Source organism: Mustela lutreola, chromosome 13 (genome assembly GCF_030435805.1).
Source record: "Mustela lutreola isolate mMusLut2 chromosome 13, mMusLut2.pri, whole genome shotgun sequence".
In the NCBI taxonomy this organism is placed as follows: domain Eukaryota; kingdom Metazoa; phylum Chordata; class Mammalia; order Carnivora; family Mustelidae; genus Mustela; species Mustela lutreola.
In genome coordinates this window covers 39,513,209-40,666,641 of record NC_081302.1, presented here as the reverse complement: position 1 = coordinate 40,666,641, position 1,153,433 = coordinate 39,513,209, and the positions used below count along the sequence as shown (strand labels likewise).

At 35.5% G+C, this 1,153,433-nt stretch overlaps 1 protein-coding gene and 1 pseudogene across 7 annotated transcripts; both read right to left on the bottom strand.

Moving 5' to 3' along the window:
• Nucleotides 1-93,927: 93,927 nt before the first annotated feature.
• LOC131813902 (elongation factor 1-gamma-like) lies at nucleotides 93,928-101,296 on the bottom strand (annotated as a pseudogene).
• Nucleotides 101,297-227,542: 126,246 nt separating this feature from the next.
• PCDH9 (protocadherin 9) lies at nucleotides 227,543-1,129,702 on the bottom strand. 7 transcript variants are annotated; one of them, XM_059144723.1, is made up of 5 exons: nucleotides 1,129,093-1,129,702; nucleotides 1,124,707-1,127,877; nucleotides 798,248-798,349; nucleotides 536,999-537,200; nucleotides 227,543-229,802 (listed from the first exon to the last, which is right to left on the bottom strand). In XM_059144723.1, exons 2-5 carry the CDS (start codon nucleotides 1,127,740-1,127,742, stop codon nucleotides 229,429-229,431), a joined length of 3,714 nt encoding a protein of 1,237 aa, XP_059000706.1. In that variant the 5' UTR covers nucleotides 1,127,743-1,127,877; nucleotides 1,129,093-1,129,702; the 3' UTR covers nucleotides 227,543-229,428. The 7 variants fall into 7 exon arrangements, with proteins under 7 accessions (XP_059000706.1, XP_059000709.1, XP_059000707.1 ...); XM_059144726.1 differs by having other exon boundaries at nucleotides 536,999-537,074; XM_059144724.1 differs by having other exon boundaries at nucleotides 798,248-798,304.
• Nucleotides 1,129,703-1,153,433: the final 23,731 nt, after the last annotated feature.

Here is a 1,153,433-nt window from a genome sequence, read left to right as displayed (position 1 = left end):
AAAGGCCCATGTCCTTCTCTGAAACCTTCTCTAGCCCACGGGGGCCTGCCTCTGTGTTACATTTTAGCAAGCCAGGTATTATGGCTGATTTCATGCTCTACCCCAACAAATGACCTCATGATATTTCACAAAGGGATGTAATTTTTCCTCATGTCCCACTTATAACACTCTCCATGGTCACCAGGCTTATAACCCCACCTGGTGGCACATGAAAATTATCTGTAGCAATTTAAAATATCCTGCTGTGTTGACCAGTTATACCAGACTCTCTGAGGAGAAGTTTAGAGGTATCTGTTCCCCAGGAGATTCTTGCTTATTCTTTCCCCCCAAATTTTATATTTAAGATATATATATAATATGTTTGCATTACATACATTATACATGCATATATATTATATATACAATGCATATTTATGTATCTGTATATGTTATATAATGTATATAATATACACTCACACTTTTCTTATTTATTAATATTAAAATATGAGGAAATGTATAGGCATGTATTCTAAAGATGCTGATATAAATTAGGGAAAAAAGAACATATACTTAGATCTGGATGAATTTCTTGATATGAGTACATTTAGGGGTTCTGGAGTTCACATAGTTCACTGAGAACAGTTTTAACTGTTTGCTTAAGTGGCTATTCTGTGTAAGGATGAGGATAAGAAATGCTTCCACTGAGAGCCTCAGTTTCGATGTTGTCGGTAGTATTTACAGTGACTGAAAAAGCAGTACTTAGTCACCAGAAATAAAATTAGTAACAGAACTGGAGTGTTATATGGGACAGTTGGTTACATAAAGATCTTTGGTGATAGCAAACTCAAAAGCATGTTTTTAGATTAAAAATACATAGGCATCCTACTTTTGAAGGGGCGGGAGGTGGGAGGTTGGGGGAACCAGGTGGTGGGTATTAGGGAGGGCACGGATTGCATGGAGCACTGGGTATGGTACAAAAACAATGAATACTGTCACGCTGAAGAGAACTAATAAAAAAAATACATAGGCATCCTATTATAATTTAATTTTAATTTTAAAATAACTGTATGAATAGAAAAAATGACAGCTTTATTTGGCCTTTAAAATGCAGAATGATGGACCGCCACCAAGTTACAATATTTGAGCTCTAATACACAGAGTATATTAAATGAAGTGATGCTGTCTTGAGGAAGGTCCTAGTGATAACATTCAAGGATATCTTATAAATTTTACCTCTAGTACTCTCCCAAAGAATATTTAGCTATAGGTGGTATCTATGCACTGGAAAGAGAAATATCCAGAACTCTACCAGATTATTGCATACTTGCTCTGAGTTTATCCTAATCAATCCGCATCAAAATGTTTATGTTGGAACAGGGACTTCTGGGTGTCAGATTACTAATTCAGTCTCACAGGGTCTATAGAACCACCTTGTGCTTTTGTTCTCCAAATTCCAAGTGAATTACAAATAATAAATTAATTAATTAATTGATTGATTACACATGCACACACTCACCACTGAAAGAATCCTCATTTTTTACCTCCCTGATCTGTTGGGGGGTAAGTACATGGGAAGGTTAGCATGGTAAAAAGAGTAGATTTGACTGTTCATGTCAAACAGTAAGCTAAAAACAATGCAGTAACCTTGGTAAAGCGATTAAAGTTTATGTCACCCTTTAAGGCTTGAAATAAATGGTAGAACTGATTCCTATCACATTTTATTTAAAACTTTGGCTGAAAAAAACAAAACCAACAAAATTCAGCTTGACTTATACCAAAGACAAATGAGTTTAGAAAATGACAGTGAATCACCATAAACTTAATCAGGTGGCGACTTCTGCTGAAGCTACCATTAGCAATGTGATTTTTTTTTTTTTCCTTTTTTGAAGTAGAATTTTCTTCACCTAAGAGATCTTATTTTCTTTATTCCAAAAGGAGATACATCAAAAAGCATGTGCTTTCTCCTGGAGGAATTAGCAGTGTATCTGTATCATATCTTCTGGACCATGTTAGATTTCTGATGCTGAGACAAAATTCATTCTGCCAAGATACTGAGCACCTACCATTCCCTGGCATATCACTGTGAACCAGTATAGCTGATCGCCTGATTATTAGATCATATAAGCATGAAGCTTGTGGTACCCCACATGCCTTGTACAAAAGATAAACCTTAAAAAATCTTTAGACTCTGCCATTTTAGTAAAATTTCTGAGTCAAAAGGATTGTGGCATGTTGGAATGAATACTTTATAAAGATTGAAATAAGACATGTTTTGGCATCATGTAACCCATTTTCAGTGAGGCTTCCTGGAGCATAGAGGAGCAACTATGGGGTTTCTGCCCACCTAATGCTCAATGTGCCTTTGGAATTTCTGGGTCACATTTTGATTTAAAACTCATGTAAACTGAATTGGGTTCTCATTTCATGTAAGAGCGGGAATAAATATCCTTCCCTACCTCCACTCACCACTATCCTTTAAGAGTTATCTTCTGTTAATACAGTTTAGAAAAAGAGGTTGTTTTCCTTTTCTGTGTCTTTACAGGTCTCAGAGTTTTGGTTGTCCTGTGTGTGTGTGTGTGTGTGTGTGTGTGTGTGCGCGCGCGCGCGCATTTGGTATGTTTGTTTCTTGCTAACTGGTTCTTCTTTATCACTCTGTGTACCAACTTAGACTTTTGCTTTCTTTCCTGATGGTAACAGCATAGAATTCCCAGGCTACCAACTTCTTTGCTACTCCCCAAAGTACCGCTGAAATAAGGATTTTGGATAAAACATACTTTACCTAAGACTTGGAATAACGGCAAATGTGTTAAAACTTAGAGTTACGATGTTAAGTCTAGCTGTTGTGACAACCTCCAAACCTCAGTGATTTTACCCAGTCAGTTCTCTTCACAGTTACAAGTTGGGTGACTCTTCTGAGTGGCTCTCCACCAAGAAGTAGCTCGAGAACCAGGTTCCATTTACCTCACTGTCCCATTGCCCTCTGGAGCATCATCCACATCAGCCACCACCTCATTCAGAGAAGCCTTTGCTGTTCCAAAAAGCAAAGTATGGAGGGAGACAGGAAACACTTTATAGCCAGGATAACAAAAGGTATATTTGACTTGCAGTCACACTATACAACCAGTGACATGCCTCATCTTAAGTCCAAGGAAGGTTGGAAAATGTAGTTATCATGTGTTCCCAGGAAGAAAGAAAAAGATTGATAAGCATCCAGCAAGAATGTGCCCTGGAGAGTAATTATAGAAAATACATGAAACGAGAGAATTTAATATTAGATAACATTATTCTATAAAATAAGGCTCCCAATTCAATATAGAGTTTCACAAGCCCTGGTTCCCCCCCTCATATTTCTGAGCGCTTTATCTTTTTCCCTTCTTCATATTCCTTACAACACCACTTCCAGAATGCATGAACCATATTTTGCAAATTATTTTCACTCTTATTTTTGCTTAAATGTTTCCTATCCACACGTTGTTCTCACTGCTGTGCCTTTGTTAAATATATAGACCCATTAATATTTTTCTGAGTCAGAAGAGACATTCTCCCACAGAAGAAATTTTTCCCCCTAAGCCAGCCAGCTCAAAATGTAGATCGCTTTTACAATAAACAAATTTTCTTGCTGTCGTAGAATATTTCAAAATTTCGATACCTTCTCTTCATATAGCAAAAGCTGTCATCAACATTAAAAGGTGGTCTGCCAAACGGGAGCTACTGCTAGAAAGACAGACTCATCACAGTTGTATCTGCTATTCAGAGCTGCTGTGTGAATTATACGAGAAACTGTATGTAAGTGCCATGTCACAAAATATGCTTGAGATTTTTTTTTTTCCTCTTCTTCTTTTTCTCTTCCTCCCTAAGAGCATTTCCTCTTGATTCTGACCTCTGTAACTAGCACCTCTATGGTTGATGTCTTCAAACTAATATTTATGACCTTCTCTGGGATATGAGGTCTGGATATAAATGGTCTGGAGTTCTAAGAACACTGCAAATAAGTGGGTCAACCTTAGAGGTATACTTTCCCCAAGCCTGCTTTGTTTTAGGGAAAGGTGAGTGCTTTTTAGTAAATCTATTCCCCACGACTGCTTCTTTTTTTTTTTTTTTTTAAAGATTTTATTTATTTATTTGACAAAGAGAGAGATCACAAGTAGGCAGGTAGGCAGGCAGAGAGAGAAGAGGAAGCAGGCTCTCTGCAGAGCAGAGAGCCCGATGTGGGGCTCGATCCCAAGACCCTGGGATCATGACCTGAGCCGAAGGCAGAGGCTTTAACCCACTGAGCCACCCAGGCGCCCCCCCACGACTGCTTCTTAAAAATATTTGCTTCTCTGACTAACTTGGTTATTGTTGTGATTGTTCCTAGAGTGGTTGTGGGCACTAGAAACATACTCCCAATGTGGCTTTTTTAGTGCAAAACAGTCATTTCCTCAGATTAATATGATACCCAATGATTCAGACAGGTGAGCAACCTAATGACTTTTCATCACCTCTCCATACTGGTCAAGAAACAGAGGATCGAATCTATAATTTAGTATTTTCTTTACTATTACTTATGTTTTAAAAATAAATACTTAAAATAAAGGCAGCAATTTTCTTTTATCCAATGTGGCCTCAGAAACTTAAATAATAGTGACTGGCAGCGATCAGGAATGCCTTCTCTCTTATATATCCCACACTTGCTTAATACATGTTTATGAAAAAGTAAAACACTGATAAATTATACTACAAAGAACGTTGGTAGAAGCTGTTAGTGGCTGATGTCTACAAAATTCTGCTTAAAACTGGTTGTGATAGCTACCCCCCCTCCCAGATCTGTATGAAGAGCAACTCAAATTGTGCACATTACTTACGGGATTTTTCACGCTATACAAAACCTTTCCCTTTTCTTAGCTTCACGAATGTGCTTACCTTTTTCTTGAAAGACAATCTCCAGTTGTATTCAAATATTAAACCAGCACATGTTAAGCCCGCCTACACAACCCCAAATTCCTAAAAATAATAAAAAAGAATTCAAAAACACCAAGTTGCATTGGAAAACAAGGAAGGGAGAAGTTGGTGTCTCATAAACTCTGCATAATCTTTCATACCTAGAAAACAGATAAAATGAATATGCAGGAGAAACCCAAAGATTAAAATAGGTGCCGAACTATTACGTCCATAAGTAAAGGCTGGAGGACAGAAACTGCAGCAAAGATGGGAGGTGATGCAGCGCCTGCCAGAGCTGTCATTAGTTTGATTCCCCCTACTGAGACAGCCAGGGAAAATTTCCCCTGTGCATTGCTAACTTGTGTCAGGCACCAGCCATGGAGACAGACAGGTCCAGGCAAAAGCACAGGGTTTAGGAATTTGAATTGAAGTGGTGGGGCAGTGCCCAAGGCAGTTGGCTCCGCCCTGGTAGAAAGAGGGTACCCACACCCCGAAGATGCAGTTCTGACCTACTGTGCCCACAGTCTCTCCCACCCCTCTGCCACTCTCCTAAAACGAATCATAGAAAAGCTGCAGCACCTGCTGTCTGGTCTTCACCCGTGAGCCTAGACTTATTTTCCTAGGTGAGATTTGATTGCCCCTAGGAAAATAAGTCTGCTGCTCCAAGGCCAGCACCGAGGAACAACTCCGCCAACATGGGAACTAACACTTGAGGATTCAAAATTAATAGAGCAAGCAGAAAAGAAGATGATTTATTCTAATTACAGTCCTGAGAGAAATTAATGACACTGGATAAAGTTCTAGTTATAAAAGAAACACCCAAGATCAAGATTCTGAAACATCAGTATATACAATCAATTGTATGGCAAATTTAAATTTACCATAGTAAATATAACATATAAATATGTCATTTAAAATATATAATTTATAAAAATATATAAATTTACTATTCCATATATGTAAAATATGTAAATACATCATTTAAAAACAATGTGTTAGCAAGAATAAAATTTAGTACCCTCTTGTCAAAACATACTAAAGCCTGTGCCATTTTCTCAAGGCAAAACAAAGTTTCTGTAATTTCATCTGATCCAGTTTTCCCAAACTACAGATGGATGGCCGAGGCCAAGAGAGAATCAGTGTTTAGAGTAAGAGCCTTCTCTGCAGGCCATTGTCCACAAGCATCAAAAGGGACCCCTTGTAGTAGATGAGGCCACCCCTTGCAGAATACAATATTTCCCTTGCACATCTGTCTACACCACAGGTAGCAGAAGTAAAGCGGAAGCCTAGATCTCTTCTTTGTTCCGGCAATACCCATCCGCAGCTCAACGTTCCCTATTCCCTTCATTGCTGTCTGAGAAGTGCCTTTGGTCTGAAGTCTTCATGTTGTCTTTGTGACCATCACACAAGTAGCTCAAGACCCTCAGATTAGCCTTCATCCCCCAAACCCTAATTCTCCTATATCTGTACAACCATCCCTTCCATCTCTTAAAACTCTCACCATAATCTCTGAAACTTGAGGTAAATTGCCATCAAACTCCTCTTTTTTCCCCTCTTTCTCGTTTTATTCTTAAAGTAACTGAAGTCTGGCTCCCTTAGATGGTACTGCTTCTCCTCAAGCTTTCCCAGAGAGGACTAATTACTCTCCCACAGCCCTCACACAGCAGAGTTTGGAGGTGAAGTAAATGCTGTTCTTGTTCACCTTTTCTGTTTTGACTTCCTCTCTTTCCCTGGCCGACTCTCAGGTCTCTCTTAATGGTCTCTCCTGCGAGTCCTTCCTTAATATACTGCTTTCAAAAAATCTTCAGCTCAGGTCTTCTTCTGGAAAATAACAAACATACAAACAAATAAAACCAAGACAATAGCTTTGAAGAACTCCGAAAATTTCTACAAGCTGTCACCCCATCTACTTTTCTCTCCACCATATGTCTTGGGATTTTTCCTGTTACAGTGTGAGGACTATCATATACTCATCTCACAAACTAATTTGCAATTCCTCTTACTTTCTTAAGAATATCAATTTAGCAAATCTCTTCTGTCTCCACAGTTTTTTCTCCTCTCTTGATGTATCATTTCCATCAGTATCTGTAGTGGGTTAAATGATGTGCCCAGAAAGATAGGCATATCTTAGAACTCAGACCCTGTGGATGTTACTTTTTTTAGAAAAAAAAGAGTCTGTGCTGACATAATTAATTTGGGGACCTTGAGTTGAGATCATCATGCATTATCCAGATATGCCCTAAATCCAATGGTAAGTTTCCGAAGAGAAGATACAGTTACAGGAATAGGAACAGGCAATATGAACAGGGAGACAGAGATTGGAGCTACAGAGCCAAGGAAGCCAAGGGACACCTGGAGCCACCAAAAGCTGGAAAAGGCAAGGAAGGGTTTTCCCCAAAACCTCCCAAGGCAGTACAGTCTGTCTTACACCTTGATTTCAGACTTCTGGCCTCCACAACACGAAAAGGTAAATTTCTATTTTATGTAGCCCACCTTATTTGTGGCAATTTGTCACAGTGGCTATAGGAAATAAATGAAGTATCCAAAGATGATATTATCTCTCCCATCTTAAAAATAATATGAAATGACAAACTTTATCTTAGTCCATTTCCCCTTACCCTTACCTTACTGTGACTTTTCCTTTCCTTTTACTGTGAATGTCCTTAAAAGAATTCTCTGCTTGCTGTTTCTAATTTCTTTTTTCTCCATTTCTCATGAACCCATTCCAATCAGGTCGTTCCCCCCCCCCACCCACCTTGCTACAAAGAAACTGTTCTTACTGAAGTTATCAAAGACCTCATTAATAGACTCTAAATCCAATTTTCATTTCTCAGCTCTTATCTTTCTTGACCTATAAGCAGCCTTTGACACAGGGGATCCCACTCTCTTCCCTTAAATAATTTCTCCACTTAGCTTCCAGAGCTATTTTCCATCAACCTTATTCTTGCTGCTGACTTTCCATCACCCCCTACTTCTACATTTTAGATTTCTCTAACACTTCTCCTTTGAATTTCATCTTAAATATTAATATAACTCCTTGGGTAATTTTATCCAATCTTGTGGTTTTAAAAAATACCTACATGCTGATTTCTAATTTATATTTCTCTTCTAGTCCTCCATTCTGCACTTCATATCCATATATTAAACTTTTTACTTACTACCTGTACTTAGATGTGTGGTAATTATGCTAACCATAACATACCCCAAACTAAGTTCTAATATTCCTTCTTAATTTGTTATTACCTCATGATATTCTACATCTTAGCTAATGGCAACCTTATTTTTCCAGTTATGTAGGCCAAAATATTTAAGTTATTTTTAACTTAAATTACCTACCTTTTACCTACTCCTTAAACCCAGGCACTGAGAGCTCTTAATAATTCTCCTTAAAGGGGCGCCTGGGTGGCTCAGTGGGTTAAGCCTCTGCCTTCAGCTCAGGTCATGATCTCAGAGTCCTGGGATGGAGCCCCGCATCCTCTGCTTGGCAGGGAGCCTGCTTCCTCCTCTCTCTCTGCCTGCCTCTCTGCTACTTGTGATCTCTCTCTCTCTGCATCAAATAAATAAATAAAAATCTTTTTAAAAAAATTCTCCTTCAAAGTGAACTCAAAGTAAGCTCACTTTTTACATCACAATTACCAAAATACTGATCCGTGTTAACATCTTCTCTTAGGTGAATTACTGAGCTAGCCTTCTAAATTGTCTTTCATCTCCTGCCTTTTTCAGTGTCCTCTCAAAATGACAGTCACTGGGATCCCATTTAAATGTAAGACAGCTGATTGTGATGTCTCTATTCAAAACCATCCAATGTCTTCCCATATCACTCAAAGGAAAAATACCAGAGTTCTTTAATCACTTCAAAGTACCTGCATGATTTGCCTGCCTCTTACTTTCAGGATCCGGTCTCCTACTGCTGTCTCCCTTGCTTACTCCCCGTAACTGTAACTATGTTACAGTTTTTCAAACAAGCCATGGACACTCCAGTCACTGGTACTTTCTTTCTTTCTTTCTTTCTTTTTTTTTTTTTTTTTTAAAGATTTTATTTATTTGACAGAGAGGGAGAGATCACAAGTAGGCAGAGGTGGTGGGGGGGGGGGGAGGCAGGCTTCCCGCTGAGCAGAGAGCCCGATGTGGGGCTCCATCCCAGGACCCTGAGATCATGACCTGAGCCTAACGCAGCGGCTTAACCCACTGAGCCACCCAGGTACCCCTGGCACTTTCTTTCTTACCTCTTTTCCTTTCCTTTTTCTTTCCCTCCTCTCCCATCCCCTCCCTTTCTCTCCCCTCCCCTTTCTCTTCCCTCCCTCCCCCTCCCTCCCCTCTCCTTTCTTCTCTTCTCTTCTCCTCAGGTGTTCACCTCTATATTAGTTCTTTATAAAAGGTACTTTCTCATACAGAGCTACTACGGTGCCTTGGTCTAGAATTTCAATTCTCCTTCCAGCAGTATTTTTCCTCCCTAGTAAATAGTAGCATCTCACAGTCTATATATTTTAAATTTTTAAATTGTTTATCATTTTCCCCCCTCATAGATTTTAAGATTCATGAGGTCGGGGATATCCGCCAGTTATTTTTACTTTTGTATCCCCAGTACCTGGCATTGTGGAAACCTAATTAATAGTTATTAAATGACTAAACAAAATGATAGAAAATGTTAACCTTGAGAGGTGAAACCTCACAGACTGAAACATCAAAAGAAAGAATCCTGATTTATACCCAATTTATAATTTTTAATAATAATAGGAGATTCTCAGGTCACACAAATAATCAGATATAATGTTTGGGTAATTCAACTGATATTTTGGATGAAGCATTTAATGCCATACCATTTAGATCCCAGGATTCATTTATAACAATGTATTTCATTTTGACCTGTGATTTTATATTTTTCCAAAATCAGTATTAACTCCATGTCAGAACACATCATACTGTATGGTAGAGAATTGAAAGAATTCTAATGACATTTTTAAAACAGATTATCACTTTTTTGAACTGCTAAAATTATTATGATCAATGCTTCTATTATTTTTAACAGAAAATATATTATTTATTCTCTTTAATTAGAAAAAGTACAATGTACCTGTCCGTATTCATGATTTTACTTAAACCATGCCTCAAAATTACACTCAAGGATATCTTTCTTTTAAAGATTTTAGTGAAAAAAATATTTCTATAGTACTCCTGATGATCATTGTGTTTTAATTCTAGCATGGTTTCCTGTATCTTTAACAACTTCCTTTGGTGTTGGTTGAGGTCTATTTCCAATCTGAATTATTTTATCTAATAATAATTTATATCAAAATATTTTCTTAGATAGCACTACCTTTTTTTTTTCTTTTCCCTTTGTGTGCGTGTGTGTATTTAAAGAAAGGACATGAGAGAGCACATGTAGGAGCAGGGTAGGGTAGGGAGCGGGAAAGGAGCAGAAGAAGAGGAGAGAGAATCTTAAGTGACCTCCATGCCCCGTATGGAGCCCGACGGCAGGGTTGGATCTCAGGACCCTGAGGTCCCAGGACCTGAGCTGAAATCAAGAGTCTGACATTTAGCTGACTGAGCACTCAGGCCCCTCTAACCACTTTCTTATTATACAATGTAACTAATTCTAAAGAAGAAACACTGTTCCATAACTGGGGAAATTGCTGAATGTCAATATACCTTGATTCTAGTTTGGGTTCTTTCACTAAATAGGAAACTATTAACTTCTTTTGGCTTTTTTGCACTCATTTGATTAAAACAATAATTTTTAAACATATTCTTTGATTACTTTTTTTTTTTTTTTTTTTTTTTTTTTTTTTTTTTTTTTAAAGAAAGGGTAGGACTGTTGGGAAAGAACAGGGGAAAAAAATTTAAAAACAAATACAGGGGTGCTTGGGTGGTTCAGTCGGTTAAGCATCTGCCTCTGGCTAGGTCATGATCCCAGTGCCCTGGGATCCAGCCCCACCTCAAGCTCCTTGCTCAGCGAAGGCCTGCTTCTCCCTCTCCTACTCCTCCTGCTTGTGTTCTTCTCTCACTGTCTCTCTCTCTCTCTCTGTCAAATAAATAAACTAAAATAAAAAAACTAAAATTATCTGGAGAAAGTATTCATTTCTATAGATTGAATAACATATCGTAGAGATAGCCACCCTCAGTTTTCTATTTTTATTAATTTTACTAATAATTACTTAGTTTTTCATGGAACAAATATTTGAGGAAAGTTTGGATACTTATCATGCAGAAAGCATTGTTCTAGGCCTCAAAGGTACAACAGTGAAATGGATAGATATAGTCACTGCTTGAAATCTTCCAGTCTCTCTACAAAATACAATTTATTTTTCTAAAAAAAAAAATTAAAAAGAGAGAGCAAGCAAGAAAGAACATATTCCTCACTAGATCTATTTTACTATTGGAGTTTTCTGAGTCAAAGGAGAAAATAAACCATCTGCTATTAAAGAGTTCAGGGCTTGAGGATCACCAGGCTGGCTCAGTGGGTTAAGCGTCTGACTCATGATTTTGACTCAGGTCATGATCTCATGGGTCCTGAGATTGAGCCCTGCATGGGCCTCAGCATTCCAGTTTGAGTCTGCTTGAGATTCTCTACTTCCCCCTCTGTCCCTCCCCCAGTTGTGTTCTCTCTCTTTCTCACTCTAAAATAAATAAATAAATATTTAAAAAATTATATAAAGTGTTAAGGGCTTGAGTCTGTATAGAAATCAAGCAGTTTCTTCAGGAAAACAATACTATGAGTCTCTGGGCCACCTAGATCTGACTTCTGTTCCTAATGTTTCTTTAGTGATTTAAAAAAAAAATTATTTTAGAATAGTTGTTGACTTATGGCAAAATTGCAAAGATGGTACAAAGAGATCCCAAGTACTCCACACTCAGTTTCCCTATTATTAACATATATATTAGTATGGTACCTTTCTCACAATTGATGAACCAGTGTTAATTCTACACATTAACTAAAGTCAGTACTTAATTCAGATATTTTTGGTTTTACCCTAACCTCATTTTCTTCCCCACCCCCCCGGGATCAAGGGCATAGCATTACATTTAATTTTCATGTCTATTGAGGCAAAGTTCTTTCCTTTGCAGAGGAGTCCTTTGTTAAAGGAGAGGAGGGCACAGGGTATGTTTCACCATGATTACTCTTACCTCCTATTGGAAGAATACTCTCATGAGAACTAGGTAGGTTTCCTAGAGGTAAAGCTCAGAAAAATGTGCCACCCTGCAGAGAGCAGCCCCAGGATTTTCCCACCCTCAGACTAGTCTCAAACACTCAGCCTCTTGCATTTGTGAAAATTAAGATTAAGTATGCTAACTGGTTTGTGACTTCAGCTGCTTCTACTCCTGGTAGGCAGATCTTGACAGTGACTCCAAAGATTTGCCTGTCTCTCCAAATTTCAGGGTGTCAGTTGGCTCTGCAACCTCAATTTTCTTATGGGTCAAGGAGAAAGGATTGATTTTTCAGTTTGTAAGAATGGGAGTGACAACCTCCCAACTGTTTTCATGCTGTAGCTGAAATCAGAAGTCCTTGATTTTATGCAGTATCAAGGCTGAACATCTATTGCTTATATTTATGATTCTTAAAAATGCATCCTAGAGATGATGGTTATGAGAGACACTTACATGTCAGCTTGCTTCTTGTAGGAATGCTTACATTTTCAGAAATCATTTCTGCTATTTAAAGTGGAGTTAGTTTCTTAAGACTTCTGCTAAGGACGGTCATTCCATTAGTAACTTTTAATGAAAAGTTGTGTCTAGATTTGTGATATACATATATAATAAGCAGAGAGAAGAATGCTCCAATTTCTTAAAAAAGAACAAGCGAGGAATATTTTATTCCTTTGTAGGGGAAAATGGGTTACAGTCTCCTATTACAACCATTTTTCATTGAGAAGGTCTTTATGAATCTGAAAAGACCAGAGGAAGAACTCTTTATTTTTTGCCCAAGGTGTGACTTAGGAATCCTGTGGCCCACACTTACAATTTCATGTGTGAGACAGATGTTTAAGCTCTTTCTTATCTAAACTGAGAGTGATAGTTGTACCCCACAGCCTTCTTGGGTTTAGATTAGGAAATGTATGTGCAGCTGCAAAATTAGTTGATATCAATAACCATTAGTTTCTCCTCTTAGGGTATTTTTTTTCCCTCCAGTTTCAGTGGGTTACCTTTTCCATCCTAGTTCACATTTTTCAGAAGGGACATGAGCCCTCACATTATTGCTTTTGTGAAGCAATCCATCCAGTATGCCTTTGTGAAGAAGACAGAGTCTGCCAATAAGGAAATAATATTATTTTGAATTATTTAAATAGTCAGTGAACTATGCTGCTTAGCATGCATTATCTCATTTAATCTCACCATATTCCATGTTTATTTTTACAGCTATAGGTCCAAAGACCAAAAACTTTTTTGAAAGATTTATTTATTATAGAGAAAAAGAAAGAGAGCACATAAATGGGGAGAGATGAAGGGAAGAGCAGAGGGAGAGAGAATCTCAGTTATATTTCCACTGAGCATGGAGCCCCAGGTGAGGCTCATTTTCAGGACCCTGAGATCATGACCTGAGCCAAAATCAAGAGGTGGGTGCTTAACCAACTGAGCCACATAGACACCCCAAAGACTAAGAAATGTTAACTGTCTAAGATCACACATCTAAAAGGTGACTAAACTAGAATTTCAATCAAGTCCTATCAGAAGCAATAACTCTGGTTTTATCAAAAATCCAGAATTTCATAAAATATATCTTTCATAGAGTAATGGTGTCCATTTTCAGGAAATGGACAAAGACAGAGCTGCCTGAAACATGAAAGTATGGAACTGTATTTTCTGAGTCCAGATAACAGGTAGATGCAAATTCAAGAGCAAATTTGAACAAAATATCTTTTGCCTAAAGAAATTGTTGTGAACAAGTGAAAAGGAACAATCTGAAAGTGAAAACAAAGGAACCGATTGGATTTTCTTGTCAATATCATTTTCATAAGCAACTGAACAGAATTATTTTCTTATTTATTTATTTATTTGTTTATGTTCAGTTAGCCAGCATATAATATTTTTTCAGTGGTACCTAGGAAACAGGTGTATAAAACAAAATTTTGGAGTCTCCATAAAATGTGATTTTCCGAAATGTCCAGCCTTCCTTCACCTAACAATGGGACAGCCTTAGTCAGCCTTAGGGTACCAACTGGGTAAAAATTTTTAAAACTAACAGGATAACTAAGAGGATAGCTTAAAACATGGCTTAAAAAGCCATTGCTTGTGTGGATTTTTTAGAAAAGTGGAATTGAGACTGCTTAATATATGAAATAATTTTATCAGAGATTACATCTGGATGAAAAATAAGAGAATTTGCTCATTCACTTAGTAGAACTTTGAACCACATGTGAATGAAAAAAAATCTACATTATATATGCAATGACTCTGAGATAAGCATTTTTCTTCTAATAGGTTATTTTTAGTTGGATTTGACATATTTATCTAATACCTCTTCTTTCATCCAATTGTAATTAATACTTAATCTGTAATCAATACATGTACCACAGATGACATAAGGCTAGAGTGAAACATTTTAGATTGATGGATGACCTGCCAATGGAAGGTCTTCTTTTAATGACAATAGGTCTAAGTAAGCATTCTTTTCTTTTTTTTTTTTAATTTTTAAGATTTTATTTATTTAACAGAAAGAGAGAGATCACAAGTAGGCAGAGAGGAAGGCAGAGAGAGAGAGGAGGAAGGAGGGTCCCCTGCAAAGCAGCGAGTCCAATACAGGGCTTGATCCCAGGACCCTTGTATCATGACCTGAGCCAAAAAAAAGCAGAAGCTTAACCCACTGAGCCACCCAGGCACCCCTAAGTAAGCATTCTTTTATCCTGGTTAGGGGTCCTATTGGAGTGTGTATTTTGCAAGTTGGATAACTGAAGTCCAAAATCTCCTACCTAGGGGTACTATACTTTTTCAGCAGTTATTTATTCTCTTCAAGTCTATGGATTTGTGAAGATTTAGTAAGTTAACATTTTTTTCATGCCAGTTAGATAAAAAAAATATATATACTTAATTTTCTCTTTAAGATTTATAAGAGAAGTTGAAAAAAAAATTCCTAGAACTTATACTTTCATTAGACTGCAGAAATTTTCTTGTGAAAAACCTAAACTGTGACGGAGATGAGATTACTGCCATAAGCACTAGTACCACAGAGACTACAAAATGCTTAAATCCAGGTCTGTCCCTTATAAACTGTATGCCAACGGAAAGATGTTCTAACCCCAATGAACTTCAATTTCCTCATCTGTAAAATGGAGATAAAAAACATCTTTCTTATATGGTTATTGTGAGGAATATCTATTTTGGGCTTTTTTTTTTTTTTTAACATCTATAAGTCACATGTACTTATTAAATTGTGACCAGTATTATTATTGAATTAAAACAAGGCAGCTTTCTTCTATTCTACTATTGCTAGTAAATAAGCAAGTTAGGAAGAATGTCGTCTTAAAGCAGTCTTTCTGATTTCAAAGGCCTACAGAGGCAAGCAGTATAAATAGAGTGAATCTGAAGTGCAAAATGATATAAAAAGGGATGAAGAATGCGTAAACTGAAAGTGTAGGCCCACTGAGAATCTTTTCAAATTGAAAAACTTTTAAATGCTAGTTTGACCAAACAAATCAAATCTGTAGCATTAATCTGGCCCATTGTTCTCATTATTAAGTGGCTTAACATGTTGCATAAGGGAGTTAGAGTGTAAAACAAATAACTTTGTTATCTATAGCATTTTTTTTTCTTTTTTGGCCCAGGGAAAATGCTACCATGTATTAGCACTTACATTGTATATTCTTCAAAGATGTGTGGCCCTGGAGGTTGAAAAATCATTTCAGAAATCGCACATCTAGTGATTCTAAACCCACATAATAAGTTTTGGAAGAACTGTTGTTGGTAGGTGACTTACATCATTTTTTTATTTTTTGTAGTGGGAATTAAAATCAAGAAAAACATACAAGTGGGGTGCCTGGGTGGCTCAGTGGGTTGGGCCTCTGCCTTCGGCTCGGGTCATGATCTCGGGATCCTCAGATCGAGCCCCGCATCGGGCTCTCTGCTCGGCGGGGAGCCTGCTTCTCCCTCTCTCTCTGCCTGCCTCTGTCTACTTGTGATCTCTTTCTCTCTGTCAAATAAATAAATAAAATATTTAAAAAAAAAAAAAGAAAGGAAAAAAAAAGAAAAACATACAAGAAATCTATATACTTGTCACTTCTTTTTTTTTTTTTTTTTAATTTACTTTTTTTTCAGTGTTCCAAGATTCATTGTTTATGCACCACACCCAATGTTCCATGCAATATGTGCCCTCCATAATACCCACCACCAGGCTCACCCAACCCCTTGCCCAAAACCCTCCCCTCCAAAATCCTCCAAATACTCCCCTCCAAAACCCTCAGTTTTTTTTTTTTTTCTCAGAGACCACAGTCTCTCATGTTTGTTTCCCCCTCTGATTCCACTTCTTCTCTCAAACTCCCAATGTCCTCCATGTTATTCCTTATGCTCCACAAGTAAGTGAAACCATATGATAATTGACACTCTCTGCTTGACTTATTTGTATGCTCCTTTGAGGTCAGTCCTAACTCAAGACCAAGGAAAAAGCATGGAAAGCAAAAGAAAGGTTTGCATGCCCTAATGTGATGAGGACACATCACACTCCACACATTATTCAAATATCAAAAGTACCTATATATTAAAATACAATTTTTGACATTACCTTTATTTCAGGAAGGTGAATTTGCTCTTAGTTTTCTCCAACTGATCTATTTCTAATTTAATCAACTCCCAGGCAACTTTTCCTTCTATTAGATAAACCTGGAAATTTTTAAATCTTCAATTAATCTTCTGTTCTGTTCATCAGGTATGCTGAGAGCTATAGGGGAAATCTTGCAACTCAAAATCTAGCCCGTCCGCATGGCCCAGGAGCTCTCTGTACTTCCATAGTCTGTTTCTTCCCCGTAATCTGCAACAGATTTTTCTTACCTTTTTTTTTTAAGATTTTATTTATTTATTTGACAGAGAGAGATCACAAGTAGGTGGAGAGGCAGGCAGAGAGAGAGGGGGAAACCAGGCTTCTGGGGAGCAGAGAGCCCAATGCGGGGCTTGATCCCAGGACCCTGAGATCATGACCAGAGTCAAAGGCAGAGGCTTAAGCCACTGAGGTACCCAGGCATCCCTGCAACAGATTTTTCAAAACCTCTCACTCTCATGAAATCTCCAAACCCATTGCAGTACTCTGACTTAAGAATTTCACCTACTTCACAATAAAGGAAAGGAGAGGTTCTCAGAGAACAGTCAACTTCATACTCCTTAATTAGGGGAATTCATCCAACTCCCTCTTCCCACCCAACATACCCTCTTACTCACCTCCTGACAAACAACCAAACAAAAACAATTAGAGATAAAGAAAGGCTATGGCTTCTAAATAAACTGGTAGTAACAAAGCTTGTCTTTTGTTTGCAAAGTGAATGAGATGATGCTTGTTAAAAGTTACTATTGTTCTATCTAATCCTTGAGATTGATAGGGATGTTGTTTACTTTTCTAGTATCTTCTGGACTTATCACAATCATGGCACCTCATGAATCCTTGACTGAATAGATTACTGTCCAAGTATAAACACAGAAATACCTAGGTGTATCTTGAAAGACAAAAATATACAAGACTTTTTAGTTGATATATAATTCCCTGAATAAGATCTGAAAAAGAATATTCTTAAGTTTAAATCTAAATTGGGTAGCTCAGAAGCAAAACATAGAATGTCTCCTTAGAAATAAAGTAGATGCAATCATTAACTTGATTGCAGAAAAGATTCTATTAAAAGATGAAAAATACTGAATTAGGTTGTCTAGCTAATTTCTTTTTGTCCAGCTGAGTTATTATTTTAATATTATTACTTTTACTTTTACTTCTTTCTTTCCAAATCAGATGGACATTTCCATGAAGTAATAGGAAGCTCTGTTTCCCCAAGTTCCTTTTTAATTTCATCATTTTTGCCACATGTCACAAACAGGAGAAATATCAGGCAATTTTCCCATTGGAAGCTTCTAATTCAATAATTATTCATTTAAAGGGTAGCAGGGGGATGAGAGAGGAAGGGAAAAAAGAAATAAAATAAGGAAAAATGGAAAAGGAAATGAAAAAGAAGTAGAGAAAATAAGGAGACATGGAAATGCTAGAAAGATATAAGTAGACTCAGCCTGTAAGTTGGGGAATGGAGAAATTTATGTCCAGATTTGTTTTCAGACAGATCATGTGTCCTTGAGGAGAAGCAGAATGCTATTTCCCTTTTTCATTCTACATAGCCTCCACTCTGTTCTGTTTCATGTGGTCACTGAAAAATTATATTTACTTACCAACCAAGTAATCCAGCAGCATAAGTAGAGGTCTTCTCTCGCTGAATTGCCTTAAGGTATGAATTAAAATATAAACCTGTAAAATATCAATAAAGCTGACATAAAACTTTTTGTTCCCAAAGATAGAAAGCAAAAAGAGCATGGCCTTAGGGTAATATACTATGCCTAAAGGCTAACTGAGTCTCCTGCCACACATTATATTGGAGTGTTATTACATTTTGTCTATTAAAGGCATAGTGCCCTTGGGATTTTACAGGGTTTTGAACATAAATCCTTATGCAGTTCAAATTTAGTTGATGCAGAAGTATATACCATGACTCTAATGTTCATGAGTGGGACAAAATACCAAATCATTTCTTGAGATGCCTAATGTGAGTGTCAAATTACCAGTCTTCACCAAGCAAAAGGGAATGCTAATTAAAAGGGTAGGACATGTTCCAGTTGTTCTAATCAAAGAGAGCTTAATCCTTCCATAAGCTGGCTGGCTTTGTTGGAGGAAATTCTGAACAACCTTGTTACTTTTGATAACTGTAAGCCACTGACTCATGGCCCCTTGACAGCTAGCTGAGCATGTAATAACATTTCTCTGTATTTGGGGACTGGCTTAGCTGGCTTTATAATAGATTATTGTGGATGTTAAAGTGAAATGTTAGTCTTTCTTTAAAGCTCTGTATTCCCCAGTAATTAAGGTTATAAAAAGGGCACTGAGCACAATATAGTTTCAAGGTCGCCAAACACAGATATAACAGCCTTCGGTTTGTGTAAATAAGGTATTAACCATAGGTTTATTCTGTGACTGTGTCATGAAAAATGGGTTTTTCAAGAGCAGTTTGATGAAAAAGTATTTTGAGGTGAATTTAAAAAATGTCTTTTTTTTCCCTTTTAGTTCCAAAGAAATTAACGAATAGAAGGAAAAACAAGTCGCATTACAGAAAGGCAGAAAAAAGGAAAAAAATATATACATATATATGTTTAAAAGTTGAATGCTATCAGTTAAAGAGGAAAACCAGATATCAGAGCAGAGTTCCATCCCAATACATTTGAGGTTATTGGGCATCACAAGAACCTTGGAGCAATCACAACCTTTGGTATGAAAATGTCTACAGAGACCACACAAACAAGGATTTCACTTTAACTGTCAAGGCAGTGACAGTTATTGGCTATTTGTGTTTCCAATCCATTGTAAATGGAAAAAGTTAAAGAAAAAGGTCACCCAAGAGAGACATTTAACTCTTATTTCAAAGGAAGAAATTGATACAGTTTCACTGGACTTTTGAGTTTTGATATTCACTCACCATTTGAATCCGATCTTTAGGCTCATCCTTACAATAGGGAGAAGTATTACATCATGTGTTCTGTAAGAAATACTTCTTTGGGTGTTCAACTGCCATATGATTTAGATGAAGAAAGGAGGAAATATTTTCTATTTAAGTATTACAAAAGTAAAACAACTTCTTCTAGAGCAAGAAAGTCACACTAATGGTATAGATTTCTATGCAGAAGGGTCCTAGAGTTGGGAAAGCATAATTTATAGTGTCAGTAAGGCAATCATATTTTCATTCTACCAGATAAGATCAGGGCAGGTACTCCCCAAGGAGAGAGCCTCTTCGCTTCAATTTTCAACTGATGAAAGGGAGGATGTGCAATGCTTTATACTGCAGACAAAAATGTCACATCAGTAATTGCTATGCAGGTGCGTAAGTACATGCCAAATAAAACTATAAATTATATTTCTCATGCATTAGGCGTTAATTGTGTCAGTAGTTAAAAGAACAATTACCACATAATATGTACCTTTTTAAAAGATAGAAATAATCAGGAAAATCATTCCAATAACCTTTTGTGAAGAATTAAGGCTTCCTTTCAAGGTATTTTACATCTTTGTGCTTATGTTCTAAGCAGAAATCTTTTAGTCAAATTCCTGCCATCGAATGCCATATATAATATACTGAAGACTTCAAAAATGTATCCAACAAAACAATAATTAGTGATATAATGAATTCATTTGAAGTTATGTGATAGAATAAAATGACACTCGCATAATTTTCAGGAAATTAAAGCCATTGAAGACGTCACCAACCCGTTTCTCTCCCCACGCAAATATATTCACTTCCTCCTTTGTAAGAGACAAAAACTAAATAGCTTTGTAGCTCACACCCATAAACCCAGTATCCCTGTTCAGTTTGCTCCTCCCCTCTGCTCTGTCCTAGGTATAATGTCATCGCACATTTACCCAGCCTCTGCCAGAGCCCTTTCCTGGCATGATTCAAGCAGTTCTTTGGGGAAAGGAATCTCTTTTGCCTCTCTGGCCAGAAGGCAATGAGGACACATGCACTGGGTTGACACTTGCTGGGTTTCCAGTATCACTGAGAAATGAATGCGTAGAGGAAAGCAGTGACAGGTGCAGTGATTACTAACTCCTTCTGGTCTACGTAGTACTCTAAGGTTTTTATACCCATAAACACAGGAAATACGGGAAATATATTTGTGTTCCTGTCAGATTTTGTTGTTGTAGATGTTGTTATTAAGCTGCTATATAGTAATTACCTAAGATGTCTAGAACTTGCATCTGAATATGACTCAACCATTTCCCAGATAAGAGGTCTTGATAAAGTGTCTAAACCTCTCTGTGAGTCAGTCCCCTTATATTAAATTAGGAAATAATTGTACCTGACTCATGGGAATGTTATGAAGATTAAATGAGTTAATATACGTAAAGAACTTTGAACAGTACCTGGCACAAAATAATTACAACAACAGTAGTAAAATAATATTAGGTTTTATTGAGGCCACTTAAATTGATTATGACTTTTAATCATAACAAAAATCCATATCAGGTTGCTTTTATTCCTCTCATTTTCCAGAGAAGAAAACTGAATTAAAGTCATAGTCCTGGCATCGCATTCCAGGTTTGTTTGAATCTGATTATTATATTCTTTCCCTCTTATTACATTACCCCTCATAATGTTAATATGAAATTCATCCCATTATATTATTATTTATTATATATGGGTCTGTTTTTTCTACTAGATCATAAAACTTGTGAGGGTGGCAACTATATTAAATTCATTTTGCTAAACTGAGTGCTTAGCAATGTTCTTGTGCTTCCTCCCTCTCCCCCAACGCTTTCTCTTGCTTCTCTTCTGTCCTTCCTTTCCCAGGTCAAAGACCTGTGCAAAAGGGTCAGTCAATCTACTGGAAATGATTTGGTCTGGGTCTCTTGGCTGCCCAAAGTTTCCCTACTGCCACAGAACATTGTTACCCAAGCAAATGCCATGTTTGCTTCTTTTCCCTTGGTCTGAGAACTTCCCCTACTTAATTCCTGCAGGTGCTATTTCATGCTAGTGATCTCCTCAGTGGTCTGGATTTTGTAGGGAGTTTCTGTTATAACTCAGCTTTGTATCTATAGCCCACCTCTCTCCAATCTTCATTACCTTTGAGATGTGTCCCCAAGATCACCTTGCCTTTGATTCTAAATTCCCAGCATAGATCCCTACTATGGACCTGTTAAACTTGATTATTAATGACTGATCACTTCCATTGTGGATTTGTATTCCTTCTTGCTAGCTACAAGATAAGTCTCCCAGCACTACACATACCTCAGAAGACCACCCTGTTCTTACAAAGTCACGTATGCACAGTACATGTAAAGCCAGAAGTGTTGAGGGCAAATGCGGATAGGTTTTATAAAGCCTCCACGTGTCTCAAGGGCTTAGGAAAAGCCTAGAAAGCTTCCAGGGATAAGTTGTGTCAGCCAAGATCACTTACAATTGTACTCCATAAAGATGGTTCATACTGTATTCTCCTTTACTTTTAGCCATGTACTTTTAGAAATATCTTAATCACCAAACCAATTTTCCTAGTATTTGCAACATATTTCCAGGTAGCATGTATGATGTGTCGAAACATCCATTATCTACTATTCTGAAATAATACCGAATTTCTTTTAGTAATTTTATATATCTATTTGTTCAAAAAAGTAAATATACTTATAATAAAAAACTAAAATATCTACACAGTCAATAACAGATTATACTAGTCTCAGAATGTCAGGAAAGTTACTAATTCATTTTAACCTATGGAAGTTAGAAAATCTTTGTTTAAGAGTAATACATTTTTTCACTGTAACATTGTGACTATCATCACAGATGAATATCCCAAAAGTGGTAGGTTGGAAACATGTAGATAGAAACAATGTATCCTTTCTTAATAAATTTTAAATAATAGGGAGTAAACATAAATAATATCTTAGTTAGTTAGCTCTCTACAGCAGTTCATGATAAACAGATAACAAATTATTACTTAGAGATTGATGGTAGCATGTAAATCGGCATAACAAATTTGTCACACTAGTTGACATTACTACTGAAGCTAGACATTTCTGTATTCTATGAACTAGCAATTCCATTTCCAGTTATACAACAAAAAAGAAATGAATAATTATGCCAAAGATTGAAAAGAATGTAAGTAGCAGTGCTATAATAGCTTCAAACTGGAACCAACCATAATGGATCATCAGAGTAAAATTTTAAAAGTAAACAAATTGGGACATAATATACTAGAAAATAATATAAAGCAATGACAATGAAAAAATAAATAACAACACACAAAAACATAAATAAGCTTCACTTCTGTAATATTGAGGGGGAAATCTCAGGTCTAAAAAAGAAATATATGTACAGTATAGATATATTTATATGAAGTTCATACGAAACCAATCTATTTTGTTAAAAACTAGGATAATGGTTATCCTTTGGGGGCATGTAGAAATTGGAATTGATTACAAAAAATTATTCTAGATAATTATTCTTGATAATGGTTACATGAGTGTATTTGCGTCCTGAAAGTTCATGGAGCTACACACTGATGATCTGTTCACCTTCCATGTTGTATGTTATCCTTCAGTAAATAGTTCACCTAAACCAAAAAAAAAAAAAAGAATCATAAAACAAAGTATTAAAAATGGCAACATGAGCTTACAGAAGGTTTCATTTAATCCCAGTGCAACTGACCAAGAGCTTGTGAAAATATGATTAATTGGAGTCTTGAAAAAAGTATGGGAGTGATTCCCCATAACTCATCTTGATAGAAGTATCTGTTAGAATAAAGTCTATTTTTTTTTTTTTAGAATGAAGCTTAACTAAAAATAACAAAGAAAAAAAAGAAAGAATGAAGCTTAACTAAAAATAACAAAGAAAGAAAAAAAGAAAGAAAGAAAATCAAATGAGTCAGTGTAGCTTAAGAAAGACAAAAATGTATTTCTCATTAAAAAAGAAATTTAGAGGGCACCTGGGTGGCTCAGTGGGTTAAGCCGCTGCCTTCAGCTCAGGTCATGATCTCAGGGTCCTGGGATCGAGTCCCGCATTGGGCTCTCTGCTCAGCAGGGATCCTGCTTCCTCCTCTCTCTCTCTCTGCCTGCCTCTCTGCCTACTTGTGATCTTTCTTTGTCAAATAAATAAATAAAATCTTTAAAAAAAAAAATAAATTTAGAGATATGCCCAAGTGAGGTATGGCAGGATCCAAAGTATTCACCAGACACCAGCCTCCCATGTTTTGGCTGCATCATGGTGTAGATGTTGGTGTATGGCTAGATGGTCAGTCCCAACATGACTGCTGGAAATGCAGCTGTAGCTTCCCAGCCAAATTGCTGAGTAGAAAGAGGAAGTGAAACAGAAAGAAAAGAATGGATTTTTAAGTTGAATCATTTTTCTTTAAACCATTGTCTAATGGGAGCTACATTCCCCTTCATATCTCATTAGTCCCACAGCCACAATTATCCTAGGAAGAAGTTGCAAAATGCAGTGTTTCATTCTGAGAGGTAAAACACTGAATTGAAAATGAGGCTGTCCTTAACTGAAACAGGATAGAAGAATTCGTGATAGGTGGATAAAATTCTCTGCCATGGTAGAAAACAGTAAACTGGTTATCACTAAAGACATACATTTTAAAACACCAGCTTAGAAAAGTAGAACTGATTTTGAAGTAAATAAATTGTTATCTCTGTAACCATAGAGGACAACAAAATGTAGCACCCATCTTTGTAGAACAGTAGTATAAGTGGCCATATTTCCTAGTCTTATTTCATTTATTTGCATTTTCACAGATATACCTACATCCAAAGAAAAAGAGAAGTAACTAGAACAAGACACATTTTCTTTGTTAATTTCATATTTAAAAACAGGTTTTGTAAATGTTTTGAAGTACCTCAGAGCCCAAAGTCCCCCCTATGTAAGGAGGGGTTCACCATTAATGATAAGTCTCTTTGTTTTATAAACTCTTGCCCCATCTTTCCATGAGAAACTGGTTAGGCACAATTTGCCTTAGAGGCTTTCCCTGAAGTTAAATGCACTTAGCAATCATTATAAATGGTATCTGTTATAGTCAGATTGAGCTGCTATAACAAAAATACCATAAACTGGATGGCTTCCAAACAACAGAAATTGATTTCTCACAGTTCTGGAGGCTTGAGTCCAAGTTCAGTGCGCTAACATAGGCTCTGTGAGAAACCTCATCCAAGTTGTAGATTGCTTTCTTGTATCTTCATATGGCAAAGAGCAGAGTGAAGTAAGCTCTCTGGTGTGTGACTCTTAGGAGGATAATAATCCCACTCACGAGAGCTCTTGGTATGACTTCATCAGATCCTAACTATATCCCAAAGACCCCACCTCCTAGTATCTAAGGGTAGGGTTTCAACATAAAAATTTTGGAGGGGACACAAACAATCAGTGTATAGAAAGCATTGAGAAAACTTTTACACTAACAAAGCTATAGACAGGTTTCAGTGTACTCTGCCAAATTTCTTCAGGTACAAGGTTTTGGTTTATAGGAATTACTTTTGAAATTGTTAAAGACCCCCCTACTAGGTTGTACATCCCTTGAAGTCAAGAACAATTTATTCCTGTGTGTCTCTTGAATCTAGTAGAGTGCCCAGTATTTAATAAGCTTTTAAAATTTGATTATGGAATAAATGAATTGGATCCTGGCAACAAAAAGATCCCTGCTGTACACACGCATGAAATGTATTCTCTCCCTGTATAAAGTGAAACTAATGATGTATGAGGTGAAACATGGCAGCTCGGCACTTGAATCCCAGTGTGGGTACATGACCACTTCTCACCAATGGAATGTGAGCAGATATGATGAGGAAGTCCTAGGGCCATGGCTACTGAAAAGCAATTGCATTGTGCTCTCTCCTTTTGCAAGTTTGAAGTAGATATTTTAAGATACCAGAGATGGTGCAGCCATAACATGGAGCAGAGCTAGGTCATTGTATCAACACTTGGAGTAAAGCTACTCCAAAATAAGAACAGTCACATACATACATTGGATTCTTGACTGAGCAAGAAATGACTTATTGCAGTAAGCCATTGAGATATGGGGATTTATTTGTTCAAACAATAAACATAACCACGACAAAGGCAAAAATCACTCCCTAGAGATAGAATTTATGTTAATGTTCTAAGATAATGTGATCTCTGAATAAGGGAAAGTCAAATGAGTGCTTATTGAATATAGACTGAAAAAGTTTCATGTACCAACATCTGAATTTATAATCTATATGAGTCACTCTGGATTTTTTTTTTTAGCATAAATATACCTATATGAAAATACTGTTATTTAGTCCCTGCCATTAGTACCTAGGAAAAAGAACTACTAAGACACTATTAAATACAAATTTTTATGTTCCCTTATTTGAAGTCCCAAATCATGTGAATTCTTCTACTTCAGGGTTTTCCAACCTCAGTATTATTGACATTGGGGGCCAGATAACTCTTGTTGTAAGGGATTGTCTTGCATATTGTAAGATACTTAACAGCATTCCTGACCTCTGTTCAGTAGGTGCCCATAACATCTTGCCAACTGGGACAACCAAAAATGTCTTCAGACAGGAGATAATGCAACATGACCCCTATAGGAAGGCAAAATGCCTCCTGGTTGAGAATTCTGTGATTTGAACCTTCTCATGTCATTTAATTACTTTTGCTTACTTCTGAACCATAACTATGTATTATCAGAAAAGGATACCTGCTAGATTATTATGCAGAATGTTCCATTTATTTAAATTGACTAAACGCATACTAAAATATCTTCATTGCTTTTTAATTAAAAAAACTACAAAGTATAGGGGTGCCTTAGTGGAAGTGTCAGTTAAGCACCCAACTCTTGGTTTCAGCTCAGGTTGTGATCTCAGGGTCCTGAAATCAAGCCATGCTTGGAGTCGGCTTAAATTTCTCTCCCTCCCTTTCCTTATGATCCCCTGTGCTCCCCTGCCCACCATGCTCTCTTTCTCTCTTTTTCTCTAATAAATAAATGAGTAAATCTTTAAAAAAAATCTATAAAATACAAAAATCAATAGTAGCAAATCAGATTAATCTGTTTTGGGATTTGATGCGAACACCTTTAAATTATATCAATATGGGGCACATAGTATGCATTCAAAAAACCTACTGATGATATTTTAACCCCCTCCTGAGCTAACAATTCCACCAAAATATGTGTTTTATATGGACAGATACAGTTCACTCATTTATTCAAGAAACACTGTTACTAAAGATAAGTTTTATGTTAAGTACTAGAGTCACAAAGAAGAAGAAATTTCATAATTATGGTAGTTTCTTGAAACATTTTCCAGAAAGACTTTATTACTCCATAAAAGCTCTACAAGGCATACAGTGCCTATTATACCCACAGATTTAGATATATAAAAATAAAGGTTTACAGTTGCGTTTCCTTAAAAATCTATATAAACATTATTCAACAAGAAAACCTTGATTTTTGCATTTTATAGTTTTGATATTTAATTAAGAATGTAAGCAGGAGTATTAAATCAAATTTTTAAAATATACACATTTGCATATATAATGGTATAGCTATCACAATGTATATAGTGGAGATATAAAACTTTTTAAAGAATTTCATATCTTATGTCTGTTGCTTTCATTAGGATATTTTGAGAATAATTTTATCAATCAATTTGTGAATGCTCTGCATCCTCTTTTTATTCTTTAAGCCAAAATGATTACTCATAAAATGCATGCTCCAATATTTCAAAATAGGAAAAGTGAAAGAAGGCTTAGATCAATACAGCTCTGTTTAAAGTCTTTGATAGGTCCCTTTCTTAAGATCTTCAGGAAGTCTTTAAAAGCTTGATTTTGATCATTTGTTTCACTTGTTTTTAAACTCAACTGAAAACAATTTTCAAGTCAAGGCTTAATCATCACAATTCATAGCCTCTTTAGAATAGAACGTGCATTCTTTTGTACCAATGCATTTCTAAGATTTGTCACTTCTTCCAATGTGTTTAAAGCTAACCTATCAAGAGTTTCTTTCCTATTTGTGAATGTAATGTTCAGAGGTTCCAATTGATCTGTTAATATCTAGACAATCTCTAGAGACGTTGAACTGTGCAGGAGTTTGCTCCAACTGCTCCTGTCCGCTCCCAGTGTCCTTCTTAGGACACAAGTGCCAAGACAATCAGCCAGAGTGGAGGAGGAAGAGTAAAATCCACGTAATAACAGCCTGCTTAGCTGGTAGCTTTGTAGGCATGCATGTCAGTGACAACCGTGTCCAGAATTCAGTAGGTTCTCAACTAATATTTGCCATTTGAAGGAGGAATGCTTGAACATCAGAATGAACCATGTCTAAAGTGGACTGTATGAGTACCTGGCCCAGCTAGACACATTTTGAAATAGGTAGACACATTTGGTAGCTTCAGAGCTTGCTACGGTTATGACGGACGTCTGCAGAATGTAGGATTGCCTTTAAAAATCATACTGTGAATGGAAAAATATTAAAGTACAAGTTAGAAACCAGTTCTTAATTGTTACTAGAAATAGAGCTTTCCCTTTAGAACAACATGCTCCAAAACAGCTTTTGAAACATTTACCTAAAACATGAGCAAATAAATAGATTTTACAACCTCTGGGGCATTTTCAGTCTGCTTATATTTTTAGCCATTCCTCTCCCATTTAGAATAAGAATACTGGCTCCCACCATTCCATAACTGCAATATTTACTCTGGGACTCAGAGTTCCAAACAGTCCCTTTAGCTGCTGGCAGTTTGGGTGATAGATAACCTCTGGTGTTTCAGGACTTGGATTTTCGGTATCCCCGCACTTGAGAGCCTGGTAAGACTCTGCCTCCTTCCACTACACACGAAATTGTTAATTAGCTGATTATCCTAACACCTTAGCTAACACTCTTATCTGAGAATACCTTCTGCTTACACTGGCATGATACAAGGGACAGTACCTTGCATGTGGCTTCTCTCTGCCAAGCCTTGATCCTTCAATCCTTCTCCTTCCAGACAAAGCAAAGATGATGGGGTGCAGGGTAGAAAAGATGAACGATCTCCTTACTCTGTAGTCTACTCTGTAGTCTATGTCAACCTGAACCAGCTCTGTGGTTTTTCCCTACTAATCATGATCAGATTATAACCTGAAAAGTATGGGAAATAAATTATGTGAAAGCCTTCAAAAAACCTGTTTTTTCCCTCTCTTTTTGGGGGTAGGGGAAAATGGTCCGCAAGTACATCACTTCCTAAGAGGGGGTCATCTCAGTCAGTGTTATTTGGATTACTTTCCTCTTCTAATGTGATTCTTTTCCATTAATCTTTTCAAACCTCCTTCTACACATACGTATCTTTGTATACGTATGCAAATATATGCACATACAGACAAATCTTGAACAGTAAACACTGAAGTTTTCTCAGTTTTCTCTTCAAGCACTTCCAACCCACAACTTCTCTTTCTTAGAAATGCCTAAGGCATTAAAATGACATCATAGAGGCAATAATATGCCTTTACCACATAAATACTAATCTGGGGGAAACAAAGAACTATTAAGGGTCTATATTTGGAAGCTTTCACTTTAACAAGTTAATATGTAAAGACTTTAAAAGATTTTAAGATTTTTATTTATTTATTTGACAGACAGAGATTACAAATAGGCAGAGAGGCAGGCAGAAAGAGAGGAGGAAGCAGGCTCCCCGAGCAGAGAGCCTGATGAGGGGCTCAATCCCAGGACCCTGGGACCACGACCCGAGCCGAAGGCAGAGGCTTTAACCCACTGAGCCACCCAGGCGCCCCAAGAATAATGTATGTTTTTACTGGGCAATTTATCATTCATTTTGAAAAAAAAAATTATTATCCTTAACAAATCTGTAATAGCTAAAGTTTAGGTCAACTTTATCTATCTTGTCAAGGTCAGTTATTTGGTAAGTAGTGATCACTTCATCCTTGAAAATCTTGCTTGTGATAAATAATTTCCAGGTAATAATTATTACTTCCGCTACGTTATAAAGACACTTTGAGTATGGGGTCAAACTAACTTTTCACTAAATCAAAGCAGGGAAGCAGATGCTTAGAATATGGATGATAATTAAGTCATGGCCTTGTGAGAACAAAGACTCATTTGAAGAAGGCATTTACATGCTGGACTCATTTCTTTTGTTCTTGTTTTGTTTAGCATCTCATGGTAATTTAATTCATGAGAGATTTGAGAAACATATTGATTATATTTATTATGTGACAGCATATCAGCACTTCAGAAAATCTTACTGTACCTTGGGGATCAATGTACCTCTGTTTCTAGTTTTGTGGTAAAGTTAAACGTACTTGAATTTTGAATCTTATCAAAAGATGGACAATGAATTCTACATCGGTTTCTTGGATTTACAGATGATTGTTTATAGATGTCTCCTTACAAAGATTCGGAAAAAAAAAACAAACAAACCCAGAGTCATGTGTGTTTGGAAAAATATGATTAGGCCAAAATATAAAATCCCACAGGCTCACTATTTATGTTAATAAAGCCAAGTTCTAATCATCATTAAATATTTTTTATGATTTTTTTGTGCACAAAATAGAAAATAAATTTTTTTGGATACTTTCTCCTTTTTATACAGATACTTAAAGCCCAGCTTATATTCTTTTATTCCTACTGGACAAAGAAAGAAAATAAAGCATAGCATATCAAAATGGTCTGAAAAATGTAGTTCCTCATATACTTCAAAGAAAAAACCTCATCTCTAAAATATAACCTTAAGCATTAGAAATTTTCTCAACCAGACTGGAATTGCACAGCAAATCCTAACAGATGAAAATAATCTTTATTTAGTTATTCAACAAATAATTACCATGCATTTCCCATCTGCCATGCATGGTGCTTTTTAATGTAAAGGTAGCAGTAGATATTCTCTGTTGAAAATGAAAACATCAATGAAAATTCCAAACAAAAGGCTCTTAGAGCCATTTATAGAATGCACAGAATGAATAGCTCGCCAAGCAAATTGGGAAATAATCAGAAAGAAAAGTAGAAGGAAGGCAAATAATTTATTATATGAAAAGTGTCTAAAAAAATGTGTCTAGCAACTTCAGATATTGCCAGGAGGTCAAGTGGAAAGAATATTAATTTTTCTCTACTGGGACTAAGACAGGGTAGGGGAACTTGGTAGAAAGTGATTTTACTGCAATAGTGAGCCAATTGTCAAGTTGTTGTGATTTGAAGGAGGTATATAAGTAGGTAGAGAAAGCCACCATGTTGAAAACTCATGAGATGCTTTGAAGAGAAGAAAACTATGGTGGAGGCTAGAGAGCAGAGAGATTGAGGGGTTTTAATGGGATAACTCTGTAACTTGATGTTTACACACTAATGCAAAGAAGTAGGCAGGGAGAGCAAGAATGAAAATACCACGAATGGAGAAGAAATGGCGTAAAACTGAGGAGTAGCATTACATCCTTTGGCAAAAGAGAGTTAAGGAACAGCCTAGATGCAGATTAGTATACTCATGTGGTGGCAGAACTAGAGACTGATATATTAAATGATTTCTATGTTAATCTGAGGACAATTCAATAATTACATCATCTATGCTGTTGTAAATATTACTGAATGTAGGAGAAAAGGAAAGGAGGGGTTTAAGGAGAGTTCAGGGAGATTTATGGAGACTTATGCAAAATATTTAAATCACCATTTTAAAGAATGGGATCAAGAAGTGAAGAAAGAATTGTGGAAAGATTACAAGTCTTGATTAAGGTTCCACATGAGGTCTGGTGCCGTGAATCCACAGTGTCACAAATCTACCTCATTTTGCAGGCATCTCCAGTAGTGCTTACTAGCCAGGTGTGTGTGTAGAGAAGGTGGGCACTTCCCCCACCCCCCACAAATGGTGTGATTATAAAAACAATAGAGAAAAGGAACTAGTAAAAAAAAAAGAATCAGAGAACCTTTGAAATGATGAGTAAGGATCTTAAATGAGGAAGAAAAAGATCATGATAAGAGAAAGAAAGGAGACGAAATAGAGCATTTGAGCGATTAGGAGGACCACAGGAAGTTGAAGGAAATGTATCTTGATATTAACTGAGATAAATGAGCTGATTTGTGAACTAGGAAAGGAATGTTTCAACTCAAGCTTTAGTTGGTTAGGAGTTTCCAGGTGATGATAAGAACAAGTGTAGGAGAATTTTGAGTAAGTAAAGACACAGTCATCAAAGCTGAAAAGAAAAAAAAAAATCACAAAACTAGAAAGTTAGGGCACGGAGTCTTGAAGTCATTCCCCCAAAATTTAGATTTTTTTCTCAGTGTGCGAACCACTTCCAATAAAGTGGATAATCAGAAGTGGCATTATAACCCATGTGACATAAGTGACAGTCAAGGAAACACCCAACTAGATAATTGAACAACACTTCAAAGTGGATAGAGAGAAAAGAGAAAGGAAGTATTTCATAATGGAAGGTGTGTGGGATCAGGAATTTGATAGTCCGGCATTCTTACCCAGCTCTACCATTTGCTACTTCTGTGGCATCATCTAGATGAGCGAGGGCTTTATCAGTAGTAAAGTGGGGATTCACTTCACATATATTTGTTGGGCTATTTCTCTATGCCAGACAATGGGTTAAATGGTAAAATAACTATATTTTACCATTTACCATTAGATTGTTTCCAGGGTGAAATAAGTGAATGTGTAGAATCAGATGTATAAATAAATAAAGATACCTATTTTCTCACTATTGCTCTCATTTCTAACATCCCTTAAAAATTACATTTCAATAATAATAAGAAGGAAAAAAATAATAGTTCAGTAAGCTTTCTACTGCTACCTTATGAAGACACTTAGAGGTTATTAGGCTAATCCAAATATTTTTATCTTTGAATAAATTGTGTATTTCTAACTCTGCTGAGCTGTTTTGACAATTGGATTGTTACTTACTCTTTGGAGGGTAATATGTCTTAGGATTTTGCTTAATTAAGTGATTTATTTGCAAGTAATTAATTTGCAATTATGACATTATATGGTTGTAACATGTCAGTCTCTTTGTTACTGAAGCATATTATAATGAGTTCTATCTCATGACTTTTAAAAAATGAATAATTAAATATCGTTATATATTTTGTTAATATAAAGTTCATCTCTCTATAATGGTTATATGTTCATAGAAGTATAAAAGTTTGAAAATCATATACGAAATTTTTTGCAAAGATTGCTATTTTAGAACACTGAGCAGGTCTGACATATTTACAAAAATGTTTTCTAATTACTTTGAAATTTAAAGTAATCCATTTTTTATGTGGCAAACATGAAGATTCTTAATATTTTTGATATTAATTCAAATGGTTTCATCATCTATTTTGGAAACAATTATCACTGGGACAGTGGTGACTGTAATATTGCTAACTCCTGCCTCACCCCAGTGGTACCTTGTAATGAAAACCAACCAAAATGCTTAGATTTCTTTTGGCCAGATGAGTTGCCTTCTGAAAAAAGGAAAAACATAAAATACTAAAATACTTCTGAGAATAACCTTCTTACCAAGGCAATTTTTAATTATTGTTAAATTCAAGCAATCTATCCATATTTTCTGGTTTAACTGGAGTTATGAAGATTTCCTTTCCGTGGTGTGAAAAATCTTTTGCATCATAATTGGTCCTGTGACCTCTGGTGGAGACCACCGCTCTGTGGGAGCTGACACTTCCTTCTCTGACTAAGCATCAGCAGGCCTTTTGATTGCTTGGTGAGGAAGAATGAGGATCACAGCCAGTGATGAAGGTAATGGAGGGAGGTTGGAGAATGTATAATCACCTCTCCTTTTCTTTTTTTAACAAGAACACCTTTCCACGCCTGTTCAGAAACTATTTCCTCAACTGTGGACACTATGCAGCTACTGTTGAGAATAGAGGATCATACTGTGGATACGCTCTCCTTAATTATTCCCGAATTTCTTTTCTAAATCACCCACTTAAGGTTTACTAAGAGTGACAAAATTCAGAGTGTGGATTAGCATTTTAATTTTACTAAAGAACACTGGCAGCTTAACACTTGGATTCATAGCGTTCCTCCTTCTTGCAAAGAATCTGTTTTTAAACCCAGCATCAATCTACAAAACATAACAAGCAGGATTATACAAAAACACACACGCAGAACATTTTCCTCATAACAGATGAGTGGCTCTCAGAGCAGACGAGAACCCATAGGGTATTCGCTGCTATGACTCACTTGTCTCTTCAAAATCCCGTCTCTGTTCTACATGTACAATTTTAGATCTCACTGCTTCCCAGCATGAGCTGAGCTAGAGCCACTCACTCCTTTTAAATATACTGTGCTCACTCTCCACTCGAAGGTCTTTTTTATACTCTTGCCCCAAATTTATGGGACTACATTTTCTTTCCCACTCTCTTTCATAGCTTATCTATTTTTAATTTCCATTTTACTGAGGTATAACTGACAAAAAAACTTCAGATGTTTAAAGTGTACATCACGGTCATTTGATATCGTGAAAGGACACCCCCATCACGTTATAAACACATCCATCATCTCACAAATTTCTGTTCTTTCTTTTTTTGTCCCAGTGAAAATACTTAAGTTCTACTGTCTTGGCAACTTCAGTTACACAAAACAACTAGTTGCCATGTTTTACATTATATCCTCAGACCTTACTTGTCCTAGAGCTGAAAGTTTGTGCCTTTTTACCAACCTCTCCCTATCTTCTACCTTCCAGTCTCTGGCAACTGCTTTTCTGAGAGAGAGAAAGAGAGAGAGAATGAGAGAGGAAAAGGTCAGAGGGAGGGGGAGAAACAGGCTCCCCCATTAGCAGGGAGCCCAACTTGATCCCAGAACCCTGGGATCATGACTCAAGCAGAAGGCAGATGTTTACCCGACTGAGCTACCCAGGCACCCCAGGATTTCTCTCTTTCTAATGGTTCATTTCTCATAATATTCCACTGTGTATGTATAACACATCTTCTTTAATCCATTCATCCATTGAGGAATATTCAGGTCATTTGCATATTTTGGCTATTTTTAAAGAACTGGTTGAAGGTACCACTTCCTCCAATGCTTTGAGGATCTTTCCTACTGGGATCTCCCATTGTTTCTTAAGTACTTGTTTCACCAACTAGACATTATTATTATTTTTTTGAAGTAGTAGTATGAGCTGTTATCTGCCAGCACAAAGGGGATCCTCAGCGAACTCAGAGTTCAGGCACAAATTATGCTCTCAGTTTTAAAAGGAGATGGATAGTTCTACCTTTGAAATCTTATTTCCAGCACAAGTTGCAGAGATGAGATTCATCCTTTCAACCTTTTACTTCTCTTTTCCTCCATTGTCATGCCATCCCAGAGAAGTGTAGTTCTAAAGTCTCAGCATGCCTAATGTTATGCCCTACTTTTATAAGAAGACATTCTGCATTTAAGGATGATACTGTTTTGTAAGCAGGCTCACTTCCATTGTCTGTGGCAAAGAATGTGATATATTTTGCTTTCACTGGACAAATGTAAGTCATACATAACCATTTTGTTTCCCGATCATAGAAGCAGAGGCTTTTATACCTTCCATGATGCAAGCAGTCCTGGGCTGCTCCCGGTCCCGTTGGACTGATCTGTCAGTTCCTGTTCCTCACCTGTGTTCCTTCTTGCTTAGGTGAGCTGAAGTCTGCTTCTGATGGAGCAGGGTAGAATGTGAAAGGGAAGATTAAACAGCTCACCTGGGTTTCCAAGCCTCAGCTCGTATTCAATATCAAAAGCCAGAGAACCTCAAAGGTCAGTGAATGTCACAGGGTCTTGGTATAGTTAATAACAAAGGAATACTTTCTTTCCATATTCTTTTCGCCACAGACACCTCTTCAGAGAACTCTGAAAAGGAAGATGAGGAAATTGTAGAGTACAAGCAACAGTCATATGCCAAAGGGAGTAACACCCTCACGTCTTAAAATTCCAAGTTTAAATATTAAAATGAAAAGGGTTTAAAATACTTTCTACAAGTTATTTTGAATTAAAACATAACTCAAGCCATAGAGACAGCCATTATGGTAAAGATAAAGATGATAAAATGCTTCAGTATCTACATTCAATCAAGGAAAAGAGCTCAATTAGAAATGTTTAGGGGTGCCTAGGTGGCTCAGTCAGTTAAGCTTCTAACTCTTGATTTCAGCTCAGGTCATGATCTCAGGGCTGTGAGATCAGGCCCACATCAGGCTCTGCACCGGCTGTGGAACTTACCTAAGATTCTCTCCTCTTCCTTCCCCTGCCCTTCCATGCTTCTTCTCTCTCAGGAGAAAAAAAAAGTAAAAAAAAAATAATAATTTTTATGATTTTCTGCTTGCATAGGCCCCTATTACCTTGATTTCTTTTTTTTCTTATTTTATATCAAAATATTAGATACACATGGTGGAAAAAAATAATGTTTGTAATGAGAAAGTTTCTCCATTCAAATATTGTCCTACACCCAGTCTAGTACCCTGTGTAAATGGTATTTACATGTTATTATTATTTTTTTTAATTTAGAGGTGGATAAGATCATAGCTCTAAAAACATAATTATAGCAATAATTGTAGATTTAACTACCGGTACTTCATAAGGAAAAAATAATTAACTTCTAGTTAACCCAAATAGTAGTCTTCATTGATTTCACATTTTTGACAAGTATACTATCATTACACTATGGTTTGATTTTTCAATGTTTTATTGATTACTTTCCTACCAATACATAATAACCTTAAAATTCAGTTTCTTTTTCCATGAAGTTTAATGCAACTCTTTTGAGTTGAAAATCCCTGAAGAATGCTAAGATTATCTGTCATTTTTTAGTCAATAAATATTTATTGAACATCTAACATATTCCAGAAATAGTTTTAGTCAGAGAGCTCAGCAGAGAACAAAATAGGTAAACAAAGAAACAAACAAAAAAAAAACCCTGTCCTCAAGGGCTTACATTCTAATACAATAGCTCCAAATTTCAATGCCATGAACACCATATGCCTAACAAATATTTCCAGCATCAAGTCAAATACAATATTTTTTGCCATTTTCCATTAATTGCTCAAAAATTTGCTATACTCCAATTTATTAAATACTAATTTTTTCTTCAATTGTTTGTTTTTTGTGGAAGTGTCTGTTTTTTATTGATGATAAAAGAGGAATGCGGCTTCAACATATGCTAAATTTAGCTGCCTCACAATCACATTTTATGTAAAATGAAAGTCCTCTTCTCTCTCAGCTACTTTTAGAACATCTTTCTAAGGATGAACTCATTATTGTGCAAGATTGTTGCTCAGATATCATATTTTTAGAGTCAGTGTTTTCTGAATTCTCATATATTTAGAGTAGTTTTTCCTGATTCCCCCATATGTGTCCCTTTGAAAACTAGATAAGCCTTTTGTCAGCTTTTTAAAAATATGTATATATATATGTATATATATATACTTACCAATATTTATGTTATATATATTATAGATACATGTCATAGTACTTAATTAAAAGATGAATGTAATGCTATTTAGCAATTATATATGTATATATGCATATATAATTTGCCCACAACATACCAATTTATTAGTTACATATGTTTAATTAGAACATATAAGTGGGTTTACATTGATTTCATTATTCAAACTTTAACTGAAGTAATTTCACATGCTTTTCATTAATGAGTTGTTGTTGTGGTTGTTGTTAACATCCTGTACGTCCTTTTCAATCAGCATACACTAATTGTTCATGAAAATTTGGACTTGGCCCTAGTGGTAGTGTCATTGTAGCAGGAAACAAAGGAAGCAATAAAGAAACGGTACATGTCTTTCCGACAGGAGGTACTTTACCCACCTGCAGCAAGCTACTCAGGAAGTGAGGCTCCTAATCTCCCACAGACACTGGGAGGTAGGGGTGTCATCTTCCTTGACGTTTACATTTCAAAGATATGGTTCTCACGTCCTAGGGGAAAACATTTCTTTGCCAAAAACCCTGCAAAAGGTCAATCTAGTTTTTAATGGTACATGTAGTAATTCACAGAATAAAGTACTTATTGGTTTTCTATAGTACCTTGTCCAAGAAAAAGGAGAGGGTCGTCTCTTTCCATATTTTCAACTGAGAGAAGTGATCCTCTTACTTTAAATTCTTACTTGTCCTTATAACATTTATATGAGTTGTCTGATTGAATATTATCTCCAAGAGTCCTCTCAAAATTATATAAACTTGAGGCAACTTGCAACCCGGATGTATCTTCAAGATTGTCCCATAGCTTCATTTTCTTAAGTGGATACAGGAACAGTCCAAATGATCACAGAGAATATTTTTAATAAGTGATGAAAGAGGAAACATAGTTTCCTTATGTTTTTTATCTCTTTACGAAAATAAGGCCTCCAGCGAAAGACAATGTTGATTTTATAAAACAGTGACTAAAACATTAGCTGTATGTGTTTTCTTCAGGAAAAGAGAAAAACCTTAGCGATGAGGTTGATTTCAGGATGTGTGAAAGTCAGAAGAAAGAAAATAAATGGTTTCAATACTATGGGAAGTAAAGCGCTGATTAGAAATGAGAAGCCCTGTAAATGAAAATCGGAGGTTTAATGATTTTTGCCTTAGTTGCTAAACCCCTTATAATGCATGTCATTAGAAAACGATTTAAATATCTGGTGAAGACACACAAGGGGGCAAATTCCAAAGGTGGTTTTGGACCCTTATTAAAAATGCAGGGAAATCGTAGCTCCACATTACAATAGTAATTAACTGTGGTTAAAGGCACCCTGAAGAGATGCAATTACCTTTAAAATAATTCTGCAATTTAAGATGTATATTTAATGCATTTATTTTTCAGTTAATTGATAATTTGCCAGTTTAATTAATGTGAAATCTCTCACTACAAGACATAGTGAACATTCTTCATTCATTTGGGAATATTTATATTGCTATTTCTTGCAAGTAATACTTAAGATGACCATCTTACTTGGTATAGCTAAATATAATATTCTTAGAAAGTAGATGAGAATAAAGCAGATACTACAGGGCATGTTCATTTATTGAGTCATTTAAATTTATAGTCATTCATAAGAACAATAATAATTCTCCTTGAAACAAAATAATTATTTCCACATTTTTAAAATAAATTGACTGTAGTTATTTTATAATGGGTTGGAAAGTCAGGAAATAGAAATTTATAACAAATACTAAACATAGTTATATTTCTAAGTGGCTTACCCCAGGCCCTATTAACAGATTAGAAACATTTCATGATTGTTTAATGGAGGGTGGATTTCTATTAATCAAATCCTGCTTTATACCAATTCCCATCATTAAAAGAGAGACTCGTTTTGTCAAAAGTAAAAATTGCTGCTGGAAAATTTAAATGATAAAAATTAATGGTAAAATTTAAATATGCATTAGAGAGGAAATGATAATTATAAATTTAAAAATCTTAATAGCAAAGCCATTTACAAAATAAATCTCAGGGTAAGCACATACTTCAATATTTGAATTATTTACAACAGGATTACTTGTTTTCACTGATTTAAAAATCGTAGAGCATGTAATCCCTAACATTTCATTGACTTCGTTAAGTTTTCCTCTAGCCTCAAATGGTTTCATTACTTCTACCTTTGTGCCTTGAGTGAAAATATTGCTCTTCTTCTCTTCTCCTCTGTCACTTGAACTTACTGACCTCTATTGAGACATTCCCACCTCATAATATCCATAAACTCTGTCACAGGTATTAATGACGAGAAACTCCTAAAATAGGGTATAAGCCATTTCTATTATTTGACAGCGGAGGGGAAGTTGAAGGCTCATGTTTACTGAATCACATAGGAGAGCAGTGTGGTCTGAAGCCAAAGACAATAATAAAGAAACTATCAAAGACTATTAAAAGAACTATAATTTCGGGGTGCCTGGGTGGCTCAGTCTTTAAGGGTCTGCCTTTGGCTCAGGTCATGATCCAAGGGTCCCTGCTTGTTGGGAAGCCTGCTTCTCCATCTCCCTCCTCCCCACCTCTCCCGCTTTTGTTCTCTCTCTCCCGCTGTCTTTCTTTCTGTGTCAAATAAATGAATAAAATCTTAAAAAAAAAAAAAAAAGATCTATAATCTCTTAGTTTAAAGGGATAATTTATACTTAACATAAACATCGGATTTAATTGTCTAACTACTATATAGCTGTTTCCTTGTTTGTTTGTTTGCTTGTTTTTAATCTAGCATCTCAGTTCCATAGGCAGATGGAATCTGAGAGGTTCTGGGTTGCAAACCTTATTCTCTACTCTTTCCAAAGACTCTGAGAGTGGCAAGACGTTCTTTCAAAAATTATTTTTTGTAGCTATCATCAAGGCAAGCACAACAGAGGAAGGTTTAGGGAATAAAAATATTATGATTATTTAGTAAAAGTCTACTTAGTCACCAGTGACACCCATTCGCTTATTCAATGTCAATTCTCAAATGAAAAGATAAATGGAAGGATGTTCCAAACAAAAACAGGAGCAAATTATTTGCAAAATTAAACAGATTGTAGGATGTATATGGAAGTTCAGATAGTCAAAAAGAGTCAAGACTTATTACAGAAGAAGAAAGAAGTGAAAACACCTTTTACTATCAAATATTACAACATACTAGAAAACTATTTAGTCAAGCCTGTGACAGCGGCACAGAAATAAAAGGCTAAATCAACAAAATAGCATAAAGAAAAGGTGGAAACAGGTTTATAGATACATGGACCCTAGACTTAAAATAAACTTCTTTACAGTGCAAAGAAGAATGAATAAATAAAAAAGGAGAATAATTCATGATATCTGTGTAGTGAAAAATGTTTTATACTGACAGAAAAAGCAGAAACTATAAAGAAAATAATTGATAAATTTGAATGCATTAAAACTAAGAATTTCTGCTCATACAGAAGAGCTATTAAGAGAATGTAAACTTAGCCATTGGGAGACTGGGCTGACATTTCCAACAACTGACAAGGGGCTCATATCCAAACTACATACGGAATCCCCAAAATCAATAAATGGAAGACATTCAAACCAATAGGTAATAAACAACTCGAGTATATATATTAAAGAAATGAAAATTCAAAAGACCTGTAAACATATAGAAATGGGTCACCCCTCAGTAATAAAAAAAAATAAATAAAATCACAGTTATATATAATTATAACCCCAGAAGCATGACTACTACTGAAAAATCTAACTGTTGACAAGTTTGTCAAGCAAAATAAATTCCCATACACTATCACAGAGGACTGTTAATTAGTGACATTCACTCTGGAAAAGAATTTGGCATTGTCTGGTGACAAAAACTCTTTCTTTGACCAAATTTTAGGCTCTTTTGAGCTCAGTTTAGGACCAGTCCTGGAACTGGACTTGCAGGTATTCTGCTAAGTAATTTTTTTTTTTTTTTTTTTTTTTTTTTGGTGAGAATCTCCAAACCCATCATATATGACCACCCTTGATATCTGATAGAGTTCTTCATTCTCTTCTCTTCATGTTTAAGTCCCTGGTCTGCCTTTACCAAGAATCCTGGTAGGTCAGTTTAACAAAAATCCCCTTGATGCTTGATGTTTTCTGTTAGCAATTTTTCATCCACTGACCCCTTTACTCTGCCTCTTGATTATAAATGCCCACATGTCACTGATGTATTTAGAATTAAGCTCAATCTCTATTCCCTACTGCAATAAAGTTAGACTCCTATTACAGAAGTCTTGGGTAAACCCTTCCTGTTTTAACAAGTATCATAGGGATTTTTCTTTAACATTGGTCAGGTAAATAATTTGCATACCCTGTGACCTGGCTATTCCTTTTTAGCTATATACCTTGCAAAAATGTGTTCTTACATGTGACAAGATACTAATACCCAGGAACACTCATAGAAACATCATTGTGTGTATTCCAAATAGAAAACTACTCAAATATTCATTAAACATAGAATAAAGAAATGCAATTTTTTCAAATAATAAAAAGTAAAAATAAAGGCCAACTGCAAGCAACAACATGTGTGAATCTTGAAAAATAATACTGAAAATGAGAGGGTAAATAGAAAAGAATGTTTTCTGCAAAAATAAATTCAAATGCAGTCTAAAAACAAACCATGCATTATATAAGCCCTCATACTGTGATGGTCCTTTGGTATGTCAAATTGCTTAGACAACAGTTTCCAGTTATTCATTCTAACACTAAGTATTTTGTAAATGCCATTAAATCCATAATCAATGGATTTTCAGTAAGAGATATTATCCTGAACAATCTGAGTGTCCTGACTCAATCAGTTGCACAGTTTTAAGGACAGAACTGAGGTGACAAATTGGTCACTATACTTTAGAACATTGAAACAGAATATTCACTAACCAAATTTCATACACATCACTTAGTCTCACAGCATGTATTTATTACATAGTGATTAGTTTGCATGATGGAGTTAAAAAAAAAAAAGGCACTGTAATGTACCCTATAGAAAACACTGCAAATCTGGGAAAAAAATAGTAAAATATTATCCCACAGAACATTGGCCAATAGTAGATTAAATGAAAAATATATATGTATATATATTTCCATATAATATCAACATAAATAAATACACAAAAGTTAGAGTTTTGAAACTTTTTAAAACTGGAAACTTAGAAAAATAGATAAAACTGTATGTCCACATTAATAAATGATTATAATGAAAACTTGTTATCACAACTCAAGTAAAAAAATCATTAATAATAAATAATACAATATAGAGTATAGATTTGTATGTTGCTTTTAACATAAAGGAATACTCTCACAAATATTCAAAATAGTCTATAATAGAATGTCATTTTGAAGTTTTCAAAATCCACTCACTCTACACCAAAAATAATGTTTATATTAATTTACTATTAGAACTAACATGTTTAGTAACATTTATATTCAGATTCCAAACATTCAGGAAATCATTCAAATTCCAGGTGTATATCTCACATCTATCACTAGATTTTTTGTGTCATACTGTCAAATTCAGAAAGGCAGTCCTTGAATTAAATACTCCAGTTCAAGCTTTAACATAGGGATGAAAGTTGATCTAACTTGACAGTTCTCTAGAAATAATCATTCTGACATATCAAAGATGGTACATGTCCAGATCTCTACATTATTCAAAAATGATGAGATCTAAGGAAAGGAAAAGAAATGACACAAAGACCTACATCCAAGAATTAAATACTTAAAATGCAAAAACACGGTATAATTCATACAGGGTTGTATGGCCTTGGAAGATGGGAATATAGCAGTATACCTCATTACACCTATTCACTGTTTTTCTCAACGTTTTCCCACATCCAATGAACTTTACAAATTTGAGAAATTATGGGAGAAGGTGGATAAGACAAACTTTTGACACTTAACTTCTATGATCAGTCATCTTTTGATGTGATTTGTTGGTAATTTGCAGGTAACCAATGGTACAAAGAGATTAGAACGCTAACCATCTGGTATCTAAAGTTTTGACGGAATTGTTCTTTTGAAAGAATTTAGGAATTTTGTGCTTGTAATTCGGTCCAAGACATTTTCCGGAACTACTGATTATGTTCTATTGTCTGTCTGCCTTGTTTCATTGGTTATTTATGTCACAGATTGTTTGAAACTATTGGCTATTTCCCCCATTTCTCCCCATTTATAACATTTAGTCATTTAGTAATGACTAAATCCTTTTGGGAACTTAATGCTATAAAATATCAGGTCTAAGGTTTTTATTTCTATTCACAAATGGAATTAATGATTTCCCCCAACTACACCATTTGAATTAAGACCTTATCGGCAAGAATCACCTCTAGAGTTGACGTGGTAGTTCAGTTACATTTGCCCAACTGAGCCTTAGATCTCTGTGAGGAGTCCACCATAACGACACTGCAGTCAGCCTATGAATAACAAACTAGCTGAGCTGAGTCAGCTGGGTCATCTATTGCTCTCTGCTCACAGAGGAGAGCTGGAAGTGATAGATAGCTCCATTAACTCTGCCTGACTAATGCACACTTGGGGAACACCAAATTGGGAACATTTTTTTTATCTTTCTGAGACAAACTGCAGGGATACAGTTGGTTCATTCTCTACTTGTAATAAGGACGGTATTTGGAAAAATGAATAATAGCAACAGAAAGCAGTAAAAATAATATTTTGTATCATAGAATAGTATTTTATTTTTATTTTTTATTTATATTTTTTGTCACCATACAGTACATCATTAGTTTTTGATGCAGTGATTTTTAATGAACACAATTCAGGTCGGACTATCAAAATATTTTCTCAGCATTATTTACAAATATCTGAGAAAACTTTGACATTCAATGTCTGAATTCAAACATCAAATAGTGTTAGCTTAGGTAGAATGGCAATTCTCAAAGTATTAATATGTATATATCTGATACATTATAGGTCCTATTTATAATGGTGCGATATGTATATGAGATTGTTATTTATGGTCAGTGAATACGTAAAAGTTTAGGACAGAATCACAATTGTTTCCTAATTTCCATCATTAAACATACAAAGGTATCATCACTTCTCTTTTAGGTTTAAAGAGAAAAATTAAAATTTGAAGTTTTGATATGCTAATCCCTCAAATTCTTATAATTGTTTTATTTGAGATTGTGTTAATAAATAGGCTAATGAGAGCATAGGCAATGCCCTTCCCTATCATTTGCCAGTTTGAAATGAGTTATGCACAAGAGTCAGATACCAGAAATCGACAAGATTTCTGCATGGCAATTCCTTCTTTTATTCACATCACCAGCTCTATGTAAGTTATTTAAATTACTTTACTAATTAAAAATGGTAATGGAAAATAAATCAAGTACAAGGCACTTGTAAAAGCAAAGGGAAAAAAGGAGTCATTTCAAACTCAGTGTTGTTCTATTAGATGTCATTGTAATTATAATAAACAATTATCATTCTCTGAAGGATTTATAATAACTACATTTCATCTTCCCCATTATATCATTTCCCTTACATTCCCATCCTCCTCTTTTTTATGAAAAAAAAATCATTATTTTCTTAAAGGATTTGAGGAACTGTTTAAGGCACTGAGAATTCTAAGATGAGTATTTTCATCATCTCTGACCTTAGGGAGGAAAAAAGAAGAAAATATAAATTAAAAATTTCAAAATAATATTCATTCAACAGATGGAATTGATTACCTAACATATTTCATGCACTATTCTTGGCCTTTGTACTTGATAGAGAATTTTTTTTCGAGATTTTATTTATTTATTTGAGAGAGAGAGAAAGAGCAAGCCCAGAAGGGGTGGGGCATTGGGAAGGACAGAGGGAGAGGGAGAAGCAGACTCTCCACTGAGCAGGAAGCCTGATGCCAGGCTTGATCCCAGGACTCTGGGATCACGACCTGAGCCAAAGGCAGACATTTAACTGACCAACCAAGTCATCCAGGTACCCAAAAATTAAATATAGTCTATGGCTTCATGGAGTTTAGGGTATGTAGAAACAGACATAAATTAAGTGATCACACAGAAAAATATAAAATTTCAATGGTGGAAGAGCTTTGAAAAAAAGAGATATATAGTAGCCCCACTTATCTGCTGGGGATACATTCCAAGACCCCCAGGGGTTGCCTGAAAGCGCAAATAGTACTGAACCTTATATATACGGTGCTTTTCCCCCCATACTTACAAACCTATAATAAAATTTAATTTATAAATTAGCCCCGCATTGGACTCTGTGCCAAAATAATAACTAATAATAGAACAATTACAATAATACTGTAATAACAGTTATGTGAATGTGCTCTCTTTTTTAAAATATCTTCCGGCATTCACCTTTCTTGTGATATGGGATAATAAAACACCTACATTGTGAGATGAAATGAGGTGAACGTCATTGTCATTGTTACATAGTGTTAGGCTACTACTAACCTTCTAGCAATAAGTTAGAAGGAGGAGTATCTTCTTCCAGACCATGATTGTCCACAGATTACTGAAACTAAGGAAAACAAAACCTAAGTGGGGGGACAACTACTGCCAAGGAGACTTACTAATCTGGGTAAGGATGAGCTTTCATGAAGACAAAGCTATTGGATTGCTATGTATGGGATGGATGGGGATTTACTGAATGCCGTGTGGAAGGGGGATGCACCAGACAAAAGAAACAGCATGTGATAAAAGGAGACATGGCACAGACAATGAACAGAAAGATTCCAGTGTGACCAGACCTCTTACAGATTGGAGGAGAGTGGTCCAAAACAAGGATGGAGAAACTGGAATAAGACAGCTCAAATAGTAGTGTTGTGCACTTAAAAATTGTTAAGAGGGTAGGTCTCACATTAAATGTTCTTACTATACATACACACATATAAGATACACAAATAATCTTTTGAAGACGATGAATGTGTTTATTACTTTGGTTCCAGAGATGGTATTATGAGTGTATACATATGTCCAATTTCAACAAGATGTATATATCAAATATGTATAGTTTTAAGATATTAAATATGCCTCCATAAAGCTAGGAGAAAGAAAAGACACAATAACTAAAAAAAAAAAAAAAAGAAAAAAAAAAAAAGAAAGGAAAATAAACTCAGTTCAGACAAGGCAGAATATGCAGGTTTACAGATATTGGGTTTTTCCCTGACTCCTAAAAAGCAGAAAGATTTTAAGTACAGACTAACATGATTAGATTAGCAGGTTTTACAAAATATCATTGTGTCTGAAGTGTGGAGACAAGATAAAAGAGAATGCAAGAGCAATGAACAGGGTATGGTAGTCCAGGGCTACCAGGGTGGCTCAACTGGTTGAGACCCCCACATTTGGGTTCAACTCAGGTCATAACCTCATGGGTTGTGGAACATTGGACTCTGTGCTCAGTAGAAGTCTATTTGAGGATGCTCTCTCTCTCCCTCCCTCCCCATAAATAAATATTTATTATTTATTTAATAAATAAATAAATATTTTATTTTTTTTTAGATTTTATTTATTTATTTTTCAGAGAGAGAACACAAACAGGGAGAGAAGCAAGCAGAGCAAGCAGAGGGAGAAGCAGACTCCCTGCTAAATAAGGAACTCAATACAAGATTCAGTCCCAGGACCTTGGGATCATGACCTGATCCGAAGACAGACACATAACCAACTGAGCAACCCAGGAGTCTCGTAAATAAATAATTCTTAAAAAAGAAGCATAAGGAGAAGAAGAAGGAGGAGGAGGGTGAAGAGGAAGTGGTGATGGTGGAGGTAGAGGTGGAGGTGGAGAGGAAGAAGAAGAAGCAGCAGCAGGAGAGGAAGGGGAAGTCAAGATGGAAGACAATGGTAGATCAAACTACTGGGTGGGCAAGAGATGGAGGGACGTGAATGAAGTAAGAGATATTTATGATGCAAATATCATTAAGATTGATGGTAGATTAAAATAGGGAGGGACCAAGAGAGGGAGAAATTAAAGTTAACTTTCAAAAACAAATCCTTAAACAATGAAATTTGAAGACCTTTTAGTTTAGTGAACATATCCAATTGCTGGGAAGGTGGTGCAGGCCAGTTCCAAAGAAACAAAGGCTCTTCCACTCATGACCATTCACAACCCTTCTGGAACTCACCCTTTGTTCCTCTTCACCTGGATGTCCATCAGTATTTCAAAATAAAGTTGGTAAACATGCAAAGGAAAGTTATCATTCAGACGTTTGAAATGAAATGAACAGTGGCTCTCTTCATTACCATAAAAATAATTAGAGGGAAGCCATGTTTGGGAAGCTGACAGGGGAAAAAAGGGAGATTATTAGTTACTTTGTGGACTTGTTTAGTTTTTGGCACTTTTGAAATATGCAAGTGGAAATGTCAAGAAGGTGGCTGGTCACCTCATAGATTAGACCAGGAGCAAAGTGTTAAAAAACATACAGGGCACAGAAGAAATTCCTATAGGGTTTAGAAGAGAGTCCAGCACAGAATTTTGGGTATTTCCAATATCAAATGGCTGCATACAAATTATAAACCTGTAAAGGACATCAGGAATTTGTTGCCAAAAAAGACATTAGAATAAGGTTATGCTATCTTAGTCACAGAAGCCTATGAGAAGCGGATCTTTCAAGGTAAAGGAATGTTGGAAAATATTGAATAGTTTTCAGAGGTCAAATTATACAATGACAAAAATATATATGTCAACATAGTGACTGGCACAAATCATTATGTATATATCTATGGAACAGAATATTTAACTGATAATATGAATGGTCAAGGTTAGAGGAAAAGCTGAATTAAAAGAAAAAAGAATTAAGCCAATAGCATAGGGTTCCTGAGACCAGAGAGATCTGAGGTGGGTACAGGTACAGATTGACTGTACAGAAGTCAAAGGACAGTTGGGTGTGTTTGTAGATAGGTTGTTTTATCTGGTAGCAGGAAATTTAGAGCACTGAAATCGGATAACGTCTAATTTCTCTATGAAATATGTGTCAAGTTATCTTTGGGGAGGAAGCAGAATTGAAGAATATTTATTTGTTTGAAGGAGAGCAGGGAGATTCATAAGTTTGAAGTGAAACTGCATCTACTACATCACAGAGCATGGAAAAGGAATGAATGAAAGAATGAATGAATGAATGAAAGAAATCAAGGTTGGCCCAAGGATTATGAAAGTGTAGCTAAGGGACACAGTTAACTCAGCTGAAAATTAGTGAAAGTCTCATAAAAATGATTTATGAGCTGAGTCTAGAAAGACAAATAGGAGAATATTAGGGAAGGGAGAAACATTATTATTAGTAAAGGGCGTCTCATTTAGAGAAGCAGACAGAAGAGTACCTTCAAGAATTTCAGTGTGGCCCAAGTCAGCTGTGTGTCAGGATGGTTCTGCCCTTGCTTCCACCTAAGGTGAGTCGCTGAGGTCTTGAGGCTCTGTTCCAAGTGCTCTGATAGTGGTTGCTCTTTTCTCCCCAGCAAATTTGTCCCGGCAAAGACCCAAATTTAGCTGAGAGAATCAGTGAGGAAAATGTAATTACCACACTTTTTCTTGCAGGTTGAGTAACTTACCTTCATTCCAAAAGAAATGAAGTCAGTCAGTTACTCTTTCGGAACAGTTAATAAACGAATGGGGCTTTCGGGGTTGTTGGTGAAAATCAGTTCAATATGAAAATAAAATATGTGTATTCTTTCTATTATCATTTTTTATTATCATTTTTAGTACCTTGAGTATTGTGAGTGATGACTTCTGAGGAGGTAAAAAACATACAATCTATTTCAGCACTGTTATTAATGACATTAGAAAATGGGCATTAATTACTAAAGTGAATTATACTAATAATAAACTAATATTTTCACATTTAATAGCCAATGAAAGGATTAATGGTTATTGTTTAATTCATTTTTTTGCTACTAAGCTTAATGTTTTTGTGTCAATTTTTATTACTGTGTTTATTATTCTTAGGAGTTCTAATACATCAGGAATGCATTTATGGGTATGTTCTAGAGCATATATTTTCTGATGATTTGAAATAAATGGTTTTGAAAACATAATTCAGTGCTATCATTATTCACAGCATAAGTGCTTTGTTGTATTCCATATTTACAGATAAGTATCATGTTGACATTGTGTGTGTTCAAACACTGAATTACATGATACAAAATTTGAAATGGCATTAATACTCTATCAAACTTTTGATGCAAGACTAATAATGAAATAGGTTTTGCTATATTAGCAGCCATAACATTTAAAATTACTAAACCAGTATAATTCCTGGCTATTTAGGAGATCATTTTTGTCTTCTTTTAATTTACTAAGTTACTTGATTTTGCTGCTGAGTTTTGTTCTTTCAATATGTTATCATATATCTTATTTAAGTGTATCTTCTATGGAATGCATATTACTATATAAATACATATATGGTTTTAACTTTTTTTTTTTTTTTTTTTTGCCTCTTTCCTTGTTTGCTACTCTGTGTCAACTAGACAAAAGAGTCTGGCTCAAAGTGGTTACTGCATGAATACATCTGGTTAAATGTGTAATTCGTCAATGGCTTTTAATTATCTTAAGAGAGATTTCAAATTTTTCAATTTAAATTATTTTATGTTGTCTTCTTCATGGCACTGAATTTTATTTTATTTTATTTTTTTTTATTTTTTTTTTTTAAAGATTTTATTTATTTTATTTGACAGACAGAGATTACAAGTAGGCAGAGAGGCAGGCAGAGAGAGAGGAAGGGAAGCAGGCTCCCTGCTGAGCAGAGAGCCCGATGCGGGACTCGATCCCAGGACCCTGAGATCATGACCTGAGCCGAAGGCAGCGGCTTAACCCACTGTGCCACCCAGGCGCCCAATGGCACTGAATTTTAGGCGGGTTCTTTTTCAAAGTATTTTTCCATTAAGCCAAAAGCAACACATAATTTTTATATAATAAGCAAATGTAATTGTTACATACATCAGTTGGGAACATTTGGCTAGACATAAAGACATAAAATTGGCTTAAACCATAATGACACTTGCTGTTACTTAAATTCCAAAGTCATGTCCAGTTGTTGAATAGATGACTGAGAGAAACCACCAGTTTCTCAGAATACCTCATCACTCACTAAATATCATGAGTATGTAGGTGATGCCTTACTCACAGTTGCAAGATAGTTGCTGCAGCTGGCAGCATCTTTCCCACTCTCATCTCTCCCAACACGGGGGGCAGCAGCAAATAGGAAGGAAGGAAGGAAAGAAGGAAGGAAGGAAGGAAGGAAGGAAGGAAGGAAAGGGGAAAAAATGGAAAGGAAAAGAAAAGGAGGGGAAGGGAAGGAAGAAAGGGAGGTAGGAAGGAAGGGAGGAAGGAAGGAAGGAAAAGAAAGAGAATGAAAGAAAAAGGGAAAAGATTTTTCTTTCTGTAGGTTTTGGAATGGGTTAGTATAATAAAAATAAATTTAATTTTTTATTATATTTATTCATGGAGTACCCATGATGTACTTCAAAATGTTGTTTTCTGGTTTCTTACTAATTGACTTGTTTCATTCCATTTCATTTACTTCAGGAGCTCATTCTTCTTTCCTTTCTCCCCCCCCCCCCCTCTCTGCCCTCCCTCAGAATTATTTCATGCTTTTTTAAAAATTCCATGTTTCAAAAGTCAAAATCTAATTCAATCATTTTCCATATATCAAGAAGTCAGCAGTTATTTTCTGTATCCACAGACACAAAAATAAAAACTTTGTTTGTGCTGTGGTGAAATATGAATTTTAGAAGCTATTTGAACTCAAATAAATCTTTACTTTTTAATCCCCTCCTTCAGGAATGTCAACTTCTTCACAGGAAACTTTTTCTTGGTGTTTTAAAAATGCCAAACATTTTCTAATATTACAAAAAAATAACCAAAGTATAATTGCTTTATAACACTATCTTCTTCTGGTAACAACTTCTTTTTTTCCCCCCCTAATTGCCCAGTGATCTCTTTTTCATTAATACTTCTTCCATTATCTATTTCTACTGCCTCCAAAAAATGTCTAACTTTATCCTGTAGATCTCTCCATGGTCAACTCTGATTGCTCCCAGACATGAATGCCTCAATTATTATTTTTTTGTGTGATCTACTTTAATATTTCTTTTTTAAAATTTAATTGTATTTTATTTTTTTTCAGTGTTCCAAAATTCATTGTTTATGCATCACACCCAGTGCTCCATGCAATATGTGCCCTCCATAATACCCACCACCAGGCTCAACCAACTCCCCCCCCCCTCCAAAACCCTCAGTTTGTTTCTCAGAGTCTGCAGTCTCTCATGGCTTGTCTCCCCCTCCGATTTTCCCCCACTTACTTCTCCTCTCCATCTCCCAATGTCTTCCATGTTACTCCTTATGCTCCACAAGTAAGTAAAACCATATGATAATTTACTCTTTCTGCTTGACTTATTTCACTCAGCATAATCTCGTCCAGTCCCTTCCATGTTGATACAAAAGTTAGGTATCCGTCCTTTCTGATGGAGGCATAATACTCCATTGTATATATGGACCATATCTTCTTTATCCGTTCATCCATTGAAGGACATCTTGGTTCTTTCCATAGTTTGGTGACTGTGGCCATTGCTGCTATGAACATTGGCCCTTCTTGAACAGATTGGCCCTGCTATGAACAGAAGGCCCTTTTTTTCACTACATCTGTATCTTTGGGTTAAATACCCAGTAGTGCAATGGCAGGCTCATGGGGAAGCTTTATTTTTAATTTCTTAAGGAATCTCCACACTGTTTTCCAAAATGGCTGCACCAACTTGCATTCCCACCAACAGTGTAAGAGGTTCCCCTTTCTCTACATCCTCTCCAACACTTGTTGTTTAGTGTCTTGTTGATTTTGGCCATTCTAACTGGTGTAAGGTGGTATCTCAATGTTGTTTTTATTTGAATCTCCCTGATGACTAATGATGATGAACATTTTCTCATGTGTCTATTAGCCATTTGTATGTCTTCTTTGGAGAAGTGTCTCTTCATGTCTTCTGCCCATTTTTGACGTGATTATCTGTTTTGTGCAGTTGAATTTGAGGAGTTCTTTATAGATCTTGGATATCAGCCCTTTGTCCATAGTGTCATTTGCAAATATCTTCTCCCATCCCATGAGTTGCCCCTTAGTTTTGTTGATTGTTTCCTTTGCTGTATGGAAGCTTTGGATCTTGATGACGTCCCAAAAGTTCATTTTTGCTTTTGTTTCCTTTGCCTTTGGAGATAATCTTGAAAGAATTTGCTGAGGCTGATGTTGAAGAGGTTACTGCTTATGTATTTAATAGCTTTTTCACTCATTCATCTAGCCACATGCCAATTGCTAAGCTATGGTATGTGATATTCTGTGTATTATTTTTTACCAATGACTATATTTTTAAAATATATAGGATGACAGCCTACACGTTTTAGGTATCTATAATCTTACAGTGTCTTTAGTGCCGCATTCTTTCATTTGAGATTTGTTTGTATTTTTCAATTTCCACTTGACAGAAGTAATCTTTAATTTATCTATAAATTGTATTTTTATATCATCTATGTATAATTTCAACAAGCTAATTACAGCTCATTTTGTCCCCACTAATACATACAGTACTATTATTTAAGTATATTTTATTTTCCATTTTAGATGTAGAAAAACTAATTTTCATAACACTGTCAAGCATCAAGCTTCAGATAACAATGTGAGTTTAGGTCAAAGTTGGGTCATATTTTAGTTCTTGGGAAATAGATTTTGTTCACAAAAATCTAAATTTGTGCTCACATATGTTGTATTTTAGTCTTTAATTGGAATATTTCCAAAATGGACTATTTTATATTGTAACATTAAACATATATTTCCATCTTACAAGCTGTTACAAGTGATTTAATAAAATACATGAGGTCCAACAGACTTCTTTGAGTTTAAAGCTTAACAGGGTTAAACTGATAGTTTTACATTTTATAATTGTTATTTAACACACGAAGTCAATAAGGTTCAGTAAATACATTCATACAAACATAAATGAACACACACATATGTAATGTTAATATAACATTTTCTTGAAACATATCCAGTGCTTCAGTCAGTTAGACTTAAATTTAGAATCTCATGATAAATTAAATGAATAATTTGGTCTTTTACTTGAATATCACACTCTACTAATTAGTACCCCCAAATCAAGAAGAGTACCAATCATATTTTAGCATTTCCCTTTAACTTACTTTGTAATGGAGATTGTTGGGGAAAATCTTGACAATCAGAATTCACTAAATCTTTCACTGGTTGATTGATTTTTGTAGGATAGAGACATGAGGGAGGGGGTGGAAGGGATGGCAGTAAATGAAATCACAAAAAGGGATCAAGCCAAGTTCCTCCTCTGTATCAGAGTAACATCTGATTATGAGATTCTCTTATAAAACACAGAAATATCATTTTTCTAGTTTTCTGTTATTTTATAATCATACAGAATACACTAATGGTACAGGATAGATATAATTACTGGTGATCCTGAAGAAGAGTAGGATAAATAAAACAGCACAATAATTTATACAGATAATGATAGATGTTCTATATATCTCATGACTTGCTTCATTAATCTGGGGTAAAATGTAGTCACATTTCTTTTTTTTTTTCCCCAAATAATCACTTGTGCCATTACCTGCTTTATTAGTGAGAAGTATGTTATGTCCTTCATCAGGGCTGTCCTTACACAATTGTTAAAAAAAAATCTCAATTAAGTTATTAATTCTTAAATGAGGGTTTATTCTGTCTTAATCCAGAAAAAAGAGAAGCAGTTGTTTTCTGATGAAACCTCTTCTGCTGTTTCATTTCCCAGTCCCACAGTATTGTTATGGAGCGGCATACTCTCACAGATGATTTGTCTACTACAGGGATGGCACTGGTAGTCCATTTTCTTGAGCAGAATAATTGGAAACCATTCCAAGTTTGCAAAATTGAAATTTTTTTATATCTTACAGACACAATCACTTTTCCTGAAAGCTCAAACATCAAGATGGCAGGTGATTCCAGCATCCCTCAAGATGTATTATTAAACATTTTTCTTTAAATAATACACTACCAAAATGACTTAAAATATTTTTTAAATTTACTTATTTGAGAGAGAGAGAGAGAGAATGAGAAAGAGAGCATGAGAGGGGAGAGGTCAGAGAGAGAAGCAGCGTCCCTGCTGAGCAGGGAGCCCAAGGTGGGACTTGATCCTGGGGCTCCAGGATCATGACCTGAGCTGAAGGCAGTGACTTAACCAACTCAGCCACCCAGGCAACCCTACTTAAAATACTTTTAAAACTAGTTCTTCAACCTAGATCTGTCTTTTCCTCGATAGAAGTTTATTTCTTTGTCTTCTAAGACTTCCTGGCACTGATTTTCAATCGGTTGCCAAAATCCCATTCCTTTCTCTAATTTTAAATATGAGAAAATGTTTGGTGATTCCAGCCTACATTTCCCATAAGATCCTGGGATCTTTATGAGGGAGGGAAATATATATATATATATATATATATATATATATATATATATATATACATATATATGTATATATATATATGAGAGAGAGAGAAATGGTGGAGATATGTAGATGTATATCTACATATCTCCACCATTTCTCAAAAGTGGCTTTGCATTTCAAGGGGGTGTCAGCTTTTGTGAAAGTAATCAACGTTCCAAGAGTTCTTATTATACATTCACCTGCTAGGATTTCACCAGCATAAATAAAAAATGTCATTCTAATCCTATCATACAGCTTAAGAAGACAGTCTTTGTTTTCCAGCTACAATATTTTCATTATTTATGTGACAAATGGAAAGGATTAATAATATAAATTTTTTATTAAAATTATGCCTTAATGGTGTCCATAATCCAAATTGATCTAATAGACAAAACACCTCTCATCTGATACATCTGGGAGAGTGGAGGAATCTGAAGGAAGATGCATGATAGGTGCATCATAACTCTTAGTCTGGCATTCTTGAATTTTCTTGACTTAGTCTTGAGTTGTCAATGGTTTTGCCATTCACAGGCCACTGGAACCCATATTTTGGATCTTAAGGTGAACAGAATGTGAAAATGGGAAATTTTCATGAGAGTATTTTATCAGGAGATTCTGAAAAATCTCTGAATAAATGTTTTAGTCTATTTGCAGGGCTATAGAATCTGTGTATGCCCTTGGTGTCCTATTCAAATATACATGGTAGGACTCAAGTAGAAACTTCAAGCCAGCCCATGTTCAGTTGCTCAAGGTCCTACATAGGTTTGCATTTAGCATGGAAGAACAGGTGCCCTTTCATAATTTGTTTTCCCATAAAGGAAACTTTTTTTTTTTTTCAATTAGTCTACCAGGGAGAGGACCATATTTTTAATAATTTGTATAAGCCCCCTTATGTGTGAACAGAAACTTGACTGGTGTCTTTTGTGATGATAGTAACAATTTTATAATAACTTTTGGCTGAATTATTCATCTTTGACTTGGAAATGTGCCTCCCTAACCAGTTTTATTTGAAATCTGAAAAATATCCATGAGAAGACAGTCTTCAAGTATTATTTAAAGTCTTAACCATACTTTGACAAGGTCAAAATAAAACGTGTAACAAAGGTACTCACCCAGCCAACTTAGGTTTTTTGTTTTGTTTTGTTTTGTTTGTATTATATTGCTCATTGAGGAAGGAAAAAGCAAAGCATTCCTGAGAGTTTATTCATTCCTCCGTCTTCCATCTTCAATTTGCCTTTGAGACAATACTTACACTTCTCCTAGTTGGGTAACACATCCACTCTTGCTGCCAGAAAGACAGAACATCTGAAATCTGTTTTTAAGCAGTGTCAGTTTTTCAAAGTAATAGGCACAACAAGAAGAAAAGAAACATCTGCTATCTGCAGATTTTTTTTTTTCCTCCCAACATCAATCTAGCAAGTCTTTGGCAAGCAGCTCCTTGCACTCTAAGTCACAGAAATGTCAAAGGAGAGTGGAAATGAGAGTGGATACCTCTGTTGAAATGTCACTTTGAAAGTAAATAAAATCAATTGGAAAAAAGGCCATCTGAAAACAAGAAAGTTACGGTCAGGAGATGAGTCGCACTGTATTCGCAGACAGTTGAAGAAGCCGCATAAGAAATGACACTTTTTTCCCCTAAAGCTTGTTGTCTAGTTATTGATTTTTTGAAATGGTAAGAAACAATAAATGTAAATATAAATTTAAAACTTAGTGACACATATTGTCTTGAAGTTAATTGCTTAATTAAAACTACTCTCTGTTGAGACTAAGTTAGTATTTTAAGTGAATACATTCATTATATGTGAAAATCTTAAGGTTTTTCTATTTATGAAATTGCCCTTAGAAATAATAGTGATAAGTGTCAGAGGATTTCACTATGCAATAAGGTGTAAAGACTGAAGATGGAAAATCTCCGGGTATAATTTTTCACTATCAGTTGGCTCTGGGACTGTGAGCATGTTCCTCAAACTCCTAGTGACCAAATTCCTAATCTGTAAATTTTATTAACTATAGTACCTAACTGGATTTTTTTTGAGTATTAAAAGCAAAGTACTTAGAATTGTGCCCAGCATGCATGAGTACTAAGGTGTGCTTATTATCATTATTATAGAATCCCTAATGCTTATTATCATTATTATAGAATCACTATCATTAACCTACACATAAAGAAACAATTTCTTATAATTTTCATTTACTGCATTGTTGTTATCATCAAAGGGGGTTACTTCTAAGCAACCAATGCTGTTGTGTAGACATGTTTCCTATAGAACTATCAGTAAACCTGTTAGAATGGAAAGGATGTAAGGGTGCAGCCCTAAAACTGGTGAGTCAAGCTGTTGTGTAGTCTCCAATGAATGAGTAGTAGCAAAATTATGGTCCTAGTGATTGAAAGAAGAAATGATCAATCCTTATTGGATGTCATTTTTTGACTGAATTGATGCAGTATGTGTAGTAATCTAGAGCTAGTATAGAGATACTCTTCCAGAAACCTAAAGGACTCCATACATCTGCTTATTTCTTCTCCAGATTCATCCACAACATCCTTATCTATAACCCTTCCAATCTCTCACTGACATTGTGCAGATCTATTCACACTGGGGTAAGAAGTCAGGAAACAGAACCACTTCAGGGGATTTGTTTGGGAGTCTAGAAGCAAATTTGCATGGAACTTTAATTAAAAACCACTATAGGTTTATTATTATTATTATTACTTTTTAATTTTTTGTTTTCTACATCTTCTTCCTTCCCCTAGGTACTTTTTGTCAGTTGTGAAAGATGGTCATTTGGTACAGGCTATACAAAGATGAAGAATGTCTATGAAGTTTCTCTCCTCCTTCTCCCCTCCTGGTTTCCTCCACTCTCAGTATTCAAGTACATGGACATGGACTTTGAAACTTGGAAATCAATATCTGTACTTTAGTAGAATCACATTCAAGCTTTCCTTTGCCAGTATTTTGTCAAATGAGATTCCAAAGGATATTGAATACTTGAGAGTGGCATTCTAGAAGCTGCTGTATACTATATACAAGCTTTCAGTACTATACATGATACATGCTTTTGATAGATAAAGAGCTTCCAGAATTAATCCTCTGCTAGCCAAATTTGGTTGAGGTCTCTGAGATGGGTCATCTTACAGTCAGACAAATAAGTCAAATGGAGGTATTTGTGAAGTTTTACCAGTTGTGACCTTACCCCTGTGTTTTTCTGGCACCTGGAGAAGAGTGACATGGTAACTAACTTCTGCCAGGCCTTGTGGAGCCTGGGCTATAAAGTCATGTCACTTGATCTGGGCATCATATACATCTATGGCATTCCTCCAAGGAGCGTGGAAAGGAAGACACACAGAGACATGTCTTCAATGATAAATATGGTTGGGCCCTTACATAATATCAATATTTTTTCAAACATTTCTCTATGATATATTTCTGAGCACCATGTTTGGAAACCAATCTGAAACAACTGATTGCTTTTGCAATGTAATATCTTAGGGAGAGAAATTGCCATTGGATGGACTATAGTTTTCAATTTTTAACAGTCTTTTTAATCAAAAGTTTTCAGTCTATATTTCTCTTTACCTTTTACTCTTATCTACATACATAATATTCCATTTGCATAGAGGACAGACTAGTAATAATAGAGTGCCCTCAACAAGGTGATTTTGTTGGTTTGATAAAATGCTGCAGATAAGTTCTATTTATCGAGTTTAATATCAGATTTAGGAGTTCATGGGCAGGAAGAGTACTGTCTCTACTGGAGAGAACTAAAGTCTCCTTTTCAGGAATTTTTTAGCTTCAATATATTTTATACTGAAAGAAAGACTGTTCTATATGATAAATCTAGACAATTTTGTGTGTTAGCATGCTGGGTTTTTTTTTTTTTGTTTGTTTGTTGTTGTTGTTTTGTTTTGTTTTTTCAGGAAGCCTGGTAATTAAGAAGAGAAGGGAAAAGAGAAAATGAAACTCAAGATGCATTATTGACCAATATCTTTAGATAAGCAACTCTTTGGTTAGATCATTTTCTATTAATTTTCTGTGTTTTCAGTAACACAACTGAAAACGTTCAATTCATTGATTCTATAGTCTTTTCTTGTCATTTTATATTAAAACACTACTATCTTCTAGGCACATCAGATTATTTACCACTCTATAAACATGCCTTGAATTTTTCTGCCTATTTGCACAGGTTCCTTGACCTAAATCGCTCTTTATCATTTTTCCACTTTTGAAATCTTATTCATTCCTCAAAGCTTCATTCAAACATAATTGTTTATATAAAGAGCTTTTCTTGATGACCTTAATCAAATATATTTCCCTCCTCTGAGTTTCCATAATATTTATTGTACATTAAGTGTAGTATTTTGATCCAGTTTGCCTTGTTTTTTAAATATCCAAGGAATATACTAATGCAATTCTTAATATATTTCAGTAAATTTTTATGATAAAACTAAAACAGTGAGTAAGATTTAAAGGAATATTCTAAATCACCTGGAGGAAATAAGATGGCTCCATAATTACCTGTTGGAAAAAAAAATTAGGATATCCAAGCAAAATATATGTCAATCAAAACCCATAGCTGAGTTTGAGATGGCCTAGCATTGATCACCATTGGTTTGATTTTTTTTTTTTTTTAAATAACAGTCTATGGGAGTAAAATGAGCACTGACACCATTTCTGAAGCACTTGTGGGAGAAGCTTTTGCCAATGTCTTATAAATATCCCAGTCCCATTGGTGAGGAAACTTCTGTGGTAAAAATGAATGTATTTGACTATTATAGATGTTAAATTTTCAATTTGTTCCATGCAGTTTTGAGATTTCATGTTCATCAAGCAACCTTTTTTTGTGACTTGCCTTCCTGCAAAGGTTTCCTGAAGAGAAAATAAATTCATCATGTCACTATTGAGTCTTGTGGTCTGTGTGGCAAGAATGTTTTATTGCAAAGAAATACATTAACATTCTGCTTGTACATCAGACTCATGAATGTGGTTAATAATATATGTATAGATCTACACAAGGCTGAAAAGAAGTGTATGCATCACAGCAAACTTATCTGTGATTTTTCTCAGAAGTAAGCTGATAGGATTTAAACCCTGTAGAAGCGTTGTAATACTGATGGGTGAGATTTCAATAATATTAAAAACTTATATATATGTATATACATATACACATATATATAATTATATATATTTATATTTATATAAATATATATAATTGTATAATTAATTTTAAATTTATTCCTTATAATTTTTTAGCACATTAGAGCAGGAACTATGTCTTATATGCTTGTTAACCCAGTGCCTAATACAAATCTTGGTCTACAATCCTCCAGTAAGTATTTACTAAATTGATGCTGTAAGTTTGGCATGCTCTGTTACTATAATTTTTAACCCGGTCTTTGATGACTTAGCCATTCATTCGTTCATTCATTCATTCACTCATTCATTCAATATGTGTTTGTATGTCTTTCATGTACCAGGTAAGAACTTATGGGCAGTTTATTTCTAAATATCCTTATAACTCCTTCGAAGTAGAGCAATTTACCTAATGATATATCTTCAATATATTTAGTTTTATTTGATGAATCAGGAACTGGCTTTCCCACAATATCCTTCTTTATTTTTTAGTAATAAAGACACTAAATTTTATCAGCATACATGGCTACACAGCTAAAGCTTACATTTCTTAAGCTCAATTTCAGCAATACTGAGCCATGTGACAACACTTAAGCTAAAGGGATTGAACAGAAAGCGATGAGTTCAATTTCTATGCCACAAAATTAGAGGCCAGGAGTATGCCATCCAACGTCTCTTCTATCCTTTCCTGTGGCTGAAGTAGAGATTTAAGAAATGGAACTTTGGTTCTTTTTTGACATAAAGTGAAAACAATGTATTGAGGGCCTCTGATGAATAAGGTCAAAGGATTTGGGGTAGCTAATATCAAGGAACCACTGTCATTTCAGAACTCAGTTATTAATTGGAAGAGACAGTAAACTTTAACATTTATTAGCTATTGCTCTTTGGCCTTTGTAATATCAGCTTATCCAGGATGCTAATAACTACAACTGGATTTCATTTGGACTTTATAATAGCATTTTGAAAAATGTTCAACTTTCTCTGTGCTCTGGTACTGCAGATATAGACTGAGGAACCCAAATAAAACACAACACAATTGTGTACTGGTGGACAGAAAGATGGAAGAGCTGACCAGCTCTATCAGCTACATCAGCCTCTTTCAGCCTTCTTTCCTTGTGTCCCACTCCTATGTTACCACCTCTCAGTGCTCCAGTCTTTTTGCCCTCATGTCCCCAGTGCCGAGCAGGAATCTTAGGCAGAGAAAAAAAATGAACTTTCTGATAATTGTGTTGCAAAGATGTAATCAGCATTATAAAATAAATAAAATAAAATAATATTTGAATAAATAGGTGGATTTCATGAATTGGTATATAGGTTACTCATTTTCTAAGAAATTGGGTTTAAATTTTTTTTCTGTTTATTTTTTCAACCTAGAAATAAAACCATTTTCTTTTCCCTATCCATTCCTTTGTAGTCCTTCCAACCAAACTGATTTTAGTTGTGGGATCTTGACTTAGGCACCTTGATTTGTCTAGTGCTTTAATAAATATTCCATTGTTTTTGCCTATCAAGTAACCCGCATCCATTCCTATTCTGGAAAAAGCATTCTTTTTCTGTGTGTGTCAAACATCTTCCTTATCCCCCAGATCCCCACTCCACCATCATAGCCACGTTTACTAGTCTCAAGTTAACTAGAATCACACTTAGTCACAGTGATCTGATCGATGTTAGAAGTGTGGTGCAAGAAAGGAAAATCAGAGGATCAGGTTATTATTACCATACAAAGTTGGCCCTAATATAAAAAGTTAAAGATATTTGTGGCCCTGATAATGATAGTTTTCTATCTCTAAAGAAATAGTCACAAATCTTTATGCACCAAATAATATATATAATTCATAAAGAAAAAAAAAAACTACTAAAGTATAGAAAAATACAAATGTATACAACTGTAGTTAACCCCTCTCAGGAAATGAATATCAAGTAGGTAAAAAAATCAGTGAGGCAGCTTATCAGTTGTAACCAATGTAGCACCTTGGTGGGGGATGTTGAAAGAATGCGAGGCTTATGCATGTGTGGAGACAGAGTGTATATGGAAAATCTCTGTACTTTCTCCTCAGTTTTTCTGTGAACTAAAATTTGCTCATTAAAAAATAAAGTATTAATTTAAAAAATGCATGCACACATATTCACTCACTTCTCTCTGCCCATCTCTTTATGTAATGATGAGTTCTGGAAAAATACAAAGAATTCTCAGACAAAAATTACATGAAGACAAGAACACAGAGTAGTAAGTAGAACACTAAAGTCACTTTTTCCTTGAGGGAATTTCCCAAACTTAGTGAACATAACCATTAGTTATTTAGTTTTGTAAGCTTATGAAACAAATATGGCTCAAGATAGATGAGGAGATAGCATTTCAAATATCCTCACCCTTAATTTAAGAGCAAAGTAATAACAAAAGTAGCATATTAACTCCAACCAGTACCTACAAATAAAATGCAATATGATAATTTGCATTAAGGGGCTAGACTTTCCAGGGGTATTTCCCAAACTTACTGTCACTGAATGACCAGAGAAGTCTCAACTTCAGAGAATTGTCCAGTCTCAAAATTTTATTTCTTTTCTGTGCCTTATAGAAGTAAAAGTAAATTTCTCCTCGACCAATCCAACGTCATCCCACATCTTGTATATTTCCACAGTTAAAATTTTCTAGAAAATAAACTACATATGGCAAATAAATAAATATCACTACGTATGCATGCATGAATAAGGTAACATGAACTGGAATAAACAGAAAACAACAGACAGCAAAAGTAGAGGCACAAACATTCCAGATATTTGAAAAAATCAGTAGATTATATGCTCAGTATAATAGATGGTTCAATAAATAAAAGACATGCAAAATATCAGTAGATAGCAAGCAAACTTAAAAAAAGTGACCCTAGAAATGAAAAGTATAAGTACTAAAATTAAGAACTCAAATTAATACATTGAGATAAAGATACAAAAAAAGAAGAGTACATTTTTCATGACTCATTTAAATAAATTTAAAACCAGACAAAACAATTATATTGTATTAAGAGTCAGAATATTTGTTACCCTTAGAAAGGTTCAATCTAATATATGTAAGGGGCAGCTGCAGGGGAATGCCTAGGGTGCTTATTTCAATTTAGGTTACATAGGTGTGCTGTTTGTAAAACTCATTGAGCTCTATACTTTAGACTTTTGTACTTTTATGTTAACAATATGCATAAATAAGTCATTTTTTATACATATAAAATAACATGTCAGTCAAAATAGGCAAATTCCTCAAGCCACTGCTGTTAAATAGTGGGGGGGAAATACTTTAAAACTCATCTATGAATAGACATAAAAATTGATTTTTTGATAGCTTGTTATATATTTACTCTATTTAAACCTATTAATTATGAAATTAAAAAATAGATACAAGGAATGCCTAGGTGGATCAGCTGGTTAAGCATCAGCCTTTTGCTCAGGTCATGATCTCCGGGTCCTGGGATAGAGCCTCATGATAGGCTTTCTTCTCAGTGTGGAGTCTGCTTCTCTCTCCTCCTCTCCCCCCCCTCCTGCTTGTGCTCTCTCTCTTTCACTCACTACAAAATAGAATAGTATAATAAATCATCACTTGCCTATTAGCAGTTTAACAATTAACTCATATTCAATTTGGTTTCATTTATACTCTTACTCATTAACCTCCAAATAGTTAACTTTGAATAGTTACTGACTGAAAATTTCCAAAACTGATAAAAGGCAGCAAACTACATATTGAAGAAATATAACTAATCCCCAAAAGAATAAAGTAGAATAAATCTACACCCAGAAACAACTAAAGAAAAAGTACAAAAATGAAAAGTACAAAATATGATGGTATAAATAATACATATCAATAATTAAACATAGTGCGCCTGGGTGGCTCAGCTGGTTAAGCAACTGCCTTCAGCTCAGGTCATGATCCTGGAGTCCTAGGGTTGAATTCCACATCAGGCTCCCAGCTCCATGGGGAGTCTGCTTCTCCCTCTGACCTCCCCTCTCATGCTCTCTCTCACTCTGTCTCTTGCTATCTCAAATAAATAAATAAAATCTTTAAAAAATTTATTTAAAATTAAAAAAAATAAAACAAATTAATACATGCTGAAATACTTTGATATTGGATAAAAGAACAATGTCCAAGTATGTGCTATTGTCTGAAGAAAAATATCAAACACAAGAATGCAGTGCAGTTAAACAGTAAAAGGAATAAAGTAATGCTAAAAACAAAGACAAAAGCTATTGCAGTAGTAATACCAGGCAAAAAAAGGTTCTAAAGCAAAACAAAACAAAACAAAAAACATAACAGAAAAGATTACTTTATAATAATATAAGTTTCAATTCATCATGAAACAAAACAAATTTTTAATTTGCTTTCAATTTGTTTCAAAAAGAAACAAATGATATTACAGTGGGAGATTTTCAAAACACCTACTTAAGGAATTGATAGAACAAATAGTCAAAGATTTAGTAAAATATATAGAAAATTTGATCAAGAAAATGTTAAAGGTGATCTAAATGTTCCATAGAACATCTGAATCCAAAAACTGAAGAATACACTTTCTTTTCAAACATACATTGACTATTCATTTGCTGTAAACATGCCTTGATGAGTTTTGAAAGTTTGGACGGTCATTATATAGAATGTGAATAAGTAAAGTGAAAATTCTTTTTTAAAGTATTTTTAATACTTTAAACAATAAAGTAAAAATATGTGAATGTAAAGTAAAAATAATATAATGTCTAGGAAAAAAATGTTAAAATATTAAGGAAAAAATTCTAAATCCTCTTGAATCAAAGTCTTAATGCCACTGGAAATTGGCAAATGTTTACAAATTGAAATTAATAAGCTCAAAAGTTTTTAGCTGACTCTATAAATTAATTAATATAATATTAAACAGGACAATTCTGACAAACCAGGTATTGATAAGCTATGGCTTATGGGCCAAATCCAGCCTGATGTTCATTTGTACAACTATTGAGATAAAAAAAATTGTACTCTTTTAAAGGGCTGTGAAAAAACACATACATATTGAACAGAGTCCATATGTGGCCATATAATTAAAATATTCACTATATCATCATTTACAAGAAAATTTTTGTTGATGCCAGGGTTAAATGCTTATATTGAAAAAAAGGAGCTTAGTAGATACACTTCCAAAGAAATTTATAAAAGACCCGTAAGACAAACCTAAAGAAATTAGAGAAAAACAGTCAAGGTAAGAGTATAAAGTAATAAAACAGAAATCAAAGACATGGTTGCTATCAACAAAGCCAAAGTTTTTTCCTTGAAAAGTCTAATAAAACCAAAGAGCTTCTGGTGAGACAGATCAAGGAAAAAAAAAAATAGGCACACAGAAACAATGTTAGGAATGAAATAGGAGATAAAACTCAGATTCTTCAGACCTTAAAAAGTTATTAAGAGAATACAATGAGCAAAAAAGATATAACTAGATGCCTCAGAATGTTAGAAGTTAATAAGAAAATACCATGAAAAAATTATTCTATTAACTTAAGATAATCATGATACTATATATAAAAATTCTAAATAAAATATAAGCAAATAAAATCCAGCCATGCATGCAAAAATAATACATCATAACCTAGTTGAGTTTATTCCAGAAATGCAGGTTGATTGGATAAACACTGGAAAATCACTGAATGGAATTCAGCATGGCAAATAAAAGAAGAAACACATGATTGTATCAATACACACTGAAGAACACATTCAATAATTCAGTAGAATTACATATATTCATTATTTTTTTTAAATATTTTTACCATAGTAGAATTAAAAAGGAATTTTCTTATTCAGATAAAAAAAAAACTTAGTAAAGTTATGTACAAAAAGAAATATATCATATACCATATGTTAGTTCATGATGTTAGTTCTGTTTTGACATAAGAAGTAAGTCAAAGTAGACTTTTATTACTATCATTACTATTATCAGAACTTCTGTTCAGCATTGTTCTAGTGTGCCTACACAGCAAAATAAGGCAAGAAATAGAAATTAAAGAGAGAAGTATTGAAAAGAAATAAGCAAAACTGGGATGCCTGGGTGGGTCAGTCAGCTAAGCATCTGCCTTTGGCTCAGGTCATGATCTTTGGGTCCTGGGATTGAGTCCTGTATGGGGCACCTTGCTCAATGTGGAGCCTGCTTCTCTCTCTGCCTCTGCCTGTCACTCCCCATTCTTGTGCTCAGTCTCTCTCTCTCTCTCTTTCTGACAAATAAATACATATCTTTATTTAAAAGAAAAAGAAATAACCAAAACTGTCACTGTTTTCAAGTGATTGTTTATAATCACATTTCAAATTGTGTGATATGATTGTTTACATAGAAGTGCTATGTAAATTATCACATAAAATTTTTAGAATTACAGTAAAAATCAAAAATATTTCTATACAGGAAAAGCACAAATTAGACACTGAAATAGAATACAGCATACTACTTAGGGTGAGTAATTAACATTATAATAATCAACCTCCCAAAACTCACTGTTTAACACAATACTGATTTATTTTTCACTCATGACAATAATTTAATCAAGTATTTCATGAACAGTTTTGCAAGATGCATTCATGGATCCTGCCTCTTTTTAAATTACGTACCATCATCTTCTAGGACTTCTTCAGAATTCTCTGCTAAGTCTGTACAGGCAATAAGCAAAGAGGAATAACAAGGATTGTTGTGAATATTTAAGAACAAGTCTACAAGTAACATCTATCATGTCAATGGAGTCTTGGAACTGCAAGCTTCTTATAGGCTCAGAAAGATTAAAGAAGCCATCTAATAGATTCTCCTATAATAATTTGGTGGTGGTATATGTGTGTGTGGGGGGGTGGGTAATCAATGTTTATTTATTTATTTTATTCCATGTGTAGAACTTCACAAACTTCTTAAGGAAAAAACTTCAAATCCTACTGAAGCCAATGCACTATTTCACTGTTCAGAATCTATATGCGATGTGGCTTCTCTTTCAAGTTCAGACTGTGGCCCAGGAATCTAACAAATAAAACATGTTATTTGTCCCTATGCTCATAACTGCCCAGCCCCACTCCCAATATAATAATAAAACAGGGACAGGAAAATGTCAATAAATCCTCCCTTTTTTTTGTAGCATGGTGTCACCACAATGTTGCTTATGTCCAAATTTCTGAAACCTGTGAATATGTTTTGGCCCATGGTTAAAGAGCTTATGTTGATGTAATTAAGTTAATAATTTTGAGAAGATGAGCTCAAAATAATCACAAGACTACTTATAAGAGTGAAACGGTGGGGGCGGGGAATGAAACCGGAGGCAGAAAAGAGGGAAGGTGTTGTGGATGATGGAAGCCAAGAGGAAAAAGATGATACTACGCAGCTGGCTTTGAATGAAAGATAAGAACCAACATATTATTACAATAAAAAATGTAGGAAGGTGGGGCGCCTGGGTGGCTCAGTGGGTTAAGCCGCTGCCTTCGGCTCAGGTCGTGATCCCGGGGTCCTGGGATCGAGCCCCGCATCGGGCTCTCTGCTCAGCGGGGAGCCTGCTTCCTCCTCTCTCTCTGCCTGCCTCTCTGCCTGCTTGTGATCTCTCTCTGTCAAATAAATAAATAAAATCTTTAAAAAAAAAAAAAAAAAAAAAAAAAATGTAGGAAGGTGCTTAACAGGAAGTTGTAGTAATAGCAAATCTTAGAAATTCCAACTCCAGAAAAAGAACCTCCAGATGTACCACCCAAAAATGCAAAGACACATTTCGAAGGAATATCCTGGCAACATTTTTTTGTAAGAGCAAACAATAGGAAAGAACACCAATTTTCATTGATAAAGGACTGAGAAAATATATTACAGTCCCAGGCATATGAGAGAATACTCCTCAGAAGATTAAAAAAAGAAAAAAAAGAAAAAACTTTATCAAGAGAAGGAAGCAAACCAAGAAACAGACTTTTTTTTTTTTTTTTTTTTTTAAGGTTTTGTTTGTTTATTTGAGAGAGAGTGAGCAGGAGCAGGGGAAAAGAAGAGAAGGAGTGGAAGAAGCAGATTCCCCACTGAGCAGAGAGCCAGACAAGGAGTTCCATCCCAGGGATCTGGGATCATGACCTGAGCTGAAGGCAGGCACTGAACTAAGAGTCACCCAGTGCCCCAGGAAACAGACTCTTATCTGTAGAGAACAAACTGATGGTTCCCAGGAGGGAGGTGGGTGGGGGGATGTGTGAAACAGGTGATGGGGATTAAGGAGTGCTGCTGTGATGAGCTCTGGGTGATATATTGAAGTGTGGAATCACTTGTACATTGCATACCTCAAACTAATATTATACTCTGTGAACTAACTGAAATTTAAATAAAGTCTTTTAAAAAAGCTTTATCAAAATAGGTTGGTGTAGAATCATCTCCAAACACATTCATAAACTTAAAAGAACACGCAATACATATACTATTCATTCATTTAGGGAGAAAGCAGTTTCATTTTTATGAGTCTAGAAAATTTCTTGCACTATTCATACATATAAAAACTGCTGTGTTGTTGGGAATGAGGATTAAGGTGGTGTGGCAATGGAATAAGACATAAGGTTATATTTTATATCACTTAGAATTTTTGCAATGTTCACCATATTTGTTTCCGACTTTTCAATTTGAAAATCACAATCCGATAGATACAGATAAATAGACGGTGGGTGAATGGATGGATGCTTGGATGACTAGATAGACAGAACAAAGTAACATTAAACCTTTTGGAAGATGAGTCTATGAAAATGATCTCATTCAACAACCACCTCATTTTTCTTCTGTTCTATTTATTTTCCAGAAGAAATTAGGGTTTTTTTCTTGTTCATCCAGGTTTTCTTGATCACTACCTTTACATATACACACTACTTCTAGCAAACTCAAAAATACCTTGTGTACTCAGCCTTCTATTTCTTGGATAGTCACTCAATTTGTCACAAAATATATATCTGGCTTTATGTTAAAAGAAATTTCACTTCAATTTACACAATTACTCTGATTGTACAGTAGTCCTACGTCCAGCTTCTATTTGACCTATGCATTACAACCTCTTGGTCATTCCATATAAAACCACTGCTTATACAAAATTTTAATTATTAGCAAAACACATTATGAATTATTATTATTATTATGATTATTATGAATCTGGATGGCAGATTAACTTGATCATTCATCAGATATTAACGAGAGCTTACTATACATGCATGGCGTTCTGCTGAAGAAATAAACTGAAGGACTCTTTTTTCTAAAGTCCCTACCCTCAAAGAGTTCAAGTATTTAAGTAGAGAGAGAAACATATACGCAAAGATTATAGTGCAGTGAGTGCAATAAAGACTAGCACAGAATATCAATAGTCACAAAAGAAGGGCCTAACTCTGTCTATAAAGGTCATGGAAGGTTCCTAGAGCATTGAGCTTTTTAGGAATGCAGTGAAGAATTCTTTGGAATTTACCCAATGTACACACACATACACACACCAAAAAAAAAAAAAAAAAAAAAAAAAAATCTAGCAAAGGCACTGAGGTTTAGAGAGCAGTACAAATTGGGCAAATAGTACATAGGGCAGCTTGGCCAGAATAAAGGCCTGTGGCATGGTGGACAATGTTAAATCCTTAAGGTGAATCCTTGATGGAGAATATTTGTCGGGCATGCCTCAAAGTGTGCATTTGTGCTTTAACCAGAGAAAGAGTAGAACATGAACATTTGGAGGATGGGGAAAGGTCATGACATAATCAAATTAATGTTTTGTAAAGATCCTTCTGGCAGCAGCATGGAGAGAAACATGAAAAATGCACTGAAGCAAGGACAAGACTAGAGTTGAGATCTATGTTTTCCTGCTTTTGAGGTAATTCATTACAAAGGCTGGAGGGTAGCATTACATGCCGTCAGGTGCAGGGTTCCAAATAAGAAGGTCGAAGCTTTTAAGATCATCTGGTTCTGCCACTTAATGAAACTGAAATTCCCCATATGTTATCCTCCATAAGTGTTTATCTGCTCTGTGTTTAAAGCCCAGAAACCAGAGGATTAACTCAATATCTTCCCTGACCGTCTATTCATTTTTTTTGATTTTTGGAACAAGTCTGACTTTTACCAAAATGTCATTGTTGCCAAAATCAGAATATCCATGCCGTCACTTCTTTCTTTGGTCATTAGCATCCCAATTCTCCCTTCCTGCCTCAGCCCCACAAACCACTCAAACAGTATGTGTTTTTCCTTCTTGACTATGAGTTTCTTCTTATATAGCATATGTAAATAAAATACACAGTACACAGTACGGTATGCAGCACCACTTGGGGTTGATTCGTGATGTTGTAATGAGGAATACTCCTTCATTAGAGTAAATACAATTTTGTACCATCTTAAGAAGTAAGTAAAACTTAAGTAGATAAATCTTTTATAAATAATGCAAGACTTGAACAATATATATACTTTTTAAAAAAAAAGATTTTATTTATTTATTTGGCAGAGAGATCACAAGTAGGCAGAGAGGCAGGCAAAGAGAGAGGGAAGCAGGCTCCCCACTGAGTGAAGAGCCCGATGCAGGGCTCGATTCCAGGACGCTGAGATCATGACCTGAGCAGAAGGCAGCGGCTTAACCCACTGAGCCACCCAGGCACCCCAATATATATACTTTTAAAGCAAGAGAATAATATCATATAGTTAAGGAAATATAAATAATGAAAACCAAAATTAACCAAGATCAGCCATTAACAATATAATTTTAAATTGTTAAAAAATGTCCTTATATCAATTGTGGATTTTTTAATTTTAAAAATTTCAATATTTTTATTTTGTATTAATAAAATAAAATTTTATTTTATTATAGTCACATGCATAACATTGCAAAAAGTACTATCTGAGATGTTAAAACACATTTATGGAAGTAACTTTTAACTGACAAGAGGCTACTAGTAACCATTAAGGAAAAAAAAAAAGCACTTAGCTCTGGAACCAAACATGTAAAATGACAGATAAGTCGGTAATTTCTTTTCATACACGAAGGTATGACCTGTGAACTATTTTATATATATATAGTCATAGATACACATTAATTGGAATTTTAAAGATATAGAAATTGAAGTTTCCAGAAGTTTAAAGTATTGAAGGTAAAATATAAATGGCACAAGACAAACTCAAATCCATTTCTTTCCATTTCAAACCCCATGCTTTTAACCACTATGATGTATTTCCCAAGTTAATAGAAAGTAAAGAATCAGTAGTAGCATTTTACAGTTTCTTTATTGGTTATAGATTTGCTTTCCAAGCATAAAATCATTCTTATTGCACAAGGGGAACTAGAACTCGCAGCCTTCAGTTTTGATGCTGTTTTCCCTGCATCTGGAAAATGTTTCCAAATAACAATGATATCAGATTTCATCGGTAAAGATCACAACATGAAATCTGTTTCTGAATTTACTGTTAATATTAAAATGTTGGACACCTGGTGGCTCAGTGGGTTAAGCCGCTGCCTTTGGCTCAGGTCATGATCCCAGGGTCCTGAGATCAAGCCCAGCATCGGACTCTCTGCTCAGCAGGGCGCCTGCTTCCTCCTCTCTCTCTGCCTGCCTCTCTGCCTACTTGTGATCTCTGTCTGTCAAATAAATAAATAAAATCTTAAAAAATAAATAAATAAAATAAATAAATAAAATGCTACTGAACATATTATTTAGTATCCTAAGTACATACAAGTTTCCACTATTAAAATTTGTTTTATGAAAAATATCTTTTTAGATAGACTTTGATTCTGGGAAAAGTAATTATGTAATTACATTGTTCATTTGGTTATCAATAATCTTAATACCAAATCCTGTTTTATTTGAGAAAAAAACATTGAGAAAAAAAGTAAAGATATGCACATCTGTGTTCTTCTTCTAACCTCATTATCTAATTTCTATTTTTTATAATTTTTCTTATCAAGGGGATTTTAAGTCATGTGAAATAGTTATGTGGGTAAATGTGTGTAGAATAGGTTATCATCTGTGTAAATACACATCTGAATGAATATATAAAAAGGAAGAAATCTGGACCAAAGAAATTGTAATGTATAAATTTGAAAATAATGTTCAATTATAAGTTCACATTTCCATACATTTTTAAAATTTTGGTGTATTTGGTTAATAAATAGCATCTTATGACCTTGAAAATACACCTTGCAATACCTCTTGTAGTTGTATCCATAATAATCATAAACCTGTAGTATTCAGAGAAATGGAAATTATTTTAGTGTGTTATTTAAGGTCAAAACAATATAAATTAAATTCATTCATACGAGCATAATTAAAGGCCTATCCATACAAAGCAAAAAAAAAAAAAAGTAGCTGAGAAATAAAGAGTGGTTAAAGCCATGTAAACTGCAAATTTCTATATAAATTACTTGGCATCCAATTTTTGTTAAATATTTAATGTTTCTAAAGTGGGTTTCTGCTTATACATCTGTCTTTTTGCTTTTCTCTATAGAAAACGTGGAGCAGATGGGGACAGTGAGACAATATAAAGATAATTCTTCTTCCTGAATGTGAATTCACTAAATATTTAGGATCTTGGCAGTAGCAGTAGTGTGCCTTTCACAGAATGACAGTCCTATAATCTCTCCATCTATAGACAACAGCTGTTTTATATATTGACATACTTTTTCCTATTTTTTTCCATCCACACATTGCCAACTTGAGGCATACGTGTGTGTGTGTGTGAATAGATTTATATGTATTTGTGCATACAGGTATGTATCCAGATTTTCTCGATTAACATTCAGTCACAAATATCTTCCATATATAATAATTTATTATGTTCATATCCATAATTTATTTAATTATAAATTGTTAAAAATTCGACATTCTTTTTTATGTAACTCTGGGACGTATATTAATCTTTTTGTCATGTCTAATGGCATTCTTAATATGAAGAGTTAATAGTAAATGAACTGAGGCAATAAAATAATAAAAATTTTATGGGTTTCAACTCTTACTGAGATTTGGTATGTTTATGTATGCATACACAAAGAAAAGTAGCAAAATCAATGTATCCCAAAACAAGCATACTTTAGCAGCCTTTCTTTTAGATGGTAAGACAAAAATAGGTTGGGTATAGCATTCATAAATACATAGCATTCATAAATACACTTCAATAAATTTATTAGTATGTCAGTAAATGAAGACACTTTAAAAGCTTAAGATAAAATGGATCCCAAGACTAAACACAAGCAATAATTGAGGCAAATGGCACACACTTCAGAGGGATTTCTATTTTTACAGTGGAATCCAATATCCTTGGATATAACTTGTTGCTGATTTTAGAGACTCCTCAAGTGACGTTACAAGCTACATTAAAAATTTAAACCTTGGGTGCCTGGGTGGCTCAGTGGGTTAAGCCTCTGCCTTTGGCTCAGGTCATGATCTCAGGGTCCTGGGATCGAGTCCCGCATTGGGATCTCTGCTCAGCAGGGAGTCTGCTTACTTCTCTCTCTGCCTGCCTCTCTGCCTACTTGTGATCTCTCTCTCTCTCTCTGTCAAAATAAATGAATAAAATCTTTTTAAGAAATTAAACTTTTGAAAATGAAATATTAAGTTGAATATTCAAAAAGTATTATAAAATGAAATAACAATAATGAATGGTGATGTATCACCACAATTGCACTAATACAATAACAAATAATTAGGGCAAACCCAGAAGAAATTGGAAGAATCCTTGTCCTTGTTGGTTCCACATTATCTAAGTAAAGAGACTTGTCTGCCAGTTCTCAATATCTATTTATATTATTTCACTTAAAATTGTCAATTGGCATATAGATACTTTCCATTTTAGAACACCCTCATACTTTATGAAACCCTAATTTCAAGTGCATCAAAAAGAATTCATATTATTATTTTATAGGTTCTCAAAAGGTAAAATTGCTCTAAAAATGAAGGATTTTCTTTTAAGAGTGGGGGGAATTACGTGGTGTCTACATTGAAGCATGCTTCCTAACACCAAGTAAACAATGACTTTCTTTAAAGATTTCATTTTTATTTATTCGAGAGAGAGACAGTGAGAGAGAGCATGAGCGAGGAGAAGGTCACCAACTGAGCCACCCAGGCGTCCCAAACAATGACTTTCTATAAACAGAAATGCTCAGACTAATATAGTATATTCCACCATCACAAATCATCTAATAGTACTCAATCCTTTGGGGGCTCTTGGGTGGCTCAGTGGGTTAAGGGTCTGCCTTTGGCTTGAGTTATGGTCTCGGGGTCCTGGGATCAAGCCCCCTGCCCCATGTGGTCAGGCTCCCTGCCCAGCAGTGAGTCTGTTTCTTCCTCTGCCTCTCAGCCCATTTGTGCATGTGCACTTGGGCCATCTCTCTCTTTCAAATAAATAAAATCTTTAAAAAAAAATAAAAGAACTAAATCCTTGGTACATGTGAGCTGTTTGAAATATGAATTCTAAAACTTAAACTTTCCTAGGGAAATGGCATCACAAATTTCTGGACCTTCAAAATTCAGATAGTAGACTTCTCACTTAAGGGCAAACCTAAAACATTACACAAACACCCCTTTCCCTTAAAAGAAAAAGATTTAAGAAACACTAGGTGAAAACTAGAAACACTAAACAATAGATAATACAGTTCACAATAGCATCGGTTTGTATCTTGATTTAATTGGGCAAATAATATTGGCCCTCAATACCTAATATTAAGTATACAAACATGAGCATTTAATAGTTATTGTTATTTCAAAAATTATCATCAGAATTCCTTTCTATTTCTTACCAAGAACTAAGTTGACAGCTACCTACAGTTATTATGGCTTTCTAATAAAAAAAAAAAAAAAACTGTATAGTGTTCACCTGCATCTAATTGCAGTCATGTACAAGGCCCATCCCCATAACCAAATAATGGGAATAAGAAATGAATATTAGTACCTGTGGCTTCTTGACTCAGGGATCAGCTGAGAACATGCTTTGTCTTTGTCAGGAAGAGATGCAACTCATTCTTCTAACCCTTATATTAAACAGTACAAAACCCTCTTAGTGGGGACATAAATTAGTGTTTTAGAGACCATTAGCTAGGGGCCATTAATGTTGTCTAGTGACTAGTTAAGAAATCAATGTGATTCTAATTATCCAATCTTAAATCCATTTTTTTTAACCAAAGGTGAATCCTTTTTAGAATTGTCAAATTGTATTAAGATATATATTCAATAATAATTATTAACTACCTACTATGTAGAGGTACCTTATGTGAACACAAAGATTATTAGACTATTGTCCCTTCCCTTGTGAGACTGGTGTAGAGCAGGTTAAGATAATACATAACTATCAAAAGAGAAATGTTTTCTGTATCTTAGCTAACTTAACAGATAAGAGATAGATCTGGACAGCCCCAAGCAAATACTCCTTTAATGGCATCTACCACCAATGAAGCATTTTTTTTTTTTTACCCAGAATTATATGATCTATTTTTGATTAAATTTCACTGAAAACAGGACCATTTTGATGTTTATTACCCCACTGAATTCCCTGACTTTAGAAACATCTCTATGTAAATGGTGTGCTGGGAAATGTACTTTAGTCTCTATTCACTCTCTGAAGTAGTCATTCATGGTTCATTTGACCACTCGAGGGTTCAAGTTCTCTTATCTGAAAATGAGAATGCAAATTACTTCACAGATATAAAGCCTGGCATCAACGCTATTTTTAAAAACCTCATGATTCATTAAAACTCTTCATAGTCTCTGTACCCCAAACCTCTATTAGGTGCTTAAGTGCCACCAAAGCTTTATCAATAAGTACTCACATACCACTCACAGGAAACACTCACACTGTGAAGGGCACATGTTTACGTAGTCAATGCCAAAGGTACAGAGCGTTAAATAATTATGACATGAACACTTAAAAGAGATCCCCATTGTTGGATTTAGTTAAGTACCACCAATTTGAATGTGCACTTAACATCTATGCACATATTTTACCTACAAAACTGACAGAATTTCTAAATAGTATTAAAAAAAATACTTTTTCCAACCAAGATAAACTTTCACTGAGTGGTAACTAAATAAGAAATACACACACACACACACACACACACACACATATATATATACACACACACGTGTGTGTATATATATCATATAATATATAATATGATATATCTTATATTATATCATATATAATATTATATAATAAAATTATAATAAAACATAATATATAATATATATCATATCATATATATCATATATGCGGATATATAAATATATATATAAGCATAGATATGTGGTTATATGCAGATATGTGATATATACCACATAGATATGTGGTTGTTTTAACTAACATGTTGAGTATTTAAACTAAGGAAGGATCTTAGTGAAAATAGCTACAGTGGTATGAAACCATTGCTAGATGTCAAAACAAAACTTAAAATGAAACTAATTGGAATATAAGGAGTATGTAAGAAAAGATTGATCAAACTTTGTCAAAACTTTAAATATCATCTCAAGACCAGCTTGAACTTTTCATGAATTTAATGTACATGTATAACTAATTCACCTATGAAGCTTTCCCAACTCTGAAATCAGAGGATTTTACTTTTAAGTTTATAATGGACTAAAACAGGAGAACTACTTAAATGGTAAGTCAATATGTTTCTATCATTATAAAAAAGTAGTCTGCTGCTCTTTCCAAATATCAGCATCTACTAAGGAAGTACAGGATATTGGAAGTTTTTTTTTCTTCCTTTGGGTATGAAGAGATTCAGCGAGCCTCATCCTTCTGCCATTAGAGGAAGAGGGTGCACATATTATTCACGTACACATAATGAGCTGTTTACATCTCAAGGCTGTTGTTCATATGGTGGGGTGGAGATTGAAATAGGTTTACGGATAACTGAGAAACCAATATATAAAGTTTTTTTTTTTTAATCTACATTTTATGAATATATATGGAACTGAATTTTCCAAAGTATGAAGATGATATCTTTAAGGTCTGAGCTGTATAATACATTTACCAATCATTCTGGTCCAACACAAAACACCTTACTACTAACAAATCCAGGACATCTATTTGGGTCTGAATTATGATAGGTTTCACACAACACTAATCACTGTATCACTTATCTACTTTTTATGAATTTCTCACCATCATCTTATTACATGAAAAATAAATATGTAATTTGGTAACATTTGAAATTGAATTGGTAAATTAACTTGTAAATCTATAATTTCAAAAAAAAATCTGTACAATTGTTACATGTTACTTAAATATCTGTTCTCCTTTTTAACTTGTAATCTCTTTCCAGAAACAGTGCTATACAAAGACAGCAACTTTGGTCTTCAAATGTATTAATTTTTTAGAGATTTTGGTAGTTAATTAAATTACCATTACAGAAGAGAAGCTGATGGAAAACTGAAGGAAAAGGCTCTGCAAAATGTTCGATATTCATAGATAAACAAAACTTTATTTTATTTTATTTGTTAAAGATTTATTTATTTATTTGACAGAGAGGGAGAGAGAAACACAGTGAGAGAGGAACCACAAGCAGGAGGAGTGGGAGAGGAAGAAGCAGGCTTCACCACTTAGCAGGAAGCCTGATATGGGGCTCAATCCCAGGATCCTGTGGATCATGACCTGAACCGAAGGCAGATGCTTAACAGCTGAGATACCCAGGAGCTCCCCAAAACTTTATTTTTTTAAAATATTGTGTCCCATATGTTTCTTCTAATGTATGTAATTATGAAATTTTTTGTTTCTCATTTTTTGTTTGTTTGTTTGTTTTGTTTTGTTTTGGAGGAAGGGAAGGTGATCGATGCCTTATCCTTCTAGTGCACTGTGAAACCAACAGAAGAACATAGATTTCTATTCTATGCTTCGGGCTCTCACACTTTTTCACCCTGCACACTGCTTACAAGGGTTACCTTTACACACTCCTATCTGTGACTTTGTTCATTTATTTAAGTTATTCTCCTTAGGGGTAGACATGGACTGCTGTATAATTTATAGCTTCCACATTTCTCATCCCATGCCATGTTCTAAAATAAACCTTAGGTAGAGCTGGCTGAACCCTTTAAATCTTTACTTCATAAAAAATGGTTCTGGGACCATTACACCAGAACTTGTTAAAATAAAGAATCTAGGCCAAGTCTGTTTAATCACTCGGGTTAAATGTCAATATTCTCTGGTCAAATCAACTATGAGTAGTATTCCAGGATCAAATGAGACAAAGTATGCCAAAGTGTTCCCAAGGAAATATCTCTGTCTGCTTAGTTCCTAAGGGAGTTTTGTGACTATAATGACAGATTCATGGAGTTTGATGGCCCCCTCTCAAATACAACAAATGACTACAATATTTGGCAGCGTATATTAAATTCCGTAAAAGAATGGCTTACATTTGTCTTGATGCTGCAAGAGAAAGAGATTTCTATTTGAAACAGTAGACTCTCTTGGGAACTTTTTTTAAAGCATTTAAAAACTACATTGAAGAAATCACTTTTGCCATAGATGAATGTGTTTCATAATGCAGTAACTGCTTAATTATGCAGGTAAAAATAAATTTTAAAAAAGATGGGTGAAAGTCTCGGCTGCTTGCAATATGTCATTTGTTGTCCTTAATTGGTTATTAAACTTTTCAAATGTAAGTGTGCCAAAATTAATGTTTGAGAAACCAATTGAAGGCTGTCAAATATTAGATTAATTTCTCATACCTTTATACTCAGTATTCATTCTTCTGCTTGAGTAAAAGAGGTTCTAGATGCTTCTAAATTTATCAAGTGTTCATTAATTATACAAGATTGTTCTCTGAAGTATATATATAAGGAGAGATAACTGTCTTTATTGTGTTGACAACAATAAAGGAGACAATGGGTTAAATTTCAATCTCAAGACCTTCTAGGATAGGATCTAAAATTACTTCTCCACCGCTCTTTATTTTCTACCTACTTCCCCATATGTCACTAGCCATTGCTCAGATAGACCAGATCCTGTCATATCTTCTTATCCAAGTCTATACTGAATCCTGTGCCAAAGAATACCCTCCTCCTGCCTTGTTCCTTCTTATCCCCAAGTTTGGGACTCTTGATTATCTTTTAAGACATAAATAAACTTTCTCTATATATCTGTTCTCACAAGTCCAGGCCACCATCTACTGTGCTGTGATATACAGAATTTGGTATTTGTTGTTATTATTATAGAATTTGTCTTATTATATTGTAATAACACCTGACATGCCTGTTTCCCCCAATAGACCAGGCGCTCCTCCAGAACAGACAATAGAGCATCCATTCTGGCACTCCATTAGCACAGTGCTTCATACAACAGTGTGCTCTCAACAATGCTTTTTGAATGAAGGGATGAATTTTTCATTGATTAGGCATTAAGATAAATTCATCTATGTAAAGTCTCCCTTTTACTTTTTTTATTGCATGCCTTGTAGCAATGACAACAGCAACCAAACAACAGACATTTATTGAGGACTTGTCTAGTGTTAGGAACTGTGCTAATAGCTTTACATCCATTATTTATCTCATTTAATGTTCGAAACAACCCTCTGAAGTGAGTACAATTGTTATCCCCATTTTACGAGAAAGAAACCGAACAAAGAGAGATTACACATTTGGCAAATGGTAGTGTCAAAATAAAAACCGAGGTCTTCTGACTCCAGCACTTGCCATTTTGAACAAATACAAAAAGAAACCTCCTACATGATTGATATAAAAGCTAATGAAATGGTTTAGCCAATGGCATAGCTTACCAAACATCTGAAAACAAACCTCTATTAACTGAACAAAATAAATGACTCTTCATAAGAAACTTTCCACTGCCTTCATCTTTCCCATGCTGCACTGTATTTATTAACACTTTGCAGATGTGATAGAAAGAGATTTCATTATTTACTCTGATATGGTTCTGTTTATATATACCTATTTGACTGCTATATAGTCTTAATTTATCAATCATCCTAACATTAAATATTTCTTTCAATTAATAATTCCCAGTGTGCTTCTAAAAAACACTCTGTATTTACTGTGTAAGACCATGGAATATATAAACCATGGAAAAAATCAATCTAATCCTTGAATAAAATGATGTTTAGATAGTACTTTGATTAATTGTCCTAATTTTTTATTTAAAATTTACATAGTGTAGGGTGCCTGGTCAGTTAAGCATCTGCCTTCTGCTCAGGTCATGAACCCAATGTCCTAGGACCTGGTCCCACATCTGGCTCCCTGCTTAGCAGGGACCCTGCATCTCCCTCTGTCAGAGTCCAGTCCCATGCCCTCAAGTGCTCTCTTTCTCTCTCTCTCTCTCTCTGTCAAATAAATAAAATATTTAAAAATAAAATAAAATTTATGTAGTGTTGACTTTTTTTCACACACACATACCCATATGCAGAAAAAAAAATCTACCATATACCCGCAAGTTTCCTTTTGTTTACACTAATGTATATGAAATTTAGTTATACCAACATTATGGTTTCAGTGTTTCTAAGTCAATAGAGGAGATGTAAATTGAGTTAAAATTCAATCATTATAGAAATCACAATACTGCACACCTATGAAACATAGATTGACTTGAATGAAGAATGAGAAATATTTGAGGTGAAGAGCAGGTTCTATATCTTGACTGGTTTCTTGGTCATCTAAAAATATATCTTTTCAACCTAATTTTCCCTTCTGTTATTACTTGTGCTTTATTTTCCATTCTCCTTAAACCAGACTCTCCTTATAAATTATGGTGTTTATAATTGCTTTTTGTCTCTATATAACCTAGTCTGAAATGGTTTATACTATTAAAAATTGAATTTACCTTAATTATCTTAAAAAAATGCTAAAGACAAATTTTATGCCCTTATTAGTGTGACTGTAATCTATGGCCTCACCCTGGGCAAGAATAAGTTATTTTCTTAGGATTTTAAAATTATTTCCAGACTTCAAGCTACATAAATAGAAAAAATATATATTTTTAGTCTTTCAGGTAAGATTCAAAGAACTTCACATGACTATCCCTAACACTGGCATTGTCTTGTTCTTGGGAGGGTTAGGTATATGTCCTTGTGAGACCATATACTCTGAGGCATTCTTAGTTGGAAAGGAGCTAAAAAACATTAGGTCCTCCTCTTTCCTAATATGGGAAATCTTGCCTCTCTTTCCAGGTATTACTGAATGTTATTATTAATCCATTACTAGAGTCATGGGTGTTGAATGAGCACCCACAATGTGTGGGGTCCTGTACTAGATGTGGCAGTTACCTAGACAAATCCCACTTTGCCCCTGTACCCAATGAGTTCAAGATCTAGTGGGAGAAAAAATAATCCTACAATAACTTCTATGAGAATAAAGTTACAAAAAAGGTAAGATTGTTTTACTTACCAGAAATTATTTGAACATCAGTCCTTTGAATAATAATGCCAAACAATCTCTAGAAGGTAATTTTTGTCCCACATCTATAAAGACATTATTTCTGCCCTCAATGAATGTATGGTTTTATGAGGTGGTTATCTACAAGAAATAATTTTGCTATGACTTAGTAAACTCTATAATAGGGCTACCTGGCTTTGATACAAAGACTAATTTTAATGCAATATTTATTATAAAAAGATACCACCACAATGGTATTTCTGTTAGGTTTAATCTTTATTGACTCTCTTTTGCAGACTGTTTCCCAAATATTTTAAAAATATTTTACAGAAAGATTTCAGTTTTAACTCTTTTTTCAGCAATCAATTCTCTCTTGTCTCATATGAATGGAACATCTTTATTTAAAATTATATTGAGATAAAATGGAATGTTAACTTGTAATTCAGAATCTGATATGCCTGGTCTCTTTTTAATACTATGTCTAATTATTTTCAAGTGTTTTTAGACTGTTAAAATGGAATCTGTCCATTCTGGCATGAATCCTGGTTCATCTAAGGTGTGCCAAGCAGGAGTGTGCTGGTCAAAATGCACTCTGGCATGTGGCCCTGTCAAATCAGATTTTCCTACGATTTTTAGTGAAAAGCAATAAAGAGGGAAAAAATTCTCCTTGAAATCAGTTATCTTGAATATCACATAATATTCTCATGATTTATTCAAATATTCTAATCGATTTGATTGAATTGGATTATATTCGATTGGATTGGATTTGGACTCCTTTTTGTTCTTCTAGTTTCTTTATTGTCATTGAAATTTATTCATTCTCTTAATCTATATTTTTATGGATTAAACATTGTTCACCAATTTGGAAAACAGAACCTAAAATTCAGTAGTCTTGATCAATTAGCTCAGTTTGTTCAGATTCCAAATAAAGAGCATGAAAATAGATATTCTGCAGGAGTTGGGGGAATATGTGAGGCACAGGTGACGACATTCTGCAGTAGATTTTCTAACTCCCTACTTCCTGACGATAGCACATAGTCCTTTAGCTGGTGGGAATGTTGGTGGCAGACATATCTCCATTGACCATTCTCTTCGAATAGTCTAGCTTGAAAGGCATCAACCTCCTCAAAGGGATGGGTGTCTTCACAGGACAGCCTGAAGCCAATGACTGGTCCATTGGGCAGAGGTAGCTCCTATTCAGAACAACTGTAAAGGTCCACCCATGCTTCAGAGCTCCGCATGGATGAACTGAGGGCATTCAGACTGCATCACAATTCAAGTCCATCCTCTGTCCGATCCTGCTTCCCTCCCTTCCATTCTCCCAGTGTTAATCTCTGGACTGCAACATAAAATTCCTTCAGCTTGCTATCCTCCTTCTCAGTCTGTTTATGGGGAAAAGCTGAGATGAGCCCTGCTCAGCAAACTGTAAGAGAGGATCAACAGGCTTCAATCTTACCTGTAAAAAATGAATTTATGGGACACCTGTGTGGCTCAGTGGGTTAAGCCTCTGCCTTTGGCTCAGGTCATGATCTCAGGGTCCTGGGATCGAGTCCCACATCGGGCTCTCTGCTCAGCGGGGAGCTTGCTTCCCTCTCTCTTTCTCCCTGCCTGCCTCTCTGCCTGCTTGTGATCTTTGTCTGTCAAATAAATAAATAAAATCTTTAAAAAAGAAAAAAAAAAAAAGAGCAGTCAGTTCGAGTGTTTTTTTTTTTTTTAAAGATTTTATTTATTTATTTGACAGAGAGAGATCACAAGTAGGCAGAGAGGCAGGCAGAGAGAGAGAGAGAGGGAAGCAGGCTCCCTGCTGAGCAGAGAGCCCGATGCGGGGCTCGATCCCTGGATCCTGAGATCATGACCTGAGCCGAAGGCAGAGGCTTAACCCACTGAGCCACCCAGGCGCCCCTCGAGTGTGGTTTTTATAGTCATAACCAAAATCTAGAAAAAATAATATATGCACTTGTATGTGTGTGTGTATGTCTCTGTGTGTTTATTTTCAGCTTTAAATCCTAACACTTTCATGATTTTACGTTTGGGTTTTTGCCTTGACTCATGGAATATGTACCACCAATTAAAATTCTTTTTTTTTTTTTTTAAGATTTTCTTTCTTTCTTTCTTTCTTTTTTTTTTTTTTTTTTTGAGACAGAGAGAAAGAAATTGAGAAAGAACAAGAAGAGGGAGCACCAGAGGGAGAGAGAGAAGCAGAAGCAGGGTCTCCTCTGAGCAGGGAGCCTAATGTGGGGCTCAGTCGAAGGATCCCAAGATCATGACCTGAGCTGAAGGCAGACACTTAACCAACTGAGCCATGCAGAGTCCTTATCAATTAAAATTCTTGAACTGTGTAACTGACAATAGCACTCTCTACCATAGACAAATGTATGCAAATATCAAATAAAATATTTAACTGCACATTTTAAGGTGTTAGTATGGTTTTACCAATGAGAATCTAAACATTATTATTAATACTTCTTAAATATTAATAATAGCAAATCATGTTATAATTGCAACAAGGCATGGCAAGCCATGAAGTGAAGCTGATTAATGGCCTTCCAATGCAGACTAGAAGCACCAAAGAAGTAAATTAATCAGAACTATTCCATTGTCGTGTTCTATTGCTTAAGTATTTTATATATTACTCTAGCCACTAAATTTTAAGTGGATCTAAATAACATATTGTATTAAATTAATTTATTCCCCAAGGAAGCAATTCTATATACTAAATATCTGAGTATATAAACTAAATTTATATTTAGTATGTAAATTTAGTAAATAAACTTAGTAAATAAAGTATATGTATATTAAATATACATTTACTAAATACTTTAGTAAATATACTAAATACTAGGGGCGCCTGGGTGGCTCAGTGGGTTAAGCCTCTGTCTTCAGCTCAGGTCATGATCTCAGGGTCCTGGGATCAAGCCCTGCATCAGGCTCTCTGCTCAGCAGGGAGCCTGCTTCCCCCTCTCTCTGCCTGCATCTCTGCCTACTTGTGATTTCTCTCTCTCTGTCAAATAAATAAATAAAATCTTTAAAAATATATATATTAAATACTAAATATTCCCAAGGAAGGAATTCTGTATACTAAATATCTGAGAATTGAAAATATATTTGCCTTAGAGTTATATAACCACTCACAACTCCAGTCATATTTACATTGCCTTGATGTTGGCCTATTACAAATCATGCAACCCAGTCCCACTCAGAATCTACCCCTACTTTATGTGAAGATGGTATCCATCATTTAAGCCTCAGAGGGAGAGACATAGTTCAACTTCCAAATGACTAGTGAAGTGGCTTTGTAATGTGTCAACCTGCTCCATAGACTTCAAACTCCAATATCCGATGTGAAGAGAATTTTTCAGAGATGGCTTAGCCAAATGGCACAACTGCCTGAGGTCAAATCTCTTAATATGTCCTGTTTTTGTTTGTGGGTCTGTGCTTATACACACACATGTATGTTTTCTGCTTCTCTGAGGGAACTCTCACTGATGTAACTCTCCTAAACAAGTCAAGCAAAAGGGGCTTTGGCACTCGGAAAAGGAAAAAAAAAAATTATAAAAACAACAACAGCAAAACCCTTTTACTCTTCCTTCATCCTGACCCTAACCATAGAATTGTCCTGATAAACCATCACTAAGCTGTATTGATAGTCCTGAGGGTGTGCCCATTATCAGGTATAAGTTAACAGATAATTGCTTTTCTAAAGTAAGGATGCTCAACCATTGTTTCATTGCATTGTTTTATCTTATTACAAATCACTATCAGTAAATTTGAGGATCTATGGAAACATATGCATATTTGCTTACTTTATGAATCATTCACATGTAATTATATTAGTTTGTATGTCAATATGGTAAAACTTCTTTTTTCACTTTTAAATATAAAATGAATAGAAATTAGAATTCCAGAATTTATCTGTGTATCAACTTTCATCTTGAGCAGCCATCAGTCCTGGGGCAAATTTAGAATGGGGCAAATTATCATCGCACAGTCTGTCCTGTATGTTAGTGCCCCTGTTCTCCACTAAATCCCAGTAGTTCTCCCACTGAATCACTAAGACAACCCCAAATACCGCCAATGCCTATGTGCTCCCTGGGTTAGCAGAATTTGACGAGGTTGAGATGTCAACACTGATCTAGATGGTCCAGAGAACAGACTGGGGCCTGGCATTCTGACCACACTTGGCTTGTTATTATTTTCCCAGCTGTACGAATAGTCAGTTGATGGGATTGTTCCAGTTAATAAGATTTACATTTTACTTCATTTACAGAATACCAAAAACAAAAACAAAACAAAACAAAACAAAACCAGGCATTTTGCTGTATTTACTAATACAATCTACAAATTCAAAAAAGACTTGAAGAAGGCTTTGTAAGCAAGGGATGCAAAATGCCGATGTTTAAAATTGCAAAATATAGACAAAATTTCTTATAAAACAAGGATAACCTTTATTTTCAATCCATTGTTACAAGATTATGTAGAAACACCAACTTCATTTCCATTATTATAGGTAAATTAATTATTTTCATAAGTTAGCCTTTGCCTAACTGTGCTTTGGTAAATTTCCAATGCAAATGTCTTTTGTAAAAACCCACATTTAGATCCAAAAGCCTCATATGGTCCAAATTCTGGGTTAAGAACGTATAAAAATTACAACTATGCTTATAAAACCATGTTTGCAAAATTAACTAGCATTTTTTGTTTAAGATAAACAAAATCCAAATAACAATTGCTTGTTAGTGTAGACAGGAACAATGTATATAATTATCCTGCATAAATAATCAATTTTAAAAACCACTGTATTTGCAGGCTTAAAAGGCGATTATATTTTATACTTTCCTATGATGTAATTCATTTCAGCTACTCTTATATATATTGCTTGTTACAAATGAGATTTTACTAGCTTATTGAGAAGAAGAGAGGATACAAGATTTCTAAACTTGTGGCTAAGAGTCATTTCCAAGATATATTTCTACTGTCAGGGTTTATCACCAATTTCCATAATTGATGTTTCATCTATAATACCACAACTTTTTTTAGACAATATAGATAATTAACTAGTCCTCACTTCCAGCTGATTATTTCTATCCTCCAAGGAGCCTGGTGGTATAATGGACAAAATGTCAAGAATAATTAGAAATAATGATAGCGGCAACGATGCCATCAAAAAATGTGCACCTTCAACTGATTCTTTTACACCTTGCCTTTGAAGAAATTTACATGATTTAAAACCCTCTCCCAAGCTTTAATTTTTCTTGATACAAAAGTAATAAGTACGTGAAAAATAAAAACAGAGTTTCTTTACGTTCATATATACATGCACAAGTCAAGGCTGATGATATGTTTATTTTCTTATTTAAGATAGGAAAATCAGCTGAGTCCCAAGCACCCCATGGCTTCTAAAGATACTCTATTTCTGCCTATATAGTCATTTGATATTTCCACATGATCTTTGGAAAAGCCAGCAGAGCTATTTATCATGCTGAATGAAGTCAGCAGAAGGAATGTTTTCTTTTGCTTTGTGTGAGACTCGATACATTTATCGTTAATGATACCGATACACATGTTTTTACTTCTTAGGTGACCTAATATGTGCTTGTTCAATCCCTCCTCCAGTAGCAGTTCCTCAAGGTAATTTAGCTGAGGGAAGGCAGGCAGTAGGCCCTCTTGTGTTTATCATATTCAGTCCAATTCACAAAGTGTCACTTTTGTCAAATCACATAGAAATTATTTATGCAAATCCTGTCATACACTGCTGACCATGAAGAAACTGGTAACTTCATTTCGAACTGTAAAATAATTCTAAAAATATAAATGCATTTCATACTATAACATGTATCAGAGGGCACCTGGGTGGCTCAGTGGGTTAAAGCCTCTGCCTTCAGCTTGGGTCATGATCCCAGGGTCCTGGGATCGAGCCCCATATTGGGCTCTCTGCTCAGCGGGGAGTCTGCTTCCCTTCCTCTCTCTGCCTGCCTCTCTATCTACTTGTAATCTCTGTCTGTCAAATAAATAAATAAAATCTTAAAAAAAATGTATCAGAGCTCATATCATCTAGCATATGAACACTTTTATCCACACTTCTGTACAGTTTTGAAAGTGTTTATTTTGTTGTATTACTAATACAGCATCCTCTTTTTTTCTCCATTCATTTGCTCTGGGGGATGAAACAAAGATTTATGTCTAATATTATAGATGAAAGCTGTGAGTCTCTGGGGACAAGTGATTTATCTGAGGTTGCACAATTGGTAAGTAAATGCCATTAGAAGTAGAAGCAGTCTTTCTTGAATTTTGATTATATTAACCAAACTCTTCTTCAACTCCTCTAACGTCATATTATTTGTACAAGAAAGATTGATAAAATTTTCAAATTTTCCTACTTGAAATTGTAAAAAGTATCTCTTGAAATATAAATATTTAATTTCATGAAATAAATAGCTAAATTTTACTTAGTGCATAGTAACATGACGTTGACCATCCCAGTCCTAGAAGGATCCAGTTATACAGTACAAAGAATGCTGAAACTCAGAGAAAGCATGTTTAATTTTGGGGTATAACCTTTTACTCCCAAAGTCCTGTGTGTTTCACCTCACCTGTCAACCAAAGTCGAGTAATGTTGAACTTTTGAAGTCAATATTCACTTTCACATCCAGAAAAGAGCAAGATACGCAACAGGAAAATACATAATAACCCTTTATTGGTCTCTTGGATTCTTCAGAGATTTGTCATGAAAGTCTTATACAAGGGGGTGCTGTTCAGCAATGTTCACTCGGGGACCACGCTCTTGAAGATGGCACAAAAGTGTAATACCACTCAAGATTAAGTAATTCTCTGACACCACCTAAATCCATGCTAATCGAGTAAAGAGGAGAATGAGTCTGGGAGGGAGAGAATCGAATGTTGCATTTAATGAGGAACTCTTTATTCTTCCCAGTCGGGCCATTTCATGCCATATAAAAGGAAGGCTGGTATTGGATTAAGTCTAATGCTACAAAACAGGTTGAAGAGATAAATAAAATCCATAGGGACTCAGAGGCATTCATAGGAGTAGGAGACTAATAAAGATTCCTTCCCCTCTGGATGTCTGGGGAAAAAAAAAATTCTATCACCACACGTAGGCATGTCACTGCCTCAGCTACGTATCCTTATGATTCGGTAGTTGGAAATCTTTGAGGATGGAATTTTTACCTCTCCTGAGTACGCATGCTTTCTTGATTTTGCCGGTTTAAAGAAAGCTGAAAATCATCCCAGCAGTGTGATGGATGCCCCCAGTTACCTGTAACGAATGTTTCTAATGGTGAATGGTTCTAAATTAGAAAAGCTCAAGATGTTTTGCAGCCCCTTGAAATAATATCTTCAAAAATTTTTAGATATTTTAAATAACTCCTTGAGTGATTAATATTTATGATTTTATATAGAAGCTAACTTGATGCTGCAGTTGGAAAGTTAATAATTTACACAGGCTGCCTTGTAGTCTAATGGCAGCACTTGACTTTTGCTACGGCTGGAGGGCCTGCAACTTTGATGTTCTTGTCTTAAATTAAGAGAAAAGATAGTCAGGTATCAGCTCCTGTTCAGTTACTTTTTCTGAGGGGTTCTTTTAAGTGAGTTCCATGAAGCCATAAATGTCTTTTAACAACAATATTGATTGCAAAATAAAGCCTCTTTCCATTATCTTCTTAGAGGAATCACAGATAGAGGTGTTTTAAAAGTCGGAGTAACATTACTTCTTTCCAGAATGTAAGTGTACTGTTAACTCTCTGGAGCACATAAAAGGAAAGTTTCCAGAGGGGTTTGCTTTGTAAGCAAATCTTTTCTTCTTTCCCAATTCAAAATAAATCAAGCAAAGCCAGGGCATTCATTTCCTCTGACTGTGAGTGTATGTGTGTTTTAATTTAGAGAAACTCTCTAGACTGCTGGATTTTACTTAAAAGTTTGGTAACAACCTCGTACAATGAACACGACTGCCTGTGACCTTGAGACCTTGGAATTGACAGATAATGGTTCTGAAGGTAACCAGCAGTGCCAATTATCCTGCCCCAGAGTCCACTGAAGCTGGTAGACGAAAGCTCAACAAGTCGAACCTTCGCATACCGAGGGCACTTAGCAAAAACTCGAAGGATTTCCTTATCCAGTGGACATGATCTGTAGTTATTCATCCTCACTGTGGCTGGTTATTCCCAAATTCCATCATATTATTAGAATTCAGCAACCCTGCCATTTTATATTCTACTAAAGCATTAAGCAAAAGCCTAACATAAACCTGGACATGTATTTATTTTAATGGTCTGTCAAATCATAAGTAAAAAATTTGTTCAATCCAAATAATGAAAAGTGTTTGTTTTTTTTTTTTTTAATTGGATTATGGAACACTGGTACTTGGGAAACACGATTTCTGATTCCCAAGCAAATGTAAACTAGAGCTAGTTTAAATGCTTTGAACTCATTAGCTGGGCATTTCTATTTTGCAGACTACTTCAGGGCTCAAGCACATTAAAAAAAAGAGAGAGAGAGAGAGAGAGAGAGAGAGAGAGAGAGAAAACATGGCAATGGAATAATTTCTGAAAGCAGGAGGGACAGAAATCTGAATCTCCACTACTTATTCACGGTTAGTAACAAAATAGTAATTAAGTTTATGAGGCTGGTAAAAGCTTGAAAGACCCACCACAGAACTTTTAATTAGTCAAAGAACTCATTTTCAGTATCTTTACTGATACATGGTGAGAATTCCAGAAATAAAAAAGATGGCATCTTTCCCCTGACTCAATGACTTGCCCATCAATAATCTACATGAAATAAGTAATAAAAACTCATTGAGACAATGCTTTTTTAAATTTCCATACTAAAACACAACTACATCACAATAGGTATAAAAAGCGTTCAAAGCAGCTTAAGTGACTGTTTTTATGTTACTAAGTGACCACTTTGTTGAGAAATATATGAAGTACTTTAATATCTGATAAGGTTCCAAGTGTTTGATTGATTCGATATTTCTGAACATCCCAATTATGTGTTTTTCTAATTGGTCCCTTCCTTTTTTTATTTTAAGATTTTGTTGATTCATGGGAGAGAGAGAGAAAGCATGAGTGATGGCACAAATGGAGAGGGACAAGCAGACTCCCTATTGAGCAGAAAGCCCAACTTCAGCTCCATGCCAGGACCTGAGACCATGATGAGGGCAGATGCTTAACTGACTGAGCCACCCAGGTGGCCCTAATTGGTCCCTTTCAAACAGAATTTAACATTAGTTCCTTATTTCCCATTTTTAAACATTTTTTCACTGGCTGAAATTGGCCTTATCTTGAGATAATCTCTGTATATTATGTGCTTCCAGAAAAGGCACTGTGTGATACCTTGGGCCTTCCATGAGTTCTCCTTAGCTGCTGTTTTTTTCTTTTGGAAGTCAGATTCATCTACTTTGAAAAAGCATTCCACACAGATCTGTCTGCACCCTGTCTATAGTCTATATGTTACTAATATCCTATCAAATTACATTTTCTTTCTTCTACAATTTCTGAGTTACATGATTTTAAATATCGATCATCTATCTGTCTATCTATTGATCTATCATCCTCTATCCACAGTAGTCCTCCCTTATGGAACAGAGGGAGAGCTGTTCCCAAACCCCCAGGGGATGCCTTAAACTACTGATTGTACTGTTTTTTCTATACGTGCATACATATGATAAAGTTTTTTTTTTTTTTTTTTTTTTTTACAGATTTTATTTATTTATTTGACAGAGAGAAATCACAAGTAGGCAGAGAGGCAGGCAGAGAGAAGGGGGGGGTGGATCAGGCTTCCTGCTGAGCAGAGAGTCCAATGCAGGGCTCCATCTCAGGACCCTGAGACCATGACCTGAGCCAAAGGCAGAGGCTTAACCAACTGAGCCACCCAGGCGCCCAAGGTTTTGTTGTTTTTTGTTTGTTTTTGTTTTTGTTTTTTAAGATTTATTTATTTGAGTGATAGACAAAGAGAAGGAGAGAGACAGCACAGGAGCGAGAGGGGCAGAGGGAGAGGGAATCTCAAGCAGGCCTCTCCCAGACGCAGGGCTCCATCTCACAACACTGAGATCAGAACCTGAGCCGAAACCAAGAGTCGGATGCTTAACCGACTGCACCACCCAGGTGCTCCTGATAAATTGTAATTCATGAATTAAGCACAGTAATAGATTAACAATAATAACTAGTAGTAAAATATAACGGTTACAACAATACACTGTAATGAAAGTTATGTGACTGCATTCTCCATCTCTTCTCCCAAAATATCTTACTCTATTCTCTTCACCCTTCGTCTTGGGACAATGAGATGATAAAATTCCTAGGAGATGAGAGCAAGTGAAGGGAATGACAGGCACTGCTGGCTACTACTGACCTTCTGATGATCTGTATCTCTACCCCCTTCAACTAGGGGCAACTGAAACCACTGAAAGTTAGACTACAGATAAGGAGGGGGCTTCTGTATATGCTTTTAGGTTTTGTCCACTTGTATCAATTTCACCTTACTAAAACTCTACAAAAATATGAAAGCTTCTGAAGACCTTGTTTCATTTCTCGACACTTGCTTATTGACTTATGCTATAGGTAATCAGTAATAGGCTAGTGAGGCATCTCAGGATCTTTAATACATGATGGAAATATATTATACTAATCCATTAGTTAGCATTAGTTAGTTAGTTAGTTGCAAGAAGAACACCCTTGAAAAACCTACCAGCTATATGAGTAAGTCAGAATTTAGAGGGAAAAGATACTGGGGAAAATAATCCTCTTATTAATTAGGTTTTCTTAGAATCCTTCTCAGTCTCATGATTTTCCAGGAAATTAAATTGATCAAAGTTTTATAAATCACTTGGGGCACCTGGATGGCTCAGTCATTGTGTCTGCCTTAGGTTCAGGTCATGATACCAGGGCCCTAGGATTGAGCCCCTTATCAGGCTCCCCACTCAGCAGGAAGCCTGCTTCTCCCTCTCCCACTCCCCCTGTTTGTGTTCCCTCTCTCGCTGTGTCTTTCTCTGTCAAATAAATAAAATATTTTTCAAAAAAGATTTGTAAATCACAAATAGGTTGTTATTCTTACCATTGACCTAATGAGAAAATACCTTTCAAATAATACATGTTGGCAGATATTTCCAAAATTATTTTGTTCTATTTTCCTATTTCCATGCAAATAAAAATAAAATTACTAAATAATTGAAGTTTTGGGATGCTTTGGTAGTGCAGTCAGTTAAGTTTCTGACTCTTGGTTTCGGCTCAGGTCATGACCTCAGGTCATGATCTCATAGTCCTAGGATCAAGCCCTGCTTCAGACTCCTCGCTCAGTGCAGAGTCTGCTTATCCCTCTCCCTCTGCTCCCCCCACCTTCTCTCTCTCTCTTTCTCTCTCTCTCACTCAAATAAATAAATAAAATATTTAAAAAAAAATTGAAGTTGGTACAAACTGTACAGAATTCTTTCTCATGGCTACCGGGAATCCTGTGCTTTCATTGTGTCTGGTTTCACATTTAAGAAGCATGGATTATTCATCTAGAAAAGGGCAGAACAATTTACCCTAAGGTTGTATTTTCATAAGCAATTTTAGATAATTACACAATTCAAGCAGAGTTGGTTTGAAGTTACATTACACAGATTATATAACAGTGTAATGCTTCAGTAGAGTACTACTGAGGAGTCTGGAATTTTATTTCTAGCATTAGCTTCGATTCTAAATACACATGTGAGCTTGAACTAGTCACTTGATCTCAGTTTTCTCATCTATACATTGAGACACTTGGCCTGAATTATATCAATTTTTCTTTCATTTAATACCTTATGTTTATGTCAGTTTTCACTTCACTTTAGCTCCCAGATCATTGCCTTGAAATATCTGAACTTTTTATTCTATTTGAAAATGTTTACAGATTTACAAAATGCCATAAAACTTAACAAGTCTTTTTATTTTTATTTATTTATTTTGGAAGGGAGGGGCAAAGGGAGCAGAGGGAGAGAATCTTAAGCAGGCTCCATGTCCAGCATGGACCCTGATGCGGGGCTGGAGATCATGACCCGATCTGAAATCAAGAGTGGGACGCTTAACAGACTGAGCCCCCCAGGATCCCCCAAGAAATCTACTTTTTAAAACATTTATAGTTTAAAGACATTATCTTTGGACAGAATTTCCAATTAAAGGTATTTATAAAAAGTTAGAAAATTATTTAAATACCATTTAAATAGAAAATTATTTAAATACCAATATTTAAATGTTCATTTAAAGGACAGAATGAAGGCTATATTCCTCTGATAAAAAATGGCTTTGAAGACTGAAACCAAACCAAATTTCCAGTGGGTGAACTGAGGAAGCAATTTCTAAACAGAGGTAATCCATACACTTGGTGTTTCTGTTGTGAGAAGTAAATGTTTATTCCAATGCATTTAAGCAAGGAGTATTAATGATTAATGACATTTTTGATTCTGTAACTAGACCTACAAATTCTTGAATAATTAATGAGGTACTCAACACTGCAGGGATCTCCATCTACTAAGAATTTGTGCGTGTGTGTGTGTGTGTGTGTGTTCAAGGTATTAATATTGAAAATGGTACAAAAATCATGAGGGAGAGATTTAGGATTGAAGTAATAATGTCTCTCAAAATATACAGTTTTTTTTCTTTCTTGTTTTTCATGTAAAATGTTTGCAAACTGTAAGTGAAATAACTATGATCTAATAGTATAAATAATGATATTTTTTTCTTAATTATGTCATCTTCTATAATAATAATGAACAGCCATTGAGATATTGCTAAATTGTAGATAGTGCTGGATTTTAAGAATAATATGAATTAGAAGGTATATAAGATTGAAAAGCTGTCATAATTCTTCATACTGTTTAGTCTGTTAGGGTGAGAGAAAATTATTTTAATGGGCCATCTTTTAAGGAATTACCTTTACATTCATTGGAGATACAGTTTTTGAGACATAAAATGAGAAAATAAGTGTTAGTCTATAAGTCATTACCATGTCATCCTAAATTCTAAAAGATAATCTCATTCTTCATATTTCGTATCTTATTATTATTTTCAGGTTGAGTTCTTAAAAAAAAAAAAGACATAATCCTATGATGATCACAGAATTAAAGACATAGATTTGAATGAGATCTTTAAGAATGTTTAACTCAATTTCTTTATTTTAAAAATCAGGAAACTGAAGCTTGGGCAGGTTAAAATTCTCCAGAATTCCCTCTAAGTCTGTGACATTCATTCCGTGTCTCTTAAATGAAGCCTTCATTTTGAAGTAATTCTTGTGATGGAGCAGCTCTGTGGTTTAAGGTCTTCAGATACTTGGAGAGTCTAGAAATGTAGCATTTCCTGTCACTTTGGAAATGTGTCATAGTTCCCTACATGATAACAAAGTGGAGGGCATCAGAGTATGTAAATTACCATTGAGTTCAGCTGTAAGTTATTCTCATTTCATTATCAAATAAAAACCGAGAGAAAAGTTACATAATACACAAAGTCGTGACAAAAATATTTTTAAAAACTAGCAATAAAATTATTTAGAATTTTGACAGTGTTGTTAATATAGTCCAGGTAGTTTTAATGTATATAAAATTAGTGTCATGAAGCCTACCTTTTTTATTCAGCTAATAATATGATATACACTAATATTCATATTTATGCATAGTAGGTATACCTATAACAGTGTAGTCACAAAACTGCAAATATTTCACTCCTCTGGAAATCAGAGAGCTTCAAAGTTAAATTGTAGGACAATTGGATTTCTAGTAGGATTTCTGTAGGACAACTAATTTCTAAATACACTTTTGGAAGCTTAAGTATTTTAAGTTTATCAATGAAAATAGAATTCTGATGATCTTATCATCTATTTACATTCTAAAAATATTTTTGAATGTGAATTATGGGTCACAGACTAGGAATATGATGGTAAACGAGATAAACACGGCCTCTGGCCTCTAACCATGAAGAGAATAAAATAATAACGGTATTTGAAAATACATTTTGACATGGAAAAAGTGTGTCACAGTAGAATATAATTAAAGTACAAATTAGGGCACCTAGGTCACCTAGGACCCTGGGATCATGACCTGAGCTGAAAGCAGAGGCCTTAACCCACTGAGCCACCCAGGTGCCCCTTTATGCACCCATTTTTAATGCACAACTTGATGAATTTGGACAAATATATAGCTCCATGTACTGACCATCCCAAGCACTGTATTTCTATCACCTGGAAAGTTTCTTCATGCCCTTTTACAATCTTCCCCCAAACCTCTCCCTAGGCAACCATGGTTCTGATTTAAATCACTATTGATTCATTTTGCCTGCTGTAAAACTTCATATAATAGAATCATACTCACATCCTTTGGTTGTCAACCCAAATCTCAGAGTTTAAATTCTAAGACTAAAATCTATAAGAAGAATAAAACAGGTAAAATATCAAGCCAGGCCCTGTATTGAAAGATGATCTAATAAAGCAATATCATTAAATTCAGCAGTGGGCCTTGGGATATTAGTCAATACAATACCCCACATTTTATTATTTTTTATACAGCATTCTATATTTTATTATGCATTTGTGAATTATATGAACAGAATACACTTTAAAGAACTTTTACTTTATTGTATCACTTTCTATGATTTCTTCAATTAATCAGAAACATCTATGTGTTTCCTAAACAACTGTTATTATTTACCTTAAGAATTCTGTAGTTTGTATAAAAAAACTTGATTTCTCTTTTCATGTTCACTGATTAAGGACAAAACCCTAACCCACTCCTAGGAAAGGTATAGGATTTATGGTTCCTATTTTTGTGATAAACTCATTTCTATTTCCATTTTATGTCTTTATGTCTTTGTTGGATTTCTGTAGTCTATTTTCTTCGAGTAACCTGGTTCTTCAAAGTGTACATTACTGTGCACTGACTTTGGTCAATTAATTAAATCAGTTAAGCTAAAGACATAAATTTTATTTTCAAACTCACATAAAACTTCTAATCATTTAAGAATTAGTTCAGAGGACTACCACAAATTATTGTCTTAACCTCAAAATTCCTCTTTGAAAAAATGAAATATCATTTTTTTTTTCAGTGTCTTATCATTTTATTTCGGAAATATTTCTCATGTCAGTTCACTTCTCTCTATCCAACCATCTTCATCCTAATTCAAACTACTGTTATTTCTTGTCTGAATTATTGCAATATTTGGTTAATTGCAAGAGTCCACCTTCTACTTCTCTAGCTCCTTCTACTTTACTTTGAAACCTAACAGAAAAATATGTCTATCTGTAGCCTGTTGGAACCAGTTTTCAAAACATAAAACTGATCACTCTGACTTCCTTACATAACTCCAACCAGTGACTTCCAAATACTTCTAGGATAGTGATAAATTCCTCAGTCTGGCCCATAAAGCTATCTATCCCTTTTTTTTTTTTTTATACTTTTTTTATTTTTTATAAACATATATTTTTATCCCCAGGGGTACAGGTCTGTGAATCACCAGGTTTACACACTTCACAGCACTCACCAAATCACATGCCCTCCCCAATGTCCATAATCCCAACCCCTTCTCCCAAACCCCCTCCCCTCGGCAACCCTCAGTTTGTTTTGTGAGATTAAGAGTCACTTATGGTTTGTCTCCCTCCCAATCCCATCTTGTTTCATTTATTCTTCTTCTACCCACTTAAGCCTCCATGTTGCATCACCACTTCCTCATATCAGGGAGATCATATGATAGTTGTCTTTCTCTGCTTGACTTATTTCGCTAAGCATGATACGCTCTAGTGGAAAAAAGACAGCCTTTTCAATAAATGGTGCTGGGAAAATTGGACAGCCACATGCAGAAAAATGAAATTGGACCATTTCCTTACACCACACACAAAAATAGACTCAAAATGGATGAAGGACCTCAATGTACGAAAGGAATCCATCAAAATCCTTGAGGAGAACACGGGCAGCAACCTCTTCGACCTCTGCCGCAGCAACATCTTCCTAGGAACAACGCAAAAGGCAAGGGAAGCAAGGGAAAAAATGAACTACTGGGATTTCATCAAGATCAAAAGCTTTTGCACAGCAAAGGAAACAGTTAACAAAATCAAAAGACAACTGACAGAATGGGAGAAGATATTTGCAAACGACATATCAGATAAAGGACTAGTGTCCAGAATCTATAAAGAACTTAGCAAACTCAACACCCAAAGAACAAATAATCCAATCAAGAAATGGGCAGAGGACATGAACAGACATTTCTGCAAAGAAGACATCCAGATGGCGAACAGACACATGAAAAAGTGCTCCATATCACTCGGCATCAGGGAAATACAAATCAAAACCACAATGAGATATCACCTCACACCAGTCAGAATGGCTAAAATCAACAAGTCAGGAAATGACAGATGCTGGCGAGGATGCGGAGAAAGGGGAACCCTCCTACACTGTTGGTGGGAATGCAAGCTGGTGCAGCCACTCTGGAAAACAGCATGGAGGTTCCTCAAAATGTTGAAAATAGAACTGCCCTATGACCCAGCAATTGCACTATTGGGTATTTACCCTAAAGATACAAATGTAGTGATCCAAAGGAGCACATGCACCCGAATGTTTATAGCAGCAATGTCCACAATAGCCAAACTATGGAAAGAACCTAGATGTCCATCAACAGATGAATGGATCAAGAAGATGTGGTATATATACACAATGGAATACTATGCAGCCATCAAAAGAAATGAAATCTTGCCATTTGCAACAACATGGAAATATCATTTGATACATAATTTTGGCATGGAGCAATTTCCTTTAGAAACTCACTGGCAATCTAGGAAGTACTGAAATCCGGTAAATTTGATAATTGTTGGATATGACCCTTTGCTGTTAGTGTTTATGTGCACTGCATTTCCCAGAAGCAAAGTCCAAATCCTACCAGATGTTATAGCAACTCTGTCTTAGCCCATTACTCTAATTAATCTAGGCTTATTATCAGGGCTTCCAACTTGCAAATAGAAAGTCAAAGAAGATATAGAATTAGTGAACTTTCTGAGATTAATTAGGAGGAAAAGAAACCTCCAAACATTTCTGATATAGTAAATTCTTTGATCTATAACAATACCATGTACATTCCCAACACACATCTGAAATAAAAGCTTGAAGGCATAAAAAATGTGCTCATAATAGAAATTATTGCTGAAGCTAGCCAGATGCCTTTTCATTTGTAATAAATTGCTAAGTTATACTACACACATATGGCTTTTAGTTATCCAAATATTATTAAAACATAAAAATTACAACTCTTTTCTCTATTGAGACTAAAAACACTAACAAGTTTCTTGCCATAAGGAAGAAACAAGTAAGTTCCTAGTATCAAAAATATAAATATTTTACACATGTAGCTTAATCACCTCAAAGACAGGAGGAATGTGGTTGAAGAGTTACATTAGGTAGTACTTCAGAGTAAACACTTGCTTCATAACATGAAAGCAAATTCATACATTTAAAGGAAACAAAAGAAGATGACAAAAAAAGTTGACATTGTGCATTCTTGAATTTACAGTAATTATGCTCTTGGCCTTAAATTGCAAAATTGTAAGCACATAAATTAAAAACTTCAGAGATTCAAGTAAACTTATATTTAAAGGTTAAAAACAAGGTGGGGCGCCGGAGTGGCTCTGTTGGTTAAGCAGCTGACTCATGATTTCAGCTCGAGTCATGATCTCGGCTCAGGTCATGATTTCACATCATGAGATTCAGCCCCAGGTAGGGCTCTGCACTCATCATTGAGTCTGTGTAAGAGTCTCTCTCTCCTTCTCCCGTTGCCCCTTTCCCTCACTCGTTCTCTCTCTCTCTCTCTCAAATAAATAAATAAATAAATAATAAATCTTTAAAGATAAAAACAAGGGTATTATATATTTTGGATTGTTTCTGACCCTCTGAGTGGAAAACAGTCTTCTATGCCAAAATTAAATAAATCAAAGAAATTCTCTCTAATGTAGGCTGGTTACCACAAGAGTTATGATTCCTAAGTAGCCCACTAAAAGTAACTTCTAGGGAGTTAAATTAAGGATAAGCTCCAGCATGGCAAATGTTTGACAAGGATGTTTTGCCATATTCTGTCACTTCTAAGAAATATTGGAAGTCTGGCTTTCAGGGCATTTTATTCTACCAGGCAGCTAAACTCAAAGTTTGCACTTGATATCTGTTCTGCAAGCACATTTCAGGCCAATCACCTGACTTCATACTAATATATTGTTTTAGAAATAAGAAATAAGATTAACTTTACTGGCACTTATAAAATTGTATACTACAGACCTCTCGAATAAGAATTATATTGGAATCTTGTTAAAAATGCATATTCCTGAATGCCACCATATCTCTATCACATCAGAATATAAATTGTAGAGGTCAAAGAGAGTGCATTTTTAATCAACTTTGTATTCAATACATATGCAACAAACCAAATTACCAGGCTAATAATATAAGATGTAAGAACAGAAGGGATACGATCTGATGAGAATTTCAGATCCTTTTGCCTTCCAGGTATGAAGAAGTAACTCCCTTCTTTCTGGACCTTCACACTGGTGTGGGAAGAAGGCAAGGGCATCTGAGAGACTCCAGTACCCTGGGTGGGACTTCTGTTTTATTTTAACTCATTGTAGTTATCCGTATCTGAAAATATATATTTTATTTCTTATTGCTCTAACATTTATGAGCAGAGGTGGAGTGAACAGTTGTCAATAAGTATTTTATAAATGAGCAAATGAATTAAATGTCTGCATGTAACATTACCCTATATATATGTCCATGAAGTTACCAGGAATTTATGATGAATTTGATAGCCCCCTAACTGTGAAGATGACTTCAGTTCCTCAATAACTGAGAGGGTAGATTCCAGCTTTATAGAAGCAGAAGAATTTTTTTTTTTCAGTCTTTGATATTAGAATGCCCTTCCCCACTACCTCTTACCCTAGTTTAATAAATGATAACCGTATAAATAACCTCTCAGCCTTCAATCATCTTCTCTTCTGTGAAAAGTTCCTGGTGCTTTTAGACATCATTAATAAAATTTCAGCAGTCATTCTTAATAAAAATCCCATAACCAAAATAAAAATGTAATAATGACTTAAAAATGATAATCTAACAAGAATATTCACATTGTTAATGTTTGATCATTAGTTTTAAAATCAAGAACCTATCACTGACACCCATTGATTTTCTTTTTCTTTTTTTTTTTTTTTTTCTTCTTTCAATGTTCAGTTTCTTTACTACCTCTCATCTCTCTAAAGGGCAGGTGCAGACATCTGGGTCAATGGCAAGAGATGGTCACTTAAAGATACTGCTCTGATTGGAGACTTTGCGCACATGCTGGAAGGTCCCCTCCCAGGGAAAGTACTCTCAAACCATTCTCTGGGTCTCCTTGCTTCCAGGATCTAGTTCACAGCCTTGGAAGACATAGACTCCCAAAATGGAGTGACTACTCTTAGTTCCAAAGAGGAAGACACTCATAAAGGCATTCTTCCTTAGCTTGTCCAGTCACTGGAACATTCCATTGATGAGGTCACAAACATGAAGTTCTAAGTGAGCTCTTCAAAGAAGGAGTACTTGGAGTATCATAGGGATCAGCCATCCTTATCAAACTACAGCAGTACCACAGAAAGGGTGTCCTTGTTGGAGCATTTGCACATAAAGCCATTCAAAATAAAGGTCATCTTGATCAGGTGAGTAAAGGAGTTCTTGGCCTTTGACTTAGCAGGCAGTACCTGCTTTATCTTCATCCATCTCCTCAGCAACAGGGAAAGTCCTCTTTACACTCTGGCTGGGGATTCTGCTTTTCTCTGGTGAGCCTTTCAGTTTCTGTGATGTATCCATTTTAGGCTACATGTCTGCACACATTTTAACATCAAACTGGGCTCTCTTCTCACCTTCTGGGAAAGAGTTTCACCTTTCCCCGAACAGTCTGGAAGTGGGACTAGTCAATGCATATAAGGAACCAGTGGCTAATATTGGCGGAGGTCTGGTTGAGAGAAAGCCCCAGGACTTGTTGATGGAGCCACTGCGGGGTTCAGACAACTGTGATGTTAGCCAACATCTTGTGTTCTCCATCAAAAAAGTCCTTGTTTTCAAGTGAGCACCCAACAGCCCCCAAAGTTATCCCACCTCCTCATTTCCATGCTCTGTATCCTGCTTGTTGTGGCACATGAAGCCCAACGTGGAAGGTATTGACTGGCTGGTGGCACTATGCTGCTATCAACAAAGTTCACCTAATGTGTCACCTGTTGTTTTTAGAGTACATCCTGGCAGCTCCTCGTTGCTCACAGGGTAGGCTGTGACATTGCTCTCAAATACACAGGATCCATGGTTACCTTAAAGTGCTGGAAACTTGCTGGAAATTTATGGAGAAATTTAGGGGTGTAGTTGGTTTGGTCAAAGTCAAAGTGGGGAGCTACAGACAACATGCCAACCCGAACCCCACCATACTGAGCTGCATTGAGGGCCTTGAAGTTCTTCTAATTTTCAGGATATGCGTATAGGATTCCAGCCACCATGGTGATTGCACAGAGAAAGGGCCACTGATTCTTCACTAGCAGCTTTTGATTTATCCTTACATCTTCATTCCAACCATCTCTGCCATCCCATTCTCTTGTTCTTTTGACGGCACCATTGCGAATGATACCTACTTCATCACCCATCTAGCTCATCTTCAGTCTTGTGTATTCCCAGAATACTTTTTTGAAAATCCATATCTAAGTGTGACACATATCCACTTAAAACATTTCTATGTTTCCATATCACTCATTGGATAAAATTCATAATCTTTTGATTGATGTAGAGGATCTCCATTATCTGGTCCTTAACTTTTACTGCAAATGATTCCTGACAATTCCTGAACTTTACCTCCTCTGCCAGACAAAACTATTTATGGTTTCTCAAAGGTATAAAAATGTTTTCTGTTTCTGTACCTTGGCATATGTTCTCTCATTTTGAAAAGCTCTTCTGCCTACTTAAGGACCTGGAAAATGGCTACTCAACTCTAACTCAAGTAGATTGTCTGTATGAAAATGTCTCTGACTTCCCCTTTGTCATTTATTACCTCCTTGTATTTCCCTTCTATGTTTTACAAGCTTTTATCATAGGCACTCTTTACATTGTTCTGAAGCCATTTTTTTATGCGAAATAAGTTGATCATTTTGAGCTTCTTTACTATTAACTTCTAAAGAAAAATCTAAACAGACATATTTTTAATCACTTGACACCCCAACCCTACTCTCAAAGCCATAGAAAACCAAACAATGAGATGATTTCCAGATCCATGGTGTCCTGGTCAATCCACTGAAGAGAAAACACAGATCAACTAGGTGATCATATTTTATCTTTCAGGAACTCGAAATGGAAAATGTAGGAGCAATAAAGTGGCTTTTAGCAGAAGATAAATCTAGAAAGGCCCGCTCAAGGAATACCCTGAAATACTTTATGTCAGGTAAGGTGAAGAGCAAGATTCATGCTGGAGTTATGAGGAAAGAAGAGTTAGGAGTAAATAGGAACTATATGGCAAATCAAGTATCTGTGCACAATGGAAAACAAGACAAAGTAAACTAGTAGCAAAAGGGTGGAGTTATAAAAATTTGGAGGATCATGAATTGTTTTAGAACAGAAACCATAATCATTAATAATTCTGTCTGATCTACAGCTTATGTACTGCCTGAGATCCCACCCCCTGCAAGGAAAAAAAAAAAAGTAGGTTTCTAAATTCTCTTATTGCTCTGCAATATTATAATTTCTATCTACTCATGGCCTAATTATGCATTTTTTCTTGTCTAAATAGTTATTCTTAAAACAGCTTCTTCATTACTCAAAGTAACTTGAGTGACTCCCTTCTTTTAAGCCATGAATATCTTTTCCCACCACAGCAGGAATTTTACACAGGCTGGGATCCTCTCATCTCTCATTATATCTCTGAAACATCATAAGTACCTTCCTTTTTCCCCAGTACTAGATACTATTAACATGCCCCAGTCTGTCCCCAAAGTCTTTTTGCTTACCCTACAAGTTGCTGATTTATTGCAAGCAGGCGAGTTACAGTTTATAATCTCTTATAGTAACTACCATGAAGGAGCAGAGACAGGACAGCTGGTCAAGCTAAACTATCTGAAAACAAACAAAAAAAAGAGTTAATCAAACGTCTTAACTCACATATGAACAAGTATTTCAAGGTGCGACATATCCCACAGAGATTACAATAGAGAACAGTGAAGATAGTAAAAGTAGCTGGTCACTTAAACAAAAAATGATAGAAGTCTACAACATCTGATACAGCTACTAAGATGAGCACTTTTAAAAGGTCTATTTGCAAAACATTCTCATTTTCCCAGAACTTCCCCATTGAGGCTCTCAGCCGGCCCTTAAATTCTGCATAGTGATTTGTTCAGATGACACCATTTCTTGTACCCAAGTTTCAATTAACTCCACACACCCTCACGTTCCTCAGTTTCTTCCCAGGTCTGGAAACCTCTCATTTTAGACGTTCTGAGAGTATACAAATGTCATAATACTAAATAACATGGCAGAAATGGCATAGCTATAACAAACATACTTTTTGAATTATCTATATTTGCATATATCAATGCAAGAAGCTCAATAATTCCACAGATTACTAACCATAATTTACAATATATTCATTTATGAGTAGTAATTCCTTCAGGTCAGCAACCTAAATTATCTGTAACTTAATTTTCTATATCACTATATTATCTCAAAGGAGTGTTATGAAGTATGGCTAATTAATGATTATAGCATCTTGAAAATTCAATGTGCCATATTAATGCTAAATAATATGGTAGCAATGATGTTAGGTGTGTAGTACATCAATGGACATTTACAAGTGATAAACAAATTAAATAAACATATCATTGTCTGAACTATTACTCATCCAAAAGTGGATTAGTTCATATTTATATTTGCCTAATCTAAAGACAGAAGTATTAACTTAATTATTATTCCATTCCTATTCTAAGAAATACACTAGGAAATATTTTACAAGTTGGAAAATGAGAAAACCAAACACAAAAATGTGATTTTTGCATCCAAAGCTTAAACTCTTTCAAAGAAAAAAAAAAGTTACACACCTGACTTCACAATCCACTCATGCAACCAGGTGTTTGCTTTATTCAAACAGTAAGTATATATATATATATATATATATATATATATATATATATAATTGGTAATATCAGAATCATTACTATGTTCTCAGTGTACTGACATCCTGTTAAAATTTTCTAAAATAATGATATATCCAGTATATGACAAGATCTGATTTTGAAAACATGTGATCTATAGATCAATAAATTAGAGTTAACTACCTAGGTCATATTCTCTGGGTAATAAGGAGAAAATATAAGGTAGTTCTTTCACAGCTAAAAAGATATTAGTATAGGCAGAAAAATGCTCCCGGATACATCAAGGCATAGAAAGTTCTCTATATTTGATCACTGTATTTTCTCCTCCCTAACACTCTCTATAATTTTGTTAGGATATGGGTAAGTCTAGAATTGAGCCCTTGTGTTTCATGAAGAAATCCACCAGCAGTTGGAGTTTGGGAGGTGACTGTTAAGAAGAAGAGTGGTTTGGTAAAAGGTCTGTCAAACCAGCCAACAGATTCCATTCCCCTAGCCAAAATGATCAGCTCAACTGTGGAAGAATTACAAGACTATTCTTTGAATAGCTAGGTAAGAAGTGTTTCTTCTCTACCTATGGGAAAATGAAGATGCTGTTATTTCTAATTACTTTTAACCGTGAGGAGATCAGCCTAAGGACAAAGGAAGAGAACAAAATAAAGAAATGTTAAAGAAACAGAGATGAATCCCTCATCAGATTAGGGCTCAAGCCTTTCTTACTTCTACATTATTCACGTACATGAGCCAGTACACAGGTTTACAATGGTATGGATTGTAAAACAATATGAACAATACAAACCCACCTCTTCTATAATGGTATAAACTCTTTACACCAATGTCTTTAGCATATAAATGTGTGCATGTGTGTATACACACATCTATCTATCTATCTATCTATATCCCAAGTACCATGTATGTTTGATTGTAAAAAAATTTATTACATATTTTTATTTTAAAATGTTTTTGATCCTAGTTGATTCTAAATAACCCACAAATTTTGTTTGGTTGCTGTTATTAACTATAGGGCTCCTAAGATAGTGTCCTTTATAGCTCTTTCTTTATAGACTTCGCCAGTCCAGAGAGTCTTTCTTGCTTCTGATTTCCTTCATGAATGTTCTTCCTTTTCCTTTTCATGGTGTTATTTCTTTTCAGTTTATCCTACTGCTTCTGCAATATTATTGACTTAACAAAGTTTCATAAGATGGTTTTAAAATGTACAGCCTAGTAAAAGCTTTCTATACCTCTCTGGGTCTCTGGAGTTCAACCTTACTATTCAAGTGCATATAGCTTAGAAAATAATAGTTTTTAGAGGGATGCCTGGCTGGTTCAGTTGGTTAAGTGGCTTAACTGGCTTCAGCTCTGGTCATGATCCCAGGGTCCTGGGATGGAGCCCCGCATAGGGCTCCCTGCTCAATGAGGAGCCTGCTTTTCCCTTCCCCTCCTCTCTTCCCCCTGTCTGTGCTCTTTCTCTCTGTCAATGAATAAATAAATAAAATCTTTAAAACATAATAGTTATTAGATAGACATATAGATAAAATATATAGATACTTTATGGCTGAACTTACATATTATATGTCTATGGAGATATGTCTACATTATCTCATTCTATTGTATCTCAAATAAAGATTTTACCTGATGCTTATCAGTGTGAACAGTGTATATAGAACTCCCCACTCCTTATGTATGGAATGCGTGGTGGTTTGTTTCAAAAGAATACACTTTGAAAAGAGAAAAAGAAAAAGAAAAATTTCACAGTGGAGGAATCTATCAAATACCACTTCAGCCAGGTAACCATGATTAACACCAATAAGTCATGTCGATTCATGTACTCTTCGTATGATGTGATCAGAACAGAAGTTATTTCTGCAGTCTTCCAACCAAAAACCCATAACCCCAGTCTAATTATAGGAAACAAATCAGACAAATCCCAGTTGAGGGATCTTCCACAAATATGTGAGCAGTTCTCCTCACAACTGTCAAGGTATGAAAAACAAGGAAAGGGAACAAGGGAAATATGAGAGAATCTATGGCCAAAAGGAGCCTAAGGAGATGTGATGACTAATTGCAATGTGATATCCTGTATGGGATTTTAGAGTAGAAAAAACTAAAGAAATATGAAAAAAAAAATGAGCCCTAGTTAATAATAATGCATCAATACCAGTTCATTAATTATGATAATATACAAATATATATTTATTTACATATTTTCTAATATGTAAATAAAATGGGAAGTTAAGTGGGTGTATATGGAACTCTATCCTACACTCACACTTTAGAATACTCAAAAAGTATTCTGAAATAAAAAAGATTAATTAAAAAAAAACTATATTTGGGGTGCTTGAATGGGCTTAGGTGATGTTTTCTCTCTTTGAGTTACTCATCTAGAGCCTAAGCCAGAAGCAGTCTAAATGAGCACCTTAGGCCATTTTCCCCATGTCCATACCACTGAGCTCTTACATTGCTGAGCTCTGACACTTAGGTAGAGAAAAAAGTCACACACACACACACACGGAAAGAGAAATAAGAAAAAAGCAGTCCTTCTCCCAGACTATGGATCTAACTCTCAACCTGGTGGGCTTATCAAGAACAGCAGAGCTGTGGGGCGCTTGGGTGGCTTAGTGTGTTAACCCTCTGCCTTCGGCTCAGGTCATGATCTCGGGGTCCTGGGATCGAGTCCCGCATTGGGCTCTCTGCTCAGCAGGGAGCCTGCTTCCCTTTCTCTCTCTCTGCCTGACTCTCTGTCTACTTGTGATCTCTCTCTGTCAAATAAATAAATAAAATCTTAAAAAACAAAACAAAACAAAACAAAAAAAAGAAACAGCAGAGCTGTGCCAGTGTAAGGGGCCCAGGAAAATGTGAGAACAGACATCAACGCCAAGAGAATACTTGCTTGTCTGTTTCTATTTACAGCCCCTCCATTCCTTTCCCTATGGTCCCCCCCTTCCACCAGTGAATCATCAGTGTCCTTCATCCACATCATAATTTCTATCCCTGTGTGTAGATGAGGGAAATGCTAAAATATTAACACAGCATTTATTGTGTACCACTAAAACAACAAATAAATCTTAAATAACATAGGTATTAAAAATGATAAATTTTAAAGACCCAATAGAGCCAATAGTTATAATTTAGGACATATTAGTTATATACAGCATAATCTTTAGCAATAGTTCTTATTTTTAACTTTAAGGAAAATAAGAATGAAAGCCACACAAGATATATTTGCTCTCTTTTATAACTCTATTACCCTTATATGTTGACATTTTATGCAAGGATGACTGCATTATACTAGTATGTATTTAGTAGAAATATTTTGTGACAATACAACATATGTTTTGTTATATTGCTTACTCCAATACTGATGTCTCCTCTTATTTATTTTTTCTCTCATGTTAATTCACATTCATCTCATTTTGTCCTTTTGTCTAATTTCACTATTGTTTTTACATTGCCAAGTCTTTAAATATGAACTTATTGATGTATGGTTAACTGCTCCTGTGTTAACAAATTCACCACAGACTTAGATGTTTAAAACAACACTTACTGACTCTGTCACAGGTTGGATGTATCAGAAATCCAGATGTTTAGCAGGCTATGTTTTCATTGGCGAACTGCTTCGGGAAGACATTACTTCCAGATTGTCTATTCTTTCCTTCAGATGGTTGGTAGAATTTGTTTTCTTGAGGCTGTATAGTTGAGGGCTTGGTGTCTTGATGGCTGTTGGCTGGAGAGAGTCCTCAACTCTGAAAAGGTGCTAGAGTTCCTAGAGCCTACCCACCAACTTTATCCATGTGATCTTTCCTAATATAGCCACTTTTTTCATCACACTGGCAAAGAGAGTTTCCAGACTAAGTCAGCTAACAAGATGGAACTTCCATAGATGATATAACATGCCATTACCTCCTCCACATGCTAGTGGTTAGAAGCAAGTCACAGTTGCCTCTCACACTCAAAGAAAGAAGATTACACATTGGTATGAATAATTTGAGCATACATAGGTATGAATAGGTATGAACATGCGAAACATGAGGTTGCCTTAAAGTCTACCCATTATAAACCACATAGTTCAAAGTTATAAATTTGTAGCACCTTCCAAAATATGTCAGAATAGATGTATTTTTATATGAATTATAAATATATTAACAGCTACCATATGAATATAATAAAGTCAAACTTCAGAACAAGTCTGAATATATTTAAAAGTCTTTTTTAATGTGAAAACCATTGACTTTATTTATCTATTAATTAATTAATTTATTTTACATGCCTATTAAGTCACAAAGCATTTTTATTTAGAAGGCCACCCATACAAAATACAATACTAGAAGTTTTTTCTGTTTTTTTGTTTGTTTGTTCATTTGTTTGTTTGTTTGTTCATTTGTTTGTTTGTTTGTTCATTTGTTTGTTTGTTTGTTTTTAATTTTTTATTTTTTATAAACATATAATATAACCCCGGGGTACAGGTATGTGAATCACCAGGTTTGCACACTTCACAGCACTCATCATAGCACATACCCTCCACAATGTCCATAACCCCACCCCTCTTCTCCCAACCCCCCTCCCCCCAGCAACCCTCAGTTTGTTTTGTGAGATTGAGAGTCACTTATGGTTTGTCTCCCTCCCAATCCCATCTTGTCGTTTGTTTGTTTTTAATGAGGAAAGCAACTGAGTAAATTTTTAACTTATTTTATTTATATATTGGAGCCCTATTAATGATTACCTATCTAATAATAGAGTTAATTTTTTATTTTTATTTTTTTTATTTTTATTTTTTTTTAAAGATTTTATTTATTTATTTGACAGAGAGAGATCACAAGTAGGCAGAGAGGCAGGCAGAGAGAGAGGAGGAAGCAGGCTCCCTGCTGAGCAGAGAGCTGGATGCGGGACTCAATCCCAGCACCCTGAGATCATGACCTGAGCCGAAGGCAGCGGCTTAACCCACTGAGCCACCCAAGTGCCCTAGAGTTAATTTTTTAAAAACCCAGATGCAACAGTACAAACAGCCACAAAATCTAAGCAATATCACAAAATATTAAAGCTGAGAACCATTCTTATTCTTTCTGAAATTATTTGTAATGATATATCGAATAGAAACTTCTAGCTGAGTGGCTAGAAAAAACAGACATCAAAAAGATATTATGTAATAAACATTTGGGCAGTTAAAAATATTTGAAACTTCCACATTCTTTTGTGTTAGTCCACCAGAAAGCTTGGGGGAAAAAAAAAAAAAAGGGAAAGTTCAAAACAATATGTAGAATCTGAGGGCTATCAGCAATTAGGGAAATTTATTGGCAGACAGACCTCATTGACAAACATAGTGATCTCCATAGCATCAACACCAGATTTTGACATCTTTTTAGATATGTTAAATCTTAGTATATACATATCAGTATATAGTATTACATATTAATATATAGTAAATATATAGTAGTATTTAATGATTTGGCTCCTGGACACAAAGTAAAATTTAAGGTCTTTGCTCACAGAGACCAATCTTGTTCACTGTGATTTTTCACTGTTGAAACTAACAAAGCAGAACCACAAAAGAAAGAAATAGAACAGTGTTTATGAGCTTACAATTTTTGAGGCGAGTGACTTTTAAGAGTCTTCAGAATGAAGTGACTGAGCAATATTACAACCATATTTTGAAAACCTTTTAAATGAGCTGTTTGCAATGGTCTCATAAATGCTTTCTTCCAAACTCAACCATTTCTATTTTGTTTCTGCCCATGCATTTGAATGTTGCCCTAGAGGCTAGGGGATATCAGTCATGACCACGAGAGTCAGACTGCGGCCAGAGTAGATACAGATGTACAAATCCATCTTTCTCCATTTGAACAGTCTGCTAAATTCTGCATGCAGCTGCTGGATCTCAATGGTTTTTAAGTCTTCCATAAAATATATTCTGAGAATATTAAGTATATATTATCCTTTTCTCCATCTACTCTCTTTTTTTCTCTATTCCATCATTTAGATGCACAATTTAGATATAATGAATCTGATGATTGCCTCAAATTCCTGTAAAGTGAGTGTCCCCATCAATATCGGGGTCCCAGATATTGTCTATTCTTTGATTATATAAGTAACATGTCATGAAGCAAAGCAGGAAAGAAAATATAACTTTAATTTTACAATAAAGTTATTGGCCAAGTTTCTTCCCCAGTGTTGAATCAATAGCTTTAAAATTAAAAGAGGGTAATGAGGACAATAAAGACACATGTAGAAGAGACCTAGGGTAGAAATATAATCCTCTCAATGTTTCAACTTAAAAAAAAAGAAAAAAAGATAAAATTATGGAATGATACGGGTGAAAATTTCCCTACTTTTCCTCACTGTTTGGAATGTTCAGTTGCTTTCCACTAATGTCGCTCCACCCTTCTGTTCACTCTTAACCATTTCAGAGGATTGAATCTAGCCATTGTAAATGAGCATATCCAGCAGACTCAGTTTTTAACAGAAAACTAAAATTGGGCAATTTTCCCACTCACATCCACCCACCAGTGTTAGGTGAATATATCAGCAAAGCAAATCACGCGTAAACTTCCCCCTTGCCGTAAATGAACATCTTCTAGAAATATGTTGTCAAAGGCAGTTCAGTTCTATTCTTTAAAAGAGAAGCCTGTCCTGCTCGTGAATGCCATGTCTATTCCTGCTCCTATCAGAATGCAGACCATTACCACTGAATAAGCTTGGAGCCACAGCCATGCTCAGAAAATGAAAACAGTGATAGTTTTTCTAGCAAGAAACCAATTACACAATACAAACTCATTCCCATTATATGGTTCTGGCATGTCCCGTCTGTAGCACACAAGCAAATTCCCCTAATTACTGATACCTCTCTGTGAAGGCCCGTGTACTCTGTGTGTGTTTTGCACTTTACTTTTCATCAGCTCCCTTATGGACTAAAAGCAACAATTCTGTCAAGTGAGTTTAATAGATGCCATTTTCTGACCCAGCCTGTAAAAGATTCGTTGTTTTGTTTTTTTCTGGAAACTTTTGTTGAATTGTACAAGGTTTGTGCTTTTCAAACTGGCCCAAGTTTCAGCTTACAATTCTTATCAAAACTTAATAAAAAATATTCTCAGTACACTTATGGCATACCAGTTGAAGCATAAAATACATGCCAAAACTCGAATCCATAAAGTCAGTGATGAGTAAGGAACATGATAGGGTTGGGTACAGAAAAACCAGAGCAAGCAGCACTCAGTCCAAGTAAGCATGCGGGATCCAAGGTCTACACACAAATCCAAGGTCAAGGCCAGCCAGGATGCTGAAGAAAGCAAAGTATGTAAGCTTAGAAGATATTAAAACATTTCTCTACAGTATGGTCATTTCTGGAATGTTTCTGTGAAGATTTTAGATTCTGCCCCAGTGTTTATGTCTCTTTTTTGAAGGTTGTCACATCTGGGATCACTGTTTTTGTCATCTAGACTCTTTTTTCCACCATCTACTTTCCCAAACTGCCCTAACTCTGACATCTAGCTTTCTCCTTACTGGCACTTGAGTATTCATTGATTTCCTTCATTTCTACATTACCATTGTGCTTATGATCTTTATCTTATGAAGTTAAACTTTACTCAGTCATTCCACAAATATTTATAAATTTCCCATCATGTCCCAGTTTCCTTTGACTTACATTTGCTCTTTTCTTTTTACCTAGGTATAAGAACCTCAATGATAGGTATTTGGTGATATAAGCTTGTTTTTATATCCCTTATATCTTTTAACATAGTACAGGATACAAAGTGAGAATTTCACAAGAAATTTTCAATTAAAAAAGGGAAAGATGAAATTATAAACAGATAAAATCCAGATATATATTAAAATTAAAATCAAATATGTAATAAGCATATTTGTTTTGCATATTGGAAAGGTATATGTAAAATGAGCAACAAATGTCTCTACAAAATCACAAGTTAGATACAGAACTAGAGTTCTAGCATTTGATAGGCTGAGGAAGGGGGCAGAATTAGAGTCAGAGTACAATTGTCAAAATCATAACTGATTGAACATGAGATATATTAAGAGATGGTTTTATAGAATGACTTCTGAGTTTAGAGATAAATGATACAAAAGTATCACCATGAATCACAATTTGTGTGTGTGTGTGTTATGCTCTTTCTTCCAGACTAAGCTTTCTTTCAGCATTGGTAACTGCATCATATTCCTTGTCAATTTCACTATCCAAGATGCACAAACGTTTCATTTTACATTTATTTAGCAACTATTTATTGGATGAATAATAAGAGAAGACTGGCATAAAGATGCATAAGACTTAGCTAACAATTTAGTCAAGACAGATGGTATTTAAACCAGGGAAATTGACACACTCTACACATTCCCAAAGTGCTATGGAAACACATATAATCTGGCCTTGCAATGCAGAGAAAGGTTTTACAAAAGAAGAAGTGACATTTGAATTGAGTATAGAAAAGAGTAGTATTGAATCGAGTAGAAGACGTTCTAGCCAAAGGAAACTGCCTACACAAGTCCACAGAGACCAGAAAGAACATGTTTTAGGATAATTCCACATCCCAGCCTTCTTAACTCTTCCATTTTTCTGTAAGCAAATAGGCAATGCTCAGTTAGGTCTTAAGACACAGTATACTTTGTATAAGAAACAAATCTAAGGAATACTGAAGTTTTATTCCTAGAGTAAAATATAATTTTATTGTTTATTTTTTAGCCTAATTTATGGCTAGAGTAAATCAGTGGATATTGTTGTTAAATAAAATATATTTTCTGGGGCACCTGGATGGCTCAGTCGATTACGTGTCTGCCTTGGGTTAAGGTCACGGGATCTAGCCCCACAAACAGCTCCCTGCTCAGCAGGAAGTCAGCTTCTCCCTCTCTTTCTCTGTCAAATAAATAAATAAAATTGTTTTCAAAAAAGATATTTTATGAACTCAGCACAACAGTGAGCACATGATAACAATGGAGGTGGTTCCAAACAAAAACAAAAAGAATTCATAGTAGCTTTCTGGTTGTTCCTTTGTTTTAAATCATCTCAAGACATCTAAATTCCAAAGCTCAGAAAGATAAGCCATGATCTGAGCTTAAGTTTTGACTCCATTTCTCCATTTTACATTGTGTGTATACATAAAATTACAATAATGACAGAAAATTCACTGTCTCAAAGTCCTTTGAGAAACTCAGCTATCAAACCAGGTCAAAGCAGTTTGACAAAATTATTTAGAGTTTTAAAAAATATAGTTCACTACTCTCTAAGTACAGTATTTTGATATACTTTTTTTTTTCATATCTGATAGTTCTGGGTCATCATGGTGACATTTTAATAGTGAAACATCCATTTTACACATTTCCCTCAAAACTATGAATTTACACGGACAATGATGGAATTGATATATAAGACAAAATAAGATCTTTATCTTACTTATATGCTGCATTATATTTTTACAGATTTTGTTTAAAGTAAAAAATATTTTCTAAGGCTAAATTTTAACTTCTTGCTGGGTTTCAATTTAACATTCTTCCCATGTGAAATGAAGGCAGGGATGGGACTATGTTAAACTTGAACTGTAGTACCTTGAATTCTTCAAATTGCAAGAGGAATCTTACGATAAAAGAGAAGGGTAATCACATTGCCTTTCCTGTTTCCATAGAGTACAGAACTCCTTCTATTCATAAGGAAGTTGTAACAGCACAATCTTTGTGCCTGAGTACTGAATTGCATGATAGCCTATTGAGAGAGAATTGGGAAAACTGAAATTAAACAGTCAAAGATGTCACTTTCTTTCTTCTTTCCAAAGGGTAGAATGTATAGAAATTTTTCTTAACTTTTGTGATTTCCTTTCCTTTTACCTTTTCTCCATGACAACTCCCTATTCTTCTTGCAATAGGACTATTGAGGGAGTTAGAGTGAACAAATAAAATCTGATGTATGCAGAAAAAAAAAAAAAAAAGCAGAATACCAGCATGCTACTACACATGTCCTATCCAATTTGTCGCTTGTTATCCACCTTTGTTTCAATGTCTTACCAGATGAGCAGGTAGGGAAAAGGTTATACCCCAAGGGTCATCGATCCCACTTAGAACAATGTGGAAAAGTCTCTCTAACCTGCTACTGCAAGAATGGGTTATCTGGCAGAAATCCCCTGCTTGGGCACCACTTGTGCAACTCTTATCAATACAGCTATCAGACACAGTTGAGAAAAGTTGTTATGCACACTTCCTGTGTTTACGTGGTTGGTTGTGTCTCCTTAAGCCCCTCTATCATTTTTAACAACACTTAGAGAAGAGTCCTTTCAAAAATTAGTTATGTGATAGTCATCCAAACAGTTACTAGAAAATTAAACTGTATGTTCTATATATTGACTATATCAATAAGCACAGCAATTGTGAATTTTCTTCAAGAATCATTGTCAAATCGATGAGGTTCTAAATCTTTTGGAGCTGGAGGATAGACTTCAGCACTGACACGGTTGTCTGTGTGGCATCATGCTCTCCTCTTATGATCTCTGGTTATTTTCTGGTGAAACAGAAAAAGTTCTAAAATAGGTCACCTTCAGAGCTTTATTTGACATCATCTCTATTCACTTACATCCACACGTCCTTTCTCACAAACCCACATTTTTCTCGCCGACGGGGGTAACTAATGATGATAATGTTTTCTGTGATTTATTTTTCCTGTATTGGTTGGAAACTGCCCCTCTCACACGCTTCATGTTGGTATGATTGCATCATGCTTGTGCTGGTCATGGAGCCTCAGTCTCCTGCATCTCTACTATCGCCTTGCCCGGCCATGCTGGCAGAACGACCACCCTGCTCTTTGGTCTGGCATCCTGAATAGTCTCCTCTCTGTGGATCCCAAGTCTCAAGGATCACTCTGCTTTCTGCCCTGAGCACATCATGAGTAGACACTTGTCCCGTTGTCATCATTTTGAGTGTGAATTAGAATAATGGCTGTAATTTTTTTTAGTGTCTCCTATATGCCAGATAGCTTGATGAATACTTGACACATATTATCTAATGTAATCCTCAAAAATAAAAATGTATGAACGAGGAACTCATTTTAGCCTCTTTTAGAGGTGAGAAAACAATATGAGAGAAAATTTTTATATTAAATGCAGTCACAGAGCTAATAAATGACCCAAGCCTGTCTGATGTTGGAGTCTATTCTCTCATCCATTAATCTCCACAGTATTGAGAAATTGTTCCCAGGCAACGTGAGGCTAGAAAAATGTATCCTTTCTCTGACCATGTTCTGGTCAAAACTTGTCACCCTAATCCTAGTGAAGGTGCCACCATCATTTTAGTCCAACTCTTAATAGTATTTCTTTTGCCAAATACTTTGAAAAGGTTTTACCTTATGTTAATTCTAAATTCACATTTCCTTAATTGAAATAAATGTTAATGACAGAAGTTATTTGAAAAGGAAGGAAGGAAGGAAGGAAGGAAGGAAGGAAGGAAGTCTGCTTAATAAACAAAGATATGGCTCTCAAATTATTAACATTGGCAGTAAAGATTCTATTCTAGCATTTTAAAATATTTTACCTCCAGTCAATTGACTTAAAGTCCATCCATAGCTATTTTTCTTAAACAAACAAATAAAAACTGTGTTTTCCTTAACTGAAGTTGTAAAAGGCCCATAACAAGCACCCCTTCTAGAGTTTGGACTGTTTGAGAGACCAAGGAGTAATATAAAAAGAAATTAAAGTATCAACTTTGTTGCTGGTAGAGTTACTGTAAAATTTGGCTCAGGTTAAATAGAATTAAGTGAGTGGTACCTGACTATTTCAGTCTATGGAGCATGAGATTCTTGATCTTGGGCTTGTGGGTTCCTGCCCCATGTTGGGTGTGGATATTGCTTAGGTATTAGGCTGAGTCACCTATTCAATCAGGCAGTGCTCCCTTAAAAGGCAAGCCTCAAAGCAGTAGTTCCCCACTGGAATCCACCCCGCTCCCTGTCCATCCCTCAGGGGACATTTGGAGATAATCTGAGAAAGGTTTGGTTGTCACAAATGGAGGCATGCTACAGGCATCGAGTAGCTATGAGACATAGATGCTGATAAACAGCCTACAATACCCAACAGCATCCACAAAACAAAGAATTGCCTGGTCTAAAATGTCATTGGGTGTCATGGTTGATAAACCCTGAGGTAAGCTTAGAAAAGGGACTAGCATAGAGTAAGATGTGCTGTCTCTGGAAGTAAACAGATTCCCTCTAAGAAGGAAGAGTGCAGATGCTAACTACATTTACTCAGTTCCTGCATCAACACTTATCAATCAGATAATTCGCTCATCTTGTCCATGTTAGGAATACTGGAAGAAGCTAAGAAGACCAAGGTTGTGTTGCAGTATTTACCTTCCCTCAGCAGAGAAACACAAGGTGAAGAAAAAGGTGATTCTCCACTCTAACACTTATTTACATAATGTGATTTGTTTACATTGTCTAAATAGATTCTCATGGCATAGGACCAAGATTACTTGAAGGTAGTTTGACTTTGTATCATTCGTACATATTTGTTTAATTCATGCTCAGAAGATAATGAACCTTTTATTTGCACTTGGGTGTATCACACAAGAAAGGAGTGACCAGTTGCAATGGGTATTTTTATCTGTACTATCTTTTAAGCTCTACTTGAGTACATACATCGACTTTTCCTAGATGGAGGTAAAAAGCAAAACTAATATAGTTTGCAGAAGGCATATTTGCTTTATTGATTAAACAATTCAAATTGGGTTTGACTAGTTACTACATTGTCCCAGAAGCACTTAATTAGTCCTGCTGTTAAACTTAGAAGGAGAAAGAGTCAGAGAAGGAAGGTGGGTAGGCAGAGCAATGTGGATCACCACAAAAAGTAAGGTTCAGGTCACTGGAGCAAAGCTAAAGATGGATCCTAGAAGATTTACCTCAATTTACTTCTTTCTTCCATTTTCTGATTCTTCTTGATATTTTTATATTCTGAAGCATGACAGCTTTCCCCTTTCCTATGTTTTTTATTTGAGCCTGAAGAGAGGGTAATGCCCTGCAGATAAGCAACAGATTTCAAGCTGATGCCATTCTCCATTGTTTTGATGTCTGCATAAAATGATCTAAAGGATTAGCTATAACTGTTAGCACGGTAGTGGGAACCTAGCCTCCTTGACACCACGAGGCCATTCACACAGAAACGTGTGCTGTTCTTAAACAACATAACAGCATACTCCTCACCTTAAGACTATAACAGAGAGAAAAGACCAAATCCCAAAGAAGAGACAATTTCTAATAATAACATGATGACCTTTGATATTTCATGGTTTTACCATGAACCAAACCTTATATACAACAAATTCTGTGCTTCATGTCAGTTTGTCCTCACACGGTATCTCTGAATAAGATTCAGTAATTGTTTCCATTCTACAGACAAAGAAACTTGCCAGATGTTGAACAGAATGTGATTTAGTAGACTTAAGATCCAGAGTCAAGTTTGTTGATGCCATACACTATTTAATCTTTTTTTTTTTTCTTTTTAGGATTTTATTCATTTGGCAGAGAGAGAGAGTAAGAGATCATAAGCAGGGGGAGCAGCAGAGGAAAGGGGAGAAGCAGGCTTCCCACTGAGTAGGGAGCCCTACACAGGGCTTAATCCTGGGAGTCCAGGACCATGATGTGAACTGAAGGCAGATGCTTAACCAACTGAGCCCCGCAGGTGCCCAAATACTCTATTATCTTAACCACTGTGTGAAAATAACTTGCTAAAAGAGCAGTCACAGTACTAAATATTTCTGGGATTCATTGTTCCCTAAATGCAAGAAAACCATTAATATCATGACAGTGGTTACAAACTTCAAAAACCTTCCTTGTCTATGTTATAAGCCTTAACTACATCTAAATACTTTTCTTCCAGTGCTTTTCTAACTAAACGTAAATTACTTTTCTTGTGTCAAAAGCATTATGAATGACTCCCAGATGGTCTGCTTGGGTAATAGGAAAAAAAAAATTAAAGTGTCACTTAAAATGTATTTTAAAAATAATCAAATTAAATAAATTAAAAAATAAATTTAAAAAATTAATAAGGTGATTAAGAAATCATGTAGATAAGGAAATATTTTTAAGTAAAGATGAGTTCAGTTTAGAAATGTTAACTCTTTATATTTTATATGTTTTATATAATGTTTATTATATATGAATGATTTATACATTTCAGATAAATGTTTTTGAGAGTTGGGACTACTCTTCCTTCTCTGAAAATGTCATGCAAAAAGACCAGTAGAAGTTTTTCCCATAATTTTTTCTGGTACTGAGACAGGTGAAAAAAAGGAGAACTAAGTACCATGTAGATCCTCAATCTGCTAAAATTATCCTTGCCGCCATGTTAGAGAGCCCTCATGCCATTGACACTTATAGCAAAGGAGAGGGAGAGAAACTGGCTCATCACCTGAACACCTGTACTATGATATTCCCAAAGGCAGACTTTCAATTATAAGAAACACAAAATTCTGCTTTAAAAACTTTAAAAAAAGGTTAAATTTGAAATGTATACTGTAACTTGCAATTAAGAGTGCTAAAGTATATGATGTTGATATGGCACAAAAGTGATTATATTGCCATCTTCTACTCTGCACAACTCAACTGAAGGTGGGGTTGTATCCACTCAGCCAATATACTGTGGTACAAATTCCAGACTATTGATTTGCTGCCACTTCATACTGAAACGTTTAGCTCTCCCTCTTCCAACTTAGTTCTCACTGTTTATTTGAAGTCATGCCATTTCGCTTTGCATCTTTCCCAAATGATCAATGCAATTCTTCCATCTTCCTTGATGATTTCAACACCGGGCTCACTTGCTTCCTCTCTTCATGCTTAATCATTTATAGTTCCTTTAATAACAATGTCAATGATTTATTGAACTTCTCAACACAGTCGCCATTATCACTCAATTCTGTTCTTCCAATTCAGCTGCCTTGTAACTTTACATCACTCCACTTTCCTTTTGGGATTTTCATTCATCTTGGTCATTCCATAATGTAGGTTAAACTTCAAAAACCTAAACAGGACTTTACCTTTTATAATGACCTCTGAAAATTATTATACTTCATGTGCTTCTTCTACCCTTACTATAAACTGTCTTTCATCAACCTCTTCAGATTATACTTGATTTCATTTTTCAACTTCAAATTTCTAATCACATCTGTCCTATTGACTTGACACAACTTTCTTCCTCACTTGCAGTGCCCCATCTCTCATTAAATTTTACTGATTTCACTTTTACTTCCTACTCTCCATTTCATTGTCTCCACATACAGTATTCTATCCTCATCTGGCTACTTAATTTCTTTTTTTTTTATGTTTTATCTTATTTTATTTTATTTTTTATTTTTTTTCAGTGCTCCAAAATTCATTGTTTATGCACCACACCCATTGCTCCATGCAATATGTGCCCTCCATAACACCCACTACCAGGTTGACTCAACCCCCCACCACCCTCCCCTTCAAAAATCTCAGTTTGTTTCTCAGAGTCTACAGTATCTCATGGTTTGTATCCTCCTCTGATTTCTCCCATTTCACTTCTCTCCAACTCCAATATTCTCTGTGTGCTATTCCTTATGCTCCACAAGTGAAGCCATATGATATTTGACTCTCTCTGCTTGACTTCTTTCACTCAGCATAATTTCTTCCAGTCCCATCCATGTTGATACAAAAGTTGGGTATTCATACTTTCTGATGGAGGAATAATAATCCATTGTATATATGGATTACATGTTATTTATCCATTCGTCCATTGAAGGGCATCTTTGTTCTTTCCACAGTTTGGTAACTGTGGCCATTGCTCCTATAAACATTGGGGTACAGGTGGCCCTTCTTTTCACTACATCTGTATCTTCAGGGTAAATACCCAGGAGTGCAATTGCAGGGTCATATGGTAGCTCTATTTTTAATTTCTTAAGAAATATCCAAACTGTTTTCCAAAGTGGCTGCACCAACTTGCATTCCACACCAACTTGCACCAACAGTGTAAGAGGGTTCCCCTTTCTCCACATCCTCTCCAAGACTTATTATTTGCTGTCTTATTAATTTCAGCCATTCTAAATGGTGTAAGGCAATATCTTAATGTGGTTTTGATTTGAATCTCCCCAATTGCTAATGATAATGAATATTTTTTCATATCTATTAGCCATTTGTGTATATTCTTTGGAGAAGTGCTGTTCATGTCTTCTGTCTTTTTCTTGACGTAATTATTTGTTTTGTGTGTGTCGAATTTGAGTTCTTTGTAGATCTTGGATATCAGCCCTTTGTCTGTAGTGTCATTTGCATTTGCAAATATCTTCTTCCATCCCATGAGTTGTCTCTTACTTTTGTTGACTGTTTCCTTTGCTGTGCAGAAGCTTTGGATCTTGATGAAGTCCCAAAAGTTCATTTTTGCTTTTGTTTCCTTTGCCTTTGGAGACATATCTTTAAAGAAGTTGCTGTGGCCAATGTTACTGCCTATGTTCTCCTCTAGGATTTTGATAGAAACCTGCCTCACATTGAGGTCCTTTATCCATTTCAAGTTTATCTTCGTGTATGGGAAAAGAAAATGGTTGAGTTTCATTTTTCTACAAATAGATGTCCAATTTTCCCAGCATCATTTATTGAAGAGACAGTCTTTTTTCCAATGTATATTTTTTCCTGCTTTGTCAAAGATTGTTTGACCACAGAGTTGAGGGTTCATATCTGGGCTCTCTACTCTGTTCCACAGTTGACATATTCAACTATACATCCCCTCGACCACCTCTCACCAAAATGACTAGGAGGAGGAATTCTCAACAGAGGAAAAATTCAGACTTCCCTCTCCATCAGAGCTATTTGATATGGACATAAACAGTATATTGGAAAGGGAATTTAGGGTAACAATTATCCAGGCAATGGCTAGGTTGGAGAAAACCATTAATGACAACATGGAAGTGATTAGGGCAGAAGTGAAAGCTACCCAGGAAGAAGTTAAAAATGATATCAGTGAGATCCAATCTGACCTAAATTCTCTAGCAGCTAGGGTAACTGAGGCAAAAGATAGAATTAGTGATCTAGAGAACAAAATGATAGAGAGAAAGGATCAGAAGGAGGCCTGGAACAAACAGTTTAGAAGCCATGAAAACAGAATTAGGGAAGGGGTGCCTGGGTGGCTCAGTGGGTTAAGACCTCTGCCTTCAGCTCGGATCATGATCCCAGGGTCCTGGGATTGAGCCCCTCATCGGGCTCTCTGCTTGGCGGGGAGCCTGCTTCCTCCTCTCTCTCTGCCTGCCTCTCTGCTACTTGTGATCTCTTTCTGTCAAATAAATAAATAAAACTCTTTAAAAAAAATCCTTAAAAAAAAAACCAGAATTAGGGAAATAAATGTTGCCATAAAACATTCCAACATTAGAATTATTGGGATCCCTGAGTGGGAGGAGAAAGAAAGAAGACTAGAAGATATAGTTGAACAAATTCTCCATGAAAATTTTCCCAATCTGGGGAATGGAACCAGTGTTCATGTCCTAGAGACAGAAAGATTATCCCCCCAAGATCATAGAATCTAGAAAGACCTAAAGACACCTGATGGTGAAACTGATGGATCATAATTTTAGACAGGAACTCTTGAGAGCAGCTAGGGGGAAGAGATTCCTTATGTACAGAGGAAGGTCCATCAGAATAACAGCAGACCTGTCCACAGAAACCTGGCAAGCCAGAAAGGGTTGGCAAGACATATTCAGAGCATTAAATGAGAAGAACATGCAGCCAAGAATACTTTATCCAGCAAGGCTGACATTCAAAACGGATGGAGAGACAAAAAGCTTCCAAGACTGGCAAGGTTTAAAAGAGTATAAAACCACCAAGCCAGCACTACAAGAAATATTAAGGAAGGTTCTACAAAAGAAGTAAGAACCCAAGAGTGTCATAGAACAGAAATTTACAGAGACAATCTATAGAAACAAGGAGTTCACGGGCAACATGATGTCAATAAAAATGTATCTTTCAATAATCACTCTCAATGTGAATGGCCTAGACACTCCTATAAAATGGCACAGGGTTGCAGACTGGATAAAATGACAGGACCCATCCATATATTGTCTACAAGAGACCCATTTTGAACTAAGAATACATCCAGACTGAAAGTGAATGGATGGAGAACCATCTTTCATGCCAGTAGGTCTCAAAAGAAAGCTGAGGTAGCAATTCTCATATCAGATAAATTAGATTTTAAACTAAAGACTATAGCCAGAGATAAAGAAGGAAACTACATCATTGTTAAAGGGTCTATCCACCAGGAACATCTAACAATTGTAAATATTTATACCCCCAATATGGGAGCAGACAACTACATAAGACAATTGTTAATTGAGATGGAGAGTTGATATGAATACATTAATAGTAGGGGATCTTAACATGCCACTCTCAGTAATAGGCAGATCATCCAAGCAAAAAATCAATAAAAAAACAAGAGCATTGAATGACACATTGGACCAGATGGACCTCATAGGTATATACAGAACATTCTACCCTCAAACAACAGAATACTCATTCTTCTCAAGTACACCTGGAACTTTCTTCAGAATAGACCACATACTGGGTCACAAACTAGGTCTCATCCGATACCAAAAGATTGAGATTATTCCCTGCATATTCTCAGACCACAATGCTTTGAAACGAACTCAACCACAAGAAAAAGTTTGGAAGGAATTCAAACACTTGGAAGGTAAAGACCACCTTTCTTAAGAATTTTTGGATCAACCAAGAAATCAAAGAACTTAAACACTTCATGAAAACCAATGAGAATGAAGACACTTTGATCCAAAATCTATGGGATAAAGTAAAGGCAGTCATAAGGGGGACATACATAGCTATCCAAGCCTCCCTCAAAAAATTGAAAAATCCAGAATACACTAGCTGTCTTTACACCTTAAAGGACTGAAGAATCACAACAAATTAAGCCAACCTCACCCACAAGAAGGAAAATAATCAAGATGAGGGGAGAGATCAATGAGATAGAAACTAGAGATACAGTAGAATACATCAATAAAAGTAGAAGCTCTTTTTTTTTTTAAAGAAACAATAAGATCGATAAACCATTGGCCAAACTAACCCAAAAGAGAGAGGACTCAAATTAATAAAATTATGGATGAAAAGGGAGAGATCATGACTAACACCAAGGAAATAGAAACAATCACCAGAAATTATTATCAATAATTATATGTTAATAAGTTAAGCAACCTAGATGAAATGGATGCATTCCTGGGAACCTATAAACCTCCAAGACTGAATCAGGAAGAAATTGAGAACCTGAATAGACCAATATCTAGTAACGAGATTGAGGCAGTGATCAAAAACTTCCCAAAAAACAAGAGCCCAGGACCTGATGGATTCCTTGGAGAATTCTACCAAACATTCAAAGAATAAATAATACCTATTCTCCTGAATCTGTTTCAAAAAAAGAAAAGAAAAGAAAAGAAAGGAAACAGAAGTAAAACTTCCAGACTCATTTTATGAAGCCAGCATTACCCTGATCCCCAAATCAGGTAAAGATCCCACAAAAAAGGAAAATTTCAGACCAATATCCCTGATGAATATGGATGTTAAGATTAGCAACAAGATCCTAGCTAATAGGACCCAATAGCACATTAAAAGATTATCCACCATGACCAGGTGGGATTTATCCATGGGATGCAAGGGTGGTTCAACATTCACAAATCAATCAATGTGATAGAACAAATCAGTAAGAGAAGAGAAAGGAATCACATGGTCCTCTCAATTGATGCAGAAAAAGCATTTGACAGGACACAGAATCCATTCCTGATTAAAATGATTCAAAGTATAGGGGCAGAGGGAACGTTCATCTACTTCATAAAATCTATCTATGAAAAACCCACAGTGAATATCATCCTCAATGGGGAAAATCTGACATTTTTCCCTTTGAGATCAGGAGCACGGCAAGGATGCCCACTCTCACCACTGTTGTTCAACATAGTACTAGAAGTCAGCAATAGCAATCAGACAACAGAGAGAAATAAAAGATATTCAGATTGGCAAAGAAGAAGTGAAACTCTCTCTCTTCACAGATGACATGATACTTTATTTGGAAAACCCGAAAGACTCCACCCCCAAACTATTATAACTCATACAGCAATTCAGTAATGTGGCAGAATACAAAATCAATGTACAGAACCCAGTTGCTTTCTTATACACTAACAATGAAAATATGGAAAGGGAAATTAGAGAATCGAGTCCATTTACTATAGCACCAAGAACCATAAGATACCTGGGAATAAACCCAACCAAAGAGGTAAAGGATCTGTACTCAAGGAACTACAGAAAACTCATGAAAGAAACTGAAGAAGACACAAAACGGTGGAAGACCATTCCATGCTCATGGACTGGAAGAACAAACATTGTTAAAATGTCTATATTGCCACCTGGTTCCCCCAACCTCCCACCCCCGCCCCTTCAAAACTCTCAGATTGTTTTTCAGAGTCCATCGTCTCTCATGGTTCACCTCCTCTTCCAATTTCCCTCAACTCCCTTCTCCTCTCCATCTCCCCTTGTCCTCCATGCTATTTGTTATGCTCCACAAATAAGTGAAACCATATGATATTTGATTCTCTGCTTGACTTATTTCATTCAGCATAATCTCTTCCAGTCCTGTCCATGTTGCTACAAAAGTTGGGTATTCATCCTTTTTAATGGAGGCATAATACTCCATAGTGTATATGGACCACATCTTCCTTATCCATTTGTCCACTGAAGAGCATCTTGGTTCTTTCCACAGTTTGGCAACCATGGCCATTGCTGCTATAAACATTGGGGTACAGATGGCCCTTCTTTTCACTACATCTGTATCTATGGGGTAAATACCCAGTAGTGCAATTGCAGGGTCATAGGGAAGCGCTATTTATAATTTCTTGAGGAATCTCCACATTGTTCTCCAAAGTGGCTGCACCAACTTGCATTCCCACCAACAGTGTAAGAGGGTTCCCTTTTCTCCACATCCTCTCCAACACATGTTGTTTCCTGTCTTGCTAATTTTGGCCATTCTAATTGGTGTAAGGTGGAGCACTGGGTGTGGTGCAAAAACAATGAAAACTGTTATGCTGAAAATAGATTAAACAATTTTTTTAAATGTCTATATTGCCTAGAGCAATCTATACTTTCAAGCTATCCTGATCAAAATTCCACCAACATTTTTCAAAGAGCTGGAAAAAACAATCCTAAAATTTGTATGGAACCAGAAGAGACCCCGAATTGCTAAGGAAATGTTGAAAAAGAAAAAAAAAAAAAACTGGGGGCATCATGTTGCCTTATATCAAGCTTTACTACAAAGCTGTGATCACCAAGATAGCATGGTACTGGCACAAAAACGGACATAGACCAGTGGCTATTTTATTTCTTATTTGGACTTATAGTTTCTTCATATTTTTTCTGGCTTCATTATATTCCATTCCTCACGCTTCAGTTCTTTTTTTAAATGAAATATGATATCATCTCCTATGTAAAACCTATTAATTGCTTCTCATTGCTTCTAGGAAAACAAAATTAAGCTAAACTAAACTAAAATCTTTATTGTGGTCAATAAGCCTGAATGGTTTCATTCCGACCTCCTACTTCTTTGCTTTAATGTCAGACCACATAATCACTTGTTCTTTAAGATTATTTATTTTATTCCTTGATTAAGTCATTCTTCTCCCTACTGGTTCTTTGAATAATCCTGTTTATCTCTTTGGAATGCCCTCCTCTCTGTCCAATTTCACCTTGTTAATACTAAGTCAACAAGTATGTTTTCCTCTCACTCAAATCCTCAGGAAAAACCTCCCTGGTGCTCCAGCTTTTAGATCTGGGAAAGTTTTCCTCATTTGGTGAAGCCTGACATGAGTCTAAAAATTTAAGATTAAGCAAGTTGGATAAAAGTATTCCAAGCAGAAGAATGATCAAAGGATGAATTTGCGGAAATATAACTCACGTTTGGCTTTATGGTGCAGGATATTTTAAGGACTATTTAGAGATGAGTTTGTGGATATGGGCAGGAGGAAATCATGAAGAATCTTATGGGCCATGAAAGAAGTTTGCCAGGAAAGCAGTAGGAAGAATTTCAATTTGAAAAGTAACATGAGATTCATTTTTAGGAAAAACAATTTTAGAAAACCCAAAAATATATTGGAAGACTGAGAGAATCATGGAGGGGGGAGGGTGTAATCTTTCCAATCATACGTTATTCCACTCATTTGTTTCCCAAGTAGAGCTCTCTTATTTGCTCCCATAGTACCATACATTGATCACCATCATGGAGCTTACAATAAAGTACCGAGCTCCTTTGTTTGTAAGTAGGTAGCATCTGGCATAATTCTGTGTATATAGTAGAACCAGTGAATGTTCTGGACTAGGTGAGTGAATAAGATAATACGTCAATCAGTCTTTGAGAGAGCCGTGAAGATTCCTAACCGTGATTAATACGGTTTACATATTTACCTTCATATGATGCTGAATCACAGTGAAATTGATTTCTTTGATCTATAAACATATTTAATATTCCTCTGGAAAAATTTTATATCATCTTATCGATTCTCTGTGGAATAGAGCTAGCTATTTAAAGAAGATAGGAACTCTAACAAATTAATTGTGTATATATCAGATATACAGATATACAATCTAACAGATTAATTGTGTATATATCAGGTATCAGAGTGACTATTGTTCCAATGAAGTGAGCAAATATGAGGTGAATGCAGGTTTTTTGTAAGAAGGGACTAAATTATTAAGTTAAACAATTTATAGAGGTCAAAGGATTTCTCAGTGGTTTGGGTTTGTGAAAAAGTAATAAATATACCTTTCTTTATGTAATGTCATTTTCCAAGGTATAATAGAAAATGTTGAGATGTTGTTTGTTTTTAAACATCCTTATTTTTGTTATTCTGGCTTAATAAAAAATTTTCCTACTAATTTATTTAATCTATCATAGTTAATTTAAATAGCACATGAAATTTTAAACAGATGTTATATCATAAATATCCAGAGTATAAATATCAAAATTCTGCTTACAAGTATAGAAAGATGTATTTTTATTTTAAGTAATTAGCACATTTTGGGAATGTTTTTACAAATAATTCTCAATTACCAGAAAGAAGCAGCATGGATTATCCAAAACTATGAATAATCCAGAAGGCCTTTGTATCCAATTTGGGGATTTTTTTTTTTTTTTTTTTTTTTTTTTTTTTTTGGTAACAGAACATCATTGTGTGTTACTGAGAAAAAACTCAAATTAGCTTACATTTCCTGTGTATATAAGAAATAATTTAGCAGCTGAGCTGTAAGGTTAGTTGACAAGAAATATGTTGGGCTTTGCGGAAAGAAAAAGCTGATCCACAGATAACAGATATGTCACAGTACTTTTATTATCTTACTTTATTAGATGCATTCCTATTTCCTTGACTTTTTAAAGATTTAATTATTTATTTTAGAGAGAGACAACACAATCCAGAAGGAGAGAAAGAGAGGGAGAAAGATTGTCAAGCAGACTCCACGCTGAGCACGAAGCCCAACATGGGGCTCTATCCCATGACCCTGAGTTCATGACCTGAGCTGAAACCAAGAGAGTTCTCTTGGATTCTCAACTGAATGCACCACTCAAGTACTCCCCTATTTCTCTGAGTTTGAGCAGATTATTTTCAGAGACATTTAGGTAATTCACTCTCTTCTGTATTATTTTTGTCTGGGCTAAGAATATTGAAAGTAGTCAATGGTAGTAATTAGTTTCATAGACAATGTATTTTTCAGCATTAAATAAAAACTACATTTACTATGGGAAAATGAATGTGTGTCTATAACCTGTAACATTCAGGGATACATAGTAAATTATACTCAACATAAACTAACTATAGTTAATAATAACTATCTTTGAGTGACAACAAACTCATAAATTCCTTTTTGTTTTTTCATATAAAAATTATTAAAGGTATGCTACCTTAAAGGTATGTATGAAGGATTATATTGTGATCTGGGAACATAGTGATTGCTAAAATAGAATTTCTATCCCTATGGAGGTTACCTTTCTAGAGGTAAGCTTCTTTGCCTAAATGAAATAAAATGACTTTTTGGAAAGAATTTTGGATATTAGGAATATTTCATAGCTTGGTTATTTACATTTCATATCAATTATTCTTTATTTTGTTTTAGAACAAAAATATATCAACCTATAAGAAGGTGGAGTCATTTGTGAGGATGTAGGGGGACATGTGGCACAAATGTAAACAATGGCTGTTTGAGAAAAGAAGCTGAAGATTTAATAGTAGGTACAGGGGAAGAAGTATAGCACTGTCACTCTTTTTTTTTTCTGTTTTAAAGATTTTATTCATTTATTTGACAGAGAGAGATCACAAATAGGCAGAGAGGCAGGCAGAGAGAGAGGAGGAAGCAGGCTCCCTGCTGAGCAGAGAGCCTGATGCAGGGCTTGATCCCAGGACCCTGAAATCATGACCCGAGCCTAGGGCAGAGACTTAACCCACTGAGCCACCCAGACGCCCCATAGCACTGTCATTCTTAATTAGCTCTGTACATAGTGGTTTCCAGTGGAAGATAGGTAATATTAGGGGACAGGGATGGGTTTCGGGATATCTATTCAGAGTGTAACACTGGGGAATCCATGAAAAGAATGAATATGGGACGAGGTAATAAGCATTCTGATTAGCTTATAAAAATATTCAAGAATCCAGTTAATAGACTAAGTAATATAAGTGAAGAGACACCCCAAAAGAAGTGGAACTGGCCGAGATTGGGAAGGCAAATAGATGATTAGGTACATGGGTTAGGACTCTGCTCTATGAATAGAAACTAGAAACAGGGAGAGGAGGAAGAATCAAAAAGGGATGAACTGGGCATTTTGGTTTGTTCTTGTTATTTTTTAAACTGGCTTAGTAGGCAGAGTGGTTTAACCTCTGGAAGAATGGATTTCAAGCATGGCTGACTTTGAGATAAAGACTGGGCCCCTCTGGACTGGAGTAAGATGGAGGGTGAGTGAAGTTTCATGCATAGTGTTAGATTATTAATAAGCGTATCAGTCTTCCCCTAGGCCATTAGCTAGAGAAAAGTCCAAACTTTTGATGTATTTTTGATATGTTATCCTTTATGAAAATATGAAAGTAGTCATTATTGGAAAGTCAGAATATTGGGGGATTATTAACAGATTTTTAAAACTATCCATGGAGAGCAGACTCATTGTTTTACAAGACTTGTGCTCTTTTAATGTCATTATACTAGCTCTGGCCCTGTCTGAGTGCGTGTTTTGAGAAAGAATGCTTGTTGTACCAAATATGCTTCCGTTTTTATTCTGAGCTGAAGCTATAAATAGAATAAGTGGAATAGGGGTAGATTTATTATTTTTGTTTTTTCTAAGTTCACATCTGTCCTCCAACAAATTCAAATAAGTGAACGTGACAAGGGCAGTCCAGTTCTTACAAGTGATCAATAATCAGTAAGAAACGTCATTTTCTCTTCCTTTATCTTTTCAACCTTCTTCTTTTCTTACCCATTTGTCCTCCTTCATTCCTTATCGTTCATTCTTTATCCTCAATAACTCTGTAGTCAAATATTGTGTCTATCTGTCACTCAAAGTTCAGTATAGAAAATGGAAACCCTCCTACTTATTTCAGTCAGAAATGAATTTAATACAGGGAAAGAAGAGTTAACCCCCCCAAAAAAAAAATAAGTAAATAAAGCTAGCCACAGCTTTGGGAGGCAGGGAGATACTACAGTGAAGAGGTTATATCATTTCACTACTGATTTGAAATATCACCATCTAGCTCCAATCAGGAATACGAGAAGATGCTGTGGACACTGCAGCCACCAAGACTGCTCAGCAGTGCTTTTTGGTGCCCAGAAAGCTGGAAACTAGATGTTGAGTTTGGACACCACACTTCCCCACATCTCCTGATCTTGCTTGCAAGAGAAAACAGCAGCAGGAAACAGCTTTTGCCTCATGTCTGCTTTCCAAGCCTTATAGGTGTACGAACTATGAGTATACCCTACTGTAAGAGAGTCCTATCTGTAAGAGTGTGGGAAGGTTGTTTTCAGCCATTTTATTATCTCCAAATTGAATGAAGTTGGACTGGAGTTTGGGAGAACCAAATCAAATGTCTCAGACAAGCTACTATAGTGATTTATGTTGACCTCCCAACTGTTTTCTATATTTGTCATTATTCATGGATTTTATTAAATCTATCTCTTATATTCTGCTTACCTTTCCCCTGACCCTGCTAAATCCCATTTCTACCCTCTTGTGTAAGCACATTAGCCAGTACTGTACTTTTACAACATTGCTATTACCTGGCCCATTTGCTATAACATTAACTCAATTTCTGGAACACTTTCCTATAATTTAGGGAAGAAATATACTATAAGGTTAAAACCAGAACTTAAGTACATAAATAATTACTTATTTTCTATGGGTCTAGAGATAATTATTTTATTTCATCAGAATATGCCTTAAACAAGTGATATTTCTATCACTCATACATCTAATCAAAATGCACAATTATTGGATGATAAATACAATCTAAGGTGGGTATAAAGAAAATATCTTGAATTTTAACTGCTCCTAAATTGACTTTTTAAATTAGGAGATAATACATTTAATAATCAGGCAAATGTTCTCTCATATATTTAGTACCATGGACCTTGAGTCTATATTGCTTTAATTTTAAGCTAACACAAATGGTAACACAAAATATCCACAGGCAAGAATAATTTACATTGTAAAACCAATATCATTCATTCATCTAGTCATTTTAGTAGAATTTTATTTCCTCTGTATATGCTTTAACTGTACATAGATATTGTCCTATGTTAGTGTTAAGAGTTAAACATGATTTCAAAATAAGAAATAAGATTATGTCCATCCCAATTATAATTCTAAAACAATTTTCCATTTATCTTTTAAGCTTAAGATGAGATTAGTCTTCCATAGTATTATTTTGCTAAGTTTGACGCGTCTATCAACTATCACAATACCTTTTCCATCTGCTATCCTTGCCTCTAAAATAAAATGGGCTTGTAAAACTAGTTTTTAATCAGACAATCTATTAAAATGTCTGCTTTTCCTTTTGGATGAATGTTTTTGCTCTGCTCAAAACATGTCCTGTTTTCTGAGACTGTGAAGCTATGTCGTCCCATGGTTCAGAATGCTGGACCCAAGAGTCTGATGTTGTGTTTACTGCATGAACAACAACTTAATTAAGTGTTGCTTTAGAAACATCACCAGACCTTTGTTTCTGGTATTACACTCAGGCATGTATCACATTGTTTTGACACATGCATTGGGAGATTTGCTTTGTAGTTAGTCATGTTTTTGGAACACTACTAGTAAAAACAGAAGAAAAGAATAATTTTATTGGTAGAGCAAAGAAAAAGCTCTCAAGATGCAAAATATGACTATAAAAGACAAGATCAAGACCAGATTTTCTTCTGAGAACTTTTACGGCAAAACCAAATTTCCTCTTTTGACATTTAAATATTTAAAAGCAAATGTTTTTATGGCTTTTTGGTAAAGATAAATAAAATCAAATGTACAAAGATTTCTTTCTTTTCTATATTCATATTTATCTCCCTAAGACACGTATTTTATACACCTAAGTAAATTCAACATTTTAATTTTAGGTTGTTACTTATCATGATAAAACATCTTTAAAGTAGTATTTTTCTGTGACAAACCAGGAAGGGTTAAGGAAAAAATAATAATGCATGAATACATTTTCATACTCTCTTCCACAAAGAAGCAAACAATTTTTTTCTTCCTGATATGTTCTGAAAGCTCACCTGAAAGTAAAAGGAATCTAATGTGTTACCCTCAAAGCACTAGAATATTTAACTCCACTATCATTGACCTCATAATGGGGAATGTAAAAATGAATACAATTTTTCAACAAAGACCCAAAAACTTGTCAAAGGAAGCTACCAGCTAAATATAAAGGAGTGATTTCTTCAAAGGTGGCATGGCCTAGAATCTCTAGACAAGATGGTCCAAATGAAGAGTGGGGTAAAGTGTCCCAGAAAGAAAACAGAGCTTTAAAGATCTGTAAGATAAAGAAAGGAAACTAGTTATTTTCAAAAGTTTTCTCAAGTTCTTTTTATATCAATAATTTTCCCTATTCTAGTCCAGTGATAAATGGCAACGGTTAAACCTTGTTTACCTAAATGATATGTTAATATCAGTCCTTGAATCTTAAGATGCCCAACTGAAGCCATTTTGATATGCACCTGCAAGAGAAACACCTACATGAACAAACTGTATTTAAACTGTTACTTTTGACTTAATGTTCAACAGTTCTGTTTGAAAATTCAATATATATTTGAGAAAGGCATTATTTTATTATTCAAAATACAATTGTTTGTGTAAATTTATAAAAATGTTGGCATGTGTGTCTGTTTATATTTATATTTGCTATTGCATTATGAAATATCCCTGTGTTTTAAATGATCACTTTGTCTCATAATTTCAAAGACTGATATCACACTATATATTACTTGAAAATATTTTGCCAAAGTAGGATAAACACAAATAAGGGTAGCAATAGAACATTTTTCCAGAACATTATCAGAAAGTGCCCAAGAATTAAGCAAAGTTAAAAAACATATACCTACCAGTATCTACAGCTGAAACTAAATAAGTTGTCCAAAATTCTATCCCAAATTCCTATGATCCCAGAAATTTGATCCAAATTGCATTTACATTTTTAATGGACAGAAAATTTTCATGTTATGTAAACTATTTCAGAGCAAAAAGGAAGAAAAAAAGGTCTACTTTTTATCTTACAAACTTAGTATACCTTTAAGGTAATAATACTTAAAATAGAAATTAGAAGCCATTTCCATTGAATCGCTTATTAAGCTATTGTCCCTCAATTCCAAAGCCATCTTGCTATACATGTTTGTATTGTTGGAGCTTGTTGGCCTCTAAAAATGACATTTCTTCTTTGTCAGCTGGCTACCTATCTGTTTTCAGCAATCAGTGGTATCAGTAGAGAAACTGGCAGACAGGAGAAAGATGATCTTGCTTCACACTGGTTTGCTCACTGTCCATTCAGCATCATCTCACCAAGAGTTTTTCACTCTAGCAAAAATAGATACTCCGAATTCCATATTTTTATTTTCTCCATTCTTTCAGAACCAGTTCCAACCATACCCCAAAACAATATGGCCAGTGCCCCCTCCTCAGAGCTCTTTAGGTGGTCTCATCCAAGCTCCTGAGATACAAGCAATCCCTCAGAGGTCTAGGTCCCAGCTCTGTGGGGCCCTCATACTATATTCTAGGTTCTGATAACACCCATATCTTCCATTTCTTCCTTTTGCCCTAAGAGTGAACTACTTCCTTAATTGCTATCTCTTTTAATTCCCTCTTCCACTCTCTCTTTCCCCCACTTACCTCTCTCAGTTTTTCTAGTGCCTGCATTATCAATTTCTTATATACAAGTATCTTTTAAAAATATCTGGTATGCTTTCTATTTTCCAGTCCAGACCATAATACATTCACTTACACAAACACCAATAAAAAAATTGTAAGTTGTTGTAAATTAAACTTATAGAATGAGATATTTTTAAAAAGTAAAAAAAAAAAGTTAAAAAAATAAGTAAAAATATAAAAAAAAATAAGTAAAAAAGGTAAAGGAGGAAGAGATGCTAATAAGAAGGAGAGAAAGAAGAAGTCGTTATTAAATACAGAGTGTGTTTAAGAAGGGCTAGAGTGATAGTTTGATTTGTAATAAGAAATATGTATTTGGTCTTGGTCCCTCTTTCTGGCACAGAGTTCCTAAGAGCCTCCAGGATTTCCTAAGTGAGGAAAGCCACAGAGATATCTTTCATTATGTTCATACAGCACCTAAGGATGGGCCCAACCCTGTGATTAGAAGACTGGAGTTTTCCTAGTCCCCTGACCTTTGCATCTCTTCAATCTGGCAGCTCCTGAGTTATATCCTATTATAATAAACCAGGAATCTAGTAAATAGAATGCTTCTCTGTGTTCTGTGAGTTGCTCTAGCAAATTACACCTAAGGAAGATGGGAGTCATTGGAACCTCCAATTTGTTGTCAGTTTGTCAAAAGCATAGGTACAATCTAGGTTTGTGACTGGCTTCTGAAGCAGGATGTAGGTTAGAGCCTTATAGGACTGAACCCTTAAACTGTGGAATCTGATGCTATCTTTGTGTAGATAGTGTCAGATTTGAACTGAATTCTTGGACATGAGCAGGACATTAGCAGGGGTCTGAGAATTGCCTAGTGTTATGTGGGAAGGCTCCTCCACAGATATTGGGTCCAGGAACCTCAGAGAGGTAAGATGATGGGTAAACAAAAACACATTAATTATTAATCATCAATTAAATGGGAAAAAAAAGAACCCATCTGATTCTCTTAATAGACCCCAAAAATGTTTTGGTAAAATCAACAACCATGTCCAAAAAAAATTCCTGTTGTGAGAAAAAAAAAACATCATGATTAAACTGATATTTTTGCATGCTAATAGCCAATATCATACAAAACAGAGAAACCTATGTACCATTCTGATAAACTCAAGAATGAGGCAATGATACACACTTTTATCACTATTGTTTGTCATTATTCTAGAATATAATCAGTGCAAGTAGCCATTTGACCTGCTTAGGCCAATGAAACAAGGTTAAGTAACATAGCTACTTATACACTGACCTGTTTTTCTGAAAGTCAGTTCTTAGTAATGGAAGCGGTATTTAGACGTTGCTTTACATTTTCTTTTTAATCAGATTTGATCAGAATCAAGTCAATTTCAGAAAGAAGTAAAGCAAGTGTATTTTTCCTTTTATTTTGGTCAACTTAATGACTGAACTAAATACAAGAGGACAGAAAAAGAAGATATCTTTTTTTTTTTTTTGAAAAAGAAGATATCTTAACACCATCCAAAGTATATAAAGATAATATAATTGACATTAATGATAAATTAAGTTAACAATAACTTAAGCAAACTTAGTTATCGAAAATTTACAGCCAGGACTGTTAGAAATTCATATGAAATAAAGGTAACATGACAAAGTAAAGCATAGAAATTTTGCATATCTGATTCTGTTAAACTTGAATTTACAAATTAATGTTTTAATGTTCCTTAAGAAGTAGTACACAATCTATTTATAAAATCATAAATATTAGGTAAAAAGGGTTTTGCTTGATTACAAATGAGATTATTTTTAACATATTGCTGTGGAGGGTTAGTTCACAAGTGATTATCAATACTTGTAAAAAGTGTCATTCAAGATTTTTACCTGATTAAGAAAATATGAGTCTGTACCTTTTGAATTCTTTCCCTAAAGTGTGGAAACATCTGGGGACTAACCATTACCTGATGAAAGTCTTCATTTGCAATACTTATGAAATTTTGTATTGGTTCTCCTCTTTTATGATGATGTCAAAATAGACTACATCATGCTATAATAGCAAACATCCTAAAAATCTCAGGGTCTGAAAACAAAGTTTTCATTCTTTTCTTTCCTTTTTTTTTTTTTTTTCTTGTGCACACTGCTGCTGTTCTTTGCCAGTGTCAAGTGCCGCTGATTCCTCATATGCTGGATAATATATATATATATGTATATATATATATATATATGTATATCCATACACCAGAAGAAAAGACAAATTGAAGAGTTGATCTTTGATGAGTATTTCCACCTAGAACTGATTCTTATGATTACAGCTCAACTGTCATTGGCTGTAGGATGTCCTATAGTGTCATCTCTCCAAGGAGATGAGTGAGATCAGTAAGAAGAAAATCAGATTATCACCAAATAGTAGGAGTGTCTACCACAGGAATGTTTTGAATATATTTTTATTATAAGTAAATAAAATTAGGAAATCATTAATATTGCTTCTCATGGCACTCAACATATCGTATCATAACATGCGGTCATGGTCATATACCCACACACACATACTCACTGTATACCCAAATCGTGTAATTTACCCAGGAAGAAGGCAATGCAGGGCCTCAGTTAACTGAACTTCAGTATAAATTCAAAAGCAACAGAATGTGCAAGTCTTTTGATGAGATTACCTAATAATGTACCTAAAAAAAATATTTAATTCTAAGAAGAATCATCTAAAGAGGGGGGATCCAGAATAAATGGAAAGTAGATTATCCACTCTGAACAATGGCTCTTTCTGTAGTATCTGAAAGCACAGGCTTCTCGTTTTCATTTCCAAAAACATCAATGCATCAAACCAAGAAGAAAAATTTCCGTGTAGGGCACCGACATGTAAAGTAGTTTCATCAGTCGCTGCCAGTCATGGAATTCTACAATACACTACATCTTACACTCACCTGAACCCAAACCCAGAACTATCTCAGATCTAATCTTATCAGCAGCAGGTGTTTGGAGACCTTTATTTGGGACACTTCTCACTTTCTGTGTTTTGACAGTCCCTGTTGCTATGAACAAACTCAAATAAGATCCAGTTGCTTGTTGTGAACAAGCCACCTCAACTTTGGATGTGTCTTGTGGTTTCTGACTCCTCATAACTTCTGATTTCAGGTTAATTATGAATTCTGGTGACTCATAGCTTTAGTTTACTTATAGCTTTTGTGAACTCGCTTCCTCTGCCATCTCAAGATCTCTTTGTGTCTCCTCAGGTGTTATTTCCATAATAAAATCCTGATGCTTTTCTGTGTTGAATAATTATGTTTATCAGAAGAGATCTGCCTTAACTAGTTAGCTACATCATGCCCATTTGGGTAGAATCTTAATTTTAAGCCTCTTCAGGCAAAACTTATTAACCCAAATACCGGTTTCCTTTGAATCTGTGAGCCTGATGCGGGACTTGATCCCAGGACCCTGAGATCATGACCTGAACCAAAGACAGAGGCTTAACCCACTGAGCCACCCAGCTGCCCCAAGATATACAATATTGTTAGGAAAAAGAACCATGAATAATTAATTATAAAAATTTTGCATGTTTTTTATATCAACATTTCTTTCTAATCTCTCCTAAATTTATCATTTATTGCTCTAATGCTCCACCTTACTATGAATATGGTCTCATACTTTTCGATTGACAACCACTTTTCTCTTAGTTTTATAACCTGAAGAGATCCTTGGAGGGCATAGATTATGTTGGATCCAGGAATAAAATCCCACTGGGTAACGCATGTTTATAAGTTCCAAAGTACACTTTATTAGCATATAAATTGAAAATAGCAACTTTGATCACATTGTTTAATGAAAAACACCTCTTAGTACAAGTGAAAAACTATTTCCTTAATCCAGGTTGCTTAGAAAACAACAACAAAAACTACTTATGTGATTACTGCAAAAAGTGACAGGAGACAGAAAATCAAAGTGATGGCTGAACCAATCAACCTTTAGAAAAAATCTTATGTTAACTCTGGGCAAGTAAATAGCTGGATACATGTGTAGACAGAAACCCTTCCAATAATGTTCCTAATGTCAAGGTCTCTTGGGCAATAAAGACTTGCCTGTGATGAAGTCTATTAGGCAGCAACCTTATTAAACATGGCACACACAATTAGCTCTGGGTGACTACCTCCAGGATTCTCTCCTGTGACAATGCAACGAATCTTCATTTTTCCAGTAAAAACCGATACAGCTTTGATCAAACCTTCTAAACTTCAATTTCTCTGGATTAAAAATATTCCTAGAAATATTTTTTGAGACCCAACATCATATAGACATCCTTTTATTTTTCTTCTCATATGTTGCATTTTTAGTCTGTGTGCAAATGTCATAATTAAAGAATGAACTATTTCATGATGGTTTATCACTGAGTTCTACTGTTTTTATAATTATACCATGCAAATATTATGTCAAGTTGCAGAAAAAGTATTCAACAAACTCATATTGCTATATACATTCTTATTCACGTGTTTTGAGAGTACACATCAACTTAATAAAACAGTTTTAATTGGGAAGGACATCTCACTATTCTTGACCACTGCAATGATTATGAAGAGAGAGAATAAACATGCTACTGATTTTGAAAAGGTGAACAACTAAAGCGGTACTGGTTTATAGATGAAAGTTCTCTACAACAGCAACATAAAAAAATTGACAAAAGTAAGTAATAATATGTAATAATCTAAAGAATTTTTGTGACTGAAAAACAAAATGCATAGTTTGAGGATAATATGTACTGTTATTTAAACACTGAAAGCTAAAAAGTATGCCAAGTAGTAATAAATGGGAGACATCAGTTTTCCATAAAGAGTTGTAATCCTTCCTGGGGATAAGAAAGAGCCATATAATAGAGGTATAAAAAAACATGATTGCTTATTTTAACAAATTTAGTTTAGACATCTAAGTGAAAGAATTATACTGGAGGATCTCAAAAATACTGTTTTACTTTCCCATTGTGGCTTTAACAAATTAGAGCAAATTTTGTGGCTTAAATAACATAGATACATTATCTCACAGTTCTGGTATTCCAAAGTTCTCCAGAAAAGGGTCTCACTGGCTAAAATGAAGATGTCAGTAGAACTGTATTCTTTTTTTTTTTTTTTTTTTGACTACTCCATCAAATGAAACTTTTTTTTTAAATTTTTAAAATTTTATTTCTTTTCAGTGTTCCAAAATTCATTGTTTATACACCATACCCAGTGCTCCATGCAATACATGCCCTCCATAATACCCACCAACAGGCTCACCCATCCCCCACCGCCCTCCCCTCCAAAACCCTCAGTTTGTTTCTTAGAGTCCACAGTCTCTTATAGGGTAACCTAATTTTTTAACCTTATAGCTCTCAGGTGCAATCTCTGGTTTGGATTAGTTCCCAAACTACAATCTGGTAATTCTCAAGATAGTGCTCATAAAAGAAATAATTTCATGTAAAAAGGAAAAGAGCTTAAACTTTTTTAATTTTTGTATTTCTATGAACTTGACTGTTACCATTTATATCTAATGGGCTTAAATCTGTAAACCAGATTTTATTTTACCTGACTTCAAATACAGTGACCGGATCTTCCCACAGCACCTTCTAGCACATTACCAATTACTGATGTGAAGATGATTTTTTTAAAATCATAAATAATAACCAGGAATATGAGCTAAGCTTGTTTTTTGCCATAATATTAAAATTACTGCAGTACATTTTAATATATTAATCATGAGGCAGTATCTGAAATTTAGTATTTGCCAGAAGCACCCAAAATATTTATGATTCTATTTTTCAAAACTCTTTTCATTCTGTTGAGGTTTTTTAAAAAAAGATTTTGAATGCACTCAGAATTATATATATAAATGTTTTTTAAATAATGTGTAATTTTGATTAAGACATGATTTCCACATATTCTTAATCCTATATTTTATTTTGCTGGAGGAAAATATACTGAATTTCCATTTACTTCTTTATATTATACAGAGGTTAGTCTAGATGATTACTAATGTTGCCTCGTCCTTTAAAAGTATATGACTTTACGTGATATTTTTAAAAATTCTTAGATATGTGTAATTCCTCCCTCAAGGAAATACGAAACAGCATGGAGGTTCCTCAAAATGTTGAAAATAGAACTGCCCTATGACCCAGCAATTGCACTACTGGGTATTTACCCTAAAGATACAAACGTAGTGATCCGCAGGGCTATGTGCACCCGAATGTTTATAGCAGCAACGTCCACAATAGCCAAACTATGGAAAGAACCTAGATGTCCATCAACAGATGAATGGATAAAGAGGATGTGGTATATATACACAATGGAATACTATGCAGCCATCAAAAGAAATGAAATCTTGCCATTTGCGACAACGTGGATGGAACTAGAGGGTATCATGCTTAGCGAAATAAGTCAAGCAGAGAAAGACAACTATCATATGATCTCCCTGATATAAGGAAGTGGTGATGCAGCATGGGGGCTTAAGTGGGTAGGAGAAGAATAAATGAAACAAGATGGGATTGGGAGGAAGACAAACCATAAGTGACTCTTAATCTCACAAAACAAACTGAGGGTTGCTGGGGGGAGGGGGTTTGGGAGAAGAGGGGTGGGGTTATGGACATTGGGGAGGGTATGTGCTTTGGTGAGTGCTGTGAAGTGTGTAAACCTGGCAATTCACAGACCTGTACCCCTGGGGATAAAAATATATGTTTATAAAAAATAAAAAATTGAGCTACCCTGTGACCCTGAAATTTCACTATTGGGTATTTACTCCAAAGAACTATATTCTTTTGTGGGGGCTCTAAGAGAAACTCCATTTCCCTGTCTTTCCAACTTCTAAGGGCTGCCTGTATTCTCTGGTTCATGATCCCCTGTCAATATACCAGGAACATTTGCCCTGAGGACTGTTCAGAATCTTTGTCATAGCCTTTAACATAGAATTATGTTTAGATCAATCCAGTTCTTATCCAATTCATAGATCATATAAAAATACTTTTTCTTAAGGATGTTCTTGGACTTCTCTGATCCATCTTCATACAGAGAACATATGAACTTACATATTCAGTTAAAATTTTAATTAAGGTCTTCAATGTTGATAATAAAAATTGTCTCCTAACTCTTATCTGACTTATTTCCTTACAAATATCATCTTATATAATTGTACAAGTTACCTTCACTTTAGATTTATAATTCATAATTAACCATAGCTTTTAACTATATTTGAGGTCCTATCAAAACCTCAATGGAAAAAATCATTTACACTATATTTTAAAATCATATTTATAAAGGTGTATTTCAATATTGTTTTCTGAACTTTGAAGTTCACTAAATTAAAAAGTCTATAATTTCTTCTTTATTTGTTCTAAATCATTGTTCAGGGTACTATGTATTTTAAGGAATAGCAAATTCTAAACCTTAAACCTGAAGACACTGTGTTTAGTATAAACAATATTTTTATATTTCTAAAATATACATAAATGCAAATTATATATATGTATCTCAACATTTGAGAGGCTCTATACATATAGTAATATTTTATATATATATAAAAGATATATATACATTTTTATATTAACCTATAAAACTAAATATAGAAACATTCAGATGCTTTTAGGCAAGACTCTGTCCATATCTGCACACGGCACAACACCTATCTCAAAACAAGCTGCATTAAGCATTTGTGTTATCTAATTGACTCAAAACAAGCTGCATTAAGCATTTGTGTTATCTAATTGACTCTTGAAAGCATTTGTGTTTTCCTTCCCTTAAATATATCTAAATGTTATTTCTCACATTGAATTTTTCTCAGTACCTGGAACTATTAAAATTTTGTCTTTTCTAAGGAGCTTCTATTTTTTTCTCTATATCAATGTCTTCCAAATGTTTACTACATCATTAAAATTCTTTTCTGAACCATGTCTAGACATGTATATCTTTTATTAAGACTGCTCTAATATATTACATATAACATAAAGCACACAAAAAATGAACATAGAAATGTGGATGAGTTACAAATGTAATTAGAAATGCTATTATTTTATAGCATCACACTATGAAGACCATTAATCTGGAAACTATCGTTTTATTTCTTATACATGACTTGTGAGAAACCTAGAGGCAGTGGTGATGCCAAATGAAAGAAACTTTACTGACTTGATGCTGGCAACATCAGGTTTTTGCCTTAATCCTCATTTTCTCAATTTCTACTTTTTATTTGATAAAACGTTCCTTTTTATGTGTTTTCATATCCTTTTTGGGAAAAAGTACTACAAAATAATTGTGCAATCTCTTGGATAGAGTATCAACATATCACAGAATATTGAGCTCAAAGAGCAATTAGGTACACACTGTAATTGTACAAATAAGTAAAATAAGGCTTGCAAATTTTAAATATGTTCTCAAGGTCAGGATCCCTTCTATGTGTCACATCAGACATATAGTATAATGTTTTAATTTCTTTAGCATTTCCAATGGGATCTTTACAAAGTGACTGATACTTTAGGAGTACTGTTCTGAATGGACTCAAATTTTAAAAGACTGCACAACTTCCAAAACTTAATAGAATTTTTTTTTTTTTTAAGTATTCCATTGAGGAAATACATGGTTTCCCTGGCCAGAACTTCCCAAGCCACAACGCTCCATATTTATAATAGTGTACTTTAACGGTTCTTCCACAGGGTCACATATCACAACCATCATCTCAGGAGGACTCTTCAAACTTAAAATTCCAGGGTTAATCTCATCAGAAGAAACCCTTGTTTGGGGCACCTGGTGGCTAAGTTGGTTAAGTGTCTGACTCTTGATTTCGGCTCAGGTCATGATGCACAGGGTCCTGAGCCTGGGCCCTGTGTTGGTCTCTGCACTCAACATGAAGTCTGCTTGAGATTCTCTCTCTCCCTCTCCTCCTGCTCCCACTTTCACTGGGGCTCTCTCACTCTCAAATAGATAAATGCAATCTTAAAAAAGGAAAAAAAAAGAAAAGAAAAAAAGGAATTCCTTGTTGCAGGCTTTTGACATGTGAAAATAAATGGCAAAAAAAGGAAAGCGTCTCAGAGCAATGTGAGGACATTTCTACTTAAGAATCAACCGTAGGGGCGCCTGGGTGGTTCATTAAGCCCCTGCCTTAGGCTCAGGTCATGATCCCAGGGTCCAGGAACCAAGCCCCACATTGGGCTCCCTCCTCTGTGGGGAGCCTGTTTCTTCCTCTCCTACTCTCCCTAATATGTTCCCTCTCTTGCTGTGTCTCTCTCTGCCAAATAAATAAATAAAATCTTAAAAAAAAAAAAAAAAGAATCAATTGCATACAAAGACGAGAGGTAAGGACTAAGAAGATAAAATTCAAATTGGTGAAATTTAAAGCCTCATCCTTAATTAAAGCAACTGTAAACATCGGCAGGCTTAGGTGTCTGGTTGTACCTAAAGAAGGCTCCATCTTCCTTCATTTCTGAACACTTCGGTGGCTTTGCTTTGATTGTACCATATCAAATCTTCAGTTGAATAATAATTCAGAAAGCAACTATGTCTATCATAATCACTTTAAATGAGCCAAGAGTTTATGAAATCTAAAATGTCATAGCAATATTGGCTTAAGGCCTAATAAAACCCTAATATATGTGCAGTCACAACTGGTCTTCTTTGTGTTTCTGAACCTGGGTGATATGTCTGTCTGTTTTTCTAGAGGCTGGGAACTTGAATAGGGAGCTGAAGGAATAAACCCTGTGTAATCCTAATACCTAAACAACTTAATTGGTGTGATTCACAAAATGAGATATAGAAATGGAAATGAATAACAATACAATTTTGTACAGTTCTTTTCATTTTCTAATCACTGCCAAAACAATGAAGCATAACTGCACTTACGTAGACAAATAAATAAGAGATAAATTGATAAATTTGGATTATATGCCATTGCAAAAATTACTAAAATGATGAAAATTCATTTTCTTGGTTTGGACAAATCTGGTAGTTATATTAAAATATGCACTAGGGAACATTTTCAAAGCCTTTATGGTATCTTTTATGCTTCTACACGTTCTGGTTTTGAGAGGGAGAATTGCCCTGGAGAAGAAATCCTTCAGAAAGAAGAAGAGAGGGAACACAAGGACTCAGTAAAAAAAAAAAAAAAAAAAAAAGAAAAAAAAGTTTGCAACTGCAGAGAATGATTAGTACAAGGAAAAGGAGGAGGAGACATCTGTTGGTGAAATGATTTTTAGAGATAATTAAGTGCATTCATCCAGAAATAACACATATTATACATCGTTTGCAGGCACACATGGCTTTACTAAAAACAAGAGAGACTTTGAAAGGCCCACAAAAAGAATCAGCAGATTTGAACCGATGTCACCAGAATGTCAGCCCTCCCTGTGTGCCCCACCTCAGCCTTCCTAAATGCCTTTCAGTCTCCAGAATAGATTTTATTGCAGGGTATATATATATACTATTTACAGAAGTAAGGTTTTCAGGGAGTATTGTCAGAAAAGTATCACTTGGTTCTCGTGTTTCTTAAGTAGCTTAGATTAATATCCTATTTCAGTCTCCTGGAGTTTAATTGAATTTCTGGACATCTCAAAAGTCCATGTGTAAAGACTATTAGTGTTCCAATCCAATAAATGGATGCAGTCCTCTTTTTTTTCTTACTCACAGAACAAAGTAATTGACCTGACAGTAATGACTATTTCAAGCACTTAATAAAAATTAATCTCAAAAATAAAGTTTAGATTTTGCTTGTTATTTGCTTATTTAATTTTCTTCCATGATAGAATTTAGGCTTCATATCTTTGTATGTGATGCCTTTTTGTGAGCTTTAAGTACATTCTTTAAAGCACTAAATGATGGGTCTTGAAATGTAGTTAAAAAAATAAGAACAAGGTAAAAGATCTTTAGGAACATGCTTGGTTTTTAAACAGAAATGCATTTGAAATTTTTAGATCAAAATATATATATTAATTAGAGTAATTTCCTTCCATCAATTGAGATTAACCATAACAATAAAATAGTTGGTAATTTTACATAAATTATTTGACATTTAAACCTTGGACCTCTCTCAACTCCTCTACCATGTTTATCACCAAGCACTTCAGCGTATTATAAAACTGTAGTAATTCTTTAAGAACTAACCCCAATGCATTCTAATTCTCTTTTAATGAGGACACTTTCAGCTCCTTGTCACTCCTCCTCCACCAAACAAAATAAGTTTTTAAATAATAGAAATATAATATTGCACATAATGAAAAAATCACAAGGTAAGATGCTTCCATGCTTGATAAATTCCTTAGTTCAGATCATCAAGGATCCCATTTCTCTGGATTCGCCTTTCTAGCAGGCCATCTCCTTATAGTGTTAGCAAACCTCAAGACTCAGAGACGGTTGCCATTGTTCCAAGTGTGGAAGGGAGATGACACTTTTTAAAAAGCAGATGAGAAAAGGCATCCCTCTCCTTAAGTTGTTTTTGGGTTTTTTTTGTTGTTGTTGTTTTGTTTTTTAATGAGTGAGAACAATTTTCTCAGATGTGTCTAGCATGGTCCTATCTGAATGGCTAGAATCATGTCACATGGCTATTCACATGCCTATGTCTGGAGAGCTAGAATTATCATGATTTCTTAGGCTTAGACTCACCAAGACCAGCTACCATATGGCTCTCTGCTACCTGGACAATATAAGAATTCTAACAACAAAGACAAAGGGGATGTTGGTGCTACTGGATTAGCACCATGTGTCTCACACACCCTTTAATTACTTATCCCACATCTGTTGCAACAATCACTCTTCCCCTTGAACTACATGTATTTTTATAAGAGTCTTAGATTCATTTATAGAAGTCAAGTACCTTAAAGAAGAGACCACATCGGAAAGCTTTTTTGCTCTACATTTTGCTTGATGGAGTGGTTTAATTATAATAGATAATCAATAAAACTCTTTTGAATGAATGAATAAATTTATAAGGCTTTGTCTGGCATGTGGTTTTTATTTGCACAAGTTTATTCTTAGCTGTGACTAAATAGATTTTTTTTCTTGACTTGATAAAATGTTTCCTGAAATATACTTTTGGAATGGTTGTTCCTGAGAAGAAACCTTTTAGGTGTAGGAAAGGAAGTATAAATACAATTTGTTTCTTATAAAAATCAAAGAGATATTTTTAAACTATACCTTTTACAAAATTAAGCACAAGAATTTAAACAAAGATGGAAATGGTAATCCATTTTAATAATGCATTCTCTAAATAAAGTAAATCTGCAATAATTTTAAATTAACTGCTTTGATGCAATTTGGTGCAAAATTTTCCAGCGATAATGTAAACACCAAATGTTGAGGAATGACTTTTGAGTTCTGTTGTCATTAAAAAAACCAGGATAATGTGCTTGAAACCTTGAAACAAAAGTGAATCTCATATTTTGTGTGCACCCTATTACAAAGAATTCAAACATGGATCAAAAAAATAATCCAGGATGTCGTCCTCATTTTTACCATTCTGGTTCAGGGGCTCATTTCTCTAACTCGGACTTTTACCTCAGTTGTCTACTATATTGATCTTTAACACGCAGATACCGTCCTGTCAGCTTTTGACATGGCATGTGCTGACAACGTTGTCCAGAGAATTAAGTATAAATGCAATGATCTGGTAATGGAGCCACTTCCTAAAAGAAACTCAACTTAGTTTTTCCTATTTTCTTTTTGTGATATTTACACACAATTTATTCTCCAGTTTAAGTGTATGTTTACAGTTTCCTAAACACAGTCTCCACCTTTTCCAACTATCACTATTCCCACATTTTTCAAGATCTATCGAAGTTCTTCTATTCATTTGGGAGGCATTTCATTTTATCTCTATTGTCATGTAATGTTTCCATTGGATTAATACACTCTTGTTAATATTTCTCACAATCCACAGTTATTATGGAATGGTGTCCTCCCCAAAAAAAGGTATGTTGAAGTTGTATCTCAAATGTGACTTTATTGAGAAATAAGACCTTCACAGATGTAACTTAATTAGGATGAGATCATACTGGAGTAGAGTAGATGACGAATCCAATATGACTCGTGCCCGTATAATGGAAGATACAGAGAAACATGCAGAGAACTCCAAGTGAGGACAAAGGCTGAGCTTGGATTTACGCAAATGCAAGCAAAAAACACAGAAGTTTGCAGCAACCATAAGAAAAGTCAAGGAAGGGTTCTTCTACAGGCTTCAAAGGGAGCATGGCCCTGCAAACACCTTGACTTCAGGCTTCTAGACTTCACAGACTTGTGAGACAACAAAATTCTGTTGCTTTAATCCAGTTAAGTGTGTGTTGCTTCCTTAAGGAAAGCTTAGGAAACTAACGCAGCCACTCAGTCAAATGTTGTTATAAGCGTTATCCCATAATAGCTAGATGAATATGCCTTCCCTTTTTCTCCCTTCTCTATCGATCCTATTAGTTCAACAGACTAATATAAACTTGGCCCTCCTCCCATCATAAGCCACATTAAGCAAGAATTTTATTTTACCTTTAAATGTCCTACTCATTCTGTAAACCCCTTCAGTGACTTAACAATAATTGTTGCCTAATTAAAAATAAATTGCAACATTCCAAAACAGTATTATGATTTAACTCTCTTCTTAAGTGAGTGGAAATGCTTCAGGCAAATACCTAAAATTATTGATGAAGTAATCCTGATTTCTTACATTTTTCTACAAGCCATCTGGCACACAAAAGCATGTGCCTCCTGACAAATAGTTTCAAGGACCTCCTAACTTAAAACATACAGATGCAAAGACAAATTTTCAGTCAATTTTATAGATATAAGTTAACATTTACTGACCTTAAAGCACTTTCTATTTTAACATTGAGAACGTATGCGTGACTGGAGCAAATGGGGAATTGAGAAACAAATACACACACACACACACACACAGATAGAGATAGAATTTAAACCTTCATAAATCACTCAACATGAGGAATTATCATCTCATGACTAATCTTTTCTTTGACTCACAATTTCCCTAACAATCTAGGAGATTATAAAAACATAAACTTTTTATTTTCTCTCATCAATCCCTCATCCTGTATACAGTACTTTCTTGCCCCCCCCCCAGATACCTAAATATCATTTCTAGTAGGTTATCTTAGAACATCCATATAAGAATATTTCTGATTTATCTATTTTAGGAGATCTATATGAGAATAGTCAGAGATAAGACTTGAAAGGCAGGAATTAGGGAAAAATTTGAATATCAGCTGAATTTAATATGTTCTATGTTGAGAGACAGTATGGAAAACGGTGCTGGGTTTTTACTTAGTTACTAATATACAAACACGACTCTGTTAATATGTGTAAAATGAAAAACTGAAAATCAGGAGTGTCTGGTTGGCTCAGTTGGTTAAGCAGCTGCCTTTGGCTCAGGTCATGATCTCAGAGTCTGGGGATCAAGTCCCACACTGGGCTCCTTGCTCAGGGGAAGTTTGCTTGTCCCTTTGACCCTCTCCCTTCTCATGTTTTTTCTCTCTCTCACTCTCTTTCTAAAAAAATAAATAAATAAAACCTTTAAAAAAAAAAGAAAAACTAAAAAACATTAAAAAATGTATCTGTCATCAGTTTCAGTGAAAAAGACTAGGAATTCAGGTTTGACATAGGTGTGAAGAGGTGAGCAGTAGCAGTGGTGGGATTTGACAGGAGAGAACGAATGTTGCAGGACAACACTTTGAACATCTAGCTCCTCCTTGTCAACAAGCTGCTCTTGAATATGGAAAATTAGTGCCATACAGGCAAAGTGTCTCACAGGTTTGAACTATGGCAGGCACTGTGAAAGACATGACTGATATTTGGGAAAAGAAGGCATTAAATAAAATTCTTCATTTCCAATTCATTCACTTAAAATACATTTACTATTTGCTTAATATACAGTTACTGTTCTAAATTCTGAACTCAACAATAATTTAAAAATTAAATCTTAATTAAAACAATAAAATTAATTTGGTTTTTTAAAAGACTGATTCATGGCTCACACTCTCATGAGGAAAACAGATTTTAAACAAATAATTAAAGATGTGTAATGGGACATCGAGGTGGCTCAGGTGGTTAAACAATCAATTCTTGATTTCAGCTCAGGACATGATCTGAGGGTTGTAGGATCAAGCTCCCTGCCTGGCTCCATGCTGGGCCTGGAGACTGCTTAAAATTCTTTCTCCGTCTCCCTCTACCCCTTTTCCCTCTCTCACTGTCTTAAAAAAAAAAAAAAAAAAAAAAAAAGTAATAATAAAAAATAAAGATGTGTGATGAAAGTGAATTTGGAGAAAACTATATTACTTAGGGTGATGAGTAGCCTCTCTGAAGAGATACACTTGGACAGAGATAGAAATGATCAGAAGAGTGAGTCATACTTTCTGAAGGACAAACTTTCCATATAGCAGGAATAGTGAGTACAGGCCATGAAGTAAAACACTAACTGTAAAAAGAACAACAGAAACGAAGAAGGAACTGCAGAGTGATGAGGTTGGAGGCCTTCTTAAGGTAGATTAGAAAAGGTTATGTAGACCCTGATAAGGAGTTTGGTTTCATTCTAAAAGTTCTGGAGGCCATTTGTGGGGTTTAGGACAGTTGAGTGACATGAACTAATCTTGCGTTTTATAAGATCACACAGACAACCTCCTAAAGGGTTGACTTCAAGGGAAATGTGAGGATACAAGCAAGAAGACAAGTTAGGGGCTCTGACAGCAATTCAGAGAGGTAGAAAGGGTGTTTTAAATGGATGATTAGTTATTGGCTAGACTCCAGCTGTATTTTTGAAGGAAAGTAATAAAAAGATCCTAATGGATAAGGGTTGGAGGCAAAGAGAGACCTCAAGTTTGATCATTAAGATGGGGAAGATCAAGACTGGAAGAGTTTTTTAAGAAACATAATCTTTTGGTCATATTAAAATTGAGAACCCTATCCAGATAGAATTGTCACTTAAACTATAGGGACATATAGAATTAGAACTCCGGGGAGGAACTGAGGTTGAAGACAAAAGCTTGGATTCCTGAGCATACTGAGTGCCTTTATAAATATATAAGCCATAGTGCTATAGACTTGGATTATATTTCTTGTTATCACGGTATTGATTTAATAATGGCAATAAAATAATTAATTTTGGGTGCCTGGGTGGCTCAGTTGGTTAAGCAACTGCCATTGGCTCAGGTCATGTTCCTGGAGTCCTGGGATCAAGTCCTGAATCAGGCTCCCAGCTTCATGGGGAGTCTACTTCTCTGTCTGAACTTTTCCCCCTCTCATGCTCTCTCACAGTCTCTCTCTCTCTCAAGTAAATAAATAAAATCTTCCAAAAAAAAAGATAATTAATTTTCTTCTTCTACATAAAAAGTATACTGATAATTTTGTTGTTGTTGTTGTTAAATACTTATTGAGGGTGCCTGAGGGACTTAGTTTGTGGAGTGACAAACTCCTGGTTTTAGCTCAGATGGTGATCTCATGGGTCGTGAGATCAAGCACCAGGTGAGGCTCCATGCTCAGTGGGGAGTCTGCTTGAAAATCCTTCTTCTCTGCTTCTCCCGCCACTAACAAACACTCTCCCTTTCTGTCTCTCTCTAAAATAAATAAATAAATCTTAAAAATAAAATAAATACACTTATCTATAAAATAAATCTAGACAATTCTGTCCTTGTACAAAGATGTGTGAAGTTCTTGAACCCTTTTTGTATTTTTCCTCTTTGAAAAACATAAACAGATTCATGATGAAATATTGAAAGAAATATTAAAATGTGTTTTACAAATAAGTTATCATTTTCACATAACACATACTTAGTAAATACTCTTGTATTAGATTAAATTTATAAACAAAGATTAAACATTATTATTTAAAAGATTATTAAACAATTTTAGTCAATTTATTAAATTCCTATCTACAATATACTCAGACCCAATTCCTAAATATTCAAATATTTTAAGTCAATAATTTTTCAAGTAGTGAGCATCAGAATTACTTGAGAAGTGATTTTACAAGCCCATACACAAATCTCACTTCCTCAAACTGAATTTAAACTCAGGGTATAAGTATATGTCTAGGATATATATGCTAAGGAAAAGATAGATGCACTGTAGTTCAAAATCCCTGACATAGCAAAAGGGGTTGCATGCGCTCTGCTGACCTTAATCCCTCTGACTCACTTTTCTCTTTTTCTTCTCTTTTTTTTTTTTTTTTTTTTTAAAGATTTATTTATTTACTCAGGGGAGAAGGGCAGATGGAGAGAATTTCCAAGCAGGACCCCACTGGGCACAGAGCCCAAAGCAGGGCTCCATCCAACAACCCTGAGATTAGGACCTGAGCCAAAACCAAGAGTTGGACATTCAACCCTCTATGCCACCAAGGCATTTTCTTCTAAGCAAACTCTGACTTCAGGTATAAAACTTCTATAGATAAACTAATTCATCTGTTAAGTCAATGTAAAGCTTTGTCTTATACTGTGTCAGACTCTTTGAAATAATTTTGGATTATGTATGCTTTTATTGGGTAATTTATAGGTGACAATGTTTTCCTTTTACTTTAAGTAACTGAACAATCTCTTAGCATTGCTCCTTGTTCACTATTGTTAACAATTTCTATTTTTTTTTTCTAAATGATATAATTTTTTTCATTGGTCTCTAGTCCATCATCCAGACAGTTAGACATTTAAGTTAGCTTCCACTTATTTTTAAAATTTGCATTAAGAATCCCCATCTAGGGGCACCTGGGTGGCTCAGTGGGTTAAAGCCTCTGCCTTCAGCTCAGGTCATGATCCCAGAGTCCTGGATGGAGCCCCGCATCAGGGTCTCTGCTCGGCAGGGAGCCTTCTTCCCCTCTCTCTCTGCCTGCCTCTCTGCCTACTTGTGAGCTGTGCCTGTCAAATAAATAAATAAACTATAAAAGGAAAAAAAATCCCCATCTATATGCATGATATATACCAGTTTCTTATTTCCTAAAATTCTGCCCTTCTGCTATGTGTAACTGGCCATTAACTTAATTTAAAAACTTCAGAGTAACTGGAAAGGGATAGTTTTATTTCAGAATACATAATACTTGCTCAGATATGGTCAAAATATATTTTTTATACTTTCTGAATTTAAAGTCTAAACTTTTATAAACAATAGTAAAATCCTTTTGTGTTTTTACACTTAAGATTTTGTTTTTGTTCTGGGAATCTATTCCATATTATACAAAAAGTTTTTATATGCTGCACTGTTCCCTTGACAAATTCCCACTGAATTCCCTGCACTGATAATCGAAGAGTTGTTTGTTTATGAAACAAAGTTATACTATGCAATGGAGCATATAGTGGAGAAAGTGAGGTTAATTTTACTCTGGATTTTTAACATCATTTTTTTGACAATTGCAAAATTTCTCAATACCAAATCTATAAAAATGTTAACTTATCCAAATTTAGAAACATAAATACTTAGTTCATGAATGTTGAGATTTACTTACATTCTTTTCCATACCTAAATGTTTATTTCCATTATTCTGGAAATGATGCAAAAACTTTTGAGAAGCACACTGAAGAAACCATTTAGAAAGCAAATGATCACCTATTAAATATATTAATGTGAAGAATCAAAATGGCCCGTTTAGAGAAAATGGAGACAGAGGAGAGCCAATTGGAGTTCTAGGATTCAGCCAATTGGAGTTCTAGCCAACTGGAGTTCTAGATAATTTTAATAATTATATGTATCAGAGTAGCTGGTATATTACATTAAGATTTTTTTTAATTGTTTAAAATTTTATTTTAAATAAAATATATTTTGTTATTAAAATTATATTTAAAAATAAAATTTAAAAAAATTTTTTAAAATTTAAAATAAAAAAGATTTATTTATTTATCTTTATTTTAGAGACATAGAGAGAAAGAGAGCATGCAAGTGGGGAGAGGGGTAAAGGGAGAAGGAAAGAATCCCCAGCAGATTCCCCCTGAGTTGGGTGTACAGCATGGGGCTTGATCAGTGTATCTATCTCTCTTTATGGCTCTTACACCTTAGAAGATATTTTAGATGGCCAAAACTTCAGAACAAAATTCTCTGTACATTAAGAAAACCTCAGGGGCACCTGGGTGTCTCAGTTGGTTAAGCTTCTAACTCTTCGTTTTGGCTCAGGTCACGATCTCATGGGTCCTGGGACTGAGCTCTGTATGGGGCTCTGCACTCAGCCAGGAGTCTGCCTGAAGATTCTCTCCCTCTGCCTGTGTCCCTACACCTAGGCATGGCCTCTCTCTAATGAGTAAATAAATCTTTGGTTGTGGGGAACCAACAACTCTAGTAGCCAAATGTTAGGTTGATTTTTTTTTTTTTAATCCAGCTAACTAATTTAATAGCAACAATGAACTGTTATATGAATCAAGATTTTAACTCTATACCAAATCAGTGATGGATTTAAATCATTGGTCTAGTAGAAGTTTCTCAACTTACTACAACGGAACTTCTCGGGTAATTTTTCTTGATATTTGGTGCTTTGCTTGTCAGGGTTTTTGGTTGCAAAAATTAAAGACAACTTTAGTTAATGTACAAGAAAAGATAATTAATTAAATTGATGTCAAGAAAGTCATAGATGCAGTTAGATGACCATGCTGGGTCATAAACTTACCACAGGAATGGTCTCTGAGGTGTACAGACACTTACGCCGTGGCCCATAGGCTTGACCCAACAGTAATGTTGTTGTGAATATATAGCTTTTCTACTGTGATAGTTACAGAGCCTTAAACACTGGAGTCTCCACATATACTATCCAACTGAAAGTACGTATAGTAAATCTGTGGTGGAATACAGAACTATCAGTTTGCTTCCAAGATATCAAAGGTGTTTAAATATGGGTTGAATATAATTATAAATGTGTTAGGGTCAATACAAAGAAAATGCAAAGAACACCTACCAATTATCTGAAAAAGAAGAATTTAATGTAAAAAACTAAAAGTAGTAGAAGAGAACTCTAAAAGATATAGATATAAATAGCAATATATTTATACAGCAAATGTATAGACTTCCAGTTTCCAGTTCTGTATTAAGGAGCTGGGAATTCTCCATTCTGTCCTAACAACAAGTAAAAAACTAAACAGACTGAAAAATCAACTCTTCATGAATATATAAAATACCCTATGTGGAGGACATAGGGAAAATTGCTATTCCAAGACAGGAGAGATAAGCAAATATAAAGAAGTCATGGCCACCAGTGCCAATACTCCCAATGGAAACCTCCCCTGGAACAAGTACTGGCAGGAAAACCTGGTTTGTAATCAATGAATTTCTAGATGCTCTCTTTGACACGTTTCAGAGTTAGGGGACCCAATCATAGGGATTCCCCAAAATATTGTTGAGATTTATCTCCAGAAATTCTAACAAGATTCTCACGGGAAGTACCAGAGACAACTTCCTTCCTGTTTCTGTCAGTTGGAGGGGGAAAGGAAGCATTTTAATTCTCCAGAGCACTGTGTTCTTAACAATGCCTTTCCTCTGGAGAAACTAGTTAACCAGAGCGTAACCCGCTGGGAGAGTATCAGAGCACTAACTCACCTGGGGGACAGGAAATACCCAATTCCATCTGGCTCTAGCCTTCTACATGGGAGAACAGAAATATCACTTCTGCCCACTCTAGCCATTCTGTCCCACATAAATAGGAGAAACAAACAAGCAAACAACAGCAGAGAAAACCTGAGAAACTCTTGTGTAGATCCCAGTCTGGAGGAAGAAGCTGGCTTAAAGATTAAGACTTACTCATGGAACAACAGAACACTGCCCTTCCCCCTACACCTCACCATCACATTACCAAAAGACCATGTACAACAGTTTCTCTTAGCTGAGAATCAGAAAATGTCTTCAGGCTGTTAATAACTCTCACTGAAAGATGTGCAGTCCTGGCTGTCCGGAACACCAGGAGTGAGGAAATCATGTCTAGGGTGCTGACAAAACTCCCTGGAGGGTATGGATCACAGGAATCCCCAAGCACTCATCTCCCACGGAAGACACCTGTGAGGGTGTCACCAAAACACAAGAACAAGCTTCTCCATAAAATGACAGTGAAACTTGTTAAAGGGTAATTACCAGTGTGTCTGCCATGTCGTGCTAACAAGGATACTGCTTGTTCAGATGCTGAAAGTGCACTGGATGGCGAGAACCACTGGGTCTTCTTCAGACCACTGGAAGCATTCTGATGTTTGACTCTAGTTATGGGTCTAGTGGTCTCAAGGGATAACTATAATGGGTCTTAAGAAGAAAAAGCATCCTCTTTCAAAGCATCTGCACAAGGTGAGGTTATCACAGCATTTCCAAATAAAGGGCAGCTAGTATCTTCTCACACAAAAGAAAAGCTGCTTCTACTTGCCAGGGAAGCTCAGATAGACTCGTGAGTTTGACACGTCCATTTCATCTGAGTCCAAGCTAATGTTGTCAATTCCAAGCTTGGTTCCATTCTTTCCAGATCAATACAATGTTCACATGAGAAACGGTGTCACATGGAGTTGTGAATTCAACTGATGTTATTTAGCAGCCCGCACCATTATTGTGTTTGATTTTTGAGCAGAATCAGCTCCAAGGCTAAAAATATAAGAGATTCTAGGAGGGCTGTCATGAGAGCTCTGATTTCAGGTCATGATTTGAACTGAGGGTTAAAGGACTTGATCTTGTCATTTATTTTTTGTAAGTGCTCCAGTGCACTCAGCAGATTCCTATCACACCACAACGCTCACACGTATCTTGATTGCTTAACGGTCAAGTGCTGCAGCCACTTAGGCTCCCAAGGCACGTGCTTCAATTGGCACTTCATCAGAATCAGCCACAGGTGGTAGTTTGATTAACCGTGATACCACTACATGCTTTGAATTATTAGCATCCTGTGTCCCAACGGTCAGGATTTCACCACTGTACATAAGCCCATGAGCATGACCAAACCAATCCCTAAAGTCTCATCTTGAATGGTTTATCTAATAGAACCACTTCCAGTTCTAATTCCACACCAGTCAGGATCCAGTTAGGAAACAGAATCCATTATGGTAATTGCCACAGAGAAAATTTAATATAAAGAATTATTAATTAATTAAGATGATTAGTAAACAGAAGACAACTCTTAAAGAATACGGGAATAGCAAAGGTAGGGAACAGCTGCTCATCCAAGGCCAGGGAGAGGATGCAAGGAGGAAAGAAAAGAGAACTACCCCGCCCCTCAAACCAGTGACCCTGACCCAGGTCAAAAACTCAAACCTTGTTGGAGAAGGTGTGGTTGTGGGCACTGGGAAACAAAATTCAAAGAGGTACTGGGCAGAAAGCTGCCAACCAGGATGCTAACTGTCCGTGGCTGGCAAACAGAAAACTCCCACTGGATGTAGGGTTGCCATATAAAATAGAGGAAGTAGGCCAAAATTTGAATGTCAGATAAATAATGAATAAGAGGTTTGTATATCTCAAATGCTGCAAAAAATATCAATCTGAAATTCAAATTTAACTGTCTTGTATCTTTATTTGCTGAATATGACGATCTTACTTTGCAGGGATGTGAAACTCACCGGAAGGCGTGCACCACCAGGTCTCCCACACACCACAAGCAAGGAAGCTGCCCACTGCAATACCAGTGAATCTTGCTGAGAGCCTAGTCCCAACAGGTGGCCCTTAAACCACTGACCATCAGAGGCATGAAGACTAAAACACACAACAAAAAAGCGTCTTCTGTTTTTCCTTCCAGATTCCTTTTAATGCCATCTAATGATAAACATTGTACTAAGTATCCAAGAAAAAAGGCTTGAGAGATCGAGCTGTTCCAATTACACAAGACAAGGCAAGGAAGAGTGGATTTGGAGCTGAAAGACAAGGAATCAGTAACTGTCATGATAAGTGTTCGCTGTAGATATCTTTTAAAAATATGATCTGATACCTCATTTGAACAAAATTATGCAAGCAACTATTTTTAAAGCTGATTAAATCACCAATTCTATATTTGTGTATTTAATTTTGAATCAAGTGGGTATTTGTTTTCTATTCAAGGATTTGTACACATTATAATATTACACATTTATATTTGTCTAAAAATTTATTTCAAAGTGACAATTTGATACGGGGGCTACAATCATAGGTGGCAGTGAATGAATCAAAGGCCTGTGTAATGAATCATTTCTTCATAACTTCATAATTCATGACTGTAGTTATGCTTAAAAACTATTAAATTTAGAGGTTGAGAGGCTGGAGAAATGAGCTAAACATAGTATTTCTCTGATTATATGAGTGGGTTTTTTCCCCTATACTAGTGACATTTTGCAATGATGGAGTTTCAGTAAACTGCTATTAGATGCATTTTTCTGGGGTAGAAAAATAGCAACTGCTAATTTCGGTTGGATAGAAAGGCCTACAATTATATTCCCTTCCACCAGCAAAGCTATTAAAGATTTCCATGTTGTACAACTATTTGTAGTAGGTTATTTTTTATACATCTCTGTGTCCAGCCCATTGTGTAGTTCTGCTATGCAGACAGATGTGATTAAGATATTTTACCCTCACATCAGGTGGAAAGTGAGGCAATTGAGGATTTTATTTTATTGCACTTTAAATGAACTTAAGAAATGAATGAATTTGGATTTTATTTTACAGCATTAGGCAGACTAAATGTCCTGAATACTTTTCCATGCACATTTCACATGACATTACTTAAAAACTATAGTGAGTATGTAAGTATAGAAATCTTTGATGAGTCATAAAGAAGGAATTGAAACAAGAGACTATAGCTATTGGAAGGGATGATGAATTGGGATGGAGTGTTGCAATTTCAATGACTAAAATTTTTAGTTTTAATAGCCATACAGTAGTTAAGTGTTGGGCCCTCACATGGTGGGTAGCTGAAATTCAGAACACCTAAAACGTTACATCATCATTTATTTGAACATTCAAAGGACTTCACTATCATTGAACAGACAGGTTAGAAAAAAAAATTAATCTTTAACAGAAAACAAATTTCTTTAACTAGATTTAACTAGAAAACAAATTCATCTGTATTTGTTTGAGATTAATGCTGAAATAAAATAGTTTTAGTGAGAATTAAAAATGTGATTATGACTTCATATGAGATTAAACATTTTCCCTCATGCATTATCCAGGAACACTCAATCCAACAAATTAATATAAAAAAACAATCTCAAGTGGGACAAAAGTGATAGAAACATGGCAAAAGTATTCTAGAAAAACATTTAATTAACACTAGAGAGGATTCCTACAGATAAGTTTTCATGAATGTGAATTCACAGCCCTGAATGACACAATACTTGGCAGTATTCCAAGATCAAGAATGTAAATACAAGTAATATTTTTATGTAATAGAATAATTAGACTTTTAAATTATGAAAAGTATGTAAAGATACAAAAGCATTCATAAACAGGGCTGAAAATGATCAAAATTAAACTTTTGCAAATAGAATATATATTAAGAAAGATTTCTCATGAGCAAATTTTGAATCAGTCAAATGGTAAATTGAGTAGAGAATTAGTGAGGTAAAAGATATACCTGGGAAATTACAGAAAACAAAAACATAGAAACCTACAGAGAGAGGAAATATGAAAGAGCAATTAAAAGACATAAGAGGTAAAATAATAAGGTCCAACAGACATCTAGTAGAAGTTAAAAAAAAGTGAGATCTTTAAAAAATAGGAAGGTGAAATCCTGAGTCCACAAATTGGAGAGTTAACATATCTTTAGGCCTATGAGGAGCATTTATAATTTTTTTTAATATTAATATACTAAATGTAACAAAAATGACTCTCAACAAATATTTTAAAAAAGGGTACTATTCAGAACATGATTCCTAATCACAATACAAATAGGTTATAATTCCATGTTTGAAACTAACTTTTAAAAGCCTCATACTTTAAAGTTTGAAAGGTTTTAAATAAGTATATAAATAATTCATAAGTCAAAAATTAATTCTTAATGGATAAAAATTTAGAACCAATTTGTAATCAAAATCACATACCAGAATTTGTTGGATCCAGCTAAAGTAGCATTTAGAGGAGGAACTTTAGTCCTGTAAGCTTACATTAGGGACAAAATGCCTGAGAATTAGTGAGGTTAGAGCACAACATGAGAAGCTAGAAAAGCGAAGAATTACCTTAAGAAAGTGTAAGTAAAAATTTTTTTAAAAAATTAAAAAAATTTCATACCCTAGAGTGTATCCCTTCTTACAAGAATCCCATGATTCCCAAGTCATCACCACAAATCATCTACTTTAATGCCTTTCCTGACTCATCCTTTCCTACTCTCTCCACGTCCTGCATCATTTTGAACCCTCTAGAATTTAATATTGGTTATTACAAAATTCTCCATATTCTCAAACTCTCCTCTAGTCCTTATCTTCAACTTCTCCTTCTAAAAAAATTTCTAGACCCTCTCTATTCCCCAGAGCCCTCCCTCTTCAACTTCTCCTTCTAAAAAAAAATTCTAGACCCTCTCTATTCCCCAGAGCCCTCCCTTGTACCTTTTTCAAATGGAAAGTTGAAAACATCTCAACCACTGCACTATTTATTCCTTTGCAAGTATTACTGAAGTGATTTCTAGAGGTTTAACTGTAGATGTGCCTTTTCCTTCATGGATCAGTGTTTTCTCATTTGTCAGGTAGCCAGGACAGAGCTACTTTAAACACAATTTACTACGAAATAGCTCCTTAAGCCACTTTAGTGATGAGAATCTGGGCTGTACATTGTTGATAGGGCTGACTAAGATTTTCCTTGTTTCTTCTTCGCCCTTCTCCTTCTCCTTCCCTCTCTCTCTCATCACTGCTAAGTCAACTGTCCTGTGCAATCTCCTAGGTAGAATAAAGGGGGCTGGCCTATATCTGGTTCACTCTTACTCCGATCTCATTTTATTGAGCAGAGAAGGCTTACCAGATATTTTGTTTTGACTGTTACTTTGCAAGACTTCAAAACTAAGGTTTCCAAGTTGGTTGGGTCTTGATTGCCAGGGACACTCGTGTTTTCATATTTTCTGGCTGCATTTTCAGTCGTCATGTTTTACCTAATGATACTTTACTATTTTCACCCATTTTATGCTTTTTTTTAAATATTTTATTTATTTATTTGACAGAAATCACAAGTAGATAGAGAGGCAGGCAGAGAGAGAGAGGGAAGCAGGCTCCCTGCTGAGCAGAGAGACTGATGCGGGACTCGATCCGAGGACCCTGAGATCATGACCTGAGCCGAAGGCAGCGGCTCAACCCACTGAGCCACCCAGGCACCCCCCATTTTATGCTTTTAAGGCAGAACTTTTTTTTTTTTAATTTTATTTATTTATTTGACAGACAGAGATCACAAGTAGGCAGAGAGGCAGGCAGAGAGAGAGAGAAAGAAAGAGAGAAGCAGGCTTCCTGTGGAGCAGAGAGCCCGATGCAGGGCTCGATCCCAGGACCCTGAGATCATGACCTGAGCTGAAGGCAGCAGCCCAAACCACCCAGGCGCCCCTTAATGCAGAACTTTTAATTGAAAGTTTTTTCCCTAACACCATCAATGTAGGACCCACAAATCCATAGTTAAACAATATAATAATGATACAGAAATATTTTGCCTTTTAATATTAGAAGAATTTAAAAATTATAATCTGAAATATTGGAATACTACCAAAGAAAATAAAAGTTGAGTGTTTTTCTATGTTTATTACTAATTCTCTCACAGCTTTGACCCAGCCATCTCTTTCTCAGAGAATAAAATGAATAAAATGAATAAAATGAAGGCTTAAAATTATGACCTGATTCTTCACTGATGGTCCTCAGAGAGATTCAAACTTCTATTTCTATTCTCTTTGCTGTCATTGCCACCACCACTGAGTGGCAACTATTACTTAAAGGTAATTTATGAGCTAAGACAACATATGGAGGGAGATCTACCACAGCAAATCTCTAACCTAAAGCTAGGATTAGAACTTTCTGTTGTCACTGGGGATGTTAAGGAGAGATGAAAAAATGATATTCCAAACTGACTCTTCTGCACACATGCATGCTTTCTGGCCTCTATTTATATAAATATATTCATATGTATGCATATAATTGGCACATGTCTATTGAACAATCTAAAGGTTACAAGTATATTTCATGTATAATGTGTGAGTATGCATATATTACATAACAGATTGCTATGAGTATATATATGAACCAATTATCTATTGCATATAATGAACTACACCAAAATCCAGGGTCTTAAAATCACAAGTATTGTTGTTCCTAAGATTATGGATCAGCCACACAATTTTGCTAATCTTATCCAGACTTGGCTGATTTTGTCTAGTTTTGCTTATGTTTCTGGTAGTTCGCTCAGAGGTTCACTGACCTGGTGATTAACTGACTGTTGTCAGTTTTGCCTACCATGTTCCATGTGTCTTTAATTACCCAGCACATTAGATTGTATCTGTTCACATGATTGTATTCCAGGGTTTCAAAAGAGAAAACCTTCACAGCCATTCAAGGCCTAAGCTCAGAACTAGTGCAAGGCCATTCTCCACAGATTGTTTTGGCAAAAGCAAGTAACAAGGGTGTCCCAAATGGGAAAACAGATTCCCTTTTTGTTGAGAGAAGCAGCAAAGTCATATTGCAAAGCATATGGACACGGGAAGGGTTGATGAATTGGTACTATTTTGTCGTCAATCTATCTCAACAAGATTACCCACTCAATTTTCATAATTATGTATATTTATGATGTTTCAAAGAGATTGTTAAGCTGAATTCTACATAACTCTTTGCATGTAGCTCCATAATATCTACCTAGGCCATGAATATTGATGATGTTAACATAAGTGTGAGAAGTATCATGAACAAAATGTAGTTTTCCAGATATCCAGACTACAGAATTTGTGAATCTATAACTTTTCTGTATTTCTATGATGGTGATGACCATTTTCTCATATTTTAGTTATTTGTTCATTCATCTACTTATTCATTAAACAAGGGATTCCTTGGTGCTTACTATATTCCAGGGACATTATATGTAAGCAACCATCAAGAAAAATAAGAGTAAAGGTAAAAAAAAAAAAATTAAATAAAGCATGGTAATTACTAGAATATGAAAAGTGCAGATTTCAATGGAACATATAGAAGCTAGTGACTAAATGTCTCCAGGACGGTCTAAAATGAAGATATGAACTTTTATTCTTAAGTTAGACTTCAAAGAAAAAGAGCAAAAACAATTAATAAAAAATGAATTTATGTTTTTACATTCATTAGCAACATGTCTGCTTTTAAAAATAATTTTCCTTATAATTCCAACATTTTATCACATTATCTATAAATAGTTGCAACCTGAATATATTCATGGTTACACATATAGATATATGTATAGATGGAATAAATTAAAAAGCAATCTTACTACCACAGTTACCAAAACATATTTCACATTAGTGAAAATAGCTAATACCTATGGACAAAATAATGTGCTAAGTGCTTTATATGAATCATCTTACTTGATACTTAACCATATGGAGTAGATACTACTTTATTATCCATTTTCACAGATGAAGACAGTGGAGATTAACAAAGTTTAGTGACTTGTCAAGAATCACCAGCCTGTTAAGTGACAGAGCTAGAATTCAAACTTGGTCTTTCCAACCTTCATTGATTCACTGGTCACTGTAAATTCCCAGGACCTGCTGCTTCCCATCTTTGCCCAAATGCGCAGAGAAGCAGTTATAATTACAAAGAAAGCATCTTCCCCATTGATCTTTATCCAAACCTCCGCATCTTCTCCCTTCAGGGAAATAAATTATATGCATTCATAAGATTAAGCATCTCAGGAATAGGATTAGAGTTGTAAATCATGCTTAGTCAAAATCTTGGAAAAATCCAAGCAGTGGAATTTGGAGTGCTTTCTTACTTTATATTTTAACGCCCATTTTTTTCACAACTCTTATTTTTAATTAAGTATATTTATTTGTTTTTAAGTCAGTTTCCCCCACTAAATTTTGAACATAGGACCTTCTCGGCCTGCTTTCCTCTTGTCACTGACTCACGTTAGACACTTCATAGAAATTTCTTGCTCTAGAATCTGACTCCTGGCAACTCTTGGCAGTGGCTCAGGGATCTAGAATCAAAGTCTAAAAAGTGAATACAGAATTAAAGAAAAGCTGCTTCTAAAAGACCAAAGAACAGGCTGAGGAAGAGTGAGCTGCTCCAATAGTTTCCACAGGCCTGCCACTGCCTTTCATGCTAACACAGTCCAAGCACACCTGCCAGGTCTGGTCAGATATTCTCTTCTTAAAGAGGCCCTTCTTGATGCAGATATGACACTTTCGTTGTCTATGTCCTCGGGAAAAAGAGGAGATCTGAAAGGCAGTGTGCTGTGTGAGGCTGGCAAGCATCAGCGATGGTTGATAGGATGACCTTAGGAATGTCAATTAAGCTCAGTGATGAGGGGCAGAGCCCTTGTGAATGCGCTTTCTCTCTCTCTCTATCTGGAATGTACTCAGGAAATCCACTCCCAAATGCTTCCAGGTTGGAGTATACAACAATTACAATTTTACAACAATTTTACCATAAAAAGGGTTCTGCACAAATTGTTTTAGTACTCATTTCTTTTTGGACAAAACATATTTGAAAAGCATTCACATACTTGAAAAGCTTTTTTAACATTTTTCTTCCCCAACTAGATTTTTTTTTTTTTTAAGATTTTATTTGTTTATTTGACAGACAGAGATTACAAGTAGGCAGAGAGGCAGGCGGTGGGGTTGGGGAGGGAAGCAGACTCCCTGCTGAACAGGGAGCTCCATGTGGGGCTTGATCCCAGGACTCTGGGATCATGACCTGAGCCGAAGGCAGAGGCTTTAACCCACTGAGCCACCCAGATGCCCCATGATTTTAATACCTGTTAGGATTTCACTAAGACATGGAACAGAGAGGTAAAGCAGGCACTCTAAAAACAAATACCTCTAAGGAAATTTCAAAGACATTTAACATTTTTAATGTAAATTATACACTTTGTTTCTATAGAATTTACAAAGTTAAACATCCCAAACATCTGGCACCACTTATGCAAACCTGTTTCTTCGTAGAGAAATGCCTATTCACCAAAAAAAATTAAAAAATAAAAAAATTAAATTGAATTTTTAAAAAATGACTGCATGCTTATAAATTTTTATTTTGCTGCTGTTTGGAGTAATAAAGGGAAAGAGAACAAACCATTTATCAAGAACCTATTATATGCCACATGTTTTCTTTGCCACCTTCGAAGTGCTATGTTGGTTAATATTAACTTTAATCCTATTACATTAAATCCAGAAATTGCCCCTAATACAGAGTATGAAACATGTTTCCAGTTACAAAGTTAATAAGAAGCTAAGTCAAGGTTTAAACCCAGGCGTTTTCTTCTTCTTCTTCTTCTTCTTCTTCTTCTTCTTCTTCTTCTTCTTCTTCTTCTTCTTTTTTCCTTTTTTTTTAATGATATGTTAGTCACTGTACATCATTAGTTTTTGAGGTATGTTCCAAGATTCATTGTTTGTATATAATACCCAGTGCTCCATGCAATACATGCCCTCCTTAATACCCATCACTGGACTCGCCCATCCCCCCACCCCCCTCCCCTCTAAAATCTTCAGTTTGTTTCTCAGACTCCACAGTCTCTCATGGTTCATCTCCCCCTTCAATTCCCTCCCTTCATTTTCCCCTTCCTTCTCCTAACGTCCCCCATGCTATTCCTTCTGACTCCCACATCCAAATACTTTTTATTTCAATGTTATTTTCCTCAGTTTTGAGTTTCTGGGACTTCCTGGAGTTTTGTGCTGGAGGGTGAGACCCCAGTAGAGCTAGTCCACAGCATACCTTTCTATGCTCTCGGCTCCAGCTGGAGCATTAGAGGAAGCTTCATACCCATGCATTTGTTTATTGTAGTCCACATTCACAAGTATTTTATTTGTCTCCAAGTGGCAAAAAATTACCTGTTGGGCCTATGGTTGAGTTCTACTGCATTATGGTCCTTCCTTTAGAGGATCAACTTGGAGGAGAGAACTTTGCAAGACTTCTAAGTGGACTTGCAGGCATTTTGGAAGGGAATTTAGGCTCCAGGACACAACTAGAAATTGGGGCATGGAACCTGACCCAGGAAGACTTCCTTGCCTGTTGGAGAGGGCTGCAGGTGGAAAGCACAGGGCCAGGACTGAAAACCTCTTGTTCCAGTGTGATGATGGTCATTTCAGGCCAAAAAATAGGAATAACTTAAAATTCTCCTTTGAAAATGGCAAAAACTGAAAACTTGGCAACTTTGGCCAGGGCTCACTGATGAATTTCTCTGTGAAGAGCCGTTTCAGGGACCGTGACGTCATGGAGAGAGCAAAGTCCACTGCCTCCTTTCCTTTACACTTTTTCAACCACTGAAATCTTGCTTTTGTAGCAGCCCACCTACCAAAATAGTTCTGACATCAATGACATTTTGATTGTCAAAACCAGTAGAAATTTCACAGAACTTACTTCATTGCTAATAACATGGTTTCTGGTGAGCTGTCACTCAATTAGTCCTTCCTTCTTTTTTCAAGAGTGGCCACATGGTGCAGGCTGGCCAGCGGATTTTTTTTTTTAATATTTTATTTATTTGACAGAGAAAAATCACAACTGGGCAGAGAGGCAGGCAGAGAGAGAGGAGGAAGCAGGCTCCCTGCACAGCAGAGAGCCCCATGCGGGGCTTGATTCCAGGATCCTGGGATCATGAGCTGAGCGGAAGGCAGAGGCCCTAACCCACTGAGCCACCCAGGTGCCCCCCAGCGGATATATTTTATCCTCTTTTTTTTTTTTTTTGATATAAAAGTTGTTCTTTTATTTTTTATGTTTTGAAATTTCTTGAGGTAGTCATGGGATCGAAGCAGAACCAATCAGAGTCCCTTGACTGAGAGAGAGAGAGAGAGAGAGAGAGAAAGAAACACAGAGAGACAGAACAAAAGGCACAGGGATGCAGAGACAGAGAGAGATTGAAATTGAGGTATGTATTTCATGGAGCACTGGATGTGGTGAATAAACACTGTATGTTGGAACACCGAAAAAAATTAAATTAAAAAAAAGAAAAAAAAAAAGGAATTCCTGATAACTTGTTGTAATACCCTGGATCCAGTCATGACTGATCCTGTCAGGCATCACCCTGGATTTCCCATATATGTGAAAAAAATAAATGTATTCAAATATCCGTTGCTTTAAAAGGTTTGTATTAGGTTTGTGTCATTCATAACTGGAAGAATTTGAACTGCCCTGTGAAGCAAGGCATTCTGGAATACTGCCTCTGTTTGTTAACTCTCCCTATTCTAAACTTTTAAGACATATTTCTCTAGCTTTCCTGCCTCCATTTTTTAATACTATATTTATTGATTTCTTTTGCTATCTGTTCCCTGAATGTGGATATATCTCAGCCCTTTGTCGTTTCATTCAATAAACTCTCTTTGGATAAAAACACCAGCATCCATTGTCCACTCCCCTTCTGTATCACTATTGTTCAATCCAGGTCCCTAAATACAGAAAACAGATAAAAATTCACTGTATCCTCCTGTGCTCTGGATCAGGAACTGCTTTCACCACCCACTTCCTCAAATTCCCATCTTTTCATCCTCTTTTGCTGTGCATGATTTAACAGTCTAAACCTAGCTTCATACCCTGACTCTTGGTTTTTAGTTTCTCTTCTTTGCTCTCTTCCACCACTATAATTCCTGTTAATCCTAGGGGACATAACCTGATTTTGAAAACATTCTCCAGCTCATTTCTTAGTATCATCAGGGGATATATCAAACCTTACTCCTAGGTGAAGATCTAGCACCTAAATAAGTGGTTCTCAAATTTTTTAGGAGCATCAGAATCACCTGGAGAAATTGGTAACACACCGAATACTGGATCCCACTCCTGGCATTTCTGATTCAAGAATTCTGGGGTAGGACCTGAGTATGTGAATTTCTGACAAGCTCATAGGAAATGCTGATGCTACTTGTGTGGACCTTAAGAATGATTCTGATCTAGTCCATAGTCTGTTGGTTAACTTTCATATGGCAAACCCTGGTATTATGTTCCCGTCTTGAGAGTGGGAGGAACCTATAACATTTTTCTAACCAACAGAATATGGCAAAAGTGACTATATTGTGATACAGAGGACTCTATTAGAGGAGACAGGAGACAGAGAAGTCCTCTTGCTGATCTTGAAGAAACAAGCAGCCATGTTGTGATTGGGACACCTGGCAGAGATATAAGGTTGGCCTCTAAGACAGCCAGTAAGAAGCCAGCATCCTCAGTCACACAACCACAAGGAAATGAATTCTGTCAACAACCGAAATGAGCTTGAATGTGGAATTTTCCCCAGTTGAGCATCTTGATGAAAACACAGTCTAACTGGCACCTTCCTTGAAGATTTGTGAGATCCTGAGCAAAGGACCTAAATAAACCTTGTCTGGACTCCTGACCCATTGAAACTGAGATACTAAATGTGCATTATTTGGAGCTTCTAAGTTTGTGATAATTTGTACTGAATATGATATCTTCAAAAATATTATTCCCAGCAACAATCTCTGTAAAGCTTCCATTGCCTACAAGATAAAATTTACGCACCTTAGTAGGGCACATAAGGCTTTTTGCGAAAGGTGTCTTACCTCCTTCTTTAATTTCTATACTCAAATTGTTGTCTGTCCTGGTTAGTACCAAGTTATTTCAACTCTCTTCTTCAAACTTGGAACATGCTTTAATATACCTCTGAACAGTTTCTTGCTGAGAATTCCTCATTTTGCACCCATTCCTATCCCTTTCAAAGGTCACTTTTTTGGGGGGAGGGGTTTAAAGGAAGAGGGAGAGAGAGAATCTTAAACAGACTTCCCACACAGTGTGGAGCCTCATGTGGGGTTTGATGTCATGATCTTGAGATCATGACCTGAGCCAAAAGAGTCAGATACTTAACCACTTGAGCCACACAGGTGCCCATCAAAATTCATTTCTGATTCTGTCATCTGTGAACCTTCATGACACCACTCTTTAACCCAATTCCTGTGACAATTCTTTAACCCATTCCCTGAGTTTACAGTCTTTCCCTCTAAGCACCATGTGTTTACCTGTAATTTTGCGGTTATCACATTGTCTTGCCAAGAGAGTATGCTTTTTTTTTGTCTGCACAAGCAGATCTCAGCAAGTTGAGAGCAAGAGTTTCCCTTCAGTTTGTTCATATCACTGCCTATTAGATGGTACCATTCAGCGATTTAATCAAAATCAATGTTTTGTAAGAGAATTACATGTATTTTTAAATTTTTATTTATGAAGATATCATTCATGCCAAAAAACACCTAGAATTCTTCAGGGAGAAGAAAATATAAGACAGACTAAATAATAGCTGAAATTATGATGTGGAAATCCCTTAATAAAGATGAGAAATAAAGAACAATAGGAGGTCTTTGATTAGTTATAACTGGTAGGTCAAACACTAAGTTATATTTATATTTTTTTCAGGCATTCCATGATGCTACTTCGTAATATACTATTGAACACTAAAATAATGCCACAAATTTAAGTTTTATATAGTTCTACATGGATATACTCTTTATGTAAATCAACTATTGTCATTACTGTTGATGGAAGATATTTAATTCAATTACTAAGTAAATAGATAATCGTATAGTTTACAATAACCCAATTTAAATGTATTACATAGCATTTTTTTAAAAACAGTGGTATATTATATTTTCTGTTTCATTAAAAAGAAATTTCATTCTTTTATAATTTTTTCTCACTTTTCTGGGAAATTTGTTTTAAAAGATTTTTTAAAAGATTTTATAAGTTCCAGATTTATATGTAGAGACCTTGCATGAGAAAAGTTTTTCCTTTATGATTCAACTACTCTGCTCCCTCAGATGTACATTCTCCTTAAAAGTATCATTCAATGGGGGCACCTGGGTGGCTCAGTGGGTTAAGCCGCTGCCTTCGGCTCAGGTCATGATCTCAGGGTCCTGGGGTCGAGTCCCGCGTCGGGCTCTCTGCTCAGCGGGGAGCCTGCTTCCCCTCTCTCTCTCTGTCTGCCTCTCCATCTACTTGTGATTTCTCTCTATTAAATAAATAAAATCTTTAAAAAAAAAAAGTATCATTCAATGTAATAAGCACATTGAATTCTTTCTTCTTTCCCCTTCTCATATGTTAAACAAGAGTAAAGTTTAAAGTCATATAACCATCTTACTAACTACAATTTGTAATACATAAACATTTACACAGGAATTACAATAAATAAGTACAATTCCATAAAGTTAGGTAATATGACAAAGAAGTATTATTCAAATGAGATTTATTATGCTTAGTAAGTCAAACCTGTGTGCCCTCAGGTTAAGAAAAACTGCAATAATTACTTCAACAGAGATATTTATAAACCTCCCAAACCTTCTTTCTTATAAAAATTATTTAAATTGCTAACATAAAAGGGAAAGCGATCTCATGGCTTGTTTTAATCTACTAACATTACTTGCTGTGGACTAAAATGTGTCCACTCAAATTTCAGGTATTGAGTCCCAAACACCCAGTACCTCAGAAAGAAGTTACATTTGGAGATTGGGCTTTGGTAGATGTAATTACATTAAAATGAGGTCGTTAGGATGAGACTTAATCTAATATGACTGGTGTCCTTAGAAGAGGAGATTAGGGCATACAGACATATACAGGGATGCATCTATTCAGAGGATAGGCCATGTCAGGACTCAGAAAGAAAGGCCACAGTCCACAAACCACAGAGAAAGGCTTTAGGACAAACCAAACCTGTCGACACCTTGATCTTGGATTTGCAGCCTCCAAAACTATGAAAAAAATAAAAATCTGTTGTTTAAGTCACTCAGTCTGTGGTACTTTATTATGGCAGCCCTGGAGCCCTGACACAGGGCCCAGTGATCCCTCAGGACTGCCAAGGGCACGATGACAACAGTGCACCCTTTTTAAAAAATTTTTTTTTTTTAAGTACACCCTACACCCAACATGGGGCTTGAACTCAAAACCCTGAGATCAAGAGTCACACATTCTACTGACTGAGCCAGCCAGGCAACCCCCACCCCACACACAACAGTGTTAAAATAGAAAAGAACTCAACACATGTATCACCTTTTGAAAAATGAAAGATGAAAATAACTGCTGATGCTATAAATATTTCTCAGTAGCAGTTTTCTAAAAGCTGCATGAACTTAGATGTATCCTTATTAGTACTGATACGGCTTCCCTCCTCTCCAACCCCGTCTCTTTTCTGTGACACAAACATGTTCTGTCCTGTGCCTCACAGAAACACTAATCTGAGTGTACAACACTAAAACTGGAGGGAGGAAATGGTAGCTGGATTTTACATATCCCTAAAGTGTTGACTTTAGCAATAAAACATAATGAGAGAAGGAGAGACTTTCATCTTGAAACCTATGCCAGAATATTGAAACACAAATAGACTATGTAAGATGCAAGAATTTTAAAAATTGCTTTGTTATACATCATTGCAAAGACAACTTGACATTTGGTCTTTACAATTAAAATGATAAGCGCTGGGTTAAGAAACTTTGAAGTACCTTCTGCTTTATAAACAACTGTGAAATTTAACAGATGAAAAATTTCTTTATCTTGGCAACCTGTATTATGGCTGGCATTATTTAATTAATGTAAAATGAAAAATACATGATCCCAGGTATTGCTACTGAGTGAGTTTTCCTAGGTTGGTGATTATACTCATAAAATATGTAATTATTATTCAGATAAACAAAATGAACATATTGTTATCTGTTAATATACCACAAACCAAAGACTTTTTTCAAATTCTTTATTGCTTTATGAATGAAAAATGTGATTTTTTTCTTGTCATATTCTTGATATAAAGGGACAGTATTTTACAACCATTATTATATAAGAAGACACCTATCCTATATAAAATTTAATTCCACTAGTCACAGATCATTTTTAAGGTATTTAGGCTACTGTAGTAGCAAATATTATACCTTGGAGTCATTAAACAATACACCAGCTGACAAGCCAACAGAAAATTGAAAGACAATTTTCAATACTATGCTCCAACTAAATGCCAATTTAGAAACTAAATATAACTCCTGGATTCTGTTTGCACTTTAAAAATTACATTCCCAAAGTTTAATAGGAGAATGAAATTTTCTGTAAGTTCTATATTTTCAAGTCTTTAGGCTTGGGTAAATTTTGTTCCAAAAGAATGGGTACTATTACTTAAAATGAAAAAACAAATCCCAAATTTATACACAAAACTACACCTTTCAAGTAAGAAAGAATGCTGGAGCTCTGAACTTTCCAGTCACCAGGGAACATATTGGATGACAAAACTATAATTCAAGGACTAGGGAGAAGTAGGCCACACTTATACATACAACCTTAGGTGATTCATTCAACAAACATTTATTGAAATTTAACCAAGTGTCAGGTACCATGCTGTGTGTTAGATTAATGCCAAGATCCAGTCACTGAAACTGAACAGTTCTTAAATACCTGGGAAGCAGAGAGAAAACAATGACAATGCAGGGTGGTAAGAGATAGGACAGGGGTGCTATATGGAAGGTCTATGAAAAGAATTACCCCCTCCCACCCACCACCCCTCCCATGGCGCTCCTGGGTGGCTCAGTTGGTTAAGCGTCTGCGTTGGCTCAGGTCATGATCCCAGGGTCCTAGGATCGAGATCTGCATCGGGGTCCCTGCTCAGCAGGGAGATTGCTTCTCTCTATTTCTCTGCCGCTCCCCCCCTCTTGTGTTTTTCTCTTCTCACACACACACTCTTTCTCTCTCAAATAAATAAATAAAATTTAAAAAAAAGAAGAAGAAGAAGAAGAAGAATTACCCCAAATGGCATACACAGATAAGAGAAGGCAAGTGTTGGTTACTTGCAGGAGATGACATATATAAGCTTTAGGAAATGAGTAGAAAGTTGGCTAGGCAGAGAATCATGGACAAAGACACAGAGGCTTACATATTTGTGGCCTATAAGTTGGTGATTAGAATGGCAAAAGGGAAAAGGCAAGAGTCAATGGGAGAAATTATAAAGGAACTTATTTGTAAATCTTTAGATACCCAGTAAAAGTTAGTGGGCTTAATGGTTGGTTATTATTACTGTTTGCCATCATGAACCCTATAATCAGGAAATTCCTCATTCTAATACTAATTGAGAGAGTTGATTCTTTTTGTCTCAGTATGCTTTTCTATAAAGCGGTAATAGTAACATCTACCTCATTGCTTTAGCTGAGATGAAAAACTGAATTAATGAAAATAGATGTGATAAATGGAATGTTTGTATTGAAGAGACCCCGAAGAGCTCTCTCTTCCTCTCTATTTCCACACACACGCACCAAAGAAAGGCCCTGTGAGGACACAGAGAGAGGGATAGCCGTCTGTGAGCCCCAAAGAAAGCCCTCACCTGAAATTGAGTAGGTTGAAACCTTGGCATTGGACTTCAAGACCTCAGAAAGGTGAGAAAATTCATTTTTGTGTTTAAGACCCTCAACCTATGGTATTTTGTAAATGCAGTCTAATCAGACTAACACAAAGGTAAAAGACACATCACTGGGGCTGGCACATAGCAAGAACTCGGCAAGTTGAATCAAAACCTAAGAGCGTGATTCAGATTGCTCTATAGAAAAATAACCCTAAAAGGAGAATAGAGGATGATTCAGAAAGGAACAAAACAAGAGGTGGCGGGGGCGCCGGGGTGACTCAGTTGGTTAAGCTTCTGCCTTTGGCTCAGGTCATGATTCCAGGGTCCTGGGATAGAGCTCTGACTCTCCCTCTGCCCCTTCTCCTGCATGTGCTCTCTCTCTCTGCCTCAAATGAATAAATAAAAACTTAAAAAAAAAAAAAAACCTGAAAGGTGGCAAAAACACCTAAGGGGTACATGTAACCCAGGTGAAAATTGAAGATATGGACAGAATGGTGGGGACGGATGATAAGTTGTAGAGAGAGAGATGCAAGCTATTAACAAGTAGATCTTTTAAAATCTAATGGCCAGTAGAAAACCAGAAGTTTAGGTGAGAGATGACTTCCAGATGTATACAGGTGTTATTAATACAGGGAACATTGGAGGAAGTGAGTCAAACTCAGTTTTGAACTTAATTGTTTTAAGTTACTATTTAAGCTTCAGGGCAACATCTAGACTAGAATACAAATTTAAACTAACAACCAAATTCTTCCAGACTTCTTAAGTTAACATTTCCTTTAATATACAGAGAAAATGGCTAGAGGCCCCATCTCATGTAATTACAGAAGTCAAGACCCTTCCCAGCATTTGCTGAGGATTCCAAAAGGGGTTAGCTTTCATATTTGTTTTCATCCAAATTTTAGCTCCAAAAGTATTCTGTGCGGGTATGCCTGCATGCACATTAGGAACATTTAACATAAAATCTACCTTCTGAACAAATTTTAAGTGCACAGTACAATATTGTGAACTATCCACACAATGTGTAAATCGGATCTCTAGAACTTACACAGGTCATCTCTCTAACAGCAACTTCAATGTAACCAGACCTTTTATCTTTGTATTTTTATATAAAAAAACAGCTTAGGGTCCCAAAACATATATCCCAAGGAAGATGAAAGGGAGAAAACCAGCTAGAAGCTCTAAAGCTGTATTGACTCATATGACCTATCCTGGAAAAGTGTGCACTGTTGCTTTCCATGGCATTCTATTCTAAAAACAAGTTACCAAGACCAGGGAAGTCCATATTAGACTCATCCTCTCAAAGATTGTGGTAGGCTAAATATTGCCTAATTGCTAAATATTGCCCCAAAAATGTCCATTTCCTAATCCCGGAAGCCTGTATATTTGTTACCTTATGTGCTAAAGGAAACTTTGTGGATGTGATTCAGTTCAGCATTCTAAGAAGGGAAGATTAACCTGCATCATCCAGTAAGGTCCAATGTAATCACAAAGGTTTTTCTCAGAGGGAACAAGACAATCAGAATCACAGAAGGAGATGTGATGGCACCAGCAGAGGTCAGAGCGAGGCAGCGCCACAATCCAACACAGGGCAGCCTCTAGAAGACAAAAAAGGCAAGGAAAGAGAGTCTTACCTAGAACTTTCAGAGAACTGGAGCGCTGTGTTAATGTTGGACCCATTTTGGATTCCAAGTGTCCAGAACTACAACATAATAGATTTGTGTTGTTTTAGACCATTAACTTTGTGATTAAATTGTTATATGGCAACAATAGGAAACTAACATAAGGTGTGTCAAATAATTCGTGCACATGTTTTAAAATTGCCACCTTTATCATCTTCTTTGGCTTGTTGAGAGACTCAAATGAGTTCATTAAAAGCTCTGTATTATGTAGCTTCCATGTGCTAGCATTGGGTTAGATGCTAAGGATATAAAGATGAATTAAACATGATTCTTTTCCCCAATATGCTCACAGATAGCATTCATGGAAGGACTTTGTAGAACTCTAAAGGGCAATATAAATGTAATATATTGCGAATCACTTGTGAAGCTTAATATGCAAGCCAACCATTCCTTAATTTACTAAATCATAAATCAGAATCAATATTTCAACAGATGGGAACTATGCATAGTTCCTGAGTAAATTACAAACAAATACAGAAGATAATTTTAAAATTAAATGTCAATAGGATCTGGTATAGACATTTATCATGTATAGACATTTATCAAGTATGAAAACCTGTTAGTTCAAGTATACTATGGTCAATCTCAGTGCCAAAGCTCTGTTAATGAGCCTTCGATATGCTAAGGGACGTCCCCTAGGGATGAAAGGCTAGATTGTTTCATTCTCTTACCGAACTTTTAACTGAGGCAGCTAACAAGATAGCCAACTGTGATTTAGACACAATATCCAGTAAAAAGTAGATAGAGATTGCTAATTTAGTTTGCACAGGTCATTGAACTGATTGCGTTAGGTGACAACTTATGGTCACTACATATAGGATCAGGACTACAAACCTGAGGCAAAAAAAAAAAAAAAGAAAAAGAAAACTTTCTGAACTTATCTCACTTGCTAAGAAAATCAACAAGAAAAAAGAGTCATTGAAATATCAATTCTGTTGTGAAATTTAGGTCTTGGAACACCTTTGTACACTTGAAAATCACAAACAAAAATCTTAAGTGGGACTAGAATCTATAAATGAGCCTGTGAAAATAAAGTTGAGGTGAACTACTTGAACAAAATTAGCTGTTCAAAGGATAACTAGCTTAATGATTAGGTGTTAAAAAATACAAGTTCTCAAGAAAGCTTAAAGGAATGATATACAGCAGTCTGCCCTGAGTATCTGGGGGAGCCCTCTTTCCACAGGCACAGATGCTGGCAGCTGGCCAGCATCTCAGGCAGGCAGCTGGCCGGGGAGGAGTGGGCTCTGCCAGCTGGCGCTGAAAAATTAAAATTAAAATTAAGGGAAAAAAAATAAAACAACGTGAGGTGCACATGCATAACAATCAAGCCTTGATTCTGGTGTTCTTCCTCCTTCTTCAGTCCTGAGGGAAGCCCCACAGTGAGGCAGCTCCACCCTCCCCATCCCACTGTCCCCTTGCTGCTCCTCTCTGGTTTGGGTCCCCCTTTGGGCAGGTTTGCTGTGTCCATCCATCCAAGCACAGTGTGTGCCAAGGAATGTGCTAAGGGCTGTGGATGAAGATATAAATATTAATTACATTCCCGAGGTCTAGAAATATGCAAATTCGAAAGCGTTGTGGGCTGTTTTTTAAAATGCCTAGACATCATAAATCACTGCAGAAAATGGGGTGGCCGCAGTGCTTAAGGCAAATAGAGGCTGGACAAGAAGGGGTAACCTCTTCAGGAGATAAGGACATGAGGGAAGAAATAAAGATCTAAAATAGAAGTTGAATTTTAGAATTTTCATATACTATTAAGGTATAGTCTGAGCTGTTACAACAACGAGACCAAAAATTATAGAAGGTTTAAACTACCATCTCCTCTCTCTCTTACAGTATGTTTCAGAAGGATACGGCTAGTGAGACAGCACAGCCATCATCAACCCGCAGCTGCTAACTTCGAGATCTGAGGAAGCTGTTCCAGCCCTTGATATTGTGTCTATTTCTCAGGGAGAGGGAAGAAAGGGCAGAATCCCCTTTAAAGAGACAGCACAGAAGTGGTTCACATCACCTCCGCTCACAGCGAGCTTCAAATGAGGCTGGGAAATGTAATTTGCTGCGTAGCCTTGTGCCTACCTAAAACTCAGGAGTTCTATTAAAAATAGAAAGCAGGATTCGACATCAGGAGAAAACAAGTCCCAGTCAGGAATAAAAAATAAATCTATAGAAGCACAGTTCTAATTGTTGGCACATAATTAGCTGTGTGACTTTGTCTTTAAATTACTTCATCTGAGACTTCCATTCTCGGAGCTTTACTAGAACTAAAATATAGATTATTTAACGAGCAAAAATATATTAGAGGTAAGTCAGGATCAAGACATTGTAGCAAGCATCATTGTTGTAAAATATGCTTAGGTCCCCTATAATAAAGGAATTTTGAATGACAAAATATCATCATGAGAAATGGAAAGAGATGAACACACAGTATTAGGGCCAACAATGGAATAGTTTGGTCATCAGCCTTCTTGATGAATGCATGATACTCACGATAAAATAGCCCAAATAAAACCTTTCTTCTGTCAAGTCAAGAAACCTCAACTGAAAATGTTTGCTCAACCTGCATTTCATCCTATCTCTCAATCTAGCCATCAGATTTTGATCTATGTGAGCCTCAAGGTAATACATTATTGCTCCTGGAGTCCCAGTATATTCCACAAAGTCACATTTCATGCATAATGAAGATGGCAGTGAACTACAAAGGTTTTTATCAACTCAAACAGGAAGACAAATGCTGTCTAAGGGCAATTTATGGGACGTATTTTAAAAAGAGTAGGAAAAGGAAAAGTTTTTAGGTCAATTCATATGTCCTTAGGGAAAATTATGTCACTTAAAGACATTTTGAAAAGAGAAAATTTTCATTTTTATAGTTTTTAAGATTCTTCCTTATTTGAAATAAATAAATAAATAAATAGATAAATAAATTAATATATGTATATATATATATAGAGAGAGAGAAATATAAAATGTATATATAAAATGATAGTACTGACAATTCAAACAAAAACTCATAGAAGTTTTTTTAGGTATAAATATTTTTATTTTTAGATATGTATTGATTGCCTATTGTGGGCAAGGCACTTTGCTGGACCCTGGGATGCAAAATCGGTCACTTACTTTAATTAGGATAAACTTGCTATAATGATAAAAGAGTCATCAAAATAGATCAAATTAAGAAAGTCTGTTGTGAGAGGTAGTAAGGAGCAGTGAACACAATGTAAGGACTAAATGTTGAAAAGGCTGGGGTTTATTTACTCAAGACCAAGTTGAGGAAGTTTTCTAGACTCGAGGAAGCCCTGGGGACCTTAGTAATATATGTGGACTTTCACTCTAGTGAAATCTGGGTTGATTTTTGTTTTCCTCCTTATTTTCTCTACCAATTGTTAAAGTACTTCTTATATTCTTAGTTCAAATTGCCAAGAACAGGAATCTGATTTACATAAATCATTTCCCAGGGCATGCTACAAATCTCTGCCCACACCCCCCCCCCCCCCGCCTTGCTTATATAACTACATATTCTATAATCAACTAGCATCCAGGTAGATAGGGTAAAAAAAAAAAAATAGAATATCTGGGGCGCCTGGGTGGCTCAGTGGGTTAAAGCCTTAAAGCCTCTCTGTCTTGGCTCAGGTCATGATCCCAGGGTCCTGGGATGGAGCCCCACATGGGGTTCTCTGCTCAGCAGGGAGCCTGCTTCCTCCTCTTTCTCTCTGCCTGCCTCTCTGCCTACTTGCAATCTCTGTCAAATAAAATAAATAAAATCTTAAAAAATATATATATAGACTATCTCCATTTAGGGCAGATGGGCATTGGGTAATCAAGGATGAGTAAGATAGGGTTTTCAGTGTCATGAAATACACTTTTGAACTGTTTTAAATTGTAAATTGACAAAATATTTCCTGAGCAAAGATACCTATTATTATTGATAAAATATTTTATAAAATACTTTAACATAAACCAGTTGTATGTTCACAAAACTCCTATGGTGTAAGCAGAGGTGATATTCAGAATAGCTAACAAACAGTACGTATGGGCCCTGGCCAATCAGAAAGAATGTCCAAAATATCAGCACAAATGCTGTCACAGGGGACCAGGGTAATGAACCAGCATGTGCTGGCTGAAAGCAGCACTGGGTCCAAATCCAGTCTTTATTTTATACCCATTTACAGATTTTTTTTTTTTTTTTAAATTTATTTGACAGACAGAGATCACAAGCAGGCAGAGAGGCAGGCAGAGAGAGAGGAAGGAAAGCAGGCTCCCTGCTGAGCAGAGCCCGATGCTGGCCTCCAGGACCCTGGTATCATGACCTGAGCCGAAAGCAGAGGCTTTAACCCACTGAGCCACCCAGGCGCCCCCCATTTACAGATTTTTTAAAAAGTTCAAGTTAAGTGATTTCTTTCTTTGTACCAGAAGTTGGGAATCTGAAGTTTTGGAATCCTTCAGATTCCAAAACTAGGGCAGTTGACCAACTTTGTTCCATCAGAAAGTACCTTGTCATGCAATGTAACACTTGGCATGCTCAAAGGCCACATCTGTGACCTCCTGAACTAGCAGCCAGTTTTCTCTCCTATGGTTTCTAAAGTACCATATAAGATTTTATCTTGATTGCATTTTTTTGAGACATTGACTTTCTACTGTCTTTTCTTCTTTTTGTGGAGAATATACTCTCCCAAGGCAGAACTGTGAATGTTTATTGCTTGTATTTTGTACACCCCCCCCAACAGGCATTCAGTAAATATGTTTTGAAATGTTTCGAATGAAGGAGAAATTATCCAGTGTATGTAAACTAGTACTTAGATCAAAGAGTGTTAGAATTTAAATGAATTCCTGAATGAAAAGGCTGAGCACAGCGGGGAGCACAAAGTAAGAGTTCAATAGCTCTTGGCTGATAGAGAGTCTGTGATGCAGACTCTCTGTCCTTTATGGAGGATTCATGCATTACCTGGAGGGGTTAGAGCCTAAAGTCAGAGCAAGGAGCAAAACTTGCAAAATTTTCATGAGCAGTTTTTAAAATTACTCATGAAAATCTCTTAATGGATCCATAAAGTATATTAAACTTGGTTTTGTCCATACAGTTCTCAATGGATTTATGTCCAGATGCATGATGTATTTACTAATATATTTTATGCAAGGTTCTCTGGAAGTGGCATATGTAGAAATTAATTTATTCAAGTCTTTTGGTCCTTAGAATTCTTCAGCGGAAATTACTAAGCTTTCACCCTTCTCTTGTTTGTTGTTTTGCCTTTGTCTCCCAGCTACATCTAACTTTTTGTTTAGGCAATGTTTTCTTTGGCCCTTAATTAGTTCTTCAATAGCTTTCTACAGGAGGTCTGGGAAGCCTATAACCACCTGCTTCCTCCAGTCACTCCGAGTGTGCTCAGCCTCTTTCTCTCTCTCAAATGCCTTTGAATTGAGATAACTTAAAAACAAGTGTGCTGTGATAATTCCCTGTAATTTGCGTATAAAGCGGTGCTAGTTTAGGTTTAGGTTTGGATTAGTCATATATAAGGTGGGCATCATTACTATGTATTTACAAAGAGCAGAAAAGTAAATTTTAGAGAATTTAAGTAACCTGGAAGCAGGTTATAAACTCTGGTGCTCAGGTGTCAGATCCTTTAAATCAATGGATCTCCTGAAAGTCATAGGAATTTTGAAAATTGCAGAAGGAATTTTGAAAAATGGCGTGGGAGGTTTTTGTTTACACTGCGACTGGGAGAAGCCGCTGACATTTAGTGGGGAGGGGGGTGCGGGGTGTGGGTCAATTGCAGGTTCAGTAGATTCCAAATGCACCAGATCGGTTGGACACGCAAGGAAGACTTCACCCCAAATTTTTTGCAACGGGGTAGAGAGATTGAGCTGAATGCCTCTGAAACAAAAGGTAGGAGTGTTTTTTAAGCATTGGGATGAACTAATGGAAAAATACTAGACGACTATGGGCCGTCTGTTCAATGTGATTAGGCCTTCTGTGTTCACTAATTGTTGCTTATCGATGTTCCTCCGTCCCTGCCCTCCTACCGAGAATGAAAGATAGTGGCCCTGTCTTCCCTGATGATTACATTCCAGAGACAGCTCCCAGGTCTTCGAGAAACTGGATTTTAAAACTGATTTTAAAAACTGGAGAGGTGTCGGAAGAAGATCTGCCTCTTTAACAGGAAGAGGAATAATTTACAACTGCTGGTTTGCTAAAGTAAATACTCTCGGGTAAAGCAGGTTAGGGGCCTAGAGTCAGGAAGAAGCTTGTTCGAAGCTGACTCAAGCTGAGGGAAAATTTAAGGCCATCTTGTTCAGGTCCCACATGAGAAAAAAATTATCTTCATCTCATGCTTGCATATAAGTGAGACAATTGCTTATAATTACGTGAGCCTGGTGACCTACTCCATTATATATATGGACACAAATATTTTCACACGGTTTTAATAGAAATGCATCATCCAGGAATGCAGCCAACTTTTAAATTCAGGGAAGACTGTTATATGTTTGTTTTGAAACATTACCAAGATTCGATCATCATTACAGAAAATCATGTCTCTAATGGCCATGCTGATCATAGATTTTAAATCACCAAAGAAACACCTGGTTAAATCTGGTTTTCTTTTTCCTTTCTTTCTTTCTTTTTTTTTTTCTTTTTCCTTTCCTTTCTTTTCTCTTTTGTTTTCCTCTTTTTTCCTTTCTTTCTTGTAGCTTTTCCCACTTCGGGTGACTCTGTGTACAGACACAATAATTTCATGTACAGGAGCCCCTGGATGGTTCAGTGGGTTAAAGCCTCTGCCTTTGGCTCAGGTCATGATCCCTGGGTCCTGGGATCGAGCCCCACATCAGGCTCTCTGTTCTGCAGAGAGCCTGCTTCCTCCAATCTCTCTCTGCCTGTCTCTCTGCCTACTTGTGATCTCTGTCTGTCAAGCAAATAAATAAAATCTTAAAAAAAAAAAAAAAGAAAGAAAGAAAAGAAATGCCAGGGAATCCAAAGTCAGAGTTTCTAGAATAATTTCTAGATTTCTAGAATAGATTCAAAAGTTTGCTGGAATCCTCTTCGGAAACTCATTATAGTAAATCCTTTAGCATTCTTAGACTGCTGCGTCAACTAATTTCATTGTTCCTTTCTTTCCCTTCTTTTTCTTAAACTGATCACTCTTCAGTGTGTGGTGATGCTGGTTAATCCCTCAACAGACAGGAGCTCTCCCCAGCTGCACCTCAAAACAGGCCTCCTCTGCTTCCATGTGGTCAGACCAGATCCTCGCAGAGGTGGGGGAAAGTATGAATGTCAATGGTAGTGACTGTTAAACAGACTGTGGAAAATGGGGGAAAGATCAAGCCAACTTTAGATGACCTTCGTGTGCCTTTAAGTCATAATGGCCCTCGACCGTTCATCGCCACGTTCTTCTTCACAGAGCGCTTAGCCAGGCGGCAATTTAACAGCACAGCTGAGTTTCCATTCTGTGGAAGGCATTGGGTTAGGGCTGGATATGGCAAATGGATCAACAGTCAATTAAGAGTTACAACCTACACATTTTTTAATTGGCTTGAAAACTTACTCTGGCTACTGGACAACAAAAGAGAAAAGCAAAACACTAACCCCTGTGAATTGAAAGTGGAAGTTTTATTTCGTCTTTTTAATAAACCCAAATCTGATGATTTGTTGTTAATAACTAAAAGAAAATATAGTCTTCACTGGGATAAATCAACTTCACATCGAATCCTTTTGTCTGTCAAGATTCAGAATTGACACTACTTTGCATCAGTTGGTTTCCTTCTTTAAATAGGTGAGCCGCGGGTGTTGTCCACCAACTGCAGAGACGCCTGCTGTGGGACGGTGGCTGTTGTGCTGGGAGGCACAGAGAGTTTCACACAGCCCTGCTGTGGTAGCTGGCAGAGGTCAACAACCATGATCTCAGTCCAGACAGAAAAATACAGGAAAGACAAACTTCATTTTTTAATTAATGAAATGTCAATGCATTTGAAGGTAGAAGATGATGTGTTCTAAATTTAATTTTCCCAAAACTAAACATTAATGTTTTATGTTAGCAAAATCATTAATTGAATCTTCTGGCCTTAATGTGAGAAATACATGCATCTTCATGATAGCAAAACCACACATACTAAAAATTGATTCTTATTCACCTCAAATACTTTGATGATGTCCTTGGTTATAACTATAAAGTGTTCATTCCAGAAAACACAATAAAATTGCCTAACTTGTGAGTGATCTAATCATAAAATTATTATTTAAGTTATGGTTTAAAAATAAAGACAAAATCTAGTGAGATACTTTGAATATAATCTGATTCCTTATATAAAAACTGTTTCACTTAAATATTACATATATGCCTTATCCCAGTTTTGCAAAATAATAAAAAATATATAAAAGACATGCACTTTTTTTTATATTTTCTAATGTGCATATTTCATCATTCAAGCACACTTCTCATGTTAGGATCTCTTTTCCGTGTCTCTCCTTTTCATCAAGTCATAAGAATGCTCCCCTAACTATGTAATCAATATTCTGTTTCCTTTTTCAACCTATAACAGGAAAGCAACTACTTTTATACAAATTCCTTTGTTTCTGAATGAGAAAAAGAGAAAAGAGAAATAAAAGAGAAAGAGAGAAAGACAATGAACTATGTGTGTGAATGGTTTAAAACTAGATTAGGGAGGGAACAGATTCCCCCCACCTTCCCTGCCCCCTCTCTTTTTCCTCTGAACGTGGGTCTCTCACTCAGTGAGGGCTTAAAGCAGGTGGAAAAAATAACCATAATGATCTTGATTTTCTCCTGATGTAGAAGGTGGATAAGGTTGGGGACACAGGCCTATGTCAGGCAGGCGTGTCATTAGCCAATGAGCAATGGGGATTTGAGTGTGTTTATAGTATCTATGCCCCAGGTAATTCCAGAGAGATTAAATAACATGCCTTTTAAAACACAGTAGCATCAAGCTTCTCATTAGTAGCAGAGGCCAGTGTATCTCTTGGAGATGTCACTCATCTCAGAGACTGTCTGAGAAATACATTTTAAGACAACTTAGTGGATAATCATCTTACTTTTTTGTTTTTAAAATTTCTTCCATTATAAACATGACGATAGCTTCCAAATCTTCAACTGTCACTTATTCAATTTGTTTGAGACTACCAAAAATATCAGCTACTCCATTACCCCTTTGATTTCTTTTTTTTAAAAGATTTTATTTATTTATTTGACAGAGAGAGATCACAAGGAGGCAGAGAGACACGGGCAGAGAGAGATAGAGGAGGAATCAGGCTCCCTGCTGAGCAGAGAGCTGATGTGGGGCTCGGTCCTAGGACCCTGGGATCATGACCTGAGCCGAAGGCAGAGGTTTTAACCCACTGAGCCACCCAGGTGCCCACCCCTTTGATTTGTATCTCATTTCACACTTTTCTCTCTTCTATCTTTTCCAACGGCGTGTATGTGTTTTTCCTTACCGGTGCTATTAGCACTCAGGGATGCATGGCCCCTGATCTCTCAGTGTGTCATCCTCAATCTCAGAGCTATGCTAACGTAATAGCATGAATGTCCCAAGACATCACTACTATATGAAATGTCACTTTAAAAATTTGGTTCAAATCCTCCACTCACCAATATTGGCATGAGGTTCAAGATGAATCATTTTTCATGGTTTGTTCTCCTTCCCTTGAGTTTTACCAAAAACCTGAAGCTGTCACAGTCCAGGAAAATATAATAAAAAACTTCTTTTTTTCTTCAAAATTTCTCTGTAATCTTTCCAAAATACCCCATTCATCCTTTTTACCCCTTCCAGCTAAGTGGACTTGTCCATGTCCTGAAAAACAAATGTTGTATATGACAGCCTAGGATCCTGAATGTGGAGCCAACATGAAACTCCCACCCTGGACTGGTGCATGAGAAAACAAAACAAAACAAAACACCAACAAACTTTTTTGCTTTCTAAACCACTGAGTTTTAGGGAACAATTTAGCCATCCATCACTGAATTACCGATATATCTGCATACTTCAAAGTTGGCTGGTGGCCATGTTATGATTCACAAAGGTCAAAATTCATAGTACCCTAGTGATTTTGATAAGTATCTACAAGTATTTTAAAACAGATCTTATATTTAAAGTCTCTACCGAAAAGAAAATAGTCCCCTATAGCCAGCATTTAACAGTCTAAACATATAAAAATGGAATTCCAGACAGAAGATAAAATATACGGTAAATTAATTTTTATTTTAATTTTATTTCAATCCATTACAAAGTCCTTAATCTCAAATGACAGTGAGAATGTTAATATGTGAAATTAGTTGCTTTCATGGATTAAGAAGAAATTCACAACTAACAAATTGTAAAGGAAATTTAGAGGACAATGAGGTCACATAGAAAAGCAAAATCATCCTTCTTCCAATAATTCACTTTTCACTATTGTGGCATTTGACCAGTATTCATAAAATCCACCCCAGGACTAAAATTATTAGTGAATGGCTGGAAACTGAAGTGAGCAGGCATTTAGCAATTGTTCAGTGGTCTGTAAAATGAATTTCTGATCTCAGTCCAGTCATAAAACCTTTCAATTGATGCAAGTCAATGCCTTTTCTATCAGTCTCATCAGGGAAGCCTGGGACTGCCTGAACAGAGACACAGAAATGTCTCCTACAGAGCCAAAATCTGTAAGTCAAAATTAAGGATCACTGGTAAGGGAGTTACTGTCTCTGCTTGAATCACTCGGCAGCTAAGTGCAAGGCTTTAAACGATGATTCTAGTTCCTTTAGGAAGATTTACATTCTCTCTAAAGATAGAGTGGAATAGGTACCATGAAAATTCTGCATCCAGTGAGGAGAAATTGAAGATAAGAAACTGCTTCATTCCAAAGGGAGGAAGGTAGCAGATTACCTACAGTCCTAGTCGATACAACAGACATGCTGACTTAGAAGAGTGAGGTTCAAAGAGTATCCTTTATGTCCGAATGGATCATTGGAATTCAAAGTGCTTCAGAGGGGTCAAAATTTCACATATATCTTCGTTAAATGTCCTTATGCTTGTCTGAAATGACTTGACCATATTTTCTTTGCAAAATGCCAGGTATCCCCTAGGTCTTTTTCAAAGGACTTAAAGTAACTTTCATTTATTAATCAGTGCTGTGTTATTATTAATATTATTTTAATTTTAATTTTTATAGTTCTTTTAGCCTCTTTAATAAAATTATACTTTTTTTTTTTTTTTAAGTTTGGCTTCAGCAAGGATCTGAGGGACCAATCAAAATGATTTAAAATGAGCTCTACTATATACCCAGTGGCAAATTACACACAAGAGAGAACTGGCACTTACTCCCCTTCTCCTCAATCCCCTGAGAAACTTGTGGTCCTCCTACATCTTTAATGCTTATACTAATATGTATAATGCTTATATTATACTTACACTATAATATATTATACATATAGTAATATGTTACATATGTTACAAATTACTATATGTAATATGTATAACATCCATATTATCTATAAGATCTATATATATATATATTATGTAGATATTTATTATATAGATATAATCTTCTTAATGTTCTGATCCTAGATAATCAGAAGATAATATTTTGGAATCAAGATTAATTTGTCTAATTTTCCAGTCTAGAACCAAATGCTATATGTAGCACAATCCCAAGGACTTAAAAGGTTTAGATTCGTTCACCAAATGAGAGCAAATATTAGATTACACTAAGTATAGACACCTCCAAGTTAAAGGTTAAGTTCTCAAGTTTGAAACATTTTATCCTCTTTTTTCATAAAACCCCTCTGAATAAATAGACTACCGTCTTAAGGCAAGGAGAATGCTAATATGGGGAAATTTTATAGCTCTTAAGAAGTTATTGTCTAAACAAACATTAATGATGATTTATGCCTTTGGTAGACTATACTGATTGTTCACTATGCCAATAGATATCATAAACATGTAAATGTGTCCTTTAGCTGTAACATGTAGATTTTACTGTTCTCTTCCTTTAATTTTTATTTGTGACAATCTGTATAGAATGGGGGTGGGGAAAAGCCTCCAAAGTATTAACTGTTTCGGTTATTTTCAAGCTCCCAAAACTGTATATGGCACATGGTCATGGGTTGGGAAATGTTAACTGGGCTTAGTCTGGGAATTTTTTCCAAAAATTCTATACCCTATAAGATTCTAAATTGCCAGAATGGGGGGGGGGGATAGAGAGAGAGAGCGAGAGAGAGAAAAGACACTTTGAGAGATTTTGGAGGTGAAAAGGAAACAAACCAATCTCTCAGAAGGTCCTTATAATCAGACATCATGACAGACCAACAGAAAGCTGCCAGAGGGTCCCACCTGGTCCTTACTCTTTTTGGTATCTCTTCTAAAGTGCCAATCCCATTGATCAAAGTAGCCCCAATTTTACCACCAGAAGCTTGGCTGTGGACCCACTTGGGACAGCTTCACAAAAGAAACAGCTTTTCTAGAGCCTATATAACTCCCATAGATTTTTTTAGGAATGCTTCCTCCATGGTCTAACTTCAGTTGTCAGATAGATATATTTGGTTTTTTCAGAGTCCCTTCCAAGTACCCCTCATCCACGCACATCAGAATGTATTGATCCATACTTATATTACTATTTCTGTCTCTGAGCATATATCACACACACACAAAAAAAAAGTAAATAGGAGAATTAGTCTCTTAATGGCTAAATTCATTCCACAGAAAATATTCTGTTAACTAGTTTTAATATTCCATAACTACTTTTACTAGTTAGATGCAAGTAATTTTCATATAGCCCCTGAGTGAGGCCTGGACATATCCTTCAATTCAGGCCATCACTATCAGAGTAGAGTTTATTTTTCAAGGTTAGAGAAACAAAAACATTCAGCAAGTCGGGAAGGGACAGAGGAACAAATTGTGTTTATTATATTGTTTCAGCATATAGTAAACCTAGTATGAGAAATGTTATGATCCCTAACCAACCTCCTAAGAGAAGTCCCTAATTATGAGGGTTTCTTTTGGCTCTGTCAGCACCTTCATTTAATGCCTGTTGGGTTTCCTACCTGCTTCATTTCAGGAGACTCTTAATTGGACCGAAGCATGTACAAACATTGAGAATCTGACATTTCAGGGCAAACTTTTTTTCTCTTTCTGATGTGTAGAAGATTCAATTACTCACTTTGTTTATACTTGTTTTATTCCTTCTGCAATTGTTTTGGGCAGGAAAGCAAACCTAACAGTCTAAACTCATGAGTGAAACTGGAATCTATTCTAGTTATCCACTACATTACAAACCACAGCAACTTGTAGCTTAAAACAACAGTTATTGTACTGTGCCCGTGGTTATTAGGCCAGGAATTAAGGGCCCATTTAGCTGAATGATTTTTCTGTTCTAAATGGCACCAAATGTTGTTACTGTATATATTCAGCTGTCAGCTGAGCTGGTCTAGAAGATCCACAGTGTCTTCACTAGCATATCAGGTGCCTTGGCAAGAATGGACACAGGGTCATTCTCCCTCATTAGGGGTTCTTAGGACCTCTTCATGTAGTCTCTCCAGCAGGATGATCACAGTTCTAACATGGCAGCTTTGAGTTTCCAGTATGAGTACTCCAAGAGGTAGAATGTGGCACAAAGTCTCTTCTGCCATATTCCACCAATCAGAGTAGCCACAGAGCCCTCAACAGATTTAAGCAAGGACATAGACCCAACTTTTCAATGAATCCAGCATCAAAGATTTTTCTGGATATCTTTAATTCCCACAAAATCCAAAATGGATTGGTGCCTGTGGTCATTAATACTTCTGATGTGTAAGAACTTGGAGTATCCTCAGTGCTCAAACCTCTTCATTTTGAAAACAGTACGTGAATGTCTTCGTGGTAATAAGGGAATTGCTCAAGATGGAAGACTTAGTAAGATTCAGTGCAGAGACTAGAACTATGAGCTCCTGACAAAGTTCAGTAGACTTTGAACAGAAAAAGACATTGATAGTAATCATAATTTTCTGGTAATTCTCTTCTGGTGTAATTATTCATCCACAACACCACAAAACAGTCTGGCACATACCACTTGTTGGGCAGATTATGGCAATGAAACAAGCCTGTGCAGAGCAGTTTATGGTTTGAAAGCAGACTGAAGTCTCAGCTCTAGAGTCAAACCTGGTTTGACTCCAGGCTCCAGTATGAATGCGGTTAGTTATTTCACCTCCCACTTCCTTGGTTTTCTCATCACCAATAAGACAACTACCTTGTAGGTTTGTTGTAAGGATGAAATGGGGAGATATGTGAAGTGTCACGCACAAATCAATGGTCAGTAACACTCACGTATTGTTTTTTTTTTTTTTAATTAAATTTATTTATTTTCAGCATAACAGTATTCATTATTTTTTTCACCACACCCAGTGCTCCATGCAATCCGTGCCCTCCTTAATACTCACCACCTGGTACCCCAACCTCCCACCCCCCCGCTACTTCAAACCCCTCAGATTGTTTTTCAGAGTCCAGAGTCTCTCATGATCACCTCCCCTTCCAATTTCCCCCAACTCCCTTCTCCTCTCTAACACCCCATGTCCTCCATGCTATTTGTTATGCTCCACAAATAAGTGAAACCATATGATAATTGACTCTTTGCTTGACTTATTTCACTCAGCATAATCTCTTCCAGTCCCGTCCACGTTGCTACAAAAGTTGGGTATTCATCCTTTCTGATGTTTTTAACAGTTCTGGACAGGACAATAACAGTTCTTCCCTGAAAACATTTATTGTCTCCTTCTTATCTAGGTAAGGCTTTCAGCTGAGAATGAGGTGGAGGGATAATGTAGGACTATGGAGCAAAAAGAGAAGCTACAAACTGTTTTCTCAGAGAGGGGAAAAAAAAAAAAAACATTTCAGAGCTATTGAATAACCTCTGAAGTCTATGGGAATGAATTTAAAGTGAGACTAGGCAATCTAGTTTTCTCCAATAATAATCACTTCTTTAGTTGAAGTTGCTCAGAAGACACAGAGTTGGGTCAAGTAGAATTAGGATCTGCCAGGCGTGTGTGACAGGGGGAGAGGATAAAAATAGTTCAAAGTTTTTCCAAGAAAATTATAATAATAATGGACTTTGAGCAAAACTAGGAAGGAGGTCTGTATGATTTTTCTAATGCTATAGAGTCATTTCTTTAAACATCATACTGATTGCAGAGGTATGACAATTTCAGATAATGCCAAAGTCCAGTTGCTTCCTTGAAAGAGAGATAAAAAGCATGGAGATAAAAGTCATTAAAATTGAGATCACACAATGCTGCTATTGAATCATGTGGATGACAGAGTTCTGCCAGGAAAGGCAGAAGGTTCAGGTTGAAAGACTTTGAAGAGTAAGAAAGAGTGGCAAAGAAGGCAGAAGGTAAGAGAAGCGATGAGAAGGGCTGACTGACTGGCTTGAAATCACAAGCCTCAGAAGACCAAGCCATTTCTATGAGAATGGAAGGAAGAGTTTTCAAAAGAAATGTATCTCAGAGCAAAAAAGTAGTTGAGCATGTTCTCAAGATTCTGAGGTACCATAGGTACCATAGAATCAGGCTCCTCAGAAAGCTGTAGGGAATTTGTATCTTTTTTTTTTTTTTTTTTTCCTGAATTAGAGGGTGTTACTTAAATCACAGGCGCTGGAAGAAGCATTCTATCATCATCAGTGCCATCATTGCTATTGTTCCCTGCTGTTAGTACTAAAACGGTTATTAAGATGACCAGGGTCCTGTAGAACAGATTGAGAGTGACATGGGTCTCTGTGATTCAGAGAAAGGCAAAACAGCGGCCTGGTAAGGATAAATGGAAGATATTTCCCAGAGGTGCTTGCCTACAGTGTGATGACTGAGAATAACAAGACTGAGAAGTATGATGGTCTCAGCATTGCCAGAAAATTAGTCCCATTACCCTGATCCAAATGGATTGTATTCCAGAGCAGTGTTTCTCAAAATCTGACCCGTGTGTATCACCTGAAGATCTTCAAATACAGAGTCTGATTCACTAGGTTCAGGTAATGCCAGAGCTTCTGCTTCTCTAATAAGCTCTCAGGGGGCTGCCCTTTTTTTATTCACATTCACCCAACAAACTGTCCCACACTATAGGCCACAGAAAACAGTAAGAAGCCTCAATGAAGAACACGGACTCTTCACCCACTAGGACACAAGGAAAAACAGAAGAATGAGAGTTAAATGGTTTGGAAAAACTTATTCACAATTCATTCACTTAATATTTGTGATATCTCTTTTTTGTTAATAATCAAAATACTTTGTAGAAAGCGTGTTAACAAGAATGTGGTTAAATGATACCAAACATCTCAGGTATTTCAAGAAGTGCTGAACTTGGGGGCAGGGAGTAAGTGATGTATGGAACACTGAAGATTACCAGGAAATAATATACCCCATAAAGCTAATAAATTGGTAATTTCAGAAATTTTGTACTGACATATACATTATACCCTGATAAAAATTATTTCCTTGCAAATTGTGGTGATGTGACTGATCTTGGAAGAGAACATTAATCCCCGCTATTAAAAAGAATCTGTGGGCACCTGGGTGGCAAGTCATTAAGCATCTGCTTTTGGCTTAGGTCTTGATCCCAGGGAGCCCCTCATCAGGCTCCCTGCTCAAAGGGGAGCCTGCTCCCCCCTCACCCTTCTTGCTTGGGTTCTCTCTCTCACTGTCTCTCTCTCTCTCTCTCTCAAATAAATAAATAAATTTTTTAAAGAATATCTGAACATCTCAGTACATTTCCAGCTACTTTTTAAAATCAACTAATGAAGAAATTAAATTTAGAAATCTGATTCAAGATTTTCTTCTGTTACTGGGTAAAATGTCTGTGAAACTGGGGAAATTTTTACCTTGAGAAGTCAATTTCTAGTAAAAATTATTAATGATAATTTTTTCAGGCAAGAAAAAAATCTGAATGTTCTAATTCAAGAGAGCTGAAGCAAGGATTTTGCAAGAATTCATAAAGAGGGGCAGTTACTATGTATCTTGACTTGGAATGTCTTAAAAATATCCAAGAGCATGGGCGCCTGGGTGGCTCAGTGGGTTAAGCCGCTGCCTTTGGCTCAGGTCATGATCTCAGGGTCCTGGGATCGAGTCCCGCATCGGGCTCTCTGCTCAGCAGGGAGCCTGCTTCCTCCTCTCTCTCTCTCCCTGCCTCTCTGCCTACTTGTGATCTCTCTCTGTCAAATATATAAATAAAAAATCTTAAAAAAAAATATCCAAGAGCAAATCAAAAAAGAAATGTAATTTATTTAATTGCTTGACCTTTCTTGGTATTTTTTCATGGAATCATTTATGATGTCCCCTCTCCTTGTCCCAATATCAGAGTGTTCTAAAATTCTTCCCCATTGTCTTCAAATATAAGTAGATATGCTAAATTTTTATGATTGTACAGTCAATTAGGATTTGTAAGTGTCTATGGGTATCATAGTGACTCAACTCAATGCAGTGGATAAGTAGATTTGTGTGGAGATTCAAAGCCCCTGTAGCATTGTACCAGGTATGTTATCTCAGATGTGACAAGCGGGGTCTTGTGGATCCAATGCTAGAATGGTCAGAGGTTAGGTCCTGAGGTTCTGGCAGCATTGGTCTTTCACTGACAACATGAAAGCCACTACTGAGGTCAAGACTCTGTTCAAGAGCATCCCCTCCCTGTCCTCTTGTGTGACTTCTCCATCTCTAAATTAATTGTCAGTGACATTCTTCTGGTAATAGGCTATCAGTGGAAACTTGCTCAGGGATGGGGTACAGACATCTAAACCACATCTGCACTGATCCAGTTTGTGCAGGGCCATATTCTAGGACCTAGGGACAAAACTGTGAGTAGAGCAGTCACTGTCCTCAAGGAGCTTAAATTTGTTGTGCTTATGGAAACCATGGGGACAGCTCCTTGACATCGGGCTTTGGAATGATTTTTTAGATATGACACCAAATGCACATGCAAAAAAGCAAAAACAGACAAGTGGGACTATATCAAATTAAAAAGCTTCTGTACAGAGAAAGAAACAATCAACAAAATTAAAAAGCAACCTATGTAATGGGAAAAAATTCTGCAAACTATACAGCTAATAAGGAGTTAATACCTAAAATCTATAAAGAGTACATACAACTCAGAGCACCTGGATGGCTCAGTCAGTTGGGTGTTTGCCTTTGGCTCAGGTCATGATCCCAGGACGCCGGGATCCAGATGTGTATTAGGCTACCTACTCAGTGGCAAGCCTTCTCCCTCTCCCTCTGCCCCCAGCTCCCCCTATTTATGCTCTCTCTCTTTTACCGTCAAATAAATAAATAAACAAATTTTAAAAATCTTAAAAAAAAGAAAACTCCTACAAATCAAGCACAACAAAAACCTGATTTAAAAGTGGACAAAGGACTGCAATAGACAATTTTTCTAAAGAAAACATACAAATGGCTAACAGGTATATATGAAAAAGTAGTAAAAATTAGTAACCTCCGGGCAAAGTAAATCAAAATTACAATGAGATACCACTTCACACCTATTAGCAAAAAAATTACTTCCCTAGTAACTGTATATAGGTGCATGGGAACGATCTGGCATCTCTTTAGGGGTCTGTTTTGTATGATCCCCAACTCTGCAACTATCCTTTTTTTTTTAAAAAAAACTAAGGTTGTAGAATTACAAAATTCCTTCAACCTTTGAATCTTAAGTAGGATACCCTCAACTGGATTGATTTCAGTCCTTCAGGAGTTAGTATGTGTGACTGTCTATTTAAATACAGTTCCATTGGAGCCCCAAGAGTGCCAAATGTCTCCTATGCTTTCCAGATCCTTCCTGAGCCACCCAGGGAGGTACAGCCCTGAGCAAGGACCCTCTGGGGGTCCTTAATTTAGTTCACCAGTGTCTACTCAACTGAAAAACTGGGTTGTCATTCTTGAAGAAACTCATGGAAGGGCATGTTTCTTGTAGGTTCACACACTAATTTGTACAAAAATGTCCTTGGTGCAGCTTGTACCAGGTAGTGCTGAGGACTGGTTTTGAGTATTGCATGAAGGCTACGAGGTTGGAACAGACAAGTCATAGGTGTGAAAGCTTTAATTTGTCTACTTCCTTTATCTTCTTATTGTTGTGGTCATCATCTCTGCTTTCTTATTTTATGACCATTGGAGTGTTCTGATGGCTTGTCTTAAAACCTGAGTTGACGTATGGTGGGAGCAGCAGAACATTCAAGATATTTTTGTGATTCTTTTTTTACCCCCCCCTTTGTATATGTGGTATTAAGCAAATGGAGAAACATCACTCTAATGGTTTAATAAGGAAGGAGAGGGAAAGACCTTAATTTCTGAGTGGAGAAGTCTCTGTGTGGAAAAGTAGATCAAGACAGTTATCAACAGTTTGGCTGTGTTACTGTACCTGACTTTAGGATCCAAAAAAACTTTTTTGCCAAGTTGTGCCTTTCCTCCTGGAATTGTAATTTGAACACAATACTGGTAGCTATTTGCACTATGAAGTGAATATTGTGACAGAGAACACACCAGAGGCTTTCTCACTGTTAAGCAAATAATGCCTTGTGAATGCATGCTCTGTGGAGAAACCCCTGTAGTTTTAACTGCTGATGCTGTCTGTCTTGTTGGAAAATAAATTCTGGGTGTTTTTTTTCACTCCCCCTTTCTCCCATCATCCCCCCACCACACACACAAAAACCCACAAAAGGTAATAACTGATGTAGAGAAAATAAAACCTTTATACATTGGCATTGAGGATCTAAAGTGATACAGCCACCATGGAAAGCAACATGGATAGTACTCAAAATATTAAAAATTGATCTAGTACATGATGCAGTAATCCCACTTCTGGGTATATATCCAAGGGAAATAAAATCACTATCTGGAAGAGATATCTGCTTCCATGTGTATTTCAGTATTACTCACGAAAGGCTAGATAGAGAAAAAAACCTAGACATCCATCAACAGATAAATGGATAAAAAGGTGACATAGACACATACATACATGCACACACGTGCACACACGTGCACAAACGCACACACACAGAGGAATATTTTTCAGCCTTAAAAAAGAAGGAAATCCTGCCATTTGTGACAACATGGATGAACGTGGAGGACATTACGTTAAGCATAATAAACCAGACAGAGAAAGACAAATATTGTAGGATCTCATGATAAGAGGAATCTTTTAAAAAGTTGAATTCATAGAAACAGTATAGAATGGTGGTTACCAAGGGTTGAGAGTCGAGGGAAATGGTGGAGTTGTTGGTCTAGGGGTACAAACTAAGTCAAAATTAAAATTCTTTCTTCTCATAATCTGAACAGTGATAGAGAAAAGGCAGAATTATAATTCTGTCATTTCCTTCATTGTATTAAATTTCTGTTATTCTATAAATGTTACCTAAATTTAGTGGTTTAAAACAGCACAAATGTTTTATTTTACAGTTCTGTGGAAGTCCAACATGGATATCTGGGCTAAAATCCCAGTATTGGCAGGGCTGTGTTCCTTTTTGGAGGCTCTAGAGAGAATCTGTTTCCTGGCTTTTCCAGTTTCTCGAGAACATGCACATTTTTTTTGGCTTGTGGCCCCCTTCTCGTTTCCTTAAAGCCAACAATGTTGCTTCTTTCTAATCATTCTTCCCCAGTCACATCTTCCTCTGACTGACTACAGATGGGAAATTTTCTCCACTTTCTAAGGGCTCCTGTGATTTGATGGGGCCCATGTGGAAAATTTGGCCTAATCTCCCCTTCTTAAGGTCCTTAGCTTAATCACATCTACAAAATATTTGCAGGTTCCAGGGATTAGAATATGGACATCTTTGAAGGGCCATTACTTTGCCTATTAGACCCATTTTATGCTTTTTTTCTCCTTTTTATAAAACTTGGTAAGAATCACTCAGAGATTTTCATGAAATCTCTTCTTAATCAACTTACAGTCCCTCTCTCTAATGAATAGTTGCAAGCCTCAGCTAAACCGCCTGTTCAATTATTATGGCAGGACTTCATTACAGCCATGTTATAAACATCTCAGGCAGTACTTATCTATCCATCCATAAAATCCAGTATTACATAGCAGGCTTATTTTATCATCTCTCTTTAGTGTGCATCTTAGTTTTACTATACCCCTAACAGATTATCTGAAACATTTTTTGGATGTCCATCCATTATAAGACTTAAAAAGAAGAACAATAAATTGCCTATATCTAAAGGAAAACCTGTGACCATAAAAACAAATCCCATCCGTGTAGATTCTTTTCCTTGATTCTTGCATGTCAAAAAAGAAGAGCTGGTTCCCTGGGAGGTGAGTAAGATGTTTATGAAGGATGGTAGAAGTGGAGCCCATAATGGCCCAAAAGCTTAAGCCAATTCCACTAATTGTGTTAAAAAAGAAAAAAAAAAAATGGTATAAACAAGGAAAAATACACAAATAGATGGATAATCAAAATATATACATATTTATGATTGTGGCCAAGTGTTATTTAAAAAATAAACAAAAGGAAGACACAGATTAGTTAGGTAGTGAAGAATGATCTTTCTGTAGGTAGTGTTTGATCTAAGACCTGAAGGAGGAAATAGAATCACCCACTGCAAGCTGCTGGGGCAAGGCACTGCACACAGACTAAAGCAAATAAAAGATCGTGAGGCAGGAAGTACTTTGGGGTACAATGACAGTTTGTGTAGCTAGAAAAAATTGAACATAGTCTGGGGGTGGAAGGGTCAGTATATAAGAGATGAGGGCAGAAATGTAGACAAGGTCCGAGACTATTTAGAGCTTTATAGTTAGAGATGCTATATAATTTGTTGCTTTAACTGTGTCAATTTTTAGGGTGGAAATGATACAATCAGAAGAAGGAGGAGGAAGAAGAGGAAGGGGAAAAGGAGAGGTAGAAGAAGAAGGAGAAGAAGGTGGAGAAGAAGAAGAGGAAGATGAAGAAGAAAGAGGAGGAGGAGAAGGGAAAAGAAAAAAAGAGAGCATTGAAAGTAGGATGCTAGAGCAATTTAGGACAACCTGTATAAATAACGACTGTCCCAGGCAATCTGAGACACAGGTATGGACCAGGTAGTGAGTTTTTATTTTCTTCTAACACAATGTGATCTGATAACTGCCCTAAGAAGATGAGCTGGTTGGAATGTGAAGAATAGATTCTGAATAACCAAAAAGACGATGCAGGGACCCAATGGGGAGACCACTGCAGCCAGCAGTGCAACGTTATTTGCATAGCAGTGAAGATGCTAAAATACGGTTAGATGTAAATTAAAATTTGCAGATAATGGTGACCAGCTTTGGGAGTGGGTGTGAGAAAAATAAAATTCAGCACGACTCCTAACATTTTTGCCCTCAACAAGTAGGAAGACAGCATTGCCATTATTATATGAAACATGGATGACTAGGAACAAAAGTGTGGTGGACTTCAGACCATGTAAGAACACCAAGATGAAGATTTATATTTTAGAATTATTTTTATAGAGGACATATGTAAGGTGTTCTGGTTTATGGCCTTGCTTGAACATGGTGTAGAGGATGGGCATGAATCACAAAGCCCATATTCCAGCTGGTCTAAGGAATAGAGAATTTAAGATAACTAAGTGGAGATCATGACGATGGTTAATACCAAAACAAAACAGAGCTTTCTTTTGAAATAGAACAGAAAATGACGCTTATAAGACCCCAGTTCTCCTTCTCATTCTCACTCATTTCCTTAGAATTCTACTGCACTCTCCTTTTACTAATCCCCATTTTCACACTAAGATCTGATAACTGTCTTACAGTGTGACCTCAAACAGGTTACTTAACCTCTCTGTTCTTAAAATCCTCATCTCTAAAATGAAGACAATAAAAATTGCTAATATAAGGTTGTTGAGAAAATTAAGGTAGATAATACCTCTAAACTGTTTAAGTTAGCATCTATATGTTGCTAGTTCTTATTTATTTTATGATTATCATTACTATTGTTATTTTACTAGAATATCACAAATACTTGTTTAGACAGTCTTCAGGCTAAGAGAGGTCCTATCCTAGGAACACAATAACAATTTCCCCTTAACCTTCCTTAAAGAGAATTAAAAAGTCCTCTTCTGAAACCTCAACTAATACCCTGGAGGTTTTGTGTTTTGGTATATAAAATTTCATACATTTTTAATTTTTTAAAGCTGAAACTAAATGCTTTACATATTTCTTTAAATTCATTTTAAAACCATGCAAGAGCAGGCTCTCAGGAGAGTTTCTATCAGGTCATTGAACAAGAAGTACGGCTACCATCTATGGAGAGCCTGCTCTATGTTGAGAGCTGTGTCAGGCGGTTTACACACATCATCTTGTTTAATACTCACAACACTTTTTCTATGTAAGTAGGACGATCTCTACTTTTACAGGTGAGGGACCTGAAGTTTAGAGTAGTTTATTAATTTTCCTGAGACCACAGGTTTAATGGACTCTAAGTTCCTCCTGTTTTCAGCATACGGAAATGCCTCAGCTGTATAACATAAATCTTTAAATATCTATTGAGCTTCTATTCTATACGATGACCTTCAATTACAGCAGGCTTGTGGGACATGGATTATAATTCCCATTACACAAACAGGGACACAGTGGCTCTGAGAGATCATGGTGATTTGTCCAAGGCCACATTATTTAAAAGGACTGACCTCAGGTTTTCTGGCTGGAAGACAGTCTTCCTGTATTAGAGCAAGATTTCCAGGAGAGGGTTTAGCTGTAGTAATGCTGCGCATGGAGGGCTGAATAGAAGATCCAGGGAAAGTTTGGGTTTTAAGTACACTCCACACCCAGTGTGAAGCCCAGTATAGGGCTTGAACTCACAACCCTGAGATCCAGATCTAAACTGAGATCAAGAGCCAGGCACTTAACCAACTGAGCCACTCAGGCATCCCTGTTATTACCTCCTTCGCAGGGCTGTTGCTACAGACCGAATGTTTGTGTCTCTACCCCAAATTCTACGTTGAAAGCTAATCCCCAGTGTGACGGCATTTGGAGGTAGGGCCTTTTGGAGGTGACCAGTGTCCTTGTAAAAGAGACCCCAGAGAGATCTTTTGCCTCTTCCACCAAAGAGGACACAGTGACAAGATAGTCATTAGTGAGCAAGAAGGCAGGTTCTCACCAGATAATAAATCAGCTGGCATCTGAACCAGGGGCATCTCAGCCTCCAGAACTGTGGCAAGTAAATGTTAGTCGTTTAAGCCACCTAATCTATGGTATTTTTGTTATAGCAGCCCAAACAGACGAAGAAAGGTGTTTTGAGGTCAAATAACATGATTTGTTTGAAAGCATATTTTAAATAGCACAGCGCATACTTTATTGTAATTAGTAGAATTTTAAATAATAGATCTTCATTACAGTCATCCTTTATTTTATAAAATTTTATTTTCAAGTTCAGTGTTTCTACTCTACTCCTTTTTAATGCAAGCTGATTTTGAACATTTCCAATAACAAATTGCTTGAAGGTATGTACTGTGCTTTCAAAACAGAATTAGTTATTTCCTTTTATTTTGCTGTGAATATCTGTCTATTTTTAAAAGTGTTGAGGATCAAAATAAACCATTATTAAAATAGAAAGAGAAAAATCAAAGAAATGAGAAAAAGAAATTAAAAAGGTGTCTGTAAAAGGAATATACTTAACCCATTATTATGCATTAACTTGGGTCCTAAATTCTGAGATTTTTGACATCTCAGAGTTACATAATTCATTTTATATAATGGAGAAAAATATGCCAATTTTTAAAGGGATCGAAACAGTTTCAAGGCACTAAATTCCAAAATAAATTTGTCAAGTGACACCTATTTCATGAATACTACATTTCAAAACAAATATATTCCATTTTCCCTTTAAAGATACCGTGTATAGACAATGGGTGTTCGTCATCCATCTGTTAACCATGTGGACTATCATGAAGAACATACTCAATGCACAGTCAAAAGCAAACTTTCTTGTGATCTGATATCAAAAGGCCAAAGTTACATTATGGAGTGTCATTGGAAAGGACATAGCCATCATCTGTATAACTTTACTTTTACTCCTCTAGCACAACATACTTGAAAAAGCATGATTATGTTCATTTTCTAAGACTTACAGATGTTAAGAAGCAAGCTCAGTAAAAAATTGTATCTAGGTAAGTCTATCTACAAAGCCACATTTTTTTCTAATAAAATCCTCCTTCCTTCTGAAGAGTCAAAACAGTTGGCGATATTTGAACCAAGTTTGCAGGGGATCCAGGGGTGGCTAAGTTGGTTAAGCATCAACTCTTGGTTTTGGTTCAGATCATGATCTCGTAGTCGTGGGATAAAGACAGGTATCAGGCTCCACGCTCAGTGCAGTCTGCTTCAGATTCTTTCTCTTTCTTCCTTCCTCTTTGCTCCTACCTTCTCTCACTCTTTCTCTCTCTCTCTAAAATAAATAAATAAATAAATTTTTGAACCAAGTTTGCAAGCATTAGCAAAACTTCACTGAATAGAAAGATTAGAAAAGTGCAGTCCAGAGAGAGAGGAACATTTACAAAGCCTGGGGACAGGAGAGACTATCCCTCACTCCAGGTCCTGCAAGTTGTTTGGTATGGGTGACCAGATTTTCATTCTGGAGTAAGCTCGCACAGAACGTTAACCGTTCTGAGAAGTGTAGATTTCAGTGTGAGTTTTGTGGGAAAACCCTGATGGATTCTGTGCATTATGTGGGGAGTAGGAGACAAAAGAAATTAAACCTAAGACAAAAATTGCTGGTAGGATTAGTCACCCAGCTAAAGTCATGATAGTACTGAAATACTTGAAGATGTCAATACCCTCTTCCCTCTTTCTACTAGCAGAGTTCAAAAGTTCAAGTGCAGGAGTAGAGACATTCACTTGTGGATTGGATAGGATGTTCGTACGGTTGAACAGGTATTAAAGGAATTTTAAGATAATAGCAGTGGAATTCGTGGAGATGTGAGTCAAGTGTATGAAAAGAAGGGAAGAGAAGGCAGGGGTGAATGACACACTGAAAGCTAATTTAGTAAGGATGGAGGTCAGAGCAAGGTAAAAAAAAAAAAAAGAAAAAAGAAAGAAACACTGCTAAGAGTGATGCTGAGAACACCCATCTTGGGAAACACCAAATCTGAAAGGGAGCTTCTAGCAACACATCTGGACCTTTGCCCCAGAGGAATCATTGCCTTATAACCCTGCAATGTCAGCAAATATCCTCTGGGCAGAGGAAGAAAACTTTACTACAATGGAATGTTAAAGGAACAAAATCTTCTCTATGTATGCTAGATTAGTTCTGAAACAAACGCAGAGGACTAGACTATCTCTGGCTGCCAAGGCTATTTGCTATTCAAAAATTTTTGGCAAGATAAGCCAAGATGATATGTGGAAATGCCTTGGAGAATTGCCCGCCAATAATCTCACAGATTGATTGTTTCCAGGTGATAACAAGTTCTGAGTTGCAGCCAGGAAAATGGGTTGCTAATTGATATTAGAGTTACCCATAAGAGCGGCAGAAGTTGACACAAAGAAATAGACTATAAATAAGGTTACCAAATCGTTTAATGAGTTGCAAGGAGAAATCTGGTTTTGAAGATAATGATAAAAGCCTAAAACAGAAAATAATAACAAAATCTTCCTGGTGCAGAGAAAGTAATAACCACACCACAAAATGTTTATTGCATAAAAAGTAAAAGAGAAGAATTACTATTTTAACACTTATCATCTCCAGAAACATTTGCATACTGTAGTATTTAGGAGAAAGTATATTTTGGAATGCATCAAGAAACAAGATGAGGGGTGCCTGGGTGACTCAGTGAGTTAAGTGTCTGCCTTTGGCTCACATCATGATCCCAGTGAATCTTTTTTTTATTTTTTCTTCCAGTGAGTGAAATACTTTAATACTATATTTGTAAAACAAGGTCCTGTTTTTAAGAACTTTTAAAATTTTAATTTTAAGAATTACTGATTTTATTATTTTTTTGTTTATATATATAAATATTTTATATATATTAATATTTTTGAGCAAGTGAAATACTTTAATACCATATTTGTAAAACAAGGCCCTAACTTTTTAAAGAATTTTTTAAATTTTAATTTTAAGAATTATTAATTTTATCAATTTGTTATATATTTCTATTTATATATAATATATATTTATATTTATCATTTATTAATTATTAATTTTAAGAATTAAGCCCCGTGTCAGGGTCCCCCCTCAGTGGGAAGTCTGTTTCTCCTCCAGCTCTTCCCTCTGCTCATGCTCTCTCTCTCACGCTGTCTCAAATATATAAAATCTTTAAAAAAAAAGTAACAAAGCGATAATGGATATATGGATAGAGATGTGGTTAAGCAAATGTGGTAAAACAGTTGTAGTGTCAAGGTAATCATTAAATAGGCGTTCACTGAAAATTATTTCACTTTTTCTGTATGCTTAAAACCTTTCTTTAAAAATGTTGGGGGAAAACAGATATAGTGATTGTGGGGACATTTGTTTTCTTGTCTGCTCTCCTGCGGAGCTGAGGCATTGCCTGTTCAGGATATGAGGACATGAGGTTCTAAAGCTCTACGGTACTGGAAGAAGCTCTGATTGTTTTGTTAGAATTATGGACATTTTTATTGGTTCAAAATTTAACCTCTTTGACCTTGAGCATTATAGCCTCAACGTAGACTTTATCAGGCATCGCAGTAATGGAGCACCTTGGGGAGAAACAGTGGCCTTTGACAATGTCAATGATAGATCTAGTCTAGCCTAACAGGGTCTGAGAGAGGTTATCACAGGAGCCAAGGAGTTAGGCTGGAGAACACTTTTGTTACATGGCCTTAAATATGCTCAGATCTCTTTGGGAATAACAATCCGACAGTGTCCAGAGTTCCAGAAAAATTGAGGGAAGAGTCATGAAAATACTGACTTACCATGATAAAAATATGTGTCCTTACTCGGTGTGACTTAGGAATCACTGCTTATAAATAAATAATCAAAATAGCTGTGGAGTTGGAAGAAGGTTCATCACTGTTCCTCAAGAGCTTACAACAGGCAGTAGAATTATGTGTTACCCACAAGCAAAGAGACCATACTGGATCCTGGATGAAGCTAGGTTTTAACCAAGGCTAACGTGGGAGTGCATAGAGTGTGCTGTGATGGGAAAAGTAGGGACATTTGAATACAATGTCTGTGTCTGAAGCCATGGTACATAGAACTAGATGGGAGATCAGGTGGGAGAGGCTGAATAAGTAGCCAGATTGGGGAGAGCTGGATAAGAACAGAAACACTGACTGGATATGAGGTTTATTTAAAGTCACTATTTCTGACTCAACTCTAAATTTCAAGAGTGTGGTCCTAATATATCTTCTTCATCTGTATTGCCGGCCCAAGCTACAGTGTTTAAAACTAAAGACAGATTTCCCTTAGGCTTCAGGGCCCATTCTCTCCATACTTTCCAAGGCCCTGGGAGGCCCCCAAGTGTGTGTTCACAAGTTCATATGTTTTTGTTCAACATTTGCCATTTTGTAAATGGTTCATTCTATAGCTTTTATTAAAGACAGACTCCAAAATTATATAAGCTTAGGCTCCTCCAAATCTGAATCTATCACTGCCTACAGTGTACTAAATATTTCATTAATATTTATGAGGTTAATGAATGCATACAAAAAGATTTAATGGTAAGATTTCTAAGGAAACTTAGAACTACCTCTAAAACTTGGGGAAAGTATCTCAAAAGTGTTCAGCACCATATATGGCAAAGATGTTTATATTCTTTCCTAAATAGTAATTTTTTAAAAGATTTTATTTATTTATTTGACAGAGATCACAAGTAGGCTGTAGGCTGAGAGGCAGGAAGAGAGAGAGAGAGGAGGAAGCAGGCTCCCTGCTGAGCAGAGAGCCCAATGAGGGCCTGGATCCCAGGATGACCTGAGCTGAAGGCAGAGGCTTTAACCCATTGAGCCACCCAGGTGTCCCTCCTAAATAGTAATTTTTAAAAAGGGTTTGTTTATTTATTTGAGAAAGAGGGCGCATGAAAGTGAGCATGAGGGTGGGAGCGGGTTTTGGGGAGGTTGTAGAGGGAGAAGGAGAAGCAGTGGACTCTGAGCTCAGCAGGGAGATGACTGTGGACTTGATCCCAGGACCTTGGGATCATGACCTGAGCCAAAGGCAGACACTTAATCAGACACTTAACCAGACATTTAACTGACTGAGCCACACAGGTGCCTCTCCTAAATAGTAATTTTTTTTTAATCCGAAAATATATATTAATGTTTGGGTAAAGTTTGTGAGAGGAGAGAAGAACAAACAAGAGAGAAAAATGGGTGGTTTAAACACCTCACTCCAAAAGGAGTACGCATAAAAGCCTGTGTATTTAAATAAATCAAACAAATGAGACCAAAAATATTGAGCCTTTTTCAGCGAAAGACATAATGGGGCATACATATTTTATTTCTCTAATTGCTATCAAGAACAGCCTTAAGCAACTCGTTTTAATTCCAAAACAGATTACAGAGGAAAGTAGGTGGCCACTGGAGAAATAAAATACTAATATAAGGAATTTCAAAATATTTCTATAAAACAAAAGAGGTCCCGAAATAAATTGAGTAAACTAATAAAATAATTAGGATACCTTCGGAGAACTTTTTGAACAAACTAGTAGGTATTCTCAAAAATGTTTGTGAGAAGCCAAATAAAGAAATTGAGAGATGCCATCTTTGGAAATCACTGAAAGATCATTTTCATTTTTTAAATAAAGAGAAAAGAAAATGAAAATAAAGTTGTATTCTTAATCCTATTTGTAATTTCCATGTTCAGAGAGGCAGCATTAGGCATATTAATGTGTTTGCTTCTCCTCTAATTTACGATTCCCTTCCTTCTTTAATGAGATCTGCTCTGCAGCCCATAAAATGATTGTTATGGTAAACTGACTTTTTAAAATTAGCTACACACCAGTTGGTCCAGAAACCTATTCCTCTAGACCATTCATGCACAAAATACCTTTGTGTGAAACCCTTTCCAAATGTGTAATGACTGGAGTTCGTCCAGAAGTTTGCCTGCAGAGTCTCTCAGTGGAAGCAGCCTTACAATTTCCTTTCCTCACAATCGTTTCCATGAGATTCTCCGTCATGCAGGCATGCTCAGGCCACTTGCAGGCCGACATGGAAGAAAACACACTCCTCCAGAGTGCTGTTTCCAAAGAATGTGGCTTCTACAACCCGCAGAGACGCTCCCCGACCCAGCGTCTGACTGGATGGCACCAAGGATGAAGGAGAGACTGACAGAAGATTCTCAGGGGAGCCAGCGGACTACTCACCTAGAAGGGTCTAACCTGTCCTTGGATCCATGAGCTCATTGTTTCACAGACTTGCAGGCTGTTTTCCCTCAATTAATTCTTAACTCCACCAGAGCGACCCCTGATGGAGGAAGGCAGACAAAGAAAGGGATGGTTGGCCCAAGGACGGTTGGCCCAATTCCTCAAAGGTGAGGAAGAGAGCTACTCCACAGATGGAGATGCAATGGAGTAGGCATAGCATTTCAAAGTCCGGAGAGGGAGGGTTGGGATGCACGCAGGGTCATTTCCCACTTAGCAGCGGACTCCTAAATCAAAGAGGCTAATAGGGCCGAATGTGCACTAAAGCAGTTACTGATTAACATAAATATTTTTCAAGTGTTCTAATTTGCCTTCATGGAAGCATCCTCCATATCTGGAAGAAAAATGAAGCTTTGCTTTAGAATAATTAATATCAGTATCTTTTGTAACACTTAAAAACTCTAAGGAAAAATAAACCGAATCAAGGGAAGCTTTAGCATTACTTAGCACATATTACATTATTCTGCTGAATTCTTTTTTCTTTCTTTTTTTTTTCTTTTGCTTGAGAGCATGATAGTTTAATGTGAAAAAGAAGATTATGAATTCCCTTACCTACGCTGACAAATAAAATTCTCTTTAAGTCTATTTTACTTTTGGCATTTGAATCGAGGATATGAACATTCATTCTTTTTTACATTTTACAGATATATTAAGAAACTTCTAAGTGCAGGCTTTATGCTTGATACTAGAAAACGAGTAGTGAACAAAATTGACATACATTAGAAGTTCTCAGCATGCATATTACTTATTTTAAATAAATTCTATATATTGATAGAATTGTAGAACTGGAAAACTGCTTTCTTCTGCATTTTTAATTGAATATTTGCAATTGTGAGACCTGTCCAGTATCAATAAAAGCTTGTGTTATAATGTATCACCTCAAGGCAAGATTTGCTATTATCATCTAAAACATTGAAAATGTCAACCAAGAGGATAGATTCTGACATGTCTGAGATACTGGAGTATAGATTTAGAAAAATATCTCATTGACAAAAATCACTGTAAACAATATTTTCCAGTATGTAATGGAGAAGATGACAAATAAAATTTTGTAGTTTAAATTTTTCTCCAAAGGAATATATCTGTTCATCCTAAATACAACTCAAAGGAAAATCGTGACTCATTTTCTGGAAACTTACTTAATGTCAGTTGCCAAAGAGTAGTGGACAGTTCATAAAGAGGAAGTTCAAGTGGAAAAAGACATAAGGGAGAAAGTGAGATGGATGGAACAAAAGCCAAGCCATACTTGTCCTCTAGGGGTGTCTGGGTGGCTCAGTGGCTTAAGTGTCTGCCTCGGGCTCCAGACATGATCCCAGGGTCCTGGGACGCAGCTCTGTGTCAGGCTCCCTGCTCCCTAGGGAGTCTGCTTCTCTCTCTCCCTCTGCTGCTACCCTGCTTGTGCTCTCTCTCTCTCTCTGTCAAATAAATTAATAAGTAAATACTCATCCTGTGCATTTTTAACATATCAGGAAGCATACATACAGGCAAAGAAGAAATGACTGCATTAAGCAGCAAACCTTGTAACTCAACCAGGCTCTGTCCAGTGGCAGAAGCCAACAGATAAAAACTTGGATTTAGAGCCATCTTTGAAATGGGTGGCTCAGTGGGTTGAGCCTCTGCCTTCGGCTCAGGTCATGATCCCAGGGTCCTGGGATCATGCCCCACATTGGGCTCTCTGATCAGTGGGGAGCCTGCTTCCCTTCTTCTTTCTCTGCCTGCCTCTCTGCCTACTTGGGATCTCTGTCTGTCAAATAAATAAATAAGTAAATAAATAATCTTTAAAAATGAAAGAAAATATAATCATTATTGGAAGAATAAAGTTGGATGCAAATGGTGAATTCTAAGAATAAAATGCAGTGCCATGGCATAGAGAGAGACCTAGGTGATAGAAATAGAAATGAGAGAGAGAGCCGAAGAGAGGCAAGGAAGAGAGAGAGAGAGATCGAGAGTGGTTGATCTAAGCAAAGTATAGGTCACAAGAGCCTCTGGAAAGGAAGTGAGTGAGAGAGAGAGAGAGGGTGTGTGTGTGTGTATGTTGTGGGAAGGGGTCCAAGGCAGGATTAAGATACCAGGCAGAGGGTAGATCAGCACTGGGCTCATTTAATTGCACATAACAGATCTGCCCATCTGCAGCTCTTCTGCAAACCTTTCCGTATCTAGACTTCACTTGGCTTTCGCTAATGTAACATTCCGGCTGATGTTTAGGGGTGGAGTGATTGCTTAAGACACGAGAAGACAATGATGAGCGATAACAGTGAGGTCCCATTCCTTATTAAATTTAACAAGTGGTATGTTCGTAGGCAAATCTGTGGTATGTATATTTTCAAAAAAATTAAAATCTTCTTTCTCTCTAAAAAGAATTTTTGCCCTCAACAAACAGCTTAGGATACTTTATAACTGCCTATAAAGGAAAGAATACATGAATCAGTTCATTGTTTTAAATTTTCAAAATGTATTCGATTTAAACACATATAAGAAGTGTTTGCAAAGGGCACAGTAAATGGATATCCATCAAAATCAAGTTGTGGGGCAATTTCTGTTTTTAACTGCACGGAAACGTTAAGTGTTTCATAAAATAGATCATCTGAGAATACAAGTGTTGAGTCACCAGAGATTATGGTTGCGGGTTTCTCACGGCTGGAAAGATGGTTGGCGATGACGTACTGTGGGCATAAAGGGAAACAGGAAGGTTCGCTTTCCCTTCAAAACTTCAAAAATTTCAGTACTGGATCACAAAGTTCATTGAATGGTAATGGCCGGTATTTTGTTTTCAATAAAATGAAATGTGGTAGAATATAATGGGGGAAAAAAAAAGCAGGTAGAGTACACCATATGTAGGACATCATGAAACTTATTTCAGTTGTGCGTTTGGAAATGTGTGCCAAATCACAATGTACTCTGTATTTCTTATTGTGGGTTGGAGTCAAAACAAGTTCACTATTACCTGGTCTAGATATGGAAGTAGGGAAGAAACGTCCCTATCCTTTTCTTTATATGCTCCTTCAGGCTATATCTTATGATATTTTTCTTTTATTCAAGTGTTTATCTGATTTCACCTGCATAAAATGTTGGGAGAGAAATATGAGAAACAAGATTTTTTTTTTTTTAATATGTGCACCTCCCTAGGGATGATTCTGCCAAATAAAATATCCTTCCAAGGACACCTTCTAAAATTCCAACTTTTTGTGTATTCCAGAAGTTAAAACCTGATGAAAATGTTGATATTACTAACCAGCATTAATGTGTTTGGTTTTCAGTTAATCATGCCGCTAAGTCTTAAAACTCCTGACACATACAAACACCTCATCATTATAATTTTAAAACAGCTTTAAAAGAAGAAAGCAAATGAGTCAGACTTTTTTTTTTCTTTATCTGCTTCAGGCCATGAAAGAATTTGCTGTGTCTCAATGTGACATTTGAAATTTCCCTCATTTAAACTGTCCCAACTTCAAAGCATTTAAAATACAAATCCATCTTCTTTTGGCAGTCTCAATGTCAAAAAGTTATCAAGGGAACAAAGCCCACCTTCAGCTTAATAAAATGATACTTTTTATGAAGGACATTTCCATTATCTACAGCTAAACTAAATTCTATAAACAATCACCACAATACTGAATTCAAATTACCCTATTTAGAAAAAAAAATTGTCAGAAAATAAGAAATATTAAAAACTCCAAAGAGACAGAAAATCAGAGTCAACTCAGATTCAAAAATGTAGCCCACAGAACTGCCACACCAAACTATAAAAGCTGTTGGAATAATGGAAGAGAGATTGACAAATATGGCTTCTGTTCTCTTTTCCATGGAATAAAGGCATCATTGCACTTATGGTACTCATTCTGGATCTTGGTTTCCTTCTCAGAAAAAGTAACTTTGAAAATTTACATCATGTCGACTTGCAATCTGTATAAAGAGACTTACTGAGTAAAAACTAATATATTTATTTCTAGATTAAATATTATCCTTGACTTTCATTTAGTAAATATTTTTATTTTCCTGAACTAGGCTGTTGAATTCACAACCTGATGGTTGTGTGCCATTGGGCAAACAACTTAAATTCTCCCAGCTTCTGTTTTCTTATCTATAAAGTGGGATAATAGTTCTGCTTCACAATGTTGCTATGACAATTCAATAAATTAGTAAGTAAACTATTCAATAAATTAGTAAATAAACCATATAATATAGTGTCTGACACACAGGAAATGCTCAGTAAGGATTTGATATTATTATTATTTGCTTACATTTTCCATCTTCACATCCTGACTCCTCAGTGAAATAGTGAGGATTAAGGAGGTAACGCATTTGAACATTAGGTAAAATGTGTTATGTAAACGCTGTGGGAACATGGATCACATTTTGCTACACCCATAAACACTCTTATAGACAGACTATAGAATAATATTAATGATAATAACATTTAATAATCATAATCAAAATAAGTAACATTTAATGGCATTAAATAACTCATACTCCTAAACCCCAAAACAGTTTCCCCCTTACTGCTTTCTATTTTGAATTTTACTTTAGAAACCAGAAACACAATGGCACGAAGGCTTTCCTTAGAACAAACCCTTGTTTCTCTGACACACTGGACACAAGTGTAACACACAATAGCTGACTGCTTGCTATATTGAGAAGAGGGAGCTCTCCAACTCTCACCATGCCAACCAAACCCTGAACCAGACACGTGTCTCTTTTGCCAGCCGTGTCTTACTCTGTTCTTCCTACTGACAGGCCGGCTTAATCTGTAGGGCCCCTGTGGGAAACAGGCAACATGGAATGTTCAGACACTGTAATCAGGGAAAAGAACCCCAAGAAGAGTGTGGTAGAGTGAAAAGAGCATCGTGTAAACGACAGGAATCTTACCATCTTACTAGTGTTGAGCCTGGATAAGGACCTTGTCTGGAAGATTTAAAGAATTTCCTCCAAATCTGAAATTTTTATCCAGGTGTATAAAGTGTGCATTACCTTTAAATGCCAAAGTTCCCATTTAATACAATGGCAACCCCATAAGATGGACCTTCTTCACTGTAGAGGCTAATAAATACAAATGGAGTCTCAGCACGGCTGAGTATCTTGTGAACGGGGGAGAGCAAATTGGAGCTTGGTTGCATTTCTCCCAAAATCAGAGCCTGTGCTTTCCTCCTGTATTATACTACTTCATATATATGAGCATTCATTGAATGTAAAATGTATTCTATTTCTCCACTGATAGCCAGTACACTTTTGAATATGAAATCTTTCTTAAGTAATTAGGAGAACTAAGTAAACTTTATGCACTGAATAAATATTAACCAAGGGACAATAATATGGCAGGAACTTCATAATGTGTCAGGGTACAAAAGTAAATATAATGTATATGGTATCCAACCTTTTAGAATTTATGCTCAAGGAGGCAACACAAAATTTATAAGAAATATAAATAGATGTTCAATTATTGCTTCTTTGTCTTTTTTTTTTTTTTTTTTTTTTTGGTAAGCTACCAGTGTCACTATATACCAACAATTGATACTGGATGCTTCTTTTTATTATTTCATTTAATCCCCATCTGTAAATTAAGTATTCATTTCCTTATATTATATATCCAGTATATGCTAGTGACAATTTATTCCCCTTCCAACAATGGATAATAATGGCCAATTTCATTATATCTCTCCAATACTGAGCAGTATCCTTTAAAAAAAATGCTGATTTGATAGATTAAAGAACTACATCTCATTTTTATTTTGTATTTTTATTTCTAATGAGGTTGGGGATTTGTTAGTGTATCAGGGAAAATTTGTTTAGCATCCAAAAGTCAAGTACTACATGTGGCATGGTGGATAGAGAAAATATTGCTTTAAAAAGATTAGAGAGATAAAAAGAAAAAAAGTTTGTGAGTATTACAAGTAAAAAGAAACAGACACAACTTCTTCAAGGTCTAGTATCACCCACTTGGTCATAGGGTTATGGCTGATGAATCTCAACAAGGAGGGTAAAAGACATCCTGAAACATGGCTTATTTGTTGTTATTTTTACAACGATTCTGGCTTAATAAAGTTAACTATGATTTTACTATTTGTATATGGGTTTTCTGGTCAGCTTTTACTCTTTATATATGGGCTTCAGCTCTGCCATACACCAATGACCTAAAATTTAATTAGGCCCCAACTGAAAAGCAAAGAATGGCTTTCACAATCGATCCTGACTATATGTAGATTTCATAGCTAAAATTCATCTGAAAAAAGAATTGCTAATTTGAATATAATATTTATTTGTTTGTATGTTTGTTTATTCAAAGTAGGTTCCACAGGTAGTGTGGAGTCCGATGTAGGGTTTGAACTCTGAGATCAAGCCCTAAGATCAAGACCTGAGCTGAGGGCGCCTGGGTGGCTCAGTGGGTTAAGCCGCTGCCTTCGGCTCAGGTCATGATCTCAGGGTCCTGGGATCGAGTCGCGCATCGGGCTCTCTGCTCAGCAGGGAGCCTGCTTCCTCCCCTCTCTCTCTCTGCCTACTTGTGATCTCTCTCTGTCAAATAAATAAATAAAATCTTTAAAAAAAAAAAAAGACCTGAGCTGAAATCAGGCGTAGGACACTTAACCAACTTGAGCCACCCAAGTACCCGAATATAAAGTTTATTGTAATGTACTTTCAGTGTACGTCTTGTGTGTTTGCTAATAGAGATTAACTGTCTTCTATTTGTAAAGCTGCTTAAAGGCCATTAGCTACTCTTAAAAAAATCAGATTTGAACCAGTACCATATTTCTGGTGTCTTAACTTTCATTCTGTCTTCTTTCAGCCAAATCATACTGACTTCCCAAATGCTCACTGAAGAGCCAATGAAGCTGTCCTAGGCTAGGATTATCCCAGTATGAAAATCAGATATAATGATAAAAAGCACCTACCATCCACTATACCCTTATGGCATATTCATTTTCCACAGAGCTCCCTCTTTGGTTTGATCCCTATTTTATTCTCTCCCATTGGTTTTGTTTACTTCTTTTCAAATTGTACAGACTGTCAGAGGTGAAGCTACAACCATTTGTAGATGAGATCAAGCTATATCCAAGTTATATCTATGAAGGGATTTGTCTACCTGAGCTGCGTTTTTCAAAGGATTTATTTATTTGAGAAAGAGAGAACATGCATACCTAGACACAAGCTGGGGGTGGGGGAACAGACAGATTAGGAGAGAGAATCCCAAACACGATCCCGCTGAACACAGAGCCTGAGGTGGGGCTTGATCCCAGGATCCTGAGATCATGACTTGAGCCAAAATCAAGTGTTAGCTGCATAACCAACTGAGCCACCCAGGTGTCCAGAGACTTAGTTGCTTTTTGTAATTAATCACAGGCTTATGTGACAGTGACTTAAACCATAGGGTGTTGATTGTTCACTTATTAGGAAGTCTCAATGTTGGGGATTGCTGGGTTAGTGCATGCTCACTCCTGGCTTTCTCCTTATCAGAACAAGACAGCTTCATTCAATCAAGACATGTTTTTAATTAAAAAAAAAAAAAACTGTCTCAGGGGTTTCCTAGGAGACTTTCTTTTCTGTATCATTGGCTAGAAATTTGTTATATATTTATTCCTATACCAGAGACGAATCTTGACCTCCATGAGATTTAAAAAATATATATTTTCTATTGCTAAACAAAATCAGGTTTATAGCAATAGAGAAGATAGGAAATAACATTTGTATAAAAATCCTAAAGCATTTGAGAAAAAAAATTAATTAAAAGCACAGTGATTAATCAAATCTAATCAGTTCTTATATCAATTTTAAAACAGAAGAAGAAAACATAAATTCAGTATGATTGAATTTGGTCCAGGGCCAAAAATTACAAAATTTGAATATGTAAGGCTATTGCAAATAACACAATTAGATACATATTCTACATCCAAAGAAAGCTTTCTTATTGAACCATATTTTATGTGTACTCCAATTTAATTTAATTACTATATTGTAGAATTATGACTTGATCCCATTGTGCAGCAAAAATTTCAAAATGTATTAACCTTGCTCAGCCTCAGTAATAAAAAAAATCTGTGCAGTCAATTTAACACAAATATTATGAGAACATATTTCTCCAATAAAAGACAAGTTTTTACACTCAGAATTGTCAAGAAGATATTTTGAACCTAGAACAGTAAGACTTTTAAGTTTGGAGAGAGGTTAAAAAGTCAACCTTTAGAAAATTATATATAAGCATATAATGTACAGAAAAAAATAAAGGCAGGGTTGGCATATTTTGAAAATTCATAATTACCGGCATGTTTAGCAAAATCTTCTGGATAGAAATAGCACAATAATTTAGAACAAAAAAAGAAAAATGGACTGAAAATTTTTTGTCTGATTTTGTTGGTTTCTTTTTTAAGGAGACATTAAAAAATTGTCAATATTTAAAAGCAATAAGTTAAAGCACATTTTATTCATGTACGATAACTTTCTTAAATTTAATTCAAGTGAATATAACATGAAATCTGAGAGAAGTGCTGTAATGCAGAACTATACTCAGATGCTTATATAGTTAATATGACTAAGTAAGCAACTGTACTCTTTGTATTACTGAACATTTTGTTTAAATAAAATAGCCTCACTGCCTCCTATTCTTTTATATTTTGGATATTTGAATTCACAAGGTGGTCAGTAATGATAGACGATCTTTCCAATATTTTATACACAGTTGCACATAAAAGATAAGATTAAATTTAAAAGGAATAGGTGTGGCATAGGTTTCTAGAAACATTAATGTCAATGAACTTTAAAATAATCAATATCACTGAGATAAGATACAGTATTAATTTTCTCAAGAAAATAAATTGCACAAGCCAAAGTCAATGACTGTATATTTGGTTGGTGTACCAAAAGAAAAATAAGTTTTCTAATAAAAAAGTGGAAATTACAGTTAAAGAAAAGTGTGATTAATCAATTTAAATTGTTGGGAAAAGATTTTTCACCTCAGCAAGTGTAAAGCAAGCATTAAGAACAGTGTTCTGATAAATATTTCGTACTGAAATTGAAAAGCTAAGTCTGTTGTGTAAGTGGGAACTATATCAAGTCATGCTCCCAAGAATAGTTTCTTAGAATTTTCTGGTATCTGAGCTAATGTTTTCTTTAGTGCTTTTCCATTCATTCCCTTCCAATGGCCACCACCTAACATTGCCCCTCTGTGGACCCCAACTCTATCTTTCACTGTGACCCAGGACAGGTCCCAAGATTTGCTTTACTGCCTGGCCTCATTAGGGCTCCTGGTTTAACTGATCAGCCCCAGCCTGACATCCCTAATTCTCTGGTCTTTTGGATTGTCAAGAAAACTGGGGTCAGCTGCAGATTCTGCTCTCAGTATATAAAGTTCCACCAGTGGCAACTCACCGTAATTTTATATTTTTCTACAACCATGAGGTTTAAAAAAAAAAAAAGGAGGAGAGAGGGAAGACCTATGTCATGACAGAAGTGATTAGTGAAGTGTGTAAACCTGGTGATTCACAGACCTGTACCCCTGGGGATAAAAATATATGTTTATAAAAAATAAAAAAAAAAAAAAAGAAAGAACAATACTTTGGAAAAAAAAAAAAAAAAGAAAGAGCTTCTTATTCTGTCAATAGCATTGTTTAAATCAAAAGAGCAGTTGGTTTACAATTAAGACTGTGTTTAGATCCACATTGGGTCAATAGGCTTTGTGTGGAAGCAGAAGACTATGCCTCTAGAAAATATAATAATGTGTAAAGTCTCTTTACTTTATCGAGGCATCTAGCTATCCTATACACCTATCACTCCCTCCTTGAGAAAAATGATGCAGATTTCTAATAATCAATAATAGCCAAGCAAACGTTTGGAGTATAACCTACTTAGGAGTACCAGAATGCTTATTTATATGAGTTATTAATTTAAGCAGTTTCAATGAATTAAGCAGATTTTCTTCCTGTAATACCAAATAAAAAACCCTCAGGCCCCCACTCCTATTTGATTACAGAAAATATGTGTCTTTCATAGCTTTACCATTCTTATTATTTCCAAGGAATTCCAAGAAATGCTTTTCTAGTACCACAAACTTATACTGGTTTTATCTTGCCACGTCTTCACACAGTATCCTTCCAGGATTCATTCTGTTCCTTCTAGTCTTCCAATTGCTTCTCCAAATGCTGCCACGCTAAGATGAGGGAGTGGTTCTACACCATTCCCGTACAGCGCAGTTCACACCAGTTTCTAGGATGCAATACAACTTTGCTTAAGTTTGATTATAACAATAAGAACTATGATGCAGGAAGGGGCAGCCCAACAATGGTTATCAGATAAGGTAGTCTTAGCATCAAGCAGTCTTTTCATGTCGAGGACCTTCGGTTCAGCTGAATCATTTTGCTGAAGGTCAGCTTGAATCCTCAAGCTTGAAGTCAAATTCCCACCACCTCTCTTTTTCAGGTGTATGTGCTGGGGGTGTGGACAGGGAGAAGATGAATATGCATTCATCTCCTTCAGCTCTTAAGTGAGTCCTTAATGACATCACGACAACCCCGTCTGATTGTGTTCATTTGGACTTCATCATTGTTAATGAGATTGCAGCTCACATCTCCATGAGTCACTGTTTCTCTCAAGCTGACCTGACCAGAATACAGGAGAGTATTTCACAAGTACAATTCCAATGCCCAATCTAAAATTCAGAATCTACTTATAAATACCGTATTTGCCATTTTGTCAGCTTCAATAATTTAAAAATCCAGATTCCACTTGGAGCAATAGAAGGAACTCTTGGTAAATTTAAAACAGCAGTTTATCTCCACTGCATAAGTGTTACCATTTCTATATACTGGAGCATTGAGTAAGTGCAAATTACTGTCTCTTATGGGATATCTTCTAGTATTTCAAATAAAATGCACCTTTTAAGAATGACTGATAACTCATAATTCAGTATTTAATGCATAAAACTTTGAACAACTGTATTTGAGTGTAGCTTTTTCCATATCCACAGCCCAACCATTTTATTTTATAGTGCCATTTAACAATTGCAGCATAATTCTTGAGTAGTTCATATTTGAATTTGAAAATTTGAAATGTTTTTGAATTATTTATACTATAATACAAAGTTGAAGAATGAGGAATCAAAAAAGAACTTTGAGCAGAAAGTTTTTTAACTTCAGAACTAGTCTATTGTCTACTTGATTAGCATGTTTAAAAAAATTCCAGTAAAATAATTACACTTATAAGAAACAGACTTAACTTTGGGTCTCCATTTTCTGCTTTGGTTTATAGATCTTTATTTCCCAACTTTATCTTATCCTAATACCTCTCCATACATACACCCTACTTATCATGTTACAAAGTGTTATAGAACCTTAAGTTGGAAGAAATGATACTGAAAAGCCATTTAATCAAACCCATGTCTGAGGTCTATCTTTTAAGAAATTCTGACAGATTGTTGTCAAATTTATAGCAAGTTTAGTTTGCTACTTCTAGAGGCACAAGAGTTTTATTACATATTTCATACTATGCATTCATTAAATGCCTACTGTATTATAAATCCTGGATGAGACATTTTATTCCATAAGAGTAACCAGTCAGTCTTTGAACTGTTCCCAGCTAGGAGGAACAAGCAACAAATAAATTGACAATTACAACTTAATGATAAGTAAGACACTAAAAAAGTGCTCAGGAAGGGCACCTGGACAAGAGGAAAACCCATCTGTTTCTCTATAGCCCTTGTCTACTAAAGAGGTAATCACCACCATTTTGGCATTTTCCTGTCACCTACACCTTGGCAAAGGGGGTGAAGTCTTAGCACCTATGAAAAAAAGTCGTTCTACTTTTTCCTCACACAGAAAAAAAACAAAAAGGATATAAATTGAAAAACCTCAAACACATAGTATATCAGAGGAGAAGAAAGCAGTGTAATGCCCAAGTTTTCGTGTCCGAGAGACCACCAAAGAGCCAACACCGATGCAATCACACAAAGGTTTATTTGACAAGCTTAAGCTTGGACCCAAGTATACCTGACACAGCGGAATAGGGACTTGGACCCCGAGTCTAGTTAAGGCAGAGGTATGTATGTGTCATTACAAGAGGCTTGGGTTGGGGGAAGAGGGGAAATTTCAGACTTTCCTGCAGTAAGCTGATTAGCTATTGCCGGGGTGTTGCAGACTTGGGTATAGTGGTTTTTCCTGTTACTAAATCTTAACGGTTTTTCCTGGAACTAAAGCAGGGTAGGGTATAGCAGTTTTTCCTGTAGCTAAAGAAGGGTTAAGTTCAGCCCCTGGTCACAGGTCCTGAGATGGCTGCCGAAGGTGAGATGGCTGCCGAAGCTAAGATGGCTGCATTTGTGCTAACGCTAAACTTGAGCTGGGATGGCCTTAATTTTCTCGGCCACCACAGCAGAACAGTCCTAAGTTGGTTTAGTAATATGCTTACTACCTTTATAATACCTGTCATACCTCTATCACAATCCCTCAGATCCTCTTCCAAGTTCTCTGAGAAAAACCAATGCACACGTGCAAGAATTCAAAACATTTTACCATGGGTAGAACACTCCAATTATATTACAGTCATGAATTGATTCCACAAACATTTATTGGCTCCACAAACACTTATTGAACACCACCTGTGTCTAAGACTCAGTGAACACGATGGTGAATAACACAAAGAATTTGTTCTCAAGGGGTGAGGAGCCAAATGAAGGATACTGGTGAGTAAATGAATGATTAAAATACAGGGCAATGCTGTGAGTGAGCACTAAATAGCACCTGGTTACTTGGGGGTAGGCTTATCAGCCTTTCTAAAGAAAGTCCTCTTTTAAGCTCTGACCTAAAGAGTAAGAAAGAGAACTCCAGGGAAGAGAACAAAAGGAAAGAATGAACCAGCAGAGTGAAGAACACTCACAAAGGCCCAGAAGCAAAAAAGAAAAAAAAAAAAGAGCATGGTGTTTTCAAGGGACTTAAAAGAGTTCAGTTTAAGCTGGTTCACTGAGTGATCCCTGTTTTGGGGTAGACTGTGAAGAGGCTGGTCAAGTCATCAGAGGGCAAAGCATGCTGGAGTCTGTAGAGGCTATTTTAAGACATACAGACTTTTGGACCCAGAGTAATAGAGAAACACCAAACAGATTTAACCCAGGGTGATATGATCAGATTTCATCTTAGACAAAATACACTGACTACTTGTGGAGAATAGATTTTCAGGACATCAAGTCAAGAAGCAGATAAGTTTATGTTAGAGCATACTACCCCCACCACAGTGCCTGTAATCAGATCCAATTTAAACAATGCCCCCAACTTGCTCAGTACCAATTAACTCTGAGGCCCTTGGTGGCTTTAGGAGTTTAGGGGCTTAATGGCTTTCAGTGATTTAATGAAGAGGGCTATCACACTACCCCTCCCATCTTAATGTCATTTGTGATCTTGGCCTTCCCCTGAGAGGGTTGTTCTACACACTACCATCCTCCCTTCCAGCTGTAGGAGGGCTCACAGCAGCTCTGGTGCCCAGACACACAGAGGCTCTGGTTCTTTCTTTACTTCTCCATTCAGATATAATCTGGACACATTTGAGATCTGACTTCTCTAGAAGCTACATGGAGACACTGGATGGAACTGAGTTGGAGGCATTTCTGGAATATTTTATTGGTCAGTTGTTTTCATGAATCTGGTGTAAAGGAGAAAAAGTTGGACTACATACATGTACATTTGGGGCACTTGCAATTGAACCATTGGCATGAGTGAAATGCTCTATTTAGTGGGGAGGAGGCAGAACCTTGGGGAAAACTAACAGTCAAAACTTGGAAGAAGAAGGAGTTTTGCATAGGGTATTAAGAAGACATGCTCTGACGATATAGAAAGAAATCCACCAGAATCCCTTGTTTCAAAACTTAAAGGAGTAGAATGTCCTAAGAAGATGTGAGATGCTGCTAAAAGATTGAATGAAATAAAGCCTGAGAAGTGGCTTTTGAGTTAGGAATAAATTTGGGCAAGATAATTTGGAGAATTTAGCAAGGGTCATCTTGTTGGGAATAGTTAGAGGTAGAAAAAGATGGTGGTGTTTTGGGTTTTTTTTTTAAGTTTTTTTTTTTTTTTTTTAAAGATTTTATTTATTTATTTGTCAGACAGAGATCACAAGTAGGCAGAGAGGCAGGCAGAGAGAGACTGAGAGAGTGAAGCAGGCTCCCTGCTGAGTGGAGAGCCCGATGTGGGACTCGATCCCAGGACCCTGAGATCATGACCTGAGCCGAAGGCAGCGGCTTAACCCACTGAGCCATCCAGGCGCCCAAAAGATGGTAGTGTTTTGATAGACCTTTTTTCAAGAAGATCATGAGATGGGTAAAAACGGGTCTGACAATAAATAAAGTGAGTGAAGGAAGGCTTTCTATTTATGTCTTTGTTATTCCTTGTTTGTTTTAAATTAGGGAGACTTGAGCATTTGAAAATGCTTATGAAAAGGCATAAGCTTAGGAACAAGTAAAATAAAAATGGTTGAATTTACAGAAAATGGAAGAGAGGACTTCCAACCTGGGCTAGATTTGTTTGTTTGTTTTAAGCCTATAATGTATTCTAGGGAGACATTTCCCATGACATTATGGATTTAAGTTTCCCTTGAAAGTTTGGAAGATTTGGCAAGTAGGCCCACTATTCTGTATGCAAGTGGCTGTGGTGGACAAACAGACTCCACTATCATTTTCAAAGGCCTCTGGAAATGCTTGATTATGTGAAGGCTGACCTACAGAATAACAATAGGATAATTATAGAATAAGCCTGAAAGAGCCAAAAGATGCGGATTCAGGAAAATTGAAGAATTTTAACAAAAGTGAGGAGAGAAAAAGAGAAAGGAGACAGAGCTAGGTTTCTACCTATTTTGGTAGAAAGTGGGGAGAATTCTTGACTAACAGCCTCTCAGCTCTCTAGAGTGAGTGGCAAGCAAAACTCTTCTCTGATAATAGAGGGAACTTCATTAGTGAGAATCTCGGTTTAACTCTTCATATGTAGGAGCAGCACTAAAGGAAAAAGTGTTTATGTTCTGAAGAATTAATAAATTTTAAATGTCTTGTGATTAGAAAAGGTTTTGAACAAACTATTGCCATTATTAACAAAAATAATTAAATACAGATACATTCATGAAGCACTTATGATATTCTGGGCACCATTCTAAGCTTTATAGATGAATCAACCCACTCAATCCTCACAATAAGCCTATGAAGTGAGTATTACTCTCCCAATTTTCCTTCATTAAAAAATAATTGTGTCAATTATATAAAATGCCAGATTTTATACTGCAAAATGGAAATTTCTCAAGTTGATGAGATTCAGGATCATTATCTCCTTTAAATTTTTCTACCTAAGTAGGATTTATAAGCTAAATCTCTTTATCCTCACTCCATTATTAATTTTAATAAATATTGAAATATTATAAGGAACTCACTACCACTAAATATTGCTAAAGGCATCAACCATGAACTAAATAGTTAAGTATTTCATTTTGTACCATGTAAGTTTAAATTAATTCATGAGCCCCCTAGAATGCATAACCGAAGCAAGCTCTTCTCTATGATTTTTCATCTGCACTAAGTAGTTTAAATGCCAGCCCACTGGGAAATTGGTATTTGTACTAGATGAACTTCTTTGCCTAGAATTCTGGAATTCTATAAGCATCACCAAATTAACACAAAAATATAACCATATAAATGCTAAAAAAGCATACAATAGTCTACATATCTATATAACTATGCATTTTATACCTCTATCTGTAAATGATAAAATATGCCAAAAATCCCAGGATAACATTTTTAAAAGAAATACTCATATGTTTTCTTTCTCCAGAAGTTTCAGATTATTGGTTTTCTCATACTGATTACTGTGTATGCATAAAGAGACAGATATTTCTTATGATGTTCAATTATTTACATCAGCAAGTATGTCCCAGCAATAATTAGAGATCAAAGTAGAAAGGAGGAAAGAAGTTATCCTATATAAATGGCTTAATGGACTAATGGTTGATGGAGTGATGCTGTGATATTATTAAACTCCTATTAATTGAATATTTATATTTAATATTATTTAATACTTTGTTTGTCATCATATGCTGTTACAAAGGAGTGCCCTGTAAGATTGGGAACTACAGAGAACTTACATTTAAAATCTAGGGGAGCCTGGGTGCTACAGTCCGTTGAGCTTCCAACTCTTAGTTTTGGCTCGGTCATGACTTTGGGGTCATGGAATTGAACTCTGTGTTGGTCTCTGCTCTCGGTGTGGATTCTGCTTGAGATCCTCTCTCCTTCTCCCTCTGTCCCTCCTGCTCATGCTCTCTCTCAAATAAGGAAGTCTTTAAAAGAAAGAAAAGACTGGCAAAGTATTGCTAGATGGTATGACCTTGGCATTGTAATTTATTTATTTTATATCTGTAATCTGGGATTCTTGTTTGTCAAATTAAGAGGTGCATCTCCATTTGGAAAATAACTGTAGAGGTAAGAACAGTTGATTAAAGTTGGTGATGCAGTAAGAGAGGGCACTTATGTTTTGAAGCTCAATGTATGTATAGCTTTCTCTATGATGCTCGGAGAGTCCATTCTCTCCTCCATGTAAGCATACAGCTCCCCTTGATGCCTGTGGGAGCTGCACTTCCATGATGAGAAGAAAATGGGCTTGCTGAAGTTAATTATCAGACTGATTTGGGTCTCATTTTAACGCCCTGCTTATTGGCAATCAGAGCCTGGTATGTGACTCACTTTGTTCCTCACCTGATTTTGCAAGGAACAGAAGGCAAGTGCTACGTTTAAAAAGGTATAGTGAATAGATATACATAGGGCATGTGAAAGGAATTGGGCATTTTTATCCAGGAGCAGGGACTTTAGCTAGATTTCCCAAGAACAGTTTAGGCTGCGTTCACTTTAAGCTGTGTGCCATTTTAGACTCTGATTTTGTCCCAAGGCTAAATAGCACAATTGTTACACATTTAATAAATGAGATATTTAAGCCAACATATGACTATGCCATTCATGGGGTAAACCCACCTCTAAGTTGAAGGGAGATATTTATTTTAGAACAAATTAATATATCATTTTATGGCTGTTATTTTTAAAAAAAGAAAGAAAAGAAAAGGTAGGGGCGCCTAGGTGGCTCAGGTCATGATCTCAGGGTCCTGGGATTGAGCCCCGCATTGGGCTCTCTGCTCAGCAGGGAGCCTGCTTCTCCCTCCCCTCCTCACTTGTGCTCTCTGTTGCTATTTCTGTGTCTCTCTCTCAAATAAATAAAATCTTAAAAGAAAAGGTTATTTATCATTCAAAGAGTGCTTGAATCTTTCATAAGGAGGGAGCATTGTACAGGGGTCAAGTGCCAGGACTCTGCGGTCAGACCCGCAGTCTGACACCCCTGCTTGCTTGCTTGCTTAGTCAAGGATCTGCAGGCGATTCATTTAAACTCCCTGTATCTCGGTTGCCTTGTCTATAGACTGTGAGACAAACTGCACACATCTTTCAAAAAAAAAAAAAGTACATGAGAAAATGAAATGTTAACACATGTAAATCCTTAGAACTGTGCTGAGCACAGAGTAAGGCTGTATAAACACCTTTGTAATCACTGATGGATGAATAAGACAAAACCTCATGGAAGGATGTTTACATGCTTCAGAAAAACAAAGGACAGCAAATAAGTTTCCCACATATTTGAGTTTTAGACCAACAATTGTGCAGATAGATTTCCCAGGAAATTATACTCTGTCTCGTGATGTGTGTCAGGCCTCTCTTGTCAGTTACTCTGAAGATCTCTGAGCCCTGATTAAAGCCCCCACTGCTCTTTGGGACAATTCCAACCAGAGATAAATAAAATCCTGATTTATAAAAAGACTCTACATCAGTTGTCATATTATGAAACAACTAAAGGCCTTCTAACCCATCAGCACTGGGCAGTAAGGATTTTTAAGTCTCTTGTAACCTCTGCCATATTCAAGGACAGAGGTCCTTCAGTTAGATGCTGGACACAATGTTATTAGGGATGTTTTAACCAAAGGCCAGGGAATGAGAACATGTTACTAAAGTCAAATATATATATATATATATATATATATATATATATATATATATATATATTTTTTTTTTTTTTTTTTTTTTTTTTTAAACAAGGATCAAGGTCCTCCTGGCTATGGCTGGAAAGGAAACTATTTCCTTCTTTTGAAACTTTAGGCTTTCCTGAGGGAAGCAATCCTTCCCATAATGCAAGGAAGAGAATTAGATAGTGACAGGAAATGAGTGGTCTGGGACCAGCAGAGTTGCCATTATTATGATGTCTTCCAAAGGGTGGAACCACAAGCAAGATTACTTAGGTGATGTGCAACTGAACATTTAAAAATATTATTACAAGTGAAGTAAAATATATATTTAAATAAAATTTTGTATAGTTTAGATAGCAATGTTCATAATTTACACAAACTATTAATTAAGATATGCTCCACTTTGAAAATAGGTGTCTATGTAAAAATATATTTGCTAAGGCCCATTTGTTTTCAGTGAAGAAGACTGCAAAGATAGAATATGATCCTCTGAAATTTAAAAACCTATTTTACTGATAAGTGGGGTGTGCTTCTGTTCATTTGTTTTGCCTTGGCTCCCAATAACATCAGAGACAAATATATGGCCCAGTTCTAGAACGTATACAGAATTGGTGACATAAAATTATGAATATATATACACACACACATAGACAGACACACATTCTCTTCAACTCAATTTTTTTGTTTGTTTGTTTGTTTCTTTTGTTTTGTTTTGTTTTTTGTTTTGGTAATTCTTTTGTTATTTTTATTTTCCTCTGATGTATGGGTTTTGGGGGGAGAAAAGCAATCCAAAACTTGTTGCTGGTAGAAATAAGATACGGTTTAAAAATGAAAACTGCTACCATCTTAGCCTTTTCCATAAGGCTGATGGCCACAGATAGCATCTCCTTGGTGGGGGTGGAAAGCACTGGGGGAGTATGTACAGTGAATGCCCCAGAGAGTGAGGGAGGCTTATATTAGAACCTTGAGTCATGAAGCATCAGGGAAGAAACAAAAACCTATAAAAATAGTGATCACGTTCACCAGGCATTGGAGTGTACAGACTTCAAGAAGTGTAGAAGGGGAAATAGATTCCATGAAGAAAAATTGCTGGGTAGAATGGAAATTATTTGCTTTACACGTAGTTTCTTCCAAACCAGCAAATTCTTAGAAATAAAATTTTTTACTTGAAACTTACTGAAACAAAGCTTAGCATTTCCTTAAGGAAAAATAGACAAATTCAATGAGTAGACTGAAAGGAATAGAAGAGGAAAAATGTGGAAAATGGAGTGCTCCAGTCTTTTGTAAATAATGCACTTTCTTGTAATTTCCTAATTACATAACCCCAAAGGCTCCTAGTTAAAATTTAAATTTAAGGACCTTGTTATTATCCACATGAAAACTGAGATGTTGATCAAGTAAGATCAATTTCTCCCTCTTGCATGTATAAAACCTACAGAAATGTAAAGGCGGAGAGATGGGTGATAGTTTATTCACTCATTCACTCATCAAATATATGTTGAGCATCTACTTGGTCCCTGGCACTGCTCCACAAGAATTCAAAATATTTGCCCAAAATATTTGTGGAATTTATCTTCTAGTGAGGGAGACAGACAATGATCAATAAGCTCTGGAAAGAAGTAAATTATAGCTTATAGTTAGAAAGGGCTCAGTGCCATGGGTGTGGGGAGGTAGCGCAGGTTGAAAATAGGATTGCGAATGCCCAGGGAGGCATTTCAATTTTAAAATGGGATCAGCAGATATGTTAATCCACAAAATGAGTCTCAATAGATTTTAGAAGTTTGAAATTATAAAAGGATCTGTTCTGACTACACTAGGATGAAGCTGGAAATCAATAATAGAAGGACAACTGGGAAACTCACGAATATATGGACATCAAACAATACACTCTTAAACAACCAATATGTCAAAGGAGAAATCACCAGGAAAACTAGAAAATACTTAATGTTGAATAAAAATGAAAATACAGGGGCACCTTTGGTTAAGTGGCTGCCTTCAGCTTAATGTCATGATCTCAGGGTCCTGGGATTGACTCTGCATCATGCTCCTTGCTCAGCTGGGAGCCTGCTTCTTCCTCTGCCTGCTGCTCCGCCTACTTGTGCTCGCTCTCACTCTCGCTCTCTCTCCCTCTCTAATAAATAAAATATTTTAAAAAATTAAAATACAACATACCAGACTGATGGGGTGAAGCGAAGGCAGTGGGAAACTTACAGATGTAAACAAATATGTTGGGAAAAAAAAAGAGAGAGAGAGGGATCTGAGAAGACAGGGCTATGATGTAAGAGGAAGTGAAGAGGTTGTAGTATCCAAGAAACTAGGACAAGGAAATGTCTCATGGAGGAGGAGTGCCTCATGTGTCTATCAGTAAGAGTTTTGAGGACCTGCCACTGAGGCCAAGTTGTTATATTGACATCAAAATACATTTAGGATGTATGGATTTAATGGTGAATGCATATATGTTACCTTAAATCTTTTCATGATTTTTGTCTTCGATAAAGTGAAAACACTTTATCTACAAAATAATATGGACCACAACTGCTTATGTGAACAGTTCGTTACAAGAAAATAGGTGTGATGTCATGAAATATAAAAACAGTGTAATTTCATGTAGAATCATCTAATACTGTACCACAATACATCTTAATTGTGTTAGAGTTCCAAGGTGAAGATTTTTCTTATTATAATTGAGGATCATTATTCAGGATGATGTCATAACTAATGACGAATTTGGAAGTAAAATAATAAACTCCCATTAGAAGAACCACAAAGATAATGTTCAGCAGGGTGACTATAGTTAATAACAATGTACTATATAATTGAGAGTTGCTAAGAGAGAAAATCTTAAAAGTTCTTGTCACAAGAAAAAAAAAATAATAATAATAGACGGTGATGAATGTTAACCAGATATGTTATGGTGATCATTTTGCAATATATACAAATAGCAAATCATGTTGTATACCTGAAACTAATGTAATATTATATGTCAGTTATAGCTCAATAAAAAATTTTTTAAAAGAACAACAAAAATCTAGAAAAGACACAGTGGAACTGTGATATTCTTTGAAAAATCACTGCAGTTGAACATCTTTGCAAATATATGAATTCTAGATTAGCTGGTATTGAATAAGTCCAATAATAATTGTGTTGTATATATGCTAATAAGACTACAACAATAGGACTTTATTTTTTATTTTTTAAAAAGATTTTATTTATTTAATTGACAGAGAGATACAGCAAGAGAGGAAACACTAGCACAAGCAGGGGGAGTGGGAAAGGGAGAAGCAGGCTCCCCGCTGAACAGGGAGCCCAATGCAAGGCTTATCCCAGGACTATGTATGGGATCATGACCAGAGCCGAAGGCAGACGCTGAATGACTAAACCACCCAGGTGGACTTTGAAGAGAAAATATGAGGATAAAAAATGAAAGACTATTTCAAAAGAGATTTTTACTATAAAGCTTCAAGAAAAATGTAATACATTAGTAAAATAAAAATGCACAGAACTCATTTCCATGTGCAGGACACTAAGAATTTTAAGACATAAGAGGATAAGATGCATTTATAGAAGTGGAAAATAAAGTCCTTATTTAATGTTTTAAAACTATTGATGGTATCATCAAGATAACAGAAAATTGATATTTTGAGGATACCCATTACTTTTTACTTTGAGTGAACTAAATGTGAATGCAAAATTATTATGATGGTCATGTTTTAATGGTATTTATCTTACAAAGATATTCCAATCCTAAGAGGACAATTTTGCATTTTCTCAACGGTGAAAAACTTGGTTGATATCCACTAAAATTCAGATCAGTAGTTGTGAACAGGAAGGAACAGTATATAGAGTACTCATGTGATCTCTGTGCCTTTAAGAACGCTGGGAGAATCTAAAAGCAATCTCTCCCAAAAGAACCAATGAAGGAGCTTCCTTGAGGGAGAGAAGATCAGCTCTGTTTAAAACAAAGCAGAACAATGAAGCATTTTTAAACTGGCAACAGCACTCCTCCTTCTCATAGTTTGGTTTGCCCTCTTACAAAGCAACACCCTGGCATCCACATTAGAATTGAAACCGACAAGGCATCCCTTTCATCCCTGGCTGCCAAAACTCCTCACTAATAATAATTAGCCATTCCTGGCTTCTAGTCAAGAGAGTTTAATAAATACTAGAAGGGCTTTGGGGCCTCAGCTGTATTTCTAGCATTAGTTAAGGAATGATGGGGGCAGGGAGCATCAGTTTATGCCAAAGGGGATCTGCTAAATAGTGCAGCAAAAGGACTACTCACGAATGACCTAGTAATGAATGACCATTATTTAAAACTATATTTTATGTTATGGTATGTGTATAAATACTCATTCAAGTAGGTCATATTCAGCTTTATAAAGTTTATTTCTATACCTGCCTTAAAAACATTAATATGTAGCATCATAACGTCTGCTAGTTACTCTAAAAGTTATTACCTTTGCACCTTTCATACAGATGTGCTTTTCTAGGAAATGCAAATGGCTTTAGTTTCCAGGTAAATAATGATTCATGATATTCAATGTCTAACATAATCAAACAATGTGTATAATACTGAAGGAATAGTCATTATGAATATACCAGTTTATTTACTTGATACATTCCTCATCTTGGTTTGTGATATTATCAATGATAAAATTTCATGGGGCAAAAAATAAATAAATAAAATTTCAGAGCATATAACTGAATGCCTTGAAAAGCATAGATATTATAAAAAAAATGAGTAGATATTGTTATATTGTATTTATTCAAAGAAATATGGTATGGTAGGGATGGGGAGCTTCTTTCCCAAACTTGTGGTTTGTTCTCTCTCTTGTTTTCCCATTTTTATTATTTATTTATTCTTTTTTTAAGATTTTATTTATATATTTGACTAGTGAGAGAGATCGCAAGCAGGCGGAGAGGCAGGTAGAGAGAAAGGAAGGGAAGCAGGCTCCCCACCAAGCAGAGCGCCCCATGCGGGGCTTGATCCCAGGACCCTGGGATCATGACCTGAGCCGAAGGCAGAGGCTTAACGCACTGAGCCACCCAGACGCCCCTTTATTTATTTATTTTAATTTAAGTATATTTCCTCTCTTTAGGGGAAAGAAAAATATAAGAGAAATTGTTTTACTTTCTCTCACCCTTCACTCTAAAAGGCCGAGGGGAATGACTTATCTGATTGGTAAAACCTAAAGGAAGACTGTGCAGGCATGAATTTTATATTCTTTTACCTTTTCCATAGTAGCCTGTCTTCAGGATTCCTTCACTCTCTGTGCCCTGGGGCAGGTTGCACCCCTCTAGGTGTGCCCGAGTAACTGATAAGTCGGGCTTACTCAGAGGTGATAGGATATGGTTTCAAACCCAGTCACGGTGCAAGCGAGTATCTTTATCTCCATGTCTCTAACTCCTGAGTCCTACTTCTTAGGGTTTCAGAAAGCTCTAGAGGAAGAGTCAGACCAGATTACCTACCCTTAAACCCCACCATGAGTGAAAAGGGACTCAGCTGCCCTCTGGAGAATAGAAGCACCTGGCATATATGTGAGCATGTCTTATGATCCTCGACAGCTTTCTCTACCTATTTTCCTAAACTGAAATAAATACGAATGAAGTTTTCGCCCTTGTTTCAAGGCCTTAGTCCTAGAATAATCTTCTTCTGCTTAGCCAACAATAAAATATATGAGATTTTGTTTCATGCAATCTTGCTGAAGAGACTGAGAGTCAAGAAGGTAACTGCGCTAACTAGTGCCCCCTGCCATCTTCCCAACACTGGATTCCACTTGGATAAAACTTGCATGCATCGTGACTAGAAAGTGCACCAACTTTCTCCATGAATTTCCCTAGAAAACGATTGCATAGACCATTAAGGGAGTGTAACTAAAACTTGAAACCTATTTTCAGAACACAGGTAGTAAGCCCCTAATGAGTCTGCCTTGATTTCTAATTAAGAGCTGTTTTATCAACATATATTTATAGGACAATTAGAGTAGAAATCATCACTTTGGATGTTGACCAAGAATTAACACACTACGAGCAGGAATTCAGAACATTTATTGCAAGAGCTGAATAGTTGTAAATAACGTAGAACTGGCAAAGCAGTAACAAGGATAATTGTTTAGATATTTATTCTGTCAAAGTCATCAAACACCCCTCACAAACCGACAAAAATGTACTGCAATAAGCAATGCACCCCTACCCATTATTTTCCATTATACTGTGGAAAAACGTGAATTGCTATTTACAAAGTAATTTTATTTTTGGTAAGAACAAATTAACTATCAGATTAGCAAACCTTTTTTTTTTTATTTTTTATTTATTTATTTTTTTTACTTTTAAACTGATGTTGAACCGTGGCATTAAGATAACTTTCACTTCTTTCAATAAAGACATTTTGTTGCATGCTATTTATTTGTTTAAATCATCTGTCATGCCTTAACAAAAACCTCCTAAGAATGTTCGAATTTGGATTTGTTTGCACGTGCAACTGAGATCTTATTAACATTAGTTGTCACTCTGCTTGTTTGACCTAAGTGACAAGATGCTGGTACCCGCCAGGCATTGACCGACTATGATAACAAACAGTTAAACAGCAATAATTAGAGATTTATCCCTTTATTTCCCCCAACTAGCCTACCTGGAGAATGTTCTGTTACATCATGAAGGCACAACACATTAAATATTTTGTGGCTATGGTCTAACACTTGTGTTACAACAACATTATCGTATATGAGGATCAACACAAACTCTGCCATTTCAACAAAGTTGTAGACACACATTTGCCCAGTTGAAACTATTTTTGAATAGTAATTTTTCTTCGATATATGCTAATTTTGATACATTATTTTTGTATGAGTGACAAGTACAGGATATTATATTACTTTCTGAAGGCTAACACTTTCCCCTTACTCTCTCACTTAATGCTACTAATTAAGTGATTTTGCTTCGCCTACTCTGAAAACAAGGATGTCAAGAAAATAGGTTCTGAAATTCCAAGCTTTTGCAGAAGTCCTGTTTTTATATAAACTTTTCGTCTTATCTTTATTTTTTACAGAATCCTAGCATCATAAGCGGTCACAGAAGAAGCAAGATTCCAGAACCTTTTTTTAAACACAAGTATTTGAGATCCTTTGAACAATGTGTGTCAAGACAGACTACTAACGCAGAAACACCTCACTAAAAGAAACAACAAAAATAACGACAAAGAGGCAAATTAAGAAGAAGGAAGAAGCAACCATAAAACACAGAGTTATGCTACAACAGTTTTTAGGTGAACATCGTAAGTACACAAAAGTTGTTAATAATAACTTGCTTCTATTTACAAATACTTTAACACTGATTGACTTACAAGTATCCACTAACGTTGTTAACAGCACGATAGGTTTAATGCTTATCTTTTAAATTTCGCTTGAAGTATAATGTCAAGTATAGCAGTCCCAGCACAAATCAATGACAAAAAGAGCACAAATTTCTAACTGGATATGTTTGTCAGTCACTCTAATCCACAGAACTTTCTTACTCTCCAAATGCATATTCTATTGTTCATAGCAGCAGTCCAGGGTCAAAAGTAAAATTCAATTAAAAAACAACAACAACAACAACAAAACAAAAAACAAAACAAAAACAAAAAAATGGATATTTGCACAATGGAGTGATCTCTGGAGAGTTTAATCAATTCTAGTAAACAAGATCACATGGCTAGTAGAACTATCTTCTCTTTTATGTTGTAAAATTTTGTATCCTCCATGGTGCTAACACAAAGTTATGGATATCCCTGTTATAAAGGGGCATAGTTATAGAGATCTATTGAATACATAAAGCTCTGACACACAGGGTATTAGCATGTCTATTTAGATTAAAGTTATTAGGTCCCATATAGCTTTTTTTTTTTTTTTTTTTTTTTTTTTTTTTTTTTTTTTTTTTTTAGAGTTGGTGCTCCTTCGGACTCTCAATAGTACCTCCCGCTTGCTTATAAGACTTCAGATTTGCCAGAGGAATGTCTGTCATGTGGCTGCCATTGTTGAAATGGCCTTCATTGGAGCCATACTGCTTACGGTCATTGAACTGGTTCCTGTTGCTATCTTCTTTCCAGGATCTGGTAAGGGTGTGCCCATTCACAAGCTTGTCCTTCTTGACCCATTCTTTCTGGGGTGCAAAGGTTGAGAGAGGAGATTTAGGGTGTTGATATGGACCCAAGCCAGGAGGCATCCAGCAATTATCAGAGTGACCCAAAACCAAGCACTCTTGAGTGCACATCTCTGTAGCTTCAGCTAATCCTCGGGGACCCAAAGGCCCATCTACAGAGGGCAAGAGACAGAGAGAATAAGAAAAGAAAGTGGTTAGAATTTTAATGTAAAATTGTCTCCTTAGACAAAAAGTGCATCAGTGATCTCATTTTCTCATGAAAAGCGTAACTTAAACAATTCAAATAATTCAAATGCTTTCAAGAAGGAATCAAATTCCTTGCTGTGAAAATAAGAATCATCTCTTTCCTTAGGCCTTCACTTACAGCCAGAAACAGACAAGAGTAAACAGATACATCATTTCGGATCAACCCTTTCTATGGCATATGTATTATTACTGATTTATCTTCTAATCCTCAACTTAAAAAAGCTCTTATTTATGAGAAATCATGAAAAATAGAAAAATTTTACATGTGATGTTGAAAAATGTATGAATGTACAACTCCATAAAAATAAAAAGCAAAAGTACTGCTTGAAATATTATATTAAAAGTAAGTACTCTAGGGCACCTGGGTGGCTCAGTGGGTTAAGACTCTGCCTTCAACTCAGGTCATGATCCCAGGGTCCTGGGATCAAGATGTACACCTGGCTCTCTGCTCAGCAGGGAGCCTGCTCCCCACCCCCCCCACGCCTGCATCTCTGCCTACTTGTGATCTCTCTCTCTCTCTCTGCCAAATAAATAAATAAATAAGTAAAATCTTTTAAAAAATAAATGAATATAAAAATAAAATTAAATACTCTAAATGGTTACATAAAATACCATTTTTCCATATAAACACATTTTAATTTACATGAAATCACGTGAAAGTAACTGCATATTTTAAAAAATCAAAAATAACTAAAAGAATATTTTAATTAATGTGTATGTTATTAAAGGAACACCTAGTCTGCTGCAAACATTCTGAAATCCAAGTAAATAAAAAGTCATTTTCATCTGAAGACAGCATTTGTCTTCTTCCAAGCTTAAACTATTTTCTATATTTCTAAGTGTATTAAATAAACCGGATTTCACTAGAAGGAAAGTTTAGCTAAAGTTGCAAATTGGATCACATGAAGTCCAATATTCAGGGGAAAAATTCATCATAGATATTTATCTATTAGTTTGTGGGGTTTTTTGTTTGCTTTTACTAGCAGGCAGTCTAGAACATACATTTTAACCAGATTTCAAAAGTAAACTCTTTTCTGATTCTATAAAGAGGAAATTAACCTTTTACTGAAAAACAACAGCCAAAATGATTTAGGAAAATTTGTTTTGCTTTATTCTTTTCCCCTTGATTAAATAGTCAAGTGATAAGTGATAGGCTGGAAATTAGGAATTGATTTTATGAATGAAGTTACCTGGATAGGCAAGACTAGAGAGTTATCAGAGTAAAAACGTAGAAGAAAGTGACGAAAACATCTGCATGATTGCCTCAACAATGATTAAAACACTTAGCTAGAATGTGTGTCTTTGCTAAAACCCAAATTAGCACTACTGGCACTTAAGTGCACAATAATTGTGTTGTTGTTTTTTTTTTTTTTAAATATTAACATCTGTTTGGCTTACTAATACTTCAGTTATTCCTTCCATATGGAAAAATACCTTCCAAAATAGGTAAAAGTTGATGGCCAATACTCGAGACCCCAAAACACGAGCAACATCACAACAGACACCAGATGTGAAAACAACATGGCTGAAATTTACCATTTCCTACAAGCTCAAATTTTAGTCATTTTTAAAATCTAAACTCTTCTCTTTAAAATAACTTTAAAATTCCTTCTCATTTGACCTGTATTCTCATCCCCTCAAAAGAGAAAAGTTTTATTTTGTTTAAACACATGTTTGTTACTCAAAACTATTTCTCACCAATCTCCAATGATTACTACTTCCTAGTATATTTAACTTAAACTTCTCTATGGGCCTTTCTTTGCCCTCTGAATTCTGTCCACACTTCAAAAGTTCAAACTAATTTCTTCCTTTTAGGTTCACAGAGGTGTGTTCAAGGACTCTACATCCACAAAGCTAACACATTTTGCTTAAACCAAACCATGTTCCATATATTGAGATCACAAATTTAGAAGATGCTTTTTGCCTCTTCCATTTTCTTTTATTTAATTACTTACTCTTTCAAGGTCAGCTTGCTTCCTAAGTACCACTGCTAAATTCCATAACTACAACAATTCATACCTCATATGCACCTTGAAGATTTTCACAGATCTCCTCTGATGAATGATAAATGTCCTAACTGAGCTCCCTCAATTCTTGCCTTAATGATACTTTCATCTTTTGGAGGAGGTTCTGTACATTCATGAAGATCACTTTATTTTTGTTTTATCCCAAATAGATTTAAAATCCATTAATGAGGAAAAAAAATGACTTCTCAAGTCTTCTGATTCCTCATAGTGCTAAGCAATAGTGATGATCTATGAACAATATTAATTGTTAATTAAAATTTTATGGGGTTGAAAATGTTCTGAGAAATAATTAAAAATATCCTCTGCTTAAAGGCAGACCTTAAGTAATTATAATAGAAGATGCTGATTTAACAAACATCACACCAAAAGCTTCCTCAACAACACATCTCTTTGCCTAACAATACTTTGTGACAGCTAATAAATGAATTATTTAACTTTTCTGTTAAATATATTCACTCCTTTCAAGACATCAATGGAGGTAAAGTAATCACCAGTTTGATGTATAATCTAGCTTGAGGACTAGATACTAGCCTTTCGTTTTTCCTTTTCTAGAACCATTAAGTTTTTCTTGTTGTTAATACCTCAAAGGAAAACAAATAATCGGCTACCTCAGAAATAGCAATAGAATCAGGTTTTTATTGAGTACATAAAAAAGGGAGAATATGCAAGATTATTTTTAAAATAGCTCTATCCAACATTCATTACCGTCTCATTAAATTAAGGATATTATCCAGAGATTGAGAAAGTGTGTATGTGTGTGAGTATATGTGAATCCTTAGTCCTCAGCAGTGAGGGACACATTTTAACAAAGAGCATTTTTTTTCAGAACTAGTAACATTTATTTATTCCATAAATATTTACTGAGCATGTACTATATGCTGACACTGTGACAGGCACCAAGAATACATCAGTGAACAAAATCAATGTCAACTCTGTCCTCATAGAGTTTTCAGGTTATCTTGGGAAACAATGATTTTAAAAGCAGTGAACAAAGAGGAGAGCAAAAGGTGTCCTTAGTAATGAAAGGTGTCATTACCAGTTACCTGATTTAAGAAGGTTTGTCTCTTTACAAGGTGAAAGATGGACTTTGTTCCCTGTTATGTCATTTCTATCTTTTTCTGAAAGTTCCTCTTACAGATAATTGACAATTGAAGGCATCACAGTCAAAATTTATGTGTACTATACAAAAATCTTTGACTTGAAATAAAATTAGTTTCTTTCCATTAAACAATATTAATCACTCTCTGAGAATTGTACTTAATGATTTATATTTATGAATAAATTTGAAAGCCTTTGATAAAATATATAAGTAAATTTACAGACATTTTGTATGTTTTTAGGTAAGTCTTTCAGGCTGTATAAGATTTAAAGATCCACCACAATGTGGTAGACAACACAACACTGGGATGAAAGCCCAAAGTTTTTGTTACAGCTCTGAAGGAGAAAATGCCTCTGGGCAGGGGCCACACAGAGAACTGCAACAAAGAATAGGTTAAAAAGAAACCAATTTCAGGGGGCAGTTTATGCATGGCAAATAGGGTGGGATGTTTCCTGGGCTCTCCATGGATTGACTAATAGTTGAATAATTCCTGAAAATCTAGGGCATATGGGGCTGTCCCCAGTTATTTGGTACCTAAGAGCTGTGGCACTTAGGGAGATTGCATAATGATCTAGGACCCTAAGAGCTCTAGAAGGGGAGTAGTGTGTGGTCTGGGTTTATTCAAGAAGGGGAATTCTAGCCAGGGCCTCAGAACTGAATCAAGACTGCATTAAAGAAAAAAAAAAAAAAAACCCTATATTAAAAACCTATATTAAAGTATATTATACCAGTGTCCTTATATGCTTGAGCTGCACTATGGGAAAATAGACTTTGCTTTATGCTTTGCTAAGTTTTTATTTTGGGATATGACATTAAATAGGGAAATGTTTTCTTTTTTTTTTTTTTATTTGGGCCTTTATATAATCACCGGCAGTTGCCCTGATATTAAAAAACAAACAAACAAACAAAAAAACCCAACAACAACAAAAAAAACCCCATGGGTTTTATTTTGGGAATTAACAATGCTTCCAAGTTGTCATGAATGGGTAAAAAGGAAAAAAACAACAACAAAAAAAACCAAAAAAACAAAACCCACTTTTTAATTAAAAAGTCCCGACAGTCCCCGCTCTTTAGAAGTTTATAATCGGAAGCATGTTGAACATGGAAGAGTTTCCAATTCATTTCTTTTATTTTTAGAAACAGTGACTGAGTTGTTTTATACTTTTTGAAAGGAGAAAAACATTCTTTCTAAAGCACTGATATGGATAACTGTCACTTTCTAAAATATAATTAAAAATAACCATTCATGGGGCCCCTGCGTGGCTCAGTGGGTTAAAACCTCTGCCTTCCGCTCAGGTCCTGGGGATGGAGCCCCGCATCAGGCTCTCTGCTCTGCAGGGAGCCTGCTTCCTCCTTTCTCAGCCTGCCTTTCTGCCTACTTGTGATCTCTGTCTGTCAAATAAATAAATAAAATCTTAAAAAAAAAAAAAAACATTCATTCTCCATCAAATACAGGGCACTTGAAATACCAGGAAAGTTTTGATAATATTGCAGAAAGTATATACATTAAAATATTGCTCTTTATCTTTGACCATGATTATTTTTAATGCTATCACTATAAGTAATTATTTTAATTGATGATTAATTATAGTTATTTTCCATTCATAAGCTCCCTCAGAAAGAGTTTACTGAATATCTGTCATATGCCACATATATCAGATACTGTGCTGGATTCTTAATAAATGTCTGAAAATTTTTACATGTGTGCATCCACAAGCGTTTTCCCTGTTTCTCCAATTATTTATTTACTTTCTTGTCCTGCTTGTGCAACATCACACAGTATCTACTTAGAACCCAGGTCAGGAATCCAAACTTCTTACCAATACTTTTAACAGTTTCAGCATTATGCAATTGGTTTCCCTTCTCTTCAAAAATAATTAAAATCTACCATCATGATTTTTCTAACACTGAAGCTTTTATTGATTTTTCTTAAAAGCCTAAATTATTTGTTCCCTTTCAAAATTTGCAATCTATGAGCTTGGTTATCATTCCAGGTTTCTGAATGTATAAAGACACAAGGGTTGGTAAAACTATACAAGCCATCTGTCTCTGCATTTAAATGTTGAAAGCAAATACAGAAGCACATAATTGAAAGCTTGAAAGTTGTTTCAGTTAATATTTATATCAGGTGTCAGTGTATTTCCCTCTCCACATTTGTACAGCTCACCTTCTCACTCAAAACCCAACAAAACACTTTTTCTGTGGTTAGGCATCAACAGCTGTCAGAGAGCTGCTTGAATTGCTGACTTTTAAAAATGTGAGTTTACAATGTGAAACTATCCAAATTAATGGATCTCCAGCAATCCCTGAATGGTAGGATAGTTGAATGGGTTTTGATCTCATTTTGTTATACCCAGAAGCAGAACTGTTTCTTCATTGATTAACTTACTGCTATAATTAACAAGTACCTTATGGCTTGTCCTCCACATAATTTTCAACCTGGTGACTTTAAAACCTCTTAATTCCAAAGCTTGAAACTAATATTAAAAAAAAAAAATCATGAGATCTTCCTATTTCCGGTTAGGTTTCATACTGTATGAAGATTTGGCCTTTTATGTGAATGAATTTTCTTTACAATTTTTACTGTTGGGTAAAATAAGATTAAACAGACTGCCAGAGTTGAATTGCAAAAGAGATAAGTCATTTTTATATCATTTGGGATCAAACTCATCCCTTCTCACTCAATTTTTCATTTTGTTCAATTTTTATTATAGGAAAATAGCTCTTCCTTGCAGAACACACCTGATTCTCATGTTATAATGGCATTTTTGTGATAAGAACATATCACCATTTTTATGCAAAACATTTGTTCTTAAGTTCTAATTTTGCTGATTTCCCAAGTTTTACAGTAGCAGGAATGGAATATGCAGAGTCATGCATCCCTAAACACCTTGAAGTGAAGGATACAGCCACAGATATGGATTTGCTGAAGCAGTTTCCCAGATCTCTAGGTACAACAATGAAACTTCTTCACTTTTTCTAAAGAAATTTCCATTTCATGTAGGCTTTTATCCTATAATGTTACTTCACACTTGCTGTTATTGATATACTGAGAAAAACCTTACTTTTCATACTTATTTCTTGCCTAAATCAATTTCTCTATAATAAAATTTCAGGGAAACAAATATTTTCACTCACTACATTTGAAGTTAATTTTATCATCTCTAAGAAACCAATCCAAAAATATTAGTATTTTTACTAGCTCATTTTCACCATCATTTTTAGCTTATTTCTGTTTTCTTTAACTATTTTTTCGTTTTTCCCCTTATCTTTCTTTTTTCTTTTTTGTTTTTCCTTTTTTTTTTTTTTTTTTTTTTTTTTGAGGTAAGCTATAACAGTGGAACAATTTCCTATCATTGTTGTGGATCACCTCGAATGGAAAGCCAAAGCTAAATGCTTATGTAAATACAGAGGGCCCTGAAAAAATTCCAATAAAGTCATTTGCCAGGTACCCCTCCTAACTACTATTCCATCATCACTGTCTTTATTGAACAGTTGCTGTTAAAAATCAAATCAGTTAATTTCCTTCCAATCTAAATATGGGAAAAATTAATTTCAAATATGAGAAGTTGGCATGAAAAACAGAAGAAGTTGTTGAGCATTACCCACAATCCCTTTTGATACATTATTCTACTTCAGTTCCCATTACAGGATGCCAAATCAAACCTTTTAAATCAATGTCACATGGGAATAAACATCAGCTATTACTCTGCTCTTGCACAGAAAAATAATCAAAATCTATAATAAATTCCATGGCCATGAACTGAGATTGGTATATGATATAATACGGCACAGTTATGTTGACGGTCTAAATCCAAAAATAGATCTGGCATATTTGAGTATACTTAAGGGAAAAATATTTTTCGTTCATTTACTCAACAGGTTTTGTTGGATCTCAAACAAAACAAAACAAAACAAAACAAAAAACCTGTTTTAGTGTCAAGAGATTGCTGCATAGAACATCAAAAATCAGAACCAGTCTAGAAATGTCAGATCACATGGTCATCATCGATAGCCAGGGCAAACAGAAACATATTTGAAACACAATAAAACAATGAATTAATATGGACTTTGTGAAAGTAATTTTAGATTCCTAAGAGATTTCAGCTCCCAGTTTCTCATCTATAAATTGAGAGTAAGAGACTAGATTTTGATGAATGACCTCTACCGTTTTCTTATTCTTATCAAATTCCATTGTGGTTTGCCATAGATAATCAAACTTTTCAGTGTTATATTCGTTTTAGTAATGGGAAGCCCCAGACAGAACAAAGGAATTATAAATCAATTTTTCCTATCGACTACTGTATTATTTAGGTCACATTTAGGTCTTTGAATGTAAAACTATATTTAGAACAAGTATTTAGATTTCTAAATCTAAGTAAAAACCTAATGATTTTGGCAGAGTTTTTAGCTTATAGCTCAGATTTAAACCCTACATTGTGACTCCCCCTACAAGTCACCTTGAGAAGCAAATGCAAAACCCCACACTAGCAGGATTTGACAAAACCTTTGGTTAACAAGTAAACAAGGATTAAATGTTTTACACATTCCTCATACAGATTTTTTTCCTTGGTCACAGATGAAAAGTCAACATTTGCAGATGGAGACAGTCCAAATACAATAACACATGGCCAGCCCAAGCAGCAGATTCTCTGCGGGAGAGGATATTGCTATTTGGACAAACGTTATAGCTCACAAAGAATGGAGAGCACTTCCTTAAAAATCTTTAGCTTTCTTCTGCATGGCATAAATATCCGCTGCTTTTTTCTCACCTGCAAAAGCTAACTGTTGCAAAGAAAATTATCGTTGATAATTTTTTCTTAGCCATTATCAGTCTTTGATGTTGCGATCAGTTGAACGGGAAAGGTCTATGGTTATAGATTCTTTAAATTAATGACCAAATTTTGACCAAATTGTTTGATGTGAAGCACCTTATTTACATCATTGCAGATCACATTTACTTTCTTTTATAGTTTACCATTTCTTTTGATTATATTTAATAACTTTCATTTCAAGTCTCATTCACATATTGATATTTAGCTGAATTATTCTCCATTACTTGCAAATTGCATTGTTTCTCAAAAAAAATGTAGTAAATCTTATTTGATGGGCAACACATTTTAAGGAGCCAATCTAAGGTGTTAAGAAATAAAGTAAGTTTTTACAGATTAATTTTAGGCTGAGCTCCAAATTAAAAACAAACAAGCTATGTAATCTTCTGCCCCCTTAAAAAAAATCCTCAGTTGCTTATCTAAAACTAGGTCAGTAGTACACAATATTGTGAAGTAATCTGCCTTTACACAATCTCCACTGGTTCCCATATTGCAGAATGGGGAAGAGAAACAAATTGGTGAGCTTAATTTTCATTTGCATAGTGGACTCTGATGATCTTCACCTGGGACGCTTGTAACTGCAGCCTTGTTCCTCCCTAGTCTGAGCTACAGATTCTTCTCCCAGTCTTCAGAGGGCATAGAGACTTGTCCCAATTTATTTTAAGCATTCTGGGTCCTCAGTTCCCTCACTGCTAACAATCTCACAAACCCCGCTGCTGCTGCTCACGTTCAAGGACTTGACTTTGAGATTCAAGGACATTGAGGACTTATCCTCTTCCGGTATGTGCTGTCCCTGTGGTCCAAACAACTAAAGCTCTCAAACTTTCACATGTATCAGAGTTAGCTGGAGGGCTTTTTAGTGCATATAAATGCTTGACCCCAACCAGGAATGTTGATTCTGTAGGCTTGAGGTGAAACCCCCAAATTTTCAAATTTAACAAGTTCCTTGGTGCTGTCACTTTTTTCCTGATTTCTCCAGTCCATCACTAGCCTCACTGTTTCTGTTTCCTTTTCCAGACTTCTAACAGTTGGACTGCTCAGTGCTCCTTTTCTCGATTCATTCCAGGTGAGCTCACATGATGGTGGGGACTCGCATGTCGTATATTTATATATATTTATATTTCCAGTCCCAGTTTGTTCTCCTGGGGCCACATCAGCATATCTGATCATCAGCTCCTCGACATCATTTCAATTTCTAACTGGCCGTTCCAAGTAACATAATTCCGGCTACTTTTCCTTTCTCCAAACCTGCTACTCTGTCTACATTTGCCATTCTTATATAACGCACACTGCTTGCTCAATTCTGACAAAAAGAAAAAGAAAGGAATAAGCCTTGACACCTGTTAGGCAGAAACCTAAAATGCCTCTCCTTTCAATATTCTCTCAACTATCCCTGGGACCATGCATATGAAGAGATATCATACAAGTGATTGTGTTACATTATATAGTTACTATGGACTGAAGGTTTCTGTCCCCCCAAATTCATATGCTGAAACCCTATCACCCAGTGTGGTGGTATTTGGGTATTTGGGATTAGATGACATTTAAATGAGTCATGAAAACCTCAATAATGGGATAAAGAAGAATCCAAAAAGCTAGCTCCTTCAGTCCCACTTCCCCTTTCCCTCTCCTTTGCCGCCAACCCCCCCTTCCCTTCCTCCTCCCCACTTCTCAGTCCAGTGAGGATATAGCAAGAAGATGGCTGTCTATAAACCAGGAAGAGGGATCTCACCACACACAAATTTTGCCTGCATCTTGATCTTGGACCTCCCAGCCTCCAGAACTATGAAAAATAAATGTTTATTGTTTAAGACACTCAGACTATGGGATTCTGGTACAGCAGCCCAAAGGGATGAAGACAATGGCAAAAGGGACACTGCAGACACAATAAAGTCCTTTATTTACAAATGAGGTTGATGCTTAGTTAAATAAAAGAGAGATTATCCAGTAGGCCTAATATCATGATGTGAGCCCTTGAAAAGCAGGGAGTTTTCTCCAGTAGGAGGCAGAAGGAAGCTCATATTCAAAACACGGTATGATTCCATGTGCCATGGGTGGCTTTCAAAATAGAAAAGAACACACAGAAAAGATCTGAGAGCAGCCTCAAGTGGCAGAGAACAGCTCCAACTGGCCAGTCCACTGGGTAGCCATTAGGACAACAAGGATCTCAGTCCCACAACCATAAGGAACAGGAGTCTGCTAATATTCAAAATTAACTAAAAAATGGATTCTTCCTTAAAACCTCCAGAGAATAATTCAGTCTAGCTGTTACCTTGAGTTCACCTTTGTGAGAGCCTAGGCATGTTGAGTCCACTTGGACTCTTGGGATAATAAATAGATGGAAGCTGAGAGAATATATTTGTAATGCTGTACCCAGCTAAACTGTGTAATTGGTGACTCAGCAACAGAAAACTAATATAACATCTGTCATTTACTCAAGACACACAGCCAAAGTTCTTTAGTCTGCCTACTTCCCTGAAAACCCACCAGCTCAAGCCACTGCTACTTCCTAACTTTTTTAAAGCTGGAGCCCCAATGTGGGGTTTGACACCATAACCCCAAGATCAAGAGTTTCATGCTCTACTGACTGAGTCTTCCTCCACTCTTCTGACATTCCGATGTCTAACTAGAGGCATCTATCTATCCATTTCAATCAATTGATAAATAAGGATATAAATGACCCTTGGACAATGAGGAGGTTCGGAGCACTGACCCCCATGCTGTTGAAAATCTGCACACTTTTGATTCCCCGCAAATTTAACTACTAATAGCCTACTGTCAACCATAAGTCTTACTAATAACATAAACAGTCAATGAACACACATTTTGTATGTTGTAGGTATTATATATTATGTTCTTATAATAAAGTAAGCTAGAGAAAAGAAAATATTAAGAAAGGCATAAAGAAGATACATTTGTAGTACTGTACTGTATTCATAAAAAAATAAAATAAAATTCATGTCTAAGGGGCCCATGCAGTTGAAACCCATGTTGTTCAAGACTCAACTGATGTTACAAGTATGTAACTAATGCACTTATATTTGTTTCCTATTACTGCTGTAACAAATTATCACAAACTTAGTGGCTTAAAACAACATAAATTTATTCTCTTACAGTTCTGGAGGTCAAAAGTCTGAATTCAATTTCATGAAACTAAAGTCAGCATGTCAATGGTACTACTTCCTTCTGGAAACTGTGGTGGGAGATTCCATTCCCTTTCCTTCTTTTAGCTTTTGGTGGCCATCAACATTCCTTGACTTCCAAGTACTTCTTCCATTTACAAAGCACATCTATCTCCCCTGCTTTTATCATAGCCTTCCTCAAACTTCTGAATCCTTCTTATAAAGACCATTATGATTACATAATGCCTAGGTGGCTAATCCAGGATAATCTTCTCATCTCAAAATCTGAAATTTAATCACAACTGCAAAGTCCCTTTTGCCATGGAAGATAACATTATCACATGGTCTAGGGACTAGGATGTGAATCTATTTGGGGGCTACTCAGTCTAACATAATATTTAGGGCAGAATGCATCACTCCTTTGCCTCCCATCACATCAGAGTAATAGACATGCTCCTTTCTATGGTCCAAAAAGTTTCACATGATCTGGCTTCTGTCTAACTCTCTGAACTCATATCTCCCACCTGCTCTCTGCAACCCCACCTTACTCTGCTCCACTGACTTTCTTGCTGTGCCTCAAATACACCAAGATTAATGAGGTCCTCAGATTTGCTATTATTTCTGTCTGGGCTGTCTTTTCATTGGCCTTAAAGAAACTCACTCACTGCATTTAGAGGTTTCCTCAAATTCAATCATAGAGGCATTTACTGAGCACTTTATAAAAACAAAATATCTGCTACCCAGTCACTCTATTTCCTTACCCAGCTGATTTTTTCTTGATATCTCTCATTGTTACCTGCCACAATGTATTTATCTGTTAATGATCTAGCTCTCACAGTAGAATGTAAGCACCACAAAGCCAGGTAGTTTGTTTTTGATAACTGCATGTGTTACCAGGGACTGGGACATTGTAGATAATTACTGGAGATGTTTCAAAACAAATGAATAAATGAAGTTTGTTCTGAGCCCTCAGATCAGTGAGCTTACATAAAAACTGTACACAAAACATTATGTCACAAGTAATTTACATTGAGAAAATTGTAATCAAATAGTTTTTACGTGTACATAAGAAACTTTGCTAAGAGTTCCCAGCATAAAACTTCACTAGGATAGTACTTGGAATATCTAGATGGAATTAATTAATGCAAAACAGCTGCATTTAAAAGCACTTACACACTACCCTACTTCGGAGATGAAGCAAGTGGAATGTCCCAAAATGAAACATAATTAGGTCGCTTCCTGTGTCTTCTCAAACTACTTGATCATGCCAGAAAGTTTATAACTCCTTTAACCATCTGAGATCTTTAGATGTCCTCCAAAGTCCAGATTCACAGGATCCATGACAAAATAATTCTTTAAAGCCTGAAGACACCAAAGTAATTGTTAGCCATTATTGTAAAGCAGAACCTAATGAGATGCAGATTATTGTATAAGATTTAGCTCTTCAGTACAGGAATGTTCAGGTAAGTGGGAAGACATTTAAAAAACTGAAGTTGATTAGGGAATGTATTGAAAACTTAAATGTAGTTTAGATTCTATAAATACACTGGCTTAAAACTCTAAGGGATGAAATTATTTTTCATGAATTTTAGGGGAAAAGGTGATTTTAAAAGAAGATAATATGTCACATTAGAGTACACATAAAATATCATGGTAAACTTCACTGCTTAAATTCAGTTGAACATAAAGAAAACTACTCAAAAAAAAATGAGAAGTTTAACGTTATATTTTGAAAGAATCTCCTAAGGGAACTGTTGAAAATGGCATTACTTCATTATTGAAAATGGCCTGTATAATAGACTATTGTGGAGAGAAATCTTGCCCTCTCAGGGTGATGCATAGAATTACCCATTCCAATCTAAAATGTATCTTTATCTCTGAATGCACCTTGCAAATCCAGAGAAATTACTTCATTAATATCGGTCTTTGAAAGATAAATTTCTCTCTTAAAATAATAAGTGTTACATGGGAATTTTATAACATCTATGCAAATTCAGCTGAGATTTCCTGCATTATTTTCTGCTCTGCCTATTGCCAATTGGAGACCATAGTTTTCCGATACTAGAAAACATCTCTTTAATAATTCGATGTTATTGGTAGTTGACCCGAACTCCCAACTATTCGACAGATACAATGTGGCTATACTTACCACCAAAAACTTTTTGTCATTACGATTTTATGAGATGTAAATCATCACCCTTTTTCTGATAAAGAAATAAACTTCATTGCAACATCAATGTACTTTACCATCTAAACAAAAATATTTACAAATTTCTCAAGATTAAGCTTATATTTACATGCAAAATTTTAGGCAAACTAGCATTATTCTCAGGATAGAGTTTCAGAGTGAAGTAGGAAAACAAAAGAGGGGATAGGGCTGCCATTAATTCTGTATCCAGGAGAAAAAAAATCTTGGTAAGCAAAATTTGACCTTCTATTCTGAGGGATCTTCTTTTTTCTTCCTCTGGGTTATTTCAATAATTTCTTTGGAGGTGTTACGGCTAATCACATCTGTTTCCTATCCTGGTCTTCTGTCCCTCTGCAATGAAATTATGCAATGAAATGTTTTATTATCTTCCAATATGTCTCTCCAAAATGATCCATCTCTTGGGCATAATTTGTGGTTGGTTACTCTGACCAACTCATTAGTCTGATAATGTTATTGACTAAAATGCTAAGTGTTATCCTTTGGAAGAATATCTACACCTCAGTAAGATCCATTGAAAGCCATTTTAATTCATACACGTGAAGGCTTGAGGCATGGTGGCAGATGAATTGGGATTTTGAGATAGAGAAGGCTTTGAGGCATCCATCAAATCTCAAGGTGAAAATATGCCTCTCCACAAGCTCGTGTAGCTAGCATATCTTTCAATGTTCTGGCATGGAAGAGAGGGCACTCAAAAGGATTAATGAGGAGTTTAATGAAGGAACTCTTCGTGGAGTGTGGGCTGGAGAAAGTGCACTAATAAAAACGAGGGAGGGAGGCAAGGACCTGGAAGAGTATTAATTTTTTTTTAAAGATTTTATTTATTTATTTGACAGACAGAGATCACAAGTAGGCAGAGAGGCAGGCAGAGAGAGAGAGAGAGGAGGAAGCAGGCTCCCCACTGAACAGAGCGCAATGCGGGGCTCAATCCCATGACACTGAGACCATGACCCGAGCCAAAGGCAGAACCTTTAACCCATGAGGCCACCCAGGCGCCCCGAAAAGTATGAAATTATTACCACTCCCATACCTAAAGGGGTAAGGAACAGGGAGGGTGGGACAGGCTTGAAATCTAGAAAGAACTACGGAAGATGAGTGAACCAAAGAGTGAATAGACAAGACAAATTATGATATAAAAGATAAGAGCAAGTGTGGGAACGTCTTTGTTTCTGTTTTGTTGTTGTTGCTGTTTGTTTGTTTGTTTATTTTTGCTTTTGTAAGTCACTAGACACAAAGCCAATAAATATCCAGTCACAAAGGCCTGACTGGTCTAAAGCCAGTTTCAAAATCCTTTATGGTCATTTACCACAAATCCAAGAGTGACCAGTTTACAACAATGCTTCCTATTAAATATACATGTTATATAAGCCAATTATAAGGATAACAACTCAGAATAAATATTAAAAAAATTTAGAGTAGCCATATAATTATTAAAAATAATGCAAATGAAGCTAAAATGTACACTAAATACTAATTATGAAATCATTGGCTTGGGGCGCCTGGGTGGCTCAGTGGGTTAAAGCCTCTGCCTTCGTCCTGGGATCGAGCCCGGCATCCGGCTCTCTGCTCAGCAGGGAGCCTGCTTCCTCCTCTCTCTCTGCTTGCCTCTCTGCCTACCTGTGATCTCTGTCTGTCAAATAAATAAATAAAATCTTTAAAAAATAATCTATTCCTAAAAAAAAAAAATCATTGGCTCTACTTCAGAAGATTTGATCTTATAGGTTCCTAGGGTATATAATTTCCAACATCCATATAGCACTCTCCCCTATCTGAAAATTCAAGTTCTTTAATTAATAAGGATGGTATGCATGCAGTCACTAACAAGTATGCTGTTAAATAAACAGGAAATGTGGCCTATGCCTTGTTCTCTAATGATATGAATAACTTTTTAATTATTATTAAAAAGAGAGCCAGTAAGGATGAACGAAATACACCATTTCTTCTTAATATTTTAGTAAAAACTCTTGAAATGTTGCATTTCATATACTCACCAAAAATCACACTCTTTGTATACGTAGATACAAAAATAACTAACCTAGTATAGTCATTGAGAATAAAAATTATTGTAAATTCATAAGTCATAATTTCTGTGCCTTTCTGACTATATGCAGGAAAATAAAGTTAAAGCACTTGATTCTTGTTTCGAGTTCTTGAGTTGGCCTCTGTGCCTCAGTCTACCACATCAATAAAATCACGAGACAGCTGGCCCTTGCCAAACATTATCAATACTGCTTAGGATGTCAGTTAGTTTCTCTCTAATAGAAGTGACCTGCACAGTGGACCTTTACTTTTTAATCTAGATGACAGTCAAAGGTCCTGAGATCTGTGAACCTTGGGCAAGATTTATAAAGTTAAGTTGTCATCTAGAACAATTGGTATGGCTTTGGTTCAAAATCAATCACTATGAGTATTCTGGGTCTGGCTGAAATCCCCCAAAATGTTCTCTCTGTCAACATGGAATGTAAATAGAACAATGAAAGCATATTTTGCCACCATGCTAAAACTAATAAATTGCTGGGAGATGCTACTCGGGGAATATATCTATCCATCTATTCATCCATCAGGTTGAGATCTTCAAGTTACCAAACTGACAGTAGCATTAATTTCGCTAATATAACTAGACTACGTGGGTCTTAATTATATTCGCCAAGCTTCATTTTGCTAAGGGATGACACAGATGAGAGAAGATAAAATGGTGTTACTGGATTAAATAGACTATTGAAGATTACATATTGCTTCAGCTTCCTCCCTTTAAGCAACACAACTGGCACAAATTTCTTTCTCTTTCAGAGTGTTTCTCACTGACTCCAAATCATTGCTTCTTGATAATTACTCTTACAGCCACCAAAATGTATTTCCTCTCAGGGAATATGCTACAAAAACCTTATGCAGAGCTAAAGAAGTATCCTTTATGTTTCTAAATGCCTAATTGGGCTCCAGAAACAAACTATCCTTCAAATTCTTTGACATAAAGTTGGAGAAAGCCAAAGTCATGAACCAGGATACATACCAAAGATCTTCCTCAAATGCGGGATGTTAATCTGTCATGAGAATTTCTTTTTTTTTTTCTGTGCAATAAAATAAAGATTCAAAGACTTTTTAAAAATAGGCTTGTTTGCAGGGGATGAGGAGTTGATACTAATTAATTCTACAAAGAGAACTAGAAATGGCAACTATAAACCATATTTTCCTTACATAAAAATTCACCCCGAAAGTTGGTATCCAGGTGAATGAGTAGGGATGAAGATCAAGGTGACACTGAAGACTTAATTTGTATTTATATTAATAATTTTTTGGTTAATGACCATCACTATTATTTTAGGAGCTAATGCTGCTTGAAAGTGTGTTACTTGGTTGTCTGCCTACCCCAAAGCCCTTTGGATCCCTAAGATGGTCAGGTCAATACATGAAATTCAAAGCTGTTTTCGTTTGTTTAATTAAAATGATCATTAAAAGTGAACAGATTGTGTTTGTAAACATATACAGCTTTAAAAAAAACTTACTCTTTCCAATTACTACATGACAAGATAAGCAATCTCTATGAGTTTTTTCTGAATTCCTGTAAGACTTGAAATTACTATTTATTGTTTTCTCCTTCTGAGCTACTCTTCACCGTATCTCACTGTAGTCCACCTTTATTCTTTCCTGTGATTCTTTGTTTTTTTCACTGTCTCAACACCTGTGTCTTTAGTACCTAGCTACAGTGCCAGTGGACTAGAGCTATCTAGGCCAGTGATGTTACACCAGCTATTATTAAGTCCAAATTACTAGTGATACTGACAAAATGCCCAAATTATATTAACAGGCCAATTGTGTGACTGTTATTGTTATTTGGAATTGCTGCTAAATTGGTGTCACATTAGTTTTGCTGTGTTTTTTTTTTTTTCCTGAAGGATATGCTGATTTGTTGTTGTTGTTGTTGTTGTTGTTGTTTGTTTCTTTCTTTCTGTAAGAATACAATCCTGGATCACAGTATTTGAGTACCTAACAAAATGTACCAAATGAATGGAGAGAAGCTAAGCCATTTCATTCTCTCTAGTTATCTCAGTAACAGATGTATATTAACCTATGATCATTTTGGCTGAGACAATCAGAATCGATTGTGAAATGGCCACAACTCAGTTTGTGACATTAGATACTGCTTAAGTGTTTAAAGGCATGAATCAAAAATCTGACACAGTTAAGTTTAACTTGAGTGGCAGCACTTAGTGAGCTGTAGGGACTGGGAAAAAGGGCTAGATTTGAGGTGAGCTGGCAATCTATCCCTGTTTACGATTTACCACCATTTACTGACACATCTTTTTTCGAACCATCTGCTGCCTTCATATCATTAGAGAACAAGGCATAGGCCACATTTCCTGTTTATTTAACAGCATACTTGTTAGTGACTGCATGCATACCATCCTTATTAATTAAAGAACTTGAATTTTCAGATAGGGGAGAGTGCTATATGGATGTTGGAAATTATATACTCTAGGAACCTATAAGATCAAATCTTCTGAAGTAGAGCCAATGATTTCATAATTAGTATTTAGTGTACATTTTAGCTTCATTTGCATATGCACATATGTTCATCCTTACGCTTGGCTAACAAAACCTGATGTATGAGAAATCCTTATACATTTCATGTGCAAATGGATTACAATAATGATAGGCTAGTAAAGTTCTTCGGCTATTTTTCTTTCTCCTTTTTTTGAAATCATCCAATCATACTTAACAGGAAAATTCCTCCACTGTGAATTACGGTATTTTATGTGTTTCCACCTTTTAAAAGCAAAATATAGTTTTAAGAGAACAATTATGTGAGGTGAGGAGTAAAAGACTTGCTGCATTCCCAAATATTAACATATTCAGTATTTCCCTTTCTTGACAGAATAGCAGGGCAGATGTTGATTATGCTACACAGGAATGACACATCAAGACACCTAAAATCCTTGGTCTTTGTGCCCTCTGGTCCTCTGTTGGGTTTGATGACTGGTTTATGTAGGGAAATAAGGAAGTGGACTCCTAATGATCATTATTACCTGAGACTTTCATCTCCCTCAAATACCTTTCCAGAACACTTGGCTTAACCTCAAAAACTGGAATGATTATAAAATTTTCTTTGAGACAGTGCACAGTTGCACCTCACCCAGCTGCCTACCCTTCCACTTGGTGGATTGAATTATCCAGAAACAATTCCAGTGCAGTAAGCAGTTCAAAGGCAATAGCTGTTAAGTGTGTGTGTGTTTGTGCGCCTGTGTACATGAGTGTGTGCATGCGATGAGATATCCCAAATACTAAAAATATAATAATAACGATAAGTATAATAAAATAAAAAGAAATCACTGAGTCACTGAAGAAACAAAAGACATGCTTGGTTTCATTTTAAGGAGGTCAAGAGTTTGTTTCTTTGGTTTTGCAATTTGAATCATCACTTCTAAACAACAGATTTTATGGGCCATGTGGAGATTCTTTTGTGATAAGCTGGTCTGTATTTTAAGTCTTTTTATTGACTTTGTTTTGCTTTGGGACTTACATATATGGAACCTACGGTGGCATCACATCATCAGCAGGTTTTAAAGTGAGTGCTTAAGGCAAATTCAGAGGTAGGCAAAATGACCCTTGAAGCCCAATCAACAGGTCAAGTTGCTTGAATTAAAAGGAACATGAGGGGCCCAAAGGAATGAACATTCATGTCACCCACAGTAGTCCTGAGGGGAAGAACTAGCAGAAATACCTGAGCTATTTTAACTATGTCTCTCTCCTTGCCGTTCCTCGATGTTGGTCCAGCAAGTGTAGCTGAAGTTGTAGCGCTGAAATGCACATGAATACAGAGGACAGGACTTCGCTCTCTAAAATAGTGCTGACTTGGATTGCAATTCTTTCCTAGCTCCTCCCTCCTTTCTTTTAGTTTTTCCCACAGAAGGACTGTAAAGGAGCAAAAAAGAAAGAGAGACTTGAGCAGAGTGCTCTCCAGAAGAAGAGTAAAGGACCATAGGAAGCAGTGAGGCTAGGTGTTCCTTGTTGGGTCTCAGAGAATACCTCAGCGGTGATGACATGCACCACCTCGCTCCGCTATCCCGCCATGTTCTTCCCTTCACAAGATGGAAAAAGGCAGATACATTGGTGAATACTGTAGGTAAGACTAGATGTTTTGGAAATGTTGGGCAGAGACAGTAGAGAGCATTTCCCTCAGCCCCGTCATTTTCATTAGGTAAGATGGGTTCTGAGAGGTCAAGTGACTTCCCAAAAGTCACACAGTTCTTTAGAATGAGGCCGTCATTTAGAGCTTCTAATTCCAAAAGACAGTACTTCATGCTGCTGCTTCTCTGTTGTTGGCAAAGGACATCAACTTTAGATTAATAATGGTATTTAAAATGAACATGATGAAATAAAATAAAACTGTATATGTCAATTAAAATGGTCTAAAGTGCAGATGCAACCATAAGGCCCTTCTATGGGATGAAAACACTTCAGCAAAGAGAATAATAGCCAGTGCAAGATGGCACCGAAAAATTGATTCCAAGGCAAAGTCTTCTAAGAGTCACGTTTCCTAAGCAAACAGAACAAGGTAACTTCATAAGCACAGAAATATGCAGCCTGTACACTGGAATTATTCAGAACACTCAGATTAATATAACTCACCAAGCAACGGGAAGTGACGGCCTTGCTACCTGTCACCAGTGTTTCTGGTTTCATAACCTGGAAGATCTCCTTGTGTGGCAAATAAGCAAATCTGAACACATACAAAATCTGAGAGCATCGACTATCTTTCACTCCCATTTCAGGAAACTAGACGTCAATACCTCTACATACACTAATAAGTCACAAGTATTGTGACTTATTAAAAAAAAAATTCAATGACACATTAGAAGCAATACCTTTCACTAGATATCCACATTACTGAAATTCTGGAGAGAAAACAGATAGGAAATCTGTAGTGCAAACTTTGCAGACATTTTCATAATACATCCCCTAGCTACTTTTAGGTCTGTATAGGAAACATTTGCCATTCCATTCTGGAGTTGGATTTTGTGGCCTTTGCTAAGAGAGAATCATTACTCAGAAAGCTAATCTATGAAGACTAGAAGGGTGAGCGCTGATCTTCAGGTTTGTGACAGAGTGCTTCCCTCTTTTCAAGGGTTAAGCTTTAAATGCACTTATGATGTCTCTGGGGCTTGTGATGAGTTGTTTTTACCAAGGAAATTGAACAAAAGAAGTTTCCAGAAGGCCAGAAAAATGTTAAGGACAGAGATAACATTTGTGTCAAGTTAAACTATGTCAGCTTATTGTACAATCAGAGCTGACAAGTTTAAATTTCTGATTTTCTTTTACTGAATAGGCCAGCATTCAGAGAAATATAAGAATGACTCTCTTTTTCTTATACCAGAATTTACTTAGAAAAGTGGTACTTAAGAATCATCATCATGCACCTGCATTTACATACTGTATGCATTTTCTGTAGCGGCACTGTTCTTGTTACACGTATTTTATCCAAGCATACATCTGTGGGAAGTCACCCTCGTTTGATTCACAATCGTTAAAGCTAATGCTTTTGGTTGCTGCTAATGAATACATGTATTGGGGGAAGATACTGAGGGAAGAAGTCACGGAATTAGATTAAGAATGTGATCTTGTGTCCATGGAGTTGGACTGAATTAGAATGAAACAGCTTTGAAGCAGAAGTTCATTACTAACATCATGAAGCAAAATTGGCAGATCATTCCCACCTCTTATTCAGAAATCTGACAGGAACTGTGGCTTACATTTCCCTTGTAATACGTCTCAGCTGCATTACTCCTCTCATTACTCTATCAAACCTCTGTCCAGTGGCTGCTTGTCTCACATTCTTAATACCCTAATAGCCTTGTTTGCACTGGTCTCCTGCTTCTCGCATTGTTGGCAAGTCTGCTCTAAATACCATGACAACAAAATGATATTCCTCTTGTGTGACCTTGATTACATCTTCGTATCATTTTAATCAGGGCATAGATGGATTAGGAATTGAAACACATAATTACTGACCCTTTGCTACTTAAGTGTATGTTACTCTTGGCTAGGCAGTCCCCGTCTTTCGCATTTCCCAATTCTAAGTCCTTTAAGCTGACCATTATTTTACAAACATTATTTTACAAACACCCATAGATACCAGAGCAATGCCATAGCTACATAATGCACTTTAACTCATAACTATATTCCTGCGGGTGAACTTAATGACAATGACATCATGAAATTTTATCCAATTTTAAACTTTATAGATAAAAACACATGTATTGGGGGGTTTGTGGGGGGCTCAGTGGGTTAAGCCTCTGATCCCAGAGTCCAGCACTGAGTCTGGTTCCCTGCTCAGCAGGGAATCTGCTTGTCCCCCTCTCTCTCTGCCCCTCCCACCACTCCTACACATGCGTGTGCTCCCTGTCTCTCAAATAAATGAATAAAATCTTAAAAATATAAATTGAATTTAAGTAAAAATAAGCTACTAAAATTACAAAACCAATGCCTCCTCTTCCCATCCAACATAAGCACACTGTCTTGGGTTAAAAATTGCCATTTCTCACTTGGACACATGCAGTGCCTTAGTCTGGACTCCTTATTGCCATAAAGATACTTTCCTCTTTTTAGATTTTTTTTTTTATTCAAGGAAGTTGCAATCATCATTCTTAATGTATTTATCTTACAAGTGATTCAGACACTCTTGTATACAAAATCTTGAGAATATCCTTAAGAATTGCTTAACCAAATTCTGAAATATTTTGCTTTAAAATAGTTTTAAAAATTAAAGATAATTTGCTTAAAAACCTGCCCAACAGACCAATATGCCTTAAACTTATTTTTCAGAAGTTTTGGAAAACCGAAATCCCTCACCTTTTATGGCCCCAGGTGACCATAAAGCGATAGTGTGTTATTTTATACTTGGTGAAAGGGAGAGTCACAGACAACCAGCCCCTTCATGTTTGCTTTTCTTTACTTTGGTTTGGAGGAGCTCACCTCTAGGAGAAGGTGAGACCACTTGGTACAGAGCTTTGAGAATTAAAAGAAATTATTTGCCCTGAAATATATTCTTCACAAGTCTTCCCTTCTTCCTAAAGGTACTATGTTATTTACTTTAAAAATATTAACCTAGGAGTAACCAAAACAAACAAACAAACAAACAAAAAAACCATGTAAATATGTAAAACATAGTCTCATGAGAGATAGCACAGTATAAGCAAAAGAGCTCTGGGCTCCCTTTCGGACACCAAGGTTCAAATACCTGTGTCATCATAGGTAGTTGGGGCCTTATCTAACGTCTCTATACCTTATTTCTTCTCTAAAATTATAGCCTACAATACCTGATCCATTAGGAGGTTATTGTAGCATCAAAATCAACTCGAAAAATATATCAGGTGACAGTGGATCACAATCAAAATAAAAGTAAAATGAAAGACATGCAGGCAATGAATCTAAAATCTTGTACTCTACATCCTTCAGCTATTAAACCTAGAATTAACTTAATTTTGTTTATTCCTTCAGGTGTCTTTAATCTCTGTGAAATGGTTTGGTTTTTTTTTCCAGAATCCTTGGAGCTGATTTGGCATCCTGTAGCATCTAATTAATAAGCCTTCAGTTACTCATTAAAGATCAATGTTGAAAACATAAATAAAATATCACTGACCCTTCAAAGATCCCATTAGGAATCAAAAATGAACACAGGATACTTGGCAATTACTTGTTACACTAAATTCATCAGCTGGTTTTTAATCTCCTTAGGTTTACTTTTATCAAGGTGAGAAATATTTTCTCCCCCTAAATAGTTTTGAGGCATCGAACAAAATGCTTTACCAAATTACTATCATTTATTACTTTTATCCTCTGGTTTTATAATTACAGAAACTAAACTAAGGATATTTTTCATACATAAATAATACTGGCCCAGGTCACTCTGGCAGCATCCGAAGAAAAACACAATGAAAGTAAGAAGTACCTCAGAAGTAGGCTGTTGTCATTTACAGTAATGAGGCAATAGATAAGGTAGACCATTAATATGTGATTTTTCAAGTACTTATTCATTTTTCATACAACATATGGAAAACTGACAACATGGTATTACAGTCAAACCTCTCTATGTATCAGGAACCCTCCTAGGCCGCTCGCCATTCCTACTGAGCCTCAAATAACCTGTGTGAGAGTTGATGTCTATATGTCTTAAGGGCAGTGGAGTGGTTTATATTCTTTCCAATTGATCCATGTTAACTGAGAATGGGTTTTCTGCCTGGATTGAGGACAGTCACCGAGTGTGACGAGTATGACTGACAGCAGCAGCACCAGTAAGCACTTCAGTGTTTCAATATGATTTCTACAGTCAAGATGTGATTTTTTTTTTACCCTTAGACAAAGATATTGAATTGAACTTCAAAGAAATATCAAAGCACATTTTCTTGGACACTGGCCCTAAAAGTCGAATGTTCTTTTTGAAACCAGAACATAACTTAAGGAGTTCTTAAACCTCGCTTTAAAAGATTAGTTACTATTTCAATATTTGAGCTTTCAGTTAATCATTCAAAGATGTCATTTGCTAGCCATGCTTCCTCTTACTATTTTCCTTTTTTCATTTTTGAGAAAGTAAGCTTACCAAGAATTCCCCTTTGGAGATACTTCTGCATTTTTTCTTTATGTTAACTCTAGGGGTTTAAGAAATCTATAAAATGTTAGCAGAAGAAGATAGAGAATACGAAGTCAAGTCGGAAAGCATGTATCATTTAATCAAGATAGGTTTTCTAGAAACTAAATCTCTGTAATTTCAGTACTTTTGTACCTGTAACTTGGAGTCAAAGCCCTCAGGCATAGTTGCCTGTGTGACTGGGTGATTGGTAGATTCTGAATGCTTCACAATTATTCCGATTTGTACTACAGTGTAGAAAAGCTGTATTAAACAGAGAAAAAAAATTACATCTACGGATTCTGGGAGTTGCTCAGTCATTGAATGTGAAGATTCAATTCTAGTATATAATTTCAACTTATTATTTTACTTCCCCTCACCGCCTCCCACCTCCTAGCACTGTTGCCCAAAGGAATCTATGTTCAGTGTTTTCCAGCAACTTTTTGCTTGAGAGGGAGTCACACTCTGAGGAGAATGTCTCCAGCTGATGAAGGACGCTGTGATTCATCATGCTCTCTAACGTCTCTCCCTGGGGCTAATACATGGTATGGGTTTTTAATAAAATGTCCAGGGATTCCTTTTTAACCCTTGTCAACCAAAGGAAGCCCTGCCCTTGCTCAGCTCCTGACAGACTGGTGCAGGCGTGTGTGCACATCGTGCAGAATGTGTGTGAACAGAAGTTTATACTCGTAGACCAAATGGAGAGTATAAAAACAAAGATCTTTCTGAAATGACAAAGGCAACACCATGAACGTGAACTTTCTTTTCTCGGCCACCATCTATGGAAGCAAAACAGGTATTTGTCATTTTATGAAAGTGCTGGATTTCTAGAAGAAAACCGTGCATAACTTCACATCTACAATGAAAAACATCTGGTAGCTGTTCTGAATGTAAAACGTTTTATTAAACACTTAAACTGCATCTTTTCAGTGCTAATTAAATGAAGTTAACCCAATTAGAGGATTAAAAACACTTTGTAAGTGCTTGATAGCAGGACTGCCTGAGAAACCTGACACTCCCTCACTTCTTCCCTTACATGCCACTTGCACATGGTATGAATCATATGGAAGTCTGCTCAATGCTTATTTTGATGGTTTCTTCCTGTTTTTCTTTGCTTTTTAAAAATCCTCTTGTCCGACGCTTTGGCACCGGTTGCTTATTCAGGATGCTTGCTAATTCACCACGTAATTACTCAGAGGGACCCATTTTCAGAATTGAAAAATAGAAGTGGGGAGATCTTCTGTTTCCTGCTGATAGAGTGGCATATTTAGAAGCAGTTGTCTATACAAGTGTCTGCCTCAGCATGTCCTGCGGCAAAATTCAGCACCAGAAGCACTTGCCCAGGCTGCATATTTACCATGTTTCAGACTCTCTTCCTTTCTGCCAACACCTACTGTGCTCAACTGTAGTCCACTGGACAGATCTGTTGCCAGTGCTCGCTCTGTTTTCCACCCTATTCCCTTGCAAGGCAAGAAGAGGGAAATGTGATAAACAAAACTATTACTTAAAAGAAGAGATCGGGGACAAAATAACTTCCAGGAAAAAAAAAAAATTCTTTAGGGTTCTTCTGGTAGACTATAGGTATAGATCTCAAAGGCTTTAAGCCTTATTTTTCATCTGGCAGTGCAGGTAGGGGAGGGGGGGGTGGGAAACCCCTGCACAGAAGCATACAATTCTGTATGAAACAAATGCTTTTGTTTCAACTTCAAATGGCCAACGTTCATCACATCCAGTCTTAGCATTAAGATAGTTCCTGAACTGACTCCTACATTTTAAGCAAAGAGGATACTGCTTAGATAAAAATAGGCTCGGTAGTTCTTCGGGAATAAATGTGTTGTGGGATATCTTATTTATGTCTGAGATAATGTCTCCCAAAAGTACATCTACATTTTTAAAAAAAATGTATAATTAGAAGGATCCTGATTAGAAATTGGTTGAGTCAGTCCCAGAAAATTATGGACACAGACTTTACACCCCGTTCAGAAGAGTGAGTTGTTTCTGTGTTTGTGCACACCTGCATGGATATATGTATTTCTTGGAACATACTAACTATAAATGCTTACAATAAGCATTTATAGGGCTGCCTGGCTTGCTCAGTAGGTTAAGCATCTGCCTTCAGCTAAGGTCATGATCCCAGGGTCCTGAGATCGAGTTCCCCATCAGGCTCCTTGCTCAATGAGGAGTCTACTTCTCCCTGCCTGCCACTCCCTGCCTATTCTCTCTCTCTCTCACTCTTCCTCTCTTTCAAATAAATAAATCTAAGGTTGAGGGGAGCATTTATACTAAATGCTAAATCTAAGGTAAACAAGTCCTCATGATTTCCAGACAACTCGGGAGATCTTCTGAATTAAAGTAGAATCATATCTGATTGTCACTGGGAAGAGTTGAATCTTGGCAAATGCATTCATGAAACAGATGAAGTTTGAGCAACACATATTAAAATACTATTATGGAAGCACTCTGACCCTAAACTCCATGAGAGCTAGAGGAAAAGTGATGGTTATGATAAATCTCTTTATTTGGTTTAGTGTTTGGTGCAATTTATCATTAGGTATCTCTATGTGAATTAAGAGACAATCATGTAAGTGACCACAATTCCCTGAGAATTTGATGAAGTTTAAAAGTAGCATAAAATGGTATAAAATAAGTTGTGACCAACTTATTTAAACTGGTGATCAAACCCAACGAGGTGGCAGAAGGATTGCTACTCAGCAAGACTTCAGTCCTCCCCTCGTTGTTGCTGACACTGCTAGGAACAGGGGCCACAACTGACTAGAACAAGAAGGCTTCTCCCCATTAGGACAGCACTTTAGTTGCACTACACCAGTAAACAAGCCAGACTTTGTCTAAATGAGAACTCAGCAGCAGGAAGATCCTTGGCAAGCAAGCAAGGTACTTCTCATCTGAGAAACAAGATATTTATTTAATTTCTATGTTTTCCTTGGAGCAGGGGAAGCTTTAGTATGGGGACATGAAAATGGAGAGGAGATGCAGAAGGTGGATTCCATATTGCTTTTTTGGCCCTGCAGTGCAATAACCAAACACTTAAAAATAATTACAGGTGGTGATAAATGCTGTAAAGCAAAGGAAGGGTGGGCAGTGGAAGAGAATAACAGAGAATCAAAGTTGCCAGCAGGTATTTTCTGAAAAGCAAAGAGAAGACTGCTCTCTGTGGTCCCACTAGGAAGAGGATTCAAAGAACTCTCCATGCCTCCTGGGCTCACCTAGGAGAGGAGTGCCTTGCAAATTGCTGAGGCATTCAGCAATGCTAAGTAACTCTCCATTATGAAGTGATACTGCTGTGCCCATTCAGGGGAGATGGAGGGGATATGAAGCAAAGAGAACAAAGTTGTGTGAGAGGCAGAGTACACCAGGTTAGAAAGAGGCCCTTTAATCAACTCTTGAAACGCCATGGCTTGTCCATGATTATCTCTGTTTTGTCGGGAAAAAAAAAAAAAAAAATGTTGCCAAGCCCTTTCATAACACAATCTTCAGACCTCTATCATAATTCCAGAATCAATAAAACTCACCAGTTGTGTACCGATGTATTACTTTATGTTAATTCATTCACCCGACAAATCGTCATTGTGCAGTCCCCCGCCCTGGGTGCTAGGGAGACAAAGAAGTTCAAGGGACACACAATCTTATGGGTAAAACACACAAGTCAACAGGGAAAGTGGCAAATACAACGACAAATGTGTGCTTCAGAGCACTGAGGTCTGGCCTCTCGGGGGAGGGGGGGAGGGAAGGTCAGCGAAAGCCTCCAGGAAGAGCTGGTTGCTACAACCAGTTCCACGGAAAAGGCATTTTGGGGAAGGGGAGCCAGAGTAGAAGGAGACAGGGCGGCATGACCCAGAAAAACCACATATGCTTTTTGACACAACTCTAAGGAAAGGTTTATATCATATATGTCACTATCTGTGAAAATATATGTACTTATTAATTCCGCTTTTTTACTGAACTAAACAGGGATTTGTTTGTCACCGCTCATTGAGATGGATGACAAGTTCATTTCCATGCAGTTAGAGTTTTACTCTCCTCGCATTTATGGCATTATTTGCTTTCTTACATTGATGCTGACAGATGCTTGGTTTATATTTAACCTAAAGGTGGCATTTACGACTGCAAAGACTCTTAATTATGATAGAATTGAAAACAGACAGGACTCCCATTACAGGGAAGACTCTCTTACCAGCACACATTTCCATTTAAAACACCCACTGCAAGGTAAACTGAAAAAGAAAAGAATCGGGAACTATTTTCGCAGGTAAGAGGAATAAGTATACAGCGTGTATAGATTTTCGGGAAACAGAATAGTGTAATGGTCTCAGAATGTTTGTCAAAGGATAAGATGGAGATTTTATTTTTAACCTGGTCCCAGACGTTAACTGCAGGAGACATCAGAAACCTGCAATGCTCTTTGTACACAAATATAGCACTGAGGTAAAAATGATGGGCTCGGCACCCCCCATGAAGGTATGACCAGCAGGGGAGCTGTGTTCTTCATAACACAGCCATGAGCAACTTGTCCCCTTGCAATGCTCTTTCTCCTCTGGCTTGAAGTAAACAGTGGGGTCCCTGAGGACCAGCTACTTCTCTGAAGGAGAAAAATTACTCTGGGTGGAAATTTTAAAATGGGATGACCTAAGAACAAAGATCTTTATTTTTGATTTTCTGTTGTTGTTGTTGTTATACAAATTGCAGATTTTAAAATCAGAAGAAGTTACCTAAATAAAAAATACTGCATTCAGAAATAGATTTTGAAGGATTATTTTGTTGTATGATGACTGCTCCTGGTGCTGGGAGTACTTATTAGTAACATAAAATCAGTCAATAACAAAATAATTTAAAGTTGATTCTGAGGGGAGCCTGGGTGATTCAGTTGGTTAAGTCTCTGCCTTGGGTTCAAGTCATGATCTCAGGGTCCTGGGATCGAGCATCACTTTGGGCTTCCTGCTCCACAAGGAGTCTGCTTCTCCCTCTCCCTCTGCCCCACCCTTGCCTGTACTAATAAATAAATTTTTAAAATCTTTAAAAAATTCAATTCTGAAAAAAAGTGATACAACCCTGAGATAGTTAATTTTATGTGTCAACTTAGTTGGGTCACAATACCCAGATATTTGTACAAACACCAGTCTGGATGTCACTGTGAAGATATTTTTAACATGACATTAACACTTAAATCAGCCGACTTAGAGTAAAGGAAATTATCTCTATAATGTGGGTGGGTGGGCCTCATCCAATCAGCTGTGTTAAGAGAAAAAAGACAGACTTTCCCCAAGAAGAAGGGATTCTGCCTCCAGACTGAAACATCTGGGTCTCTAGTTTGTCATCCTACCCTGAGAATTTCAGACTTATCAGCCTCCACAATCATGTGAAAAAAGCCTCTCTGTCTCTTTCTTTCTCTCTTTCTCCCTGTCAGTCTCTCTCTCTCTCTCTCTAACACACACACACACACACACACACACACACACACACACAGACCGCACGCTATTATTCTATTTCTCTGGAGAACCCTGACAAATACAAACCCTCATGGCAAGTAATTCTTCTCTATTAACAAAAAATGTTTCCTTGCCTAATTATACATCTCATTTTTCTTTATGATTTGCTTTCAATGTTCACTTAATGGAATGATGGTGATAGAGGCACAAACTCCTTACAACAAAAACGTCTCTGTTGATTCATACTTTGTAAACATAATGGTATGGCCCTTCATACTTGAATATGTAAATATGTACTCTAAGGATGTGCCTGGAATCCTAGCAACTCCCCCAAATATACTGTTTAATTTTTGCAGCACACTTCTATTCCTTGATTTCATAATATTGAGTTTATCTCCCTCCCTCTCCCTCTCTCTCACACACATACCCTAAGATGTAGGTATTTTTACATTTATCCAATAAATGATAAATGAGGATGAGTCTTGTCCAAACCTTCACCAATGAACTAAGAAAACGGGAGGGGGGGGAGTAGATTTTCTGAGTACAAGTCCTGTGTCAGACCCCAAAATCAGAGGCAAGAGTCATACCCAGGGAGCATATCGAGGTGTCCTCAAGACTCTTGAGTACCTCAAGACTAAAATAATGTGCGACAGAATTAGGACTGTCAAAGGAAAGCTTTTGTTTTCCATCACATCACCATTGCCCAAGTCAAAAACAGACACTATGGTGATCCTAACCATCTGCTTCATGCTGCTATTATATGTTAGTCCAATAGGAACATGTAGAAGAAAGCACGAGATGGACACCTCACTTCCCCACTTCAAAGCATTAAGTTTCTTGATCTCGATTGCTTCCTCCTCATTTGATATATGAGAATTTTTGCATCTCTTACTTAACTCTATTAACAGAGTCCGCTCTGACCGTTATGTATGTGCTTGATCCAATTAATATTTATGTATTTCCTAGCTTGTTAGCTTGTTAGATAATAACATTAACAACAATAATAACCAACACCAACATAAGCCAAATTAAATAAAGAAGAAAAAGTTAACATTTTGCATACTTATGTACCAGGCACCAGGCCAAGTATCTGATATGCATTATTTTGTAAAATTCTTAATAACCTTGTGAAGAGGGTCTTTTCCTTTTCATGTTGTCATAGAAGAAACACAAAGTCAGAGACATTAACTTGCACAAAATAGCTGAGCTCAAAAGTGGCCAAATCAGGATTTAAACCAAGGGCTGTCTGACTACAAAACATACTTTTGGCCCCAGTGGTAAATAGGATGAAATATTCCCTTATTGTGAAATGTGGTTTAACCCTGCAACCTCTCTTCTTGACAGTTTTTAATGATTTTTTAACAAGAAACAAGAAAAAATGACTCCTCTTTTTGTAACCCAGTAAAATATTAGTAAGAAGTATAAGGGGCTTCTACTGAAATTGAAAACACAGCTTCTTGATGCCTATTTTGCCACTTTTAGGCAAGGTTTGCTGCATGAGAGCCACGCAGCAATGACCGACCTTTGGCAGGTCACACACTGGGAAACCCTACGAGAACAATTGTCCGACTATATCCCCCAATGTTCTCTGCCCTGCAGCCCCTTCTAAAGATAAGCAATCACGTATGGTAATGGGCATGGGCATAAGCAGAATATACTACCACAGAATGTGCCTCTTTGGCCTATGGATTAAGATAATCAGGGACCTGCAGACTTAGGAAAAACTTCTTACCTCCCCCTGAACTGCCTAAAAGAATTTAGACAGGGGCCTGTACCAGAAAGAAAGCTATTCCCAGAAACAACTTTTTTTTTTCTCTATTTTTTTCATTTCATTTTATTTTATTTCTTTTCAGTATTCCAGCATTCACTGTTTATGCACCACACCCAGTGCTCCATGCAATACGTGCCCTCCATAGTACCCACCACCAGCTCACCCAACCCCCCACCCACCTCCCCTCCAAAACCCTCAGTTTGTTTCTCAGAGTTGGCACTTTGATTTCCCCCAACTCAGTTCTCCTCATCATCTCCCAATGTCCCCCGTGTTACTTGAGAGCATAAGAAATAGCACAGAAACAACTTTTTTTTTTTTAATCAGAAAGACTTATCTGCACATTATGACAAACATTTGTCTACTAACTTTTGTTCTCATCTTCCTGTGAATTGTCTTCTTCCCCTTCGCCGCCCCACACCCCTTCCCCTTAGCTCAAGACAGTACATAAGCTTCAATTATCTGACACCCAGGGAGTCTCCTATTTTTATGAAGCTCTGTACACATAAAATGTGTTCTTCTCCTGTGAATCTGTCATATGCCAATTTAACAATTAGACTAGTCAAAGAACTGAGAAGGGAAGAAGGGAAAAGTTGTCTACTTCTACAGGCGCATGAGAGGGAAAGAGAATTCTCCCAAACACAAACAGAAACGAAAGGCCCTAGAGAAAGGATTCCTATAGGAATCCACTCCCTACTCAGAGGAGAAGAACACTACTTGAGATCCTATTAACGTTATCAAATTAAAGTGTCATTTAGGGGCGCCTGGGTGGCTCAGTCGGTTAAGCATCTGCCTTTGGCTCAGGTCATGATCTCAGGGTGCTGGGATCAAGCCCTGCATCAAGTTCCCTGCTCAGTGAAGAGTCTGTTTCTCCCTCTCCCTTTGCTTGTCCTCTCTCTTTCTCTCTCTCAAATAAATAAATAAAATCTTTAAATTTTTTTTTTTTTTTTAAATAAAGTGTCATTTAAATATATCTATACAGGTATCAAGTAACTGATCCTATATTCTAGTAACTTCAAGTTGCAGGGTGTTTGATTACAAAGTTCACAGTACTTACCAACTGGGAACACATGTTTGGACTGTCAGCAGTGGGGTAAGATTTGGTGTGCAAGTGCAAAATCACAGTCTAGCTCTGATATGGCCTATGTTACTCACTTCAAACCAGGTCAGGTAAGTTGGAGAGATGATGTAATACTCTGGGAAATGCAAAGCTATCTTGATTATTTTAATAATAGACATCACTGAAAAAAATGGTTTAATATAAATTAATAAAATGATAAATATGCTAACATACAATAGCCCGTAGATGCTTTTAAAAATGCTGAATAACCTTTGATGGGAACTGAATGGAGAAAAATAGTTTAATGTACTTGTAGTCTTTTACAAAAGGAAAATAAACGAGCTTTGTTACTTGCACACAAGTTGGGTGAAGTTAAATTTTAAAATGCATATATTTCCTAAGTTGCAAATGATAAAATGCATCCTGGTGATTTATGGCTCTTGAACATCATTCTTTTTTTTTTTCTTTTTTTTTTTTTAATAGAGTAAGAAAAAAATTCTACTTTTAAAAATCGTTCTGTCAACCTCAGCCCAGGTTAATGTTGCTTGTGTCTCATAGAAATCAGTTTCTTCCTAATCCCAAATGCTCCAAATCTCATGTCAACTAAATATAGGCAGTTTTGATTAAGTAAATTATACTATATGCAAACTATAAAAATTAAAATTAAAAAATTAAATTAAGAGAGATTATATGTAATAAAATTTTCCTTTGCAACTATAGAACATACTGTGCAATAACTCAAAAATTTTCTTCTTATTAGGTTTATTTCTTAGGCAATAAGAAAAAAATTTAAACTTGAAGATCATATGAATATAAATCAACACCAAATATTAAACAGGGGGTTTAATGACTACATACACAAAATCATAGAATGTAATAACAATAAAGTAACATTTGGTGTCTTCCAATATCCAATGTAAAAAGCACTTTATAAAATAATGCTGAAAATATGAAGTAAAAATTAGGCTCAAGAATTACACTTTTCTTTCAATTTTCATAGATTTTGAAACTTCAGATTGTTCTGAAAATTTATCTTCTGAAATTTGATTTGGTCTCTGGAGAGAAATGCAATACAAAAAAGATTACCTAATCCTGGAAAAACAAGGGGATTTCATTAAAGGGACCAGTACTCACTTGTCTTAAGTTAGGAATTTTCCATCCCAAAAGGCCCTTGGTGACTGACTTATGAGGCTGCATATCTGGCTTTGGAATGGTTGCACCCCTCTTAAAATCTGGTGTATCTTAAGACTAAGATTGCAGTTCAGTATTTCCAACTGTCCCTATTGGATGTAAACTCATCTGGGGGGTACGTGTGAAAAAAACGAAAACAAAAATATACCACTAGTCTAGTGGTACTATAATGCCTGTTAACGCCTTGAATTTCTGAATCTAAGCCAAGGACTGTTCAAGTCCCTTCAGGACATTTTAAGTTTTGAGGTGACCAACCTCAAAATCTTTCTTAACCTTCCATAAGGTTAAAAAAAAAAAACCTTAAATATAAACCAACATGTTAAAACCATATAACATAACATAACATAGAATAGCAGGCATTTCATTACATACAATCATCCAAAGTAAAAAATGGGTACTGGATCTCTATTTAAGGAACATTTATTTAAAATGAAAAGTAACTTAATAACATAAATCTACAGAATAACCTTGGGGCGTTAATCTGTGCTCCTGATGTTAGAAAGTGAACATGCCATTACAAATAGAGCATAAGAATTAGCATGTACTGGTGCCTGGGTGGCTCAGTTGGTTAAGCGTCTGGTCTGACTCTTGATTTCAGCTCAGGTCATGATCTCAGAGTTCTGAGACTGAGTCCTTCCTCAGGGGTCTGGGCTGGGGCTGGGCCTGGAGACTCCTCCTCCCCCACCCCAGCTCACAAGCATGTGTTCTCCTTCTCTCTCGAAGAAAAGAGTTATATATATATATATATATTTCTCATTTTATATAAAAATATATATAAAATACAAAAAATAAAAATAAATATATATACACACGCATATATATGCATGTATGTATGTATAAACATATATGAACATACACATATAATGTGTATGTATAATTTTTATATGTATAAATATAATTTGTGTGTGTGTGTGTGTGTGTGTGTATAAATCACACGATAAAGGTGGCTAGAGGGAATGCCCATAAATGGTGAGCAATTTTTCTTCTCTGCATTGGATTCAGACCTGTCTTCAGACAAACTACATATTCAGTGTGAATATTGTGACTTTGGGTAAAGTAATTAGGTAGGCAGAACTTTAGTTTTCAACTTTGTGAAGTCTAGGATGGTAATGACTACCTCTGAAAATCATCGTGAAGTTTGTTAAAAGACATAAATAAAATCAAGTGGTATAAACACAGGACATAGTAGGTAGTCAATTAATATGCATCTACTCTTTCTCCTTTTCTGCCTCCGTGACATTTATCTTTTTGTGTTACTCAGTTTGAGGGACAAAATTGTAATGGTCCTTCCTGAATCATAAAATATACACCTGACATACTAAAAATGCTATGTAGTGTAAATATTACCTAGTATCACTAGTGAATGTTAATTTGATAATTTTAAAAGACTAATATTCAGAATAAAGGGTTTTACTAACTTGAACATGATAAGAAATGGACATGTGAGCATATACACCTGACATATTAAAAATGCTATGTAGTGTAAATATTACCTAGTATCACTAGTGAATATTAATTTGATAATTTTAGAAGACTAATATTCAGAATAAAGGGTTTTACTAACTTGAACATGATAAGAAATGGACATGTGAGCCTATCAATGTTGTATTCTGTGCATGACGGTAAATCTATCTGGAATTTCTTTCGAATATTTGGTTTCATCCTATACTTATTTAGAATATTTTGTAAACTTAATTCACAGTTGTTCTGAAATAGGAAAATGCCTTTTTTAATACACTATACTCACTGGTAGGTGAGTGCATTCTCTTCTCAGCATAATTTGCTGTGAAAGATGTGGGGGGGTGGTTTCTTTGTGTAGAAATTCTATCTGCCCGCTAGCTAAGTTTGCTTCAGTGGAAATGAGATCCTGACCACTGGGCTGATGGATGTACACATAACTGACTTGTTCAATTCTAATTTAATTCTGGAAATCTATCTCCTTTATGACTTTAATTTTTCTGACGTGAAAACATTCTGTCTTTTTAGGCTTCCATTGTTTCTGCAGAACACAAGTATTCTCTTGGTGGAAGGAGAAAAAAAAAAAAAAAGCAGTAAAGAAGCAGCAATAAACAATCCCGCAAAACCAATTTTCACATTGGCAGAAAAACACGAGAACTCCAAATAGCCATAACTTGAAACAGTGGCAGATCCCTGGCAGCGTATGATTTGAAATTATTAATGAAAACTTTCACCACAAACATGCACATCTCTTAGTTTCAGGGGACTTGAGCTTTTCACATAAGCAAGAGTCTAAAAGTGAATTAGACCAGAAAAGAGAAAACACAACTTCAACTCAGCATGGCTGCAGTTCTAGCCTTTATGACCACAGCTAAAGCAGACCCAGGAAGGTGCTGATTTCAATTTTCTATACCATACAGTAATGAGAACAGTAAGGAAAAGCACAAGGATGATTCTGAGAGAACTCTCACCACATCTCTTTGCTTTTTCTAAGTCTCTGAGATGACCTCAGTCTCTAGCTTTCCGACTGCATTAATGATTAGATTTTTCTGATGAGATATTTTATTAAAAATTATTGAGATAATATACCTAAGGTACAAGGAGATATTCAGAATAAGGATGTTAAGTAAAGGCACTGTATCACAATTGTATTTTTTTACCGTTAAGTGTATGCATTGCTTTATTTTCAAAAATTAGGGAGTAAACAAAACACATGCATTAATTTTCCTCTATTTTTAATTGTTTGAACGTGCAGTTGTGGCTGACTTAAATAGCAGCGTGAGGAAAGAGAGCTCTAGCCACACTTTGGAGGTATTTTTTAAAAAGGGGCCTCTTATAGCAACCTGTAGCTTCTTCTGGTTCACTTGTCGGCTTTTTCTCAGCCCTTCCATCATATCAAAAATGCTCTTTATTCAGTTTTTTGTTTCTCCTGGCACATAATTTTCATTCTCTTTGAAGCAGACACTCTCACTACCTCTTAAAAATCTATTGTTCCTTAGGCTCAGTAACCTTTGACATAAGCTTCCTCCTTCACAATCCCTGTGAAACTCTCCTTGAGGGAAAAGATGAAGAGAGAGAAACTTACTTAGACCAAAGCTTACTAGACATGATTTCCTCAATTAGAAACTCAGAGTAATATAAACATCCAGTCACCGAGTCAATGAATAATATGATAAAGTCATATTATTTCCAAGTATTTCAAATTAAACTCCTTATGCATGAAACAAAAATTCATTTGGTAAGTATCACCTAATGGTTTCAAAGTCCTGGGGATCTTTTCATTTTGTCCCCAACTAGTTTGATCCTAGCACATTTGCTCAGCTAAGAGAAATTCAGAATTAGGAGATGTGAAAGATTCTGTATTTTTTTTCTTGAGGGAATGGTTTTATGGTGATACTTTTCTACTCTGTGGCTTGTTTTTGTTTTTGTTTTAGCCTCAAGACAATGAGCTTAGAATAAATGTAAATGATACGGAACACTGGCAAGGCTAGAGCTGAAGTTTTAATGACCCATCAAACAGTTCTTGCACATTTTAGCGATGCTCATAGACTGGTAATTCCACAGTGAGAGCTAAACTTTCTCTTAAAGGATGGAAGTTTCTCAGTAAGGATCTGCATATATGTACCTTTTCATACCTGCTGAATATCTTGGAGAGGGTTATTCCTTCAACTTGGGCATTTTTCCCAAGCTATTGACATAGTTAGTTCGTTTTATTCTTGCCTAAAAACTCTAGCCACAGGGCCAACTATATCCCCCCATTACACAAAGAGGTTGGCTGACCTGCTCAAGACCACTTGCTGTAAGCAGCTCATAGGTAAGCCGACATTTATTCTTTTCCAAAATGTGAATTACTAAAGATTGTTTATGCTTGGTTTTCTGCATGTATTAGTGCTGAAGTCCAAATATCAAATCAGTGGGGTTTATACTTTCGCTTCAAGGGAAATTATTTAAGTTTAACACAGAGGCCTTTCTCGTGATTACAGCAGTCCTTACGTAAGAGCCAATACCAAATTCATATCCTCATAGCAAAATGGAATACTTGGCAATGATTAAGAATTAGAGTGCCTATTCAAAGATATTGGCACTTTCTCAGAAGGTGACAATGATCTGTTTCAAAAGAACGTAATTACGAAGTTTACAAGGTGTTCGGATTTCTTGCTCTGTGAAGGGAGCCACCGGGAGCAGGGCATCCCCTGGAGGCTGTAAGGAAGGTTGACTCAGCCCCATCTCAGATCATCTGAATCTGCATCTGCTTTCCAACAAACCCACCGGTGATTCCGGGGCACTCTGGAGCTTGAGACACGCTGATCTAATTAATGACTCTGTTGATTTTGGGTTGTACAAGTGACCCAAAGAGAAAACAAACATCTTCTATCTGCGCGCGTCCCAGGGTACAAGGTGGACGCTTGCACTGAGCTGGTTTGCTAGAATGAGTCCTGCACTAACAGGCCCAGGACTTTTGTGTAGTGATGCTCGTAAATCTCCAGAATGAGGGCACGGTCAAGGCAGAACAGAGGCAGAATGGAAGAGAGCTTGTGGCCCCACCGCCCTCATTGGAGACATAAATCAGCACACTGGAAGTGTGTGTTTACATACGTTTTGCTAGCAGCTGCGTGGGCTGCAAGCGCCCACCTCTGGGTCTCAGGAAAACTGAGAAAATAAAAAAGAGGACTCTTGCTCCTTCTGGGCTAGGCTGGGTAGGGACAGCGGGCCCCTTCCTAATGTCTTCATAACTTCAAAGGAAGACACTTGACATCATTACTTCTGCCAAGGAAAGAACTCTTATTAAAACTGTTAACCGGGCGCCTGGGTGGCTCAGTGGGTTAAGCCGCTGCCTTCGGCTCAGGTCATGATCTCAGGGTCCTAAGATCGAGTCCTGCATCGGGCTCTCTGCTCAGCAGGGAGCCTGCTTCCTCCTCTCTCTCTCTGCCTACCTCTTGCCTACTTGCGATCTCTCTCTGTCAAAAAAAAAAAAAAAAAAAAATTGTTAACCCATAACTCACCGGGATTAATATGACTTTGAACATACATATTTTTAAATACCCATTTTATGGATTAAGTCTCGCATCAAGGCTGACTCAATACCATTTAAGAACACGTTTCAATGTCAAAAAAAATATATCAATTCTATTTCAAAACATTATGCTCAAGGACTGCTACTACTATATTTGAAACGTACTAGAAAATTAATAAAATATTCCTATTTTAAATAAAGAGCTCCTATTGAAATAGCTAAATGCACTTTTTACAACTATAAAGATGGATGGACAATTGTAATAAGCATCAAATCATCTCTGCATAACAGGACTGGTGTTATTATTATTCTCTTTTATAGATAAAAAAACAAAGCCAAAAGCAAACAAACAAACAAAAACACCTGAGAGAGGTTGAGTAACTTCCTTGAGGTCACAAAGACAGCAAGTGATTGAGTCAGGATTCAAACCCTTTCAGCCTACCTCCAGAGTCCGTGTAACCAAATATTACTCTCTCCTACCTTCTGACTTGTTATGGTTTTGGTGATCAGAAGGCACTCTTCATTCTCCCCAAAGAAACAAGAAAGCAAGCAATAAACAACTCATGACAATGTGTCTAGCATCTGTCATTGGTACAGCTGGTAACTAGTACTAAGGTCCACAAGGAAAAATAATCATTAAACTGAATATATTCCTGGGAAGAATAAACTTCTGAAAGAATACCAGCCACCCACCTGGGTGGCTGCACCCTTTAAGCGCCTGCTTTCAACTCCAGTCATGATCTCAGGGTTCTAGGATTGAACCCCACACGAGGCTCCCTGCTCAACAGGGGGCCTCCTTCTCCCTCTCCCTCTGTCCCTCCTCCCCCTCTCATGCTCCCCTCTCTCAAATAAATAAATAATCTTTAAGAAAAGAACACCAGAGGACAGGTGTACTAATTTTATATTGCTCATATAACAAATACCCCGAATTAACAGCTTAACAAAATCCATTTATAATCCTGAAGTTCTACAGGTCAGAAGTCTGGGTACAGATGATGGAGCTAGGCCCTCTGCAACACAGAGGTATGGGTAGCACTGCTGTCCCCTCTGGAGGTTCTGGGGATGAATTATCTGCTTCCCAGCTCCCTCAGGGCTGCTGGCCAGCTTCAGTTTCCTGTGGCTGTTGGGTGGAGGACACATTACCTTGATAGCCATCGGCTGGGAGCCATCTTAAGGTCTCCTGCATCCCTTACTCCATTGCCCCCTCCCATCTTTAAGCCAGCAACAGCCTTTGAGACCTTCTTTGACTTTAAATCCCTCCGTGTCCTCCTTTGACCTTCTGCCTTTGGGCTCTGGCCAGAGAAAGTGGCATGCTTTTAAGGCTTTATGTGATTAGATTGGGTCCACCTAGGTAACCAAGGAAAATCTCCATATATTAAGGTCCATAGTTGAAGTTACAATGCACAAAATCCCTTTCGCCATATGAAGTGCCATATTCACAGGTCCCAGGGGTTAGGGCAGGGACACTTTGGGGGAGGAGACATTCTGCCTATGACAGTGGGTCTGGAAGAAGGGAAGGATGGTAAGGGAGCCCAGAGAGCCTAACTGGGGGACTAAAAATAAACTTTGCAACCGCCTACTTTTGCCTAATATAATGCCCACTTCTCAAGCAAAATCTCTCATTATTTGCTTTCTGCAAGACAATATCTTCATACCAAATATTCATCGAAGAGGGAATCGTAAAAACTTAATTTGCCCATGTAATTTAAATTTTTTTAAAAAATGGTATGAAGCATCAGTCTCCTCATCAACTTTTTTTTTTAATTAATTAATTTAATTTTTTTTAATAAACATGTATTTTTATCCCCAGGGGTACAGGTCTGTGAATCACCAGGTTTACACACTTCACAGCACTCACCAAAGCACATACCCTCCCCAATGTCCATAATCCCACCCCCTTCTCCCCAACCCCCTCCCCCCGGCAACCCTCAGTTTGTTTTGTGAGATTAAGAGTCACTTCTGGTTTGTCTCCCTCCCAATCCCATCTTGTTTCATTGATTCTTGTCCAAAAAAGTATAAACTAGATGAGAAAGTAAAATCTTTCAAGTTTTAACCTCATGGCAGTTCAAGAGTATATCTACATATTATTAGCACAACCAAAGTGGATGCAAATATAAATATTACTAGCAAACTCTGGTGAACAAATATGAATCTTCTTACATCAAAATAAGACATGAGTGCTTTTCAAAAGTCTCAAGCTAACTAGTGTGCGAAGTTTCACATCTGCGCAAATGTAAAATCCATTACAGGGGGCAAAATGAATTTTGGAGTCCTGCCCTTAAGCCCTATATGATGGCTTTATTTTTATGATGTCTTTATTCTCTGAGATACTAAATACTGTCATTCCTAATTTTCCAAATACGGCAGGCTTGCTGCTGTGGTTATTAATGTTTCTAACGGTCCCATCTGTAAATAGCGTGCAGCCTGAACCAAAACACACATGCACGTCTCCGCTGCAGAAGACTGACACAGGACTGCTGACACATGAATGGGATGCTTTGTCTAACCAACACAAAAATGCAAATGAATTGCTGAGAAAGAAAACTAAGGAATTCAAAGGCTTTCTTGATTGCCTTCTTTAAAATGCCAAGAACTTAAGCTGGCCTTTCTTATCTTCCACTACATGCATGTGACACTTTAGGAGGTCTTTCTTATTGTACTATAATTCAGGGATTGTTCCAGCTCCGTGCTCCATGCCTTTTTTCCAAAGGGCAGCCTGAGATGTATAATTCTGGTAATGAACAGCTGCATAATTTAAGGGTCGAGCTAGTAGGGCACTGTTCTTATTTGTGTTGCTTTAGCAGTTGCCAAGATGTTCTGGGCCTATTTAGGAATACAATTTTTTGATTGCTTTATTTCTCTCCGATGATATATGCTGGGATTTGGTTGTGTTCCAGAAAGTGAATTTTATCAGCAGAAGTACCAGAGCAAGCTTTTCTCTCATTTTACTCCAAAGGGCAACAGCACTGAGCTATAATGAGGTAATTTTTTTTCCAGCCATGCACACTCTGTGTTCTATCAGGCAGGGTTGTTTAAACCTAGTCCTGTCCCTTTCCAAAGCATGATGGACTCAATCACTGAGCTATCAAAGGCATTTCCACACTACATCCCTCTCACACAGGGCCAATCTCCTGAATGTTGAAAAGGGCCTGGCAGTGAGGCCCTTCAAGATGAAGGCTGCATGCTGATTAATCAGTGGCTTTTTTATTCCATCTTGGCAAGGACTCCCTGTTTGTAAATAAAAGGTTTACCCCGAATTTCCTGTAAACTCAGAAACATAAGGCTGATTTGGACCTCAGTCGCAGAGCAAGAATGGTGCCTGCTGTCCAATCCACAGAGATGTGCTATGTCCACTGTCATAAATACTCCTTAAGGTCTTAAAGCATATCCCAAGTATGAGCCAATCTAAAAACAACTGTCAGTTCAGATGATCAAGCACAGCAGGCAGACTGAATTTTTTATATATACATATATATATATATATGTATATATACATATATATATATTTTAAACTTTAACATCCCCCCCCTTGTTGGGGAGAGATCCCAGTGAGCACTTGCAAAAGTACTAGAGTTTATACCACACAATAAGCTTGTAGGGGCCAAAACAAACAAACAAACAAAAACAAACAAACAAAAAAAACCAATCAATCAATAAAACGGGGTATCTCTTTTTCAAGAAATAAATTAGTGTATTCTTTCACTCATCAGATGGTAAATAGCTAATGGAAAAGGAATGTGATGGACCACAAGGACTAGGAATTGTCTGCAGACTGGCAGGCGCAGCGATTTGCAGATGACCCAAATTATTTTCAGGCAGTTTGGCACATCTCTATTTGTCACACTTACACTACTGAGCCAATTGCATTCAATTAATATGGAGTATTTTCCTGTTCTTGAAGTAAGAACGAAGCAGTGAGCCGTTCTTGATTGCTCTCAAACACCCCCAACCCAAACAGCAAGAATTAGAAGCCTCTGGTCATTAGGTTATCTTCCAGGTTGAGCACAGCACCACTGGAAGACTGATTCTGGACCAGGGATTTTTGTACATAGAGACACATGTCTACTATATGCACTGAGTGTGGGAGCTCCAAGAGCTTAGACTATGTGGTTCTTGAAATACCCTTTTGTAATAAAATTTTGCCATTCCCCTCCCTAGGTTTGAAGGCAAGGTGAAGAAGTTTATTTTGTGAGAGGTGAAACCTTCTGAATCGATACCGGGGGGTTGACACTAGTATATAAACCCATCCATCATGAGGCAGCCATTACAGCAATACCTCCCAACATGGTCCATGCTGTCGCTGGGGGCAGCCCGGGTACTTAGGGAAATGCAGGAATGAGAGTTTTACTTCTAAACTCTGTTCCTCAATGACAGAGAATGCATGATCTGTAGAATCAGAAAATACCGACCAGGTGCCCTCGCTCCTAGTCCCAGCTCTTTCCCCCCGGGCTATATAGGTCATGTCACTTAACCCAGTAGTCTGCATTGGGATAACTTAACACATCCTTAAAATGAAGAACAGACAAATGCACAGGGCATCTCTCAGCTCTAGGAATCTCTGAATTACAAACACCCAAAGAAGTGTTTTTATTCATTCGAAATGAATGTATAGAAGTCAGGAAAGCTCATAACAAAAGCAAGCAATAATAGGCAAAAGAAAAATGCTAATTTCCCCCAAACTGAGTCATTTCATTATATTAAATTTAGGATTATGGGAGCACATTAACTCTTTCAGGCCTTGAGGGGGTTTGTGTCAAAACAACACAATTTTACAACTAAAAATGCACTATGTATTATAATTATAAGTTACAGCTAGCTATATAAATTTTATACACTGATATAAAATGTACCTGGCACAGGAAATTTAAGAATGTCTCTAAAGAAAAATATATTAAAGCTCCTGTTCAACTGCATACCAAGTGTATTTTAATGTATTCATGTTTCTGAACATATGTAATACACAAATAGAATGCAATTCTATTTTTGCATTTACATCTTGAATTTTAATAGTTTCAGTGAGTCGCTCTGTTTAGATGAAAAAAAAAAAAAGGTTTTTAACAGTGACAATCCCCTTATCATCCAGTGTACTTAAAATGTATAAGTGTGTCAGACCTTGGGCTATGGTTGAGATGGCAAATTAGAAACCAAAACAAATGTCAAAAGAGGCAAAAATGATGGCACCACTCAGTAGTGTAGCTCATTCCCAAAAAACATGACTTCTGAAATGATCCGCACACAAAGTCCATCTCATCTTCTTTCTTGTGCCTACTGAATGCATTCTTCATCCTAACTGAGACCTAGGGTACTCTGTGCACTTTCTGCTACCACATTTATTAACTCCTTCCTGGCCTCACCTGCCCTCTGCCCAGCCTTTCCCCGCCAAGGGCAGCCATTTTAGATGCTCCCACAGGGGCTTTAGAAAGCCTCGCTCTTCTGACCTGCAGTTCTGCCCTCCTTGCTAATTCTTCACCCTGCCAGAGCCTCATTTCTCTGCTTTCTTTGCTTCTCTCCTGAGCTGCCAGCTATTTCTGGAGCCACTCCAAAACCGGTGTTGACAGGCTTTTCTACAAATCTGTGCTGTTCACCTCAATTCGACCCTCCCTGGTGTTCAGCAGTTCCTGTAATGATCGCTTATTGACTTGAGGGAGAATTCAACATGGTAGCTTTTCCTCAGGCCTCAGTTCAGGCCTAAACACTTCATTCTCGGCAAATGACCCCATCTGTTATCTAAGTGAGACTACTGAAGCCCTAATTTTCTTTATCTCTCTGCCGTTACACTCATTCCTTTCCTTCATTAGTCTCTCAGAGAAAGAACCTCTCTCCTGCTTCACCCCGATCTTTCACCTCTTTTCTTTGATCTCTTTCACTGTCACATTCCAGGGTGCTTGCTGGTTGACCAGCACACCACTGGGTCTTGATCTGTAAATATTCATCCCCGTGCCGACCACACAAGACACAGTTCTATTCAGTTTCCCCCATCTGCAGACTCCTTCCATTGTAGAAATAACTGCCCCGTCTGCCCCACTGCCAAACAACAAGCAACAAAATTCAAGAACAAAAATCGCTTTCTCTTGATCTTGCTCCTCTATCTCAGGTGCTTTCAGGGTTATAATTCACTTTTCTTCTTTGCTACTAAGTTTCTCTAATGATTAATAGCCTAAGGCCTAATAGATTCCACTTCCACATCACCTTTCAAGTCCTTGGAAACAGCACCCTCCCCCTGACTAAAATTATTTTTTCAAGGTCACATTTGACTTCCATGTCAGCCGATTACATTTCATTTCCCAACAGCCATCTCAGCACCCACACAGCTCATCCCACCTTTAAACCTCCTCCTTCCCTGTGTATTAGGAACATCAGCCTAGGATTTAAAGCTTGTGCACATGTATGATTCACATATAAATGGGATGCCGAAACAATGATGGCCAGACATACGTATGCATCAGACCAAGGTGGAAAACGGATCCCCGGACTCACACCACACCTCATGAATCAGAAACTATAGTGGTGCGACTGTGATGAGAGTTTGTCAACATGGATCCAGAGGGCTCCCGGGATGAGAAAAACACCTCCTCATATGATAACCAGCATGTGGTGTTTGCTGGAATGGTGTTTGCTGGATGCCAGTGCATACTGGGCTCTCAGAAAAGGTTTACTGAAGAAATAAATTTATGAATGACTGCCTTGGCTGTGACAGAGAAGCGATGATCTGAAGCACAATCCTCTGCTTTCACTCTTTTTCTTTTCTACTTAGTTCCCATTGTCTCATGGGTAACAAATTATTGCTATTTGATACTTAGGACCCAAAGAAAAAATTATTGTGATCAACACGGAGAACATGAGAAAGGATTTCCTCCTTCTTTGCATCAGAGTGTGGCACTGTGGTTTGGAGGAGACAGAAAATGTGCCGTCGCTTTGGCACATCCAGGACTCTTTGCACGGCAGCAGTGCCCGCAGCCCTGGCAGGTCTCCTAGCATCCGACGTGCCAGGGGCACCAAGTGCCAACAACTTCAGCAGCAGCTGATGAGGGTATCAGGGGCTTTGGAGCAATAGGAGATAGCATGAACAGTAGTTAGCCCACCAGCGATGGTGCTACCTTTACCTAATCTGCTGGGGGCTGGAAGCTCTGCCAACTGGATAAACAGAAGAGGGCTGAAGAAGAAAAATGCTGGACGCCAGTTCCAAGCTGAGGGAATGGATCCTGTGGAAACTGAGTGTCTTATAAGGTTGGAAGGATTAATGCTAAGGAAGCACTGATACTTACTCCCAACTCAATTATATTTTTAGCTATAGATGTGTGCAGTCAAAAGAAATCCTTGACTTAAAAATATTACACAGTCTGAGTCCTGTACATTTTGCTCTCACTGACCCTCTCCTCTTCTTTTATTTTATTTTTTTTTAAATCTTAAATCAGACCCTTCAACGTTAGGCATTCCCAAGATACTGCCTTTGGTCACTTCACACTCTATACACTCACTGGTATCGAATCCCACAGCTTCCACATAATCTGTACTCATATGATACTCGACGTGTAAATTCCAGATCTGACCCAGCTCTGACCTGACTTCCACATTCATATTTTAGTCAAATACATCTGACTGGATTTCTCACCCATACTATGAATCAACTCATTCTAAAGTAAATTCATTGCTTTTTGCCCCAAGTTTCTTCTTTCTAACCCCCGAAGGCATAATTAAAAGCAACATAATATTCCCAATGAGAGGGGCGTAAAATCTTCAAGCAATTCCACCCCTCTTTACGATGGCATTGCACACAGTTAATCACCTCTTCTTTCTCGAAATATTGTCCTTGCTTTATCTGTCTTCCAGCAAACACTCTCTTGGGAGTCACTGCCCACTCCTTCTCCAGTGCTGTGTGAGGACTCCTAAATGCTGCAGTATTGTACAGAGTGTAGTCTTAGTCCTCAGACTTCTTCACTTCCCTACCATCATTCATGGCGGATGGAATCTCATATAGTCTATTTTTTCTTGTCATCTTTCAGGCGATGGAAACTCAATTCTCCTGGTGTCTCAAGATGAAAATATTATACTTATTCCCTATAACTATCTTCTACTTTGCCCCGTGTTCAATGCAGTCATGTTCTGTGGATCTTCATAAGTAATCCAGAATCTCACTTCTGGCCATGCCTAGCACCTTTGACTAAATCACCACCATTTTCTGTCTCAGTATTTTAGTAACTTCCTAACTAGTCTTCCTATTTTTTATTTCTACATCTATTTTTCTAACCAATTAGCACAAATCTCTTGACATTGATGTCAGAGTGTGGCATTTTTCTCTTCATGAGTCTCCTGTAGGTTCCACCTCACTTTAATCACTGGATCATTGGCCAATGTGTTTGTTACTTAATAACCTCTGAAATAATACTGTAGACCAAAATGCTACTTTCCTTCTCACCAAACTTGGCTAAACTTTTCTCATTTACATTGTTCCAAGGAATACATGACCAACTATACATAACCAAGAAGATGGCCTGTATGACTCATGGGAAAACACTGTAATATTAATAATCATAGAAACTAAAAAAAAATGGGGTGCTTGAATGGCTCAGTAAGTTAAGCCTTTGATTCTTTATTTTGGCTCAGGTCATGATCTCACAGTCCTGGACTGAACACTGCATTGGGCTCCCCACTTAGTGGGGATTCTTTTTGAAGATTCTCTCTCTCTCTCTCTCTCCCTTCCCTCCCCCACTTGGGTGTGCATCTGCACATGTGCTCTCTCTCTTCCTCTAAAATAAATGAATAAATCTTATAAAAAAGGAATTATATCAGCAATAATCATTTATGAAGAACTTACTCCAGGCCAGACACAATACTAAACACTTCACATGTATTCTCTCATTTAATCCCCTCTACAATTCTATTACTTCGTTATTAAAATTATCCTCTTTTGGCAGAGTAGCCAAGTATTGACAGATGAGCTCAGTCTGGCCAGCCAAATCTTGGGCAAGTTCATTTAAAGAGTACTACAAGAAAATGGGATTATGCCAGTGACTAATAATGAATGAGTAATTTGAACCACATTATGTCTTCATGAAAGGAGTCTCCTACTGCTAACAATACCAAAAGCTACCAGTAAGGATGCTACTTCTGTTCTTTCTAAGAAACTGATTGTATATTGTATATTTAAAGTAGGCAGGTGGTGGGGCACCTGGTTGGCTCAGTCAATTGAGCAGTCGACTCTTGATTTTGGCTCAGGTCATAATCACAGGGTCCTGTGACCAAGCCCTGAATTGAACTCCACACTCAGCAGGGAATCTGCTTCAAGATTCTTTCTCTTCCTCTGTCCCTCCCCCATTCACTCATTTTCTCTCTCTTTCTCTAAAATAAATAAATAAATATTGAAAAAAAGAAAAAGTAGGGAAGTGGTTAAAGAAAAAAGATGAATATTTGATGTATAGTTATCTTAAAGGAAAAACACAATCTCAATTGACCTCTGAGCAATGCAGGTGGTGGCAAACTGACTCCCGTGCAGTTGAAAAGCTGTGTATAATTTCTGCTTCCCTAAAACTTAACTGCTAAGAGCCTACTGTTGACCAGGAAGCCTTATTGATAACACAAACAGTTGATTAACACATATTCTGTATGTTTTATGTATTAGATAAACTGTATTCTTATAATAAAATAAGCTAGAGAAAAGAAATTGTTAAGAAAATCATAAGAAAGACAAAATACATTTATAGTCCTGTACTGTATCCACTGGAAAAAAAAATCCATGTGTAAGTATAACTGCCCATGTAGTTCAAACCCATGTAGTTCAAGGTTTAACTGTATTTTCTTTAATCAAGGTCAATGTTAATGAAATAATGGAAAATGGGAACAGCATTCCAAATCCTCAAATATATTTGAGTGCTATTAGGTATCACATAGTGAGCTAAGTTATTTCATATTACCTCATTTAATCTTCACATTAACCACACAGGGCATTATCTAGATTTTACACATGAAGAAACTGCATCTGAAAGAGATTAGCTGACATGCTCAGGACCATAAAGCACAAGGTTGACTGAACAATATATTCCAACCTCTATCTTCTTGATTTTGGCCCGTTTAATTCCTCACTGAAATGAAATAAAAAACAATGGCTTTATCCTCTATATTCCATGCTTATGGTGCATTCTTTCCCCTCAATGTTATAGTTGATGCTATACATGGAAATGTTCTCAAAAGACCTTCTTAACTTTAATCACAAATAAATAGAGAGCAATCAAAGATAACTTACTCTGGGCCTCTATTTGTAAGTCCTCTAATTCAGGGGTTTCTTGGAAATCATCCATGCTCATAAATGTTCCTATTCTTTTCTATGCCCTATGTAACAGCATTAGTCTTCTTGGGCTGTTATAACAAAATACCACAGGCTGGGGTGCTGAAACAACAGAAATTTATTTCTCAGTTTTGAAGAGGGGAAAGTCCAAAGTCAAGGCACCAATAAGGTAGGTTTCATTCTGAGGACTCCTCTCATGGCAGATGGGTGCCAACCATCTCTCTGTGCACTCAGAATACCTCTTCTCTGTGCTCTCATGGAAAGACAGCAAAAGTATGAGCTCGCTGGTGTCTCATCTTCTAAGGACACCAACCCTATCAATTAGTGCCTCATGCTTATATCCTCAGTTAACTTGAATTACTTCTTTAGAAACCCCATTTCCAAATACAGCTACACAGGGGTCAGGGCTTCGCATATGAATTTTGGCGACACACAAATATTCAGTGTATAACAACAATCCATCTTGTCGCTGGTCCTGTACACGTGTTTTATAAACAAGAGCTGAAAGTGCTTCCAGAAGGTCACGATACCAAAATAAACCTGCTCGTTGACACCAAGTGTCACAAACATCAGGCCATTTGCAGATGGATTGGAATGCTGTGGAGCACTTAAATGGATTCTCCCATTCTGATCTATCCATTAAATGATAACCATGACCTAACGCACAGGCATGATCAATGCATATATACACCGTGGCGGTAAAACAGCCTCTCTAACCAGGGAGGGTAATCCTCCATTTTACAGATTTGAAGAGCCAATCAATTCAACACTGGATAAGGTCAAATACTATTGATTCAAGCTTCAACGAAATCCCTTCCTTTACCTTCCCCTCTTTTGATTTTTCTTGTGATCTAAGTATGGTTTCTTTAAAATACATTTTTATAACAGCTACACTTCCATACTGGTAGAAAGTGAGTGGTCCTCAAAAAACATAATGATTCACTGGCAACTAAATCAATAGTGTTATAAAACCTTGAAGGCATGAAAAGGTTGAAAAATAAAAATATTATTGCCTAAACTTCAAGAGCATACTTAAGAAGTGGAATTTAAGAGATGCCCATTGCTAGCGGGAGGTAGGTAGTTCATAAATCAATTTAGAGGAAGAACTCCGTTCAGTGTATCAGTGAGTATTGAAAATAAAACAACATAAGGATACTATTAATAATGTGTTTAAGTATCACCCTTCATTCAACTCTGATTTTTGGCACAATTTCAGATCATTTCTTGAAGCTGCTCTTGGTACTTATACGGCAAATTCCGTATAATTTTACTTTTTCCTTGGTATACATTTTTACTCTTTATTTTATTTTTTATTACTATTTATTCTGTAATTTACTATTTTTTACAGAACAAAGTAAATAGAGTAAAACTAGAATAAAATAAAACCAGAATAAAGTAAAAACCACTTTTGGTTTTTACTGACACCTCTTCACACTGCTAATAACCTTTTTGGATATTATAATCTACATTCATGTCTTCTGTGCTTACTTAATAAAATGATGTTTTCATCTTCATAAAAATGTAATAAAATGGTGTTCTGTAAGTGGAGCAAATGCATTTCAGAGCTCTGTCTGCATTCGAGTCCCAGATACTTAATATACGTATATTCCTCTATCTGGAGATAGAACTATTTGCTGCTGTATTTTTATCTAACTGTCTCCAGAACTAGTAAACAGAGAATTGTAAATATTGCATGCTTGGAAAAATTCCACCTGGCACAAATCAGTCACTAGATGGCTAAATATTGTGAACGGAAACAACTGGCAAGAAGGAAAATCCCCTTGTTAGAAGACAGCAGTGCACAGTGTTCCATGTGTTGGAAACAAAAATTTGCGCTAAGGAGCTCTGATAATGTTTTAATGGAAGCAACACTCTTTTTCATGTTTACTCCTCTCTTTAGCTTTCTTTGCAACCACATGAATTTTGAACTTGGTTTGAGTGGGTTTTCTTTTCTTTCTTTCTTTTTTCTTTTCTTAACATTACCCAAAGAGAAGCTGAAAGATAAAAGATTAAATATCAGGTTCCCTCTCATTTTCCAGATTTATTCTGTAGCTGGAAATCTCTTTGACATATTATTTTTAAAAGAAAGGTATTTTCTTAATCATTAACCCAAAGAAGCAGAAATAAAATATGACAGTATTTAACAGTACAGCAACTCATTAAACTCTCACATGCCTACCTCTTGCTTTTAAGATGTGAGTTGTTTTTGTTTGTTTTCATTTGTTTTTAATGAGAAAAATTATATGGGCAAAAATCTCGAGAATGGCATTTTAAAAGTCTAATTTCCTGCCTGTTGCAAAGCCTCTACTTAGAAAAAACTAACACTTCTTTTTTTTTTTTTTTTTTTGAGATGCAATTAAAGTAAGAGTAGAAAGTGACAAACACTTTAGAACACAAATAAAAGTAAGAAGAAAATGGAAAGAGCTGTACCTGCTTAAAAAAAAAAAAAAATGGAGAACATCATACTTCTAAAACAAGATCAAATGTGGAAACGCTTTCATTTTGACCAAGGTAGTTTAGCTATGTTAAAAAAAAAAAAAAAAAAAAGCCCCTCCCTCTTTCTACCACCATTAGGGGCCCTGCTCCCACTTCTAATTTCTATAGCATGTAGGAGCTACCTAGAATTTTCATATAAACTGGCCTCATTCCATCCCATGACTCATCCTGTACCAACGTTAATATGCATAAAAATTGCTATTGATACATATTCTTATTCAGAAAGTCTGAGGTGGGGCCTGAAAGTCTGCATTTCAAAAAGTTCTCAGGTGATGCCTTGCTCTGGGGTCATGGCCACACTGGAGTAACGTGACCAGAGTACAAGCTGAAGGTGAGTTTCCCCACGCCATCTAATGGCACATCTACAGAGGACCCATTGCTTGATTGTGCATAGTTTCTTACCTTCCCAACAACTTAAACTGAGTGAAGATTTTTTATTTTTTCCCTCCAGCTTGATCAAGAAACAAGAACAGTCAATATCCCTTATTCACACATTCTATATTTACAAATTTGCCTACTTGCCAAAACGTATCTGTAATCACAGAAATCAATGACCATGATTTTGCCGTCAGTGATGCACATGCACAGAACTGTGGAAAATGTGAGTTGTCTGATGTCCCCGTTCACTGCTGAAGGTCAGCAAGGTGACTTTCTGCCTTCTTGGTTCAATTCTTACATTGTAATCTAATGTCCTTTTTGAGGTCTATTTACTGCCACATTTTGTTGCATTTTTGTGCTTTTTTTTTTTTGGTGATTTCACTGTCTAAAATGACCCCAAGCACAAGGCAAGAAGTGCTGCCTAGAGTTTTTAAGCTCAAAAAAGCTGCAATGTACCTTTCAGAAAAAGTGCCTATGTTAGATAAGCTTTGTTCAGGCATGACTTATGGTGCTGTTGGCCATGAGTTCAATGTTAATGAAGCAATGATATATATTAAATAAAGTGTCTTTAAATAGCAACAAGCATAAAACAAGTTTATATATTGATTCTTTGATGAAAATATTGTGATCAGATGCTCATAGGAACCTAACCCTGTACTTCCTCAAAGAGCTATGATTCGGTGTTGGCTAATTTAGTGTTCATGGTGACTTTATCGAACAAAACTACTGCAAATAACAAGAATTGGCTATGCTTTCTGTACTAATCTCAGAAGAAAACTTTAATGGGAACAAAGACTCCAAATTGATGTCTCTTTTGATTATAATATTCCTTTTTGGGTGTCCACTCTGACTCTCAAACCAGACATTTCTAAACTAAGCAGTAAAAAATAGTTTATTAACTGAAAGATTAAGCTTTTACAGAATTGCTGAAGCTTTACAGAAGCTTTGCATTTTAAAGGTTAGCCCAAAACCACTCTTTTGAAAGAATCTTCCGGTTTAGGCATTTGACAAGGTCATCTCTTTTTACAATATACTTCTTCTTTCAATTCCTGTCTGTGATAAACCGAAATCTGTTTTCTTCAAATTTCCTCTGCAAACCCCTTTACAGGTTCATAGCTCTTGTTCTTCAAATATAATACTCTGTATTTATCTTTCTCACCAATAGTCTCTCTTTTGGTCGGTCCATTGTGCTTAAGAAAAAAAAAAAAAAGGTTTAAAATTCATCACTGTATGAAAGACAGTAATGTAACTTCTTTACAAAAGGCAATTGAAACAAAGTACAAAAACGAAGATGATGCATCAGAACTGTTACAGTGACTGTATTCAGTCTAGATAGAGTAAACTAAGGACTATTAAGAGCAAAAGAAAATCCTATTATGAGAGCCAAAATCAATTAACCACTGAACAAATATGTTCAGCACCTACTAAGTGAGATGAAGCTTCATGCCTAAATTAAATAACTTATTTAATTCTTACAACACTTCTTTGTTAATAGGTCTGTCATATGAGATGATACATAATGCTTAGGTAATTTGTTCAAGGTCAGAATTAGTACACAGCAGAAGTAGAAAGCAAGTCTGTCAATGAGCTCCAAGGTCCCACCTTTCCATTTTGCTGTCATGAGCAGGAAAAGAAAGAAAGAAAGAAAGAAAGAAAGAAAGAAAGAAAGAAAGAAAGAAAGAAAGAAAGAAAGAAAAGAGAGAGTGAGAGAGAAAGAAAGAAAGAAAGAAAGGAGAGAGAGAGAGAAAGAAAGAAAGAAAGAGAGAGAGAGAGAAAGAGAGAGAGGAAGGAAGGAAGGAAGGAAGGAAGGAAGGAAGGAAGGAAGGAGAAAAACGAAAGTTAAGAGAGTTATATCCATTCGCTATGGAATTTGCAGCTTCTCTCACAGGAGAAAAGGAGTACAGAGTGTCACAAGTCAAAAGATGATCAAGATTTGAGATGAATTAAGCCAGACAAATAAATTCAGAGAACCCACCCAAACTGTCATAAACAAGGTTGCATCAAGATGAGCTTTAGTAAGTAGGCAAGATTTGCATGGGTAAAGAGAAATGTGGACAGTAAAGTATTTCTATCAAGAGAAGTGGCCAGAATTGCAATATACAAATGGAGAAGTACAAGGTTTGAATGAGGACATTGGTGAAATCAGTTTTTCTGAATCAGAGGATTTCTTCAGGGCAATGTTAGGGAGATAAACCTTGAAGGGCAAGTTATTAGGAAAACTGGATGTTTTCCAGGTGAAGGTAGGGGGTATATTGTTTACTCTAACAAAGATTAGCTACAGATGCCAAAATGAATGAAACCATTTATCAATTAATCCTTTAGGTAATTTAAACCAGCAGGTTCTCAAATCCTTTACAGCCAACTTTAGACTCTTCAGGGAATACGACAGATCATCAACATAGGTGTACATTTAACAACAGGTGTTTAAACTCCCAGTTGCTAAACTGCATGCAAAGATTCAGCTTCACCTGATTACTTCCTCTCAGATGTCCATTCCTTACATTGTAAGACCTCACAGGATAAGAATTATCTCATGATCACTGTTAACTAGATCACTGAGGTATACTTTGATTAAAAATCATTTGTGTGTCCTCACAACAATTTCCTTACAAATGAGAAAACGAAACTTAGTTAACTATAAACTGTATCTGCATTTGACACACACCTTTGTCTATTAACACAAATGCCCCTCAAATATAATCTAAATCATACACTTTAAGATTATTTCCGATATTATTCAGTAATTTTATCAATGCAGAAAGCTCACAAGATTTTTTATTGTCATAGTAACTGGATTAATGTATTGCTTCTATAACTAGCATAGAAATATAGAAATACTCACCAGTGATATACTCTGAGCAATGCAATATGGCTTGTCATTCCAACTAAAATTAAATTTGATACAATATAAGCAGTATAATTAAGTTGCTTATAAAAATTAAGTTTAAGTTGATGATTATGTAATGATAATAATTTGACAGAATTTTACAATCTCCCTAATACAACACACAGTAAATTATTAATCATTTCATCTTAAGCAAAACTATTAATTAAAGGAAAATACTGATTTTATCAAATGTTAATGACACAGTCATTTCTGTTATCCATAGGACACCGTTGGCAGGAGTTTAATTATTTTCAGCATTTTTATTAGCCTTTGTCTAGAAATAAAGTATTTAAAATGTTAGAATGAATTTACCAGATTTCATACAGCTATTGTTACATAAAAATAAGACAAAATTCTTATTGTATTAATATATATTGTTTATAAAAGTTCCTTCATAAATTCAAAGATGACTTTCAAGGTAGCTAAATTCACCTTTCTAGATAAAACAATTATAAACTCCCATTTTAATAAAGTAACTAATACATATGGACAACTTTTTTTTTCTTTTTAAGGATGCCCGTTGATTTTTTTTATTTTGAATGTTAACTTGGATTGGATTTACTTTGTTTTATAAACAATTACAAAATAGTTGGCAACTGGATTTCACTATTAGTATGAAGCATAAGAGAACAAATCTTTCTCTTCTATAACAAAATAAGTATATGGTACATTATAGACTATATCTTTTTAGTTTCAGCATGTTTCTTTGTTTGCCTGTGTTGTTTTTCATGGGGATAACTAACCTCTTGCAAAGTCATTTATAAATAGGGTGGGCAAAATGTTACCGTACAAAATGTCACATTTATTTTTAGTTTCATTTTAAATTGTTACGAACTTTGTTTTTGTTTTCACAAAGCTTCTCTCCCCACTGCTGTTTGGTAAATAATTTTTTCTCTGAAGTCATGTAAATTTGTTCTAATTTCAGGCAAAAGACAACTGCTAATGGTCATCTCATACTACACTGGCTTCTTGGGCCTCTTTTTGGCTACTCTCAAGTATAATCAAACCTGATGGATATCACAGAAATAAAGTAAAACATTTAAGGTAAAACAGTTGACACTGAATGATATCATTTCACAGTTTCATCATAAAATTGACTACATTTCAGATGCCTAAAGTTCTAATTCAGTACCTAAAAGCACAAGAAAAGCATTACACCCCTTATTGTATCATTTTTCGTCTGAAAGTCATTTCAGCCATCCTGAAGGTTTTTTAGTTCGAAGGAATGTCAGCATTCCACAAAGGCTGTTGATATTCTTCATTAGCTATAACATAGTTAAAATCTAGCACCTGCAATAAATCAAAGTATTGGAAGATTGCATTAAAACTTATGACAGTTACAGAGTTTGGTGGGTGTTGGTTGTTTTTTCCTTCCTAGTATACCAGGGTCATCACTCATAATAGTGAAAAGTATAGCATAAAGGGGAAAGAAAATTCGGAATGTTCCTAAAAATAAAATAGAAAGCCCTCAGGAGTCCTTTCAGAACAACAATAAAAAGTATTGCTAGCTGTAAAATTTGTAAGCAGGTTCCATCCTGTCGGCACAGAAACAATGAAGATGAATTACATTCTAGGAGAAACATTGAGACTGTCTGGTAACATAGTGGCAAATCTACAGTGAGGACAAAGCACAAACTACTTCTTCTATGTCTTAAGCTGAAGGTTGTTGGAACAAGGAGGTATGAATTAAATGGTGACACAGGACCATCCCTAGAAATTCTCTCTTTAACCATTCAATTCGTTCATCTGGCCATTATTTGGGCTATTCGGTTTTCAGAACCTCTTTGTTAGCTCTGAGCTCATGAACACCAGGGTATAATTACATGTGTTAAGTGGCATAAGCACATGTACTTTTAAAATATAAGAGCTGAATATGAGTTGAGGGGATGATAGTTATTTATATCTCTTTCAACTATCTTTAGGTGTGATGAGAAAACAAGTCTGAGGTTTATTTGGCTAGCTCTAAAAAAAGGTGCTTTTGTCTACGGTAAGAGGACATTTAGGCTATGTGGGAGATGTTGGCAGCTGGTAGGGAATGTTGGGGAGCATCCCACAGAGCTCTGCAGAGCAAACCCACCACATAGAGACTCATCTGCAGGGAAACCAAGAATCTTGTTTTGCATATGTCCTTGTTTGATGCCCTGGATATTCCTGCGGTAACTGAAAAGACATGTTGTTAAAAAGGGAAATATATGGATAGGGTTTGTTTTGCAAAAGCTGATGCCCACGTTGATGGCAGGTTGTAAGTTTAATAACAAACTTCCCATATCCTGAGCCAAGGTCAGCATATGCAAAATGAAACTCACACCACACAGCAGAAAGGGGGAGCATGTTTATTAAACCTTAACTGTAATTCTCAAAGGATGTTTTGGTGTGCAATATGCCTACCCTCCCTTAAAACAGCTTGACTTTTAATTTAAATTTAAAACTCAGAGGTTTACTTTCTTATGTGTTTATGAATGTTAATTAAAAGAGACATTGGCTATTTTGAGCAACTATTTAAAGTCTTTATTTGACAATATTTGAAAGTTGCTTACCTTTTATGCTGTTTTTCAAATTTTCTACCTGTAAGTAATGAATGTGGCTTGAGTCAATTGTACATTGAAAATTGAAAGGAATATTAGGTTCGTTGAAAAATCACTGAAAATTGCCATAATTCATGTTCCAGAGTCTTGATGATTGATTGCATTAAAGCAGTAGTGAATTCAAGGTGAACTGAAATAAATGTTAAATGAAGGATCTTTTTAACCTCATCAATACCCTTCTAATACATTGAGATTTCTGAGTTTGAGGTATAACTAACAGTAACCAAATTTGAAGCAATTACCTAGCACTAGATACGGTATTTGTGTGAGTACCTAATAATCTCCTAAACCTATCCTTTTCTCGGCTGAGCTAATTTTTGATGGAACACCATTGAGAACAATAGGTCACTCACAGCAAATGAAGTGGGGCTGCCACTGTGTGCCCTCAAGAGCTCTTACATAGCCCTGGGTTGGATGGCTGATGAGGTAATCTGCATAATAACATGGCCCTAGTGCGTTTCCATTAAGCCAATGAAGCATTGAATATATACCAAAGTGCCACTATGAAGTGGACTGGATCTATAGACCCACAATATCTTTACTCATTTGACAGGAAGAACTGTGTGCTAAGCTCATAATTACACCTCTTTACTCCTCCACTCAGTTCACATTTTGTCTGTTGGCAGTAAAGTAAGTATCATTCCAAGTATAATTCTAACTAAGTTAAATTGAGTTAAAATGCATAGCTCTAATTATTTGTGTGTATGCTCTGTGGACTAAATGTGTGTAAATAATTACTAATTCAAATTGATAAATTTTAATGCAAATATATATAAATAATACACAGTAGTGTTTATATGGAGTGAAAAATAGGTGAAAATATAATTTATTTAGAAAGCAATAAATACATTAGACTTTCATGTCATTAGACTTTCATGTCATTAGTTTTTCTTGTCGAAATAGCATTTTCCTTTTTAAGATTCATTTATTTGGTATCTCCAGTGTCAGCAAAAATCATAGTTAAAATGAGATTTCAAAATTGAATTCAGTGACTAGTTTAAGGCATGTGTTTAAAACATATCTATAAAGATGTTTTCTGTGCACAAAAAAAGGAGTAAACAACACATACATACCACATAAATTCGATTTGTTTTACTTACTGATGCCCAGAATATACATTTTAAGGTAAAATAAAGTTTGATCTTAAAATGACTCAAAGTACTGGATTCTTTTTTTTTTTTTTTTTTAAATTTGAGAGACAGAGCACTAGCAGAGAGTGGAGGCGGGGAATGGGCAGAGGGAGAGGGATAAGCAGTCTCCCTGCTTGATGATGTGGGGCTTTATCCCAGGACCCCAAGATGATGACCTGAAACAATGTCAGAGGCTTAAATGACTGAGCCACTCAGGCCCCCCCAAGTACCGGCTTCTTTTTTTTTTTTTTTTTTTAAGGCATAAGCCATAGGACAAGCTCATTAAGAAATGTGTAAGCTTATGTGCAGTGTTAACCACTGGCTCCATTAGTGTTTGAGCAGCTATTCAAGGTCTTTTCTTTAGCTGTGTAATGTGATACCACTCATTGGCTTATGTTAAAGTTAACGCTTTTAAATTTATAAGAAAAAAAAAAAACTCTTAATTTTGTAATGTCAGATTTTTAAATTGAAAATATTTTGATTAAATTAGGCAGAGTTCTATTTTAAGTCACTGGTCAAGATACTGGAACCACCTTCTTTGTCTGACCTCATTTTGGAAATTTGATCCAATCTCCATTAGACTTGTTATGGAGTACTGTCCTTAGAATGCACTTTAAATATGATCTGCATTTCCTCTGTTATTTTTCAATAAAATCCATCAATAACATTTTAAAATGGATAGAGTACCAACTTGTTTAAACAGTCATTTAAAATCTTTCATGAGAAGTTAAAACTCGGTCTATCAACTTGAAGTAATTTCCTGATGATATGTAAACATAATGGATATCTATCTTTTAGTCAAAATTGCTGTTTCATACAGTACTATTGCATGAGAGCTACATTTCAGGAATATTGAATTTAGGCATTAGCGAAAGTTTGGTCCCTTCCTTCAGGGAGCTATTTTCAAAGTCATTATCACAGGATGATCCCAACATTGTATGGATCCAACTAAGATTCTGAGGGTGAAACCCTCTATCCATTGTGAGAAGACTCTATCCATGAACACATATCCTTCCTATATTTTCTTTGTCTGAAATAAAATGATTACAATCCTACAAGTTCCTAGAGATGACCAATATCTGTATGCATGTTTCTCTGCCTCTCTCTCTTCTCTGTCTCTCTGTCCCTCTTTCTCTATCTCTATTTGTATCGATTTGGACATGAATGTGGCTGAGGGATGTGTATATGTGTGTGTGCACACATATATAATCTTGTAATATAACAAGACCGGCCAAATGAGGCACAAAGTGTAAGAAAAGGACAACCATATCACATTCTAACTGTAGCTCTTGTGCTCAGTATAGTTCTAACTGCTAACTATGAGCAATATCTTAAACAACTTACATGTTTTATCTAGCTTCTTTCTCCCTTCACCTATAAAAAGAGATGATTATGTAAAGATCCTTATTTTTTTTGCGATTCTTAGTATGACTAAACAATCCAAATGCCCTTTAGATTTATTTCACTTATCACCATCTTATCAGATCTTTTGATTTTTCTGCATTGGTAAAACTAAAAATACAGTATATTTTTATTTAAAAAATGGTCAAGATTAAGGTTGTCTACTGGAATATCCAGCTGAAGCATTAGCCAGAAATCAGTTGAGAAGTATACATATCAGGTTTGATGGAAATAAAAAGATAAATCATGAAATTAAAATAAAGAAAATCATAAAATAGAAGTCTGGTATTGAAATACTACCTTTGGGAGTTCACTCCAAAAGATATACCCTCAAAATGTGAGAGAAAATTATGAAGATCATTCCAGGTCCTCCTTGCTTAATTTATAGATTCAAGACAGACTCCATAGTAAATTCTATAACCAAAATATGTAAAAGCCAGATGGCAGAGTTCAATTTTTATTGACTTTCATGAGAAAATGTACTTAAATATGAGCAACTATATTGGTACATGTGAGCATATTTTCTTCATGCATTATGCATTCTTTCCGCATGTCAGTGTGTACATATTTCCATGAACACACATTGAGGCTTGGAATAATGATGTTGGGCCTACTACTTTTGCAGTTTCTAAAGAAACAAAGTTTATTTTTTGATTTCATTTTTATTTCATTTTATTTAAACACATATTCATCCACTGGAACAGGTTTGGTAAATTCTTCTTGACTTGACTCTCTACAAATACATAGATTCCTTTAGCCATGGAGCAAGAGGTCCTAAATCTTCCATCATGGGTGATGATTTGATCAGTCTAAATCTTCAGCAGGTCCTTTATCACTGGGAGTGTAATACTTATTTTAATTGGTAAACATTTAAGATGTTTATACGGAAAAGATGATGATTTCATTCCAACAGCTGTCTGAAGCATGATCTTACCCAGCAGTAAGTTTATTTTTTTTTAAAGTCTTCTTTGCAGAACTAATATACTTAGGATATACGGGGAAATGATTAGGAATATCTTCTTTCTACCCACTGCATTAAATTGCCTAATTTTCTGACAGCTAGAAATACATTACCAGAGTATACAGAAAATGGAATGAAATAGAGAGTGAAACCCCATGCAGATTAAGGAAAGGAAAAAATGATTTCTATATGAGAAAGAAAACCTTGGAGAGAAGAAATAGCTAGATACTGCTACTCAACTATGTGAGTCAGAGAGTGATTTTCTCGCATTCTGCAAAGTAGATGCAAAGATTATGCCGAAAACAGGAGAGAACATAATTGTACAACTGCCAATGTGAATTGAGGACTCAAGTTGAATAGAGGCTCTGATGCTAACAAATTCAAAACTAGGAAAGGCTCAGGAGGTATTTCTCACAAAGTCTTCCAACCCTTTAACTCCCTAGCTCTGCATTTCAGAAAGGAAGGATGCATCTCCAGACATGTTTTGTTTGGTTTTGTTTTGTTTGTTTGTTTTTATCATGACTGCCCTTTTTGAAGGAATGGCCCTTCTCTTGTCTTATAAGGGAGTAACACAGATGAACTTGCCTTAATACACAGAATTGAAGTGAAAGTACACCTCCCTCCCACAGCTGCCCCGGACATTCCTTTACTCAATTTTCTGGCTCATCACATTGCAAGAGTGAAGCCCCAACAGCAGGCAGGGAGCAGAACGACAAGGTTCTCTCTTGGAGAAATGTCATCTAATGGCTCTTGTAGTCCAAGTGATGTGCCACTTCTGGAGAACACAGCTGTCTGACAGTTATTTCTGAGTCATCTTGGTGTATTTCAAACACTTGATTCTCTTCCTTAGACACTTGTCAACATGTGCAGATGATGTTTTAACTGGAACATTGTCACCAGCTACATGAAATCGGGAAAAATCAGAGTAGCTGTGGAAACTGTGACTTCCAACTCAAGGAAGAATTATAGTGCTAGAAACAGAAACAGAGGCATTATTTTTATTCCTTTGAAGGTATGACTATTGTGTTAACTGATAATCGGTTAGGTTTTTGCTTTTATTTTCTTTGTCTTTCTTGCACCCTGGCAGAGATGAAGGAGAAAATGGGCCTTATTAAATTACAAGATAGAGAAAAATGATAAAGTAGTCCTTTTTGGTTGTTGTTTGGTATATGTATGACATGTACAAATCACTCAGATTCCATCTCAAGTGGCCTGTGATTTATCTCTTCACAGTAACAAATTTTGTTGATCTTTGAGTAGCCATCGCCTAGTACAACTCTTAATATATTACAATGGTCCAATACATGTTTATTGAGTAATGATACATAAAATATAATTCATACATAGAATTCCTATAGGTGTAATCAGATGTTAGTATAAAGCTATTTTTGCAAATTTTAAAAAAGTATCACTTTTTAAATTTATCTTTAAAAAATATTTTAATTTATTACAAAACTTTGTGTATTACAAAATTTATTTATCACAAATTTACTACAATACTTTCAAAATAACTCAACGAGTACATTTAGTAAAATTTTCTATCAAGGTATATTCATATTAGGATTCACCATATCAAAATGAAGAGGTAAAAGAAAAGAAAAGAGAACCTATCATTTCCTCCTTGGATTCTAGATTCAACATGGGTGATTTACAAGGTCCTTTCAAAATCCACAAGTTCATGTTAAAAATGTATTTCTCCTAAACTAATCTTTTCTCAACAACCATTGATATTTTCTTTCCTGAAAAAAGATTATTTTAGTCAATAATTTTAGATAACATGCTGATTTCATGGATATACTCTGTTGGCATTAGGTGATACATAAATAGAACCAAAAAATGATTATAATCAGGAAATAAACTTTCTCAATCTGTAAAGGTCCATTTTGTGATAACAAAAATAGTGATTTGGGTAGTTCTTAAAACTCAAATGTCACTTTCCAAGGAAGCCATTTATTTATTTATCTATCTATTTATTTATGTATTTTTAAGATTTATTTATTTATTTGAGAGAGACAGAAAGAGAGTCGGGGGGAAGGGTGGAGGGAGAGAAAGAATCCTGGAGCAGACTCTCTGCTGAAAAGGGGGCCCAAAATGGCTCCACACAAGGCTTGATCCCAGGACTCCAGGATCATGATCTGAGTAGAAATCAGAAGTTGGCAGCTTAACCAGTGGAGCCACCCAGGCGCCCCTCAAGGAAGCCCTTTTACAAAGTATTCTTAACAGGTTAATTGCAATTTAATATCAAAATTAGAAAATGAGGGGTTCAAAGGTGACAAGTGAATGGAAGAAGCTTCATGTACCCCTCTAGAAAGAAAATGATGAGTCTGGGGTACTGCGCAGCAGAGTCCCCGAAGCTGAAGGGTAGCAGAGAGGATGTAGAGAACTGAAATAAAAATAAAAGGGCTACCCATGAAGGGGTTTTATACCTTGCTCAGGAGTTTGAACGTTTTTATGATGCTGAGGAGAAACCATTAAAATATTTTTGACGACGAGTAATAAAATTTGTTTTAGAAAGTTAACTCCAGGAACACTATAATGCTTAGAAAAGATGGAAAAAATGTCTCCAGGATATAACCCAAGAAACGAAATCTATTTTTGTACAACTTCAATGCAGTCCTTACAGGTTATATTAAATCTCTACATCTCTTAAAGTATAATCAAGATGTCAAGATATAAATATGTTTTTGAAACACAGAATATTGAAATGAAGAAATTTAAGTGACAAATATTTGAAGTAAAAATGGATTAAGTATACAAAATTTAGTTTTAAAAAAGGAAAAAAAAAAAACAAAAAACAACAAAAAAATGGACTCCATTGTAAGGAGAACAATTAAATTTGACATTACCAGAACAGACAGTGAACTCCTCTTTGATGCTTTTGTTAACACTACTAGAAGCGTTACAATGTTACTGCAAAAATGATTTTGAAAGCATGTAAGTTTGTTCTCCATTCACCGAAGGATGAATGTATCCAGTATTACTTTCTAGTAGCTTCAAGATTAAATAAAATGTGCCCAAAATATTGAATATATTATGAAAACAAAATTTTAAGATAATCTATTTTCTTCAATAGGCATTTGTTAGTTCCTTATAGTGTTTAAATACTGATTTATATTGGGTTTACCAAAATCGTGATACCTCTAATTTTATATTACCCATGACATATGACATAAATCTTCCTGGTAAGTTTTGGAAACAGTGTCTGAGATAAAAACATTAAATATTATTAATTTAAGTTCAACACATCCTGTAAAATATATGTGGCTAGAAAGCAAATGTTACATTAATTAAGCTGCCACATTTGTATGAATAGGATTCTTGTTTTGATTTTCTTGTTAAAATAAAACTAAGAAAGTTCAAAATGATTTTTCTTTGGTTTGGGTGTGTTTACAAGAGTGCTTGGTAGTCTTTAGAAATGGCTGCATCTGCAGAGCATAAATGTGTCTTAATTACAGGTTTTTTTAGGGTGAACATCTGTGCCCTTTTCTGCAACTATGTAGATACTTTGATGGTTATCTGAGAAGAATATGTGGTTAAATTTGTACACTGTACTTACTTGCTAATTCACTTTATTTAGTATAAATCAGGAATATTTAAAGGTTTATGTGCACAACTTTGACATACCACTTTATACTGAACACTTTTCTGTTTTCTATAATTAGTATAGAAGGTAAAATTAGAATCAAATAATTTTTTTTAATTGGGATTCTGAGTTGATGAGAAGAAAACTTAAGATCTCTTCCACTTCCCTTTTCTTTAGTAAAGTAGTAGTTTCTTGAGGTATAGAACAGAGTTCCCTTTTTTCTCCCACTCTTTGATAATCACTTTGGCTTTAAAATAACATGCTATGAAGGAAAGTACAATGTCCCTTGTTTTTGAAAAAGAAAGTTACTTAATTTCACTTTTTAAAATTATATATAAAATTCTCACATGGATGAAAGTATATAGGAAAACTCTTTAGTCACAGAATATGAACTTAGGCACTTAGAAATAACAGTAGTTGTCAGTTCGTCCTGAATTAGCAAGTAAGGAAGCAAGGCATATGGCGGGGCTGGACTGAGGATGATCCAGAAGGAAACACTTTTGATAGAAAGACTGGTATTTGGATATTATTGACAGAAAAGCCTAAAAACTGTCTATTTCTACTCCTCTGGGTATGACATTTTATTTGTGAAAAATATTGAAAATCAACTCCCCCAGAGAGCAGTGAAGAACTTCCTTTGGGAAGAATTCCTGTCATGTACTGGGTCAGAAGAGCTCCAGTGAGAAGTTTAACAAAGAAAAAATTCAAAAATTTTGCTAAGTACCTAACACTCCTGTAAAGCAAATACCTGCTGTGACCAAGAAGGCCAGAATATTTCCTTAGTTTGACTCAGCTTTAGAAATGTTTCTTCCTGATTCCAGTTCCCTGACTTCTTTTTTTAAAAGCATCTATTCTAGAAAACTTGTGATGATAAATTTTCTTTACCCCTTTGAGATAGAAATCTTCTATTATCTAGGAATTTCTTTCTCCAACACCTAGAAGCCATCCCTTTGAAATGTAATCATGAAGAAAAAAATCAGACCCCTACTTCCCAGTCCCTGTGGGAGGGTAGGAGATGAACCTGGATAAGGGGACAATTAAGAAACACAAATAACTTAATCATTTAGACCAACCTCTTCCTTAAAGTACTTTACCATTAGCTTACCTCTCTTTTTTTTTTAATATATTTTTTTATTTTTTATAAACATATATTTTTATCCCCAGGGGTACAGTTCTGTGAATCACCAGGTTTACACACTTCACAGCACTCACCAAAGCACATACCCTCCCCAATGTCCATAATACCACCCCCTCTTACCTCTCTTTTGTTTTAGTTTGTGAGTTCAATTTTCTCCCCCATTGCAATGGTCTTGAATAAAATCTCCCTTGCTATTTTTAACAAGTATCTGGTACAATTTTTCTTTGACCGCTGTCACTATTTCTTTGTATTGTGAATTAGAACCATATTAGCCAGTTACATCTTTGAAACTTCTAGGCATTGGTAAATTCATAAAATTATATTTTGCTGAATTTATAAGAAATATATAGAAGTGATAATGACACAGACTTAGTTGATTTAGCTTAATGATGTTTGGAGAAAATTATAAATGTTCTCTTTTAATTATAAGACCATCATTCTTGATGATATAAGATAAATTTTAAAGTAATACTATGAATTCAAAAATGTTACAAGGGTGATACAATTGTTCTCTATATTTGGTAATGTCTCCCATGAATCATATTTTTCTAATTTTTTTCTGAATTATTAATTATAAAGAAGCTTTCCCACAAATGAAGTCAATCAACAGGAGGAACATGAGGAAATTAGTTCACTAACTTTTCTGTTAACTTGTCATAATAACATGATCACCCATTCTTATGACTCAAACATCCATACAATCTATCAGAATAGTACTTGACTTTCTATATATTCTGCCCATGTGGAAAAATTTTGTTTATATTTCAAAAGAAATATTTTTTGTTTCTTAATTAAAGTGTTGCCCTTTATAGAAGTGATGGGTACTAAGATGTATTTTGTAATGTTCTAAGGCAAAATTTACGTATGTTCAAAATGATGTATCCTTTTGTACCTATTTAGCTACAATAAAACTCTTTAAAATATTTTTTCTTCAACATTTTAATACACTTGAAATAAAATGGAGGTAGAACTTGAAGTACCTAACACATTAAAGTGACTCTTAAATTAATTTTAAATCGAGCTAGTTCTTAGCATTCAGGCTAGAACATGGAAAAATAACAAAATATTTTTTTTTAAAAACAGGATGTTAACTACCAAATAAAATACTCCTTCTCATTGACTAGGAAAATCCTACTGACACTACTTACAATTTTTCCTCAACACATATTTTGGTTTATTTTGTTTTATTAGTTTTCTTTAAAAGATCTGTGGTTGTGGGTTCACATGCTAGTCCTATTTCAATACAGTTCTCTTACTTCATCTCAGCAAATATAAAGTTTTCTCCAACTTCAAGAATCTAAATAAGCTATATCTGTCCCATTTCACAATACTTAATTTATGTGTTGATTCTTTCCCTCAAAACATACATACTGATTGTTAATTATGTGAAAACAAACACACACACACACACACACACACACACACACACACACACATATATCTGTCCTCAAGATGCAGTTTGGAAGCTAAATCTTGTATGAAATTTAAGGTACATAAATAACTACTGTATAAGAAAGAAAGTGATAAATGCCACAGAATAACAATCAATAAAGTGTTATCGGGGCCTGGGTTTGGAGAGGTTATATAAAATTGTGAAACCTGGGACGGTTTCAGAATTTTAGCTGGTTTTAAAGGACATGAAGGATTTGGATTAGAAGCAGAATATGTTTAAAACATTCCAGATGGTGAACAACATATAAACAGGCAAGATAAAAAAAATAACAAGTATAGAAAACATGTCTGTACATAATTCAATCTGGCTAGAACCCAGGCTTGGGAAAGGGAAACAGTGGAAGCTAGATTGGAAAAGATGAAACTATAGCAAATCATGATCACAAAACTAAGCAGTTTTGATTTGATATAGTAGCCAATAAATGGGGAGGCATTTAAGTATCAAGCAAAGGAAGGGCAGTATCAGAGCTCTAATATGAAAAACGTATTTGGCAGGGCACCTGGGTGGCTCAGTCAGTTAAGAGTCTGCTTCTGCTCAGGTCATGATCCCAGGATCCTGGGCTTGAGCCCCTCATCAGGTTCCCTGCTCGGAGGGGGCATTCTCCCTCCCGCTCTATGTGATACTCTGCCTACCTGCACATGGTCTCTCTCTCTCTCTCTGTCAAATAAATTAATTTTTAAAAATCTTTTAAAAAATTGTATTTGGCAGGAGTTTAAAAACATATTGGAGGGAGAAAATGACCATTGGAAAGACGGGTCCCTAAGGACATAATTATAATTATCTGGGTATGAGGTAATTTGGTCTATAAACACGGAAGCATCAGGATACATTGAAGAAGTAGAATCTGTAAAACATGACCGTGATTGGATGTGAAGAAAAGGCAGAGAGCAGATAGAAAGTCCCTGATAATTCTAACTTAGCCTGGTTCCTAGAAGGTCTTTTACTATTGATGTCCGGCACAACTGCTATGGAAAACAGTATGGTAGCTCTTCAAAAATTAAAAATTAGAATTTTCATATAGTCTAACAATATTACATCCAAAGAAGTAAAAGAATGGTCCTACAGATAGTTGTACACTCACAATCACAGCAATATTATTAGTTCAATAGCCAAGAACTGAAAATGACCCAAATACCCATTGATGGGTGAATGGAAACAAAATGTGGCATATATGTACAACAGACAATTATCCAGTCAAAAAAAAAAAAAGAAGGAAATTATGACATATGAGAGAATGTGGATAAACCTTAAGGCTGCTATGCTAAGAGAAATAGGCTAATTACAAAAAGACACCTACCATTTCATTTCATTTATATGAGGTATTGAGAGTGGTCAGACTGGATAATTTTGAAAGTTGAATGGTAGCTGCCACATGCTTGGGGGAAAGAGAAATGTGGAGTTGTTATTAATGGCTATAGAGTTTTTGCAAGATGAGAAAGTTCTGAATATAGTCTGTACAACAGTGATTATACTTAACACTGCAGAACTGTACAAGTAAAAATCTTTCTCATGATGGTAAATTGTGTGTCACATGCATTTTGTCTTAATCAAAATTATGTTTTTTTTAATTTTACTAGAGAAATAAAAAGAAGAAAAAAAGAAAAAAAAGAAGGAAAAGGACCAAACAGAGATGGCCTTTAAAATTTACCAGTTATCTATTTAAGAGCAACGTGAACAAGGCAGATATACTTGGTTTATGTAAGGGTAGGTGGTTCTATTGTAACAGGTGGATTAAATTAATTATTGGAACCTGTCAAAGAAAGGTTTTCAAAGAGTCCCCACTGTGAAAGTATGAGGATGATATAACAAGAGGCCTAAATTCCAGTCCTGGCTTCTGACACTGTCTATTTATAAGACCTTGGAAAAGTTACTTAATGATTCAATTAAAACAAACAATTCATAAACAATAATACCTGCTTCTCTCAAGGGATTATTATGAGATTCAAATAATGCACTTATTAGTGCTCAGTATACAAGAAAGGCAAATGTTATTATTATCTGCTGACCTCCTTGATGGGTTTTGTATAAACAATGATAGCAATTTCTAGGTTAATTGCTGCAGAGAGTATTGCCAGACTGTCAAGGGCGGGCCGAGACCATTATTAGCTATGAACATCACACAGGGCATGGAGGTCAGCGCTGAGAACAAACTAGATCATTTAGACTCAAAAGTTGGGACTCATTTACCAGGTCTTTATATTTGCATTCATATAATTTACTTTAGCACCCAGCACTCCTTTCCTCCTTGCTATAGTTTGTTAATTGCTATATTTTGTTAATAATTGTAGCTCTTTCAGGTAAATACTTTGCAGTAATAGAGGGAGGGATCAGAGGGGAACAGGCAGCCTCTGTGAATTTGACAGTATATGAAAAGGCAAGAGGAAAAATGAGCATCAGGGAGGAACTAAAAGTGATAGGATAATGCTACTTTTAGAAATTTGATTAGGGAATTCTCATTCATTTTGATGGCAACAGACAGGAAGCTGCGGAGAGAGGGAACAGCAGTTTCCACCACGGAGCTCAGGACTTTATGCATTTTATTATATTCAATTTTCAACAAAAATTCTACCAGATAGACTTTTATCCTCATTTTTCAGATGGGGGCACTGTAAGTACTTTGCCCCAAAGCACACCAGTAGTAAATGGTGGGTGACTTTCTAGCCAGTTCTTTCTAGCACGTGCACAGGCATTTCTACACTACCATTTGACCAAACTTCGACTTCTCAAAATGCACTCGGATGGTTTGCCAGAAAGATCACAACCTCCATGGCATTTCATCTTCTAAATCTGAACCGTCTCTAACTGGAGGGCATATGTCTATAAAACAGAGGATATTCCTTTGGTGAACAAAAAATGTATTTCTTCCATGAGAACAGACAGGTCAGTGTAGTTTAGAGCTGAAAGAATGCTCAGAGATCACCCCAGCTAATGTTCTCATTGAGGACAATTAGACCCAGAGAAAGAAAAGAATTTGTTCAAAGGCACTTGACCAGCTGATGATACTCTTCCCGTATATTATGCTGCTGTTTCACAAGACACAGCCAGTTTCAGGCACAGATTTAAGTTGCTACGTATTACTTATCGATATTCTAAAGCCATTCAGGGATTAATAGAGTACTGTCTGATATGTGATTAACTCCATTAAAAACACTGAACTTGTTACTAAAAGATAACAGAAATTTCATTGCCAGTAGCAAAGTTACTTTATCAAAAGTTCTCAGTATTTGCCAGATGGAGTTAGGCTACTTTTTTTGTAATTGCATATTATGACTCAGGTGCCTACTAGTAAGTGATATTCTTTCTTAACTCGATTACCAAAATTCTTGGAATTAACTCCATACTATTACCTGTAATCAGTAAAAAAATCAGCAAAAATCAGTAGTTCCACTCTTGGTGGAACAGGTGTTTTCCTGTGATCATTGCTCCCTATTAATTTCATCCTCTTTTTCTTAGTCCCTAATACTAGGCTGTGACTTTGTTTTGATCTACAGGGCAGGGGAAAAAAAAAAAGAGGAAGTGTGTTTGCCCTTTCATTCTTTTTCATTATAGTTAATAACCTGTATACTTTAATATGATTTTAATAAGAAACATCAGGACAAGTAAGAGAACTATGCTTCCTCAATACTTAGTGTGACTTATAGGACTTTAAAGTTCATCTTGCTTTATTTCTTATAGACTTGTAAGTGAATATAGCCATGCTAGAAAACATTCATTAAGCTACAATGTAATATTTAGAAAATGCAGGTAACAAAAATTAAGAATAATAGTTAATAATAGTGGAGCTATTATTTAAGATGAAACATGATTGAATAAATGTAAATGTAGTACATTGGGTTTTAAATCATTATTTCCAGACCCAAGAATGAACCCCACCGCCATTACAACTAACCACTACTTGTATAGCCCACAGAATAAACTGAGCCTCCTTTAGGGTCAAAGTCCTGCATGAGATACTTAAACAAAACAAAACAAAAAATACAAAAAGCCATGCTTCAGTTCTCCTTTGTGACTGCTGTGCATCTGAGGAGAAACAGATGTTCAATTTACACACTATCAAAAACCAAAGTCAGAACATCCTCAAAACTGACTTCCCATGGAGTCAGACCACTCAAAATTTCCTTAAAGATTAGAACACACATGCACAAAAGAAGGGGGAAAAAAAAGGTCAATGCCCTTAAATTTACCAATACCTAAAACAGAAAAAACAAGGTTGAGTCAAGAGAACCTAGCACAATAGCCCTTATTCTAATACAGCAGAGGATCACTTAACATTAGGCCTTTAGCCGACTCAGTTGTTAAAAGGACCTCTGTTGTCCAAAACCTAAAGATGGGAGCTCCCTAATGCAATGAATACAGAGCTGGCTGCTCTGGTTCACTGGCTCCTATATTTCACCTTTTACCTACTGCACTGCCTGCTTTCCAAAAGTCACTGTGGATCATTCTCAAGCTTGATCTTAATATTTTCATTGATTTTTTTTTTTTTTATTTTTTATTTTTTATAAACATATATTTTTTATATACATATATTTTTATCCCCAGGTCTGTGAATCACCAGGTTTACACACTTCACAGCACTCATTGATTTTTTAATAATAGAATTTAATTAACATGATCTTGTTGTTGCACTTGTTCTTATGAATATATAGCTTAATTAAATATTTTATGTATCATAATTTAAGTGTCAAATCGTATTTTTTGTCATGAAATCTACCGTGATCTCTCTTGAAAGACAAAATGAAAGCGTTATCAAAAAAAAAAAAAAAGAAAGAAAGAAAGAAAGAAAGAAAGAAAGAAAGAAAAAGAAAAAAAATTAAAACAAAAAGTTCTGAATTGTGGGTAAAATGTATGAAAGTTGGGAGGGAAATGTCATAAAAATCTGGAAAAGCTCTGTATCAAAAATCCTTCTTGTATTTTTTTTTTAAGATGGGTTTATTTATTTCAGGAGAGAGAGCATGTGCAAGTGGGGGAAAAGGAAGAGTAACGGGTAGGGGAGAGACTCCATGCCAAGTGCTGATCCCAACTTGAGGCTCAATCTCAGGACTCTGAGATCATGACCTGAGCTTAGCCCAGAAGTTAGTCACTTCACTGACTGAGCCACCCAGGTGCCCCTTGTTACTTGCATTTTAAATTCTAGACAATTTTGTACTTAAATATCACAAAAATGGATGAATTGCGGTATGCGCTAATCAAAGGAAAATTACAAGTTCCTTAAGGAGACTAACCAAAAAATAGCCCTGGCATTACATAAAAAGAATGAGCAAATGGTTACACATTTACAGGTTTTAAATTAAAATGTTTTTGGTATTCCTACTTTCATCAACGCATTTAAATAATCCATAATCTACCTAGGCCAACAGCATCAGTAGCATACATACACGTAATTATTAATAGTAGAAAAAAATTTTAAAAAAAATAGTTGTACTGAAAACAACACTAGCAACCAGTTTAATCAAGGTTCCTTCCCAGAATGCAATAGGTTTAAAGGATGTTGTGTTTTGCTGTGGTTATTCTGTCATCTGTAAACAACCATGCCTGCCTATGAACAAAATATAATTGAGCCTGAATTGTTAGTCTTCTGTTCACATGGACTAAAGTGGGACCAACAGTCACGTTATTTTTAGTGGACTCTTGGTGTTCAGCTCACTGGGTGACACATGCTTTAGGGCACTGGTTCTCAAATTAGAAAACTAAAATCACCTCGAGGCCTTGTCCAACCTCCCCGTCCCCCACTCCTCCCGCTACTCCTACCCCCCCCCCCCACCAACAGACTGCTGAGCTCCACCCCTTGAGATTCTGATTTAAGAGCCTGGGGTGGGGATCCAGGATTACATTTCAAGTGAGTTCCCAGGTGATACTGCTCCCATTGGCCCAGAGACCACATTTTAGGAACCAAAAAAGGAACTATTTTAGGAACTCTTTCAGGATGTTAAAAAACAACAACAACAAAAATACTTTTATCCTAGAAAATGTTGTAGCACTTGTCCTGATGAGAACAGGGTGATGTACTGTACACCTAAAAACCTATGTAATGCTGTTAATTAACTGGAATTAGAAACTTAAAACAAAAGAAAATTTCACAATCTAAAAAAACTGACATCAGCTAAGAAGACATGCAAAAGGCAAGGCATATACACAGTTTAATATATGTTAACCAATTGGTTGTCCACTGATGCATCCCAGAGTTGTCTAGAGCTCATGACATAAAGGATTTTAAGGGAATTAGCCAGAAAATCTCTTTCCTAAGAAAGGGTAATTGCATATTTGTACGAACAAACAAATGTGCCTTAGCATGTGCTAAGAAATAGCTGATAGAATCATACGCCCCTTTTTAAAAATTTGACTAAGCAATTTGAGAGAACTGAGAAGATGCTTACTATCACTCTTCTCATATCTATGCCTATCTTTCCTTCATCTTCCCTTTTCTGCCCGATATTCTTGTTTCTCTTCCTAATGTTTCTTTATTACTAGGTGTGCACTTAGGTGTAGTCACTATCACAAATGAGGTTTAAAGTCAATTATCTCAGCAATAGCTCTGACTGTGTCACAAGCTGATCCTAAAGATACAATTCTGGTCATCAGTATAATAGATTAGAATCTATTTGGAAAAAGTTTATCGAAGAAATTCAAATTGCAGAGAGAAAGGAAAATCCTCAAAGAGATACTCAAGGTTACATTTTCTTTTCCTCTTTAAAGGATTGATTATACAAATAATTTTGCTAAAAAGCCCTGAGGAGGAAGAGAAGTACAAATTGTGTGGTTAAATGAAAACAGATTTAATCGCATGGACTGTGCTGGAATCACTTTCGTTCAACGTTTCAAAGATGTAATAATTTTTTTTACACCACCTTGCCTGAGCCCTGGTTTTTGTGAGAAGTAATCCATCCCGAGTTCATTTTACAGTTGTTAGCTCTTAAACTGTGGATGGGTAAGTGCTTGCTTTGTATTTGAAGTTATGCTCTCTGTAAAATAGCACTTTGAGAGTGGGACAATAAGTTAACCATTGTGTGTGTCTGTGTGTGGGGCGGGGGGAGTGGGTTTAAAACTATCCATTTTCACACTGACTCCATCAGAAAGTGTCATTAATTCATGAGATTGGGGTGCATAGTTTTTCAAAGCTAAAGGAGAAACCTGAAAATAATATGAAGCTCTGTTTTTAGGGGCTGCACTAAAGATCTAGAATGTAACTATCTTCCGCTATAATAAGGGATGTGCCCATTTTATACAGAACTGCTTTTATATGCTCCAAGAATGAAGTGGCCACGTGAACATTACTTCTATCCATATACAGAAAGTAAATGAGAATGAGCACAGCTTTAGGCTTCTAAACAGACACAGTAAAAAAACTAAATTTTGATATTACATTTATTAAATAAAAAATAGTACAAATTAAAACTGATTTTCAATAGAATATTGAGTAAATGCCATGTATTTCTAATGCGACCACTGAACGCAACTACAGTATGACATTAAAACCTAATTCACTTTGAATGTCATATTATCCGAAATACAAAAATATCAAAATGCACAGAATTACGCTCAAGCACCATATCCTACAAGTGTAATATAACAGTTTTGTCTATCACAGATAAGTCAAAGATAAATTACAGATAAGTCAAAACATAGCCACGCCCACCTATCCCTCCCCCTCAAGCACAGTAGGTACTTCAAAGAAACTATGAGTTTTCATGTCTTCAACTGGACTTGAGACCTTTTGAGGTTAAGAGATGTGTTTTATATCCATTTTTTATTCACTGTTCCAAACAATGTATTTATTAACTATTAAAGTGGAAAAATGTAAGAAGACTACTATTTTGGTGGCTTTTAGAACTTGCTACAACTTTCTGTTCATTAATCAGTCAAATGTTTCTATGTAAGAGGACTAGTCTTAAGTCTTACACTCTCATTTATAGTCAAGACTAATACGTATGGTTAGGCATTTTAGAGGCCGTAAGGTAAAGAAAAGATTTTGAGGCCACCCCGTTGTGTGAACGTGCAGTTTGCTGCTGAATTAGGAAGATGACAAAAGTTCACCAGGCAAGTCACCTTCAAGCCGCCAATAGATGGCTCTTGCCTCTCAAGGGAAACCAGGCAGAAACAGACACTTAGAATTTTCCACTGTATAGGCAATCCCTACCTAATTGTTTCACAGCAAGGACCCCAACAATCTGTACAGCAGATGTGACTACCTCACTTAACACTATCATATGAAGAAAACAAGGGCAGAATAATCAGATGCTGACGGTAAAGATGCGCAGAGAAACTGCTGCACGAGCACAGATACACCCCTCTCTCTGGCCATCTGTGCCACCGTGTGGGCTCCATATCACAATAGGATGTGGGGAGAGTGGACAGCTGAGCACAGCTTACAGAGGACTTTTCCAGAACGACTAATGATGGCTTCCAATAGCAGGGGGACACTGGCACATAAGAGTTTTTAGTAACACGGCAAGGAATGTGCTGCTAACGTTACTTCAAGGACCCAAGGCTTTAACTATTATATATATATATTTTTTTTTAAATAAATGAGTGTCACAGTATCCTTTCCTCTCCTTTGCTGCATTCTAATGTTCATTCTTGAGCAGCAGGGAAAGACACATGGCTAGAGCTGCCATGCAGGAATTGTACGTGGCACTTTCTCGTGTCTGACACCCACACGGATGAAACACAGGTTGAGAGGGGCTGCTACAGGCTATCACGGATCAAGTCCATGCTGATGAAGTCCCGAGCCAAAGAAGCATGGTAGCTATACAGTTGGATCACCCTGATATTAGTGCTGAGAGCAGGTCAGAACTCAGTGCAATACTTTTTTTTAAAAATTTTATTTAATTATTTGAGAGACAGCAAGAGAAGGAAGGAGGGCAGAGAGAGAGGGAAGAGGGAAAGGCAGACTCCCCACTGAGTGGAGAGCCTGGTGTGGGGCTCTATCCCAGAACCCCAAGATCATGGCCTGAGCCAAAGGCAGATGTTTAACTGACTAAGCCAGCCACGCACCCCTCAGTGTAACATTTTAACACAGCTCAGGTGTTACATTAACTAATCATGACTTTCAAAACCTAAATGTAGGATAAGGGCAATTCTGCTCCTGGCACACTGAACTGGATGAATCAATCTTTGTTGAATGATTACAAGGACAGAACCATTTCACTGGCGTGCAGGAAGTGGCATGCAGAGGCAAGCTTAGGGTGACAGGTGTGACTAGGGTGTGCTGACATGGGTCTTGGTGCAACAGAGATTCATGCCTGGGGATGAAGGGGCTGTATGGAAGTGCGGCGCACAGCCTGACCTTGCTGTGGGTAACCTCTTGGGAGAAGAGGAGGAAGAGGAGGAGGGGGATGGGGAGGGGAAAAGGAGGCACAGAAAAACTACTTGGAGAAATGGAGCACACAAAGTTTAAAATCTCTGTGCATTATATTTGTGCATGTACATATAAAGCTGATGAAGGCAATTAACTTTCCGGAGTTATTTCTTAAAAAGGAAAAACTGGGAAGACGGTAATTTAGTCCTCTCAGGTCGTGATCCTGAAGTCCTGGGATTGAGCCTGCATCTGGCTCTTTGCTCAGTGGGAGCCTGCTTCTCACTCTGCCTGCTGTTCCCCCTGCTCATGCACTTCCTCTCTCTCTCAAATAAATAAATAAAATCTTAAGAAACAAGAAAAAGGAAAAACTACTCTTGGCTGTTTGATAGAGGTTCAGAATAACTGGACAAACAATGAACAAAACACAGAGATTAAGTTATTGTTTACCAGGTAGAGAAAAAAGGATCCATCAAGAAGGATTACACCTAGAATATATATGGATCTAGTGAAGTTCAAAGTCATCCAAATACGCAGTTGAGATCAGGGATTTATTTATACATAGCATAGAGAATAAAAAGCTCTAACTTCTTTCTAAATTGGCTCTTTAGTCATAAACAGTTTAGACTAAGCCATAAAGAGTTTAATCCTGAGGAATATATCGGGTTTCATGAATTAATGGACCTATATGAAGTAGCTTTCTAATATTGAGATCATAAGAGTCACACTAGATAAAACAATAGTTCTATCTTTAGAAGTTCAAGACAAAATCTTCAAAACTCTTACCCATTCCAATATCCTCTGAAGGTATTTCATATTACTTTCCTATTTCAGGGATTTCATTAAACCATATACTGAAACAACTGTAAGCAAGTGGAGAAGCTTGGGAAGTGATAAGACACAAGCAATACAAACCTCCATAAGGAACTGGCATTGTAATTGTACCGTGGATGCCACATACTGGGAGAAAAGATGGTGAAGGGATTGTGGTTATTTTAAGGGAGAAAATCCCATTTTCTTCCATGGTCTATAAAATATACTATCTGTTTTCCTTTTTGGGGGACCCAGAAGTGTAACCTTCATTCAAGTAGAGGAAAAAAACAGTCGTGTCAATCGTGAGTTGACAACATACTGTTTCTATCAGTGTACACAATACTTGCAACACTGTATACATATAAAAAGAAATCTTATTTCTTTGAAGAATGGAATTTGAAACTATACTTTTAAAATAGCAGTTAAAATATTTCTCCTTCTGAAGACCATTGCCTTGGCAATAGCCTCTCTCTTAAGGATAGTGTTTTCATTCCTTAACTCCTTTCACTTTCTATTCTTTAGGAGACAAACCTACATCTCATAATTTATAAAGGATTAGAATTCATTATGGGACTTTATAAAGGATTAGAATTCATTTGGGAAATTCATTATGGGAAGAGCTTTAGCATTCGACAGTAAAGAAAACATACAGGGTAAGTATTTGGAGCACGTATTTCTTTGTTTTACAGTGACATAAAATATTTGATTAAAGTATGATAAGAGAAATAATAAGAGAAAACTTGTTCACATAAAATTATCACATATATCTGAAATAACTTCTATGTGAGTTAAAAATAACCCAGGGTGATTGTCCTCTTGTTAGACCTTGTGAGTCTTAGCACCAAACTAAACAAAATCAAGTTTTTATGATTTAAAGTTTTCTCGGAAAAAAACAAAACACATCAAAGATGTCCTAAAATCAGAAGTACAGCAAAAGGTTCTTAGAAGGTCATCTTAGGCAATATAACACAAAGCTAGTCACTGAAGCCATTACATTCTAAGGCACAAGTAAAGGAGTTAAAATTTTAAGCTAGATCTTGTCATGTGACTTTATTATGAAAAAGTCTCTTGATTCTTTCATTTCTCCTTGAAAAAATTTTAAACTGTACAAACCACCCTGTAAGCATATTATCTACTAGTAGTTTTAAAACTTTCATACCCTTATCCAGAGTCTACTTTAGAACTGCAGTAAATTAGACAGGAGGAGTTTTTAAGTTGTCTCTAAATGGCTATAATTAAACCCTCACTTAGAGCTTTGCCATCCATACCAAGGGCAAATTCAATGTGATAAGGGGTGCATAAGAGTTGAATTATTAAAAGGAAAAACGGAAAAAAAAGAAAGAAAACCTGTGACTTGGCATCGATGCCTGTGTAAAGAGCGTAGGTTAGACGCTCCAATAATTTCTTCTAAAAAGAAGTTATTATATGAGGATCAGAAAGGGTAGGTGAATAGAAGAAAAATATTACAACCTTTCCTTTAAAGCTATGCTTAAAAGTGAACTTTCACCCAGGAAATCAATTAATTGTTAAACTTTTCATCTTATAAATACACTGTGAAAACAAATGTACTTCTTGAAAATGACCCCATTTCAAATGCAAAGGATACGGATAGGTCAAATTCTTTGAAATGAATCTAATTAGCAAGAATAGGCCACCTAGCCCATGGCCAAGGAAAGCTATCTGAAAAGACCCAGAAAAGGGGTTGATATTAATGTCAAGACTGGCAGAACTGGCAGATACAGAAGCAATATAGTTGCTAAGTTGAGTGAAAAAAGCAAAACAAACAAGCAAAAAACCCCAAAACCAGAAAACTGTACACTTTGAGACAGCTCTCTTCCCTAGCTCCTAAAACATTTTAAATACAAGCAAATACATATGACATTTCTGTTGTTTCAATTATAAAAGTGTTATAATAATTTCTTGTGAATTTACTCACTTGGTCATTTAATCAACTCTTTGTTTGTTTGTTTTAGGAACAAAACTGTCAGGAGAAGAACTGAACCCTCGTGAGAAACTGCTGTCCAGGGGCTGGGATTTGTGATTTTTCTATCACTAAGAGACAGTCTTCAATTACAATATAAGGATAATAAAATATCTTTAATTATTTGCTATATGAGGGAAGATGTACCTTATCTTTACAAAGCATAATATAGTTCACATTAAATATTATTAGGCATTAATTTCTGCTGATCAATGAGGCTGTCACAAAAGAAAGAAGATTACAATATGAGCCTTTATCTGATGAGGCAAACCAGACTCAAAGAACACAAAAAAGGAGCCTGCTTCTGTATCAGTACTTCATCACAAAAAGAGAAGGATCTTTTGACTCTTAGTTCATTGCATTTCCTACACTCGTAAGGTTGGTTTAAAATCACTGTGTCCCACTGCCTTTCTTCTAAAGAAATGTGAGTTCTTGGTGTTCATGTTTCATCTGCAATGCTCAGAAATACTGTTTCTCCTCAGGGGAAATGCGATGCCATTTTCAAGGATGGTACACGTCAAAGTCAATTTGCTAATTGGTTTTTAGTCAATTTGCTAAAACTGCAATTTGCTAGTTGTTCTTCAAGAACTATGAATGCTACCTAGTTAGTCCGTCAGCAAGTCCAAGGGAAGGGAGACTGATCATTTCATATCCAGATTTCAGCAAAAATAACAAAAATACAGTGTTTTCATGATTTTTTATATAAAGAGGCTAATACATAAGTCTTGCTTGTGCCAATGTTCCATTTATGACCTAATATCAGTCTTTTTACTTTCTGGGAATTTTCAACAACCACTCTGATTTTCCAAATTCTCATTTTCACCGTATGCAACACTATATGAAGATCAATACAAATGCTCTAAAAGGTTTCTAACTAAAAATAATTGAAACAAAATTTCCTTAGGAAGACTAACTTCTAACAAAGGAGCAATTAACAGTTCACAGACATAATATTTATTGAAATGTGCTGTTTATTTATATTAATTATTTACAGGAGATTAGTAACCATTCTTAAATATACCTGTCTTCCCCCCCCCCCCCTCCTTTAACTATCCTTATGTTTTTCAGGACTTAGCTTTCAGGGAATTTAAACTAAATCATTGGGACGCCTGGATGATTCAGTTGGTTAAGTGGCTGCCTTCTGCTCAGGTCATGATCCCAGCATCCTGGGATGGAGTCCCACATTGGGGTCCTTGCTCGGTGGGGAGCCTGCTTCTCCCTCTCCCTCTGCTGTCACTCTGCCTGCCTGTGTGCACTCTCTCTCTCTCTCTCTCTGGCAAATAAATAAATAAAAATCTTTAATAAATAAATAACCTAAATCATTATTTTTCCAGGAAAAAAAAAACCTTGATCAGGTTTTTTTGACATTTTGACAACATGAAATCTGTCATTTTGACAACATGAAACTTATAAGAACAATTAACATATAAATGAACACTTTTCTATGTGGGCACTCCAGCTAGAGGTATTATCAATAGACAATCTTTGGTTTTAACATATTTATATCCTTATTTTGATTACTAGTTAAGCATCCTGTCTTAAAGTTTGTAAGATCTAATGTTATCTGTGTATGTCTATTGATAGTGCAAAGAAAGAGAGTTGAGTCATTTTTAGGTAAGAAAACATGAAGGATATTTACATCAATTTTCAGGAAAGGTAAAAAGTAAATAAAATAGGGGCACCTGGGTGGCTCAGTTTGTTAAGCATCTGCCTTCGGCTCAGGTCATGATCCCAGAGTCCTGGAATGGAGCCCCACATCTGGCCCCCTGCTTAGCAGGGAGTCTGCTTCTCCCTCTGCTTCTCTCTCTGCCCCTCCCTCTGCTCCTTCTCTCTCTCTCTCTCTCTCACTCTCTCACTCTCTATCTCTCTCACATAAATAAGATATTTTTTAAAGGAAATAAAATATAAATGGAATCCAGTGTGTAATTTTTCTCATACCTATCTCCACCTTGACCCCTCACCTCCTTCCATGCACCCCCCACAACAGTGCTTCAAAACCACTAATCCAACTATTATTGACTTGGCATAGGAATGCTCCTTTTTTCCCATTCTAGTCCCACAAGGTATCCAGAAGGGTCTCAAGTTATCTAAATAAGGTGTTGATGAAGTCATGGAAGTGATTAACCAGACTTAACATGATATGATCAACAGTTTTTCAAGCTTCTGTCTTATTCATTATCTTTACTTATAATTTAAATGTAAAGCTTATAGTAAAATTGTTACAGATTTTTGGAGGATTCTAACAGTAAGATTATAAGAGGGCAGTCAGATATCATTGTAATAAGAGTTAAGTGGGTTCAGTTACATTTTAATTCGAAAAATGGTTTCAGATACTACCTGAAAAAATTCCAGTTAAGAACTTTTGGGAATAATATGTCAATCTTGAGAGAAAGCATGAGATGTGAGTCTATGGTGGACAGGCATTTAAATGTGTTTAATATAGCAAATGAAAGACTGTTAGAACTGTATTTTCTATTTTGTTTTAAGAAACATTCTGACAAAGAAAGGGAAGAAAAGGTATCTTTAACTAGAGTCAAAACCGTTGGTAATAAATCAGTTTAATGGCACATAAGATTCTTCTCTAATACATATACAAATTATATATAAATATATATATATATATACATAGCAACAATGTTGCACATTATCCATTACTCCAAAACAGCACTGTCTGCACTGTTAAAGGAATAATACTATGCCATTATACATTTTTCTCTTAACATTATAACTTACTACAATTTTATGAAACTGACATTAAATCTTCCTTATCAACAGAAAATCTAGTAAAATGTATTCCCCTCTCCATTATGAAAGGTTGGTTTTTGTTTTTGTTTTGGTTTTTTGTCTTATTTTTTTGGAAGTCAAATATTGCATCTTTAACTTCTTCATATTCCCACTCCACTCCACCCCATGAAGTCCCCAAAGGACATATAATGAATATGCCTTAGTGTTTTGGGGTGAAGTGACGTATTTTTAGTTGGATAAATGTTTTATACCATCAAAGAATAAAGGAAGGGTTTACCAAATGCAACTTAAAAACATGGTGATTTATTTCATTGTACTCACCCAGCAAGCTCTATTAATGGTAGTAAAATTATTTGTGACTATTTATCAGTCAGATTAGTCTGTGAATTAGACTACAGCCTCTACTATGCAAATGAGTTCCAGAAATTATGGTGTCATAGAAATATGCTAGTGGTGACTGGCAGAAGTGGAGAGCCACTTAATTCTGAATTAATGACAAAATTGAGTAGTCTCCAACACTAGCAGGCACATCTTACATGGCAACATTATCTATTCATATTAACATTAGTTTATTGGGAACAAAACACCAGACAGAGATATGTCAAGTAGGCCAAGTCATTAAGCTCTATCACTGAACATCAGCTTTGCTACATGATGTCACAGTTTCTCTGTTCTTTAATTCACACAGTAATGGCATAATAGTTATATTTACAGTTTTAATAATTCTTGAATGCTTTACATTCTCCAAGAAAATCATAACTTGTCAATTTAATAGTCCCCTGAGAAACAAAAATCAACTCTGTAATTAATACTCAGTATTGAAATTACTATTTATCATTCTGCACTTTGAAGATAACACACTATCTTGGAAAAATAGTCCTCATGAATATATTCTTACACACACACACACACACACACACACACACACACACAAATAAACAAGCAAAAACCCCTCAGATACAAAGCATTATTTTACCTTTTTTTTTTTTTTCCCTCCTGTCTGTACACTATTACCAATTACAAGACTCTCTTCTCCAGCCAATCAATTAAGCAATGAAAGTCCCCACCTTTCAATTGATTTCTACTCATCCTTCAAATGTATCTCAAAAGTTATTTCTAGTGTGAAATTTCCTATAACATTACAAAGAACTTGCTGCCTCCTCCCCTGAGCTCTCTGGGTAGGTTTGATGACAAAACCTTCTTTTCTGCAATTATTACTTTGTAATTTTCACTGGAAATTTCTCAAAGGTAGCCTTCTGCTTCATTCATGTCTGACTCCAGATCCTACTATGTGCACGGTAACAATTATTTCACAAATAAAAAAATAATTGAATGAATTAAATAGATATAAATAGGGCTCTTTCCCTCAGGCTGATATTGGGCAGTTTTTTTAAATTGGTCTGCTATTATCTGGATACCAGTCAAATTCCCTGGAATACATGTCTAAGGACAGGGTGGTGATTGTAAACATATTTTCAAAGAGCCTTCTATCAGGGAATATCATTAATTTATAGTTGTCTCAATTTTTATCCATGACCACTCAAAGTAAATATTTATTTCCTTTAAATAATTGTGCTTGCCAACAGAATGAACTCTTCTAGACTAAAAGGAATGGTAGATATATCATTTATATTTATGAAACTATGAGATGATATGACTGTATTTACACTCATAAGAATTATACTCCCTACTCACTGGAAATGGAATTAGTCTATATTGGATAATGATTTCACCTTCAGTGAACCAATTTTAGCTTTCTCATTAATGGATTAAAATAGATTTCACAGTGACTGTTACCAAGGTTCAGACAGTCAATGTAGTATTTATGATTTTATCAAGTGTTTTTTTCCTTCTACTCTCCACTATGACCACTTTATACGATTTTTCAGTAATGTTTAATTGGTTATATGTGGTGCTTTGGAAGATTTGAAGGTTTTTATTTTTGACTGTGAGAAGTTCCCATCACTTACTGCTGGCAACTTTTTTTAAAAATTAAAAGAAAAATGTTCATGCCTTTTATCCAAGACTTGTGATTGAATATTTACAAAAATAAATTAAAAATAGTTTTAAATGTTCATTGTAAACTGTGAGCAGACAATTCTATTTTATATGATACTGCTATTTATACTGGTGAATATCACGAACACTTGTTTCAAAATCCTGCTAACCAAGATATGTTTTCACAAACAAGTATGTATCTTGGAAAAAATGCCAATCTTCATAAATAAGTAATGATGTAGCTTCTCAGAGAGTAAAGCCTACATGTACATGTGGATCACATTTCTAAGAAATGAAATTAGTAACAACTAATGTAATTATTCTGAATTAGACATGTTTTATATTTTTCTACAATAGATGACAATGCTCCATTTTCCTTTACATCACGTGTGCAATCTCATTTTGTCTTTCCTATGTTCTTATCCTGTTTCTTCACACTCTTACAACATGCATTTGTAAAATCACTGTAGTAAGAGAAAATCATGCAAGAAAGAAACTTTCCTTATTTTATCAATAAAATCACAGGATTAAGAAGTTAGTCACTTCAAATTTCAGCACCTAATATTTAACTATGTAATATATTTTAAAGTACCATCCCAGGGCCCATTTATCATCTTCTATCTCTCAACATTCACCTTCTTCCCATTTCTCAAACTCTGTTTCAAAAATGGTTGAATCCAATGTGAAAGATCATTAAAGAAATGTGACCTTTTCTCTCTGTGGGATGCACACAGGAATTGATTCATGACAAGTGATTTCTAAAAACACATAAACCAATATGTTCTGCCATTACACATAAATCAAGTTCTGAGTTAAAGATTAAGGATGACCATTTGAAATTACAACAGTTCTCAAAAGGTTGTTTAATTTTCTAGGGCCTCCAAAGACAGTATTTGTACCAAATAGCTTTGAGATTTAAACATAAATTCTAATGGTATATAAATTCATTTCAACAGCTTCTCCCTCTGTCAATGAAAACAGGTGCCAAAGAGGCTTAAAAGCTTGATGTCTGTATGGGCTCTCAGGTGGCTCAAAGTTAGCTGGTAAAGAGACTTCAATTCCAGACCTGTACCCCTGGGGATAAAAATATATGTTTATAAAAAATAAAAAATTAAAAAAAAAAAAAAAAAAAAAAGAGACTTCAATTCCCTTGACTAGTTAGAGGGGATTAAATGTAATATCAGATAAGCAGAGCCATATTGATTTTTTTTTTTTTTTGCCTGTTAGAAGTTAATCTTCCAGATTCATGCAGACTCAAAAATGTAGTCAATGACTTTAGTCATGAAAGTTCTTTCCAGATACTGATCTTTCCTTAACTAAAATGTTTTTTTTAATAATGTTTGCATAGCATTTTATACAGTATACATGTCTATTTTAATGAAAATGCTATCACCTTGTTGTCTTTGCTGGAATAAAGTGCTCCTCCCCTCCACCAAATACACACACATGCTGCCACACACACACATTTTTCTTTACGTAGTCACATATTTTTCATAATCAGAGAGAGAGAGACAGAGTGACATAAACAGGGACAAACAGATAAAGATATAACATCTGGGCTCTGAACCACATCTAAATAACAATATTTACATAATTTTCCATTGGAAAGAAAACCTGGTTGATAATCTCTAAAATGCACTTAACCTATGTTTTGAAATGCTGATTCAAAGGAGAATATATTTACCCAAATGATAGGAGTTAATCCCCTCTGTTCTTAAACTGTGGACAAATGCAAACATGATAGACTACATCTGTGTTATCTCTGATATGAGAAATCAATTGGGGCCATTGATTTCTCTTTGACCCTGTATCTTTTTTTTTTTTCATTATGACCCAAAAATAGAAGTCACCCTGTGACCTTATGATTAGATTGCTTCCTCTAGCAGATCTCCTTAGTGAATAATAATTCCTGGGGAGACAACAACCAGAAACAAAATGGGAGATCTGTTTGTTTTCTAAAAATCTGGGCAAGACCATCCCATGCACAACATTGCTTTCTTTTCTATGATTTTTATTTTCTAGCATCCCACTGTCACATGCTAGGAAATGGACGGCTCTATATGATGAGCACAGAAACTACTACTATGGAGAAGTGGGACTAGCTTCCAAAGTCATCAACCTTTCACACTTCCATTTACCTTATACCTAGAGCTGCTTTTCTTCGGATTTTATTTCAAAGCTTCTCATACTGTTGCTTAAACTTAAACTAGTGTTCATCTCAATTAAGTGGAGAGTAAAGAACACCAGGGTGTTTCTCCTATCTCTGCCCTCTATCTCAATCCAGCATGCTATTTATTATGAGGAACCCCAGTTTTTAATTTACAGCTCTTTGAGAAAATAACTCAAATGACATCTTTGTGTTTTACTAACACAGTCACTGGAAAGCAGTGTATAATCTATAAAATTACCAGTATCATCCCTTATTTTAACACTGATCCATAAATCATTCATTACTTTTTATCTTATATCAGTAGAATGTTGTAATACAAAATAAACTGTCATCAGTAAAATTTCAAAAAAATAATCCAAAACAATCAACAATTTTACGAGCGAGAGTTGCTCTACAGTCAGTGATCAGAATCTATTTAAGATTTTAGGTCCTGCATATGTACTGTCTGTTGACAAGCTATGCAATTATAAAGATATTCTTCATGTCAATGTCTTGAAAGTTCCTAATGAAAGTTGTACAATGTAACTAGGAGGCTCCAAACACTGTTAAACTCTACAAATGCTCTGTCTGTTTTATCATTTTCTTCAGTGAACAGGTACATTTTTAAGGCACCGAAGTGTCAACAAGTGTATCTAATAGAGCCTTGAGCTTCAGTGATTTCATAAAAGAGGAACTTGCCAACGAATTTAGGAAACTCACATTATATATTCAGGTTAGATTCACAAATTCAATGTTGCATGGCAAGAAGTCTATGCTCATTTCTTGGTATCATGAATTGCAATTTTCCCCCCAATTCAGAGAACCAAACCTAAACTTTCATAAATGAATGAACAACTCAAAGGTAGCTCATATTGTAGGAGTCTTAGAGAAGGAATTTATCATGTATTCAGTTTAGAGGGTTCAGTTTATGGCAGCCATGAAAACGATCTATGTCCAATCTACCCTCAGATGTAATCAAGTTGCTCAAAATAAATCTGATGTACAATTTATAGTAAAAATATACCTCAAACTCTTTATATATACTTACATACACACACGTACATACAGTCACACATATATACATATACGTAAGGTTTTTTGTTTTTTGTTTTTTTTCCTTTTTAGTTTACATGGTAATTTCTGTAAGGGGGAAACTATATATCAAGTGACACACTTGGAACCTTTCCAAAACCTACTGCTCTATAAAACTAGGAATTAGAGACAAATTTTGAATCATTGAGAACAGGGAATTTTGGCTTGCTAGTTTGCATAACTTCAGTATTACATGACATACTGTAGGTATCAAATATAAATTCGTCAAATGAAAAAATAAATAAATAAATCTGCCACATGGAAATGAAAGTAAATAAATAAATTTGTCAAATGAAACTTAATTGTAAATATTAAGATTTGGAAGTCACTGGAGAAAATATATTTTTCCAAGTTTAGCACAATTATTTCAGCTAATAATTTGAGGAAATAATTTACTAAGTCAATTAAGACATATACCTAAGATAAGAGTATTAAATATGTATATTTTGGTGATGGATGAAAAAGTTACAACACAACAGGATTATAATTCATGGTATTTTCAGAAATTACTCAGGTATCTCATCATTTTAAAAATATTTATTAAATTAATTTCAGAAATTTTTATATAGTTGGTTGGTTATATAATTCAGGTTGGATATTTTACAATAAATTCCAAAAGCATTTTAGCACTCACTAAATTAAAAGTATTAATAATACCATGTATTGTTTTCTCTCACAACAAATTCTTTATTCCTTAAGCTGTTACTCTCAGTCTGTTTGCAGTGCAATTTTCTGTTATTCTTTACATTTAAAACAGAGTTGTTTGCCTTTGGGAATGAAAACTTTAAAGTCTGCATAGCACAAAGTGAAGCAGAGATGGGTCAGTGGGTTAAACATATTGTCCTTGACAGTCTACACTTCTGGGTTTGAATTGCATACTTTCATATATTATGGTGATAAAATTAGCCCACACTTACTTCAGGTTAAGTTACATAAAAAATGCGCTGAAGGTCGCATCTCTGTGTCTGAATTGCCCCTCCAACGAGGGAGCTAGGAGAAGCCTTCCTATCTCCACAGGCAACATACTATTCTTCTTTTCAAAGGAGTAGAGTAGGGGAAATATATGGGCATTGCTTCTTTCCTAAAGCCAGACTTCAAAAATTCACGGGATGAGGAGTAATTGATTCATTTCTTATGTAAGCAACATTTATAATACTGATAACTTATTTAAATCTTGGATGTTCTTTCGATGCAAACTGAAACATTGCTCTATACTTTCCCTTTTATTGTTTTCTGTATGCCTCATTTGACTTGTTGCAGGACCTTGAGTTGAGCTCTTGGACAGTTTGGGCTTGATTGTTCCAAGTGCAAATTTCCTTCCAGTATTAAAATGATGAAATTCTCATTTGTTGGTGTTTAAAATACTAAATCTAAAATTTTCTTCTTCTAAAAAAGTATCTGCACACCAACAATAGAAAATTTAAAATGTAGATGGCACTTCATGTTTGCAAGTCCACTCAGACAAGTAATGATTTATGTTGTAAGAATGGGAGAAAAAGACGACTTGTGAATACAACCATGGACACAGCACCATCACTAACTCCTTTTATGCAAAAAGCTGAGTTGGCACAGTGTCTTTGAAACTCTGCAGGGAGAGGAGCTGTCAAAGAGGAAGATGGAGCTAATGTGTGCTGGGGAACAGAAACCCAGCAACATTGAAAATAGTGTAAAGTATAGGCACATTGACAAGCATGAGAGATTCATGCCACTCGAGAAGGACGGCAGGAATCCAAAGTGGCTTTTGGCAATGACCAGTCATTTATACATAATTTATGCTAAATAAATATTTATTAAATGAGTGAATAGCTTTAAAGGTATATCATGCATAAGTCACATGAATAAATATGCAAAACAAATATGCATAAATTATTCTAGAATTACAAAACTGTGGGTAGGTATTGTGGAGAAGGATCCACGTTAACTGAAGACGGTAAGATGTGTTTCCAGAGGTGACTCTTGAGGTAACTTTTAAATGATGAGTACACTGTAAGTTATTGAAGGCAGGACTGAGGACCATTTATCCCTGGGTCTACAGGATAGTTAGGAAATATTAGCTGAATAAGAGAAAAGGGAGCAGGTGAGGCAAGAGACAAATCTAGAGTTTTTTAGGGGATAACCAGTTCAATGCTAAGACATTTGATACTATCCTGTGGGTGATAGGAGAAATACAAGGATATAAAGCTGAAAAGTAAAACACTTTCACTTTTCTTCTGGTAGAAAGGTGGAAGGTGACTCGGTGGGATGGGACTAGTGGGAGAGAGTCTAGTAAGGAAACTCTTGGGATAATCCAGACAGGACGATGAAGATCTGATACTGACGGCAGCGGCAAACTCTCCTAGGTGTTCACGAGTCATTGGCCTAAATGATAAACTGGGAAGTCTACCTTCTATAGCACTGTGGTAAAACAAATCCTTTTTGGTGATGTATATGGGAAGTTACTTTACTTTAAGAACCATCAGCACCCAGATTTCCTTCCATTAGAATTTACAACTCCTATTGCTTCCAGAAAGCAGTTAGTGTTTATTTATATGGTGCTTACTTATAGGTCTACCTATTTGCTTGGGATGGGGAGGAGAAGAAAGCCTCACTTAAAGATTGGGACTAATAAATAGTTCCATGTTTTGTGGTCTTTTCCGTAATGGTCCGCCATAATCAATTACATAAAAAACTACAACAACATAACCATTTGGCCATAGCAGAATTAAGTATGCTTATTTATTGGTGGCTTGGGCATATTTGCATTCACATCTTCTTTGCAGACTATGGAAAAAGACTGAGAATTTTTTAAACCTCTATCTCATTTAAAATACATTAAGGGGCCATCATCTTTACAATGTCAACTGCCCTTTTTCTAACTTGATGTTTGATTTAAATACAAAATGTTCTAATTAATATACAAGTTTGAGAAATGGAGCAGAAAAAGGAGTGGAACAGATGATGATGTTTCCTTAATGAATACATAGTACTTTTTAAGTGAATAAAAAGGACAATTATATATAGCAGAGGACACAGAACAGTTACTTTTAAATAAATGTAGGTGTCTGACAGCAAGCAGATAAAAGGAGACTATTCTATACTGAATAAAATATACGGAATAAAGTTGAATTATTGTATGTCAATGATCAAAGCATGGGCATATATATTTAAGTAACTCTGCTGGTCTCTTAATAAGAGGGGAATTCCAAAAGTGGCAGCGTTCAGGGGAATATTCTTTCAAAACAATGTTGGTCATACACAATGTCCTTTCTGTGCATTTGCTTATTTGTACAGTTTTACATCTTAAAAAATCTAAACATGATATCAATGCTCATATATGAGAAAAACTTCAAATTAAATGAAACATTGAATGAATAAAACTCTAAATCTCAGTGTTAGGGCTTAATGGATGGGGAAAGGCTAAGGATATTTTATTAGTCTTTCCATTCAGAACACCTTGATGGATATTCTTGTGGGTTGTTGGTGGGTGTTTTCAAGAATCTGATATTCCCCTATAGAGTGACTCTATTAAAAAGTAAATCGATAGAAAGTTTGAAATAAATAGGACTGAACTTATATAGTACCCAGAGAAGATACTCACATAATGAGAAAACTATTCTATATTAGCAAAATAACTCTCCTCCTTAAACCAAAAAGTCATTAGGCACTTGATCATTATGGAAGAAAATAGGAGGTAAAAATTTATACACTAAAAGAAATACTTTTGTATTTTCCTTGATGTATTTATGTTAACTCTAGAATCTCATTACACTATGAGCTTTTTATCTGCCAAATATTTTAAAAATTTTCTACCAAGTGAAAAACATTCTTCTAGTATAGTCTGACTCAAGTACACATTGTGAAATGAGGACAAAAATAAATATAATTTCTTTTCTCAAAGAAGATTTAAATCTATTGAGGAAGCCATATATAAACAGAAATATTTGAAGAAAGTATGGGTAGGGGTTAAGTTTGTGTTATAGTATGCACCTAACATGTTTAAGGGTATAAAACTAGTATAAGAGAGAGGAGCAGTTAAGAAAAGGAATGTTAAGTATCAGAATCACCCTGAGAACTTGAGCAAAGTCACATGCCAAGCACTTCCTGTCTCTCATGGAATATCACAATATTAGAGGGGCCATCCAGGGAGAACTCCCCCTTCACAGGTAATCATTTTACTAAAAAGTAAGTTCTTCAAAGACAAGAATTTTGTCTTATTCACATGTTTATTCCCAAGAGCCTAATACTTCTTTAGGACATGTGATGAACTGGCGTGACAGAACATGTAATGAACCCGTGCTGTAGATCTGAGTTATGGCTTACTTTACACAAAATTTAACTACCATTCACTGTGACCCTAACAATGATCCCAAATGTCATAAATACTTAGCACCAGTCATTACAATCTGTAATGTCTGTTTCCTATCCATGATCCTAAATGAATGAATGAATGAACAAAGAAACAAACAAATAAATATCTGTGGGTCTGGAGGCAGCTCTGCTATCATGAAAGGACACTAGATTGGAACTGGAAGAATCTCAGTTTAACTTCTTGCCTTGCCACATACTAAATCCATAGACATGGATGGGGACCTTTTTATTCATAATAACTGTTATAAGTCATAAATAAAATCATGTGTATGAAAATGTCCATCATGGGGGCACCTGGGTGGCTCAGTTAAGCATCTGCCTTCAGCTCACGTTATGATCTCCAGATCCTGGGAATGGGCCTGCAATGGACTCCCTACTTGGTGGAGGGGCTGCTTCTCCCTTTCCCTCTGCCCACCCCTCCTCCTCCACTTGTGCTCACTCTCTCTCTCTCTAATAAATAAATAAATAAAATCTTAAAATTTGGTAGAAAGAAAGGAAGGAAAGAAGGAAGGAAGGAAGGAAAGAAGGAAGGAAGGAAGAAAATGTTCATCATGGGCACCATGGGGCTTGGCACATAATAGCTTTCAGTTGAGTAGATGACTACAGACTCTGAATTTGGAAGTCAACTAAGGAACATAAGTGATATAGGCCCAAGCCTGAGAAAAATAAATGAGGAAGAAATATTAATACACTGAGATGGGAAAAAGAAGAGATGGGTAGGTCATGAAGAATACATTTTAGTAAAATCTAGAATAAGAATTACCGTTTCCGTTTAAAAAGGTAAATGTTACTGATAGCAGGGAACACTGTACAGCAGGCTCTTCTGTTTGCCTGATAAGAAAACCAAAATCATTTGGCGGATCAATGATTTAAGCATATATATGAGCAAAATGTATGCTCACACCTCTTGAATCATAAACACACTTTCAATTTAGGAAATGTCTCAACTCCGAGAAGGTAACAGGGGTTGATACCATGTAATCATTGACTGAAGTATATTAAAGGAGTATCTATATGTGGAAAACCCAAAAGACTCCACTCCAAAACTACTAGAACTTATACAGGAATTCAGTAAAGTGTCAGGATATAAAATCAATGCACAGAAATCAGTTGCATTTCTCTACACCAACAGCAAGACAGAAGAAAGAGATATTAAGGAGTCAATCCCATTTACAATTGCATCCAAAACCATAAGATACCTAGGAATAAACCTAACCAAAGAGACACAGAATCTATACTCAGAAAACTATAAAGTACTCATGAAAGAAATTGAGGAAGACACAAAGAAATGGAAAAATGTTCCATGCTCCTGGATTGGAAGAATAAATATTGTGAAAATGTCTATGCTACCTAAAGCAATCTACACATTTAATGCAATTCCTATCAAAGTACCATCCATCTTTTTCAAAGAAATGGAACAAATAATTCTAAAATTTATATGGAACCAGAAAAGACCTCGAATAGCCAAAGGGATATTGAAAAAGAAAGCCAACGTTGGTGGCATCACAATTCCGGACTTCAAGCTCTATTACAAAGCTGTCATCATCAAGACAGCATGGTACTGGCACAAAAACAGACATATAGATCAATGGAACAGAATAGAGAGCCCAGAAATAGACCCTCAAATCTATGGTCATCTAATCTTCGACAAAGCAGGAAAGAATGTCCAATGGAAAAAAGACAGCCTTTTCAATAAATGGTGCTGGGAAAATTGGACAGCCACATGCAGAAAAATGAAATTGGACCATTTCCTTACACCACACACAAAAATAGACTCAAAATGGATGAAGGACCTCAATGTGCGAAAGGAATCCATCAAAATCCTTGAGGAGAACACGGGCAGCAACCTCTTCGACCTCTGCCGCAGCAACATCTTCCTAGGAACAACGCAAAAGGCAAGGGAAGCAAGGGAAAAAATGAACTACTGGGATTTCATCAAGATCAAAAGCTTTTGCACAGCAAAGGAAACAGTTAACAAAATCAAAAGACAACTGACAGAATGGGAGAAGATATTTGCAAACGACATATCAGATAAAGGACTAGTGTCCAGAATCTATAAAGAACTTAGCAAACTCAACACCCAAAGAACAAATAATCCAATCAAGAAATGGGCAGAAGACATGAACAGACATTTCTGCAAAGAAGACATCCAGATGGCCAACAGACACATGAAAAAGTGCTCCATATCACTCGGCATCAGGGAAATACAAATCAAAACCACAATGAGATATCACCTCACACCAGTCAGAATGGCTAAAATCAACAAGTCAGGAAATGACAGATGCTGGCGAGGATGCGGAGAAAGGGGAACCCTCCTACACTGTTGGTGGGAATGCAAGCTGGTGCAGCCACTCTGGAAAACAGCATGGAGGTTCCTCAAAATGTTGAAAATAGAACTGCCCTATGACCCAGCAATTGCACTATTGGGTATTTACCCTAAAGATACAAATGTAGTGATCCAAAGGGACACATGCACCCGAATGTTTATAGCAGCAATGTCCACAATAGCCAAACTATGGAAAGAACCTAGATGTCCATCAACAGATGAATGGATCAAGAAGATGTGGTATATATACACAATGGAATACTATGCAGCCATCAAAAGAAATGAAATCTTGCCATTTGCAACAACATGGATGGAACTAGAGCGTATCATGCTTAGCGAAATAAGTCAAGCAGAGAAAGACAACTATCATATGATCTCCCTGATATGAGGAAGTGGTGATGCAACATGGAGGCTTAAGTGGGTAGAAGAATAAATGAAACAAGATGGGATTGGGAGGGAGACAAACCATAAGTGACTCTTAATCTCACAAAACAAACTGAGGGTTGCCGGGGGGAGGGGGTTTGGGAGAAGGGGGTGGGATTATGGACATTGGGGAGGGTATGTGATTTGGTGTGTGCTGTGAAGTGTGTAAACCTGGTGATTCACAGACCTGTACCCCTGGGGATAAAAATATATGTTTATAAAAAATAAAAAATTAAAAAAAAAATCTAGAGTGAGGAGTATAAGCAGTAAGAAAGTAACTCTGTAAGATTAGATGAAATATATAAATTAAGGATAAATTTTCAGCAGAAAGTACAGAATGGTTTTGGTCGATATTTCTTAAATTATTTTAAGTGCACTCAATAAATGCACTTGCAAATTCTACTGCTGGAATGATTATGACTTCATTTTATAAGTAAAAGATCCTTGGGCTTAGGTTTATACAAGTGAAGAGCACAAAAGAACACTCAAAGGTATTTTTGATTTACTTAGGACTTGGTCTTTCTATTTAAAACCATCTAAATCTGCATTAGATTTTCCTTTCCCTTTTGTTGATTTTCACAAATATGTAAAACCGAGGTATCCTCATTGAATGTGAAAGAACATAGGAAAGTTTATGGATCACATTTAAGTGAATTTTAAATTGAATTCTGGTTACATAAAATGTTAAATATATAAGGAAATAACATTTTAGTACCTACTAAGAAAGTTTTAAAACTAAGACCAAAGCATATGTTAATCACCAAACCATAGCTAATATTTATTGAAATCTTTGAAAATAATTTTTATAGCAAATGAGAATGTGATTTCCATCCACTAAACACAAAAGAACTTACAAAAACAAAGCAAAACAAATAATGAAAGTGACATGTAGTTTGCAGACACCGCACCATCCACCTGGACAAAATAATTTTTAATTGCATGCTGTGAGATTTATTGATTATGCTGCCAAGGGATAAGGCAATATTCATCTCACCACTCATTAAGACAGTAGCTTTTTACTGAGCTATGCGGTGGGAAAAACATGGAATTAGGCACACCTGTAATTGAATCCTGGTACAACCACATGCAAACAAGGGACTCTGGACAAGTTATTACTCTATTCAGAGCTTCACTGTTGTTGTTGTTGTTGTTGTTGTTTTTTTTTAAATTTATGATTAGTAAGAATTATAATCCCTGTCCTATAGAGCTATAGTGAAGTATAAATGAACATGCACTTGAAGGCTCTGAGAATACAGCCTGACACCATCATGTTCAACTATTTCTCTCTCCTGAATAATCAGCCTAGGTTTCTACCTATGGTCTTCCACTGATCTGAGCTGGGCATAACCAGGAGCTCACTCAAGGAGAGACGATGCCATTTTCTGTGCTGGAAACAAACTTCTGAAAGGTGTGTATTTCCAGGGTAGGCCTGCATCTTTCTCTCTCTTGTCAGAAGCTTATTTTTGATGTTCAAGTGGTTTAGACAAGAGTAAAGATTTCTCTCCTTTTCTTTTGGTAATGCTTAAAAGTGGAAGCTGGGAAACGAGATTTGGTGATATTACTGATATTTCTTTGGACTCGGGATGGGAGGGTCAGTGTAAGTAAATAGGAAAATACATTTGATATTATCATATGCACAAATTAATTTGTTTTAAATGAAAAAAAGTGAACATTAGGCCCTTGGTTATAATTTGTCTTTTTTTTTTTTTTTTTTTTAAAGTTTTCTGACTTCCCAGTTCAATGTTAGAGAAAAAAGCTGGGGTTCATTAAGCAAAGTTATCCCTAGGGCAGTCCAACATCATGGCTAATCCTCTCAGAGCTCAAGGGCTTCTGTACTCACTCACACCCTGAAATCATTTCGGATCAATGCAGCCTGTTCCTATCCTATCACTGGAGGAAGTACCTGTAAGGGCCTACTTAGCCAGAGTGAGCCATTTTGTTGTTTATGCAGTAAACTTAGATTGAACCTGCCCCTTTCCCCAAGAGAAAAGCGCTTAGAAACAGAACTGGTAAAATATGACTGACCAGCCCCTGATAACGGAGCCCACATACAAGGACGTGTCCGGCCAGGTGGAAACGTCCAATCAGTAAAAGCGCATGTATTACCTCCCTACCCGCCAAGGATGAGCCAGGCCAGGTGGAAACGTCCAATCAAGGGAAAGCACACTTATTACCTGCCAAGGAGTGTGAGCCCTGCTTATCAGGCGCCAGACAAAGGCGCGGATTCCAGCCAAGGTCATAGGCTGAATTAAATAACTATCAAAGGGTGAATTGTAATTCAATTGGCCACCTGTGTGTGGCCAGGCTCAACCACATGGCCTTTACTCTATAAAAGTTAGTCTGTGAGACTGGGAGGGGTCGCCTCTTTGCAAGAGACCCAGGCCAGTCAGTTTGATTCTCGATGCTTGGCACAAAATAAAGCTTTGCTTGACCTTCGCTTTGTATCAGTCTCGTCCTTTTGTCTACGGACCCTTTCAGTACCCACTGTCATAGGTCATCGCTAATAATACATGTCTCTTATGGTATAGCTTTGCTTACCAATGCCAGGATGGAACCTCCTGATATATATGACGAGCATCAGTCCTACGCAAGGAGGCACTATTTATTAGTCAAGCAGTAAAGAAAAAAAAAAAAAAGATACTTTTTACATCTTTACAAGTAAATTGGGATGTCTGGGTGACTCAGTTGGTTAAGCCTCTGCCTTTGGCTCAAGTCATGTTCCCAGGGTCCTGGAATCGAGTTCCACATCAAACCCTTGCTCAGTGGGGAGCCTGCTTCTCCCTCTTCCTGCCACTCTCTCTGCTTGTGCTCTCTCTTTCTTTCTGACAAATAAATAAATAAAATCTTTTAAAAAAAATCTTTACAAGTAAATCTTAATCCAAGGTAATGTGAAAATAACAGGTCACTTCTATACAATAAATTCCTAAAGGCAAAAATGTATGACCATCAATTACTTGTTTATAGTAGTTGCTCTCTAGTTATGCTGTCCTTATTGAAAAGAGTCATTCTATATCCAGACAAGTTATAAATTTGTATTTGCCATAATGACTAGCAAGGGTGACAGAAACAGCCCAGTCACAATTATTGGGCTTCCACCTGCCCTGGAAGCAAATTCATGGAATATCTATTCTCCAGGTAAACCCATAATCAAATGGGACTATAAGAGTGCTGAAGGACTTGGCAGGTAATTGACTGAATCTCAAGTAAATTTGTGTGGAAAAAGCACAGTCTTAACAATCATTATAAAGCAAATACCATGAAAAGTAGGTGTCTGATTTCAGCTGCTCAGCTTGAGTCTAGTATTAGAGGAAAAACAAAAAAAGCCAAGCCAATGGGTCCCAGGCCTCTTTGCTCAGTGATTTCAATTCTTTTGTGCTTTAGCAGGTAAGAAGACTTCACAAGGGACTGTTAATGTAATCTAACAGACTGTAATAAGGAATTCCAGTGGAGGACTGAATGCAACAGGGAATTCTTTGAAGGACTAACAGAAAAAAAAAAAAAAAAGACATGGCTTCCTCACACACCTCTAAATATGTAGGGAAATCATGGGTGTTGAAAGTATCTCACTGATCTAGTGCAATGCTATGACTATGTGGACATGCATCCTACTGGTTTAACCCTAGCACTGCTTGTGTCTTGAAACATACCCATGAAAGGGTGAAGAGACATGGATAGCAATGCCTTCTAACAAATATAATTTGTAGAATGAAAAACTCCTCTTCCTTATCGAGATCACTTCATATTTTTCATAACACTTAAAGCCTTGGATAATATCATTCCATCTGCATTTCCACATGACTTTATCTGGCCAGCTCTTACTGTGCCTTCTAGATTTGGATCACTTAATCCACACTCCCAGTGTGCCTCCCCCAGCTACCAACACAGGGCTTCCTAACCCTCTGGGTTTCTGAGCATCCTGTGCAAATCCCGGTTTTTTATCACCTATCAGTTGTGGCAAAAGCTGTTAGTTTCCTATTCAAAGGGAATAGCCCCCTCCATTCCTAAGAGAACTAGTATATTTCTCAGAATGTCAGTACACCCAGCCTAGAAAGTGACTGAGAGACAGAGACCAATTATTCAAATGTTAGTTTCCACCTGATACTCACTTTCCAACCTTTGCTTTCCCTAGGGGATGGCCATATGACACTGTCCTGGGCAGGAACACATTAAGAAAAGTCTCCTGGAGGGTTTCTGAGAAAACCTATCCTTTTTGTTTTAAAAATTAATTAATAAATAAGTCAAATCTTTAGCACAGACTGCTTTCTGCCTTAGAAGACAGAGTTAATATGTGAAATTTGAATCTAGTACAACCATATTGAAACCAATGAAAGGAAAACAAAAAGGTGACATAGTAGAGGAATAGAAAACATTCAGGCCTTGGTGACATCATTAAACTGTCATTAAGCCAACTTAGAAACTAAGTATAACTGAAGTCTTATTAAGTAAACAAGAAACATCTTTATGGTTCAGAAAAATCTGATTTATTTTATTTGCATATATTTCTTGACCAAGAGAAACACTTGATTTAAAAACTTATATAAAAACTAGTTCAGTAACATACCCAATATCTATGTTATTATCATTATATTATTACTGTTTACATAAAGTAAATGCCAATATAGTTTAGATTAAAGATTTACATCCATCTTCCTACTTAAGACTTTGAAGCCATAATGATCACAATCTGATTGTTGATTGACCTGGATCTTTGATTTATTAAATCAACTTAATGGATGCAGCAGAGATGTCACTATTAATTTTGCTATAAATTCAGATTCTTATTAATGCTGACATGCCACTTAAATGTGTAATACGTTAAATTTACCTCTGCTGAAAACCTCTGTTTCTCAGTATTTTAAACTGAAATAATACTGACCCTTAACTTAGTCATGCAAAATGTATTCAGCATAATGGTAAACAATGAAAAATAAAAGTTATTTGTCACATGGGTACGATAAGGTCAGAGATAATAAGGAAAAGTTAACCTACATTATGCCCTTATGTGTCTTAAATCATCTTTCCAAATGCCAGTTATTTATTCTTATCAAAAGGTAATGGCAGCTGACTGAAATCATACTACTTACTACTAATACCGCTTCATGAAATAAATATGAATGTCTCTTTCTCTAAATATCGTTTAACAAATAAAGCACACTGTCCTCGGGCTAAAAGACTTTCAGAGATATAGCAAGTAGTATTAGAAAACAGAACAACAGAAAAATGCTGGAGAAACACTGGTAACTCTTAACAGAAACTATCACAGAAAAGGCTGGTAAAACCACTTCACCTTAAGGGGTACAATCACAACTTCACCAAGTATGAGAAGTAAGCAAAACATACTCCCAGCATTACACAAATTATTTGTATCTTTACAGTTATCATTGTGACTGGGTAAATCACTACCCCTGATTAGACTGATTGGTTCCTTCTCAAATCATTGGGTCTCAGGAGATCCGTACGCTCTTAAATGGCACTGAGGACCCTAATGAGCTTCTGTTGCTGTGAGGTATAATTATCAATATTTACCATATTAGAAATTAGAAACATTCAAAACATAGGAATACCAAGCACGTACTCCATTAGTGATCAGAGCAATAAAGCCATCACACATGAAATAAAATCTTTGGCAACCTCCTCACCATGTGAGAGAATGATGGTGGAAAATGCAGACTGTCTTAGTATTACTAACAAAACAGTCCTGATCTTTCAGAAACCTGGGAGTTCCCAGGTTTGGGGATAACTCTGATAACCACTGGCCTGTGGCAATGGGAGGAAAAGTTGGAGCAAAATGAATAGACGAAAGCTGCCGGGAGGTACAACTCTGTTCTTCAGGCAAGGATTTGAAAAGAACAATTGATTGAAGCAAGAAAAATAAATGCAGATAGTTTACGGAAAAGCCTGCAACATGGAAAATGCTTTTTCTAATTCAGTGTGTAGCTGGCAGTGTTTATGGGTACATTAACTATCATGAAAACTGCTAGACGGCTCCACTATCTAAAAGTAGAATATCTGATAAAATTTAAGACTTGCCTCGAAGTCAATTTTATCTCACAGAAAGTAGAAATAAATAGAGGCACCGCTTCCTCCTGGCTTAATTCGGATAAATAAGGAAAAACTGGTGCTTGTTTATGTGTAAGTGATAGGAATCCTCAGAAGACATGAACTGCTCATATTTTAAATAATAAAGAAAAGGAGCTGTAGTCGGGCAGGAATTTTAGATGAGCAGAGTCCAATACTTCTATGAAAAGACGCTTAGGATTTTATTGCCAGAACTTCTGAAAAGTAGAACTAATAAGAAGCGAGGGAGGAGCCTAAAAATGGAAATGCAGTTGTGTCACTATATAGAAAGCTAATAAAGAAAAAGTGGGAGTTAAGAGTCTTCTAAGGAAATCAGGTTCAGAAATAAATTGGTTATCTCAGAACTGTGAATAAATAAAATGAAATAATGAATGAAGCAAGCAAAAAAAAAAAAAAGGGGGGGGGAGTAGAGGGAAGGAAAAGAGAGTAACTGGAATTATGGGTGAGGGCAAGACTCATTCAACTTAAATACATCCTTGAAATTCACTATGTAATTGTAAGCTTTATAATTGGCCTATGCTGTTTTAATAAGGATTTTTGGGGGGGAGGGAATTAAAGAATTTTTAGATATCCCTACTTTCATGTAAATAACCTTTCCCTGCCTTTCTACTTTGACTTAAGTTGCTATCAGATTACGACATATGTTCTATCAATTATGACTTTTATGTGAATTTTAAGGCCTATGATTTAAACATTCCTGCTTGTAACTACAATACTACAAAACCAGATTTATAGTCCACTCTCTTTCCCTTTATTTATAGCTTGCTTGTTATGTAAACGCTGTATCTGTAACAAAAACATTATTTTAAAAGACATCACCTATCACCGGTATCAGAAATACCTGGTAAAGATGGACAACCAATTTCAGCAAATTCTCTGATTCCAAACTGACTCTAAAACTCAGTAAAATCTGAGGGAAATCGTAATAACCATACCATGTTACCTTTCTACTTGCTCTACTTTCTTTCTTTCTCCCCCACCCCTGGGTTCAGTCACCTACTGAACACTCCGTTTATCTCTATACTTCTCTTCATTATTCCTCTATAAAAGATTTAACCTAGCAGTCAATTTCTAAGATGTCAGTTGCAGTAAGAAACTGCTTCAAATAACTGGTGGTTGCTGTGATAGCAAAATTTGCATTACAGTTTACAAATACCTCTTCCTTAGCAGGGATACTTAGCTATGATTCAACAAACCATTTACACAGCACATTTCCTCCCAAATGCATAGGGTGCATATTTGGGCACTGACCAAAGGACTTGTGGGAGGGAAAAAAAAAATGTTTTTATCCAAAGGTCCCCTGAACAGAAAATAGATAATTTAAATGTTATAAGAAGGTGCCAGTTACTCCTCTCCCTCTGGTCTGAAAGAGCAAGAAAGGTGGAAATCTCTATCACACAGCATAGCAGGGAGCTGAGTACCAGCTGAGCTGCAGTGATGGAGGAGGGACGTTACTCTGGCCTTACAGGGGAAATGTTTATGTGTCTGCTTATCGGGGCAAAGAATATTTCTGCCTTTTATGCTCAGCATTTTCCTAATCTAACAGAAAATCTGAACCTTGGACTCTTGTAAATAGAATGACCATACATCTTAGCATCTCCAGGATGGGGCTGGTGTCTAACTGTTAGCCCAGAGTAATTACCACTCGTGTGCCTGCATAGTCTCCAAAATGTCCCGTTTGGGGAGATAAACTATGCAGAGGCCTCATGTATTAGGGCACAGATCTGGAATGGAATAAATTAGAAAAGAGGTGATTCTAGAAAGAGATTATTTTAATGGTAGATGGCCAAAATCTGCTCCACGATTCTACAGCCAGAGTACTGTTTTTATGAGGCGGTTTGCTGACTGCTTTGCTGCTTTCAGAATACAGCCTTGGAGATAGATAAAGGTATGATTCATTTTTCTTCCAAATAGGAAAAAAGGGAAGGATGGCTGTAACCAGTGCAAACCTCAGATTAAGGATTGGATGAATGCAGTAGAAAACACATGGGTTTTGGCATCCCATGAACGTGGTTCAAGGTTTTGTTCAAAGCGGTAGCTATGAGGCTTGGGCGATTTTCTCTCAGATTCTTGCCTTAAGCCCCAAGTTCTTCAGCTATAAAACAGAATAACTATATACCCCTTGTGGGTTGGCTGCAAAGTTTGCCGACAATATTTGTGACCGACACAGTCAGTGTACAAACTGCTATTATTATTAGAATCTTAGCACACGGGGCACCTGGGTGGCTCTGCCTTCAGCTCAGGTCATGATCCCAGGGTCCTGAGATCGAGCCCCAAATCAGGCTCTCTGCTCAGGAGGGAGCCTGCTTCCCCCTCTCTCTGCCTGCCTCTCCATCTACTTGTGATCTCTGTCAAATAAATAAATAAAATCTTTAAAAAAAAAAAAAGAAGAAGAATCTTAGCACACATCAAACACTACTGGTAACTAATATTTATTTTACACTTCCTGAAAGTTAAGGCGTGTCTTAGGCTCTTCGTTTTTATTATGTTACATAAACACCAAAAAGTAATTATTATTTACCCAGGAGCACATCGAGACTCAGAGAATTTCCAACACATTTCCATCTTCACAGGACTAATAATTGGCAAAGTTAAGATCACAGTTTAAGTCTCTTAAAATTCAAAGTTATATCCTTAATCTTTGAATTACTTAGAATTTACAACCTTTCAGGAGGACCCTATGGTTTTATTCACCACTGTGTAGCATCGGTGTCTGGCACAGTGCAAAAACCAAACCAAAACAGAACCAACAAATAAAAACCAACCACATCAGCACTAACGACAGTCAAATACATGGATATAATATCTACAAATGCCACAGAGTTGTAGATTCTTACATTTTTCATCTAATATTACCAATTTTCAGTTTAAAATATATACAAGATGTTTAGCTACAGAGGAATGTCTGTTTTCCATGATTCAGCAAAACCATGTACAGTGGTTTAGAAAGAAGCACCCAAGAGACAACTAAAGAAAAAGCCATGCCTTACCAAAGCAGAGTTTAATGCTCCTCTCAAAAACAAGGTACAGATCTCACTTAGAGCCCAAAAGACCCACTTAAAAAGCATTAGAGGGTAAACCTTTCCACTGGAGCACTGTCCTCCCATTAAACGACTGCCATCATTTCTCCGCAGAGATGAGGACCTTCTCAAAGTTTAAAGTGCTAGTAATACTAACAAAGAAAGGGGGAAAAGCAGTCATAAATATGCTTGAGTGTAAATATATCTGAGAGAGAAAAACAACGCAAGAAGCAGCTTAGGAATTCTGCCCGACAGAATCTCTTCCTTCTAATCCATGTTCTCTCTTGCATGCTGAACACTGTGTCCAATATAGGACGTGGGTTTGGACTCACTAATAGAGAGATATGCTTTATTACCCCAAACATATTTATTCTAGGACACTATACAGAGTGGGGAGCTTGATCATGTGGCCTGCCCTTGGGCAGCATTTATCTAACTTGGAACCATGGAGGGATTTTTTTTTTTTTCTTTTTTTTTTTTAAATGCTGCTGCTTTAAGTGGGCTTTCTGTGCAGTAAAAAATAATTTAGAACATTTCAACAAATCATATCTTAAATATTTCATTGTAGCACCTACAACATTCATGGGAAATGGTTTTCATTTGATCTCACTCCAAAGGATTAGAAATACAACCTGTGGTCAACACCAATTTTTAACATGAAAGCTTACTATGCCGTAAGCATTTAACATGAAAAGCTGCAATCCGTCAGTTTTGGTATTCTGGAGATTCTTGACAGTTTAAAATAAAACACCATCCATTTATAGCCACTGAAACAAAAGTCCCTTAGATGGCCCCTTAAATGTTCTTAAATTCGATATACCTACTTAGTGAAATTTTATCTCAGTCGTCTATCCTATTTCAGTATTTTAAATATTGTTAACTAAAATAAGGTTAAGTTCACTATACCACAGTGGATTATATAACTGAGAAAGACAATTCAGACTTTGAACAAAGTTCGAGTGAAAATATCCAGAACTAAAATGGATCCTTTATTGGCAAGAGTCACTTTTGAAGGTCAAAGAATCAGCAAGAACCAGGATATGAATAATTATGAATTGTCTGCATTTGCTATTTTCTTGACAGAGACTACAGAATTTAAAATGTTGGCGTATAGAAGAAAAACAACTATTTTTTTTTTCTGGATATACATTAGCAAACATGGGAGAAGTAAGAGAATAACAGGAAAACACATGGATACAGTTTTGACTTATGTTCTTTAAAACTCTGGAAAGGGAAAAGCATTAATTGTGACTCTTGGTTTTAATTCTTGTACTTTAACTACATAGTAGAACCTACTTGAAACATCTGGATATGTCCTTGTGAATGTCTTCTTGCTCTGAGTCTTGAATGGCCACATACAAATGCATTCATTCTTCTTCTTCTTTCCCTCCTCGCTCCCAACTTCATTATTTTTTCCTCTTTCTTTTCCTCTTCCTTTTCTCTGTTTTTCAAATAGCAATTATGGAGGTCATTCATACTAAATCATCATATAGGTTCAGGTTAAATGGCATTAAGTAGCAAACTTTTTCCTGCTTCAACATGACTATTTCTGTTTCAGTTGATAAATTCTAGCCTTTGAGGTTTTCTGCGGGATAAAATATATGTACTGACATGTAAGGAAGAAAATCTTCCTACTTTGAAATTTATAGAAACATATTTAAGAGATTCTGTGAAGTAAAGCAGACAGTATAGAAATTCTTTATATGTAAGGATTAGGTAATATAATGGAAGAAAGACAGGCAGGAATAAAATGGGAGGTGAGGGAGAGAGGGGAAGAGATTAAAATGAGGATGAGCATATGAAGGACCAGAGAGACTTAATGCTTGAATACTACACAGACTTTGATAAATGAAGAAAAGAAGCCAGGAAGCCAATAAAATACCATAAATACGAGAACATAAATACAGGGTTTATAATAATTTTTTATATATTTCAACAGAAAACATCTTTAACATTATGTTGCCTTTCAATGAATTCCATGCTCTTTAAAAATATGATTCCGTATTTGCTGCATTTCAAAATCTAGCTTCATATATCAGATTTAAGTACTTACTTAGGTACATTGCTTTAATTATTTTCACCCCCCCCCCTTTTTTTTTTATCAAGGCATATTCTGCAATGGCAAACACTGTAATGCCAGGAATTCTATTCCACAGTTGGGCGTACTCTGAACAATAAAGTTTCCAGCATGTTCTACATTTGAATATTATGACAAATTCTTTGGCTCCAGAATTTCTGTTTCTTCATAGACATTCCTTTAATTTTTAGCCAGTCCCAAAGTTGGTTTTCTTTGATATATGCATCTTGAAAATTGCCAACCACTAGATTAAGCAATCCAGGTATTGCAATAACACTGAAGTCTAGACCGAGGTTCCCAAGTGATCCATATATTCAAGATCATCCCATTTTTACTGCTGAATCATGAATGTGAGATGGGAAGCAGGACATGGTTGGGCCATCTGTGCTCCCATCTATGCATGGCATTCAGCAACATCAGTATCTAGTAAGTGAGTTAGTCCCATTGGTCTAAGTACAACCTACCCTGCCCCAAATCCCTGGTAGACACATATGCCTACTCCATATTCTGAAAAGTTAAACCTGGCAGTCCTATTTTAGGGTTCCCAGTAGTCATCTAACAGCAGTGAGAAGCAGCAGCAGGAAAGAATGAGCTTTGTTTGCCTTTCCCCTCTCCTAAGCAGATGGTTGGCTAAAACGCACTTCACATGGGAAATCAATTTTAGATTTTTTAACTTGGATATCAAGTAATAAACTGCAACTGCCAAATATGAGAAAAAGTAGCCTCTGCATTTACTTTTATCTGTAATGATAATAATGGAAATACAAAAAATAAAATCATATTTCTGAAATCATTTCATTCTTTAAAAAAAAAAAAAGGAAAAGTTCAATGGCATTAAAAGAGTGACATTTTTAGGAAGGCTACAACATAGAAATGTGTTCTTCACAGGAGGTTTAATGTAGTTTTACAATGTTCAAACCATAGGGTGTTCATACCTTTGAGAACAGTGTAGAATAGGAAATTAGATATAATCCCATAAGTAATGCTGAATATTCCTTAGTGGTCACTGGAAACTCTAACTTGTGTTAATGTCACTTTCTGATTATTCTCCTTAGTTATTATGGCCACTTTCAAGGCCAGATGTTACTGTTCACAATGAATGACTTCTGGCGTTCCAGAAAAGTGGATGAACCAGAAATTTGGAAACTTGCCAGCCACTGCAGTCATACCTTCACCTCTTGGTAAGAAGTGTAGTTCCTTAGGACAGAAATGTTGCTGAGCATGGGGAGGTAAGCAGGGAAGGGAAAAGCTGAGTATCACTCCTTGCATGGTGCCTTCTGAATAGATTATGACATACAATTCTTTATGACCCATAGGCTCAGTATCGATGGCTTTAATGGAAGACAAAATGCTAATTTTTTTTCCTAAACATGATAAAATATTTTAGTAATTTTTTTTTTCCTGCTTCTATTGCTAAACATCTGTAAAAATTGTTGACCAAGTGATGGGCTATATGAGTACTCAGATGGTCTAAAACCCACAAGTTTTCCCCAAAACAATGAAATACCTAACTTGTGACAGAGTTCTCCAAGCAAATTTAATACTAGCTCTGTTAGTCCTTTAAGAAAAACTTAAAAGAAATAATATTCATAAGTAGTTTATTTTTGATTTTGCTTTTTAAATGTCCCAAACTTGTATTATTATGTGATTGGTATTCTTTAGTCATGTCACTGGGAAGAAATACTTTGACTTTCTTAATGACAAGAAAGTTCTTCTACACAGAGGATGACATCTAATCTTTCCATAAACTGGAAGAACTGGATAATCACTTCTTGGTGCAGTGATTTAAAGAAATATCACTTATCTTTGCCTAAAATGTTACAGAAAAATTCCTGAAATGCTATTACAGTTTTGAAAATCTGGCTAACTACATGCTTGGCTCTGATCAGTGAAGAAAGATAGGTAGACAGGTAGTTATATAGACGATGGAAAGGCTGATACACAGATAGAGAGATATCCTAAACGAAATACCCTGAAGGCAGGGAGGAAGAGAAATTTACATTGTGCACATACGAGAAATGGATTCTCTTCTGAAACGTGTACAATTTTTACTCATGTAAGGTCAACCTTTTCCAAATTGTTTTATTTCACTATCAATCTAGACAGATACTTAGGATGTGGCAATGGACACCAAAATCCAGTATCATTCATCAGAATGGAGGGCTGCTCCCAGAGGAACAGAAGTATCACCCTGCAGATTTTTCAAATAGTACTCCTCATTTAAAAATAATAAATTCCATAATCTACCTAGGGACCACAAGAATGTATATCAAATAATTCTCTGCTGTTGAACTTTTCCTGGGGGAACTTACAATACTTGAGAACCCTCAAGACCAGTTTGGTAGCAGGTGTCAATGGCTGGGACCCTGCTCAAGTTATATCCAAAACTCAGAGTTACAGTCTAATCAGAGGGATATCACTAACAGGTCATTTGCTTATTAGCATCAATGCAGGCCAGGCAGAGCAGATGGATTTTTCTATAATGCACCATTCTTTGGAAAGAAAAATAGCTAAAGAAAGCTAATTTTCTTATTAGCATCAATGTAGGTCAGGCAAAGCAGACGGATTTTTCTATAATGCACCATTCTTTGGAAAGAATTTATTTTGTTACCACATTCATTATATAACTAGTATAGCTATTTTTTTATTTATGTATAAATTAAGTCTTCTGCAATTTTAAGCATTATTTTTTTTTCCATTCAGTAGAGATAGATAATTTGGTATCCTCAACATATGATACAGTCAGTCAGATAACTGAACGATGCTATTCAGTTACCCTTTTTCCCAGTTAGGCTAAAAAACTTTCCATAACAGTCCTGGTGTCCAAATTTGTACTTGGTTTTTGTATTTCAGTTGCTTCCCTTTGGCCCCTGCCCCATTTTTGTCCTTCTGTTAACGGAGTAAAAATAATCCAGCAAGATGCTGAGTGAACTGGAGGCCGGATGTGGTAAAGTGCCCTAGATGTCTGAAGTGTTTTATAGGGAAAGCTGAAGGCACTAGTTGAGCTAAACACACAGGGAATATGTTCATTATTTGCTACACCTATGCACAAAAGGATATTTTCAGTGGAGTCTGCAGAGATTTAGATTAACAAGCCTTGTTACTGTTAACAAGCATCATGTGCCTAATTCCAAGTACATGGTTCTGCAAGCTGACACCTACATGTTTGAGTAGAACTGTCACAAGACAAGAAATCTTACAAGGGAAAAAATGCAAGTGCTTATAATTCATTCCCCATCTCTTCATATCTTACCATCTTTCTGTATGCCCATTTGCTTATGGGCTCAAGGATATAGCTCTTGACGTTTAAATATTTAAATTGAACTTAACCCTCTGAAATCATTGCGACTTCAATAGGCTCATAATCACTTAGCAATATATTCTAGGAACACCCCGTATCTATATGCCACAAATTTAATATAGAAGAAACTGAAAGGATACAGACATTCCTTTGAAATTGTCTTTTCCAAGAATTCTTAGACTTTTGACTACTTTTTATTTAAAAGAATCTTTGTTCAAATTGAGCTATAAAAAGTCGAGGAGGAAAAAGCTCTGTAATTTGTATACCCAAACTGTTTACTGACAGGATATCGGGCAAACTAGCAAAAGGCAAATGTCCCTCAAAACATCACCAACATATCTCCTAATGCAGTTTCATATTCTGAAGTTCATGTTTTGAACTTGCCCCATAGTTATCTAACGTGGTTTTTTTGTGTGTTTCTTTTGCATATAAAATGCTCATTTAGATTAACAGAGAAGGGTCCTTTATTCAAGCACTTAAAAATTGAAAGAAAAAAATTACATTTTTTTATCTTAAAAGATTAAAAAGATTACATTTTAAAAAAATCAAAGACTAAACATGTATTTTATGCAGTTCATTTATTTTCATCTCTTTCCTAACACTTTAAATTTCACTCGGCAATTTGGAACAGATTTGATCAACTTGCTTTCATGTGTCAATGTTTTTCAACTGCAATGAAAATAAACAAATGGGCTTGGTTTTCTACAAACTTGCGGAGATGCTGACTTAGCAACAACAGTTATGACTTTGGCATATGTTACATCGCATGGCTCTTACAAAATAAAGGAGGGCCGTGGTTATACAAACCTTACATGAAACTCTGAAGCTGGCCTCAGGTTCCTTACATTAATAAAGCCCTTTCTGGATAGTAAGGAGAGTAGTTCTCCACAACTGTTTCCTTCCTGGATAAAGAACATTTGGCATGATAAAAACTTGCAGGGGGTATGGATTCTATCATGATCCTGAGGTAGATCTTTTTGTTTTAACTTTATGGAAGCATAAATACATTTGCTTGATGTACTTGACCTCTGAATGGTCCATGATAGGTGTTAATAAAGGCCAGGAGTTAAAGAAGTTTTAAGGCTTGGAGTTTTTGCAGGATGCCACTAAAAATTGCTGAAAATGCAGAACATACATTATTTCTGAGAGATCAGACTTGTCCATGTGATCAAATTACTAGTACAATCCTTCTCACTATAATTTGTTGTCAGCTTTGGAAGTGCACTATTTCAACATGAAAACCATTATAACATGCTTTTTTAGTTTGACCCCCGGAGAATAAATGGATTTAAATTTCAAAATGGTAAAAATGTTATGGATGCACAAACAAAAGCAAATGCGTATCATATCCATTTTTCTTTGTGAAAGGATAGATTTGTGAAAATGGGCCAAATGTGACTTCTGAAGGCATAAAAATACTACACTGCTAAAAGAACTAGCATCGCTCAGAGGAAGATGCTCAGAACTTCTCAGCCATCCCTATGGTATTAATAGATGAAAATTTTGATGCTAAAAATGTGAATGAGAGAAATCGATGAGATTGGATAGTGCCAAATGTAGTATCTGGGATTAAGTTTTTAAAATAAATAGGCTGAATAAATTCTATAAGTTACTTTGACATATGTTACATTGCATGGCTCTTACAAAATAAAGGAGGGCCGTGGTTATACAAACCTTACATGAAACTCTGAAGCTGGCCTCAGGTTCCTTACATTAAAAAAGCCCTTTCTGGATAGTAAGGAGAGTAGTTCTCCACAACTGTTTCCTTCCTGGATAAAGAACATTTGGATAAATAACTTTTTTAAAAAAGAATGTGATTAAAGACATCCTTAATATCAACCAAAACTTAACTCTGCCTCCAACATTATTTTTACCTTCCACCTCTCACCTCTTATCCCATTATTATGCCTTTCTTATTTAAATGAAAAAAAGCTATGCTATGAAGTAAAAGTTCAGGAGAGCGTTTATAATGGAAACAGTATCTGCCTCCATGTCTCCCCCAAATCCATCTGTTACAGGAAACAGTTCAGAGTCCTTGACCACCTACTCTACATTGCCACACTTCCAATTCTGTCCACATTATGGTAAATGTCATCTCTTCCAGGGTAGAATCCACTGCACATAATTTTCCGCCACCCACAAATAAGTTCTACTGTAACTGGCTAGGAAGTGGTCAATGTGTAACAACTGTCAGATTGTTTTGCTACAGAATGCTCTACCATTTGCTGAATGCTGCTATCTTGCATTCCCTTATCCTGCTCTGTCTCCAGAAGCCACTTCCCAGTTCCCTTCTACCCTCATTCAATGTCAAAGAATGAAAGACATTATCATCTCAAAAAGAGATAAGAATGCTAAGAAAAAAAAAATAGACACTGGAAAAATCAAAGAGATACACGATAATGTTGGAAAAACTAAGGGAAGTGACAAAAGCATCAGTCTTATACCTTACCTTTTGATTTCAAAAAACAAATAATGTAAATGTAGTATAAATACGATTGTTGTCTGAATATACAAGGAGGCTATAAGTTAATTCATAGGAGATCAGATAGTACTTCACTTTAAAAAAAATGAATGTTAGGAGAATGGACTTCTAATGTGTAATTGTTTCAGAATATTTCCTGATCACTGTCAGGAATTTTTATTAGTTTCCTTCCCTTCAAAATTTAGTCTACAGCAAAAATTTTAACAGATGTGAAGCCAGAGGAATGCCTCATTACTAAATTCTAAGTGTTGTTGCTTCAGTGAATTCCCAGCTGTTTTAATAGATATTGCTATTTTGTTGGGGTGGAGGGAAGGAACTTTTTTTTTAATGAATGACAATGGCATATGGAATACAACCTTTCGTATATTTTTGTTTATCTGTTTTTCTGGGCACTCTGATAGCAAAAGGACCTGAGAATTCTGAAATCATCTTCTTTTTCAACAGTGTGAGTCAAAGCTGAAAGGAGATAACATCTTGGTACTGTTGGCATATATGTGTTCTTGGCCCACAGTGCATATTACCAGCCCAAAAAGATTTTTAAAAGGGGTGGGGATACCCCAAGAATTGTGAAATTGTGAACTGTGAAAAAAATCACAAGAATTTCTAAAAACTCTCTTTCAGATCATATCAAAGACTCCAACCGTCTACCAGTTGGGCAATCGATTCTCATGTTGTGATTTTATCCCTACCTTCTTCCAAATATCTAATTTAATATTTTCCTAAAATTAGAGTAACCAAAGCCCTAAGATGGGATGCTATTTTCAGAAGTTGCAGTTGCAATGCCCATTGCTCTAAATGTGTATTAGTTTACCAAATTTGGCAAGCTGAACTTTGCCGCAGGGAGTTATCATGAGTGTAGACTTAGTTATAGTTCAGGCACACAGAAAGGCCAAAGGGAATGTGGCCTGGATGGCAGACATAACATGCGTTAACAAAGCTGTAAGGCTTCACCCTTAGAATTTTATCTACAGCAATGAAGTTGATAGTGTGGCTTCTCCTCTGTGTTGGCCAGGGACACTAGGATTATTGTGTTCTTCTCTGAATGAGAAGGGAAAAACAGAGGTGTTGGGAGATAAAATTTTGGGAATTAAATAAATTATATATAATATATATATATATATTATATATAAATATAATTCGGGGAAAGAAATTTGAATGATGTAGGAACTTAGATGTCAACTTAGGTGTCAGGAGATACAATTTAGGGAATTGTATAAATTATATATAATATATACATATATTACATATAAATATAATTCTGGGGAAACAATTTGAATGGTGTAGGAACTTAGACCAACATCAAAGATGGGCATCATAAGAAAGGAAATGTCATCAAATATCTCAAGTATTATAATGTGAATAAAATATTAGCCTCTTTCTGTACAATCGTGAGTAGGATAAGTATGTGATGATAAGATGAATTTTTGTTCCATTCTTGAAAAAAACAAAACTTTTAATCTCAGCAAGGCTAGGAAAATTGAATTTCTACAGAGGAAGGATGAGTTCCTTTCCCTGGAGTCAGATAAACATTGTGTGGAAGACCACTTGGAAGTAGTACAGAAGGAATCTAAGTTTCAGGTGACCTGTACAGATGGTTTCTTCCAATCCTGAGACTGTCATTTACAAAGCCCAGAGACTAGAAAACATACACCTAACATGAATTAAGTACCACTGGATGGCAATGCTGGTTATTCACCAATTTGCGTGCAAGTGTTCACTATCATTCTGAAGGAGTCCTATTACACATACTCTGTACACTACCCCTAAATTTATACTAGCAAAACAAATACATATCTATATTTTTAAAAGTAAGAAGGAAAAAAAAGAGAAAGAAAAAGGTCATCAGATTATTAGATTCATCAATTTATTAATTTTTCTTTGAGTAAAGTTGTTTGGAGTTTGCAGGTTAAGAGGCACTGGGCTAAAACCATGTGTAATCTTCCCCAAGATTTTAGCAATACCTGGAATTATAATATTACTCTTTAATTACTCTTAATTACTATATTGAAAAGTAAAGAAATAGCTACCTGGAAACTTCATCAATGATACCTGCAATTATACCTGAATGGACTGAACACAATCACAGTCCATTTGCTAAAGAAATAATGTTTTCAAACCAGGATGCTCAAACTCTAACAAATGGAATGCTAATATTTTAGTGTACAACAACTGTTTTTGCATAATTTGAATGAAAAATCCAAAATCTGAAGTTCTATTACAGTCATTATTTTATGGTATTTTCTGTTAGACACAAAAGAATCATGACTATCGCACTATGTATCTTGTTTGAATATATTCCACCATCAAACCAATAATACTTTATCTCTCTTTCTGCCTAAAGAGCTTTGGGAAAGACATTACAAATAAAGACCATTGAAGTTTGACAATTTTGGTCACAGTGAACTTTTTATTTCCAGTGCTTTCTGAAGTTATAATATTTAACGGTGCCATAGACGTGCAATTTAGACAATCTCAGTGACTTCCTATCACACTAAGTGTATAAGTCAGTTTCCCATGATTTATCAATAATAAAAGCAAGAATCCAAGGAAAACACAACTAATAAATTACAGGTTGACTTTTTAATTTTCCTGTCTCATTAAAGACCTTTTTGTCCATTTGGTTGGGAAGACAATCCATCCCTATGGCTACAGAGTTCATCCTGTTTTCAGAAAGCAGGAAAAAAGAAGAAGAAGAAGGAAAAAAAAATTGTCTGTGAATGTGCCTTTGTTTACACAAGAGTGCTCTTAAAAAAATTCCCCAAAGGCATAAACTATGTCTTAAGAATGGAGGAGGGAACTGGATATGCATGTTCAGGTCACCAGGATTATCTAGCATTGCATTTCTCTTGTGTGTACAGGCCAAACTTGCGGGATAACAGTTTTATACAAAATCCTTCTGGTTAGAATAACTAGTGTTTATCATAAATTAGATGAATTTGGGCATCCATGCATGGTATACCAAAGGAAAAAAGGTATCCTAATAAAAGTTTGGTAAACATGCTTTTGGTTGAACAGACAAGGGTGACTTCTGAAGTTCATTAAGAATTCTAATCCCCATTAAATCTCATCAGCAGCAAGAAATGAAGACATCCATCCAAAATGTAATTAACTAAAGCTAAGTTATAGCCTAATTAATTATAAACATGTCCATCATAATGTAATGTTGTAATGACAGAAGCTGATTGGGACTGATAGCCATGACAGGAAATGGAAAGGTAGGAATAAAACAGTTTTCTGGTTTGTACTAAATACTGACTATAGAAGAAAGTGATAAAACTAGCCACATGGAAACTTTAGTCTATCTGGTAAGTAGCAGGACAATGATTCTTTCTACTCAACTCATCTTATTAATGAAAATGGAAAAATAATGCCCTGCCAGAACCAGAAATTGGGATTCTGCATGTTAATGAAGTCTAATGAGAATAGTAGACACCATAGTTCTATTTATCTTTCCTCAACCATAGAGTATTCAGAAGAATATATGAACCATTAGTGTATTCTCTGAATTTAAAGCACATCTAGAGAGAAAACCTCCATTGAATTGTTTAGTATTTTAAATAGTCCTTCAGTCTACTGGAGCATCTATTTTACTATATTATATTTTCCAGACTACTCCCTGATCTTTGAACAGTACACATTTAGGTTTCCTCTGATACTACTTGTAAACATGGGGAGAAGTATACCACGTGATGTTAAAAACTCTTTCACAGAAATCACTAGTTATTATTATTGTGATGATGATGATGAATAAATATGTGGAAACTAAACATAACTGAGTCTCTAGTTGCCTGGAAATTCATGACACAGACTGAAAAAAAAAAAAAGACCTTTAATTTGTTGAACTGAAATCATCTGGTAGTTATTATTAAAGGCCAACATTGTACTGAGTAACTTTCTACCTTTTTTTTTTTTTAAACTATCATCTTAACAAAAGTTTAGCACATTTAGGGTGCCTGCGTGGCTCAGTCAGTTAAGCATCTGCCTTCAGTTCAGGTCATAATCCTACATCCTGGGATTGAGTTCTATATCATCAGGCTCCTTGCTCAGCAGGGAGTCTACTTCTCCCTCTCCCCTTGCTTCTCTCCCCTGCTTATAATAAATAAATAAAATATTTTTTTTAAAAACTTACCACATTTAAAGAAACCATGTATATTTTACTATCAATCACCCCTTTAAAATTACTAGAATGGATATCCTTCTTTTGTGTAATAAACTTGCTAGTGGAATTTCACATTAAAAACAATTCTTGAACATAACTTACAATTAGAGAACTTTGTCATAGAATCTTACAGAGAATAATTACTGTCTAATTTATCTGTTTTATAAATTGTGATTTTATATATTGAATTTTAAATCAGTGAGCTATGTGCTGTCATTTTCATGGCATACAAACATAGGGAAAAACAAAAAAGGAAATAGGTTTTAGTGACAGTGCCACCAGGAAATTTAACACTGCTGCTTTGAAAAGATTAAGAAAATGCTTTTATGTGAATAAAATAAAACTCAAAATCTTTAACGGTACCAATTTTCTAAATTACTAATGTATGTCATGAACCTGTGGAAAACAATTGTTTAATATATATGGTAAATACTTCTGATTACAAAGCTATATTACTACCATAACAGTTAAGTCCTAATTATATGAGCCTTGATGAGCTATAGTACAACTTGTCTGCACATTCATTGGCAATATGAAACCTGTTTGGTTACTTGACTTATTTGATATGGTATCTCTCCATTTTTTTCCATTGTTTGCACTTATTCTTCTATTAATGAATGTCTTTTCAAATCCATGTAATCTCACGTGTGGGAAATAAGCGGCTCACTGGTTTACTTAGATTCATACATTGCATTAATTCCAGATATGAAAGTTTGCTTTTGTCATAGTTGTAAATTGGCAGGCAGGAGCCCAGGAATAAAATCTGGACAACTGCCCCATTTCCACTGGAACTGCAACCTCACAGAATGGCTTCCCTTACCTACTAAAAATTTTCAGGACATAGAATATAACTTTTCTAGCCACTTATGAAGAAGCCCATCAACCAATTTGGGAGTCTTTAGCATTAAGTATTCTACCTCACATACGTTTATCATAGTAAGCTCAGTCACTACCAAGGGTGGTCACTTTCAGTAAATATTTCATGTTGATACTGATGAAAGAAAATTAACCAAGCTCAATAAAAATGCCAATAGATATAAAAAATACAACTGGAGAACTAACACTATATATTTTGAGGTAATTAAATATTATTAAGTAAGCCTGAAAGCTAAAGCTTTGATATTTTTCTCTCTTCTTTATTATAAAAAAAATTATTTTAAAAAATTTGGCTGTTAAGTAGTAGCATTTTGCCTATCCTGTTTTTGCTGATAACTTGAAATTTCTCTACAATCTTTTTTAAATATCTGATTTCCTTCTATATAACCCAATGCATAAAGGATAGGGGAAAATCATGATCAATGAATCTGTAAATGTCAGAAAAATTTACTTTTGATTAATGAAGTTTATACTGGCTATATTAACAAAGGCCTAAAGAAACAATATGTGTTCTTGCATAACCTTTATGCAAAGGATGCTGAACTTTTTACTGTAAGCTTGACTTATAGCCCCATGAAACTAGATTAAGGTTCTGGCAAGGGATAGTACAGAATTCATGTAAGACTGTAGTACTCTGAACTCTCTCAGGACAGTCTTTGCAACTGTGTCATCTTTTTATTGACAAATATTAATCTGCAAATAGTGAAATGTAAAAGACAGTAGAGTGCTAATACATACTTCAGGCGAGTTAACCTTTTCATCCAGAGCTGACTTATCAGAAAAGCAGAGAAAAACATATCTATTATTATAGAGTTATTGTAAAGTTTCAGTTTTATATTTATATATCTCAACTGGGTAGATGCTGAGTGACTGAATGAGTATATGAGATATCTAGGGTTAATGGACTTGTATCTTTCCCAGATAGTCTTCTTTCCTTTTCAAAAACTGGATTATTAAACTCAGTTCCTGGTTTGCCAATCATTTCAATCAATAAAAATGGAGTATTGGTTCAGATCTTGCAGTAATTAACATACCAATCTTTTTAAGATATGCCTCAACATTTAAAAAAGATAAATTTGCTAAAAATAATATAAATCTATATATAATCAAATAACTAAACATTTGGTGGATTAACAGTCATATTTTCAGCGTGTACAATAGGATCTTAGTCTAAAATAAAGAGTTGAGGGTAAAGAACTTTTATTGTAGCATGCATATGATTAAATCGGTTCTACCACAAGCAGCTTTACAATAGTGACCTGAAATAAGAAAAAATGCACACTGTGTCCTATTTGCTTTGTGGCAAAATGTTTATACAGTAAAATTTACTCTGATATGACTGCAATTGAGCAAAATATAAGATTACTCTCAGACTATAGATAAATAAAGCATTTAAAGGATGACATATCTGAGAAAGCAAAAGGCATTAATAAGAATGTAGAGAGAAGAATCTGGTGCATAGGAGGAAAAAGCCAATGCCATTTCCTGAAGAAGAAGCAATACAAAAAGGAGGGGAATGGGAAAAATTATGTAATATGCATTGAGGACTATGTGAACCACACAAATCTGGTGTGACTTGATTTTTTTTTCTTTCTTCATTTCTTTTTTACATTTTTTGTTTTTTTATTTTGCACCCACAGTGGGTAAGAAAAATATACCAAAGAAAAGTTTCCTAATACGGAACATTTGTGCCAGAATACACATTTTACAAAGGAGGTTTGGAGGATACAAAACACTGAGGCTGAAGAGTGCAAACTGAAGAGCTCCCTCAGACGGAGCTGAACTTGGTCTATAAATATCTTCAAGGCAACCGTGTGACTAAGGGAAAGACATCATTTATATGTCAAAAGATAGAAGGACACAGAACAATGGCCTATAGCGAAAGAGAAGGGAAAAAAAATTGCTGGTTATTTTAAAAGTTCTTAAGACTTAGGTCAACTGTTTTGAATCACTAGCAGACAAGCGCACAGCAATGACCACTGTTGATAGTCAAGGGTGCTTTGTCAAAGGTATCAGCACCCTTGGTGAAGTTAGCATGTTAGAATCCATATCATCCTTAGCATTCCAAGGCTTATTAAAGGGAATGCAAATGCTAGAGAGACAAAGTTAATATACCTTCACAAACTCATTCTCTTCTCCCTAAGGTAAATGTCTAAGGGGGTAAATCAAGTTCCTAGAAACCATACTTGAAGTAGCCAAAGGGCCCTCTTGTATGTAGATGAGCACAAATCCAGACCCTTTGACCATTATACATTCTGTTTCTAATCCAAGTTATTTCTGTTTTTAAAATAGCTTATTTTTTCCTATTTATAGAAGTATACATGCTTATTTACAAACATTTAGAGAACTAAAGATTACTCTTAATTCAACCACACAATGACAGCCACTATAAATATTCACTTATACTAATGAGAGACAAACTCATAAGGTTTTTAAAAAATGGGATCACGCTACACATCTCATTTAACCTCATTCTTTTGCTTAATATATCAAGGGCATATTTCTACATCAATAAATAAGACAAATGTAGGTCACAATAAGAATAGGCTAAGCTGAAAGTAGAGAAAAATGAGAGAATCTAGTCCTCTGTTTTCCTCACAGCTGCAAATCTTGGCTCCACACAGTCTTCTCTTCAAGGGAGAGTGGAGGATGCATTTTTTAAAGATGTGGCTGAATCCTTCCAGTGAGGGAATAACATAGTACATTCATTTATTCACTCAGCAAACATGTACTGAGTAGCAACCAGAAACTGGCCATCTGTTAGTAGCTAGGAAACACCAACATGGTGCCATCAAGGGTTGCTTCCTGATTCCTCCCCCTGCTGTTGCCTCTGGGAGAGCAGCAAACATCTTGGATTCATGTTATCACTAACATATAGCAGAGTCTTGGAATGTTGCTAAATGAACAGAAGGGAGCTATACATGTAAATTGTCATTTATTTATTTGTTTTTAAGATTTTATTGATTTTTTTTTTTGAGAGAGAGACAGAACCCAGAGGGAGAGTGGGAGGGAAAAGCAGACTCCCCGCTGAGCAGAGAGTCTAATGAGGGACTCAATCCCAGGACCCCATGACCATGACCTGACCCACAGGTGGATGCCCAGTCAATTGAGCCACATGGGAGCCCTGTGAACAGTCATTTAAAATGTGCGGTAGTAAGTACTGCAATGGGGGCCAACCCAAAGTACAGCATAGGCACAGAAGTTCTGGGGATGGGGGGGATAGGCATATTTGGTGATTGTGTGTGTGTGTGTGTGTGTGTGTGTGTGTGTAGGTCTGAGGAAAAGGGAAGAATAATTTTCCATTTAGCTCAAATCTGTGTCTACAATAGTTCAAGTCCTACCATTACCCATTCTTGTTCAAAGGAGCAAAATTTGAGATTATTTTTTTATTCAAATTAACAAGAAGAGTTGAAATGTATTTAGTACCTTCTACATGTAAGGAACTATATAAAACATTCTCTCCATATTAATTTGTACATGAGTGCTATGAGGTGAGTATTAACATCTAAATTTTATAAAATAGGAAACTAATACACAAACAGGCAGATTGATCAAGCCACAAAGCTGGCAAATGGTTGAGGTGAGACCCAAACCCAAAGCATCTGTGTTTACTCCACTATGCTGCATGGTCTTATTCAGACTGTCCAAAGTTTATGCTGATTTGCCAACAATATAGTTTGTTAGAACTGTTAAGTCCATAAAGGATGTGCATTCCATTGAATATTAACAGATCTTCTTAAGAATCTAACTATGTTGATAGTTACAGAGTAGTTTTCTCTTGTATAACATACACACACGACAGTTTAACCATACGTGCCGACTCAGTCTTTATCAAAATCAAAGTAGAACTAAAAGTATTTCATTTCAATGTCTTATATTTTGAAACCAAGATACCTACAAGCTCACTGATTATTTAAAAAGCACTGGTGATATGGAAAGAGGTATTAAAAAGAAAAGCCTTGCAAAAACATTGGTGATCGCATTTTAATGACCTCTGAGATCTATTAGGGTTTGGGTCTCATCATTCTCTCCGGTATGGTTTCATAGACTATGGAAGCAAGACAAGTGAATAATAAGCCAATTCAGTCAATGGGCAGATTTCTAACATTGTCAGTTTCGATTATTAATAATACTACTTGTTTTATTCCATCGGTATTTCCAAATAATTTCTGGGAATATGCTTTAAATGGCAAGATTTCTTTTTTCTGTTGGTTGTTTTTAATGATATTGATGGTATAAATTTTCTTCTGTGTAAAATTTCTTTTATATGTAAGTAAAAATGATTTATTTAAGTGAGTTCTTTTTACTTCCTTGTTATAGTGTAAGAAGACATTAGGAAATAAAGTAGATAATATTTATTATCTAGGTAAGCCCTAGCTATAGAGAGGTCTCCAATTAAATGGAATATTATGGCTTTGCCAGGTCTAAAAATGCCTGATGTGTATAACAAGCTAACAGGCCCAATAGAATACGGGATGAGAAGGCTGCTTCAGGCTGCCTCTGAGAATTTATGACAACATCATACCTAAGACTGGAGATAACTGACATGAGGCAGGTAGAGCACGGGAACTTTCAAAGCAATAGTCGTCAATTCTCCACAATTTTTTTACTATAAGTATAACAACTGTCTTGATACGCTTAAATGACATTTCCTTTTCATGAAAGCTATTATTTAGAAATTTTTTTAAGATTTTTTTTTGGGGGGGGGTCAGAGAGGGAGAGAGAGCATGAGCAGGAGGAGAGGAAGGTAAAGAGAGAAGGAGAAACAGGCTTTCCGCTGAGCAGGGAGCCTGATTGTGGGGTTCGATCCCAGGATCCTGGGATCATGACATAAGCCAAAGGCAGAAGCTTAACTGACTGAGCCACCCAGGTGTCCCTATTGTTTAGAATTTTAATATATGTAATATTTAGTGAAATTAGAGGACTTAATATCTTGTCATGAAAAGTAAGTTGGACAGAGACCTCTTTAAGGACCCAGGTGCAGCAGGAAGAAAAATGCAGACCACAGAAAGGAAAATGAACAAACACAACAACAACAACAACAACAACAAAAAATTAATGAATTGGTAGGAAAACTAATTTTTTATCATCCCTCATAGAAAACCAGAGAGGAGGGAAAGATCCTGTACAGAGGAAGGTCAATTTGAAGGCGATTAAATGATAGTGTAGAAATTTCTAGACTGGATCCTGCCCTACTCAGCCGGTTGGACTAGCACGTTCTGGACCACCACGTGTTCCTACCACAGGTGACCATGAGACTGAAGACCTGAGAGAAAGCAAGGAGGCAAAATTGCAGACAGCAATTAGAAAATAAAATGATTGGTTTAGAATGAGAAAGAAATGGTGAATACCATCTAGTCTAAGCAGTTATTTACTAAATAGCACCCCACTGGCCTGCACGAGTTCACACAGCTCCCAGTGCTCTTCAATTACTCCCAGGGCATAGATTGTGCACATCAGGAAAATATGGCTCAATGCCCTTAGGAAGATGCCTAATTTACTACAAGGTAGTAAATTCTGTCCTGGGAAAATCCTATGTAGTATAAATCTTATAAATAACAGTCTGGGGGCCAGAGGAATATTAAAATTCTATTGTTCTTATTAATCTGTGAAATGAAAGGGATGCTTAAGCAGGTAATTGTCATTTGGAATGAAAGACAAAACAACATATATTTTAATCAACACACTTATTAAATGTCAATTATAATTTTCATCAACTAAATTATATCACACTAACTTGCAATAGCAAGTTTGCCAAATGTTAATTAAAAGAATAAACGTTAACTATTAGTTTAATTTTAGTGCCTTTGGAGTTTTCAAATTTTTATATTTATGATTTACTAAGCAATTAATCTTCTCTCACTTTTGTCACTTTTTTTAAACCTAACTTAAACATACAAAAATGCTCTCATAAAAATTATCTTAATTAACATGTAATTGAAAAATAATGAAAACCTTATTTTTCAAGCTATTTATCTATTTCATAAAAAATCTAGATATCAGAGAATGATGCATGCATGTTCATATGAACAATTCATATGCTACATAAATGACTTCTTTTTTTTTGACGTTCATTTAAATGCATGTATGCATTCATATTAAAGTATATCTCTTAATTGGCTTATAAGAGTTGAGAACCTGAGCTACAACATATTCTAATGTTTTATCATAATACTTATTACCTCTACAAAGTATCATACTTTATATATTAATAGGCCAGGTGTTAAAATGCCATTTAAACACTGGTTCCACTCAAGTTTGTGCATGTTTAAGCTAGGTAAATGTTATTTTGTTGTTTCCACATACTCTGAAATTAGAGCTATGTGTTTTTTGTTTTTTGTTTTTGTAAATGTAATATTAAACTACAGAGCTAATCAAATAAGGATTTTTTTCCCCAGGTAAAAATTGAAGAAAGAGGGTTATTTCGACTTGCATGATTGGATATTTTTTTCAATGATGTTAACTGACTTTTTGTTTGGATAATCTTGGTTGAAACCAACATCATGATCAGGTAGATATTATCAATGATCAAGAGGCAGTAATTAATTTTTTAGATCCAAGTGTTAAATATAGCATTGTTTTTTATAGAGTTGGACCTAGTTTCATTTTCAGTATGTATGAGAAATAAAAATATATAAAATACAAAATTATCAAGATAGTCTGTGAAAATGGCTGGAGATTTCAAGAATTCTATCAAAATCTGCAATGAAGCCATTTTGATCCTGCATGATACCAATTCATTTTTATGACATGGTCTTCACACGGATCCGTCCAATTCTCTTTAAACTGACAAATACCTGAGGCATTTTAACATCTATAAGCATTCCTGATGTTACATAGAAAACACAACATATAAGATCATTCTTGTTCTTATTCTCAGTTGAATTTCAGTATTTAGAAGGTAAGTTCAAATGAATTGTCTTTTAAAGTTAACCAAAGGAGCTGTGCATTTCTTGGGTAGGTATTTATATGTCACATATTCATTTGTTTGTGTTCTGCTTTCCCTGACTCTAAAGTAAGGTACATTAAAGTGGAAAATTTCTCTGTTTTGTTCACTGCTGCATCATTAGTAGAATTCAGTGTGGAGCACATAATGGGTGATCAATGCTTGTCAACAAGATAAAAGGATGAATAGGGCCAAGAAAATTGAAATACAGTAGTAAAAAGAAAAAAAAGTCTCATCACTTTTCTTAAAAAGTTCCATAAATTTAGAATATATGTAGGTTTTAAAACAGCATGGATATAAACTGAAAATAATATTCAAAATTTTAACTTTATGTAAGTTATCTTCTAAAGCTAACCTATAATTCATTCACTCATTCATTCATTCGTCTATCCATTCACAAAATCATTTGTGAATGCTTCTATGATATGCTAGCCATAATACTAGGAGTCTATGAATCATATTCTGGATCTATTAAAAGGAGAATGATATATAAAAATAATTCAATATCAATGTAAAACAGGTTATAACAGAATATTAAAAAAAAAAACTGTTAGGAGAATCTAAAAAAGGAAATGTCTGACTGTCTAGAAATCAGTATAGGCTGCATTGAAAGTGAGGTTTGACTTAAGACTGAAAAGGGAAATCGGAGTGTGGACATCACAAGTCAAGATCACTAGGGGCACCTGGGTGGCTCAATGCATTAAGCCTCTGCCTTGGGCTCAGGTCATGATCTTAGGGTCCTGGGATCGAGTCCGACATCAGGGTTTCTACTCAGCAGGGAGCCTGCTTCCCTCTGTCTCTCTCTGCCTACCTCTCTGCCTACTTGTGATCTCTCTCTCTGTGTCAAATAAACAAGTAAGATCAAAATTAAAAAAAAAAACAAGATCATTCTGGGATTATGACAAAGGTGTAAAGAAATTCATTATATGGGCTGGTAAAACTACTCATTTTATTTTTTTTTTCCAGTAAGTTGTATTGCAGGATATGTTGGGAGAGGAATGACAGCAAATAAGTCTGGAAATATAGCTGGTAAAATTAATCATTATTTGTGATTGAAGAATTAAGTAAAACGGTAAATCACTGTGCCTTTAATAAGTAACTCATTCTATATCCAGTTCCTTTTAAGTGGAAATACATTTGGAAAAAAGAAAAACAGGATATATGATTCCCTAAATTTTATGTCCGTAGTGGGTATTAGTACATTATCTGAACATATAAATCAGTTATTAAATGGAACTACCAGAGTTTTATCAAAGCTGGTAATTCAATAGAAAACTCTTATCGTAATATTTGTTTTGGTAGTATGCTAATTGCTTTCTTATCACATGAGCCAATTTGGGGTATGGAAGTCACTAATATGTTAAAGCAGTGATAATACTTTAAGATGTATTAATAACTTTACTAAGATTAACCCATTTCATGTTCATTCACACGTTAAAGCTTTAATATTATATATAGCAAAGTACTTTCACATAATATTCATTAAAATGGAATTCATTAAGACAAAACAGAGACTAGAGATGTTATATATTGCCTGAGAATAATGGATGAACTACAAGATGTTTCTGTTTTAATCATCCACAGAAACTCACAAAAAGCTGGAGGGCTAAGAAAAGAAATCCTGTATTACAAGTCTATGGTTGAAGGCACAGGCTGGCTGGAAGGTTCTAATGGAACTCAGCTCCCAGGAGAAGAAATGACTTTCTTTAGTGCTCTTTTTAGAATTATTGTAGGACACTAAGTATCAGTCAGTCACTCCTCATTTTAACGGTTCACATACATGGCAATATTAGGATTGTCAGAAAACCAAGGGCATTGTTTTTCAAAATCATTTGGTACACCAAAAAATCACTACCTAGTAACCACAATAATAAGCCTCATTATGCTAAATTTTCTTATATTTGTTTTATGGCTTAGTGTTATTTTAATTAAAATTAAACATGGGGAGAGTCACCACAATCTCTGTATTGTTGGAAACTGCAACCATCTTTGGTTCCAAAAATAATTTTAGACCTCCCAGAATTGTTTCTGTATTCTTCAATTCTACTTCTACATCCTGAACTGTCTTTTTAAGCACACCATGGCATACTAACTTTACCTCTGAGGTCACTCCTTCAAATGCAATTGAATATGGAAACCTAAACTGTGCCTTAATTTCAATTAAATTGTCATAATTCTTTTTATATATATATTTATTTATTTATTTTTGAGAGTGCATGAGCAGGTTGGGGTGGGAGGGCAGAGAGAGAGAAAGTGGGGAAGTAGACTCCGCTGAGCACAGAGCCCAGTGCAGGGCTCTGTCTCAGGACCCTGACATCATGACCTGAGCTGAAACCAAGAGTCTGGCGCTTAACGAAGTGAGCCACCCAGAACCCCTAAATTGCTAAAATTCTTGACATAAAGATAATACAGGCCTAAGTTCCATACTTTTAAATTGCTTAAATTCATATATAACATATGATTGTAATATTTTTTGAAGTCCAAGAAAAATTATAAGAGAGAAAGCTTATAAGCAATTTTCATTCAAGAGTGTGCTAGATTTTTCTTAACTGATTCCTTCAAAATGAACTTTGTTTTCAGAAACTAAAAATTGTATGAATGGCAAAATAGTCATAACAAAGCATTTTCCTGCCAAGTTCAGGTGAGAATAGACAATAGGTGACTCTCTTTGGTGTACAGTAAAGGAATTATGCTCAAATGTACTCCGTCCCTGTTCTCAGTTTACTCTGTCATAAGAAAACTACAATCTAAGGTGCAGATCTCACCCTACAGATAACTCCTGCATGCTTATCTTGTTGAAAACAAAGGGAAAAACAAACAAACAAAAAATTCTAAATTTTCAAGGCACAATTTGAAATGAAACAGAAAAAATAATAACAAATAGAGGGATTCTCATCACATAAATCAGAAAATCGGAGAATGAAAAGAGGCTTAATAACATTAGCAATCGAGGACATAAGAATAAAATGGCAATAAAATAGTCTGTATGCCAACAGAATGGATAAAATGAAAGAGACATAAAATACCAACTAGGAGAGAATGCAGTACACCCAGAAGTCTCATGCACTGTGGGTGGGAATGTAAATCGGCATGACAACTTTGGAATACTGCTTGGCTTGGCAGTATGTGCTAACGCTGAAAAAAATACATGTCTTATGCCCCATAATTCCATTCCTATGTCTATACCTAAAATAATTCCACACATATGTTTGCCACAAGACATGTACTAAAAGGAATTGGAAGGGACCCCTAAAAGGAATTCTGGATTTAGGTTATGTTCTGTTTCTTGATTGGGGTACTACTTATATGGTTGTTTTTAGTTTGTGCAAATACACTTATGATATACATACATATATATATATATATATATATTTAATTTAACTATATTATACTTTAACAAAAAAGTTTATTTAAAAAAAGCATCTTGGCCACTCTTTGACATCAGAAGCTAATTTTTTTTTATTTGAACAAACAGAGCATCCCCACCATGCATCCTATACATTTAGGTACTACTAATGGAAGGCATGTTAAATAATTGTTGATAGCTTATTTCAATCAGTAAACAGCTTTAGGGCAGAGTGGCAGGCTGGTTAATTATTTACAAAACTATTCATCTTTTTCTCCTGGGCACTCATCAAGGAAATATCTTCTATTCTTTCCTGTTGGTGGATAGCAGGTATGTGACTGATAAGACCAACACAATGTGTGCATGAGTGTTATTTATCACCTGCAGGCCCATCCCATAAAACGCCACACAATTCCCCTCCATATCTCTCTACTTGTCTAAAAGAGTCAAAGGATTGATAGAGGAGTCTAAGACCTACCCAATCATATAGCAAAAATCTCATCTCAGACCTCATCCAGATAGTGATATAAAGAATAAACAAATGGAAGAGATTATGCTGAGTAAAATAAGTCAAGCAGAGAAAATCAATTATCATATGGTTTCACTTACTTGTGGAGCATTAGGAATAACACAGAGGACACTGGAAGATGGAGAGGAGAAGTGAGTTGGGGGAAATCGGAGGGGAGACAAACCACGAGATACTGTGGACTCTGAGAAACAAACTGAGGGGTTTGGAAGGGAAAAGGGTGGAGGGTTGGGTGAGCCTGGTGGTGGGGATTAAGGAGGGCACGTATTGCATGGAGCACTGGGTGTGGTGCATAAACAATGAATGCTGGAACACTGAAAAGAAATAAAATGAAAAAAAAATTAAAAAAGAATAAACAAATGGCATTGTGTTTAGTCATTAAGATTTGAGGTTATTAAGACAGCAATCATACCCTATTACTCGCACTGAAAGCACCTCAGTAAGCAAAGGTAGCTAGAAATAGTCAAGGAGGCTGAGAAAGGATAGTTCTCCTCAATACTGAAACATGTGGTCCAATATACCCCATCATGCTTGTAATCTGGACAGTCTGATCCTAAACAAAAGCAAGTGGCTCTGGATGAAGCCCAAGGAGAACCACTTATACAGAAAATTCTGAACAAACACTGTAACTCAGCCTAGGCTGAAACACCCAGTCCTTCTTAGATTTTGAGTATGTAGTTGCCATTTTCCTTAGGAACATCACTATTCACTTCAAGTGCAACCTTGTATCTTCAAAACAGGACTTGTTTTAAATCATTTCCAAAAGTTCACCTGAGTTTTATATAAAATAATCACTTCTTACCTGCACAGATTTGGATGAAATTGAACTGAATCTGAATTGAAATTGAAATTGAATTGACTAATACAGATATAACTTATCTCATCTTGAAATGTGATTAATAAGATGATAGTCTTCGTTTAGTTCATTAGATAATAAATATATGAAATATATGCCACTTCTCATGCAGGGGACAGTAATGAATGGTGGCTGCCACAGCCATTACTGTTCCTTATTTGTTTTTAACTGAGAAATCCTAGTTAGGGTTTATCCTTCAAAATAGAGCTTGCTGGAGTACCTGAGTGGATCAGTTGGTTAAGCGTCCAACTCTTTGTTTTGGCACAGGTCATGATCTCATGGCTTGTGAGATCAGGTCTGCCACTGAGCCCTGCAGCTGGCTATGTGCTCAGTGGGGAGTCGACTTGAAGATTCTCTTCCTCTGCCCCTCCCCCTACTCACATGCTCTCTTTCTCTTTCTCTAAAATATACAAATTTAAAAAAAAAAAAATAGAGTTTGTTGTTCATGCTTTTGATTCACACAATTTATTCATAGAGATAGGTTTCAGGGCATTTTATAAGTCATACAAAATTTTGTATATACATCCCTTTTTAGTTTCTCACTACATTCTCTGAAGCTGTTCATGGTTTTCAGGAGGTTTAAGTGGGTTCTGTGCCCCAAAATAGATACTACAACTAACTAATAAAGTGTTAGAAGAATTTATTTTTGAATTCAACTCTACAACCCATTTTAGTTTGTAAGTAAGTTTGTACTTTATCCTTAATTTCTCAAGTATACATTTGTTGAGTAAATGAAAGTTTACCTCGAGCTAAACAAGCATCACACAAGGTAATATACCTCATCATATTGAGGGGAAAAAAAATCAGTAAGATTCTTAAACACATGGCACAAGTGATGAGTAGTTCTTTATATTGAACATATTTCTCTCCACATAATGTGAATTATTCCATCAAACAGTTGAGATATATATATATATATATGACTATATGAGCTGTAAGCGGGCCAACTTAAGCCAATGCAGTGATGACTACTGGCAAAATTTTTAGGTTGACCATTAAAAAAAAAAAGTCTCAGAATTTCCCCCATGTCCCCATGTGTTTATTTGTTTTTTGATCCAGGAGGCATGTATGCCAATGTTGATGTCAATTGCCACATTGATTTATAGGAGAAACCACCTAAATCATTGCTGAAAGAAATTAGGCCATTGCTTAATTTATTATCAACTTGTGTTTGATGTCTAGAAACAGCTGTTAGATTTTGGTGGAGATTCAAGAGTTAAATCAGTTTCTGTAATGACTATTACATTTGTAAATGCTATAGTAATAAGGATATTTTAAGATATGTTAATTTTGCAATGTATTTTGTATTCTTAGCAGTATGAAATATAGAACTGATAGCATTATCTCCAATTTGTTGATGAAAAAATAGATTTAGAAAGGTTGAAGTCAAGTCTAAAGTCACTTAGGTAACAGATGGAAGGAGTAGGGAGGGGCCCAAGAAAAGGTCTTCTACACCCTGGGTAATAAGCTCTGTTGAACTTTTTTTTTTTTTTTTTGAAGATTTTATTTATTTATTTGACCAACAGAGATCACAAGTAGGCAGAGAAGCAGGCAGAGAGAGAGGAGGAAGCAGGCTCCCTGCTGAGCAGAGAGCCCAACTCGGAACTCGATCCCAGCACCCTGGGATCATGACCCGAGCAGAAGGCAGAGGCTTTAACCCACTGAGCCACCCAGGCTCCCCAGCTCTGTTGAACTTCTTTCACTACCGCAAACATGTGACAAATATACCTCACACAACTTATTCTCAAACCTTGTTTTTTGTAAAGAAACTTTCATATTCTTCTTCTTCTTTCCTGTGCCTCTTTTTATTTTTCCTCCTTGCCAGCATGTTCCTCCATGCATCCAACATGGAGATACAATATGATTTCATAGAAACATACAGATTTTACATCACATATATCAGCCACAAGATCAACTGCAAGCATAATTAACTTTAAAATGACTCAACTTTCTTCAGCCATGATCTTTCTGTCTTTATTGAATTTTAATGTCTTTTATTTTAATCAAACAATATCCCTTCACAGGATATACACTAAGAAATGAGTTTTCCTAAATGAAATTGCTTTTTTATTGCCATTCTACCATACACTCCATTTACATCTCTAGAACATTAAAACCACTCTTTGGATGTGACTTCACCAGCAAGCGAAGTGTGTTATTTGTAAGAGCTCTGACGGATGGGGAGCTTCCTGTAAGGGTGTGGGCAGACAAGCTACATTAACAAGTCTGAATATCACCAGTGTTTTCACAAGTATCTACCAAAGCTAGAGACAAATTTTGCATTCTGAAAGCAATGAAAATGTAAGAGACTGGAGCAGGTATTTTGTTTTAAATTTTTTTGTGTCCTAATGAAGGGAGGTTAATTATTAGGACAACCACCTAAAAATACATTGAAGCAAAAGTTGCTTTCTAATTTTAGGATGTATTTTGCAAACCAAGATAAGTATTAAGTAAATTCTTCCACTCTAACAGAATTGGTTTCTCTTAAATAATTGTTAAATGATATTCCAAAATATTTATAAGTGTGTGTGTGTGTGTGTTTGTGTTTTAACCTCAGGGGCTTGTTTTGAAATAACTAAATGCAAGGACAGGTTCCAAAGCTAATACACTATCTTTACAATAATGATTTTAGAACAAAAACCATCATTAGGCTAGCCCTTTTCTATTTTATTACTTTATATTTTTATTAAATTCATTAGGGCTTTTATTTTAATGAGTTAGAAGAGTATTCATTGGTGAATAATGAAAAACACTAAAACTATCTAAAAAACAGGATAGAAGCAGTGTATGTTTTATGACTTTTCAGTACTACATTTCTTTTATACTGTAGAGTTTCTAGGTTGTTACATTATAAATCTTAAAATCATTTCTTTATATACCCTCAGATTACACATAGCTGCTATGTTATGTATGCAAATACCAAATTTGAAAATGTTATTTCAGAAGTATAATCTAGTTCCGTTCTTAATCCAAATTGAAAGTTAGACAAACGTATCTGATTGTGCCTACAGCATAAATTTACTGTTATGTTTTCCAACAACACAAAGTTATGGGGAAGGATTCTGCTTTCTACTTCTACAAGCTTTCTTATCTATTGACAAAGCATGACTCTGTCAGCACTGACTATTACATACAGCAACTGACGTGTGAGTACTTTGCAATGGCTGCCTGAAAAAGTATGTACACAAAAGGTGAGAGATCACCACAAAGGTCCCTGGGGAACATCCAGAGTATTTAAATGCACTCTTAAGAAAATGAGAGAAAAGTAGGGATAAAAGAGCATACTCTAGTCTTTCAAAGAGAAGACATAAATTCTTCCTCACATAAAACCACAAAGGTTTTGAGACAAAGATTACTGTTAAGTTAGGTCTTTAATTAATTAGTTGGAGAGAAGTCTGAAAAGATTTTTTTCTCCTTGTTCATTAGGTTATGGACCAGCATTCTCTTCATTGAAAAAGCATATAAGGAAGTAAATCTATGGTAACAAAGGGATGATCTCCTCTGAAGGATGGATAAATTACTGAATATATAAAATATTTAAATTATTCAAATAAGTAAATTCTAGATTTCAGACTAATTGCCTAAAAGAATAAATTCACCTTTAGTTTTTTGTTTATTAATCTTATCTAACCTAAATCATTTTTCATGAACATTAGAAGTATTATTAGTGTAAAATATTAGTTTAGTAATAAATGAGTAACTCAGTTTTGAAATTGTTTGGATTCCCATATCATACAATGGCATCTTTGCTCTACCATAATATCATTTCTTTTCAGGTTTTCAAGACTAAGCCACTAACCTAAAAAAAATACATATTAAATATACACAATTTACTGTCATGATTAACTTTATTAAGTCAGCAAAATGTGTAAATGGTAGCTCCTCATTCCAGGCATATCTACATGGTATTTTCTTTTTCAGCTTACACAGCTGCAGAAATTAACACATTTCATCAGGGCACGCCAAAAATACATGACACAAATACCAATTCAACCTCCTTCTGAATGCCAAAACAAGGGTAAAGCAAGGCCCTAACTACACACACCAGAAAACTAAATCAGACGTGAAATATATTAAGTAGCATGCAAGGTCAGAGTAGCCAAGAAATAATTCAGAAAACACTGGCTTGCTTTTATCTTTCCTTACACAAAACAAACAGATTTAAGACAAAGCCACATACTTAATGAGCACTTCAAAACAAACTCATTCATCCCTTGGCCAACAGGCTGAAACACTTTTTTAGTTGGCATTGATAATGGACTTTAATTGGTTGAAGAATGTATAGCTTTCTAATTCTGACATTATCTTGAAAACTACGAGATTTTTCAAGGCTATAAGTTTCCATTGGCCTGAATGAATTAGTTTCCATGTTGTTATCAATCTTGAGCTTCTATACACTCATTAAAATACCAACAAACTACCAAGACAAAAGAGTTCTTAAATGTTTACGATTAACAGTGACAAAATACTAATATAACTAATAGTCCTGATTTTCATGTTTCTTCCTTTTGTTAGTTTTGGAATATAAACTGAAAGTTTGGGAAACACTTATCATTTTTTCACAACTACATGACATGAGTTTGCACAATGATTCTGTTAAGAGCTTGTTTTCAGTTCTTGGCAGTATTTGTTATGTCAAGTTTGATTTCATAATTTTCAAATTCTATTTCACTTTGGGTTTGCATTTTTAATGAGTTGAGTACTTCCTTAACATGAGATCTACTCTTTTATTCATTTTTTTATGTGCACAATATAGTATGGTAAATATCTAGATAAAGATATGTAAAGACGGTCCCTAAGCAACACTGTGCCTCTCATCGCAGACATTTAGCAATCATCCTCCACATAATCTCATACCTATACTTATGCAAAGAAGGAGAATAATTGTTCAGTGTTATCAACCAATTTCTTGGGAATTATCCAAAATATAATTTAACAAATTTCTAATTTCTTGCTCATTCTGCTTTTCTTGTTTAAGTCCAACATGACAAGGCAATGACTTGGTTAAGTCAGCTTTGGAAATTATTTTCCTCCTCTACAAATTCACCTGTTTATCTCTAATCCCTGCATAGCACAAGGCTGATCCCATAATCTGTTAATATCTGATTTACCAAAAGCCAGTTGTGCCCCATAGAGACTAAGCCATTCTTGCTCTCCAGCACATTAAGAATTAATATTTACCCTTACTGGACCTTTCAGCCTCCACAAGAAACTTTAACAAAAGCTGTGCAAATCCCTATCCAACATATACTAGGAGGATTAATAATAATTCCTTTTGATCAGAATTACTTGGTTGGCCAGCAATGGTTTCCATGGTAATCAGGTAGTAGACAGCGCTGAAACTGATTTCATCAGTTGTAAGACATCATTAGAATTATCCTACATGTCTAATTATAACTTACCAGGAGTGACTTCTACATAGTGTAGCTTAGAGGCAGAGGAAATGAAGTTATGAGTTTTAACTGTTAGAAAGCTTCCACAAGGAAAGATATTATTTTGCTTCTTCCTAATAAGACTTTTTTTTTCTCCAGCCAGGAATATTATGCATTAGAAAGATGATATTTTGAAAAGAATTTTTATAAGAAATGGAGCCAAGAGTGGAATACCTATAATGAGAATTTCACTGAAAGTTTGTTGTGCTAATAGAAAAAATAATTTATAATCTTAGAGAGTTTATATTTTGGAAAATGTTAGCACATTAGAAATAATTGTGATATCCCAAACTAACAGATATTTTAAAAGCTCAGAGTGTGTGTGTATGTGTGTGTGTGTGTGTGTGTGTGTGTATGTGTGTGTGTGCATTATGTAAGTATGTTTCTCTGTGTTTGTTGCAGGTTAAAAGTTTAAAACAAGAAGTCTACTAGGGTTTTATTCCAGTGTCCAGCTGGTAACCCTAAGAAAAGAGTAGCAAACATTTGATAAGCTAGCTCAGTGCTTAATTCTTATATCTAAGGCAAAATCAAGAGGACAGTTTAAAAGGGCAATACAGGAAGACTCTAAACTCACCTCTTCTATAGGTACACCAAATCTAAAACTACATATAAAACAATTCTTTCTGAAAAAAGACCTGAAAAGTAGCAGAACAGCTCCTCCACCACAAAGGATAAAAAAGACACATCAAGACGTGCAGGAGAGACAAAGATGAAGTCTAGTCAAAACCCACTTCCCCCACCATGCAATGATCACCTCCAGGAAGGATCTCACAACTAGGGAGCATATACTTGTGGAGCAAGGGGTATGAACCCATATAAGGCACCTGAGCTCTTGTGATCTGCACTGGAGAGATTAGCACCCAAGCCATCTGGTTTTGAAAATCAAAGGGGATTGTGTCCAGGAGAACAAAAGGGCAGTAGGAAACTGAGACTCTGTTCTTAAAAAGCTCACACACATACTCACTCTCTTAGGGATGTAGCACGAAAGAAACAGGTTGAAGAGTGCCTATATCATATGTGAAGGAGATTCACTGGTTAACTTTAGAGCCTCTGCTTGAAGGGCAAGTGTCTGTTGAAATTCTCTCTGGGGACAGAGGTGCTGGTAGACACCATTTTTGCATTCCCTTTATGCCTTAAGAGTACTGCTTGCCCTGCCTCTATATTCTGCAGCCTTGCTTCACTAATCCTAGCAGGTGGACTTGCCTGGACTGGCACTCCCTCCCGGCCTCACTATGCTAAAATCAGCATTTCCCCTGTGGCCCTTCCCCACTAAACCTAGCAGGTGGAATTATCCCAGCCTGTTCCTCCCACACTGTCCCACCAAAGAAAGTGAGTGCACACACTCCTCACAGGAGACACTCCTTGAATGCCTGGCTCTAGTGGCCATGGGGCCTTGTGTTTCTGGGTCCTAAAGAATTGAAACAATTGAAGAGACAATTCTTGGCAGGCTACCACCTCCAGGGCACTTCATAGACAGTAAACTAAAACACATCCCCCAGTCTTCCTGTGAAGATTGAGAGATAGCTACAGTCACCTAATTCAGAGAAACAAACAGAGAATCAAGCAAAATGAGGAAACAGAGGAATATGCATCAAATGAAATAATAACATAAAGCACCAGAAAAAAAAAAAGTGATGAAACAGAGATAAATGATTTAAGTGAGGAAGGGTTCAAAGTAATGGTCATAAAGATATTCACCAACTTCAGGGGAAGAATGGATAAATATAGAAAGAACTTCAACAGAGAGACAGAAAATATAAACAAGTACCAAACAGAAGTCACAGAGCTGAAGAATACAATAACTGAACTGAAAAATACACTAGAGGTATTCAATGGTAAATAAGAGGAAGCAGAAGAAAGGGTCAATGGTCTGGAAGACAGGGCAATGGAACTCATCCAAACAGAGCAGCAAAAAGAAATAGTAATAATAATAATAATAACTTTTTAAAAATGAAGACAGCTTAAGGGACTTATGAGAAAAGCATCAGGCATAACAACATTCATATAATAGGAGTCCCAGAAGGAGAAGAGAGAGAGAAAAAGGAAAAGAAAGCTTATTTGAAGAAGTAATGGCTAAAAATGTCCCTAACCTAGAAAAGGAAAGAGACATCCAGATCCAGGAGGCCGAAAAATTTCCAAAAAAGATAAACCCAAGGAAATCCACACCAAGACACATTATAATTATAATTAAATGTCAAAAGTTAAAGACAGATTCTTAAAAGCAGTAAGAGAAAAACAAGTCGTTACATACAAGGGAACTCCCATAAGACTATGAGCAGACTTTTCATCAGAAACTTTGGAGGCCAGAAAAAAGTGGCATGACATACTCAAAGTCCTGACAGCAAAAACTTCCAACTAAAAATGCTCTATCTACCAAGGTCATCATTCAGAATTGAAGGACAGATAGAATTTTCCAAACAAACAAAGACTAAAAAAGTTCACCATTATTAAGTTGGCCTTATCGAAAATGCTAAAGGGACTTCTTCAAGTTCTTTAAGAGCTGAGTTTAACAAACCAATTTTTGAAAAGGAAGGAAGAATATCTGGGAAAGATACAAGCCATTAACCCTATATATCTCATTAATTCAATCACTCAGCATCTACCCAGTTGAGATATATAAATATAAAACTCAACCTTTATAATAACTCTATAATAATAGATAAGATTTTCTCTGCTTTGCTGATAAGGCAACTGTGGATGAAAGATTAACTTGCCTGAAGTGTATATTAGCACTCTACTGTCTTTTACATTTCAGTATTTTAAGGTCACTATTAAACTGACCTTATAGAAAATGCTAAAGGGACTTCTTTTTTCTATTCCTCAACACAATAAAAGACATATATGATAAGCCTACAGCTAATATCATACTGAACAGTGAAAAGCTGAAAGTTTTTCCTCTAAGATCAAGTATAATAAAAGGGTGCCCACTGTTACCACTTTTATTCAACATAGTATTGGAAATCCTAGCCAAAACAACTAGGTAAGACAAAGAAATATATTCGTCTTTAACCCATATGACATAGGATAGTATTCATACACACACACACATATACATATACATATACACATACATATACGTGTGTGTGTGTGTGTGTGTGTGTGTGTGTATCCCACATGTATATCCCACATCTTCTTTATCTATTCACTCTTTCATAGGCACTTTGGTTGTTTCCATACCTTGGCTTAGAGAATAATGCTGCAGTGAATATAGAGGTGTATATAACTTTTTAAATTCATGCTGTTATTTTCTTTATATACTACTTAAAAGTGGAATTTCTGGATCACATAGTATGCTTATTTTTAGATTTTTGAAGAATATCCACTCTGTTTTCCATAATGGCTGCACCCATTTACATTCCTACCAACAGTGCAGGAGGGTTCCCTTTCCTCCACATCATTGCCAAAACTTATTTCTTATTTTTCTCTATAATAACCATTCTGATAAGTATGAGATGATATCTCATTGTGGTTTTGATTTGCATTTCCTTCATGATTAGTGATGAGCATCGTTTCTTGCACGTATTGACCATCTGTATGTCTTTGGAAAAATGTCTATTCAAGTCCTCTGCTCATTTTAAATTGGATTTTCGTTGTATTGAGTTGTATTGGAAGGGTTCTTTACGTATTCTGTGTATTAATCTCTTGTTGAATATGTGATTTGCTGGGCATAGAGAATATTGTGTAAGGTGAGATAATTCAGACAAAGAAAGAACCACATGATTTCACTTATATCCGCAATCTAAAATACAAAACAAACAAAATAAAATTCATAGATGGAGAGAACAAATTGGTGGTTGTCAGAAGAGGTAGGGGATTGGGGATAATGTGAGAAGGGTGTTGAGAGGCACAAACTTCTAGTCATAAAATAAAGAAGTCAATGGGATTTAATGTACATCTTGGTGACTCTGGTCAATAATATTATATTACATATTATATAATTTCATATGGTGATGACAGAAACTAGACTTCTTGTAATGATCAAGTCATAGTGTATACAAATAACAAATCACTATGATGCATACCTGAAACTGACATGTTATATAGCAGTTATATTTCAATTAAAAATGCTAAAGATATACCAATGACTAGTTATACTGTTACAGGGAATGTTTCAAACTTCTCATATTGTTAACCCATATTGTTGCTAAGAGTTAATCTTATAAACACAGACTTTTAGATAATAGACATTAATAAAAATGCTAAGAAAAGTCAAAATCAACACTTGGAAGTAAAAAAAAAAAAAGTAAAAGACAACTGGAGATTGCAACATTAAAGAAACACACTATAGATTTGTAACTTTATTCCAATGTATAGAGACTCAGTTAAAATAGTGTTATTGGAATTTCTGAAGGGTGGGTAGGAAAAAGAGAACCCAGAGTGAGGTTTACCTGGGAAAAACAAGAATTGTCAAAAGTCCTTATAAAGACATATAAAATATCAAAATATCCATGCTACATATGAAAACAATGTTGCTAGTTTTCTGTTCTGTAGGATAAAGCACACTTTATATTTAAGATGAAGCAAGTGAATGAAATTTCATTTTGATTCCCGTGGGCAAAGAATCAAGATCAAGAAATAATATGTTCATATTAAATGGATGGATGTTTATGTTGCCTATTATATTCAGATATCTTAAAATTGTAGGTTCTGTTAAATGTAGGACCCATTTATCTAGTGAAAAGTAAAATTGTGGACTCTGAAAAATGGAAACCCTTAATTTTTACTATGTCTTTCGGACATATAATCATTTTTTAAATAAATCAACACAAAATGCATTTATAAACAACATATTCTATACATAAATCAGTAGAGATAAACAAAACAAAAGATTCCCTAAAATTTGGGCTGTAAAATTAGAAAGTTAACATTTTCCTTCCAAATATTTTGTTTGTTTATAAATTTACAGACATAGAAACGATTGTGCAATTTTTAAAGCATTTTTTTCTTCACTTCAATGGCAAAATTTTTCTACAAATAAAGGAATACAAACTTTATATTCATCATCTATTTACAATCATAAATATTTAATGAGATCTATGAGGTGTTACTTCTCTGGGCTCTATAAAAATAGTTGAAAAGTCTAAAATACAGTTTTTAGGTTGCAAACAGATTTCTTTTATCAATTAAGCCCTCACATTGTGATATTTGCAACACATTTCTCTTTGAACATGTGTATTCAGAGTTAACATAAGTAACAGCCTGGGATACTTGAGTCTAATATTAGGCTTATAAATTTCACTGTGTTCATAATAAACTGCTAATGCTTAAGAAATATAACTGGGAATAATTACCACATATTATGAGTCTATGTCAGAGGAATCTGCCCATACTAATGCAACTTTTCCCAGGAAATTTACTTGTGACTTTTTTCTTCCTGCAAAAAAAAAAAAATTATTTCACATTCCTTTCTACTTAATGTTTTGATATTCTGTCCCCAATTAAATCTCTATGAGGTAATCAGAACTTGGTTCCTTTTTATCAGTTTGGTACTTATTGTTCTTAAAAAATGCCAGGTACAAAAAAAAAAAAATGCCAGGTACATAAAGGTCACAAAACAATAAAATAAAAATAAAATGTATGGCTACCTGGAATAAAGCTAATCTGTTATTAGAATTACTTGAAATAATAATAATTGAAATAAAGTGAGTAAAGGTTGTCTTATAATTTTTAAAGACTGAGTATTTAACAAATTCTGTTTGATGTTCAAGGACAACATAAAACATGATTAGATCCTGATCTTGCATCTTTACCAAATCACTAATTCAGTTCAACATTCAAGTATGGAAAAGATACCATGCAGTGACATTGTATCTATTTTCCATTAAGTTAGAGAACTACAAAAATTCTACCTCTTCCTCATTATTTGAACTTCACCATAGTCATTAATGCCTTAATCATTTCATTATCATACTGTAATTAGGTCCTATTTGGCTGAATTGGCTCCTTTCTTTTCTCTTGTTAGCCAGTAAAAAAGATCAAAAGCTAGTGGGAAATTTAGTTATTGGCTCTTTAGAAAGGAATTTCTCAGACCAAAATAGACACAAATTCAAGTCCAAGAAAATGGTGGGTTTCAGATGGGAAAATCTATGTCATGTAGTATTTATGGATGACCTAAAGTCAGAAATTCACATAGTTCTGTGAGAATCGGCTCTAGAAGTATATTTTTGATGGCTCAGACCCACAGAACTCCAATTACATCCCCAGAGACACAGGCGTACATTGTGAGCAATGAATGTGTATGCACAGTCCACGTGTAAGTGTGAGATACACTGAGCGAAAGCTGCATTTCACATTGTAAGGGTCAGGCCCTAATTGGAGTCCTGCGTTAGTTCTTTTCACTATATAGCAAAGAGACACTGTAACACTTTAAAGAAAAGATTCCTAGAATTGTAGCTAGGTTAATCCTAGGATTAAAGAGACTGAGTTATGAGGACAGGTTAAAAATCTTAGTGTGAAAAGAGAATCTTTGAAATTCCATGTACTGACCTACCTCGGTGGTGGTGGTGTGCATAAGACTACATGCGGTTTTGATAATACCACATCAAAGAAACTGGGACAGAGATTTAATTGTGGGCTAGCAAAGGTAAATTAGGCCATATGTTAAAAGTACCATATATTATTGAAAAGAAAACACTTGGAAATACAGCTGAGAGGACCATCTATTGGTTTATAACGGAAAGAAAGAAGACATTTGCTCCCCACTACTGTTGACTTTTAAATAATTTTTTCAGCCATATAATCAAGTGAATAGATTTGTTTCAAGGAAATTAAGTTATGCTGCAAGATCTTCTTTGAAACATGAAATTCTAGCTGAGAATATATCTGTCATGGAAGCTTATCAGCCACATTTTGGTGCTTTTGGCCCTTTTAGCTGTCCAATTCTTTCTTAGTTTCAATCAACCTTTCAGTCCCCAGCAGAGGTGAGAAGCCTTTGATATAAAGAAATTTAATAGTGCAGACAGTCCTCTTAATGCGGCTCAGCAAGAGACAAAGGGATAAAATCATCTGCTCCTCTTACTGAGCTTATACAACCTTTTATGAAACACTGAGTGGAGTGAAAAAAAGAAAAAAAAAAAAAAAACCTCTGTTATCTTAAGGTACTTCAATATTAAATACCCAATTAGCCACTTGTATTTAAACATATAACCAGAAAAAGGCCTTCAGAATGTTTCAGACAACCAGGAAAATTAACAAGAGTAAAATTTAACATCACTCCATGCTTAAATATGTCATGCAATGACAAGATATAACTTCAAAGTGATTATTCCATCTTTTTATTTCTCATTATTATTATGCCTTCTTATCTGCCTTCTTCCCTCCTGTTTCTTCTGTATTTGGTTTAGAATACAGGTTTTTTGTTGCTGTTGCTTTTTGTTTTGTTTTGTTTTGTTTCGTTTTGTTTTGAGAGAAGGCAGTGATCTGGACTTGATATTTTGTTCTGCCACTCTTAGCTTTGGGACTACAGTCTTGTCACCTAATCTTTATCATCTTCCACTATAAAGGAGACATGAATAACGTCACGAACACCTCACATGATTGTGAAGAAAATCGTATCTTACAATTAAAGTGTAAAGTTAAATAGAATTTTTATTAATAAACAAATACCAAGACCTGTTTGGCAGGGTTTTTGAAATGAAATCTCAAAACATATATTTAAATTTATGCATATTGTCTTTCTAGAATTTTATCAAACTTCTATACTCCAATTTTACTTTAGTGTAGGCATATTACTTACAACATTGCTTTAACAAAACGATTACCAGGCAACCATACATGAGACTTTGTAGGGGTTAGAAAAAGTTTTCCTACACATACTAATTATATTAGTTGTACATGAGCAATATTTGCAACTTCTAAAACATAAAACAGTTGAATATTCTACCACCTTTATGAGACTTACCTTCTCTACATAGTAGGCAGGAATATTGGTTTGAAAACCGCCACATAAAATATAAAGAAGGCAGTAGAAGGTTAGACTTCAATACTTCCTCCAAACATTCACTTTGAAGGATATTGTTTTTTCAGAGAATGAAAAATATAGACAACCAAATTTGATCCAAGAAAATTCCAGTTGCCAGCAGTTGATTCTATTCATTCTATTTCAAAATTATGCAAAATCTAGATTTTGTGAAACTGATAGCACCCTAAACAAATTGTCATTTTGGTACAATTTAACAAAACAGTCAATGAACCCCTATTATATATATGTTATTATACAATATGTAATAAGATTCAGATGAGTAACAAAGAGTCCCTGCCTCCAAGAAGCTTTCATTCCTACAAATATGGGAAAACAAGAGATTAAATGATGATAATGAATGATAGGATAGGAGATTTTTCAGAGAATTCGGACTAAAGTGCAAGGATGAGTCAAAGAAGAGAAAACACTTTCCTGTTGGCTGGAAGACTGCCGAGACTTTTAAAGAAGACTAAGCATTTAGAAGGATGTAGAAAGATCTGTCATATTTCAACTGGAAGATATTGGTAAGTAGCAGAGAGGAAGAATAAGCAAGCTTTTGGACATACAAGAGCATGTTTGAATAATATTGGTGACCGATAGCATTTTCAAGCAGAATTGTGACATTGCTAATGTTATCAAATTGTAATCTATATTTTATGTAATTTTTACGCCAAAATTGTTGATAGCTTAGCAAAGTAATGGGTATTAAAATTCACTCAAAAACCTATACTTCTACAGCCAGACCTATTCTGCACAAAATGAATGAAGGAAAATACTTTTCTAGAATAAAATTTGGAAAATGTATAAATCTAATTCATTACTACTGTCTATTCTTTATATTTCACAGAGTTCCCTCTATTTTGCAGAATGTGCTTTGATGTAATTTACCTAACCTGGCTTTGCAAAATAGTTTAAGTAGGCTCCATTCTTTCAAATTATAACGTCCCAAGCATGTGCGATGGTGACATTTTTATATAAATCTGAGCATTAGAACAACTTAGATGAATTTCAATATACCTTTATCTACTAAACTATTATTTTGTAAATATTTGAAAAGCTATTTTAATTAGTTTATCAAAATAAACTTTTAAATAATATTTATAGAAAATGATAGCAATTGTTCATACTCTGTGCATTTTACATTCAGTATTTCCACACATTCACAAAACTGTTTACAAATGAAGAATCTAAGATTTAGAAAGACCTCATCAAGGTCACAAAGCTAGCAAGTGAGACATGAGTGACTAAAAACCAAGTGTCTTGGTAATTTAGCTATCTAGTAAATGATTTATTAAAAATGAATACAATTGGTTAAGCCACTGCCTTCGGCTCAGGTCATGATCCCAGAGAGCCAGGACTGAGTACCGCACGGGGCTCCCAGCTCCTCAGGGAGTCTGCTTCTCCCTCTGACCTTCTCCCCTCTCCGGCGCTCTCTCTTTCTCTCTCTCAAGTAAATAAAATCTTTAAAAATAAATAAATAAAAATAAATAAATAAAAATGAATACATAAAATTCCAAAGTATATTATTAATATGTGACAAAGCTCATCTAGAGCTATAAATTGGAGATCCTGTGATACTCTCTTTTCATTAGACTATTTCGGAACTTAGAATAAATTTACATACTATTAGAGTTCAAAGATAATAATGACAATTACTATCTTTTACAGTAATTTTGATAATGCTGACAAGATTTTCTTCAGTATTTCTGTTTGGTTGTTTGTTTTTAAGCTTGAGCAAAGATCTTGCCTGCCGTGGGCCCCCTAAATTCTCAAACAGTCTTTTGAAGCTTGATGATTCTTAGGTCTTCAATAATCCTCTGAAGGATGTGAACATATCACTATAATGGATGACAACTCTATCAGCTAATATCCAAGAGAAAAATATTTTGATATTGTAGCTGACAGGAAGAGTGCAAAACTGCTACATATAGGTTGCACTGGGAGAAAATGATGCTTTCGGGGGAAGGAAAAATGGCATCTTAATTATTCTACTAGTGTGGCTATAATCTGTTTTTGTAACTGTTATTAAATTATATTATTTAAAATGAATTGTATATTATGTTTGATAGGTCCAAAGCATAGCATATTAGCCACCTACCTCAAACAAACTATCCTTTGCCAAGTTATCAGTTTTGTCAGTGTTTTGCCATTTTCCCAATAGCCAAATTCAAAATTTTGAATGGATTTCTTACTGTTCCCTCTTCATCATCATCACTTGTAATATATGTACATTTCTTGGAAATCCAATCTTTGGAGTGTTCTAGGATTTGTCTGAACTGCTACATTCTCAGGGCTACTCTTCTAGTCCAAGACCCCATTTCTCTATGCCGAGATTACTGCAATAGGCTCCTGGTGTCTAGCCTTTCAGTCTCCTCAAATTGCTACTTTCATGATGCTACTCTTGCAAGAATTCTCAGCAAACTTCTCAAAGTGTGATCAGGTGCAGACTTACCTTGATGGCCTCTGAGAAGCACCATACATAGATTTTACCTTGTCTATACAACCAAATATATTACTTTACCTAAACATACACTGTTTCAGACAGGATATTTCCTTCACTATTCTCATCACTCCCTAGGGGTCCCTTCTTACATGACTTTGACCTAGCCAGTCTTTTCAGTTAAAATATATCCCCCTATCCCATCCATCTGTCGGTCTGCCCATCTAGCCAGCCAGGCAGTCAGAATGCATACCAAGGTGCCCACACTGTGCTAGATGTTGGAAATACAGACTAAAACATTGGTCTGTTCCCAGTCAAGTTGGGAGATCAAAATTCTCTAATTACATGGCAGGGCATACTACAAATAAGACATGTATTACGAGAGAATTTGAAAGGGCTTTTAACTCAGCTTTCAAGAATCAGGAAAAGAAAGTGAAACCTAAACGAAATCTTAGAATTTTCTTTCTTACCTCTATCTGTATAAAATCCCTGCCTAAAAACCCAACCAAACAAACAAACAAAGAAAAAAACAATGGACTCCATTTCTTTCAATGAAAATCTCAAGTCTGGACACCTGGGTGATTCAGTAGGTTAAAGCCTCTGTCTTCAGCTCAGGTCATGATCCCTGGGACCTGGGATGGAGCCCCTCATCGGGCTCTCTGCTCAGTGGGAAGCCTGCTTCCTCCTTTCTCTCTGCCTGTTTCTCTGCCTACTTGTGATCTCTGTCTGTCAAATAAATAAATAAAATCTTAAAAAAAAAAGAGAGAGAGAAAGAGAAAATCTCAAGTCTAACTTTGTACATAAAGCTATCCTCAAAAATGTGAGCTGACCTAGAAAGCTACTCCACTAGCTGTCAAACAGACTCAATATAGTAAGATTCTGTCATATTGTTCCCTAATATTTCCTTTTTGCAAGTCCCAGAACTATAAGCTATCCCCAGAAAATCACTAGCTTCCTCAAAGGCAGACTGGCTCCCTTTCTTTGTTGCCCCAGTGCCTATTATAATGATGAATTACTTTTAACTGTGCTAACACAAACACTCTTGAAGTTAATTAAATCCGTTCTTCTTCCCAGTAACCCTCCAGCCACTGTGGACACCCGTGGGGACATCTGTGGAAATGTCATTTTGGAGGCAACCAGTAGCCATGTTTTCACTGTGGTACAGGGCCCAAGCTAGGTTAAATCAGATTTCTTTTGAGAATCTGAAATTAGGACATCAATGGATTCTACATTGGTCAAAGATGTTTTGTTTTTTAATTTCTGAATTATTAAAAATATCCTGAATTATTAATTTTTGAATTATTACTAATTTATTCCCATACCACATTAGTAATAATTCAGGAATAAAAATAAACAAAATCAATTTTTCTATCCCACTCACTTTAATGTCAATAATCAATACAAAAAGTATTCATAACATTTTTTAATTAGAGGAAAATATGATATTTGTCTTTGAATAATAACTATGATTTTTTATAGCACAATCACTTTTTTATAGATAAATGTATAGTCCTGAAACTAAAAAACTTTACAAGACCCTCTTTTTTGTTTGTCTTTTCTAATGAGCATATATCATAATTTCAGTCCAAACTAAAATATATCCACAAGTCTGGGGAAAAAGTCTCCAAAGACTTGTTTCTTTAAAGGAATGCATTTTCTTTATAAAAATAATATGTAGTTTATGAGGTAGTTTAAAAAAAAACATTCTTACAGCCACATAAAAGTTTATATCTGAGCAAATAAAATATAATGAGCTACAATATAGGAGGAAAAAATAGAAAACTTGAATTTCCTCACTATCACATTTTTAATTAGCACCTAAAATATTTAAGAGCATTCATAGATGTACTAAATATATGAATCATAGAACAGTAATGAAAAAGTCATGGGGATCTCTTTCATCTCTGTCTATCCTAAACATAAATAAAATTTGACCTCCCCAATGATGTATGATGGGCCAAAGGAAGCAGTGTTGAGGTAGGAACCATTCGCTCTCTTCCACTTAATGGGAATGTGTGTTATTCCCACTATTCCCATTATTCCCATTATATGGGAGGCTGGGCTTTATTCCTTAATGATGCATTACCTAAAGTCACAGAGGACTTGAAGAAAAGAGACCCAGACTATGTCTTCTCTTATAGAAGTAGCGAAAAAAAAAAAATGTAAGAGGATTACTGGTAACGTTTTCTTTCTTCCAGGAAAACATGATCTTTGCATATCATTTTTTGGAAAACATAGGGAAAGTGAATTCTGAGACATAAATTTGTCCTAAAAACTGATTAGTTGATCCTCTTGAATTTATGATTGGAAAAATCACCAAGTTTGTACCTTAATATGAGGAAATTCATTTAAGGAACATGAGAAAATTTTTTTCGAATTAGATAAGTATTTTAGTATAGCAATTTTTGTGTTAATTTTCTCTTCTATGTTTATGTCTTTTAGAAATGTTTGCCAATTTTCTTTTCACATATTTCTTCAGTTATACAAAAAGATCAAGATAAGGTCATCACCTACCTAATTCAATTTTGGATTTAATGATTTAATTGTAAAATATTATAATTTTTTCTGTTTATATTTATTCATTTCAATTCTGTTATTAACCCCAGCCTAAGGTATTATTCTTGTGTCGAAACTGATCAACACTGACCATATATCCCTTGCCTACTCATTCATATGTTCCATACTTTATAAACTTAAACGTTACACAACATAGAATTGTTTTTTGCACAAATTCTTCTCCCTGCACATAGAAGTGGTCATTTTTTCCCACTCATAACATTTTCACGATAGTTTTTTAATATTTTTGGAATAAAAATATAAAATTATATTAAAAATATTCTTTGCTGTTGTTCCCATAGTATGCCAGAATCCAAGGGCAAACTATTATGCTTTTTGGCCCAAGATGAGGCACTTAATAGATCCCCAATGAATGTTTTAAGAAAGAGAGTACTAAAAAAATAAACGAATGAATTCTGGTTAATTTTAATTGGACAATTCTTCCCATTTGGACTTCTATTTTAAGTTGTTCACTGTGACCACTCATATTTACATTTAAATATTTTTTAAGATTTTATTTATTCATTTGAGAGAGAAAGAGACAGAAAGAGCACAAGCCCTGGGAGAGGCTGAAGGGGAGGGGTCAGGCTCTCTGCTTAGCAATCCCAGGACCTGGAAATCATGACCTGAGCTGCAGGCAGAGGCTTAACCATCTGAGCCACTCAGGTCCCCTCCACATTTGCATTTTTAGAGCAAAAAAGAAAGCACGGGATGCTAAAGGATAGTTTCTCTTCACTTATATTTAATTTCTAATATTGTTTCACTATAAAAATAGAATATCCTAAACTAGCAAAGTAGTATTTTACCTTTTTACTTATTATTCATCTTAAGTGAAAATTCCAGTCAGTATAATGCCCTATGTTAAATTTTCATATGCTTAAAAAAAAAAAAGGAAAGAAAACAAAGACTACTTTCACTGTTATTTTAGTCTAAAGATAAGACAGTCAGCTCGGAGTCCATGTAGAAACATCAGAGAGGTCTACAGAGGCTATAAAATTGTATGAAGGACATTGATACTATATATCTATATCCATTTTTCTGTATTGAGGGTTCACTGATCTTCAAATATCTCATAGAAATCTTGTAACAAAGAGTTTAAAACTCTTTTAGAAAATATGATTGAAAGTTTATAAAGAACACATTCTAATATATTTGAATAATCTGAAAACAAAAATAAAATGCTTTCTTTCTGACAGTTAAATATTTTTAAAAAGAAAAATTTAATAAAATTATCCAGAAAAATCAAACCAAAAATTTAAAAACCCACATTTTGATAATAAAGAACTATAGGAATCTAGAGCTCAATGACCTCTATCGAATTTCCTCTTGGTTTAGTTTTATGTTACTAAAACCCAACTCTGAGTCTCAGATCCTCTATAATAAGATGGCAGCATCCCAATTCTTGCATTTTCTCAGCTTGCTAAACTGTTAAAAATATGTTATAACCTATTCAGTTTGGAATTTCTTTCCTTTTTTTCTTCCAACTATCACAACCTAATTTCATCTTGTATAGTTTGAATAATAAAAAAATTGGAAGAAATCCTTCACTTTAGCTATGGAATATGTTCTTTTAAATTTGCTTATGTTTGACCAACAAAAAGTACATATATTTAAGTTATACACTTTGATATTTTGATTTATGTATACATTGTGAAATAATCACACAAACGAATTAATTAACATATCTATCACTTCCCATATTGATCCTTTGTGCATGTGTGGTGAGAACAGTTCAGATCTTACCAAATTTCAACTATACAATACATTTTATTAATTATAGTCTCCATGGTTTACATTTGATGTCTACAGCTTGTTTTAAAACTGAAGGTCTGTAACCTTTAATCATATCTCCCCCTTTCCTCCGTTCCCAAACTCTGGTAACCATCATTCTACTCTCTGTTACTAGGAATTTGAACTATTTGTTTAATTACACACATAAGTAAAACCATGGGATATTTGTCTTTGTGTAACTAACTTGTTTTACTTAGCATACTGTACTCCAAGTTCATCCATGTTGTCATTAATGGCAGTATTTCCCTCTTTTTGAAGGCTCAGCAATATTCTCTTATGTGTGTAGAAATGGATAAATAAAATATGACCTACATCATTCATCTGTAGATAGATACCTGGGCAATTTCCACTTCTTGATCATTGTGAAACATGTTGCAAATGAACTAGGGGGTTCAGACATCTCTTTGAGATAGTGCGTATCTACCCAGAAATGGGATTACTGGATGGTATGGTAGTTCTATTTTTAATTTCTTGAGGAACCTCCATGTTGTTTTACATAGTAGCTGTACTAATTTACATTCTCGCCAGCAGTGCACAAGTGTTCCCTTTCCTTTATAATTCATATAATTTTTTTTTTATAATACCCATCCCTACAGGTGCGAGGTGATATATCACTGTGGTTTTGAGTTGCATTTCCTTGATGATGAGCAATGTTGAGTACATTTTCATATCCCTACTGGCCATTTGTATATCTTCTATGGAAAAATGTCTGTTTAGGCCCTTTACCCATTTTTTAAATGAATTATTTGGGGGGTTTTGCTGTTGATGTTTAGGAGCTCCTTATACATTTTAGATATGAACCCTTTATCAGATAGATGGTTTGTAAGTATTATTTAACATTCCATGGATTGCTCTTCCTTTTGTCAATTGTTTCCACTGCTGTGCAGAAGCTTCTTAGATTAATGTAACCCTGCTTATTTACCTCTGCTTTCGTAGCCTATACCTTCAATGTCATTCTGAAAATTCCTTGCCAAAGCCAATGTCAAGGCAACTTTTCCCCTATGTTTTTTCTACGAGTTTCATTGGGTTCAGGTCTAATATTTAAGTCTTTAATCCTTAAAAAAAAAAAAAAAAAAAGAGAGAGAGAGAGTTTATTTCTTTATTAGAGAGGGAGAGCTGAAGTAAGGGGAGCAGCAGGCAGAGGGAGAGAAAGAAGCAGGCTCCCCAGTGAGCCTGATTGGGGCTTGATCCCAGGACCCTGGGATCATGACCTCAGCCTAAGGTAGATGCTTAACTGACTGAGCCACCCTGGTGCCTTCTTTAATCTTTTATGAGTTTATTTGTGTATACAGTGAAAGATAAGATTCAATTTCATTCTTTTGTATGTGTCTGGCCCGTTTCCCAACATCATTTGTTAAACTTCTGGAATATGTTAAGTACAGAGAAAACTGAAAAAAAATTTTTTTTTAACAGACACTTGTGTATTACCATCAACTTTGACAAATCTTATCATTTTGCTGATTTGATTGGGATATTACTTAAAGAAATTAAAGATAATAACTGTTTACCCCTTCGTCATTCTAATTCTTCTCACTTTTCCCGGAAGTAATCACTATCCTAAATTTAGTGATTGTTAGCTTATGTTTATTTTTTATGTGTTTTATGTTTATGTGTTTTATGTTTTATGTTTATTACATACTCATAAACAAAAGCAATTATTTTACATCTTTTTATACTTTATATGACTGATATCATACTGTGTGAATGCTTCTTGAGTTTCCCCTCTCCAAAAAGGTTTGTTATTTTGATATTTATCCTCATTAATATGTAAGGCATCAATATGTCCATTTTTAGCACTATATGGTATTGCATTAAATGTGTCTGCCTTCTGTTGACAACCCAAAAATCCAGCATTGCTTTTTGAAACCAAGTTGTTAGAGAACCTACCTAATTTTAAAATAAAAGTTACATTTGCATTTAAATATAATTAAGAAAATCTTAAATACAGAAAGTTACTGCTCATTAGAAAAAGAAGAAATGTTTTCCTGTTATATTTTATTTTTTAAAGGGTATCACATTCATGCCAGTGATCTCCAAACTTTACTATACATTAAAGTAAGCTAGGGAGCTTTTGAAAATCCCAATGCCTAGCTCAAACCCCATAGTAATCAAATCGGAATCTCTGGAAGTGAAAGCCAAGCATTAGTGTTTTTAAAAGATCCCCAGGTAATTGCAAAATATGGCAAAGTTGGCAACCAGTGAGTTATGCTGAGCCACTTTTTATTTAAAGTATTGAAATTTCAGTACTTCCCTTATAGCTCCAAGCACACTGACTAACTTCTATCACCTTCCTCTACCCTAGGAAGTTTTCCCTGAGAAAGTGTCATATTTATTTTGTTCTGTTTTGTTTTGTTTTGTTTTTTGTTTTTTGGCTCAATTTCTTTACACGTTACCCCTAAAACCACCTGTAGTCTCTGAATGAAATACCTTAAATTGGCTTAGTTCATCCTGCTTTCACTTTTGCTCTCTGTTGTTTTTAAGTCCTTTATATATATTTATATAGTTATCAGTTGTATATTTTAAGGTCCTAAAGATTTGGAAATAAGTTAGTTAATTAACTTGATACAGTACATAACAAACTGGTACATGCAGAAAAACAAATGGTGTTTTTTCTGATAATGATTACCTTGCACAGAATAAAAATTATAACTCTGAAATCTTGTACAGAGTATCTTAAGTCATACATTACATCGGGTCTTTTTATTGTAGACTTTTTTTTTAGCTTTACCCATTTAATGCAGTCATAAATAGTTTAAATCATTTCAATAGTTTTTTACTTAGCTTCTTTCAGATCATAATTGTATTCGTACTTATTTAAATATAATCACATCTGAATTAAACAGAAACTATATAGTATTTGCATTTAGAACCAACAATGTATGCTCCAAAAATATTTTATTATTTTAACAGAGAATTATTTTCAGTACAAAGAAATTAATGTATTGAATTCAACCTAAATGTAGGAAGCCACACACCTCTGCTGAAGCTAAGGGAGAAAGGGAACACAACTTTTTCTGTTGTCCTACAGTTTGCTGATTTATCTTGCTCTCCTTACTTTCTCAATTTCTCTCTGGTTTTCTCCATCACTTCCAAAGGTAATATAAACTTGTTAACTTATCTACACTCAACATAATTGAAGTGTGGTGGAATGTAATCGGGTCCTGTGCATCACCAGTAAAGTCGGAAAAGTGCCTTGATCGTATACAAAATCTTAAAACAGTTTGGATTATCCACTGAGAGGACACATGGTCACATTCGAACACTACAAACTTACTGTGCATTACAGTTGCTACATACCCAAATCTTCCCATGAGAAAAGATTATTATAATACATCAGGTCTAGACATTTAGTTTAAATAGTAACTAAATTATGTCAGTTGCATGTTGCTCTCCACTAAGATGACATTCTGTAGGAGGCAGTAATGTTTATGTGGTAGGAAAATCCAAAGCTAGTGACAAATATACTATGGCCACTAACTGAAATCAAAGCAATGTGGTTTTTGGAGGGTAGGGATAGGGGGACTTGAACTCCAAAAGGACCCAAGTATGCTGCTTCTGGCTCTTGAAAATAATAACCTGTGATTCAATCGTTTCTGTTTTCACTTGAAACTCTAGGGAATACTACTTTCAGGGCCTGATGTTCCAGGTGAAGATACTAAGCCTGCGGTAAGTCGTGGCCTGCGGGGAGGCTGACCACAGGACAAGAATCCAATCAGCTGGGTCACAGAAGCTATGTGTCTATATGGGGCTCTGCTTCAGGCTTGTTTACAGCATTAAGGGGTCCAGTTCCTAACCTCAACTGTCACCCAGTACAACAGAGCAGAGGAACAGAGAATTGATAGCATTTAGGACACTGGTATCATGTCGGAATGAAAATCAGGAAGATGTTTATTTCTGCCTTTCACGTGGTTGCAATTGATTGAAATGACATGAGGTTTTACTTCTAAACTAAAACACACACACACACACACACACACACACACAACTCATTTGGACTTTTATAGCTTTTGAGTTTGAGTTACTACATTGAAGGTATATTCATTGATATAAATTTCTGGAGGGCTTAAAAATATAAAACCGTAGATGACAATGACCAAAAAAACAGTAATAGAAAAAGATAGCCTGTTCTTACAGGAGTAGGAGAGAGGTGGTTAGAAGACTGCCGCTTCAATACCCAACTGCTCTGGCAGTTTGGGCAGTTTACCCCATATTCCTAATGAACTTGAAGACAAAATACATCATTGTGCTTAAAGCTATGCGTTAATGTTTAATGTTATAGCATCTAATAAATATCTGCATATCAAATTGGATTCCAGATTCAGAGTTAGCTCTGGGCTTTCTTTTGAATACTTTAACATTTATACAAATTATGTAAATCATACACAGCCCTGGAAAATATGGTGAGGAGGTGTGCAACTGTTTTGCTCATGCAGAATAACATTATCGAAAGCCCACCTCCAGTTTGCAGCCATAGTTTGTTTAGTTAAAGAGCATCTGTATTCTAGATAAAAGAAATGAGGAACAACACCAACAAGAGGACTCACATAACATTCATACTGGTTCATTTGTCAAATCAATAGCGCTATTTTAGTATTTTTATTGTATATATATATTTTTTTCATATTTTGTTATAAAGAGTTATAAAATATAAATATTGTGTATATTGTTTAAAACATATAATTCAAATGAGCATGACAGAAAATCAATGACACTATCAAGTAACATATACTGAATTATAGACTCAGATAATAGGAGAGATAAGAGAAACAGGAAAGCAGTTTATAATTTAGAAATGTAATGTAAATAGCTGTCTGTAGGACTGCTGCCGCTCCTAATCTGAAGAGTTTATCAGCCTGAAGCTACTTTAACAAGAAATGGGAAACCGTGGGGGAATGAACTCTGTGCCGGCCCAATATGGCTTACTTAACAGCAATGTTCTGTATCTAAGGTGACAGTAGGATGTCAATAATTGTGGAGAGAAATGGTGGATATTCAGGAACTCTTCCAGGTGAGGGGAAATACAAATTTCAAAAGTAAGGACATAAATAACAGATAACAAAAAAATGTATCAAAAGCCTTGGCCTTATCTCACGGGGACTGCAAAGCACTGAATGGGTGTTGTACCAATGCTACCATGAGATGGTTAAATTTAAACCAACTTCCTATTTTAAAGATATCGGAAGAAAGATACCAGGGGTTTTAAGTGACTCTTTCCAAGGTCACACAGATGAGTCAGTGGGAGAGACAGGGAGAGCTGCTGAGTGACAGAGACAGCAGGCACTGTAGACGCTTCTCTCATTCAACACCTGCAAAATTGTCTCAGCGACTCCAGCACGCAAGCCTTTAACTGGTGACACCATCCTAATCATTACAGAATCTCAGCAGATATGACAATACTGGAAGCTTCTACCTACACTCAGGTCGTTTCTTCATTTTTAAAAATAATACTGTTTAGATGACTAATGCTCATGGGGCGAATATCACAAGAGAAATTGCCCAAAGGTTCTTCCTATCTGCTTAAATTATTAGATGCTAAAACAAGGAAAGCTAATGCTGGTCAACAATTTAGACTGTGTATCTGCTGCCTGTCTACCACTGAGGAATGCCTCAAGAGACTGTCTTCAAAATGCTAAAATATATTAATTGGGAGTCAGTTCCTAAGATATCACTACTATATTAAGCCTTCTTAAAAGATTATGCCTGACTCACAACCTCCTTTGATTATTCACTCATGTGGAATTTAAGACTACAAATCACATTCGTTACATTTTAGAAAATTCCTCTTGCGTCATTTCAATATTTATCAAAACTAAATAAATCATCTTTACCCAAAAATACCTTTTAATCTTCAAGTTCCTCTGGGATACTATACATTTCTATTCTCAGACTTCATTGAATTAAAATTAGTGTTTTGTGTTGAATGGAAAAGAAAATGTTCAGAAGTAATACTGATATTGAAAAAAAATGGATCAGCCAAGCAAAGGTTTTAGTTTAAATGACTTAAATTTCAAATGCATACACCTTCTAATCCATTAAAAAAGAAAAACGAAGTGTCCATAAAATTAGCTATGCAAAAAATATAATATCATGCTTAACATGGATTCTGATTTTAGTCTTCCTTGCAAAAGACATCATGACATTAAAGCAATATGCACAAAATGTGAGGCCTACAATTTTAGTTTATTGTTTTATGGGCATGTATGGTTCTTTTTGTTTCAAAGAAATACCATACAGTGCCTTAAGAATTAATAAATAGTTACTTTAGATATACCAATTGCATTAAACAATGTTCAATTTTGAGGTAAGTTCTGAAGAAAAATATGAGAGTACCAAATGCTAATTTGTCTTTATTAAATACATGAGTATATGAGAACATAAAGTCAAACAATTTAGCACACAAGTGAACAGATGTTAATGTCAAAACTCATGTGTGATCAGAGCCCTTACTCTAGTATTCCTATTCCTTACTCAGTGATCCTGCTCAACACCTGTATTTTTTTAAGTACCTGATGCAGTGGTATTCGGGAGTCAGCTCATGCCGGCTTGCAAGAGCTGATTGTTAAATATTAGGACTCTTGCAAGCCATCACTGCCAGGATGTGAGAATTTGCACTACAGGAAGTGGCAATTAGTACAAATTATGCCTCTCACTAGCCTCTTTACTATTACACCACTAACTATTTAGGGGAGGGAAAAAATCTCTGCGAGAGTGCTACAGGGGCAAAAAATAATCCCTAAACCCCAGCTCCAGTTCTTAACATACTTATTTGAAGAGATCAACTTGGAGAGATGAAGCTTAAAACTGAAAAGAGAAAAAAGCTAATTATAACAGCTTACACCTTTATGGTTTTGGAGAATGAGAGTGCCATTATCAGAAATACAGAATTCAGGAAGGACATTCATTTGGGAAGTTTGCTTGGGACTTGAGTTGTCTGCCTAAAGAGGAAATTCAGCGGAAACATGAGGGGAGCTAAATATGAGAGTTCAAATCATCCATGATCCCATTTTTGGGTATGCCACCAGTTCCCAAAATTGTCTGAACATTAAAATCAGCTGAGAATCTCAAAAATACTGATGTCTGTATATACGACTCCCAGGGACTATGGCTTAATTCGTCTGGAATATGGTCTGAGTTTTGGAAAGCTTTAAAGATGCCAAGTGATTCTAATGTGCAGACATGTTTGGGAAACACTCATCTATGATTCCAACATGTAAAAGTCTTTTAATGCCTTCAGTTCCTGAAACACAGAGAGAAATGGAGACATCACAAGCTTTAGGGACTTTCAGGTCCATCCATCAAAGCATGCTAGTTACTGCCATTACTCAGAGCTAAGGTAAAAGCACTCCTATTTTCAACCACATAAGAGGAGTTCAGTTAAATGAATTCAGTGGCTTTTCACTACCCCCACACTTTAACAGTTGGTAGTCAGGGAATCGTGAGAAAAAAGTTAGTTGCTCTTGGTATAAACTGAAATGTGATGTCACCAGTTGCACAAGCTATCCAAAATAAAATGTCTTCTACCTTGCATAACACGTGTCTAACCCACCAAGTATAATACCTTAAATATTTTTTGTAATTGTGGTGGAAGAAGTAGCTCAGCCACTTCCTAAAGGATATTTTGTAAGGCAGAGAACTGCCTCCATAGGCATATGTTATCCTTCATTAATATCATAATGTTAATATTATAATAGAGACTTTGTTAATATCACAAACAATCAGCTTGATTCTACTGGTTGAATTCAAGAAGTGCAACAAATAACAAGCCAGGGAGAGGGCAGAGACAGGTCTGCAAAGCAAGGATTTCTGGAACTCAGTGTGCATGATACACAGACTCCAACTCAGAATCCAGGTTTTAGACCCAAGAGTTTCCACTGTCACCAAGTTCCCAGGGAAAACTGATGTTGTTCAAGTCTACTGGTACATGCCCCTCACTTGGAATAGCAAGATGGTAGATGACCAGAATGAAAAGTTTATTGGATCCATTAGATTCATTCCCTTTACACCCTCCAGGGTTCATGGAAATACTGCACTCAGATGCAGAATATCATAAAACACAGGAGGACAGACTATCTTCCTCCATCCCCCTGCCCAAATCACCATGCATTCCTCAAAGGTACAATTAGTCATTATTAGCAAAGAATGTTTTATCCAGTATTGGCTTAAACTAGCAGCTAGCCATGAATCTACATATGATTTTGTATTATTTATTCATATATAAGTAGATGTCTGGTGGGGGGGGAGGCAAAACAATCTATCAGCATTAAGAATGTAAATTTAATGCATGCCAGAATTACAGAGCATGTCTGTTTTATATACTACATGCACCAACGTGATATATGGCATCCTTTCTGTTCAATCATTTATTTTGCAAATAGGAAACCAAATATTTGAGGTCTCCTTGCCTTATAAGTGTTTGCACAGACCAGCAAGCAGATTCAAGCATTTAAGCCAGGGAGGACCCCAGTATACAATGAAAATCAGCCCATTAAGACAAGTGCAGTCACTGGCTTATGAAGCAAAGCAAATGATTAAAAAAAAAAAAAAAAAAAAAAAAGGTGCTCCTGTGGCAGCTTCATAGTGTGATCAATGGCATTCACCTTCCTCTCTCAGTGTAACCAGAATATCTATCAAAACCAGAAAACGGAAGGCTTCAGAAGCATTATGTAGCTAAAAAGGGAGACTATTTTACCCATTAGTAATAAATGTACCCGCTGAGCAGAACACAGTTACACCTGAAAAGGTTCCACAATTCTCTTTTGCTTGGCTCTGCCTGCTATGACTTAGCCAGTGTGCTGAAGAGCATTTTGTAAAAGCAAAAGATTTTATATAATTGACTTTACTGGAATTAGAAGACAGAGTACAGTATGCTCAAACTGAAGCGGCCCGAGTGTATGATGATGGAAAATTGCACCATTTAATAGCCAGATACAGGGACTGTGCAGTAGTAGAAGTAATCAAAGGTTGGGCATGCTTAACGGAATAAATCTGTTACTCTTCCATTTAGTCCAGACAGGGGACCGATAGTGGTTGATTGGTAGGAAAGTGCTAGGGCACAGCTTCTTAGACGGGGGTGGCACTCTTAGGAAAAAGAGGATCTGGAAAGGGACAAGTGTAAGTATCTTCACCTTGGTGTGTCTCCTGGAAATCTGATTCTCATGTTCAAAGGTTCCAATTTCTATTTCATACAAAACAGCTACAAAGGCTCCATTTAATTTACTGCCACTACTTTCCCATCCTCTTTACTTGGCCACATCAAATTTCACCTTCATTAAGGATCCCATCATACTCTTTCTCACACATACTTTTCTAGAGAAAGGAAACAACTGAGCCGTATTTAGGGTGAAAGCATTTTAGCCTTTCTTGAACATCTGGTGGAAAGTGAAGTTTCAGCAGTAGCAATTTATACATCTGTACCATCTTGGGGGAAATGTGACTTGAGTGATTTAATAGCAAGAAGGAGCCCTTATTTACACCACAGTACCAACACAACAACAGCTTGTGGAAATCGACAGTATCAAGATCGTAACCTTGCACCATCTTTTCTTTTTTTTTTTTTTTTCGTTTAAAACCTTGCATGATTTTAACATAATCTTGATGTTGCCAGGATTCAAATGATAAAAAACATTTTATAGGGGACCAAAATATGTCTGAACAAATCCTGAAATATAAATACAGAAATTCTGATGATCCCCCAAATGCATTCAAAATCATTTAAATCTTGTCAGAACCTGGAAGTAATGATATTTATGACTCAGACTGAGTAGTTTAGCTTTGGATTATAACTAAATTGCCAGTTAAACACATATAAAATTAATTTTAGTAAAATGTAAGTATATGTGACAGCTCAATTAGTATGATTTATATACTTCAAAATAATTATACTATTAAGGTAGGCAGTACACCGTCTAGTTTTGTTCACATCAAAAATCTTTCTCATGCTTTGGTGAGCTTAAACCAACCAAAGCATTATAGAAGAATGAGCAATGAAGGGGCTCTTCCAACCCACGCTAATCTTTGAAATGCTGTTTTGTATCATTGTGCCTCAGCTGGCTCATTTGTTAAATTGTTATAAGGATAGCATTTGCTTTTATTTCTAAATAATCCCACAGAAATTACATGTTGACAGTTATTTTAATAAATTAAATGTATATGTTTTCAAGGGTAAGCTCCTCCGTGTTAGCCAATACAATGTTTTATTAAAATGTATTAATACGATAAATTCAACCTAAGCTAAAGAAGAAAAGAAATAGTGCTAGCCTCTTATGCAAAGTCCTTATAATTTGGTAAGTAAAGAAAGGCCACCTTAATATAATGTTAATGCACTAAATATATTCTCTAGAAAGTACCAAGTATACCAAGAGAAATAAAGAACTCTCACCATCAAAGATACATAAACTGGATTCTGAAATTACTTTTTTTCGAATATTGGTAAATTATTTTACACAAAGAAAGGAAACTAAATCTCTTCACAGAATCTTTAATTCAGTACAAACGTACATGATTCACTTTTCTCCACTCTTCTTCCTCCTTTCTACCACCTCCCTAACCATGGACAGGAGAGGAAGAAGAAATCTTCACATTAGAAATATTTATCTTGTTCTAGCCACTGATACACTATTTCTAGTGTAACAAATCCATTCCTGAGTTTTAATGCCCTCTACACCTCTCACTTCCACCATCTCACCAAAACTCTGCTTTTTATCATGAACACTGATCTTCATTTATGCGATCAGCATTCCTTCAAATGCAATAACTGAAATTCTTCTAAGCCTTCCAGCCCATCACCCACCAAACTTCCATTGATCCTTATGTTCTACAGAGTCTAAGACCTCTTAAGTATGTTTCAGATCTGATTTGTGATTTCTATTCCCACTGCCTTGGTTCAAGACCCCACACTAAGATGGGCAGTGCAGCTTCTGAAGACCCGCTGTCATGGAGTGAGTTTATTCTCCATGTTACTTCAAGGGAAATCTTCCTAAAATGATATCTGGTCGCCATTACTTTTCCTTTAATGACTTCCTAGGAAGTAGAAATGTGATTTTCAAACTTTTATGTTGAAGGAGATGATGAGTTAGCTCACTTGGAGTGACAGCAAACTGTGTTTTAACGTGTATCTCAGAGGATTCTAATATAGGTGTTTGGGAAACACAGTCTGCTTCAGATGGAGAGGTACAACATGTGAATAAGAGCACTTGAAATTATTCACAATTTTATTTACCTTGACGTACTTGAGATGACCTGAAGACACACCTAGTTCCACAAATGTTCCCCCTCACTCACTCCATCACTATGTGTTACTAACCCTGTTTCCCCTCAACCCCAACCTTCAGTTTCATCAGACCTCTACCACAAAGACAACCACTGTTTCTGTTCTTATGGATTTTTGTAGAGTTCCTCCATGGACTACCCAAGTCTACTCACTAGGAGTTGTTTATCCTCTTTCTTCTTAAACTTCCAATGCCTTCTTCCTCAACCTCATTCTTAGATGATGACTTTGCTATCTATTTCACTGAAAAAGCAGAAGCACCCCATATCTACCAGTCAACTTACATCTGAGTCCATATCCTCAGTTTTTCTTCATGATTCTGATTGACTTGCCCATTACCCTGGCATCCCTGTGCTTGGGATACCATCATCTGTGTTCTAGATAACTATCCCTTGTTGCTGATTCAAGGATATTATTCCAACAGTTATCTCTCTAGCATTATTTATGTTTTCGTATGAATGGATCATATCAATTAGAAAAAGAAAAACAAACCAAAGCTAAAACAAACCAAAAATCTATCTGATCCCTCATCCCATTCCATTCCATTTTTCTTTTCTTATTTATAGCAAAATTCCCAAGTTGATTACACTTTTTTCTCCGGTTTAACTTTATCTCATGAACCCCTTCCAGTAAGTCTCATGCTCATTTCTCATCACTGAAATTTCTCTTATGTATGTCAACAGTGATCTTTCTGTTACTAAACCCCATAGAAATTTCAAGTCCTTATCACACTTTCTCCTCTGCCTCTCCTCTCTGAAATGCATATCTGTACTGCTCTCTGTCCTCTCTCGGTTTGTTTGTATGTCCAACTGTTTCTACCATACCTGCAAGTGAATGCTAATAGTTTGTTGTTATTGTTGTTAATTTACCATATCCAAAACCAGTCTATTATCTCCTTCCACAAGCATCAACTTGTCTATGCTGCACTCTTTTTCATCCTAGGAAACGGTATCACCATGTTTTTTCCAGGTACAAATTCCAGAAACCTTTAGATTACCCTTAACTCTTCTCACACATTACCTCTCTCAACAAATGCTATACTTCAAAAATAATTTGAGAATCAGTTATTTCTTTGTACCTCCATTGCCACCATGCTGATCCAAACTACCATCATCACATACACTTCATTCTCTAATGTAATATTATTAATACGGAATCCAGAATGAGCCTTTTTAAAATGTAAGGTAGGTAACTGTCATTTCTCTTAATTATCTCATATTGAATTTCTTAGTGCCGTACACTTTTAATTAACCACTTTCACACCCTAATTTCTTGAAAAGAAGATTCATCGTCCCTTACACTTCATGACAATACACACACACTGCTTGCAATACAGGGATAATGGTAATACTCTCTATTAAACGTCTCTCAAATATAAGGCATATTACCAGTTATATATATTTTTGACTAGTGTCCCAGTTTATTCATGGATAAGTCTGGATGACAAAATGATCCTTTGCTCAATGTTTTGTGCACCCAAATTTGTTTCGTATTAACAATTAGGTTACTTACCTTCTTTCCATATCTACAAGTACCTTACATTGGTAATGAGTTGAATAAAGCTATAAGTATACCCCTTCCAGAGAAAAAGTTTCTGAGCCTTCTTCTGTGTGCTTCCCAAAAAGGTTTAAATACCTAAAGTTACAAGCATGCCCACCCCAATATGGTGATTCTGCATCCAAGGAGACACGGTTAAGGAATAAAATTGGGAAAAGTATATGCATAAGCATTATTCCAAAAACATAATGCAAGTAAGGATCCTTTCTATTTTTTTTTTTAAGATTTTATTTATTTATTTGAGAGAGAGAAGAGTGAGAGGGAGAACCAGACTCCCCGTGGAGCATGATGTAGGGCTTAATCCCAGGACTCTTGGGTTATGACCTGAGCTGAAGGAAGACACTTAATGGACTGAGCCATCCAGGCACCCCAGTAACGATGCTTTATAAAGAACTCATTTATGCATGTTTGTTAATGTGCTGTGCATGTATGTGTGGTGTCTGTGCTGTGCAGTATATGTGTTTGTGTATGTTTACAAAACCTAAAAAGAAACTGGGTCAAAAATATCCCTATTGCCTAATTAATGACCAGTCAATGTCTTCCTTATGCCCCTTATCAATTTGAGACTGAACCGTTTTTTTTAAATTTCTAGCTATTATTTCTTTTCATATTGTTCCAAAGCTGCTTATAAAATTTAATAATTAGATAGGCAGTTACAGTGGACAGTTTAATTTGTTTCAATGAGGACAGTAACATTCCTGTTTACACAAAAAGAAACACTTTGCTGTGACAAAACCACATTATGCTGTCTTCTCAGATACCTACTTAAATATATGTAGTATATTTAGTATAAATGGTATATTTAATATTTAATATTGATTCACAAAAATAAAATCACTGATATAAAGCTAGGAATAGCAGAAGGAAGGAAGAGAGGGAAGGGGAGAGTGAAGCAAGACGGAGGAACGGAAGAAAGGAAGGAAGGAAAGAAAGAACAACAGAACTGCTCAACGTGCAACCAAACACTTCAAACAGGATCCATTTTCTCTCTTTTTTTAACAAGCTCTTTATAACTAAGCAGATATTGATACAATTCCTTCTGTGCCACTGGACATCTTTATTACACTTTACATTTAATATGATTAAATATCCCTTCAAGGTGTGGTGGTACTACAATGGAAATATGAAAAATGTCTTATCTCAGAAGGCTTCCTGTTTGTACACAGAGCTACGTTTCTCATCACAACATTCTGCAGGCTTCTCATTCCCTACTGGTTCGCTTTCTCTCTCCCCCTTTATCTGGACCCCTTCTTTCTTTGTTCCTTCTAGCATGGACATTTTTTTTTTTTTAAGATTTTATTTATTTATTTGACAGATAGAAAGAGCACAAGTAGCAGAGAGGCAGGCAGAGAGGAAGGAAGCAGGCTCCCTGCTGAGCAGAGAGCCCGATGTGGGGCTCAATCACAGGACCCTGGGACCATGACCGGAGCCAAAGGCAGATGTTTAACCGACTGAGCCACCCAGGTGCCCCTAGCATGGACATTTTATCTGTCATGTCTGTAATGGATAAAGTCAGAGGATGTTATTGACAGGGGCACTATAATCGTCCTTCAAAGCGAATGGCAAAGGGGTGATCCTGTGAATTCTACTGTATGCCTGTCTTTCTGGAAGTTGTTTACTTTCTGCAGCGGTCTCTGGTGAAACCCTGGGATACACAAGTTCTACCTTCTCTTCCCTCTTCTCTCCATTTTTGTGTTTCATAGGAAATGTTTCTATTCTCTCTAAGTGATCAGGCAAATCCTGATTAATGCCACTTCTATATTAGTATAACTGCTTCCATGACAGGCCCTTCCTTGCTAGTTTGTTGTGACATCTGTAGGTATGTATATATACTTATAGATGAGAATTGAGGAGATAACAAAAAAATAAAATCCAAAAAGAAACAGTGTGACTTAAGGCACTTTTATACTTAGAAATTATATATATATATCCTTCTGTTGAATTTTAGTACATGTGCACGCCCAACACATGGCTTGCCATATTTATCCAGTGCCTACTCCCTAAAATTCAGGCATTTATATAAGATGCATTAACTCAATTCCCTAAGTATATTACCGCTAGTCACTAAAATATCTGCAAATCTGAAAGTGTTAATGCATCTTTGAAAAGTGCAATATTCCTGAAGAGTATTTGGTGACTTACTGGAATCTGGGTCAGTTTAACTGTGAAGAAAAGCTCACCTCAGCAGGGCCACATTCAATAACATATACAAACACATCCCTAGCTTCTATTGTGAGATACAAAATACTAAAAATGTGAAATCTTATAAATATCTAGAGGAAAAAGCCAAGGGGGGAGGTGGATCATGTGGTTTTGTACAGACACGAGCCTTGAAATCCAAAAATACTTTTGGAAGCTCATGGAGAAATTAACATTAAAGACTATGTAGAAGCATGACTGGGTTCAATTTCCACCAGTTCTACTTCTCTCTGTACAAACTTCGACAGGGTTTTGTCTCTCTAAATCTAAACTTTCATGGCTATAACATGAGACATAATATTTGACCCTTAGATGATTTAGAAAGATTAATTTTTTAAATGAATACAGATGAAGTACACAAAACACACTGTATGGAAAATATTAAGTATTTGATAAAAGACAGCCTTTATTAATGCTGTTCAACTACTAATAACTGGTATGAAGAAACTACTTCATACTAAAAATATAAAGAACCTAGGGAAAATGATTCCTTATCCAGTCAACCAGACCACCATAGAACTCTTGCCTAGCACTTAAAAGAAACTGTTACTTGCTCATAAAATCTGTGTTTTCTACTTCATATTTTAGCTACAGTTTCAAAAGGACTGATCAGTTAGTACATGCTTTTTTTTTTTTTTTCAGGAAAGAGGCAGTAAGAAAAGGTGATTTTTAAATTGTTACCTTAATAAAAAGAGGCAATTGTGAAATAAGCACAATGACATTCTTAGCAGTTACTCAGCTCATACTAGTTTAGCTAAAAACAGTCAATTCTATGTAATTGATCTCATGGAGATACTGGTAAAAAAGGTAACTGTTGTAGATTCACTAAAGGTATCTGCAGAAATCAAAGTTGGCAATAATTTTAATTCCATCAAAATGCATCTCAACTCGATCCCCTTGTGGATGTGTAATTGCTTGATGTGGCTGAAACACATACACAGTTTTAGTTGAACATTGTAGCAGCTAACACATATGCCATATTCTCAGACACAATGTAAAACAATTTCCTTATGATGAACACATTTAATCTTTATAAAAGCCCTATGAAGAAAATCTTATTTTTGGCCCCTTTCACGGGTGAGAAAACTGGGGCAACAGAGTTTAAGTAGTTTGCCCAAATTTACATGGCAACTAAAGGAGAGTTGGAATTTGAACCCTAGTATCTAGCTCCACCTGGTATCTAGCACCTTGCTGCTATTATCAGGAGACTATGCAAAACAATAAAAAGAGAATGTGTGTTGGGGCAAGATCTGGGTTATTTTGTCGTTCCCCAAGATTGTATTTCTTAATATAACATTTTTACTGATTTAAAATAGAAATACAGCAATACAGTTCTTTGTCAGAAAGAAAAATGAATCTGTCCTACAATTTGGCTTCGTTGATTTTCCTACTTGGACATCTGTGGCCATGTCTCAATATTGAAAATGATTCCAGAACCCTCATCTTTAAAAATCTTTTTTTTTTATTTAAGAACCTTCTCAGTTTTTGAGTTTAAGCATCCAAGCCTATCTTATTATTAGAATCATCTCAAACTCAGAAAGCACTAGATGGGAGGAAAGAATTTGAGAGCCAAGTATTCAATGCACTCTGTATTTTAAAAATATATATCGTGACGGTTGGTAACACTGAATAGTTTCTGAAAGGACAAGAGAATGAGGCCAGGGAACCTTCCTTTCCATGGTGGTGTTAACCATTTCCCTCATAACTTTGTCTCGTGCCTCTATGAGGCTGAGCCACTCTGAGCCGGTGAAGAAGTTCTGGTTGCACTTTCTCATTGATTTTAAAACACTGTGTAAGTGTAACTACTCCTTCTCACAGCATCAGCATGTTATTGTTAATTATAATATTTGAAACTTTATGATTTCTAGTTGTATTTATTCCATGTAAATACTAATATATGATCATGAATTTACAAAATTTTCTTAGTGTATTTTATACAGTTGAGGAACTTCGAACAGAAAATTGTAGTTTTATATCTAGTATAAGATCTTAAACCATAGCTTCTTACTTAAGTTTCCTCTGGATTTTACAGAGATGCTAATTCTTACAGAAGATATTATATATTTTATGGCTATTATCTATATGACAATTTTGGAAGGCTATGTTGGTAGAGATTTTAACAAAAAGATAATAAAGGAGAAGCATAGCATAAATTTAAAAAAATTAGCAGGCAAAAAGAACTACAGTATTAATATTTGCCAGTCTTACTTTTAATAACCTAATATAAATATGAATGATAAATTAATAATAATGAAGGTATTACATGTTCTTTTAAAATTTCTGGCATATATAGACAGAAGCCACTTTGAAACCTGTTAAAAATTATTATAATGCGTACAACTAATAAATTCAGACTGAAACTAAACTTGTGTATCTCTATTAAAATTCTATCAATAAGTCTTGAATAATACATTTATTAGAATTCATGTTATAATGTAACTAGTAATTTACTGCATACAATGTCATAAATGACAAAAGATGAGCCCTTCGAAATCATTCTGTATATGTCATTAGCAATTCACGTCACATTCTTACCTATACAAAATATCTCAAACCACTTAGCTTTCTAAAGAGAACCTAGTTCAAGTTATTAATATCTTTATTTAAATGCAGATTTTGACTTTTCCCTGGGGACTACTAAAGCTTCTTCTATAATGCTGCAAAGAGAAAGGTGAATTTTCATTCATATAGTGTCCATAAAAGAAACAGATCTGGCTCTTTATCTCTTATGGATACATAGACTCTCTATGTTTCCTAAGTTTTCCATTAACAGGCATTTTCATATACAGTTGTCTTAATAAAAGTTATAAAAATCCTTAACTCTTTAATCTCGACGAGCATATACCAATCACAACTTTTAACATCCATCAAATCTCAAAAAAGCAAAATTAAATTACCATGTATTTAGCTTTACTTAACATCACCCTTTAAGAAAATTGACTATGACAATCAATCTATTCAATATATTAATATAAACCAAGGCTCAGGTAACCTATGGATATTTTTATGATCATGACCAAATTCAGTAAAACCTCAAGTTTGCATCCATCTCTCATTTCGGCTTATCCACCTGCATGGGCAAACCATAGTATGACTCAGGGAACACAGCTCCAAGGCACACAGAACATAAAGATAGTCACCAGTGAAAAGATGGCTCTTATTTCTCTGAGTTCATACAGATGTCAGCTGTTTTGAAGGCACGATTTCAATAGATAAAATGAGAAAACGCAGAAAAACTGAGTCACTTCTACCAAGTGATGTACTATTTACGAAACTATATACAATAGGCTGAACCATAGCTAAGAGTATCATTTATATTAAGCACCCAATAAATATTTGCTGAATTGAAATTTTGAAACACATATATAGTCAATATTTGGTTATAAAGGCCTTTACTAGTCATAGAAGAAAATATTAAGTAAAAATCATAAAAATTATAGTATAAAATATACCAAAACATGCACATATGAATAATGGTTACTGAGTAGGATTAAAATGTATCCTAAACTTTAGGCTTAGCTTACAGAAAATTTACTTTAATAAAATTATTTAGATGACTGGAGTTGAAACGGAAATGGGATGGAAATTTCTTGACTCATTACTGTGCAACTCTGAATCAACATGTGATTCTTAGACGGGTAGTTACCAGAGTGAACGAATCCTCTTTTTTTTTTTTTAAATATTTTATTTATTTATTTGACAGACAGAGAACACAAGTAGACAGAGGCAGGCAGATAGAGAGGAAGGGAAGCAGGCCCCCTGTTGAGCAGAGAGCCCGATGTGGGACTCGATCCCAGGACCCTGAGATCATGATCCGAGCCGAAGGCAGTGGCTTAACCCACTGAACCACCCAGGTGCCCCACGAATCCTCTATCTTTTTTATCCAGAGTTGAAATTCTAGAGTTCTTAATAGTTTGTCCCTATAGTTCCTATTCTCAGTACTAATGAATTCTGAGGCAGAACAGAGGACATCTACCTAGAGTCTCCTGGAATGAATTTCACTGCCATCCCAGAGAATAATTGAAACTGTGTCTACATCTACAATTTTTTCCTCTGGATAAATATCATCCTGAAACAACACTATGTCACAACAGATAGGTGGAAAATATAGCCTATCAAGTTAGGTGATGTGTGAAGACTCTGAGACTGGAAGAAAAGATGAATTCCATAAAATTTCTAAGGAAAAGAGACTGCTGAGTGTAACAGGATGCTTTTTCATTATACAAGTGTTATATGCTTATAGCGTAAAAAAAAAAAAAAAAAACGCATTTGTTGTTGGTTGTGGAGACTATCTAGATACAAGATTAGCAAATATCTGCCAGTTTTGCTAAAAGAGACCATATGTATAAAGCACACTTGTTGGCACATAGTAGATGCGCAGAATATGTTAATCACCTTCTTACACCCCTGCTGTCACTGTGACTTGAAAATAGGTTTGCAGAAAATATGTTTCCTTATAAGGGCTTTTTATCATGATATTTTACTACATTCTATTCAATTCCTAAACAATAAGTTTTAAAACTTCTATATTCTCATAGATGCCTAAATTCATCCATCCTGAGATGAACCATTTGGATGGAGCCAGCAGACTATTTTTTGCAGGTTTCCAATTTTTCCTGCATGATTATATTCCTTTTCTCCCCTTGTCTTCTCCCCTCCTCCCTTTCACTTGTATATTCTTACCTGTGTCTTCCTATATCCACACAAGATAGATGAAAGAGAACACAAGAAGCGCATATTTGATATGAGCTTTACTTAGTAATGTGCCCTCAAACTGGTCTTCTGTCAGGAAGAGAAAAATCCTCAGGTCACCACTGAAGTCCTAACAGCCGCATGCCCAGAGAGGGAGCTTTAAGGCTCAGTTAGTCACAATGAACTGTAAACATTTGTTCAACGTGAATATTACGAGAAAGCATTAGCACCAGATGGTCTTCCCCTCTTTTCTCTGTTTCTCTCAATGCAAGTGCCTCAGTTCCTCTCCAATTCTCTTCCCCGTCTGACGGAGCCTTGTCTCCTGACTCCTCCCTTGTCCTTTATCTTTTACTCTCTTCGAGTTAACTCTTCAAGTAGTCTGCCCTTTTAGGTTTAATGTTGTTTTTGTTTGTTTGTTTTGTTGTTTTGCTTTTGTTTTTCCATCTCAGTTCTACAGCCTTCTTCACTGTGCCCCTCATTTGCTGAGAACTGGGTTGTCTTTCTTTCTTTAGAAATATTCTCAAAAAAATTTTTAGGACAAATGCCCTAGCATTTTACTGTGGCCTCACTTTCAACACTCACATACCATCATGAAGCCAGTAAACTGGTCTTTGCTCAAGTATTCTTGATGCCCCAGGGAATTTGTTTGTGTCTGTCCACTGCCAGGCATACATACAAAATATTATCACTATATGACCTGAAATCTCCTTCCTCAACAGGAGAGTTGAATTTTTTTTTAAATCAGTAAAACACCATGGCATTAATATTACACAAATTCTTAGGCTTTGTTATATATAGCTAAAACACTACTTTATTATAAAGAGAATTGTCAATAGAATTATTGTTACATGCATTCAGTGAGATGCTCCAACCTTGTTATATTTGATGATCTGCAATCCTAATTAGTTATAACTATGTTAAACTATTACCAGATCAAGTAAAAACATTATCATAAATATTTTTTAACTGAAATAAGTATACCTTTTTAATAGAGGAGACGGGTTACATTTCTAATATTTTTAAAAGACTGCAATAACAACATCTCTGTTGCATTCAACATATTAGATTAGATTAGAGTCAATCCAATCCAATGGAATATGGATTCAATGTACAGTATTTCTGATATGTCAATGCCTTTGAAGCCCAGCAAATAGGCTGGGTGACATTCAATATGTCACCTACTTATAAGCTATATGGCTTGGACAACTTACTCTCTGAACCTGTTTTCTCAACTATAAAACTAAACAATAACAATACCTAATTAAGAGGATTAGTGTGAGAAGTAAATGAGATCATAACACTCAAGCACTTCACAGTATGTATTTCATAATTGTCCATGACGTGACTAGTTTGGATTATGATCTGATTTATGGGAATTTATGCTTACCTAAATTAAATATGGTTTGATGCTGACCTAAATTATCTGAAACTTGAGATGGATTGTGGGCAAGTTACAGACATCAAAAAAGAGCTTTCTAGCAGACATCCTGAGTTTGGATCATCTCTACTGGTACTGGCTATAAGGCGTTTGGCAAACTGCTTTATCTCTCTATGCCTTGGTTCCCTCATTTGAAAAGCAGGGATAATAACAATATGCATCTGAGGCTATTTGTGAAGACTAAAAGAATTACCGTGTAAAACATTTATTACCGCACCTGGCATATAAGTTTTTTATAAAAGTTGATTATTAATATAAATCTAATGCAAACTATTCATGAATCACTTTCCTCCAGACAAATATATGTATATATGTGTATGTGTGTGTGTATACATACATATATATTTATACATATATATTTATATAATTAGCATAAAAAGATAAAATGACCAAAAATATCATACTCTATCCATCATCTTACATTATAAAAATATAACTTATTTTACATAAACACATAATTCTTCTTAGCATGGCCTATCATGACTATGAAACTATAAAGGGGTTATTATGAGAAACTATTTATTGTCAGTTAAAACATCTGGTTTGTGAAAACAATTTAAAGAGCACAACACAACGCTGAATTATTCAAAGTTAAATGTGGATCCAATTACAAATGTCTGTCTTTGAAAATGTAATCAATAACTATAATCTATCTCCTCCTACTCTCTGCCTTAAATTAAGCAAAATCCAAAATCTCTACTCCTTTCAAGATCCGAAAGCTATCCAGAGCAAAAGTTATTGACAAGGACACTTCAGGAAATATTGAAAAATTCAGAGACACACACACACACACGCACACACACATGCATGCAAAATGAAACACAAATAAAAAGTTCATAAATGAAGCAACTCCCTGTATAAACCAAGATCTATAAATTCTGTTGATGTGAACTTTTCATCTACTAGCAGAGAGTAGGGGGAGATTATTAGACTGGAAAGCTCTCAGCTTCAAGCAACAGTAACAAAGCCTCGAACTGTGGCCTCCGCAAAAAAACGCATCACTATCTCCCAGAACAGGATGGCTGGGTAAGACGAATGACAGAGCGTCAGCTCAACAATGTCTGCAAGAGCCAATCCCTTTCTCCTTTTCTCTCGGCCATTTTTGGCAGTTGGTCTTTTGACCCAATGTTTGTCATTTCAGTCTCCCAATATAGCTACTTGCAGCTTCACGAATAACATCTGAAAACGGCCCCAGCCACTGCTACCCATTCCTACTAGCCTTCTCCTCTTTCCTTACTGATCAGAAGTGGGTCACCTTACCATGCCTAAATACAGCAAGACTAAGAAGTTACGTGTCTGACAAAATGAAATCAAATTTTCACGATAGGCTTATACAAATCATGATTTAGGACATAATTCTGGGTATGTTGCTACCCCAAACAGAGTCACGCTCTGAAAGCAAGGAAGAAAGTTACCAGTGAGATGGAGATTGGTTGGCAACTCCAAGCATCTACAATAAGCAGCTATTTCAACAATAGCAGCAGTAGCATTTGCATTAATGTGACATGATTTATTTCCCTTTTATTTTTCTTCCACGTTGATCTCTTCAAATACTCGGTTAATTCTGAGAATTTTCCAACACTCTTAGGCAAAAAATTAATCTTATGACAAAGTCAACCTCAATATCCAACCTGCATTGCAGAGGTGAACAATATGAAATAATCTTGAAGTATAATTTTATGATGTTAACAGGATAAATGGTTCTGTTATTTATTTATCTTCTGGCTCCCTCACTTCCCCTAGCTATTGGTACCTTTCCACACCTACTAAGCTCCATTGTGTTTCACTCTAAAACACATGGACACAGCAGAGAGTTTCTGCTATAAAGAAGAATGTCAACCAGATGACTGAAGATAGAAAAACTGTTCTTTATGACTCGTGTTCTAAAGAGTCTATTTGGAAAACGTTAATCCATCTGAAATGTTCCAACGAGAGATGTGTAGTTACATCTGAATGCTTGCCCTCAAACATTTTTAATGTTTGCTTGAAAGTAATTATGAGCCTCTGATTAAAGAACACACTCAAAACTATGCTATACTGTCACTTTCTGACTTATTTATGTCTTTCAGAAAACAGGTATATACCCCATAGGAATTATAGACTCAACATATTATGGCCGGAAAAGGAGACAGCTGTGTCAGTATCTTTATTTAAAAGGACAACTAAGGTAGGCAGACCAAAAGTCCAATTTACCATTACCATAACTTTGTCACTATAACAATTTCGTGAAAAGTGAAGAGAACCCGTTATGCCACCTCCAACATAAGAACACCATCATCACTGGCACTTCTGGAATGTTCATGTATACATACCAAAGGAAGGAAAAACTCATTTTATTAAAAAAATTATTCAAAAATTGAACAAACATATGATCCAGCAATTCCACTTCTGGGTATATATCTGAAGGAAATGACTCTCTGGGAGAGAGATCTGCACTCTCAGGTTCATTCCAGCATTATTCACAATAGCCAAGACATGGAAACAGCCTAAGTGTCTACTGACCGATGATGAATGGATAAGGAAAATGTGATAAATATTCACCTGTGAATAGATAGTTTGTTTCCATGCCTTGAAAATAAATATATATAGAATGGAATATTATTCAGCTATATAAAGTAAGGAAATCCTGCTATTTGTGACAAAATATATGGATGTTGAGGGCATTGTATGCTAAGTAAAAACTGTCAGAGAAAGACAACTAATCCATGGTCTCACTCATACGTGGAATCCAAAAAAGTCAAACTCAAGAAACAGAATGTAGATTAGAGGTTGTCGGGGGCTAGGGGGTGGGGGAAATGAGCAGATGTTGATCGAAGTTTACAAACTTCCAGTTGTAAGATGAGTAAGTTCTGAGGATCTGATGTATAGTATGGTAATTATAATAAACAACACTATATGATGAACTTGAATGTAACTAAGAGGGTAGATCTTAAATGTTCTCACTAGACACATACACACACACAAAATGGAAACCTTATTGGGGTAATCATTATATTTAAATTTATATTTATATATAAAATCACTAGATTATACACCTTAAACTTACACAAGGTCATCTCTCCATTATATCTCAATAAAGATGGAAAATTACTTTTATAAAAGTACTTTGGTATCTACATTTCTAACAGGAAAAGGCATTACAGTAAGTTATTCTTAACCAGTATTCTCCTTATAAAGTACCCTAAATTACAATGAAACAGAAAATTCTAGAAGAGTCTTTTTCTGGGCAGTATTTGGTGACATATAATTTAAATAGGTTTATGATTAAAATACAATTATTCCCCAGTTTTCTTGCGAATGATACTGAGAAACTCCCATGTAGACACCTCTATAGCATAGTTACTCATTGCCAGGAAACATTATAGGACACTAATATGCATGTACGGTGACAGAACACTAGCACCGCTTTATAGGAAAAGTGTGATCTGAATTCAGACATGGATTTGGATTCAAATTCTACCCATGGGAATGTCACTTAACTCCTCTGAGACTTTTTTCCCTTAACTGTAAAACAACAATAATTATGTGAATACTTCATTCACTTGTAAAAATCAAGTAGAATAAAACATGTACTAGTGCTTTGTAAGATGAGAGGAGCTCTAACTATATTTGTTATGCATTGAATAAAGGAGGTACAGACATACACATGTACCCTTTAAAGTTCTGTTCTGGCATTAAAAAATAAAATGTACCTGCAATTTGGATTATTTATGTGTTCGCAAAATCAATTTTAAAACACTGATATCTGTCACTTTTTTATCCCATTCTGCAAGAAAGTGAAGTAGAAAGGTGGATGATAAATTCTAAGATGTTCAGCTCTGACAGTTAAATAGTATTCTTGGAAATATGAAGTATAGCTTGGGGAAAATTCGAAACTACTTTTGTTTTCTGTTTCTTTAAAAAAATAAAATATTGTACCATGGAAACAAGTCTAACATTTATGGAATAACCTTGTCAAGGCTAATTCTCCACATAATTTCTTTATGTACAAGTCACTCTAAAATTCACTTTTAAAGGCTTATTCTTGATGTTTATAATTATTCTTATGCAATAATGATGTATTTTGAGAATATGAACTATTAGATTTACAAAATAATATGCTAGATGATTTAAAGTAAATTTCTTCATTTGGGAAACATTTCCTGTGGATCTACCATGTACACATATTAGCCAATGAGTTCTGAATTCATATTTAACAATAGTAAGACATGGTCTTTGCACTCAGGAGTTCCCATATTCAAGGGACAAATGGGGAAAGGAGCAGTGTGTGAATGAATATGTGTGTATATATTACATGTATATGCATATGAATATAAGTATATATTTGTTATATGTGTGTGCACATAAGATAAATAGCTATCAACCTAACAACCTTGCTGGCTCTAGCCAAAGTTTACATCAATCAAATAAGGCGAGCACTGGCATCATCTGTGTGTGGCTCCTAATAAACCACTGGTTTATTATTATTATTATTAGCTAGTAGTGAAATTTCAGAAGTGGTCTAGAAAGTGCATAATGCCACTAACTGTACATTATTAAAAAAAACTCTGGGGGCGCCTGTGTGGCTCAGTGGGTTGGTGCCTCTGCCTTCGGCTCAGGTCATGATCCCAGGGTCCTGGGATCAAGCACTGTGTCGGGCTCTCTGCTCAGCGGGGAGCCTGCTTCCCTTCCTCTCTCTCTCTCTGCCTGCCTCTCTGCCTACTTGTGATCTCTGTCTGTCAAATAAATAAATAAAATCTTCAAAAAAAAAATTCTGTGGAAGCATTAATGGTATACATATACATAAAAAATTTTTCATAAGACTTATGAGTTTAAAAATTGATTAAACTTAATTTTCCTGATTTATGTATTTTTTAAAAGATTTTATTTTTTTAAGTAATCTCTATACTCAGCATGGGGCTCAAACTTACAATGCTAAGATCAAAGGTCTCATGCTCTACTGACAGAGCCAGCCAGGTGCCTGTGATATATATATTTTTAAAAGGAACACTGAACATATTATCATATTTTTAATTGTACTATATCCTGTTAACACTAAATATTCACATTTTCAAGGCTTTTGACAGTTTTTCCTTTGTCTTGCCAAGATGCAGTGCCAGAGATTTCCTTTGTAAATCAAACTGGACTGTCGATGTTCAGAAAATAATTTTAGGCTTTCAATATATGAGCTAAGTATATGATCAACATAACTTTATAAACTACAGTTTACCAAGGTATACTTGTGACATGCAATAATTGCTGAAAGCATTGTTTAATTATGCACACATTTGGTTTTATATTATCCAGGAAAAAAAGGAATAATTTCCATTTATGTAGAAAGGTACAGTTTATAGTTTTTGAGTTACTAAAAATACATATGCGTCTCTCTCTAAATTTCCTTCTTATGGATGTTTTCATTTTTAAAGAAATTGTACCTGTAAAGTTAATACAGCCTGCATATTTATAGTATCAATAAGGTAACATGTTTTTCCATCCTTTATCAAACTTACTTGGTCAGTACTCATAACATAAACTGTTTAGGAACATATATAAAGGGTGCCTGGGTGGCTCAATGGGTTAAGCCTCTGCCTTCTGCTCAGATCATGATCTCAGCGTCCTGGGATCGAGCCCCACATTGGGCTCTCTGCTCAGCAGGGAACCTGCTACCCCACTCTCTCTGCCTGCCTCTCTGCCCACTTGTGATCTCTCTCTGTTAAATAAATAAAATCTTAAAAAAAAAAAAAAGGAATGTATATAAAGAGGGAAAAGGCTTGTTGTTGTATGAATAATCAAAAATATTCTCTCTCTATGAGAAATGAGCGATTTCAAATGTATATTAAGGACAGTAACTGGGTGAATTCTAAGAACATACCTGTAAAAGTCTCATTTCCCCTCTACTACCAACTCCAATTTTGCCTCTCCTGAGTCAAACTGATAGACAGGCTGGCCAGATGCAATGAGGACTAAGGTTCTATGGAGGGAAGTTGACTAGACAAGCTGCTTGGCCGGGATCAGGAGAACCACTGGTGATTACCCAACAGTGTCACTTCCTGAGAAGATCATGGCGGGCAAGAAACCTGTGTGGCGGGACATTCAGTGTCAGCTGTGTGCTCAAGTGGAGAAGGCATGTGAAGGAGAGAGCCTCAGCTGCCCTGCCCGGAAGCACAACCACAGGCTCCAACAGGATTCACGACTGAGAGCTGACATTTGTTTTAAAACCACTGAAGATGCTCTCTACAGCAACTGACTGACACTAGGGAACTCCAGCCACCACTTCTGAGCTAGAAGAAGCCAACACTGCGCAGTCAAAATCAGGCTTATGTTGTAATTATCAGGAGGGAGATCGGCCCAGAGAAACACCAGCAGACACAGTGGAAAAGAAATACACAGAGTGGGGAGGGAACCTCTAGAGATTCAAATACAATACCAATTTCTGGAGCGAATTCTGGCACTCACTAACCTGATTCCCCGTGTAACAACAGAGTGTGTGAACTGATAAAGGGATGGTCACTGGCGAGGACCAAATGAGGGCCTGAGAGAACAAATGCAGGAGATATCATAAAGCAGAGATTAAAAAATTACTTCTAAAAATAAATAATCACGGTGAAATCGTGATTAATCATGGTGAAAGGATAAGAGACTTTCAGGAGTAACTGTGTAGCACAAATATAAAAACTCAGCCTTTTATATAGAAAACTAAACATCAAAAATAGTTAAGAGTAGGAAGAGAAATGAATGGAGTTGCTTTAACAGATACCATAAAATTCTGTAGACTCACGGTAATAAAATTAATGTTGTATTGGTTGATGAATAATTTATAGCAATAAAACAGAACATATACATATACATACATTCATGTGAGAGTTTAGTGTATGATACCAGTGATAATTCAGTTCTGTGTGAGTGGGATCAATTATTTAATAAAAGTTGCTGAAATAAAAAGTCCTGCTAATCTATCTTGAGCAAAATAAAATTGAATCTCTATATGGCATTACATAAAAATGTATTTCAGATGAATTAGTCACTTACTTAAATAAAACTAAACAATAAAAACAAGTTTATTAATTGGCTTAGTAATTAGTTTCCACAGGTGAGTGTACCAGAATATACAAAATGTAAAATAAATAAATATAAAGTGTGTGTATGTATTTATATACATAGACACAGGTGCATTTCTGTTGCATTGTAAATTCTTTGTTAGAGATTTTATAATCTTACAATTTGTAAAGTTTTTAATCTACAGAGTCATCCTATAGGTAGATTCCTTTTAGACTAAATATAAATGGTTTTGATTTTATATTTTGTTCTTTTGAATGAGTCATGATTCTTCTTCCTAAGTATGGCATGATTGACAGCTGATGCTGTATATTACACATTACTCTGTGATTGCTTTGAAAAAAATTTTAATGTCTACTTCCAAAGGAGCCCATCCCACACTGAGAGTTCTGCTCCTTTTTCTTATTCCAAAATTCCCTCAGTATATTTTATTAGTACACAATTATATATATACTGTGTATATATCCATTTAGTCCACTGAAAATCCCTTCAGGAAAATTCCATCTTTGTATGCCCACTGCTTTGTGTAATTTTGTTGATCCCCCTGAACACATACATACAGAGAAAACCAGTGAAGGATACTCATCAATTACACACATTATTACTAGCTTCAAGTAAAACCAGTTTTTGTTATGATCAGAACTCAGAGAGAGGTACAGTCAAAAAAATTTTAGTTTTTTACTGTCCTCAAACAGGAAAGCATTTCAATTATGAACTCTAGCAACAGAGTGAGCTAGTGATTCCCTGATCCCCATCCAAACACAAAAACTCAAGCACCTGGCTGATATAGTTCTTAAAGCTTGCATCCTGACTTCTTAAGGAGACTGTGTTGAAAATAATGCTTACCCCAGTGTTAGCATTAGCAATAGAAACGCCTGTCCTCTGTTGAAGGACACCAAGGCCATGGAGGCCTCATGAGTTTTGCACGGTTTTTGCCTTTTTGCCAAAAGTCCTAAATGGTATTTTTTAAGCTTGTGTGAGTGTTTTCTCTGGAGAGGAGCTGGGTCCTGCAACACCGTCATGGGGGTGGAGGTGGGGGATGGCGGGGGCGGGGGGGGGGGGGGCGTTTCCTGGTGCTGCTCTGAGTCTCTCTGCTTCTGCATTCACTGTGCACTTTAAAAACAGGTAACCGAGCTGGTGAGCATATGGACAGAACTTCTGTGGGTGTCATTCCTGAGCTGTAGCACAGGTTTTAGGTGTGCATATTTGTTTTACAGCTATTACATCTATTTTTGTGGTTTATGTTTTTGTTTTTGTTGGGGGGAGGGATTTTTTTGGTCAGGTTGTGACGGTAAAGTATTTTAATGGATGGGCTGCTGACCTAAGAGTGTTTCACGCAAGGAAATTATCAACTGTATAAATCTATAACTTGCTTAACTATTTTGTAATAGACAAATGAGAGCACATAAAACACAAAACAGTTTCCTGACAAAGAACTCTGAGCAAAGCCAGGGCAATTATCTTCCTGGCACCTGATCCAAATCAGCTTTTCTCTTCTAGATAAAAGTTAAATATGTATAAAATGTATTTCTTTGGTCCGAACTTTCTGTGGCTTTTCTCTGCCCAGCATGTCTGTCCCTGCTTCAGGCTACCCTATAGAGAATCACAGCTGGTCTGGAAGTGAACTACCTTTTCTTTCAGCTAATTAAGACTTCAGTTTACAGAAATAAGATATCCTCTCACTTTGGGGTATTAGTTTTACAGCCTTCTTCTCAGCTTCTCCTCAACATCGATTTTAAACTGAAACTAAACCTCACTAAACACTTCCGCTCCTCCTAACAAAACGGATGCTTCCTTTGCCTTTTTGTTTCTTTGTTTAATAAAAACACATTTGGATAGGACCCAGCTATCTGGATTGCATTTAATGAGTCCATAGTTCTTCTTTTTAGACAATGGTGAAGGATCTTTTGGCTTAAAACACAAATAGGGAAATTTTATGAGAAGCTAGCTTTCATTGAAATTTTTAGATAAATTTTGCTGCCTAGAACTAAACAGACTTTGGACAAATGTGTGTGTGTGTGTGTGTGTGTGTGTGTGTGTGTGTGTGTGTGTATTCAGTCAGAAAACATTTAGTGAGGACCTACTATGATTCAATAGAGAATACAAACATTTTTTGATCTAGAAACGACTAAGGGCTCCCAAACCCACGATATTAGTGAGTGAAATAACATGTCGGTTTCCACGTTCAATTCTTGGAAAGTTGTTTGTTTCTTTCATTGCTACCCTTTCAATAAAATAAGATACCAAAAAGAATCTGGTTCCTCTTGAGGAACTGGCATTGTTTTTAAATCATTCCATCTACCGTGTAGATATTTGAGGACTTAACTCATATATCATATAATTACTTTTGTCAAAATATCATCTGCTCAGATAATTGTAACATGATGTATCTGTTTTTTTATAATGATATTTTTTCCTCATAAGGCAAGGTAAATTTTTATTACAGCAATTATTTGACAGTTGTTGATTAGATTCCCTCTCCCCCTTTTTGAAGACACGTTGTATTACCCATGAGTCAGGCTCTCTTCTCAGTGGGGAGCCACTTCTCCCCCTCCCTTTGTCTGCAGCTCTACCATCTTGTTGTCTCTCTTTCTCTGTCAAACAAATAAATAAAATCTTTGGAGAAAAAAAAAAAAAAAAAGGAAGACGCTCCCTTAAAAGAAATATCCTGGAGGGATACATAGAAAGGACACTTTCCATGTTTCTATGGTATTATCACTTTCTGGTGGCATTTGTTCTTAGCTTCCCTAATTTGTAGTTATTTGCTCTAATGGTTACACTTACTTATAAGACAGTAGGGTCCTTGAGTCTAGGAGCCTGGTCTTGAATATGCGTATATCTGTATAACACCCAATTTTCTCTAATCAGTAAAGAGAAAAGTAAAGCTTCCTGAAGGTAGGGAGGTATCTTGTTGACCATTCTATCCTTGGCATTAAATCTTCAATATGTATTTGTTTAAAACCAGGTTGAGCAATTGAATGATGAAGAGATGGGTGGCTGTTTTGCAAGTAGCACTAGAGGAAAACTTGATGCTGGGTGAGTAACACTACAAGCTGTCAGAAAAGATAGATGGCTTTGCTGGTCATGCTATAAATAACCACCAGGTGCCACTCGGAGCTGACGGAAGCCTCATTCTGCATGACAGTCATTGATCGGCTGCACGACTAAGATGCAACCTTTTGTGACACCACTTGAGGAGAAAAGGCTATGCTTCACATTTAAGCTTTGAATAATAAGGTCATGATCAAATTAAATGAATTTCTCTGGTGAATACATGAAATATATACAAATTAATACAACAAATTAGAGACATTATTGCAAAGAAAAGGTGAACAGGCTAGAGCTAAGTGTGATCCAGGAACTTAGTCCTACTGGATGTTTTATTAATGAAGTGAAACTCCTGCCTCATTAAAAATATCCTAAGAGTGATTTCTCACCACCTATGGAATACCCCTAAATTCCAATCTGGACTAGCATACTATACAATAAATAAATTAAATAACAGGCTTCCAAAGTGTAAACTTGTTAGAGCATATTCCAATTGCAAGCAAAATATTCAGAAGAAAATCATGTATAGAAATTCTTACACTTATATCTTTTTGCAGATTTTTAGTAAATCTCATATTTGGTATTTAGAGGAAAAGTTCAATTGTACTTTCTATCAGTTTGGCAAATTTGTGAAATTTGAACAGTAGCTAGCAAGTCTTCCTTTGCAAGACAAACCACAAATTACATCCCTAACTTCAACTTTTTTTTTTTTTTTTTTGACAGAGAGAAATCACAAGTAGATGGAGAGGCAGGCAGAGAGAGAGAGAGAGAGAGAGAAGCAGGCTCCCTGCCGAGCAGAGAGCCCGATGCGGGACTCGATCCCCGGACCTGAGCCAAAGGCAGCGGCTTAACCCACTAAGCCACCCAGGCGCCCCCTAACTTCAACTTTTAAAGCTACTGCAGATTGTTCTCTCCGGCCCTCTTCTAATAATTAAGTCTTCTGTTACAATAGTTTTATTAGTAAATTTAGCACACATGTATATATTATTCAGCAAACTTAATCAAATAACAATAATCCAAACAGTTTCATTTTTAAACAAGCAACATTGTCTGCTCATGTTTCATACAATCCTGGTAATTTGACTGATTAGCATAAAAAGTATTTTAAACCCTTAAGTGTGAGTGGTCAAAAAAAGCAATTTAATTCCAGATTTCTCAAATGCAAATAACTTTAACGCCTAAGTATCCACAGTCACCAAGGAATTGCCACACCAAAGACAATGCCATAATTTATATTTAAAACACCGTTGCATTATCAAAACAATGCATTCACTCCGTCAGCAAATATTTATTAATTTCCTACTCTCTACCAGCCACTGATGAAGGAATTTGACAGATTGGCTGATTTATAAAAACAGCTCATTTTGTCAATACACTTGCCTTTCATAAAAATTCACATTATGGTATACCTCATGATGAAGTTTGTAATTATTAATGGTAATTGCAATGATTAAAAAGGCTTAATAACATTTTTCAATATAACAGGAAATATTTATGATGATATAATGTGTCACTAATAAATAACAATGGGAATGATAGCCATGATCACTGAGTAATTGGTTGAATCTCATTCGTAAGACCTGAATTAAAAGAATTTTGTAAAATGTAAAAAGAATGTAAAAAGAATTTGTTAATTTATAGATAAAAAGAATTTTGTTAATTTATAGATAAGGAAAGAAATTGTAACAAGTGAAAGGGAATGGAATGTAAACTTTCTGTTGATGAGAATCCAGAGATGTGAAAGATTACTAGAAAATGAATCTGGGTGGCTAAAGAACAAGGTCAACAGAGCTACTTTTCCAGTGAATTTTCTATTCAGAGACTTACATGCTTTTAGGAGGGCAGACATTCAGTAAACACCAAGCTCTCAACTTTCAAGGCATGAAATTGTACTAACTGATAATAGTCAAGATGCTGAGATATTGCATCATAGCATGAAATATTAGGACTAGATGATGCTGACATGGACATGGAGAACAACCCACCCAGCCTGACAAACAATGAAATGCAGATCTAGCGGAGGTGGTTTTTGATTTTGTAAATAAACTATTAGATGATTGAAACAGCTGCCTCGAATTTGCCATGGGTTTGAGGATATATATATATATATATATATATATATATGTATATATATACACACACACATACACACACACACACATATATATATATATATATATATATATATATATCCTGACTATACCTAAGAATTACCTAAATATATTGAATATGTGTATTTATTATGTGTATGGGTATCTGCCTGTCTATCCATCTACCCACCTCTCTATCTATAGACCATTCTTCTCCATCATTCTCTACTTCTGCCAACAATTAAACCAGAAAACCTGGGGTTGGCAGGTTTTAAGGGATATATACATTCAAAATATACATTCATATATATATATATATATATATATATATATATATATATATAGTATATATATATATATTCAAAATACTTGAGTAATTTTTCAGAATTAAGAGCATGGAACCATATCCAGAGTGTGGGAGATTTCAAAGGAGAGTTGACTTGGTTTCTTCAACATATTCATTACATGAAAAAATGATGTAAAATGGGTGGGGGGATTCCTTTAAATTTGAAGAGACTTATTATACGTTATACTTATTAGGCATAACAACCAAAGGCAATGTCTGAATTTGGTTTGGTTGGTCCTTGGTTAGAAAAAACAAGTGCACAAATACTCCTCTTCAGACAGTTGTGAACATTTCAATATGAATGAAAGTAAAGAGGTATTGCACATTTCATTTGATATGATAATGTCACTGGTTATATACGAAAACATCTAGGGGCACCTGGGTGGCTCAGTCGGTTAAGTGGCTGCCTTCAGCTTTGGTCATGATCCTGGGGTCCTGGGATCCAGCTCTGCATTGGGCTCCCTGCTCGGTGGGGAGTCTGCTTCTCCCTCTCCCTCTGCTTGCCTCTCTGCCTAGTTGTGCTCTCTATCTCTCTGTCAAATAAATTAATAAAATCTTTAAAAAAAAAGAAAACATCTACATTTTTCACTATGCACATCAGACTATGTAAGATGAATGACATGATGTCAAGGATTTGCTTTAAAGTACTTCGGTGAAAGACAACAAAGAAGGAAAAAAGGGAGGAAGAGAGGAGTGCAAAAGTATGGCAAAATTTCAATTTTTATAATTGTTGTGCTTAGTAGATCGGTAGACAGAGGTTCTTTAAACCTATGGCTAAATTTTTTCAAAATCAAAAGAAGCAAAGAAAAAGTTTCTGGCAAACAACTGGAGATTCTTATGTATTCCCTGTCAGGATCTGATTTCTAATGTGTGTTTGGGCCCAGAAACCTGTATTTTAAAGACATACCAGATACTTCTAATACAGGTGCTCAGCAGATGACACTTGGCGAAACACTAAAGAAAATCAGATTGGGTCTCTCTGGAATAAATCCTTTGAAATAAAACATAAAGAACTGCTAAGCACTTTCAGCTGTTACTTTATTTGAAGGCACCCCCTTCATGGCCAGGTGGGGACTGGCGGGAGTTATCCCTGGTCAGTCAGGACCCAGTTCTTCCCTGTTAAGCACTAAGGTGATGTTTCTGATTTAACATTGTACTTTGGAAACAGCTGGCATTCAATTAATGATTCCTTGCTGAGAAAAACTCCGGGTCCATAGGTGATCATCCTAAAACCTTCCTTCTTGAAATGGAACATCATAAAATGACAGAGTGGTTGAATTTAGCTCTAGCTAGCGATCATAATGATGACTCTTTTTCCTCCTCTACTGGCTGCATTTCTACCTCCTAAACCCAGAATAGGTATGCCACTCGAGGTTCAGTCCTTGATCTCTGCAGGATTCCTTAGGAACTACTCATTGCTAATAACTAAAAGCATACACTCTGCAATCAGACTGCCTGGGTTCAAATCCTGACTACACTTACTTAGTGTCCTTGAAGTCATCTCTTTCCTGGGACTCAGTTTCCTCTCTGTAAAATAGATGTACTAGTGATACCCACACACATGGCTTTGCTAAGGGAATTATATGGCATATATGTTTAAAGTGCTTAAGATTGCCCCTGACCCACAATAAGAGAAGTTTGATATTTACTATTGCTATTATTCTTCATGCTATTAACACTCAAATATCCATCTTCAGTACCGTCTTCATTCATTCTTCCCTGACTAGGAAAACTGTTAACTTGGTTGGTCCCTGTGAGCTGGCCCATATTCAAAACAGTACTTTTTCTCTGCTACTCAAACTAGATCACATTTTTGAAAACTCAGTATTTCTCCAGTAAACTAAGTGAATCCATTAACCCTAACCAATTTTAATCCTTGTCCACTATGGCTAAACTATCTTCATGTCTTCTATATTATGTATCCCTGGTCCTTTTTTTCATTTTCTGTTCCCCGAATCCCAAAGTTCACTCTCTTATAGATAACAATTATCCTACTATTCCATTCTTCCACTCTTCCATTCTTTAAGGATTTCTTGCACTGCTACATTCATTTCCTCCCCTCATTGCTAACACTGAGCCCCCAGTTTTACACACACACACACACACACACACACACACACAGAATAAATGTTATCTATGCCAATTACATACTTTGCATATCTGTCTTAAGATGGCCTATACAGGTTTACACAAGTTGGCAATTTGGAACATAGAACATAATGTCAATAATTCCTCAGTGAGATAAAATCACATACTTATATCAACAATTAACTACTTGTCCCTTATTTAATAGTGAACATGGCCTCATATCACAAGCAATTAAGTTTTTAATAGTGCGATTAGTGGCAAGACCAAATGCAAGCAAAAAAAAAAAAAAAAATTTTCTTTTTGTTCTTATTAAAATCCCAAGGCAGTGTGGGAATATTTACCTATATTCTGTTAAGGCTCTTATATCCATTGCTGGCTGTGATTAGTTATCACTTTCATAAGGACACATAATTCATGTACAATCTTTGATTTTCCTTCTCTTGACACCTTGCAACCACAAGCCTTTTTTTTTTCCCATCAACACTGTGACATTCGCAAAGAATGTTTTGAAGTTCCTACTTATTTTCAATAATATTAGAAGCATATCAAGAATAGTACTCAGAAATGTAGCTCAGTGGGGGGCATGTGCTTTGCATGGATGAGGCCCCAGGTTCGATCCCTGGCATCTCTCCTGGGTCACCTGGGTGGCTCAGTTGGTTAAGTGTCAGACTGTTGGTTTTGGCTCGGGTCACGATCTCGGGGTCCTGAGATGAAGCCCCACATCAGGCTGCATGGTGGGTGTCGAGCATGTTTGAGATTCTCTCTCTCTCCCCCTCTGTCCCTCTCCCCACCACTTGCATGTGCATGTTCTCTCTCTAAAATATATAAAATACAATACAATAAAAAAGAAGAGTGTTACTCATAAACCATCTATATTTAGCAAGCTAGGCTTTGTTTTACTTACTTACCATACCTAGTTTGTTTTAACTCTAAATGAATTCCTCACTTGTCCAGAAGTGCAATAGTCAATATAAATCCGAGTTTATCCTCAAAAGCCAGCCATCTCCCTTTCTCTCTTTCTCAGTTTGTAACTGAGAGGGATGTTAGAGATCACATTTCAAATGTCACACATTAACAGGAATTTGAGACCAAAAGAAGTTAGGAGACATTTTTAGCATTGCTAGCTGATAGTAAGAGCAGCTGATCCTCCAGGTTCCCTGACTTATAAGCGGGTTTTCCTTACACAGCACCAATTCCCCCCCGATCCCATGAGGGACCAAAAGCTAAGAAAGTGACTAAGAAAAACTGCTACAGACACTCTCTCTGTTTTTGTTTTGTTTTATTTTGTTTTTTAAGATTTATTTATTACCGAGAGAGGTCCTGTGTGGGCAAGGGGGAAGGGCATAGGGAGAGAGAGAAAATCCTCAGGCAAACTCCCTGCTGAGCATGGAGCTGACAGGGGACTTGATCCCAGGGCCCTGAGATCACGACCTGAGTTGAAACCAAGAGTCAGATGCTCAGCTGACTGAGCCAACCAGGAACCTCTGCACTCTCTTTGTTTTTGACACTCTCCTCTCCCCCAAATTGCAACCTAGCATTCCTAGTCTAATGTCCCCTCTCTCAAGCTGGAAGAACACAGGCAAGAACACAGGGCCCTTAGGCAACAGTCGTTGCATTAAATACAAATCTACACACTTCTTATGGTCTGAAAAGAAACATAACTTTTGTTGGAACTTGTTCCCTATATATAATTATATATTGTCATATCTCATTCCCAACACCCACAAATTTTCTTATTTTCACATAGAACATGCTATGGGTTAAATCAAAGAAATAGGACTGCAATATTAAATGTATATTCTAAAACTAAGATCCTGAATCTTGAAAACACTAAAAAAAAAAAAAAAAGCAAAATGCAGATATTGTATCCACATGATGTGAGAAAGAGAAGAGCAAAAAGAACAGAGAAGTAGTTTTCATCCTGCCTTCGGATAAATTCATTCTTACAGTTGAGCCTTGAGTTTGGCTCTTAGGTCCATCAGCAGCTATACCAAAAGTTGATTTCCATCAACAGAATCAAAATACAGGACCAGAGTAATTTTTAGATCTAAAAATAAACAATGTCCTTCTCAAATATCACATGCTCATAGTTTACTTAAAGAACAGCAAATAGAATGAAGTATTAAAGAAATATTTTAGTTTGCATTCTTGTTTACTTATATTCCGATGGATGTGTTAGACCTAAACACCAAAAGGCAAATGTGGAAGAGAGAGACAAAATAAAAGTTTACTGAGATAAGCTAGAAGAATATTTATACCATATACATTTTATCCTAGTATTATGTTAAAACATAAAAATTCTACAACTTGAAATGAACAGAAAGGTAATATGTGAGTGAAAAAGGGAAAGAGTAATGTGTAAGTGATTTATCTGATTTACCCTTTCCTTCACACTAAATCTTTGAAACAGATATATTTTTTTTAATTTCAAAAATGCTCATATAGGGCGCCTGGGTGGCTCAGTGGGTTAAGCCACTGCCTTCGGCTCAGGTCATGATCTCAGGGTCCTGGGATCGAGTCCCGCATCGGGCTCTCTGCTCAGCAGGGAGTCTGCCTCCTCCTCTCTCTCTCTCTCTGCCTGCCTCTCTGCCTACTTGTGATCTCTCTCTGTCAAATAAATAAATAAAATCTTTAAAAAAAATGCTCATATATGAAAAAATCAATTTCTGTGATATATATATTTGAATAATGATGAAAGAATATTATAATACACAGTAATTCGTTTAAAAAAAAAAAAAATGTGTCCAAAACAGTAAGGCAGGGTGTAATGAACGCTGTAGTTCCAGTTAACTAGCTATATGATCTGAACATCTCTGTGATTCAGCGAGAAGTCATAATTCTCGAGTTGGTACTGATGGAGGCAGTGTTGTTAGTATATACCAGTTCAAACCACATAGCCCATGGGTGGTGAATCAGAACAGTTATTAATCATTTCCTCTGAAAGTCATTGAGTGCAATAGCACTGGGAGAAATATGCTAACTATGTGAATACCATCCTGACACATAAACAATAGGCAACCTACTAACAATCTCTCCTGATTCTGTTGTGTAGAATTAATAAATTATTAAGTATATGACATAAAAGAGAGTAACTTCATTGATACAGTAATTGTAATCCAGTTTGTAAGTCCAGGGCATGTCTCAGGGTTTCTTTTTATTTCCTTTTTTTTTTTTTTTTCATTTAAGATAGGAAGAATAAAATTTCCAACCAAGGTAAATTTGTAATAAGACAGTACATATAAAATATTTATCAGGGTAACTGGCTCTTAGGAAGAGCTGGTGATTGTTATTTTTATTAATACTAATCAAGTCTGAAATACCAAGATTTTTACATCACAAAAATTACAACTTGAGCATATTTTATTGTTGATAAAACTAGGACGTTTCCAAAGAAAAAAAGTTAAGCCATTTGAAAGACTACATTACACTCTTGGTGTCCGGGTTTTCCTATATGTTTCCTACTCTTATTTTCTATTTTTTCTCTGTAGAATGCATTTCAATAATTCCTAAACTAACGTTCTAATATCACCATTTTCATTTTAATGAGATATATTCCTTGTATGACATGAAAATTACTTGTTCTTTTTTTCTTCTTTCTACATAGCACTTTCCATTTGGTTGAGATTAACAATAACAAAATCACTTGAAAAAGCTAATACCTAAAATACAATAATTCACATTTCCATAACATTGTTAGGGTTAATTATATTTCTAATAGCTGAGTTAACCTATTAGTTGTTATTTCCACAGGAAGTATTTCTATGGGAAAGGAATCATCAGAAACTTGCAAATTTAATGCAAAACATAAGAAATATCTTATATATAGCTGGTAAGAATTTAAATTGGTATAGCTACTATGGAAAACAGTATGAAGATTCCCTTAAAAAAGGATAAACAGAATTACCATATGATCCAGCAATCCTAGTACTGGGTATATATCTGAAGAGTATTTTATACACATACACAACACACCTCGGATCTCACAGAAACTCTTACCTATCCACCCCTAGGTCACCAGGGAATCTAATGATGAGAGACACCTAGGAACCTGACTCACACACAGGCCCTGTGTTTCTTCTCAGCACATGGCCAGAAGGGGACTGGACCCTGACATTCTGAATCAGGAATGTAGTACAACTGGCAGTGGGATCCCAGGGCTCTCCAGCCTGTGGGAATATGGTCATCTAAACACCCAGGACTGGGTGCCTGGGTGGCTCAGTGTGTTAAGCCTCTGCCTTCAGCTCAGGTCATGATCTCAGAGTCCTGGGATCGAGCCCCATATCGGGCTTTCTGATCAACAGAGAGCCTGCTTCCCCCTCTCTCTCTGCCTGCCTCTCTCCCTACTTGTGATCTCTATGTCAAATAAATAAATAAAATCTTAAAAAAAAAAAAAAAAGTAAAAATAAACACCCAAAACACTGTCCTGGGTAAAGGGGTACTCCCCAAAATACAATCTGAAACTAGGGTTACAGAGGTGGCCATAATCATTCTCCATTTAGTCCTGCCATTGATGGGGGCCCCAGACTCTTGGGTATCTCCCATTCCGCATCACCTCAGTCTTTCCAATCAAGGCTATAAGTTCTGGAGATATTCGGCTTCTTGGTAAACAGGACCAAATTCAAAGAACTGTGAAAATAAAATCCCCTTTAATTTAAAACGTAAAATGCACATTGTAAACAGTATTCCAAACTAAGAAGTCTGAAATTAATACACGTGTTACTTGTAAGGTTTGTACCCAGCTTCCTTATGAGAGCGATCTCCTTCTTGATGGGGAGACTCAAGAACCTGAGAGTTTTTTGGTGTTTTTGTTTTTTTGTTTGTTTTAGGATTTTAGTTATTTATTTGAGACAGAGAGAGAGATTGAAGGGAGGGGCAGAGAAGGAGGGAGAAAGAATCTGAAGCAGACTGTACTGAGCGTGGAGCCCAACACGGACTTGCTCCCACCACAGGGAGATCATGACCTGAGCTGAAACCAAGAGTCAGACACTTAACTGACTGTACCACCCTGGCACCCCAAGAACTTGAGTGTTTTACATACCACTTCTCCATCGGAGATAAAGCAGCCTTAGACCCCAAAGTATTTTGATATGTGGTATATCATTATTAAACATTGGCTGACACTCAAATGGCAAATATAGTTTCCTGTGTCATAAAGAATTTCATTAAACAACACAGAAAAAAATGAAGGGGGTGATTTTAAGAAATTGTCCTCCTCTGCATTCATTATGAGGGTTATCGTTTCTCCTCCATCCCATCCTATTTTCTCCCACCAACTAAAAATCATGTCTTCCTCATCCAAATGCTTCTATCCCAATAGTCCACTTATATATTTAAGAAAGATATACCTAGAATTAAAAAGTCTCTTTCTCAATAGTCAACAAAATAACCATACTAGTAAACTCTAACAGGTTCAAATATGCAGGCATATTAAACAATTATGATAAATGAATGAGAATCCCAAGAAGCATTCATATTGTAGTAAATAGCATCCTGAAGAACTGAAAAATCAAACTGACCCCAAAAATCTCCCCTCCATCAGTCACACTCACCTTCAAGGACCTTTAAATAAGGTAGTGCATTTTACTTAAAGGCTTTAAGCTCTCCATCAAGCACAAAGAAAGTGGAGTCAAAGTAACTTCTGACAGAGCAATGTCACCTAACGGAAGGTAAAGTTATAAAACAATCCATAAAGTCTGAGGACCTTTCAGTGCTTTCTGGTCTGAGGTTGTGCGTTAGGCATCCGGAAAGTGATATAAAAACTTAATTAATATATAGGTGAGAACAGCAGTTTTTTTTTTTTACAATTCTGCCGATGGCTAGCTTTGATAATCTTTCTGTGCGCCATCCAATAAGATGGCTACTATTCGCATGCAGCTACTGAGCACTGGAAATACGCCTAGGGGCTAAATTTAATTAATTATATTTTAACTCTACAAACTGAAGTAAAATATTTTTCTGTTAAACAGACTACTGTTCTAGTAAAACTTCATTTAACATTACTGTCACATCATATAAGGTATTACTGTAGTACACGGATGCTTCTTACCTTTATTTTTAACACAGCTACTAGAAAGTTTAGAATTTCCTATTTGGCTCACATACTTGTATTCTACAGGGCTGCTCTATGAAAAAATATGATTTTTTATATGCTGAAAGTATTTTTCTTAAAGTTTATTAGGTTTTTAAATACAGAAGTGATTTATTCTTTTATAAAAATTAAAATTATATAAAAACACATTAAGAAAAATAATGCTCTCCCGAGGTTAGCAATTTTATCCACCAAAACTTTTAAGCAATTTTCCCCTTGTATTGCAAAAGGATGAGAAGAATACAAAAGTACATGCATATGAGGCATGTCTAGATATCTAAACAGAAGTTAACTTAATGAAGAATAAAACTTTTAATAAAATGGAAGTAAACACTCAAGGCAGTTTGTTGAAATATTTGTAAAGTAAAAATCCCACTATAAAATGTTCCCTTAAGAGCCAGTCAATTCCTTCAACAAAAATGCTCATTATCTGCAATTTGGAATTGCACTATATCTTACTATTAATTTATCTACATAAATGTATGCTTAATCTCCAACATCACACAATTCTTTTTTTTTTTAATCACTTTTTTTTTTTTTTTTTTTTAAGATTTCACTTACTTGAGAGAGCAGGAGAACACAAGCAAGGGGAGGGGCAGATGATAGGGAAAAGCAGATTCCCCCTGAACAGGGAGCCCAAGGTGAGGCTCAATGTAGGCCTCAATGTGGGGCTTGATCCCAGGACCCTGGGATTATGACCTGAGCTGAAGGCAAACACTTAACCAACTGAGCCACCCAGGCACCCCTTTATCACATAATTCTTAAGCAACAGAATAACTCATTTGTCAAAAGTTTTCAGAACAAATGTCTTCAACCTGTGAAGAAACATGAAGGCCCTGTTTTCCAAAATATAGTGTAGATGTATCAGCGTTTCAGGGAAGAGATAAAAGATATGTATTTCCGGAGTCTACATGGGGACTGTTTGATTTAGTTAGAATCTACATTTAACCAAACACAAAGGATGATTCTCTTTCATGGTAAACCTAAATGATACTTTAGAATTATTGTAAGAAAATGCTAGTGTGTAATTTTTTTCCTTTACTGATATATCCTTTTTTTATTCTTTTGTGAAAGCGAAAGCATGAACGGAGATATAGTGTACTGGTTAAGGGTAATTAGATCCACTGATAATTTCTGAGGGAATATGAGCAAGCAATCTGATTTATTCAAGCTTCATTTTTCTTATCTTTATAAGAGGGATAATAATCATATTGATCCCACCTTATTTTAAGATCCAAAAGATCATAAAACAATGTCCCTCTTTAAAGTATGTATATCTTTCAACGACAGATTTAAATCTTAACATTTCCAAATTATATTTGTTATCTAATCTCCTACCTCTTTCACTCAGATCACATTTACTGACTACCCTTTATATGTAAAAATTAGGTAGAACCTTGTTAAATGAAGGGTTATATAAGATATCATCACATCCCTATAAATCTGTAAAGTCAACAAAAGAAACAGATAATGTGTGAGGTGTGCCAAAACAGAGCTTTTTAAATTTTATTTTATTTTTTATTTTTTTTCAAGATTTTATTTATTTATTGACAGAGAGATCACAAATAGGTAGAGAGGCAGGCAGAGAGAGAGGGGGAAGCAGGCTTCCTGCTGAGCAGAGAGCCTGAAGCGGGGCTCCATTCCAGGACCCTGGGAGCATGACCTGAGCTGAAGGCGGAGGCTTTAACCCACTGAGTCACCCAGGTGCCCCCCAAAACAGAAGTTTAAAAATTCTTACCATTGTCCACAAAATTCACTAAGCAGAATGATCTTAACTACAAATCCAACTTCATTTCAAGCCACTTGGCCCTTAGAGTTCACTATTCCTCAGACACGCTGATCTCTTCTCTGCTCCTCAAATACCCCTTCCTGCCTCTGCAAGATAAGCCATGGTACTTATTGACTTATTTTGTTCTTCATGTTGCAGATTAATACAACTTTCTTAGAATGGCCTTGGCTGATCCTTTCTTCTAAAATGATCTGCTGGATTCATGCCTATCTCATGACTAGGTCTATTTCCTCCAAAGCATGTCTTCATATTTGTCATTTTTTTATTTATGTATTTAATTATAACTCCTGCTATAGTCACATAAAGTTTGCTCATAGAAGCCCAAACTTCCCTTCAGCTTCTCCCTTCAAAGCATGGAGTCTATTTATTTATCCTTTGATCTGGACTGGTCACGTGAGTAAGACGATTATGGACCACTACGTTCCGTCCAGCTAACTTCTGCTGCGTGCAGCCCCAAGAGTAAGCCTGGATTAGACGAAGAGAATATTGCCAGGTTAACCCACAGAATTTGGAGAAAGAAAACGGTCATGGTTTGGGTGGTTTGTTTATAGATAATGAATTCATACACCCTCAAGAAATGGAATTTCTTTGAGCGTGGAGAAAGTCAGCATTGGTTATCCCTGTGTCCACAGGGCCAAGAACTATGGCTGGAATAATGGGTGTTTAGAAAATGCCCGTGGAAGGAGGTGGCTGGATAAAAGAGTGGATTGATACATTTTTGCCTGCTAGGAAAGGTATCAGGGACACTCCACACAGGATCTGAGACAGGATAAGTAATGCTTACGAGGTAAAACACTCTCCAAGTAAACATTTATTCCCTTGGTTATCTTTCCTTAAATGGTCTTAACAAATCACTCCCCTTCAATGGCTGTTAATTTTATCAGGATAAATGCAAACTTCATAGCAGAGCAAACATGATCCTTCAAAAGCTGGCACTTGTATTCTCTTCCACACTTACCTTCAGAAATTCCATCCTTACACATCCTACACTCTCTCCATATCAGACTATGTACCACTTCCAGACATACTTTGAATTTTGAGGTTGATGATCCCCTCTTAATGCTTTCTCATCTCTCGAGAGTGCCCTCTCTACCTCTCTGAGCCTAGGCTGCCTCTACTCATCATTCAAAGCCGATTTCTAGTTTCATGTCTCATGAGATGCACTAAGGCGGAAGAGTAGTCTGTACCTGCTGAAAACTTCTTGCACATACATAGAGCACATTTCCTTCAGTAAATTTTAAAGCCTTCTGACTTTTGTCTCTTTCAAGATTACATGTTCCTTGAGGGTAGACCTCATACCTCACTGTCTTCCTTATCTTTGGCAGATAGATATTCACCATAAACAGTTGTGAAGTGAACAAATAAGGCCTAGAAGTATTTGGTAGGGGAGAGTGATCCAATACCACCCTGTCTTCTGTAGGTCTACAAGCTTACACATAGTTTGTTTATGGATAGAGTCGAATAACCCCACAAAACAAGGCTGGGAAATTTCTATGATCATGTTTCCCTAACTCAAAACTTAAAAAGCTATTAAACTCTTGGTATGTTTCATTCTTTGCTCCCACCCTGGAAGATAATGGTCTATTTCAAGGTTCCCTGGAAACAGAAAAACATGTTAAAAATGAGAAAATGCTTGTGGATCATAATAAGAAAGAAGATCAATTTATAAGCATCATTACTAGAGAAGACCACGCTGTTGCGGTCATCATTCTTTAACTCAGTAAGTAAAGACAGTGAGTGGACTGAAGTCCATTCTGTGGTTATAGTAGGTTATAGGCCGCTCTGTTCTAATGGACAGAGACCGTGTCTGTTTTAAATCCTGATTATGGCGCCACGCAACAAGGAAGCTTAATAAATGCTTAATGAGGATAAGATACTATCTATTGCATCCAAAACCATTTGAATGTAAAATAAAAATGCAAATGAGCTTTAGAAGCTAACTTTAAAAAAGTGTTCTGTGAAACTACCTATGCTTTAGTAAATAATAGCCAAAAGGAAGAAATACTTTTTCAATATCTTTAAATGTCTATGCCTTGCTTTATAACACCAGATTAAATACAAGGAAAATTCTTTGTTGTGTAGGAAAAGCTGGAGGGCTTTAACAAATGATGGACAAGTTCTCATTCTCAGGCATTGCCCATAGCTAGAGACTTGCATATTTTTATTGTTATGATGGTATTGATTGTTAAGTCAACAGAAAGCTATCACAAGGGATTGCAAATTTCTATACCAATACTCTGTTCTGTAACATTAAAATGTCATTACTGAATCACCAACTTTTTACCCTGCTGTAATATTATTCTCTGTTGATTGCCTGCCTGAGCTGAAATTTGAAACTGTCACCCTCAGACTTGCAAAAGTGATTCAACTTCACTTATAAGGAAAGTGAAATTAAATATTCATTCACAGGCTGCATTTCAAGTTCAAACTGTCTGAAGATCCTTAAGGCAAAATGTATTTAAGTTGAAACACATTTTTTCTTCATTTTTATGCAGAAAATATTCAGAATGGGTATCATGGGTGGACAAATTGCAAAATAATAATTTATATTGAACTTTACGTGGCAAGAGGGTTGGGCTTTTCTTCTTCCTTATGCAACCTCTTTGCTGTTTCTGGCCTAACCCATTCATCTCCTTTATCAGAAAAACAGCATGTATGTATTCGTGGGTGTTGTTTATTGTCTGCTTTTTTTATTTTTTTATTTTTTGGTATTTGTCATGTTCTAGCATTCATCAAGTTAAAGCATCCATGTATTCAATGAAAGCATAGTTATGTCTACATCTGCCATAGGTGTACAGACTAAATGCATACAAGCCTGGCTCTATTTCATGGTACCCAGGATTGCTGTTTAACCACTTCACCTTGATTCGTCTACAAGGTTGCCGACAGATCAAATGAATTACTTGACATATAGCATTTAAAATAGTGCCTGGGACATGGTACCTTCAAAGTAAATGTTGCTCTAACGGAGTGTTACCTATTATGTGGACCCTTCATGAAAACACAATTTGCATTTGAAAAAGACCTGACATTTTAGAGACTTCTCACACATAATTGCATTTCAGGATCAGAACAAACACAAAGTAATAGTCAGAAACAGTAAAACTTGCATATAAATTTGGGGCAAAAATATTGTACGTTGACTGTTCAAGATCATTCTACCTCCTCCTTCTGTACCTCCCTGCACAGCAGAAGGTCAAAGGGTAAAACGGCATTTCCCAAATGCCTTTGCAACCTGGGCTTGATTAAATTTAGATTTTCACCAATCAGATGAACTTACATTACGTTTATATTCAGAACTGAGTTAAGTGAAGGACAGGCAAAGTGCCATGAATCAATTTTGCTGGTGTGGATTCCAACAGCGTCTTTCTTTCTTAACAGCTTCATAATTCAATGGCTCCTTACAAAGTCAGCAAGAGTTTTCCCAATCCAGGACCAGGTGGGGGGGGGGGCGCTGGTAATCACTATTGGAAGCTGAGCCTAGAGCCTGCCCCTCTAGTTCATTCACTGAATTTGTAAGCTGCCTTTCTGTTTAGGTAAGTTAAAGGAGTTTTGTTTGCAAATGAACCTTAACCTATTCAACATTAAAGCCAAAGGGACATGGATGGAATTCTTATCTCTGATTCTTAAAGACAGGAACCTGGGTACATTGTCAAGATGATTTTTTATTGTAATTTAGTCATTTACAAAATGTGGTTAACAATATTTAATTTGAAGTGTTGTAAGATAGAGATTAGATGTATAAAACATTAATAAAAGAGCTAAAAGGGAAGATCATATTTAGGGGGAAAACTGAGGCTTAGTGTATTAAATGGCTGATACATGTCCTCAAGGACATTTTGTGATAGATTTGGAATAAGAACACTTCTCTTTAAACACCTGGTCAAATGATCTTTCCCTTATACCACACAGCTTTCCAGAAGGAGTAAATATTGCCCAAATTATTCTCTGTTTCTAAGACAGATGGTAATATTCAAGATGATGAGGGAGCAGGAGGCTGACTGAGGACAAAGCAAAAGCTGGCACCTTGCATCCCCTCTCCACCCTCTCCCCTTGGTAATGTGTAACATTCCTCAGGCACCTCTGACCACCATAAAGGAGAAACAGTTAACTTGTAGAGATCACAATCCTACAAGACAGGAATCTCCCAACTATCTTGATGTTAATGGCTTGCCAAAAGGCAACATTGATCAAGCCACAAGGCATCCAGTATCCTGGCACCTTGTAGGCTCTCTTTAGCATATGAAAGCTCCGTTGAAACCTCCCTTTCCCTCACCTTCCCCAACCACAGGGAACGTATCCTGCCATCCCTCACAACCACAGGGCAGCAGCTCTTCCTGCCCACGGGTCCTGTCCCCTTGCTTTAATAAACCACCATTTTGCACCAAAGATGTCTCAAGAATTCTTTCTTGGTCACCGGCTCCGGACCTCAGCCCACCAAACCTCACCTAGGTTCTAGAACTTCATCAAAGAGATGGCTTGCTTTTGATAAAACCTGGACTGCCTGTAAGCCTATGAGTTTCACACAGAAATGACAAATTATTAGCTACATCTTTACATCCCTGACCTGAGATAGATGTGTGAATGTGTGTGGGTGTGTTTGTTGGTTTTATCATGAACTATGGAAATACAGAGCAAAGGATATCAATTCTGGCTAATATTAGAGTCACCTGGGAGGATTTCCAGGATTATGGAAGCCCAAACACCACCCAGCCCAAATGAATAAGAATTTCTAGAGAGGCACCTACATAGCTCTATCTTTAAAAGGTCCTCGGATAATTTAGAACAGAGTTACGACTCTTTGGTACAGAGTGAGAATCTACCGTAATCTGAGTTATGAATATATGGAAGTACCTTCTTTACCCTTTTTTTCTGAAAACAGATGCTATTATCCTCAAAAAGAAAGGTTTTAAATCATAAAGCAGTAAAGACCTTTTTAGAGGACCAGATTTTACCTCTGACTCTCAGGAACGAAATGAGTTACCCCACACCATCCTGGTCTCAGCCACATGCTGAGAGGAGAAATATATTGATCTGTATACCACCTACAGGTTATGGGCCTGGAGGCCACATTTCCAAAGTATTGATCTGCATGTCTCTCAAGAGCATATTCCTGTTTTCTCTTTTCCATGTGCTTTTTCTCTACACAACAGTTCATTGAAAAGTGTGCTAATCAGGTAACATTGAATTCTTCACTTTTGTGTTGCTCACTAGTAATCATAATATGGAAGAATGAATGCATACTTTGAAATACAGATATCAAGCAAGTACAAATAACAGCAAGAACTTATACTTAATTAAACATTTTTAACAAGCATGCCCTTCAAGAGACAAGGAATCTTGGGATCCCAGAGCTATTCACGAAGAGCCCACACCAAATATCATTACTGGGTACCATCTATCCTGTTAGCCAATCAACCTCTTCATTCCCACTATGGTGCCCCATATTGATAAGGGAGCAGGAGGTTGGCTGAGGACAAAGCAAAAGCTGGCACCTTGCACCCCCTCTCCACCCACTTCCCTCAGTAATATGTGTGACATTCCTCAGGCACCTCTGGCTGCCTTAAAAGAAAAACAAATAGTTAACCTGCAGAGATCACAGTCCTGCCAGACAGGAGTCTCCCTTGGCTTACCAATGTCCTAGAGATTTACAACAAAGAAGCTATCTAACAATAGCACAATTTCCAGAGGCAAATAACTCAGTTCCTCAAGCCCTAAATAAAGTTAAACTTCTTCTAAACCCAAATCTCACTAACAAGGACACTTGATAGGAGAAATGTGAAACTTTATCTCTAGATCTCCAAGATAGTGTCGATAATCATTCCCAAGCATATGGCCCACTGATACACATCTAAAGGGTCTCACAAGAAGATTTTTACTACTAGTAATGAATAACCTTTCTCCCAACAATAGCTAGCCCCTCAAGATCCTGGAGACCTTGCTTCCAAAATTCCTTAGAGGCTAACATCACCCCCTTTGTTCTCACCTACCCAATTCCTATGTATATAATCAGCCACTCCTCAGGATAACAGGGCAGCAGCTCTTCCTGGCAGCAGCCTATAGGTCCTGGCCCCATGCTTTAATAAACCACCATTTTGCACCAAAGATGTCTCAAGAATTCTTTCTTGGTCATCGGCTCCAGACCTCAGCCCACCGAACCTCACCTAGGTTCTAGAACTTCATCAATATGGCAAGAGTGAGTAACAGACATTGTGACGTCCAATCTATTTTATGAAAGCATGTTTATGTTTGTAATGAGGAAATGGGAGCTACTTTCTTTTGAAAAACTCCTGGGGAGGTATACCCTATAACTACTACTGGGAGTCAGACAGATCTTGATTCAAACTCCCCCAACCTCTTCATTTATTGGCCTTCTAAAGCTTCTCTTCCCTCCTAGGTAAATTTTGGCAATGAAACAAACAAACAAACAAAAAACAACTTCTTGTTGTGACGACTGAAGGAGATCATGAACATAATGTTGTTGAGTTCTGCATGACATATAATGAATATTTATAAATGTGCCTGCCTATAATTTTAGCTGTAAAGGAGGTGGAGGCATGTTGTGGTAGAGAAAAAGAAACCAGTAGACTCTCAAGTCAGATTATGTATAGACACTGAGACTAAGCTCTGATCAAGTTCCCCCGACTCCCCTTGCACTTGATTAAACTTTAGACATGTTTCTTCCTGAAGCTAGGCCCATGAACTCCCCATTTGTAGAGCACTTGCTTTTTAAAAACTGGAAATTGTGAATTCTTTTTCTGCCTCTATAACATGTTTACAAATCTTCTTCCAGGCTCTTGTCAGTTTTACAAGCCAGGAAATGTCTTTCTCAAAGACCTAGAAAACATCTCTTTAAAATGTAACTTTGAAAAAGGAGCCAGCACCCCTATCTCCCAGTCTCTGTGGGAGCTTTGGACAGTAACCCCTAACTTCTTAGATGGGTGGCAATTAGCAAACAAAAATGGCTTAGTCAAAGAAAAAAAAACATCTACATGCTCACGAATAACTAAATTAGCTTGACACGGCCCACCAATCAACCTCTGCCTACAATGTCCTCCAGAAATTTTCCGTGGCTCACCTCAGTGCTTAAAAATCTTCTCACCTTTCGTTTTGGAGCTCTAGTCTCTCCCTTCTGTTGCAATAGTTTTGAATAAAGTCTTCCTTGCCTGTTTAATTTTAGCTAGTGCAATATTTGCATTGGCAGTTCACACAGAGTCCACTGATCTCTACCTGGAACTCACATTTTACATGAAGATTTGAAAGAAAAATGTAACTTACCTGGACATTTAAAACATTTTTCTATGAAAACCAACATGTGTGTGTTATGGAGAATTCACTGTTCGTATGTACTCATGAGGTGTATTTCCAAATAAAGATGGATAAATTTGGTCTGAACCTACAGGTTCCCCTGTTTACTGATGTTCACCCTTCCCCTGAGAAAATTACAGCAGAAAATTGTGAAAAGCTCTGTCTCAAGGTATCTCTCAGGTTTTAACTGGTAGAGCCAGGACCCAATTGCTACACTGAACTATGAGTTATTAATCTGTCATTATTTCTATATCTTATATAAAGGCACTTTTGCTTAATCAAATGATTGAATGTCTTGCATTTTAACGCACCTCAGTATAAAACTATATGCATTGCCTTGCTGCTCAGGGATTTAATCATTCTTATTTTGGTTTTCCACTTTTAAAGCAGTCTAAGTCTTGAATCTTGTATATTGATTTGAAAAACATATTTTTAACATCTTTACATGAATTCTCTACTTACAGAGTAGGTACCTGTGTTTGAATTTTTACAAGGATAAAATGTATGCAAAAATAGACCTTTCAGATGACCCCTGAAATTTCTCATCAAAGTGCTGTTAAATTTTGGTTAGCTATAAACAACTAGGTGAAATTCGGAAACCAAGGATTTGTTGGGATGATGCTTCCTTTGCTTACTAAAGAAAACCACTCTTTCCAATAAACATGCAGAATAAATGGTGTCAATGAGGCCTGAAATTGTGATGAGCTTTGAACGTTCCAGTTTTCCTCCCAAGATTAATGTCCAGAAAGTTTCTGATATTAAATCTGTTGCATTAAAAATTCCTAAAGTATTTATGAAACATACAATCACTGTCAATTTGAGTCCTGTTCAGACAAAAATGTCCACATCAGTTTTGCATTACAATTGTTCTCATTGTATCTATACAATTGAGCATCATATTTAATTTCATTGACTTGAAATCCCTATAAAGTTGAATTGGAATTTTTATTCCTCCACGGACTAGCTACATGCCCTGGGGAATATTATTTGACCTCCTTGAGGATTAACCATCTCATCTCTAAAATGCAGAGAAGATCACATATGCCTCATAGTCTTCTTATGGGACTTAAATGAGATATTTAATGCAGAGTCCTTGCATAGTGCCTGCCATGTTGTTAACCATTCAATTACCAGTGACAGTGGTGGTGACCATAGTGGGTATAGATTGGGCAAGTCATCATAACTGGTGGGTTTTACCTATGTTGGATGACTCTTTAAATCCAATCCATTTTGAAAAGAGATGCACAGACAAGTTTATCATGAAGTTAATGAAGCTTAACTTTCAGGCATTCTCATTTGTATAGATCTCTTCCTATTCATATATTTACTTCCTTATGCAAGGTCCACATTTATAATTTTATACTCTTTCCTTAAAGAGGGTCCCAGAACTTTTATAATATTTGGGCCTGGATCCATGCCTGCCTACTTTTTTTACTGAACTTTTAGGGAAACACAGAAAACAAGTTCACTTATCCAGCAAAAAAATGTATATATGGATACATTAAGAATTCGATGCATATAATGAGAATGCTTAATAGAAAAGAGGCCATATTCATTAATAAATGGATTACATCAATCATCTATAAAGACCTGCCTTGATAACATATATGTGGCATTTAAGTAACATCTCTTAAAGTTCCTTTGAGAAATCAAAATGCACAAAATATTAGGGGAGAAGAGGCTCTGAGAATAACTAGGCAGTATTTCAATGGAGGGGAATGAAGACGTTTCTCAACAGTCTGTGGTCCTAGCTGGCCCTCCCTCCACAATACCCACAGATGCTGTGTGCCAACGCTTTGCTGTGAAAGTCTGTCCTCATTAATTTACAGGCTTGCCTGTTTTATTTTGAGAAGTTTTAAAGAACACATACACATAGATGCACATACCACACACATACAGTCTTTACAATTACAAAAAAAATAAGAAAAATATTATTTCGCATTGGATATTGTTTATGTGATGAGAAGTCCAGCAAAACAAAAACAAAAACAAAAATCCCCACACGTTCCTATATATACTATAAACACAGACACATCTATTTTGTTTGTCTATAAAACAGCAGCTGTTCCTCTCTGTCAGAACATTTTATATGCCAGGGTGAAGGAAATGTCCCTTTTCTTGCATTTTAGTATTATTTTCATCAACAGCAAATGAAGACTTTTACAAATTGTCTGTCATGGCTTGTATATATTCTTTAAAAAACAATAATCTGTTTTAAAATTAAAATACAGTCTCATGTTTCATTATGTGCCTGAAGTATTAAAATGCTTTCCTCTACATTTTCTTAAAATGACCCATCCCTAAATAGTGCTACCTCTTCCATAATTTCATCCATTCGCCAGCAATGTTCTTATGTCCTTGTTCTCTACTGAAGACAAAAGAAGAAGAAAACTCCTGGCCCATCAATCAAAAACAACACAGTCAGCACCAAGTCCAATAATGAAAACCATGATTTCATAAATCATCTTCCACAGGTTGGGGTCATCTTTAAAGAAAAAAAAAATCTTATCAGGTACAGCTGAATATTCTCATGGTCTTTCATGCTTCAGTCTTTAATGAAAACAATAGAACGGCTGACAGAATACAAATGTGTCACCTTTCTTAACTTAAAAAAAAGAAAAAAAAAAAAAGAAAAGAAAAAACCCACCCTGACTATGCCCTTGAAATAACTTGAAGTCAAGATATCTTTCTCTCAAAAGGTCTAGCCATTCTTTTCTTTAACAGTTTGGCAATGAGATAACTTTTTTTCTTTTTCTTTCCTTTTTTTTTTTTTCCTTCTCTTACTGTCTTTTCAGATATGTGTGTTTAATTCAATCAAGTGGAGATTAAATTTAAGAACTCCTTTTCAGAAAGCTATTTCCTGGCAGTAACTAGCACTAACTGCAGAGGGAGGTTTGACATGGCATTTTTGTTTTAGCTGAATCAACACCTCTTGGGTAAATTCCGTTCTGTGACCCCAAGCCCACATCCACATATTAGGAAGTAAAATAAGCAGCTCGTCATCACTAGATAGATTCAGACTGAGTGGAGATTTATCTCTTTAAAAATATGGACTCTATATTTGCAAACCTGGTTAAATAGGTCTGAGTAAAATAAAGTTTGATTAGGCATACACAGTACTGTATACTTAATCAAAGTTCTCAAATTGATTTTGCTAGGACATTGCTGCCTGGCATACCCCAAAGTCCTTAAATGTGATTCAATAAAATTTATTTTTTGGACTTGAATTAGCCACCCTTATTGGGACATTCACCTTGTTCAAAGGTCTAGACCCAGTTTATATAGTATAAAATTCATTCAGTAGTGGGACAGAGACATGGTGTGGGGGGCATTTCTTTATATGTAGACAGAGAATGACAGTGTGCTAAAAAAATTAATTGTTTGAGTATAAAAATTAATGAATGGGAAAATGAAGTAGAAACACAACGAAGAGACACATGCAAAATGGGTTGCTGAATGTAGGAAGGAGATGCCTTAGGCAACAGTTTATATTAAGGTTTTCTTAGGTATATTATATAGAATTCAGAAACTCAATGTAGAAAATTTATTCTTCAGGTGCGCTTTTGCAGCTGACATAAGAAAACCAGTTGATTTAGCAAGCTTCCATTGTCTTATTTAGTAAGCACTCTGAAAATCTCTATTCAGAAGAGGTTGCTATTTACAGGCATTTTGAATTCTTACCAATTTTCTGCCAGCTACATAATGTAAAAGCAATGAATGGCTACACGGCATTGTTCACACTTTCAACTATATGTGATTATCTGGTCCACTGGTCTACTGTAGTGTATTTCTGAAATGAATTGAAGATAAACTTGTAATAGTCCATTTCATACAGAGACATTTGTCTCAGTTTAAATTCAGGGCCCAAATATCTACTTATTTCCATTCTATTTTATAAGTACAGTGTTTTCATCATCATAAAACTATATTAGCTTCCTGATTATACCTGGAATTCTCCAAGTTCTAGGAGAAAGCTACCAATCTCATTCCTGGTTCTTTAGCATCCCTGCTCTACAATGAATAACACAGTCACCGAAAAAAGGGCAGAAGAGTCAGAAAGAATTTATGGAGAGTTTCCCTCTGGATAATGCATGGTGTCCAGTTTTATATAAATAAATATATTTATTTGTATTACCAGGGTACTCATATTAACCTTGCTTTGTCCACAGGAACACAATATGTTTGAATAAAAAATCAAAATATGACTGATGGTTGAACAAATTTAACTTTATCATTCTCAACCAATTAGAAAGAGTTACGAATACGTTTAGTAACTATATTTTATGAACTTCAGCTAATCAAATTTCTTGTCATTAAAATGTTAAGATAATCTGATTTTTAAAATAAAAGCTGTGAAGGGATAAATACACGATATCATCTAGGTAAAATTTAAAATAAGAAAATAATTATCATATATGACTTGGGGAATACACACCTATTTAGAAAAACCATACATACATGGAAAGACATGCAGGAGTGGAAAGAGAGAGAATGTTGTTTCTGTATGTTTTATGTCTTTCATAAAAAATTAAGCAAGCAGAAGCAAAGAAAGTACATAAGCATTTCATTTTTTCTTTACATTGGAAATCTTTCATAATCAAAAAAGGAAGAATTAAAAATATTATTTAGCAAAAACGAATGAGTAGTAAAATTAGTAGAAGATTATGGATCATGTAGAGGCGTTCTACATAAGTTTTGCACAAAAGCAAATTTGTTGCTTGTTATTTTCTCTAATTCTTCATAAAACAAATTTAGAATCCCCCTATAATGAATTTCAGATTTATAAACAATAAAAGTTTCTTTGAGAATATAAAATTAGAATACAAAAAGAGGTTCCTTTTCTGTGTGTATAGGAATGAATTCATATAAATTAAACATACAGAGTGTGTCTCACTATTATGGATTTAGCCTTAAAAATCAGTTACACTTTTGAGGAATCCACATTGTTCATTTTTGTGTTTTCCTACAAAGGAGGATGACTATTACATTTCCAAGTTTACAATGTAATATTTTCCTCCCATAAACACTAGTTTTTGGTTTGACTCCTTTTGAAAACAAAAGGAATAAATCTGAATATCATTTGAAATAACTTCCGTTTCAGAAAAAAATATTGGCCCATATAACATTACTCTCTTTTTTAACTCTAATCAACATGAAAATAGTATAATAGTCCAATACGATTTAATTTTCCTAAGTACAATTCAGTAGATGAAACATGCATTAACTTTATAAAGCAAAAGTCTACAAAATACATACAGTATTCAATAAACACAATTTCCAAAAATATTCAGACAAAGATATATGTATACAGTAGTTCAAGATGGTTTCAGGGTTTCAAGTCCTTTAAGTCCTTCAAGTAAAAGCAAGAGAACTACCAAATGAATACCTCCAATATTATTAATCATGATCCCAGAAGGTATACTTCTCCTCTGTTGTTCTATAATGCTCTGTAAAGGCAAAAAAGCTAACATGATATTTTAAGCCTTTGATATTTCCTAATAATAATATTATTTCCTATTTCCTTAATAATAATATTAATTAAAGTTTATACTTTAAATATAATTCCAAATTAGAAAAGTTCTGGGAAGAAAATATTTATAAAGCTTGAGTAGAAAGATGTTAAAAGATGGCTTGTTATTTTTCCATATATATTTTGTGAGCAATTCAGTATTTTTTAAAGATTTTATTTACTCGTTTTAGAGATAGAGCATGAGTTGGGGGAGGAATAGAGGGACAGGGACAAGTAGACTCCATGCTGAGTGGGGAGCCTGATCTGGGACTTGATCCCAGGACTTTGAGATCATGACTTGAAGTTGAAACCAAAAGTCGTTGCTCAACCAACTGAGCCACCCAGGACCCCTGAGTGATTCAATATTTTGATTAATGGTTTTAGTTATTGTTAGAGACTATCTCATTCCTTGTCTTTAGCCATTTGGCTGTGTACCTAAAGGTGACAAGCTGCCACCCTCCTAAAACTACCAATTATCAACAAACATATATATATACTCTGTGCACCTACTGGTCATTTTATCAGGACATATTCTAATTCATCGTCATCAGTAGCAACTGTCTCCTTATTTAAGGTCTCTTTTCCCTTAAATTCATAATGCATCTGTAGTCAGTGTCCCGTGGTTTAGAATTAAGTTAAATGCTATTTTCTCTAATAGAGATTTGCAAACCACTGCCAGCAGACCAGATCCAGCCCTGCCATTTGGTTGGTAGAGTCTATGGCGGCTTTCCCACTACAATGGCAGGACTGAGTAGCTGCCAATGAAGCCTTCTATGACCAGGAAAGCCTAAAACATTTCCCGTCTAGACCTTAACAGAAAGCTTGCTAACCCCTGGTGGATGGTTTGATACAGAATAGAACACTAAAAAATATGATTTAACTGCATATTTCCAGTATCTTTTGAGTAAGTTTATTTTTCTAAGTAAAGTATAATATACTTGAGATTAAGAATCATTTTTTAAAGCTTATATTTTAAGTATGACCTCAAAGTGCCTCATACAGTTCAAAGGACATATTGAACACTTGATACCTAATTGATTTATTAAATCATTGTGGAGCAAGAAATCCAATTATGGTATAAACCACATTTCCTCTAAACTTGATCCCTTTATCTAGTGAGATCACCAGAGTACTACATAACTGGACTGCATAACTGTAGGATTAAAGATAGCTTTGAGGACCTTTGACAATAATTATGCTTTTAGCTTTTCCAATGAAACAGGCATTCTTAGAATTCTCTGTAATTTAAAACAATAGTAATAATAATAAAAATAATAAATTGCCATCAAGGACAACATCCATTGTGTTCTTCAAAGTTTCTCTTAAAAGCTCATGTTGAAAATCTTCCCAGCATTCAACATTAAAGTAAATTGTGTGTCTCCCTTTATTATACAGTGACAGCTACCCAATCCACTGTCCTTCCTTTTAAAATTGGCCTTCTGGAAACCCAGAGCTAATATTAAAGCTCATTTTTAGTAACTAATCTTATATCTCCCTTCCTATCATGCTCTCCACACTTCTGCACTCCACTCATTTAATACATAATTTTTGTTTTTCTTCTTTTTAATTATTTTATATTTAAAAAATATGTACAATATAATCATTCTGGAAGTATGCATAACAAAAAATGATGAATGAATGCATGCATAAATAAATGAAGGAAGGAACTAATATATAATAAATACATTGCAGAGTATGGCATTCATTATTCCCAACAAAAAACCTGGCATGTTCTATCCAATCCTATTTTCCTATTTCATCAAAAATGTCACAATAGAACAATACCGGAAAAGTTTTGACTAGTGAAATTCAGAAATAATAGCTGATTCCTGACCCAAAGTTAGGAAAATGCAGCTCCCAAATGAAAACTAGATTTAAATATTAATCTAATCTAATATTACCTAATCTATCTAAAATGTTACCTAATCTAATATTAAATAGTAATTAAATATTATGGAAAGAGACCTCTGTGCAACATTGGGACCGTTAAGCAGGGATTAAAGGGGTTCAGGTTAGGGGATTTAAAGCTTATGTTAGTCTATTTACATCAGGGGTGACAAGTTAGTCATGTCAAAGCAGACATTTGCTTTATGAAGAAATACATAAAGGCTATAAATGTAGGAGGGATATGCACTTACTTTAAAGTGTGTGGGTTGGGACGCCTGGGTGGCTCAGTTGGTTAAGCAGCTGCCTTCGGCTCAGGTCATGATCGCAGCGTCCTGGGATCAAGTCCCCCACATCGGGCTCCTTGCTCCGCAGGGAGCCTGCTTCTCCCTCTGACTCTGCCTTCCACTCTGTCTGCCTGTGCTCGCTCTCACTCTCTCTCTCTCTCTTACAAATAAATAAATAAAATATTAAAAAAAAAAAATGTTTAAAGTGTGTGGGTTGGCTGGGAGGGGGACAAAACTTTTGACTTGCCATATTCCCAAACCCTTGCTCTATAATGTTGTTTGGTTGGTGGAATGGGGGAAAGAGGATTCAAAGGAAGGTCAATCTGTTTTTACAATGGATTGTAAACCTTTTAGAGTGGGAAGAACCAGAACCCTAACCCATTGTTTGAAATCAGAGTCGGTTTTGTTTGTTTTTGTTTTTTTTTTTGTTTTTAATTAGAACCCAGTGGTCCAACAGATTCCTAAAGGCAAACAGGGCAACAAAATCTCTGAAGTAAAACTGCTTTAAATTTAAGAAATTTTGTTTGGTGACCCAGACATAACGACAAACACCTTTCTCAGAGTTTGTGGAGAAATGTCTGTGTTTGAGGCTGGGAAAACCTCTGTGGAGCCAGCCACTTGCCACTAACATTGTGTCTAGGGAAAGCAGAGTGAGCACCTGAGCTCTGTGACCTTGGATGAGTTATTTCTGCTGTCGGCAATATCATATCCTATTCTGAAAGAAGATGGCGGTAACAGTGTCTTCCTTTCAGGGTTCTGTAAAAATTAAATAAGTTCATATATGTAAAATGTCTAAAAATTCAGATACCTAATAAGTCCTACATGAGGGATTGCTTATTATTATAGCCAATCAGTCCAACTGGCCATATATGTCAAGATGGGTTCACCATTAATTGGGTTATATATGTAACTGGTGACAGAAAAATGGGCAAAAGCTTTGTGATGATCAAACCGACCATCAAGGAAGGAGTCAGGGATACTTTTTATAATCTCAGGCTTGTTTCTAATTAGCAGTATGTCCTTGAGTAAACCACTTACGGCTCTGAGTCTCAATTTCCATAGCTGAAAGATAAAAAATGAGTTAGTCTAGAGCATCCCTAAGGTCCTTTTGGCCCAAAGATTTTATTAGTCTATGAATCCTCTTAATGAGTATCACATTTTCAGACCTTTGCTACACATTATGAAAGAAACAGACAAAACACCAGCCAGTTCCCTTCCCTACCAGAGGTTCTGACGCTGCTATGACTAAAGAGCTTTTTAATCCACCCTTGCACAACACAATAACGTTCTCAATTATATAAACTTTGTTACGTATTCCTCAGATTCTGCAGACCAAAGCAGCTTGAGGCCACTGGCAAAGTTTATGCAGAGCCAAGATGACCAGCATTCACAGCTTTCAAGCTCCTGCTTGGGAGAGAACCGTGGCACTCCTCTTAAGGCAGAGTCTACACTTTCACATTTTACTGACAAGGGATTACACTCAACAAAACTTTTTTGACTGACACATAGTTCCTATTACTCAGCTGGTCCTCTGCTGCCAAAGCAGCAACCCAAATGGGTTCACGACCACAGAAGTGAGGAGGCCTTGTCCTCTCCTATCATCAGTGATGAGAGGGAGCAGTGTGCCACCCAGCAGGTGGGGCTCTGGGGTATTTGTGGCTTCAGTCCTCTGTATGTCCTTTCCTTGCCCTCAAGACTATTATTTATGTTGGCAACTTGTCCCTTTAACGTCTTAAACTGATAAATACTATGTAACAAAATGTCAGTGACAGTGGACTTCCCTGAATTTGTATTAAATGTGTATATAATGACCTTTTCTCTCTCTCTCTCTCTCTCTCTCTCTCTCTCTCTCCCATTTAATTTGGAATTTATAATTGTCCTGAAACTCCTTAGGCCTTCTCTTCTGCGAATAAAAAATATCAGTAATCTGAACCTGAAAGAAATATATCTGTATTTTGTTTTATTTTATTTTTTGGTCATTACTCTGTGTGGGAGATAATATCAGGTCAGAAAAGGCTGGGTATCATGGACCACTGCACTGTTTCTGCGGTTGTCCCGCAGGTCACCTTGCAGGTCTGAAGCCACACAAAATCTATGAGGCAAAGCAGTCTCCCTGGGACCAGACAAGCTTATTTCAACGCTCATTGCCTTAAGAGTTGATCCATCAGGTATCTGATTATTTAGGCGATCTTTTCTGATGGCATAATCTTCAAGTTCTGTGCATTGGCAGGATGGATGCTTAACTATGGACTTTTTACTCTTTAGAGCTAATAAAATCCACAACAGAAGCACCTATGAACCCTACATGGGGTATTTGCCTCACAGTAATTGAACCATGTGATGTCTTGTATTAGGTAGCCTATATCTTAATTCAAAACCAGTTTTAAAAGGGCTTGTTTCCATGACATCAGGAAACCCTTGTCTTCCAGGATAGAGGAGAATGAAACGCTTCATGATTAATGACACTATCTAAATACTGGCACAAGCTGCCGAGCTCTTGCAAAGGAGGCGTGTTTCACTGCATTCTGCCCAACACAACAGCTCATTAAGCAATATTTTCCCCATTAATGTTTAGTATTAAACACTGAATGAAAGACTAAATATCATATGGAAAAACAAATTGAAAACAGCACAGTAGGGTTTAGGGTACTCAGCCAACAGCCTCCCCTTCATTTGGAAGACAGCTTGCATACCTATTCCAAAGATTAATGAGCAATCAGTTCTAAATTAAACCAAGACCTGCATTTAAATCTTTTTTTTCCTCTGTTGAAAGCACGACTATGAGTTACACTAACTGAGATAAAATACAGTATTAGCCTTTCCATGTGTTGTGTAATGTGGTTAGAAACATGAAAGATTGTTTCTGAAACATTTCCTTCACATTTTTTCATCATTTATTTTCCTGCACAATTTGAAAGGAAATGGGCCATGATGAGGTCAGTAGTTTCTGCCACATGATGTAGAATCTTGCTCTCTGTCAGTCACTCAAAACACAGTCACCTCTTTGAAGATAGAATAAGAAAACTGCTTTTATGAACATCACAGATCCTATCATAGGTGGCTAACATAGAATTTCAATTATATAAAAACTGTCAAAAGAAACTACCTTTTCCGCAGGAGCACTGATATTGTTATCATGAGTAAAAATAGGGAAGAGCCCACTATATCGCTCAGGCCTCCGGACGCTCATGGGATGCTATTATGAGACACTTTTATAAACAGAGAGGCTCGGTTTAAGCCATAATCTGGCTGAATCTTCAAGATTCAAAAGTGGTTCAAATTGAATTAACTTGATTGGTGGGGTCTGCTTTAGAAAAATCTGAAACAATTCACAAACCTCACCCATTATTTAGGGATTTTTATGAATCAAAATATCAAGGGACAGGATCAAGGTATGGAATTTTTTCTAAATGCCTCAAATCTTACAATAATACATAAGCAGGAACTAAAACAAGCAACACAGACAATATGTGCTATTGACATATGGAGAATGGGAGTCTGATATGAATGTGAGTGGCCGGAGAAGATCTTGTGGAAAAGGTTTGTCTAGGACATCAAAGGATGGGGGTAGTTTTTTAGAACTAAGGAAAAAGATTAACTAACTTTAATTTTGATTAAGAAGGATAATTTCACAGTTATTTAGAAACTTAGCTTCATATAACTTAAGTATATCTGTAGGAGGTTGAATTGTGGCTTTAAAAAGGTAAGTTCATATCCAAATCTCTGGAATTGTGAATGCGATCTCATTTGGAAAAAAGGTCTCTGTAAACGGAATTAAGGATCTAGACATGAGATCATCCCGGATTTTTCTGATGGAACCAACAGCCAATGATAAGTGTCCTTAGAATGGACACACAGACAAAAGAAACATAGAAACAAGAAGAGGAAGCAACGTGACCATGGAGGTAGAGACTAACATAATGCAGTCACAAGACAAGGAATATGTGACTTCTAGTAGTAACTGAACATTTAAGGAGTAAGAGCGCCTCCAAAACTTGCAGAGGGAGTGCAGTCTTGCTGGCACCTTGATTTCTGACCTCTGGCCTCCAGAAATAGGAGAGAAGAAATTTCTGGTTTTTACGTGACCAAGTCTATGGTAATTTGCTATAGCAGCTACAAGAAACGATTAAAACCTCTTATTCCTATTTGAACTCTCAGTAGATAGCATAATTGTAGATAGAAGAATAACCTTAATTTCCTTTACTGGATTGAAATTATAAGCTCAGGAAAGAATACACTGCGTGTTCCTCTTACTTGCAGGATGTTTCCACACAATGACCTCAAAGCAAGGATGATATGAGGTGAACTCATAGCAATGCATTCAGGGAAGAATCGTTAGCATTCTTAAAAGTGAACTCACTCTCTCATTTGTCTTTCCTACACCATTGCCTTTCTGTGAAATGCTCCCATCCTCCTCCTCCCCATTGCCATCATGGTCATCATGTACAATTATGTAGCACTTGCTTTATGCAGGATTGACAGATGAGGAACTGAAAAACATCTTGAGTCATTGCCAAGTGAAGTAAAGAAAAAGAGTTGACATGAGGAAAAGCAACTGCCACGTGGTAACACTCTTATAGGTAATGACAAGAATGCATTTGTTCAAGTAACAGACGACGTGTATCTTCTAAGCATGGGGATCATTCCCCAAACTACGGTTCAGATGAAATGAACTTATATGTAAGGATAAGAGGAGATGCACCAGGACTCAAGAGAAGGATGTGCATACAGGGTGCTCCACAGGAGTGTGGGGGAGTTAGAGTCAGCAAAGGGGTAAAGTGAGCGAGCGGCGAGAAAAGTTTAAGTTAAAGATGCTTTTTATCATCATCATCATCATCACTAAGAAAATCCTGGATCAGGTGACAGCATCCATAGACTCACTCTCATAACCTGAATTTCTTTGCTGGCACAGAAGAAAAAAATCGGTATCCGGGGAGGGGCAGGGGGACTTCGACTTCCTATGGTTGTTAGAAATTTCAACTTTGAAAGACATTTAAATAGAAAATGAGTTACCTAAAAACACAATCAGAAAGTTTTGAGTTGGGTTATATACTATAGATTTAGTGTACACCAATGAAACCTCCATTGATACACAGAAAGGTCAGTGTAGCCCATTATGAAGTGATGTTAAATAATGATTAATGTGCTTAATCACCTGGAATTCAGGTGGAGATATGAGAGAGAGAAAAATGAAGTGGGAAGGCACTTTAATGAGTTCATGGTTTTGCCAAGATAAGCTATCAAAATCTTTATCACAACTTAATTATAAGAATACTTCTGTTGAAATCAAACAAATTGAAAGTAATAAAAATATTTTGAAAGTATCTTATGTATGATAAATCTTCATTGCTTTATAATCATATAAATGGTTATCAATTTCCTTTGGAGTATGAATTCCATTTATATCAGAAGTATCAGGTTTTTTTTTCTTTAATTGTGTCTATTCTGTCACAGAAGACTGACATTTTAGTTTTGTCAATCTTGTATGTCTTGAACTTTTATATATCACTCCAGAACAAATAATCAGCATCCTTTTCTGTTCAAGAATTTCTAAAGAGGGGGGTGCCTGGGTGGCTCAGTGGGTTAAAGCCTCTGCCTTCGGCTCAGGTCATGGGTCCCAGGGTCCTGGGATCCAGCCCCACATCCGTCTTTCTGCTCAGTGGGGAGCCTGCTTCCTCCTCTCTCTCTGCCTGCTTCTCTGCCTACTTGTGATCTCTGTCCATCAAATAAATATATAAAATCTTAAAAAAAAAAAAAAAGAAAGAATTTCTAAAGAGGGTACAGGCAAATTTAAGACCTGTTAAAGTACTCTCTTCTGTTCAACAAAAGGGGACTGTCGACGGTAACATAATTTGGATTTGCAAAATGACGTGGAGAAATCTAGAAATTCAGAGCTATCAAAAGGGCAAACCAAAGGGAGAGGGACGGAAGTGCGAATGTTTAGTTATCCCACCTCATCCCTCCAAATGTTAACTCAGCCTCTGCTGAGAAATGCAAAAGGGCTAAAGTGGGTATATGAGCTTCCTAGTAAGGCAACAGAAGCCAATGTGAGGCAGTTTACAATGACATAAATTGGGAAATAAAAATGTAGAGAATATTCATTCTTAAAATAGAGAATAGTATTCTTAAACCAAAATATATAGATAACCTAGGTATCTTGAAAAAATTGCCAACTTTTGCTCTTGTTTTAACATAGCTGGCAACTGTCTGGGGAAAGTTGCTATTAAAAATCTGATATGTGTGTGTGTGTTTTGTGCATACACACACACACACAGGTATGTCTCAGGAGGAAAATCTCAGACTTTCACAAGAGCTTGTCACTATGCATTTGCAGGTCTAACTTCAGCCATGTATTCCTTAATATTGCCAGGCACTTCTTCTAGTTCTCTCTTTCCCTTTCATTCCCTTCCTTTGCAACAGCATCTTCCACCTCCCTCGCTCTCTAGAACCCCTCGTCTCCACCAATTTCCCTTCGCCTCAAAAAAGGCCAGATCAATTCTTGGAAACGGACGTCATCAGCAGGAAAAATCCCCCAGTCTGCTACCTCTTTACAATCCTTCCTTATTTCTCACTTCTCTTTTCTGCTTTCCTGTGTTTAAAATTAACACTGGCCCGTACACTCTCACATCGCAGCCCCTCTATGTGCATTCTGCATCCAATTTCCTCCCTGTCCATGGAACTAAATGTTATCAATTTTGACTCTTCTAGCTAGCCTTCAATGTTTCCTTCTTTTCTGGCCCTCAGCACCTCATCATTTACATACGTCCAAATCTTTTCCTTCTTAAAACAAAGCAAAAAAAAAAAAAAAAAAAAAAAATTCTCTTTAATCCATTGACTCATTCTTGCTGCGTTAAGCCAAATCTCTTTAAACACATTTCTCTACATTGAATGTCTCTGACTCTTTACTACCCATTTGTGCTTCAGGGTTCTCCCATTTGGCCTCTGCCCACAACATACACTCAATCGCATCTCGGACATTTCTGTTCATCTTCTCCAAAGGTACTTCAAAATCAGCATGTCCAATATGAGGCCTCTCATCTCTTCAAATCCTCCCTTTCAAACTCTGCAGCTTTCACTTTATTGCCAAGACAAAGGCTATGAACAGTTCTTTCTGGACTTAGCCCTGTCCTGAATCAACCCAACTTAACCCTTCGATGTTAGCTCCCACAAAGCATTTAAATCCTTCCATTTATTTACGTCTTCATTGCACAGCTCTTCCCTTTCAAAGCACTTAGGTGCACTACTTAATTGGATGTTGGTCTGATTCCCCCAGTAGAAGGGGATATAACAGTGTTATTCCTTATACATTCCTAGGACTGGGCACCAGGCTGGGACATAATTGGTGCTCAATAAAAATAAGTAATAGCTATAAGTGTAAAGCCACTATCAAGAAGGGCAGAAAGCTTCCACTAACTGGAGTTTCTCTATTGTAAGCGCTTTAGAGAAGGAATAAGGCTATTTATTTTAATTATGAACTGAACAAGCATAAGGAGGGAACACCTGAGGTTTGAGTTACAAATGTTATATAAAGTGACTATGATCCTGTGGTGCTAATAAAAGATAAAAATAAAAGTACTGTGTCTTGTACAAATATTTTGATTAATAATTTTGTCAGAATGAAGATTCCCCAGAAGAGGAAAGTCTGTATGGCTCAAAGCTCAGAAATTCTGCCAAGCTAAAATGCCTAACAATCATGATAGTCTTAAATTCTGTGTATTTTTTAGCTTATGCAATGCTTTGAAATCTCTCCCCACTGCCCCAAAGCCACTAGTATTTGTTAATTTGGCATAATTTGTCCTTTTATTTTGACTACTTAGAGAGAGATCAATTCTCATTGCATTGGAAGTTAATATCCAAGATGTGTTTGATACAGTTTTTCTCTGAATATCTAAAACCTAATATCTGGAACAAATATCTGAAATGAATATCTGAAACATAATAACATCAAATTTCATGTGAATGGAAGTTTGAAACAGACTTAACACATCCCCAGCAAAAGTACCTCAAAGTCATACACTTTTGAAATGTTAGGATTACTTTTATTTTTAACAAAATCTCTGTGAATAAGAGAATCTGTCTGTCTTTTGGATTACTTATAAATGTTATCATTTACATGATTACTTTTTGTGCAAGCAAAAGTACTCCAAAGTACTATTAGCCTAGCCCCAAATGCCCTCAGCTGCCAAAGTGGCAGGAAAAAGCCAATCCGTGCTTGCTTGAGATACATTTGAGTGTGCAGTGGCTGTGGGATTTGAATATGAATATTTCTGGGATTTCCTCATTCTTTAGCCAGCTTTGTTTGGGGACACTAAAAATGAAGTAGCACTAATCCTCTACACAAGCTTTTCAGAAAACATCATCCCTCTTGCAGGATGCTCCTTGCAGAAAATATCCGACTATGTAAAACTTACATCGTTAGTTTTGTCCATTTTTGCATGTTGTGATCATTCCTAAATTACTGTAAGTGTCAGGGTGAAATATAGCTGGCAACCTTGTTTTATTCAAGCTGCTAAAAAAGAATTCCAAACCAGCAAATATTGTCATGTCATTTCTTTTAATTAAAAGATAGAATTCTCTCTCTGAATTCATCACTTAGTATGTTAGATTAAATCTTTCCTACTGCTTTGACCTACAGATGATTGGTTTCTTTTTTCTGCATTTATCTCTGCCCTTGTCTTTTAATTTCTGTAACATAGATAACAGTATTAAGGAGCTTACACGGACACGGTGCTGATACATCACAGTAGAAAGTTTAGTGTTCTGGACTTCTTATTTCACAGACTCAGTACTGTTAATGCTGATGAGGTTCCATAAGATTAAACCTGCGTAAGGAAACCTGCTTCCCATTGATGTTTTTACACATGCCTCGATGTAATGGCCCAAAATGTGTAAGAAAGTTGAAGATAAAAGAAAATAGAAAAGAATGGATCACTTATTAGAGATAAATTATCGAACACACCCATTACGCATACACTGGTCAAATGTCCAAAGATACCCATCTTGGTCCCTAAAAAGAATCAAATCACAGTAGCTCCTTTGGTGAGTTATTATGCCGCAGTCTCCAAAGTAAGAGGGGTAAAGGACACTAACAATAACTAATATATTGTTGAAGTAAATGGTGATAACCCTGAAGGAATAGCTTTTTCCCTTTTTTCCCTTCCTGCAATTTCACCGTCTCTCAAAGACTAGAATTAGACATATAAACACAGAAATGGCAGAGGAAGAGACAGTCTAGTGCCTTTGGAGCTAGCTTTATAATTTTTAAAAGATCCACCCCTGCTTTGTTATTTTGTGCAATGAAAACTCTCAGCAGTTCCCTTCACAGGGGAGTCTTCCATTTCCGACTTGGCATTCCTCCTCCGTGATACAAGGTCACTCAATTATCCTCTCTTCAGATGCCAGTCCCACCGAAGGAAACTACTCTACTGAGGAAGCTCCTAGTGATGGTCCAATTGTACAAACAGAAACAAAGAACTGGCATCTTGCTAAAATGTGTTTTCCCAAGCAAGTGAAGTGTAATTTTCAGCTTTACAGTATCAATTACAAAACTGCACATAAAATGTGAGTACCTAGTCAAAAGGAAACAATCGCTCTTCATTCTAAGCCAGTCCTACCTTTTGTATTATTCTGCAAAGTATCATTTATTTAAGTCAGAGTAACCTATCCATAGACAGGGGAAATCCATTTAGAATAGTACTACATTAGCACAGCAATTGCTAGCAAAATTCTCCTCAAAGGATGGCAGGAAGAGGCTAGCAATGGCCTCCTTTTTTTTTTCTTTTAAACAGCACAACTGCACTGATTTACACAGTTTATAAGACCTGTAAAACTCTTGCTGAGAATTAAAAACATTTTTTCTTGAATTTGTCGTAAGTGATAGGTCATTCCACTACTCACTTAGATAAGTCCTTGAGGTAGGATTTTTCAAAATGCCCTCCCATTACTCAGTGAAATTTCAAAGCAGTGGCAAATTCATCTAGAAAACTACTGTTAAACTTTGAGTGGCACCCTTCTTAACTCTTCGCTCACAGACTTATGGGGATTGATTGCTTCCACAGTTAAACAGAATATCTACTTTAATCTCCTCTAACTGCTGTTGACCTATCTCTGCCATTGCTTCCCAAGTATATAATAAATCAAGAGCATTTTACATGAAAAATGAAGTAATTACTCAGTGAATCCAATGGCTAATTGCACACAGAGGCCTCTGGGAAATATGGGACAAATCAGTGTCAGATTTCAAAAGGCAGAAAGGAAGTTGAAGTTAATAACTCTCAAATACTGACAGGTTGAAAAGGACTTGAAATGCACCATTTCTTCAGACACAGAATCCCCACTTAAGGGAATTGGAAAATTCTAGCTATACACCCAGTCTTTACGCCAATAATAGTATTGACAGCTGAGAAAATAGAACCTATTGCACTAAAGTGAACTATTTCAGAGAAAAAGTAACTACCTTTTATTATCATTTGTATGAAGTTTTCTGAGCAACAAAAAGGTCTGTGTCTTTTTCTTTTTGTTTGCACATCAGTAGAGTCAAATTTGCTCCAAAAACTAATAACTACACTGTTTGTTGAGATGTAATGAAATCTGATTGTCTCTCAAATACTCAATAAAACTGCATGGGAACTGAATATTATGCAATCTCTTTTTATTAGAAGAAGTCTATTTTAAAGTTGTTGTTTTTTTTTTTTTTTCCCTGTTTGCAAAAGTATCTGATAGAGCAAACTGATTTGTTTTGTTTTTTTCTTCTTGTATCTGTCTTACATGGTAGGTAGTATATATCTGTGACATAAAAACATGATATACACCACTGTTACAGAACAAAGATATGAAGCAAAAGCCTCTTCATACAGATCAATACTATATAAATACAAGATAGTGCTGCATACTACAAAGAAATTATATTACCATACTGTGGGGGTGAATAAAAGGAAAAGGACTTTACTTGTTTCAGAAAAAAAAATCTTCTTTTGCAGGAATTTAATGATCCACAACTTTTATAAGAGTCATAAATACACACAGAGTGCATTCACACAATATACCATGAGCATGCGTACACAAACACACACACACACACACACAGACATACACCTATATCTCCTTGCCATGTAATTAAGTTATGCTGATATTTTTATTGTTAATCATTACTGGTAGAATAAGCAATAACTTCACTGCTTACAATATCAAATTTAAGTACAGGTTTTAATTTTAACTCCCTTTTAAGCTTCTCCTACTTCCTTCTGATATGGCCTCTGGTTTTGAAGGTTTTTTGTCTATGAAAAGAAATTATTAATACTGTCAGGGCATGGGAAGATATGTGTTTGTGACAAGGATTCCCAGTGGCCAACCTTTCAGACTTCATTATTTTTAGACAGCATGTGGCTTATCTCCTGAAACCATCTCAAATGAGATGAAAACTTAATGCTGACTTAGTAACATTTTACTTCTCTCTTACTGCAGGGCTTTGAGTATTAGGTATCTATTAATTGAGGCAAGTTGTTTCCATAGTCATATTTCTATTCAGGGGATTCTTATCCCTTTGTTAAGTGTCTTTGTGATTTTTTTTTTTAAGTAACCTATGATGTTATTAAGAAAAAGGGGAAAAAAGTCTCCATTGTTTAATAATCTAGTATCACATTTATGCTAAAAGAAATGCTATTTAGAAATTAGCAGAATCCTCCATATACAATTAGTAATGCCTATGTCCATGTGCCTTCTGATCCAATGAAAACATAAAAAGATGGTTAAGATCACCCACACAGTCTTCCCTTCCCCCTCTTTTTACCAGCAAATAAGTTAAAGGTGAGGGAATAAGAGATTTTAGCCAATTAGAGAACAAGTAAATCCTTTGCTGGTATTTGTTGCATTATCATTCTGAGGACTTACTCTGCGGAGAACACTGACTTCTGAAACACTTTACTCATGGAAGTGTTTATCTCCCTTTACCAGCAACTCCCTGACTTCTCCCACTATTTTCTCAGGCCAGGTCAGGATGCTTGGTGCTTGATGTTAAAAAGTCTGTGGGTGGTTTTTGTTTGTTTGTTTGTTTTAACCTTCCATTGTTTTCCCCAGGCTTATTATCATGAAGTACTGGAGTGCCTTAAGAAATAGGACTTTAAAAATAACTTTAAATGACTAAAAAGGGTTAGAGGTAAAATTAAAAAATCCCTGTTTTGTTTTTGAAACCTTTTGTGTGTGTGTGTGTTTGTTTCTTTTGTCCCCTGTCTTTGATCCCTGTCATCCCCTGCTTTCTTGGTAATATTAGTTCTATCAGACTCTGATGGTGATAAGAACTCTGGTCTAAGGAACAAAAGACAAATGAGAACTTGCTGATAATAGATAGCTCCACTTTTGCATTATTTTCAGACTGGGAGGATGCTGCACTTTATACCTATCAAGTTCAGGAAAACAGCAGTCTTTATCCCCATTTAATCTCAATGGATTGCTGCGATGTACTCATTAAAAGTTATATATGGAGAGCGGATTAAAAATCATTGTTTTCAACTTGGCAGTGGAAAGCACCGTGACCAACAAGACATAAAGTTAAAATAAAAGGATAGTATGTCATGAACATCTCAAGAAGCAATCTTCTTATTATGGTATGAATCTTTTATCATTCACTTGAGATTCTTTATAATCAAGAATCTGTACTAAAGAAAGAAAGTCTCATCCAAATTTTAGCAGCTCTTCTAAGAAATATGAATCATGTTTTCAGATTCATTCAGGGTGGTGGTCTACTCCCTACACCTGTAAAATATACGAAGCCTCCTGGACAAACAAGGAGAACAGATTTTTATTTGAGGCTTTCAACATTTGAGTATTCATTGGAGTATTTCAATATTTCAGTATTTCAGTATTTCAATATGAGTATTCAATATTCATTTCAATATTTGAGTATTCATTTAAAAATACTGTTTATGCATTCTAATTAATGCAACATTAAAACAAAGATGTTTATGGAATTTTAAGTTAGACTCCCATCATGCGATTATTAATCAATAACAAAATGGAATTTAGAGACTTAGAGTATAGACTCCCTGTAACTTAAATTCTCTGAGTTATAAAATTTCTTTCTCTGTAAGATGAGGAAAATGTCTACACATCTCTAATTGCTCTATTTCTTCTATCCGCAGATATTTTATTTGTGTCTACTTAATAAGTAGAGATCTCTATGCTTAAACATGTCCTATAACTCAGCATACCAGGTGTCCCAATTTTACGATTAGACTGGTGAGTTGTAATATTTACGACACTGAAAATGAGTTCTAAATGGAGAAACAGATTTAAATGTTTTGTTTTACATTCTTAGCAATTAATTGTAGTGCTATTTTCTGTTCCAAATATATAAATATTTGATTGATTTTATCTTTTATTGCTCACTCCCATATCATAATAGCCATTCTCCTTGGCTTTCACTTCTCTTTCTACCTGTTACTAGCATTTGGCTATTACAATAATTTTGCAGAGTGCAATACACTATTTCAAACTAAGTGACAATACGAGAACCAACGATAGTTTTTAGAAAACGGTTTAACTACAGATAAGATGTAGCAGCTTAAAGATATGCATAACTCAAAGTTTCTATGAAAAATTAAAAGGTTAAAGGTTATCCCATGGTCTTAGCAACCCAGCTTCATGCACGCTGAGGAAGACACTTGTGCACTCATAGACTCTCCAGTTCTGGCAATTTCCAGCTGCTGGGATTCAAGGCTTCTGGACTGATGTTATTTCTGGCAGAGAGGCATAAAACCAGAGCCTCTACTTGAAGCAATGGTGAAAGGGCACCAGCTGTTTCCAGATAATTGTGGATATGTTCCAGACTATTAATCTATTCCTTTTTAAAATTTTAACTCACTTTCTATTTTCTCATAATGACCACTGAACCCCTTTCTACATCTCATGGCTGATACTTTTCTTAAGGTCAAATATTGAGAATATGTAAAAATAAACAGAAAGTACAAAACTATTTAGCTCTTCATAAATTAATCATCAAATTCCCTTTGCCTTTGAGTATAATAATTATTTTGAGAAAAGATTCATTTTGTTTTATTTTTTAACAAATCATTGTTCTCTGGATCCTAAGATCCTTTTTTAGCTAGATCCTGAAATGTTAGTCAGTTAATTTGGGTGTAGATAATCAACTTAGTGATAGAAGTCAGCAGAAGAGACAGGATGTAAAACTTTTCTGAAATATATTGTTCAAAAAAAGAAAGAAAGACTTACCAACAACACGATGAGTTTGATTCCTTTTATATTTATACTTACATCTATTTATAGATCTTGAAAACATACACAAGACTAAAGTGGGAGACAGGAGCTTATGGAAATTTTTACTATCTATATTTTTACATACCTATAGTATTTAACTTTTTTCTTTTTTCAAAAAGATTTTTATAAAAATAATTTTTATAGTAAAACTACTTTTTTAAAAAAATGACTTTATTTATTTATTTGACAGAGAGATCACAAGTAGGCAGAGAGGCAGGCAGAGAGAGAAGGGGAAGCAGGCTCCCTGATGAGCAGAGACCCTGATGTGGGGCTTGATCCCAAGACCCTGAGATCATGACTTGAACCAAAGGCAGAGGCTTAACCAACTGAGCCACCCAGGCACTCCTATAGTAAAACTACTTTTAAAGAACGTAGGAAGACAATGAGAATAAAAGAAATATCTGCAGTGGTTTTATTTAGTTGAACACGAAATATAAGATAATCATTGATTTGAATTAAGTTACAAACTATTTTCTAAGCCATGATAAAGTATATTATGCTTCTAAAATTGTTATATAGAGACGTCTATACATTCCATATAGACCTCTAAGTCTTAAGTTTTACATAAAGGTTCTAGTAGTTAAATAACTAAAAAAGAAATGAAAAGCACAGATATAAAAAAGGAAGTAGTAAAAGTACGTGCATTTACATACTGGGAGACATAGTACAATAACAGTGAAAGTACTGAGTATATAGATTAAGTTTACAAAATACATGAAGAGGGTCTAGGTATGCATCTCTCATTTTTGATGAGTAAACACTATTTTTTTTTTTTTTATCAATATCCTGTACGGTGGTTAAGAAATTGACATGAGGGGCAGCTGGGTGGCTCAGGGGGTTAAGCCTCTGCCTTTGGCTCAGGTCATGATCTCGGGGTACTGGGATGGAGCCCCGCATTGGGCTCTCTGCTCAGCAGGAAGCCTGCTTCTCTTCTTTCTCTGCCTGCCTCTCTGCCTACTTGTGTGATCTCTGTCAAATAAATAAATAAAATCTTAAAAAAAAAAAAAAAGAAATTGACATGAACACATTCTACTGAAAGGATCCATGTGCTTTTAAAAAATTGGTTTTAATGTCCCTATTGATCCTAACAGTTTGTTTAGCAGTATTTTACTTTGAAGACACAGGTCCCATATGCTTCCATTAGAAAGAAAACTAAAGCAAGAAAGTCTTATTTTAAAAACATGAAATTTTAAGAAAACAAAAATCATCATCATAAAGTGAAGTAAAATATTACTACATTGAAGTTAAAATACACCAAAAGAGAAGATTTTTCCTGAAAATTCCTTTAAACCTTATTCATGTAGTTTCCCATGTATAGCAAGTATCAATGTACGATAATTCAGCAAAGAGCAGTGAATTATTCAAAGTTTAAGCATCCATATTTCAGTCTTCAGCAATTTAACAATCAAAATACTTCTAAAATCTACTTCACTTTAAAAGTATCATATCCCAATTTTACACACTCACTGATGAAAACATCTGCTTTTAGGCATTTTTCCTCATGTCACTGAATTTAAATAGACAAAATACCATTACTTATTCATTGCAAAAAACCCTTATTTAACCATAATATTATCATAATTTGTTTATGCTGTTAGTTTTAAGAGACATAAACTTAGAGAGAGGTCAACAAGTATTTTCCATAGCTATCCAACTATTTATTAATTGACTATACAATCTAAGAACATGTTTTGATTGAAATGCAACTAAATATGAGGGTGCAGAAAGAAAAACCAGAATCACAAAAACAGAAACAAAATGAACAAAAAAAAACTCCACCAGAACAAATTTTATTTAATTAAATCTGATTTGGGAGCACTGGCTGACTTCTGGAGCTCTGTAGGAGCCCCACATTTATTAAGGATGAAAATCCATCCAATAAGACAATTTGAAAGTATGACTGAAAAGAACATTATGAAATGGTTATCATGGCAGCACAGACACGTTATTTTGACTCAATTGTCTCCCTTACTCTTGCTTTTAGGAATGCTATTTTCATTAATGCTGATTAATGTTGATATTTCAACTCAAAGAATGAACCAGATGAATTCAAGATTTAAAATTCAACTGGCCCCAACTCTATGATATCATTTTGACAAAGCTATATATAAATTCAGAAGAGTCAGGGCAATTTTTTGAGCAAAGTCAGGAGAATCTGAAAACTCTAGTTTTATAAAGATATACAGATATTTTTAAAGGATGCCTTAATTAAAACGTTATTGCATGTTTGCTTCCCATTCTTTCTCATATACACTTTCTCTTTACATTGGCCTTAGTTGCAGGCATTCCTACAAGAGTTACACTAAATCATGACTCTTCACTCAGAGTAACTGTCTAGTGAATGCAGCATACATCAAGGCTGACAGTCTTTTTAGTACCCTTATGAATACTGGCAGCATAATCTGTTGTTAGAGATTCTGAAATTCCTAACAAATTCAAAAATAGCTCTTGTCAAGTGTGACAAAAGCTACAGTCATTAATACCTGGCAGGCATATTTTATTATAAAACAGTGGCTCACCTTTTGGTTTCCCTCAATTTACTATATAAAAATACACTTGGCCCCAAAGTGTATGATGACTCTGTAATAGAGGAGTGTTATTGAGTCCTGTGATCCAAAGCTCTTTCTTAATGTTTACATGGCATAAATGGACCCCGAACCAGTGACCCACTAAATTTTTCTGGCATTCTGATTACTGAAAGATGATAACAGAATAATATTTAAATGATATTTTTTAGAACATGTAACACCGGAAAATCAGAATAGAACCACTTCAATATTTAGTAACAGTAGAAATGATAAACTAGGTGGAGGGCACATTAAAAATTGTTAGCAAAATGGAAAACATTTTCTTGATGTGCCTGGTTTCTTCTGCAGCAATTTACCACAAGGCCCTGAGTTACAGAGTAAGATGCTCCCTTTAGACACACACACACACACACACGGAGATCATTTTTGTAACTCCTTTAAGTTCAAAACACTATACTATTATCACACATATTCTTGCTGAAACTCTTAGAACAACAGGATTTATGTTTGCTTTACATACTAGCATTTTTTCCTCCCCAGCTCTAGACTAAATACCCTAGATGTGAGAACAATAGCTGGAATAATCTCAAATACAAAAATTTATGCCACTTTGTTTATGAAGTTTCATTTTAACTTAAGTTATTATGCACCAGAATTTCATACCAAACCTGATTAATTCAGAAATGTAAGCGGTGAAAAGCTATCCCTGGCTATCTAGAAAACAGATACTATAATTGCCAGTGGATTCTAGAAAATTCGATGTATTCTAATTAAAATCATGCTCAGGAAGGGCTCTGATGGAGACTACTCGGGTACCTTCTCTCCAGTTTTCTAAGAGCCAATGACACCATCACTGGCAGCCCCCCCATAATTCACAGTGCTGGAACAGTAGCATGAGCGAACAGTCCCTCTCAGGATTATGTTAGTTACCAGAAGAAAGTTTCAAAGTTTAACTCCAAAACGTCCACCCTGAAGTGTTTTTGTAGAGAATCCTAGCCTTTTTATAATAATATCAATGAGATGAATTAATCAGTTATCATGTAATTTTTTTCTATTTTATTTATTTGAGAGAGAGAGAGAATGTGCATGAGTGGAGGGAGAGGCAGAGGGGGAAGCAGGCTCCCTACTGAGCAGGGAGCCGATGTGGGGCTCGATCCCAGGACTCTGAGATCATGACCTGAGCTGAAGGCAGACACTTAACCGACTGAGTCACCCAGGTGCCCCTCCAATGGTATCTTAAAAACCTCACTTGTATATGCACACAGGAATACATGTACATATCTTTTTGACCCATTAAGTTTAGAAAGCAATTTTTCAAGTATTATTTCACTCGATTATCCTCACTGTCCATATAGTTTTAGGAAAAGCGTTACTGGCATTTTATAGATAATAAGCAATTTGATTTTATTACGTGACTTATTCAATGTCATACACCTTAGGGACTAAGGTAGCTGGAGCCCCAACACAGGTCTTCTGAGTCCTCACCTAGCGTCCCTTCCTTTGGGCCTTACCTTCCCCTTCCCAGTGCCTCCCTTCCTTTTGTACAAGGAAAGATGCAACTGAACCAAAATATTAATTAGTAACAGGAATAAGTTTAATCACTTAGCACAATCTCTTTCACTATAAGAATACACTTATTTCTGGGGCGCCTGGGTGGCTCAGTGGTTTGGGCTGCTGCCTTCGGCTCGGGTCATGATCTCAGGGTCCTGGGATCAAGCCCCGCATCGGGCTCTCTGCTCCGCAGGAAGCCTGCTTCCCTCTTTCTCTCTCTCTCTCTCTCTCTGCCTGCCTCTCTGCCTACTTGTGATCTCTGTCTGTCAAATAAATAAATAAAATCTTAAAAAAACAAACAAAAAAAAAACAAAAAAAGAATACACTTATTTCTTTGGTTTTTACAAAAATTTTGTTGTGTTCTCCTTTTATGGTCTTCTAAATTCTTCCCATATATTGTCACATTTCATTCTCACCTGTCTGTGATGGGAAAGCAAGACTCAAAAGGAAGCCTCGTCTTCCTATAATTAATGTGGTTTCTGCCGCTGAATTTTAGTAGCTAAAAACTCTCCCACATCTCTTGGAAGGATTTTGGGGGTACAACATACAATTTTTTACATCACAGCTCTAAATGAATCGACTTCTTTGGCTCTCAACACTATTGTTCTGAAGAATACACCTCAACTTGAGAGGTGGGGGGCAGGATGGAGATAATGTATAGCTGGCCTGTGTTTCGTGGGAGAGCTGGGAGTGTGCTCAGGTATTTCTAATTATCTGCCCAGATGAGAACCACTAGTTGCACTGCACACAGCGATCACAAGCACCCTGGTTATGAGTACCCTTGAGTTTTCATGGCTCATTAGTCAGCTAATGATGCATTATGTTCAGCGAGTGCTGAGCATTGGCGTGACTCTTGGTCGAGACAGAGTCTGGATTGGAGTGAACCCGAAACCTACCCATGCGTCGAATCAACTATTTAATTAACTAATTCTATAATTAACAGACAGTGTCTTGATCCACGTAACAAACAGGTAAGAAGACAGGATCGGCTGACATTTTTACAGAGCATAGAAGGCCTACTAAGAATGTGACATTTAAACAGAAAATTTCAAAGAAGTGAAGGAGTTGGAAGATAACTGGGTGGAGAACATTCCAGGAAGAATTAGCTTTGCATGTCTGCAGAATAAATGCAGGCCTGTAGTGCTGACACTGGGAGAAATAGGGGAGATGTGTGGAGGGAGGAGGTCAAGGAGACAGCCAGCGGCCAGATTCTGTAGAGCCTTGCAGACTATTGAAAAGTCTTTAGTGTTTACTCTGTAAAGATTAACACAGAAGTCATTCAAACAGTTATTCTAATTAAAATAAATCTTTTATCCAGGGCACATTTGGTCACTGAATAACTTAGTCACTGAACAGGAAGTCCTCTAGGCTTTGGTGATTCAGTGACCGAAGTGAGGTAAACGTTTTTTTCACAAGTTCCTGTTAAAAGCTACCGGGTAAAATTGTCATTAAACACTGAAAGGACCCTCCAAGTTAATCATTGTGAATTCTTCCTGTGCAAAAACGAATGTGCTTTTCTCTTTGACAAGGCCACTAGAAAACCAAAAATGCAATATAGGAATACAAGAAGGTAAGATCTTTTATTCTGTACTTCTCATTAGAGTTACCTTGGTTGTCTAATTCAGTGACAAGAATACTCTTAGAAAGTCCTTCATGCTAATGGTGTTCAGACAATATAAATGTTTCACTTATATTTTCATTAATTAGTGCTTTGTGCTCTTCGTTTCTGCATATTATTCACAAAGACAGAATGAAAGGTAATGGGATAACAATTAAAATATGAATATGGAAAGCAATTAGGAGTGGGGGAAACATCTCCAAAGAGCATATATCACTAGAAGGTAATGATTTAATACTTTCATATATACAAATGTTCAGCAAACACCATCTACAATTTAAAAGTTCAGAGAAATTATTTTTGCCAGAATGGCAAAGTGTGTGTGTGTGTGTGTGTGTGTGTGTGTGTGTGTAGAAAGAGAGAGAGAGAGAGAATGAGATTTAGTTTAAGGAACTGTCTTACACAACTGTGGAATCTCTCAAGTATAAAACCTACAGAGTATGCTGTTGGTGGGCTGGAGAACCAGAGAAGAGTTGCAGTTTGAGTCCAAAGGATGTCTGCTGGCAAATACCCTCTTCTCTGGGAAAGCGACTTATTTATTTATGGTTTTTTCTATTAAAGCCTTCAAATGATTGGACAAGGCCCACCACAATTACAGAGGATAATCTGCTTTACTCAGTCTGCTTTGTAAATGTTAATTTCATGTAAAAATAACTTCACAATGACATACAGAACAATGTTTGATCAAGTATCTGAGTATTGTGACGTAAATAACTTGACACATAAAATTAACCATCATGCATGGGATGAAGTACACTACAGGTCTGGAGTGAAAAGATTCTCTCTGGGGAGTGTGAAAGGTTTGTTTCAACAGAACCTTTGGCAAAAGCTTATTCTCCAGTAAGAAGTGTAATTATCAATATAGTATCTCAAGAATCTAAGCCATTAAGTAAAATGGAAGTAAAACTTTAAGCTATATATGTATTGTTTTTTATCTATAAAGACATTTAAATATTTTGTGTCTGCTCATAGGGAGATTTTTTTAGTCTTTCTTTCTTTACTTCAAATTGTTCAGAAGGATGGTCTACATCCACCACCTTCCTGTCTTTAACATCACTCAAGACCTTCCTACAGTCTACTGAAGCCACTTTCACTGAAGCCGCCACCATTGACTTCTTCATGGCTAATGGGCATTTTCCAGTCTTATTAATTGTAGAGCCTTTTTTGTTCTTCATACTCAACATTACCTTCTGAAAGTCTATGATCTTCTTTGTTTCCTTTATGACTATTTTCTAATCATCCCAAGATTTTGTAGTCTCTTCTCCCTCTACACAAATTCCAGAGTCAGTCTCATTCACTTAGAGTGATCTGAAATGTCTGTAATTTGGGGAAAATTATTTTTTATCTCCTGAAACTCTCAGAACTTTTGGGTTATATTCAAGTTCTTTACATGATGTCCCAGGCCCTGTGGACCAGAGTCAGCCTTCCTCTCTTCTGCTTTTGTACTACACAATGAAAACCACATGACATCTTTGTGCAAACTGGGACATTTCCTTCTTTTCTGCCTTACTACTTCCTTCACCCTCCCTAACCATAGATCTGACTGACATCTCATCCTCATCAGTAAGATTTAGTTCAAATAGGACTTCCCTGGAAATTCTTCCTAAGAGCCACACACTCAGGTATTTTATGTTTCTTCCTCTTGTTGAATGAAATAAAGAAATACAAATTCTGACATATCTCAACCATGAACTTATACTCTTTTTTGTATTGTATGACACTCCATATAAAGCATATAGACACTGAAATAAGCACTATTTCAAAACACAGAAGCATAAAGAAAGATGTTCCCTGAATTTAAAAAGTTTATAATCCAGACAACCTAAGAGCCCTATAGTAAAAAGAACTGTTGTTTTGAAAATTGATAGATAAGAATATCAGTTTATTTAATTGATCCATCAATTTATAAATGTAAAATAGTGGACTGGACAGAATAAGATATTTAAAAATAATTAGTATAAATTATGTAAATAGGAATATTGTTTTAAACATCTGTGGGTAATACAATATTTAATAATGTTATACTGAATGTGAAATGCTTTCCTAGATAACTGACGTTAGATAGCAAGACTTGTAGACTTGAGTGGGCACATAGAATTATCAACTCTAACTTGTTATTTCATTGATGGAGAAGTTAACACTTAACAAAATTATAACCGACCCCAACTTTATGAGAACCATAGGTACTTTGAGTGTCACTATGGGCTATTTCTACTCTAAATGCTATTGAAGTAGTTTCTAGACCAACTAAATTAGAATCTTTGTATGGAACCATTCATGCTTGACAAGCATCTTGTGATAGGCTGCAAAAGGAATCACAAATCCCCATTCTACCCTACAATCACATTATTTTTTGCACTATGATTTGGCAGCTTCTCGCATTGATTATGTCAAGTCTATTTATGTATGCCTTGTATCTTGATGGGCTGGAATCAATGGAACTGTGCCAGTTCTAAGCTTAGGACTCAGGAGATCTTTCCCAGTGCCACGCCATCACCAAGACACTGTAAAACTGTCCTTGAGAACAAGCTTATACTAGCCTGCAGGATGACAGAAACATGTGGCCTAATTGCCCTTCACCTAGGCCAACAGGGTATTAGTGACCAGAGATATGAGTGAGACCATCTTAGACCACACATCCCCTACCCAATCCACCATATGACCAGCAACTGAATACGGTCAAAGGACCCAGCCAACAATTAGAGAAAACACCCAGCTGAGCTCAGCCCCAGTTGCAGACCCACAGAATTTAAGCTAAACAAATGGCCACTACATTAAATCATGCAATTTTAGGGGTTTTTGTTTGTTTGTTTGCTTTAGTTTGGTTTTACACAGTAATCGATAATATACACCCGTAGGTTATTTCTTACAATCCCTAAAAGTTTAACATTTCCTACTTTTTTTTTTTTACCTTACTATCTCTCCAAAATTCACTTCTAAGAGATTCCCAAAATCTCCTAGGTTGTGACTTGTAATTTAGAATATGAACAACTGACTGCTGAATAGCCTTCTAAATAAAAGTAAGCAATAATACATTGAATTTTGGGGGAGAGCTATTTATACACACATATTTAAAAAGAAACTACTGAAAAACAAATTGTAGGTTCATATAAAAACAGTACATTGTAGGCTGGTTTTACAAATTTAGTAATTTTACTAGGAAATTAAATTTGATCTGAACCACATATCAAACTGTCAGTTCTATTCATGTAAACTAAATGTAACTTATGTTGCCTGAACATAAACAGAAAATTAGATATTAAGCTTTCTTTACATGGCAACTAAAGTTTAAAGTTTTCCTAAAAGCTCTCAAGGATAATTTTATATTAGAAGCCACCCAGGATACAATTAAAATTTTATGACAGTTGTCAGAAAATGTCTTGAGAATGTAATGCACATTTATTTCTGTGCATGAGTAATTAATAACCATTCCCAAATGGGTACCTCTTGTGCAAAAGGAATGGAGGACTCCCTTTGGGTAGATTATAACTGCTGTGTCATACCTTACATATACATAGACCATTAATGGTAATTAAAATTCATTTTGTAACAGTGATAAGCTAAGGGATCATTAAAGGTCATGACTTTGTCCTTAATTATTTGGGTTATTGTTTTTATTTAATTAGATGAGCTTAATGAGTCTTTGGTTGCAGCATGGCTCTAAACTGAGCAACACACCTCAAAAGATTCTGTCCTTGATAGCCTTGGCTGCTCCTTCTTTAGATCACAGAAGTAACTTACTGTACTCTACACATCACAGATTCAGTCAGGTAAATCTCTGGGTAAGAATAAATTGGATGAGGAAAATAATTTTGACAATTCAACTCAATTCAACTAATGTGGCATTTTAAACATATTCACTGAAGAAGAAACCCTTCTTCCTTGTCAGTGTAAATGGCAGCCTAATTCATTCCACTACTTTTTCTACCATGAAAGACTCTAAGGAGTAGTGCCAAAATGGGGCATTCCCTCCATATACAAAGTCCCAAGAATCTCTTAGATTTAATGCAAGTCATGTAAGAGTTAAGACTCTTTATTCCTTTCAAAAGCAATGTAAGGAAAGCAGAAAAGATCCAAGGATTAATTGCAATGAGAGTGTATTCATGTCTTAGGGCTGTCATACTAAATTACCACAAATTGGGTGGCTTCTAACAACAGAATTTTTTTCTCTTAGAGTTGAAGCTGGAGTCCAGAATCAAGGTATGGGTATGCTCCCTCTTAAGGCACTGGGGAAACTTTTTCTTGCCCTTTCCAATTTCTGGTGGTTTCTGGTGTCCCCTGGCTTCTGGCAATCTAACTCCAATCTGCCCCCGTCTTTATAGGACCATCTTCTCTTATTATTTCTGTATCTTTGCATGATTTTCCTCTTTCTTTCTTTCTTCCTTCCTTCCTTCCTTCCTTCCTTCCTTCCTTTCTTCCTTCCTTCTTTCTTTCTTTCCTTCCTTCTTTCTTCCTTTCTTTTCATAAATACGTCAATCATTGGATTTAGGACCTTAATCCAGTATGACTTCTTAACCAATTATATCAGCAAAGAAACTATTTCCCAAAAAAAGTCACATTATATACTCGAACATTGGCAAAATACAGAAAGAACTAGAAAAATATATATATCTCCGTGACCTAGAGAATCAAAGATGGTCACTGAAGTTTTATGTATCTGCAAAATAAAGGACTTGAATTACATATGCCCTTCTAGTTTTTTACTTCCTGCAATGGTTTGTTTTTTTTTTTTTTTTTTTTTTTTTTGTATTTTAAAGACTTGAAAATATTGAACATATAGGTAAAGTGAGTTAAGAAGACTTACTGAGAAAGCTCCTGTAGGAAGCAGTAGATGAGAAGCCACTGAATGAAGTGATATGAAAGTTTTTGGTGGGCTTAGACTAGTAATCATCTTCACCATACATTATTTCATTTATACTTGCTTTATTAAGGTCTGTGTGAAGTATCAAACTATTTCCACTAATGACACCAGGCTATAAAACTAAATTAAATGTGACCAGCAGATTTTACTAATAATGAGTGGAAGGTTAGTTCTATATATCAGCTAGACTAAGCTATAGCTTAGTCTGTTATGCAATCAAATTTTAATCTTGGTGTGGTTGTGAAAGTACTTTATATTGTGGTTAACAACTATAGTCATTTGAATATAAGAACATTACCCTACATGATATGAATGAGCTTCATTCAACTAGTTGAGGGACTTAAGAGAAAAAAATTGAGGTTTCCTGGGCAAGGAGAAATTCTGTTTCAAGACAGCAACACTGACCCCTGCCTGTTTCCAGTCTGTCATCCCACCCTATGAAGTTTGGACTTTCCTGTACAAACATGGGAGCCAATTTCTTAAAAATAAATCCCTTTATGTTTGCATGTATTTTACATTTACATTTAAAATTTTATATATTCATCTTACTGGTTCTGTTTCTCAGAAGAACTCATACAAATAAAAAGAGTGAGTTACACAGTCATCAGGATAGAGAAATTTACAATATTTATAATTTTCTAATTAATATATATGTATTGAAAGTTATATAGTCATAAAATATACCTCTTAGGACAAACATATATAAAGATTATTACAACTGAGCATTGATCCAAATATCTTTACTTTCTTTTTTTTTTTTAAGATTTTATTAATTTGAGCATGAGAGAGATCATGAGAGATAGAGCATGAGCAGGAGAGAGAAGAGGAAGCAGGTTCCCCACTGAACAAGGAGCCAAATGCAGGGCTTGATCCCAGGACCCTGGGATCCGGACCTGAGCCAAAGACAGACGCTTAACCAACTGAGCCACCCAGGCATCTCTGGAATATCTTTTCTTTACAATAATTTTATTTTTTTTTCCTTTTTTATTCTTTCTACATACTCATTAACATAATGGTGTTCTTGAGGAAGAGAATAAAATAATTTTAAGTCAACTGCACATTAGACTGAAAATCACAGGCACATTATTCTTTCCTATCACTAGAAAATAGAATAAAATAATAAGCAGCATATGTAATTTGCACCTCAAACATGAATATGTAATCTGACCAGGTGGTATAATTCTTCTCAATCTGAGAAATGAACATTTGTCCCATAAACTCATTAAGTGCACTGTAAAGTGGTTAAAGAAGGAAAAGAGAAAAAAGTCAGTTGAATTAAACATTTTCAAAAACACATTTTTAATTTTTTTTCTTTCAAACAACATGTATTATAAACAAATAATCCAAATAACATATAGAAATGAAATATAGTGGTGTCCTGCTATAAGAATTTTTTCTCTAATCAAAAATCATCTAGACCCAAACTACCTTCTATGTCCTACACAGGGAGTGAGACAGAATTGGGACATATCATTTGTTATCCTAAGATTATATGAATACACTGAATAAGAAAAACATAAAGTACATTTAATTTCCTTTCCTTGATTTGTATGCTCAGTCTAATTATGTTTTCTTTATTGTCACTTAGAATCACGACAAAGAGAACAGTAGTTATTTTCACTGAGAAATCTTCAAATTTGTTTTTCCCTTGGCGAGCCAGAACAGAACATTCTGATATTGATTTACCCATCCCTAGGTTTTCATTCTCTAGGTTAAAAAGATGTAAGATAAAAACATATCAAATTAGTAAATAAAAGATTTCAAGAAATGTAATAAAAAATCAAGCTTGTTTTAATTTGATGATGGTATACTTCTGTATTTGATAAAATTAGGTTTTAACATCTTGACAAATTACATAGGTTCATTACCCTATAATTACTTCAGCCTCCATCCCAGTTACTCATAGCATCAACTTTATAGAAATGAAATTCCATTGATAATATTTAAATTAATCAGTTATTATTTTCCATGTAAGCAGCAATTGTTAAAAGCATTTTATTTTAACCACTATTTAAATCAAGCTATGATTTGTATACTCTTTGTGGGACTTTGCAGAGTCAGGGGTGCCTTAGGGGCATTTATTTTTTTTTTTTAATTTTTTATTTTTTATAAAGGGGCATTTATTCTTAATTTGGGGGCATTATATGCCATAGTTGAAAAAGAAAAAGAAAAAAAAAGCAAAACCAGTGTTTTTACATTCTCCATTTGATAACCGAATATTCAAATAAACAGAGTATACAAGGCTGTTGTTGGGAGAGTAGGTTAATTAAATTGACTTTCTACTAACCATTGCCATTCTCATCCACTGAACCATACAGTACATTTTCTCATGAGCATAAAGGTGACTGACTGCATTCTGCATTACTTCCAGTATTGGCAAAAACCTTCGCACATCCCTCCGATATTTGCTTGGGTTGTCATCTTTTTCCTTAATCCTGATAAACATAAAGTGTCCTTACACATCTCTCCCCTAATTTTACAGAAGGATAACAAAGAACTACTGCCATACTGCTGCTTATCTTTAGTAACCTGTGGAAAGAAATTTTCTTAGAGGTATCATTTAAAAAAGTGGTATTCCTATTTTCCCCTCCAAATAAAGCAAAACTCTTAAGCCTGTAATATAGAATGCACAGTTTTAAATAATCTGAAGAGTCAGAGATATGCCAATATATAAATGACTTGTGTAACTACTTAAATTTAAATAATATTTCATTATAAAATAATGACCTTAAAGACACTATAACTTGTAGGAAGCTTTATGGCGTGTGTGTGTGTGTCTGTGTGTGTGTGTGTTTTAGTGCCTGTTTTTTCACTGTCTGCATGTTGAGAAGAACAATTATACCTTCTTTATTGTGTAATGAGATGAGGTATACTAAAACATAACAGTAATGCCTTTTAAATACACATTTTTAGCTTGGCAATATTAGAGCTTTATAATTCAAAACATTACTCAATTTTTAAAAGATCTATTCATATGAAAGTTATAAATGCTAGTTTTATTCTTTTTTAAATTTTATTTTAGTAATTTTCTATAATTTATGAAACTCTTGCCTTGGATTTATTTTGTTGTGATTGCAATAACTATAATGATATCCAATTTATTTTTTATAATTTTTTTGTTTGAGTGTAGTTGACACAATATTACATTAGTTTCAGGTGTAAAACACGGTGATTCAATTACTCTATACATTATGCTACACTCACCACAACTGTGTCTATCACCATAACATCCCTATACAATAACATTAACTATTCCCTATGCTGTGTCCTTTATTCCCATGCCTTATTCATTCCATAACTGGAAAACTTTATCCTCCATTCCCACTCCTTTATGATTGTTCCCTTTCTTACTAATTAAACTTTCCAGCTCTTATATACATTTATCTATCTTATCATTTTTCTATCTCCCATGTCAGAGCCCCTTTAATTATTAATTTATTTTCTATTATTTGGATTTGATTACTCTTCCCTGTTGAATAAAAAGTTATTTTCTTTTTTACTTATTAGTTCAATAATTTAAGGATCGAGGCCTGTGAATTGACTTTTAAATGTTTATAGCATACACACTGTGTTTTGTTACATTAGTTTAAATTTTTCTATTTTTTTCTAATTTTTCTAATTTTTCTAATTTTCAAAACAGCTTACCATTTAAGTGTTAAATGCATCTTCCATGTAGGGGTCATTTAATCTTGCTACAAACATCCAATTATCATGCCCTATAGTCAGAAAACTAGACTCACAATTCCTGCTTTCAGAATTTATATATATTTACTGTCACTCAAGATTAATTAATTTAAAATTACTTGGTTTATATGCAAATACCTTTTTGGTCTTTGTAACAACTAACAAACATGTTGGTTTTCTTGAAGTTGATTAGAAGTTTGATGATATGGATATTTTTCTTTGTCCTAGACAATCGTTCTAGACAATTCTAAAGCATTTTATAGGATTTTAATTAATGTTCTGGATAGGCATCAATTTTTGTCTCTCTTCCATATTTAAAATTATAGTCCACGATTACCTTAATTTTATATTTCCAGTGCTAAGTATCATCACTGCTACATGGTAGTTTTCAGTAATAAATGTTTTCCTTTCATTTTTGTTTTACTCTATTACTAGTGAGATGGAATAAAGGCAGCAAATAAATGATGTCTATGAAGGACAGCAGTGAACAAAGTCATTCAAAAGAATTTCTTGTTACAGATCCAGCCTAGATAAATGAAACAAAACAATGAATACATTATTATATGCTACAGGATTAGTATTCAAAATACAATTGGATTTAAAAAAATACTAACTCAGCAAAATTAGAGACTTTTTATAAAATTGAAGTTTCTAGTTAAGATATGCCCAATGCTCCTGAGATGACCACCATGGATACCTACCCTCTTTATTTTATTATTTATTTTTAAAGATTTTATTTATTTATTTGACAGAGATCACAAGTAGGCAGAGATGCAGGTAGAGAGAGAGAGAGGGAAGCAGGCTCCCTGCTGAGCAGAAAGTCCGATGCGGGACTCGATCCCAGGACCCTGAGATCATGACCTGAGCTGAAGGCAGCGGCTTAATCCACTGAGCCACCTAGGTGCCCCACCTACCCTCTTTCTATGAAGACTCTTTCTCCAGGGTTATGGTAATGCAGGTTGTATGCTGAATTTATAACTAGATTTTATTAAATATACACACCAATCATTTGTACATCAGTCAATGATTTTTATCATTTCTTTTTTTTTAACATTTTATTTATTTACTTGAGAGAGAAAGAGAGAGAGAGAGCATGAGAGGGGAGAGGGTCAGAGGGAGAAGCAGACTCCCTGCTGAGCAGGGAGCCCGATGCGGGACTCAATCCCGGGACCCCAGGATCATTAACCACTTAACCACTTAACCAACTGAGCCACCCAGGCGCCTGATTTTCATCATTTCTTAAAATGTTTCCCAGAGAATACTAGTTCTATGAGGATAATTGATTGATTTTAGACTAGAGGATATGTGGTGAAATATGTTTACATATCACATACCTCTCTAGAAGAGGTTCAGTGAAGAATAACATATTAGAAGATCTTCAAAATGTTCCATTATAGAATTTTGCTGAATTTTGTTAAACCTAGTATCTCCCAACTTGCTCAAATATATGATTATGGAATTAAATGCACTGTTATAAACCAGTGAAATCAATCAACATATACATAAAGACAGCTCTGTCTGGCTGAGTGTACAAATGCATATACTAAACTAGTTTTATAGGGGGAACCTAATACCTCGGAAATATTGGTCCAAAAGCTACTTTATCATGAAAGTTTTCAAAGGTTGTTGACAAGTCAAATGAATTTTGTAGAGGTTTGACAATCAAAGATATGTTCTAAAATCTTGGGGTAACTGTAAAGCTATTTTTCTTGGTTATATGGTGCTAATTAAATGAAATAATAGAGGAGTCTATGAGAAATGCCAATTCAGAGGCATGGATATAATAACACTATTTTTTTTTCTTGAAATTCTTGAGTAGAAAACAAATTATAATAACATTAATTGAAAGAAAAAAAACCTGTCATTTAAAAATTTGCCTTCTATATTTAGCAAAAAGTAGCCATAACTGAAAAAAATAAAGAAAATCTATATATATTTTTTTAAAGATTTTATTTATTTATTTGACAGAGAGAAATCACAAGTAGATGGAGAGGCAGGCAGAGAGAGAGAGGGAAGCAGGCTCCCCGCCAAGCAGAGAGCCCGATGCGGGACTCGATCCCAGGACCCTGAGATCATGACCTGAGCCGAAGGCAGCGGCTTAACCCACTGAGCCACCCAGGCGCCCAGAAAATTTATATTTTTAAAACATTTTTAAGTATGATGCAAAGAGATAATTTTGAGTTATTGATACATACAATCCCGTAGTCTCATCTGGTGCTGCTGTTTTGCATTCATTATTTTATAATTGTTGAATGAAGTTTAATGGATACCTTCAAGTAAGATAATTTTATGCAAGGTTTACAAAATTCTTTGTAAGTCAGAGGATCTAAAATCCAATTGGTGTTTCTTCAAAAAAATTATAGTACAAGTATATTAATATTTTATAAGACTTCTCTGAAACAAATGAGGTGTGGAGATGTCTGGCTTTCCTTCAAATTCTTTTCCTCCCTTGTTCCACAGAAATGTACCTTTTGGATGAACCCACGGCCACCACAATATATTTTCCAGCCTGCCTTGATGCTAAGTACTGGGCAATGATTATAAACAGGGATCTAGAGGATATTTTTTAAGCCTCTTCTTCATCACCTCCACCATTTCCATCCTCATGCCTAGGTTTTAGAGCTGCTGTCTTCAGTTAGAGGCAATACATGGCAAACCAAACAGTATAAAGAAGCTGTACCCCTGAGAGCTCAAAGCCCCACCCCAGCCTTAAACTTGTATATAAGCAAAAAGTAGATTACTATTTTGTTAATGTCACATGCTAGTTTGGGTTTTGTGTCACTTGCAGCTAAACTTCATCTTAACTAACACAGAATTGTTGGAAGGAAGAGAGATGACGCCGACTAAACAGCTTGGCATTTTTTATCAAAGAACAGTCATTCTGTACCTTTTAAGTGATTCACAAACACACAAGAGAGACATTACATACTGCATGTTTACGACATTACAAATGATACTCTAGACTAATATCCCTGATTTCTCTACTACAAGTTGTTTGATTAGCCCCTTGACACTCTTCTCAACTGAGGGAAAGCAAAAGTAATTCATGACATTTTCAGAAATTTGGCTAATCTACTTTCACAAGCCTGTCAGCTGGGGTTTCAAGCTCAGGGTGACTCGGCAATTAATTTTTTTTTTTAATTTTTCATTTTCTAAGAGAAGCAGAGCTTTTCTAGCAACAAATCCTTCCCTGTAGGTTGGCCAACAGTGTCATTTCCTTGATTTGATGTGAAACCTCCCTAAAATGACCTTGGAACTCTGATCCTGAAGGACCTTAAAATATTCAATTTAAGCCCTCTCGGCCAAAAGGAGACTGACTGGTTATTTTTTTACAGCGACAGACAGACTTGAAGCGCGATGTATCTCACTGCAGAAAAGATAGAGAATATGATTCATAGCATCACAGCGGCCATAGGATTCATAGCATTGACAGCTCACTTTGGGAAAAGCACCTGGAATCACATGTCCTTCTGCTGTTCCTTGGCTTTTTCTCTATTGGAAAGAATTAAATTAGAAAGAATTACAAAGAAGGTGACAACATGTGAGAAAACTGGGAGGGAGGAGGTAACAGGAAAGGAAAGAGGTCTAGAAGTCATGTCGAATTTAAGGCAAACTCACCACGACAGCTAACTAATTTTTTAAAAATTCCTGCTTTGTCGAAGATTAGTTGACCATAGAGTTGAGGGTCTATTTCTGGGCTCTCTATTCTGTTCCATTGATCTATGTGTCTGTTTTTGTGCCAGTACCATGCTGTCTTGATGATGACAGCTTTGTAATAGAGCTTGAATGTCCAATGGAAAAAAGACAGCCTTTTCAATAAATGGTGCTGGGAAAATTGGACAGCCACATGCAGAAAAATGAAATTTGACCATTTCCTTACACCACACACAAAAATAGACTCAAAATGGATGAAGGACCTCAATGTACGAAAGGAATCCATCAAAATCCTTGAGGAGAACACGGGCAGCAACCTCTTCGACCTCTGCCGCAGCAACATCTTCCTAGGAACAACGCAAAAGGCAAGGGAAGCAAGGGCAAAAATGAACTACTGGGATTTCATCAAGATCAAAAGCTTTTGCACAGCAAAGGAAACAGTTAACAAAATCAAAAGACAACTGACAGAATGGGAGAAGATATTTGCAAACGACATATCAGATAAAGGACTAGTGTCCAGAATCTATAAAGAACTTAGCAAACTCAACACCCAAAGAACAAATAATCCAATCAAGAAATGGGCAGAAGACATGAACAGACATTTCTGCAAAGAAGACATCCAGATGGCCAACAGACACATGAAAAAGTGCTCCATATCACTCGGCATCAGGGAAATACAAATCAAAACCACAATGAGATATCACCTCACACCAGTCAGAATGGCTAAAATCAACAAGTCAGGAAATGACAGATGCTGGCGAGGATGCGGAGAAAGGGGAACCCTCCTACACTGTTGGTGGGAATGCAAGCTGGTGCAGCCACTCTGGAAAACAGCATGGAGGTTCCTCAAAATGTTGAAAATAGAACTGCCCTATGACCCAGCAATTGCACTATTGGGTATTTACCCTAAAGATACAAATGTAGTGATCCAAAGGGACACATGCACCCGAATGTTTATAGCAGCAATGTCCACAATAGCCAAACTATGGAAAGAACCTAGATGTCCATCAACAGATGAATGGATCAAGAAGATGTGGTATATATACACAATGGAATACTATGCAGCCATCAAAAGAAATGAAATCTTGCCATTTGCAACAACGTGGATGTAACTAGAGCGTATCATGCTTAGCGAAATAAGTCAAGCAGAGAAAGACAACTATCATATGATCTCCCTGATATGAGGAAGTGGTGATGCAACATGGAGGCTTAAGTGGGTAGAAGAATAAATGAAACAAGATGGGATTGGGAGGGAGACAAACCATAAGTGACTCTTAATCTCACAAAACAAACTGAGGGTTGCCGGGGGGAGGGGGTTGGGGAGAAGGGGGTGGGATTATGGACATTGGGGAGGGTATGTGATTTGGTGAGTGCTGTGAAGTGTGTAAACCTGGTGATTCACAGACCTGGGGATAAAAATATATGTTTATAAAAAATATATGTTTATAAAAAATAAAAAATTAAAAAAAAAAAATTCTCCATGCGCTCTGATACCTACCTGAGAGTATAACATAAACAATGATGCCCTAATGATACAGAAGAATGACGTTCTAGTAAAGCTTGGTGTTGAGCAAAAACAAAGTTTGGTTAATATAAACCCCAAGGCTGTGACTAACTATTGATGTACATTTTTCACTTTTTGCACTGAAAATAGTGTGGAACCATTCTCTACTTCAAAAATAGAGCAGAAACATGTATCATATAATATAGGATGCAATTTCAGCCAAATAACCTACTCTTGCTTTATTCAGTTTTTATGGAAAAAATACATTTTGTGTGGGGATTTTATCCTAATGAGGGAAGTATCTGATTTTCTTATTACCCATTGCCAAATTTTAAATGTAAAATGAACCCATTTATAAACAAGCCAAACACAAAGAATACTGAGGCAGACTGTCTTATAATGGTCAGTCCCTGATAAAGTTCTTTCTCCAGTCCACCAAAGATGAGAACACAGGTGCCTCTGTTTACTATGCAAGTTATCCCTGTCCACTTTTCACCCTAATCTGGTTCAAGGCAGATTATTATCCATACATTCCTAAACATCTGATCTTCCTTGAAATTTCCTGATGCTGATTTCTAGATTCTAGATTATTTTCCCCATCACAGCCTATACTACCACAGCCAAGAGTTTCATGGCCAGAGATTCTTTGAGCTACTTTCCTATGTCCCCTAGGTTCAATATTTGCCTGTCTGAATGTTTACTTCCTTCTTCACTTCCTTAATGCTAGGGTATCTTTCTTTGGGCATCATTAAATTCCACCTTGGATTTTCAGTACAAATGTGTTTAAGACCAAAATGTGGACGGCGTCATTACCTCTCAGCTATCAGCTGGGCCTAATCCCAATAACTTCTGCCATATTTACTGAGCCTAGAGCTTGAGGCATATCCCAACTCCCTTTGTGTTACTGAGATAGTCAGTCTTATGGTTAATTCAGTTCCACAATGTTCAGAACCTGCAGAGTTCCAGGCACTGGATTAAAATTAATAAGATATTGATTGTATCTTCGGGAAAATCATACATATAAAAATCAACGTAATGTGTTCATTATGTTGATGACTGGCCCAGAGATTTAACAATATGAAATAGCTTAAAAAAAGAAAAATGGGCACCTGTACTGGTCAAAAGGACGTCTAGTTCTAAAACAAAATCATCCCGGGGCACCTGTGTGGCTCAGTGGGTTAAAGCCTCTGCCTTCAGCTCAGGTCATGGTTCCAGGGTCCTGGGAACCATGGTCCATCGGGCTCTCTGCTCAGCGGGGAGCCTGCTTCCTCCTCTCTCTGCCTGCCTCTCGGCCTACTTGTGATCTCTGTCTGTCAAATAAATAAATAAAAGCTTTAAAATAAAAATAAAACAAAATCATCCCACCAATTTGGAAGAAGACTGAAGAAAGGACCAACATAATAGCAGAATGTTCCTGTGTATCCTTCTATTCCCAATGCCTAACATATAGGCTAGTATTTTATAAAAACACACTAAACAGTTGTTGAGTGGATTGCTGATGGGATGAATAAATGATTATTCTTACTGCAAATTAAACTTGTATAAGTAAAATAGATTAATGTGAAATTCTCACTGATGTCAGCTGTAACTCAAATATACATGCCATTTGTACCATACTGTAACACGTAAAGCTGATTTGTACTGTGGCTTTATACATTACTTCAGTCAGGACAAAAACTGCCCAAAAAGAGAGAGAAGACTTCTGTGGAAGATTGAGGAGCTAAGTTGGTTACTTGTGTTGAGGAGGTATCTAAGGGGAGAAAAAGACCCGACTCACAATAAAAATGTCATTTGGGCAAATGCCAGGCACGTACAAAAACAATTCTGTATTCAACCATTTGAAAATTAACTTAGATTTCAAGAGGTATCTCTTAATAATATAAAGTTTCTCCTGTATATAAAAAATACATACATAATAGAGACGTTTTATTTCCTCTGTCATTTGATAATATCCCCATTTTTACACATTTTGGAGTCATTTCTATTTTCATTATAATCCTATAAATAGAGAGGAATTAGTTTCACATAACAATTTCATATACAGTGAGTGATTATTGATAGGTGCTAGAATTATTCCATTCCATTCACTCAGAGTTTATACTGCTTCTATGGGGGTTTCTGAGCAATCTCCCTTTTAAGTGCTGAAATAGTATTTAGTTCTAAAGTGCTCCTTATATCAAAGCTCCTGAGATGCATAAGCTATGTCAAAAGGACATTTCAGACAAAGAAATGGTTAGTCCAAGACAGACTGGGGAGATCACAATATTGTTTATAACACTCTGTTCTGTATTTTAAGACCTTAATAACCCTTCTACAGAATCTGAGCCAATTGCTAATCAATAGTAATTACTTTTTTTCTAACCACCTAAAAAGTACTCTTTAACCCCTAGAAGTGAGTTTTTAGAATGCCACACATTTATTTTCTAGACATTAAATATGTAGCTATAACTTGAGTTTTGATATTTATAATGTTTTCTGTTGCAACTTTATAGTAGGTCCATTTTCAGAAATAACACATTTTCCAAGAAGGTAGTTGTCAAAGTTGTAACTTTTTGAAACAGTAAGGCAGTAACTCAACCTCAAAATTTTACTGAATAAGGGCATACAGATGTTAAATGGACAGCTAGATATATAAACATACTCTGAAGTATTTCTTCTGAACTCAGATAAATAGCTAAAATCCATGTAGTTTATATCCAAACGGTGAAGAGTGACAAATAAATATGCAGTTTGACATTTTTTGTTGTTGTTGGTATGCAGAAAAACTGCTTAGGTGTCAGATTTTATTGAATAGGCACAGGACATCATCATTAGCAAGGTTAATATAAAACTAGGAAAACCAAGAGCAGTTAGTAAAAATTAATAAGAAATTTGGAGGAAAAACAAACAACACACTAGCAAATTAATGGTTAAAATTAATGATAGTCGATTCTCTAATATAATCAATGGAATTATTGGGTTATTTATACTAGAAACCTTGGTAGCAATTTTATGAGACTGATGGACGTGCTACCTACTGCGCTAACGAGGCACCTCTTGGTAGCAATTTTAAACCTCTTTGTTCCTTTTATCATCCAAATGATGGCCAAATTCAGGGAAAAAAAAATTATATGCAAAACATACTTTTCATTTTTTTGTTTTTACCGTTGTTACTGTCCATTTCACATTTGCATTATTTCTTTTAATCTTCTCTCCTGAAACTATCTGAGGTTCTTTTTGCATATTAAAGTACTCAATTAGTCATACTATTGTAACAGTTATAATAATCAACTTGTATTTGAAGTTTTCCATTTACACATTGATGTTCTCCATTACACTGGGAAATCTAGAGGGTAAAGGTCCCTGACATACTCATTTTTTTAGCCTCTAACATCTAAAACAGTATACAAGTGGAATAAAATTAGTTTCAGACTCTTATTCTGAGCATAGACTACCAAAGGTAAGCTCTAAATGCAGTATGAAACCAATTCTAAATTGTACAGAGTCCCATAGTAGCAATTTAATTAACAAGAGATATAGTCTTAAAATACATTGTTAAATTTTTAAAAGTTTTGTAGGTAATGGAGATTTGAACTTTGTATATGTATATAATATAATCTTATGTATATTATGTATATAATTTATATTATATATTATATACACCATACACACACACACACACGTGTGTGTGTGTGTGTGTGTAGTTGTGTTTCTGCTAGAGCCTGAATACAAGATGTGAGTACTGGGAAAACTGGCTACTATACTATAAATAGTTTGCCACTCAAGCATTAAGGTGTAAACTCTATTTCCCTGTATGTAGAAAGGTGATTTACTTTTGAGTGGATTTTCTTCAAAGAAACAAACAGGTAATTTCTGTTTCCATACATGGGCTATGTCATAGCATTCAAAAAACAGAAGAAACTCAATATTTTTCTTCACTGGTAGTTAAACATTTCAGAACTTTAAAAGCAGAATTAGATTCTTAGGTAAATCAATGTGATAAGATCAAAAGCTTTATCACATTGTATATGAATTTCTATGAAAATAAAACATCAACAGTTAGTAGATTCCAAGGTGCTTTTTAATGTAAAATTTGAGCTTGAGAAAGTTAGATGCAAATTACATATAGTTCACTGGAAACAAATCACATTCTGGTATCTGACAACTGAACCTGAGAAAGTAACATAAAAATAATCTCTAGTAGGACTTTTAAGTAAATTAAAAACTGTCTTCTTCGAGGAACTGGCCTATAATGTCTCCAAAAACTCTAGAGACACTCTGCCCTTGAATCTTCTCTTGTAAGATGAATTATAGCAAGCACAATTCTTTCTGTTAAAGAACAATTTCACTCTTTTCTGGTTTTTCACTCACTCATATCCTTGATATGTAAGAGGCTGAATGGAATAATAAGAAACTCCCCAGTTTAACATAGAGAATATTATTATAATAAGATTTTTCTGAAAGTTTTGCAGTGGATTTTCATGGGACATATGATAGTAGGTGATGACATGATAATTTCTGCTCATGATAATTCTATTATCCAGGATAAGTTACATTGTGATGTAATAACAAAGGAACTGTGAATATCTGCTATCATAAAACAAAAGTTTATTTCTTGTTATGTTACATCATCTTTGCTGGAATCTCTCTACAGAGCCACTCAAAGACCAGACTGACACTCCATTCTCATCAGGAACATGCAGCCTTCTAGATCAACTCAGCTGAAAAAGAGGGACTCGAGAGCTGGGCTCTTCATTAGTCGGGAAATGATAGACTTCATCCCATTGGCAGACACACGGGAGATGAATCTACTTAGCTGCAAAGGAGTTGGGAAGTACAGGGAAGCAGATAGCATATTTTTGGAGAGGGTGACTCTTTCCTCTACAAAAAAACCAACAGTCTATATGTTGTGAATGGTACTGTCATACGCTGATCAAACTGTGCTAATAAATTATTTTTATAATGTTTGTCTGACGCACACAATTTAATCATGAATATTTTGTAGGAAAACATCCTCAATTACAATTTTACATCACTTTACTTAGGTCTCTATTGTGGCAAAAACTCAAACTACAGTTGTCTGTCAGGAAAGAAACAAGTCTACAATACTCCTTCGAAATAGAAGAGGATATTATTTTATAACAAAAAGAGCAACCATTAAGTAAGAAAGAACAAAACCCATGAACCTGCATGTGTGACAGGGAAAACTAGATCAGCAGCTATGTTTTGTTATTTAAAATCAATACTTAAGAGCCTTTCCTTCTTCACAAAGATAAAGGAGTTATCAGAGCTAATGGTTGATGTGAATGCTTAGCACTGTTTTAACAGATTACAGGTCGATTTTAATTTTGCTTTACAAATTACAAAGGAGCCCATCAATAAGATTATGGACGAGAGACACCCAAATACTGCTGAGGAAGTAGTCCATCCTTTCAAGTTCAAATGGATTAGAGAAAAACATAAAGGGAAAAAATTGCCAGCAGTAATGGAAAAAGAATGTATTTTTTGTTTGTGCGTAAACCATGCAAAAATCTTATGGACATAATTACATTGTAAAAGAAGCTGATAATTATTTATCAAAAAGACTTGGTTAGAAGCTTAGAAGAATCCCCTTGGTTAATCCAAAAATGTGACTGCAAATTCTTTAAATATACAAAATTATCAGTGAAAAACAATATATTCATTGAGACTTTGAATATGTAATACTGAGTACAGTCTGTTTTACAAACGTAGATTTTAGAACTATTTTATTATTAAGGAGATTTCCTTTCACAGAAAATTAGACAACTTCAGAGAAACATGCTTCTCATCTGCTAATAAATACAGATACCACCATGTACACGATTACATAATGATTCATATTGCTTTCCCTTTACTGTATAGGAACCATGATTTCACTCTGCACTAATTATAATAGAATTCCCTGATAAATTTGATAAGCATTTTTAAAAACAGAGGGAAAAGTTAAAGCAAAAAATTCTAGTCTGTTAAAATATGATAAATGTTCAGAAGTTTATAAAGTTCTATTACATTCTAAGCAAAGAGTATTATCAGTGTGTGATAGAGAAGATATTCAAAGAAAAGCATCGTGTGTGTGTGTGTGTGTGTGTGTGTGTGTAGCTATATGACAAGGTGACGAGTACACATCTGGACTAAGATATATAGAATTTTATACCAAGGTCAGTATCAGAAGTATGACCGAATTATTGACAAAGAACAGAAGTGAATGATAATAAGCCAGCCATACCACTCTTTCTTTTATTACTAAATAGCGCCGTTAACACATGCAAGTCTGTTTTAAGTAAAGGGACTCTGCTTTTGGAAATCGTTTTACATAGCACACAAATTCGGACTTGAAAAAAAGCTTCTTATGCCATGACGATTTTAGCATAGTCAAAAGACAGGTGGAAAGTCCTGTCCTGCAGCTGCCCTGAGAGGCGGTCTGGGGGAGACAACGGGAGTCTATGATTGCGCTAGACTCCTGTCTATGCTTTGCTGCAGTCATTTCAGAGGGCCTCTGGTGAGATTCCATTCTCTGCAAAGTACACAGAAAGATGTTTCACAAGGGGAGAGTTAAAGAGTTGCTGAGGAAGAAAATACCCCAAAGCCCTCTTTGGCACTGACAGGAAAAAAAAAAAAAAAAAAAAAAAAAAAAAGCCTTTCTTCCCTCCCTGAAACTTTAAGAAAGTGCCCTAGTACACTGTGAGTTCCTCTGGAGCAATTGCCGGAGTCAGCACCTCAAGCAGTGAGGGCAGGCGCTAACAGTAAAAGAAGTCAGTGATGCAAAGTATGGGCTTAGTCTGGAAAATGCTGGATTCCCTTCAGACCACTCTGGACGCACTCAGCCAGAAGCTGAAATTCGGTTCTCAAGACTCCTTAGGGCAAAGGTTCAAATGGCTTATTCTATAAGTTGTTCCTAGGATTGTTTTTGGTTGTAATTAAGGGAACTGAAATTCGGTAAGCCAAATGGAAGACTGTGTCAATGAAGTGAGACATGATTACCTGGTGCTAGTGGAAAGTTCTGAATTTGTGCTTTAATGATAAAGCTGACAAACACAGAGTTTTGAAGACTTGAGAAGTGGGGTTAGAAGGAATCATGAAAAGGCCAGGAGTGGAAACTTTGCACTTAGTTTCTTCTGTGCAGTGAATCTGAAACCTGTTGCTTCTGTCAGGTTTACCTCTGATCACAACCGGACGAGAATTGTCAGGAGAGTAAAGGAAGACATCTAACCGTCTGACTACTTTACATCCTGCTCAAACTATTGATTGTTCCTTTCCTAGTACCCAGTAATCTCGGTGATCTTGAAGAGATTTGTGTAAACACATCAGCTACTAAAAACACATATTTCTTAAACCCCTTCTTTTCTATTCCCACAAACAGGAAAGTTTGTCTTCTGACATTTTTTTTTTTTTAAGAAGACACTGTGTGTTTGCTATCTGAGCACTATTTTATTATATGTTGTTTCATTTAACCTGACAAATCTCTCGAGGCAGACAGTATCTCAACTTTAATATTATGAAAGTGGACTTCCTAGAAGTTAAGTAACTAACTGAAAGGGTGGCTAGGGATTCAAATGGAGGTCAACCTGTGGCCAAGCCCACTCTTTCTTACATCACCAAGATGCAACTTCAGGTGCTTTAATTTGCAGGGCAAGGAGCATCATATTTTTACACATAGGAGAGCAACAGAAATTCAAAAATAGAAACATGGAGTTTATTGAGTCTCAAAATAATTGTTTCTCGGTGCCGGGAAAGGAAGCCTCGTGCATAATCTTTCAACCCTTACTGGACCACACAAGAACAAGCCTGGAGTCTAAAGAGCCCTCCGTCTGTGCTGGCCTCACTTGGAAATAGCCTTCTCTGATCTAGGCTTTATTCTGTTTAACCCCATGAGTCCAGGGTCCTCAGGCCCATTTTTTGTATTCGGACCCCACGGCGAAGGGGGTGGGGTCCCTCCACCGCAGCTCCATTGTGGGCCCAGGCTGCAGGAAGGAGCTGCTGGCCAGCAGGGACCCATGGCATCGCGAGGGCCTGGGTCTTGTACATTATCTCCTTTCTCGCTCTAAGTAAAGGTCTCACCGCTTGAGCCTGGTGGGTATGTTTTCCGTTCTTAGCAACAGTGACTCATAATCTGGCCTCTTCCCTGAGTGGCACTTATCTGCCTTTTCATCTTGACGGCACAGCCTGGCCTCCCAGTGAATGGTGAAAACACTTAGCTCTGGAAGTCATAGTAGGTAATTATGAGAATTCAAATAAATGGTCAATTAACAAAATTGGCTGCAAGCTACTCTTGAATTGCAGAGTTGAAAGGGAAGATTTAACTCGAGACATCTTTGTCTCTGGGCCATAACTTAAAATATCTTTTTGGTTTAAAGCCACCTTAGCTAACTTGAACTCGGGCTGCATCCTCCCGTGCCCGCTGCCGCACCTGCCACTGCCCCGTCTCCTCTACATTTACCTACGGAAATGTGATCCGGTACGAGCCCGGAAGCTGGGGATGGTGCAGATGTAGAATTTCTTGAACTATATGGAGCACAACTTCCACATAAAAATGTATTTAAAAGGGGAAAAAATGGAAATATTCAAGCACAGCAAAGTGTAAGTCTATTATTGCCGATGACATCATCACCCTGATATATTTTGTTCTGTGCCCAGCATGTGGCTACTGTGCTTTACACATCATGAAACCTTTAAAAAGCTCCTAGTTTGGCATACAAATAGATCTCAGTAAAGCAGATATACTAAGTGCATGAGTGATCAGAGCAAAGCCGTCTACCCTGAGTAAGGCCATGGAGAGCTGTGAAACCCAGTCACAAGAATGCCCAGAGCCACCCAGACGGGGCAGAATAAAACACCAGTAGCAGATCACAGTCACGCTCTTCGTTCATATTAAAACTACGGGTTTATGGGTCTGTGGATCCGTGTATCTGAAGTACACACATGCTGCCTCCATGTGTGCTTGTGTATACACTGTGTATAGTAATACTCTAAAGGGCATTCAGCTTAACGTGTCCTCTAACATCATTCTTCCCTGGTTGAATTCACTGAATTGTGTGGGGCTTATTTAATATCCATGGATTTGGCTGGACATCACTCAGGCTTGGGGAATTAGATATCAGAGACGGATGTGCCCACTTCACTGTCTTCTACGTTCCCCTATCTTTACGAATCTAAGTAGAATCCTGGCGATTCTTCCCTTTCCTCTTCCCTCCACTGTATAAACCTGCTCCTGCCCCATTCCCACATGCCAATTCTCATAACAGCATCACTGTCCACCCAGCCATGATGTTGAAAACCTGGGAGCCATCCTTCCTTCTCCCTTCCACAGATAAATCCAATCTATTAGCAAGTCCTATGGGTTGTGCTTTCGGAATCGATCCTATGCACATGCTTGCAGTCTATCTCTTGACCCCCTACTGCTTTAGCCAAAACCACCACCTCTTTCCTGGGCATCTGCTGCACACTCCAGATGTTCTCCATGTCTCTCTAGGGTGCTCCTGAAAATCCACATGGACACTCAAGACAGAGCAATTCAGCAAAACTATAAACGAGAGCTCCTTATTCCCTTGCTTTAAACATCACATTGTCCTCTCCTTGGGTTTAAAATAAAACCTGAACTCATTTTCAGAATTAGGTGTTGTGTGATCTGACTATTGCCTGCTGCTGTCATCACCCACCACACTCAACCTTACTTACGAGGCTCCACCTTCAGTGGTCTTTCTTCTGTTTTTTAAGAGAAAAGCCCATTCAATCCTCAAGACCTTTACATGGCCCTCTTTGCCAAAACCACTGTCCCATCCTTGACATCTTTCTGTTTTCAAGTCTGGCTTCAAATGTTACCACTTAGATGGTGAGCCCTTATCTAGCCCTGCCAGATTAGCAGCCTAACTGCCCACCCACCCACCTTTTTGAAACACTTTATCCACTTGTATTTTCATCAAAACACTTTTTGCAACCTAAACATTATACCTTTTTTTTTTTTTTTTTAAATTTATTAGTTCTCCCTCACCATAGCCCTTTATAAAAGCCATTGACTGTCACTGCCCATTATATTCCCAGGAGCTAAAATGTATCTGCCATGCAGTCCATGCTTAAGAAAACAAGTGTTAGATAGGAATGAAAGGGCTTCGCTGCTGACAACAGACCAGAAGGATGCAATCTTAAAAGCTGGCAAAGCCCAAAGGAACACTGACATTGACATCCTGTTTTTTATGAGAAATTTTATGAGAATATTTTTTATGAGAAATTTTGATAATCTCCTATCAATGGCTTGGCAAAGATTTTAAAAATGATTTTTAAATATGGCAAAAAAGATTGATGGAGAAGAAGTGGATCACTACATGTGATGTCACTAAAATGACAACATCTGAAAATGCAAGACCATGTTAAAACAGGGAGAACGATGTGTTTTTGCTTCCCCCTCTCCCTCCTCCACCTTCTTTTTCTTCTTCTTTGAATTCTCCTCTCAGAAAGTAGTCTATTAGTCATAAAAATATTCCATTTAGTTGCTGAAATACCAACACATTTTACTTTTTTCCTGATGCACAGTCAATAGGGAGTTTTCTCTCAGAATTTTTTTCTACATCTTCACCCATCTCAGAAATGCAAATAAAAATGAAACTCACTCAGATACATCATGCACATAATGTAGGTTTTTTTTTTTAATTTTGATACCCTGAGGATTTTTTCTTGTTGTTCATAAATCAATGGAAGGGTTATACGCATCCACACAGATGTAACCTCTTTTCTCTCTGATAGACATCATGTGGAGAATATTTTTCCCTTAGGAAGCTATACAAGTATAATACAATATCATAAAATGTGTATGTATTCTTATAACTATTTCAGATCAATAAATATACATTTTGAATACCATATACTCACTCATGTTTGATCGGTGCTAAAATGCTATGTAAATCACTTTTGTTGGTAAATTGCTTTGTCTTGAAATTGTAACCTCAAATTGATCCTAATGCTGATATACAAAGTTTTCACTCTTGCATCGAGAACATAACAGCATGCAAATAAATAAACAGTGATAACAACTTAAGTGCCAAAGAATAATTATCTAGTTTTGTGATAAAGATTGTTTTTTTGTTTTCATGAATGGATATGCCCTCAAGATTCACAGGATATAATGAAGAAAAGCTACATGGGAAGCCTAGAAAGTGTAGTGAAACAAATTCCTGAAATGAACTTTCTCGGTCCTGGGTTCACAGCAACTGGGGAGAGTGGCAGGTTTTGAAAGAACAGCTGCTAACGCTAGTCCAGAGAAAGCTTCAAATTTATCTCTATCTTAGATTTCATGCTCTGCTTTACACCTCTCATGTGGTTAGTGATATCATCCTTGGGCTTTTTTATCATTGAACATTTTCATACTCAATTATAAGATTTCTTTTTGTGCTAAAAATGTTATTTTATGAAAGCAAGAAAATATAGAGGCATTCACATACAGTCTGTATATTTAAATGCATTCCTTCTAGAACACTGGTCTATCAGAAAATACATATGAAGTGGTAATCTGTTCATTGTTTTAACATCTGGCGCTCATATTTCCTCTGCTTGGGAGAAACTCTAAGACTTCAAAATATGGTAGCAAGGGTCTAATCAAACATGGAGAATCCCTCTTCTGCCTGCTTGGAAAAAGAAATTCTTGGTTTTTATGTTAGTTGTTTTGTTGTTCCAGGAGGGAGGAGGGAGTGAGAACAGAAGAGAAGGAGGGGATTTGGACAAGAGACCAGGAAAGAGTATGAGAATCTGGCTTCAGAGTATAGCTGGGCTTTGGAGACATCCAAGGTGGCAGAGTCCCTCAAAGGATTTAAAAAAAAAAACGAAAGCTTAATCTTAAATTTGAAGTTATTTGATCTTTGATGTAACTCATCAGATGTCTCCGAATTTTAGAATATTAAGAAAAAAAGGTCCACTACTTCATATTTGGGGTGGCAGAATGCAAATAAAGAAGAAAACTTCTGGAGGTAAACCAGCCATAGGAGAGTAAGCCCAGTGTAGATATCCATAAAATATAAAGAGAGATTAGGATTTCCACAAGGTAAGTGGGTTAACAATGATCCATTTTTACCTCCATATCAAGAAGCAGGGTGTCTTTAAATGATTTCTCTTTTCTACATGTATGTGCCTTATTTAATAAAAAAGTAGCAACAAGGTCTGAATAGATTGCCTATTCCTTTCTTCACACCAAACAACTAGTCAGTAAAAAGGTAAGAGAGTATATGATGTAAAACTCAAAGAAAGTACAATGACTCTACCAAAAGTACTTTATATTACATGCATTTATTTTATTACCAGTATGATTGCTTGTCAGGGTTATAATAATTGATATATCAAAGTGATTTGGTCTGTTATTAGTTGTTCTGAAGTAGAGTTGTCTTTCATGCCTTAGAAACCAAATTAATGGCTAGCCAGGTCATAATTTTAACATGTAGTTATAATTTTGTCAGACAGCATCTTATAAAAATCATGCTCAAATTTTTGATGCATTCATTTAATTATATACCAAGAGTAAAACATAGTGTCTTAAATGTTAATGGAGTCTATTTTGACATCTCAGCGTTACACAAACTGCAATTAGTAAACTGTGGAAGGGGACGATGGGATCACAGGAAATCCACGGGGATTATGTCAGAAATGTTTGTAAAATAAAAATGGTACGTAAGTGGCAAAAAATAAGGCAGCGAAAATCCCCACCCTTATGTTTAAAATAAACAAACAAGCAAACAAGCAAACAAACAAACAAAAAACCTTTAGGATTCGATTGCTTCCTGGACCTTCAGCCAGTCCTAAGGGAAATGTCTGATCAATTCAGTGTTGTTCAGTTTAACTCAATTCCATTCAGAAAGTGCATTAAGTGTTTCTCTGGGAAGAGCACTTTGCTGGTGATACCCAGGATATGGTGGAATCTACAGCTCTGCTTCTTTCTCAAGGAGTTCCCTTCCTAGTTAAGGAGGAAACATTTACATAGACGACACTACCAGACTAGATCTGAATAAAAATTCATAGTATGGGTTATGTAGTTTTAAGGGTTATTACGCTGGTTTTTTGATCTGCTCCCCTTTCCTCTGACAGATGTCTTTTCTCCCTTTCCCACCCGTTACACCAAAATGTCAATCATTGACTGACCTTCAATTACTATTTTGATTTCTTTCATTTTTACAACACTGAATAAATCCATCCTCCAGCTAATAAATCCATAGTCTTGACCTCAACAAATGATATTGCAATGCAAATACATGATCCCAACAAAATAAATGCGTAAACCTCTTAAGCCCTTATGCTTCTTTCTTTTGCAGAATAGGTCAAGAGGATATGTTTGGAGCAATATTTAGTGAAACACAACTTACCACCAATATCAACAACTCAACAGAAAGTTTTCTTTAAAACTGTCAGAAGTACCATTTTAAAATACAAAAGCAAATATAACTGACATTACATTCAGTGACTTTTCACTATCAAATTATTTTAGCAGTAAGAAATTATCCTTATAAACTCAGAAAAATTGTACTGTTTTTAGAATTTCTCATGTGAAATTTTAATTCTTATTATATTAAGCACACATGATTACATCCATGCTAACCTAATTTAGAACTACATTTTAGTTGAAAAATATGTTTTTCTGTTGGTTCACAGCCAAAGCCTAAGGGATCACTTAATAAGCAAGCCTACTGTGTGTTATTCTGTGTGCTATGGATTGAATGTGTTTCCTTCCTCCCCAAAAATTCATATAAGGAATCTCTAACCCCCAATGTGACTGTATTTAGAGATAGGGCCTAGGAGGAAGTGATAAAGTTTAGATGTGCTCATAAGGGCAGGGCTCTAAAATGAAAGGGCTGGTGCCCTCATAAGAAGAAGCAAAGACACAGGAGCTTTGTGTCTTTTCCACCATGGGGGAACACACTGAGAAATTGGCCATCCACAAGACAGGAAGGGACTTCTCACCAGGAACTGAACTGGGTGGCAGCCTGATCTTGGATTTCTCAGTCTCCAGAGCTATGAGAAAGTAAATTCCTGTTACTTCAGCTACCCAGTCTGTGTTAATTTGTGATGGCAGCCCAAACAGACTAAGACACTGCCTGATTAAGGCTTGGGATATTTATACACATGCGTGCGTGCATGCGCAAGCACACACACACACACACACACATACACACACATAATTTATAAGGTTTATAAGGAACATGTAAAGTATATTAGGGAGAAATGACAAGAGAAATCCAAATGTCCCTTTACCATTTAATGGCAGTCAGAGGACAACTGCAAAATATATTCATGAAAACACCCAGGGATATCCATAGCAACATTCCAAAGGTAAAGAAGGAAATAAGTTTGCAAATGGAAGGTGAAAATTAATGGAAGTTCTGAAAAGGAGAGGGTTTCTTTACAGCACTTGGGTATGAGAGATGGGTCTTAATGTGCAAATACTAAGTAATATGTATCATGAAGTTTTGATATGTTTGGAGTTTTTATTAACTATTTCTTTTCTCTATAAATTATAATTAAAAAATAGAAGTTGCAGATAAATTAAAATAAATTATAGTGTCACCTATAATGCTAATACTCAAAGTTAAACATAATAAAACATTTTGATTTTCTCCATATATAATGTACAATACATACAATAATGTAAGCTTTTTCCGTTTAATATTATGTTTGCTTTTTTTTTTTTAAAGATTTTATTTATTAATTTGACAGAGAGAAATCACAAGTAGACAGAGAGGCAGCCAGAGAGAGAGAGAGAGGGAAGCAGGCTCCCTGCTGAGCAGAGAGCCCGATGCGGGACTCGATCCCAGGACCCTGAGATCATGACCTGAGCCGAAGGCAGCGGCTTAACCCACTGAGCCACCCAGGCGACCTATGTTTGCTTTTCAATAGCATTATATACCATTGTCACTCTGTGGATATATTATCTTTTTTTTAAAAGATTTTATTTATTTATTTGACATACAGAGAGATCACAAGTAGGCAGAGAGGCAGGCAGAGAGAGGTGGGGAAGCAGGCTCCCTGCCGAGCAGAGAGCCCGATGCGGGGCTCGATTCCAGGACCCCAGGATCATGACCTGAGCCTAAGGCAGAGGCTTAACCCACTAAGATAACCAGGTACCCCTAGATATATTATCTTTTTAAAAGATTTTATTTTTAAGTAATCTCTACACTCAACATGGGGCTGGAACTCACAACTTACAGATCAAGAGTTGCACACTCCACTGACTGAGCCATCCAGGAGCCCCTATCCATACATTATTTTTAAGGTTACCACAAAGTCCACTCCATACTAAAAAATTTGTGCAGTCAAATCACCATTTATAAGCTTTTTGTTTGTTTACTGGTTGGGGGATGCTTGTATTTATGAAGAACATCCAGAGGATTTTAAAGGTTATTTGACAAAAGATAGAGTGATCAAAACTTAATTGAAGACAGCACCAAATGTCAGTGAGGGTGTGGAGACAGTGGATCACACTGGATTCACAACCAGATGCATTTTTGTAAGAATGTAAGATGGTATAGGCTTTCTGGGAACTAAGACTTAGAAAGCCTTAGAAATCAAATCTGCAATGACTATACAACAGACTTTTTGATCACTTATCACATAGAAATAGAAATTTATGTTTACACAAAAACCTATACATCATACCTTCAGTTGCAGCTATATCCCAGATATCCTTGAATTAATGAATGATTCACCACACTGATTTTATCATGGAGTAATTCTCAGGGAAAAAAAAAAAAAGATCTAAGTAATAATATATGCAACTACTTGGACAGATCTCCAGGAAATTATGTTGAAAAAAACCTGCTGATACCAAAAGGTGGCATACTGTATGATCTCATTGATATAACATTTGTGAATTGGCAAAACTTAAGAAATGGAGGACAGGTGGCTGAGTTGGTTAAGTGTTGGTCTTCTGTTCTGGTCATGGTCTCTGCATTCTGGAATGGAGCCCCAAGTCCAGCTCCCTGCTTAGAGGAAGTCTGTTTCTCCCTCTCCCTCTGCTTCTCCCACCCCTGGCTTGTCCTCTTTCTCCTTCTCAAATAAATAAATGAAATCTTAGGAAGGAAGGAAGGAAGGAAGGAAGGAAGGAAGGAAGGAAGGAAGGGGGGGAGGGTAAGAGAAGGGAGGAAGGATGAAATAGGGAAAGAAGGAGGGAGGGAGAACAGATTAGTGGTTCCCAGTGGTTAGGAATGGGTTAGGGGAGGATAGAATGGCGGGCAGGAGTTATGTATGGTTATGAAAGAGCAATAGGAGAGATATTTGTAGTGTGGGAACTATTCAGTATCTTGACTGTCATGGTGGATATATGAACCTACCTCAGAGTTAAAATTGTGTATAAGTAATTACAACACACACACACACACACACACACACACACACACAAATGAGTATCAGTAAAACTGGTGAAATTTGGGTAAGATGGGTAGACTATACAAATGTCAATGCCCTGATTGTGGTACTACAGTTTTGCAAAGTGTTACCATTTGATAAACTGGGCAAAGCAGGCTCCAGATCTCTCTGTATTATTTCTTAAAGCAGCAAGTGAATCAGTTATCTCAATCAACATTTTCATAAAAAAAATTAATTGGAGAAGAAGATTCATAGTGGAAAAGAGTAAGAACAAATGAGATTTTATAAATGGAAATAGTTAGTTTTACAACATGGTTAAATTTAGGCAATGTATTTTAAATAAATAATTGTAAAGGTTGAAGGCTACAGAATTCAAATATGACACAAATATGTGTCCAAATGCAGAAAACAAAGTACTAGGATTTAGATTCAGAACGGTTGGATTCTACTTCTGACTTTTTGATCATATAAATTTAGGTAAATCTCTTAAACCCTCTGAATCTGCCTATTCTCAATTAGGATCCAATTCAACTATCATTGTCTTTCTGTAATTTTGTATGACTCTCCTAAATAGAATTCCCCACTGCCTTATATGAGTTTCTCGAAGGCAAGGATCATATCTTATTCACCTTGTATCACTGGATTCTAGCACAGTGGCTAAGCAGATATTACCTTGAGGTAGCAGGTTGAGATAACATGTGTTCAGTGCTTTATGAACTGAAAAGTGATTTATGGACTTGCATCTTGATAATTAGTGCTATCATATGGTAGTCTAACAATTCAAGGCATTTAGTTGAGCAGTGATTTTTTTGTGGGGTGGTACAAAACCAGTGAAATACAATGCAACTAATCATTCAACATGACTTGTGTAAGGACAGACATCCTGGACAATTCCACTACAGTTCCTTTTTCCTTATAGTTACTGTCCGGTTAATCTCCTCTGCTTTCCTTCTCTCAATTGGTTTATTCCAGATTTAATTTTTTCCCCTGCTTTTCATTTCAAAATTCTATAGTCTGTTCATGAAATCCTTCTACTCAATAGCCTACCTGCCCTGTGGCTCCAGGCAAAACCACTGAGGAAAACACTACTTCTCTGTAAATTTATTTCTGCTTTCTGTTGGGGTTAATGTAGAGCATGAAATCAGCCATAATACCTGGCTTGCTAAAATGTAACACAGAGGCTGCTCGGGGCAAAGGAAGTTTTGGAGAAGGGCATAGGCCTGTGCGACCCTTCTGCCGTAAGAATGTCCTGGGGAGTTGCCTTCCAGAAGCTTTCTTAGCCCAAACAGCCACCCTGTGATCTAAGAGATGTATGCATATGTTTAGCAGAACTCATGGAACACACAGATTGGCATATCCTATCTTTCCTGTAAACAGATCCTCCTAGTTCCAGTAAAGACTCCTTGTCACACATCAGTGTTTGAGAAATAGTGATAAAGATTTGTGATTATCCTGAAGGATCAAGAAAAGTGGGATCGGGGCACCTGGGTGGCTCAGCGGGTTAAGCCTCTGCCTTCAGCTCAGGTCATGAACTCAGGGTCCTGGGATCGAGCCCTGCATCGGGCTCTCTGCTCAGCAGGGAGCCTGCTTCCTCCCTTTCTCTTTCTGCCTGCCTCTCTGCTATTTGTGATCTATCAAATAAATAAATAAAATCTTAAAAAAAAAAAAAAGAAAAAGAAAAATGGCATCAGAGAAGAGCAAAGGGTCTTTGTCTCTGAGCATTGACCCCCTTGCCTTCTCCTCTCTTACACAGCAAAGTTTGGAGTCATTTTCCATCAACTGATACAGGATTGCTGGCCATTCCCAGCAGGTTTTGTCCACCTCTATACCCAAGTTGTTAATCACTGCAGGAGAAAAAACCAGGATGATTCAGCAACGTATTTGTGATCACCAGCCTTTGGGGAAAGCTGAACATGGCGTAGCAACAATAGGGTCTGTTCTCTGGGCAATCCGTAGTACTCTCCATGATCACTTTTTCCAGTGAGTTTTGATCTCCTCAAACATATGTTCTGCCTTGCTCTTTCCACAGTCTCCTCTCTCTCTCTCCTTTTCTTTCCTGAACCAGCTTTAACTCCCAAACAAATGATCTACTTACTGATAAAGAGAAAAAATAGAAGTCTTCATATGAGAATAAATAGGTGATGCACAAGCTACCAACAGATCCTCTTTTCACATGCTTCTTTTAAAATGCAGTGTCTGTTAATTAATTTTTACTTCTGAGTTCTATATCCCAATCTCTCTATCTTCTCCATACTTCACTGCTGTTAAATCCATTTCTTTTGTACCTTCAAGGTCCTACTATTTTATGGGTCTCTCAAATAGATTAAATCATATTTATCTTCAGAAATAATTTCCTCGGGCACCTGGGTGGCTCAGTGGGTTAAGCCTCTGCCTTCAGCTCAGGTCATGATCCCAGGGTCCTGGGATCGAGTCCCGCATCAGGCTCTCTGCTCAGCAGGGAGCCTGCTTCCTCCTCTCTCTCTGCCTGCCTCTCTGCCTGCTTGTGATCTCTGTCTGTCAAATAAATAAATAAAATCTTAAAAAAATAAAAATAAAAAAAAATAATTTCCTCAAGCCAGTGTGTATGGCTACCACTTTAGATTTCTTCCTTTCCACCAAAGATTCCTGAAAAAATCACATCCTTAACCATTTCCAAGCTATGAGTCTTCACTCTTCAACAAACTTCAGTGACAGCTTCTGCCCATGACTGTTTCATAAAGGCTGGCCTGGCTCCAATCTACTGATGATTCCAGTATGACTAAATGCCTTAGGAGGAGAAATAAGGAGTGGTATAGCAACAAGGCAGATATTTATGTGTGAAAACACCTAGGTTTACATAGTCAGCCTTAGCTCTTTCCTGGTTCCTCACAAAAATATCCAGTTTTGTTTCTCACAAGCACTTATCATTTCTCCCGTGGTTCGTTCATACTTCAGGACATAGCACTATATTCCAGCTGGTTGCTGGAGCCAGATATTTGAGTGTCTTTACTGATACCTCCTTTGACTCCTCTTCACATCCAGTCCCAGCAGAATTTATTTAGAATCTGGCATTGGCTCTCCATTGCTTTAGGGATAATGTTGAAAAGCTTTACATGGTTTACAAGCCATTGCATGATCTCCCTTTGTCTACCACTCTCTTTTTCAATGATGGGTATGCTCCAAAACTGTAGACATAGCTTCTATGGACAATTAAAATAAGAAAAAGTATATAACTCATCAGTGAATTTATTCAGAGGCATACATTTCTATCAGTACAATGGATTTCTTCCATGTAAATTTACATTAAAGAGAAATAATGTGTATTAATTATTCCATTCCTTAAAGGTATATGACTTGTTCTTAATTCCCTCCAGGTCTTAAGCATTCCTTATTCTCACTACATGGTTATCCCCCACATCCAACCACACCTTTCCATTCTGTAGGTCTTAGCTGAGATGTCATTTCTTCAGAGCCATTTCTTGACCATTTCCACACATTTATACTGTTTCTCTTTAATTAACTGGCAAAACATTCTGCAATTTTCCTGAATTTATTGTAGTTTCCACAAATTATTTTTTGTTTGTTTCTTCTTTTGGGAGTTTTTAAAAGATTTATTCATTTGTTTATCTATCTATCTATTTATTTATTTATTTAAGGGGGGGCAGAGGGATAGGGACAGAGAGAATCCTCAAGCTGACTCCCCACTGAGGGCGAAGCCTGACACAGGGCTAGATCCCAGAACCCTGAGATCATGACCTGAGCCAAAATGAAGAGTCGGCAACTTAGACTGAGTCACTCAGGTGCCCCCAATTAATTATTTGTTGTTTCCTCACTAGACAAGTTTAATGAGAGACGAAATCATATACATAGATATGGATATAGTTCATAGCTGATAATATAGCTAGATATATATAATATATAGTAGTATAATATAGGTATAATATATTAATATATGATATAACATTATAACATAGGTATTATATATAGTAATATATATTTATATATACATATATAAATATAAATAAATAAATATATATTATACCCAATACTTAGCATGGCCTTGTAAATGGTGGCTGCTGAGTAAATACATTAATTACACTTTTTTTGTACTTAAAATTAACACACAGGTATAGCACAAAATATAATCAGATTGGAATATGTAAGCTAAACACCTTGGATTATTTTTAACCTAAATAAAAATAGCAATTAGCATAAAACATCACAACAGAGGGGGGAAAAAAAAACAAAACAAAAACCAAAGAAAATTCTTTAACAGTCCTAAGCAAGTAAGCTTTGCTTTTATAATCAACAAGAGGTTAGAACTAACCAACTATTTAAATATAAATATTTTATTGCTTTGATAGTTCATTCCTTTAGAGCTTCCAAGTTAATATGTAATCCAAAAATGTCCATTGTAAATAAAGTGTGTAATTCTATATGATTAGGTGTTTTATGTTAATATGTAAGTTTCTTTACACACACAGATACATGCACATTGCTACGTGTACATATATTTCTTTTTATAATGGCCATAATCGTAGCAGTCAAATTTAAAGTTGTAAACTCAAACCTTTACAGCTATTACAGAGCCTCTGGAGGAATCCTGCTTAAGATTGTTAAAGATAGCATTCACAGTTAGAGTCCTAACCTTGGTAGATCATTAAATAAGAAACTACTAATGAGACATTCCCTTCTTCTAGCCAATGCTTCTTTTTTATTCAGCATGACAGCATCCACACCATAACTGCAAAGTAATCTGTTTTGGTTTGGAATCATAATTACATATTGACAAGTTAAACTGTGAGACCTAAATCAGGGGAATTTAAGCTATTATGGGAGCAGTCTCATGGGGAAAACCTAAAGGGACATCAATTATTTTGCCACAATCTCACTCCTTTTCAATTTTCCATTCTTGCGTGGAATGAAATCCTATGAGAAAAGAAGCTATAGAAAAACTGGATGTAGTACTATGCCATGGGATTGAGAAATAGCTTCTGTGGGTAATTAAAATAAGAATAAGTATATAATTCATCAGTGAATTTATTCAGAGGCATGCATTTCTATCAGCATGGTATATTTTTTTCCATGTTAGCTGACATTAAAGAAAATAATATGTATAATATAATTATATTATATATAATATTACATGTCCGACTTTAGAGCTGCCTGAATAATAATAAAAAAAAAAAAGCAGCACATAATTTCATGGAACAAGTAACTGACAAGCTATTTCACTGAGAAGCAACCTTATATAATTTAAATTAATTTCAAAAGTCCTTGCAACTGTTATAGAAGATCAGAATTATTGGTATTGATTTCTTCTATGAACCAGTCTACTAACAAATAAATAAATATATATATATATACATATATTTATAGTCAATTAAAGTTAGAAATATCATGTATAGTCTTTGCCAATAGTATACAAATTAAGATGGATCTTTACATTAAAAAAATTCTTTTCAGAATTGATTCATCCTAGGGGTAGAATTATTATTTGCAGTAACCAAACTATCCTGGATTTTAGGAACAGGAATTATCAGGTAAATAATAGAACCAAAAATGGATAATGGAAGCATTTTTTAAATTTAAATCTGTTTCACTAATGACATTTTGAAATAATATGTATATTATCAATATTATACAAATTCTAAATTTGGAGTGCAAAATATTTATACTGCCAGAAAACTTTGTTTGCTCGGACACCTATGTCAGAATTTAGTCCTTTTCCCTGGTTGGCAGCCCTGAAATAGACTGCAAGGGATGTATCATTCCTATCTATATTTTTACTACTTTTGTATCCTCAAAGAAATTGAAATAGAAGCAGCCTGGTTCACTGATAGGGGATTGCTTTCAGATTTTCTTAAGTTTTTCAGTTCCACTTGAGTTGAAGAGTATTCCTTATTGGTTAAAGAGGGTTTTCAGAGCTATGGATTTTAGCACTTTGTTGGCTGAGGATTCTGATGCTCAGCAAACCTGGCTAAAACCTAGAATATGACAGATGCATGAAAAGTTGAAAAATAGGACACACAACTGTAAGCTCAGCTGATAAACTTCTGCCACTGACTTATTTTTTCTTAAAGTGCTCATACCAAGGTAAAGGTGGGGAAGCTGTGGTCACAAACTCATTTCTGGCACTTTTCCCTTACCACAACCAGCAATTAGGTTAAGATCAAAGTTAATATTTGTCTGTGTGTAAAAGGTATACTGTATATCTATCTAGAAGACTATATAAATTATCTAAAAGTTTGATATTTTAAATTTTCCCTAATGTATTAATATGTCCCATGAAAACACTGGAAGCAAGTTCAGAAACAATTACTAAAATCCACATAAACATGTACTCTTTGAGATAATTTGTTAAAATATTTTTTACCTTCAAAGAAAACACCATACTACCCACAGTCATATTTTATCTGAATGTGGGGTTTCTCTACTCAGAGAGGTGTATCTGTAGTGAGGCTCCTCAGCCTGACTTTGAATTGAATGGTTTTAGTTGTCTGACTTTGAACAAATTACATAAGCGTAAGTTTTATGAGCTACAGATTCTTTATCTTTAAAGTGAGGATAAGAACTACTCACTCTGCACGGTGATGAGGGAAAAAAAATGCCTGTCATTAGTCTGCTATAGGGCCTGGATAAGTGCTCAGTCTGTCTACTGGATGGTTACAGGTTTGCCTCATGGGGACAGAACAACTAAGAAAGCTTGCTCACAATATCCAACTTTTTTTTTTTTTTTTTAAGATTTTACTTATTTATTTGAGATAAAGTGAGAGGACGTAAGAGAGCATGGGAGTTGGGGAGGGGCAGGGGAGAGGGAGAAGCAGTCTCCCCGGCTGAGCAGGGAGCCCGATATGGTGCTGGATCCCAGGACCCCTGGATCATGACCTGAGTTGAAGGCAGACACTCAACCCATGGGGCCACCCAGGTGCCCCACACTATCCAATTTCTAAAAACGGATCTCAAATGTTTCAGTATTAGACAAACACATTTCGCAAGAAAGAAACAAATGACCAGAACTAGAAACCACATTTGAATTTCCAAGAGTCCATCAATTAAGTAGAAGAAAGGGAAGTGTTTGAATGATCCATTGCAAACCCATTTCCTGCTTTTAATCTCTAAAAATAATACTAAAACCATGGCAATGATAATATCATAATGACACATAATATGAGGCAATACAATAAATTCAGTAAACATTGAGAATATCAGTGTAGTTCATACTGTTCTCTGCCAACTAGCCACAGACTCCCCCCCCCCCCTTGAATTTCCAGTCAGTCTTTAAGCTCCTCTAATCTTTGCAGACCTGAGTACTACTTAACTATCTCTGCAACGCAAGACAACTTGCTTCTATCATTGATCCTCACGGGAGACACTTAATATGGGCCTTTGTCTTCCGGCCTGTGTAGGTTGAGACTCAGTGATCAACCAGCAGGGGCTGGGGTCCCTAGAATAAACTTCCTCCCATTTTTTATAACCACGGAAACTGCATATTTAATAGAAGCCCCTCCATTCTACAGGTACATGGTCTCTTAATTGCTTTGTCTGTAGTTTTGGCATGCATAATAAATAGGGAACTCTTTCTTCTGAAATTGATGCTCCTATTAGTTTCATTCTGCAGTAGCCATTAACCACAACTAAAATATAAATATATAAATCATAATAAGTGTTCCATAATGGAGATCATAAAATCTACTACATAAAATGGCTTCATATAAATATACTGAAGTATATCAGCAGCCAAAATGCTAGACTTCGAAAGGGAAAAATATTGCAACAGGGACAAGCAGTGTTAAATCACCACCAAACAAAATATTGCCACATTCATTTACTGAAGGTCAAAAACATGAATGAGAAAATGGCTGTTATGAGATATGTAGACCACGGATGGAAAAACAGATTCTCTTTTTCAGAAAATTTTGCCATGAACCTGGACATCTGATGTCTTAATGTGTTGGGGAGATAGGAGGTAAGAGAAAGTTATCAGGCAACAATGTTTTTACAGTAACATTATGATGAGGGGTGCTTGGGTGGCTCAGTCGGTGAAGCAGCTGACTCTTGTTTCTGGCTCAGGTCATAATCTCCTGGTCCTGGGATTGAGCCTTGCAATCAGTTAGATCGGACTTGTTTTTACCCACTTGATTTAAAAAACGGTTTGAAGTAGCTGACTGCCAAACACTAAAGCAAAATAGTACCTGGCACATAAATACTAAAATATCTAAAATATCTGAAGTGAAAAAGAAGGTAGAAAGAAGAAAAATAAACAGTGCTAAAGGTAGAATTTATTTTAGATCTGACAACACTGGTGTTCTCAACTATAAACTTAGAAAAAAAAAATCTTCAAAGAGCCCTCATCGGAGCACATTAAGTGAGTTGATAGTGGACATAATTAAACACCCAGGTACTATCTCCAGAGTCAAAATTAGATCTAAACCATTTTATTAAAAAAAAAAAAAAAAAAAAAAAAAGAAAGAAAGAAAAAGAAGGAAAAAAAAAGGAATTTTCAAGTATCTTTCTTTGAACTTCCAATTTTCCAGTATCAACAGAACCTACATATCTCAAAAGATAATGGATTCAGTCTTGTCATAAAGGATGTCAGTCAGTATCATATGAAATGAATGTTTTAATTAAAAAGCGATAATTTCCTCTTGTGTATGTGTATAAACTTTGTATTTTCTCCATCTCTAATAAACTATAACCAAATATTCCTCTGAGATTACATATCAACTTAAAACATCTTTGTTGAAATATTTCTCTCCTTTTTCTAGGAATATGGGCATACATGATTTTATTTCTTACTAGATTACTCGCTTACCAGGCTGCTTGAGGCCCGGATCTGCTGTTACAGTCATCCTTCCATACTACTTACCGTGCTGTCTGACACCTGGGAGATACTCAATGAAATTCTTGTTAAACAAGTATATCTCTGATTTCACCATAATGCACGTGTGGAAGAGGTCATTAAGCCTCTCATGAAGTGCTAAATATTGTCAAATACTGATAAGGCATGCAGGGTGGTGGTGGTAAGAAGTGACTGCTAATGGATACCGGCTTCTTTTTGGGGTGATGAAAATAACCTATACCTGAGAGTGGTGATGATAAACACGACTCTGTGACTATACTAGAAACCACAGAAATGTACATTTTACATGAGGGCATTTTGTAGTATGCAAATGGTAGCTCGATATAGCTGTTAAAATACAATGAGCTCAATAATTGTCATGTCAATTTTGACAATTTTTCTTCCATATCCTCAAGCTGATGCTGAAAATAATTGAGAGGAATGAGAACAGGATGGAAGGACATAAGCGGAAATGGGAGAGGATTACAGAAAGTGAGAGTTTGCTCCATTAGTACTGACCACGGACAGAGCTCTGACCACGCAGGGGTGGTCAGTGAGGGTGATCTCTTGGCTGCAACCTTGCCATTTTTCAGTTCCACAGATATTCCTACATTTATGAAACCCTAATTCTTAGATTAAATCCCTTTATTGCCATTTTTAAAAATGCTATGAGGGCTACTAAACTTTACCATAAAATATGTAATGCCTCATATTTGCTGCGAATAGAAACCATGAAGTCGTAATTTTTGAATTCCAGACAGAGAAAGTTTGTAAATAGATTATGCCTGGAAAATGCTTTTGCTTTCTAGAACAAATTTCAAAACGCAAATCAAAGTCTTAAGACTTTATTGCCACTGGCAAGTCAGTATCATTTGGTGGATGGGATAAAAAAAGCATCAAGATGGCATGATTATTAAGCCAGGCTATATTTTGCTATGTGAAGGTTTCCTGCAATACTGGGTGGTGAATAATAAGGAGATTAACATTAAATACACCATCTGTTGTGGGTTTTCTGTCTCAAAGAAGACACAGAGCAAAAGTGAATTCCCTGAAGTACAATGTTATCAGAGATGCTTTTAATTGTAGCATTTATTCCTACTCCTCATGACAACAAACTTACATCGGAAGGAAACATGCAAATAAGACCACTAAAAGGAAGTACACTACTACGAACTTGAAAACAAAATGTTCCCTTCGTGAAGCAGAATCATTTAATTACTCTAACATTTCCTCAAAAGATTTAGATTTCATCCACAGAAATTCAATTATAGCCCATGTACGCCCAAAAAAGTGAAGAGTGCCAGGTGCTGCTATGAAAACTAGCCACTCCATGGCCTTCCCACATTTCTGCTTCAGTCTCTTTCTCATTTCAAAGGCCTACTGCCTGAAGCTCTGCCTTCAAGATCTACATAATAATACAAAATTTACACTATCCACCACTCATCCTGTTTGGATCTTGAAAAAATGTACCTCATCTAGTCAGCATAATAACTGTTCATATGGATATGCAACACATCATAGACTAATCCATTTCTCTTCACGCCCTTTATCAGACTGTCTCAGACTTAAATCTTCCTCTTGAAAGCCAGTGAGAATCTTATGCTCACCGAGTCATTCTGGGTAACATGTTGAGACCAAAGAATATATCACTACATACCTAATCTATTGAGAGATAGAAACTACTCTTATTTTTTAATAGAAGTACAGAGCATTGGGTTCTGTTCTCTTTGAAAAAATTGGCCTACCTTTTCAATTTCACAGTTACAGACTTCTTCATCTAGATGAAGAATTTAGATTGTTCTAAAAACAATCTGTATAAATTAAAATGCTGTTAAGCCATTTCAGTAATCATCCTGAGAGTTCACTCATCATAGGAAAACTATTTATCTCATATTAAGGATACAATATTAAATTGATTGATAATTGTTACTTCTGGAAAGGCTTGTTCTTTTTACATTTCTTAATGCCCTAAGACACGTGACTTGTATAATTTTTCACATTCAGTACAATCACCTAAAAGTGTACTTCATAAAAATTTCTAATGCTGATAATACTATTAAGTCCAATAAACTGCAAAACTACTACTTCATGATCAAAACTACCTACCTACAGAGGCATAAATAGACAACTGGATTTGGAATCATAATCTTGTCTTCTCTAAGCCCTTGTTTGCCACGAGTGGGAACGATTATAAAATCTATTTCTCAGTAAGCACAAGAAATATACAAAGGCTGAAGCAAAAGTTCGGTTCCATCTTAATACTCTTCTGAGGACAGGGATCTACCATCAATTCTTCTTAATATTTCTTTAGATCTCTCAAGCTCTCTTTGTGCTCCAAACACAAATTCTCCATATACTTTCTACCGAAACACCTCATCTAGTTTTCATCCCTCTGGGCACCAAGTTTAGTATTTTATAAGCCCTTATTTTCATTATATTAGACTGCTTTTTTAAATTTGTCTTTGCCTCCTTCAGTCTCACTTTTATACTCTGCTAAACAAGATCCACACATGAGTTTAAGACTATGCTTGAAATTATATGCAAAATTGAGTATTGTGCATATGTAGTTTTCTTTTAGTGGTTCATTTTGGTGTCATGAATCACTTTAACAGTCTGATTAAAGAAATGGATATCCTCTCCAGGAAAAACAAATGCATATATGTACAAGCCTATGATATCTGGATTATTTTTATTTACTTGAGAGTATTTTCTTACCACATGATTACCTACTCAATATTTAGAGTTAAAACTTTTCAAACGAGTTTATCATCCCGTGCTCTATTTAATCACTTTATATGTCAAGAAAGAAACTATGTTATTTCATGGAAAAGCCTAAGAAAGCTGCTTCTCAAAGAAATCCCAGTAAAATATACGCTTGATCCTTGAACAATACCAATTTTAATTGTGTGGGTTTACTTATAGGTAGACTTTTTTATACTATAGTACTATAATTTTTTTTGTTCCTTATGATTTTCTTAATAACATCTTTTTTCTAACTAACTTTACAGTAAGAATACAGTATATAATACAAATAGCACATAAAATATGTGTCCATCGATTGTTTATGCTATTGGTAAGGCTTCAGGTCAACAGTAGGCTGTTAGCAGTTACACTTTTGAGGAGTAAAAGGTTAACACAGACATTTTTGTTGTGTGGGGATTGGTGCTCTTAACCTCCACATTGTTCAAGGATCAACTTTAGAATCAACAAGATTATTTTGAGTAGAAAGTAGAAAATTAATGATGATTTCTACATTCAAGTGAAATACTAGACTGCAACCAAATATTATTGCTCCAAACAACGTGCATTTCCATTTGGTCACTGCAAGATTCAAGTTACCAATCATTGACCAAAGTGGAGAACCATTGGCAACTATGATTATGCAATTCTTAAATAAGTGATAAAAGTTTCATTTACTTTGGACTCACAGGATTCAAATGATGCAAATATAATATTCATTTTAACCCCTATACTTTCTTTAACTCTATACCATCTCTAACTCCACAAAAACAATCCTGAATATTTTTCCTAATTATATTCATTATTTCAAGTGCTGCCAAGAAAGTATCATTAAATTCAGCTCAAACAGCATTCACTTAACTCCAAATATGTACAACACATGACAGTTGATAAAGGGAGGAATGAAATAATTGTCCTTGACTTCTAGAGGCTCATAACTGAAGTATTAGACAGTTTTATAAATGCTAAAACACTTAAGAAAATGTGGAAACTGTTTAATTCCAACTAGAAATGAGCTAAAAGCATTTCAGAGTGAAAGTAGTATTTAAATCATTTTTTAAAAAGATTTTATTTATTTATTTGACAGAGGGAACACACAAGCGGGGGGTGGGGGGTGGAAGAGGGAGGAGCAGGCTTCCTGCTGAGCAGAGAGCCCATTGCAGGGCAGGATCCAAGACCCTGGGATCATGACCTCAGCCAAAGGCAGACACTTAATGACTGAGCCATCCAGCTGCCCGGAGAAGGTAGTATGTATGTATGTATATCTATGTATCTATGTATGTATTTATTTATTTGTAAGAGACAGAGAGTGAGTGCACAAGCAGGCAGAGCAGCAGAAGGAGAAGGAGAAGCAGGGTGGGACTCAATCCCAGGACCCTGAGACCATGACCCTAGCTGAAGGCAGATGCTTAACAGACTGAGCCACCCAGGTGTCCCGAGTATTTAAACTAAAGATAAGGAAAACTCTGTTATGTAATAAAAAGTAGTAAGGTCATTTCAGTTAGGGGAAGTAGTTTACCTGAAGGCATATAATTAGGAAAGCACATGAATTAGTAGCTTGGGGAGACTGGAATACGGGAGTGCATGTTGCGAGAATGTATAATATAAATACACACAAATAAATTGCCTTTGTACTGTGTAAAATTGTGATTTTCAGTGTGAGGTTGAAACCACTTAGGAAGTTTTCTAGTATAACCAGTACTTTTACTAACCATTACATAAATACCAAGTGCAATCAATTAAGATTAATTTAAATGTGTATCTCCTTTCTATATATTTAACAGATTCTTATCTCTGCATTTCTGACAAACCTTCCTAACTGAGATTGTAAAAGGCTGCTTTTTCTCTTATTAATTTTTAAAAATAAAATAAGTCATCTAGAGTATTTTATCCATTCTTTTAAGAACTTAAAAGATAATTTCAGAAATCCAATCCTTTAAAATACTCCCTGTTATTCATTATTTTCTCTTAAAAATTAATTGCATGTGTCATGAAAACGAAGCACTACTGACTGGCACTAGGCAGCAGACATGAAGACCTCAAACATTCTGTCAGAGGACCTCCAAAGTGGCCTGTCATGCCCCCAGCACCCCCCCCTTTTTTCTTTTTTACTTTCGAGGGACTGACGATTACTTTGAACTGTATTGCAGTGTGTAGAGGTGAACCAATGATTCTATAACATGAATATATGACCAACAAATTCAGTTCCAATTTTGACATAAGACAAAGAAACTAAAAGAGATGTTCTGTTTCTTTCTGGGCAACACTCTAGTGTTTCAAGCTGAGACTGTGAAATGAGTGATGTGTACCAGGTCAGCTCTGCTGGGTCAGCACACTCTACCTGTGTGATACAAGCTTGCTCTGTTCCAAACCACATCAAACATAGACCTCTCATTATCAAAGTACGTCTATGGGACAGGAAGGATCCAGAGAGAGCATCTGCATTTGAGCTGTGGCTCATAGACTAGTTAAATGTACTGGAGATCATGCAATGATTATTTAGATTCTCTAGTAGATTCCAGGAGAGAGAAACATAAGTGAACTAAAAGTAGTTAAAGTAGTAGCAGAACGACAGCTTAGACTTTAGGCAGAGCCATGCCAGTACATTTAAAAAAAAAATGAAAACCATCAGAGGGCCAAAATAATAGTATGTCACAGACACAAAAAATAAACACATTAGGTAAAATTCAGAGATTAAATTTCAGATTTTTTTTTTAACTGATTCTAATTTTCAATTCAAGCAATGTCTTTTTAAAGAAAATAATCACCAGGTGCTTGGGTGGCTCAGTCGCTTGGGTGTCTGCCTTCAGCTCAGGTTATGATTCCCGAGTCCTGGGATCAAGTCCCGCATTGGGCTCCCTGCTCTTCAGAGAGCCTTCTTCCCCACCCCATAGATTTTAGTTATTTATTTGACAGAGAGATACACAGCAAGGGAGGGAACACAAACAGGGAAAGTGGGAGAAGGAGAAGCAGGCTCCCTGTTGAGCAAGGAGCTCGATTTTGGGGATGATCCCAGGGGATCATGACCGAAAGTCTAAGGCAGACCCTTAACCAACTGAGCCACCCAGGAGCCCCTCTCCCTCTACTTCTGCTGCTCCCCCTGCTTGTGCTCTCTCTCTTTCTTAAGATTTTATTTTAAAAATAAAAGAAAGTAATCACCGTGATACGGTAAACATTTCTGAGGAAAGCAGACCTAAATGTGTAGCTGTTAGTCTTTGCAGCAAGTCCTCCAGCAGACCAGCTGGGGTCAGGACTCAGCTGGGAGGCTGGCCCAAGCATTTCTGTCTGCAAGTCTCAGGGTTCCTAGTGACAAAACACGGCAAACTCCAAGCCTACACTTTCCCACCTCTTTATGGGAAGAGTTGCAAAATAACAAGGCGTTTTAAAGAAAATCTACCATAAAATTAATATACAATATGCTCAGGGCTAGAACTTTTAAGTGCCAAATCTCAAAATAAATTCAAAGTTTTGGGCTAGCATAATTTGTTATTTACAAAAAGTATTTAAAAAAAAACCTCATCTCACGGCATTAACATTTTTTCCCATTTTTAAAATGAACTGACCATATTGATTGAGGTATATTATTATTAATTCTCTGATGGCATCAACATAACTTATTTAAAGAAAAACTGAAAATAGAATTAAAGTACTAGTGCTTAGAATACAGTATGAATCAAGATGAGTTACAAACATATGAACAAAAAAATACAAACATGCAGACAAAATGAGCACCGTATTAGATCTAAAAAATAATTACAGATACCATCTCTACTGGCTCCCAATCTTGGGGCTATTTAAGGAAAATCTAAGTGTCATGTTGAGTTAGCACTCTAAAAGTAAACCCACCACCTCAGTACTGGTGAAATTTATGGAACCGCTGTCATCACTACACACTTCCAGCTGAGAGTATACCAAGTCTTCTCCTAGAGCTCTGAATCTGAGGATATTTCTCAGAGTTGGCAAGTGGATGGCCTGGTGCTGTGTGAAAACAGCTGTGTCAAAATCCAGTCCTCTGTGTGTGTATATAGTGCTTAGGTTTCTAAAAAGTTTAGAGATAGAATTTCTGAATTAGTTCTTAATGCCTTCTCAAGTGAAAGCGATACAGCAGAGGAAAGAAACAGTCTTGTTTCTTTTTTTAACCATCCAAAAAACTAACTTTCAAACCAAGTAAAACACTGCCAAAACAATCAAGGATGCTAAACAGTAAGAGTATAATAATTCCTCAATTTTACACCTTTACTTGCCTTCATGTTCTTAGTCGAATGCCACTGAGTGATCCACTCACCTCCAAAATCTTTCTTTCTCTCCCCTCTCTCTTACAACTATCTTGTTCTCCCATACTCTGGGAGAATGGGCAGAAAATGAGAAGAAATGGTCACAACCTCTTCACTTTTTCTCTACAATAACTTTGTAAAAAAAATCATTTCTTGCTTGACGGAATTTCCCTATGGCATTGGGCCACCTTCACATAGCCATCTATAATTTTTCTCCTGCTTGAAACAATTTCCCACATGCCACTCTTGTTAATGACTGAGATACCCCCTGATGGTGCTTAACATTTAATAGTGCTAGGGCTCCACATTTGCCCAAACAACCTTTTCCATTTACCTTACCTCAAAGGCCTTCTAATTTTTCTTCAGAGACAGAAATCCTTTAAGCCCATTGTATCCTTAGGCTACAAATTTACTGAGATTTAGGTTTCCAATAAGAGCGTTGAGATGAATGCCACCATCTCATTTATGAATCAATTTTTGCCCATCGGCTTTTTACTGTTATTACTTTTTATTTTATTTTTCACTCAAAGGAGAGAACCTTTATTACATGTGTGTGTTTTTATGTGTGTGTCTGTGTGTGTCTGTATACATGCACACACACACACACATATATTCATGTGTTTCATGTTTATTAAACTGTTGAAATTTTAAAGAAAATTAAAACTCTGCACATGAAAATTTCTAAATAAATTTCTTGACCTAAAATCTGTCATACTTTGTCCTTCATTTCCATGTCCACAGGAGAGAGAAATACAGGATAAAGTTCCTGAGGATTATACTTAAACCTGATGAAACTAGTTATTTTCTTGAATATAATTCATGGAAACTCAGTAAGCTGACAGAAGAATACATTTTATTTAATTACATGGTTTGGGGTTCTAATGCAGACAGTACCCTGAAATGGAGAAATAACAAAAAACCCCACTATTTTTCCAGGGAAATTATAAATCTTTTATTATAAAAACATTTTTTAAAACTTTCCACTGTTTCACAAATAGAGAACAGAAACAAAGTTTGATTTTTAAATTACTTAATAATCAATACTTCTGAAAGGTCTCCCATACTTCTTTTTTTGCTTTTGTTCTCTTTTAATATGGATGTTACATTAAATGTTTGCTTTTGTCTAAACCAAACAAACAAACAAACAAACAACCAAAAATCAATTGTGTTAGCGATTAGCTATTGCCTACCTGGTTCCAAAAAAGGTTTAAGTATGTTTTATTCTTTAAATCTAATTGAATACTGCATGATTTTGTAAATAAAGTTAGTCTGTGCCTCGCTGTCTTTAATCTTATCGATGTGTACAGATTATGTGGGGCTAGTGTACTTGAAATAAACTCTGATAAATTCTGTCAGTTATAATAAAACGGTAGAGTGGAATCATGAACATACTGAAAGGTTAATTTTAAAGTAACTGTATGGGATAGTCACGTAGGATGGCCTGATTTGAGAGTGGTGCTCAGTAGATCCCTATAAGCTCAAAGGCACCCAAGGGTCCATTGGGGAGGTGGTCATCATTGTGGAAGCTGGGGTGGTTCCCGGGAAGGTAACAGGCTGTGCTCTATGCTATGTTTATTTTCAGCTACAGCAGCCATTTGATATTATAAATAATATTGCATGTGATTTAAAAGTTTTATAATTGAATGAAAAACAGTTTGGGAATACCTATTAGAGTTAAATTTAATAATCTTACATCTGGGGAGATTATGTGACTGCAGTAATTTCACAGAGCTATTTAAGAAATCAGAAGTAGATATATTATGTCATGTCAAGAAATGATTGGCACACTCTCTGGGTCAGATAAAAGCAGAGTTTCATTGATTTTTTTTAATATATAGATACGTCTAATCAAATGGGAAATAATTCAAATGGGAAAAAAATCAAATGGAAAATAGAAAGAACTTTACAAAAAAAATAAATGATCATTTTTGATAGATGTCTTGTAAGTTTGTTTAGTGTTGCTTAAGGTTTCCTATTTTTTACACATTTATACAAGCTTATAGTCTCAAGACAACCAACAAAATTGACTACATCTGTATTTCACAGTGATTATTTAATGAATGTGGTAATTTTCAAATCTGAGGCTTGATAATTCTTGCATTTTAAAAAAGTTATTAATATGATTATTATCTCTGACTAATGTTCTAAAGATGTAGTTAAGAAAACATTAATGAAAAGGTGTTTGGAACTCCAAAAGACCTCCTGACCCCAAAACGCCTAAGAACAAATTTTTTTAAAACCTAAAACTTCCTTTTGTTTCCAAAATTTTCAAATGTATTTATTTAATTTATTTATTTATTTTTTTTTTTAAAGATTTTATTTATTTATTTGTAAGAGAGAGAGAGAGAGTGAGAGCAAGCACAGGCAGACAGAGTGGAAGGCAGAGTCAGAGGGAGAAGCAGGCTCCCTGCGGAGCAAGGAGCCCGATGTGGAACTCGATCCCAGGACGCAGGGATCATGACCTGAGCCGAAGGCAGCTGCTTAACCAACTGAGCCACCCAGGCGTCCCTGTATTTATTTAATTTAAATTCAGGTTAGAATTCAGTGATTCATCACTTACATATAATATCCAGTGCTCATCACAAGTGCCCTCCTGAAAACCCGTCACTTATTTAGCCTATCGCCCTATTCACCACCCCTTCATCAGCCCTCAGTTGGTTCTCTATATTTTGGAGACTCTTTTGGTATGGTTCCCTCTCTGTTTTTATCTTATTTTATCTTTCCTATATTCATTTTGTTTCTTAAATTCCACATATGACTGAAATCAGATGATATGTACATCTTTCTCTGACTGACTTATTTTGTTAGCAAAATACAATCTAGTTCTAGCCAGGCTGTTGCAAATGCCCAGATTTCATTCTTTTTGATCACTGAGTAATATTCCATTGTACACACACACACACACACACACACACACGTATGTATACACCACAACTCCTTTATCCATTCACCAGTTAATGGACATTTGGGCTCTTTCCACAATTTGGCTATTGTTGATAATGCTGCTTAAACATCAGGGTACATGTGAATGCCTTTGAGTCAGCATTTTTGTATCATTTGGATAAATACCTTGTAGTGAAATTTCTGATCATAAGGTAGCTCTATTTTTAACTTTCTGAAGAACCTCCACACTGTTTTCTAGAGTGGCTGCACCAGTCTGCGTCCCCACCAACAGTGCAATAGGGTTCCCCTTTCTCTGCATCCGCACCAACATCTGTTGTTTCCTGTGCTGTTAGCAATTCTGACAGGTGTGAGGTGGTATCTCATTGCTTAAACCCTAAAACTTCTAAATATACAAAAATTAACAATAGTTCCACAGATATTTTAAGTCTTTTATCCTTGTTCTGACCATCAGAGAGTCCATAAACACTAGTAATCAAGCCCTCAAAATAGTTGAAAAATCTATGTAGCAGGGCAAGAGAAAACAAACAAAAAATTTCCTTCAATTTAGTTTTTCAAAAGTTAATATAATAAATATGAGACAAAGCCTTTCAAAATTATCTACATGTATGTTAAATTATGAATTGGTTGACTATTTGACTAAGTGAGACATAGCTTTAGAGTGTGAGATAATAAAGCTCTGGAGACAGGAAATGAACACACTATTTAGCAGGGAATGAGAATCTCTTAAGGAGATCTACATCTGATCTCCATCTACCATCTTCAGAAAATGACTAGAAGTTGTCATTTGAAACATACAGGTATTCAGTGAAAGCTATTCTCAGTGTTTGCTTTTGTTTTTTGTTGCAAAGCTGCAGTTTAGGTTGAAAACACTCTTTCTTAAAATTTACTATTCCCACTCATACTTAGAAATCCCAAAGCCTGGGGTTCCTGGGTAGCTTGGATGGTTAAGCATTCAATTCTTGATTTCAGCTCAAATCCTGATCTCAGAGTTGTGAGTTCAAGCTCCACAATGGTTCCACACTGGGGATAGAGCCTACTCTAAAAAATAAATAATAAATAAATAATCCCAGAACTAAATCTAAAAGTTGATGTATACTTTAACTCTCTACATTAAAATATTTCCTTTACATATAGTTCTTTCTATATCTTTTTTAAAGATTGTATGTATTTATTTGAGAGAGAGAGAGAGTGAAAGCACAAACACAAGCAGGGGTGAGAGGAAGAGGGAAAAGCAGACTCCCCATTGAGCAGAGAGCCAGATATGGGGCTCTCCATTCTAGAACACTGACATCATGACCTGAGCTGAAGGCAGCCACTTAACCAACTAGGCCACCCAGATGTCCCTTTATTTTTATATTTTTAGTTCTTTCCTTATATTGCTGTATCATCTCTTTTCACTTAATATACAACCTAAATATAGTAACATATACAATTTAACATAAGGACATTTTTTTTAAATGTAGGTATCCAAGTTAACCATCAAATCTGTATCAGGCTCTGTCAAACCATGATTTTTTAAAATACAAAATTACATTAATTACTACAGGTAATCTTTATTTGATGTTAAAAAGTAGTAAGTACCTCAGTTGCTCTTTATTATTTAATATTACAGGTTAATATTAATCTATGATAAACAAAAATTCATTTTCTATATTTATTTTATATAAAAAAATTCCATAGGAATTCTATGTTCATGTCCCACAGAAGGCATTGACATCAATTCATCATTCATTTTTCTGTTTCCTATTTATTTTGATATTAGATTTAGTTTGTTGTTTTTCATCTAAAATTAAGCAAATGTGATATGTTGGTTTTTCCAACATATCATATGCTTTATGCAGCTCTTTTATGTAAATATTTTGTAAATAATATATTTGGCCTAAAACATATTTCTCATTTAAATCTAGATTTTGCTAATATTGCATTTACCTTAAGATGAATCACATTAAGAAAAATGGTAGTATGAAAACTAAGCCAAAATGAGCCAAACTTTTACCCACAGATGGTAACTATCTTAAAAGAAAAACTAAAAGCAAAATCCTACTTTTGGAATCTTGTCAAGTAGTTTGATCTACTGCAATAAAGAAAGAAGCCAAATTAAACAGAAATCAATTAGCATGTAACAAGTAATGATCAGCTATGATTTAAGCTTCAAGGGAAGAAGAGTTGACTCAGACAGAATTACAAGAGGCTTAGAACATATTTTAATTTGTAATTATCTAACAACAATGAATTCTGAGTAAGCCAGAAAAAAAGATCTGCAATGGTTATAGCCTTGATAATATTGAAATAGAATAAAATTTTGATGATTTGATTTTCTTAATGAAAAGTAATGGGGGAAAGACACACTGGAAGGAAAAAAAATGATAAAATAATTTTAAATACTGAAGAAAATATCTGTACTATTTTAAACATTAAATAGTAACATTACAAATAAACAAAATGTGTTTTGATGACAATCCTGATTAAAAAGTGCCTGGGGCTCCTGGGTGGCTCAGTGGGTTAAGCCTCTGCCTTCGGCTCAGGTCATGATCTCAGGGTCCTGGGATCGAGCCCCGCATCGGGCTCTCTGCTCAGCAGGGAGCTTGCTTCCTCCTCTCTCCCTCTCTGCCTGCCTCTCTGCCTACTTGTGATCTCTGTCTGTCAGATGAATAGATCAATAAAATCTTCAAAAAAAAAAAAAAAGTGCCCACTGAAAATACTACAATAAAAAGAGAACACTGAAAATGACTGACAGCTGTGAAAAGTCAACTATTTAGTGAATTGTACATTATCCAGAGAGACTTTCAGAGAGTTTCAATTTGGTGTGAGCCTCTTGGTATCAGTGACTCTCAATACATGTGGTACAAATAAGCACAATAAGGGAGAAGCTTTATTTATATCCTGAGTGTGACTGGACCAAACTCACCTCTAAAAAAGCCAACAGTTAATCAACCAAACAGTGCTGTACGTTCCACAACACAGAAAAGTAGAACATGGCCCCAGTTAACTAGAACAATGGGCATAAATCATGATGCTTCTAATGTACTTGTTAATTCAGAGATCAGTATTAGCTTTTAATAAGAAAGAAGAGGGGGAGAGAGGAAAGGAAGAATTTAAAATAGTCTATGTAATGCTTTCCTGCCTCAATATTTAATAGTTAATTGATAGTTCAGACCTTTTCAGAATGCAATGCTATTGAAATATGATGTACCAGTGGCTCAAGATATTAAAAGTAAAAGTAACTAACTAAATCTGCACTGATACCAGGAACATATGGTGCTTTTCAAAAATGCTGCAATTTCCCTTTGTTTTCTGTGATCTTCCTCTCCCTCCTAAAGTCAAATGTAGAAAAAAATGTTTCAGTGAATTGAAGATTGTATATTGCTTTATTCCAGTTATATATATTTTTACTGTAACTGGTTTGTTTACATTTTTCTCATTTTTGTTTTGTCTGTTGTGAGGCAAAAATAGCTTAACTTTCTATAATGTTATTTTAGGAAAATGACTAAGAAAACGAGGAGATAATGACCAGAATAAAATGTTACAATAATAGTTGATTATTAAAGGGTTAAGTCTACTTTATACAAACACATGGATAGTTATAATAATATAAGAAAGAGGAAAAATAAAAATAAGGATAGAAAAAACCAATATTTCCACGTAGTCAGCTTCCTATTATTTTACTTAAACAAACAAACAAACATTACTTGGACATGTATTTCCCACTGTACCTTAAGGTTAAAGGCTATGGCAACATTAACAAAGGCCCAAGGAAAGATATTATTTCAAGATTACAACAGATTGTGAATCTTTAAAACTCGTTCTGAGATCTTTTCTATATTTGGAAGTATTTATCAAGAACTATTAAAATTATATGGGTCATTTTTGGTGTCTTAATTAGATTGAGTGCTTACATTCACTCAATGTGTACTTGTAGAGTTGACATTAAAGATCATTGTCTTAGGGCATTTCTTCTTGTCATTGTAAAAGATACTTTTAAGGATATTGTATTAACTAGAGCTAGATTTTCATGTGATGTAGCAGAAAGATTCTAATGATACCCCGGGAAGATATGGAATGCAGTAAATTAATTTATGAAGCTGTAAAAAACAAATTCAGGAAAAGAGGATACCATATAGTATTCTTAAGAAATGCATTCCTCCCCTAGAAAGTGGTTCTACAACAATGAACAAGGATGGTCTGATATCTGTAAGGAATATTGCTTTATGACCAAATTTGTTTTATTCTGTGCATACAAAAAATCATTTATAACACAGAAAACATTAAAAATACATTGTGGTTTCCTTACTTGACAATGGTTATAGAGCCAGAAAAATGATTTTTCTAATACCCTAAAAGCATTAGTCAATAGTCTAATTATTAATAACCATGGCTGGAATTCTCTTTTTTTAACTCCAAGTTTTGATTTGAAAACAAAGCAAAAAGAATACTCTTTCCAAGGATGAAATAGATTGTAATTTGTTCTACTCTCAAGGATAGCACCTTGGGAAGCTAGTCATTTTTCCCTGGGTATCTCACATGGGCATGTGAGATACAAAATGCTAATAAACCTCTGTTGGGTTCTTTTTTTTTTTTTTTCTCTCTCTCTCATAATAATCTGTCTTTTATTAATGAGTCTCAGCCAGAAATTCAGAAGGGTACAGAGAAAATTATTTTTCTTCCCCTACACTCTTTAAAATTAATTTTATTTTAAATGACATCAGATTCTTCTATCAGGGTTTGGAACATGGTGGAATTAATATTATTATATATAAAATATTTTTATAGAGATTTTAAGCATGAATTTTTTTCAAGGATATCAGTGTTTGGGGCAACAGATGGTATGACATAACTGAAGCAATTATGTTTTATTAATGTAACATACTGTAGAACTACACAAAACATCCACTTGGAAACAGGGCTTTGCTAAATTTAAGTTAATTTAGAAGTAATGAATCAAGGCAAAATATTTTCTGAAGTCAGAATAATACGACTAAGAGATGTGTGATATGAGGGAAGAGAGAAACAATATGCCCATTACATTTTCATGAACAGTATTCTACTTAGCATGTCACAACATCTGAGTATAATTTTCTGAATCAAAGACTAGGAACAAAAAACCTCCAACCCTGGTTCTCTGAGAAAAACATCCACATGATAATTTATGTGAAAGCAATGTGCAGCTACCATATCAATTTCTTATTTTAAAGAAAACAAATAAAATTCTTGAAAGGAACAATATTGTTGAACATAGACCACATAACTAGTCAAGATAGCCAAGATTAAGGTAACATCAGATTAGTTTAAACAATTACAGTTTTAATGGTATAAGCACCAAGGAAAGATAAAAATAAAAGGTTTTATTCTCTTGGTTGATAATAAAGGAAGGGATTACCACTCCTTCTTTTTTTCTTAAAGCATTTACTTTGTAAAACTTAAAAATTGTTCTCATCTGTCTGAAATACATATAAATCTTTCTGAAAACCAGAGAGGCCTCTTATCATTGTAGAATCCAGGAATATTTCTCAAGAACCTGGGAGCCATCTCTCAGAATCTTACATGTCAAGGTAGACAGCACCTCTATCTCCCCACTTCTGTGGAAGTATAGGAGCCTTTTGCTACAGGCTGCAAAATTACCTGTAGTCAATAAAGATTTGAGACACCGATGAACAAATACAGACGGTCACCCCTATAACCAGGTAAAGCTGATTGCACTGTATGTGACAATTAGCGCTATGAAGTCCTGTTACTTGAGGACTGATTACTGTTTATCTTGAATGTATGTCTGTAATGGATTGTATCCGCTTCTCCATACAAGGAGATGAGATTCCTTGCTGTCTTTGCAATCCCTCCGCGCTGTCTGTGACACTCAGCACTTTCTGGTTCATCACTTATTCAATAATGAAACTGATTTCTCACTCTCCTACATTTGTAGAAAGGATTTCTGGGTTTATAGAAATTTTTGTTTTTAATTATAATTGCCCAACGATGGCAAAAATTAGTCAGAAACAAAGAATTCAGGATATATGCACCACAGAGAAAATATGTCAATGTTTTAGTATTAGAGACATAAATTAGAACAAGTTTATGCACAGTTATAGATAAGCATATTTTCTAAATATAATGTACTAGCATCTAGGAATTATTTCCTTTTTCAGTAACGATGAAGAAACTCTTTAAAGAGTGTGAGACTCTTCTCTTAGCACATGAACACCACTGTTAATTAAGCAAACAAGAAAAACTGACCTTACAAGGTAAAAGTAAAATCTGGCATAATCCTCTAGCAGAATAGGTTTTTAAAAATGCATTGGCTTGGATAGCATATTAAATGCACAAGGTCATAGGCTGTGCTGACAAACATTAAAAAATAATTATTTTTAATCAATAAGATCATGTAACAACAATATGCAATAATTTATTACAAACAAAACAAATATATTGTATTCCTATGATTCAAATGAAGGTCATATTGTTTTGACCCAATATTGAAGGTATCTGGGAAATATAAATTTTAACTCCACATGGTGCAGATTCCTTTTATTTCACACACAAGAAAAAAAAAAAAATGACTAGTAAACATAGCCCCTATCCAGACTGGGGAAAAACTGTTATACCAAGCCTTGATTAAACTTACCAACTCTCTGTCCCCTTTCCCAACAAATGATTTTTTAATGCATAACATTAACAAATGAACACTGTCCATTTTTTTCTAGAAAAATTCTGTAACTGAAAAATAAAATGCAAAGATTAAGATGGTTTTAGGCATATTACCTATGTATATACCTAGATTTATAAATGCCTGTTCACATATATGTATAGGCTTATAGAGAAGTACAGTTGTATACATCCACATATATGTAAATGCAAGACAGATACATTGCATTTTCATTTCTTCTATATGTAATACCTGTAGATATTTGCTATTTGCAATCATTCTTTTAGGAATTTGACACATGACATGTTAAATAAGCAGATGAGTCAAAGACTTCAGGAGAACATGGAAGTAATGTTCTCTCTCACTGGTTCATTGGGTGGCCTTTACTATAGTCTATCAAATGATTAAAAACTCAACAGAAATACTTGGAATCTGTTTGACAGAACTCCAATATATGGTTCATTACTCTATGAGAAAAATATATTTTGCTATGATTCTTTTTTTTTTTTTTTTTGCCAAGTAACCACTTCTATAAAACTCAAAAAAAAGGGAAGGTGGGAACAATTCAAAATATAAGGCTGAAGATTGTACTGGAGCAAAACACCACTATCCAAAATAAACTAACTTTTTGTTGTTTTTTTTTTCCTTTAGTTATCTTTACATTAAATTAAAAATTAACTATAGAGGTTATATAGAAACAATATACAAGTTGAGAGAAAAATTTTCAAATACTCTAATGATTTGTATTCAAAATTATGCTCAAGAAATTAATACATATTTGTCTTTTTTAAACTAATGAAGTATTTGAGCCAGAAAGGTTAAAAATTGCTCAGGGAACAGCCATGCTAAGTAAATGTTTTAGGGCCTTGATTTATGCAAAAAGTTCAGTTTAATAATGAGCAAAACTGCTAATCAGTGCCCACAGATATTAGATAATAAATTCAACAGGGCCAAATGGATATTTGCAGCATAGCAACTACTGGCTTAACGATTTAATTAATCTAAACATGCAAAATTTTGTGCTTGCTTAAATTTGTTTAGCACATGACACATTAATGGAGATTAAAAACTAAGGGTGTATTCATAAATTTTAAAAGTGTTTTAGGGGAAAAGAGACAATTACCAGATCTTACATAAACGCCTCATAAGAACTATATCAGGAACTTGCGGGAATGAGTTCATATATTTGGCCTTGTAATTATTTACCTTATATTGCTAAACTGAAACAGCTTTGATTAGTACAGTGTATCTATAAAACTGCTCTAAAGGAAAGACAGTGATAATCAAAGTAGAATATAATTAGAATACTAGCTTTCTTTAGAGCTTCTCTGTTGTAACAATTATTTCAAGTGAACAATTTAAAATCATGTAATTTATTTTTCTTGTTACATCTGGAACCTTAAAATGGTTTCTTTTGCCAAAACCATCTTTTTGATCATTTGAAAACATTTTAATTTCAAGCTGTTTTGACATGTAGTGATATATATTGTTGTTGTTGTTTTGCTATAAGTTGTAGAAAAAATTTTCTCAGACGTAATGATAAGTATAAAAGAGAAAATGAAATGATCATTAGGGTAGTCAAAATATCTTTTTGCCTTGTTAATTTTTTTTTCATGTTTTTTTTTTTAACTTCTTATTTAATTCCAGTTTGTTAACACACAATGTAATATTAATTTCAGGTGTACAATAGAGTGATTCAGCACTTTCATACAATACCCTATGCTCAGCACAAGTGCACCCCTTAATCTCCATCCCCTATTTCACCCATTCTCCAACCCACCTCCCCTCTGATAACCATCAGTTTTCCCCTATAGTTAAGAATCTGCTTTCTTGTGCTATGGTGAGCACTGTGAAATGTGTAAGACTGGTGAATCCCAGACCTGTACTCCTGAAACAAAAAATACATTATAGGTTAATAAAAAATAATACTAATATAAAATGAAAGAAAGAAAGAAAGAAAGAAAGAAAGAAAGAAAGAAAGAAAGAAAGAAAGAAAGAAAGAAAGAAAGAATCTGCTTCTTGGTTTGCTTCTCTCTTTTTTACCCCTTGCCTGTTTGTTTTGTTTCTTAAGTTCCACATGATTTCACAAGAGTGAAATCATATGATATTTGTCTTTCTCCAACTGACTGACTGACTGACTTCATCTAGCATAATATTCTCTGTTCTATCCATGTCATTGCAAATGGCAAAATCTTACACATTTTTATGGTTGAGTAATATCTGTATCTATATAATTCATTAGTCGATGGACACTTAGGCTGTTTCTATAATTTCGCTATTGCAGATAATGATGCTATGAACATCAGGGTGCATATATCCCCTTGAATTAGTATTTTTGTATTTTTTGGATAAATACCTACTAGTGCAATTGCTGGATTAGAGGGTACCTTATATTGCTATATTTTTTAACTTTTTCATTTAGCAATATTTCCGTTAACTTTCCATAACATAAATTGGGCTCTATATTTTACTACTTGATAGATTCATGAAATCCTTAAAAAAAAAAAAAAGACAAAAAAAACTTTTCTTTTTCTTCTGGAAATTCAATATGTACTTGTTTTGATTGAGGGTTTTTAAAATTTTAAAAAACCATAAATATTTAAAATCCCTATTTAGAAGTATTTAAAACACCTAAGGTCTTAGTATATTACTCAGTGGGTTACTTTTCTAGTGTTTTCTAAGTAAGTTATTAAATTAAATGTTAAAATTTTGTTTATGTATGCAACTGCTTTTACTTCTTGAAAAACAATTGTACTACATATTATTAACAATTTCCATCACACGCACAATCATTTTAATTATTTTAATGATATCAATTTGATTATGAAGATATTCTGCACATATAAAAGAAAAACAATACCAAAATTAAACTTCAGTACTTCAATTTTTTCTGTGATCAATTTTTTTCCTAATATAATTTTCTCAAAATTTTATTAAAGACATTTCAGATTTGGGTTTCAATTTCAATATTTAACAATGATAAGCTTTCTGACTGATATGATGTGATACTTACAAATGCCCCATTACCTCAATTATAGCAGCTTTCAAACTGAGACCATATCTCATTTATACTTCCTCTGCCAGTTACATATAAACCCCCAGTAAATTTTAAATTAGTGAAAGCACAAATAAATGACTGGAATATGCATTCCAGAAATGGAATGAAACTAGATCCCCTCCATCTAAGTACTTTCAATAAGTATATTAGACCAATAGTCCAAGAAAGAACTATTAAATATACTGTTCATGTTTCCAAAGTGATTTGAATTCCAGAATGCACATATCAACTGTAAAAATTCATGATTAGAACCAACCAATCCTTTAGAATTCATTTGAGTCAATTCAAAGATGAAATATTTTAGCACCACAGAGTTTAGTAAGGAATTGTCTAGCAGCTGATATTATTGATTGTCAATTATGCTTTTTGTAAAAAACAAAAAATCATATTTTGTTCTGCTGATATTATTTTTTATGACTGGTTTCCTTGTGTTTCTAATAAGTTGACAATAGATAAATACAAACTAAAAGCACTTCAAGCAATTCTGTAATTACACATTTTTCTTCTAACATTTTGTGTAAGTGCATGATAAAATACTTAATTGGCCTATACTAGCAATTAGCAGTTGGTCCTGTTACATATTCTGAAGTAGAATATTATATTGTCATATGTGTTTTGTGCTTTGCATTTTATGAATACTAATTATGGATATTGGTATAGACATTAACACTGGGTTTTATGTCTGAACTCCTTATCTTTTCAAGAAGATGCAAGTATAATATTTTAGACAAAGTAAAAGTGTGTGTGTGTGTGTTTAAAAGAGCTAACTTTATACCACGTTATAATTTTTTTCTCTCTCTAGATTTATGCAATAAGACTGAAATTACACACAAGTCACAGGGAGCACTGTAATTTACTTGAAAACAACCTTAAGATTTTTTTTCATATTTCTTTTTTTAATTACTATAAAATTCCAAGGAGAGAGAAAGAGAGAGAATGCATGTAATTCCATTCCAGTGGTTTTCATAAATAAATTAAACAAATCCTTCCCAGGGATATAACCGGGATTCATTTGTACACTTCTATGTACTTATATTGCAAGAAAATACTACTTTATATTTGAAGTGTCTTTTTAACTTAGGTTACACTAATTTTGTTCATAAAACATGTATGTCACTTAGAGAATCATACTCTTTAGTTGGTAACTGGGCTGGGTCTTACAAATTCTGGATTTTATTTACAACTGATAAGAGTTTTGAGAGGTATTCCTTGCAAAAGGTATGGATGTCTTCTGTCTTTAAAAAATAGTTCATTTTTCTCAATGTCATATGTCTTAAAGTGTATTTTGGTCTATTATTTAAAACATGGATACCCCACACACATGCACATAAACACACACACACACCACTCAGGACAATTTTTGCTAGAGAATGATATTGATCACTTACATATAGTACAGGAACAATTAATTTTTTAGTTATTTTGATTAAGGTGCATATTAAAAACAGATATTAGATTCACTAGGTAACTGTGAAATTGGCTTTATTTTATTTGGTGAGAGTGAAGAAAGAGTTAAATAATCAGGTCACCAACTTATTAAAACTGTAATTGACTTAATTGTGATAGTACATCCTCTCTCATAATTGTCATCATCAGTACCACAAGTAAATCAAGTCAAATAGCTCAATATATAAAACATGTTATTTGTATTGACATTTTATCAAAAGGCTGTATTTACAGAAATATTCTAAGAGCATATTCAGAAAATGAATTATATGAGTTCAGAAAAGTAAGTAGAGTTAAAAAGTTTCCTTAAGATCAATACTTACATGCTATCAATGACCATGCAGAGATTAACTATTAAATATGTAGAAATCCAATACAGCATAGATCATTTAGAGAGAGATTAATTGCCTTTTAACCTGGAAAATGTGGCTGTGATAAATACAATGAGTTTTTCTACTGAAAATTAATTTGAATTTGAGAAAGTATAATTTCTTGCAAGTATTCAGCATAATTTTTCCAAAATTCTAAATATTCTTGCATATACTAACAAAGAGATGTCCTCCATGTACAAAGTAGTGATACAGTAGTCATTGAGAAATTGTTCAATGTATTTAATTTACATCCCAGAAGTTTCATAGAAATATGTGATTGAATGTGCATTTCTAAGTTATACACTGAAATTCAAACATAGAGCATTAGAAATAGTTGAGTTATAATCAAAGTGTTTTCTTTAATTTTCTTTATTATAAAAGGCTCTTTTTTATCACTTTCATATTCTATGTTTAGGTGTGACACCCACTCATATAAGTGTAAGGTTTAAAAAAAGTATGACATATTTCTGGTGTCCCAACTATCTTCTGAAAAATTTTAGATTTTAGTTGCAGAATTCCTCCCAATATTTAAAACTTTGTTATCTAATTTAAGTAGTTAAAAATCAATGAGGGGTACTTGGGTAGCTCGACCAGTTAAGCATCTGCCTTAGGCTCAGGTCATGATCCTAGAATCCTGGGATGGAGCTCCACGTCAGCCTCCCTGCTTAGCAGGGGGAGTCTTCTTCTCCCTCTCCCTCTGCCCCTTTCCCCCCTGCCCCCAGGGCTTGTGCTCTCTCTCTCTCCCTCTCAAATAAATAAATAAATAAATAAATCTTTAAAAAAAATCAATGAAAATATGATATTACCAAACAAATCACAAGTACAAGAACATAAAATTGTAGTACACACCTGTTCAATTGAACTTTGGTGTAGTTTTTCATTTACTGATTTTCTCTAGTAAAACTCTCTTTAAACATGGCTGTAATAATGCATTTCCTTTTCATTTATGATAGATATTTTGACTCCTTTTTGTAAATATATATACTATTTTTTATAAGATATATTTTTAAGTTGTGAGATCTATATTTCAAAATATAGTTCCTCAAAGTGAGCACTCAACATTGGCCCCAGTTTTCCCTTTCTGACTTCCCCGTCTCTGGTACTTTGTTATTTTATGCTTTCTTTGACTGTGTCAGCAACTCTCTCAGCAGCTCTCAGTTCTTCTGCTTGCTTCAAAGAGATTCCTTTTCAGGTTGAAATCAATGTTTCTCCAATGCACCTGACTCAACAGATGATTTTTCATACTGTAATCTTTCTTTGCAGAATAGGATATTGTAAAAAGAATTTAAATGTTTATATAGACAGATAAAAGTTATGTATGCACACATTTATTTTCATCAATTCATTGTAATAATGGGACAAGTAATAGTATTTATTCAACCTAAATATTATTTTTCTGCTGAACTAAATGTAAAAAATGAACCTCTATTATTTCATGTAAATTATTATGTATTACTAATATACATTAATTCTATCCAAAATAAACATATCTCTCTTAATTTATATGAACCTAACAAATGCTAATGACCAGGTTTGTAATTGATTTATCCTAACATGGTTACCAAAACTAATTTTTAAAAAATTATTAACAAAAGGTATTTTCCTTGATGAGAAATAAACATAGGCTTGAAATACAAAATTAATATACTCAGAAAAATAGAACAAATGAAAAATTACTTCTCAATCTCATCATTCAATGGACACAATCAAGTATTTTCTATGCAGTTTTCCCCAAAGGTATCTCTGCCAGGAGAACAACTGCATCACTTTCTATAGTATCTCCTTCTCACTTTAAGTAAGGCTAAAAAGTTCCAACTAGATGACATAATCACATACTGATCAAACTATAATATTTACTAGATATCTGGTATTGGATGATAAGGAGGCATAAGGACCCTTGAGAGTTGCATTTTAGCATACTATTACATCTGAAATTTCCTATATGAGTGTGGTATTAATTTCTAGAATATTTATGGCATATCAAATATATCTTCTATCCAAATTTACCACAAATGGCATACACACATATCTATAAGCTGGAGTTGTAGATTCATCTATATTTTCTACGTATTAGACCAAATACTTGAGCAAAATAATATTTGTATTAGAGCTGACCCAAATTATGCTATCTGAGGGAAAGAATCACTGGATTTATGCAGAAACTGCATTTTAGTAGGAGCAAAAAGCAGCAAGGAACACATGTGTAACTTTGTGGGATCTGGAACTCCTTGTATGTACTTCCTATATTTTCATTGTTGAATCCAAACGTTAAAAATTTAAGTTCTAAAAGAAAAGACACAAAAGAACAAAGGAGAAAATACCAGAGGACAATACGTGACTCTTACAAGCAGCTCTTACAAATATTGAACTGTAGGCTTAATAATAAAGCCTCATCTATATTTAAAAGTTATTGTCTACTTGGCTCCTGGTCTGTCCTGTTCAGCCTTCAGCTAAACAGTAAATGAAGTGTCCACATGACAGACTATTCAGCAGAACTGGCACTCTGATTACTTATTTAACAGTTCTTATTTATTTATCAGTTCAGATGAATAAACATGTTTTCCATACATTATCTTAATAGACTTGATGCAAAAACAATATTACACAATGACATGTGTGTCTCAAATGAATGCATTTTTTTCTTCTAGAATTCTCAGTATGGGGTAGAAATGTTCATTTATAATGTGCTAGAGCCATTTTCTTTTTCCAATAGCAACATTGGCTGAGTTCACTTTTTCAAGTACAATTTATTATTCTGGATAACAGGGGCATCCACCTCCTTGAGGGTCTGCCAAGATTTGCAGGATCTAAAATGCAGTTTGGTGGAGTGAAATGGAAATCAAAAGGCTGCCTTCAGCATTCATGCAGCTCTTTAAGCTGCAGGCAGCCCTTTCATCTATCAATGGTCCTTGGGATTAGAGTTTACAGAGGAACAAGGCTCACCCACTCACTTATTTTTCCCACACATAATCAGAATTAGGAGGACAGGCAGTGAGAACAAATGGCTGGTTCACTGCCTCTGGCACAGAGAGTCACTGCAACATTTTTTTGTGTGTCTATCAATGGTAAGAAAAACGTACACATTTCCCTCGTCACTATATGTCGAATACCCAATACAACTACGGTGAGCGCTTTTTGTATTCACTGATTGCATTTTTAACAGATTAAGTACCCCCTGTGTGGTAGGCATCTTTCTAGGCTCTGGGGGTACAGCACTAAACAAAACTTCTCATGGAACTTCCATTCTAATACAAGCTGATAAATAAGTTAGATGGCAACAAGTGCTCAGCAAAATATGCTGAGGGGAAGAACACTGGAATTCTGGAGTAAAATCTGCTTGCCCCTATAGGAAAGGGGCGGAAACAATAGGTCTTCCTTCTGCTTTCATTGTAATGGTGACCCAGATATTGGATAGTAAAATTTCTTGATATTCACCTACATCATAATTAAAATGACTGGGGAAATCTTCCAGTTTAAGAGTGTTTCATTATTTAATTATTATGTGACTACATATTTTATACATAATTTTTTTCATAGAAAGTGTGAATAAAATGAGCATCACTCAAGTCAACAAAAGCAAATAAACTATAGTACATGTTTAAAATGGGCTTCTTCAAACATCCTGCAACAGAAATAGGTATTGAGTAAAAATCTACCAAGCATGAGAATAAATAAAAAATGAAATTTTTATAATAAATAATTTTTGAAATAAATGAAAAATGTTTGAATAAAAGAATGAACCAATGAATAAGGTGTATAGGGAAGAAATTTGCTTCTTTGGGAGCAATCTGGATCAGAGGGTATTGCATGTTTTGTGGTACTTTGTGGTATATGTGTCCTTCAAAACATAAACAGATAGATAAGAGCTATTAAAATATTTCAGCAAAACTACAAGTTAGATGTCCATGATAATTAATTATAGAGTTTACAAAGTATCATTAAGTTTAAGATTAAACTTTTAATTTATTGTGTAATTTCTATAAGCTGCTCTTATTGCCTGGGGAAACAAAGCTAAAGTCTAAAAGTTCAAGGACACCATACTGACTTTTTAATAATTACAAAATCTCACATATTTACGATCTTACACATTTCTTCTGAATAAACACTGGAGGGGGGGGAAATAATTTTAACAATTTTAATATTTAAAAAGGCCCTTCATTTTGCTTTACTAGCACAAAGAGGCAGCATTATAGTTAACGTTTTGTTCCAGCTGCTTGCAATAAGAGGACAAGTCACATTGTTCACTCAAACCTCAAATTCCCCAAACTAATAGTGCTAGGAAAGAGGCGAAGGGAATAGACAGAGTTTGAACCTCACCCTAAAGGCTAATAAGGAAAGTTCTGTCAAACTCCTCCATGCAGGAGATACCCTAAGCTACACTCAGGCCCAGAATCAAACCGAGGGACTCTTTAGGCATGCTACTCCGTTTGACCTTCACGTCACCGTAGGACAAGAAAGCAAGTAATAGTTCCTAAAATAGTGGGAAATAGGTTAAAATGTTGTAGGGCAAAATTAGCATCTTGAATTGCAAGAGGAGGAAAAATGTAACTGCCAGTAAGGAAAACAGAGAGAAGATCATCTCTATAGACTATATCCTTGAATAGTAGCAAAGGGATTTACTAATAGCCCTCTCAAGGTCTCGCTTTATATTTCCCTCCATAGAGACCTCCAACTTGGTGTTGTGTGTACTAAGTGGGATATCTGGGTGTGTGTCAGAAATGTTGCAAGTGTGTGATCACATTGTAGCTAATATCAAAGAGGAAGGGAATACTTCACTTGGGAGAAAGGAAACACACTTCCAGGTGTTCATACAATTCAGGGAAATAAGAAAATCCATGCCATGTATCGGGCTTTCTAACAATGAATCAGAATGTCTCCCTCCAATTCATTAGGGGTCCAGATAAATAAGCAATTCGAAGATAGAAGGAAAATAGAAACACACTCCAAATGAAATAGAAAATTTGATTTCTGTATCTATAGCATTTTAGTATAATACATAAATGATTACCAATATATCATTTTCGTTAACATAAAAATATATATCATAAAAGCACATTTTATTTTGTCCTTATCTCTTCCACAGCAATTTTATTTCACTATCAGTTACTATTACTTACTCAAATATCTACTAGTGAGACCTAAATCAGTAACTTGTGTGTTTTTATTGTGTGAAGATAAAAATGAAAGAAGACAGAGTGAGTTTTCAGTTTTAAAAACTCTTCATGAAAATTTATACTTTCCATATACATTTGGAAGACTATTTTTGAATAGTTGACTGTTTGAGAATTTTAAAACTATGCAGTAACCACCTAAGCTATCAAAATTTTGCATACTTCCTTTCCTCTGATTTTATATTTGAAAAAATAAAAAAATTCTTGAAAACTATGAAGTAGATAAAAATGTTGTCTGAACAGTCAAAATACAGTTCTCTGTGTTCATAAAAATGCTGGCACACAACACATGATTCATGGAAATATCCCACAGGTTTTTCCTCATTTATTCACTCAAATTATCTCTTCAGTTTATTAATTCAAATTTGATTAGAAACATCATATTGTTATGACTAGGTGTGAAGACAGAGAGCATTTTTCACTTATTAACAATATTACTGACATTTTTGAGCTCTTATTATATATGCCAGACCTTATTCAGGACACTTTGCTTAAATTATTTCTAATACTTTAATAGTTATATTGGTATCTTAAGAGACAGAGAGCAAGAGAGCAAGATTGAAAGAACAAGAGAAGGTAAAAGGTGAGAGAATGAGACAGAAAAAGAGAAAGGGGGACAGAGAGAGACACTGAGACTTCACAGCATCACTAGAAAGAAAGGGTGAGTGTCAACCTCAATTTTCCTTATTCCAAAGCACATGTTCCTAGAGCCCTGAAGATCATAAAATACCTTTCCACTTGATACCTTTTTTGAACAACAAACAAACGAAAGCACTAAAAAGCCTTCCAACTGTGCTAGCATCATGTAAAATTGATAGACTATAGACCAATTTCTCTTCTCTCTTATGCTGCTTGTCGCTTATGTCAAGACTTTAGTGCATGTGGAGTATTGGTATTTCTGGCTCAAAATACCTGCACTTCTTATTTTAAAACATAATCTACCGCACAATAGTTCTGACATAGGAGAGATTACTAAGGAGTTACTGTTAGATATTCTATAGCTATTTCTCAAGGAGCTTAAATCAGAACTCAACATCCTCTTCTGAATGAAGAACCTCTTTTTCATCTTCTAAAAAATACATTTCCCAAATAAACAGAGGCCTTGAGAAAATATTCCAATGAAGCACCACTCTTCCTATAATAGGATGGGACCTTCCCTAAGACTCAACGTGTTGTTTTATGGGGCCCCTCCTTCTACTCTTGGCCCCGAGATACAGATTCACAATTCTCATAGAGTGCTTACCATTTTAAAAAAATACAATATAATGTACACTCTTCTTTAACTAAAGGAATTTCTTTTTCCTTTCATGGAATATTTAAAAAACCAGTTCAAGTTTTCTTATTTTATGCCAGTGTGAAGGGTTTTTCATCTGAATACTGAGAAATGATAAAATAGCTGTTCATATCAAAACACAAAAACATGGGAAAAAAATATCAGTGAAACCAGTGCCTGCACTTTAGGAAGTTTATGGTTTAATTCCTTCCTTCCAATGAGCATTTAAACTGAAATTGTTATTATGTTATTTTTAACTGCACTGTTGATTTGCAGAGATTAAATGGCAAACTTGTCCAAAGTACAGTATACTGCCTATTTGCATATCTGACTATGAGTTAGGTTATTACTAATTGCAAAGAAATAAAGAGTTTTCTGGCCAATTAAGAATAAATCTTTAAAGGTCCAAAATTCAAGTAAAGATAAGGATTCTGGAATATCATAAGATTTTCATTAATATTCCTCATATATAACTAAGTGTTTACCAGTTAAATCTATTTGTAGATGCTTGGGTTGATGTTCAGAAATACCAAATTCCCTCCACATTATTATTCAAAGCTCTTTCTCTCAGTCTCTCTCTCTCTCTTTTTTCTTAAATCTATTTAACATTTCAAACTGATGTTAAATCACAATTTTTAAATGCAAAATTTTCTATATATGTGAAAATGCAGAGCTAAGACATTATATGCATAATTCGAGATACACTAAAGAACCAATACCTATCTTTCCTCAACTGGTCAGCATGAATTTGGAATTTAGGAAGGATGGGTCTCATGTTTCTTTCCTTGAGTATTAGTTGTGAGGACAAAGTTGAAGCCAAAGAGTTTGCTTACATAAATGTTTAAGCTTGACTCTAATTCTTATACTGACAGCTAACATATTTGAAAACTTACCCTGAAGCTATTTTTTAAGTGAGTAACATGTGTTAACCCTTTGCAGTCTTTACAGTAAGTCTATCGGGAAATAGTCTGGCGCTCCTCCCAGGTGACAGATGTCACGGGGGCAGAGTAACCTGCCAAGGTCTTCTGGCTGGCAAATGGAAGAGGCCTACTTGTGCTCAGTCTGTCTAGCTCCACAGCAATTACCCAGTACACAATGTTCTCTCAGTTTCTTTCTTTTGAGGTCTTTTCTAGATGGATATATTTTCTAGGATATATAAACAAAGCCTTAAAATTCCAGAAACAAATTTAAACACTGTCCCTCTCCTTCTCCCTCTCTTTCTACCTCCTCCTCCTTTGTTGAAAAAGGTTCTCTCTTGGAAGTGGTGAGATCCTAGAATCTATAGATCAGAAACTGAGAGAGCAAAAAAAAAAAAAAAAAAAAAGCATGTGAAAGTCAATGAAAACATAAAGAATCCTAAAATCTGATGTATCAAAAGTAAAATCAAACAAACAAACAAAAAAAAGAATTAAAAAGTTTAACCAGAATTTCTGTTTGCAGCAACAGTAAAACAATAATAGAGAAACCATCATTCAATGATTGAACAATACATTTATAGTACTGAATAGAAGTACAAGCTGAACTTCTAATGTTGAGATATGATTTTCTGGACACAAAAATAACTATACCAGAAACTGATGTGTCTTTTTTTCTTTTTTCTTTTTTTTTTTTAAGTAAAGAAACGTTTTGGGCACCTGGGTGGCTCAGTGAGTTAAGCCTCTGCCTTCGATTTAGGTCATGATCTCAGAGTCCTGGGATCGAGCCCCGCATCAGCAGGGATCCTGCTTCCCTTCCTCTCTTTGCCTGCCTCTCTGCCTACTTGTGATCTCTGTCAAATAAATAAATAAAATCTTAGTAAAAAAAAAAAAAAAAAGAAATGTTTTTGCATGGGGCAGTGTTACATGTCTAATTCTAATGTGAAGTCAACTAATCACTACACTAAATTTTACTTACAATTAAATATATAGCAGGGATAGATTTCCTCATAATATTTGAATTGTATGATTTAATTCATTCAATGCCATTTTATTAAAACACTGTATCATTAGGGTAAAGTCACCAGATTGAGAAAAAAATTTAAAAATTAAATTTGAATATTAGATAAATTAAATATTCTTTTAGTCTATGTAAGTCCTCAATATTACAAGGCACATTACAATATTGCTATATTTTAGACATACATAGACCTCCCCCAATATCATTGTTTATATGAAATTCAAATTTAACTGGTCACTCTATATTTTATTTGGCAAACTTACTTTAGGGTTAGGTTTATTAAAATTGGGGCATTTATGTATTTGTTAGTCACACTAATCAGAATAAGTCCATTGGCAAAAATGTGTGTCAAGATAGTGTTAAGGTAAATTGGGGACATTTCAGACAAACATAAGTTCGTCAAAAATTTCAAATTGCTTTGAAACTTCATGGACAATTTATTTTATTTATTTATTTTTATGCATGAAGATAAAATTAGGTATTAGTCTGATTTTATGAGTATATGTCCTTTATAGGTTGTAATTACTTCCATGTTTTCCTGTGAAATAGTTTTATTTTGGGCTTTAAAAAAACTTAATTTTATGCTTCTAAGAGTTAATGAAATCAGTAAGCTTCGTATTTTTAGATATAACTGTTGATTTGCTTATCTATTTATCTATCACTTCTACCACTCTCAAATTATTATAAACACGGACATACAATTAATAGTCATTTCACCTATAAGGCATACCACATGTCCAGTATTAAGTACACTATTTTTTCTTATGGATCCTTAAAGAATGAAGCACATGACTGCATAGAGCTATGCAAATGGATTCCATCCCCACACCAATGAAAGTTGACATTACCTTTACTTTACACTAGGAGGCATATTGTTACTACAGATTTTTTCTATTATCATACTAAACACTTTGTGACCTGGTTTAATGAGCTCAAATGCAAGAGAGTATTACTAAAACCTTTTAAGTATTTATAATAAATGAGTCCTCAAAGCTAATTATTTTGGGGATTTAAAGTCATACTTTAAATTGATGAGATCTAAAACTTTCCAGCAGAGAAAGCTTGTGTCCCTGCCTATTTTACAGCCATCTTTTAACTACATGTTAGATAATATTTTAAAAAGTCATTTCATTGTACCTTTCTATTTAAAAAAAGGTAATAAAACAGAAAATATGTTGTGAGTAATTAACAGTAAATGGTTTAAAATAATTAAGTGAACTTAAGTAGTTTAAAGTAAAACAATGCAGATATCAGAACATAAATATGCTTTACTTTATAATTTTATCAGTCTTTAGCAAATAGCGATGTTTTGAGATCACTCATCAGATATTATCATATGAAAAAGTCAAATGACAAGAATTTAAAGTATAAAATTTTACAATTTGAAACTAATGTGGGTTTTTTTAGAATTTTATTTCTGTCTTCAAATGTGTAATAATTTTTCATTTTAAATTTCACTATAGTAATTTTAAAAACTTGACAGGAAACTTTGCTAAATAATCCGATACATGTTTCATTCATTCTACACTTTTTTTCCCACTACCTCCTGATAATAACAACAACCAAAAAAATATAATGATACCTATAAACTGAGCCTGTGTTAAGTGCCAATAGCCCTGTGGCTGCAAAGTCAGTGAGTTAGATCATAGATTATTTTGATTCCATAGTGTTTGTTTGTTTGTTTGTTTTTAAAGATTTTATTTACTTATTTGACAGATAGAGATCATAAGTAGGCAGAAAGGCAGGCAGAGAGAGAGGAGGAAGCAGGCTCCCCATTGAGCAGAGAGCCTGATGTTGGGGCTCGATCCCAGGACCCTGGGATCATGATCTGAGCCGAAGGCAAAGGCTTAACCCACTGAGCCACCCAGGAGCCCCCACAGTCTTTGTTCTTAATAATAATTCTGCATTACTTCCCCCAAAAAGTCATTAACTATGTATGGACTCAAATCTCCCCAGGCTTTAAAATATCTTTACTCCACTCCATCTTCACTTTTGCCTGCCTCGAATGTTAAGGTTTGTCATGATTTCTTTTTGGGTTTCTTCTCTTTCTTCATAATTATTGCACTTGCTCAAAGAATTTCATTCACCTTCTATTTTATTAGTTTATAATTTCCAGTGCAGAATTGTATTCCTACCTCCTAGATTATCTTGCCCAGCACCTCAAAATTTAAAATTAAAGAAAAAATTATTAATTCCTAATCTAAGTTTCTCTTCTGTTTCCTAATTTATTTAATTACATAATTCTCCAATGTCTCACAAACCAAAATCTTGAAAAGACCCTCAAAAGTCTATCTTTTTCTTTATCCGCTCTATCGTATCCTTCAAAATCTGGTCCCAATTTATTTTTCAATCCAATTTCATTTATTGTCACATACTTGAATAATTTAATATCAATGATTTATTGAGTATCTACTATGTTTCAGGTTCTGTGCTAGGGTGAATAGCTTCATCAAATAACTGTAATTTTTATGACCATATTTTTAAAGATTATTAATAGTCCCATTTTTGAGATTAGGAATCTAAGCCCAAGTAGTAGAGCTAATCATATTTGCATGTGCTCCAAAGATAATGAAGTAGTCACTGCTTTCCCAAGCATGAACCTTTCATAGCACCATTACCTTTCATAGCACCAAGAAACCCCCACTCGTGTGACTGTTAGCACACACGCACACACACCCATGCACAAACATTTTATTTACTTAGACAATTTCTTTTCATCCAATGTCACTTCTTGAAAGTATCACTTTGTCTGGGCTCCTGGGTAGTAGAGCTGGTTGAGTGTCCAACTCCTGGTTTTGGCTCAGCTCCTGATCTTAGGGTCCTGTGATTGAACCCCTCATAGGGCTTCACACTCAGCATGGAGTCTGCTTAAAATTCTCTCTCCCTCTCCTTCTGTTCCTCCTCCCTGTTCTGTACATGTGCATACTTTCTCTCTTGTTCTCTCCCTCTCTCTAAGATAAAAAAAAAAAAAAAGGTACACAGTACCTAAAATGAAATTTTAAAAAATAATAAAGTATCATTTTTACCAAAAGAATCTTTATTGCTTATTTAAGACTTATTCAATCCTAAAACCCACTTTTTTATACACTTAACATTAGCATTTATTATAGTTCACTAATGTTACTGCTATCCAGTATCTTCTAAAAAATCAGTGTTTCTTTTCCTTTTCTTCTTCTTCTTCTTCTTCTTCTTTAATCATCCTCTTACAGTCTATAAAATGCTCAGAGCACACCCCTCGTAGAAAAGAAAATTTCAAAACAATTTCTGGAACTTCATAGATTCCCCAAAATCTATTCATCAACTTCTTCTCCTTCTCTGACTGAGGAACTCTAGATTAAGAACTCTTGCTTTCCCAGTTTGGTAGCAGAGTTTTTAAAAGTTTAGGAAGTCTTGGTTTTAATGTCTATTCCTAGAACCTAGGATAGTACTTGGCATCACAGTAGCCTCTATGTGAGTACTTATGGAATGAATAGATAAATGAATAAACAAGTAAATCATGGAAAAGTCAAGTGAATAAAGAGTCTTAAGCAAAAACTTTTGAATATGAAGTTATATCAAGATGGCTAAGACTTATACAGATTGTGGCAGAGATACTTTAGGGTGACCCCTCATGGTTCCCACCTCCTGGTATTCACAACTATGTGTATCCGCTTCCCTTGAGTGTGGACAGGACCTGAGGCTTGCTTCTAACCAACAGAATATGGCAATGGTGAGAGATGTCACTTTTATGATTAGGTTCTATAAAACGTTATGCTGCTACAAACTCACTAGAGTTTAGAGAGAGACTCTGTCTCTCTAAATGGCTTTAAATAAGTGGATACGTTGGGAGGCATTGTAACTAAAAGCTGAGTGTGGCCTTTAGATGCTGGGAGCAGTCTCCAGCTGATGACCAGAAAGATGCTGCGGTGCTCAATCCTACCAATTCAAGGAAATAAATTCTGCTAACAGGGGGTGCCTAGGGGGCTCAGTCTGTTGAGCAGCTGCCTTTGGCTCAGCTCATGATCGCAGGGTTCCTGGATCAAGCCCCAAATCAGGCTCCCTGCTCAGTGGGGAGTCTGCTTCTCCTTCTGTCCCTACCCACCTTCTCATGCTCTCTCTCTCATTCACTCTCTCTCTCTCTCTCTCTCAAATAAATAATAAATTTAAATTTTTTTAAAAAATTCTGTTAATAGTATGAAAAATCTTCGTAAATTCTTCCACAGTTTGCCTGCAGATGAGAATGCAATCTGGCTGACACCTTGATTGCTGGCTTTGAGAACCTGCACAGAGACCACAGACAAACCATGCTCAGACTCCTGACTTAAAGGTAGTGTGAGATTATGAATGTGTGCTCTTAAAAGGCACTAAGTGTTATAGTTAGCAACAGAACATAGACGGCAGGTAGATAGAGGGGAGATGGGGAGATACATACTTGCTTTATAATCTAGATGATTCCATTCCAGAAAACTTTCTGCCTTCTCTGATTTTCAGGTGAAAATAGATAACAATAGATAAGTTTTGAAGTTAGATTTAGAAAAATGTTTAATAAAGAAGAAAATTAAAGTCTCCTAGGATAAAAAGGGTAATCAAATTATTATTAATATTTTTTTTTAGTCGCTGGGTTTTGGCACCTTCTTCCCCATTTAAACTGAAATCACAGTAGGATTGATTTCTCTTTCTCTATACTATTCTTTAAAGAACTCTGCATTCATCAACTCAGGGTCCACTACTGTAGGATCACCATGAACTGATTATGAAAATCCCATGGGGAAATGAACACAGCAGGTGACAATATAAAACTTCTGAACACTTTTCTTTGAGTCTCTATTATTTAATACTATGTGGTGCCAAAAAATCAAATTCATGTTTAATTTTCAAAGCATTCTATGGTTAATGATTGTTTTTTGGCTGTAGGTTAGTATTAGCACAAATTCTTAGGATTGAAATTTGGATTTACATATTTTTTCTGAATTTTTTGAAGTCTTTTTTATTTAATTAAGTTGGTTTTTTTTCTTCCCAAAATGACAGTCTGTCTCTCATGCCCAAGTATTTTAAATTCTCAGTATTTCTTAGCATGCACAACTGACAGAAAGAATATTTTTAATGCAAATTTTGTAATATTAAGAATGAATTTTTCCCCCAGCTCTGTATCAGGTGCTTTCCATTTATATCACTTCATCACCAAATGAAAATATAATTTTGAATATGTTATTAAAATTGTGGAAAATATAGACAATTAAAAAGGTGAAATTAATGTTTCAAACTGAAGATAGCTATAGTTAAAGTGGCGTACTTCTCAGTAGCGTTTGTTTGTTTGTTCGTCCATTGCTATCTTGATAGAACACTTTTAATTTGTCTGATTGTGTTTCAGGAGTTTTTGAAATATTGATTTATTCATTCAGTCACAAATACACGTTGCTGGCCTACTCTATGCCAGGTGCTGTCATGCACAGATAATAGAAAGGTGAGCAAACAGTTCTTACTGATAATGGGAGAGACAATTGGTAATCAAAAATATCATACAGGTTTTCTTTGAGGAAAAACTGTTAAAAAAAAATAAGAAAAGGTACAATGGTAATAAAAAGGAAAATTTATTCCAGTGAAAAGAGCACTAAGCAAGAGGTGGTGTATATGAGTTTTATTCTTGACTCACAAACTATGTAACTATAGGCAAAGCCTTCCCTTTTAATGCCTCTGTATAAAAATACTTTATACTCTATGGTCTGCAGGGTTCTGCTAAGGACTCAACTGTCAGTAACCTAAGGCCAAAAACCAAACCAAAACAAACAAACAAACAAACAAAAATTTCAGGAGCAGATCTTTCCCAAATTTTTCACCTTACTAGCAGACCGTGCAACCAACTCATCTTCTTAAAATTCAATTTCTCAAATTTTCTTTAAAAAAAAAAAATAAGATTAGTGTTGACAAGAACTCCACTATGAGAGCTGAAAGGTGAGCCCACTTCCACGTGAACCAGATCCTAAAGTCCACCCAGAAGCATACAGAGTTTTCTCCAAGAGCCTGAGAAGGAGCATTTAGTATGTGGAGGAGGAGGGGAGGGTCAGAGGGAGAGAGAGAATCTTAAGCAGCCTCCATACCCAGGGCAGAGCCTGATGTGGGCTCAATTTCACAGTCCATGAGATCAAAACCTGAGACGAAATCGAGTCAGACACTTAACCTACTGAGCCACCCAGGCACACCAGAAGAAGCTGCTGGGGCAGCTGGAAATAATATCTATCTGTATACACATACATATGTATACACACACACACACACACACAACATATAATATTAGTGTCTTGGAATTCACACCTCAGTGCCAGTGATGACACTGCCATAAAATATATGGACAGTGAAGGTGCTTCTCTAAATAGTAAGAGCATTGCTGTGGAGTCAGGTACTCTTAAGTTCCTATTCTGCCTCAGCTATCTGTTAAGTAGTTTCAGACAGATAACTGTCATTTTATGGAATTCAGCTGACTTAGAATACTGTCTAACTTATATTATTGTGTGGAATCATAAACAATATATTACAACATTTACTAGCATTCCTGACTCATCTGTACACCTGAATAAATACTACCCATTCATATCCTCAGGTATCAAAATAATCCTTAGCGAGAAGTTCGCCAACTGATTCACATACAGTCCAGGTAGAGGCAGAAGCATAGGAACAGATAGGGCTTTAATAAAGTAAATACAATCTGCAATTTTGCACATGATTAAACAGCAGAAAATCCTTTAAAGTGACATTTAAAAGAAATGCCAGATATAAAAATAACTCTATTCATGATTCTCAATGGGACAAGATTAAGCCTTAATTCTGAATTAGTGTTAATAAGCTGTTCCTGATCTGATCACATAATTGTTTTTGTTTGCTTTTAAGTTAGGGAAATTCTTTCATCAGTCTAGTTACAGTTATTAAAAATAGAAAACTCCTACTGAAAATCCCCTTAGTATGTCCTTAGATGTAATGATTTTATTGAATTATACGTGGAGTGTATGATCACATTAACGAGCTAACTTCTTAAAGAAATATGCTTTATCTTCTATTCAAGAATAGTCTGTCTCTATATGCAGAAAAGGTGATAAAACTCAGTGCAAGACATTCTGCATGTGAGTGTGTTATTTGCAGTGTAGTTGACTAAGGATGCTCTAAGACTCAGATGTGCCTAGAACACAGAGACACTATCTATTGGTTGCCAAAGGATACTCCTCATGCCCTGTCCTTAACTTCCCCCTGGTGTCATACAGAGAAGGGCTGAAGTTTCTGCTTAATGATTTTATTGCTAAATTCCAAAAATGACTTTTCAAAGACTCTATTTTACTTGAAAGATCTTTAATGGAGGAAAATACCAATTTATATTCTAGTCTTCCAAATACAAATATAATTACTGAAAAATCTCTGTTTAATTGCAGTTTCACCATTTGAAATACACTTCAATGTATACACAACCATCTGGCTGTACTTATGTACAATAAACCATATCTTTGGTTCAAAACAATTAATAGAAAAAGGAAGAAACTGGATATTTCATATATTGATTCTGAGTTTTGTATCAGTCTCCCACCATATACTTAAAATAAACTTTGCATTTTGAGAATTTTAAAACAGTATAGAATTAGGAAACAACAGTATAATAAGACTCTATACATCCATTATCCAACCTCAACAACCACTAACATTTCACTGTTTAATTTCTTCCCATCATTACTATCACTATCATCATCATTAGTAGTATTTTGTTCGGGTATCATTAAAACAAATTCCAGACATTATTTTGTTTCTTCTATAAATTCTTCACAATCCATCACTACCAATAAAGGATTTTCTCTTAATGAAGCTATAATACCATTATCACATCTAACAAAATAAGTAATTATTAATATCATTTAAAATGAAACACATACTCATATATCCACAATTTTCTTAAAAAATTTTTTATGATACTGAAAAAAGAAACAAACTCACTGGTCACCACTGGAAGTATCTAGGGCACCAGTTCATTTTATAAATTAATATACCAAGCAAGTGTGTGTCTTGGATTTCCTGTGTGAACTCGATTTCATGTAGTAATCAATGACTAATGGGTTGAAGTTCTTCATCATAAGATTTTTAAAACTACTTCATTAAAAAGGAATAATTTCTTTTGTTTATCACTTTTATATCCACTCACTGTATAATTTAATAGCATGCTCTGTAATTATTTTAGCAATAAACACAAATATAACTTTATATAATTATTTATGAAAATAATCTTGAAATATATATATATATATTTCTTCTTGTATATATCCCTTTACCTACCCCAGCCTTTTCAAACAGGTACTGGCTTTATAATCATTGCATATATGAGGATGAGACAGGATAGAGAATGGTTAAAAAGCATTCTGTCATTTTTCAGAGTTCTGAACCTACTACACAGATTATTTTTTTCAATTGCTACTAGAGAAAAAAAAAAGTTGGAGGGATTATGTCTTTGTGGAAAACTATCAAGAGATGCAGTGGGGAACTCCAACTCCAGATATTAAAAGCATTTACACAGCCCTGCTGGAAAGGAAAGGGTTGAAAGAAAGAAATAGACGTAGAGACTACATCGTGCTTGTTGGACAGAACTCAGAGAAACCAAGCGGCTTGGAATTACAGAGTCCTGAGGCTAGATTCCATGGCAGAGTCCAGGGAAGCAGGAAGATCCTGGAGTGATAAACTCACCAAGCATCTAGGCACCATAGCCATGCACAAACTCCTTTGCTAACCAGTGGTCTGAGGCATTAGGAGTAGTTATGAAGGGGCCAGGAGGGTTGGGATGAAGGCAATATCATCTGAGACACGTAAGGACCCAATGAAACAAGGGGCATCTCCATGGACATGTAAGTGCGCAGATAACCAAGGGACCAGAATGTTTCAATTCTTTTCGGCATGACGTAGACCATGTGAAATTGGGGGGGTGGGGTGGGGAGTGAAGTTTCCATCACACTAGTAAAATGGGGATTCAAGTCTTTTTCTAAATGAAAGAAAAAAAAATCGTTGTATGTCTAGTGCATCTAAATTATTGGCGTGAGTCACATCTGACACAATAAAGACTACTGTAGATTTTACATGGTATTATTTACAAAAACCATCAATTATAACACAACTTCCAAACTTTATTTTTGTGATTGCATGTAAAAACCTTAATACTTTCCTCATTTTTTTTCAAAATTCATGTGTTTGATAGAATATAAAACTTATGATGTCAACAACCTAGAAGTATAAACTTAGAAGTAAAGAATATTGTAGCTAAATGCCACTGTGTATGTGTGTGTGTGTGTGTGTGTGTGTGTGTACAGAATCCAGACCCTATATTAAAGCCTAATATCTCCAAAAACTCCTCCAGAAGATATTTCTTTTATTAGTTTTTCTTTTAAAAGTATAATGAAAAGGGGCGCCTAGGTGGTTCAGTGGGTTAAAGCCTCTGGCTTTGGCTCAGGTCATGATCCCAGGGTCCTGGGATCGAGCCCTACATCGGGCTCTCTGCTCAGCGGGAAGCCTGCTTCCTCCTCTCTCTCTGCCTGCCTCTCTGCCTACTTGTGATCTCTGTCTGTCAAATAAATAAATAAATAATCTTTTAAAAAAATATATAATGGAAAGAATTATTATGGAATTACTACTAATCTACAAAGGTTTTTTTTTTTAATTGAGAAGCATAATATTTTAAAAATATTCCTATAAAAATAGGAACCCATGCAAATTGAATACTTAATAACTGTACAGATAATACTGACATTCATGATTTCTATGGAGATAGCATGGTTACTTTAAAATCTTGGCTTCTCAAGAATTACCACACCACAGACAGAAAACCCCAATGAAGACAAAGGATACAATCTAAATCTGAATAGCAAGATTATTACTATTGAAGATTACTGCTTCCATTATGCTATATCTCACTTCACAAATTCCTCAAAGTTAATTACAAAAATGTGACTGTGGAATTTTAAGATAATATATCATAATACTATCCTAATATGAATTACCATTTGGTTATGAATCTCTTCATATTTCTAGGCTATTCTAATTAATTCTGTTCTAGACATTTACAGAGGAGGTTAAAATTTTAAGTCCCATTAAATGTGGAAAGTATAGTTGGCCTCCAGGCCCCTCACAGTGCCTCTTTTCCTTATCTCCCGATTCTTCTTCTTTCTTAATGATGAATAAGGATGTTGTCTCCACGAAGGAGCAGTTTAACACATTTTATTGACCATGATTCTCCTGGGTGAAGTCACTGTGTGGGTTTAATGTTGGAGTGTGCAAGGGTGTATCATCCTTTGGGTCTCTTTTTCCTTGTGACTAGGTTGGTAACACCCCCAGGGACCTCTCGAAACTATTCTGAAAAGGCCCTTTGTTTGTTTGTTTGTTTGTTTTAGAATCTCTTCTAACTTCTCCCATTAGGCAGCTCACTCAGCTACTTCCCTAGTCTAAGAAGGCATCAGGGGAATAGCTATATATTTCAGGTGAAGTTCTGGCTTAAGGTAACTTACGCTAACCATACTTATGTATACTTTTTCCCCCTTCTTTCCTTTTGCTTCTGTAAAAAACAAACAAACAAACAAACAAACAACACCTTTGGAGAACTGTATAGACATGAACTAAAACTCTTCTCTTAAAATGGGAGTCTTTCTGTCTTGGTTTTAGCAGAAGCCCAAAGACAAGAAAAACCAACCATTCCCATATGCAGAAGAGGAAGCCAAGAACCAGTTTGGTACCCTCAGCTTAATGACGAAAGAGATGTTTTAAAATTGGAGAGAGGGAAGCTGAAAACCAGGAAATCAGTTTAGAAAAAGCTACATATGTTCAAAGATATGTTACATATCTGACCTCTTCACACAAGTCCAGGAAAGGATGATTCAGTAGAACCACTTAGATTCAATGATGTTTTTTTTTTTTTTTTAATTTTTTATTTTTTATAAACATATATTTTTTATATACATATATTTTTATCCCCAGGTCTGTGATGTTTAATCAACACCAAGAAATCTAAGGAGGACAGTTGGCCAGCTCCCCCAAATGTTGTCTAATGAGAACTCCCCTCTTTGCATATGGCCTGCCCTTCTGGATATGTGAAGTAAAAAGATGCACTTATAGTTCCCTTATGACCCGAAGATACAGAACATGACAGAAAGATCAAGAATCAGAGCTGGTGTGCAATTTACTTAGCTCTTCCTAAAAGACTGGCTGGAGTAGGGAGAAACCTCAGCAGAAAGAAGATGCCAATGTAACTATACATGCCAATGAGAAGAACGACATTTATCAGAGAAACAGGCAGAAATGGATGCCAGCTTCAGGGAGAGGAAGTGGTAATATGTAATATGTCATATCCCGGACGACAGACCTGGATACAAAGAGAGGCAAATTCTAAAATTCAAATTCTAAAATCCTAGAAATCAGAGAACACCAATTCTGAATTCTCACAACAGGACAAGCTTTTTACCTCCTCTTAGAATTCTACTTCAACCACAGAATTGCCAGAAGCACAGGTATGTCTACAGCAGTAGAAGAGAAGTAGTTTAGAAAATTGGGGAAAACTCATCCTGTCCACATTTCTCCCTGCAGGCGACCAGTGTGATGCAGGTTCAAAATGAGTTAGAAACCAGTTTTAATTCAAGTCAAGTAGAAATCATGATCATTACTGTGGACTGGACATTATTATCGAATTAGACTTTGAACATTTTAATAAAAGTGAAATATATATATATAACAGAATCACCAGAAAAGGTAGAGTACTTGCCCAAAATTTCCTCCAAAGGCAAAGAAAAAAGCACCCTCACAGGGCTTACTCTGAATGGGCAATGATTTCTAAGGTGTGCAGAATTAAGATCTTGGCTAATTCCATCTCACTCATTTCATTCATTCAATGCATTGGTTAAAACATATCCAAAATTTAAACAGACAAAATTTAAAAAGACAAAAAAAGTGAAACCCCCAAATCACTATCATCCCTCTTCGCACTTGTTTTAATCAACTATTTTACTTATTTATTTTTTTAAGTCTTCACTGGAAAACATCATTCCACCGAACAACACACACGGTAGACTTGATATATTTTGAATATGGCAACAAGAAAGCCAGCAAAACCAACCGAATGTCCATTTATTTGCTTCCCCAAATCACTGTTAGAACTCAAGCGCACACCACAAAAAGCCAGAACTCCAAGCGATCACAGTTTTTAAAGGGACTCACCAGAGTTGGGGTCAGAGTTGCCATCTGCTTCGGTCCTCTTGTCCGGAGAGGCCTGGTCGTAGAATTCGTCCTGTGGCTGAACCAGAGGAAGAGGGTGTGAGATCAGGGTGCCACTACCCACCGGCTCGTGGTCTCCTAGACCACTGTCACTGCAGCTTTCCTGGGAGCCATCGGGGAGGTGAAACGTAACCCGGCGCTGCGACTACAAAGAAGACCACAGGACACGTGGATTAACACTCCTCCCGGAGAAAAGGGGCGCGGCGGAACACAAAATCAAAACAACTTTCAACACATGATACAATGTAAACGCAAAACAGATAAAATTTGGAACAAAGCTAGGAACAAAATTTAGCACTTGCTATTTACTGTATCATGTCTAACTTGCAAAATACAAGAAGGAATTACGGTCTTGTTTAATTGAAGGACAAAAAAGGCACTAATGGTAAACCGCTAAAAATTACAGCAAGAAAAGCAAAAAAGGAATATACCAGTTGTCAACATTAAACAAAACAAAACAAAACAAAAACAAAAACAACTTGAAATAAGCAGAAATATGCAAATATTTGTTCCAAAGATCTGAATAAATACATAGACAATGTGACATTCAGTTTCTTTTGAATGAAACAGGCATTTTCTTTATTTAATGATTTTAAGGTAGTTTTTGCAAAGAAGTCATTATCGCCCATTGGCTCAGATATTACTACCACTCACTGGTTATAGAACATCCCAGTAGAAAGATGCTTAGAGTATTATTTTGACATCTATTTCTACAATGTCACTATCGGAAGTGACCTAAAATATGTGCCTGGGTACTTCAATAAATTTTAGTGTTTTAATAAAATAAAAGTGTGCATTTCAGCACAGATTGCTGCTTAGTACTCTTGGTAAATGTTCTTTTAGCTGATGTAATCCATGAGATAGGAAAATATTTACAGCTGTGTGGGGTGGAGATTTATGACTTATGGAATTATAGGAGAGTAGTAAATTTGCGCTGTATGTCTGGCTGCACCTAATCTTCATTCTGCTATAACAGTCAGAAGACCTTTCAATATCATGTCACATGTGATCACTTTTACTCATGTTTAACAAAATTATGAATGCATAAATAATAAATTATATAAAATACAAAAGTGTAATGTATAATCACTTCATAATACCTAAAATTTGTGTGTTTTGCAGACAGGCAATTTATAGACTGTATCCATTCCAAAGAAAAAAGAATGCAATTAGACACAAAATGCTATAGATAGATATACTGCCACTCTATAAATGCGTTTTTATAGACAACAATAGGACACAGCCTATTTCCTATGAGTCACTGATTCAAATCCAGCTCAGAGTCATAATGGAGAAGAGCTGATACCACTTTATTGCTGCTGTTCAATGACCTGTATGAAATGATTTGATAGTTCAGTACATTTTTAATGAACTGATGCCGACATCACATAAACTATAATCATAAACGGTGCTAATTGAGTCTATTGTAGCACATTTCACCTTCATGCACAACTATCGCATTCACCCCTCAATGTATTTTAAAACGTGCCTAGGTGAGTGCTCCACAATATGCAAGCCAAACTTGAATATTAATATCTTGGATAGGAAGGAAAATGCTACCATTTACTATAGTGTTTCCTCTCTTGTGTGAATTTAACCCTTTAGAGAAAACCAGTAATGTAAGTATTTTTTTGTTTATGTTTCAATATGCCCTTGTTTCATCAGTATCCTTCGGTGATAAACACAGCATTAAGGTCTATGACCAGGCTGCCCATTATACAGGACAATCAAACATAGCTTTTAAAGTGAGTAGCCTATTAAAAAGTCTGTAGTTTCAGTGATTATAGCATCTTTGGTATTACCTCTGGAGAATTACCTCAGGTGAGTAAAAATGTAGTCAAATATAAGTGAAAGACAATGGGACAGATTATTCTTCAGTCTTTCTAAAGCATCTCAAGAGGTCCATAAGCCATTATAAAGTATACGTTCCACAGACAGAAGAAAAAAAGGAAAATCTCCATGTATGATATTCTTCTAAGCATAATTAATATTGTTCTAATTACTTTATATTTTTCCCCCTGAGAAATGTGAATCTGCAGCCCCAGTAACATTTGAACGCAGCAGTTCTCACACAACAGCCATTAGAACGAGCATTTATTAAGCACCCACTTTTACACAGCCTGGCACTATGATTTCACTGAGAAGAAAAATATTCTTTTCAAAACTGTTCAAATACAACCAACTAAATTCCATCCCACATATATTATACTATGATCTTCCTTTGCCACTTTGTGAGAACAAGCAAAGATAGAAACCTATTTGCAGTGATATAGTAGATAGTAATTTATTTACAATAGGACAGTGTAAACCAGAGTGGTACAATGCTTAAACCATGGTGGCATATGGAACTATTTCCTAATTAATTTGACTCAAAGATGTTAAGTTTTAAGTGGCCAACCTGTGCAGTTTATCAGTCTAATGGGAGTTTCGAGTGGGAGGTGGCATATGGACTAAGAATTAGAACATGGGTATTATAGTATGAAGCAAACTGATCAAGCAAATCAAACTATAGTTCATCATCGTAATGACTGATGCAAGTACAACAATGTCTGAAATATAAAGGTAGATGTAAGGAAATAATCTGAAGAAATTGAAATGCAGGAAAACAAGGATCCATGAAGTGTTACGAAATAAGAGGTGCAGGTGACAGCAAGGACTTGAAAGACTGGCTGAGATGTTGCTGAAGAACACCAGCCGAGAAAGCCAGAACCAGACCTATTGGCTGGGAGCCCTTACTCTTCAGAGACTGGCCCAGGGCAAGTGAGTATCTCTGAATGAGTTCCTGGCTTTGTAAAATGGAGAAGTTAGTGTCTTCATTGGAGAAGTGTTGTGAGGCTCGAGCAGATAAAATAAGAAGCATCGGTTGGTGCAAAATATATGACACATAGTAGATACTCAGTAAAAGTACATATCAATCTTCAAATTTACTGCTGCATATTCTTTTAACCTGCAGAGCTATCAATGTTTAGCTAGTTTTAAGGTTGTGATTCCTGGGGTGCCTGGGTGGCTCAGTGCTTTAAGCATCTGCTTTCAGCTCAGGTCATGATCTCAGGGTCCTGCTCAGCAGGGAGCCTGCTTTTCCTTCTCCCTCTGTGATCTTTCTTGCTCTCACACTCTCTCAAATAAATAAATAAAAATTAAAAAAAAAAAGATGTGATTCCTTCACAACAGAAAAAATATATATATTGTTGGGGCGCCTGGGTGGCTCAGTAGGTTAAGCCTCTACCTTTGGCTCAGGTCATGATCCCAGAGGCCTGGGATCGAGTCCCGCATTGGGCTCTCTGCTCAGCAGGGAGCCAGATTCTCCTCATCTCTCTCTGTCTGTCTCTCTGCCTATTTGTAATCCTCTCTGTCAAATAAATAAATAAAATCTTTAAAAAAAAAAAAAAAAAAAAAATATATATATATATATATATATATTGTTATTTTGTAAGGCAACTGCCTAGACCCCATAATCTTGGCATGTCTCCCAAAGTAGATGCAGATCATGTCAGCTCAGTGTCTTTGTGAGGGGAAGCTGTTTTTGGTGGGAGCAGCAGATGAAGATGGACAGTTTAGAATACATGATTTCTCCTCTGAGAAAGTGAAGGTTTTTCCATTATCCTTTCAAGAAACCTATAATTGTTTGCATATCTGAAGAGAGAAAGAGGGGTAAGCTTTCTTACCGCCTCTGGGAATGTTGCTCCTGGGTTATCCCCATGGAAATATACCCAATTTGTGTTATAAATACAGTCAAGCCCTGCCTGACTGAACTGGGACAACATATGTTATCATGAGACTACTTCAGACTTTCCAAAGCCTTTGCACTTTTGTTTTCCAAAAACCTCTCTCTTACCCATTCCATTTTCTCCCATGGTAAACATTATTATTATTATCGGCTATGTCTTGTTAACGGTTTGAATGTCACATTTATTTATCTGATTTATCACGAACAAGTTAGCTCTAGGTCCCTGGCCGCCCTGAGAAGGAATAAGATGGCAACCAGTAACTACTAAGGCTGCTTCATGTTATTTTATCTCAGGGCTGCTGATATGAATTCTAACCATGCAAAAGTTTCATCAGAAATTCTGTACTCTACACAAGCATAAAAGGCCATGCATACAAATATAGGTTCAGGATGCTGCAAGTCGGGAGATGCCACACTGGTTTAATTTAAGAAATATCACCAAACACTTTTACAGTATTATTTCTTGCGGGTTAGTAGAAAGGAAAGAGAGGGGAAATTCAAGAAGCTCAGGGAAGGTACACATGTTCCTGTATTGGGCTCTGTTCTTCAAGAGTCACTAAAAGAACTCTGAGTCACCTAGGAAATCTCAATCATTGCCTGAATGCTTCCTTTGTGTGTTTCTTACTGGTACAGAATATTATTCACCAATGAATGACTCACATTCAAGTCTATAATCCCAGTCCCACTAACCTCCTGGGATTTCTACGTGCAAAGATTTGATGGTCAAGTTCATTGTGTCTTTGCATAAAATATCAAAAACACAGAAATGAGTGACATGCCTAAATCAAATAGATATTTAATAAATAAATTATATATCATACAATTGAACAAATCACAATACTTAATATTTTATTAATGTTTATTGATGTAGAAAATATAATCTATTCTTAAGTGTAAAAATCAGGTTAGTAAGGATTTTGCTTATTTTTAAGAGATATATTTTAACTGAGATTTAAGAAATAACAGTTAAGGGGATAGTCTTAGGTTGCAAACTCTGAGAATGAGGTCAGTCGGGCAAGGGTCACCAACCTAGAGCTTCTCCTTAGTAACAAAGAATGTCCGGATGGTAGGCCTCAATATCCTTGTAATGTTCTGGCCATGCAAGGAAGGAATGGCTACAGATGCCTGCTAGGCTAGTTGCTACATTATAAAAGATTGTTGCATATAGATTTTAATAGGGTATGTTTTGTCCTGTCTGCTGCTCCTGGACTCCCTGCCTGTAAGTTCCCCCAATAAACCTATGTCTTAATTGCTACCTCTGGGTCTTTTTCTTCAGCCTTGCCAGGCCATCAACCACCCTTCACTTTGAGTCCCCTGGCATGCGGCTACACAATGACAAAAGAACACATTTTCAACTAAAACTACTAATTTAATTCAATAGGAAGTTCCTCAACAGCTTCTTGCCATCTAAAATCAATGCATCTTTATCTTCAATAAAATCCAGAAATGAGTGAGAGTCCTGGTAAATTAGAAAATAAGGTAAAAAGGGCCCCCAAAGCAATCTGTCATTATAAGTTTAATTTGCTATAGCTCAATACTTGTAGGCTCAACTAAGGGACACTAACTTTAACACACACATGTTCTTTTTCATTCATATTTGAGAGATGGGATCCAAAGTGGTAAATCAATAAAAGATTTCTGGATTTACAACTTAGGAAAATTACTAGCAATTATGAGTAAAATGAGCCCATTATCAAAAACAAAGAACAGTTTTGAAGGACAAAACCGTAAGGAACTTTTTTTTTTTTTTTTAAAGATTTTATTTATTTATTTGACAGACAGAGATCACAAGTACAGAGAGGCAAGCAGAGAGAGAGAGAGGAAGCAGGCTCCCTGCTGAGCAGAGAGCCCGATGTGGGCTCTGGGATCATGACCTGAGCCAAAGGCAGAGGCTTTAACCCACTGAGCCACCCAGGCGCCCCATAAGGAACTTTATTGATTGGTGATAAATGAAATGTTTTGAGTACAGAATTATTTTATAATGAGTCATTTTATGATTTGTACCTGACAAATTGAGTCATTCTCCTGTCCTGTTTATTAGAAGTACATATGATAAAACAGTTCTACTAATGTAGACTTTATTTATCTTAGCTGAAAATTACTTAGAGATTTTCCATCTATTTTAATGTTACTTTTTTTTTCAGATGAGGAAATAAGGTAAAGTGACTTGTCTATGTAGGTTGCAGTGGAAACTAGAACTCTATTTTCTGATTTTCAACAGGAAGCACTGCTCATTCCTTCATTCTTCTATTTAATAATTGTTGAGCACCTACTCTATGCTAAACACCACTCTAGCTGCTGAGACTAAAATGGTGAACAAGACAAAAACTATAGTCCACAAATTCCTAAAAAGTCAAATTTTATTAAGCTAGTTTCTGATGTTTTTGGCCAGAAGCTTTTAAAATGTGATCTCCTAATTCTTGCAAACTCTGCAAACTTAGGCAAGGTCAGTGCATGAGTGGGAGACCTTCATTCATTAAAAATAGCCAAGGGAGAAAGAAAAGAAGGAAGGGGAGTGCTTTCTGAGTTTTTGCCACAACAATCCCTAGATCTGTTGCCATCCTTGGATTGGATTTATTGTCAGTTTGTGAAAATAAAAAATAAAAAGGCTAAAAGAGTAACTGAGATTGTTAGAAAAGGCTATTCCTGACTCAAATACAGAATCATTGTTAACTTTGCATATCCTTAAACAATTCCTTTTCATCTCCAAGTAGATAAAGAAATGTTAACAATCTCAAATAAGAATTGATGAAATCAAACCCATTGAGTTTTTCTGAGGAACATATACACTTGACATTTCATGAGCTTATAATGAATATTTACTGGATGAAGATGATTTACGCAGAATTGAACAAGGAAATCTAAAGGGGATGGAGTAGAAATGAAATATCATGGTTCATCCTCCAAAGGTGATTTCCCATGGGAAAAGTTCTCTGTCTCCCCAGCAAGAATTTTACTGTCTTATTTTAAAAGTAGCAAAATGAAACATGATAACAATCTATTAACGGGCAGTCTTTTCCTTCTTTCTACATTCAGTGTCTACATCTTAGAGTAGTTGGAGACAAATGGGAAGGTTCCACTCATGTTTGAGAAAGATGTATAACAACTTCCCTGACCATATGTGATGAATGTAAAGGTGTCAACAACTTTTAAATGATTTTACATTCTAAGCGATATCTATGTTATCTATAGATAGGACCAGGGTGTGGATGATTACTGACCATATAAACTTGAGTAGCATTTTCAGGGGAAATGGTGAGTGGTCGTCTATACTCTACCTACTGCTCATTAACTAGTTGGCTACTGGCAGCCAAGTCACTGTTTCAATTCAGGGCAGATCTGTCAACTTCTGTTTAACCTTCACTACTCAACTGGAAATTTAAAGGAGGAAACTTGTTTCAGCTTGCATGGGAAACCCATATTAACTTAATCTTAGCCCATCTAGTTTGTAATCTTATTATGAAATGACCCTCAAAGTAATGACCTTTTGTGCTTTATAAATAAAGTGGATTGAATACCTCTTAGAAGTGCCTACAGGCTGGAAGACTCATATTAATATAACATATGGTGAAATTTTTAATATGGTCTTATTTTCATTTCCTTTTTATCTCAGTATGATTTGTGAGAAAGGTAGGTCGCATTTCTCTTCCTGCACAAAAACAATTGGTAGCTTCAAGAATAAAAGTAAATTCTTTGTACTCTTTTTTGGGTGTAAACTTGGTGTTTGAACTTTAATACTGGGAAAAACCATAAAACAGGAATCTCCTCCCTACATCAAAAGGGTTTGAATCAACTTTCTTCTTTGTTTTGGTGATGTGACCCCACCCTTAAATTTCTTCTGGGGTCCCCGGAAAGTAGAGAGGATTAAGAATTGTCAGTGTTGTTGGCTATTTTGCTTCTTATATTCTTATTTAGTTCCTGCTATCAGAAACAACCTCAACCTATTTCTCACAGTTAAATGTTGCCCAGTAGGAAGGCAGCACTTTATCTGAGCATACAAAATATAAAATGACTATATTAAACAGGAGCAGCTGCTCCTGAATCTGCAAGCAGAATTTTTGCATCTATAAATTATATGTACAGAAATAGGGAAAAAACGACTCAGCAAGAGTCCTTTCCAATTTAGTTTTCTAGTATAAACAAACCCATGTGACAAAGTAAGTTACCCTTATCATATTTACAAAATCAGCATACATAATCGTTACAGCATTTTAATTAGAAATTACACGAAGCTATTGCTGTTATTAAGTAAAAATATAGAACCCATTGACGCAGCATTGGTCTTTTACAAAAAGTGAGTCTCTCTGGGAATAATAAAAAAAAATCACTGAAAAATAATGTGTCAAATCTGTATGTTTTGATAATAGAAATAGAGTCTGATTTCGTGTCTAGAATTCAAGAATTTATTTCCGGAAATTTTAGCAGTATGAGCAGAGTGATAATGGGCATCTGCCTAGCATTTCTGTTAATAATTCTCAATGCAAAATAAGACTTGGAAAACCAAAGTAGGCTATATTTACTTTAAGTAAGTAATATCTTTTTAGGAGGTAGTTCTAATTTTATAATTCACCTCAGAGCACAGGCATTTGACTCAGAAGAGTTTAAGTTTAAGAGTTTATGCTACCATACCCATACCCATGCCCCCCAGACACGTAAACACAGACACGTATGCTTCAAACTTCCTCTTGCATACTGTTGAACAGGTACAAGATCATAATTACCTAGTAAGAATAAAAACTAGTGATTCAAGGCTTTAGAGGACGTTCATGTTATTCTATGTTAGACAAAATAGAGGGGCCGAGAAAGCCATTTGTATAAATCCTCAAGAAATACTATCATGATACAATAAGGTCGTTCAAAAGTCCTCATGAAGGATTGTTAATGTACGCCTAAAATGTGGTCTAACTTGTTTCAATGGATCCTGTGTTGCACATGGCACATGATTATATATATTCAATTTTTTGGTCTTATTTTTGTAGTATAATAAGGAAGAATGTTAAATCTTTTTAGAAGGAGTGAAGGAGTAAAAGTTTCTTTGAGGCGGTTACCTGGGTGGGCTCAGTCAGTTAAGCAGCCAAATCTGGATTTCAGCTTGGGTAATGGTCTCAGGTTGCGAGATTAAGGCCCCCTCTGACTCCTAGCTGAGCATGGAACCTGCCTTAGAGTCTTCTCTCTCTCTCTCTCTCTCGCTCTCACTCTGCCCCCTCCCTCTCACACATGCTCACTCTCTCTCTCTTTCTCAAAAAAAAAAAAAAAAAAAAAAAAGGTTCTTTGAAGTAGTCCTAACACATGTCACAGATACCTATCACTGGCAGCAATATATTCTGGATTATAATTTTGAGCCATCAATCATATCTTCTTCACCAAAAAAAAGGAAAATGGCAATAGGAATGAGGGAATGATACCCCAGGAAGAGGAGCCTCTTTTTAGTCTATGATTATATGATTCAAAAATGGAGATGGTCATATAATTATTAATCAGCACAGGAGCCACCAAAACAGTCAGTCATGACAAAGAACATGATCCCCATAGACAAGTTAATGGAGGAGGGCTGAGCTATATGGAGAAAGTGGATAGTGGAACACAGTTCACAAAACTTAGGTAAATATCCATGTGACACTTCAAAAAGACATAAAATTGTGGGTACAGGCATAGAACACGATGATGGTGCTACAGACCAACTATTGAAGTCTCTCTTCTAGGCTTTTCCATAAACATGACACATATTTGAGAAGCATTTTCCCAAACCGGGGAAGGTAAAAACAGTACAAATAGGGCGCCTGGGTGGCTCAGTGGGTTAAAGCCTCTGCTTTCTGCTCAGGTCATGATCCCAGGGTCCTAGGATAGGATCGAGCCCCACATGGGGCTCTCTGCTCAGCAGGGAGCCTGCTCCACCCCTCCTCTCTTGCCTGCCTCTCTGCCTACTTGTGATCACTCTCTCTCTCTGTCAAATAAATAAATAAAATCTTAAAAAAAATAGTACAAATAAGGAAAGAGCTGTCTTTGGCCATATAGAGTGCACAAAAAATAAACAAGCATCCCTGGAATTTCAACTGAAATCCTGGACTCATTAGCAAATCATCCAACAGGTGATACATTGGTAGATGTATTAATCTAGGATGACTATCTTCTAAACACTGTGTGTATTGACTATCAAATTTTTTAAAAAAATTGTTAACTTCATATATCCTTTGTAATTGTAACATGAAAAACACTTGCTTTGTGAAAGACAAGCATTTCCTAACTTTGCCTTCTTTTGGTTGTCTCAAAGGGTTCAATGAAAATACTGTTTGCATTGAAAGAAAAATTTTTATTATGAATGTGTGATATCCAATGTTTTTTAGAGTAAGTTACAAAGAAAATAAGGGTAATGTTTAAGAACATAATACAATATAGATATAAACTTGTGTCTGTGTATTTATATATGCATATGTGACACAAAATTTATGCACAAACTCCACTGCAGACTGATGTCTTAGATCATGAAATTTCCCTATTCTTAGACAAAGAAATTGTCAATTATACATGGGGTCTTTACTTTATTTGTTAATTTTGAAAATGAAATTCAAACTTTATTAATTGAATCTAAGAAAACCTGAATTAACCTAGATATTTTCTGATACCATAAAGTACATACTAGAAAAAGTTTCTGTGGTTATATTTAGTGCCATATAATACATGGCCTTGCTTGGTGACAAAAACTTACTTTTTCAGCAAGCATATTTCATTTAGGATAGAATTCATCATATAAGATTATGATTATAAGATGAGGAAAAACATTTATTAAATAAATAAAAAATATATAAAACAACCTTTTTTAATCTTTCAGAGAGGAGCTACTTAATAATCTAATTACTGGAGTGATAGGAAAATATTTTTACATATTTTGCAGTGCACAGTTTTGAACTGTTATGAGAGCACAACATTACATTGTACAGTCTCAAGGTGTCAGCTCGGCCTTTTATGATCTGATTTTACTTTTTGAAACAACTAAAAGCCATCTGTTATGGTGAACAAGAGCATTTCAAGAAGGAGAGACTAAAATGATAGGCACATTTTCTTCAATGGCTTCAAAACTCTTTGAGGACTGTTAGGAAAGAGGAATTCCAAAATATTTTGAGAAATGGTAATATTAAGTGCAGTAGGTAAAAAAGTAGGCAAGTTTGAAGGACAACACTCATCTAAATGCATAATTTCTGTTCCTTGGGATAAAGATCAGTCTTGACTTTATTCTCAGCTTAATGTAGAGGAATGTTCTTTTTGTATCATAAATTTAGAAAATATAGTGAAGGTGGCACAGTATGAGAGAATGAGATGAATGTGATGGACTTCATAGGGGCTTTGAATTACAGGAATCTGAGAATATGTTTTCAAAACAATTTTGCTGCATAGGTACAAAGCTGTCCCATTTGGATATGGAAATCATACCAAAATATTTTTAAAAGAATAAATAAGCCTTATTCTGTAGAGGGAAAAACACTGATGTCCTGATAAGCTGGAGGAAAATGTTTTAAGCCTCTATTGCTTTGAAAAATGTAACACGTAACTACCTCCTCTACTCTGCAAGAATCCGAGCCTTACAATGATCTTAAGAAAACAGAGAAACTAACCCAGTAGGAATAAACATGAGCAAGATTTTGTATCACTTTTCTCCTGGGTAGAAGAAGCCTTTGTTCTGAATTCAAATTGGCTGGACTGTATTTAAAAAATATATCCACCTATTATTGCCGACAGTCACTGTGACTTTGAGCCTGATATTTGAAACAAAAATCACTCCTCTATCTCATTGATAATCGCACTTGCCCTGTGGCTCTTAGTCTTTCTTTTGAAACATTACTGAGTCATCAGTCTCAGTTATGTGTGTATTGGGGATCATTTGTTTTCCCTGAATACAAATATATAATTCAAACACATGTCAGGAACTTCTTAATGTCAAAAGCTTCTGTAGTTTTAGGTAGCATCTATAAAGTATTGTGTACTCAGAAAAGGATGGCTACTTTTGAAGAGACAAAACTCTCAAATATGTTCCAAATGTGAATGCAGCAATCCAGAAGGTAAAGGTCTGAAAATCTGAGCAATATTTTTTGAAGAGAAGAAAGTAAACATTTTAAGTCCACTTGACTCACAGGTGCAAAGAAATGCCTTCTAACTTTTATCTGGGGCAGAGAGGGAAAGACAGTCTCAGAATGAAACTTTACAGTAACTTGCTATATAGTACAATTTAGCCTGTGCACTAAAAATTCGAGAACAGTAAGACAGCTTGAAATTTGAAAAAAATTGTATTATATCTCCTGAAGTTTATATTTAGGACCTTGAAATTCAGAAATATATTATCCTGGTTACAAAATGTTAAAAATGATGAACAGATTGCTAGTCTAGACCACATTTTCTTAAAAAGATTTTATTTATTTATTTGATTATTTGACAGAGAAAGACAGCGAGAGGGAACACAAGCAGGGAGAGTGGGAAAGAGAGAAGGAGGTTTTCTGCTGAGCAGGGAGCCCGTTGCGGGGCTCCATCCCAGGACCCTGGGATCATGACCTGAGTCAAAGGCAGATGCTTAATGACTGAGCCACCTAGGTGCCCCTAGAATACATTTTTTCCAAAGAACTACTGTTGTCAACAATTATTTATATATAAGTTAAATTGGGGGAAAAGGACAATTAAATATTTGAAAGAAAACTTCATCTAGGCTACATTTAAAAAGATTTGAACACAAAGAGCTAACACATAAACAATGGACTTTAGTTAATAACTTATTAATATTGTTCATCCATTATAACAGGTGTAGAAGACTAATGCAGGACATTAATAGGAGATACTGTTCAGGAATTGATGATATATGGAAAGTCTGTGTTCTTTGTGCACAGTATTTTGAAAAACCCAAATCCCCTCTAAAGATGCTCTATTTAAAAAAAAAAAAATTAGGGAGAGGATGTAAGTAAGGATTTGTGTAGTGATGGTGAAGGGGCATCAGGCCAGCTTCGAGGAATTTAAATGATACCACTATTCTATATTATGTTGAATTTAAATTCTATTGAGTGTGTGTTGGAGATACAAATACTCAAGTATTTGTATTATAATACAAATTTTAAGTCATAAGTAAAGATTCAAGTTTATAATTGCCTACATTTAAAGAAGAATATTTCTATATGCACACAATTTTGATTATCTAAAACTGTACTTTCTTCCCTTAAAAATATTTGAAATACTATATACTTTTAAAGGTATTCCATTAAATAGACATTTTAATTCATATTTTATAATGATATAAACCAATCTTGACACCTCTAGGAACATATTTCAGTGTTAACTTCATGAGGATGAAATGAAATGTTCCTCATATCGGAAGATAATTCTGACCTAGTCCATGTCCTAGCCTGACAGATGAAAGAAGATAGATGATGGTATTTGGGGAATTAAGGAATTACCTATCCTGGAACAGATCATAGCGTTTAGTGTCCATAGAAGGAATTTTATCTTAGATTTCACAGACTGACAAACTGCATACAGAATGCAGCCCAGATATCTTTTTTGATCTCTAACTTTTCCTAGATATGAAAATCTAGCAGATTTTCATCAGACATAGAGTTTGGGTGATAACTGATCAAACATGGCAGCTAGCCAATTTCAGTTTCCAGAAAACTCTGTTGGAAAAAGGTTCTTTCACTGCAAGAGCATGATCATCGACTCCCATATATGTGTAATCTCTCCTAAGGTCTGTAGGGTAATATCATTAGACTAAAAAGTGCAATCATCATGTTTCTGGTGAAAGAGGGAATTAAAAAACAATTTGAGTTTTAATTTATTTTAGCAGTATATGTTAAATAGATGCTAAATATATCTATAAGAAGTAAATATATTTATATATAAATATATGTTAAAAATTTTCCAACTTAACCTATTCACTAATTTCGTTACTATGCTTCAAACTTCATGCAGGAGATATGCATATTAGAAAAACAGAGTAAAAGGAAAACTATCCAAATTGTGGGTCCTCATAAACCGGACACCTCTGAAACTATACCATTTGAAGAATTCAGAAACCTGGAGAATACATGCTAAGACAGAATGGTTTAGGATTTAAGAAATTCCCAAGAGAGTTGTACTTAGCTATTCAAAAAACACTGTGAATCACCTATTTTGTATCAAGTTTTCTTAGATACTGAGGAGAATTTGGTAATCAAGAATGGCACAGTCTTTTCATTCCCAAGTCTTACTTGCAGTCTAGTAAGTAAAATAGACTGGAATAAGTAACTAAAAATGTGTTAGATATTATAAAGGAGAAATTTGGGGTCCGAGAGATGTAGGTAAGAGAAAGGTCCAAGCATGCAGGGAAGTCTTCCCATACAAGATATTCCAGAGTATGCATGACCATTTGTCAGACACTGGGAGGCTACAATTCATACAAAAACTTTCCAGGATTAACCATCTCTTGTTTTGTTTTGTTTTTTTTTGCTTTTCTTGGTAGAATACACACTCTAACTCCTAAATATAAAGAACATTACAAATTCTAGTTGCTACTGAAGCACATTACCCAATGTGTATGAAGATCTCTTTTTTTACTGATTCCACCTAAATACTTCAATAAATACAGAATGTAGTAACATTTATTTTTTGAGTTTAAATTATTAGGTCCCAGTAATGCTGCATACTTAATAATGGTGTTCTGAAACAACCTCCATTGTTTCTTTCAGGATTTCTTTAGACAACTGAAATAAATCATCAGCCTATTATTGGAAATTACGATCAAAATCATACATGAAGAAATTATGACCAATCAGAACCAGAAGTAGGAATTCCTGAAAGGGAGGAACCATATATTCTTTGACTTGAAATACCTAGCACCTAGTATATATAGCCCTTAATGTCTGGTAGGCACTCTAAATATGTATTGAATGAAAATATATGAAAATCTAAATAACCACAAAGATTTATTTTCCTTAAGAGTGTCAAAATAAAAGAACCAGCTTGACTTTTTCCTCTAAACACAAAAAGAAAGTAATTATCTGTTCAAAAAATAATACTAAAAATTACCTGATTGGACAGATGGAGAAAAGAAGAGATAAGCTCTGCATTTCTTTTAATAATTAAAAAAGTAAATACAAATGCAAGTGAATAGACTCTATAGGAGTGCCAAATGTCTCAATGGATTTTTCCACCATTTTAATTCTGAAAGCCATTCAACAAGTTGTATCCCTGCCAACAATGTCTTCTTCTCTGGGAACTAAGGGATTCTGCCATGGATGGCTCCTTGGATCATAAAAGAAAACGGAATCATAATCTGGATCTCAACAATCAAAACCATCACTTAAACCCATTAAGTAGGGTCACCCGGGTGGCTCGGTGGGTTAAGGCTCTGCCTTTGGCTCTGGTCATTATCTGAGGGTCCTGGGATTGAGTCCTGCATTGGGCTCTCTGCTCAGTAGGGAGCCTGCTTCCCCCCTCTCTCCCTGCCTGCCTCTCTGCCTGCTTATGATCTCTCTGTCAAATAAATAAATAAAATCTTAAAACAACAACAACAAAACATTATATACCCCCTTGACAAATGATGTCCCGTTTCTTGATACGAGGTTAAAAAAAAAAAATTTTTTTTGAAGAGATACATAGAGTAAGAAATAGAAAAGAGGCCGTCAAGTGTTTCCTTATTCTCACATGCAGAAGACATTTAAAATGTTAGGTGTGTTCAACAATAAAATTTTAAATTTTAAAGAGTATTTTCAATGCTATGAAATGATGAAATAGAAAATGTTGGCTAGAATTTTTTTCAAGCAACCTTCTTACTGCATCTTCTCTTTATGTAAAGTCAATCCTTTAAAAATATTTAGTTTCAATGTTTTAAAAATTACAGTGCAAGGATTTTGATGGATTCCTTTCGCACATTGAGGTCCTTCATCCATTTTGAGTCTATTTTTGTATGTGGTGTAAGGAAATGGTCCAATTTCATTTTTCTGCATGTGGCTGTGCAGATGAATGGATCAAGAAGATGTGGTAGATATACACAATGTAATACTATGCAGCCATCAAAAGAAATGAAATCTTGCCATTTGCAACAACATGGATGGAACTAGAGCGTATCATGCTTAGTGAAATAAGTCAAGCAGAGAAAGACAACTATCATATGATCTCCCTGATATGAGGAAGTGGTGATGCAACATGGGGGCTTAAGTGGGTAGGAGAAGAATAAATGAAACAAGATGGGATTGGGAGGGAGACAAACCATAAGTGACTCTTAATCTCACAAAACAAACTGAGGGTTGCTGGGGGGAGGGGGTTTGGGAGAAGGGGGTGGAATTATGGACATTGGGGAGGGTATGTGCTTTCGTGAGTGCTGTGAAGTGTGTAAACCTGGTGATTCACAGACCTGTACCCCTGGGGATAAAAATATATGTTTATAAAAAATAAAAAATTTTAAAAAATTACAGTGCAAGAAAATATAATTAGCCACAATGTCCATAAAATGATTTATCAAGGAAATATGTATTTATGATAAACATACTTAAAGCAAATAATGCTCAGATACAATATAAAATCCTCAATTCCATTAAAATGTATTTATTACATAGATATTTTACTTAGGTGAATAATTTGTTTCAGTGGCAATTGGCAGATATGTTTTGATACAGAAAGAATAATGACCTTTGCCAGAGTCAAAAAATATCTTAGAATGTATTTACTCCCAATAGAGTTTAATTTCATATTGTGATGATTAATCAGAGTGAATGGCTTTATTTTCTGCTGTTTTAACTACAAGAAATGATCTCTTCTGTTTTTATCCTATTATAAGGATCGTTACAAAAATGGGAAACAATTAACACCGGGTTTAATGCCTGAGTGCTATAGAGCTGAAGTAATTGCACTCAAGGTCTGCTAACTTTTTAATCAGGCATTTGGTTGCAAGCTGCTCGCAATTGATTCGGAGAGAACTAACACTATCTAAGGAGGAAAGCAGGTGTGCCAGAAAAGCAAGCATGTTGGCAAAACAAATGGAAGATTTTTAAAGGAAAAGGAAAAAAGAAAGAAAGAAAAAAGCAAAACCAAAGCAAAATGCTTGTCAGCAGGCCATTTACTTGGCTCAGACTGTTACTGAACAAAGCCAGTTGTGCACGCAAGCATGGTGGTAGAAGTCCCACTGACCTACTGCTTTCAGAGGGTAATACTAAAGCTTAGCAGCCAGGAGCCCTGTCCATCTCAATATTAGTGAATTGAGTTAATTAACAGAGAAGGCTTGAAATTTCCATATTCAGTAGAGTTAAGACACCATCAGAGGTTTCTGGAATTACATTCTAATTAGAAAAGTTCCCTCTTCTTTGCATCCAGGCTACTCTTTGAAAAACAAATTTGGTTAAGTACTTTGTTCTCTCTTAAAAGACAAAAAAAAAAAAAAAAAAAAAAACAACACTACAGTTTTCCTCCAAAGCTAATGACATTTTTCTTTTTCTTTCTTTAATAAGTGTCATTCTCCTACTGTGAAAGTGACTCCTTTTAGGCATGTCGCACACATTTAAAGGTGCATGCCTTGCCTGAGAATACTGCAGGGTGGGGGACGTTTAAAAAAAAAAATCCCCTCCTCCGTAATCCCTTGAAAGGGGAGCCCCTAAGAGCTAATGCTTCTGTCCTTTCCACTCATAGAATAATCTGACAAGAAGCAGACAAATATTTATAAAATTCGAAGTCTGAAATCTCTTATAATGGTTAGGTACACTGCAGATCTCCCTTTACACAGAGAGAGGAAAACAAATGGCAGACTTGGCCATTTACTTGGTGAATTCCCAGACATTTGCTATTGCTTTCTTGTATCCCCAAAAGAACATTTAAAGAAGAGTATAAAGCAGAACTACCTCCTGCCCCAGAAGAGCAAGTCAGAGCTTGTTTTGTTTTGGTGGGGGGTGGAGGATTGGAGGATAAGAAAAAGAAAACAGCAGAAAGGAGCTTCTTAAAACAAAGTTCTTTGTGCGTTTTAATTACATGTGTGTGCCTGACTACATTAGAAATCTGTTAGGATGTCTCAGCATGTAGACATCAGTGGATCTAAAAATCGACAGGCATTTACATGAGTTTCCACACCAGCTTCAATACAAGTTATGGAATACAAGTTATGGAAATCTCAGCTCATTTGTGTGGATCACTTAACTTCCCATGAGCAAGCACTTGCTTATCCTCTTCTGTAAACAGCTCTCACTGAGTCACGGTAGCATCTGCTATTTCTAGGTGAGCAGCTAATACAAATGAAAGAAAGGCACCTGCCATCAGTCCACCTGCCCATAAAGTTCCTTAACCATATGGACTTCCACACGGGTATGAATCTGAGCAGTTCAGGAATTAGGAGGAGAACAAAGAGACTAGCAGGCAAGGAGCCCCTTCAAGGTTCAGGTTACCTCACGAAAATGGCTTTTGCCAGATTAACAACTATGCACTTTCCAACTCCAAATATGACTTTAAACAAAATTTTCATTATCTATGCAGCATTTCATAACAATCTGATATCCAGTATTGAAGTGATCCTTTGAAATCCAGTAGATCTGAATGGGGTGTGTGTGTGTGTGTGTGTGTGTGCATGTGTGTCTACGTATTTCGTTACAAGAATTCAAAGAAGGACATTCCATAATATCTCCTCCTGCCAGTGGAGCATGGCAAAGCATCCCAAAACCCCGGGCTTATCTATGAGTGCAAAGTGCCATCACTTACATGGATTAGCTGTCTGTCATGATGTCTATTATAAGCCTAATGTTAGTCTTCCAGTGTTTTCACGCCAAAGAAATCTATCAGGAAAACCTTGTCTTTGTTAGACTTTGATATTTTCCATTGAGTGGTTTGAGTTTTCTCAAGTTATTTGTAACAATCAAATTTGTTTGGGGGAAAAAACATTACTGGGTAAGTTGGTTGAATAATGCCAGTGTCATTCATTATACTCAGAAATAAAACTTTTTCCACTTAAAATATAATGAATAAAGAGTGCCTGGGTGGCTCAGCTGGTTAAGCAACTGCCTTCCACTCAGGCCATGATCCCGGAGTCCTGGTATGGAGTCCCCACATTGGGGTCCCTGTTCAGCAGGGAATCTGCTTCTCCCTCTGACCTTCTCCCCTCTCATGCTTTCTCTCACTTACTCTTTCTCTCTCTTTTTCTCTAATAAATAAATAAAATCTTAAAAAAATAATGAATATAGTAAGAAATACTATCACCGTAAATTGTATTTGGTTTTTGAGTGTTCTTGCATCTATTCTAATTTCCCAAGGAGAAATAAAACAAATCTATTTTAGCTTAAGAGGTACCTCTAGTTTTTAAAGATTATCTATTCATTTGTTCCAGTCCATTGCTTAAACTACAGAATAAACAATTCTTAAGGGTAATGTTTACCCATGATCCTTTACTGATTAATGTACTTTTTATTTCCATGTCCTTCCTCAATTCACACGTGAATGTATATACATAGAGTTACAATTTTATCTTTTCTCTCTAAGCATTAACATGAGTTATCTTAAAAGTTAAAACACCACCACCATTATGGCTTGGGAGGACAATTTAAACACCCATTTCTTACAACGCATACATGCATTCTAGACTCAGGATGTGTCATATAATCAATGTGCTAAGGAGGTATCATATTGTAATTTGTCAGCATTATCTTCTTAACGGTACATAAAATAATGATACTCTGTACTTTGTAATCTCTGGCTTCTCAGAACTGATGAAATACTATGTTAATAGCTAGAAGAAGGAAAAAAAGTGGAACTAACATTTTTTTTTTTTAGCATCTATTATTTTCTGGTCATTAAACTAGGTCCTTTAGACTAATGATAATATTCAACAAACTCTGACTTATGAACTAGTATCCTCTTTTTGCAAAGGAGGAAATAGACTTAAAGAGGTTCAGTAACTAACTTGCTCCAGGTCATCTTTTTAAGTGCAATTGTCAGGGTCAAGTCCCTTGCATGTTATTTGCATGAACTCTCGCCATTTGTACAAACAAAATAAACACAAGAAAAGCAAAGGAAAATCTAAATTATATCCTATGATGGGAAAAGTAACTACAATATTTAAAATGATAACAATATAGAAAATAACAGGGGTGCCAGGGTGGCTCAGTCAGTTAATTGTCTGCCTTCAGCTCAGGTCATGGTACTAGGAAACTGGGATTGAGCCCTGTGTTGGACTCCCTGCTCAGGGAGGAGCCTGCTTCTCCCTCTCCCTCTGCCTGCAGCTCCCCCTCCTTGTGTTCGCTTGCTCTCTCTCTCTCTCTTTCTCTGTCAAATAAATGAATAAACGCTTTAAAAAGTATATATAGAGAAAATAACCAGTGCAATGACAAACTAGCTTACTTTTCCACTAGTGTATAAGGGCCATGAAGAGAAGGTCATGTTTGTTTTACTGTCAAATATATCCCTAACCTTACAGCAGTGTTCTGTAAGTATTGACAAGAGTCCTAGAATTTCAGTCATGAATGAAGGCTGATTTCATGCATTCCCTATTTATCCAAAAAGAGGTCTAACACCATCAGAATCATAGACTTAATTATAAGTGTTTCTAAGTTTTACATCCTTGGGGAAAACCAGTGTGGAGAGTAATTCCAAAATGACTTATGGAAAAATAACTATGCTAAATCAGACCTTGGAACATCTGAAACCAGATGCAGTTTAATGTGGTTTATCCCTCCACTTAGGATATATGTTTTGTGGGTTTGACAGGAGAAGCAGAATAAAGAGTGCTTGCTTTTTCATCAGCAGCTTTTAATTTTCTTCTCCAATTTTAAAGTACATGCATCCTCTGCATTTTTCCTGAGAGACTTTTAAACATTTCTTTCCCATTGTTGCTTCTTTCCCCCTCCTCTGTCCACTTCCCCCCTTCACTGTCTTGGTCCCTTCTTTCTCTAGTTCTTCCCTTGTTCTCATCTTAACTCCACCCATGGAACTATTAAAAATGTGATCTCACTACCTAAGAAAGGATTAAGTATTTAAATCTTTTCAACATTCAGAGCCATACAAATGCCTAAAATCTCATTCTTTCCCTCTCTCTTGCTCTCTTGCTCCATTTTCTTTCTTGTGAGTTGAAAATGTTAACATAACACCACCCAGCTAAGCAAATCCTTATTGGGGCGTGGGACATGGAAGAATACTGGAAGAGAAACTTTCCAGGCTGGTAAGCGCTCCTTGGGAAAGTTGGATTAGCCCATTAGCACCACTTCAGACACCTGGAGAAGCAAGAGCTATCCTGGCTACCTGCACTACAGACTTGAGGTCTTCATTTCTTCACCCTTTTCTACATTGAGTTTCCTTTTTTGTTTTCATTGGTCTTATTAATTAGTCATTCAATTGTCTGAGCAATAGGTTGTGTTTAGACAAGGTGGTCTGAGATTATGAAAGATGTGTTCCAATATTGATTTTTGACTTTTCCAACTTAAAATAATGACCTATGTACTCATTTATCTGACTCCAAATGCCTAATACATTTACATGTAAAAGCTTTTTAGAGTAAAATCAAACTTTTTTTTTAAATTTTCTCTGTAATACTCAATTTAAATTGTAGCGATAGTTCTAAGGTTATACAGTGCAAATATTTTAGTGATGCTTTCTAGAAATACATCTAGCAATTTATTAATCACAATATATTATTAGCCTTTTAGTACAAATAACTGAAATCTAAAACAATTCATATGGAATATTAAAAGAAAATAATTCTTGAAAATACAAGTGAAGATATTAGTTTTTAAAAAAAGCAAAATTAAACAATTTGGCATTTATAAACAAAATAGTGTAAAACCAAGCCCACGTATGAATCTTTAACCACCACCCCCCTTTTTGAGATAAGGATTTTGATTTGGTGACATGTTGGTTTAGCTATAGCCATAATTATGTCACCATTTCTTATTTCCTTTAATAAGGGAATAAAAATTAAGAACTTAGAATTTCAAGATGAAGAACCTTATTTCTTACAGAAAGTTAACTGAGCATTTCCCTTTCTTGGCTGTAACTGCAGAATTGAGATAACTCTGAAGCCTGACACTTTGATATGAATTCTAGTGCCAGGAGGATGAGTGTCCTTCACTTTGATCTTTACTTCCAGGAAGTAACTTTAAATGACACTTCTCATTACCCCTCACCAGCTCTTCCCCAAAGCTCCCTGCCTTTCACAAGTGGTGAATGAGAACTCTGACTGATGGCACCAAGATTGTCTACTGAACAAGACTGGCTGTTTGAATGTGCAGTTTCAGGATCTTCTATTAATTAAAATCACTTTACCACTGAGAGGTCCCCTGAGGTTTACCCTTATTTATCTGGGTTAAACCATGAAATCATGGTTGAATCAACCCTGGGAGCATAATTTGTGGCATAATTCAAATGAAAAAGTTGAAAATAAATTGGTAAACTGGCTTACAATTTTATCTATATACAAATACAACTAGGTTCATCATAAACCAAATAAATGTATCCACTGGTATACAAACCGATGCCAGAAGCCAAACCCTATCTGTGGACCAGCGGCGCTATTTGACTAACTTCCAAACATGCAAGGGAAAGCCTGGACTTTAACAAACTTCATTTTCTGGTTGATTTATACTTCTTTTTTTTTTTTTTTTAAAGACTTAATTTATTTGTGGGAGAGAGAGAGTTCAGCAGGGGAGTGGCAGGCAGACACAGAGGAAGAAGCAGGCTCCTGCTGAGCAAGGAACCCTATGTGGGAGATCCCAGGACCCTGGGATCATGACCTGAGCTGAAGGCAGCCACTTAGTGGACTGAGATGTTCAGGCATCCCTGATTTATACTTCTAACCATATAGTTCTGGAGTTCTAACAGCACAGTCCTCTGACCTTAATTAACACATATACACTTTAGGATATAATAACTCAAAGCCAACCAATAAAATAGCTCAGGCTTACTTTCCCCAGCCGGTTAATGCCACGACATACTGGAAAATTATGATGAGCATGTGTGTACTTTTGAAGTGCACATGCAAGCACATGTGCACGTGTGTGGGGTGTGTGTGTGTGTGTGTGTGTGTGTGTGTCCTGGGAGTAGGGACAGGAAGGCTTCCAAATACTTTAATCCCTTCAGTGCAGCTAACAACTTGGGGAAAAAAATTCTCAAGTACATTAAAGATGAGACCCAAAAGAACTAGTAAAATAAATGATTCAAAGACAATGTGGGAGTGCCTGGGTGGCTCAGTCAGTTAAGTGTCTGACTCCAGGTCAGGTCATGATCTCAGGGTCCTGGGATGGAGCCCTCATCAGGCTTCAAGCTCAATGGGGAATCTGCTTTTTTTTTCCCTCCCCCCTGCTCATGTTCTCTCTCTTGATTTCTCTCTCTCAAACAGAATCTCTAAAAAAAGAGCAAGATGATGTGGAAAACGAACTTAGATGTCAAAAAACCACACCATTCTTCCAAGTTAGATGGATTGTGTAACTTATTATACTGAATCTTGTATATTCAGTACCCAGCAAGGGACTGGCGTGCAGCCAATCCTCAGGTATGTGCAGAGAGGTAAGTGGGAAAAGATGCATGGGAGAGGAAGGATCAGTGGATAAAGGAAGGAGGTAGGAGAGGCTCCGGCCTGTTCTTTTCCAGCTCAATACCAGTCAGATGCAAATAGGAGAAGACAGAGAAAGTAAGACCTCAATAATTCTGTTTCACAACATGAGGTAGTACGTTAAAACTGGTAAGGCAAACTAGGAGAGACAGAATTAGTGGCTAAGACTTATAACTAATTTTGAATTGAAACCCTTCTAGCTGAGATTTCAGAGGTCATTATCTTCTAAGACCATGGGACATCATGGTCTTATGATGAAAAACATCTCTTGTGGTTTTCGAAATAAGTAGCAATGTTATATATGTAATGTCAAGTGACACCATTCAGTATCTTCTTTTTTTCTGCATCTTTTTGACACCCTGGTCTCAGTGGGAGAATCTTAACAACCACAGCTGATACGATGTGAAGAGAGGTAACCAGACCTACATACAGACACGATAAACGTGTCCTATTCTTAGCAAGGTTGTAGCACCTATTGATCTTTTTGGCTTAGGATATTTCATAAATATTTTGGCAGATTTCTTATTTATATTACCTAGGAGATTATTTTCCTGGGATATTTAAGGTGTATATTCATCCAAAGAAAACAAAACTGGAATACTCTGTAACCATTACTATTACTTCACAGCACTGAGGGCAGCAGGATCCTTCCAAATGTTAGGTAAAAAAAAAAAAAAAAAAAAAAAAAAAAAAAAAATCTGTGGGGCACCTGGGTAGCTCAGTGGGTTAAAGCCTCTGCCTTCAGCTCAGGTCATGATCCCAGGGTCCTGGGATCAAGCCCCGCATCGGGCTCTTTGCTCAGCAGGGAGCCTGCTTCCTCCTCTCTCTCTGCCTGTCTCTCTGCCTACTTGTGATCTCTCTCTGTTAAATAAATAAAATTAAAAAAAAAAATCTGTGCAGAACCTGACAGCAGAACCTGATAGAAAAATCCTACTGAATTAGCACTGTCTGAGAATACCTGGGGGAACAGAGCATATATTATCATCTTTGGTAGTTAGTGATGAAAAGAGATTTGAGAAATAAAAGTGAAAGTTTTCTTAACTATGCAAGTATCTTCACGAACATAAAAAAGTAGCCTATATTCCAAAATATAAAATTTCTTCACAGAAGTAAAAGACATACACATACATCTACCTACATAAACCTTATCTGTACCACTGACCTATAAATTATTACTATCTCTCCTGATGCATGAACTAGATGCATGGAAAGAATCCAGACATGAAAATTCACTAATTCGTACATTTTTTATCCTAACATCCTAAATCTCTCTCAAATATACAGGTTAATCCGGTTTATTCTGCAATTCATAATTTCCTGTTGTGAAATGCAGATGCGTACATGCCTTGTGGTTTCCATAAAGTCCTCGTTAGGTACAGTCTGATCTAAAACGAGGCATATGTTAAAGCTTCTTACAGAAGGCCAGACTCTCCTCTTGCTCTGCACCCCACAGTGCTCATTCGAGTGAAGAACCATCTTTGAAGGCAATAGGAGCTCCTTGCTTGGCTGAGCACCATGGAGCTTGGAGCAAGATAAAAAAAAAAAAAAAAAAAAAAAAAAATACAGACTTTCAACTCTAATTCTGCTAGCAGGGCACACTGAATCCATCCAACCAGACCAGTGAGGGAGAAGTTCACTAGCCCCTTAGCTACAAAAAAAATACAATCCTGTCTAATTGGTCAATAGTCATTCCCATTAAAAAATGAGAAAAGTGTTTCTAAACAGTTTCAAGATTTATTTTTATTGAAATTTTCTGAATAATTTCTCTACATGAATACATAATTATGCCATTTACAGTCTGTATACTTTTATCTATTTGGGACAAGGGCACATAAGAAATTCATTTTATTGAGTTGCCATTAAAATAACTTGTAACGATGCCATCAGGTCAAGAGAGCATTAGTGGTAGGTTGTAATGACTTTGGGGAAAGCTGGAGGTTGAACATAGATACTCGTGTCTTGCCAACAGCAATTTTCAGATCCCTTCCCAAACAGCTACCTGCTTTTTTCAAAATAAAGTTTCAAACACCTTACCTAATACCTACTAAATTTTAAGAAGTTAACCAGTTATTCAAGTGATTCTGATACACTGCCAAGTTTAGGGACCACTGTCCTAGATGCTATTGTGGTTTCTGAAACCTTCCATGAGGTTAAGAAATAATTCATTTTCAAAATTTTCTTTCTAAAAAAAGAAATATGACTCATTTCTTGTTTAAACTATGATCTATAATCCCCATGGAAATTAATTTGCTTAGAAGTGCAGATATGGTGATATCTTCTCATGTCTACTCTATGTCATGTGTAGCCTTCTCATGTCTACTCTATGCCATGTATCTCCTATCCATTGTTACTTCTATATTCTCTTTTACTGTCTTTGTTTCAGCACTTCTACAATTTTGCCTGGAATATTTCTGAGGATTCTCCCAATCCCTGCAACTCCACCCCCAGTCTTTCTCCCATACAATTTAAAAAATAATCTTACTAACATATAAGTAAGATATATGATGTCTTACCAGTACCTATATAAGAAAATGTATGCTCCTCACACAAGCTTTGAAACTCTCTATGGAAAATTCTAGCCAACTGGTCAAATTTGTTCTTGGATTATTTTCTTGTACCCACATTACCCTCTTACCAAAACAGACAGGTAACTACTTTTCTGATGATGTTCCATATTTTATCAATTCCATATTTTCTCCCTCACTGTTTTTTCAACCTGCTAGGTCTGCATATATTGTGCAACTTCTGCCCAAATCCTGCTCATTCCTTAAGATCCATATCGAATTTTACCTCCACAACGAAGACTTCCATGATGTCTCCATTACACATCATTTCTGCCTATGAATGCACTCCCTTTGCTCTGTTTTTCTCATCGTTGTTATTATTTTTTAATGTACCTGTGAGGTACTTGGCATAGCCTGATTATTATTTATATGGCGATTCCCTGCCCAGTATTGTCCTCTACACATGCTTTCCCCTTGTCTGTGCTCACTATAATTTTAAATTGAATTATTGATATAAATTCATGCAAGTTAACACTTGCACCATTCATCGAAGAGTAAATGCATGCTGGCAGGATTGATTTACTTATGGCTTCAAGAGAGATTAGATTAGGGTAGGGAAGCATTCCCCACTAGGAGTGAGTAATGAAGTGCTGTTTCAAAGCCATCCACTAAAGAGCGACATGGCCAGCACCCAAATAACATCAAATAATCAAACTGAAGTTTTCTCCTTCGGGCCCATTTTTGGAACCTTGGGTCTGGACCTCAATTCAGTGAGTGAAACCAAAGAGGTTACTGTTGAATTAGAGGCCCGAAGCAAGTGTACAAATAAGGTTGCAAATTAAACCAAAGCTAGGAACTGAGCGGCCGGTTGTGCATGAGTGCAGAAGCTGTGACCAGAAGCCAGGCTGAGTCAAAACCAAGACTGGTCGTCATGGCAACATGGGCACATCCAGAAGTCAGTGCTGAAAAACAGAGCAGGTCAAATGTGGAACAGGCTGCTGGTCGGAGCAGAGAGGTGACGGCCGGAGAACCAGACGAGGTCAAAGCCAGGCAATATTCCACGCCGCTCGGGCTCCAAGGGTAGTTTCTGTGTGGGTCCAGATGGAATTCTGCTGGATGTCTGCTCTCGGCTCCAGCTGGCTCCGGGTCCCATTTGCTCCTCAGGCACAGATTCTTCCAACTGGCTTCTGACATTCTATGGTTTTCTATCTTTTGGTTGCTCTCGAAGAAACCTCCTAAAGCTGTTTTGCCAGAAGCTCCATAAGGTGACCCCATTTGTAGAAAATGCCAGAAGTAAATTAAAGGATAGCTTTTTCTTTTTAACTACCTAGAAAGATAGATACAGTGTACCTTTCTGTACTCTAATAAAAGAGTTCAGGAATTTTCACCATGCTAGCCAGGCAGAGTCCAGAATGAGCTTCCAGAAGAATTGCTCTATAATGTGCCAGATTCTCCACAGGAAAACCACCTATTTTTATTGTTATTAATAATCATGATTAGAGTTTCCTATTTACAACAGACTGTGAGAATCAAGAGGTTTTCACAATGCAATAGTTACTTCCTAGTAATGGCTGGCAATTATTGATATTTGTTTTGACTTGCTATATTCCAGCTATTAGCAAAAATATTTGAACATATGAAATTTATACTGTTTTATTTTTCATACAAACCTATGAGATGGTAAACCTATTATTACTCTCTTCCTCTTTTATAGCTCCTCTTTAATAGTTAAGGAAAGTGAAACTTCAATATACTTGTGAACCAAATAAAAAGAGCAACTATGATATATAGAAGGAAGCTATAATGCCAGCCTTTGGTTCAAAATATAAATCATCTATTTAAGACATCAGGCTTTAGAACTAGTAGGGTGGCTGTCAGCACATTTTATCTAAAGAAGTGAGCAGACTAAGCTGAGAAAAGAAATGGAGAGAAAAAACCTGACAGAATGGATCTAACATGGGATCAAGGTGCCCATGCCTAACACAGTGCCTAGCTTGATGACTATGTAAGAAAGAAGGAGGGACAGGGAGAGATGGAGGAACTTGGGAGCATGTCACCCAAGTGAAAGGTCTTTGCAAACTCTAAAGCCCTCACAAATGTCATGGTTTATTATTTATAAGCCTTGTTATTCCCAAACATTTGGATGTCTTATGAAACACAGCAATGGAAACATAAATATACTGGAATAGAATTTTACAAAATGATTGTTTACTCTGATTTTAAATTTTGTTTGTTTCTTTGGTTTTTCTCAGTGCCTTTTGAAAATCGAATGAAATCTCTCCAGCAAGTACCGTACATAATAGGGTTTGCAGGAACCCTGAACTATTGAACCCATGTCCATGGAGCTAGCAGAGTTCATGAATCACAGGTTAAGAACTCCAAATTTACAACATTTTATTGCTTAATGGCTTTAATAAATCCTCTTGAATTACTAAAATCTGGGGTCTGTTTATACCTACAAATGGGCATGTATGAATACATTCTTGTTGCTATACAGTTGCCATCATATTTCCCTAGCTACATAATGTATTCTGAAAATAGTGTACTTATCTAGTACTATGCACAGTGTTGTATTATATATCATTATATCTCACCAATATAATTTGAAAGCAAGCTGTATTTAGTTTCACAACTAAATGAATCTTAATAAGTATCTGTCTATGTAGTATTAACTAAATATTGGAAAAAACCTGCAAATGTGGTCATGATACATAGTTTTGAATAACTGTAGCCTAAGCTTGTTCTAAAGATTTATAACCAATAGCAAATAAAAGAATTATGTATTTCTTTGTACATCTAATTTTACAGTGGAATAAGCACAATGAATAAAATCCACTGAATAATTTGAAAAGATATGAGATTCATGAGGTTGGGAATTAACTTACTTACTAGTTTCCCTGTGTCTGTAGATTCTATAGTTATAATTCCTAGCAGCCTATATTCAGTAAAGCAGATTACGGTGATTATTTTTCTCTGCCTCTTCTTTTAGAACAGTTTGAAAAGGTGAGTGATAAAAATATAAACAAGGGACACCTGGATGGCTCAGTCAGTTAAACATCTGCCTTAGGCTCAGGTCGTGATCCCGGGGTCCTGGGATTGAGTCCCACATCGGGCTCCTTGCTCTATCCCTCTCCCTGTTACTCCTCCTTCTTGTGCGTGCTCTCTCTCTCTCTCTGACAAGTAAATAAATAAAATCTTTAAGAAAATATATAAATAAAACACTGGCAACCATATTTTATAACTAAAGATACAACATTTTTTGGGTGGCATACATGGCTATAGTTGGCCTTCAACACAACTGGTCCATAGTGATTTGTTTTTCTAAGAGTTTGTCTAACCTCCCTCTCTGCTCATCTCTCTTTTCCTTCAGGATCTGAAATCCTAAATGTTTTCTTTTTGCAGATCAATCTCACATATGTGGTGGCATCCTACGCCATGACTACTCCGTACTGAAGGGACCCGAACTCAGAAATACTAGCATTTCTTTGATTACTGTCATTCAAGGTTTATTCATTCTCTTATAAATATACAATCTAAGTGGCCCACTTGTTCTTCTTAAGCAATTCATAGTAAGATACAGATTTCTTGGGGAAATGTATAATGTAATATGGAACCCTCTAAGCATTTCCAGAACAACCGGCTTTCACAGACCAGAATTTTGAAAGCAACTTGCTATTGTAAATCAGTCATTTTCTGAAGACCTTCTTGCTCCCTTCCTTCCCAAACATTGTTGAGTACCCACTACATCTAAGGTAGTTCACTCTTAACGAAGAGACAATAGTAATATTTGCTCAGATTTTTTAATCTAGTGTATTTAACAGATTTTACTGTTTCACTGTAGCATCATTATTTCATACTCGTTTTCAATAACTTCTGTTCCCCTCCTTTCAGATCACTGATTTGCTAGACAGAACATTTTCAGATTCTTTTAGGGAAATATTTCACCTACATTTTTTGGTAATAATTGATTAAGGTAATCTCATTTTGCATCTGATTTTGAATTTGATTTCACCTCATTGAATCTACTGCATTTGTTTTTCATCCTATAAGCTAATGAAATATCTACATGCGTGCTTACGGATCCGAGCCTACATCATGGAATGGTTTCTAGTAGTTCACTAGAGGGATGAAAATCTGGCTAGTAGTTAGTCTGAAACATAAAGAATAAAATGTAAAGACAGCATTGTCTATCTCTCCACATCTATTCTTTAAGAAAATATGTCCTGTGGTAAATTTGCTACCTCTGCAAACAAGAATGGAAACTCAGGTTGTTTTCACTCTGAAAACAAAACAGTTTCTCAGCCATTGTGTTTTATGTCTGAATTGTCTAACTTAAATTGCATGTCCTTGGGGCAGAAAGCAGCCTTCTGTCTTTTTTTTTTTTTTTTCCCCAGCCAAGTATCCTGTCACTGTTCTAAAAAACAATAAATAATGAAGCGAATTGAAGATGTGTGAATTGTGCCAGGTTGACAGAAATGGAGCCAACGGAGCCAATGTTCTCAGAGGTGTTGCAGCCGTATTTCCTAACAACCAGCCAGAGCCTCCCTCTAACACCTCAGGAAACCAAAAAGAAATGGAGGATAAGAAAGTGAAAGTTAGGAGAAAAGCAAGACGACTACAAAAGTATAAGAAGACACACATTTGGAGTTAACTAGTAGCTATCTGAGATGACACACTTACATGAAAAGAACAAAGATAGTGAAGGGCCTTTGAACCATCAAGAATGTGTTACAAGATTCACTCTTTTTAACTACACACTGGAAAAAAAAAAAAAAAAAAACCTCTCACAAAACTTTTACTTTATACAAGTAATGTGTAAATGAGACACTAAACATAAGTAATCATATCTGTTCAAATGTTTTTACTTGGTTTCTCTTATAAACAACCAAAGTGGACCTCCTCCAAGAAGACTTCTTTGATTGTATGTAAAGTAGCCCCATGCATGAATGTCTCCATAACGGGACTCTCCCATTGTCCTATTATTTTCCTTTTATTAACACTCCTATTTGAAATTTTTCATTTGGGTTTTTTAAATTATCTGCTATATTATTTGAATTCAAGTTCCAGGGCACCTGGATAGCTCAGTTAGCTAAGTGTCTGCCTTCGGCTTAAGTCATGATCCCAGGGTCCTGGGATTGAGTCCCACATTGGGCTCTCTGCTTGGTGGGAAGGCTGCTTCTTCCTCTCCCATTCCCCCTACTTGTGTTTCCTCTTTCATAGTCTCTCTCTCTGTTGAATAAATTAATAAAATATTACAGAGAAGTTTTCTTTTTTTTTGTACAGCTTTTTTTTTTAAGATTTTATTTATTTATTTGAGAGAGAGAGAGAGATCACAAGTAGGCAGAGAGGCAGGCAAGAGAGCGGGGAGTGGGGGAGGGAGTAGGCTCCCCACTGAGCAGAGAGCCCAATGTCGGGCTCGATCCCAGGACCCTGGGACCATGACCTGAGCTGAAGGCAGAGGTTTTAACCCACTGAGCCACCCAGGGGCCCCAATAAAATCTTAACCCCTTCCAAAAAAAAAAGAAAAAAGAATTTAAGTTCCATTATGAGACTTTAAGTTCCTTAAAGGGAGTACCTTTATTTGTCTTGTTTCACCAGCACCTAGCAGAATAGTAGGAGATGGTAGGTATTAATAAATATTTGTGAAAAGATAAAAGAAATAGAAGTGTGAAATTAAAAAAGAGCAATTTAAGTAATCTGTTCATTTGACAGAAATAATTCATAATGAGATATCTCTAATAAAAAGTATGGCACATAGTAGGTATTCAATACATGTATGTGGAACGAAGAAAAGAATGGAGATTTGAGATAAAGGCTACAGAAACAATATCGTTTTAGTTCTCGCTCAGGGTCCAAACATTTAGGGCAGCATATTTAAAAAAACGGAACCTTAACCAACCTGATGGCATGAATATATTTTGACATATCTCCCAAAAGACAGTAGGCGCTCAGTTAAGTGAGAAAAGTGAGCAATATTCAAGGACAGAGAGAAACTGTGATACTAAATGAAACAAATATATTTCCTGACATTCATATGCAACAATCACTATTTCTGGAAAACCTTGGTCATATAGTGAATTTATACAAGGTTCATATGTTCTGAATTGTGTTACATCCCTCAAAAGTCGAAATCCTAATCTGTAATAACTACGATTGAGACCTTATTTGGAAATAAAGTCCCTGCAGATGATCAAATTAAAATAAGGTCATTAGGGTGGGCCCTCATGGAATAGGACTGCATCCTTATCAAAAGGAGGAATCTGAACAGTGACAGACACAGAGAGACACACACACAGGGAGGATGATGAAGACACAGGGACACCACCATCAAGCCAAGGAAATCCTGAGGTTACCAGAACCTAGGGGAGAAGCCTGGAACAGATCCTCACTCCAAGCCCCTGGAAGAAACCAAACGTGCAACCATTTTGATTTCAGACTTCTACCTGTCAGGGCTCTGAGAAAATAAATTTCTTTTGTTCAAGACACCCAGCTTGGGTACTTTGTTAAAGCAGCCCTAGTAAACTAACACACCATCCACTCTCAATTTCAGTGGTGATGTCACTACCTAAGCCCAATATCTAGATATCTAAATACAGACTCGATTAACATATTATTTTCCATGGCATTCATTTAAATAATTTACATTATTTAATAACATTTAATTTAATAATTTATTTAAATAATTACATTGTCTCAATTAATTTGTCTTCTTTGTGTTATTCTTTGGCTCTGAAATTAGATTATGGTATCATTCTGTTGCCATCAACACATTTAGGGAATTATCATAAGGCCTAAAATTAGGAGATATTATTTTGAATTTTATTTATAGAGTATATAAAATTAAATATTAGAACAATTTTCACATAAACATATGGGGAGTTAGTTTATAATTTTTGTGTCTTCTTCAAATATCAGACAAGAGATTTTTCCCACCATCAAACAAATTGTTTAATAATAAGAATACAATTAATATAACAATTTAAAAATCTGTGGTGTTAATTTTATGAGCGTGACTTACAAATCTTTATTTATATCCACAGTAAATGAATATTCTAAAATAAACCTTGTCTGATAAAATTGCCAAAGGAATGATCACATTTTGTTTTAACCCTGAAAAGTCACATTTGCTTGACTCTAGTATAACCCAAAAAAAAACTATCAATAATGTATTGACAACCCTTACATATGTAGAAAGGATTTCTATTTTATATCTTATTGATTAAAAAATGATTGAATACAGATGAATAACCAGTAATATAGTTTAATATTAATATAAATGGGCTCTGTGGGCAAACCATTATGTTAACTTGTGTTATACTTTGGAATTGTATAACCTACAAAGAAACGGCCATTTTTAGCTTTCTTTCTACATACTGTAAAATTGAATATAAAAGTTTTTCATTAAATATTAGGGTTATCTCAAAGGAATATAATTAACAGTAAGGGTTAAAATAAGAAATAACTATATTTCTTTTGTGCTTATTAAAAAAACTGTACCACAACTGTGGGTATGTGAGTTTGAATCACATATAAAATAAATGTTTGCCTTTAATGGAATTCACTTTAATTTAATTAATATTTATTTCAATTCTCTAAAATGTTCTAAACATTACATAAAAAAAAAAAAACTCAACAAAAATTTTCCTACAGACATGAAAACCTACATTGAGTTCAGTAAGAGTGTAGTTAACTGATGTCTCCAATGGAGTAAGGGGAACTACCATTAGATTATAATTCTAAAAACATCTCACAGTGTATTTAATTCTTTTTTTTAAAGACTTATTTATTGAGAGAGAAAGAAAGAGTGAATGGGGGGAGGGGAGAGAGAGAGAAAATCCTGAAGCAGACTCCCTCCTTGTGTGTGGAGCTACATGTAGGGCTCAATCCCAGGACTCCAGGATCATGGCCTGAACCAAAGTCAGTCGGTTAACTGACTGAGCCACCCAGGCATTCCATAGTGTATTTAATTCTAAATCTGCTCTGATAATTTTTGCATTTAACTCTTGTCATGATTCATATTTTCACTTACTACTCCAATCTTAAATTTTTGTGAAGTTTGTTTAATGTCACTAGAAAACTAAACGGGAGTTTTGTGGAAACAAGAAATTTAAATCCCTGATGCCTTATATTCCTTATGTATAAAAATAGACTGAAGATTTTCAGATAAAATCCTACATTTGCATTTCGTAGATTTTTTGTAGAGTTTCAGTTTTGAAGCTAAAGAATAAAATTCAATAAACAGAATTATAAACACTGGTGTTTTTCAGAAGCCTGTTGCCTATTTCTTTATCTATGGTTTGATTTGTCTCCAAGTGCTTTTTTGAAATCATAAATATCACTTTCTTGCAATTTTGAATAATGTTTTAAATGGCCAAAAGAAATATAAATATATCTGGTTTTCAAAGTTACAAAGTCTTGGTAGATTTCCAGAGAATGGTGCTGGTAATTGTTCTGTGAATCTTTCTGCTTATAAATGCTGCTATCTCCTACGAAGTAGTAAAAAATGTTCACTTTCGAACAGGGTCTACAGTCAGTACCCAAGCTGACAGAGGATTAAACCTTTCATCCATTATTTGGAGTTACTTGCTTGTGAAAGGAACAAGGAACTTAATGAAATTGAGTTTCAGGTGTCCTCCCTAAAGTGATCAAAATGATGTCTACACTTGGGATGACTAAGTACATCGTGTTAAAGTGCATAGTACAGAATCTCTAATTGGCACCTAGTAAATACTGCCTCCTTGCCTGACCCTTCATCTTTCCACAGAATGCTAAGAGCAGGTACCAGCATCGCTGTCTTTCATAGTCCTCTCACCAAGAAGTTCTGTTCACATGTAGGCAGTTAAGCACACTGTGTCAGTTTTCTTGTTTGCAGAAAGAGGGGTCTAATATCTGAAATCTTTTCCCTTTCCTTTTTAGATGTTTTCATCCCTACTTTTTTTTTTTTTTTTTAAGATTTTATTTATTTATTTTACAGAGAGAGATCACAAGTAGGTAGAGAGGCAGGCAGAGAGAGAGAGAGGGAAGCAGGCTCCCTGCTAGCAGAAAGCCCGATGTGGGACTTGATCCCAGGACCCTGAGATCATGACCCGAGCTGAAGACGGTGGCTTAACCCACTGAGCCACCCAGGCACCCTACCTTTTTTTTTTTTTTTTTAAGATTTTATTTATTTGACAGAGATCACAAGTAGGCAGAGAGGCAGGCAGAGAGAGAGAGAGGAAGGGAAGCAGGCTCCTCACTCAGCAGAGAGCCAACGTGGGGCTCGATCCCAGGACCCTAACTAAGATCATGACCTGAGCCGAAGGCAGAGGCTTTAATCCACTGAGCCACCCAGGTGCCCCTTCATCCCTACTTTTATTGTTCTGTTCTATATTCAAGCATTACATGAATATGAAACAAGCAGATTGCTCAATTTTCCTCCCCTCTTCCCCCAACCTTGTATAACAACTTAATATTATATCTAGACAATTTTAACATTCACAAATAGGTGCTTTAAAGAAAATTTTTTTTAAGTCCAGAGTTTGCTAAGGGCATCCATCACTTGTCAGTTTCTGTGTTTTTGTTTTTGTTTTTTTTTAACATGTATTCTATCTCAATCCTCACAGCATGAAGAACCACAATTTCAGGAACTTTATTTCATGGCAGTTAGCTTTGGCATCCCAAGTAAACTCTTACCTCAGCACTGTTACTTTTAAAAAATAGCGAGAAAGTATTTGCTTCGTATTTTAATATCATGCACTGAATTACTCATCCTCTACAAAAGAGATCATTAGAAACATTGCAGTCCAATGGAGACATATCACATAGTATCAGTAATCAAGTCCTATTCCTCTCAGACCAAGCTTAAACAATTATTCTTAATTGGTACAAAAAATTGGCTGAAACACTGCAAGGGTATAAAGGGAAAAATTAAATACACCTGCCCATATCCTCGGGTGACTTAACATATATGCTTAAAACTTGTAAAGTTGTGGATAGGTTATAAACTTCCTAAAGTTCTCATGACAAGTTATTGGTGAAGCTAAGATTTTTATCTAGGTCTGTTACTCCAGACACCAAGGCTGTTTTAATTTATTAGGTCATTCTCTTAAAAACTAACATATTGCTATTGAAATTGAGGATTCATGGTGCATAACTATCATCTATCTCTTGGTGAATCCAAAATCTAACAACAACAACAACAAAAAGCAATTCTGTGCACAGGCGGTCTCATTCTATAACTGACCGACATTTATGTTTTGGAGACCAGATCATGCAAATCCTAACCGTTAAAATTATGAAACTGTAGACCCTTGGGTGTACAGAAACATCTTTTTCTGTAAAATGTTAATTGCACTTAGCAATCCTAATTTGTAATATTTGTTTTCCCTTTTACTATTAAAACAAGGAATCTATTTACATGTCAATATTGATTCATTTCCAACTACTCAAAGTAGGTATGTGGATTAAAACTTCTTTCAGCCTCAAACTCAAGAAGATAAAGATAGTGATACATGAATGTCTTAAAGGTTAATGGATTGACCATAGTTAGAAAATCATTAAAGGGTGTACAACCATCACGGTACTTGTCCTCTTAACTTCTTTATAAAGCAATTTAAGAAACCATAAACACAATGCCCAAACAGCAGTTTTAAGATAATAGAATTTTTTTTTAAAATGCTATATAATCAATGTGAAATTTCATTTTAAGTGCCTTGAACTTATAAAAAGCCACTTGTCAACAATGTTTTTATTACTTCTTGAAGTTGTATAAATATGAATTTCATTCATTTTAGCTCTACAATAGTAAATAAGCTGGCTTGAGATACATAGGAACATTTTTGAGGTGTTTTAAAGCACATGTGGTATTGAAGAAATTTCTTAAAAATATTTATTAGTCAATATCCTGCTTCAGTGACAGTTTGGTTTCCTTTTAAAATACTTGCTTTGTATTTGAATATTTGTTTAAAAAAGAATTTCACTTTTACTTAAAAATCAGAAACAATAATTTCTTTTTAAACTATAATTTAAAAATCATGAACAGAATATTCTAGAGACATTTATCATATTATTGTAAGTTATTCTATAAATTATGAAAATTTATGATTATTTTATAAAGTACATACACTTGTGGTTCTCATTTTCCCTCCCACCTACTCCTAATGCTCCTCTGACCAACTCCTGATTGGCTTTAGCTTGTTGTCTTGGTTCCCTTTATCCTTACTTTTATTTTTCACTAGAGATTTATTTCTGAAGTTCATTAATAACTGTAACAAATATTACAGTCAATTGTTGTCATGGTAAGTCATGTGCTTTTGAATGTATATATAAATTAGCATAAATAAGGTAATGAATACATAGGCATATAGCATTTAGATCTTACATCTAAGTCTGGAAAACCCCTCAAAATTTTGTAGCTAATTTAAAATGAATGAACCACAGCTAAACACAAACCCTTGTATGTTATGTAGTACAGAAAGGAGTCACTTAGGTTCTTAATATACATTATTTTATGAAATACCCATTTAAATGGCTTAGAAACTAAGTCTCTGAGTGATTGAGTAACTTAGTAACAGTTAATATACATAACACTTACTGTGGGCCAGGCACTATTCTAAGCTTATCACATATACCTAATAATTTATTCATGTACAAATCCAAATAGTTATTACAAAGCCAAGATTGGAAACGGGGTTTGTCAATACAAAGCATATGCTCTGCATATGATCAACCGTAGTGATTTCTCCTTTATACTGGAAGGAACATTTAACCAGAGAAAGAATTTTCTTAGAAAAAAGTAGGAATAATGATTGGATCAGGAAATGGAAAATGTGAGCTCTTTAACTATATTTGCACTCCAGTGCAGAGATATTTGGGCTGGTCACAAATATGATATTTCAACATATAAACAGTAAACATGGAACGCCAGGGTGGTTAAGTGTCTGCCTCGGCTCAGCTCCTGATGCCAGGATCCTGGACTGGAGCCCTCCCTCATCAGGCTCCTTGCTCAGCGGGGAGCCTGCTTCTCCCATTGTCTGCCACTCCCCCTGCTTGTGCTCGCTCTCTCTCTCTCTCTGACAGATAAATAAGTAAAACCTTAAAAAAATAATAAACATAATCATAAATATAAATATATACCTATATGGCAGGAAGAGGGGGAGAAGAGAGAGAAAAAGAGAGAGAGAAAGAAGAAGAGGGAGAGAGAAATTTCTCCAGGAGCTGCATATTATGTGAACCTTTGTGGGTTTTGCAAAGAAGTCAGCTTATTAATCAAAAAATTTCCAGGTCGCAATTTGAGTATGGTAAAATAATCTCTCCAAACTGCCTTGCAATTAATGGATTACTGTTTACTGTTCCTTGAATAGTTGATAAGCCATACTGCATTGCACCTGATAACCACAGATGCCCAGTGTGGAGACTCAGAGCTCACAGGACACTCTGCAGCTGGCTTGGTGTGTGCAGGTGGGATGAGGCATTGACTACATCAAGTTGTTTTTGCTCCCAATCTGTTGACTTCACTAATAATTTTATGGGTACTATATAAACTAATTACGTTATGAAATAATATGAACTTGCAGAAAAGAAATATTGTTTCTATGGAAATGGAGTTGAGTATTTAGGTAAACTTTGATGAAGTTGTTAAAAAGTTCTGTTTAGGGGCACCAGGGTGGCTCAGTGGGTTAAAGCCTCTGCCTTCAGCTCCGGTCATGATCCCACAGTCCTGGGGTCGAACCCTGCATCGGGCTCTCTGCTCAATGGGGAGCCTGTTTCCCCCTCTCTCTCTGCCTGCCTCTCTGCCTACTTGTGATCTCTGTCTGTCAAATGAATAAATAAAATCTTAAAAAAAAAAAAAAGTTCTGTTTAGATGGGTGAGAGCAATTGCAGAAAAAGTAGAGAGTCAAAAAATCTCTAATGGCTCACACTGGCTCTTGAAAATAAACCTAGGATTCATGGTTAATGCACATTATTTTTGGTTTGCTTTTCCAAGAAAGAAGGGGCAGAGTCCCAGTCAACATTCAAAGAAGAGCCTTGGCCTCTACATGTTCTGAGGCAAAATACATCTTTCTAGGTACAAATTTATTATATTTAATCTATTCACCATGATCACTTTAGATGCACGAATACATTATATAAATACAAAATATGCGTTCAAATGAAACTTTAATTAAGCCAATTGTCCTTTTCCAGCATTTTTCCCCTCAAATTATTTAATTGCAGTGACTTTCAAGTTCTTGAACATTTTGTACACACAACTAGCATTCTGAAAAAGCAATTTCATCTTTAAAAATTTTGAGGTATAGTTCCTTAATAATTTCTTATTAATTGTAAAACTTCAACAAATAATTCTCATTGTGCCGTAATACAAATATCAACATAATTATAATGACAGCTTGATGGAATTGAAACCTTGAAAAGATTGAACTCAATTGTATTTTACACATTGTAATAACACATGCATTCACCAGCGCGTAACCATACAGGCAAAAGCACTAGACCCAATAATGGGCCTTTTGAAGCTTTTAGACTAAAGATCCCAACTCAACATAACCTTCTCATGTGTGTTTAATATTTTTTTGTTCCAAATTATTATTGCAATGCTCTGAAAGATGAAAAGAAGAAAAGGTTTAAATTGGAATTAATGTATCTGAAACCTTCATTTTTGTAAGAATATAGCAGTGTTAATGTTACAGTAATTTAATTTGAAAAGCAAATCCCCAATAGATTATTTAAATATGTTATCTAAGAATATAGAGACATAATTGCTTTCCATGATATAACATGCATAGATTTCCAATGCTGAAAAGAACAATTTATATCATTTTTATATGCAAATGCTTTTGAAAATTAGCTCACCTGATACATGGCAAGGTCCTGAATGCATCTTTAATTAGATGATCTTTTGTAAATTCTATTTAAAAAGAGGCAGATGATTCATAGGATAAACCATCCAATTAAATTGCTTTTTTAAAATTCTTTAATGTGACTAAAGAATTCTGATAACCTAGCTAGGGTTTTCACATCTTCTTCGTTCTTGTTACTTCTAGTGAGAGTCAGAACGTGTTTAAGAGTTTAGAGTCACAATTTCAGCTCCCCAATTTCTTTGGCAAATACATATGGAAGATCAACTGTGTCTGAGGCATTTTAGAAACTGACAGCAGCATGGATGATGTATGCATGCTGTCACCAAATAGCATTTCAGTTTTATACTGCATCATCTTGGACGTTTGTAAAACGGATCTGCATCAAATGGCAACAGAAATAATGCACAAAAATATAGACATTGATTCGGTGCTTCCTCACCTTCTAACAATGACCATCTTAGTTACAGGTAATTTGCAAAGTTTCTTTTCATTGATAAAAGTACAGAGTAGTGGGATCTTGCCAGTTTAGAATGCAGCCCATTGGTCAACTTTGCAGTCCATTATGCTTAATACACAGTTTATTCTCTAGATAACCTGGGTAGTTTTAGTTGGATTAGTCTTTTCTTTCCTTTTTTTTTTTTTAACTCTTTCTTTCTTTCTTTTTTTTTTTTTAGAATTTTGAATTTAAAGGCAATAGTCACATCATTTCCTCTATAATACTCTGCTTTCTAGGAGTCATTATTTCACAAAGTGTTTTTAGACAAGCTTATGGTCTTTTTCAGATCTTACTTTCATCCACAGGCTATTGCCATAAAATAAAATTGCATTGTCATTTATAATTTCCCATTTTGATTAATGGCATTTCAAAAGCCCTGTAGCTTTCTAAGTGAACTCAGGAGCTACTACCAATGAGAACTTGTACACAATACGCAGTACCAAAATAAACTCCTCTAAACTGAAATTCAAAAAAGAACTACAAAAGCAATCCACTTCAAGGAAATATGAATTTAAATGTAATGTCTTATACTCTTGCAGCCAAATATAATTCAAAAAAAAGGAGAAAACAACAAAACAACAAAAAAGAACTTACCAAAAATAAATATTATATGTATTTCATAATAACTGATACAAAACAAAATAGACAAGAGGTTTTTTTATTTTTATGCTTTTGCTGCAGTGTATTTTTATGTTTATATGTAAACTATTTACATCCTACAAAAGCTTTGATTATTAAATTCTTACAGTTTGTCACCTGTATTTATAGAAAATATTTTGAGGTAAACTTTTGTTTTATATTCACAATTTATATTGTGAACAAATGAAAAGCAGTGACAGGTTGGTGGAATAATTTAATGGATTGGGTAGCCTTATTTTTTTTTTTAAAGATTTCTTTATTTGTCAGAGAGAGAGAGTGGGCACAAGCAACAGGAGCAGAGGCAGAGGGAGAAGCAGTCTCCCCCCTGAACAAGGAGCCTGATGTAGGACTCGATCCCAAGACCCCGGGATCCTGACCTGAGCGAGGGCAGCCGCTTAATCCGCTGAGCCACCCACAGCCCGACAGTGTATCCTTATTTAAAAAATGGCTTAAAATCTTCTACTCCTTTTAAACTCTAGGAAAAAAATAATCATTGTTCCAAAAGACTTCTTGCCTACAGCCCACAGAGGGTCTTTGGCTTCCCATTACCAGGGCTAGACTGGCCCCAGCCAATCCATATGCATCATACATGATTCCTATGTTGCAAGTCAGGAAAACCAGCTCAATTACACCCCTAACTTTATTTAAATTCCGTCTTGAGTCATTTCATCAACATGGACTGCCCCATTAACTGCACAAATGCATGAAAAATGTCACAAGCCTCTTATTTCAAAGTGTCCCACATGCCCTGTAAAAATTTGTCACAATAGCTTTACCCCTACAAGTGCACTCTATATACAGTCCCCTTATCCACAGGGGACACATTCCAAGACCCCAGTATGAAACGCAGATAGTACCAAACTGTACATATGCTATGTTTTGTCCTATAAATACATACTTATGATAAAAGTTAATTTATACATCAGACACACTAAAAGAGAATGGTACCTCATAATAAAATAGAACAATTAAAAACAATACACAGAAATAAGCAATGTGAACGTGCTCTCTCTCTCTCAAACTATCTTAATTGTGCTGCACTCACCCTTCTTCTTGTGTTGGTGTGAGATAATAAAAGTCCTACATGAGAAGATGTGTGAAGGGAATGACATAGGCATTGTGTACTAGCATTTGGCTATTTACCTTCTGACATAGGTCAGGAAGATCATCTTTTTCCAGACCAGGGTTGACCGCAGGAAATTGAAACTGCACAAAGCAAAACTATGCATACTGTGTTTAGCTAAACAAGGCCCTGCATTTTTTTTCTGCAATTTCCAGACAGTATATTGCCAAGCAAGATTTCCAATATTCAAAGTTTTTGATGTGCTTATAAGAGTATTTACTAGTACTTGGAAGGAAATCTGTTGTTAAATATTCATATACATTGGAAATCTAACTTGACCTAATTCAGTATTTTAGTCACACAATTTTGATGACTCACTCTCCTTCTTAAAATCATACGACAGTGTCCCTTTCCTTTTGGGATATATTCCAAAATGCTTAACATCACCTATGGGAACCCCATCCGCCTCTGAGCTCCATCTTCAGCCTCGTGGTCTTCCACCGGCCTCTTCCTTGCCCGCAAATCTCAGGATCCCACTTGTTTACCTGAATGCGTCACACTGCCTCTGACCTCTGGCCTTTGATCATGCTGGTAGCTTTGCTTGGAACATCTTTCTTCTGTGAACTTCGTCCGGCAGCCTTCTATTCGTCACCCAAGTCTCATTAAAAATCCCCTTCCAAGGGTTCCTCTGGATGTGCTCTCAGAGTGGAGAGTTTTGAGGAGGAACTTCCTTCTTCCTCCCAACCCTCTCTGCTAATGATGGCTCGATGTCTGCTTTCATCCAGCTCCTACGTGCCATACGAGCACAGTCACTGCTCTATTCCACCAGAAGTACAATGCATAGCATACAGTAGGTGTTCATAAATATTCACAAAGCTCAGCAGAAGTGAAGTATATGTTTATCTGATATTGTACCTATCAGCATGAATATATGCACATAAGAGTTGAAAGGTTTTGTTTTACTTGTTTTGGTTTTAATTTCCATGATGCTGCTGTCCTGTGAGCCTTCTCCATATAATCAGAGGGCCTGATGGAAGGTATCCACCACCCGAAGTCCATATAACTACAGCAGTGTTTCCCAGTATTTTTACATTATCTCACTGCTATTACTGGACACTTTTGTCCTTAATCACCCATGCCCTGTGAAGCTTCAATATCACACACATGCGCGCATGCACACACCCACACACACACACATACATAACACTATACCTCTTTAGGTACTGTGGCCCTTTCTTTGGAGGGTCTATAATCATTACAACATCTAAGATCTTTTTTGCTCCCCGAAATGAATTTTCACCCCCTAGGGCAATATTGCCCCTGTTGAAAATGTATTGTCTATCTTTATGTCTGTCTGTCTGTCTGTCTCTGTTTATATTTACTATGTTTTTGTTCTGTTCTGTTTTGTTTTGTTTTTCTTTTTAGCTAGAAAAGAAAAGGTGGGAGAGAGAGGGAGAGAGAAAGAGAAGGAGAGAAAATGTCCAATTGAGCACTCTTTGATGTATTGCTTCAGCTGCGCTTTGCAGAATCTTTTCCTACTTCCAGCTCAGTCTCAGAGTTTGGGTCTGCCCAGAGGCTCTGCACAAAAAGAGCGTCCTCTCTGATTGTTGTGTTGGTCTCCTGGCTACTATGTACTTTATTGAGTGTTAACAAAACAGCAATTTGTGTGGAAATATTAAAGTCAGAACGTATTGTAATTTTAGATTTTCATATTTTATATTTACCATAGTTATAATTTTATTCATGTCAGTTTCCAAATGAAATGTTTTATGTGTTCCCAACTGGAATTAATTTTCTTTATCTAATTACTTTCAAAGCTGTATCAGAGTTGAAGCTTTAAAAGCTATTGGTGGCATTAGGATCTGTTCAGTTTCCACAGGCAGCTTGAAAAACAACTCTCTACAGGCAAACATCTCAGGTGCGGGGGAAAACCGTGGTCTTACATGGGCAGCTGCAGAGAGAATGGGATTGCAGCCCTATTTCTTGCTTTTTCTGGCTTTTATTAGTCCACGGAATGGTTAGAAACAAATGGCAGGGGTTTGCTGGGAACATTTTACGATGCCTCTAGGGACCACCACCTTGTTAAATCTACTTACAGCAGTGGTTGTCATTTAAATACAATGTTACAACTTGTTATGACACAGAAGGTGGGTGGCAGGTAAAAGCCCACAATCAAGGAAGCTTCAGTGAGGATGCCAAATCTAAAAGACACTTTCTATTTGTCGCTTCCTGTCCCCCACACCCCCCCCCGCCCCTTTTGCCCAGCAGGCACTCACAAACTATCTGCCTAACACCAGGTTAGTCCAGACACACTGTCAATTTACATGGTTTAACTGACAAGTCATGCTTGTCACAAGTCATTAGTTGCTGCCCTCAATGGAGTCATCCAATACCACACTGACTTCAAAAACAAGCAGGCATTAGTTACAGCAAAATGCAGAGGAGTCTCCAAATGTTCCCAATCCCCCTTCCCTACACTAACCACGGGCATTGTAATATCTCATTTTGCTTCTGTCTCGAACCCTCTACTGCGGTCCCGTGGATGCGTTCCGGGTCCCTACCTTGATAACACCAGCTGGCTCTCGCTCTGTCAGCAGGCAGTGCATTTAAGTGTTCCGCTTCAATTATCCTCACGCCAGCCACAGGAGAGAGCGGTTATTATCATTCTGTTTTTACAGATGAGGAAACAGCCAGGAAAGCATAGGTCGTAGATTTAAAATCTGAGGGTATGCACACAGAACCCACAGCCTTCCTCTTTATGCTGACTGCATCTCCTCGTTCAGTCTCACGGAACAAAGTCAATTGTATTTCCTCCTCATCACAAGCACCCCAATTTTTGCCATCTTTCAAATCCAAATCCAAGCCCTTTTCCTACTCTATATCTCACTAAAGGAATGGAGTTCATAGTGAGATTTTAAGTGTAGGAACTCATATAATCCATTTATAAAATAATTCCTTATGAATATCATTTTATGTATTACTATTTAACTTTTCAAGATTATGCCTTAAATAGAGCCTTCTGAATAGGTCAGAAGGTTTCAGGGGAAGGAACTATTTCTGATACTTTCAGTATGTTTTTTATAATGAGTAGCACAATGCCTTGTACATAGTATGAAGTTGCAAAAAAAAAAAAAAATCCTTTTATTTAGCAATAGCTGGGAAATGTCTGGAGTTACCATATAGTCCAAGAAAACAAATGGCAGCTTCTCAAGTCTTTTACTTGACTCCTACAGAATAGTCAATTAAAGAGTCGTGCATTTTAATTACAATTGTGCCCCTTGGTTATTCTGTATAATTGGTCATTTCTCTGATTTAGTCTACCTATTGCTATACTCTAATGTACCAATACATAAATAAATACTTGAAATTCTTTGCACAAATTATAGAATCTCTTGGAAAGCTCCTAATTATTGTAAGTCAAATCTGAAGGGCAGACATATGAGAATGAAAAGCAGCAGAAGAGTCTCCAGCAGCAACCAATTAGCTATTGACCTAGTAAATTAAGTGGTCTTTAGCTCCTGGGCACACAAAATTATTACTGCATTTGTCCCTCAGAAGTTTGCTTATTGGTTTCTTTCTTGTTTTCCAAATGGGAAAAAAAGATATATGTACCCACATACATAATGATTATATATGTAATATATATGTACATACATGATTATGTGTATATTATATATAGAGAGAGACAGAGAAAGAGACAGAGATCAGATCATGCTGCCAGTGACATTGATCAAAAACAGTGGCATGAAAAAGATGACTCCTTAGAAAATAATAATAATGGTTATCTAATAGTAATGATAGGAAACCATACTTTAAAAACTTTTATGGTGGGGGCACCTATGTGGCTCAGTTAAGCTTGGGGTCCTGCGTCCTGATTTCAGCTCAGGTCATGGTCTTAGGGTCCTGAGATCTGCTTGGGGCTCAGCATGGAGTCAGCTTGAGATTCTCTCTCTCCCTCTCCCTCTGCCCCTCTCTTACTCTCCCTCTGCCCTCCCCCAACTCTCTCTCCCTCTCTCTCTCAAATAAGGAAATGAATTATTTTTAAAAATTAAAAAAAATAATAAAAGCTTTTATAGCAACCTAGGATCCAAAATAAGAAACAACAGAACTTGAAGCTAGAAGATACACTTATATTAAGTGGTTGTATCCCTTGACAAATAATCTAGTTTTCCCAACTCTTAATTTCTCATTTGTAAATCAGCTAAAATATATCCTACATATACAGCACTTAACTGTTTACGGGAACACTCTGTCCTAATCCTAATCATCGTTACAGGAAATACTACCATTAATTATCATCATCATCACTACACATCACCACTTTTTTCAAGGTAGTTTTGATAAATTATGGCAAGAAAATAAAATGTAACACTACGAAGTATTCACCTAAAATGTTCACAGTCATTAATAATGATAGCCTGACAATATACATTTTTTCATTATCTATTCTTGTCAATGATTGGTATTTTGAGGAAACAATTATAATTAAATTATTACAAATGGAAATTCTTGAACTTGGAAGTTTACAACATCTCTATACAAATTTGTTTGTTTATTTCTGGAGAGAGTGCACATGCATGTAAATGTGCAACTGCACAAGCTGGGGGGGGGGTGCATAGAAGGGGGAGGGAGAGAGAGCATCTCTAGCAGGTTCCACACTCAGCACAGAGCTCTGTGAGGGGCTTGATCTCAGGACCCTGAGATCATGACCTGAGATGAAATCAATAGTCACATGTCTAGCTGACTGAACCACCCAGGTATCCCTGCAAACAAATTTAAAAGGAGTTGATTTTTAAGCCTTGTCTATAAATTCCTACTTTGTTTATGAAATGGGTATTATAGTTTGTGATTGAGTATAAAATCTTGGCTTAAGTAAGCATGATCCTTACTAAAAAGCAATATAAAAGGGAGAGAAAAGGATTTTTCTCATGCTCTGTTACATATAGTTTATACTCTACGTGAGTATACTCCCTTTAAAATCATATCATTGATCATGCATATATGAAGAAAGTAATTGTTCTGCATTTCATGTCTAAGAAATAAAGTATTAGTTGTGATGGCACTCATTTTTAGAGCTTGAAGTATACCTTATTTATTAGTAGAAGTTTATTTAATTTCTTTCAATTTACTTCTGGGAAATTTATTAGAATCTTCTAAATCAATAGCCAAAATTATTCGATCCTTTAAGGGCACACCATCAATGTAGGACTATTTTATATCTCTTGGAGAAGTCAACCTACATAGTTCAGCCCATAGTCTCAATTAAATGTTTGCAATTAAAAGAACAAATTAGAGGCACCTGGGTGACTCAGTCAGTTAAGGCTCCAATTCCTGGTTTCACTCAGGTTGTGATCTCATGGGTTGAGTGAGTTAGTCCCACATCGAGCTCTGCACTCAGTGGGGAGTCTGCTTGATATTTTCTCCTCTCCCTCTGCTCCTCCCCAACCTAAATAAATAAATAATTAAAAAAAAATGAAAGAACACATTAATCCCAATTTTTCCATATGGCACCAAAAAAAAAAAAAAAAACCCACAGAAGAAAGTAAAAATTAGTTATTCTCTGGAAAATACACATTGATCTTATCTAATATGTCTGTGACTACAGTTACAGGTGGTAGTGTAACCATTTCTTACTTGCTACCATTTTATAACAATTGCTAATAAGTGAGCAACTCACTAGTAAGATTTTGAATAAAGGCCTCACCCTTTCCTTCAGAGTTGGCGTTCCCAGGCAGAATACAGGACTAGCAAGCAAAACGACCATTACTAGGTTCAGAATATAGAAGTACAGATTGCCCAAATTTTAATTATAAGTCCTAAACTGAAATCTGAGGAGGTTGAATATAGACAAGTGAAACTTTTAGAAAAGACTATTCAGAACAAAAGCTCTGGGTCCTAATTATGCCCAAAGACATAAAGTAGAACCAGATACAGTTGGGGTAGCTGCAAAGTAAACTGCAGGTGACCTATGAGACAAAGGTGATTATGGGAGACATAGAAGTTATTCTTCCTGAGTTGATTACAAATTCGAAAAGCTGAGAAGTTTTTCTAGGACCAAACCGATTCCAGGACCAATTTGTTTTATTCAAACATAGAAATTCTAGGAAATGAACAGAGAGTAAATCCATGAGTTGCTCTCTCTCTCTTCTTAAAGTATTTTATTTATTTATTTGAGACAGAAAGAGAGTGAGCTGGAAGAAAAGGGAGAGGGAGAGAGAATCTGAAGCAGACTCCACGCTGAGCGCACAGCCCAGTGTGAGACTCAATCTCATGATCAGGGAGAATGACCCACCTGTTCTGAAACCAAGAGTCAGCTGCTTAACTGACTGAGCCACCCAGATGCCCGAGTTACTCTCTTTTTTTTAAGATAAGGATTTCCATTCTCCAGAACTTCAAACTGTTAAGTAGCCATTCTTTAAAATTCTGCATTACTGATGTCTATTTCTTCATACTTTTTTCTGCATTTTTCACTTATTCCTTTACTTGATGTCGTACTGATTTCCTTCCAGATCCTCAACAATGCATTTCCTGGGGCTTTCTTCCATCATTTTGTCTTTACTGATCTTAGGCTTCACATCTACTCTAGCTTGATCATTATTCTATGTAGATTTCTCCCAATTCCACGCACTCAGACTTCTTTTTCCATGTTCTGTACTTGAATTTGTTACTTACTGGATACTACAACTATATATTCTATTGGTTTTTAGAACTCGAGTATCTGGCACTGATTTTGGATGAATTCATAGATACACAAAGCCATGCACATTTTTGCCTCTATTCCTTAATTTTCCCGACTTCATTCCCACCCATATCTACTGACCTCATCTATTTCAAACCTAAATGTGAAATAACCTCAGAACGACCCTGCTTTTATGAATATGACACACATAGTAACAAATTCATTGTAACTATGTGTGTTTCGCATCCTACATTAATGCGCTCCATTACAAATATATTAATTATGAAAGAAAAAATATTGCCTCTGATGCCTCTATGGGAAAAAAAAAATCTATGGCCATTTAAAATTAAGGTACGGTTGCGTTGAAGACCCATACATTCAATAAGCAGGTGTTCTCAATTCTAGTAATTAATGCTTCAAAAGACACTATATAAAGGGAGGTGCCATGTATGTATCTAGCCACGAGTATACACTGTCCTTTTGAATTCTGCTGATATTTTTTTTTTGCATTTTCAAAGACAGATTTGATTTTAACAGATAATGTGAACCCCATCTTCTCAGATATTCCAAGACCATTACAGGTTACTAAAGAAAAGACTTATACAGCCCTCTAGTGTTCCAAAGCTAGAGACCCCCAGCAGAAAATACATTCAAACATGGCAAAACTCATCCCCTCACCCACCTCCTTTAATGCAGAATCACTGCTGACAATACCACTGCTAGGAGCACATATTATTTAAACTACTGAAATTATAGCGTTGGCAGTGGGAACTGAACTATTCTCACATCGCTAGGCAAAGAGCGCTGGGTACGTGACAGCTAAGAAACTGCCTTCATGGGGGAAAATGTTCAGATAAATCAATTTTCTGCAGGAAAAAAAAGGAAAAAAATTAATTTGCTGTGTACTTATTTAAACAGCTGACTGAAGAGTTTATTATGCTTGATTGCAGGCCTTCAGCAATGGGCATTGCTTCCTTTTCCTTCTCTCCCCCTCTCCCAGTGAATTGCCATCGACAGAGCCTACAGCTATCCTCTCAGAAATCATATAAAACCTGACACTGCTAAAAAATTAACCTCAAAAAGGTGTCTTCGGGTGTTGTCTTTCAAATCAAATTTTAATAGACAACTGTGAGCTGAGAGCTCATTCTTTATAAACTGATCACTAAGCAAGATTCACAAGCTGTCCCTGGTCTGCAGATGGAGCTATTGACAAAACATACTATCCACTTGAGAAAAAGCAGGGTGCAGGCAAGTTTTACTGAATGTTTCTTTCCTTTTTTTTTTTTTAATTTTGTTTTAAGGATTATGCCTCAAGACATATCCTAAGTATTATATTTTCAATTAAAATAAACCTATCCTTTGAAAATTAAAAACAGCTTCAAAATTTGATGAGCATTATCTTAGTTACAGAGTTGGAACACATAAAACCTCCATAAATAAAAATAGAGATGCATGCCAGTGAAAACCAATTCAAGTACATGGAGAGAGAATGTAATAGAAGAAATGATAGTGTAGAAATAGGCTCTGTGTATCATTCCCTTCTTAACGGGAATTAAGAACATAACACACTAAGTTATTTAACATTTAGTTTTAAACTATACTTTCTGTGAGGAAATACATTTTTTTTTTTAGTCAAATACTCCAACATCACATTATTGAAAGTAGATGACATAGTTTCTTAAGAAAATCTAAGTATGGAATAGATGAATATAGAACTATCTAATTTTAAAGTTGGAAAGAACTTTGGTGATAATCCAGACAAAATCTGATAGATTTTTATTTTTTTAAAAGATTTTATTTATTTATTTGAGATAGAGAAAGCATGAGAGTAGAGAGGTCAGCAGAGAAGCAGACTCCCTGCCGAGCAGAGAGCCCGATGTGGGACTCGATTCCAGGACTCCACGATCATGACCTGAGCCGAAGGCGGTTGCTCAACCAACTGAGCCACCCAGGTACCCCTGATAGATTTTTAGAGTTAGAAGAGAAATTAGGAATCATTCATTTATTCTTTCAACAAACACAAATGTAACTCATGTGAATGGTTACATTTGGCTGGTGTTAAGAATTAAAGAATCACCTAAACCATCTCCTTTCAAGAATTTTACAGTTACAGCATATAACTGACACATCAAAAGCTTTAGGACAGTGTAGAGGGCTGTGGAAATGCAGAGGAAAACTCTAACCATAAGTACTGTGGTATATCAGAAAGGCAATTTAAAAAGTCAGTTAAGCTGAAGTTTTAAGGTCACCTAGGAAAATTTCATTATTTTCCAGAAGTGGAAACTGACTTGGCAAAACATCACGGCTGATAGGTGTCAAAATCAGGGTCAGAAACGAGCTTTCCCTGTTTTCTTTCCTGAATTCTTTCAACAACAAAACACGTTTTCTAGGTGAAGTATATATTAGAATCTCTCGGAATGAATTACAGAGTCCCAGTGAATAACAGTCTAATAACAGGTGCCGGCACACAAGCAAAGCATCTGCTCTCAACCATGAACCTCATGAACTGTATCGGGAATCTCAGGGATTTAGTCCTGAGACACATTGTACCAAGGTTTTTTAAAATTATTAATACTCTTCTAAAGTTTTAGACAACTGATTTTATGCAAATTTTAATACTTTTCAACTGCTGTGTAATTACTGATTTAACCAGAATAACTGAACACTGAATTCCTGTCATTATGGGATGCTTAAAGCATGCTAAGAATTAACACCTGGTCCAGTGTATTGTCAAAACACCTGTCCTCTTGTGTTTTGTTGCTGTAGGATTAAAAAACAAAACAAAACTATATGTGATGTTTCCTGATTATTTTAACTTTTTATGTGATAAACAATATAAATTTACTTAAACATAGATGCTTTTGCATCTGAAAATTACTATAATATCTGTCTTGATATCTCAGAGGAAAAATAAACTTAATCACTATAATCACCAGTGGGAAAATAAACCCACATATGCTATACTCATTGAAATTAGAGTTCTATAGAAAAGAATAAGAATATGAAAAAGATAACACATATTATATTAGTAAAAAATGTGTTCTGTGCCATAGAATGCTAAAAATATGATGATATGTTTTCAAATTTGTTATTAAAGTCATGATGTTTGAAATAATGGCCAGTATCTTTATTTCTTATCTTCAAATGTTTGTTATCTTTTGTTTCATTGGCATATTTTAGAATAAGAGTAAGCATTTTCACCTGTGAAGTCGGGGAAGGAAGGATGGTGTGCCACCTGCTTAAAACCAGGCAAAGTTTGATACACATAGAAAATTAATTTTTAAAAATCTAGATTATATCATTCATCCAAAGCTCTAGCTAGGCCATCTTGAGTCTTGGAGAATTGGACTTTTGAATTTCTATTTAAATTTCTACTTACTGTTTAAATTTCCAACTATTTAAATTTATTTAAATTAAATTACTATTTAAATTTCTATTTACTAACAGTTTCTATTTACTAACTGAACATAATAATAATAATAATTTTAAAATAGAATACCGTTTTGAAAAAAATAAAATAAAATAGAACTTCACTCTTAATGCATAAACCAATGACAAAGCAAAGCAAAGTTTCTTTGATAGACGCCTCCTTATGGCATAGAGTAATTTTATCAATCTTCAATTCACCTCCTAAATTATAATTCTGAATAAAAAAATCAGTTTGACAGAAGCTTAAAACTATGGCTTTCTCATCAATGTTTAACATGTTAGAATCTCAGAGAGAAAACATTTCCTTGATCATAATATATAAATTGTTAAAAGTAAAGGAAAACTTCATAATTTTGACTGAAATTTAAAAATTGAAATTAAAAAATTGACTGAAAGAATCACATTCAGCTTTGAAGACCTTTACATAATTCAGTGTCCTTCACCTCCAGTAAGATATTCAAAAAGAAGTGTTGAGATAGAATAATATAATTACGTTCACTCCACAAGTATTGATTAAAGTCCATATGTTAGGCATTAAGAAAAATAATATTCTTAGATCTTATTTCTATTTTTAAGATTTTATTTACTTATTTGTTAGAGAGAGAGAGAAAGAGAGAAACAGTGAGCACACAGGCAGGGGGAGAAGCAGGCTTCCTACTGAGCAGGGAGCCTGATAGTGGGGCTCTATCCCAGGACCACGGGATCATGACCTGAGCCAAAGACAGATGCTTAACCAACTGTGCTACCCAGGCATTCCTTATTTCTGTTTTCTAAGATATTTAATTCTAATCCCAAGGTAGCCAAGGTATTTGAGAGCATCCACAGAAACCCATACTAATCCATAATCATCTATTTATATATTATGTTTTGATTCAGTGTAAGATATCATACAGTATTTTATACAAGTACTCTTGGTTATGGCACAACAATATAATTTAGGTATTAGTCATTTCAATTACATTTAGAACTATCTTTAATTTTTCCTGTGGATTATCCAAACATTGCATTGTGTAGAGATACATTGGTGGAATAATTATACATAATTTCTAATCAAAAAGAATAACATTTTGTATAATAACCTATCACTAGAGAGTCATCAACTTGGTACTATGCTCTGCAAAGTAGGTGATATGAATAAGTAATCATTTATACTTTGGTGAGAACCATAAAATATGCCTATAGTACGAGGAACTAACTATAAAAACTGAGCTTAGTATGAGTGTACACTAACAATACATATTATGAGACTTCAAAAAAAGCAAGCTTTCTGTGGTGGAATTACTTAAGGTTTAGAGAATATTTAGAATAGTGTGTTATCCTGTGCATTCATCTAGATAGCAGGAAGCATAAATTCTAATTCAGGCTCTACCATTAACTATGCCATCTTGTCAAAATGTTTTACTCTTTGTAAACATTAATTTCCTCATATGTAATTGGAATAACATTTTTTGCTTGTATCACAGAGTTGTGGCATTATACTTATTTTCATAAACTTTGAATAGTTTGAAATTGTCAAACCTCAAATACAAATTGATTATAAATCATTTCTTAGATTCTGCTATTTTTTTCAGTAAGCTTTAAAATTATTATACTAAGAAAAAAGAGTTTGGTCTAAGATTCTTACAGAACCCCCAGACAAGAACAGAAAGTACAAGGGATTTATAAGGAGCCATATATCATTGGGTGTCGAGCATAGTAACCACCAATAAATACTTGGTGACAAAATTATCTATTATTTATTTACAACTCATGATTTTATTAAATCTATATTTTTTAAAGCTAGAAACATCAGTACGTTTCCCGAGATTACTTTTTTATGGACAATTTGCCAATTGTTTCCATATCCAAATGCTCTAGAATTTGTCCGCTGTTTTCCCAGTAACAAATTTGTTTTGGCAGGCTTTATATTTTTCCAAATTGTATATAGATTGGTCAAACTGTGTTCTCTTAAACAGAAATATGCTATAGAGCCACATGAAAAATGACAAATATGTCATTCGGTGGATCTAGTTCATTAGTCTGAATATCAGTAGCATGAAGCAGAGTGGTAGGTAAGATATTCAGCTTTCGTCTGTGAGATGTTTTTCCATGGCAAACGGCAGTATTCCAGTTAACAGTTTTGTTAGAGAGAGTAAAATACAATGACATGTCCCCAGCCACACATTACCTCACAATTATTGTGAAATACACAAGAAATAAAAAGGAAATGAAGGTGAAATTTGCAGGTGGCTTTTGGCAGCCTTGCTGGTTTAGAGTATAGGACACTGCCATAGGGACATCCCAACTGAGAAATCCAGTTAATGTCCTGTTGTTTTAAAAATGTTTTTAAACCACCAATTGAAAATATTCTATAAATGCAAAAAGTCATCTATGGGTGACATTGGAAGCCAAAGCTGGAAGGATCTTATCTGAATTCCTATAACGGATGTCTGTAATAAAAACTTGTATATAATGTGATTTCAAGAAACACATTACCAAAGCATAAACACCTTGCTAATAGTGGCTGTGTACAGCATTGGCCTAAGGGGCTGTCAGATGATCAACATAAACCAAAATATCAGAAAACAACTGTGTGGGTTTCAGGCAAGTTAATTTATAAGGTCAGTTAAGGGAAAGACATTATCACACAACTAAAGTTGCATTTACTTCTCAGGAGAGTATTTTGGTTTATATTGATTGCATCAGGGACCCCCTAAGGTGATATCAGGCATTAATTTGTGGTTATTCTCACACAAATGCACCAGGAGGTTAAAAAATACGGCCCATAGAGGGAAAAACATCATTGTAAAAATTTGTGGTTGTTGTATGTTAACTGGTTATTTTAAACACATTTTATAGACAACATCAGACTGAAATAGCCAAATGTAATATATATTATATCATAGATTTTAGAAACTTCTCTATTTTAAAGGTTTTATTTTTTTCATTCATCTTTGCATATCTAGCAATTTAGACAATATCAGGCACACTGCAGGTGGTCAATAAATATTTGCTGAATTAAATATATGAACATTTCTTAAAAATACACATTCATCATTTAGGAAAATATTTTAATCACTAATTGTGTTATATTAACACCAGTTCAGAACCGAGGATCAAAATATGTGGGTTCTGGTTTCTGTCACTAAATCTGAGACTTAAGTCCCATAATATAACCTATTTTTAATCTAGATTCTTCTAGCAACTGACTCAATGAAATTTGAGTCCAATGTCGCCAAATCAGGAGGATATTTAAAAATAAATCTCAATAACCATGATTCACATGATATGACTTGAGCACATATACCACAATCATGCTTTCTCCTTCAGTAATTATTTTATGTACACCAGTAAGTACTAGTAGGTTGATGGTAATCTGCAATGCTAGAAATAAATGTCACATATATATAAGACAGATTTTTTAAAAGATCTGATTTATTTATCTAACCGAGAGAGAGCATAAGCAAGAGGAGCAGCAGGAGAGAAAGAGGGACAAGCAGGCTCCCCGCTGAGCAGGGACCTCAGGACCCTTGGATCACATCCTCAGGACCCTTGGATCACATCATGAGGCAAAGGCAGACATTCAATGGACTGAGCCACTGAGGCGCCCCTATATGACAGGTTTTGAAACCAGGTTTTGGGCACTGTGCTGGTTATTATACAATTATCTTTCCAACCAAATCTACTCCTCTAGTCTCTATGAGACAGAAGCTGAACTCTGCAAACTGCATTACTTTTCTGCCACCTGGTTCCCCGGTAGGTTCTGCCAGGATGGGGCACTAGCTGAGTGGAAAGAGGAACCGGGCCAGGCTGGTGTATGCTGTAGGGCCCCCATCGAATATACAACCCATTCATTTTAGAAGAGACAGTTCCTGTCAGTTCCTGATAGCACTACCAAAGCAATGGTACATTATCCAGGTTGTGGCACTAGCTCCAAATTGCAATTCATTTCAGATTCTAGCTCCTTTCCACATTGCCAGGCCTGTCATGATATAGAAGATACACCACTAGTGCCACCTTTTTAAAATCCAAATTCCATAGGTGCATCAGCTGAGCTACTGGGGTCTGGATTTTATCTCTATGGAGCTTGATCTTGATCGTAAGCTCTTGAGAAATCAGCACAAGCCAGATCGGTCCCTCTGCTCAATGATCTGGTCCCAGTAAGATAGGGTACCTGCTCCAAGTTCCTAGTTTCCACACTCCCTTCCCTTTGCTCCTCTGTCCTAAGGATGTTAACTATTTCCAACAGTTACTATTTCAGTTTCCCTACAGTGTGCCCACTTTGTCATTTTAGTCTTCCAATATCTCTTTAACCTTTTGCCTAAATTAAAAACTATTGAAATAAACAACAGAATTTCTGTTTTCCTAACTTTATCCCGCCGACACAAGCGCTTTATTTATTTATTTAAAATAAATTTTCTTTTTTTTTTCCCAAGATTTTATTTATTTATTTATTTGAGAGAGAGTGCAAGTGAGAGAGCACAGTGGGTTGGGGGGGGTGGGAAGCAGAGGGAGAGGGATAGAACTAAGCTACCCATTAAGCAGGGAGCAACTCCATCCCAGGACCCTGAGTTCCTGGTCTGAGCTGAAGGCGGCTTAACCAACTGAGCCACTCAGTTGGGGCCCAACACAAGGAAAAAAAAAAAAATATATATATATATATAATATAATTTTATATTATAATATTTATAATTACATAAATAAATTATATATATAATTTATTTATTTGAGAGAAAGAGAGAGAGCAGGGGTTGGGGCAAAAGGAGAGGGCAAGAGAATCCCAAGTAGACTCTCTCAGCATGAAGCTGATGGATGCGGGGCTCCATCCTACGACCCGTGAGGTCATGACCTAAGCAGAGACCAAGAGTCAGACACTTAACTGACTCAGCCACCCATGTGCCACACAAGTGCATTTTTTTTTTTTAAGTCTTGGTCCCATAAAAATCTTTTATTAATGAACTGATCGCATTGTAAACACAAAACTATGTGTGCCAGTTTTAATGTCTCTGAGCTTCAATGTGAAATTAAATGCAGTTTACATATTAGTTTAATTATGAGGAGATTATATTTGTTATTATATTGTATATCCATCTCAAAATTTTCAGTAAGTGATTAAATAATTTTTAAATTTACATTTGTGAATATATATTAAAAAGCAATTAGAACACAATTTTCTTTGCATTATCATGCATTATCTTTGCATTTATCATGACTCAGAAAATATGGACATATGAGTAAACAATAAATTTAACTAGTTAATATCTTGATGGATATCTTTTTCACATTGAAAATATAACAAATATTTATTATATTGAAAATTATACAAACTCATGAATTATGTTTGTATGGTTATTAGAAAGCAGAAAATTATGCATGGATTAAAACTCACTGGTAATGAGAATTATGTTACAGGTGATGTGTGAATCTGGTGGCTTTTAAAAATCATTTTTGGTGACAATATCACACTAAAAAAAGGAGAAATAATTTTCACTTGTACTAAATTAATGATTGCTGAAAAGTTGCTTATGTTACAATACAATATTTCAGCAAACATTATGTACTTTTCTGATAATTTTTTATCTTTTTATAGAAAAGATAACAAATATTAATCTGTCCTTTTGCTTTGTGCCATCACCTATTTTAGAAAAAAGATCTTACAATAATTTCCATATTCATAGCCATGGCAGGCAAAATAACTATTCTCTTACTTTTCTGTAAAGAAGTATTCTTCATGCTATTCATTGGTTGTTCTACAATATATATCTTAGTTTATGCCTACACAAACCATGACTCTTGTTGAGTGATGTAATTGACTTAGGAACAGTACAACTGGATCATTTGGGAAGAAGTTTCGATTAATGGTATGCTATGTAACTTCACTTTTGTGGAGTCAAATGTTTGTAGTTGTATATATATATATATATATATATATATATATATTTATTTATTTATTTATTATTTTTACCTCTAATATGTGGACCAATGATCTACTGGAATCCTCAATTTCTGACTTTGAAGGAGACACTTTGCTTGTTGTCCATGCAGGTAGGACCTGTTGGGCTAAGATCTGCTAGTTAGCTAGGATCTAGCCATGGGTGGAAGAGGCTGAAGAGTCATGGACTGAATAAAAGCTATAATAAAACAATGCAGGAGTCTGAAAACTAGGTTTGGTCTTTGTTTGTTTGGTGACTCTGGCCAAGTCAAAACTCTTCCTGTATCAGGTTCTTCATTTGTGAAAGAAAGATTGACTCAAGGGATCGGGAGTGGCATCATTAGAGCCAACAGAGAAGATATTGACTCTTGGATCTACTACTCATTAGCTGGGTAGTTTTGAAGAACTTATTTAACCTCCTTGAGTGTCATTTTCTTTATCAATGAAATAGGTATTGTGGATTCATTGTAGTAATAGCTATACAGTTCCCTTTACATATAGGCCCTTAAAACCTGAAATTTCTTCCAGCTCTAAATCTATAACCAGTAGAGGTGTTAAATTATTTCTTTTCTATAGCTTCTCTTCTAATCATTGGTTGTTAAATTTGTCATGCAAGGTTTTAAAGGGCTCTAGTGTATTTTTCTTTTAAAAATATGTTCATTAAACAAGGGTAAATTATAAGATTTTAAGCTATTTTCTTGGAAATCACAGATTATGTAATAAAATTTGAAGACACTAATATTAGTAGTCCTCATGCATGATTTCATGAATTATTTTCTAAAAGTTACCCCCCAAAGACTCCCAAACCGAGGGAAAGAATACAGTTAAACAGTAATCCTCTTCACTGCCCACCATGGAAACCAATATTAGAGAGCAGAGCCACAGCAGAAAAGAGAGGGAATGAGCTCTCACATAGGGAAAGAGAAATTGTACTATACAAAGCTTCAAGGTTGGAGCATTATTTATAGAACTGTATACCACAATATTTCATATCTCTCTGATGATATGTGGAAGAATTAAGGTAGGAGAATGAGGATCATTCTTAATTTAAGATTTTTTTAAGGGTGCTGTCTTGTATATGGTGGGCTGTTTATCAGTATCCCTGGCTTCTAATCACTAGATGCCAGTAGCACTGTCACCTCTGGTCTAGAAAATAGGAAACATTTCTGTAGTATGATGGCTTCTCAACAAAAACTGAACACAGGATAATCATATTATCCAACAATTCCATTTCTGGGTATGTACCCCAAGTAACTGAAAGCAGAGACTCAAGTAGAATTTTATATACCAATGTACATAGCAACATTATTCATAACAGCCAAAAGGTGGAAGAAGCAAAAATGTCCAGATGTGGTATAAACCTGCAACAGAGTATCATTCAATCTCAAAAAGGAATGAAATTCTAATGCATACTACAGCATGGATGAGCACTGAAAACATTATGCTAAGTGAAAGAGGATAGTTGCTGAAGGACGAATTTTGTGATTTCACTGATATGAAGTACCTAGAGTAGCCAAATTTGTAGAAACAGAAGATAGAATGGTGGTTGCCAGGGTCTGTGGGAGGGAGGAATGGAACGTTATTGTTAAATGGGTACACAGCTTCCACTCAGGAAGATGAGAAAACGCTGGGGATAAATGGTGGTGATGGTTGTGAATCGCAGATACTTGGTGTCACTGGACTGTATGCTTACAATGGTAAACTTGAAGTTATGTATGTTTTGGCACACTGAAAAGAAATGTGTTGAAACATCGTCAAACGTTCCTTAGGGGATGGGCGGCAGGGACAAAATCACCAATGTTCGGGTGCCACCTTGCTAAAAAACAATTTGTATTTACATTCCTTTAATCTTTAAGCAATCATTTTATTTCACTTAATGCTAGTGTTCTTTCACACTTCAAATTCCTGTCTTAAAAGGAAAACATTTTCTCCTATTTTAACTGATTAATATTACTTTTCCTACAAGCCCATTTTTTTTATTAGAAACAGTCTCTATTTTTAAATGAGTCTTTCATTTAAACAGAAAATAATTGTCTAAAGACTAGCAAATATACGACATATCACTGAACACCCTGGCCAAATGGCATGTCTGATATGTAGTGGGTTGAATGATGGTCCCCAAAATTCTGTGTCAATGTCCTAATCCCTGGAACCAGTGAATGTGAATTTAGGGGAAAAAAGGGTACATAAAACTAAGGTAAAGATCTTTAGATAAGATTGTCTTGTAATATCCAGGGGGGCCCTAAATGCAGTGACAAGTGTCCTTAGAGGAGACACACAGAGGGAGGAGGTCAGTGTGATGACAGAGGCTGAGATTGGAATGGATGCCACCACAATCCAAAGGATGCCAAGTGTGGCTGTAGCCACCAGAAACCAGGAGAAAGGCATGGAAGGGATGACTACCTAGAGCCTCCGGAGAGCGTGTGGTCTTGCCAACACCTTGAATTTAAACTTCTGACCTCGGAATTGTGAGAGAATAAATTTCTGCTATTGAAGGCACCCAACTTTTGGCAGTTTGTGAGAGCAGTCACAGAAAGCTAATATAAAAGGCAGTTACGATTTGCAATCAGAAACACTATTCTCACTCTTTTCTAAAGCAAGGGATAGAGTGGCTGGGTGATGGACATTGGGGAGGGTATGTGCTCTGGTGAGAAAAAATAAAATAAAATAAAATAAAATAAAGAATTAAAAAAAAAATAAAACAAGATTTCAAATATGTAACCACATCTCAAGCCTAATGTTGATAGGAGAAACTGTGCTAGGCTATTCTTTTAAGGGATGCTGCTATATTGTGTGTCTATTTTGACCCAACAATAAAAGCATCATAGTGCATTGTCTACGACGGTCCTAAACACGTTCATCTAGAGCCGTCAGAAAAATGTGAGAGAAGGTGCTTGCCCCCGTTCTGGGCTGTTAGGGCTGTTTGACTGTGATACAGGAAACTAGTTAACATGCACGTACTGCAGCAGACCCCAGCACCTGTATCGCAAGCACTAATCAAAGTGCTTCTTCATGGGGTGAAAGAATCGCTATTTGTAATGCAATAATTAGGCTGGGTGGAAAGGACTGTAAAGTAAATCAATCTAGTCTGCTCTTGAGATCTGACTCCATTCTCTTGGCAGATTGTTAACATAATGAGACAGAAGCCTACAAGAGGTCCTGCAGGAAAACAAAACAAAACAAAACAAAACAAAAAAACCACACAAACCCGGTGTCATTCCTTTCCCGTCTTCCTTTAATTTTACAAAGGTTTCTCAGGACATAGCTGAGATTAAAACTAATATAAGCCGCTGATAAAACAAGGGATTCTAAGCTTTCCAAAAGGTTATCAAAGGATGAGCTGGAATGCAATAGCAGTCTGAACCCATGATTCACAACTTGAGTTGTCTCACTGCTAGCTTCAAAAGAACACAAGAATTCCCAGTAAGTAATTACCGTGGAGGGGAAAACAGGGAACAACACCCAAAGGCCAGCTGGAAAATAGTGGGTGGATTCATCTCAAGTTCAGCAAAAGGAAACAAATTAAGTGCTCTTTATAAATGAGGACGAGACTTTCAAAAGCAAAGTTATTTCTTCTGTCAAACATGTGCTGAATGGGCAAAATGTGCTGACCTACTCCAACAGTAAGTTGTTTTCTTACATACAGGAAGATTCACATATAATCATTTAAAAATACGTGTCAATGGAAATAATTCTCACACTTAGACAAATTATTTTTATCCTCTCCATGCTTTGAAATCTTCTTTCTATAAATTCCACTACGTACATATTTTTTTTCCTTTTCTTAGGCATAAGGAATTAAATTAGACCCCCCGTTTCCTCTACCCATTATATCTTAAACTTTTCATAGAATTCTAATTCTTGTTAGTTTTGGTCTGGAATAAACAAACATACACCCTAATGAAAAGTAAAATGTAGAGATACGTTCATTCCCTAACTTGCATCAGACCGATATGTTTATGTGAAGGCTTCGGATATCTTGAAATGAGGAACAACATCAGACTCAGGCAGTGAGACTTTTTCAGATAGAATTGTGCCTCGTGCCTTCTCTCTGATCATACTTCTACGACATGGCTGCTGTGAATAAAAGTACTGTATGTTCATCTCTCTTTCTCTCTCTATATATATATGCCAATATTTCTGTGTATGCACACATACATATACATATATACATACATATGTTTGTGTGTGTGTGTGTGTGTTTCTACATTTTTTTGAGGCTCAGACTACCCAAAGCCTGAGATTAATTCAACAGAAATTTAAGAAACCATAAAATTCCTAATTATCATGATTGTCTTTTTGCTTGACCTGATATTTATTTATATGTGGAATAAAACCACATTTTTTTTAAAGGGCAGGTTCAGAAGCCTTCATTAATAACTGAGTTTATTCTTCTTGTTGGTTTCGTTTATTTACTTTACCACTAACAAGATAATATTTTAGACTTTTGTAAGCTGAATTTCATTCATCTCATATTCTACATTGAGGCATAATAAGAATTAACAGTATAGTAAAGAAAATAGCAAAGTTTTCATTTAGCACTGGTTAGCTATATGTTAACCATATGTAACTAAATGGTCATTTGAGGTCTTTAACAGAAAGCTTGATCTACCTTGGCATAAAACTATTGTTCATTAGGCCAATTATTCAAATCTTATGCAGGTTTTCTAATTCAATCTTGATAATGTCCATTCCTGTGATACAGACGTTGTTATTTTCCTTTTTTCGAGTGAGGAAATTGAAGTCTAACTAAATGAGTAACTTTCCCAAAGTCAGGAGTCTAGGGAAAGCATACGTACGGAGATCTAATTCTGAAGCACATGGCCTTAACTAGAAACACTTGCTGTCCAGAAAACCTACTCATTTCTACTCTTTTTTCACTTATATTATGTTTCATTTCAAACAGCAACATAAGGGACACTGACTCATGCAGAGTGTGATGATATGAAGTTTAATTTTCCTGATTTGCTTGAATATGTACTTCAAGAAATGAACTCATATTTAAAAAAAAAAAAACTTTGCAAGAGAGAACATTTGAAAATTATGATGCACTGAAGATACTGAAATTATATTTTAGCACTAACATATCCAAAGGTATTTAAAAGGAAACTAAAAAATAATCCTTTCAGAGCATAGATTTTAAGTTTTAGAAAACAGGTATACTAATGTATTGTTAATAAAGGACATATGAATCAGAACATTTAAACTGATAATGCTAAGGCTTGGAGTGTTCCAAAGAAAAACATAAATTTGAAATATATGTCATGTGAGTTTTATTAGAATATTTCAACCTCCAATATCAGCACTATCATAATTGAATGAGACTCCCAGTGATAGAAAATGAATCAATTTTGAAAAAAATAATGCCAAACTATAACATATATGTGTAGGTATATATGTATACATATATGCATGTATGCATAAATATATGGTCATATGTGAGTGTGGTTTTTTCATGATAAATTGGGAATAAACAATGAAATTATACATTGAATAAATATTAACACAATTAAGTTATTATTGCTAGAAAAATGTCCTAAAATAAATACCAGTAGACATTGCCCAGAATTTTAATATTTCAGTTTATTACTGTCATGCAATACATTATTATTATACTTTTGTTAAGTGTAGATAATTCTATTCAACGCTTACACTTGACCCAATTACTTCCTTCTAGGAATTGCCCTACCCTCTCTTGCTCATACAAGCAATACCACAAATAACTCTCTGACTTTGACTCTGCATTAATATAATGGATTATATTGCTTTGTTTATATAATTAATTGAGCAGAGAGCTAGGATTTGAATAATTGGCCTAATGAACAACAGTTATATGCCAAGATAGATCAAGCTTTGTGTTAAGGACCTCAAACAATCATATTCAACTTGTTTAGTGTTGCTCACCTTTGGATCCAGAGGTAAAATTAAGAAATCATTTGCTTTTTCAAGATATTCTATATGCATGTGATAGACAAATCCACTAATTAAAATTAAAGATTTTTCCATTTAGTAAAATATTTATAGCCATAAAGCCTTATTCATTGATGTTGATTCAGTCCACAAAGAATAGAAACTGATGAAATATATCTGCCCTAATTATTTTTTCTTTTAACAACACCCAAAATGCTTCATTACAGTTCATTACACTCATGGTGCACAGTTTAAAAATCATTTCTTCAGAATATTTTTGTATACTCAGGTATGTAAGACATCCAAAAACACAGCTTTGAGTAGATGCTTAGTTCTGATTAAAACACCATGCTTGTTCATGAAATGAAATTTGATATATTCATTTATGAATAAAATAAAACTACTATACATTTAGGAAAAAAATGATAGCTTCAATTTTGTAACATGCCTTCACTATAGTTAAAGCATAAACCGATGTCTTATATGTGACAGGCAGTTTAGTTGCCTGAGGCTAAGCTGATATAAGCCACAAGACTAGACATTTCTTAGGGCTGTTTTCTTTCTGTAGCATTTCTGCCTTACACAGATAATTCATGTTTTATTAAGAGTCTAAATAAAAGCAAGTTTAGTTTTATTTACCCTTTCCTAAATGCAAAATGTAAAAATGACAATAAAGTAAGCTTCTGGAATTTGAAAAACCTAAAGAAAATGAAAAAGGTAGCTGGGACAGGGGAAGAAGATTTCCAATTCATTTTTAAATTATAATAAGTTATTATTATAAACCAAGAGAGAATGATGACAATGGGAATGATGTTATGAAAGACAGAGACTAAGTATAACTTTCAGCAAAGGACAATAAAATCACATTTCCATTATAACAAATTCTGTATGAAAACACATTATAGAGAAACAATTCTCTACATGCTAATTCAGAAAATGCAAGTGACTCCATGTTGTACAGTAGATTTCTAGGACCTATTCATATTTTATGATTGAAACTTTATACACTGTGACTAGTATCTCCTCATTCCTCCTTTTCCCCAGTCCCTGGAAACCACCATGTTACTCTCTGCTTCTAGAAGTTTGACTATTTTAGGTTCCTCCTATAAGTGGCATCATGCTGCATTGGTTGGTGACAGGTTTATGGTATAGATTATGGTGATGGTTTCACAGGCCCATACTTGATCCTAAAGTTCATCAAGTTTTGTACATAAAGTATGTGCAGCTTTTTGCATGTCAATCAGGCCTCAATGATGTGGTTAAGAAAGAAAGAAAGGAAGAAAGAAAGAAAGAAAGAAAGAAAATAAATGCAAGTGATATAAAGCACCTAATCTAGGGTGCTTGGCTGGCTCAGTTGGTTGGGCATCTGACTCTTGGTTTTGGCTCAGGTCATGATCTTACAACCCTGAGATCCAGCCACAGGTGAGGTTCTGTGCTCAGTGGGGAGTCTGCTTGAGAGTCTCTCTCTCCTTCTCCCCCTGCGCTTCCCTCCACCTGTGCTGTCTTTTTCTCTCTTTCTCAAATAAATAAATATATATATATATTTAAGATTTTATTTAATTAATTATTTATTTCAGGAGTGGGGGAGCAGCGGAGGGAGAGGGACAAGCTGACTCCACACTGAGGACAGAGCCCCATGAAGGGGTGAATCCCACAACCCTGAAATCCTGACCTGAGTGGAAATCAAGAGTCAAATGCTTAATCAACTGAGCCATCGAGGTACCCCAACAAAGAAGTATTAAAAAAAAAAATAAAAAAGATAAAGCACTTAATCTGTTCATTTGTGTTCTATTCTAAGTTTCCTAAAATGTACTTTTCTTCATTTGGGCAAATAATATGTTGGTTTTGAAATATTAATTCACTGAAACCTATTGCCAATGCTAAACATTTAACTAATATTTTATAGTTTATAGCAATTTGAGTTCATGAATGCTAAATTACAAAAATTTAGTTAAATTTGCAAATTTCATTTTATAACTTTTAATAGCTCATTAAACCTGTAACTGTAAAATATATACCTTTTCTCTAATCAAAAGTCAGATTTCCTGGAAATGCTTACAAAGGGTTAAATTTATAGTGATGGTTTATACAATAAAGATTTTATGCAATAGGTAACTCAGTTCCTTCTGTTCATGAAAATATATAAGGTTTTTTTGGATAATTTTACGTTATAGGAATATTACACATAACACATGTACATACCAGGACATCATTTTCTAAAGTGAAGAACAAAGGCAAATATGTAGCTTATAAACTGCTGCTGTTGTAATAATGTTTATAGGAGACAAGGGAAAGATTATTCTCCATACTGGCATTAATCAAATTTGGATGCTAGTACATTTCTCCAAGCTTAACTGTATTTTGATTCAACATGTTTCTTGCTTATGTTGACTTCCTTTTAAATTATACAGCTAGCTAGAGGAAAACAACAGATCACCCAATCCCCCATCACACCTAAATAAAGTTCACCTCATCTATCTTAGAAGGAGAAGCCTGAAAGTGCCTGTGAACTGATGTAATGTATAGCATTTTTCATCAATAAATTCATATCCCATATATATTAAAACTTTGCAAACAAACCCCTTTTGTGTGTGAAAATATGTTATACAAAGGAATAAAAACTAATATGCAGTTTTCACTCTTTTCTACACACATATAGAAATATAGAATCACATGAGACGTACATATGCTAATGACAGAAAATAATACATCATAAGACAGTATGGTTAGTTAAAACTTAACTGAGGATTTAATTCAAGAAAGCACATAAATAATCATAAACATAAGAGGACTATAAAAAACTCGATTCTACAAGTAATAAATGTATTCGATTGTTCATTATTTAAAAGTCCTTCACCTCATGGCTACTTTCCCTTGGCCCCATAGGCATCTGATTTTAGACAATTCCTTTGAAGTTATTCATCAGCTATTGATCACAACCCAAGTGTCTGTAATGAAATACTTTGGTTAAGGAAGAATAAAAAGCACACTTGGCGCCAAAAGACAGCTAACATTATGTAAATGAAGAGTTATTAATTATAGCTGAGCCAAAATGTGAGGACTAGAGTATGTATTTGAACAGGAGAAATACTCGTTAGAAGAACTAATTTAACTTGGAAATGCTTAGAAATCTGAGAGGGAAATCAAGATCATGAATCTTTGGCACCATCATCATCAACTTTAAGAGCACCCTCAGGCATACTGGGCTGTGCCGGGTGACAGAGATACAGAGACTGGGTTAGATTCAGAAAACCTTTCTTCAAAATTCTTTCAGCAGCCTAACATTGGTTCAAATTCATACTCTATCACTTACCAGATGCACAAATTTGGACAAGTTCCTTAACCCCTTTGAAACTATTTTTTTAATAATACAGAGTAAAGAAACACTTAGATCCCAGTTTTCTGGATTTTTTTTTTTTTTTTTTTTTTTTTTTTTTGGTTAGGATTGAATCAACTGAGATACATAAAGTGATTAGTGAAATATGTGGCAATTATAACATGCTCAACCAACTTTAAAACACTAATAACTGCCATAGTGGTAATGTCAGTAATATTTACTAGTTATTAACCAAAAAAATCTATATACCCCAAACATAAAGCAAATGCCAATGCCAAGTGCCAAACTACGTTTTAGACAGTAAAAATATGAGAAATTGTGACTGACAAGTTAAGACTGGAAGACTATGAAAGGTAAGAAGCTAGTCATTACTTTTATTCTTTACCATATGAAAACTATGGAAACCAGAACTGAGACAGAAAGACTTAAGAAGCAAGGAACTTAGCTGTCAGGGCCAGGACTAAAAATATTCACTTATCCAGTGGCTCATAGGTACTGCCCATCAAGTCAAGACAAGGGGTTTTCAAGGGAGATCTAGCTCAGTCATAGAGCATCCTTTATGTTGGCATTAGGAAGGCATTAGTCCCATGTTGGGCTCAGCATTCTAAGACTGTAAAAAGACAGTTGCAAGATCACAGAGCTATGGTCAAAGTTTTGAGCCAAAGGTAAGCACAAATCTGAATAAGTAATCTTTCAAACTAGTATGTGCTGAGGTTCCATTCAAGTTTTCCCCCCACAAGTATTTTAATTTTAGCCACTCTCCTCACTACCCAAGATATGGAATATAGCACTGGTGCAAAAGACCTAAACTTAGCCTGATAATACTTGGTCCTCAACCAAAACACATAGCTGGAATGTGGTCCCAGAAGCTAAGAAGTTGCCATTTAAGACAGAATCAGGTTGATATTTTTGCACTGCAAGTATCAAGCACTGCAGAGTATCTTTTGACTGGGTCTCTTGCTCTAAATATTTGTGCTGTTGACTTATTTCACAGCCCTGAATTCGGAGATACAACGATGAAGAGATATTTAGAAAAGATAAGTGATAGATTCCAAAAGCAGCTTGTAAACTCATTTAGTAAGCTACAGTAACCCTCACGTACTGGCAATTTAAAATGAACTTACCTTAGCTTAGGCAGCACTTAATTCACTCTACACTTGGAGGGAAATGCTCATCACATTTTGTTAGTACCGATCAGCATAAAGATAAATGAGATTACAGAGGCTCTCTTACTAAACTCAGATAATAAACATTAATTAATTAGCTCATCAATGAAAATAACCCATAAAGATTATCAAGATTTCAAGGATGACAAATTAGTAGTAATGGAAAAGCAACATGCTCCTCTCTTTGCTCAGGTCACTCATTTGATTGTATGCAAGGGATTGTTTGGCAGGATTTTATCTAATCACCATCAATTAACATTTATTGAATACTTCATGAATATCTCACTCTGTATTGAATTGTCAAGCAATGTAATAATTTACTAGTTAAAATATTTGTAATATTTAAAATGCTTTTCTTGATATGCCATGATAAGCACCTCTTCTTCTTCCTGGGAGATTATTCTGCCTATTTACTAATTTCTTGTGTTTACACCAATTTCCTGACACCAATCTTCACACCAATTCACAGTAGAATTTTCTTTTTTCATCTGTGTTTCTTTATTTTCAAGGAAATATTCAAATTAAACACAGGGAAACCCCTTTATTTTTAATTCTTATTCCTTTTTTTTTTTTTAAGTCGGTTCCACAACCAGCATGGAGCCCAACGTGGGGCGTGAACTCACAACCCTGAGATCCAGACCAGAACTGAGATCAAGAGTCAGATGCTTAACAAGCTGAGCCACCCAGGTGTCCCCATTCTTCTTTTAAACTTAGAAGTGTACATGGTGATTTAGTTCAAGATCTTTTTCTTTGTGTCGGGTCTAGTTTGAAACAGCTGGGCAACAACTGCCGTTCCGGGAGGTACTCCATAAAACACTATTTCCTCAGGCATAATATCATTTTTAGAAAAATTAATAGCTGTTGAAAACTACAGCCTGCTACATAAATGTCTCTTAGTGACAATAAGTGGAATCCATATTTCAGTTTGCAGTGTAAGAAAGGACTGTGAATGTACCCTATCACAGAATCATTTTCCACATCAAAAACATATAGATAAATTGAAAATACATGTCTTCCTCAGTCTAAGTGTGTGACCCATATAACAGACACTGTGTTCAGTGAGAGGAGAATCAAATTTGCAATTAAACCCAAGACCCTGTAGCTCAAAAGAAGAATGTTGCTAAAACAATTCCCAGCTTCAAAAATAACACCCAAGAGCAAAATCTATGACATTCAGCTGCCGTTCTGATAGAGATCTCTCATTCTGCCCCCAACCAAATTTTCAGAGGTTTGGTTTTAGGGAGATGATTATACCACCCAAAAGTGTCACAGTGGTTATGGTGTGCTCTGATATATCTTTGGGAAACATACCATTTCTAAGTAAGCCCTTGGTTCAGGGACAAGATCAGAATTGAGATTGAAAGCTTTAGCCATAAGATAGTCTTCAGGCTTTTTCATTTGTAGGATACAGCAAGATGTGCTGGTAGAAAACACGACTTGACAATTGATTTACTGCACAACTTCCTGGAAGGAGGTTTTTCCAATCCACTGGAAAATAACACAATATTTTCTATACTGCTGTTATTAACATTTACAGACTTAGGGAATCATGGCACTGTGAAGGACAGCAAGAGACTACATATTAAAACTGATTATTTTACTCCAAAAATAAACTATATTCATGAATATGATTTACACTCTTTTAAAATGTTTCCTAGTCCCAACAATAACTAAATACAACTGTACCAAAGAAGATACACTTATTTACTTTTGTTTCCAGTTTCAGTTTACCCAGAGCATGTTACATGGTACACTCCATGACCCTACGTAATCATCTTGAGATTTTTTTTTTTCTAAAGCCAAATTTCAAGTCCCCTTCTCTAAGTAAGCATGTGAGTTAATGCATATCAGAGAAGAGAAGCTTGATTACTGAGCTACCAACAGGTTGCTTTACTAACAAAACAAAATAAAGAAGCAAACAAACATCAGTTTCCTCTCAGGTGCCTGAATATTTCACTGTCAAATACATTGTTTCGAGTCAAGACACTGGCCTTTGAATATTGATGTTAAAATGAGTATGTTTGCAACACATGAATAATATGTTAAAAATAACTGCCAATGGCTAATTCAATTTGTATTCTAGCAAAGAGCCCCAGTGCTGTGATACAGAACATGCATGTTTTGATGGGATGATAGAAGTTGTGGAAGAGGAAGTATATTATTGACAGAGTCAGGGCAAATGCAAATTTGAGATGTCCCTTCATCTAATGAGACAAATGCATTTTAGAAGAACGCTGTAGCAGACAAGTTAACAGGACATCAAAGAAAAATATTAGTGTCTTTGTTATATTTTCTAAGGCCAATCCTGACCGAAGATTTGGGTTGAGACAATCAATCACTCAATACATGTGTTCATAACTGAATATATAAATAAGTAAAATATTTAAATACTGTCAGAAAATGAAATATCAAATCATTTAAATGCCATCAGGAAAAAAAATCTTCTCACTTAAAACCAAGTTTATAACAATGATTTTAAAAATCTGCAGGTTTGGGGCAGCGGGTGGCTCAGTTGGTTCAGAGTCCAACTCTTGATTTCAGCTCAGGTCATGATCTCAGGGTGGTGAGATCGAGCCCTGCTGCTTAAGATTCTTTCTCTCTCCCTCTGCCTGTCCTCTTACTTCTATTTTCTCTCTATCTCTCCCTAAAGTAAATAAATAAAATCTTAAATTTTGGGTTAAAAATTACTCAATGGTCAACCATTAAGACATGTTTAACAAATGCAACTGCCAACTGATTTGGCATTATATACATTACTACACATAGTCCAGGATGGTACCTGTGGAATGAAATCTGTCCTGTTCAACACATAGCAGTAACTAGAATACTTATTTTCTTACTGAAAATTAATATGTAACATTCTTTGCACATTTTACTAGAATGTTTTAGGTCTTCTATTATTTATTGCTATGGTGTAGCAATATTAATGCAAATTAAAGTATGCCTTAATTTGATTTCACTTTGAGCTCCAGAACACAAAATGTATTGCATTATTCTGGTACCATAAACAGTAATACCTAACCATTCACCTCTTAAAAGAGAAAAGCATATACGATGACAAGAGAGTGATGCCCTTTGTCAGGTATAAGATTTGCTTTTACTGTAAAATATATATGTTTTTTGAGTTGGCAGTCTTTATACCTCTCTTGAAACACTTAAAGCGTGTGGTTTTCTGTATTATAGTAACTCTGTCTCAAGAAATGGCTATTTACAGAAATGTTAATACAAGTATAATGTATTCGTTTTCTCTTGCTGCTGTAACAAATTACTACAAATATAGTGGCTTAAACAATCCAGATTTATCTTTCTTTTCTGTAGGTTGAAAGTCTGATTCAGTTCTCATGAGGCTAGTATCAAGGCCATGGTGGGGCTACATTCCTCTTCGAGCTACATTTCCTTGCCTTTTCCGTTTTCCAAAGTCCACTTGCATTTCTGGGCTCACAACTCTTTCTCCATCTTCAAAGCCAGCAATGTTGCATCTCTCTGATCAGTCTTCCATGGTCACATCTCCCTCTAACTCTCTTATTCTCCTTCTCTCTTCCACTTTTAAAGACATTGTGATTACACTGGGATGGCCCTGTTAAGCTACAATCATCTCCCTGTCTATCTACAATAATCTCCCTGTCTCAGGGATGTCTGGGTGTCTCAGTAGGACATGCCTGCCTTCAGCTCAGGTCATGATCCCAGGGTCCTGGGATGAATCCCACACTGGGCTCAGGGAGCCTGCTGCTCCCCCTGCTTGGGTGCTCGTTCTCTCTCTCTTCCTGGCTAATAAATAAATATTTTTAAACAAACAAACAAACAAACAAACAAACAAAATTTCCTTGTCTCAAATTCTTTAGTTTATTTACACGTTGAAGTTCACTTTGCCATGCAAGATGACATAGTCAGATTCTGGGGGTGAGGATATGGCATTTGGGAAAAGGAGGTATTGTATCTATTTTCTAAAATTCACATTAAATTGGAAACTACTCATTAACAGAGAATTGACTAAGAAAAAATTGAGACATATATGCAATGCAACATTATATACCTATTACAAAGAACATGGCAGCCACATATAAAGTGGCACAGAAATATGATAACAATATATATTAAATACAAAAAGCAAGGTGGTCTCAAGTATGTTTGTTGAGACAGTTGGATCCACGGATTCAGACCCACCATGTTCAGATCCAAATCTATATATTGACTTTTTATAGGAAGGAATCTTTATGTATTGAAGAAGAAGAAAATTGTAAAGCAAGTTAACCTGAGTTAGAGCAATATGTGTATTATAGATGGTTTTATTAAAGGTCACATAGAGACTGTGATGTTTGGAGTATATATATATATATATTTTTTTTAGCCTTATTCTTGAGCATTATTAGTGCCAAAAATAAAGAAGAAATACAACAGTATTTTACTTAAAAAGAAGTGCTATTTAATTTTCATGTTTTACACATGAGATTATAAAATCCAAGACTGGTAGACACTGCGATAAGTCAGCAATTTTGGAAATAATGAAAATTGGAGTTAAAATTACATTTGAAATGTGTTTATTCTTTACCATAGATTACTCATCCCTCTTATCATCCATGGTCACATTATCTGAATCCTTTCTACTCTTAGCCTTGAGCTTTTTGGAGCCTGCTGTTTGCTCAGTGTTTCAAGGAACATCTGCTGCAATAGTTTCCGTTGATTTTTTAGCCCTTGTTGGCTTCTGCTCTGGACAGCAACATACTGCTGAGATTTTATTCAAACTCGCAAAACAGCAACTTCACTTTTATTTTATGTCTCTGTTTCCCAAATCCCAGGTTCACGACATTGCATGATCACTTTCCAGCTCATGAAGTTTGTTTTTATTTCCCCCTCTCTCCTTCATTATGTTCCTCCTTCATGGGTTATAGAGCAAGAGTGTACGTACTTGTGAATCGGAATTTTTTAAAAAATTACATAGATAGGTATTTGGAAAACTAAAAGAGGGAGTATTTCATGGACATTTGTTGAGATTCAGAACTAATTTTGAAATAAATCAAGGTATTCTTTTTCATATTTTAGTATTTCTAGGAATATTTTTCTTTTGACTTTTCAGAGACATTGTGCATGTAGTTAAAATTATATGATATGGCACGTTTGTTAGATTACAGTGAACCAAAAGAGTTATTATTCCACCAAATTGATAGTCAAAAGAAGGAGAATGAATCAAAACGTAACAAAACAACAACAACAAAAGCACTTATGTATTTGCTACTCAGCTTCAATATGATAGGGTCATGTTAATAATGCTTGTGAAAACTCAAGTCTGAATTTAGAATTCTGATTTTCCACAAGATAGCCTTCACACAAATATGATGATTTTCATTCATTTAAATATGAGAATAAATACTGTAACAGGCACAAGGAAATGAAAAGCTAATTCATTTGAATGTAGAAGAATTTCCTATTAAAATTTTAAAATAAGATTTCCTTTTAAGAGGGAAATGGACACTGCCAAGCTTTGAAGGCAGAAGTCATTTGGATAACATTGTCTGTTGTTCCCTATTAGCAGTCTTACCTTCAAATGACTATTTAATTATTTTTCTATTGTTATTAATTTTGAAGGTAGAATTGTGGAGCTATTGATGTTGCAGAGACGTCACATATTTTCTAGTACATTCTAACAAAACTGAAGCCTTTGGATTGGCTTTTTCTACATAAGCTAGAAAGCATATATTATATATATACATAGAGCAAATGGTCAAATTCAGCCCTCAATGGCAAATGCACTTGCAAAAGTAAGAGGACAATTAAAATATCATCTTAGATGATATTAGCCTTGAGTTCTGATTTTATTTGCCAATAAATCTTCTAACATTTATTTTATTTCAGTGACTGCGTTAGCAATTCAACATCAATATGTTTCCAAATGGCACAGCAATTTTTTAGACAGTATGAGCCAGTTTTGTTGTTGTTGTTGTTCTTGGTGTTTTTGTTTTTGTTTATTCATTTATTTATTTTGTTTATTTTGAGTTGGGTGGGGGCTGAACTGGTCATTCTTCCAAACCTGGGGGTTCAGAAAGGAAGTTATGGAATAGTCTTAAAATATCATAACCTTACAAATGTTCTCAAAAAAAATAGAAATAAGAAAACAACAATAAAAACAAAAGTATAAGGGGTGCCTGGGTGGCTCAGTTGGTTGGACAACTGCCTTCGGCTCACGTCATGAATCTGGAGTCCCGGGATCGAGTCCCACATCGGGCTCCCAGCTCCATGGGGAGTCAGCTTCGCTCTCTGACCTTCTCCTCGCTCATGCTCTCTCTCACTGTCTCTCTCTCGAATAAATAAATAAAATCTTAAAAAAAAAAAAACAACCCACAAACATATGTTGCTTATTTTTCAATTACATGTCCTATAATAAAGCTTGTGTTGTGTGCCTCATGTCATTGTCATACTGTTCTGATTAAAAATAGTGGCTCTCTTAGGGAAAAAAAGAAATAAGAGCTAAACTGTAAGTCATTATACTTTGTCCAAATATCTTTGGAAATTTTCTGGTTATTTTAATAATAATAAACTATATTTATTATAAGCTAATATTTTAATAATAATAAACTATAAATGTCTCTGCTTTTTCTTTCTTTCTGTTTTTTTTTTTTTATTCCTGATGGTATTTACTAAATCTGATTATCATTTTACCCAAGATTTGGTTTTCAGTAAAGTCATTCTTTAAAATAAAGGAACTGGACTTAAATAACTCAAAAACACAGAAAGTGATACACACCAAAAACTTGAGTCATATTTACTTTTGATGTAGAAAAATTCTTCTGAGAAAGTTATTCAAGTCAAAACTAACTGAAAGGTCTAAAACATGAAGTTTATCCAGGTACCTGTCTCTATGTGTGTGTATATGCATGTTTGTGTATCGACCTAAACCAGATACTGCTTCTTGGTTTATATTGTTTTGAGCTCACTCATAATCATGCACATAATAATAGGATCCAGCTTTTATTTATTTTTTTAAGGATTTTATTTATTTATTTGAGAGAAAAAGAGAGAGAGAGCATGAGCAGAGGCATGGGAAGAGGGAGGGCCCGAGGGAGAAGCAGACTCCCCACTGAGCTCAGAGCCCAACGTGGGGCTCCGTTCCAGGACCCCAAGATCATGACGTGAGCTAAAGTCATATGTTTTAACTGACTGAACCACCCAGGTGCCCCCAGTCCAGCTTTTAAAGGAAAACATATAAATATTCACAAATACTGGGTATCAATCCAGCTGTTTAGCAAAGTATTTTACATAATCTCAGGAGGGATATCTAAATACATTTTTTTTTTTTTTCAAATGAGCAGGGAGTTCTTGGGAATTGAAATTTCCATTTGATTCTTTTACCTCTTCTCTAATATAGGAAGGCAGGTGACATTGAATGAGAAGGACAACTCACATGCCACTTCTCCAATAAGTTATTTTGACAATAACATTCATCCAAAATATATTTTCTGAAGGTATTTCCCTTGAGAAATTATTCCCAATGCAAATACTAAGGTGTTTTGCTAACCCATGTAAAGTAGAAGATACATCATTCAGCAAACAATTAAATCATATTAAATATTATGGAAAAGTATGAGTTCCCATCTGGGTTTTTGAAGGCTGCATCACAATCTCCTCTGTCTAATCAGATAGAACAAAAACTATGTGTTGCATGAAAATTTAATTAAATAGGCATAAATTAAATAATATATTAAAATAACATATCTTAGCCTCTTTTTGGAATAATGTTTCTAGTGGGTGAGAAAAAAGCGAGGCAAGATGGTAGTTAATAAAATTATTACCATGAAGAGCTTCAAATATAAATCCCTACTTATGCATGATTAGGTAAATTACAACTTAAGACTACCATTTTGTGGGGGCACCTGGGTGGCTCAGTGGGTTAAAGCCTCTGCCTTCGGCTCAGGTCATGATCCCAGAGTCCTGGGATTGAGCTCCACATTGGGCTCTCTGCTCAGTGGGGAGCCTGTTTCCCTTCCTCTCTCTCTGCCTACTTGTGATTTCTGTCAGATAAATAAATAAAATCTTAAAAAAAAAGACTACTATTTTGTGTTATGAGAAATGTTTTATATTCAGGGACAGTAAAAATTAACCTTTAAAAAACTGGATTTAATTTCAGTGGGTTAATACTAGAAGAAAAATGCTCAGATAATTTATTTTTATGCGGCCTTAAACATCATATGTTTCTTTAGCATGAATAATCTAAACAAACCTGGGTCATTCAAACTTCAAAGGGACATGATAAAGGTCAAGAATAAATGAATGAGTGGCATTTGTGCTTCCACCAGGATACTATTCGCACCTTATGGTTATGTTTTTTCATCATATGATACTAACACTGCAATAAGTCATGGATTTTCATATAATAAAAGCCTTCAATATCCAAAATAGAAATATATATTAATAACAGGACCAATCATAGTATTTCTTATATTTCTATTGGAGGTCAGGTAAAGGAGAGTCTATTGCTTCTTGATGCAGGGTTATACTGGTAAGATTTAAAAAAAAAAATCTGAATGCTGCATTTCATAAAATAAAAAAGAAACATAAAATCAATGGAATCAGACTTCACTGTAATAAATCTACAAGCAGGAATGACTGACAGATCAAGAAGATCACAAACTTTAACTGCCAGTCGTAAACTGGTTTCAAATAAGCTTGATTGCTCTACTCTCCTAACTTCAGAAATATATATATATATATATATATATATATATATATATATATATATGTATATATATATAAATGTATATATATGTAAAATATATACTCATTATATATAGATACAGAGACACAGGGACAGACAGAGAGAGAGAAAGAAAAACAGAGATAGGGACAAAGATAGAACTCTACCAGCTATCCCTCTTGGGATTTTGTTCTCTTTGTCCTTTCCATTCCCTGCTCCCTTAAAGCTTCTCTCTCTCCCAATAATCTAGATTACTTTGCCATACTAAAGCATTAGCACCACCAGAGAAGAGTAACAGCAGGAATAAAGAATTAGAAGAAGGGTTTCTGTTTTACTTGTTTTAGTTGGTGAGTAAGAATGTGAAATCTGGAGGGGAACAAAAGAAAGGTAACCCAATAGTCCCTCTTTCTGTAGCTGTGTGAATATAAGTTCTTTACCTAAAATCTCTGAGTCTGGAGTGTCTGGGTGGCTCAGATGGTTAAGCGTTTGCCTTTGGCTCAGGTCATGATATCCAAGTCCTGGGATTGAGCCCAATGTCATTGGGGATCCAGGCTCTGCAGCGAGTTGACTTCTCCCTCTCCCTCTGCCTTTCCCCCTGCTCATGCTCTCTGCTGTGTCTCTCTGTCTCAAATGAATAAATAAAATCTTAAAAAATAAAATGAAATAAAATAAAAATGTCTGAGCGTCAGTTTCCTTCTCATTAGGCAGAGCTATTATGAAGGGTGAGAGAGAGTACCTATTAGTTATCTCAACGTGCCCATTTTAATGATGGCCGTTAAATGATGCTCTAACCAATGGGTTCTGCCTCAGTATAAAAGATAAAATGCCGGACGCCTGGGTGGCTCAGTTGGTTAAGCAGCTGCCTTCGGCTCAGGGGCTCAGGTCATGATCCCGGCGTCCTGGGATCGAGTCCCACATCGGGCTCCTTGCTCAGCAGGGAGCCTGCTTCTCCCTCTGCCTCTGCCTGCCATTCTGTCTGCCTGTGCTCGCTTTCTCCCTCTCTCTGATAAATAAATAAAAATCTAAAAAAAAAAAAAAGAGAGATAAAATGCTCAGAACTGTGATTAAGTCTGGCGATTCTACTGTATAGTTGTACTTCATTTCTTTTCTTTAAGAACACAAAGAATCACCACTATCATTTATTTTTTGAGCATCAACTTTGTGCCTTTTCCTAGTCCTAGAAAAGGAGTAGTTAAAAAAAAAAAAGCTGGCAAAAGTGAATCTTATCTTTTATTGGGGAAGAGAGACAACAGATTCAATAAATATGTAAAAATAGGTAGCCACTATACAGTGATAAACAGAAGGGAAAATAAGGCAAAGAAAAAAAAATGAAATATGAAATATTTGGTGCAGAGTTTGACATTTTAAATTGGGTGCCAAGGGAAGGTCTTACTGAGGTAACATGTAATAAAAACTCAATAAATAAAAGAGTAAATGAGTAACTGAGTTTCACAATCCAGCCCGGGATACTATCGACCATTCATTACATCTACTCTACAAGAACATTTTTGGGGGGTTCTAAATAACTGACTTACAAAGGAGCACAAATGGAAATACACAAGAGTCAAACTGTGCATTCTAATTAAACTGTAAATTTCACCAACATCATTTGCTGGCTGTTCCAAGTCCCAGTTGACCTTAAAATAGTCAAAAACCATAGCCAAATAAGATCAACTTGTAAGTGCTAAATACAATTCAAGGTATCACCCTATGGAAGCCATAACAAGAGTATAATGAATGATACCTGAAAATGTTGAAAATTTTTGATGTTTAGATAAGCCATGCATCTTCTATTAATTATTTTGTTTATCTTTTATACCTACTGCAAATCTAAGGAAATATACGGTGCCAAAAATAAAATACTCCAAAAGAAATGGAACTGATGTTTTCTATAAAAATAAGGGTTGGCAATGATCTGTTGCCTTTTACCTCCTTATTGGTTATGCAACCAAAGATACTAGGATAATATTCAAATTTTGTAGAATTGATGCTCAGTAACTTGAGAATAGATAGTATTATTTTTCTGTTATTACCAGGAAAAGGTTCATATTGAATTTAGTGTTTTTTTTAAATTTTTTATTTTTTATAAACATATATTTTTATCCCCAGGGGTACAGGTCTGTGAATCACCAGGTTTACACACTTCACAGCACTCACCAAAGCACACACCCTCCCCAATGTCCATAATCCCACCCCCTTATGCCAACCCCCCTCCCCCCAGCAACCCTCAGTTTGTTTTGTGAGATTAAGAGTCACTTATGGTTTGTCTCCCTCCCAATCCCATCTTGTTTCAATGAATTTAGTTTTTTGTTATGTTTACTACTCTTGAATGTATCTCCTTTTCCTCAGTGTTTTTTTTTATAAAACTCCCTTCTGATGTCACCACGGTTTAATACCTTTGGAAGAAATTAAAAATCATTGTCCAAGTTAGTTTAAAAAAGTAATGCTGAGGGTCCACCACTATAAGCCACTTGTAAATTCCAATATTTGAATATCTGGATTAATTATTCTTCTTTCAGATTATCTTTGTAATGGTTCACTTCTTTTAAATATTTCTGACATATAATATATATATATATATATATATATATATGTTTCATATATCTGACCTATATCTATCCTAGTATAGCTAAATCATACCTATTAAATAAGTAGATCCATCTATCCCCATTTTTTAGACTACAGGCCTGCTCCTCTTCAATAATAAGGAACACATGGAGAAGAATATATACCTCTCTCTCTTACCCAGTTTACAACTATTCAGTTGTCCTTTTCTTTTTTTTTTTTTTTAAGATTTTATTTATTTATTTGACAGATAGAGATCACAAGTAGTCAGAGAGGCAGGCAGAGAGAGAGGAGGAAGCAGGCTCCCTGCCGAGCAGAGAGCCCGATGTGGGGCTTGATCCCAAGACCCTGGGATCATGACCTGAGCTGAAGGTAGAGGCTTTAACCCACTGAGCCACCCAGGCACCCCTTCAGTTGTCCTTTTCTAACAGGAATTCTCTCCCTCCCCTGATGTTTTGTTCGGTTCCTATATTACCTTATTCTCAAAAATTATTTTATCCTACTCCAAGTTATTGCCTAGGAAAAAAGACCAAAATTAAAAATGTTGTCGACAACATGGATGGAACTAGAGTGTATCATGCTTAGCGAAATAAGTCAAGCAGAGAAAGACAACTATCATATGATCTCCCTGATATGAGGAAGTGGTGATGCAACATGGGGGCTTAAGTGGGTAGAAGAAGAATCAATGAAACAAGATGGGATTGGGAGGGAGACAAACCATAAGAGACTCTTAATCTTACAAAACAAACTGAGCGTTGCTGGGGGGACGGGGGTTGGGAGAAGGGGGGGTGGGGTTATGGACATTGGGGAGGGTATGTGCTTTGGTGAGTGCTGATTCACAGACCTGTACCCCTGGGGATAAAAATACATGTTTATAAAAAATAAAAAATAAAAAATAAATGTTGTCAAATAGGTATGCACATGTAAATTCTTATAAATGGGAAGAATAAAGGAAACCGTGCATACTCTCTTGGTATCCCTACTACCTGATACATTTTTGAGATCTGGTGAACAAATGGATGGTACCATTGTGAGTTTTTAAGAATGGGTGGATTTAAAGTTACCTAAATGATCCTGTGTGAATTCAAAACAAAACTGAATTTTACTTTTTTTTTTTTTTTAATCTTTAACTCTTTTCCTTTCACTTATGTGCACAGTTGTGTTTTGATACCCATAACCAATTACTAACGTCAATCAAGCTGCAGTGGAATAAATTAAATCTCTGAGAAGCAAGAGGTTCATGGAACTTGTTGAAGTCCTTATAGCCCTCGACTTCTCCTGCAATGCAAGGTCACAGAGAATGAAGCTTGCTAAGCGTTATTTTCGCTCCTAATCATTTGATCTCTACTTATTATTTGTGAATGATTGATCCTTTAGTTTGATTACTGTTTCCTCATTGTATAATTTATTCTAAGAGTGTTAAAATTCATATGTTTTTAAGGTTACTTCAGATTTCTAGGCAAGTGGATAACTATGCATATGTTAATGCTATATAATATAAATAAATATATAACTTTATATTAGAGCATAGGGTATATATAGTGTATTGCTTATCAATGGTGTTTTAAAGAAAACATTACATGTTATTTTATAAGTGTGGAGAGCAATTTCAAAGTCCAACAATGTAATAAGTAATGGAAATGAAAATACTAATAAGATCAGTAAATAAAGGGCACACGACGACATTTCTATCTGTCTAATCTGGTTTACTTAGGTGTTCATGCAAATTGTTTCCATTTCTATCACACCACCACCTCAATTGAGGTAATATTAATGACTATATATTGAATGCTATAATAGAAGTATGATTTTGCCTTATTTTGTGCCTTGAATTAGTTAATTCAAGATTTTAGTTAAAAACCTCCCATTTTCCTTGTAAGTAAGTTTTCCTTGAAACTTAAAATAGTATTACCTTTTCTTGAGGACCAATGATCACCAGAAAATCAAATATTTTAAATTATTTAAATTCCATTACCTCATTGTTTCTCCCTCTTCCCAACCTCAGCACAATAATTTATGGCCTAGCATGACTAAGTCAGGTATCAGCAACTGATTGTGAATTTGTCTAAAAGAAGTGGTCATATTGCCCCTACTGGAGAAAGCAAGAATAATAAGATATTTGTGGTCTTACAGAATTACCTACATAGAAGAACAAAAAACTTAGTATCTTTGGAGAAGAAAATGACAATTACACAGCTATCACAGCAAGCCACTTCGAATTTCAGCCCTAAATCATCAGTCCTTTGGCATGTTTTTGTTGCTCTAAGCCTATAGAGATCCCTACTGCTCCAACTTTTATAGTATGTATATGGTCAAAATTCCAAATTACTTCCTATCAAATTGCATCTGCTATTTACATTTTCTGCTATCTTGAACCTATATTTCTTTCAGATCTGAGTTGTTCAACTACCTTACCAAAGTGATCGATAGTTCCCTTCTCAAAGTCACAGGCTTTGTTGGTGTTTCACTAATGCTAATCATGGGTTTACCAGGCTTCCAGAGATTTGACTTAAAAATGAGGTGATTAATAAAAAGAACATATAATAATGAGACATTTGTTTACCTGAAAATAAGAGGATCCATAATACAGCAGTCGACATGTTGTATTTATAGTGTGCTTGAGCCATATATAACTTATAATTGGGTTTCAACTCAATAAATTAACTCAATTATTTACATGGCACTGAAAGATGTTAGAGTACAGATGATATACATATCTAATTCATCATTGTGCATGTCCTTATGCGTAATGTGCTATGTTTCTACAACATTCTACTTCCCCATAATAAAAAGTCTAGTCTTTATCTAATTCCTCTGAGTATAAGTTTGTCAATAAATAATGCAGAGACAAATAAATGCAACAATAAACAGATACTATGAACCAATAGATCAATATGAATGTGCATTAGTGTCTGCATTTCGAAGGTGGTTTAACTTAAAGAAAAGCTCCATTTCACATGCATGCCTTGTCTTCTTCCTTCTTTCAACATCTGCTTTCCTAGATATACTAGTATAAAGGAGCACTTGGAACCTTCAAAACATTTCATAAAGAAAAACAGAAATAATAGATTATTCCTATCTGCAATAGTTACAGAAACAGCTCTAAGAATAGAGCCACTGTTTTTGTATAAAATAGAACTAATGCATTTCATGGTTGATCTTATCAGAAAGAACTAAGAGCGTGGCTGCAAAGCATTGAGAATAGGTTTATAGCTCTGATTTCTAATTGCTATTTTTCAAATTCCAAATGATGAGCTCTTAATTTACTTGAGAATTTGTTTTCTTTCTAGATTAGTAAAATCTTCACTAATATAAAGAGTGCTACAGAAAAATAGTTCTGTTTGCCTCATAAAAGCAGAATCTGAGTTACTGAGTCAACATGTGGGCTCTCTACCAACTACCTTTAGAGAGATAATTAAGTATTGTTTAGGCTTGGATAAATTTATATGTATCATCAGTATTGATTCATAAGAAGAAGTGCGGAAAAGATCAGAGAGGTGGAATCATCTTGCCTTTTCATTCTCTTCCTTTATAGGGATATTAGCATGGAGGGAGAGTGGAGGGGAAGGAGAAGAGCTTTGGTAAGTTTTAGGTCGGGACTGACCCAACCCTGGCTTTAAAAATAAGGAATCAGATGCTGGTAGGACTCTAAAAGGGCCAGACGGACCCACCTCATAATACAAGCAATTTTGTTGACAAAACTCAAATTATCAAATCTTTGATTCTTCTCCTTGGCATTGCTTGGATGGACAATGTCAGTAGTTATCTCGGGGATTCTCCTGCTTGTACCATTTCCTGGCTGACATGCTTCTTTCTTATTGACATATTCTTCCTTCACATATACTCACCCATTAAATAGCTTTACTCGCTGGTAGACTAACCCCGAAGCTAAAGAAGCTTAAGCTCTTCGGTTGAACAAGTCTCTTCCAAAGCCAGAGCAAACTTCACATGGTAATATATTTTTATGATGTCTGCACAAGGAAGGCATTTGTGTCTGAAATTTCTTCCAAGACAAACTTCGGTCCACACAAAACCTGAATTCTTTCCTCGTTATGGTTAAACACTACAATCCTAGTCTGGGAGCCACTGTGTCATATCATCGTGATTCTTCATGTGCATATTCTGATCTTAAAGTGTAAGTTTCATAAAATTATCTTATCTTTGTTTTTAACATCTTAGGGAATCTTCAAGGTGTTTTCCACCTACTCACACCACATGGCAACTTTAAAATAAAATGAAGCCAAAATTTAAGCAGTAAAGGATATGTCTGACAGATGAGTGCAACTTAGCTTAAGAGTTTTATCAGTCTCAATTTATTTACTGTCTGCTGCTTAAATAGCTCTAATATTTGCAGGCCATTTTAAACATGTCCTGCAAAGTTGCCCTGGATCTTTGTGTCATTCTTTTACTTCCGACCTCTTAAATATTCTTTAGTGTGGTATTTTCTAAGCAGGTACTAATGTTAATGTCTATTTTCGGCACAAAACTTCCTAAACGTCTCATCTGTTCCTTATTGAGATGTCCTATGTAATTAATAAGTCGGTAATCTATTTATTTATATAGTCCCATGTTTCCCAAAAAGACCAAGATAGAGATCATTTTGGTATTCTCGATCATGGTCAAAATAATCAAGATCATTATAACACAAACCATTGTCTTTTTGTCCTTTAAAAATTTCAGGGACTATGTTTTCTTTCGCACTGAAAAAGAAAACCACCAAGCGAAGAAGGGCACATCAAATAGATTTGGGCGATAGTTCGGTGATGAGATGAGAGGAAAGTAATCGTCCTTTAACCGTGGTGCCTATTTAAGATATGTTCATGACCCAAGTACCCTAGAAACAATTATTTTTAATTACATTTTGTAGATGAGCAAATTGAGGCTCATATTCTTAGCTAACTTAAAAGGTAAGTAGGAGGACGAGAATTCCTATTTAGCTTACTCACCTTAAGATCCATTCAAACTAAGAGGGAAGGTATTATAAGTGTTAACACTTTGTATTTTCATTTATGTGATGTTATTTATCCTTCACAACAATTCTGTTTGTCACATTTTTTTACAGGTGTAAAAACTGAGGTTCAGAGGGGTTAAATGCATTTAAAAATACTCCTATTATAGTTTATTCAGCAGGGGCTCCAACTGAGGACTCCAGGTGTATTTGAATCTGATTCAAGAATCCACTGTACTATGCTGCTAGAAAAATGACTCCTGTTTATGTGTATACCTTCAAAGTATGAATAATAGAATTAAAAAGTTATAAAATATTCTGTCATTCATCTTAAAATTGGTAAGTACTAAGAGGCAAAAAAGGCATAAAAGTTATCGTCAGATAGTAATTTCTAGAAAGCTTATAATTAAGTTGTCATGAGAATTATAATCAATTGGGGATGGAACAACAACAAATGGTTTTGATGATACAAACTTTACAATGAGACAAAAGCACCTAAAAAAAAAAAAAAAAAAAAAGTGTTGGCTCCCCAAATAAACACCAGATTCAAGTCTGTCACATGGTAGTTCTGAGTTTAAGCATGGCCTGTAAGAGAAGAATTCTAAGATTTCCTTGAACAGATTTATTATCATTTCCCCAAAGGCTTGGTCGTACCTGGCTGGAAGCCTGGGGCAGCTAGTTGCCTTAGAATGATGCAGGACCGTTCCGGGGGTCAGCCTAGATATGAGCTAAGACAAACTTGAAGCCTATGAGTTGGTGAAAAAGATGCTTGTTGAAATATTTCTTGCCTACAGATCTAGTTTTTAATCTAAATTTACAAAACCTAGTTAATATGGCTTAACTTTTTAAAAAGATTTTATGTATTTATTTGGGAGAGAAATAATGAGAAAGCATGTAAGCCAAGGGGAGGGGCAGAGGGAGAGGGCGAAGCAGATTCCCTGCTGAGAAGGGAGCCAGCTATGGGACTCCATCCCAGGAGCCTGGGATCATGACCTGAGCTAAAGGCAGACACTTAAAAGACTGAGCCACGCTGGTCCTCCAATATGGCTTAACTTTTTATTTCTTGTCTCAAACGGGAACCCATTTTTATCTAAGAAAAATCTCAAGAAAGCATTTTTCAGATGTTACAGATGTGTAAGTGTGTTTCAATGGACTGAATTTGGTCTTGGAGGTAGCTATACTTGGGCTTCCATCCCAGCTCTGGTACTCTGTAGCTAAGTGGTCTTAGAGAAGTCTTTAATATCTCATTTCCTTAAAAATAATCCCTCTCATTTCCATGAATATGCTAACATTATAGATTAAATATGAACAAGGAACATGATTAATACTCAGTATAAACTGTGATAGTAATGATGAAGGTAGCTAAACTCCATATTACTTTTGTTTAGATGAATAATGTGATGAAGAGTCTAGACCTTTTACTAAACAACCACAGTGAAGTCCTCTGGCATCAGAGCACAAACAACATAATAACTTGAAAATGATTTCACATCTTTTACTAAGCAACTATGATGAAGCTATTCAGCCAGGACATAATTAATAACAAATAAAGGGACAGACTGCTGAAAACACCAATGGCTTAAGTAAAAATAAGATGGCAGTTCAAAACAAGAAAGAAGCATCTGTGGACCTAAAACTATAACTGAATTCTCCCCCTCCTTGGTTGGACCCAAGTATCAAGTTAATTCTTGATCGCCCAGCCACCTGTCTGAGCTCTTACGTAGCCTAAGACAGGAATGCGCGGAATCAGTGTTAAATGTTATCAATTCCCACATTGCACGAAAAAGTATTTCCATTAGGTGCATCTGGGTGGTTCAATAGTTAAGCAGCTAAGCATTTGCCTTCAACTCAGGACATGATTTCGGGGTCCTGGGACTAAGCCCCGCCTAGGGCTTTCTGCTTAGCCGGGAACCTGCTTCTCTCTCTCTCTCTCTCTCTCCCTCCCCACCCTTTGTGTTCTCTCTCACTCTGTCTTGGCCTCTCAAACAAATAAATAAAATCTTTTTTAAAAAGGTATTTACATTAGATGATAAAAACATAAGGAAAAAAATTTATATGGCGATATAGCACCAGTAGTTTTAAAAAACTGAGAATAACCAAAGAATTTTTTTTTCCCCAGAACCACTCTAATTCTAACCAAGTGCCATACATGCCACACACAATTCTGCTACAAAATACAAAATTAAGAACGTTTAGGAGCCATATCTGGCAGGAGACCAAAATATTAAATACAACCTATGGAATAATTTTTAATATTTAGATGCCAGTCACACAAGTCAACAGCAACAAGAAAACCCTCAACACATTAAACAAAATTAGGATAGCACTCCTGACACATAACAAAGTACAAAAGAGAAAGTTGTGATAATGAGAATAATCAGAGACTATAATAGTAACTTGATGGCTCTACATTCTAGGCCCCAAAATCCAGACGGAATAGTCGGTGTTCATAGTAAAAAAATTTTGGATGGTCAAATGAAGATAAATAGCATTAACTGAGTCCATAATATCTGTGCATTTACTGAATACAACTATGTCACAGTGTAAGAGTCACTGTCATACACATAAAAATTTCTATTTATGCAATAGTTTCTAAATGTTATGGGATCATAACCACTATTATTAATTTAAAACAATGTATTTGTTCATAGGAAATGCAAGTGCCTTTAATGCAGTATGTATAAAACCATCCTGCTATTATATAGGCTGTGCTCATTATATTTTACTAATTTGGGAATAATACAATGCAATATGGAGAGACAATGTAACAAAGTTATGTTTCCTCAAGCCAGGTCCTCAGAATACCAAAAATGCACTGAGATCAAATATTATCTTGGAAATTTGGCGTATTACATGTCCTTTCTTGGACTAAAATGCGCGTTTGATGTACTAAAGTCTCTGTGAAGTCCTGAGGTAAAGATAACTATTTATCTTTGTTTAATATAGCGTGTTTTGTTATCACCTATTAACATTTAAGGAATGTACCATATGCTTTAGGAAGTGCTGATCTAAATTATAAAAGTTCTCTCAATATATTAGGTCTTGGATATTTTGGTGCTCTTTCTTATAAAGACAGAGACAGAACTGGACAGAACTCATATTCTTCTATAGCCATATGCTGATTCAGATAAACAAAACACCTGGAATTTATAGAAGGGATTTATATTTTTAAAATACTCTCTGTCATTTCATCAACAATATTCTCCTAAAGCATTTGCAGCTATCCCAGAAGTGAGATGAGGAACCCTCACACCACAGCTAGATCTCTGATAACCAGTATCACTCACGCCTAGTCAGTCTGTAAATCCTCCATTATTTTTTTAAAAAACATTGAAGCCCATATCTTTCCTTTTGGCCTGCCACAGTCTTCTATACTGCTGCTCTTATTCTACCTCAAGTACTAGAAATTCCTCTTATCTCCCCAAACTTCCATCAATATGAAACTCCAGCTTATAACCTTACCTATGGTTTCTAATCATTTTCTGAGAGGATAAATTTATGAACACAGACCTGCAAGAGATTTCCTACTCTGTTTCCTTCTATTGGGTGTCATTTATCTTCAGCCATTGTCTAAATATACTTGCTCAAAGGGAAGACTAAATACTCTCGTTACTTTCTGCAACACTTAGGGTGACCTAGATATAATGGACATTTGCCAGAACTGCCATCCATGTGCAAATGGCCTCATAATATTAAGAGGTAAGTGCTGCTTGCATTTTCTTAAAACTAAGGCTATATATCAGGTGCATGAATATACCAAATTAGAACGTGCTCCACAATAATTATATAGTTAGAATATGATACCCTTAATGTTCTGTTTTTGGCAATAGCAACAGCTAGCAAGTATTGTTGTTCTTAATGCGGTAGGTACTATGATCCCCATTTCACAAATGAGTACACTAAATCTCTAAGAGACTGAGCACATTTTTCTGAGTTAAACAATTAGGAAGTGTGGAAGACAGACTTCCCTAGAAGCCATGATTAATGGCACCGTGTCATCCTTCCTCTACTCCAACAATTATTAATTGGCCTAAGCTGCTGTAGACAGGCCAAGCAGAGTGCCTTCCCTCTCAGATTCTCCTGTGGGAGACATTCCTGTCTCAGGGTCAGCTATTTTTTTAAATGTATAATTTGTGGGGCAGCCATTTTCTTCCTCATGGAGAAAGACAAGTGAAAGGGAGACTAAAACGAATGTGATGAGACACACTGAAGGAGTCCTGGGTATAAGAAATTGCCACACAATTCCATTTCTGACTTACACAATTTCGCACTGCTTTCTATTGTATGCAACCAAATAGTTCTATTTCTAATATTCTGTGTCTGCCCGATTCTTTGCCGTATTATGCTGCCTTTCCTTTAGGTCTCCTTCTCCTTATGGGAGAGAAGAAAGGAGGGAGGGAGGGAGAGAGAGAGAGAGAGGGAGAGAGAGAGAGAGAGGGAGAGAGAGAAAGGAAGGAAGGAAGGAAGGTAGAAAGAAAGAAAGAAAGAAAAAATGGAGAGGGAGGGAGAGAAAGAGGAAGGGAGAGATGGAGAGAAAGAAAAAGAAAGAAAGAACAAAAGAAAGAAAGAAAGAAAGAAAGAAAAGAAAAGGGAAAGAGAAAAAAAGTTATTTATGTAGGCCCCTCCTTTCTGGACCTACATAACAGAGAAGGATCTACATATAGTATCTTGCAGGAAAGGAACCATCCCTGATAAAATCACAATCATGTATAATTGAAATTTCTGGAATAAAGCGTTGAAAAAGGGAGTAGCATGAGATTTGACAAACTCAGGGAAATGGTGTAAGAAAATTATACTAAAGGATTTGTGTGTTTTTAACATAACTAAAAATGAAAGTTATCTCAGTGCTCTATTTAAAAAATCAGTTGCACATAGTCAAGTAGATCCACAAAGTACTGATTGTGGGTTAAGGTAGGGAGTTTGCTTGGAAGCAGATGGCCTGAAGAAGGAAGGAGCAGGGCATGATCATAAATCATAACAGAAGAAGACAAAGGACAAGGAAGCAAGGCAAGGAGGGTAAAAGAAGCTGGATAACAAAAGATCCAGGCAGAAGCAAAAGAGAAGGGGGTAAAAGGAAGGGCATAGTAATAAAGGGAAGGATGGGGATGCCAACATGATGGAACATGCCCAGAATTCTAATGAAAAGCTGCAGGACCGGAGAGCATAGAGCTAAGGAGCAACAGTGAAAGGCCACACAACAGTTGGACAGTTTTTAAATGTAGCATTGTGCCAGAGGGCTTGTAGTGGGTCTCGCCCCACAGAGAGTCCTTTAAAATTTAAAGTACATGGCTTTCCTTAATTGGAAGTCATTCTTTGAACGAAGACCACAGGTTTAGGGAAGAAAAACTTGACATCAGAATGCAATGAAAGAAGAAAAGAGGTGAAAGACAAAAGTGGGCAAAATTACAATAACAGCAGTGTTAATCAATTACGATGTTGCCAGTGCCCAGAATTTTTTTCTCCCTTTAGAAAACCTCCTGGTTCTTTCCAAATGACCTTGACTCATAGCGAAGGTATCTCCACATATCAATTTAATACTTAGAATTTCCACACAATTCATTTGATTATTTTTTACTACCGGTGTAATTTAAACAAGGCAACAACAATATTTCAGTTCCTGTGTCCTTGCAGAGATAAGCTGAACTTGGATCAGAAGCACTTTTGGAAATACACAAAAGCAGAGGGCTTAAAATTGCCACTAGGAGTCATGCCTCGTCCAATGTAGCAATGAAATTCTAGACACATTGGTATGGATGTAAATCTTCCTCTTTCCACTCTTTTCTCCTAATTTACCTCTAGTGTGAGAGACTGACTCTGTAGACAATGACCAGACAACTATGACCACAGCACTCTGACCTAGGTAAGGTGTCCATTAAGCCAAACCACAATCTCTGCAGCCACTATTCCAGGACAGTTAGTACTCTGTCATCAAATGGTATTTTGCTACCACCCTTTCCCTTTACAACTCAAGTGAGACTGAAAAGAAAGCCAAATCACCATCTTGAACCACTCAGTCAAAAGCCCCACTTTTCCCCATGCCAATAACCTCCAATCAGAGCATTTCTGAAATCTTCCTTTCTTTTTCCCCTACTGTAAAGCTTTCCTACTCTCCCGCCCGCCATGAAAGATGCCAAACACAAGTGAGGGCTGACTCCCTTGACATAATAAGCTCTTAGTGAATAGCCTTTCTCTGCTCTTGTTTAGGTGGTCTTTGTATATTTCCACAAATGCTTGGGATTAAAGTAGCATATGAATGCTAATGATTCCCAATATTATATTTCCAGCCCAGACTTCTCCTGAATGTCTGGCTCCCTCCACAACATCTCTATATGGAAATTTAATGAGTTTGTTAAACTCATTAGTTTAGCAAAAGTTTAACAAAACTTAACATGCCCAAAAATACCCACATGGTGCACATTCCCTAAACATTCCACCATTCCAATTTCCGAAGTCTAATGTCTTGACCATAGCTCATGATTTCTCTCATTCTCATTTGCCTTGTACCTAATTCAGTAACAAATTCTGTTCACTCAAAAGATATTCACAATATGATTAAATTGTAACATTTTGCCATGGCCAACTTAGTTGTTTGTCCAAGCTATCATCACCCTTCATCCAGATAACTATAACAACCTTTTAATTGATTTCCTTGGTTATACCCTTGACCTCCTGTTTCCTGTCAAAACCACATCCACAGTAGTCCTTTTAAAGTGTCAATCAATTTGGCACTTCTCTGCTCCCTTTCTCACTCAGAATAATTGTCAAAGTTGTAAAATTTTCTACAAGGTCTTACATAATCTCCTTACCAACATTCTTTTTTTTCCCCCATTTCCCTCTTAGGTACAGCTGTTTGGACTGTGATAGTTACCTCTTCAAAAGCTGTGCAATGACCTTTGATAGAGTCTGCTATAAACAAACAAACAAACAAACAGTGTTAAAGGATACATTTTAAAGTCAGAATGCAGGGGCTCCCGAGTGGCTCAGTCAGGTCATGACCTCAGAGTTGTGAGACGGTACCCTGCTTCAGGCTCAATGCTGAGTGGGGAGTCTGCTGGAGATTCTCTCTCCCTTTCCCTCTATCACCCACAATCCTCCCCCAACCATGCTCACCTGCTCTTGCATTCTCTCTCTCAAATAAATAAGTCTTTAAAAAAATAAAAATAAAAAGAGGGGGTGCCTAGGTGGCTCGGTGGTTTAAGTGTCTGCCTTCGGCTCAGGTCATGATCTTGGGGTCCTGGGATAGAGCCCCGCATTGGGCTCCCCACTCAGTGGGGAACCTGCTTCTCCCTCTCCTCCTCCCCCTGCTTGTGTTCTCACTCTCTCTGTGTCAAATAAATAAATAAAATCTTTAAAGACAATAAAAAAAGAGAATGTAATCATAAATCTCACACAAATATAACATGAACATCTGCCAAATAATTTATTTACCTTCTTAATTAATGAGGGAACCAGTAAGATGTTGCAACTTGTTTAAAGGAGAATCAAAAAAGCAGAGACACATACAGAGAACAGCAATTCTGAAATGAATTTACAAATAGAAAGAGACCAGAATTATCCAAAGAACAATCCGTTTTCTATGTATAAGGATCACTTCCATTATCATGACTTCTCTACAACTTCTAGAGTTTTAAAATAGTCCAACAAGAAATTCGCATGAGTGAGCTGGACAGAACTTAGTCTTTTAGTCTCTTAGTCTCTTCTTTTTTCTTTCTGTTTTTAAATTTTAAAATGTTTTAAAGCTTTTCTTGGCCAAAGAAAGAAATTGAGAAGGCGGGGGAAGGGAAGAAGGGGGTGTAGAGGGGAAGGAGCGTAGAGAGAAGGGAGACGGGAGAGGGAAGGGGAGGGAGGAGGATCTGGAGAAAGAATGTGCATCAGGGGAGGGGGTTGAAGTTTTTTTTCTTTAACACTTGAAAAACCCAATGTGGAAAGCAGACTGAAGATGGTAAGATGTACTGTGAGAACTCGGGAAATAGATTCTGAGATAAAACAGGGAAGAAGTAGAGGTGGACCGAAGGAGGCTTCATAAAAATTTTCAGGTAGTGAAAATGTGCATGACAGAAAGTAAAAGAGAAAGCAATAGATGATAAAAGAAGCATACATACAGAGAGAGTAAGAAAAATGGAGAAGGAAATGAATCTCTTTACAGCACTTTGGGATGGAGAAGCAAGAATGCTTGCCACTCTAGTTCCTACAAGTCCACTGGAGTACTGTGTCTCTCCTGCTTGTGAGAACACACTCCTACCTCTGTGAAGTCCAGCTGTTCCAAGGCTTTGGTGGGATTCCTGCTCTACTTACTCCCAAAATTACCTCAAAATAATCCTGCAACACTTGAGGTAGCTTGAATTAACCTTTTCCCCCCTCCCACATACCAAAGACCCCAAATATAGCAATATTCAAGTTGGTATTTGATTTCTACCACACTTCTTGGGGTGTAGTATGTGTTATATAAATACTTAGAGAAGTCAAGAGACTTAAACAAATGTAATCAGATTTCTCTAAGTTAGCCAAGCTGGTTTTTAGAGACTGTGAATCTCAAGTGCATTCACTAAGAGCAAAAAGTAGCTATGCACATCTTAGCCCCTTGCTCACCTCATTCCCTACCTATCTTTATATATATTGACTATTTTAATCCAAAATGTTCAATAACTTGATTATTGACACATTAAATCCACGATCTCTTTCAAATAGAGATGGTTCAGTGTTTTTCTTTAGTCACCTGCCTAATAATGAAATTTAAGCAACTTTTGTTCATTATCTGTCTTTCCTCTATGCTCTATTTCCCAAAAAAATAAAACTGTGAAGAGATGTGCTGAAATTGTTATACTGACAGAGGAAAAGATTCCCAGGAGAATGTATTACAAAATTTTGAGTTTTAACCAAGAGTAAAGGAAAGTCAAATAAAATTAAATTATACTTTTGCAGGTAATATTCCACTTTGTGTGCATGTTAAGGACATAGATATAGAAATGAATACGTAAAACCATGATAGATAGAGCCAAATTATTCCCTTCCTCTTTCTCCTTTCCTTCATCTTTTTTTTCCCTTCTTCTTCCAAAAATGTGATTGATGTAGAAAATTAATGTAAACTGAGTATGAAAGAAAAAACATTCCTACAGTTCATTTCTCCAATGGGGTATCAATACCAGGAACATCACTTTATAATTAAGTTTAAAGAATTTTAAGGCCTATGTAATCCAAAAGACTATAAAACCACTACTGGTTGTTTTTTAAAACACTTCTGGAATTATCAAAGTGTCAAAAGTCAAAGAACTCATTATTTTGATAGGCAGACATTTCATGTACTAACAACTATGAGTAAATTTATTTTTGCACACTAATTCAAAATATAGTGTCCTATAATTCCTACTTGGTCATTAAGAATACTAAAATATAAGCAATTTTCTTTCACATGATAAATCTTTAAATTTAGAAGAATTGTTATACCCTTCCTAAAGCATCTCAGTTCAGTTAACTATCCTTCAGACTGTATGATGTACATATAATTCCCTATTTTAATTGTACTGTTCGATAACCCTACTTTTTTCAGCATTACATTTAACTTAAGGCAACAATACTATTCTGCTCAATTCTTTTGTACACTAGAGTTTACAAATGACTGTTCTTAAACCATATTCTCATCTCTGTGGGGCCTGTAAAATTTGAAGATATGCCAATAAAACCTAGAAGCTTCACTAGAGAATTTTTGTTTGTTTTTAATTTCGGTATTTTCTCCTTCTGTTTCTGTCTGTCTCATCATCATATTATATTGCCATCCCTTAGGAGATAATAGTTCATTTAATTCTTCAGGCGTAATATTCTTCAAACTAGATCTTGCCAACTCTTAATTTGTGCAATTGATTCTTTGATTTAAATTTGGTACTTTTACATTTATCTTACTAAGATTTAAGTTTGATTCTTTAAATATATAAATTATCAATCTTTGGACTAAGTATCATTTGAGAGGACCTGCTTCCACTTGCAAAGACTATCTACAAAACACCTACAGCTAACATCATACTTAATGGTGAGAAACTCAAAACCATTCTCACTATGATCAGGTACAAGATAAGACTGTCCCCTCTCACCACTCCGTTGTAATGTCATACTGGAAGGCCTTCCTAACCCAACAAGACAAGATGAGATAATAAAAGTATACACATTAGAAACAAATAAAGCTATCTTTGTTTACAGATGACACCATCATCAATTACCACTTATTTGTTGATGATTTGTGTTGTATCATCAGTCTAGATATTTCTTCTGAGCTTTCAACCTATAAACTTGACTTTTCATAGCATTAAGTGTCTATGTAATATTTACTTGAACATCCTAGAAATCTCTAATAACCAACAACTCTAAAAGTAGACTCAACATCTTATTCCGAAAACTGTTGTTCTTGTGTGTTCCTTTGATGAGTGAAATAAGATAGTACCACATCCTTCCCAGTAATGCGATTCCCAAATGGAATCCCTGCTGGATATCTTTAGTCCTCCATTTCTCTATGCCTCAAAATTCATCACAAATTTCCTTTGGATCAGGCACTTATCATTTCACTCCAGTGTTAGTACAATAGACAATCAAGTGCACTCCTTGCTTTTATTCATGTGTTTGTGTATGCTATCGAGCATGCATTTTAAAAAATTCACTATTCTTCTGCTTCCAGAAACATTTCCATAAAATGCAAATCACTTTGTGGTACTCCCCTGTTTAACAATCTTCAAACCTTCCCCTTAGCTTCATTAGAAAGTCCAAAGTTTTTAGAATATTATGCCATGCTTCTGATGATAGTTTCTGTCTTTATTTTTGGCTGCTGTTACTTCTAAAGTCTGAACACTTTTCTTCCTGCCACTGAACAAATTGCTATTTATTCTAGTTACCAACTTACATTGCTATTGTCAGTTTTTCTGCTTGAGAAAACTGCTTTCAACCATCTACTAGGCCAATTTTGCCTGCCTACCTCCTATTCTTTCTTCAATGTTGAACTCCACTATGAATACCTCCTTGAGAGTTCCTGACTTTTTATGCACTGATTGTCCTTTGTGCTAAGATTTTAGAACTGACCACAATGTGCTAAAAAGTAAGCCAGAATTTCCACTTGTCTAATTTACCAAGTAGACTATGGATTATTTAAGAACTCAAAACACATCATCTTATTCATTTTAGTCCCTATAAGCTCAAAGTCTATAGAATACACATGTTTAGGGGAAAGTTTTCTGAATGGTGGTCAAGCCATTGCTTTGTGTTTCTTTCATTTTTAAACACATTTCACCAATTACAGTGAACCTGTTGCTCCATTGTGCATTCTCTATAGTATATTCTAAAAATTCAGTATATTCTATAAATTCAAACATTTAACATTTAATTCTACTGACAATATTTTATATATTCACACACACACACACACACACACACACACACACACACACACAGAGAATGAATAAATATAACTCCAAAGAGGGTAGTCAAATGTGATTCAATAAAAGCCTTAGGCTTAGAAAAGAAGCTTTCCAAGAGAATAGCCAGCAGTGCCTGGGTGGCTCAGTTGTTTAAGCATCGGCCTTGGGCTCAGGTAATGATCCCAGATGGAGTCCAGCATTGGGCTCCCTACTCAGCAGGGAGTCTACTTTTCCCTCTGCCTCTCCCTACCCAGCTCATGCTCTCTCTCTCTCTTAAAAATAAATAAATAAAATCTTTTAAAAAGAGAGAGAGAAAATAGACAGTTATTTCTCAAATCTAAGCAGGAGGAAATGGTAGTAATCAAAGGAATAAACCTTCATTAGAGGTTTTAATTTATTTCCAAAGAAAAGCTATTAGATACTGAAATAACCTGCTAGGGAAGTTTATGGAATTTCTTCTGTACAAGCATCATAGTTATATATAGGATTGCTGTTGAAGTCAGACAGTTTGTATCCAATTTGTGTCTGAATATGGTTCTAGTGAAAACAGAGAAGATAGCTTTTCAGGGTTATTTTTAGCCTTTAGATTTTGAATCCACTTTATTTTACTTATGATTATGAAATTCTTGAATTGTATACTCAGATAATACTCTGTATTATTTCATTAGCCTAATAAAATAAAACTTTGTGTTTCTTATGCAATAGAAATGTAAATTATCTGTACAATATTAAGTTTATAAATGTGTTTTCCAAGACACAACATGATGGATTATAGTCCCACTGAACATTCAATATGAGTTCTTGCATGGAAAGGAAAAGGAAATTCACTTTGAACTGAATTGAGATAAACATATCTCATAAGTGAATCAAGTTTCAATAATTCACAAGCAGTAAAACCCAAAGTAAGTCAAAGGAGATATATTATAAATGCCATAGCCCAAATCCAAACTAGTATGATCATGATATTAAATTATATGCCCTACTTATCAATAGATTTCTCTTCCACACCTTTTTTGAAAACACAATTTAAAATGTTTTATATCAATATTCAAGAAAAGTGTATATTTTAATCATTAAAAATAGACTGCATAAAAAAATAGACTGCATATTTCTTAAACCATTTGATGTTGTTTTATTATCTTTTGTGAACAATAAGAATGTCACCATATATGGAAGGCTATATGCACTAGTACATTTCCCTTGAAAAGTCAAAAAATATTTGGAAAAAAATTTTTTTCCATTTTATTTCTTACATTTAAGATATTCTTTCGATTTGAAAAAAAATGCAATCTTCAACTTCTTTAGGCAATAATATTTTAAGAAGTCAATCTGCTACTATCATTTGTGATGTAATATAAAATTTACTATTTACCTTGATTTGGTTTAAATAATATCTGGATGTTTCATCTAGGCCAACTTTGGAAAATAATTTAAAATTATTCAATGATTAGCTTCTATTAGAGGTAAGAGACAAAATTTTACCACCCCAAAGGTAAAACTAATTTAACCTTTAAAAAACTATTCAGGGCACCTGTCTGGCTCAGTCAGAGGAGAATGTGACTCTTGATCTTGGGATCATGAGTTCGAGCCCCATGTTGGTGTAGAGATTAATTAAACAAATAAAAACTTAAAAAAAATTATTTTCCGATCATTACAGCCAAATTTCTAAATCCAAAAAATACCTGCCAAATACCTTCATTATTTTGTTTCCGTTTAGACCTAAGTAGGAATGATATTTTATTTCTGCTAAATTGCTTATATTTCCAAATTGTGTTAATATAAGACTAACTGAGTTCTTGAATTTAGACAGGTTCACTTGAAAACTGGCATTTTTATTTGTATAAGGATAAATATATGAAAATTAGCCTAAGATTAAGATTAATCTTAATTAATTTTAATTAAGATTAACCCACAATTTCAAAATCTTCCAAGAAATGTAATTTATGAGAGAAACTTTGTGATAAGTATTAATTGTTGATATTTTACCTACTTAGTTCTTGTAGCTCATATCACCTCACTTCAGCTCACTTCACTTCACATCAACACAGACATGTGTAATATTTACTATCTCTGATACTAAAATGGAAGCATATATTCATTTACTTTACTAAATTAAATATTCTAATAGAAACAGAAGTTGGTTACATCATCAATAACACAAATAAAGCCTTATAGGTCATGATGTTGACCATGATCTCTAGAGAGATTTGAGACCAGGCTCTATGGCTTTGAATCTAACCTTGAAAATCCTCTGCATATAATTTTATAAACTTAGTCATCAGGGAGTGTTTTCATTTACATAATTATCCTATTGAGGATATTTACACCTCTCACAAGGTCCCTTTAACTATCACATCAACAGGATAGAAACTTAGAACTCCTCCTTACAGTTCTATTGAGTGTACCACAAATTATTCTTTTCACATTTTTAAATTTAGAAAGTGCTACTCAATCACCTTTATTTGTTTAGATCACCATCCTCCACACTAATCAATTTTGATGGATATATTTATTAATCTTGTAACTGAAAACATACAAACTACAAAACTGGTGCCAAGAATTCATTCTCCAAATAGTAGGTATAAGTTATTGAATATGTGCTCATATACTACAAATTAACAATCAAGGCAGATAGTTCAATTCTCTATTCAGATCTCAAAAAATTTCTGTGGAAAATATTTATAGGTACATAGTGTTCTAATATTTTAGATACATATTAAGATTAGTGACATTTTTACATGCAGAAAAAGGTATCAAAGTGGACTTTTTATTATAGCATTAACACTCTGTAGGCCATAGAGCTGTCAGTCCATCTTGTAGGTATGTTATAACATTAAAAATATCATTATAATATTGACTGTTGGAGATTATCCTTTGAAAATGTTCATAACAATTGCAACATTGTGTATTTATGTTCATATTCTATATTATTTCACTAATCACCTTACTGGGTTCTTATAAAATAACAATTCAACAAACATATAACAAATCAACTTACCTGTATAATTCGGGCAATGTAACTGTGTAGTCCACAATTTAGCCTTGCCCAATGAGAGGCCTGGGCTTTTCTCTCAGCTTCTGGAAGGTAATCCATGTCACACTTGACAAGAGTGACTTTATTCAGGGAAGAGACTGGCCACATCAAATATTATAGTGATGCTAGCCACACCCCAACTATCTCACAGAGTGGGTTGACCATGCTAGAAAAGACCAACAGACCAACCATGTGATTTAGGATGCCACATTGTATCAGTTAACGTGGTGACTGAGTTCAACCATGTGGCCAGTCAGTCAATCAGTCAATCAGGCCAGGCCTATGTTATGATCCATCAATAAAAACTCGACATCAGAGCTTTCAGGTGAGTTTCCCAGGTCAGCAGTACTCCCTGAATTCTGTCATACATTAATGACAAGATGATAACACATTCTGAGGACACTGGAAGCTTTGCATTTGGAACCTTCCCAGACTTGACCCAATGAGTCTCCTTCTTTCTTTGATTTAATATTCATCCTTTTCTTATAATAAACTGTAACCATGAGTATAATAGTTTTCATTGAGTTCTGTAAGTTCTCCAATAAATTATTATATCTGAGAGTGGTTTTATGAACCCCCAAATTTGCAAGTGCTGTCAGAAGTGAAGGTGGTCTTGCGGACTGTGCCTTCAGCCTCTGAAGTCTACTTTTTCAACCTTCTAGCATACTACTAGTCTATACTAGACACCAATATTAATTAAATTCTACCTCTGCTTAATTACAATCATTTTGCAAAATAATTAAAATACGTATCTGGTAAAATAAATAGCAGCTTTATGTATTGAGTGCTAACTATATGGTAGGTTCTGTACATGTATTAAATGCTTGGTTTATCTTATCAGTCTGTGAAATAGATATTGTTACATCTGTCTTCCAGAGAGGAAGAGAAATAAATAACTTGTCTGAGATTCAATACCTAATGTGTGGGAAAGTCAGAATTCAAAACCAGCTCCATTTCAAATCCCACACTCAGAATGACTATCAAATGCAGCTTCTCCTTGTTAACACAGCTCCCAAACCTATTTTAAGGCTGAGTTGATTAAGTCTGAAATATCTTAAGGCTAAAAGCATATGCAATTTTGATTAACATGATTAGCAAATATACAAGGAATAGCTAGTTTAGACACATAAATATAGTGCTGGACACTTTTGGTGAACCCAAAATATATAGTTGTTCATTGCAAAATTATATCTACAACAGATTGTGCTACTGACTTCTCAAAGTTTCAAGAGTTATCAGCTAATTAGGGCAGCTGTGAAATCTCAGACTGATTTCACTACTTTCATTTGACACAACATGCTGCCAAGATGCTCCCAAATATAATGTAAAGTTTAACTATCAAACACTTGCAAAATCTTATGTAACTAAAGCTCATTCTATGAAGGCTAGAGAAGCTTCTGACTATTAAAATAGGGAGAGATTTAGGAGATATCAGAAAGTGGTTCATAAACTAAAGATTGGGTATACTTTGTGCACAAACACAAGGCTATCTGGTACCACATATATTTACAAACATTTAGATATGTATGGAACTGTATATGCATAGAAACTTCTAGAACTTATGCAAACTAAATCAAAGAGAATCACAAATCTTCTAGTCCAGGCACATATAGGAACTATATAGGCATGACAGAAACTCATAGAAAAAGCAATAAATTCGGAGTCAGAATTTCATGAATTTTAATCTGAGGTTTGTCACTGTATGATTTTACTCATCTTCTCATGCAGTAATTATAAGAATTTAATGAAACATAACATATTCAAAAATATTCCTTATATATGTTGAAACATTATAGTTATTCAATAAAATTTAGTAGAGGATATTAAAATTTTGATTCACTCTTATATTATTAAACTATTGTAGTGTAATATATTTATAATATTTATTTTTTACAGCCAGAACTTTGGGATTTGTTATGGAATGAATTGTATTCTCCCCAAAATCATACATTGGGGCCCTAATACACAGTACATCAGAATGTCACTGTATTTGAAAGCAGGATCTTTAAGAGATAATTATGATAAAATGATGCTGACAGGATAGGCTCTAATCCAGTTTAACTGAGGTCCTTATAAGAAAAGGAAATTTGGACACAGAGAGAGAGCGAGATGTGCACCCACAAAGAAGAGACCATTTAAAGACACCATAAGTCGTCAATGATCTGCAAACCAAGGAGAGAAGCTTCAGAAGACACCAAACCAGGGGACGCCTTGATCTTGCACTCCTAACCTCCAGAACAGTGAGAAAATAAGTTTATTTTATTTAAGCCATCCAATCTTGTTTAGGATTTTGTTATGGTGGGATTTTGTTATGGCAGCCCTAGTAAACTAATACACCCTTCTAATATAAAACAGTTTTTAGGGTAACATTTAATTGGAAGTACAAATGCTCATTCTGATATCAAAAACTGGTCACTACTACAATAGTTCTGAATGCACCCAGGCATGAATCACATAATACACGTAGGTGACTCTACTCTTTTTCCCTTGAAGATACTTACGAGAGTCTCGCTTTTATGTGTACTCACGATGGAGTTCCCATTTCTGAAACGTACACGTCCTTTCCATCTCTCTGAATCTAATCTGTCATGCAGAAACTAGCTCTCTCCCTAAAGACGTAACTAATGATTCAGTCCCCCAGAGATCTTTCCCCTGAATTCACCCTTAACTAGTATCTTTTTTATCTGGTAACCTTTCAAGATCATTTGCTTTACTTATAAAGCAATTTAAAATGTAATTTCCTGAGAGGAAAAAGGCACAGGAGCATATATTTTTGATATTTTACACAAGAGCCAGGATAGTGCATTCCATAAACTAATAAGCATGAAAAAGATGCTAAATTAATGGATAATTTTAATAAAATACTCATTTATCAGATAATAGCATTTTATACAGGTTGCACTAACAAATTTAAAAAATATTCTTGCTCATTTTCTCCTTGTTTCATTTTGCCATATAAAAACACACAACTGCTCACATTTTGGTTTGGTCTAGTTTCCTGCTATGTTATTAGCATAGTGATTCAAGGTGCATAAATTGAGCTTGCACCTAGTTGTCTAGTCCTTACCCCTAAATCAGTGGTTCTTGAAGCTTTATTTTGTCAGATATCTCTTTCAGAATCTGATCAAGAGCTATAAGACTTCTCACCCCAAACTGAGACGCAGGTGCCCACACATACAGACACTTTTGCAATAGTGCCAGAATTTTACAGATGGCCCAAAATTCATGTCTATGAACACCACCTTAAACACACTTATTTTATAGTGATTAATAGGCTATTGCTATGGAGTTCACTAGTTTCGTGTAGGAATGAGATATGTGAGAACCATTAAGGTTCCATTTAATGAAAGTATACTAGCTGCTTGAGACTTGCACTGGACATATGAAGCCTTCACAGGGATGCAGAAATAACTTGAAAGTCACAACAAGACATCTATTGCTATTAACTAATCTAATAAATATCATTTCATTGCATTAACCAAACAGGTTATTTTATTTTACTTTTATTGATTTTTTTTTTTTAAATCTTCTGTAAGGCAACAAACAAAAAACCAAGTGAAATTACAAGATACATCTTAAACTCGTGTAAGATGTAGTGCCTGCTTCTAAAGTAGCTTCAAGTCCACCTGGCAAAACAGACACGGCCACAAAAAACAACAAAAACAAACACCACAAAGATGCAAAAGAGGAAGGAAATATAAGGTACTAAGTTCACAAAGAGCCAGCGCAAAGGTGTTGAACAAGATGAGCGCTTTACCCCTGTTCCTTTGTAATCCTCTCTCAGTACTTTGACCAGAAGCAGAGAGCCCAAGAACTCTGGATAATGGAATTCTGGTGCTTGTGCTTGAAATTCCTAAACTGTAAATTATTTTTTAAATAGTTATCAATTCTTAGGACATATTATCATCATTTTAACACTTATCGACTTATATTTCCTGAAAGAGAGATACTTTATGACTCTCTGAAGAAAAAATGGGTATGGCAGGGCAAAAATTCTTATTCTCTTTACGAAAAAAGCTAAGCAACTTACTTACTTGGATCAAATGCCCAAAGCTATGAAGATGGAATTTAAAACATGACTTTGAAGTAAAGGTTAATCAGGAATATCAGGGAATTGCTGTATTTTTAGAGAAGCCCAAAACTAAACGAAAGGCATAAAACCACTGTCCTAAGTAAGCATGGTAATAGTGTTAGTCTTTCAATATCCATCACATCCAATACATGTTCGTACAAGAAAATACACTTCCTGGGTGCCTGGGTGGCTCAGTCAGTTAAGCATCTGTCTTTGGCTCGGGTCATGATCCTGGGGTTCTGGGACTGAGTCCCGTATGGGGCCTCCTGCTCAATAAGGAGTCTGCTTCTCCCTCTGCCCTTCTCCCTCTACTCTTGTGCTGGTACACATGCTCTCTCTCTCTCAAAAATAAGTAAAATCTTAAAAAAGAAAATACACTTCCCAAACCTGGTTAATTACACATAAAGTCGAGTGTGCCATTATTTTACTTTGTATAGTAAACAAACATTATGTAATAAAACAAATCCTTATTAGATTGTCCCCTCCAGACCCCATAATATACCAACACAAACACAAGAAAGAAATCCAGACATAAAGAATAATGCTGTGTTCAGTGTTATTCTTCCAAGCGAGATATAGACAGAGTTCATTTATTTAATTATTTATTTGTTAACGGTTTTATTTATTTATTTGCCAGAGAGACACACAGTGAGAGAGGGACACAAGCAGGGGTGGTAGGAGAGGGAGAAGCAGGCTCCCACCACACCCACCACACCCCTGCACCCCTCCCCACTGAACAGGGAACCCGATGAAGGGCTCGATCCCAGGACCCTGGGATCATGACCTGAGCCAAGCAGACGCTTAATGACTGAGCCACCTACATGCCCCCTAGACAGAGTTTTAGATGGAAAGGAAATATGGCTGCTAGTTTTAGTTGGACAGCAGACATACTGATTTTCATAAATCTTATATTTCAAATTTATATTATTTCTGGCATTTATTATATCAGCTCTGGAATATATTAGTTCTAGCTACTCCCTCACATATAGAAATAAAAAGACTGCCTCTAAATACCATAGAAAAGTTTCTCGTTTCCTTTCACTTTCTCTGTTTTATTTTATTTCTACCTTCAACTGTAGAGTTGAGTCTATAGTCCAGGATCAGACTGTCTGGACTCAAATTCAGGTTCCATGACTTACTAGCTTTAGAATTGTGAATGATTTACTTTTTCTATCTGCATCTCAGTTTCCTCATCTGAAGAATGAGAATAAGAGAACCTGACTCATAAAGATGTTGCAAGGATCAAAAGGGTTAACACACGCCCAGCAATTAGAATAATGTCCCACATTTAATGAAGATTAAATAAATGTTAACTGTTATTGTTGCTGATGACAGTGATGACGATGACGATGATGATGTCTTATTCATTTAAATATTTTATGGATTTTTTTTCTAAGTATTATACTGGAAGAGACTCATTAGAGACAGAAAAGTCCTTCCCCTCAAAATCCTAATACTCAATTTCCTTCTTGAGTTAAATTCATCATTGCTTATAAGATAAGCAAAAGGAGCACCATCTTAAAATGTGACCAGAATAATAGGCTTTATTCAATAAAAAGTAAATTGCCCCTGAGCAGGAGGTTTCCTAATTTGACTTGAGAGATCAACCAAGCAGGAATGAGCCGGTTCCAACACCTCAGTACAATGCTAATGATTTTTTCATGTTGAATTAATAGGATTGAAATGTTTGTGACTTCAGCAGCTGTTGGGAACAGTGGGAGAGCTTCCACCAATACACCGACAGCCCTGAGCCCCTCACATGGCTGTTTAGATAAAACGAGAATGCTAACAGTCTGTCTAGAGTGTGCTAATCTTAAATTAATAATAATTATTTCCACCAAAGGCAGATATTGAACATCTCTTCCATCCCATAGAGAATGTGTATATTTTTTATGTGTGCATGAAAGAGTAATTTGTTGTGTACATAAAGTAAAATTTATGTTTTGAAGCAGGTGAGTGGCTAGTGCTTGGCTGTCTGATTAATTATCACAGCAAGAAATGATTAAGATTTGCCAACATGGAGAACATTTTTACTTTGCTCAAACACATTATTACCCCCTTAGATCCTTGCACTGGCTCCCAATCGCCTCCTGTTTAAAATTTAAATATTTCCTCTACTTCTGTATTGAGATTTCTCCTCTCAGAAATGCTGCTAGCTGACTCATTTCTGCTCATTTTACTCAACACATTGATATATTCATTTAAATCATTTTTCTTCTATCATTCTCTTTCCACTCATTTGGCCTTATCTGTATGTTGTCACATACATTTAATTTGTGTATTATTTTAAACAATATAATAGTAATGTTTCCCTGCAGTGTACTTTGCTTACAAGAACTAAAAGTGTTGCAATGCTAACAAAGGGAATAAATAGAATTTTCAGGTATGAAAGCATGTTTTACCCAAGCTTAATTTAAGGAATAATGATAAATAGAATACAGAATATTAAATAGAATGAAGAAAAGAATAATGGTGTAGGAATCAGAAGAAGATTGAAAGTCATTACCCATAAAAATCTCTAAAACAAATATGCACAAAAATTCAATAGAAATTCTTTTTCATAGAAATCAATAAAAGTATGTACAATTTAATTGGCATAAAAGATATTTAGAGGTCTTTTTTCTAAGAAGTTAAAACAGCATCTATTGCTCTTTTGATAGGTAAGGTGGCATCAAACTTCTTTCAAATTAAGTAGTAATATTTTCACTCTGGAAAGGCAAAACAAACTAAAATGTGCATAGCCAAAACGAGGTTAAAATTTTCTTACTACCTTTGAAAAAAAAAAAATACAGTGTCTTGGAAAACCAATGCTAGAAGTGGCAAGTCTAATAATGTTTGTCACTTTTTGTGTACCAAGGATCTTGGATTCCTAATGTGGCTGTTCCTCCCCAACTTTCACAATTTATTTGATTTCTTTCTCTTATTGCCCCCTAAATATCAAAGTGTAACAACAATTTATATTTATAATGAAAACAAGATGCTTAAATCTGTTACATACATGGCATGATCCTAATGCTTTTCATCAGAGCATTTTAATTGTGACTAATATGAATATTTTGTTCAAATTCCAAACCAGAGAAAAAGGGAGAGAGCAAGAGAGCAAGAGAGAGAGAGAGATGTTCCGTAAGTATTAGACACATTTATGAAAGAATATGTCAAACTGGAAATAAAGCTTTTGGTAAATAAATCAAGAATTTCATTATTATATAGTATTTTTTTCTCCAATGTATGCATGTATGTTTACATATACATATATACACTCATGCAGATAAGCTAAAAATAAAATATCCTAAATGTACATTTTGCCAGACATTTACCTAAAGCAGACACACACATACACAATTGTATAAACACTGAATCACATGTGTACATATATAATTTCCACAGTATAATGGAAAGCTTAGATTTCTACTTCCTAAAAATATGAAGATAATCACTAAGTGTGGTGTCTAACCTCTAAAACTGCACTGTCAGACCTTGTTCATTATGCAGTAATTAAAAAGAGACCATTAGCATCAATGCTGTGAACTTTTCAGTGTAGTTCAGGATATAGTGTGGTATAACCAATTAAAACAAAAACATTTAAGGAGGCAAGGAAACCATTAAAGCCAATTCATTAGACCTTCATATTTTGGGTTCAGTGCTACTGAACATGCACATTCAAGCAGAAAAACTGGAACTGCTGATACATCCCAAAGCATATTGTACATTTGAAAGGTAGGTTAGCCTTAGAGTACTGATTATACATTGACAAGGCTATGGTAATGATTTAAATACCCATTAGTACTATAGAGAAATAAACCAATGGTAATGGGTAAATATAGATTCTTTTAGAATTATGTTGTATATTGTTTAGACAACTTTAGTGAAATAAATTTTATTTTACATATATCTTGCCTGGTTTATATAGTTGTCAGACAGTCAGATTCATTCCTAAAGTGGATGAGTCCACAATAGTTAAATGATAATAAATCACAAAAGGCGTTTCAAGACTTTTTCCCATTCTGCAATGCTCCAGGCCATTCAAGTATCACTAAGATAATTCTCTAGAAGTGGCTATTATTTTCGAAAGCTGATGTGATTTGCTCTGATCCTGATCATTCTCCATAGCTGTGCTTTAAATTTTGGCCACATGTCTCTTCTTGGTCTCACAGATACTGTGTGTCAGCAGAGCATCCTCCCTCTGCCACTCCTTCGAAAGTTGCTCATGGTGACTCAGGCAGAAATAACAGTAGTGAATGTACAGTTATTTTTGAGATTCTCCCATTTATAGCCACCATTATCAAAATATAATATTTGTCAAGGATACACATACATATACAGATATATGAATCACTCATCTAGATTATTGACTCTTTACTCGCACAAAGAATTTTATCTTTTTAAATGTCATTTCCACCAATAATATGATGTGTGTAGGGGGAGCATTCCAGCAATATCTGTAATAGGTAACTGCCGGGAGCCAGTACAGGAGGCCTACTCTAAGAGCTGTAAGGGACTGAATATGATTGGCTGTTCATTTAGGTCCACTCTCGTGGGAGGTGCATGAGCACTGCATTGTGATTGGGTAACACTGCCTGTATAAAAACGCATGAGCCGAGGGTAGAGAGGGAGAAAGAAAAAAGCGATTAAAGAAGAAGATTCGCCGCTACGTGAGTCTCCGAGTCGTTCTTGCAGGCCGAGAGCGACAGGTAACAGCGGCTGAACCCATTTTAAACTCTGCCAGTATTAAAAGCTAAAAGGACAGGATCATCACGACTTATCTGCACCTTCTTGCACCCACCCCAGGAGCAATAACAACAAATATTACATGACAAACAACAATCATTTGTGATAGCTGACAGGCAATTACCTCTTTTTATCCTCAGAACAATGCTATGACATAAGCAGTACAATTTGATTTTTCACATGAGAAAACCATAGTTTAGAAACTGAAGATTAATCATATTAAGAAAGGTTGGTATAACTGGAATTCAATTTAATTCCAAAATCCATTATCTTAACCACAAGAACCATTCCTACCACTAGATCAAACCAGATTTTAGGAGTCCAGAATATTTCAAAATGAAAATGCACGGTTCCTAAAATCCAGGCAAATATCTGTACTAGAAGTTGAACATCTACCCCTCTGGTTTAACCCTCTGGCTTAAGCTTTGCTTCAGGAGTAGAGTGAACCAGAAGACAAAATCTACTTTATAATCAGAGACCTGACACTGACCATCTCTTTTATACTAGCTCTAAATTCTGTAACAGAAAACCTCTGTAAGAATAAGCACAAAAACAGTGTAGGTACAAAGAGAAATTTTTGGTCAATCTCTCCCTCCCTCCTTCTCTCTCTCTCTGTGTCACACAAACACACACACACAATCCGAGGTAAGGTACTGAAAGACTCTTAAAAAGCAGGTATCATGGGGGGCCTGGGTGGATCAGCTGGTTAAATGGCTGACTCTTGATTTGGGCTCAGGTCATGGTCTCAGGGTCCAGGGATTGAGCCCTGGGTCAGGCTACATGCTAAGTGGGGAGTCTGCTTGAAGATTCTCTCTCTCCCTCTCCCTCCACCCCTCCCCCTACTTGTGCTCTCTCTCTTTCTAAAATAAGTAAATAAATCTTAAAAAAAAAAAAAAGGTATCATCTAATCTTAGATACAGAGGGAAAACACCATTACTGTTAAACAAGAAGAGAAAGATAAAAATTCATTAATAGAAGAAACTGTCAAATTAGCAAATCAGTAAATTACCACTAAATACAAAACACTCTAGAAACGTATGTAGAGTAGAATAATAATTTTACAAAAAGCAGTTTGTCATGGGTAGTAATAAACTCCTAAGTAAGTGGCAATCTGGGTGATATCTTTGCCTTAAGATGATAGCTCTTGCAGACGTGTGAAGGCTGAATTATAAAGACAAAAAAGAAAGATCCTGCCATTACTACAATGGTCCAGGTGAGAAACTATCTTACCCTGAAATAAGGAAGTGGCAACAGAAATGAAGAAAAGTAGATTTACAGGGTAAAGAAAAGATGTAATAGATCACACTTGATGATGAAGTGTGAAAGTAGATAGAGAAATAAGAGATACCTCAAAAACTAATCTAGTTAATATTGTTACTGGTAAAATAAATCAGGATTGGCTGCAACATTTGCAGAGCCCAGTACAAAATGTGAGGCCTTTTGTTCAAAACTTAAGAATTCCAAGATGGCAACAGTAGAACATTAAAACAAGGGCAGGTCCTTTCTGTGGGCCAAGGTCATGGAGCCAGTCCTGAAATAAATTCATCAATTTCCTAAAACATTGATCAGGGAAGCAAAAGAAAATAAGTCAGAAATATTACTCAACCAACATTTTAAACAGATGCCGTATTAGAAAAATATGATGAACAAGAGTGAATCTCTCACATAGGCTCCTCTTCTGTCCTCATTTGGGATTCTTTTATCTGTGGCTATTCTGCCTCTCCAAGCAAACTTTGCCTCTTACCCCAGGGTGGGGATAGACACACCCACTCAGGTCTTGGTACTCTAGGGCAGCAGCATGGTCCCACCACATCACTGAGATCCCTTAGTGCCTTACCAACAGAACACCTGTGTGTGTGTGTGAGTGTGTGCACGTGTGCGCACGCGCGCACACGCCTGCGTAGTTTAGGAAGGTGAAAAGATGTCACTATCCTGTCCCCCCTTATTCTTCAGCCCTGCATTCCCCAACAACTTCTGGGTTCTGGTAGAACTGAGGTATTATTCCTCACAACCTCCAAAAGCAGGGCACTCCCTGTGGGTGGACCCCAACTCCAAGCCTCTTGGAGCCAGGCTGAAAGCAATCATGGAAGAGGACTTCAACTCCCGCCATTTTGACCTCAGTCTGTGCTTTCTAACTGATTAAGTTCTCCTTTCCAGTTTATCTTTTAACACAGAAAAAAGACTCAGAAGGCAAAATATCCTGTGATGGGAACTGAAACTACCACCTCGAGCAATAAAGACCTCGCATGAGGGACCCCAAGACAATGATCAACCTGACCTTTACTGCCCACCTGCATGCACCCGCCGAACTTTGCCCCACATTTTCCTAATATAAACCAGGAAGTATTTTCAGCACTTTGGAGACAGCTTTTAGAACACTAGTCCCCTGTTTTCCTAGTATGGGCCTCGTTGAAATAAATTCCTTTCTTGTTTCACGACCACTACTCTGTCTGCCTTTGGATTTTGTCAGCAGCGAGAGGCTGAGCATGGTCTGTTTGGGACTTGGGAATGAGGTGCTCTTGGACCCCTTCTCCCCAGGGACAGTCATCCTTACTGTGGCCTCTTCTGTGTCCTGTCAGTGGGGTTGAAATCTGCCTAACAAAGGTTTAAGAAGCAAAGTGGGGAGGCTTGCTCACCTTGCAGTTAAGTCATTTACCAGCAAGGCACTGAGACAAAACACTGCGTATTTCTTCTTCGCAGTCCTAAAGCACATTCCCTTTGTAATCACCGACCGACCCCTCCCCCACCCCATTCTCTTAGACAGAGAGAGAGAGAGAGAAGAGTAAGAGAGAGAGAGCTTTTTAAATGCAGGGCACACTTTCATACTGATGTGGGTGTGCATATATGGTGGGGTGGGGAGAGATAGGAACGCTGGACCTGTGTTCCTGCGGTTACAGTGAGAACTTCCCCAAACGGGATACAATTCCCAAGCTGGAACTAGGGAACAGAGGAGGGCTACTGCTCTATTACTGCCAATTCAAGGTGTGGCAGGGGAGAGAAGGCGTCTCCTAGTTTGAAAGAGGCAGAAACTCTGATGCAACTCTTGTTTCTCTTCTCTGTCTTCATGTCACAGATGCTGCCTTGGCTTTTGTGACAAAACAAAATAGTGCCTCCACCCACTTTTGTACCAAAAAGAAATAAAAAAAAAAAAAACCAAAACAAACAAACATAAAAGATAAATCATAAGAGCATAAATTAGTATGCCAAATGAAAACTTTACCACACTAACAAAATATGACGATGACGAATATAATCAACGAAATTAATCCATTAAAATAAAACATGTATCTTGGGTTGAATTTTTTAATCTAAATAGATTTTGCCTAAAATAGACATGAGGAGGCTTAAAAAGAAAATTTCCAAACAAATATAAAAAGAAATAAGCATAGCTACAATCATTCAACATTAGAAAGGGGAGGCAGGTAGAGCTATATTCATATCAAACTAATATTTAAAACTTTTTGAGGCCAGATGATGTGTTTTACTTATATTTATAAACATTATGCATAGTATTTGTTTAAGACTTAGTGAAATACATTTATGAGAATGGATTCTGAAGTCATGAAATATCAAACACACAGAGGGCACTTTCAGGCTATGTGAAACACTAGCCCACAACAAACAGCTAACAACAGACCCAGGCATTCTAATTCTACTACTCTGTATCTTACAAAGTTCCTCACCACACCTTCTAACATTTTTACTCCCTCTTCAGTCACATCAGTTTTCCTTACCATCTATATTTCATAATAACATAGGTAGCTTGCAAGTTTTGAAGCAGAGCAAATAGACTGGCAATTCATCAAACATATTTTATTTCATTTTATAGATACATGAAAAGAAACAGCATTTTGGCTCCTGGCACAATTCTTCTATCTCCTATTCCTGGTTGGATCTCCCAATGACTTCAAAGAAAAGCGGTCTGTGACGGAAGGGAGCAAGGTTTGTAATATATAAACTGAAGTTTTTTTTTTTTTTTTCATGTCAAGACACTAAATAACAATAATTTGCTTGAGTTAAAAACTAATGTAAAAATAAGACAACAAAAACAAAACAAGTAAACAAGTTTAAAAACCACCCACTGTTAAAATCTCCTTGACTTATTACAGAAGATAAAATTTCACTAAGTCCATGTACCAATAATGTATGATTTTTACATATCTGTGTTATGTTAACAATTGTCTCAGAAGAACGATGTAGAAATCTCTCAAAAGCAAGCCACTAAACTGTTACTCATTCTAAAGCAGCACTATTCTTTTTTCAGTGAAGTCATGGACATATTCCCCACCCTGTCTAATAGCCACTAGCTTCATGTGCTTATTTCACAATTAAAATGTGGCAGGTATCACTGAGGGACTAAACTTAATTTTATTTAATTTTTAATTCATTAAACTGTAAAGGCCACATGTGTCTATTGGCTACTATATTGGACACCACAGTTCCATCGTCCTTACAGCTAGGGATCCAGTAGGCAGGTGTGCAGTGAAAAGTGAAACCAGTCCTAGAATTTATGAGTTAGTGCTGGTGACAACAAAGAAAGAATGGACTAAATGAAGAGATTCAAATGGGAGCTGATATGAATGACACACATTCATATTTGTATTTCTAAAAAATTTTAGTAGGTTGTTAATACAATTTTTTAAGCAAATTTTCCTTTTTTTTTAAAGATTTTATTTATTTGACAGACAGAGATCACAAGTAGGCAGAGAGGCAGGCAGAGAGAGAGAGGGGGAAGCAGGCTCCCCGCTGAGCAGAGAGCCCAATGCGGGGCTGGATCCCAGGACAAAGAGATCATGACCTGAGCTGAAGGCTGAGAGGCTTAACCCCCTGAGTCACCCAAGCATCCTAGGAATTTTCCATTTCAAATAAAAAATGAATGGGGTTTCATCAAGATCAAAAGCTTTTGCACAGCAAAGGAAACAGTTCACAAAATCAAAAGACAACTGACAGAATGGGAGAAGATATTTGCAAACGACATATCAGATAAAGGACTAGTATCCAGAATCTATAAAGAACTTAGCAAACTCAACACCCAAAGAACAAATAATCCAATCAAGAAATGGGCAGAGGACATGAACAGACATTTCTGCAAAGAAGACATCCAGATGGCCAACAGACACATGAAAAAGTGCTCCATATCACTCGGCATCAGGGAAATACAAATCAAAACCACAATGCGATATCACCTCACACCAGTCAGAATGGCTAAAATCAACAAATCAGGAAATGACAGATGCTGGCGAGGATGCGGAGAAAGGGGAACCCTCCTACACTGTTGGTGGGAATGCAAGCTGGTGCAGCCACTCTGGAAAACAGCATGGAGGTTCCTCAAAATGTTGAAAATAGAACTGCCCTATGACCCAGCAATTGCACTATTGGGTATTTACCCTAAAGATACAAATGTAGTGATCCAAAGGGGCACATGCACCCGAATGTTTATAGCAGCAATGTCCACAATAGCCAAACTATGGAAAGAACCTAGATGTCCATCAACAGATGAATGGATCAAGAAGATGTGGTATATATACACAATGGAATACTATGCAGCCATCAAAAGAAATGAAATCTTGCCATTTGCAACAACGTGGATGGAACTAGAGCGTATCATGCTTAGCGAAATAAGTCAAGCAGAGAAAGACAACTATCATATGATCTCCCTGATATGAGGAAGTGGTGATGCAACATGGAGGCTTAAGTGGGTAGAAGAAGAATAAATGAAACAAGATGGGATTGGGAGGGAGACAAACCATAAGTGACTCTTAATCTTACGAAACAAACTGAGGGTTGCCGGGGGGAGGGGGTTTGGGAGAAGGGGATGGGATTATGGACATTGGGGAGGGTATGTGATTTGGTGAGTGCTGTGAAGTGTGTAAACCTGGTGATTCACAGACCTGTACCCCTGGGGATAAAAATATATGTTTATAAAAAATAAAAAATTTAAAAAAAAAAAAAAAGATCAGTTAAACAGGGAGTTGACCAAGATATTATTTTACATAACTGTTTTAAATACAATTGCACTATTGGGTATTTACCCTAAAGATACAAACGTAGTGATCCAAAGGGGCACATGCACCCGAATGTTTATAGCAGCAATGTCCACAATAGCCAAACTATGGAAAGAACCTAGATGTCCATCAACAGATGAATGGATCAAGAAGATGTGGTATATATACACAATGGAATACTATGCAGCCATCAAAAGAAATGAAATCTTGCCATTTGCGACAACATGGATGGAACTAGAGCGTATCATGCTTAGTGAAATAAGTCAAGCAGAGAAAAAGACAACTATCATATGATCTCCCTGCTATGAGGAAGTGGTGATGCAACATGGGGGCTTAAGTGGGTAGGAGAAGAATCAATGAAACAAGATGGGATTGGGAGGGAGACAAACCATAAATAACTCTTAATCTCACAAAACAAACTGAGGGTTGCTGTGGGGAGGGTGTTTGGGAGAAGGGGGTGGGAATATGGACATTGGGGAGGGTATGTGCTTTGGTGAGTGCTGTGAAGTGTGTAAACCTGGTGATTCACAGACCTGTACCCCTGGGGATAAAAATATATGTTTATAAAAAATAAAAAATTTAAAAAAAAAAAAATGAATGGGGAAATATCATCCAGTCAAGAAAACTGGCTTAGTGGTTTCTGAAGTGGGGATAAGGTAAACAGAGTAGGCCGTCTATTTTACCATCTCTATCTCCCTGGTTGTGACTACACTCCCACTCTCATATTGGCTCTACCTATAAAGAGTTTCCGTGCATTGTCCCAAACCTCATCATTGCTTCATCATTCTAGATAAATGATACCATAGTCCCTCTCTTAGCAGAATGGCAATAAGTCACAAAATATGCCACAGTTTTCTTAAACATGGCATCCAGACAACCAAAACTGTCAAAAGATGCATGCGTACAAATAAACACTGTGAACATAAACTTTCTTGTAGTAATGTTAATATTGAATCTTCATATTTTTATTAGTATAAGAAATTCATTCATTATCAATAAGTAAACTTAATCATTACATTTTTCTTATAATTTCTGATAGTGTTGTCACCCATTTCTACCTGAACCTATCTTTCTTAACTAAATGGTTTCTTAACTTTTTCTTCATTCTCTTTGTTAGAAGAGCTGTGTGTGTGTTTGATTCTGGGGTAGGGAAGGAATAAAGGATAAACTGACCTTCTGAAGCAAATCTTGCAGTCCAGAGTTGTGAAGAAACATTGCACAAAAGATTTTTAAAAATATATTATAACATACTTAATCTACACAGGGTTCAGGAATTCTGATTCCTTGAGAATTCCATAAAGAAGCATAATTGCTGACTGCCTATTTTCATAATTATGTAATAAATATGTTAACCAGATGAAACTGCTATAGGTAGAAATACATCAAGCATTTATATTAGAAATTAAAATGGAAAGTCTGGCTCTTCCTATATCAAGATTATAAATAATATTGCTAATTGATTGACTCCTCTTATTTGTAAAAAGTATTAACCAAGAAAGAAATTACATATACATATTTATAAATACATGTATATGTATACATATGTAATTCAAATGTATTAATATTCTAATGTATTAATATTCTAAAGCAGGTTGAAGTTCATATGAAATGAATATATCTCTGAGATTTATTTTTTTAAGATTTTATTTATCTATTTGACAGAGACAGAGAGAGCACAAGAAGGGGAAGTGGCAGGCAGAGGGAGAGGCAGTCTCCTTGGACTCGATCCCAGGACCCTTGGATCATGACCTGAGCCGAAGGCAGTTGCTCAACTGACTGAGCCAGCCAGACACCACTAGGATTTATTTTTATCTGAAGAAACCACCGATGAAAAATGAATTATATGAATTATAAAAATGTGGAAACAATTTGTAATAAATTGTTTATCACCAGCTTGTAATATACTTTAGGGATATTTACTTTTTGCTTCTTCTATATAAAGTCAATATTCAAACAATTTCTAAAACTGTAATGTTAAAATTTTTAAATTACTTTAATCCATAGAAGGAAAAAGTTGCTGATCCCAGAGCAGAAACATGAAAGTTCATATTCATTATAGTAACAGGAATTAAAGAAAATCATTTAATTTCTCATAATATTCTTATGAGGCAGATCTTACTCCCTTTCCTCAGAGAAGGAAACTAGTACCTACAAATATGAACTAAATTGTTTATATCACACAGTTAGCAGACTATAAATACTTTTGAGGATCATAACTGTCTTCTTTTCTGAACCTACAGTGTATAGTTAGGAGAGTGACTGACATATCCTAGGAATGCATTCAATGCAGTTGAAATAAAGTATTGGAACTAGAAATTAAAATTGAGTATATTTTTAGCATTAAAACTCATCATCTTTTAACTGTGTTATATAAAACTTGTAGAATAAATAACTTTTTTTTCCACAAAATATTGCATACGACATTGCAAATCCCTCTTGCCTTTCTTTAATGTGAAAAAAAGCAATTTTGGTTTTCTAAAATACATAGTAACTATATCCTCCTCCAAAAAACCCCCCAAAACATAAAAGTAACTGAAATTGGGAGCCTAAGGTGTTAGCAGATGGAGACAGAGGAATCCCATAAAATTAAGGAAATAAGAAATACATACAAGGGGGTGGGATTATGGACATTGGGGAGGGCATGTGATTTGGTGAGTGCTGTGAAGTGTGTAAACCTGGTGATTCACAGACCTGTACCCCTGGGGATAAAAATATATGTTTATATAAAAAATAAAAAAATTAAAAAAATAAAAAAAATAAAAAAATAAAAAAATAAAAAATAAAAAAAAAAAAAAGAAATACATGTCCTGGATTTTGAAATGTTGTCCAGGAAAACAAGTATGATCAAAACAGCAGAAGATTATAAGAAGAAAATTCCAATGAATAAGAAATAGACAACTACAGAGAATTTCTCCAGAGTGTGCTTTGAATCCTAGATCATGTGTCCTGATGGCTAAGGACCATGAGGCTTCTGTCCTTAAGTGGCTCCATGTGCATGTCAAAAACTTTTGCATCCCTTAGGGCTCTCAATAAGGTGCCTTAGTAATAACAAGCGCCTGGTAAGTATGGTTATATCTTGGTACCATGGACCTCCAGAAGATCCAGAGTCAACATACATTATTTAGGGGAGGGAAGACATGGCTGCTCTTTAAAAGTCTAAAATGAGGTTTAGATCTACAAACTCATAATTAAATGGTTATTGCGGATAAAACAGTGTATTTTGGTGTTTAAGGGAAAAAAAAAAACAGTTGTACATCCCAAATAAACACATTTTAAAAATTATGAGGTATATAAGATGAATATGAATATATTTACCATAAATTCTAGCATATCAGAACAATGAAAAATCAAAGAATCTTGAATAAGGTAAGATTAAGATAAACGGATGTTTTGTAAACCACAAGTTAACTCATTAAACTGATTATCATATTAGACTATAAAGTGTGACTATGTAAATAGTTTTAGGAATTGTATTAGAGGATGCACCACTGTATATTATTAAAGACAAGGAGACACTGGCAAGAAGATCAATCATCTCTGATGTTCATATCATTGAGGTCAACAACATCTTTCATAGAATAATCTTTGATGCAATACCAGTATGAATCTAAAGCTGCATATCATAGGAATGGCAATTCTAATTCCCAAGTTTCTGAGATTTCTGCCTGAAATTTATAGTCTTTTAAAAAAATATTTTTATGTGTCAAGGGGATTATGGTGGATATTGGTAAATACACACCAGATTTTGTTCTTTATTTATTTTATAATAATAGAGTCGTAGATGGGAGTTATTGACCATCAAGGGACGGTATTTTCCAGCAATCCCCACAGCTAGGTAGAGTCATATGGTTGATTTCTGGACGAACCTGCATGTTAGATCTTCAGTGCTTTTCTTCCTCCCTCTTTTCTAGAATGACTTGGAGAGCACGACTTAAAGATGACACAGCTGCCCTTAGTTTGGGTCTCTCAATGACTTCATGGGATACAACCATTCATTGACTGGAATAGCTAACTTAAACCATTAAAATAATTTTTTTTTGTTTTACTTTATTCTTGTTTTTTGTAGTCGTTACATCACTAAATTATTTGGGGGCCATTCCTAAAGGCTTAGTCAAATTAACTACTACAATATAGTTCTGAAAGTTAAAATGCAGGTTTACTTAAATTATCATCATTTGGTTGTTTTATTCATTTATTCACTCAATTAATTTCTATGTGTCCTCATTAAAAAAAAAAAAAAAAAGAAGAAGAAAAATTCCTAGAATGAAAAATCCCTAGATATAATGGAAAATAAACTAGAGTTTATCTTTCAGGATACAGGAGTAGAACTCAAAGATAACATGTAAATTACAGAGTCTAACTTACATATCACATATGAAGGAAGGTATTACCTCAACCTACCCCCAAAAGGGGAAATATCTAACTACTCTGGAAAGAAAATATCCAATAATAATTTCAACATCCTCATATGCACCAGCTAGTGCCAAGTATCTCAGTACCAATTAAACTAAAATGTTTTTGTGTAGATGAAAGAGTGAAGAAGTACAGAAAATAAGATATTACCAAACTCTAATCACATGGATTATAGAGAAAGATCTTCCAATTTTCTATTATTAAGGAACTGAAATAGCTCAAAGTTCCTTAGTCAAAATTCCTTAATGTATTCTTTTTTTTTTTTTAAGATTTTATTTATTTATTTGACAGAGAAAGAGAGAGATCACAAGTAGGCAGAGAGGCAGGCAGAGAGAGAGAGGGGGAAGCAGGCTCCCTGCTGGGCAGAGAGCCGGATGTGGGGCTAGATCCCAGGACTTTGAGATCATGACCTGAGCTGAAGGCAGAGGCTTAACCCACTGAGCCACCCAGTTGCCCCTCTTTAATGTATTCTTAAAAGGATTTGAAATTTAAAATGCCAATAATTATCTCTTAAGTACATCCAACATTATTACATGTTATTGGCATGATACTAAAGACAAATACTATGCAAAGTAAACACATTGTTTCTAAGGTACATATCTTAAAATTTATATATTTGATGTTATGAAAGATTAATTATGGTGAGTCATTGGATCAGTCCATACGATATGAATATACACATTTGTTAGCATAGAACTCTTGAGAACTAAAAAAGAAATTTAATAAAAAACTCTATGAACCAGTCACATTTAAGTTCAGAGTTCAGCATTTAAAACAAAAGTATAGCAAGTCATTTTCTAGAATTAAAAGAGTACTTAGTTTTTTGTGTATATATTTTATGTGTGTGTATATAAATTTTATAAAGTAGCACATATATTTTCTCTATAAACTACATACATGAGTAAAGGAAAACAATAAATACATATAAAAATAGAAAACAAACAATTCAGAGAGGCCAATAGGCAAACAAAAACAAGCTCTAATTAACTAAGTAGCAGTTGTATTGAAAGATAAAACCAGAACCAAATAAGAGGCAATACTTAGCAGCAAGTGTTTAAAGTATGTAAGCACAAGAGAAAGGACAATGAGGCTGGATTAAGATAAAGATGATTCCACTAAAACTAACAGTACTTTAATTCCATATTTAAAATATAGCTGGAGCCAAATACTTCATACCCGCAACGCTTTCCCACTCCATTTTCCTAGAGATGCCCAAAGAGACTTCTAGAAGAGAGGAAGAAACTATTTTGTCACACAAAGTAAAGAGGGGTGGAAAGTCATCCCTATTACAAGTGTAGCATTTGGTAGGAGAAGTGAGATAGCATCAAGCTGCCTACAGGGAAGCCATGAGCAAGACAACCAGGTCACTCAGTCCACGTTTCCATGGAGTCCCATGTTAAGTTTGTCCAACCTAGAACTCATTTATTCTATGGTAGGTAGGAAGAATGTGTTCTCTTTGATAGTCAAAACTAGGCAATTATAGGTAGGGCCTTTTATATTATGTATTTTAAGAGATGGAATATGGAGAAGGTCAATATAGTAAAAATAATAACAATATAGTAAACATAGTAAAACAATATAGTAAAAATAATAACACAATATTCAATCGCACACACATACAAACATGCATGGGTGCACCAAAACAAACAAAAAGCCTTGAGTCTCATTCTGTCTTTATTTTAGAGAAGATTTTACTTAAATTAAACAAAGTCAAGGTCAATTAAAATATATGACCCAGGCAACAAGAAGTCTATAACTCAGAAAGGACTTAACTTATTTAAATTCCTTTGGGTTACAGCCCTTAGCATTTGCATGTAAAACTCGCTCTACAGATTATATGAGATGTTCCAATTCCAGACCTTGAAATAACCATAGATCATTAAGTTACACATCTATTAAACTAAAGGTTAAATAGTTCGAAGAAAGTGACAAGAAATCTCCTAACAAGTCATGGCTGTGAATTACGTAGAACAGGGCTTGGGACAGAGTATTCCATCCACAAATATTAGGTAATGATGGTCGTGTAACTTGTCTAATAGCAATTACAATTTAATTTCCATTACTTTGAAAAGAGTCTGCCAGGATCCTTTGGTGTTAAATCCAGAAAAAGCCCAGCCCATGAGCAGCAACAATGAATTAAGACCCTAATGATCACGCTGCATGTACTGTAATGGCCTAATTCAGGCATAGTATAAAATAACGGTAATTTTATTTGCTTGTCATAAACTGGGACTACTTTTCAGGCTGTGATGGCACAAGAGACATAACTCACCACCAGAGAGAGAGGGGAGAAAAGAGAGGAAAAGCAGAGTTAAGAAAAGTACAGGGACGTACAAGGGGCAGCCGCTCTGAAGGGACTTTGGAGACGGGGCCAGATGGCAGCAATCAGTATTGGCAGCTGTTGAGACTCAGCAAGCAAGAGAGAGCGGCCAGCCCATGGCCCCTAGAAGAGGCTATTGCTTAGGAAAGGGAGGTGCCAAGGAGCTCTCTGGAAGACTTGATGCACAGATACAGGACATAATCATTTCCAAACGTAACTGGACATTAAAAAGAAAAGTAATGCAATCCAAGATATATCAAAACACAATCCCTTATAGACATCTTTGTGCAGATGATTCTAATGAGGAATAGCACAGCAGGAATCTACATATCTGAGCTAGAAAAGTATTTTGTATGTCAGAGAGGAAAAGAAGAAGAAGAAAACAAAGAATGAGGAGAAGAAAGAGAAGGAATTCGAGGAGGAGGAAAAAAGAGGAGAGGAGGAGAAAAAGGGTTGGGGAGGGAAAGGAGAAGGGGGAAGAGCACAGGAGAAAGGGAAGGAGGAGCGGGAGAATACTAAAAACAATTCTGGGTGGTCTTGACAGCATTAAATATTCTAACGTTCTATATCCCGTGTATTTGGGAAAGCTAATTATTGGGATACGTTAGTGATCAACGGTGCTAGATGACTGGAGATTACTATGCAGAACAGCAAGCCCAAATGCAAATTGAGATGTTAGCGTCCTCAATAAATATGTCTCACCACTGATACCAGCTATTGTAACATGGTATTAGAGTACCACATAGTGGTTTCTTTCAATAAGCTCTTTGAACATCTAATGTACTTGTCCCTTGAAGCTACAGTAGGGTTCTATACACACAAAAAGTGAAGTAACACTGATTTCAAACAAGTTAAACCACGTAATCAACACCTAATGGTCTGAATGGAGAGGTTTAAAATCTCTTTATATAAAAAATAAATAAATAAATAAATAAAATCTCTTTACATAAACTGAATCCCAGGTTAGATCTAGAGTCTAAAATCATAACTGAAGTAAAAACATATGAAAGAAAAATTGTGCCCATCTGAAGGGGGTATGGCTGAAAGCAGGCAACGAAAAGGAGTCCCTGAAACACACATTAGCAGTAACTTCCAGGCACTGTGCTGGGGAAAAAGGATCTTCCGTAAGACCAAAGGGGAGGTTTTATCTGCCAAGTGTAGATGCATTAACGTTAAGGCAATCTCAGCCTATTTCCTTTAAAGATCCCACCACTGGAATTCTTACACCACTAAATGACAGTCTGGCAATTTACTTCCCTTCCCATTTCCCACCTGAGAAAAACTGTGAGTCAAGAGAATCTGAATTGTTCCCGATTTAATGTTTGTTCAATTATTCTTCATTTTCATTGACGACCTGGAGACTCTGGTATACATACATTTTTGTTAGTTCGTGCCAAATGGAGACTAAAATTGACGCCCGCCCCGATAGCAATATATTCACTGATCCTTTAGAACTTCTATTAACAGTACACAGCATGTCCCTTTCAGAGAAAGAGTTAATGATGTTGACCAGCCTGACGGCCAAAGGTGGGATGCAAGGTGAGGACAGTTCTATTGAACTGTGTTGGGTATAGATGTCTATTCCTTAAGTACTAAATGAATGTGTGTAGTCATCGATCTTGTCTGTAGAACACGCCCACCACATGGATATTAAAAGCGATCCTACTTCCTCTTCTCCCTTCCTTCCATAAGCATTTATTGAAAGCCCTGTGAATACTCCAGACAATACAAAAATCTCTGCCATTGCAGAGATTCCTAAGGCTCGGTCCTACATTTACTTAATCTATCAGAGTGGAAAGACTTGAAAAGTAGTAATAGCAACAAAGTCTGATAGTTGCTACGAGGAAGAAATATATGGGTTGAAAAATCCAACTCATCAGTGGAAAAGACTAGAATTGAAAAAATTCTGGAGTCAAGGTCTTAGTTTATCATTCTAAAAGTTCCCAGTCAATAAAGATTTATTTTACTACAAATAGTATATCGTTGAGTGTATTTTGTTTATTTGTGGCTTTCATTGTTCATTGACATCCCAGATAAATATGGGCTCCCAATTAAATGTTTCAATTTTTCCCCGATGGCCATAGTAGACACAATCTAAGGCATAAATAACAAAGGAGACTGGGCTAAATTTATATTTCATGTGGTTAGCCAGATCTTCTAAATAAAAGTTTAATTTATACTTATTTATATTAGGTTGAGTATATATAACAAAGTTTCTGAGGTAATTCAGTCCTCATGAAGGCTAACTTCCTAAATTCCTGTAATGTCAATAAATTTAAAGATGAAATGGTTTACTTTCCTTCCCACCAGGGAAAGGCAGTCTATGCCAGTGAATAGGGTATGTGGGATACGACAAAGGGAATCACACTCCTATAAAGTGGTATCAATTCTGGATTTAATGAGAAGGTTTTACTCATATATAAAACAATATTTTTAACAGCTTAGAAAGTTCGACAAGAATGACACAATTTTAGATTTTAATCTACAATTTCAAAGAGTTTTCTTGATGAACTCTAAAAAGAAAGCAAGCGTATACCAGCTACCAGAAAGCAAATATAAAAGAAACCCCTTGCTGACAAAGCAACCTTTTATCCTTCGTATTTTATCTATGGCCTAGAGGAGATTTAACAGGCAAAATGTCAGTGTGGATCAAATATCTTCCTTCTAGAGCTCACTTTATTATATCTTAATTTAAAACATAAATTAATGTCCTTAAAGGTAATAAAGTTAACAGATAGATCAGATAGTATATATAAAAAAAAAAAGCAGTTAATTCTATGCCAATTTTCACATTCAAGAAGATAATGCAAAAGATCAATGGGATTTAATAAGAAAAATGTTAAACTTAAAATATACAAGAAAAGCCTCATCTCACTTTGTACATATTTGCATTTAATTTTCATAGAGAAGGACTTATATTTATATCTCTGTTCAGAAAAACTCTGGTTAAAAATATCATCTTTATTAAATCTCAACTAGTTATCAAACAAACAACTACATTTCAAAGTAGTATCCCCACCCTGCAGGGTTCCAGTAAAGGAAATAATAAAGTGAAATATGAAAAAAAAAAAAAGACTGTTCTTTAAAAGGGAGAGATCTAATTAAAAGGAGTTCCTAACAACTCCATGGATTAATTGGGAGCCAACTGAGATAATTGGACCTATGGGAATATGATTACACCCATCATAAACTGCTTTTTTCACAAGTATAGGTTAAGTGCTTGATGCTTTAATTGGGTATAACACTATAATAAAAGTAGGAATAATATAGAAAAATTAATATTTGGGAAGGCAATCTCCTGAAATTCTCTAGTATCATTAATAGCTTTTTTTTTTTCAAAGATGCAATTCTCTAGGTTTCTTGGAGCCACGTTGATAACAGTGTGGTTACAATTCTATCAACCAAAATATACTTGTGCTATTAAAAGTTGACCTACAGACCACATGTAGTTGCTTTGCAATTAGAAATTCAACAAGATCGCATCGCTCTGTGATTGAAGTTAAAATGGGCTGCTTTCCTGAAGATGATGTCCTTAAATGTTCACTGCAACAAACACTGACTTTCAATTAGATGATCTTCCAGGAAACAGAACCACAAAACTGTAGAGTCTCAGGGAACCTCATTGATCATTTATCTGATCAAAGATCCTGTTTTTACAGGTGAAGGGAGTGCATGAAAACAAATGATTGAAAGTTCTAGAAAAATTCCAGGCCTCTGTTGGGGACCAGGCTGTGTGGGGGTTCATTTGGTCAGGGAAGGGTGTTTCATTTAGAAAAATAAATCCCTGAGAAAAAGTAGTCGCTTGCATAGACCTCAGTAGTGTGTGATTCTATAATGTTTTAAAAGCTACTATTAAGGGTGGCAAACTATTAGAGGTAGCAAAGAGAGAATCACTCTATTAGCACTGGGAAATGGAGTTACATGTACCCTTTAATAATGAAAAGTTATTCAATTTTGTTAGGTAAAAAGGAAGAAACAATATTCAATTCTTACTATCAACAGAAAGAGTAGAATACCTACATAAGCAAATAGGTCAGTTAAAAAAAAAAAAAAGTTTTAGTAGGACCTAGCCTCTGTAGGTTTTACAGTAGCACTGTCACCAGCTAGACCCCAAGACCTAACCTTTCCTGCTCACCTGTTTGTACTTACTTACTGACTTCTGTCCCATACTTTTCCTTAAGCTCTTCCTTCCAGCTTGTCTCTCAACTACAGCAAACGACTGGAGGGACAAAGTATCCCATGATGCAAACCAAACTAGCCCTCAAGCAATAATGGCAAAGAGTTCTCAAAGAGTTGCAGCTAGCTCAGACCACCACCCGGACCAGTTTGGGCTTAACTCTAAACACACACTGGCACAGATGGACCATGCAGTGACCAGTTAACCAACCAGTTATCTTTACCTCATTATAATACTAAAATATCTGCCCAAGGAGGAGCACAAGCTTCATTTACATAACAGACGATGTATGTGTAGGCATGTTTTCTTCAAATGCACATGTGTCCTTATGCCTGCATCTACAGAGGACGACAAAGCTTCCCTATCCAAATATTCAACCTAACCCGAAAACAAATAAAACAAAACAAATGCAAACACCATTCACTCCTGCTCAGGGAGTCATGGCTTTGGAAGTTATTTCTGTGATCTCTTTATTTGCTGCAAATAAAGTTTACTTTGTGCAACAACTCCAATTGGTATAGATTTGATCTGTGACTCACCAAGGAGTGAACTCTCATTGGCTCAGTTATAGTATGCCCTAAAGTCTTAGATCAATTCATTCAAGAGGACTAATCTCTTTCAAGATTACTAATTTCTAACTGTGCTGGATATTTTGCCTTTTCTACCTGCTCTGGGACCAGAAAGCTCACCCCTACAGACACTCAATAACAGGATCCTCGTGCCCTTTGTCTTCTTGTTGGGTTCAGGCAAGATGACATCAGTAGGGGATTGGAGGGTGGGCAGAGATACAATTCTGGGTGATTATTCCCAGGGATCCCTTATGAAAAGTCTGTTCTTGTGTCCCTCCAAGAGAAGTCACAGCTTTGCCAAAGAGCTTCTCCTATTAGAAAACAACAGTTCTCTCATCCTGGAAAATTCTTCCCTTTTGGGGCCCTTCAGACCAAAAAAAAAAAAAAAAAAAAAATCCACATTTATCTCCCTTAAGTCTGTTTTAACACTGAAGGCAAAGAAAAATATATTTATATTTTATATTATAGTTATTTATTTACATTATATTTATATTTCAAAATTATAAATATGTCATTGATAAATCTTAAATTATTAATCTGAGTTAGAAAACACAGTAGGTCCTGGCTACTCCCTAACAGGTCAGTTTCACCTGGATCACCTCCTATTTATCCTTCAGGACTCAACCTAAATGTCCCATGCTAACCAGGTTCCCATCCCTGCGTGTTCCTGCACTCCCTCTTGGTAGCCATATGAATGTGAATGATTTGTTTAATTAGCTTTTGGCTTACAGGAGAATATGGACTGTTTTTCTTCTTCCCTCCTCCCACCTAGCTCCCTTCTTTCCTTTATTCACGTCTTTAATCTTTATCATTCAGTCTTGATCTTTCAGTTTGCTCTTTTCATAAATATTGAGCAAGACCTCATCTTCGCCTGATTCACCTGCCTGGATGTTACATTTTGACAGGGAAGGCAGATATTAAACCATTAACGGAAATACTAATCATTTAATTATAATCATGATAAGTGTTAGGAGGACAATGTTCAAGGTCATACACCATCTTTACTACATTAGCATCAGAACCAACAGAAACTGGCAGATAACAGACCGGCCATAAGGCAAGGATGCAGTGTAGAGTTTTGATAAAGAACATTGTGGTGTTGTCAGTTCTAACTGGATTCAAATTTTGGACTCTACCTTTTCTTATGGCAGTAGGCAAATTGACCAACCTCTCTAATTCTCTGTTTCTTATTTATAAATAGGACTTAGAAAATCATCCCTATGGAAATAAGTGTAATCATCAAATAAGAAAAAGCTATATAAATCCCTGAGAAGAAAATGTGATAGATGTATAGAGGTAGCATTAAGGTAGTATTTCTAGAGAAACAAAGATATCTTGGTCTTTGTATGTAATTTGTAAGAAAAGGAAAACATAATTAAAAGTAGTCCATATCCTTTCTATTTTTAGAAGGCTATCACAATTTAAATTAGCCATAATTAAAATTTACAAAAACATGGAACAATTGAATTTTAATCACAAGGCATAAAGTAGCCAACATTGTGGCATAAGGAATTTGAAAAAAAAAAACACACACACACACACATTATATGAGCTTCAGAAATATAGCTTTATGTACAAGAAGCCACCTGGCAAATGCAATAAAACAGCTTTATTAATACAGTATGTTTCATGCATAAATCTGATCAGATTTGCTCTAGCAATCATCCTGTATGCCTCAAGACACCTGCAGTAGGAGAAAAAAATCATGTTTCTATACATTCTTAAAATTCCCATCCTTGGTGCCTGGGTGGCTCAGTGGTTAAGCCTCTGCCTTCAGCTTAGGTCATGATCTCAGGGTCCTGGGATTGAGTCCCGCATGGGGCTCTCTGCTAGGTGAGGAGCCTCCTTCCTCCTCTCTCTCTGCCTGCCTCTCTGCCTCCTTGTGATCTCTCTCTCTCTCTCTGTGTCAAAGAAATAAATTAAATGAAAAACAAAAACAAAAACAAAAACTCCCATCCTTGGTGGCCTCTGCTGAGTATTCACTTGCAATCCAAAGTTGAAAGTCATACCTCTTCATCAGTGGCAGGCCTTGCTTACATGCAAGTGTTCAATTTCTAGCTTATTCTTGCCCCTTTTATAAACTTACTTTTGGAAGGTTTTACATATATATATATATATATATATATATATATATATATATGAAATTATAAGCAAATAAAAGCCTTGTATTTCATTATAGACTCTGTTGTTGAATTGTTTGAATTGTCTCCGAGAAAATTACACCAATCAGAAACACAATTGTCTTTTAATTTTATTTCATACCATGTAAACTTACATATAAATAACTCCATCTATGCTGTTCTTCTTGGTTTACATAATATCTCTAAATTTCACAAAGTGGGGGTCAGCATGGTATAAAAGAAGATATTAATAAAATGAGAATAATAAAAAAATACCATAAAAACTTTATGTCTGCCCTATAAGTTAAAAAATACTATTTTTTTATTGTTCACTGTCAAATATCAAATTATATGATGATTTAGCATAGCATTACAAAGCTATACCAATGTCACAGGACTATAATACGTATGCCTAGCATATTAGTCATTATTATTTCTCTACTCTCTGTGCATAGATTCACATTTGGTAGAAAGTAAGCCAGGAAAAAAAGCTCTCACAAAAATAGTTTTAGTCATTTAAATTTAGTTGATTACAAAGGATGCCAGCAACCCTCTTAAGTTTAGTTGATTAGACATGAACTGCATAAATTAAACTAAATGTATAAGTTGTGGAATTTCACTTCTTATGGTAATATGAAGTATCCATTCAACCACATGACTGATTCTAAGTGAGCCAGCTGGTGTGTCACCCATTTACGACTGTTCCCATGACATCAAGTACAAAAGGAAGAGGAACTTACATGCTTAGTCAGTGCTTTCCAACCGAACTTTCTTCAATGACAGAAATGTTCTATATCTGAGCTGTCCAATATGGTAGCCTCAAACCACGTGTGGCTATTGATCCCTTGAAATATGTCTACTGTGACTAAAAGCCTGAATTTTGTATTTTATTGAATTTTAATTAATTTAAATCTCAACAGCCACATGTAGCTAGTGGCTACCATATTGGACAGCAAAGGATGGTCTGAATTAGTGTCCCTGCATCCTGCATCTATTTCTGCATTTTTTTTTAACATCAGCATCTAGGAACAAGAGAAATGTGTCCAAACATAATAATAATCTGCTTCAAGTTGAAGAATATGAATCTTCCTGAGTCTCTTTTGTTATATTCGTAAGGGACTGAAGATCACAAGAGACAGACCTGCTATTATGAGAGGCAATGTCTGACTCACCCCATCTTTACCTAGGGGAATAAAAAGCCACCTTGCAAACCTAATGTGCTTGCACTGTCCCTGCGTGAATCACCGTCTGCTTCTGTGATGAGAGGAAGAAGGCAGCTCCCAAACAGATGGTTTTCCCCATGAAGAAAGATGGGCAAACTGATGGAGTCTCTCTTTTTTTTTTTTTCCCCTGCTCATCCACTAGCTCTTCACTCTGGGGAGAACTCATCAGCAAATTTTAAAGAAGAAATTTAACATATTTCCAAGGCATATAAAATGGACAGATTGAGGATGTCATGCCAAACATAACGCACTCTGCTTATATTTTAGTCCTACTCATTCTATAAAAGAAGCTGATGTATTTATTGTGCTTCATCAAGGTACCAACACTTGGGCATTGTTCACCCTAGAGTTTTCATACTGATCCCTTGAGGTGATTTACAATACTCTAAATGACGTATTGTTATTATCACCTAAGCATTGAAGTGGCCTACATTCAAGCAAAATCAGTACTCAGTGGGTAATAATTCTATTGTGTATAATTACAATTATCCATGTCCTCCTAACTTTTAGCCAATGTTCATATCCACTCATCTTCAAACAGACAGCTTTGTTTTATCTGCTCAAGTTTGGGTACTTGGCTAGCTTGGAAAATTTTCCTTTTTACCATCAACTAGCTTATTACCTTTCCTCACCTGATTTAATTTTGGTATCATTTTCTAAGTACATGACATTGAAATCCTTTATAATGATCGAATTCTGTATATATGATTAAGTTACCATTTTTTATGCTGATTACTGCTAATGCTTTATAAAAGGAAGATCCTTTTACGTGAGCAGCTTTGATTTATGGATTATGAACTAATGCAGCATTTCTTTCAAAAATGACCTAACATTTGTTTGCTTTTCAAAAAGGATCACTTTTGAAGACTAAGAAGTGGAGTAAAGAGATTTAACAGTGTCTCAGGAAGCAGGGTAGGTATGTGGTAAAATTAAATCACTTCACCTTTGCAAAATGCCTAATGTTAGCTCTCAGACTTGGATAGAGTAGTCCATATAATTTATCCCCAGAATGGGATATTTCTGAGAGTGAAATCAGGCTATGTAAATAATTAAGCAAGTGGCTGTATATGGGGTAAACCAGGACATAGTGACCTGGATTTAAGGATGCTTGGCTATTTCACAGGAATTCTACTTCCATGGAAACGAATGCTTGGTAAGACAGTAAACCAAGCCTTCCCTAAAGTCAGGACTGAGTTCCCCTCTGTTACAAGGTGGTTCATTAATCTACCCAATCAAAGGCCCCTGTTAATGGTTCTGTTTTTATCTCAAGTCTTGCTGTACACTCAACGTTGTTTAAGATTTTGCTGTTCTTATTCTCTGAAATTTCATGACCAAATTCCATTTCAAAATTCTTCCTATGAGTCTTTGGTTATAGGCTGAATGTTTCTGTCCCCCCAGAATTCATGTGTTGAAACCTAAGCCTCAACATGATGGTATTTGGAAGTGGAGCTCTCATGAATGGTATTAGTGCCCTTATAAAAGAGAACCAGAGAGCTCCCTTGTCCCTTCCACTATGTGAAGACATGGTAAAAAAAAAAATGCTGTCTATGAACCAGGAGTTGGGCTCTCACCAGAAACTGAATTGGCTGGCACCTTGTTATTGGACTTCCCAGATTCTGGAACTTTGAGAAACAAAAGGCTGTTAGGTATAAGCTCCCCAGTCTACAATAGTTTGGGTATAGCAGCCCAGACCAAGGCTTTTTTTTTTTTTTTTTTCTCTTCAATATCATCTCCAGTAACAGCTGTGGAAGTATTTACTCTGGCTTCCAGGTTTAGACTGTATATTTTACCTCAAATTTTAAAATATGTTCCTTCATATTACAGATAATTAGTTATACGCCATTCTTCCCAGATGGCAGGAATAGTGCGTCTTCTATATTTGACCTGCCATGACGCCTGTCACGGTGGACTTCTACATAACGCTTACTGAGTTGATTAAACAGATTACTGAAGAGGTAATTACACGGGAATTGCCCTACAGTTATTGTCTATGTGCCCAGAACTGTGATAAGTGCTCTGAAATATTATTTCACATAATTCTAAACCACACATATCTAACAAGCCAATGAGGAAGCTGAGATTCAAAAACTTAAATATTATGTCTTGAGTCTAAGAACTACTAATTGACCAAGCTGGGATTCAAACTCAGTCCTGTCAGTGTTTTGTGTGTGTGTGTTTAATGCAGTAATATAACCAGCAATACTCTATTATTCCTTGTGTGCTCTCTTCTGTTAACATTAACCTTAGGTGGTAAACCTCACCTTGTTTATCTTATTTACAACATAGGTTAAATCACTTCTAAATTCCTTGACATTTCCACATACCGAGTGTAAGAACATCATTTTTACAAATTATGTTATTCTTTTTTACTTATCTTTGGTTCACTTCCAGTTTATTCTATCAATATTTCATAGTATCAGAGTAGTAGTTTGTTAGAGAGCTCCCTACGACACATTCACTTTTCTGCTGATCACTCCCTGGGTTTATTCATAATTGTACAGTGTAATTCTATTTTTACATTTCCCTTCACCTTGAGCAATATTTCAATTTAGAAAGCTTGTACATAAAAGCAAACCTCTCCTTTGTTTTACATTTTATTTTTAAAATTGCATTTCCTAAAGATACAATTTTATATTTCAGTAGGAACAGCATCTGTGTCTTTCTACTTTAAACACGACCATGTGAGGCCATACAGAGTATGGAAGAGAGTACACTTTGGTTGCCAACCCCCAGGCTCAAATCCTGACTGCATGCCTTCTGCTGTTCCTCAAGCACACCAGGTGCTCTCCTGACTTAGGAACTGGGATATTTCCTCTGACTAGATATCGACATGGCCAGCTTGCTCTCTTTCTCAGAATCCTCTCTGAACAGATCTTTTTTCAGTGATACTTAAAACCATTCTATTTAAAACTGATTCCCCACACCCCCTATATACTAGTCAATATATTTAACATCATATATATATATATATATATTTTATAGATAATCTATATAAAACTTATTTATTTCTTAGTTCTCCTCACAATAGAATATAAATCCTAGGAAAACAAATGTTCATCTCAGTGCTTTATTTTCAGTGCATAAAACAATACCTACCATATACTAAGTACTCAAAATATTTTTCGACTGACTGAATAAATTAAAAATTTCTTTTTCTTTTTACCATAACACATGCAGTTTAAAAGAACAATAAAACATTAACTGAGGCAATGGCATGAAGCCATAATGTTGGAATTTCAGCCCATGCTAAAGAATGACAGAAAGCGAGGCATTTCAAGAGAATTTATTATTGAAATATCATATAATAATAACATAATATTCATACTAACAATATAATTTGTAAGTATAATTTCCCCAAAATAGTTCATATGATGTAGCCTGTATTAAGTAGCATAAAATTGGGTAGGTCTTGTTATAGATGTTTTTGACTACAAAGGAATCATGACAAGAAATATGCTATTTCTCATTCAGTCGAATTATCACACTTACTTGAAGTACTTTTTGATTTTATTTAAATTTAGATAATATTAAAATTAACTAACAAAGAAACAGAAAATGACTTTTGGTTCTATTACCTTATACATTCAGTCATTCCACATTCTGCCCTTAACAGCAACAACTGCACTAGGATTCACCTCTTCCAGGGCAAAGTCAAAACAGGGATTTAATCCAACTTTTAATCAGCTGTACAGATGGGTTTATTTCATGAATACACTATACAGCACAGATGGAAGTTCCTGAATGCCTGACAAGGTGTTAAAACTGTTACTGATATTACAAAGGAATTAAAAATCAGCATAGGAAATTATAATTAGTAGGGGCTTGATCTCTCAAGATTGGATTAGCTCAGCACTTATATTTTGTCCTTGGCAGGAAAAGAAACATATTTGGGAAGAAAAATATAAAAGTACACACTAGGTTAACATATTCTCAGGTTTCATATGAGATATTTTTTGGCCCATTAAGGACCAAGTCGTTTCAGTCACATGCCAAAGTGGCAAAACATATGAATTCGTGTATTTTAAAGAGTGTTTCAGGGGTCTGGATTTTTAAAATTCTGCCTGATCTGAAATATAATTATAAAAGCAATATTCTAATCATGAAACTAGTATATAAGTTATGAACTTATTTTAGTGATATCTTAAGCTATTTCGATAAAATAAGTTACACAATAATGAGTTTCAGATGAAATGGCTGCATCTAGGTCTCAAACAACCAACAGCATCTGCACACAATCTGATAATTTGCCACAAACACATGTAATTCTTTATGACGAGCTTCTTCCCTTCATGGAAAAGAACCAGTAAAGAGATATGATATTTTCTTTCTTCCGTTCAAGTAAATCTCAATATATTAAACTTTCTGTATTCAGAACTTGGTATTTTAATCTTTTGCCATTTTCTAAGAATTAACATCTTGCACTACATCATATCTCATGGTAGCATCATTACATCTCACATTCTTAACCTTACAACATCTTGCTTTGGGTGTTCCTCCTCCCTCCTATTCCTATTCTCCAAGCCCCCCTACCCCCCCCCCGCCACTATCTACTGCAAATGTTCTTAAGGCGATATATTCTCTCTATTTATGAAATGGAAAATTCCTATCTCCTATGAATTAGGAACTAGAAATAATTATATCGGCAGAAGCACAGATTACAAATTATTTCCTAGTTAATAAAAGAACTAGAAAAAACAAGAAGAGTTTATGAGAGATGGCTGTCAGCCAGCTGATTCATTTATTTTGAAGGGGACTAGAGGCCAGTGAAATCAGTCATGGTAATCTCTAGAATCTGGCTGCCCAATACAGTAGCCAGTCACCCCATGTGGCTATCGAGTAGCTGAAATGTGAGAAATGTGATTAGTTCAAACAGAGATCTGCTTGAAATGTAAAATACACATTATATTTAAATAGAAATATAATATATTGGATTGATTTTTTTTCACACTGATTTCATGTTGAAGTGAGAATGTTTTAGATATATGGGATTATATATCATTAATATTAATATCATTAATATTAATTATTCAGTTAATGATTAAAGTTCATTTCCCTCATTTCTTTTTACATTTGCTAATACAGCTACTAGAAAATTTTAAGTTTCATGTGTGGCTTGTATTTGTGGCTCACATTATATTTCTATTAGACAGCAGTATTCCAGAATTTACTCAGAGACAATATCTTAAATAGGGGAGTGTATCCTGCAAGAAGTAATTACACATAACTTCAGTCAGATAAATAAGCTTTCTTCTCTGTCAAATCATAATGGATATTATTAATATATTTAAATTAATGACGCACTATACAGCTATGGCTCATTTAACGTAAATTAATCTAAACAATTTCACATTTATGTGTTTTAGCTTTGTTCTTCCCATTGCAAGAACAGAAACTTTTTCTAAAGCAGCAGGGCTGGTCTGGACTAGAATCAAAGCAGCTCCAAAGGCCATTTAACTCTCTGAAGAGACACATACATGGTCTTAATCACTCCATGGGTTTCTATCTTTCTCTGCATGCCAACTCTGGCTTTTCTCTCTAGCCCATGTTTTCTCCACTCCTGCCCCGCTTTATTCCTTGTCTCCCTCAGCTTTGGCCATTACCTGATTCCAGAGAGCTGTCCTCCAGCCTCTCTCTGATTGTGATGTGTGTGTGTGTGTGTGTGTGTGTGTGTGTTCCCAGGGGTCTCAGTCAATTCTCTCTTTATTTTATAACACACATTTCTTCGAGAGGGAATCTGGTTGTCCTTGCTCATCTTGTCATTCTCTGCCATGGCTCAAAGGTTACTGGCTAAACTCTAAATGCTGCAACTATCAGGGACAAGGTCACTTGGCAGAAAAACAAAACAAAAACAAACACAACACACAGATTCTACTTTTGTCCAGAACAGGAGCATAGCAGTTTCTTTCAAAAGTGCCATACTAAGACAGATATATCATGAACAATGTCGAACACAGTCAAAGAAATGGAATAAATCTAAGTGAAACTAATAAACATTGCCTAGTACCAAAATAGAAACTGTATGTTTACCAAAAACATGCATAGTTTTTAACAGTTACTATTTTAATTCATTCTAATATATTTTAAAAAGAAATAGAAAACATAATGTCCCCCCAAAAGCACAGTACTGAATGAAGAAACAAAATGAAGGAGATAGTCATAGTGCTATATTTCTTAGTAATGTGTAATGTTTTCATTAGACATACTACATTCTTTCCCCTAAAAATTATCAGTCCTTTTATCCCTATATATTTTCTGACTTACTTTAGGTACAACACAGCAGAATTGAAATATCTTGAGTATTATCAAACTGCATGCAAGATTGCATAGATATTCTTCTTAAATTCATTTTTAATGATTGCTATATTGATGAATATGATTTAATTTCATCTAAGGGCTGAAACATAACAGAATAAATCTCTGATTTCAAGATGGTAAAATGGGATTATATAATTGAGAAGAATTTCATAAACAGTTTAGATTTAATAGAAATTTCATTAAGGAAAGGACAGTGGTATCGCAAACATTGATAGTAGAAACTTAATTATGCAGAAATAGCTGCTGAATGCCTACTCCAAGAGTTATTCTTATCTTCCACTTTAGTGGTAGTATTGTAATGTTTAGCAAGCACAGTGCCACCACACATTAAAAAAAAAAATCTGGGGCGCCTGGGTGGCTCAGTGGGTTAAGCCGCTGCCTTTGGCTCAGGTCATGATCTTGGGGTCCTGGGATCGAGCCCCACATCGGGCTCTCTGCTCAGCAGGGAGCCTGCTTCCCTCTCTCTCTCTCTGCCTGCCTCTCCATCTACTTGTGATTTCTCTCTGCCAAGTAAATAAATACAATCTAAAAAAAAAAACACAAAAACAAATAAATCTGCCAGTGCCCCTTACATCCATATACCACCCAGCACGTAAATTTGAGCCAATGGGATATCAGCAGAAATGCGTGAAACAGGTGGGAAATCTTCTGTACAAGAGATTAGCTTCACCCATTTTCTTCCCTTTGTCCTTCCAGTTACCTGGAACGAAGGAATGCAGCCCTAACCTTCTAGGATCTGTGATGAACTTGAGAATGGAAGCCAGATGCCAGGATGTTGTGGCAGGTCTCTGAGCACACCAGCAAGCAATGCAGAAACCTAGGACCACCCATCTCCAGGCCTAATTTATACGCAGATAAATAAACCTTAATACATTCTGTGTTTTCCTATGACAAGCAACTGAAACTAAGCCTTATTGATAGAGCTTTACTAATGTAAAAGTCATGTTCTTATTTTAACTCACCTGGGAATTTTTCCCAAAACTTGTAAGTTTAAAACTCTTCTATCAGCATCTCTACAAATGTTGTATTAAAAAATAAAAGTCTAACATATACTTTGTAATGTAAAACATTTAGATTACCAATAGCATCTTTATATACAAAGGACAGTTGCAACATATTTCTGATGTCAATACATCCTAATACTATTTCCAAAAGGAAAATCATAATTATGATGTCTATACTTCCATAAACTATATGTAATCTCTAAGTAATGAGCATCTACCTTAATAGTTTTTCTAAACGTTAGAAGGGATCTTCTGAAAACTATCTTTTCCTTTACTCTCAATGCTGAAACTCTGGTTTAGTAATTCTACTATTATTGAAACTTAAACTTCTAAAATGCATTAGAAATACTAATTATTATTGTATTTTTTTCCTTAAGAGATGACACATGGGATGGCACTAACAGCATTTTTTTATATTTGTTTTGTTCACTTAACTTTATTAACCATGACATTAAATATCTTCATTGGATATTGTTATTTTATTTTATGAATGGCTTTATTAGCCATGACATTAAATATATATCATTGGATATTGTTAGGTCTGCTTAATGCTTTACCAAAATACAGTATGTTAACAAGTTAATAAGTCCATCTGCATCAATTGTGCCTTTGGAAGACTGGTGAGTATAACTTTGAATCCAAAAGCATAAGTGTTTTTAATATTATTGTGATGAATATCTTCAAATTGATCCCTTTGAAGGCTACATCATTTTAGTCTCTTTCACTGAGACTTTGCCCAAATAGATGTTATTTTTTCATTTGACTGATAATACTTTTGATTTGATTTGCATTTATTTGATTAATAGATTTCTTTTGGTTTTTAATATTGGAGAGGTAGGGTTTTTCTAGAACCATTTACCTCAGGAAACATATCTGTCAAGGTAGGAATGGTGTCATTAGTTTTCTTCTGCTTCAGAAAATTACTTTCTATTGATAATTGACAGGATATCAGTAACATCAAGGTGACATATCTGTGCGTCTATCATTCTGATCTACATCCTCCTATTCTGTCACCCAATAGAAGGTTTCTGGTAAAATGGACTATTAATTCACTATTTCACCATTTTCCTCAATTGAGGGACATCACTGAACAGCACATGTGTGAGTCATCCTTGTCATGACTTTAGCTCACTGATTACTGTGGAGGCTCCACAGTTCCTTACAAAGAAAAAAAAAATTAACTACTTTAGAATGTTATTTATCTAGTTCATAGAAATTAGGGGGAGACAGCAATGATCAATTTTCACATTTTACAACAGTAATATGAACATAAGACTGTTCTAATACAACTATGTAACAGTTTTGACAACAGAGAATTGCCCACATATTATATTATCACTTCATGCCATGTTATCTTATTTAATTTCTTAGTTCCTTATGAAATAGTTTTAATCTCTATATTCATATTGCTCTGAGAGCTTAATCAATGTTTTTCTGGTCACACAGCTAATTAGCCCCAGTGGGTGAGTTGACTGAATGGTCAATATCCATTTCTTCCTCTCCACTAATTATAGAACGTTGGTATCTTTTGAGGTGTCTACCTCTGCTACATACAGCCACATGCATCAAGAACAGCTGGGCACTTGCCAAGCTCCAGAAAGTATATAATCATGGAACCAGCCATGTGGTACTGTCCTGGTGACCGCTCCTAACCAAGGATTAGAACCATTTTATAAACTGGTCAACAGGATCAAAGGAGAAAGTTCCACATTTGGGGCAGAGGCTTTATGGACTCCTGCAAACTGTTCAAACTGCCACTTGCATCATCTTGCAAACATGAGAACTAGAATGACCCTGAGGCTAGACAGCAGAATGCAGAAGTTCTGGATTTCTCCCTGACATGATTAAGTCATTAATCTGACTGCATCCAGATACTTAAGAGAAGTACACATTCTCTTATTTTTAAAAAAAGTTCTGTTTGGACCATGGGATTCGATTACGTGCAGCCTAAATCATCCAGTTTATTCCTATGGACTACCAGAGACAACAACCAACCTCCTTCAACTGTCCTATCCTTCCAGAAAGTAGGGCTAGCGTTAATTAGGGAAAATCCCATTTGGGTAAACATGATTTAAAGGTAGCAAATAGTTGAATGATTCAAATTGGAAACCCTGGCTGACAATTAAGACAGTAAACAAACAATAAAGTTCTTTATGTGGAGAAAATTTAAACTTGATTAATTTTTTCAAAAATGAAACATAAGGGAAAGACTTTGACATGTATATTAAGGAGAGAGAAAAAAAACACAACCAATGGTCTGTTACATGAGATGTCTAAGCAATACATTAAGAAGGATAAAGAAGACAACACAGATGATGGCAACAGATTCTCAAAAGCAAATAAAACCAAACCAAACCAAACAAAAACTAAACAAAACAAAATGAAAAAGCAAATCAAGATAATATTTATCTGACTTCCTAAGCCATGTTTAAACTAAATTTAGGTGGGAAGTAAAATAAATTACAGGTTTCTAGTCTACAATATTGTACCATCAAAGTGACAAGGTCTGTCCCTTTTGTGTATGTGAATGTGTGTGTGTGTGTGTGTGTGTGTAGTCAGTTGCACAACTCAACTACATTCATTGTTGTTTGGTGTAATTCTTGTCTCTTAAACTAGTATCTTTGATATACAAGGTTGGAGCAGCAGACACTCAGTAAAGAACACAGAATAGTTTATATGTGGTACTTGTATTAATAAATTTTTCCAAAGTCAAGTCTGTTAAAAGGTAAATGTTGAGAAAATGCTAAATTTGTAATTACTGCTTTATTTATTTTAAATAATGCTTTTGAACTGTAACCCAGTTTTTCTCACACCTGGTGAGAACATTTTCCCCAGTCATTTAGGGACCCAGTGCTGTAACACCTTACTGACAAAGGACAACACACACATTCTATATTACTAATGCACCATATTAAAGTCTTTGATAAGAAAACATGTTAGGGAAATTAACCACTTTTTAAAAAGAGAGATTCTTTCAAAATTTAAAGATACAGACCTTGGAAATACCCAATCTTGGTTTCTTGTGTTTTTGTTGGGTTTTGTTTTTTGTTTGTTTTCATTTCAGTTCCTGGCTGAAGCAGTCAGGGAGATGGCATGGGCAAGAGACACATACACTTGGTTTAAATCCTTTTAAAATGTTACTGTTTGGGGGCTCCTAGGTGGCTCAGTGGGTTAAAGCCTCTGCCTTCAGCTCAGGTCATGATCCCAGGGTCCTGAAATCGAGCCCTGCATCAGGCTCTCTGCTTGGTGGGGGAGCCGGCTTCCCCTTCTCTCTCTGCCTGCCTGTCTGCCTACTTGTGATCTCTCTCTTAAAAAAAAAAAAAAAAAAAAAAGTTACTGTTTGGCAATTGGCAACCTTGGGTAAATTACATGATTTATTTGACTGTTGCCTTCCTCATCTGTAATAATAGTAATAATATATATGTCATAGAATATGACTATTAAATTGAATAGCATTTGTAAATTCATTTAATAATGCCTGGCACATTAAGCATCTCCCTGTTGTTCTAATATTAAGTTTTGGAATTGCTTGTTGGCTCACAGACTTCCCACTCTGAATTTCAGGCTGAAATTTCAGTCTATTATCTCCCAGGGTACAAAAAGAAACAGTGTTTGTTTCTCCCTAGGCTTCAAGTCAATATCTTAAAGGCTCTAAGGAAAAATCAAAACAAGTAAAGCAAAAAACCCCAGCAAACTATATTTATTGTACTTCTGTCCTCCCTGTTTGGTCTACTCTGTTTCCTGCCATCATAGAATATGGCAGAGTTTTCTAGAGATAAGACTTCCACTCTGAGGAACGCATCCAGAATTCCCTTGGTTCTTTACAAATCCACTGGGCTTTAAAAATTGCTGTTCTTCTTTGTTTCCTGGCCTTCACCAGGAAGACTAAACAATCCTAAACACCCAAGCAACAATTACAACAACAAATACCTCCCATTTAGGAGTGCTTTCCATGTGTCAGGGGTCTGAAGTGAGACATTGATAGATGTTGTCCAATTTAATTCTTATAAAGTCCCTATGGATCATGGGTAATTCCAACCCTGAAGAACTTGCTTATGTTCAGGTGGATAGCATCTGGCAAAGCTGAGATGTGTATAAATGTTTATCTGATTCAGTAGTCCAGACTCTTAACCAGCAGTCTTCCAACTCAAGGCAATCTCTTAGGTGGTTTATGGTTCCTATTAGCCAGGTCATTAACATTACAAGAATTTCTATTTCGACCAGTGCCTGCTGGTCGAGGCATACTGAAATGATTCTTCTTTGGCAATTGGACAAACTTAAATTTTTACCTTCAGCTTATCAAAACAGTCTCCACATAGTAAGGCATTAATTTACCCACAGTGATTCTTTTTTCGGTTAGGAAGTTTTTTGCTCCCAACCTAGCATCTACTTCCAGACCAACTGAAGCTACTTCCAGAATCCAAATTTGAATACATGTTTCCCTAGCTCTATATTCTCTATTAGTAAAGCAAAATATAAGAGTGCAACTTCGTGGGGCACCTGGGTGGCTCAGTTGGTTAAGCAACTGCCTTTGCTTCAGGTCATGAACCTGAGATCCTAGGATCAAGTCCTGAGTCTGGCTCCCTCCTCAGAGGGGAGTCTGTTCCACATCCCTGCCCCCCATGAACCCATGTGTTCTCTCTCTGACTCCTGCTGTCTCTCTCAAGTAAATTAAAACAAACAAATAACAACAAAAACAACAACAAACCGATTGCCACTTGCTGCCAGCACTCTATCCCTCTTTTCGGTTTTATTAGTCTTGCTAACAGTTACCATCTTCTAGGATACCATATAAATATAATTTATTTGCTTCTTTTGTTTATTATCTGGCTCTTCCTCATAAAACATAACCTCCATGAGGACAGAATTTTTGTCGGTATTGTTTGCTGCTATATCCTCCACATCTAGAACAACATCTAGCATATGTGTTTAATAAATAATTAATAAGTAAAAAAGTGAACAACAGGCAGATGTGTCTATTCTTTAGTAAAGAAGTCTGTTAATTTTGAGTAATAGTGAAGTCTAGAATACTTTAGCATAGTAAATAGTGAAGTCTAGAATACTTTAGCATCCGAGATTATTTTCAGGGAGACTATTTTGTAGCAAAATAGCTGGATTGCAGGATATTTACTAGGTAATGATAATCTGTCATTAAAGTGGCTCTTCCAATTTTTGTTTCCACAATGAATAGGCATTCCACTGAAGTCACATGCAGACAACTTGGTATTTTGAGACTCTTAATTGTTTTTTTTAAATCTGAGAGGTGTGAAATGATGTTTCACTATAGGTTTATTAGCATTTTCCTCGTAGTTAACAAGGTGAGATATCATCTCATACATATATCGTTTCGATTCTTTCTCTTCCGCAAAATTATTTTGCCAATTGTTTCTCCATGGATTACTGGCTTTTTTTTTCTTATTGATTCATAAGAGTTCATTATATACCATGCATAGTAATCACTCATAGGTTTCATAGATTAAATAAGTGGAAAATATGTCCCAGTTAATGGTTTGATTTCATTCATTTTTTTTGGTAACTTCACGAAGAGTTTCTTATTAATTGTACTTGAGTTGATTAGCCTTTTTCTGCATGGTATATAATCTTTTGTCTGTTTTAAAAGATATTCCTGCATGCAGAGATATATTGCTATATTGACTTTTAAAAGTTTACTTATTTTTCCTTACATATTTGGTTCTTTAATGCTTCTGGGATTGATCTTTGTGTATAGTGTGAGCCAGGGACCTATTTAATGTTTTTATTCAAATGAATAACCAACTCTCCTATTGAAAATTCTATTCTTAACCCAATGGTATGTAATGCCACCTGTCCCATGTATCAGATATCACTATTTCCTATTTGAGGCCCAATCTCCTATATAGCTTCAAACAGTATTCCTCCACACAGCCAGAAACCTTCAGCCATATTTTTAATCTCTGAAACTTTATACAGGATTAAAGAAGAAATCTCATGTCATTCAGGAATCTAATCACCTAAGCTGTTTTTAAAATTGTATTTTATCTTAGCCAGTCAATGTAAGTTCTCTGTGGGAGTTACATTTCAATAAATAATCAATCAAACATAATGCAGGAAAGTTAATGCTCAAATGTGAGACAATTTCTAAACAGGCAATTTACTATCACTATGCAAATTCTTAGCTCTGAGCCTGTAGCAAGATAGACCCTATTGTGTAAGGTTAGCTATCATCTTTCACCACGCAGCGGATTTATTGCCAGAGTAGGTGGAATGACTTCACTTTCTATTGTAGCTCTGTTAATCTGCAATAATGCGAGAGCAAGGCTTTGCACATAAACACATTGGGAAATTAATACATTTTAAATAAGTACAGCAAAATCAAGGTTGGTGAGTCATAACACACAGAGAATTTAATGTTTGACAATTATTACATGTTTTGAATTTGTGAAGCAGTAGTCAATATATTACAATTTGGGCACTGTTCTATAAAAATAATTAAGTATATGTTTAAAAGAGAGCTCATTACAATGCTATGCTGGTAAACCCTTCAGTGAAATAAATTTAGGCTGTTGACAATGTTAAAATGACTAACTCTGCAGGACTGTAAAGATTTTGAGATTAACATGCACTCCATACAATAATATTTTGCTGTAATAGCTTTCTAAACATATATAAACCACACTATCTTTACTCTTCCCCTAACATGTGGACTTTCCTACAATATAAATATTATAGGGTATCAATTACCACCTAAATATAACAAGTTATGTCCCCCAAAATCTTTGTTGACCCAAAGTCAATAGATACTTATTCTGAGACTCTTAAAGACCCATGTTATGAATTTTACAATGGAAATCAATAATTTCTTATTTAGAATGCTTACTTTGCTACACCAGAGCACTTTGCAAATTTCACTTCACAAAACTCCAAGGGTCTATAAAAGGCATATTTGTGTGGTTTTATATAATGCAGTCATTGAAAATAATTTTTTCTTATTTGTCAGTCTATCACCTTCAGGATTTATTCCAGGGTCATGAAGAATTTCTCAATAGTAGGAAACTGCCTGTATTAATGTAAATGGCTGGGGATCTATTATTACAAAGACATACCAGTTCAAATTATGTGAACCTAAGCTTTTATTAAATATATAACACATGTATACAAATTAGTTCTATGCAGTTAAGAGGAAACAGGCCATGTACATGTGGCTCATTATAAAACCAAAGCCCATGATAATTTATTGCATTATAATAGGTTACCTTTGAAAGCTTCCAACCATTAAATTGACTGGATGCACACACATATATATATACACACCAACAAAACACACACGTCATGCATATACATGTATATGTGTATATGCATATATAGGTCACATATCTGTGTTGTATATGTGTTACATATATTTATATACACATATTTCCTACATGTAATATTTATAAACATGTATAAACTTAGTTTTGTGATAGAAATTTTTTTCAATAATATGTTCGTGGATTTTGCACTTAAGAGTAGAATTACAAAGCAAATCAAACACTAAATTAGAATACTTAAGATAGTTACATAGAGTATTTTGGTCCCTAAAATGTTAAAAAGAATCACTATAATAGTGTAAAAATAATTTCAACAGTGATCAAAAAATAGTATTTCCTCTTGGTTGGATTTCATTATCATGGTGGATTTCATTATCATATTTGTGAAACAAAAAATAAACAAAAAAGGTTAAAATTGGCTTTTGATACCTATTTAACAATTTTACAATATTGCACATGTATTATGTAAAATAAATAAGCAACATGGTATTTTAAAATACATTGTCATATGACAGTCAGAAGACCTGGAACCTGGCCCTACATATAGTCTGTGAATCTCTATGATGTACCAGATAATCACCTTCAGAGAACTTGGACTCTACTGATACACTGTTAATTAACCATGACTGTATGCATGCCTCAAGCCTAGAGTGATATACATTTACCTATAATCTTTCATCAAATATTAGATTCACTGCAAAAGTGGGTGTAGTGAATTAATTTTGCTGTAGATAGATGAAAAGAAAATTTCTTTTAAGAAGATACAGTTTAGAATAATAGAGCTAGAAAAGAATTGTAATGTTACTCTAGATAAGTCATTGATTTTGCCGGTTAGAAAAAGTAGGGTCCAAGATATAATTAATTTTAAATACCACTACTACATTGAATCTAGTGTACCATTCACTCATATTACCACCTCACTGAAATATATCTAAACAACATTTGTAATGTCTTTCAACATTTGTAATGTCTTTATTTATTTATTACTAGTGCCAAAACACTTAATTGGAGCAATATGAAATGGTTTATTGTCCCATCAAATTTATCTCTCTTTGTAGAAAAATATATGACTATATCATTTCAAATCCAAGGGAAGAAAAAGAGAGTATAACAAGTTGGCTATTAGAACCTAATTTCTTTAAGAAAGAATTATGTTGAAAACTTTAACATCTGTTGTACTTGATTATTGAAGCTTTATTTTCATTGGCTTCCCCCAAAAATGCTGCTACATTCAAGCAAGTAGATTAAATGTTATTAGCTTTAATACCTTTTAAAACAAGTAATCTGTTGAAGTGATAATGGAATTTAAAGTAAGTACATTCATTAAATTGGTTTTTACACTATTGTGGTTTCCCTGTTGGCCACATGAATCTCTAAACTTGGCATTGCTAATTGCAATTATAATAAACCGTATATGTATACGTGATTAACTTCATACTACACTTAAAGGAAACACAGAGGTAACTGAAGGATTCCACTGTCATGTATAATCCTAAGAAAGAAAAACTGTGTTTGCTATTTTATTTGTCTTGTAAATAAGAAATAAAGGCTATTCACATAAACGTGTAAACCCATTAAAATCAGAAATTCAGAGTGCAATTCCTAATGTCCTAAATCCAACTCCCTAACTTGCTATTGGATGAAAGGTAATGAGTCTCAAAGGAAGGAAGGAAGGAAGGAAAGAAGAAAGGAAGAAACATTAATGGGGAAGATCCACGAGCAATCTACCCATACTAATACACCCCAATTTAGATTTTCAGTTACTTAGGCTTGAAGAATTGGCTCCACTGTTATACATGGCTAGAGGCATAGTTTCAATACCTCTTTTTGTGTCAAGACACCTGTCTTTTTACTTCAGTGCCAGAAGGGTTTAGCATCTTGTCACTGAAGCAACACAGCCTGCACATTTATAGGTGTCACTCACTCTACCATCTGTTCCTTAGGATAACAGCCACCATTATCACCCAGCCTCCACCTGAGGCTTTAACAATCTCTGTGGATTAAAGTTCAGACCTACAAGGAAGAATGGCTAGCAGTAATGTTGCCATTCAACTTTGCTTGACCTTAACTCTCCTGCTGTCAGTACTGTATTGCAGCCTGTTAACTTGCTTTTTCATCCTGTGTGTATACTGCACTGTAAAGTTCTTGATTAAGCAATGAAACTGTATAAAAGCCTTGGCACTATTATTAGCATTTTTGGTCCTTTTTCTGCTTCCACTTTCCTAAAACACTCAAAGGGTACAGCTAAGTATTTTAATAAATACATTTAAAGTAAAGGAATCCTAATTGGATTTCAGTTCTAGGGACACTAATCAGGTAGTTTCACAAATGGAATTAACTCAAACACACACACACACACACACACACACACACACACATACACACACACATACACACGTACACGCATAGACTGAAATAAGAAAAAAGGATAGTATTGTGTTGAAAGTTAACCAACACATGATCATCAAGTTTCTGAATGGCTTATTTAATATGGTATCAATCATTTCTCTCTTTGTAGTCTAAAATAAATAACACTGTGTATATGTATATAACATGATTAACAAATATTTAATGCCTACACTTTCAGGAGAAGTGCCCTACAAATAATTTATAAATACCTTCAGTTAAACAATTCTACTCAATATTGACTAGAGGAAAATATTGCAATGTGATATTTTCTCATTCTTTCTTCATTTACTCTCTTTCCTTACTGGTAGTATGAAGTGTTTCCACCTTAGAGGCGGTGTTTTTATGCCCCCCGTAATTTCATGCCTGTCATTATTTCTAGATAAGGCATTCTTCATATTCAAATGATAGGGAAAAGGAAGTGGGATCTGTTTATTCATTATCAATCAAGCTAATAAAAATGTTTTTGCAAAGATGGCAAAACATGATAATGCTGTCAATTTAAAGCAGTTCATTACAAGGAAGAATGTTTGTGCTCATTTTGTTCTACAACTGAACTTTTACTGTGGCTATAAAACAGCATCCCTTTGTTACTACAAACAGTGAATTCTGCTGTATCCTCTTGCTTTCCTCACTGATTTGTTTGTGTGCTTGCTCATTGTTTTTGGAAAGATTCGTCTCTTCTCTCCTCTGGGAAGCAGTAACTGTTGCCCAGGAATGTCTAGAATCGCTGTCTGCAAATTCTTCCCCCTCCCCCTTTTAACAGGCAGTATTAGGTTAATCAGAGATTTATTCAACAAAAGAAATAGTTTAGGCTTTCACTGCAATATGATATTTCTATGACAATTAGGGTGATTCTTTGGGGGTATTTTTCTACCACTTACTTCTTGCCGTTGGCTTATGGGGAACTGCTGGCTTTCATCTGAAATTGGCAAGCACTTATGTATCGTGACTACTCTGATCCATTCGAATATGCGTGAAGGAAGATTATTTCTTAGCCAGCTCCACATTTACTATAGCATTGTGGCATTTTTTAATGTGCAAAGAAGCTGGAGAAGAGTAATGTTGCAGCCCCTTGTATGCAAAACATGTGAGCCTACCAAGGCACGACATGATAATGTCAATGTAATGTTCTCATTATTGCAGTGGTATTGCTTGTAACCATTAGTCTCTTTTCTTCAATTAGTGACAATCACTTAAGCAGTAGCCCAGTCTACTGCAGACAGCGGCAGCTTTCTCAAACAACTCTCCTTCTCTAGTTTGAAAAAGAAGGTAAAACTATTTTTTAGTTCTGGGTGACAAAAATATAAGGCAAATATAACTCGGTGATCCTTATAGAAAGTAGTCATAAATAATAAACTGAGCAAAGGAATAGTATTACTGAGAATATAATTTTGTTCAAGGGAATTAATTCATTCAACAAATATTTACTGAGCTTCTACTACACACTTTATAAATATGATGAATAAAATAGTTCTTGCCTTCAAGAAGCACAAATTCTAGGGAGACAGACATATGGATATATAATCATACTACATTTTTATTATTGATAATAAAATATTATCATAAAAGCCAATCAAAGTACATTAAGATTCAAGAAGAGAATAGAGGCGCCTGGGTGGCTTGGTCAGATGGGCATCCAAATCTTGGTTTCAGGTCAGATCTTGATCTCTTGGGTCCCAGGATCGAGTCGCCCATCAGGCTCCATGCTCAGGAGGAAGCCTGCTTGAACATTCTCTCCCTCTACTACCCCCAAAGTAAGTAAATGAATCTTAAAAAGAGAGAGAGAGAGAGAGAAATTGGCACAGTAGGATAAGTAGGAGAATGTTAGGCAAAGCTATAAAGAGAAGGAAGATTTTCATTTTTATGCTAGAGCAAGACTTTAAAAGGCAGGTAGTGGAGAAGAAAACTCTGTGCAAAAAACTTAAGAAGTGCAGAGACTTAAAGTGATATAATATGGTTTCATAAAGGAATTTCAAGAAATTCTGTATAGCTAATTCATACGTTGAGATAGAAATAACCAGGGATGTAAACAAAGAACAACTGAGGGTATAATTCTATGCTACATAAAGTAATTAAGACTCTATTGCATAGGTTAAGAGATCTGTTGATTGGGATTTTACTCTCAAAATAAGCACTGCTTCAATTTTTCTAGTGCCCCAGGCTATTGTGTTGTATTGGTTTATTTATTTATTTTTAAGATTTTATTTATTTATTTGACAGAGAGAAAGAGCACAAGTAGGCAGAGAAGCAGGCAGAGAGTGGGGGGAAGCGAGGAAGATACAGGGCTCCATCCCAGGACCCTGAGATCAGGACCCAAGGGGAAGGCAGAGTCCTAACCCACTGAGCCACCCAGGTGCCCATTGTATTGGTTTAAAGACATTCAAACTACACATATTTGGATTTCCTGGGGAAAGTGGTATAAGGAGTCATTAAAAATGCAAGATGATAATGATACATACTTATTTTAAATGAATTTTTAACCCATAATCCAAATGTGCGTAGGTTTTGAATTAGATTTTAACCCTTGGCCATAGTGACATGGCTTTCTGAATTATAAAAGTTAATCTTTGGCTACTTCAAATTTATTAAAGAATAAAGTAATGGCAGAATGTAAAATATTAGTCCTCTACTAATGAAAACTCTAAGTAAATGATGTCAATTATAATTTTCAAAAACAATTTTGCACACATGGTAAATGAAGACATCGCTAAATGGGTACATATGTCAATGTGAATAAAACACGATTATTTCTGACAAAATAACATAACATTGAACTCTCTCCATATGACACGACTTTCTTCCTTTTATATGTAATTTCCCCACATGATTGTATTTAAAGAATACACACACTAAAATAAACACAAATGGCATTTTTTAAAAAATAAGGAGCATCATTGTATATAGACAGGAACAGGAGATTGTAACTCTCAGCTGGGTTATTAATGTCTTTTCCCAGTTTAGCTGGAATCTTTCTCTTTAGCCTCATCTACCAATCATAGCTGGTTACAATGTGGTGTTCTCAGCCCATACACACAGAGATCATTCAATGTTTTGTTTTGTTTATGGGATGAAAGGAAGGAGGAGAAAAGAAGGGAGGAGAGAAAAAAACGAGGAGGAGAATGAACAGCAAGAGGAAGAAGGAAGTAATTCTTGGAAATAAGTCTTTTTTTCTTATTTTTCCTTTTGCTAGTGTTAAATTAAATATTCACTAAATTCTTTACTAACACAAATGCAGTTCTATGAAATGTATGACCCTCTCTTCGAAGTATGTTCTAAATATGACATAACCACAATATTCTATTACTTTTTGATTTAATAATTAAAATGATTACTTTTTCCTGGTCAGTAAATCTCTAGAGCCAAATGCTCCTTTAGGAGAGTCTCTCCCCATCTTCTCTTCCTTTCGTCTTCCTTTCTTCTCTGGAGTGGTAAGCATTTCTAATAGCAGGCACAAGTGTTCTCAGAAAGGACTACAGTTTGCCCATCAAAATTAGAAAGAGAAAGTTTGATTTCCTCTGGACTTGTATAAAGGCAGACATAGGTGAAATGATCTCTTGCCAGTAGAGGCAGTTATTCTGAAGGAGAGTTTTACCTAATAGAACCTGGTTGGCTGCTGAAAAGGAACCTCAGACCTCAGGGCTGCTTCATTCATTCAGTCAGTCAACTTCCTAAGAGCAAACACAATCTTTGACCCACAGTATTTTCTTTCCAAAGAAGGTGCTTTTAACCAGAAATGAATGATTTAGGGTGCAGTATAAATATGCAAAAAAAAAAAAGTTTCCAAATTATTTGAATTATTTTACTATATGATCTGTATTCCTATTCCTCTTTATTTATTTATTTATTTTTGTTTGGACTTTATTTATTTGAGAGAGCATGAGCATGAGAGGAGGAAAGGGCACGAGAAGAGAAGTAAACCCCATCTCCGCTGAGCAGGGACCAGGGCTATATCCCAAGACCCCAAGATCATGATCTGAAATCAATGGCAGATCCTTAACAGACTGAGCCACCCCGGTGTCCCTTTCTTATTTTTAAAGGGAATATTTTACCATGCTTTCTCTCATACAATCACAACCACATTTTACTACATACTTTAAACTCCTTTCTTATCTCGAATCCCTGGATCTACATCCACATATTGCTCTTTTCTAAGGTGCCAAGTACAAGAGATCGTCTACACAATCAAATGGTCAAAAAAGTAAGCACACTGAATAAAGACCAGCAGTTAGCCTACTATGAAGAGCCCATCATTATACACATCATGCCAAGGGCATATGGTTTGCAAAGTGGAGACTGGGCACTATTAAAATTACTTAAGAAATCTTACTGCATTTCAGATCAAAACTACAATGAGATATCACCTCATATCCGTTAGAATAGCTCTTCACAAAAAGATAAGTGATAACAAATGATGGTGAGGATGTGAAGGAAAGGGAACCCTTGTACACTGTTGGTGGGAATTTATATTGGTGCAGTCACTATGCACTCAAAATTTAAAATAAAAAAAATTTAAAAACAGAGCTACTATATTCTTTAGTAATCCCCCCAAGACATGCCCAAAGAAATTGAAATCCTGATTTTGAAGAGATACTTTCACCACTATGTTCATTGCAACATTATTTATAATAGCCAACACATGGAAACAACTTAAGTATCTGTGAATAAAGGAGTGAATAAAGAAAATACGATTATTTTTATATAGAAAGAGAGGGGTGTGTGTGTGTGTGTGTGTGTGTGTGTGTGTGTGTGTAGTTCAGCCTTAAAATGAAGAAAATCTTGGCCATTTGCAATAAGATGAGTGAACCTGGAGGGTATGATGTTAAATGAAGTTAAGTCTGATAGCCAAATACTGTATATGTGACCCTACTTATATGTGGAATCTAAAACAGTCCAAATCATAAAACAGAGTAGGTTGGTGGTTTCAAGGGGCTAGGAGGTGGAGAAAATGAGGAGAGGCTGGTTAAAGGGTAAAAATTTTCAATGTTAAGATGAATAGATTCTAAGTGTCTAATGTATAGCGCACCTGGTGACTATAATTGATAGTATTGTATTATATAATTGAAATTTGCTAAGAGAATGGATCTTAAGAGTTCTCACTAAAAATAAAAAAGATATAATATTTGAGGTGATGGATATGTTAACATGATTGTGGGAAACCTTTCACAATGTGTATGTATATACCTCATTACCTTATACATTTTAAATATATTACAATTTTATTTGTCTATTACACCTCAGTAAAGCTGGAGGTGGAATCTTGCTGCATTGGAGTATATATTATCACCAAGAACTTATAACCTTGAGGAGTCACCTATGAACATATGATTGACTTTACTAGGAAGGTGTTCAATATGTAATAAAATTATTTTCCCTTAATATATAGCAATATTCAGTAATTATCAGTTGAGAAATATAAAGACTAGTATTTATGTCACTTATAATTTATTCTCAGGTAATAAGGAATGACTATATTTTGTCTGCTCCTAATTTTTCTTTAATACAACCACTGACTTATGATGAGGAATAATCAATGATTTTAAATTATCTTTCCTCATAACTTTCATTAACCCTACCAGTTAGAATGGCAAAAATTACCAAGACAGGAAATGACTAATGTTGAAGAGGATGTGGAGAAGGGGGAACCCTCTTACACTGTTGGTGGGAATGCAAGCTGATGCAGCCACTCTGGAAACACTATGGAGGTTCTCCAAAACATTAAAAATAGAGCCTCCCTACAACCCAGCAACTTCACTACTAGGTATTTATCCCAAAGATACAGATGTAGTGAAAAGAAGGGGCACATGTACCCCAACGTTTATAGCAGTAATGTCCACAATAGCCAAACTGTGGAAGGAGCCGAGGTGTCCTTCAACAGATGAATGGATAAAGAAGATGTGGTACATATATGCAATTGAATATAACTTAGCCATCAGAAAGGATGAATACCCATCATTTGCATTGACATGGATGGGACTGGAGGGGATCATGCTAAGTGAAATAAGTAAAGCAGAGAAAGACAATTATCATATGGCTTCACTCCTATGTGGAACATGAGGAGTAGTGCAGAGGACCACAGGGGATAGAAGGGAAAACTGAATAGGAAGAAATCAGAGAAGAAGACAAACCATGAGAGAATCTGGACTCTGAGAAGGGGCTGAAGGTTACAGAAGGGGCACGTGGGGGGTGGGGATATTTGGAAGACACATATTGTGATGACCACTGGGTGTTATATGCAACTCATGAATTGTTAAACACTATGTCAAAAACTAATGATGTACTCATGTTGGCTAACTGAACCTAATAATAAAAAAAAACTACCTTCTTTCATTTTTTTAAAGATGTATTTATTTTATTTTTGAGAAAGAGAGCACTAGCAGGAGGTGCAGAGGAAGAGGCAGAGAGAATCTCAAGCAGACTCCTCACTCAGTGCAGAGCCTCACATGGGGCTCAATCTCAGAGTTGTGAGATCTTGGCTGAAACCAAGAGTTGGCTGCTTAATCAACTGCACCACACAAGTACCCCAAAACTCTATCTTCTTTTAAAGGTCAATCCTCTATACCAGAAACCAGGGGAGTCTGGGTGGCTCAGACGTTAAGGGGCTGCCTTTGGCTCAGGTCATGATCTTGGGGTCCTGGGATCTAGCCCTGCATCGGGCTCCCTGCTCAGTGGGAAGCCTGGTTCTCCCTCTTCCACTCCCCCTGCTTATTTCTCTCTCACTCTCTCTCTCTCTGTCAAATAGATAAATAAAATCTTAAAAAACAATAAAAAAGAAACCAGCTCAAAAAATGGAACACATATGAGTCTGCTTGAAATTTGGATGTTTATCAATCTCAGTGACAGCTTTAAAACTCCTGCCCAAAATAAAGTTTTGTTGGCTCAGTCATTTAAATCTTCCCTGAATCTGACCATATCCCACTGCTTCTGCACCACCCTGGCCCCAGTCACCTGGATTGGAACAGGAATTTCTAACTTATCTAACTTAGCTGCTTCCCTTCCAGCGCCTTAGAGCCTGTTTTCTATACAGAAATCAGAGGCATCTTTTAAAATCTTAATCCATAGTACTTGATTTCCTTCCTCAAAATCTCCATTGGTTTCTTATTATATTTAAAATAAAATCCAAACTATTTTCCATGGTCACTGAGTTACAATGTTGATCACCAGTTGCAATCTCTGACACTATAATACACTCAGTTCAACCCTTTGATCTTTTCCTCCATAAAACCAATCTCCTTTGTTTTCCCTAGGGTCTATTCCTTCTTCCTGAAGTACTTTCCTCCACATTGTTGAATTTATCCTCATTTATCTGTCATTCAAGTCATTGTTCAACTAAGCAATTTCTAACTACTCAAACAACTTAACCTTATCCAACCCATACTGTCAATCACCTATACTGCTTTGTGTTTTTTGTTTTGTTTTGTTTTTAAGATTCATTTATTTGAGAGAGAGTGCGCGCATGCAGGGACAGGCAGAGGGGGAGAGAGAGAGAGAAAAAAAAAACTTCAGCAGACTCTCCACTGAGCTTGGAGCCCAACCAGGCCACTCCATTTCAAGACCACAGATCATGACCTGAGCTGAAACCAAGAGTCCAGGTGCTTAACTGACTGTGCCACTAAGGGGCCTCTGCTTTGCTCTTCTTACCACTTCCTGAGTGTATATTATGCATATATTTACTTGTTTATCATTTGTCTCCAACACCCTCATATAAGCACCTTAGCTACAAGGTTTATTTGTTTTACTGACCAATAAATCTTCAGTGCCTACACAGGACAGGATAAAGATGCATTTCAAATGAATAAATGAAAAGTACTTTTCTGATCTAAAGATTTTGACAGTAAGGTTTCAGTCAGTAAGATGCATCACCTGCATATTAATTTTGATTAAATTTCTTGGTATATTTAAATCTAACCAGACAATCTTGGTAGAAATTAAACTTCAACTCTAAATCACAATGTAGGTCAAACTGCTCTTTGTATAAACATATTTAACAACCTTACTATTCCCTATTTTTCTTACTTAAAATGGGGATAATAGTGATATGCACTTCCTGAGGCGGTTGTGAAAATTAAACAAACTATTTATAAATAAATTATTTATTTATAATACATACAAACTATTTATTTGTAATATATGTCAAGCACTTAGAATAGTGTTATTTATAACACATGCCAAGCACTTAGAATAGTGGTTGGTACTTTATAAGCACTCAATAAATATTGACTCTTACTATTATTATTATTTAGTTCAAAAATGCATTTACATCTTCTCCATTCCTATTTCACAGCAAAAGCATCCTTCTTGATTCAAAGTGTGCAGGACAGGGCAAGAGTTTTTGATTCAAAACTCTAGAAGACCAAAGCAAGTTTGTATCTCCAGCATCTCATAAGTTGCCTGGAAAATAACAGAGAGTCAACAAATACTACTTGATTAAATTAATGAAGTGACTGAAAATAAGCCTGATTTTTAGGGTGGGGGAGAAGGTTAATCAGTGACATTAGTTTTCTTTTGAATAATGAGGGTTTCTTGCACTGTAGTGTGTTTATCTAGAACTATGTGTAACTAAGTAGCAACCAGAAGAAAATGCAGTGACCTCAATTTCCATTTGTCTCTGTGTTCTAGGAAAAAAGTATAGACATTGTCAAGGTCACAGAATCAAATGCTCATTGGGACTGATTAATAAAATTATACTTACGATATTTGCACTATAACAAATTTCCATCTTAAAGCAAAATGAAGTTTACATATTGCTGCAGGCATTGTGCAAATTAGAACTTCATTGAATATTAATGAATTACTCTTTGTGGTCAATTGTTATGCAAATTACCAGAGTGTCAGAATTTATCATTTTATTTGGTTGAGGATTAAGGGAGAAAATGCTTTTAAACATCAAGCAGCTATCTCTATAAACTACCATATGAATTCAAGCAAGGAAATATATAATTCCTGAATGTTCAAAACTGTCATGCCAGTTTTGGGGTTTTTTTTTTATGTACATTGAATTCTTAATTTCTATAATGTGTGGGCTATGGGATTTTTTTAATATAAGTTTCTGGAAGGAAATATAACAAAATGTTGATAACACTTCTAAACCAGTTGCACAGAATCCACAGATCAGTTCTCTTTTTCCTTAAGAACTATTTATTATTTGCTTTAGTCTGCTCTTAAAAATTAATTCCAATCAGTATTTATCAAAGCTTCCAAAATATAGTTCTAATAACCAACTCAGTCTTAAGTGATCACAGATACTGTCAAAGAGAAAAATACTCAGTACACTTGTTAAGGATGCAAAGGCAGACTTTATTCAGGACCATTGCAAAAGGCACAGGTCCCACTGCTATGGGATTTTACAGTGAGGGAGAGATATTGGGCTCAATTCCAAATACAGCTTGTGCAAGTGGTAATTTTTAGCCAAGGAGAAGGATGGGGGTCAGTGCATGGAAAATTACTAAGAGGAAACATCAGGAGTAATGGGGATTCTGGCTAAACCAATCTAACAGGACAGGCCCCGGTAATGAGACATCACCTGGGAAATGGTGGAGGACCAGGAATCTGGACAGATATGGAGAGTGATCAAATACCAAGGGTGGGGGTTCTGGTTAAGCTGACTTAGCACAATTCTTGCTAAAATTGAATTTTTTAAGGAAGTGCACAGATGACCCTTGGAGAAAGTTCAGGAGCCTGACTAAAGTTTGGTCAGGTAAAAAATCTTTTTCAAGACAAAACTTCTCAGAAAGGTGAGTTCCTTTTTAACATACTATCTCTGTAATATAAAATACTATGAACCTCTGAGTCCAGCACACACAAGGCCATCTATTCTTATAGGATATTTAAAACATTAAAAATGTTAATTAATATTTTTTTTATTTATTTTTTTTAAATAAAATAAAATAAAACAAAAAAAAATTTAAAAAAAATGTTAATTAATAGATACTAGGCATAACTTTTCTCAATAAGTAAAAATTGAGATTATTCACATATTTCACCTTAGGAATATTTTGAAATCAAGAGATGTAATAACTATCATTACAAAAACATATTTTCTATGGCCTACTTCTTAAAGACAATGGAGAATTTCAATCAACTGAAAAATATGGCAGGTATTATCCATTTCATTGTTATTTAATCTGTTATAAAGAATGTCCACTATCATGGGTCATTGTAAAGTTAAAAGTACTTGAGTTTTCTCTCACAAGAGTCATTAAACTTTTGAAAATTCACTCAAATAATAAAAGATATTAATATATGATTTACAAAGTAATTTGTTTTTGTAGTATTATAAAACAACTGGGACCAACAAAAAGCCCTTAAAATACATCAATTTCTTACTATTTCCTTTCATTTCATTATTTTTCAATTTTTTCAAAGTCATAAGTGATTTGCTAATTAAACAGAGAGACAGTGGAGTCATTAGCACTAACAGAATATTATAAGGGGAACTTTTTTCTTCCAGATTCAACCAGGTGTTGAGTAGTCTGTAACTTAGCAGTCAAGTCATGAAGTATGGAAGACGTTACTAATTTAATGATATATTTCTAGAGTTCAAGTTATTAAAGTGTGGTATACAGTCTTACAAATGGGATCAACTCTCTGTACACATTGGAGTCAAGACTGAATTCCTACGAAACAAATGTGTGTAATTAATTATGATGTCAGCCTCTCCAGAGGGGGTATCCTGTCCCTTGAGGTACTCAGGAATCTAAGTTGTTCTCAGCCCTATGCCTTTTTCTCTTCTTGCTTTCTATAAACATGCAATTTCCGATGCAATAAATGGCTGGAATAAAAAGCTATCAAATGCAAGGATGAAGAATGCATTGCTATTGAGGAAATCCATATGGCAGTAACTAGATCAAAAGGTAACACTTAAGACCTGAATGAAACAAGTGCCCACTTTCAACCACTTCTAATTTCAAACACTACCATTTCATAGTATTCTAGACAGCAAAGCCTAAGTGACCCTCGTTATGCATTTAATGTTTACTATGGAGTATCCTGGGGGGACCACCTTCCCCCTACTACTGGCTGCACCAGCCTGCAGCAACTCTCTGAAATCACAAACCACATGCTCACTGAAGCAATTCCCTTTCTTTGGCAGTCTTCAATACCAGGGCAGCAGGTTTTTATTTTATTTTCCCTTTCCTCTCCAGTACTCTAGGGTGTTTGGAATTTCATTACAATAATGATTCATTTCATATGCATATGGCAAACAGGTTTAGAGCCTGCTCTTTGTAAAAATGTTTGGATAATGTTACAGTTAACTTGACCCATGAGAAGGAACTGTCAGCTATATTCTTTTGCTTAGTAAAGTATTTTAAACAGTATCTGGAAATATGTGTGGCATAACTGTATTGGCTTGCAGAATAGTCCACAAAATAGGAAGGTGCTTTCCAACAGACTGAGACAGACATGCTGTTAAGTGATCTGTGTGATTAGCCTAGTGTAATAACCAGTTGTCTCTGGCTCACTGGGTGCCAGGGGTGACTTGAACAGCTCAGCCTTGAGCCCAACAGAGACTGCTGAGTGACCACAATGTGATTTGATACAGGCAGCCATTATCCTGGTTGATATCAATGAAATCCTGCTGTAATGGCAGCATTTGGGCATGTGACTCCACTGTTATCAATCAGAAGCCTTCCTATCTAATTTACTATTTGTATCTAATTCTCTGCCCTACCCTCCCCCCCCAACCCCCGCAGCATGTCACACTTTGCTACATTTCGTTTTGGACAAACCATTCAAGTAAGTCAGCTGTAAAACTGATCTCTGGTTTAAGAGCCTTGTCAGTACTTCATTTTCCTAAAGATTAGTAAATATTTAGATCCTAAGAATGTATACCACACCTTTAAAGAATGGAAAAGGCTGGTATTTGGTATAACCAAAATGCATAGATATATTTTATGACATTTTGCATGAATCCTAAATTGCTTAACTTTTGGTAAAATTTAAATTATTTCAGCAAAGTCTCTTGGGTGGGTTAAAGATAAAGACCGTAAAGGGTACATGGCTTCACAAGCACTGCAGGACAATGGCCAGCTGTCTTTTAGCTCTCTCCATTAGAGTTGCAAAAAAAGCAATATTAACAAAAAAATTAATACATAGAACTGAACATACAGAGTGCCTCCTTCGTCCTCTTACTGCTCAAAAGATCTGTTAACTAACTGGAATTATTCTTTTAAGAGTCAAGTTAGTTCTTAGCCATAGCTCACATAATTTTCCTAAATGAAAATTATTTCTTTTTTCAGGAAAGTTGGGAATATATTTGATACACCCTGAGTTTCTCCAGGCGTATGGGAGGAAGAGTTATGAAGACCCAAAGGTCAACTCTAGAAAGTTGCTAGAGACTTCTTATACTTCCTACGTAGAATGATAAACTATTTAATTATCCAATTTCAAACACTTTTGAGAGTAAAGGAGACTGCTGTTAATAACTGCATGAAGACAACCATACTTACTTTCCTATAGGTGCTTAAACACTTGATTTGATGGTATCATACACGATTTTTGTTCAGTTTACAGTAAGTAAATAGTTGTTAAGTTTTAAAAATTCAATTTTGCAATGTTTCCTAAAGTGTACATACTACAGAAATCCTACAGGATATATAGCATATCTCTAAAGAATATTTTTTTTGTTTTAATTGCCAAACAAGGGAATTAATTCTACAGTCAAACTTATTCAGTATACTCAATAGCACTGGTTCAAAGACAATAATTTAAGGCTTGAGGACATTTTAAGAGAATCTAAGGGCGACCAGTTTGTATCCATAGAGAAGTTCAAAAAAGATGCAATCTTTTAACTAAAATAAATAAAAATAAACTTTTATACTAATCTATAAAATTAGAAAAATGGATTTTTATTGCTGGAAGGAGATGAGTGCTGATATATTTTAATCCCCTTATGGTACACAGGCAGACATTAAGATCACTAAAGTTAAATAACAAGCACACAAACTCAACCAACCAGGCACTTGCCTGCTAGGGCTATAAGCTATCGTTCCCTCCACTATACATTTTATGAAAGAAAAAAATTGATAGGTTTGTTAGTATAAAAAGTAGTCAATATTCCAATTCCCTTATATTTTCTTCAGATTAAGATGATACCATGGCTTTTTCCTTATTTATTTTGCTACAGTATTTTTATTCATTCTGGATACAATATTTGGCAGACTGCCCTTTTGACTTAGCAGAGTTGATAAAAGGTTGCCAAATACCACAGTAGTTCATATTTATTTTCTGTGTTTTATGACATTTTTTTCCCCAAAGCCCAATGTTCTTTTCCTCAGTAAACCATCAATCAATTCTAGGAAAAAATAAAAAAAAAAAAAAAGACTTCTTTTATGGGTTGCCAACGAAGCTCTAGCTGCTGACAGCATGTCTTTTATGAATGCAAAATATATTTTTAATAGTTCAAATCCAGGGGGAAAATGTCAAATTTTAGACACTTGCGTATGCAGGCGCAAATAGATGTATATCTATCTATCTATACACACACACATAGATGCATATTCATCTATGTATAAACATTCCTGCTAAAGATATTTATGTTAAGTTTTATTTTAAGTCCCAAATACAATTCAATGTAATTTTTCCTTTTTGAGGCTTGGTACCATGGGTAGTTCAGTGTTACCAGACTAGCACCTGTTTGGAGCTGTGGTAATTCAGAGTAGCCCCAGGTGGTATGATCTAATGTTCACTAACTCATAGTTCAGAAGATGTTGGAAGAATATACAACCACCTCTTGCTAGAAACTTGTTTCCAAGCCAGTATCCAACATGAATCAGACTATTAGTTACTATATTAGAACAGTCCCATCTGCTGAACACTTTTGCCCAGTGTAATCTTGGCTATGTATGATTACCTTTGTCATTGTTGTTATGGAAGCAAACAGCTAGTCATCTATGAGAAAGACAAACAGTTTCACAACCCACATATACTCATTAGCATAATTAAATAACTACTATAAAGACTAGGGCTGTTTCTGGATTTGTAGTCTGACTTTGCTGTTTATAATTTCTTGCAATGCAATCTAAAGTACAAGACTCCATCTAAATTCTGTATAGAAAGTTGGGATAATAATAATATAAACTTGGGATAAACTTCGGATAATATTGTGCTGTATTTGGTGAGATAAATTAGTATAGTGCTTCACATTATGTCTACATGTAAGCTTTCATCCATCAATCCATTTAATTTTCACATACTGGCAACTAGTATGTGCATAATAGGAGCAATTACTGCACATTTTGCAAAAGGAAAACAGGGCCATTTGTACCCATTTGTAATTCTATCTTTTGTCACACCTCCCTTTCTAGCCAAGGTACCTACAAATTAAGTTAGAAAATTATCATAGCTGGCACTTTTCTTTTACTTTTACCTTAACAATATAAATATAAACTCCACTAACATACTCAAACCTCAAGTTTGGTCCATAATTAAATCTCATATTTATGGCATATTTTTAATCAGTATGAAATCAGACCATCCACAACCATTTTTTTCACCTAATGAGAAAGACAAATGCAAATATATACTAACTTCCAGGATTAATTATATTATAGTTTAAAAGTTACAGCTTTACCATTCCTTATCATTCCCTTTTTTTATCAAAAACATGCTTTGTTCTAGCTTACAGTTTCCAAAATCTAATTTAAAAAATTATTGCATTGCTTAAAACTTTAAATGACTGCTAAATAGCTATATATGGATTTGGGTAACACTCTTAAACACACTATTTTTCAAATGCTTCAAACGGAAAAATTAGAAAACCATTAAACTCTGGTCTACCTTACTGTTTAAATATAAACAATTATTGTGAGGTAGTATAAAAAGAACCTGGGGCTGGGATGTGAAAACTTTCTAAGCATTTCTGTCCTTCAACAGATGCGTGAGTCAATTAACTTCTTTCTCAGGCATCAATTCCCTTCTCTGAAATGGGAATGAGAACTAGTGTTTTAATGAGTTAAAATGAGATCATGTATGTGAAGAACTTCCCACAGTGCATAGCAAAAAACATGAAATAAATATTTGTGATTATTACTAACATAATTTTAAATGCTTTCAAAGGTATAAATTATTAGGCAAAGAAATGTATTATTTTTAATCAATAATGTGATATTTTCAGGTCCCGGAATTTTGAATCTTTTGTAACATTCAAAGCAATACATAAGTCTTAATAAATATTAATTAAACATCTTAATTGTTCTCTACTCTTCAGAGGTGTTCATAATTGTAAAAAGTCTATCAACTTTTCTCAACTCTTTAATGGTAAAAGATAAAGGGAGTGTAAGAGGGTTCCCCTTTCTCCACATCCTCCCCAACACATGTTGTTTGGCCATTGTTGATTTTGGCCATTCTAACTGGTCTAAGGTGGTATTTTAATGTGGTTTTGATTTAAATTTCCCTGATGGCTAATGACAATCAACATTTTCTCATGTGTCTGTTAGCCATTTGTATGTCTTCATTGGAGAAGTGTCTGTTCATATCTTCTGCCCATTTTTTGATGTGATTATCTGTTTTGTGTGTGTTGAATTTGAGGAGTTCTTTATAGATCTTGGATATCAGCCTTTTGTACTGTCATTTGTGAATATCTTTTCCCATTCTGTGGATTGCCTCTTTGTTTTGTTGACTGTTTCCTTTGCTGTGTAGAAATTTTTGATCTTGATGAAGTCCCAAAAGTTCATTTTCGCTTTTGTTTCCTTTGCCTTTGGAGACATATCTTGAAAGAAGTTGCTGTGGCCAATGTCGAAGAGGTTACTGTCTCTGCTCTCCTCTATGATTATGATAGATTACTGCCTCACGTTGAGGCCTTTTATCCATTTCAAGTTTATCTTTGTGTCTGGTGTAAGAGAGTGGTTGAGTTTCATTCTTCTACACATAGCTGTCCAATTTTCCCAGAACCATTTATTGAAGAGACTATCTTTTTTCCACTGGATATTTTTTCCTGCTTTGTCAAAGATTATTTGATCATAGAGTTAAGCATCCATATCTGGGCTCTCTACTCTTTCCACTGGTCTATGTGTCTGTTTGTGTGCCAGTACCGTGCTGTCTTGGCGATTACAGCTTTGTAGTAAAGCTTGAAATCAGGCAACATGATGCCCCCAGTTTTGTTTTTCTTTTTCAACATTTCCTTAGCAACTCGGGGTCTCTTTTGGTTCCATACAAATTTTAGGATTTGTTGTTCTAGTTCTTTGAAAAATGCTAGTGGAGGGGCATCTGGGTGGCTCAGTAGGTTAAGCCTCTGCCCTCAGCTCAGGTCATGGTCTCAGAGTCCTGGGATCAAGTCCCACATCAGGCTCTCTGCTCAGGGAGCCTGCTTTCTTCTCTCCCTCTGCCTGCCTCTCTGTCTACTTGTGATCTCTCTCTCTGTCAAATAAATTTAAAAAAAAATTAAAAATTAAAAAAAAAGAAAAATGCCAGTGGAAAATTGGTCAGGATAGCATTGAAAGTATGCATGGCTCTAGGAAGTACAGACATTTTAACAATATTTATTCTTCTGATCTATGAGCATAGAATGGTCTTCCATCGTTTTGTGTCTTCTCCAGTTTCTCTCATAAGTGTTCTATAGTTCCTCGAGTACAGATGCTTTACCTCTTTGGTTAGGTTTATCCCCAGATATCTTATGGCTCTTGGTGCTATAGTAAATGGAATAAATTTTCTAATTTCCCTTTCTGTATTTTCATTGTTAGTGTATAAGAAAGTAACTGATTTCTGTACATTGATTTTGTATCCTGCCACATTACTGAATTGCTGTATGAGTTCTAGTAGCTTGGGGGTGGAGTCTTTTGGGTTTTCCACATAAAGTATCATGTCATCTGTCAAGAGAGTTTGACTTCTTCATTGCCAATTTGAATGCAAGTTGGTGCAGCCACTTTGGAGAACGGCATGGAGATTCTTTAAGAAATTAAAAACAGAGCTTCCCTATGACCCTGCAATTGCATTACTGGGCATTTACCCCAAAGATACCGATGTAGTGAAAAGAAGGGCCATCTGTACCCCAATGTTCATAGCGGCAATGGCTACAGTTGCCAAACTGTGGAAAAAGCCAAGATGCCCTTCAACAAATGAATGGATAAAGAAGATATGGTCCATATATACAATGGAGTATTATGCCTCCATCAGAAAGGATGAATACCCAACTCTTTTATCAACATGGACGGGACTGGAAGAGATTATGCTGAGTGCAATAAGTCAAGCAGAGAGAATTATCATATGCTTTCACTTACTTGTGGAACACAAGGAATAACACAGAGGACATGGGGAGATGGAAAGGAGAAGTGAGTGGGGGAAATTGGAGGGGGAGACAAACCATGAGAGACTGTGGACTCTGAGAAACAAACTGAGGGCTTTGGAGGGGAGGGGAATGGAAGGTTGGGTGAGCCTGGTGGTGGGTATTATGGAGGGCACATATTGCATGGAGCACTGGGTGTGGTACATAAATAAAGAATTCTGGAACACTGAAAAGAAATAAAATAAAATAATATTAAAAAGAAAAAGATAAAGGGAGGAAGAAGGATAGCCTTCCAGTTGGTTTCCATTCTCTAGATATATCTGGGAGGGCTGGATATGGAGGAATAGTGGCATGTGTGGTAGGTAGGGGTGAACAGAAGAACATTTCAGAACCATTGCTATAAAAGACCAGATCAGAGGACAAACTTTCTTTATTTAAGAGTATTGTGGATAGTTTCCTCTCAAATTTGCAGCTGGAGTTATGCAAATGGCCAGAACTGCAGGAAAAAGCTAGACAGTAGTATCAAATAAAAATACGTAGAACACGCAGAACCCCCAAGTCCATCCTAATGAAGAAAGCAAATCTTGATAAATGTAAGGACTCAGATTGTATTTGGAAATGTGAATTTCTTTCTCTCTGATATTGAAGTAAAACATGGTAGATTAAATTTGATTTTAATCAAGTTTCCATCATCCAATGATCTATCATCAATATGCCATGAACAACATGGACCAGATGTAAGTCAATATAGATAATATGTGTTTTCTCCTTTTAGCAAATATGTGATCTATGGTTTTTATATTTATAAAAGCATCTTTTAAGCAATTATACAGTAATAGAATAATTTAACCTCAGATTATTTTACTGCTAAAGTAAAAAAAAGATTTAACTAAGTGTTCCTAGACTTAAGAGCAGGTAATGTGACCCAATTCCTGATACTTGCCTCATAGGTCTTTCAAATCCAATCTGATTAAATTCAAGTTCATTGAGAGTATTTCTATTCCTGCTTCCCCTTAAAGCACTAGTAGGCTAATTGACCACAGAGGTGAAATATGCTATCAGACTTACAGAATGCAGATTAGTCATGACTACTCTGGCTCCTCTTCAACTACAGACCCTAAACCAGCTGCATCAACAAAACCGAAAAGCTTATTAGAAATACAGAATCTCGGGCCTCACCCCAGGATTATTGAATGCATACCTGCATTTTAACAAGATCTCCAAGGGAACCGTTTGCATATTACATTTTGAGAAACTGCACTAAAGTTATCCCTATGATTTAAAAACTAAAACAATCATTTAACAACAACAACAAAAAAGGAGAGCACCTAGAATCTGGGTACTAAGTAGATAATATACTGAATACAACTTAAGATTTATAGAACATTTTGTCTAGCTTCACTATAACAGAAAACAGGCAAGATGATAAAGGTGACAAGATCTTTCTGGAATCTAGTTTTTCCGGTAATTGTTCTGCAATAAACAGGAATGTTTAAATTATTACCAATTGTGCGGCCAAAGTAGAAAAAAAAAATCAGTAAATTCTACAAAAGCACTAAATATGGTAACAAGTCTCTCTGTTCCTAAGGGTCAGTATCATTATTGAAATGACACTTTTTTGTAGGTTTCCTGCAAATGTTCATGATTACAACAATTTAGCACCAATCTGTATATACTTCCAATTCACTGCCTTCTAATTTCAATGTATTTCTTTGTTTATACTTATATCTTGCAGTATTTATGGATTCATGAAAGTAGAGATCATGTTTGATTAGCTTTTATAACTCTAATTATCTATACTAGTCCTTAACAAAAAAAGAAAAAAGACACAATGACTATTTGAGAATACCACTGAAAATACCACTGAAAATATATTCAACAAAGACAATATGATCAGAGCTTTCATAAATTTTATAAGAATATTTCATATTTTGGCCTTGACTGTTGTGACTAGAGAAAGCAATGTTATTAAAATAATAATTATCATAAATAATAAATCTATTATTGAAAAATACACAAGATATAATAGTAAGAAAGAGGCATGAAATACATAGGGAAAGACAATTAGGCAAGAAGAATATCTGTGGGGGGAGGGGGGAGGAGAAGAAGAATATCTGTGAAAAATGCTAGCCAAAAAGGACAATATGATACACAATTGTGTTTTTCTACTATTATTTGCTATCATAAAACCATGCAGACACAAATCATTGAGCATTCTGTTACCTTTACAAAAGGGTTTTTAGCGTGGGTTTGGAATATAAGTCCAAATAACAAATGGACTTAAAATTCTCTTTTGGAAGCAAAGGATTAGTATAGATTTCTTTCCTTTAAGTGACCTTCTGCCTACATTGTACTTTTAATAATTAATAACTCAAAACTAATCAGTATGGAAAATTTAGGAGCTTTATAGCCCAACAAAGCCACTCAAATTTAAGTTTAGACTTATTATCATTTATTAGTTATATGACAATGGATAAGTTATTTAACTTCTGAGAGTCCCAAATTCCTCATCTGTTAAAAACTCGGTAAAATATACAGTTTTCAATGTTACTAGGAATATAATGAATGTAAAGTACTGGGGCAGGTAGTTGCTCAATAAGCAATAGCTGTGGTTATTTTTGCCACTTCATATAAAGCAGAGTGAGCACTTAGATACACGATGACACAAGCTTAAATTAAGTTTCTAACACTAATACACTTTGTTTCTATTAAGAGAGCTGTATTAAGCTCTAAATCGGTATCTAAAAGACACCAAAAGATATTTGAATATGCCAGAGAGCAAAACATTTTTACGTAGCAAATATTATTTTGGTGAAAATATTCCAGCTTAGGAAAAAAAAAAACATCATTATGGAAGCTGATTGGGAGTTTTTCTATGGTATTGCCCAAAACACTGCAAGATATGTATTGCTATCTTTTTTATAGATGAGTGAACAACGTATATACAATTCCATGTTAGCTAATATAAATACACTTTTTGTCATACTTATCACTGGTGATCATCTTAACGAATGCAGATAACGAAATAGAACTTCCAATTGTACTTTTTGAGACTTAATTGTAACGTTATTTTAGCACAGGCATTTTTGTGTCAAAAAGAAGTATGCTACTACAAATTTTGCCCCAAATTTGTTTACAAATAAAATTGCATTTTAGTTCAGAAAAAAAAAGAAAAACTTATTAAAACAGTGACTATCTAGATACTATAAACGGTGATTTCAATTATTAGTTTATAGCCTCATGGGTCTTTTGTCCACCAGGGGAAAACAAGTGGAGAGAGATATTCTTGCTATTTTACAAAGAAATTTTAATTGACAAAGGGGGCAAAACAGTTGAATTAAAGAATCTGCTAATGAGGCCCCTATGGTCCTGTATTAAGCATCTTGCACTATACCAGGTGCGTGATTGTCAAAGATTTTGTAAACATGAGGGGAATAACTGATAAAGATATTTTAAGGAATGCTCTCACTCAGCTTCCATATTAATGCTATTTTTCCTATGCTTAAAATAATTCATCAAATTAATAGCTCATATTTGAAATACTTTTGCTCCCTGGCAGTCAATTCCAATATTCTTTAGACTCATCCCTCCCTCCCTCCCTCTCTCTTTTTTTCTCTCTCATTCTTTCTTTTACTTGGTTACAAAGTTTGCAGCCCAAAATATCCTCACAAGGTTGTATGTAGAAAATCATGAAACAAAGTTTTCATAAAATAGCTTCTGGATTGAGCCTCATCTTTCGATATTGTCTTATGAGTAGAGTTCCAGGATACTCAGTAATACCTATAAGAATTAAAAAAAAAATGTTTGGAAGGTGGAGGTATAAAATATATAAGCTGATGAAATATAAAATCCCTCATATCATTATATAAGAAATCTTTTAAGAATCAGGTAATTCTAAACTAGATATCTAAGGAAAAGTGGAACAGAGGAAAAGAAAAACTTAGAAAGTTTAGTTATCATTCCTATCAAATTCTGTTGGGTCAGGAGAACTCTAATATTTAAAAGACATATTAGATAGACACTGAAAAATCACTATGTCAAACACCAAATTATTGTACTCTGATGATACTGAGGAGGAAATTATTTGCATATAAAATGTAACTGATTTGTCTAGGAGCAACTCATTTTCTATTCCGATTTCACAGCCTAAGGCACTGATGGAGCCTGGGGGGATTTAAAGTAGTATGTGGAAGAAAAAGAGCATCTAAGTGGCATAAAATAGAATAGTGCAGAGCATGACATCTAACTGTGGAATGTTATTTCCATAAGCAGTAACACATAAAAAAAAGCATTAGTCTTATGACTAGGTGACCACAGTTTAGTTGTTACAGTATTAAAAATAATATTTGAGGAAATTATTAAGAACAGATGTATCAGCTCTGTTATCTTTCTTTGGTTTAAACATTGCTTTCTATAAAGGTCAAGTGGTAACACAACTCACTACCCTTTATAGATCCAATGGCAACCATTATAGACCCCAGTTTGTCCTAATATTATCCCAGTCCTGTGGTTATATGTGCTCATGTTTGCTAGTCATCCTAAATGAGGATAAGCAATCAATAGACAATCAGTGTAATTCCTCACACGCGCAAATGCAAATTGTTCACATGGAACTGTTCACTTTCCCCTTTTCTGGCAGGAGAATGATGAATGGAGTCAGTGCTGGTTGTGGAAATTGATTTTTCATAAGCACCAACTCTTTTCACTTGTCAAAAAATGAGAAGATCGCTACCATGGGCTGATGCATGTGGAATTAATAGAAGAGAGATGACCACCTCGAGGCATTCTGACGCTCAGAATTCCTAAAGCAATTCCTAAAGCAATAAAAACAGTATCCAATTGGATCATTAGCAAAGAAGGCATGCATTAAAGTAGATTCATTCTATTCTTTACGCGGAATACATTAAAAAATTACAAAGATTATTGCCAAATAACTCCTCGTACATAGTTGATACTCAATAAATATTTGCTGAAATGTATAAATGCATGGAAAAGGAAGGACAGAAGGAGGAAGGATGGAAGGAAATATGGAAAGAAAGGAAGAAACATCAAAATAAAGGTGAGCATTATTTACCGAACATTTATAAATAAAAACCTTAAAGACAAAAGCAAAAATATCTTTGGAAATTGTATTGATTTCATAGTGGTTTTTCAGATAGTACTGAGAATAATTTGCCCATTATTCTGTTCTTTATTAAGTATAGCAGATTTTTTTGTTGTTAACCCTGCCAGCTCACCTGACAGGTTAACCTTCAATCGTTCTTTAAAAAGAGAACAAGGACAAGTGTTTTATTATATACCATATAGTGAATTCAGGTTCAAAAGTAATCTAGCCTCTTTAAAGAAATGTTCTTTAAAAAAAAAAAAAAAAAAAAAAGTCAAAACTGAAAAACAGTGAATGTTACTACCAAAACCCAGGCTTTTTTAAATACTAACAGGAAGGACTGGAGCCATTTACAAACAAGTTACCAGCAGTTTAGGACTAATTAGTAAAACAGAATCGCATTAATGTGTAAATTTACTACTGAAATAAAACAGGCAAATGCCACAAATGCTTACTTTACCCAGTGGTGACAGGGAAAAACGGACAACAGGCCTATCACCTTTTAAAAAAAAAAATCAACCTAGAGCCTGCTTCTCTCTCTCTCTGTCTGCTGCTCCCTATGCTTATGCTCTCTCCGTCAAATAAATACATAGAATCTTTTAAAAAATTTAGCATTTAATGGAAGAATTTAAGATTTCTTTTAGTTACAAGATAAAAGATGTTGTAACTTTAAGAAAGTAGGGACGCCTGGGTGGCGGAGTCCTTTGAGCAACAGACTCTTGGTTTTGCCTCAGGTGGAGATGTCAGGGTTGTGAGATGGAGCCTGGTTTTACCCTCTCTCCCTCCCTCTCTGTCCCTTCCCGCCTGTCCCCTCAAATAAATAAATAAATCTTTTTAAAAAATTAAGAAAGTGTCCTCCAACTAAATAGGCTTGTTCAGAATGTATTCAATAATATCACAGACTAATTGTAAATAATCATCATGGAAATTTAAGATTTAACTAGTCTAACTTCTTTGTAGCTTAACCATTTCTTCTTTTTTCCTTACAATTTTCCCTAGAATAAATTTAGTAATTATTTAGTAATCATTATTAATAATGATCGTTATAAGACAAGATGTACAATTTCTAACTAATCCAAAGTCTGCTTATTCGTATAAATGCAATTTATTGAATGTTTACGTTATTAAAGTGTTACATTTACATAGAAATAAATACTTATCAGATTAGGTAATAATGCATGTCTGTTAGTAACAATGCTTGGAGCAAGACTGGTTCGATGCACAGAAAAAAAAAAAATACATTTAACTGTCTGGTTACAAATATCCAAACATCCATTATTGGGCTCCCAATAAAATAATCAGCTTCAAATGCACAAGTTCTATTAACTGAATTTTTACATTAAAAGCAAATATTATACTGGACTGGTCTTCCTCATTACATAACATGATTCTAATAGAAATGCAATTATTTTCCATGATATTTCAAAGTTTAGGGAACAGTTTATTTAGTACTGATATTTATTATGGCAGGTGCTTTACAAGTATGTTATATGCTTCCTGGAACAAATTTAAAAGTTGGAGATTAGGGGCGCCTGGGTGGCTCACTGGGTTAAGCCTCTGCCTTCAGCTCAGGTCATGATCTCAGGATCTTGGGATTGAGCCCCGCATCGGGCTCTTTGCTCAGTGGGGAGCCTGCTTCCTCCTCTCTCTCTGCCTGCCTCTCTGCCTGCTTGTGATCTCTGTCTGTCAAGTAAATAAGTAAAATATTTTAAAAATAAATAAATAAATAAAAGTTGGAGATTATAATTCCTTCTCACAAATTGGAAAACTAAGATGTGAAGAAATTACCTCAAATTCTCAAAAACTACTTCAAATTTTCCATAATGTTTAGGTGTCCAGAATGCAGCATGTACACTGGAGGACCAACAGCACACTCTTTCTAGAACACCTTGGTCTGGACCTAGATAAGATGGTAAAGGTGTCTAAGAAACCAATAAACTAAAACTAAACCAGTTCTAGATCAGTAGAATTGTGGATCAAGTGCCAATACAGCCAGAGTTAAAACCCAAGTGTAGGGTGCTGGTGCACAATCAATCTCCCCAGCACACACACACACACACACACACACGCACTCAAAATCACAATACCTTTAAACTGAGTTTCTTTGACCTTACCTAACTTAGCATTAATGTTCCTTTTCAGGTTTGTGGACAGCCTGGACAGAATAGGAGGAGAATCTTCTCTGTAGGAATTCCAAAAAGTTAGGTGTACTTTCATAAGTATTTTCAGTATCAGTGGGTTATTAGAGAAACATAACCTTTTTTGTGAAACAAACCATATTTTTGTGAATCTTGGTGTGCTGGTGATATCATATTGTTAGAATATGAACTCAACTGACTGGATATTAATAACTATTTGCATTACTAACATTTTGGGATCACAAAGTTGTACAGGCTTATTGATTCTTTTAATGATGAATGTTGTATAAACCTGCTCCCTCTTCCTAAATTTGGGCTGGGAAAGGGTCTGCAGAAGACTAATACCATATAGGATACCACTTTGTTTAGGAATTTTAATTTTTATAAAATGTGTTTCTCTCTCACACACATACCTATATATCTCTTTCACATCTATGTGATTGGTACCTATTGTTGACTACACTGAAACAATTACTGAACCATTTGCAAAAATCCACATTGTGTTTTTAAAAACTACCTAATGGATAGAAGCTAAATGAGTACATTAAACATCTTAGCATTTTTAGTTTAGTTCTCATTTTAGTAGAATGTCATTATAATATTCTATTACTATTGATATGTTTGAGTAAAATCACTTAAGAAATTTCATGCGAATGAAATTATGCATTTAGATTTGCCATTTTACAGAGATAAATAATTGATCCCAATAATTTTTTTTTTAACACTCCAGGGAACTATTTTACTAGGAACCAAAATAAATACATCCAAATAAATCACTGCTACTGAATATAAAATATACAGTCCTGTCCTGATTAAAGAACAGAGTCTCATCTAGTTTTTTTTTTTTCTTTGATAGCATTTTGAGAATATATATCTATTATCAAGATTTGAAATCTTGACTGGTTTAAGAATATTGCTGTGGTAAGGAGCAGTCTTCATAAATTCAGGTATATGATGTTGCCCTTTCCTCCTAGCCATGAGCAGATTCACTTGTTGAGCAAATGACAAAACATACATTTTAATTAAAATGTGTACCAAAAAAGCAAGTCTTAAATTATCTTTTATAGTTCTATTGCTACCCTTAATTGGTGTTTAAGTTCTGTTGCTGTTTACTGTTATAATTTTTTAAAAAAAAATATTTGATAGTGTTTCTCAGGAGAGGAGGATGTACCTCAACTTGAATTTCAATCAGTATCTAACTTTTAAATAAATTCATTTATCCTGAAAAGCACAGAAAATGCCTATGTCTAAACTCTTATGCGGTAGCACAGTAGCAGCAGAAACAAAAATGAAAAAAACAAAACAAAACAAAAACCTACGCTGAGACTCTATCAAATCAATAGACTAATTAATAACTCATAGTACTCTCCCCTTCCATGTTACAAATGCTGACAAGGCCAGAAACAAGCTGTGGGGAAAAGAATCCATGTTCTCTGTCGAAAGGTGTGATAATTTATTTCAAATGAAAAGCCACAGGGTTTCAAGTAAAGCTTAAAATGGATGTCAATATGCATGACTACAGCAAAGAAAGCTACAAAGAAGGGGTTTGTCAGGGCAGCCAAAACCAACAGATGCGTTCCAGCTCATCACTCCCTTCAATTGAGCATAAGAAAGATAAAGTGCTTGGCTGTGCAGTCCATATTTTAAACAAAAAAAAGAGAAAGCTACCTGAACCACTAGTTTGCCAAATTTGGATTTTCAAATCTTAACAGAGCTGCTTACTCAAGCATTGATTTATATATTTATTTTTTTCCATCATAAAACTTTACATTTTCTTTCTCCCAAAGTAGTTGATAAGAAGAAAAAAACAAAACAAAACAAAAAACTTTGAAAAAGTAGTTTTGCTTCATTCTTTATTAAAATAAAGAATTTGGAAGACACTGGTAGCTCAGTGGGTGGCTCAGTGGGTTAAGCCACTGCCTTCTGCTCAGGTCATGATCTCAGGGTCCTGGGATCAAGGCCTGCAGTGGGCTCTCTGCTCAGTGGGAAGCCTGCTTTCCCCCTCCCCCTCTCTCTGTCTGCCTCTCTGTCTACTTGTAATCTCTCCCTCTCTGGAAAATAAATAAATAAAATCTTTTTTAAAAATTAAACGAAAAATTTGGGGGGCACTTGGGCAGCTCAGTGGGTTAAGCCTCTGCCTTTGGCTCAGGTCATGATCTCATGGTCCTGGGATAGAGCCCTGAATCGGGCTGTCTGCTCAGCAGAGAGCCTGCTTTCCCCCCGACCCCTGCCTACTTGTGATCTCTCTCACTCTCTCTGTCAAATAAATAAATAAAATCTTCAATAAAATAAAATAAAATGAACAATTCTGAAAGGATTATAGATTCTGAAATTCTGTAATTCTGAGATTCTGTAAATTCTGTAAATTCTACAGAATTCTGTAAATTCTGAAAGGAAAGTAGAGAAAGACCTACATTCTGTTATTTACCCATTGTGTAGTCCACATTGGTTCAAGAAATATGTAGACTCCTTTTTTTGGAACCCACTTGATTGAAAGTCAATACCTCTGGTTAGGCTTTCATAGAATCCCTAAAATATGAGTATGTTTTAGAGAATAACTGTTGTATTTTTAAAAATATTCTCTTCATTCTTATTAATTCTAAAGGACAAATATAAGTTTCACCAGAAAAGAGAATTATAGCTATTTTAAAATAAAAATAAACTTACCTGTTACTCTTTATTTACAGTAATTCCAAGTAAGTAATTTTTAGAGGAGGTAGTATATTACAATGAGCACATTTTTTTTTTAAGATTTTATTTATTTATTTGACAAGTAGGCAGAGAGGCAGGGAGAGAGGGGGAAGCAGGCTTCCTGCTGAGCAGAGAGCCAATGTGGGGCTCAATTCCAGGACCCTGACATCTTGACCTGAGCTGAAGGCAGAAGCTTAACCCAATGAGCCACCCAGGTGCCCCTATAATGAGCAAATTTTAATATTTATTTAGTGCCAATAAGGTATTTTGTAAACATTTAGATGAAAATGCTTATCTGTTTTTCAGTGACAATAAATTTAGTCTTTCAAATACAAACTGAAAATATTATCTACCTTATGTGCTATTCACAGAAATAGATACTACTGTAAGATAAAAAGATGATTTATGTTTGGTGAAATAAATTTCTAGGCTCAAAATGGAGTCATTCCTACCCAAGTACCACATCAGCGAACCAACCCTTGAACAACGTTTGTGTCCCTGTAAATTCTCCACTTGAACAGTAACAGCAGTATTTCCAGGCAGCTGATCCCCAAATGTCAATCCAACTCTCAGCCTTCTCACCCCAAACAAGAAGGACTATGTGGCCCCAGTCAATCAGATGTTTTTCTATTTTTCTCTTCCTTGTTCTCTATTCTTTATCCTTTAAAGGTTTTCCGTCTTCCGACCCATTTTGCAGTTCTCTAAAAGGAGGCTGTCCACTTCATATAGTGTTAAATACATGTTTGCATCACCTAAATTGTTTCTCTTTCATATGATTTTTAAAGGTTTTTTGGTGATGAGGAATGAGATCGGAAGCTTACTACTAAAAACCTGTGGGAGAATGAGATTCACATGTCCCCTGAACGCTTTGAGTTCAAGGTTTCTGTCATAGTGAACAAGGGCTGTGAGTATGTCACTCTTGAAATTGAACTGTGCTCCTGTGGGTGCAGCCTTTATAAATAGGTAGGTAGGTAGGTAAATAGATGGATAGATAGGTCAGTCAATCTACCAAGCAATTGATCTCAGAAAGGTTCTGAGCTCCTGAAAAGATTCTTGGATTTATTAAAACCTCTGGAGAGGTTCTGGGTCTCTGGAAAGGTTCCAGAAGAGCTACCTGCAGGTCCACAATGGGTGATAGCTCTTAGGAATTCACAAAGCCTCAAGGTAAATCCACAGTATAAACCAATAGGGGACATGGGAATATAAATGAAGACAAGAAATTAATCAAAATCAAAATCTAAGGAGGCACAAATGCCACTATTGAAAGAGATTAGGGTGTCCAGCACTGTAAAGAAATCTTCTCTTGAAAGGAGTAAATAGATGAGTTCCTAATGGCAATCTCAGAAGCCAAAGCTACAAAACTGGTGGACATGGGGTAGAGTGTTCTAAAGCTGTTAGAGAGTTCACCATCCGACTCTAAGACTCCTGTGTTAGGATAAATACATCATGGAATGGGTTAGATTGACACTAAATCATCCCGCCAACCTCAAGAAAATTTCTGTGCAGGGAGGTACAGTGTAAAATACCACAAAATCTCCAACCCAGAAGCATATTAAAGTGGTTCTGAGAGACCCAGAGCTTAGCTAAAGAAAGGGGATCCTCACGTTTCAAAGAATTGAGCATGCCACCTTTCCACATGCCTGCTTGTTTTCCATCTAGGAACTATGGTCTTGGAAACTGTAGATACCAACAAAAATGGCAAAATTACAATGACCATTACGAGGAATGTTCCTATTATATAAGATCATTTACATTCACAGGAGTGCTTGAAAGAAAGAGTCCCCAAATCAAACAGAATGAAATACCTATTTCAACTGGCATGCAGAAACCTTCAAAAGGCTTCAAAATTCCAAAGTAGCTTCACTGGATTATTCATTGCAAAGGCTAGTGAAAAATTAAAGACATACTTTAAACAAAAAGCTGTAAGACTGACATGATTTCTACTACTCTCCTCTAATCTCCTTTATCTGAGTACTCACTGTCTACTTATCCTCTATCCAAATCACCTTTCTACTCTGAAGTGACCACAAGTCTACAAACAAAGGCCACCAAGTTAGTGCGTTTACAATTACAATAGCTCCAAGACCAGAGACCTAAAACACCTGGGCCTCCCCCATGCACCCTTTCCAGGGGCCCATAACCAAAACATGGACTCTGTTTTCCAATGTCTCAGTTTCTCTCAGGGAGCCTTGCTGAGTAGACACTTCTGGGGAAGTAAGAGACACAGCTATAAGAAATGCATAAGGAGACCAACCGGCTTATAGAAGTATCCCCCTCTTTGGGACCATTTCTTGACTTACTTGATTCTAGTTGGTTTGGGCCATGGGGACCCTGGCTCAGGAGCATTCTCCAAACCACAGACATTGTTTTGTTGCTAATAATTATTATTGTCTCTCTAATAGACCATGTCAGAAGAACAAAAGAATGTAACCATGGGTAAGAATACACTCTTGACATGGTCTCTTGTATATGCTACACTGACACCTGAGAGATGGTGGTATCTAACAATCACACCATGATGGATATATATTTTTTAAAGATTTTATTTATTTATTTGAGAGGAGAGAGAGAGAGAGAACATACGTTCTGGGGTGGAGGAGGAGCAGAAGGAAAGGGAGAAGCTGACTCCCTAATGAGCAGGGAGCCCAGTGTGGGACCCCGAGATCATGACCTGAGCCAAAGGCAGACACTTAATCAACTGAGCCACCCAGGCTCCCCAAGATTGATACTTCCAATCAAACCTCTTAACTGATCAAGAGGATAACCAAAAGGGGGAACTGCTGAAATAAGTTTCTAGACCCACAATGAAGCCACTTCTGCCAGGGCCACTTTTGCCATGTCAAAAAACTAAAACTTAGATAAGCTCCCATAAACGCCATGCTTGGCCAGAGCAGAATACATCCAGGCAGCCAATCCCCAAATACTAAGCAAATGGGCTTTCTATTCATTTTCTTATTCCTTCTCACCCCAAACAAAGTGGACTATGTGGCCCCAGCAATGAGATTTTTCTATTTTCCTCTTTGTTGTTCTTTATTCTCTATCCTATTAAAGCTTTCTGCCTTCTGGACCATTTTGCAATTCTCCAAAATAAGACTGTTCATTCCATTAGATGTTAAATTAAGTTCATTTTATATCACCTAATTTGTTTTAACCATTTTTAACATATTTAATTTCTTACCTGTTCTATTTCTGGTAGGTTTGTATTCTTCTGTCAATATTGCTAACTTCCTAGAATCTGTTCAACTCATTAAGTATTAAAAGGATTCCTTCTCTAATAAAAGTACTCTATCATAAACTATGGTTACCTGGTTCTGATCATAATATAAATTCAAATTGAACTCTATGTCTTTAGTTATTTATATTTCTAAACCTTTTATATCCCTAGTGACCTTGAATTCTTTGTTGTACAATTGTAAGTTAAAGGGGGAAATGTTTGTCTCCATTTTTATGTTCAGCTGAAAGCAGTATTTTACACTAGATAAATAAGTACAATCATGTTTTCCTACTCAGATCTCTCTTAGACCTCTGGATTAGGAAAAAATGAAGATACTTCAGAGGATCAAAAAGAAATAGGCAACAAGAGGAAAATTGAATCACAGAAATATAGTAGCTATTCCTTTTTGAACCTTACAGAGTAATAGGGTTTATATAAACATAAGCTAAACGGACCATTTTATATCCCTCTGAGACTTTCTGGAAGCCAAACTCATAAGAGTCATACTTCACTAGCAATGGCACAACATATCTTCTACCAAGTACTTAGTCAGTTTTCATAGAAAAAGGCAGTATTTTAAATGGCATCCTTAAGAGAGTAAGCCAGACCATTTATTTTCCGGAGGAAATAAATTTGGAGTGGTAAATGATGCAGGAACTTTTTTTATTAAGTCATCCTAATTTCATAGCAGTTGTACAAACTCTGTGACCAGAATCCCCAACTTAAAAATAAAAACATCTGTTAATTGTTCCTGTATGAAATTGTTATCCTTATGTGAGGATTTTTGTGGTGCATTCAATTCCCAATGTGCCTTAATATCATAACTGGAAATAATTAGCAACATGTCTAGAAGATTTAGCTAAGAAACATGTTAATTTGGCCTGGAGATAGTTCTTTTATCCTGCACATTTATTTTCACAGATTTCTTACTGAGTTTGTCTATATTATTTTATGTCAACTGACTACTCATAAAATCACAGACTATATGAACACGGCTTTCAGAAAATGTCGAGAGTTTTTCTTTATTATTGAATTTTATGCCTCAACCTATATCTATATTTTGAATATGTCAGTACAAAGCAGCATGAATCAGATCATTACTCCCTTGGCTTTTCAATCTTTTTTTTCCCTAACTTTGTTGAGGAATAATTGACAAATATAATTGTGTATATTTAAAGTGTACAATGTGATAATTTGATATACATATATATTGTTGAATGATTACCAAGATCAAGATAATGAATACGTTTATCACTTCCCATAGTTAGCATAAGTAACTTGTGTGTGTGTTTCTGGTGAGAATGCTTAAGATCCAATCTCAGCAACTTTCAAGGACCATATTACTAACTATTCAATATTCAATACCATATTACTAACTATAGTCCACGCTTTTCATTAACTCCTTAGAACTTGACACTTCTTGTAACTTAAAGTGTGCACCCTTTGATCTACATAACTGTTTCCCTTCTCAGTCCCTAGTAAGCACCATTCTGTTCTCTGTTTATGTGAAGTTGCCTTTTTTTAAATTATTATTCCACATGTAAGTGATACTATACAGTATTTATCTTTCTTTCTTTTTTATTTCACTTGGCATAATGCCCTCCAGACACTAACTACATACAGTTGACCCTCAACAACATGGGTGAGGAGGAGGGACACTAACCACTTTCTATGCAGTGGAAAATCTGTGTATAACTTTTGACTCTCCAAAAACTTAACTACTAATAGTCTATTATTGACTGGAATCCTTACTGATGACATAAATAGCTGATTTAACATGTATTTTGTATGTTTTAGGTATTATATACTGTATTCTTATAAAAATGTAAACTAGAAAAAATTTAAATATGAAAATTATGAGGGAGAGAAAATATATTCACAGGATTGTACTGTATTTACTAAAAAAAAAAAAAAAATCCATGTGAAAGTGGACCCACTCAGTTCAAACCCATGTTGTTCAAGTCAATTGTAATGAGTTTCATTTAACACATAAATATACACCTATACTGTATACATAAGTATTATAATTTTTTTTAATTTACACCCATAAACATATGTATGGCTTATTTACTTTGTGTACTTACTTCATGTACTGTCTTGGCATGCAGATCTTGAGCTTTAGTGTGCTCAGTAATTTCAAATTTATCCATAACTGCTAAGGAATGGACATCTCTGATTAAGTTAGTTGAAAGTTAAAATGTATATGGTTAATGGATGACCAGTATTCAAAGATTTAGAACGTGCATCATATCAAGAATATCTTACTTTCAATTCTTGATATTTTTTATGAAACATTATTATGAGTAGAAGTTTTTATTATGTAGTGCTAGAGCTATATTATACAATAGCTATATTAGTCTCTGTTCGTGATACTTTAGATTTTTTAAACCCATTATTAGTTTTCACTATTACTTTAAAAAGTTATGTATTAAATAAATTATTTCCCTAGATTCTGGATGGATATAAGCTAGTATCTAAGCACCATATAGGTATTATTAATATATTTATATAGAGAGCTGTACTGTGAAATTTTAACATGTATTTTAAACAGTTAAGGGGTTTTTAGAGACTGTAATACATAATTACCTATATGTTTCACAAGGTATTATAAAACATTAAAAAATGTAAAATTATTGAGAAATAGAAATCCATTCTATCTCATATTCTCCATTAGATTATAAATTTAACAATATTAAAATTATGTATATCAAAGAATTTTAATTATTTTTACATGCCAAACAGAAAAAGTGGCTCTACTTTCAATACATGTTTATAGGTTTTTAGTTTTCCATAAATATTAAAATTTAAAAATTAAGTCATTTTTATTTCACAGTATTTTCACACAATGTATCTAATAAAGGCAGCATATTGAGTCACATTCCATTTAAAAAAAGGAAAATTAAATACACAATGCCCAACTTTATGCAAAAACTATAAAAAATAATTTATAAAGATAATCACTTCAAAATATTTCGTGGGGGGGGGTGCACCTGGGTGGTCCAGTCAGTTAAGCTTCTGACTCCTGGTTTCAGTATAGGTCATGATCTCAGGGTTGTGAGATAGAGCCCTGTTCAGGGCTCGGTGCTCAGCATGGTGTCTGCTTGAGTTTCTCTCCCCCTCTGCCCCTCTTCCCAATGTTCTCTTTCTCTCTCACATAAATAAATGTCTTAAAAAAAATTTTCATCAGGTAGAGTCAGACTTTAATAAATAAGCCATAAATCTATAGATTTTATAGTATAGAATGAAAGTATAATTTTGCAAGTTGCTTCTTTATATCAATGAGTTAGTCAAAGACTTCCTTAATAATGAATTTTCATAAGATATCTGAATATAATTTTAATTGCAAGTGATAAACTACTGATCTTTCAGGAACTCAGACTAGTTATTGAGGTATGTTTAAAATCTCACCCTATTCTAAAAGTACATTTTGGTTCATCTCAGCAACTGTGCCCTAATATTAAATATTAAATATTCTAAGTAATTTTAGACAAAACTCATAAGATGGTCTAAGATATTTGTGGTATTTTTAGACTCAGACCACAAAAAAGTTGTTTTAGTGAACAATACTGATTCTCTGATACTATATTATATCAGTTCTCAAAAGAGTCAGATTTGGGGCACCTGGGCGGCTCAGTGGGTTAAGATTCTGCCTTTGACTCAGGTCATGATCTTGGGGTCCTGGGATCAAGCCCCACATCAGGCTCTCTGCTTGGTGGGAAGCCCACTTCCTCCCCTCTCTACCTGCTGTTCTGCCTACTTGTGATCTCTCTGTCAAATAAAAAAATAAATCTTTAAAAAAAAAAAGTCAAGTTTTCTGATTCCTTTTTCTATGTAGTATCTATCTCATCTAATGTGTTCACCCAGTCAACCTAAACTTACAAAACATGTAACATTTATAAGGCATCTTCCTAAGAGGGCTCTCTGTGGACTCCAAAGATACAGGATACCTGAGCAACTTTTTTTCTACAGAGTGCTAGTTGTTTTTGTATCCAACAATTTCTTTCATTATTTATAAAGTAGTCAAAATTAATTTGTTCAATTTAGGTCATTAAAAATGTTTTACTTTTTTTTTTTTTAAGATTTCATTTATTTATTTGTCAGAGAGAGTACAAGCTGTGGGGTGGGCAGCAGAGGAAGAGGGAGAAACAACCCCCCATAGAGCTGGGAGCAAGACACGGTTCCATTCCAGGACCCTGGGATCATGACATAAGCCAGACACTTAACTGACTGAGCCACCCAGGCACCCCAGAGATGTTTTACTTATTAATACAAAAGTGGAATCCATTAAACCTATTTAACTATTTTAAATGTATTTTTTAAAAGCTTGTCTTGGGGCACCTGGGTGGCTCAGTGGGTTAAAGCCTCTGCCTTCGGCTCAGGTCATGATCTCAGGGTCTTGGAATCAAGCCCCACATCGGGCTCTCTGCTCACTGGGGAGCCTGCTTTCTCCTCTCTCTCTCTCTCTCTGCCTGCCTCTGCCTACTTGTGATCTCTGTCAGTCAAATAAATAAATAAAATCTTTAAAATCTTTAAAACAAATAAACAAACAAACAAGAACTTGGCTCAGTGGGTTAAGCCGCTGCCTTCGGCTCGGGTCATGATCTCAGGGTCCTGGGATCGAGTCCCACATCGGGCTCTCTGCTCAGCAGGGGGCTTGCTTCCCTTCCTCTCTCTCTGTGATCTCTTCCCTTCCTCTCTCCTACTGTGATCTCTCTCTGTCAAATAAATAAATAAAATCTTTAAAAAAAAAATTAAGATATTTTCAACAAAATTTATTCTTTGACTTGCCAAAGGTAGTTTGGGCTAAATTTTTAATTCTACCTTCCTTTGCTTCAAATAGTATGTAACAGCTAAATGTTCAAAAAATGTTAAGTCCAATTGGATATAGGATTATTATATTTGATTTTCCAATTAAAAAATGATTAAGTGAAAGTTTAAAATCTGCTCAAAAGATTACACCCACATAAAAGGATGGGTTTTTGTAGATGTCTTTATGTCCCATTGCTTTAATATCTCAAGCTTTTAGGATGCTTCTATTATCAGCATAATCAATGAATTAAGAGGAGAAGCTAAACTCCTCAGGAATAAAACAGTTCTATACATTTAAGATATTCATATTTATGCTGTTTAAATCAACAACATGGCATTCTTTAATTTTAATTTACTAGCATTTTCTAATCACCTGAAAGAGAAAGGTGGTTCTAGAATGTTTTCGTTTCATTTGACCTGTCACAAAATGACACAGGAATGAGTGTAAATGTACTTCCTTCTTTTGGGCACATTATTTATTTTTTTATACCATATTTGAGGAGCATTTAGGAATGGTACAAAACTTTATTGTATTATCTCTAAGTAACATTAAGCAGAGTGCTTCAAAAGCTTTAAAAAAGCTTAATGCAAGTTTGTTAGATTATCTGTTTAGCTAAATCAAAATTGCCAAAGTAGTGATAAAAATTGACGGGTTTCAAAACAAAATCAACAGGATGAAATTCCTGTTTTCTCACACACCCAAGCAACTACTCCACAGGAATGCCATGATTCAAGAATCTGGCTGATAGACAACCAGCCTGATAAAATAAATGGTGCCAAAAGAAATCACAAAACTCCGTGGCACTGTAGAAGGAAACTATTCTCATTTTTAAAAAAATAATATAGTAAGTTTTTGCATATTGAGTACAATCATTGATTTGGTAAGGCATTAATATTTATCTTTAAAGAAATAGTAAGTAAAAAAAGCATTACATACATAAAACTGAATTTCTAATATTGAATTAAAACCTAGAGACTCCTCAAGGGTTTCAGTAAAACTACCCAAAGAGTAAGTGCATTTAACATTCCAGAACCATTTTTAGATGATAGAAAGATAACTTGCATGTTAAAGACCATATTGTATAACATATTCAAGGACTTACATAAATCATTCCCTGAGCTTGAATTCACCACATGGTCACGGAATGGATTCCAAAATGGCACAATGTCAGGAAAGCACTGACAATAGCACTTATTAGCATATTACTCTCCAGGATTCCCTGAAAAAATGCAAATGATGTCTGTTCTGGGTTTGGTTCTTCTTGTTGTGGCTAATGTAGATGCATATTAATAAAGGTCATCATTATTAAATTCCATTAAAGAGAAAGAGGTAATATAAAGAATGTGGATTTTGAAGTTAGACAAATCTGAGATGAAATTTCAGTTCTGCTACTACTAGATCTGTGATCTTAAACAATTAACACCTGTGAGTCTCAGCTTTTGCTCCTGTTTATAACTGGAATAATAATACAATGTTTACTCAATATGTATTTAAGAGATTACTACAGTCTTACCAATATGGTTAATCCAGGGAATGCATCAGTGAACAAGACAAAAACCCTGACTTATGGTGATAGAGTCAATTAGATGGCAAACAAATAAAATGATAGCAGGTTTATAAGGGCTGTGAAGAGAATAATGCAGAACCAAAGAGTGAATGGGAAGATCTCTTTGAAGAAACGGCTTTGGAGCAGGGACCTAAATAATCAAAAGAGGCCATATTCTCAACAGAAAGAACAGGAAGCAAAAAAGCTCAGCTATAAAAAGTTGACTTAAGAAAGCAGCTTTGTTTTCAGCAAAGCAATTTAAGGGTGGTAAATTGAGTAATGACTCCCAAAGATATGCAAATCATCATCCCTGCAAACTGTAAATGCTGCCTTATATGACGAATGGGACTTTGAAGATCTGATGAAGATACTTGAAATGGGGCGATTATCCTAGATTACCACTAATTACATGTGTTTTTATAAAATGGAGGCAAAAGGAGAACGGACTATAGAGGAGTGGTAGGAGACGTGACCCAAGAGGCTGCAGTGAGGGAAAGAACAGGTCAGGAAGCAGGAAGCAAGAAAAGCCAAGCAAACAGATTCTTCTCTATAGAGTTTCGGAAAGGAACAAGCCCGCTGACATTTTGGTTGTAAACCAGTGAAACTGATGCAGAATTTCTGTAGGCAGCGTTGTGTAGCTTTAAGCTACTAAGCTTGTGGTCATTTGTACAACAGTAATAGAAAAGGACATGTTAAGCATCAGATGATGGTAAATTGGACCTGGGTCGTGGTGGTGCTTGAGACAGAGAAAAGGCTCAAGTACGGGCTGTATTTTGAAGGTGGTATTGACGGTACTTGCCAATGGTTAGAGTAAGTGGACCGAGGTCATCCCAAACCCTGGAACAACTGGCTGATTGTTACACCATTTATAAGAGACCGTTAAGCCTGCACATCGATGCTAGGAAATAGCAGAAAAGGAAATGAGAGTTCATATGTTATTCACATTCTAGTTGAAGCAGTGGAGTTGTTTTAAATTTTAACTAATGGGTAACAAAGAGATTCAGCTAAAAAGAGTGACCAGGGACAATGAGGATGATAGTCGCCCCTACGCTCTCATCTCCAACCACACACACACACACACAAGACTTCCCCAGGGATCACATATGTTATCAATAAGTAGTAATTAAACAATAAAACCAACCATTTAAAAAATTTTATTACTGAATGTAAATATAGATCTCGTCTCTTCTCTCTATCCACTTTCTTACAGGTAAAATTGCAAACATACCCACTTACTAGTTAAATTCAAGCCAGTATAGAACAATGTCTGAGGAAAATACTGGCAGACAGAATAAAAGAAAAAACATAGAATACTAAGTTTAAAACATGAAAGTACTATAACTTATTTATAGGACTGATGGAAAGATAAATGAAAACATAAATGAAAATCAGTAACCTTATAGTATCTAGAAGTAAATCAAGGCACAGTTTGGGACTTCAAAGCCTTATGTGATAGTTTTATCCTAAATACAAAATAATTCCTAAATTCCTCTAACATAACCATTTTGGAAAAGAAATATAAATACAGAACGCCAAAATTAAATTTTTAAAAATATTAATGACAACAATACTGAAAACAGAACAAAATACTAAGCTTGTCCCCATTGTTAATAGTGCATACTTTTCCTCCAACATGTATATCTCTTTTAATTATGTTATTTGATTGGCTTGTTTGAAGTAAAACCAGGGACACCTATAAATAGTGCTGCATATCAATAATTATCTAAGAAAATCATTATTTTTAAAAAGTCTATCAGATAGTATACAATATTTTAGAGTAGTAGGAAAAAACGAAAATAATTTAAATGTCCTTTAATCACTCACTTGCTTTAGTAAATACTAATACAGTATATTAATAAAATGTGACAGGCACTTGAGTAACTCAGTTACTTAAGTGTCTGCCTTTGGCTCAGGTCATGGGTTCTGGGACTGAGCCCTGCATCTGTCTCCCTGCTTACTGGAGAGTCTGCTTCTCCCTCTCTCTCTACCCCAAACTCCTGCTAACTGCTCTCTCTCACACATGGGTGCGCTCTCTCTCTCTCTCAAATAAAGAAATACAATCTGATATGTCGTTTGCAAATATCTTCTCCCATTCTGTCAGTTGTATTTTGATTTTGTTAACTGTTTCCTTTGCTGTGCAAAAGCTTTTGATCTTGATGAAATCCCAATAGTTCATTTTTGCCCTTGCTTCCCTTGCCTTTGGCGTTGTTCCTAGGAAGATGTTGCTGCGGCTGAGGTCGAAGAGGTTGCTGCCTGTGTTCTCCTCAAGGATTTTGATGGATTCCTTTCGCACATTGAGTATCATATCATCTCCCTGATATGAGGAAGTGGTGATGCAACATGGGGGCTTAAGTGGGTAGGAGAAGAATAAATGAAACAAGATGGGATTGGGAGGGAGACAAACCATAAGTGACTCTTAATCTCACAAAACAAACTGAGGGTTGCTGGGGGGAGGGGGTTTGGGAGAAGGGGGTGGGATTATGGACATTGGGGAGGGTATGTGCTTTGATGAGTGCTGTGAAGTGTGTAAACCTGGTGATTCACAGACCTGTACCCCTGGGGATAAAAATATATGTTTATAAAAAATAAAAAATTTAAAAAAATACAATCTGACAAAAGAAAAGAAAAAGTGACAATGAGCAGGAGGGAGAAGGTATAGAATAAAGAAAGAATTTTTTAAAGAAATTTGAGTAACTTAAATGTCTCCTGGAGATCCACAGTAATTGCTCTTTAAATGTTATGGCAAGCCATTTGTCAAAATTATGATAATAATTTAAGGAGAATAAACATGTTTATCACTTACATAGGTTGAGTTAAAAATTATACCTCCTACCAAACCCACATTTGATAAGGATGTTTGTCTCTATTAAATGTTATAAACAGGCATAAAAGGGAATTAATAATGGCATTATTAAAATGAAAGACAAGTAAAAAACCAAACTCAAAGGTTACACAATGGAAGATTCTATTTATGTGACATTCTGGAAAAGGCAAAAATCTGGGAACAGAAAACAGAGGAGAGGTTATCAAAAGCTGGGTTTGGGGGAGGGGTCTATCATAAGGGGCAGGGGGAATACTGGGGATGACAGAATGCTCCGTATCTTGACTGTGTTGGTAGTTATAGAACTGTGTCCATTTGTCAAACACGCAGCAACTGTATATTGAAAGAAGTTTTACTGTGTGAAACTATTCCTCAGTTAACCTTACTTTAAAAAGTGAAATAGAAAGATACCCCTTTGAAATTGTTTAAAAAACTACAGATTTGGGGGGCACCGAGATGGCTCAGCCAGTTGAACATCTGACTCTTGATTTTGGTTCAGGTCATGATCTCAGGATCCCGAGATCAAGCTCCAAACTAGCCCCACACTCCACATTTTTAACTTATCACATCTTTATTAAAAAATCTGAAGTTTATGGGTCTGTTCAGGCTTTCTATTTCTTCCTGGTTCAGTTGTGGTAGTTTATATGTTTCTAGGAATGCATCCATTTCTTCCAGATTGTCAAATTTATTGCCGTAGAGTTGCTCATAGTATGTTCCTATAATAGTTTGTATTTCTTTGGTGTTAGTTGTGATCTCTCCTCTTTCATTCATGATTTTATTTATTTGGGTCCTTTCTCTTTTCTTTTTGATAAGTCGGGCCAGGGGTTTATCAATTTTATTAATTCTTTCAAAGAACCAGCTCCTAGTTTCGTTGATTTGTTCTATTGTTTTTTTGGTTTCTATTTCATTGATTTCTGCTCTGATCTTTATGATTTCTCTTCTCCTGCTGGGCTTAGGGTTTCTTTCTTGTTCTTTCTCCAGCTCCTTTAGGTGTAGGGTTAGGTTGTGTACCTGAGACCTTTCTTGTTTCTTGAGAAAGGCTTGTACCGCTATATATTTTCCTCTCAGGACTGCCTTTGTTGTATCCCATAGATTTTGAACCGTTGTATTTTCATTATCATTTGTTTCCATGATTTTTTTCAATTCTTCTTTAATTTCCCGGTTGACCCATTCATTCTTTAGAAGGATACTGTTTAGTCTCCATGTATTTGGGTTCTTTCCAAACAATTATAAGAACATACTATGAGCAACTCCACGCCAACAAATTCAACAATCTGGAAGAAATGGATACATTCCTAGAGACATATAAACTACCACAACTGAACCAGGAAGAAATAGAAAACCTGAACAGACCCATAACCAGTAAGGAGATTGAAACAGTCATTAAAAATCTCCAAACAAACAAAAGCCCAGGGCCAGACGGCTTCCCGGGGGAATTCTACCAAACATTTAAAGAAGAACTAATTCCTATTCTCCTGAAACTGTTCCAAAAAATAGAAATGGAAGGAAAACTTCCAAACTCATTTTATGAGGCCAGCATCACCTTGATCCCAAAACCAGACAAGGATCCCACCAAAAAAGAGAGCTATAGACCGATATCCTTGATGAACACAGATGCGAAAATACTCAACAAAATACTAGCCAATAGGATTCAACAGTACATTAAAAAGATTATTCACCACGACCAAGTGGGATTTATTCCAGGGCTGCAAGGTTGGTTCAACATCCGCAAATCAGTCAATGTGATACAACACATCAATAAAAGTAAGAACAAGAACCATATGATACTCTCAATAGATGCTGAAAAAGCATTTGACAAAGTACAACATCCCTTCCTGATCAAAACTCTTCAAAGTGTAGGGATAGAGGGCACATACCTCAATATCATCAAAGCCATCTATGAAAAACCCACCGCAAATATCATTCTCAATGGAGAAAAACTGAAAGCTTTTCCGCTAAGGTCAGGAACACGGCAGGGATGTCCATTATCACCACTGCTATTCAACATCGTACTAGAGGTCCTAGCCTCAGCAATCAGACAACAAAAGGAAATTAAAGGCATCCAAATCGGCAAAGAAGAAGTCAAATTATCACTCTTCGCAGATGATATGATACTATATGTGGAAAACCCAAAAGACTCCACTCCAAAACTGCTAGAACTTATACAGGAATTCAGTAAAGTGTCAGGATATAAAATCAATGCACAGAAATCAGTTGCATTTCTCTACACCAACAGCAAGACAGAAGAAAGAGATATTAAGGAGTCAATCCCATTTACAATTGCATCCAAAACCATAAGATACCTAGGAATAAACCTAACCAAAGAGACACAGAATCTATACTCAGAAAACTATAAAGTACTCATGAAAGAAATTGAGGAAGACACAAAGAAATGGAAAAATGTTCCATGCTCCTGGATTGGAAGAATAAATATTGTGAAAATGTCTATGCTACCTAAAGCAATCTACACATTTAATGCAATTCCTATCAAAGTACCATCCATCTTTTTCAAAGAAATGGAACAAATAATTCTAAAATTTATATGGAACCAGAAAAGACCTCGAATAGCCAAAGGGATATTGAAAAAGAAAGCCAACGTTGGTGGCATCACAATTCCGGACTTCAAGCTCTATTACAAAGCTGTCATCATCAAGACAGCATGGTACTGGCACAAAAACAGACACATAGATCAATGGAACAGAATAGAGAGCCCAGAAATAGACCCTCAACTCTATGGTCAACTAATCTTCGACAAAGCAGGAAAGAATGTCCAATGGAAAAAAGACAGCCTTTTCAATAAATGGTGCTGGGAAAATTGGATAGCCACATGCAGAAAAATGAAATTGGACCATTTCCTTACACCACACACAAAAATAGACTCAAAATGGATGAAGGACCTCAATGTACGAAAGGAATCCATCAAAATCCTTGAGGAGAACACGGGCAGCAACCTCTTCGACCTCTGCCGCAGCAACATCTTCCTAGGAACAACGCAAAAGGCAAGGGAAGCAAGGGAAAAAATGAACTACTGGGATTTCATCAAGATCAAAAGCTTTTGCACAGCAAAGGAAACAGTTAACAAAATCAAAAGACAACTGACAGAATGGGAGAAGATATTTGCAAACGACATATCAGATAAAGGACTAGTGTCCAGAATCTATAAAGAACTTAGCAAACTCAACACCCAAAGAACAAATAATCCAATCAAGAAATGGGCAGAAGACATGAACAGACATTTCTGCAAAGAAGACATCCAGATGGCGAACAGACACATGAAAAAGTGCTCCATATCACTCGGCATCAGGGATATACAAATCAAAACCACAATGAGATATCACCTCACACCAGTCAGAATGGCTAAAATCAACAAGTCAGGAAATGACAGATGCTGGCGAGGATGCGGAGAAAGGGGAACCCTCCTACACTGTTGGTGGGAATGCAAGCTGGTGCAGCCACTCTGGAAAACAGCATGGAGGTTCCTCAAAATGTTGAAAATAGAACTGCCCTATGACCCAGCAATTGCACTATTGGGTATTTACCCTAAAGATACAAATGTAGTGATCCAAAGGGACACATGCACCCGAATGTTTATAGCAGCAATGTCCACAATAGCCAAACTATGGAAAGAACCTAGATGTCCATCAACAGATGAATGGATCAAGAAGATGTGGTATATATACACAATGGAATACTATGCAGCCATCAAAAGAAATGAAATCTTGCCATTTGCAACAACGTGGATGGAACTAGAGCGTATCATGCTTAGCGAAATAAGTCAAGCAGAGAAAGACAACTATCATATGATCTCCCTGATATGAGGAAGTGGTGATGCAATATGGAGGCTTAAATGGGTAGAAGAATAAATGAAACAAGATGGGATTGGGAGGGAGACAAACCATAAGTGACTCTTAATCTCACAAAACAAACTGAGGGTTGCCGGGGGGAGGGGGTTGGGGAGAAGGGGGTGGGATTATGGACATTGGGGAGGGTATGTGATTTGGTGAGTGCTGTGAAGTGTGTAAACCTGGTGATTCACAGACCTGGGGATAAAAATATATGTTTATAAAAAATATATGTTTATAAAAAATAAAAAATTAAAAAAAAAAAAATCTGAAGTTTATATTAAAAACATAACTCATCTACATATGACCCTAAGGCTAAAACATATAAAAATTATATAAAAGAAAGAGAAACTGTTTCAACTTTTTATTACTTTGGTCTTGAGTTTGTTGAGAGAAAAACAAAACAGCAACAAATTGGCCAAGCTGAGTTATAAATATTACAAAAACATCTTTGAAACCTTAATGAGAATAAAGCCAGAGCAAGTCCTTGGAACTACAGACAAAATAGATAACACGTACTTTGCTTCTCAATGACTAGCAGTGTACACTAGGATATGATTTTTTAAATGGAGATAGGACTACAGATAGGAAGGAAACTAAAGACTTCAGGTTCAACAAGTGATTTTATGACTGCTCAAATTTCAGCTTATTCTTTAAAAGGCTAACGGCTACCTTATCTGAGACAATTTGGTTGGTTTGCCAGCAGTCATTAACCCCCCCTTATTATCAACTTTTCTAAAAAAGAGCAGGTTATATTAAATATATATCCACAAATGAACAACTCCAGGTTCTTAAAATTAGGTCATAAATACATTCTAATTAAAAATAATATGAACCAAAGACAAAATATTAATATATGTACATCCATAAATACATATAATATATAATCAAAGGTATTATTTACAATTATATTATGAAAAAATCCCAAGAGATTAAGTACTGAGTTATGAGACATTGATATTTAATTAAGGTCCTATACCCTAGTGGTAGGTGTCAATACCTACAGTAAAATTATTAGATCACTTCCATGAAATTCAAAATGTATACATTTTCAATACTTAAATTTATCCCTGGCCAATAAATGTGTAAACCAACCCAAAGTATCTTAAATACAGAGTTGAGTAGTTTTCACAACTGCATAAACAGCTTTTAAATACTTTTTTTCTAGGAAGAAGAGAATGAAATCAAGATGATTAATACATACATACATTAGAGTTAGATATTATTTTTTATTAAATTTCAGCTTTTCAAATTGTACATTTCACAAACTTTGTGCCTGGGACACAAATACTTAAGCAAAAAATGCTCATAGAAAACACATTGGGGGCACCTGGGTGGCTCATGGGTTAAGCCTCTGCCTTCGGCTCAGGTCATGATCCTACTGTGCTGGGATCGAGCCCCACATCAGGCTCTCTGCTCAGCGGAGAGCCTGCTTCTTCCTCTCTCTCTGCCTGCCTCTCTGCCTACTTGTGATCTCTCTCTCTGTCCAATAAATAAATAAAAACTTAAAAAAAAAAAAAGAAAAAGAAAACACATTAGAACGAACCGCTGCAGCTATTACAAAAACAAGGCCTCTCAGGTGGGTCAGTTCACGGACAGGAGTTTATACCATGATTTGTTACCAACGGACTCTAGGAGCCTGAAGAGGACCGTGAGTTCCATGGAGTCAGGCTCTCTGGGTGGATGCACACTACAGAGAAGGGCGTTCTCTCTCAGCAGTGGGATCTCTTGTCTGTCATACAGATCTTTGGTGCGTACAAGGTTGTTGACCCAAAATGTGTAGTATTATTTGTATTGACTGCTGTGCAGCATTTTACATTTTTTAAAAACACTTTCATGGGGTGCCTGGGTGGCTCAGTGGGTTAAGCCTCTGCTTAACCCAGACCAGGATCTCAGGGTCTTGGGTTGGAACCCCACATCAGGCTCTCTGCTCAGCGGGGAGCCTGCTTCCTCCTCTCTCTCTCTGTCTCTGCCTCTCTGCCTACATGTGATCTCTCTCTCTGTCAAATAAATAAATAAAATCTTAAAAACAACAACAACAACAAAAAAAACCTTTCGACCTCTTTTTGTTTCAAGCCTAGAAGTCTTTTTTAAAATTGACAGTATAAAGTATGAGGCGTGGCTTCCCAACACCAGTCTTCCTAGAAATTAAGCTGCACGAAGCAGGCAATGTTTTTCTTGCCTTTTATATTCTGAGTTGTTACAAGGGAATTCCAAAATGATAGGAGCCGTGACGAGCATACTAATTCTTGTGCGCCACTTGTGTTTGTTAACTGGCAGGAGGAAATGATCTCTGACACACAGAAGTAGAACCGATAGGGATACGGAAATAAAACCTAGATGTCACACTAGTGTCACATCAAAGCTGAGGACATTTAAACAGCAGAAAAGCCTAATCTTCAGTTAACCTCTATTTGATTTTCACAAATAGGATTTCATCTGAAGCACCAAATTAAATCTGAGACTGAGAAATGGGCCTGTATATTAAGATGTGTCCAAAGTAATTGTTGTCATGATGAGTGTCTAGCTTTCAGCTTCAGGTTTGTAGATCACTGTTGGTATACTGGGGTTACAATCTGTGAGGGAAATTGAAGAATAGATTTTACCTGGGCATGCACATGCCTCTCAGCTTCTGGGATAACACTGTTAATAGAGTTAGATGCCTATCAATTGAGTAATATAATGAAAACCTCAGTGGAAAAACAAAAGCTCAAAAAGGGCCGTATAATTCCTTGTATGTTACCTTTTCATAGGACATAAAATTATGGGAAAATATTGCAAACACATCTGTTTTCTCTTCACACAGTTGCTTAAATATGCTATCGGACTCACACCAAACCAGAGGAGGCCCCTCAACTTTCACAGAGCTAAAGGATAATAGTAACTTGTCAACAATCTCAAAAAAAAAATTCTTTTTGATATAATAACAGTACACAAAGGGTATGGGAGCACAGCTAGCTGAAAAGAACACAATCTAACCCAAGATACAAATCATTTTTTAAAGATTATAAATAAAATTTGTATTGTTTGATTATACTCAAGAAAACAAACTTAGAGCATATAAAATTTATATAGAATTTAACATACTTAAAGGTGACTAATAACTGGGCTGCCTGGGTGGCTCAGTCTGTTGTGTGTCTACCCTTGGCTCAGGTCATGATCCCAGGGTCCTGGGATCAAGCCCCACATTGGGCTCCCTGCTTGGTGGGGAGCCTGCTTCTCCCTCTCCCGCTCCCTTTGCTTGTGTTCCCTCTCACTGTCTATCTCTCTCTGTCAAATCAATAAATTAAAATCTTTATTTAACAAGGTGACTAATAATTAAAGCAGAATTAGAATATTCTTAGATTCAATAAAGTATTTAAAACATCTTGCAGAAATTTAAACACTGTAACTCACTATAATGTAGTTTTCCCCAAGTTTTACCTCTAATGATAAGTTATAATTATTAATATGTTTCATAGACATTTGTGCAAAATCAAATATATAGAAATATTTTACATATATTGAGAATGTACCATATATGAATGAGTGTATAGATAGATAGATATAGATATCACTAATGGTCATCCATTTCTCAATCTCTATTTTTCTATATAGAGGGTGATCCTATTTAGGTTATAACCTGTTCAGGTTATAATGCCTTTCCCAAAAAGTTAGTCAAATAAAATTAAAAATGTATTTACCCATGATTTTGTCTTAAAAATTGCTTTTAATATCAGTTCAGAGACATTAGCTCAAGTCACATGATCACCCACTGTTTCCCTGGTCTTAGAGCCTTTCCTAAGGTCTTTAAGCCACTGGATGATAACATCAGTGCTACACTAACCATACACAGCACAGTTTAGAGCTAAGGCCATCAGTATCCTTCTGCTCCCTGTGCTTGTTGATAGAAGTGACAGGCTCAGAGTCACTCTGGCTCAAGATCTTAAACCCTGTTTCATTACACCACAAAAGAATCAGTTATCAAGTCTTTCGGCATCTCAAAGTGTCCCTTTCTTTTCATTCTCATTGCCTCTATCTTAAATCAAAAACTTGAACATGTAATCTCCTAGCCAATAAATCTCTCCCTTCCCCACAATCCTGCACATTAACACCTGGTCAACGTACCCCAAAGACAGCTGTGATGCTCTCACCTCCCTGTTCCACCATCTTTACTGACTCCTCGAAGTAACGTTCAGGGGATGTGCCCCATCTTATCTCCTTCTTTCTTCATTCTAACCGAACTAAACTGAAACTCCTTCCTGAAGCCCAGGTCTTGCCTTGGTCATACTAGTCCTGTTGTCTTTTTTCCTTCCTTTACTCCTATTTCTACAGGTTTTACTTCACTGTCGGGAAATGTCAACTCCTCCATAACATCCTAGCTGATCCTCTCTCCAACCCAAGGCCATGGGAATTATAATCTCCTCTTCCTTATACCCTCTGTTCCTTGTGGCCAGCATCAAAATCTGTTTTTTATTGTCTTTTTTTTTTTTTTTTTCTTTACCAATTGTATAACTGCCCTTCCTATTTAGGGAGTACAACCACACTGAGGGTAGGCACTGTTGCTTATCTTTGTATTCTTCAAAAAGCCAGGAAGATTATTTTATAATTACTTGTTTTTTTTGAGGGGGGGTTGGAGGGGCAGAGGGAGAGACAGAGTTGAAATCAAAAGTCCTATGCTTAATGGACTAATCCACCTAGGCACCCTGCCAGGAAGATTATTTTAATGAGGGTACATGATTAATGATTTTTAGCAGGTAAATGAACACATGATTATGACATTTCTACCCATTTCTGCATATAGCTTTTAGTTTAAGTGTGCAATTTCACATAGAAAAGAAGTTACAGTTGCATAAGGGAATTGACATCATATAATGTTTGCAGATTAGGCATTTATAATGAAAACTGTTTTTCATAAACTTGAGATTTGAATGATTCTTTCTTAGTTGTGTAGGAAAATATGGATAGCAGGTGATTAGTAACAGAGATGCCCTGACCATGACTAGTTTTACTTGGTACTGTTTACATAGCTGACAGTTAACTGACAAATACTTAAGTTCCATGAAAGCATCACCAAAATGTCTGTTTCTGTGGAAGAAAAGAACACCTATTCTACCTTCCAGTAGAATGAAAAAAACCTCAGCTCTTACAAATTCATTCCTTTCCATTAAAATGACATTCTTTATATCCACGTAGTCTTTATATTCTGACATCCCCTCAATATACATTTGCCAATTTACTAGCCCGAACATAATTTCTATATGCCTAATGATCTAAATGTTTATGCACTTCTGAAGGTATATATAAAACCATACCCAAAATTGCAATTTACAGATATTTTTAAATTTTGTAAAAGCCCAGAAGAACACTAGAATCATCACGAACTCTAAGTATTTCCTTTATAGGTCGTAAAAAGAAAGTCATTATATTGCACTGCTCGTATATGTAGCTGTTGTACCCCAAATGATTGCTGTTTAAGATAGCAATTTCAGAGTATACTGGGGAAGCTAAACGTTAACCTTCCCTGTGGTCTTTCAGCTGGAACACACTTTGGAAAGAATAGAACAGAGTTAGTCAAAATGCATAAGGCTTATTTAAATGCCACTAATATTTAAAGATACCTTTAAGTGAAGCTTCCTACTGTTCCATTTAACACTTTAGCAAAAGGCTAATGAACTGAAGAGTGCTTTGTGTTCCGCATAATCTGGATTCTAAGTTTCACAGAATGACCTCCTTCAAGTCATAGGACCTACCCTCTTTGAGATCAGAAAATCTCTATCTAGCTAGCTAACTTTGAAACTTAAAAACAATAACTTAAATAATGGGGTGTTGAACAGCAGCTCCAAGATTCTTACAGAAGTGTTTTGACATGGGCAGTGTTAACTGGGCTTTGGTTTTCTGTCTTGAAACTGAAGTCCAAGTGCAGGACATGGTATGTCCGGAGGACGGGCTACCAAAGTGACACAGTTGTTAAAGACAATCGCTAGCTAGGCCCGGTTCCAATGGGAAACAATTTCCTCTGGCAGCTTCTGAAGTTTGTTTTTATAGGAAATTGCCTCTCGGAGCATATAAAGCTAATTCATGGCAGTTCTCAGAGCTCCTGCATACCCGTCTGGAGCTCCCCTGTGGACGAAGCCATCTTGTTGACATAATCGGGCTCGGCTCCTTGGCAAAGCTCCAGGTGTTTGTGTGGAGCCAGTCAGATTAGGCTGAAAGCCTTTAAATCTTCCAAAGTGTCCCAGGAAGGGAATAGAAAATGGTGATGGTGATGTGGCAAGACCCAGGGAACACAGAGAAGTCGTGACATTTGTATTTGGCTCTGTCATTGTGATTCAGTAACACAGACTTTGCTAGTGGATTCAGCAGAGGTCATGATACAAAAGTGACGAATGATCTGCAGTTCTTTTCTTCCCACCAAATCTGGGGGAGACGCTGGGTTCACTTTTCTTTGAGGTTTTGTTATGACGCTACAAAACTTGTTTTCCTCCTAACCACCCGGCCTTCACAAGTATTTTTTGCACTAGAATTTTAGCCTATGTATGTTTAAATAATGAATTTAAAATCAGTACACTTTTGAACAGAAAATATTAAAAGAAAATCATGTATTTTATTTTTGAAAGGGGTCATCCCCCCCCCCCGCTCATTTTTTAATCTTTTTAAAAGATTTTTTTTTTTTTTGGACAGAGAGAGCACAAGTAGGCAGAGAGACAGGCAGGGGGAGAAGAGGAAGCAGGCTTTCTGCTGAGCAGAGAGCCAGACGTGGGGCTCCATCCAGGACCCTGAGATTATCACCTGAGGCAAAAGCAGAGGCTTAATAGACTAAGCCACCCAGGCTGCCCTCCCAACTCATTTAATATATACTTATTAACAGATTTTTAAGGAGAAAATAAAGGTATTCATTATAAAAAGGAGGAAAAAAAGCTTAAATATGACCCTAAATATCTAACTGGAGATAAAAGTTGCAAATCAAAAGTGCTATGAATTTAAAATATAAAAGAACCAGCATTTCTTTTTCCAGTATAAGAAATACAGAGATTTGAGCATGAAAGTAATGTTGAGTGAGTTGAAACATCAGAACCAAAGAAAACAGCATCTGTGTACAGAATAGAGAGGAATAAAAGTGATAGTACACTTAGTCACATGGGGAAACAGATGAAAGACACGATATTTGTCTGAATTTGATATTGTCCACACTAGTGAACCCTGAAGTTCAAAATAAAAGCCATTTCTTCTATACCTTTGGCCCCTAATTTGTTGGCTCTACATTTCTTAGGAATAAAAAAGAATGAAAATCTGATGCAAAATCTTTTTCCCAACTGCTTACTTCAATTTGATGACTGGAGTATCAGTAATTTTTATGATATGCAAATTTTACAAATTGCCCTTTCTTTTATCACATTCCTTTCACATTTAAATATCATTGCCACATGATTTTTTAAAGATGTCCTATTGTTTGGAAAGGCATCTTGGTACCTATCAAACCTCTTCTTGACCTTCTTAGTGATTTCATTCATAGTCTCGGTTCTCTACTATGTCTTCACCTGAATCCCAGACATAGAGACACAGAAATTAACTCTATTTTGCATGCACCTTTACAACCCATTTCAGTACATGGTAATTTTTGCTGATATATCTGTCTTAATCAAGAAAAGCCTAACTGTTTGAGAGTGGGAACACCATTCTTCCCAACCCCCCACTTTTGCTTCATTGGCATATCTAAAACCGTTTCTGGCCCTCTGTGGATGTCGAGAAAGTGCTTCTGAATCAATCTATCAGCAGCTTTCCCTGTGCCTGACTTTTCATTTGGTATGACTGATAGGTAAAAGCAAGATTCCATGTCAGATGGTTTGGGCTTGAATTTCAGATCCCTGATGGACTAGGTTTGTAACCTTTGGCATGTCATTTATTTGGGCCTCAATACTTCACCTATAAAATAGTCTACTCATGTAGTTAGCCCGAGGGGTAAATGTGTTAATGTACAAAAACTGCTTACCAATGAGCTCCTCACATACTAAGGACCCAAATGTAAACGCTAACAATCAGCGTCCTCACTGACAGCATGGAGGCACCTGTATGGAATCTGTGAAGGTTTCCTTGGCATATATACCCATGGATGGAATTGCTATGTCACAAAATACACCAAAATTATGAAGGTCAACTTCTGAAGTACTGTTAAGTGACATGTTTTAATTTTTTGTCTGCTTTAGTTCCAAAATCTCTCAAAAGGGAGTACTCTTTTGAGTGTCCTTTTATTTTGTATTCAACAAATGCTCACCCAGCACTTTCAATACACCAGGTCCATTTCAAACACTTTGTGTATATTAACTCACCCAGTTCTCATGAACTAACTAACATACTGTTAGGGGCTTCCTTTTATGGAGACAGAAAGTGAGGGGTAGGAAACTTAACAGATCTGAACAAAATAAGGCAAAAATAAATGGCTCCAAAGATCATGCTCAGAAGAACCATCGCATCCTTCTGTCCTCAGCAAGCTGGACTCCCTTTGGAACACCTGCCATTTTTAAGCCTGTTTCTGCCTCCTTCGTTTCTTGTCCTGATTCCTGTTCACATCCTTTTTCTGAATCAAGTAGTGGGGAAGGGAAGGAGGGAAACAAAGTGAGCAGAAATCTTTCTTTTTTTCTGTCCCTTGCTTCAAATTCTGCCCTGCTCCCAAGCCTATGAAAAATGCGTCCAAAGTATCGTGCGTCTCAAATTTTTATGCTGAAATGACTTTGTCTATAAATAGCAATCTTCCAAGCCATCTTTGTGTAGCTATGTAGTTTGGTAATATTTTCATCAAATAAGCTTCAAGGAAGATAAAGGCAATCCTCAGGGAATAGATAGAGTTACACTACAAGACTGCCAAACACACACCCATGGGAATTCACACCAAGAGCTTCTTCCTCTCCCATTTTAATCAGTGCCTGAAAGTGCAAAAACAATAGGAAGATGGTGTGAATGAAACTGGAATCTGGATTTTTATGGAAATATAAAAGAAAAAATGAAACATCAAAAATTAAAATTAAGGCATAAAAAATTAAAAATGAGATTAATCCACTATGCCAAATTTTCCAGTTTTGTACTCATCACCATTACTTCAGGTTTCTAAATATATATTCATGTTACAGAACATATATTTCATTCCACATTATCTTTTCTCATCTTTCAGTCTTCTGTGAGTCTCGACAACTCACCAGAGTCTAACCAGAGAGCCATTTACTTTTTCTCTTTTAAAGACCTTCTCTAGGTGTACTTCAGCCATCTGAGATATGGAGACTAATAAAATCAACTCAGCAGTACCACGGACTTTAAATTGTATGTCCACAAAAGTATTTTATTTAATTTAACCTTCAAAAGTATTCACTTTAAAAAAAAACAAAAACAAAAACAAACTGTTGGTGTGTTAATCATTTGAAAAATGTAAACTATGAATTTATCATAAATAAAGTAAAATTTTACATATTCATATATACTTTAAGAATCATGTAAAATTCAGCCAGGCTTTCAATGGAGAAAACTTGTTCTGATATTAATAGCTAAAATGTATTTGATATATTTTACAACCTTTTGTTCTACTTCATTAAAATTGAACTAATATTAACACAATCTTTCTTGCTAGCATGAAAAACTATAGTACATAAAAACCTATGTGAATGTTTGCGTTTTAATATTACAATTGAAATAAAATGTATGAGTTTATAGCCACATCTTATTACAAACATAGCTAAATATAAGTGCCATGTTTCTATTCTTTTTTCACTTAAAAGGCGAACATGATATACTAGAATTATTTAGTGCAGCTCATTTCTCTGCTCTGTTTATAATGTATGAGGCACTAATCTCTAGTAACAGACTTTTATTCAAAAGGGAGAAGTGATCACTTTAAAAATAACGTCAACTATTTGAATAATTCAGAACAAAAAAAAAGGCACTGCAAGTAAATTTTGAGCTGGTGTAAGAAAATTAACTTCTCTAATGATGATCCAATCTGCTTTCATAAACAGCAAAATATAATAACGAGATTTTAACCATTTTCCTAGCTAATATATTTTGTATAAACATAAGTTATTTCAAAGAAAGAATGGTATTAAAATTATTTAAAGTTTTTAATATTATATTAACTTTTCAATATATTTATATTCAAAAATGACCTCTTACAGAAGGTTCTGAAATATATTTAAATATTATATAACTGGTTAATATGCAACTATTACCTTTTAATGTTTATCTAATCTGATATCCCTCCCAATTCCTGCTTCTAAATAATTACTTTATACTGTGTCTAGATATCTCAAAAGAATTTCCAAGGTATTAGGTGCCTAATTTATTTACTTTATCTCCCAGATCCGTTTTGCCTTCAGTATTTCCCCACTTCCACCTTCTGTCAATATTACATTTTCCGGTCAGTCAGCCTACAGATATCTGAGCCACTTGCCACATTTTCCTTTGACATCTGAAATATCTTATGCCATAGGCACTCCCCAGGTCCTCTGTTCAATTCTGGTATCTCACCTGGATATTTTAGTAGCCCTTTAACTCATCTCCATCCTCCACTTAATCTATTCTCAAACCCGATGGCTACAATATCACCAATCATTTTTTTCAAAAATACATCTCTGATACCATCAGTCATTCAGGCTTCTGCCTCACTTAGCTAAGGAGCCCTTGTGGTCTCCACTGGGGCTCAGAACTTAGACTTGGATTATATGACCATTGATTGGTACCCTAGTACTACCCTAGACACTTGTCAATTATTTTTTCCTCCTACCTTGGTCCTCACGTTCTCAGAGACCGACTGAGGTTCTGCTAAAAATTAAAAAGAATACTTGCAGAAAGAAGTTGCTGTTCATTTTATTTCCCGATTCCCCACTACCCAAACATTTTACTTCCAGATTTTTCCTTCTGGATTTAATTTTGTTAGATAACTTACTTTAAAAGTCCTAGGGCAATGGATGTTGTAATTGGATATCCCATTTCACTTGCAAAGGGTTTTCCATCCTAAGAAATAGCCAATTACCCTAGACAGTTCTGCTCAGTCCAGGCCCTGTCTATTTCTTCTTCTTCTTCTTTTTTAAGTTTTTTAAAATTTATTTTTGAGAGAGAGAGAGAGAGACAGCATGCCCAAGAACATGGCAGGGGGCAGGGCAGAGGGAGAAACAGACACCCCACTGAGTGGGAGCCTGATACTGGACTCTATCCCAGGACCCTGGGATACTGACCTGAGCTGAAGGCAGACACTTAACTACTGAGTTATCCAGGTGCCCACCCTCTTTCCACACTAGTTAAGCTACTCAGGGCCTAACATATCCTTAAAAAAGCCTACCAAACAATCTACAAAGCATCCAACACTACTTGTTGAAAATATAATATATCCCATAATCTGGAATCAATTACAAAGATCCTTCATGTTATATTGGAAAGATATTTCTTTCTTTCTTTCTTTCTTTTTAATTATTTATTTATTTGACAGAGCACAAGAGAGCATTAAGTGGAGGGAGTGAAGAGGGAGAGGATGAACTAAATAGGGAGCCTGACACCAGGGCTCAATCTTAGGACCCTGGGATCATGATCTGAGATGAAGACAGACACTTAACTGACTGAGCCACTCAAGAGCCCAGAAAGATAGTATTTCTTTTTAAGCAAATGGTTCTTGAATGACTCTTGAATTACAGGTGTATTTATAATTGGAATTAATTGATTTGGAGGTTCATTTTGCAAGTTTTTTTTTTTTAATTTAAGAAATATAGTTAACTAATTCAAACATCACTCGATTTATTTGTGAGCAAGACAAGTTCATGGAAACTTAATTATTTTACTTTAACAGAGGTGACCAGACTTGACAGAAGTGTGTAGAGAGCCCTATTATATTAAATCATCTACATTATTCTATGAGGCCCTTATAGATATAGAATCATGTAACAAGGCTAAGAAGACTCATCATATAGCCAATGAGTATTATGATTTTACATTGACTTTGCAGCAACAAAGCACTTTCAAGGAAGAGAAAAATCACAAAGTGTTGAGAGAATGGAATTGTGACATAGAAGTGGATCTGACTTCACTCTAGTAGGGCAGTTTTTCCATATGCCACTTTGAGAGTTTCTGTTGTACATCTGTTGCATGACAAACATAAAATGGTTGGGTTCACTATCAGTTACAGGCTGGAACAAGTAAGATTTCAATTACAACAGGAGAGCAAAACAGCTGGGAAATCCCCAAGGGGAGGTGCAAGAACCAAGAGGGTGAAGCAGGCATCACAATGGTACATTGCACACTACTAATTAGAGAGAAATGAAGTCAAGTTAAAAGAAAAAAAATATACCCCTCGATGCTCTGTTTTGTGGATACCATTTGGGTACTGAAAACAGCACCTCAGTGGCTTGTCTCAGTCTGAATTCTCATGTAATTGTTGCCTCATGAGCAGCTTAAAAGAAAACTCTAGCATAAAAATATCTTAGTTTTTTCAAAGATAACTTATTTTTAAAAATTCAATGTGATTAAATCTGGGCATTTAGATTAGATCCAAATATGTTTAAAAGACAGGGTATCTATCTTTAAGAGGTAGCAAAGTGAAAAAAAATGAAAATTATGATAATGAGTTTTACAATAGCCTGCAGCTCCCTAAATCGGGAATGCATAAATACAGGCATATATAAAAATCTTCTTGACAATCATCTTAGTCTTAGGAAAAAATCAGGAATCCTTCTACTATGTACGCTGCATGACAATTATGTGATTTTCCCCCTATATGCCTGTTTTTCTTATGTTTAATTAAATGGGCTATAAGCAGTGCAAATTAAAACAGCATAATATGCTATTGAAAATAAATTAAGTATTTTTTAACATAGTTAGAATCTAGCAATACAGTTAAGAATTAGCCACAGGTTATAAAATGTTAGAGCTCTATAGTACAGCACATTTTCTCTAGTTTTCATCATCAACATATTTCATAACAATAATGAAAAAAAACAATAAAAATGACTTTAGACTCATGCCATATTTGAATTGCCCCATCTATAACACTTTGGAAATTCACATATCTGGGTTTAGGAAAGTAATAACAACAATTATTATCCTTTTTTCTTCCTTTTTTTTTTTTTTTTTGTAAATATTAATGGAGACACTCTAAGATTTACCCTGTAGCTCACACAACCCTGCCGTCCAAGTTGGAGAATTGAACATGGATCTGAAGTTTTGTTTGGAATCCCCCCAGGGTAAATCTCTTTATTACTTTATTTTTCTCACTAGAAATTTACATGGGAAGGTATAAAATCATCATATTAATTCAGATAAAAGACAATTAGGGCTCAATTAGGACAGTGTGGGGGAAATATGACGTTCTAAAGGTAAGAATTAGATATCAGAGAACAATCAAAGGTAAGATGAGGGAAAGGACAGAGTAGGGTAACTCTGATTCCCAGTATAGGAAACTAGGAGTGGAGAACACTGGAGGAAAACCAGATGGGAATGTTGCCATGGATTCCTCTAGGCATACAATGCCATACTTCACTAACATCAGATGTAGCTTCATTTAAGTTCATAGTTTAAAATTATCTTTTATCTTTTTTTTTCTATATTAAATTATATATAAGGTTTTTTGAAAACCAATAAATCCTCACATAGCTACCATCATGTATGAGAGCAGTATCAGCTGTAAAATAACTTACCAATGACCCGGGCTTTTTTTAAGCATTATCTTGGAAAAAGGAAATTTATTTTCCTCACTCCTTTTCCCAATGTACGCATAGCAAATTAATTCTAATGTGATTAAAATCCCAGTTCTTTAAAGCTACATGCATTGAAGAGGGAAGAGCAATTCCTGATCCTTTCCCCTGGTCCCTACTCTTTTCTCCATCACTTTTTTCAGACTTTGAATGATGCCTCTGAAAGGAACAGTAAGTTCCCACTGAATATTTGACCTACTGTAGCCCCCAAGACAATACATTATTTTCCTCAAATTATAAAAATAAGGAAACATCATCTCTTTTCTAAACTGAGGATGGCATAAAACTACTTCCAATTTGAGCATAAAACAACAACTTAGGACGGATCGTGTATATACCTTGTTTGGTATTACCCATTTATTAATCTTGATGTTTGGGGCATGAGAATAAAATGTCATCTGTCAATGTTTGGGTAATGAGGATGAAATATTATAAAATTATTATAAGTACTTAATAAAGAGGGAAAGGTACAAATTTAATGATGGTAAAGGAGATGATTTTCTTTTCAGATCTATGGGTGTGGGATGTCTCTCTAACTCAGATGCATAGGGAGGAATCAGTCAGTGCTTCAAAATTAAATTCAGTAACATGCCCAGCCTCTATGGAAACCGTAAAAGATGGACTCTGACAGGCAACAGCAAAATTGCAGCTGCTGAGATTGTGTATGTAGCCAAGTACCACTTCACTCTTGATCTATGTTAAGTTGACTGAAGGAAGGAAATCAATTATTATCGGCAGTGAACGTCAGGTAGACCCAGGTTGGAGATGCCAGCTACACGCAGGTGTGTGCCCTCAGCAAAGATAATTCTGACTAAGCCTTCATTAAGTAGAAGTGCTACTGCATTCACTGTTTTGAGATGGTAAATGGTTGTATTTTAAATGTAGACAGAGACAGATGGAAAAACCCAAATATTATAAACCACCTAACCGCACCGACAAAATTATCTGCTGGTGGAGCTGAACATCTAGAAGATCAGGTCTATTAGAGACACAGACACAAATACATGCTTACATACACACACACACACACACACACACACACACCCCACCGCAATATTCTCTGGTGAGCACACTAGTGTCTGGACCTATTAAAATTTTAGAGTCACATGTATTGGATATTTGTCCTTATTTTCAGACAAGAATCTACCTCCTTCTCTTTTGGTAATCACAGCCCAAACTTTGTTCTACACAGACTTTTTCTTCACTTTCAATCCCTGGGTCTGAGGGCAGAGGCAAAGACTATTCTAAACAGCACCTCTATCTTCCCAGACACAGACACTTGTTCAGGGACAGGAGCATGGTCCAGAATCCTTGGTGAGATACGGAGAATAGTAATCTACTGTAGGACCACCTGGACAAGCCTGAAACACATGAGCTGGGCCTGCTGCTGGGGTCACAAAGAGGATCTTCCAGTGGAACAGCCCAGAGGAATGGGATTGTGAGATGGAAGCTCATACTGTCGCTTGGATTTTAAATGAAGGTACAACCCAGGTACAAGTCAGTAAATGCCCTTAGAAATGCTCTTCTGTGAAGGTATCGTGTATATGCGCATTTGTGGCTTAAATCTCCAAATTTACTTCAGTTGTGTCCAATGCATTGTGCGATTAACAAATCCGACTCAAATATACAGCAGTAGTAGACTTTCCAACTCATGTTTTCAAGAACACATTTCTGAGACACAGCTGACAAGGAGAGTCATGGGGTGAGTGAAGATCTGTGACTACCTTATGAGAGATTTCAGTCTAGTTAATTTAGGGGGAAAAACACATAAATATATGTATTACTATTTAATTCTGTATTATGTGTGTTTCCTTAATACCTCATATTCCACATTATGCACAAGTCTGCTTTCTAGTTTGAATCAGTAGATAAAGTTTTAAACATATACAACTAAAGAAAGTATTCCACTCTAAACCAAATAAAAGTCCCTAAAAATCACACAACCTAAGTAACATGCAAATTAAGAGGATCCATTCTGTAGGAATTCTTTGGGTAATGGGGCATATCAAAAATCACATTTTCGGGGCACCTGAATGGCTCAGTCAGCTAAGCATCTGCCTTCAGCACAGGTCATAATCCCAGGGTCCTGCGATTGAGCCCCACATAAGGTCTCTGCTTAATGGGGAGCCCATTTCTCTTTCCCATCTGCCTGCCTCTCTGCCTACTTGTGCTATCTGTCTCTCTGTTAGATAAATAAATAAATATCATATCTTATAATCAATGAAGGTTTCTATTTTTGGAAACAGATACTTTATCCTGCCACATATATCCTTGCTAATGTGGGAAGAAAAGAGGTGGGGGGAAGAAAAAGAAAATACTCTGAGCATTTCTTATATTGTATTGACTCTCAGGTAATTTGTTCAAAATTTTTGATTCTAGGACACTTATAAAAGCTGTGAAGTGTGTAAACCTGGTGATTCACAGACCTGGGGATAAAAATATATGTATATAAAAAATATATGTTTATAAAAAATAAAAAAATAAAAAAATAAAATAAAAAAAAAAAAAAAAAAAAAAAAAAGAGTCAAAAAAAAAAAAAAAAAAAAGTTAGCGGCCAAAAGCCATTTACATACTTCTGCCATTTTTCCAAAAGAAAATAGTTGTGCAACTAAACATGTGCTTTAAATGTACCCTACAGCTTTGTGTTTTATTTTAATAATTAAAAAACAGTGCAAAAAGGTCAGTTTGCGTTGTGTCAGTACACTTTATCATATAAATACACACTTAGGGACCTTTCAAGATACAGATTAAGCTGGTAAATATGTATTTAGGTACTTCTTAAAATGGAGAGCAGTACAGTGATAGCTGATAATGCCATCCATGTATTTAGAGAATTTAAAACATGGATTATCGACGAGATGGACCATAATACTTCCTCTGGGGCCATTATAGTGAAATGTGTAAACACATATAGATAATGTGGGGGCCTAGGGAGGGGAAGCAAAAATCAGCTTGTATAAAAGCACTGTATAAAAGCTTCCTGGGAACAAAATACAGGACACTGTGTAAAAATTTAGAAAATGATTTAGGAAGAACTTTGGAAATGTATCACTAAATATATAAATACATTTTCAATAGAAAAATTTAATCTTGTGTCCTCTAAATATAAAAGGAACTCTCAAATGTGGGTTATTGTTGTTAATTAAGCAGATTCCAATCTTGCTGAATGAGAGAATATATGCATGTGTTTTTTTCACTAACGTATTAAATCTCCTGTTTTATTACCTATCAAAAATACTAGAAACAGAAGATAATTCTATCACCTAAATTAAGTGGATATTTTCTTAACAAATTTTTTAGAAACATGATTCTTATTGATAGACCTTGAGAGCTGTTACATTCCTTTTCCTTCTTTTTGTCTCCTTTCCTATTTTATTGATCTTTGCTTTTTTTTTCTCTTTCTTTTCACAGATCAAATTATTGGGCAATATACTCAGCTGCCAGTCCCTTTACATCAAATTAATTTCCACCTGTGAAAAATATATGGATATTACTAACAATAGAGCAGAATTTTTAAGCAGTGAGTAATAAAATAACCAAAAAATGTTTAAAGTATATTTTCCTTCTCCTTGACTTTCTGTGTAAATACTCTACTAGTAAGAGATGTGAGAAAGAACATGATCTTTTTTTAGGCATACCAGCCATCTCTATCTCTAGCCCTTATATACATACACAAACATACACACACAAACACACATACACAGACACACACACACACAAGCAGCTGTCGTTACCTGATAAACAAGACAATTTTTTAAAGAGCAGATCTCAAAATTCTAGTGAATCATTTCTCCCATTTTTTTGAACTGATAAAGAAATAGATAGTAGGAACTACACATACAAAAATAAAAGTAAGTCTAAATGATACATTTTCTAAACTTGATCCATTAAAGCTATTAAGTGGCTCTTGCCTTTAGAAAAAATTGTACATTGGTGTTGTGTCCAAAACAAGGTTTATGTAAAATTATTTTCATACACTCAAATATTCCTTTAAAGCATTCAAGTCCTTTTTCTATAACAGAACTGATTCATAATACATCATTTTCTCTTTCAACTATTATTATAGGACTTTTTAAAGTAATTTGCTATTTCATGTCTACATATTTGTATAAAGTGTATTTCTACTTGTATGTATTTAACTTGATTATTCTGTATGTTTATGTGTTTGTGGCCATGCTTGTGTTTTCGTCTGATTGTCAAGAATCTCTGATATCTTATCATCATGATTTTCCAGGTACTCAAATCTCCTGTCAGTATTTTGGCATATCAACAAAATTTAGGGCCTAAAAAGCAAGTCATATTTGAATAAAAAGATGTATTACTATAAAGAATCTGTTTTTTTTTGTTTTTTTTTTTTTTTTTTTTTTATTTTATTTTATTTTATTTTATTTTTTTTTTTAATTTTTTATTTTTTATAAACATATATTTTTTATATACATATATTTTTATCCCCAGGTCTGTGAATCACCAGGTTTACACACTTCACAGCACTCACCAAATCACATACCCTCCCCAATGTCATAATCCCACCCCCTTCTCCCCAACCCCCTCCCCCCGGCAACCCTCAGTTTGTTTTGTGAGATTAAGAGTCACTTATGGTTTGTCTCCCTCCCAATCTGTTTTTTAAAAAAAGAATCTGTTTCCCCTTTTTTGGCTATATTTTAAATTGATATTAAAATTATTAAGCTTACTAAAAATAAACTATACTTAGAATAATGGAGCACTTAAAATTTTAAAATAGCCAATATACTTTTTAAATTCTATAATTTAATTTTTCAGCTTTGCCTATGCTGAAAGCTGGCAAGAGATCTTCAAGTGGCCAATCACATTTTATTGCTGTCCTACATCACCCAAAGACAAAATACTGTCATTTTAATTTATTGGCTAGGACATCATTGGTCAAATATTTACCCTTAAAAAGCAATAATAGCAGGTCTCAGGATGTATAATTTAAATTAGCTTAATGTGGGAGTATTAATAAATGTTCATGCTCTGTCACTAACTGCTAAATATAAACACTGCTCTATAGCTAAATCTTTTTCCTATGTATGCAGTTTAGGTAATTTTACATACTTTGTGGACATAATTTCTAGAATGTGTAAGGGGAGAGAAAATTAACTTTCTTTCATTTGTTATAAAGACCTCCCAGTAACTTGGTTACCAATTATTCTTCTACTTGTGACCCCTTTAAGTTGGAAATTCTAACACATTGGCATTTTTGATATATTATACATTTGTAACCACTTTCACAAACTATTCAGGTAATGATAATTGGCTATATAAGGATTTAGTATTACTCATTTTTTTCTCCCATGGTAATATTTTGTTAATATATTATGAGTTGACCAATATCACTAACACCACTGCCACTAAATAAGATACAGCAATATAGTGACGCTTATCTGTTCAAGTCAATGTGACGGTATACTTCATATTGGCAGTGTGTGCCAGTGATAGTGGTTCTGTTAAAATATTGCTTGCAAGACAGCCTTCTTTTGGGTACACTGTATTTGATAAATGGTTTTGCACTTGTTTAGTATATATATAACTTTTCAAGGGGACCTATGTGATATTTAGGGATTATATCATATCTAGACAGATAGATGATGATAGAGAGAGATGACAGATAGAGATTGCAAGTCTTCTCTGGCAACAATGCCCTTCAGGCATGAGCGGAATGGGGGAGCTGTGCTACTTTAAGGTAATGGATTTTGAGAGTCACTGAATCTGTATCCAGCCTTAGGGAAAAGCATGTGATTGAATCCGTTGGAGGAGGCAAGGAGCTATGTAATTATGACTAGGACTTACTGCCAACAAGAAATGAGATAGGAAGAAATCTGGTAACATAAGGAGCCACCAGGTGATGCTGCTTTTAGCATCTGCAAGTCTTCGGGAAGAGCTACCAGAGACAAGGGAAACGGAAACTGCTGAGAACTGCCGCTGACCATGGTGCTGCCACATTAGCATAAACGGAATGTCAGACCAGGCTGTGTGATGCCTGGGAGCACCTGCTCTCCTTCAGCATTGAGTCACTCTTCAGGAAAGAGAGGGTCACTTAATATCTCAGGGTTCCTCCCTCCTAAAAATTGCTATTCTTTCCATTTTGCCACCGATCAAGGAAAAACAATAATTTAGTGCCACTAAACATGGTAACAGAACTGGAAGTGCAGAAATTATGACTGATTGCTCAGAATGTTAGAGTGACACTACTGCAAAAGCTTAGATTTGTTGTTGTTGTTGTTGTTTCTATTCTTTGGCACTATCAGAATGTAAGTCAAAACAGCAAAGTAAAGGAAAAAGGCAAACAGCAAGAGTTATGTCCTTTAAAAAAAAATTATAGAGAAATTGAGAGAGCACACACGCATGAGTGGGGGCAGGGGCAGGAGAGAGGAAGACAGAGAAAATCTCAAGCAGACTCCACGCTAAGTTTGGAGACTGACATGGAGCAGAATGCCACAACCTGGAGATCACACACTGAGCTGAAATCAAGTGTCGGACATTCGAACAACTGAGCCACCCAGGTATGCCTATTTCCTTTGTTAAGGAAGTTATTTAAAATAATAAAATGAATTACTTCAAAATCTATTCAAGCTTAATTTAAAGATAACACCTCTGATTCCTTCTCCTTTAGTGAAGTTATATCCCAATGGTTAGCCAACATATTTGCTGGTTTTTTCATTTACAATGATTGCAAATTCTTTTATCATTGTACCTCGAGTTGAAACATTAGAAACTTTTAATACAAGCAAGGGAGTTAACCTTAATAGGAAATTCTTCTGTTTGAAAATACGCCCAGCTGATCTTTCAGATATCCTGTGTGGGGCCCAGTGTTCTTCTCAAGTTACATCACAGTGTTAAATGCTTTGAAACAGTGTGTCTACGGACAACCAGTCTTTTCTGAACTGAAATTCTGGACCTCCTTGAGGAACTTCTATCTCTGCCAACTTGCATGTTTTCAAAGAAATGTTGAATTAAACCAATAGAAATCTAGTTTAGGTTCTTCTAACATCTTTTGAATTTGAGGCACTATACCTACTTTCAAAGAATTTAAAAATACAAAGTGTAACAAAGAACAAGAAAGCATTTGAGAAACTCTTCTAAAATACATGCTGCTCTTAGACAACTTTCCTTTGAAGTCTGCCACAAAGCTTTAGTGTCTAGAAATATTCCACCTATGGGGGGGGGACCCTCCTCTGAAGAGACTGCAAAATTTCTGACTGTATCAAACAGAATCTGAAATCCTTTAAAACAGAAATAATAACAAATTCATTGACAAAGAATCTATTCAACATACACCAGTAAGTTTATACAATTATTAATTGATTTCTCTCTTATCAAATAAATAACATAAGATGTAAAGTGATTTTAACAGAAAAATATAATATTCAAATTATAAACCCATAATAAAAAAAAACAAAAGTCAAATTGTATGCATCTATGAAAAATATGCATGGCTTTATCTATCACTAGGATTTTAAGTTCTGGTGTTAAACTGGGTTACACCTAATACCTCCAAACACACAATTTTTATTCTTTAACTAGTACCTCACTTCTCTAGACTTGGGCTCTTTGACTAAAATGGATCATACCAGTTATTTTCAAATTCCTAGGACAACTAAATGAGAATGTATTAAGGTTCTTGGCTTTAACAAGAGCAAACATGTTTGTTTGGGCTGTCATAAAAAAGGACCATGGACTGAACAGCTTAACAGAAATTTATTTCTCATAGTTCTGCAGGCTGGGGAGTCCAAGACCAAGGTGCTGGCTGGGGCAGTTTATTGTGAGAGCTCTCCTCCTGGCTTGCAGATTGCCAACTATTTCTGTCTCTTAAATGACCTTTCCAAGGTCCTTCCGGGTTGCGGGGGGGGGGGGGAGGGGAGAGAGATCGCTCTGGTATCTCCTCCTCTTCTTATAAAGACTAATCCTATTGGATCAGGGCTCTACGCTTATAACCTGACTTAACCTTAATTACTTCTATATAGGCCCCATTTCCAAATACAATCACACTGGATGCTTAGGGTAAACATATAAATTTGGGGGAACAAAATTCAGTCCATAGCATTCAGTCCTCAGTTACAAATAAATGGTAACAATGCATGATGATGGCCATTATATGATAGTGATGATGATAATGTTGCTCATCCAGTAATAGAAGGACATCTTTCCAGAATGTGCCACCCAACAATATGACTTGGTAGTCAAAAAGTAAATTAATCTTCCTTTCCTTCTCAATCTCTTGACATAAGCACTGCCCATTACTATCCTCCAAACTTAATTTCCGTCTTCATTTTCTGCTTAAATCAATCAAGTCAATGCATTTGATGGCTAAATTACCAGTGGGAAATTGGTACAAGGAAAGGATATGAACAGGAAAGATTCCTATGGATTATCTTTGGATTATCTTTCATTTTCTTCTCTTGATCATTGTGGCTGAGAAGGGTAAGTTCTCCCAGGCCAAATTCTTAACACTTCTTTCCAAAAGATGGCACCATTGTTACCAACTTCTTGCTCTTAATTGTGTACTCAAATATTGTGTAGAGTTTTTTCTTCTGGGCTCTCTAAATGCTGATTCTGTTTACTTTTCCATATACATATGTAAAGATCCTTTGGTAACCTTCCCTATGAACTTCATTTCTTATTAAGCACTAAGTCATAGGACTCAAGATGGTCCTATAACACCTCTAACAGAATCACCTGGGACACATTTTAGACATGGAGATTCCTGAACTCCATTGAAGACCTATTTGACCAGACTATCTGGAGGTGAAATCCATGGATCTTTACATTTTTAAAATACACACTCCTTAGATAATCTTTATTTATACTAAAATTTGAAAGACGAAACAATTACAGAGGGAAGGAGAGAGAAAGGGAGAGGAAAAATAGAGAATTCTTTAGTAAGTTAATTTTTTTTCATTAACATTTTATATTCTAAGAATGCTTCAGTTATTTGTGAATTTTGAACTTTAGGAACAAAAGTATAGGTGAAAATCTGTAGAATTATCTTCTGCAGGGTAGCAGGAAGATGAGAAAACTGATCAAAAGCAATAAATATGAATGTGAAAATGTCAGCTTACCAATCAAAATCTGTGGGTGTAGCAGTGAAAAGAGATACTGTTTAGATAGGAAGATATCCTGGCCCTAAGAGAGTCCCCTGGTAGAAAGAGTGTTGGAAAGACTAGGAGTCCTTCTGGTCTCCTCATTCATTACTCTCAACTATTTCTTTTTTCCCAGATTTCTGACTCCATCTGTTTTCTTTCCCTCACTCTCTCCAGATTCAAATTTTCTAAAGTTTCTCCCAGTTCCTTTCTTAGGCTGCCAGCAATGCCTTTGAGATGGGAGGGTCTCCATACCCCCCATACATCAGGCAACTGTAAGTGCCTAACCAACTGTACTGGGGATATGTTTTTTGTCCTTTTATCAAGAAACTCTGCTGTCCCAAAGAAATATTGTTATAAAAGGTGATTCCAAATGTACTATTGGTATTCTTTTGCTAGTCAAGATTCACTGAGATAAGTGGGCTTACATAGGCTGATAAGGTATCCAGGGTATCACCTGCTAGGTTTAAATAATGAAGCCTCTGAATGACTCATGACTTTCAGTAACATGACTCACACATGAACCAATTTTAATGGAAATACAAATAGAGAAAAACATGAAATTATTTACTTAAAAATGTAAATAATACGGTTTCCCAATATACACAAAGAGGGAAATATTTTATATTTGAATAGAATGTTCAAAGATGAGAAGTAAAGCCTTGAACATGAGATTCAAAGATCAAAGTAGCACTAAAATAGAATGCACTGTTCTTTTACTCATTAATCTTGTTCTATTATGAACAACTGAAAATTGTATTCTTTAAAATGAGAAATATAACAGAGTGGTTAAGAGCTTATAGTCTCTAGATTCAAGCAGACTGGTTCAAATCCTGGCTAGTTCAGTTCTAGCTGGGAGAATGTGGCATTATTTCTTTAAGCTTTTATTTTCCTGTCTGTAACAAAGAGTAGTATAATCAAGGTGGTTAAATGAATTCAGAGCCTGACCTGAAATTTACTCATTAATTACTCAATAAATATTTATTATTATTATAAATTCTTACCTAGTGTAATGAAAAAAATCTTTTCACATATAGATTATGTAGGTAGAGTCAGTCTTCATTATTCATACATTTCACATTTGTGAATTTGCCTACTTGCTGAATCTTATTTGCTATCCTAAAGCCAGGAATCACAGTGCTTTTGTGGTCACTCTGGACATGCCCAGAGGTCCAAAAAATTTTAGTTGCCCAACACACATATTTCTAGCTAAAGCTAAATAGCATGACATTCTGTCTTCCTTTTTCAGCTCTTGTTTTGTAAATGAGCATGATTTTGGCAATCTATTTAGAGCCATGTTCTTTGCATTTCTGTGCTTTTTGTTGTTGACTTTGCTGTTTAAAAAGGACTCCAAGGGGGCGCCTGGGCCTGGCATTCAGCTCAGGTCATGATCTCAGGGCCCTCTGCTCAACCGGGAGCCTGCTTCCCCCTCTCTCTTTCAGTCTGCCTCTCTGCCTACTTGTGATCTCTGTCTCTCAAATAAATAAATAAAATATTTTTTTTTAAAAAGGACTCCAAGTATAGTGATAAAGTGCTCTCTAGTGTTCCTAAGCACAAAAAGACTGTGATGTGTCTACAGAGAAAATATGTGTGTTAGATAAGCTTTGTTCAAGCATGAGTTACAGTATTCTTGGCCACAAGTTCAACATTAATGAATCAAAAATATGTATTTAAAAAGATGTCTTTAAATAGGAACACATGTAAGACAAAGTTATGTACTGATAATATATACTGATACTGATCAGAGACTCACAAAGGCTAACCCTATTAGTTGCCCCAGGAGCAATGGTTCAATATTCACAAATTCAGTGTTTGAGGGAACTTTATCAAATATAAGTACTGTGGATAATGAGAGCCTGAATGCATTTCCTTCTAAATGGATATACAAACATGGACTTTGAAAATTCAGGAAACACTAAACTCTTCTTTCTTCTACTTCACAGGTGACAAATATGAGGTAATTATAAAAGAAATGAGTGGATTTGGTGTCATGCAACTAATGCTCACGAAAAGATGACTAGTTCGTGCCCTTGGATCATGTTCTTCTCATTCTATTTTATTCAGCAATAGCGTGGATTTGGTCCATGGAGAAAAGCCACTTCTCTCATTCACCAAAAAATGAACACATGTGATAAGGTAATAAATCAGCTCTAACAGACAGACCTTTGCCTTCAGACTCGTTCTTCAGAAATGAATAATGGACAGGATTGTCCTGTTGTAATAATACCTTGATTGACTGTTCCCTTAATATGTGCTAAGTGCTTCCAAGGTACAAATCTCCCAATCTACATGGATGGGACCATTGTTATTAGAATACAATTAGGCTTTTGTAACATATATTTCCTGATTTTGTTAGACTTTTCCTCAAAAAATGTAAATAACTTTTCAACTGACACAGGACTAAACAAATAGCTAATATTAACTGAGCTATTCTGCCAGAAACTATGTTAAACAGGATACATATGAATATGTATTCACAGCAACTCTATGAATTAGGGGTTGTTATTACTGTTATTGTGCCAGTTTACTGACAAAAATAAAACGAAACCAAAAGAAAAAACAAATCATGGAAAAAAGTTAAGTAATGTGTGCAAAGTAACTGAGTTAGTGATTGAGCTGGGAATTCAAACCCTTAGTTAATGTACTTGTATACTGTCTCTTCTGTTTTCTTCACAGGGAATATAATTTTATGTGTACTTATATACACATAATTATAAACACATATTAACTTATCTACTTGAGATAAAGTGAGACATATCATGGATAAGATCTATTGAAACAGTGAAGCATTAGGAAGTCTGTAAATTACTCTAAAAATAAAATAAAGAGATGAAATCATAAATCCCCCAAAACAGTGATGATTATGGTTCACAGTTTCTTTTTTTTTTTTTTAATTTTTTATTTTTTATAAACATATATTTTTTATAACCATCAAAAGAAATGAAATCTTTTTTATAAAGAAATAAATGGAAAAAGGTGGCTCATTTGAATACATGATAGATATGGATTTTTTGGCTTCATAAATGTAGTTTTACTTTCAAAGACAAAAATAAAGGATTTTCTTATTTTTAGTCCTTTCCACAATAATAAAGAAATAATTTACTAACTTCAGTAACATGTATATATGGAAACAAAAAATGTGATACTATTTTGCTACTTTCTAGTACACTGTAGCAGGTCTGACAGATGATAGATTAGTTTCAATGTTTATCACCATTTTAGAGATTGTAAAAGAATAGCAAAATATACTGCACATCAAGGGAAATGGAAGAAAGTTGGAAGTATTATCTTTTTAACTTATGAGGGCTCAAATGCATTTAAGACATCTAGTGTTAGAGCACAAATATGAAACAGAGTAGTAATTAGTTTCTCTGATCACCTGAAAATAGGTTATCAACCACAATAAATAGCTTCTTTTGAAAATAATAGTTCTATACCTGGGAAGTATTTTCGGAAACCTGTAGCAACAACAATAGAAATATAATTTTTCCCCTGTGGATTTTTGTTGTTGTTGTTTTGTTTTGTTTTATCTTGTTTTTGTTTTATCTTTTTTCGAGAGATGATAATATATGTACACAACTCCACAGCACTTCCTCTGGAACATTATGAATCTCCCTTAAAATTTTCATTACCCAAATTAGTAAGTGATGTAAGCTGAAGATGAGATTATGGGAAAAGAATGTCCACTGTAAATATGGATATTTGGTAAATATCTTAACATGTACATCGACAATGTTTATTCCAGAAGTAAGATACTCATTACCTGCTCTGCTCTAAACCTTCATGTACCCACCAAAAAGGTATTTCTAAAATCAAAATTTTCCCTAAAACCCAGGCGCATGAACTCTTACCTTTGTAGGGAAAGAATTTACCTTGGAGTAGATTTCTTTCTCTTTTCTTTCTTTTAATAAAAAACCCTAATAAGGTGTTTCCTTTTAAAAACTTCACATAACAAAAACAAAACCAAAAAAACCCTCCGAAACTTCACATAACTGATTATAAAGAATTTATCAGTCCCTACATAACATTAAATCTCTTAAACTTTCAATCTTTTCTCTTTAACATAATTCCATAGTATTTAGTCTTAAATTTTTCTAACTTTAAGCTACTGTTATTCAAGAATTTAATCATACCAATTAAGTTCATCTATCCTACATGCTAAATTCTCCACATCTGTCTTAATTTCTGTCATCTCAGAGTGTTGCAAATATTTTACAGCAAAGTCTTTGAAGAGGTCAGAGGGTATTAAGAGTCTTGTGCTTTACCATAAATTCAATCTATGTTTGACTTTTGAAGTTCAAATGACTTTTTTGCTTTGGGGCAAATGAACCTTATTTCATTGGTACATTTGGTTTACTGAAATCCTTTAGAAAATAAATGAGTAGTCAAGATTTTGTTTGTTTGTTTTACTGATGAACAAAAGCTCATGTATGGAGGTGGGGGGTAGAAGAGATGAGGAAAAGGATGTTAAGTAACCAGAAAGATGTCTGTTGAAGAGCTGCTGCGTTAGTTGAACGCACAGAAAACTGCACTGTTAAAAGCAGCAACTCTGGAGGGAACTAGGGAAGAAATACAGATCTTTATTCATATTGCTTTGTTTATACCCTAATACAAAACACAGATTAGGCATCAAGAATTTTAAACGCATTCCTTCTTCACTTTGGTCTGTATGTTCATTTCTCCTTTTCTTTCTCCTCCTCCTCCATTTACATATACTCATCCAATTCCAACTAGATGAGAGATTTCAGGTTACATATTATTATTTGATAGGGAAAATAAATGTGGCAAATATTAAAGCTTAACAGATCATTTTCTCCTGTGGTTATATCTTTGGAAATATGATCCACACTGAAGGTACAATAACTCCTCCAAACTCCTAGACACACTGGCAATATCTGTCTTGACCACAACAGTCCTAGAATCTTGAACTGCGTGTCAAAGAAAATAACAAAATAGCAAAAAAACAGCAAAAAAGGTGTTTATCTTTTTTCTTGTACCTAATAACCCAAGAAGTGTAATGCTATCAAAGTCCTGGGTTGACAAAAATGTATGGAATCTTTCTTTCAATTCAATTAATTGATTCTTTAAAATAATATTCTTACTAAGATGAATAGCAGAATCAAATTATTTTTTAAAAGATTTTATTTATTCATCTGAGAGAGAGAGAGCAAGCATAAGCGGGGTGGGGGTGGGGTGGAAGAGCAGGCTCCCTGAGGAGCAGGAAGACTGATAATGCTGGGCTGTGTATGAGGTCCAATCCCAGGACTGGAAACCATGACCTGAGCCAAAGGCAGACACTTAACCCCATATAATTAAATTATTAAGATTACCTCAGACTCACTGTAAAGTTTAAACATGGTAAATTTATTCATTTTTCACTTGATTTGTTTTCTCTTTTGGTTCTTAAAGGAGATTCTATGTGGGAGGGTATGCTGTTAATTAATCAGCTCCATTAACCTGAACAAATGATATAATTATTAACTTTCAAACACTTCCTAGAGTGATTTTTTTTTTCTAGAAATCAAATTTGATCCTAATAAAATGTGCTTAAGATACGTCATTGTATTCCTTTGTTACAGGTAAAGGGTGCCCCTGTTTGAATAAGACAGGAAAGTTGCACGTGCCTTGTATTCTTGTCTTTCCAAATCCATATTTTGCTATATCCACACACGATACCACCGGGTCCTGCCACATTAATTAACTTATATTTATATTAAGCCCACAGCTCCCTACTTTCCCCTTTGTCTGGAATTCTTTTCCTTTTCTTTGCCTGACTCCTACATTTTAAGAACCAGCTCAAATTTCAATATACTTTTGAAGTTATCCCTACCCTGCCACCTTCAGATTACCAAACTCCACAGGATAGTGCTTCCCGTGTTTTTCTGGATGTTCTCAGAGCTGTGGTCTTCTATTTTAATAATTCTCATATGCGGTAATCATTTGTTTATGTGTCTGCCTCCTTGATTAGGTAACAACTCCTCACACCTCCACTGATTCTTGCTTCACAGCATTTAGGAGCCTGGCTGACTTAGAGTAGACACTTAATGCTTCATAAGGCCCTTCTCCTTCTCTCTCCAAGTTCCTCTAACATCTATTTTATTATGTCTACATAATCACTGCACAGCATTATTTAATATTTTATAGCAATTACTGGTGAAAATGAACTTTGGGGAGTTTACTATTCAGTGCTCTGAAAATCAGATATTTGGAAATATCTTTCAAAACAAAAGCATTTGTGTATGCTTTCAATGTCACCTTCCTGAATATGTGACCTTAATAAATCACAATTTTTAGAAAGAACAACGAAGGGTTGTTTGGCTAGTTTATGCACTTAAAAGTAGAAATTACACATAAAACTTTTTTTTTTAAGATTTTATTTATTTATTTGACAGAGAGAGATCACAAGTAGGCAGAGAGGCAGGCAGAGAGAGAGAGGAGGAAGCAGGCTCCCTGCTGAGCAGAGAGCCTGATGCGGGACTCGATCCCAGGACCCAGAGATCATGACCTGAGCCGAAGGCAGCGGCTTAACCCACTGAGCCACCCAGGCGCCCCTACACATAAAACTTTTTTTTTTTACCCAAATTACTAAATAGATATCCATATTTTAATTACATTTCATTTTTCAGAAAACTTTCTGTTTGTAGGGCACTCAGAGCTTTATTCCACCATTGTTAACCTTTCCTTTTTGGTGTAAAAAAGGACTCTCATTCACTGTTTCTTTGGTTGGCATTTCTTCATATTAATTTCTGTTAATATCTGCGTATCTGCATTTGAATGAAAAGGGCTTTTCTAAGCCCAACATTTAACCAACATGGCAGCTTAAAATGCAGCTAAAGAGGGGCACCTGGGTGGCTCAGTGGGTTAAAGCCTCTGCTTTCTGCTCAGGTCATGATCCCAGGGTCCTAGGATAGGATCGAGCCCCACATGGGGCTCTCTGCTCAGCAGGGAGCCTGCTTCCCTTCTTCTCTCTCTGCCTGCCTCTCTGCCTACTTGTGATCTCTGTCTGTCAAATAAATTTTTTAAAAAATTTTTAAAAAATGCAGCTAAAGGATAAAGTTTAGATGAAGTAGATTAGTTTTATGCAATACATCATAAAAACTATCCTTAGGTTTTATAGTCAGTCTTTAAATGCTCTCAGGAATAGAAAACTGCACATTTTCAGGCACAAAAATCATCTGAGTGCAAGTGCAGAGAAAAAAATTGGTGATGAAACTGGTATGCAATATTGTTTCTGGTGAAATAATATAAACCAATCAAATAAAGTAATTTCATCTTGTGTTAATTACCAGCCTCATTATGAAGGCATCTTTAAAACAGAAATTTCAAAATTATTTTAAGACAATATAAGAATAACTATATAATCCAAGAAGAAAGTACATAGAGAGATACATTCTGGTGTTATTGCCAGATAATTGCTGATTGCTTTGTAACCCTTTGGCTTTATGGAAATGCAATTCTACTAATACACCATTTGCTTTTCTTATAACTTAAAGAGGCACAAGGTTGCTTGAATTTAATGAATCTTCAAATTTTAAAAATTTACGAACATCTACAGTGTAGTTTTTATTATGGCCTGATATGTTTTAGGTCCTCAGTTTATTTCAGTAAAAGATAGGTTGGATTACAGAGAGGCATATATATGGAAATCAAGAGTTGGCCAATTAGTTAACATTATGCAAATGACAAGACAGTGATAATGTCAAGGTTCCCAGAGTAAAGAATTTCCATTTCCTAACAATGTCAATGTCTAAACCATTCTAATAATATATATCCTACATGGCATCTATTTTTAGCAAAGAATCAAAAAGGAGAACATTTTCACCCCTGTCTTAAGACCAGTGAACCCACTCTTTGTAAGACCTCACCATACAAAAAATTGTACGGGCATTAGGAGCAGACTGTGATACAATGCCACTTGAGCGCCTTGTGGGGCCAGGGAAGGCTCTCTCTGCCTTTGGCCCGACTTCCAGCTAGCTGGACAGCAGAGCTGACACCAGTCTCCACACAAGTTTTGTAGAAAACCAACTTGAGGCAGTGTGGGAAGATCCTGTCAGTGCTACTTGATCTGAAAAGACACAGAAAAATTCACATTCCGAAGCTGTCAGCTTGCAAACTTGGAGCAGAAAGAAAGCCTCACTTTAAGAATGTAAACAAGGACAGTGAAGGTCTTCCCATCTAAAGCTATCAGCATGCAAGAAGCACTCTGGCAGCTTGAATGCAGCGAGGCAGTGGCCAACCCCGTGCCCCGTGGTGAGAGCAAGCCTACCTTGGAGACTCCTGGCACTGTCTTCTTCCTACTAAGTACTTTACCTGTGATTGCAATGGCAGATTCTTCAAAAGAGCAAAACAGAGGGCTGTCGCTTTAGAAGCAACAGCAGTCTCTCCGAAAGAATCAGTTTGGCATTTCCAGGGGAAAGGTCATTTCTTTACACCTCTAAAGAGGATACAGATAACAATAATAGAAAGAATATCAGTCACGAAAAGCTACATTTTCCTAGACCCCTAAAGGAAATCATGACACAGCTGCGAAGCTGGTACTAGGAGCCAATGCACTAATTTATCCCACTTCAGTGCATCGACTTTCCTCTTCTGTGAACTGGCATCCCAGCTGGGAAAAGAAATATTTACTGAGACTTGCTGAGTTTTATTTACGGGACTAGCAGACGCCTTCTAAGTTTCAAAGAAGAGATACCTCTAGTGTTGGTGAGATATGGGGTGGTGTGAAAATCACCCAAATGTACTTGAAAGATAGCACTCTCATGACCTAAAGAAGGATAATATCGAGTTAAGTGTGGCACTTTGAGTTCATCCAGCATAAATATCAGTGCCAAGGCAATCACATGGAGGGCCCTTGGGATACTGGGGTGATAAATCAGAACTTGAAAGGAAGCCTCCAAAATTACCCTGATTGCAGCGCCTTAGGAACAACTGATTGAGTCCTCTATTAGAAACTTTTCCCTATTAGAAAATAGAGAAATATTTTGTCACACATTATCTAAAAGAGCTGCATTGTTACAGACATTCCTATTCAATTATTTATACATCCTCTTTCTGGTAAATCTCATCTGATTCTCTCTCCTTTCTAAATGTCACGAGTTTTACTCTCCCACTGGCACTGATGTTAACATTTGAAGGGGGGAAAGGTTGTACTTAAGTTTAATAGATTTCATATTTAATAATGTAGTCAATAAAGTCTGCCCACTTAATCAGTCAAAGGCTATTCCATTCTGGACACTAAATGCCTCCAGTGAGCCATGTTGTTTCCATTACATACAATTCGCCCATTATTTCCAGCTCTTAGAAGAAAATTTTAATATTTCCAGAGCTTTACTTATCTATAAATAAATAAAATGGCTTGCTTTTATATAAATGAAATAGTGCTGACAATATACTTTATACACTAACATTAACGAAATCACAGAACAAGGAAAGAAACTGATATCTATATGGGATTTAAAGCACTTGTGAGAAATAATCCTTGTAAAATATTATATCTTCTCCTTTCTCTCTTCAGACAAAGTTTCTTTGCTCGACCAAACTTCAGCCAGGTTACTGAACCTTCTTCTAGGCTCATCTGTGCACTTTCTTGCAAATTCCAAGTTATCTGATCATCCTGAATATCTGATCAGTTTCCTCATCCTCCTCCACCCCTAGGCGATAACTGATCACCTGTGACTGTCTTCAGCAATAATCCTATTAGGCTGCTTTAGCCAGAACCTCACTTAACCGCCCATGTTTTCTCTGGGTTCCATCCACCGATCCCCACTCTACTCCTTGGCTATAAATTCCCACTTGCTCATGCTGTATTCAGAGTTGAGTACAATCTCTCTCTCCCACTATAAAATGCCATTGCAGTGGTCCCTATGCCTACTGCCATGGTCCTGAATAAAGTCTGCTTTAGCATCATTAACAAGTGTCATTGATTTTTAAAAACTGTAATTTCTCATTTTATAAAAGGAGGACTGTAAAAGTGAAACAAATGAATTCCACAACCAATCATAGACTATCATTTTCACCTATTATTTGTTTTGCATTCAACTTTACAGCAATGCACCATTATTAGTCATACCAATATTTCTCTAAATACTGAATAATAAATATTCTCTAAATATTAACAGTATTGCTCTATTGTCTTTACATTAGCTTTGTAGCCACTTAAATACTGTGTTTTCAAACATCAATTAATTAAATTAACTAATACCTAACAATCTTTAGAGAAAGGGATACTGCATATCTAAGCATCGTTTTTTTTTTTTTTTTTTTTTTTTTTTTGGTCATATCTTGCAGGTGTTCTATTAACCGAAAAGGGAGTGCATGCAAAAAGAAGCACTTGGGGAAAAAACTTTGATTTTAAGCCAGGAAAAAGTCTATTCAGTGATGTGTGTTTCTGGCGAGTAGGTGTATGGTTGTAAAGCATACTAAGTCTAGTGATTTTGAGAAGAAAAACCTCTGCTCTTAAATTTTCCTGTTAAAGAGAAACAAAGGACTTAAATTCTCTATATTATTGCCTGCTTTGCAACTCCCATATTCCTCTGCTGTATGGAGAGCTTGCACCCAAACGGCTGCTAAATATAGATCTTTCACTGGGAGTTAATATTGAGAGGTGTCTTTAGCTTTTGCTAGTGTTTATTATAGTACACTGAAGAGCATTAGTTGTTTATTCTTTTCATTATCTGTTTTAAACTATCTGAAATGTAAATTGTTAAGAAAATGAAGTCAACTTTTGTTTCCCTGGTCCGTGAAGTTTCAGTTTAGGGTTTTCCTTCTCAAAACACCTCTTCAGATAATCCTCCAGACTGGGTTGAGTCAACTGTGTGCAGGACAGCCTCCCTGCCTGCAGCTTTCACTGCATTTGTCCCTTTGCGTTATAATGATCTACCCATACTCTCTTCCAAACTACTCTGTAAATCCCTTAAAGCCAGTAATTTTTAATATAAAAGATGGAATAATTTGCCAACAAAAATTATTACTGTATCATATGAATGAGCTATCTAGATGGATGAAATGAACACACTTCCCTCAAGAAAGAATCCCCTAAGACTCGTATCATTGCTGTGTCCAAGGCTCTCAGTTAATATGTATTTGCCACTCACTATTTTGTCATCCTCCAGCATACCCCAGTAGAAATAGGGTAGCATAATTATTTTGAGAAATAATTATGAAATAAAAGCTAAACATTGAGAAAATTAATTGCATATTTTTAGACACTTGGGAAGATGTAACTTTCCCCAAACTGTTTTTAGCAGCTCACCACAAATTTAAAAAATAAATAAATAAATAAATCTTACCCCTACAATTGTTTATGTGTCTCAACAGTGGAATGTTTAAAGTCACATTTTTGAAGTCTCAAGATCCTATTTTCTTAAAATTAGTTAATATCATTAAAATATGTAAATATACCTACTCAGAGGTTAATTTAGTTGTCTCATAGGGCTGGAGTATATTTAAAAAAAAAACAAGGTCTGAAAATAGACTGCTTAAATTCCAATTCTGTCTCTGTCCTCTCTGGTCACGTCACCCTTAGAAAAGTTACTTAACCTGTCTAGGCTTCAGTTTGCTCAACTGTAAAATAGTGGTAAAATAATGAACACCTCAGAATTTGGTTTTGAGGATTAACCGAGATAATGAGGGGGATAACCATCTAGCATACTGACTAGCAAATAACAAATGATCACTGAGACAAATTCTCAGAAATCAATTTACATAGTTTTGCTTTTCCAAAACAAAACATATGATTGAACACATTCTAAAACTGACTTACTGGAATAATACCTAGTAATTATAATAATAATAACAAAAAGCCACTGTATGAACTATGTGACATATAACATTTCCTGGGAACCTTATCAGTATAGGGCATTATGGGAAATTATAATTTTAAAAAATGCTTTATAGTATTATGGGAAATTATAGTGCAGACATTCTGTATTTTTATCCTTCATTTTCATGGTAACAACAGGAACATTTCTAATGTTCTTTGGTCACTGAGCGATCAATTTCTGAGGCTCACTTGGTGCACCTCCCTCCCTCAAAAAGTGGGATTGGGAGGACAGAAAAGCAAGTGTTAGTTGCTTTGAAAGAAGATCAGCTTTACTCTAAATTCTATGTGGCTTTCTTTTGTTGTTGTTGTTGTCATAGTTGAAGTCACTTAATAAAAAAAAGTGATTATAGATGATTCACTCTCAGTATCCCATCATATTACTACAAAAGCACATTTAAAATATTTCCTTTATTTATATTTAACTCTATTCAAAATTGGTGAGCAAACTCCTTTTCCCTAGAATCAGCCCTGCATACTTCTTCCTGTCTGCAAAATTTCTCATGCAATGCTCTTTCTCCCAATAATCATGAAGCCCCATTAGTATTTTGCAGGTGGCTGGCCTGCACTGCTTGTTTGTTTGTGTTTCAGAAGTTAAACTGTGAGCATTAATCAGATCCGAGAGTGTTTTATTTCGCGTGTTGTCTTAAAAATGCAAATAAACTTGAAAGCGGACCAATTGCGTGGAAAGTATGAAAAAAGAACACTTGCTGAACAAAGTACTAAGGAAGAAAACCTAGCACATACTCTCAATCACTTTGTCATGGTAGAAGGTTGGAGAAAGGACAAGCACAAGAACAAATACAAGGGGAAGGAATGAGCCAAGATCTTAAAAGCAAATCCTTGCTTCCAATTGAGTTTTACAAATATGTTAAAAATTGATACGTATATATCACTGAAACAGAATTTCCATGCATTTTTTTTTATTTCTCTACCTTTACTCTTTTCCTAAAAAAATATTGTCTAAATAGTTTTAAAACATGGTAAAGGACTTTAAGGTTAATTTTTAAATATAGTTAAAATAATTTACCCTTAAGCATGTTATAGACACATTATAATCTTCTGTGCTTATTAGGCTCATTAATGATCGCTTCAAGTATATGGGTGCATTTACCTCACAAAAGCATACAAATAATATATTAATAGAGCTTTCAATCCCAGAATGATGTATTCTCTATTTTTGTATGTAGTCAAATTTTTTCCTTTGTAGTTTTAAACATTTCTTGATGTACTATTACAAATTGCTATGATTTCTATTATCAAAACAGCTCAATGGTTTTGAGTGATTAGAACTTACTGAAAAAATGACGTCTTTTGATCCACACTAGCTTTTATTTTGTAGGGACAGTTTTAATTCTTTGACTTTTTCATAGGTTAGAAGCATCAATCACCACAGATTAGACCATTTTTGGTGGGTCTCTGCTAAGACACACCACAGTGTATCTTCCTGATCACTTAGGGATGCCTGATGAACATTGCAGAGAAGAATATAGAATGGGGGAGTGCCCATTTTTTCCTCAAAATGCTATTATACATGCTTTGCAGTGTGGCAGAGATCATGTTTCTATTATGCTCTTTCAAGTTACTTCTAAAGTAAAGTCTTGAATGATGATGTTTATATCCAGGAGTGATACGTAGCAATATTAACTAGCTGAGTTTTAAAAAATATATCCTTTAAATGTGTACTCCTATCTGTTTTCAGAAAACATTTGAGTCAGAAATTTATATAGTCTAATTAAGAATTAAAAACTAGGGATGCCTGGGTGGTTCAGTCAGTTAAGCGTCTGCCTTCAGTTCAGGTCATGATCCCAGGGTCCTGGGATCAAGTGCTGCATTGGGCTCCTTGCTCTGCAGGGAGCCTGCTTCTCTCTCCGTCTCTGCCTGCCACTCTGCCTGCTTGTGCTCTCTCTCTCTCTCTCTCTGTCAAGTAAATAAATAAATAAAATCTTTCGGAAAAAAAAAAAAAGAAGAATTAAAAACTATCCCTAAATTGTATTGTTCCAAATTCATTCATTTACTACAGATTTTTACTTAAAAGTGGGCTTTTATTTGTTTCCATTACTAAGTAAAAAAAAATATTAAGGATAGAAAGTGTGCAGCAGATTGCTTTGTTATGATGGAGGAAAGAGAACAAAGAACACTGAAAGAAGAAAAGTGTAAGTGTTACATGAGATATATCTGGAATTTTTGTTTTGTGAGAATCTGTTTCTATTTTATCATTTCTATTGGTATAACTATGTGGGGGACATAGTAATCTTGGAGAAAAAACTTGCCCTCATGTATGTGAACACCATCACTTCACAGTAGGGAGATAAACTAAATTTCTGACATTTTTGAAATCCAGAAAGCCTGAAGCAAAAGACAGTTATGCTAAGACAATGGATATTAATATTAGAAATCCAAAAACTAGATCTGTATGGTTCTCAAACTGTTTATGGTAACAATCATATCAGTTTCTTATGTTGCATTTTTATATTTAACATTAATTAGGACTGAATTGTTATCCTGGTTTTACTTTTTAAGCCTTTTATTCTGGAACTGAGGAAGGAAGAAAGAGCAAACTGAAAGATAACTGATCATTTTCTTGTTAGTGATTATCTTTCAGACCCTGAGGATCCATCATAAAGTAAGTGTTACTCACGGTTGGTCTTGATTTAAGTTAAAATCCCATTAAACTCTTTCCCAATTTCTATTGAGGCACATACCTAATGATTATTAATGTTCTTTCTGGTGATGTTTATGAATGCAGAACCGGGGAATAATTTGTCTCAATAAGAGAGACTAAGACTGTAGAATGATACTTAGGTATCTAAATATTTAAAATACCTAATCGCTATCTTTAAGTGATATTTTCTCCCTTTAGAGAACCTGTGGAGTACAATGCTAAGTTACTGAATAGTATATGATTTAATATTTTTATGTGAATCCTAAAGTGCAAAAGACAAAACAGAGGTATGGATATGTGATGAAAAGAGCTATAATTTTTTTAAAAAGCTTAGAAACATGAAATGTGCTGAATAATTGAAAGTTGCTGAATAATTGAAAGTTGCAGGAAAAATAATTTGTTAAGCCATGCTATGCAAAAACTACCCATAATGTATTATTGTAGATGTATATCAAGCTATCATCTTTCTTGGATGAATTGGATCTTGCTATTGTCAAAAAGTAGGCCTTTCAAAACCATTGATAATGTAAACCTGTAGGGGTCAAGTAAAGATAATTGAAATGAATATTTTCTTTTTTTTTTTTAAGATTTTATTTATTTATTTGATAGACAGAGATCACAAGTAGGCAGAGAGGCAGGCAGGGAGAGAGAAGAGAAAGCAGGCTCCCTGCTGAGCAGAGAGCCCGATGCGGGGCTTGATCCCAGAACCCTGGGAACATGACCTGAGCCGAAGGCAGAGGCTTTAAACCACTGAGCCATTCAGGTGCCCCGAAATGAATATTTTCTGACCCTACCAGGTATAAGCAACCTTATGAAAAAATCCAAATACTAGATTTTATTCTTTCATTTTTTCCTTTTAAAATCAAATATTAAAAGTTTGCAGTTACTTTTGTGAATTACTTAATAAGTAAATGTGGAGTTCAATTAGTTTGATTCTGATCAATTGAAGTTTACTTTATAGCATATAGCCAAATAAGCATAATTGATAGTTAAAATGTGTATTATTTAAATAATAAATTAGCTGAAGTTAAAATCACTCTCTAAATAGGTTTCCTAGACTGAATTACTGTCATAATATAAATGCCAAAATGTAATGAGTGATTCAAATTTCACTGATATGACATCTGACAGTTAATAATGGGTTCCTGAAACTGCTGCTAGAATGTAATACGCAGTACAAATTTAGCATGGCTAAATTCAATATTAGTCTATGAAGATAACAGTACAACTGGGTAAATTAGGTAATTTTACCATGACAAAATACTGTAATTAGTTTTATAATTACATTTATTTACATGGGAAATTTCAATAATACTAACTCGCTTTCAATTCATCGTCAAAAATTTTATAGAAGATAATATACAATTATATGAAATACTACAATCATTTAAAATTATTGGTTGAGGTTTGCATATTCTCTTATAGAAAAATATATCCAAATGCACAAACATACCTTCCTTTTACATCTTTTTAACAAATATTTGAGGAATATCAAACATGAGCAAGAAAAAAAAATTAAGAACTGTAGGAACAAAAATGTGCTGAGTGTTCTATAGATAGTGTTTGCACTATCTCTCTGTCATGGTATGAGGAAGAAATATCACAGACATGAATCCAGAGTGAATGAGGGTCAAAGATAGATACTGGACATTTGCGGTCTGCTTATGAAATAAACCTGCTATTACATACCATGATTAGAAGTCATGTGATATAAGAGTATGGCAGAAGTTGACTGACTGCAGGTGATAACTTCTGTTCACTTCAAGGAGAAGTCAGGGAAAAAATGAAGTTCCCCCCTGATTTAGCGAACAAGTATTTATTACATACCTACTTTGTGCCAGGCACTATGCGAAGAAGTGCAGAGTTCAAAAACATCAGAAAAAAACAGATTTTCTCAAAGAACTTATAAACTTTCTGTTTAAATAGGTCTAATTAAATAGGTCTCATTCAACTAAATTTTAGATTCAGTCAAGCCACATGAGATTTTCATTTAGCAAAGCTGCCCACCATAAGATGTCCTTCATCAGAATTTATGCTCTCTTAAGCATTTAAGAGATGGAGCATTTAAGAAGTGATCTGAAGATGACAAAATTAATACTGAATTTAACAATTAGAGCAGTAACAATAAAGAGAAGTCTTAATAATATCCTCATCCTAAAAGAGTCTTAATCATTATTACTTTCAGTAAACTAACATTTATTGAAGGCTTTCAATGAGCCAGATACTGAATACATTATTTGTTTTGTTTTGCCACCTTTTGTGAGGAAAAAATCCTGAAGCTTGGAGAGGGGAAATAAACTGCTTAAAGTTTTACTGCTAGAAAGCAATAGAGATGGGATTTGAACACAGATTTCTTGGGACTATAACGGGTGAAATTTTCCATTTCCATCCTGTCTACTTTCCCATCCATCATGCTCAGATGCCATGCTCTAATACAAGTATTTTGATACTGTTGCAAGGAACTGAGGATTTATTCTGCATACCTCCATGTTTCATTTTTATAGAAGACATGTTATATACTTGACAGATGTTTTGCTGTTGGTCAAGTATTTGTTCATTCCCTTTGAACTTCCAAAACTTAGCCACCGCCACACACACACACACACACACACACACACACACACACAAACTTAAACACATTCTTCTCACTCCTTTCTTACTTTGTTCACTACTATTTCTCTAGTAACTAGAATACTGAAGATAGACTGGACTCAAAAATACTTTTGGATGGAAAGAAGGGAGGGTTAGGTCTATAGAGGAGAATGAACTCTAGTTAAAACACAATTCTCTTTAATTCTTCTGTGAGCACAGAGTATAAGATAAACTGATCATCATGGTCTACTGCTGATTGTCACTGTTTCTCTTTGCTTCAGAATTAGATTTTAGTGATAGTCTTCTTAAAAAAAAAAGAAAAAAAAAGATTTAAGAGAGAACTTAAGCAGGCAGCAGGGGGAGGGGCTGGAGTAGGGCAGAGGAAGAGGGAGAAGCAGACTCCCCACTGAGCAGGGAGCCTGACACAGGACATGGGCTCAATCCCAGGACCCTGGGATCATGATCCGAGCCCAAAGCAGCCACTTAACCAATTGAGGCACCCAGGCACCCTTTGTGATAGTCTTCTAATTCATCTTTCTGAATCACAATGAGACATACTCTAATTCCTCTGCCCAAACTGTATCCAGAGTGTCATCTGTCACACCTGTACACTCGTCACTACCAGCTTAAATTTCTTATTATTTACATTTATCATGCTATCTATATGGATTATCAGTATTGGTCATATCTTGATCTGCCCTAGTACAAATTTCAAGACCTAATTCCTGGACTCATACAAAACCAAAGCTTTTAATGTTGATGCTATTTTATCTCTCTCTTTTTTCTTCCTACATTTCTTACTCTCTCTGTCTGAAATAGTCTGCCCTACCTTTCCTACATGGCAAACATCTCATCCTTCCAGACACAAGTCAATGTTATCTCCTTGAAATGACTTCTTCAAACCTCCTAATCAGAATGAGTGACAATTCTTTCTACACATATGCCTAGCATATTTGTAAAACAGTGTTTTGATTATTTTAACATGTTATCTACTACCACACTTCAAATTCTTATCAAATTATCTTAAAAGTGCCAGATACTAAGGATTCTCAATAAAGGACATATGATGAAAGAATGAATCAAATATGAGGAAATTATCAAAATTAATGATATTGCTAATCTATTATAAACCTTTGATTTCAAGAGAATGAAATACACTTTTCACTCTGTGCCACAACTATTTTATTATCTGATCTGGACAAATAAAATACAATTAATTATACTCATCTCTTCAGTGATGTTCATACAGACACAGTTCATACAGAAACATAAGATTCTGTTTTCTTTTTTCTCTAGAAGGTTGACCTGCTCTTAGCGATGATGAATAGAGCTGAAATAATTTTACCATATCTGGCTATACCTATGTCCACAGTATACACCTAGCATGGCTATACTGTTTGGAAGAACTTTAATTATCTAGTAATTCTTCTTAAAATCATATAGTCTTAGAATAAAGATAAGGGTGGCAAATTAAAAAGTCCACAAATAGTAGGAAGAGGAGTTTAATAAAATAAGTTTTTAAACCAAACCTTGTACCTATATTAATACTTTAAAAAGTACTACTTCTTATGTTCTTTATATCACATTCTTCAGTGAGGCCAATGAAAAGCATGAATGAAAGCCAAACGTTATGTAAACATGATTATGGATCAAATTCTATGGGATCCAACTTGCAAGTCTTTAAAGTTAAATAGATACGTTCAAATATATTAGTCAATGGTATTTCTTCTACTCCTTTCTTGAGTTACAATCTACTTTGAGAATATGCTCTTATGAAGTAAAAAAATATTTTTTGCAATAATATCTGCAAACCTTGGTGTAAAGTTGTTGAAAGGAAGATGACAGAGACTTAATAAATATAAACATATATCATGTCATTTTCTATGGATGATTGTAGGAAGGAGTAGTTTATATTTTGAAATTTATAAGTCTAAATCTTGAATATGAACATCTAATTATTTATGTGTATGTAAAGAGATTTTTAAAGTTACCATTAAATATAGATAGTACAAAGCATTTCTTTTTTTCTACTTATTTATTTTTTCTATTTATTTTATTACTATTTCTATTTTCTTGGTTAGGGAAAAAAAAAAATCAAGTCAACTTAACCTGTGTCTGAATAGGATTTTTTTGTAAACAACTTTCATGAGTCAGTCTACTTATGCCATTTTGTGTTATTATGGCCTGCTATGAAATGTCCCCATATCTATAAAAACATTTTAAAAAGTAAGAGAAATGCCATTTTTACATATTGAAAATATGCATAAGCTATTTTCTCTCATTACTTCATTCTACATTTTAAGTATGAAGTCTTAAGCATTTAAAATGGAAGGAACAGTGATTGCCAAACAGTCCAATTTACCTTTTAATATGAGAAATGCATTTCCAAAGAAAAGAAGCTCATTATAAACTGTCCTATTGTGGAACATTTTTCCTTGCTATAATTTTCCTTTTAATGTGGCAGGCTTTTCTCATCTCCATACACTGATCCACTGAATGCCTTAGATTCCGTTCATTCCACTTACCAAGATAATTTTTTTAATATTTGAAGATACACAGAGAGGTGCCTGAATGGTTCAGTTGATTAAGCACCTGACTCTTGGTTTTGGCTCGGGTCATGATTTCAGGGTAATGAGATAAAACCCCACTATGGGCTCTGCTCAGTGCAGAGCTGGAGTGGGCTTGTCTTTCTCCCTCCCCCTATGCCTCTCCCTCCCCCAATGCCTCTCTCTCCCCCATGCCCTCCACCTTCGCCTGTCCCCATGCTCATGTGTGTGCATGCACACACACACACACACACACACTCTCTCTCTCTTTCTCAAATAAATAAATATATGCAATCTTTTTTAAAAAATGAAGATACATAGAACATACACGTTCCCTCTCCCACCCTCTGTCTCAGCTCCTCAAGTTTCTGGTTTTCCAGATGTATCAGCCTTGGTTGAAACAGGAAATGGACTCCAGACACAACTATCCAAGTTGACCTCATTTGTATACTTTCCAATATAGAAATGTACCTTTGAAAATTTGGTACCCAGAGTTGAATGTAAAACTCTAGATAGGATTCAACTATTCCAAAATAAATTCAAACCATTACAGTCATTACATAGACCCAGAATATTTCTTAATCTGGTCCAAGAAAACAGTATCATTTTTCAGAAACAATGTAAACCTGCTAAATTACAATGAATTATCATGAATTTAATAATCCAAATCTCATCACTTGATTCATTGCAAAACTAGGTCAAGTGCATTTTCTAATTATAGTCCTCCTCAGCTCTAATGCATATGGAACATCACACATGAAATAGTTAAAACATTTTTGTCTTTGTTATTCCAATCACTTAGAAATCTTCTTCATTTTGATTCTGTCACCTACCTTGTAGATTTTACTTCATACAACATCTAGATATGATGAACATATTTTCTGGATCTTTATCAAAGTCAGTAATAAAGTAAGGCCAGACTAAAATAGGATCAGAAGCAGCACAGTGTTGCATAACAATATATGGAACTCCTACAGCTTTACATAGCTCTCACATGGAAATAATTATAACATTATGAAGCTGTCACAAGGAAGAGAGATAAATGAGAATGCCTAGGGAAATATTTGACTTAGGTGTTCAGTAAAATATACTTGGTATGATCCTTCTGAGGCCAAACCCTAAATAAGATTCATTTCACTGCTTAAGACTCATTTAACTGGGTATCTGGAGGTTTTAAGACTTCTGTAAGGATCCAATCCTCTGTGAAATTGTTGAAAAATTTCAAACATTTAAAAGTCCATTGAATTATCTTTTTACTGGAGTTTTATTTTATAGATGAGGAAGGTAACAGATTTTGTATGCAAAAGTGTGCACATGTGTTTGTGTGTGTGAGAGAGAGAGGAAAATGAAGGGCCTATCAGAGTTCTGGTGTCTTTTGGAAAAACAATGTTTCATAAATATATGAAATAGAAAAATTAGCTTCAAGCCACTAACTAACATCTACTGTACCACCTACAGGGGCAGTATCAACATCTCCCCTAAAGGAGCTAGACTTGATTATACAATTTTTTCAAATATGATGCCAGCGGCATTCAAACAGCAAGATGACTTTGATAATTCAAGTAGTGTAATTCAAACACATAGCTCATGAATGAGGGATTACAGTATCACAACCCACTGTGTAGAAATCTGGTTACAAAGCTCCATGTGTGTGTGAAAAATTAATTTCATATTAGATATAGATCCACATGCATCTTCTAACAAGTTATTTGGAATATTCAAGCATATGTTCTGCTTTTTTCCCTATGCACTGTGGTAAGAAATTGTGCACCATGCTGTTTAGTAAACATCAACACATTTGGATTCTCACTGAGTGCACATGATGCCAGATACGCAGAGCATACAAAGCAAGGGGTGAGTGACTGCTGGAAACATTTTCCTACTTTTCTACGGGAGAGAGTGTGGGCAGTTTCCATTCCAGCATCTATTTTGGTGAAAAGAACTGCACTATGTATTTTTAAATGTCAAGCAGGGAAAAGTTTTCACTTATCATAAAAATCACATCTTACCCTGTCTTTTCTATATAATCCTGTATGTTTGTTATCTACATTCCAAAAAGTAATCTGTCCCTAATTTATTTATAATTCACTGCTGAAGTTTACTAGACATGAATCAATTCATTATGATTCATAGGGTGAGAAGACAGGAAGTAGAATTTACAATGACAGTATTTAATGCCTTGATGAATTGTCTTGGTGGTCAGCAGTATCTATATTTAAAATCCAGTCAGCCTTTATAACAAACAGACTTATATTAGATAGAACTTGTTGTCTTTCAAGAGAAAGGTATGACTTTAGGACCTGGTATGCTGCCTAACACATGCATTTATAGCACACAGGGAGAATGAAAATATATATTCCAAGCCTCCTCACATTATATCACTAACTCTAACAATTTATAAGTTTAAGTGTAAATAAATATGAAGGGCTCACTGTCCCCTCAGAATTTGTAAACACAGCTATAAATTCATAGCAAGAGTATGAATTCTCATTGTTTAGTAGTTGATAAAATTATTCAGTAAAATATTGCCAGAACTTACTTAAACCAATGGCAAGAACTGATTAGACTTTGTACTTTGAATTAAAGTGAATACTGTACATCAAGAATCAGAGAGTGGGGTGCCTGGGTGGCTCAGTGGGTTAAAGCCTCTGCCTTTGGCTCAGGACATGATCCCAGGGTACTGGGAAAGAGCCCCCGCATGGGGCTGTCTGCTCAGCAGGGAGCCTGCTTCCTCCTCTCTCTGCCTGCCTCTCTGCCTACTTGTGATCTCTGTCTGTTAAATAAATAAAATATTTAAAAAAAAAAAAAAGAATCAGAGATTAAGGAAATTAAAAAAAAATAGATTACTCAATTATTGCGCATGTATCTTTCTTAGTAAAAAATGAGAGCATGACAACACATCAGATATTCAGTTGCTGCTGATTAAGAAAGAAAGCTCAGCATAACAACTTGCCTTAGAAGGACTGAAGTAGAAAAAAAAATGAAAGAAAATTACAAAACATCAAGTTTCTTACTGTTAATTCAAATTCAAACACATTTCTCTGCTCCAGCATGTCAACAAAGAAACTAATGAAATTAAATTTTAAAGGAATGAATTAGGAGAAATTCAGCTTCTCTAGTGTTTGATATTACTTGATTTTTGTTTTTGTTTATAGACATGGGCATTCAACGATGATGAACTCGAGTCACGGTGTGTGTAGCCTAATTAGCAGTGAAACAAAAATGAATAATAAAAAGACATTATTACAAACTAAGAGAAATTATTTTTGAAGTAAGTAGAGAAAAGAGACTTCTAAAGATCAAAATGTTTTAAATGTCACAGGCAAAGCATGACTTGAAAGAAAAAGAAAAATCTGATGGTTTCACATATTCTATTTTTATTTAATATGATGATATTTTCTGATTTCTCAAAGTTATGTATCTTTGGAACACTGCCCTGCCATTTAGACTGCTTTTATCATCTGGTATTAGGTTCCTTTTTGCTAATGAAATAGTTTTATAATCTAAATATTAAAATAATAATATCTATGTCACAGATTTAATTGAGAAGATTAAATAAGACAATGTATACGAAGGGTCCCAGTAATGCTTGGTATTTAATTAATCTTAGCCAAACTGAAAACTGAACATGAGTGGACTAAATGGGTGATGGGTATTAAGAATAGTACTTGTGATGAGCACAGGGTGTTATAGGTAAGTGATGAACCACTCAATTCCACTACCAATTTTACCAATATTCTACTATATTTTAACTAGAATTATATATATTTGTGTACTATATATAAATACATATAATTATATATTAAACTATTTTTTAACTAACTAGAATTTAAATAGAAAGTTGAAACAAAAAAAAGAAAAAAGGAAAGAAACACACTAGTTGAAAGGCAATAAAATCAGATAGTCCTTTTGACCATAAAAAATAGATTTCTGTTCAAAACAACACTGTATTCTATAATGATTACCCAAACGCCCACAGTTTACCTAAGGGGAAAATATGGAATGTCTCCTAAATCTAGAAATAAGTAATAGTATTAGAATTAATAGGAAGCAAGAGTCAAATATAAGTAAATTTGAGCACCACTGGATTAGTTTCTCTCCTGGCAATTTTTGCTTTGCACCTAAACCTCTGCAATCTTCCCAAAGTGGTTTCAAATTCAAGGAGAATCCCAAATCAGAAGTGGTCAATGAACTAGAGCATATGAATTTATAAGCCATCAGTTTCAGTTAACAGATTTTCAGGTGTTTCCCCTGGGAAAATGTATTTGCATTCTGCCCCTTCCAGGCTTCAGATACTTGTGAAAACACTCAGATCATTTTCGCTCCAGTTTCCCCCTCTAGGCATCATATGGTTAGTTTTATGTTTAAACCAGCACCTTAGTCACGAAACAACATCTTCATTGGAGGGCACCTTTCAAGTACACAATGTTTGATGTTCATAGAGGAAAAAAAGATTATTCTTCAACTCCTTAGAACCTACATTTTTCTTTTCTTCTGGCGGGTAGCTCCTGTGAATTCAAATATATCTTATCTGGAACTGTAGGTCTCTAAACTCAGTAGGAATAGGGGACACTAGCATGTTTCATTGACTCCCACAAGTCCTTTCACCTAAATGGGCACTTATCATTTGGCCTGCCGATCAGAGGCAAACTTCTCATCCAATATTCCCTTTTCCTTCATTAGCACTTGATACCAGTCTTCAACCCAAGAGATGTTTAAATACCGTCAGAAATAGCTTCACATATCTGCCTTCAGCTCAGGTCATGCATCAGGTTCCCTGCTCAGCGGAGAGCCTGCTTCTCCCTTTCTCTCTCTCTCTCTCTGCCCCTCCCTCTGCTCATGCTTGCTCTCATTCTCTCTCAGATAAGTATTTTTTAAAAGGTTTTACTTATTTGAGAGATAGAAAGAGCACAAGCAGACCGACTGAGTCGTGCAGGGTGCCACTCGCTTGCAAATAAATAAAATCTTAAAAAAAAAAAAAATAGCTTCCCTCATAATGACAGATACCAAAATAAGGACTGGATCATAAAGGAGAAAGTAGGGGATGCAGAGGGTGAAAAAGGGGAGATGAGTTAGGGCAATCAAATTCGCAGAGGCTAAAGGCAAGAGCAGGGCTACTGATTTAAACAGAACCCTTTTCATCTATAGACCTTGAAAGCCTATCTTCATCTCTATGGAGTGTGATGCTGCTTATCATGGTGGAGAGGCAAAACAAACAACTAGGTTTTATCCTCTGTGATCCTGAAAGTGAAATGAGGAATAGTTGGCAAGTTATACATTTTGCAACCGAAAACCAAATAAACGAGGTATAAAAAGGAAAATCTCTTTGTAAATAAGATATTTACAAGAAAGGAGAATCATTGGGTATTTGAGATTAAGGAGCAGTTTTGGTGGTTTTAAGGTGTAATACACTAGAGAACAGAAGGTGAAGAACAGAGTAAGATGACAAGCAAGAACACTAGAATGTTCAATGTTTTTCCTTTTTCTCTGCTTCCAAATTGGATAGGGCATCATGTGCCTAGAAGACGATTAAACCAAGGAATCCATGAGTGAGTGTGAAGAACCTAACCTAAGACGATGGCACACTGTCATTCACAGCAGCGAGGAGGAGGCATCACTATAGAAACAGTAAAGCTGTTGTTTGTGAAAAGCTATGCCTCTCCCGTGGAGAAGACAGTCACTTTGGAAAACAGACACTTAGCAGATTTGCTGTGAGCTAATTTTAAAAAAGTAGATAACAGTGATTCTGCTCAAGTCAAAAGAAAAGAAATACTAATGCACGATTAATAATTACGTTTTTCCTACTTCGAATTTTATCCTGTTAATAGTGAGAATTTCCACTATCAAAACCACTAGTGGAGGCATTCTCTAGGGTGGTGGAAAAAGAAACAAGTACAAATCTTAAGCAAATTTTACAGCTGGCTACATAAATGCCTTGCCAACAATCATAGGCCAGCCTTTACTCTAAATTGTATTCTTATATTGAAAAGAGATGGCTAAATATCAAGATGGCTAAAACTGAGGGAGTGCAACAGAATGAACATGGTTGGTCCCAGTGGTTGGCTACCATTCTCTCGCTCTTTTTTTTTTTTTTCCTTTGAGAGATACACACATACACATAACCCTACAGATGGCATGATAGCTTTGTAAAATAAGCTAATGCACTTGCCAGTATCAAATGACAATTTAAGATTAATTATGTGTAAATAACATGAATATGTAAGAAGTCCATTTTCCCACCTTGCTCATTTTAAAAATAACCTCAGTTCTGAAAAGGTATCTTTGACAAAGGCAGCTCTACTCATTTTGCCCAGACCTAGAGATAAGAAAGGAACATGAAAGGAAATCTCAAAAATGCATTTGTGTGATAACACATCAAGCATCTAGTTGAACAAAAAATTATTCAAATTAGATTTACAATAGGTTGCACAATTACTAATACTGTTAAATTAAAGAGCAGAATAGGAAATGAAATAAGACATCCTTTAGAACTTACTGACATATTTAGATAATTTAAATGGCTTGGCTTGAAGACAATTTTTTTTTTTTTTAATGTAGTTTAGTACAAATGAATGCAAACAAATCCTGGAGCCAAAGGACAAATCCAAAAAATGCTTCAGGATACAGAATGAAAAAGGAGATGTTATTATTTAAGGAAAAATAGCTACAAAGCACTGAGCTCAGTGCATAGTGGCAGTGATTAGAACAAACAAGAGATTGGTTATATTGTGCTATTGAAGTACTAAAGAATACATCAAAGTAAGTAGAATAATGATAAAACACTGGTTGGATCCATCGTACTTACTATATGAGTAGTACTTCGTTAGGAAGCTATCGTGAGGGCATTCCTTTTAATGTCCATGAGACACCAAACACAGCTGCCTAAAAAGCCTCTGGGTACAATCACTCTATGAAGTTCAAACATCAGACATCATCACTTGTGACAGCAACAACTCCAAAATAAAGGAAAATTGATGAGGGATGAGACATGTGCCTCTCAAATGGGATGGTCCGCTCTAAGTAATGAAAGCTGACAATCATGAACAGAAAGATTTTGAAACTACAAAAAAAAAAAAAAAAATAGTAGGAAAGCAAATAATTATATTACTGGGTAAGAAAACAATAAAAAAAATAAAGCAAAAAATATTTAAGTTTATTCAGGTATCTTTCTGTAATTCTACTGCATTTAATATTTCATAGTCCTCATATGAATAATCTTAATTGTCTGAAAACTATCTCAAGGTCTCCCTTTTCTATATAAGAAAAAGATTCCTGTAAAAAACATAAGAAGAATTAACTAACAGTGTATTTATTTGACATAATATAAATAAAGCAGGTAATAGACAGTGGGTTCATATCATATATTTGGTTATTTCCCTTCATAAATGGTAAAAATTAAATATATTAACTCAATGAATTGCTTATTGCTTATATATTCCTGATGACATTGAGCTTCATACTGTGCCAAAAATAGTAGATTCTGGAGCCACAATTCAAATTCCAACACTAACCATGAGTGTGTGATCTTGGACAAATTGCTAAATCTTTTTACACCTCAGTAGTCTCCTCTAAAAAAGGGAGATAGTAATTGAGTTTTAAATAAAATAATTCATGTAAAGTACTTTAGACATGTTAGATAAAAATACTTGTAAACTAGTAGTAGTTGGGTCATCTACACATATCTATTTGCAACTAACTGAAGAATTAGATTATTATAATTTGCAATTTTGATTTGTGATTAGGAAAGCAGTTTATATTAGTAAGGGATAACAATATGTAGTTCCAAAACATGTTGTTTGAAAATATTTTACAAAAGAAAGTAATGACAGACATCTAAAAATGGATTCTGTAACAGGTATAAAAGAATATATGTTTTTAAGCATTCTAGTCCCAAAACTCTAAGATTACTTCCAATGCCTTCTATAAATACTCAGGTTGTAAATATTCTTCTTGAACTCACAACCACAGAAATAATGCAAAAGAAAGAGAAATCATCACATATGTGAAATATGGCAAGTTCGCCATTGTTAGGATTGGGTAAAGCAGGCTAGTTCTATAGGTTTATCTAAGGTAAACTTAACAATCCTTTAAAAATAATTTACTTGTGGGCACCTGGGTGGCTCAGTGGGTTAAGCTGCTGCCTTCAGCTCAGGTCATGATCTCAGGGTCCTAGGATCGAGTCCCGCATCAGGCTCTCTGCTCAGTAGAGAGCCTGCTTCCCTCTCTCTCTGTCTCTGCCTACTTGTGATCTCTGTCTGTCAAATAAATAAATAAAATCTTTTAAAAAAAATTTACTTGTTGTAGCTTTTATGCGTAACCTATTAAATCTGCATGCCATATAACCCCCTCCCTTTTTTTAGTACAATCCACTTTTAAAAGCAAATTTACACTCTTCCTGCTATATTGCCTATTTGATCTAGAAAGCCAAGTCACCAATTCAAAAACAAGTAGTTTTCTGTCTCCATGGAGCATTGGTTTCTAAGAAATTATCTTGGTGGCAGTATAATTATTTCTGAAACTAACATTTATCTCATGTGCCACAGAGAAACTCTGGTTAACATTTTTAGAAATCTAAAAGTAAACTCTTGGTTGTCATAATTTGCCATATATATCCTTAGTGTACTTCCACTCCACAAACAATATTTATTTGCCATCTCAGAATGCTGCCTGTTCGTCTTCAATGCCAGGCACATGCAGCAACAAGACTTGATGGTGCAGTCTTGCTCATGCTTTTTCCTCCCACATTAACCTCATGCTTCCTCTCTACCTCTCCAAGTTTTCCTCATTTATCAAGGCTGCACCCCATTTTCATTTCTTTTACTAAAAAGAGAAACCTGCATTCCTCTTTCTGTGTTCTCCGCCAGGCATTTACATTTCAATTCCATATTACCTAGAATATAATTGCCCTCAGAAAATGTCACATATGCAGATCTGGCTTCCCTCAATCAGAAAAACACTTGATAAATATTTGTTCAATTTTGTATGCCCTCAAAACATATCCAGAAAGCAGTTACTCAATGGTAATTTGTTCACTGTTTTAAATACAAGGCAACGGCAACTACTCTTTTACTATGACACTAATTAATGGGAAAGCTGTCCAGTTAAAGGACATAATTTAAAAATAAATAAATCACATGAAACAAAACTGTCTTCAAAAAGATATCAGTGCATAAATTCTATCTGCCCACACTATCTTAATTAAATAATGCTGACCCCATGAAGTTCTCAGTTTCTTTCTTATGATGATGTCAGAGTTCACAAATTTACAACTTCACACTATGTAGAGATTGACTTTCAAACTCCTTATCATGACATTCAGTGTCCTTTAGTATCTAGATAAGATTAAACTCTCTTTCTCATTTTTCTCATCTTCTTTTTTTTTTTTCCCCCAAACAAGCTGCGCACATTTAGTTGAGCCAGGGTACCTCACTCTTCTGGAGCTCAAGACAGAACGTTGGTTCCTGCTATTGCCTCCACCTGGAACGCTCTTCATGTGTATCTGTATCTGCTGTAAGGCACTGCTGAAGTGCCACCTGCTTCAAGAGTGTTCACCTGTTCCAACAGTTGGAAATGATCTTCACTCCTTTGTACAACTTGAACACACGTCAGCTACTTAGAGGCATACACCCTATCTTGCTCATTTTTTCTCATGCTTATGAAGCCACAGACATACGGCCAGATGTGTAGTCAGTACTAGTGTGGGGGGAGGGCAGGGCGGGTATTTGTTTGAAAGAATTTGTCCCAGTTTCAAGCATCCAGTGAATCTTAAATACTTTCATTTGCTGCCTTCTAACAAAATAGGCACATTTGACTGAGTCAGCCTTTCCCAAGTTATAGACCATAAAACACTAGTCACATGAGATGCCTCCTGAAATGATGGCAATGTCTTATGGAAGAGTAAGGAAACATATTAGCTTATTAAAGAGATAAAGAAGTCCTCTAGGAAAGAAATATGGAGGTTTAAATATTTGCTGTTTTCATACCATGGTTTTTGGTTTGTTTGCTTTTCCCCATCTCCTGGGACATAGAATGGGAAGTACTGGTCCAGTCTCTGCAGATGTGACCAGCTTCTCCAGTAACAGAACTACATGCATACACCTCAGTCCCCTCGCCTTTCCTGTCTGCTGTCCCCTCCACCTGGTGGGCTTTTGCTCCTAACCGTTCACCTACTGAACTCCTAACCAGCACTCAAAGTAGACCTTTTTTGTTTGTTTGTTTGTTTGTTTCCAGTAGTTTAACAAGTTTATTTTTTATTCCCATAAAGTCCATCACAGGGCTGTGGGACTCTCCAGAGCCACGGCTCTCCATGGAGGGGGCTCAGCATTCCAAACTACTATGACTTTCTGGTCCCTTCTTCTGTATGGGCTTCCAGGACTGCAGCAGGAAAAAGCATTCTTATACCAACAAAGACTTCAGCCCAAAAGGTAGATATTAGATATTAAATATCACACTCTACTGTTCTTTCACTTGGCTTCTTTCAGAATCTAATTGCTCCTTTCTTTGTGTTCTCCTAGCATCTACAATCGAGTAGATATCACATTATTGTTAGTTATTTCATGCTTGTCCTCATTCATAATTTATGTGGGGGTAATGCCCTGCACTTACCAGGTAATCGAAAATGCATGTAATACTGAAAGGATCTCAGGAATGAGGCCGATTTTCTATGGATGTGTGTTGGGAAGTGGGTGGGTTGTGGGTTATGCTCATTTGGGGGAAGAAGGTAAAAGGAGAAACAGCATAAGAAAAGAACCCCAAAGCTAAACTGGCTTTTGCCTCATTATAATATTTTATTAGGTAACATAATGTTGATAGTTGACCAAACCATCTAAAAAATAAATACTTTCATAGACTAATCAAGTTTACAATGCTTTTAGGTCCTCAAACAGAAGGGATGCCTTTGAAGAAGAGATGAAAATAAAGGGTTTATGCCACATCAATGTTATTAATAATCTTTTTTCTTCTCTGTTTCCCCTTCTTTCCTCCCTCCCAAAACATCACTGCCTAAAAGGAAAAAATTCCTGGGGCCCCTGGGTGGCTCAGTGGGTTAAGCCTCTGCCTTCAGCTCAGGTCATGATTTCAGGGTCTTTGGATAGAGTCCCACCTGGGTCTCTCTGCTCAGCAGGGAGCCAGCTTCCTCCCTCCCCACTCTCTGCCTGCCTCTCTGCCTACTTGTGATCTCTCTCTGTGTGTCAAATAAATAAACTAAAATCCTTAAAAAAAAAAAAAAAGTATCTTAAAAAAAAAGGAAAAAATTCCTTTACTAGAAGCTTTATGAATTAAAAAAAAAAAAAAGGTTATGTGCTGTTCCCCTCAAAAACATGTTAAAAACATTAATAATCTTAAACTCTATTGTTGCCTGTCTCACTAAATCTTGAGTGCCATAATATTAGTTCTGGTTTACAAATTCGTATCCACAATAAATTTGATTAAACTGTATCTTTTCTACCAATTTTTGGCCTTTCAGCTGGGATCAAGGGTAAAAATGTGCCCCTCCTTATAGTGCACTCTCTATACCATGATGAAGCTTAAAATTTCCCATCCTGTGCCCCTTCCTTTGCTGCCTCCTTTGTCTAAACTGCACAACACTCACAGTTTTCTTTCCTGATTCGCACTCTAATCTCCTGATAGCTCTGCTACTGTTCTCTGATGCTCTCCTAAGCCTTACTTCTTCCCTGAGGCATTCCTTGATATGTCAGCCTGAACTTTTCCCACCATCCAGCCTTCTTCCAGCTGATGGGCCCCATCCCAGCATACAATAACAAAGGCTGCACTATTAATGTGTGTGCAGGATCTGTCCCCACCTCTAGAAAATTTGGATGTAGAACTTAAGAACTCGCTAAAGTGTTTATCCCTGAAGTGCCAGGAAAATAGCGAAGTATTGAACATAAGTAATATACTAACATATGTATATTAAACTGAATATTAAAAGAACATACTTAATTAGCCAGGCTATTCTGAATTAAATTCATTTACTCACTTTTGAGCCATGATCCTATAGAACAAAAACTTATGATGCCTTAAAGAATTTGCTTTCACTAAGGTTCCAGATGTTTCTTTTATTGGATAGCTTTTGAAAATATGAAGTTCCTGGGCTCAACATTTAATGGAGATAAACTGGTGAGAGAGAGACGGCTCGAGTGAAAATCAGGATTGTGTTTTTATACTGTCAAACCAGCCAATATTCCAGTTCACCTGTTGATGTTACTGAACTCTATGACGTTTTTAGTTTGATCAAGGCCTTTTAGTCCCCTGGTAGGTTAGAACACTTAATTTATCTTTTGTTACTTCGAAGAGTATAGGAATAAAAATGGAAGCAAATGGGAGGAATTGTAATAACTTAACTTGTTAGAGTCTGTGATAGTAAACGGAGATTTCTGCTGCGTTATGAATACCTGAGACCCAGAAAGAGCTGGTATTTCTTTTTCATAAAAGTCTTTTATCTAGAAACTCATTTCTATTTAAGGACATCTTGCTGGATTTTTTCCATTTCTTCCATATGTTCCATGTCCTTCCCCTAGAGGAGGGATCCTCTTGGTATTGTAAAACATACCATGTGCTTCTCAGTGAAGTCCTCCAGCAGGAAAAGCTTTAACTATGGATTGATTCCCCTACCACCTTCAAATGTTCAGCATGAACTCAGTTTCAATGATCAGCCCTGGCCTTCTTACTGTCTCTGTTCTGTTGACTCATTTGCCTTTGGTGGAACATTAAAGAAGGGACTTCTGTGTTTAGTTCTGTGCTTTTTAAGGGGCAAAGATGTCATTGAGCCCAATCTCTGATCTGTGTTTTTCAGAACATACCTGACCAATGTCCAAAAGGTTTCTCTCTCTCTGAGCACTTTTCAAAGAGGAGGGGAAAACTGGGTGAGAGGAATGTCCCTTCTCTACCTGCCCTCCAACCTTCTGCACAAAACCTACGCAGGACTGAAATCAGAAAGGGATCTGTGAGCATGTGTTGAGGGCCACAAAGGTGACTCCCCAGTGTCCACAGCTGCAGCTTCCACTTGGAGCCTCCCGGGACTTGATTCTAAGTGGCTGTGAAAAGCCACTGAGGGGTTAGTGTTAGCCAGAGGCCACGAAAGCTGCCGTCCCCAGCTGAGTGATTCTCTGTTCGCACTGGGCATAAGCCCAATTTGAACAGAGAATCTGTTTTCTTTCCTCATTTCAAAGGGCACATTTCTGAATACTTCCTCATGCGTAGGGGTAAATTGAGAACAATAATATTCATTTATAAAAGAAATCGTAGTTAATTATTATAACCATGTTAGTAAATATTGAGATATGGAAGTGTATGGATGTGTGAAGAGCCATGCATTCTAGTTCCTTCTTAAGAAAATGCATTTATCTAGAAATTATTTAACATTCTGAAGCTACATTCTTTAAGTCGTAAAGTGACGCCAAGCTATCTGGATATTCTCCAATTCACACACCCTGAGATACATATATCCCTGTGATACAACTGCTATTCTCATTCAATATAGTCTTGAGATAATTGGATATTCCCCCACTTCAATTTTTTTCTTCTATCCTATTGTGTGCCCACCCTCTCTCTCATTCTAACCCACCCACGAACAAATATAGTAACATACACACACTATAATTTTGGATAATTCTTTAAATTATTCCAGACATTCTTCTAGGCAATACTTTTTTTTTTTCCCCTCTAGATTTGTGGTTTTGGCACTCCAGCACCAAGTTCACATCCTGAACCATGCCTTCTATTAGTGGATGTCTGGGCAGTGTCCCAATAAAGCTGAGTAGTTTCAGTATCATTAGCGGGACGACGGTATTTCAGTTCCTTTTCCTTTCATTCCTCTTTAGTTTACTGTCGGTGCCACTGAGCTTAATGAACCAAACCGCCTGCTCATGCATTAAAAACGGAGATATGCATTCTGCCATGGGAAAAAAAAAATGCTACGTCCTATTTTCTAGAGAAGACACTTTTTAGCAAACATAAAGTAGAAAAGGAAGCATGAAAATGTTTGTATAAAAGGGAGATGTTAATAAAAGCATTTGAAACTTTCAAATAAGGAATGCACTAATTTGAAACTATAGAGTGCCCTTATAAATCACATGCATTCATAATAGAAAATCATTAAGAATACTCTTAGTACTAGCTGCCTCTTTGCTTTAGTACTAGTTACAGTAATACTAATATACTAATTACTACCAAACTACAAGAAGTGACCATTAGGTAACAGCTGTATTATAAAATATTACCTAGATCTTCCATTCGTATCATTACATCACCTCTGGTATTTGAAGTGTACTAGACACTGGCTTAGAAGTAAAAGCATACCCATATATCTAAAATCTACTAAAAACCCAAATTGTAAAATCTGCCATTGTTTTACATAATAAGAATATCAAAAATTATATTGTTCCAGACCTAAAATACTGCTTTTAGTAAAGGAGTGAGTCAGACATAACATGGATAATAACCAAACATTAAGGTGTATAGGCGGCAATCCAAAAATTTGGCCCCGTATTTTGTGGTACTGAAGTCACTCTGACGTATCAAATCACTATGACATGGTCTTACTGAATTTAGCTTTTGCAAACACCTCTGGCTTTATATTAAACTAATTCATTTTACTCACTTGCATCTCAGTGAGAGGGAAGTGGGTGAGTAGTTACTCAAAATTGTCATTCTCATCAACTACATGGTCACACAACTTAGTTATGCTGCACACGCAGGGAATGAACCCTTGAATCTTAGAGAGGTGATTTTTGAAGAAAGTTAAGCCTTAGAAGACTGTGGAGTTTTGATAGCAGCCCTGGCAAAGGAAATACAAAGCAGGGTTGAAAAAGAGAGGGTAGAGAATGGAAAAGATAAACTGAAACTGTCTTGCAATCTTGCTCATTCTTTTAGTAAACACATTTCTATCTGCATTTCCCCACCAAGAAATGCATTGCACAGGGTTTATGAGTTTTCCCAACATTTAGAACCCCTTAAAAGCAGTCAGGGCTCCTCCTTATGGAAGCTGTGATTTTCCTACAATAATTTTCTATAATTGTGCCAAAGAGCTAAAAATAAAAATGACATAAGAAGTTTCACCACAGTGAGAATCACAAGCTCAATTGTAGAACTGAGTCATCATCTTCACGTTTCAGAAAGATAGATCCAGGTTAGGAAATTCACTGTGTTGATTGCATTCCTCCTGCCTGGGCTGGTTGAGATATAAAGTCTATGGTATGGTTACCAATAACTGCTAGGAACTCTGGCCATAATCGAGTAGATAGCTGTAAAGTACTATCATATTGAGAAAGTAAATGTGGTAAGAACTGTAACAGGCTGAGGTTTACTGAGAAAGTCCTGATTACTGTGCAGACTGAGTACCTCTGATCTAGGGCCAACACTGCACAAAAGTGTTACAGAATTTATCGAGCCTTATTTAAACTAAACATATATCTAGCTCACTCCCTTTTATTTCTCTTCATCATGCAGCAGAACAATTTTTTGTTTTATCACGAAACTTCTATCAGTCCATCCTCTAAGTCCTCTGTCACACTTCTCAAGGTCACAAGGGAGCCTCAGGAAGGAAATATTTGTGATGATTGGTCTGCGAAGCATATGCCTAAGGGTGCTGCTAAATGAGCCTTTTGTATTTTTAGTGAAGTGACTAAAGGGTGAAGGGAGAGAGGCCTGTGAATCCTGTTAACAAGCTGTCCTCTGGAGATCCTGGCCCCGTGTGCCCCCAGCCCTTTGTCACCTACGTGAAAACAAGAACTTTACCCTCCAATTGCCACCTTAGGGAGAGTAGACACTCTGGTTTGGAAATAAAGCATTCAGCAGTATAGGAGTCAACATATAGAAACTCTCTTTGCTTTTTCTGCCACTAGACTATTGCATTCTGAGAAAGAGGCACATGCCAAAAAGGAAAGTTCACTCCTGCTGAGATGCTTTTCACCATCACTATATACATCAGTTGTTGTGGAAAGAATAGTACAATTGCTTCAGTTCTTTGAAGTTGGAATAGTGAGTGTGGCATAGCATGTGGATATATAAGTGTATTGATTTTAATCAGATATGCTCCTCTGGGTAAGGGCTTCTTGCTTTTCTTAACAATCCAGTAAACAGAAAGATATGCAAACATAATTTTATCTATAGCAGTTAGTGTCTCTATTTTGTATTTCTCATCAGAGACCTGCTGTCTGGTGTATATATTAGGTTTTATGAATTACCATATCACTAACAAAAGATGTTAGATGTTCCATATACTTATTCCCTGTGGGGTTATAATCTCACTTTTTCTCCCTTTCTCTATGGCATCATGATTCTACTACTCTCAGTCTATACCAATGAGGATATTTTTGCTAGCTGCATTTGTTTTTAATCAGGTTTTTTTAGAGTACTGTGGAATAATTTGCACACAGTGAAAGCCACCTACTTAGAAGTAAAGTTCTATGAGTTCTGAAACACACAATCTGGGAACCTAACATGCCCGTACTGCTCCCCTCAGCATGACTCAATCTGAGGCAGGCTTCTTCCTGACTCTAGGTCACTGGCCTCCCTTTTTCTAGAGCACTTACTTAAAAGCATAAACAAAACTTGCAATTGTAAATTGTCTCTGCCCTTTTGAGATGTAACTCTCCACAGCTCTGGCCAGTTTCACACCTTAGGAATGTCTTTCTCCTAGTAGTTATCCCTTCAAAATGCACACATCAAGAAAAATAGTCTCTGCATCTCCTCATCTTCGTGGGAGGGGAGGAGCCTAACTTAGCTAATTGCCAATCAGGAAGCACAGCCAGCCTATCCACACTGACCAATCTCCCTCTTTTTTTTTATTTTCTTTTTCTTCTTCTTCTTTTTTTTTTTTTTAACCGCTCTCCTTCTTAACATCCTCCAGTCTTTCCCCACTAGCTCACCCCAGCACTTAAAAACTCTCCTGCTTTGATTTCAAAGGAGTTGAGTTCATTTCTCTCCTAAACATAGTCCTGAATAAACTCCTTTGCCTATTTAACTCCATCCATGCAATTTTTCTTTGACATACAACTACAGTCAAATTACAGAATATCTTCATCACTCTAAGCACTTCCTCTGAGTCCCTCAAGTGCCAACTCCTGGTAACTACTGATCGAAGTTCTGTCTCTAAAGCTTTACCTTTTCCAAAGTGTCACAGAAACTAAATCATATAATATGTAACTTTTTAATATCTGTTTTTCCTTTCAGTTAGCATGATATTCATCCATGTTATTGCGGTATCCATGACTTCCCCTTTTCACTGCTGCATACTGTTACACTGTATACTACCACAACTGATCTGTTCTCAATTCATATTTTGAATTTAAATTAGACTCTCCTTATCATATCGATATTTGTCTTAATATAGTAAGTACTGTGTTTTCTAGATACATTTTGAATCAAGACTGGATTCACCCAAAAGGTCCTTGCTTTTCCTTTCCAGGCTGGGTTGAGGTTTCCCATGGTTTCCACTGGAAAACTTCTCATATAATAACAAGGCCAATATGTGAATAAAATATCCAGCCACCTCCCTAAAAACAATCCCAAATCTTCTATAAAATTTTGGTAAAATGAATATCTACAAATTGCTTAAAATTAAATATCAATATGAAATTTGTTGACATTTTATACTGTTCATTTGTTCTAAACAGATATCATGTCCTAATTATCCATTCAAGTCAAAATTGAGATAATTCAGCCAGAAAGTACATTTTAAAGCTGCTTGGCCTCCTGGCCCAAAACCTGGGAATAACAACACACCAAAAGAATAGGAATGTTATATAGAAGATCTAATTTGAAAAGAGTATAAACCTCTTCTCTAAAAGTATATTTTTAAAGAAAATTCCTACTGTTAGATGTGGGCTAAACTCACATATTTATGTATTTTAAATGTATGAACTTCATTATCCTAAATTCATTATCAAACCTACATATGTTATGGGATTTTGTTGGTTAGTTAGTTAGTTAGTTAGTTAGTTAGTTTTGGCTGCCTTTTTCACCTTTAACTGACAGTGAGTGGAATTATTTGGAGATTCTGACTCCTGGGCATCAAGCAACTTCCATCTTCTATAACTAAAAAACAGATTCCTAAAAAGATGTTTGAATGTAGTGGCAGTCTCCTCACTTTCATTTCAATTTTAAGATGCAAACATATGAGTGACATACTCAAAAATTAAAATATGTAAGAAAATGGTAAGTAATTAATGACTTTCCCTCTATTCTCATATTACTCTATAAATTTAATTGGCTAGTTCTTTAATGTCCATGATCAATTTGAAACAACTTATGTTTCACATATATGAGCAGTATTTGACCAATATAAAATTTTTAGCTATTTGTTATGTGTCCAGATTCAGGAAATGTCCATTGTATGCAAAATGCAAACTTCTATAAATTACCCAACAAAGAAGCTAGAGTTGGCTGCCACCCAAAATGTAGCTCTATTTCTGTCATTTTTCACTGCAGAACAGTGTTTTTGCAATAATTAAAACATATCACTGTGTTTGGGAGTTATTATTTTGTAAAGTAGATAAAAACTAGAAAATTAATTTAATTTTGATCTTATTTTTAAAAAATTCTTAGCAAAACCAGAAAAAAGGAAGACATATTTGTGATAAGACATGTACATCTCCTTAACAACAAAAAACAACACACAAAAAACACATAAACAGACACATTTGAATGGGTAACAATGTCAAAAACAGTGAAAATTTGGGCTTCTGCTTTTTGGCTGAATGCTTATTTGCCCTTTTTGTTTTAAATTCTGATGTGCATATTGTTTATAAATAGAGGTTTTACTTAAACTTCAAGAATCTTGACTTTAACCTCATATTATTTATCAAAATGAGTTACATGAAAAATATTATGAATAGGTGTTTTTTCAATATGATTTTATAGTCAAGTTTGTTTACCAAGGACTAGATTGAACAACTGAAAATAGATTCATTTACTTTTAACTTGACTATGTAAGTTGGTCAAGTTAGAGTTTAACTAACTGAAAGTTTAGTAAAGTTAAAGTTAACGTTAGCGTTAAGTTAATGTTAATGTTAACTTTAAGTTAATGTTAAGTCAACGTTAAGTTTAAACCTATTGTAAATCACCAAGAGAAATTACTGGGGGGAGAATGTCTTAAACCCTTCCAGTTTAGACACCCTCTTTACAAGGCCTAATTATCCATGAGAGATACATCTGTAAATTCTACCCTAAGATTGGACTTTGGCTAACAAGAGAGGTCACTGTGAACTGAAAGAGACTTCTATAATACTGTGAGTCAGGAGGCTGATCTCAAGCCCTAGATCTACCACCAGCTTTGTCAGAAGCATTAGAGTAGCCGCCAAGAGCACAACCCACAGATCCAGACTTTCTAGATTTGAATTCTGTCACAGTACCTTGTCTGCTACGTGACCTTACAAGGCACTTGTCTCCTATATCGTCCTTTATTCAACTAGAGCCAGAGTCATAGAAGATAACGGAGAAGTTAACTCCATTAATACAATCAGAGTGTTTTTGAAGAGTTACTGATAAATGGTAAGCAGTACATAAGTGTGAGCTATTTTTTATCAATGGTTTTCAAACTTTCGATCTTGACCCACAATAAGCAATTCATTTTACATAGAAACACAATATAAACACTCAAATATATACAAAAATACACATGGGAAATAAAATAATTCTTAACAACTGCATATACCATGCACTTTAATATTATTTATTCTCTTCTATTTACTTCTCTTAACCTCTTTTTTTCTTCATTCTATTCTGTTCCATTTATTAAATTCTATACAATTTATTCTACTCTATTCTTCTCCATTCCATTAAGAAAAAGCGAGTGCTAATCCTCAGATTGCCAGACTTACTCATTTATCCCTATGACCTATGTACTGGTCATTAATAAAACTCTGCCTCAGTCCACCTTCCATATCAAAATTATTAGATACTTCATAAAATTTGAAAATTTTCAAAAAGCCATATTCAGACTCCATTCCTGACTTGCTGAATATGGATCTCCTTGTGGTCTTGGCTCCAGAATCTCTCTCACACATAACAAGCTGTAGATATCAAACCATCTAGGTTTCTAAAAAGTCCAAACTTGAAGAAATAAATGGGATTTAAAGAGAAGGTATCTACTTAATCTATTCTTTTTAAAGATTTCATCTGTATTTAATATATGCAACACATACACATAAAGTCTAATACACACTACTGTTTGTTGCAGTTCCAAAGGAGTTAAAGGGGAAAAAAAAAATCTAGATAACCATTCTTCAACAATGAGAGTGATTCTATGCCACTTTAGAAATTTTAGCATTTTTAAACCCAGAATTATATAATTAAAATAAAAGCTAAAATCAAGTCAAAGTTGGGATTATGTAATTTATATTATCTCTAATATTTTTGTATTCTTAACCGTCATAGACAAGTGTGCATCAAGACTTTTAAATAGGTCGGGACGCCTGGGTGGCTCAGTTGGTTGGACAACTGCCTTCGGCTCAGGTCATGATCCTGGAGTCTCGGGATCGAGTCCCGCATCGGACTCCCAGCTCCACGGGGAGTCTGCTTCTCCCTCTGACCTTCTCCTCGCTCATGCTCTCTCTCACTGTCTGTCTCTCTCAAGTAAATAAATAAAATCTTAAAAAAAAAAAAAAAGACTAAAAAAAAAAAAAGACTTTTAAATAGGTAAAACATTCCTACATCTATACCTACAATTTTATGTACTATAGAACAGGTAAGAAGACTAGCTGTAATTCTACCTCCATTCTTCCCAGAATTTGGTGATACAACCAATGACATCTCATGTGCCCCCTGAAGTAATTATTATATATGTCGATAGAGTATAATAATATTTGTATTACATAAATACATAAAACCAGTGCAAACATCCAAAAACCCATTTCAAGTTTAAAGTACCTTATTATCAGAATTTCTGTAGCTTACATAATAATTTAAAACATATTTATAAGTCCTATAATGTATATATATAATTAAAATTGTTTTATAAAATATTAAATATCAATACAAATATTGATTCTTGGTGGATATTTGGAAATCAGAATGAGGATTTTATACATGAAATGCTTTTGTGAAAAATATTTCATTTGTCAATGTGCACTTCTAACAATGAATCTTTTGGCTTTCTATTCAATTTCCAAATCCTTTCAATGGTAGTTAGAAAGAAATCTCATAGTTCACAATTATCACAGAGTAGAAGAAAATTTTATTATTATTTCAATATTTCAATTTTCTTTTTTTAAGAATGTTAGATAAGTTTTTAAGATTTATTTATTTATTTGACAGAGAGAGAGAGAGAGAGAGATCTCAAGTAGGCAGAGAGGCAGGCAGAGAGAGAAGGAAGTAGGTTCCCGGCTGAGCAGAGAGCCCGATGGGAGGCTCGCTATCAAGACCCGGAGATCATCACCCAAGCAGAAGGCAGAGGCTTAACCTACTGAGCCACCCGGGTGCTCCTCAATATTTCAATTTTCTGAAAAAATGTTAACATTTTCCATTTTTTTCTGTATTTTCCATTTCTATACTCTTCTCAGATGTATTTGTATTACTTCTACTCCTCTTCAATATCCTGAAATAGTTAGTGTCTCAATAAATTATTTATGACCATGTATTCTGTAGGACTTCAAATACAAGACTTTCCAGCAGGCTTCCCTATTAGCATCCACGGATATATGCAGAGCCTTCTGAGAACTCTACACATCTATGTTAATTCCATTAGCAAATGGCTGATCTGTATTGATCACAACATACAATTTCAGTTGATTTAAAAAGTACTGTGAGGCAGGTATATTTTTCTCTCATTCTCACAGTTTGATATTACTTATTGTCATTTCATATAGGTTTTCCATGCTGATGTGACAAATATTGATTTGTACCTTTTCATATTCTACCTTTTAGTTGTTTTGTTATATTTTCAGGATCTTTCAGTGAACAGTACTATGGTTGTCACTTGTTTGAAAGGCCCTTCTCCTCTTTGTACACTTCATTCCACAAACAGCTGCATCACACCTGTCATTTGGAATGGCAAAGTTGTCTTTGACTGATAAGCCTATGCCTGTGGCACACAGAGTGGCGTCAAACAACTAATTAGAAGGAGCTGGGCCACAGCAAGGTTTGGTGCTGTCCATCAAGCATGCAACCAACACTGATGCCGTCAGAAAATCTGTCAAATGTGGTTCTTCCTATGAATAAACCCAAGGCCACTTGTTCTATGGTAAAGAAGAAATTGGCAGAACATGTGTAATAAAAAGTAAAAAAGGGTGATGGCCATCCTTTATACAGAGTTAAGTAATTGAAAACAAATCTTAAACCAGTGGAAAATCGAATACCTGATTTACAGCTGTTGCTGGATTACAGGGAATCAAACTGAAAACATCTCCATGAATCTCCAATGGAGCAATTCCCAAATGATCAATTATATTTATTTAGCCTCTGAAAAACACTAACATGCACTTTCTTTAATAATAGGGGGCTATCAACTATTATAAATAAAATCAGATTTGCACATTTACATGAGGATGCAACCTTAAAACCCCATCTATTACATATATTCATACAATATATATAATATATAAGATTCATTTAAAATCTAAATCTGTAAGAGTGCATCTGTAAGTACACATATCTGAGTTCACAAGTGTTTGAAAGTTTTTTTGTTTTGTTTTGTTTTAAGATTTTGTTTATTTATTTGACAGACAGAGATCACAAGTAGGCAGAGAGAGAGAGAGGAGGAAGCAGGCTCCCTGCTAAGCAGAGAGCCTGACTCAGGGCTCAAACCCAGGACCCTGGAATCATGACCCAAGCCGAAGGCAGAGGCTTTAACCCACTGAGCCACCCAGGCGACCCAAGTGCTTGGAAGTTTTTAAACTGACAATACTGAACAGGAACTGAGAAACATTACATAGTCATTGTTCTTAATAATTAAAAGTGTAGGTAGATACCACATTAACTAAGAATGTCAAGTTTGATAGGTATTGTCATTCTGTATTTTGAAACAGCATGAGGTCTTGAAAATAGAGCCAGGAAAGAGCTCTGAATTGGGAAGAGAAATAACCAGTGGAACTTTTCTTAAACCTGTGATGACCTCTCCCAACACACAGCCTTCACCCATGCAATCTTCTGGAGAAACATTCTCATCTGTCCATGATCACAGTGATCACATCACTCCTGATCATTCACCTGGTAGACTTCTTCCAGACTTACATTATCATTATTGTGTTTTTCCTGGAACAGGTTAAACTGGCTCCTGCTATGTGCTCTTGAATCTTGAACACATTGTAGCACTTTTGCACTTTATGGTAACTTACTATTAAGAGTGTATCCCCTATAATATCCCAGACGCAAAGAAGCATGTGTGCCTGCTCAGCCTAATGAACTTAGCATATCACATAACAGCATCTCTGATATATTTGCTGGATGAATATTTGTGGAAGGCAGGAAGGCAGACAGGGATTGTTAATGTGAGACTTATAGATTGGCTTCAGCATAATTATGCAAAAGGTCAACAAAGGGAAGACAGATAATTTGTTTTCCCTCCAAAGAACAGTCTCAACATCATATTCATGGGAAAGAAACAAAGGAAGGAATGTCTGGCACCCAATCCCTGTTTATCTGGTTTAGGGAATGGTTCCATTTTAAAAATTAAAACAAACCACATCAGAAGGCAGAGATTGTAGTATAGAGTTGGTCAAAAGTGAGTATTTTTATATTTTCCTATATTACTAATACCTCCTACAATTTTCTAACATAAGTTCAATGGTATGAAATAAAATATTCATTTTATTCAAAGACCAAGATCAAGTTTCTAGAAAATATTATACATAGGCATTAGACATGAATGTATGTAGTGTCTATGTACTACTGTACTGTAAATGAGTTTTTAGTAATTCAATTTCAAATTTATATATACTTATTTGGTAGCTAATAAGTGGTTAAAAAATTTAGAGATTTGGGGAAAATTCATCCATATATAAGTTACATATAACAAATACATATCAAGGAAAGTTTTCAACTACTTTTAATGGTAGTCAGCAATTGTCCCGGGATTTGTTAGAAACTTTTTGCAAGGCCAATCTTACATAAAATGGCTTGTAAGATCTTTGACTTCTCCCAGGTGGGCATGTGAGAACTTAACTCTAATAGATCTGTAAATGATATGTATTTGTTGTTGTTGTTGTTGTTATTTTGCCAAAGCGCAGATTTGGCTCCTTTATGATAAAGGATGAGAGAGGAATAAATCCTTATCTAGTGAGTAAGCCAGTCTGTCATCTAGAATACTGTCTCTATTGATCATAATACATGCAAAGTTTCACAGTAAGTGACTGAGGTGTAACAAAGCTTTTATCATGTCTGTTAACATTTAATTTTGGAGGGTAATCCTATATGTTACTGAGAATTTAAATATTTTGACATATTAGGAATTAGTCCCCAAATATATATGTATGGATATATATATATATATATATATAGTATGTGTTTGTGCCTGTGTGTGTATTTTAAGTATTTTTACCTTTGGAGTTTTAGAAAAGGTTGTTCTTATGAGGAAAGGAAATGAAAATAAACTGGCTTGTGAATTAATTTATTATTATTAGTGAAAATCTATTAATTTAAATTACCCATATTACGCTCAGATATTGTAACACATAAAGACTTATTGTTAAATGATTTGCCTATTATTTTAACTTAAAAGCTGATATCAACTGTAATACCTATTCTAAGGCCTGAACATGTTTATTTCATTGGAAGTTATATGTGTTTGGTTCACACAACTGTATAAAACACCAAAAACAGGAAAATATAAATATGTAGTGTAACATACATGTTAAATTCTATTTGTTTAGATCCAAACTGTTAGTTAAGGTTAATCTGTGATAGGTATAGAAAAGAAAAGAGAAAAGAAAAGGAAAGAAAAGACCAAGATCAAGTAAAACAAAAGCAAAAGGCCTTTGTCTTTACATGTCTTTCATAGATAGTAACAGATAATGTTACTATTTTGCTGTTACTCCATTTGGTATTATTAATTTAAACAGGAGGGTTCTAAACTGTAGTTACAAACATGGAGAATCCTTGATCTCCTTGCTCTCAGTGTACCCCTGGTTCAGTGAATTCAAACTCAAGGTGTACTGTAACTTCATCTTTGATGTGAGAAAATTATGCTTACCCAGAAGACTACTGTCCTAAATGAGGTTATGAGTATGAAATGGAAGACACACAAAAATAGTAACACTCTAATACATTTAGTTGTATTCTCTTCCCACATGCTCCTTTCACTCTCCATTTGACACATTTTTATTCTATTAAATATTTCCATCAAATGACACAATTGGAATGTTCATGAAATTCCAATGATAATTTAACTTCTGTGTATCTCTGAATCCAGCAAAAACCTGTGTTACAAATTTATGTAAAAGGTCAGATATATTTCCCTTATCAAAATTGTTTTCCCAGTTTTGGTCGGGAGATTTATAGTAGTAGTCCATCCTTGGATATCTTGATCAACCATCTGCACCCATGAATTTCACACTTGCGATAACTGCCACATTTCCAAAGTCTGGCGGCTAAAATTCATACTTATTTTAAAACTCTTCCACCAATCTCCCTAACTCTTAGAGTTAAGATTTCCATCTGACATTGATTTTCGGATTTCATTGCTACAAGGGAAAAGTCTTATCTCAAGAATTCATACACTGAACACTATAGCATTTTGTAAAAATACTTCAGCTCAAGCATCAAAAACAGTGACAGGGAACAGCTACTCATACTGAGGTGCAGTCTTGTGTGAATTCCAATAACTATGAGACATTTTCCTACAGATTGCAGAATATAAGACACTCAAAGCTCTAACTGCTTGCATTCTATGCTATTTCATGGATAAAGGGAACTGAACATAATAGAAGGGAAATGACAATAAAATTTATAGATCAAAGATGCTTAGTAAAGGTAATATGCATTTATGGCATGAAAACAATGTGCACTTATTCATTTCTATGCTTCTATTTTAACCATCAAGGTACTTTGTGTATCCAATGACAGAAGGCCTGCCAGGAAGAGAATACTTAAATATGATAGTCCATTTAAATTCCACACCTTATTTAAAATCTAATTTAAGAAAAATTTCAAATATGAACTATTTTCTCTAACATTTACTTGGACATTTTTTATGCAGCTTAGAGGTAGTCATTAGATCACTCCAGGATCCAGAAAACCTGGATCTCATTCCAGTGCTATCACCAGCTAGCTCTGTGACCTACAGCAAGCTACTCTATCTTTCTTGTCATCAAGTTATGCTTCAGTAGTATGAATATATAATCTCTATGGTCCCTGACAGCCAACTAGCCTGTGAATTCTTTTTGACTTAAATACTATCTTAGAGTAGTTAACCTTGTAGTTTCTGAAACTGTGTTGTGTTGGTTATATTCCAACTTTACTAATTACTACCTGGGTGAATTCAAGCAAATTATGTAACCACTGTATGCTTCAGTTTCCCTATTTGTAAAATGGGAATAATAATAATGGGGTTGTTGTTAGAATTGAATGAGCTATATTTCAATGATTCAATATGTAAGCTTTCTTACATTTTAACATATCTTGAAGCAGGAAACGTATTAAAGAAACCATAAATGAGCACTTACCAGAGTTTAATCAACAGCATTTTTTCCCCAATGGTAAATGAAACTGTAGCATGCATTACACTAAGATGTTAAACAGTAACATCTGAACATCTTAGATTAGACAAAATTCGGTAATACATATGAAATGCTTGGGGTAATGTTTGGTACAAAAATTACCCAATAGCTGATACTATCATTTTTTCTATAAGTAAGCAATAATTGTTATATCTAAGTTAAGTGTGATGGGTAAAGTCTGATAATTTAAGAATGATTAAAAACTTTCTAGTCATACAGATTTTGTTCCATTTTATATCTAAATTCATAATACAAACTTATTAATAACTACATTCAGATTAATCAATATCAGTCAACAAAAAATATGACTTTCTACTTGAACAGTATAGTTTTATTTAATTAAATATTTTTTATGATTAAAAGCTTAACATATTTACTTTACTAAGATGATTAAAGAGGGAACATATAAATGATGAGAAAATTAAAAAATAATATATTTATGAGGCTTACCACATTATTCAATATAAAGGGAAAAAAATGTAACAGCATAGCACAGGAACCAACTTTGTAGGTTATAATCACCTCATAAATTCTCAAGAATGGTTAATACTAGATTAATAACTTTTAAGGAACAGGTTACTGCAACTATCCCCTTTGTTATTGGTCTACAGATATTAAGCATTTATATAGAAACCCTGTCTCGAAGAATGCTTTATAGCACTCCAAAGCTGGCATGACTTCTGTTTCCAAGTTTTATTTTCTTAGAAACATCAGAGATTTTCACTCTGCATTAAAAAATAAAAGCATATACTTACTAAATTAGGTATATTATGATGAAAAGCAATCTAAACTCATCAAGGGCAAAATGTAAATGATGGCCACATATATACATAAAAAGCTTGACACAGACCCTAGCATAGAGTAGGTGCCACAAAAGTGTCATCTGTCAATATCATCATCTTTTTTTAGTATCACAGAGCACTAGAGAGAACTAGGACCATAGAGATGACCTAAATGGGAACCGCTGAGACTGTAGTGGACCTGAATAGGATGGTCAAGTGAGAATTTGTGGAATAAAAATTTTCTAAAATAACTTATTTTCCTTTGTTTATCAATATAACACAGTAGATTTCTTTCACTATTCTTTGATAACTAGACTTGTAAGTCAACATGATAACTCTGAGTATTTTTTTTTTCTTCTCCACATTCTCTAGACAAACCCTGTACAAACTGTGTTTTTGTGCTTTGGGCCTTATAAAATAAACTTATTTTAATTATAGCTCATTTAAATTCTCTACAAAAAATTGGGAAATACTCAGGATTTCAATAGCTTTCAGAACATTCTGTGTGGGCTTTGAAAATATTTACATAGCTTTTTATATATGAATAAAACTTACTTATTTCTGCCATAGAGTAAGTGTTATTGTGTTATTATTGGATGAAATAAAGGTGACTCATGGGAGAAATTTCCATGTTCTACACACCTGAAATATACATAGTAGTGATGAAAAATAAAAGGGTTAAATTATAGTTCTTCTCTCAACTGTCAAGTGATTGAGATTTTGGAGAAAGCAAATAAAAGCAAAATAAGAAGAAGAATATATGCTATAGGCTAGAAGGATGTTTCTGACGAGTTAGATCCACACAGAAAAAGAAAAAATGTAAAGGAAGTATTAAGGGATAAAACTGTCCAAAACACCACTTTATCCTTTTTCCACCTCATTTAATAGTTAGAAAAGAAGGTACTTATTCCATCAAATTTCTATTAATCAAAGTAGTTTCTCTGACCTACATTACTACTGGGAGGTTTGAGAATGATAGATCCCTTTACTTGGCAAAAACAAGTGCAAAAAACCTGTATTGCTAATAATAAGCAAAATATTTTCAATACCTTTAAGGAAATGGGGGAAAAACCTAGCTTCGATGAGAAAATAGAATACATAGGACACACTAACACTCACACATACATATATACATATTCATATTATCTATCTCTCCATCATTTATCTACAATCTATATGTTAAGACTATAGAAATACATGAAACAAATTTGTAGGTATTAATATTAGAGTTAACTATTGAAACACAATTCCTTAAAAATTGATATTCTATTGTACAGTGTGAACATACTTAACACTACTGAACGGTAACTTTAAAATGAATGAAATGGTAAATTGTATGTTATGTTGCAAACCACAGTTTTAATAAATTAAAAGAAAGGTAACACTATGGAGTATTATGCCTCCATCAGAAAGGACGAATATCCAACTTTTATATCAACATGGACAGGACTGGAAGAGATTATGCTGCATGAAATAAGTCAAGCAGAGAGAGTCAATTATCATATGGTTTCACCTATTTGTGGAGCATAAGCAAGAACACGGAGGACATGGGGAGATGGAGAGGAGAAGGGAGTTGAGGGAAATCGGAGGCTGAGATGAACCATGAGAGACTGTGGACTCTGAGAAAAAAACTGAGGGTTTTGAAGGGGTGGTGGGTGGGAGGTTGGGTGAGCCTGGCGGTGGGTATTATGGAGGGCACATATTGCGTGGAGCACTCGGTGTGGTGCATAAACGATGAATTCTGGTACACCGAAAAGAAATTTAAAAAATTAAAAATTTTTTTAAAAAAAGAAAGGCAACAGATTTTTGCATCCAGCCATGTTAGAATAATTGGTACTGGAATACTCCTCCCAATTTAGGAAAAAAAAAAAGTATAAAGAATAAAATATGCATCTTTTAGATTTTACAATGGATGGACTCATTAAGGAAAAAGAAAAGTAATTTTTGTTTTAAATCCAAATATACAAGGAAATAAAAGATCAAGCTGAGAAAGGGCAGGAAAAAAGGGAAAAGATTAATGGAAATTCCAGCTAACCTGCTCATATTGAGCAACACTGTCTTCTTTATCTTCCTTAAGTATAGGGGATGAAGCAAATCAGTCTTTCAACCAACAGATGTTCGTATCTTTGAGCTCAACTAATAAAAATTAACCAATTAGGAATCTTTCACTCCAAAAGAAAGTTGCTCATTACTTTCTCCCAAACTAGGTAATAATCAACACTTTGCATTCAATGACAAGAACAGCATATTTAATAGCTAGACTATTATCAAAGAGGAAAAATATTATTTATCTTTTGTTCTAAAAGTGTATGTTGTTTAAAAAAGTACTAGTATAAAAATATGAACATAAAAGAGGATGGCAAAGAAAATATTTATTATCGTTAACTCAGACTATATAAATCACTAGGAAAATGCAAATTACTCAGTTACTAACATGAGGTCTCTATAGAGATACAGCATACCTCGTAATGGCTTTCTTCATTCTCCTGAATGTGGAAACCCGCAGAGCTGGGACATTTCTGAGGAGTGACAGGAATATTGTCACTTTTGCTGTGTGAGTTACACTGAAAGAGATTACCAAATAATTGTGACAAACTACTCCACATTTAGAGTGTCTACTGAGAGACATGGTTGTTTGCTAAGAGTCTAATTAAAGGAGTACCATTTGAACTAGCAAGGGTCTAGACTCATAGTAACATGCATTAATATGGAGACTTTTCCAAAAAAAAAAAAAAAAGATTAAAAATATCCCCAGGATAAACAAATTGTCAGAATGTTTTAAGTGAAATGAAAAAAAAAATCTTAAGTGTAGTTATTTTATTTTTACTCTGTCTTTTTTAAAGCCGTATCGTTATGCTTATGATTTTAGTAGCTAAATCTTACATGATGCTACTATTTGTGTGAGGTATTATCTAAGTGTTTGATATATATCATACACAACTTGACATAAATATTATTATTATTTCCACTTACAGGTAAGGAAAACTAGGCATACAAACTATTCTTCCTAAGTTTGGGCTGCCTACCCAAATTTCCAAGAGCACACCTTATGCCTTATCTACTACATGAACAGACTTTATAAATGATACATTTGAAGCAAACAAAAGTGAAAAACTTAAAGCTTAAGGTTTTAAAGTATTCACTTTTCTTCTGTACTAATACCAAGTATTTTTTGAAACAGGTTAACTAAAATAATTCACTTGGAAAAGGATGTGAATTATACAAGGTAAGACATTAAATTATGGCTTGATCTTTCTCCATGAAAATACTAAAGTGGTTGTCTTCCATATTCCTCACAATATTTTTTTTATGCAAAAATAAGATATTATTTGCTTCCTGTTATCCTTTCTTCCTTCTTTCCTAAACCTCTTAATTAGATTCAGGGCAACAAATATTTATAAGTATTTGCAGTTTTTTAGTATAGGTAACGTTGGAATTTCTAAGTCTTCTACATTAATGAAAGATATTGTAGTGCTTCCGGAAAAGGTTCACCATTGGAATATAACCTTCACCCTTTCATATGAACAGATTTGTATGACATAAGTAGAGAAGATAATGTTTTTTCAAACTAGTATGGCACATTTTCAATTAACCAATGAAATTTTACTTTTCCCATGCCAAAAAATAATCTGATAGAAAATGACTATCAAAGACATTTTAAAAAGTGAATTAATTTTTGAGGCTAGTGTTAAGTTCAGTGTATTTTCACCTCAAGGCTACTATTTTATATATTTAACTATGTTTTTAAACATATTACATTCTTTTAGACTTGTTTTGAAATACTTTTAAACACAGAAAAGGGGCCAAAACACCAAAAAAGAATTAATACTTCAAAAATACCAGTGGATTATCTCATTGTTAGTTAAGGGAAAAGCAATAGGACAGACTAGGAAAACACGACTCTCAAAACCCTATTAGAAACCTTTCTGCATGGAAAAAAAGATACATTGTTTCTGTCCTCTGTACAAATAGTATCATTTCAACCATGTTCAAAACTTACCTCCTCTAGGAATTTTCATGGGTAAATAAGCAAATAGCAATAACCATTTTATCCTCTGCTTGTAATCTAAGTAACTTCCAGGTGAAGTTTCTAAAATGCTGTTGTACCAGTTTAATTCCTGGGATGTGCCTAGGTTCGTCTGAACAAAGTCACTTAATTATGAAGGACTATCTTTCGTATTTTTCCACAGTGGCTTCCTTTGATTTCTAAGGAAAACAGCTTATTTGATTTCTAAGGAAAACAGTTATTGTCATCTATGATGTTTCCTAGACATTTTAATCATCCAATGCTCGTTCCTAGCCTCTCCTCTTATCTATTCCTGCTGATGAATCTTTTTAAAACATCTCATGTCTTATGCAGTGTTTCTCCCTAGAAACATTTATTTCAATACCTTTGGCTTGACAGTGGCTCTCACCCTGGCTGTATATTAGAATCACCTGGAGAGCTTTAAAAAATACCAATAACTGAGCCCTACCTCACACCAGATGAATTAGAATTCAGGCAAAAACATGGTTTAAATACCCAGTAATTAGGAGCACCTGGATGGCTCAGTGGGTTAAATACCCCGGTAATTCTAATATGCAGCCTGAGTTTAGAATCCCTGGGTTAACATTTCTTTGTCTGGTGCTCAGGACAATATAGCAAATTTTGGCCTCACTCCTCTTTTGATCTGATCTCTTGCTCTCTAGCATTTGTTCTTCCTTTTCCTTATTTAATGTCATATGTTGGGAGCTGTTTTTTTCCATGGAATATATCATAATGCCTTTGAATGTGGAAAAAAAAAAACCTATACTGTATAATGCTTTATACCTTTACATACAAAACTTTATGTATTATCTACTAGAAACCTCCACAGAGACATAGAAACAAACCTTCTTTAACAGGTTCAGATAAATTCAGTGCCTTCATGCAACTTTGCCAAGTAAATGCATTTCTAAGTGACAGAACTCAGGCTATTTCTCCTCTGCCATATCTCCCTTAAGGCGTTCGTTCGTTCATTTGCTCATTCATCCACACATTCTATTCTGCTTGTTTATTCATTTGTTTGATCATAAGATATTTACTGAGTGCATGCTATGGGTCAGGATTTGATTGGTTCCTTCAGCTATGGGATTTAATATCTCTAATATTCCCTCCAGCAGTGAAACCACACATAGAAATAAATAACCACCATGATATGTGAAAATACCACATGAAAATGTATGCACAGGTTGCTTAGGGACAAAGAAGAGAGAATGACTAGACTCCTGCATTTGATATGTGGGAAGAATCTGGAAAGATGGGCCAATGAGCGAATCATGGTTGGCACACATTCACAACAAAACAAACCGCATATGCAAAGGCTGGAAGACATGAATTCTTATGACTTGGTCTGTGAGCTGCAAGGATTTTGACAATGCTTTAACCATGAAGCCTGTGAGGACTGCTTTGAGGATAGAGACAAGTTATTACAGCATTAAATTTAACAGTGGATCCAAGATGAGAAGTTACAGAATCGGGCTTAACCTAAGGGAGGACTAGCAAATAATGGGGTAAGTGCTTCACAGGGGTGGTACCAAGGGTGAGCCTGCATCACCTTCCTCTCCCTCCCAAATTCAATAAAGAAATATAAGCAGACTGGGTGTGTTTGCAAAATGACTGTAACACCTGAGTAAGCCCTCCCATCCCAACAAGATCTCAACTCTTAAGTCTCTCCTGTGTCTAATTCAGGCCAGCCTCTGTAAAGCAGCGAATGGCACCCGAGGAAAAGTTTAACCCACTCTGCCTTCCTCACTTTCTAAAATTTTTTAGTATTATGATGTAAATAGCTTCTGGGGATTGTAAATCTATAAGCTTGAGGAAAAAAATTAAAGTAACTCTATAAACAATATTTTGAGATCAAATACTATCAATAGTCAAAAGTTTAAGGAAACAAGTTCTTAAGTGAAGAACAATTTAATCACTATGAATCCTTTCTAACAAGTTTCTATTTCAGGGAGAGCCGTAGCCTGAAATGGAAAGATTTATTATAAATGTCTCAGGATTTCACCCACTAAATTTTTTTTGTTTGCCAAATTTGATATGAATAACTATATAATGAATATGGTTAAGACGAATCTGTTAAATCAGATTTCATATTGCAGACAAATCACTTAAGAGGTCCAGAGCTCAATAACAACAATCGTATTAAATGGAAATCACTGTAAATACATTTGTTCTGTACTTTAAAATCCATTTGATGTTTTTCATTACCTATGATTAATAGTCTCCATTTTAATATGTGGATAAATCTTGCTTCCCCAAGACACCCATGGTAGTTCTTGGGAAATTGTCATTCACTACTTACAGAAATACCTACAAAGAAAGGAAGGAAAAGAAATACCTACTCAAACTTGCCTCATGGTCAGCAATATTAGCCTTTTCATTTTTAACAAATTTCTAAGAAGGGAGCTCATAGCCATGATATCAAGAGAAAAGCTATCAACAGTGGCAAAAGCAACAAAAGTTTTATGAAAAATCACAGAACTATCACTAAGACAGAGATGTTTTCTTGCTAAAAAGGGGGTTCTTTACATTTTCTGTCAAACTCTATAGCAGCAACAACATGTTCTTTTATTCTAATACTCCTCCCACCTTCTTATAAAATCATGATTGTTTGCTAAAAATCAAAGGCACTGTTAAAAATTTTGTGCAATCATTATAGAGGCAGTAGCCTTGTATTTTTGTGCTATAGGTTTCATTAAATAATTCCATTTGTTAAAAACTCCCACTGAAAATGTTATTCCTACCCATTTTAAGAAAATCTTTTTGTGAGGAACTATAAAATATTCTTAAAACTTTTGATTAAAAAGAGCTCTAAGGTTAATAAGAAATTCCCATTTACAAAAAAAAGGATTTAAAGAACTGTGTATACTTGATGTCTTGAACTATTCTCCATTCATTCTTTTGGAGGACCCACGTGTTTTCAGGTTTTCACCACCAGCATTCCCCTGAAATTGCTCTGTCATATCCACCAATGATTTCTATATTAGTAACTCAAAGAGAAATTCTCCATTCTCATCTCACTTGACACAACTGATAACCCCTTTCCTTTTGGACATATTTACATCACTAGCCTTCTAGGACACCATACACTCATTGTTTTCTTTTTACCGCTGTGCTCTCTTTCTGGAACCATTTAACTGTTCATGTTTTTATTGTTATTTAAAAAAAAAAAAAAACTGCAAAGCATAGAGAAAATGAAATCTAAGTACTTTCTCAGAAACTATGTTGTCTGACAATGTCCTCCATTAGTTCCTGACTCTAAAATACTTCCTCAGTTAGACAAATGAACAATTTCTTATTTATTTATCTTTTTAATATTTTATTTATTTATCTAGAGAGAGAGAGAGCATGAGCAGGGGGCGGAGTAGAGGAAGAGGGAGAAACAGCCTCCCTGCTAAGCAGGGAGCCCAATTAGGGACCCCAGGACTCCAGGATCATGATCTGAGCTGAAAGCAGACACTTAACCAGTGAGCCACCAAGGAGCCTAAGAATTTCTTGTTTATAAGAAGACAAGGGAAGAATTCTTAGAATGTTCCTAAACATGCTTACTTTAAAGAAGATATTTTAAGAGTACTTCTAGAAACTGATGAAAATGTATAGTTTAAGAGATATATAGTGTGGCTTCTCACCATTTCTGAAAATGTATCCCAATCACTTACTGTCCTGGAACCTACTTTGTTTCAAATTGGAAAGCCTGGAGCCTGCGTCAACGGCCTTCTAATATCTTCTCTATATCTTCTCAATTGGCTTAATTTCCTTATCATCGTTAAATATAATTTGAAAACAAAGCTAAAATGTTCACCAAACTGTGGTGAACACAAAGTTAATCAGCTTGGATAATAGACACTTTGATTTAAAATAAAAATGCATTATAATAAATTTTAAAACCAAACACCAGATAAATACCTATTCAAATCATAGAAATACACATGGCCAGAATCTGTAACAATTTCAAGGAGAAGATTCCTTAAGTAAAATGAAAAACAAAGGTGGACCATCAAAGGATTCAAAAGGAATGTCAACTATACCTTTAGTAAATAGGAATCGTTTATTTTTTTAAATTGTTTTGCTTCTTTCTCTAAAAAAATTGTATTTTTTCTTTAAAAATTAGAGACAGAAATATCACAAAATATTAGCATATGTTAATTCTGGGTAGAAGGACATAGGTATTTTCCTTATATATTTTTTTAACTTTTTCTAAATTTTTCAAATACCTAAATATGAATAAGCACACAGGAAAAAGGATTAGCGTGGCTTTGTTAAATACCTCAACAAGACTTTTGATAATGGTGGTAAAACAGTTTTATAAACCATAAAATCTTGTAAGTAAGTGTGCACATTCAGAAGTAAAGATACCATGTGGATGATATTACCTTTTGATTCTCCCCTTGTCAGTAGAAAATGTTTCTCTAGGCTGGCTGGGTGGTTCAGTCGGTGGAGCATCTGACTTGGGCTCAGGTGGAGATTTCTGGGCTCCCTGCCCAGCTAGGAGTCAGCTTATCCCTCTCCCTCTGAAACCACCCCACCCCCACTCCTGCTCCTGCTCCCTCTCTTTTTCTCTCAAATAAATAAAATCTTAAAAAAAAAAAAAAGGAAAAGGAAATGTTTCTCTAAAGTCAGGTGAGAAACATGCTAATTCTTCCTTCTATGGTGTTATAGCATAAAGGTCTTTCTCTACTTCGTTTAAACATAGTTTGCTTTTTTTCACTCCACAAAGAACATGACCCTCTTATTGACAATTTATTAGAGGCATATAATACAATGCCTTCAGCATTACTCGGTATTTTATAGTATTTTAAGTGAAAATTTTAAGTGGGATAAATGAATAAATGCAAGACATTACAAAGATTTGCAGTCACCTAGATTGTTTTGGCTTCTAACTCTCTGGGTGATAATTTCTTTGTAGCTGTTTTCTTTTGTTTGTTTTTGTTTGTTTTTCTTTTGTTTCACAGCAGACAAATTCATTGGAAATTCTTATCCCCAAATTAGCATTTTGTCTCATAGATGCTATCACAAAAATAAGGTGCACTAATAGCATAGACTGAGAGCACCTGTCGTTAAAACATTAAACAGAGCAGTGGTTTTAGGCTTCATGCTTTGTTTCTCCAACTGAATCCTTAGCAATTCATGACAGGAAGTTTCTCACAGTAATATATTACCTAAGTGCATAAATTTGAAGTTACCTACTATATACATGAACAAATGGCTCCTGTTCAATGCCCGGGTCCTACCCAGGAGACTTTGCCAAGTTCACCTTTGGTTTTTCTAGGGCAGCAAACCACCTGGTAAGCAAGTTGACTAGTATCTGCCTCAGACTCCCTGAAATGACCAATAGCCCTTACTACTTTGTATAAGACTTTTGGCACAGGCCCATTAAGTAGACCAGTTGGGTTTCTTCAATTGTAGCTCCTTGTGATCAAGTGAAATTAAAATTTTTAAAAAAGTATTTCTTGGGGCACCTGAGTGGTTAAGTCAGTTGAGTGCCTGCCTTCGGCACAGGGTTCTGGGATCCAAGTCCTATCCTGGGCTCCTTGCTCAGCAGGGAGCCTGCTTTTCCCTTGCCTACAACTCTGTCTGCTTGTGTATTCTCTCTCTCTGACAAATAAATAAAATCTTAAAAAAAAAAAAGTATTTCTTAATGTGCATTATATTACTGCAAGTAGGTCATGTTTAAAGCATTAGTAGAAACTTACCTCAATTTACAACTTTATGATACACTAAATGAAACCCACTTTTTTCCAAAACAGTGAAGATACAAGGGATACTTTGTAAGCAGGAAAAAATCTTAACTAAGTATAAAAAAAAAATTGAAAAAAAACCTTAAGAATGTGAAATTAAAGTCTGAGGAAATTCAGTAAGAGGTACTAGCCCAAGCCCCGGATGAGACATTTTTTCTTTGCTTAGGAATTTCTGTCTCATACCTTATTCCAAATTTAATGGCCTCGATCACTGGCTGGCTGACATTTTTCAAATAATTCTAACAATTTAATAAAACGTATAGGTGCCAAGTAACGTACCAAGAAATAGCTTTCTTTCAATGTATTATTGCTTAAGTGATACTTGAGAACAACCTATTGCCATAAATAACTGTGGTTACTATAAAGTTTCAGCAACTCTGTATATTGTCCATTTCCTGAGAATGCTTTTTCAGTTGATTTTCCTTTTTTGCAAAGCCTTGCAAGGTTTTTCCTAAGGGACTATTCACAAATGCAGAAATAGAGGTAAGACAGAGAGAGAGATTCCAAAAATAATCATTTGGTTTTCAAAAAGGCTGCATTCGGCTGAATTTTATCCCCTTTTCTCAACAAAATATATAATGAAAGTGAGAAGAAAGGGAAAAATAACTTTGAAGTCCCGTAGAATTTTTGATAATCCAATGAAGAGTTAAACAACAGCTCCCTATGTCATAGTTCCTTAGCAGGTTCCCTCTAAATATGCAACAGCCGAGCAGAGCTCTTTGAACTGAACAATTAAGGTACTAGGGTGCTGGGTACATGGAATGAACAAAATTTTGCTAAGCAAATAAATACACAAATAAACCCATACATTTTCCCACATCTGGCTAAAAATTCTTTCATGAGCAATTATTACCAAGCTCTCCAACTTCATACAGATAAACTAAACACAATTTCAAATCATTACACATGAAGGGGGAGCAACGCAAAGCCACATTTATGAGGACCACAAAGTGTGGCTGCTCTGTGTACATTGCGACATTTTTCTTTAAATGCTTCCTGGATGTTATATTAGAGTTTTATGTACCTCTTTTAGCCGGTTGCTATGGGTATGTATGGAAATCAAATTCCTCAGGAAGTATATTTCAAACACTAATGTTCTATACTTTAAAATTTCTCCATTGGTCCCCTCCTTGTATTATTACCTTACTGTAAAGCCATTTCACAAGAGCAATACTACATTGAAAGGTTTCAAATTACAAAACGATTACATGTTATATTGCTTGAGCAAAGACCTATTAATGCAGTCGACACTGCACATTGTAACTTAATTATGCATTTAAATAAATGATGCAGACAATGTAAGCCTCTGCCACTCCACATACACTTAAGAGAGAAGCTAACTTCTGTCCAAACATATTTCAAGTAATACAATAACAGACGTTTTTGGCACTGGGGTTGATCAGGATTATTCATGTTCTATTTTTATTCAAGGCAATTGTTTTGGGGTTTTTTGTAGTTCATTTAAGTTTATTCCATTATTTGTTGTACGAAAATCCCTGAGACAGCAGTTCTGAAAGAATACCAAATACATATGCTAAAAACAACTTATTAGAAAACAACAGTATTAGTTATCAAAATGCACAGAAAAGTTATATGAGGCTGTGCAGAGTGGGAGAGTCCAGGGACACAGTGATGGGCTTTCCATCCCTACAGAGGTGGCCATCTGTGAACTGCATTTACATGTGTGATACATACACCATGGTTGTAAATACATATTTTGAGTGGGTGATTCATATATTTTTTCATAGAGATGATTGCATATATTTGTATATGAAGGAGTGCTTATTTCATAGGATTACTTTAATTAATAGTACAAGTACTACATTTTTCTAAAAGATTTCACCCTTAACTATATAGAGTATGTATGTGTGTGTGTATGCATGTATGTATGTATATGTTTGTGTATGTGTATATATATATACACTCATACATTTGTAAAAGATTTTATTTATTTATTTGACAAAGAGAGAGAAAGAGAGCACAAGCAGGGGGAGCAACAGGCAAAGGGAGAGGGAGAAGCAGACTCTCTACTGAACAGGGAGCCTGCCATGGGACTCAATCCTGGGACCCTGGTGTCATAAACTGACCCAAAGGTAGACACATAACTGACTTAGCCACTGAGTCACCCAGGTGCCTCTGTTGATAAAATTTTAAATGTGCCATAAATAAATCACATATTATATTATACTAAGTTAACGTATATAATGTCTAACACAAATGCATCTGGAGGGTAGGGTGAAATATGTCTGAAAAATAATTCTATCAAGAATTATATTTTAGGGACGCCTGGGTGGCTCAGTTGGTTAAGCAGCTGCCTTCGGCTCAGGTCATTATCCCAGCGTCCTGGGATCAAGTCCCATATCGGGCTCCTTGCTCCACAGGGAGCCTGCTTCTCCCTCTGACTCTGCCTTCCACTCTGTCTGCCTGTGCTCACTCTCACTCTCTCTCTCTCTTACAAATAAATAAATAAAATCTTTAAAAAAAATGTTTAAAAGAATTATATTTTAAAATTTCTGTGATACAGAGAGAAAGTTTTAAAAATCTGGACTGAATACAATTTCCTTTAGTAAGACTATGTCCTTATATCATGAAAAACGTCTTCCAAAAATAAAAATTTAACATAATATTAGCCTTCACTATCTGCATGCTAGTCTAACAACAGCCTTCAAGTTAACCTTGAGTCAAAGAAATCGGATAATAAATTTAAAGATTCACACCCAGAGTGCTTAAAAATGAATTCAAAATTCAAGGCTGTGCCAGTTATCTGAACATTATCTTTTCTAGGCAAATTCTTGAATAAGTTCAGTGGTTTATTATAATTCTCTTCCTGGAAATTTTTCTAAAACATACCTTGAAGCTGGAACTGATAGTATTAATAGCCTATACAAAGAGAAAAAGAGCAAACACAGTTTGATTTTTTGTAGTATACTAATAACAGACACTATCCCTTGCATACATAATTTTACAATTTTAAGTTGAGTGTTTCATATTTTGATTTTAATTCACTTATGCAAATTGTACAGTATTTAAAGTTGAGTGAAAATTCGTAACTCTTTCATGATTTAGAGTAAAAAGGATGTTCCAGAATACAATGGAAAGTTCCAACTGGCTCTTGGGGTCTTGGATTTGACCCAACCCCACCACTATCTGACCATGTGTTTTTGCTTCATTGTTTTTGTCTATAAAATGGAAAGTTTAGAGTTTATATATCCTCTACCTCTCGAAGTAAAAAATGTGGTAAATATAAATCTCTAAATTTGGTTCTTCATAAAATGGTGTAAATAATTTCATTGATAGAGGAAACTTCAGGAAAGTGGAAACTTTACCACTCGTTGTGTTATAAGCATTTGCTCTCATCTTGCTGATAGCTTTGAAAATGTGTGTGGCTGTATTAAAACCAAAGTAAAACTTGAATTCTCAGGCTCCACAGACATCTTTTTATTGATGAAGAGAGAAAACAAAAACAAAACACTGTCAAAGGGCTGAAGTTTATTGACTACACTTCTACCCTCTCTCTAGATAAAAATTGGTGCATTGGGTAACTTTTGAAATAGTTTAGAGTACTTAGGGCCAAATTAAAGAAACTAATCACAGTGCTGTTGGATGGAAACTTTAGCAAATCTGGAATCTATCAAGCTGTGAATGTTTAAAAGGCTAGAGCATTTTTAAAATCTATTTTTAAAATTGAAGTTCTATGTATTTGAAGGAACAAAACCAAGTCACTTGAGAAACATGCTCACTTTCAAGGTCTTAAAAACGGTTCAATTTACAGGTTTGTGCTGAGAATCCCCGAAGGAATATATTTTAACAAATAAGGAAATATCTGTAGACGTAGTCACTGCTAATAGAGTCCATCTTTAAATTACTTTATCTCCGAGCTCCAAACTAATATAACTTCAGCAAAACCACTTAACTGTTTATCTTTAATTCTCAGGTCATAGAACTGTTAACACTTAGATAAGTCTCTAAAACACTACCACTTCTTTCATTTCTCCTTATGAAGTTGTTCCCTTGGCAAAGGGAGGTATGAAAATGAACAGAAATAGATTACAGCAACATAAAAATTTATTCTGAAAATTTATAGTAATAAATATCAAGTATAACTGGGAAACATTTGTTTTCTGAGCAAGAATATGTTGATAAAACACAAGATTCAATATTCTCTTCAAGAAACATGTTAAATGTTATAAATTTTATGACTTCATAAATTCTTCCAAAGGAACACATCCATTCATTCAACAAATATTTCTTAATAACCTCTATGTGCCAAATACTTTTTAATGATTTAGTTAAAAGAATACAATTAAGAAATAATCCTTGTCCTCAAAGAGTTGACAGTATTTTCAATGTGGTCATTTATATGAACTCTATATTCACAAATGCATTCAGCAACATATATACACACGTCTCAGAATAGAAGGGAAAAGAGAGTAAAACTGAAGAGATTAGGAATAGATGGTAGTATTTTTACAGGGGTTTTTTTTCCTTATTTTTTTTTTTTTAGAAATATACCAACAATAACATACTTTTGTCCTACAATGATATTACAATAAATACACTCCAACTAAATTACTGTTTTGGTTCATAATAATTTTATAAGAGTTGGAGGAGGGGCAATATTTAAGAGTGATTAAATAATAAATAAAGGACATTTTATAAAACATTTCTCTTCATATTAATATTACTGATAACAGAGGGGCCCCTGAGTGGCTCAGTTGGTCAAGTGTCTGACTCCTGGTTTCAGCTCAGGTCATGATCTCAGGGTCCTGGCATGGAGCCCCAAGGCAGGCTCCATGCTTAGTATGGAGTGTACTTGTCCTTCTGCCCTCTCCCTTCTCATGCTTTCTCTCTTTTTCTCTCTCTCTCAAATAAATAAAATATCTAAAAAATAATACTGATAACAGAAAAACACTTCCAAACTAAGAAAATGCATGAATAAAAAAAGTATTTTAGGAAAAAAGAATATATATAAATGTAAATATATATATATATATATATATATATATATATAATTATTGCCTCTTAAATTCAATACCACTGATGCTTTGTTATCTTGAATTAGCACTCTATTACAAATTCAAGCTCTTTTACAAGGATTTTTGTTATTCAACGTTAGATAATAAGAATTAGACAAGAATGAGTAGACTTTTTCACCTTCCTTCAGTGAAATAGCAGAGAAGATCCTGCTAGACTACGCAATATCTTTTTCCTACTGTTTTGATTACCAAGAGAATGAGACCACCAACACTAATTTGTGTTGATTTTCTTATCTCACTGAGGCAAGAAATTGTTTAAATTAATCTTGAAATCCATAATATCGTGCAATAATCCAAACAGCTATGGGACACTTTAAAAAACAAAATACAACTTTTATCCAGCTTCTAAGAGGTAGGGGCTTGCAGTATGTGTGTGTGCATGTGTGTGTGTGAATCTGCATATTTGTGTGTCTGCAGAGAAGCAGACGGAAGCAACCAGATAAGGTAGCTGGTTTCTTTTGAGACTCAACATGAAAAGAAACAGGAAATCAGAGTAAATATGATTCATACTCCTGACATTGAGCTCAGTAGTTCTGAATCCCTGTTTGCCTTTCTTTTAGCCTTTGCTCCTTTGAAGTTCTATTAGGTCTGTTTTTATTCCCCTCAGTGGCACTGAAACTCTTTTAAGAGTTGGAATCTGGGCTTGAAAATTGTGCTTCCAAGTAAGGATTTGTAGCAATTCCCTTCCTTTGGGTGACTTCAATATCTGATAGGCTCAATGAATCTTAGAGCTGAAAGGGATGTTAAAGATTCTTTTCTTAAACTCTATCATCAATGAGGAAATTAAGGCATAGAGACTGACTAACCCAAGGTCAAATATTCAGAGGCCAATGGGTGACATATTTTGTTCTGGATGACGTATGACATAGAGTAGAAACTATCTTAATTCCTTTTAATATAATTGAAGCAAAAAGAAATTCAGTCATATGCTCAATCCCATATTTTAAATTATAGGCTCACAGAGTTTAAAGGGACCTCTGAACCCAGCTCATTAATATTCTCACAAATTGCCCAGATCACTCTCATGAAAAAGACTAATAACAAAGACCCATCAATAGACTGAATTTAGAGTCTCTAGTTCATTCAATCCAGATGGCCATTCAATTTAATAGGAAAAAAAAAAACAAATTCTCCCTGGAAGGGACTTATAACCAAATCTCAAGAAACCATCTGCTTAACTCAATATTCAAATGTATTCATAAAACACATCTTTCTCAGTTCAACTTGAAATACCCCATGCTCAGATTTGGGGGAGTTAAAGGGGCCAATCAGGTATTGTGAAACATCAGCTAAAAAGGAGAGTCTCATGAGTTTAAAATCAAATACTATGAAAAATACATGTTTGAATATGGCCAGAACTGTAGGTCTAAGTATTGTAACTGTATATGTAATTTATCCATGTAGCTTGGACCCTTTTGTGTTAATGGCTGATTTTGAGCAAGGCTTGATTGAACCTTACCAACTTGTATTTTGTGCTTTTAAGCTAATTGACATTATACGTCTCTTCTCCAAATACAGAATATTCTTTGTAATCTTATTCCCTAGTGAGCTTTCTAAAGCACAGAGAAGTATAAAAATTTGTCTACAGGCTTATTAAAATAAATAGCTCAACACAAGGCAAGTTTGCTTAAGAACGGAAAACTCATTCACACACACAAACCCACCCAATAAAGGACACATTCAGCAAATATTTACAAACTTTTAAATAAGCTATAGAAAGTACACATGAAAGAAAACAAAACCTTATTCTTTGCTGCTCATTAAACTGAAACTAAGTACAAACGAAGTTTTCTTTGAAAAATAAAGTAATAACCTTCTTTCCCATACTTCAGTTGCCTAGTGCATATATTAAGCAGCAAGTAACAAAACATAAACTTCACTTGTTGAAAATTTTATCCCATCTTTGGATGCTGTACATTAATGTCAAGTTGGATAAGACAACAACTCTTGCTCAATTCATTCCTCATAAACAAAGAGTACACTTTCGCAAATAATAGTACACTTTAAGATGAACTGCCCAGGCCTTTGAGAAAGTGTTACATATAAAAGTGGGGTCCCCACATATTAAGTGCATAATATTAAGGGCCAAAAATGTTTTTCAGCTTTTCCGATCTTCCAATAGTCTGAGTCAAATGACTCACCATATTCTAGACACATTTTATATTTCAAGTCCTCTTTAAACAGCCACTAATGAGTTATTTGATTATCATAATCAGAAACATTAATCACTATAGCCTTGATGAAAATTCAGACATTATCTCAAGAGGGCTCTGGTCCAATAAATGTGTTGACATGCTATTTGTTTTTGTGATAGTCATTCATTGTGATGCAGTGTAAAATAAGTTTACAGAAAAGAAGTGACAAATACTTGGTGTAAAAACCCAATACAAGCAGAAAGTTCATAAGGGAGAATCTACCAGAAGATCCCTTTTAATTTCATTACAAGGTTAAAAAAATACATAAATATCCTCTTACTAAAATATTACCGGGGTCATAATTCTCTTTATTTATATGAACCATTCTGTAAATATAAAGTGCTATGTTTTCACTTTAAATTATGTACATTACAAACTACTTAAGACATCTTCTTCTGCTATACCTAAATCCCCTGAAGAGACACCCCAACATACAGGACACAATCACATCTCTCCTATGTCTCCTCCCCTACAATCTGGCACATTAGCAGCAAAGTGGTGTGCCTTAACACCCAGAGAGGCAAAATCTAAGATGACCATGTCTTATGCCAAAACTGCTGCATATGCTATGTTCAAAAAATGATGAGTTCTTTCCCAATGCTTTAGTGGAAATGGGGTATCAAGATGGAGAAAAGAAAGTCTCAGTCGGTGACTGAAGTTGAAATTCAAGGGTTGGAGTATACAAGGTCCCAGAAGCAGCCATGTGTAAGAGTGACAAAACGGTACAGAAAAAGTAAATAGATGTTTCTAGAAACAAAAAAGCACCAAGTGTACAAGAAGAGACAGGGACACAGACAGTGAGAGACACAGAAATAACACAGAGAAAGTCCTTCATTTATCACTCTCTTTTCCACTTCAGATAAGAACCCAAGTGTTCTTTGTTTTCTCTCTCTGGATTCCAGATGTGTATTTTAATCTAGCTGGTATAAATGAATTTCTCTTTTTTATAACCATAAGGGTCTTCACCATCAACTTCTATAATTGTATATATTATATATATATATATATTATATAATTGTATATATATATAATATATTATATATATTATATATTATATAATTGTATATATTAATTTTTTTAATTTTTATTTATTTATTTGAGAGAGTGAGAAAGAGACAGAGAGAGAAGGAGCAGGGGAAAGGGAGAGGGAGAGGGAGCATCAGGCCTCCTCCGATGCAGGGCTCCATCCTGGGTCTCCAAGATCTTGACCCTAGCCAAAGGTAGATGCTTAACTGACTAAGCCACCCAAGCACCTCTATAAACTTTTTTAACTGCACATTATATCACTCTGTTACTCTCCTTTTGCAGGAAAGTGTACAACAAGTAAAGGGAAACAGATTTTTAAACTCAGTTTTAATAAGGCAAAGAGAAAAAAAGAATGTCTTAATTTACCATTTCAACAGTTTTTTATAATCTATACAGTAATAATTTTCACTAAATTTATCTTCTTGAAAAAAAAATAATCAGAGAAGTAAGATACATGCCCAAGTATCAAGATGGGTGTCCTGCTATTCCTATATTATCACAACAAGATCATTGAGTACTCTGACGTGCCAGATGGATTTAAGTCTAAATAATGATACAACTTTGTCACAGAATTTACTCGTAACTAATCTAACTCTCACTGGTATTTTCAACCTTCTGTTTTTCATATATTTCACTTGTTGTGTGCTTTGGAAAGAGTATTCTGCACCTTCAATTTTCAACTTCCTTATTCCTCAATTATACCTCAGCTTCCTTAACATTTGACAAGTTACTCTTAGAAAGCTACCACTCTTCTTTCTTTCCCTTTCCTTCCCTAATGCTAATTTCTCTGTTCCTCAATAATTTTCTTCATTTCACTATCTGACTGTCCCGTTCTCACCAGAAGCACCTTCTACATTGGTGGTGTACAAATCTACTTTCTTGGTTAGCTTATCTTCTCATGTTCTTATTTCTCTGGGAAACTTCATGTAATTCCACACCTTAATTATCTCCTATATGCCTTAAGTGACACCCAAATTCACTGCTTCAGAACCAAATATTTCCCTAGGCTTCATTGTGCATTTTTAAATGTCTGCTAAGTACTCCATCTAAGATTCCTTCATTCATCTTAAAACCAACTCCCCCAAAGTCCAAGTTACAGGCTTACACTCTCCTTACTCTTTTCCTTATGCATCCATACTAAATATAACTTCCTGAACATCCATTTTCTGTAAAATAATCGTGTGGTTTCGTGCTTGTTTTCCCCGTGATGTTCCAGTGCTGTTCACAGTGCCTAGCAGGTAGTATATTCTTAAAACTGTTTTTGAGTTCAAATATTCAGTATTTTCAATTTCAAATTCTACTTTGGAACCACAAAATACATTGGCATTCATAGGACCCCATAGTTTCTGCAGCTAATTGGAAGTACTGAGTATTTGGGATTCTCTCGTTCAAACAGGTTGGTTGTATGCAGGCAAAGTCTTCAGAGTGTTTTAGTGGAAAAGCTTTAACACCATGAGCAAATGGTTATGTCACTAGGGGATAATGACCCCTTTCCTGCCTGTCAAGGAAGGTGGCTAAGAGGCTTAAATGAGATAATTAGACGTGAAAGAATTTGACAAGTATGAGGGGCTATACAAATCAGGTTCTGTTAATTAACATTAACACTTTAAATTATATAAAACATGTTCTTACTATTCCGTATTAAGTTTTAAAGCTAGCGTGATGTTCATTTCTCAAAATGACAGATTAGGGCAATGTTTTTAACATTCTTTCCCTTCTTAAGTATATTCATATAACTGAGAACATGTCCACATCCTAGAAAAATCTAAATAATATGCTGTTTGTGGCCCTCACAATATTGTTCCAAGAATAAACACTGCATGCAGTTGTTCAGAAGGACTTAAGCTTGATATCCAAACACTGTTTGCATTTACTTATACACTCTGCCTTGGAAGAGACTTAATGAACCCACATATCTTAAGATGTGTATTTTTAACTTTTACTCAAGAATGACAGGAATAAACAGTTTTCCCTTTCTATTTTCAAGCAAGATAAGCAGAACAAGAATTTAAGGAAGTATCCTAAAATGGATTTGGTTTCCAGATAAAGTAAGGAAACATTGGCTGTATGCTGGTTGTCACTAAACCTCAGGACTCCCATCACAACTTCCTGAAAATTCCTGAGCTGCAGCATTAATCTCCTTGGAAGAGAGACACTCAATTTACAGTGTATTTTGCATGTCCCTAAACAAGTCGTGAATGATGAATTTCACTGTCTGACTGAGGTGGTTTACCTCAGCACATAATTTCTTATATTAATAACCTTCCCCTCAGGAGCTGAATGACCTTCTATAAACACAATCCCTTCATTCAATCAAAAAATTAAAGCCTGTAACCACCTTGCAATTCATCATCTTTTTTACAGGCAACTGTTGAAGCAGAAACAAAACACATATCCCAATCCTCAATCCATGTAATGTAAAATTATGCAGCCTTCTGCACTTACATAACATGGATATATTGAAAATTATGTAGCATTTTGTGTTCCAAATCAATTCTATTGAATGAATTCTTGTTTCTAGTGAGCCATAATTTTCAGAGCAAAAAATAACCCCTTTCCAAAATCAAAGGCATCCTAAAACAATAACCTCCCGAATGTTTGCATATTTTCAATCAGTATTTTAAAAATGCCTCTTCATATGAATGCCTCAACAATTATGGTGAAGCCAGATTATAGGGTTATTCTTGGAATCTGCAAGACTCCCATTTACATAAAACTATCTAAGAGTGAATCTCAGAGTTCAGTGATGGAGGCTTCCTCTTTGAGTAAGACTGATGAATGTTTGTACTGAATTTCATTATGCATAAAGACCATAAAGTATACACTCAACAAACTAACATAAATTCTTACCTCAGCCTGCAAAGATCTCTACCTGAAAAGCATAATCTAGAGCAGATGGTAGACTTATGTCTGAGAATTCTCTGGTAAACCAGGAAACATTGTTAAAAGACTTCAGGTGATTGGTATATTTCCAAAGTGAATAAATTAGGAATATTGGATAAGCATTTTAAAACTCAATATTCTTAACTACATTTAATTATTGTAATTATGGAAGCAGAAATTTTATTTATGTAAGAAATAGGATTTTTTTTAAAAGACTAAAAACCAGAATTAGATTCAGACTAGTTCCCTTTATAAGGTAGACGACTAAATCACCTTGAATATGTTCTATTGGCTAATCCAGTTGATAAAACTAAGGTGAAGTGTTCTATTTATTGCATCTGGTCCTCTCATAGTAGGTAAGTACTCTTTATTTTACTGAAGTTATATACAGACAAAGCCAATTTTAGTGGAAGACCTGGCAGAGTTTCACCTAAGCAGGAGAAAAGCATACATTCAAACCTACTAGAAGAATTAAAACTAAAACATAGCATCACCCTTTCAGAATCTTAGACCTCAAGAGAAGACCACATGTACAAAAAGTGATTTAAAATGAGGTGGATTGTTATTTGAATGCTTCTTAATAAGTACAGTGGAGTTGAGTTGGGTGATTAGCAAAACTCCTGGGGAAATATTCAAAACTATCCTAATAGTAATAGTTCTAACAGTTATTAACTCTTCTCATATTTATTCATGTTATTCGTACCAGTTTTAATAAATTAATCCATCTGTAGATCAGTTAAGATCCTTAATTTAAAATGTTGTCAGAGGAACATAATTGTTGAGAAAATAACAAAGCTTAGGTCAACTTTGTCAACTATGTCATGAAGTAACTTGCTTAATTGGGTTAACTTGTCTCATGCATAAGTGATACCAATATTTGATTGCCTTTCATATAGAGAAGCCACGCCATCTCTTCAGTTCACTACACTCACTCAATGTGGTTGACTATGCTCTGATAAAATGATTGTGTAGAAATTAAATGTGATGTAACAACTTATCAAAACTTATTGATTTAATATTACACAAATGTTTTGAATATATAAGTATATCTAATTGCAAATATCAAGTGTCACATTTATAATTTTAAAAAAATGATCAGAGCATCTAGGTGACTCAGTCGGTTAAGCATCTGCCTTCAGCTCAGGTCATGATCCCAAGGTCCTGGGACAGAGTCCCACATCAGGGAACCTGCTTCTCCCTCTGCCCATCTTTCTCTTCCATGAATAAAGAAAATCTTTAAAAAAAAAAAAAAATCAGCTCGCTCTTCTTCAATTCCAGAAGAGCTACCTCTCTGCCTTCTTTTTACAAAGACGTTTCTTTCCCCTGACCTAAGAAAGAAAGAAAGACACTGCATTCGAATTGCTTCTGAATGGCCAGGAGAGCAGACTCAATGAGCACTAATAGGCATTTTCTATCTTTAATTTTCATGATTCTATTAGAGATGTGTATAGGGAAGGTAATAGGAGAAATTAATTCCAGCAACTCACCCAGAAGTAACTTCCTTATGTTCACATCCTCACTGAGCTGTTGGCTTGAATAACTTTGTTGGTGGACAAATATTGCCACCATCTCATGCTTGGGAAGTTCTGAATGTAATTGTCTGTCAATGATATGATGATTTATAATGCAATCTATTCCTATTGCTAGTGCTGCAGATAACTCTAATTTGCTACTCTTGTATTAGGTATGAGGAACTTGACAGTCCTGCTCAGTTTCAAAGTTTAGTCTTTCTTTAGGTGATACAGCCAATCAAAATACATCTCCCTTCCAATCTCCTTGAGGAAAGGATAATTCCTCCCAAGACTACCTATTATTGCAATGGTCATATTTTTATAACTCATTTATTTTTTTCATCATATTAAAAAACCTTATTATTGGGGCACCTGGGTGGCTCAGTGGGTTAAAGCCTCTGCCTTCAGCTCCGGTCATGATCCAAGGGTCCTGGGATCAAGCCCCACATCAGGTTCTCTGCTCAGTGGGGAGCCTGCTTCACCCGCCCTCCCTTCTGCCTGCCTGTCTGCCTGCCTCTCTGCCCACTTGTGATCCCCGTCTGTCAAATAAATAAATAAAATCGTTAAAAAAAAAAAACCTTATCATTTTACTAAATGTTTAGAAATAAACAGAACTAGTGTATGTTTATTAATTTTTAGTGTATATGTTTATTAGTTTTTAGTTATATCTTATCTAATATTCTACAGGCCCCACTGGAGTATGAAAGAGAATATTTATGCTCGATTCAGAAACATAATATAACATATTAATGTATCATGATTCAGATAACTAAAACACACACACCTGAAAAAATTAAATCACTGGTGAATAGATGTATTATTGTATGCCCATTATCTGAAGAGCAGAAGATAGCATCATTCATATAATTTCTCTAGATTCACAGAATTAATATTTAAGGTATGGTACACCTGGCTAATATGCATAAGCATTTGTATAATTGGCACATTTGATCGTTAATTATATGCACCAAATCTTGACTATGAAGAATAAGTGAAATGAGAAAAGCACAGAACACCTTTGAGCTGTGTACATAATTATATGTAAACTCTGTTTCATAAGAGTTATTTCTGAAAATTTTGTATTCAAATATTTTAACTTTATAAATTGAATAAAGATTCCATTTTAATCAAGATAATCAACATATCTAGTTCTATATGATTGGGGTTATTTTAATATCCAAGTTAAAATCAAAACCTTATAAAAAATCAAAAGCTTATAATTATAGGCAACATTACTATGCGCTAGATATGGTTCCAAGTAATTCAAATGTATTATCTTTTCGTAAATCTTCATAATCACCAAATAGAATGTATGCAATCTACATCCTCTTTTTATTGGATAAGGAAACGTACACATAGAGTAAATAATTTGCTCAATGTCACAAAGCTAAATGGTTAAATAAGCCCACTTCTGAGTTCTCTGCCATGGAAAGAGGCCCTAATGTTGGCAACTGCACCCTCTTATTATAGCTTATTAATGAGGGTGAAGTAGATTCTAAGAAGCAACAAAATGTTTTCAAAGCACCTCCACAATTCTTTCCATTTTACCAGCTACCTATTTCATGAAACTGTTGTCTGTTTGGTATTTAAATACAGTATTTAACATATCAATGCAATTTAATAATTTTATGTTTAAAATCGGTTTAAAGATACAGGATCTTCCTGCTTCATCTAGTCCCTGCAATGAGCTTTCAACCGGGGTCAGGTCTGAAAGCATGCAGTCATTCTGGCACAGAATTAAAGCAGAAAATAGGAGAGCCAAGAAAAGAAAACTGACATTAAGAGAAATAAAGAGACCACCAACTACTCTCAAATCCTGCAACCTAAAAGACAGCCATTCTTAAATTTTATTTTAGCCTTAACATATTCGACCACTTACTCTTTTATTCAATACTGGTTTTCAACTTGTATTCCTTAAAATCCTTCGGAAAATTCCCTTGGGTAAGAATTCAAATGTTTGAATTGAATGGTAAGAATTCAATTCAATCCATGAAAAAGTAGCCACCCACTGCTCAAGAAAGTGTATCATTTAAAAACTCGTGTGACTTATAAAACTACTTTTTTTAGCTCTCATCAAATCAAACTATTAGTGTTACATTTAAAACGTATCTATATCTTATTTCAGGCAGTCCTCAAAGAGAGTGCAGGGTGGATTAAAAAAAAATTTACCCTTTCAGATAGTACCACTTTGAATATAGTAAGATTTCCATCGCAGTGCATTCTCCCCAACCATGTTATTATTTTTAAATATATTACACAGGTAAGCACAGGCTTTGTGTGAAAAGAAAAATGTAAAATATTCAGCATCTGTACTTTGTACATATTCTCAATCAACTACTGTTTATAATCAGGTCTAAACACAAGGTAAGAGTTGATGATCTTAGTAATGCAACTGAAAATGAGATTCTACCAGTATTCAAATGTACTAGGAAAGCTCTTCATTAAAAAAAAAAAAAAGTAACTTCATCATGTACTAATTAAAAACAAACAAATATAAAAACAAACAAACAAAAATGTCACTTGGAAATGTGTTTAGTCAATCTAATAAGTATTTGAAAATAATGTTATTAATACATACATGAATAGCAAAGTGTACATACATGAGCATACACAAAGTATGCACATAGAAAAAAATTTAAATATCTACAGATTTGATAAATATTAGAGAATTTCACTGCTCAGAGTTAGAGTGTTTAGAATTTCAAGTTTGCTGGTGTAGTTACATTATTATTAAAATCTGTAGGGACTGGGATTAGTAGTATGCACATTCCACAGGGCAAATTGACCTGCTGTGATAAAGCAGATAAACCCTAGATGCTTTTTAAAACTCACAAAGTAGGATGAATATATAAATGAATGGGACAAATATAAACAAAAACTTTTGTAAGAGACATTAAAGATCTCAGCAAATAATCTGAAATAGGAAGTAAAGAGGAAATAAGAAGTATATAAATCATAAAACTAAAATGAATAAATGGCCTACAAATAAATTTTAAATCTATTCTTTGTCAATTTGATTCAACTCTCAAATTGTATTCTCAACTAATAAAAGGACTGAGAGATAGGTTATGATATATGACTGTTCATTCAGAAATTTTAAAATATGATTTTGGAATATCTTTTACAAACCATTTTTTTTTTAAAGTAGGCTCCACACCCAGCATGTAGCTTGAACCCATGACCCTGAGATCAAGACCTGAGCTGAGATCAAGAGGCTGGCAGTTAACTGACTGAGCCACCCAGATGCCTCTGTATAAGCCATTTTATTTTAAAAATCAAAAATTTCTTCCAATGGTGAAAATAACTCACTTTCCATGTTCAGAGTCATAAAAGCCTTCAATTTACCTGTGTGTCTCTGTATCAAATCTTTAAAACACACCTCAGAAAATGTTTTCCCAAATATATCATTGTTTAATATTTTGAGAACTCTGTATATGTTCCTTTTGGAGTCATATGTGGAGGGATCATAAGACACAGATTTGCTTTAACTAAGTCTCACTGATTCTAAAATTTGTTTTTCCCTAAACAATAGTCTTTAACTTGAACTCCCTGTTCATTTCTGAGTTTGAGTTTGACATCATTATTTAGTCATCAGTTGCTGTATGTTGATCCACTCAAACAATTTAAGTCGATTTGTACATTCTCTTGTTCTTACTACATCTTCAATGCCTCTTTCATTAATGGCATATTTGGACACATTTAAAATTATATTCCTTTTGTCAAATACTTTATAGCATAGTAATGTATTATAATATAATAATATGAAATAAAATAAATAGATAATAGCATAAAAATATTTTTCCTAACAATTTTCTGTGATAATTCTTAAAATAAATCTTTGCCTCTGGATATGGTAATTTAACTATAATTAATTCTTTGCAGGGCTTCATTTATTTATTATCTACATATACAATCATCTGAATAAAACTGTCATGGCAATAGCAATACCTGAGTTACATTATTATATTTCCAAATATTATTTTTCTTTCCAAACCTTATTTTCCTAGAAAAGCACTATAAACCAACATACTCAATTTCCCCTAAAAAAACAGTACCCATATATGGCCCTATCATCGCATGTGCCTCCCATCCTATCTGAGTAGTGAGGAAGTAGGTGCTCCTTTACTGATTTTCCCTGAATACAATTTTCCTATTCCCTTTCTTGCCTACTGTACAGTATCTGTGAAAAAAAACCCAAATCACCACTTTTGTACGTTAAATCTTTTTTTTTTAGATGAGTTAAAAGACATCTGAAGTACTCTCAAAATAACACTCACAATATCTCAATTAATTGAAGCTGTCATGCCCTGTATTGATAGGACCTCTTAGTCCCTTTCTCCGCACATGACCCTATTGGTAAATCATACTGTGTCACCATGCTCTCAATCCAAACTCCTATTTTCTTCTAATTAATATCACATCACTCTAATTAGGTTTTCACTTGTAAACTGCATGGATTAAGATTTGTATTGTTATGTTAATTAGCTTTAGGTACCAGGGATCATCTCTACAACCAAGAACCAGAATTACCATTCTGGAATTTCGCTATAATAACGTTGGCATGAGTTAGTCTTTCCTGGAGACCATCCAAGCAAATTTAATTACTGAGGCGTTCAAAAGATCATGTTATAATACTGATTCACCACAACGGCAAACAGTTACATAGCATAGGTACTAAGATCAGCATTATGAAGAGGTTTCAGTATAATCCCATGAGCGTTTATCAAGAACCTACATATGCCACACACTACAATTTCCTTTGCTAAGTGCTTGGGGATAGAGTCTGTATTACGTGAACTAACAAACATTCTTTTAGGAGAGAAAGATACACAACAAAGCAGTAAAACATGATATAAAGAGCTTCTTCTTAGGAGTAGTTCACACAGTCTACTACTCAAGTAGATTCATAGGACTGGACTAGGAAAGTGTTCAGTAACATGAGGATCACTTTCCAATGAGAGATTCCTGGGAACTGCTCTTCTCCTTTGACTCTCAGGTGGTCATTTTTTTTTTTTTTCAAGGAAAAGAATAAAGTCTCATTTGGGTGAATGGTCTTAACATTTTCATGAGACTTGGAAACAACTAGTCTTGAAATTAGCTCTGAATGACAATGTAGATCAAGTTTTCAGAAGAGTGTCTAGTGCTTACTGTATTTGTTTGGTAACCCTGATTTAACAAAGTATCACAAACTGGTTGGCTTAAACAACAGAAATTTGTTTTCTAACAGTTCTGGAGACTAGAAGTTCAAAATTAAAGTACCAAAAGGGTACTTAACCAATCGAAAGCATTGGTTTTTCTTGAAGCCTCTCTCCGTGCCTTATAGATAGTCATCATATTCCTATCTTCACATTGTCTTCCCTCCGTGTATACTGATGTTTTAATTGCCTCTTCTTATAAGGACACCATCAGTATTAGATTAAAACACACCCTCATGACCTCCTTTTAACTTAATTACCCCTTGAAAGACTTTATTTCCAAGTACAGTCGTATTCTAAGGTACTAAGGGTCAGGACTTCAACAAAAAATTTGCGGGGTGGGGATTCAGCATATAACCCTAGTAAATGTACATTTATAGGATACAAAATGACATAAATAGACAAGTAATCCCCATCAATCAAATTCTTTAATTTGAAGTCCTATTTGAATTCAGATCACCCTAACTTGTATACATGCCACACAGAAATAGGAAAAATGTGAGAAAAGCAAAGCATATTATATTTATTCTCTTTACTTAAAATCATGTGGAGAGAACACTAGACTGCAAGTCATGAACCATGGGTTTCTTCTCAGTTTGCTATATATTTGCTGTGTAGCCTTGGTGGGTCATCTATTAGGGCCTCAATTATCTCATTTTTTAAGTATAAAATCTGGAGAAGTACTTTGAACTTTTTCCAAGATAAAGGAAATTTTAATGACATCTATTTCAACAGGGTGGTGGGATCATGATGATGAAGATGATAATATCTGGTCCCAGGTACATAGTACAAGGTTCTACTCTGGCCATTTCTGTACAAAATTCAATGTTCTCACAATACACAAGGTAAACATTATTTTTCTACTCTTCTGATATGGAAATGGAAACTCAGAATATTAAAGAAATCTTCTAAAGTCACATAACCAGGAAAGAAATTGACTTTGTGTTCCACAGTTCATCACCTTTCCATATCAGACTGAAGTAAGTATGCCTACAGTTTCACAGTCATGTACAGGTTTAAAAAAAAAAAAAATCTCTTGACTCTATCTTCTATGCTTAAAAATATTTTTTTGGACTAAGGATAACTTCTATATTGAATACAATTTATAGGACATGATTCTGATATTTTAAATATATTTACCTTTAAGCAAATCCAACAGAACAATAATTTTTTTAACCAAAGAACAATAGCTAATTATGCTGTTTATCATTTTCATCTTAAATACCATACATAAAAAGTTTAAAAACTCATGCTATCAAAATATTTTGGTCAAAACTCAAAGTTCTAAAGCTATGCTTACTCAATACCTAATGTTATACTGACATTTTTCATGTCTAATAGCCTTATACTCTGATTAAATCATATCTTTACTATTAAATTGAATAATTCACATTAATTTGATCTTTTATTTTTACTTTTTATGTGAAAATTTAAAACTTTAGAAACTGAATATTTTTGATAATTTGAAGTTTGTTCTATACCATAATGGTGTGGACACACCCATATAATAAAATATAGTGGTGAACCTTTTGGAATATGCTAGTTAGTACACTGTATACACTGTATAATGTATGTATATTATTTAGTCTTCAAAGTAAGAAAAATATTTAGATATACTAAGGAATAAAATGAAGTAGGAGATTTTCACATTAAGTATATCATGGAAAAATCTTCGTAATTCCTGATAATGAAATGAATAGAAACTTGAGAGAGGTATTGTGTTCTACCATGCTCCTAGGTGATACATGATCTAGTCCTGTGACAGATATAGTTTATATTCTCACACTATTACTTGGCAGTTATCTGGTTAAACTGAGAAATTACTTGCTGCTTTCTGATGACCTATGTTAATAAGAGACCAGTATTCACCTGGTTTCTGATGAAATGTAGACATGGTCTTTTAATCTAAATTGTTTTCCTATGGTATGCTCTGGCCTGTACATACTTTGAAAGTACCACATCAAACCAAAAGAATATGCACTTTTATTTTACCTAAAAGTTTTGCTATTTATCATTCTGCTCTCATTCCAAGGATACAGTCATTCAAATCTGTAACACCATTTTGTGACCTTAAAAATCATTCTGAGTAGTTTTCCCAAAATGACCAAAATTTATTTCTTCCATTGTTCCTGTTATAAAATCTCTCTCAAGAAGAGTAATTTTGATTTAGTACTTTCCTATGTCTTGTCAGTGATAGCAGCAGCGAAAACTTCAACTAAAGAAAATTTACAGGTGGTAAATGAGACCTGGGGAGGACAGTGCTTGGTTTTCCATTTCAGGGCTCTGTTTTCATTCCTTACAACCTTTGATCTGTAAATTTAGGATATCTGTTGAAAAAGCCATTGAAGAAGTATGAGCATGAAAATCTTACGAAGCCATTTTTAAGAAGATGACTTCATCTGACTACACATATATCATAGGGATTATGAGCAACTGTCCTGCTGTCATTCATCTACTAATGTTCCTGGTCATTAATTCCTTTGGAAGGGCAGGGGAGGAGGCAGAGCCAAGTCTAGAGACATACAAATACGTATTTTACACATGATAATGATAGCTCATTTGACAAATCAAGCACTGGTGTGCATTTGTAAATGTTATCTGCTTTGGTGTATTTTCCAGCCTCCACATCCCTCTCTGACCCCCTCCCCACCAAAAACAGATGAAAATGAAAAGGCATACTGAGAAACCGAAGAACTTTGTTTTTTATGACAATAACCTCCATGTAAGAAGCACACATACAAGTGGCGAGAGGAAATGTGATTAAACTGTCTACTAGAAACCTTTTAAGGTTCTCATAAAAATTGGATGTGCAGGAAATACTTGGACGATGCATTAAGTGGCAGCACACAACTGAATGTGCTCAGGGTTTTTAAATTTTCAAAAGGGAAACCTATCTTTTCTGCCCACATCAACTCATGTTTTCCAGCTCTGTTTTGTTGACTGCAGCTCACCGAACTTCCACCCCATCTTACTTATTCCAAAAAAGGGATCAGTTTAAAGCTTTGCAAAAAAACTGTATTAGTCATTAATAGAATGTTATATATTTAAATGTTCTTTGTAAGTTAAATTCCAATCATAAATGTTACTCTGTTTTTGTTCTTCTTTGTTCATTTAATATTCAAAGATGAGCTAACCACGTTGCAGCAAAAAAATAAGAGATGTAAAAATAGTCTCAAAATATATGGGGTCTACATAACAAACAAAATATTAAGAACCAGAAATAATGAGCATCCAACCTCCAAGTATCTCACCCACTCGGTGGTTTATAAATATATTGCTGAGGAATCTTGGGAAAAAAAATTCTATGGTCAATCAGAGGGATTCTGCTGTATCCTCAGAAAAGTATAAATGGATGTTTGATACAGAAGAAAAATGCAATATATTTAATTTTAGTTTGAAACTAATGATGTTTCAGAAGAATGACAAGCACACCTACATACAGACACAAACACACACACACACACACACACACACAAACACACACCCATAAATCAAAGAGAAAAATACTATTACTCGTTGGATTTCTAATGCACTATATTCCTAATGCTTTCAAAAATAGGAAGCATCAAACAGCTGGCATGCATTTTCTACTTCATACGTATATTCCTAAAAGAGAGAAGTTTCCTTTGCCAAGTCCTCAACACCTGATATCATCAGCCATTGATTCCACCCAAGTAATTATACCTGATTTAATGCTATTAATAATTTCAATTCTTATGAAGATTTTCCAGAAGTGACAGGATTTGTTTATCAACGTTGCCCTCCTCACAAATGTTTGACTACATAGCAAAGTACTATGGACTTACCTGAGAGAATTTATATTTGCAATGATGGATGCGGATCAGTGACAGTACAGGCAAACACATATATATGCATGTGTGTGTTTGTGTGGGGGGTGGATGGGTGTACAAGTCGGCTTCCTTTTGTTTGAGTGAAACTGTTAACATTACTAGAAATGAAGTATATGGAAGATTTGTGAAGGGGAAGCCAGTAGTCAACTGGACACAAATATTAGAATCTGCTATCATAACAGGAAGGAAATTGTAGAGTCTCTCTTTGGGGAGACCTCAAAGAATAATTCATGATCTCTCTCTTTCCTGAAAGAGTTTCAGAGCACTTTTGATTCGCAGGATGTAGAAGCCTTGAGTAAAAATCTTGGCTCTGCCACTTGTGAGATGTTTAATATTAAAGTAAATTCACTTAGCTTTCCAGCGTCTCAGTTTCTTCCTCCATATAATATCAAAGTTACCTAAAAAGATCCCTTCAACTGTCTTTCCATACTAAATCATTTTAAAGAAATTAACTTTTGAAACCCTTTATTTTTATTTGATCCCAAAATGATGTCTAAAATATTTCTGCTATACCTGTAAACTCAGATGAATATTCAAAAGACACACTGGCAAAACAAAACAAAACAAAAAAGGAAAAAAATTGACTTCCCTACATAGAGTAGTATATTCTAACTAAGTACTCTATTTACTTCCTTCATAAGAAAAAAAGCTACTTCATTCACTTTGGAAAGATAAAGAAAAAAAAAAAAAACATTTTTGACCAGGCTCAAATGTGTAAATACCCTAATTTTTTTAGAATAGATTTATGATGCTTTTTAATTATATATTACAAATTCAGAATGTAGTATATTTATAGTAGTGTAACTAAGGGGAAAAATATGTCCATAAAACCATTTCTAGAATATCTAATGTGAAACATTTGGAAAATTGACAGTGTATACAAATATTACAGTTTTTGCATTGCTATAAAAATGTATTATAAATTATATAATGCATTGATACAGAAAGAATTAAAATAATGACATTTATTGAGTTACTGAGAACATTATTCTTTAAGTCATGTAAGAGTAATATAACAGAAATTTTAGAAATATTGCATATTCTTTATATTCTATCACCCAGGGAACCAATACTATTTGTTTTTCACAGTATATTTTTGCCTTTCTAGGTTCTGCTCCGTCTGTCCTAAGATATGTGTGATTTCTTACTGTATGGAAGTCTTTGTCCAAAAGCAAATGCCTTCTTTCTATAAAGGGCTTTTTTTCTCAATAATCTGTGATCTAAATGGCCTTTTATCTATGATACCAATTTATTTTCAAATTGTTAATAAAGAGAATATTAAAAAATGGGTTTAGAGAAAACAGCTTTCTCAGTTTCTTAGCTGAATAAGCTAAGTATCTATCTTGTAAAACTCAACAGGAAAGATTAAGATGACTTGTCAACAGTATATATTATCGTGGTTGTAGTTGATGTTCTTTCATAATCCAAATAACACAGCCAAATTTGGCACCCACTGAGAAAAACACTTTCAAGATTTGGTGCTGCTATAATAGTAGAGTAGATTTATTAGCCCCAGTATCTAAATTGGGAATAAGGACGCCCTTGGTGGTTCGTAGATTAGATTTATAAAAGTACTTTCCTTCAACCCAAGGTAGGATATATTTGCAGTTGTTTTACTGTCAAGACAAAAACGTTTAGTTCTCATTTAGATTTCAGCAATTTGAATGTCAGGCAAACAAGGCAAAAAAAAAAAAATAAAGTGTCATCAATCAGATCTTAGAATCTTGTAAAGTGTTTTGGAATCTGTAAATATTAATTAGAAAATCTGTATTAATTTGCCTCAGCTCTAATTAAACATCTCAAAACATGGCATTTGTTTTTATATGAAACATTTAGAATTCAGTAATTCTATAAAAAATATAAACTTGGCAGAAAATATTGGGGCAGAACAGAACTGGATTTCAACTGAACTAAGAAAAGAAGATCCACTTACAATGTAATGATCCCAACCCCAAATAATCAATCTTAAAATGCCAAAAATTATATAAGTACAAATCATGGTTGACAAATAAACCCAAAGTACCTAAAGCCAGCCAGCACTGCCCCTGTCACTGTTAACCCAGAATTCACCTCGACATTGACTCACCAGAATGACTTGATAGTATAGCTTTGTAGCAACTTTACTAAGTTGACTTGTACACTATTTTCTTCCCTACCATATACTACCTGGGAAAAATGTAAAAGTGTAGTGAAGCATAAGAGAAAAAAAAGCAGATACAACAAAAAGCAGAACAGTTATGTGTTGAGTTTGTAATGAATATTTTATGAGGATAACATTTCCTTCTGATATTTGTACTCAATTTCAGTATATTTGCATTTTTACATTTTACTAATTCATTCAGTTATTTTTTTTTCTAATTGAGTACTTAAAGTTTATCAAGTTAAGCTGATAGTGAGTTGTACTCAGTGGTGTCTGCTTCACTTGTACAGTACAATAAACTAGGTATCTACTGTACAAATAGAAATATAGTGACAGATGGTACAAATAAAATGAAGAAATAAGCTCTGTCAAGGTGACTAGTTACAATTAACTCCAATAAAATAATGAGAAGTAAAATCTTTATTGTGGATAATTACTGGGTAACAGTTGTTCACCTGGAGGTGCATTGTTTTGATTACAAAGTAGACCTTAATAGAAACAGAAAAATAAGAGTATTTAACTAGAAATAAAGAAAAGTTTAAGTTATGTTTTTAAAAATCCCGATGTTTTCAATGTTAGTAATGGAACATCCTTTGAAGAATCACAAAACCTACTTTGTAAAAGTAATAAAAGATGAGTATTTGGGTTAAAAATGATATATGGTCTTTCCTAAATATATTATACAGGTTATTTTTTGAGGTATTAACAGGCTCAGTGTCACTTGGAATATTTTTGTTGAGAAGGCATGAATGTCACAGTTTTGCATCAGGGATCTATACATTCTATTCTTTTTTTTTTTTTTAAAGATTTTATTTATTTATTTGAAAGAGGGAGAGAGAGCATGAGAAGAGAGAAGCAGACTCCCCAAGAAGCTGGGAGCCTGATGTGGGACTCGATCCCAGAACTCCAGGATCATGACCTGAGCTGAAGGCAGTGGCTTAACCAACTGAGCCACCCAGGCATCCCTATACACTCTATTCTTAATAATTTTACAATTTGACAACATAACTTACAGTACTTTCCTGAGCTTCAGTTTTTGTTTTGTGCCATTTTGTTTTCCAATTAATAATGTGGGTTCAAAAACTAGGTGTATGTAGGGAATAATTAAGGACTATTTTTAAGGGGTTTTCGTATGATAAATGGCATATTTAACCAGATTTCTGGAAAAGGAAATTAAGGACAGTTATGCCATTATGTTGAGTGACATAATTAAAATTCTGAAAAAATCTAGACAAATAGTAATCACAGGTTGAAACTAATGTAAAGTAAAATAGTGCTTGAAGAAGTCTCTGCACATAAATGGTAACGAAAACCCTGACTTATACCTGGCTCTTTCATTATCTGTCCACTAAATAAATAAATAAATAAATGAATCCGAAGCCACAATGTCTTCGGATTCAAAGGCATGTGAGTTTGAATAGCAATGTTTTACCAGTTAATAACAGTGAGCTCTCAGCCAAGTTCTTTAATTTTCCTAAACCAGAATGGTATCAGCAAAGGCATTTTAAAATAATTCTTTGACATATTTTTATCTCATTATTATATGTTGTATCAAAGACTTAATATCCTATAAGTCAGATTGTATAAGCCATTTTACACAACTGTGTGGTACACAATCTGGAAAGACTGAACAATTCTGTTCAGATCATGCAGTTTTTTTATTAATCAATGAGATATAAAATACAAATATTTGTGGCAATCATTATGGTTCTCAATATAATTTTTCTAGTTTTACCATCTGCTTTTATTTGTCATAAACATGTAAAAACAATTAGTACTGCTATAATCATTTTAGAATGGGCATAATGTGCTAGATATTTGGCTATGCATTTTATATAGATTATCTTATTTGGTAATTATATGTACTCTATTAGGTTCATTTTATTATTCTGTGTACAAATAAGGAATCCCAACTTTAATAAAGTTATTTAACTTGCAGATATTTGCAGAGCAGTGCCATCAGGTTTCACATTTAGGAATGCTTGACCCTAAACAGTATGCTCTTAACTCTTATCTGAAATTGTTACATACAGAATAGAAAATTGGTATCAATTTCCTCTTTTTGCACAGTGTACAGTTGATCCTTGAATAACCTTAGGATCAGGGGCACCAACCTTCTACACAGTCAAAAATCCACATATAACTTTTGATTCCTGTAAAACTCAGTTACTAATAGCCAGCCTACTGTTGACTTCAAGGCTTGCCAGTAACATAAACAGTCGATTAACCCAAATATTATGGGTTATATAATATTATATTATATTAACCCATATATATTGTGTATCATATTACATATTACATATTATATACTGTATGCTTATAATAAAGTAATATACTATGCTAAAGTAATACATACCGTATACTTATAATAAGGTAAGCTAGAGAAAATAAAAAGTTGAGAAAATACATTTATAGTACTATACTTACAAAAAGCAAAAACCACATACAAGTGGACCAGGTAGTTCAAACCCTTAATGTTCAAGGGGCAACTATAAAACTATATGAAGTTAAATACTAACTTCTTTATTCTTGTTACTGCCTGTCTCCCCAGCTTGTTCCTAAGCTAGATGAGGGCAGGAAATATATTGCTTGTTCATTACTTTTTAACTCACTTTTGGTATAAACTTTGTTTTTGCAGGAACTCTATTGAACAAATATATAAATAATCTTTCAGATGGAGTAAAACTGTGTGTGGTTCATACCTCAATACTCTAAAAGTACACTTCATTCCTATGATTCAAAATAAATTTTTTCAACCTCTCTATCAGTAGCAGACATTTCAGTCTTCCAAACTAGAGTAGTCCAAACCTTCTGAGAGGTAATTAGTGGTTTGACAAGAAGCCCTCAAGTACCAGGGGTATAATTAGTTACCATTAGGAAAAATAAAAGAGGAAAATATCAGTAGGGCTTATTTAAGATGATCATGATTACAAAGTTGAGATTTAAATGAAATAATCTTTACATGACAGACAAGAATAAGTAAAGCACTGTTTAAATAGTGATTAAAAATTGATGCCATGGAATTAGAATATAGGGAAGCTTGCAAGGTATAATAATGAATTAATTTAGTTGTAGTAATTTGTATGTCAACATCTATGAAACTTGGAGTCATGGCTCTTTTTGAATGGAGGATCTCGACTGAATTTGGGAACACGAAATAAACTCTAGAAAACCCTGTAAAAACTGCAGCAGTCACAAATTAAAATGCAATCTTTCCATGTGGTGCTTGTTTTTTGTTCCAGTATTCTCTTCAACAATGCCTAACTTCATGCAAAAACTACTGTCACTGATGTCATCCTTTGAAATGAAAGAATAAGAAACTATTTCCTTTTTGTTCTTTTATATCTTTCACTTTAAACTCATCACCATAACAACACTGGAAGAGTGGGAAAATCCAGAAAATTATTTTTGTTGGATTAATATAATCACTTGTACTTTAGAGTAAAATGTATTATAAGTCCATTTATGTATCTACCTTTGCAAATTTCACATGTCCAATCAGTTTAATTTGCACGTATATGCAAATATATGACAAGCAAAATTCTAAGAGATTTTAAAATACATATAAATAACTACCAGTTATTTCCTCATATTGACATCTAATATCAAAAAACATATAAAAGGGGAAGATTTGTGTATTCAACATAAATGGAATGGGATGGAATAAGTTAGTTACTGTGAGATAATGGATTTTGCTTGCATTTGGGCACCATGGTTTTATTCAAACTGTTCTGTATTTAACTGACGGCTCATGATATACTTACATCATATAAAGTCATATTTAATATGTAAACATGTTCAAAGTACTTCAAACATTGACTGACATTGGGCATTCAATAAATGCTACTCTACCAATACTATTTCAGTTAATTTCTTCTTTTTGAGTTTAAAATAGAGACAAATGTTTTCATTTGTATATGATATATGGTACCCTATCCATGGAATCATTCAGAATGATTTTAACACATTTTTTTTCCCTCCTTGTTAGTAACATATGTCCCTGAATCAAATCTGGAATTGCTTAAGGTAAAATCATGCTCAAAAAAAAATTTTTTTAAATCAATAGATTATAGAGGCAGTTACCATCATGACTACATTTCATCCAATTAACAACTCACTGGTGTTTCGTTTAGGAGCAAAAGAATAGAAAACATTCAGATATTTAAAAGGAGACCCACCTTTCAAAGAAAATTTATTAAACTAATAGACTGATTTTGCAATAGAGATCTCAAGAGATTCCTTTGGAGAAAAAAAAAAAATGTAAATGTTTGGCTACTTTTCATTATGCAAAACAAATGCATTTAAAATAACTGAATCATTAAAGAAGAACTTTAGCTATCAATAAATCAATTAGGATACCAAGAATTCTAATTTAATTAACATTTAATTTAATTAATGTAATTGTGTAGGTTAAGGAATTCTGGTTATTAGAATCTTAATAAAATCATGCTATATTATAATAAAACAAATCAAAGGCTCCGTAAGTTACTAACTAATGAAGCTATGCCTGAAAATACAACACAGGTCTCTTATTTTTTATATGGATTTGTGTACAAAATAAAGTAACAATCTTAAAAAAAGATAAGATAAATACATAGATAACTCAAATATAAACTGGAAAATAATAAAAGATTTATCAATAAAGAATGAGGATTGGAAGGGAGGAGAGATCATTGCATAAAACCCAGATACATTTCATTAATGAAAATTTAATCTGCATTTCAACTAATAGGAAAATTGAGATTGGCAGAGATTGGATCTAAAAGTTAAAAAAAAAGTCAGTATAAATGGTATCACCTGAAAAGCAAAACCATATTATAAAAATTACAACTATACTATTGTTCTGAGATATTTAGATTATAAACATGAGAAATTCTCAATCTCATATCTCATTAGTCTTGAATCCATTTGCATAATAATATGGATTTGGGGGAAGGGGAAGAAATATTTAGGCATCCTTAAAACCATGCTGATGCCTTGAACATAGTTTTTCAACTTTAAATTATAATGAAGTTTATAAATATTGTATCTATCCCTTATGATACAATGTTTGTCATTATCTGATATATTTTACTCTGACTTTTTGGTCAACAACACAATCTTTATGACACTTCTCTTTTAGGAAAATATATTTTTATAAGAGCTTTCCTTCATAATAGGTTTTTGTGGCACATGGGTGGTTCAGTCAGTTAAGCCACTGATTCCTAGGTTTCGGCTCAGGTCATGATCTCATGGATTGTGGGATCAAGTCCCACATCAGACTCTGCACTCAGCTGAGAGTCTTCTTGAGGATTGTCTCTGTGTCCTTCCCCCAACTAGCATGTGCATGCACTCTCTCTCTCTCTCTCTCTCAAATATATAAATAAATCTTAATAAAGAGTGGTTTTCAAGATATGTTCTGATAAAAGGGATTTTCTGTATTAATGGAGACCTTGTAAAGAAATTTTGGCATTTAAATATACAAAAGCTACTGGAAATATGGGTGAATATGTACAATACATGGATTATTAATATTATATTACAACACATGATATATTCAATGGCATTACATCATAATTTATTTATTTGAGAGAGAGAGTATGAGCATGAGTGCGGGGGGAGCAGAATCTTCAAGCAGACTCCCCACTGAGTGCAGAGCCTGATGCAGGGCTCCATCCCACAACCCATGAGATCATAACCTGGACTGAAACCGAGAGTCAGTTGCTCCTCTGTCTCTGATTTTCATCCAATAAACCTACATATTTTGATCTCCTCTACCAAAAAAAGAACAAAAGTTTTGAGATTGGGTGAGTTTGCAATTCACTGCATATAGCATTATCTAATTCAGTTTTGGAAATTTTCATTTGACTATTCCTTCATGGTTCTGGAATAATAAGATATTGCACCACTCTTTTTAAAGGCACTCTGAGTGACCTCACTGACTAAGCCATATTTTAAATCCAAACTATATGTTCTCCCTATATGGTTTATGCAATCAAGTGCACATTTCAAGGCTATGTGAGGAGGGTGAAGAAATGGAATAAGGACTGTGCCTCCACCAAGTCCCTCAGATCTGGAACATGTTCTAGAGCCTTAGCTGCCTTTTCCTCCTTAGCAAATGATACATATTCTGTTCAAGCATCTTTAAAAATCATTCTTATTATTTCAATAGGAATGTTTAATCATTCAGAATTGCACAATTTCTGACCTGAAAGAAAGCTAGTGAAGACCTAATGTCAAATCTGAATTCCTTAATTTAAATGATGGAACTGATTTTTCTGGTTTAATTCTCAAGTGGTGCGGGCCAAGAATCCAAATATCTCTAGAGAAACTAACCAGTGAGGTAATGGATTAACAATGGCGGGAGAGCAAGTCTTGAAGAACAGAAGTACCTATAACCTCACACAGCCTTCTCTGAACAGCATTTGATATATCCCTTCCATTATTATATCAAATTTACGAGTAGAAAAACAAACCATAAGAGATTACAATTAACCCTACTTGATAGTTTGAGAAGCATTATCATGACTTTCTTAAATTAAGCATGACTTAAACATCATTTTCTGTTACTGATTCATATTAAAGGTAGTTATCATAACATAGCTTTTCATTGCACTTGCAAAGCAAACACATCATGGTAAGTTGTTATCTTTACATTACAACTTGTGTATAATTTCACAATAGTATGTTTCTTCTCCTTTTCTAGTCATGAACTCCATCCTTCACCTGCTCCCCATTCACCATTGTGCCTTTATGGGATAAACTGCAGAGACTATTTTTGTCATAGGCACAGTTATCTACTTGAAATAGGACAACAGAAGATGAATAACAAAGATTATTTTACTGTTCCACCTTAAATTGTCTAGATAGATAATCATTGGTGTCATTTCTCCACTCCACTACTGCCAATAATTTTCCTAGTGACAATTATTGTTCCTTGAAATGTTCAGTTTACTTCACTCAGAAATTTCAAAATTACATGAAAATTATCTCCATTAGATTCAAACACAATTATCCTAAGGTTTTGAAAACTTTCTTTGACATTAACTATAGACTTGTCACATTATAGCTTTCTCTGAAGACTCCTAGAGATTAATATAGATGTCTACACTCAAAGGACCTTCTACTTCTCTATATCTATCATTACACTTTGTATTCAAAGAAGAGTGACTCTTGGTGCAATTTTTCTATCAATAAAGGAATATGAGAAGACTTCAAGCAATTGCCATTTGCAAGGAAGGAGGAGTGAAAGGAGATTGCACAGAATTTGCTTTGGCACCAAGGTTGGGCCAGAAAATCTGTTTAGGCTTTGAGTTTTTGCCTTCCTAAATACAAACTGCAGGACCCTGGGTCTGTCCCCTGAAAACTCAGAAATTCCTTCTACCCAATGGCAAATTTCAAAAACTATATGATTCTATGTCTGTATCTTAGGGCTTCTGTGAGGAATCTAGTGAGACAATGACTATTATGAAAATTATTAAGAAATATTCAAATAGCAGTTATTATAATTAATTCAAGAACTGCTCAAAGCCACAATACTTTTCAACAACCAAGCCACTAATATTTATTACACAAAATCTCTATCAATTAATGTTCTGTATTCTCATAAATCTTTCTCCCATTAATAGAACTACCTCTTTAATTGTAAAACATGAAAAATTTAGAGATCACATTATAGCATAAATGCTAAGCAAAGGAATCTTGATTAGAGTAAAGAAATGCTGAGTACAAAACAGATACTAATTAAACACTGGTACAATTACATCACATTGAAGGCATATGAAAATACAAAGAATATTATACTATGACATTTATCGACACATATTATATTTCATTTGCTGCCTTAAAAATATTTTGTAAAAGGCCATATATAACACCAGTGATAAGAATACCCAGCTGTGGTACTGAGTATTTAACAGCAACAACAGTAAAAAATAAATAAATAAATGAATAAATAAATCATAACAAATGCCATAAATATGTAATCCTAAATTATAACATCTTATGAAAACTGGAGAATCCAGGAGCCACTGGTCTTCTCAAAACTATAAAGTGTTTATAGATTTTATAGCAAAAATATCTTTTTTATTTCTGTCTGACCTACCAAAAATACTGTATATTTTAGAAATAATTCCTCATGGAATTTTAGTAGCCTGAAGGGGGAAAGTACCTAGTAAATATGAATCTTTCAAAAATAGCTCCAAAATCATGACACTTTTCTATAAAATGAAACTACCATATGCCTTGTACAACATATATGTTCAATAAGTGTGCTCTGTTTCTGCCATGAATTCTTCATCCTTCATGCAAACAGTCTCCTCAATTTTAATAGAAAGACAAATAACTTCAAAATCACATTTTAGTATAAGGATATAAAATGTTAATCAAGTAATATTGACTGGGTTGATTTTATGGCTTATAATTCAACTGTGCTCAACTGAGAGCCTGTCCTCACCTGAAGCATCTCTTTTGTGAGGAGCTGGTTGGCATGACAGCAGGGAAGTGTAAAATAGCCAGAATACTCAAGGTCAGACAACTCGTCTGAAATTTTCATACTTTATGTATCAATCTCTGAAAACCCTGTAATGAGAGCTATAACAAACACAACGATGCAAAAGGATTTTTACATAGTTTTACCTTATTCATCTGCCAAAATATCCCTGTCAAAAACAAATGATCATCTCCATTTTACAGATGAGAAAACCAGAAGTCAGAGACAGTAGCTGTTAGCATAAATTTAGTATAAAAAATGAACTTTATTGTAAAAATAAACTGGTAAAATATGTTCTCCCTCCAAAAAATACTCCCCAGTATGAGAACAGGACAAGTACACAGATTACTGCAGTACAAAGCAGAATATAATTGCCACAGGAAAAATGAAGATAAAAAACTAAAAAAGTTTTAGAATAACATATTGATACATTTTATTTTTTCCTTTTAATGGTAGACAGGGGTGTTGGTGAGAAAAGACTTCATGGAGACAGATTTAAATGAAAATTAAAGAATTGGAACAAAAGGATAGAATCAGCATGAGTATACATCTAGAGGTGGAAATGTATGGGATCTTTTTTAGAGAAGAATACATAATTCATTTTAGCTTGAAATTAGGTTATGTTTAGAGAAAACATGTGAGACAAATTTAAAAAGATAGATCGGGGTGAAATTGTAAAGGACCATGCACAGACAGGCAAATATGTTCATACTTTTGCGCGGGGGAAACAGCAGGGTTAGAGGGCTGACATATTAAAGGTATTCTTTGACAAGGTATATCTGTCTTCAGGGAGTTGTCTGGATTGAACAGAAAGCACTGGATTAAAAGGAAAGTCAAAGGGCACCTGGGTGGCTCAGTTAATTAAGCGTCTGCCTTCAGCTCAGGTCAAGATCTCAGGGATTGAGCGCTTGGAGGAAGTCTGCTTCTCCCTCTCTGTCTGCCCCCACCCCCATTCACACTCACTCTCTCCCTCTCTCAAAATAAATAAATAAAATCTTAAAAAACAAGAAGAAGAAGAAGGAGGAGGAGGAGGAAACCAAGTAGTTACTACAACTACCTAAACTACAGGGAAATAAAATATAGTAGGGAATTTTGTTGTTGTTGTTAATGGGGAAAATTGCTGAGAGAGATAGTACAGATGTAAAAGTGGTAAGACTTGTTAACAAATGTGGTACTATGGAGACTAATGGGCTTTTAAAGATACTTTCACAAACTGAAGTTGTATGATTCAGAAAACAATGATGCCATTGACAAAAATTGGGAAATCTACAGAAATAGTTGGTTTACCACAAAATTTGCAGGACATCCTAACAAGTTATCTGGAGACCTCAAACTGCATAAATGGTAAGATTTATTTGGAGAGAAGTAGATGCCATTAATACTAGTACAGGTCCTAGCATACCATAGACATTTAAGGAATTGCTGGTAATTAAATGACTTACGGTAAACCAAAATAACAATTAGGGACTTCTGAAAAAAAAAATCAGTTGCTACATGAGATATTATAGTGATATCTTGCCCTTTTATGTCTCAAATTTATTCACCTTGCTCTTGGGAAGAAAGTTGGAATGCTGGATTTGTATGTGGGGTTCAGGTGTATATGCCTTTTTCTTTTTGCTTCCTTCTTGAGCATTTACAGTGATACAGAAAAAAAAAAAAAGGTATGGCACTAAACAGCTTTAACTGTAAGCTCTAGAATACAAAAGCATCCTCAGAGTATTTGGAAAAATGAATAACATAAAGCAAAAAATAGGTAAATGCCCAGAGATTTTTATTCAAAATTTAAAATGAGTGGCAAATGTTAACATTTTGTCAAACAAAACTGCTGTCCTAGCAGTTAAAAACTAGGATATTAATTAATTGACCAAATGAAAGCCAAGTTTTTCAGGATGTTTCCCCAACTTTGTTCACTTCAAGAATGTGTTTGAAAGCCTCCCTTAATTGTTTTCCATTTTTAATGCATTATCATCACACTTAATTACTAATCCTTTTTGAAAATTATTCAGCATTTTAGATTTGAAACTACCCAGTAGGGTATCTATTTTTGCATAGAAAATTACTATGTGAGAGCACCCAATTTAATCTACCATATATGCTAAATCAATGCTTAAAAGAAAAAAAAAAACTTTCTCTTAATCTTTTCAGTTCTTTCAGTTAATAAAACAAGTAGGCGTACTAGTTTGGCTAAATATGCTTTAAAGAGAGATTTCTGCAGGTGAAGTGACAAAAGCGTGGTGGGTGCTTTATTATGCATTCTTTTCTTTATATCTAAGAGGACTCTATCGTTTAGACAAAACGGTATTTCCCTTTTAGTTGTGCATCATAACACATCGGAGGAAAGATGGCATTTCCAGACAAGTCTTTCATCCCGTCACAGCTGAATTATTCTCTTCCAAATATGCTAAAACAACAGATTCTCATTTTGTTCAAGGCCTTACATCATCGTTAAAAAGCCTTTTAGAATTTGTTCCAGTCATCAAAAATGTGGAACTAGGAGAGAGAATAAACACTGAGGTACCAGTATCACACCATCTCTGAGACAGGATTCAAACCTTTGAAAAAGCATGTGCAATTACAGAGAATCTTCTCACCGTAAACAGCAAAGCCAAGGTCTTACAAATAAATGGAGTAGGCAGCTTATGGGATGTGATTAGAGGGGCAAGCCAGATGCTCCTATCTAAAAATATCTCTCCCGCCTGTTACCTTTAGAATTTATTCCTCTGCATCGAGGAGGCATTCTGATCAGCAAGAGACCCCCATTAAAATGTAAATACTCCTGGGAGATGCAGAGCCTTAATCTTTTATCAACTATTATCTTAGTGGACTAGTTGGAATGAAACAAGAAATAAAATAGAGCTTTGGAAAAATGAATACAGAAACAAGATAAAGGAAACAGGGATATGGACAGGAGTGAGAAGACCCTGAAATAGAAACTTCTATACTTCACAATTTTGCTTGGCACCAGTTCTGGGTTAACTGGGTACCTGTATATGAAAGAAAAAAGACAGTAAAGCTTTTAAACTCAGATTTAAATGCTATTAAAAAAAAAACAAAAAGACCCCTGGGTGGCTCAGTTGGTTAAGCAACTGCCTTCGGCTCAGGTCATGATCCTGGAGTCCCCGGATCAAGCCCCATGATGGGCTCCCTGCTCAGTGAGGAGTCTGTGTCTCCCTTTGACCCTTCCCCTTCTCATGCTCTTTTTCTCATTCTCTCTCTTATAAATAAGTAATCTTAAAAAAAAAAAAAAAACTAAACAAGTTATATATATGTGTGTATATACATACATAAACATATTAAATATATATTTTTAGAATATATATAAAATATTTTTAGGGGGGAGGGGCAAAGGGAGATGGAGAGAGAGAATCTTAAGCAGGCTCCATGCCTATCACAGAGCCTGAGCTGGAGCTCAGTCTCACAACCCTGAGATCATGACTTGAGCTGAAATCAAGAATCAGAGGCTTAACCCACTTGGCCACCCAGGCACCCCTGAACAATTTATATTTAACAAAAAAATCTCATGGTTAGAAGAAATGTCTGAACCTTGCTATCTAGCCCTAGGTTCTATCTACTTTCAAATGACTATGGAAACTTAGTTAATCTTGGTAAACAAGATTATGATATGAAAACCAAAATAAGGCTCAGTGGGTTAAGCCTCTGCCTTTGGCTCAGGTCATGATCTCAGAGTCCTGGGACTGAACCCCACATCGGGCTCTTTGCTCAAGGGGGAGCCTGCTCTCTGCCTGCCTCTCTGCCTACTTGTGATCTCTCTCTCTGTCAAAATAAATAAAATCTTAAAGAAAAACAAAAAGAAAAGCAAAATAATAATACCCAGCATAGGATTTCTATAAATATTAAATTAGATGATGTATATAGTGACAAAAATAACTATATTTAAAGAAAATCAGATTTGTCTATAACTCAGATAGTTGTGAATGTTCCAATTTAATACACAGAATTCCCTCAGAATTTGCCATTTTTTCTCCTGCATCTCTGTGACATCCTAGAGCAGTGTTGTGTAATCAGAAAGAAGGTTTGAATCCAGATTTTGTCACTTAATGGCTATGAGATTTTTAGCACTTTGATAAACCTTTAAAATGTTAATTTCCTCATCTATATAATTATTATCATTATGCTATGTCATGCAGGATTTTTAAAAATAAATTTGAAATACCTGATGTATAGTATCTACAGTGGGGGAACATAGTACTTTCACAAAAAGGATATTTGCGATATTTTTTACTCTTAGGGTTATTACTTAAATGAGAATTTCAGATTCTGTTCTGGGAAAATTATTGCTTCTCTTTGTATATTAGGTCATTGTATACATTTGGTTAAACAGTGTTATTATCTTAATGTTTTATAACACTAAATGGTAGAATTTAAAAATGTAAAACAGATGACCACAGACATGTATACACAGAAGAACTTCACTAGTAAGTATCTACACACACTGCCAGGACCTTGACAAGGAAAATAAACATTCAAGACAGGTGATAACGTGGACTTTTTTAAATGATTAAAACCATGTGAAGAGCTTAAAACTGTCTACTTAGCCACAAACAGCTCTTCTTCCACAAGCTATCTATCCATCCATCTGTCATATGGTATGGGAGAGGTTTTCCCATTCTGTACTTATTTTTTCTCATTACTAAGGATAGCTGGTTGAATGTGAATTTCCTATAAGATATACTTAACCCTTGGCTTGTAAGCAAGAAAAATATTGAATTTTATCATTAATTTATCTTTCACACTGTTTACTGGGTAAAATGTCTTTCATTCTGCCCTGTTTGCTGGTTACTGGTAAAGCCTTAGAGCATAGTACAATGAGCTCTTAACTTACTCTGCAAAGCCTCTAGTCCAGAATAATCTATTATAAATAGATTATTAATAAATACTTCATCATGATGAAGGATTTGGCTTTAAGTATCAATTTATCCCCCTCCCCCTTTTTGATTTTTCACAGCAGCAGAAATACATACCATTTACTCATGGTGATAGCAAATGGTATTACAAGTGAAGCGAGGCTATATAAGGACACATCCAAGTGAAAGTCTCCCAAAGCAGCCTGGACTGAAAGGTGTCTCAGGGGATAAGAAAAACGGAATATATTTCGCTCAGCCACAGGGAGTTTTCTTTCACATCAGAAAGAGTGAATGCTGACATAATTGGACTCGTAACTTCAAATGAGAAATAAGCAGCAGTCACAAATGAAATTGTAATCAAAGACCCTGTTTTCACATAAGCAACCTGGGGGGTCATTTTAAATGCTGGGGGAGTGAACTAGAAGGAAGAAAGTAAAGATGAGTGTGCCTGAGCAAAATGGTCTCCCAGTGCCTCCACTTCCTAACAGAGTCGGTATCCATAAGGACACAGATGTCAAAATACCAAACTAGGTCTCCCAACAAAAAACAGACAGAATTGATGGTGCTATCTAGCTTTTCCTCACTGAACTTCCTATAGCATTTGGTTAGAAAGAGGGGAGTTTGGGGTTTTCACTTCCCTGATAACAACCTTAATTTCCTCATTCTCCTTTTAAATGGAGATACAGTCTCCATCTTCTAAGTGACAGCAGGGATCTATCTGTTTAAAAGAAAATTTCAAAGGAGAAGGTGGATTTGTATGTTAATCCTCTCCTTATAAAATAAACATGGGGTGGGTTGTAATTAGTTCTTTCATCAGTTACTAGAGATGATTTTAACTCAAGTAGGGGGAAGCATCTGTACTCAGGTAAGCAAACCGGTTTTACTGGTCTGGTAACACTCCAAGTCATTTCTCTCAATTTCACTGTATCTTCTAAACCTACACACCCATGGATGAACAGCTCACATGGTTATGCACAGTCTAGTTTCTCCTTCAAGAAATAGCAGGGTCCTGATAGCACACTCTTGGGTACAAATGCTTCTCCAGCAAAAGCACAGTGGATTGTGGAAGGCACCTTGGGCACTAATTAATACAAATCCTGCTTCCCCATATTTACTGAGTGATGTTCAACCTCTCGCATCTACAACATTGTCCTAATTATTCAAGCTAACATTTCCCACTACCGTGTTATTTTACATCCCCAAAGATGTGTTTTAAAAAGTACTGTAAGTTAATAGTTTGTTCCAAGTACATGAAAGTACCTAGCATATCAAAGGTGCTCTAGAAATGTGTTTCTTACTCTTATATCCTATCCTTTTCTCATTCGTTTCATCCAAAATAAAATTCTTTTCATAACAGAGTGAAATCGTTGCCCTAGGGGGTAAACAGTAATGTGAAGCCAAAGAAATGTAAAGTATGAAATGTAAAGTCACAGATTTAAGGGATACTAATTATATGCTATAACCTGTCCTCTATCTTGACTCCTCATGGCATTCCCCAGTGTGAAAGCAGGAAGCAACCAAAACAGATAATCAGATTTCTGATTTTTGAGAAAAGAAAAGCTAAAACCAAAACGGGTATGCATGAACATATATATACAAACATGTTCAATAGGCATTAGAGCTTACAAAGTTCTGCTAGTAAAGAGTAATTACCAATAGGTGATAATATGATTTTTTAAAAAATGTTACTCAAAAATGCTAATATTGAAGCCACATGCCACAGTTGTAATTATTTACCCTTTCATGTCTTTCATGTTATGGACCTAATGGGATTTGCTCATCCTTGTACCCCCAATGTTTACAAGGCCTGGAATATAGTACATGCTCAAAAATAATTGCTGAATCAGTGACTGAACATTCCACTATCTCTCTCTCTCTTTTTTTCTTTAAAGATCTTATTATTTATTTGAGAGAGAGTGTGTGTGAGTGGGGGTAGAGGCAAAAGCAGAGGGAAAGAGAATCTGAAGCAGACTCCACACTGAGCACAGAGCCTGCCCTGGGGCTTGACCTCCCAAAACCAAGAGTCAGAGCTTAACCAACCGAGGAACCCAGGTACCCCTTCCGTTACATCTCTTAACCACAAGGTTACTCACTGCCAAATTTAATATATATGTTGTATACATACACTTACATACTTATTCCTAAAATTTCTTGGCAAATAATCTAGAGTACAGACTTATTGTTACAAAAATATTACACAAAATATTTCTAACTGCACAAGTGCCTCCTCTGTCCTTCCTTTTTGTCTGCTCTTTTCTTGTCGCATGGCAATCCTCCACCCTGACCCAGTAATAATGGGAGGGGCACTAGTGTTACATGCTCATGACTCCTCATTTCCACTCCTCTTGCCAACAAACCTATTGTGCAGTATATGTTTGAAATAGCTTTCTTCAGAGTAATTCTACCTACTATAGCTAGTATATGGATTTTTTCCTTAGGTTCAGAATTTATTGGGGGCGCTATACTAAATGAAGGATAAGGGAATCAAATCATAGAAAATCAAGGAAAACATACTTGCTTTCCTGAAGAGATGCTGGAATGCATAACAGTGATCTTCAGTTTCCGTTTCCCTTTGGCTTCCAACTTGAATACAGTAGGTCTGCAGTTCAGCAAACCAACTGGAAGTTCAGGGACACATGGCGATCAGGATGCCTCACACTCTATCATAATTGGTCAAGGCACAATAGCAAGTGAAGAAACCTCTGGGCCAACAGTTGAGAGGAGTGGGGTCAGACAGTGGCATCTGCCAAGTATCAGGAGCTACTGCAACCTTGAAAAACACAATTATCCACTTTTTAAAAATGTCCCCAACTGCTGCTAGCCTTATGACACTTGTGAGTCTCCCTCTATAGGATACATGCTATAATCATATGTGTACATCATTATGTATGTGAATATATAATCTTACAGTGACCTTACAAGACAGAAACTATTTTCTCCATTTTATTCATAAAACTGGTATTTGGAAAGATTAAGTCTTTGTACAAAGCCACTCTGCATTACCTTCAAACTTAGGCCCATGACTTTGTACCCACTACTCTGCACTCACTCCATTGACTCATACTAAGTTTTAACCTAAATACTGAATGGGCTGAAGCTGATGGAAAGAGCAGTTTCTGGGTTGTTGCAGGAGCAACGTTAACTTGCATGTCACTACAATGCTTCAAGGGTGCTAGAGTGTTTCCACAAAGGGAACTTGGGCCCTTCCCCACTGCCTCCTTGTGGAAACCTCTGCTGTACATCACTGCAGGGACAGCTCATGGATCCAGCCTGTGCTCTAGAACAAAGTGTAACATCCCAACAACATCCTCTCTCTGTCTCACGGACCAAGGACAATTATACCAGGCACCCTCCCCCAACCTTTCTCTCCCTTCAATCAAATATCTGACATCGCAACTCAGAATGCTACCTACACTTCCTTGCTCAAGAGCATGTCATCAACTAAGAAGATCTGATTAAATTATACAACAAATCAGAATTCAGAAGGAATGAAAGACTCACTAGTAGAATTTGGAGAAAGAGGAGGGAGGTAATAAGGAAACTGGTCACCCAGCTCTACATTAGGATTTCCAGTGATAGTAAACTTGCTTGAAAGACCCCTCCCCTAGAAGATAGATAGGATAACTAACCGCTTGTTTGCTTTTCTGTGAACCGCTGGCTTTTACGCGTAAATTAGGTTATTAATTGCTTATTAATTGCTCTTTTGCCCTTCTGTAACTGCTTGGCTTATAGAAATAATAGAAGACGCCATGATGGCATTCCTACCTTCCCCCTTCTTGTTCCCCCTCCCTGCCTCTCTCCTCCCGTGCGCGGGCCCTCAGAACCAATCAGCTTGTTCCCCCTTCCCGCGCCTCTCTCTTCGCGCGCGGGTCCCCAAAGCCAATCAGCAAACTCCACGTATGCCTTTTTCAAAAGTTCTAACTGTCAACCAATCAGTTGCGCCCCACCCAAAACTTGTTTGTACCTGTCTATAAAAACCCGGCACCACCCCAGCCGGGTGTGCTCAGCTAGCAGGAGCTGCTGACCACCCGCAGGCGCGCGCTGACCACCCGCAGGCGCCTGCGTAACAATAAAGAACCTCTTGCTGATTGCATCCAGTGGCAGTGTTGGATTCTTGGGTAAGGGGATCCGCGGGTCTTTCATTTGGAGGTCCCACCGAGATCATTGGACTCCTGCCCACGGATCCAACTGACTCCCACCGGGAGGTAAGCTGGCCAGCATTCTTGTCTCCTGTCTCATGTTCTTGTTTGTATCCAGTCTCGTGTTCTCGTTTGTAGGCCTCTGTTTTGCCTATGCTTCGGTAGCATAGGACTGTACAACAGCGTGCGTTGTTGGTCTGTATTCTGTAGGCAGTTTGAGAAGGAGCTGACGAGCTCGGACTTCTCCCCTGCCAACCCTGGGGGACGCTCCAGGGTGTCGAGGGGCCCAATTTTTGGGGGCCCCTCATCTGTCCGAGGGTTATATCCGTCTGTCCGTTCCAGAGGTGCCTCGGCTCTGGACGGAGTCTGTCCACCGCAGGGAGACCTCGAGGCTCCCTGGGCCAGTGGAAACCATTCTTTCGGTAGTATACCGAAACCGCGCAGCGACCTTTTTGTTAATTGTCTTGTGTGTCTTGTGTGCTTTTCTCGTCGCCCTTTGTGTTTCCCTTGATTAAGGTTAACTGGAGCCAACTGGGGTTGGTCTAACTCGAGACAGAGACTATAAGGAATATTCCCAAGCAGCTGCTGAAACTCTCTTTGTTTCGGGGAAGTTTCCTTGTGTTCTCTGGCCTGACTTAGACTGCTTAACCCCTCCCCCCTTGCTGGTGGGAAAGCATGGTGTCTGCTCCTCTGTTGGGGCTTAGGAGCTCCAAAACTGGGAATCCTTTCTCTGCCTCCTGGCGGCACTTTGTTTCTTCTGTTTCCCCCTTACGTGTTTCTGTACCAACGTGTGTGCAGCCTGCATGACTGGCCTCTAGATCATGCACCACGGCTCCTTCTCTCTTCACTGTCAAGGAGCAAGAAGAACACCCCCACTCCAGATCTTCCCACGCACATCTCAGGTAAACATTCAAAGTGGAGTGGGCCCAGGTGGAACATAAATCACTATTGGAACTAAGTTAAGTTTGTTGGTTTAATTAAGACCTGTCTTTTAAGTTATCAGCAGTAAATGTGAAACTTCAAAATTTACTGAAGGTCAAATAAGCTTATGCTACTTGTTAAAATTTGTTAGCAAAGGAATAACTAAACTGATGGGTAATTGTCTGTCTCAAAGTTCTAATGGCTAATTGCTGAAATAGCTTTCAAAGTCTTTGGTAACCTGAAAGTTTTAAAGTTTTGCTTGGATGACAAATGAAATTAAATTGTGGACATCTAGGTCTTAACCAAACAGGATAAAATGCTAAGTCGTTAATTACTGGATGTAGGTTTGTGCTTTTTGACTTCTTACTGCAAAGAAACTAAGAGTATTTAAATCTGTTGGTACACTTGTTTGCCACTTAACTGATTCATAAATTTGCCACCTGAAGAATTCTGTTGTAGCAGTTCACAATTGGTTAATAACTAAAGGTGTTTCTAAGAATACAAAGTTCTGCTTAGTGTAACTAAGACTGATGGAAATAAAAGGAAACTCTGTATGTAGGAAAGTAGGAGATATGTAAGAAAAATTTAAGGAAGGTAATTTTGTCCTAAATGAGATGGTTGTTTGGAAGGAAATGGCTTGGGACAAAACCTGAATGCAAAGGAAAGTTGTAGAAGGTTTGTGAACGGAAATCTTCACAAAAGAAATTTTAGATATGGTCAGGACAGACTAAAAAAGAAAGAAAAACAGCCTCCAAGGTGATTTAACACTCTCCTGACCTGCCTCCACATAGATTATACTTCCAAGTATAAGGGCCATTTGGCCTTGAGAGATTAAGGAAGCAGCCCAACCTTGAGGGACTGCGAAAACACCCTGTTACCATCCTCCTTTGCCTGTAACCATAGAAACTCACTCTAATCTGTAAAGAGTGAAAGGGGAGACTGATCACCTCCCATTAGCCTGAGATGCCCAAAAGGGGAGGGTATCCAACCTGTTTGAATCTGAAGAGTGGCTGACTGTGTGAATGTGTCTGTATGGCTCCACCACTTTGGCTATGGAGTCTGAGGGGGCTGCACCTTGAGTCTCGCGGGGCGTCATATGGCATAACGGTCATCTACTCCACGGAGTAGCCTGGTCCGGGGTTTATATGGACAGGCCTTAGCTAAGACAATCCTAAATTCCCATGAGGGATGGGAACAAGACAACAGGGGAAAGATACCCCTCCTTTGTCTGCGACATCATTCATGATGGGAGGGAAACCCAGAAAACTCCTATCTTAAGACTGCACACTTAGAAATAAAATTAAGAAAAGGGGAAAGACACTGGTATAATAAACTGGTTTTCTTTCTGTTTAAAAGGGGCAAAGTTGTCTACGGTCATACCACCCTGAACGCGCCCGATCTCGTCTAAAAGGGGCAAAATTTTCTTAGCTAATTGATCTGTTAAGAAAATGTAAATGGTTTTCTCTTTGCCTGCCTGAAAAATTCAGTTCGTATGTTTTATGTTATCAGGTGTTTAACATCCCTAATTATATTTACGCATGTGTTTTTAAACTTTCTAAGGTTTTAGCAATTGTTGACAAGATTTAAACCAATGATAAACCTTGGGTTACATTTGGGAAAATGCTATAACTATTCTAGAGATTCTATGCACTTCCTAAAGTTTTAATGTTTTGAGAGATCATCGCTTGATATTGTAATTATGGGAATGTTATATGTCACAGAAATTGTAACCTGATTTTCTTGCAGCTAAATTGTAAATTCCCATGTCTCTTTAGCTCTAACCATACCCACTCTGAGTTTTTGTCATTTATAATTGTTTTAATTCTCTTGTAAAATGAGTTTTATCTTCAAGGATATTCCTATAAAGGACTTTCAGGACAAATAGATATTTGATATACTTGAAAATCCTAAAACTGAAATGGGTAAGAATTTCCAGAACTGACTAAAGCCGCATTCACCAGAATTAGTAACATGGGACTAAATGAACTAAAAGATTATAATGTTGTGTCTCTTAATGTTTGGTCTTACTTTAAACATTGCTGGTTCTCTCTAATGTTTGCTCTTCCAGACTAGGGATACTCCCTCTTAGTTATCTGTTACTTATAGAGATGTAAAAGTGCTCATTTGTAAAAGTGCTCAAAGCATTCAAGCTTTTCTCTCTATATGAACCCTCTGAAACCAAAAGGTATCAGTAAGTATTCTTTCTTCCATGGCAATCAGTCATTTGCATAAGTTCAATAAGAATCTGTTCTCCTTTAACAGGACACCATTGAGAGCTGGTTATTTTACCAAGGCTTTGACTGGGATGTCATATTTGAAAAGACTCAGATATGACCAGACAGTTTAAAGGAACTAAGGTTGACTTTATGAAACCTGGAGCCATAAAGCCCCTTGGGACTGACTGTTGGCCTGATACCTTGCTTACAGAGTTCCAAGCAGCCTCACCAGGTGAGTAAAGAATGTCACTCTTTGGTAGGCACGGAGGCTCAGAAGAGGCATTCGCCCAAATTAACAGGTATTGCAGGCATGCCTGATGACAAGTACAGGGCTTGGCTTCTGGCCCGGAGAGGCTACTAAAAGTTCAACCTAGAGATTCCTTATACAAAGTTCCAGCAAAGCAGATTCTAAAAGATCTATTGATCACACTCAACTATTCTTGCTGAGCTTATGTAAATAATAGGCCAAGTTTGTTAAAACTGGACTTGTTTCACAAGTGAATTAGTCCTGATTTGGCTATCTCTGGAAATGAGGGTTATTTTAGAGAGAAAAATTATTTTAGTAACACACCTTTATGGATGTTAAATTCTAGATTTGATTGTCTTTAATTGTTTACCTAAGCTAAACAATTTGAGGTAAACTTCAGAGAAGTTACACAATAGCTCATTTAGATGATCTTCTTGCTTTTTTATTTTGTGGGGATATTAGCAGACCCCACAGCACATGATTAAACAACTGGAATAATGAAATTGCCTAAACCTATCGACTCCATAGGATTAACTATGGACTTGTGGAGATAATGGATGATCCCACTTTCATTATGAGTGGATTGGATGATGCATGGGGGACTCCCCTTATCTCTTGACAAGTTTTCTCTCACTTGCCAGTGATCCTCTGTAATCAGGATATTGTTAAGGCTGGACCACTCAAAGGTCTTCTTATTGGTTTCACCCCTTTGTCATATTTATCCTAGAGGCCACCTCTGTTGAGGTGCAATTGCAAACAGATGCTTTAGCTAAGCATAGAACAGCCCTCATAAAAAGATCCTCAAAGCTCACTATGGAACAGTCCCCGACTGTAATGACTTCACATCAGGTCCAGATTAGTCTTAGGGATAAGTCTCTCTCTCTCTCTCTTTTAGTGATTGGTTAAGTTCCTGGTTTGAAGGAGGACTATGGCCAAATCTCCTTCTCGGGCTTCTCATTTTTATCACCTCATTAACCTTAATATGTTCCCTTGTTCCATGTTTCCCTACTTGGTGCCATGGTGCCGAGACTCCATTGCTACAATGACTTCACCACGACAGACGATCCTTGTCGCGCGCGAGGACGCCTCTTCACTGTCAGCGCTGGATTCGGCTGCCTCCGCCTTTCCTAACTCCCCTATACATTCCTCCACTGATCAATATTGACCCCAGTAGGTAGGGACAGCTCTACGCCCCTATTCAGCAGGAAGAAGTTACAGAAGATGAGACCTTCCACCTTCAACCACCTTAAAGATTTAAGAGTCAAAATTGTTCAGGGGGAAATGATGAAGGAGCAGGAGGCTGGCTGAGGATGGAGAAGGGGCTGATGCCTTGCACCCCCTCTTCACCCTTCTCCACCGCGAAAACTGGTTCAACAGATTGCCTTGGCTTACTACTTTGTTGTCATCTATAACGGGCCCTCTCATCATTCTGTTATTAATTCTAACTTTTGGTCCTTGTGTCTTAAACAGGTTAGTACAGTTCATTAAAGATCGCCTGTCTGTTGTTCAGACTATGGTACTGACACAGCGATACCAACTCCTCAAACAAACAGAGCCCCGGACTAGCTCAATGCAAGGGCAGGACATGCAAGAACAAGACAAATGGATAGAAGATTCTATCCATGATAAAGAAAAAGGGGGGAATGAAAGACCCCTCCCCTAGAAGATAGATAGGATAACTAACCGCTTGTTTGCTTTTCTGTGAACCGCTGGCTTTTAGGCGTAAATTAGGTTATTAATTGCTTATTAATTGCTCTTTTGCCCTTCTGTAACTGCTTGGCTTATAGAAATAATAGAAGACGCCATGATGGCATTCCTACCTTCCCCCTTCTTGTTCCCCCTCCCTGCCTCTCTCCTCCCGTGCGCGGGCCCTCAGAACCAATCAGCTTGTTCCCCCTTCCCGCGCCTCTCTCTTCGCGCGCGCGGGTCCCCAAAGCCAATCAGCAAACTCCACGTATGCCTTTTTCAAAAGTTCTAACTGTCAACCAATCAGTTGCGCCCCACCCAAAACTTGTTTGTACCTGTCTATAAAAACCCGGCACCACCCCAGCCGGGTGTGCTCAGCTAGCAGGAGCTGCTGACCACCCGCAGGCGCGCGCTGACCACCCGCAGGCGCCTGCGTAACAATAAAGAACCTCTTGCTGATTGCATCCAGTGGCAGTGTTGGATTCTTGGGTAAGGGGATCCGTGGGTCTTTCAGCTCTCCTAAGGAGTTATTTCCATTTTTGGAAGATTTAAGAGTAGTTATTGGAATATTATTCAAATAAATAAAATTAGCTGAAATTTGCCCCCAAACATTGGTCCTTTTGGAGCCAGAAAGATTGCAGTATCTCTTTTTTAAGCTTCATCAAAGACCATCCATGCTTGAATGTAAGGTGATCTTTTTCCAAAAACTATCCCTCAAAACAAAAGATGCTGCACTATGCTGAACATTTTTAGGATTCTTTCATGTTAAGAGCCCTGTTTGAGGAAGGCACATCAGCTCAGAGAATATGAATCAGTCTCCATTTTGGATGCTTACAGAGGTCTAGGAAACAAACAGGGCTGCTGGAGGAGAGGTAGGTAGGTGGAAGGGATGACTGGGTGATGGGCCTTAAGGAGGGCACATGATTTAATGAGCATTGGGTGCAACCAACGAATTGCTAAATTCTACCTCTGAAACTAATAAAAAAAAAAAAATTCAAGGGACAAAATACAGCAGGTGTGGCAATGAGGTAAAGAAACCAAAGTGATGAATGAAAACTGATTTTCTTGTTATGCAAATCTAAGAATCCAAGGGCTAGGCTTTGTTACTCTTGCTCACTGAGTCATCCCCATTACCTACCACAGTGCCTGAAGGCAAGGATGTGCTCAAAATGCATTTGCTGACTAAAGGAACAAAGGGATCTGTGGTTGATTACCATTTGAAATAAGAAATTTCTTGTGAGAACATCACCCTTAGAAAGTACCATCTCTCTAGTAACTTGAAAGCAGATGATGTGTTATAACAGCTGTAATTTAAATGTTAGAGTAGAGATCTGACTATTTCTTATATCCCTACATGTTTATTCATTCAAATTGGTCATTGTTTGTTTTCCGGAAAAACAAGGATTATTTTTATTTGGGGTAGCATTATAAATGTTCCAGTTTATGAGGAATTTGAAACCTTGCCTTCCAAGTTGCTGTCTTTTTAGACTGAATCTTCTATTTCCATAGGGGGATACTCATAACTCATGATTTTGACTCACCCTAATAAATCACTGAGTATGTTGCACCCAGAATTTAATGTAACAGTTCTTTGTAGTTAGAGCATAGAGTGAGGTTTTTTATCTCCCTTATTTTGGAAGCTGTATGCTGACTAAAGTAGCTTAAAATTGCATTTGCACTTTGGCAGTCACATCACACTATTGACTAATATTCAGACTTCCAGCAACTAAAATCCCAACATCTTTCTGACATATGCTGATAAGCCTCATAATCCTCCAACCATACCCGTACCACAGCTACACTGAACTCTATTTTCACCCTTACCTTTTGTCCATCTTAACAAGATAGCCTTGTAACCAAGTACTACACCTCCAAGTTTCACATAATCTGCAAATGTGATGCCTATTAGCTATCTATGACTTAACTGAAGTTTTTTATAGAGAAAGGCAAATTAAGATGCATCAGTGGGATGTCATGAAGTATAAACCGATCCTCTCCTAAAGAAAGATCAGAGATGTTAAATACTTCAGAAAAGTATCTATGAAGTGAACTGTGTCTCCCCCAAATTTGTATGTTGAAGCCCTAACCCCCCAGTGTGATGGTTTGTGGAGATGGGGTCTTTGGAAGATGCTTAGGTTTAAATGAAGTTAGGAAGGTGAGGCCCTCATGATAGGATGAGTGCCTTCTATAAAGAAAGAGACACCAAAGAGCTTGGTGTCTTTTCTTCCTGCCCTGTGAGGACTTAGCAACAAGGAAGCAATCTGCAAGACAGGGGGAGAGCTCCTACCAGAACCGCACTATACTGGTGCCCTGATCTTAGACTTTCATTCTTTGGAAATGTGAGAAAATTAATATCTGTTTGGAGAACACTGTCTATGGTATTACTTATGGCAGGGGGAGCTGACTAAAAAAAAAAGTAAATGAAAATGACAAAGTAAAATGAAAGAGAGTTACTTATAAGATTGAAAGGAGTTATTACACATTTGATGATGGAATATTATAAGATTTGTAAGAATAAGATAGGGAAGTATGTTACATATCATCCAAAGAGAATTTCATTTCCCCAAAACAAGGAGAAAGATGATTGATGATTAGAAGAGGAAGAATCATACATGAAGATGTATTCATCTTTAAGAGACCTCCCCCAGTATTAAGACAGAAGAAATGAAATCCTTGAAAACACGACAACTGAAGATGATGAGGAGGGATGGTATAGTTGCAAAAGCAACCGGCTGAAATGAAGCTAATGATGCGAAGAAAATCCTGGAGGTGGAATATTAAAACTGGAGTATTTAGAATGATGGATTTATGAAGTAGTTTGGATAAAGACAAGAAATTCTAGACTAATTTCACTGCTTGCAAATAAGATCAACAGAAGAGAGAAGTGCCATCAGGAAACAGCACTGATATAGCAGGAGGGTTAATTTTCCATGTTCTTCATGGCATGCCTTCAACTGTATAAGTTTGTAGACAGAGAAAAATGATGAGTCAGTAACATGGACTTAAATGACTTCAATTTTATAAATGTGCACTATATAGCAGTTCATATTTAAGGACCCACATTTGTTTTCTCATATATCACATTACCAAAACAAACAAACAAAACCACCTCTCCATCTTTCCCCTTACACGTGCAACGAGGACATTCTATTCATTGATGTATTTTTTTTAAGTTTTTGTTCTTTTATTTTTTCATGAAATGAACTAGATCTTGAGAGCATTTCTATCTTAGGCACACAGCTTTACCGCTGTTTTTAAGCTAAGTTAAACATAAATAGGCGACCTCCCATTTCCATTGAAGTGTCACTTAGAGGAGTACTCACGAAAGCGAGTAGGTGGTTCTCTCTACAGAGATTCATCATGCTGTGTTTTATACTTAGACATTTTTCTCAGGAATGAAAACATTCAAATTTCCCATCCTATTTTCTGACTCGTTTTTCTTTGAAAACTTGCTGTTTTTTCTATCCTAAACTCAACCTTGGTCTTTTCCTTCACTTTTAGGACCTGAATTAAATGATCAATAACAAATATTCCAATTTGTGGCAAGTTACTACCTACTTTAAAGTGAGAGTGTATGTGGGTTAACATAGTTTTAAATAACAGATTCACATCCTTAAATAAAAAATTCAGGAAATACTTAAATGATATTTTTTAAAGGACATGATAAAAAAAACACACATCTGTTTGAATATAGTATTCTTCATATAACATGGAGCACACAAAAGAGCTGGCACGTAGAGCTTCTGAAAATCTTAAGACTAGAGCAGGTGCCTTGAAATACATCTTATTTTAAAATTTTATTTGAAATATTTTATTTATTTATTTTAGAGAGAGAAACAGAGACAGCACAAGCAGGGGAAGGGGCAGAGGGAGAAGCAGACTTCCAGCTAAGCAGGGAGCTGGATGCAGGGCTTGATCCCAGGAGCCTGAGATCATGACTTGAGCTGAAGGCAGCCACTTAACTGACTGAGCCAACCAGGTGTCCTGATTTTAAATTAAAAAATAAATAAAAACTAACATCCTGTATCACTCTTTTCTGTAAGGTATTTATCAGTCATAAGCTATAACAAAGGCATTCTCTTAATAAGAAAGACAATGTGATGCATTTGGGCAACTGTAAGCCATTCATACAAAAATATCAATTAAGAAAGTAAGCTCAGTTGGTTAAGCAGTTGCCTTCAGCTCAGGCCATGATTCCAGCGTCCTGGGATCCAGTCCCACATCGGGCTCCTTGCTCAGCGGGGAGCCGGCTTCTCCCTCTGCTTCTGCCTGCCACTCTGCCTGTGCTCAATCACTCTCTCTCTAACAAATAAATAAAATCTTTAAAAAAAAAAGAAAGAAAGAAAGAAAGAAAAGAAGGCACTTAAATAAGGGATGCCTGGGTGCTCAGTCAGTTAAACATCTGCCTCAGGCTCAGGTCAGAATCCCAGACCCTGCTCAGTACTGGGTCAGGCTCCCTGCTCAGCGGGGAGCCTGCTTCAATCTCTCCCTATGCCTGCCATTCCCCCTGCTTGTGCTCGCTCTCTCTCTCTCTGACAAGTAAATAATTAAATCTTAAAAAGAAAAAAGAAATTAAATTAAATAAGATATTCTTTTGGCTTAAGAGCTTCATATCTCAATCAATGAAACAGAAATCAACAGACTTTCTGGAGTGCTTGAGACTTTATGTCAAAACTTTTCCATAGATTCTGAACCCATTTAACTTACTGAGGACCTTTATTTCATTCCCCAAGTGACTCAGTATTCTGAAACAGCATCTAACATATGAGAGTACCTACTAGGGAATGATTTTGACACTAAAAAACCTAAAGCAAAAAGTCCCAGAAAATTACCTGAAAGTTTTGTTTGTGAATTGACTTACAGCCAATAAAGATCAGTCCTCATACTTTTGTAACCGAACTGAAATCAAAACACCTCTGATGACCTAGTGTTCACTTAAAAATATATTTAATTGCAAACAGTTTTTGGTCATCAGCCAAAATTAGGTGTCAGTGTTCTATAAACTTCTTACAGAGGCAATTTAAAAGAAAATAACAACAAAAGAACGGTTTTAATTTTTAAAAGTAACATATAACTAAATATTTCCAACCAATGCCACATCATCAGACCCCATGTGAATCAGAGTGCTTTCTTGACTATCATCAAAGTTAAAATCTAGATTTAGTTTATCTATTTACTTTCCTCCAGTAATTTTGAAAGTCCTGTAAAGAATTTATGATAGGAATTCAATCACTCCAAAAAATTTCAAAGGGCCACAGTAGGTTCATGGAAGGAGACAATCTCTTGTTAATTAAATTTTGCCCAAGAAATAATGAAGGTCACTCTCACATTATTATTTATTTCCTTGGGTTTTACATGAATTTTACATGATTAGATTAGACGCTCTAATATTCTAGCTATGGATGTTACAATTATTACTTTAACAGAACTTATAATTGGGCAGTTAAGAAAACAGAAAATAGCATTCATTACAATTTTAATGCACCACAGAGAATGAAAAAAATATTTTCCAAAGAAAATAGGATCACTAATGTAACTCTTAATAACAATGTTCAATTAACTTGTAAAATTCTAAAAGTAATGCTGGTTATTTTTTCAAATTATTCAAAAACCATACATGTTTATTCATGGCTGGCTTGGTTTCTATGGAAGGTTAAATTATATTGATTATCAGTTGGTAAGATAAGCAGAACATAATGCAATTTATTTATTAGTCATGTCTAAAAGATTGCAGCTGTGGAAAATTAATTGATATATACACATACACACATATATCAGATACACATATATGTATTTAAAACAACTCTATATCTTCTAGTTATTATTTCTTCAACTGATTTACACCAACTTTAACATGACTGTAGTAAAAAAGCCTTACCATTTCTATTTTTCTTTAAACAACCATACAAACTTAAAATAGAACTGCAAAAGAAACACTGTGATATATTTTAAAGCATGGGTTCAAACACTCCCTTGGTCAACATGGATGCAGTTAGAGTGTATTATGCTAAGAGAAATAAGTCAATCAGAGAAAGACAAATACCAGATGATTTCACTAAGATATGGCATTTAGGAAACAAAACAGATGAGCATAGGGGAAAGAAAAAAAAAAAAAAAAAAAGGAAGGAGGCAAACCACAGAAGAGATTCTTAACTTCAGAGAACAAACTGAGAGTTGCTGGCATGGAGGTGGGAGGCAGAAGAGCTAAATGGGTGATGGGGATTAAGGACAGCACTTGTGATGAGCACTGGATATTATATATAAGTGATGAAATCACTAAATTCTACTCCTGAAACCAAGCCAAACCAAAACAGAACAAAACAAAACATATACTCCATTGGCATATTATATTATAAAGGATGTTATAAAAACAAGCAGAGTTCATTGTTTATTTATGTAACATGGGGATTATATCCCTGAAATAAGGTCCACCAGACTTTGAGCACAATGATCAAGAAACAAGTTACTTTAGTTTCAACACAGTTCCCAATGGACACATTGCCTGATGTTAAATAGGTTAAGTAAACTGACAAAATAAATGGAATTGTTAAGAAGTTCTCAAAAGGAGTAATAGATGTCTATATTCTTTTCAGATTTAAGAATTTTTTTTCATTTTTTAAAATTTAAATTAGCCAACACATAGTACATCACTAGTTTCAGCGGTGTTGTTCAATGAGTCATCAGTTGCATATAACACCCAGTGCTCATCACCTCACGCGCCCTCCTTAATGCCCATCACCCAGTTACCCCATTCCTGCACCTACCTCCCCTCCAGCATCCCTCAGTTTGTTTCCTATACTTAAGAGTCTCTCATGGTTTTTCTCCCTCTCTGATGACTTCCCATTTAGTTTTTCCTTCCTTCCCCTATGATCCTCTGCACTGTATCTTATATTTCATAAATTGAAGAAATATTTAAATTAAGCTAATACCATTTATTAATTTTAGAAGAGTGATTTATTTTTTTGAGAGAGAGAAAGCAAGAGACAGAGCACAAGTGGAGGGGGAGTGGCAGAGAAAGGGGAAGAAGCAGATTCCCCGCCAAGCAGACCCAGTGAAGGACTTGATCCCAGGACCCTGGGACACTTAACCAACTGAGCCACCTAGGCACCCCAAATTAATATAATTTAAATGTTCATCCAGTATAAGTCTGCATGGCCTAAAACATCAAGTATTTTTATTTGGATAGAAAGGAATCAATTGAATCAATTGAGAAAATTAGCATTAGATTGCTTATGTTGACCAAAAGCTTTAATTATAAATTATAGATGTCTTTCATTAATAAAAATTGTAAGGCAAGTAATTACTTAATAATGCATTACATAAAACTGATTCATTGGAGAAAGGGATAATAAGAAAGATCTTTCATGAATATAGTTTGGTGATAGACTTACCTCGAGTTTCAATGTTCTGAAGACATGATCACTCTTCTAGATTAGAGAAGGATTGGGGTCCCTGGGTGGCTCATTCAGTTAAGTATCTACCTTTGGCTCAGGTCATGATCCCAGAGTCCTGAGATCAAGCCCCACATCAGGCTCCCTGCTAGGCCAGGAGCCTGCTTCTCTTCCTCCCACTGCTGCTCCCCATGCTTGTTATGTCTCTCTAAAATAAATAAATAAAATCTTTAAAGAAAAAAAAGTAGAGAGGGTTCATAAGTAGTTATCTTTAAGTATTCAAGGAAATCTGCAAAACTAGATATGAGTCAGAACAGTTTCTAAAATGCCACAGATACTACCAAGAAAATTTCATTGATTATAAGCAGATGTTTTTCTTTTATACGTATCAATGAAAACTTACAGCAAAAATCAAACCTTGGATTATTATGCTAGGAAGAGACTCAATTCCAGAAGAGTAAAATGCCATATGAATTCCCACCTTATACCTTGTGGGCTTATGGGTTGTTTTTTTTTTTTTTTTAAGTTTTTGTTTAAATTTCAGTTAGTAAACACACAATGTACTATTAGTTTCAGGTATACAATACAGAGACTCAACACTTCCATACAATTCCTGGTGCCCATCCCAACAAATGTACTCCTTAATCCCCATCACTTATTTAACCCATCCCTCCACTCACCTCCCTTCTGGTAACCATCAGTTTGTTCCCTATAGTTAAGTCCGTTTCCTGGTTTGCCTCCCTCTTTTTATTTCCCTTTGCTCCTTTGTTTCATTTCTTAAATTCCACATATGAGTGAAATCATATGGCATTTGCCTTTATCTAACTGACATATTTTGCTTAGCATAATATTCTCAAGCTCCATCCATGTCACTGCAAATGGCAACATTTCATTCTTTTATTCTTTTTTATGGCTGAATACCCATTACACACACACACACCTTTTATCCATTTATCAGTCAATGGACACTTAGGCTGTTTCCATAATTTGGCTATTGTAGATAATGCTGCTCTAAACATCAGTACGCATGTATCCCTTCAAATTAATATTTTTGTATTCTTTGGATAAATACCCAGTAATGCAATTGCAATCATAGCATATTTCTATTTTTAATTTTTGAGGAATCTCCACATTGTTTTCCACTCCAGAGTGGCTGCACCCGTCTGTATTCCCATGAACAGGGCAAGAGGGTTTCCTTTTCTCCCCATCCTTGCCAACCCCTGCTGTTTCTTGTGCCATTCTGACAGGTGTAAGGTGGTATCACATTATAGTTTTGATTTGCATTACCTTGATGATCAGTGATATTGAGCATCTTTTCATGTGTCTGTTGGCCACCTGATGTCTTCTTCAGAAAAAATGTCTATTCATGTCTTCTGCCTGTTTTTTAATTGGTTTATTTAACTTGAGGGTTTTATAAGTTTTTTATATATTTGGATACTAACCCTTTATCAAATAGGTTACTTGCAAATATCTTCTCCAATTCCATAGGTTGCCATTTAGTTTTATTATTGACTGTTTCCTTTATTGTGCAGAAGCTGTTTATTTTGATGAAGTCCCAAGAGTTTGCTTTTGCTTTTGTTTCCCTTGCCTCAGGAGACATTTCTAGAGAGAATTTGCATGGCCAATGTCAAAGAGGTTACTGTCTGTGTTCCCTTCTAGAATTTTTATGGTTTCAGTTCTCATATTTAGGTCTTTAATTTTAATTTTTTTAACGTGTGATGTAAGAAAGTAATCCAGTTTCATCATTTTGCATGTTGCTATCCAGTTTTCCCAACACCATTTGTTGAAGAGTCATTCTTTGTCCTATTCCCATTCTTTGTCCTGCTTTGTTAAAGACTGGCCATACAGTTGTGGGTTTTCAGTTTGGTTTTTAAATACAATCTTTTATCTCCAGCATTTTATATTTTCTATTTGGTTTAGTATTTTCATAATTGAATATTTTGTAGATCACTTTAAACCCAGGACGAATCCAAGTAAGGTTTAAAAATTCACTACTGACTCTTACTGATCCCCATGCTAAGTGAATTAAATTGAAAAAGCTTTGTTTTTATGACTGGTATCTTCACTTTTTTTATTCCCCCCTACCTTTAATAGTGTGGAGATGATGGGATAAAAATATTTAAATAATCTTACAAACATATTTGTTGGTCAAAGGTGACACAGATGAGGTCAGCATCTCCATGTGAAAACTCCAAATGTTTATTATTCTTTTTTTGAGGAATCAATACAAAACACAATGTAAGGAGCCAATATGCAATGGACTAATGGATTCATTTTACCAATCTAAAAGCAAAAGGATCCTGTATGTTTCTAATCTTGTACATGGTAATAATTTCTAATAAGGCAACATTTTTTTTTTTTTGGTAACAAGTATAACATGTTAGACATTAGAGAAAGTTCATGTCATACTATCTATTAAGTAACACGTTAAAATTGTAGTGATATAAATTTTGAAACTACTAGTAATACTATGAATAGTTTGGGGCGCCTGGGTGGCTCAGTGGGTTAAGCCTCTGCCTTCGGCTCAGGTCATGATCCCAGGGTCCTGGGATTGAGCCCCGCATCGGGCTCTCTGCTCAGTGGGGAGCCTGCTTCCCTTCCTCTCTCTCTGCCTGCTTCTCTGCCTACTTGTGATCTCTGTCTGTCAAATAAATAAATAAATAATCTTTTAAAAAATAATTTATAGATTTAATAATAAAAACAATAATACATTATCTCTTAGGTTGATAATTTGTGAGTTTTATAATGGTGTGAAATGAATAAATAGCCAAAACTCAGTTGCTGCTTATATTCACAAAACCAATGGTAATATGGATATCTCTATTGGCAGTAGGGGAAGTTCTAAACAGACACGCAGTGAAATCTAATTTTGTATAACTTTCTGGAGAACTCAATACTATCAGTTGTATTTAAGGGTTAGGCCTAAATGGACTACTTCTCATTATGGTTATATATTTGACTTCTGAGACAAGGTTAGACGTACCAGATAAAGACAGAAAAAAGAATCTAATGACATTAGTAAACACCAAAACTATAAAGGAAAGGGACTGTGGTGATTGCATACTTTAGCAGTGAACAGCAAATAAACTGTATCCTTCTGAGGTGGAGCAAGTGCAGTCCTTAGCTTTGGCGTAGGAGGCCACTGTCAAATAAATTCTGTATGTCAACTCTTTGACTTAAAATGATTGCTTTAAGGCAACATGGACCTATTGTATGTTTTCTATGGCTCACTCTACTAGAATAGGATGACTTCTTGGGAAAAAATACAAAAAACAAAAATTGTTCAGGATTCTAACAGACCTTCAATTAAGAAATTTTTCCTTTTAATCTCAAGTCCTTTCTTGGCAAAATTTCCTTCCGGTTTCAGAATGACAGACAAAATGTACATTCTAAAAATATTCCTTCAATTATCTAGAAAAAGCATCTACATATAAATATCCTTTTGAAGTAAAAGTGTATGTTCAAGGTTAATTAACATCATCATTTTTTTGAGTGAGAGATCTGGGACATATGTAAAATCAAGGGCATTACAGAACTAAACACCTTGCTTCTGCCTAAATATCATCAAATAAAAATCCAAAACTATTAAATATGTATTTTTCATCTATTAGTGATAACACATTCAATAATGAGAACATGCCAATAAAATTCTGCACATTTTGGACCAAAAAATGTTAATTTCTTTTTAGAATTAAAGGAAAAATAAACCATTTAAAATCTTCATACCTTGTTAATGCCCTTATATTCCAAAGGGAAATACACACCATAAAGCCAAGTCAGTTTGATGTTATGCAAAGCATAAACTTAAAAACTGTAGTTCACCCATTAATTTTAAATTTTAAATTCTTTTTTAATCAATATGCTGCAACTAGAAACTGCTATCATGTATAACCTCCTGTAATCATTCCAACCAGTGTAGCCTATCACTGAATTATTCTAGTAGTTTATTCTTTTAAAGAGCACACTCAAAATAAACTTATGATGTCAAAAAATAAACTGACCATCTCTGCATCTGCTCTCATCTTCCCTCAGACATTTCCCTTCCCCCAGCCTTTTCCCTTGATTTATCCTATTTTCATCTTTCGTCACTAGCATTTCTGTGCCACTTTTTCTCACCACTCCATATGCTTAGGAAGCCTTCCAGATTACACGCATTAAGCTACTGCAGCCTCCTCCATGTATCTCCAAAAAGCAACCTGCTCAAACATTCCAATCGTGACCTTTTACAAATCTTGATTTTTCCTATTTATATTAAATTGTTCTACTTTTTTTTCCACTCAGGGCCATCACACCTTAGATCAGAAATTTATCATTAATCAATTGCAGTAGGTTTCATAATTTATTTATTGCAATGCTTATGAATGAATGATTATTTTTAATCACAGCAACTCATTATGCCCTAATAACATGGAGACGGTGATAACACTATTACCATATTAATAGAATAATCTCTGATTATTTTTAATGTTAGCTGTAGTTGCTCTAGTAAAGAGAAGATAACATATGTAAAAATAAATATATACATTCTTACATAAAAAATTAAGATAAATTTCTTCAAAATATACAAGTCAATGTCAAATTATAAATTAAGGAGGGGAATCTAAAAATTTGAGGTCAAATACTATTTAGACTTTTAAGAATTAAATTTAGGTCACCTAAATCCTTTTTAAAATGTTCTCATGACTAATTTATGCCATGACAAGAAAATAGCTAAACTATATGCCATATTTTAAAAATATTTACTATATATGCACACAATATTTCTTATTTCTTGCCATAAGGATTAGGGGCATTAAGCAAGAAAAGGTCTGATTCTTTTCCCATCTCTGTAACTCACACAAAAACTCTTGGGCAAGTCCCTTATGTCTGAGTTTTGGATCTCTCATTTAGCAAATAAGGCTAGCAATGATTGTTTCGCCTACCTCACTCACTGTTTAACTTATTTCAAGTATTAAATGAGATAACATAAAAACATTTTTATAAAAATAGAATCGGGGCGCCTGGGTGGCTCAGTGGGTTAAGCCTCTGCCTTCGGCTCAAGTCATGATCCCAGGGGCCTGGGATCGAGTCCCGCATTGGTCTCTCTGCTCAGCAAGGAGCCTGCTTCTCCTCATCTCTCTCTCTGTCTGTCTCTCTACGTATTTGTGATCTCTCTCTCTGTCAAATAAATAAATTTAAAAAAAAATCTTAAAAAAATAAAAAAATAAAATAGAATTAAAACAAAATATTATAGCACATCTATTAGAATGACCAAAAGCTAGGACACTGACAACACCAAATGCTGGTGAGGAGTTGGAGCAAGAGAAACTCTCAGTCATTGTTGGTGGGAATGAGAGATGGTACAGCCATTCTGGAATGCAGTTTGGTAGTTTCTTACAAAGCCAAACACATTAATGCAATCTAGCAATTGTGCTCCTTTGTATTTGCCCAAGGGATTTGAAGACTTAGGTCCATACAAAACCTCCACATACATGTTTATGGCAGCTTTACTTTAAATTGCCAAAACTTGGAAGCCACCAATATATCCTTCACTAGGGGAATTGATAAATAAACTGTGGTATTTCCAGACCCCAAAATAGTATTCAGTACTAAAAATAAATGACCTATTAAGCCATGAAAAGACATTAAGGAAACTTAAATGCATATTACTGAGTAAAGAAACCCATCTGAAAAGGATACATACTGAAAGGATTTTCTGTAAAAGGCAAAACTATGGGACACAGTATCAAGAGCAGTAGTTGTCAGGGACTAGGGGTTGGGAGAGATGAAAAGGCAAACCACAGAGAATTTTTAGGGCAAGAAAAATACTCTGCATAATACTATAATAGTGGACACATGTCATTATGTATTTTTTTTTTTTAAAGATTTTATTTATTTATTTGACAGAGAAATCACAAGTAGATGGAGAGGCAGACAGAGAGAGAGAGAGAGGGAAGCAGGCTCCCTGCGGAGCAGAGAGCCCGATGCGGGACTCAATCCCAGGACCCTGAGATCATGACCTGAGCCGAAGGCAGCGGCTTAACCCACTGAGCCACCCAGGCGCCCTGTCATTATGTATTTGTCCAAACTCATAGAATATACACCAAGAGTGAACCCTAATGCAGAAGATGGACTTTGGGTGATCATGATGTGTCAGTGTATCCACCAACTGTAACAAATGTATCACTCTGGTGAGGAATGTTGATAATGGGGGAGGCATGTATGGGGCCAGAGGGTATATAGGAAATTTCTTTATCTTCCCCTCAATGTGAACCTAGAACTGCTATACTTTGTTAAATTCATACAGATCATGTCCTGATATATATATACACACATACACACACACATATATGTGTGTGTATATATATATATATAAAACTTTATAACTAAATAACTATACTTATAGGTATATATAGTTCAGCATGTTAATCTCTATGGTGGTTATAATTATATATACTCATGAGAACTGTTAATAATGATGGTTTTCTTAGGAAAATAGAATCATTTGTTAAGAAATACTAAGATATCTTTCTTAGAATAAAGTGAGAATAAAAGCAATTTAGTCTTAAAACAACATATCAGATAAAGGGCTAGTATCCAAAATCTATAAAGAACTTATCAAACCCAACACCCAAAGAACAAATAATCCAATTGAGAAATGGGCAGAGGACATGAACAGACATTTCTGCAAAGAAGACATCCAGATAGCCAACAGACACATGAAAAAGTGCTCCATATCACTCGACATTAGGGAAATACAAATCAAAACCACAATGAGATACCACCTCATATCAGTCAGAAGGGCTAAAATTAACAAGTCAGGAAATGACAGATGCTGGTGAAGATTCGGAGAAAGGGGAACCCTCCTACACTGTTGGTGGGAATGCAAGTTGGTACAACCACTCTGGAAAACAGCATGGAGGTTCCTCAAAAAGTTGAAAATAGAGCTACCCTACGACCCACCTGTTGCACTACTGGGTATTTACCCTAAAGATACAAATGTAGTGATCTGAAGGGGCACGTGCACCTGAATGTTTATAGCAGCAATGTCTACAATAGTCAAATTATGGAAAGAACCTAGATGTCCATCAACAGATGAATGGATAAAGAAGAGGTCGTATATATATACAATAGAATACTATGCAGCCATCTAAAGAAATGAAATCTTGCATTTGTGACAACATGGATGGAACTAGAGGGTATTATGCTTAGCGAAAAAAGTCAATCGGAGAAAAACAACTATCATATGATCTCCCTGATATGAGGAAGTAGAGATGCAACTTTTTGGGGAGTAGGAAGAGAATAAATGAAACAAGATGAGATTGGGGAGGGAGACAAACCATAAGAAACTCTTAATCTCACAAAACAAACTGAAGGTTGCCAGGGGGAGGTGGGTAAGGAGTGGGTGGTGGGGTTATGGACGTTGGGGAGGGTATGTGCTATGGTGAGTGCTGTGAAGTGTATAAACCTGGCGATTCACAGACCTGTACCCCTGGGGTTAATAATACATTATATGTAAATAAAAAAAATTAAAAAAAACTCTAGATAGATTCAAATATTTCTTAAATTCAGGTTTGCTCTAAATTTCTATGACTCTATGATTTTTTTTTTAAAGATTTTATTTATTTGTCAGAGAGAGAGAGGGAGTGAGAGCAGCACAGGCAGACAGAATGGCAGGCAGAGACAGAGGGAGAAGCAGGCTCCCTGCCGAGCAAGGAGCCCGATGTGGGACTCGATCCCAGGATGCTGGGATCATGACCTGAGCTGAAGGCCAACTGAGCCACCCAGGCGTCCCGACTCTATGATTTTTAAATGACAGTTTTTTTAAGCTGACCTCATAGTGAGGTAAAAACTATTCACAGTAATTTCAGTGCCCTAAACCTTTTGCTACAGTGTCGTGAGGGCATGCCAGCATTCACAGAGGCAGCGGTGCCTTCAATGGAATGAATGTTCAGAAATGAACTCTATGGTGAGGAGCTAAGAAAATGAAAACCAGAATGTGGAAAAGAGAAGAAAACTAGAAAAAAGATTTTATTTATTTATTTGACAGAGAGAAATCACAAGTAGATGGAGAGGCAGGCAGAGAGAGAGAGAGGGAAGCAGGCTCCCTGCTGAGCAGAGAGCCCGTTGAGGGACTCGATCCCAAGACCCTGAGATCATGACCCGAGCCGAAGGCAGCGGCTTAACCCACTGAGCCACCCAGGCGCCCCCCAAGATAGCTTCTGATGTGACTTTAGAAAAGTAAGGTTTAAGGATTCAAGTATACAAAATTTTGTCAAACATAAGACAGATTCCAAGTTATATTAGAGGAAAAGCATCACTTCAAATAGAAACATGGATTTAAATCTTCATAATGTTAAAAAAAATAACTCCTCTAGTTCTATATATGTATACTTATTGACAGGTGCTATTTTTTTTTTTTTACTGATATCAAATTAATCCAGTTATTTAAAGCAGCATGGTCCAATATAGTTGCTACTAGTAACATGTGGCTATTTAAATTTAAGCTAATAAAAATTAAATAAAATTGAAAAATTAATCACACTAGTGTCCTTAATCACACTACCCACATTTAAACTGCTCAAGAACCATGTGTCTACTGTATAGGTTAGCACAGATACAGAACACTTCTACCACTGCAGAAAGCTCTTTGAAAGTACTGTTTTAATATAATACAGTTTTCTCAAATATTCAGACAAATATTTCATAAGAAACGGGACTGTCTAAAATCATAGAAAAGCCCAACATGTAACTCTAATACTACTAATTGCAACAAGAAAAGCAAAGAATACAAATACAAAGAAAATGCACCATTCTTCTCAGAATAAATGCTATCTAAAGTCGAAAGTTAAATCAAACTAAATATTTTGATATCAAGGGTTTAATTTCTTCATTTTATTTTAAAGATTTTATTTAATTATTTGCCAGAGAGAGAACACAAAGCAGGGGGAGCAGCAGGCAGAGCAGGCAGAGGGAGAAGCAGGCTCTCGGCTGAGCAAGGAGCCTGATGCAGAACTCAATCCCGGGATCCTGTGATTGTGACCTGAGCCAAAGGCAGATGCTTAACCGGCTGAGCCACCCAGGCATCCCACTTCATTTTATTTTTATCTGTTAAACTTTATTATGGGATTTCACATTTACAGGATAATTAGAAGTCTTCACAGGAGGTGGGGTTAGGTTCTCCTTCAATGCCTCCTGGCACATATTGCCATTTTAAAATCTGTACCATTCACTAGTCTCTCTTTATCATCTTTGTAACCCTAGTACCTAGCATGCACTCAGTACTTGTTTGTGGAACGAGGGAGACTCTCATCCAGTTCTAACAGGAAATCATTCAGCATCTGCTTCAACACTTACATTGGCAAGGGATTTACCACCTCATAAGGAAAAGCATTCCATTTTTAACAGTTCAGTTAGAAAGAAGTTTCTTAATTACAGAAAATCCAAATTTACCTGCTTATATAACTTCCATTAATTCTACATTTTAGCAGATAAAGTTTAAAAGAAGAAGTTTATTTCTTTTTCCATGTAAAAGCTTTTGAAACACTTGCAGGTGACTATAACACTTAACTTTACCAACATTTCCAGATACTTCTTTTTTCTCTTCTAATTTTACATCTCTTGAAGTATAATGTCCAGAACATTGCATTATCTACCAGTTGCTCTGATCAGTGCAGAGAACTGTGGGAATTAATTCCATGGCTCTGTACAGTATACTTCTATTAACGATGCCCAAGATTCCATTAGCTTTTCTTGGCATTCTCATCACAGGATGACTCATAGTCCACTTACAATCAACTGAGTTCCTAATTCTTTAAGATGAGATGTTGTCAAATCATGACTCTTTCGTCCTTGGTTCTTTTAGTTGGTTTCTTTTATTGAGGGGAGGGCTTTATCTCATGCTGATGACTTGAGCAATGTTGTTTCCATCAGTCAAGATTTTCTAAATTTTGATTATGTCAGTCAATACATGAGCTTTCAATTCAGCCTTGAATTGAGTGCAAATTTGATAAACATAACCTATATGTTTACATCAGAGTCAATGATAAAAATAGACCAAGGGCAAATAAATACCCACACCACAATACCAGAAAACTCTTTCTAAGACAATATTCACACACTACCATATTTAATCACTTAACAATTATTTTAGGAACCACACCTATACGATCTTTAACTCTTATAACAACTCTTTAACATAGAGACATAAATGGAAAATGTGAATGATTTCATCAAGATTCTTAGATGCTATCAGAGCTGGAATTCCAGCTGAAATCTTCTCACTCCAAAACCTGCCTGTTACCATGTAACACAATGACTCCCCTGAAGTATAGCTGGATCCTCTCAGACCTAATACCTAGAACCTATTTATCTATTCTGTTCCCTGAAATATAACAAAAGCTGTCAAAAGCCATGCTGACATTGATAATTTATTTCTTTAGCATTCCAATAAGCTGCCAATCTATCTCTTCAAAAATAAAAATGAACCTTGTTTGCCATTCTTGCTACTGTAAATACTTCTTAGTGATTCTATTTCTTTTCCTAAATGTTTTCAACATACCTAATTTTCTGTCCAATACTTTGCTATAAAGGAGTTAAATCCATTAATCTTTACTTTTTAAAATATACCATTAAACACTTTTTTTGAATTCAGTCCCCCAAAAGCAAATTTTATACGTAGACACTTTCTACTTCAACATATTATTGCTCATTGTTATGTCCAGAAGCATATAAAGTACTAAAAAATTGAAATCACTACAGTCTAGTGCTTACAATTATGTTCACAGCATAATCCTGTCAGGTCAAAGAATACTATACTCTTCGACTTCAATAGTATGATTGAGAAATCAAAATAAAAATTTTACTCTTTTGCACAACACTTTCTCAGGGAAATAGGATCACTCACATCAATTAAATACCCTGATTCAAACCATTTTTTTCAATAACAAGCATTGATTGATGCATTTTCTAACAATTATTACCCAAAATCTCAGAAATATTTTTGCGTTCACCTAAAGCATCAACATGGTATTTTCATATTCTATTTTCACAGACATATATCGAATCAACTACAGAAGTTAAATCTATTCTTCTGAGTATCAGCTATTAGATCTTTCTTCTTATATAATGGAGCATATACATACTCTTGAGGCATAATCATCTATCCTTTACTTTTTTGAGAGTAAAAGTTAATTGCAAAGTGTTTCCTGGAAAACAATAACCGATCTTAAAATAATAATATTGATAACAACAATATTTTAGCTCCTGGTTATGTGTCCAAATTATCTGCACATATATGTACTATTATTTGCAATATGTGTGCTATTACGATAACATTCTAAAGTCCAAAGTATTTGCATATATGTGTGCTATTATTTGCAATAGGTGTGCTATTACGATAACATTCTAGATCCAATTCTCCTTTTACTCTTTTCTGTCATTATAAATACATACTCTTTGAAAGAAAACAGAAAAGTGAATCTCCCTTAGATAGTCTTGGAAAGGAAAACGAGATTATCTCACACCTATGAAAGTTGTTCCAGGTCGATGCTTCTTGAAACTGATTAGAATTTCAGAAAATCTAGATGCATAACAAATAGAGAGAGTGTGATGATTATTACTCTCACATAATTTTCACTGCAGAAGAACGTAAAAAATAATTTGTTGAAATGTGTAGTATTACATGAAGTTATATGCATACTGAGAATAACAAGCAATGGGGCATTTCTTTGGCAGCCCTTATGAAAAACTTAAGGAGTTAAAAAAAAAAAGAAAAAGGCTTAAAACTCCTGTTTCTCACACTTGGCCAGCTTACTACTCTTGAGTTCTTACTCTGGGTCCCTTCTGGCTAATGACACTGGTCCTAACGTTTCCAGAGAGTTGCAGGAGTGTTCCAGGCAGTGAGATTTACATTATTCCCCACACCATCCCCTCCTCCATGATGGTTACAAATCTCTGAGGGCATCTTTAAAAAAAAAAAAAAAAAAAAAAGTTGGCCTATATTGAATTTTTCTGTCTAGCCTATAATGATCAGTGTCAGAATTGCTGGCTACTCAGTCTAATTGTTTGGCTGTCTTATCTATGCAGATCACTGTGCAATCCTGTCAGTCATAGATATTGATCAAAGGAGGGCCAAGTCATCCAGATCTTTGGCCATGCATGAGATCAGCTTCCTAATCACAGCACTGCAGATCTGAAGTGCATCTGGATGAATTCTATGTGTTTTTAGAATCTTCCTCCTTTTAAATGTCAGTACAATACTGTGGAATTGTCATCTAACAGTGTAGCATGATTCACAGGCCTCCAGTGCAGAGAATTGTCAGGATACTTTTATAGATTACAATAATGTATATCACAAAGTATACACGATTGTGTTATTCATATGTGTAATCATCCATGGACTGACTAGAAATAACAGTAGTCTTATTATGCAAACAGCAGTCCATAATATGCAAATGAACATAAACAAAACCAAACACAAACCTCCAGAATAATGTTTACTGATGTGTCCTTAAAAAATCCCTTTCTTAGAACCACATTCTTCCTATCCTTTCAAAAACATTAAATAAGATCAAGGATGAATGCTTGGAAAAGTTTATGCTTCCTCTCTTGCATTTTTGAAAAGGAACCATAATATAATCTTATTCTGATTATTTGATTTATATTCTCCCAAGGCCATTACTGCCTCCTGGCATCATTATATGCTTGTGTAAGGTTTATATGGTGTCTCTTTTAATTGCTTAAACTAATCTATTCAATGACTGCAAATCTAATGCACACTGGAACAGGCAGCCCATAAATTCCATCCTTCAGATGTGTCCTTGAACATGTGTTTGTCCTGATGAAGAGCAGAAACAAAACAAGAATAATAAAATGGGAGAAAGCCCTTTCAAACAATATATCCAAGAGATCTTAGAAGGCCAAAGATATTTAAGTTGAAAGGAATAAAACTAAATAGCTCCTACAGCTTTTACATTTTATAAGGAATGTAATTGCATTACAGTTAAGACTTCTGGCTAACCTTAAACAATAGTATGCTATATACTAAAAGATAACATTAGGTTATAAATATGATCTTAATACAACTGATGTGATATAAAATTTGGTATATCACCTCCATTGAGAGCAAATCTTCTTAATAACCAAAGAAGAAAACTAAGGTTATTAGGACTATCTCCTAATCCTATGTTAATCCACACTAATTATGAGGAACTCCACCTGAATGTATTGCTAACACACAGAAACACAGCACGATGCAAGAAATCAAATTACTTATAGAAGGTAGTTGTTCTAGTTCTTAGAAATAGAATTGCTGAAAGATAGCCAAACCTAGATTCTCTTCCATTTTAAACAGACTGATCATGTCTTCCTACCAAATACAGACACAAATAATGGAGAATGAGAGGCAACTGCTATTAAACCCAGGAAAACATAATTTTTTTTCAAAAGAATATTTTCCACATGCCATGCTTTTTCTTTTTGTGGGGCTTCCCTAACCTCGAAATATCACCTTGTGTTGAGTCGTGAAAGGGATATACGACTTCCAACTGTAGACAAACTGTATGTCTTTAGTTACCTCTCCTTGAGACATGGCTTCTGCTATTCTCCCCATCAAGAATATGTGCAATACCATAGTTTTTCTCAAAATACTAGAGCATATTTTACAGTAAGTCCTGAAATCACTAATTTGTGGCCTTCTTGAGATCAATGTTCCAAAAACGTTCATCGGAAAGCCTGGCTCACTGTCTCCTTTACTTGACACAAGAATGACTTGACACAGTTCTAATCTCCATTACTCTTATACGGAAATTCCAAACCTGGTTTTGGCAAACAAAAAGTTTCAAGATCAACTTGAGTCATTGGCAGCTCTACTAGAAACTTAAGCTTTACGACTTACACTTGTTCTACCATCCTTTCCGAACCATAAAATAAAACAAGGAAATAAAGCTAAGTTAGAAGATTGGTCACTGCCTTTTCTTTGTTTATGCTTTATAGATAACAATTCATCTGGGGACACGTAGGTGGCTCAGCTGGTTGAGCATCTGCCTTTCGGCTCAGGTCATGCTCCCAGCGCCCTGGGACTGAATCCCACTCTTCGAGCGCCTGCTCCGCGGGAATTCTACTTCCCCCTCTCCCTCGGTCCCTCTTCCCTGCTGGTGCCCGCTCTCTCACTTGCTCTCCTTCTCTCTCTAATAAGTGAATAAAATATTTTTAAAAAATTCATCTGGTATTAGTAAATAGATAAGAAGCTTCAGGCAATTTCTTTCTTGACCAATTTTTTTTATGTAGTATGTCCATCACCTTTCTAATCAATACTCTATCTAATATTACTGGCTGCAACTATACCCTAAAAATGCTACTTTACTTCTTTTGTATTCAGTGAACTGTAGTATCATTGGGGAAATTAGCCCTCTGAGTAGCTCTGTGTTTTGATCTTCATTGTGGCTTCCCAGGGCATAGTCCTGGCATCCAACTCCTCAATACTCCCCTCTTTTTCCTAATCCATCACTCATGTACTAAATGCTATGGGATCTTTTGAAATATTGCTTTAGTCCTCTTAGAAATCTAAAGGTTCACCTTTATTTATTTTTTTTTTTTTTACTCCTTCTCAAGATGTAAGTTGTTACAAGCAATAACAAAAGCAAACTCCCAAATAATGAGACACCACACCATGGTTATTTTATTAAAAGAAATGCACATGAGATTGGGCTGTACTGTACAGAAAAGTACAAAAGGAGAGGAAACTATTCATGAGCCGTAAGGTGTAGATATGAAAGAGGAAAAGGACAGACTAACACTGGAAGCCCTCAAAGAAAAATAAAAAAGTAACAGGATACTGTTCTAGAGCAGTGGTTTCAATCTATTCTGATCATAAACTTCAATCACTTTTAAAAATTAGATAGAAACATGGACCTACTTTGTGTAACTATCCAATTTCAACTATAGCCATGTATTTACATCACTAATTTACTAAGGCACAATAAAAACCTAGGGTAAAATTCATTAATAACATAGCTGACGTAACACCTAATTTCAAATACCTTTTAGTTTCCATTTTTATGACTTCTTAAATCAGATAAATCACCTGTTTTAAAAATACAGCATATCTGATGTAAAGCTTATGCTAGGACTAGACAAGTGATTTTTCTTAATGTTTATTTACACTCACTTACATTATGTTCAATTATCAGTTATGTGCTTCGGCCATTTGAATACAGACACATGCCTACTTGCTGAGGATTAGGCATAATGGAATAATATAATTGTTATTTCACATAACAGGAGTAAACATAAAACATTATACATTATAGTGAAAGCAAATATGTGACTAAGGATGCCATTCTTCATCTTTCCACATTATGGTTCTCCTACCCTTTCCTCAGAACATCTAGCAAAGGTGTTTATGACCACAATGACCTCGGGGATAGAGTTAAGTCTCAATTTATATATTAAATATTAGAAGGTTAAATGTTATTTTCTTTAGGAAAAAAATACTTTGGATTTCTAATATTTTTGCCTACACTACAATTTATCATATCAATTACCTTCTGAGAAATGCGTTTCCCATGTTAGAGCCTATTGATATAAAGGAGTAGCTATAAATGACTATAGAAAAGAAAATCTCATTTCTTTTTTCCCTAAGTCAACCCCATTCCCTTCCTCCCTCTCCAGTTATAATCCTTTATTCAGAGCCTTTTGATGCCTACCTTGTTCAACTTCCTACTGTAAGTTACAGGCTTGAGATGAAACAGACTTGACTCCATTTGTATAGAAATTGTCTTAGATAAGAATGAGAGAAATTAAAAGTCCAGAATTGAGGGAGAGACAATCCTGACATCCTATTTTGAACTTCTGAAAGCATTTTTCCACATAATAGTCATGTATTAGTAAACATTCTATAGAATTTTTTTTGAGGTAATTTATGGGCAAATTATTTGTGAGCTAGCAAATTATTTGTGAGTTTACTTAACCTCTTCTTAAAACCTACTGTTTCTGTAACAGAACATCTTCCTAATTTCAAACAATTGACCTTAACCATATATTTTGGAAACAAATCCCATTCATAAATGACAAACTGCACATGTAGAGATTTCCAGGTCTTATACCAACTGAAAGTCTAAAGCAGCTCTGAAGTGAAATTTAAGATTGTGAAGTTTTATTACGAGCAACTGAACACGCAGTACAATATGAACTATTCATCTTATCTGCAACAGTGTTATGACATAACCTGGTTTAAATAAGACAATTTTAACCACATAGTAGTTAAATGACTTTTGATATGACACTAATAAAAGCCTGTCTGATGTTAGAGATGCTTAGGCTTTTACTCCTTTGTTTATTTTGAGAATATTAATCATTGTACTAAACTAATAAAAGAAAATTGTGGGTTTAAAATTTTCATTAAAAAGTCCGTATCTTTGCCATGAACTAGCATGATAAATACCTACAAGGTATCTCTATCTAACTAGACTTTATAATGAACAGAAGAGACACAGATTGGCCATGCTATAGAATGTAAACATATAAATTACCTCATATTATTGAATTATAATAATCAGAATTAGTTCTGATACCACAAAGTTTTCTCAGTTGAAGAGATGTGAATAAAATTCAAATTATTTGGGGGAGGAACAATTAGTTCTAATGTTAAATTATCTCAATGAATGTTTTTATTAGGGTAAGAATTAATAATAATTACTATATTGACCAATGTGTGTTAGACAATCTCCTACATGTTTTTCATTTATGGAGTTACTTAACCCAAAAACCATCTCACAAGGTAGATAGGTATTATTGCCTCCATTTAATAGGCAAGGAAACAAAAGCAAAGGTGTGAGTATCTTGCCCAAAGGCCTCCAGCTTCAAACCACTTTGCTGATACAAAATAACTACTGTTTAGTAAGTTGAAGGCTGTTTCAGCAACGTTCAAAAAACTCCAGTCAATGCTGAACATTTTACTTAGAGCGGTGGTACAGAAAGGTAGGTGGAAGTGGGGACAAAGAGACTGAAGAATCATTCAATAGGCATTTCTATATCCATTAATGTTCTCATTCAGCAAACCTTTATCAAGTGTATCCTATGTGCCAGGAACTAGATAACTAGGTACCAGGAATATAAAAATAATGTACTTGACCTTGGGGAGATCTCAGTATAGTAAAGGAAACAGAAATAACTGCAGTAAGATATAGTAAGAAGCAATATATTTATATACCGAGGGCTATGACATCATCCCCCTCCAAAAGCAACTTTACAATGAGTGAAAAGTAATATATTTCTAAGTAAAACTGTGTGGAAGAGCAATTCAATAATCAGTGCGATTTAGTTAATCACATGAAACAGTCCATAAGAAGTGAGCTTTTGCTACATTTTTTTTTTTTAAAGAATGAGGAACTGAGATTGGAAAAGAAAAAGGAGGCATTGAAAAAATATTTCTTTTCAAAGACAGGACATATACAAAGTGAGACAAGAGATATTCCCTTTGTCTTCTGAGGAAAAATATGCAAAGTAACTATTGTCTATGTCTACTTCAATCAATCTAATGAATATCCTTCAATCCTAAAATCCCCTAACTAGCAAATTGCATTTCAGTTACAAGCAATTATTTTTTCCACTTTTTTTTCAGTTTTAAGTATTGGAGGAAGAAAAGATTAATCATCTTAAAAATTTAACAGAAAAAAATGTATAAAAGATATGGTAGTTATTTATAAAGCAGTCAATCTAAGAGATACAGAAACTAGAAATATATTTAAAGTTCCACTAGGTAGCTCTTATTTGGGGCATAATTTGAAGAGGACTCTACAGGCCCTTTGGCTAAAACTCATTTCCTCTATGGCATCTCTCAGCGCCTGAAATTTTACCAGTAAAATAATTCCTTGAGTTTCAAATGATTTTTGACTTCATGAATAAACTGTAGATTCCCCTAGGCAAGAAATACACATGATTCCCATGCATACTCTGTTTTACTGGGATTAGCAATTAAGTAAAACCTAACAAAGCTGAGAACCAGTATGGACAGCAGGAGTCAATATTTAGGCAACACAGGCAGGGCTAAGGTTGGGGCATGTCCTTTAAGCTGAAGTCAGAGAAAGTCGTAAAACCAAACACAAACTGTCATTTGTCATTTATATGACCTAAATCCACTCCAGGATATTACATTTTATCTGTAATCAAATAACAGTAAAAGGATGAACAGCACGTCTGGGAGAATGAAGAGAGTTTACATTATCTTTGTTTCTATCAATAGCTGCATCTGCACTATCATTTTTTAAAATTTTATAGTTCTTGAGAATAAAGAAAAAACAAAATAAGATACCTCTTTCACAAATTCGAACCTAATTTTTCATTTCTTTTTCCATTTAAACCCTTTCCAAATTCTCAAGAGTAGACCATGGTCCCCAACCCCAGGGATCCAAACACTTAATCTGCCGTGTTTAAATGACTTGTTGGCAGTATCTTGTTCCTTTATTCACTGGAAACCTATAACAGGCTTGGGGTATATCATTCTGTTCTCATTCTATTAATAAACTGTTGAGCTCTTTATACTTCCCCCTAGGTAATAATTAATAAATAATATTTCACTCTTCTTGAATAGCATACCTCTCTTTCTATCTTCAGAATATATACTCCTATATGTTTGACACTCGGGGGATCTTGTCTGATTTTCTTAGGAAGAAGACAAATCTTGCTTGCAGGGTGTTTAGTGTACAATGATGACAGCCTATATGCCAACTTCACAAGCACTATAGCCTGAATCATAGCCTGTGCTCTAAGCGGCAGCATATGGCTAGAGAGTCATAGCAGCAGGAAAGTGTGGCAGTGCCCAGATCACAGCTGTAGGCACACAAAGGAAGTTTTGATGCTCGTATCCATATTCCTCCTTCTCATCAACAACAAAAAGGATGACTACTTAAGACTCTGTTGTCTTAAAGGCTTTATTAAGTTATTGCCCAAGGTAGGGAAGGGATATTATTGTCTACATATGTTTGCCAGAATCATGCAGCTTCTCTATTCTGGCTTTCCTAGCAGGTGTCTCTTTAAGTACTTATTCTAAATGGAACACAACTGGGAGACATCAGAAAGGGCACTGTTGACAACTGTCATAGCAGGCTCCAGCTTGAACAGTAACTGAGCAGAAGGTCTCTCTCCAGCGTACTTCAGATCATCCTAATAGCAGCATCATTTCCACTAGGAACCCAGCTTCTACCAGAAAGGAGTGCTGGGAAATAGTGCTTCTGGTGAAATCTGATCTCCTCAGTGGAAATGGCCCAGGCCCCAGATTTCCTAAAGAAAACAGCTAAGGTGCAAGGAAAAAAAACCTGGTTTTAAGAGCAAAACTGTAATATTTGAATGAAGCACACAACCCACATAGCATAACAATGTTAAGTGAAAATATGCTAAGCTAATCTTTATTCACATCTGTTGACCACTCAATATACTCTAAACCTTTTCATAACATAAATGGAAACAAACCCTAAGCTATCCAACTTTCTCACAACATGTTAATTTACCAAAGATAGAAAGGATTTAGATATATGCCATCAGCTATTTGATATTTATGTTTTATCTAGTATTATTATCTTTACTAGTTTTTAAATTATGTTTATTAGTGTTATTGTTGCTATTAACCGTAAGAGAAAAAGAAACTTATTTTCAGATGTTGAAATTTAAGAATACATTTAAGGGATCATTTTCAGGGGCACCTGGGTGGCTCAGTCAGTTATTCATCTGCCTTTGGCTCAAGTCATGATCTCAGAGCGCTGGGATCCAGCCCCACTTTGGGCTCCCCACTCAGGTGGAAGCCTTTTTCTCCCTCTCCCTTCGCCTGCTGCTCCCCCTGCTTATGCTCCCTCTCTCCCCCTCTCTCCATCTTCCTCTCTCTCTCTCTTTCTGTCAAATAAATAAATAAATAAATAAAATATTTTTTAAAAAATGCTGCTTTTCAGCTAGAACTTATAAGATATTTAGGGTAAAGTTACTCCGCAAACCAAATATAGGGCAAGAAAACAACAACACAAATTTTCTTCTTACTCAGGATTATCTATCTGCAAAATTAAAGCTACTATAATTTCTTCATGATTACAAGAGAAAAGGATAGTATTACCTAGCATGCTTTATTACAAATTTCTGAAAGGTACCTATTATATGTATGTATTTGCTCATAAAGTGAAATTTATTACAGACATAAACATGTTTCCTATTTTAATCTTTCCATATCTACTTTGTATTTTTTGCAAAATATTTTGTAATTTTTTTACAAAAAATACTTTGTATTTTTTACAAAAAATACCTTGTATTTTTTACTTTACTTTTACAAACACTTTGTATTTTTGTATTTTTATTTTATATTTATCCAGTCTTCCTATATAGAAGTGAATCATATTTTAGAGACCTACACATATACTACTTTCTTATTTTAGGCTATTAACTTCTATAAGGATGTGTGTGTGTGTGTACATATATGTATATATGTATACATATATAGCTATTTAAATTATCAAAGCCAAAAAACTATACCTGTTTGTATTTATAAAGAATAAACATATTTGTATTTATGAAGAACTACATAAAATTATCCTTAAATCTTATGGTCAATATCCATATTTGGTTAGCAAAGAATGAACTAATTTTTCTCAACTACATGTTGTTTGTGTTAAGTTGATCCTAGCATCCTTATCCGAGCAAAGAGGTTAAAGGCCACACAAAATATAAAACCATACACTTAGAATTCTCATTAGCTCTGAATGTTTGCAAAAATGCAAAACTGGATCCTAGGCAAACTTTCTTTTTATTTGTTTATTTATGTATTTGACAGAGCGAGATCACAAGTAGGCAGAGAGGCAGACAGAGAGAGAGAGGAGGAAGCAGGCTCCGTGCTAAGCAGAGAGCCCGATGCGGGGCTCAATCCCAGGACCCTGAGATCATGACCTGAGCCTAAGGCAGAGGCTTAAGGCTTAACACACTGAGCCACCCAGGCGCCCTAGGCAAACTTTCTTATAATTATGTCTTTTCTTTACTTTTGTAATGGAATGTCCTAATACGGATTCCAATGAAAAATCAAGACCCAGTACCACATTTTATTGAAAAACTAAAAGTCTTTCAGCAGAAACTTCATATTTTATCCAAAAAGTCTACAAAATCCACATGGTCCTGAATCTAAATCTATCTTTTCCTATTATCTTCCTCTTTAATAATGGTGGAAATATCCTTTTTCTATTAAAAGCTAATAAAACCATCATCTATCCTAGAGTGAACCTCCGCACACCACGCTTTCTCAGACGTCCTTCCCATAAATCTTTAGTATTCCTTTCTAATGGATCATTCCAACAAGATACAAATACCCCGTAACTCTCATTTTAAAACAAACGTAACCAATTATATTTTGTTCCACATTTTCCTTAAAATACCATCCATTTTCTCTTCTCTCAATCATATTCAAAATTCTTAAAAGACCTTCAAGAGATGATCCTGATCACACCACATATTCTCTCTCTCTTTCTCTCTCTCTCTCTCTCACACACACACACACTCACCCACCCTCTCCATCTCTACAGACCAAGTTCAAACCAAGTGTAAGCCCACATCATACAGGACGGCAAGATAATCTTATAAAAATATAATGGGATCATGTATTTTTCTACATGATTGTTAATTTAAATGATTGTTAATTTAAAGTAAAATAAAGAATTATTATCTTGGCCAACATTTCCTTATGGTTTCTCACCACTTCGACCACTCCCCAATGCTTAGAATCTTCTATCCGTCCTTCAGATCTCAATTTGATTACCGTCTATAAGACAATTTTCCTTATTTGATCTAAAGAAAGCCCCTTTTTCCTTTCTCATACCCTCTACTTTTTTCATTACAGGCCTTATCACAATTTGTAATCATATATTCCTTTGCATGCTTACTTATTTAAAACTAATCACTAATTTTAAATAATCATAAAAATTGTGTTTATGTATGCTTTCTTTACTACTTTATATCCAACCCCTTGCTTTATACTTGGCACTCAGTAGGTACTTAATAAATATTTGCCAAATAAACAAATATTTTAGCAAAACCCTTTCAAGTAGTAAAGAGCATTAGGGTGAAACTCAGTATAAATCTAAAACAAAATAAACAAAAAATGCATTAAAAAACACACATGCTGGTTCCAAGCTGTTTTATAAGCTATATTTGTTCCATCATAGTCAGCCTTTGTACGATGCTTATTAAAGTAAGCTCCATGTGTTTTGCTATTAGCAGTCTATTTTAACACATGCTATATGCTAGGTGTTATATCTATTAACAGAATATATAAAGTACTGATCTTAAAGAAATTCCCAGAATAGGGTAAAATAAGGCTAAGACATAAAAAATAAAAAGCAGTAAATTATACTTGAAAAAGATTTAATTAGTTATCTAAAACTTGACTTAATTTAAATGTATTTAATTCTTACATCTTATTAAAGATACTATTAATTATACAACTTCTACTAAAAAAAAAAACTTTCCCTGGTTGATTAACTTATTAATGAAATTCTTCCTATCCTATAAATTAAAGCCCTGTTCTTACTGAATGCAATACATGTACATCCATTTTCTTGATTTGTCATAATGCTAACTGCAAACATTATTAAATATTTAAAAATAAACTGAAATGGTAAAAGTTAAAAATTAACATGAAAATTTGGCCTAAAATGTATGACACAGTTAAGATTTATAATGGAAAATAACTCTAACAGTAACTTATTTGCCAATAACCATAAAGTTACAAATCCCTTAAGTCAATTCCTATAATATACACATTTTCTTATAGAATGTGCTTCCAAAATATACCAAAAAGCCAAAATTACATGATGTATATAAAAGTAGACATGATGAGTAAGTACTACAGTATAATTCAATAGTTACAAAGGCAAGGATTGGAAGTAGCCTTTTTCTCCTTTCGCTGAATTTGTTAAACACATGAACACTGTCTTGCAGTGTGTACTGGGTTTTCTTTTTTCTTTTCTTTTTTTTTTTTTAAATATTTTATTTATTTATTTATTTGACAGAGAGAGATCACAAGTAGGCAGAGAGGCAGGCAGAGAGAGAGGAGGAAGCAGGCACCCCGCTGAGCAGAGAGCCCGATGCGGGACTCGATCCCAGGACCCTGAGATCATGACCTGAGCCAAAGGCAGCTGCTTAACCCACTGAGCCACCCAGGCGCCCCTGTACTGGGTTTTCTTGAAAGGAGAACACTATCACCCGCTCACCCCACCTATCTCCTCTTCAGAAATGTCTTAGATCATTTCTACCACCTGTATCAATACTGGCCTGGTCTACATATCTTCCAGATGCTGCCTTTAAAAGAAATGGTGAGAATGTGTGCTTTAAGCAGAAATCTGGGAAAAGATAAAACACCAGGATTCTTCAATCTCTCAAGCAACATTTCTTTTTGTTTTTATTAACAATGTGTACTCCTGGTTCTGATGTACATTTAAATTTACTGCATGTTCCATTTTTTCAAGAGTGAAATTTTCATCAAAACTCTAAAGTTGAAAAAGCTATCAGTTAACAAAAGGCAGCTTAATGGAAAAAGAGAAAAATTTATATTTATCAATTAAGATTTCTATAAAAGTTCTAAGAAAGGAGCAGTCCACCGATACAGGAGTCTTGCTTGAAGTAGAAGCTGGGAAATAAATAATTTTATTCTTTGTATTCTTTTCTCTCATTCTTTCTCAGTATCTCTAGATCTGTTACTCTTTTCTTTGCATATGACAAATGAAATAGGGCAAATACAATCCTCTTTCTTTCTTGTACTTAACAAATCAGACAGGAATTCTATATCCATCTTTAGTTTTCCTAAAAGATGTACTTCCCTTTGTCACATACTACTTTCAAATTAGGTGGTATATGATCGTAAGTTTGTGGTCAAATAGGTTTGGGTTTGAAATCCTTTGGTTAAGTCAACGAGTTTCCTCATTTTTAAAATGGCAGTAACACCTATCTCACAGGTTATTGAAAAGTTTGCGTGAGATCTTAGAAGCACTAAAAAATTATGAGCTCATCTTTTTGGTATTTATTATCTAGTAGTCATTATGCCATTTCTCTCTCTTAATTTCAGCTTTTTACATGGATAAGTTGCCTGAATGCTTAAGTAGAAGAATTTATACCTGTTCACAACATCTAGTACATTTCAGTTTATTTATCAGTATTAAAGGGGGATTTCCGGGATGCCTGGGTGGCTCAGTCTTTGAGCATCTGCCTTCCGCTCAGGTCATGATCTCAGGGTCCCCAGATGAGTCCCACTTTGGGCTCCCTGCTCAGTGGGGAGCCTGCTTCTCCCTCTCCCTCTGTCCTTACTTGTGTTCCCTCTCTCACTGCATCTCTCTCTGTCAAATAAATAAAATCTTCAAAAAAAAAAAAAAAAAAAGATGGGTGATTCCCAGAAAAGGTGTTTTCAGACATATTTTTATACAGTACATACTGGCGACTTTGTACTATATGACCAATTACACTATATAGACACTCACTGACTACTGTGGCTGAGTGTGTGTGTAATGAAGAAAATATATATAATATATAAATTAAATGATAGTTTTATTCTCAACATTTAAAATTTCTCTAGGAAAAAACAAACAAACAAACAAACAAAAAAACCCCACAAAAAATAAAAAACAATCCCAACCTCTGTTAGTGATAGTCAACAGAAGTAAAGAAAATGATGACCCAACAAATTCACTCAGAAAGACTTAATGCTTTAGTCATCAATAGCATTTCAATTACCTAATAGGTTATCTGGGCACATATATGCAGTATCGAAGACCTTAATTAGAGTTTTTCAAAGTAAGAACATATCTCTTTCAACTTCCGTTAAAAAAATTCATGTCAAAAATTTCCCTTATTTGGGTGCCTGGGTGGCTCAGTGGGTTAAGCTGCTGCCTTCGGCTCAGGTCATGATCCCAGGGTCCTGGGATTGAGCCCCCACATCGGGCTCTCTGCTCGGCAGGGAGCCTGCTTCCTCCTCCCTCTCTGCCTGCCTCTCTGCCTACTTGTGATCTCTGTTTGTCAAATAAATAAATAAAAATCTTTTTTAAAAAATTTCCCTTATTTGAAAAATACTTCTATATTCAGTAAGACTTCGGTGAGGGAGGAACCATCATGTAACCTATTATTACACTATACACACATTATGTATACATATATGCATATATATAAAATAATTCACACAAAAATAAGTGTGTGTATATTTACAAAATGAAGGGAGAGAGTATCTATCTCCCAACCCTCTAACCATTAATTGCATGTTTGTAATCACAACTCTGAAGTAAGACAAAAAATACTTGTGTTATATTGATTACAGCTGGGTCTGGGCAGGCTTGAACATCATGGTGTTCTTCTGTTGCTTCTGCTGCAAAGATTATATTTTCTGAGATGAATCAGATCATAGACTGTAACATTTGCTTTAAATAACAGTCCAATAACTTTATTTCTGTATATTTTTAGGACACTACAGATGGATAATATTTTATTACCTTTCTATGAATAATTATATCTTATTTTCTAGTTTAATTTTTTTAAGATTTTATTTATTTGTTTGAGGGGGGGGTGGGAGGCAGAGGGATAAGCAGAGGCAGAGAGAGAAGCAGACTCCCTGCTGAGCAAGGAGCCCAATGAGTGGCCGATCCCAGGACTCCAAGATCATGAGCCGAGCCAAGTCAGATGCTCAATCAAGTGAGACACCCAGGCACCTCTTTATTTTCTAGTTTTGTATGAGCTAGGCACCATATGTCACATATTATTTTATGTTGGTTACAATTACACAGTTATTATATTTATGTTTAACTTTAAGGTCTTTAACTAAACATACTTTGTTTTGTAATTAGGAAGTAAACAATTTCCCCAACTTTTACTGTGTTGTAGGAAAGACAACAATTATAAGGTAATAAGAGCAATCAGAATTGATAAGAAGCTTGCTTTGCATAATAAAGCCCTCTGATCTGTCGTATTAAAAAAAAAAAAAAATAGGGATGCCCAGGTGGCTCAGTTGATTAAGCCGCTGCCTTCCCCTCAGGTCATGATCCCAGAGTCCTGGGTTCGAGTCCCAAATCAGCTCCTTGCTCAGCGGGGAGCCTGTTTCTTGCTGTAGCTCTCTGCTTGCCACTCTGCCTGCTTGTGCTCTCTCTTGCTCTCTCTGACAAACAAATAAAATTTTTAAAATAAATAAAGGAAAATTTTAAAAAATTGTTTTTACCAAAAAATATATGTTTACTGTTGAGGAAGAAGACAATTCAATATAACTGTCACTATCTCATTATAAAATTGTAACGTAGCATTAATAGTAACTGAAGCACTTTAAAAAATGTAATGTATGTATGTGTGTGAAGCAAATTATATATTGTAATCAAAACAACCAAAAATAACTCCCTACATTCATTCTCATTATAAAAGTACTTCTATTTGTTTCTCATCCTTTCCATGACATAAATTACAGCATTTGGTATTTTTTTACATTACGCATTATCAGAGTAAAGGAAGGACGACTCCACCCTGGCCTTAACGATGACCTCTGACTGCTTTGCCAATCCAAAGGATCAAATTCCTTACATGGTAGTTGGTTTAAGAACAGGTACACAACCCGAGGAAGCCAATGCACATATGACATCCATAGACATCAATGACTATTTCAAGGTGACCCAATGAATTAAACTGCTTTAACCAGACAGAAGCCTAAAACTTGGGTTTGATGTTCCAGGTAGAATGTGCTACGTGAGGTCAAGAACTTTTAAAGCATTTTTGCTACAATGAGAGAAACCAATCAGACTATATCTTATGACAAAGCAAAGACAAACTCAGAAAATGGCAGCATTATAGAGCAAAATTCCTGATCAAACCATGACTGATGCCTGTACATCCTGGCCTTTCAGATAGGAAAACCAACATATTTTTTGTTTGTTTAAGACAGTTTGAGTTTTGTTTTGTTTTGTTTTGCTTTGCTTTGTTTTGCTGCTGGCAGCCAAGATCTACCATAATATATACAATATTACTATGACCTCCTGAGTGTTTTCAAAATTAAGAAGTAGCTGCAGAACTACAGGCTAACGTGAACGGGATCCCTGCAGGAGTTAGTAGTGCTATCCTGTTAACAGAGATATATCTGAAGTTGTACATTTGTATTTCTTTACACATACATACTAATAAACACAAATCACGTGTTAAGTAAACAATACTCCATTGTTTAACTGACTGTTTTTTGATTCCTATGAATTATTCTTAGGTGCTAAAGATTCTTCTGAGTTCTCACTACCTTTAAGAAGAGGGGAAAAAAGCTATGACATTTTAAAATGTCACTTTGAAGAATAAAATTTACAGATGATGCATTATGATGGAATACTCTTCTCTTCACTATCCAGCAGTCACTTTAAAAAAAAAAGTAAAATAAGTGACTCTTAATCTCACAAAACAAACTGAGGGTTGCCGAGGGGAGGGGGTTGGGGAGAAGGGGGTGGGATTATGGACATTGGGGAGGGTATGTGATTTGGTGAGTGCTGTGAAGTGTGTAAACCTGGTGATTCACAGACCTGGGGATAAAAATATATGTATATAAAAAATATATGTTTATAAAAAATAAAAAATTTAAAAAAAAAAAAAAAAAAAAAGTAAAATAAAGGAGTAAATGAATGAATAAATAAAATGTTCATTTCCAATTTGTGAAAATGGGAGTGTGTGAGAGAGGTCAGGCATATGTGTGAGATAATTTGGGAGAGAAAAAAAGAAAGATAGAAAGGTAATTAGTCAAATATAAATAGTTTTGGATTATTCACTGCTTTACTTTACCCTTCTTTTGAGAAGGTAATTGGGAACTGATTGCATTCTTGGAATTACTAGAGATGCAGCAGATGGCTTTAAAAATATTCTCAAATTAAAACATGAGTTTAATGTGTGATCTGGCAACAGAAATCATAAACTTTTACTTTATACATCCACTCTTATTTTCACTGATGTAATCTAATGTAAATAAGAATTGCATTCTAGTGAAAAGCTATTTTTTTGCAAAATTGTCATCCTGAACATCATATTCTAATACCAACTAAATAAATGATACAAATGCTCATAACTGTAGGTAACTTACTACTATCTATATACCCTTTTTATATATTACTACTGTACAAATACTCATACTAAGTTCTATAAAATTCAAAATTTCATGAAGACAGATGTAAATAAATGGTAACTTTATCAAATGTTAGATTAGGATTGAAAAAACATCTTTACTAGCTCCAGATTCCATTTATTATAAAACAGAGAACAAGGAAATCATTCACTATTTTTTTTTAATGGCTGGAATTTTTTTTTTTTTTTAATATTTGCCATCATCTAAGATTGCTTTAAGAATTATTTAAATAAGATATTTAAGTGCTCATGAAAATTGTCAGATGCTTTTAAGGCATCTATAATCTGCATTTTCAAACCACAACATTTTTCCCACCTCTTTAGCATTTCCATAAGAAAGATTCACATGTGGTGCGGCAGGAAAAAACACACTGCTCTGAGTGCTCAGCATATGACTTCTAGATGCTTCCTTCCACTGTCTGACTGACATAGCAAAAATCCTTGAAACCATTCAGCCCTGGGTTTCCTCATTTGTAAAGAACGGAAGCAAGGATATATTTGGATCTGATAAAATATTTTTCAACACTCTAATTCTAAAATGGAACCACATACTGGTTACACTCAAGAAAGTAAACAACAGAAATAAAATCCATCTACATAACAACAAATTACGAAGGGACTACTTTAACTGTAATTGAAATTTATTACCAAAATAATTTCTATCAAAATTTTTATTATCTTTTTCTCCTTTTTTTTTTTTTAAGATTTTATTTTTATTTAACAGACAGAAATCACAAGTAGGCAGAGAGGCAGGCAGAGAGAGAGGGGGAAGCATACTCCCTGCTAAGCAGAGAGCCTGATGCGGGGCTCCATCCTAGGACCCTGAGATCATGACCTGAGCCGAAAGGCAGAGGCTTTAACCCACTGAGCCACCCAGATGCCCCTATCTTTTTCTCCTTAACAAAACAATTGACACGTTATTTTATAAAATATCACTTGTATATTTCCTATTTTTAATGATAAGCAGGTTTTTAATAATTTCCTACATTGTTGTCAAATGTTGATTTGAAAAGGTCTCTCATACAAAAGACCCTACACCTCACTCTTCCTGTTCCAGCTCTGTTGGCTATCTCTCCATTCTTTGAACTGGCCAAGAAAGTCAGCCTTAGGTTATTTGCACTTCTTATTTCTGCGTGAAGCACTTTTCCACATCTTTGCTTACCTAGACCATTCAGATCTCAGCTCGACTCTCATATTCTCAGAAGAGAGCCCCAGATTTGTCTAGCTATTACTGCCTATTAACACCTTAGTCTCTACTGTTACTTCTCAGGTTTATCTTTTTCAGGGTGCTTATTACAAGGTGAAATCATCTCGCTTGTGTATCGGCTTGTTTTTTTTCTTTGTCTTGACAAGAATATCCATTCTTTCTGTCTTCTCTACCACCGTGCCAAGATCAGTCCCTGGCAATAAAAACTACCATTGTTGAAGGTATATAAAAGTGCATTTGAACATTTATAATATATTAAAATGCTAAATGATTATTAAAATAATATAAAGTTAATTCATTCACAGTTAATACATTATGATTATGTTTCATATTTAAGTTGTTTTCATAACTAGGCCTATGAACAAGGAAGTATGCCTAATAAAATGCATTGTATATACAGTGAAGTCTGATAATATGTTTTTTCTCCTAAAGCTCATTTTAAATTTCAGGTGTTAACAAGACCATCCATGAACTATATCAAAGTTCACAGGCTATAATTCTCTTTTGATTTCAACCAGACATCAACATAGCTTATTTGCATGACTGATTATAAAATTTAGTTATTTACTGAATGATGTTCAGCTGCTGTATTGTTCAAGTTCTGTAATAATAACTACAGGACGACTAACTGATAATGGCTTATCATCTTTCTACTACAATAGCATGTAAATTAGTAAAATAGATGTTTAGTTGTGTGTGTGTGTGTGTGTGTGTGTGTGTGTGTGTTGGAGTTGAGTGTATTGTGTCCTTGCATTTCAATACAGTGGTGCACATTCTTTATACAATCTGGGAGGGAAAAAATGTACAGAAAAGTAATAGTCAATCCTACCTTAAACACCCAGATCATCAATAGGCACTATAACCATTCCCAAGCCATAAACATGACCTAAACACTCAGAAATTCACAGACTATTTTTCTTTTTTTTTTTTAAAGATTTTGCTTACTTGACTGAGAAAAAGCACAAGCAGGGGGAGCAGCAAACAGAGGGAGAGGGAGAAGCAGACTTCCCATTGAGCAGAGCCCAATGCAGGATTCATCCCAAGACTCTGGGATCATAACCTAAGCCCAAGGCAGCCGCTTAACCAACTGAGCCATCCAGGCACTCCCAGACTATTTTTCATTAGTAAGGTCTCTTCACCACATCTGCCGAAACAGGAACATAAACATTTCCTATATTTTCTTTGACACCTTATGATTAAAAAATCTTAACAAAACAAATGCAACAGGGCAAAAAATTCAGATTAACCTGATACTACCTTTTAGATGTAAATTGGAAATAAAGCCCCAAAACTAGAAAATCCATCTATACAACTGAAGAGGGAAGAATGACCTTCAGTCGCTTGTTTTATCCTTGATATTTAAGTTAATTGACATCTTAGTAGAATTTCTTTTTTTTTTCTTTAAGATTTTATTTATTTATTTGACAGAGAGAGAGACCCCAAGTAGGCAGAGCAGCAGGCAGAGAGCGAGGGGGAAGCAGGCTTCCCACTGAGTAGAGGCCCGAATGCAGGGCTCAGTCCCAGGACCCTGAGATCATGACCTGAGTTGAAGGCAGAGGCTTAACACACTGAACCACCCAGGTGCCCTTTATTACACTTTCTATAGTGAATTTTCATAGTGATTTCCAATACACTTTTAGGGGTACTAAAGCCACGATGGTCTGAGATGCCTAAAAATATGCAGCAAAGTATTATCAATTGCACAGAATATTGATCTTCTTATGGAACACTATCTGCTTCATTCTCAATAATATTTCAGGTGTTCAAAACAAACATAAAACAATCACTTAATGAGTAGAATAAAGAAAAAGTAACTATGTAAAACAATAAAACATGATTCTATTATTTTATAATCAATGCATATATAGTAGACAGATTGGCATATACATATGGTAATATCTGTATTTACATCAACATATAGATATGTATCACAAGCAGAAAATTAAAGGATTACTTCAAACTAAATATGAACAAAGCCTACCTCCACAAATGGTATTAAAAAGGGCAGGGATTTTGATTTTTTTAGTTTCTACACTTTAGTTTTACTTAAATTTATTACAGTGAATGCATATTGCTTTGCAATTAAAAGAAAGTTACAATAAAAAGGGAGCTGTAATTTGTATTTTGTATGCTTCTATTTTATTACTTCAAAGTATGCTCTGTAATATGTGTATTTCTGAGCTTTTGAGAACATTTGAAATCAAGCCCATTTAATGATTCCAAGGCTACAAGTTGGTATTTTTCATGCGTGTGAAATATCTATAGAGCCCAGCTTCCTTGCCTGTTTATAAACACTCAGAGGACCCTGGTGTGATCACTGGCATCATTACATTGCTGCTTAATAGCACATGCTGTTGATACATTAATTGCTTTATTGACTATTTTAAAAGTTTATGACCTCATCTGCATTCCAATTTGACCTTGTTTTGCACTTTTCTAGTGAATCGCCACATTCAACAACCTACATAATGTGTATTATACCAATAAATTTACAAAATGAAAAAAGAGTCATATGATATGCACCTCATTATTTTTTTAATCAACTAAATCATCGGTAGGCAGAATTTATATTGCAAAGAACTGCATAATCGCAAAACCGTGATGCTACAGCCTCATGATTAGAAAAGATGCTCCACATTTTTTAAAATGTAATTTTCTTTTAAATAATAATTACCTAATGAGTTGGCCAGGCAATATATTCATGGTCTGAAGCAAGGGAAGTAGCTCTAAAATGTAAACTTTAAATAGAGATTCTTATTAAGAATGTCAAGTAAATTAAGAATGTGCTTTATGACACCATAAATATCTATTCAAAAGTATTTTTAATGGAATAATTGTTTGTAAAACCTGAATAAAATCCTTGGCTCCCCAAGAAATGAAAGTTTATTGAACAATTCACACAAGTTAATCAAGGCCATAGAAATTTGGTTATGATGCAAGATGAAAATAAAATGCTCTATCTTGAAGGCAACTTTTTAACATGTGGTCTGATGTTTATACAATAAAATCCCCCACAAAGCCCTTCTGTCAGTTTCTCCATTTCCAGTCCACCCTCAAAATGCCAAGAAAAGGGTTTTTAAGAGTCCTCACACAATTTCTCCCTCACTAGACACCAAAAGGTAAGTTTGTGAGCTTTGTGTTCTAAAAAAAAAAAAAAAAAAAAAGCATAAGACAAGGTAGTACATTTCATGACTGAAAGAATGACATAGACGTTTGGGATATTTGTTGAATTTTCATTATTGGAGATTATTGTTCTATACAGTGCTCTGAGTGCTTAGAAAATGGTTTAGAAAGTAGAAAACACGCAATATTTCCCATATGAAATGTAAATGAAGGAACTAGGCAAGAATGCCAATGAAAAAAGGGGAAAGAACTAGTAGGCATTAGAATATTGGAACTAGGTGCAATTACCTATTCCTATTTCTTTTTACAGATGAGGAAATGAATACCCATGATCATTAGATGATTTTTTCACAGCTTCATTCAGGATTAGCAGGGGGTGCAATGGTGATCTACACCAAAAAGATCTGGTCACTATTCATCCAGAGCTTTGTTGCTGATGGCGGTTGCAGAGATTACAGGGAGCCATTCAGGGCAAAAAAAAAAAAAAAAAAAAAAAAAAAAAAAAAGTGATGTGCAAATTTGCTGACATGTTAAAGAGATTCTCACGTGCAGCAAACTTTGTTGGCGCACAACATATTCACTAGCAACAGAAACTACTCACGGAAGGTAGGTGAGTTTTGGAGAAAGATTTTTGAGGGGTGAAATTAAAGACCTACGTTTAATTCTCAAACACAGTGAATAAGTACTGGTATAAATATACTGTATGTTACAACATGAACTGATTGTGACTCCAACTGAAATAATAGGGAGCAACCAGAAGGTGTATCATTGAAAAACATTATATTCTAATTAGTTTTTGAATAATCTATTTAATTTATGAACAAGAAATGTTAAATTAGCTAGAAATATTCTCCTTATCTGACCCACCAATACCCCAAATGACCTTATGAAATAAGACAGTCACAATGCTATCAGGAACAGGCAAGTTCCTTAATATAGAGACTGTAGCCATTAAATAGTCTACAATTTAATTTCATCTTTCCAATGGTTTGCTTCCTATGATCTTACAAATAAAATAATTTGAGAAACAGACAAAAATTTATTCCTCCACTAATTTTATCAAGTAATAAATGCCACTTGGTGATTGTAGAAATAGCACTTTATGAAATTACTCTTTGCTCCTAAGTCTTTTTTTTACTCAACCTCTCTACCAGAAAGACTTTCATCTCAGCTTCAGCTCTAAATCACTTTATTCATGAATAATGAACTAACAATCCTGTGTACTTGTGAATTATTTTAGATATCTAAATTATTGTTAAAATTTACATCCTCACTTCATGTGACAGTGTCTAATTGACTATGCACTTGATAAAGCAGCCACTTCCTAAGACTCTCACAGAATATTAAAGAACAGGGTGAGCCATTAGCACAATGGGGAAATAAAAAATTGAACAAGGAGTAATACTTTTTCAGACCAGCAGCATTTTCACCTGCATTGTAGAACAACTCAAAATTACCATCTTACTAGATGCCTCGGCCATTTCCTTAGAAGAAACAAGGCACTCTATAATAGCACATTTCAGAGACTGATGAAAAATAATAAGCTTTCAAGCCATAGCAGTATAATAAATGTATCAGCAACTTTTTTTTATCTAAAAAAAGATAGTAATTCTTTTCAATGGAAGAAAGTTTGTGATTTTTTGTTTGTGTTCTTTTATTTTTCTGTAATTGTTTACAGTCTTCTAACTCCTTTACAAATTTGGTAATAGTCCGGTGAATGGGGCTATTAATTTAAAGGCTAAACGGGATGAGATTTAAAATAATCAAGTATAGCCTTAAATCTTGAGGAGTGAAATAGGATAGTTTTAAAACTTAGATTATCAAAAACGATTATAAGCAGTCAACTCCAAACACTAGCTATGCCTGGGCTGGTGAAAACTCAAGGGACAGTCCGTTATCTCCCTAGCCTCTTCCTTTTCCCTAGAAGAATACAGCATTTGTGAACGTTAAGTAAATGTCAGAACCAAATCAATATCAAAGATAAATTCAAAGGGGTGCCTGGGTGGCTCAGCCATTAAGTGTCTGCCTTCAGCTCAGGGCATGATCCTAAGGTCCTGGGATCGAGACCCCCATCAGGCTCTCTGCTCAGCGGGAAGCCGGCCTCTCCCTCTCACATTCCTTGCTTGTTTTCCCTCTCTCACCATGTCTTTCTGTGTCAACTAAATAAATAAAATCTTTGGGCGCCTGGGTGGCTCAGTTGGTTAAGTGACTGCCTTCAGCTCAGGTCATGATCCTGGAATCCTGGGATCGAGGCCTGCATCAGGCTCCCAGCTCTACAGGGAGTCTTCTTTTCCCTCTCACCATCTCCTCACTCATACTCTCTCTCACTCTCTCTCAAATAAATAAATAAAATATTAAAAAATAAATAAATTCAATAGCAAACAAAATTGATAGCTACTTCTCATTTATGTTCAAAAGAAATTCATGTTTCTGAAGAGCATAGATAGCTCCACATTTGATTTCTAATAAAATACTAAGGTTTATGCTTATAGTTGATGTTTTCATTATCCATTGGATAACTTACATAATTTCTCTCTTCTAATTCCTACTCATACTATTTTTGATTAAAGTTTTCCATATTTTTTTCTTAACAGAGGAGTATTTTTTTCAAAAGAATAAGTTCACTCATATCAACACCCTAGAAACATCTACTTGGACCCCAAAATCCCACCTTAAAGAAGCTACCCTATAGAAATAACTAGATATACACACAATTTTTATAGAAAGATGTTCATAGCAATGATACTTATGATGACAAAAAAAAAAAAAAAAAAAACAGAAAAGAACCAAAGTCAAAGTTAGGGAGATTATTAAATAAGTTATAATATACAAATCATAAAAAGACATAAAAATGGCCAACAGGTACATGAAAAGATGCTCAACATCGTTAGTCACAACAGAAATGCAAATCAAAACCACAGCAGATACCACTTCAGACACACTGGAATTGACCAACACATAATGAAAAAGAAGTGTTGGTGAAGATGTAAAGAAACTGGGAAGTGCTGATGGGAGTATAAAATCAGTGACTGTGATAAACAGGTTGGCAGTTCTGCAGTTAATTAAACACAGTATTACCATGTGACCTAGAAATTCCACTCCTATGTATATACTCAAGAGAACTGAAAATGGGTGTTCAAACTAATTTTTGACAGCACTACTCAAATGGTCAGAATGTGAACACCACATTTTATCAACTGATGAATAAACAAAATGTGGTATCACACATTTATGTGGTATTACACAGTGGAACATTACTCAAGCATAAAAAGAGATGATCTATGGCCATAGTTGTTACAATGTGCATAAAACCTGAAAACATTATGCTGAGTGAAAGAAGCCACAAAAGTCACCAAAAGGCCATATGTTGTATGATTCCATTTATATGACATATCTAGATCAAACAAATTCATAAAGACAGTAAACAGGTTAGAGGTTGCCAGGGGCTGGGAAGAGAGAGTGGAAGTGACTACTTAATGCACAAGGAGTTTCCTTTTGGGGTGATGAGAATCTGGAGCTACATTTCGGTGATGGCTGCACAGCACCATAAAATGTACTAAATACCACTGAACTGTACACTTAAAATTGTTAAAAAGGGAAATCTCTTGTTATGACTATTTTACCATATCAAAAAAGCTACAATCATAAAATGGGGAAAAAAAGGAAAAAGTTCACTATAGAAAATAGAAAATAGAAAAAAAATAGGCTCTGGCATTTCTCTCTTCATAAATTTGGTTTTCTTGTTATTGTTTAATGATAATTTTCCTTTCCAGAAGACCAGTCTGAAGGATTTCAATATTAGTATTCTTTTTTTTTAGTATGTCCTTGATTCTAGTTTGCCAACACCAGAGTTCATAAAATATTTTAATCTTTTTTCTGTGAGTCAGTGCTTTTAACCTGTCTACACTCCATAACTTATCTGTATATATAACAGAATCAACGGGAGCTCTAAGGCACCAGCAAGTATAAACTTAATTTTGTAAAACCAATTCATTCATATCTAAAAACTATTAATAAGGAAGAACAGATGAAGCACATTTTCCCCCACTGCAGTGGACAAGGATGATTCATGCTGTTTTACCAAAATTAACTGTCTCCTGTACATGTTACCCAAAGAGTACTTTCCAGGAAGGAAAAAAAAAAAAATTATTTCTAAGAATCATGGGAGACGTCACAATAAAATTACTTTCTCCAGCTACACACTTTTTTTAAAGTATAATTTTGATTTATTCTTCTTTAACAAACTTAGCATATGCTATTATTTCAGTTTATCTCAAATTTAATTAATTCATTATAGTTTCACTTAACTAACTGCTTTTCAATTCCATTAACATTTTTACCTAAGCTCAAGTAAAAGTAAAGCATAGTTTCATAAAAGAAATAAAATATTTTCCTTAGGGGAAAAATAATAGTGTTTTCATGAAGGATAGCAATAAGTTTCACTAGCAAACATATAAATGGAAATGAGAGAAGGAGGCAATGTAAAAAATCATTGGGGCATACTTCTTGATTATTAGGAGAAGTCTCATACTTTAATATTTCAGAATGTGGGAGATGATAGATGATCATGTTAGAGTATATATTTTTTATTTAAGATTACTTCCTTCCCATTTGATGGAAGTTTTAAGTCTCCACTGATAGAGTAAAATTTCTTTTTGCCTAATGTTACAGTGAAGAGTAGTGCCACAAACTCTAGATTTTTAGAGATCTATATTAAGATAGTGACCACTGACTTCTAACAAATCTTTTATGTCTTTTGATCTATCAATGAACAGATTATAACCTGAGATTCAGGAGAAGTAAGGAAACTAATATCCTCACAGGAAAACAAATGCTTTAATCATCTACTGATACATTCACTCATTAAATTCTTTCTGAGGCCCTACTGCATTCTACAGATTTTGTGCTAGTAGATGGGGTACACTGAAGAAAGACACTGGAAGGGAAGGGGTCTAACTTGACATTGAGGAAACTCTTTTCTCCAGTGGAGTGAGGCACCCTGACATGACACCAAGCTATCAGAAGTGTTGTTTGTTCTCCTTGCCAGTGCACCAGATTAACTACATCTAAGCAATGTTCTTTTAACTATTATACCTCTTCTGTGATATTAATTCATGTATTCTTTAATACATCATTACACTTGTTAGAAGATGAGCTCTTTTAATTTTAGAGCCAGTATCTGTCTTCCCTTCACAGCCCCCTGACATTCTTAGTTCAATAGAGTGGGTGGTACAAAAACATTGACTAATTAATGACTTAATCCTGACATAAAACCCTGGACAACTTCTGACTAGTCAGAGCAACAAACTATCTGATAAAAATGTGTGTTCCAAAAGACAAAGGACAGAACAGCAAAGAAACAGGTCAATGAATTTCATCATCAAGGATCTCCTAGGGCTAAAGAATGTCATTATTTTTGCCTGTTAATTGTCTTTATGAAAATGTAAATCAGAACTACAGAGTAAAAATCTCAGATCACTTAGAGTCTTGATCAAAAAAAAAAAAAAAAAAAAAAAAATCCAGAAAGGACTACAGCTAAAAAGTAAAATAGCAACAAAGGAGAAAACATATCTGCCATTGTCATATGAACAAAATGTTCTACATCAAAGTTTAGACACTAAAATTTAGATTTACTATAAAATGAACTCTACTAAAGACAAGAAATAATCTTCAGTCTTCATGAAACAATTTTCTCTGAATTGTTCACACTATTTATTATTTTGTAAGGAGTGACTCCACAAAGAATTTGCCCCTAACAATGATCAGTGTTTAGTATGTTGTATTAATAGGTAGTAACCATTTGTGAAATATCCATTGGAAAAAAATGAATTAACTAATATATAATAAATGGAAAAATGATTAAACAAGGAAAGTTCTTTTTTGTTTTCCTGATTTACCTGATATTTACTTGTATACTAAATATGGAAAAATAAGACATCAATAATTCTAACTTTCTATAAAAAAAAACACTTTAGTTTAATTATTTTATTTGGGGAAAGATTTAAGTTAAACCAAGTCCTGACATAACCTGTGTTCAGTATAATCTGAGGCATGGCTATGAAGCAAGACTAGCCATTTCAGAAAGCAAAACTGTGAGTATACTGTCAATGAAAGACCTTAATGAAAGGAAGATGACTTCTCTGTTTTTCTATTGAAGCTTCTCATTTACTCTAAAGGGGGAGGGAACAGAGAGACTGAATAGCAGACTTCCTCACTAGTACAACAGTAAATAAGGAAGAATTCCAGAGTTGTAGCCATGTCATACTACTCTCCTTCTTCTTTACACCTTGGCCCATAATACAAAAGACATACCAAAAAGGTGGTAGGAGTGGGAGGGAAAGAAATCAATGGGTAAATAATTTGTGAGGTAACCTGTTAAGAACTCTGATTTTATGAAATTTTTTTAAAAAATTATCTATATATAAACCATTTTCATGGTCTAAGAATGAAAAAGATCAGGCTTCTCGAATCATCCAATTTCATGAAACCCCTTAGAAAGCTAGAGATAAATAGGTTCTTTTTTTTTTTTTTTTTTTTTTTTTTTTTTTTTTTAATGTTCTGCAGCACAAGTACCAGCCAAGGACCAGTCGAGAAAACACAAAGCATACTAGTTGTTTTAACAGAGAAAATTTAACATAGAGAATTATTAATCAGATGTTGGACAGTTAAAGGTGCAAATAAAAAAGTGAGAAAAGGAAGGAGAGGAAGAAGGAAGGAGGAAGGAAGAAAAGGAATGAGAAAAAGGCACTGAGATAACGTAGTTATGAATACCTGAGGAAAGGATCAAACACTTACATAGCTTAGGACACAAAGGGAAGAGCTCGGGGTTATTAGACATGGATGCCTGTCAGAGGACCCCACAGAGCTGGAACTTGGACTTCGGAAGAGGAGCACTGCTAGGCTCTGCCTGGGTGACTCCAAGGGGGTACAATGGGACAGAGTCCAGGAATGAAGAAAAAGAAGAAAAGCAATGTAAAAAGGAAAGGACTGCTGCCTGATGAGGTACTGCAGCTAAGGGACAATGAAAGACGTGACTAGCAAAGAAGGAAGCCACGTTCCCCTCTCTCAGGACAGTGAGCCTTCCTCAGGAGTTCCCTGTTGGCAGATCCTAAGGGAAAGCCAGATGGCCAAGGGGAAACGCAGTTCCAAGATCCTATTCCCTAAAATCACAGAGCTGGTAGGTCTGGAGCTGGAAGATCACAGCTTAATAACTGGCATTGAAATTTAATCAAGGAAATTAAGATGTGATAACTGATAAGATTTCTTTCATTTTTTAAATCATAATATCATTCAGTGGAAGAACTCGAGCTAAGGTACTGACTCCAGAAATGGCATGAAGCATGTCCATAGGCTAGGTGGTCGAGGACTTCTGAGAGCAAGCGAAAAGATGAAAACCTTTAAAGTATGATTTTGTCATCTGATCTCCCTTTTTGAGTCTCCTATGAAAAGAATCATTCCCTCAGTGATTCAGTGGCATTGTCTACAAAACTGTACTGACTTCGTATCTTATTCTATACTGTATATAAATATAGGCTAAAACCACAAGAGGATCTGGCTATATTTGGTATGCCCCATCTATCATGGGACAGTTAATTTGTGCATTCATCTTTTAAAACTAATAATGAATTTCTAAAACCTTTTAAATGGGCTTAAGTTTTGTAATCCATTTATTGAACATGCCTGCAATGAAAAATTAATTATTAAACAAGAACCTTGGGAAGACATCAGCGGCCTTGTCACCCATGCACCAGATTGATAACATGTCAGTTTCCAGACCAGGAAGGGTGCTGACAACTCTCAAATTTAAACCTAGAAAGGTAATGCTAAGCATGTCATGGCTTAAGTCACATTTTTAATTTATTTTTTATTAAATGTTAGATAGAATAAATTCATCCATGCCTCTCAAACTCCTCCTAATTAAATGAGCTGGCACTCTTTCAAATGTAAAGTATGGTTACAGCTTCTCAAGGGCATCAGAAACGCTGAAGCATAAGACAACAGTAAATACAAAAGGCAAAAGAGGTGGACAGTGATATATTCACCAGCACCACAGGCGAAGTGAGGTTTTTGAAAATGCTGAGGCTAACAAAACAAGGGCGGCACACTCCCCAAATGGTAAACGCACCTGCAGTCAGAGGCTGTTTTAATGCTGGTGCATAAATGTGTCCACCACTAAGGTTAAAAAAAAAAAAAAAAAAAGAAAGAAAGAAAGAAAGGAAAAAGAAACCCTAAGAAACAGAAAGGAACAGCTGTATCCAATTTTCAAACTCTAAGTTTTAGGGTCGGGTTAAGAAGTCAGGAGAATTGTTCAATATTTGTGTCAGTTCTACCCTTTAATTTTGCAAAGTGAAGATGGTTTTCTATGATTATAAAGAAGAACAGAACATCTGTTGTATTGTGTGCTCCTGCAGCAAACACTGCAGCATCTTGAACTCTCTTCCTTCCAGGCAGAGCTCAATCTCATTCTGTAAAATGATTAGAATATAGTTTATATCAAACATATTCAACCAGGTCAGAGAGAAGAAATCATCCGTATTACTGCTATCTAAAATGCTCTGAAATACTAAACTCAAATAAAAAGAGCCTGAATGAACAAAGTGATGATTACTGAGACCTCTTAGATGACTATTATTGGGCCACTATATTTGAAAAAAAGATAAGGCAGATCTTTACAGTATATTACTTCACAGTTTATAATCCTCATTCATCTAGTTTCCATTAAACAGTTAATTTGCCACTCACTGGGCAAAGGGGCTACATGCTAAGGAAGATAAAAATATGTAAACAACCCTGTCTAGCCTCACAGAGCTTTTCAATAAGAAGATACGGCAAGGGAGAACATTAAGTCTTATCTGAGAGGCACAAGAAAAGTACTAAATAAACTGTAGCTTGGGCCCTCGGAGGAAATTTCATTAAGAGACTGTCTTTTGAGCTAGACAGTTTATTGACCGTTACTATGTTCCAGGCAGTTAGGATACATTGGTGACCGGTCACAGATTCCTGCCCTTGCAAAGCTAACATTCCAGTGAGTGGAGGCAAATTATTTGCAATAGTTATAATAAAAGTAAGTTATATGGCATGTTAGAACATTAATGCTAAGAAAAAAAGAAAAGCAGAGGTTAGTTGGGGATTCAGAGTGCCCATGCTGGGAATAAGTGATTACAATTTTAAATAGGGTGAATGAGATAGGCTTCATTGAGAAAGTGACATTTGAACAAGAACTTGAAGAATTTTAATAAGCATTTGCTTGTGGGAAAGACTGTTTTAAGGAAGGATATAGCGTCAAAATTATAGCTCATCTTTATGTTTATCCTAAGAGCCTAGTACTAAACAGGCTGACACAGAACAGGCACAGAAAAGTATAGTGAATAAAGGCATGAGCAAATTTAGAGTATTACCTAGTGCACTTGCCCAAATGCGAACAGTCCCATTTAGTTGGGAAGGGTGTCTTTGTAGCAGGATCACTGTAGCAAAAGCTAAAAAATTAGGTCAAAGTCTTATTTCAAATTCAAAGATAAAGGATTTTAGAGGAAATTCGGTATGGCACTGAAAACTACTGGTTTTTACCTAGAGTCAAGGTGTCAAGGAAAAGAGAAGAAAAGAATGGTAACAGAATTGTGTTGTAAAGGGTGTCTGCATTGGATTAGACTGGAGACAGGAGAGGTGATTAATAGGTTTTTAAATATTCTTTAAAAGAGATAACACAGACTTCATCTCAGATTATGACATTGGAACTTGAACACTGGGCCATACCCAAAAGAAACTACCCACTCATTCAGTGAGAGCTGAAAAAACGTCCTATTATTAAAATTCAAAAACTAAAAGTGAAGACTTCAATCAATCATTATTGACTACAACACAAACCAAGATGAAGCATCAATACCTCAGAAAGAGTCGGAAACCTTTGCCACCCTTCATAACCACGTGCCTGACCAACCACCCCTTCGAATGCTGTGCTCTCCAAACCAACCAGGTTCTCCCCCACCTCTTGGCCTGTGCTCAGGCTATATAGCATTTATCCTTTTGTACTCAGTCTGACAAACTCCTGCTTAACCTTCAAGGCCCAGTTCCTATGTCATTTCATCACAAAATCAACTAATTCGGCTTGAAATGTCAAGCAGGTGTGAGAGTCAGCAGCAAGTAGTAGAAATGCCGATAACAAATGGAAGTAGCAAAAGAAAAACATTAAAAAAAAAAAAAAAGATGTGACGGGACATGAGCAAACACATTTATATTGCTCAAGTATATGCTACCGTTGCATATTTCTTTGGCACTCTTCGACTGTTAAACTAAATAAAGTTACTGTTAAAGGACAATGTAACTTAGCTTCATTCCCATTCTTCAATCATATTTCTGAGAAAATAAAATTTAGCCAGGAAAAGGATCAAGTTCTCTTTGTACAGAAGAAAATAATAACATTCTTAATTTTTATCCATGCTGACAAGTGGGTGTTAGACTTAATTCATGACCACTTCATTTTATTCACAGTATTTTTAAATAATCTTAAGCTAGGAAACAAATATTAAAATTCTCCTAACACTGAGAATATTAATTTATGCTGATACTTTTTAAATGGTAAAAATATTTATATAAAATAATATTTTTATTGCTATTACTGATATGCATTTATTGATTACTGATATAAGCCTGTCAGTTTTCTAAGTACTTAACATCCTTCACCCACTTACAAAATGACAGATGAAAACTAGCTTATATTATAATTGCCCACATTTTACAAAGATTAACTAAGACTTAGAAAGGCAAAATATCTTCCTGAAGTCACATAGCTAATAAATTCAACACACGACGAAGTTTGTCTTAATCAAAAGATTATTTTCCAACTATAGAGCTAAGCTAGTTCTTTTAAATCACCATCCTCAAATAAAAGTGGGAGATTTGATGTTTGAACTAAGATTCAAATACACAGTTATCATGTTTCTATTAACCACATTTCAAAACTATGTAAAACACTGAAAAATGGTGCCATAAAATTTTACGAATTATGTCTCTGAAAATCATTTCACCAGACACAAAGGAACAAGAGCAGGAGTTATGCTGTGCTGCCGGGAATTCAAGTTTTAGTTTGTTTCTTACGGCTAACAAAACAAGGTTAGAGAAGTCCCAAAATGGGAAAAGCCGCGGCTGTTCCCTGCCTGGCATGGTCTGAGAATGCTCTTGGTACAGCATTCTAAGTACCTAGGAGAGAATGTCAATCCCCTTGGTTTAATTAAAACTGGAGTTGTTTGGCTGTGACTGAAAGACAGAGAGAGAGCAACATGGGATCTAAGAAGTTAGGAGGAACAGACGGAGTCGTGTTCTCCTAGTGGGACAGAGGGGACAGGAGAGTCCCCCATGATAATAGTGAATCCCAGAAACCCTGCTCAAGAGAATCTTCCAGAGACAACTAATAGCCACACCAAAAACATGGATGCATTTGCTATATTAAGCATTTTTAGCTTTTATTTCTTATTCTTCTAGTTTTAATTTCTCTCAATAAAGGGAGTACTCTGCAGGAAGCTTAAAAGAAATCAGTTGTTATCAGGAAAACTTTTCAACTTAATTATTACACCTCCAAGTTTCCATACAAACTAGGTTTCTCCTGTATTATATCATTTGCAAAATAAATATTTATTATTTGGCATAATGCTAAGAAGTCGTTTCTAATGTCTCCAGAAACAGTTACAAACTATCTTAATAAAAAAAAAAAGTAAGCAAGTTAAATTTTCTCATAGCACGTCTTTATCTTCAGAATTGCTTGGGGTAAATATTTGTAAAGGCTTCAAAACATTTAGTTTTATGTAAAACCATCAATCTATCAATACTGAAATAGGGACAACATAGCAATCATTAAGAGAAATATTTATTATTAAAAATATAACTTACTCCATCAATAAACTCACAGTAAAAGGTTTTATTAAGGATTTTAACATTGCCTAGAAGAATTCATAAGCTCTTCAAAATCCTAACAATGCAAATAAACAAAGACAAAATACATTTCTCAAAATTTATATCAAAGTGGATACCATCTAGGTGTGTACTTGCAGCAATACTTTATACTGAGTTAGAATGGTAATAAAATATGTTCAAGACTGAATTTTTTAATTTGTGGAGCTAGCCCCAAAGGTCACTACTCTGTGTTTGAAATGAACTTAACACTTAACCAGGACTCCAAGATATCCAATTTTTTCATTTCTTATTTTTTTTTCCCCACTTAAAGAAAAAAAAAAAACTACTAAGTTTTAGAGGTCAGTGATTATCCCTATTTGGTTTCCAAATAGAACTAATGAGGTGCTAAATCTAATTAGTCATAACTTAACTTTCACTGAAACAAAGCTAGCTTTCCTAAGAGAGAGTTTAATGTTCTATGAATTTCCTTCTTTCTACTCATTTGCCATCTGACCACACTTTTATTGTCAGGTTATTAGGCTGTTTTTTTGTCTCTAACGGAAAATATTATGAATGGCATTAGAAAGGGACATATTGACCAGTCTGTTAATTATCAGTGTATCTATCTGATGTTTTCATTTTCAGACATCTACCTCTGGGTTTTTCTGTAGTTTCTGTGTGGACATGAAGCTTGTTTGGGGTTGTTTTGTTTTGTTTTGTTTTCTTTTCTGGTTGTTGTTTTAACCTTAAATATAACAACTGTATTGAGACAGAGATGTTTTTAAAAGAGTCGCACATCAGTTTATAAAACCTCCTGCTGCATTATATTGGTCTTTACTAATCTCTCTATCAAATTGATTGACCTGATTCATTTATGGAGCTTTCTCCCAATTGTAAGTATACACCTATTCACATATAAGGTAAGTGCACATGATTGAGAAATCCATTATATAGAGCAAATATACTTCTGGAAGTACTGCTACATTTTTAAAAGCAGCTTTACACGGGTACCTGCATGGCTCTGTCGTTTAAGTATAGACTCTTGATTTCGGCTCAGGTCATGATCTCAGGGTCATTGGACTGAACGCCTGAATCAGACTTCATGCTCAGCGTGCGGTCTGCTTGAGATCCTCGCTTGTCCTCTGCCTCTGCCCCTTCCCCCACCCCTACTCCCACTGTCTCCCTACTAACTCTCTCACACTCTCTCAAATAAATAAAATCTTTAAAAAAGAAATAAAAGCAGCTTTATAAATAACTTTCTTGAAACAAAGATATTATATAGGTATGTAGTAATGACTTCTAAAAAGTTGCTTATTCCAAAAACTTTCACATTCTGCCCCTTACACAGGGCTTTGAACAACAGTTTAAATTTCAAAAATGGTATGGGGGGGATAGGGGATAGTTTCAATCACGTTATCTCTTCATTCTATAGTATGTTTATTATTCACATATATTACCACTATATTATTTTAAGAAACTATAATGACAGAAGTTTACTTTCACATTTTAATCTTTTATTCTTTCTGAGGGTATCTATACAAGATGTTTTTCTTCAGCAGAAGTATCCCCTGAGAGATACACTTATCATTAGATAGATCTAATATTACTGGACTTGGAATATACTTACAAACGTCACATCTAATTATTTAAATGAAGATTAAAAGGAAACCAATATCATATGAAGTAGGAATTCTCACTACTTCATACACTGCCAAAGAGTCTGTCCCCATTGTAAAATCAGTCATGATATATTCTTAAGATATTTCACTCTCTAGTCTATTCATTACAACTACAAAATTAAATAACATTTTATAGAACTATTTTAATGATTGCTACTCATTATTAGAGAATAGCATAGGAAGAAAGAGCCTTTATTTAAAAAAATAGTCTCTTGAAAAGGCATAATATCTGTCATGAGTTCTCTATCCTACTAGTCTCTAGAGAAGGCAGATGGATGTGCCCATTCCCACATGCAGGGGAGATCTAACAGACCTGACTGAATTTCTGATAAATCTTCTCTACAGTCCCATTAGTTTTGATGAAGTTCTTTGAAAAACTGAGAAGAGAAAAAATGCCTTTGAAAAATGCTCCTATTCTGCAGTGTGGTGTTACCAAGGTCCTGATTTATTGCATAAAAAGGATTAGGTCACAGAGGAAAAAAATTAACTTTTGTTTTCCTTTGATATATTTATTTGCTTAGTGCAAACACAGACTTAAAAATAGATTTAAGTATAGATTTAGAAACTATAGATTTAGAAACTTCTCACAATGCTATACACTAATCAGATTCCTTTAAAATATTCACAGAAAATACCAGTTTCTTAAAGAAGGAATGTATCCCTTGTTTTTTTAAGCATTTCATCGCATAGAACATATTTTAAAACAAATACGTTTTCAAAATTTTTGGCAGTAAGCAGTAGACTGTAGGCTTCTATGGAGTCCAGCTTGGAATCCAGTTCCTCTCATTTGGTAAATGTGTGATTTTGGAGATGTTTCCTTGAATTATTCGTGCTTTAATTTTCTTTAAAGTGGGAAGGGAAATAGTAGATTTGGGATTTGGGGAATGAGTAAATGAGCTATTTTATTTAAGGCTCTTGTTATTTCTGACAAATAAGAGCAGATAGTTAAATGCTTTGATGATGATGATGATGACAGGGATTATTAGCAACAGAGTCCTCCAACCGATCTTCAAGGGACTTTTCTTTGGGAAGGTCAACATCCAGAGAAAAATAAAAGGTGTACTTTGAAGTGGTCCACATGACAAATATCTTTTCCCAAACTATTTGTGGCATCGTTTTTCTCCTCTCTGTACTTTAGCAGACATTAAACAAGGTCCCCTTTGGAAAGAGGAGGATACAGGAGGGAGAGATGGTGCAGCAAGTGTTTCCTGTTTAAAAATGTCACACAGGAGATAGAGGGAATTTGAAAAACTAAGGCAAGTGGAATCACAGGCCTCTCAGCTAGATTTTTATGAAAAACATGGTAGCAAGAGGAGTTGGGGTCGGGGTTGGGGGGGATTTGGTTTGGTGAAGTAAGAGGACTTTCATTATTTGAGTTCACTTTAAATCATTGTGGGATTTTGTTTTGTTTTGTTTTGTTCAGGGTTTGGGTAAGTGTGCTTGACTAGCGGTAAACCTAGGCAAAAACAGAGCTAGATGGGCTTTTTCTGTGCAGCCCATATGTCTGCACTATTAATCACTTTGTCTTCAGAACTCCTTCTCCGCACCTTTCTCCAAACTCCCACTTTAAAAGTTTAACCGCGCCTTCCATTTTCCTCAAACGTCCCATGTGTGCTCCCTGTGGGTGGCACCCTATATCCAGTGGGTCATTCGGTTTCCTTGCCACCAAATACCTCTTTGGCCTCTGTGCTTCCTGTACTGGCAATCATGTTAATTTAATTGATGATAATGTCAATACGTACATTTAGAAATGTCTTCCAGAGATAATATACACATTCTAATTTTCAAACACTAGAAATGAATTTAGCTAGGTAGTAAGTGATAATTGTACCTTGTCAATTAGAGTGAAGAATGAATAAGGTATTTCAATGTCCTTTAAATAATACATTTCTACTTGTTTCACAGGTATTTTGTCCTGCCCTATATCCAGAATGGCTTTAGATAAGGATTAGATGATAAACCTAAAATAGAAGTAGGAGGCATCATTAAATAATGAGATTAAAATTAAAATTAAAGTATTAAAATAATGAGACTAAAATTAAAATGGGATTAAAATTACAGGGGAAATATCATACCTAAACCCAAGCCCTTAGAAAATAGGGTCTATTAAAAACATGAAGAATGGACTGGAAGAAATATAAAACAGGAATAGAAATAGAGTGGCATCTCTGGTAATCTAGGTCATTGGTTCTGAATCCTGTCTGAAATTATCAGAACTACCTGGGGAACTTATTAAAAATACGGATTCCCAAGCCTCAACCCCTAAAGATTTGGTTGATGAGATCTGGAAATAAGTATTTTTAGCCACATCCCTGGTGATTTTATATAGTCCCTTCCACACTGGTCCTTGGACCATTTAGAACTCAATAACCTAGAAGAGGGAAGATCAGTGAAAGGAAAGATTTAAAAACAGATTTCTTTTAGCTTTATAAGTTTAATTAAGGTCATTTACTATAAAAAGCATCTCTTTGGGACCATTAATTTGAACATAATTTTCATTTATTTAGCTCCTATTTTGTGGTATATATTACTATATATAATATTTTGTGGTATATATTACTATATATAATATTATATTTCATTTTAAAATATAATAGCTAGGCATTATATATTTTATTAAGGTATAATTATATATTTATAACTTTAAAGGGAAATAATTTCATATATTTTTCAAATTTTTAAATACAATTCAATTTCAAATGGAAATGATAACATTTCCTAGGGAGAAATACTTCTTAAAGTAAGTAACTCATCTAAGCTTAATTTGGCCTCCAATGTCAAGACAAAAGTTATATATATATATATATATATATATATATATATGTAGTATTGAAGCTTGAATATATTATTTATAATTAAAATATATATTATTTATAATTATAATACGTATTCAAGCTTCAACAATACTACCAATGTATGAATACATTACAATGAAATATCCCAAAGAGTATGAAAATATATTCTGAATTTTTTTCCCCTGGAAAATCTTCCTATGTTTATAAAAGTAGAAAGAACAATTCTCCAAAACATTTTATAGCAGCAATATCTACAACAAGAGTTGAAATGGCTAAATATATTTTAGATTATCAATCCAATATTATTACATTGACCATTGTGCTGTCATCAGAACAATAACAGTAAAGGGGTGTCTGGGTGGCTAAGTGGGTTAAAGCCTCTGCCTTCGGTTCGGGTCATGATCCCAGGGTCCTGGGATCGAGCCCCACATCGGGCTCTCTGCTCAGCGGGGAGCCTGCTTCCTCCTCTCTCTCTGTCTGCCTCTCTGCCTACTTGTGATCTCTGTCTGTCAAATAAATAAATAAAATATTAAAAAAAAGAACAATAACAGTAAAAATGTGAAAATGTTTAAAAATATCTAAAATATAATTTTGAGTAAAAAAAATTGACAGTTTATACACATTAAGATAATAAATCTGTAGATATATTTGTATCCGAACACGAAGAACAAAAGGAAAGAGCTAAAACATTAATCACGATAAAATAGTAGAATTATGAGGGATTCAGAATATTTAAATTTTAAAATATTACTTATATTTATCAACTTAGAAAGTACACTAATAAAATTTTTTAAGTTAAAATTTTCTGTATAGAGAGAAACTCTATATTAATTTGGCTTAGAAATCTTTTCAGTATGGGGGCACCTGGGTGGCTCAGTGGGTTAAGACTCTGCCTTCAGCTCAGGTCATGAGCTCAGGGTCCTTGGATCGAGTCCACATCAGGCTCTCTGCTCCGCAGGGAGCCTGTTTCCTCCTCTCTCTCTCTGCTTGCCTCTCTGCTCACTTGTGATTTCTCTCTGTCAAATAAATAAAATCTTTAAAAAAAAAAAAAAGAAATCTTTTCAGTATGTTGTCATTTGTGGCATAGTTGAAAGCACTAGTCCCTCCTTCCGTGGGCTGTTAGAGCATGGGATAAACAGAAGGGGGTGGTACGTAACTTCCCTTCACTCATTCAGCAATAAGTTACTAACCCTATAGTATGTTCAGGTCATGCAGTGGAATTTATATAAGAATCCTCATGTGTGTATGCAGGCGTTGTCCACTTTGTTTCCATATTCCTCATCTTGGCTAGTTCTGGTCAGCAATTTGTGTGATCAAACCTCAGGACCTATAAACCTTTGAGTCCTGGTGACTGTCACTAATATTTTTATTCAGGTGTCTTTCATAACATCTACAACAGCCAATTTGAGAGTGGTGGAGAGAGTCACAAGCATAACAATTTTACACAATTAAAGACATAGAATGCAGTTACACCACTGCTTTTGGAAATAACTGGTATGTGGAAATGCTCCTGGTCTTGTATGATTGTACACAAAAAGAAGGCTTCTAATCAGAGCTTACTTCATCACTCGTATTAGCATACATGATGAAATGCAAATACATTTATTATGTACCCAGAGCAAAAGTACACATAAAACGGGCAGATTTTATTAAAGTTAGAATAATTCCCAATCAGCACTGGATATATTATGTACATTTTGGAATAAAAGAATGAAACAAAACCATAATAATATGGGACAAAATAATGAAAAGCTCTCAACAAATCCGTTGTTTCCGTTTATACTCTTCTTAGCAGTTAAAATCACTAGAGCCTATTCAAAGTTACTGAAAAGTAAAACGCACTAAAACCAATAGTGGAATTTTTTTAGGTACAGCTACCTACTGGGAAAAACACTGTATCACATTTCTTTTCTATGTAAACAATTCAAGCAAGGAGAAATCATCTAGTGCACAATCTATAAAATTGTTAGTTTATTTTTTGGTAGGTGAGGGGCATACGTTATTATATATTGTTTTGCATTATGTTGCTATCCAGGAAATATGTTAACTCTATACTTTCAGTCCTTGCAACTAACTTCAGTTAGTTACTTTTAAGTTCGATATGTCACTGATATTCCAGGGTCACCATGTTCAAAACAGACTTTACTTTAAAAAAAAAAAAAAAAAAACCTAATAGAGGATAATTCCTCTTTCTGGGCCTCCCCACACTCATTTCAAAATAAGAATAATAGTTCTGGCCCTATTTATATCACAGGAGTGATGAAATAAAAAATATATTTTTATTAAATAAAATAAAAGTTGGGGGAAAAATAGAAGATGCTAAACAACTCTAGGTAATGTTGCTCTTATGCCTCTTGTTTTATTGTATGTGTTACTTATAAATGGTGAAAGAGAATAAGAAAAAAATTAATCTGTGCTGTTGCTGTTGTAGAATCTCAAACTTCATTTTCTGGTGTCTCCAAGTGGTTCTATGTTTTGCTCACGTTTAGATTTGCCTCCCTCTTCCCAGTTTATTCAGCTAGCCAGTTCTGGTATAAACTCATCTCCCATTTGAGGGGGAGAAGATGCTAGGAATCTGAAGAGACTAAGCCCATGCCTCCCTAAAGTCTTACATCTCCCACATCACCTGCTGAAGGCTTAAAGCCTTAAAGTCCCCTACCTGGGACACCGATTTGGGAGGATGTCAGCCCTGAATGAATGCTGTTGTCAATTTGAGACCTCAAGGGACACCTCCGGGACAGAAATGAAAAGAATTCACAATGTGCACTGAACTCGGCTTAGTCTGGGTCTCTAACTACATTTAAAACAGAATTTTCTATCCTTCTCATCATCCATCAATCCCATCATCTCTCTCCAACAAACCACCTCTAAGTCCTTACTTTCACTGCTAGTATTCAAAGCAACCTGGATACCCAGACTCAACCTGAATTAAACCTCCTTCATACTTGACAGGCTGCAAATCTAGTTAATTCCCCTCTTCTTAAATACCTTCTTATATGCACTGTATACCTACCGACCCAACAGCACTAACACTTGCCAATCTGCCTCCAATCTAGCCAATGCTGAGCAAGGAACATGCCTAAACCCCTCTCATTGAGAGCAGGCTATTCCCTAACCCATCTTCATTATAGGAAGCCCACAGCCCATCATCCGATACAGTGATTCTCAAACTTTAATGTGCATCATAATCACCAGGAGGTTTTGTTAAAACATAGTCTGTTGGCCTCAGAATTTCTGGATCAGGTTTGGGATTAGGCCCTAGAACATGTCTTTCTAAGAAGCTCCCATGTGAAGCATATGCTGCTGGTGTTAGAACTACACTTTAGGAATCACTGCTCTAACTCAGTTCTCAAGTCCTCTTTTGGGATTTCAGGGCTGTCCATAACAGGAGACCACCCTATTCATTTCATTTCATGTAAATACTTCTTTTAGATGTGGATTTATAGGAAAGTTAACACATCGGTCCCTTCACTTGCACAGGCCTCTTCAAAGGCCTTATGGTTAAGGCATATTCTTTTTCCTTATACAGAGTTCTGAAAAAGCATATGCTTTTAGTCACACAAAGACTGGTTCCTCCTCTGCTGCTAGGGATCTAGAGTCTTTCACTGATTGATGAGCATGTGAAACTTCTTTCCATTTATGGACTCCATCTGATCTGTTCCCTTTGCTTAATAAGTCCTTCAGCCCTCACTCTGCACACACTTTTTTCTTTCACAGCAAATTCCACCCATTGTTTACTACCAAAACCAATGCTTTATTTACTAGACCAATCAAGCACACTTTTTTAAATCAACTGTCAACTGCTTTGTGTTGCCACTAGCTCTTTATGTGTTTTTCTCTGAAAAGAATACATGTAAAAACCCTTTTGGATGTTACTTACCAAGGTACATATCTTCAATTAACAAATTAATGTTAGAGAAATGTGAAGAATAAGTTAACCATGTTGATTAAAATAACGATAACAATAGTAGCTAGTATTTATTGAAAACTTACCAACCAGCAGGCACCGTGCTAGAGCTTTCCACATATAATTTCATTCTAATCTCACATTTTCCCTAAAATAAGCTACCATTATTATTATTGCAATGATTGCTGTTGCTGCAAGATAAAACTGAGGCATAGGAAGGTTAAATAACTTCCCCAAAGTCCCTCAGCTAACATAGAATATGGATTCAAACTCCAAATTATAGAACTTCAAAACATTAACTTTTAATCAGCTAAACTAGAAACTGTAATCCATTATGTTTAGATGCAGTAGATGTGGGGAGGTTCTTTCAATCATCTTTTCTTCTCTCTATAATCTACAAAAACCTACGAGACAAGATTGTAACTTTAGTTAAAGCACAACAGCACCACGGATAATAGCACTCCACCAACTCCAAACAGAACAAATGCATTTGGAAGCCAGAAGAATAACACTGAAGAGTATCAGAAATGATACAGCTTCCAGACTGATAAAATACTAGTTAACAGATTGTGATAGTTGCTATTATTTTGATGAATGTTCTATTAGACTCAGAATTCCATATTAATAGACTATCCTGGTCTCTTTGCAATATTCTTTTCCTTACTTGTATATATATATATTGCTCAATCTGTGACAACTCTTAACTCATGCAGAGATGCCTTGTCCCAATGATAAAGATACTACACCTCAGGGCATATTAACATTTCCACTGGACTTTACCGAAGTAAAGGAAAGTAATTCAAATTCAGATCAGTCCCTTTGGCAGGAGTCAGAAAATAGCCTCCTATATAGGTAAATAGGTAGGTAAATAGGTAAAATCAAATATGGAAGTATTTGACTTCTATTTTTCCATTAAATACTTAGTTCTTACTCCCTATTACCCTTCTATGGATTAAAAAAAATTTCATAAACATTGTGGTATTAATCATAATATTCATGTGACCTAGAAAGAAGGTGACCAATACATCAGGGAAATACAAATCGAAACCACAGTGAGATACCACCTCCCATCAGTCAGAATGGCCAAAATTAACAAGTCAGGAAACGGAAGATGTCGGAGAGGATGCAGAGAAAGGGGAACCCTCCTACACTGTTAGTGGGAATGCAAACTGGTGCTGCCACTCTGAAAAGCAGTACAGAGGTTCCTCAAAAAGTTGAAAATAGAGCTACCCTATGACCCAGCAATTGCACTACTGGGTATTTACCCTAAAGATACAAGTGTAGTGATCTGAAGGGGCACATGCACCTGAATGTTTACAGCAGCAATGTCTACAATAGCTAAACTATGGAAAGAACCATCACCAGATGAATGGATAAAGAAAAAGTGGTATATATACACAATGGAATATTATGCAGCCATCAAAAGACCCTAAATCTTGCCTTTTGCAGTGACATGAATGAAATTAGAGGGTATTACACTGAGTGAAATAAGTCAATCAGAGAAAGACAATTATCATATGATTGCTCTGTTTATGAGGAATTTGAAAGGCAGGACAGGAGTCATATGGGGAAGGGAGGGAAAAAATGAAACAAGATGGGACTGGGGAGGGAGACAAACCATAAGAGACTCTTAATCTCAGGAAACAAACTGAGGACTGCTGGAGGATAGAAGCGAGAGGCATAGGGTGGCTGGGTTATGGACATTGGGAAGGGTATGTGCTATTGTGAGTGCTGTGAGCTGTGTGAGACTGATGATTCACAGACCTGTACCCCTAAAGTAAATAATACATGTTAATAAAATAAAAATAAATAAAATGAAAAAAAGGTGACCAATACAATTCTGTATATCAAAATAAAGCTAAAGAAAAAGAAAGTTAAGACATATATAAAACATCGAGCAAAAACAACTTCTGACTCAATATATTACCACATTTCTTCTTCATATACTATTTTTAATCATTCCTTTAACTGTAATGCTATTAGCACCAACTCTGTAATAAAATGTTATCAAATGTGTACTTACAGAGTTGTCATTCACAATTTATTAGGCACATGTTATGAACAATATAACCATGAGGAAAGAGAAGTTTGTATTCATATCCTCCATTTATAGTCTGAAGTCCAATAAACCAGAATATTATTAAGAGATATATTCCAGGGTGCCTGGGTGGCTCAGTCAGTTAAGTATCTACCTTCAACTCAGGTCATGATCCCAGAGTCCTGGGATTGAACCTCAAGCAAAGAAAAAAAAAAAGAGAGAGAGAGAGAGACAAACCAAAAAACAAACTCTTAACTACAGAGAGCAAACGAACGGATGGTTACCAGAGGGGAGTTGGGTAGGGGGATGGAGGAAATAGGTGATGGGGATTAACGAGTGTACTTGTGATAAACACTGGGTGCTGTATGTAAGAGTTGAATTATAATACTGTACACCTGAAACTAACATAACACTGAATATTAACTACACTAGAATTAAAAATAAAAGCTTTATTATTTTAAGATTTTATTTATTTATTTGAGAGTGAGAGAGAGGGAGGGCAAGAGAGAGCATGAGCCAGGGGTGGGGGAGTGGGTCAGAGGAAGAGGGAGAAGCAGACTCCCCTCTAGCAGGGAGCCTTATGTGGGGCTGTATCCCAAGACCCTGGGATCATGACCTGAGCTGAAGGCAGATGCTTACCAGACTGAACCACCCAGGTGCCCCTAAAAAGCTTAATTTTTTTTAAAAAAAGCACTGGATCTTGAAACAATTGATTTAACAAAATTTTGAATAGTGATTCTATTGTTAATTGTTAAGTTACAAGAAATTAAATAAATTTAACCTCTTAATAAAGTTATAAGTAAATTAATATTTAATTTAAATACTAGCAAATGAATATGAAAGCCCTCAACAAGGAATGAGCCATGTGTAGCATGTTGTACAGCACCTGGCCCAAATTCAGAACTCAACAACTCTTCTCTAAAAGTATTTTTAATAATGGTTGCATTATTGATAACTCTGAGATTAAGTAGGATTTAGGCTGTAGTCACATCAGCAAAACAATGTTTAAATATCTGATAGCATGTTTGTGTGCATGTGTATGCAGGAGAGAAAGACAGAAAGAATCAGAATAAACCCGGCCAGCAGGTCTTCTGTAATGAGTCATATTCTCTTTCAAGGTACAACAAGCAAATTATTACCAACAGTATTTAATTACTTTTTTCTAATTTATCACTGATGCAAGAAGGAAAGAAAAAAAGTAAAACAAACTGTGGGACCTCAACATTTCTCCTGCTGAATGAACACTGATAAGAAATTTCTGAATCATTGTTTCACTCAGTTTATGCTATTCATGGACTAATGAACAGGAAGAGTACAAATAAATTTAATGGTTAGTGAGTCACATTGTTTTTTACCTCATGAACAGCAGAGACAACCTCTGATTCATTCAGCTTCTACCCCCATAATTGGGATGATTTCTACACCCCACTCCTCCAACTAAATCAAATGATTAACACTGAAACACTCAATAATAGACAAATAATTTCATTTTTTATGTAAAAAGATTAACTAGTCATGCTGTTGAGAAAATTCTAAAGTGTTATTGTATCATGAAAAGCCCAGAAGATCAATTGTAGAGGACCTAAGTGTAAATTGGCTGGCATTAGACATTGTGGCAAAAAGAACACACTTTCCAGACCTGCAGGAGATAATTAGGCCCAATTACTAAGTGAAGTCACTGTACTCATTTAAGATCCAGACAATGTGTTAAAGTGTGTGTGTGTGTGTGTGTGTGTGTATGTGTTCATGCACACTTCTGTATATCCATAAAAACAGTGACATAACAAAATTACAATTGTGATCACGTAAGTATTCTTTTTTATTAGTAACATTTCTATGATTAGAAAAGTGATACATGGCCCCTACGAAAAATTTAGCCCATCTAGGTGAGTGTATTGGAAAAGCATAAGTCATCTATGAAACTACTACTCAGGAATAACCAGTGCAAGAATCATATTGTATTTTTTCTAGGATTTTGTTCTAAATACATGCTTGTGAAACACATACACACACACACACACACACACACACCCATGCATGTATGCACATACATATACACATTTCTCCCTTCTAAAATATGGATAATTCTTTTCTATTCTATTTTTTTTAGTTAACTTTATTACAAGCATTTTTCCAGTATCATTAAATGTTAAATAAAAAACTGTAATTGCATTCAATGGATATACCATATACATTTAACCATATATCTGTCTCTGATAAACTCTATGCATAATTCTTTCTCCATATGTCTGATTTTTTTTCATTGATATAAAACTCCAGGAAGTAGTTCAAGGTTTTGATTTTTATATGTTGTGATTATGACAAAATGTTTTTTAAAAATATAACATTCAAATCCACAGGCTGACCACATAACCTATGATTTGTGCATAGACTGGGCCCGTTCACTTGGCATCCTTCAGATGATAAACTCACTCATTCCTGATGGGTTGTCCTCAAATGAGTTCTACCCATAGTTGATGAATTAAAAAAAAAGGGGGGGGGGCGCCTGGGTGGCTCAGTGGGTTAGGCCGCTGCCTTCGGCTCAGGTCATGATCTCAGGGTCCTGGGATCGAGTCCCACATCGGGCTCTCTGCTCACCAGGGAGCCTGCTTCCTCCTCTCTCTCTCTGCCTGCCTCTCTGCCTACTTGTGATCTCTCTCTGTCAAATAAATAAATAAAATCTTTAAAAAAAAAAAGATGAGGTTAAATAGGAGAAATAAAATGTTCAGCATAAAAGCAATTTTGGATTGAAGAACCACATTTAGCATAAGACTACTGACCTTAACTATGAAAAAAGCTAAGGCACCCAAGAGAGGAAAGGCCCTGAGGGAGAAGACAGACACTATGAGGAAAAGTGTTACATCATGAGGCAAGCATTCTCTGGGTCCCACGTTCTTGTTCCCGCTCTCAAAGTGTAACCCAGTGCTCTGGCCATCAACCCATTTTGAACTCTGTTTACATGCTCTTTGGAACCATTCTGATATCCTTTATACTTATGGACTTAAAATCCAGACCAAAATATGTTTTCCTGTTCCAACTTGAAGCTATTCAAAACCACACAACCTCTTTTCCTTTACTTAAATCTAGGCAATGTGGTCATCCCCACAATAAGAAGAACCACTTTCTATAATTTCTAACCTATATGTCTTGCTGGAATATTATCTACAGACAGCTGTTCTGTCTTATCTAGATGTCCTTTGTGTAAACAGAGACTCGGCTGTTTGCAGAAGCAGGACTGCCATAGGCATAGGCCCGTGCTGGACCCTTTCATATCTCTTGCCTTGAAAAAAGTCCTTTCTAGGTTGACTGTGTCCTCTAGAACTTTTATTCACTTGCTGAGAGAAAATCCACATCCTCAGTCTTTCCCCCACAACATTCTATCACTCCACTTACCTGAAGTCTAGATTTCCTTTGTTAGTATCACTACTTTCATCTCAGGGCCACCAGGCACACTTAATCACATCTACTTGGCTTCCTTTTCCATTTCCTTTAACAAAGCCCTGAGTTATAACTACCCTACTCAAAATACCTATCTTTCCCCCACCAAACACACGTAAGTAACCCTTCAGCGAGTGACCTATTTCTACACCACCACTAGCGGACTTCCTTACAGTCCTTGGGAATAAGTGGTTCAATTAATTCTGAACTATGTTTTTGATCTTTTTCTTCTACTTCTTACAGCTGTACTCTAAGAATGCTATATTCTCCCTCCTGAATTTCTACTGCCTCCATCTACCTTTTTTTTTCTGCTTGTAGATGTGTTAAAATATCCTCCACAAAGATCTCTTTTGAGCCTAGTTCCTCTTCAAGAGGATGTCCTATTTTTTCCTTTCCTTAGTTACCAAACGTTTTGAATTACCTAGTCTTATCTTCTTTTAGATATCTTATCATCTTTTAGATGGTTATAATATAACCATCACATTCCACCCCACAGTGGATTTGTAATTGTTCATTCCAAAGAGCAATTCTAGGTCTTACAAAATGAGTTTTGGGCTCAATGAAGTCTATTTGACATCACTAGAGCATTTAAAAATAAGATACTCACTTACTGAGATTTTCTTTGAGAGCTTTTCATTGCATTATTCACTTCTGTCTTTTCACTTAAACAACTTTTTTTTTTTTTTTTTTTTTCCTGCTACCTGCACGGGCACCTTGCTTGGGAACAACCTTTTAAATGTTATTAGGTTTGGTCCTCACTATTGTATTTTTTCTCCCTTTATTCTCTTTGGACAGGCACAGTGGCCTCCATGGCTCTACTGTTACATAAACAAGGATAAGTATCAAAACTGCATATATTTGGGTGGATATTTGGGTGGATTTTTAAGTCAAGATCAGAATGTAGGATATAGAGGACAATCAAACTTAATTTATAAGGATCATACTTTGTTATCCCTTCTGTCCATTTAGCTTTGCTTTACTTCCTTACTTCTGATATTTGGTTAATGGTATCACTACTTACCCAGTTAATTCAATTTAGAAGTCATCAAATCCTGTTTGCTTTATCCTTCTCTGTTGTTGTTCCTCTCCACAACCATTTTTAATCTGCTTTTCTCACTATCATCACAATTACCATTCAAACACATAGACCAGATTAAATATACTGACCAGATTCAAGAGGCTTAAAAACTTTGATGTTTCTGTTAACAGGATTCAATCTACATCTACAATTCAACTCCTTTACATTCGGTCCTAATCTCCTTTTCTAATCTCTGTTCCTACATAATTGTTCTCTTTATTTCACCCAAGCAGAATGAATCTCTATTTCATTTATGCTCCCATGGCTCAGTGTTCATGGGACAGTTAAAGCTCTTGATTCCTCCTGTTTTATTAAATTCTTAGCATGTTTGTCCTTCCAGTTAGATTAGAAGTTCCTGAAAGGTAGCAACCACATTATTCATCTCTATAACCTATACAAGCACAATACCTGATAAATAATTTTGGGCTCAGGAAATGCTTTAAAAATTAATTTCAGCAGGGGCGCCTGGGTGGCTCAGTTGATTGAACAGTGGACTCTTGATTTTGACTCAGGTCAGGATCTCAGGGCCCTGGGATGGAGCCCTGCATGAGGCCCCGCACACAGGAGAGTGTCTTCATGAGGATTTCTCTCCCTCTCTCCCTCTGTCCCTATCTCCGCCCATGCTCTCTTTCTCTAAAATAAATAAATAAATAAACATTACTTTCATGAATTAAAATCAGCCTAATAACTATTAGAATGAACTGCCTTTAGATGAGGTTAATTCAATAGCAAAACACACTTTATTTAGCATAGCTTAAAGTTTATTAAAATTTAGTGCACGCCTTATCTTCAGATAAAGTGCAAGAATTTTCTTGAGCATAGGCATGACTTCCTACAATACTTCCCATGATATTAAGTGAAAAGTACAAATATTTCTCCATGGTATAGATAAAGAAAATAAGACTAATAGAGGTTAAGTTATTTATCATTTTCCTAAAGCCAGTGGGTGATAGAGTAAGGATTAAAAACACTTACTTTGAATTTCCATTCATTAACATATTCACTCCATGAACGATTCATTCAATAGTAACTTCCCATCTCTTTATGAGGACAAATGAGATAATGTCTGTAAGACAATTTGAGCTACTTAGGAAAGCAAGCTATATAATTTAAGAGATGGATTTGATAAATTGGATTCACAAATAAGTGGATTGGCTCAAAGCCTCTACAGAGAGGAAGTTACTGTGTCATTTTTCCAATCATCTTGCCAATTTACCTCAAGCTTTACAATCATGCAAGTCTTCTATAAAGCTCAGTAAATGAACTTCTTGAAAATGAGTTTTGGTCTCAATTCAGTAAATTTTATTTGTACTTTTCCCATATTCTTTCAAATAGTTCACTGACCTATTACATCACCAAAGCTACTGCTCATCAAAATCAGAATACAAGCATATTTGACTTGTTTCATGGCTAATATTTTAGCAATAGTCTCAAATAAAAATATTGACTTTATATAAAAGCATTTTCTCTTTCATATTATTACATTTATGGGTAGGTTCTATGTAAGAATTCACATAAGCCTTCAAAAGTGTACTTCTTACACTGCAGTCTTTTTCAATAATAGCACCTACTACATAGGACCCAAGGGCACCCGTTAAGTGCTCAATGATATTTTCTACAAGACACTTCTTTGTCCTCTGAGAGGATTTCTAGCACTCTCAGAAGGGAAATACAATCAATGCAACCTCCAATGGTTCTGAATTTAACAATGTGAATGCCATTGAAATAGCCATAGAGGATGAAGAAGCAGTTCTGATACATGGGAAATACGAATCATATGCCAGCCAGACAAAGCTAGCCATGTCCTGTTTTCCACCGTTTAGAAAACAGAATGATTTCATTTATGGCAGAATCGTGATCTGTTGAACAGAAATAGAGTAGAATTCAATTTGATTTCATAAGTAAACCCTGCTCCAAGAAAAGTGGCTCTATATAAACCAAAAATGCAATTTAAACAACACAATACATTTAGATATCTGAACATTCATTTGGTTTTACTATAAATGAAGTTTCACTGTAAGTGAATTATACTGTCACTTTTGGGAATCTAAATAAATCTTGCTCTCTAAGCAATTTACAGACATTGATATTCCCTTACAGTTTAAAATATCCCTGTTTACAAAGATAAGGCAGATGGGTACCAGCAGATGGGCACCATGAGGGGAAAAAGAGAGGTGCCCACCTGTTACTGTGTGTGTGCCCATGATCCCAGGTTTACTGAAGAAATAATTCTATTTTTACATTTTTGTTTCAGTTATGAAGGAAAAATAGGCTAAATCATAGTTAAAACATTTTAATTATTTTTATGTTTTTAGAACTGAAATATGTCACAAATGTAAAATAATGACTATTTTTATTTTTTGAATAATGAATAATGACTGTTTTTAATAAGAATTACAAAACAAGAATTACAAAATCTTCAGGAATTTGACAAAATTACTGCTGTGAACAGTCTATGAGTAATTAAAACTATAGTACACATGAATTTATCAGTGTGGTAAGTAGAGAAAAAAAAATTTCAAAGTTTTTGCTGTCCCCAGAATAAAATTACATATCCAAAAATCTCAGACTGATACTCCAGAACGTACATATCAATTTAGAAGTAATGGTGTAGGTGAGGGAAAATAACTAACTATTTTGATATACACCATAGCTCTACAACTCAGGAGGACTCAAGTACAGGTATTTGGAGATAATACATTTATATACATTTCTTTCTTTAGTCGTAATCCAACTCTTTGTTGTTACTACTTACTTATTTATTTCAAATTCACGTATCACTAACATGCCATGTGTTCTTGTCTGTTACTATTTTTTGTACATTGCCTTTTGATAGCCTATATGGCTCACAAGTTCACTTAGCAAAAATATGGACTAATTCCTAATAATGTGCAAATTATGTCCGGAATAAGAAAAAAATACGTTAGGTAAATAACATCATTGGGATTCTAAATGAACTTGCAATTTAGTTAGAAGAAGAGTCATAAATGGGTAAAATATTTAAAAATGTGAGATTCATTTTGCATTTCATAAGAAAAACAAATATATAAAACACATATATCATAACGAATGGAGCAGCCAAATAGTGAGTTACTAAATAGAACATATTTTTCCATGAGATTACCAAAAAGAAACAATAAACTCAGAGTCATCTGATCTGAGTAATGACAAAATGTGTCCCTCACTTGGCCCCTTGGATTGACTAAGTGTGGGTTTCAGAAGTTTGAGCCACACTCTGGTTTAGCTACAGTGAGTACCCCGATTGGTTAGTACTGTGTCTATGGGTACGAGAGTGGGAGCGATGGCACTCACAGCTGTATTTGCCATCCTTCTCCTGGACCGTTTTTTGTCTCATTCTCCGTTCCATGCACTAGTCTCTCCTTCACACTTCAGGCCTCTCACAGCCATCACTTAGGTACCGCAGTGCTCACGTTCTAGTCTCTCTGCCTCTAAACTCAATAATGAATCCTGATAATTAAATTCTCTTTCTGACATTTAAATATGATTATGTCACCTGCTCCCCCAACTCAAAACCATTATAAAGTTCAAACTTAATTTGGCCAAATAAGAACATTTGTGGTCTCATAACTTCATAAATACCTAGTCTCATAACAACCATTATCACCTGCCCTGCCTGTTTTTCACTTTCCCCTAAGTAATGCTAATTACAGCTCCTTGAACAGCCCCATTATTCACATCATTTTTTTCTCATACTTTCTTTTCCCTCTTCTTGAAATGCCTTCCCTCACAAAGTTCACATAAGAATTTTCTCCTCCTTTTGAAAATGACAGTTCAATTAGCTGCCTGCGAGGCTATCCCAATATCTTCAGGCATTAGCTCCTTTAATTTTACTATCTATGTATTTCCATTGTGATGTCTGCTTTGTACAGAACTCCTACAAGACTATAAGCTCTTGAGGGAGGACACGGTTCCTAAGACCTGAACATTACCTTGACTATACTAAGTCTTCAGAAAATGCTTACGGAGGAGAAAGATAACCTCAAGCTAGGGTAGACGGAGAAAATGGGGAAACGTGAGGAAAAAAAAGATTATAAAGGGATTATCTGAAGGCAGAGAGAAAGCTTCAAGAGACTTCTGTTGGGGACAGAGCAAAACTTTAGGGGCAGGAGAGGAGAATTCCTGGCACATTCCAGGGACAATGAGCAAACAGTTTTGTCCATATGACATTAATTGGGAGAGAAAGATGCCTGGATAGGGATGGAAGGTAAGTGGATCAGGTGGCTTTTAACCAATAATTTGCTTTAGTGGACATACTCTCAATCATTTACAAACTAAGAATTTTTCAGTCATAAACAAATATTCTATGGTTAAGAAAGGTAATGTTTTTTTTAATAAATTTTCTGCAAGCAAACCTTTAATTTTATATTGTATTTTATATTTCAAAATGCACATGTATCAAGTTATATTTTCCTTTTTAGTCTGTGTGTGTAGTATATGTTTCTTTTTCTCTAAAAGTCAAGTACTGCTTACAGGCAGCATCCATCTGTGAAAAAAAATACAGAAAAACAACAACAAAAAAAGCTTTTATTTGGTTGTGTGATGATACTCACTTATCCCAGTTTGACAATGCTATATCATGTGTGACTAATGCCAATGCATCCAACCACCTGCCTTCTCCCCACCAGCCATTGACAAGCTGCAGTTAAATAGAAGCTGAAGTACACTGACAAAAAAAAAAAAAAAAAAATTCTGGATTCACTGCTCAAGTAAAGCTTTGTTGAATCCAACAAAGATTGGGTTGTTGAATGCAACCCAAGCAATATCCATATCTGTCTGAATTACTAAGAAGGCGAAGTATGGGTCAGGAGGATTGAACCCCTGAAAAAGTATCCCCACATCAGGAGATGAAATGCAGGCATTCCTTTCTTCACAAACTGTTTGCAAAGAAAAAAGAAAAATCAGGAACAGACTGTCCATCAAGAAAGCAGCTGGAAAAATCAAAACATGTTGTTCTTACATACTAGCCAAATCCCCACAGGGAAAAATGCCATGTAGATTTTAGTCAATAAACAAATATCTGAGGAGAGATCAAATAAATCAATCCAGCCTGTTACAATATAGCATATGCAGAATTATGGGAATAGAATCATCATAATAATACCACTAACAATGTGTTTGGTTCTGACTGGATTATGTATCTGTCATCTGTTAACCTAAATCATGTGAAACTATGGAAAATTTTTATTTGGTATATGAAATGTTTTAAGCCCACAAAATCTGAATATATGAAATTTCTAACAGTAGTTAAAACGCTGGTAAAAATAAGTATGAGAAAACTTTGTTGAAACAAAGTATACAATTAAATGTGAATGTTTTCATTATATAGATATCTACATATTATAATTTGGCATTTATATCCTCATTTTCTTTCCTTGTCTATGTGAAATAAAAGAAACATATTCCATTTTCAAAATTCCAGTCTCTCTTTACATTTCTTGTCATTCAGTATACAACTCATTCTTGTGTTACCCAATACAGACCTACTCAAGCTTCAAACTCAAGAAATAAACTGACAACTGCTTATGTTATATTGTTATACTGTACTACTACTAGCAGACAGGGAAGAATATTCTGCTATACCTATAGACTCTCTTCAGAAGATTAAGTGGAATCCTGCAAGAACCATTCATTCACAGTTGTATATCTCTCACCTAGTATAGTGCCTGAGTACCAGACACTCTATAAATATTTAATAAATGAATGTAACAGGAAAAACAGAATCATTAAATACCCCAATGCATACTTATACATGACAAGTAGTACAGCTTTATTTTACTCAAGCACCCATAAAAGTTTTTGATACGAGAAAAGTATCATAGAAATAAATTATGTATTTTTTCCTCCTATACCTCTGGGTTTAAAAGTTTGTATGTTACTATGAATATACCAAGGGATGTGGAGTGGCATTTTTATACTGATTATAATGTCATTTTCAAATGTAAGCTTTTCTGGTTCTTTCTTTCTACATACATAAATGCTGCATTTTTGTTAATATTCATCAAATGGAAAGTTATAAAAAATAGTTATGAATTGGGGCACCTAGTCAGTTAAGCATCTGCCTTCAGCTCAGGTTGTAATCCCAGGGTCCTTGGATCAAACCCCATTGGGCTCCCTTGTTCAGCAGGAAGTCTGCTTCTCCCTCCTTCTGCCCCTCCCCCAACTCATGCTCGCGCTCTCTCTCTCCTTCTCTCTCTCCCCCTCCCTCTCAAAAGAAATAAAATATTTAATTTTTGTAAATAAAAAATATATTTGTGAGTTATTTTTTATCTATTAGGACCTCAAAATGGAAGATTTCTTCATTTCATAAAAATGTTCCAGCTTCCGAGAGCTAAAATGACAAGGAAATGGTCTTTAAATATGGACCTGCATCAGAGCCTAGGAAGACTGAGGTATTTCACCTTAATCCCTACCCCTTAATGGTGAAAAGTCTGTGAAATTACTTCACTGCTTTTCTTCTTAGCCAGGAACTATGCACAACTTTCATGAATACCTGTTTAATTAAACCTTCTATACTAAGTACTGTAAATAACCAAACTGTGATTTCTTTATTCTCTTTCGGGAAACAGTATCTTACACTTCCAGTGTTCACATTTAATAAAGATGAATCTTTCTAGCAATTCAACACCCTCAGCTCTTTAAACAACAAGGAGGCAGAATTTTCTTAGATATTTTCTTAATTTTAAATCGTGGTCTTCTTTCCATTCGAAATAGAAAAGAGTATTGGCTTGCCAATCAGACATCAAAGGTTCCTCTTCTAGGCTGAGGATTCAAGAATGGGCGTGCAATTATTGTGGAAAGGGAAAAGGATTGTTTAAGATCAGCTGCTTCATTGCCCTGATACTGACTGTGACAGGGTCTGTAGGTGTACAGAGCTTTACCTATTGATACAAATTGAATCTGAAAATAGCAATTTATTCACCAAATCAAACCAATCACGGCAATGCAGTTTTTTCTTTCAGTTTGTATTCCCAACCAACCACTCTTAACCACTTTGAAACTTCTGTTTTACAGTAACGTTTCTGTTTCAGGAAGAGCCTTGGGGAAGCTTTCATGGAAAACCTTTCTTTCAGGCTTTTTAACTTTGAGCCTTTATTTCAGAAAAAAATTTGCTTATAGTTACTCTATTTAATCTAGGCAAAAATGATCAACACCTGTTTCAAATTAGTCCTCCAGTCCTACACTTCTTTCTCTCTTCTCCACCAACTGTCATTTCCTTTCCTTCACTCATAAAAAAGCAATCACATTAGCATCCCTTGTAACACAATTTCAAAACTTCAAAGACATATTAGAAATTCTATAGTAAAACTGCATCTTCTATATGCCAACATAATCAACTTCCAGGAAATAGAAAAGCAAATAAGACATATTTGAAGTGAATCTTTTTGTTTTAACAGTTACTTGAAGTGACACCTAATAGCTAAGTCAAGAATCTGAAACAAGTAAGTGAAAGATAGTTTGCCTAAGGGGAAGCAAACAGAGCAAAGAACTCTCAATTTGGATCAAAGACTGGACAACTAAATGGACCCTTTCAAAGTTGTGAATCAACACACATCCCTGGCATTTGGCCAGCCTTTGCAAAGCTCCTGGATGGAGAGGCTCACAATGGCTTACCCCAGGTTGTTGCCATGGCTACAAGCAGCCGACAGGAAAGAAAAAAAGAAAAAAAAAAGAAAACGAACTTAAGAAAGAGGCAGTTGGGAAACACAAGAAAAACAAGTTGGACTGGAAAGAATGCATATTTAAATGCAATTTTTAGGCAAAGACAGTCTATCAGAAATAATATAAATGAATAAAATATATTAAATTATATCAATAAGAAACCAGACTGTATTTTAAGGATGTCCCATGTTTTAAGACATTGTATCTGGAGGTGAAACTAGTACCAGCTCTGGTGGCCATTTGTTTCCTATGCCCAAGAACCTCAGAAAAGTGACACCTGTGTGCAACTATTAGTCATGTATTACTCTAAATTATTTTATCAGATGGCCAACAAACCGATTTTTCTATTTTACCTTTAAATCGGTGTATTTTTTTTTTAATTTTTAAAAAAGATTTTATTTATTTATTTGACAGAGGGAGACACAGCTAGAGCGGGAACACAAGCAAAGGGAGTGGGAGGAGAAGTGGGCTTCCTGCAGAGCGGGGAGCCTGATGTGTGACTGGATCCCAGGGCCCTGGAATCATGACCGAAGCCTGAGCCAAAGGCAGACCCTTAAGGACTGAGCCACCCAGGCGCCCTAAATTGGTGTATTTTAATGCAAAGGAATGATGGGTAACCATTGAGTTAAATAAATTAAGAGTTACAGAACTTTACCATCTAATACAAACTTAAGTTGACTTTAGTGAAGACTCCCATATGACTGAAGAGTGATTAATTACTAAAGAGCAAAAATCTGTATCAGAATAAACTACCATAACACTCAATGGCCATAGGTCATAGTTTCTGTTTTTAGTGGTACAGTGCTCTATGGGCAATGGTGTACTGGTACTGTTAAAATCTGTTATATTTTTCAGGAATTTTTGAGCTAGTTATTAAACAATCATTATTAAAAATTAATGCATATGAATTTATAATTTAATAAATGGTATTAAAATCATTGCTTTACTTTCACTATTGTGTATCCTCTCAAGATTTTTCCATCTATTGTAACTTTTGATAAAAACAGTATATAACGGTGTGCTATGTGTAATCCTTCTCAACTCTATGTTCTGAAAGATGTTGGTACCTTGAGATTGGCTGTGGTGGAAAGACTTACACCATAGACATTGGCAAACATTACATATCAGGGCTTGATTTATTGCATTGTCGATTATCTAGATTTAAGAAAATGATGGAAAAATATTAACAATATAGAGTAAACTGTAGCTGTTATATTACATACAGGAGAAAAAAAAGTGATGAAATAATTCTTCCCATATTTGAAAACTATTATCTGATGAAATAAGTGCTTACATTTTTGATGAATGAAGTTCTGAAATATGCCTTACTTCCGTTAGTTTTACTTCTGCTTTATTTGTTAACATAAATGAAAATATCAACCAACATGCATGTTAAAATTATACTCGCTTGTCCTTTACCACCAATTAGTAAAAATATTCTGTAAGAATCAGTTGGTTATATGGAATTTATCATGAGTATATGTCATTATTTATAAATTGCGAGCTACCCATTCTTAATATTGGTAAAATGTACAATAAATGTGTGTGGGTCAGGGTGAACATACATATGTGTTCATGTGCTAGGGAAGAAGAACCTATTGCTTACTTGTGGTACTGTACTCTATTTTTTTTCTTCTAAATGGATAGAAGAAAATGGTCTAGAATATTTTATTTTTATTCTCCTAGGAAAACCCAGGCCTCTGTTATAGGTTCTTATCTGATACTAGACAAATGTAATAAAACAACAAAACCAAGTCATTTCAAATATAATTCATGGGGTGTCCAAAAAATTAATATGAATGCTTCCTTACTGTTAAATATTCAAAAATCTTGATTGCTATTGAGGAAAGCCCCTTCATCTTATCTTTTTATTTCCAGACTACAGGGGCACATAATTCAGAAGTATATAATGACAATTTTGCCAGTGGCATCAAGAATTAACTTAATTATTCTCTCTGAAAAGAACTGCTTTGGAGCATGAACTTAATATTGATTTACTTAATTTCTATTTGTTGAACATGCACTATACGCTAAAGCAATTCCATTCATGAAACAATAGATTAAAAGTTACTAAGGTAGAGTAGGAGGGAGTAGTTACAAAGGCTTGAAGGATCTTTTGTGGGTGTTGAAGAATGAAGTTCTGAAATATGCCTTACTTCCGTTAGTTTTACTTCTAGATGTCTGCTATTTTGGTTAACATGATGATTTCTCAGGTATAGCCATATGTCAAAACCTACAAAATTGCTATTTTTAAAATATGCATTTTATTTTCTGTGAATTTACCTCAATAAACCCATTCAAAAGTTTGTAGAATGGAGAAAGAATGCTTTAACTATATATAGTATATCTAATACTATATAACCTATATCATATAATACCATATAATACTATATAGCACTATATAAAACCTAGAATTGTGCTATATGCTAGATGTATAGGGATCTTGTGCCTTTTTCTCTTTCATTATGTTCTTAAAAGTATAAAACATGTAAATTGTTCCATATTTTTAAGCAAGTACAACACTATATACAGGGAATAAATTCATTTTTGAAGTGTGCAATGTAAAGAAAAAGATAAAGATGTTGAACTATTAAAAGTTAACCCAAGGCTTATAAGACTGCAAACTTTAAAGCTTCCTCTCCTGTTCTTGCATTCCAAGTTTATTTTTCTTATTTTACTAACATGTGTTACTTCTCTACATTGAAAACATGCTATTTAAATATCTGCTTTGATGTGGTGTGTGTGTGTGTGTGTGTCTGTATTAATAAAATGGAAGAATACTCAGCCATCAAAGAAATGAAATCTTGCCATTTGCAACAATATGGATGGAACTAGAGGGTATTATACTAAGCAAAATAAGTCAGTCAGAGAAAGACAATTATCACACAATCTCACGGATACATAGAATTTAAGAAACAAAACAGAGGATCATAGGGGAAGAAAGGAAAAAATAAGACAAAACTATAGAGAGAGACAAACTGTAAGAGACTCTTAATCATGGGAAACAAACTGAGGGTTACCGGAGGGGAAGGAGGTGGAGCTGGGGTAACTGGGTGGGCATGTGATGGAGTAAGCACTGTAAAGATGGATGAATCACAGACCTCTACCTATGGAACCAATAATACATTTTATGTCAATTTAAAAAGCTGTAAAAAATGTTTTAAAGTAAAATAAATAAATAAAATGTCAAATAAATAAATAATCTGCTTTACTGCACACACAATGACTCCTTAAATTAACTTTAATGGGCTAGTTACAAATGAAGTTAGAGATATCTTAGCATCTTCAAAGACCTTTATTCTTTCTTAACTTCAGGTAGATTCCTTGAGTTGAATTATATCAGAAAGATAATTCTGGCAAAATCATGTTGGCCTAAAATCAAATTAGCTTCTAAAAATAGCCTATACGAACTCTATAATTTTAAATAAATCTTAATATATTCTTATCAATTTCTTAATTTATTCAATAAATATTTTGACTTAAACACTGATTATGCAAAAAACGAATCAGAAAAAAAATGATCTGCTGTCATGGAACTCATAATAAAATCAAGGCAAGACAGATGGAGTAATAATTTTGATAAAATACTTAAAAAGCTGTTGGAATCATTTTTTATCAGAAAGGAAGAGGAGAACGAAAGGAGGATGATGTTTTCCTCAAATTTGTCCTTAGATAGGATTTGTATGTGAAAAGTTGTACAGGGAAGCATGAGAAAAATATAACGGTTTCTTAAAAGAATGTTAAATGTAGTCTTTGGACAGTTTTCACTGTAATTACCTAGTTCTTGAAAACATCCTGCATAGACTTACATGAAGTCCTTTCCCCAATCATGGAGAATTATCTATCTTTTTTTCAATATTCTCTGTTTTTCCACCACTTCTAAAATACCTCTTTAGTGGTTAACCTCTTCATTTGAAAGCTAATACATCCCTATCTTCCCTAGAAAGCAGCTTCCTTTACTGGCATAATTCCCTGTATGTTTTAAGAGCCTTGACTGAGCTGTTTGCCTTTTAGTTTGCAATGTGCTTTTGAATGATCAATATGCATTATGGAACTATGCTTATTCATCATTTTTTCCAACCAGGAAAACACATCAAAATTTTGCCAAGAACCTTTAAACATAAATAATAATACTAACCTCATGCAACCTCTCAATACTCTCCATTTTTCAACTCCCAAACTTGAAGTTTAAGTTTTTCTAGTATTTTTTCATTCTTTCCAGGTTAAGTCTCTCAATTTAATAAGTAATACTTGGGAAAAAGGCAGAGATTTTTATCCTCCTGTCAAAACAACTATAAAAATAAGTGAAGGTCTTGGGGCACCCACAACTTCACAATTTCTAAACCAGTCACTCTTCTTACTGGCTTGATGATCCCATTATCAGAAAGAGGCTACATTTTATTGTGCATTAGTAAAAAAGAAATGTCCCAGGCATATCCTGCTCTGCAACTATAGCTTTAAACCAGTAAGAAAACACTCTCCATGGGTGCAATAGGCAAAGTGAAAGACGATAATCATTCTATTATTCAGAATGCTCACAAGAGTCTCTTGAACCAGTACTCTTTCCTTCAACTGAGATTCAGGATACTCCTACCGAAATTCAAGTGCTTTCTGGTAAACTTATTCTTCCTGAAAAGAACAGTATGTTCTCCATACCAACCTTAGAGTCTTTAGTTGGAAGCCCGAGTGTCTCTCACTCCATATATTAGAGTTTACTTTCACTCTTCTCTCATTATTGATGTAAGGTATTACCTTATGACTTAGAAGGCAAAATTTAAAATTTTGGACAATAAAATAAAATGTAGCAGGTATAAGAAGACCTAAAGAATCCTCAACTCCTAAAGTAAGTTTGTTTATTAGTATTTTAAACCAGTCATTTGCAGTAACCCATTTGAAGTCTTAGTAACACTGATACAGAAAATTTAGAATACCTAACCCTATAACTATATGCTATGGTATCACAAGTGACCTTTTGAGAATAAAATAATGAAAAAAAAATTACTGATTCAAACTAACTTTGTATTCAAAGCATAAATGAGTAAAAAATTTTAAACCATTTATGGAAAGCTATAATGTCTCTTTTTTTCCCAGCCATAAACTACTTTGAAAGCATATGTTAAGAAAAGAACCAATAACAAAATCAGAGTAATCTAAAGTTGAAAGCTTCCATAATTTTTGTAATGAGCAAGCAGATAAAAAAAAAGTTATTTCAGAAAATTATTCAGTATACACACACACACACACACACACACACACACACACACACAGAGTGAAGTTAAGGATAAACTGCATTTTCTATAATCCATTGTAATAATTTCAACCAGAATTCGTAACCCTTTTTTCCCACCTGTAAAATCCAATCCAAGTAACACTTGCATCTCTCCAAAATATCCATTAACCTATGTTTAAGATACAATTCTATAAAACACTGAATTTTTCATTGTTTGGATATTTTTGATAACTTTTTCCATTATTTTTTTTAAAGTTTTTTTGGTGTTTGTTTTTTTAAAGATTTTATTTACTTATTTGGCAGAGATCACAAATAAGCAGAGAAGCAGGCAGAGAGAGAGGGGGAAGCAGGCTCCCCGCTAAGCAGAGAGCCCGATGCGGGGCTTGATCCCAGGAACCTGGGATCATGACCTGAGCCAAAGGCAGAGGCTTTAACCCACTGAGCCACCCAGGCGCCCCAGCTTTTCCCCTTATTTATGTCTGAAACACTTATCTTGCTAGTGCACTTTTTAAATTTAAAATGTTTTATATTGCTTCTGACCTACTATTACTAGAGAATTAAGAGAAACCAACATTGGAAACTGTCTGTCAAGGAGTTACAGCCTTTCTGGTCTTTTACTTGAGCTTTCTATGATTTTTACAGAAACCTGTCATTGGTAAATACAGGGAAAAAACAATTTCAAAGCAGAAGTTCTAAAAAGCCTTAGTAAGAGGCCAAATCTATAGAGAGTACGGGTGCACCTATACAAACAAGAATTTTGTAATTAGTTACGGAGTTTCCAGTGGAAGTTGTTAAAGTCAGCAGTCAGGGATTATAGGTGTGAAGGCAATCACTTAGCGGCTTTGGGAATTAAAACTTCAGTTAAAAAAAAAAAAAGGAAGAAATGAAAATTTCAGTTTTAATAAGCAAATATTTCCAACTTGGAAAAGTGAATAATTGCTTGTATTTATGTAAAAATTCTGCTATTAAAACAAAACCTCTCCTGTCCTAAGGTTTAAATGTAAATCCAGAAAGTTTTTACATGTCATTAGCACAATTTGAATGAGATTTATTATAAGACTACTTAGACAAATGACCATGCTATTTTTTAGTTAAAACTGTGAAGCATTAAGTATCATGAGCTGTATTACATAAAGGACAGCAAGTTTAAGAAAATAGTTCTTTACATATAACAGGACTGATGCTGTTCCACGCAAGTTACTGAGTAACAATTTGAAGAGCTTGCTTAAGTAAGTGCTTTGTTCTGAAACAATTAGAATCAGCTTTTATTTGTAGATCTACCAGATCTACCAGAATGGTTTTCATAGTTTGTAAAATGTGAGTCACTGATTTTTAAGATTGGTCCATGTTTTTAGTCTGCTTGTTAAGTTTTCTTCTAAATGCTGGCTCCTAACTGCTATGATAGGTGGTGAAAAATAAACAAATTATAAGGTCTGAATTTCCTCAGACTACAAGTTGTATTCACTTCCCTGATTTTCTGTCCACTTCTTCTGCCATTCCTCTTACACTGATTTACAAGCAAGCGAGCTATGGGGGCATATGGGTGACTCAGTCAGTTAAGCATCTGCCTTCAACTCAGGTCATGACCCCAGGGTCCAGGGATGGATCCACCTTGAGCTCCCCATTGAGCTCAGCATCAGACTCTCTGCTCTGCGGGGAGTCTGCTCCCTCTCTCTCTGCCTGCTGCTCCCCCTGCTTATGCTCTCTCTGCCATATAAATAAACAAAATTAAAACAGCAACTACAACAACAAGGGGCTATAATAGTTATCCTTGTGCCAATGAAAATTAGAAATTCTCTTTCTTTGCTGTGGTCCTATGTTATCATATAGTGCATCTAATTTTTCCTAAGTGTTGAGGCAGGACAATGAAATATTTTCCACAGTTAGAGCTCTAGGTGACTGCAGAGAAAAGTCAGTGTTCATATAAATGATAGCACCCAAAAAACAAGGAAAAGGTAATTGTGCAGAGAGTGGCTGAGTTTCTGTGTCATAGATGTGATACTGAAAGACTGCAGGGGGAAAAACAGGACATTGAAAGAAGAAAATTGTGTTAGTCAATCTGTGAGACTATAGATGCTGGAATTGTACATAAAGGTTTTGCTAATGAGGATATGTTGTTTTAAGGTGTCTTCCTGCCTGAAACAATGGCATGAGGGTCTCATAATCAGTGCTGTGACAGGATTCTTATGTCCCTGTGGGAAAGCCAAGAGAATTTTCAAAATTTCACCCTTCATGAAAACTACCCTTATGTCACTGAGCCACTGGACCCCAGAACTGCGTATCTCTCCACTTTCTGTAATGTAAGATTATTAAATTATTAAATGTCTTTGTTGGTGAAGGAACAATTGGCTGCATATTCTTATCCTGGAAATTATTCTGAGATAACCCCATGAAGCAAGACATTCACTGTCCTTTGAACACTTAATGTCCTTTTCATTTCAGTAATGATAAACAAAACATCTAGCCACTGAGGACAGTAAGGATTAGGAAGAAATTCAGACTACGAAATTATTTTATAGGAAATAAACTTACAAGTTTCAAAAGGATGGTGTTTTACTTAAAAATTTGGGGGAGGAGGGAACATGTTACGCAAGCTCCATGCCCCAGGTGTGGATGGAGCCTGACAGGGAGCTTAATTTCACAACCCTGAGATCATAAACTGAGCCTAAACCAAGAGTCAGAGGCTTAGCCAACTGAGCCACCGAGGTGCCCCTTATTTGAATTTATGTAAATAAAATGGAAAGGGACATAATCTTAAACATGTTAATATACTATTTGAAGTATAAACAACAGAACATGAATGTAATAATCTAAGACCAATTCCTTACATTTTCAATATACTGATCCTGCCTATGACATTCATACCAAAGCCTTCATGATGAGTAAAGTGAGATTTTACTGATGATCTTTCAGCATGTTTAGTTAAAGAAAAAGAAAACATAAACTATGCCGTAAAATACAGACTATGTTCCACCCATGCCACCCTGGGCACAAGGAACTATATGACAGACCAACTCAGAAGGAACAAATATGGGTGTTTTTTTGCAAAATACACCACAGCATTGTTTAGATCTATATTTTTATGCTAGAATGTTCTTCCACTTCTAAAAATGTATTCTGTTAAAATTTTAAAACTATCTGAAGCATCTGAACTATTTAAACTGTCTGAAGTATGATTTAATAAACATAAGTTCAGGAATACCTCATTGCTATAAGTTTAGTTGATTTGTTTAAATATGCTAGTCAGTCCGAGAATAATATTACATTCCCACTGAAAAGAACTGTATGGTTACATCATGAATTCAGTGGTCCTGAAATATTGTGGTCTGTTGGTATATGTACCTACATGCATATAGTGTATATTCATATATGAATATATGTATAGCTATGTCATATAATGCTTAAAGAAAAAAGAAGGAAGACTCAATTATTATCAAGAAATTATTAATTTCCTTATGACATCATGAAATCTGAGCTGATAAACTTGCTCTGTTGTTGCCTCAATAGATTTCAGACCAAGAGTAGGCTACAGGGTACAGTGGTCGGCAGGCATAAACTCTCCAACCTATGCAAGTCATATAGAAGGCATACGTCCCTTATCAAAATATCCTGACCAGCTTTATTCTTAAATGAATGTGTTAAATATAACATTTATATGCATATATACTACATACAATAAATAGATATAATCCCCACTTAAATTTCTTCACTGTATTTACTCAGAATTTCCAGGATGACAGAATCATGTTCACAGAATTGTACATAGTTTTCAATTTCTTAAGCAAATACTTGCAATTATTCATCACAACCTCATCTTCTATTATCTTTTGAAGCTTTTAAAACTAAACTCAGAAACTGGGCTTCTGTAAAAACAAAGACTACCTCAAATAAATATACAACTATATATTAATTCAAACTACATATTAAAATTAAATTATAAGGGCGCCTGGGTGACTCAGTGGGTTAAGTCTGCCTTCGGCTCAGGTCATGATCCCAGGGTCCTGGATCGAGCCCCACATCAGGCTCTCTGCTCAGAGGGAAGCCTGCTTCCTTTCCTCTCTCTCTGCCTGCCTCTCTGCCTACTTCTGATCTCTCTGTCAAATTAAAAAAAATATATTTTTAAATTAAATTATACATTAAATTTTGACTTATTAGAGAAAAAATGAGTATGATAGGCACCTAAGGTAAATGTCAACACAAATTAATTAACTTTGCTTGGGATCAAGATATCTCCCCATCTAACTCTACAATAATCTCAAAAGGCTAAAGAGAAAATGATAAATGAGAGTGGATCTATTATTATTTCTGGAATACTACTATCCAGACACTGCTTACCAATGATGGGAACTCTTGTATTATCTATACACAAAATAATACAAGCGTTTACCAGTGTAGCACATAATCCAACATTTGTCCTTGGTTGATTTTCTCATCTGCTAAAAAGTTAACTGAATACACTCTGATTATAACCTTGAAAACTTAGACAGTAATAATTACAACTATTACAAACAATAAAATGTTAAAATCAGACAAGAAAGAACAACTCCCATATATTTTCAAAGCTCTGATAGATTTTCTCTTTTTAAAACGATTACTCATACCATTGATGAAAATTGGAACAGCACATGAGCATTTTAGTAGAGTTACAGTCTGTTCTAAATCTAAAAATGAGTAACATGAAATGCCACATCTCACAATAAACAAAATGTATTCAGACACAACTGTATGGAGGGATATGGGTGGATGGGAGAGCAGAATGCATGGGCATTTAACGAAAATGTTGTGGATCCTGTGAGATTGGGTTTTGTCCCCACTGTTCCATATTTTATCTGTGTTCACAAGCTAAAGTACATTCCCTAAATCAGGTTTCCAGCCATTGAAATCTCTCTTCCTACATAAAGCGCTAAGCCCACAATCTCTCAGCCCTTTGATAAGTCAACACTGCAATCAATAGCGTGCTGCCTTTGGGTCTCAGTGGCATCCTTTGATTAATATCAGCTTTCTAAGAGAAACATATGAAAATCATATCATGTGCAACTGGATCAAACTGTCAGGCAACTTCGGGAGACTGAAACATTCAAGGAAAATGTGAAAATGAACTGTAGTAGATAAATGTCAGTTTCAGGGGTTTTGACATTTTGTTATATTTAAATTAAAGGCGATGTTATTTTGGTTCCTTCCTGCTCTAAACATGTTGGTTTTCCCTTTTAGGAGATTCTGATAAAATATGTGGTCATCTCTTGCCAACATTTTCAATTCCTCTTCTGTGCAGACAGCAGGGTTTATATGATAAAATTTTAATGACCATGAACCGGCATAACAATATGAGGCACCGGCACATTTTCAATAAGGCTATGCATTTGATAAGACTGGCATTGGGTGGTATTCTCCAAGCAGAAGCCTTCATGGCCTGAGACACAGGCTTAGCAGAGATAGAAGCTGCTCCAGAGAAAGCACCATTATCATGCAGCAGTGGTCTGCTGAAATGGGGATTTATGAATCACTGCCGAGGACACTATGTGATGGGCTGTAAATTAAAACTGGGGTTTAGCATATACCGACACTGGAGGATCTAGTTTTCAGATTACCCCACAGACTTAGTTAAAAGCAGCTTTAGAGTACCCCTCAATCCCTGATTACATCCCTTTCAACTTTCCACAAAATCCTACACTTTTTTCTGATTGCTGTTTCATAGGGAGGAAAAGTCTAAGTCAGTTCAAGAGAAGTTGTGGATTTTTGTTCAACTTCTTTCAAAATCCAGATTAAGCAGTGTTGGAACTGGGAGAAAAAGGCTCACTTTGTCAAGATGAAATCATGACATTACGTTGCTTGTTTGGCTTGCACAGAAGCAGTTTTTGGACTTAGCTGCTTCTCTCTCATACAGACTCCTAGCCCTGAGTCTTGGGATACTTAAATTTTCTGCAGTTTTACTGTAGGTATTCTCTGAACAGATATGATATTCCACTATAAATTTTCAATTCTAAAAGTGCCATTTTTAAGGGTTATTTTCTTGTTGTCGCTAACTATGACGATAGCCACCTTTGTGACCTCTTATGATGCAAAGTATTAACACACAATTATGAGGTCTTGATTCTGGATTTATATGGATCATCTTAAAGAAATTTTGAGGTTTGTGTTGAGTACACAATGCTATTCTTGTTATGCTGTATAAATCTGACTGATACTAGGAGAGCTCTTCCTGTGAGAACCGTATTATAGCTTTCAGATGACAGAATTACTGTGAAAGTTCCACTCTGGTACCAAGCTTACTGTCACAGATCACAGGAATGAGAGAGATGGAAAATCTCATATGGGTCGTGGTTCAGGAATATTCCACTTCATAAATGAAAGCATATTACTGCTATATATTTCAGTATCTCAGCAAGATGAAAGTAATAGGAACTGATAAAGAAGACCAACATGAGAATATGGAGTAGTCCATTTAATCCCATAAGTCTTAATTCTTGGCCAATGGAGAAATGTCTTTCCGAGCAATAAGAATACTGGAATATTGGCATAGAGAACAATTTTTTGGTAATAAAAATAGTGAAAAGATCACTGCGATAGAAATGGAAAGAGTTAGTAATGAGAGAGCTGGGAGGAAGATAGCAAATTTCAGAATATGTCATGAGACAGTCCAGTGAAAAGGAATTCCTAGAAACTTACCATGAAGATATAAATAACAGCTCATATGGGAATGATGAAAACAGCTGTTTTACACCAGAAATGGAAATCACAAACACTTTAAAGTAAGTTGCATGAAATTCCACTTGAAGTCAAGAACTCACCTAGAATCCAAGGAAATAGGCTCTGAGATTGCTTACCAGGATTAAGAAATTATTTGGGGGTTTATATTATAAAACAAATTAAATTTTAATTTAAAAGAACTGTTTTTAGAATAAAAATACTAAATACTGATTATATCATGAAGTCACATATTTCAAACATTTTTCAGGGATACTTTAAAATCACCATAGACATGAGAGAATAAGAATACAGAGATTATGTTTATGATCATTATAAATGCATTTACAATATATATTGTGTTTATATAATACATAATCACTACAGATAAATACAATAATTTAAATGTGCAGACATAGGTTTAGAATTTTAGGAAAATGTAATTTGGTATATTTAAAGTATTATTTTTTTAATGTAACTACTAATAAAGAAATAACATAGCTATTTGCCTTAACATACACATACCCAAATCTAAATTTATTGGATTTGAATCAAACTTTCCAATTTCCTGATGATATTACAAATCTAATACTAAAAGCACTCAATCTACTCTTCTTCATGAAAAGAAAGCACGTAAGTAATAATCACATTAATATGACTTATTTATAAAAGTAAACAATAAGATTCCATTAAAAACTTAGAAATATGTTTTTCAATAACCAATTGCTTATCAAATTTTTAACTCAGGTTAAAAACTGCAGTACACAATACGGGCACAGAGGAGTGCTGCAGGTAAGAAATATACAACAAATTTTCCTGGTAAAAGCTTTTTATTTTGAAGAACCAATAAAAATTCATCTATACAAATAAAACAAACTACAGTTTCATTAAATAATTGACTCCTAAAGTCATGAAATACTTATTCTTATTTCAGAAGGGAAATTTCTACTTCTTCAGGACTTAAAAATTTATGTATCCTCGATTTGTTCTGAAATATTTCCCTACATTATAACTGATAATTTGAATAATGTATAAAAATATTGATAGATACTGTATTTTCAGAGAAAATGAGACTTCATCAGTACTCCTCATATATGCATATGACAATTCCAAATGAATACACTAATGTTTATTTGGGTAATAAGCAGAGTAGGCATTTTGTCTATCTCTTTTGTTTCCAAGGATCCTCTTCTTTTCCAAGGAATCCCCCTCCCCAACAATCAGTTCAAAATTGTCAGATGCAGCTGACCAACACATCCCTCCATGCTCCAAGGTTGGGCAAATGATACCCCAGCCATTCATATATTTGATCTACTAATCACATTAATTAATTAAGACTTGAGCATTTCATATAAGCGAAGGTGATAAAATCCTCTTTAAGACTTCTCCTGGAACAGTGGGCAAAGATAAAATAACTAATACACATAAAAGTTTACCAAGTACCAGGCCCTCTTTAAGACACTACCTGTAATAACAAATGTGCTCCTAATGTTAATCCCATGTTGACTGAGCAAGTAGGGTGTGGAGATGTCCAGGGAACACTAATGACGAGAGCCTACCTAGAAATAAAACCCAAATGGAGGAGGGTTCATAGGAGGTCCTCCCTTCATTAGAGCAACAGGGCACAGCTGAACCTGAAGGAAGTGTGGGCAGGCTATGCTTAAACTTCTGAGGGCTATCGGCCAACATGCTCCCCTTCATGTTTAAAAACACAGTTTAGGGGCACCTCAGTGGCTAAGTCGGTTAAGCATCTAACTCCTGGTTCCAGCTCAGATCAAGCACAATAATTTTGGTTTCAGCTCGGGTCACAACCTTCAGGTTCAGGCTCCGCTTGGCACTTATGCTCAGCACCCAGTCAAGTTGTTTCTCTCCCTCCCCCTCTCTTCCTCCACCCACTCTGTTCCTTCCCCAGCTTATGTGAGGCACTCTCTCTCTTTCTCTCTCAAATAAATAAATATTTTTAAAAATTAAAATAAAATGAAAACACAGTTGGGAAGTGCACCTTAGAACGAGAAATGCTGATAAAAACAGTAGGATGATGTATTACTTTTAATATGTTACTTATATTTCATTTAATCCTCTATATGCAATTCAGTGCAAATCCAAATAAACAGATAAATAAAGACCAATAAATGACCAAAACAAAGAGGGGAAAGAGAGACAGAACTTGAGTCTCAAATGAAAAGCAGTATTTTTCCTGGAAAGAAAGAAAAGTTCTTTCCTTTCTCTCCCTGCCTCCTCACAAATTTCACTAACTTGTCCAAAACTGTATTACCATAGCCCCATCTATGAAAGGGGTATCGTAAGATTGTGGTAGAATGAATTACTCACTAACAGTCACGGTTGCTATTTGCTCCCTTAGGTTTTCAGCCCCTTGGCATTAGACAAGGCCATATACCTAGTTCTTGCCACAGAATTGCGATTCAAATGAATTGTGTCACCTGCAAGTTTTGATGGGGGGGGGGGAATCCTTGCATAATTCTTGTCTGTTTGTTCCCAAAATGAAGCTTGGTGTCCCAGTTGCTCCTGGACGACCTCGTCAGGGAGGAGCAATGTTCCTAAGGGTGTATCTGCAGGATGGGCACATTCTGTCAGTCTGGGTCCCTGAGCGAGTGCATGGAATAGAGGTGTTCTGCCATGCATGGAGCTTGTGGCATAAGTGAAAAATGAGGTTTTGTGGCATTAAGCCTCTTGGGGTTTGGGGAGGGGTGTGGGGATGCTTTGTTTAGTTTTACTACAGCATGACCTAGCCTATCCTGGTAACTACAACATCTTCACCCACAATAAGCTATAGAAGACATCTTCTGAGTATACTCTAAGTTCTATAATCTACCCCTAAATTGGACAGAATATACATTTAATTAATAACATGTAATTAATAATTGTGGTTAAAAATGTGATTTCCATTGTTTTTCTGATTAGTGGCTTAAATTCTCATGTCAGACAAATCCACCCTATCTCCTGTTACTGAATACTTTCCAGAGCAAAAAATCAATACAGAACTACAAAGTAACTTCAAGTATCTAAGTGAAAAACAAAATGAAATGACCAAAACAAATATAAAACTGGTCACATGTTATTACAAGGATAGCTGAAAAAGAACAATTAACTTTCTGAAATTTTCCTTTTTAACAAACTGGGCTGACATCATATATAGATAGCCTTTAGTCTTTGCATTAGCAACTCTCTTTCTAGTCATTAGAAAACAAACATGACTTGTCTGCTATGTGCCAGGCACAATGAGAATATCAGAAATACAATGACAAATGGTGCCTAGCTCCAAGAGTTCAGGGTTTAATAGAGAAATAGAAAAGAAAAGAAACAATTAGAATTTGCTTTGTTGTGCTCTAATAGAGGTATGCGATGACATGGCAGGAGCCCTGTAGAGAAAGACCCAGTGCTTCCTAAGGAGTGTTAGGGTAGCAATTACATAAAAGTTAATCCCTGACAATCTGTGAGGATAAAAGAATTTGCCATACACAAATACTATAAACTAGAGGGAGTCCATGGAAGGAGGTGAATTTGAAAAACCATCAACTTGTGAGAAAAAAAAGTCAAATCTGGGGAATTTGGGAAAATTCGGTTTACTTGGAAGAAGGGGTTTATACAGTAATAAGCTAGGAAAGGTACTAAAATGAAAAGAGAAAATAGCATGTCTTAAATATCATGAAAAAGACTTGGGACTTTATCCTCAAGGGATAGGAAATTGCTTACAAATTTATGCAAGAAAATGACATGCCAAATTTGTATTTCAGAAAGCTCTTCCTAGAAGTAATTTTGGAGACTGGATTGCTGGGGGAAGAGATGTTAAGGCCAAGAAAGTGATTGGCATCTATTGCAGCAATCCACATAAAGAATGATTAAGGACTGAAGTAAGCCAGTTGAAGTAGGCATAAGAGGACTGTATGAATTTAAGAGCTATCCAGAAGTTTGAATCAATAAGACTTAGTGATCAGTTGGATGTGAAAAGTGAAAAAGAAAGGAGGAAGAGGGAAAAATCTAAGATTTCTTTTCTGTGACAAACTGAATGGCAGTAACAAATACTGGGATAAAGCATACAGGAAATAGTACAATGAACATAATGCGACGTAACTGCAGGGCCTATGGGACATTGAGACAGAAATATGCAATCACTGAAAACATAGACTAAAGTAACAGGAAGATGTTTACAGTGGTTTAATAAGAGGGAAGAAATGGCTTAGAGTACATGGAAAAGTAGTGGTTCCTCTAACAAGAATCCAAAGTTAGAGCACGTGTCAGCATTCGTTGATCTGGAGGTTTAATACCACCATCAATTTCCAGCTCCTTTATATGTTTGTGGTCTGTAGTTGTTTCATCATTAGTGTGCTATCTCCGATGGTCATGGGATGGCCCCCCAGTGTAACAATCATGATTATGCATGTGTGACTTTGTTGAGGTCCTGTAGGAAAGTTGTGTGAGCTTCCTCTTGTCTACTTTAAGTGCATAAAAAATTTTTTAAAAAAGATTTTACTTAGGGCACCTGGGTGGCTCAGTGGGTTAAGCCTTGCCTTCAGCTCAGGTCATGATCCCAGGGTCCTGGGATCGAGCCCCACATCGGGCTGTCTGCTCTGCAGGGAGCCTGCTTCCTCTTCTCTCTCTCTCTGCCTGCCTCTCTGCCTACTTGTGATCTCTATCTGTCAAATAAATAAAATCTTTAAAAAAAAAAAAGATTTTACTTATTTATGTATTTGAGAAAGAGAGAGAGATCACAAGTAGGCAGAGAGGCAGGCGGCGGTTGGTGGGGAGTGGGGGGAGCAGGCTCCCCACTGAGCAGAGAGCCCAAGACCCTGAGCTTGATCCCAAGACCCTGAGATCATGACCCGAGCAAAAGGCAGAGGCTTAACCCACTGAGCCACCCAGGTGCCCCATAAATGCATAGAAATTTTAAGCAGACCACTGCAAATCTCTTTTCAAATTAGTTTAAACTAGTTTAGACTAATCCATCCCTAACCTAGGGAAGAAGAATGATATTAATAGAATTAGCTCATTTGAACAAAGTTCCAGCCCTGGAAAGAGGGCTGGAATCAAGGAAGAAACCCAATCACAATCAGGGTTCTACTGGGAATGAGAAGTGGAGTCACAGATACTGAGCAGACAACCAAAAGTGCCCACAAAGGTCAAGAAGAAACTGGGCCAATTTCTGAAACTCCTTTTTCCTGAAGCTACATTCAAAGGGGGAAAAATGGAAGAAAGCAGTATCATTTTTTAAAAGAGAAGCTTGAATATCCATTGCATCAGAAAATAGTAAGAAATATAATCTTAAAACAAAATTCCATTACTAGAAGGGATAGAAAGAAGAAATTAAAATTCGTATCACATTTTGTATGGCTATCAAAATGATACCCAAAATGCCAATTCCATGTGGAATTCTTAGGGCTTTTCAAAAGTATTCACTGTGTTATCTTCATGTATGGAAGTGTGTATTTGTGCACAATATATGCACATGCACATAGAAGTGCAATAACTCACTCATTTCTTTAGCCCCAAGAGAATTACGCTGGGAGCTTGCTCCAGGCCATCCCTTTTAAAACAAATCTAATGCTTTCAATGGAGTATCATAAGTGGAATGGCAGATGTTAAAGTATATCCTGGGATCTTCCAAAGGCTGCTGACTTTACACTATAGTTTCAGAGATAGGAAAAGCTGTGGCTAAATCTTACTGAACATTAATAATTCAAGAAAATGAGCAAATTCATGGAGGTGGTGGGGAAGCCCCTTAAGGGCATGGATGTCAGTTTGTATGAGGGCCCCAGAGAAGGGGGAGAAATTATTCCCAGTGAAATGGGAGAAAGAGGGTAAAGAGAAAGCAGCTTCAGGGGATGGCCTCTGAAATCTTCTGCAAAATTACTTAAAATGTAAAATGCTTGCTGTAAATGGATTTTTTTAATGGGAAAAAATGAGGATGTTGGGTCTGATATCCTATCAGATATCTGGACATATCAGGTGAAGTGAGATTGTCTATGCATAGACAACAGGCACAAATGTAACGGACAATGGAAATGCCAGCCCTCGGGAATTGACAGATGGGGGTGGGGAGCGGAGACTGAGACATGCACAGGATCTAAGGAACTAGGGAGACAGAAAAGGTTACTCAGATCTCCAAGAGATAGGGGGAGCCACAGCAAAGATCTGGGTGAAATAACACTTAAAAACAGAGTCCTCTATCTAGCTAGCCTAGCATCCTTACCATTTTAGTGCCTAATATACAACTTTAGTGCCTGATGTAGTAAATGTTCTCAGTTGAGTCTGAGTTATTCTATAATAATGACTCAAATTTCCCTTTCTATTTTATTCTTTACCACCCCTTCCTTACATAAATCCTATAAATCTTTTTATTGTCCCTATCATGCCTACTGAAACTTAACTAAATATGATGAGAAACTGCAATATTCCTTTCCAAAAGGAATAAACACTTGGCCTCACTTTGGTTGTCCAGAACAGTGTAGAAAGAAACTGCCCATCAAACTCTGATGACTGCTGTCCCCTGATTACTTCTGGACTGTTTTGTTTTTGTTTTCATTTTCTCCTTGTTTTTTTATCCTTATTTTTCATTATTCCCTCCTCTCCTTCTGAATGGTACTGGGGTGTTTTAGTGGACAAAAAGAAAGGGAAAAAGGAAGAGTATTTAACTAAATGGAACTCATTCACCCCAAATATAAACTTGAAACACCTGAAACATAGTTTATATTAGCAGGAGATCTTCATCCCAACAGATCAGAATTCCGTCCTCGGCCAAAGGCCCATGCTATTATTCACACTATTTAATATGTTAAGAACAAAGCCCCCCGAGAATATAATTATTATAAGATAATGTACCCTCTTAGCTATGTGGGCCTTACTAGCAGTTATAAAAATGTTGCCAAGATTACACTCCAGCAATTAGCCCTCGGTGTGGGCTGCTAATGGATTTTACACTCAGCTTTTAAGATATAGACCCTAACGCTATTTTAGAAAATAACTCTTGAAAGATGTTTTTAGATTAACAGGGACAGAATAACAATCTTGGTGAATCAAACAAACTTTTTTTCTGTTTGATAAAACTGATAAAGCTTAGTAAATACATTAATATTTGCATCACAAAAATACAAAAATATAAAGAGGCAGAGCTTTTTTAAAAGACCTAAGGTCAAGTTTGCAATGATCAATGTAAAGATCAAAAGTAAAGATCAAAGATTTTGGCAACCCCCGTGGCTTTGCTACATATTTTTACTGTCTCACGGAACTGAGAATCTATGATGTTTTTGCTTATTTTATCATTCAGAACAACCTATTGAGAGAATGTTTCACTGTGTCTGAGTGAGTCATCTGAGCTATAAACATAAAATTAAAATAGCAATGATCTATGATAACACAGGAAATGTATACCCAAAAATGGCTAAACTATAACATAACAACAATATGGAAAACACTAAGAAAACCCTCCTCACCCTGATGAGAAGAAAATATAATCATATTTTTATTTGACAAAATAAAAAACCAAACAATTGAGAAATGAGGGACATAAAAGCTCAGTTCCTCTTAACAAACCTTAATAAGCACCCAGTATGTCAATAAATTATAGTTTCTGTCACACAGGAAAGTCAGACTTACACAAAGATAATTTCAATATAATCTAGTAAATATTCTGAGAAGACATTTCAAATAAAGCAATGCATGTTAAGGACTTATCACCATACTTGCATAATAAGCACAGGATACATGATATAATATATACATATTCAGATAATATGCATATAACATAAAATGCTAATGGAGAATGCAGGAGAGGCAATGAGACAAGATTAGTGAGGTTTTTATGGTTGCATTAACTAGTGGTTAACATTAACTAGTGGAGGGAGCTAGAATCCAGGTTTCTTAAAACCCCACTCTAATGCCTTCTCCAAAAGGCCATGGTGCTCACTGTCTCCACCGTGATGAAATCTTCAGTTGAATAGTGACAGCACCTGCAGAAGTACACTTGCCATTCTCTTTCCTCCTCAAGCCCCACCCAAGTAAAAACAAAACACCTTCTAAATATTCAAGTTTTGTTTTTCTAATTATAGCTCTAACCAAAAGGACATCTGCAATAGAAAAGAATGGCATTTTCTTTTGATTTCATATATATAAATAAATCTCAGTACTTCAAAGGTTAAGTTATGCAAAATATACAGTTGCATATAAGGACCCTCCCTCCTTCTGTTCATTGGAAATTGACATCCAGAAGGTCCTCTCTATGAATGCTCTATTTCTTTCCCAGCCTTGCTGTCTATCAATTTGGGATCACATTTCATCATGAGAAGTTCTTGATACAACTTCACAAATAGATACAGGAAGGAATAAGTGTAATACCTTTAGGCAATATAAAACATATTAATGAAAACGTATAACGCCATTCCAAATAAAACAGGATCTTAATCTCATGCCACCAAGATCTTGTGTTCTAATCCAGACCTAGACTAAAAGTCAACTCTCCTAATGTTACAATTATGCATAGTGAAATTGATATATGAATGTCAAACTGGAAAAGTTGATTTAAGGACCTTCATGGCTTAACTTTAAGATAATTAATTAATTAATTAATTTTAAGATTATTAATTAAACTTTAAGATTTACCCCAAAGCACTATAGAACATAGTATCACTTTCTTAATCAACAAAAGCATGGTGCATTCTATACCAGATTTCTCTGAAAAAATCAATTTAGAAGAATTAATTACTTGAGAAATGTCTGTTTCTGATATTGCACTTCTTTTCAGTAATAGAAAAAATAACTTCTCTGCTACTTCTCTCATTACATATGTTGCTCATCCCTAATCCTTGATAACTGACCTCAAAAACCTAGGCTTCCAAAGATATAGTGAAATTGATCCCTAAAAGAAATCTTGACAAGCAATTTACTTCAAAAAGGATCCAAACACTTGTACATCCTTATAGTCTAACATGAGAGCTCCTCTTTCATAGCCTAGTGACTGAAAATGGCAATGGAAACAAGTGTTTAATAGCTTGACTGGGTGTATTTTTTTCCCTTGCATAAATCCATCCCTCTCCCAAGTGGTTCACAAACACTGCATTTTTCCAGGAAGGTAAAGTAAATTTTATTTATGTGCCATGAGTGGCTCTGAAGACAAGCCCTTGCCCATATGCTCAGGGCCTGAAGTGACATTGTCGGGAGTGAAGGGGAATAAGGCCATGCTTCTAAACGCATAACACGCTGCCTCTCCCTTCTGTTTGTTTTCATGTGCTTGTGCAGGGACTGGGGGCATTTACTCCCACACAGATGTATACTCTCAGCCTCAAAGGAAGGACGCCAAAAGAAAGAAATCAGCCTGCATGGGAAAACAAAGATAATGGTGAATGGGTGGGAGGGAGACAGAACAAATGTATGCTGAATGGAGTTTCCCTGGGCCTGCTAACTCCGCAGCTAGTTGGCTTTAATTAATAGCTCAATAAAGCTTATGCCTCTCCCCCTAGATAGTGGGCAGTTCAGAGGCAGAGCCTCGGCCTTATTCACAGGTATGTCCTGCTCAGTGGTTCGCACAGTTTTTGTACACACTAGGCGTTCGTATCATGTCTGTAGAATTGAATCTGCTGCTGGGTTAGTTCTGTTATACTGACAGGGAAACATGGGGGCCTGCTATAGCTTGAATTAAAAGCAAAACCAGTGGAAGACATTATAATACTGATGTACCTGCAGGGTTTGCAGTGGAGACATGTGCTTAAAGCCTTAGGAAACCAAAAATTCTAGTCACCCTTGAAAGGTAAATTACTTTTTAGATGTGAGGGCTTGTAATCAGATATTTCTAATAGTCTAAAACTCAAAAGTATCTACACCCTTTAACTTTTAGTTTTCCTTAATTGGTATTTTTTATTACTATTTTAGTGGAAAATAGCTTTCTTGAATACTAAGCTATGTTTATTAAAATGTGAATAGAGGTGCCTGGTTAAGCATCTGCCTTTGGCTCAGGTCATGATCCCATGATCCCAGGGTCCTGGGATCCAGTCCTGCATTGGGCTCTTTGCTCAGAGGGGAGCCTGCTTCTCCCCTGCCTGCCTCTCCCCTGCTCACGCTCTCTCTCTCTAAAAAATAAATAAATAAAATCTTAAAAATAAATAAAATATGTGAATAAATGTAAAAATGATAATATTTGAATGATATAGAGCTATTACTTCATGGGCCAAGCATATTGCTTTAAAAAGAAACTTGAGCATATGATGCATAGAGTCCTGATGAACTGTTTTACAAGCATACATTAAGGGATAATGTTGCTCACAGGAGAAATCTATAAATTGTAGAAAATCATTTACCAGATTGTTTTATACTTGGGCATCTGTAACAATAGGGATGAAACATGATCCAAGCATTATGAAAAAAAGCAACCAGGTTCTTCTTCCCTGCAGTGAAAAGAGTTTTCTCAAGGGGCTGATTGTTAAGAGTTCTCACTTCAGTGTTGGTGAGGAAGCCCAAGAGGCATATATACATATATATTAAGAACTTATTAACACCTTTTGTAGGCATCTTTGCCATTGGATGACTATAAAGAAGTCATGCACTTTTAAATAAGGCACAAAGCACTTAATGGCACCTGACTCTGCATCCTCATCTTTACTCCAGGGTTAACTTTTCAAACAAAGGAAATATTTACCTTGCCTGTCTATGAAATAACTGCCAATTTGGGAAACTTGTACATTACAGTTTAAGAAGTTTAATGCATCTGTGAGAAAATGATATGTTCAAGAAAAACACAAAATGTATAAACATAAATACTATTTTCTATCATATTCTAAAAAACTGCATGTAGCAAAAAAATTCTGTAGATAGACAGCAAGACAAGATATCCAACAGTTAGTGTTTGTTCGGCTTCTTGCCTTGGGAGAACAATGAATTCAGATTGAACAATAGGAAATTCAGAGGGAATCACAAAGAATGAAAATGTTATCTAGTTGACCTTAAATGTTTGTCACAAAATTTCCCGCAGGTTCTCTGAATCCCAGACTGGCTGATGCTATGTGGGATGCACAGTATGGCAGACAATAATGAAATACTTTGGTTTTAAAAATGAAAATATATTATTTTCTTCACTAGAGATTCACTCTTAGGAATTCCCATCCAAATTTTGGTCACAAGAGATAACCCATGATCTGATAGCATTTATTCTGAAGAGCTCCTTAAATATGTTTAGTCAATTCACTATTCTTTTGATCTAATCTGTTCAACCTCTCCACACACCCTTGAGCAGGTAAGGGTAAAAAAGCCACAAATTTACCATAATAAAAATCAATCAGTGATTCCACCCACTCAATTCCTACCGTATTGATAATTTATATTTGTAAATTTTCCACTCTTCTAAGAATGACTCTCTTTCTATATGATCTTCACGGGGCATTTATAAGAAGCACTAATACTGAGGTTCTTGGCAAGCTCATGAAAATTAAACCGAATCAGGAATGCAAAAGAGAGCAGAACCCAGTTCATAGTGAAGTTATCACAAGCTTACTCAGCTATAAGCAGTATTCGGCTGCACAGTGTTGTTGTACAAAGCACTTCCAAAAGATGCTATCATTTGGCTCAAACTTAATGGAAGCTTAGGACTGGTACTTTAATGACTGGAACAGTGACTCTGTCTAGAGTAAGATATGGAACTAATGAAACCGGCAAGTTGTCGTCGTTAAGCCAACAAATTCTCTGCTCTAAAAATCATGTCTATCTGACAAGCAAGAGGGTATATCTCATAGCAGATACTAGAGCAGTTATATTCTTTCAGATTTCCATATTTCATATTGCTTCTTTTTCCCTAGATACAAAACAACAAGTATTGATTCAGTATCACCCTGCTGTCTGTTTTAATTGAAATCTTCAGCATACACAAACATGTCAAGAGTTAGTAATAAAAAGTACAACTAAAAGCTCAACAAGCAATATATATAGATCTTTGGGGGATTAGAAATCTTATTCCTTCACTTGGTTTTTGAATTGTATTAATGGCTGCAAATGAAGATGCAAGAGCATCTTAGGAATCAGGCTCTACTCAGAGCACAGATAAAGTAGAGAATGTTTTAAGATTCCTTAAATAGAACCTGCTCCAAAATAATTACCTACCAGACTGACCTTGGCAATGAAAATACCTACTCTTACAGCCTTTAGGTTAAACCATTTTATCTCTGAAAGTGCTTATAAAATGCAAACACATTTATAAAGGGAAAGAAAACATTAGCTGGTTTAAAATTGGCATTGACTTGCTAACCATCCTCCTCCTGTCTCCATCTTTCTGGGAGATGGGTTGCATGATCTGGAGTAAGGATTAGTGGTTCTTAATTAAGGCTAAAATGCCAGAAGCACAATAAAAAGGTAAAACACCACAAAAATCCATTATCAAGTAGTGAAGGGCCAGTAAGCAAAGACCTAAGGGAAACTGGTCATTTTTTACAACTTTGGCAGGTAAAAACCATCTGCCTCTCAACTTTGCTCTCTTTCTCCTAATATATGTTAAGCTATCTTAGTATTTGTTAGGTCTTGGTAGGCAGGATGAATAGATTATACAACTAAAGTCACTGGAAGGCTTAAGAACTTACATTGGGAAATATCCAGATAATAGCTGCCATGCATGCTGTGTTTTAAGTGTTCCAGGTACCCTGTTAGCTACTCTATGATATTACTAAAACTTAATGCAACCATGCAAGACCGAAATTATACTCCATATTTTATAAAAGGGAGAAATAAAACCCAGAGGAATTAAAATGGCATACACAAAGTTACTCAGCTACAAGCGATGTGATTGGGATTAGGTCCTCGCGTTTCTGAATCCAAATTCAGTTTCCCAAATAATTACTTGGTGTTCTTATGTGCTGGGAGATTTCAATGAGCAACAGCAGGATAAGTGTAAACAAACAGGGTGCATAGCAAACACAGCAGTAAGGCAAGTAGGAAAGGGCCAAGGGGATACACTAAGAAATATCACGGAAGTGACAGCAAAAGTTATCCCTTTAAGGAGTGGAGGAGGGGAAAAGGGAAGATGCTTTGGGTAGGTGGGGGAAGCACACCCTCAGGCTAGGAGAGAAAGGAGGCTGAAGGGCTCTAGGAGCTAAAATCAATGAGGCTGAGGAGTCAGTATTCACATCACCTTGTAAGCCCTGTTAAAGAGTTGGGAGGTTATCTGAAGGATAGCTAAAAATCCATGGGAAGTTCTACTTGCAGAATCATATTTGTAATCTCACCAACAGCACCTTTAAAAAAAAAAAAAAAAAAGCACAAGTAGAGGTGGCTTAAGAGTGGATGCAAGAAGACCAGGTAGGAGGGAGGTGCAGGCACTCAGATGAAAGGCTTGGAGAAGTGGTTGGTGAACCTGGACAGGAGGAAGTGAGCTGTTTATATAAATTATATATAAACACACACAAGTTTATAAATTCATGAGATGTGTATTAGGAAGAAAGAATAAGGTTTGTGACTTATTTGTGGAGAGATAGGGCAGGGAATGAAGGTGTATTCAGGGTTTCTGGTCTGAGGACATGGTATGCTATTTAGTAAAACAAGCTACAAAGGCAGAGCATAGATAGTGCCATTTTAGACAACGATGAGTTTGATGCACTGCAGATATCCGTATGGTGGTGCCCATATGGACAAGACAAATAAAACAAAAAAGCAAACCTATCAGTTTGAAAGGGAACAGGCATCTAGAGAGCGGCTCATAGTGTGAGAAAGGGTGGAGAGATCAAGTGCAATACAGAATCTTTTTTCAGTGAAGCCAAAGGGAACAGGAGAGATCCCAAGGTAGGAGAAAGAAAGATCATTGGAGTAAAACTTACATTTGGGCACAATTTACAAATTAAATAAACTGGGAATTCAAATTTCATCTTGACTGTCTGACCCACTGACCCATATTATTAAAAATGGGGTTGGGGGGGGGGCAGAATTTATGCCAGAACTTTGTCCACAATTAGAAAGGAGGACCAGAGGGGTATGGAAGCCACAAATAGTAGAGAAGAAACACCACACAGGACAAGAAACAGCAAAGTGCTACAGAATGAAGAAACAAAGTGTGCTACTCTGGAGGTGGGAAATTTCAGCTAACAGCATAAAACAGTATAAAAAATACTGAAAGGGGGGCAGAGATTAAAATACACATAAAAGCCATTAGGTCTTGGTCTCTCTTGCTCTCACTCTCTCTTTTCAAATATGGTCTCCAGTCCATAAGCTATCTCAAAACAGTGATTTATTCACCAAAACTAACCAAATAATGCAGAACACTTTTGTAATCTGTTGGTTAAAAAATGTAAATATGCATACATACATACTTACATGCATACATGATTTGCTTTTCAGGCAAAGTTGTCATTTAAATTAAATATGTTAACAATATAGATGATACACTGAAGTTTTTAATTATAGTATTTATCAAGGCTCATGTTTGAAACAAGTTCTGTGATTACTTGAGATACGACAACTTTTAATGGGCACTTACTACATGCCAGGTATTGTTCTAAACAATTTATAGCTACTAATTCATTGAATCCTCATAAAACCCAGTGAGCTAGAAATCATCACACTCCTTTCAGTGAAGGAAAACACTCTATTCTAAGATGCTCTAAAATTACGGAATCTCTGAATCATCATCAGTGGAAGATAGAAACTGTTGATTCCCCCTACTCACCCACCTACCCACTTCAGGGTTAAAAATAGCAAACCTAGTGGTAACAGATAGATTAGGAAAATAAAAGGAAGGGGAGGGGTAAAACATTAATGTTTTCTTTTTATTCTTTCTGACCATATATTTAGAATCACTTCTAAAATCTCTTTAAAATATCAATAATCGTTCATTTTAATTGAAGGCACATAACTTAGTTAACAGAGAAATACATTGGGAAATAAAATTCTGCTCTTTTAAGTCTGCAACATTTCTATTTTCATGTATTTTAATCCATAAATGAAAGCATAAGTATAGTTTACCATATATACATACACACCCACAGACAAAGCCCAAAGACGTTTATTTATTTTTGTCTGGGAATGTGTGAGCTTTTGCACATAGTGGTTCAAAAGATGTTGGATTGATTATAGGATTCTGTTGTATGTTCCAATTTTGTCTGAAAAAAAATTCATCTAAGAGCCCTAAAATACCTATGTGGCAGCTCTGGAGGTTAAATAAATCAGTATTAGTAAAATTTCAGAATTTTTCTAGCTATATTTTGCTAACATATATTAGAAAATGCATTGTGGGTATATGCAAATTTTTGACAGAGTTATTATGTTAACATTCAACACTTCAAAATTAAAAAAATAAAAGTTTGCAATGCTTTAATGTTAAGAAACTTGTTATAATCAAAACAGCTTGAAGGGTTAAAAGTAGAAATAACAGGACTAAATTCAACCTGAGAAAAATCACAATCCTTAATGTCAGGAACATTTACTACATAGCATCTGTCATATTATCTGGCACTGGGACATGTAGCCAGTAGATACTCAAAAAATATGTATTTTTTTTTACATGATTAAAGAAGTGAATATGTTTGTTTAGGAAACAAAAGGATAAGCATATTCCATTCGTTGAGACCATCAAAAAACTATATGATGCTAAAAGTATCTTGAGGTGCTAAATTCTTGCTTAAAATTCTCACCATTGTGTTGATTCTATTAAGAAACTCAATTTCCCTTTAGTGGAATACTTTATCTCTGCTTAAAAGCCTGAACTATTTTTTTTTTTTTTTTGGTCCTTTGAAGAAAATATTGCACTTACTAAAATAATTATTTGCTTTGGCGTTTTTTATATTATTGCTATATGTTTGTTGAAACACTAAATATAAGATTAATAGTTGCTAAAGCATTGGTCAAAATGAACTCTGAGAAGTTCCAAATGGTTTACAAATATGAAATCATTTTTCTGAAAATTCTCAGTATTTGTTGAGATTTTAAGATAAATGTGTGTATCTCAACAGGTTGTGTGGATAGAATCAGTTCTCATCCAATCCATATTCATTGTCTTTAAATGTTCAGCACTACCTCTAGGATTTTGAGTCAGAATCGAATGGAATTATGTATTCTAGATATGGGGGTGGCTGGTGGGGGGGTCATATTCTAAGAAAAGCGGTCTATACAGAAACGGTGCAAATAGTTATAGAACAAGTAAATAGCATATTTTGCTTGAAAGCAAAATTTCAAGGATTTACTCAAGTGGAATCTACAAAACTAAGTACCGTTACTTTAAAAGGAAAACCACAGGATATTAGGATATTTAAAGAGGTCTTATCAATTCTCATAAGGCAATTAATGTACTAAATGAGCTTAGGGCTTCCATTTACTTATTTAAGAGATAAGTACTTATTTGTTAGGAGAATGGCACTTAAAACAAACAAACAAACAAACAAACACAAACAAAAACCTGAGAGCCTAATCAACAAAAATGTGATTGTTTCTGGATCTGATTGCTACATCTATTCTAGTTAGCTAGGTGACCAGATACTATCTATCTATGTATCTCTATGTCTATTTTTGTATCTCTGTGTTTGATTTCCTGCTACCAATATGATGCATAGTCAATTATTAATTATATTCACTAAAGGAAGGGATGGAGATCCAATATTAAAGATGATAAAGAAGCTTTCTTGGTACAAGTGTGTCTCAAGGGAAATATTTAAGGAAGACCCCTAGACTCAAGAGTTCTTGTTCTTCATAGGGGACAACAAAATATAAAACTAGGAGCTCATGTTCTGGAGCCAGTGCCTGGGTTCACATCATGGCTCTATAATAGTGTGTAAACCTTAACTAATTAACCTCCCCATCCATTCATTTCATCCTCTGTTAAATGCAGATGAAAATGGCATCTTGGTAATTAGGATATTGTGAAGATTTTAAGGGATACTACAAATAAAGCACTTAATATGGGGCCTGGCACTCCATGAGTGTGAGCGCATGATTTATTTTTATCATCACCATCATCACCACCATCATCATCATCATCATCCACACTATCACAAAAGCAGGAAGAGCAGATTCAACTGAAGCTTTTAAGCAAGCACTGATAATATAAGCCCTATTTTATATATACCACGCAAGGAATCTGGGATACAAAGATGAATGACTCTTTATTCTGTAAATATATTACTACACTGTTCATCATATATTCTCAGATTCATGACAATACAGATATTTAAATAAAAAGATATAAATCATCACCATGAAATGGGTATTCTTATCTTTTTAACATTTCTGGTTGAATATAGGCTTCTTTGAAAACCAATTGTTCTCAACTCAGAGTATAGCTACTGGATATGCCTCTTTGGGTTAGGAATACCAATAACTAGACAAAGCTACCTCAGGAATTCTGAATGTGTTTTCCAGGTTGAAATCCATGATTCAATGTATATTTTCCATAGAAGAGTGGCTAATTAGTTGCTGAGAGAAATTAACTTGATAGCATGAATCTGATTGACTGGAGCTTGGGAGAGAGATGCTAAAGTTGACTCCATACCTACAGAGAAGCATGGGTATAGTCTGGATGGCCTTTGGGCCCACTAGCATAACAACTTAAAAATAACCAAATATGTGGAAAGATAACAAGACACTGTCTCTGCTTTCCTAAAATTCAATACCACTGATACACTGTTTGGAAACCTTTGTCCTTGGAGGTATAGCAGACAGAACACAGGTTTTAAGCATAAAACAACCACTACAATGTTATCTACAAGTCATTAAAAACCAACTAGACATCACACACTCTTCAAAGAATATCATATATATTATCTCAAATAAATATCACAGAAGTTTTATAAAGTTTTCATTATGTTCCCTTGTATATTCAGAAAATTGATGATAAGTGAGTTTAAATATCTTACACAATGCTTTATAAGAATATAATTTGAAATTACCAGAATTGAAGTCAGGTATATTCGACTCAAGATTCTAGTTATTTTAAACATGCATTTATTGCAGTATGAAACCCCATTGACCTTATTTAATTATGTTATCTTCTTCATTTATAAAACAGATAATTCTAATACCAACATTGATTTAGATCACTAAATGGTATTACCAATTCAATATACCTATGATATTAGGTGCTTATAAGTATCTTCTTACCATCCTGATCAGAGGCTGATTTCCCATTTACTGGATATCACCAACGGCTTCCTAAATTAGTATTTCTACCTTATTGAGCAATTATTAACCTATACTGCCTCCTAAACTCTACAAATGCAAAGATAACCCCAGTCTTCTAAAAACTCACTATCTACTGGTAAAGAACATTTTAAACATACTCTCTACAAACACACAATTACATTATAGGCAATGCTGAGCTCTATCATTATACAGCAATGACTAGCAAGTGTTGAGTAACAATGATACTCTTTAACATGAAGCAGGTATCTTTTGGGTTATTACAGCTGGATCCTATATACTACTTGTCTTCTTTGTATTACCTGTCTGAAAATTTGTGTTCTCAACCCTTGTAGAGGCCCTTAGGCTCCATAAAGATCAGGCCAAGGTCTGGCACAGTAGCTACACAAGTAAGTTTTCATCACGTATCTGCTGAATGGATAAATAAATGACAGAAAGCCAAAGGGAAGCACAGTAGTTCTTTAATTAACCACTCCTTCTCAGATTCAAACCAATTTTTTATCCATTGACAACTGATCTAGGGAAATAACTGAGAGGATATGAAATTCTCAGCATGACAACACTTGGAAATAATCAAAGTGTGCATCTTACAACAAGGTAATAGATCATCAGCACAAAAGTTGGCCATCAAAAGCAGAGATGTACTTAACCATGTATTTGCTGTGTTTGAGAGCACTGTGTTTCATGCACTGGAATCCCAGCACTGAAATATGCTTACTCTATGATGCCCTTCCCTAAATTACATGTTAAGAAAAACAAACAGTAAACAAAGATCAAGTTAACATTATTTTTGTGGAAAGAGAGAGAAAAATTAGGTAAACCCAGAAATAATATACACTTTGAATTCAGAAAGATCTAAGTATAAATTATGGTTTTACCAATGACAGCCAATTTAAAAATGGTCAAATCAGAGAATGTCTTAATTTTGTATCCTTTCCCCTAAAATTAGAGATGATACTTAGCTTCCATATTTTCGCTGAGCATAACTAGTATTGCCACCCCCCCCCCCAAAAAGAAATGGCCAATAAATATACCTGGCTCATAATAAACCCACAAATAAAATGCAGTGCTCTTTTTTCTCTTTCTTGCTTATAATTTTTGCAGTTTTTCTTTCAACTCAGTCTTATTCTCTGAAACTCTGAAATTATACATGCATAAATAAAAATTAAAAACTGAATTTATATCATATTTAAATAGTAATACTCTTTTAAAATAGCTTTTAAAAACATAAAGAAACATTATTTCTAAAATCTTACATTTACATTTTCTGATATTTTCTTATGTTATCAAGCATTGTAAAAAAAATATTGGAAAAGGCATTTCTTATGACATTACAATTTTAATCTCTCAATATGCAAATAAAGTTTATTTGTTCAAAATATACATATCTATGTGTTTGTGTCTAAGCTTGTATAAACACACATTCACATATAAACATATACATCATCCAAGAGAAATTTTAGGCATTTAAACAACAGCCATAAAACCAGTATCTTAGCTTCCCTGAAGGCTATGATTGAATACTCCTTATCTTACTATAGTGACCCCATGTTCTTCTGTGCCAAGTGTGCAAGTCCCAGCAGTGAATTTAAACCCAATCTCATTTTAAGTTTCCATTGTACTCTGCATGATCCTCATTTTTCACTGCATTGCCCTCGTCAGGGCCACAGTCTGGTCTAGAACACTGCTAGTGATAAACCAGGAGCTGTAATTGAACTTAAAACTATACATACTTTTGCTCCTACTACAGAAGTATTACTATAAATGAGAGCAAACAGACTGTTATGCATTGAAGTGTGCGGGGAATCTTAAATAGCAATAACAGCATGACTATGATCAATGTTAAATGGTAACACTGTAAGTGGCTCACCTCTGACCCTGAAAGAGTAACAAATAATTGTATTAATGGTTTTCTATACATTAGCACACCTTTGGAAAGGGCTTTTAGCCAGACTTGAAGGCATTATCTGGCACAGGGAAACCCACATCCTGAAACTAACTGGATAGAGCTAACCTGCAAGTATAGGGCTTTTTCTAATTACTGTAAACACATGTACACTACTTTTCAGGTATAATTTTTTTTAAAAGACTTTAATTTATTTATTTGAGAGAGAGCTGGAGAGTATGAAATGGGGGGGCGGGCAGAAAGAGGTAAAGGGAGAGAAAGAGGAAGCAGCAAACTTCCCACTGAGCAGGGAGCCCTACCCACAAGGCTTGATTCCTGGGATCAAGGACCCTGGGATCATGACTTGAAGCCAAAGGCAGACACTTAACCGACTGAGCCACCCGGCTGGAATATTTTTAAATAGGGATCTTTCAACATATATTAAGCAAAAAGTGTCTGTCTAAAGGAAATTTTAATAAACAAGCACATTAGTCAGGATATTCCAAATACATCCAACTGCCTGCTGTTTTCTTCTTCTTACACAGCCACTCCCCAAGAGAGTCTTGGGGACTCTAAACCCAAAGTTCCAGAACTGCTCTGTTCTTTCCTTCCTGCTCTGTCCTGTTATTTGAAAACAGCAAGCACAATACAGATGTTGTCCACCTGGCTGCTACCTAGAAACTCTTCCATTTATGTGCACAGTACATATGTACTGCCTACCGTTTGACACAGTTGTTCTAGGTGCTGAGTACAAAAAGCAAGCAAAACAAAATCCAAGACCTCATGAATCTTACATTCCAGTGGGGAAACAGGGAAGAAAAATGTTTTTAATAAAACTATAATACATTTTCAAGTAATTATAAAATGTTAGAAAGAAAAATACAGGGGTGCCTGGGTGGTTCAGTTGGTTAAGCAACTGACTCCTGACTTTGGCTCAGATTGTGATCTCAGTGTTGTGAGATCGAGTCCCGCATTGGGCTGTGAGCTCAGTGTGGAGTCTGCTTGTTCCTTTTCCTCTGCTCCTTTCTCTCTCTCAAATAAGTAAATAAATTAAATCTCTAAAAAAAGAAAAATACAGCTGGATATGGAATGCAGCATGTTGTGGGGTGACTGCAGATAACGCAGTTGGTCAAAGAGAGCCTCTAACATTTGAGCAGAGACCTGAATGAGAGGAATGAGTGTAGTCGTGGGAAGTCTTGGGAACAGAATCCAGGCATCTGTGGGTCTAAATGCCCTTTCAAGACAACACTCAAGCTACTCAACATTTGCCTAATTAGAGTAACACAGGAAGCTTAACAGAAGAAACCATTTTGAAGGAAGAAATATATTTCTAGTATTGTATTTATTTTCTAATTAACATATTTTCAAGTTTATAAAAATTAACTTTGAGGGGCGCCTGGGTGGTTCAGTGGAATAAAGCCTCTGCCCTCTTCAGCTCAGGTCGTGATCCCAGGGAGCCTGCTTCCTCCTCTCTCTCTGCCTGCGTGTCTCTGCCTGCTTGCGATCTCTGTCTGTCAAATAAATTTAAAAAAACAAACAAACAAACAAACAAACAAACAAAAACTTTGAAACTATCAGCTTCTCAGAGATTTTTACTGCTTTAAGAGCATCCACAATACCAACATATTGTGTTTATGTATGTTCTTTTTTTTTTTCCTCTGGGGTGAAGGCCCACCACTTTTACTGTATGTTCAAAAAGTGTAACAAACACTTTGCAAAGAGGAGAAATGCCATTATTGAGTGCCTGCTGTGTAACAGGGAGGGTGACTCTGAATTCAGAGAGACCTAGATAGAAATTCTAATTGTGCTACTCATTATCTATGGGACTCCAGGCAGCACATAGCCGGATTGTCAGTATCCCTCCCCAAATTCATATGTTGAAATCCTAATCCCTAAAGACAATGGGATTAAGAGGTAGGGTTATTGGGAGGTGATCAGGAGAGCATAGAATCTTCCTGAAAGGGATTCTTGCTCTGATAGAAGACACCCCACAGAGGCCCCTAGCCTGCCTTCCCCATGTGAGGATACAAGAACTCTGTTTGGAAGAAGGCATCACCAGACTATGCTGGCACCCTGGTTTTAGACTTCCAGCCTCCAGAACTAGGAACAATAAATTTCTTTTGTTTGTAAACCTCCCCCGTGTACAGTGGTTTGTCATGGCAGCCTGAAGGAAGGAAGACAGAGCCGGTTGATGACATCACAAAATCCTCACTCTTCCAAATCATGAGAAGAAAACTTCCTCAGCCTTTTTGCTGTGGAAGGATTTCAAGAGGTCAGGTGTACAAAACACAGGCACACTGGTTGGCACTCTAGAAGAGCAACAGAGACTACAGGTGCTGGGTATTTCCCAAGCTTTATTCCATGTAATTTTTACAACAGCCCAGTTTACCCAAGAGGAAATGAAATTGCCTGAAAAGGGGCTCCTGGGTGGCTCATTAGGTTAAAGCCTCTACCTTTGGCTCAGGTCATGATCTCAGGGTCCTGGGATTGAGCCCTGCATCTGGCTCTCTGCTCAGCGGGGAGCCTGCTTCCTCCTGCCTCTCTGCCTACTTGTGATCTCTGTCTGTCAAATAAAAAAATAAAATCTTAAAAAAAAAAAAAAAAGAAAGAAAGAAATGCCTGAAAAGTTAGGGAATTTCTCCGACCTCTCATAGTAGAAGTGAAGAGCTAAATTTCAAATCTAGGACCTTTACTACCATAAATACCTATTTTGTTTTTTAGGATTCATTTGTTTGTTTGTTTTTTATTTTTCATTTGTTTGCGATGTCACTTCACAAATAATAAATCCTTTACATTCGTTTTTCTCACCTGTCATGTCTAATCACTCTGTAAAACCTGGATATCATTTATGTTTTTTTTTTTTTAAACAGCTCTTCTATAAATCCCTTCATTTCCATTCTCACTACCAGTACCGCAATTCTAACAATTATCCCCATATAATGGAAATATGATATTCAAATCAGCCTTTTTGTTTCTGTTTCCTCCTCTATCCCCAAATTACCTTCTCTAAATTACTCTGAAAGCAACACTCACGGACTCAAATCCAACAGAACATCAAAAATAATATAGGCCAATTCTATCCATCCTAGAATCCTTTCCCAGATGATGTGCGCTGGATTTTTCCTCCACAATTCCCTTCTCTGGTGTCTTTTCTATAAAGACTTCCTTTAAGATCATTTACACTAGAATGCTCCTGCATAAAATCTTTGGAGAAGAGCAACCTGTTTGGCAAATAAAATCTGGTTTGTACTATTTTACTATTATTATTATCACTATCATCATTATCATCATTATAGAACCAAATAAAGCTACACCTCACATAGCTGACAAGTCATATGATTTTTTAATTTAATTATTGTTTTTGTACTCATGAAGTTAGATTATGTCATACATACTATGAAAAAATATTTTCTAGTATTGTCTAGTAGCAGTAAAAACAGAAACAAAAGGTAAAACCTTCCCCTTTAATTTTTTATTTAAATTCAATTATTTAACATATAATGTATGATTAGTGTCTGAAGTAGAGTTCAGTGATTCGTCAGTCTTATATAACACCCAGTGCTCATTACATCACATGCCCTCCTTAATGTCCACCACCCAGTTACCCCACCCCTCCACCTGCCTTCCCTCCAGCAACCCTCAGTTCCCTCCCCTTCAAACAGGGAGTCCCCCCACCCTGCTCATGTCTCTACTGTTTCCATTGTCCTAGGTTAAGCAGTCTGGAGGAGCTTCCTTCCAATCACAGCAGTTAACAACAGATACACCAGTTTTTCTGTGCATTTGACTGCCTTCCCCAGAGGCCTTGCAGGTCAATTATGGAGACAGTCAAATGAGCAGAAAACCTAATATTCGTTGAACTGCAAGGTCCTTGAGAGCAGGAACAATGCATTAATCATATTTTTGTATATATACCTAGCATAGGCATACAATAATTGCTGTATTTGAATGGAAAGAAGATGTGGTTTGAAAACTGGCAGGAAATGTATTTGAAATGACATGATGACTGATGAAGAAAAGATTGGTTTAAAAATACATGCTATATTTTTTCAATTTACTTTTTTATTGTTATTTCAGAACCTTTGATCTTTTAGAAACTTTCTAATGAAACAATTTGAAAGGCAAATCAATTAACTTTCTTATTTCCCTTCTTGTTTCTTGCCTCTCAACAAATTCCCAAGAAGAAAAGTGCATTATAGACACGTTCTTAGTGGGTTTACAGATAAAGAAAAACAACCTCCCTACTGGCTTACATTTTCTAACATTTTCAGGTAATTATCTGAAACAGACCTTCTGAAGAGAGAATTCATTTCCTTGAATCTGTCTTTTGGGCAGAATCCAAAAGCAAAGAGACCAAAATAAGGAAATCAATTCCTGCCAACCAGTGCCTGAAAAGCTCCAGCTAAATGAACTGATGTAATCTCAGTGCGGGACTTGGAGGCAGGAACTCGGGGAATTCTCATTACTTCTGAATCTAGAGGAGGGAAAAGGAGGCTGAGTGAAGCACTCTAGCAGTTGCAGCTGGTAGAAGTCAAAGATTACTGATAAGATAGTCCAAAGGAGTGCTCCCTTGCTTCAGCGTGGGTGATGTGTCTTACACCATTTCACCAGGCACCAAGTGACAGGAATCCAAGGTAGCACTATCAATCTTACTTGCCCCAAACAGATAGTGAAACACAGACAAGAAATTGGAGAGATCAGGCAGATAGATTTAAAAAAAAAAAAAAAAAAGGAACACAAAAAAACACAACACATTTAAACGTGTGACCTGCACCTCAAATTCTTCAACATATTACAGGAAAACCTCCCAGTGTTAATCAGAATGGGTACTAGCATGATACAGCCATCTGACAAAAGAAAAGCCTTCTTTGCAGTTACCCAGAGTGGTAAGGGAGAAATCTGCAGAGGACGCAAGACTTCTTTCACAACGTTACCCATCTCAGATAATATAGAAGGCAAGCACATCTCCTGCCATTTCACTGTGCGACTGCATATTGCACATTGTATCCTGTTAACTCACATTTGCAGAGGCAGATATATGTTGAAAAGGAAGGAAAAGATAATCATCAGGAACTATGAACAACTGTGTGCTCCTTACATCTGGAGTGCTGGTCTTAAACTGTTATATTTTTTTAAAACTTTCAAAATTGTATACAGATAGATTTCATTCAGCAATGTAGTGAACTGCAACATTATTCTGAAATCAGAAGTACTGGGAGTGAATTTGTGTCCTACAACAATTTTGAAGAAACCAGCAAAACAGGCTTCAGCTTAATTAGATTGATGTAGATTTGGTCTTTTCTCATGTGTTTGAGAACAAAAGGATATATTCATCACTTTTCTCTTGAAAGAGAAGCAATCTAAAATGCAAGCATTAAAGTTTCCTAATCCTTGTCAGAATTTGCCGGACAGTTAGCAGTTTCAAAGAAACCAGTATGATGTTGGTATTATACTCTATACCTATGTAAAGATTATATAAATCAGGATAGGGTAGATATGCCTCAGTACATAACCCCCAAAACATAGTAGTGTAAAGCAAATAAAAAGGATTTATTCTTCACACATATTACACGTCTACCACAGATCAGCTAGAGGCCCTGCTCTGTGTCCTACTCACTTTGGGATCTAAGTTGATGGAGCAACTACTACCTGTAACACTGCTGGTTGCCATGGTAGAGAGAAATAAAGAGTTCTGGACAATCTTACACGAGCAATTACATGCTCCCGCCCAGCAGGAATAAACCTCACTTCTGCCCACGATTCATTGTATACTATTCACAAGAGACCGTCTAACCACAAGGGAGTCAGAAAGTATAAATACCAGAAGAAGCATCCACCATTTATGAAGGACCAACTAAGTGCTCAGTTTGGGGAAGCGCTTTAATTAATTAACATAATTTTAATACATACAGTAACTCTTGCAGGTAGATATCACTAAGGTTCCATTTAGCTTACTAAATGAACCTGCGGATCATAAAATTTAAGAAGCTTTCCAAAGCAAAAGAGCTACTGCTACGTGATAGTGGTCACCCTCCTTTCTCTATACTACACTGCAGATTCCCCCATTGGGTCTCAGGTACTATTTATTTTTTTATTTTTTTAATTAAAAAAAAATTTTTTTTCAGGTACTATTTAATTCTTCACCTTAAAGCAACAACAAAGTGTATGCTGCGTGCATGGAGCCATTCTGATATGACTTTGAAATTTAATGTAACAAAATGTAATGGAATTAAAGATACAGAACTAAAAGATGGTTTTAATTATTTACAGAAAAGGAAAGCACAACCTTAGCTTTAAAAAAAATGTGGAGGGTGTCTGGGTGGCTCAGTTGGTTAAACGACTAACTTCCGCTCAGGTCATGATCCCAGATTCCCGGGATGGAGTCCTGTGTCAGCCTCCCAGCTCCATGGGGAGTCTGCTTCTCCCTCTGACCTTCTCCCCTCCCATGCTCTCTCTCACTCTCTCTCTCAAATAAATAAATAATCTTTAAAAAGAAAAATGTGGATACTCTTCATATTCATTACAACTCAAAAATATATCTCTGTCTTCCTCTGTCTTCAGTGGGTATGTTCCAAGGCCCTCAGTGGATGCCTCAAAACTGTGGGTGGTACTGAACTCTACATATGCTATATTTTTTCCCAACACATACTGACCTATAAAAGGTTTAATTTATAAATCATGCACAGTAAGATATGAATGACAAAAGCTAATAGTACAACAGAACAATTATACCAATAAACTAATAAAAGTACAATGAGTGTGCTTGTGATGACATGGGATGATAAAATGCCCACCTGATGAGATGAAGTGAGGTAATGATGGAGGCATCGTGAGGTAGCGTTAGATACTACTGACCTTCTGACAGTAAGTCAGAAGGAAGACTCTCTACTTCCAGGCTACCCTCATTTAACCCCAGGAGGTGAAACCACGGATAAAGGGGGGACCACTGTACTATAAATAAGTTGGGGAGCTTCAGGGAATGTGGTGAATTGACACGGTATTTATATAGCATCAAGAGCCTATAGGAGAAATGAAGAGAGAGCAAGAAGGTTTGGGCATAAATTATTCAATAAAAAAGAAATATGATATGCCACCCTCTGAATTTCCCCTTTTGTCTCTTTTCCTTTATGTGGGTAGATCTCTTGGCCTTGGTTTTAACCTCAGAAAATAGCCCCATCTGGTCCCAACTGTTAAAGTGCTAGAGACCTCTGTTGAGCAGCATCTTCAAAATTGCCAAGTGTTCTAACTCCTTGATAATGGAAAACAGTAGACTGGAAAATTACAGGAGATTGGTTTCCATAGACTCTTGTTTACAACTGTAGCTGGTAAGGAGACAGCTCCAACTCATTCTATGGCAAGTGGTTTCTCTGAAAATCTCCAGATCAAACAAAACGAAACAACTGTGTTGCAAATTTTAAATCCTATTTATTCTTTCCTAAGGAAGTTCTGCATTTTACAGAGACAATCAGCCTGAGTGCCAATATAAGAGCCTAAAATATTTTCCACATTTAATATAAATATTATGAGCAGAAGAAATTATCTGAATGGTAATAAAATAATAAGGAACAACTATTTTTAAAAACCTAATAATCTGTTAGTGTTTTTATCACATCAAATGCATTGAACTTCTTTGAACTGAAGTCTTTTCATCATAATGTACTAAATTAAATATCTGTTCCTTGTAGAATATGATTCTGCAAAACTAGATTAAAATCAAATCATGGACACAATCAATTTTACTTACAATAATCCTAGCCTACTGAGATTCCAGTCTAGTAATCATAATAAATGTCTCTCCCCCTCATGTTTTTTTCCAGGTTTAGACTTTCCCCAAAAGATATAATTTGTCAACCATGCACATTTTTTAAAATGCATTTCATTAGAGTACTATGAGGAGAAACAAATGGCAAGCATTTCAACAATCCTTTAGGGTATTCCAAGGGAAAAAATATATGTATGTGTTTCTGTATATGTGTGTATATGCCTGTGTAAAGAGATAGATGTTTGATAGACAGATGGATATTGATATGTATATCTGCAGAAATGGAATCCAAACAGACCTAAGGGATTACCTGATTTAAGAAAGAATGATAAATATTTAAGCTGTCTTGGAGGAATTACGCTGACACTGGATCTTGGGATTACTTCTCACATAAAACTCAGAGGATTTAGTATCTTGTCAGGAAACTGGAATGAAGCATGCTTACATGATGTTAATCATGTATTTAATCATTCTTTTGTTGCAAGTCCACTGAATGGTGATAGAAAAAATGAAAAGAAAAACATGCAAGTCCCCACTCGCCACATCTGAGCTTTTTAAAAGGAGAACAGGAGTTTGGATGTGTTCATTTAAGGAAAAAAAAGGTTTGTTGTTGTTGTTGTTTTGGTTCCATTTGTTTTTTGGGGGGAAGTGGGAAGTGGGTTTTTTAATTTGTTTTTTATTTTTTTTAAGACTTTGTTTATTTGACAGAGAGAGAGATCACAAGCAGGGGAGCAAAGGCAGGAGAAAGGAGAAACAGGCTCCCCACTGAGCAGAGAGCCTGACGTGGGGCTCGATCCCAGGACCAAGGCAAATATTTAACCTACTGAGCTACACAGGTGGCCCACAAAAAAGTTTTTTATTCACCTAATTTTAAAATAATACCTGAGAACAAGTAAACTTCCATTTAAATATATAATTATGCCTTCATAGATTTTACTCAGTTGTTTAAAATTATATTCTTGTTTTAGATATTAACTGAAGTTCAAGTCCAACTTAACAGTGAGATAGAATTACGTTTGGAAGGTTTCCACCCCCCCCAAAGATTTTATTTATTTATTTGATACGAGAGATAGCAAGAGAGAGAACACAAGCAGGGGGAATGGGAAAGGAGAAGCAGGCTTCCACTGAGAAGAGAGCCCGATGCGGGGTCCTGGGATCATGACCTGAGCCTAAGGCAGATGCTTAACAACTGAGCTGCCCAGGCGCCCCGAGTTTGGAAACTTAACCATGTTATATAAATACCAGGAAACTGTGAGGGTTAAAAATTCCATCAAATACTCCATAATGGTATGGTTTACATGATATAACTTTAAAACAAAATTTTAGTTTTGAACTTCAAAAATTCCCACGGCAAATACTACCTATCACCACTGCTGCTTTGGAAATGAGGAAACTGTGACTCAGATGATATGAAAATCATAAAGCCATATGGTTGGGGGCAGAACAGGTTTCATCACACAACTCCAATATTCTTTCACTTGATATGAAAAGAATTTTGCTCTTGTTACTCCTTTTGTGGTACTTTAATTTTACAAGTAAAAGAAATTAAAGTGTACCTGCTTGGCTCAGTCAAAAGAGCACGTGGTTCTTGATCCTGGGAATGTGAATGCAAGCCCCATAATTTTAAAAAATTTAAATTTAAATTTAAAAATTAAAAATTTAAATTTAAATTTAAAAAATTAAGCCCCTTAATTTTAAAAAAATTAAGACTATGAAATAAAGCATATATTAATTTGAATACTTAGGCATCAAGGTGGGAAATAAAAATCAGTGTATGTTTTGAAAGATTAAAATTTAGAGAAGCCATAGTTAAAAAAGAGTCAGTCTCCTATGTTGCCTGTAAAAGTACACAGTGACCAAACTATGGCTCTAACAATCATGTTACAATATGTTTCCTTTCACAAGGCACCCCTCCCTTAAAAAAGGTGAAAAAAAAAAAAAAGATGTGTTTTCTATTATATGAGGGTTAAGGGTTGTTCCTCAAAACATTTTTTTAAATAGAAGTTATATATTTGCGCATTTTTAGCCTATCAATTCAGTGGAATATCTGGAAGTCGTTAAAAAGCAATCATAAATTTCAGTTAGTTTGAAAACCCAAAGAAAAAGTATGCTTTAACTTAAACCACATATACAGGAGACTTCTTTTCCTTATTTTTTAAGTTGATTTTTCATACAAAAAAAATGTTTTTTATATTTGTTATATTTTGTAATTCTAGGGATTTTGTCAGTGTTTTTCTTGCTGAAGGGATAATGGATATGGTTATCATGAAATAAAAGAAGCTATTTCTTAATTTTCCACATTAATATACACCTAGTAATTTTTTACCTATGTGACCAATTTCAATATTCCTTATTTTGTTGCAATTTGTTTGAAGTCATACAACATTTCCCTAATCAGATAATAAAACTATGCATTTATAATGTCCCTTGATGGGGGTCCAGGACATGCTACCTCCAAAATAGGACTCCTAGGCATTATGAATATTTTAAGTTGAAGAGGCTTAAGAAAACAACAGAAGCAGGAAGTTCAATCTGACCTTACCCCACCCTTCTCCTCTGAAATAGGTCATAAAGCTCTTATGGGAGAAGATTCCCTTCATATGTGGAAGAACAGAACATTCTTATCTCAGAGCAAAGGAGTGTTGCAAAGAATGAGAACAAATAGGCCTCGCTAAGTTTTCCTGGTTTACTAATATTTACCTCATACTCTTTGACCTATCATATCTCTCCATGACTGTCTACTCTTCATGAAACCTGGCATGAAAATACTCACGTCTGTTTCTTTGGGTCTTCATTTTCTTATGAAGACTCCCATGTCACGTGAAACATACACTACACAAATACGTGTGCTTTCATCCTGTTAATATGTCTTTGCCAGTTTAATTTTCAGATCCTCAAGGGATCCTAAGAGGGTAGGTGGAGGAAAACTTTTTCTTCTCCTACACCTATCACTGTTATACTTAAGAGTAGACACAGCATATCCATATTAAGTAAATGAGTCTATATCCTCAGCGGCATTGTTGCCTATTAGTGGTGTTGAACTCTACTTCCCAGAGTGATAAATGGCTAAGACTTGGAAACCACTTAGGGCTGTCATGCCTGCCAGGGTTATTCGATGCTTCTCTCTTTCCTTTTCTTTTTTTTAGCCAAGAATTCCAAACAAAATCTTTTCATTCGTATTTCTAAACATTCTTCTTTATATCGTCCCTCAATTTAATTGTGGGAGAAGATTTCTGTTAATGAGCAGAGAATTGGCAAGTTAAGTTCTAAACCAGGACTGTCCTGTAGAAGACATAAGCCATATATGCAATTTTAAGTATCTGAAATAGTCATATCTTAAAAGCAAAAGGAAATAGGAGGAACTAATTTTAATAATGCTCCTTATTTTACCCAATATATCCAAAATACCATCTCTTCAACAGGAAATCAATTTAAAATATTAATGAGATCTTCATAATTTACATGGGTATGTGCACTGTCTTTGGAATTACTGTGTATTTTTACCCTTAGAGCATATTTCAACTTAAACTAGTCACATTCAAGGGCTCAGTTGCTACCTGTGGCTCTTGAGAACCCTATTAGACAGCATAGTCTTTACTAATATAAAAGGTCACTTCTCTTCCCATAGCAGTCACTTTGTAGCCATGTGATTTTATTTCTGTTAACCTTGGGGGGGGGGTAAGGGAATGAAGGGGAAGAGAAATTTTTAAAATTTTTTTTTTAGGATTTTATTTATTTATTTGAGAGAGAAAGAGAGAGCACACAAGCAGGTGGAGAGGCAGGCAGAGGGAAAAGGAAAAGCAGGTTCCCCCCGCCACTGAGCAGAGAGCTGAACAGGGGCTCGATCCCATGACCCTGGGATCCTGACCTGAGCTGAAGGCAGATGCTTAATGACTGAGTCACTCAGGTGCCCCAAGGGGGAGAGGACTTTTAAAGACTAAAACAAAGTCACCTGAGTTAAAAAACAAAACAACAACTAAAACAAAAATCTGAGTATATTAACTTCCCAGGCGAGGGAATGTCTGGCAGTAAAGTACGCGGTACAGATAACTGATGTAGGGAGAGAAGTCCATGGTTTGAGTGCTGGGCCCCTATGAAAGAGGAGGGGGGATTTCATGCAACATACACTAATGGTAGCTAAAGATGAAAAGCTACCTCTTTGTGTGTTAGGTAAATCTTGTCAGGATTTAATGGACACAATCCTCAGTGAGAAAAGTTTTCAGTTACTTCCAATAAAGGTTTGTCATCCCTAGGTCACTCGAAGTTCACAGTTTCTTACTACTATTTTTTTAGTAGAACCACTTGTGGTGGCACAGCATTCAGTTTTGATAGCTCTTAACTCCTGGGCAAATTTCTCAATTCCTGCACATACTTAATTTACAACAGAATAACCCAAGAAAGCAACGTAAAACAAGCATACTAAGTACAAAACAATTCCAAATATTTTCCAATTTTACACAGTACCAGCACAAACAACAGTACTGATAAAAATCAATATATATTTAGTAAACATTACCTCATTTAAATTTTCTTTAAAAATTTACGGCAACTATTAAAGAAGAGGATATTCTAGAAGATTTTTTTATGTAAAGCATATTCATTAAAAGTTTATTTTTTCAAGAAGCAGTTATCAACAAAAATTAGCTTTGCATGCACATGGTGTATGCATTATACTAAAAGCTGGATATACAAAGATGCCTGATACGTGATCTCCATCGAGCTATAGTAAAGAGACTATTAATTGTGCTTAGAAAATTAGGAGCTTCATATTTACTACATTTAGCACAATGCCTTTAAAGCTTGGATATTATCGTTGACATCTGACACATGAGGAAATTGAAATTCAGAAATATTAAATAGCTGGGACGCCTGGGTGGTGCAGTTGGCCAAGCATCAGATCTTGGTTTCCAGCTTAGGTATTTTCAGGGTCCTGACATTGAGCCCACTTAGGGCTCTGCACTCAGTGCAGAGTCTGCTCAAGACTCTCTCTCTCTCAAATAAATAAATCGTTTTTTTTTTTTAAAGAAATATTAAAGCAGAAATACTAAATAGCCCATTCCTGTTTCTACAGGTAAATGGCAAAGTCTGCATTAGAATAGGTGCATTTGGGGGCGCCTGGGTGTCTCAGTGGGTTAAAGTCTCTGCCTTCGGCTCAGGTCATGATCCCAGGTCTTGGGATCGAGCCCCAAATCAGGCTCCCTGCTCAGCCAGGAGCCTGCTTCCTCCTCTCTCTCTGCCTGATTCTCTGCCTACTTGTGATCTCTGTCAAATAAATAAATAAAATCTTTAAAAAAAAAGAACAGGTGCATTTGAACCCAAACCTCAAACTCACTTCTGAAAAGCATATTACTTCCAGTTTATAATCATCTAGCAAAAGATTGAAAGCAGGAAAACAAAAAGGAAAAATGATCTTCATTCAAATACTTGACAAAGTGGTACACTTAATTCATTAACTATACATGTGAGAACACTAAATATAATTTTAAATCATCTCTACCTGTGAAAATACGAAGAGCTAATCCCAGCAGAATGTTTTTTTAATAATTTTATGCTATTTATTTATTTTAAATTTTTAAATTATTTAAATTTTTTATTTTTTATAAAAATATAATATATTTTTATCCCCAGGGGTACAGGTTTGTGAATCGCCAGGTTTACACACTTCACAGCACTCACTAAAGCACACACCCTCCCCAATGTCCATAACCCCACCCCCTTCTCCCAACCCCCCTCCCCCCAGCAACCCTCAGTTTGTTTTGTGAGATTAAGAGTCACTTATGGTTTGTCTTCCTCCCAATCCCATCTTGTTTCATTTATTCTTTCCCTACCCCCTTAACCCCCCCCCCCAATGTTGCATCTCCACTTCCTCATATCAGGGAGATTATATGATAGTTGTTTTTCTCTGCTTGACTTATTTCGCTAAGCATGATACGCTCTAGTTCCATCCATGTTGTCGCAAATGGCAAGATTTCATTTCTTTTGATGGCTGCATAGTATTCCACTGCGTATCTATACCACATCTTCTTGATCCATTCATCTGTTGATGGACATCTAGGTTCTTTCCATAGTTTGGCTATTGTGGACATTGCTGCTATAAACATTTGGGTGCACGTGCCCCTTCAGATCACTACGTTTGTATCTTTAGGGTAAATACCCAGTAGTGCTATTGCTGGGTCATAGGGTAGCTCTATTTTCAACATTTTGAGGAATGCAAGCTGGTGCAACCTCTCTGGAAAACAACATGGAGGTTCCTCAGAATGTTTATCTTACTTTCCTGTCATCTCGTTGAATTTAAAACTTGCATTCTGTTTAGAAAGGTCTCTAAACTCTATTTAGTCGCCCAATATTAATAGCAAAGCAAGAGGCCCAAAATGGACTGCTTACTCTAAGTCCCCCATCCCCAAACCAAGACTTAATTCCAGCTTAGCTCTCCCGGAAAAGGAATCTTAAACCCGTCAATCAGGAATCCCCGACCAACCGTGGCGAGGCAATCCGCCTGACAGACCCCTGCCGTGTCCTCAAGGAAAGTGACCTTCCAACCACCAACCCGCTCTTTGGGCGTGAACTCCCGCTTCTGCTCCGGACCGCCTAGGTCTTATTTCCTGCACCTCCCCCAGCTCCTCCCTGTCTGCTAGATGGGAGCCTGCCTGATTGGAATCCATTCTTGCCTAGATCAAGTCTTAAAGTTTTTAATAGGCCTCTGTGTGTCATTGAACAGTTCTGATGTCAGAGGAGCGAGCCAAAGGAGACCCCGATAACCCAGAGATGGCGAGCAAACGAATACCGACTGCCTCGAGCTGTTCCTGTGGAGCCCTGGAGCAGACGGCCTTCTGCTGCCTCAGGACGCAGTGGGAGTCCCTCCAGGATCCTGGCTCAGCAGCAGTTCCATGATCAGCTTCCAAGCTTTATGTGAGCGTTTCTTTTTCTCGCTTGGTCTGGCTTGAAAACAAGACTGCTGGGCGCCTGGGTGGCTCAGTGGGTTAAGCCTCTGCCTCCGGCTCAGGTCATGATCTCAGGGTCGTAGGATCGAGTCCCGCATGGGGCTCCCTGCTCAGCCAGGAGCCTGCTTTCCTTCCTCTCTCTGCCTGCCTCTCTGCCTACTTGTGATCTCTGTCTGTCAAATAAATAAATAAAATCTTAAAAAACAAAACAAACTCAAAAAACGGACTGCTCCAGGGTCAGCCTCGCTCTGACTTAGAAACCCAGCTTGGTCTGGGATCGGATTGGGTCTGACTAAAATATCGGGCTGGGTCCGGGGTCATGAATGGTTCTGGGGTCAGACTAGTTCTGATTCAGAAAACCAGCTTGGTTGGACTGAGTCTGACTTGTGAACCAGGCGAGGTCCACGGATGGACTGGTTCTGACTGAAACTGAGCCAGGTCCGTATGAGGCCTTAGGTGAGTAAAAAAAATAAAAAATAAAAAAAAAAAATTAAGGCTGAACAATCAGGTTAATCCTATCAAACATAATCTTGAATTACAGTAGCCACAGGAGAAAACTTAACCCTTTTAGATAAACCTTTACAGGTGCTCTAGAGATAAAGGGGTCACAGCAAAACACTCATTGAGGGTAAAAGAAAACACTCATCGAGGATAAAAGAAAAAATTATTTTTTCTTTCTTTACAGTTTCTAGTGATGAGGATGAAGCCGCCTGGGACAGCCCACTCACTTTGGAGCCTACAGACAGTATCCTGGGGAAACTGGCAGAAAGGAGCAAAGGGTGAGAATTATTTATTTATTTATTTATTTATTTGATAGAGATCACAAGTAGGCAGAGAGTCAGGCAGAGAGAGAGGGGGAAGGAGGCTCCCTGGTGAGCAGAGAGCCCGATGTGGGGCTCGATCCCAGGACCCTGAGATCATGACCTGTGCTGAAGGCAGAGGCTTTAACCCACTGAGCCACCCAGGTGCCCCAAGGGTGAGAATTCTTAACCACAGTCAGCTCTCCTAGATCTCTGCTGTAGTGCTGATCAACAGAGGAAGGTAAAATGTCATGGTTTCGTTCCTTTCCAAACTAGGATTGGCAGACAAAACAACGTTTACAATTTAGATTTGCAACTGTGACTCGTGAATTTTCCTGTCAGGTATCCATGGGTTGTCCATCTTTTCTTTCCAGAAGTAGCTATTGCCTTCTTGTTTGTCTCCTTTTTGTATCCTGAGAACTTGACTTGGCAACTCTCAGGTTGGGGAACCCCAAAACGTGACCGAACAGAAATGTCGGCTGCACCCATGTGTGGCTAGGGTCCTAAGGACTATGGCCAGCTCTTGGGAATTATCTAAGGCATTTTTTCTTTTGGTTATCTTTGGGAGTGGCTGTGGATCTTGAGAGAGGAATGTCCTTTGCACCCTTTCTGGAGAAGCCTTTTGCTTCCAAGGGGTCGTTAAATACTGCCAGGACTATTTACTGTTTGTCCCAGCTGAAACCTAACAAGATAATTTGAAGGGATTTTTTTTTTTTTCTTTTTCAGTAGCCAGAAGTGGGGCAGCTTGGCACCTGATAGAGTCTAATAGGACTTACAGACTGTCCCACTAAACTCAAATGAAACTACATACCCAGTTTATCTTTTAACAATATAAAACTTCCTTTCTTACATTTCTAAACTTCCTTAACATTTTGAAGTTGAGGATGTTGCTACAGTAATGTTTTTGTAAAAATGAAAGCTAAATAAAACCACTTGATTCACATTTAATGCTCACTTTTTAAGGCATATAATAAAGTACATTTAGTTTACAATTTCATAAAACTACTATTACTCATTATAATTACTATATCAGTTATATCAGTAATTCTAATAAATTTTTTAAATAACTGCAAATATCCTTTCTTTCAAAAAAAGTATTAGTTAATGTAGAGAACATTATATGTGATAGTAGGATCTTTCTCCATCCCCCCGCAATTCCTCCAAAACTCCAAATAAACAGAAATGAGCTGAAGTAAAGGCAACCCTTATTTTCTGTGTTGGTGTTCTGTGGTGGAGAAAATAGCAACCTAACTGAAAAAAATTTGAAGTACTATTCAGTTTGCACTTGTTTTTAAAATTGTATCCAGGGTCGCCTAACTGGCTCAGTGGGTTAAGCATCAAATTCTTGATTTCAGCTCAGGTCACGATCTTAGGGTGGTGAGATCTCGCCTCATTGGGCTTCAGGCTTAGCACAGAGCCTGCTTATCTTCCTCTATCTTTGCCCCTCCGCCTCACTCCTGTGTGCACATGCTCTCTCCCTCTCACTCTAAAATAAATCTTCTTTAAAAAAATGAAATAAATTTAAAGTTAAAATATTTTGTGATTCGCAATCTACAGATTGTACAATCTGCCTGAGAAGGATCAGGCTGGTTTCAACCTGCTCGATTTTCCCTTACTTGCCAGTCCACACTGAGAATGAGCAGCTTGATCTCTCGCTAGTGCTTTTCACACCCTATAATAGATCAGGTCCTTTCTTTCCGAATTTGCTTTTTGCAGGCCACAGAACTTCTTTACATTACATGTATTTACTGTGATGAAATTTCCTCTAATTAAACTCTTGTTTTTTTTTTTTTTTTTTCCCCTTATGGAGGCTACGAATAAACAGTACTAATGGGAACAGATTTAGGCAGATTAATTGATTAAAAAAAAATCTGTGGTGTTAATTGCTGTGCTTCTCTGAAAAAATCCTGGGATTGTCGAAAGCAGGGTATATTCGTAGGAATGTTAGGCATGTGAATATCATCCATTGTTCATGTTACATCTTCAAATAGAAGACTAAGAACCTCTTTTGACAGAGACCATTAAGCTTTCCTCTGTCTCTTGACATTCTGTGACCCAGAATGCTTCAAGAGCATTCTGAATAATTGGTAAATTCTTGACTTTTATCCACCCTGCCACCATATGAAAATTAAACAAGATAGAATACGTTGTAAGTACAAAAATATATGTTTTAAATAAAATGTGATTGTTTTCCATGTAGAGGTTTTTCATAGCTACCACATTAGTACTTTGTTTTATTATGGGATAAATTAAACAGTATTTACCCCTGATTCTGTCCTCTGAAAAGAAATGTTTAAAGGCACCAATCACAAGGGGCAACTGAGTAGCCCAGTTCGTTGAGCGTCTGGCTCTTGATTTCAGTTTAGGTCATAAACTCAGGGTCCTGAGATTGAGGCCCATGTTGAACTCCACAGTCAGCACAGAGTCTGCTTGAGATACTCTGTCCCTCTCCCTACTTTCTCTCTCAAATGAATAAATAAAATCTCTAAAATAAAATAAAGACACCAGTCACAAGATTTCCACCTGATGTTAAGTACTACTAAGCATAACTACTGTGAAGAAAAGGGAGGCTCGTTTTACCTTCACAGTTTCCAAAAAAAGTTCATTTAAATCTGCCAACAGATATTATGGAAGTTTGTGAAATCACTAACATTGAATGTAAGAGGAATTGGACAGCCTTTCACTGTTAAGTATGAGAAGTATTAACACTTTACAGTTTGCATGAAAGTTGCCTTTCCTATTTTTAAACCTTTCCTCTTCAGGCTCACAACTGTTTCAGGAATCTACCTGCTGTGCTTGTTTTTAGTGATTACATAGTACAAGCAAAACAACTGTTTTATGTTGAGCCTATCACACTTCACCTAAGCACTGCGATTGCCACTGATTAAATTATGCAGAGGCCATGGAAAATCATATGGAGTCTTAACATATATTTTCCTCCTTAAGTTATGCAACTTTATAGCTATCTTTTTTAGAAAAAAAAAAAACATTGTGGTTTCTAGTAGGTATTTCTAAATATTTGTTCAGTTCGGCTCTTGAATGCAAAATCTAATAATTACATATAAATTGGTTCACCCCACCCCCAGCATTGGCACTCAAATTATAGTTTGCATCTGAACAATGCTAAAATGCGGATTCCTTACCCACACTTTCCAGAGATTCTAATTCAAAGGTCTGGAGCAGTAATCTGCATTTTCCTCAAGCTCCTAAACTGTGGGTAGTCTGTCATATATTTGACAAAATGTCATCCAAGCAAATTGAAGCAATAATCTGAACATTCAGATTTACATATTAATTCCTGCTAATTTCCCAAGCAAAAGGCACTTTCTCTTCAGGGATTTTTTTCTTTAAGGAAAATCAGCTTTCTCTGCCCAACCCTCTATACCTGGGCATAATAGAGAAAACAGGAAGAACCACATTATGAAACGACAATATAATGATCAGTTGTAGCAGACTGTTAATCCCATTTCCCTGTTTCGTGCCTAACTACCGCAGTGATTTTTCTTAAACAAAATGAACAATGACTACCCTCCAAATCACAAAAGACAAAATACAAAAAGCAAAACTCACCAAATACTATAAAAAGTCAATGGATATTACAGGTAATATAATCTTTGGCACCTAGATTGGCAAAATTTTAAATATTCAAAACTTATTTCTTATATTGGCAAAATCAATGGCAAGAGTAATATGATAGCATCTATCAAAGCTAAAATCATCATAATCTTTTATCCAGTAATTTTTCTAGAAAAATAAAACACATTTACTTAAAGTGTATCAAGAAAAAATTAAACTGTTGAATAGTAAGAGAATACTTAAGAAACATATGGTTCAATGACCCATTAACCCCAAAAATCTTAGTAAAGTTCCCAAAGTGACAATATGGTTAATGTAATTGAGTTCCTAGTAGAAACTAAAGAGTTTTACATAAGGCTTATTTCAGACAATTGAGAGATGTACCTTTGAGCACACTAGGAGTAATTGCTGACCTTACGAAGATATTAATCCCAAATTATTGACAGTGGAGGGTGGGGTTCTGCATACTGAAACCCAAGGGGGAGGAAGGGAATTTCTTACATAATATACTTCCAAGATTTGGTGGCAATGTTAGGTAAATATTCCAGAATTTCTACAAAGAAGCATGTGTTTGGCTATGTAATAGTAAATAATAGAAAAATCTATTAGCTAGCTAGCTATATCCCTATAATAGTGAATATTATGGAGTAAAATTCAACATAAGAGTGTTAGATCTTGAGAATCATCTAACAGGATATTTATATCCTGAAACACCTACAGGTAATCCCATTTATAAGGTTATCCAGGGGAAGAAAACTCAAGACAAGTGCTAGAGAATGGTTCTACTCAACTGTAAAAATATAAAAGTCAAGCGAAACTGAGAAAAACTTGAAGGGTATATTGCAGCCTGATGTGTCTTTAATATATGATTTATAATCTTTGAGTAAAAAGGAATTATGGGTATAGAATTTTAGTATTAATATGTAAAAGATTGGAACAACAACAAAAAAAGGCTTTTATAGAAACTATGGTTCTCAGTATATATTGGTTTATTCTAACACTTGAGACTAAGAGAATCCCCTGGAACCCGATCAGACACTATACACCCGAGCTTAAGCCAGAATTTGTTTGTCCTAAGTATAGACATTTTTTAGGTGCCTTATGTTGTTTCAATGGGAAATGGATCTTCTTTGCAATTCCTTAGTGTATTAGTGTGATAAAAAAAAAAAAAAAAAAAACCGAAAAACAAACAAAAAAACAACAGTACAACTTTTTGTTTAAAATGAAATGCTTAGAAAAAAAAAAAATCAAGTGCTTAAAAGCAGATAGCCAAATGATGAAAGTATTTCAGGACACCAAACAGTATAATTCTCCTACATGAATCATTTTCAACATTTAGTTCTCTCTTTTGAAGTTGTGTTTTTTGTTTTGTTTTGTTTTGGTTTTTTTTGCTCAAAACTTCTCAGTCAATTCAGTACATTTGTTTTTCTTTGGGGAACAAGATTATTGTTCTTCTTGTGAGTGCACAAAAAGGAAGGTTATTGAAGTCAGTTATGGAAGAGGGAAAGAAGAGGAAAGAAATTGGGAATGTTTTGATTTTTCTGGGAAATATAAAGTTAAAATGACAACAACTACAAAAACCAATCTGATAGATGTAGCTTTTATTAATGCTCACTGGGTAAGTTACAAGAGGATTCTAGGACATTCCCTTCTATAACCCGTTCCTTTTAAATCCCTGCTTTCTTATGTAATATAACAGCTGATTTAATTCAATTAATTGTTTAAAGGAAAAAATGTGATGTTTAAAATCTGGTTCTCATAAGGGAAAGGAATAGAGATCCTTGGAATCTTTTTCAAACTTGCTTTGGGATCCCAGCTCTCGCTTCTCTATAAAAGTTCATGCTTACTGGAGGGCCTGAGCAATCACTAATGTTTTCTCTAATAGTTTCAATAGGCACTTTTCAGAATGTTTCTTAAAATCTCACCATCTATTTTCCCATCTAGTTGAAATTCCATCCCACCTTTCTGCACTATAACTCATCATATGTATATATTTATTCTGCACCTTTCTAATTTTTTCACACACAGCCTGATAACACTCTCTGATTCAGATTTTAAAATCTTTTTAACAATATCCATTGTTTCCTTACAAGAAATTAAAACACTCCATCTGAATATTTCAGTTAGACTTTTCAAGTGTGTTCTTTTTATTCAAGAAAATAATGATTAAGTGAATGACAATACTGTGACCATTGCTAATAACAAATAAAAATGCCAATGCAGCATGGTATGTCAAAACTGTAAGAAACTCCTACTCTACTTTGTGGAGAACTACCTAGCCCCATTATATAATTCTATAAATTTAGACATCGGAAAGCTTTGGAAATAATTGACAAAAAATACTGACAAGACAGTGATAGGAATATATTATTAATACAATTTTCATATACAAAAAGCCTTAAACTAAATTAAAAGTTTGAAGAAAAAAAGAATAATTAACATAAGCAAATATGTGGATTGCCCAAAGCACTCCACTTATAACTTCTAGTCCTCCAACCATTTCAAAAAAAAGAATGATTATAGTTACTATCGTAAAGGGAGAAAAACATGTTGAGCACATTCCATGTAACCAAATACTGCTCTAAGTACTTTACCTGTATTATCTTAGTTACAGATCTTTTATAGACAAGAATAAAAGCAAGTCTCTTATTTGGAGAGAGTCCATACATAGAGATTTAGTGTAGTGGAGCATTTGATTTGTGGAAATAGATAACATTCAGTACATTTGTGAGAAGCTATGCCTTTTCGTATGTGAAGAACTAGAAACATACTTTGGTAAATCAAATACCTGTGTAATGAAGCAGAAGAAAGAATTTCATTCAATGGAAAAGGCTAGTCAGCTCAGAGGAAGACAAGTTTAAATCAGCAAGCACTACAAAGCATAGGTGCCAAAGCAGGCAGAATGCCCAGTCTGTGGGCATACAGAGTGGTAACACAGGTAAAGTGTGGGCTTTTGGTCAGTAAAGACTTCTCAGCTGAAGTGTTTTTTTTAAACCAACAGCAAAACTATGAGGAAAGGAAATAGTGTATGTGACAAATGAATCTGCATCTTCAAAGTCTTCTTTAGTTTCTATGAACACTATTAATAGAACCGATCATAAAACTTCATGAAACAAAGCTACCTTTCCAAAGCTAAAGGAAGAGAAATAAAAGTACATCTATTCAAAGCTGACACCAGCTACACTCAATGTATGCACAATACAGAGCTTTATTGTCCTGTTCAAAGTAACTTAAGACAGGTTTATTGCCATTGCTTCAACCTCTGAAAAGTGAATGTGTAAAAAATGACAGGGTAGCAGTGTTTAAGGTCTGATCATGTATGATTAATTTATCCAAAATCTGAATTCTTCCCACCACATCCATCACTAGACATCTCCTGTCTAGTAGTGGAAGAGCCTCAGATGAGTTGTCCTGTTTCTGAAATTGCTCTCCTGTGCTCTCTTCTTAAAAGAATAAGCAGAATGAAGACCAGAGTGAGATCATGTCACTGCTCTGTTCAAAAATAACAACCTTTAATTTGTTGTCATGTCATAAAAGATACCAGCCCCCACCCCATAATCATCATCACTCACCGCTCTCTGGCATTGTCTCCTACTACTTTCTGTACTCTCTTTTCTCCAATCTCCCTGGCTCCCTTGCCCTTTCCTGAATGTGACAGAAATGCTCTTACCTCAGGGCCTTTCCCCTAGCTCCTTTTCTTCAATCCCTCACTCTTCCTTGGATACCTATTTGCCTGCTTCAGCTATTTCTGTTTGTTTCTCAGATGTCATTTTGATGAGGTGTCCCTGATGACTATTTTTTAAAGACCAACTAATCTCCTCACCTCCCTGGTATGCTTCTACACTCTCTGCTTGATTTTTTCCCTAACATTTATCACCACTTGATAAAAATCTTACCTTTATTTTCAGTCTCATCCCTCTCAAATGTAAACTCTATTTAAAAAGAAATTTTTGCCCATTTTGTTCTCTACCATATCTTTTTTTGGCTCAAATAGTATTCAGCACATAGTAGATGCTCAGTAAATATGTTTGAAAGAGTAAATGGATGACATTAACATTCTTTCAGAAATTTAGATTTAAATTCAGAAACACTTCTGTTCCCTCCCATTCTTTAATCCTACTTGTTATCTCTTCCTGAGTCTTTGACTCTTTTGTCAACATTGCATTTCACTCACAACTATTAACTTTTAATATTAATATTTAGAGCATCATTTTTTCAGTTAGTGCAACAGATACTGAGTCTGTTTGTGCAGCCAACCTGTCCCCTTATGAATATTCATTATATGTATATTAATTTAGATATAGTTCCAAATGCTAATTCTTTCTAAATGATTGTTCTATAGCAATGTCTAAAACATCTCAAGGTCTTTCCATTAGATAAAGTACACATCGCAAAGCATGACATTTCAGGTCCCTCATGAGTTAGCTCCTTACCTGTGTTATATTCTGTATGTTCCCATGAACAAAATGGCTTTCTTCCAGATGGCTGTGATGTCAGTGGACATCAGCCACTCAGATCTCCTTCAGACTTTATAGGAGCCACAGTTAGGCATAATCTTTAGCAGCTGCCCTTTGATACTGAAGCCAAGGTTCCTTGGACTGCTTCCTACCAAAGGCTGGCAGTGGCAGGAGGACTACTGCCAGTGCCTTGGTTCCCAGCTGTGCCATCAGCCTGAATAAGTTTTTCCCTGCTCTGAGTCCTGAGTCTCCTATCCAGTCCTCCCTTACCTACCTCAGATTTGAGATCTGAATTTGAGACCTCTAGGTTCTCTGTCTTCCCTATGCTCTTTCCTCTTTATCCTTCAATGAATTGCTTGTAGATCTCTTCTGATCCTGCTGCCTGCTTCTCTGGCAAAATTAGATATTTGTTCATTCATCATCAAAAGTGTTCATGTATTTCAGCCACTCTTTGCTCTTCCTACAGTGCCTTCCTTTTCCTTCTAAAGAAAGACCTAAATCTTACTTGGCCATGAGGTGGCAAACTCAGGGATTCAACTGTGCCTATATATCCCTTCCCTACTCTGTGCAACTTGTGAACTTTTATAAAAAAATCTTTTATTTTAGCTCTTCCTATATAATATGTCATCCTCCTTTTGGACTTCAAGCCTCTCGATGGCAGGAACCATGTCTTATTTATCTTCATAAAGTGTAAACACAGAACCTTGGAAATTATAGAAATTCAATAGGTATTTGATGAATTAGATTGCTGAAGTTTCTTTATTAAGAGAGAGTGAGACTAGCGTATCAAAATAAAGTACTATTTATGATCTAGAGGCCCTCTTCACATTTATATCTAAATCTTTCATAACATTCCAATAAATCAGAAAGTAATTCTCTACTACAGTTATGTAGTGGCCAGTGTGGATCTGGTCCACAGATAAGAAACTATCACTTTACTGTAGTGGACAAAGTCAAAGGCTCATGGGTGGCTAACAGAGTCTGCATGTGAGTAGAAGAATTAGCATCCCCCTAAAATATATTACATAAACACTAAAGACCAGGTGAGAGGACTAGAGTCAAAGATTTTGAAGAGTGCAAAAGGCAAGGCAGTTAGGATGCATTTATCATGTAGGAAAGAAAAGTTACAATATTCAAAAATCTATTACTATAAGTGAAGGGCACCTCACTGACTCAGTCAGTGGAGAATGTGACTCTTGATCTCAGGGCTGTGAGTTTGAGCCCCATGTTGTGTAGGGGATTACTTAAAAATAAAATTTTAAAAAGACCATTTAAGAAATGTGATTAAATATGTGACACACGAAATGGTTTCTTAATGTGTTATCTTCAGTGGGAAAAGAAACACTGTCTTTTATTAATTTATACTTGGTAAATTAATAAAATTTACACTAATTTAAAACATGATTTTATTATTCCTAAATCATTGTCAAAGCCCTCAAAATTTTAACCAAGTACCCAACAAACTGTAATAAATATTTTATTCTTATTCATATATTTTACATAGGCTTTAGAACACAACTTTGGGATTTTAGTGGAAAATGTGTGAAAAGGCTATTTGAAATAAAACTTTCAAAAACCCAATTCTAATGGTCACATAGCTACAGTAGCAACATTTTTTGCCTCGTAGTCAATGTTCAAAGGTCCCTCCTTATGTACCACTCTGATTAGCCATTTATTACACTATATTTCTATAAAGTGTTAATTTTCAGTCTAATGCTGTTGTCATGTAACTGTGACCACTTTCTGCATTAAGGGAAATTAGCCAATCAAAATTAGTAAAGCCGTTTGGGATTTCAGGAGGAATAAACCCTAATTTTTTTAGAAAATAAAAGGAGATTTCTTTAAAATATTTTATTTATTTGAGAGACAGAGAGAGCATGAGCAGGGTTGGGAAGGGGAGAGGGTGAAGAAGAGGCAGACTTCCCACTAAGCAGGTAGCCTGATGTGCGACTTGATCCCAGGATCCTGGAATCATGACCTGAGCCAAAGGCTGAGCCACCAGCTGAGCCACCCAGGCACCCAATAAAAACAAATTTTTAATATTTAGGCGAACTGCCTTAAAATCAACTGCCCAATGTTAACAGCCTATTAGGGTGGTAGTCAACAAATATAGTCAGTGCTGAGTGGATAATAGAAGCACAACCCATGAATTAATGCATCTGTGAAGAATATTTATTTATATTAGGTATGCATAATAGGTATGCATAATAAACACCTGAAATTATCTGTGTGACCTTATTATAACATCTAATGGAATAAATTTCATTATTTTGCAAAAAGTACAGTAACTTTTTGATTAGCAAACCATTAAAGCATTGTCAATCAATCTAACTTAATATGAGGTGTACTTAAAATAAGGTAGTATGGATGATAAAAGAAATCCCTGATTTAATTTTGAAAAAAAGGAATACCCATACTTAATTGTCCTAGAGTTTAAACACTATTCAATTTATTATGTTGGAAATAGCAAGACTGACTCAAAGAAATGAAAGACAAGGATATAGAGAACATTGGCAATTCAAGAATGAATTATGTGTAATAAACAGTTATTTGTGGTGATAATACTTTAAGCAATGTAATCACTTTCGTTTGTGTTCTTTTTTCAGGCATTTAAACAAGTACCATCTGTGGTTAATGACAGTCTCATAGAACAGGATGTTGTTTTATATGATTACTTCTGGGGTGTGTTGAAACCCAACAAATGTAATCTGTATCCACTTCCCTGTACTGCAAATCTTCTGTTCTTAAAATCCTGTCCTAACTTTAGTATTAAATTTATTATTAATATCTGAAATGTAACACTTCTACTCTACTGAGTAGTTTCCTGGAGACTGACTGGGACTAGGAGTTCAACTATTTTAGTTTATCAGATTTTTCTTAACTTTCTTTTAATCAGTGTTCCTGTTTGGCATCTGATGAAGTATTATTTAGGTCTTGTACACTCACAAATTTTGCTTGATTTTGCTTACTATTTCTCTGAATTGTGGTTTAATTTTTAAATCAAAACTTCACCAATTATTTCATCTTTTTTATCTTCTACTATCCCTTATTCTAGATTGCAAAGTTTTTCTCAGATTTTGGAGAAAAATTACCTAGTTAAAAAGCCGAATTTACAAATGGTACTTTCTATCATCCCTAGGTCTGTGTTGCTTTTAAAAAAAAAAAAAAAAAAAAATATATATATATATATATATATATATATATATATATATATATATATCACAAATATATGTTCTCAGAGCTATACCCATTTAAAAATCCCTAAATATACAGGCCAAATAATTCTACAGTGTTATGTTTAGGTAAAAATTACCAGCAAACTTACAAAACTCTATCTTTTCGACATTGATATCTATTTGTTCTTTTGTGAAATGAAAACTCTAGTCTAAAAAAATACAAGAAATGTCTCTGGAGCTCTCAATGTACCAAGTAATTATTCAAACTAGATTATAAAGCTAAAATAAAATTAATGACAATGATCTTGAATCCTGGTTAACCAGGAAAAAAGTTTTCTTTTTTTAGCTGGATAAGCTTAAAGATAATAAGTGTATAAAAAGTACAGTTAATCTCTATGAATTGAAAATATAGGGATGCCTGGATGGCTCAGTAAGTGAAGCGTCTGTTTTCAGCTCAGGTCGTGACCCCAGGGTCCTGGGATTGAGTCCCACATCAGGCTCCTTGCTTGTCGGGGAGGCTGCTTCTCCCTCTGTCTCTTGCTTCTTCTGCTTGTGCGCTCTCTCTCTCTCACGCAAATAAAACATAGTATCTTTAAAATATATATATATATTCTGCATCTCATTCAGCAGACTATACAGATTAATAGTTTATGTTTTATTAATATGCATTTATTACCTCTGTTGAATTCCATTTTATAAAGTTTTGCATAATTAATGTGGTATTTTAATCATGTTACAATAACAAAAGTCAGTCTGGAAACATAACTGGGTTAGGTACATTTAGTGATGTCTAGAGGGAAGCATTCCTATATCAGCCTTAAATAACTAATTAGAGAGAGCAACAAAAAATGTGTCACTAGCATTATTAAGAAAAGAGGGTCTATATATTAATTTAAAATATCAGCCTACAACTGGAAAAAGGAAATTATGACTGACTGTTTAAAGTATATGCAGAGAATTACATGAAAATAATCAGTTCTGTGACTTTTCATTACTAAGTATCCTTATGAGACATCATGAGCCCAATATGTTTTTGTTTTGTTTCGTTTTTTTAAATCAAGAGTGTTGTTCATCTAGTAATAAGGAAAAAAGTTGACAAGGAAGTGGGCAGCAGAAAAATGAGCACAAAGGACTCCTTAAATGGAACATGTCAGAGTATACATCATGTTAGTACAAGACACTCTGAGAGCTACATCCATGTAACACCAGAGAAGGCTATTTTGAAACCTGCCTTTTAAGATTCCAAATATAAACATGACACAAATCAATTTATTACCGTGTCTTGGGGACACTCATTTTGAAACAGGTTGACAATTTAGTCTGAAAGAGAATTTTAGTATGTTTTAATTTTCTGGCCCATACAAATCCCATCTAAATGTAGGGCCTGCTGGTGATTCAGAGACCTGTATCCCTGGGGCTAAAAATACATTATATGTTTATAAAAAAAATTTTTAACAAAAATTAAAAAAATAAAAAATAAGTAAATAAATGTAGGGCCTGTATTTAAAATGTATGCCTCACTAGTTCCTGGTATATTGTTGTCATTTAATCTTATAATTGGGAGTATATATACAGATAAGAAGTTCTATGTTATATTAACACATACCCTCATGGAGGAGGGGTCGTCAAAAGTTATAAAATTTTACTTTCTGTGTTTTCCTTGCAGAGGAAAAAGTCATTCTATGAATGAAGACTTACACCAACAATTTAAAATGGCTTCCTGATGGAAATATTCCCAGTACAAAAATAATCAAGGTAGTGTTCTGTAAATATTGCCCTTGAGAATCCTAAGGAGCTTTCTCTTCTCTACAAGGAGCAATACTGTAGGTCCTTAAAGAAAGATTATCAACAACAACCACAAAAATAACTAAAGGAAGCAAAAGAAAAGATAAAGAAACAATATACACATGCAGTATGCAGGCAGTTTTCAAATATATGTAGAATATTGCCATATGAACTGTAAAGGTCAAGGATTTACAGGGGAAGAGACAAAATGAATTAATTTTGGTCACTCATAAGCATTGTTGACAAATAAGCATTGGAAACTTAAAGTTTGTCAGTACTCATTTCACACCAAGGTTAGAATGTGCTTATTCTATTAAGTGGTACCCATGATCTAAAGAGAAATATTTCTCAAATATGGAGAGACAAATTATTGAATATGCTTATTTAATTGAAGAAAATACTTTGAGATATGCCTCTTAATATATTCTATTTCTGTAGCTAATAGACAATATTCCAATAAATGAATTCACCTTTTAATTGAATGAGTTTGTCTAAAGGAATTGCCAAATGCAAACAACCAGTTGGGGTTGACAGATCTCCCAATGTAAATTAGTGTTTTCTTATTAGCCTAGTTAACAAGAATGAATGCTCCAGAGCCTCATCATTTATACAGGTCATTTGTTAAAGTGAAGTTTCACTGTCTGTAAGGTGAAAACAAGACAAAACAAAACAAAATGCTCCTTGACCCAAAGTAGCCTAGTAGCCAATCCTGTGAGACTACGCTGGATATAATCCTATAGTTTTCTTTCTAATCGTCTTTATAACTATGGGAAATGTTAACACTCTACTCAGGCAAATTCTATTCAGGCACGCCTATGGCTGAGAGCAAACCAATATCCCCTATGGACTGTTCAATGTTTTTATTTTTGATAAAGAAACTAAAAGAATTTATTCTACAGGTATAAAGCATCTAAAATCATATAACTTTATTAACAAATCATTTCTACAGGCAGGGTCATTTGTACATTTCCTATATGTATGAATTATAGTTATCAGGATTTAAATAACACCAGTGTTTCAAGAGCATGGCTCAAACTTCAGATACCACGGTAGCTGACACAGTTTATAAAGTTACACAGTACAAACTTTGCTGCTAGCTATTCAGTCCACAAATCACTATGTATTTATAAGTAACCAATCTTGGTACTTCTTTCAAAATCCACAGACAGCAAAGCATAGAATTCTGTTGCCTTCTGTCTCCTCAAGATAAACCCATGTGACATTTTACGGAAATGGGTAACTGAAAGAGGCAACTGACCAACAAAGATGAAAGTGCTGCAAAGAAACAAAAAGTGATAGCATTACATGTAGAATTTGGATAGAACATAAATGAGTTATAGAAGAAATAACTTGAGTGTAGGAGTGTTGATCCTGTTACTGTTCAAGGGATTTTAGATCTACAGCTAGAGGAACTTAGGGAAGGCAAAAATTTTAACATAACTGAAAGAAGTAGCTGTGACAGAAAGGATGATGATGCCCCAGAAGTGACTCTGGCAAAAAGATCACAATAATGGAATTCTCAGAGACTCTAAACCATCGAAACTGCAGTGGATAAAATGTCGCTAGCTGATCCAGACTTGTAAAGGAGTGTGACAATTCACTAAGACATAGAAAAGATGCTGCTTCTGCACTCCAAGTTCTATGATGAAATGAAAAAGGCAAGCACTATTTAAATTACTCTTGGTAAGTTTTTGGTTTTGTTTTGCTCTTTTTGCAAAGAAACGAAATACTTTAATCCTCAATGTTTCTGAGGTTTTAAATTATAGTGCACTAAATAAGTAGTAGTTTTACCATTTGTTCATTTTCCTATACTTGTAGAGCCATTGAGGAGAGAGTTTTCAATGTTTGGGGAAAAAAAGTGACAGGACAATTGTATTTTTCCCATCCGTTCTTCAGACCTGTGTGCAGAACCTCAGCTGATCGTCATTTTTAAGGCTCTTCCCCAGTGTGTAACACCAGGACTGCCTGTATTTCAAAGAAGGGGCTTTACTGTGCTAAAACCCTCCACCAGGATTCTTAGTTGTAGGCCTTAAAAAAGTAGCTGATATGCTCTGTGAGAGCAAAGATTAAAGGATATAGGAATAAATCTTCTTAGTACCAATTTTACAAATATGTTGAAAACCCCATTTTATTCTAATCTACAGAGAGAAAGGTTTATACTTTCTAATCTTCCTTAAGAAATAAATTTTAATATAGTAAGTAATTCAACCATTACTAGAATATAAATGGCAAATGCAAGTTCTGAGTGTTAAAAATATTTTCAGTGTTCATCTCTTATTCTGCATGAACTGCGGCACATCGTGGCGCCGTAACACATTCTCCCTCCAAGCTTTGTTCTCAACTGGCAAACACTGGCTGTCCATGCTCCGTCTTGCTGTTACTCACACTTTACTTACACAACACAAGCCAATATGATTTTTCTTCTGATGTCTTTTGGATCATCATAAGCATCATAGACATTTTCATCAGTGATGCCAAGAGGACTGGGAATATGTTAGTTTACTTTTGCTTCCTCTGTTGCTTAGTTGGCTGCCTCTGCAGCAGCAGAACAAAAGGAAGATCATGCATGAAATACAGCTATTATTTATGAGAGAATGGCTGGTTTTAAAACAAGATAGATGGTTAGTATTCCGTGGATATTCCCCCACCAGATTGTAACAGTTCTGAATGAGGTTAAATTGCGAGCCAAGACTGTCAAAATTTTCTCTTGCTATAGCACCAAAATAGCCTGATCAGCCCAAAAGCTGCTGAGACTCACTATTAGGAATTGCAGCTACTCTGCAATGTGAAAGGGGATTTGGTCTATTTCATCATTTTGGGTTTTTTTTCCTCCTGGAGTTACTGCCTAAAGAACAAGAATTTCTGCTTGAATGGCTTGATGTGACATTTATCTCTAGTTCTGTGGATGAGGTCATAGTGTTATTTAATGTACTATATTAACCCATGTTTCTTGGATCTCAAATCATCTTAGACCACAGTTCAGTTTTACCCAGCTTCTAGAGATGGGTATGCAAACAAATTCAGATGATATCCTACATCAAGATTAGTATGCAGGCCATCCATTCATTCACCAAATTTTATCAAGCATCTATTAACTATATACCAGTGACTCGAGTTGCATGGGCAATTCAAGAGTGATAAAACGTTTTTGTTTGTTTGTTTGTTTGTTTTTTATTTTACATCTTCTTCCTGATTTTTTTCTTATAGGGCTGATATAAAATAACTTAGAATTTTGGCAAAAGTCATAAGAAAACCCTAATGATGAGCTAAGTTTCTCAGCTAATAAAATCTATTTATTCACTTATTTATGCTTTCTACTAATAATGTTTAAATTTTTGACAGACTGGCCACTTGTTCTCTCCTGAAAAGAGAGAGTTATTACTATGTCGTAGGAGGTCTTAAGAAGTCTTGGCAGAGAGTATAATTGTCACTTCATCCAGCAAAAAGCAAAGCGTTTAATAATTTGAAATATAACACAATATTGGAGTTCAGAGTGCTTGAGCTGAGAATGGGCATTCGGAAATCTGTGAGACTAGTTGCATTATCAAACATATGTTTAAAAAATATTATTGAGCAGCTTAGAAACACAATTTTAGCTATATTCCAATGAAAAGAACACTATAAGCAAGTCAGTGGTTGTCATGGAAGTCTCTGGCATTTGAATTAATATTTCAATTATTTCTAATATTAATAATAGAATCATATTTAATTTTTAAAAGATTTCTTGTTTAAGCAATCTCTATACCTAACATGGGGCTTGAACTTATAACCCCAAGATCAAGAGTCACATGCTCTATACTGACTGAGCCATCCAGACACCCCAGAATCATATTGAATTTGTGGCATGGAAGAAGAACAGTAGCTATAAAATTAAACAATATAACTAGAGAGATGACAGAATTTACTCCATATAAAATAGACATACTCTATCTTCTTTTGTGCATTTACTGCCTTCATTCAAATTTTTTTTCACCCAGCAAAGTTTTAAGGTTGTTTTAGGTTATATATGCCAAAAGAAGGAAGAGTAAAAACTCATTAACACTGTGTGCATTATTTCCTAATACCCATATCCACACTCAGTGGCAGAATATTATACCAAGAAGGAATATTGTTGTAAAGGATGTATAATTAAAGATACAAATATCACTTGTCTTCTTTTTCACCTTAATTCTATACAAGTACAGAAATATAATTGCTTGTTTATATAAATTATATTTTATTTGTTTTTTCCTAAGTTTGCTATTTATTTACAGAGCCCAAGACCTCAATGGTCATGTATGATGAAATAGCGGTAATTTATCTGAAGAACTATGTATCTTATGAATGAACCCAAAGGCTTCCATCAAATTCCATTCAATTAATTTTTATTGAACAATTTTTTTTCTGAACATACACCATATCCATGTAATGCACTAGGCCATGAATATACGAAGGATAAGCAAATTTGCATTCTGCCTTCAGTCAATATAGAGTTTTGTGAAAATTTTATAATTTCCTTTTATAAGAAGTTATGCTGTGACAAATAATTAACTCCTGAAATGGAACTATTTTGTCACCTGTTGTAAATAAAAGTATTCTAAATATACTACACTAGTTTTATAAAGAACCTCTTTGGTCAAATAAGGAGCCCTCTAGAACATAAATATTCTCCCCCTGCATTTTAACATTATTTTTTGGTCCCTTTTCAAGTTGTCATGGAGGTCTCTGGGCAAAAAGTACCAAGTCCATATTTGGTGTCACTTCTTTACCCAGTTTGTTGTTGGAGCTTTTAGTATACCTATAAGTACAATCAGTCACACCAGTCGTGGATCAATTTACTAGTATCGCAAATTCACAGGATTGTCCTTATTTTTGTTAATTGCTTCTGTGACCTCTCCCTTAGCTCAAGCTAAGATGCTGATCAGTGTGAGGAGGTCTTAGCTTGGTCATTCCAAATCAACCTTTGCCCCCTTTGTGTCTACCATCACCTCAAATGATTAGAATAGAAAAATTTCAAGAAACCAAAATAGGCACTTGCTAAGTATCTGTTGAAGGGGTGGATTAAATAATGACTAAGGTCGAACGAGAATGTTTTAAGGCAACCTTTCTCAAATTTTAATATTTATGTGAATTATCGAGGAACTTGTGAAAATACATCTGATTCATTACTTCTGAGGTGGGACCTATAGTCTGTATTTCTAACATGCTTTCAAGTAATGTTTATGTTGCTGGTCCTCATCAACACTTTAAATAGAAAGAATTTGGGGCACTACTATAAAATTTCATTATTGAATACATGTTTCTTGGCTGTAAGCACTTGGATTAAACATCCATTAGAAGGCATAATCTATCACTGGATTTAAAAAATAATGATGCTATTTTTTTCTTATTTGGTACTTACCATGTGTTTACCACATGGCAGGCATTTTAAAGGTTAGGAATTTATAGATTCACTGGAGGGTGAATAAAAAATGTTGTGCAGCTTTAAGAGAAAACAGTAATATTAACTATACTAACCGTTACCAGCTATAAAAGCAAAGGTTCTGTAATTTTACAGTGAAGTTCTGAAATGCTGAAGAAGAAAAATGAAGGAAAATTGCTAAGCTTGATAGAAATATGAGAAAAAGAACATATGCTATTACATCGAGGGTACATTCCAATCACAAAAGGCTTGGGTGAATCATATGTTAGATGCTCAAATTTGTTAACTCTTATGAATAACCTGAGACAAGTACTATTTTATAGATGAAAAAAATGGAAAGATAGGTAGGTTAAATCACTTGGTCTAGGTCACACAGCTAGGAACTGGTAGAACCAGTGTTCACATAAAGTAATTCTATAATCTTCTCTGAAATTATTTTTCCTGAACATTAGAGAGACTGTAGATCTAAAAGTATGTTATCACTTTTAGAACTTCATTGTACTTTTCCTCAGTCCTTGATGTTATATGTGACAGTGGATATAAAATGACTCAATTTCAACTTCTTTCTCCTTTGAATGCTTTCTACAGTGTTTCACTTTGTTCCTCCTCCAGTGAATTTGTAAATTCATAACATGTTTGAACTCAAGTATTAATTTAAATAAATTCTGCATCCCTTCAGTGCAGTGAAATTTAAAATCACATATGTTCTTTATTTAAATGACTTAAATATTATAAAAGTACATAAAACAAATTCAAAACAAAATCTATGTTTTATCTACACAAAAACCTTCATGAAAAATGTAAGAGATGAAGCTAATATGGTGTAGATTTTGCCAATTTAAATCTACACTGTTCGAAGTTACAAAAGCCAAAGTTTATAAAACTCCAACTACAAATATGATCATGTTTCATTGAATATGAGGATTGCCATGATTTGTAGGATTTGCTGTCAGTGTCTTTCTCTTACTGGTACATTCGGATTTTAGCTTACATGCCCAAGAATCTGTGATGGAAGCCACAACTTTCGAATTTCTTCATATTCATTTTAGTTTGTCATATGTTTAATCTTCCAACGTTCTTCAGATATTAGAGACAAATGTTCTACATTTCAATCATTCAAATAAACAATTTCATAAATAGAATGACTATAGACTGGAGTTTGGACAGCAGGGTTGGAGCACTTTTTTAAAAAAATTGCTTCCTGATTTCTACTTTGCTAGGGTAATTAATAGTTGTGATACTAAGAAATCAGCATCTGCATGTGCTCTTTAATTGACAAAACATGTACAGCATCTTATATGACTATGATGGATCAACCAGAAGGTGATATGAACACTTCTCTTTACAGATGAGAAAACTGAGACTCACAGCCTGAAGGGAAGTATTCTGAATACAGGGGTTATGAATCAAAATCCCACTGCTGTTCATTACACCATGATTATCTTTTCTGTGTGTTAGAAATCTTACTTTTATATCACATATAGATGGGCATGCAAACATCCTTTGTTTACTTTTATAACCAATACAATTGTGCTTTCAGAATCTCCTACAAGGACACACGGTAGTGTTGCTGTGAGATCATTGCCTTTGATGTCACTCACAGCCGATCCTGCTCTACCCTTTATTGCTTCATTTGCATAATGAAGATACTAATACACATATAAACATTAAACTTACAAAACATGTAAAAATCAGTAGTCTATCTCTCTGGCTTAGTTCAAACTGTGGGGGACATTTGCTGTTAATGTTGCCTGTGGTACGTCAGAGACACCATATTATTTTTTTTTCCTGATATCACTTAGAAAATCAGTAAACTAGTGACTCATGATAAATAAAAATAATCATGTGCTTTCATTTCCAGTAAAATGGCTTTATGTATTATTTATTTTTATTGACTTTCATGCTTTTTCAAATTGTTTTATAATTATTTTCTGAGATATAATGTAATCTTTTAAAGGGAATATGTTTTACTTAAATCTAAAACACAGAAACAAGATTTAGGATTTTGAGTGTATGTCAAAAACGGTTTCAGAGATCTATGCTGAAATTATCAGTTTCAAGTAAACTTATTTTCATTCTGATCTTATTTTCAAGGTAACAAAAAGCCCTTTATCCACTTGCCTGGGTGGTTCTTATTTTATTTTCTGTTTCTTAATATTCACATCAAAGATCTATTCTATATCTAACTTATGAAACATACATGGAAAGTGATCCCAGTTTTTACTGGCATATTTTTATTTTACGTATTTTGGTTTTTCCTCTATGGATTAATAGTACTCAATCTGTAGCAAAGTCAAAACCTCAATAATATGGCTTATTATTAATTTCTTCATTAAACCTGTACCGAGTTGTAAAGAAAGTGACTCAATAACAATGTACCTGGATGTATGTTTAGCTGTTAGAATCCAAATAAAAACCTAAGGGAAAAAAGCAAAAAATCTCATATTTAAGGGCCCACAGAGATTTGAACTACTGCCATTGCCGTAACTCCTTCCACATAGTTTATGCCCCCAACTAAAGAGACAGTTATAATGCCTAATGCCTTTCCAGCCTTCCTTGATGGTAGCATACCTTGTTTGCTAAAGTTGTCATCTCAGTAGCACTAAACCACATGATTTCTCCCCTATGTTACTTCATTTTATTTCCCATAAAAAGCACAATGAGAAACATCCTGAGAAGCCTGAGCTTTTACTCCCCAACTGTAATGTTCAGTTTTATAACATCATTAAGTTTCTTACAGAAAAATAATAATGTGGGCAAAGTGAATGAGTTTCTTATATTGCCTTCAGCATTTCTGGAGCCCAACCAGCTATTAGATTCACTTACTGACTAGAATTTCAGTTATTTAGTGATGGTAGATTACTAGACCACTAGGTAAAGGGAGATAACATCTATAGTAACTTCAAAATTAAGTAATTACACAATTTGGTAACACACCATTGACGATCTGAGCTAGGCATGTTTTGACCCCTGAAAGAGAACTTGTTACCATTTGAAACCCAAAGAAGTAGCTATTAGGGAAATTTAGTTTATTAGTGAAAAATAAGATTTGACTAATTTGTCTTTAAGAGAGCAAAAGTAGGGGTGCCTTGGTGGCTCAGTTGGTTAAGCATCTGCCTTTGTCTCAGGTCATGATCTCAGGGTCCTGGGGTCAAGTCCCATATCGGGTTCCTTGTTCAGCAGGGAGCCTGCTTTTCCTTCTGCCTCCTGTTCCCCCCGCTCGCTCTCTCTCTGACAAAAATAAATAAACAAAATACTTAAAAAAATAAATAAATAAAAGAGCAAAAGTATCAACTATACTTTCAGGGCTCTGAACCAAAACCAGAATACCTCAGAATAACACTTCAGGTACAGGTATGGTAATCATTTTTCTGAAAGTCACCTCTTGCTTATTTTTTGTCATGAGGAGACTAATATACCTATTTCAAAACAGCAGATTTGCAGGGATTTCAGCCCCTGTAGTCAATATTGTCCTGTAAGGTGGATACAGTTACAGACAAGGGAATTATGAATGGGGCTTTAGATGTCATTGCCATTAAATGACATTACAATATAGTTCCAATATTATTAATGCAATTTATCTTAGTAAATTCACTTTCTAGTTTTAGGGAATCTAGAAGATGAGGTGGTAGAAAAGGTACCAGATATGCAATGGGTAGATTTGGTAGATTTGACAAGAATTTTCTTGTTCCATTTTCTAGTTCCTCTTCTACTCCAAGGACTCCTGTTGACTACAACAATACATTTATTTATATAATTGAAAATCCTTATACTCCTTTAATTTTTGGCTGTGATGTTAAGTCATAGGAAATATACTCCCAGACAAGGTTAGAACTTCTGGATATTCAGGAGCAGAACAGGACATTCCTAAGGAATATCTATAGTAGTGATGGGAATGAATTCAAATCATGGACAGTGAGAACTCTTAGTGAAAAGGTATTTCAATCATTCTACTATCTAGTTCTCATTTTTTTAATTTCCCATTCCTGTAACTTAGCAAACTTTACAAAACCCTTCTTGTTGGTGTCGTCATTTCCACTCCTAGGCTAATGGTTAAGGTTAAAATGGGGAGGAAAGAATGAAACTGACATTTGTGGAAGGCATTCAATGTCTTTTTTTTTTTTTTTTTAAGGCATTCAGTGTCTTTTATGCTCTAGATATTTTGTAGCATTTAACTCTGATTCCTCTTCTGTGTTTCTTTACTTTATAGATGATGGAAATAAGATTAAGTAAAATTGCTCAAAGTGATAAGGTGACATAAGAATACCAAGATACAACCTATCTGGCATTGCTGCGTTGCCTACAAAAAAGACCTCAGACATTCCTGCTTTGTTTTGTTTTGTTTTGTTTTCTGCATAAACACACTTAATAAACAGACATAAGTTTTCTCTCTCTCTCTCTCTCTCTCTTTAAAATAATGCCAAACCAGTACTTTGATTCATGAATCTCTTCTATACAATTTCCAAATCCTACGAATTTTCTGAATTTCATTCTTGGGGAAATCCAACCATTTACCATTACTGCCTTCCAACTAAAAGTGGTCCATTCTCTTCAGGTGTTTTTGTTTTGTTTTTTAAGTTTTTTTTTTTTTTTTTTTCTTTTTGAGAGAGAGAGAGAGTATGAGTGGGGGTTGGGGGGAAGGTGCAGAGGTAGAAGCAGACTTCCGCTGAGCCAGGAGCCCGCAGTCATGACCTGCGTTGAAGACATTTAACTGATTGAGCCATCCAGGCACCCCTCCCTTCAGATGTCTAACCAGTTTGTCTTCTCAGCCCAGAATTTGGCCCAAATCTCAGACTAAAATCAGTGAAGAATATTTTAAGAACCAAAAAGCAGCCCTTAGTTGAAAATCAAGTTGTCTCCCTCAGCTGATGGGAAAACTATGTAACATTTGCCCCCACCCCCATCACATATATTTTGATTTAAAATCTTGAGAGTGTTTTTTTTTTTCCAAAAGACAAATATTCTTTCAAATCGTTTTGTTCATTTTTACCACCTTCACTGAAGCATGAATAGCACAGAAGTAGGCATTAGTCTTTGGCTACTGTGTTATTCAATCGGGTGTTACTTGCATTCCAATTACTCAGACAGCATGGAATATAGCTGTGTCCAAGAAGTATTTCAGACTTTCTTTAAAAACTGTACTGTGGTATAGAATTCACTTGGATTGCATGTGAATTATTGCAGTTTCGACTTGGACCCAAGGTGCTTCTTGATTATTACTTCAAAGTCATAGATTACTTAAAATTATTAGAAAATTCAGAAAAGGTTTTAAATGTTCTATTTTTAAAAAGGTAATGCATTTAAGACCCTCAAGGTCAGTCCTTATGCACATGTGGGGTAAATCAGAGTAAAGAAGAACAATGTGAGAAAGTGCAGCTCAGGATGGCAGCCTCTGTTAATAGACAAGAGAGGCTACATATTTAACCAGAATGAAACATTATCATATTAGTCATCAGGACAAATACATTTCACTAAATTCTACCTTTGTCATTCATAGCTATGTGACTTTAGAAGCTTTGTTAGCTTTCTGCTCTCTCCTTCACTTTAATGGACTCCTTGTTGTGAAGATTAAATCAGATAATGTATATAAAGTACCTATCATAGTACTTGTCACCTACTGAGTTTTTCTTACCAAAGAAATGATTAGTTCCTTTCCCTGGCTAAATGAATCTAAAACAAGATCTCAGACAATACCCTATTTATCATGAACTGTTGGGTTTGTTATATAACAACACCTGGTCCAAATAACTGCCGTTAGAATCATTATCCTCACAAAAAAGCCACAATTAAATAGAAACTAAATACCTTCCACTGAAAGGCAAATCTGATTCTCTTAAGCCAAAGCTGAAGCTGTACTCAGGCCAGTAAGGAAAAAGGACGCTAACTTTTAAAATTATGCACATTATCTTGGTAAAAAAAAGCTAGCACCTAATAGTTAATGTTTCTTTTTGCAGAAACATAGTTAATGTTTGACAAAGAATAACTTTTTCATAAGAAATGAAACAGGTTTTAACCTATTTTGGGGGGAAAAAAAACCACATTTACTTAATACCTACATTGGGGAGCCATTAATAAAGAGGTAATACACGATAAATGGTATATGTTTGTATGTGTGTTTGAGGGAATGTTTCCTATATTCTATTTTCTTTATCAGTTGACAGAATTGCTGTCACTGTTTTAACTTAAATTATCATAGAGTACCATGACAAAACCATAACCCATAAAATTGATGCGATTCATTTCAAAAATATTCTATTTCCTAGATTCAGAAGAGTTTGTTTCAAAAAATATTCATTTTATTTAAATCTTGTCTCTCTAGAATATATTTTCATTGTACCAACTAAGAGATAGACAAACTAAATTTATCTTTCTGTAGTTTTCCACTGGACGGATATAGTTCTCAGCAATAGCACAAGAATCCTCAGCAACTCAAGTAACAGAATTCCAATTACATGAGGTTGGCTAAAAGACCATTTTTAGATGCTTTTCACACCTCTTTAACTGCTCTTATCAGAGGTTCTCTTTCGCACAACTGGCTCAAGATAACCACAGAATATGATGATAGGGCCCACATTTGACAGTAGTGCTATGGATTTTGTGTTGATGCATTATTTATCCATCTCTGTTTTCTTTCTCTTTTCAAAGTCAATGTAGAAAGTATGTAAAACTGGTTCAGGGTAGACTAGGGAGACTGTGTGTGTGGACATGGGGGTTCTATGGGAACTCTGTACTTGTTGCTGAATTTTGCTATAAACCTAAAACAACTCTCTGAAAAATAAAGTCTATTTTTAAAAACCATGTAAAATTAAAATGATAATTTTTCTATACCTTGCTTTCATTATCAAATGTGTGACTGGCAGAGTTTAAAACAACATTTTAAGAAGTTTAAAATATTTTCAAAATATAACTGCAGATTTAACTACAAGTTATCCTGTTAATTTCTTTTTCTTTTTTTTTTTAATTTAAGCATTTTACCTGCATTACAAAATAAATGATCTCTATTCTTCGGAACCAATTTGAAAATAAATCTATCAAATATAATACACAGTAAGACAATAGGATTTTTGGATAAAAAAGTTGCTAAGCTATTTATTACTAGGAAAAAAAAGGGATTCATTATACCATTATACTAAAATAGTAACTGGGCCTTTTAGGACAGGAGTTTTGTAAAAAGCTTTTAAAATATACCAGTAAGTGAATTTTCTGCTCTCATGATCATTTGATCTATGGTTACTCTGTCCAGTAAATGAAATTTTTTTTTTTTTTTTAATTTTAGCATCCTGGGACCCTCCTTAAAGCGAATTTATGGGGGTAAAAAGGATTTATACATTCTTGATATAAAGAAGAACTACACACCCAGAAGTGATAAAAAAATAAGGAACACAACCAATTGAGAGCTAAACAGTTCACTGTTGTGGGGAAACATGATCAGATAAGAACTTCAGATTACTTATTATAAATGTGCTAAGTAGTTTTTAATTAGCTGCTCGAGACAACATCCTTGTGAAATTAAGTGTTATCCACATTTATGAATAAAAAATATTTTTAAAAAACATTGCAGAAGGTTAAGCAGTTCAAAAACCACTCTTGCAGATTAAATTAATCACACACACACACACACACACTCACAAGCACATAGACACAGGGCACTCACACAACAGTTAATTTTTGATCATGAAGAATATCACTGAGAAACTAAAATCAGTATTATTGGCAAGACTAAAAACAATATGGATAGCAGCAGCAACAAGAAAAACAAAAGACACGGGAGGAACAAATGACTGGAAAAAAAAAACAAACAAATAGAGCTATAGGATAGTATGCAATACATAAATATTAACTTTGCAGAATGTCAGAATACTTATATCATCTCTAAATCATGACATTCTGTAAGCATTTGTATCTGTTAAGTAATAGGACTAAGTGAACTCTGAAGCATTGCCCAGCCCTGTAATTCTATACATCTAAGCATAATATAACTTTAAAGAAAGTTTAAATGCTTAGGGGAAATGCCTATTAAAATTAAGTGAAATAAAAAATCTAGTATCATTTTATTAAAGATGGGCTTTTTCAAAGTCTTCTAAATGTAGTGCCTTTTTCCTTATATCTTATTATAAACAATGCATTTTATTGTGCACAATTATTTTTAAATTCTTTGTCTAAATCCTGTTTCTAATTAAATTTCTTTAAATTTCCTTTAAGCTTTATGGTTTGCCTAGCTACCTTATGCCAAAAGTACTAGAAAAAAATGAATTTAAAAAGAGTAATACAAACAAGAATGGCAATGAGATAGAGAAAATTTGTATTCCCACAATCTGCTCTTACTTGATGAAGTAGATTTATTATTGGTGGTGATAGGAAAGGTTGGTTAAAATATCCATAAACCAAAATAAATAATAAAGTTAAAATGCCAAAAATAAAACAGCAATGAAACACAAAAGGAAAGCTGATTCCTAATTTAGAAAGTGAGTGATGGTGAGTAAACTAGTTTTTCCAGTTTTTTTCTAGAAGTTAGGCAGATATTGGATAAATCACAAAGCATTTACCCTAATTGTGTCATGCCAGTTAATCCTTTGCAAATGATGTTCCGAAGTTGGGTCCTCGGAATCTAGAGTTTTACATGAAAATCTGTGGATTCATAACATCATTATTCTCTCACTCAAATCCTGAAAGTCAGCTGAACAACAACAAAGTTGTCAAGGGTTAAAATTAACTTACATAAACCTAGAAATGCTGTGAATATGGTATCTGCCATCTGTCAGATATAGTTTGATGCTTTAGTTTTCCTGTTTTTTTTTTTTTTTTTGGTCACAGGAAAGACGATCTGAGAACTTGCTGAATAGGTCTGACTTGGCATATCTAAATGGTCATATTCTCTACATCCTTTTATGTATCTTGCGAATCTGATTCCTAATGTGGCCCATGTGAAACCATCCGTTTAAGTCACAAGTCAACAGGCTTTTAAGAATCTTTGTTAAATTTGTAAAAGTTAAAATAAATGAGGTAAATATCAAGGACTTCCAATATTAACTTTTTATTATCTCACCATATAGCTTAAGGGAATGTACTACAGTCAGTCAATTTAACATTTTATCCAGAATGTCCTCAATGAAATGATGTAAAAATGTAACTTTTTCTACATATTCAGAAAGGGAGTTTATTGTGTTGTTCAGTACAATTCATTCAACTAGACTGCACAGTGGGAAAAGCTAACTCATCTACAATGCATTAGATGAAGCAGAGGCGCTCGGGTGAATGGCCCCGTGGAGAACACAACAGGACTAAGTACAACTTGATATGAGGGGCTGACATACAGACTGGAGAACATTCATGCTCAGTAGCTGCAAAGGGACAGCAAGTGAGGTGTCTCTAAGGATAATAACTTAGAAATACCTTTCAACCCTTCATCTAACTTCTTCCTCTAGCAAAGGTTAAAAGTAAGTTTGACACCTTGTTCTATTGCCTGCACTTACCCTCAGGTAATAAAAGAGACAATGAAATATAATAATGGGTCCCTGTGCTCCATGGCACTGTGTAACATCTATTACACATCTCTAGAAGTTCAAACACACTCTTCCTAGTGATTTTAAATCATTGAACTACATTTAAAAGAAAATAAAAGAAAACATTAGAGTAGATATGTCACTAAGTCTGTGGCTTTTTGCCCTTGCCTCTGAAGTGGTTGACATCTTCATTAATGCTCCCACTTCACAGTCCCTAAAGAACCTGACATTGCTTAAGTCACCAGTGCATTTTAGGTCAGCTAACCTGTAACGTATTAATTAATTAAATTATAACTTTATTGGCTTCTTTTAATCCTTGTTATATTATCAAGAAATAATAGACCCTTAGTAAAAATAAAAATAATAATGAGCTAATTTACTGAGTACTCAGTATGTACCAGGGACTGTTTTATATGTATTATTTTGTTTAATTGAAATGCAAAAATACTTGGAGAGCACAAAATAACTTACCCTTAAATGTGTAGGTCAAACACAACCCATAGAGATATTTCTGTCTTGATTCATACTATCTTTATAAAAGTAAAGCCTGCTGAAACACAGGAAATATTTCTATCTTGAATCTTATGTATGCATTTAAGGAATGGTATTAATTTAATGTAAGAATTAATACCAAGAAACTATAGAAATAAGTACCAAAAAAGTAATCATTGCAGTTTCTATCTTAGCTCAGTTTTACCAAAAATTGTTTCAGAAAGTTGCTTTTTCTACTTCAGAGATATCTGTCACGGTCTTTTCTCACTCATTTTCTTATTGTCTTCTAATATCAGCAGATACTTTAAGAACTACCTTCTTTGCCTGGTTGCTTACAAATTCCTCTAAACAATTTACTCCTTCTCAACCTATTTAGCTGAGCTTGAATATCTATACTTTAGGCTGGTTATGGGATATCTGTAGGAAAAAGTCCTCTAAAGAAGTTAGCACATTAAAAAGTACAGAAAGAGAGCTAAGAGGGAAAATTCTGAGAAAGTAATGTAATCACTCACAGAATGGGTACATTTCTCTGGAGTGCCAAGTACCTCGCGCAGAGAATCTCTGATTTACGCCTGAAGGATGTCAGCAGGTGCTTAACCATGCCCATCAGACTGGAAAAGCACTGTCTATCTGTAGAAAGCAGAACCATTACTATCAAGTGTCTTGTCAGTTCCCCAGAGCCATGCTATTCCTTACCCTTAACCCATCCCACTGCTACCCACCAATGGAAATTTTTCATGTAAAACACAATATCCAACACTAACTCCTACCTTTTCACTCAAGCTTTCAGAAAGAAAATGCTTTAAATGCAATCTGGTTAGAAGCAAGAACAAAAACTGTAATTGTGATGTATACTGCCACTTAATCATCACTCACTGAATCAGCTTCTATACAGGTGGGAAAAAAGAAGTAAAGGGAGTATATTATATGTGTGAATAGAAAACACTCTGGGATTTAAAACCCAATGTAAAAGCAATTTCTTTAAAAAAAAATAGGGTTTCTTTAAGAAATTTTAAAAAAGCAGGGTGCCTGGGTGACTCAGTCAGTTAAACATCTGACTTCCACTCAAATCATGATCTCAGGGTCCTAGGATAGAGGCCCGAGTTGGGCTCCGGGCTTGGGGGGAGTCTGTTTCTCCCTCCCCCTCCACCCTCCCTCTCCTTGTGCTGTCTCTGTCTCTTTCTCTCAAATAAATAAATAAAATCTTAGAAAAAGAAAGAAAAAGTAGGTTGCCAATGAAGTAGGATATAAATCGGTACCACCCCTTTAATATCCTCTAAATACATGTGTGTATATACATGTGCATACATGTATATACCATGTATATATGTGTATAGCATATACTATTTTTATAAATATTGAAATACATATGTACCTATAAGTGTATCCACAAAATTGAAAATATCAGCCATGTATAATAATGTAACTCCAAAATACAGTAAGGAATTTTCCTTTGTTTTTTATATTGATGCACACATCCCAAATAACATTTTTGTGTATATCATTCAATAAGCATTTTAACCCCAGAGAGAATAATCTATTAGTTTTTAAGTCTAGGTTTATGTTACACCCCTTTCAGGTATGACACAAGTCTTCTTTTGAAGGATGAAGACCCAACTTTTGCATCAACAAGGATGGGAATGGAGGAGATTATGCTGAGTGAAATGAGTCAAATAGAGTTCCTTAGGAACATAAGGAATAGCATGGAGGACATTAGGAAAAGGGAAAAGTGAAGGCGGCATTGGAGTGGAAGATGAACCATGAGAGACTTTGGACCCTGAGAAACAAACTGAAGGATTTAGAAGGGAGGGCGATGGGGGGGGGATGGGTGAGCCTGGTGATGGGTATTAAGGAGGGCACAGATTGCAAGGAGCACTGGGTGTTACACACAAACAGTGAATCATGGAGCACTACATCAAAATTAATGATGTACTGTATGGTGACTAACATAACACAATGAAAAAAAAGTCTTCAAAACATCAGTGAGTGGCAGTGAAGGGAAAAAAAGGTAATAAAAAGAATAAAAGCAAACAATGGATAACCAAGACTGTTAAAAAGAAGAAATACCAAAGCTTGTTATGGAATGGATTGGAATGTCTCAATGGAATACCAATGCTGTGAAATAATCACACATTTCCATATTTCCATTGTATCTCAGTCCCAATACTGAGTCTATGTGAGAATGTTTCTTTCCGTAGTAGCCATGATATTTATGTCCCTTTTAATAAGACTTCTCTATCATAAAAGGGCAGAGAGGTCCTTTTTTCAAAAGTCACCCTCCTACATTAAAAGATCAAATAATTTAAGTCTTCCAGAGCTTAAGTTAAAATGTACCAGATGTGAAAGACATAAGGGACTGCACCGTGCCATAGTGAAACTGTTAGAATTGGACTTCAGGTGCATGACCTTAGCTGTTTGTGACCCAGAGTAGTGAAGACTTGGTACCCAGGCAAAACAAGGGCTCCTTCATGAGTTTCGTTGGATTTTGCAATCTTAAGATCCTTCTGACCATCAATGATGTCATCTGTAAAGTAGTCAAACTACACCTACAAGTGAAAGATTCTGAACATGGAATGATACACAAGTGTAAAACACTGGCATTAAAAAATACTATTATCTAGCAGTGTGCGCTAACATCTGTGTTTTTACATATAAGACAACGAAGTCAAAGGTCTAAAGAAATGAAATACTGTTAAAAAAAGAAAAAGCCTAAAACTACTTACCATCTTTATTTATCCTTCATACCTCTCAAAGTTAACAAAAAACACATTCAGGCTTTACTTTCCATAGGAGAGAGATGCAAAGAAATAGTGATTAGACTTGAACTAATGGACATAAAATGTATGATAAATCAACTGTACTCCTGAAAGAATACTTGCCAGATGAAAGTGAGAAATAAAAATATGAGAAACAGACTAGTATATGCATGAATTTAGTTCATAATTAATTGACAATGAAAACTATTAGTTTATTAAATACATAGTGACTGGGCAATTGATAAATTTGTTTGAAAGTCAATGTTATATTTCTGCCTCTCATCACATGCCAAAACATGGCCCCTAAAGAGCAGGGCAATAACACTTTGATACTTACTAAAATATATATGTAAAAATATAGGTAAGGATTTTCCTAAAATATTCTCTAACCATTATGGCAAAGGAAACAACCATAAAAGAAAAAAATCTCCACTATACAAATAGTTTTGAGTGCTTATAAAATGTAGTAGAATTTAAGTTAAAAACTGGGGAAAATGTCACGATATATGACAAGTGTTACACATATATTTAGATCTTTAAAATCAATAAAAATACAATAATAGTACTGGGAAAATGATGACATCCATGAAAAAATACTCAAAAGTTTAAGCCCTTAAATACACATATGTGAGGGGAAAAATGAACACCAGACCCTTGCCTCCTGAGAGGCTAATCACTGATAGCTTTGCAGGCAGAGGTGCTGATAAAAACTGAAAAGCTTTCAAATCTTTTTACCTTATAATTCAGTAATCCCACTTTCAAGAATTTATTTACACAAGTATATTAAAGATGCTTACAAAAATATATTTATTATAAAATTTTAGAAAAAGGAAAACTATTTAAGAGAAGTATTGCAAACCTCTAAATTCAATATAATTTCAAACTTGCTAACAATATTAGCAATTAATTTTGATTTTCTTCAAACAGCAGGACAAGTGGTTTTCTTTTTTTTCTTCCTTTTCTCTATTTTTCTAATCTACAATAAATGTGTATTACTTAGACAGCCAGAGGAAATATTTTAAATTATGTTGAAGCAGAAATGATTCATGATGGACAAGAAACAGGATAATTTAGTTTGTACTCATAGAAGATAATTTAGCTTGCACTCATAGAAAACACAGGAGACTGGTGGATTGCACAGGGACTTGAATGCCTGACTAAGGAATTTCTGTCATTGAATAGGCAGTGGGGAGCCATTGAAGTTCTTTAAGCAGGGAATTCACACAGTCAATTTGATGGTTATGTGCAGGGCTAAATGAAATACATCGACTCTAGTTGCAAAGAGGCCAACTGACATCAAATTACAGTAGTGATGGTGTGGTTAGAGTTTAGTGATCTTAAGACTGTTGCATGAGACATTTCAAGATAATCAAATACACTTGAATAATACATAGTTTGCATATGAGATATTCAATTTAGACCTTGCTATCAAATGTTATGAAATGCAGAAACATTTTAAGCTTTGTGTTCCCCTCTATATTAGCTCTTAAAAAGCTGTGTGTTTCCCTCTAGATTATCTGTTGAAAAGCATGGCATGAAGTTCATGTGAAGAAGCAACGGATAGTACCTCATCTAAAATCTGAGTCCTGAAGTTTAGAACTATCATGTTGAATTTAGGCTAGGTTTTACTGTGAGGTTTACAGAAATGTATATCTTTATTACTTCAAACTAGCCTGTTTATGCATCGCACTGCTGGAAACTCAGATGTTTCAGAATTGTATGGAAAAATAATAAACTCACATGGAATTTTTAAAGGGCTGTTAGACATTTAGAGCAGTGTCAGACTATATATATCAATAACAGGGGCTGTTTTCACATTTCCTCCACATCCCTTTGGGGCCATCCTCCTTCCCAATTAAAATATAGAATTTAAACTGGTTGCAAATGTGCTTAGCATGACACTTTACAAATGATCCCTTTGGATTACTAAACATATAAATCATACCTGCTCATGCAATGAAATGTTTTTTACCTTTAGAATATCCCCCTTTCCATAAGAGAATTTTTTTCAATGATATGACTGAATACAGTTTTTTTTTAATTATGTTAGTCACCGTACAGTACATCAGTAGTTCTTGATGTAGTGCTCCATAATTCATTATTTGTGTATAATACTCAGTTCTCCATGCAATATGTGCCCTCCTTAACACCCATCATTGGGATAACCCGTCCCCCAACCACCTCCCCTCTAAAACCCTCAGTTTGGTTTCTGGAGTCCATAGTCTCTCATGGTTCATCTCCCCCTCTAATATCCCACCCTTCCTTTTCCCTTTCCTTCTCCTAATGTTCTCCATGAGTTGCTGTTCCATTCATTCAGTGTTTTCTATCTCTTTTCTCTAGTTGGGTCACCACCTGATTGGGAAAGAAGATGATGTGTAACTGCCTACACTTTTTGGCAAAAAAAGAAAAATACAGAGGATTGTATTATCTTTTGTTCAAAGAAAAAAATCAGGTAAAAGGAAAAATCTTCCTTCATCTCTCAGTAACTTAGTATATTACAATAATACTATTGGGCAAAGGAATTTTAAATTTTGGAAATACAACACAAGAAACAGAACACTTTCTTTGAGACCATAAAACACCCTATTCTTTGGCTACAGGCCTTGAGAACTGCATGCTAGATTACTGGAAAAGAATGGGTCATTGACAGGAAAGTGCTGAAATAAATAATTCTAGCTGTGAATTTTCTGTGTACCAGGAGATGAAGTGAGCACACGAATTAACTATTATGAAACTTGCCTATCTTTGAAAAAAAGTGTATTTTTTAATAAAAATTTGAAAGACATTATGATTTTTTGATGTATATTCAGAAATGATCTAATTTTATAGAATAAAAGCAGCCTCCTCAGAAGATGAGTGACAGAGCACCTGGGTGGCTCAATTTGTTAAGTGTCCAACTCTTGATTTCAGTACAGGTCATGATCTCAGGGTCATGAGAAAGAGCCCTGGGTAGGGCTCTGGGCTGAGTGAGGCGCCTGCTTGAGATTCTCTTTCTCTTCCTCTGCCCACACCTCCCAACTCCCCCCCCACCCCCCACCCCAGCTCATGTGCTCTCACTCTTTCTCTCTCAAAAATAAATAAATAAATAAATAAATAAATAAATAAATAATAAAAATAAAATGAGTGACAAGAGGAATGGTATGGTATCATCGAAAACTAAGAGAGAAAATCTACTTTTTTGATTTTTGTTTCTTCTTTTTATTTTTTTTTAAATTGTATTTATTTATTTGACAGAGAGGTGGGGAGCACAGGCAGAGGGAGAGGGAGAAGCAGGCTTATTGCTGAGCCAGGAGCTGGAAGTGGGGCTCTATCCCATTACCCTGGGATCATGACCTGAGCCGAAGGCAGACACTTAACCACAGGGCCACCCAGGTGCCCCATCTTCTCTCTTTTCAAAATGAGCTCTTTTCATTTTCTTTTCTGTCATTAAATTTATACATGATTGAATAATATTTATTAAGCTCTAAAGCTTGTATTTTCATAACTGCTTAAATATAAAATATACTAATAGCTCCAAGATAAATATATTTAGTGTATCAGATACATAACATGTAATTCTATCCATTACTAAATTTGACAATCTCAAAATATATGTTTAGTATACACAGTGGTTTGTGGTATAAGGAAAGAAATTTTGATGGATTCTGAGTCAGCTAGAACTTGCATTGATATTCACTTGACCACTAAGATAATGATGTCATTGACCAAATCACTCAGTTTTTCAAATCTGTTTCTTTATGAGTAAATTGAAGATAATGCTGTTAAAATTAAGGAAGATTAAGTATATAAAGTGCCTCACATGCAGAAGACAGTCAATAAAAGTACCCTTTCTTATGTCAGAGTCACTGTGAGGATTAAATTGGATAATTTATGAGAACTTGGGGGCCCTTTACATGCAATTGCTTTTTATCCATTTTTTCACTCATCCAACATATATATGTTAAGTACTTACTGGGTGTTAGATATTTTAAGTGCTTTATTTTAGAAGAGTATTTTATATAAAATACGAGATAAATGTAAGATCATCAAAGTTATCTTAAAACATTAACTATAGTGCTCGCTTCGGCAGCACATATACTAAAACATTAATTATATTTCTGGACTTGCTTTGTACTTAATGTAACCAAGGTTTCTATCATCTTTAAGTGAAAAGTAGCAGGTTAATCATCGGTTGTGATTATTTCATATTTTACTATGAAAGTTAATTTGGCCATATTATAGTTCTAATTTTAATATGGTAAGTGAAGGTTAATGCAGTTCAGATTCAGCATATTTTCTTTCAAAATAATTAAATGATATATACAAATTACTTACTAGTAAGCTGATAGCATAATTATGTGAAACCAAAGATTATTCATAGTAAACAATGGATCATGTTTTACATTGTGACGGTGGGAATGAGGCAGATGTGCCAAAAAAGACAATCATGCCAAAGTGATAAGCAACTTATTTTGTCAATTTCAGGGTAGAAAAATCCCACTTCAGGACGATAAAAAATTCCTAGTTTACAGGAAGAACACATCTCCATTTGTACCATTTCTAACATGCAGCATGTAGCCTAATATAACATTTATTGCAGGAATAGAGAATATACAAGGATACAGCAGGGGCTGATTATATTTGTATATACAAACATGAAAATCACCATTTCTTTATCAAATACACAATTTTAATTAAACTGGGCATTATATTAAATAACTGGGTAGAGACTAGGTGAACATTTTAATAAATTTGAATTAGCATATCAATTTTATAGTAGTGAATGTGTATTTGAGGAAATATGTACCGTTTCTCATTTTAATAATTCATAAAGAATAACACTGCAGTATGGACACACAAAACTTTTAATCAGGTCACCAAAATTTTTTGCATAATTTTAGCAGTTTGGTTCAATACCATTGCCATGTCATAGTCAGTTAATGTTAGTCGAAGTCATGTGACTTATTTGAAATGAGATAAGTGGCCCCAGTCTTGTGTCAAGAAAACATCTATGCAAATTAAATTGAAAAATATGTACATTTTTTAAAATTTTCTTATAATAATACCTAAGCAACTACAGTCTCACACATCTGAAATTTTAAAGAGGTATTGGAGATTAATCATGTCTCAGAAGAAAAAATAAAGGTGATCTCTGACTTACTGAAAGAAGGTTTCTCTGATTTTGTCACTTTTTCTCTTTTCTCCTCACTTCCTCACCCTCTTCCTACTTTAAATCCATGCCTAACATTTTACCAGCTATAATCTTGATTTATTTTGAAGTTCTATTTTGCCAATGGGATTTAGGTAGTTGTGTGTTATGAAAATGATCAAATTCATTTTTCTAAGTAAGCCAATAATGTAGCCTAATCATGTAGTTTGGCATATTTCATTTTTCAAATACATCTCTCTTTAATTGGTATGCTTATAGTCTGGACATCTTCCCTATTCATAAGTATACATAAACCTTCATTACTGATTCTTTAAAAGGGTCTCTAAAATTTGTGCCTAATACTTTCTAACCCACAATCAATATTTGTACTACCCATTTGAATAAAAGTCTCTAGAAAATCCTGATATTTAGTATCATAATAACATAAGTATTGTTTCAAAACTCATCCTCCCATAAGGCTAAACTGATTTTCAGGTTCTTCTAGAAATAGTGAAATATTTTATTTTAGATCAAAATAGTTCTTTGGGATAATGAGAAAAAACTGTTTCAGACTCCACTGTTTGGTTTCAGGACAGGCTATTTTGCATGTTGAAGCTTTGATTTCTTATTTATAAAATGAAAAATCAAAGCTTGTGATGAATCCCTAGTGAAATGACAACATGCCTCTTGAAGTGCATCATATAATATAATTACATTTAACCAGAACAAGTGACCCTAACTATGTACACAACACTTACTTTGTGTACTACATTTCCATACTATTTTAAAGACATAGATGAGTCCTTGATCTCAAAGGCTTGACAATTTAGTGGAAGAGGCTTTACATGCACACAACAGAATTTAATAGTAAATAGACAAAGCAACATCTAAGCAAGCACACATTTTGAGTCCTTTCAATCTAGGTTTAAGCTCCTCATATGGAAAACTACTGTGCAAAAATGTTCATTTACAGAAAATTAAAGTATGGAAATGATTCTTTTAATGTCATAGTGCCTGTTGTGCAGATGATAAGCCAGGTGGCGCCTGAAATGCAAGCTGGTAGTGATGCATTTGAACCAGGTTCACTGAGATCAGTAATTTCCCAAAATACCTGATGAGCATGTCACCATCACCTCTTCATCCTTTTAGGGGAGTAAAAACTCTTGACCAAGGAATAATTATGCTGTGTTTACTATGAGAATTAAAAGTTCAATATTAATACCTATTTAGTTTATGAGGCCTTTGAAAAAAGCCATTTGAAGGGACATTATAGATAAGAAACAACCACATGAGAGATCTTTGTGGCTTTCATTATATGGTTTTTAATGATTACAGTTATGAAGACCTTCAGTGCACCAGGCATTATACACATAATATTTGTAATCTCATGGCAATTTTGCAGGGTTGGTGTGATCCTTCTTATATTGGTAAGAAAAGAGAAGTTCACTGAGCCTGAGTAACATAGATATTCAGGAAATGGCTGAGCTTTGATTGATACATGTATCTGTTTAACCTCTCTGACTCTAGGCCTGTGGTTATTTTTATATTACTCCCCAATAAAGTACTGCCACCCAATCCATTTTTATCTACTACTCTGCTTCATTTTCTTTCTTCCATGAAGTCAATACTTAATGTATTTCTAGCATTTAGAACACAGTTGACTCCTCAATGCATGTTTACTGACTGGCTGACTGTCTAAATAAATAAACAATTTGAACTAACTGAATCTCATCCCCCTTTCATTATCTGGCTTGCCATTCTTTCAGATGGGTTCCCGGAACAACATTTCTTTATTTCTTTAACAAAGGGAGTTAAAATTCTAATTTTGTCTCTATCATATTTTCCAGTCCTTTATGATAAAGCAAGCCTAATAGGTAAATGCATAAACCCAGTGTAGCGAGTAAGAGAAGTAATAAGTCTAGTAACATGTGGAATTTAGATACAGTTATTATCATCTGAGATTTTAATATATGATATTTACATATTATTCTTTTAGATAAAAGATCCCAGGAACTAGAGCTTTACATAAAATAAACATTTTCATTTCAGGAGAGGGGAGCACTAGGCCAAAAGAGCAACTCTTAGATTGTACTATGTATGTATGGCCTGCTGCAAAGAATAAATAATATATACCAGCCAAAGAGTACAACATTATGAAAATTGCAAATTCCTATCAACACTTTGAAACAGTTTTTTTTTTCTCTTAAGGAATATGGGAGAAATTTAAAATTCACTGTCACATTACTGATCTTTAATTATGCACTATAAAATAGCTATTAATATATAATATTTTAATGTATTTACATATTATATATAAGTACATAATATGTAACATATAGATAATAAATATATAATTATAAATCATATATATGTATAACTATATGTAAATATATATTGAATTTATAAATATGTAAATATATAAATATATTTATAGATATATAGTAGCTACAAAAATGTGGCTTATATGTAACTTTCACTCTTTATGCTAATTAAGCCTCCCATGCTGCTGTTGTCATTCATTTATTAAAATGTTATTAATTTTATGTAACTAATGGCACTCCTGTCTTAACCTGCAAATATATTTCAGGAAATTCACACATAATTTTAGATGCATCTAGTCTATGCAGTCATCAGCTACGTCATGCCACTATTCCTCTTACCATATGAGCAAGCACATTAGTTTTAGATACATTTTTAGTATTGCAGCTTGACATCAGTATAATGCCAGTTAGATTATTTCTGAGTCATTTTCTTCATTTAGGACATAACCAACTTAGAGTAGCATCTGACCCCAACTTCCAAGCATGCCCCAGCTTAGTGCACCTTTCAGGGCTGTGTATGTAATTATTACTAGTATCATTCGCATCATCATTTTCTTTATTCCTAATATTAGTTTCTTTGAACACTTACTCTGTGCTAGGCAGGGTGTTTGTCACATGAGAAGTATTTGCTTTAACACATATAAAAGTAGCTTTATGATAGTCATCATGATTGTCATTCAATAGATGAGGTAACACACCTCTCCAAGGGACACACAGGCAACGTGTGAAGGATCCACATTTAGACCCACATGTTGCTGCATTCTGAGACAGAACATATCCACAGCAGACACATTCTGTTGTAACTCTCCATGTACACTGTGTTTTTGCCTTCTGCAACACAACTCCTCCAGGGTGGGAATTCTCATTTGCCCTGATCTGCTGTTCCTAAGAGAGTACCTACACTAAGTATCTATGAAAGAATTAGAAGAATAAGTGAAGCTAAATTTTCCATTTTTTTAATAAAAACAGAGTAACATTTTCTTGTCATTTGACTAAAATGCAAAAATGTATAAGGCCTCTGCAAGATATTGTATATCTGGGCATCCGTTGCCTTGTGATGTTGGCCCAATTTCACTAGAATTACTTAATTTTCCAGTTAGAACCATATCACTGACCTCAGTGTGATCTTATTTTCTATACTTAGACCTTAGTTCCTTATTAATATTTTGCCCTCAAGATGATACTTCATTAGAATTAATTTTGAATCCACAGTGTAATACTAAGTAAAAGTATAGCACTAAGATGTAGTGAAATAGATTAAATCAGCTTGTAATCTTAATTAGGTAAATATAACTTTATCCAAACAAAATATTTGTCACTATATTTCTTCTGCCTTTGTCTCTAGAAAAAGGCAAAGGAAATATTGTTTACATTCCTAACACAGGTGACTTCCAATGTTCCATGTCTTATAACTTCAGCATCAACACAGTCATCTATGAAGACTATTTCTGAACAAACTGAAAGTGATAAAATTGCTTTACCCTCCATCATTAATAATTGCTTTTGTTCCATACGGTAACAGAAAGAACACTTTGCATTAGTCTGTGCATTGCCAAGTCACGTTTCCTTCGGATACAGTAACTGCCAAAACTTTGCCCATCAAACACCTGGATCACACTGAGAAATGCAATCACTGAGGTAGGCAATAAAATGTTCCTGTTTTGCTGGATAGAGCTAATTAAAAGTCAAGGTGTTTAATTTGGTACATCACAGAGAGTAATGCTTTATACAGTGTAACCCGTTTCATTTATTTACTTTTTTTGAATCAAATTAAAGAACATAACGTAGCATAATTATAATTTACCAGCAAAGTCTGAGTTCAATCTGCTTAAAGTCAAAACAACTGATCAGTTCAATGTTAAAAAAAAAAAAAAAGGGCAAAGATCATCTATGAACTGTAATATAATTCACGTTCCATCGACTAAACAGAGGTTGTGTTTGTCCACCTTTTTTTTCCCCATTTCTCCTCTATGTAGCCTTTTAGAGCTTTTTTTCTTAATTGTTAACCCCATGAAATTTTAATGTCACAGATAAAGGGTATAGTGTCTCTGTAATGTATGTATATCTCTGTTTTTTTTTTTTTTTTTTTTTGATTTTTTATTTTTTATAAACATATATTTTTTATAAACATATATTTTTATCACAACGTGGATGGAACTAGAGTATATCTCTGTTTTTTACACACAAAGAGTAAGGCTTTTTTTTCATCATCCTCTTCAAGGAACCGATTTTAGTACCCCTGAGAGATCTATCTCCCATCGAGAATGTATAAGTATGCAAAGCTCAAAGTTTCAAAGTATAAAAAATAATATTTTTATTTTATTTCAATGAGGCATTTATTTGTCAGTTCATATAGTTTAACCTGCTCTGTTTCTTTTTGTAGAAAGAATTTTAAGTGAAAGAAATAAGAGAAGCAAAGAAACTATTTTTTTAACCATCTTTAAATCACTATTACAGCAGTTACTTCTTGAGACGAGATACTGCTGAATGTAAGATTTCAACTATGTATTTACAGATAAAATTTTAAGTTAACTCCAGAACTATGCATAGCCCCTTTCTGTGAATTCTAATGTTGTAAATTACAGTCTCTATGGGGAGGGTGAGGATGTGCAGAGAAACAGGAACCAAAGAGAAAATCAGCAGTAAGTATATCCATGTATCAGAATCTTCCGTTCTAAATAGAAACTCAAGCGGAAGAGTGCCTGGATTTTTTTTTTTTTTTTTTTTTTTTGGTCTGGTTAGACTGGTATTTTATAGTAATTGTCTTATTTTTTAGTATGCTTTCTATGAAGAAGTCATGAAAGACTGAAATTTGTCCTGCCACCTGTCTGTGTTATATCTCTACTTCATTGTTATCTAATTCTTTTTGTTTAGGGTTTGGGGAACTTTCATGGCTCTGTACAGATAGAATTTAAATTGTGGAAAAATGCACGAGTTCATTTCAGCTGGTTTGTATGGACCACATACTAATTCCCATGGCTACTGACCCAATGTTATAGAATCTCTTAACTATAAATGCTATTCTGTAACCATGAGTCTACTTGTTGCTTTGGAGTAGGATGTATCAAGCTATTAGCATTGTTAAATAGTTGTTAGATTTACGATTTGCATCTAGTTTTGATGGGTGGGGATTTAAAGGTGAATGCTGTCGTATAGCTAGGATGTGCCTATGTGAACAACATGCTTCCCACCATGAGGAGGCTTTGGGATACCTGGCAGAGAGGTGCTTTGCATATACTATGGTGATGGTTTCAGACCTGTGCAACCCACCCAGGAGTGGGAGGACAAAAGACCCTCTACCTAATATCTCTGGACCCTATTTAATGCACAATGCATCTGCTGCTGCTGCTGTTTTGTGTCTTCTAACTGTAATAAAGTGACACTTGTGGGTCCTTTCAGCAGGGGGAAAATTAAGGGGATGAATGTGCAATTAATAGAGATAGTAATACAAATTATTCTCATCCATAAAAATATAAATTGTGTCCAGTGGAATGTAATTTCTTACGCCCCTCTGGTAACTGGCCTGTTTGGCCAGTTTGTAGCCATTTGTACACTTATTCTACCATTCTTTATTTAACCTTAATATGCGGAATTTGGGGTTCCCCTTTGAACCACATGTAATAACTTATTGGTTTCCTCAATTAATGAATTTAAAAAATCCTTGGCATGCTTTAATTTTATATCTGGATGACAGTAATAAATGTATCCTGTTTTACATTTTAATCCTTTATTAACTCAATAAGGAGTGGCAGCCCAGCATAGTTTTTAGGACCAAAGACACTAGTCATACCCCATCTGGGTTAGAATCCAGACGTCGCCAGCTTTGTGATTTTGGAAAAGGTACTTAAGTGCTCCAAGTGTCCATTTCGGCAATAGAAAAGGGTTTGCATAATATAACTTTCATATAATAATATGCCTTTGTTTCCTACCAGTGAAATGGGAACACTACTAGCTCCTGTCTGGTGAGCTTTGGGGATGAGTAAATGAGAATATAAGTACAATGAGTTCAGACTGCTAAATGGCTGGAGCTAAATGGCTGGAGCTAAATATTAGGGACTACTCGGAGTAGCAATGGGAGCAGTAGCAATATTTGAGTTGCTATCATTTCTTCTTTCTTTATTTGTAACTAACACAATATTGTATTTTTCTTTCCTGCCTTATTCCAACATGTTTTAATTTGATGACCTCAGGGAATGCATGACAGTAAGGGACAGGTGGGGGGCTAGGTAAGGGAGAGACAGGTAGGGGGCCATGGGATCACGCTCACAAAACTCAAAAATGCGGGAGATGAAAGGAAACCAGAGATAAGGGAACAAGCCAGACCATCCTGTCCTAGGTGTCAGAGGTGGGGTCTTGTTATAACAGCTCCTTGTAACCAAGAAAATTACCTGATCCTAAAAAGAAAGTAAACCATTGAAGATGTTATCACTGGTCCTTATCTATGGTGATAGCAATAGACGTGTTAAAAGTATTTAAGTTTCTTGCTTAGCTGTCTATAAAAGACTACCCCTAGAAACCCTCAGTGACAACCCTGTCCAGAACCCTTTCACTCCTGAGAGCTTTTTTTCTGTATCCTTGATTATAAACTTCTGTTGCTTGGCTCACTTTCCTTTGTCTGAGAGAGTCATTCTTTGACTCCATGAGTCAAGAACCTAGCTCTCCTGCCTCAGTACAATCCGTTAAACACATAAATTCTTTTGTTCAACCCCTTTCTCTTAGATTTATCCAGAGATTGTCTTATTTCTTTTGGTATGTGAAAACTACCCAAACCTAGATATTGTGATACAGATCACAGTATCAACCAGATAATGCTAGAGACATAGCCACATAGAATCAGAGGAAATTAGATGAAAGTATTATATTATCTTCATCCTTATAAATTACTTTTAATTATATCTCTCCATTAAAAAAAAATTATTGTTTACCTCAAAAGCAGATCTGGACCAGTTTTGATAAGTTTGAAACATCAACTAGTGATTTCCTTAGATTCTTCAAAAGTTTATCCAAGGAATGAGAGAGGGAGAAAAGATGAGGTAGGCCAGTTGGAAAATGAAGTACTAATCATTCCCTCCCTTAGGATTTGATTAGAGTAAATTACTGTTGAATTCAACTTGATAAAAAAAAAAATCCTCTTGGGAATGAGGCTTAGGCAAGTGACCTACAAAACAGATGGATGAACAGTTACTGATACTTTCTCACTCTAAGCTGAACTGCCAAAATAAGGCTAGAGATAATTGATAAAAGCACACACATTTCTCTTCATTCCACCCCCATTAAAAAGGCAAGAAGATACTATTAAAATCATTATGTTCAAGAGGAGGAAAATAAGAGGTTAACTTAAAATTCTATGCTCTGTTGAACCCAATATACATATTTCCCCCACAGCAACAATAAATACACCTCAGAAATGCAATCAAGGTGTCAAACTCATTCTAACAAACTTATTGTACCAACCCATCATTAAAGTTTCCTCTCAGGAAATTTCTATGAATAGGGCCAAATATTATTCACAACTTTATCATATTTCACATGATCCATTTAAACAGGGAAGAAATTTATGTAATGGAGAAGGATGAACTTTGAGGATATCCTCTGATAACGGAACCAATCTTTAAAAAAGAAAAAGAAAAAGAAAAAAAATGTATCTTGAACAAATCTGTAAAGAATTTATGATACTGACACTAATTGGTGGCAACTTTGACAGGTTAAAGATAAGTGAGTTGTCTTAGTTAAGGAGCATTTCTGTAGATCCACTTTTCTGTATTCCTTTCCACGCCAATCACTGAAAATGCCGGTGAACGGGCCCAGCTGAATTGAACCATTGAAGGCAGGAGTAGGGAATTAATTGTGTTCTCTTGCTTCTTTTCCTACTGCCAAAGAAAAGCACTATTATCCTCCTTGAAGGATTCCCTTTCAGCCTTAAGGATCACTGCCAACTTCATTGAGAAAGTCAAACTGCATATCCAAGTGGAAGTAAGGAGAGTTCTCATCCAGCTTTGTTCTTGGGAGAGGGGGTTGTGACGGGTTCTAAACATAAGCATTACACTTTAACTTGATTTTAAAAGTGGCCTAATGAAAAATGAGAAACACAGAGGAATGAAAAAGAAAACAGAATAAAGCATAAATTTATAGTCTGAATAAAAGTTATACTGAATGCTATTTATAATATTGTCTATGTACGCATGCTATGAAATTACGCTTGTTAAATGCATCAGAGCCTCTGAACCACAGAGAGCAATCTTATCTGAAGTAATAATATAAATGTCCACTTTCACAGATGAATGGATACATTGGATTTAAAAAAAAAAAAAAAAGCACTTTTCTTAATGTGACCTAATTAAGGGTGTAAATTAAAAAAGATTTTGAGCCATAAAAATGTCATATCTCAAATATAACTTATTTGAGGATTTGAAGCTAACTCACATAAAACGCAAGAACTGTTCAGTTACTGCCCAAGCAAAGGACATGCTAGTATTCCTTATGGGATTCACGTTAAGTTGACTGGATAATTAGGACTAAAATATATGATATATTAAGAAAAATGTAACATCACTACATCAATGAAAAATGACATTAAGTTTCCAACACCGAGTTTGTCTGAACTTAATACAATTTAGCAGCCCAATAATTGGCAGTTAAGACTTCATATGGGCAATGTTAAATAATTCTAAGGTCAGAAAGTATCTACTTTCTCTTTAGAAGCAAAAGATTACATGCTACAGAAACTTTTGCTCTGGATACTGGAAACAAGGATACACCTCTCCATAACCAAAGAAAATTGTTATATTCATTAGGTTAAATGTCTTCATAGCTCTTGTCACTTGTAATAAGGCTGGGCGGGAACTAGTCTGTAATTTTATTCACTGTTCTAGTTGGATTTCATTTTTTTACACTTCCTGAAACAAAGACACATTGTTTTTTTGTCGTTGTTGAATTCTGGGCAAATAACCCTATGGAAAACCTCTTAAAAAAAAAAAAAAAAAACCTGGATATGTAGAATAAAAACTGTGAAATGCATAAGCCAACAGTTTTATTTGGTAATAAATTCAATCATATGGCATAATTGCCATATGGCACAATGGATTTTGTTTGTTTATCTGTGTTTCATTAAAGTGAACTCCCAGCATTTCTTCTTTGTTTGTGAAAGATCTATTATAAACGGGACTCCCTGCAAGCCAGGCAAGGTGAAATGTAGACATACACCTTAAATTAACTTTCCAAGTGGCCATAGCTTTCTGGGTATGAAGCCATAGAACATGATAGTGTTCAACCGAAGATTGGCCTGAACTAAAGATCAAAATTTAATCAAGCTCCTAAATATTTATATCTGTGGCATTGCAGCACCTTCACACTGCAACCTATTTATCCTAAATACCTTTTCCTAACAAGTAATTTTCTGGATGTCATCACAATTTACCAGGGTCAGCATCTAAATGTAGAACAAGTAACTTATTTAAATTAGTTTATTTGCTCGGAAAAAAGCTAGATGACCTGGCATGCATCATATGATTATTAATCTGGTTGTGCTTGGGATTTAAAACATCTTCTTTGCAGTAGCAGGTGGTTTATAACAGTGAATTAAAGTACAAATGGTTAAGATCATGTTTAGAATATATCAAATAGGAAACAGAATGTCTTTTCAGCAAGGTTGTGCTGGATGGAAAAATAAAAGTCTACAACTTAAATTAAAATCCATTTTGGACCTTAAGAAGTTTACAAGTTTGTTTGTTTTCCTTTGAGTTTGGTTGTTCATTTTGTTGTTGTTATGTTCCTTATCATTTAATTAACTGGGTTTGTATCTTTTGGAGATTAACCTGGAATAAAATGCATAATGTATCCTTACACTGTCTATAAGCAATCCTTTGAGAGCTTAACAATTGTTAGGATCAACGCAACACCTTCAGCTTCCTTCTGAACACTACCATTGCATCAGTAAATAAGGAAAGACAGTTCATTTCCTTATAAATCTTTCTTCTTTTTAAAAATTAAAAGGGACTATTAGAGTGTCTTTGAAACAGATTCTTCGTTTATACTTCTAATGTAAGATAGGTAAATGCAGAATGCACCACTCATCAATAAACTAGCAGAGAAGAGTCATGGAAAAAAATTTAGTCAAGTAGAAAAAAAAAATTGCGTAGTCTGGAACTGCAGCGATTTACATAGGAAAATGACAGAAGTTCATTTGTTTCCTCAAGATGCAGGAGTAGAACTTAATCTCAGGCACTGACTGACTAAATGATGTAATCTACCCTAAGATATGGAAACCTACATGTTTTAGAAATGTTTAAGCAATAATTTATAATGGGTATGTAGCAGTGAGCCAAATAAATAACCTAAGGACCCCCAAAGAGTGATGCAAGTATTTAGGAAGATACTGAGCTAGGTGTCTGGTGTTCGGTTTAGAACACTGTGTTTTAAGCACTTTAATGACCTTTGTTTTATAGCGCCAGATCTTTCATTGTCTGTGTTTTTTCTTTAAGAAAATACATAACTACGTACAGAAAACAATGTTTATGTACTCATCTTAAACTAACTTTGTAACTTCATATGCCACTTCTTTAATAATCTCACGCTGTCTCTAAGAACAATATATTTAAATACATGAAGAATTTAAGAAGACTTTCTATTTTTTTCCCAAGCCCATATTTGTATGTTATGTGAATTAAAAGCAAGTCTTCTAAATTCTATGATACATCATGCCTATGCATTAAAAGAGAAGTATCTTCATGTGTCTGTTGGCCATCTGGATGTCTTCTTTGTAGAAATGTCTGTTCATGTCCTCTGCCCATTTCTTGATTGGATTATTTGTTCTTTGGGTGTTGAGTTTGCTAAGTTCTTTATAGATTCTGGACACTAGTCCTTTATCTGATATGTCGTTTGCAAATATCTTCTCCCATTCTGTCAGTTGTCTTTTGAAAAGTGCTCCATATCACTCGGCATCAGGGAAATACAAATCAAAACCACAATGAGATATCACCTCACACCAGTCAGAATGGCTAAAATCAACAAGTCAGGAAATGACAGATGCTGGCGAGGATGCAGAGAAAGGGGAACCCTCCTACACTGTTAGTGGAAATGAAAGCTGGTGCAGCCACTCTGGAAAACAGCATGGAGGTTCCTCAAAATGTTGAAAATAGAACTGCCCTATGACCCAGCAATTGCACTATTGGGTATTTACCCTAAAGATACAAACATAGTGATCCAAAGGGGCATGTGCACCCGAATGTTTATAGCAGCAATGTCCACAATAGCCAAACTATGGAAAGAACCTAGATGTCCATCAACAGATGAATGGATCAAGAAGATGTGGTATATATACACAATGAAATGAAATCTTGCCATTTGCGACAACATGGATGGAACTAGAGCGTATCATGCTTAGTGAAATAAGTCAAGCAGAAAAAGACAACTATCATATGATCTCCCTGATATGAGGAAGTGGTGATGCAACATGGGGGCTTAAGTGGGTAGGAGAAGAATAAATGAAACAAGATGGGATTGGGAGGGAGACAAACCATAAGTGACTCTTAATCTCACAAAACAAACTGAGGGTTGCTGGGGGGAGGGGGTTTGGGAGAAGGGGGTAGGATTATGGACATTGGGGAGGGTATGGGCTTTGGTGAGTGCTGTGAAGTGTGTAAACCTGGTGATTCACAGACCTGTACCCCTGGGGATAAAAATATATGTTTATAAAAAATAAAAAAAAAATTTAAAAAAAAAGAGAAGTATCTTTATATAAAGGCCCCAAAGAAGGCTGATGGCAGAAAAGGCATTAATACTTATGTCATTGTTCTTACACTGGGTTTCTATGCAATTACATGATGGAATGTGCAATATAGATTTTTCTGTGTACACAGGCCACCCCTGTAGATACTGATGATATTCACTATGAATGTGAGTTTTCGCTTGTCCTCACTCAAGACCCTCATCTAGAATGAGGGCTTAGAAATGAGTGTTGAATTCCTCTCTCTGCCACTCAACAACTTGGCTTTCCCTACTCAAAACCCTCTGTTTCCTTGTCCCTTTTTCTCCTTTAATTTGTACCATTCAGTTTTAGAGCTCCAGTTTAAAGTAACTCTAATTTAACTCTTCCCTGGACCAAGAAACCAAATTGCTTTCTCATTATTGCTTACATAGTACTTTACACAAAGTTCATTTACATCATATCAGTGTTTAGTCACAGGAATACTTGGTCCAATATGACAAATACCAGGTCTCATTAACATTTGAGTCCTCAGTGTCACTCAATAAGCCCTCTGTAAAACCTTGCTAAAATAAATTTATATTTTTCCTATTTATGTAGCATATTAGAGTTTTCAAGTTAATTTCTAATGTATTAAGACACAGAAAAATATAGATTTGGTAATAAGGAGTTAGCATATGTTTCAGTAGTTTAAGAACATCTTAAACATGGACCACTGCAGAGGAAATTGGCTTAGAGGCACTTTGCATTGAGAAGGAACATCCCATTGTTAGCAGAATCTATCTACTTATTAATCTATTTAACAACTACTGACTTCTTACCATATACTTTGCCAAGATTCTGAAGACACCAATTAATGACAATGTTGGTCCCTCAAAACAACTCAGAACTGAGTGGTGAGACAAATATAGAAATCTACCATAAAATAGTCTCCATCTCTTTCAGGTACTCCTATATAAATATTTATTTTTTTAAAATGTTGGAATTATTATAAATTATCAGAATCAATGGACACAAGATTTGCAAACGCAATTTATTTGGGCCTTCTGTGTAGTCAGAGACGTACAGATTCCTATTCTTGCTTCTGTTTGTCCCACAACTATTTGTCCCACAAGCAAACAATGCACATAAGTTATATTTTAAAATGTGTTGAACCTGCAGGCCCCATGAGCTACTGTATTGGGACTGGGGAAATCTGCTCTGTGTTCTGCCAGAGAACTACAACATATTGCTGCCTAGAGCAATGTTAACTTTTAATGTCTTTGTTGTGATATCTTAAATTTTTTTTCCATCATACAGAATAATAATTTTTCTCTGCCCTTTTCCATATTACTTTGTATTTTACTCTCTAAGCTTTATTATATACTATCAACAATCTCAAGAAAATGCTACTTAAATGTATATACCTTTCAGAATTTTTAGTTAGAAGAAGTCCTAGTATGATAACAAGAGAATCCTCTTGATACAAGATCATATGACTATTGCTCCTGTAAGAAAAAATCTTTTGTTACATAGTGGAAAGTTGTCTGGATTTGAGAGTGCAAGAGACTTGGCACAACTTGGGATCTGCCATTAAATCAATATATGTAATCTTACAGAACTGTTGTAGTTGCCCTGGGATTCAGTTTTTTTCACCTAGCTCTAGATTATTTGTTCTTTTATTTAATGGTCTAATTGGTCATGATAAACATACTCTAAACACATTTAAGAACTTGAATCTGTTTTAAGATGACCAGGTTGAATTTATGAGAAGTCCTCTCCCAACATACATTAATTGGTCTAGATTCCTAACTGAATTTTTATGCTGTGTTTATTTTCTTATTTATGAATAACTGAATTACAGATACAATAATTCCAACTGTAATAAAGGAAACATGTCTATATAAATAAAATATGGCATTTAACTGTAACCATCGAGCATTTTTTTTTTAACATGGTAGAGATGCCTGCCAAAAGGCATCAATATCTCTGAAATGTCTTACCTCTTTGGCACATTATATATACTTCCTAGGTTATCACTAACAATAATCTCATGAAGAATATGTTAGCACCATTTTACAGATGAGAACGTTGAGGCTCAGTGTGAAATTAACAGTTAGGAAGAAAGGATCCTATTCAGCTGAATGTAACTTTCCCATTCCAGAAATCTTCCAAGGAGATGAGGCAAATAATATCGCTTTTAATATATAGATTAGTTCACCCATGAAATTAATATCATTCTTTCTGAGAAACAATTCTGTTGCTGTTTTGTTAGTGGTACAAACATTGAAAAAACAATTATGCAAGAGAGCTCATCAAAGTTAGTATGCAAATTCCACCAATTTTGTTATAGGCTTTCTCATTCATTTGTTCATTCAGGTATCAATTTAACTGTTCTTAAATTAGCTTGATTCTGCCCTTTAAACTTGAAAAGACAAAGTCTATTCACATTTATGGACATCTGGCAGTGAAGGGCCTCTTTCTAGCCATCTTTATATTCTTACCTGACTCACAGAAGAAAGTTCCCAGAAGTAGAAAGCAAATAAATCAAGACTGCAATGGTTTCCTACTTCTTTTTTTTTTTTTTTTTAAATTTTATTTATTTATTTGACAGACAGAGATCACAAGTAGGCAGAGAGGCAGGCAGAGAGAGAGAGAGAGAGAGGGAAGCAGGCTTCCTGCGGAGCAGGGAGCCTGATGCGGGGCTGGATCCCAGGACCCTGAGATCATGACCCGAGCCAAAGGCAGCAGCCCAAACCACTGAGCCACCCAGGCGCCCCTGGTTTCCTACTTCTAAATGGACATATGGCAGCATAGTTCCTGCAAGATATGCTGAGAGATGTAACCACCCAGAACTCCCTCCTTTCCTCTCCTAGCCTGTCCCCAGTTAGAACAACTCAACACATGGCTGTGCTCCAACATAGCATCTCTATTCACATGTTTAAGGCAAAGAATAGTGCTCTCCATCCCTTATAAACATACACTTGGTTGAAGAGAAAAACTTTCATTCCCTATATTTCTTTCTTGTTTTTAGCACTAGCTCAAGCCCTACTTTGATTTTCCTTTATTCAGATAGTCTCTTTCTAAAGCGGTTTTATGACACCAATCCTCAGTTAGTATGATTATTAAATTATGAAAGCATGGTTAAGAGTTTGTACCTTCAATTAAGCTTAATATCTGTCATCTCATTCTTGTTTAATCTAAAGAAAAATATAAGGTATTAGAGAACCAACTTACTCTGAATATTAAGAAGAAATTAAAAGTTTCTAAGAAGTTATATTTTTTTAAGATTTTATTTATTTATCAGAGAGAGAGGTGGGGGAGAGAGCAAGCACAGGCAGACAGAATGGCAGGCAGAGGCAGAGGGAGAAGCAGGCTCGCTGCCGAGCAAGGAGCCCAATGTGGGACTCGATCCCAGGATGCTGGGATCACGACCTGAGCCAAAGGCAGCTGCTTAACCAACTGAGCCACCCAGGTGTCCCTCTAAGAAGTTATTAAAAAATACCTAAGTTTCTGTACTTTTCCTTCATAAAACATCTAGTTACAGTAGATTATAAAACATCCATTATTTATATGTATGTTATATGCTATTGTTCAAAATTAGTCCAGATTAAACAATCAGTCCTAAAGAATTATCCCAAACACTATTTTAATTCTCAAAAAATGCTTCATCTAAAGAGTTAAAAAAAATTAGCTGGCATTCATGCCTAGCCATGACTGCATATAAGTCTTTTTACTTTTAATGTAATTTATACAATTATTCTGAATCATAACTTTATTTTTTTCAAATACTAAATAATAATGAGTCCACAGTCTCAAAAGAGTAAAATGCATGCATTCCATAACTACTAAATATTGTCAGAGCAATGGCATTTGTAGTATGCCATACTGCTATCCACTGGAGACAGAGATCAAACTGAGTTTTAAATATGCTCAGGTCTTTGTTATTCATGACAAATAAATACAGCAAATGCAACTAGATAAATGACTAGTGAGGGTCTCAGATGTAGTAGGCATATATATTCATTTGAAGACTTTAATATACACTTACTAAATATCCAACATGTGTATGGGAATATTATAGGCATAATGAAAAATAAGGGTATATAAATAACCTGTTCTCTTTCCTCAAGCATTTTTCAATCTTGTGAAGTAGAAAAGGATGTTAAAAATTAATTCTGTAACAAGGTAGAGGTCCTATGAGACTTCTTAATCAGTTCTTAGCTGTAAAACAATAAACATATTGTTGGCTGCCCAGTATTAATTTATGACAAACCCAAAGCACTTTTCAAGTACATTATTCTTTATTAAATTTAATAACCTAACATCTACTAGAGTATCACCCCTACCTTTCTTGTGGTATTATTTGTTGATGTAGATCATTGACCTCACCTGTAGTAATTCTCTCTTGTTTTGATTAAATTTTGGAGGAGGAATTGGAGGAGGAGGAAACAAAAGGAATCTTCTTTTGAAATACACAGTGAATTAGAAGAAATGGGAATAGAAGACAGATTTTGGTTTCTCTTTGATTTTTCATCTTCCAGGCACCCTTGCCCCCCGCCCTGCCCATAGTCATTGCTGTCTACATTAGGTTTCATCTGACCTGGGAGACTAATACATTTTCAGGAACCTTTATCCCTGTGAGGCTAAAACCTTTCACTGCTGTTGAGAGATTGTTGTGTACCTTCTGTGTGATGCATTCCTGTCAATGTCATGAATGTATTTAGTTTCACCCCGTTGGGTTTTACTAATTTAGATATTCCCAAGATCCAGATTGATCCTGGTACAAGTACCTAAATTAACACCTTAGGAAAGTGATGTGTTTATGTCAACATAGCCAGTGGCAAGCCTGGAACTAGAAATCAGTTGTGTGGAAAGAGAAGGATCCTGGGCTTGGAATCAGCGCAGAGTGCAAATCCTCATTCCGTATCTCATGAAACTTCTGACTTTGAGCAAGTTTTTGAGCCTTAGTTTTCTTGTCTGCAAAATTAGAAACGTACAGAAATGTGTGAAAATTTAGTGGAATAATGGAAAGAAAGTGTCTGTGTCTGACACAGAGCAGGTACTAATAAGATGTTCACCTCTTTTCCTTCCTAGCTCACTACTCTCTGTGTATGCCACTGGGCCTTATATAGTCAAGGATTTGGACCTATGGTGTCACATTTTATAGCACCTCAGTGACTCTGCAGCTGGAACATAGTGCATGCATATTAGTATTGCTGATGTAAGAATAAAACAACCTTGCTAAGGAACAATTAATTCTTACCCTTTATTTTTAGTCCTTATTCCCCGTTACCCACACCTTGGGTGTGGCAATATAATGCAGAATAAGTGATCTATAATCATGTCTCATATATTCCGGTGGGCTTGTCTCTTACAGTCTCACTTATTTTTGCCTAATTTGCCTCAGATTGACCAGACATATTCATATTGTCTACCTTTCAGTTTGGCCATTAATAGTGTCCTTTTTTTTTCATTCTTTGACATTTATTAGAAAAATATTTTAACTGTCCTTATTATATACAAATGGATATGACATCAATAATAATACATTGTATGTTAACTAATTGAATTTAAATTTAAAAAATCATTTTAGAAGAAATTGCTCTGATATAGTGTCCTTTTAAAAAGATTCTTTTAAATGCTATAATGACAGTCATTATGATAAATATATGTATCAAATTAACATGTTGTATACCTTAAACTTACACAATGTTATATGTCAAATATATTTCAAGTAAAGAAAGTTTCTTCTTGGGACACCTGGGTGACTCAGTGGGTTAAGGCCTCTGCCTTCAGCTCAGGTCATGATCCCAGGGTCCTGGGATCCCCCCCACATCAGGCTCTCTGCTCAGTGGGGAGCCTGCTTCCCCCTCTCTTTCTCTGTCTGCCTCTCTGCCTACTAGTGATCTCTGTCTGTCAAAAAAATAAGTAGAATCTTAAAATTAAAAAAAAAAAAAGAAAGTTTCTTCTTAAAGTTTATATGTCTTATGTATAATTTCATATAATGCTCAGTTGAGAACAATGGAAACATGATTGAACATGTTAAGTACTTAATCTATCCCTCAACATTCTTTGTATTTTAAGAATTTCAAAGCATCTCTTTTTACATTTTCCTTCATGTATTAACATACAAAGATTTGAGAGTTTTGAGAAATAGGATAAGAGATTTACAAAATACATATTGTGTTTAAAGTGAATAGCCTAATTTTTAAATTGAAATATATCTAGTTTCTATTAATTACTTACTTAGTATTATTAACATGTTAGTATATGCTATTTACTTTTTGATTGAAATTCTTCAAAATAATCTAAATTCTCCACTAATATTCAATATAGCTAACATTTATTGAGAACTTCTTATGTGCCAGTTACTGTTTTCAGTGTGTTACTTGTACTGATGTAATATTCCTAGTGGTCTATTAATATCCTTATATTCCAGATCAGAAAACTTAAGTACAAAAAGGTTTACAAAATTATAGACATGGTAGTTAGTAGTGATCAGGGTTCAAATTTAGACTATGTGGTTCCTGAGCACGGGCTTTCTGCTGAGACATTGCAGCAAGTTAATTAACATACCAAAGCTATTTCACTTTTCATTTATCCATCTTAATCAACCTATAACATTGTTCTGTAGTAAAGTCTCCTAGAGTGAAATTTTGCCTCTGTTAAATAAGTGCTCATTAAATTAATGTAGCTATGATATTAGTTCATAGTGGATTTTCTTAAGAAGATTTAATTTGTAGATCAGTTACTAGGATTAGATCACTAGTAGGATTAGAGTTATGGAAACAATATTATAAATAGTGGTTAGATGTCAAAGACAGTTATAAAGGTCTGTTTAATCCATTATTAATTAATCATTAATTAAGGCATTAATGTTCCAGTTTCCTGGCAGCAAGGAGAAAGGTATGACAAAGAAGAGTATGAAGAAGTTTCTTCTCTTTCCTGAAAAGGAGTAGGGCTGACTGCAGGCAAAAATTTAAAACAGTTGAAATCTGGCTTTGGTACTTCCCAAATATCCCTAGTGTCCTCAAGCTATTATAGTCCGTCGCATTTCATTTCCATGGCAATCAAGATTTTTATTTCATTAAACCAATTGAACTTTGCTATGTGTTAGGTGGGAGTTCAGACTTAAAATGAATAACAATGTATAAATGACAACTGTCCCATAATGGACCCAGATATATTTATATTATAAAAAGATACTCCTTACCAACATTAATAGTAAATTAATTGAATTTGGTCTCTAAATGAGGAAAGACAATTCAGATGGTCCTAGAGGCAGATTTTTTCCCCTGCTTATTATAGTTTTATAAAAAGCTTGCTCAACAGATCCAATGAGCTCAATTGGAAGAACAGACAGATGTGGTATTCTCTAAAAGACGTCACCTTCCAAGGGCACTTTTTTGACCAGAAAGTCTAGAATTTTACCTGTACATGATGTTTCTTGTCCAGATGTTTCTGTCCCTCCATTTCTAATATGTAAAGCACTATTGGGGTGGAGAACCCCTCCTAGAGCATTTTCCCTGGTGTGCTTGGTCTAGCTATGTCCAGCCTAAGCACTCTTCTCTGTGGGATAATGAGAGTTAGGGGAGACACTGGTTGTGACTGTTTCCTTAATAATCCAGTAAACTGCTGGGTGCTAGTGTGTGTGTGTGTGTGTGTACCCTCTTTGCACCACAACAGAACAAAGGCTTATGCTGTAAGGAAGGGCATTTTGAGCATATCCTTGCTTCAGCCATCTAGAGGTCAATTCCCCTATGCATTTCAAGGTTTTTTGCTTTTGTTATGTGTATGTATATATAACATGTCTAGCCATAGTTTCTCTAACTGCACTGGTGCGGATACTAACAGTGTCATCTGTTGCAAGGGAGTCAGTACTGGGGACAAGAGCACTTCTTTGTCCGTAAGGATCATTTGCAAATCAGTTGTTTATATGTCTGGCATTTTGTTAATGATGGGAATGATTTTATTATTTTTTTCTAGATGAAGTAGATGCTTTGGGATCTTTTTAGCTCCACTTGTTTTTGCCAAGTAGAAGGATATTACATAGGTATTCTCATCAAAGTAATTAGGTTGTTAGATAGGCTCTGCATGTGGCAGTTAATGTGATACATTAGTTAAATTGTAGCCCCAAAGGCTTGTAGGATCAGAATTGCAAACACAATCTGAGTTCCCAAGTCCTATAGACCTACCCCTTTAGGATATACCTCCTCTATCGTAAGGGGGAACACTTCAGTGATAGATGATCATCATAAGGATATGAGCGGATTCTCCTTGGAGAAAACACTTATGTAAAGATATTCAGTGTTTAGAGAAGCACATTTGGATATGCTGGAATTTTTTTCCACAACTCCCAGACCTGCCAATCAAAGATAACACAATGCAAGTATCTCTGAGTGACACATCAAGCTGCATTCATAAGCAACCTGCCTCATTCAAAGTCAACGAAGAGACAGGACTTACAAGCTCGTGCTGAAAAGTTATTGAAATGTGACTGACATCTCAAAGAAACTGTGTCAAAGGCTTGCATGACCCAGTGCTGAAACACAGTGAGGTTAATCAAAGTTATGGCAGTTGGGTACCACAGAGGTCTTCCCTAAGTTTGTTTATTTAATTTAATTCATACACTCAGTGGGTTTATTATCACCCTCTGCTCTCCCTCTATCATTTAACCCCCAGTTTGGATTATTGGTTGTAAACTTTTGCTTCAGTTGCTGTTTAGAAAAAAAGATGTAGAGTGTCGTTACTAGTGAGGTTTCTATGGATAAACACCCTTTCCATTCCTTGAATTCCCCCAGGAGATACTGAGCCTCCATATGTTCCAATCGGAGGTGCTACCTAGGAATGAGGATGGAACAGCCAGTATACAAGCCTGTTCAAAAAATTCTCACTAGTACATGAGTCTGAAGATTTACTGAAACCCTACCTACTCTAAGGGTCAAAAAGGGGACGGCCAAGATAGGTTAGATCTTGGTCTGTCTATCCATCTTGTCTCTTTCCAGTGGCAGACATTCTCCTGCCTAGTGTAACCATTTGACTACTGGCAACTTCTTTTTTCCTTTAACTCGAGCCACCTCAGGACAGAAAACAATCCTCTGAGAACAATTGTAATATATCATGAAAAATAGTTAGCAGTTCCATTATATGTATATTTTATGTGGAATGTTTTTGTGGATTCTCTTCAATATCATTGTAAAATACAGAAAGTATATCATTATCTGACAGTGAAAATAACTAATAACCTTGCCTAACAAAAGAAGGGAAGAAAGCAAAAGTAAACTTCTCTATGATATACAGAATCTGGCAAATGCTATAATTATGTTCATGGTAATTATGCCCATGGTTTAAAAAGTGCAAGCAATTATGAGTTATGTTTATAGATGTAGGAGGTAACAATGCATGATCCAATATTCTGGCCTTATTTCAACTGTGTATTTGAGTCTAATATTTCTTGGCTTTTTTTTTTCTTATGAATCTATTAGGAATAAGTCACTTGTCAAAAGACTATAATCACAAATGTCAGTGTGATTGGCTGCTAAGGATTCACATATCTGCTCTTCCCTCAAATAAAATACATATATATGTATATATATTTATGTTTATAACAAAGAATCAATATATATTATATATTTACATGTATATATAATATTTAATGAATAGACTATATAAATATATAACATATTTATTCTCTATAGCTAAAAGATCTAGAAAAGAAACTTGTTTTTCTGTCTTACCAGATAGTTCTACTACAAGATAAGTACTGTGTTGGATAATATCAAATAAATTCTCTATTCTGGAATCAATCCACAATTCATATGCAAGTCTGTCACAATAATATAAGAAAAAAAAAAGAAAAATGACAGTAAAATGACTACATTCCTTGTTATTATTTTAAAAATTTTAAGAAGAGATGAGAGTTAAGACTGGGGAAAGATCACCTTGGAAAGAAAGTATATCAAACATGACTGGCAATGGACTTTTCTTTTATGAAGAATAATGGTTTAATGTTTAATTAATCTTATCCATTTCTGCATTTATGGGAAGGCAGAGAAGAGTCTGCTTTATAATGTGGAAAATTAAATATTAAAACCTTGGTGCCTACCAGACTTACATTTTCTTATTATGAATGGGCATTTTCACTTTCTGCACACACAAAGAAAGAAACAGGAGACAGATGTAGTCCCTTAGCTCTGCAGGAAAGGATTATTTCAATGTATCTCTGATACCATCTTGCTATTAGAAACAAAACATGTCAAAAATGAATAAACGTTTAAAACCTGAACAACAAAAACAAAAAGCAAAACTATAAGATGACCATTATATATAAGGCCTTAATTCTAGGTAGTGAAGTAATTCATCAGCTTTTATTTAAATGTATGAAATATCTAAAATTTATAGATCTAATACTCTAAAATGGTTATGTTGCTTACAGGATATTACATTGGTTTTCCTATTCTGTGATGTTTTTTGCAGTGAGAAAACTTAAATAAGATATTTACTAAATAAATATAATAAAAATAAGTAAATAAATATGTTACCAGGTTATAGTGTAGACTAACAATTGTGAACAACCAAAAGAAAGATCAAATGTTTAGATGTTTAATTCAAATTGGTGCTTACTTACATTACTTACAGTTTGGGCCTGATGATAGATTTTATAATTAAATATGAAATTTCGACTTATATTTTAAACTCTCATTTGGACCTGTGGTCTCCAGTGTATTATTTATCCCAAAACAGGGATTGTAGAAAGGGTCCAGGAAGTGTCCATATCACAGGGGTCCTACCTCTTTGGAGATGTATATTAAATAAATACATCTCCACTGATCATCAGAGAGTCTTTGCCTCTCTGTGGTAGGTGTACTGGTCCTAAAAAATGGAATGGATCTGAAGGAGAAGAAGGCACACTTTATAGTCATTGTTCCTAAACTTAAAGGGTTAATATGTGTGATTTAACTTGGCAAACTCTTCCAGGTTTTTTGTGTGCGTTACTAAACTTGTTGACATCTTGGTTGCTGTCCCTACAATTTATTGCTTCTGAGGTTAAGCCAGGATAGAAAATATTACATTCACAAAATCTCAGTGACACAGTTTTTTTTTTTTTTTCAGTATTTCTTATAATAAAGCATTCATAACAACTATGGGGCAATGTTGCAGAAAAATTGGGGGAAGTTCAAAAAATGTTTAGAAGATAAATAAAATCCAAAGAAACTCAGCGCAAACTACTTTGTCTTACTTTCACACAACTTTTGGCTCCTGCCTCGGGGGTCAGCGACACAGTACAGTACTGCCTAGACCAAGTGCCTTTGAGACAAGAAGCATAGGTATGAGAAACAGGATCACACTTAGAATAGACGCTGTGATGGACTGTGGAACCCCATTCTTGTTCTGATGACCCAAGACCATCTTTCAGTGAGAGCTCAGCTGCTGCCTGCTCCCCCATCCACATATTTGATTCTGTGATCTCACACCACATCAGTCAAAACCTCCTTGAAATTTTTGCTGCTGTTATCAGGGAAGAGGTGTTCTCTTCTCACAGGGATTACAAATGCAAGTGTCTGCTGCAGTTTAATTATCTACCCAATTGCTTTCTGTACCTATAGATATGACTTAAATTTCAACTGGTAAGTTATAGGAAAGTATAAGGGATCAGAGAGTTAGAAAATTAAAGTTGATTTCCTGATCAGGGGAAATGAGGAAAGAATGGATATTACTGCAGCCTCAATTTTCATTTCGTTCCTATCAGCAACCAGTGCTTTCATTTCACCATCTTACCTACCTTCTCACCTCCAGGAATAGATTTGAATTACTTAAAATATACTCCTCATTCTCCTTTCCTCTCATCTTCCAATCCACAGTTAAAAGGTTATGCCTTTCCAGAAATTGTTCCTGATTTCTCCAGCTAGAAATATCTTAGGGATTCACAATCGAGTTTACTTTCTGGTACCTGTGTAAACTGAAACCGCAGCCAAGACCTTCCATTTTCACCATGTTTAATCAGTAGCTTCAATGAAGGTACAGAAGCCATGTGTGTCAAATAGAAAGTATCCCATAGATCATAGCAACAGCAGCAGATAATGGCAAAAATGCAAAGTAATTTTAACAGGCTGTAATAGTGGATCAAAATCAACAACAGAGAAGTTAGTAGTAATTCATGCCATGTGCAGAATGTAGCATTAAAAAAAATAAGTGACTGCAAATATATAACTACAAATATGGTTGACAAAGCGTACGTCGAAAAGGTTGAGGTCCTTAATGTATCAGACAGGTCAATAAAAATCAGGAATTCAATACGAAGTGTTTTCAGATAGAAGGAAAATACTCCTGATCCTTTTTTCTAGTTAAAACTCTATGCACTCCTTAAGGCCATACTCAGATACAATTGTACCTAGGAACTCTATCCTGAGTACTTTATGTGTTTTCTGAATTTCTACAATAATCATTTTGTGTACCAGAACTTAAGATGACATAGTCCTGTAAGATATTTCAGTAATGCTTCTCAAAAAATACGTTCATGGATTGGGTACTCTTAGCATGAGAAACAGCACTTCAAAAGTACTCTGCCACAGTCAGACCATATGTGGGTAATCTTGTGCCCATATAAAATCTGCATATCAAATTTTCAAACAAGAAATGTAAGATCTTAAAAAATAAAAAATAAACTAAATTTGGAATGTGACATCTTGATCTATCTGCAGTAGAAGAGGGCCATAATAAGCTACTCCAAAATTTTGATGGGTCTTAAGTTGGAGAAAAGTTGATCTATCCATTTTTTTTTCCCCCAGAGGGTAGGTAGAGGACCAACAGATAAAGGTAAGAGAAAAGTGGATTTTAACTTGACTTGTAACTGAAGCCCCACAGTGAAATAGACTACCAGTATATTATAATAAGCAAAATAAGGCAATCAGAGAAAGACAGTTATCTTATGATTTCTCTGATATGAGGAATTTGAGAGGCGGGGGGGGGGAGTCGTGGGGAGAAGGGAGGGAAAAATGAAACAGGATGGGATTGGGGAGGGGAACAAACCATAAAAATAAGAGACTTTTAATCTCAGGAAACAAACTGAGGGTTGCTGGGGTATGGGGAGGAATAGGGTGGCTGGGTTATAGACATTGGGGAGGTTATGTGCTAGCATGAGTGCTGTGAATTGTGTAAGACTGATGATTCACAGACCTATACCCCTGAAACAAATAATACATTGTAAGTTAATTTAAAAAAATAGGCTACTGTAAAGATGACGAGTTTTATATATCTGAATCTACTTGCCAGGAAGAACTGCATGTAAGGAATTCTGAATCGGAATTCTTACAGTGCTTGAAAAGCTAGATTACATGACGAAAAGGTCTTCAATTCCAAAGTTCTATAATATCAAGTCAAAATTCTGTGTCCTAACATTAGAGAAAAAGACAACCCCTTTTCATTAGTTTAGTGCTCTATAGAACCCTGGTCTATATCAAAGGGAGATAAAAGACTTGCCTAAGAGGAGAATTGGAACAAACCCAGGTTCCCTGGCAGGCATTTTGTGTTTTATCTAAATGAGTGCATTACCTCTTCTTGTGTTGCTCATCCACAAATGAAAGGTTATAAAAAGACATCACTAAGAAAATATCTTAATAGTCAAGGTTAGACTCTTCATGCAATAAATTAATCAAAAGTGATGCTAGAAACAGTGCCTGTTTCGTGGACTAATTAAATTTAGGAATACATGGAGGTCTCATGTGCTCTTTTAAAAAGAACACATACTCATACTACGGTGAGGGTAGTATGAGAAAGACTTCTACCTAAAGATACCAGTGAGTGTTCACAGTCAGAGATGTCTCTTAAAAGAGATAGCAGTGAACATTTATTAAAGCAGGTCAGGGAGACTCCCACTCTTGAAAATTTGCATCAATAACATTTTAATGATTTTAAAATATTAATGTCCAATAATTATATTTTCATGATGAGCAATTTAACTTCAATAAGAGTGGTTTTTCTTCATAAAACCTTCTAGGACAGCTTCCAAGCATTTTAAGAGTAACTATGAAACCCAATATTGACCAAAATACACAATTTAAGAAACAAAAGCCCAATAGTTGTATCTTCTTCTTTTCCCATTTTCAAACAGCAAAGATCAGGATTCAGGAGAATTTAACATTCAAAACGCTCCCTGAGGTTCTGGGATATAGGTCATTTCATTTAGATAAAAACACAAACTTGTAATAAGTGATATAAATCACCCTTTATCACAGAATTAGCTGTTTTAATAATCCAAAATGGGCCATTCTTTTCAGCACTGTAATTCTCCATGGTTCGTATACGTGGCCACCCCGAGGGAACGTGGAGTCACTAGCCCTGCTGCTCATACAGCAATAAGATGACCCTGGAGAATCAGAGTCACCGTAATCTTGGTCCCATAGCCAATCCTCTCTTGCTGCATTTGCCTCTAACATATGTATTCTTCCTTATTTAAATTTTGGGTTCCCCTCCTCCTTTCTTTTTGTTTTTGTTTGATTTTTTTTTTTTTTAATTGTAAGCACATTATTCAGGAATCAAGACTGAATTGCAGGGTTTGCTACCACAGTTCATCTGAAGATACTTCCAGACAGCAGCATATATAAACTTAGCAACATGCATGAGAATAGACAAGTCCTCTATAAAGACACTCCAGGAGCTTCTAAACCAATGTGAAAGTGGCATCTGGCATGGTGAGATAGCAACTTAAACTTTTCAAGTCTTCTCCCGAATTTATGTTTAAGACTCTGTTAAACAACTGATTATTCAAAGAGGAAAAAAAAATATGTTGCACCGGTTGATTATTACCCCATAGACACTGGAAAGAGGACATAGTTATAAGGTAGAAATGACATGAGGGATAAATTTCCAGGCCATTGTGTAATATGCATAGGTTTATAAAAATCACTCCTAGGTAGGAAAGATTACTCTTAACTATTGTTGCTAATAATGATGCATTTCATTGACTAAGATGCTATCAGTTTTACAGTTACAAAAATTCCATGTGCCAAAAATGTTATCGACTAGTTTTAAGATATCATGATTCAAGATGCAGCACAATTTCAGATAAAGACGTTTGTTGTGAATTGTTAAAATATATTAATATTTTCTAGTTTTTACTGTGTTTGGTGTTTTATGATGTCAGGGGGTAGGGCAGAGACACACGGGGGTATCATAGGCAGCTCACCCTGGATATTTGGCCTCAGAGCCCAGTTTGGGAAAAAATAATCTAATCTCTAGCTGCATGTATCCAATTTGTATTTTCTAAATCTCCCTCCATTTTCTTCCCATAGATGTCATTTTATAAAGATCATTTCCTGTGTCTCCCCCTTATTTATTTATTTATTTATTTATTTATTTTAAAGATTTTATTTATTTATTTGACAGAGAGAGATCACAAGTAGGCAGAGAGGGGGGCAGAGAGAGAGGAAGGGAAGCAGGCTCTCTGCTGAGCAGAGAGCCCAACTCGGGGCTCGATCCCAGGACCCTGAGATCATGACCTGAGCCGAAGGCAGCGGCTTAACCCACTGAGCCACCCAGGCGCCCTCCCCCTTTTTTTTAAAAATCAGTCTCACTTTCATTCACAGAAAGCTTAAGATTTTCTGAAATTATGAGGTAGAACATCTCACCAAATACCAGTACTTCACTAGCCAAGGCGATTTCACATTAAGAACACTGGTGGGCAGTGCTTAGGAGATTTGAATAATTAGTGGTTTCTAAAGAGCAGTGCTCTGAGGGGAGGATGTACAATAACAATAGTCAAGAGGAATTTAAAAACACATGCAGTAAACTGACTTTTCAGGGGTCAATGAAAAGGAAAAAAAAAAGAAAGAAACTTGCAGAAAAATACAAGTGGGAGCACTCGCAATTGTAGTCCACTTGCAAAGTGAAGAGACTGTTTTCCCGCCATATTTTTTTTTTTTTTCCTCTTCTTGGACAGTGGTAGGGTAGTGTTGATATAGTGAAGCTATGCCATCCTTATTTACAATAACATTTCCTGTCTCTAAAAAGGAAGAAAGGGCTTCTCTGATGTGTCTGCTGTGGTACCTCCTCAATTGCCATTACTTCCTCTCCACCCATACTGAATATTCTTAAACTCTAAAAACTCTGCTGTACCTCACAAACAGTGAGGTACAGAATGAATCATTCCTTCACGGCGGCCGCCTGGTCCTCTTGAAGAGTACCTGTATTCTAGATGGCATCATAACCCAGACTTGTCGCTGGTTCTCTGAGTTTGCCAAAGACAAGCAGATTAGGAGGTGGTACTGAGTATATACCTGGAGAATTTGATATGCTGTATTTAATTGCACCCACTAGAAATGAAGGATAACTAAACTGTCTATGTAATGCTGTAGTTTCAGATGAATAGCACTGTCTAATCTCTTGAAATGAAGACTAAAGTGGCAATCTGATTCGATCACTTGGACTTTAATTTGACATTTTAGAAAGTAGGTAATAATAACAGGAAAGAACAGTAAAACATCTGTGGCTCCATTTTCTCTTTCCACAAATTTTATACAATGTGTTTATTAACAGAAGGCTCCAACAAAAGATTTATGGAAATTATTTATATTTATGTGCCCTGGATGTTATTGTGTGGCAACATGAGGAGCAATGTGAGAAGAACTTCTCATTCATTCATTTTACTCAGTAAATATTCTGTCTGTGCCTATGACGAGCTAGAAACTGATAACATGGAAGCCAAGTCAGATTGAGGTAATAATGTAAGGATGAAGACTAGCTGATAATCTACTTAAATCAAATCTTGCTTATTGAAATCTACAACCATAAGCTCAATGAAAGCAGGAGAGTCTTTATCGCTATTTCTTTAGTTTGCTTTATCAAGTGCAATTTTGTAGGTCACAACTTTGGGGTGATCCTCTTGCCTCCATCATGAGGATGAAAATATAACATGAATTATCTTTAGTGATAAAGAACAGTTACCAAAATAGAGATGACTCAACTTCTGCACAGTGAAGCTATGTTGTAATGGAAATTGGCTTTCAGCTGCTGTGACATGTAATTTTATAAAACATTTTAGAACATTTAACCTATCTGCATTTATTCAGCTATGTCTGCAATAGTGAGAGGTAGTGCTGTTGTTACAGATTCTGAGAAAGCTACTTATGTGCTATTAATATACAGAAGCAAAAAGGACTTCTTTCTTCACTGGTGGTCTCTTCCAGCTATTCAAAAAAATCTGCTCAGTCTAAAAATGTCATCAATCACAAGGATTATTTGTTTTTCTTTGTTCATGATCAATACGTGGCTTTTACTAAAAAGCACAACTTTGAAAATGTCCAAAAAGGAGAGATTCCGTTCCACATCAAAAATTTCTAAAAAAAATTTTGAAGCTGAAAGGAATGCTCACAAATAATCTGATTCCAGTCTTATTTTTAGAAGTCATGCATAGGGGCGCCTGGGTGGCTCAGTGGGTTAAAGCCTCTGCCTTTGACTCAGGTCATGATCTCAGTGTCCTGGGATTGAGCCCTGCATTGGGCTCTCTGCTCAGCGGGGAGCCGGTTTCCCTTTCTCTCTCTCTCTCTCTCTCTCTCTCTGCCTGCCTCTCTGCCTACTTGTGATCTCTCTCCGTCAAATAAAAATTCAAAAATCTTTAAGAAAAAAAAAAAGCCATGCATAAATAATATAATAAAGAATAAGGAAATTTTCTGTGCAAGAGAGACAGAGAAAGACTGAGATGTCCATTTTAGCCATTTAGTAATGGACTGTTATTGGGAATGTAAATTGGTGCAGTCACTATGGAAAGCAATGTGGAAGTTCCATCAAAAAACTGAAACTTGAAATACCATACAGTCCAGCAACTTCACTTTTAGGTATTTATACAAAGAAAACAAAAACACTAATTCAAAAGGATATACACACACTGTGTTAATATAGCATTATTTACACTTTAGCTCAATGGAAAATGCATGAATTTATCATTTGAAATGGCTTTAAATCTCCATCTTTACTATTTATTTGAGAGATTGTGAGTAAAGTTTTTGTCTTATTGAGCCTAGTATCCTCCTGTATAAAAAGGTATAAAATAACAGATGCCATATTCTGGGTTGTTGTAAGGACCAAATGATCTGGGCTATTTAGACCATTTAGTGCATTGTCTGGCACATCATTGGTACTCAAAACATGGTGTGTCCATGATTTATGCAAATTATGTAAATTACATGATATGTTTAAGAGATGGTTATAATGGTTTTTGTGTGTTCAGTGTTACATGTGTTCTGTAACACATGTATCATGTGTTTTGTTACACAGTGTTACAGTGTTTTGTGTTTTGTGTGTTACATACAGTCTGTGTCTTCGGTTGATCCAAACTACTAGATTCATGGTAATCTGTTAAGGTATCATTGAAAATAGCCTATACAGATCAGAGTAACTAAATACTTTGATCAAATCACACAAAATTCTCCTTGGAAACAAAACAGTTATGGTTTAAAGTAAAATAATATGAAACAGTATTGACAATGTGTGCCTCTGTGTGATTCAGGATCTCCTATTTAAGAACCTAAAACATTAAGGTGATGTCTATATTGGGAAGGAAATGACACTCCCCTCCAATTCTCAAGGGCAAAACTCTAGTTGGGAATTTCACATGTGTATCTTCTGCTGTCCTGACATCTGCCATGTCCTATTTTGCATAAGCCATGGTAGATTCTTGTCAAATCACCGCAGTGATAACGTAACCACCTGAAACATTAACAGAAGACTTTCTTCTGGCATCAGCAGTCACACTACGTGCCAGTCAAATTTGCTTATTAAAATAACTTATTTTTTATTCTGACTATTCAACTTTGCCATTTGAACCCATGAGCAGTCTTATTGACTCTTCACTGCTATTAACAAGTCTTAATCGCTCCGAGATTCTGCACAGTAGGGTATTGCAATCAGAGCAAATTCCCCATTTGATTCCAGCACAGAAGTTACCAATGAAACTAACAGAGTGGTAATACAAAATACTCTAACTTCATCTCCTTTTCTTCCACTTCTCTGTGAATAAAAATGAAACCATCATATGGACCTATTTGTAAGCTGCTATTTCTTGAATTTGCAGTGGGTATTAATATCCAGTATCACTAAGGATTTGAACATACCCCAAAGAGGTTACTATTACTTTAAAATTAAAAGCATCCCAACAATCAGAAGTTTTGCTTTTCAAAGTATATGACTTGTACATCTGGTTACCTAATCCAGTTGAGAGGAAATTGTTGTAATAGGCTCAGGTTGCCCCATAGTGTGACATCTGTTCTACAGTATGCAATCCGATTCTGGATATGAACCCTTGAAATAAAGCAATTATGCTTTCATTAACCTCAAAAAAATTTCCATCAGCTGATATTTGGTCACAGATAACAAACAATAATTAAGTCATCTGGATTATTTTCAAGTGGTCTTTCCTGATGTTTGGGGGGTTAGTTTTATGACAGGATTGGGTATTTCTCTTTATCAGAAGTATGCTCTTCATAATATCATTCCATTAGTTGATTTCTCTTTTGCAACTGAAAAATGGCATTTTGTATTCCCTCCTCATTGCCTTATTTTTCAAAACAATAATATTCTTGGGGTTTAAGAAAGGGTTAAATCATAAAAGAACATGCTCACTAGAGTCAATGGCCACTGATTTATGACAAGCACTTTTAGTCAATTATTATCTGGAAGACTAAATGTACCTCCTGGGTCCAGAACTTAGTCATACAAAGTGTCTGGCTCACGTTGCCAGAATTGACCATTAATTATGATGACCGCAGGTGGCCATCCATGTATATCTTAGCTTTTTCTGGAAAATGTGCAACATGAGAACTATTAGAGGTAAAAGTCCATCGGTGGAAGAATAAGGAGAAAAATACTGCAAACTTGAAAGACCCTTTAAAGTGTCTAATTCAAATTCTTTGATTTAGAAATCAGAATAATACCACCAAGCACACACATCTGGTATGTAGCTGCTTCAAGTCGAGGAACCTGTCCTCTCTGCTCTGTGTTAGGTGTTCTCAACCCAGAGGGCACATTATAATTATCTTCAGTGCTTTTTAAAAATAAGTATTATTGGTCCCCCCTTCCCATAAAGATTCTGATTTAACTGATCTACAGTGGGGCCTATCATGTGTTTCTTAAAAACACTGGTGAATTCCAATATGCCTTCTCCAATTATCTCTCTTTGTACAATCAGGATAAATGTTTCTCTTCTCTTAGGATCCGAAAGAGTTCATTCTTATTTTGAGAAATGCATGCTCTGGACACTGAGTATCATATGTAATACATTCTCTTGTTGTCTTGGCTATTGGAGTGCTTAAAGTGAAGTCAGCAGTGAATGATCCATGAGTGCATGCTTTTCCGGGGCATGCATTATTTTCTGGTTTAGTTTCAGGGTGCTACATTTTTTTTCTTTTGCATTTTCCCTGCATTTAAATGCAATATTTGATAATTGAAATGTAATATTTGTTAATTGCTGTTTTGTGTTTTATTGGAAGCTAACTTTGGAGAAGAGCTTGGCACATCACAAAAGGTAAGGAACTAGATTCCTAACAGTGGAGAAAATATAAGACAAATATATGATTAAGAGCCCTGGGAGTCCTAAAGAAAATTTGAATGGCTCTATCTCTGTTGTTTATAATATTCTGAAAGTCCTTTAGTGTGGACAAAAATGAGAGACAAGGGCACATATATAATAGGAACAGTGAGCTAAGTTTTATGAGTGAGTGGGAAAAGGAGAAATAAGAATTGGAAAGTAGAAAGCATGGAAGTTGAATATTGGGAAGAAGAGAGGAAGGGAAACAAAATGGTGTGCTTGTTTTGGATTACATGGAATAGCCATGATCCTGAGTCTCAAGAAAATGATTGCACCAACTCTAGAATTCCTTGGTTTCTGACAACATCCTCACCTGGAGTCCATTCTGCATCAATAATTCTTTATTTTCAGTGGTTCTAAGACTTGCTTCTTACCACTTATAAAGATGGGGTTTACATTTTTATATGAAACAATTTTAGATGACTACCTAAATGCACTTTTGGGTAAGAAAGTATTATTGGTGACTGTTATTTTGTGTTACCATCAATAAAACAAAGTTGTATTGATATGAAATATCAATAATTTTTACACATATGCAAGTCTGGGAAGATACATGTAAATGTCAGAACACATTCATTTGAATCCAGAATGTAGACAATTAATGCCATTTCATCCCCATTGTTTTGATACTATAAGTTTTAAGAAAATCAAACAGAATTAAACTTTCATATGGTTTAGTACATTTATAAGCATACCTTGTTCATTGCGTTTTGCAGAAATTGTTTCTTTTTCCTTTTTTTACAAATTGAAGATTTGTGGCAACTCTGCGTGGAGCAAATCTGTGGGCATCACTTTTTCCACAGCACTTTCTCACTTTGTGTCTCTGTCACATTTTGGCAATGCTAGCAATATTTCCAACTTTTTAATTATCATTACATATTCATTTTCTGTGATCAGTGATCTTTGATGTTAATATTATAATTTCTTCAGGGCATTTAATATTAAATGTTCCCATATAAGACAACAAAATTAATCAGAAATATTGTTTATTCTGAATACTCCACCAACCAGCTATACTCCTTTGTCTCTCCCTCTTCTCCCCTAGTTCCTGAGACACAACTGAAATTTAGCCACTTCATAACCCATAACATTGGCCTCAATGTGTTCAAGAGGAAGTGAGAGTCGCATGTCTCCACCTTAAATCAAAAGCTAAAATTATGAAGCTTAGTGAGGAAGGTATGTTGAAAGCTGAGCTAGGTTGAAAGCTTTGCCTCTTGCACCCGTTAGCCAAGCTGTGAATGCACAAGAAAAAATTCTTCAAGGAAATGTAAAAGTACTGCTCCAGTGAACACATGAACGATAAGAAAGCAAAACCGCCTTATTGCTGATACGGAGAAAGTTTCAGTGGTCTAGGCAGAAGATCAAACCAGTCACAACATTCCTTTAAGCCAAAGCCTGATCCAGAGCAAGACCCTAACTTTCTTCAATTCTGTGAAGGCTGAGAGAGGTGAGGAGGTTGCAGATGAAAGCTTGAAGGTAGCAGAGTTTGGTTCATGAGGTGTAAGGAAAGAAGCCATCTCCATAACGTAGAAGTACAAGATGAAGCCACAAGTGCCGATGTAGAAGATGCAGCAAGTTCTCCAGAAGATCTGACTGTCATAATTCATGAAGAAAGAGCTACACTAAAGAACAGTTTTTCAGATGGATGAAACAGACTTCTTTTGGAAAAAGATGCCATCTAGTACTTTCGTAGCTAGAAAAGAGAAGTCCATGCCTGGCTTCAAAGGTGCAAAGGACAGGCAGACTGTCTTGTTAGGGGCTTATGCAGGTGGTGACTTGATGTTGAAGCCAGTGTTCATTGGCCATTTCAAAAATCTTAAGGCCCTTAAGAATTATGCTAAATGTGCTCTGCTTATGCTGTATAAATAGAACAACAAAGCCTAGATGACAACCAATCTGTTTACAGCATGGCTTACTAAATATTTTAAGCCCACTGTTGAAATCTACTCTCCAGGGACACATATTTCTTCAAAATATTCTTCAAAATATTACTACTCATTGACAGTGTACCTGGTCACTCACTTAAGAGCTCTGAGAGAGACATACAATGAGATTAATATTTTCATGTCTGCTAACACAGCCAGTGATGCATTCTGCAGCCCATGGATCAAGTAATAATTTCATCTTTCCAATCTTATTATTTAAGAAATACATCATATAAGGCTATTGCTGCCATAGAGAGTGATTCCTTTGATGAATCTCAGCAAAGTAAGTTGAAAACTTCTTGGACAGGATTCACCACTCTAGATGCCATTAGGAACTTCTGTGATTCATGGGAAGAGATCAACATAACAACATGAACAGGAGTTTGGAAGAAGTTAATTCCACCCCTCATGGATGACTTTGAGAGGGTTAAGACTTCAGCAGAGGAAGTAACTGCCCATGTGGTAGATATAGCAAGAGAACTAAAAGTGGAGCCTAGAGATGTGACTGAATTGCTGCGATCTCATGATAAAATTGTAATAGAGGAGCAAGTGCTTTTTATGGATGAGCAAAGAAAGTGGCTTCTCAAGACAGAATCTACTTCTGGTGAAGAGGCTGTGAAGATTGTTGAAGTGACAAGAAAGGATTTAGAATATTACAAAAACTTAATTGATAAATCATTGGCAGCATTTGAGAGGACTGACTCTAATCTTGTAAGAAGTTCGACTTGAGGTAAAACACTGTCAAACAGTATTGCATGCTTCATGAAAGAGAGAGGTAATTGATGCGGCAAATTTCATTGTTGTCTTACTTTCAGAAATCACCACAGCCACCCCAATATACAACAACCACCACCCTGATCAGTTAAAACCCATCAGCACAGAGGTAAGATTGTAAGATGATGTTAAGCATTTTTATTGATAATGCATTTGTAATTAAGGAATATACAATCTTTCAGATATAATGCTAGATTTAATAGACTACAGTATAATGTAAGCATAACTTTTATATGCAATGGGAAACCAAAAAACTTTTTTCACTCGCTTTGTTCAATATTTGCTTTATTGTAATGATCTAGAACCAAACCTGCTATACCTCCGAGGTATGATGGTATAAGTTTTAATAAACTTTTATGTAGTTCCATTTATCAACATTAATTTCCTCTGCTAAGATCTTACATTGATTCAATATGGAAATAAAATTGCTCTGCATCAAAGACCAGAAAAATGGCTTCAAAACTGATTCTAATAAAAAGCTGTTATTTTAACACTTATGGGTTATAATCCATTGTGATTTTGTGACTTTTTAATCAGCAACAATTTTAGTGGCCCCATTCATGTCTGGTGTTTGAATTTTAAATGAAACAAAGGTGGCAGCCTAGTTCACTACTTTCTAGCTAGCAATTAAGAGTTTTCGTCATGTAACACATGCTCAAGAAAATGTTACAGAATTAACAAAGATAAGCTTTCAGAGTGAAAGTTGATACTAAGGAAAAGTAAAATTAAAATATTAAGAGAATAAATAAGTACAAATGGATACTAGCATATTTGAATCTGGTTTCTGAAATTAAAATCCTTGCAAAATTTAGAAATAACTGATAGATTTTGAGAGTAAATAAAATGAGAAAACAAGCATTAAAAAATTAGACTTATTTTCCTTAAATATATGTTAAATACATCAAAACAAATAATTTCATCAAATACATCATTAGTATCTTGGACAGCAACAGGACTAGACTTTAAAAACTAATTTTCGCTCAGTTTTACCCTTTATCCTCCATTGAACTTCCCAACAATTCTATGAGATAGACATAGAATTTAACATTAAGGAATCTAAGGTTTAGAATTAGGAGGCCTTGTGGCTAAAGTTTGATCTGCTTCAGGACTGGGGTTTTCTGTAGTGCGCCTTTCTGCTAGTTATTGGGAAAATGATTCTCATCACACTGACTTCATTGATGCTTATCAAATATAAAATATAAATATGTCTAATATAGAATAAAATATAAATATAAATAAAATATATATAAAATAAAATATAAAATAGAAATCTATTTATAGCATAAAATCTAAATATATCTAACGTAAATGTTCTAGCACAAAATAAAAGATATCTGTAGTATCTGAACTGGAAAAAGTAGGAGAGCTCTCCAAGAAGGTGTTCCTTCCGTCTTGGGCTTATAGATTTTAAAAAGTCACAAAAGATCTAGGAGGGAAGGAAAGAAGGGGACATTCTGCTGGCCAGACAGAATAGCAGGCTGAACTCTGGGGGACTGATACAAAGGGAGAGATAGATATATCATCATATACATGTAGCCTCCCCTGTGATAGAGGCTTCCAACCGAAGTCCTATACAGTTCAAACTCATTTAAAGATATGGCTGTTACACGCTCAGGCATACTAGAAAAGGGAAACTGAAGAAGAAATGCATCCTTATACTTAGGTGTGTCCTAAGCATTAAGCACCTGTGTATTGTGGGAGACTGAACCCTGCCAGAGAACACACTTCTCATTTCTACTCATGAGGAAACGGCTTCTGTATTCCCCTGTAGGGCAGTAGTAACTGTTACAGTGGAACTCCCCTTAGCCTAAGAGAGACAAAAAGGTTGCCTTTTAGGAGCTTTCTAGAAAAATGTGTAAAGAGGAAATGCAAATAGAACTCTTTAGAGCGATAATTCTCAACCTCTGTTTTGCCACACAATTTCCAAAAGAGATGTTTAATTTGCTTTAAAAATAGTGGGCTAAACAAGATGGAATCTGGCCGGAAACAAACCATAAGAGACTCTTAATCTCACAAAATGGAGTTGCTGGGAGGTGGGAGGGTAAGGATAGGGTGGTTGGGTTATGGACATCGGGGGAGGGTACGTGCTATGCTGAGTGCTGTGAAGTGTGTAAGCCTGATGATTCACAGACCTGTACCCCTGGGTACAGGTACAATAATACATTATATGTTAATAAAAATAATTTAAAAAAATAGTGGACTTATTTTTTCAGGAAACAAGAAGAAAATGTTTTAAAATGAAGCACAAAGAGTGCTACAACTTTGTAAAAATTTTAATAGTTTCTTAGGAACAATAATCCTTGTTTTTGTCATCATGAACTGTTCAGGTGAGAAGGGCCTTGCCATATATATCTTACTATTGTTGTTATCATTACTAAAGAAAATACAGTTCAGATAAAGAATCAGTGACTATTAATCTTGAGCCACCTCATTTAATTAGTGAAATATTCATATAATTTATAAAATATTCATACTAGGAGATATCTATAGTTCTGGGAACCAGCACACATATTAAAAGTGTAAAACATTGGGCACTTCCTATATACCAAACAGACATTGAAGGAGTAAAAATGTCAACTATCCTAAATCCCACTATGAACGACTTTTATCATTCACTGTAAAAGAATGCTAATAGAGTGTCCAGAGAATACCTTTGTATATAGATCCAATGTTTCTTGTGATTCATTCCACTTACATTTTAAAGCTGTTGAGAGCAGGTGAGTACGGTATGCATCAGGGAGAAAAACATGCAAAGAAGACATGCAAATGTTCTGCAATTCACCACGTACTTTCCTTACACAAAAATGAGACAAAGTAGGAAACACTATCTCAGCGACCACGTTCTTTCAAACTAAAAATCTCTCGTGTTTTTCAGTTATTTAAAGCCCATCTATCACTTTGACCCCATTACTTCCAAAACTTAGTTCTTCTGGACACTTAATCACTAAAGGTTTATCCATTGACTTAATGGGGGGGGGGCGTTCACAGATTTTCAGATTCCTCCTCTTCTGTGTTTGACATAAAAACAACCAGAAAATGAAAATTCTGTTAAATCAGACATTCATTAGTCTCCCTAAATAACTTTAAAGGAAAAATCTATCACACACCATAGTACAATGTAATGATGATAGTAAAAAAAAAAAAAAAAAAAAATGTTCAGTCCAACATGTGTCAATGACTTTCCAAAGCATTCTTTGGAAGACTGTCTAAATATTAGTAGCAAACACCAAAGAACTAGAATTCTTCAAGAACTCGTGGTTTGGTCTGAACAAGGTACTTATAAATGAAGTATCTCTCTATTATGATTCTTAGGTTTCTTTCAAGTGTTCTGAATTAATTATTTTTACCTTTTCAATTTTTTTTGTTCTTCGTTTTTCATACATGATAGGAATGTTGAGGGATTTTAGGCACCTCATTTATTACCAGAGAAGCTCAACAGTCTTAATTAAGAGAAAATATGATTCCTCAGTAACAAGTAGGGATTCTTCATGCCTAATAGGAAAGGATATCATACCCTATTAGATTATCATCCACACTACCATTAATACTATGGGCTTTATGGTATAAAATAGTAGACTACACAAAGAAAACTTTTTGAAGTCTCAGTCATATATTCAGATTTGCATGTTGTAACTTCTCAAATCTAGAAATAAGTAACGAGAATCTTTTATGGATAAAGACTAAGAGAAGCATTAATGCAAAATAGTCCAGTTCCAAGTCAAATTACTACATGATGGTTATTGTACTATTCTTTATAGCATATAAAATATACTAGTATAATGAATGAAAAGTCTCCCTAAAGTGTTTAGAAAGTCATTTCAATGACATTTCTCAGACTTCAGAAGAGATGATATATCTGTCAATAAAATGACACCAAAATCATATTTTATAAGGATTTTAGATTAACACGTGCTTTTGAAGGATGACATTATAGGATCTTAATATCTATAATCAGAAAGTCTTTTGCTCTTAACTTGCAAAGCAATAAGTTTAAGAATTAATTTTGTCTGCTATAAAGCTGGCTTGCCTTTAATCTTCAGATTTAATAGGTCTCTTTTTGCTGAACGTTTTAGGCAGGTAATTGAGGAAATAGTCCACATTCCATTTCAGTCAACATAAAATGACATTGAAATGTCTTCAAATGTTTCCAGGAAACTCATGCTAAACAGTCTCTGTTATATTTGATATTGAATAATAGCAGAAATCCGTGTCTCTAATAAAGGCTTTCCTAAGATTTTATGTAATGAAGCTACATGCTCATGTTAACTTGCTTGACTCATTAAGATGTCAAAAAACTAAGCATATATAAAATGCATATAAATTGATATGTGGATTTATGATGATTTGTACAATGGAGGGCATCACACACGCCACATGTTCTTTCCTCCAAATGAAATTTCTAGTGTAATTTTGAAGCCAAATTCCTAAAAAACAAACCACGACAAAACAAACAATCCGGAATATTGTCCTTGGTTTGCTCTGATGGACATCTTGATTCAGGCTTTCTGCCACTATTTATGTCAATGGAAATCTTGAAAAATCATCTGCTCAGTAAATTTTGTAAAGTGCACAAAAAATATGCATGGAACATCGGAAGCCAGCAAATGACCCTTTCCAAAATAGATCCTTCCAGGAATCTTTGAGACTGCTCACATTTAGAAACGGCAGTGGTTACATTAAGGACTTAGGAAAGGGGTCCAATTTTGAAATGCTTTCAATGCTTGTGGATAACTGGCAACTTCTTTCTCTTTTATTAAACGTACTCTGCCAGAAAAGCCTTCTTCAGTCAAAACAAACTTCTACTTAAGAGCAGTTTTTTCCTAAACATTTTCATAAAGTAAATAGTGAAGCAGCTTTTTATCCCCCCCACCTCCGCCCCGTCTCATTTTCTGATAAGAAGTGAGAGTCTAGTTTGGCAAGGAACAACTGTGATTTTGGCTTTCTTTTTAAATTTAGTTATTCTTTCAAGGTTCTGAATTTTGTTATATAGGTGCCTAGAGGCAAAGAGAAGCATTTTTTATACATACAAAGTAGATAAACAATGGAGGAAAGATGCTCTAATGGATCGTTTCTCTGCTCCCCTCCCCTAGGCTACAGCATTTTATCTGTTCTGCAAGTATTACAGTTGATCTGAAAAGACTTTTTAGACCATCGTTTTTAGACTTAGCGTTCTTTTTTATTCAATTTCTTGTTTTCAACAGATGAAAATTGTATGCTTAAACTTTCTGTCAGTCCTTCATTTTCTGAATGAGAAATGATAATTTTTAGGAAGATAAAATGGGTTTATCTTGGCAGTTACTTAAATCTACTTACAGTATTTTTTTTTCAACAGCACAGGTGGGAATGGAGTAAGAGGAGAGAGTGAGATGTCTGCATCATACATACCAGCCCATCGCATATATTTATTAGGATAGCACTAATATGCTGTTGCATGTGGTTGCATCTAACCACACACCCTGTGCTGTTGCTGGAGGGAGAACACGCTCCTCTCACTTAAAGTGATCTCTTGGGCTAATGTTCACAGCTGTGTTAATGAGATTGAAGAGGGTACCGCATTCAGTATTGTTGTTGTTGTTGTTTTATTTTTTTTTTATTTATTTATTTGACAGACAGAGATCACAAGTAGGCAGAGAGGCAGGCAGAGAGAGAGGAGGAAGCAGGCTCCCTGCTGAGCAGAGAGCCAGATGTGGGACTCCATCACAGGACCCTGAGATCATGACCTGAGCCGAAGGCAGCGGCTTAACCCACTGAGCCACCCAGGTGCTCCTTGTTGTTGTTGTTTTTAACCAAAAAGGAATAACAACTAAGATGGAGTGATTTTGAAAGAAGGCAAGGACATCTGGGGACTCTTCCATGACAGCCAACTTTTCAACAGCCAAAATAATTTCTTTATATTTCAGGGACACATTTACAAGCAGAGACTACTGTTCTTTTTTTTGCCCTCATTAGGTATTAGAAAAATACCTTCACAGATGAACTGCTAAGAAATAACTGGGGTCTGGGCCAGTTCTCTTGCTTTTTTGGTCTGTAAACTCACAGTCCTAGTATTCCATCCTACTCCTCCAATTCGCTCCACCACCCCCCCCCCCCCCCCCCGGTAAATGAGCATGCATTACATGCAGGACAAAACTATCATATCCTTAAACAAATGTCCTTTTCAAAAAGTATAATATAAAACAGACCTAGAGAGTCTGCTGCTATAATGATTTCATGTTTTGCTGATCCTGTCCTTTTCTTCTGAAAGGCTTTTTAGTGGTCCCCAGTGAAAAGTTGAGATCAGCATTTAAATGCGGGTCTATCTTTTTAACATACTTTAAGTCCTCAGAAGTCACTAAGTCTCAGTGGCTTTGAGAATTTATAAGCATATCTAGGATGTTAAGAATACCTTCCATATCTTTTTTTTTTCCTGCAAAATTACATTAATTGGAATTTGTATTTTTTCTTCCCCTTTGTGATTTGAAGGAAACATACTACAGAATAAGATTTGTTCAAGACCATTTCTGTGTGTGAAGCAGCCTCCCCAGACAGTTAGGGACCAATTACAGGAATTTCCTCTATTCTTTGGATTTTTACAGCTGATGTACACTGCTTCTTCTCCTAGGTAACAGCAGCGTGCACATGTGCAATGAGACACAGAAAAGGAAAAAAAGAAAAAAGTAAAAAGTAATTATGTTGTTCCTTGTTATATGCAATAACCAGCATTTGGTTAGAATGCTTGTACAAGTTTTAATTTTAAATGAGAAGATTAAGGCAAAGGAAACCAACATTCTCTTTAAAATTACCACTTTTCTGAATCAATCAACATATTCATTTGCATTTAAAACTTGGCATTTCTTGCTTCAGTCATATTTTTCTTCCAGGTCCTTTGAAGTCCTTCTCTACATTCTTTACACTTGTCATAAAGACATTTTTATTTACCATTAAAGTCTTAAAAAAAAATTGATCAAGGCCCGGAGGTTTCATGTTCCTCAAGGTTTGAGTTTACATGTTAAATTGCAAAAATACAGCCACAGAAAACTATTCAGCGATGAATGTAATAAATAGGCAAGTTCCTTTGATCATCAAAAGTATATTACATTAAGTTTTTGATTCCTAGAATACAAAACTATCCCATGATCTTATCAGTTCTATTTAAGAATGGAATCATCCAAAGAAACAAACTTTTTTTGAGCATCTATGATAGGGCTGCAAGTAGGACTATAGTTTTCCTCCTCAAGCTGGTACTCCAACCTCAGCACCCACTGCTCTGCCCTTATCTACTGTATGATACCAGTAAGCCCGCAACTGTATTTATGGAGCAACTATATGCCATCAATATTGCTAGATCTTTTGAGGGAATATTAACATGAGGGATTATGTGGGAAAAGTCCTAAGACAGATCTGTCCTTCTAGAATTTGTGATCCTTCAAATGCATATTTGTTTTTAACTTACCAAACAAACAAACAAACAAACACTGGAAAACAGAGCAACTAGAACTTTTTCCTTGTAAGCATAGGCATTCAGTGCTGTTCTTTCATCTGACAAGAACTCCAGGAAGACCATATCTTTTCCCTGCACAATTATTCCCAAGCAGAGTTAGTAACTAATCTTTTTGTAATCCAACCCACCTGCTTACACTAGATTAACCATGCCTCACCAATTTTAATTGTGACTCTCACCTTCCCCAAACCTTCCAATTACTCTCCATTGTACACTCCACAAACAAAACTTAATCTATGGAAAAACTGGTTTCAGCCTTCACCACATATGACTTCCGCTGTACATGGTCTTGTCCTCTGCTTTTACCTATTTTAACCCAGAAAAGTCCTCCACTTTTTCGAAGTATAGTGAAAGGTTCATCCTTTTTTTGATGGTCTCTTTGGCCTTTCTATTCAAAATTATTCATTCTATGGATATCTAGGATTCCTTTTTTTTTTTTTTTATCTCTGAACTGTCTTGAAATAGGACCACTTATTGTGTCTTCTGCTACTACTAGAGACAAACTTCTGACGAGAAAGACAGAATCCTTTCTCATTTTTATACTCTCCCATTGCAGCTTAATACAACACTTTGCATATAGCAGGTGACAAAAAAAAAAAAAAAAAAAACTTGAAGAAAAAAATAACATTTCTTCCTTCCTCTTTATGGCTATTAATATTTAATGTAGTGAAGGAATGTAGTGTATTCCCTAACTCCCTCGCCATTTCTCCTTATGGGTTGCTGGATGTGGGTGTATGTGTCTGAACAGTACAAGGGGATAGAGTTAGTTTCTTCTGGCAAATCAATAGCTATAACTTCTTTCATGATTGGTTTGAGAGAAATGGGCATGATTCCGAGTTGGATAGGAAATCTAAGAGGAAGCACTGCATTCTACAGTCCTATAACGTTAGAACTGGAAGACCTCATCTGATCCAAGGCCTCATTTCCCACAGCAACTAACAATGGGCAATATTGCCCTTTCTGAAGCTGGGAAAGCTTTTTGCTCAATACTTTGAGGAAGAAAAAAAATTATCTTTTCAGTCAATCAAAACTGAGGCAAATAATAATCAGGAGAAAAATGTCACTAAGCTCAGGGACTTAAGGCTTTTAAGGCCTTGTAAAGACCTCAGAAAGTAGTAACCAGAATAGAGCTAAAGGGAACATCTGCACTCAATTTGGGATCACACCCATTTTTAAGTCACCATGGCTTGGGTGCACTCAGGCTTCCCGTATCGTCACTGGGCCAAAGAGCACAATGTGTTGCAGGATGATGCACGTGAAGTCAAAAATTCTTAAGAATATGTTTCGCTTCTTAAAACACTTATCCCAAATTACATAAGAGAAATTATAGTATTTCACAAATGCCCCAAACTTTCATCTTCTCGTATGTAGAGAACTTACAAGATCTTTTGTGTTGCACTATGTTTTAAGAATCACATTTTACATTAAACAAAAGCACAAGCCGCCTTTTGGAAGTGAGAACATTCCATACCCCCACAAGAAACCTGTATGCTTCACTGTCGATAGGAAGCAGAACTCTGCCAAACAGTGAACTAATGAATTAGAACTTGGCAGCTCTCCATGCCTGATACAATTTAGTTCAAATTTATGAAATCTGCTGCTTCCAGAAATCCACTTGTGCCTAAGGCCTCTCTGTACCTTTCAGAGTAAAAAGCATGACATTGCTAGACTTCTGATTTTACCTCATTGATGAAGAAAGAATTATGAACAACATATGTTTTCTAACCTAAATCTCTTAGCATTTCTTCAATTTTGCAACAACAGTAAATCAGTTGAAATCCGCATCTATTTGGGTACATAACAGAATACTTCGAAATCTCTGATTAAACCCCTTATACATGACATGCTTAAGCATCTCAAGAAAATACCTGCTGCCTCAAAATGATTGATGCTCTTTTGGAAAGAAGGGAATATCAGCTTTGTTCAAAGGCATGTTGTCTTGTCTTTGTACTATTAAAACAAAAACAGCACTTTTTTTTTTTTTTTCCCCAACAAGATGAAAAAAAATAAAGCCTTCTATCAATCAATATGAAAAAGGAGCCATCATTAATGCAAAACTCACTTTACTGGGGGGAACCTTTTTCAAAGCTGTACTCAAGAAATAAGCATGAGGAAAATGAGAGAGTTTTACATTGTAAATACCCAGGAAGAGTAAATCTAGGATGTTAATTAAAAGACTGAGGCTTAGATCTCGATGTAGCAGTGCATTCTAGCAAAATGCATATATGATTCCATCTCTTCCTGTGGATGAGAAGTGGTTAGCTACCTCCTTGGCCCCCAAACCTTGGTGTGGCATTCCACATACCTCTGCAACTAACCCCAGTCAATGCCCCCTGGACCTGCCCTGTGCCTCTTTCTCACCTTGGGACTGTGTGGCCATGCCGTCCACTCCCCTTATCCTTTGTGCCCGAGGGTACATTCACGGCCCAATGACCCAGGCCAAGCTCTTCTTTCTAAACCTTCTTCTCTAATATTGCTAGTTGTCCCTTCCACAATATTAAACACCACTTCTCGCCACACATTTACTTGTTTAAACATATTGCAAATTGCAATATGTTTATTGCAAAATAGTGAGCTCTATGAGCTTCTCACCTACGAAAGCTATATCATTTTCATCCTTGTATACTTTGAAATACTTTACACACTTAGGGGATTCCACAGATGCTGATGAAGTTCATACAATTAAAAAAAAAAATCTTTAATATCTATCCTTTTGCTTACCCAGGGTTTTTTTCTTTCTATGACATTTTTATCTACAGTAACTGGAGATTTACCATTTGTTGGAAAAAAAATACATTTACAGTATAATAGGCACTGATGAAAAATGTAGTTCACCCTGAAATAACTAAATCGCCAAAGGAAATCATTTTGTATGAATGACAAAAGCAATAGCAGTCTCATTTGGCCTTGTTGTGACCTTAAAATTAAAGACACACAATGAACACACACATATACTTTGGCATCTTGCTCAAGGCATATATTGTTTTATGCAACTAATTTAAAAGGAATTGGTGCATCGAATTGAAACAAATGTAGGGAGGAAGAGAATAAAAATAAACAGAAACTTGAAATGACAAAAAGTTCTCAAAGAAGATGTAAAAAGTAAATGTATAAAATAATCCACTGACAGTTTAGAATATGCCAGAGACACTATCTTGCTTTGGTAACTTCTGCTATATTAAGAAATGTTATTCTATAATGATTTCTTTTTACCTAATTTCCATTGTGTTCTCTTAATGTGTCTTTTGTCAAAGGGGTTTTGCTGCTTATGCATGTGATTTTCAATTTTGTGTTTTGGCATCCATTCCCAGTTTATCGGGTATTTCACGGTTTCTCTCTAATCTGCCTTTTAAAACTCATCTCTGTTATTTTTCAGGAGCAAACTAAAACTGTCTGGACCTGAAAGCAATAGGTCAGCAGGCCCAAGTAATTCCAGCATCACTTTTAAATCTTTCAAAAGTTTTTCAGAGACAGTTCACTGCTTCAGGCTTTTCTAATATTTTAAAATCTGTTATAAGACTTTGGCTAAGTGATTACTTGATATTACTGTAGCAGAGGCTGCAGCATGACAGAAGCCTGGGAAGATTTCCACATAGGAAAGACAGAGGTGTAAAAAACACAATTTCTTTATGTCACGATTGGATTATAATCTTCATCGTCATCACCAAATGTACGGAAAGCAAACATTCTTGTATTTTTTTATAACAATGAAGCATACGCTAGACGCATGATGTGTTCCATTAGGCGATTTCATTTTTAAGCCATCTTCTATTTACCTCCCAGGGCCAGTCCCCTTTTTCCTTCTGTATTTGCTGAGGAATTACTCACTGTTGACAGAAGTTAGATACCCTAAAGGAAATATCCAGAATGCTAAGAACTGTACAAAGAGGAGTAAAACATTGGACTCTGAAATAACCAACAAAAGGAAGCTGTTTTATGGAAATTAAAAAAAAAAAAAAAAGCAATACCAAACTCATCTGCCTTTAGGTATCTGAATTCTATCAATAACTACGAATCCAACTCAAATACAAATACAACAGGCAAACGTGTGACAGTTTCAGAGCTTCTGAACGTGTTCTTACTGCCTGGAACATCCACTTCCCTGATTTTCATGCGGCTGGCCAATTTCGTCCTTCAAGGCTCAGCTCCAAGACCACATCATTAAGGAGGCCAGCCTGTATCATATGTACTTCTTCTCAATCTCTAACACATTTCTTTGGAATATTTAATGTTATCTGATATTCTTTTTTTTATTATTATTTATTTCCTTCTTTGCTTTATAAAATAAGTTGCTTACCTTTATGTTATCCTCTGTATCCTTGGTGCCTACATCAATGTCTGACATATATGGAATATTAACTGATTGAAGAAACACACTCCTTTATGGGCATTAATAGATCTTAACTGCATCATACCTCTTTATATTTATCTGTACTTGACACTATACCTTTATCTATATCTATATATATATATAGAGAAAATAATAGGTAGATAATCACCTGGGCCACTTATCACTCTCTGGATTTATGTAATTTAAAAATCTCCTCTATTAAACTATAAATTTCTTGACAGCTGGCTTTTAGTTGTTGTTGAGATATTCATGTTTCAAAGACATAGATCCAGTAAGTGCTCAGATAATATAATTTAAATGAACGAATGTAAATGACATTAGCAGCAAATCTAAGAATGATTATTTCTACTTTTCCCAGCAGCTTAAAGAATGTTTAGTTTTCTGAAAGTCTCTGGGATGACACTTATATGATAATACCACAGCCTACACTGTGAGGAAACTCTACTGACTCTCAAACCCATGTAAAATCATATGAAAGTGCTTATAATTCCAAATAATTTCTTTTACTGAATAAGAATTGGATAAGACATGCCACATAAGATAATGAAGTAGTAATATAATTATGAAGGTTATCTGTTTTTCAGTGAAAATATTTATTCAAGATATTTTCTAGTGACCAGAGAAGGGCCCTTAGCAGAAGACAACCATAAGAGTAGCACATAAGCAGGCGCAGATTTTTGTTAAAGTTTCAGACTTGAGTTTGAAACCTTAATGGGCATCATCATTTCTTCATTGCCAGCATAATTCTCTCAGTCTGGGCTCTGGCAGGGAAATCAGACAACTCTCACTGCAACCTGGGGGTTGACATTAATTAAAAACATAAAATCATAGAGCATCTGTGATGGGTTTAGATGCCAAATGAGATGAAGTGATTTTAAAAGTAAACTTCTTACAAAGGTAACTGAATGTCAGAATCTTAAGCTTTCCTCTAAAATAATGATAATTACCATATCTTTCTGTAGTACATCATATACACATTCTTATAATTGGCATAATTGGTATCACTAGACCTTTTAATGTTCCTAAGAGACAAGTTACAAGGATAAGGGTATCAGCATTTATTTTAGGCCCAAAGAAAGTAAATGCATCTGCTTCTTCATTTTGATTCACACAGTTGAACAGTGCCCCCTTATCTGCAGTTTTACTTTGCGAAGCCTCAGTTACTGACAGTCAACCACAGTCCAGGAGCAGATGATCCTCTTTCTGACATATCCACAGAAGGCCCATGGCAGCCTAACGCTACATCACAGTGTCTGTGTTCACCTCGCTTCATGTTATCATCTCACATGTACAGGACTGTGAGTCCAGTACAATACGATATTTTGAGAGACAAAGAGACCACATTCACACAGCTTTTATTACGGCAGATTGTTAAAATTGTTCCATTTTACTATGATTGTTTTAATCTCTTACTGTGCTTATTTTAATAAATTAAACTTTATCATAGATAGGTATGTGTACAGAAAACATAGTATATAGAGAGAGTTGGGTACTATCTGTGGTTTCAGGCATCCACCAGGGATCTTGGAACATATCCACCATGGATAAGAGGGGATTACCATACAAGCTAATAGAATAAAATGTCAATTAATTTCCATAACCTGGGCTCAAATGTTTATGAAGCAAATAGCAAAAATGAGAAACACTGAATTTCTTTTTTAGTGTTTTAGTTTTAGTTTTTGTTTTTTTTTAAATCTCTCAAAGGATGAAAGCCCGAAGCATGGATACAAAAAAAAAAAAAAAAGTTTTTTTACCATTTATGAGACATGATAAGTGGGACTTCCCTTCTCTGGTGTTTTTATTGTAGCTATCCAACCTTAGGAGCACTGAATGAATGCTGTAGACAAAAGATACACAGACTGCCATGTTGAAATTATACTAGTTTAGTTCCTATCAGCAAGAGGAAATAACTGTCTGCCTGTAGTCCAAAATTATGTCACACTTAGAAAGAGAAAAAGGGAAAAAGTATCACTCTATTCATGGACAATAAGAAAGACACCAGCCCAGGGACACTATCTTTACCTTTCAAAAGAAAAAAAGAAAAAAAAAAGAAATCTATTATTTCTCCTCTCTTGTGAATGAAGAGATTAACCATCAGCAAAATAAAATGATTTCTCCAAGATCATACAACTGAAAATTGTTGAAAGGAAAGAAGGAAGAAAGGGATTTGAATGGGAGGATGTTAGAGAAGCAGGTCACCATGTAGAGTAATCATCTGTCCTGACTCCTGTAGACATGTGACTTTGAGTTAACCCGACACTATCACTGACAAAGGATGAGAGCAGAGCAACCTACATAAGGGCATAAAAACCATGCCTAGGAGTTTAGAATTTGTTCCAAAAGAAAAGGTTTGCCACTGAAGTGTTTTAACACAGGAAGAATATGACTTGAGACAGTGTGGTCCATCACATCTGGCACACTATTGGGCACACCGGCCCTTCTTAGCACTTGCGGAAATCAAACAGAATTTATGAAAAAAAAAATCAATAGGATGAGTTCTTGAACCTCATGAATGGAGCTCAGACGGCACCCCAGAAGGTGAAGGTAAAATTTTTTTTGAAAGATAAAATATTCTTTTAGATTTTCAATTTATTTGAACATTCCCATTTAAAAGGGAAAACATTTAAATGGGAAAACATTCCCATTTAAGGTAACTAGAGAAATGACTAATGGGACAAGTGTTGAATAACTTTTGGCCTAACACTTGGCAACATGTCTTCTTAGAGAATTCATTCATTCTGTAATTGAACTCTTGAAAAACAAGTTCATTCCAGAAAAAGATAAACCTCATTGAAAAAAAAAAAATTAGTATCACTTAGTGCAAATAAAACCAATAATATTGTTTAAGACATAAGTAAAGTATGAAACCAAAATATTTTCTTTTGTAAGAAAGAAGTCTTTGCCTGTTTACTTTTCCCCTATTTTTAGCATAGTTGCTAGAATTTTGAGTTTCTTTGTAACTGTGCAAGTGAATCAAATCCTGATGTGAACTTCTTTCTTATTTCTTCTATTGTCAAAGCACTGCAGCTCAAAGGCAGTCGGAAGGGCTTCTTCGGATGAGCATTACTGTTACCTGAGAACTCTGACCCCTCTTAGTTTCTTGTGGTTCATTTCCTTTCAGACTTACAGGTTTCAAACAAACAAATCATCATCCACAACAGCAACAAAATGCAACAGAGATGTTTGGAATACTCCAAAAGTTTCCCGAGTTTCCTCTCCTGCAATAAAAATTGTCTGCATATTTCTGTTTTGATTTCAGTCACACATAGTCTAATGTTATTCTTAGAGCATCTTAGTCTAATGTTTTGAATATCTTGACTCAAAACAAAATTCAGGCTGTAGCACCCTTTACACTACCACACTTTTATTGGATATAAATGAGCATTTCACTTTAATCAGCTACTACAATATCATGTGCCACAAGTGTCATTCGTAATTCCTCTTAAGAAAGGTTGCTTCTGCTCATAGGCACCTAAGAGAACAATTTGTCCTACTGAGGCAGACTCTGGATTCCCTCCGAACATTCATGCCATGCTGAGCACAATTGAATTCTCACACCCTTTGAATTAATGTGGTTAGGAGCTAGTTTGTGGTGCATTCAAGCAATTTGTCTAGTCACTTAGATATCTTAAGCATCTTTGAAATCCAAATACCCTGGGAAAATTTATTTGAAATTTCAGATAATCTATCTGGAACAACGGTGGTAAATGATGCAGGTAGAGAGATCGTTGGAGAGAGTACTTTTTTTGGGGTCTTTTTCATCACACTTTCAGATCACAGTACAATTAGTGGAGTAAAATGATTTAACACTCTGGGTATCAAGAGGGAACCATTTCGAATCCCCTTCCTGATTGTAGAATGAGCCAGGATTGTTAGACAATTCTGTTTAATTTTACTTCAGCTATAAATTCAGTTCGAATACAAGGAAACTCTCGTGGAAACAAAGCATATGCAAACAGACAGACCTCCTAGTTAATGAAATGCCTCGGTGAGGATTGCAATCAATAACAGTATCATCCATGTTCATAAATAAGAATACAGCCTCTAAAGAGTGTATATAGGGCAGTGATGAATTATTCAGGAGGTCTTGCTTTGCTGCCATGCTGCTGTTTCCATGCTCAAAGCTCCTCAACGACAGAAACACCTGGCTAAGGACTGGCTGACTCCAGCCTCTGAATAGCTACATCTCTTTCTTCCTTCTTGTTCTCAGTGTAATTTACCCACAGAGCCCAAGGCTTTTGCAGCTTATCTGAGGGTAAGCTCCAAAGACAGCCACTGAACTCCAAGAGGAGTAAGTCACGTTCCACAGGTCACAGCCCCACATGCAGAGCTCTTATTTGTGGTGGGGAACTGGTGACTGGAGAAAGTACCCCTGACAGTGTATAGAAGCCTGGGACCTAATAAACACTTAAATTTCTAGGGACTGTCAGGCAGGGTTAATGTGAGTAGGGAACGGGAATTGGTAGCTAATAGGGAAGAATAATAGAAAATGAAACTATTCCCCTTGCCAAATGTCTGTAATTTGTGCCTCTTCCATTAGTTTCACAACTAGAGAAGCCGTCATAATAATAGCAACACCACCATTCCTCCAAGGATTACAGAGAGTTTTGCCCTTCTCAGGACTTCCTAAAGCAATAACTGTGATATTCTATGTACAGTCAACAGTGTTTGGGAATTGGAAAGAGCCAAAACCTATTAGCTGGCCTAGCCCACAGTGTAAGCATTTTGTTCAAGTCAGCCTTCTTAAATGACCTAGGAGTAGAGATTTTGCCACATCTTCTGGGAAGCAATTATATAGCCAATAATTTTTAGGGTTATTAATTTGTCATATTCAGGCTAAATCTTCCTTGACTCTATTCCTTCCATTTGTTAATACTTACTGGTTACCCTCAATCATGTGCATTTGCACAAAACGAACATTTGTAAATTTTGACTTTTGATAGAATAGAAAGATACGCCAGTCACTTTCTCATATTGAATTATAGCTTGGAGTTCTCCTAAAATACAACAATTTCAAAATACATGTTAACTTTGAAAGCATCTGACTGTCTGAAAGCTTCTCTCCAGAACTTTAGTCTCAAAATTTCGGCTGATTAAAGTGACTAGATAGATTCTCTCGGGAATTTCTCTGTGAAATATTTTTATTCAAGTTCACATGCCAAAGACCACAAGCAGCGTTGGCTTCCACTTGCTGGACTCCTAACTCACAGAACAAGCATCAAAAGCCTTTCCTATCTGATCACCAGAAGAAATTGTTCACAGAAGGGCAGCAGTTTTTGACCTAGTTCCTGGCCTGCAGGACTCTGCAACAGAAAATAAAATCGGCCGGACTTCAATGCCCTCTTCTAAAACTCCCAAGTGAGGGGAGAAGATAAGGTGCTCAGTCCTTCACATCTTTTTTCATGTCAGAGAGAAAGGAAAACTGATCAAGCATCCCCCACACCTGACTGTATTCGGTCCTAATGTATTCGGGGGAAAAAAGCTAACTGTCCAATATACAACTACCTGTGCTATTCTAAACCGAGGAGACGGCACTCTGGGTTGAGGCCACTACAAGAGAAAATATTTTGTAAGTATGTCATTAAATTGAGTAGGGAAATGTAGAAATTAACGAGGAAATACAGGCAAGATCTTGTATGTGTATTTTTGCAGTCTTTTACTGCTATCCATTTCTTCCACGTTCAGATCATGATGCACAGTAGCCAGGACAATTAATTAGTTACCATATATAAATAGTAACACTTTTAAGTTCCTGCATATGAAATCAGAGAAGTAACCAACTCTGAGCTTTCAAATGTTTCGTTACTGTAGCAACTCCATGTGCATGAATGAGAATCAAAAGGAATCAAATATAAAGAAACGCACATAGATCTGAGCCCTGATAAAAATGGGGACAACCACAACTCTCCATGAAAATTGCACTAATTGCTCATAATTTCTTTTTTGAATCAATCTCTTTTCTTATTTCAGTATCATGGTAGTATAAATATCCATCTATATTCTTTTTAAAAATGGTATTGTGGTAGGAACACTTATATCTACTCTCTTGACAGATTTTTAAGGGTACAGGATAGTACTGTTACCCGTAGGCACAAAGTTATAGAAATCTCTATACGACAGTTGTTCATAAATGTATCAGTCCTCAGCAGATAGGAATCAAGCTACTCTCAAGTATAATGTGTATTAAAACTATCTAAAGCCCATATTTTAAAAATGTGTAATATATAGGATCTTGACTAGTGCTTTCAGAAGATAAATCAGGTACTTTAGTCTCATTTGTCAAACACAATTATTAAAATTATCCTCTATGTGTGCTCTAACTTTTCTATGTTAAATTTGCTTCTGTCATTATATTCCAGCCATTTAAAATTTCAGTGCAGGTTTTCTGTAACAAGGTCACATCGAAAACATTAAACTCCCTAACTTCAAATCATGTAACATTTCATTTTATCTTGTAGGAAGATATTCAGGCAGTGATTATAATTTCTAGTTTTAGTTATTAATATGTCAAAGAGGATCCCAAAAAGTTTATTTTTATCCCAAAACTTGCTGTGTCAAGTTAACTGAATTTAAACCTTGCATAATATTTTGGAAGGATGTATCATCACAGAAGATTTTTTATTTTTAGATTTTATTTATTTATTTGAGATAGAGAGAGGGAGCACAAGCACAAGAGAGTGGGGTGAAGAGCAGAGGGAGAAGCAGGCTCCCCACTGAGCAGGGAGCCTGATTCAAGACTCCATCCTGGGACTCCAGGATCATGACCTGAGCTAAAGGCAGACGCTTAACCAACTGAGCCACCCAGGCACCCTGTCATCACTTATACTGAGGTAGCCAAACCATACAATTCTTTAAGGAATAACGGGGCCTTACATTGTCACTTTTTTTTAAATACATAGTCAGGAGAACTATCAATAAATAAGTCCAGATTTATTTATTAGTAATCTGAAACCAGGCCATTATAATAAAGAGAAGTATGATAGCCAACAGGAATTTTGAAGTAAAAGATAAAAGGGGTTTCTGAAGTTTGTGAAGGGAATAAATAACATGATTTTTCCCTTACCTTACTGTAAAAAATTAATTAGCTGAAAGCTTAAAGGATTTAGTTTTTAAAAAGTTATTAATCCACTCAAACATAATTATGTGCTTTGATATCTTCTAGTCATTGCCCAAATGCGTGTGCATTTGCACATCATACAATTATAATACATCTCCTAGTTAATTTTCTGCTATTCTCATTTTGTTGATAAACACTTTTATACTTGTTATGTCTGTCCCTTACAACAGCACAGATCTGTACATACTATGAGTTAAAATACCTGGAAATATGTAACATGTCTATATAGAAAAATACTAAAATCAACAGGAGTATTAAGAAGAACTAGCATCTGACTCCAGCTGTCTAATTTCCACTCCCCTCCAAGATGGGCCCTCTGCTCTGGAGGCCCTTTGCTCCCAACGTCACATGGGCAAAGGCCCTTGTTGTTCCCCTTCAGGACTTTGACCTGTGTCTTCCTCTCCTCAGCCTGGTCTCAGTTTATTTCTTAACTCCTCAGATCTCTTACCGTGCTTTATACATAGGAACTTCTGTCTGCCTCATGCCACCCAGTCACTTTCTACCTCCGTACTCTGTTTCATGGTCCTGCGACCCTAACCCTGTGAAAATTATCTTACAAATGAATTTATTTACCTGTCAGCTATCCCCCTCAGTGAAAGCCCCATCAGGCAGAGACCTTGACCCTCAGACCACAGATATACAGCATCTGAAACAGAGTCCTCGCAAAGTGTAGATGCTTGATAATGTGAGTTGAAAAGCAGTATGTGAGGGAATAAATGAAAAAAAATTAAAAATCACATGTAATCCGATCACTCAGAAATAAACTCTGTTAATTCTTTTGGTATTATTTATTTCTCTCATTCCATTTGTTTCATTAGGGAACTATGATAATAAATAAAACAGTTTAATCTAGTTAAATAGTGAAACATAAATGCCATATGTGAGAAAATAAATATAATTATTTTTACAAAGTAAAATCTTACCATAAATATTGTTTTATGACCTACAATTTTTATTTATCCATAATACAGTAATAAATATTTTAGCATGCCAAAAATTCATAGCTGATTTTATGGCTACAGAATATACCATTATGTATTTTATAATAGTAATAGTTAATATTTCATGGGTGCTTACTGTACTATGTTCTAGGTTAGAAACCTTACATTAATTACTTCATCTATGTTTTTAGTAAGTCCGATATTATTCTGTTTTATGAATTGTCAAGACTACCTTAAAATTAAATGGTAGAATTGAAATTGAGCCCTGTTCAAAGACAATGTTTTATTCTGTCTTTCCACCTATCAGTCTATGCACAATTTATCTATCTATCTATCTAGCCATCCATCCATCTAGCCATTCCTTCCAGGAAAAAACAAAGTTTTTCTAATTTACATTGCCATCACCTCTTCTAGAGAATGTCTGATTTTTGGAATCTACGTCAATTTTGGATACTTCATTTTGTATTTTTGGCAAGTGGATAGGTGTTAAATATTAGCTTTTTAATATAATTTTATTTCTTAGTAAATTTGAGTAATTCTCCAAGGTGTTTGGCATTTGCATTTTTTCATTGTGTAATAAATCTTACTTGAAGGCCTGATTTATTGATTTGTGATTACTTCTTAACAGCTTATTGCATTCTGTTAATTAGAAATGCCATAATTCTACCCATTTTGCAGACTTAATATATATTATGTATTATACATATAAATATATATTATATATATTGCAAGTAATGGCTTAACCACATGTAAGACAATATGATTAATTAGACTCTCTGAATCTGTTTCTTCTTGAGTGGAAAATGCTGTAGGTTGGGGTCAGTTTGTCTGAATGATTAAGATCGAGGGCTTTGAAATGGCTTCCTCTGGATTTTCCTACCAGCACAGCCTCTGCCGAACACTCTCTATATAATAATTTTCACATTCGCCATAACTCCCTGGCCCTTTGTACTTCATTAATTCACCTTTGATCTTTATGAGCACAGGACCTACAATAAATTGTTTTTCTCCTCTATCAGCTGTAGGTAAGTGCCGTGAGTACAGATTCTTAGTTTGTTAGCTGTGTACCTCCCAACCTGTGATGCACATGGATTAGGCATCTGAAAGATGACTGCCTAGAACAGGAAGCTAAGATGACTCACAGGATTCATGGCATGCCTTTGAATTGAAAGCCCATTTTCTCTATACTACATAATCTTAAACAAGTCACTTAACCTCTTCGAAAATTTAGTTACTTATTATATAAACGTAGCTATTCAGGTATGTACCTAAATTATGAGTGTAATGAGTTTACATAAATTATTTGGTTAGTACACTGTTTAAGCAAGCTGAAGTTTTGTAACACAACATAATTGATATTTTTTGGCAAATGTCTACTGATTTTGTTAGACTTCTATAGGAAGTGTGCCCAATAAGAACATTTAAGGATTTTGTTTTTTCTGTTTTGATTGTTTTGTTGTGCTTTTTAAATCTGTGCTATCTTATTATAATGGTAATAGGAGAAATAAAGTTCCTTTTCTCTATCAGGATAAAAAAATACATAATGTTGCAATGAGTGCTCCAAGTCCATGTGTATCTCTGACTGCTTTTCTGTCCAAGAGATCACAACTTTACCTTTATTTCCATTATTGGGGAAATATCTCTTCTTTGGTTAACTAGAAAAGATCTTTGCTTAAAATATTAATAATACATATTTTGTAAAATGGTCACTGAAAAACAAGGGTTCTTAACACTGTGTCATTAGTGATTAATACAGGTTTCTTGCCTTAGAACAATACAATTCCTTATTTTAATATTCATAAGAATTCATTATGGTTTTTTAAAGCTTTGTCCTACCAAAGTACAAAACATTTAGGTTATGTTATTTAACTTTAAAAAGGACCATGTGTATCATTAGAGAGAATAATGAAATGGCTAAGAGCAGAGAGAATCTGTGGCTAGACTATATAAGTTTTAATCTGCTTCTAGTACTTAATAACCACATAGCTTTCAGCAAATTACTTAAGCCCTTTGGGGCTCTATTTCCTCTTTTATAAAATGATAAGGATAATAACTATATTTACTTCATAGTGTGATTGTGAGGATTTAAGATGTTAATATAAAAACAATAAGGATAGTACCAGAGTTTGCTAAGGACTGTATCATATAACTCTAGAGTATATAAAGTCAAATTTACTGTTTCATAAGGAGAAGAGCAACTCTTCATCAAACTTTAACTTAACCATGGAAAAGCTTTTGGTGTACCCTTCTAACTCATTTGCTTTAAGTCAATATCTTTTTCTTTATAAGCGTTGATGTTGCCCTGTGGCAGGAAAATCAACATTTTGAGTCACTTGCTGTAAATAACAGACTCAAGCCCAGCTTAGGCATCTATCCATTTCCTATTCATTTTCAAAAGCCTTTTAAATATTTTTAAGCTCTATTCCATGTAAATATTAGACCATTTGGGGACACCTGGCTGGCTCAGTCAGAAGAGTGTATGACCCTTGATCTTGGGATCATGAGTTCAGCCCCACGTTGTATGCAGAGATCACTTAAAAAACAAAACAAAACAAAACAAAACAAAAACTTTAAAAAAAAAGTAAAAGAAAAACATAAATAAATGGTGGAACATTTCTTTTTTTTCCTTTTATGACTATGCCATAATAATAGTTATTTTGCTATGACCAAATTTAGAACAGATAGCTTCTGGAGTTATATTCATAATCCAATTTGTTAGCAAATGTATTAAAATAAATGTATAGAAGGATTTAGATTTACATGAAATAGTCAGAAATGAAGCTTCTTCTAATACACCCAAGGAAAAATAAAAGGCAGAGCTGTCTTCAGGAACTTGAGGTCACATCCTTACTATTTCATGCAGAAACAAATTGTTTGCTTTACAGCAATAGATAACAAAAACCCATATTAAAAATGACAAATACAGTGCCGGGAGAGAAGAAAACACACTGATAAAGGCAGCCATGTTGTAGACAACTCCTCTAGAAAATCACTTGTTATCCAAAGCAGGTGGCAATCTGTATTCACTTTTCTGACAAGTTGTGACAAAACCTTTATTCTTGCAGCCTTCTTCTAATGTAAAATATCTGATTTGAAAATGATTTCAATATATAATCTCTCAGCTGAGCCTTGGCATCATATCACCATCTTATATTGCTATAGTTCAAGAACATTGATTCTAAAGGCTGATACAGAATGTTCATAACCATGGGGAAATAAACAGGGAAGAGGAGGAAATATGAGGAGAGAAACAGATCTATACCAAGAATACTAAAAAGTTCTTCAGTGACTAAAAAAATGAATATTAATACTACAGAAGAAAATTTTAAAAAAAGACTACCAGTTGTCAACCATTGTTCAAGATTCATATAAAATGCTATCTCAATTCTTAAACTTCTGTTATCTCTAACTTGAATGAGCTCAACTTACTGTGAATCTATACAACACTTTTGAAAATGACTTTTAGGGCATCTTTCATCAGCAAGTCTGGACCATATTAGTATTTCTGGAGATGAGCACTAGTTCCAGTAGATGTTTGATAAATGTTCATGGAGGAGCACAGTTGAGCATCTGACTCTTGGTTTTGGCTCAGGTTATGATCTCGGGGTCATGAGATTGAGCCCCACATTGGGCTCTGTGCTCAGCATAGAGTCTTCTCTCCCTCTACCCCTCCTACTTGTGCTCCCTTTCTCTCTCTCTCTCTCAAATAAATAAATCTTTTTAATTAATTAATTAATTGATTAATGTTCATTGAGCAGGTTCTTATAAGTATATGTATTATCTATTCTTCCCTACTCCTCACACACATTCACAAGATATTGCAAACTCGATCATATAGATATTATTCTATTCATATTGTTGACATTGGCTGTCATCAGAGTTATTGTAGAAAATCAATGCTTGTTTATAAATGAAAACCACAGTTACATTTTCTTTCTTTTTTTTTTAAGATTTTATTTATTTATTTGACAGATAGAGATCACAAGTAGACAGAGAGGCAGGCAAGGGGCAGGGGAAGCAGTCTCCCTGCTGAGCAGAGGCTCCATCCCAGGACCCCGGGATCATGACCTGAGCTGAAGGCAGAGGCTCAACCCACTGAGCCACCCATGTGCCCTACCTTTTTTGCTTAGATTATTGCATTTGACATAAACACCAAGAATGTAATTATGAGGCAAAAACTATGCAACTATTGCAAATTCACACTTTAAGGAAATCAAAGCTATAACATTCTAAAATAATTCAGGTTATTTATATATATTTTTTGCAATGCTCATTGTGGTATTTGTGGTATTTGTATTTAGATCTTTGCTTCATTAAGAAAATTAAAAACTTACACACTGATGTGTTCCAATACTCTACTATAGAAAAGTCCTTCCATTTTGTTGTTTTTGTTGTTAAGGAAAGTTCTGACAGATTTTACTCATAACATTATTGCTGTTTACACTTCTTTTGGCTTCTTTAAAATAGAATCTTATAGCAGATTGTGAAGTGTTCGTTTTTTAATTATTGTCACCAGAAAAGCTCTAAATGGACTAAGATTATTTTGTAAGTTAAATGATACTTTAGACTTATCCTGTAGCTGTTGAAACTGTCATGTCAATGTCAACTCAGAATCTTAGCAACCGAATGCTATTGAAAAACAAAAATAAAGTATCCATGTATTTTCCTAACAAGATATGTAAAATGGCAATTTTTATGATTAGCAAAAACTTCTATTAACCATACAAGTGCTCTTGAACAAGTAAATTAATCTTTTTAGCACTTATTTTTCTCTCTACATATTTTTGTCCAGTTAGTTCATTGCTGGACATCTCACATGTGTCTCTGCTTCTTTTTTTGCTGTGTCTCATTATGTTGAATTATAATGCTAGCAACACACCCAGCTCTCCAGATCTCAGGAACTAGATTAGGTGCACCACTATATGCTTGTAGGGCATCCTGTTATCATCTCGTTTCTCTTTCATATCATTTATTAGGTAATCGGTATCAGCCTATCTACAGGCTGGTCTCTCCTTCTAGATGCTACATTCTTTAAGGATGAGAATAGTTTCCTGTTATTCAGAGTTATCTGTGCTATGGTTTTATAAAATATCAGGTTACTTTTATTTACATCCCTTTGCAAAGTCTTCTGGTATTCATATTTGAATTTAATGCTTCATTAAGAAAGTTTAAAACTTATATGATCATGTGTCCCAGTGTCCACTGGAAAGAAATGGCAACACATATAACACTGCTCTAGATAATAACTATTTGCTTATAAAGGGAGAACATAATTCCCAACACAGAATACTACATTTCACATAAGTGTTTTCAAAAAACATTTGCTACAAGTTACTTTAAAATGAGTAAAATCTGTGGTGAAAGTGGTACTAAATCGTCATCAATCATTTAAAACTTAACTTTATTCATTCAATCCTGTATCAAGTTGACATACTTCTTCCCTATTTATTATACATTTCAACATTTCTGTATCAGATATTGAGAGTGGCTGTCCAGAAAGGAAAACAAGAAGTCTAAAGTGAGTAATACCATTTTGACTTGAGATAATAAAGAAAACTCTGTAAGAGGTCCTCCCTTATGAATCAAACTTTTGCAGTCTAACATTAGAACATTAGAACGTTATAATAACAATGGAGATGCATATTGGAATATACTTATCAGAAGTAAGAAATGAGAACCAGGGAGGTAATTTAAAAGTCAGATGTAATCATGAGTGAGGGAGAAATATGGCCACCATATCCCTGGAGCTATCAAGGAGTGATGTCATAAAGTTTCACAACTCCTGGCCCAAGCAACTTATCTCTCCTACATTAAATATAGCATACACAAATCCATTTACCATGAACTGGTTCCATATTCTTAATGAGTGATTTTTGTCATTTTTAATTTCACCAAGTAAATTTTCTACGGGGAATGATTTTTTAAATTATCTCTATGCACTCTAGCCCAAATAATATTTAAAAGACAAAAATGAAGATAGGGCATCTACATTAAGTAAAGCCCAGCATAAATACTTACAAATTGGGGTAAGACTTTAAAATGAGGGTAACAGTTGACTTTTTCGCTCAAGGTATGTCTTGAGGTTCTATTCCCATTCGTAACAGAAGACTTTGTGGGTACTAGATCGTCATCAGTCATTTAAAACTTAACTTTATTCATTCAATCCTGTATCAAGTTGACATACTTCTTCCTTATTTATCAGAAGTGAAACTGAAAGTCTTGAACCAAGATACTGAGTTGCTGAGATCTCATCCCAAATCTCAAGAACTAAACATGGGCAAAACTGCGATGGCAGTGATTTATCTTTGGTCATGTAGTTATATTCTCATTTTATTATACATTTCAACAAAGACCTTTAATGGTATAGTGCATAGAAACTAGGCATTGAAGAAATTATCCCTCGGGATATAAATCCTGCCTCAGTGACTTACTAGTTTTGTGATCTTAGATATATTGCCTGAGGCCACTGAACCTACGTTTCCTCTTCTATAAAGTAATGACTATACTTTCCTACAAACTGAGAAATTGTAGAGGTAAATGAGATAACCTTTATAAAGTACTGAGCAGCATGATGGACGTGTCATAAGCCCTCAATAAATGAGAGCAGTGCAATTGATTTCTCTAAAAAGCCTTACTCTTAGCATCTAATTCTTTGCTTACAGGTATGTGGGATTCATTGACTGCTCTAAAAAATTTTTAAAAAAAGGTAAACTTCTCAAACACTAAGGAAGTACAATGTAATAAACAGAGATGTACATTCAAAACTTAAGGGGCGCCTGGGTGGCTCAGTAGGTTAAGCCTCTGCTTTCAGCTCAGGTCATGATCTTGGGGTCCTGAGATCGAGCCCCGCATCAGGCTTCCTGCTCAGCGGGGAGCCTGCTTCCCCCACCCCTCCCTGATCTCTGTCTTTCAAATAAATAAATAAAATCTTTTAAAAAATTATCATTAAAAAAAAAAAAAAAACCCTTAAGATTGCCATTTACTGGTTTTATCACATCAGATGAGACCTTAGACTTTAGCTTCTCATCTGTAAACCGGGCCTAGCAAGATTATTATGCAGCCAAGATCTGTGACTGTGTGTTCGTCTGTCTAAATGTAAAATGTTCAGTAAGTACCAGTCTCTCTTCCAGTTGCTGTAATGGAACAATTTCAGGCAAGCCTGCTGTCCTTCATCTCAAGTGTGTGTCAGCTTTGTCTGGCGTGATTGCTCTCCTGGCTTTTCCTGACAGGTAGTGTAATTCTGGGAGGCATACTTTGCTGCTAGGCCAGAGCCCCAGAATTATTCTTAATCCATCTCTCCGAGCACATACTAATTCATAAGAGTTGGTAGAAAATTTGTTACATCATTGCCTTCCCGGTAGAATGAGCAGAAAACTCAAATGACTTCAATGAACAGGCAGTTAAAGTAAATAGGTGAAGCTAAAATGGAAAGAAAGAGAAAAATGGCGACAGGGATGTGGCCTCAAGTGGAGGGAACAATGGGCAGTACAGGAGCCACACATCTGAGGCAGGCTGTGCTTTCTAAAGTGGTGGCTGGGATCAATTCTTACAGGGTTTTGTGGCCATTCAAGAGCAGAGTGGAGTTGCTCGTTCATGGAAGCATTCAAGGAAAGCTAGTGTTTCTTCATTCTTCAAGATTGGCAGCTGATTCACATGTAGAACATTTGCAAGGCCAAGTGAAATAAATCTATGGGCTGTATTTAGACCTCAAGTAGAAACTCATAACTTTTCAGGCACAGCAGATAAAATCTAAATAGCAAAGAGTCACTCAACTCTCTGAAACTCTGTTTCTTACAGTTTGAAACACTCAAAATGATAATAATAATAATAATAATAATAGTAATAATAATAATATCTTTAAGGAAGAATCAGAGAGAGGGAAGTTTAGATCACTGTGGTTACCTTCTACAGAAAGACCAAAAATTTGGAGCAGGGTTTGGGAGCACTAAAAGTTATCCACATGAAGGGGTTTTTTTAGTCCCCATCCCCCCATAGCACTCTTCTTGAATAAAGAGAATTTTACGGGGCCCCTGGGTGGCTCAGTGGGTTAAAGCCTCTGCCTTCAGCTTAGGTCATGATCTCAGGGTCCTGGGATCGAGCCCTGCATCGGGCTCTCTTCTCGGCGGGGAGCCTGCTTCCTCCTCTCTCTTTCTGCCTGCCTCTCTGCCTATTTGTGATCCCTGTCTGTCAAATAAATAAATAAAATCTTAAAAAAAAAAAAAAAGGGAGAGAGAATTTACAATTTGCTTATGAAAACAAGGAGAGGAAGGAGTGGAGGGTGGAGAACTATGTCAGCTGAGAAGCGTAGGCACTAAATCAATCTTCCGGAGAAAGATATTACAGCGGAAAATGTGAGGGTGAAGAGCTTAGCCCTTTGAAAGATATATCCTGTAAGATCAGCAAATTATATATATTTTTTCCACCTGCACCCCTGATTCACAATCTGGGGCCTCGTGGCACATCTGTCAGTACTTAGCTCCATTTTCCCCTCTGCGGCCTCGCTGCAGGAGTTTCGCAAGATGGAAAATTCACTTAGGCTACCTGCTCTAGATAAAAGTCTGGAATGGTGAACTCAAATCCCAAGAGCCTCTGGTACATACTTCAGTTCGACAGAGAAAAAATTTAACTGCACTTGAAAGAAAATGACCCTGGAAAATAGGTTAGCAAGGCAGCAGGAAGTGTGTGCGCCTCGATATGTTTTGAATTTCGAATTCTAAGTACTCTTTACAGCCAGAAAATGCTGTGTTATGCCTCCAGCTATAAGACAAAAATAAAACAGAACCCCCCCACCCTCTTATCAAACCATAAACTTCCTCCAAAGAGGCGTGATCTGTAGAGTTGTATGCATGAATTATTTGTGCTTTTTTAAAAAAATCAGTTTGTACAGAAACAAAAGCTAACTTTATCCCTACAACTTAGATGGCAGGTTTTCCTTGTCAAATGAAACTATCCATTAAAGAGGACAAATGGTCAATAATCTGTATAATTTATAGACATTTAAGTTTATAATTAACTTATTTATATTATTTTCTATTTTAAAGTGGAGGGAAAAAAAGGATCTTTAATATCTCATAGACCATATGGTCTACATGACAAAACATTGATTAACAAGAACATTTATTTGTAGGAAAATTAATATCTTTTTCACACACACCCTTGCACACACTTCAAATATACATTATATTTCTATATGTTCTTGTATAAGTTGTGTAAGTTATATAAGTTGTATAAGTTGTATAAGTTCTTGTGTACTTGTACATAAAATATTCATTTTGAAATATACCACTGATTGCAGACAGTAGATATTACATACATACATATGTACATACATGAATACATGAACTGTATGGCAGGCGAGAATTCTACCACTGAACCACCAATGCACATGAACTGTATGGAAGGAGGAAAGAAATGTATTATTTATTATGGTGGTACTACCTGCAGAAAGCCCAGCTATGAATGTCCCTTTCATTGTGGATTATAAAATTGTTAATGCTAAATTTATCTGTTCATTGAATTAATAGCTAAAGCTACATTCCTTCAGGTAAGCAGAAGGTAAGATGGGCTGGGTCTGGGTGAGGAAAATCCCACAGCATTAGCTGATGTGTCCATCCTAGATTTCTTATTTCCATCTTAAACTGGTCTTTCATTTATTTATCTTGTGTCATTGTCAAATTTATGTGTTATAAGTTACTATACATTTGAAAACAAATTAAGCATATCTTATATCTGAAAAATACTTATTCATTGACTTTTAAATAAAGATAAATATTCTTTTTCATAAAGATGCATGTCCACTTACTGAAAGGTTGAGTGAAAGTGTGCTTTTTTTTTTTTTTTTTTAAAGATTTTATTTATTTATCTGACAGAGGGAGCCCAAGCAGGGGAAGTGACAGACAGAGGGAGACAGAGAAGCAGGGCATCTCCAGTGCAGGACTCTATCCCAGGACACAGGAATCATGACCTGAGCAGAAGTCAGGCACTTAACCCACTGAGACATCCAGGTGCCCTGGAAGTTTGTTTTTGAATATTTTTGCATGCTATATCCACATATGAGCAGAAGCAAACATCCTTTGTTACTTGACTCAATACGCCTTTAATGATCCTCTCAGCTTGGACAGTATAGTGCTTATGCATGGGACATTAATGATATTCTTCAGAGAAACTAGCTTTTTAATGTTGAAGAATAATTATTACTATCACAGACAAGTAATTTTCACAACCCCAGAAATAAAGGGGTCTTTGTTGGTTTCTATCTACTACAACCCAAGATTCATTATAAATAAACCATCTTGATATGTCAGCTATCTGATGCGAACGCTCACATATAAACTGCCCTAAGTATCTGTGACACTACCATATGCAAGGCCTGGACCAAACAGGCCACAAAATGTGGGGGGTGGGGGTGGGGCGGGTGGAGAGAATAAATATTCAATATTTCAATATTCCATAGACCATAGAAGCTGCAAGATAAAACAGTCATTAAAATAACAAGAATATTTATTGTGAGAAAATAAAATCTATACACACACACGGTTGTTTCTGGTGAAACCCAGCTTCCTGCTTCCACAACTATTTCCCTTAAGCCCTCACTCGCTACTACCTGCACCAAGGATCGTCTCATTCAAAGCTCAGGGAGCATCCTAGATAAGTGAAAAAGGTCTCATAGATATATTTTCCCTTATTTTAAGCGAGAATGGAAACTTAATTGTTGCTGGAGAGGGGTTATTTGTTCAAATTCATTGCAGATAGAATAAAGTACCTATTTCTATAACTCTCAAAACCCCCCTAAAAGTTACACCTCCAGTCCCACATCTTAACTAATTATAAAGCAAATCATGATAGTACTTACTTTAAAATACCTGCACCAGATTTATAAATGCACAAATATATAGACATAGAAACCATGACTAATACTCAAAGAAAACATCCATACTGTTCTAACAACAAAATTCGAGGAAACCATTTTTTTTTTTTAATTTTTTAAACTGATCTGCTCATTCACAGCGAGAAGACATTTCCAGCTGATGTGTTTGATTGAGCTAGCTGATAAGTTTTATTGCTCTCATGTAGACAATGAAACAAATGCCTAATGGGGGAAATTGCATGGAGTCTTACTTGGAAGCAAAGTTGGCCTCTGGCTAGCGAGAGTCCAGCTGAGAAAACGACTTTCAATCCCCCATAAGGTCTAAAATGTAAAGCAGGAAAGAAAGACGGAAGATGGATATTTCATTAAGATGGATGAACTCAACAAGAGCGGCGATGCAGAGAAGTGAGTAAGGGACGTGGGGAGGAAGCAGCGTCGCAATTATTACCAGCCTGAAGCAACTTGCTCAGGGTCCCGTAAATCTTTTCAGGTTCAGTCCCCAATGCTTAACCAGATGATCTGCCTAAATCCTTGCGCACACATCTTGCCCCACTTTCTTCATTTATTTTCTCTTCAGCAGAAAGGCACTTTCCATTCAATGTTAAAGTTTTTGACTAAAATCACTCTACCATCAAGGCACTATTGTTAAAGTGTCTCCTGAATGGTTTCCAGAAATAAAAACAAAAAGCAAAAATACAAGTCTATTAGGACTGAAAACGTATTCAGAAAGGCTTCAACTGGGACGCCTGAGTGGCTCAGTTGGTTAAGCGGCTGCCTTTGGCTCAGGTCATGATCCCAGCGTCCTGGGATCGAGTCCCACATCAGGCTCCTTGCTTGGTGGGGAGCCTGCTTCTCCCTCTGCCTCTGCCTGCCACTCTGTCTGCCTGTGCTTTCTCTCGCTTCTCTCTCTATGACAAATAAATAAATAAAATTTAAAAAAAAAAAAAAAAGGCTTCAACTGACAGTGCTACGCGGCTTTAGTCACTTATTCCTGTAAGTGACTAAGACTAAGCAAAATTGTGTGTATATATATATATATAATCAACATGAAGAAAGAATAGATTGTTTTTATCCTTTATCTAGCTTTGTCTCTTCTACTACACACCTAATTTGTTCGTGGGACTTTTTTTTTTTTTTTGCAGTGACATAGGCATTCCCTTTCTTGAGAGCATGTGAAGATACTTTTTTTACCCTCATAAGACCTTATTCCTATGATCCTATCACAAAAAAAAAAAAAAAATTTAAAGAAAAATATGACACACCAATTTGTTATTGGAAAGACAGTGGACTTTTTGGACGACTAACTATAATTTCTCATAGCCATAGTGCTTCCATTTCTAAGAATGGGAACAAGAATAACACATTCTTAATAGTCTGGTGTAAGAATTAAAGTCTATTGTTAATATGGAATATTGTGTCTAGTACATACTAAGCATTTGATTAAGTGCTTTTATTATCTGACTAATAAACTTATATTTATTAAATAATAAATAATAAACTTATATTTATTAAATAACATACATCATAAAAGTTTCAGATATTGAAACTGCTTTCAAAACCTAGGTTTGCTTTTTTAAATTAAAATTGAGAGTATCAATCATTTATTGTTATTAAATAATTAACACTTTCTGCCTTCAAATAAAATCTTCTGCCACCTGTCACTGCCCCAAACTCCTGTATTTTCTCCACTCTTGGGAATCAAACTTCTTGAACAAAAAAACTATCTCCATTCACTCTCCATTTTGTCACCACCACTTGCTGCTGCTCAATTGCCTGACTGCCGTCCGAATTAACCACTATGTCAAAATTTCCCACAAGAGTTCTTGCATCCAACCCAGTTGATTTCCCAGGCGTTACCTCATTTAGTATCTTGGCAGCATTTGACACCTTGACCCTCTTTCTTTTGTTGACCTTTGGCTCTCTCCCCTCCCACTTCATACTTCTGTCTGTGTCTGAAAACACAAGTCCACAATCTTGTCTCTATGCATAACCCTTAAGTATTGGTGTTTGTCCCTGTGTTGATGTTTCCTCCTTTTGTCCTCTCCTCTCTTACAGTCTCTTGTAGACCAAGACTTCAGCTACTGTTTGTTACCTTTTACTGGTGATGGTCCTCAAGTATCAGCCTTCAGAAAGGAAGACATGCTTTTACTCCAAGGGACTCCAATGGACCTCTCAACTTGGATATGTCCCAGGTGTCTCAACCTCAACATGTCCAAAAGTCAACCCACGATGTTTAACCTCCACTCCTCAAACCTGTCCTCTTCATGTTTTCTCTAGTTCACTCAATGGAAGCAATATCAACTCAGTGCCAATACCAGACCTGCAGCTCATCTTTGAATCCTCTTTCTCATTCAAACACAATAGAAACACTCAGGTGTCAAATGCTGTTGACTTTATCGCTCAAGCCTGTCCTTTCCTTTTTTATTCGCTGCTAGTGTTTTAGTCCAACATGACATTTCCTCGATTCTTACTACTGCCAACTCCTCTCTTACCTCTCTGTACGTGGAAAGAGATTAAGATGGGAAAAAATGTATCATAGATGTTAAAAGCGACACTACAATAGGTTGGAATTCCCTGTTCACCAGTGTCGTCGTGTGATCTTGAGCAAATAACTTATTTTGTTATGTTTTGACCTCTTCAGTTGTAAAATAAGGATAATGAATCTTATATTGATAGGATTAAGTGATATATTCAGTATGCAATCACTGTTCATTCTAATGAGCAGTAACCATCCCTTATCATTGCTTACTCTATATTATGTCAGTTCTTCATATTAAAAACTTTTGACGAGTTTCCACTATAAAGTCTACACTTTTTTTTTTTAAGATTTTATTTATTTATTTAACAGACAGAGATCAGAAGTAGGCAGAGGGAGAGGAGAAAGCAGGCTCCGTGGAATCATGACCTGAGCGGAAGGCGGAGGCTTTAACCCACCGAGCCACCCAGGCGCCCCTCCACTACATTTTAACACCTACACTTTTTAACTTAGTTTATCATTGGCCTTTGCATGACTCTAGCCTTGAATACTCCATCCCTTTTAGTCTGAACTTGCTACTGTGTGCCGTTAGCCTTCCTCCCTACCCAATCTCCTCTAAGCGCCAGTCCCATTCACTCCAGGTCTCTATACCTGCTGTTACGTCTTCCTGAATCATCCGCCCCTCTGTCTTTGCCAGTTAGGTCCATCTTAAACACGTTAATGCAGGTAACATTGGCTGCATACTTATTTTATGCTAGATACCGAATAAAGATTTATACAAGCAATTTCATCTTTAAATTTTTCATGACAAAGAAAGACTTTCCTGAGCTCCAATAGAGTGACGAAGATATCCCCTGGCTATAAAACCCACTGGTACTCTATACTGACCACAGAGAGCACAGTGCAAATTATTAAAATTATTACAAAATTACTTACATATCTTCCCAGTTCTACTCTGAAGTCTACAAGGACAGACACTTTAAATATCAGCTTACGTACTTACGCCCATATCCCCAATTACACAGAGTTGTGGTACCCAGTAATGCACAAAAAACACTGTTGAGTAGTGAAGACATAAGGGAACGTATTACTACATCCCAGGCCCTGTCTTGAGTTTGCATTCTTTAATTACTGTGAGTGAGGTAATAAAATCCCTATACGATGGAAAAGAAAACGGAGGCAAACAATTATTGCCTAATGCCCATAGTAATTGTCAGAGCCGGTATTCACTCAAAATTGTCAGACACAAAAGTTCATATGGAAATTTTATTTCTTTATTTAAATATCTGCATGAAAAAAGAAAAAAAAAAGTATCTGTGCGAGTAGTCCTTGTAAGGGGATGGCTGAGGCTTAAGGCAGTGGCTGTGATAGGCCATAGCCACAGGCCATGCAACGAAGCCTGTTCAGTGCACAGCTGCTGACTATTAAGTGGGTCATTAAAGTCACTAGGTTAAAGGTCAGATCAAAACTACAGGGACTACATCCCAACAAACCAAGTTAAGCAAAAACAGATTTCTAGTGTTAACTGCTGTTTACTTAATTGATAATAATTATAATAATTACTGGTATTAAATCTAGTTTTTATGCCTGTCATACTCTATTAGAACTAAAGCTAAAAACACCAGAATTTATTTTGAGGTCATCATTTATGAAGCAAATATTTCATAGATCTTCTTTAACCATGAGTTGTTATTTTGGAGAAAAATGATAAAAAATTAAGCTAGGCTACAACATTTCTTCCCGTTTCTTAGATGTGCTCTCATTACTTCTCTTGGGAATCTGTTTCTATCATCTTTTTAAAATCTATTTCAAAGTCAAGGTTAAGGGGAAGGGAAAAGAGAAATAGAACAGGAAAGCAAATATTGATTGTGATACAGACTTAAAACTATGGTTTGCTAAGAAATCCATGGCCTATACTTCAGGCATTCAAGAAAACTCCAAACCAAAATATATCTGTCAGTGCGTGTAGTTATGGTCTATTAGACACTTTGAATAGAATTGCTTCTAAATTTCCAAACAACCCATTGATATTATTTCTTTGAAATTCTTCCTACAAAACTTGATTCCTTGGAGTTTAGATGAAACAGGTAATGAATATTTGATTTTAGTATGATATATTGAGATGCTTTTTAACAATCTATGATATTTCCTTGAAGATCAGTTTCATCTCTTAATTACAGATGCTTTCTGCTTTATTATTTGTAAGGGAAAATTAAAGAATGGACAGGCTATGGAGTGTGAAACCTACTAACTTTAACTCACAAGTTCACTGTGCATGCTACATAACTGGCACTACTTCGTAGGATTTTTTTTAATGCCATTTTGTAAGTATTATGATACAAAATTTTTATTATCTAGGAATCTGCTAGTGAAGCTCACTCTGGAGCTCACTGTTGGGTTTCTGCATGGCTCACTGCTGTTAGTACAGGATGCCTTCAACTCTGAGAGTCACTTGTATCAAATCAACCCCAGCACATTATTTATGTCTTCAAGTTTCCTAATTCACTTTTTGTTATTGATTTTTGGATTTTGCTTTTGACCTATAAGACTCTGAATGGCCTATGCACATTTAAAGTAACTATTCAAAATTCCCTGGTTGGTTTTCAGGAGCAGGGCTGACTCTGTGAGCTGCCCCTAGGTCTCGTGTCATTATGATTACCCCCTAGGCTTTTCCATCTATTGCTCCTTCTACCTTCAGAATTAATAGATTGAGAAGATTAGGTCAATTGGCATTTCTAAGGCAAGTCTGAATTAATTTTCTTTGGCTTGTCTTGTTGAATTTCACACTCCCTGAACATTTCTCACTGATAAGCAGATTATGATGCTGGCTCATGTTCAGGGAAAGCAACTCCAAATGTGTTTACAGAGTTCTATTGTTACCTTTTAGTACCATCAACTGCAATAAGCATTATCGTTTATAAAGTTAAAGCTCTTCATTTTAAATTTGTGTCAAGAGGCTAATATAACTGTGATTTTAATTACTAAAAATCAATTTCAAATTAATGTGAAATTTAACCGTGGGAGATGTGTAGGAACCCAGAGACAATCAGCTTGGCCTTTACCTTAGGTGTTGTCCTCTGTAAAAGACATTAGCATAATGCTTGTTTTCTAGATCAGTGGCTTTCAAACTAGGGTCTATGAAAAGCTAAAGTCAAAACAGAGTTCCTGGGGATTTATTATTGAAATTTAAGTCATGGTAAATCAAACTTGCAAACAGTACAAATAATTTTTTTTTTCAATTTCCCACTTAAAGTAGCTACATAGAACAATCATAAAAAGCCACTGGTTTCAGTGTTTTAGAAATCATTGGTGTCATTAAGCAGAGCAATTTCAGGAGAGCTGTAGAGGAAATTCATATCACAAGAGGTTTGAGAGAGAGAGAATAGAGAGGAAATAGTAGAATAAGAATACAGAGCATTCTCAGAAAATGTTTGTAAAATGAATATGAAAACAACTGAAAAACATTTGGCAGTTAAGGTAATTTTTGTAACTCGTTAAAATGGGACGGCGTTTGAATCTTCATAGGTAATAGTGTAACAGAGGCAGTATAAACATTCTACATGAATATCCTAAAAAAGGTGAGAGTTAACAGTGTGTGCCAACTCTCTAAGTGGGTGTGGAATCAGACTAATGGGGGTCAATCATGGAGAAATGGAGGGATACTGTAACTGAGCTATTTCTTTTAAAGTCATCAAAGGGAACTGACGGAAAATGCAAGACATGAAAAAACTGCAATGAAACAGGTTCTAGATCCGTTGGTCTCAAGGTCACCACTTCTCCTCCAAGGGCCCAGTCTGTCTTTTAATGGACTCATGCACCGATAGCAGAATTTTACCAGTCAATTACCCTCTTCTGCAGACACACTTTCTGTACTTGGTTTCTAGGACACCACTGTTTCCACTGTTTTGGATTTGCCCTTCACCTTATTCTCTGTATACTTTGGTGGCTCCCCTCCTCCCGCTTCTGAGTGTCTCAGATCCCTGCCTTTGAATCCCTTCTCCCAGATGTTACCTAGATTTCAGGACACGAAACTACACAATGATGGATTCCCAATATATATCTCCAGATATAACCACCCTCCCTTTCAGGACCCATTAATTAAATTACCTTCCTGGTATTGATATTTAGATGCCAAATGAGCATCTTAAACTTCTTCTAACTAAAGCCGGACTCTTAGTTTCCATTCTCAATCTACATCAGCCAGGAATCCCCATTCCTTCTTTCATTCAGGCCCCAAACCAAGGAATCAAAAGGTTAGACACAAATCATCTCTTTCCTCCAACTTCTTTATTTAATCTGTCAACATGTCATATCAGCCCTACTCTCTAGTTAGTAAATATCCCAAATCTTGCCATTCATTACCACTTCCTTGGCTGTGTACCCGGGTCTAAGCTATCATTATCTCTAGCTTTGTTTTCATTCTTTATCCACTGAAGTCAGTTCTCGCATAACAATTGGAATGATTTTTTTAAAAAATCATAGGTCAGATCAAGCTATCCCTCTGCTGAAAATGTCCAATCAGTCTTCTTCCCACTCAGAATACAATCTCCATCTTTGCTGTTTGGCCTGAGATGAACCGATTTCTGCCTAGTCCTCAACTGTCAGCATCCCTCGATACTTGGAGAGGAAGTTTTCACCATTCAGACTAAGGAACCATTGGTTGAAGGAAGTCGAAGTGTTTACTAGTCCTTCCTGGAGAGGTGAGGAAATAGAGAAAATTCTCCTCACGACTACCTCTAACTTCTGTAGAATATTTGGTAGGTGCCATGGGAGGAAGGATCTAAATTTAAATTCTAAATGACTCTCCCTTCAATCTCTTGAAAAAAGAAAATGAACAAAAAGAAGTCTCTACTTCCTCAGTACAGCTTTCTTAGCTAGATGTTGAATCGGATTCAATTAATTTATCTACAGATATGAATGATCATGACAACTACTGTTACTACTACTATAGCCGAAATCAACGATAATAAAAATAATTACTATGCATTGAGTGCCTAACTCTTTTAAGTACATTTGAGCCTTACTGAAATGCATTTTAGAAAGTATTAGGGGAGCTAAAATTTTCCTAAAACCAGAAAGCAAGCAACTAGTAGGAATGAAATCCAGTTCTATGAACTCTAAGCCTAAATTCCTAATCACTAAGAAAAAAAAACAATAAAAGTTAGCATGTCAGGTGACATTTTGGGCCATGTAGATTAATATATTTTTGAAAAAGCTTGCTATGAACTAGATGCATTCACAGCCCGTTTTCTTCTTCTTTTTCTTTCTTGCTTCCTTCATTTTTTTTTTTTAAGAATTCAAACATCACTCCCAATATCTAGTTGCTATTTTTGTTATGTTTCTCTTAAGTCTTTGGGATATTGTTAAAGCAGGGTGCCTCAGCGGATAAAGGCAATCAATTTTAATTACAAAATTTCCCATACATTATGTATTTTATTTTTCAAAAGCCAAAAGGAAAAAAAAAAAGTTATGACTGAGTTTGAAGTAAAAGATAGTCTAAGCAGTTTGATTAATTTTAACATTATAATGAAGGTTATTGTTACATTTTAAAATAATAATTTGAGGGATGACTGGGTGGTTCAGTTGGTTAAGTCGCTGCCTTCAGCTCAGGTCATGATCCCAGGATCCTGGGATCGAGTCCCACATCAGGCTCCTTGCTCAGCGGGGAGCCTGCTTCTCTCTCTGCCTCTGCCTGCCACTCTGCCTGCTTGTGCACTCTCTCTCTCTCTCTCTCTCTCACAAATAAATAAATAAAGTATTAAAAAAATAACATAGTAATTTGAGCAACACACAAAATAACAACATTGTTTAAGTAGTTAAAATTAAGTTGGAAGATATAGATCTGCAGTATCTTTTCATGTATATTTGCCAATCATTTTACGATGTATGGATAATTTTCTTACTTAAATACCTGGTGTTAGTGAGAAAACTAGTTACCCAGAGCTGTATTTGCCTCTTTTAAAAACACATAATCTGCATGTGTAGCTAAATCATTTATGTTTCATGCTCAAGTGAAAAAGAGAACAGTGTCTCTTTCTTTAGCTGGTACTTCACAACCACCTGATCAGTGGAAACGCATGATAAAGTTTCCTTCAGGTGTCTGGTGTCTGAACATATTATTACATGACATAGGGAACAAACTGGAAATAAAAATCACATAGCTTCTTTACCAGCAAAAAAAGGGAAGATGAAGGTTATAATGGAGGAGGAGGCTGAGGTCCTTTTCATGCAATAGATTCTACTCTAATTCTAAACAAATTACGACTTTTGTTCATGTGATAATCTAATATGAGCCCCATTTAGATCTCTGAATTTGTGGAGGTACAGGATTTTAAAACTAAGGCATGGCCAGGATGAGGGGTGTTCGTAAATTGTAAATGACAACTGTACCCTGTAAAATTCATGCTTGGTGTTATCAGGGAAAGTAATTTTATTACCTTGGTAAATAAAACCATGAATTGTAGAAATAGAACAGTTTTTCACTATTTTCCATTCATTTAGGGTGACCCTTTCTGACCTGTCAAAAGGTGATTCATCTTTCAAACCTTATCCTAATGCATTTCTTTTTGGTCTTCTCAGCTGACTGCAATAACTCCTGCCACAAAATGTCCATATGACATAATCAAGACTTCCCTTCTGGGGTTCATATACTACCTTTGACGGTAATTACTTGTCCATTCATTTTCTCTATCCCCTGTACCTGCCAATGTCCTTGAGGGCAGTGAATAAATGTTATACTACTTTCTTGATCTATTAGAAAGAATGTCAACTAAAATAAATGTATTGTTTGTAATTTGTTTTTTAAAAAGAACACAGCACAAAGTACTTGGCACTTAAAAATGCACAATAAGAGAGTAGATCTCATGTTAAGTGTCCTTAGCAAACTACACACACACACACACACACAGAGTAAGGAAACACCACAACCTCCACCACCACCAACAACAACAACAATTTTGTGACATTTTCTTTAATGATATTTCTACCATATAGATTTCTACTCTCATTGCCTAATTTTTGTTTAATATTTTATTTATTTATTTGACAGAGAAAGAGACAGCTTGAGAGAGAACACAAGCAGAGGAGTGAAGAGGAGAGGGGGAAGCAGGCTCAGCTGAGCAAGGAGCCTGATGCAGAGGCTCAATGAGACCTGAGCCGAAGGCAGAGGCTTAACAACTGAACCACCCAGGTGCCCACCTCATTGCCTCATTCTGTGTATTTGATGTGTTTAGTGGGAAATAGTGAAAATCTATCACCAGCTGTACATGAAAAATATAATATAACAACTTAAGAATTAGTTTTTTTACTTTGCACATAACTAAATAAACTATATTAATGTTGAGCTAGTGTTATAATTAGGAGCTACTTATAATTAAGTTTCTTAAAATACAGAACTATGTTTTACTTTATGTAATACACAGAATAGTTTTTAAAAAGAGCTTTATGACATTCTGAAAATGCCTATGCAATTTCATATTGTATTCTGAGAATCCAACATATCTCTGATTTCTAGTTGAAGACATATAGCATAGAAAGAAGTAAATGATTTGTTAAACTCAAGTGTTTGTTAAGTGCATTATGCTTTACAAATAATGATGAGGTCTTTGATAAACAAGTTAAAATGGTATTCCTTTCCAAATGGTTTTCAGAGATTAAAAGTAGTTGAATGTGTAAATGACTTCAAACTAAAAAATAATTAGCTAAAAATGCTAAAAAATAATTAGCTAAAAATGAGAGGAGGAAGTATTATTCAATTAAATTTGATAAGATGGCTAAAATAGAACCGAGAGAAGAGGATGTATATAGGTCCGAAGTTCGTATCCTGGGTGTGTGAGGACAGTCATGATGTCGTAAACCAGGATGACAGCTATCCATGCAAAATATATTAATATATAAATATGTAACATATGGTATAAGTGATCGCAATATATGAAATAAGTATACAGTAAAACAATGTACTTCATCAATAGACCAAGAAATATTTATACATGAGGCTAACAAGCTGCACTTAATAATCCAAAAATCAATCATTTGAAATATTTAATTGGCTTGGATATTTAATCTACTATATTTAAGCTTTTTCAAAGACATGACACTGAGACCACAGATCTCAAATCTTCTGGAAAAATTTCTTAGTATCATGGGGACACTCTACCATTGATATTCTTCAACTAGTTGGAAATATTTTTAATAAGTATTTAAAAAGCTAAAACTTGTTCTCGTGTATAAAAACATAATAAAGCTACTAATAGATATGAAATAATCTGCTATTGGAATGAATTATACTTCACACTCTCTTGAATCCTAAAAGCATATACTTAACAATCTGGATCCTGACAGATAAGTATAATATTAAAATAATTTATGTTGACTTAACCTTTGAGTATATTGAATAACAGTGAAGTTAAAAATTCGTATCTTGATGACTGTATATAATAGAGAAGCATAATTTCTTCATTTCAGGAATCCAAACTTTATATGGGGTTAGGAAATGTCTATTGCAACATAATATACACATTAAATATTGCTTCTCGAACTTTAATATGCATTCAGATCACCTGGAAATCCTACTAAAATGCAGATTCTGGTTCAGTAGGAATGGGAATTCTGCATTTCATACAAGCTCCGAGGTAATGCAGATGTTTCTGGTCCATGGGTGGACTACATTTTTAGTAGCAAGACCTTAAATGGATTTAGTTAAGTTTTAATGATCTGTCTTAAAGGGAAAAGAGTAGGATGAAAAAAAGAAAGGGAAAGTGAAAGATCTGGTCAAAGATCAACTGGGTAATAATGTTAATTAATATGTAACAATAGTTAGATACAGTACTGTTTCTTTCTTACCATATGGGTTTGGTACAATCCCCCAAATCAACACACACTTTCAGCTCCAGACACGGTAAATTTTCAGGCTGATTTTAAGCCTACATGAAAAAATGGTATTGCAAAGCAAAATCTGAGATATTAAGGCCATTTTCTATAGCATATGTTCTAATTAAACAAGAGGAACCATTGGTAGTTTGACTAGCAATTTAAAAGCACTTTTGTTTGTTCAATTGTTTGTTTCAATTGAGTGGACCCACATGCTTTTAACATTTTTTCCTCTAAACTTTTCAATACAAATGCAGCAAGCATCTGTCTTCCTCTGTACTGTGTTTTATATCTAACCTATCCCTCCCACAGGCATCAAAGCTGAACATGATGGTCATGCTGTTCCATGCAGCCCTGAAAGACAAACAAAAGAACAAACACACCCCAGCAACTTAAAACTTGGAGCCAAGGGAGCTCTCCAGGTTGCACGATGCCTCTCTGATCCTCCCAGTAAATATAAAAGCTGCTTCCTTCAGTAACTGAAAACAATCATAACTGTATTTCCCTGAATCTTGTTGAACCTCTGGGGATAGAGGAAAGGCAGTGTATAGAAATGTACACCAAAGTGTCCACGGATGGATTTGATTTACACAGTATGGTCTGCTATAACCTGTGAAAATTAGATAATGGGTTTTCTTAGATAAAGTTTCTGCTTCCAGCAGAAAACCTTCTGACATCTTTAAATGGTATATCTATAAAATTCTGTTTTTCTAATGGATAACTGATCAAAAACATTGTTGAGCTGCATCATAGTTTGTATAATACTGCATGTATAAATATGTATCATCACCATGTGATCACATGTGTATGTCTGTAAATTATAGTAAAATTTTGAAATCACATCCATTTTATCTTATTGATATAAGCTAAGGGAAAATGTAGCTGTATCTACAATTCAGTAATTTCAGAGCCCATGTTCTTCAGATGAGAAAGTCAATTTCAAGAGTAAAATCTCATTGTAAAAAGCTGTAAGGAATTTTTGGTATTAAAACTAACAAGCCAGGTTATTTGTTATGATTTACTAATGAAGTTGAATTTTAAACAGAATTGGAAAAAAACTGTGCATTATATTTATCATACCAATTTCCATGCATCCATGTGAGATGCTTTTGTGATAATAATTTTGGTTGGTAATAATTTACTGTCTTTAGTCATTACTTTATTATGTCACCAAACCTATACTAGTATTGTTATAAAAGAGGCTATTTGCTGTCATAAAAACTCAGCTCTCCCATCCTGATCTTAATTTTGTCTAAATCTTTATTAAACCTACTAATGTCAAGTAAATGTAGTTTTTTTTAAAGATAAAGGTTTGGGGATTTTTATTTTGATAATGCTGGTTTTTATAAAATAAACAATTGTATTTAAAGTATTTTCTAATTGGCAAGGGAGGTATGATTCCTCGTGTGATCATGTCTGTTAACACTAATTCTATTCTTCTAACAAATTAATTTTCTGCTAATCTTAGCACATTATTTATCTATAAAGAAATATATATTTTTTCTTTTAATGAACTACTTGTAACCACACTTGAAAAGAAAAAGCTAGTGAAGTGGCCTGGAAATCGTGACTTTGGTGGTAAACAAGGGTCTGGGATATTGAGGTTTCACCTTTTCACTTTTATAGTATCTTTCACTGCCTAGCATTAATTCCATCTAGAGACAGCGAAACATGATAGGTTTTAATTCAAAACATTAACATTTCAGATTTGCGTTTTGACCACGCATTTATCATGCATCTTTTATATATCAATCAATGTGGTGCAGAGCATAACAATTCCTGGGCTGATGGAAATGTTCTAAATCTACACTCTCCAGGGTTGTAGCCATGAGCCATATCTGACCAGTGAGTAGCAGATATGTGACTACAGTGACTGAGGAAACATTTTTCTCATATTATTTACTTTTAACTAAATTTAACTTGATTGCACAGCAGAGCAAATCCAGGCAAATAGGAAGATGACTTTGCTATTAGGAAGAAACCAGCCTCATAATGCTTATTTTTCCTTAGTCACAAAAATACATACCGTTAAAAAAAAATGTACAGTGTCATAAAAGATCATAATTTTAAAGGACAGACAACATTGGGGGTGTCCTGAACAGAGATGTGAACTGAGTGAGGGGGAACAAAAAGTTCCAGGTAGAGATAAGGAGCTTAGGAAGAGAAAAAGAGGTTATTACACTAATACTGCAAGGAAAAAGTAACTTAGCTTCAAAAGAAAGGCATGAGATTTTAATTTATCACTATAAATGCAATCAGTGGATGTAAACTAATCCACTGAATTTAATATTCCTAAAATAAGAATGAAACAAATATTCTTAAAATAACATGATCAAAAATGATACAACTTTTGATACTGCCACAAAGGCACATCATTTATGCCATTCTTGAGATTTATATTTATCAACTAAAAGCTTATTTGCCAGGGGCACCTGGGTGGCTCAGTGGGTTGAGCCACTGCCTTCAGCTCAGGTCATGGTCTCGGGGTCCTCAGACTGAGCCCTGCATCAGGATCTCTGCTCCTTGGGGAACCTGCTTCCCCCTCTGTCTCTGCCTGCCTCTCTACCTGCTTGTGATCTCTCTCTCTCTCTGTGTCAAATAAATAAATAAAATCTTTAAAAAAACTTTTTAAAAAAGCTTGTCAGTCTTGTTTTGTAAGGCTTGTGCTATTCAAAAGTCTTACACTATTTTGGAGAGGTCCTCGTTGAATATTAATAACCAAAGAATCTTCTGATTGTACCGATAAAGACCCTGAAGAGTAGAGATAGTACTTTCTTCCTGTCACTAGGGCCTTTGACCTCCGGTCCTGCCGCTTATTACATGATGACGCCAAGCCTGGTATTTTTAATACATCAGACATTAGATAAGCAAAAAATAAGACAGACAGAGACACTACCTGTGAACAAAATACCAGTGTTTAATGAGCTAATGGATGAATGGTAGTAGGGCTAAATTTTACTTTTCCCAAATTTGAAACTACTGGATTTCTTTATGGTAAGTTCATTAAGACTTAAATAGCTTAAATCAGGAAGAAATGTTTTATTTTGTTTTATCTATAATGAATTCAATATCTATAGGAAATTGAGTAATTAATGTATCCTTTTGAGAGAGATGAGCTAGCAAGTTGAATACTGTAGTTTCCAGAGAGAACTTTGGATTTCTACTCTGAAAATGCTCAATCCCACATACCAGGTGGTCAGAATCAAGTAAAAAGTTGTTCATGTAAAATTAGTAATTATAGATAGGAGAAGCACTGAAATGCATTAACTTTTGTTGACAGGTATATTAAAATATAAATAAAAATAAATAAAATTAAAATATGAATAGTTTATCTATAATTCAAACATTTCTGTAATTTTAAATGATGTATTTTGAAACAGAACAGAAAACTTGACTTTTCTCTTTCAGTTAGAATACACATTTAGCATTTGATGTCTATCCCTTAACTTCTTGATTCTTCTCAGTAATATTTAAAAATGTCAAATGAAAGCTAGTTTTTCATTTGGCCTTCTTAAAAATAAGTAGGAAATGGGGGGGGGGGGCTAGAAATGCCACACTGGTAATTTCTATATTCTTTCCTACTGAAAAATATTGAAAAATGACTGCACAAGACATTCTCAAGGCCTTAGCCTCTATTCCGGTCATACGTGATCTCTGAAGACTGAATATTTTTTTGATGTTTTAATAACCACTAATACTTGGTGAAAGTTCTGAAAACACTTCTTTTTGGGAAAATAATCCACTCTTGGAGGTTTTAATCTGTGTTATGAGCTAAGTCATAATTCCAAGAGTAAAATAAATATATACCTATATATATCTAATATGTACATTATATAACCACTATATTGCTCTGTCTAGAATATAAATTCTTGGGAAAATGTATGTTTCCTGAGAAACAGAAATTCCTTAAACACAGGGAGGATGTCTTACTCATTTTGTTGTCTCATATTTGAGCATATAACAGGTTCTCAATAAATACTAAAAGCGTTTGAATGAATTTGAAGAGTTCATCTCCACCGTCTACTCCTCTGTTCATGTCTTCTGCTCACAATCCTGAATTGCTTTCTACCGGCGAAAACTATTTCCAAGGTTTTTGAAGAAAACAATGTCTAATTTTACATGTTAGGAACATATCCCCACACTTCAGTTTGAAAACCCTGGCAACACCTGTAGAGTTCCTGCTGCTCACTATAATTTGACTCCAGCCTCCTACTTCCGGTGCACCTCTCACTACTTTCTGCACAAATCTCTGCTTGACCAAACCAGCAGCACCCTCATCCAGACTGTTAATATACTTCTGTACTCTCTCCTCTACTGGTCCTGCCTCAGGCATCTCCCAAGAGTATTCTCTCTCTCTTTTTCTCTGCTAATTCTCCTTCTAAAAACTGTATGAAAAGGAAAAAAAAAAAATCTGAATCAAATCAGAAAGAAGGGATCTTACTGGAATTGAAATGTCTACTTTCCACGAGACCCTAGGCAAGTCACTTCCTTAATTTCTTGCTAGTAAAAATTGGGTCAAATCAAACCATGATCAAAAGGATTGCTGGAAAACTTAAAAGAGATTAACATAGTTCTTAGTACATGTTAAGAGACCTTAATTTTGTCAATGATAAGATGTGAGGAAAAAATACCTGACATTCCAAAACCCATGCATTAAGTATAACCAAGAGAATAAATATTGAAGTGATATGAAAAAACTAAAAACCAAACAAATACTACCCACCTAAACTTTGAGAAACTTCTTCAGTATCAGTCTCTTCTGAGAGACTTCAGAACCTGTTGGCTATAGAATCTTTAAAGCCCATATATATATTGCTGATTCTTATAAATATAAAATCCATAAATTTATAAGGGCTTTTATAAAATATTTTTAGGATCCTTGGACTCCAAATGAAAACAACACACCCAGTATGACTTAATGAAAATGAATTAAAAACTAGAGGGGTAGAGTTAAAAATGTATCAGAAGAGTCCTGGGATTTCTCATGAAATGGAAAGCTAAACAACTAAGCATTAATGGCTAAGCTCAGAAAAGTAGAAATCATCATGAGGAAAGCAGATTCTCCAGGAAATACCATTTGAAATAGTACAGATCGGGTCCCCTCCCTCTTTGGGACTTTTGAACAATTGTCCAATAACTATCACTCAATAAACTTTGCTTTGCTGACCACCAATAAATAAATAAAATAAAATAAAAATAACATAACATAATATAACATAACATAACAAAACATAACATACATAACATCACATAAACAGATATTCTATAAGAGGGATAGTTCTTGCCCTACTTTTGTGTGCAAAGCAGCAACTTTTTTTAAGATGTGACTTTTACAACCACTCGATTTAAATACCTTGATCATTGAATTATTTATTACCGGAAGCATATATGACTTCCATGTGTTTTTAAGGAAGTTTATGCAAAACTCTAATATCTTCCATCAAATAGCCAGAAGGGCAGACTCTTTAGTAGGAATCATCTTTGCCCAATTCTGTTGTGGGCTCCTTCCTCCTATTGTTCCTTTTTTAATTCATTAGCGCCCAGTTTAACTTTGTAAAAACTAGAGAGATAAACTGAAAATATGCACATGAAACCCAATTACAGAGGAGGCATTATTACTGCACTTGTATATGCCTGATTAAAATCACATTTGGTTATAATCAAGCATATATCCAGTGACACATCAGATTCAAACTGTATCTAGGATAAATTCTTCAGTGGGGTGGAATAAAGATATCTGACCAGTTAGTCCCATACTGGAGTGGTTAGTTTCATAAGAACTTCCCTTTCCTTGAAGCTTTAGTTCTTGGTCAACTATCCATAAGGTGTAGTGCTGTGTGCTGCAGGATATTGAAAATACATGTGCATGCACACATACACACACGCACACCCAGAAGAAAACAGAAAGTCTCTGTCACACTTCCCTTATGACTTCATTCCTTCCATTCACACAACTCCTTTTGCATAGTCACTTATCGATTTTTCCTCTATTAACATTTCATTATATTTGACATAAGTAAATGCAGATAAGCACAATATCTCAAATCCGATCTGACCTTGAATGAAGTTAGGATGTGAACCTGAATGCCAACTCTATTACTTATCTGTTAAAGTCCCAAACAGGAGTTTTTCCAAAAGAAATCCATCATAAAGATAAGTAACCTCTCATGCAAAGCCTATAATGCTGTAGATCACCTTGGATATATATTCTCAGTTCACTTCCATGTAAGTGAGAAAAGAAAAAATTAATTACAGGTAATGATGAAAGAAAAAGCCTATACCTTAGTTTGTGGAAGTTTCAAAAAGGGGCTTTTTAGTTTTTCAATTTGATTGTCTCCTATAATCCCCACAGCAACAACCTTCTACTAATTCTGTCCACATTTATATGGAAGTAAAGCTAGTTTTAAATATTTCTGTTTCAGACTTTACTATATAGATAGTGTTAGCATTTAATGCCAGTGTCATTGATGCCTAAGTTACACATACACACACAGGAATGAGAAACAATGTAACCTTCAAATTTTATACATTTAGATTATTTTGTTCCTTTTTCCCACATGATTCAAGATGAATCTTTTTAAAAAAAAAACTGATTGGACAGAATACTGTTAAAACAAAAATAGTTGTTAAAGTTAAATAGAGAGGAGTTTTGATTCACTTAACAATATTATTTAAGTGCTGTATGAAGTTCACCATGTCCCAGGCACTCTTCTAAGCCTTTCAAATATTAATTTATTGATTATTGCACTCATATAAGCATTATAGAAATGTTAACACATTTAATATTTCTGTTTCACAAATCTTGAGACACTCACAAAAATCACTGTTTCCAAATTAAAACAAGGGGCTGAGACAAAAATTCAGTAGCGAGCACGGAAGATAAAAATAAGCTTTGTAACTTCACTTTCCCCTCCATTATTTTTATGTATTTCATTCTTCATAGGCATGATGAATCTTCAGTGAGCTATTTATCTGTTAGTAACTATCTCTGGTCATCTCCTCATATTACCACCTGTTTAATATTTGCTGAGAATACAATCACTGAAATATTTGCTCAAAAATTACAAGTGAGGAATTAAATTTGCTACCAAAACCCAGGAATGCCATCTTCAGATAAAAGCACATATAATTAGATTATTTGATGTTTTATAATATTATCATTACTTCTCAAATATATTAATATTCCTGTTTATTATTTTGTTAGATTTAGTGTCCTTTAAATTTGAAGTTTTTTTTCTTCTAATGATCTCTATAAATAATTGCAAAAACATAGCAAGTAGTTTGTTTCTACTTATGTAACTTCCTGAGGGAGAATTGATAGTTTATATGGTTCTATAAATTTTTGAAAAGAGTGGCATCGTTGGAAAGACTCTGCAGTTCGAATACTTGCAACATTATGGTAAAAACAAACATGTCTCGAAAACATAACGAGGAGGGAACATAATATCAAGGAGGGAATGTCTATCATGAGCTGGCTATAATTACAATGTTGTGATCGGTGTCAGGGAAGAATCGCCAGTTTCAGTGAAGGTGGATCTTTTCTATCAACTGAGGAATCTCCAGAACAGGAGGTCAGCAGAGCCACATCCAAAGCACTACTCAAAAAATGCTTATAAGAATGCCCCAAAAAGCCTCACGTGACTATTGTTAATTTCATACATTTTGAGATCCTCTAATGAATCTTTTAATAGGTAGTCTGTTATTTATTTAGTAGGTAATGAAGGATGTAAATAACAGTTGGGGGGCAATAATGATAAGTTGCTTATTTGATTTTATCAGTTCTTTCTGCGAAGTATAAAGATTGAGGCCAGTTGGGGGAAGTGATTCATATTCACAGGAATATAGGTAGATGTTATTATATTTTTACAGTATTAATAATTGTAATAAAGATGTATTTATTTTAAAAGTGTCAAAAATCATCATTAAAAAGCAAAATGTAAGAGAGAAATCACACATATGATATTATTTCATGTATACTAAATGTCCAAAAGAGTCAAATCTATAAGGCGAATCTATAAAGACAGGTAGTGACTTAATGATGACTTGGGGCCAGGGTTTGGGGGTTGGGGAGAAGAAACCAACAGTGACTAGACAAGACTTCGCTGGACTGATAAAAATGTTCTAAAATTGGCTTATAGTGATGGTTGCACAAGTTGCTATATTTACTAAAAACTGTGGAATTGTACAATATAAATGGTGAATAATGTGTATAATATGCCTCAATAAATAAAAAAGCAAAGGGATCACAAACTTTTAAAGGAAAAGTTGACGTGATTTACTATTTAATCTTGTGACAGTTTGTTATGAAGTTGAAACAAATGTTTTAGATACATTACTTAATGCCTGTGAGACTCAAGTTTCCTCATCAATAGAATGAGGATATGAGCAACATTTATTTCATAGGGCTGTTTGAGGATTAAAAAAAAAAATCCTTGAGTAAAATAATGTGTGGAATGTGTTTAATGCATAATAATTATTACATATAGCAGGTCTGGTACTAATATCAATTAGCCAAAACTAAAGGGAATCATAACAGGAGGGGAATAAAGAAAGAAATCCATCCTTGAAACACGGACTAGTAAAGAATCATACTCAGAACAGGAAAGTAAGTTGGTACTCATTAGAATTCTCACTCAGAACCTCTTTCCCCTGAGAGATGAGAAACTACAGTTATCTCTTAATTCTGGCAGAAGACACACTTCCAGGAAGACAAGAAGGAAGAAAGGGAGGAAGAGGGGGAGCATGAGGGACCGAGAAAGACACACAGACAGGAAGACAGAAATCTTTACAACTTCAAGTTTGAAATGTCTCTGATCAGGAGTTAGAGAAAACTACAGTGAAAATGTACTGTGAAAAGTCTCTCTGCATGTGTGACAAATACTATTAAAATATTATAATAAATTCCTTAAAGTTTTGAACATATTTTCAAAGATAAATTCTGGGTGAATACATTTTGATGTATATTTATGCAATGTTTCATATCAGTCATTAACATACTGTTGTCTCTTTTTCAAATCAATCCTGATTCTTGGCATGAGTGTTGAAAGATTAAAAAAAAAAAAAAAATCCTAGCTGAGCCACATAGGAGTTGTGTGGCCTTGAAAAAAGACTCAGACACTCAGCTTTAATTTTCTCAGAAATGGGGATAAAAATCAAATTCACACATTTTTTGTGGGTTTTGAACACACTATTTTATGTGAAATTATAAATTTATATGGTTACAGGCAAAGAAAAGTATTGTTTTTATTATTCTCTCTATAAGAAGTAAGAAAATGACAGGCAAAACCTACGTTAGAAATGTGAGGATGAACAGAAAATTACACCTGTGTGATGTCACTCTGTAGGGATTTTCTGTGCACCTTACAGCAGCAGAAGGACAATGGGCAAAATAAAAGAAAGAAATCAAATTTAAGAAATAGCAAGGACTGCATACATCAAAGGGAACTTAAATCTGCCCTATTCCATTTTGCTGGCTGTCGAGCTGCTTATTTGCATGTCTGCTAACAGCGTCAATTATATATGCGATGAAGAGCATTTTATTAATATGATCTATGTATTCATAGATCTATGTATTCATATTTGATCTATGGCAAAATGTATGTTTTTAATGTTTTAATCTTATTTTTTTGTACAAGGAAGGAAAACTATTTCTAGGCTCTATCCATTATTATAGGAGTAATTGTTCCCCCAAAAAGCTCATTTTCTAAAAAATAGTGCTGAAAAAGAATATTAAATTTCTTTTATTTGAAATACTTCAAACTATTTTCAAAGAATATTTAGCAGGAGTTTCATAGAGAGCCCAGTAATTTACATGTATTGGGTTATTACCCAGGGCCTTAGGTCCCTGGTAGATTCCATAGATAGGCTTCACAGGGTCTGTGGAAACTCTGAAAAATTTGCAATTAAAAAAAAAATATATATATATATATTTGCGAGTATATGACTTTTTCTGGAGAGTGAGCCTACAGTTTTTAAATGATACTCAATGGAGTCAGAACACAGAAAGCTTAAGTGCTGCTGGTTATAAAATGAAATACATATAGTAACATATGTATTTGTTATATTAATAGCCATTTATATGCTTGAGGCTATTGAATATTTCTGAAATGACTAAATTAATTGCTAAAAGGCACAATATCACATGTATGCATTTAACCCATATATTTAAGAATAATCCCTTAACTGTACCAATTAATAGTTATGATTCATAAATAGATTAATTTGAACACCCATCCTCTTCTATATAAAACCTGAAGTAATAATGCAAGTAACACATGCTTATCAAAAGTTTACCGGTATTTGTTTTCAATATTTAAAAAGATAGAGTGCCATTTTATTAAATATAGACATATTCAACATGGAAAATAGTTGGATGATAACTTTTCTGGGCTATAAGGACAATACTTATTTTAAATATTGAGTGTGCACTGTGTATAACAAAACAAAAATGTTATTTTTCCCACTGTATAGGGAACAAAATTTTTTCTATCTTCCAAGCATAATGGGGAAAAAGAAATGAAGTAAAATTAATCTTAGCATGCATCTTGCTATCTAACAAGATTAACTGAAATTTTATTTGAAAAAGGTATAAATTACAGTTGCTAATATACATTAATAAAAACAACTCCATCTTTAGGAGTCTTCTGTCATTCATCTATCCATAAAGTATTTGAGTTCCTACTATAAATCAGGAACTCTGCCAAATTTCTTTTGAATTTGAAGCATATTATTCAATTCCACTTGCTATACAAAACTGTTTAATCCCCATCACCTGCCCCACCCCCCTCCAAAACCTAGTCACCGTACAAATGAAGGCTTAAGTGCAGCATGTGAGACACATCAAATTTTGTGTAGACTCACTTGGCAAAAACATATACCATCATATAGGTGATCAGTAGATATTTATTAAGTAAAGTATGGAATCATCCTTGGTGACATAGTACTTTAAAGTCACCAAAAGGGGCGCCTGGGTGGCTCAGTGGGTTAAGCTGCTGCCTTCGGTTCAGGTCATGATCTCAGGGTCCTGGGATCAAGCCCCACATCGGGCTTTCTGCTCAGCAGGTAGCCTGCTTCCCTTCCTCTCTCTCTGCCCGCCTCTCTGTCTACTTGTGATCTCTCACTGTCAAATAAATAAATAAAATATTTAAAAAATAAATAAATAAAAATAAAGTCACCAAAAAAAAAAAAAAAAAGTTAGAATAAGGATTCATTTACACTAACTGGAGAATTCTAAACTTATTTATTATTCATGAATAAATGATGACTTGTATAGTTTCAAAAACTAAGTGGGTGTTGTGCTTTATCAAATGAAATATGTTTAAATATCAAAATCTGATTGTATAATAGATAAGTAGCTGATAACATTTAATAAATAACAAAAATTAGTTTTTATAGTATAGAAGAATTAATGTTCCAATCATTCTCAATCTAGCTAAATTAAAAAAAAATTTAAAAATAAATAAAAAGATACATATTCCTTCCACACATATATGCATAAATTATTTATATAAAACATATGGACACATATGCATATACATCTCTAAAATTAAGCACTTTAATTCTAGCCATCGAATACTTAAAAGTATAGATTACATTAGCTGGTATTGTTGATCAGAATGTCTTGGTGCCAGGAATAATACTCATTCCTTTTCCCCCACTGATTCTTGTTAAAAATGACTTGCATCTTCTAAAATATGACCAATAATTCTTAATTAATCCTGCAAGTTAATATCAGAATGCATGTTTGAGGTGAAATTAAGTGTTGAAAATGGCTTGGGATAATGTACTGTATTAATGTGTTTTAATATACTAATAGAACATGCACTATTGATGAATTAAAAAGCAAGTAAAATCTTTGTAAGAAATTCTATCTCATGAAAAAATATAAAAGAAGAAATGGATATAACTTCTAGATAGCATTAGAACAGGAAATAATTACAAAGAACTTATCTGAAAGGAAAATGCTTATTTGGAATCACTTCACCTCTCATATGGAAAAAGCACCCTGTTATCCCTGGTTGCTTAATATTTAAGATGCCAACAAGCCACTTGTCCAGTTCCTATTGGTCCTCACACTGGACTACTTCAGTATTCAAAAGATTTTTCATGACATGAATGGAAAGTAAAAAAGTGTTCTGTCTTAGGGGTAGCATCAGAACTTCAGCGCAGGCAAAAATATTTTCATTCAACTACATTTGATGAATGGACCTGACCAAATTACTCTTCTTAAGAGGAAAACATCTGCAAAAACAAAACCGGCAAGTAGGGCAGATGGGCTAAATCTCTTTGGGCTGAACCATAAATTTAAAAGCAACAGCAATTTTCTAATACACATTCCGTATTTATGATTAGTAAGTTTTCATCTCTGCTATTTCAAGTGAGTATCATTACAAAATGGAATCCTTGTACATGAAAAATGCTGGGACCTTTTAAGGACATCCATGATTTTTTGCTTGTTTTTAACAAGTATGCGTAAAATAATCAATGTACAACTGGGAAGGTGGTTAAGAAAATTTAGCTCCACCCCCCACTTATGATCATAGGAAATCTGAACATGAAACAGATATTTATCCCCATCCAGCAGGGTAGAAGAACATGTGTTTCATGTGGAAATAGCTGATTGGTTGTGTCCCACAGGCTTCAAGGGTGACCTAAAATACCGTGGTGAACTCACAACAGAGCAGAGCTCTTCCTCACTTGAGAAACCTGAATTTTCTTAGCAAAATAAGTGAGTCTGTCCCTCGGTCAACTAACCTGAACCAAATAGGCTTATTTATATTTACCGTATCTGGGGTCTAGCTTTATCTTTTTAATGGGATGTCAAAGGTAACACGCCAAACTTGAACTCTTAAGTATCTACTTAACTTCTGTAAATAGAGCATTAACAAGTTGGATAAATAGACCTGCATGTATTTTCTCCACATTACCTCCATGTAACTGCTTCTCTGCATTCTAGGGCACTCAGAGCCCAGATTCCTTGACATCCCAATGCAGAACCCTGGACATATTTAGTTACTAGTAACTGGAATGGGAAGCCCGTTTGGTGTCTTTTAGTCAAGGTTCCACAGGTGTTAGCACTTCACCACTTGGAGAACAGCCTCCTGATTCACCAGGGGCTAGCTCTGCACCACACCATGTGTTGCCACTCATCATTTTATCAAGGAATCCTTATTAGAAAACCAGAGACCAATGTCGAAAAATGCTCACAAACAAACTCAACACAAAATCTCAACATTGTACAAAACAATTTCTGAAACTTTATTGTGAATTTTAAGATACATTTAGTAAAAGGATGTTTTCCTTAATATAATTAATTAAAATAAATTGGAAAGAAATGCACACACTACTTTTTTAAAGCAAGGATAAGTACAGACTTTTGAAGCCACAATATATACAATTATATGAGTGCAATAAGCTTCCAAATACATTAGGTATATATCTGTTTAAATAAATAGTAAAATACTTGATTTGACATATGTGAGAGTCATACTGATTACACCAAAAATGTTTTACAAAATATAGCCAAAAATGGAATGTTATACATTTGGATATACAACTTTTTAAATACTTTATATATTCATTACTTAATTCAAATTATAGTGTACAAAAGTCCATTTTAATGAGGACAGTTTTGTGTTTTTAACACTGTTCAGCAAATATAGATATTAAGATGCATCCCTATACATGTTACTAAATCCCCATCAATTTAAATCAGTAGCACAGGGAGGAAAAAATTCTACCAATAATTAACAGTAATAATTTTTATTGATAAATTCCTAATGTAACACACTGTAACATTATTTTGGTTATTTTAAATCTTCTAAAATATATCACCTAATTCTTGAGGCAATTTTTTTTGTGTGTATATAAAAACTTAATCTGAAACCAAAATAGAAAGATATTGCTCCATTGAACTTATCTACTCTGCAGTTTATTCATTTTGAATAATACTTTCGGTTATCAGTTTTCAATTGGGAAAAAGTTCCCTGTAATTCTTTAATAATAATGCTTTGTGTAGTGCCTTACTGTGAATCTCAAGAACTCATTTCACAAAGTAGCATTAGCATATGCTGTATTGTGAATGGTACCTATGGAATAATGGTATTACAGGAAAATGTGACGTTAAGTGTTTACATCTATAATTATTCATACATCGTAGTACAACAAGGGAAATTATTTTCAGCCACATTTCATCGTTTTCAGCCTATAGTTATATGTCACAATTTATTTGGAGTATATAAAAACGTGGCTATCCTGCAGAAGTAAAACAATATAATTACCAGGGTGCTTTTGTTGTTGTTTTAATTGAAAACAAATGTTTTATTTTCCCTAGGGTTCTTTTAATAATAAAAGAATGGAAAAGGAATCAAATACATCCACCTATCTTGAAGTGCTGGAGTGGAAGGAGGGACCACTCAATGATCATTCTCTAAAAATTACTTAGGCAATAATGATCGAAAAGATGCATTTTGCTTTTAAATAATGAACAATGTGCTTATCTGACTATGTCTACAAAAACTGCCTGGTAATATCAGAACACAATTATAGAATGATGAGGAGTGCATTCTTTTCTTTTTTTTTTTAACATATGAACTACTAAAGCAATATAAGGAAACCTACCGTATGTGAACTAAACTTGCACTTTTATATGTTTAGAGTATTAGGATATCAACATAGCTAAGAACAAGCAAGCAAGTTAAATTCTGCTAAACCTCCCCAGTACCAATTGTCCACTGTTTTAATGGACAGCACCACATGTCAAGCACCCAGTCAATCTCTATAACTCACCAAGTTGCCTTTTATTGGTCAGAATGGAAAGCGTATACATTTTCTCCAAGGAGTCAGTCGATATTATTTGGGAGGCAATGTAGAGGAAACACACAAATACAGACTTCATCTACTTTTAGTCAGGCCATAAACTGTAAAACATGAGCTTTGCCTTACTAACTATGGCACCATATTTTTTTTCATCAGAGCTATTAACATTTGTTGTATGTTAAGAAAGAGATACTGATGTATGAGTAGGGGGATTCCTTCTGTCCATATTTGCATTAGGGGTTGTGTGTGTGAGTGTGCTGGTGTGTTTTCAGGTTAATAAAAATTAAATATAATTCAAGTAACATGTGATTGCCAAAGAGTGATCTTATTTTTTGCCCTGTAAAATGAACAGGGGTTAATTAAGCAAATTGCTATGTCTTCTCAACATTTTGCCCTTTAAGACCTGGAGAGTAGCATAGCAATGATTCGTTTAACTACATTCACACTAAGTGAAGACATTTTCACTCTCTTGACCACTCTCTCAGAAGGCGAGAAACTAAATAATAACTTCAAATCTTATTTAAGTCTTAATTTTTAAAGTTGAATAAATAAGGGTTTGCAAGCCATGAATTTCCACAAATTAGGTAACAAATTTACTGAAAATTTAAAACAATCATCTTATTTGTCTATGTCTAAAACCCCATCATTATGGTTGACTTTATACTTCTATTTTAATGCCACTCTGAATGTCAAAAACTCACCTACAATCACCTCAAATGTCATACGATTATCAAGTCTGTGAATTATTTTTTACAAATGATCTTACATTTGGCATATTCCTGACCCTTTCAGCTTTAATAATTACGATTGTAAGAGGTAATTATTAAAAGCTTTAAAATATACCATGAATTGTTAGAATCCACTGCCTGATCTATAAAAGTGATACCAAGTTAAGTTATTTTCATGTTGCTACTGTTCACTTCTGCCAATCTGTGCACAGCATTCAAATACATTTTATGGGTTAAAAAACAAACAAATAAACAAACAAACAAATGCATGCAATCAAGGGAAAGAAATAATCTACTGAGCAGATATTTCAAATTAGGAATTTTGTCCATTTCCCTCTTCTATCACCTCACTGCAGAGAAATGACCATAGAATTTTTACCCTGCTACTGTAATGTTGTGCAGTTGCATTAATCCTTTCAAAAAAGTCATACGAGCAAAAATCTAAAGATTAGCACCCCCATCAGATATCTGTGTAAAAACATGTTCTGGAGCTTACCAAACTAATAGAGTAATTTTAAAACTACAATTTTATCAATTTGCAATAAAGATGCTTAAAAAGTTCTCAGAAAACTTAAAAAAATACACAGCCTTAGGCAGCGTAGGGAGTTAATGCTTGAACAACATGGGAGTTAGGGGGGGTACAGTTGAAAATCTGTGTATAATTTTGACTCCCCCAAACTTGATAGCTTTCTGCTAACTGGAAGCCTTACTGATAACATAAACAGTTGATTCACACATACATTGTTTGTTATATATATTATGCACTGTATTCTTACAATAAAGCAAAGCAAAGAAAATGTTAAGAAAATTGTAAGAGAAAATAAGTTGACAGTACTGTACCGTATTTACCAAAAAAAAAAAAAAAAAAAAAAAATCCACATGTAAGTGAATCTGCACAGTTCAAACCCAGGTTGTTCAAGGGTCAACTGTATATTGCCATAATTCTACTGCCATATATAAGTTTTATAGCAGGAAAAGGAGCTGAAATTAAGGAAGGCTTCATTATGTTGTAATTAAAATATTTTTATTAAACCTTTTGATAAGGTGTGGAAAAATCTTTTCACTTCAGACATTTCATACAGCTATATGTATACAGTTGAATAGATTTGTTGTATATATTCATTGTATCTAATTTCCTTATTGTGGTCAGGCAAAGCATACCTTTCCTGTGAATATTTTTAAGAGCTAAAAGTGGCTGTGATTAAATGGACAAAATCATACACTCCATACAATATTGGGCCTCTTTGTTGAATCAATTCTTGATATTTGTGAAAGATTATTTATTTGATGAGAAGAAACATACCAGTTTAAGTTACATAGCTGTTTTCCACTTCTCTTTTTATTCATTTTCTGGAAAGTTCATTCATTTTCTTGATTGCTCAATGGCCAGGAATTGGTGTCTGTGTACCTTTTCTACCACATCCCTACAGAAAAACCACCACAAAACTTTCACTCTGCTCCTTTAATATGTCCAGTTCCATTTATCCTCTCATATCCCTCCTCAACTTCTAAGAATTGATGTATATTGATATCTAATTGTGGAGGTAGAAAGCAAAGTACATGCTGGAGAACCTATGCTCTCCTCAAGGCAGGAATTTCCAATACTAACACTATTAAATTTGGCTCTTATAATTTCCATTTGGATAGAATTTGCCTATCACAATCATAACCAATAGACATAATGTCACTACAAATTATCACCAACACCCAGAATGTCGATGCAAAATTAATTTAGTTCCTCACGATCCCTTATCTGTTTAGTTTCTAAATAAAGGAGAACTCCAGCCACATTTTAAGTCATCTGGAAAGCTGAAGCAACACATCATGTTAAACTACCATGTGCATATGCCAGGGTTCTAGTTTCCAAACCCCAACTGGGGACTCCATCATAAGACCATAACTTATTGTGAAACCAAAACAGTTTGGCAGTCTTTTACCTGAACCTGATAAACAGAGATTACTAAAAGCATTTGCTTTTATGTTTGGTCTCATTAAACACGAGTTACATTTTAAAAAGTATAATTTTAAAAAAGATCACTTCTCTAAAAATGACTCTTTAAACAAATATACAAAATCATTCCTTACATCCCTACCACACATTGATTTTTATTCTTACATATGTTATTGAGTTCAAGGTAAACTTGCCTGTATATCTTTGAACTCATATCTGAGAACTGTGCTTTTCTAATGTCTTACCTTAATAATTTAAACTAAAGAACTCTTGCCACTCTAGTTCACTGATAAATTAACAGGTAAACTTTGGTTTCTTACAGCAATGGTTGATCTAAAAGTATGCCCTTACCAAATTCTTGTTGTTTAATTGGAAACAGGAAGTCTATTTCGGTCAGCATGTTCAATTCTGCTCTTTAATTAGAATAATTGAAATTTTTCTGCCAATTAAAACTTATTAGTCAGGGTCATCAAGAAAAAGCTGCTGCTCCAAAATCAAACCAAGCTTCAAATAATTACTGAGTCCACGCAGTCAAAATGTAACTTTAGCTCCCAAACTACAGGTTTTTAAAAGTATAAGTCAATCTGCTTGTCTTATAAGAGAAAACTTTTTCAAAGGGCCCATTTTTTTTTTTATTGTTTAGGAATGCAACAGAATTTATGTTCTAAATAAGAATAGCATTCATGAAAGTTATTCAATGACCCACATGCACTAGACTCAATGACAGACAGGTTAGCATGTTGTTCCAAGAATCATTCTCCTTTGCCAAATGGGAGAAGGAAAGCTGTGTGTGCATAACTCCTAGCTATTTCTTTTTAACGTTCAAATGTACCTGAGATCAAAACTGCAACTTTCTTACCTAGAAGTTTTACCATAATGCATCCATTATAAGAATCAATGATAAGGAAATTTTATTTGACTATGGGGCTGAAATCATTCTCTCCAGTTCTCAGACTGGAGGGGGATATTGAAAGCCCAACATGGTTGACAAGTGTTTACCACCTACTGTGGAGAGTTTTAAGCAAGGAGGTATTAAGCCAGTAATAACATATGATATATTTATAGAACTGCACACAAGCAATGGCTAGTTTTTGTCGTTGTGGGTGATAAAACTGAAAAACTTGAGAAAAGAGCTAAAATTTAATAAGCAATACTTATATGCATGTTTCTAATAGACATGAAGATGTGTTCTCCCTGTGCACTACAAATAGGCTGATCTGAGCTGGCAAGTTTATGCAGAGGTGCTTGGTACTGCTGACCCATTCAGAAACAGGGATTGGAATAAAAATTGCCTAAAAAGTCAGACAGCATCATTCTAGTCTAGGGCAGAAGAGAGATCTTGTTGTTATCATTCTAGTTTGACCTCCCACCTCTTCTACTTCCCTCTATCGGATATGAGTAGTTTAAAAAAAGGATAATCAAAAAACTCTTGTTCTATTTTGAGATTAGCAGAATGTTTTAAATTCACTGCTAACATCTACTGTTGGTGAAAACTATTCAGAATCCTACTGTTGAAAAGATACAAATGCTATTCCTACTCTTGCTGAATACTGTCTGTGAAGAAGGTTCTCTGCAAACGGAAAAGAACCACACGTTGCCTCAGGGATGGCAGCATCATCGTGCCAAGTGCTTACCCGAAAAATGTGTGCACAAAAGGAATCACAAATAAAACACATTAGACTTCGTCCCCTCTTCTTTACACCATCACACAAAAAATTTATTTTTGGCACAACTGACTCCTGGTGCTGTACCACAATTTTATTTTATTTTTTTAACTTAAAGTTTAATGAAGAGACAGTATTGCCTAGCAACCATGAGCAAAGCCTCTAGTGGAACACTGGGAGGGTTCGAGTCCTGAACTACTCTTCCCTTACAAGAACTGTGACCTTAAGTAAATCATTTAACTTCTTCTCAGATATAAAAGAGGGATATTAATAATAGTTCCTGACTCACAAGGTCACGGTTCCTATTTAAGGAGTTAATACGTGTAAGTGGTTGAGGAGACCAGGCATACAGTGAACACTCAAGTAAATGTTGGCTATCATCCTTATCTGTTGTTGGAAATCTAGTTTCACCATGTTTTAGAAATAAAGAGACAATGGTGCCAAAGTGAATATTGTGATCTTCTCTTTCAGAGACCCAAATATCCCTCATTCCTCCTGTGAAACTGTTTTCTAGTTAGCTGAAATTACTGTGGTTTATTTTGGCCAGTTACTATTATATACGTTTAAAGCATGTTTATATCTTTTAGTAATAAAGTAATGATGAATCATGTTAAAGTACTCGATGATGAGTTTCAACTCTATAACGTACTATTAAGATTAATGAGTTTATTCTTCTTAATGTTAAGCTTTTCCTCTGTATAGGCTACTCTAACTCTTATTATGGTTATCTAGTGTTGCTTTCGTCCAAATTCCTAATGAATTTCTTTTCCAGGCAAAACATTGGAAGGCACAGTCTACACAAACTCATTAATATACAAATATCCAACTCCAAATCAGATGCCAATGGACATCATTCTCTTTGTACTTTTACAATAGAGGACTGATTTGATTAATCATATAGCTGGGATTCACTGTATTGTCCCCAGAATGGCTCACACTGACAATGCTCCATAAACTCATAGGATTTTAAGACTTGGCCTGTCCCGCTGCTCACCTTGCCAGTAACTGCTGACTTCTCGTTCCGCCCATTCCTGCTCAAAATGCGAAGATGCCTCTTAGGCAAATATCAGAGTGTATCCATTCGATACCGAATCTTTGTGTTTATTGTTTTGTTTTATATTACATTTAGGTTCTTTTAGATTCTTTATGATTTGTTCTTGCGGGGGTTAGTAACATTAAAGAGTATGGGGATTTTATTCTGAATAACCTTCAAATGACCCTATATCCATGGAAGAAAAAATTTTAAAATATAAGGGGGTGCCAGGGTGGCTCAGTGGGTTAAAGCCTCTGCCTTCGGCTCAGGTCATGATCCTGGAGTTCTGGGATCGAGCCCCATATCGGGCTCTGTGCTCAGCAGGGAGCTTTCTTCCTCTTCTCTCTCTCTGCCTGCCTCTCTGCCTATTTGTGATCTCTGTCTGTCAAATAAATAAATGAAATCTTTTAAAAAAATAAATAAAATATCAGGTCCATGTAGCCATATGGTTAAGAAAGGCATCTCTACTGCTGCACATTCAAGATGTGAGCATTAGATGAGGTTGCTTAAATTAAAACAAAACAAAACAAAAAAAAAAGTGTCTTGTGGCCAACATGTGGCATTTCTAGAACTACACCTCCTCCATCTTTGTCAACTCAGAAACACACCCACCTACAGTGTAAAACAGTCTTTTTGTAATACCTCCAGCAAAAACACTGATATAACTGCTCTTTCCTCAAATTTTTATAAGATTACAGAACACAGTGCAGTTAGGATAAGTGCAAGCATATTTGAGGGTCAGAAATCATTGAGGGATTAGATATGAGCATAAAGCATTCCTGGGCTACCTACCGTTTAAGTTTCAGAACCATCCTGAAAGGCCCTGCTTCTGCACTGTTTTGGAGAGAATATGGTAGGCTGCTCTGTTGTGGCAAAACATAGTTCTAGTATAGTCCTGTAAGCAAACAGCACTTGTCGTCTGACACTCAGGTGACATATTTGGGGACTATGTCAGCTAATTTGCAGCTCAATCTCTTTAATCCCAAACTTGATTTTCCTTCAGCAATAGACTGACAGTTTTGATTATTTACATTAATTTTTCATTTAACCCAATTTTGTCTTTGAATGAACAGCCTGCCGATAAAATCAACAAGCACTAGGTTTAATTAGCTTTTCTAAGACATATCCTGATCATAAACACCACCATCAATCCAAATGACCCCTTTGACTTTTCAAAAATTCTATTTACACATTATCCCAAAACTATGTGTCTCCATATTCACAAAAATTAAAATACTAAAATTCATTTTCATGCTTTATTGCAGAAAACAAGATTCAGAGTAGTATTACTGGTAAAAATAGTGTAGCTACATACTGTTTTAAGTGGATAATTTTCTAATCAATCTATAAACACCAACAATCTGCTTGAGATTTTAGAGTTCTTCTGTTTTGTGATTTCTGATTTAAGAGGAAAAAAGTTAATTTTCTAGTTCAGAAGGGAAAAAATTAATCAGGCAGAGACCTCAAAGAAGATAAAGGCAATGCTCTGTTATCAACACTAAGACAAGAGAGTGAAAACAGAGATCATACAAACAACGGGGATACTGCAAATCGTCCGTTGTCAGGAGAGACTGAACCATAGTGTTTATTTTATAATTGTTTTTCATGAGTCAATGTCAACACTGATTTGCACTGTTTGAACATTTATCAAATGATAGAAAGACGTAGGCCAGACAGATGTTGGGTTGTATGAGGATATCTACCAAAGAGGATGCCTAAGTATTAATTAAAGCCATAGTTCAATTTTTAATAGAAATGAAAAAAATGGCTGAGTCCCATGATCTAATTTTAAGATGAGAAAATTTAATTCTCAAGATGCTAAGTGAAACTTTAGCGAAGTGTAAGTGTTTTTTGATAGGATTGTTGCCAAAAATTAGAAAGCAAGAAGTACCAAAGTTCTAAAAACTGGAAAATCTATATATTTTACTAACCCCTATGGGTTCATTTTCTTTGGTAAAGTAATGCATAGTCACTTACAGAAATTATAATAAGCAAAGAATTAAAACTATGCAAAAACACCAAGTTAACAATTACAGTTCTGATTGTATGTAGAAATGGTTACTGCAGACAGAATAACATTCATGTGATTTCCACATCCAACCTTTATTTAAATGTGTCTATTTTACTAAGTTTAATCTATTCTGTTTCTTGGTACTAAATTAGCTTATCTAACTGTCCGTATATTCACACTGAAAAGTGGATTAGGTTATTTAAGTGGTTGGTCATATCAATAAGTTTATCACTTCCCCCCAAATTGTTTATATTTTAAACAGTGTATTTAAATATCACTACACATTTTATTCCTAAGGTGTACATATTCCTAAGGTTTCAATTTTGTAACTCATTTACGTTAGCGCAATTACTGAGAGATAGTTGCCTGAATATCCACAGAACAGTTGGAAAGATCTTTTTGGAGTTAGGCACCAGCTTGGTGGTTATCACTGAAGCCTAACTGCAATTAAAATAGTACATTTTCTGGCAGTAAAAATTTATCTTAAAAAATGTCTGCACAAGAAAAGTACAGGTGAGGCATTAAATGCATTATTTTAAAAAATTCTCTTTGAATACTGTGTTAAAATTTTGAAATGACCTGCTCATATAAACATCATCCATATGTAAATTAGTGTTTTAGAAATGATTAAAGTTAAAAAAAATATCATAGTCTCTCTTGCCTGAAATGTAAAGCTCCCTTATGACATTTTCTTCTGTGATTAAAGGAAACCAAATTTTCAGGATATGAATGTTTCTCAATTTAAGAAAAAAAAATATACAATACAGGTCTCTATTTTTCAACATTACTTCATTGCATCCATTCCTTGAAATACTGTGATAAATATTCATAAGAAAATGGACTCGCCCAACTCATAACCATCTGGAGGTAAAAGCCAATTAAGCCAAACATTTATTCTAGCCAGAGTTTAACATCTATGTTCCATTTAAGCTTATGTCTTTTCAAAGGGTGAAGCCTGTTTTGCAGAATACCATGATTCAAAATGTCCCTTTGAGAAGGGATCCATGCATAAGTGGAACTCCATTTGTAGAGAACACTGTCTTCTTCAACTCAGGTTATTATTCAATATTATCAATGTGTGCCATGTTTTTAAAATGATTTTTAATATAGCAAATATGTTAATCTCACAGTTACAGAAATGAAGTTTTCTTGCAACTATATTTTATTAACACCTTTGCCTGTAGAAGAAGTGTGATTGTAAGGATGAAAAAGTGTATTTCCCTCTAAATTAACCAAAGGATAAATTTAAGTGTGGCATTCTTATAATTAGAGTAATAGATCTTGGAATTTTATTACCCTACTGAAAGATCAAGTCTCCAGCTCTAGTTAAAAAAAAAGGCTTCAAAAATATATTTCAGGGAAATGATGACATCAATTTAAGACAGAGAGAACTCATATTCTAAGTAAGGGAATTCCAAGAAAAAAAGTATTGTGTTTAAAACCCAGTGGAATCTTTTAGAGCAAATACAAGTGTCTTATTTTTTTAAAAATCCCACAGTCTAACACTGTTTCTGGATCACTGCAGTTACTCAATAGATGTCTACTAAATAACCAAATCCCTAAAAAATAAAGATTAACACATCTATATAACATATATAGGTAGATGATATATCAGTAGATCATATTACAGGTCTTTGGCAGAAAAAAATCATAGTTATGTATTTTTTAAAAGATAAAAATTATTCTCAGAAAAGAATAAACATTTAAAACTACGGGATATAATTCTGAAATAAGTTTTAGTATCCACTAAGGAAAATGTAACATGGTTTAGCAGTCTAGTGATAAGGATGGATATTGTCTATTTGTAGGTTTACAGCCAAATAAGAATTCAACAAGTAGTAAAGATCCTTCACATTTCTAGGGCAGAAAATCAAGTGGACCCTGTTTATAGAAGGAGAATTATGAGAATTGCAGTATAAGAAATATAATTATCTTCATAAAATAAGTGTTCGGTCATTATCTGAACTGTAATTTACATATACTTCCTGGGATGCACAATCACTTCCCTAAGAGTTAACAGAAGTTTTCATTGAAATGGACAACAAAAAATGGTGGTCATCTTAACTTACATTTGGCAATATATAGTGGACATTTACTTGTGATTGATGCCATGAGAAGACTACATTTTTTTTTTTATAAAAAACAACAAATCTTAAAAAAAAACCCACACATCTAAATACTTAAAGCCTGATTCTTGGCATTTAAGATGTTATATTTAACATCTTCGTTTTGTCTGATTATCTGCATGTTTGCCCTTGGGATGGAATTAAGCAAATTCATTGAACAGCTACTAAATGTCATGCTATAATCCTTACAACTCCATGAAGTCTGATAACTCAAGGTAATATATGTCTGTCACTGTTCTGCTCACTTCCCACTACTGTAAGATAGGGCATCTTAGCACAAAAAAAGCAGTAGTCTAAAAGGAAATCATGCCAATGTGCCATGTTGTATTTGTTTGATTCAAATTTTCTGAGCACAAGGAATAAGTTTTCATATTGTTTTTGTTCTAAAATCCTTTTTTCTTACTTAGCAACTGTCTATATATAAAATTAGAACTAAACCCAAATGCCAATACAAAAACAATTTTATCATACTGAGAAGGTAGGAATGGTGAATAAGAAGTTAAAATTTTAATTTCTGGGGCTCCTGGCTGGCTCAGTTGGTTAGGCGACTGCCTTTGGCTTGGATCAAGATCCTGGAGTCCCAGGAGTCCTGGAGTCCTGCATCAGGCTCCCTGCTCTGTGGGGAGTCTGCTTCTCCCTTGACCCTTCCTCTTCTCGAGCTCTCTCTCTCTCAAATTAAAAAAAAAAAATTAATTTCTACAATCCAAGTCACAAGGAAGCCAACTAAAAATTGGCCAAATCTACTTATTTGGTTGATAAAGTTAATTGAATTAGTAACAATTCCCCACTACATTTTGTTCCAAATCCAAATCAATAACTTTATCTTGATGACTTCAGCTAATCTAACATAAGGCAATGATTTTGACCTTAGGATATTAAGAAAAGGATATTAAGAAACACTATCATATTGTGTTATATTTTTATTTGTTGGATCCCATTTATGTTACTATGTCATCCACATAGTCAAACATTATAGACTTGCATATTCATATATTAAAAACGTACTAATAAGTGAATGTATATTACTTTAAAATGAGAAAGATAGAAAAAAAAACCTATTGGTTATTATGCTTCTGACTTACATAGGATGAATCCCAGAAATATGATCCATACACTCCAAGGCATTTTAACTAGTTTGATTACACCATGGATGTCATTACTTCAACAGAGATGCTTTCTAGTCTATGGAATAATTGGAAGCAAAAACCAGCAGGTTTCAAATGGCTCCAGCTGTGTTAAGTACTGACTGTGAAACAGATTCACTCTCTTATATGTTGTTTTGTAATAGGAGTGATGTATAAGGTGAAAATCCCCAGACGGGTGGAGTTCCTATGGGTAATCAACAGGGAAGTAAATTAATAGCAAATGCTAAAAGCAGAATAATTTTAAATACAACATGTGAATGAAAATGGTAAAATACCCAAAATGAGAGATGAAGCAATTATATAAATGTGAAACAATAGGGACTAACATCAAAAGAAAGCATAAGATCCTGTCGGCACTATTCTGATGTTGTTTCAAGGTCAACTTTTCAGAAATCTTAAGCAACCAAAAAAAAAAAAAAAAAAGTTTTAGACGAAAAGCAGATTAACAGAGATAAGTTCTTATTGAAAAGATATAAAACTCAGATTCGAAAAAACCACCAGGAGCAAAACTCAGAGAACATGCATTAAGTGACATCGGCATCTCTGTCAGAGGCAAGCCAGCATCCTTGGACAGAACAAAGAGAAGGGCAGGTAGGTTTTGTTTGGGGGTTTTTTGTTTTGTTTTTGAGTGTCTGCCCACCATGGGGCCGACATTTACAGAGGCCCATGTCTCCATTTCATGATAACATTATGGACTGGGCATGATTACATTCATTTTACAGACAAGGAAAGCTAGGACAGGTACATTTAAATGACGTGCCCAATGTCACAGTTCTAGTAGCAGTTCATGGAGTCATTTTTCATACTCCAAATATCAAATTATTTCTTGGGTCTCCTTTTTTTTTTTTTCACCTGGAAAAAGAATTAAATAGGCCAAAGAGTCTCGAAGGCCCATTTGAGTCTTGAGAAACTATTCTGTGAGTTCTTTTAAGATACCAAATTTATCTTTCTAAAATTAATATAGTAGCTAGACACTGCTCTAGTCACTACTCAATTATTATTTTCCTTCTTTTTATAGAATTCATATGTGATTCTAGGGTGATGTCTGGTTTGACTCAAAAGTCTATTAAGGGAACTTTAATGTAAAAACTTTTTTTTAACCTCTAAAACACCTGTGCTTATCAAGCTAGTAACCAAGTAAATGTATTGACCACTATGTTTAGAGTTACTCAATAATCCAAGTATTTAAAGGTTTAAGTAAAATTTTTTGATGAGGAGGCTTAGAGTAAAAAGAATCTGGGGCACCTGGGTGGCTCAGTCATTAGGTGTCTAACTCTTGATTTTGGCTCCAGTCATGTTCTCACAGTGGTGGAATCCAGCCCCGTGTTGGGCTCCCCACTCAGTCTGGAGTCTGCCTCAGACTCTTTCTCCCTCTGCCCCTCCCCCACTCGAGTGTTCTCTCTCTCTCTCTCTCTCTCGCAAACAAAATTTAAAAAAAAAAAAAGGAAAAAAAAAGAAATCTGAGCCTGTTTATTTAGTTCCTCCTTTCTTTTCCCATTATATCCCAATTAAAAAAAAAAAAAGTATTTTGATGGGCAGACATAGAGGTATGGAAGAAATTAGGGAGAAGAGGAAAAGTAGAGATATCTGATTATATGACAGGAGAGTATTTATGTCCATGAGAATCAGCAGTTTGGCAGTTTTCTAATTTTCTGCTTCTCTCTGATCTACATGCAGGAACCACTGAGTTGAGACACTGATAAATGATACAAAGGTGTTAACTATACTTCACTGTTAAAAAATCAAAATGGTAAGATGCAGAGTCTAAGACAGTCCATACTAGTTCATCTATAGGATGGTGAAGTTAGACCTCCAGAAATGTGAAAGGAGGGGCGCCAGAGAGAACATAATTTCTTAGATTGGAGAGCATGGTGAACCCCTCAGCCACAAACAATTCTTTAATTAGAGCTTTTGTCATCAGACCGCAGATGTTGTAGAGTAAAATATGGATGGTAGCTGAAACAAAACATTCACTCTCTTCATAGGTACTGTATTCACTTTTGCCTCTGTCACAGCGATAGTGGGTACAGATGAACTCTGGTGTGTCATATGCTTACCACATTTTAATGCAATCTAAAGTTAGCTTACTGGGAGGTAACTTGTGAAAAATAATTTTGGGTGCACTGAGTTGCCTTGTAATATATATATATATATATTTTAATATATAAATGGGTTGCAATCCTTTCCAACAAAAATATGTCCCTAATGAGGAAAATGTTCCAAACTTATATATAGCCTAAAAATAGGGTTTTACAAATAAAAGTAGACCACACATAAGGAAAAATACCAGTGTAAAAGTAGGTCATAGACTGGAAATAAAAGCCACTGGCTTTAGCCATGTGACTTGAAAAAAAAAAAACAGAACAAAACATATTATCTGAATCTCAGTTTCTACATTAGCTGACTAAGAATGGAATATCTTCTTTATATCGTTATGGGGACTCAATCAATGGAACTGTTATATATATATAAAGTATGATTCCAATATCAACTTATCTCTCCAGTTCGGTCAACATTTACTGAATGCCTACTAAGTTCATTCCTAGGAATTGTTGTAGATTTGATCTTGGAAATATACAATCTCTTACTTTAGGGAACTTTCTTACAGTCACCTTAATTCTTAGCCTTAAATTACAATATACCAGTATTTGACTTAATTGAGTTACCACTTGGGACTGAAGGACTGTGAGGAACCAGGGCCGTGTTTTGAACAATCCTGAATCTGTGCCTGGGGTTGATACTGCATTGGCTGGAGAGGATGCAGAGCCTTGCCAATAGCAGATGGTCCTACAGGAATAGTTTAAACCCCAAGGAGTGTTGCTTCCAGTATCATCCAGAAGTCAATAACCTTAGCGAAAGCAGAATTTAATTGTCTAAAACAGAGACTTGAGGTGTCAAAATGATTTTGCTTAATTATTACCATGTTTAAAAATCAATCAATGAATTCAACATATTTTGCCATCAGTGCTTGGCAGAAGATTTTGCTGTCAAGACCAAGAATGAGCTCATGTCAAACTAAAATATCCTAAAGACTGTGTCTGTTTTTACTACAACTTAATGTAATTTTGATACTCATTTCAATTCTGCAGCAAAAAGAGGATTTATTTTTATAAAAATTCTAACATCTTTTTTGTGTTGGAAATTTGAAGATTGGGGATACATGAAAACATTAATCCATACAGTTAAACTTAACATCATTTCTTCACCTTGAAAACAGTTATCAGTAAGAAAAGCTCGATTTAGAAAATTGCAAAGGAAAACTATAGAGATTTTCTATTTCTAGGAAGAAAAGACACATGGTGGGTGTGTTGATATTTTATGGATGTTCTTGAGCAAAATATACAGACATGCAGAATAGATAGGCAGAAATAGTTTTGCGTCATTTTAAAATCTATCTAGAAACTTAAGAAAACAGATGTATATCAAGTAACGTAAGTGAATATAATCCACCTAGTGAATGACAAGAAACGGAGCAAAGAAAAGTCACCAGTGCAGGTGTGTTCACAGCTGACAAACAGAAGGAAGGCTATTGTGATTCTAGGCTCTCAATGTGAAAATTGGTTCAATGACATGAATATATGACACAGGAGGGCATCAACTCACAACTCAGAACTCACTCCATTTTGTCTCCGTTTGTCACTTGCACCTTCTACACAAAGTTTCCTGCAGAATCCTATGTAGCTGGGTATTTGAAAGCCCTCAGCATGCAGCTGCTATCACACAGAGGCACAGATTGGTTGCATCTTACGAATCCAAAAAAGCACCAGTATTTTTTTTCCCCCCAAAGAAAAGATCTACTATGGAACTACTGTCAGCAGAAGACATTTTCTTCCTATAAAAGATATGGTTTCATTTTATACATCCTTCTGTGTTTCCATTCTTCTCCATATTGAGGTTTGTTTAATGAGGAAAGAAAACCTCATTTGCTGAATTGCGGTTGCTATTGTCTTGCACCAAAACTGTTTTGTTTTAAAAATCAATCATCTATGATGATTCTCAGCAAGTCCACTGTACCTAGTGGACTGTGCATGGATTATGTGCTCTTTCTAGTAGGCAAAAATATAGGATTTGTAAAGTCTTTGAAAAATATGCATGGCTATTTCCACTGATTTATATCTAACAGGGCCAAAGACATTAAGTATTAAAGAACTGCAAGGCATTTTACTGAACACTGTCATGAAGGTAAAGACATTGAAATGCACATATGTCTGGAATGAGAGGCTGTGCTACAAATACACACTATTTACAAATGGAACAAAGTCGAATTCTAAAAATACAGCTTGAGAAATGTTTCAATATCAATTCCTATGAGGATCAAAGCACTCACTTAGTAGCCAGCCCTCTTCATTATGGTAATGCTACAGTTGCATAGATACCTAGGGCTTTAATATGATTTGCGTTTAGAGGAGAAATCTACACACAGGATTGAGAGTTTCTTCTCAGGCAGAGTTGCAAGCCAGATCACGGTCACTGGAGGTCCCACAGGTAAGCGTGAGCAGGCCTGCACTGTCCACTTGGAATCACTTAGATTCATCAGAAAACAAATCTGTCTATTCTAAAGCATACATTTGGGATTTTAATTCTTTCAGACACTTCCAATGTTTCTGCATTTGGGGAGCAAAATAGGCAAGACTAATTCTCTGGGCAATAAATCACTCTCATGTGGAGGGAAATGTGTTAGCTAGTTGTATTACAAAGCCTTTACTTCATATTTAATAGGCACCTGCAATACCAGCATTATACAAAGCTCTCTACTCTGCAAATCTTTAAAACCCCACTTAATTTTCAGCACTGATTTCCTGCAATCTAAGAGCTTATGAAGGGTTCACTGTGTTCATACAGATCTATGCAAAATGTGCCAGAACTTCCCTGTCTGTGATGGCATTCATTTGGAGGTGAATCCCAAATTTCTATCACTGGCATGCTTATTTCCGACCAAAATAAATATTCTTAGAATGAAAGCTGAAGATTAGGAGGACAAAAAGGAGGCAAAGTAACTAGCACTGGGAGAGATATATGCAAATATCAGCTCAATGACAATTCTTCATACCATTTACAATTGAAGCTTAAAGATCCAAATACTCTGCAATCCATTAGTTTCTCAATATCCTGGAAGGGATTAGAGTATTTCTTAATCAACTGCTAACAAACTGAAAAAGGCCAGAGACTGGATATTCGCAAGCAGTGTAATACTAAGAGGCAGAGATGGTCAGATAGAAAGACACGCAATGGAAGAATGTTAAAATATAAGCTATAATACAAGCATGGTAAAATTGACCAAATTTCCATCTCCCTGCAGCGCATACAGTTTAAGAATCTATATAAAGTAATGAGTGGTGAGGCTGTAGGGGGCTCCTTCTAAGAAAAGTTGTTAATTTCACTTGTTTTCTCAAGGAATTCCAGAATAATGAGCATGAAGTGACCAGGAAGAATTAATCAAGTATGCCTCAAAGATGGTGCTTTTAACTCCACTACCCACAGCTGTCCAGGTGGTCCCAAGTCCCTCGTTTTAAATGTGATAAGGGCTGATGGCGCTATAATCAATCAGACTCTTAAAGATCAGGGGAAATATTTTCACATGCCATTTAAATAATGGATAACTATGTAAAAACACATCCCTAATGAACGACTTCAAGTTCTGAACGTTCTACTGATTCTGTCACCGCTCTTGACTATAGAATACAAACTGTGTAGAGGACAAACATGTGAGTGAGAGATTAAATATGGGTTGTTTTCCCAGCCTGTTCCTGCCATCACTCTTTACCGTTAAGAAAGGGTAGTTGTTTTACTTAGGAATTTCCATTTTAATCAATCTTGTCTTCGGGAAAAAAGAATATAAATCAAAACCAAAATGTCAATCATAGTAATATGTCTTTCTTGTTCTATGTTTCCGATGACTGACAGCCCAATAGGTTTGTATCAAACAAAGGTAAAAAGCATGTGTTCCTTTCCAAATGAAATGTTTGACAGATTGAACAGCTATCTGAAATAACCGATGAAATCTCAAACAGCAGAGTCTTTACATGAGAGACCTTCTTTCTAGATTTGGATTTTCCTCTTTGATCCAATGCAGATTTGGGAGGTCCTAACTTTTACAAAAGATGTATCACCTTAGCAACATTGGCTATTGAACTCCTATGCCTCGAGATACTGAAAACTTCAGAGTAATCTCATTGACTTGCAGTCCTAAATTCTCACTAACATCTGACCTGTGACTACAAAACAAAACAAAACTAAAATGGCAAATTTAGGGCCCTGGTATGTGAAATTCTGGAAAATATATTAACCATAAAGTCAACCATCAAGAAAGCCAAAATTTTAAAATCTATGTTAAATAATTCTTAGTTCCCAGTTATGTTGACCATGTAAGATAGTAATTGATTGGTTGATATTAGCGACAGACTAGTTTGAATAAAGGATCTCCATCAAGAAAAACCACCCTAAATTCATAGAATATTTACTGCAGGGATTTTTAAATGAAAGTGGTAAATAATCCACAAAACTCAGTTTTGTTTTGGTCTGTAACAATGCATAAGCTAAGAGTTCAACTCTGATAGAGTCAAACTGAGGAAGTACTAAACAAGGGCAGTACAGTTGACATGGCCCTGGATCCTATAGACGCTCAATCTGGGACAGCTAGCCCAACACAAACAGTGCAGTTTTTAGCATCTGGGGGACTTCTGCATTCCCACCCAAGCAATAAACAATTGGAAATCAAAAAACCTAAATAACAAAGTAAAACTGGGGAAATAGAGCTTCTGAAAAAATAATTTACAGGTCTCACTTTCATACCTCAGTACTGTCAGATAAGATAATGTAATATGAAAAATAATTCAATAAGAGGCCATTTCTAATATTTGGGGCACAGTTTACACACATCTCGTGTGTGTTAACATGAAAAATGAAAGTTCAAGAATGAAACTAATTCACAATTATTTATGAGGAGATGTGATTTTAGGTTTGAGGTTTTTTGTTAAATCTAAACTCTCTCTTACTATTTCACATATATTTTAATTTGTGCTATTATGAGAAGATGCATTATAGCTTGAAATATTTAATAAGACTATACATATATCATAAAAATATAACACATTATCACAAGTACAATACTCGCAAGGTAATTTTAATGATGTTCCGTGACACTATAAGGATGACTCATCTGAAACTAAGGGAACATCAGTTTAGAGTGTTTCTATATATAGAAATAATTGCAATATTTAGGAGATAGTATTTTAACTACAGAAATTATATTCTCTGTGTTAATACATATTCAGTAATCAGAGGACACATCTATGCTTAATATAGTGGCAACTTTTATTTTTATTCTCCTTAAGGTTATTAGCAATGAATACTAAAATGCACCTTGAAATTCATAGTTTGGCTGTGTCAAGTTGAAAAAAAAAAATCAAGTATTTGTCTCACAAAGCCAAGAGGAAAGATAACTAGTTTGAATAGATGGCCCATCCTCACTTCAAATTCCTAAGTCAATCCAAGGGCTCCGGGTATCCTTTGCCTCATACTGATTTCATGGTCATAGGGCACTTAGTTAGCCAAAGGGAAGGAGTAGAAATAAAAATCACAACTGACAATGCTTTAAAAAAACCCTTGCACTTGGGAGAGCAATTTTTCTCCATGTGCCTCTCAGGTTCAACGGACAATAATATTCTGCAAAACTTAGTAAAGTATCTTAAAGTTTTTCCTAACTTTACATTAGTTAAGATTTGCTTCCTTCACTCTCAATTGCATTTTTTTCATGCTCCTCAAGAGCAATTCTATGACTGCCTCACGCATTTTACAGGACATAGCATTTTAGTGGCTGCCGGGGGATTCCTCAAAAATGAAAAGTAATCCTAAATGTAGTATAGTATCTCTAAATGATTGGGAAGAGCAACAACTCCCTTTACACAGTCCAAGTACATGTATACACTAGAGTATAGCATGCATACACATTCCCAATGTATAATTTCTTCAATATATACCCAGATGTATATACGAGCCAGTACTCCCAATTATGCACAGTTGAAGTCAGGATGTTTAAGCTCTAAAATAAGCATTTCATTTAGAAAATTAAACATGACTGCTTACCCAGAACCAAACTCTACTACAACTCTCACAGATTGTTTTATTGCTGGAAGAAGTTGTCAAATGTAAATAGGTCACTTAAAAAAAAAAATACTAAAAACATTTTCATTCCCCCCCACAAAAAGCACACTGGGGCCAAGAAAATTAATTCCCCGAATGCTGTCAACCGGGTTGGGAAATAGCAATAAACAGCTTACTGTAAAGCCCCTCCAGCTACAATAAACCGGCTGTCAATAAGCGGACTGAGAGCGAGGCTGTGTACAAGCAGGTACTCTGGAAATGATCATCTGAAAGGGAAAGGAGCTGACGTGTCTGATTCCAACATGCTGAGGCAGTGGTTCTCAAAGTATGGTCCCTGGACTAGCAGCACCAACATGGCTGGATATCTCGTCAGCAATGTAAATTTTCAGTGCCACTGGGGCCAACCCAATGGCACTGACACAGAACCTCTGGGAGAGGGCTCCGATAACCCACGTTTTAAGAAATGCTCCAGGAGATTCTGAGACACCCTAAAATTTGAAAACTTAACATCACACATTATAAAAATAATAATCCCACGAAGAATATATTTTCCTTTTAGAAAAATACACCAATGAGCTTTATCCCTTAAAGTGCTACTGGAATTGATTATGTTGTCATCCTCTTAACCCTGTAACAGTGAACTCTGCTTCTTTGTGAATAAATATCAAGACATGACCTTGCTTTTTTTTTTTTTTTTAAAGGGACATTGCACTCAATTTGTGAGTGCTAAGGATACTTCTAAAGATTCATGTGAACTATTTCATGGAAAATCCAGTGGCCGATTTGGTATATTTGAAGAAAATGAAAGCTCAGTGAAAGAGAGGGGATGAGGAATCTGGTTTCCAATGTTCGCTGCAGAGTCACACAAGGCAAAACAGCAGGGGAACAGGAGACAAAGTACGAACCAATGCACTCTAAGCAAACTCATGGTACAAGAGTCAGACATTATGTTTTCATTGTATGGATGATACAAATTAGTAATATTAAATTCGGTAACCCTTTACTCAAGAGTCTTGGATTTTACTCACACATCACCTAGCACCATTAAGTGAAAAATTATTCCTGTTAACAGCAATCTGTGCCCACTCAACTGTTTATAAATTCCTTTGAAGGCTTTTGTTGTCATAAACCCTACTTTTTCAAAATCGTGTAGCTTCAGGAGCACATTTTATATAAAAGCCACCAGTTGAAGTGAGGAGCTAAAAAAAGAATTTTTATTTTAGCTTAACTAGAACATCTTCAGATAACACTCATGTGGTTCAGTTAAAAAAGGAAAACTAACGGATAGTGTATAATTTGTGTTCTTCATTCATAGAAAATATGCCTCTTTTATACTAAAATTATGCATTGTGTTATCACCATCACTTCTCCCTACTTCCAATATTCCTTTTGTCCAACACTGCAATTTTTCCTTCTCAGCATGAAAACTTCTAAAAGGTAAAAAGCAAAGCCATTTCAATAGCTCTTTATCATAATCGTGAATTATAGCTATGTCTGAACATCAAAATGCCTACAGAGACACATGGTCTCAAGGAATGTCTAAAATGCACTTTAGTTCCAGTTAGAGAATTAGTCAGCATCCTATTTTAAAGATTACGTCATACAAATATTCTTATGACTAAGCCTCAACAAAGTATCTTTTCCATAATTCACTGAAATGCACTTAACATTTATGTCTCTGTACTACATATAGTTTCAACTCTTGCAGAAAAGTCAGAAAAAGTGGGCCTGTACGTCAATGCTAATACACACCACGTTTGCATCAAAAGAAAGATGATGTTGGAAGAATGTCAGTCTCTTCCTTTGGAAAACAAATTTCAGAATTTACGTGAAAAGTTTCCATCATGTTAGCTTTTTTCAAGATATTATGCAAATCATAAAATCTCAGTATATTGTGAGTGACCTTCACATTAAAAAGTAAATTTTAGAAGAGCCATTTTCTTTTAATAGAAACTTCATATTTAGCTTCATAAATTACATGATTAACTATTTACCAACTTCTATAAGTTTACTTTACTAAGCTCTGAAATTTTCTAAATTTTACAACACCAACTTCTCTTAAAAAGCTGAGGGAGTTAACATAAAAATACGTCCTTCCAACTTGAACTTCTTTCGAAAAACTTCATATTCTCCTCTAAAATTTCTATATGGACTTATTTTAATTCCTTTCTTTCCGTGCATGTAAGCTCCAAGTATGTGGACTTTTAAAATGCTCTAGGTATCTAATCTTCCATTTTAAAAAGTGGAGATTATAGTTGAATAATAATCCATAGGCATTATGCTTACTGTTCTGGAAATATCTATGTGATTCATTGACAAAACTGTTTTCGTAAGTATCTTATTACTACCAAGCCTTAAAGTCATTCCAGAACAATAAACACTAGAGTGTAAGAGGAAACTAGAGTTTCACTAAAACATTCTATCTCACCCCAGCCCCACATACATAACAAAGGAAAAACTCTTGAGTTTTCAAACACTAGGCAACAACTGTCAATACTATCCTGCAAATTTATTTTGTTTTCCTGAATTTTCTGAAATCTGTATGTCCTTTATTTTCAACAAACTCAGATGGACCATCGCCATGGGTGGACTCCATACCAACAAGGATAGCACTTGGATTACGAAATCCTAGAAAGTTGGTGTGGTGAGAGCTGATCGCAAAAGAGCAAGCAAATGAATTTAAATGCTAGCTGCTCCAGAGCAACTATCATTAAATAAAAGGTATCTTTGGCTGTAGCACCAGCTTGATCCTTCCCTCCCCCCGTTCTTGCTACTGCGGGATTGGCACCTGGCCAGCACAAGCGACATGATACCCTAGTGCCATCTACAGGCTATTACTGACACTCAACTTTCATGGCAACAGACAAGCACCAGTGAAATAAATTAGACAGTGCTGCATTTAAATCTTTATTAACAAGGAATTATTAGACCTAAGAAAAACTAATTCTGGATTTGGTTGAAATATGAGTTTCTCAGCCTCTTAATCCCTCTTCATATGGCATATTTCACAGTTTAAAATGAGTTATGACAGATCACTTATGCATTACTAAGATGGGAGACTATTTACAATGGATTCATTCTTTTCTGTATAAATTGGTTATATCAGGGAGAAAGCATTCCTTCTATTTTTTTTTTTTTTCCTTGAAAGAGTACTTTGGCCATTACGGACAATTTGCCAACCTTTCTATTCAATACCCAATTTACTATATTACAATGAAATCATCTGAAATCAAAGAGAAGGCTTCCTATATGGCTTCGTTGCAATCTATCGACAATCATGTGCTTCACAGCTGATGTACGTTTAATAATCTACTATCTTGTTTAGAGACTAAAAAAAAATTAACCCCTTTAGCAACCACAGCTCCAAAATCATTACGGTCAGACCTTCAAACGTCATTTAAAACTTGGGATTTGAAGGTGACTTTTTAGATCAAAAGGTAATATGAAAAATCTCGAAGCAGTCAATTTGGAAACCCCAGGAGCAGAATTTGGCATATCAGGACAGGTTTTCTTCTTCAGCAAACATTATCTTGGGACATTTTTGGAATCGTTCCCTCTTTTCATCTTTTGCCATTTGAAGGAAACTGGGAGGTTAAGTAATTCTCAGAACTCAGAAATTTCAAAGCTGTTCTAAAAATTCTTGACTGAGCCCCAGAGGAACAGAAAAGGGGTCAAGTTTTTTTTTCCCTCTTTCAAACTAAGCTAAAGTTAGACCAAAACAATAGACACACTGGCACGTTAATACTGGTTGACTGGGCACTTGTATGCAGTACTTATAGACCAGTAAAAGTGCTCGTTTACCTGTCTGGTGTGTAAGGGGCCCTTTGTCTTGAAGCCTCCTTGGGAACTGCACTCTGAGGCACTGAAGTGATCTGAACTAGTGGAAGAGCGTTTGGAAAGGGTGTCACAACCCCCGACAAAGGTGTTGTCCAAAGGGAGTTCCTGAATCACATGATGCTTTTTCACGGAGACTGGAGTGTCTGGTTTAAGATGGAAAGCAGGCTGTGGAGAAGCAGATTTGTAGTGCTTTGCCAGGTCAGGGCTGTTAGGCTTGAAGGTGGTGGGAGGGGCCGGGCCCCAGTCAAACCTTCCTATGCTTTGCTCCTCCAGCTCAGCCGGCAGACTTATGGTCCCGTTGATAGGTTCGTGCACTGCATCATCGGGTTTGGACTCTTCGATTGTAACAAAGTTCAAAAGAGAGCTCTTGGGAGACTTTCTTTTCTTCCTTTTCTTTTTCTTGTTTTGTTTGTTCTCCTGGTTCGGGGACATCCACTCAGCACCCTGCTTGCTCCTCTGGGCTGCTTTAAACCTGGATGCATGGCGACAGCGCACCAGGACAGTGACAAAGATCACGACTATGACCACCATGGCACCTGCAACAATGGCGATCATGATGGTGAGATAGTCCTCATTTTGATAGGGCTGGCTACTGTCCCCTATGTTCCTGTCCAGTGGGGTCTCCATAGTCCTGCGAATCAAGTCATAGATATAGGACGCATTCCCAGCAGTGTCGTTAACGTAGAGAAAAACAAGCACGAGTGTGTGCAAAGACTTTGGGTATCCCAGGTCACTTATGTTGACGACCAAACGGTGCAAGCCCACATCAGTAGGCGCTGGTTTCTCTTCCAGAGTAATGTTACCTGTTACTGGATCAATCCGAAACAAGCCTTTGTTGTTCCCACTCACAATTGTATACTTGAGTTCGGCGTTCATCCCGGTGTCAATATCCACGGCGAAAACTTCTGCTACCACAGAGCCAGGAATGGCTGAGAGGGGCACCAACTTAAAAGAAGTGTTGGAAGGTGGAGAAATGACAACTGGGCTATTGTCATTGACATCCATGACATTGATAGTGACTTTTGCAGTAGAGGAGCGGGGTGGTTGTCCTCCGTCAGTGGCTTTGACATCGAAAGTGTAGGAACTCTGCTGCTCTCTATCAAAGGAGACATTTGACTTTATGACTCCAGAATAGGGATCCAACACAAAATTATCATTGTCATTTAGAATGGAAAGAGTCACAGCTTTATTCTCCCCAGCATCTGCATCTGTCACTGTGATTACCCCCACAGTACTATACTTTGGCAGATTCTCAGACACAAAAAATTGAAAATGATTATGAGTAAACTTGGGGCTATTGTCATTCTCGTCCAGAACAGTAACTATCACAGCCGCTTGGCTTTGGAGGGGAGGGGTCCCATTGTCCCTGGCAGTTACTGTAAAAATGAAACGTTCTTGTTCTTCTCTGTCAAAGACTCTGGAGGCTGTCAAAACTCCTGTCTTTCGGTCCAGATCAAAGAAGGAGGCATTCGGCCCAAGCTGATAAACAATGTCCGCATTTTTCCCACTGTCTTCATCTGTGGCACTAATAGTTGTTAAGTATAACCCACGTCGGTTGTTTTCAGAAACTGACAGCTCAATTACAGGCTGGTTGAAAATTGGTGGGTTGTCATTTTCGTCCTCAAGCTTAACCCTTACCAGGGCAGTCTGATTTAAACTGGGCTTCCCGGAATCAGAGGCAACAATTTTAAAGCTGAATTCTTTGGTGCCCTCATAGTCCAACAAAGAGGAGGTCTCTAACAAATATTGGTTGTCGTACACCGCCTTCAAATGAAATGGGACCTCTCTCTCAATAAAACAGATCACTTTGCCATTCACATCTGTGTCCTTATCTGAAACTGTAATTAGGGCAATCTTTGTATTGACAGGATCTTTCTCAGATAAGTACACTGTGCCATTGATGGGACTTATAATGTACCTGAGGTCTATGTTAGGAGGGTTATCATTGACATCAGTGACATTGATGGTAACCGTTGCTCGAGCGGGTGTGGAGCTGCCATCGCTAGCCAGCACTGTCACTTTGTGAATGGCCGTCTCCTCTCGATCTAAGGACCTCTGAACTGTTATCAGCCCAGTAGTATTATTTAAAGCAAAGAGTCTTTTGGTTGCAGGGGCGACCTGGGCACCAAAAATGTACCGTATTTCAGCATTACTGCCTATATCTGCATCAGTGGCATGGAGCTGAATTACAGAGGTGCCTACCGGAGCGTTCTCTGGAATGTGCACCTCCACTTGACCCTCTTTAAACACTGGCCTGTTGTCATTTACATCACTTACTGTGACCTGCAGTATGGCTGTGCTGGATTTCTGTGGAGTGCCTCCATCCTCTACTTTGATTTTCATCACATAGGTATCTTTCTGTTCTCTGTCCAAGTTTTGCTGAACAATCAATTGTGGCCACTTCTCTCCCTCCGGAGTTTCCACGATATCCAGTCCAAAAACACTCTGCCCATTTAACAATTCATAATGCTGAACACCATTGAAGCCTGTGTCAGGATCTGTTGCTGATGGAATTGGAAAGCGGCTGTTGATCAAAGTGTTTTCTGGAATGGAAATATTGATGACAGGAGATGGAAACATGGGGGCATTATCATTGGTATCCTTGACAATTATTTTTATTTTGATCAGCCTGAAAAAATCATTGGGGAGGATCACTACCTCAAGTTCAAAGAAACACTCGTTCTCCTCAGCATAAGAGGCGCCAGCACAGAGTTTTTCTCTGTCTATTCTATTGGAGGTTGTGAAAATCTCCCCAGTGCTACTGGATACTTTCACCAAAGGGGCATCCCCAGCTTTAGAAACCAGTCTGTAGACAAGGCTGGCACTGGTCCCTGTGGCAGCATTGATGTGAGAAATGTTCAGATCCTTTGGTATGTTTCCTATGGGCACATTTTCAGGCAATTCCTCTCTAATAGTGTAAATAAGTTCTTGAGCTATTGCAGAATCCAGCCTTAAACAGGCAATCAGAGCAGCCAACAGGTAAAAATCCCTCAGGTCCATGATAATGTATTTATTTTCTTTTCCCGGATTTTAGGGTTTAAGGGTTTCCACTGAGGAATGATGCACAAATTGCAAGAGGAAGCGTGCATGGACTGGAGGAGGCATTACATCTCATCGCTTATTTGGAGACAGCCACTGTCAACACAATCGTATAGACAATATTATTCTTCAGTAAACAAAAACACACGATCATGAAATATCACAACACATTTCCCACTGCATATTAGTAAACATGGCAGTTTGCTCTGCCACTGTTTGCAAGTTAACTCTGTGGATGAAAACACTAAATAGCCACTGCTTGTTGCGTTTGCCCAGAGAAAATGAAATACATCTACTTTTGAATTAAGGACAGCTGCTATTTTTACCTGTACTCACCCAGACTGTTTTTCAGGACACTGTTTAATTCAAAACATGCATTCTTATGTTCTCTTCTTCCCCTCCCCCTGTCTTACCCGCCTCTTGGCTTCTAACCCAGCTCCCTTAGTTTTTTTAGGTGCAAGTGAAAAACACTAAGTATTTAGCTATGGTTCCTGCTAATTGCTTTGTCACATGTCGAATGTGATGTTTTTCTTCTCTGCTACACTGAGTCATCTCTTTCGTCTAAAATGACTATCTTTTTCTTTCCTCCCAGTTCTTCAGCTGCCTTCTAATCCAGTCTTACTGGGAAACAAGCATCCGGACATACTGCTGCAGCATCAGAAGCAATAGTCACCGGCCACTACATAATCCTCATTGCCTAAAAGCACAATACCAAGACTTCAAATTTCCTGCCCAGACCTTGCTCTCATTTCTCCATATTGCCAAATTCTCCCCATTTGGATTAAGAAGCACACTAAAACTTTTAAAAATGTGTAAAACAGGATTCCTTATCCTAGATGTGGAAGAGAGTGTTGAGATGTAAGTGAAACGCAGCTAACATTTCCATGTAACAGCACAATATTTTCTACTGAGCACAGAGGGGGAAAAAAAATGCAGTTTCTTAACCCTGATCCCTGGTTATAATATTAGTAACATCTGTCACACATAAATACTGCAACCCAATAACGCAGGTAAAAAGGCTTCTGCTTAGATGCTCCCCTAACTGCAATTTAAATGGGTGCAAGCCTCCAGGCAGCTACCTACTTGAGTAGAACTGGTCAGTTCCCAGGCTCTAATCTTATCTGCATTAGGCTGCACGGTAGCTGATGCCCGCGATTAGTTCCAGCAGAGTGATGCAGGTAGGGATGCAGATACAGCTTAGTAGGTGAGCTCTGCCCCAGCCGTCTACCCAATTACAAACATCCCTCGTCCACACTGAGGACATATCTAAACACAAAATTTACAATTGTGCATGCGAAACTTTACACTTACGTTAGTTGCCTCAACCTTTCCCCTTTCCCGGTATGCTGCAGTTAGGAATGATTGATTCCAACACATAGAAAGCCATGCATCTGGTAGCACCAGTTTGGGGAGAAAATCAGAAGCAGCAAAACGTTTCCTCCTTGTAAAATGTGTTGCTTCGGGCTGGCAAATTAGCAACTCCAGAGAACAAATTCACAGATTTGTCGTTAGTCATTCTCTCCACATTTCGTCTCTATTACCCACGGGGTCTGGGCTCTTCTGGTATTTCACACACACACACAACATCCCGTTGCACTTCTTCAGCTCTGGGGTATTTTCCACAGCATCAAGCATACCATTTCTCTCCGATGTCAATACCGCTTAAGTCTCTAACTTCTTGTAGGAGACGTCAGAGTTGGGGTGATGGTTGGTCTCCGGCTGCTCTCCGGGATGACAGTTGCCCGAAAAATTCCTGATCGGTTATCTCTTTCGTGCTTCGGAGACTCTGAGGCGCTCCTTCCTGTCTTGCATGCTCTCGCTCTCTCCCTTCTCCTCTGCCCCTCTCTCCTTCTCCCTCTCCTCTCTCCTCTCTGAACTGAATTTCTTGATATAACTCTCAATAAGCCCAGAGGGAGGGCGTGACTGGCCGAGCCCCGCCCCCCGCCCCTGATTGGCCCGCATCTTGCGGTGCGGGCGGCCGCAGCCCCGCGCGAGGGAGGGGGCGAGGAACAAGGCACTGACTGTCTCCCAGCCTCCCCTCCTCAGCGCCCCCTCGGCAGCCGCGAAAACCCGGAGAACTGATCCCGGCCCCGGGAGAGCCGGGTTCCAGGAGGCTCACTGAGCATGCCCAGCAGGGTCCGGCCCGGGAGGGAAACGCTGGTGCTCCCCAGGCCCGTGCGGCTGCCGCTCTCACGGCGCGCGAACCGGGCTGAGGGCTTGCTCTGTGCGGCGCGGGGCGGGCAACGGCGGGGCACCGGTGGTGGGACGGCCCGGGGCGGCGCGGGAGGGTGGGGGTAGGGTGGGGTGGGGTGGGGTGGGGTGGGGTGGGCGGCGCAGGCAAGGATCTGGGGAGCCTCCCGCACCGCGGCGGGCGGACGGAGGACGCCGAGAAGGCTCATCTCCGGGCGCACATTTCGCACTTGTCTTTACTAAATGGAGGGGCCACAATGCCAAGAAGGGAAAAGAGTCCAGCCGGGGTCCGGGGCACGATGCGCACGGTCACCCCCTCGGGAGGGAGCACCGGCCAGCAGCTCTCCGGAGAGCGTGCAACAGACAACGTGCCCAGTCCTGCAACTAGAGGCTCTTGCTGGCAGGAACACTGGCGAGAAGGGCAGAGAGGGCAGACAGCGAAAGGTCGGGACAGGATATTTGAATCTCAATCAAGACCGGAAAGAAAATTAATTGGAGCACTTCCTAGAAGCAGGGTGACGGAAGCTGCCGGGGGAGGTGGGGGGGGGGATCGGGAGAGAAAGTGGCAGCGTCTCGGAGCTCCCTCGATCAGCCCTAGGCCCGTCTGGCGTTCGGGGTGAAGTCGCGGCTCGCACAGCACGGGCCACGGCGGCCGATCCTAGGTGTCCTTGCGCTGTGGCTCCCGCGGTGGCCGGAAACCTGGGAGCCAGAGCTCGCCCGGTCGCGCGGCGGCGGCAGCGAAACCCGCTTCCAGCTCACCCAACTGCAAACTTTGCCAGCGAAAGGCTGGTGGAAGGAGTTGGTCGAGCTGCTCCCTCAACTGTAGAACATCTCCTTTCCCTTTGCACTTCTGATTCCAACTTTAATTGGAATACTTGCCTTTCCCTGTGCCTTTCTGACCTGCTCTGTGGCATATCCTCACACGCTTCTCATTTTCATACAAGAGCTAAATGGAATGACTCCCGAAAGGATTAGCTTTGTTCCGTAAATATTAGACCCCAAAGCACTGTTTTTTATTGATATTTTAAAATTACTAAACCACGAAAATTTGCGTAAGGGGCTATACCCATAATGGCACATACCTAAGTTTGAGGCATGAATAACAGTTCGCTTGGAACACACCAAAAAAGTATTTTTGAATGACCTATAAAGGTTGTCTGAGAAGATCTTAATGCATGATGGAGTAACTTGTTCTAACTCTAACTCTATCCTCTAACCGAGGATAAAGAGCATTTATTTTAAACCTCCGTGTTCCATATTCTGTACTGGGCTGTAGATGCATTAAAGGCTCTTCACATAGTTAGGTACTATGATGGCAAATTTAGGGGATATCTTTTGTTTTTTAGTACAATTTATTTTTCAATAGGAACAACTTATTTTTAAATATTAAAAGGAAAACAAAAACAAAACAGTCACTATGCCTACAAAACTTAGATATTATATATAATTCCTTTTTTTTTCCCCAACTCGTGTGGCATTACAATTTTCCCTCATCTATGAAAATGTGAGCTCTTCTTTATTCACACTTCTCCAGTGAATATTCACAGTAAAAGTGCAGTGCCTAAAACCTCACTGTAGAATACAGATCCCTTACATGTAAAATATAAAACTGGTTTCTTGCAAATAGGTTGATATTGTTTTTAAATAGCCTATATAACAGTATTTTATAGGATTAGAATACATAAATTTAATAAAAAGGGCTGCTTAAGTATCTAAAAATAAAAATATCTGATACAATGTGAATTAAAGGAATTCTTTTATCTTACCGGTGATGATGATTTTGCCATTCACAAAATCTAAAGTTAAAGCTAGTATGTTGTTCCAACTGTCACCTATTTTATGCTTTGGACTAGTTTAAAATAAATGAACCATCATCCTGATACATTTATAATAAACACAGCAGCACAGCCACTTTCCAGTTCAATTCATAAGTATCATGCTATCTCACATTCCTATTCTAATCATACTGTAGTCATTTCAAAGTTCTGTTGTAATCGCAACACAGAGCTTAGCAATAATTATTTAACCTTATTACCGAGTGTAATTGTTTCTGTTTGCTAAAGGATAGCTTGACTTGTAGTCAGAACCCATTATTATCCTATGCTCATAGATGAAATCTTAGAACACAGATGAAGGTTAGGGAAGAGAAAAAATCATCTCATGATTAAATTTATGACCATGAGACTCCAATTAATGGAACCTACAGGTCAAAGCCCCCAAAAGTAAGTACCTCTAGATTCTCTGCGAAGAAAATTGGATACAGAAATAGAGCTGACTTCAGTGCATCCTATTTTGTGTTTATTTAGCATTTCTAAATTATCGAGCTTCTTTAACCGTACCAGCTCTTAAAGCCAGAACGACTGAAGCTCATTGTTTGCCCTATTATATTCCAACTTATAAATTACAGAATGAGAACTACAATTAGAGATCTCATTAATATTCCAGGAAAAAAATAACTTGAGGCTTCTGCCCAAACCAGACGAAATCGGGCGCGTTCAGGGTGGTATGGGTTTCTGCCCAAAACAGTATGTAGAACATGTTCATAATGAGAGCTGCTCACAATCCCCCTCTATTTCAAAAGTTAGGTCTGTGAATTTATGATTTGGGAAACAGTAATTTTAGTTTTTCTAGGGAAATATGTTGTTTTTCTGCATTTTAGACATTTTTCCTTAGTGAACGTAAAAAAGTATTAGATTTCCAATTACGACTTCTAATTCAGAGCTTTCAATATGTATTCTAGATTTCTAATTAGATCTCTTTAACCCTTATTCATCTTTGTCAATGCATATGGGGTTCTATAGCCAGGAATTAAGATGTTCTCACCTATGTTGTACCTGATTAGGACTTTAGGAAGTACATCATCTGGGCTGTAGTCAAATTGCCTTTGGTGTTTTCTGTGTGTTATGTAAGTCATGGGACACTTGTGAAGCTAAGTCACCTTCAGCCAGCTGACTGAAAACTAAAATGCTATTAGAGATTTCTATAGAAACAAATGTCAAGTTAAAATTTTTAAATTTCAAAAAATTAATGCTGCTCTGCTTATATGTATTAAACAATAGTGTCCATGTAATAACATTTAATAACTTAAATTATGACCTGTTTAATTGGATTTTCACTTGAGTTTTCTAGTTATCGTCCAACATTTTAAAATTACTTTTCACACGGGTGGCAAAGGCTTTTTAAGAAACATTGTATATAAGAGACAGACTGTGGTATTTGGAATGAGCAAATGACCTCAAGGATTTCAAGACTAAAATTTTCATCTTTTATATACTGGTTCTATATTGTAATCAAAGTTGAAAATTAAATTAAAAATATGCTTCCCATAACCTATACTTCTGAAGTCCCTTTAATCCATATAGCTTATTGTGTCTAACAGATGTTAATCAATCACCTGGGCTCTAATGTCTCAGGAGGTAGTATTGTCCCCATTTCACAAAAGAGGCTACACTACTGTAGCGTACTTCTAGGGGGGAAACTGGGTGAAGAATACTAAAGGTTATTTGTATTATCACTGTTTAGAAAATGACAATGCAGAATGTTAACACCACAGAAAGAAAATTAACAGCTTTTAAGGCTGTGCAAACTGGGAAGGTGGTAAGTTTCTTGAATAATTTCTTTGCTTCACTATTAGCTCTTTCCTTTGAATACATTTCTTTTTTTCTTTAAGGAAAACCTAGTCCAAGGTAATCAAATCACAAAGGAAAGCAGGTGACAGAAGCTTCAGTCTGTTTGAATGACTGAACTAAATTTATCCAAATTTGCTATATTTTTATGACTGACAACGATTACAGATGTCAGGTTTGTAGCTCTAACGTTATTACAATATTAACTGCCATTTTCCAGTGCAACTATTTTATCATGATTACTATATAAAGGAAATATTGAATTTTCAAACTCGTTATTGGTTATGTAAGACCTAAGGTAATATACAGACATAGCAAAGCTGTCATCGGTGGTAATCACTCAGGAAACATGTAAAAGGGGTTTTAAGACTGTAAAGAGAACATATATGTTTAACTCTAATTTGATCACTTTAAAGTCATGTTATTCCAAGTGAAATAAAACATATGAAACTTCTTTCCCGTGTATGACATTTTTGTGGGTAAAAACTGTTAGAATATCAAGTATGATCTATTCAATTCATATTTATATAAATGTCCAAAGATGAAAAAATAACATGCACATTTGGAAGCACCTCTATTTACACTTAAAAATAGAGATAGAAAAATGTTCAAGACAAAAACATGTTTCAAGCACAATAGCATCTGCCCAAGGATAAATGCAGAAATGATTTTCTTAAATATTCGGACTTTGTCAAGTTAAAATATAGTGCAAGTTTTTTATTCTTTCAGTACTTCCTCAATAAGAGTTTGTTGTTGAAAACAGAACTTTTTATTACTTGAAAAATCATTCTAGTAACTCATTCTGTACCCTCCCCCAAATTTATTCATGTCTATAATTTTTTCCTGTCTTTTTCAGGACAAATTCATATGATATTCTTCTAAGAGCCCAATTTGTTACATAATGTGCACATAAATAGACATAATATAGGGCAGGATGGATAAGCCTCATTTTTCTCTTATAATCTTCTCTCAGGAACCGAATTCAACCCACAGTTCCCTCTAATTGAATTAGGATGAGTCAGGGAGACTCTGCATATCCCATGGACTCCGGCAGCCCTGGCTTAACTCGGTATCACTGATAAGACCCAAGTAATGGATATAAGGATTGCTCAGCCCTTGAAAGATACTGGTATGCTTTGACTGGGACTTAAGTCAATACCATTCTGCCTACAAAAATTGTGTGTATACACATAATTCTTTATTTTTTTTCTTAAGTGAAAATGGATTATGTAGGGTATACTAATACACTCCTTTAAAAGTTTCTAAAATGCGCATCATCTTTTCAATCTTACACCTATGAATTTACTGTGCTCCAGCCATAAAAGATTGAGGCTCTTTTAATCCTTGCTGAAAATTCACCAAAGAAACTTCTTGACTGTATAGAATGGAGTTGATCTGCTTTAAAGTAATCCAGGACACATCATAAGTGATTTATTTTTTAAAAATAAAATGTTACAAGGTGCATTATGTGGAATTTATAAGAAAACCTAATTAGGAAAGTTTTCTTTGGAAAAATATCACTTGTAAAATTTAACAAAAAGCAATAAATCCCTCTTATAATAATTTCAAAAAGATCATAAACATTTAATAAGTCACAAAAATATTCAAGCAATGTATTGAGACTTTGGAGAGTAAAGAGCACCATGTTTGAGAGCAACGTTAGTGTATCTCTGACCTAATTGCAAATTTATTTATTAATTTCTTGGAATAGCAACTATACCAATAGAGGTGTCTTTAACAGCTATGGTGAAGAGGTGTAACGGGACTATTTTTCAGTAATGTTTGTTTCTCACGATGGAACTGGACAGAATTTTTTTGGTATATTACAACAGATGAGAAGATCCTAATGACCAGATGACACTTCATGTAAATAGCCCAATTAAGAAAATTTAAATGAGAATCACATGCAATTATTAAACTCATATGGGACAAACTTAGTACCATTAATCTTTACTAGCTCACTCAAAAATCTATTTAAGAACCATACTATATAAAAAGAATATCTACTCTACTTTTCAAAACCTCCTATATGCTCAGCACAGAAATATGCAAATGTCTATCTCAAGTGTAATTCAGCTGAGGCATACTGGCCTGTGAGTCTTTTCTACTTTGCTAACTCTTCACAGTATCTCTGCTTTATATTTTAGATTTAAAAAAATTTTGCTTGTGATATTAATCTTAACCGTTCAAATGCTTGGCAGCAAGTTCTTGGTAATATTCATAAATAAATATGCCAGCAATTGAAATGTTTTTGACCTTCATATTAGTCCAGAAGGTCTACTGAGTTTATTATTTTAAGCCTAACAATAGGCTTAATTATAACTAACATAAATATTAGGCTTAACTATAGAATGAGTTACTAGAATGATGTTTCAAGTGATACAAAGTTCTGTTTTCTGTTCAAACTCTGTATTTCTCAAACTTTAATATGGATATGAGTTACCCATATATCTTATTAAATTAAAATGCAGGTTTTGATACATTAGTTTTGGGGTGATCCAAATTTCCAAATGATCCTGATATTGGTGTGTGGACCACACCTTAAGTAGCAAGGCCCTAAGAGGAATCTTAAGAAGTGTCATGACCCACAGGAAAAAAAAAAGACAAACACATTGGAGAAAAGATTACACCTACCATTTTACCACACAGAGATTACTTCTGTTACCAAGCATTCTTTTAATGGAAATAATGCTCAGAGACTTGAAGAACTTACACATTACGTATATTTAGTTTTTTCCCCCCTCAGAGATTCGGTATCTTGAGCTAAGTTTTAGTTTTACTTTGGACTGGTAGAAGAAAGAGGCTCATTTGGAGAGTCTGGCATTCTTTCAGGGCAGAACGGGAAGGCTCAGACACTTTCTGAGCAATATGAGGGCCCCAAGACACTCATCTAGAAGCTATCAGCAAGGAGGTAATAAAATACACGTGTGCACACCTATGGGTCATCTTCAAAGCTTACCAGACTTCCTTTTTTGGAAATGTTTTTCCCCATGTTCCATCCATATGGTCAGTAAAATAGCCGTCTTCACATGGTGTGGACTTCCCCCGCCCCGGCAGAAGTATATGGATCCAACCCATCTGCCAACTCTTGATTTATGAAGATATTAAATTCAAGACTGACCCACAATCCCTTTCACTAAAGAACGTGAGTCTATAACGGTGATATTCTGATAGGTAATCACTCTGAACTATATACTCAGGAGGAATTAGAAACAGTTTTTCATTACATTGCCAGAAAACCAAAGGGAGTTTTGAGGGAGAGAAGAAAAGAGATGGTGCTCTGAAAGAATCAAGAGATGAGGATCCTGGGACGCCTGGGTGGCTCAGTTGGTTGGACGACTGCCTTCGGCTCAGGTCATGATCCCGGAGTCCCGGGATCGAGTCCCACATCAGGTTCCCAGCTCATGGGGAGTCTGCTTCGCTCTCTGACCTTCTCCTCGCTCATGCTCTCTCTCACTGTCTCTCTCTCAAGTAAATAAATAAAATCTTAAAAAAAAAAAAAAGATATGAGGATCCCCCACGGTAGAGAATTCCCTGGCTCCACTTTATTGCTGGTCTCCAGTCATATCCCTTCCACGGTGTAAGAGCGACACTGTATAGTAGCCTTTATGGTAGCTATTACTTGCAAACAAGAGTCCATAGCAACTTGGTAATGTCCCTCCACTCCATTCCTAACTTGCCCATTGAAGGACTAATGAACTGTACTAACGTGATTGGCATTTTGTAATTGTAAGAGAATATACATGAAGAGAAAAGAAAAATCAAACCTTTGTACCCATGGTTTTCAACTCAGACTGTGTCTGGAGACATTTAGATGATCACAACTGGAGCATGGGAAGAAGCGTTTGTGGGAGAAGAAAGAGTTCATGGGAAGGGTTGTTACTGTTTGTACTGCTCTCTAGTAGGCCAGGGTGATGTTGAATCTTCTCTAGTGTACCGACCAGGTTCCCCCCAACTTCCCTAACCCACTGTCCCCCCACACACCCACCACACCACCCCCCAAAAATTACCTGGCCCAGTCTGGCAGTGGTGCCAAAGTTGAGGAAGGCTGCTTCTAGATGAAGAGCATTTGTATTTTTCATGTGTTGTGATCTAATCTATATTCAAATTTTCTAAATCACCAGAGCAAAAATTCAAACAGTTAAAACTAAAAAGTTTAAACAGCACTGGGGTTCATTTGATAACCAACAGGACAAAATAGCTTACAAATTATAGCTCTGAAATACTCATTGAAATCTGAAGAAATCTCTTCCAACTCCAATGACCTGAACTTGGCCATTTCTTGTCCATTCTTGTTTTCAGAAAATTTAAGATTCATGTCTATGTGAGGCATTTTTACTAACTTTATGCTAGTGCATAATATATCTAGTATAAGTTAATTTTATATGCCATTATCGTTTCTATTATTTCATAGTTCTAAAAAACCTTTCCACCCACAAGTTCTCTGATGAAACATTATTGCCCTAGATTTTGTTATATATCTGACTGATTTGGGTTTTCATCAGGGCAAAAAATTAAAGTATGATTATTTTAAATAGAAGATGAAAACCTCCTTTAAATATAAGATTATAATTCCCAGTAAAGCTTCTATAACTCTATTCAAACCTATGAGTATATACAAGCCTGGAGGAAAAAAAAAAAAAGTTAGTTGCTAAAATTTCTTTCATTCTGGTTATCATAGTCTCAAGAACTCATTTTAATTCCTTTAAAGGATACAGTTCACATATATGTTTATTCTTAAGTTTTTGAGTCAATTTAACAGTTCCTGGAAATTTGCAAATTAAATTGCAATAATAACTTAATAAATGAGCAAACTCTTGTTGAATTAGGTTAAATATTCACTCAGAGCAAAATAAAAATTCTGGAGAAATCCTGAGTACTAGCAGATTGAAGTTTTCACTATGCACAATTTGACTCATTTGAGAAGAATTTTAAAAGTTAAAGTAGTGCTAAAATATTTTCTAACTGTGGTAAACACTGCCATCTAGAGGACTTCTTTGGTAATGCACATCAAACCTAAAATGCCCAAATGTATTAAACATATGTATTTATTCTATAATTTTTTATAAATTTCATTAATCTAACAAAATTTTTCTTATGAAATTAAGAGCAACATTAAACCACTAGATAACTTTTTCTGTCATTTCAAGTATCAATACTGTCAAAGAAATTCTTTTGAAATTTTTATTAATCATGTTTTTAAGTTGTTTATTCACATTGGTCACATAGTAATTTAATTCTGATATTTAATAAAATATAATAGAATTATAGTCAGATTCTTATAAAAGATAAATTAGAATCAAGAGCTAGAAAAGCCAGCAATACATTGATGTCAACTATGAAGGTATGTTAAAAAATGTTTCAGGAAAAGCAAAATTTCTTTCAGAAAAAATAAAATTGCCTATGCTAGTCTTGTTAGTTCTTTTTTTTTTTCTCTTTTGTGTTTTAATGAACATTTTTCATTTCTGTTTCACTAATTTACAATGTGCTAATTTCTAAGTCTGCTATTTGAGGACTTACTCATCAATCAACGGTGGCTGAGACTGAAGGGTACTCAGGACCTAAAAAGGTGTAGAGAGAGGTAACTTGCTGTGTTCCCTATTTAAACAGAAATACTAACACCTTAACACTTGGGAAGTTTCCATCATCAAAAATCAGTGAATAGTAAAAACAAAAAACAAAAAACATGTATCTTTTTATGACAAGTTTTCCAAATTACCAACAGCATCCATTTTAAAGTTAAATGGCTATCAAATAAATGCATTTAATTAAAAATTATACAAAAGTTACTGAAACATTTGTATGCTTCTTGAATTTAAGATTTTTTTAAAAGATTTTATTTATTTATTTGACACAGAGAGAGAGATCACAAGTAGGCAGAGAGGCAGGCAGAGAGAGAGGAGGAAGCAGGCTCCCCACTGAACAGAGAGCCCGATGCGGGGCTCAATTCCAGGACCCTGAGATCATGACCTGAGCTGAAGGCAGAGGCTTTAACCCACTGAGCCACCCAGGTGCCCCTGAATTTCAGATTATTGATGAGATTTGTGAACAGTCTACTTTGTATCACTTATAACTAATGTTAGGTGTATTTACAATTTTTTAAGATGGCTGATATTCTATTTTAGTATCTTCATGTTAGATCTGGATGTAAACTGTTAGAGATTATTCTGTTACTAGGAAGACAAAGGAGAGTATAAATTTCAAATCAAGTCAAACAAGACAGATATATAGCATTAAAATGCAGTTCTGCAAAGTCCCCATAAGCCTGTTCAGATGCCTAGTTGGAGGAGAAATCTATGACAAGTTACTATACAAGTAATTTTTCTTTTCATAATTTGATGTTTTAATTACAGTGAATACCCATAGTAGAGTCCAATTTTATTCTATTATTTTACGTTTACATGAGGAAAAATTACAGGGTTAATGATAGTGGTGGAATGCTGACTGGTATAATCATCACCATTTTACATCTGGTGTTTCAGTTGTAAATGATCACTGATGAGAAAGGAAGGAACTGAATCAATACCAATGGACAGAAGATTACTTTTACAGTGGAAATTGCGAATATTTTCATATTATTTGACATTATACAATTACGTATTGTAATTTTTTTAAAGACTCATTTATTTGCTAGGAGAGAGAGAGCATCAGTGGGAGAGATGGGAGAGAGACTCTCAAGCAGACTCCATGCAGAGTGGGGAGTCCAGCTGGATGCAGGGCTTGATCTCATAACCTTGAGATCACAACCTGAGCCCAAACCAAGAGTTGGACGCTTGGCCTGTGCCACCCAGGCAACCCTGCAATTTTTTTTTTTTTTAATCACTAAGAAATACACATGGAAGAAACTGTGTAAGACAGAGAAATAGAAAATGTAAAATTTTGGCCATCCTTTTGCAATTAAAACTGTGGACCCTTGCTTTTTTTTTTTTTTTTTAAGATTTTATTTGTTTGACACTGATAGAGACAGTGAGACAGGGAACACAAGCAGGTGGACTGGGAGAGGGAGAAGCAGGCCTCCTGCTGAGCAGGGAGCCCGATGCGGGGCTCCATCCCAGGACCCCGGGATCATGACCTGAGCCAAAGGCAGACACCCAAGGACTGAGTCACCCAGGCACCCTAACCCTTGCCTTTTAATAAGAAAACTTACATGTAGAAAAATACAATTCTTTATCTAGATTTGGCAATTTTAAATACCGTATCCAGTGTCTTAGTTCTCTTCTTCACATAATTTACTCAGTCATTCCAAAGATACAGATCTGTCACCACAAAATCATCCAGAATGCAACCAAGAACAATCTCCGACAAAACCACAATACCATGCTGTAGGCGTAACAATCACAAAGTATCCATTATCTCCTCCATACTCAAAGTTTTCTTCTCGTTCTCAGGGAGTTTATAGCCATTTACATGTCCTCCTTTCTGGACCCAATCCAATCTTTTGACCAATGTCTTTGTTCTAGCTCTTTAGTCTTAAAGCAGTCTTAATTTTTTTTTTTTTTTTTCCTCGACAGTTTAGGACAGTTGTAGGATAGACTATTCCACAATCTGGATTTCCTTAATTGCTTCCTCTTGGGTCATTAACCTGATTCTCTGTGACCTGAATTTTTTGTAAACTGGGAGTTAGAGCTAAAACAGTGCTGGCCAATAAAAATATAATTTGGGCCATATATATAATTTTAACTATTCTAGTAGCCACCCTTAAGGAAAAAATGAGGTAAAATTATTTTAATAAGATATTTTGTTCAACCCAATATATCTAAAACACATTTCACCATGTAATCAATATAAACTTTTTTAAAGAATTTATTAGCTATTAGAGTACTGTATCTATGAAATCCAGTGTACACTGTATACTTAGAGCACAATTCATGTTTCTAATAGCCACACAGGTCTAGTGCCTACCATACTGGAGATGACAGGATTAGAACCAGAGTCTTAGAGCCAAGCATTCAGAGCAACAATATGTTGCTGTGTTCTTCATATTCACTTACACCAGGAGACTCAATTTCAGACTGTTTCACTTTTCACAATGTCAAATATGGTCATTTTATAGGAAGTAACTGTAATCCTCTCTACTGCAGAGAAGTTTTCCCTCTTTTCAATCAATAAATGATCTGTAGGATGATACACTGTCAAGTAACAAAATATTCAAAGACAGCCAAACTGGCACCAAATGATTCTGGCATGTGCTGATGATCTTTACCTGAATCAGCAAGGACATGTTACAAAACAGATTTTCTAATGCTATTATCCTTTCTTCTTTTATTAGATGTCATTTTTCAGCAAAGACCTTTCCTTCTTATGTCTTTTATTATAATTTAAAAAAAACTCCCAATCATATTTTCAAACTCCAATGTTGCTTCACATTCTGTGAGAGATCCTTTTTCATAGTATCCTGTTCTTGTCTCCTGAATGCAGGTTTTTCTGCCAATTGTTCTGTGTAGTTGAGAGTTCTGGGTTTGACTGTGAAGATGACCGAGCCCCAAGATAAAAGTAGCAAAGACCCAGGACTCAGACCTTGGAGACCCAACCCCGACCAGTAGTACCCATGAAAGAATGAACCTGAAATAGGTTAAGAATGAGAAACGGGTTAAGACTGAAATTCCGGGGTTGTCTCACAGATCACCTAGGAAAAAGAAAGTCACAGAGCAGTCTGTATTATTTCTAAACTTCTTGTGAGCTGAGATTTTTCTAGATTCAGATCTAAAGTTCCTGTTTCCTGAACTAAAGGTCTCTTCACTTTGAACATGTGCTTCCTTTGTTTTTTGATCTTCCATAAATTTATTGAAGCTTCATTTCTGCTTAAAACCTTCTGTGCTCTTCACCCTTGTGGTTTTTGCCCCATCTTATTTCTTTACTGTCACAGTGGGGGGTTATTTGAAGGAGTTAAACATGCAATCATTCTCGTATCTAGGAAAAAAAAAAACAACTACATATATTTACATATTAATTATGCATTTACCTATACTTATTACAGATGTATGTGTAAATACATATACACTATATATTAGATTCAGAAATCCATCCCAGAAATGAATTAATTCCCATTAATGTGAACACGGAATCAACTATATTGGTTGCAATTAGAGTACCTCCAGTCACCTGATTATTTCTGCTTTAAGAAGATAAATTCTAATTTTTGCCATTTTGCATGTAGAATGTATAATTATGAGAAAAACACTTTAGAAATGTCACCTCTCATGGCTTTGTCATGGCTCCTTGCTCTCTCTTCCTAGCTGTCAGGGATGCCACTTCTCCAGGATGAAGGATATGCAGCTTGTTGCTTGGTAGAGAAAAATAAGTCCTTAGTCACAGTATCTGAGTAGAAAGATGGTTTTCCTTGCTCTACCATTCAGCAGATATTAAACATTAAGAATAGCACTGGTAACCGAACAAATGAATTCACAGCTAAGTAGGTTTCTACATATGCAAAACCATTTGAGGAAGAGCCTTAAGATAGAATCTCTGTTCAGCCATTTTAGTTTCTAGGGCTTTCGTACAGGTCATATGTATTACAATTAATCTATATGTATGTTCTTACAGCATTACCCGGAGTAGACTGCGAGACCACCCCACCAATGTGTGGGACCTCCCACCAGCTGGAGAGTTCACCAGAAATCCTCAAGAACAATGTAAGGCCAGAGCATGAATTCCCTAGAGCCAGCCTCCCCTGAGGTTCCACCTCTGCCTGCTGTGTTCTTAGTTCTCCCCTTCGTTCCCCACAAGGTCTGAGGCCTGTGCAGAGTCCTGGCCTGCAGGCATCCTGAACTCTCTCCTCTTAATGTGTTGGGGTCTCTTCTTATTGATACACCTCCTTGTACGGAACAGATCTCAATTCATAGAGCAACAGAGGAGTCAAATTCTGTCACTGGCAGGATTCTGAACCTCACTGTGGTACATACTCCAGTCACCAAATATGGACCCACTTTGGACTCATTCATCAATTTGTCTTGGGACGTTAACATTTGTAATGCTTACCTTCTTCATTCCCATCCCCCTTCTGTACTTCATGGGGAACATTCCAACAATTAAATTAAACCTAAGAACTAACAGGATCACCTTCTTCCCATTGTCTGCTGTTATAGATGCTTGCCTCAACACCCTGCGCCTCCCTGTATGCTTCTTCTGTTCCTCTTCTCTCCCTCGCACATACTGAAAAATCTTCTATTGGGGTTGCAGTGGTTTTCAAATCAATTTAAGGGCATTTCCATCTGGCTTCTAAACTTATTGCAGAAATACTTCTTAGAATGTTTTCTCTTTAAGTCAGGGTGCCCCCCCTCCTCCATAGTTTCATAAGTTAAAAAAAAAAAAAAAAGATAATCATCTGTACTTTAAATGGATATAAAATACCACAGTGCATTATAGGACACTTACAATATGAAGAACTGGCATCCGCCTACTGTAATGTCTATTGATCATTTTTCTGAGGCTTCTGGGTTGAACCCCAACTTCAGACATATGTGATATTGCTATAAAGTAGCCAGCAGGGCTGCATGCCACACGCATCACTCTTTCAACAGAATCACATACTTAGTAAAACTCAGCTACCAACAGTGAAATAAATACATGCACTGATCAGGTTTCCAGAATTCTGTTAATTTTTTATGAGGTCTAGACCATGCAACATGGAAATGGTTTATTTTTTTCTGAATAGCTTTTTAAAGGCTTGAAAAAGAATCCAGAAAATTGCATAGAACTGACAAAATACATAATATCTTATTTTTAAAAAATACTTTATTACTAAGACTTTATGAGATTCATAGACATTTTGTCAAGTCTCTCGTTTATTCTTTAAAAAAAAAAGACACATATGCTGAGTAATTACGTGGATTTTTCTGTTTCCCAATTTAACTTCTTTATTGTTTTTGTTTCAACAATATTTTATATTTTAAATATCAGTATGAATTATACTTGCTGTTTATAACACTGATAATCTGTAAACTGCACTGTCTTTACCACTCTGTATCTTAAATTTATTCAATAAATCTATTTAAATTCAAACCTCTCCTACAAGGCTTTCAATGGCTGAGAAATAGTGTTTCCCCCATGTAACAAGCAAGTGTTGTAAACATTTTAACAAGTTCACGTTAGTAACAGGATTACTTAATTTAGCATGATACAAAAAGAATGGTTACCTATTCACATTAGTGATTAAATTCCATGTTTAACTTAATCTTACTTTTAATACTGTCCTCCCACCAAAATGTGGCATTCACATATGAAAATGTTTCAGTTGAAATAGCTCCTTAAGTTACAAAGCTATATAAACTCCTCAGGGAGAAGGAAATTTTTGAAGAAGAGTGTGATATAGAATGTGAATGTCTCCTCTCCCACTTCAGCTACCAACAGATTCGTGCACAACTCTAGACTTTCAGGATTTCCCCTCGCCCCCACAATACTCATGCGCACAAGTAGGAATTCAATATTTATTTTTTTGGGTGGAAATGCAGAGATCACTTTTATCAGTATTGGTAAGATTCTTGAAATTTAACCACTCCAATATACTTTTTCTTTAAAACTCGTTGCCATACTGGTCATCACAACACATATATCCTTGTTTCTTTTGTCTTCCTATAAAAATCTAGAACTAAGGATGTTGGGTCGGAGGAGATGCAAATATTAAATATTTCCAAACTGCCTTCCTGATAGCTATCAACTTAAAGATGTACCAGTAGTATGTACTGAATCCTTTTTAACATTGATAAAAATGAACAAGATTGATCATAATCCCATAGGCAAAAATGAATTAACTTTTCATGATATATGTTTTTATTTCTTTTAGTAGTTCCCTGTTCTTGCCATTGTTTTCTAAAAAAATTGTATATTTCTTATGGAAATATAGAAGCTAATACATTGAAAAGATGCCCAAATTATTTTTATCTATTTGCCTTTCAACTTTATGATATTTTTATTAGAGAATTTAAGTCTAAATGTAATCAAATCTGTTAGGTGTTCCTTTTCATTTCTGAGTTTTATATCATAGCTATAAGTGTCTTACCCATCCCAAGATCATAAAAAGTATTAAGCAGTTACAGACTTTTAAAACATGTTTTATTAATTATCCTTCATCTTTATTGAAAGCTATACTAACATGGCAATAATAAGAAAAGCCAAATTTCAAACTGGTACAATACCTTAGCAAGGAATGCATGTTGATGCATTTACCAGGAAAAAGACCCAATTAATGAAGAAAATTTGAACAAATCAGGTTTGAGCCCAACTATAATTTGTAGAACATGTCAGATGTTGAGAATACAAGATGAATAAGAGTGTGTCTGCCCTCTGAGAGCTTAGATAGAGTAAGAAAATGGGAGAAAGAAGAAAAGGCTGATTTCTTTTTAAATGAAAAAAAAGCTGATTTCTACGCCATCCAGCAACATTTCCTATAATGTGTTCCTCAGCCCTCATGAAAAAAAATAAAACAGATCTGGAGAAAAATGCATTCCATGAGAGAATAAGTTTGGAATGTCCTACTTAAATATATTTTAGGGCTCCACATAAAATACATTATCCTATGAAATGCTATCACTTAGTAAAAGAAATAATGCATTTCTAAATTGACTGAACATCTTTACTTATAAAGGAGCAATAAGAAATAGTATTTCAGAAGGTGCCTCAGTGGCTCAGTCTGTTGAGTGTCAGACTCATGGTTTTGGCTTAGGTCTGATCTCATGGGGTGTGGGATTGGGCTCCACACTCAATGTGGAGTCTGCTTAAAGGTTCTCTCCTTCTGCCTCTCCCACCACTTGCAGGCACATGCTCTCTAAAATAAATAAATCTTAAAAAAAAAAAATTAAACAAAAAGAAATCGTGTTTCAGAAAACAGAAGATATAGTGTATTTATGATATACAAAATAAATACATTTGATATTTGTGTCTAGACACATAAATAAAAAGTGTTTGTTTATATACTTATAAGCATTAACTTGAATAATCTTCTAGTCTGGGAAATTCTGGTTTTCCACATAGCCTCTGGGAAAGGAAAAGTTTAGATAACTAGAAAGACAATGCCTATCTGCTGAATTTCAACACACTTGGTATTCATCTCAAAGGCATTAATTTGAGAGAAACAAAAACCGACTTCCAAAAGCTTGGATTTGAGAACTAAGTCCTCCAAGTCTGTGGCATCTGAGAGAAGAGTTCCAGGGCAATCATTTAAAAGTCTATACCAGTTTCAGGAGATCAAGCACCGCCTCTCATCAGTGCCAGACAGTTGCATGGATACCCAACAAATAACCACTCTTTCACTATGTGAATGAATTCTACCCACAACCACATGGCCAAGGATTACTTGTACTTTCCACTTCTGTCCTGCAAGGACTTGGCTTTCATATTAGCATATATTCCTCTGAAAGTTCAGTGGAGTTCAGCTCATCTGAACTATGCCAGGGGGACAATCTTCTCTTTCCAACAATATAGAACACTTGAAACCACTCTGTCTACCGAGAGCGACAGAAAGGTTGTGAAAGGTGCAGGAGCCCAACATTTACATTTGATGTGTCTCTGGCACAAATTCACTCAGTACTTTCAGTCGAATAAATTATGTTCGATCCAAACTCAATCTTCTAACACCCACTGTTCTATACTGGATAGTGATGGGTAGTTGCTAATTGAACACCTGTCTTTCCTTATTTACAAATGTACATTTTAAATATTTACTTAGTTCAAAGTTCAACTCTCTATCAGAGCTATCACTTTTCCACCCTGAGGCTGCATTTTCTCCCTTCATTTCTTTAACTCATCCCTAGCAAAAACTCTCAACTAAGGCAGCTCTTGTTCCAGAAAGACTTCAGCTTTCCCAGAGTAACATCCCTCTTCCCCATGTAGAACCACTGTTTTTAGTCATGTGCTCTTCTCATTTTAGGTCTTCCACTTCACTGAATGCCCTCTATTCCTATTCATCAGTACATAATACACATTTCCTCAGACCCAGTAAACTAATTTAGTAAAGGTGAGGAAAATATTCCATATTTTTCTGGTTGCTTTGTATCTCCTGTCTTAGTCGTGGGTATCTAATAGACACTTAGTTATTATGTATTTGACAAATGACTTTATAAATGTGGGTATCTAATAGACACTTAGTTATTATGTATTTGACAAATGACTTTATAAATAATGTAAACATACCCAAGTACTCCCACAGCAAACTTATATTACAAAATGAAACTAAGGGTCAGGAACTAGTGATGCTTTTTTGATACTCAGCTCTTCACAGTTTCACTATTTCCAACCTCTCCTCAAAAACAGCAATAACCCCCACAATCCTTATTCCAAATGTTTCTATTATGGAAAAGGATAAAATAAGATCCTAGCATGAAAGAGGGTTGATAGGACTGGAGGTATTCAAAGTGGCAGGTCTGAAGTCATTCAACTATCCTATTTTCAACCTGGAAATTAACTATATTTTCCTATCTCCAACCTCTGTGATCTTTTCCTGGCAACTTATTGGATATATCAAGGGATACTTTCAGGAAACCTGCTAAACATAGTTGAAGTTGTTCTGACCCCTAGAAATTTACCAAGTCAATATTGGTTTATTTGAAAGCTTGTGAGGTTTAAGGTTGATAGGACTTAGATATGTTAAAAGTAGTTAATTCAGTGTCACTCTTTGTATTCTGAATAACCTGTTCTGGTTTACCCTATTTTGATGTCCATTATTTAACTAAAAATTTTAAATGAACATAATGACACATTTTTGTTTTCTTTATGCTGTACCCCTTTTTATAAAAGTTAAGGGCCAGGGACAAATACAACTTTAGAGCAAATTAATGTTACTGATGGCAGACGGCATACAAAATCCATCCTCTGAGGTTAAGTTCCAATAGTATTTTATCATTATATAACATTATCATCAGAATGGTATCACCATAATGATGATCACAGCCTTTTTAATAGTGCTTTCCACTCCTTCACCTTGAGAAAAAATGACCTGTTATTGAACATAACAGCCACCACTTATTGAATGGCTACTATGTGCCAGGTCCTCCACTAAATACTTTACAAATGTCATCTCCTGTGTAAGGTTTTTTCACACCTCTAGGAACTTACATCTTCACGTTGCAAATAAACCTCTCGAAACACTCTTGTTTAAGTGCCATGACAAGTTCATACCACATGTTGGTGGCAGAGCAGGGATTCAAAGTTGTTTTGTTCTCACAGCAAAGCTCAGGCTATTTCTTTTAAGACAGACTTCCTTCCAAATCTATAACAATTAACTCAATATATTATATTTCTTAGTTTGCAAGTCAGTTCCTCTCTAAATTTTTAACTTCTAGTTATCCCATTATAAAAAAAAAACCTGCCTATACCATACCTATGATATATATATTTCTAAATTTAAAAAGTTAGTCAAATAAAAATAGCTGTGTAGACCAAGATACTACATAAAAGAGAAGTTCCCAGTTCTGAATACAAATATTTAAATAAATTTTTGTAGCCTACTTCCCATTTTTACATGTATTTTAATGACCCTTTTGTTCTTTCTCAATATGTTTTCATTATATCTGCTATTCAAATATGGTATCCTGTGATGAAATAGCATAAGTAAATTAAAAAGACATTGAAGTCTTTACTATATTTGGCTTAATGACAGAATTCAAATATTTAATATTTGGACAGTGACATTTCTACCTTCTGTGACTCTCATCCCTATAAATTAATTTTATCAGTCTTATCTTCTGTGCTAGTAAACTTAATTTTATGAGTCCTGATTCTAACTGTCAAAGTAAATACAATATTCCTAGAAGCTGAGAGAGAACCTCTGTATGAGAAAGTAAGAATCTTTGCTGTCATTCATATATATATATATATATATATATATATATATGAATACAAATATAGATACATGTATATATATCATTTGATATGTTACCATATGAAACTTGGTAATTTCCAATATCTAAACTTTACTTGCCTTTAGGCTTCTTTCAAGTAGAATACATTTCAGTTCAAATGTATATATTTTTGGAAATGATTCATCATCATCCTAGAAAATATAGCAAATACTTTGTATATTTAAAAGAGAAAATTCTAAACTATTCTTGCCTTGAATAACCTTTGTAAAACAAATGATTTTCAGTGCCTTTGGCAAATAGTCACAGGCAAACAGCCTTACTTCTCTTCTTAAAAACATGCAAAGTTTACCAACCTGAGATTCTTAACTTTCTAGGACTCTGTCCATCATTATAATGAAGGCATCACATTCATCTCTTCTAGAAGACTACAAAAGTTCAAATTACAACCAGTTTCTATTCAATTATAGAGCCTGATCTCTAGTCTCTAGAGAACATGGTCAATTTTAGAATTTGTATGAAACAATATTAGAAGGCAGCAAAGAAGCAGCAAGAATTACATTTGCAATGGGTATGAGCTGCTCCAGAACACTGGAAATGGAAAAACTGTGACATTTCTTCACTTTTTGCCAAGCAAATCAAATCCTGGATGCCCATCAAGTTCTGGATGTCCAACTGCAAAGGCCAACAAAAAGCTCAATGACATACACACACATTATACACACTGGGTGCCATCTCAATCTGGGGCTACTACCATCCAAGAAAATTAGAAGGAAGTATGTAGGCTGAACTGGGAAGATGCCTCTGGTCATCAACAACTGTGCTGGATAGTCTTTGGTCACCATGTGAAATAGATCTAACAGATAATTACCTTACTCTCAGCTGTGGTAAACACTTGAAAGCCAGAATTTTAAGGAAACAGAGATAAACTATTAAATAAGAAATTACCAAGAGGGCGCCTGGGTGGCTCAATGGGTTAAGCCTCTGCTTTCGGCTCAGGTCATGATCTCAGAGTCCTGGGATTGAAACCCGCATCGGGCTCTCTACTTGGCAGGGAGCCTGCTTCCCCTTCTCTCTCTCTGCCTGCCTCTCTGCCTACTTGTGACCTCTCTCTCTGTGTCAAATTAAAAAAAAAAAAAAAATCTTAAAAAAAAAAAAAGAAATTACCAAGAATTTGGAGAAAAAAAAGGTCAGGTAAAATTGAAAGTATGGTACCATGAAAGTATGGTACCATGTAATTAAATAGTTCCTTCAAGAAAACCAGTTGACTTTATTCTTGAGAGGGGCTCCTGGGTAACTATGAATTATAGCCCTATTAGTCTAATTTATATACTTATTCATACTTAGGATACAATAAAATGTAAGATTAGGGGATATTTATGGGATTGTATATATTAAGAAAGAGATACAAAACTGTAAGTGAAGATCATTTTGGTTAATTGAGGAATATTTTGGATTACTTTTACAATCGAAAGAGGAGACAAATAATAGCATGCAAATTTTTTTTGAAAAAGTTAAATCCAATGTTGGAAAATTAAAGGATTAGGGAAAGGAGGAAATAGATTTTTTCCAACTATTTGTCCATAAAGTAATGAACATAGATTAAAAATAGATGCAAAGCTGTGAATGGAAGAGTTTCTAAAAACTGCTTGAAGCCATAATAACTTACTCAGCCATAACCATTTAATAGGATTTCTAAAGTAATCAGTAAATCTGCTAGATTTGTAGATATCACTAAGTTTGTGGAGAATAAAATGGCATATGAGTAACAAAATCTAAAGATGAGCAGGAGAAGTTATATACTAGAGGGAGGAGAAACATGAATTTCACAGTATAGAGTACATAGTACCAGTATTAGGTATAAAAAATTACTTCATTTTTCATATCAGGGAGATCATATGATAGTTGTCTTTCTCCGCTTGACTTATGATGCAACATGGGGGCTTAAGTGGGTACGAGAAGAATAAATGAAAGAAGATGGGATTGGGAGGGAAACAAACCATAAGTGACTCTTAATCTCACAAAACAAACTGAGGGTTGCTGGGGGGAGGGGGTTTGGGAGAAGGGGGTGGGATTATGGACATTGGGGAGGGTATGTGTTTTGGTGAGTGCTGTGAAGTGTGTAAACCTGGTGATTCACAGACCTGTACCCCTGGGGATAAAAATAAATGTTTATAAAAAATAAAAAATTATATTTAAAAAAAAATTACTTCATTTTTAATTTGATTCTCCAGTAATCAGCCATATTCCCAGATTAATTACTGTGAGCTTTGCCTTGAAGATAGCACAACATGCTGGAAGGTGAGAATCTTTGAGCAATGGTGAACACAAAATAGAATAATATTGTACTCTTCTGTAAAATAATGATACATTCAGACATGAAATAGTATTTGCATTTCTGGAAACCTCTTCAGGCAAGAAATTAGAACAGTGAGAAAAGACCATATAATGTAATAAAATTAAGGCAGTGATACACAACTGGGCAGTGAATGATGCTATCCACAGCCACAATTCATTGGCCACACAGTCATACCTTTTGGACTTGAATTATGCTTCAGACTTACCTGTGATTCTTTCTGGACATTCAGATAGTATTCCACACTAGAAACTTAATGAATCATATTATCTTGGGGTATGGTCTAGATGTCTATATTTTGTAAAGTCACCCCCAGAAGATGATCATAGGGTATAAACTACTCATCAATTGTTTACTAGTTCTTGTTAAAGCTTGAAAAGACAGTATTGTAAATTATCATTGTATCTAGTCCTGTGGGGTGGCTTCTAAAATACCAGTTTTCCTACTAGTAGGGCAAGAACATCAATTAACATCTTTGTCTTTCTTTCCCTCATCTTCATAAGAGCATAAAACTGACTAGACCAATGAGCATCAGGGCCAGACGTGTGTGTGTGTGTGTGTGTGTGTGTGTGTGTGTGTGTGTTTTCAACTCCTACTCAGCATTATGACAAACTAGTTTCCAACACATTATTTCTTAAATGAATGAATATGTTTATCAAGGACTTCTATGAGCTAAGTACTAAGTAACAGCAAGTTACTTGCATAAGTTACAACTTTTTTTTTAAACAATCCTAGAGCAATATAACTCCCAAGATTAGTAGAAGGATAGTAAGGTTTATCAAATTTAAGTAGTCTAAAATCACACAACGAGTTAATATCTGCTTTGGCAGTATTAGTCCATAACCCTGCTCTCCATACTACTGGTAGTAGCAAGGCTTAAAAAAAAAGGGCAACCTATCTTCTCTCATCTCCTCTCTTCACAAAAGCTTGAGGACTCATGAATTATGGAATCAAAAAATGGTACTCTCTAAGTAGACATTTTGAAAAATTGGAATTCTTCAACCTGGAGAAATAAAAGTCAAGAAGGAATATTACAAAATCCATAAATTCAAAAAATATTATGAGAGAATGGACATGAAAGTTTTTAGCAATCTGAGAACATTTGAAGAGGCTGTCCCCAGAAACTCACAAAAGATACTTTTTAGAAGTAATAAAAGATAACTTCCATTTTACAGAGTTAGTTGTAAAACTGTGAAACTTAAAATCCTGATAATGCCCCATGTTGAAGATATAAATAAATATGAAGAGGGTAGAGAAATTTCCAAAGGTGGCAAGTTCATATCAGATTAGAGGGAAACTGGCACTTGAAAGCCAATACTCTCTAAGCTATTACTTTCATTAATGAGTTCTCTCAATATTTGAAGTTCCCTTTGCTCTGCCTTCTCTCTGCCTAAGTTTTCAAAACTGGTTTGTCATGGTTCTGATAGCTAAACAAGTGCTGTGGTTCCCAATGAGGAAAATACTTATTATACAGATGTTGGCTAAGAAAGGCACTTAAAAATCAGCACCAATACATTGTGTTAACAAAACCTGTATTTCACTGGACTTAAAGGAAATAGGACTATGCATATTTTTGCCCTGAATTCCATAAGGGTTTTTGCCAGTGGTTGGTAACCGGGGACAGTTTTGCCTCCTAGGGTACATTTGGCAGGTCTGGAGGCATTTTTGATGGAGACAAATGGGGTAAAG

What these genes read in the sequence shown, in the direction of transcription:
- PCDH9 (XM_059144723.1), bottom strand. Translation starts at nt 1,127,742, where the DNA reads ATGGACCTGAGGGATTTTTACCTGTTGGCTGCTCTGATTGCCTGTTTA. An exon ending in GCCCCTTACACACCAGACAG is followed by an intron (nt 798,350 to 1,124,706) that starts GTAAACGAGCAC and finishes AATCTCTTTCAG; the next exon opens with TGTAACTCACACAGCAAAAG. An exon ending in CAACTCTGACCCCAACTCTG is followed by an intron (nt 229,803 to 536,998) that starts GTGAGTCCCTTT and finishes TGCCCTCTGTAG; the next exon opens with ATGGGCCTTTGGGTCCCCGA.